The 1,128,527-nt window shown below is 46.7% G+C and overlaps 44 protein-coding genes and 3 long non-coding RNA genes across 177 annotated transcripts in view; 22 read left to right on the top strand and 25 right to left on the bottom strand.

Annotated features, from left to right (window-relative positions):
* Positions 1-24,455, bottom strand: part of ARID3B (AT-rich interaction domain 3B) — a 27,014-nt gene extending 2,559 nt beyond the window's left edge. The window contains exons 1-9 of one of the 2 annotated variants that reach the window (XM_015872684.3): positions 24,342-24,455; positions 21,405-22,072; positions 13,986-14,057; positions 12,915-12,987; positions 3,215-3,398; positions 2,598-2,857; positions 2,209-2,466; positions 1,043-1,150; positions 1-531 (exon numbers count right to left, since the gene is read on the bottom strand). The exon at positions 1-531 is cut by the window's left edge and continues 2,559 nt beyond it. In XM_015872684.3, coding sequence (XP_015728170.1) covers positions 383-531; positions 1,043-1,150; positions 2,209-2,466; positions 2,598-2,857; positions 3,215-3,398; positions 12,915-12,987; positions 13,986-14,057; positions 21,405-21,983 — 1,683 coding nt within the window. In that variant the 5' untranslated portion in view covers positions 21,984-22,072; positions 24,342-24,455 and the 3' untranslated portion in view covers positions 1-382. The remainder of the gene's footprint in view (positions 532-1,042; positions 1,151-2,208; positions 2,467-2,597; positions 2,858-3,214; positions 3,399-12,914; positions 12,988-13,985; positions 14,058-21,404; positions 22,073-24,341) is intronic. The other variant, XM_015872685.3, reaches the window with a different exon arrangement.
* Positions 24,456-24,671: 216 nt separating this feature from the next.
* LOC107318625 (actin, cytoplasmic type 5) lies at positions 24,672-26,616 on the top strand. Of its 2 annotated transcripts, none has more exons than XM_015872686.3 (2): positions 24,672-24,711; positions 25,104-26,616. In XM_015872686.3, the coding sequence occupies exon 2, from the start codon at positions 25,112-25,114 to the stop codon at positions 26,240-26,242; it is 1,131 nt and encodes a 376-aa protein (XP_015728172.2). In that variant the 5' UTR covers positions 24,672-24,711; positions 25,104-25,111; the 3' UTR covers positions 26,243-26,616. The 2 variants fall into 2 exon arrangements, with proteins under 2 accessions (XP_015728172.2, XP_015728174.2); XM_015872688.3 differs by having other exon boundaries at positions 24,672-24,723.
* Positions 24,672-31,925, top strand: UBL7 (ubiquitin like 7). Of its 2 annotated transcripts, none has more exons than XM_085515909.1 (11): positions 24,672-24,711; positions 25,104-27,448; positions 27,750-27,869; positions 28,532-28,614; positions 28,735-28,819; positions 29,262-29,319; positions 29,827-29,960; positions 30,350-30,399; positions 30,548-30,715; positions 30,846-30,968; positions 31,376-31,925. In XM_085515909.1, exons 2-11 carry the CDS (start codon positions 27,265-27,267, stop codon positions 31,511-31,513), a joined length of 1,143 nt encoding a protein of 380 aa, XP_085372035.1. In that variant the 5' UTR covers positions 24,672-24,711; positions 25,104-27,264; the 3' UTR covers positions 31,514-31,925. The 2 variants fall into 2 exon arrangements, 1 of the variants encoding a protein (XP_085372035.1); XR_001557416.3 differs by lacking the exon at positions 24,672-24,711 and having other exon boundaries at positions 27,211-27,448; positions 31,376-31,628; positions 31,705-31,925.
* Positions 31,926-34,630: 2,705 nt separating this feature from the next.
* On the top strand, positions 34,631-62,741 carry SEMA7A (semaphorin 7A (JohnMiltonHagen blood group)). Of its 7 annotated transcripts, XR_014934442.1 has the most exons (16): positions 34,669-34,854; positions 41,506-41,636; positions 52,887-53,020; positions 53,578-53,628; positions 53,824-53,919; positions 54,178-54,262; positions 54,789-54,899; positions 55,862-56,001; positions 56,341-56,519; positions 56,598-56,640; positions 56,724-56,832; positions 57,500-57,698; positions 58,707-58,822; positions 59,407-59,558; positions 60,104-60,171; positions 60,897-62,741. XR_014934442.1 is itself a non-coding variant. In XM_085515902.1 (15 exons), the coding sequence occupies exons 1-15, from the start codon at positions 34,778-34,780 to the stop codon at positions 61,253-61,255; spliced, it is 2,004 nt and encodes a 667-aa protein (XP_085372028.1). In that variant the 5' UTR covers positions 34,631-34,777; the 3' UTR covers positions 61,256-62,741. The 7 variants fall into 7 exon arrangements, 5 of the variants coding, with proteins under 5 accessions (XP_085372028.1, XP_085372027.1, XP_085372029.1 ...); XM_085515902.1 differs by lacking the exon at positions 56,598-56,640 and having other exon boundaries at positions 34,631-34,854; positions 41,509-41,636; XM_085515901.1 differs by lacking the exon at positions 56,598-56,640 and having other exon boundaries at positions 34,681-34,854.
* A 3,362-nt stretch (positions 62,742-66,103) lies between these two features.
* On the top strand, positions 66,104-70,047 carry CYP11A1 (cytochrome P450 family 11 subfamily A member 1). The gene is made up of 9 exons (XM_015872775.2): positions 66,104-66,401; positions 66,610-66,765; positions 67,139-67,338; positions 67,631-67,834; positions 68,446-68,606; positions 68,682-68,848; positions 68,995-69,073; positions 69,237-69,428; positions 69,743-70,047. Exons 1-9 carry the CDS (start codon positions 66,157-66,159, stop codon positions 69,863-69,865), a joined length of 1,527 nt encoding a protein of 508 aa, XP_015728261.1. The 5' UTR covers positions 66,104-66,156; the 3' UTR covers positions 69,866-70,047.
* On the bottom strand, positions 67,490-90,020 carry CCDC33 (coiled-coil domain containing 33). Of its 5 annotated transcripts, none has more exons than XM_015872774.3 (12): positions 89,580-90,019; positions 88,868-89,292; positions 88,182-88,343; positions 73,486-73,556; positions 73,374-73,398; positions 71,513-71,708; positions 71,319-71,407; positions 71,054-71,185; positions 70,844-70,907; positions 70,535-70,737; positions 70,340-70,456; positions 67,490-70,159 (listed from the first exon to the last, which is right to left on the bottom strand). In XM_015872774.3, exons 1-12 carry the CDS (start codon positions 89,878-89,880, stop codon positions 70,097-70,099), a joined length of 1,848 nt encoding a protein of 615 aa, XP_015728260.1. In that variant the 5' UTR covers positions 89,881-90,019; the 3' UTR covers positions 67,490-70,096. The 5 variants fall into 5 exon arrangements, with proteins under 5 accessions (XP_015728260.1, XP_085372023.1, XP_085372024.1 ...); XM_085515898.1 differs by having other exon boundaries at positions 69,978-70,159; positions 70,535-70,576; positions 70,670-70,737; positions 71,319-71,708; positions 89,580-90,020; XM_085515897.1 differs by having other exon boundaries at positions 71,319-71,708; positions 89,580-90,020.
* A 2,188-nt stretch (positions 90,021-92,208) lies between these two features.
* On the top strand, positions 92,209-102,419 carry STRA6 (signaling receptor and transporter of retinol STRA6). 2 transcript variants are annotated; one of them, XM_032446851.2, is made up of 18 exons: positions 92,209-92,308; positions 94,922-95,053; positions 95,920-95,998; positions 96,107-96,192; positions 96,302-96,441; positions 96,554-96,720; positions 96,864-96,989; positions 97,424-97,491; positions 97,602-97,678; positions 97,955-98,016; positions 98,244-98,424; positions 99,119-99,194; positions 99,278-99,411; positions 100,187-100,304; positions 100,696-100,797; positions 101,130-101,293; positions 101,502-101,639; positions 101,710-102,419. In XM_032446851.2, exons 2-18 carry the CDS (start codon positions 94,935-94,937, stop codon positions 101,886-101,888), a joined length of 2,016 nt encoding a protein of 671 aa, XP_032302742.1. In that variant the 5' UTR covers positions 92,209-92,308; positions 94,922-94,934; the 3' UTR covers positions 101,889-102,419. The 2 variants fall into 2 exon arrangements, with proteins under 2 accessions (XP_032302742.1, XP_015728236.1); XM_015872750.3 differs by having other exon boundaries at positions 92,209-92,319.
* A 1,157-nt stretch (positions 102,420-103,576) lies between these two features.
* Positions 103,577-107,477, bottom strand: ISLR (immunoglobulin superfamily containing leucine rich repeat). Of its 3 annotated transcripts, none has more exons than XM_015872755.3 (2): positions 107,335-107,477; positions 103,577-105,642 (listed from the first exon to the last, which is right to left on the bottom strand). In XM_015872755.3, exon 2 carries the CDS (start codon positions 105,632-105,634, stop codon positions 104,366-104,368), a length of 1,269 nt encoding a protein of 422 aa, XP_015728241.1. In that variant the 5' UTR covers positions 105,635-105,642; positions 107,335-107,477; the 3' UTR covers positions 103,577-104,365. The 3 variants fall into 3 exon arrangements, with proteins under 3 accessions (XP_015728241.1, XP_015728239.1, XP_015728240.1); XM_015872753.3 differs by lacking the exon at positions 107,335-107,477 and adding an exon at positions 106,714-106,889; XM_015872754.3 differs by lacking the exon at positions 107,335-107,477 and adding an exon at positions 106,852-106,889.
* A 1,500-nt stretch (positions 107,478-108,977) lies between these two features.
* Positions 108,978-112,852, bottom strand: ISLR2 (immunoglobulin superfamily containing leucine rich repeat 2). The gene is made up of 3 exons (XM_032446930.2): positions 112,745-112,852; positions 112,352-112,549; positions 108,978-111,909 (listed from the first exon to the last, which is right to left on the bottom strand). Exon 3 carries the CDS (start codon positions 111,902-111,904, stop codon positions 109,805-109,807), a length of 2,100 nt encoding a protein of 699 aa, XP_032302821.1. The 5' UTR covers positions 111,905-111,909; positions 112,352-112,549; positions 112,745-112,852; the 3' UTR covers positions 108,978-109,804.
* A 3,289-nt stretch (positions 112,853-116,141) lies between these two features.
* On the bottom strand, positions 116,142-119,700 carry PML (PML nuclear body scaffold). 4 transcript variants are annotated; one of them, XM_015872603.2, is made up of 7 exons: positions 119,602-119,700; positions 118,537-119,092; positions 117,880-118,460; positions 117,618-117,697; positions 117,412-117,492; positions 117,125-117,335; positions 116,142-117,032 (listed from the first exon to the last, which is right to left on the bottom strand). In XM_015872603.2, the coding sequence occupies exons 1-7, from the start codon at positions 119,645-119,647 to the stop codon at positions 116,968-116,970; spliced, it is 1,620 nt and encodes a 539-aa protein (XP_015728089.1). In that variant the 5' UTR covers positions 119,648-119,700; the 3' UTR covers positions 116,142-116,967. The 4 variants fall into 4 exon arrangements, with proteins under 4 accessions (XP_015728089.1, XP_015728090.1, XP_015728091.1 ...); XM_015872604.2 differs by having other exon boundaries at positions 117,412-117,489; XM_015872605.2 differs by having other exon boundaries at positions 117,618-117,670.
* Positions 119,701-119,743: 43 nt separating this feature from the next.
* Positions 119,744-123,297, top strand: STOML1 (stomatin like 1). 2 transcript variants are annotated; one of them, XM_015872601.3, is made up of 7 exons: positions 119,744-120,596; positions 120,728-120,834; positions 120,936-121,085; positions 121,437-121,640; positions 121,743-121,935; positions 122,346-122,528; positions 122,616-123,297. In XM_015872601.3, the coding sequence occupies exons 1-7, from the start codon at positions 119,927-119,929 to the stop codon at positions 122,816-122,818; spliced, it is 1,710 nt and encodes a 569-aa protein (XP_015728087.1). In that variant the 5' UTR covers positions 119,744-119,926; the 3' UTR covers positions 122,819-123,297. The 2 variants fall into 2 exon arrangements, with proteins under 2 accessions (XP_015728087.1, XP_015728086.1); XM_015872600.3 differs by having other exon boundaries at positions 122,343-122,528.
* A 234-nt stretch (positions 123,298-123,531) lies between these two features.
* Positions 123,532-131,597, top strand: LOC107318588 (protein PML-like). 8 transcript variants are annotated; one of them, XM_085515889.1, is made up of 9 exons: positions 123,546-123,730; positions 124,108-124,586; positions 125,183-125,763; positions 127,396-127,436; positions 127,773-128,019; positions 128,260-128,315; positions 128,581-128,710; positions 129,208-129,977; positions 131,479-131,597. In XM_085515889.1, the coding sequence occupies exons 1-8, from the start codon at positions 123,665-123,667 to the stop codon at positions 129,972-129,974; spliced, it is 2,367 nt and encodes a 788-aa protein (XP_085372015.1). In that variant the 5' UTR covers positions 123,546-123,664; the 3' UTR covers positions 129,975-129,977; positions 131,479-131,597. The 8 variants fall into 8 exon arrangements, 7 of the variants coding, with proteins under 7 accessions (XP_085372018.1, XP_085372016.1, XP_085372017.1 ...); XR_014934439.1 differs by lacking the exon at positions 131,479-131,597 and having other exon boundaries at positions 123,533-123,730; positions 124,111-124,586; positions 126,177-127,436; positions 129,495-130,256; XM_085515890.1 differs by lacking the exon at positions 131,479-131,597 and having other exon boundaries at positions 123,541-123,730; positions 129,495-130,256.
* LOC107318591 (zona pellucida sperm-binding protein 3-like) lies at positions 130,412-133,533 on the top strand. Of its 2 annotated transcripts, XM_015872607.3 has the most exons (8): positions 130,412-130,937; positions 131,479-131,597; positions 131,671-131,774; positions 131,913-132,090; positions 132,177-132,297; positions 132,899-132,990; positions 133,080-133,309; positions 133,376-133,533. In XM_015872607.3, exons 1-8 carry the CDS (start codon positions 130,545-130,547, stop codon positions 133,480-133,482), a joined length of 1,344 nt encoding a protein of 447 aa, XP_015728093.1. In that variant the 5' UTR covers positions 130,412-130,544; the 3' UTR covers positions 133,483-133,533. The 2 variants fall into 2 exon arrangements, 1 of the variants encoding a protein (XP_015728093.1); XR_014934440.1 differs by lacking the exon at positions 133,376-133,533 and having other exon boundaries at positions 132,899-133,054; positions 133,162-133,298.
* A 403-nt stretch (positions 133,534-133,936) lies between these two features.
* On the top strand, positions 133,937-137,291 carry LOC107318593 (zona pellucida sperm-binding protein 3). Of its 2 annotated transcripts, XM_085514907.1 has the most exons (10): positions 133,937-134,052; positions 134,839-135,325; positions 135,503-135,621; positions 135,712-135,815; positions 135,972-136,149; positions 136,226-136,346; positions 136,440-136,531; positions 136,751-136,881; positions 136,956-137,045; positions 137,122-137,291. In XM_085514907.1, exons 2-10 carry the CDS (start codon positions 134,951-134,953, stop codon positions 137,250-137,252), a joined length of 1,341 nt encoding a protein of 446 aa, XP_085371033.1. In that variant the 5' UTR covers positions 133,937-134,052; positions 134,839-134,950; the 3' UTR covers positions 137,253-137,291.
* A 538-nt stretch (positions 137,292-137,829) lies between these two features.
* COMMD4 (COMM domain containing 4) lies at positions 137,830-139,267 on the top strand. The gene is made up of 8 exons (XM_015872613.3): positions 137,830-137,865; positions 137,961-138,032; positions 138,120-138,185; positions 138,302-138,341; positions 138,442-138,561; positions 138,691-138,771; positions 138,902-139,078; positions 139,174-139,267. Exons 1-8 carry the CDS (start codon positions 137,863-137,865, stop codon positions 139,212-139,214), a joined length of 600 nt encoding a protein of 199 aa, XP_015728099.1. The 5' UTR covers positions 137,830-137,862; the 3' UTR covers positions 139,215-139,267.
* An 84-nt stretch (positions 139,268-139,351) lies between these two features.
* Positions 139,352-143,019, top strand: NEIL1 (nei like DNA glycosylase 1). 2 transcript variants are annotated; one of them, XM_015872609.3, is made up of 9 exons: positions 139,352-139,850; positions 139,946-140,065; positions 140,196-140,259; positions 141,199-141,298; positions 141,415-141,539; positions 141,859-141,886; positions 142,061-142,122; positions 142,281-142,485; positions 142,609-143,019. In XM_015872609.3, the coding sequence occupies exons 1-9, from the start codon at positions 139,432-139,434 to the stop codon at positions 142,626-142,628; spliced, it is 1,143 nt and encodes a 380-aa protein (XP_015728095.1). In that variant the 5' UTR covers positions 139,352-139,431; the 3' UTR covers positions 142,629-143,019. The 2 variants fall into 2 exon arrangements, 1 of the variants encoding a protein (XP_015728095.1); XR_014934441.1 differs by lacking the exon at positions 141,859-141,886.
* MAN2C1 (mannosidase alpha class 2C member 1) lies at positions 142,981-153,984 on the bottom strand. 8 transcript variants are annotated; one of them, XM_015872596.3, is made up of 26 exons: positions 153,857-153,984; positions 153,518-153,643; positions 152,694-152,817; positions 152,221-152,291; positions 151,832-152,009; positions 151,215-151,404; positions 150,947-151,053; positions 150,379-150,489; positions 150,111-150,203; positions 149,660-149,776; positions 149,469-149,564; positions 149,049-149,194; positions 148,449-148,572; positions 147,784-147,905; positions 147,215-147,300; positions 146,542-146,712; positions 146,207-146,289; positions 145,960-146,054; positions 145,732-145,836; positions 145,360-145,516; positions 144,913-145,056; positions 144,721-144,830; positions 144,067-144,146; positions 143,791-143,936; positions 143,438-143,541; positions 142,981-143,365 (listed from the first exon to the last, which is right to left on the bottom strand). In XM_015872596.3, the coding sequence occupies exons 1-26, from the start codon at positions 153,952-153,954 to the stop codon at positions 143,248-143,250; spliced, it is 3,102 nt and encodes a 1,033-aa protein (XP_015728082.1). In that variant the 5' UTR covers positions 153,955-153,984; the 3' UTR covers positions 142,981-143,247. The 8 variants fall into 8 exon arrangements, 7 of the variants coding, with proteins under 7 accessions (XP_015728082.1, XP_085372009.1, XP_085372011.1 ...); XM_085515883.1 differs by lacking the exon at positions 150,947-151,053; XM_085515885.1 differs by lacking the exons at positions 150,379-150,489; positions 152,221-152,291; positions 152,694-152,817; positions 153,518-153,643; positions 153,857-153,984 and having other exon boundaries at positions 150,111-150,325.
* A 1,844-nt stretch (positions 153,985-155,828) lies between these two features.
* SIN3A (SIN3 transcription regulator family member A) lies at positions 155,829-180,433 on the bottom strand. 3 transcript variants are annotated; one of them, XM_015872673.3, is made up of 21 exons: positions 180,296-180,433; positions 175,877-176,097; positions 174,629-174,805; positions 173,476-173,582; positions 172,670-172,952; positions 171,045-171,296; positions 170,544-170,696; positions 170,050-170,208; positions 169,191-169,280; positions 168,178-168,296; positions 166,968-167,178; positions 165,925-166,041; positions 164,990-165,228; positions 163,890-164,073; positions 162,902-163,475; positions 162,318-162,487; positions 160,791-160,964; positions 159,928-160,020; positions 159,512-159,606; positions 158,774-158,981; positions 155,829-157,010 (listed from the first exon to the last, which is right to left on the bottom strand). In XM_015872673.3, the coding sequence occupies exons 2-21, from the start codon at positions 176,063-176,065 to the stop codon at positions 156,780-156,782; spliced, it is 3,825 nt and encodes a 1,274-aa protein (XP_015728159.1). In that variant the 5' UTR covers positions 176,066-176,097; positions 180,296-180,433; the 3' UTR covers positions 155,829-156,779. The 3 variants fall into 3 exon arrangements, with proteins under 3 accessions (XP_015728159.1, XP_015728157.1, XP_015728158.1); XM_015872671.3 differs by having other exon boundaries at positions 180,284-180,318; XM_015872672.3 differs by lacking the exon at positions 180,296-180,433 and adding an exon at positions 179,331-179,488.
* A 12-nt stretch (positions 180,434-180,445) lies between these two features.
* PTPN9 (protein tyrosine phosphatase non-receptor type 9) lies at positions 180,446-185,753 on the bottom strand. Its single transcript, XM_015872676.3, has 13 exons — positions 185,282-185,753; positions 184,503-184,646; positions 184,339-184,428; positions 184,140-184,264; positions 183,577-183,682; positions 183,003-183,113; positions 182,493-182,821; positions 182,266-182,359; positions 182,055-182,124; positions 181,685-181,763; positions 181,389-181,539; positions 181,108-181,315; positions 180,446-181,025 (listed from the first exon to the last, which is right to left on the bottom strand). The coding sequence occupies exons 1-13, from the start codon at positions 185,312-185,314 to the stop codon at positions 180,817-180,819; spliced, it is 1,749 nt and encodes a 582-aa protein (XP_015728162.2). The 5' UTR covers positions 185,315-185,753; the 3' UTR covers positions 180,446-180,816.
* A 1,186-nt stretch (positions 185,754-186,939) lies between these two features.
* SNUPN (snurportin 1) lies at positions 186,940-194,726 on the bottom strand. Of its 2 annotated transcripts, none has more exons than XM_085515896.1 (8): positions 194,552-194,726; positions 194,314-194,455; positions 193,591-193,803; positions 193,362-193,458; positions 192,694-192,791; positions 192,302-192,379; positions 190,613-190,693; positions 186,940-187,828 (listed from the first exon to the last, which is right to left on the bottom strand). In XM_085515896.1, the coding sequence occupies exons 1-8, from the start codon at positions 194,704-194,706 to the stop codon at positions 187,499-187,501; spliced, it is 1,194 nt and encodes a 397-aa protein (XP_085372022.1). In that variant the 5' UTR covers positions 194,707-194,726; the 3' UTR covers positions 186,940-187,498. The 2 variants fall into 2 exon arrangements, with proteins under 2 accessions (XP_085372022.1, XP_015728165.1); XM_015872679.3 differs by having other exon boundaries at positions 193,699-193,803.
* A 76-nt stretch (positions 194,727-194,802) lies between these two features.
* On the top strand, positions 194,803-198,587 carry SNX33 (sorting nexin 33). The gene is made up of 2 exons (XM_015872713.3): positions 194,803-196,579; positions 197,816-198,587. The coding sequence occupies exons 1-2, from the start codon at positions 195,169-195,171 to the stop codon at positions 198,067-198,069; spliced, it is 1,665 nt and encodes a 554-aa protein (XP_015728199.2). The 5' UTR covers positions 194,803-195,168; the 3' UTR covers positions 198,070-198,587.
* Positions 198,588-201,298: 2,711 nt separating this feature from the next.
* On the bottom strand, positions 201,299-219,290 carry CSPG4 (chondroitin sulfate proteoglycan 4). The gene is made up of 10 exons (XM_015872712.3): positions 219,064-219,290; positions 212,107-212,270; positions 207,891-211,466; positions 207,255-207,734; positions 206,559-206,735; positions 204,962-205,160; positions 204,725-204,859; positions 204,491-204,645; positions 204,188-204,371; positions 201,299-203,778 (listed from the first exon to the last, which is right to left on the bottom strand). Exons 1-10 carry the CDS (start codon positions 219,152-219,154, stop codon positions 201,914-201,916), a joined length of 7,026 nt encoding a protein of 2,341 aa, XP_015728198.1. The 5' UTR covers positions 219,155-219,290; the 3' UTR covers positions 201,299-201,913.
* A 12,218-nt stretch (positions 219,291-231,508) lies between these two features.
* On the top strand, positions 231,509-326,978 carry LINGO1 (leucine rich repeat and Ig domain containing 1). Of its 8 annotated transcripts, XM_085515845.1 has the most exons (5): positions 231,540-231,745; positions 242,972-243,094; positions 264,602-264,643; positions 289,326-289,467; positions 324,620-326,978. In XM_085515845.1, the coding sequence occupies exon 5, from the start codon at positions 324,632-324,634 to the stop codon at positions 326,471-326,473; it is 1,842 nt and encodes a 613-aa protein (XP_085371971.1). In that variant the 5' UTR covers positions 231,540-231,745; positions 242,972-243,094; positions 264,602-264,643; positions 289,326-289,467; positions 324,620-324,631; the 3' UTR covers positions 326,474-326,978. The 8 variants fall into 8 exon arrangements, with proteins under 8 accessions (XP_015727940.2, XP_085371973.1, XP_085371971.1 ...); XM_015872454.2 differs by lacking the exon at positions 289,326-289,467 and having other exon boundaries at positions 231,509-231,745; XM_015872452.3 differs by lacking the exon at positions 242,972-243,094 and having other exon boundaries at positions 231,552-231,745.
* Positions 326,496-405,083, bottom strand: LOC107318454 (uncharacterized). The gene is made up of 11 exons (XM_085514912.1): positions 404,751-405,083; positions 403,562-403,663; positions 399,457-399,540; positions 380,566-380,710; positions 378,587-378,729; positions 377,735-377,845; positions 357,078-357,153; positions 343,222-345,231; positions 329,062-330,794; positions 327,568-327,675; positions 326,496-326,827 (listed from the first exon to the last, which is right to left on the bottom strand). The coding sequence occupies exons 1-8, from the start codon at positions 405,081-405,083 to the stop codon at positions 345,101-345,103; spliced, it is 1,125 nt and encodes a 374-aa protein (XP_085371038.1). The 3' UTR covers positions 326,496-326,827; positions 327,568-327,675; positions 329,062-330,794; positions 343,222-345,100.
* A 14,317-nt stretch (positions 405,084-419,400) lies between these two features.
* On the bottom strand, positions 419,401-424,457 carry LOC146758474 (uncharacterized). The gene is made up of 3 exons (XR_014934437.1): positions 424,208-424,457; positions 422,230-422,389; positions 419,401-420,484 (listed from the first exon to the last, which is right to left on the bottom strand). It is a non-coding gene; the product is annotated as an uncharacterized LOC146758474 (long non-coding RNA).
* Positions 423,537-424,524, top strand: LOC107318530 (uncharacterized). The gene is made up of 2 exons (XR_001557398.3): positions 423,537-423,726; positions 424,386-424,524. It is a non-coding gene; the product is annotated as an uncharacterized LOC107318530 (long non-coding RNA).
* Positions 424,525-444,458: 19,934 nt separating this feature from the next.
* HMG20A (high mobility group 20A) lies at positions 444,459-476,344 on the bottom strand. 8 transcript variants are annotated; one of them, XM_085515872.1, is made up of 12 exons: positions 476,236-476,330; positions 475,278-475,387; positions 472,153-472,250; positions 460,694-460,786; positions 458,717-458,864; positions 457,180-457,395; positions 454,783-454,915; positions 454,417-454,448; positions 451,974-452,049; positions 450,901-451,116; positions 450,115-450,258; positions 444,459-447,223 (listed from the first exon to the last, which is right to left on the bottom strand). In XM_085515872.1, the coding sequence occupies exons 4-11, from the start codon at positions 460,780-460,782 to the stop codon at positions 450,122-450,124; spliced, it is 1,047 nt and encodes a 348-aa protein (XP_085371998.1). In that variant the 5' UTR covers positions 460,783-460,786; positions 472,153-472,250; positions 475,278-475,387; positions 476,236-476,330; the 3' UTR covers positions 444,459-447,223; positions 450,115-450,121. The 8 variants fall into 8 exon arrangements, 7 of the variants coding, with proteins under 7 accessions (XP_085371998.1, XP_015727945.1, XP_085371999.1 ...); XM_015872459.2 differs by lacking the exon at positions 476,236-476,330 and adding an exon at positions 475,957-476,030; XR_014934435.1 differs by lacking the exons at positions 472,153-472,250; positions 476,236-476,330 and adding an exon at positions 475,957-476,030 and having other exon boundaries at positions 454,783-454,959; positions 475,222-475,387.
* Positions 476,345-476,385: 41 nt separating this feature from the next.
* On the top strand, positions 476,386-558,120 carry PEAK1 (pseudopodium enriched atypical kinase 1). 15 transcript variants are annotated; one of them, XM_085515833.1, is made up of 9 exons: positions 476,388-476,553; positions 485,403-485,557; positions 503,526-503,648; positions 509,113-509,281; positions 527,222-530,482; positions 536,590-536,706; positions 538,555-538,751; positions 544,440-545,188; positions 550,921-558,120. In XM_085515833.1, exons 5-9 carry the CDS (start codon positions 527,334-527,336, stop codon positions 552,067-552,069), a joined length of 5,361 nt encoding a protein of 1,786 aa, XP_085371959.1. In that variant the 5' UTR covers positions 476,388-476,553; positions 485,403-485,557; positions 503,526-503,648; positions 509,113-509,281; positions 527,222-527,333; the 3' UTR covers positions 552,070-558,120. The 15 variants fall into 15 exon arrangements, with proteins under 15 accessions (XP_085371965.1, XP_085371959.1, XP_015727928.2 ...); XM_015872442.3 differs by lacking the exon at positions 509,113-509,281 and adding an exon at positions 480,251-480,546; XM_015872439.2 differs by lacking the exon at positions 509,113-509,281.
* A 170-nt stretch (positions 558,121-558,290) lies between these two features.
* Positions 558,291-572,544, top strand: LOC146758473 (uncharacterized). Its single transcript, XM_085515877.1, has 5 exons — positions 558,291-559,002; positions 559,113-559,210; positions 566,810-566,927; positions 568,099-568,306; positions 572,419-572,544. Exons 1-4 carry the CDS (start codon positions 558,977-558,979, stop codon positions 568,280-568,282), a joined length of 426 nt encoding a protein of 141 aa, XP_085372003.1. The 5' UTR covers positions 558,291-558,976; the 3' UTR covers positions 568,283-568,306; positions 572,419-572,544.
* A 71-nt stretch (positions 572,545-572,615) lies between these two features.
* On the top strand, positions 572,616-594,507 carry TSPAN3 (tetraspanin 3). Its single transcript, XM_015872462.2, has 7 exons — positions 572,616-572,749; positions 582,875-583,066; positions 583,996-584,070; positions 588,045-588,146; positions 588,365-588,517; positions 588,747-588,830; positions 593,576-594,507. Exons 1-7 carry the CDS (start codon positions 572,687-572,689, stop codon positions 593,666-593,668), a joined length of 762 nt encoding a protein of 253 aa, XP_015727948.1. The 5' UTR covers positions 572,616-572,686; the 3' UTR covers positions 593,669-594,507.
* SCAPER (S-phase cyclin A associated protein in the ER) lies at positions 594,208-789,738 on the top strand. Of its 5 annotated transcripts, none has more exons than XM_085515841.1 (32): positions 594,208-596,077; positions 659,674-659,749; positions 662,323-662,440; positions 668,327-668,397; positions 671,055-671,243; positions 678,956-679,056; positions 679,503-679,619; positions 681,505-681,662; positions 687,586-687,851; positions 688,273-688,497; positions 690,053-690,223; positions 690,702-690,777; positions 691,224-691,341; positions 691,655-691,766; positions 692,745-692,885; positions 694,300-694,455; positions 696,061-696,203; positions 699,627-699,708; positions 700,746-700,898; positions 702,335-702,442; positions 714,334-714,470; positions 718,799-718,864; positions 726,618-726,744; positions 741,487-741,602; positions 748,271-748,394; positions 754,857-755,086; positions 760,012-760,167; positions 768,871-769,108; positions 771,442-771,591; positions 785,267-785,458; positions 787,857-787,983; positions 789,391-789,738. In XM_085515841.1, exons 2-32 carry the CDS (start codon positions 659,687-659,689, stop codon positions 789,483-789,485), a joined length of 4,326 nt encoding a protein of 1,441 aa, XP_085371967.1. In that variant the 5' UTR covers positions 594,208-596,077; positions 659,674-659,686; the 3' UTR covers positions 789,486-789,738. The 5 variants fall into 5 exon arrangements, with proteins under 5 accessions (XP_085371967.1, XP_085371968.1, XP_032302666.2 ...); XM_085515842.1 differs by lacking the exon at positions 594,208-596,077 and adding an exon at positions 657,622-657,699; XM_032446775.2 differs by lacking the exon at positions 594,208-596,077 and adding an exon at positions 658,415-658,463 and having other exon boundaries at positions 787,857-787,908.
* On the bottom strand, positions 603,468-646,183 carry PSTPIP1 (proline-serine-threonine phosphatase interacting protein 1). 2 transcript variants are annotated; one of them, XM_015872761.3, is made up of 15 exons: positions 645,798-646,183; positions 636,208-636,308; positions 633,017-633,091; positions 623,974-624,008; positions 622,825-622,931; positions 620,931-620,993; positions 620,106-620,204; positions 618,192-618,237; positions 617,432-617,511; positions 614,706-614,804; positions 614,507-614,603; positions 611,763-611,844; positions 610,056-610,126; positions 608,055-608,152; positions 603,468-606,459 (listed from the first exon to the last, which is right to left on the bottom strand). In XM_015872761.3, exons 1-15 carry the CDS (start codon positions 645,828-645,830, stop codon positions 606,325-606,327), a joined length of 1,221 nt encoding a protein of 406 aa, XP_015728247.1. In that variant the 5' UTR covers positions 645,831-646,183; the 3' UTR covers positions 603,468-606,324. The 2 variants fall into 2 exon arrangements, with proteins under 2 accessions (XP_015728247.1, XP_085371990.1); XM_085515864.1 differs by lacking the exons at positions 633,017-633,091; positions 636,208-636,308; positions 645,798-646,183 and adding an exon at positions 624,183-624,606.
* On the bottom strand, positions 649,799-657,528 carry RCN2 (reticulocalbin 2). 2 transcript variants are annotated; one of them, XM_015872642.3, is made up of 7 exons: positions 657,281-657,528; positions 657,105-657,210; positions 655,783-655,979; positions 653,697-653,810; positions 652,903-652,999; positions 652,381-652,523; positions 649,799-650,594 (listed from the first exon to the last, which is right to left on the bottom strand). In XM_015872642.3, exons 1-7 carry the CDS (start codon positions 657,404-657,406, stop codon positions 650,442-650,444), a joined length of 936 nt encoding a protein of 311 aa, XP_015728128.2. In that variant the 5' UTR covers positions 657,407-657,528; the 3' UTR covers positions 649,799-650,441. The 2 variants fall into 2 exon arrangements, with proteins under 2 accessions (XP_015728128.2, XP_015728129.2); XM_015872643.3 differs by having other exon boundaries at positions 653,697-653,798.
* A 1,120-nt stretch (positions 789,739-790,858) lies between the features above and the next one.
* ISL2 (ISL LIM homeobox 2) lies at positions 790,859-793,782 on the bottom strand. 2 transcript variants are annotated; one of them, XM_015872645.3, is made up of 6 exons: positions 793,597-793,782; positions 792,608-792,797; positions 792,257-792,507; positions 791,836-792,119; positions 791,585-791,755; positions 790,859-791,490 (listed from the first exon to the last, which is right to left on the bottom strand). In XM_015872645.3, exons 1-6 carry the CDS (start codon positions 793,652-793,654, stop codon positions 791,374-791,376), a joined length of 1,071 nt encoding a protein of 356 aa, XP_015728131.2. In that variant the 5' UTR covers positions 793,655-793,782; the 3' UTR covers positions 790,859-791,373. The 2 variants fall into 2 exon arrangements, with proteins under 2 accessions (XP_015728131.2, XP_085371988.1); XM_085515862.1 differs by having other exon boundaries at positions 791,585-791,714.
* Positions 793,783-799,718: 5,936 nt separating this feature from the next.
* Positions 799,719-827,962, top strand: ETFA (electron transfer flavoprotein subunit alpha). Of its 4 annotated transcripts, XM_015872469.2 has the most exons (12): positions 799,719-799,789; positions 805,838-805,987; positions 807,829-807,910; positions 808,005-808,087; positions 809,856-809,955; positions 810,677-810,787; positions 812,553-812,654; positions 813,034-813,102; positions 814,086-814,168; positions 823,313-823,378; positions 826,846-826,926; positions 827,755-827,962. In XM_015872469.2, exons 1-12 carry the CDS (start codon positions 799,751-799,753, stop codon positions 827,791-827,793), a joined length of 1,005 nt encoding a protein of 334 aa, XP_015727955.2. In that variant the 5' UTR covers positions 799,719-799,750; the 3' UTR covers positions 827,794-827,962. The 4 variants fall into 4 exon arrangements, 3 of the variants coding, with proteins under 3 accessions (XP_015727955.2, XP_085372001.1, XP_085372002.1); XR_014934436.1 differs by lacking the exon at positions 814,086-814,168; XM_085515875.1 differs by lacking the exon at positions 827,755-827,962 and having other exon boundaries at positions 826,744-826,896.
* Positions 827,963-828,140: 178 nt separating this feature from the next.
* On the bottom strand, positions 828,141-919,424 carry TMEM266 (transmembrane protein 266). Of its 18 annotated transcripts, none has more exons than XM_085515850.1 (15): positions 907,623-919,424; positions 905,367-905,518; positions 905,140-905,263; positions 903,958-904,029; positions 877,419-877,519; positions 876,392-876,497; positions 873,875-874,063; positions 864,220-864,374; positions 859,812-859,927; positions 851,012-851,068; positions 849,726-849,864; positions 849,036-849,151; positions 841,819-842,005; positions 832,170-832,220; positions 828,141-829,145 (listed from the first exon to the last, which is right to left on the bottom strand). In XM_085515850.1, exons 6-15 carry the CDS (start codon positions 876,403-876,405, stop codon positions 828,559-828,561), a joined length of 1,611 nt encoding a protein of 536 aa, XP_085371976.1. In that variant the 5' UTR covers positions 876,406-876,497; positions 877,419-877,519; positions 903,958-904,029; positions 905,140-905,263; positions 905,367-905,518; positions 907,623-919,424; the 3' UTR covers positions 828,141-828,558. The 18 variants fall into 18 exon arrangements, with proteins under 18 accessions (XP_085371976.1, XP_085371975.1, XP_085371974.1 ...); XM_085515849.1 differs by having other exon boundaries at positions 903,958-905,263; positions 907,623-907,753; positions 908,522-919,424; XM_085515848.1 differs by having other exon boundaries at positions 903,958-905,263.
* On the top strand, positions 896,991-921,040 carry NRG4 (neuregulin 4). Of its 8 annotated transcripts, none has more exons than XM_015872472.3 (9): positions 896,991-897,121; positions 897,291-897,411; positions 899,043-899,100; positions 900,701-900,763; positions 903,336-903,429; positions 912,081-912,230; positions 914,599-914,678; positions 914,761-914,839; positions 915,402-921,040. In XM_015872472.3, the coding sequence occupies exons 4-8, from the start codon at positions 900,754-900,756 to the stop codon at positions 914,775-914,777; spliced, it is 351 nt and encodes a 116-aa protein (XP_015727958.2). In that variant the 5' UTR covers positions 896,991-897,121; positions 897,291-897,411; positions 899,043-899,100; positions 900,701-900,753; the 3' UTR covers positions 914,778-914,839; positions 915,402-921,040. The 8 variants fall into 8 exon arrangements, with proteins under 8 accessions (XP_015727958.2, XP_015727957.2, XP_015727956.2 ...); XM_015872470.3 differs by lacking the exon at positions 899,043-899,100 and adding an exon at positions 898,054-898,206 and having other exon boundaries at positions 896,993-897,121; XM_015872471.3 differs by lacking the exon at positions 899,043-899,100.
* FBXO22 (F-box protein 22) lies at positions 919,156-925,569 on the bottom strand. Of its 3 annotated transcripts, none has more exons than XM_015872467.3 (7): positions 925,389-925,569; positions 925,181-925,313; positions 925,007-925,094; positions 924,704-924,799; positions 923,954-924,118; positions 922,825-922,990; positions 919,156-921,702 (listed from the first exon to the last, which is right to left on the bottom strand). In XM_015872467.3, exons 1-7 carry the CDS (start codon positions 925,502-925,504, stop codon positions 921,273-921,275), a joined length of 1,194 nt encoding a protein of 397 aa, XP_015727953.1. In that variant the 5' UTR covers positions 925,505-925,569; the 3' UTR covers positions 919,156-921,272. The 3 variants fall into 3 exon arrangements, with proteins under 3 accessions (XP_015727953.1, XP_085371992.1, XP_085371991.1); XM_085515865.1 differs by lacking the exon at positions 919,156-921,702 and adding an exon at positions 921,709-921,796; XM_085515866.1 differs by lacking the exon at positions 925,181-925,313.
* Positions 925,570-926,058: 489 nt separating this feature from the next.
* Positions 926,059-963,228, bottom strand: UBE2Q2 (ubiquitin conjugating enzyme E2 Q2). Of its 3 annotated transcripts, none has more exons than XM_085515868.1 (14): positions 963,166-963,228; positions 956,811-956,933; positions 944,670-944,774; positions 942,195-942,299; positions 940,687-940,743; positions 940,013-940,153; positions 934,753-934,837; positions 932,114-932,174; positions 930,697-930,787; positions 930,318-930,376; positions 929,009-929,057; positions 928,709-928,804; positions 928,015-928,081; positions 926,059-926,678 (listed from the first exon to the last, which is right to left on the bottom strand). In XM_085515868.1, exons 4-14 carry the CDS (start codon positions 942,222-942,224, stop codon positions 926,647-926,649), a joined length of 768 nt encoding a protein of 255 aa, XP_085371994.1. In that variant the 5' UTR covers positions 942,225-942,299; positions 944,670-944,774; positions 956,811-956,933; positions 963,166-963,228; the 3' UTR covers positions 926,059-926,646. The 3 variants fall into 3 exon arrangements, with proteins under 3 accessions (XP_085371994.1, XP_085371993.1, XP_015727954.1); XM_085515867.1 differs by lacking the exon at positions 963,166-963,228 and adding an exon at positions 957,044-957,109; XM_015872468.3 differs by lacking the exons at positions 956,811-956,933; positions 963,166-963,228 and adding an exon at positions 956,217-956,455.
* A 49,126-nt stretch (positions 963,229-1,012,354) lies between these two features.
* Positions 1,012,355-1,026,184, top strand: CHRNB4 (cholinergic receptor nicotinic beta 4 subunit). 2 transcript variants are annotated; one of them, XM_015872259.3, is made up of 7 exons: positions 1,012,355-1,013,443; positions 1,014,124-1,014,298; positions 1,018,111-1,018,256; positions 1,019,526-1,019,570; positions 1,019,696-1,019,805; positions 1,022,499-1,023,471; positions 1,025,395-1,026,184. In XM_015872259.3, the coding sequence occupies exons 2-7, from the start codon at positions 1,014,244-1,014,246 to the stop codon at positions 1,025,533-1,025,535; spliced, it is 1,470 nt and encodes a 489-aa protein (XP_015727745.2). In that variant the 5' UTR covers positions 1,012,355-1,013,443; positions 1,014,124-1,014,243; the 3' UTR covers positions 1,025,536-1,026,184. The 2 variants fall into 2 exon arrangements, with proteins under 2 accessions (XP_015727745.2, XP_085371989.1); XM_085515863.1 differs by lacking the exon at positions 1,012,355-1,013,443 and having other exon boundaries at positions 1,013,771-1,014,298.
* A 3,746-nt stretch (positions 1,026,185-1,029,930) lies between these two features.
* On the top strand, positions 1,029,931-1,035,009 carry CHRNA3 (cholinergic receptor nicotinic alpha 3 subunit). Its single transcript, XM_015872552.3, has 6 exons — positions 1,029,931-1,030,154; positions 1,031,437-1,031,576; positions 1,031,647-1,031,691; positions 1,032,064-1,032,173; positions 1,032,512-1,033,523; positions 1,034,082-1,035,009. The coding sequence occupies exons 1-6, from the start codon at positions 1,030,100-1,030,102 to the stop codon at positions 1,034,208-1,034,210; spliced, it is 1,491 nt and encodes a 496-aa protein (XP_015728038.1). The 5' UTR covers positions 1,029,931-1,030,099; the 3' UTR covers positions 1,034,211-1,035,009.
* Positions 1,032,834-1,051,087, bottom strand: CHRNA5 (cholinergic receptor nicotinic alpha 5 subunit). Of its 11 annotated transcripts, none has more exons than XR_014934418.1 (8): positions 1,050,976-1,051,079; positions 1,042,274-1,042,425; positions 1,041,801-1,041,845; positions 1,040,523-1,040,632; positions 1,038,714-1,039,545; positions 1,036,680-1,036,796; positions 1,035,156-1,036,138; positions 1,032,834-1,033,442 (listed from the first exon to the last, which is right to left on the bottom strand). XR_014934418.1 is itself a non-coding variant. In XM_032446963.2 (7 exons), the coding sequence occupies exons 3-7, from the start codon at positions 1,041,825-1,041,827 to the stop codon at positions 1,036,070-1,036,072; spliced, it is 1,155 nt and encodes a 384-aa protein (XP_032302854.1). In that variant the 5' UTR covers positions 1,041,828-1,041,845; positions 1,042,274-1,042,425; positions 1,050,976-1,051,087; the 3' UTR covers positions 1,035,001-1,036,069. The 11 variants fall into 11 exon arrangements, 5 of the variants coding, with proteins under 5 accessions (XP_032302854.1, XP_015728039.2, XP_015728040.2 ...); XR_001557409.3 differs by lacking the exon at positions 1,050,976-1,051,079 and adding an exon at positions 1,047,625-1,047,763; XR_014934416.1 differs by lacking the exon at positions 1,050,976-1,051,079 and adding an exon at positions 1,047,625-1,047,763 and having other exon boundaries at positions 1,033,312-1,033,442; positions 1,036,012-1,036,138.
* A 1,040-nt stretch (positions 1,051,088-1,052,127) lies between these two features.
* PSMA4 (proteasome 20S subunit alpha 4) lies at positions 1,052,128-1,057,214 on the bottom strand. 2 transcript variants are annotated; one of them, XM_015872556.2, is made up of 9 exons: positions 1,057,108-1,057,214; positions 1,056,861-1,056,888; positions 1,056,644-1,056,686; positions 1,055,783-1,055,945; positions 1,054,471-1,054,548; positions 1,054,179-1,054,267; positions 1,053,267-1,053,397; positions 1,052,958-1,053,081; positions 1,052,128-1,052,533 (listed from the first exon to the last, which is right to left on the bottom strand). In XM_015872556.2, exons 2-9 carry the CDS (start codon positions 1,056,861-1,056,863, stop codon positions 1,052,379-1,052,381), a joined length of 786 nt encoding a protein of 261 aa, XP_015728042.1. In that variant the 5' UTR covers positions 1,056,864-1,056,888; positions 1,057,108-1,057,214; the 3' UTR covers positions 1,052,128-1,052,378. The 2 variants fall into 2 exon arrangements, with proteins under 2 accessions (XP_015728042.1, XP_085371952.1); XM_085515826.1 differs by lacking the exon at positions 1,056,644-1,056,686.
* Positions 1,056,642-1,064,256, bottom strand: HYKK (hydroxylysine kinase). Of its 4 annotated transcripts, XM_085515819.1 has the most exons (7): positions 1,064,117-1,064,256; positions 1,061,660-1,062,024; positions 1,060,206-1,060,348; positions 1,057,903-1,058,086; positions 1,057,378-1,057,790; positions 1,056,861-1,056,888; positions 1,056,642-1,056,686 (listed from the first exon to the last, which is right to left on the bottom strand). In XM_085515819.1, the coding sequence occupies exons 1-7, from the start codon at positions 1,064,122-1,064,124 to the stop codon at positions 1,056,673-1,056,675; spliced, it is 1,155 nt and encodes a 384-aa protein (XP_085371945.1). In that variant the 5' UTR covers positions 1,064,125-1,064,256; the 3' UTR covers positions 1,056,642-1,056,672. The 4 variants fall into 4 exon arrangements, with proteins under 4 accessions (XP_085371945.1, XP_085371944.1, XP_015728041.2 ...); XM_085515818.1 differs by lacking the exons at positions 1,056,642-1,056,686; positions 1,056,861-1,056,888 and having other exon boundaries at positions 1,057,264-1,057,790; XM_015872555.3 differs by lacking the exons at positions 1,056,642-1,056,686; positions 1,056,861-1,056,888 and having other exon boundaries at positions 1,057,264-1,057,790; positions 1,061,660-1,062,038; positions 1,064,117-1,064,243.
* On the bottom strand, positions 1,063,119-1,087,284 carry IREB2 (iron responsive element binding protein 2). Of its 6 annotated transcripts, none has more exons than XM_085515773.1 (22): positions 1,087,244-1,087,284; positions 1,085,314-1,085,403; positions 1,082,801-1,082,966; positions 1,081,571-1,081,708; positions 1,079,075-1,079,296; positions 1,077,778-1,077,847; positions 1,076,456-1,076,639; positions 1,075,827-1,075,966; positions 1,075,157-1,075,328; positions 1,074,326-1,074,426; positions 1,073,659-1,073,775; positions 1,072,328-1,072,487; positions 1,071,396-1,071,531; positions 1,070,628-1,070,712; positions 1,069,856-1,070,012; positions 1,069,475-1,069,623; positions 1,069,114-1,069,218; positions 1,068,728-1,068,870; positions 1,067,843-1,067,990; positions 1,067,634-1,067,756; positions 1,066,770-1,066,955; positions 1,063,119-1,064,337 (listed from the first exon to the last, which is right to left on the bottom strand). In XM_085515773.1, the coding sequence occupies exons 1-22, from the start codon at positions 1,087,260-1,087,262 to the stop codon at positions 1,064,269-1,064,271; spliced, it is 2,880 nt and encodes a 959-aa protein (XP_085371899.1). In that variant the 5' UTR covers positions 1,087,263-1,087,284; the 3' UTR covers positions 1,063,119-1,064,268. The 6 variants fall into 6 exon arrangements, with proteins under 6 accessions (XP_085371899.1, XP_085371898.1, XP_015728037.2 ...); XM_085515772.1 differs by lacking the exon at positions 1,063,119-1,064,337 and adding an exon at positions 1,065,860-1,066,272; XM_015872551.3 differs by lacking the exon at positions 1,063,119-1,064,337 and adding an exon at positions 1,065,860-1,066,272 and having other exon boundaries at positions 1,069,475-1,069,599.
* A 14,179-nt stretch (positions 1,087,285-1,101,463) lies between these two features.
* CRABP1 (cellular retinoic acid binding protein 1) lies at positions 1,101,464-1,112,715 on the bottom strand. The gene is made up of 4 exons (XM_015872792.3): positions 1,112,586-1,112,715; positions 1,112,091-1,112,269; positions 1,109,287-1,109,400; positions 1,101,464-1,101,797 (listed from the first exon to the last, which is right to left on the bottom strand). The coding sequence occupies exons 1-4, from the start codon at positions 1,112,653-1,112,655 to the stop codon at positions 1,101,747-1,101,749; spliced, it is 414 nt and encodes a 137-aa protein (XP_015728278.1). The 5' UTR covers positions 1,112,656-1,112,715; the 3' UTR covers positions 1,101,464-1,101,746.
* A 4,112-nt stretch (positions 1,112,716-1,116,827) lies between these two features.
* LOC146758472 (uncharacterized) lies at positions 1,116,828-1,125,093 on the bottom strand. Of its 5 annotated transcripts, none has more exons than XR_014934431.1 (3): positions 1,124,955-1,125,093; positions 1,119,942-1,120,051; positions 1,116,828-1,116,966 (listed from the first exon to the last, which is right to left on the bottom strand). It is a non-coding gene; the product is annotated as an uncharacterized LOC146758472 (long non-coding RNA). The 5 variants fall into 5 exon arrangements; XR_014934432.1 differs by having other exon boundaries at positions 1,124,942-1,125,080; XR_014934430.1 differs by lacking the exon at positions 1,124,955-1,125,093 and adding an exon at positions 1,122,704-1,122,843.
* Positions 1,125,094-1,128,527: the final 3,434 nt, after the last annotated feature.

Below are 1,128,527 nucleotides of genomic sequence, written 5' to 3'. Positions count from 1 at the left end.
GGCTCTTTCCACCTGCCTTGGTGACGTCTCAGCCATCTCCTCCACCCGCCGATCCCTGATTGAACAACGCCAGGTGTAACCCCCCCCCCCATCCACACAGCAAACCCCGGTAGGAGGAGGAGGAGGAAGGAAACAGAAGTGAAAGGGAGGAAGAAAAGGGGAGAACAAATAAAAAGGCTGAGCAAACGGGCGATGAAGAAAGAACTCGCTGGCATGGAAAGGTTTCAGCATTATCATCATCATCATCTTGCCGTTGGCCAACCACGAAGCAGGTTCCTTGAGATGAGGTAATCTGTGCGACTCCATCCCGGCTCGCTCCCCGCCACGAGCAGAGAGGAAGAGCTGCCGGAGGCCAGTGTGAGACAGCAAGCTCAGCCGTCCATCAGAGAGACCAGCTAGTGGAGGGCTCTGCGCTGGGGGTTCCCCGCGATGAGGTAGGGCTGGGGGAGCAGTGGGAGCTGCTGCTGCTGCTGCAGGAGCTCTGGGAGCCTGCGAGGAGGTGGACAACTGGCTTCTGGGCAAAGAGCACGCCTGCAGGGCACAGGAAGGGAAGAGTCAGAGGGGGTGATGGAGCAGAGGGTGGCTGCATCCTCATAGAAAAAGGCCAGTGGGCTTGGAGACAGATCAGAGCATCAACGAGGCTAACAGTCCTTCCTTGTAAGCTGGACTTACATCAGAGACTTATAGTATCACAGAATGGCCTGGGTTGCAAAGGACCACATTGGTCATCCAGATCCAACCCCCTGCTATGTGCAGGGCCACCAGCCAGCAGACCAGGCTGCCCAGAGCCACGTCCAGCCTGGCCTTGAATGCCTGCAGGGATGGGGCACCCACAGCCTCCTTGGGCAACCTGTTCCAGTGCGTCACCTAGCACCAAAACAAGAGAAAAACTCAATCTCCTGTTGTCATTTCTAAGCTGGACAAGCTGTGTGCAGTGCTCTGGACAATAAGTGGCCCTGGGGCCGTGCCCACCCTCCCCACATCTTACTGGGCACCCCCAGCCCGGCTGCCCGCCCCCCCATAAGGAGCAGTTCCTTCTCACCAGCATAAATTGTGCCGTTAATCTCCACCGACATGTTAATGCTCCCGATGCCATTAGGGGACAAATTCAGTGCCGCCGCCGCTGCTGCTGCCGAGTCAGGTTTGTCTTCTTTCAAGAACAGAAACACAGAGTTAAGAGAGTAAGAAGGCAGCCGTCCCATTTCCAGAGCTGACCCAAGGAACACACAGCCCTCCTGTTGTCCCTCTGATGAGGAAACCCCCACGTGATGCATTACAAAGTTGTCAATGTGTTGATGTGTGACTGTGCATGCAGCCACATAACAGAGGTGGTAACTCCACCAATGGATCCTGCTGAGGGCTCAGCCCTCAGCCTCTGTTTGTAGAGACCAAAACTAGCATCCAGATTTAGGAAGCTTGGGGTGAAATGAAGGTGTCTTCATCAAGCATTGCTAGCAAAGGCCTCCAGAACCGCTTCCCTTCCTGCCCTGTGCATTGCCTGACTTGCCTGGCCTTGTGTTTTCATCTCACTGTACAATTAATAGGGGAACCCAGACCTTTAATTTGAATGGATCAAAAGCTTCAGAGGAAACAGCTGTTGGAACTGAAATCTTCTGAGGTTTTGCTGCCCAGTGAAGTGCAGCCCCCGGGACAGGTAAGGCAACCAGGGCATTTAATGAGCTTTTGAAGCCACTCTATAACAGTATTGATTCCGTCAATGTGACCTTTACGGGGTGACTCCCCTTTCACAAAGCATTTCAGGAGCGCATTTCCCAGGCCATGAATGCTGCTTATATCTGACCTCCTAACCCAGCCTTGCCACCGAGTTCTTTGCCTGCAGGCTGTGAGCAGAGCTGCAGCAGATGTTGGCAGCAATCACCTGACTTTCTAAAAGCTCTGGGATGCGTAGGGCCCCCTGCAGATACACAAGAGCTTCGTGGCCTCCTCATCACACCTACCAATGGGATTCCTAAAAGCCAGGCAGCTCTCCCCCTTAGCTGCCACCTGCACTGATAAAGCTGTCACCCCTGGGATCAATTAAAAGGCTTCCTGATGAGGAAATTCATCCCCTGCAGCACAGTGCTGGCACGAGGCTCAGATGAGGAATGAAGAAACAGGCTTCAAACAGCAGAGCGCTGCTGAGGACAGCTCAGCCAGCACCAGCTGAACCTGGCAGCTCCTCACAGCACACCCACAGGAGCACCTTACCCTTGCCATTGATTTTGATCTTCATGGGGATCTGCCGTGCCATGCTGAAGAGGTTGCGCTGCAGAGCCTGCTGGACCAGCCGCTGCTCCTCCTCCGTCATCCGCGACACCTTCTTCTCTGGTGGCTCCCCAGCCTCCAGCCTCTCTCTCAGCTGCTCCAAGGTGGCTGTTCTTGCTGCCACCGTGGCCTGCTGGCTAGCCAAGGTCACTGGCACAGCGATACGATTTGGCATTGACACGGTTAAGGGCACACCGTCACCTAGGAAAGGAAAGAGTCACTTAGATCCTAAAGCAGGACTCACTTGCAGGCCCAGGTTGCAAAGGACCTCAAAGGACCTCAGGGAAGAGCAGGCTGCCCAGTTTTGCTGCTGCACCTCTCACCCCGCTGACCTTTTCTGACAGCTGCTGCTGGAGACACACGTGGATTGCTGGTCCCGCTGCCTGGCGCGACGCCGATGATGGGGAAGCGGATCTTTGGGGGAGACAGGAGGGAAGGAGGCCCCGAGGCTGTGGGTGAGTAGCTGAACAACGAGGAGCTGTAGCTGGGTCGTCTGCCTTCCCTCCTGTTGCCATCGATGGCGGCCTGAAGCTCAGCAGGAGAACTGAGGGATTTCTTCTCGCATTCGTAGGCATAGAGGTACTTCATATACCTGCGAGAGAGGTGGGCACAGGGAAAGTCAAGCAGGTTTCTCACCACACCACAGAAGGGAAGACTTTCAGATGAAGGTGCTGTGCAGACGTGGAGTCTTTGTCTGCAGGGCTTGGTGTGATAAGGGACACGTGGTTGGGGCCTGAGGCACAGCTCTGATAGCTTCCACTTGACCTTGTGCTTTAGGGAAGCACATAGTTACATACTGCAGCACCCAGAATCATCCCAAAAGCTTTTACAACTGACATAGTATATAAAATTATCAGTTAGGGCTTGGATCATAATGCAACCTCAGCTTCCATTTTGCATTGCCCACCTCCTGCTCCAACCTCTCTGCTGTCAGACCCTCCAGACTTACTGGGTTCGAAGCGTGAACGCGGCACTGGTGATGGAGGTGGGCAGATTAAGGCCTTTGGTGATCTCCCTCCAGATCTTCTTATTGATGATTTCCACCAACCCTCCCTTCTCGGTCACCAGTTTGTAAAGCATGTAGAGATCCAGGATCTGCTTTGCCATGATGGGGATCCTGTTGATGGGAGTTCCTGCAGGGAACAAAACAAGGAGCAGGAGAGAAAATGAGGTTGAGAAGCCTGGCAGGTCGGCTATCGATCTTCTTTCTAATAGGAAATTCAGGCAACTCTATTTGTAGCTTGACTCGAGGCCTCTCTATGGGCGAGTAAATGAGGCAGAGAAGTGTAGCTACATGGCATGTCCTTTTCATGAAAACCCCTTCCTGTAGGCAAAAGCAATTAACAGACAAATAATAACCCGCAGCTAAGAGCAGCTTCTAAAATGGAAGAGGGGAAGCAGGGACCATTCAATCCTAGCGGCGAGGGAGCAGCCCAGAGGAATCATTTGTTATGAGCTCCCAGGGCTATCTCAGATCAAATCTGAATAGCTGGTGCTCAGGAAGGGGCTGAGCCTGCAGGCAGCTCGAGCTGCTCATGCACTGGGATTCTGCTCCTTCACCCCCACTATGTGCTGTGGGGCAGAGCGATAGGAAAGGGGACGTGACACCCAGCATGCACAAGTGTTTCGCTGCAGGTTCTTCCCTGTACCAGCTCTGGATGTGTGACCCATGGCAGCCAACACAGCTGTGGGAGCCCTGCTTGTTGCATGGCAGCGATATGGGCAGTGCTGTGGAGCATCGTGCTCACATACACCCACCAAGTCCCCATCAACGTGACCCTCCCCATCTGCACCCAAAGGCTCCATGGAGGTCACAGCGCTGAGATTTAGGCAAGGAGAGGAAGAGGGAGAAACGCTGATGTAGCAATGTCCTCTTCCTCTGCGTAGGAAATAGTGTCCTGGATCAAAGAGCAGCCCACCCGAGGTCAGCATCCTGCTGCCACAACGGTCAGCACGGCAGCGCCGTAATGGACAATTATGGGATGCCCAACCCACAGGGGAGGCTTTTGCCACCGCTCATCAGCCAACAGTCAGATAATGCCCCGGAGCAGAGCGGTTTATGGCCCTTATAAATGGGTTTTATTCGGTTTAGTGAGAAGGAGCTCAGCTAAGCTCTGCAGATGTCCTCATTAGACACGTAAGTGTAATTTCTGTTCTTTTTGAAGCCCATTACGTGTCAGCTCACGGCACCGATTCCCACAGGTTAACGAGATGCTGGATTAAAGGCAAACTTCTGCAGCTTTAAAGGGCAGCCCTCAATCTCACTAAGACATCGGCTCTGCAAGACAACATAAAGAGCAACCCGGCCAAGCTGGCCTGCAAGCTCCCTTACTTCACATCTCTCGCATCCTCTTTTATTTGCCTTCTGTCTAAACAATCCCCTCCCTGTGCACGAAGCAAACGTCCATAAACCGCATCAGATCCTCTTCCTGCATTTCAAATCCCCTCTCCCTGGGGGAGGGAGGCCATTTCCCAGTTGTTTAGATGCAGTCTGGCTCCATCCAGCCTGGCCAAAACATCAGCCTGAGCGAATGCAATCCTTGCTTGGCTTTGCTTTCCCCTCTGCCTCCATTTTGTCTCCCTCCGTGTGTTAAAGGGAAGATTACGGGTCTGGTAGCAGTGTCATTTCAGACACGTAGAAGGCTGGAAGCGATCATGTTACCAGCCTGAAGTTATCACTCATCAGCTGAGCCGCAGGAACCGGTCACACCCAGCCCACCCCAAAGGCAAGAGCAGGGAAGTGTTTATTTTCAAGGGCTCCAGGAGGAGCTGGGAGCAGTTCTGCCACCTCCACAGCCCCCTCCGTCAGCACTTCAGTGTATCTGCCCCGGCAAGATATGGCTGGGGGCACAAGGCTTAGCATTGCTGGGGGCTGAGACCATTCCCCTCAGCAACCCCATGCTGCTTAGAGCCACCCAATGCAATGTAAGGAATGGCGTTAGCTGCTCCAGAAGGGACTTTCATCCTTCTCTCCTTGGACAGCGAGCAGATGGGGAGTGAAAGAGAAGGCCCAGCTGGAAGGCTCCTCAGGCAAGCGGGCTGCTAACACAGAAGAATAATGAAATATTTCCTTCTAAACATAATATATTTATCCTAAACACAGCTTTACTCTTTTCTGGACCTCCTCCCCCTTCGACACCTGGAAATACATAAGAAATGCATCCAAACTCTCCTGTGATACGGACAGTATATTATTATACCAGTGGGAAATAAAGGCTTACATGTATTTGCACAGCTTGCTCGCCACCAGGGCTGGACCAGCAAGCAGAGGTGACCCCTGAGCCTCATGTTACCACCCCTACAGCACCCTCCCTTCCTGAGGTTGGCGTCTTAATAGGACCCACAGGGTGAAGAAGTGCCCTGGGGTTTAATCAGTGGCTTTGTAAGCTAAACTAGAACCTACACGCTTATTTTTGTTGCTCTAGTTTTCCTCCTTCTAAAGGATTTAACAGCAGGGACAGAACTTACATCTTTCCCTGTTATACACGGAGATACAGCCGCCTTCCTCCTGTGCTTTCCTCCAGGATGAGGCCACTTTGAGAAACACCCTCCGGCCCGGGACGAGCAAGCAAAGCATTATTTGTATCTTAAGACCTCACAAATGAACTGTACCCCTCACCAACTTGGTACGTTCCATAGGATCCGAGTGCAAAAGCTGCCTGCAGAGCCCCCTCCCCTCCTGCAGCCCCCTCTGAGAAGGAGCGAGGCGATAAAGTCTTTATTGGAAACCCCCGGTGCTCTAACAGGAAAGGCTGAAAAACAAGTATCATGGGATGAGGGGATGCTGAAGGCGAGCGGATCCTTTCACAGGCGGCTGCGAGGCTTGTCAGGGGCCATGATGGATTACTGTCATCTGGCAGCATCAGGATTAATGATCGGGAGGTCAGAGGGGAGAATTCCAAAGGGAAAGGTCAGCAGCCGGGGGCACAGCATAAGACTTGTTGCCTTTTGATGGCAAACTCATTTTACTGTACTTTCCAGCTTCCCTCCATCCTGTTGGCTCTCAGCAATGCTGTGCACACCAGCAGCTCAGCTCGACCAGAGGCTGAGGATGACGACCAGCTCTTCTGCTCACAGTTCTCCTGGCAAACAGCCTTCTTTCCTTTAAGCACAACCCGGTCACATGAGCATGGGGAACCCCTGGAAGGGGCTGGGAGAAAGACAGTGCTGCCACTGGAAAAGGGCTGATAGGCAGCTGATGTGCATGGAAGACCTCGAGAAGAGAAGCTCCAGGACAGGTGTACCTGCTCCGCTGGGCTTAAAGCTGCTGGAGATGAGACAGCCCCAGGGTAAGAGGCTGCTGCCTCCAGACAAGTGCTCTGCTAACATAAAGGGCTACAGAGAGGGCAAAATGCCCAACACTGGAAGGAAAAGGAGGAATCATCCCATAGGGGCTGGGTTTTCTGAAAGGAAAGGCAGCTGTAACTACCATTTGGATTTCTGGACTAAAGAGTTTCCCTGGAGGAAGCCTGACTGTAGCTATAAACATCTCTGTCCTTCAAGGGAAATAAGCAGTCCCTCCTGCCAAGCTGTTTCACCCCTTTCAAAAGCTGCCTCTGTTTCAGGCAGACATAACAGAAGCCTACAGGGTGTATATGGACAGGCTTGAATGTCCCCTATGTCTCCTATGCTCGACAGGCTGAAGGGGAACCTGATTTTCACCTTCCAGGAGCTCTTTAGGAAGAGACAGAAGAAGTTAAGCCCTGGATAATCTCCAAGTGACTATTCTGACATCTTTGAGCACAGAATAAGTGAGGAAAAGGTGCTGAGCAGTCAGTATGTGTGGGCTCTGCTCTGCTGACAGCTACAGCCCAGCACTGGGCTTGGCCTTCCCTTTTATCTACAAGGACCTCCATGCCACACTGATGCATTCCTCACCTACCCAAGCTGGCTTTGGGCGATGGTGATGTTAAAAGGAAACTGTCACCTGAGCTGGGTTGAACTGGATGATCTCAGAGATCTTTTCCAACCTTGCTGGTTCTATGATGCTAACAGGTTCACAGAATAAGTCCCCCCTCCTCCATTGAGGAGCCATGCCCACTTACAGGGAGTTCCCCGTCATCAAGCAGCCTAAGCCGTGACTTGTTCTGCACACAGGAGACAAAGAGCAGTTAATTATACCCAGCCTGAAGCAGAACTTCTTCAATCACCTCCTGCTTTTTTTTGTTTTCTCCTATCCAATTTACTAGGTAAAGAATGAAGGAGGCAAGACTCAAATATTTATACAGCAGAGCAACATCTGAAGTGTATTTTAGAGCAAAGAAGTGAACATGCACAGAGAATAGGCACATTAAAGCAATAACCTATATCGGTAAGGAGAGAGCTACTGCTTCCAGCTTCCTGTCTCCCAAAGCAATTTACAGTAACCAAATCCTGAACCAAAGCTGACTGCTTCCATGCAAAGCTGCTGCTTCAGCCACCCTCTGTTCCCTTGCCTCAAAGTTCTATTTGTTGCTTTGAGCCCATCCTAATGGTTAACCCAGAGCGAAAATAAAAAGGAAAGGGCATACACAGAAGGGAAATGAGCTCCCCCTGCCCATGCCACGCCGATCTAATCTCTCCCCCCTGTTCATGGCATTTCCACAGCGGGCATTCACACCTCCCAGTGGGAATGTCACCACCTGATCTGCAAGCCTGCAGACCATTAGACACTGCTATCAAAGCGGGAGCCAGGATAGAGGGTAATTAATCATGTTCTATTTGACAGGAGGCCCACTTCTTATCTGCACCCCTCGAAACACCATCAGTTTCTGCTTCCCTCCTCAATAAGTGAGGCTGACAGCAGCCCCTTATCAGATTTCAGCTGCCGAACTGGAGGCAGCTTAACTGGCATCCCATGCCCCCGTTCTATTCGCCAAGGCTCCGGCCACATTAACCTTCCCCACTTCTCCAGCCCAAAGCTGTGATCCCACAGAGATTTGTGCTCCTGTGCTGAGCACGGCTGCTACTGGCACAGCTGGCTCCAATCTAGCTGCTATCACATATTTCTTCCCCAGATGGTGCACAGCTATGGTGGTGGCTTTGAACCACATAGACAAACTCATCCAGGTAGAGAGGAGTTACAATAGGGGGGTGGGGAGGGACTGGGTCAGCCAGTCAAAAACGGGAGCATCTTCACACCAAGCAGACCCACCTTCCATCCAGCTGGGTATCTACAGGATCATCTTTTCTGTGCTGAAACGCCTCTGCTGGTCAACTGCTCCAGTTCATCAATCACTGGAGAAACAGGCTGTCAGATTTAGGGGGGAGGCCAGGAACACCCAGAATAAAGTACCCATGTACAGACGAGCTTTGGGAGTATGGGATTTGAGACACAAACATGCAGCCTTTGAGATGCCGGAGAAACGTGTTACAGTTTGACATCTCAATCTTAAAGGGAAGGAGGAACACCTTTGGCTCTGCCCTTCAGCTCTACAGGGACAGGGATTTGGAGATCCCCAAAGGGCCAGCGCTGCAGCAGGCTGACATCAGGTTAACAAGCTGCAGGAAGAGTCATGCCAACCAACAACAGTCTACCACTTCAAATAGAATCAATGTCTTAGCACATAAAACACAGAAGAGGAGAGATGAGAAGCTTCTTATGAGAAGCTTTTTACAAATCCTAAGTTATCCCAAATTTTCCTCAGGTCAGCTCCCCCAAAACAGCTTAAGAAACATTTAGATGTTGTACCGAGCTTTAATGAGGAAATACTGATGGTGGGTGAATAATAGGACTGGATGATCTTGGAGGCTTGTTCCAACCTTGGTGACTCTATGGAGTCACCTGGCATCCTGAGGCTGGTGAGCTGGGTATTCCCTACAGAGGTCTTCTATACGCTGCAGAAGAATTTAAACTAAATCACCAGTTCCCCCCTCAAACTCAAGGAAAAGGTCCTTTAAATGATGCACAGAACAGATTTAGCCACACACATATACAAGAAGGGTCTGGCCCGGTTGATTTGGAGCATTCAGAACAGAGCTGTGCTGAAGAATGGCTCAGGCAGCAGCTGTCGCAGCTGGGTTTGGTGCAGTGCATCGAGTGAGAATTTTCCACTGCAGAACATCAGCTGCTATTTAGGGAAGCGTTTTGCTGTGGCTCAGCACTAAAGCAGGTAGCGTGAAGAAAGGAGGCTGAGAATTGATGTCTATTGACGTCTCATTTACGGAACTACATCGCTTAATTCGGATTCCAAAATATCTCCAGAGGATGAAAAGAAGCAGCCTGCAAAATTGAATCAGTGGAGCGAAGAGAATTCCCTGGGCAAACATTTCATAAACTCCACTTGGCCTAGAGATAAAAGAATCCATCAGTAAATGCTTTTGTCAATAGCCTGGATTTGTCATATTTCCACATCTAAGATGTGCGACGCAGCACACAACAGCAGGAAAACATTAAAACCACGCGGCTGGATTCACAAAGCCCCTTCTATGTATATCCACAACTGAATGGTCAAACCATCCGGGAAAAGCAAGGTCATGCAGGAACCTTGAACAAAATTGGTTGGAGCTGCACAATCGGAGCCCGTTTTACGAGGTCCTCACAAAGGCAGTGCTTCAAAATGAACAATAAGGGAGCCCTTCCCTAAGCGCACCAGGGCGTGCAGTGAGGTCCCTTCCCCAAACCTATTCTCAAGTGGAGTTAACTCATATGAGCAGCACTGATTGATGGATCCAGGCATGAAGTCCCACTGCTCTGCTTCCCTCCTGCTCAGCTCAGCTATAGGTGTGTGCACAGCCCTTCAATACCTGGGGACAGAACGCAGCCTGCTATGTATCACAGCACTGATGTCTATGTTTTTCTGCTCCTCATCTCACCTTTTATCACAAAGACGAGCCAAAAATTAGCTCTGGGGTAGATTCACTGGGTAAGAAAAGCCTGAAAGTGCTTTTCCATCTTTCACTCCAGTCAGACCTGAGCACACCAGCCCACGTGGCTGTTTGGTGTATACGTTTACCCAACCCTCCACAGCACAATCATTCCTTTTGGAGGGCTCTGCTATGGGAGAATATGTTTGATGTGCCAAGGGACCAGTGCCCAAAGCTGGTTTTGCATTGGAAACATTCAGATTCACAACATGTTTCATATCATGTGCATTTCAATAGCAACCTTAAGCAGAGAAGACTGGAGAACACAAGGTTACCTTGAATTACTGTAAGGGATGCTGTATACTCATGTTCCAGAGTCAGAACTTGACAACCTTCTTTACCAGTTCATTTCAGATTCATTTATGATACAGAAATGTTGTAAAGCGATCAGCCATGGAGGAGGGAAGCTAATGCTGAAGTTGCTTATCCCCACCTGAGGACATTTGGCCTTCAGTGTGAGGCTGCAGAAGAGCTGAAGAGGGGGAATGTGGAGGCACTGATGCAGCCCCTCATCCCACCAAGCTGCACCTCCTCACCCCCACTGCCCCTGCAATCCCAGGCAGGGGGAGGCCCATGCACCTCGGCACACAACAGCAACAAAGGAAGAGTTACAGCTCCCCTCCCATCTCCCTCTTCCATCATTATTGCTGCTGAAGGGCCATTTTATCACTTGCAGCTGTGGTCATTCAGCGACAACCTGCTGTGCTCAGAGGCAGATGAGACCTGCACATTTGATCTGCATTAAGCCTGTTTCATGGCTTCGCTTTTTCACCTAACATTCCAAACAGCAGCACCAACAACCAAACCTTTTCATCCCTCCAGCTACTTGGGAGCTTCTGAAACCCACCATTTATCTTCCAGGTCAGCACCAGCTAGTGATCCAACTGCCCTTTTCCATCAGCCCCAAACAAGAGGCTGGCAGAACCCCTAACTTTGCACCAGCAGCATTTATTAGCAGAGCTGCTTTCAGACACAAGGTGCAAATAAAGCAGCTCTTCACACATACAAGCTAAGAAACACAGCACTTTGCTCTCGGGTGCAATGAGGCCTCAGCATTACCCACTTTGGAGGGCTCTCACAACAAGGCAGCTGTTCAGCCTGGTTTGTTTTAGGATGCTTGCTTGGCATGTAAAGGGAGGGCAAGAGAAATTAAAGTCTGAATGGCACCATGGGATAACTTTGCTGTAAAATCCTCCAGATTTCTGAATGCAGCAGAATACAGGCTCACTCCCTGCAATATGTCCAGACTGGGTCTCTCCCCCCACGGGTGGTGCGGCTCTTATGTCTCATTTCCAGCTCTCTCACTGGAGAGAAAACAAGGGAGCTTCCAGAAAACAAATACACTTAGAAATGCCCAGATGATTAAAAGCTCAACTCCTCCAGCAACCAGCTGGTGACAAGCTCAGCCCCTGCAATGGGAAGGTGTCAATTATGAATAATTCAAAGGTAATAGGAAGGAGATACTGAAGTATTAAGCAGATTTCTCTCTGGGCATCTGGTGGTTTCTATTGCCATTGTCATACCCTTCAGATTGTCTTGTATGTCAGTCATCCCAGCCCTTACATTAATACGTGAGCTCAGGTTAACATTTGCAAGCGAACTAATTAAGCCTGGTTATGGCTGTGCAGCCAGAAACATCACCAAAACTCATCTCCAAGTATTCAATGACTTGGAAGCAAAACCTCCATAAGCTTTATGGAACAAGGAAATTCAGGAAGGTCAGCTGTCAGCTCCGGCCATGCCAGGAGAGGAGGATGTGGGTATGAAGAGCACTTGCCTGGATCTCCCCTTGGGATAACCCTTCTGCTTGGGTTCTAGCCATCTACAAAAGGGGATGCAACCAAAGATACAGGCTTCAAAAGACCAACTGACTCCAGCGCAGTGTCAGATAATGGCTTTGCCTGCTCTTCACACTTAGCTCCCAAACTCAGAATCTTTTTGAAAACAATAAAATGGACCATTACACAATTAAGTGCTTTGTGTCAAGAGAAATCTTGGTTGGACGAGTTTGACTGGCTCAGCACGTTTGGAGAGGTGAAGGAAACAGCACCATAAAGGATTGACCAGAAATTCAGACAGAGGCGATGGACGTTTCCCTATGGGCCCTTTGTTTTATACCATACCTTTATGTGTTTCTATTAAGAATACTTTGTAATGAGGGAACTTTGATATCTAGAGGGTAGGAAGACTTAAGATAGCTCAGCTGAGCTGTTTCACACATACACTGCCATCCGTGGAACTGGGAGAGATGCAAGGTGCTGACACCATCAAAAGGAATGTGAGAACTTCTTTGAACAGTTTGCTCCTGCACTCAGTTACACAGGTTTACTACATGGGAAACTGACACGTTGTGAATCTAAAGGAAAACTTGGCTTTATCTTCTTATTTCCCTTCCCAGGCCTCAGATTGTGAACTCTATATGGTGTGTGAATGCCTTCATGCTCAGCTTCCGTGCACTGAAGGAGAATATGAGATGTGTGACAGCGCCACCTGATTCTGTGTCACCCCTTACTCTGAAGGGGAGATGAGAGAATTCTCAGTGCTACTCAGTTCTTGTCAAATCAGGCTTTTTATACCTTTGGTATTACGTAGCATTGATGGAAGAGAAACAGCATCTGTGAAATGGCAAATGAATTCTTTCCTACCGAGCTCATGATCTTCCAAAGTAAATATCTCAAGGTCCTGGCCTTCCATCTGCAGGTTGAGGGGCTGGATTTGCTCTCTCAAATGCAGGAGGCAAGAATTCAAACTGCAGCAGTAATCCCTGTTTTTACCGTATCGAGTTCATAGGAAAGCTCACTCACCCCTCTTCTGCATGAAGATGAAGAGGTCATCCAGGAACTCTTTCCGTTCAGGGTCGCTATCCAGTTCATAAAGCTGTTGGGGGGGAAATAAAAATGGAGGCACAATCCACAAGGAGACAGATAAAGCAACCACATCAGTGGTTCTGGGGGAACAACAGGCAACCACAGGCAAGGAAGGATAGAGCTCTATTGGAACTAGTAACGCCTGGCAGAAAAAGCTCCTCTGAAATAAGCCAGAAAGCCTCAGTATGAATAATCACTTTGGCACCACTTTGCTGCAGAAATAATATTAGCAAAGCCTTCAAGACCCCAAGTGCTTCCATCAGCTCCTTAGGAAGCTTATTGCACATGAGAGGTGCTGCTTGCTGGCATTATCAGCCAGGTTTTCAGAAGGGGAAGGTACAAGCATCATCTCATGCACAGAAAATCTACTGTTCTCTTATGGGGCCACAAGGTGACAAGCTGGAAGGGCTGTGGTCAGTATTGCTGAGAGGATATCACACAAGATAGAGGACAACACTGTAAAAAAAAAACACATTTAATTCCTCCTTTGCACAACTCCATGTGTTTATTTGCTGGTTGTAGCTACTTTTGTGGAGCAGATCAACAGAAGAGCAAAGACTCACTGCGGAAAAATGTATTTCAGCCCCATCTATGTATTTCAGCTCATCTAGCCCCAGAAAGGGGCTCTGTGGGTTCATCTCCTGTGCAGCGTTATGCTGAGCTCTGGGAAGAAAACACACTGCTGTATTTGCAGAGCAATTAACTGCACCCTTTCAGAAAGCCAGCTCAGTTCCAAATGAATTCCTCGAGCCGATGTGACACATTGCTGCCACATTCAGCTCTATTACCACAGTGCTAATCAGGCTCAAGAAACAGAATACTCTTCCCTCCAACCAGAGAAAGCATTGGCTGAGATTTTAAGGGTTAGAAGCACAGTCATAAAGGCTGAACTCAAACTACATTCCAGTGACCGGAGGCAAACTAGCTCAGCTCTGCAGGCTTTATGAGCAAGGAACAGCTCCCCCCCATCCCTTCCTCCCTCCCCCAGGTCCCCACGATCAGACTGACCTTGGCAAAGTCTCGTGAAATTTCTCTTCCTCGGCATCCATCACCTTCATCATTCCAGGTCACATTGCCGTTCTGGGGAGGGGGGAGAAAGGAATGAAAGGTTGAAAGAGCAGCTTGGGAAAAGCTTTGTGGACTTCAAATGTGCATTTATGGGCATGAGTGTATGCAAAGGCAGGTAGAGGCTGAGATGTGGAAAGTGGCAGGTGCTTTGCTGAGCAAACACCGAGCAGAGGCACTGCTTTGGCTCTCCATGTCCATCAGTGCACAAAGCCTCCAATGAAAGACACAGGTGTTAGCCAGCTATCCCTGCTCACACAGGGCTCTCCTGCCTTCTGTCAGCCACGTGTCACAGAATTGCCCCATGTCATGCTCGGAGATGCCCTTCTGGCCTCCTCTTGCTTGCCTACAAAGCAAAAAGCTGAGCATGCCAGAGAGAAGGAGGGAAATAACACAGTGGGAACCACTTCTTCCCATCCCATACCCTTAATTCTGGAAGCCCCAAATCCAGACTTTTCACATAGAAATGGTGATCTAGCTTTGCTGGGTTAAGCTTCATTCTTCTTAGGCATTACAAGGATTACTCTAGTTAGGCTTGTTTTGCTTGGTAATTCATCATCACCCTGAAACCACAGCCAGGGCAGGAGACCAGCAGAGGAAGGCTCAGGCGATACAGCAGGACTAAGAATGTAAGAAGGATCCTGAAAGCTGTACAAGCAGCTTTAAACAATAAACTTCACATAGTATGTGCACCAAAGCCCCCCCTGAGGGAAGAGCGTGGCCAATTCCACCCAGCAAAGTGGCTTATCCTGTCCTCTGGCCTGATACATGCACAGATCCTGAAGTGGAGAAGAAGCCAGAGGTTCCAGCATAAAAATGCAGGTAAATGGCATGGGTGGCCCAATACCTGAAATCTTGGGAGTCATCTGGTTGTGACACGTACATTGAATTAGAAAGATGAATGGCTCTTGTCAAGGCCAGGCAAAGCCACATCTCCCCCCCTTCAAAACACACTGCAATGAGCTGCCCTAATGCCTGCTGATTTAGTTTGAGCCAGTAATTCCTGCTGGAAAGTCAATTATCCAGCGAGTCCCATCAACTGAAAGATATTTAATGGGGGATTATTGCCACTTCTGTTATGTCAGCTGTTTATTACAGCGGATCAATTCCCAACCCTCTCTAGGAAGAGATCTGAGGACCGGTTTTGTTCACGGGAGGATTCATCTGGGTGTCCTTTGCAAGCAGAGATTAAAAACACCAGGTTTGCTTTGCTAATTATGGTGACATCCAGCTGCTCCTAAAACCCCACTGCCTTAACAAACCCATAGTAAGAGAAGAGATGAGCCAGCTTCAGCAGGCAGAAGTAACTGGGCATCCCCAGCTTTATGGGATCTAAGACTGAGCTGCTCTCTTCTCAAGCACGTAATGTGGGCACACATTCACAGGGCAAACCCACTTGTAGTGCTAAAGGAGTGCTCCAAGAAGCCAAACTCTTGTTTTCATTGGGCCCTCAACTCATGCTGAGAGCTTATTCCGCTACATTTAGGATGGGGACGGAGAAGGGAAAGGGAGCTTAAAGGAGACAATTCCCTGCCACGACTGGGTTTGAACTTGGTGGTATTTCACAACTATCTATGGGGCTTTATTTTGCTTGTTTGCTTTGAAGAACAGGTTATTAGAATAAGCCACAGGTGTTAAGTGCTGATACACAAAACGCCCCCTTACTTTCTGCATCCACGCTGTGAGGGGCTTGAGAGCACAGACTAATGCTCATCACCAGCTAACTAGTGAAAGGAGCTTAAAGCCAACCAAAGCCATCCGTGTTTTGCCATATGCCCTAAAATTGGTTGAGATGGATATCACCTGGCATGACACGGAGTGAAGCGAGGTGAGACAGGGCAGACAGCATTAGCATTTCCTCTTGTGACAGCTGGGACGGTTTGAAGGCAGGTTGCTGCCCCACGTTAAGCCATAAGGAGAGATAAGGAGGGAGCTTCTAACTCAGCCTGACATCAATCAGCATGGAAACAAGCTGGATGCCACTATCAAAGATCCCAAATATCAGCAGGGGTTGGGATAGGGACTCGAGGACAACCATGCATGTCAACCCCTCCAGAGCCATGGGAAGGTTCAGATGCAAGAGGGCATCTGTATAAAGGAGCATAAAACACATTTTGCAACAGAGCCCAGAGGAAGCTTTGATATCACGCTTCACCCAGGAAAGCAAAGTTGCCCTTCAGCGAGCAGCTCTTCTCTGTAGGAGCAGCAGGAACAGGAGAAATCAATATATCCTCATAAGTCATTAAAAGACCTTTGTATAAGTCAGGCCATAGTAGCAGGAAGGAAAAAAACACTGCTCGGAGAGGCAGGTTGTTCTCTGGGGAGAGCCCTGCCCCTCCATGCACTGCTTCGCATGGAGGGAATGTGCTGATGTTTGACAAACGGCCGTTTCCATTGCAGCTGTGTCATGGCAGGCAGGATCCATCCCGAGTTTCTTGCAGGTAAAGGCAGCAGGAGCAGCCGTGGTGCCCTGAGTTTGCTGTCCTCACTGAGCACCCTGTGCACAGAGCTGGTTTGAGGCCACGCAGAGCTCCCCAAGAGGCTGCAGCCCTGCCTTCAAAAGCAATTATATCTACAGCTATTTTAGGATTACTCCCCAACCACCTGGAATATCTTATTAGAGGGAAGCTCAGATGTCCGGAGCAATTTTGGTTTCCAATCCCACATTCAAAAGCCAGGTTTAACCCCTTCCTCTAATGCAAGAGCTACTGAGTTGGATGAAATGAGAGCAACAAACACTCTCCCACTCTTCCCAAAAGTCCTCCTGCACCTCCCCTGCTGCAGACCTGAGGTCCCAACACTGCTCTCAGGACAGAGATCTGCTGAAATATCCACTTAGGGACCAGGCAAAACGTGGTAGGGGGAAAAAGAAAGCCCCTCCCCTACCCCTTGGGTTAACTGAAAGCATTGAGTGGATGAAAAGGTACAGGGGCAGCAATTTGAGGATTATCAGGGAATCCACTGAAATTCCTTTTGTGGGCAGAGTTAAGCCTTAGGAAGTGAAACAGATGCTGTTATAAAGCAAACTGTTGTACTACAAAACGCTGATAAGATCAGGACCACTGCCCTGAGCTGCAAGTTCTCAAGCATGGAGAACCAGGGAGTAATTACTGTGGACATGGGCTGCCTGGTAAAGCCCGGCTGCAATTGGAACAAGCCCTTCCCACTGCTAATAACAGAGCTCAATTCAATATCTCCAGCTTCAGAGATTGCTTTAGAAACCATTTTAGTGATTCCAGGAACGGCAGGGAGGATGGGAAAACACGGAAAGACAAAGAAAGAATGGAGTGAAGTGAACAATCCCTTGCAAAACAGGAATTCACTTCCTCATCGGAAAGGAAAAGTCAGGCTCTTTGTGAACGATTCCTATTCATAAACACTGGGAGGAATTAACTAAAACCAAAGGGACAAGAAGAGCTGCTCAGTGTGATTGACATGGCCCAAGGAAGAGAGATTCTCACTGCCACCAGAGATTCTCAGGTTTGCCTTGAAGTGAGAAAACAGGAGTACAACACACTTGAACTCATTCCACCTACTGGCTTCAGTGCTAGCTTGGATATCTATAAATTGGCTCTGAAGGAGACAAGCTGCAACTATTCCTAAAGATAAATTTAGTGCATGAACAGATCCTAAAATGAGCCATATTGTCCCCAGGATAGAAATGAGCTCCTTACTCTGCTGCCAGATATAGCACAGCTGCTGCTGTGCATCGCAGCCTTGATGAATGCCATAGAACTGTCCTGTGTGGTGAAGGTTTGGGGTAATGCCCTGATGCCTCATGCAAGCTGCTCATCAGCTGCTGCCAGCAATGGAGAAGGCATGGGATGCCTTTTCCCACTTACCTGCCCATTGAAGCAAGACTGCACCTCTTTCAAGTCTCTCCCCTTGAGTCAAGCTTGGTGGGTACGATCAGCAATTGACTCCTGGATTTCTACACAGAGAGGAAACATCCCTGCACACAACACACCTCCTGAGCTCAGCTCCCCACAAAAGCAGCCACCAAAGTCTCAGCACCTTTAGCCTGGGGTCAGGACAAGCCCAGGAGCTGTTTCTCTACAGCACTTCAAACAGGCACACGAGACTCCTTTCTAAGGCTGGCTATAGTATATTCCCCCTTGATTTATGCACACAGCTCCATGTTTGGTTTCTTGCTTGTTAACATTTAACTTCGTCTGCTATTGAAGCGGACTCCATCCACGCCACCATAGAAAAGCACAGCGACCCACATCAATGAATATCCCAGATCACCAAGACATACACTGTCTGAGATTCAAATTCTCTGCTCCTGGACCTTCATCCCCTCTGGATTAATGAGTATCTCCTGAGCAAGACCTCGATACGCACAACACTTGAGGCGCATAGTTAAGGTGATGGAATCTCAGCCACTCGTTCATTCCTAGAGCCTAGAGCAAAAAGCCAAGTAATTATTTTAAGCTGACTTATCTTAATAAACACCGTGACCTCTGTAAAAGTTTAGGTCAGGATTTTCAGGAGTGACCGGTGAGTTCTGAAACCCGAACACGAGCCAACCCTACAAAGAAACTCACTGCTCAGAAAACCAGCGACTTGCTCTGCAGCTACTTACCTTGCTGCATTTAAGGAGGCGTGAAATATCAGCTGATGCCTCAAAACCTCGGCTTTGTTTTTACATCCAGCAAAGGAATGCAGGTACTAATGTGCATGCTCTAATAGCAGCCTTGCAAAATTACCCATGCCGGTGCTGCACACCAGCCCCAGGTGGAAAGGAGTTGGAACAAGCAGCATAGATACAGAGGCCTTGGTCCTGCCTTGCTCTCCAGGGTAACCAGAGCCACTGTCAAGCAATGCGAGAGCCTGCGGGATGAGGACCCCCACCCCACCATCTGCTACAAGCAACATTTGCACCCGCGAAATTAAAAGCTCATTTTTCTTCATGGATAGACAACATCCCCAGCACCATTTGGAGGAGGGTCGGAGCTGGGTCTGTGCTAACTTAGAGTAGGATAAGGAGGGAGCTGAGCACACCCCCTGCTCAGCTTTCCGGACTGCAACTCCCGGACAAGCAGCTCCACTCCCTCGTTGTTTTGTGCTGCTGGGATTCCCACCGCCCCTGTGTCATAAGCTGAGCCAGCTCTTTTGTCTGCAGGCTTGTTCTACAATTATTTACTTGGCTGTCCGGGACTGAATAGAGCTTGACTTCAGCCCTCTGCTGCTTTCCACACCATCCAGGCAGTCTCAGCCTGATGCACTCTTCTCCAGCACATGACTTTTAGGAGAACAATTCCCACTTAGAAGTAGCAGCAGAAGCAACTTTCACTTCACGGCAAACAACAGCCATTAAGCACATCACAAACACTCCCAGGGCAGGTCCAGCTGGTGCAGCACACCCTGACTGGCCATTAGCCTTCAGCCTCAGCACAAAACAATTCAGGAATCAAGGCTGCCAAGGCAGCCCCCCTACCCGCTCATCCCTCCCCCCTCTCTGATCCCATATACTGCAGTTAAATTTTTACTCCATGGTATGCAGACTCCACTGGTGAATGCAAACAAGTTGATCTGCAATATTTACCCTACTCAAGGTGAATCTACTTCACCAGCATCATTAATGCTGCCAGCCTCAATGCAGTGCACTGAGCGTGCCTGCAGTGCCTCAATAACTCAGTCAGGTCCGGGAACACTTGCCTTGCTGGCCCCAGCAGAAGGATGTGATGTTAAGTTTTGCTTCCTTTGCGTGCCTTGGCTTCCATATAAAGCGGTCTGAAATCAGAGCCATGCAAGCTACAATCCACTACCAAAACGCTGTTACTTGAATGCTACAGAACTGGGCCAAAGCGGCCGCCCCAGGATCAGCTCACAGTGCATCAGTCGTATACAGGCTGCTTGGCCAATATTGTTTTGCTGTTCCACATCTGCTAAGGGCAGATGTAGTGTGCATAGAGTCATCTGTCTTCCTGAACAGGGCAGGCAAACTAGGAGCCAAGCCCATCCTCTACAACTCACAGGACCCTCACAAGACAGGCAAGCAGTACAACAAAGCACAATGACATTACTTGTTGGCACCCACCACGCCAGCAGTAAAAACAGCCACGAACCAATTCCAAGTTTATCTTTCAGACAGATCCCCTAAAACCCAAAGTCCTGCCCACCCTCCTCCGCCCAGAGCTCCAAAAGAGGAAGCTTTTGTCAGCCATTACAATCCTGCAGATTCTGAAGCAGTTTCTGCAGCAACTGGCCGCCCTCATTTCCCTACAACAGAGCAAACAAACTCCTCTTTCAGAGCAGCTCTTCAAGACAACGTGGCAGCAGCTGGGTGCCTGCTGCACCCTGAGAGCCAGGACAGCTCAGCCAGCATTGCCTTGCAGGCACCAGTGCCCTTCAACTGCCACACACACCCACGTTGTTACAGCAAACCAACAGAGGTTGGTGAGAGCAGCTAAGCAGGAACCCACAGGCTGCAGAAAGTGGAGTGGGGAGAAGCAGCAAAGCTCAGGGAGGGCTTTAGCAGCCTCTTCTTAAAGCCATGGCACTGTAAAACAGATCTTGTGTGTGAGTGACCAGCATCAAGCTTCCAAATGTTTCCAGCCACCGACAAGCAGCTTCAGCCCCTATACTTCACCGCGTTTCCAAGAGGGGAACAGAAGAAAAGCAGATCCCTTTTTGTCCATACAAGGTTTCTTAGCTCGGATTTGAAGCAAAAACCCAGCTCTGTGCACACTCAGCTTCACAAATGGGACTTAATTCTCCTTCCTCCATGTATTTGATTTAAATCATGCAAGTCCTGTGGTTCCATTTCAAATACAGGCTGGAAATGTCTCTGGTGAGGCAAGTTAGCTCTGTAAAAACACACCACCTAAACACTGTATTAACTGACATACCCTTTTTTCTAACAAAGAAAAGAATTATTGATCTCTTTCTTGCTACCCATAAGACAACACTAGCCAGAAATCCAGCTGAAGTCACCACATCAGATCTTACACAAAGGGGTGATACTAAGTGTAGGTGAAATATCTTGAATAGCCTGTATACAACCAGAATAAACAGCACCAGTCCCATTCGGAATGACACAGCAGAAGTGATACAGAAGATAAAGGAGAGAAAAATCACAATCCTCCCTCCACCTGTCCACACAGTTTCTTATAGATTCGGGCTGATCTATTATTAGCTATCAGTGTCTGTAAAGCCAGACGAGCACTTGAGATCTCTCTTTATGAGAGAAAACCCAGAAAAGAGCACCAGAGAAGTCCACATGTGCTCAGTTCTTGCCTCTTTCTAAGGCTATTTCCAAACAGCCATCACTTGTAACAGGCTACAGGCTACAGAAACGCCCAGTCTGACTGCACACAGCCACTCTTAATTCAGAAAGAAACAAAATTAAGCACCGACCTGTTTGAGCTGCTCATCCAATCTCCAGTTCTGGCGTCCAGACGGGGAGCCGGCATATGGCTGCTTAGTAGTGTCCTTACCCTGTTCTTCCTTGCCCTGCTGTCCCCTCTGGTGCCCTGAGGCAGGAAGAGAATTGGAGGTAGAGGCCACTCTTTGGTTGTGGTGGGCAACTTTGGGAGCGTGAAAATATTTCAGAGCAGAGCAAGATTCTTTTCCAGTCACATCAGCACCGTCCTCAAGATCTCCTCCTTCCAACCCGGCTTCCTCTTCCTCCTCATCTTCCTCCTCTTCCTCATCCTCTTCTTCCTCTTCAGGCTCTGAATTCATGCTGCTCTGATCGAAAGCCCGCGTGGCCCCGGCTGCGGGTGGGCCTCTGGCCAAAGGACCGACAGCGGAGCCGCCTGTTGCCCTGCCAGATGTGGCCGCCAGCACGGCCTGCTGCACGGCCAGCTGCTGCGTGTAGAGCAGCTGGGCTTCTCTCATCTGCCTCTGCTGTCTCTCCCTGGAATCCATCTGCAGAGGAGCCTGCTGCTTCTGCTGCTGCTTCTGCAGCTGCTCGACCACAGCTTCCAGCTTCATCCCGCAGTTTGCATGGCTGGGAAAAGAGGGGGGTGGCTTTGGCTTTATCACGACGGGTTCAAGCCCCGACCTTGGGAGATTGGCAGAATCTGAAAGATAGACAAATATTTGTCCGTATGAATATAAAATGCTTTCATCTTTTTTCCCCAGGAAGAGGATAAATAGAGTGCAAAGCCAATACTCTTTCCTGTGCAGGAGACCGTGAAACAATCAGCTTCATGTTTAACAGCCCTCAGGCTCCAACTTGCATTCAATTTTCAGACTGTTTAATTGTATTTTCAAGCTGAACACATTTGCTATAACCTCACTTTCGTATACCCCAAAGACAACAGCTGAAAATGCCTCGTCCCCATCCTGGGGAGCTCATTTACTGTCAGAATCCTCCCGTGTTAAGCTATTGCTTTTGAAATAGTGGGTTTAACCGTAGGGTTTGCTTCTCCTGAAAACACTACCTTAAAAGGAGATAGTTGGGGTGATAATCTTGACCATATTTCTATTAAGAAACGTGCAAGCCCATTGCATACCACTCATCTCTAAATGCCTTTATTTCACTACTTTACTACATTCTCAATGCTCCTAATGTCTTAACTGCTGTTTTTTGCCACTGCTTTTCCTAAGGAGAGTGAGAAAAGAGTGAAGGAGAGATCGCTGCAGCCTGAAACACAGCGAAGCACAGAGCAGCTCCTGCCCCCACTTACAGAGCTGCCCCCTGAGCCCTTCCAATGGTTTCCCTTTGATTTCCCCAGCCAAAGGACCCCCAAAGCACACACAGATCCCTGTTGTGAGGCAGCACTTAGGCTGCTCTTGGACAAACAGCACCAAAACACGGCACAGCTCTGCTCTCCAGCTCCCAGCGAGATGACTACGCCTTTATCACCCAACACTGGGAGCAGCCCCTGCCTGCAGGACCTGCTGACAAAGACGGTCTTGCTTAGCTTCTGCTTTTTTTAATGTAAGAAGATGCTCAAGCCGATCTCCCTCGCTGCCCTTCAAGGTTCACGGGTATCAAAATACAGCCGGGTGGGAGAAACAAAGGCAGGCAAACCACAAACAAGCCAGGCAGCCTCCTGGCCACCTCCCCCATCCATGCACTGTTTACAACCAGCACCGACTCAGACCAACCCAAATCAAGCACCTGAGAAAGCAACTGCTCTGCTAACATCCATTTTCAAATCGGTTCTATTTCTTCCTAAAACAAATCCCCCAGCAGACGCCTATTTAGAAGAGGAAGCTTCCATCCTCACTTAACTTCAGGGCTTCTCCCAGACGCTGTGAGCGATCTCCTTGTGCAAAGTGCTTCTTTGCTCAACTCTTTCATCCCTGTGCTACCCAGCAGCTCGTCACCAGCATGAAAAACCTCCTCTTTTTTTATCTCACTCAATCATACGACAGCTTGCGAGTGCAACAACAGAGAGTGGATTAGCAGTCAGCAGCAACAAGGCATTACCTGGCAGCTGAATGCAACCTCAGGTTTCTCAGGCACAATGCAGCACCTGGCCCAACCCCACGCTCGTCTCCAGCAAAGCCACCAGGCGCATGTTGCAAGAGGAACCATAAAGGGGGGTGCAGCCTCATGGTAACGAGTGAGGCGAGCAAACACAGCTCGGGTGCAGCACGCCCTGGTATGCGGCCGCCCTGAGCGTCCCCGACCTGTGACAGGTTGGAGCAAGATTTATGCAGAAATAAGGGCTCGGAACACTGCACCAACCTCGGGAGCTGGAGGCTGGATGGGGAAACACGCCCTAAGCAAGCAGCTAAGTTACAGGGGGAAACAGGAGGCTTTAAGGCGAGAGGGAGACGCGGATCGGGTGCTATATAATGGGGAGGAAGCCGGGGAGGGCTGCGGCGTGGCAGCACCGCGAGCTTTCACGCCCCATTTGCGGCTATTTACCGACTTCCCGGCGCTCCGCCGGCCGAGGTGGGGGGGTCTGATTATCAGGCCCCGACACGCCGCCCTTTGTAAGGGGGCAATAGGAGCTCTTTAACTCCATCCCCTCCTCAGAGCGTCCCAACCAACCTCTACCAACAAAGCTGGGGCGGCACAACGAGCCCCGGGCACCTCAAAGCCCGGATCCCAACCCCTCAAAGCACCGATTGGGGCCGGGACGGAGCGGCCCACAGCCCCTGTTCCCCCCCACAGCCCCTGTTCCCCCCCACAGCCCCTGCTCCCCCCCACAGCCCCTGCTCCCCCCCACAGCCCCTGCTCCCCCCCCCACAGCCCCTGCTCCCCCCCCCACAGCCCTTCACACCACAACGGCCGCTGCCCTCCACCCCCGTACCCCCATTACCGGCCTCAGAACGGCCCTAACCGCCCCCCTCCCAGCTCAGAGCCTCCTGGCGAGGCTCGGTGCCCGTTACCTGCGGCAGGCCCCTGGTATCTGTGCGGTGATTGCCGGCCCGCTGTGCTGGCTCTGCCCGCAGCTCAGCCCGCAGCTCGGCCGCTGCCCGCCCCGGGCCGCCCCGCCTCAGCCCGGCCGGAAACGGCGCGAGGGGGGGGCGGGGCCAAGTACCGGAAGTAACGCCTCACTTCCGGGTACGGGCCCAGAGACAGAAAGGAAGGGCGAAGCCGGAAGTGGAGAGAAAGAGGCGGGAGGGAAAGGAGATAACGTTAGCCAATTGGAATGGAGAATTGGGAATTCACTTCCGGTTCCGGGGATATAAAAGAGGGAGCGCGGGGTGGGGCCGAGCATTCGCGGGTGAGACAGCATTGGGTGGGGTCGTGGTACAGGTGAGAGCTGAGGTGATGCCGGGCCTTTGCGTTGTGATTTGTGTTATAGCTGCTTTCTTTGTGCCTTTTACCTTTGGAAGTGTGGGGGAGGATGCTCCGTGCGGGGGTCGTCCTTTGTTCCCTTGGGTGTGGGAGGGAGGGGCTGCCTAACATCACTGAGGGGAGGGAGGAGGCCTTGGCGGGCCTGTGGCTCTTGGCATCCCTTTAGTGGAGGCCAAATAGCTGCTATGGCCATAGACCGTGCCCTTCTATCCCTATAGGGGCACGTTTCCTAGTCATCTCAGGGACGGTGCATTATCTCTTTATGTATTTCTAGTGCACGGTGTTGGATATCTGTCCCCTTGATGGCTTGTTTCTTAGTGTGATCACCTCTTTGTCCTCTTTCACCCCAGGCCTAATCATGGCAGATGAGGAAATTGCTGCCCTGGTGGTGGACAATGGCTCTGGTATGTGCAAGGCAGGCTTTGCAGGGGATGATGCTCCCCGGGCTGTGTTCCCTTCCATCGTGGGACGCCCCCGGCATCAGGGTGTCATGGTTGGGATGGGGCAGAAGGACAGTTATGTGGGGGATGAAGCCCAGAGCAAGAGGGGTATTCTCACCCTGAAGTACCCTATTGAGCACGGCATCGTCACCAACTGGGATGACATGGAGAAGATCTGGCACCACACCTTCTACAATGAGTTGCGTGTTGCTCCGGAGGAGCACCCCGTCCTGCTCACTGAGGCCCCGCTGAACCCTAAAGCCAACCGGGAGAAGATGACCCAGATCATGTTTGAGACCTTCAACACTCCAGCTATGTACGTGGCCATCCAGGCTGTGTTGTCTCTTTATGCCTCCGGTCGCACCACTGGCATTGTCATGGACTCTGGGGATGGTGTCACCCACACGGTGCCCATCTATGAGGGTTATGCTCTGCCCCATGCCATCCTGCGTCTGGACTTGGCCGGCCGTGACCTGACTGATTACCTCATGAAGATCCTGACAGAGAGAGGCTATAGCTTCACCACCACGGCTGAGAGGGAGATCGTCCGTGATATCAAGGAGAAGCTGTGCTATGTCGCTCTAGACTTTGAGCAGGAGATGGCAACAGCTGCCTCATCTTCCTCCCTGGAGAAAAGCTATGAGCTGCCGGATGGGCAGGTGATCACCATTGGGAACGAGCGCTTCCGTTGCCCTGAGGCCATCTTCCAACCTTCCTTCTTAGGCATGGAGTCGTGCGGCATCCACGAGACCACCTTCAACTCCATCATGAAGTGCGACGTGGACATCAGGAAGGACCTGTATGCCAACACTGTGCTGTCTGGGGGTACCACCATGTACCCTGGCATCGCTGACAGGATGCAGAAGGAGATCACAGCCTTAGCACCCAGCACCATGAAGATCAAGATCATCGCCCCACCGGAGCGCAAGTATTCAGTCTGGATCGGCGGCTCCATCCTGGCCTCCCTCTCCACCTTCCAGCAGATGTGGATCAGCAAGCAGGAATATGATGAGTCTGGCCCCTCCATCGTCCATCGCAAGTGCTTCTAGAGGGGCTGCTGGCAGTCACCCGGGGTGCCCCCACAATGGGGCAGGCGTGGGAGGAGGTGTTGCAGGCTTGTCCTTGGGAGCTCTCCCTTCAGCTTGGACCAGTATTGTTTGACTGTTACTTATGTTACGTTCTAATTTGTTGAGGTACTGAGTAGTAACATACAGTGTGCATTTAAATGGCCTTGCTCCAGTTCGGACCAGTTCATGACTAGAGAGAAACAGCAGCTGTGGTTCTGGGGCAGCAAGTAGATAAGGAGTTGTTCACGTTCCCTATGTTAACACTAACAGGATGCCACTAAAGTAGGTCCGTCACCTTTAGGTTTGTCACATCTGACTTGTTTGTAGGAAAGCAAATAAACTTAGGCTGAAAAGTATCCAGAGTCTTTTGCTTTCTTTCAGGGTGGGTGTGAGGGCTTAGACCCAGTGCTGGACTTGAGCTGTTTGCAGCAAACACAGTGACCCAATGCAAAGCTTGCAGTGTGAACCGGCTGCACGCAGACCATTTTAAGAGCTATTAAGGGTAAAACCTTGGCTGGTATGCAGCCCTTGCAGCCCTTCTGGACTTTCATGGTAACTTGGCTTTATTTAGAACCAATTCCTGTTGGAAAAGAGCGCTGGCACAGGTTTTGTGATGAGAGGAGCCTCTCCTTATTTGGGAGGGTGACAAGATGTGGCAGTAAGTGCCCAGAGCTGCTCAGCCTAAGGAATGGGGTCCCTCTTGCTGTAGCAAGCCGGCACCCAACACTCTCTTCACCCCCCCCCCCCCCCTCCCCACGCCCCCATAGGAGGCAAGTGAGCCAGCGCTGCCGCCCTCCCCCTTTTAAACCCTCAGCCGGCCGCTCATTGGCTCGTTGTGCCACCTCGTCGGCAAGCCGGCCAATCGGTGGCGTCCTCTTCCCACACCAAGCAGACTACATTTCCCAATGCGCACCGCGCTTGAGGACTCACTTCCGTTTCCGGCGTGATGCAGGAAGAGAGACGCTTAATGGCGGCCTAGGCGGGTGGGTTGTGTGTGTTCGGAGATGGCCGTGTCCGAGTGGCACATCGCGGTGAAGCTGGCGGACCAGCCCTTGGCCCCCAAATCCATCTTACGGTTACCTGAGACCGAGCTCGGGGAGTGCCCGCTGGGGGGGTGCAGCATCTCCCACCTCAAGCAGCTGATCACCGGGAAACTGCAAGAGTCCGTCCCGGACCCCGAGCTCATCGGTAGGTGCGAAGGCTGCGGCCTAGTCCGGCCTATCTATTAGTGCTGCGGCCTGGTCAGGCCTCCTATTAGTGCTGCGGCCTAGTGCGGCCTCCCTGTTAGTGCTGCGGCCTAGTCCGGCCTCACTTAGTGCTGCGGCCTAGAGAGGGAGGGAGCAAGATGAAGGGAGGGAGCAAGATGAAGCTTTATGGCTCTTTGCATTGTGGTTTTCGTGTGTTGTGTTAAGCTGTGTGCATGCAGAGCAATGTCTTAAGGAGCACGGGCTCTTTCTGAGTGTGCTGTATGTGTTTGTTTTCTTTATAGATCTGATCTACTGTGGCCGTAAGCTGAGGGATGACCAGACGCTTGATTTCTATGGCATCCAATCTGGTTCCACCGTTCACGTCCTGCGCAAGTCCTGGCCTGAGCCTGATCAGAAACCAGGTGAGGAGGAGATGGTGCAGATTGCATTGAGCATGAGGAGCTGCTGCTCTGTTTCTAGGAGCACAGCATGAGGTTTGGAGGTGGAACTGATCTGCTTGTTTGCACTCAAAGCAGTTAATGGGCATTACTCTTATCTTGCTGATGTATGGAATGAAAAGACATTAAAGATCATCAAGTCCAGCTGCAAGCTGAACATCCCTTCTTTAAGTAGCTCTGATCAATCTTAGTGTTGCTAGAGAATCAGAATCCAAGTGTCTCATTAGTAGAGCCTTATGTGTGTCGGGCTATAGAGTCTTAGTGTTGCTAGAGAATCAGAATCCAACCATCTCATTAATAGAGCCTTATGTGTGTCAGGCTATAGAGTAAAAATGACCAGTTTTAGAATTATTTCAGTGTATTTCCTTTTATGTGTGTAGGAGTATATGCTCTTCTATGTCTGGAAGTTAGGAATGTGGCCATAGCCCTTGGTGGGCAGTTGCTTGTTAAGCTGGAGTAACAGCACTGGGACAGTTGTGATCTGTATCCTTCCTTCCAATTGAATTCAGGAGGACTAAAGAATCATTGTTGCTACTGCAGCTGGGAGGTACAAGGAGGGTGTAAAATGGCTTGTGAAGCTGACAGAGGGAGGAGCATGTTTTGATCTGTTCTTTTTCTTTCCTCAGAGCCAGTAGACAAAGTGGCAGCGATACGGGAGTTCCGTGTCCTTCACACAGCCCTACACAGCAGTCCTGCTTACAGAGATGCGGTGAGTGGGACTTTGTACATCACCACCTTGGTGTCTTTTATCTGACCCCCTCTCTAAGGAAAGACCCTCACTGAAACCTTGCCGTGTGACACTGCTGATTGATTCTGATTTCTCTTGCAGGTGTTCAAAATGCTGGGGAACAAGGAGTCATTGGATCAGATCATTGTTGCTACTCCTGGCCTTAGCAGTGACCCAGTTGCTTTGGGTGAGTCCAGGTGTTACTCAGAGGGCCTGGAGAAAGCCAGATGAGGATGGCTTTAAAATAAAGCAAATACAAGATAAGTTAAACACTGAATCCTTTCTGAAAGTGTTTAGTTTCTCATGTGGGGTGTGATCTCAATCTCATGCAGCCATCTGGGGTGAGCTGGGTGCCAGACTCGATCCTGCCTTAAAGTAGAGGCTGCCTGCACTGAAACACAGCCTGTGGGATCTGCTGGGGAAGCCCTGTGTCTGGTGGGTGTGGCTGTGATTTAGTCTGTCTAAGAAGGCACAAAAGGTTTCTGAGAACAATAATAGAGTATTTCTGGTGTCTTTTCATGACTCGTTTCCTGAAAAACAACTAATTTGCTTTTTTTCCCATGGTTGGACTGGCTCCTATATGTCTCGTATCCTGTCTCTTATTGGTCATGTTTCCTGGTCTCTCCCAGGCGTCCTGCAGGACAAGGATCTCTTCTCAGTGTTTGCAGACCCCAACATGTTGGACACGTAAGTTCATATAAGCTGGCACGGTGACTAAGCAGCTCCTTTGTTGTAATCCTGTATTGGTCACTTCCCTCTGGGTGGGAAAAAGCATTCTGCTGCTGTCTGCCAGTACAGTTACACCAGGACAGAGATCTGAGGAGGGTCTAATCTTCCTTAGCATTAGATGCTTCAACATAGTATCTGTATAACATGTATCTGTTGACATAGTGGAAGCAGGCTCATTCTCTCCTCCAGATCTGGTAGCTCACAGCAGAGAGTTGCTCCATGAGAGCATGTGGGAGATGTGTACAATGGGAGGGCCAGCATGGGATCAAGATGGATCCCTGACTTGTCTGGCTCTGTGGGGAGGTGTTTGTTGTTGGATAGCTAAAGGTAATATCAGATCGAGATGGTGTTGGCTCAACTAGTGAGAGTGGTTCTGCCATTCTTGCTGTAAGTTCACTAGCATCAAGCCATTCCTTCCTTAGTTTCTCTGTATACACAATTTGTTCTTCCACCCTGTCTCTCCAGGTTAATACCGGCTCACCCTGCACTTGTGAATGCCATTGTCCTTGTCCTGCACTCGGTGGCAGGCAGCACCCCACTCCCAGCCCCAGAGACATCCTCCCGTGGCATGTCCTCTGGCTCCTACCGTGACATGCCGGGTACGTTCAGCCTGTGGCCATGCAGATGTGAGAGGGAGCTGCAGAGATGATGTGCTGCAGGATCTGTTACAGGCAAATCAGTATTTTACTGGTGCAGGGATGAAATAGAAAAGTGGTCTGGGCACCTGAGCTTGTGGTTTGACAGAATACACTGAGAGAGGCTTATCTGGTGTAGTTCAACCTCAGGGCCTCTCTGAGCTGTGTGTGTACCACCACTGTTGGTAGCAAATAGATGTGGCCTCTGTTTTGCACAAGTGATGGGCCTGAGCTGTCTTGTGTTGACCTGTTGCAAGTGAACTTGTTAGTGCTGAGCTCGGCTGTGCGAGCAAAGCCTCCACTGGATTCTCATCTGGTGTTCTGCATCTTGTTGAATCATCTCTCTATCACAGGTGGCTTTCTGTTTGAAGGTCTCTCTGATGATGAAGATGACTTTCACCAGGTAATTCACAGGCTGGATTGGGTGGAACAACTATTTTGGATTTGTGGTAATGGTTTTAACTTTGTAGCTCTTAAAGTCTCTAAAGCACATGAGCCACATGGTAATGGGACGTGTCCACTGACAGCAGATGCCTGTTTTCTCCATGCAGAGCACAAGGTCAACACCATCCAGCAGCACTTCTGGTTCTCGCCCAGCTTCCCTTGGTTACTCTGGGGCTGCTGGACCACGACCAATTACCCAGAGTGAGCTGGCAACTGCATTGGCACTGGCCAGCACACCAGAGAGCAGCTCCCACACACCAACTCCTGGTACCCAGGTACAGCACCAGCTGGGGCTGTCCTCCTGCCCTGTAAAGCCAGCACTTGACTGAGTGCAAGCCCTGTGTGGATCTGGGTTCCTGCAGCAAGTGCTCTTCTGAGTTGTATACAACTTGTCTCTCTCACTAGGGTCACTCCTCTGGGACCTCCCCTATGTCATCCAGTGTCCAGTCAGGAACACCCATCACCAACGACCTCTTCAGCCAGGCCTTGCAGCATGCCCTGCAGGCCTCAGGGCAGCCCAGTCTGCAGGTCAGTATCTAGGCCTCCTCTTCTTTTGGGAACCTGTGAGAAAGCTCCTTATCACACTCAGCACTGCAGGGTAGAGGTGGCTCTTCCAGCTATCTCCTGTGGCTGGACTTTAGGTTGGAAGGAGTGTGACTGGTGAAGAGCTTTTTTAGGTGGCATGATAGATGTGTGCAGAAGGACTGGATGGAGGTGGGAGAGAGGGAAATGGGAGAGGTGTGCTGGTGGGTTTAGGGTGTTACCAACAGGACTTAAAACTTTCAAGACCTGTTTGCACACTTGGAATTGTGCTTGTGATCTAGAGAGATGGGAGTAACCAGCATGGTGGAGTGGGCTTTGGAGAAGGCTGTTTTTTTTTTTTACTGCTTGGACTCTTGCACTTACCCTTAGCTTCTTTTGTTTCCTGTTTGTAGAGCCAGTGGCAGCCACAGCTTCAGCAGCTACGAGACATGGGTATACATGATGATGAACTAAGTCTCCGGGCCCTGCAAGCTACTGGAGGGGACATTCAGGCTGCCTTAGAGCTTATCTTTGCTGGTGGGGCTCCGTAGCTCTGGGCAGGAGGGGCTGGACCACCATGTGGCACTGCTATTCCTTGGTCTGGGACTCAACCCCAAAGCTCTCTAGGGAATGGAGCAGCTGAAGTGGCTGCTTCTATCCGTGCAGGTGGGTTGTGGGCTCCTGTTTGAGAGCACGGGGCAATCTGAGGACAGTTCCTCCAGCTCCTGTGATCTCTCTCCAGCCTTCTCCTCATTCTGACCACCATTATTGAGACCTCAAAGCCTTGATCAGCACGGATTAAAACGCAACTGTGTGTGCTGGGAAGATGTAGCACGGTTCTGCAGTTAGATCTGGTGACCTGCTGTACTATCGCCTGCTGTTTCATTCCTGCCCACCTGGCACGTCTCCTTTTGCTGTTGTGGTCTCTCCCTGTGTTTGACTGTATTAAATGGACTGTATCCACTTGCCTGTTGTTTGTGATCTGTGCTGTCTTAGATTCCACATCTTCAAGGCAGCACGTGTTTGTTGCATCGCAGCTGGACGTGGTCTGCCTGTTATAGGACTGTTATTTCAGCAGAGGGCACTCCTCTTGCAGAACAAGCTGCTGGCTATGGCCATGAGCTGCCCGAAGACCACTGTGTTGGGATTGAAGCTGATCTTCCCAGTCTTCCTCCTTTAATTAGGCCTGTAAAGAACTCATTGTGCTGTGGATGCTTGCTGAGAAGGTGGCCCAAAGAGCATCTCGTCTCCTTTTCAGCAGCAATGTTTCTATATTCTACTGGGCAAAGCTTTTTGCAGTGCTGCAGGAACAAAGGTGCAGGAGTTCACGGCCACCACAAGGTGACAGTAGAAATGTAACAGGGTCGAGGCAGGTGCTGAAGATTGCAGGGTACTGCTAATGACTGAATGGGAGAGGCACATTGTTCTGAGCTGGTTTGTTGGGTTGTAGTGAATATTTTCCAATGTATCTTCTAGTTCTGGGTGTCACGTGTGAAGTTCTCAGGAGCTGCCTACAAAGGCAATCAAATGCTTGTAATTATTTGGTGGAAGCTGAGATGAATTGGAGCCAGAGGTAGAGCTGGCGTCGCTCTGAATGTACCATCAAGACTGACAGAGCATGAAAATAGGAGCTGGTTCGTCTGAAATGCCACCATGTGACACTAGGGAAGCTCAGAGCAGAAAATGGTCCCTTACCTTCAGGCTACCTGCGTTCCCCTCTAATTCCTTTCAAAGCACAACTGGTGTCTGCTGATACGATCTCAGCAATGGCACAGCAAATGCTGGATTGTTCTGTCCAGGATGGCTTATTGACTGCTAGAGTTTAATCCTGTCTGGAGGATTAAAGCTCCCAGGAGGGGAAGAGACTGCTTTTATTTTTCAGTATGCAGTGGATAAGATCTGATGAGTATCAGAAATCTCGTGACTTTCTTAACTTGATACACCCTTCCTGGTTACTTTCCTCATTACCTGCTTTGGAAACCTATTCCAGATGATGACTGTCATTTGACACATACAGAAACCGATGACTTTATTCCCATCCCTGCTGCCTCCATTCCTTGCTTTGCTAGGGATGGGTCACATATGTAGAGCACCCTCCCTCCCTTTTCTGCCCTGCTGTCAGCCCTCAATCCTCCCAGGGCTAACTGAGGATTAGCTGTATCGCAGATGTCGTGGCGATGCTGAAGTTGGGAGCCATAAAGCTCCCCCAGACCTGCATGGGGCTGGCAGGGCTTGCTTTGGGTCTGCTTGCTTGTCTGCGCCCTGTCAAGTCTCAGCTCAGACTGGGAACAGCTTGGGGGTATGGGTGTCCCCAGATGGTCTTTCTTTTGTCTTCCCTTGTTCTTAGGATTTATCACTTTGACCAATGTGTAATCTTAAGTACTTTCTTCCCCCCGTTATATGGGCTATTTCAGCTTCTCCCTGTGTTCCCATAGAGCTGGGAATTGGCTGGTTGCTTTCCACTGAGAGAATTTCTTTCCCAAATTAAGTTACTTGGCTTAGGGTACCACATCAGACACGTTCTTTGAAGCAGCTATAGCAGAGAAGAACTTGGCACTGATGTTGTTCTCAACACGATTGATGCGTGCGCTTCACTTCCCTCATCTCGCCTGTCTTTGCCTAGAATAGACGTGTTCAGCAAGCAGGCAAATTTAGAGCTGTGGGGAAGGGGGGGAGAGGCTCTGCCTGGTCCCTGCAGCGCTGGTGATGGAGGAGGAGGAAAGGAAACTTTGATGCAGGAGGCTCTTGGAGGAGACCAACTACACAGCAGCCAGGTGAGCTCTGCCTTCCTGGCTGCTCTAATTGCTGAGCACCTCCTGCCTCCCTTCTTTGAGATGAAAGCCATGCTGTGTGCAGGGAAAGCTCAGCCTCTTGTCTGAACCTGTCCTGGCTCTTAATAGCCGCTGGTGAAGCCTGTATCCAAAGACAGGTATCAAAAGAGAGCTGTGCAGAATGCTGGCATTCATCTCTTAAAAAGCGGTTTAGTTCAGACACTAAATTGCCAGTGGTTGGAGCACAACAAATTCTGTTTTTTAGGAGCAACCTGCAGTGTGATCTCTCTCACCTGCCTAGTCCCTGGAGTCCTGCCTTCATGTCACTGCTGACACCTTTCCTCCTGTACCACCTCTCATCGCCACATCTGTGCTTGGGTTAGAGGTGCATCCACTTTGCTGGGGCTCAGCACGTCTGCATCCTGCTTGTGTACCTAACCTCTGTCACACGCTGTTCATCAGCCAAGCATCTGTGGCCTGAGCATCATCCCAGCTGTGCTGCAGGAGCAGATGGAAGGTGTTTGCTGCAAACATTTGGCTGACCCATTAGGAAGGGTGGAGGTCAGGCTGTGGCTCCTGACGTAAATTCTTTTCTTAGGGACTTTCTGCTACTGACTTCAAAGAAATGCCTGCTTCAGTTCCCTCTTTGCCTCTAATGGAAGTGACAAGGGGAAGCGGTAACAGTGGGAGTTTTCAGCAATAATAGTAGCAGCTGTTTGGTACTCCCATGTTTTGGTAAGCTTGTTATTTGTTCCGGTGTTTGACCATCAATGCTGGAGTGTCATACACACATGCAGGGGATGGGATCTAAGCTCTTCTCCATATGTGCCCTTCTTTGGTCTGCTTTGGCCACTTTGATGGCTTTTCCACCACCTGCCTTGTTTCTCTTTGCTTAAGGCTGACTGTCCCTGTGGGGATCCAAGTGCTGTTGTGGGAGGATCATTTTCCAGCAAGAAGGTGAACCAGAGACAGAACAGAATCTCCCAGACGTCTGCTGGAGCCCAGCTCATGTGATGCCCAGTTTCATCTTTGTCTGCTTTCACAATGATGCCGTGGATTCCTCCCACATGTGATATGAACACAGCAAGATCCCCATCCAGGAGCAGAAATGCACATTTAAGGTATTAAGCATTTCTGTCTGGCCGTCGTGCTCGGGTGGTTTGTTAAATCAGATCTTAAACCTGTAAAGTTTGGAGCTCTTCAGCTTTTCTGGCTTAGAAGGGCTATGCTGCTAAAGGAACCCTGTTTGTGCACATGTGTGCTGAGTTGGGGGAACACTGTCCTCCCTACACTGTGATGCAATGTGGGGTGTGTGCTTTTCCCCCCCACAACTACAAGTGACACACCGGCTGAGACTGCTGCTTAGGGCAGGTTTCTCTAATGCTGCACGACTTTCGAGGGAGCGAAATGACCTTGAGCACCCAGGCAATAAACATTCATGATTAAATAGCGACAGGAAATTTATCTGTCAAATCCCTTGTGTACTGACTTTATTTGTACAGGGCTTGGTAGTTTCCTGCTTGTTTTTCAGCTTTGTTCCCAGTGAACGCTGAGGAGCCAGGAAATACATCATAGGCTATAGCTTTTCTTCTTAAGTTAGCTTTGTGTTAGCTCAATAGTATCACGGAGGGGCAGGCAGGACGTGGTGGCTGCCACAAGCTTTGGGATTTCCTTAGCAATAATGAAATCTTGGTCTCCCTCCTTTCTCAGGCAGAATTTCCAGCAGGGAAGGAGAGTGTTAGTGATGCTGGGCCTCCAGGTCAGGAAGCAGGTGAGAGTCAAAGAAGGTGACAGGGCTCAGCTAACCCAGGTGCATGTAAGGAGGTGAGAGTCAGTCCCTTTCTTAGCACGTTTCCTAATGTTTTCTTCCAGTTTATAGCTGCTAGTGGTTGCAGTCCTGCTTTAGAAGAATGCTTAGTTTGAATGAAAGCACAGCAGACAGGATTTCAAAGGGGAGAAGATAAATGTACCCTTATGCATCCTTTGATGCCAAGACAATGGCTGAGATACTGGTTTTGAGCTTAAAGCTTCTTGGCTCAAGTCCTTTTGAACTAAGCCTGGAAACTTATCAAATAAAACCAAGAAACTTCCAACCAAACATCATCAAAATCCCCTTAATAGTAATAATAATCATGATAAAATCCCTATTAGGATGAGCCAAAGCTTTCTGAGGGTTGTTTCTGAGCACGGTCTTTCTAGCTGACTTCTATGTGTTCCAGGCTGCCAGCAAATGGAATGGTTCTCCTGAAGTCATTTTGAGACCTCTCATTCCTTCCTACTTAAATAAATGCCTCGCTGCTTTCAAAGCATGATCCGCCGAGTTCCGCAGGGTGCATTAGGTCAGGTATTGAATTTGAAGGAGAAGCTGGAGAGTGATGGGATTCCACTCCAGGGCTGATAAAAGCATCAAATGAGCTCTGTAGGATCAGTGCCAGAATCACATGTCCTCCTGCAGTGGCCTATAACAATAGAGCAGCGTGAGTGGATAAAGATGCTCTCTAGTAGATTTTCTAGTTGATGTGAGGTTCGGGGAGGTTGAGAGCCAGAAGTGGAGTGTAAATAGTTAACAGATCCCACCAGGCTTATGTCGTTTCCTTTGGTAAACTGAGAGATGGCTGAAGTGGCAACAGGTGAGAGCTGGGCAGCCAGGAAGAAAATGGGTATTTAATCTCTAAAGCAGAAACTGTTGCTAGTGACAGCAGAGCTCTGTAATCTCTCAGCAGTGCTCAGCGTGTCACCTCGGCGTCCCGCAGAGCAGCCTGCAAACTGTTTACCTCGGTGCTAATTGGGTTATTTGCCTACAACCCAGTTTCAGGGAAGGGAGGAGTGCTGCCCGTCCTAATCTGGTGTTTTCCATGCTGAGGTGCAGCTCCCTGTGATGAAACGTTACAGAATTGCTTCCCAAAGGATATGCAGTAATAGGGGCGACTCAGTCACCCTGTGGATCCTGTCTGCTGGTGTCTGGATGGGCAATTCACGTCCGTTTATTCTTCTTCTACCTCATTTTCTTGCTCTTCCCTTCCTTCCTTCCTGATGTCTATGACTTGGTGCTGCTTATAGCTTCCTGAGCTGGGTGGAAACTTGGTGTGCAGGCAATAACCAGGATACAGGTGCTAGAATTCTCTATGAGGTGGGGCAGATGGGAAGCAGGAAGACAGAGGCTCTTTTCCCTTTGACAGACTTTGACAGGGCTCTTTTGGCGAGTCAGACAGGTCAAGCATGTGGTGGGATCCCGAGCTGCTCCCACTCTCCTGCTGGAAGGGATGGCAGATTTCCCATGTCTGGGGAGACAGAGCCTTCGTGCCACCAGACAGGCTCTGAATTTAGAGCCTACAGCAGCTCTGACACTTACCTTCTGCGTCACTTGGCCCTGGGCTGTCTAGCAGAGGCCAAGATAGGAAGGAGGATCAGGCAACAGAACATCTTAGAGATCTCTCCATTCCTGGCAAGGCAGAAATCAGTGTTTAGAAGTACTCGAACGCCAGAAGGTCAGCTTTAATATCTTTGAAGCAGTGTACTTTTCTGAGCAGCCTCCGCATATCCTGCATTCCTAGTCGATGCTGTTGGTGTTTTTCCAGCTGTAGTTTGAAGTGATTTCTTGAAGGCCAAGTGAATTTACATTGATTCCCTATGTGTAAATGAAAAATGTAGGCTTAAACATTAACTCATGCAACGGCAGGGGCTGGGAGAGCAGATTGCAGGGCAGGAATCTTAACTTGTGTGTAAATTGATGATGTTGTGGGCTTAACAGGGCTGATAAAGCTCTCTGGTGAGCTTGTGTATGGGGTGGTAAGTGACCTTTTCAGAGCAGAAGTGGGCATTGCTTGCCAGCTGCTGACACAGCCATTCCTGCAGGAGAATGCATGGCACCACTGAGTGGAAATCCAGGCTGTGCTGGGAAGCAGAGCACAGCATTCAGGAACAAGAGTTCCAGGTAAGTCAAACAGTGTGGTCATGGAGCCCTTCTGAGCAGACAGAGCCGACACATTATGCACCGTTAATATTTCAATATGCTGCTTTTATGGTGGAAGCAAAGCAACCTCAACAAAGCGACTTGTTTATTTTTGGTTGAGTTTCCTTCCAAAAGGGGAGGGTTGTGCATTGTGTCAAAGGAGGTGACTCTCTCCTATGTTTGGTGTGACCTCACCTTGAGTATTGTGTACAGTTCTGTGCTTCACAATGTAAAGAGGATGTTACGGTCCTTGAAAGCATCCAGAGGATGGTAGCAGGATGTGGAGGCAAACCCTGTGAGTAGGGCCTGAGGGTACCTAGAACACCTTCCAACTGAATCGTTATTGAAGGTTTTATTAACTCTGCCAAAATCCTTGTCTGAAGGATATGTTCAATCTTGGTAATCTGTGCATGAGATGTGTATCTCATTCTGCTTCCTTTCCTGCCCTGTCAGCGAGTTCTTACTGAGCTGCTTATCAACAGCACTGCTTGTTTAATGTGGCTAGAATTCAGTTGTAACACAGCTGCCTGACAAGCACGTGCCCTTGCAGACTGAGCTCTGCTTAGGGATTAGCTGAGGCAGGACCTCTGCAAGCTGCTGGGATCAGCAAACAGCAGCATGAAGCATTTGGCATGGGGTTTTCTGCCTGGGATTTCCTCAGCAAGGAAACCTGTGCTGCAAAAGGGGAAGGTACATCCCAGCAAAGGGATGCTACTGTGCTACAAGCTTCCTTTGGCAAGTAAAGGGAGAAGGTATATTAAAGATGTCCTGGGACACAGGATTGCTTCTCTGGCTGATTTCAAAGTCCTGAGGGCACTTGGGATGGACAAAGTCCATTTGGCATGTGGGATCTTGTCTTAACTTAGAGCATGGGGTTTACCAACTGATCAGCTCCCTGATCTAGGCCGGCTTATAGACCTGATGGAGGTGGGCTTGCCTGAAAGCAGTGTGCCTGAGAGGGTGAAGTGATGGCAGCCATTTCAGAGCTGCAGCTTTAGAAGGTTACCCCATTGGTGACCACCACAATGCAATGAATGTGAGACCTGGGGGGGAGAATGTATTGAAACTGGAATGTGGCAGCTTAGTGTTAAGTGATTAATTGCTTCCTTCCATTCTCAGTTGGTCTGAGAACTGAAAGATCTGTGGATCAGCACCATTCCCTGTTTCTTTCATCTCAAATTCCACACTTACAAGTACCTTCTCCCAAAGGAAAAAGGGTAAGAAAGAGCAGCTCTGGCCTTTCAAGGTTCCACAGTGGTCATATACATTGTGTCCCAGTGCCATGGGACATCAGTCTGTTCTGCATCAGGGTCTCATCCAAGAGGGGTTGTGGCAATGCACGTGCACTGACAGTCCTGGTGAGCATCCTTTGTGCCACGTTCAAAAAGGCCTTTCTTTGTACTTCTCTGAAGCTGTCATGGTTGTTAACTGCCAGAGATAGAGATGCAGCTGTGAGCTTTCTAGAAGAGGTGGCACAGCAGAGAGATCTTACGTATCCTTCACAAGGATGAGAGTGTTCAAGTGATGCTTACACTGGTTTCTCACGATTGCAAGACTTTCTGTGGAAGATATGTCTGCATCCTAACCCACACCACCTACAGTCTGTTTGCAGGGTCACACTAAAGACTATTACTGAGTTCTTGTGCATTGTGTTCCAGCATACCTCCTCTAATGGGCACGATGAGATGCCAACAAAAACTGGGAGGTTTCATAACAGATTGCTTGGATGCTTGTGGCCAAGGTGTCCTATCTGAGGTACTGAATAGAACTGATCCTGTTGAGGCTTTCAAAGGGTTCTTCAGGGGAGCTCCCTTCTGATCTATTTAGGATCTGAGCGCTGTGATCTGGCAGAACAGGAGGGAGCTATGGGGAAAGAGTGTTGTACCTGGAATCTAATCTCTTGTTTATGCATTCTGGAGGCAGTGTGTGTGACTGAGCTGGTTTTGAGAAGGTCCCACATAAACAAGCGTGCAGAGATGTTTGTCTGCTTTGGGATGTGTGCACACAGAGGAGTCGTGGCTGTATTTGGGGCACAGCTCCATGCTCAGCACTCATTACAGAGCTGGAACGACCTTAAAGTCAGCTTTGCAATCCTTGCACATCTCCAAGCTTGGCTGCTCCTTATTGAACCTTAAGCATGCAGCGTGCTTGTGTTCCACCACTTCTCTCATTTGCTGTGGGCTCCTTTGCTGAGCTGAACTGCAGAGGCCACTCAGCAGCTCTTTATTTAATGGTGTGTGATCTCCTGGAGCTCAGGTGCACGGCAGTGCTGACTGCTGGCACTGTCAGCTGTGCATTTGGGACTGGTGGAATTTACCCCCAGGACCTTTATCTTTGGGGTTTATCAGCCTTCTCCCATTTCCAGACATGAAACCCTGGTGGAAGAGGCGCAGTACAGTGATGGTTGGGAAAGTGATGCTCTGCAAACTGTCTGCTGAGCCCCCTGCATAGCATGGGTGCTGTAGCATCAGTCTGAATCCAGGACCACAGCATGGTCCTGCAGGGTGGGAGATGGAGTGGTACCCCAAACTCAATGCTTCCAGGCTCCTGGGGGAGTTTAAAGTGTTATATATGAAAGCATTGTCTTTAGCTGTAGGTAGAAAAGAAGATCAGCTAACAGTGCAGAGTCAGCTGTGTTAGGAGCAGGGATGATGAGAAAAACATAACCATTTTAATAAGGCAGAAGCTCTCCCAGTTGATCTGTGATCAGAAGCACTGGGGAGCTTTGTTAAGAGTGGGAGCTAAACACCAGCTAAATCCAACTGATTGTAAAAGACAAAGCAGGTAATAACGTATGCGACTTTAATAGGGTAGCCTAAATTTGGGGCAGGTGCACGATGCTGCATCTCTGCTTATTAAGGAGTTAATACGAGTAGTGTGGCTTTGGTTGCTGGCTGATGAATGATGCCCTGATGTTTCTTTTGCACTCCTGGCTGCGTGAAAGGGACTTTAATGGACTGATTCTTCTCTGACCTGTGCTGCCAGAAGGCAAATGATAACAGGGTTACTCAGGTCACTGGGGCAGGTAGAGAATTAATCACCTCTTTGGGGAAGCAGCGGCTGCACTGAAGTGAGCAGTGATGCAAAAAGAACAGGAATCACCATATCCAAAAAGGGAGAAACCAGAGATGATCTGTATGTCACCCAGTCATTACCCAAGCGTGTGTTTAGTGAAAGAGAGAGATGAAACCCCCACGCCTGGGGTTGGTGGGAAATCCCTGCAGGCCCTTAACATTCACAAGCAGTCCCCTCATTCATTGTTCTATTTGCTCCTTGCACGATGCCCCCTTGCAGTGCTGCTGTTCATCTCCTTGGGGCTTCAATGATCACTTGGAAGAGCGCAGCTGCCTCTCTCGTCCTTGTGGGACTCTCCTATTCTGCTCACGTCCAACCTCGCTTTCCTTGCATGTGATTCCCTGCTCTTCTCATTAACAAACCTCACTGCGCTTCACAAAGGCTCCAGCCCTTCCTGGCCTCCCCTGATGGTGGAGAGCAGGGCTCTGTTGAAGCAAAGTGACTTTGTGTGTGCACTGCATCACAGCCCTTAGCATCCCTGCCTGCCATGGGATGTGTGCATCGCAGGGAAGGGAAATGGGTGCACCGTAGTGGATATTTATATATAGATATATATATATAGCTCTGCAATGAGCTGCTCATGCTTTGGTTGGCAGAGTGCAGCTTCCTGAGCTCCATGCAGCCTTGAGAGCAAGATGTGCTACTGAGAAGACTTTGCTCCTCTAGGTCTGCTTGTGTTTTGTGCAAGCAGGTGCGTTTTCAGTCTGAATTATATCAGGCTAAACGTTCTTCCTTTGTCCTTCAGTAGGTTCGTTGCAAGCTTTGGGCCGGCTGCAGCTTGCTGTACGGAGATGAATGAAGCCACCAGATGCCCACCTTTCGTCTGCAGAAGTTGCGATGGAGGAAAAAGGAGGGGAGAAAAAGCAAGTGTGAAAGGTAGTGGGTGTGTGCCCGAAGGCCCCGCCTTCGCTTTTCATTGGCTCTGTGTATAAGGCAAAGCAATGCGGCTGCCAGCAGCACAGGCTGAGGATCTGGGCTCTCTGCAGCACCGGCAATGGGCAGCAGGTCCCTGCTCGCCCTCCTGGTGGCCCTGAGTGCCTTCCAGCTGGGTGTGTGGGCAGCAGGGCGCTCCAAGGTGAACCCCAGGATCGTTGTTACTCCCCGAGGTGAGTACGAGCTGCTCCCTGCACTGCTGCCTTAACCCCCTTCTTTTCTTTCTTCTGTCTCTTCGGGGTGACTTGGTGGCTCTCATTAAATGGAGCCCAAACCCTGGAGAGGTTCCTGGTGACCTCGATAGCTCTCAGTCTTCTTCCTGCCAAATTCTTTCTGCATTCCGAAAGCATTTCCCCCCCCCTTTATTAATAGCTCCCATAAAACTGCAGCCTAAAACAGGCACAGTATGCAGTAACTCATGGGGAGAAATGCAGAAGTGTATTTGCATAAAGCAGTTTATTTGCTAATGAACCTGCCCGTACTCAGCTGCACATGGATTCTCTGCTTCAATATTTATCCGGCGTAACTGTTCTCTAAGGGGGAAATCCATGCTGCTGCAATGGCACGGGGCTGAGCAGATAGAAACTGAACAAAGGGCTGCTCTCAAGGAGGAGGCTGGCATGGAGAGGCGCAGCCTGACATACGTGGGTTGGGAAAGAGTGGAGTAAAAGCTTTCCTGCTTCTATCATGTGCCTTCCCAAGCTGTTCGAGGCATCCCCTCCAGGGCTGCTTTAACAAAAGCCCCCGGTGGTTATGGTGTTTGTGTAACCCCGGGGGCACCGCCGAGCTGCGGATCCTGAGCTGCTCTGCAGTACAGCGGCTCCTCTGTGCCCACAACTTCAGAGGGATATGAATTTCCCTGCTTTATTCCACGCCATCTGTTGTTCTTTGGGCCCGTCTTTGGGCTGCTTGGAGATGAGGGACGGCAGCAGAGTGATGGCTGTGTGACCACTGTAAAGTGCTGGCAGGGTGAATGGCTTGGGGTTGATGTTATAAGATTAATGATGCGTTGCTAACTATATCCCCTGGCAAAAGAAACAGCTCAGATATTGGTGCAACAGTGGGAAGGAAGGTGTGGGTTGGGGTCGTGCTTTTCATGGTAGAAACTTCCCCTTTCCTATTTAAAGGAAGGGAGAAAGTTGCGCTGCTGGTGCGTGGTGTGATGGCAGTGCATGTCCTGGAATAGATCTGCACTGAGCAGGAGGAGCAGGCTTGGAGTTGTTGCATTTCCACCCGTTCCTATGAGCTCGGTGCACACATGTTGGTACAGTCATTTGGCCTTTCGGTGCATCTGTGTCAGATGGTGGCTTTTCTTAACATTAAACAGCGAGGATCTGTCACTGAGAAGCACCAAAGCCAATTAGTGCTAGGATGCTTCGCTGAGTGTGGGATCAGCTTGTGCTTATCTCTTCCCTGATTTGATTTGAGGAAAAAGCCATAATTTCAGTGGGGGAGTCATGCAGGGAGGCTCATCACGAGGCTGTCCTGTGTCTTACTGCACTGACTGCATTGCTCAGCATGACCCCTGCCCTTTGGGAAGTAGGTCTGCTTGGGCTGAGGCTGAGATGTGGGTGAGGGGGGTGAATGAGGAGGGGGTGTAGGAGCCAGCACTGAGCCCTTTTCAACTTCCTCAGTGCTCCAGTGGCTGGATGTGGCTCTGGGCAGCCTGGTCTGGTGGTTGGTGACCCTGCACATAGCAGGGGGTTGGAACTGGATGAGCATGGTGGGCCTTTTCAACCCAAGCCATTTCCAAGCATAGCAAAAGGCAAACGCAGCTCCTGCAGTGTGAGTACCCTGCAGGTCAGCACACTGAGCAGTGCCTGGCGGTGGTGGGGGTGATGTGCTTGCAAGGGTTTTGTTTCCAGCTCTGGATGGAGAGGAGTGGAGCGATGGTCAGGCTGATGGTGCAGCATACAGACATGGGCTGTGTAGGAGCTGCCGGCTCTTCACCTCATTAAATTTCTTCCACGCCGCAGCCCATCGCTAGCACCAGGTGTGACAGCTTCAAAGATACCTACAGATCTTACAGCACTGCAGGGAGAATGGAGTAATTCCCTCCAGGAGAGAAGGGTAAGTGTGCAGCATCCCTCATCAGGCTGCAGCCCTGAAGGAGAAGAGGGATGTAGTGGCAGCAGCTTCTCCCACTGCCACCCTTTTGTCTCTCAGCCCCTGCATTGCTGCCCTCATTGACACCTCCACCAAATATAGGGAGAGCCCTGGCCTTGCTACAGGCAGCAAAAACTGCTTTGCTGTTTCCCCCTGTGGCCCTTGGATGTCTGATTGCTTTAGTGAGAGATAGGTGAGGTGACATTGTGCGCTATCAGCAGAAAAAAAAAAGGCTGCTGGCTTCAGTGGCACAATCCAGAGTTCTGATGTGGAGACAAAGACTCAGCCTCAGTGCTGAGAGCTGCCTGCCTTTAAGTGATTTTGCAGTCCTAGGGGCTTGGATTTGCAGCACTGGGCTGTGGCTGGAACAAAGTGTTCTGCGGGTCTGCTTTTTCCCTCTGTCTGAGCACAATGTGTATAAACCCGGCCCCGAGGCCTCAAACAGGGCAGCTGCTCTGCCTTTATTGTGTGTTCAGGATTCCATAGTGCAGTGTAGGACGGGGTGAGGATGGGCACGTTGTCCCCAAACTGCAGCATGTAGCACCGGAGACAGCAGGAGGAATCCCAGGAGCTCCCCTTGCACAGCTGGCTGCCTCTTGTGTAGTGCTGGCTAAGCAGTTATTTGGAAGCATGTCTGACTCTGCACGCTTTCTTCCCCTTAGAGAAAGGGCAGAGCAAAGGGCTGAGCTCAGCTCTTGACCTTTGGTCATATCCAGATCCTTTTTAGCGATGAGGACCTTGCACCTTCACCTTCTTGCATCAATTGAGCCGGGTTCTCTCTTGGTTGTCCTGAGAAGGGCTATGGTAAAGGATGGGGTCTATGGTAAAGGATGAATTCCCACTTTATTGTAGCTTGTAAGGGGAAGCTTGCACTGGTGTGGGGACAAGCTTATCAACCTTGTACGTTGTGTTCTCCTTTCTCTCTCCTTCGATTTGTTCTTCCTGTTCTCCTACCCAAACACTGGCCAGCTGGGCTCTGCTTTGTAAAGGTGCCTTCCGTTCCCACACTGAGCTTTGCTTGTCAGCACGGATCCCACATTGACTGGCGTGATCCCTCTGCAGAGAGGCAGACTGCTGTAACCCGGGGCTGGGCAGAGCTGTCGGGGTGACAGACCCTGTGTGGAGCAGGAGGGTGGCATCCCATGTTGGCTGTCTCATGACCGGAAAGTCACTGAGCATTGGGAGACAGCGAAGAGCCCAAGGGCAGGCTTGGATAGCTCTTATCACCATGGCTTTTATGGTGCAGGGATAATTTTAAACTGCTGTCACTCATAAGACTCTCTTGTGCTGGTTTAAACATGTGTGTTTGGACCCGAGATGAACTTGCAGCCCTTTGCTGGCTCACCTTGGCTTAGGACAGAGCCTGATGGTTTAATTCTTCCCCTATGGTTAACGGATGGGGCTAACGGGGGATGAGAGCTGGAGGGACCCCCTCTGAGTCAGCACACATCTCATAGGAGATGAGCGTGGTTTGCAGGGGAAGATTACACACTTGACCCTCAGCTGCCCTGAATGTGTAAACTGGCTCTGGGGTAAGAGTGGGAGAGCAGAGATGGTGATGCTTGAAAGCTTCCCACGCTGCCTTTGGGAACCTGAGGGGTTTTGCTGAGCTCAGTTGCCCTGAGAATGATGTGGTGGTGGGGGGAGCACAACGAGAGGTGCTGGTGCCTCTCCACTAAGTGACCGTGGCACTGATTGCATGGATGCCACAGTCCCAAAGGTGTGAATGAAGCATCTCGTAGGGCAGTTCTACACTCAGCTCTCGGAGCATCAGCATTCACATAGGAAAGCTGCTTGCTTTCCCAGCAGTGCTGTTTCCTTTTGCAGGCAGTTCACTTTAGTAGGGTGGGTGCTGCTGGTATCAGTAAAACGTTGCTTGAAAATATTTCTTGCTTTGCACAGATTGAAAATGAAGAAACAAAGCAAACAAACCGAGCGAGTGAATCACAGCCACCTCCTGTTACGAGAGCGTGACACACAAATAGCAGGCATGGGTGAACTAATAGAAGTTGTGGCTGCTTCAGTGCAGTGCTGGGAGCTGGGAAAGGGCAGAGGCAGAGCAATGACAGCTCTATGTCAGTTGCTCTGTGTCAGTTCTTAGGCAGATTCAGGGCTAGAATTAAGGCAGATTGGGCTGGGAGGACTTTCTGTTGGTGATGTTGTCCTGCCCGGTGCTTTGAGACAGGATGAATTAAATCTAAACCTGCATACGTGATGCTTTTTAAAGCAGCTTGTAACCAGAAAAAGGTCTGGGAAGGAGGAAATAGCTCATTGTGTGGCCAGCTCTCTCCAGTGGAGCTGCATTCTATGGTACGCAGCTATTCCTGGTCGCCCTGGAAATAGGACTTTGTTCTCCTGTTCAGTGCCTCAAATTTTGCCTATTGCTCCCAGCTCCACCCAGTGTAGTAGGCTGTGTCTGTGTCCGGTGTGTGATGGGACAGAAGTGCTGGTATATTGCTGTGCATCCCTGGCCATTGCTGAGTTTTAGAGCAGCTTAATTCTGCAGCAGGAGGCTTCATAGAGCTCTTAACGTAATTCATATCATGCTCTGGATCTCTAGTGCTATTGATAGCAGGCTGGATGTGGCTCTGGGTAGGCTGGTACAGTGGTTGGGCATATAGCAGGGGGGTTGAAACCAGATGAGCACTGTGTTGCTTTTCAACCCAAGCCATTCTATGGTATCTGGTCCCAAATCTGAGCTATCATCTTGCAGCTTCCTGAAGCTCTGCCTCCACTTAGTCTGCTTTGTGCAGAGAGCTGAGGCTTCATCCTCACTCTAGAGCCATCCATGTGCCATCTCCTCACCTCGGGCAGGAGCTTGGGGTGGCAGAACAAAGCCCTGCAGCCCAAAGGGGAGGATGCTCCATTGCTACGGACTGCAGTGCTGTTACCAGCAGCAGGGAGATGGCTGCCAATTAATGGAAGAGGTAAAGTGGCTGTTTGCTGGTGCGTGCACACAGAGGTGCTCGTGATGTTCTTAATCCCAGAAGGCTTTTTGTGATAACCAACCTCTGGAAGCTGATTTCCCTACTGGGAGGGGCAGCCGGAGGCTCTCTTGCTAAAAGCATCCTTTTGTTCTGGTTATTCCGGTTGACCGTATAATGAAATTCCATAATCACAGGGCAAAGTTCCCCAGTTTCCAGCAGGAACATGACACAGTTTGGGACTGTTATTACAGAGAACAGCTTTAGGGAGGTAACAAAACCTGCCTCTAAATATAGCACCAGCAATCCATGGGGTGCAGCCAATTCGAGGCTGTCGGGAGCAAAGCGTCCCTGCTTGATGTCTGTCCTTGCCTCTTGTAGCCGCCTCCTGGGGCACTGGGGATATCAGATTGGTTCGGAGGTATAGGCTGCAGAATTTGGGGAGGGGGGACCTGCAGAAAGGGGCTGGGGCATAGTGATCATTCATTGGCACGCCTCCTTCCCGCTGCCTCAGCATAAAGCTCCGCAGTGCCTGTCATACACTCATTTTGTGCTTAATTAAGAGAAAACCTGCCTCGCCTGGCTCAAGGCTTCCGAGGGCTGCCGTGTTGCTGCCAGGATCCTGGCTGAGGGCAGGAGCTTTGAATGCAAGGCTCGTTCCTTCTGGCTTCAGGTTAGGGGGGGGTCTCTCTCCTTTTGTTGCTTGCGGTGTGGGCGGTTGGCCCGCTGCCTGCTCCAGTTTGGCAGCCCCAAGGGGGATGGAGAGGGGATGCTGTGTGCTGTACAGAAAGGCTTTGGAGCAGGTGTGTCCCTGCCAGGCAGCTGCGTTACCAAATGAAAAGTGTTTTCTCTTTCTGCCCTTGCTCACCTCTGTGCTGAGATAGGGGGAATGCGATGTCTTTAGTGCATCAGCCCATCACACTGAGCTGGTTCAACACGGTGCTCCAGCCTTTCCCCTGGTTAGCACAACCCTTCGGGGCAGTTACATGGGCTGAGAGCTTCTGCAGGAACAAAGCACTTTGTTTCCTCTGTGTTCTCTCTCCTCTGAGCGATGCATTTCACTCCTGATGGCATCAGTACCCTGAGGGCGGGCACCGGAGCATCCCATGATTGCAGGGTCCTGGGGAGCCTGCCAAAGAAAAGGCAAGCAGCTGGGAATGCTCACAGAATCACATAGTGATGTAATGAATTAGGTTGGATAGCACCTTCAAGATCATTTGGTTCCAGCACACCCTCCCTTGGGCTGGCTGCCCAGAGCCCATCCATGGCCTTGGGCACCTCCAGGGATGGGGCACCCACAGCTCTGGGCAGCAGTGCCAGCACCTCACTGCCTTCTGAAGAAAGAATTTCTTCCTCCCATCTGCCCTCTTAGTTTAAAGCCATTCTCCCCCTTGCCCTGTTGCTGTCTGCTCCTGTAAGGAGTCAGTCTCATGCTGCAAAGGAGGTGTTAAGGTATAAGAATAGGGCTTGCTGCTGCTTTGGGGGCTGTAGGAAGTGGTTGGGGAAGGCTGTGAGCAGAGCTGAGTGTAAACCAGTAACTCACACTTAAAATAAGAAAGAAGAATGAAACACAGGACGGCTGGATATGAGTAACCGTGGGCTTCCCAGCTGCATGTCTCCCTTTGCACCTTCTCACCTCTCATGGGTGCAGCAGCTTCATGCAATCACACCCTGAGCCCCTTTGCACGCATTTGCACGTCCCCTTGTTACTTTCCAACACGTGGTAAGGTGCCCCTGCTGCTGGGCTCTGCAAAGTGTGATGGCCACAGATGGAACACTAAGAAGCAGAGCACGGATGGTGTGAGCCCTCACTTTGCCTTGTGCTGCGTTCTGGAACCAAACCACAATGTTTCCAGCAGGATGAAAGGCATGGAAAGATACTGTCAGGGCTTTTATACCCCCAAGGGTGATGAGAAAGCACTTTACCTTCCCTGGGAAAACCATTCTTCTTATGCTCTCCTTTTCAGGCACTGTTATGCCTGTTTTTGAGCTGGCTACAGTGTGTTGTGGCTATAGCCTTGCTGGCCCATACCTGGCCAATGCCTTTCTCCATCCCAGAAGGGCATGAGGAATGTAAGAGATGACCAGTGCCCTCAATGGGTTTTTGGTCTGACCTGTTTTTCTGGCCCCTGCCCTTTCCACACTGCTCTCAGGCTCCAGCTGTCAATACTTTAAATGGCTGTGTCGGTGTGTTGGGTGGGAGGAGGGGCAGGAAGAATGAGAGTGGGGCTGCAAGTGCATTGCGTGGTCCCTGGAAGAGAGAGAGTATAGAAGGATTTAAAGAGCAGGAAACACATGTGGCTGTGTCTGGTCCTGCTTCAGCAGAAGACATTTTTAGCCCATCAGCTGCCTGGTTTCCGCTGCTGCTTCCCTGTAGATGTGGAGTATTTTGGGGGATGTGATAGGGAGTGCCAGCATCCTGAAGATGTATCTGGAGAAGGGAAGGCAGCAGCACAACCTCATTGAGCCTCGTAGTTCCCCAATGACACCATGGCAGGTCAGAATGAAACCTCATGTGTCCATTCTTGGGTCATCTGGTGAAAAAAACCCCTATAAACTCAGGGTTTTTGGTAGAAAAATCCCAGAAAGCTGCCAGGCTGAGCCTAAAGGGGGGGGCTTCCTATCCAGCCCCACTGTTTGTGACAGCAGAAGCTGATGTCTTTGTGTCACACCATATGCAAAGTCATAGGGGAAGGAAAACCTTATCGCTTAGTGGCTTCCAGGCATATTAACTCCTTCCAAACATCTCAACTTGAGAGCCTCTAAAGACACAGCTTGGCTTCTTGCAGCAGCATCAGAGGGGCAGAGTGGGGATCCAGGCTGAGTTTGGTCAGTTCCTTCTCTTTGGAGGTTGGACTGAATCACATTCCATGCCTATTAAGGAAAGCCATTGATGCACCTGTGCTGCTTGTCATGCATCCTGTGTGCAGCAATGGGATGGATGTCAATGAGTGGAACTGGCTGCAATACTTCCTAAAGCAAGGTGTGAGCAGTGCCTGAGCTGTGTCCAGGATTGTTCAGCTCTGACTCACAGTCGTGCTGTGGAACAGGTATAGGAGCTGGTGCTCCCCATGCTGCCAGCTGTGAGTCATGCACGGCTTTTCCTTCTGTGTCAGAGCCAAATCCAGTCCAATAGAGACAGGTGATGTGCGGTGAGGTCACAGTGTGTTCAATCAGCTCCAGAAGGAACAGATAATACCTGGCAGGGCAGGGGGAGTGAGGTGTCACTGGAAGAGGAAGGAACTGGAGTAGGTTAAGTGCGTGATTCCGTCTGGGGTGAGCTGGTTGTCAGACCTTCAGACATGGTGCTTTTCCTGCTGGCTGCGTCATTGCCGTTCCCAAAGGGCAGAAGATCCCTCTTGCTTTCTCTTTCCATTCTATTCAAGCTTTGTTTCGGTTCTTGATTTGAAAACACCGTCAGCAAAGCAGATTTGAACAATCCTTTCCATTTAAGGACAACTCTGGAAGTACCTGGCCAGCTCTTTGGTTTGATTTTGAGGTGGTCCTGTGCAGAACCAGAGGTTGGGCTCCTTATGGGTCCTTTCCAACTCAGGATGTCCTGTGATTCTACTAACACAATCCTCTGAGCACCAGTGAGTCCTAGACCTGCAAAGCCTTGCATGCTACCCATGCTCAGAGCCATGCAAAGCAGTAACCCAGCATTTGTGCTCTGGGTCCTGGTGAATCTGATGGCCTTTCTGCATCACACAGCAGTGTGGTGGGGTGCAGCATAGCTGAGTCAGCCCCCGAGCTGGGAATAAAGCGGCCGTGATGCAATTGCTTGTAATGAGCCCACGCACCCACACTGCTTCCCTAGCTGGAGTGCTGTGAGCATCTGCTTGGAGATGAAGGCTGCAGGCTTGCTTCTTTCCATGCCCACAACCATGGCTTGAGCTCTTGGCTCCTGCATCCATAGGTCCTTTGGCTGTTCCTCAAAGCACAGCATGCCCACGCTGTGCAGATGGAGCTCAGCCGTGCTGAACCCTGGTCAGCTTGAAGCAGAATATATGTAGGACGGGTCTCAGCTGGAGCATCACCCTGGTCCTTTCCCTCCTCCTCCTCCATTACCTCAGCCTTCATGCATCCCTGTGAGATGCACTGGGCTCGCTCTTGCTCCCTCATTTTTTATTACTATTATTCTTCAATCTGCCTTGGCATTCCTCCTCTTGCAGGCGAAGCACAAAGCTGCTCTTTCTCCTATTCATTTCTCCGGCCTCGGGTTAGCATTTCAATTGACAATCCTGCCATTGATTTGTGTGCTGACGGTTGGCTTTACATTAAATGCCAGGCAGAGAGATTTAACAGATTTAGAAGAGCTCTGGAAACTTGCCGGGTGGTTTTTTAAGCTCTGGGTTCACTTTGCATTGTCCCCTTCTATGGGGACATGCTGTGAGCACCACACTTTGCCCTTAGCCTTTGGATGCCCTCGGTCTCATCATCCTCACCCAAACCATGTGTGGGATAACAGGGCTGCTCCCCCTTATCCATCACCATGAATCTGCTGGTTGCAAAGAAGATCAAACCCCAACACCTGCTTGTGGAAACTCCTTCCCAAAACTCCCTTTTCCAGCCTAAATCAGTGCTCAGACATCTGGGCTGTGGCTCAGAGAGCTGTTTATTCCCAGCTCAGTGATTCAGTGCAGTCCCTGGGGGAGCAGTAGGATAAATAATGTGTTGGCGCCGACCAAATGATTGTTTTGGGCTCATTTGTTTCCGGCTGTTTGAGGAGAAGCATGTCTTTGCTAGGAAGGAGGTTGGCATAATGCACAGGGCTGACCAGAGCTTCTGAAAGAGAAACTGTTGTGGGGAGAATAAAAGAGAAAGCCCTGAAAGCAAAACGAAAGGTATCGTGATTGCAGAGGCCGTATGTGTGCAGAAGGGCAAAGCAGGGGAGAAGGTTGTGGAGCAGCAAGTGTTCTCATGGCTTAGCAGCAGTAGAGAAGTGCAAAGTAGGCTGGAGTGCAACCAGAGCAGCCTGCTGGGGATGGATGGAGCTGGGTATGAAAGCCTTCCTGCTTGTGCTTCCTGCTCTGCCACCACCCCATGCGTCATAGAGGTGGGCTGGAGGGCAGTGTAGGCTTCCTTGCCCCATTCCTCACCCCATAGAGGTGTGTGAGCAGCGTTATGGGATCAGAGTGAAAAGCCTCAACTATTTGCCTCTGCAGAATCTTGGCAGGAGCCCCCACACTGTGTTCTCCGGGCAGAGAAAGCACTGGGCTGCATGAGGAATGTCCTCTGCCTGTCCTGCCAAGTGGCCCTATAAATAGAGAGGGACACGTGCCACTGATTAATTGCCTGTCTGTGCAGGCGGCCAGCTCCTAAGGCAGACACAACCTTTGTCTGCATGCTGGGAGAGGCAGCTCTTGGTAGGAGAGGCCCTCCTACTTGGGAGAGAGGAAAGAGAGCTGCAGAGGGAGCATCCCATCGCACTGTGCAGAGGTCAGTCTTCATCTGATGTCCTTTTGCATGACTGCTGCAGAGCACAGTGTGGGATGAGGGATGGATTCCAGCAGCATGGGCTCTGCTAAAGCTGCTCTAAGCTGCCAGCTGTGGCTGCAGCATCCTGGGGGTGGTGCAGGGCTGCTGGAAGGGTGTGCACACAGCTCTGCTTGCTGCCCCACGCTGCTGCAGCCTCCCACACCTGAGCTGACAGTGCAGAGGGAAGAAAAGGGGTGACCTGGAAAGGCATGAAGGTGAAAGAGGAAGGAAAGAAGGGAAGGGCAAGCAGTCCTTCCTCTCAGCTGGGTCCAGGAAGCTTCCCATTTGCTGCAACTGGTTGTGACAGCAGGGCCCAAGTCTTGCAGCTCACTTCTGGGCCGCCCTGGGGACTTACAGCCCTGAGCATTGCAGCTTTACATGCTTCCTTCCCTCTCTGATATCTGGGCTTTGGCATGGGGGCTGCCTTTCCCAGGCTGCCGGCTTCTGGTGGTGGCTCTGAACACCATCCATCCCACCTCCTGTCCTTGGGGCCAGGATAAGAGCACAGCTCTGAGCTTGGGAGCTGCATTCCCCGCCTGCCTGGCACCATCCCATACAACCCTGTGTCCTTGCTTTTCTCATCTCTCGTGCCAAGGACGCAGAAGGGAGTCGATCAGCCTGAACTGGCTGCAGCTGCTCTGCAGTGGGCTGCGCTTTCCTTAATGAATGTCTTTGCTGTTCCTAGGTGAGAGGGAGTATGTATTTCCCAGGAATGAGAAGTACCCGGTGTTCTATCATGAAACAAACAGCTCAAGCATCTACGTCGGGGGAGAGGGAATGCTTTACTACTATAACTTTGCAACCACTGAGACCTACCAGGTAAGGATGCTCTGTTCACCAGTTGGAACCCACAACCACATTATGAAGCATTGGAAGTTGCTCAGAAACAGCAAGCTCTGAATCAGCTGGGCACCAAGTTAAAACAACAGGAAAGCCCTGGGGCTGTTAGCTTTCACATGACCCAGCCTTGTCCTTCTCAAACAAGCCAGTCTCTATGGTTTATTCCCAGAAACATCCCTTGTTCTCAAGGAAGAGCAGGGTTCATGCGTCCCAGTGCTTGGACATCCACTGCTGAACTCTCCTTGCAACAACAGACCCTCTCCTGAAATCCTTTGGGGAGCAATTCAGGCTGTGTTCACTGCTTTGGTCCTGCATCCCCACTTGTCCACATCAGCACCAAAGGGCTGAGAGACCCAGTCCTGCCACATCAGTGTCTCCCAAGGGCTTTCAGATGGGGAAGAAAGCTGAGCTGCTGTGTTTATGACCTTCTAACTGATATGATTGCTTTGCTAAGAGAGCAACTGAATACGTGGCATACGAGACTGGGCCTTTCTTAGCTTTGTGATTAAAGCCTGTCTCTTTCTCTTTTACACCAGGTTGACTTCCCTGTGGAAAATGGAGCACAGTGTTTGAAGCCTGGGAGCCCGGTAGGTCCTACTTTTGGAGGAACAGCATATGTGGGTTGGAGGATTTGGGCTGAAGGACTGTTCTTCTTGTTTTAACACCTATGGAAAAGCTGGGAAGCCATATAGCAGAGTGCTGATAGTGCTGTAGACTCAGAGCTGCAGGGCTGTGTGGTCTGCCATTCACAGCTGCTCACGATCTTCTTCTTTCTCTTGCAGGAGGACAATAAGAACTTCATCACCTTAATAGCAAAGCATGGAAGTGAGATGTTAGTGTGTGGGACAGGCGCTTGCAATCCCACCTGCTGGCACTTGGTAAGCTGGAGTTCCTCTGCCCTACTTTTCTTGGTGCCTTTCCACTAGACAGCCAGGCACTGTGGGGGATGCAGCATAGTTTAGGAGCCAAAAGAGAGCTCAGGGGTCCTTGTTGGCCCCGTAACAGCTTAAATCACAGACTGAGGGGTGTGAGCTTCTGTGTTTGCTTGCCTGGGGGTGATGTGGGCACCTTCATCCCCTTCCCTCCTTACCCTGAGCTGATTGAGTTTCTCAAGGGCCATTTCTCCCCTTTCCCAGGCAGAAAAGGAGAAGGGCTCTCCTCAGGATGGCAGAGGTCTTGCTCCTTTCACTCCTGATACCAATTCCCTCGTCATCGTTGACTGTAAGTCTGGCTGCTCACATGTTTTGGGTTGCAGTGCCATGCAGGAAGCCTGGGTTCTCCTAGGGCTGTGCTTTTCTGCTTTGGTTGGTGATCTTGGTTTAGCTTCATGTTGATGCTTGTCCTTCTAGGGCAGAGTATGGCAGGAGTTTGTTTGTTTCTGTCCTAGAGAGAGGGTTGTATCTCTGTGCAGAGGAGGGTAGATTGCAATGGGAATGGGGTCATTCTGTAGTATCTGCACTGCTGTGAACCTGGTAGAGGGGGAAATGAGGTTCCCTTCCAGAGGCAGAACAGAGATTATCCTTGCTGCTCTGTAAGGAAAAGGCTTGAGAGTGCTCCCTGGGAGTCCTGCCATGCCCACACAGTCCTAAGAAGGGAAGTCTGGGTTTATTGACCTGTATCCACCATCTGTGAGTCCCCTTCACCTGACCATGTATCCAGATACTTCTTGGTTCTTGCTTTTATGCTCGCAAATCCTTTTGCCCCCTCTTGAAACAGCTCATTGCAAAGGAGCCTTCCTCTCCCACAGATCCTGACATCTACTCTACCATCAAGAAAAGCCAGCAGAATGGCAAGATTCCCCGCTTCCGACGAGTGAAAGGGGATGGAGAGCTCTACACAAGTGACACGGTGATGCAGAGTGAGTACACGAGCATGGGACCTGCTGCTTTGCCCCAGCTTCATCTGGGATCTGTCCCCCATGGTGTGGCAGGGAGGGACCCAGCAGCTCTCTGCAGCTCGCTTGCTGCCAGCTGGGGGGGAATTTCACCCTCCTTGCTTCAGCACCGAGACAACTGGCATGAGTTTCCTCTTGCTTAGGGTGAGGAAGGAGGGGAAGGGGAAATGGAGAGAAATGGACAGCAAGTCCCATGTCAGATGCTTGTTGTGTAAAGGTGCCCATCAGCTGCCGAGTGGTGGTGGAAACAGGAAGAACAAGTTCCATTCTGGGCAGTGACTCTTTCTAAATCCCCAGCCGGGTCATAACCTTGCAGCAAGAAGCTGTTGGGCTGCTAGTGGACGAAAGAACCCTTCTCAGTTTCTGTAACCTTACTGCCTTCCCCTAAGCCTCTCTGGGAAACTGAAGATCATTGAACCCCTGGCCAAAGACAAAAGTCCAAATGACATCAAGGCCAAACAGGAGATGTGTATGCAGGACAGGAGGAAAAAACCTCACAGACCTGGAGCACTGATGACACAGAACTCACTGCCATGGGGCCACCAGATACCCAGAGGGATCGTACTGCTGCTGGGGATGCCCTTTGTGGCAGCAGTGTATTAATAGGAAAAAACATGACTGGGTTTTCCACACTGAACACAAATAATGAGGCATCTTGCTCCACTGAGGGAGCATTTCTGTACAAAGCCAAGGCTTCACTAGGCTCCGGGGATTTGCTTTGCAAGGAAACAAGTGCATGGGGGAGGGAGAGGAAAGGGAACCCGTGGGAATGTGGTGTGTGAAGAACAGTCTTTAGTGTGCTGTGACTGGTCAGGTATGGAGAAAGGGCTTGGACCTGTCCTTTGCTCAGACCCACCAGTGAGCTTGTGTTTCTGAAGGGTTCATGTCCAAACCAAAGTTTTCTGACTGCTTGTTTCCCTTTCCAGACCCTCAGTTTGTCAAAGCCACCACATTAAGGCATGAAGAGCCTTACCAGGACAAGATTTACTACTTCTTCCGTGAAGACAATCCAGATAAGAGTCCTGAGGCACCCAGAAACATCTCCCGAGTGGCCCAGCTGTGTAAGGTATTGTAGGAACAGTGTATGGTTGGGAGGCAACAGTGTCACAGGGGTGAGAAATGGCCATACCAGCTCATCTGGTTTTGTCAGCACACAAGTTGGCCCCTCTGGCTCCCTCTAGCCATGTCCTTTGCCCTTCCCATCCTTGGGCTCCCATCTTGCTTGTAGAGGGGGACAACACTGTCCTCTCTTGCTGGGATGTTAGAGATAAACAAGCATTGCAGAGACCAGCAGCAAATATATCTCCGGAGCATCCCCCACAGTTATCCTCCTAAGATGCCATACAGAGGGGACTTTGTGTTGTTCTCTACCAAGCCCTGACTCTCTGCTTTCTTTCTACTCCAGGAAGACAAAGGTGGAACCAGTTCACTCTCTGCATCCAAATGGACCACCTTCCTGAAGGCCAGCTTGATTTGTGTTGACCCAGCCACCAAGGGCAACTTCAACTGGCTGCAAGATGTCTTCTTTGTCCCTGCAAGTAACTGGAGGGACTCCAAAGTCTACGGACTCTTCACAAACACCTGGTAAGGGTCTTTGCAAAATGGGGAGTGCCTGTCCCATGGGCCTTGTCCTTTCCTTCAGCCCTTTGTTCTCTCTGGCAGGAACATGGGTGGAAAACAGCCAGAATGGACATGGGCAGCAAAGGTGCGACACGCAGCTGTGCCCCAGCCATGCCCCAGGCAAAGGCCACTGTATCCCTGACCCTTTCTTTGTCTTCTTTCCCACAGGGGAAGCTCTGCTGTTTGTGTCTATTCTTTTGGGGACATTGACAACGTGTTTCGAACATCCAAACTCAAAGGCTACAACGGTCCCAACCCAGAGATCAAACCTGGGCAGGTGAGTCAATGATGGAAAGACACCCACATTAAGCAGAGACCTCCTAAGGTCCCTGCTGTGCTGCTGTCAGAGGGAGCTGGGGCAGGTGAGGGTCCCAACCAGCCAGCTGAGAACTGAGAGCTGAGTGCTGTTCTCAGGCAGCGTGTGGGCAGTGTGGGAAGGATCTGAGCTTTGTTACTGGAAACATGAGGAGGCTGGTCAACGTCCAACGCCTTTATGGAAATAAAGGGGAGTGAGGATCTTATGTACTTGGCAAACAGGTCCGAGCTCTCGTTTGAAGTTGGAGGACAAAGCTTTCTATTGTGTTTGCTAACACAAAATGTTTGTCTGCACCAGTCTGTGGCCTCAACCCTACAATTCATGGTGCTCAACTGACCTGGCAGCAAAGAGTTGCATGGGGAGAGGCTGTCCTAGGCTGCTGGGGAAGGCAGGGTCTGAGACTTTTGCAGTAGGAGAAAGGCTATTGGGCTGCCAAGTATGTAGATAAAGTGTTTGCTGTGTGTTTTCAACCTGCTCTATGATCCTGTGTACCTGCAGAGCGGCCTTTGCTGTGGCAGGAAGCTCTGGGCATCCTCCTCTGGGCTTCAGCTGTGCCATGTCATTTCTTTCCTGCCCTCAGGGATCTGCCTTCCTCTGACACAGTGCCTTTTATTCCCTCTCGGTGCAGTGTGTTCCCTTTGGACAGCACACCCCAAGTGAGACCTTCAAGATAGCTGACAGCCACCCAGAGGTTGAGGACCGGGTAGAGCCCCTCGCTCCCACCAGGAGCCCCTTATTCCACAACAAGCACCGCTACCAGAAGATTGGGGTGCACGAAGTCTCTGCAAGCGATGGACGCCAATACACCGTGCTTTATCTGGCAACAGGTACCAGCAACCCTAACCTTGTGCTGTCTTTCCCGCCTTGCTACCCAGGCTCACACCCTAGAGCCGTGCTCATCATCTTCTTTTACTTTGCATCTGCATTGTGCTGGAGTTTGTTTACAGGCATGAAAAAAATGCAGACTAGTCTTGGTGGCCTGGGTTGGTGCCCATGGTGGCCTGGGTTGGTGCCCATGCATGCTCTTATTGTTCTGCTCCTGCTAAAAGCCTTAGCTAAACACAGCTAATGCCTTCCAGATTCTGCAAGAGAGCTTGCTCCATGCTGCAGGGCTTGGCAAGGCAGCTTCCCACCTGTGCTGTGGTAGGTGTGGATACACCTGAGGTGAAATGAGGGGTGTTCCCCGCCTGACCCCTCTTGGGGGGTCCTATCTCACCTCCCCTGCTTGTGCTGGGGAAGGGAGAGGCTGCTTTGGGAGGGGGAAACAGAGACAATTAAATGAGAGTAAGTGATGAGATTACTGATGCACATTCCACCAGGATGAGAATTGCCACACATCTGCCAAATTGCTCCTTTTCTTCAATTACCAATTCCTGAAGTCATTTAATGGAGGAGGGAGTCGCTTTGCTTAACAAAGCCAGAAAGGTGGAAGTCCACATTTCAACCTCAGGCATTGGCGATAAGGCACAGCGGAACAGAGTCCAGTTTGAGAGCTGTTGGTTTTCCTTGCAGCTGAACAAAAGGGGCTCAGTCAGGCCTCCAGGGGAAATCAATTCCTCATGGCTCTTGGCTGAGAGGGTGACAAAGCTCTGCTCTGGGAGGCACTATTGTATAAAGGGTGAATTCCTAAGTAAATAATACTGAAAAAGGTTCCAGCCTCCCCTGGGTGGCTGGTTTCAGGGACACAGTCATATCTGGCTCTGCAGAGTGATGAGTACTGTGTGCTGCAACAAGGGCTGAGCTCACAGAGCTGGTTCTCTGCCTGGTTTCCTCACTCCTGGCTCTAGTCCCTTTGCTTTGCTTTCATTGGGGCTCTCCCCTGTTTTGTTTTTCAGACAGAGGATCCATCCACAAGGTAGTGGAGCTGCCAGGGGGTGTGCATAACATCATGGAGCTCCAGGTCTTCTCAAGAAAGGAACCGATCCAGTCCATGATCCTTGACCACGAGAGGGTAGGTCCATAGAAGAGAAACCAGTGGCTGGGGCTGTGGTTTGTAAAAGCAAGCAGGACTGGACAAGCAGTTTAATACCAGCTCCTAGATGTGGAAATAACCTCTGTGTGTGTTTGTGGGGAGGGTCCTTGCAGCTGGGCTGATGCCCCCAGTGCTGTGCAAAGCAGTGGGCAAAGAGATCTCTCCTGGGAGCAAGGGAAGAGCAAGGGAAGAGTAAGGCTGTTTGCTGTCTGGGTCAAATCCCAGCATAGAGTTATGCTTCCCCTGCCGATTCCCTCTGCCTTTTTCTGGCCTTGCTGGCAGATGAGCTGTCAGACGATGCTGGTGCTCCATCCCGGAGCTGAAAACATTGCTGGCATCGATGGAGCAAATTTATTTATACCTAGGGCTGGTGGGGGAAGATAAGAGAGCAAGCAACGTATGACTGCATTGCCTGGAGAGCTCCCAGCCCTGCTGGTAGAATCCAACCCAGCACTGCAGTGACTAAAGCTGTGGGAGCATTTGTATAGAGAAGCGTGAGACGTTTGCAGGGCGGTGCTGGGACAGGTGCTGGGAGGATCAACCCCTCTGCTTCCCTCCCACAGGCGATGCTGTACGTGGGTTCGACCATGAAAGTGGTGGAGATCCCCATGGATATGTGTGGGGTGTACCGCAACAACTGCCAGAGCTGCCTGCTGGCCAGGGACCCCTATTGCGGGTGGGCTGATGGGCGCTGTCAGTCCATCTATCACAACCGGTACGTGGCATGGGCAGCTCACTGCTTCTCCATCACGTTTGGCTGGATGCATTAGCTTGGGAAATGCCCATATCTTCAGCATTCCCTTTCCTGACCCACTTGGTTTTGAGACCATCTTCCTGTCAGAGGCAGATCCCATTGTGTGCAGGCAGTGCTCAGTGCTGTTCTGCTGTCCTGTCTCTCCTCTGCTGTAGTGGAGGGAGAATCAATGAGTTTCATACTGATCTGAGCACCCAGATCTCTTTTCCCCTTAGAAGTGTGCATAGCTTCATCACCAATGCTGGTCCATTATGCTTGCCCTCAATGAAAATTAAGGTCTATCGATGGTGATGCTGTTTAAAGTGGTTGATTATAGTGAGCTGCTGTGTCTTGCATTTGTCACCAACCAACCCCTTAAGTGTCTGGGGGGTGTTTTTCCCCACCCTGCTGCCAGAGGGCATTTAAACTTACTCTTATCCACTACAATCTCTATGGGTAATTCCTTAGCTCCAGCGTGTTGCTTCCATGCTGGTACTGCCTTGCTAATGTTTGTTGCCATCTGCCAGGGAGGTACGTCAGAACCTGAACCTGGAGCGGTGGCAAGGAAAGTGCCAGGAGGGTGAACTTAAGGAAGGTATGTGAAGGGTTGAGCCGTGTGAAGCAGGGTGACTGATACTCAAGTGTTTGCACAGGCTGGGAGAGCTGGCGCTACTCATTTCTGGTGAACTCATTATGACTGTGCTGTGTGGCTGAGACGCCACACACGTATCAGCTCGGAGTCAGCTGCTATGCAGTTATTTGCTAAGTAAATATAAGGCATGAACTGAATGTTTGTCAGGCCTTTTGGTTTGTAATACCGCCATCGATTCTCATGGCACACTGCTGCTTCTCGTAGCCACAGATGTGCCTTAGATAGGAATGATCTCAGTCACCCTGCCCAGCCTGTGCTGTGCAAAGCCAACAGGCATTAGGAAACATCTTACCTCCTCCCCTCAGACATGCAATCTGGCTGCTGTGCAAACATACTCAGCTCACAAATAGGCCTTCGTGTCCAAGGAGCTGTCGGCACATCTGGAAACCTCTCCAGTGCTGTAAACAGTCTTGCTTGGCCTCATTTCCCCTCTGCGGTAAACCTAGTGTTATGGTAGTATGAGGTCTTCTGAGCTGGCTGAGGGGGCTCAAACTGTTGCTGGCAGCTGGGGAGAAGAGTCCCATAGACTTCACCGGGTGTGGTTTGTGCCCTGCCATTATCATGCAACGTATCCCCATCAACCCACCTGCTCCTCCCTATGGGTCTTCAGGGCAGCGTGTGGTACCTGTGGATTCCTGTCTCATCCCACCCTTCTCAATCTCTTCCAGCACACAGCTTCCAGAACATCACCGTCGTCCCCGTCGTCCCTTTCTCTCGCTACTACCTCAACTGTCCCGTCGAGTCCCACTACGCCACCTACAACTGGTATCACAACAACACCCTCATCAAGACCTGCAACAACACCCACCCGCAGCCGGACTGCTTCTATTTCATCCAGAATGTGAGCCACACTCACTATGGCCACTACATCTGCGTCTCGGAGGAGGATGGCTTCAGGCAGGCTCTGGTAAAGGAGCACCTGGTGAACCAGCTCAGGTTTATGTCTCAGAAGGGCCAGGCCACCATGACGTTTGCATCCTGGCTGCAGCTGCTGCTCATGGTGGTGTTGGTGGAGCTCTTTCACTGAGCATGACACGGCCGCCTTCCCAGCTGCTGCCACTTCTTCCTGCACTTAACGTCAGGCCAGACCCTCGCTCTCAGTCACTCCTTGGGCACTAACCTTTGACTGTCCCCAACGGGGTCCTGGCTCTGTGGGCAGCAACTCTTCCATCTTCAGCCTCGGTGAAAGAGTCGGTGTGAGAAAGAGGCAGCTACAGGGCCAGATGGAGCAGGGCTTGGGGCCAGGGCTGTCCTGTCACAAAAGGGACGTTAACTGGACCCACAGGACTTCAGCCTGTCCCCAGGCACATGCTGGTAGCTCCATACTGGTGGTCCTGAGCACGCACCGGGTGCAGACTTTGTTCAGGGGACTATGCAGATGTGCATGCACTGATCCTCAGGGCACGACGGCTCCTCTCTTTGGGAACGTGCATGTGATGAAGAAGAGGAGCCAGCCCTTGGCCTTTTGAACTGGTTGGCCTGCGCTTCACTCCAGGGTGTTAGTGGCTAACAGCCGGCTGAGGTGGCGAGCAGTTGGGATCTCCCAGTGTCACCCATTCGGTCCCGTTCTGCTCTGGAAGGGTTTTGTTGGTTGTTCACAGAGGGCTGTGATGTGGGAGGGTGACCGGGAGGTAGCACTGACAACCTGCAGGGAAAGGCAGGCACAAAGTTAGCGTTTTGCATGGATAAGACATGGAGGATGACTTAGCTATAGATTGGGGGGTGTGGGGGAGGACAGACCAAAGGGCCCTAACCATTTCCTAGAGACTGGAAGGAGAGGTGGAAGCCCCAGGAGGAGGCCCTGGGGAGATGTTAAACGCACAAACCCGTGCAGGCAGCTAAGGGGCATCGCTGTGCGGGCAGCCCTGCTCCCAGTGCCCCTTTCCACATGGGGAGGGACTGGGCTTCCTCAGGGAAAGAGGAGCCAGGCTGTGGATCTCAGGGCTTGGCGGCCACTTCCACCCCTGGGTGCTGCATGATGAGAAAGGGGAGAGCCAGCACCCCCGTGCTCTGGGCTCTGAGGCCTCCGAGCAAGATTAAACTGTGAAATATGGGATATTGTCCCTGTGCCTACACACAAAGGGTGATCCCACACCTTGTCCGAGCCCTCCCCTGCCCTATGGACTGCTGGAATCCCCCCAGCCCTGTGGGCAGAGTGCTGGGCAGGCTGTGCCGCTGGCTGAGCCCCAGGGTCTTTGGGTAAAGCAGGGGGGGTGTGTAGGCAGAGCAGAGCTTCCTACTGCACTACGTTCCCACACAACCCCCAGAGCCTAGCATAGAGCTTCTTACATCTCTTCTCAAAGCACTTTAACTTTGTCAACTAACAAATAACCTATTTATTATCAACGAGCAATTGCCGTACTCGTCTAATTTTTTCTAGCGTGATAAGAAAGCGGGCTCAGAGAGTAGAGAAAGGAGGGGAAATAAAACAGCTACCAAAAAACAAAAAGCCCCTTTCCAAGCTGTGACCAAAGTGAGAACGTGATCGTTGAAATAAAGAGTGGATGACAGCACGTGGGCGCCATGTTTCTTATTGGGCACCATGCTTCTTATTGGGCACTGGAGCTGCCGGGGTCCCCCCAATGTCCCCACAGTGTCCCCATCCCCAGCTCTGTTTAACCCTTCGTGTTTCCCATTGATCCTTTGTAGTGGATCTGGCTTTTCCCATCCCCATCACTCAAAACATCACCATCTCAGACCTTTGCCTCCCAGCTCTGACTGCTTTGTACGCTCAAGACGTACAAATGCATGGGGAAACCAGAGCAGGATGTGGGTTGTGGGCTCTGGGCTCCCCACGTGGGCTGTGCTGGTAAAAATAAAGCTGCCAGGTGCCCGTGGGTGCTGCTGTGGCTGGAATCTGCCTGCCTTGACGTCAGGAGTGGCTTTTCCCAACCGGAATGTCACAGGACCCTCTAGCTGGAGCTTCATAAGGTTTGGGGTTATGGCTTCGTTGTAGAGCTTTGTTTTTTAGGGCTTTTTCACGTGGTTCTCAACCCCTGGGGCTCCTTCCTGTGGGTAGGGGTAGGAAGTCATTGGGGATTATCATTGCTTGGGTGACAGCTTGCTATGGAAAGCTCCCCTGCCCTATTTCTTCATTTTCTCTCTCTCTGGGGCTTGGCAGCAGACATCCCGGCAGCACCATATGCGAAGGCAGCACCCTGATGCAGGGAAGGAGAAGCGAACCCGAGCTAAAAGGAGAAGTGTGAAGGCAGAAAGGAGGCGGGGATGGCCGAGAGAAACGGGAATGCGGAGCTGCAAGCGCCGCCCTTTGAGTTTCAAGAGCCCTTCTCAACGCTCACAAAGCAAAGGGGGGAAAAAGCCCAACACTAAATTTCCTATAAGTGAGAAAAAAAGCATTGAGCTTTTTCCTTCCTAGCTGTGTTTCCCACCCCCCAAACCGCTCTGCGTTCCATGAGCAGAAAGCACGTGGGGAGAGCAGCCCTTGGGGCCTCATAGGGAAAATGTGGTGATGGAGAGTGTGAAACGGAGCGCTCAGCACCTCACCCTGCCTATGGCACATTGTTCCCCTGGGTTATTTCGGGGTGGTTTATTTGAATGTGGGTGGGTTTGCAGGAAGGCTGAGAGCTGCGTCTCATTGCTGGTTTCCTGCTGTGTTATATCAAAGGGTGGCTGCAAAGAGCAGCGCTGCCGGTCCGGGACAAAAGCTTTGTGGGGTTTTCTCTTATGCAGCTTCTGTAGGGCTACAGGATGGAGCTGGCGCCTGCTGCAGGGATTGTCTGTGCTGTGACCTTGGGTGCAGCCTCGGGGCTGCTCTGCGTGCAGACAATAGACCCAGGAAATCCTGCAAAGGTGAGGTTCTGTGAGAAACCCTGCAAAACCTGGCTCTGGTTGCATGCTCTGTGTGTGTGCATGGCTGGTGACATGCACAGACTATGAGGGATGGTCTGCATGTCTTTGGGTACCAGGGATTCCTCCTGACACCCACAGCATCCCTTTGGGTACCAGGGTTGACACCCACACAGCATCCCTTTGGGTTCAAGGTTGCCATCCCTTTGGGTACTGCTTGTACCCACAGCATCCCTTTGGGTACCAGGGTTGCCATCTGTAAGCTCAGCATCCCTTTGGGTACCGAGGATACTACCTGCACCCACAGCATCTCTTTGGATACCAGGTACTCTCTGTACCCACAGCATCCTCTGCGGTACCAGGGATACTACCTGCACCCACAGCATCCCTTTGGGTATGATCTTCACTCACAGCATCCCTTTGGGTACCATCTTCACCAACAGCATCTGTTTGTGTACCACCTGTACATACAGCATCCCTTTGGGTTCAGGATTGCCACCCACACAGCATCCCTTTGGGTTCAGGGTTGCCATCCCTTCGGGTACCACCTGCACCCACAGCATCCCTTTGGGTATCAGGGGTACTACCTGTACCCACAGCATACTTTTGGGTACCAGGGATGCCACCTGCAGCCACAGCATCCCTTTAACACCTGTAACCTCAGTATCCACTTGGGTACCAGATGCTCTCTGTACCCACACAATCCCTTTGGGCACTATCTGCACCCACAATGTCCCTTTGGGTACTAGGTTTGCCACCTGCACCCACAGCATCTCTTTGGGTACCAGATGCTCTCTGTACCCTCAACATCCCTTTGGGTTGCCACCTGCAGCCTCAGCATCTCTTTGGGTACCACCTGCACCCACAGCATTCCTTTGGGTACCATCTTCACCAGCAGCATCCCTTTGTTACCACCTGTACCTACAACATCCCTTTGGGTACCAGAGAAACCACTTGTGCCTATAAGAAGCAAAAAGACCATCAGAAAATGCTGCTCCCATTGACTTCAGGTCAGGGTATGGGCTGTAGGTTTGGTGTAAGGCATTGATTTGACCTCCCCCATGACAAATCATTGCACTCCCAGCACCGGTTGCTCCAGATGCCTGGGAAATGATGGGGGTTTTCCACACATCTGGGTTCCGTGGGCTGTGTGGGGGTGAAAGTTTCACCCCCAGATTGGGGTTTTCACAGCATCTCCCACTGCGTTCAGTGTGATTTTGGGGGCAGTGTGATGGGGTGGTCCTTAGTCATCCTGCTCACAGGGGCTCAGAGTGAAGAAAGCCCCGTGGGTGGAAACTGACAGCCCATGTGGGGCTGGAAGCACCCTATATTAGTGTCATGGGTCCCATTTCTCATCATCAGTATTATGGGAAAACACGGTCACAGCCCTGTCCCCTTAAGGGGAAGCCCCATTTCCAGCCCCCTCTTTATCACAAAGACTCCAAACCGTTGCGTTTATCGTACCCAAGTGCTATACGCAAAAGGAACCGGTGGTCCAAACACCCCCAGAGGGCCAGTTTTTTGGAAGGTCCATTGGGACCCGACGACACGCGTAGGGGAGGGGACAGGTCGCTCTATTGGTGACAGTGGATGGGACAGGCGCGCCCCCAGCTGGGCTCAGCTGTTTTTGCTCCTGAAGTGGAAGGAATGGGGGCTGCTTAAAACTAAACTGCTTAAAATAAAGCCCTGGTGAGTCCCCAGCTCAACAAATCCCCGTTGGGTGGCTGCTCCCACCCCTCTGTCGCCCCCAGGAACCTCTCAGGGTCCGTGCCCTCTGAAGCTGAGCTGTGGTGGGGTGGAACCAGCAGCACCGCAAGCTCTTTTATCATTTATTTTGCAGGGAAACAAAACGTTTTGATGGCAGAGAAGCTCATTTTTATGTTGGAATGGCTTGTATTGGGCTTGCACAGGCTGCCAGCTTGCACGGGGCAGGAGCACGCTCCCCAAGCGCTGTCCCCCAAAGCAAGGCCACCCTGTGCCCCCCCATCCCAACCCACTTTGGGGCATTTCGCCAGCACTCAGCCCCGTGACGTGCTGGAGGCGGGCAAGAGCTCCTCACCTTGAGCCCAAGATTCAGGGATAAGAGCGAGGTCGCCCCAGCCGTGTGCTCGCCTCGCTCCCATGCTCTCCAGGGCTGCACCCATAGCGGGCAGCTTTCAGGCATGCCGATATGTTGGAGGGATCCCAGCCCTCGCGGGGGTCCACTGCCCATTGCCTGGCCCCACAGGAGCTCGGCCCTTCGATCAGGTGCCGGGTGAATGGAGAACGGGTTGGCTCAACCTGTACCACTTCTGGAAGGAGGGTGGCTTCCACAACGTGCACAACATCATGGCCAGCAAGTTTCAGCGCTTCGGGCCCATCTACAGGTGAGGGTGATGGGGGAGAAGGGAGCTAAAGGGATGCTGAGCTGCCTTGGTGCCATGGGGATGGGTGGGAGTAGCATTCCCTCTGAGCTTACCATAGGGTTGTGACTGGAGGAGATGCCCCAAAGTTTGGTATTTTGGTGGGATATGTGTATTTGCACTGCTTTTAGGCTGAAATCCTATTATCTTTTGACCCCCCTAATGGCGGCAGGGAGAAGTTGGGTGTCTACGAGAGTGTGAATATCATCAACCCCCGTGATGCAGCCACGCTCTTCAAGTCAGAGGGGATGCTGCCCGAGCGCTTCAGCGTGCCCCCATGGGTGGCATACCGCGACTACCGCAACAAGCCCTACGGCGTGCTCCTCAAGTGAGTGCAACCCAAAAATGGGAGCTCCCCCCCCCCCCCCATATCATAGCCAACAGGAACCTCAACAGCAAGACCACCACCCACATTGCCCCAAGTAGGAAGCCCAAAAGCAAGACCACAGGGCTCCACACCCTAATGTGAACTCCAAAGATGAGACCCTAGGGTCTCTACCCACATCTTTCCCATTGATGAGATCCCAGGTTTCCACCATCATCTACGCTGTCCCCAATGGGAACCCCAAAAACACGACCCAATGGCCCTATAACCCATGCACTGGGGGTGATGGGAAGCCGCAGCACAAGAAGGGCGATGGGGATGTAGGATGGGGATGGCAGCCTTGGGGACACTTCTGACCCTTGCCTGTGTTCCACAGGACAGGGGAGGCCTGGCGCTCGGACCGCCTGACCCTGAACAAGGAGGTGCTGTCGCCGCAGGTGGTGGGCAGCTTTGTGCCCCTGCTGAACCAGGTGAGCGAGGACTTTGTGCGGCGGGCACAGGCACAGGTCCAGAAGAGTGGCCGGGAGCACTGGACGGCCGACTTCAGCCACGAGCTCTTCCGCTTTGCCTTGGAGTGTGAGTTTGCCCCACAGAGATCCCCAAAATGCAGCAGGGATGGGTGGTGTGCTGCCTTTCCCCCAGCCGCATCCTTAGGGATGCTTCTATCCCAAAGACTTGGGGTCTTCAGGGATGTACTCTCCCCAGACAAACAGGGAACAACCCAACATCAGATGATAGCACAGCATTTTATGGCCAACTCTACTCAACCACGGTGCCAAATTCTCCAGGCGGCCTGGAGTTGGCCATAGTGGAGGGCACACAGTTGAGATCCCATAGGCTGGGTCCCCTGATGGGTGCCATGTTGCAGCTGTGTGCCACGTGCTGTATGGGGAGCGCCTGGGGCTGCTGCAGGACTTTGTGGACCCGGAGGCACAGCAGTTCATCGATGCCGTCACCCTCATGTTCCACACCACCTCGCCCATGCTCTATGTGCCACCTGCCCTGCTCCGCCACCTCAACACCAAGACATGGCGTGACCACGTGCATGCTTGGGATGCCATCTTCACACAGGGTAAGTGCTCTTCCTCCATGCTCCTCGCGGGCTGTCCATAGGGTAAGGGAGTCCTAAGAGCTCGTCTTCAGCTCACCAGCACAGAAAGCTTTTCCCACATCCAGCTGCCCATCTCAGGGTCATCCCACTGTAGGGCCAGTAAAGCTAGGAAGCCTATCAGGAGCTTGTAGGATGGAGTGGTGGGGAACCACGCAGGAACATGAGCCATAGTGAGTATCACATCAAGAAGAGCAGGAGGGTCAGGGGGGTGGTGGCACTTGGGACAACAACCAGCCCCCGGGGGGACAGAGATGGGGGACAGCTGTGTCCCACCTGCTTTGCCCACCCAGCCCAGTCTAAAGTATAAGCAGCTCTACTGGAAAAGCCACCAGCAAATGGGAGCCATGTGCTAAGGCTGCCATTCAGTCATCACCCTCATGGTGGCACTAAGACTTGGCGGATCAGATTAATGATGGGGTTTGGTGATCTTAAAGTTCCAACCTGTATGGAAAGTCCTTTCCAAACCAGATGATCCTTTGATTCTGTGGCTCCACGGAACCACCCCAGCCACAAAGCCCCACATTCTTGGTTAGCATGCAGGCGCTCAGCACTATGTCCCTATATTTCCTCAGCTGACAAATGTATCCAAAATGTTTACCGGGACATCCGGCTGCAGCGTAAGAGCACTGAGGAGCACACGGGCATCCTCTTCAGCCTCCTTGTGCAGGACAAGCTGCCCCTGGATGACATCAAGGCCAGCGTCACCGAGATGATGGCGGGCGGCGTTGACACGGTCAGCACCGGGCAAGGTGTTGGTGGTGGGAATGGGGCAGTGCGTGGTGCTGAGCACAGCTCTGCCCTGCTGCAGACTTCCATGACTCTGCAATGGGCCATGCTGGAGCTGGCAAGGTCCCCAGGCATCCAGGAGCGGATACGGGCAGAGGTGCTGGCGGCCAAGCAGGAGGCACAGGGGGACAGGGTGAAGATGCTGAAGAGCATTCGACTGCTCAAAGCCACCATCAAGGAGACGCTCAGGTAGCTAAGAAGCAGGGGGGAATGGAGAACACCCAGCTCCTTCTCCCTGATTTTCTGTGTCAGCACAGAAAGATGGTGGGATGGACATCCTGTATGACAGCGGGATGCAGATGTCCCACAACCAGGTGACCCCATCCAACCCGCAGGCTGCATCCGGTGGCGGTGACGCTGCAGAGGTACACCACACAGGAGGTCATCCTGCAGGACTACCGCATCCCCCCCAAGGTGAACCCTGGGCTATGGGGTGAGATGGGAAACCGGGTCCTTCCTTATCCCCTTCTGCTTTGTTCTTGGCTCTGAGCACAGCTGGCAGCCAGATGTGGGGCACTAATGGGTGGCAGTGGGTGGATGTGGGCGCAAGCCCCTTGGGTTGATCCTTCTCCCCCAGACGCTGGTACAGGTTGGTCTCTACGCCATGGGACGAGACCCTGAGGTTTTCCCCAAGCCGGAGCAGTTCAACCCTGAGCGCTGGCTGATGATGGGCTCCAAGCACTTCAAGGGGCTGAGCTTTGGGTTCGGGCCACGGCAGTGTCTGGGTCGCCGCATCGCCGAGCTGGAGATGCAGCTCTTCCTCATGCATGTGAGCACTGGGTTTTGGGATGGGGTGGGTAATGGAATCATATGGGCTAGAAAAGACTTTCCATCTTGGTTGAAAGAGACCTTCAAGATCACCAAGATTCCCCAAGATCACAAACATTTAACTTGACTTACCTGTCACTAAACCTTGTCACTAACTGTCACAACCATCATCCTTAGTGCCCCAGCCACATCCCTTAAATTCCACATTTGTGTCCTTACATTATTGCAACATCTGCATCCCTAAGTTTCGTGCTGGAGGGGACTTGGGGAGGATCCATCCCCACCTTTCCCTACTTGCTCTTTCTCCCAACCCAGATCCTGGAGAACTTCAAGATTGAAACCAAGAGGGCAGTGGAAGTTGGGACCAAGTTCGACCTCATCCTCGTCCCTGACAAACCCATCTACCTGACACTGCGGCCCCTCCAGCGCCAGGAGTGACATGGGGTGTCCCCAGTTGTTCCCAGCCTGGGGACACCTCCATCAGCTCAGTGCATTCAGCCTTGGCTCCAGCCCTGCTTATGCCATGGGGCAGATGGCTGTCCTCTTCCCATTTTGCTTTGCCTCTGATTTGCTCTGTAATTTCTGCACCAAAAGCAGTGGATCCTTGTTGTGAGCATGAATTTCTGGGTTTCTCTGGGTGTCTCCAGCATCCTGACCCAGGGATACCACCTATGGCAGCGGGTCCAGGGTCCGGGGTCTCCTGGGGGGTAAGGTGGGTTCTGGGGGCCGTTTCTGGTGGGAGATATGAACACTTCTCAGAGGTCTACAGGCCCTCTGGGGTTGAAACTGGGGTTTCTTTCCCCATGTCTTCTGGGGAATTTGTGGCAAACCCCCTCAAAATGTGGGGCAGGGCCTCCTGCCACCAGCTGCCAGCCCCACTGCAGGGTATTCCCATCCCTGCAGGATGCTCACCAGGGTGGTGGCATGCAGAAAGTGTGGGGCTGAGCCCCCAAAGCCGTGGTCCTGCTCCAGTAGTCTAGTGCCCAGCTCCTGCTTTTCCCGTGCCCATCTCCTTGCTGCCTCCTCCAGCTGTGAGAGACCAATATTAGGCTGCTCTGGGGGGTACCTCTGAGCCTCCCCAGATCTGGGGGTGCTGGTGATGCCCACCTGCCTCTCCATTGCTCGCCCACGGGCTTGTGCCTCCTCCAGCTTGGCCAGAAGGGACAGCTTCTCTGTGCCACTGAAGGTATCCTGCGGTGGCAGTGGGGTGCCAGAGGGCAATGGAGGGAATGTGGGTCTTACCAGCTCCTCCCGCAGCCGGCGGTTCTCAGCCAGCAGCTGGGTGTGCAGCTGCCCAGCTGGGACTTCTCCTGCAGGATGGAAACTTGGGGTCGCAGGGGATGTGGTTTCCTCCATCCTCCCTGCACAGACCCTGGTCCTTGTGGGGTGAAAGCACCAGAAGGGACAGATGCCCACCTGCTGGCTTCTCAGCACCCCTGGAGAGCTTCTCCTGCAGCATCTGCTCCATCACCCTGATCACCTGCAGAAGGGAACAGGCATGGCCTCGTGTCTCCGAGGGGTGGGAACAGCTTGTGATGGTGGCACTCACAGAAAGGTGGGAAGGGACTATGGGTCCCATTGGTTACTTGGTGCACCCACCAGTGTCCCCAGCCCACCACATCTCACCTTCTCCTGCTGCCTCACCACCTCCTCCAGGCCCTTTGTCCTGGCCACCTCCGCCTGGCACCGTCTCAGGGCAGCTTGCTGCTGTTTGTGGGCTCGCTGGAGCAGCACCAGCTCCTTCTCCTGATCATTCTTCTGCAGGAAGGAAAGGGAAAACCCCCAGGGAGAGAATGGCAGGGAGCGAGATGGTCTTGTGGAGGGGTCCTAGAGGGTCAGCTGGATGGTCCCGTGCTTTCACCTCATTCCCTCCCCATCCACATCCCAGTACCCGGATCAGTTCATTCTGCAGCTGCTGCACGCGGTCCCTTAGCTGTCTCATCTCCGCTGTGCTGGACACCAGTTCTCCCTTCATGGTGGCTGCAAGAGACCATGCCACATCCTCAGCACATATGGGACAGCACAGTTCCCTCCACTGTGCCAAGGAGAGGATTCTTCCACCATCTTCCCTTCCCCACCACTCACCCAGACGGTCCAGGACCTCTTCCCGGGTCATGACATCCACATCCCCATCAGTAAGCAGAGCATGGCCCGGCTCCTGACGCCCAGCCAGGCTGTGCCTTAGGTGTCCATTCTCCACCTCCAGGCTGGTGACACGCTGGTGCAGGGACACAAGATCACCTGCCATTCGTCTCAGTGCCAGGCGGTACCTGCTCACCTCCTGTTGATATGGAGCACACAGTTGACACTCTGACACCTGTGCAGACTATGAAATATACTGATTTTCCCTCTTTTCCACACATCCACCCTTCTGTGCTCCAGCCAGTCATCCATCTTTTCCTTTTGTTCTCTGGTCATCTGTCCTTCTCTTCTACATCCACCCATTCACTGATCCATCCTTCTCCTCTCCAACTGTCTACCTTTTCCTGCTCCATCCACTTATCCACCCATCCACCCATCCATCCATCTGTTATTCCATCTTTCTCTTATCAATCCATCCATCCATCCATCCATCCATCCATCCATCCATCCATCCATCCATTCATCCATCTATCCTTCTCCTGTCCCATCCACCCTTGTCTTTTCCACTCATCCATCTTCCTCTTCTCCAACTGTCCCCCACCCCTTCATCCCTCTACTCATCCATCAACCCACCCTTCCCTTCCCTTCTCTTCCCTTCCCTTCCCTTCCCTTCCCTTCCCTTCCCTTCCCTTCCCTTCCCTTCCCTTCCCTTCCCTTCCCTTCCCTTCCCTTCCCTTCCCTTCCCTTCCCTTCCCTTCCCTTCCCTTCCCTTCCCTTCCCTTCCCTTCCCTTCCCTTCCCTTCCCTTCCCTTCCCTTCCCTTCCCTTCCCTTCCTTTCCCTTCCCTTCCCTTCCCTTCCCCACTCACTCTTTCCTTCCCTTTCCATCCTTCTCCATCCATCCACCCTTCCCCTATCCCTCTATTTACCCTTCTCTCCCCACCCTTCCCCTGCTACCCATCCTGCACTCCCAAGCCTCCTCCTCCTCCCCACCCACCACCACTCCTTACACCCCTCAACCCCAGCAAGTCATCCTGCAACCCCCGCCTCATTTTTCTTTCTCTTCTTGTCACCCCTATGAGGGAAAATGAACTCTTCTGCTCCTAAGGGCTGCAGAAATGCCATAGGTGGGCTTAATCTCAAGCTTTCCATTCCCTGCCTGTCAGCCTCTGGGCAGGGGGACATTCCATCCTATGAGGGAAGCACTATCACTGGGGTATATTTTAATGGGCAGACAGAGCAACATAAGCAGGTACTGGAGGGACAGATTCAGAGCCGGGATTTTCCCTTCCTGTTCCCCCTGCCTGGCCTCTCTCTGTGGCCATGCAGGAGGACGAGGATGAGGACGATGCAGCTGTGGCCACGGGAGCAAGGGCAGCACATGGCCCTATTTGGGGGGGTGGGAACCCTCCCAAGGTCGGGTTTGCCTGGATGGACACCCTGGATTACACCCTGAAGCTGCTGCATGTGCATGAGCATCCCAACCCTCACCCTGCCCAGCGTTTGCAACCCCTGAAATGAAGGGATGGGTCATGGATGGGGGTGGACGCCAGGTTCATTTTTAAGGGGAGGGGGGGGAAGAACTCCTTTGTCCCATGGCATTAGTGGGTGCCAAAGGGAAAATAATCAGCAGTGGGATTGCGTGTTAGGAGGCAGCCGAGCCTCCCGAATCTCTGCCAAAGCTCAGCCTTGAGGATGTCCTTCCACAGCAGCTGGGGGGGTCCAGCAGCACCAGGTGGCCTTGGGGTGCCGACGCAGCAGGGCTCTGCTATTTACATGGAAGAGGAACACCAGCAGCTCTGTGCTGGGGCCTATCCCCCCCCCTTGGGAAGCAGGATCCTGGGGGTGTCACCACAGCATGCTCACCCGCTCCTGGGGGACATCCTGGGACCTGTGGGCAGAGAGCAGGGGGACACCTAGGGCTGATTCCCAGCTGGGATGCAGGGGACCCCGTGTAGCATTGCTGAGTGCCCCATACCTCTGCTGCGTCCTGGGCAGGATTGTGGACAAGGCATCAGTGGGTGGCAGGGCCACGGCGTCCCGGTGGAGCTGCGAGGAGACATCAGGGCCAGCAGTCTGTGTTAGCCCCACTGAGCCTTGCGGTGTCGGGGACATCTCTGCTGTCACCACAACACAACGCTGAGCTGCTCTTAGCAACCTGGCTGGGCTCCCTCCTGTGGCAGCCCTGTCCCAGTTCAGGGCAAAACCACAGCAGTTTGGCCCCAAAACCCAGCAGGCAGAGCTGGATGGCTGTGACACCCCCCAGAGCCACCCACGTTCCCAGCCCCAGCCCCCCTCTGCCTTATCTCCCTCTCCCAGCACGCAGGCAATCTGGTGGCAGGTCCCAGGCGGTCCTTTGGTGCTGGCACCTCATTTCCATGCCTTGGATCTCAGCGCACTCCATTAACTTCTGAGTGCAGCGGCCAGCTCAGATCTGCAGGCAGCAATGTTGGGGTGGGCTGTAGTGGAGCTGAGATGCTGCTCACATCTCCAGCTGGAATGTGTGGGGCTTTCAAGCAGGGGACAGACCCGGTCTCTGTTCCCCATATGCCTGCATGGCAGGGGTCATCCAGTAAGGGTCCCATCTCCGTGTCCCCCCGGTGCTGGCAAACAAAGGGGCCAGTGTGGGTCGATGGAGACCCTCAGTGCTTCATCCCAGGGTATGAATTTTTCATCACAGAGCTGTAGGAAGCATGCAATTATCCCCTCCATCAATAATGCACGGGGACTGGAGACCCTTCCCCAACCTCTGAGCATCTCCCTCTGCCACCACCCACATCCCCACCCCAAAGCCTCCACCTATCCCAACAGCAGCCAGCAATGGGAATGGGGCATGGGAGGAACAGGGCTGCCCACTCCCCATAGCCCACACTGGGACCTCAGGGGAGGGCAGAGTTAAGGGTATTTACTCTCCTTTTCCCCTATACCATGAGTGCACACATCTCTCCTTCCTGCAGGGGTCTGGGATGAAAGGCTGCTCAGCCACATCTGAAAGCAGGCAGGCTTTGAAACTCCTGCTGATTTTTATTTCATTTTCTTCCCTCCTTCTTTCCCCCATCATTTACAATCCTCTGAAGCTTTCCTTGCCATCCCGCATGCCTTTCATCCCCCAAAGAGACGCAACAGCCCCCTCCAACTCCCCCCCTTACCTCCTCCTTCCTCCCCCTGTTGGCTTAGGCCAAGTTTTGTGTTCTTTTCCCTCTCTTGATTTTTTACATATTTACTTAACAAATGGCCCAGAGATGCTTTGATGCTCCCTGGTCTGCTGGCATCGATTCCTCCCTTGGCACTCGCTCTCATCCCTATAGCTCCCTGTGGGCTGAGGATGCCTCAACTCATTTTGCTTGTGAGCCCAGAGCTCACAAAGCTGCAGATCCCTCCCCTCATCCCCCAACCCCAATAAACACATCCCTGGACAAGCACTAATCCTGACTCCGCTGTTGTTCTGACGAGGGGATAAGCACAGATTTGCTTATCGGAGCGAAATTGCTGTGGCGACTTAGGCAGATTAGAGGGAAAATTCCTCTCTTTTCCCTTCTTTTTAGGATCCAAAGCTCCTGAAGCCGTCAGGAGGGAATTTCTTCCATCCTCAGCATCTGGAGCCTGCCTCACTTTCCCCACACGGAGGAGCAGCACTGAGTGCAGATTTAGGTGTGGACGAGGCGATGAATCTGATTGAACCCAGGCTGAACTTGGGTGTGGGATGGAGAGGGGGGTGGGGTGTTAGCTTAAGCATCGCTATTCAATTTGGGCGTTAATTGGATCGGATCGAAGGCATTCATCTGAGCTGAGCCCCATTTAGTGGGGACGTTGGCATCGTGCTGCTGCCTGCTCCGAGCTGATAAGGCTGCAGGAAGTGGTGATCCCACAGTGGGGTCCCCAACCTTCCCACCCCACTGCAAGCGGACGAGGGTTCTTCCCCCTGCTCCCCCCACCCACCATCGCCCCCCACCCCCCGAATCATATTGAAACACGCAGCCAGGAGGTGCGCACGGAGCAGCGATGGATGGAGCCGCCCCGTGGCACCGCTTTGGGGGTGCTGCGGAGCGCAGGGGGCAGCCCGGGGTCCCATCTATCTTCCTGTTTGCTGACGTATCGACCCCATGTGCTGACACAGCTCTGCGGGGAGCAGCGATCCATCAACACCCGCAGCCCGGAGCTGTGCTCTGGCGTTTCCTTTTCTTACTCAGGTCAGAGACGGACCCAGCAGGCGAAGGGCTGCGGGGCGGGCACTAGATGGCACTCGGCATGCGGGGCCGGCAGGGCCAGGGCAGCTGCAACAGCCCTTGCAGTCACCCTCACTCCTTGTTCCATCCTCACCCCTCCTGCAACATCTTCACCCCTTGCTGCATCCTCATCCCCTGCAGCATCCTCACCCACGGCTGCATCTTCACTCCTTGTTGCATCCTCACCCCTTGCAGCACTCTCATCTCTTGCAACATCCTCATCCACTGCAGCACCGTTATCCCTTTCAGCCTCCTCCCTCCTCAGAGCATCCCCGCTCTGCAGGCTCATCACTGCTTGCAGCATCTCCCCCCCTCTCAGCACCCCCATCCCACTGCAGCACCCCCATTCCTTGCAGCATCTCTTGCTGCACCACCACACCTTCACCTCTCACAGCACCTTCATCCTTGCAGCCCCCTCTCTCCCTGCAGCATCCCTTCACCTTGCAGCCCCATCCCCACACCATGAACACCGAGCATGCATCTCCAGCACCACGCTCCCTGCCAGGGCCCTGCATCGCTTTGCTTTCCCCATTCCCCACCATAATGAAAGCATTCAAGGTGAGCCCCCCAGCATGTACAAGCAGAAGCCTCTAGGTTTGATCTCGGGGCTCAGCAGTGGGGAAGTGACAGGGCTGTGATCAACGCAGCCGCTCTGTCGGGGCTGTCATGTCGCTGCCACCGCACGCACGGCCCATTAGTAGGGTGTCAGCCCCCATCGGCGGGGCTGTCAGCAGATGGCTGTGAGCCCCCAGCACCTTGCAGCATCCAATCAGCCCCCCTCCCTCCAAGCAGGGTGGGCCCAGTGGCAGCCCCCCTCCCATTGACTTTCTTTATGACAGCACCCCTTTATGCTGGGCACAGGAGGGGAGCCATAAAGCTCAGTGGGTTGGAGGGAAAAATAAATAGCTTTTCTTTCTTTGGATTTTATGATGTATATTCTTTCCTTTATTGCTAATTTGCTTTCTACCTTTTCAACCTCAATTGCAGCCTCCCACCAGTTGCAACACCCCCACCCCTTACAGCCTTCCCACCCATTGTAACACTCATGCCTTGCAGCCCCCCATTCTATGCAGTACCCCCATCTCCTGCAACACTCCCACCCCTTGTAGCCCTCCCACCCATTGCAATATCCCCACCCCCTGTAGCACTCCACCCACTACAATAGCCCCATCCCTTGCAGCCCTCCCACCCATTTCACCCCCATTCCCTTTCAACCCCCCATTCTAGGCAGCACCTCCACACCTTGCAGCACCCCAATCCCTTGTGTCACCCCAATCCTATGCAGCACCCCCACTCCTTGCAATACCCCCACTCCCAGCAGCACGTTAACCCTTTGCAGCACCTCCATCCCTTACAACCCCCCAACCCATTGCAACACCCCTACCCCTTGCAGCCCCACAACCCATTGCAATCCCCATTCCCTTGCAGCCCCTCATTCTATGCAGCACCCCTATCCCTTGCAACACCCTGATTCCCTGCAGTACACAATGTAGTACCCCTCTCAGCACACAATGGCATGAGGATCCTTCCGAGCCTTCAAGAACTGGAATTCCAACAGCAAGACCCCAATTTACCCTGAGCAATCCCCCCAACCTCAGCACCTTTGCAAGCCCTGCTGCCCCCAGGCTCCCCCCTGCTATTGAAGGAGCAGAGCGGAGCTGTAAGGACCTGTTATGGCAAAGCCAGCTGGCAGCGGTATGGGGAGATATTAGCGCCACGAGGGCTGGGTTTGAATTCCCCCTGTAGCTCCATTTATCAATACAAAGGGCTGGGAGGAGGAGAGCAGCTGCTTTTTTTTTTTTTCCTCTGCAGTCGAAAAGTAGGAGGTGGAGGTGCCTGGGGTCTAAAACCTAATGCAGCGATAATAGAGGAGAATTCACTAAATGGATTCGGGATGGAGCGAGGAGATGGAAAGTGGTGCGGGCGCACATTGCCACGGGGGCAATGCTATGGAGCCGGGCGAGCTCTGCTTTTGGGGGGAGCCCAGGGCAGCAGTACCAGACACTGCCGGCAGCCTTAATGTGATTTCTCTGCCCTCATTTCCCCTGCCCTGCTCCCGCCAGGCTGACTGTTATGGACTTGCCGCTAATCTGGTTACGGGGGAAGTCGCCGCTAATGGAGGGAGCGACAGAGCTGCGTGCCTGGCTTTGGGCATAGAGCCGTGCCCACGGGGTGATGCTGAGCACCCTGGGGACTGCGCCCAACCGATATGCCCTCCCACCTCCCTGCTGCTCTCCTGGAGGTGAACAATCATCCTCCGCATGGATGCAGAGCGCTCCGTGCTCCCCAAAGCTCAAACAGCATCAAAAGCCCCACAAGGACCGGAATCATGCAAAATGCAACAGTTTAGGGTCTGCCTGCAATTACTGGGGCCGGCGTCCAGCTGCTGCCCAGCCCTGGTTCTCCGCAGAGCGCGTGCTCTTAATTCAATTAGCGCTGCCCCGAACGCTCCCTTGGGGCCGGTGGGCGGCAGGCGACCAATTCCCCTTAACGAAGACGTTGGCTGTTTCTGCACAGCTTTTCCCCCATCCCATCATGGACAGGCATCAATCAAAGCAACCCCAAAGCACAAGGTGACGTTGGCCATGCAGCAGAACGACCCCAAAACCCAGAAACCCATTTACATGCAAGGGCTGACGGCCTGGCTGGCGCTGCGACAATCGGAACACCACGCACCGCTCAGCTCCCGCTCCCTAAATGGCAGCAATTACATAAATTAAGGCTGGTTAAGCAGCCTGTTGAGTTGGCGTCGCCTGGAAAATAACAGCGTTGGATTTTCCTTTATCTTCCCCCCCTCCCTTTATTTTTTGGGGTGTTCTGCTTTCTGTTTTTGGTGATGTTTGGACCTCCACGGGTCAAACTGGCCATGCCCAGGGAAGCACAGCGATCGCTGATGGAGCTGCAATTAACCAGCAAGGGTGACTAATAAATAGGGAGGAATGAATAAAAAGAGGTGTTCAATAACCAGGGTGATTAATCACGAGGGGTGATTAATTAACCCCCCGGGGAGGTGGGTATCTCCACGTGTGATTCGGGACCGGCAGCGCACATCCCGTACACATGTATCCTATATGGCCAAGCTCCCATTCACCATGCGAGGTGGCAAAGCTGGAGCAGGGAAGGAAGAAGGAAGGGGAAATGCCTGCCTCCATTTGTGCAAAGCCAGCTTAATTTTCCACCATGAGACTTTTTCCCCTTCATTCAACTAACAAACCACATTCCGGCCCAGCCTTTGATTTCTTTGTCTCAGATCTTTTGTTCCCATTTGTGCTCTGCTATTGGGGAAGGGGGGGAGTAGGGACCCCCCAACCCCACTATACCCCCATAGGGCTGAGTATCCTGCATAGGGCTACACATATATCCAGGGTTTATTTAGCTGCACTCCATATAAAAGAGCTGGGCCGATCCAGAGCAGCCCACCAGCTCACAGCCGTACTGCACTCCTTTTTGTTTCCTCACCCAGCTCTTCCCAAGGAGAGGGTGGGGAAGGAGGGGGGGATTGGAGATGGGGGGGGAAAGGGAGAGAGGATGGGCTCCCAGATCAAAACAATAATCAGCTAAATGAATTCCGCAGCATTTTCCCGCATGACTGCGAGTGATAATTTAGTGCAGCAGCCAGCTGGAAGCAAAAGGATTAATTCTGCACTTAGTGACACCCCTGTGAATAATTCATCAGACGCAGACCCCTTTTTTTGCTGACCCCCCCTGGGCTGTAGCTCCAAACACCCCCCCTGGCCGGCAGCAGGGCTCCCCGGGGAGGGGGCAATGAAATCACCAGAAATTAACTTTATGGATATTAGGGTTGGTTGGTTTGGTTGTTGGTTTCTTTTCGCAGTGGGGCTTGGGGTCAGTGGCAGCCATCGTATCGATCGCTCAGGGATGAGGGTGAGTGGGGTCCTCCCCATTTCCCCTTTGGGGGGGAGTCACAAATGGTGAAGGATGGGGAAAACTGTCACTGCTTTGAATCAACCCACTCTGAATATAGGAAGTTTGGGGGGTTTGCCATGGAATGGGGCCATCAGTGCCCACTGGGTTGCTGTGCCAAGGGATTCCCTGGCCTGTCCCCATGTTGGTGATATCCAAGGCTTGGGGTGTGCATGGGATGCTTGGGGCACCACGGGCTCCCTGCAGGGTGTCAGAGCTGATGCTCTGATGTGGGCAGACGGCTTGGCACAGCCCTGCAGCCTGGAAGGAGGAGGAGGAGTAGAAGAAGGAGGAGGAAGGGGCAGCCTTCTTTCTCTGTGGTGCAGCCCTAAAGGTTGGCATGAACAGGGATGGAGGTAGCCAAGGAGGATGAGCTCAGCTCAGCGCAGCTCACCCGTAGCCAACTGGGCAAGGAGGGGTTATCCAGATGGGCACACATCCCCCTGCTCACACCCCCCACCCCCCCATATAAGCGAGGTGTTGGCTGCTGGAGGTGAGCACATTGTGTGCAGACACTGATGGGAAGGGACAGGTGCAGTGACACTCTGCATGGGGCCACTGAGTGCCATCAACCCATGCTGGCACCCGCTCTCCGCCCAGTCCCACATCCCACACACCCCGTACGAGAGCGGGCTGGGGTGAGAAACCAACAATTATTGCAATGAATGAGATGCACCAGTGGGTTTGATGGGAAATCGCAGCCTGGCGGGCGTCTGGGTGTTGGGCCAGCCTCCCCTAAGTCATATTTTATTTATGGCTTCTCCGAACGCATTGGCGCAACATTTCGCTCCTCAGATACAGGAAAACACATGGGATGGGGAGAGCCGTGCCCTCCTCAGGTGCTCCCAAATCCATCACTCAAAGCATCCCGTTGCCCTGCTAATGGGGGGTTGGGAAGCACGGAGTGAGTTTGTTGGGTCTCAGCTCCATCTTTGGGATCTCATCTCCGTCTTTGGGATCTCCCTGCTTTTATCCCCTCCTCACAGCAGGGGTGACATGGGCGCATCCCAATGGATGTGACACCCAACGGGTGCCCCATGGCCCTGTCCATGCTCCCTTCCCTCCCTGCCTTTATCTCAGCTCTGCCCCCACTGCTCGCTCTACAAGTTGACAAGCGCAAAGCGGTGCTTTCTAACAGGAAAAAAAAAAAAAAGAAAGGAGCTGATGGAAGGCAAAACCGCCCTCTCTTTATGCTGCCATCAAGGCCTTCCCTTCCCCCAGCCTGATGAGAGGCACCAGCCTTAACTCCTGCTTGGCCAGCCCGGGGCACATCCCCAAATGGCTCTTTCCTATGGGAGAATCATTGGTTGGAGCATTTTGGGGAGCTCCTTCCCCTCAAGCAAGGAGGGATAATAAGGGGATTTGGGATGCTCAGCCCCCACCCGCTGGGCTCTTTGGGATGGGTGAGGACTGAGCCTGTGCCGTGCACTGAACACCTGACCCCAGCATGCACAGCCCCTTTTATCCAAAGGGCTATTGCAGGCTCCAGAGGCTAATTATCCACAGTATTGATGATGAAGGGATGGGGAGGGGGCTGCCGGGAAGAGAGGAGATTGAATGTTAACGACCGCTGTCATTAAAGCCAGCACGTAACAAGGCTGAGCAATAATTACCGCAGCGATAGGGGCTGCAGATCCTGATAATGCTTCGTTGGTGCTGTTTCCGCCCTTGTGGCACGTCTTGTACATCAGGGCTGGGTTGGGGTGAATCTCTCTGCTTTGGGCACCTGTCTGCGGGAGCATCCATTGCTCACACCCTGACTTGGATGGGGACCATGGAGGCTGTGATGTGGTGTCATCGAAAGTGTCACAAATGTCCCACTGGGGTAGACACAGCAGTGAGAAAGTGGTTGGTGGTGGAGAGACCTCCCTCTCTTCTTGATAATGGGCTTGGTGGCCCCTTGCTGCCCTGTTGCTGCATGGATGGGTTTGGTGGCTTCTCACTGCCTTGTTGGAGCATAAATGAGTTTGGTGACACCTCACTGCTCCATTACAGCAGGGATAGGTTCAGTGACCCCTCACTGCCCCATTGGTGCATGGATGGGTTTAGTGGCCTCTCACTGCCCCACTGCTGCAAGGGACATGCTCTCTGTGCTTCTCCTGCTGTCCCTTTTTGGGGCAGCTGTGGATAGCAAAGCCCACCTGTGGGATGTGGAGCTGAGCTGGGCAGTCTGGGCAGGTGGGAATTTGCATGGGGCTGCAGGAAAATCAGCTCTCCAGTAATGAGCTCTATGGGGGATTGCTCCACTGGCAACGTGCTTGGGGTCCGAATGAAGCCAGGCCTGGAAGGAGGAGGAAGAGAAGGAGGAGGAGGGTGAGAACCGCCTGCTCTGGGCCCCCTTCATTATAGACTTGCCTAAGGATGAGAGCATTCAAGAGCTGTGAAGTGGAGGGGAAAAAAACCTTCCCAATGGAAGGGGCAGGGCAGCAGCGGGCTGCAAGCGGGGCTGTCTGCTGCTGGGTAGCTCAGCAGCATTCAGCAGCGACCTTGAGTTTCTTCTCTCCCTGTTGAAGTGCAGAAAGGAAGAAGCATGGGGGCTTTTCACCCTGTATCCCACTCTGATGGCAGCAGGCTTTGTGCCACTAATTGCACTGCACCTGCCAAGGTCAGCCCTGCAGCATGGTGGCCAGCAGCGATGTATTGGTGTGCACGTGGGTCAGGGTGAGAGCGGAGCATCCCAAACCCATGCAAACGGGGTTATCCCTATCCCATTCCCATCTTATTGGGGTGATGCTCCGGGTGGAACCCAGCTCCCACCAGCTCCTTCCCATGCAGATAAACCCACCTCTCGCATGCTGCCCTCCTTCAAAGCAAGCACCCTGACAAACAATCAGCAATTCCCTTCTGCCTTGCCTCCCTCACTATGGTTACTAAAAGGCCCCTCATGTGTCCTGCATCCCGAATCCCCCCCCCCCCACTCACACTTCCATCACTCCCCCGTTACCATGGCAATGCTGTGATGGAGCGGCACCGGGATGGAGAGGGAGAGAGACGCACCAACCTGCACCAACCCTCGCTCTGGCGTTTAGGATATTGATGTTTAAATCTCCTGAGATTATCTGGGGGTAATTGGTTTATGGAAATAGAGACAACTCCTGCCTGGGACTTACCAGGGCTGCCGGGAGAGGGGGGGGGGGAGGTGCAAGAAACAGGGATGGGGTGATGGAGGGGCTGCATGGCGCAGTGTTTCTGAACAACACACAGCAAGCAACAGTTTGCTTGCACTGCACAGCTCCATAAAGCTGCTCCTGGCTCTTTGAGTTATCCCAAGCAGACAGCAGCAGGTTCTAGTCATGTATCCCACACCATCTTTGCACCCATTGGGTTTTGCTGTGGGGGAAGATGCGTGGGGAGAAAAATAAGCAATTTCTCCCTAGCAAAATTTCAGCCCTTGCATTGTGCCCCAATGCCGGGGCTGTGCCTGCCCAACCCAAAGCACGGCTGCCTAATTGCATCCCCTGGCACATGCATAATGCAGTTCTCCTTGCTTGGGCATCTTGTTTTATTTATCAGCCCCCTCTTTTATTTATTATGATATCATCCCCAAACCCAAGCAGCCGAATGCTTTGACATCACTTTTGGATTTTGATATTATACACGCTTACTTCCCAGTGCCCCACGTGTGGATTTAAGTCCCAGCAAGGAACTCCCAGAGAGGTTCTCACCTGGAAAAACACACTGTGGTTACATAGAATGTCTTACTCCACTAGACAGGGGGTAAAGTGATGATAGGTGGGTGATGGAGGCAATGGTACCCACACGCTGCAGCCCAAGCACTGTCTCTTAGACCCTAACAATGCGGCTAAGTCAGCCCATTTTGCCCCCACATTGTGTTAACATGGACTTGGCAGATATTGGGAATCCAGCCCAGCCCTCTGAGAAGGGGAGAAGCAGGCACCCCCTCCCTCCCCCCACCCAATTAATTCACACCAGCTGATGCGATGAGGAGCGGAGAGGCCGCAAGCTGCTCCTCATGGTGGGGGGACAGTCCCTCTGCTGCTCACACCCCGGGCATGTGAGAGACATCCCCCCTCCCCATCCCCATATCCCCGGTGCTTATAATGCACTGTAACATTTCCCTCCGCCCCGCGGGCTGCTCAGAGCCTCTGCGTGCAGATCCCAGCCGACACGTGGCTTCAGCTCCTTGGTCCCTAACAAGGGGCTGCCTTGTCCTACACCCCCCACATGTCACCACCCCGCTGTGAGCACCGTGCTGGCTTCAGCAGGGTGGAACCAAAGGACTCCCCATGGCAAACAACCCCCTGTCTGCTCTTTACACTGCCCAAAGACACACAGGGAGCACGGCAGCACCCAGAAGAGATGGCTCAGAGAGCATGGGGAGGGCCTGGCGTTCTGTTTTTTTTTTTGGAGGGGGGGCTATTTTCTCATGTTTTCCCATTTTTCTTCCCCCATTATGGATAACACAGCAGGTATCCCAGCACATATCTCAGCTGCCAACGCCTGTACGTATATCTCCTTGAAAATCTATTGTATCGTACCTCTAGCAACGGTTGCGGGGTGATAATTAGCAGCAGGTTTTAATAGAAAACTCACAAATGGTGCAGCTAAGGAAAGCTCAGCACGGTGACAAAACCATTTAGAAACAGCAGGTGTGAGCCGTGCAGACAGCACACTGCCAGCCCGTACCCCCAGTCCTTCTCAGTGCCACAGTGAGCTGCCCTACAACACCCAGCTGGAAGGGTTCAGCATTTGGGATGCTCTTTGGTCATCTGGAGTGGGGTTGTGGCTCATGGAGTTTGCAGCTTGGGGCTTTGGAGCTGGAGCATCACTGACCCCATGGCTGTGTGGCCCAGAGTGGCTTGGGGAGGGGATGGAGGGGTTGGTGCACACACGGGACGCTGTGAAGTGGGGAGGTATGCCAGTGGTGTGATGCAGAATGGGGTTCTGCATTCAGTGTGATCGGGGCTCCCCTGGAGCATCATCAGTGATTTATGGGCAGCTATTGGATGGCACAGCTTTATTTGCCCCTGGAGACCCCATAAAACAACAGTGGGAAGATGGACTGGGGCCGGTGTGAGCTCTCCTCCCCAATGGCTCCCCAGGCTCCTTTCAGCACGTTGTGAGGCATAAAGTGTTGGGCTTTAACTGAGTGCTGTGGTTATGGCAATGGAGTTGCAGCATGGTGTGACAGGCTGGGGCACTGTGTGGGGCTGCGGGGGTTCTGACTCCTCATAGAGATGCTGTTGTGCAGCCTATTTCACCCATCCCCTGCCCGCTACAGCACAGAGGGATGGGAGGAGCGGATCTGGGGGTATCTCACAACCTTGACCCTGGTGCCACTCATCCCTGGCCCTTCCCGCTTCCTGCACCGCAGCAGGCAGCTAATCACATTTGGGGCTGCAAAATCTCATTTAGGCTCTATTAATGCCGAGTTGCATGGCACAGGCCCCGGCCTGTCTCCGATGAGTGGAGTGAGGAAGGCAATGCAGCTCCGGAATGAGCTCGGGGAAGCGGCCAAACCCAATTATTCCTGGGGGGATGGAGATGGAACAGAATCCTCCTGCCACGTGCAGAGGACATCCCTGGCCCCATAGACTGTGACAGCACTGCTTCCTTCATTATTCAATGCCATTTTGCTGTCACCTCGGGGGGACCCTGAGGGTACTCATTAGAGATCACAGGGCAGTTTGGGGCCTCCCTACCCATCACAGCCCTTTTCCAGGACAATCCCTGCCCCGGGCAGGGGGATCCCTATAGACCAACGTTTGCTGAAGCCATTTGGTTCCATTCCTGCGGCACAAGTCCCAATTCACCTGGCACGTAATGAGAGTGTTGGCAGCCCAGCCTCCCACCCGCTCCATTAGGGGAGCTTTACACTCGCTATATTAGTCAGCGCCACTCGCGCGATTTCCTTCCCCCTTCCTCTTAAAACAGAGCAATTTTTCTCTCTTTAACCCCATTTGCTTCTCCCAGAAAGGCAGCAGCTTTGACACTTAAAGGGACACAATGACTGAAATTGCAGGAATTAGTGCCAGCAGACACCGCTCGCTCCATGCGTCGATGCGATGTGCTTCCCCCAAGGGTTCCTGCTTTGAGATGAGCGAATTGCATCCCCTTTATCCCCACTCAGCCCCCACCTCCAGCTCTTTGCTCCATTTGAACTGAGAAAACACTTATTGCTGCTCTTCTAGTACCAGATTCCTGACCTCATCTCAATCTCCATAATTGCAAACAGGGCATTGGGACAAAGAAATTCCCCCCAACAGCCCCAGCACCCCAATGTATCATTTCCATACTATCTAGGAAGCAAAAAATCTCCCCCCTTCCACTCTTCAAAGCCCATTTTGGAGATGAGGGGTCAACCCTGAGTCTCCTTGGGGTGGGAGACCCAGAGCCTTGCGATGCCCAGAGCTTTGGGATGCAGCTTATTACCAAAGAAAAATCAGCTGGCAGAAGGCAAAGACCATTGGGAGGGTGGCTTGGTGTCAGCATCGTGGTCATCTCAACCTTAAGCTCCCTTCTGATGCCTCTCAAAGGAGCAGGACACAGGGCATGGGATGCTCAACAAGGAACACCGAGCGTGTGATGTTGGGTGTGGGATATGGCACTCAGGTTGTGGGATGCTGGACACATGATGTGGGATGCAGAGTGCCCAGAGGATGCCTGTGAAGTCCCCAATGAACCCATCAACCTGACAGCCTTTCAAAGGCCGACAAATTGCTCGCCGGAGCGGCGTCATTCATCGCCCTGCCGGCAAAGTTTGTTTTTTCAGCCTCATTGGGTTTCCAGTGAATGGAGCAGCCTCGCAGCCCTTCTCTTCAGCCCAGCAGTGGGATGACCCTGGCTGTCACAGCGATGAGTGACACAAGGTGGCCGGGGCACAGATGGGAGACACGCGCCATCCATCACCCACTAACAGAGAGCTCAGCTCCGGTGAGGGGAAGACAGAAGCTTTTATCAGGGTGGAAAGCTTTCATCCATCGCTCAGCAAGATGGGGCACGTGGCGTGCACATCCACATCACAAGAACCCTGCCATAGGTGGGCAAAATGGACCCAAGTGCAGCCCCTAACGCAGTGGCCATATGCATGGGGAGGGAGGGCTGTGATCCCCGTGCCCTGAGAGCAACAGATTGCTGCTGCAGGATGGGCACCCGTCTGCCAGCTGGCCTGGCAACACACCTTCATGGGCTGGCAACCAGATCTGTCTGCCAAGGAGAGCTCCAAAACTGGCATCTCCCCGTGGCTGGGTGGGAGGAGGCATCCCTGGGGGTGGTGCTGTGGGATTTGTATTCACCCAGCCTGACCGCTCTCCTGTGGCACTGAGCACAAGCTACATGGGTGGCTGGAAATGCCCAGGCTGGTAGTGTGCATCAAGCTGCAAGGTGCCATGCCCAAACCCTGGGACAATTAGGGACCATCTGGCTCTGCAACGTGCTCAAGGTGCCTGAGCAGGCAGCAGAGCCTCTCGCTTCGTGCTGAGGAATACATTAGCCACAGGTTGAGGAGAGATGAGAAAATTGTTATCGCCGTGCCTTGGCCTTTTGGGAGGAGCTCAGCTCCCATCCATCAGCTTCTCTGCGTGATGAGGACTCCAACAATGCGCTCTCCTTTCTACCCCAATCCCCCCCCAGCTCCCTTCTGCCCAAAACACTCAGCCCTGCCATGATGATCTCAAGGGGAAACTGAGGCACTGTGCAAGGCCACTGTTCCCCCTCACCCCCAGCAAGCAAAGGGCTCTGGAATCACCCCATCCCCTCCCAGCAGTCAGCTCTCCCCTGCCTCCCAGCTTCTGATTTTTAAATAAAACCCATCTCTGCAAATGCCTGCACGCTGACATCAGCAGCAGGTGATTGATTGTTGCCGAGTGCTGCATTCCCCCTGGGGCCCCACAGAGAGGGGGGATTGCATTGGTGCTGCCTCAAACCCCCAACCCGCTCCTGTCCCTATCGATTGCCATCGCCTTTTTTGTCTAGACATGTGCTGAGCAAACTCAATCAAGCCTCACTAATCATGGGTTCAACCCAGTAAATATTCCACTAATTGAGATGGGAGGGCAGGGTGTCAGGATTTGGGGACAGCCATGGGGACAGCTTTTTGGACTGCCATTGGGACAGCCATGGGACAGGTTTTGGGACAGCAAGCAGAGTGCTGGGAGGACCCCAGAGCACAAGACTAGGCCCCATCTGCATCTCAGCTTCCACTAGAGATGTTTTCACAGGTGTGAACCGCTCCCAGCAGAGATGTGCTCCCAGCGGGATGCCCCTTGGGCAGGGCCCATTTGCTTCCCTTTGTTTGCACAGCTTTTTGCAGCACGCCATAGAGGTGCAGCCTGCTGCTTTGCTAATGCTGACAGTTTCCAGAAGTCTCCATGTGAGTTGGGAGATGAAGCATTCAAGATTTACAAGCCCACATGCCAGCGGTTGGTGTTTTATGAGCCACTCACTGACACCATGCCTGGCTCCCACAAATACAAGGCTGTGTTTTGGGGCTAAAATCCCAAAGTTTGGTGCCTTGTTCTCTCATTCTTCTGGTCCCAGAATCTCCTCCATGCCCTGCACTAACCTGTACTGCACATGGGCTCGGGTCCAGGCTGGATTCCGGTGAGGAGAGATGGAAGCTCAGTGGTGGCCCCAAGGAAGAGGAGGAGGAGGAAGAGGACTGTTCACCCGTGGAGTCACCCCGCAGATCCAGGGAGGAGCTGAGCACAGCATCAGCCTGTGGCACCTGGGGGTGTGGAGAAGGCTTGGAGGGGCACCCCCACACAGCCAGAGTCACCCTAGGACCCATTCTTTCAGATTTAATCATCCTCCTCTACCTCCACACCTCCTCATAGCCCTCATAGACCAAACCTTATAAAAATACTACAAATAATAACAGCCATTGTACAATAAATTCCTCCCATTACCAAGCTCTCCCAGAGCTCCAGCTGCAGCTGATGGGGACCAGGTGTTCCTAGCCTTCAAGGGCAGGGTAGGGAAGGGAAGGGAAGGGTGGGGATGGAAGGTTTCTGCTTCCATGGGTGGTGCTTCATGGGGAGTGAGGAGATTTGGGGTGGGCTAAGGGGGTCATAGCCCTCCTGCAGGCCCTGTGCTTGAGTGGGAAATAGAGTGGAGTGAGCTGAAGAATCACAGAATGGCTTGGGTTGGAAGGGATGTCAGAGCTCACAAAATTCCAACTTCCCTGCAGTGGACTGGGTTCCCACCCCCTTAGGTCCTGCCCCAACCCTAGTATTCCCCCTTGCTCCCTACCTCAGTGGGCAGTGAGTGGTAGGCAGACTCAGGTGATTGCAAGGGGACGCTTGGAGATGGCCCAGCTGGGGATGCAGGTGATGGTGCTGTGCTTGCTGCTTGGTGTCCCCTCTCCTGGGCACGGGGTGATGGTGCTGGGGACACATTGGCAGGTGGCCGGTGCTCATGCAGGGCAGCAGTGAAGGCCAGGCGGCCACAGTGCATTGCTGGCTGCTCACTGCCTGCCCGCAGCAGGGCCAGCACTGCACTGTAGCGGTACCAGTCCTCATCTCGCCCTGCCAGGAGCTTCACCCGTGGCTGGTCAGGACGGGGGTAGATGGCGAAGAAGGCTTCACCCACCCTCCTCCTCCTCAGTAGGGTTCCAGGGCAGTGCAAGGCTTCAATGTGGAGCCTCACATCGTGGTTCTTGTCGTTCTTGCAGTAACCTGATGGGAGCACTGGGTCAAGCCTTGGTGTCCCTCCCATGCCACCAATGCAGGAGCACCACTCAGGTGCTTTGGAGATCAACTCAGGCTTAACAGTTTGCTGCAAGAGCAAAGCTATGGGCATGGCAAGGGGAGAGTTTCCAAGCCTGGGGTCCCTCTTTGGATGAGCCCAGCCCTGGGGCAGAGAATACCATGGGATCCCCCTTTACCACAAGCCCATCCCCAGAACAGGGGACACCGTAGGGTCTCCTGCTATAAGTCCATCCCCATGGCATCCAGCATCTCACCTCTGGGCAGGGTGAAGGTGAACTTCTTTCTCTGGAAGGCACAGATTTCTCCCAGGTGACCCTGCAGCACAGTGTCAGTGGTGCCGGTACTGGAGGGCACGCTGTCCCCATCCCCAATACGCAGTCGGACATTGTCCCCACTGTCTCTCAGCAGTGGGTTCTCCACGGAGAGCCGCAGGGCATAGCGACCACGCCGGTTGAACTGAGCACTCAGCACCTCGAACTCAAAATCCAGCACCTTGTCCTCAGCTCGGAGCCGCCAGCGCTGCAGGCTGGCAGGAATACGGGACTCCCCAGCCATGGGGATGGGGATCCTGATGGCAGGGAGCTCCCAGAGCCCTGCAGCAAGCCCTGGGCTTGTGTCAGAGCAGAGTAGGCTCTGCTGGCGCTCCCACCTCTTTCCAGCAGAAAATAGCCTGGGGGTGCCCCTGGGTATGTGTAGGCTTCACATCTTGGCTGGCAGCTTTCAAAGGCGATGCAGTGAAAGAAGAATCCTTGCCCTTGGTGCTGTGGGTTGATGCTGAGGGCTTTCCTTTCCCTCCCCGTGCAAGGACGGAGGCTCTGAGCTCTGGTTTGTTTGTAAGGCAACCAGGTAACTGCCAAGCAGTGGCTGCCTTCCAGCAAACTGCCTGGAATATCCAGGGTGATGCTGCCTGTACACTGGAGCTGGGTGTGCTGGTATGGAGTGCTCCTCTGGCCCTTTGTCCTGCAAACCCTAGGACAGGTGAGTGGGAACCCACCAGATCCCATGAGTCAATCCTGCTCCTCTTGATTCTTGGGGCCCACAGCAGTGAGACCCAGGTGCTTAAATATGTGGCTGCCTCTTCATCCCCAAGGTAAGTTTTCAAGAGGGGTTGTGCATGGAAGAGACTCCCCATTGGGTTGTGTGATCCAAGGGAAGGGAACGGGGTGAGCACAAGGGATGAGAGGAGTTCAGACTTGTACCTGAACTGCAGTTTAAGGCTGGAAGCTGCCTGCAGGTGGATTGGGAGCATTTGGGGGAGATGCTTTCCCTGTAAGCTGCTCTCTTTCAACTCTTCTCATGCAGCAACTGCAGTCAGGGGGTATTTTGGGACTGAGCTCACGGAGTGGTGGGCAGGGAGCTGGAACAGCCCCTCTGAGCCCCCAGCCCTGTCACATCACATTCCCCAATCCCCGCTGAAAATAGCGTGTTCCCACAGCCTTCGGGATGCTTCCAGTGAAACATGAGCCGGGGCCATGCTAGCAGATGGCCCTTTTCCTAGACAGCCCGTCCATCCATACAAAAAAACTGCATTCCAGCTCTTCAAGCTTGAAACAACACTGTTATCCTTCTGGGGAGCAGGCAGGGGATTCAGCAACACTTGGGACCCTGGGGCTGGAGGTTTTACTTATTTGATGGCATGGGAAAGGAGGTGCCTGTGGGGTGCCAGCCCCAAATCACTGCCTCCATGAACTCCTTAGGAGGTGCATTTGTATATTACTTGCTTTTATCCTCTTCATTTTGGGGGGCGGGGGGGGGAATAAATGTTGGGTTTTGGGCTTGTCATGCTGACACCCAACACAACCCCACTGCATGCACTGCAGTGCGCATCCTGGTGAAGGTGAGGGAATGGGGCAGGATTTGGGGGGGGGTCTCAGGCTCTAGATAGGGTTTAATGCAGCAACGAGGCATGGAAATGAGACATCTCTGCCTCTAGCCCTAATCAGGCTGCCTAATTTCCTCCCTGCCTTGTGCAAACACATTACCAAGGCACCTCTAATGATGGCAGCACCATCAAAGAGCAATTTTCCTGTAATTTCACCCAAGGCACAGTTTACTCAGGCAGCATTTCCCAGCTGCACCAGAGGCGCACGTGCAGCTTCCATCATCCCACAGCAGCAAGAGGAGGGGGGGGAACACAGTGAACAGGTGCATTGGGCACAGCAAGCCCCCATAGTACTCCTCATAACAACCTTGGAGGGGGGGAGCCTTGGCTCTTTGAGCCTGGCCACAAGGCTTTGGCTAAAAATTAAGCGGAATCCTCCACGCTGATTAATTTTCCCTTTGCTCCCTTGTCACATGCTGAGGGTATTGGGGTGCTGTGAGCTGCTGTATGATGAGCTTGGTGGCTCCTGGGGGAGGAGGAGGAAAGACAGGTATGGTTCAAATCCCGCTCTTCCCCAAAGTTGGGTGTTCAGGAAGCCCTTATTGCTGTGCTGGAATGCAACAAAGATCCTGGTGGGAGCTCTGGGACTGACACCTCGTGCTGATGGCACCTGGGGTCATCTGTCCCAGTCTTTACCCCAGTCCCAGGCTGCCTCATCCTGCCCGTTTCCAGCCTCAACACAATGCAGGATTGCACTGCGTCCAGCCCTTGGGCAGCCCCTGGGAGGACGCCTGCAGAAAACAGGGATGTCTGCAGCATCCTGGGTGGGCTGGCACGGTGCGGGGGCCCATTGTGCTCTCATTGCCCCCCCCTATAGCTGCCAGCATAGGGGCAGGGGGATGAAGGAGGTTGGCTCTGCTGCCTCCCCTCCCCGGGTAATCAAAGGGGAAAGCGCGGCACGGGGTTGGTTGCTTTTCATTTCCTAAACCCCAGGGTGGCCCCGAGCCAAGGCCTCCTCGCCATGGAGGGGATAAAGTTCCCGACACTGCCGCCGCCTCGCCGGTGCGCTGAACTTTGTCTGCAGGATCGTATGGCTGCCGCCGCGCCGTGCTGATGCTCTGAGCCCTGCACAGCCGTGTCCGTCCCCGAGCTGAGCCACAGGTCGGGAGCAGGTAACTTTGGGGGCTTCTCTTTTGGTGTTTTGGCAAAGTTTGGGTGCTTGAGGTGGGGGGTGAATCCGTCCGAGCTGAGCACTCATGCGTGAGTGTTTGCGTAAGGACTCCAAACCTCTTTGGTGGCCTTGAAGCCAAGATTTCGCAGCCCTCAACAGGGCTTTGGGGGCTCTGCCCTGCCTCCCCACTCTCCCCCTTCCCCCCAAGGTGCTGCTGCCGATTGCTTGGCTGCAAACCCACAGCTTTTCCCCTCCACTGCTCCTTGCAGGAGATGAGCGCAGCAGGTGCTGCTGTGGCTGCAGGATTTCAAAGCAAAGAGGGAGCTTAAAAAGAATCCCTAAAGGAAAATTTGTTTCTGTGCTTAACTGCCTTTGCTCCTAAAATCTGGGTCATTGGCAAGCATGCTGGTAGTCTCCAAGGTGGGTCAGCCCATGGATACAAGGGGTGCACAGAGCTGGAGGGTCCCTTTGGGGTGGCAGGGGTCAGCAGGGCAGGATTTGGGACCTATTGGATTTTGGGACCTGTTTGGATGTGGCTGGCTTTGTGCTGAGTGTTGGGATGGAAAACCATCTTTGCAGACCCTCATCTGTACCTCACTGCTGGCACAGCCCCCTGCCCTCCTCCTGCCTCATGGGGGCTTTCCAGGGAGGATGAGGATGTGGGTCAGGGTGTCCTTGGTGACCCCAGGGAAGACTGACTCAACCCCATACTTCTCGAACACAGGGGCTGAGTGGGGGCTTCCCGCAGGCTCCAGCCTTTATCCATCAAACCCCTCTGTGTCCACAAGTTGGGAAACTCATAGAAAACAAGCAGTGGGGAAAAGCTGCCCTATTCCAGAAAGAGGATTAAAGTCTTCGAGCAGCTCTGGTAGCTGCTAAATCCCCCCCTGTAGGACCCAGCATCTTGCTTGGATGTCCCCATCGGGTGTCCTCAGGGGCCACCTTCCTGCAGGGACACTCAGCTCTTCCAGTCACTCTCACTCAGCAATTGAATTAGAGGAGATCTCTCTTAAACAACTCCACCCCCCCCCCGGCCCAAGCACTCCCTGAACAATTGTGAAATGAGATCTTTATCATTTTTATTAAAAGCTGTACACAAGGCATCACCATTATCCCCGATAGGAGGAGGGAAGGGGGCTGGGAGGGGGAATTCCCTTATGGTTCCCCCCCCCCCCCAACGTTTAATTCATAGCAGTGGGATGCAAAAGCTCCCCAGAGAGTGATGGATGGTGGGAAATGAAGAATATGAAGGAGCTTTATTGAAGCCATCAATCCCTGTGATGCTGTGGCGATCAAAGACCCAGCCTGTTTGGGCAGGGGTTAGGTGGAGGAGCAAAGGGATCAGGTTTCGGGTAGAGGAGAGCTGATGGGGTGGGATTTTGGCACGCTTGGCTTTGCCCATCCCATGGTGGCAGCGCCTCTGAAGCTGCTTCCTGCTGGCACCCTTTTGTCACCAAAGGTGGCTGGGCTGCTGTCACCCTGCTGGTGGGAGGATGAGCTTGGAGGTGGCTCTGTGGGGTGGTGAGAGGGGCAATGGGCAGCTCCATTTGGACCATTTGGGATGAGGTCTTTCACCCGAAGGCTGCAGCACCTTAACTCTGGAGGAGGGGACCCTCCAGGAGAGGAAAGAGTCTCCCGGGTCTTGTGAGATGTTTGTGTGCTTTATGGGCTCCTTCTACCTCTTTTAGGAGTGCTACATTCCTGGGTGATGAGGTCAGAGCCGCTTCCCCATGCAGGCAAAACCAAGGGATGGCAGGGGAGTCGATGCTCCAGGGTGGGCTCTGGGGACCCAAGACCCCCCCTGGGGAGTGGGACCCTCACCCAGAGTGGATAGGGAGCACCAAAGGAATATCAACCCGCCCCTTTGGAACTGCTGAGCAGTGTGTCAGGAGTCCCCAGGGAGCTGCTCTCAGCCCCATGGTCAGTTTGGTGACATCCCCAAGCCCTGGGTTGGCACATGGGGACAGTGTTGGATACTTCACTTGGGGTAGGGAAGGCTTCCTTCAGCTCTTTCGATGCTTTGCATATGGGGTGCCCTTCATCTCTTTGGGTGCTTTCCTGCCCTACTATGGGCTCATTGTCTCCGGGGCACAGGGAAGACTGTATTGATGACGGTGATGAGCTGAGTCACAGAGCTGCAGGACAGCAAGGGAGGGTGTGGGGCTGTTGGGCCAAAGTCATCAGTGCTGTGCAAAAGGGAAAACAACAGAGGGAAGGAGGAACAAAACCTTGTTGCATTTGGCACCAGGACAAGCCATCCCTTATTACTGTGGGATGAGTTCGCTTTGCCCAGGGGCAGGTGCTGGGGCTGCAAGCACCTGGTGGCAAAGGGACACAGGGAACACGAGCCACTCACCCATTTCTTTCCTGCTTCACCTACACCCCCTGAACGTGACCCTTGTGCTGGTTCTGCAGCCCTTCACGTAGCCACTGTGAAGCAACCCAAACAAAGGCTGCGGCTCTATCAGCGTCCCAGCAGCCAAGGTGGGGATGGGTGGGAGTGCCCTGGCAGAATAAAGCCCGTGTGCTGCTTGCTTCCAGCCCTCTATTCCCAAGGGGACTTCCCCCAGGCCCATCTCTCTGCCTCTCCCTTGGGTCACTAGGAAGAAGGTGCTCATGGCAGCCAACGGCTCCGGGGCCGCACACGGCTCTCTGCTGGATGACAGCTTTGGGGATGACCTGGTGTCCGACTGGTACATCTATGAGACAGCAGAGACATCTGCACCGCAGGATGAGTAAGTGCCGCGTGTCCCCGGGCAGGTGCCACCTCCTCCTCTTGTTCACATGGATGGACACAGCTCATTGTATGAGGGGTTCCCTCATCCTGTAGATCTGCTGTGTTACAAAGCGTTCTCCAAGCAGTTTACCTGTGGACCTGTTACACCTGGGTCCACCTTTTGTCCCTCTGTTGTTGGTGTCTAATCCTGAGCAGTAGAGCCTGATGGGGACAAGCCCAGCCATTGCCACAGGGTCATTAATCTGTATTGTGCAATCTCTGAGATCTCCTTGCCCTCATGTGCCCACAGCCCTTATGGAAACCTTCAGGGTGCTGGCTCTTTCCTTCTTGGTGTCCCCTGGTGCTGAGGACATGCAGGCAGCATTGCAGTGTCCCCTGATGGTGCTGCATCCCATACAGACCCCAAAAGCTCAGTATCTGGTGCTGGTGAAATCCAACTGTTTTGGAGCTTGATCTACCCTCGAAGCTGCGATATTTGGGGACAGCAGGAACTGTCTGGTCTATCCAAGGACAGCTGTTAGCAGAGGGAGAAGGCAGAAACCACAGAGCTCTACTGGCAGCAGCCTGTCCTTAAAGCCTTCCTTGGTGGGATGGGGTAACTTCAGACATTTGCTGCCTCAACAAACCCTAAAGTGGAGCACAGGGTCCGGGAGAGCATGGGTGCCTGGAGGGACACTCCCTGTTCTTATCTCTTGAGCTCAACCATAAAATGCATCTCTCAGGGTGACCTCAGCCCCACTATCAGGGCTGTGTGGTCATGCTCCTTGAAGGTTCTGTGCTGCTGATGTGCATGCATGGAGCGTCCCCTCACCATCTCCCTTTCAGGACGCAGTATAACCCCAATTATTTTTCCCCTTTCTCCAGCATGTTTCCTAGCACCATCCCTGAATGTGACCCCACCATTTCCCCCAGGCTGTACCATACCTGTATGGCACCCATCTCTGTAAGTACTCATTCTGGGATGGTGAGCCACTTGCCCCATTCTAGGCCATGCACAACTGCTCTTAAATGGTTCTACGTGGATTTCAGTGTGGTTTCCTTCTTCTGGCAGCTGGCTGTGCTGCTGGGCTTGTCCTTGATGGTGAAACGCAGGCGGCTCCACCGGGACTGCTGGAATGGCATCCCTGGGTTGCTCAGGTACCGTGTCCCAGCATCCCCATCACCCTGCCCAGCTGGCATGTAACAAGTCAGCTGTAAGCTGCCATATGCCAAGCAATGGGATGCCAGGCCCATTTCTACCTCACAGCCCAGCTAACTTCCTGGAGGAGGAGGGCAACAGAGGGCTGATGGCTGCGGTGTTTGGCATCCTCTTCTCCTCACTGTGTGTGCTGGTGCTGGATGCTGATCCTCTGCCACTCATCACCCACTCCTCCCAGCACAGCCGGGGTAAGGCAGGCTCCATCCCAGCCTCATGGAGCCATGCAGCACCATCGGGGCAACGCATTCACTCTGATCCCTACTGACATCTCCTGTCCTCTCTGTTCCCTCTCCCATGCAGAGTACTGGAAGATCCTGGCCTTGCTCTACTACCCCGCCTTCTACTACCCCTTGGCTGCCTGCGCCACGGTGGGGCACAAGGCCAGCTACCTTCTGGGCTGCCTGCTCTCCTGGTGCCACTTTGTTGTCCATGTCTGGCAGAAGGTGGACTGTCCCCAGTCGCCAAAGGTAGGTGTGATGACATCCCACCATCAGGGAGGGCTGGTGTGGCTTTGTCACCTCACTGAAGAGGTGGCTTTGAGATACCAGCACTCAGGTTGTGATCTTAGGCTTGGTGGGGTCTGGACTGTGACAGCTCTGCTTGTCTCCAGATATATAGGTATTACTCCACGCTCTCTTATGTCCCCATCATCCTCTGCCTCATGGTCTTAAGTCTGTGGTACCCAGCCCTGCTGATCAGGAGCTTCATAGGGAAGGAGGAGACCTCAAATAAGGAGGTAATGAAGGTCCATGGCATGGTGGGAACACAGGGGAATCCCACATGGTTTTGGAGCTGTGAGAATTGGGGTGTTCCCAGTGTTCCCAGTTTGGTTCCCAGCAGCCTGCCTGCCCTCTGAAGGCAACACAGCACACATGGTTTGCAGCTCTGTTTATCTTGGTGGATTTCAAGAGGGGAAAATCCATCTTTGGAGTAAACTCCTTAGTACAAGAGGCTTATGGCATCAATGGGTCCCATTCAGGCCGGACTGGGGTCGCCTTGTGTTCCCAGCAGGCAGCAATAATCCTCAGCCCTTTTGGAAATGCTGGGCTTTGTTGGGTGAAGGAGAGGAGAAAATCTTCAAAAACAGCACTTGGCCCTAGCGTGGACTGAAGTGACCCCACTGTGGGCTGGCTGGGGGGGAGCAGGCGACTTACTGCTGCTTTGCTGAAGGTTACAGGGAGAGGCTATTACAAGAAGTACCTCAAGGCTGTGCTGTCCAGGCGGCTGCAGAAGGGGAGGTAAGGGCAGCCTGGGGATGGGAATGGGGGCAGAAATAGCCCCGTAGCCCTGGTTTTAATAGTAAAATAAAATACAAGCCACTCTTGTCACCACCTACTTCCTCCTACAGCACCCCAAAGCTGGAGGAGAGCCTCCTGTCCCGGCTCCGTGCCTACCTCTGCTCCTACATCTACACTCTAGAGGAAGGTAGGGCGTGCTCCTCATGCAGCAGAAGCTCTGCAAACAGTCTGCCTCCCCCAGGGATAGCAAATGCCTTCCTTGGCACCGGCCCCAAAGCATCTGTGCCATGGCAGCTGCTGCCTGGCACGTGCACAAACTGTTGCAGTTTGGGGTTGGAGGAACAGGGGGTTGGGACCCCCATGGGGCATGAGATGGAGTGGGGCTGATGCTTTGGGAGCATGAGGATTTAAAGGTTTGCAGGAAGGAAAACCTCAATTCACAGCTGGTTACTCCCATTTGCAGGTTTCCAGCTCCCGCTGAAGCTCGTCCTGTCCATGACCACATCGGTCATCGCTGTCTACCAGGTGACAAAGGTGGCCCAGTGGCATGCAGAGGCCATGTCCTCAAAGGGGCAAGGGGACCACTGCCATGTGCCACTGGGGCAGTTTGGCTTTGGGGATGGTATTAGCGTGCCTTGAGGTATTACCATCCCTTGGCTCAGCCTCGGTCCCCAGCACTTTGCTCACAGGGCTCAGCCACCCTTAAGTCTTTAAGCCAACGCAATGGCTCACGCGGCATTGCCCCCTTGCAGGTGGCCCTGCTGCTGCTGGTGGCCTTCGTCCCCACCATCCAAATCGTGCGAGCAGGCATGACGAAGGATGTGGTGGTGCTGCTAGTGCAGTTTGGACTGGTGCCCTCTGAGAACCCAGGCATGCCAGGGGACATGGAGAAGGAACTCAGCACTGTCAAGCACTACCTGTGGTCGCTGGAAGGTGGGTGGGGAGCATCCCCAAGGTTTGAAAGTCTCAAACCCAGATTCACCCTCTTGGAAAGAGGAGACACAGCTCGTGCCTGAGCCTGGTGCCGTGCCAGGGCTCCTCCAGCAGCTGCTGCCTGCCCAAGCTCCGTGCTGCAGATGCCACTCCTTGGACAGGTTTGGAGATGTGCTGGAATCGAGCAGATGGCCCCTCAGCCCCTGCTGCTGAGCGGGCACCCGATAATTGAAAGCCCTGCGTGGGGCTGGCAGGGTGCCCCCTCCTTTCATGGGGCATTTTGGTGACTTTTCCAGAGTTGCCAAGCCTTTCTCATCCTCTTGACCTTTGTTTTCCTGCCATTTCCATCTTTCCAAGCAGATCCCCTTCTCCTTTCTTCCTTCCCACTACACAGCACCCCACCAGGCTCTGCATGACTTGCTTGTTGCTCCAGCAGGGAGTTAACCTAGCAATGATACCCCTCCTAATTTGCTTGGGGAACATTATCCTCCTGCCTTCCAAGGGGATAAAAAAGTTTCCCCTAGTTTTGCAAAAGGGATGGGAAGGGAAATTGAGGCACAGCACGCTGCTTGGGGATCTATCCAAGCAGCACCAGCACCTATAGCTGTGTGATGCTTCCAGGGCCTGCAGCCCTTTAGGGACAAAGCCCAGCTCCCTTAGGGACAAAGCCCAGCTCACTGTCCTCTCCCTGCAGTGTGCTACGTGTGCTCGCTGGTGCTGTGCTGCCTGCTGACCCTGGCCATGCTGCTGAGGACGCTGGTGATGCACAGGTAGGGCCCTGTGCCACCTCTATCACCCATTCCATGCCCTTATCCTTGTCCCAAAGCCCAGCATTGACTTCTCTCCCCTGCAGAAGCAACCTGAAGGCGCTGTACCAAGGGGCTGTGCTCGATGTCTTCTACAAAGCCCACATCCTCCGCCCATCCCGACAAGCCATCGTCTGCTGGATGAGCTTTGCCAGCTTCCAGACAGCTTTTGCTTGCCTGGGTACACGTTATTGGGGGGGCTATGGGGTGGGAGAAGGTGGCAAACCCCGTTTCCAAGAGGGAACTTTATATTCAAGCAGCTCCAATCCCCCTTTTTGGCCCCATTTCGCAAAACTCTGGGGCTTTTGTTCATCTATTCCCTCAACACAATCTGTCCTTCTGCGGCGAGGACCAAATGGTGGGGGAAAAGAAGGGTCTGGAGGAGGGGGGTGGGGGGAGTGAGAGCCGCCTTGGCTTCAGCCCAGATATTTTGATCCGTGAAGCAGTCATGGCATCTCATGCAAAGGCCTGCCTGTCTCCTTCAGTCCTGGCCATCGCCTCCCAGAGTCTGTGCCAAGGGGTGTGAGGTGGGTCAGAAATCCTGCCTGGGCTCAGCCTGGTGCAATGCCTTAAAGCCCAGCTGCAAAGCAGAGCACTCGAGGTAGAGAGCGGCATCCGATGGCGCGAGGAGCCGCAGCCGCCGCCGCTCTCGGCTTGATTTATGATTAGAAATCACAGCTCGGGCTGATTTTATGATGAGGCATCACAGCCGCAGCCCCCGGAGATGGCTCCTCTCCGTGGGGATAAAGCAGGGCGCGATAAGAGAGGCTGAACTTGTAATTAGATCCCGCACAGAGCATTGTGTGCAGAGCGGGGGAGGCAGGGACAGCTCGTGCTTATTATGGGATTAAAGCGAAAGGCGTGCTCAGAAACAAGCACAGGGGTGGGAAGGAGAACAAGGACCATTTCTCCTCCCTTCCCTGTGACAGCTTCTTTCCCCCGTGCCTCCCTCCCAGGTCTCCTCATCCAGCAAGTGATTTTCTTCATCTGCTTTGCTGCCTTCACCTTCCTTGTCGTCATCCCGCTGCAGTCTGGCACAAGCTCATACCTCTTCAAAGTCGTGCAGAACATGTGGTGAGCACTGTGGGCAACCCAACTGGGTGCCATAGCCAAGGCTGTAATGAGTTATATGGGGTGTCTGGCCAAGGGGAGGCTGCACTGTAGGCACTGGGGATGTTCACCCCTCTCACCTTCCAATCTTGGGTAGGATGGCCTCAAGAGGAGATGGCTTCAGTTTGCACCAGGGGAGGTAGGAGCTGGATATTCAGAAATGCTTCTCAGAACAAGTGATAATGCATTGGCACAGGCTGCCCAGGGAGGTGGTGGGGTCACCATCCCGGGAGGTGCTCAGGAAAAGGGTAGATATCACACTGAGTAGTGTGGTCTAGAATGATCACAGGCATGGTGGACTGGATGACCTTATGGGTCTTTCCTATCTTAATGGATCATCTTCTCTTCTGGCCAGGCCCTTCTGGCTGACCCTGGTAGTGGCTGTCATCATGCAGAACGTGGCAGCTCACTACCAGTTCCTGGAGCAGCATCCCCTGCGGAAAGAGCTGACCAACAGGTATGGCCATGTGAGCTCTATGGGGGAGAGCTGCCCAGTCATTGTGGGCTTTTGGGCTGCCATGTGCCCTCGACCCCAAAGCCTGAGACTCACGCTCCTTTTAAGGAGAAATGGAGTCCCTACAAGTGGAAGCAAATCTTTAAGTCCTGACCACACACCAGAAGGGCGTTCACATCTCTCTGTGGGATGGAGCCATCTCAGTCAGGGATGGTGTCGGTCAGGGAGGGGGAGAAGGGAGGGAGGTTTATTTTGGCAGCTTCCTCTGGTAGGGAAGGGCTGTGTTCCCTGTCCTAGGCTGTTTTTGTTCCTTATTCCTCCTTTCCCATCCACAGACGAGCTCTCTACATCATCACCTATCTGCTGTTTCCCATCAATGTGCTGGTGGGGGTCCTGGCAGGGGTCTGGAGGATGGTTATCTCTGCCCTCTACAATGCCATCCACTTCTGCCAGTTGGACATCAGCCTGCTGAACCGTGGTGTGGAGACTTTTGACCCAGGTAGGGCAAGGGGCAGCCCTGGCATAGGAACCTCCATCAACTCTAATGGGGACCTCCAGCAGCACAGGGCCACATAAGCTCCCAGGGCTCACATCTAGGGCTCCTCCATCACCTGCTGGGACCAAGGGTGGGTTCATGTCCTTGTTCTCTTCAATCAGTATTGGCCCATGCTGGCCCCACTGTGTGTTTCCTATGGGCTGTCCCCCAGGCTACCACGCATACTGCCACTACCTGAAGACGGAAGTCAGCCAATCTCACCCACTGATGAGAGCCTTCTGCATGCTGCTCCTTCAGCCCATGAAGCCACAGGGGCAACCTGAGCCTCAGACAGGGGACCTGGAGGAAGGTGAGTTCCTACAGCCAGGGCAGGCTCTTCCAGCACACAGAACATGCTTCTCACTGCCATCTCCTTCCAGGCCTCCAACTGATGCACACCAAGAAGGCACCATCAGATGGAAGCCGGTTGAAGCGGAGCCGGGCACGCTGGTGGTTGGCCTACACCCTCCTCAACAACCCCTCACTGATGGCCTGCCGAAAAACTGCCCTCTGCGATCCCACAGCCAACGGGGCCCAGCTCAGCCCCCCTAAGCCCTGACCTCCACCCCCTGCCTGTTCCCTCCCATCCCATCCCGCCTCGCATTGACTTTCCTCCCATGATGGAAGGAGGTTGGGCACTCCTGTCCCTCTCCAGCAGTGACAGCACTGGTTTGTAGCTCTGGGGCCATGTGGGATGCAGAGGTGATGACACAGCTAGAGCCTAAGCCCAAGCTGGGAGCAGAGGCTTGGTGAGCCAAGTTAGACCTGTCAGCCATCCCAAAAGTCCTCTTAGGGTCACTTCTGAGATAAGTCCGCCAGCACCATCCCTGTCATCCTCATGGGGTTTTTCCCATTTCACGTGCTCTGTTTTAGTCTGGGAGGTTGCAGAACAGTTCATTTGGGGCTCCTGTAGCTCTCACCCTCCAGTTTGCCCTACTGGGGCTGTTTCCTCCCCTGCTGCCACCCCACTGTGCTCAAAGTTAGCTGTTCTCCAGGACCAGCCAGCCCCAAGCCCATAGAACAGCATTATGCCTCCTTGGGCCGTGCCGAGCTGGGGAAGAACAATAAATCATATACCTCATTGCTACAATCGGGGTGTGCTTGCTCTTTTGGTGAGGGTGAGACGCACCTGAGGACTCCTGGAGTGGGGACACCAGGATGGTCACAATGGTGTTTTGGTTGATCTGCTTGATCTTATGGGGAGAAACAACCAAATCTCTGCTCTAAGCCTTTGGTTTGGCCATACTCAGCAGCTGGGTTGACAGCAGGGTGTTGGAATCCACCTTTGAACTGATGATGCTGGGGACCACTGGTGCCCCATATGTGTGGGGCCTCAGAACTTCACCACGCAGCCTCCAAGGCTCAGGGAAAGGCAGCGGAAATCCCTGCAATGTTCTGCATGCAGCTCGGGGCCATGGGTGGAGCTGCTGCTCTGCATCTGTTTACAAAGCCTGCGGCTTCCTGGAGATGTCTTGGCTGGGTCTGAGGTGAGAGATGACAGGAGGTGGCTTCACTCTTTGTTTTCTTTCCCTTCCTTTGGCATAATCAGGGTGCCCTGAGGGTGAACTAAGCCTTTCGCTGTGGCTTCTTGTCCCTGCAAGCTCCTGCTTTGCACGCAGCCCTTGTATGGCTCTGTCCCCATGCGTCCCCATGGCCACCATCCTCATCCCACCCAATGTGACACGCCTGAGCCTGCACAAGGTAGGTCAGGGAGTGCCTCTGGTTAACAAAAGCCTAAGACATACATGTGGGGAATGGAAATCCACCTTTGCAAACACAAGGGCACGGAAGGCAGCTGGGCAGGGTGGTGGCTCTCTTCCCAGACCCCACACAGCGTGGGGCTGAGCTGCCATCCCAGCATGTATGGAAGGGAGAGCATCAACAGGGTGACATGGCTGTAGGGCAAACTGCCTCCAGAATGTGGAAAGGACCCTATGGAAGCATCGCATCCCATAAAATGAAAGTGAAACTCTGTGTAGAACATTGCCCTCCCTGCGCTTGCACTGGGGCTGTGTTGTTCTTTCTGCCTGTAATGGGAACAATATGTGTCTGCTTGCTGGCTGTGCAGCTAGGGGGGGATGCTCTCTGCCTCCATAAAAGAAACCAAATAGGGCTGGAAAGTTTGTGCAGAGGCCTCAGGCTTCAACAGCTGCTTTACAGATGTTTATGTCTCTGCCTTCTCATCTCTGCCTTCTCCTCCCTGCTCCAGTCTGTGAGCGAGCTGTGGGGGGCACAGAAGCAGCAGGCTGGTTTACAAAAGGTATTTATTGTGCTTGGTACATGGCTGGCGGCACAGCTTTGGTTACAAGGCTGCAGGAGTCTGCATGGCTCCCGCAGGCACACGCTAGCAGAAAACATGAGGGTTGCTCGGTAGTCCCACCGTGAGCCCACGGCATCGGGGGCACAGCGTGGATGTCCTGCAGAGAGATGTAAGGCACTTTGGGGTAATTGGTTTCATGTGGTCTCTTTGGTCTCTGCTTCTCCTGCTGTAACTGTGGGGTTGAGAAGCACAGCTTGGCGGGACGGGCCCGGTCGAGTGGTTTGGGCTGTGGGTTCTGGTGGTGAATGGAGAGGAAAACATCTGCATCACAACTGTGTGAAGCAATGAGGGTGGCAGGGCCTGGGCCTGGGACACAGGGAGGGCACAGACACCACGGATAGTCCCTCACCCAACCAGTCCTCTGCAGGAAAGGCTTAGCCTGCTCCTCATGGACTGATCCATGCCTGGTACTGGGTGCTCTGCACCTCCCCTACCATATCAATCACATAAAAAATCACTGTGCTGCCTCCATTCCTAAAGGACCCCACAGCAAGGCTGGCCCTGCAGCAACAGCACAACGTGGATCTGCCCTACATCACCCAAGCCTTTATGGAGCTCTCAGCCCCTATGTACGCAGGGTCGGACCAGCCCTGGGCTCAGCTCTCAGCCACATTTGCGCCCACCTGCAGTCCCAGAAGCTCAGCAAACGCATGGCACTATGTGAAGGTAAATGATACAGAAAGTGGGGGAGCCCTGGTGCCTGTCCCTGCTCCCCTTCACCAGCCCAGCATGATGCCCAAGGCCAGCAGCAGGATTAGCAGCCCAAACTGGGGCACAGCTCCTTCAGCCATGCCCTTCACCTCCCTCGGCACGTGGTAGACAATGACCAGCTTCTCTCCAGCACCAACGGGATCCATCTCATCACCCTTGTAGCAGCTCCGTCCCCCCAGGGGGCTGGCATGGGGGTCATCCTGCAGCAGGTCTTCAGCTGGATTCTCTGATCCAGCCAAGGCCACGTTGACAGACACCTCTCTTGTGCCCACATCATTGATGGCAATGCAGGTGTAGGTGCCTTCATCCTCCTTGCTGAACTTGGGGATGGCCATGGTGCCATTCTTGAAGACCAAGAAGCGCTCCTGGCTCTGTTTGATGCGCCCAGATGGGGAGAGGCTCCCATCCCGCGCCACGTTGGGCCCATCAATCTCAACACCACGCCCGGGGGTCTGGATCCTCCAGCGGATTTGGGGCAGGGGGCTGCCCGCCACACTGCAGTGCAGGCTGAGCGTCAGCCCATCGGGCAGCACCGTGTTGTCCAGCTTGGACAGGTAGGTGAGCTGCACTGATGGGGCCACGCACTGATGCGCCGGGATGTCGGTCACCGCTCGGCCCCGCATCCGCCCTGGTGCAGCACACAGCGTGGATCCACCCTTGGTGAGGGACACCGAGGTGCTCTCAGCCCAGCGTTTGAGCCAGAAGAGCTTACAGGAGCAATTGAAGGGGTTGTTGAAGAGCTGCAGCTGGGACAGCGAGGGCAGCGGGTGGAAGGTGCCATCAGCCAGCGTGGTGAGCTGGTTGTCATTGAGCCACAACGAGCGCAGCTCCGCCAGTGCCTGGAAGGCATCTCTGGGCAGCCCGGCCAGCCTGTTGTTGTTCAGCTTGAGGATCTGCAGCCCGCTCAGGTTGCGCAGGTCCTGCCAAGGGAAGGTGACCATCTTGTTGTGGCTCAGGTCCAGGTTCTTCAGCTGTGACAGCGTGGCAAAGGCACCCGGCTCGGCACCGCTGATCTGGTTGTAGCCCAGCCACAGCGACTGCACCTCGGGCACGTCGGCGAAGGCTCCGCGCCGCAGCCAGCCGATGCGGTTGGCCGACAGCGTCAGGATGGTGACGTTCGGGGACAGTCCCTGCGGCACCTCGGGCAGCTCCTTGTAGGCACATTCGGCCAGCAGGCGCCCGTTCTTCTTGGTGGAGCAGGAGCAGGGCCGGGGGCAGGCCAGCCCCCGGCACAGCAGCACGGCGAAGCCCAGGCAGCACAGGAGAGGCCCCATCCTTCCTCCTGGGGACAGACAGGGGACGTGAGGGTGGCCGTGAGAGTAGCCAGCATGGGATCAGTGCTTGCCAAGCTCTAACAGGAACCAGCCCTGCGATTATCTGCAGTGGTAATGGGGAATATTTGAAATATTCCCCACTGTGAGCAAGGCACAGCTATGCCAATAGCTCCTGGCTACCTCCATGATCTTCAACTATTTCCTTCCCACTCCATCTCCTCGACAAAATGTCCCCCTGCCCCTGTTATAGGCATCCTGCATCCCTCTGGTTTGGGGATGAAAGCTTTGTGCTTCACATTCAGACCTCCCTGAACCTCTCCTAACGTGGATCAACACCACCCTCTCTCCCACCCTCAGCCTTTCTCCCCTCAAAGCACCAGCTCCGGGCCCCTCAGCCCCTCCGACCAGCCGCCGGGGGTGCTGCTGGAAGCCTTTACGTGCGGAGGGCAGAGCTAACTCCTTGCTGGCCTGGATCGGCGGCCGCAGAGCCGCTTGTAAGCTGTGCTGTGCGGGTCCCACCGCGGAAGCAGTTAACTCAGCGAGGAGCTGGCAGCCAAACCCCTTTGTCTCGGCTCCGTGCTGCTGCGGGGCAGGAGGGGAGAGGGTGATGGGCACCGAAACGCTGCGCAACTATTTTATTGGTTTCTTTAGAGGGGGAGGGGGGGGCGAGCCGTGCTGCTGCAAAAGGCTGAATGCAGAGGGCCCCAGCCTGCAGGGAGAAGCTACCACCGGGGCTGGGGCCGGGGCCCGGTGGCACTAGGTCCCCTCTGGGGTGTTCCGTGGGGTGCATGCACGGATCGGCCCCGCACAGGATGGGTGCGCGCACGGATCCGGCCCCACGCAGGACGGCCGCGCACCGCGGGTCCCTCCACTCCCCCCATCCCGCTCCCCCCATCCCCGCTCTCCGGTTCCCGGCAGCGCTTCCCGGTGAGACGTGGGGGGGGGCCGTTCCCTCTCCCCTCCGGCCGGGCCGCGGCAGCCGGGGGCGGTGCAGCGTGCGCATACCAGAGCCGTGAATAACACCCCCCCGCCTCCCCGGGCAGTCCCGCACACCCCTCCTCGGCGCCCCGTCACCGCACCGATGGTTTCCCGAGGACGGAGCGCCCGTTGCTCCCCGCCGCGGCTCCGGGCTGGCGGCTGCGGCTCCCTCGGCCCGCACCCGGCTTCTCCTCCCCCTATCCGCTCCCCCGGGCCCTTTTGTTTTCCATGGCACCGACCCGCTCCAGCTTCTCTCCTCGCAGAGGATCGCAGAGAGAAAAAAAAACACACAGGCGGCCCCTCCTCCCCCCGCGGCCCCACCGCTCCCGGCCCCAAAGATCTGAGGGGGGGGGGAGGGAAGCGCAAAGGGCTGCCAACACGGTCCCTCTGTCCCGGGGCTGGGGATGGGGGTGTTGTCCCGCAGAGCCGTGCCCAGCTCGGTGGGATACGCAGGTCGAGGCAGCATCGGGCCGCAGAGCATCCCTTGCTCATCCCACCCGAACAAAGTGAGGCTGCCAGACCCTGCAGGACCCCCACCCCAGCTGGGTCCTGTGTGGAGCTCCAGCTCTCTGCTGCCTGCGCTGACACAACCGAGGCCGTGAGCGGGGTTAAAAATAGTGCGGGGCGATGGGATTAGCGGGATCGGAGCGGGTCACTGGGGGGCTCGCAGCGGGATCTTCCCCTCCACCCTCGTCCCCTCACGATATCGGGGTCGCACTCACAGAGCTGCGGGCTGCCGGCCGAGGCTCGGATCTGCTGTTTAGCCTTTCACTCGGGTTTTTGAGCTGGTTGTGACACCACCGTGGGATGAGCATGTGGTCACCGTCACCCACGGGCGCGTCCCTCTCCACCCGGGGCTGGTGGCTCGGCTAAGGGTTAATGCCTTCAGTGGGGACAAACCACCCCGCTGTGCCCCCTTAACCCTTTTGGGGTTGCTCCGGCCATGGGATGCGGGGAGGGGGTTGGGGGGGGGGGGGGACGCGGAGCTCCGTCCTTGTGCCTGCGGGCACCTGGCGCTAATGAGCACCCTCTCAAAAAGGAACAAATCTGGGAGCAATCCAGCACCGGGAGGCAGCTCTTTGCAGCGAGATTCCCTGTAGATGAGTTAGGCGGGGCAATCTATTACCCCCTAATTAAAGGGAGGCAGGAATGATTGTTCTTTTTCTATTCCTCGTATATTCCTAGGCATGAAACTCAATTAAAGTGCATCCGCAGATGGGGATTTGTCTGCGCGGGGTGGGGTGAGGGGGGATCCCTGCTTTACACATGTTCTGAGGAGCTGCAGCAAACATCTGGGCTGCCGTAACAGAGCCTCGAACTGCGAGGGTTTGGGGGATTCGGGGTGGGGGGGGAAAAACCCTCCGTCTGCCCCCTCGGTGCTTTGTCTGCCTTCTTCCCCTGCCGTAGGAGAAAGACGCAGAGCCAGCAGAGCCGGACTTAAAATAGAAGCTGAAGAAACGGAGCTGAAGAAACGCACGGCTGAGGGAGGATGGGGGGGATGGATGGGTGGTGGGTGGGCTCGGGGTGCCTGGCGCCCAGTTTGAGGGCACTGGGGGCTGGGGGCTGCTCTTCCTCCCCCCCCGCCTTGTGCGTCTCCCCGGTCCCCTTCATGTGGGTGAGGTCGGCTGCAAGCGCAGCTCCAGATAAGAAAGGCAATCAAAGGCAGCCTTAAATCTTCACCATGTAATCGTGGGCTTAAATCAGCCGTGGGGCGAGAGCAGGGAGCTCTACGTTCATAAATCCAGTCCGATGGCACCGGGCACCTTCGTGGGGTGGGGGACGTCAGGAATGGGGACATTTAGGGGCTCGGGGAGGCAACGTGGTGCTGGGATGAGTCCTTGTAGGGGCATAAGTGTAGGGCCCCGTGAAAATAATGATTGCTTTATTATATAGTGTGTATATATATATATATATGGAGTGCCTATGGAGTGTATAATATATATTTGGTTTGTTGTATTTTCGTACGTGTGATACATTTAGGTTTATTCACGTTGTGTGTATGGACTGAGCACACACGAAATGTGTGTGTGACAGGTTTGTCTGTGTTAATTCGTGGCACGTATGTACAAACGGGTGCCTACAGCTTGGACGTGTGCATGTAGGGTGCGTGTATGTCTCTGTATGTTTTAGATACGTGCCTATAGATAAATATACCTTGTTCTCCTACACGCTCTGTGCACAGAAATAGGCACACGTAGGCAGCTTTGCGTCCCTCCCGGAGCTGTAGGACACAGCCCCACGCCATCTCCCACCTCCGCACCGTGCCGAGCCGAGCCGGAGCGGCACCGGAGGGTACCGGGGGGGGGCACAGGGGGCCCGGCTGCCACCTCCCCCCCACCTCCCTCCAAATAAGCACGGAGGCGGCTGCACTTTCAATCCCTTTTATTGAATCTTTCACAGACAGAAGGGCGCAGAAAGGCGCCCGCGGCTCTCTCCAGCCCCGGGGTTCCCAGGTGGGGTGGGGAAGGGGGGGGTGTTCCCTCTCCTCCCGATGGGGCTGGGGGGGGTGGGCACGGACACCGAACCCCGCCCGCCCGCCAGCAGCACGGGCTCGCCTACGGCACAGACACTTGCTACAACGCTACTCTACCCAACACACATCGACGGGCACCGGGGGGATTGGGGAGGGTCCGGGGGGGGTCGGGCCGCCCCCCGCAGCCCCGGGAGCGGGCGGGGGTCGAGGAGCTGTCCAACGCCGCCGGGTGCTGAACGATGCCGCAACCTGGGAGGGCTGAAAGCACGCTCGGCACCCGGGGATCGGTTTGGGGGGGATATCGGGTATTTGATTTTCGCCGATTGGCCTTTTTTAAAACCGATTTTTTTTTGTTCATCTTTTCTTTTTTTGTTTTTCGTTCTTTTCCTTCAAGAGGACCGAAAATAAAGGCTGAGCTGTGGGACCGGGAGGGAGGGGGACGGGGAATCGTTGCGCCGCAGCGGCAATAGGGATCAATTTGAATCTGAACGAAAACGAAATTGGGAGATCAGCGTTTCGATCGCCCCCCGAGCCCCCGGATCCGAAGCCCTTCCCCGAGGACCTGCCGCCTGGAGGAGGAAGAAGAGGAGAAAGAAAGATGCATGGGGGGGATTTTTTCCTCCTCTCCTTGTTCCTTCCCCGAAGAAGAAGCGGCAGCCTCCCCGAGGGGCTGGGGAGGCTGGGGGCAGTGGGGGGCCGGGGGGGGGTGATCTGGGGGCTCAGCGGGGACGCTGCCGGTAGTTCCCGTTGATCTCCTGGGAGATGGTGACAGCCTCGGCGCCCAGCGGCAGCTTGTCGCTGTACTCGGAGCGCACCTCAAACTCCTCACCGTTGGTTTTGGACTGCGACTCCACCATGGAGCTGGCTGCTACGCTCTCCTCCCGCTCCAGCTCCGTGGTCTCCTCGGCTTCTCTCCTCCTCCTCCGCCTGCCTCCTTCGTCATCATCTTCCTCGTCCTCGTCCTCTTCCTCCGCTTCCCCTTCCCCCACCTCGCTGGGGTTGTAATTCTTCTCGGATTCCAGGTAGGAGGTGCGGGGGTCGAAGTCAGCAGCCATGTGCTTCTCCATCTGGTCTGGGTTCTGGGCTTTCATGATCAGCTTGTAGGTTTTGCCCTGGTACTTGGAGAGGAGGTGGCACCATGTGGCACCCATCAGGGGGAGGGTGGCCAGGAGCAGCAGAAAGATGCTCACGACCACAATGATGATGAGAGAAGGAATCTCTTTTTTGGTGGTGAAGACCACTTGGACCTGGCAGTCCTCCCCCAGGTAAGTGAGGCACACCGAGTAGTTGGTGCCAGGCTTCAAGCCCTGGAACCAGTATGAGTTCACTCCTTCCTCGATCTTGGACCATTGCACCAAGGCATGGCCACGGCTGCTCTCCTGGCACAGGTAGAGCATCCTCAGGTGCACCTTGTCGGGCTGCACGTAGGTGGGCGTCAGCTGCACCCGGGCGTCGCGCTCCGACACATCCAAGGCGATCACACCCAAGTCGAAGGTGTGCTGCTTGAAGTCACCGCTCTGGTTGAAGGCATGGTTGGAAATGTATCTGCTGGTTGGCATGGAGCCACACTTCTTCTCAAAGGGAGGAAGCTGGAAGGGGACTTTCCCATCTCCAGTGGGCTCCATCCCAGCTGCTGAGGGTGGTTGGCTCTGCCGGGTGGGGCTGAGGGGTTTGTTCCTCTCATCGGGTGTGAGCACGCTGTTCTTCGCTCCCTTGGCTCCGGGCTTCTTGTCACCTGGTTGTGCTTTGCCCCCCGTTGGGTCCCTGCCAGGCTGCAGCGGGTACTTCTGGGATCCTGCCACAGCCACATTGACTGAGGTCTGGTTGCTCCCCATTTCGTTGGTGGCCAGGCAAGTGTAGGTGCCCTCCTCCCGCTTGCTCAGGTGAGGAATCACCAACGTGCCATTTTTGAAGACCAAGAAGCGCTCAGGGTCCTGCTTAGGAGGGTCCTTCCCTGCACTCTCACTCGGGCTGCCGCTGAGCTCCAGGGTCTGGCTGGAGGTGCGGATCTTCCAGCTGACTTCAGGTGGTGGAGTGCCCGTCACGGCACAGTGCAGCGTCAAGGTGAAGCCATCAAAGAGCTCCGTGGTGTCCAGGTTGGGGTAGTACGTGAGCTGCACAGAGGGTGATGTACACTGTGTGTCTGGGATCTTCCCCACCGGCACCCCACGGAGCTGCTCTGGGAGGCTGCAGGTGATGGACTCCTTCTCCGGGATGGAGATAAGCGTGCTGTCCATCCACTTCTTGAGCCATTGGAGCTTGCAGGAGCACTCGAAGGGGTTGTTGTAGATTTGCAGATGGGACAGGGAGCTGAGCGAGTCGAAGATGCCTTCGGCGAGCGTGGTGAATTTATTGTTGTTGATGCGCAGAGACCGCAGGTCCTTCAGGGTGTGGAAAGCCCCTTGGGGCACCACGGCCATGTGGTTGTTGTTCATCTTGAGCAGTTGGAGGGCGCTGAGGTTGTAGAGATCCTGCCATGGGAAGTCCACGATCTGGTTGTGGCTGATGTCAAGGTTCTTCAGCTGCACCAGGATGGCGAAGGCTCCGGGCTCGATGGCGCGGATCTCATTGTGCGCCAACCAGAGGGATGTCACCTGGGTCACCTCCACGAAGGAGCGCCGCTGCAGCGCCGTGATCTTGTTGGCCGACAGGCTGAGGGTGGTCACGTTGGAGGGCAGCCCAGTGGGCACCACCTGGAGATCCTTGTAGGCGCAGTCGGCGAACTGGTGGGCGTACTTATCCACGCAAGCGCAGGGCTCGGGGCACGCCCGGGCTGAGCCCAGCAGGGCTGCCAGCCACAGCCACAGCGCCGGGGCCATGTCCCCTGCCAAGGGACACAGGGGCTGGGTGGGTGCCCGCCCCGTTCCCTGCCGCCCGGAGAGAGACGGCGGGGACGCGCCCCATTGTCTGTGCCCGGCCCCCCGCAGCATCCCCGCCCGCCCCCTCGCTCCTTCTCCTCCCGGTTTTCTTTCTTATTGCTTTTCCTCCCCCAGTTCTCGTTTTCTTTCCTCTTTTTATTTATTTCTTTTTCCCATTTCTGCTTTTTATGTTATTTCTCTCTTTTTATTTCTTCTCTTCCTTCTTCCACCCTTCCTTCTCTCTTCTTCACTTTTCTCCCTTCCTTCTCCCTTTACTTTTTTCCTTCGCTATTTCCCCTTTCCCCTGTTTTTTCCAATCCCCCCCCCCCCGTTTCTCCAAATTTCCCCCCCATTTCTCCCCGTTCCCCCCTCATCCCTACCGCACCGGGAGCTGACCCCGCACCTTACCCGCCTCTAAGTGCCGCTGAGCAACACGCAGCTCTTCTCCCCTCCGCTGCCGCTCCTCCGCATCCTCCTCCCCAGCCCCGTTCCCCGCAGCCCGGAGGCGCCCAGAGGCGGCGGTGAGGGTCTCGGCGTGCCGGGGGCACCCCGCACCTCACCGGGCTCGGAGATGCTCACCGGAGCGGGGCCGGGCGGGCACTGGGGCTGCGGAGCCGAGAGAAGAGGGAGGAATTAGCATTTCTGCCAGCCTCCCCCTCCGCACGGCCGCCCCCTTCCCATCCCACCACCCACCCACCGCCGCCTCGCCAAGCCCCGCAGCCGCTAGCAGACCCCGAAAATGAAGCTAAGAAACGCCAAGAAGCCCCCTCCCCACAGAGCAGGGATAAAACCCGCACGCACGCGGCAGCAGCTGGGATGCGGTCTCTCTACCCCCCACCCCCCTTTCCTCCCGCTCCTGTCGGGGCAGAGTACTGAGCCAGGACGCCCTCGTCCTTTGGGAGCTGCTTGTGCTCGGGCTCCGGTGCTGGGGGAGCGGGGAGGATGTGTCCACACTGGCCGCCCTCCCGGGGGGTGGTTCCCTTCTGCATAGAGCTGGTTGAGTGTGGGGAGCCTTAAACTTGAAAGCGGGCAGTTTCCCCCCGACGTGGGGTCTCTTCTCCCAGCCCTGCCCTTCCATGAGAAACATGATGAATAATTGATTTTGTTAGTGGAATCGATTCCTGCCTTTCTTCATCCCTCCCTGTATTCCTCCATCCCACCCTGTGTCCCTCCCTTTATCCTTCCATCTCTCCCTGTATCCCCCCCTGCACCCACTCCTCTGCCACAGGTCCCCTGATCCATATGGCTCATTCTGCTCTTCCCAATGCCCCACAATTCCAGAGGTCTGGGCTTTCCCTCTGTGGGGTTCTCACAAGCAAAGGAACATCCTCACCCCCTCTCCCTCCATGCTGGGAGCCCAGCTCCACATCCCCCTGCCCTGATGTCATGGGGATGGGTGTGCCCCCTACTGGGGGGGGGGAAGGGGGGCAGAGAGGGATTGAACCTCACCCTTGTAGGGTCTCGAAGCCCCACACACAGTCCATCCCATCATGGCACAGCTTCAAACCAGCCCTGCCAACATCCCCACACTGCTCTGGTGGAAGAGCCACAACACATACCATGATGCTCCCACCTCAGGATGGACTCCTTTTATTTCCCAGCACCAACGAGGCCCTCACAATGTGCTTTCAGAAGCAACAATGCAGCTTGTACAGAAAGGACAGTGCAGAAAGGACAGTGTTCCCGGGGAGCAGATGGCTTCGGTGTGGCAGCAGCCAACCCTGCATGTGGGGACAGCAGTGGAGCCAAACAGCTGGTCAGGGAAGGGCTGAGCTAAACGTGCAGCAGAGAGCACATCTCCATCCAGCATCTCGGGCTGTGGTGGGGCCGAGACGTGACTCACTGCTTTCCCATCTTGCTGGCTGGTAGCCCAAGCATGCCCTCACCCTCAGCGTGACACTCAGCAAGCTGCAGCTCAGGGAATTACGGCATCGCAGGCTTGGAGTTGAGTTTTATAGTCATTTTCCCCCCCTCTCCCCCCCCATTCTGCTCACTCTGAACGCCCACAGACTATCAGCTGGGATCTGGGCTGCAGAGGTTAAGACACAGGGATGCAAGGTTAGCAAGATGATCTCAGGTGCATTAAAGTAGGTTAAAATGCTTACAGGGATGTGGCCAGCACCAAAGGGATGTTTGCTTTCTGGTTCAGCGGCCGCCTGCTGCACTTTGCTAAGCTCTTCCCTAGATGCCTTCATTCATCATGCACGAGGAAGAAACCCAAGTGTCCCAGATCTGGCTCCCAGACACGTTTAGGGAGCACTAGAGGCTGCAAACTATGCTCAAAATGGGTCACAGGATGAACTGAGCGTGGCAGGATGATGCAATTGTGCCTCTGTTTCCCATGGGGGAGAGTGCCTGGAATACAAGCAGGGCTTGGAGTTGTCCTGCAAGAGAGGATGGAGGAGGATGGAGATGTGGATGGATGGATGGGTGGGTGGATGGATGGATGGATGGATGGATGGATGGATGGATGGATGGATGGATGGATAGATGGATGGATAGATGGATGGATGGATGGAGGGATGGATGGATAATGGGTGGGTGAATGGGTGGCTGGGTGGACAGAAGGATAGATGGATGGGTGGGTGCTTGAGTGCATGGATGAGTACAGAGATGGATGGAAGGATGGACAGATACTAAGATGGGTGGATGAATAGATGCATGGATGAGTACATGGATAGACAGATGGGTACACGGATGGATGGATGGATGGATGGATGGATGGATGGATGGATGGATGGATGGATGGATGGATGGATTAATGGATGGCTTTAGAGCTTTCAGCCTGCTCACACCACCTCAGCCCGAGACACCCTGACTTTGTATGCCCCTGGACATATTACAAGCTGTGCCAAGGGCCAGATCTTCAGCTGGTGTTGTCCATTTCAATGGTTCCCATGGTGTAGATGAGGGCAGACTCCCAACTGGAGGAACCACTGGTTCAATGAGGGCTTGCTGATTTACAACCTGTAACATCCACCTGCTGCCTGGAAGCATCAAGGGGAGTAATCCTCCTCCCCATGCATTGGTTACTTAAGGAGAAGAGCAAACCTCCAGCATGAGCTCTCCTGGGTTCTTTAGCTTTTAGACACATTTTATGTCCTTTCAAGTCAGGTGAGGACATCAATTCTCTGTGCTGGGAGCATGGCTGGAGGTGATGTTGTTTCTGCCTTGGATTTACATCACCTTTCTCCATATATTTAACAGAATCCTGACTATCCTACCCTTGCTCCGGGTGGCCCCTGGGATCTAAACCTGTTTTGCTGCGAAGAGATAAACATTTAATAAAACCACATAACCCAGTTAACCTTTCTCAAGCTCGTTGGAGCAAAGACTCCCCTGCCTTGGACCTCCCCCCACCCTGGCCATCCAAGCTGAGTGATCTTGCAGGCTATAATCAAATGCAGACGAACTGGCCCTTTGGCTCTAATTAGTTTTGCATGAGTGTTGGGGGGAAGAAATCCATTTTCATAAACAGAAAGGATTTATGCTGCTCCTTCTTGCCTTGCTTTTTTAAACCAAGTCCCAGAGCACTTTGCTGAGGGCTAGCAGGGAGTCGTTTTATGAATGGTTTAGATTGAGCAATGCATTATTAATAACAGCCAATCAGGCAAGCAGCGTATTATATATCATTTCAGGAGATTCGCTTAATTCAGGCAAGTTATTTATTGCTTGCACGAAAGAAAATTCCTTTCTTCTTCATACCTCAGCCTGAAGGTCGGGTGGGAGCACTCAGGAGTGGGAGCTGATGGCAACTCAGGGGTCCCCCCATACCGGGGTACCCCAGGCCCTGCAGTGCTTAATGCCAGCAGAGCCCTGCGCCTGCTGGGTGACTTTTACAGCAGCTCGGGGCTAAAAATGGCAAATCTGGCTCCCGCGGCCCATTGCCCCCGCTATTGTTTTACAAGGCTTTGATGAGGCCGAGTGACAGCAAACAGATGGGCCCGGCTCTCCACCGGCTGTGCCCCTTGTTGCAGGGTAAGGCTGAGCACAACCCTGTACGAGACACTGGAGAATCCCCGGGGTGAGAGAGACGAGGATTCCCCCGCTGCAAAGGGGAGGTTACATGGGGCTCCCGGCTCACCAGGGTGCACGAGTGGGTGCCACGAAGCTCGTATGTGCTGAGCGGCTGCGCGAAGGGGACATCTGGTGGCGGCTGTCGCGCACTGCGGGGAAACCAAAGGCAAACGAAGGGAGATTTGACTTGGAAACGCCTTTATTGAATACAAAGAAACTTCTGCGGGAGGAGTTGATACTAAAAACGCTGCCGGGTGCTCAGCCAGCCAGCGGGGATGCTGCTGGTGGGGCCACCCCAGCAGTGATCCCATCTCACAACCCTCTGCCTGGCTGCTGGGCTGCAGCACTGGAATGTGCAGATAAGAATTTCATAAGAAAACTGGGTGTTTTTTTTTTCCCCCAGCTGGAAATAATCTTGCCAGGGAGCTCTGGGACAACCGCTATCAGAATGGGGAGCAGAGGAGCTCGAGTATCAGTGTCCTGTGGAAGAAAGTGTGCCCCGGTGGCGCAGTGGTAGCAATGTCGCCTTGCAACACTGGGGCCCGGAGCTCGAATCCCCCTGTGGCACAAGTGGTAGAAGTGCCGCTCTGTGCACAGAGGCTCGAATTCCGGGGGTTGGACTCGATGATCTCTAAGGTCCCTTCCAACCCGCACGAGACTATGAGACTATGAAAGCGCTACCAGCAATGGTGTGAGCAGCCCTCCCTGCAGCAGAGTGAGGTTTGTGTTATCAGAGCACAGCCTGGAGCTTATAAAGGAAGAAAAGTCTTTAAAAGGGAGTAGCCTCCATATCCACCTCCATATTGCAGAGGCAGTCCTGATGAAGAACTGCTGGAAGGTGATACCTGGGACAGTTTCAGGCTCCTACATTCTGAGCTGTCCCCTATGCCCAGGTGGAACAGCCCCTATGTCCCCTTTGACCCTGGGGATGCTGCCACGTGGGCCCTCCAGGCAAATCTAGGTGGGGGTTTGCTGCCTTTCGGAGAAGAGGGAGATGGGGTTGCTGTTCAGCAAGCAGTGAAGTCCATGTCCTCCTCACTGTCCTCCGAGCTGATGATGATGCTGCCATCCTCTGCAAAGGGAAGAGAAAGTGGATGAAGCTCCAGAGAGCAAAGCCTGGGCTCCTGATTGCTCTCGTTATGGGGGGATCCCTTAACAACCCACCTGCATCCCGAGTGCGGCTCCTGCTGGCTTTGGAGGGGGGCACGCAGCCGTTGTGGCTCTGTGTGGAGGTGCTGGGCCCCCCTCTGCCATCCCACTGTTTTGAGCTGGGCTCACCATCATCCTGCTCCAGCTTCAGCAGCTTGGGTGAGATCTGGCAACTCCTCTCCATGTGAGACAGGCACCGCTTGGACTGCGCGGTTGCTTTGGACACCTGCACAGGGGACATCAGGCAATGGGGTGGCACCTCCAGGTCCCAAAAGCATCCACCCCAGTGGGACACTCCTTACTGAGCTCATCCTCATCTCGGTGAGGTTGATGGTGAAGGTGGGCACAATATCCTGGCTGCTGTGTGGCTGGGGCTCCTCCTGCTGCACAGAGAGCGCAGAGCAACGGTTATGGGGAAGCTGGGAGTTGCCCATTGGGATGGGGAAGGCTTGTAGATAGAGGAAATGAGGAGACAACCCTGAATTGGGACAGGGCACAGGCATCTCACCAGGTTGTTCTCCAGGGCCACTTCCACCACGGGGACCGGCTGGGAAGTGCCACCTGCAAGAGAGAGGGCAGGGCTGCAGCCTGCAGCATGGAAGGGAGACCAGAATGAACCATTTTGGGATGGCCAAGAGGCTTTGGAGCCTTTGGGCACACAGTTTAAGCAGCACAGCCATCCCATCACAAGCAGAGTGATATGGAGAGAGACTAGGGAGGCAGGGAGATGAGCACTGGGTGCTTGCTGGCCGCAGGTGCCCACATCTCACCTTGCAGCCCCTCGATGCACTCAGTCAGCACCCGCAGCCTGGCATGGCACTCAGCAAAGTCCTCATGCAGCACCAGCTCCCCATCCACCGCCGGGCACTGCCGCTGCAGCTCCTCCAGCGCATCCTTGACGAAGGGCTGCATGTCCATCACCTCCTGCTCCGTGGCATAGAGGCCCATCTTCTCCACCAACCTCTTGCCTGCCTCCATCCTCCGCAGCACGGCATCCACGCTCCGCAGCTCCCCCTCCAGCTCCTTCCTGCCCCTCTCCTGCCTCTGTTCCACCAGCGCCAGCAGCTCCTGCTCCTGGTGCCGGATCAGCCTCACCAGCCGCTCCACGCGCTGCTTCACCAGCTCCCGCACCGTGCTCCCCGCCTCTTCCAGCCGCTCCATCTCCTTCTGCAGCGCCGCCTGCGATGCCTCGAAGCCGCCCCTCCGTTGCTCCAGCTCCTGCCCCAGCGCTGCCAGCTCGTCCTGCCGCCGCTGGATCTCGGTGCGGATGTCGCAGTAGAAAGGTGAGTGCTGGGTGTCCAGCAGAGCGCAGGAGCAGCACAGCGGCTTCTCACACTTCCTACAGAAGATGCTGGAGGGGAAGAGGAGCGCACGGTTGGCACCTCGTATCCACCTGCAGGGGCACAATGAGGGGCTGCGTTGCTCACCTGGTGACGTGGCCCTGCTCCGTGTGCCCAGGGCTGGAGCAGAAGAGGCTGCATGACTTCTTGGTGCCCTCCAGGAAGCGATGAGCCGACTCAGCCCTCAGCTCCTCCACCTTCCTGGCTTCGTGGCTCCTCTTCTTAAAGAACCACTGGTGGTCCTCAAAGCAACCCGTGCACAGGAACTCCTCACACTCCGAGCACCACATGGCTGCTGCCTCCCTCCTGCACCGGCTGCAGCTCAGCCCCCCACTGCTGATCCTCCTGTAGACACGCAGACGAGCCTGCAGGCTGCTGAACAGCATGTTGTCCACGTCGGGGATGCCATCGGGCTGCGGGATGGGAGCCTGGCACACGGGGCATTGCCCCATGGGTTTGTTCTCTGTCAGGCAGTCCAGGCACAGCGTGTGCAGGCAGGTGAGCAGCTTCAGGTTGGTTGATTCCTGCCGGCATCCCTCACACAGCACGAACTGGAAGTCGTCCTCCCCCAGTGACTCAGAGGAAGCAGGGCACTGGGAGGGTCCTGGTGCGGCCCCCGGCTCCTTAGGGGCAGCAGAGCCATCTGGGTAGGAAGAGGAAGCAGGAGAAGTAGGGAGAAATGGGCTCTGTGTATTTGGATTCAGAGTTACACGTGGAGAATCCAAGAGTGCCAATTGATTTTTTCCTTTCACTTTTGCTCCTTCCGGGTCTTGCCGTGGGGGAAGCAAGAATGGACAAATCATGTCCCCCCCCCACCCCCCCCCGTGTGGTTCCAGCCTCTGGGGTGCTCCCACCAGCCCTGTCCCCAAAGCCCCCCCCCATAACCCTCCCCAGCCCATCAGCAAGCCCCACACAAAGCAGGGTGCCTCCCCTTGCCACTTCCCTCCATATTTTCTATATCCCCCCCCCCAAAGAACAGCTTTACACCCCAGTTGTGTCCCCATTGCTCCCAACCCACGCGTGCAACCCACCCACAGAGCCTATTGGGGGGCTCCCATTCTACCTATCTCCCAGCCCCCCAGACCGCCTTCCCCTGTAGTAATAAGTGGGGAGCAGGCACATAGCGGCCGGGGGGGTGGGGACCCCATTTACCTTCTTGGGGCCCGGGGGTCCGGGAGGCTTCGGGGCTGCCGGGCATCTCGGAGCGCTGGGCCGGAGGCTCCACTTTCGTTTCTGCAGTTCGGCGTGGGGAGGAGGAGGAGCTGGGGGAGGGAGGAAGGCGGGGATGATGGGAGGGGGCGGGACGGGACGAGGCCGGGACGGGGAATGGTCCCGCGGGGGTCCCGTGTCCCACTCGTCCCTTTCCTGCCGTCCCCCTGCACTGAGAGGGAGGATCTCGCTTGGGGGATGCTACTAAGGGGGGCTGCAGACACCCATAGGGTGATGCTACGGGGGCAATGCCGGTACCCACAGCGTGATGCTATGGGGTGGATGTAGGCACCCACAGGGTACCATCCCCTTTTGTCGAGATGGAGGAGCGGTTGTTTTGTCGGCACGAGAAGGCCGCGTGGAGAGGGATCTGCAGGAAGAAATCTCTATTTCCCTATTTCCTATGGGGCAGAGGGGACCCCGCAAGGCTGTGGGACCCTCCGGACCCCCCCACCCCGAGATACAGATGAGGCAGAGGACGCGATGCTCCCCGAGGCCTCCGGAGCGCATCCCGAGCATTGCAACCGCCGGAAAAACTCACCCCGCCGTGAGCCCTGCGTCCCTCTGCCGTCACAGCCACATGAGGGGCGGACCAGGAAGATCCGGCAGCTCCCTCCTTCCCCTCCGCAGCATCCTCATCCTGATCCTCATCCTCATCCTCATCCTCATCGAGGAACCGCCGGGAGGATGGAACCCGCCGGCTGAGGCTCCAGCAGCATCGCTTTATTGCAGCACGGGCGGCAGGACCGTTGTCTTTTATTCTCTCGGCTTTGCACATCGCAGCGGGGGGATGTTCAGCAGGTCGGGATACCAGGCACTTCCCTTGGGGGATTTTGACCGCTTCCAGCAGTCCAGCATCGGGCTGTACGGTGCACAGAAGGGCTTCTTCTCCTTCGGAGCCAAGGCAGAACCACTGGGACCGGCCAGGAATGCTGCAGGTGAGTCCCGAATGCAAAGGGGAGATGCTGCTGTCCTTTCCTCTGGGGCTTTCAGCAGGGTGTTGTGCTGGCATCTCACTCAGCCTGGATGGGGTTTGCTGGTGGGTGCACATTCCCTGCCCCCCTTGCAGACTCCTCCCAGGGCTGGCTATCCTGGATCTGCCATGGGATCATCACCTCCTTGGTCTTCTTACTGATGCTCCTCACCTTCCCCATCTCGGGCTGGTTTGCCTTGAAGGTAAGGGAGGAGAGTAGGCGAAGAGCAAGGTGACAGCCTGCTGCCACCCAGGCAGTTCCTGGTGCTTTACTCCTATCCCCGTCTCTGTGTCCAACCCCCAGATAGTTCCTACCTATGAGCGAATGATCATCTTTCGCCTGGGCCGCCTCCGTGAACCACAGGGCCCCGGTGTGGTGCTGCTGCTGCCCTTCATTGACCACTGGCAGCGTGTGGATATGAGAACACGGGCCTTCAATGTGCCCCCCTGCAAGGTGAGCCACCATTGAGGCACCCTAAATACCCAGAGCAGCATTCTGCCTATCCTCATGGTGAGGCAAGGAGCATCACGGGGCTGGCATCCATGAGGCCTGGGGCTGAGAGGCACCTGCTGACCTCCCACACCTTGATCAATGGATGTTCCCAAATGGAGACATCTCCAAAACATCAGTCTGTATCCAAATGTCTCTCAGTAATGGCTGGATGTTGTCATTCCGAGTAGCTCAAATGTCATCATTGGGGTTGGCTTTGCTTCTATTGAAGAGTCAGAAGAGGGAACCATCCCTTGGCTCCCACAAGGCTTAGGTGTGGGGTGCAGTGGGGCAGAGCCTGACTCCCTCTCCCAGCTGGTCTCCAGGGATGGTGCAGTGCTTTCCATGGGTGCCGACGTGCAGTTCCGTGTGTGGGACCCCGCTCTGTCCGTGCTGGTGGTGAAGGACCTCGTGGCAGCCACTCGCATGACAGCACAGAGCGCCATGGCCAAGGCCCTGGGTAAGAAGAGCCTGAGGGAGATCCAGGGGGAGAAGCTACGCATCGGGGAGCAGCTGCTGGTGAGAATGGCCCTTCTTATTTCTAAACTGAGCTGAGCTGTGGGACACGTGGTCTCCGTGTTCTTCTGGCCTCCCACCACCTCTCTACCCTTCTTCCCTCAGCTGGACATCAACGACATGACCAAGTCCTGGGGACTGGAGGTGGACCGTGTGGAGCTGACGATGGAGGCGGTGCTGCAGCCCCCCCGGGATGCCCTATTGGGACCTATGGGTGCCATAGCCCCACTGCTGGAAGGCTCTACCCCACAGCTGGCTCCCCACCTCCTCGGCAGCACACCCAGCACACCAGAGGCAGGTAGGAGCCCATAACCTTTGAGCTCAGAGGCTGTATGAAAGAGGAGCCAAAGTCCTGCAGACACCATGGCCCTGCGAGCACAGCACAGATAGGCTGGGGGCAGCTCAGGTTCTATGTTGAGAGGCTTTCAGGAGTGGGTGGGGAAGTGACAGTGAGATTTTTGCCCAGGTGCTTTGAGTCATGGGGATGGGAGGAAGATCCATGTGTCAGCTCAGGCCCCTGCTTATTCCTAAGAAGGAAAACATGTGTTGCAGTGTGACTCTGCTAAATGTGTCATCCCTTCAGCACTTTTGGCTCAGGAAGACTGGGACAAGAAAGGGAACGAAAGCTAAGGGGGTCTGGTGGAGGCTGGTGGGGGTCCCTGTGAACCAGCAGAGCTCATCCCCTGTTCCTCCCCTTCATCCCAGCAGACAGCGTGGGGACAGTGAGCGAGGTGGACCCCCCCAGGAGGAGGCCCAGTGTGGCCGAGCTGCTCTCAACTGTGGAGCCCATCCTCTCAGAGGCTCTGGTGAACCAGGTGGGAGCATCCTACCAGGTGGACATCATCCAGCCCGGTGGCACCCGCAGCACCTTCTTCATAGACCTCTCTTCAGGTGGGGTCTCAGGGTGGGGTGGGTGCCCTGTGGGATCTCCTCGTGGTCGGTGTCCCAGCTTATGGCTGTTCCATCTGTGTCCCACAGGTAGCGGGAGGGCTGGCTGTGGTGTGCCCCAGGGCAGCCCTGATGTGGTGCTGGAGGTGGCAGAGGAGGACCTGCAGGAGCTGATGCTGGGCCAGCTGCGGCCCCTGGCTGCCTACATGAGCGGGCGGCTGCGGGTGCAGGGTGACTTGCAGCTGGCTCTCCGCCTGGAGGAGCTCTTCAAGGCTGTGAAGCTGCACAGATAGAGCAGATGTGTCCCTATGTGTGTGTGTCTGTAGGTGGGGGACAGCAGAAGGACATGGTGAGGATGCTGCCTGCCCTCCCCATGGGGTGACAGGAGGCAAGTAAAGGCCTGAGTGGGGAAACTGAGGCAACGGAAGCATCGCTCCTTGGCTGAGCCCCTCCACCTGCCCTCGTGCTTGTCTTTTCTCACCCCTTGCCTACAATGCAACCAGTGGGCACCCCCTGCTTTGGGCCGTGTGGTCCTCTCAGCTGCTGCCCTTTGGGGAGGGAGCAGAGGTGGCATCCAGGGAAGGAGCAGCCAGGATTCAGCCTTCCCAACACAAGAAGTGACGGTGTTGATTTGTGTTTCTGCATTGTGTGATGTGAGCTCTGTCTGCTGGGTGTGTGTGGGGGCTGCTGCGTCCAGCCGTGTATCCGTAGCTCTTTATTTTGTAAGCTTCCTTTCTATCCAAATAAACGTGCTCTAAAGGGAGCAACAGGATGATGGCTTCTGTGGGTGCTCCCCTGTGCCCCGCTGTGCTGAGCCGTGCCTCAGTTTCCCCATTCCTACCCATAGTCCTTATGGGGATGCTCAGAACCCATCCCTGCTTTGGGTAACCCCAACCAGCCCAGGCTGGAGGCATCCCCTTTGGTGATGTCTCCCTTCAGTCACAGTCCTTTTAGAGCTGCCACCCTTTGGTCGTGATCTCCACTTGACGGTGGCCTCATAGTCCACCAGTGGGGAGTGGATGGAAGGATGCAGAGGAGCCGGGGTGCAGCCCCTCCCAGGGAAATGGCTTCCAGGCAGCAGTCGACATAGAGCCCGCCCGGAGGAGGAGTTTGCAGTATCGGGAAATCGAAACTGAGAGATGGGAGAGGCGGGGGGAGTCCCGGAGCCGTGCCACGACATGGCTGGTCTCGAACCCACCGTCCCGGTGAGCCCCGGCCGGCAGCAGGGGATGGGGGGGGACGGTGGGGCGAGAGGAAGCGGGGGGCGGCAGCGGGCTGTGAATTTATGGGGCGGGGGGGAGCGGGGCTGTGGTGGGACCTTTTGGGGGGCTTTCATCCTTTCAGGCGTATGGAGTGGGTGCGATGGGAGTATGACGCTGTAGAGTTGGGGGGCGCCGGCAGAGACGGGGTGGCAGGGTGGGCTGGTGCCCTCCGTCCCATCCCCACCCCGCCGGGTGCGACGCTGCCAACGCGTTCCCTTGTGCTATGGGGAGGGGAAGTGTTGAGCGAGGGGAGGAAGTGGCCGCTCACCTGTGCCCGGATGGGGGTCCTGAGTCTCTGTCCCCTCCCTCGCCCCCCCAAGCAGCTGGAGAACGACTTCCAGTTCGTGCTGTGCGAGGGATGCAGGCAGCAATCGCCCGACCTGAAGCTGCTCACCTGCCTACACACGCTGTGCCTGGGCTGCCTGAGAGAGAACAAGCCCGTGGGGCAATGCCCAGTGTGCCAGGCTCCCATCCCACAGCCTGACGGCATCCCCGACGTGGACAACGTGCTGTTCAGCAGCCTGCAGATCCACCTGAGCATCTACCAGCGTGTTATCAGTGGGGCTGAGCTGCTGTGTGACAACTGTAGGAGCAGCAGTGAGTATTGGTGCCCGGAGTGCAAGGAGTTCCTGTGCACAAAGTGCTTTGAGACCCACCAGCGCTACGTCAAGAGGGAGAACCATGAGGCCAAGAGGGTGCAGGACATCAGGGTGGGATCACCGCAGGAGTTCCTCGAGGGCACCAGGAGGACCAGCAGCTTGTCCTGCCCCATCCCAACCCACCAGAACCTGACTCTAAGGTAGGTGTCCTGGAGAGGGAGCTTCTTGTCATTCATCTTTGGGCTGAGTGAGGTGGTTCTGTCCCACTGCTGGGGGCCACCAGATGGAGAAGTGGGATGGGAATCAGTTGGGGCTGCTGGTGGGGCCAGAGGAGGGTCTGGGGTGAGGATGAGGAAGTTGCTGGAGCCCAGGGAGGGCAGTTGGTGGGATGTCTAAGGTTGCCCAGATAAGATGTGGGTGCTCCAACCATGGAGGTGCCCGAGGCCTGGGCAGCCTGAGTTGGTGGGGGTCAGCCAGCGCATGGTGGAGAACTGGAATTGGTTGGGCTTTAAGGTCCCCTCCAACACAACCATTCTATGATCCCAAGAACAGATCATCATAGAATTAGGGCATCGTAGAATGGCATAGAATGAAAGGGGTCCTAAAGCCCTCCCAGCTCCATCCCTTGTAGTGGGAATCAGGCTCCCCATGGGCACCTCCAGGGACGGGGCACCCACCCCTCTCCGAGCACCCTGTGCTGGTGACTCACCACCCTCTGAGTAAATAATTGCTTACCTTCCTTCCTTCATCTCGGGGCACGGCCTGACGTCGCTCCTCCCCTTTCACACCTTCACAGCATCTACTGCAAGCAGTGCAGCAGGGTGATGTGCTGCATCTGCGCGCTGCTGGACGCCGCTCACAGCGGGCAGCACTGCGACGTCAGCACGGAGGCACGGCTGCGGCAGGACGAGCTGGCAGTGCTGGGGCAGGAGCTGGAGCAGTGGAGGGGCAGATTCGAGGCATCGCAGGCGGCGCTGCAGAAGGAGATGGAGCGGCTGAAGCAGGCAGGGAGCGCGGTGCGGGAGCTGGTGAAGCAGCGCGTGGAGCAGCTGGTGAGGCTGATCCGGCACCAGGAGCAGGAGCTGCTGGCGCTGGTGGAACGGAGGCAGGAGAGGGGCAGGAAGGAGCTGGAGGGGGAGCTGCGGCGCGTGGATGCCGTGCTGCGGAGGATGGAGGCGGGCAAGAGGCTGGTGGAGAAGATGGGCCTCTATGCCACGGAGCAGGAGGTGATGGACATGCAGCCCTTCGTCAAGGATGCGCTGGAGGAGCTGCGGCGGCAGCGCCCGCTGGTGAATGGGGAGTTGATGCTGCATGAGGACTTTGCCGAGTGCCGTGCCAGGCTGCGGGCGCTGACTGAGTGCATCGAGGGGCTGCAAGGTGAGATGTGGGCACGCTGCTCCGCAGGGCTGGGTGGAGGCTGAAAGTCGGGCTGAGTGTCATAGGTTGGGATTCACATCTCCTCCCACTTGGAGGATGGTGATTGCTGTGCTCAGCCCAAGGTTGGGATGCCACCATCGCTTTCCTCACTGACAGAGCAATGGTTGTCTCGCTCTCACAGTGTGCACTGTAAGGGGAGGAATGATGGTAAGTGCTCTGGGCTTGGGGAGGTGAGTGACGTGTGGATGTGGGTGTGCAGAGCGTGCAGGCTGTTGTGTGCAGCTGGGGATGTCCTCTCCAAGAAGCCTGGCATGCACACAGGTCACCTGTGTCCCTGGGCCCCGATGTGCTGCCATCTGCTGAACACTCCATCCTTGCTGTCCTCTCTAAGCTCCCTCTCCTGCTCCCTTCAGCCCCGCTCCCTGCTGCAGGTCCCGCTGTCCCCCAGCAGGACACACCATCCGAGGACGACAGCACCCCAACCCTCGACCTGCAGCCTCAGCCCCATAGCCCAGGAGGAGACACACCCCCCACACTGCCCAGCCCTGCTGCACAGCGGGATGAAGGAGCAGAGGAAAGCTCAGCATCGCCTCTCAGTGCCAGCGGGGACACCACATCTCTCCCCAAGGGCCTCCAGGCCTCCGTGGCTGCCCTGCAGAAAGATTTTGGCTGCTGGGCCAGGGCACACCTGCAGCACACAGAGGAGCTACTGGGGGTTGCCACTTGCCTGCTGCAGGCTCAGGGCAGGCTGAACAAGCACCTGGTGTCTCTGTCCCGTGGGGTGCACTCCATGGCTCGCTCCCTCAGTGCCATCACCTCCTTTTTGGGGAAGATGCTGCAACCAGGCCCTCAGGACTCCAGATCTGCGCCCACCCCACAGGACCCCCTAGACTTGAGCTGTCCCTCGCTGCCCTCCGACCTGCTGGATTTGTTCTGCCCCAGCACATCGCAGCAGAATAAAGCAGATCAGGGTCCTGCAGCATCTCCCCCTGCCAGGCCTCCATCACCCAAGGTCCCCAGCCCAGAGCTGGAGAAGGAGCATCCCAGCAAGAGCAAGAGAGACTACAAGCACACTGCTGGCCTCAGGAAGAGGAGGAAGAAGTGAGGGGAAACAGTGTGCCCTTTGCGATGCCTCAGTGATATCCCAGGATGATTCAGGAGAGCAGTGAGGAACGGGCTCTGTCAGAATGCCTGGAAAACCCATGGAAGGCTGCAGGGACTTGGCTCCCCACCTCACTTGTTGTGCCAATAAATCCTCCTGGGCAGAACGTTTGTCTTTGCTGGTGTCTCAGCCCAAAAGGGCCCCCCTGAGAGCTTCCCAAATTGCATCCCACTTCCCTCCACAAAGGGTTTGAACATGTCTATGACCTCAGCCTGAGCATTGCTGCAGAGCACAGCTCCACCCAGGTCATCTAGATGAGCAAGCATTTTACCAGACCAGCCTCAAGGCTTGAGTTTGGCCTCTGCAACATTTCCCAATGGGGCTCTGGGCTACCCGCAGCTCTGGCATCCCTGTGGCAGCAGAGGAGACATGGCCCCATGGCCACCTGCACCTCCTTGCAACACCCATCACTCTCAGACACCTCCAGCACTGCTCACCCTCCTCATCCCGCTGTGTTTTTGTTCTTTCAGAAGCTGCCCCAGCTCCAGCCACCATGAAAAATTCCCACCAGGTGAGATTTGCTTTCTGCTCACACCCCAAACCATCCCAAATCCCAGGGCTCCCCATGACGTCTTCAAGCACTCCCATATCTCCTGTTCATTGCCTCCATCTCTGCTCCTTGCCCTGGGTCTTCTGTTGGTCTCCATGTGGTCCCATCACAGCCCTAGACTGGTACACTGGGTGGCTGGACCTGGGTTTGCTCACCAAAGCAAGGTGTGTGGTGGGATTGTGCATCATCGTGCCTTGAGGTTGTTACCTTGGGTTCAAATGAGTGGCCTCGTGTGGTTGTGCTCTGGTGGCAAAGGCCACGCAGGGATGCTCACTGAACTCTGCTCTGCCCACCTAGGTCCCATTGATGGCCTCCACCCCTGCCAAGAGGAAGAAAGAGGAAGGCACCAGCACGCTGCCATCCCCTGTAAAGATGATAAAGGCTGAGAAAGACGATGATGAGGGGAACACACCAGTGATGCCACAGGAACCAAACTGCTTGCCACAACCCCATACCAGCTTTTCTGCACCCACCATGGCTGCCAGCAGGGAAGGCTGCCTGCTGAACAGCACGCCAGGCAGCAGCAATGAGATGCATGACTCAGGTAAGCAATGCTCTTGCAGGCATCAGGTGGATTCTGGGGGGCAGTTTGCAGCATCCACAGTGGGTTCCCAAGAGGACAGTCACATCTCAGTGCATCTTCTTGTTCAGATGGTTGCTCACCATCCACCTCTCTGGTTTGCCAGGGCACCCCAGCTCAGTTGATGATGCTGACAGAGTTGGCCCTTGTGCGTGTCAGACAGTCCAGTGTCCCACAGTTGACTTGTCTTTTCTCTCTGGGCAGATAGCGACCTTCTTAACTTGGGCAGTGATGAAGAGGACAGCAGGGATGAGGAGTTGGTGAGTTAAGATCCTGGCAAGGGAACTTCTGAAATCCTTGAAAGCCAAAATACTTTTGTCAGAACCCCTCAGCTCTGTGATAGTCCCATCTTTCCTTTCATCTTAGAACAATAAGCTACTTGGTAAGGTTCCAAACAGGTCACTCCAGGTCCTCCAGCAGTTTGAACAGATCCCTTTGGTCACCCCCAGGATGCACAAACACCTTGAGCTGCTACCTGTTTTCTTCCTGAGATGTTTATTAAAAGCTATTTGTTTGCTTCTCCAGGATCCCAGCCTGCTTGATGATATGTTCGAGGATGGAACCAGCAGAGACAACTCTCTCCTTCCCATCTGCCTCCAGAACACACTGGATGCGGAACAAGGATATGTGGTCTTCTTTGACATTAAGATTTGGAGTAAGTTCCTAAGTGGGAATGTGTTCTGTAATGAGTGTGCCGTGTTGAAGCTGGCTTACATCCCCACGTATGGCAGTTTCATTTTTGATTTTTTGAGGGTGGGCAGAAGTTGGGAAGTTTGGTGAGGTATTGGCATAGACTGCCCCCAAAGGTGGTGGAGTTACTGCCCCTGGAGATGATCAGGAAAATGATAGATTTGGCACTGCAGGACATGGTCTAGAGTGATTACAGGCATGGGACTTGATGATTTTAGTTGTCTTTCCAACCTAAATGATTCTATGGTTCTGTGAAGTTCAGATGTTTCTGCCATAGCCTTGGTGACGTAAGAGAGGGGATGATCTCTTGCGACCCTAAGAGACGTTGCTTTCATGTTTGAGACAAACGGTGGGCTGTTGAAGGCTGAGTGACTCAATGTTTTATTTCCCTGCTGGATAAGAGGTTAATTCTTCCTGTTCTTCCTCTCTCCTCCTCTTTTACTTTCCCCTCGTCCTCTCCAGAAAATGAAATCATTCATATGGTGGTGGTTGACAAAGAGAAAATGCTCTCAGTCCTCATTCAGCCCACAGTGTGTTTTCCCAACTCAGCGGCCAAAACTAATGGCTCTGAGGTGGGCCTGAGGGATCTGCTGATCCACCTCAGCACCATCCGCAGGCCCATCCTGGCTGCATATGGTCTCTGGTCACTGCCCTTTCCCACCCTCCTGAAAAACCTGACGGCCATTGGCATGAAAGCAGAGTTCTTCTCCGTGGTGCATGGCTTCATGGATGTTCTACCCCTAATAAAGGAGAAGATCCCAGAGAATCAGAGCTGCAAGCTGGAGAACTTGGCCAACAGCTTGCTGTGGCAGGACCTCAGCAACTGCAGCACCATGGAGAGTGCCAGGGCCACCAGGGACCTCTGCAACGTCCTGGAGATCGACCTGAACAACAGACCCATAAAGCTCCTCAGCCCTGCCAACCTGGAATCCTTCATGTCCCTTCAGCCCTTGCTGGACAAGAAGCTGCTCACCCGGCCCTCGGCCCAGACATTGGCTTCCCATGGCATCGGCCTCCCCGAGCTGCATGACTGCTTTGCTTGTGACCCTGCCAGGGGTCTACGCAGAATGTGTGCCTTGGTCAATGCCGTCCGGCATCCCTCTGAGAAGAAGGTCCGTCAACTCAGCAAGATCAAGGCCTACTTCCAGCAGCAGCCACTGGCAGGTAGCAGCCAGGCCTCACTATGTGACGAGTTACAGGAGGCCACGAAGACCAAGCAAGACTGCTGAAAGGTAGTCTGAACCAAACCCATCCCATTGCCCTGCTTGGGATGTAACCTGGGTTTGGGGTATTGCCACAGGTTACCTAGATTTACCTATGCCTGTGACAGGGGGGAGCCACCCCGTGCATCTTGCAGAGCTGCTTATTGTTGCATACAGGGGATAAAGAGGGGGGAGATGTTGCATATTGTGTAGGTGGTGCCTGTGTGCACCTGGGGTGGAGTCAGGGAGGTCACCTGTACCACTATATAGGGTTTGTTGTGAGGCATTAAACTTGTACTTTCAGCGTTACACACTGTGTGTGTGTCCTGTCTGTTCCCCGTGTGCAGAGGCACAGTGCAGTCACTAGGCAGCCTTGATTTGTTGCCGGATCGGGAGGCGACACTTATTACCAGAAAAGATGTTAAAAAATATAAAAACCCACAGTTAGCTGCTAAGCACATCTGACACCAGCTCCTCGTTAGCTAATTAACACCATCCCCAGGGGACTGGGTGCTGCTAATTGCCTCTGATGGGAGTGAGGGCTACAAAAGGCCCTGGGCAGCCTCTTGCCCCTTATGCTGGGTTCTGGTGGGTAGGATGAAGCTCACAAGCTGCCTGGATTTTGCTCTTTTCTGCTGCCTCCTGGAGATGGGGGCTGCCTACAGCTCTTGGGGCTTCCTCCAAGGGGAAACAGAGCTGTGGGGGGCTCAGTCCTTGGGCCAGCCCCATGCCTTCTCCCAGCCCTCCCCATGGGCATGGGTAGATGTGTCTCAGCTCCAGGCTGCGTCCCCACTGCACCCCGTGTCTGTGTGGTGCCAGGAGGCACAGATGGTGGTCACGGTGCACAGGGACCTCTTTGGCACCGGGCGCCTGGTCCGGGCTGCAGACCTGACCCTGGGTACGGCTGCCTGCCCAGCCACAGCCCAGAATGCTGCTGAGAACGTGGTGACTTTCGTGGCTGGGCTGCATGAGTGCGGCAGCACCCTCAGGGTAAGGCTGGGGGCTTTGGGTGGGGGCTGGCTCTTTGTTTTCACTTGGGGGTGCTGTGTAGCAAGGGATGTTGAGCCTTTGGGTGTTTAACTCTGGGATTCTGGTTTATTCCCTTTTGTTTAGCAGGGTTGGAAGTAAACTTAAAGAGGAAGTAGCTGCCAGTCCTATAAATGCTGATTACTTCACACAGCCAAGGGCAACCTTAGTGTTGCCAAAGCTTCTCAAGGCTGGTGATGCTGCTCCCTGATGCAGCACTTAATGGAGCACAGCGGTTGGGCTCTGTGCTTGGGGAAGTGATCACAAGGTTTTTCTTATAGTTGAGAGCCTCAGCTCTTCTCTGAGGGCTGCAGAGCCCCAGCAGCTGATGTTGAGTTTAGGGGCATGTGAGTGCTGCCTACTGTTGCTAGAGCATGTGTATGGTAACTACTGAGTCACAGCCTGAACTGCTGATGGAGCACCTGGGAGAGGTTTGGGGCTCCACACTTGTGGCTGGAGGAGAAGGGTTCTTACTGACTGGGTAATGCAATCTGCCTCTCCCCAGGTCACCCCTGAGGCTCTCATCTACAGCACAAGCTTGAATTACAGCCCATTCCGTGCTGGTAACCCCGTCATCATTCGTACTAGCCCTGCTGTGGTTCCAATTGAGTGCCACTACCCAAGGTGAGTTGATGCAGATGGGCACTGAGCCCTCCTGCAGCTGCAGAGCTTTCTGATCACAAGCACCACTCCCCAGGAGGAACAACGTGAGCAGCCACGCCATCCAGCCAACATGGGCACCCTTCCACTCCACCCTCTCCTCTGAGCAGAGGCTGCTTTTCTCCTTGCATCTTATGAATGGTAGGTTTGGGGCAGGGGTCTCCCCTGGTGCATGGGATGGGTGTCGGTGTGGGCCTGGCAGCCCCAGGGCCTTGTGCCCCTCTAGGGCTCATTGTGTGGGTGTGGTGAGGCGTTAAAACCATCCAACTTCCATTCCAGATGACTGGAGCACCCAGAGGGCCTCTGCTGTGTTCCAGCTGGGGGAGATGCTCCATGTGCAGGCCAGCGTCAGTGTGGGGAACCACGCACCTCTGAGGCTCTTTGTGGACAGCTGCGTGGCCACCCCCAGCCCAGACAGGGGCTCCTCTCCCCAGTATTCATTCATTGACTTCAATGGGTAAGAGCTGTCTGTGCCCTGACCTTGGGTCATCTCTCTGTAAGCCTTGGCTCTCTGTTACCTGGCTGACCTTTGTTTGCACCTAGGTGCATGGTGGATGGGCGGCTGGATGATGCCACCTCAACTTTTATATCCCCAAGGCCCCGGCTAGATGTGCTTCAGTTTGCAGTAGATGTGTTCAAGTTTGCAGGAGACTCCAGCAGCCTGGTAAATCCAAGACAGTGAGCACCCTTGTTTAGATCGTGTCCAGCCTCGTGCCATGGAGTGGGTCAATGCAGCTGTGTTGGGGAAGTAATCTCATAGAGCCATCTGAGTTGGAAGGAGCCCTTAAAGTCCATCAGTGCAATCCATGCAATGCGCTGGGACACCCACAGCACATCGGGTGCTCAGAGCCCCCCAGCCTGACCTTGGTGCCTGCAGGGATGGGACACCACTGCCTCTCTGAGCAGCCTGTGCTGCTGCCTCACTGCCCTTAGTGTAGAAAAAGCCTTTCTTACATCCAACCTAAATCTCCCTTCTTCTAGTCTGAATCCTTTTTCCCCTTGTCCTACCCCTCAACAGACTCTGCTGAAGAGTCTGTCCCTTATAACAACACAAGGATGAGGTGTTACTGATTCTGATTGTAAGCTCCTCCTTGGGTAATGCTTCTGGTCATGATAAACCCCCTTAAGTTAGACTTGAATGGCTGCACTCAATGTTCTGAAAGAAGCAGTGGTGTTTGAGGTGCCCCAGGGATGTAGCAGTCCCTCACAGGGGATAGGGAAGCTGTGTGTGTGCCTTTAGGTGAATGGTCTGCTTGGTCTCTCAGCTTTACATCACCTGCCACCTGAAGGTCTCTCCAGCCAGCCAACCTCCGGACCCTCAGAACAAGGCTTGCTCCTTCCACAAACCCAGCGGGCTGTGAGTAACTGGGCTGCCCCATCCTGAACCCCAAAGCACAGTGGGATCCCTGCTATAGGGCCAGGTTAGTAACCAGGCTCTCTTTCCAGCTGGGCACCTGTGGAGGGCACACGGGCTGTTTGCTCATGCTGTGAGACACAGAGCTGTGGCACAGCAAGGCATTCCCTACAGCCCCACAGCCCATTCCATCAGCACAGAGGGCGAACCCGCAGGGGGCTGCCCCTGCATCCCACAGTGGGAGAAGCAGATGTGATGCTCGGCCCTCTGCTCATCCATGGCCTCCAGCAGCAGCCAGCAGCAGGCGGGGTGCCCTCAGCAGGTGGGTAATGAGGATGGGGTGGGGGCTTATCTCTGCCTCTCACCACCTTTGGCTTCTTCTCTGCAGGTGCTGGAAGCCTTGTGGGGCTGGGACTGGCTGCTGGTTCAACAGTCCTGCTCCTTGCTGCTCTGGGAGCCCTGGCTGCCCGCCGGACACACAGCAACCCTGTCTGAATTATGTTCTCAATGTTTTAGCTTCTAATATCCAATAAAGAGTAAACCTGACCTACAATAGGAGACTTTCTGGCGGCCAAAGGGGGGTTTATGCTATCCATCCTGTGAGTAAGGGCTGGTGGGATGGGGGCCCTTGCTAACGGGGACTGGGGGGGGTGGGTGTAGGGGAGGTTTGGCTCTTCCAGGGATGCAGGAATTCCAGTCTCTGCCCAAGGACTGTTTATGCATTTCAGCCAAGGCTCGTTACATATAGATATGTATAAACTGTCCTTGGAACTGGGGCTGGAATTTCAGCCTCTGCTTTCCCCCCCCCCCCTTTCCCCATTGTTCTAAGACAATCAATAGCTTTCTCCCTGCTCATTGTAGAGGGGGCCCCCTGAGCTGCCTCCTCCTCACCAGCCGAGGCTCCTGCCCTCGCCCTGTGCTCACCAGACCTTGTTTACTGATTCAGCAGTGCCTACTCCTGCCCTTATCTGCTGTCAGCGTTGAGTGTCTTTGCCAAATGTCCTCCTAAAGACTGAGGCTCCCTGCTGGAATGCCTGGCATTTCTACGTAAGCACCAATCTCAAGGTATCCTAAACACCAAGGAGAAGCCCTGGCCTGTTCCATGGGGAGGGAGAGGCAGCAGGAGGGCAGAAGGTTGTGCAATACAGCGCGCTTACGTGCGCACTGTGCTTTTGGGGTGTTGCATCAGATTCAGTGGGGTTTCTGGTTGGCAACTGACCCAAAGCTCCATCCATTTCCCAGTGACCAGCTGAGCTCCACTTTGGCCCCCTGACTCAGTCTGCTGCCTTCTAGCTAAGGGCATCACAGAGGTGGGGAAGGATTTGGGGTGCAGAACAGAACTCACTATGTGTCACCATGTACAAAGACATACAGGCACCCAAGGAAGGGGCTGAGAGCATGTGGGGGCTGAGCTTTAAGCATCCATCCATTTGCTAAGGGATGGCCCTGGGTGTTTTGCTGGGTGCTGGGCAGGGCTGGCTAATGGAAGCAGCAGGCTCAGCCCTGCAAGAGTGCTGCAGCAGGGTGTGATGGGGCTGGCTGAGCACAGCTGCACTCACATTGCTGGTGAGCAGTGGGATGCGTAAAGTCCCTTCTTGGGATGCTATGGAGGAGACATGGGGCAACAGCATCCGGAACGGCTCTGGGCAGAGCTGGGGGTGGTGGAAAGCCCCCACTTCTGACCCTCCCCCACTGCATCACCTCCCCAGGGGCCTTGAAAAGCCCCTTATCACCCAGCACAAACCTAAACAAGCCGCTCAGTCCCCGTCTCCCCGTCTCCGGCTTCTGCTGAGTTTTCTAAACAATTCCCCCAAAGAGGCTGACGTGGATGTTTTCTCTCTCCTTGGGCAGCCTGGAATGAGGGGCACAGCACCCCGGAAATGACTCTGCCTCCCCATCCCCACGTGCAGACAGCACAGGGGGACGGGGGGATATAAAGCACAGCGGAGCTGCCCTATCTCCCATGCTGGGTGAGCTTGCAGAAGACAGGATGCAAGGCAGCTGCGTGGTGCTGGGACTCCTGTGCTGCTTGGTGGCCCGGGTGGGCTCCTATACACCCTGGGACCTCTCCTGGTCAGCACGAGGGGATCCCTCTGCTTGGTCCTGGGGGGCTGAGGTGCACTCACGGGCCGTGTCCAGCTCACACCCGGTGGCCGTGCAGTGCCAGGAGGCACAGCTGGTGGTGACGGTGCACAGGGACCTCTTTGGCACCGGGCGTCTCATCAACGCTGCCGACCTGACTCTGGGCCCTGCTGCCTGCAAGCACTCCTCGCTCAACGCCGCACACAACACCGTCACCTTCGCTGCTGGCCTCCATGAGTGCGGCAGTGTCGTGCAGGTGAGATCTCATACCTCGGGTGGGTGGTTTCCTCCCAGAGCTGCTTTGTGCATGGAAACCCTCTGCGTTTTATCCTTTTTTTCTGCATTTCACAATAGAAAGAGACAGCTGTGGGTGGGTGGCAGGGGAAGGTCTTAGTGCTTTGTGCCAACAACCTTCTGTGCTTTCCCTGCCCAGGTGACACCAGACACCCTCATCTACCGCACGCTCATCAACTATGACCCCAGCCCTGCTAGCAACCCTGTCATCATCCGCACCAACCCTGCTGTCATCCCCATCGAGTGCCACTACCCCAGGTAAGGGCTCTGCACCCTCACTCTCCCCCGAGACCCCCCCCATCCCCCCTCCCCATTGCCCAGCTGGGTACTGATGCTGTTGCTTTCCAGGAGGGAGAACGTGAGCAGCAACGCCATCCGGCCCACCTGGTCCCCCTTCAACTCTGCCCTGTCAGCAGAGGAGAGGCTGGTGTTCTCTCTGCGCCTCATGAGCGGTATGTGGGATGGCATCCCCCACACCACCATGGCACAGCTTCCAGTTACCCAGCTGGAGCACCCAGCTGTCCCAAAGCCATCACTCACACTGCTCCCCACCTACCACTACCACCGTCCCCTCTCTCACCCCCTTGTGTCACCACCCTGCCCTGCAGACGACTGGAGCACGGAGAGACCCTTCACTGGCTTCCAGCTGGGCGACATCCTCAACATCCAGGCTGAGGTCAGCACTGAGAGCCACGTGCCCCTGCGGCTCTTTGTGGACAGCTGTGTGGCTGCCCTGAGCCCCGACGGCGACTCCTCGCCCCACTATGCCATCATTGACTTCAATGGGTGAGCCTGGGGGGGGGGCACTGCTCGCAGGGGGCTCAGCGGGATGCTGACCCATCCCCCTCTGCCTCATGTCCAGGTGCTTGGTGGACGGGAGGGTGGATGACACAAGCTCTGCCTTCATCACGCCCCGTCCGCGGGAGGATGTGCTGAGGTTCAGGATCGACGTCTTCAGGTTTGCAGGGGATACCAGGAACCTGGTAAGGCTGTATGCAGTGTCCATCCTCAATACCTACCCTGAGCCAGGCTGTCCCCAAGGAGAGCTCCCTAGCCCTTCCCCTGCCTTCCCATAGATCTACATCACCTGCCACCTGAAGGTGACCCCAGCAGACCAAGGCCCAGACCCCCAGAACAAGGCTTGCTCCTTCAATAAAGCCAGAAACACGTGAGTAGCTGTGGCACAGATCAGGGTGTTTTATGGACTCCAACTCAGGAGCCAGCACCCAAACCCCAGATACGGACATAAACCCTCCGTGTGGGTCTGGACACCACCTCACGCTCCTCCAGCATGTGTTTGCCAACGTGTCCTTTGGGCCGAAGGAGGGGGGGAGGGGTTGGCAGGAGTCCCCACTCACTTGGTTATAGCGCTGCTGTCCTGCTCCAGCTGGGTGCCAGTGGAAGGCAGCCGGGATGTCTGCAGCTGCTGTGAGACGGGGAACTGCGAGCCGCCCGCGCTCTCCCGGAGGCTGAACCCCATGGAGCGATGGAACGGCCGCCGCTTCCGTCGTGATGCCGGTAAGGTCCCTCGGTGGGGCCGGGGAAACCCGGGCGGGGGGGGGGAGCGCAGCTCATGGTTCCATCCTTCCCAGGGAAAGAAGTTGCAGCCGATGTGGTCATTGGTCCCGTGTTGCTCTCGGCGGACCCGGGAGCCGTGGGGCAGCAGCAGGAGGGCGGTGATGGTGAGTCGCTGCGGTTGTGCCTTTCTTATGGTGCGGCTGCAGTGCCCTGCTCTGACGGCTGGGTTTGGCTTTGCAGGTGCGGCGGTGACGGAGAACAGCGTGGGGACGGGGCTGGTGTGCGTGGCCGTGGTTGTAGCGCTGGCTGCCGTTGGGGTGGCTGTGGGTATTGCACGCAAGGGCTGCACCCGAACCTCGGTTGCGGCGTGAGCGCAAGGCGAGCCGTGAATAAAGCCTGGAAAGGACAAACTGTGTCGTGCTTCTCTGTGCGCTGCTGTGGCTCCGCAGTAGCAGAGTCCCCACCTCTAAGACCGCCTCCACCACCTGGGTCTGGGGTTGGGGGTTACATTGCAAGGGGGACACAGCGCTGCCAGCAGTGGGGTGCCCCCGCAGGGCTCTCAGCACCCCCCGGTGCCCAGTTCTCCATAGGCACCACTGGGGTCGGGTGGTCCTGGAGGTGCCCCCAGCCTCTGGTCACCAATGGGGACAGCGACTGCACTGAGCATCCCATCTCCACGCCCTACTCGGGCTCTTGGGGGTCGCAAAGCTGCCTGGTGGGCGCAGGGCTCTGCTATGAAGGGTCCCAAACCCCCGTGTCCACAGACCGGAGCGATAAGCGATAAGAGATAGAGGACCCAACGCAGCCGCGGGAGACGGAAGCGCGGCGCGCCTCCTCCTGGCGGGCGCGGGAATAGTGCGGACCTGGGTGGGGACTGCGGCGTAAAGCCCAAACAGCGCGGGAAAGCGGTGGGCGGGGCTTTGTGGGCGTGGTTCCGGTATCGGTTCCGGGTCGCGGTGTCGGTACCGGAGCGGTGGAACCATGGTGGGAACGGAGCGGGGGAACCGGGGGAACCGGGGGCACCTGGGGGCGGCGCGGTGCTTCGCCGGGCTCTGAGCGCTCCCTCCTTCCTTCCTTAGCGGTTCCGGTTCTGCGGGGATCTGGACTGCCCCGATTGGGTGCTGGCTGAGATCAGCGTGCTGGCCCGAATCGTTAAGTGCTTTCCCTTCCCGAACCCCGTCCGTTCACGGCGCCGGGCCGCGCTGAGGGTGCGGCGCTGAGCGTGATTCTCCCCGCAGTCCTCGGTGAAGCTGAAGCTGATCTGCGCTCAGGTGCTGCGGGAGCTGCTGGGGGACAACATCGACGTGAGTGTTCACATTGGGAACCGTGCGAGCTCCAAGGCTTTGGTTCTAGCGTTAGAACCAAATACGAACGAAAGAGGCACGTTAGTGTATAATTAACACGTGCTTCTGTCCCACAGTATGAGAAGATCCTGAAGCTGACGTCGGACGCCAAGCTGGGTGAGCCCCATTCCTTGTCCTGCTGCTGGGAGCCCTGCAGGAGGCAGCCCCCCCCCCAGGGGTCTGTCTGCCCCTGGGTTGAGCCCCCTCCTCCCCATAGAGTCGGGTGATGTGAAGGCTGCAATTGCTGTGCTCGACTTCATCCTCTCCAACGCAGCCAAGCACAACGTGGATGGTGAATCGTTGTCCAGCGAGTTGCAGCAGCTGGGGCTGCCCAAAGGTGGGGTATGGGTGACCCCTGGCTGGCTGAGCTTTGCTCTCTTTGCTCCCTGCTGGGGTTTGGCTGTTGCAGGGCAGGAGCTGGCAGCACTGGGTGCTCACTGTTTGTCCCATCTTCCTTCTCGGGCAGAACATGCCACAGGGTTGTGTCGCTCCTATGAGGAGAAGCAGAGCTCCCTGCAGGACAGCCTCAGGGCTGGCAGCCTCCGATGTGAGTGTGCCACTCATACCACTGGCATGCAGGGCTGGGGGGACGGGGGGGGTCTCTTCCCATCCGAGAGTGATGCGTTGGCTTTGTGCTGAGCTATGGGACAGGGCCTGATGCTGACACTACACTGCAGTGAGCCGCCTGGATGGTGTGTCGTGGAGGGTGGATTATACACTGAGCTCCAGTGAGCTGCAGGACGTGGGGGAACCTCTGGTGCATCTGCTGCTGCGTGTGAAGCATCGGGAGCACGGGGAGCCCGAGGCCGTGCCCGTGGCCGTGTCGGCCGACAAGTTCCGGGTGCTGCTGGCAGGTGAGGGGGTGCAGCTGGGGGCTGAGGGAGGCCCAGCCCTTTGTTTAGGGCCCTCAGAAGGACGCTCGGTGTCACACAGCCCCTCCACCCCGCAGAGCTGAAGCAGGCCCAGGCGCTGATGACGACCCTCCTGTGAGGCCGCGGTGCTGGCACAGCGTGCGGGGTGCGCTAATAAAGTGACGGAGCGAAGCCCGAGCTGTGTCGGCCTCTTCCTCCCCGCGGGCCGCGCAGCCCGAGCACAGCCGGGTTTATGGGATGGAGGCGGAGCCGGTGGGAGCTGGGCGGGGCGTGTGTCCGGGCCATGGGTCCTACCCGGCACAGAACGGCCTCGGTGTGTCGGTGTCTGTACCGCGATGCCCGAGTGCCCCGAGCTGCACCTGGCCGCCCGCTTCATCAACGAGGCGTGCGGTGAGCTGCTGTTCCAGGGCGGCGTGCAGCGCTCGGCCGTGGGCCGCGGCCCGGAGGTGCCGTTCAGCAGCGAGGCCTACAAGGTGACGGCCGAGTCCCGCGGCAAGGAGCTGCGGCTGCGGCTGGAGCCGCTGCGTGCCGGCCCCGAGCAGGCCCTGGTGTTCCGCTTCGGGATGTCGGGCTCGTTCCGGCTGTGCGAGGCCTCCGAGCTGCCCCGCCACGCTCATCTGCGGTTCGTCACCCGTGAAACCCCCCCCCGCGCCCTCTGCTTCGTGGATCCGCGGCGCTTCGGCACATGGAGGCTGGGGGAGGCCTGGCAGGCAGAGCGTGGGCCCTGCGTCCTGCTGGAGTACCCGGCCTTCAGGTGAGCAGCCCGGCCTCACATCGTTGTGATGGGGGTAGAAGGGAGGCTGGGTAGCGGGTGAGGCGGCCCCGTGCATGTCCCGTGCTGTGATACAGGGAGAACGTGCTGAGCAACCTGGAGGATAAGGCTTTCGACAAGCCCATCTGCGAGGCGCTGTTAAACCAGAAGTATTTCAATGGGATCGGTAATTATCTCCGTGCTGAGATCCTGTACAGGTGAGCTGCCGTGTCCCTGAGTCCCTGCAGCCCCATCAGCTGAAACTACGCTGCGTCCAGCCTCTTCCAAAGCAAAATGTGAAGGCTTAAGGCTGTGTCAAGCTTGGGTATAACAGATGGACTCTCTCAGGGCGAAGATCCCTCCTTTTGAAAAGGCTCGGACTGTGCTGGAAGCCATGAAACATCAGGTGCAGGTGAGGAGGTAAAGGTGGAGGATGCGTGGTGCTTTCCAGGCTGCTTTGCTTAAGCCTGGCGGCCCCTGCTCTTCAATGCCATTATGGATTTGGATTTGAGCTCAGCAGTGGTGGCCCAGGGTTTGGGCCAGTTTCAGTTCACATTTGGTATCATGCTGTGGTGGGGCAGTATGTTGTCACAAGGCTCTCATAGAGTTCACACAGCCCCTTGCCTCCATCCCTGCTGCTGTCAGGAGGTGTTTATTGGTTTGGCCAGGTTTTGGGGTGTAATTGATTGAACCCTTCCTGCTGCCATCATCCAGCTGCCACTCAGGTTTCTCAGCATAACAGCAGGCACTTTCCTTTTGTAACTTGCAGCTTGGGGTCAATCTAACCAAGCCTGTTGTTGTCCTTGCCATAAACACCCATGTCAGAGCATGCCTGCTCTTCTAATGGTGCGGCAAGTGAGCACAGCTGTTCCATAACAGCACACACATGGTGTGCAATTGCACACAGCCTTGGCAACAAGCTATAACAACTCCTCAGACATGTGCCTTCAGGTCAAGAGGGTGAAGAGGAGGTGGTGAGGAAAGCAAATATCATGCAAGCTTGAAACCTCTAGGGAAGGCTGCAGCTGAACCTGTGGCTGATTTGCTGTCTGTGTATTGTAATCTTGTGGCCCCAGGGGAAAGTGGGTGGCTGTTTTCAGGAAGCTTAAAAAAAAACAACAGCAAAACACAACCTGAGGCTTCTTTTTAGCAAACTGCTTGTGCTCCTGTGTGCTGCCCCTTTTCCATGTGCCTGTAGCTGTGCTGGTGGTACACAACTCACAGCCTGCAACGTGGTCTGTGTGTTGGCATTGCCCTGGTGAGAGGCTGAGGGAGGATACGGGGTTTGGTTGGTTTGGGGATGAAGAGATCCCTGTGGGGTAGCTGGCAGGTGACTTCTCTGTCCATGCAGAATTCTTCCCTGACACTGAGTAAGAAGCTGAAGCTGAAGAGGGATAACCCAGATCTCCTGGAGCTGTGCCACACAGTGCCCATGGAGGTAGTGACAGCAGGTGAGGTTACAGGGCAGGGAGCTGAGGGACAAGGACCTGGCAGTCACTGGTCCCTGGCCCAGGCTCTGGCAGGAGAGAGCTTTCTCTCCATTTCTTTGCCCTCTCTTCCTTCCTAGACAAAAATGTCTTTGACCCTTCTGACTCGAATAACTACGCTGCCTTCAAGAACTGGCTGCAGTGTTACTTAGTGCCTGGCATGAGCTCCATGCGGGACCACAACAACAGGACCATATGGTTCCAGGTAGGAGTCTGGGGTCTTTGCTTGGGGCTGAGTACCTCTCCCTACTGCTCCTCCAAAGGGGCTGGGTGTTACCAAGGAGTGTGGCAGCACTCTTCCTCCTTCCTGGGTGAGGTGCCATGATGGGGCCTTAGAGAAGGAGCAGGGAGAGGCTCAGAGACAGGCAGTGCACCATGTTCCTCTGGGTTTGCGGGGACTATTTGCCTATTCTTGTCTTGGCTGTGGGGTGCAGAAGGGTTTCATTGCTCCTGCTGGGAGCTGCTGCGGGGTGCTTTTATGGGATGGAGTTATCCCAGTCACTGCTCTGTCACCTTCCTTGCAGGGAGAGCCTGGCCCCATGGCTCCCAAAGGTGAGTGTTCTCCCTCCTCCTCACAAGACCCACTCTTGGCTTACTGTGTTCTGAGAATGTATCTGATGGGAAGGGAGGGGAACCACCTTGAGCCCTTCCTACACCCAAGTTCACTGCTCAGGATGGTGTCCCTTGTCCCCCCCATCCCCCTAACCTGGGCATGTCCTCTCACAGGTCAGAAGTCCCGCAAGAAACACGCTCACCTGAAGGCAGACCCTGAATCTCCAACCTCCATGGTATGAAGCTTTGTGGCTGGCGAGTCTGCTGCTGGAGCCAGAGGCTGGTTCCTTTGCCCTCTCAGGCTGCTCCCACAGTCACCAAGTGATTAATGGATCCTCATGTTCCCCCCTCATGTGTATCCTTCTGCTGCTAAGCCCTGGTTCTGTCCATCCAGGTCACAACACGTGCCTCAAAACGGCGTTCTGGGGGTGCAGAGAAGCCCCCAAAGCCAGCCGTGAAGGAGGAGGAAGAGAAGGCAGTGGCTGTTGGGTCAAAGAAGGGACGTGCCCGTGGGAGGAAGAAAGTGGCTGCTGCTCCAGCCTTATCTGAGCCAGAAGCTCCAGTCAGAGCAAAAAGAACATCAGCACGCAAGGGAAGAGGTGAGGCTGGTGGTCTTTTGGACTGCAGGGGTGGCAAAGGGAAGAAGAGTAAGCAGGGCTCTGCAGGGCAAAGCCAGGCACCCCCTTACCTTCTGCCTTCTTGTTTTCCTCCCTGCATTCCAGGTGCAGCCCCTGTAGTGTGAGTACTGCACGCTGCCTTCCATGCACCTCAGCCTTTGGAAACGTGTGACACTGCGTCTGTTGTGGAGACAACGCTGGCCTGGACTGCCTGGTGCTGCTTTCAGGCATGCCTGCTTGTAGCACTTGCTCCTTGCAGCATTACTGCTATTGCAGCCTCAGGGATGGGGGCAGGCTGGTGCTCCTCCCCCTTTCTGGTCTTAAATACTATTTTTATAGCCTTACTTATCCCTTTGGGGTGGTTTTAGAATCAGTTCCTCAGAGGGACCATCATGTCAGATTCTGATCGCTCCCTACACCTTAAATCATATTCCCTCTTCCTTTGTTTTTAATTGCTGCCTGGATCACTGAGAAAGCTGATTTTAGATGATTTAATAAAAGTATTTTGTGTAGAAATTGCTGTGCCTGCTTTATTGTGCTAAGGCTAACCCCACTGGACTGTGGTTGGCAAAAATGCTTGGTCCTTCTTCCTCTCCAGCCCAGCAAGAGGGCAGTAGTGGCCAGGCTCAGTTCCAAGAGGTGACAGTGCACTTCCATCAGGTTACCTGGATGTGCCGTTGGGGGAGCCTGATCAGGCTGTGATTTGAGCTCCCAGTGTTGGTTCAGGTGATTATAGCACCAGCATCACTGCCTCAAAACCAGGAGGATGGAGAGCACTTGGAATGGAGTGAAGGAAAGCTTCATGCCCTGCTGCTCCAGTGGCAGGTGGCCCTTGGCTGCCGGTCGCTCCAGGAGGTCACATCTAGGGGAGGACAGTTGGTGAAGTTGAAGTGACTGAGCTGAGCCCCAGCTCAGACACCCTGTGTGCACTTACAGCATCGCTTCTTTAATGGGGAGGGAGGTCCGGAGCCAAGTGACAACTGTGCTGCCATGTGCCTCGTACAGCCGGACCACCAAAGCATCGGGTCTGTCCTCAGCCTTTGAAGACACAACATAGAAATGAGTTCACACAGAGGAGATGGGAACGTCCCAACCTACATCTCTATACCTCAGCCAGACCAAAATGAGCTCGACTGAGCTGCTCTGACATGAAGAACAGAGGAGTCACTGTAGCCACTCAGCCAAACCTGCCTGCCACCCAGTGCTGGGGACAAAGCAGACCACACTGAACAACAGCAGCTTCAAAACTGCCCCCTTCACCTCCCTGCTTCTTCCTGGGGGACTTGCCTGCTTGACAGTCTCCAGAACAACTGCAGGTGAGCTCAGAGAAAAGGCACTCCAGGACTGGCACTGCGCAGAACTGTCCGGGACTGCGTGGAGTGGGAAATTCAAGTTGTAGGCACACTGGATCACACCAGCGTCCTGGAAGGAGCCTGCAAAATGAGAACCTCCAGTCAGTCTCTATGCACTGAGAGATGGGAGCACCTTGTGCCTACCCAAGGCTCACTGGAGAATCCTCTACTCTGGGTGTCCTCACAGCGTCCAGCTCTGCTCATCACTCACCCTGGTGAGGCATCACAGCGTAGGTGAACTGGTGGTGGGCAATATCTGCAGTGGCATCAGGGGACTTTGGTGCTCTCAGCCTGAGGAAAGAGGTGGGTAAGGTGGGACTCTCTACAGGATCTTCTGTCACCCACAGCCCAGAGCACTGGCAGAACAACTGCCTCCTCCCCCAGCTACTTTGGGTCTGGGTCCTGAGGTGGATTCTGGCAACAGACTCAAGACACAGAATCCCAGAAGCCAAAATCAACCTCTGAATGCTGGTTTCCTATGAAACTTTTAGCTGACAGACATAAAATATGTAATTTCTCTTAGCTTTGCATGCATATGTAACACTGACATTCCATTTCCCTCCTTAAGCCTCCTCTTTGGGGTGTGTTTTGGCCAGCAACAGAAAATTACTTGGTGCAAATGTGGCTCTGTGCCATCTGGCATTACCTATGAGTGTATGCCACAGGAATTACATTATCTTAGTCAATTTTAATTACATCAGCCAACAAGTTTTAGAAGACAGCCACCCACTTAGGCTAATAACAGGCTATTTCCTTATTAACTATGATCATTCAGGACCAGACGCTGCCCTGACTTGAAACAGACACCTCAGAAAGCACAAATGACTTCTACAGCTCCACCCTCACCACAACCCCACTCACTCACAATGAGAGGCTGAGGACGTTCCTGTGTGCTGATGCCCCATATTTACAGTCATTCAGCACTGCCACCCCGAAGCCATGCTCAGAGAGATCCATCCACTTGTGAGCCCACACCTGCAGGAGATACCGAGGGATGTATTCATCACACAGAGCCCGGGAGAAAAGCAGCTCCTCATGGGACTAAACCTCCTCTCACCTCAAATCGGGCCCAGTCCCAGGATGTGTTCCAGTGTGTTGGCCTCTGCAGGTGCCCAAATTGGATTTCATAGGTAGCATTTGTGCTCCGGACCTGCACGGGGAACTCCACCTTCAGGAACTTGTGAGATTCCTTCCAGTCAACCTAAATGCAACAGCAGAAAGCCACTGTCATGGGCTGACAGGCAGGAATTACAATCACCCTTCCCTGGTGTTCAGCAGCCAGCAGGCTGTACCAGGTACAATACAACAGCCACTAAAGACTGAAAGCAGCAGAACTGACTGCTTTCTTCCACCTTGTCCCTCAAAGGACCTCATTCTGGGACCACCTTCACCTTTTGCAGAGGACAATATGCAGTGAAGGCCCCCAGAGCAGGAGACAAGGTAGGGAATAAAACACAGAACCAAGGTTCCGCTCCCCAGGGAGCACAGCAGCCACTGGCCTCACCTGGGTCTTGAAGCAGATATATGGACACATGGCATCCAGGATGATCTCCTGCGTTAGGGTGCTGCTTTCTCCAACCCTCAGGGAGAAGCTGGCACTTCCCCGCAGGCCCCCTGCCACGGTGATTTCCAGAGGCTTCAGCAGAGCTGTCACTGGCTTCCTACAGACAGGGGTAAAGGCACAGTTAGTCCCAGCCCAGCAGATCCAGGCTCCCAAGTCCAAGTCCAGCCTCACATACAGCAGATGCTCACTTCCACAGTGTGAATACCCCAAGCCAGGAGAGGTGCAGAGGTTTGGTTACAGCTTAAAACTGACAGGGAGGTGCGAAATTCAAAGCAAAGTGAAACTTAAGTGCTGCAGGCAGTGCTTTTCTACCTGGTCTCCAAGTGATAATCCATCACATCCCAGGCATCCCAGTATAGGGGAACATCATCAAAGAGTGCAAACTGGTTGGCACGACAGCCATCAGCAACTGACTCCCTGGAATAAGACAGAACAGAGAAAAGCAGCTTAAAAAGTGGCAGTGGTGAAGGGCTCACAATGAGAAGAAGGTCTGAGAGGGGTTTTAGGTGCCCAGATGCAGGAAGCAGGCGAGAGACTCACCTCTCAGACTGCACCAGCCGAAGAGAGGTCAGACGCCCCATGGTATCCAGGCAGACTGCAATCAGCCCGTTCTCCATGGTAATGGAGCCATCCTCCTGGGAGAAAAGGACAAACAGATTTCACAGACTCATGCCTTCAGGAGTTGAGGGGGGTGTGAAGCTCCCAGCTGTAGAAATAGATCCCCTATGTTTCTTCCCAGTCAGCCTTTGAAGCAGCTGAATGTGAGGACAAACACAGTTATGCTTACCTGTTTAATCACTACCACAGGCTGAGGGGGCAGCAGTGATTCCCTCACTATAGCATAGCCCATGCTGGGAGCTGTCACCAGAGCTGGAAAGGAAAGAGGTTTTGTTTCAGTATCTTCCCCAGACCCATCCTTAAGTTATGCTGTGTTGCCCTGGTGCTCTCACATTCACACTCTCCTCTTTATCTGTCATTAAGGGACAATCTGAAGTAGGATCAGCCCTAAGAAGCATTTTGACAAATAAGTAAACCCTCTCCATGATAGGGAGGGGCAGAGTAATTCTTTGCTGTCTGTCTGTGCCAAACCTGATGCATACCCTACCTCCAGCTTAGACATACCTAAAGCCTCTGTTCCAGCTGTCCCAGTCCTGGAGATCACCTCTGTCCGCTCCCAGGGCAAAGTGTTCAGCACAAGAGTGCTCTCAGCTCTCCCAGACTTGAGCTGCAGCAGTTCTCCACACAAGGACTGCACAGCTTCCTCCTGCAGGCGAGTGCCAGCACTGCGGATCTCTGAGCAAAAAGAAGCCCAAATTGGACCCAGACAAGCAGTTGTTTCTCACATCGGAGAGCTTCTGGAGCTCTTGTCCAAAGTACATACACTTTAACAACTTCCAAGCTACAATTACTAATTATTCTCAATATTAATTACCATTATCTATTAAGCAAAGTTTATGATTGTTCTTCTTTCTCATTACGAGATTACAGTGAGCTATGCCAGTTCAATTGGAAAACTGCTGAGCTATATAAAAGTAAGGAATTGCAACTGCCTGCGGGCAGACAGAAGCAATCTTTAGCTCCCACCTTTGCTGGTGCAGAGAAGTCAGTAACTCAGTGTGTTTTGCTCATTTCCTGGTTCAATTCGCCCAGTTACTGACACATGCCTGCACACACCGTGCCGCACAGCTCTGACCCATATTGCCTGGCAGTCTGAAATCGAAACCTCTGCAGCAGGCAGGACTCAAGGTGTTCCAATAGGTAAGTAAGCGCCCTACTAGCCCAACTTCTTGCTCACTTGCATAGTATTGCAGGGCATCCTTGACCACGAGCTGGATACAGCTGCCTGGCAGTACGTCATGGAACTGGTTGAGCAGCAATAACCTAGAACAGAAAAGAAACCACATCAGGAAGCTGGGGAGAGCATGAGATTTGTTTTACCTTATCAAGTCCTGTTTGCAAGTTGGACAAACTCAGTAACTGTCCCCTATGCCCCCATTAGGAAACAATGGGGAGATTTTTTGCACAGCACACTTTAAATCCCCTTACGTCAGGACACGTCAACTGTCATCTTAGTAAACCACAACCATAAGGATTAAGAGCTGACTCTTTTAATCCCTTGGGACTACCAGATATATTATTGCAGGAGTTCAGAGCAGTCAAAACTGGCCAAGGATCAGCATAGGTTGGAGATGAAATTTCCAGGCAGCACAGCAGTAAAGGTTTGGAGCTTCCAAAGGATTTGGAGTGAAGGTCTGAAGATCCCAATGGGATACGCAAAACACTGAAACTCTTTCCCATTAAGTTCTCATCAGCTTATAGAATAATTATTGTTTGCACAGCAGTCATGCTCATGTACTTCCTCACCTCCAGAGCTCCTGCAGCTGGCCAGCAGGATACTGGAACGTGCTACCCTGTGCCATAGCCAAGGAGCTAAGTACTTCCACATCATGGAGTATTCGCTCACACTCCCGATTCCCCTTCTTTATCTAGTGCCAATCAGGAAGAAAAGGAAGATCCTTAGAAAAGCAGTAGCCAGGAATAGATCTTTAACACAAGCAGTAAAAGCACAGATCCAGTGCAGGAAGGTTGGTTACTTGTAGGTGACATGAGCTGCCATTACTAGCTTCCTTTTTTGGCCACAGATCAACTTGGCTTTCAGCTTTATAACACCCAGCACAGGTCATCGCTTAACCCCCAGGCTAGGCTCCACTCACTTTTCTGCTCTTCTAACTCTTCATCCCTCCTCTGCAATTATCAGGGCCCTGCGAAAGCACAGGACATAGAAAGATATTAACCAAAGGGGGGTCTGCTGTGTCTTGACTCCCTTCTCACCCCGGAAGCAAGTCTGACTAAAGACTAACAGCAGATCTGCCTTTCGGAGTGCAGGCTGCATGGTGGTTCCCAGAGCTGAGGCAAAAAGGACACTACCCAAACCCTGGAGCCACCTGAGCAGGAGCAAAGAGAATTGAGAACAGCCACCTTCCCTGAGTGTGAAGGATCCCATTGCCTCATCCCACATGTGCAGTCACCTGGGCCTGGGTGGTATATGTGCCATTGTGCAGCTCGAGGAAGAGCTCTCCCACCCAGGTGCACAGTTGTGAGGACTCCTTCTCCAGAACAGAGAAAAAACGGTTAGGAGTGGAGATCTGAACCCTGTGGGAGAGAGGTACAAACCAGCATTGAGCCAGGAGAGAAGTGCATGACACAGCTAATGGGGTATTCCCACCAGAAGGGCATCAGTTCCAGAAACGAGGCTTCAAAAACCCCAACAACGAAGTAAGGGATGTGCAGGTGGACTCTGGGCTGGCCAGAGATGCAGACCACATTTGGAGACACACTTGGAGAAAGGAGACCACTAACTGGAGAAACAGTCAGCTCTGAAAACCTCCCATACTACAAACTACAGACAGGAGATGGAGTAGTGTGGTGCAAGCTAGCTGAGGAGCAGCAGCTATTTGATACCTTGAACTGCTGTTAAATCATTTTTCCCCAGGTCAAGCCCAACAGCCCTATGTCTAATCTACACACTGTGTACACAGCTGCTTCAGTAGAAGCAATGGGAACTCACGGAGGCTGTGTCAAGTGCTCTGTGCCTGTGCAAGGAGGCAGGGAAGGATCTGTCCTCTCACCTTGGCAGCCCATCTGTATCACTCATCCTCTTCATCCTGTCCAACATGTTTTGCGTGGGGCCACCTCCTCCATCTCCAAAGCCAAAAAGGACAGCACTGTGGTTCACACGTCCTTTGTCCCTGTTATTCTTCACTGTTTTCAGCATCTAGAAGGAATTTTGGACAGTTGAAGTCCACTGGTACCCAGCTCCAGCTCACCTTCCTCCACATAAGAAAGTCAGCCTTGCCCCTCTTCTCCAACCCAAACCACAAGAATCAGGCATGGGCACATCACAGAGGCAGGCAACTATCAGCTTAACTAAAGGCTTTCATCTAGTAATCCCACTCCCACCTGCAACAGTGCCCCCTCCCAGGAGCCTCAGATCTGGCCCCACGAGGTTGGCATTGCAATTTACATGCAGGTTTGGTAAGCTCACTCACCTCCTCCACTCGCCCATGCATCCCATAGGAGTCACCAGGGGGAAAATGGGTCAGCACTCGGGATCCATCGATGCCTTCCCAAAAAAAGGTGTGATGCTGCAGACAAGCCAGAGAAACAAATGGGTCCAGCCCTGCAGACAGATTCCACTAACTCAATGTCCACCCCTAGGGAGAAGGGAAGCCCAACTCACTGGGAAGGTGTTGACCAGGTTCCAGCTGAGCTTCTGAGTGAGGAACCGTTTGATCCCACAGCCACACATCAGCTGGGGCAGCTGGGCTGAGTACCCAAATGTGTCTGGCAGCCAGAACTGGGAGCAGAGGAAGAGAAACACAACAGTCACGCTGGCCTGAGTTTGTTCAGGGTATCCAGGCTCTAAAACCTTAATGCAGAGGGGAGACAAGACGTGCCAGACAAAGAGCAACTCCAGACACTTGCCAGAGACTAGCAGATAATAAAATCAAGACCTGACCCTGTGCTAACTGACAGGATATAAGGATGATTGGATATTGGCTCATCACAGCTTTAGTTGCAATAGTCAAGTCTATGTGAGGCACCTGAAAATTATATCCAGAAGGCAAACTGGAGAGGAATCCTATCATAGCAAGAGGTGGAAGGAAGGTAGGCTGGAAAAGAGCAAGTACCTCTGAGCAGATCCGGCCAAACTGCTCCTGGAAGAACCGCTGGCCCTGAAGGAACTGCCGCACCATGGACTCCCCGCTGGGCAGGTTTCCATCCTGGGAGCAGAGCACAAGGACTCAGCATCCTCTCTTGCAACACACAGGCCAAGCCAGTCATTGGAGAAGCCTCCAGCCCACTCCCACACCCTGCCCACAAAGGATCTGAACGCAGCTCGGCACTGCAGAGGGGAGACAACAAGGTGCGGTGAGCCAGGCTCACTGTGCTTCTCACCATTTCCACCCAGGTGCCTCCAACAGGAATGAACTGCCCCTTTGCCACGTAGTCCTGAATCTGAGCGTAGAGACCAGGGTACCAGCTCCGCACCCATTCGAATTGCTGTGCCTGCCAGAGCACAGAAATCAGCCCCAGGTCCCACCACACCACTCCACACCAGTGTTCCTGCTCTCTGTAACCACACAGGACCCTGGTCACCCCTGTCTCATTTGGAGTCACGCTGGAGAAGCAGCATGGCACAAGCAGAAGAGCTTCTTAGTGAGCTTGGCATCAATTCTTCATGCTGCTCAAAGCAAACCACCCCACTCCCAGTCCTCAGGGCTGCCCAGACAATCCCTTACAAAAACTCCCTGGAGATTCCTCAGTCCTCCCATGCAAAAGGCAAACTGGGCTGCAGTTCTGTTGGCTTTCAGAGACTGCTGCATTCATCAGGTAAAGCCCTTACCCAGCAACCCTAAAACCAGCCCTGGTGAGCTGCAGCCCGGCCATCCTGAGCTGCAGGCTGCAGTGACCCCTGAGGGTTGCAATGACCCCATCCCTCCAATTCAGGAGGGAGATGGCTCACCTGGGAGCAGGCGAAGGTGAGCTCTGGGTTGTGCTTCATCAGATGGATAACCGTGACCCAACTGCGAGCACATTTCCGGATAGTCTCCTCATAGGGCCACAGCCAGGCTGCAGGGACAGACACGCATCCCTCTGTCTCACAGCCCCATCAGACCAGCTGTGTGGTAGCACCATCTCCCTTCCCTTGGGGATTGGTACCTGCAGCCCAAGGGCAGCCAGCACTTGGCCACATCTTGGCCAGTAGAGAGGGAAAGCTGTACTGCTCTCACCAGAGTCAATGTGGCAGTGCCCCATGGCGTGGATGGTGTGCTGGCTTTCGCCGTTCCTCTGGCTGAAGATGGCTGCAGCCAGCTCATGGGCAGCAGGGAAGGTGGATGGGTCCTTAACATCACACACGTTGACAATCTGGTTGGCAGCATACAGGGCCTGGAAGCTCCTCTGGTTTTCCTCCCCAAGGAGCTAAGGGTAGGTAAGAGCACAGTTTGACTCTGAGCTCTCTGGCTCTCTGCACCAGCAGGGATACATCTGCCTCAGGGAGAACCTGGTACCTCCTTCCAACACCTGACGCTGCCAGTAGTTTCAGGCAGACACCACATCCCTGCTACACAGATAAAAGCCAGGTTACACATACACCCAACACCAGAGGGTTCTGTCCTCACAGACCCTGTTTTGGACCTGGAGGTTTTCTCCTGTGTTTTCTCCTGGTTTGGTTTACTCATACTGCACACAGTGTCAGTCATTCTAAAGCAGTGGGAGCAAATACATATTCATCTGGGGCCTCCTGGTGGGAGGAGACAGGTCTTGGAACATGGGAGAAGGGGATAAAAACACAGAAGTTGTAGAAGGTAAAAATGCTGAGAAAAAGAAAGAGAATGAGCACACAGACCTGGGCCATGTCCAGCAGTATTTCCAGATCCACCAGCAGCTCATAGACATCCCTGTTGAAGATGACCAACTCAGCCTTGCTCAAGGTGAACCTCCTGTCAGGGTCTGGAGGAGCTATCATGGAGCCCTTGCCAGCCCCAAAAAGCCCATTGCAGGCCAGCTCCACATACAGTGTCAGACTGCAGAGACCAGAAGGAAACCATCAGGAAGCAGATTACAAGCACTCAGCTGGGAAAGTCCACTTCTACCCCACAGCAGGACTAGCCCAATTGAACTTCAGACAGACACAATGAATACCCCGATGCAGGCTTGAGTATCACATCCCAGCTTTAGCTATTTCACCACCAACCTCCCCCAGCAGCACAGAGTTTGGCCAAGCTGACCACTCACCTGTGGGGCTCTGTCTCCTTCAGGCTGCTTGTCAGTATGTAGCTGGTCTTCTCTCCTTCCTTAGTCAAACCCTGAAGGGGAAGGCAGCACATTTAACCCACATTTACACAAGCCCATGACAGCAGGGTTTACAGAGCTGCTGGACAGACAGGACATCTCAAAGCCCTGCTGGACAGCCCTGGGCTGTGGTCCCACATTCCTTGGTTTATTTCTTAAGGCTGAACCACAGCTATATACACTTCATGTTTTATTTCATGACCACAATGTCTAGTCCTCCAGTTATTACTGGTTCTCTCCCTTTGGTCCATGTGTTATTTCCCCCCAACAACACAAGTAGATGTTACTCTAAGGAACATATAACAAACAGAAGGAGATTTCTACTGCTCCATTAGAGAGGGCTGAGGGAGATAACTGCTCTGAAGATAGCAGAGTACCTGGCATAGCTACCATACACCCGACCTGCCCCTCCTTACCTGGACTGGCTGGGCATCTCTCCACACCATGCCTTCACCATCGCTCTCCCAGACAAAGTGCACCTCCTTTCCTGCCCATGCTGGGGGGATGCTCAGCTCCACCCTAAACCAGCAGGTCTCCCAACTGGAAGAGAACACACATCACCTCACCCATTGCTGAGACCTTCCCAAAGAGAAGCTCTGCGCCCTCTGAACCTCTGTGGGCAAAGCACAGCAGGGACACCACACAAGTGCAGCGTGCTCAGTGCAACAAAGCCATCTATCTGCACAGACATGCTTTAACCAGCTCCCTGTGTGGCTGTCAGTGACCTGGGATCAGTTCAAGGAGAACATAACACCTGCACAGGGCAGTCCTATCCCATTTAAATACATTGGGCCTCCCCTTCCAGCAAGCTGCTGACCTGTCTGCTTTTTAACCACAAGGAACCTCTGGCTCATGGCAGTGCTACGGGTTAGAGATGTGGCAGACAGCCAAACTGAGCAGGGTGAAGCTCTCCTCTGAGCAATCTATAAGGTAGATGAAATCAGAAAGGACTTGCTTTGATATATGGTGATACAGAGCTGGGAGTAGCGGCTGACACACCAGAAGGCCACGCTGCCATTCAGCAAGAACCGGACAGACTGCTGAGTTGGGCAGAGAGGAATGTGAAGAGCCTCAACAAGAGCAAGTGGATGGTCCTACACCTGGGATTGGACCTGCACAGCCCTTACTATGACTCTCAGCCCCAGTGGCAGCACACAGGGCTATCAGGGCATCTCTCACCAACACACACGGCAGGGAGGGGCACACGGTGACACTGTGGGTACAGAGAGCCCGTACTCACGTAGGCCCAAAGGTGTCCCCTACTCGGGCCGGCCTGAACTCCTGTGTGACAGCCTCGCTGTAAGGGATCCGCCGTGGGGTCTGGAAGCAGAAGAGCGAGGTGGGCGGGCAGCTGTCCCCATAGAGTCTGTGGGCAGAATGGCCGGGATGTGTGAGCTTAGGAAAGGGGATAAAGCAAACAGGGCCCCCACCCCATCCCCAGCTCCACACACACTGAACGAACAACAGCCGCCCACCCGAGGCCGGGTTTCTACGCACTGAGGCGCCTCGGTGCTCCCCGCTCAGAGGGATACACCGAGGTAAGGCAGCACCCGGAGGAGAGGCCCCTCCCGCGGCCCACCTGCCCCGCAGGTTGCAGTCGGTGAAGTAGGTGGCGGACACGAACTTCTCGACGCGTTCCAGCGCCGTACGCCGGTGCTTCAGCATAGCGGCCGCCATGCCGCTACTGCGCGTCCGCCTCCGGTCTGCGCATGCGCAGAGAGGACAGAGCCGGGTGAGGCCTGCAGGCCCGGGGGTGAGGCCTGCAGGCCCGGGGGTGAGGCCTGCAGGCCCGGGGGTGAGGCCTGCAGGCCCGGGGGTGAGGCCTGCAGGCCCGGGGGTGAGGCCTGCAGGCCCGGGGGTGAGGCCTGCAGGCCCGGGGGTGAGGCCTGCAGGCCCGGGGGTGAGGCCTGCAGGCCCGGGGGTGAGGCCTGCAGGCCCGGGGGTGAGGCCTGCAGGCCCGGGGGTGAGGCCTGCAGGCCCGGGGGTGAGGCCTGCAGGCCCGGGGGTGAGGCCTGCAGGCCCGGGGGTGAGGCCTGCAGGCCCGGGGGTGAGGCCTGCAGGCCCGGGGGTGAGGCCTGCAGGCCCGGCTCAGCTACTCCAGGCAGCCACTGACCCCCCAAAGCCTTATTGGGTGACAGAGAGATAGAGAGCCCTGCTTGGATGCTCCGTGGGCACTTTCCTAGCAGCTCAGTGGGGCTTTCTCCCTGCTGATCCCCTTCATTGGGAGCTCATCACACACTGCCCGTCCTTGGGAGCTCAAAGTGTGGGGTGGGAAGAAGGATCCATACACAGCAGTTCGCCCTGATATTTTAATGGAAATACTGCACTACAGTCAAGTTTACAACATTGGTATAGAAATCACATGGATAGTGGGCCGAGGATCACGTTACAGAATACAAAAAAGCAAGTTCAAATAAAAAGAGAAGCCTTGTTGCTATGGTACAGCCAGGCAGGGCGGGATGGCCCTGTGACATGCAGGCATTGCCCCCAAGCCAGGCCTCCGCCACCCACATGTTCACTGCTGGATCACCTTCAGCATACAGAGGGAAAAAGGGGTGGGGAAGAAACCTTTCCAATGGAATGATAGGGAACTTATTGCTGGCAAACTCTGGTTATTCCCTGCTGGGCGCTTCCCTGTATTTTCCTTTCTCCATAGGAGGCTCCTGGTCACCACCACAGCCAGACCTGCCTCCTGCATACAGGCTGCTAATGAGCCAGGGCTCTATCTGTGCCCCTCAGTTCTTCATACCCGGCTCTGTTGCAGGAGGGAGACAAGCAGCCAGCCCAGAGATCCCTGCCAGATTGTGGTCACAGCAGCAGCAAAGCCACGCTCCCAAACCAGGAAGGAGGGAAGCAGATTTGGGTGCTCAGACTGGCAGCACTGGTTTGTGCAAGGAAAAGCTGCCTCCTTTGAGGAGGAGAGACAGTGCAGTTGTGTCTGTCGTGGCTTACGAAGTCTATTACGTCGACTTCATTTTAAAATCAGAATCTTCCCTGCGTTTAAATATCTGCCAGCTCTAAACTTCTATACTTAAAAAAATATATATCCCATATGTGGATTTCACTAGTGAAATGCACCAAGACCCTCCCCCGGACCCTGCCCTTCTCTTGCACGCGCACACCAACACACACACAGAGCAGCTCTATCCAATACTGGTTTGGTACTTAAAGATGTTTTCTCCAATACTGAGAGGGAAAAAAATTACACGAGCACAATCAACCTCAGCTAAATAGCTCAGCAACACCTCCCAAAAGCGAAGGTCCTTAGAGCTGGAAGACTAGGTGGATAAAAACTACCCACCGGAACGAAAACGTTAAAAAAAAAAACAACATTAAAAACTATATAATATATATTTATATATCTCAACAGACCGCTTTATACCTCAGTGGTGTGAAGCACAAAACACTCACGCTGCCTCTGTTTTTTTCCTCTCAGATTGTGAAGCCAATCATAACAAGGTGGGACGCTCTCCCATCTTCTTTCATCCCCCAGTGCTGCACGGTTGCATCTCAGACCAGGGACAGGGCTGTGGATGAGCGTCTTCCTCCAGTAAGAACAAAGACATCATTTTTATTTACAAAGAAAAAAAACAAAAAGGAGAGAAAAGCAAAAACCCCAAAGTTTCCACACAAAAGCACTACAATGATAACTCCCTTTGGTAAAAAGTGTAATCAATGTCCTCATAGGGTCTTGTCTGTTGGTACTAATTCTCAAGCCACCTGGTACTATGGTACACAAGAAGCTAGTACAGTTATGCTAGCACATCAAGCATACTTCCTTTAATTAAAAAACAAAACAAGGAAAAAAAAACCCAAAAATTGACAATTTGTACATTTATTTACAAAAAAAGGAAGGGAAACGTTAAAATCGTGGTGTTCTCTGTTGTGTGTGTGTGTGTGTACGTACATGTGTGTGAAAAGCTGGTGCATGGCACTAGGAGAGACTAGTAAACAAGCAGGTACAAAAAAACAGTTCCACTGGCACTAGAAAGGACAGACCAATCTGCACTGGTTGAGTCCAGCATGGGAGGGAGGGGAGGGAAGGGAGGAACTGAGGGTCCGAGGGCCCACTGGGGAGCCCAGCACCTCTGGGCTGCGGGACACATCCAAGCAAGGAATCTGAAGACCACCGAGGTGGTCAGGTGGTGGAGAGCCTCCTCCATTTCTCCTCCCTCGCTGCTCAGGCCACCGGGGAATAAAGCCTCAACACTGCTGGTGCGTATGAGCTCGTTGCGTCTCTCCAGGACCGCTCAGGTTCAAGAGGGTCCTTCCCTGTGGGGCGCATGCTGAAGTCCAAGGGCCGGCGGGCAGGGCTCCCAGCAGGTGCTGGGACACCCGTGTTCCTACAGAGAATCCCGCTGGTGACAGCTTGTACCAGCCACACACTAGTCAAGTGGCCATGTAACGGAGATACACAGTGAGGGGAGAAAGGCATCTTCCTCGTTTCCTTGATGCGCACGCACACACACACATCTCCCGGGATCTTCCCTGGCCCAGGGCATTTATGGTGTCTTGAATATTGTGCCGTATTTGACGCGGTACTTGTTAATGCTCACAAAGTGCAGGGTCTCTGTGTCACAGGTGGTGGTGCAGGGCACCAAGCCCTCCAACCCTTCGCCCATTAGCCACTTGCTCGTCTCGGCTGCCATCTCACGGGTGACGTGCTCCTTGGTCCATTTGTCCACCCAGGCCTGGAACCGCTGGTGCAGCCGCTTGCTCACTCTTTCATGGGACTACAGAAACAAAGAGGTGTTAACGAGAGGTGGCTCCAGCCCCAAGCTGCAGCGTAACACATAGCAAAGAGGCCAGATCTGCAGCATAAGTGCTGGCCCTTGGCTAGTGGCAAAGGGAAGGTCCTGAGGAAGGCCTCCACAGGTCTCTTCCCAAGAAGCCTACCTCTAAGAGAATCACAGGACAAAAAGAACTTGGATATACCAAGAGATTGTGCCAAAAACAGGCCATTCTGGCACAGTGCTCTTTCTCTCTTTCTTTTATATATTTAAAATATATTTTCTTGCATCCTACCATGCAGTCAACAGGTTTGTGGTTAAATGTAGCTTCTGCATTTCCTTCAGCATACTGAGAAGTTATGCTGCACGCTATCGTGTAAGAGGTTCAGTAATTTGATGAGGTTAAGACACTCTGCGATAAGCACCAGCACATGGTACCCTGCTTATAAAGCAGTTTTTCCAACCTTGTGCCAATTGAATTGGGTAGATGGAATTCAATCGATCAAAATCCCCAGCATCGACATTTCAAAGACCCAATGCTGAAACGGAATACTCTATCTGATGCGAATATGAGTTTAACTAAATTACAGCTCATTAAATAAAACCATTACTTGTATTTCATCAGCAAGAAATAGATGAGAGCAGTCCTTTTAGAAGCTTAAATAAATGTCCAACAGAGCTGTGAAGGGATGATTTCCTAGGCAGGAAGCAGAGGACACCTCTCCCACTCCCTCATCTCCCAGCCAATTTTCTCAGCGGTCAGTAGGTCGCTCAGGAAGACAGTAATTGAATAAACAGAAACCCATTTTCTGCAGCTACAGAAGAGACTGCTGCTGACAGAACCTCTCAGGTACCTCTGCTTCTGGTTGCTTAAGCCAGCAGCTTTCACCAAAGTCTGACCCTTTTCACTTTCTTTTGACATTCTAAGCAACCACGCTCTGGTTAATGCTTTGTTTAAGTAGATTGTAATAATATTACAGCAAAGTACTTTAAACTTCCAGCCTACATAGCCATACTGACTGGAGTTTACTCTTAAAGCTCTCCAGGTTTTCTCTGCTGGGCAGAAATATTCCCATGGGACGAGAACAGTGTCAGAGCATTCTGAACACCTAACCAGGTTTCTCCACTCAAATCCCTCCTTAGGATGAGGATTTCAGATCCCCACGAAAGCACCCATGGTGGTTTGTGGAGCTGTGAGCTCCCCTGCGCTTGTCCTTGCCATAAAAGCAGTGGTTGTAGAGCAGCTCTGCCATGAGCGAGCAACCAGCTCTCAGTGACTGGGGACAGGAAAGGCTGAGGGATGGTACCCAGAAGGAATGGCTGAGACAGAGAACGTTTGATGCTCTGCACTCTGACTTCTTGTTGAGGAAGCCCTGGAAGAACAGGATGTCTCAAAAGGCACTATAATTGCATGCGGAGGACAGGTCTTCCCTACAACATGGGGACCACCATAAGGGGAAAATGTCTCCTGGATAAAAAATTGAGGAGCTAATGGTCAAAACACACTCTGGAGAGAAGGGGAGGGGCGAGAGGATGAGCAGAGTAGAAGGCAAGAAGAAAAGATTACACCTTAGGAACATTCAGTAGATCTTTGGTGTCTGGGGAAGACAGAATAGCACACCATCCTCCTGGCAACACAAAGACTGCTGAATGTTCCCCTGGGACCCCAAAGGACATTACATCTGGCTCTTCCCCATCTGACTTTGGGAGCAAGAGGTCCCAGGAAAGCCCAGCTGCCCACCCCAAGTCCTTCCACTCGCTCCTACCTGCTGAGCTCGCAGCAGAGCAGTCCTCCTGTACATGTAATCCTCCGATTTGATCACGTACACCATCTTATAGGAGTTCAGTTTGAATTTACACTCCAGCTTGTCCAAGCTCTCCACGTTCTCCATGGCCTTCTTACTGTTTCCCTCCTTCCCTTCCTTCTCCTGCTGCTCCCGACCACGCTGACACTTACGGATCCGCCTCAGATTCCTGCAAACCAGAGAACCCCTCTTGGAATTAGTGCCAACCCTCTAGGACTGCAAGGCTGGAGGTAGCTGCTGCATCTGCGCTGGCCCCTCAAGAACCTGACCAACAGCTTGTATCAAATTCATTCAGATTTAGGCCTCTACAACAAGACACCCCATGGGATTTATCCATTTCTGAAACCACAGCTATTTGCATTCAGCTCCCTGCTCATGAAAAACCCTGCTGTGGCACCCAGTGGTTCTAGGCAGAGGGTTACTGTAAGCCAAGGCAGAAAGCAGCCCTCACCCTCTCTGCCACCTGCAGATCGTGCCATCTCTCAGTCACTGGAGAGCAGGAGCCCAGGGTGGACCCACAGGCTTTCTGGACAAGCAGCAGCACAGTACCTCTATGCTGCACTGCCAGCATAATGGCTTCTGTAGTGGCATCAAAACACAGGTGATACCAAAGGCCCAGAGCTGCAGGAGAGCACGACCCTTTGCCCTCCAAGGGACAGACCCATCAGGGAGGGTTCATGGCATAGCCTGGCCACTTACCTGGGCAGGAAGACTGGTTTCTGGGCCAGGTGCTCCCGGAGCTCAGGGGAGGTAGAGTCGGAGTTGACGTACCGCTCCACGTAGTCTGACCAGCGCTGGAAGTGAGCACACAACAACATAAGGCACTGCTTTCCCACTGAACCTAAGCTAAATTGCAAGTCACACAGGAGAGCACTAGGACACCTCTGAATGCTCCCTGTATTTAATTCCTACAAAGGCAGGTACAACGCTTCTCTTTGTGATTTTCTGGCTTGTCTGATATAAAATAAACCAGGAAGGATTTACCTACTGACATCAATGAAAGCTTTACAATGCTTTGTTGATGTCTCTATATCTTGTGCAGACAACCGACTGGACATCCTTGTCCAGCAAACCCTTGACCATCATAGTCATCTCTCTGGCCATGCAGCTCTTACCTCTGCTTCTACAGGGTCATCAGAGTTCTCCTCCTCTGTGTCCAGCAGTTCAATGGTTAACTGAACTTGGCCTCTGCTCTGGATGAACATCAGCTGTAAATCAAAAGGCAGAAGGGATTCAGTGAGGTTTCCAACAGAACAAAATATACCCCTCTACTTCTCTCTGGGGTAAATGGACAGTGAAGCAGCTTGCATAGTCTTAAGGCAAAAACCTGCTCCCTGCATTACTGAGAGCAAAAGAAAAGCACTGGCAGCACTGCATACTCTTTGAGGAACAGGAAAAAGCTTTGGAAAAATCCTTGTGTGTTGATTTTGGAGAGGCATGGGTCCCTCATGATCCCCTTTGCTTTTCTCTACAGTACTGTGCTAATTCAGAAAGGGCCTGATCATCTCCTGCATCTTAGCAAAGGAAGTATGGATTTGATTAGTATAGCACACCACCTTTATTCAGCCACGTGTACAGCCAGCAATGATTTAATGCCCAGTCTGTATTAGCAGATCTTTCCACAGCCCACAGAGGTTGAGACACAAGAGAAATGGGAAAGTCTGAGCTAACAAATTCAAATGGGAGACATCAAATCAGTCAATGTGAAGCATCAACATTCTTGTGTGCTATTCCACCTTGCCCACTGGGACTGATGTAGGTTCTGCCACGGGCCAGCTGACAACATGCTGGAAATACCACCAAAGTGATTTTTCTGGGCACCTAAAGTATGGGGGCACAGCACCAAAACTTTCAACTTTGTGTAGCTCTAGAGACCTGAGGTCTCTTGGGTGCCTAACCAATGCTCCAATACCAAAGGACTGGCACCTACTTTCAAAGTAAGCCCTTCCCTGCTCTCTGCTTTCCCACCAAGCTCTACCTTGAAGCAGTTCTCCTCCGACATGAGCTGCTCAGCTTTGCGCTGGTACGTTGCCTCCAGAAGGTTCCGAGAGGACTGTGAAGCCAGGAGGCCTCCTGTAGCCCCGTTGTTGTTCTCTGATAGGTAGAGGTCTGTGACCTGCACGCAGATCTCATCGCTCACTATGTGCTGGAGCTGCCAAAAGAAAAAGCAAGGGGAGAGTGTTTGTGAGGGAGCTGTTAAACCCAAGCTGAAAAACAAAAGAGACCAAACGCCTTTGTGCTCGGTGTATCCTCTTGCAAAAGGTATTTCTCTTTGCCTGGGGCATCTTGGAGAGCTTGCTGTAACATGCAAACCAGGGTGACCTACCAAAACCCTGAGTGCAAAAAGCAGCTGGGAAGATGAGAAAGGCTCCAAAACTCCCTTTGTGAGTGGGCAACAGGCAGATTCTGGCTTGAAAGAAAAGCAGCACATAAGGTTACACGTACACCTCTATTTGCCTGCACTGTAGGTTTTAGAAACAAAAGCTACCATAAGGATAAGGAGGGACTTGCTGACTGGAGGCTGCTACGTGCCCATCAGCATACAGTAACAAGAAACAAAGATGTTACCAAGTGCTTAAGCCCTAGGGGAAAAAAAAGGGGGAAAAAAAAGGTTGTAAAAGCATGAGTTTAAGGCTACGTGTTTAGTAAATTCTTCCAGTGGTCATGAGGAGAACAAACAGCACTACCTTTTAAATTGTAAGCCAAAAAAGAAGAAAGAAGCAGGTGGCAAAGAGGAAAATAACTACGTGCAGGAAAGCCTGTGAGCAGCAGCAGGGTGGGAAGGGCTGTGCTGTACTCAGCACGGGGCTGCTGCTGTCTGTGAGGACAGTGGGGAGAGAGCTGATACCAACTCCTTGCTTAGTACAAGTTGAAAACTGGAAATAGCTCGACTGTCCCTTCAATTCAGTTTAACTCTGGACTGAAATCAAGAGCTTCTGAAAAGGAATGGCCTTTCAAGCAATCCCACTCCCTGCCTCTCGCATCTGGTTTTGCTCTTTACGCTACGAAGAATTTTTCCCTTGGTCACACATTCTTCCTACGTGCCCAATAAGAGGACTAGAATCTAACAAGCAGCCCGAGCTGCTCAAGCAAGCAGATAAAAAGAGACAAAGCTTTTTAGAACAGGCACGTGCTGCTCTCACAGCACTGAAGAGAATGAAAGAAATTATTTAAATGCTATTTAATTCTTTTTCAAAGTTAAAGCAAGATTAGCTCCGCAAATGCTTTCAAGTGGAAAACTTATATCCCTATAGCTTCAGGAAAACAAAGGGAGAACGCCACACGTAGAGAAAGGATATTCTTCATAATTTAAATACACCAGAAGTTACTTTTCATCACCTCTCCTTTGAGCAGTCTCAAAGCTGGGTTAAAAAACACCTGCAATTCAGCTGCTTATGCCCAAAATGCCACGTATAGGTGACTGACACGCCAGCACACACTCAGGGATGCAAGCAACCTTCCCTGCTCTAGCCTGGCACCCAGCCCCAGCCCAGCCAGCACCCACCTGCCGCACGATGCTCTGGATCAGCTTGTCCATGGTGAAGGCAATGTAGGCATGAATGGTGAACATCTCACGCAGGGAGTCCTCATACTGCGATGAGTCCATGTTCCCATCCAGGAGGTTACGCACCATGTCCAGGAATGCCGGGTAGTAATCCTCCACGTCTATGTCCACTGCAACACAAGAGCAAGAGGGGTGAGTGTGGGAATGCCAGGAAAACCCTTCCCACTCCCTGTAGGACAGGATGGAGCAAGAGCTCCAGCCTTCAGCCAGCTTTGTTACTGGGATCTGTCATATGTTCATCTTTTAAAGACCACAGGCCATGGGTACTTTCACAGTCTCTGCCTTTCCAGCAGTAGCATCCTCCATGAGGTTTCTGGTTCTGGAAGGATTTTATTAAGTTTGTCATTAGGGGACTGAAGGATGCTTTAGATACGCAAGTGTGAAATTAAAGCTCTCATGAAACAACTGCTGCATGATACTGTTCTGCTGCGACTCCCTCCCACCCCACATCTTCCCATCTCAACTCCCTGCTGCCTAATTACAGTAAAAGACTGAAGCACCTGCATGCCCTCAAGGTCACTCACTTGGCTCCTTCAGCCTCAGCTGGATGGCAGGGCTGTCACTCTTGTCTCTCTTGATGCCCAGCACTTCCCTCTCCCATTCCCTCTCCCTTGTCTCCTCTTCGATCTGCCTCTCAGCCTGGGTGCAGATCCGCAGCAGCCGCAAGCACAGGATCTGATGCAGCCGCATGAAGATGTACCAGTTGCTGTTCACGTAGAAGAGGTTGTAGACCTCATCCATGCCCCGCAGCTTCTGGGCTGTCGTGTTGTTGAACATCAGCTTGGTTTTGGGAGGACTGCCCCCCACACCGTTGTGCTTTTTTGCGGCTCCAGTAGCTTCGTCCACGTCCATTTCCTCTTCTTCCTCCTCTTCCACATCTGAGAGTTCACCTCGCTGAGCAAACAGCAGGTCTGGAATGAAGTGGTACATGATCTGCTTGATTTTGTACTTGTCCTCTTTCTGGATTCCTGTCTGCCGCTTCACATGGTGAATGATGAGGGAAGCAGCATCCTCCAGGATCTGCTTGTCTTCATAGGCCAACGAGAGGTGTGGGCCTGTGGGAACCCCAGCATTGTCTTCTGAAGCCTGCTCTTGCCTCTACAAGTGAGAAACAAGACACAAATTAGTTCCACACGCACCTTCCTTTGCCCACAAATCTTCAGAAAGCTCTCCCAACGACACAGACTTCCTCTCTCATTACACCCCCTCGCAACAGAGGAAGCACCAGGCCTCCCTCCCACTGCTGCCAGAAGGCTCTCTGCGACAGATGCCAGAAGTTCACAAACATTCCTCCTGTTTACAAACCTTCTCCACCCCGTTTCTGTTCTAGAAATGGAGCCCACCTGCTACCAGCAGGATGACAAGCCTCCAACACAAGCAGATATCCCAACACGGAGAGCACAGCCCTTCCACAGCGAGCATCTCACTTCCCAACCACACCAGCACCAAAAGGAAAGGAACTAAAACTGCACATGCAGACTATATAAGCTTGAGGGAAGGAAACCATCTTACCTCATCATAGATGCTTTCAATCTCATTGAGGAGACTCTTTGACCTTAGGACCTTGGTATCGTTCTGCTTGAAGTTGATGCCCTGGTGGTCCAATGACTTCAGATAATACTTCTCATTCTGCTCTCGCCAGACTTTATTAAATCCTCTCTGGGCTTCTCGCCACTCTTCCTCTTTCATCTTTAACCTTGGATCAAGAAAGCAACGGTGAGATAAGAGACATAAAGGTCTCTGAGCTTGTAAGGAAAGCCTGAGACTTGGGAAATGTGCATCAATGACAGCAGTCCCACTGAGAGGAGTGTTACAAGAGCAGCACTCCGCACACCCTTTGCCAAACAAAGCCCCCTGCACACCTCTGGATACCTGAGCTTCCTGGGAACACACTCCAGAACCTCAGCTCAGTATCTCAAGCAAAGCACCTGGTGCAGCACAGCCAGAGCACTTCACAGAGCAGTATCCTGCAGCAGGGTGGGCACGCTGTGACCTTGCAGGTACTGGTGGCAAAGTGGTTTCCCTCCCCAGAGACAGTATAAGCTTTGTGGGGGGAAATGTACCTCCTTTAAGTGGTGCTACAGTTGTGCTTTTAGAGAACACTTCCTTGTTTATACACCGAGAGGATAAGGACAGCACATTACTGTATTAAATGTGTAAACAGCCTCCTCCTTAAACAACTCCAATGAGCTGCAGCCCCCACTCCTTTTTTTGTGTGATCTGTTGCAGGGAGCTGACAAAAGGAAACTAATGAGGATCCAGGCCTGAGCAGCCAGAGCTCACAGCCTCGCACAGCCATGGGATTTGGAAAGGGATCGTATTCAGCCCTGAACAATCCACATGGCACAGCTGCCTCATCTTACATACAAAGCTATGCAAAGGCTGAAGAAGAAACAAGGTTCAGAGGAGACAATAAAAGCTCTGCATCCCCCCCAGCTGAGCATTTGTGTTTCAAAAGGTGACTGTTATAAAACACAGTGACCGATCAGAATGGAATGCCTTTCTCAAATTGCATCCCTGTGCAGGTCAGACCCTCCAGGGGCAGAAATCAGCTACTTCTACATAAAGGTGGACCAAGGCAGAGCCCCCAGGGTACAGTGTCAGCGTGGTACCTTTTCAGGACTATGGGAACAGCAACAGATGGGTTCTTCCTGAGCCCATCAATGATGTCGGCTGCTTTGTCTGCATATATCCTCTGCAGGGCCTTGCGGTGGATCACCTCCGAGGTGCCTCCCAGGGTGTTGTCCAGCCGGAACTTGGCCTGCTCCTCAGCAGACAAGCGTGAGAGTTTCTTCTGGATGGCCTCAAGGACGCGAATCGTTGCCAGGTTGGTCTCCAAGACAACGTCCAGCTGAAGCGAACAGTGCGTTAGCCAGAGTTGAATAGATAAAACATGATACTTCACAGACTAACACTAAAGCGACATGAAACAAGAAGCCGGGCGTGTTTAACAAGGTGGATTTCAGAACTGGTTTCCACGTTTGGCTGCGCTGAAATAATCCAATTATATTTTATCTGCAGCCCAAGTAATGGCGTGTCAGAATTTAACGTCTACCAGAACGATGCTGTTAGGAAATTACATCTTCCATATGGGAGTAGAAAACAATTGACAGTTCCTCTACAAAAGGACATGACAGATCTGAGCACATTCAGGTAATTGCCAAGCCAGCTCCCATTTTAAGTCAAGAAGTCAATTATTTAACATCCTGAACGTATCGTTTCTTGGATTATTACAGGGGAATGTGTTCTTACAAGCTATGCGGGCATAAAGGGCTAAGAAGATGCATTGATTATATGCTGTCCATTGAACAATTCCATCTGAAGTGACGTGAGAGAAGAGCTCGGTGCACAGAGCTTGGGAAAGGGGTGGTAGCTTGGAGAGATACATGGTTACCCCAACGCTGCCTTTTGCTTTCAGATAATGCAAGCTCTTACGCAGAGAACATGCAACAGACAATAAGAACAGACTGTACGAAGCAGCATTAAGGATAGAATTAAATCAGTAGCTATTCACAGAACCCCAAGGCTTCCAAGGAAAACAACTTACCTCAAAACGCTCATCTTCACACCTGTAGATGTGCTCTTCGTATTGCGTCTTCTTGGAGCTCACAAAAGTGGAGTCTTCAGACCAGGAAGGGAAGGAGACCCAGGTGTCATTCAAAACCTTGCAGTACGACAGAGAAAGACAAGCATCACAGTCAGTCTTGGGAGGGGAGTGTCACAGAGATGCTTGGCTGCTGATGGAGGAGCAGCAAAAATTGCTTCTCCCTTCCACTGCAGAGGATGCCCAGCACCCACAGGGCAACCTCTAACAGCCAGAGATGAAACAACCCAGCGGTCTGGAAAACTCATCCATTGGAAATGTAAGAAAAGACTTGGAAGGGAAGAGAGAAAGAGAGATGAAAGGAACCTTTCCGATCCATTGGAAGAACTGGCTCACTGTGGTTCACTCATCCCACGTCTGATTCACCACTGACAGCACCAGGTGGTCATAATGCTAACCATGACCAATGGACACAACGTGGTTTCTACCTCCAAATGAGACTCAGTAGGAGCATCAATCCATAACCCAGCAACGCCTTTCCTGACTAAAGATGCTGAGAACCTCCAAAGCAGGAATGGATCATCCAAAAAAACCTCAAAGAGACCAAAGGCAACAGAACAAAAGCTTCTGGTAGGTGATCTTGAAAAATCAAGCCTCATTTTCCTCAACCTGAAGCCTGAACAACCAAGACATTAAAATCTTGCAGAAAGAAAAGTTTACAGCTGCATCACACAAGATACTTCTGAGATACATGTTAGGACTTAGATTAAAAACTTACAGTTCTTTCTTGCCTGGGTTGTTTTCACTATCCTGCCATCCAATTAACCACATATCACTGCTCACTGCTTGACTTGATCACCTGCATTCATCCTCATTTCTCAAGGAAAAGAGGCAAAACTGGGATGCTCCATAATCTTCTGCCTGTTTGTTCTCCCCATTGACAGCAGTCACCCAGGAAGGGGGCTTCCAACACCGGCAAAGGAGCAGGATCAGTCAGCACCACTCCTCTCCAACCAAAAGGTGGATACATGAAAGGAGCTGCTTACCTCTTTACACAGTGGCGTCCGCCCCGTGCACTTGGGCTGCTGGTAGCTCTTGGGCAAGGCGCGGTAGCTGGAGCCCAGCCTTTTACAGGAGGCATAGTCTATCTCCATGGCAATCCCTTCAGTTGCCCGTTCCTTGGGATACGTCTCCATATGAACAGACTCCTTATAGCCCAGAAAGTTTTTAAACCAAGTGAACAGTTCGGGAAATTTCCTAGAAATAAAAGGAATGAAGTGAAAAAAAACCCATCCAGCTAAACAGGAAGCAGCATGCGGTGCTGAGCTGTGCTACTGAGGCTAGAAATGCTTGTAAGAGACACAGATGCCCAAGAAGACCCTCTGAAGCAGTTTGGTGTGAGGACCTCTCTGCTCAATCCCACTTGCACCAAGTGGGAACCAAGTTCCTGTTGGTCAGGTGGTGGACAGCTGCAGTGATATGAGAAATCGGGCCTGTTACTGGAATCACTGCTCATCTATTGCTTTCCTATTACACGACTGAAAGTAATGTCTGACTTCAGAGTAAGAGAACTGCAGGACACCTTTTCCAACACAGATATTCACCCTTCCAGCACAGGTGGAAAATGGAAGAAACCCAGGTTGTTGTTTATTTATGTTGAATATTTCACCTTTCCTAACCAAAACCAGCGTCCTGCTGATGCCTAATTCCAATGGAGCTGCAGAAAACATAAGTTCTTTGGGGTACTTGCCTTGCACAGCAACCAACATAATGGGGTCTCAAACCCAATTTACATTGCTGCTGCCCTCTGCCTAGGAACCAGGAGCTCAAATCACAGAAACAGTTGCCCCAAGCTGATGAGAGGATAATTATTAGTGATTTTTTGTGATTAATACAGACTCATTCTGTACAGTACTCGAAGTTATAATTTCTATTAAACAACAGTACTGATTATCAGGTTTGGCTTCAGGGCAGAACACAGTTGCTTTTTTGGTAATTTTAATGGCTTTGTATAAGCACTCCTTTATTTTTTAGGGGACATTTCCTATGTAATTGGACAGTTGAGCTTTTCTTGAGTGAAATAATCTATGGTTCCAGAGCATGAGGCCACAATAGCATGATGTGGACTAGTAATAATACAACGATAATACAAACTACACAGCCACAAAGGTTGGCATTTCATTCCCTGCTGCGCATCACCAACAGATGCACTGGATTTAGCTTCTCCCCTCACACAAAGAAGCAGGCTCCACTTACCCCAGGAAAGGGGAAACTAGCTGCACCAGCTCTGCACGGGATATCACCTCCTGGTTGAAAATAACCAGGCAGCGAAGGAAGTTTTCATATGCTTCTGTGCTTCGCAGAGCTTTGCGGACCTTGGGGAAGAAGAGGGGAAAGGGTTAAGGTGAGAGCAGCTCGTCCATCAGAACCCAGGAGGTTTGCATTCAACACTGTGCTTCCTCCACCTATGCAGGACTTTGTTGGAGAGGCTCCAAGGAGCCAGAAAGAAGAAGGAAGCCATCTCCTTGCTGTTACGCCTGCCACTCAAGTGCATTACCTTGAGATGAATGAAACTCCCAGCAGCTGGACCACAGACAAGCCCAGTTGTGCCTGCAGCACCATGGACCCACCTGGGTGGGGATCAAGGCTAAGAGACCCATGTCACAGTGAACACCCCTCCAGCCCCCCCACCACATTACAGCTCAAATCATCCCAGATGCAGCAAGCTCTGCAGCCCTCAGCACGAGAAAACAGTGCAATTCATTCCAACACCATTACTTTTCCCACGAGAACAGTTAGCATCTACACATCAAACAGATCTATCATTATTAAGGAATTCATCATTACAGTTACAGTTCTGCAGCAGGGATTTCTACGTTTACTCATGGGAACACCTACGCATCCTCCGAGTGATAGAGTGGTTCCCAGTCCCCACCAGCTGGTTTAGTGTGCTGAAAAACACACGTCAGCAAGGCTCTGATGCCAAGCCTTTCTCCCACAGAGCATCAGCAGCAGGTGAGAAGGTAAAGAATGACCCCCAGGGAAAACAAAAAGACACAGACGTCCGTGTAAAGAACACTACCAGTCTTTTATAAAATGCAGCAGATCTGACACAGAGGTCAGACAATACAGCTGAGGTCAAGTAGACCGATGTTATCAGCGTGGCATATATATCCCAGACCTCACTGTGACAAAGAAATCAGGATGTATGCAGGCTACAGGCATCAATCAGTGACACCAGAGCGTACTCTCTCAGTCTCACCGCTCACCTTCTCAAAGAACAGGGATTCTGTCCCCACACCATGCTTGCTGGCTTCTGCCAAGGACTGGTCTTTTAAACCAAGCAGCTTTGGTTTCTTCTGTTAAGAAATAACACAGAAAAGGGCTGTTCAGCAGAGGAAGTCACTGTATTTTGACCACGTATCACGCAAGGGCTTCAGCCTCCAAACCACACCACTTGTTCTCAAACATAAGAGGGGCTTTTTCAGAAGGAAACTTGTTTAAAACGTGGCCTCCACGTTAACCTATTCATCTTCAATTAGTTGCACAGAACACCTTGTATTTTTAATACAAGGTGATATCTTTTCCTCTAACAAGTTGACTGAAACAATCACTGCTTGTAGTATCTCAGTTTCTAACTAGTGTGCAGGATTATCAGGACATTTTTAAACCATCATCAATCATTCAGTTGACTCTTACACCTCCCTAAAAGCAGTGAACTTCTACCTCCTGTACTCCACAAAGGCTTAAAGCTGCCTCCGAACAGGTTTTAATTGGCTGCATTTTGAGGAGAAAAGCTGGAAGGGGAAGAAAGTCACTGGATTTAAATGATACAGCTGGATGTGCCAATACTTTTCTTCCCCACACAAGACATAGCACACAAAGCAAGCACACTTGTCCTAGTGCAGAGGCTCTAAACCCACCAGACCATTCTTCTGACACAGCTAAGCCTTGCGCTCTCAAAATGTGAGTAAGCTGAAGAGGGCAAACTCAGCTGCAGGAATCATCATTTATTGCTGCACGACAACATTTATCACATGAAAAATGAATAAGCCTGATTCTGCTCTAAGTTTTGCTTTAGTTTCCTGGGAAACACAAAGCTGCTGAGCTAGAAGCACGTGCCATTACCTTCACTGGAGGGGTTGTCCCCGCACCCGAGTGCCGCCGGATCTGACAGCCGTTCTGGTTGGGTCTTTGCTGCTTGTTGTTGAGCTGTGGCTTCTTTACTGTGCCACCGTGATCATTTCTCACTGACTCCACCTTCTCTGCAGTCGTCTTGCTTAACAGCTTAGTTACAAACAAAGGCACAAGACCATCAGAGCCGAGCTTTACCTCCTCAGCCAAACACTAGTACGCCTGCTCCTCCCAGCTCTAGGTGACCAAACTACCTTACTATGGTTATGGAAGCCTTAGAACAACCCTTCCAAGCAAAGGAATTGTATTGAAAAGACTAGTTATTGACAGAAAACAGTCTATCATCCTGACCCATCTCCTAAACTCCATAAAATATGACCACTCCAACAATGAAAGACAAGAAAAGCCTGTTGTTCTGAGCACTGGCTCCCTATATGAGCACTTCCCCACTAAGTACTCCAGCCCCAGCCTGCCTCAAATAGACTCACCACTGAGCTGTTGGCATCTGGCAGAAACTGCCCAAACTCTGAGAGCAGATCCTCCTGGTTCTTAAAGAGGCGAGCCACCTGCGCATACACCTCCTGCTCCGTCAGTGCTGGTGTGTAATTGCCCCCTGCCTCCTTGGCATTGCGCTGCTCTTTCTGTCATATAAAGAGAAGGGTCAGATGAAAGGACGTCTGAACTGTTTCAGTGACAAAGGAAAAAAGCCTTTGGTAATACAAAGAATGAAGCAGCAAAGGTCTCAGCACCTTAAGCAAAGGACTGTGCTAAACGCCCACTGGCTGTGGACTAGGGGGGCACTGATCAAGGAAGTGACTCCTTCACTTTTAACACAATCAAAGCTCTACTTAGCTTGCTGGCCTATGCTAAGCAAATAATTATTTGCACTGGAAAACATCTATACAAAGAAGTCCAGCAGAAGACCAGAATGCCCATCTCAGGCAGCAAAGAAAAGAGAAATGACTCCACCTGGCACTGCCAAAGCTCACCTGATACGTATGGAGGATCTCCAGGAAGGCTTTGTAGATGTCTGGTTGCCCCTGGAAGCGGTTCTTGATCTTGTTGACATAGTTGATGGCGTGATTAAACTCGACAGGCTGATTGTTCTGCAGGGACGGTGTGGTTCCCAAAGAGATTGTCACAGGTGTGTGAGGCTGCACCGGTGGTGAGCGTGGGGATGCGTATGGTGGAATTGGGGGAGTCTGCTGGCTGGCAGGAGTGTGCGCCTGCAGCTGTGATGGCTAAGGGGAGAAAGAAGGAGCCACATCAGACAAGGGCAGATGCTTTATGCTCTGAGTAAATGTACCTGTATCCCACTTATGTGCTGTATCCTGAGGATGGTGTATAAATGTACATGGTGCCAACAGGGATTTCTCTGAGCTGAAGCATCAAAGACACAGCAGCTGGACACTTCCCACTACTACACCCAGTCAAGCAATCTCTATCCATAACCCTGGATGACTTCTGATACACTTCCATAAAATACTGGTTTGTTTGTGTTTGTTTGCTTTTTCATTAACTCATTTTAAATAACTACTCCCCCCCTGGGCCTAGGGAATTTTAGCGCTATCTTCCACACACTCAATACTTCCAAGTAGTTGTCTAAGCAAAAACTGCTGTCAAGAGCCAAAACTGCGTCATCCCATTTCCCAACCCGTGTTTTAAAGATTAACAGAAGCACAAACAATGGCAGACTGAGCAGAAGAGAGAGCCACTATCCAAAGCAAACAAATAAAGAGAAATTGGGTGGGCCAGCAGAGATTCGTATCACAAGGAAGAGGGAACACCAGCCCCTCCAACTTATTCTGAGCAGCTGGTTCTCCCTGCCACTTGCTTTTGCCTGAGATCTGACAGGTGATATAGTCATCAAAAAGCAGAAGCAAAGCATTCAGGCTCTCTGTAACACTGCAAGTTACTTTGTCTCTAGTTAAGAACGCTGGGGGTAAGGAAACAGCAAGAGAATAGGGCAGATTTTTCAATATGGAGACCAAGGATACAAGGTTAAGAGATTAACCCTTGAAACTTTGGGGGATTCTTTCCCTCCTTTGCACATTTGGAGGTTCAAATACACCGTGTTTTATCTCAGCTGAGCTCTTAAAAACCTTTTGTATTACCCTATTCTGTTTTCAATCACATAAAATACATATGGTGGATGCAGCATCTGGATTGTATCTAAAGCAGAGACAAATTCCCTTCATTATTGAGAGGTCTCAGTTTCAGGCACACAAACTGATACTTGAGACAGCATTGCGGTCATTTTGTTTGAACCCTTGCACTTCAGTTTTGTCAACAACTCCTGCACCCATCCAGCTGATGTCTGCACCAGACTCTCCTTTCTGTTTGTTATTGTTTTGCAGCAGCTGGCCAGTCTGAAAATGAGACTTTGAGCAATAGTGTCTACCACGTCACTACGCCAAGCATTTGGAAACAAGTACAAGCTTTCACACCGAGGGTAACGTCTTCACCATGGCCTCTGCTTTACGAGGAATTCCTTGGGATTTGGGTTATTCTGCAGCAACAAATCCCATTTAATTCCCCACTTCCACACCAGTGTCAGCTGGAGGCAGTCAGTCCCGCATGCAGGAGCCAACAAACACCATTCATTCACGCTCACCTTGCTGATTTTGGCGGGTGGTGGCTGCGGCGCTGGCTGTGCTGGTGTTGGGGTCGACTGCGCTGAAGGTTGTGACTGATGCTGGGGCTGGGGCTGCGGCTGGGGCTGCAGGCCATGAGTGGGGATCTGGTGAACCTGCCCCGGGGTCGTCACGTTCACCATATCATTTGTCTGCACCTCAATCTTGTAGCCAGGAGGCAAGAAGGTGTTGAAACCCATAATCAAGTCTGGGTGGCCCTTGAAGAGCTGCGATACGCGGCTGATCACTCCTGGAGTGTCAATGCTGAGCAAGGAATAAAATCAGGATGTCACCATCTTCTAACTCACTCCCTATGGCAACCCAAGCGCGACAATTCTCCTTCTGCATGTACATCTTACCACGTATAACCAATGACAAACCTATGAAACACAGCAAGACTCATCCCTATAAACATGTTACCAACATTAAGAATGACATAAGAACTATTTTATTTGTTCAGACTGATTCATATCAATGAGACCCAGCCGTAAGGCAAGACCAGCAGACAGCCAGGTCAATCAGCTAGCAAGGCTGAGCTTGGGAACTGCAGCTCTAAGCAGAAATCCTTTTAGTATCAATGAAGAAATGGACATAAGGAATTCTGAAACTCTCAGAAGAGATTCTCAGATTCAGAACAGAAAGAACACAACTGGTTTCACGCTACCACGGAGCTATGCTGCTCTGGAATGGAAGGGCAGAGTTGAGCTCCTGCTCTGCACTGCCATGCCCACAAACATGCATACAGTGATAGCAGCCTGGGTGGAAGCAGCAGAATGAAGCTTGTTACCTCTGAGATTTGAATTCCTTCATAATATCCAAGAAGTCATTGTAGACCTGTGGCTGACTGCCGAACTGCAGCTTCACCTGGTCAAGGTATGACAACGCATCTTCCACCTGGAGACAAAACAGACAGCTTGCATTGGCACAGAAGATTTTATGTCAACTTCCACTGCACAGCAAAACACATATTTGAAAGCACAGCTGGTAGCCCTGAGCCTGGAAGGGGAATTAAGGATTGTGATCTTGGTTGGAGTAACACCACCACTGCTTAAATAACAGAAGCTCAGAAAACTACATCGAAAAGAAGAAAAATAAATAGCAATAAACAAAACAAAACCGACTCAAATCACTAGAATTAGTCAGAAGGGACATTCTCCAAATCTCCCATGTCACCAGTGATGTGACTGCTAGGATAAACAGAACCTAAACTGACTGAGCCATTTTTCCTGCATTCATACGTGGAAATTATTATGGAAGTCTAAGAATAAACAGAAAGTGGAAATGACATATTCAGAGGAATAGATGCCTGCCAGGTACACGCTGTCTGAAAGCCAGACATTTCAGTTCGACACATAAGGGTTTTGAAAATGGCAACTGTGGGCGGCAAATTGTTTTATGCCTCAAACAGCAAGAAGTTGATGAACCATTTGTGTACTAACATCCAATTTCCAGATATACTGAATGCCCAGCCCGCCATGAGTGCTCTGTGCTGTTTGTAATCAGCTGCACATGGGCCCTCTGCCTTGTTGGAAGTTAAAAGTCAGTGAGGGAAGAAGGATGAGCAGGGACAGTCCCAACTTTGCATCCTGGAGGGACAGATGGGAGAAAGAACCACATCTTACAAAACCATTTTCAGAGGGGAATGGAAACGAAGCAGAAAGGCATCTCATCCAGCAAAGTGCAGGTGTCCAGCTCAACTGGATGAGATCTCCCCAAGGTATCAATTCATATGTATGCCTTGCTGCTAGAGCTGAACCTAACACAACTACTTACAAGGGCTACTTTTGGTGGTGTTTTCTCTTTTTTAAGGTTTTACAGCACATAAGCCAACAACAGAGCCTTCTTCACTCCCACCTCAATTGTGAACTCCCTCCCACCGAAGCCATGCATTCAGAGAAGCCCCAAAGCTTCGGGCTGTCGCACCCACGTCCCTCCATTACCTTGAGCCTCTGGAACTGTTGCTGGCCCTGCACAGGCACGGCCGGGGGGGCTGGGTGTGCGTGGCTCTGCACCACCTGGCTTCCATGTGGCTGCACTGGGGCAGCGTGGTGGTGGCCGCTGTGCACTGCTGCCAGGGCTGGCCCGTGGCTGCCTGAGCTCTGTGGCACGGCTGACACCTGGAAAGACAGAAAGGACCATGAGTGTTTCTCTCATCACAAACAGAAGGATGTAATGCACAGGGAGCGTGACTCAGACCAAGTCAAGGCTCTCTCTTCTCTCTAAAAAGTTTGGAAGGGATCCTAAGAACCCCCCCGCACCATCCCCTGCTGCAGGTTGGCTGCCCCCAGCTCAGGCTGCCCAGAGCCCATCCATGGCCTTGAGCACCTTCATGGATGGGGCACCCACAGATCTGGGCAACAGCGCCAGCAACTCACCACCTTCATGGTAAAGAACTTCCTCCAAAAATTTGTCCTAAATCTTCCTTCTTTAAGTTTAAAAGCAGCAGTGGAAGCCTCTCGGAGCAAAAAGATGCACCTAACGACCCTGTGGTGACATCTTCTCAAACAGTTCAATTGCTTGAAAGCCTCCAATCTAAATGCCAGCCCGTTAAGCTCAACATCACCCAAGACAACTGAAGTTTGTGGATGGGACGCTGTTAGAACAAACCTTGTCCTTGCTAATGACAGAGCTAATCTCTGTGTGCACTCATCTCTAGGATTCAGAGACTGTGATCTGAATCATTCAAGAGAGTGTTGTTCAAATGAAGCCACATAGCACCACATTTTGTGGTCAGGGCCATATGAACAACAAAGCTGGCAACCTTAATTTGCTTCACAGAATCAAAGAATGGCCCAGGTTGGAAGGGAGCTCAAGAATCATGAAGCTCCACAGGCAGGGCCACCAACCTCCACATTGAATGCCACACTAGGCTACCCAGAGCCCCATCCAACCTGGCCTTGAACACCTCCAGGGATGGACAGAGCATCCACAGCCTCTCTGGGCAGCTGTTCCAGCACCTCACCACACTCAGAGTAAAGAACTTCCCCCTGACATCCAACTTAAATCTCCCCTCCTTCAACTTAAAACCGTTTTCCCTTGTGCTGTTATTATCTCCCCTTTCAAAGAGTTGACTCTCCTCCTGTTCATAGGCTCCCAAAACCTTGTCCCAATCCTGGACTTCTGCTGTGCAAAAGCAACGTGTTGAATGGCTTAACCATAATTTCCCCTCCAGGATATAGAAGACCCACCTGGTAGCTGGGAGTTACCGAGTATTGGATCCCCGTGGCAGACTGCATGGTCTCTGAGACTGCCTCATACACCGGTGGTGCCGGGGCGAGCACACGGTGCTGGTGCTGGAAGGCGTCGGTGCTGCTGGTGATACGTCTCTGCTGTGCCGTGTACACGGGTGACTCCTGCTCATCCAATCGCCGCTTCATTCTGAACTCATGCTCGGGAAGCACTAAAAAACCTGGGAGAAACAGAGCAATTAAAGAGGGACATTGATTAACCACTCCCTGCCAGCGCTGGGAACACCGAGTTTGCCAGGAGCAGGTAAGACAAGTTTCGTGCTGATTCCTTTACGTTGCTATCTTAAGATAGGGAAACAGAACTAAGATTCAGCATTCTGCATGAAACGTGTAATGCAAACACACAGCTTTCTTGATAGAAATAAAGCCCTGCTTTCCAGTTGAGGATTTGTTCTGGCACTGATAGCAAAGCCCATCCTGAACCTCCTCGGCAGCCCAGGCTGGATAGGATTCAGGCATCAGAGATGCCTTAGAGCACAGGAGGAGGACAGGGAGCTTTGCCTTGCTGCCTTGGTACAGCAAGCCCTCTCCAAAGCAAACCTTCAGCCACAGACACACAAGCTCCCCCAAAGTAAGTGTACAGGGCAGTGTAAACCCATCATCAACATAACAGACCAAACTAGTGGAGAAATATACAAAGGTACTGCCAGCAATACACGTGGCAGCCAGCTCCTCACCCAGCTCCTTTCACATGGTGGGAAGAACTGCCTGCTTTAAGTCTGCTTAAAGCTGCTCTGCAAGTTACACCTCCCAGAACACCAGCCCCAAAGCTTTGGAATATACTCTGAGCATGCTCCAGCAATTCCCTTAGCTCTTTGTAACTGCACCAGGTGTCTTTGTGCTCAGCTACTGGACGAACCAACAGCCTCCCAGGCTCACAGGGAGCTGCTCTCATAGCCTTTAGCTCTGAACAAACTTCTAGTTGTATGCTAATGGAGCCTGGACCGAGCAGAGCAGGCTGGCAGTGAATCCCAGTGCTTTGCATGACAATGCCAGGCCCTGGGCAAAGCCTTGGTGGCATCCATTTCTAGAAGGCTACACCAACATAGAACTGAAGCCTTGGGCTCTGCCAACAGCCAAGCATTGCAACTGCCCCAGCTCCTGCATCTCACGGGGAAACACGTGCTGGCAAACGCTCCCAAAGCACATTCCTTCCATCCCTTGAGGTCTCACTGATCTTTACCTGGTGTGTCCCACAGATCTGCTCTGTTAGGAGGGCAGACTGCAATGTAGCAAGCTGTACCTGCTGCAGAATGGTATTCCGAGGGTAACTACGACCACAAAATCACTCAGAACAGAGTGACATCACAAGCAGTGCTATGGTTACCATATGGCTTTCAGAGCAATGGAACACAGCCCTATGATGGGCAGCATTCTCCATGCGGACTTTGACTCAAAGCATTTAGAAAGCCCCAATTCAAATTGCATCATCTGCGATGCTTAATTGGGGAGGGAAAAATAAAGACTGCGAAATACAGCATGGTCTGGGTGAGACTGAGAGCAAGCCACAAACTTTAGGTACTGTCCTCCAATAAGAGCATCCATCTATATGCTCAGCAATGGCTTTACAGAGCAAGCTCCACTCTATAGAGACCACATGGACCTGCATCCCCTCCCTCCCAGCACCAATCTATCTTTTAACTTCAATCAGAGCATCTCCTTACAGGAATACACCCCTCCACAGGAGGATAAAAGCTTTTTCACTTTCCTTTTCCTGGGCTGTAAGTTCTCCCCTTGCAGGAGAGCAGTGAATAGTGCAGGTCTGCTGCGTGACACCTGTTGGAGCCACAACACTTCTGCACACACAAATGATGCTTTCAAGAACAAGTTGTGAAACCCAACCCCACAAGAGAGATTTCAGACCTTGCAGATGCAAACCCGAGACACTCCTGAAACAGGGGAACAGCACAGCTGCCGGTCAAGCATCTAAGATTTGCAGGAGCTGCTTTAAAGCCCTTAGGAGGCTGCAGAATGCCAGCTACAGGCACCTTGTGAATATGAACCTCTAGAGAGGAGCTCTGATGCCACTAAGAGCCAGAGATGAGGACAAATCCCAAGCAGAGGGACACTTTTGCATGTCACCTGCTGCCTGAGCAGGCTGGAAGGACACCCCAAACTCACAGATCCTCACATTAGCAGCAACGTTGCTGTCACATTGAATTTTAAGCGTTAGTACCTGGACTGAGCTGTGTAGAGTGAGGATGGTTTGCTCTTAAGGTGGAAAGGACCCAAAGCTTGGAAGCAGCCCATGAGTGGCTCAGGATCAGAGAGGTGACATCCTGGCTGCTTGCTCGTGGTATGCCCTGCCATGTGGGTTCTCCTCGAGCCTTGGCATCCTTACCTATGGTCTCCCTTCTCACATGCAGGCAGAATGAGAGCAGTACCTGCAGCCACTCTGTGACAGCAGAGCCAGGGGAGCTGGGAGAAAGCAGCACAGCACCGAGAGTGCACCCATAGCCCTGCAGCATGGAACAGCAGCCATAGAACTGTGTTGGCTTCACCAGCCACGATGGCTTCCCAGTATGTATGGCTCATACATGCTAGGAAGGTGAGCAACTCACTCCTGTCATGGTTATGCCTTTCCGACAAGCTCACAGCAGACTGGTGGCCATGAGCACAGCGTGAGCTATGTCTTCCAGCACCCGTACACAGCAGCGCTCTGTGCATGGCTTAAACGCAACGGGATCACGTTCTTATTTATGTACCACCTCGCTGGGCGTGCTGAAGGTTTCTATGCCCCCATTGGACACAGTGACCATGCATAAGTTGGGCTTGGAAGGGACCTGTGTAAGAGGAAGGGCTGGGTGCCCTCTGGCCGCTCTCCCTGCTTCAGCCCCAGCTTTACTCACGCTGCCCCTCAGCTGGGGGGGTGGGGAGGAAAGGAGTGGGGCTGTTCCTAACGCCGTGCTGTGGGGTTGGAACTACGTGATCCTCGAGGTCCCTTCCGACCCGGGTCATGCTGTGATGCTGTGTGGGAGCAGGATCCTACAGGTGCTTTGAATCAGCACAGGCTCCTCGTGCTCGCTTGGAAGCGCCAGAGGAGCCTCCAAAGCAGGAAGCAGGAGCCGTGAGGGCAGCGCTGCTGGGCCGAGCTGAGCCGGGCGGGGCGGGGCGGGGCGGGGCTGAGGCGGCCCCGCGTAGTGGGCGGCGCGATGGGCGGGAGGCTCCGTCCCGCAGCGCGCCCAGCGCCGCTCGCCCCGCCCGCCGCTCCCGCCATGCCGGGCTCCCCCCGCACACACACACACACACACACACACACGTACACACTCACACTCACACACTCAGGGCTCAGCGCGGTACCGGGCCCTGCCCTGCCCCGCCCCGCCGGATGGCTGCTCCCCCCCCCTCAGCCCCTCACGGCGCCGCGTCCCCCCGATGCCGCCTTTCCCCTCACCTGGAGGCGGCGGTGCCCGGCGGAGTCTCGCTCCGTCCCGGCGCTGCGCTGAGCCCCGCGCTCGGCCCGCGGGGGAGGCTCGGGGCGCCGATGTGTGTAACCGCCGCTCGGCCGCCGCGGCGGAACGCTGCCCGCTTCTCTGTTCCCCGGGAAATCCCGCCCCTCCCCGCCGCAGGGAGGGGGGAGACCCGCCTCGCGATTGGTCGAGCCACGCGTCGCTCAGCGCGCGGCCCAATCGCCTCGCTCGGCCCGCCCCCTCCGCCCGCCCCCATTGGCCGCGGCCGCCAGGAAGGGGATGTGGAGAGGAAGGGGAGGGGGGAGCGAGACCCGAGAAAAATGTCCGTACGGCCGGCAAGCCCCGCCCCCTCCCGCCCCCGCAGCCTTCCCATTGGGCGGCGGGCTGAGGAAGCAACCAATCAGCGCGGCGGACCGCTCCGCCGTCACGTCGCGGGGGGGTATAAAGCCACGCCCCCTCTCCGGGGAGCCCTTTTGTGGATGTTTACATCGGGGCGGACCGGGCCGTGATGGCGGCGGCACCGACCGCGCGGGACCGGCACGCACCGCCACGCCGCCTTTGTCCCACCGACCCCACACCACTTCCGGGAGCCAGCACGTGGGGGGGGGAACACAGCCAGCAGCCAATGGCCGCGGGGGGCGGGACCGCACGGCGGCGGAGCGGGCGCTCCCCACCCCCTCCCCTCACACACACACACACACATACACACACATATACACACACACAGACACACACACATATACACACTCACATACACTCACACACACACACAGCCGCGCTCCCCCCCCACTCGTGCGCGCTCCCGCGGCGACCGTTGGGCGGGCGGGAAAAGCGCGGGAGCGCGCCTCGCTTCCTCCCCCCTCAGAGCTCCCCGGGCCTTCCCATCCCATCACACCCCACATGAGGGGCCCGCTGGGCGGGCAGCGCTGTGACATACCCTGTGACATACCCTGAGCGCGCAGCGAGGCGTCCTGAATGGAAACGGGAACTCCCCCCGGGGCCCATTGGCCCTACGAGGCCGTTCGTCACCGCCGGACCGCCCTCGGGGGGCTGATGTGGGGAGGAGCGACGAGAAAGCAGCTCGGAGGTGAGATCGCTCTTCGGTTTGCTCGCTTAATGTTAAATACCACAGGGGAAAAAAAAAACCAACAAAAACACCCCCAAAAAGCTCCTCCCCCACGCTCCGGGATTATAAAAAAATAAGAATATACACATTCCAAGAGCTTATTACAGTATAAAGTTCCCGATGCAGCAGCTTGCGCTGGGAACACAACCCCCCCCCCCCCATCCTTCAGGGCTGTTCTGCGTACAGTCTAGATGGTCCCACCGAGAAACGAACAAACAGACCAAAAAGGAATAAAAATCATAAGAAAATAAACCATCCCAACCCACCCCCCCTCCTTTTCTTTTTGTCCCTCCTGCCCCGGCTTGCTTGAAGTTAAGGCACAGTTCCCAGCTGGCAGGGCTGTGTCAGTGCCCGGCCGAGCCCTTGTGGGCGGCAGGCAGCAGGCCGCGGCGCTGGGCGTGCTCCAGCACTGCGCTATAGCAGAAGTAATACTGCTCCGGGGTCTGGATGCTGAATGCTCTCTGTGTCCTCATCCGCTGCACCGTCTGCTGGATGTCCAGAGTACCCACATCCTGCAGCTGCGATAGGCAGATGTCCAACGCACACAAAGTACCTGGGGATGAAGGCAAGCAACGCTCAGCCAACACAATGCAATGCAACACCCCCCCTGTGCTGGACTGTGCTGGACTCCTTACCCGTCCTGCCGATGCCGGCGCTGCAGTGGACCACAAGCGGAGGACCCCCCGGGTGCCCCTTGAAGCGTGGTCCCAACGCACTGACAGCCACACGCTGCTGCTGCTTCACAGCCCCCAAGAAGTCAATGAGTGTTGCTGCCGATGAGGGCACGCCGTAATCCGGCCAGCTCAGGTATTGGAAGTGAGAGAGCAACCGCCGCTCCTTGCCCTAAGGGTGAGTGGGGTGGTCAGTGGGATGGGATAGCCCCGCCACAACCTTAGCACATAACCTTAGCACACACCTCGGCACTGTGGAGCTCTAAGATGGTTTTCTTGTAATGGCTGAGGTTCTCCACGCCCAGGTTGGTGATGGTCAGCGCCCCAAAGCGCATCTGGAAATCCTTCTCCAGGGGCCAGTACTGGCCGCACTTCCTCCTGCCCCCCTCCTCCAGCCTGCGGATGAGACAAGGTGACACGGGGATAATGTTCTTCCCTGCCAGCATCGTGTGGTGCCCTGTGTCCCATCAGCTGCTCTCTGGCTGTGACAGCAGCTGATCCAATAGCAAAACCACTTCATTTTGCCACCCAGGGCACTCACCGAGTCGTCATCACAATCACCAGGACGTTCTGCTCCCACACCATGCGCCAGAAGTCACCATAGGTGTTCTCCAGGGGCCCTGCAGGGACAGCCTGCTGTCACTCAGTGGGGCTGGGCAGGACAGGCAGCCCCTGGGCATCCATGGATGTGAGAACCACCCAGAGGGTGGTGATGCACTGGAACAGGTTGCCCAAGGAGGCTGTGGATGCCCCATCCCTGCAGGCATTCAAGGCCAGGCTGGATGTGGCTCTGGGCAGCCTGGGCTGCTGGTTGGCAACCCTGCACATAGCGGTGGGGCTGAAACTAGGTGATCATTACAGTCCTTTTCAACCCAGGCCATGCTATGTTTGTGTGAACACACAGCCCTTACCTTGTGTCCCAATGTACGCGTTCCTCTGCTTGTAGCCATCCATGAAGCTGGCGTTGATGTAGTCGGTCAGCTGCGGACAATGACACGGCATGAGTGTACCACAGGAATGGCTTCAGCATGACCCCTGGGCTCAGCTCCAAGCAAGCAAAGCGAGTGAGAACCCAGATACTGGGCGTCAGGGATGGGCTGGTGGAATGCAATGGGGGCTCACCTCAGGGCGGCTATAGGGCCTGGCCAGCTTCACGCGGGTCTGGTCCAAGCAGGGCACGTCCCCATAACGGTTCTTCTCCTGGTTGTAGGGCGCCCTGGGGCAGAGACAGGGCAGGGCAGCAGGGCATCCCAAGGCAATGCCCGGGGCTCTGCTGCCATCACCTGGCTGCAGTCCCGGGAGCAGCGTGCACCAGTTTCCCGCTGCCCCTCCCACCCCATTCAACTCACAAGGAGCAGACGAAGGTCCCGGCCGGGCTCCGGCGCCGGATGTCCTCATACTCCTCATAGATACCGCGCTTCTGCTTGCGGCTGACGTGCTCCAGCAGCTCCTGCGGGGTGAGAGCCTTGGGGCCGGGCACGTGGAGCGAGCCGTTGTCACGAGGGGTCACCAGTGGCACCAGGATAAGCTCATCCAAGGGGTCGGGGTGCCCGTTCTGCTGCGGTAGGAAGCGGCAGTTCCAGCTGAGCGGGTCCAGCTTGAGGCAGCCGCCGAGGGTCTCGGGAAGGCACTCGCGGGGCAAATGCTCCTTCAGCTCCGACATCTTCACCATCTGCACCTGCAGAGGACAGGCATGGGCACTCAGCTCAGCCGGCAGGAGGGCTCTCCTCAGCTCAAGCAGCAGAGATCTTCGGGCATATTGTTCCAAGCAGCAACCAAGTTTATCTTCTCCCACGTGGCTCGTTTTCTTTCCCTTTTAAAGCTGCCAGCCCCCAGGAGCCTGCAGCCCCCACACTCACCCTCTCACGCAGCTTCTCCTTCAGCAGCAGGCTGATGATGGAGTAGGGCACGCGGAACCACATGGGTGCTCCCACGATGAACACCTTCTTCAGCCTCGCTGGGAAAGCGCCCTGTGGACAGCGAGGGCTCAGGGACGGCTCGGCTCCACGCTGCAGGACTAACCCACACCCAGCGTGGCCCCACAGCAATGACAACCGCAGGGTCCTGGAGCAAAGCAGCTCCCAGCACAGTCCATGCTCCAGTCCACATCGATTTCCATGTGGCCAGCAGAGGGCTGGGCTTGATGAGGCAGCGGTGAGGGCGGGAGCAGGGCTTTGAGCCCCAGCTGCTATTTACTGGGAGCTATTTTTCCGGAGAAGGGAGGAGGCACGAAATGCCAGCACCATTAAAAAATAATTTGCATCTGTTTTCATGAAAGAGCTGCCAGCAGCTGTGTGAGGAATCCAGCGCGTGGGGACAGCTGATCCCCTCCCAGTGCCTGAGCCTCCCCCCGAGGGGCTGTGGATGGCACCCAACCTCCTGCATCCCCCCCCATCCCATCATCCTGCCCCATCCCATCCCTGCCGTCGTTACCTTCAGCAGGTTGAGGATCTTTTTGCTGAGGTCCAGCTCGAAGTTGGTGTATTGCGAGCCCGCCATGTCGTAGATGAACACCAGCCCATTCCTCTGTGTCTCGAAACTGGGCAGGGGGAAAAAGCAGCACCACTCCAAGATCATGGACGCACCCTCAGTGACCCCAGAAGAGTCTCCTCTGTGTTCCCAGTGAGATGAAGAGCCCGAAGCTGCCTCTCCCCCACCCTGAGCCCATCCCAGGTACATGGTGTCAGCCCACAGACAAAGCCCAGCCATAGGAACGGGGTGACTGGGCTCAGTGTTCCAGCAGGGCTCCCACGGCCGGGGCTTTCCAAGGGCCGGAGATCCCCGGCACAGTAACACGAGGCACATGCGGACGCCTTAAGGATGCCACTGATTTTTGCCATGCCTGGAAGGCTTCTAAACGGGCTGTCATCAATCCTTGGCATGCAAACATAGGGCGAGCTGCTGCTTATAGGCTACTTGAACTAACAGAGCTTGGGCTGCGAGCAACAACAAAGCAGCATCCAGAACACAAGGCAGTGGCAGAACACAGAGCTCACCTCTCCACGGCCCTGTCCAGCAGGTAGAAGAGCGCCTGGAGCACCACATGCTGCACACTGCGGCTGGGGTGGTGCAGCTTGGCCGTGAACAGGGCAATGGATGCCCCTGAAGGGTCCCGAACGCTCTGCAGGAGGAAAGCAAGGTCATGGCATGACTGTAGGCAGCACCACACTGTGCACTGCCACCCCATGCACCTACCAGGATGGTGAACTTCCCACTGAGCAGCTCTGAACGCAGCGGCTCTTCGTGAGGCTTCAGCTTCACGATGCCCTCCTTGAGCCGCGTCTCCTGCAGTGGGAACACAGTGTGACCCCCAGTATGACACACAGGGATGTGTGAGCCCACAAACCCCCTTGACATACGCGGTAGGAGTGGAAGAGCTCAATGGCCCGTAGGACGTCGAACTTGCGGGCCATGAGGAACTTGACGGCCACGTTCCAGGAGAGCGGGGACACATTGTACTGGCCCGTCCACTTGTTGATCTCTTCCAGGAACTGCTTGGTGGCCTGCAGGACACAAGGACATTCCTATTAGCATCCCCCGGACTCCCCAAAGGCAATTTAATGGGGGGGAAGAACTAGGTGGCAGAACAAGGCTGGCACTTGGCTCGACCCAAAGCGATGTCAGATGGGCCAGCACCAGATGCGCCCCGAAATGTGATGTACCTGCCCACCTTCTAGAGATAAAGCGGGCAGAGGAAAGGAAGCAAAGCCCTGCGTCACTGCTGCGTCCCAGATCCCCGAGCTGTGGGACAGCCCCCCTTCCCACCCGCACATCCCAGGGCGATGCTGGGCTGCCAGCCCCGCTCCCGAGCCCAGCAACATCCTCCCGCGGTGACGCACGGCCGGGGAGGAAGCCGGGACGTCACGGGAGGTGCGGGGCGTGGGAAGAGCGTGCACACAGCCCCGCACAGCCCCACGGGCACCAAGGGGGGCGGCGGCTCCGTTACGGCGGCGGGGTAGAGCCTGCGGGAGAGCCGGGGATGGAGATGATGAAGCAGAGGGGATGCGTAACGGAAAGGAACGGGGATGGGTGGGGGGGCGTGCGGATGGAGCGGATAAGGGGCAGACGGAGGCTGCGTGGATGCAGGGGGGAGCAAAGCCGTCCGCCGCCCGGTGCTCGCAGCTCGGCCGGCACGTACCTGCTCCTCCTCGGCGCTCAGCTCCGCGGCCATGCTGCGGCCGGGCCGTGCGGGCCGTGCTAAGCGGCGGAGCCCATCCCCGGAGCGGCGGCACTGCGGGCACCCGCCCCTCCCTGGCGGCCGCTCGGAGACGGCGGCGGCGGCTCCGCCCCGGGGTGTCCGCGACCGTGAGCGGGGAGGGAAGAGAGGATGGGAAGGGAATGGAGGAGATGGGATATAGATGGAGAGAGGAATGGAAACGGAATAAGAAAGGAAAGGAGAAAATGAGATTGAAAAAAGAGAAAGAAAGAAAGAAAACGAGAACGAAACGCAAATGAAAATATTCAAATGAAAACAAAAAAATAGGAAGAAAAGGGAAAAAAAAAAAAACCAACAAAACGCCGTAAGGATCGCAAAGCGCCGGGAAGTTCCGCTCGCCCCGGGAAGCGCCGCTCGGCTGGGGGTTGGGCCGCCGCCGCTCCCCGCCCCGCTCCGCTCCGCCCGGCGCTGCCCCGCGGGGGCGGTGGCAGGAAGCGCCCGCAGCCCCCTCCCCTGCGCCCGGCCCGACGGCGGAGGGAGGGGCGGGCAGGAAGCGCGGCGGGGCGGGGGCTGCCGGTCCCGGGCTCTGCCACCCGGGTAGCGACCAGCCGGACCCGCTCGGGATGGGTGGCACCGCCCCGGTTGGGGGGAGGGTTGGGCCGTCCCAGGGCCGGGGGTCCGCGCTCCGCAGCCGGGGACATTTTGTTCGGCCGAGGAGCAGCGCGTTGGCAGCTCGCCCGCAGCCGGAGGGTTTGCACCTAACTCGCAGAAAATGGAAGAAAGGGCAGAGAGAAGCGGCTCGGCCCCTGCCCCGAGCGCGGTGGCAGCGTTGTGGGGCTGACCTCCACCCCACAGCCCCGCTCCTAACGCACGCTTCCTCTTCGCCCTTCTTTCTCTCCGGCCCGGGGGCTGCTTTAGGAACGGGAACCATCAGCGTGCTGTCGGCCATCGAGCGGAGCCCGCAGCCCGTCACGTCGGCAGATGGCCGAACGGGGCTGCAACCCGAGCTGCGGTTCATCCCGAGGGATGCCCGGCAGCAGAACCAGCCCCGGGGCCGGGGTGCCGCCTCCTCCTCCATACGGAGCACAGCGGGGTGGGCCGGCTCCCATTGAGCGCCCACCGCAGCGCTGACGGCTCCCGCTGCCCGCAGGTACAACACCGGGGTCAGGCGGTGGAAGCAGTCCCTGTACGTGGTATTAAACGGAGCGTTTTCTAAGGGAGAAAGAAAAACAAGGGCGTGAGTGAGGGCAGAACCCGAGTGCTGCCGCTATCTGCACGCACCAGCTCTGCTTTCCTCCTCCTGGGCGCAGCCCTGCTCCGCAGGCACTGGGAGGAGAGCCCCAGAGCCACGTTTTTGCCTGGTAATCCAGCTCCGTGTCTCCAGGGGCTTCGCTTCAGCTTCTTAACCTCCCCGTGAAAAACAATGCTGGGTCAGTGGGCATAATGGGCTCTTCTTTGGTGAAATAACCACAGGGGGATGCGGTGGTCCTGCCTGCAAGGGGAGCAAGACATAGGGGCCAGAGCTCCTCCATGTATTGGGAGGAACCAAACCCTTCACAGTGCCGCACACCAGGCTGTTAATCCCTTGCTGGGAGGCACAGCCTGCATTGCCCCTGAGGTAGCAGGAAGGTGCTGGAGGATTTGTATTTCTGAGAAGCCTTTTATTTGGCACAATCAATGGCAACCTTTGGAGAACACAATCATTCCTTCCTCCCCCCCTGCAGAGAGCAGCCCAGCACACAGGCTGTGGGCTCACACAGAGCTGGGCTGGAAGGCAAGGAAATCACATTTCTTAGTAGCATGTGGGCATGGAAAGCCCTGCCTGGGGAGTTACCAAAGCCTGCTGCAAACTTTCCTTACTAGAAGCAGATTGACTGCAAAATAACTTCCATAGAGAAGGCTTCAGGCCTGAGCCTCCCACCCTGAGCACCTCTCCCAGCAGGAGCATGGCAGCCAGGCCAGGCAGCAGGGGCTGAAACGGGAGCCTGCAGCTTGAGCCTGACTTCACACTGCAGAATCACCTCTGCAGCAAGCCAGAGAGCCCTGTTAAGGGCAAAAAAAACCCAACACCTAGTAGCACGTGGAGCAACACACTCCATTTTCGTGCCCTTTAAACAAAGTTATCCTATAATCATTACCTTTGCCCACCTCTTGGGAAGCGTGAGTCACAGTGAGAAGCAGAGGACCTTTAGCATGCTCCTAATTCTCCATCTGACTCCCTGCTTCCTCTTGGCCCTGTGCAGAATTAGCTGGCTGAGGGGTGGACAAGTGTTCCAGCTCGTAATGTCCATTCCTAGCAGCTGCCTCGGTGCTCAGCTGAGCCTTGCCTGATGCCAGCTTTTTACTCTTCTTGCTCTCTATGATCTGCTGGAGCTGGCGCCCAGCGTAGTCTGGTTTGGCAGTGAGCGGCGTGAGGGGCACAGCGAGCCCCAGGATGTCAGGTACCATGTATGGCCGCAGCCAGCCCACCAGCGGGGTGCTGCCGGGGGTGTAGTGGGTCTGCTTGTGGTAGAAGAGAAGTCCATCCACCTGCAGGAAGGAGAGACAGCAGGTGAGAAGATGCTGCAGGTGAATGAGGGAGCACTGGGTCACATCGCTGCTTCTCAGACACCTCTGATCCTCAAGCAGAAGGGAAAGAGGAAACCTGCAGAGCTCCTGTCCTGAATGATCAGCACGGGTCCAGCGACTGCTGGATGGCTTTAAGTCACCCAAGGCAAACAGATTTAGACTGATGTCAGCAGGGACCAGCACTCCTCCTCTGGTTGCTATGATCCCATTCTGCAGAAAAGCCATCCAGCTTCTGAACAAAGCAGTGCACAAAAAGAGCATTTTACTGGATTAGGGTTATTTTAAATAATGCATTTGGAGAGTAATTAGTCAGAGCGTGTGACGCCAAGGAACTCGGCTTCCTAACACTGCTACAGCTCTCTTCAGCTTGCTTATGCAAAAGCAATTCTTAATGTTTCCCAAGAGAGAACTTCTCCAGCGATCGATGACAGTTAAGGGCACTCAGAACTTTGAAGGTTCAGACCCCAACTCTTTGTGCTACTATTTCCACACTGGGCAGTATTGCAGTGGACTGACATTTTCTGCACTTCCCCACCACGCTCAAGTATTTCTCCCACCCCCCCATCCTCCCCCTGCCCTCTTTTTTCCTGTGCTTCCCAGGGGAGCACTCTGCAAGGTCAGATCCTGCTGCAGATCGACCGGCATTGGAGGCGGTGCTCATTTAACTCGGCCTCGCAGGCTCTTAAAGGCTATTTACCCATGAATAAGAGGGGCTGAGCGGGCAGAACAGATGAGAAGAGCCCACTTTGGGCTGCCACAAGTGGCCCCAAATGCTCCTGGGCTCCTCATGCAGTTGCAGCCCCCAGGAGAGCAGCACCTACATCATATGGAGTAAAGGCATGGCCGAGAACAGAGCAGGCACATGTCCATCTCTGCTGCTGGCCACTAGCTCCCTGCAGGGCCATGCTGCCTACTGCACTACTGAAGTCCATGATTTTTGGTCACTGTGAAGAGCTTGCAAAATCATTCCAGCGAAGGGGGATTCCTGTCCTGGGGAAACAGGAAACCAGCCCAGTAAACAGCATGAGCTTGTGAAACTGGCTGGGTATCTGAAGTGCAAAGATTCTCTCTCTCCTCATGTCAAAGAAGACTTGAGGAGGGGAGCCAGGCTCTGTGGCACCACACCACAACCTTCTGGGCCTGCACAGCCCCTCCAGTGCCAGTCAGCTGAACACACTTGCTTAGAGTGGTTCATCCCAGGATGCTGGGACCAGGCATAAGGAGATACCTATAACACTGCATGAGCTGCATTTTTGCCTCCTGTAAGTTCGATTCTGGCTGCCCCGTTGCTGGCAGCTATTGATGGGGATTTCTCGGGCTCCCTCTTGTGGCACATGGTGGTGAGCTTCATTCCTGGAAACGCAGCAACGTGGTTTCTGTGGGGCTTTGTGCCAAACTACACCGCGTTTCTCTTCTTGCTGGGGTCGTGCCCTGACACACTGACCTGGGGACAAACACAGCTGGAGCACAAGGAGCATCTGCCCAGCTCCTGCAGTACCCCCTGCGATCCACAGGGGCCTCTCTCCATAAGTCAGGATGCTCTTCAGCCTTTTGTCACAGAGTAAAGGCCTCAGGAAGTCATAAAGCTTTCCTCAGGAGAGGCAAAGGCAGGCATTATCATTGAGCAAGTCAAAAAAGCATCCCAGGTTTCCTTCAGCTATCACTCACCTACCTGTGCTCAGAGTAGGATCTGGCATGGCCAGCCCACTGCTGGCACTTGGACTTCCTCTGGTGACTGCCCTGGCTTTAAGGAGCAGAAGAAAAAAGTCAGCCCTCACAGCCAAATCAGCCTCCTCTAAGCTTAAGCCTGCACTTCCACTAATCACTAACCGGGGCCAGGAGAGCACAAGAGGCACACTTGAATCAATGTGGTTTTTGGCTTCCCCATCGTCTTCTGTTTCAGTGCCAGGTAAGCCAAGGTAGCGACCAAAAGCTGCTGAGCAGTTTGCACTGGGACTTCTGACTCACTGCTTGCAGCCACACACAGCAACTGCCTGGCACACTACTGCCTGTCCTGCCCTTCCTCCCACAGGTCAGAGAGGCTGAGCAGCACTGCTCCTACAGCTGGAAGAGCAAATGCATAGTCCTGCTCAGCTGCTCTCACTGGGGGAATGTCCACCTCTGTCAGCAGGACCCAGAGGCAGGAGGCTGCTGGTGCTGGACCAGAAGCAGAAAACAAAGCTCACACCATTCCCATCCCCTCACTCCTCCCCCAGAGAGATCCATTAGCAGCAGCAGGACAGACCCATCAGAACCCATCCCAGCCATTTGTGCTGCAGCCATTTGCCCTAGCATGTCTCAGCTGCTCATCACTGTTACCCGAACCCTGCAGAAACTGCTATGAGTTTAAACACACTGCTCTGTTTCCTCCTCAGGAGAGGTAGGACAGCTGGATGCCGTGCAGACAGATGGCAGCATCTAGACTAGGGAGACACAGAGCCTGTGGCAGATGGCAGCATCTAGACTAGGGAGACACAGAGCCTGTGGCAGATGTCAGACACCAGCCTGCCTACCTCGCAGACCTCTCAAGAAACCCCATCACGTAACTGAGTACAGTATGGCAGCATGTAGTACCAGCTTCAACTCTGAAGAGATCAGCTGCCCATCATACTTCCACATAAATGTAAGTTCTGCTGCTTCTGGAGACAATCTGCATCAGCAACCCCCTCAGGCAGCGAGGACAATCCAAGCACAGGTAACACTATGGTTTAACTCTCACTGACCAGCTTGACTGCGTGTTCTCACCTCAAAGGGGAAGTTTGTTGTCAGCACCTCACACAGGCTCTCCGAGGTAGAGGGGAAGTTCTGCAGGCCCACGAACTTGTACTGAGGGAACAAAAGAGGGTTAGAAGAGAGAAAATGACATGGCTTCAAACTTGGCTCCCTCTTTAACCACCTCCAGTTCAGTGGATTGTTCCTTCCCTCAGTACAAAATCTTACATGAACAACAGGATGAATAACAGGTAGACAAAGTAACCAGACAGGAGGTCTCAGGTACAGAGCACATCATTAAACTGTTGGCCTTCCTGTCGCAGGTTACCAGGGGTCCAAAAGCACAGATGGGCTCAATGGAGGAACAGGCCAACCCTGATGTCTGCTGGGAAGGGCAGATCTCTGCTATGATTCTAACAGCAATTGCCAAGCAAACCCTGGGCGGGGAAATCAAAGTGACAGGACCAAGTCATTCCCTGATGCCAATCATATCACACTGAAGTGACAGGAAATACCTGCATGAAAACTTATAGAAGTCAGCTCAACCTTCAGAGTGGACAGGAACAGGGTTAGAATGCTTTACAGATCTCCTCCCAGTAATAGAAAGGAACGCTCACAAGGAAAACCTGAAGCTTGTTACAGCCATGTCCAGACAGCACAGAAAACAGAGTGCCCAGAACAATCTATTTCAGGTATTTTACATTTAGGCCATCCCAGTTCCAAATGACCCCTCTGGCATCTTGTTAGAGATACACACAGCAGGGACTCAAGCATCTAAGGCTGCAGGAAGGACTTTTCAGGGGAGCTGACCCTGAGATGCTCTTTTAACCGAAATAGAAAGTGATGACCTCTGAGCAGGATGCAAAGCAGACAGATGTCTGCTCCAGGCTGCTGGCTCAGCCAAGCAAACCTTTCCACCTAGGAAATGAAAGCTGAAACGACTCCCCAGCCCCACTTCATTAGGTAGCTGTCTTCTGGATATTCTCGTTGGAGTCAGAACAGGATGTACTCCAAGCACAGATATCTCCGCTGCTGGCACAGGAGCCTTCATCCCCATTAATGATGAATCTGTTCCACACTCAGGAGCTGCTCAGCTTGCTGTGCCTGAGCACACATGGGTGGCCACACAGCAATCACATTCCGCCTCACAAGACACACTCCATAAACCAGGCTGACAAATCCCCTTATGTTCCCCAAAATCACTTTCTAAGCTGCTGTGGGTGCCAGGTCTGACCTCCACAAAAAACTTCAAAGACTTCAATACTATTATCCTTGCTCAATAGGGGCTTCAGGGGGCAACGCAGCATCCACCCCTACAACTTCAGAGACTGGCTCAAGCAGGAGACAAGGCTAAAACTTCATGGTCTTTTACCCCTGCTTTGTGAGCCCATGAGACTACCAACAGATAATTCCCATTGTAATCAGGCTGCCAATCAATTCAGGCCCTGTAGAAACCACATTGGTTTTCCATTCCAAGCGAAAGCTAAAAACAGTGTGGAAGTTAGCTGATACCCTGCAGCGTGATCTCCCTCAGCACTTTGGCTGGAAAGAAAAAACCCACATTCATTTACAATATTCAGTGGTTCTATTTACATCCTGAACATGTCAGCCCATTTCATCACAAGTACACAAAGCTTCCGCCTGTGAACAAAAGTGCTGAAGCCTGCTGAACAGGAGAGCTTACCCTCCCCACCACCCTCCTCCTAGTACAAAAGAACTTACTGGATTAATCCTGCTTTTCTCTCCCAGCCCTTCCTCCTCTTGGATTTTTGAGGAGAGCCAGAAGAATCTGAAGTCGGTCTGAGAAAGGAGACAGAAGCTGAATTATTATCCACCATCAGCACCCGTGGGGCTGCAGCTCAGACCTGTACCTCCATTCCTTTGCACTCGCACAGGAGACTTACAAGCTGCAGAACCAACTGACATGCCAGCCTTTGCTACATCCCCAAATAACCCCCCCAGATTTCTACAGTCACTAGACTTTAAGAGACAGAGCTGCTGCTGCAGAGATTAAATATCCAAGCTGCTGCACATCGGGCTGTGATCAGCTCCAGCTGCAAAGCAGCTCCCAGGACAGAGAGCACATGAGAAGGCAGATGGGAAAGATTCAGTACCTGGCAGTCGTAAACAGGGTGTCCCCTCCAGCACATCACATCGAGGATGTAGTACGTCTGCTCTGCTTCATTGTAGATGCAGTCCAAGATACAGTACACTGCACACACAAGCAAAAGGAGGCCCAGATGCATTCCTCACGCTGCCCAACCCACTGGGCAAGTGCCAGATCAAATCTCTCCTGCATTAAGCTCTAGCAAAGATGTAGGGCCAAGAGGTGTAAAGAGAATCCCTTCTGCTAATAGGGGTTGTGACCACAAAATGCTTTTAGCTCAAAAGAATCCAACGAGGCTCCGAAGTTACCACCCAAAGCCACATCAAGCAAAAGTATATTTCAGGAAATGCAGAAACACCTCCTCAAAGGGAGCAAAGCAACTGAACCTGGTATTAATAAAGATTACGCCATAAGCAACTCTGTTACGGAGAGAAGATGCTGAGGTTTAAGAGCACCAACCAGCCAGGCAGATAACTAGAAGAAATGTTATCTGAGATTGTCTATTTGTCCACAGAAATACATGAGCATCCTGAAGCTTACCAAGCCCTGCCACCAAACAAGGGGCACAACCCTAAGGCCCAAAGGAGCACCACTGTATCTGTGGTGGGCACAAGCTCCCACGTAAAAGCCAGTGGTTCTCTTCTACCTCTCTCAAAAGCCTTCTCAGAATGTTACCTTTCTCACTCGTCGTATTGTGCCTGTTTCCCCCTGGCAGCAGGGATGGGAACCTGTTGACACAGAAGCCACTCTTGGTATAAGCTGCTGTGGAACCCTGCAAGAAAACAGGCGACAAAGAAACGTCATGAACATGCTCACCGCTCTCCTATCACAGCTGAGACGGCACCCAAGGTGCCAAAGTGCAGGCTGCCCCCAGAGGCTGCCACAGCTCTTAGCACACAAATACCTGCAGCTCACAGGGCAGCCTTGTGTTGTCAGTGGGCACAGTAAGAACACAGAACCCAGGCACGGCTCCCTTGCTGGGTTCTAAGATATTTCTGCTGCTGTCTCTTACCCTGGAGGCCACCACCAGCGCCCTCTTCCCAACAGGACACACCACCACAACCCACTCCTGCTCCAGATCCGCGGGGACATCGACCAGCCACTCCGAGAGCATCAGCTGGGCAGAAAACAAGAAAAAGCAGTTAGTGACATCCCTCCTACAGCTATGGGAAACTCAAAGCTGGACACTTTAGACTCAGCTTCTACAGCCACAGTGTCCTTCAAGCAACCTGCACTGCTCACTGCCTCATATCACAACACCCACCTGCCTTCAGCTCAGCTGTGTACCATGTTCTTCCCCTTGATGTCTTCTCTTGCTCCCCAGCTGCTAACTAAGCTTCTGAGCACAGCATAGTGCTCAACAGGGCACCCCAGCACCTTGTTCCCCACATCAACTCTTGACTTCATGTAAGGCCACCCAGTCCAACACTCCAGCAGCAAACAGGGACACCTACAGGGCACTCAGAGCCTGTCCCCTTCCTTATACTCCCCTTTAAATACAGAAAGGCCGCTCTCAGCTCAACCCACAGCAGCACAGCCCAGCTCTCAGCCCATACGGAGGTAAGGAGCACTTTATGGATGCAGACCCATTAATGAAGGCCCCCATTACGCTCCCTTGAGGCCTCACCTGGTTGGCGTAGCGCTTGGGCAGCCTCCTGCCGGCATCCACCTCCATGTCCTCCTGTCCATCCTCCTCCCCATCGCTCTCCACTCCAGCCCAGTCTCCATCCGCCAACCTGCGGGCATGGTTCACGTAGTCCAGCCGCCTCCTGCGGGAACGAAGCGCAGTGTCCCGCTGTCACCGGGCCCAGCGACGCGGCGGCCCTCAGCCCACCCCCATAGCCCATACCGCCCCCGTATCTCACTCTCTCTGCAGACACAGCAGCCGCCTCCGCCGCTCGTCCTGCCCCAGCCGGTCCCCGCGCCCTTTATAGGCGCTGAGACGCGGGTGCGGCGCCGCGGTGCTGTTGGGAGCCGCCAAGGCCACGCCGCCCTGCAGCGCCGCGCACAGCTCCTCCATGGCAACGCCCGCCGCGCCGCACGCACTTCCGCCCTGCTGTGCTGTGCTGTGGCAGCGCCCCCTGCCGGCTGGGAGGACCCCGCGGGCCGGGGCGGCGCGACACCGGGGGGGCAGCGGGGGCGGCCGGCAGGGGGCGGCGTGCGGGCGGGGCGACACGGCGGGGCGGCACCGGCACCGGCACCGGCACCGAGCGGAGAGCGGAGAGCGGCCGGACCGCTGCGGGTCTGCGGGGAGCGGGGGGGGGCGGGCGGCAAAGTTGCCGAGAGCCGTGGATACACGCATCGGACATCGCTGCGTTTAGCGCACGGGAGCCCGGGGCGGTGCGGCGGCGGCATGGGGCAGGCACGGCGCTCCCCCGGGCCCCGCGGCCCCGCTCCGGGGATACCGGCTGTGTGCGGGCTGCGGGCCCCGCTGCACTGAAGCCGCCGCTCCTGAGGCTCTCCGGCGCGGGGAGGCCGTGCCATGGCGCTGCGGGGCAGGGCGCTGTACAACTTCCAGAGCGAAAACAAGGAGGAGATCAGCATCCAGGAGAACGAGGAGCTCGTGGTGTTCAGCGAGCGCTCGCTGGACGGCTGGCTGCAGGGCCGGAACAGCCGCGGAGAGACCGGCCTCTTCCCGGCATCGTACGTGGAGATCGTACGCCCTCGAGCCGGCTCCGGACACACCGAGGGCTCCGGCAGCCCCGCCGGCTCGCCCGGCCATCTGCACGGCTTCTGCGCCGCGCCCGCCGGCCTGTCGTCCCAAGGCAGCTTCGAGGATGACGATGACGACGATTGGGATGACTGGGACGACTCGTGCACGGTGGTGGAGGAGCCCCGCGGTGCTGCCGGTACCAACGGGCACCCGTTGGCAGGAACGGAGCCTTACGGAGCGCCCCGCATCAAGCCGGCGCTGGAGAGGCAGGACAGCGTGGGCTCCTCCAAGAGGGGCAGCGTGGTGGGCAGGAACCTCAACCGCTTCTCCTGCTTCGTGCGTTCAGGAGTGGAGGCCTTCATCCTTGGAGACGTGCCCCTCATGTCCAAGATCGCCGAGGTCTACGGCATCGAGATGGGCTCCAAGGGCCCGCAGTGGAGGGCGAACCCACATCCCTTCATCTGCTCCGTGGAGGATCCCACCAAGCAGACGAAATTCAAAGGCATCAAGAGTTACATCTCTTACAAGCTGACCCCCAGCAACTTCAACTCCCCTGTCTACCGGCGCTACAAGCACTTTGACTGGCTCTACAACCGCCTGCTGCACAAGTTCACCGTCATCTCGGTGCCCCACCTGCCCGAGAAACAGGCCACGGGGCGCTTCGAGGAGGACTTCATCGAGAAACGCAAGAGACGGCTGATCCTTTGGATGGAGCACATGACCAGCCACCCTGTCCTGTCGCAGTACGAAGGCTTCCAGCACTTCCTCCGCTGCCGAGATGAGAAGCAGTGGAAGCTGGGCAAGAGGAGAGCGGAGAAGGATGAGATGGTGGGAGCCAGCTTCCTGCTCACCATCCAGATCCCCACCGAGCACCAGGACCTGCAGGATGTGGAGGACCGCGTGGATGCCTTCAAGGCCTTCAGCAAGAAGATGGACGACAGCGTCCTGCAGCTGACCAATGTGGCCTCCGAGCTGGTGCGCAAACACGTAGGGGGGTTCCGCAAGGAGTTCCAGAAGCTGGGCAACGCCTTCCAAGCCATCAGCTACTCCTTCCAGATGGACCCCCCTTACAGTTTAGATGCTCTCAACAACGCCATCTCCCACACGGGCAAGACCTACGAGGCTGTGGGGGAGATGTTTGCAGAACAGCCCAAGAATGACCTCTTCCTCATGTTGGACACTCTCTCTTTGTATCAGGGGCTCCTCTCCAACTTCCCGGACATTATCCATCTCCAGAAAGGTAAGGGGGGCCCCCTGGGGTGCTGCTTCTCTCTTGGGAACGTAGGCCAGACCAGCTCTACTGGTCCTGCATGGTGGCCCTATGCATGGAGTGGGATGGGGACGCAGCTCTGTGATGGGGATGGGGCATGGTGATGGACATGGGGATGGAGATAAAGAAGGGATAGGGATGGACATGAGGGTAAGGATGGTGAAGGGATGGAGACCATCATGTTTGGCAGTGTTCTCTGATCACCCCTGCCCTGGAGGTGCTGCTGGGGCTGCCCGGTCTAGGATCAAGTTTTGGCCATTCTCAGTGCAACCAGAGCCAAATTCTTTGTGAACACATCCTTGCAGATTAGAGGTCAGTCGGTTCAGCACCCTGCTGGCAGGACCAGAGCATCCCATCTGTCCTAGAGTGTCCGGGGACAAGGGAAGGGCCTATGCTGGGTCAGCCCTGTGCCTCTGTCCGGGTGTGACGCACACCCAGGGCTGGGTGTGGGAGAGGGGCCAAAGTCCACGCACCCCTCCCAGGCCGCACCAGGGAGGGGATATCCATGTTGGCCGGTGGCTTTGGGTCCCTGCATTGCCCCACAAGGAGCACGAGGAGAAGGAGCAACCCTGACTGCTTTCTTGCACTCTCTCCTGACTTTGTTTACCACTATGGGCTGGATCCCGCCCGGAAGCGAGGCCGCGTGGGCAGAGCGGAAGGCAGGATTTGGCCTCCAACCTTTGCTTCCTCAGGGCTCCTCCTCCTCCTCCCGGACCTCGGGTCTGTGCTGCCTTTAGGGGCAGGGAGAGGGAATGAATTCCCAGCGACCGCTGGAGGCTGGATCCTGTTTGCAGGCAAACAACCTCAGTGCTGAGGACAGGGAGGAATGCAGGGCCAGAGCCAGGCGGGATTCTTTCGAAACTGAGCTATAAAAATCAGTGGAAGGAGGGGGGAAAAAAAAACTGCTGTCAGAGCATCAGCTGCATCTGAGGCGTTCTCCGGGATGCTGCAGTCAGCAGTGTCCTGCCCCACTCCGTCTCCCACGGCGGCTGTTCCATCCTGTTATCAGCCCTGCTGTGCTATGTAGCAAAGTTTGTCCAGTTCCCAGGCAGGGACAGCGGGCTGGGATGTGGGCTGTGCATGCTGCCTGCTGAGCCCACTGAAAGCTTCAGCTCCATCCCCAAAAGCCTGGGACTTTGGTGCTACGGGGTGAAGCGTTGCTCATAGGGCACTGGTGCAGCTCTCACCTCTCTCCTGCCTCACCAGGAGCCTTTGCAAAGGTGAAGGAGAGCCAGCGGATGAGCGACGAGGGCCGGATGGACCAGGAGGAGGCGGATGGGATTCGCAAGCGCTGCCGCGTGGTGGGCTTTGCCCTGCAAGCTGAGATGAACCACTTCCATGAGCGGCGCGTGGCCGACTTCAAGAGGATGATGCAGTCCTACCTGAAGCAGCAGATCATCTTCTACCAGCGCGTCAGCCAGCAGCTGGAGAAGACGCTGCGCATGTATGACAACCTCTAACACACGCACCCGCATCGCACCGCTTCCAGCCGCGGCCTCCTAAGCAGAGCATCTCTGCTTAGGAGGGCTGAGAACGGGTGGGAACTCACAACGCTAGTGACCAAATACCTTTGGGCTTTCCACCAGCCTGGCTGCAGGACCGTGGTGGGACACGGCTGCTCCTATGGGACAGATGGACGTGTTTACCCGTGGCATCACCCGGTGGTTTTTAGCTTACCAAAACCCCGTCCTTATGGAGCACTGTGGCTCACTGGGAGGAGAAATCCAAGCGGTCGACATTTTGCACACTGAAAGTTTTTTTCTGATGGGAAAGAAAACACAAAAAGCTCTTTCTTTGGAAGAGGGTTATTTTTTTTTCCCCTCCTTCCCCCCCCCCTACAATATTTTCCATTCCTTTGCAAACGTTTCTGCAGCATTTTTACCAGTTTTTAACTAGACGCAGGCCAACGGAAATCTCTTTTCTCAAGCTCTGCTGTTGACTGGAAAAAGGGATATAAAAAACGAAAACAAACAACCAAGCCAGCCCACAGCGTCTTCAATTATAAGAAACCCATCAGTAGAAACATCCCTCCTCCCCCTCCCCGCCACCCCCCCTGCTCTGTGCTCTGTCCCTGGGAAGCAGAGCTGCTCCAGGAAGGGCTCCATGGAGGGGGCACGGCGCTGGGCATTCCTCCCAAGCATCCCCGGCTGTGAGCGCGCAGGGCTGGCACGAGGGCTGTGTTTGTGAAGGGAAATGGTTGGGGATAAATCACAGCCAGGGAAGTCGGGCCGGCCTGGCCAGGCTCCAGGGTTAAAATTAGCCCCAGCATGAGGGCCGGCGTTGGGATGACTGTGGCTCTGGGAAGGCAGAGAGCTGCGCTCGGCTGTCCCTGATCCCCTCAGCCCTCCCCACAGCCTCGAGGAGGGATGTGCTTCCTCCGGCATCCCATTCCCATCCCACCCCATCTCCACGCTGTCCTTTCCCCATCCTGTCCCGTGTCACCCCATCCTCATCCCACCCCATTCTCACCCTACCCTGGTCCTGTTCTCCCCTGTCCCCATCCTTCCTTGGCTCCATCTTTATCCATCCCCATCCCACCCCACCCTGTCCCCAGCCCAACCTGGTTCTACCCCACACTGGTCCCATCCTACCTTAGCTCCACCCTGCCCCAACCCCATCCCACACCATTCCCGTCTCACCCCATTCCCATCTCACCCTGCCCACATCCCAGCCTGATCCCATCTTCCCCCATTTCCATCCCACCTCATCCCTATTCTACCTTGTCCTCATCCTACCTTGGCTCCATCCCATTCCAACCCTATAAAATTCATCCCAATCCTACCCTGTTCCTATACTTTCCCATCCATTTCCTATCTTGACTCCCTCCCCCCCTGTCCCCATCCCACCCTGGTCCCATTATCCTAACCCTCTTCTACCCCATCCCCACCCTACCTTGGCTCCATCCCACTCCACATACACCCCACCCCATCCCCACCCCTGTCCCCATCCCATGCCATTTCCTTTTTGGGGTCTCCATCCCAAGCCATTCTCCCTGTTGAGATCCAGATGCTGGGGAGGCTGGTGTGGGCTCTGTGAGCTCACAGTGGGGCCTGCCACCACTATCACTGTGTTTGTGGATGGGAGACCACAAACTTCACCTTGGAAAGACCCCAGAGAAGTAGGGAAGAGAACCCAACAGAGCAAACCCATGGCTCCAAGTCCCTATTCCTGCCTCTCTCTGGCCTGAAGGCTGTCAGAGGACAACACTGCAGCACTTGTGAAACTGGGGCAGGACGCACTGGCAGTGCAGGAGGTGAGATGGTGATGTCCCCGTGCCGCTGGCAGCACTGCCAGGGCCAAGGAACCCGCCGGGCCGGTTGGCAGGGATGGGTTTGGCAGCACCACACGGTGCTGGGAGCACCCATGTGCAGGGAGCCGAAGCATGCAGATGCATGTGGGGCACAGTGTGCCAGCTGGGGCTCAGCAGCACCTCGTCATCCCTGCGTGCCTCACATATTTCAGGAGCGTGGCAGGGCACTGAGCATGCTGGATGTGGAGGTGTGTGGCTGGTCCTGGGCGTGTTGTTGCTCAGAGTTCAGGCCCCATTGCTGCCTGCCGGGCGCTGGGTGTGAGCTGGGGATGGGGCCAGAGCTGCCTTGCATGTCAATGCGCGCCGTGCAGCTGCTGGAATGCTTTGTGCAGCCAGCCCTGCCTGGGGAGCGAGGCTTGTGGCGTGCCCGTGTGCGGGGAGAGCTGACGGAGCCTCCCGAGGAACCTGAGCCCAGCTGGGCGTTGCAGGAAACCCGCTGGCCTGCGTGTTTGTTTGCGTGCAGCAGTGCCTGGAAACCAGCCCTGCAGCCAGGCTGCAGCAGAGCCTGCACCCTCCTGGTGCTCCCACATAGGGCAAGAAGAGGGCAGGTCCCTGCCCTGGGATGGAGTGTATGGATCCCACTCACATCCCTGTATCCACTTGGCCCCACAGAAGCACACTCAGCACTGGCTCCTCCAGGTTGCTGCCTGTCCTCTCCTGACCCTGGTGAGCGGATATTGCGCAGGGATGGAACCATAAGCCTCTAAAATAACTCGCCTTGCTTTCCATGCTCCCGAATGTAGGCCATGTTCCTCCCATTGAATCCCTCGGGGTGAGGCAAGCGCCTGCCCTGCAGCACCCACTCCTGTAGCAGAGCTGATCCACAGCCATGCACAACACAGAGCCATGATGACATGCAGGAGGGAAGGAGAGCTGGCACACCTCTGCTCTGCACAGAGGGCCACCCTGGATTTGGGGAGCATCACAACCCAGCAAGCTGCTGAGCTGCTGCTATCCATCCATCCATCCCTGCATGGGGCTTGGTGGGGTCAGAACCCCCCTGGCACCCAATGGGATGTTCCAGCAGCAGGGCACGGAAGGCAGACATGCTCATAAACACAGCCAGGAAAGCTGCATACAGCACAGCTCGCAGCCCCGCGGTGCTGTTCTGGGAGGGTCTGACCCCAGATGAGAGGAGTGCTAAGGGAGCATCTCAGCCCGGCTGCAGGGAGCAGGAGAGCCCTGCAGTGAGGAGCTGCAGCCGCGCAGTGTGTTGTTGTTGTTGTTGGGTCCCATCCTGAACGCAGCACTCAGTTTTTCCTCGGCTCATTCCTATTTAAACACTTAGAGGAAAACTTGAGCAAGAGGCCGGAGCTCGGCACGCCGCCTCCAAATACTGCTCTGCAGCTCATGGCTTGCCAGGGCTCAGGCAAACCGGCTGCACCTCGGGAAAGGCCCTTTATTCTGTGCACTCCTACCAGACAGGAGCATACAATGGGAAACCAAGCCGTGCCCGCTCCCCCCTCCAGCTTTGTGCCTCTGTGGGCACCTGGCCCTGTGTGCAGCCATGGCTGCTCTGGGTGTTTGGAAGCAGCATGATGTGTTTTGCTCATTGCTCTTCCTGGGGTGGGCAGGGGCTCCTTGGATCTCCTTGGATCCCCTTGGCGTTGGCCATGGGGTGTTTCCAAGCCTCTGCTCCATCCCTGCAGCCTGCCTCGCCCTGGGGGATTCATGCGGCTCCATCCTGAGTCTGACGTGGTGCAAAGCTGCTCGTCTTCATCCCTCTCACCCACCTGCACCCCCAGCACCTCAGCCAACCTCAGGTGCCCCCAGTGCGCACCCGATGGCAGCGCTCCCTGATGGCGTTTTGCTCCCCCCCCTCCCAACCCACTTGCCCCTCTGCCCAAAGCACTATGGAGATGGAGGGGTCCTGGGTGGCTGTGCTGGCAGCCCCCCGTCCCCAGGTCCTGCTGCGCCCGCGGGATGCCGGCTCCCCCGGAGGAGGAGGTGATGCTCTGGGGGGCTCCCACCACTCGTGCCCCCGCCCTGCACCCTCACACCCAGTACTGGTTGTTTTTCAGGGCAGGGTTGGATGTCCGGCAGTACTGCAGCAGCTCGGGGTCAGCCGGCACGCCGGGACCCTGCGGTGGCAGAGCTGTGCCTTTGCCATCCAGGGCATTGACAGTCGTTAGGGGGATGCCTTGGTTGGGGTCTGTCTTACGGAAGGTCTCCTGCTCCGGTACAGCCCCGTTCTTGGCCTTGGAGGCAGGTGAGCCCTGCACGTGGTGCTTGCCCGTCTTGTTGCGCTTGTGCAGGTAGAAGAGCAGGGGCAGGATGAGGGCCAGCAGGAGGATGATGAGGCAGATGGGGATGATGATGCTGAACATGTTGGCCTCGATGAAGCCTAGGAAGGTGCCTCCCTCCCCAGGGCTGGGGCTGGTGGGTGGGGGCACAGAGCCTGGCTCGCTGGCATTGGGGCTGCTCCGTGCTGTGTCTTGTGGCACCAGGGATGATGGTGCTGGTGGGGCCAGGAGCAGGGTGACACCGTAGGATTTAGAGGCATTGTAGGGCTCGGTGATGTACCCCAGGGACACCAGTGCTGGTGGCACGCCGGCAGCCACCAGCTCAAAGGTGAAGCTGTCAGTGTGCGGGTGCTGCTGGTTTGTGTCCCCATCATCCAGCACCTCCAGCCCCACCAGCCCTTGCTCCAGCTCCCTCTGGCTGAAGGATTCAATGGGGATGACGGGCTGTCCTGGCGCACGGGGCCTCCTGATGAGGCGGCTGCTACGGGGTGGCTGGCGGAGCCTGAAGACTGGGATGCTGTGGGTGAGGTTGGCCAGCCCACTGGCATCCAGCGTGCTGGTATCCAGCAGGACTGTGGTGCCCCTGGGCCACACACTGCCCGGCCGTGCTGTCACCAAGGCACGGACAGTGACGTTCACCACCCCAGTGCTGTTCATTGTTTGTGTCCTGGTGAGGAACTGGAAGCTGTCCTCAGATGAGGTGAGCTTGGTGAAAGTGAAGGTCACCTCCCCGCGCTCCAGCTGTGCCTGTGAGAAGCCCTGTGCTGGCTTTCTGTTGACCTGCACTTGGCCAAACCTTGGCTCCATGGTGATGGTGTAAAGGGCATCACCCTCCCCAAGCCGTGGAGCCATGTGCTGTGGGGACAACGTGGCCCTATTCAGCTCCTGAGGCACCTCCAGCAGCTCTGCATTGCCTGTAGGCAGCACCACCACCTCCAGTGAGATGCGGGTAGGCGGGTGCTGGCCGTCAGACAGGCTCAGCACCAGGGACTCCTGAGCACCATGGGCTGCAGTGACCAACAGCACGTGGCCCGCATTGATGTCTGCCTGCGTAAAGCGCTTGATGGGCACCCGTGGGTTGCCAGCATCAACCAGGTGTCCGGCCTGGGGGCTGCGCAGCAGGCTGTACACCAGCTCCTCTGGGGAGCCCTGAGGCTCTGCCACGTCCAGGTGCTGCCTGGACAAGGTGATGGTGGAGTTGGGCAGCACCCGCAGCACTCCTTGCCGCTTCACCACCTGCGGGGGCTTCTGGCTGCTTCTGCTCACCGTCACATTGAAAGCTTCAGAGATGAGCACCCCTCCCTGGGGGGGATGGATGGAGCGCTGCGCCCGCGGCCGGAGCCAGGCTTTGAACTGGAATTGGTCCTTGGTGCCACCGTTCTCATGGTGTGCATACACCAGGCGCCCAGCAGCCAGGTCTGACTGCAGGAAGAAGGACTGTGAGTGCTCCAGAGGTGTATCAGCCACCCAGAGCTGTCCATGCGCCGGCAGCTCCGTCACCAGGAAGATGACATCATGTGCGTCCTGCTCCGGGGCTGGGATCTGGCTCAGGAGGTTGGATGCATCCAGCAGGGAGGTGCTGATCTCTGCTCGTTGAGCCTCTATGAGATGGAGACCTGGGGAGAAAGGAGAAGCCAAAGCTCAGTCAGAGCAAAAAAGTTGCAAAGCGACAGGGAAGGCAAATGGGATTTGTTAGATTAGCAAGACGATAAGGGGAACTATAAAGGTTGGAAAGGCCAACAAGATCATCCAGACCGACTATCAGCCCATGTCTGTGACCACTCTAGACCACATCACTCAAAGGAGTTATATGCAGCCACGGGGTGGATACAATTTGCTAAATGCACTATCAGTGTTGATGCACTATCAGTGTCTGTGCACATTGTATAATAGTGCTTTTTCTTCCAACAGACAAGCTCTGCTGAAGTTTGCACAGCTTCATCCCCTTTTAGGGGGACTGCATGAACTATATGAGAGCTCATTGGTCCTTTGCTTGTCCCTTCCTTGTCTCCCATCCTTTTTCACCTGCATTTCTCCATAGCTGAGTCGAGCGCTGGGGACACTTCGCCTCGAATGATATCAGCACCAGCAGGATGAAGGAGTCAGAGATGGTGGTGGGAGCAACCACGCGGAAGCGAATGGCATCCTGGGCGAGCCAGAAGGGCTCCTCCGGCATCTCGTGCTGGTAGAAAATCATCCCAGCATCCACCTGGAAGGAAGAAAATCACACTGATTTCAGCTTAATGACAAAATAGACTCAGGGGAGGGGGCTGTCAGGGCAGGGACCCTGAACTGTGGGGGTGTTGGAGATCTGGGCCTGGGCTCCACCTGGGCCTGGGTGAAGTTCCTGACTTCATCCCCACGGGCTGTACGTAGCTGCCCCAGGCGCGGTGCCTGCTCGATGCTGTAGTACAGGGCAGCAGGGCCAGCAGGGCTGCTGCTCACCGCCTGCAGGTTCTCACTGGTGATGGGCTGCAGGGCACCTGGAAAACACATCAGGATGGGCATCAGCCTCGCTCCTCTGGGCTTCCTCAATGCTGCTGCCCCGAGCTCCACACCCACCTGGGCAGAGGGTGAGACTCTTCTTCTTGGCCAGGCTGATGTGCTCCTCTCTGTGCGCCCTGACGAGGAAGAAGTGCCCAGGAGACAGGTTCTCACCGTCCCACAGGTCAAAGGCAAAGCCTCCATCCAGGGGCCCTGTGGAGAGCACAGAGCTGGGACACAGGGCAGACCCTACCCTGGTGCAGGACCAGGGAACGGTGCCCACCCCAGTGTCCCAGAGCATGGGGACAGCTGTACCTTGGTGCACAAAGAGGATGACGCCGCTGTCAATCTGTGCTTGTGTGAAGCTCCGCAGTGCCGTGCCGGGCGCTGAGCGCAGCACCACCCTGCCATTAGCTGGAGGCTGGATGGAGAAGGTGACCTCGGCCGCTGGGCTGTCCTCATCCTCAGCACGCAGAGCTTGGGGGCCAATGGTGGCAGCGGTGCCTTCCCGCAGCTGGGGGACAGGAGAGGCCGTGACCCACTGGGCACCCCAGCAGAGCCACGTGCCTTGCACAGGGAGGCACATCTTGGCCGTACAAGAGCTCCTTGTGCTCTGCTGGGTGATGCACGCATCCCCTGGCCTCTGCCCAAGCCCTCATTGCCCTGCGCCTGTTCCCCAGCACGTTTACAGGACACAGTGCCCAGGACTGCTGCCACCCCACACCTGCAGCATCACCCCACTCTGACGGGCTCTCAGTGCCCGAGGCTCAGCCCCAAGCATGCAGGGGGTGGAAGAGAGCAGGAGGCAGCAATGCACCCCGTTGCTAATCCTCTGCCATACGCCTGCCTTGCAGACTGCAGGATTATTCCTGTCCCAACGTCGGGTTAGCACAGCGCTTTCCAGCTGGCCTCTCCCCACGCATTTCTTGAGTGGGTGTGGGTGCCTGCGGTGAAATCAGATCCATCAGATCCCCCATGGGAGCAAGGAGCAAGGCCGGGAAGTGCAGCTTCAACAAGGCAGGACTGGACAATGCAGCTGGGCTGTGCAGGGCTGACCTGTAAAGCTGTGCCCCATGTCCTCCCTGGCTTATTACAGCCAGGCTCCCTGCACTGCCCACAAGGACTCTGCACCCGGCGCTGTGTGCGTGCAGCAGGGAAGCTGCGTGTGATTTCCATGCAGGGCTCATGACCTTTACCCGCTGAAGTCATCTCCCAAGAGCACAAACACATGCCCGGCCCCTCCTTGCACTCAAAGCTCCTCCGGGAAGCTGGGATGTGCTCCCTGCTCCAAACCCTCTGAGAACGGAGCTGTGTTGCTGAGAGAGTTTAGGGGCCTTTTCCTGCCTTTTGGTAGCTCTGCAGTGTGGTGGTGGCCGGAGGGAATGGGGTTCTTAAGTGCCAGGCTGGCTGGAAACCAGCGAGGATGAGGCGAAGTGGGGATTTAGTGGGGGATTTTGGCACAGCTGGGGCAGATCAGGGCTTAACGCACGACAAAGGGGATTTGCTGGGGGGGCTGTACACATGCTGTGCAAGCACTGTGTGCACAGCCGGAGCTGTGTGCCCGGGGGGGCTGCCTATGGATGGAGACCCCCAGGTTTGGGTCGGCATCCCATCCACCTCCCTCTGGGCAGCACTGCAGCTCGGAGCCTCCTTCCCAAAACCCGCTGGCTGTGGGTGAGTGAGGAAGAACGGGAGTTCGGAGACGTGGGCACGGGGAGAGGAGCACCGTGCTACTCCCAAATCATTGGTGTTCCCTAAACCGTATGGCACGCAGCTGGAGCGGGCGATGCTCCCACCTCGTGGACAGCCCCAGAATCGCTAGGGGAGGAGGAGGAGGAGGAGATGGAGGAAGAGGAGGAGGCAGAGGAGGAGCAGGGAAGGAGCCACCACCCCCCCGCATCGTGCCCATTACCTGGAGCCCGGCGTTGGTGCGCAGTCGGGGCCCTTTGGTGCCTCGGGGCAGGATGGTGATGAAGACAGTCCCGGGTTGGCTCTGCCTCTCGGAGGTCGAGGCGTTGGCCACAAGCATGAAGCTGTCGGTCTGGGCATGGGGAATGTCCTGCCGGTACTGGATTTGTTGGCTCTGAACCTGTGGGAGGGAGCCGGGTGAAGGCATTGAGTTGGGTGTTAGGATAACTGGTTGGGTATTAGGGAAAAATTCTTCTCTAAAACAGTGGTGAGGTATTTAAACGTGCTGCCCTGGAGGTGGTGGAGTTACTGCCCCAGGAGGTGTTCAAGAGCCCACCAGTAGATCTGGGGCATCCCTACCAAAGGGCCTTCCAAGCCTGTCTCATGTCTTGGGCTGTGCCCCCACCATGCCAGACATGGACCTGGCCACTCCAAGCCCCTACTATGGGCAGATCTCTATGAGAAGGGAAGGGGAAAGAAAGAGGAAAAGAAAGAAGGAAACAGAAGGGAAAGAGAAGAGGAAGATAAAGAAAAGAGGAAGAGGAGAAAAAGAGGAAGATAAGGAGAAGAGGAATATAAAGAGGAAAAGAAAGAGGAAGAGAAGGAGAAAAGAAATAGATAAAGAAGTGCCCAACCTCCCTCCCCAGCCTCCTGGTGGCACCAGAGCAGGAGCTCAGCCCACCCCCTGGGCAATCTGTACCTCACTCCAGGTGAAGCTGTGCAGCCCCCCATCCTGGGGCCGCTGTCTGTTCAGGATGGTGCCAAAGCGGGGAGGCTGGAGCACCGTGAACTGCATGTCAAGGGCTGCAAAGTAGGCACTGGGGATGTTGAGGACTGCTGTGGAGATGGTGGCAGAGCTTCCTCCTGGCACTGTGATGTTGTGGATGTCCAGGGGGATGGTGGCAGGGAGCACAACCAGGCTGACGGCCACCCCCACCAGTGGGTCTGCTCCCCCAGCCGTGACATCCACGACAAACCGGTCCCGTTCCTCCTCTGGCTTGGAGTGCAGGTAAAGCACTTGGCCACTGTTGATGTCTTCTTGGGTGAAGGACTGGATGGGATCCAGGCTGGGTGGCTCATCCGAGTCCTGGCCGTGTTGAACCATCACCAGGAAGCCAGAGACTGGGGGGCTGCTCACCAGGTAGACGATATCCTGGGGTGGGATCTCCTCGTGGGTCACCTGAAAGCATGGAAAACACGTGGCATTAGCAGGGGTCTGGATCTCATCTCTTCCCCTGGGCAAAACCTGACAGGGTCCTTTCTCCATACAGGTGGGTGTTATGTGGGGTCCTTGGTTTGGTGGCCAAGGAGGAATGACTAGAGAAGCAATACTCACCAGCAAGTGCTCCTCCTTGATCTCAGCAGCTTCCCCTTGGAAGACGCGTATCTCCTTGTTGTTGACAATGTGCAATGGACTGGGGTGGGTGTTCAAGAAGATGGTGATGGCCAGTGTGTCCTCTACTGCCACCTCATTTGCTTCCACAGTGAACTGGAGCTCATCACGGGTGTTTCTGCTTCCATTGTGGTGGTAGGAGATCTCTCCTGACAGCAGGTCCCGCTGTGAGAAGGCCATGACCGGCTGCTCCCCTCGCAGCACAGTCCCCCACCTCGGTGGGACCGTTACCAGGAACCGTATCTCTTCGTCTGACCTGATGTCCATGTTGGTCTCCAGGCTGAGGACAGAGGAATCAATGCTCCCTCGGCTCCCTTGGGGGATGGCTAGGCCAGTGTTGTTGACTATTCTGATGTAGGGTTCTGATGCTTGTACCTCCAGGAGGGCAGTGGTTTGGTGGAGGCCATCGGAGACCTGCAGCTGGATCCAGCCCCGGTCTGCTCCCGAATGGACAAAGAGAATCTTTTTCTTTCTCAGGTCATCCTGGGTGAACCTGTAGAGCTGGTGGCTTCTGTCATCGACAGATACGATGCTGCCAAACAAGATGTCCCTCCTTGCCAACACCAGCTGTGCATCAGAGAAGCCAGAGTCCTTGTCAGTGAAGGCAATGTCATCTGTCGTCAGCAGGTGCTGCCCATTGCGCACCACGTTGAAGACCTTGTTCACCACCTGGACAGGAGTGTGGTCATTGATAGGCTGGATGGAGACCCTGAACACACCCCTCACCTCCTCTGCCTCAGGCTCAGAGCTGCCCTCGCCCTGCCTGATGGCCACAAAAGGGATATCATCTTCCAGGGTCTCGGAGTCATCATGCTGGTAGAGCAGCCGGCGGTGGAGGATGTCGTCATTGGTGAACTCTGTTATTTCCTCCCCAGAGGGCCAGCCAAGGGATGTAGCCCAAGCCAGCCTGCCGTGTGCCGGCCCCTCAATCACTTCATAGATGTAGTCCATGCTGTTCAGGCTCTGCACAAAGAGATGGTCCTTGGAGATGACAGCTTGTCCGCCTTCAGGCACGGTCAGGAGGACATTGGTCAGGTCGGGTGCGTTGGGGTCCCCACCGATGCCAATTGTGTAGGTGTACACAGGGGAGTGCTCCTCACCAGCATGGACACGGAACTGGAAGCTGTCCTCAGCCTGCTGAGCATTCCTGATGGTCGCACTGTAGCTCAGGTGATTTCTCTGCAGATCATCCTGGGTAAACCCAAAGCCTTCATTCAGTCTGTTGCCGAGGAGCTCCAGGTTCCCCTTCTTGGGAGCCTGGATGATCACATAGTGGAAGGGGACCGGGGCAGAGTTTGGGTCTTCCAGCATTGCCTCCAGCTCCCTGCTGGTGATGTTTTTGTGCCGCTTGTTCTTCATCTGGAGGGGGACCATAGTCTTCATCTTAATGGTGGCTCTTTTAATACTTATGGTAAAGGTATTGTTTGGCAAGACCTTCTGTCCCACCTGGACACTGAATCTTAGCTTCTCCGTGATATCTTCCTGCCGGTGCTCTGGATCTGTGCTGAAATACTGGATACGCCCTTGCTCCAGGTCTTGCTGGTGGAAGGACTCAACTTTTTTCCATTCCCCTCCTATGCTCCCTTGTTTCTGGATCTCACCGTACCTGAGGGGCTCTGTGAGGCTGTACAGGATGGCAACCCGTTGCTTCACAGCATTTGTCTCCACAGACAGGTTGGCCGTGGTGATGCGCACAGCTCCGCCTTGGGAGATGGCGAGCCCAGTGTTGTTGTGCAAGCGGATGATGGGCTCTATTGCAAGGATCCTCAGGGTGGCAGTGGGGCTTGGCACTGTGCCATCACTCACCTGGAAAGTGAGCTGCAAATCTGTCCCGCTCTGATGCACGTAGACCACATTGCCTGCTTCCAGGTCCCTGCAGGAGAACTCCTCGATGGGCACGCCAGGGTGGAAGTCGTATTCCACGTAGCCCTCGTCCTGCTGCCCCCCGTGCAGCTGGAACTCAAGGTCGTCGCAGGATGTGTCGTCATCCAGGGCCTGCAGGATGTCCATGGTCAGGTGCTTCCGTGTGTGCTTCAGGATCGTCATGTGGTTCCCATGGGGAAAGATCACCTGCGGGGCATCGTTGATAGGGTTGACCATGATGGGCAGCAGGTAGGTCTGCCCCTGCCGCAGGCACTCAGGGATCCCTTGCTGGGCAGTCACTGTCACCTCCAGCATCAGCTGGTCCATGGGGCCCTCGGAGCCGTCGTGGATGTACCTGACTTTGCGATTCACGATGTCCAACAAGGTGAACTTCTTTCTGCTCCGGGAGCCGGGGATGTCCAGCTCCAGCTCACCATGCCTTGGGTCACTGGTGATGCTGAAGAGGATTTGGGACTGCCGGATGCCTGCAAGGCCCAAGTCCACCGTGGGCTGTGCATGTTTCCATTCCACAAAGGCCATGCCCCCTTCGGAGACGATGAGGGGGCTGACATGCAGCAGCCGGCTGATGTTGGCGAAGGCAGGTGGGAAGCTGCCATCTGGCTGGCATGGTTCTGCCAGAGCCAGAGCTCCATGCCAGGCATCAGGAGGTGGCGAGGTGGGCGCCTCGTCCTGCTCATAAGCCTCCTCATAGTCCCAGTAGTTCTCCTGCCTTCCACAGCCAACTGTGACATCCCTCGTCACCACAGCATCCTGCAGGCTCCTCCGCTGCTGGTTTATGCGCAGGTCCTCCATGCAGCCTATAAATGAGGTGTTGGTCAAGGTCCACACTGAAGTGAAAGCAAGGTGGTGCGCCCTGAGCCTTTGCAAGGCTTTGTCATTCATGCCTCCAATGAAAAGGTTTCCTTGGAGATCCAGGCGGCTGTTGATGCCCCGATTGGACGTGGATGAGGCATAGTAGTCAATGAGGATCTCCAGCTTGTGTGTGTTGGTGTAGACCTTGACGTAATGCTGCTGCTCATCGCTGATGAAGATGTTGTTGTGCAGGACGATGACACCATTGCCCTTCTCAACAAACCCTCTCAGGCGCCCGTTGGAGATCTCCAGATAGAAGAAGTCATTCTCCAGCCCTGCGTGGTAGAGGAGGGGTGCCTGGGTGATGCTCGTGGTGATCACAAACTCGATGGTCCCCTCCTCTCTTGCCTCCCATGTGGGGAAGGCAATGTAGGACTGTGGCCCTAGGAATCCAATGGGCTCCTCAGGCTCTGCAGAGAACTGCGCGCTGCAGCCTTCCTGCACCTGGTGGAAGACCTTGGAGCTGCTGTCAGAGGACAGCGGGGAAAGGACATCCAGACCATTGAATGTCACAGTGTGGAGGCAGCCCCTGAAGGGTGGGCTGACCCCGGCAAGGTACGGCAGGTTGAGGCTGCCTGTCCCGCCTGCATAGAGGCCGTGCTGGATGTCCAACTCCCGCATGGGCCCTGCGATGTCCACGGAGCTGTTGAAGAGGCCGTCGATGGTCAGTGTCATCCTGCCATCCTCCAGCAGCAGCTCCACATCGTGCAGCGCCAGGTTGTCCAGCTGCAGCTCTGCTGGGGACTGCAGTGTCACCTCTTCTGAGCCCAGCCGCAGCCTGGCCTGTGGGGAAGGAGATGGATAGGGCTCAGCTCAAGCGTTGTGTGATGACACATCCCTGAGGGTTAAAGTGTCTCAGACCCTCCATTCTCCTCTACACGCCTCTGTGGGGTCCTCCGTCCCCCATCCCTTTTCTCCCCATGCAGGAGCTCTGCCACGTGCTGACTCCAATTTCCAGCCCCATCTAACCCTTCCACACTGCTTGGACTGCTTCCAGCCCTCATCAGCCTGGCAGGGGAAATAGCAGGTTTATATACATTCTATATATAATATAGAAGTAGCAAGGGTGGGGGTGGGAGGCTACATCCCCACAAGCAGCATCCTGGAGCCTCTCTAATAGAGGGTTGGACAGAGGGCCCTGAGACACATGGTCAGCTGCATGCTCGCTCCCTGCCTGGCCTCAGATGTGGTTGGTGGACGCTCCCTGCTCATTTCCTCTGGTGGATGCCAGCACCGTAACCACAAGAGGAAATCGTTCTTCTGTCCTCGTCCCTTCCCACGCCCCGGCTGGGCTTGGTTAGCGGTGGGCTGGGAGCGGCCGCTGGTGGAACCTCTATTTCTCCAGTACCCTCTGCTCATCCATTCCCCTTCCTACCCCTCCTGTACCTCCCCACGCAGCGGGCTCACGGCCCACGGGGCTGACCTGCAGGGTGCCGGCTCGCAGCTGCAGCAGGAGGTGGTCGGGCTGCCCGGCGGCCAGGAAGAGCAGCCCGTTGCTCTGCCCGGTGTACAGCTGGAGCCGCAGCCGCACCGTCCGCGAGGCGTCCGCCAGGGGCATCTCCACGAAGCTGTCCCCGAAGAAAGAGACTGGGAGGGGGAAAGGATACGGTCAGGAGGGGAAGAACCCCTGGAGGGACCCTCCCAGCCCCGTGTGAGAGCGGGAGCCCCCTTCCCGCAGCCCTCCCGTCGCTGGGCTGCGCTTTGTTGGGGGCTGCATCCTCCGCCGACGGCCACACGATGGGGCCCGAAGGCTGCAGCCTCCAGCCTCCCCGTTCTCATCCCTCTGACTTCTGTGACCCTGCCACCCCCGTATCCCGATAGAGCAGCGTCCGTGCCCTGCCCAGGTTCCCTGGGGCCAACCCTCTATCTATTTCACACCATGGTGCAGAATTTCCCCTGCTGGAATGCTCAGTTATGTGTGTGCCATCCATATGTGGTTGCAGGAGCTGTTGTTGGAATGGGCTCAGGGCCTGTAGCTGTGAGCGTGGTGGGCTCAGCACAATGGCATGTGGCCGTGTGACATGTCACGGGGTGTGCAGAAAAAGCACGATGTGAGGGGACCATGGTGCAGATGCACTGCACAGCTGCTCAGTGTGCCAGCGGCTGAGGGCACGTGTGCAAGGTGTCTGCATGCAGAGCATGTGTTGGTGCATCCCGGTGGTTCAGCTCTGGGTCTGCAGGAGGACACACAAACCCTAAAAGCCATGTAGACTCCATCGCTGCTTTCTGAAGGGCAGCCCCAGCCTGTGCCCTTTGGAGACACGCACACCTCCTTGCACAGATGTCTCCAAACACCATTTCCAACCATTGGCCCCAGTTTGGTTCGGGGTCTGGGAGAGCAGCATCCCCCAGCCATGCTGTGCAGGGGAGAGGTGGCAGCATGGGAACACCCAGCACTACTAACAGCAAAGCTCTGGCTCGGGGCTGCCAACATGTCTTACTCAAGCCTGCTCATTTCCTGGTCCCTGTGCATGCTGTTGGCATGAGCTGCTTTGGCTCCTTCTTCCTTCGGCCCAAGCCAGTGAATCACAGGAGCCCCAGCAGGGCCGTTATGGGCTGTCCTCCTCTGACCTGCTCCTGCAGAACCAGCCCCACACGCCCCGCTCATGGCACCACTTTTCATGCAGTGCTTTGAAAAAGGCTTTTCCCTCTTCCTTTTCACCCCCACCCCTATCCAGGCACACACGTGGACACAGTGTGTGGGCCCCATGGTCATGGTGTGCCCTCTATGTGCTGGTTCCCCATGTGTTCCCACCTAGAATTTGCTGCATTTCAGTTCTGCAGCTTCCCCCATCTCATCCAATGTGGTTTCCAGCTGGGCACCCGGCTCTGCTGTGCAGCAAGCTGGGAGGCTTGAAGCAATGGGTTGAAGCCTACAAATGAACCACCTCATCCTCAGCAGGGGACCCCATTGGAGCAATCCCCGTTCCCAGCTTGCACTGTCCCGTAGCAAAGCACGTGGAGGCGAGCAGGGTCCCCGTCACACTTTCCAAGCAGCCGGCCAACAGATTATAGGCTGCACTGTCTTTTTCTTTCTTCCTTTCTTCCTTTCTTTCCCCCTTTTTGCATTGAAAATAACAAGGAGGAAAGCCAAGAGCCGCGCTCTGAGCAAACCCCGGGCGCGCGCTGCTCTCATGGGGCCGGGTGAACAAGCAAAGGCTCTGTGCTCACTGTGCGCCCGCCCCTGCTGCCGGCCACGCGCTGGCTATGGGATGCTTGGCCAGGTTCCCTGCCCTGTCCCTTCCCCTGGGGCTGTTTTCTGGTGCTTAGGGCAGAGCTTGCAGCAGGGAGGTGCGTCATTCCCGGGGGGCGTGGGGACCCTGTGTCCCAATGGTCCCCTCTGCGGGAAGGATGTTGGGTATGGAAAAAAGGGAGTGAAACTGCCCTTGGCTGCTCAACAAGGCTTCATTGAGGCCGGCCATGTGTGTGCAGGGAGGGGATGGAATGCGTTAAAGCGGCCCTTTAGCTGCACCCCAGCACCTGAAAGGCGCTCTGTGTGCAGCCCTTCCTGCCGGCCCCGCTGGGTTTTAGGGTGGGACACCAGGTGGGGAGTAAGGGCTCCTTGTTGCCCCGAACAAGCAGCCCTGTGTGCACAGTGTCCAGCCCGGTGCATTCCTGCTCGGCAGCGTCAGCCTTGGGGCTGGATGACTTTATAAGGTAGCACTCTCCCAACCCTCCTGCTCTGCCATGGGTGGCCCCGCTGAGTCGGGTGGCATATGAGGCTGTGGGATGGGACCGTGGGCAGCCGGCAGGAGGAAGCGGTCCCTGCCCACCCCACAGCCCTGAGGGAGTGAGGAGAAAGGCTGCATTATGCTGTGCATTCCCTCCGATTTACGGCGCGGTTTTATTTATGGCTGGGGAAGGAAACGAGCAGCTTGCGAGGAGGGTGAAGGCAAACACAGGGGGCGTGGGGCCCCTCTAGGCTCCAACCCCTGTGCCATGGAAATGAGTGGCACTGGGCCAGCCTCGAGCATCTGACCTCAGTGGGGATGTCTGCAGTGCTGGAGTTTTGGGGTACTGTCCCCTGCCTGCTCCAGGATTGCTGCTGCCATGGAGGAGGGCTTCTCCTCCTTCTCCCCACTCCTGTCTCTGTCTTTGGGTTGTGAGCACCTCTCCCTCACCTCACACCAGGGCCACATGTGCTGCTCCCCTCTCTGCTCCCCACTTTGGCGCTTTCCAGGCACAACAGGGATTGCTGGAAAGCACCAATGCAAAGAGGGCTGTGGAGCCTTGTTGATAACGACGCTGCTCTGGGGGGGGCTGCACCACCCCCGGTGTTGGCTGTGAGATCATCCCTTGGAAGGATGCTGAGCTCTCCCCTGCACGTCCCGCTCGCCCCCAGCATCCGCCTCTACCTCCGCCCGCCTTCGTTCCTTCCCAGCTGCGTCCCCGCGCTCCTGCCCTGGCTCCCACACAAAAATGCCTTTCTGCAACCCACGGACTATGGGGTCAGGCAGAGCCATGGCCCCGCTCCTGCACAGCTGGAGAGGGGCTGCCTGCATCCAACCCCGCAGTGCTTTGCACTGATACAGGGCCAGCAGCTTGGCCTCTGCTTCCCCAGCACTGTTCTGCTGTGACCCGAGCAGCCAGAGGGCTGCTGGCATGGCCAGGTTGCATGGTGCTGGCATCTGGGCACAGCTGGACGTGACCCACAAGGGTCAGGGTGTGCAGCCTCAGCAGTGCATGTGCATCTGTCAACACACATCCCATGGGCTCATGTCATGCCTGCAGACATGCACCTGTGTATCTGTGTGTCCATGTGTCTGTCTGTCCCTGTGTCTCTGTGCCTGTATGTCAGTATGTGTGTGTGTCAGTGTGTCCCTGTATTCCCATGTCCCTGTTGTCCCTGTATCTATCTGTCTGTCCATGTGTCTGTGTGTCCCTGTGTCTGTGCATCCCTTTGACCTCTTGTCCCTGTGTCTTTTTTCCATGTGTCTGTGTGTCCATGTATCCAGCTATCCCTGTCTGTGTGTCCATCTATGTGTCTGCATGTCTGTGTGCCCATGTGTCCATATGTCTGTGTGTGCCTGTGTCTGTTTGTCCATACATCCATGCGTCCCTAAGTCCATGTGACCATGTCTTCCTGAGTCCATGTGTCCCTGTGTCCCTATGTCCTTATGTCCATATGTCCCTATATCCACATATCCCCATGTCCATACGTCCATGTGCCCTGGTGTTCCCATGTCCTTGTGTTCCTATGTCCACATGTCCCTATGTTCATGTATTCATGTGTTCCTAAGTCCATGTGCCCAGTTCTTCCTATGTTTGCATGTTCCTGTGTCCCCATCCTTGTGTCCCTATGTCTATATGACCCTATGTCCCTGTATTCACATGTCCCTGTATCCCTATGCCTGTGTGTCCCTATGTCCACGTGACCCTATGTCCATGTTTCCTTATCTCCACATGTCCCCGTATCCATGAGTCCTTATGCCCATGTGTCCCTATGTCTATGTGCCTATGTGTCCACGCACAGAACAGGGCTGCTCTCCCACTGAGGGGTGCAGTTTTGGGGCCAGCTCAGGCACATAAAGCTGCACACTGACAGATCTGAGGGATGCGTGGAGTCCAGGCCTGGCTGGAAGCGGAAGCTTTGCTCAGGGAGAAGAGCAGGGGGGGGAGAAAGTGGGAGCGTTTGGGGGAAGCGGCGGTAAATGGGGCTTTGTGACGGCCCTGCAGCGTGACTCAGGCTCGCGGCGGCCCCTCTGCCAGCAGAAGTTGGCCTGGAAATATTGTATCAGCCCCAGAGGACGTGGTTTCCAAACCATCCCAAGGCGGATTTTGTTCTCTCCCCCCCTTTCACTCCCCCACGGCTGCCAGCTCTCCCAGCCCCACCCTGCCCATGGCACTGCAGCCAGCTCTGTGCTCCCGCTGCCCACCCGAGGACGTGGGACCCATCGTGCCCCCCATCCCACGCAGCCACTCGTGGGGTGTCCCGTGCCCCCCTGCCCGGCCGTGTTACCGGAGCGATGCAAACAAACAGCGCTGAGCTGGAGGGCTGCCCGGCGGCCGCGTCCCAGTCTGGCGTGGGACGGAGCGCCTTTGAAGCCAGAAGGATGGGATGCATCAGCCAGAGGCGGGCTGCGAGAGCTGCACGGCAACAGCGAGCATGGGGGGAGATGCTGGAAGCCCTCCTCACCCCGTTCCCATGCAGCCAGGGGCCCCCTCCCCTGCTGGGCCAGGGTTTCTCAGCCCCACGCCTTTCCCATCTATGAGAAACCAGCCGAGGAGTTGTGTTTATAGAGAAAATAACGGCGCGCCTGCCTCTATTTATAGCTGGGTGCCATTTGGGGCAGTTGGGCCCCCCCCTGGGAGGCATCACAGCCACCTCGGCCCCATGGCCCAGCGGAAACGACCCCGCTCACAGAGGTCCCTGCATGGGAGGAAACCAGGCGGATGGGGATATCACCCCAGTGAGCACTCCTGGATGAAGGGAGGGGATGCAGCAGCCCTGCCTGTGGAAGCGCCCCAAATAGCCAGTGGTTCCCATGTGGTTTCCACTGGCTGCCCACAGGAGGTGTGTATAGCAGTGTGAGTAAGGGAGGAAAACAACCATCAGAAACCAAAAAGGTTTGGGCAATAAGTAGCCCGGGATGCTCCCGTCCTGCACTGACTCATGGCCTATAAAGGCTCCTTTAATAGCTGTGAGTCACAGCACGGGGCATGCTGATGGATGAAGGTTGCCTTCATCCCCCTTGGCTCGCAGCACGTGATGGCACCGCTGCCGTGCCACCGGGCGGATCCCCCATGCCATTCTGTGCTGCCATCCATTTCTAGCATCTCTCTCTTTCCCTGGCACACTTTCTGTCTGTCTGTCTGTCTGCCAGGAGCGGCTGTTGGGCACACCATGAGCTGGGCCAAGAATGGGACACACGGCTTTGTCACAGGGCTGCAGGTAGAGCTCAGGGAGCAGAAACACAGCCCAACATCCACCTGAAGTCACTTTGCCCAGGTGCTGCATGCCAACAGAAAGCTTTGCTCCTTTGACAGCTTCCTCAGGTGAAACACCCATGGCCGTGCCCATGTCTGTGTCCATGGCTTTGCCCATGGCTGTACCCATGGCTGTGCCCTTGACCATACCAATGGCAGTGCCCATGGCTGTGCCTATAGCTGCGCACACAGCTGTACCCATGGCTGTGCCCATACCTACGCCTGGCTGTGCCCATGACCATGCTCTTATCTGGGCCCAGATGTACCCATGGCTGTACCCACAGCTATTCCAGCTGTGCCCTTGGCCATACCCATGGCTGTGCCTATGGCTGTGTCTGTGGCCGTGCCCAGAGCCCAGTTTAGGCACACATCCACACCCAGCACCCAGGGCGCTGCATTCCCGCGCTGCCCGCACCCTAACGTTTGCTCCTTGGTGCTGAGCTTAACCCCAAGTTGTGATCCTGGAGGAATGTGCTTATTATATATCTGCCTGCAGCTCTCTGTTGCTAAATATAAGAGTGAGAGGAGAATTTTCCTCCTCATTCCCACGACACCGGTTTGCATTCCCCCCGTCAGACTTTTTTCCTGCTCTTTCCCATCAGCTGGAAACTTTTCCAGCTGCTCCAAGTGCTGACCTCAGAACATGTGGGGCCTTCGGTACAAGAGGTTCAGAACAAGGAGAGGCTGGGTCTCCAAGCAGCACTGGGGTGACACCAGTGGGCACAGGATGGGATGTCCCCATAGTCACAGCAGGGTGACAGCACTGATAGGGACACAGGGCACTTTGCCCTTTGCTGCTTCACACACGATGCCCATTTGGAGATGGGCATAGTAAGAAATCAGTGTAAAACCTCTTTCCCTCCCAGCCCTGAGGTCTGTGCTGTCCCCCTATCCCCACCACCATGCCCTGCCCTGGGTTGGCACTCTGGGGGCATTCTGCAGGCTTTGCTGTGCCCATGGGAGCCTGTTTCCAGCCCAAGCCTTGCAGCCACCTCTCATAGACTCTAGGATGCAGTGGGGCTATGTTTGCACATCCAGAGGTAGCGCAGCACTGATCCCACACATGAGGTGGGAGCGCTGTCCGGGACCCAGCGGTCAGTGCTGGAGGGAAGAAGAGCACTCTGTTCATTGACAAAGGGAAATTTTCCACTTGGCTTGCCAGTCGCTGTGATATTTTGGTGCATGGAGGAAAGAAGGAACAAGCCCGGAGGGATAGCAACGTGCCCTGGGATGCCACCTGCTCAGCCCTGCACAGCATCCCACATGTGCCCATCCCACCCGCTGCCCTGTGAAGCCTCCAGCAGGACACAGGACAGCCGCAAGCACCCTGCCCAAAGCAAGCAGCTCCTTGGGCACCCGAGGGTGCTCGTGCCACCCACACTGGGTGCCCTTCCATGCCAGCCCTGTCGCCTCTAGAGTAGAGTTCCACAGTGGGTGTTGGGATGGGACTTACCTGCAGCTGAGGGTCCCGCATGGAAGGCAGGGGGCTGGTGGGCCAGCAGCAGCAGCAGCAGCAGTGTGTGGGGACCACCTCGGGGTGCCATGGTACTCCCGGCCGGAGCTCTCCGCCCTCACCCGCTCCCAGCCGACGGCGGCTCCACTACTATATTTAATAAAGTGCAGCGAGGGAGGGACCGGCGGCTCTCCAGCCTGTCAGAAAGGAGGAATTCGCTCGGATTACAAATTTCCCCTCTTAAAGGGCTAGAGGCCTCCCGCTCCGTGGCCCACCCTGCTCTCAAAGCGCCCTTGTTCCTACCGGGGCGGTGCGAGGGTAGAACAGAAGTGCCTGCCCTGGGGCTGTGGGGCTGAGTGGGCACCTTTGGGTGCTGCCACCCATAGAAGGGGCTGCCAAGGGCCTGCAGCAGGACAGGGAGTGCCAGGCAGTGCTTGGACATTGAGCACGATGGCACTGAGCGAAGGCTTCGCTCCCCATTCTGGAGCCTTGGGGTGCCAAGCCAGTGGTTCACCCTTGGATGACGCAGTGTCCCCACTGGGGCCAGGTTGAACATTTGCCCCACTTGCTGGGCTCCTCTCTGCATCCTCCCAACTCCAGGCTCCCTGCTGAGACCCCATGAAGCTCACACCTCCCTCCTCCCTCCCTTTGGTGTCTGACTCCCCTGGGATGTATCCTGCTGATGGATGATGCTCAGCTCGCTCCCCACTGCATCACTTCCAACCTTGTTAGGGCCCGCGGTGCCACTTTGCCAGCATCTGCAACACCTTGCAGCTCCGAGTCATCCGCAGCCGTAATTAATGTGTTGTTTACTCTTGCTTTCAGATCATTAATAAAGACATTAAATAAACCCGGGATGTGCCATTCTCTCGCTGACTTTTTATGAATAATCGTCAGGGGCTCGCTAAGTTCATTAGCTAATTCTATTTAGTCTGTGGGTTACATATTATCCAGACTTGCTGATTTGTACAGATTCAATTTTGCCAAGTATTCCCCTTCCTGCTCTTCATCTCCAGGGCTATGAGGAGCTCTGCCTTCCTTCATGTTCACTCCGTTCTTGTTGTACTCATCCCCTGGGATGGATGGAGAGGAAGACACGATCCCGGTCTCATCTCCATTACCTGCTCAGGGGGCTAGAATTGAGTTGGAATGGAACCCCTTGTAATGAACAGGGACACCCACAGCTCCACCGGGCGCTCAGTGCTCCCCATCCAAACTTAGGTGTCCGCAGGGTCTGCCTGGAGAGCGCAGCACTTGGCTGGGCTGTCCCATCCGGTGCTGGCAGCAGTGAGCGCATTCAACGCCGCTGCTGGGAGTTGGCCGCTCTGCAGCTCCTGCGAGGGGAGAGAACCGAGCAAAACCGGCTGGAACGAGGAGCTCCAGCGGCCGCCGTGCGGTGCCCCCCCGGCCGGGACCCGCAGTGCCGGGAGATGGCACCAGCGCTCCGCGGCTGAGGGGACATCCCCCGGCGGGGAAGTGGGCAGCAATTAGGGACAAGGGCTGAGCTGCGATGGAGTTGGTCCCTGAGGCTCGGTCCGGGGTGAACAGAAGGAAAACGATGCAGGAGGAGAGGGTGCAGGGATGTCTGGGGTCGGGGAGGGCCTTCCTGGAGCTGCGTTGGTTCATCCTAATGAGGACCCCCAGCGAGAGCGCAGCGCCGGGGTTTGCGGCTCTGGAGGCTGTAATTCTGCCAGGATTGATGGGGCGGAGTAGCGGGGATGTCTCAGGCTGAAATCCGCGGCTTTTAAGCAAAAGCTAATATTCTCTTTCCAGCTATTAATTCCGGGAGCCGGGGTATAAATTAAAGCTCCAGACTCACCGTAATGTTCACGAGAGCGGGACCAACGGCGTCTCCTTTTCCCTATGGCACCCCCACCTGTGGCACTCCCACCTGCAGCAGTGCTGCAGCCCAGGGAGAGGAGTACAGCGAGCCCTCAGCTCTGCCCAGCACAGCCAAAAGCAGCCGTGAGGGGTTTCATGGGGCAAAGCAAGCCCTGGTTGTGCAGTGCCCCACTGGGGTTTGCACATCAACAGGCTCTATGTGCTGGATGCTGGGTGTGCACAGGGCAAACTGGAAGGGGGCTGCCAGCTGGAGCATGGGCAGCACTCAGCCAGGGGGAAAATGTTGTTCCCAGTTCCCAGACAGAGCTGCCAGCAAAATGAGAGCAAAATGCAAATGAAAGCTGCTAAAAATTTACTTGGCAGCGTCCCCTTTAAGCACCATAGATTTTTATCTCACTCTGGTTTTATTTGCTGGGAAGGGAGATGTGAAGGCAGAAACATTCAATTAGCCTGGCCCACCAGCCCCCAGATGTGCAATGTGGGGTCAGAGCTTGGCTTATGGGACGGGTGCTGGGATGTCCCCTTGCCCACCTGGTGACATGCCATCATTTGAGGGCTGTGGTAATTGCCAAGGTAACAAGAGCCATGGTTCTATCAGTATCTGTTCCTCGGTGCCATCATCCCACCTCATCCACATGGGGCAAGATCTCCTATGGGATAAATGGGGCTGGTGGGACCATGGACTTTACCTCCCCAAAACCAGTGTCAGCAGTGCCAGCAGTGCAAGATCATCAAGCCTGTTTCTTACCCAGCCAGTTACCAGTGCAAACCAGTAACACTGGGAGGAGAGAGTGCACCAGGGCCTGGCTGAGGATGGGGATGATTCTCAGAGCAGCCCTATGGGTTTTCATTGAAATCTGCTCCTTCATCAAAGCGAAAGCCAGCAAAGGGAAGGTCAGACTTGATAAATCTCCCCATTTTGAAAGCAGATGTTCAGAAACCATCAGGAATGTCCCATTCTGCTGATTTGTAACCATGCAAAATGGGGGAGCGTTGGTGCAAAAGGTGTTTTTGGCTGGGAAATGTGAGTTTGCAGAGCAACATTTAAGGACCAAGATGACAGAGGACCCGGCTCTCCCTGGTGAGCCGTCCCCCAGCCCGGCCCTTCCCTTCCTGTGGCCCTGCTCCAGTTTCTCCAGGTGTTCTGCAGCTGGTGCCGGGGGATCTACAAGCTCCACGCTGCATGTGGAGGTCTGAATGCTCCTTCCTGGGAGGGGACTCGGCCTCTGTGTTCTTTGTCATGGCATTGGGTTGCCTCAGGGCATAGTGATGCACAGATATCTGTGCCCTTAGTGAAGCAGGATTCATTCCACAGCCAGAAGAGAACGGGATCCTAAATTGGATTTGTGTGCTCCAGTCGGATCATTGGAGCTTTAGAGCTGATGGATGCAAAATGGTAACGGCACCACCCCACACTAAGGAGCCACGCACTGTGTGGCACACGGGTGTGCCAAAGCAGCTCCCCTGGAGAGGCAGAGAGGGCACATGGGCTGCCTGCACTCCCCATTCAGGTCGGTTTTGGGGTGCATTGAGGTCTTCAGCTCCCCATAAAAGGGCTGTGGAGCTGCTCTGGGGGTACCTCGTTGGGCCGGGTGCCAGCAGATGGCACTCCACAACGCACAGACACGCAGCGCTGCGCAGATGCTGCCCGAAATGGCTGCCCCGTGCGCTCCGCAGCAGCTCGGGGCTGGGGCTGGTTGCACCCTACAACACCTCCCACCCCAGACACAGGCTCTGCTTTGTGCTCTGCTATGCGTCTTCACGCCCTGAGGCTTTCCCCAAGTTGGAAACGCGTGCAATGCACCTAAATAGCTCAGAATGGCTCCAAACCCCCCGCCCCAAAACGGAGAGCACCGCCGTGTTGTAACCAGCAGCCAGGGCAAGGAACTGACCCCATGGAGAGCTCCAGTAAAGGAGTGGGGGCACACGTAGGCGGCTGCAAGGAAAGCAGGTCAGGCACCACCACAGTGCATGGCTGCATGCAGTGCTTCAAAGTCGCTCGCTGTGAGAGGGAGAACAGCCTTCCCACGTGTGCAAAGGACATTTCCAGAGCTCTGATCCTTTGATTAGAACAGATCCTAAGAGAAAGCGTTGCTGCTTGAAGGCAGGGGGAGGAAAAAAAGCAGAACTGCTCCAAACTGATGGAAACTGAGCTGCTAATCATCAGAGAATAATGATCAATTTATTGGATGTGATACATCTAATGATGAAATACCAACTGTCTTCCCTAATTCCTGTGACTAATAGAGAAGGACACAGTGAAAAAGCTGGCATGGAAAGAAATACCAAGCAGGGCAGCAAGCTCTTACATGGGAGCAATGGGATGAGGAGCAAAGCCTGGAACAGCCAGAGGGGAGGGACCCAGGCTGGAGGGTACTAATCTGTTCTCTGCACCTGGTAATACACCACACATGGGTACAGCTCTGGATGGGGAGCAGGGCTGCAGCAAAGTGCCACCCCTCAGCACCGAGGTGTTGGGCTGACAGGGACAAACAGCTGCAGGACATCCCCCAGCTGCTGCTGCTGGGCTGGGGCCACCAGCTCTGGAGCACGTCACAGCGCCGGCCCTGTATACATATCTATTTCCAGGTTTGGGAAGTATGCATAAATAAACCCAGCGAGGCCTGACAGCTATTCCCAGACAATAAACACCTGCAAATTGCTTGCTGTGATGTGCTGCTGGAGCACGGAGAGATACTGAGGGTCAGATGGTGACCTCCCTGCCCTGGAATAGGGCTGAGCACTGGGGATGCACCTGTCCCAACCACAGCTCCAGTTACTCAGCGCCATCAGAGCACAGCTGGCTGGCCTTTATTGCACTGTTTGTATAAGGGATGGTATCAGCACACCAACAGCAATTATTCCTGGGTAAAGAGAAGCACTAATACTGTCTGTGGGTTGCTGCAGAAGCACTGCTGAGGGATGCAACAGGATGGGACCAGGCAGCAGAGGAAAACACAACAGCAACCCCCTACACTTACCCTAAGGGATACTCCTAGGGTTGTTCCCATAAACGTATAAATAGGGTCCATCTGGCCTTAATTATTCAAATCAGCTGGCAGGGTAATCAATATGAGCAGCTAAAGGCAGCCAGGACTAATTCTGGTGTTGCTGCAGAGCTGGGTGTGAGTTCTGCTTGTGTTTCCTTTTTATTTAGCCGCTAATATACTTGTAATTGTGCACAGCTCCAAGGCAGCACTAATAAAGTGAGATGTAAAAAGCAGGAGAGCAAACCAAGGGCTCAGCAGTGGGGGGTGACACTGAGCAGAGGGGCTACAACACATTGGGGTCATGAATGAGATGGTCCTGTGGCCACATGTGATGAGAGGTGCCCTGAGAAGCCCTACCTGGGTCACATCTCAGTGCAAGGAGCTGAGATGGGGCTCTTTTTGCTCCTCCCTCCCCCCTCCAGGCCCTCATTTTGTCTCGTGTTATAGCAGAGGAATGTTTGACTTTACAGCCCCGGTTTATATTGCCAGGATGTAACTTAACTGCATTCGCTGAGCATCGGAGCTGCATTTCTTTTTGATGATTTCCAAGATTGATGAAGTTCTCTCGGGGAGAAAAGGAAAAACAACCAGCAAAACAGGATTCAGTGCTGGACCTGAAGAATGCATTGAAGGATCCTGAGAGGTCAGCTGCAATTTGGTGTCAGATGCAATTTGGGGTTGGTTGTGAGCTGAGTGCTCCAGGAGCGGGGTCTGGAGCAAGGCTGCAGCTGGCCCTGGGTATTCACAGGCAGCAGCAAGCGGTTATTTGCAATTAATTAATTGCTGCTCCTATTAATTTGCTTCTGAAGACGATGGGTTGGGGGATGAGGTCACAGCTGGCAGGGTGCAGGGTTCTGCAGGGTGGATGAGCAGCATTCAGTGTCATGAGGGTGAAGGAGGAAGGAGCCATTGGGATGCCCACCTCACAGTGCCACAGGTGGAACTGAGGAGGTCTGCACTCCTGCTTTCCCCACAGTGGACCCTATGAGAAATGGCAGCATTTCCATCCACATGTTGGATGTCCCCTCTTGTAGCAGCCAGCCTCCACAGCACCATCCCCTTAACTCTGCCCTGGGACATAGAAGGATGGAGAGGGGATGCAGGGGGTTCCGCAGGGCACCATTTGCCCCCTGTTAGTGGGGAACCCCATGCCTGCACTGCACAACCCTATTGCAGTGGGCTCTACTCTCCCCAGCGAATGCCGTGCCAAGTTAACATCAACATGTCTGTCAGGAAAAATTAATTTTTTAATTAAAACCCATTTTTTTTTTCCTCTTTTCTTTTCTTTGGTGGTGCTTTAATGTCTGGGTCTGGAGTAATTATTAGTAGCTCCGGGGAGACTGAGCTTTAGAAAAGCTGTCAGTGCTGCTGTGAAGGAACTTCTCTGATCTGCAGCACCCGTGTGCCCCGAATGTGGGCTCTGGGAGTGGGGTTCTGCCCCATGCTGGATATAGGGCAGCTCTATGGACTGGGTGCTGCAGGCAAACCCACCTCTGTGCTCAATTAGCAGCCTGCACCTCGGAGAGTGGGAGGTGATATAAATATTTTCCATGTAGTAATAGGATGGGTTTTCTTTTCCCCCTATCTATCTCACAGTGCTGTCATTACAGCACTGATGTGACTGATCCAGGTGTCAGGAGCAGCTGGGTGGCAGGAAGAGCAGAGCGGGAGCTGGCAAGCAAGGGGGGCACAGAGCATCATCCCCTTCCCTGTGCTCAACCACCGTGGGGAGGGTTATTAAGAGCTGGGCTCCTTAAAGATGCAATTAATTATTCACCTGCCTCCAAATTAGTTGAAGCAGCTTCTAAGCTGCAGTGTAAATAAACCCTTCCCCACTTACCTCTCCTCCCCTCGCTCGCAGGCGTGCACCCCAATCCCAATGTTTATAAAACCCAGCATTTCAGCCAAGCCAAACCAGCAGTTATTGTAAATTACTGCAGCTCCAACGGCTTCCTGGGATCTCTGCTGAATTACACCAGCCAGGATTTAACTCATCCTCCTGGTGCTGGGAACCAGTGCTGTTTGCTCACTTGCCATATTTTTAAGGTTATTTTTTTGCCTTGTTGCTAAATCCCTCTTGTTCCATCCTGCCTCCCCCTCCAGATCCATCTCCTTCACCTGTGCTATGTGCAATAGATCCTGGCCTAAGCTATGCCCTGACCTGGGGGCTCATATCAGCTCCCACAGCTCAAGTGCTCAGCCAGGGATGAGTGGTACCTAGCCAAGGTACCCCACTGGGGATGTGAAGCACCCAAATGGAAATGAGTGGTGCCCAATAGGGGATATGCAGTACCCAACTGGAGATGAGTGGTGCCCAACTGGAGATATGTAGAACTCAACTGGAGATGTGCAGTACCCAACTGGGAATGAGTGGTGCCCAACTGGAGACAAGTGATGCCCAACTGGGGGATATGCAGTACCCAACTAGGGTTGTATGGTACCCAACCAGGGAAGTGGGCTTCCCTGCAGGGCATGAGTAGTGCCTAAGGGACCTGAGTGGTGCCCAACCAAGGCTGATCAGTACCCAACTGGGCATGAGTGGTGCCCAACAGAGGATGTGTGGTACCCAACTGGGGACGTGTGGTACCCAACGGGGATGAGTGGTGCCCAACCAGGGAGGTGTGCATTACCCAACAGGGGTGAGCAGTGCCAAGTGGAGATGTGTGGTTCCCAAATGGAGATGTGTGGTACCCAAGTGGGGATGGGCAGCAGCCAACAAGGGATGAGCAGAGCCCAACTGGGGACGTGTGATACCCAACTGGGAAGGCACAGTACCCAACTAGGGATGTGCACTACTCAACTGAGGATGCACAGTACCTGGCCAGGGATGTGTGGTACCCATCTGGGAATGTGTGGTACCTGGCCAGAGATGCTTGGATGCTGCTTGCCAGGTACCTGCAACCCTGCATCTCTCCCTCCCAGGAGGCTGCCTGATTGCCTGGCTCCCTCATTAGGATGAGATCTCCTGGAAAATGGGTAAACAGAAGCATGTGAATGAAGCACTGATTGCAATCAGCGGGGGCTGAGAGTGCTGGAGGGCCCACGGCTGCTTCCAGAGAGCTTCCCAGGGCAGTGCTGGAGGGGCTGGATCCGCTTCCTGGGGTCTGGGTTTGCTGCAAGGAGCTCCAAGAGTGATGGGGAGCTCATCTCAGCACTACTCTGGGCAGGCTTCCCAGGGCTGGGCCACCCCGTCTGTATCCTCACTTCAAACAGCTGGAGCACAGCACTCACTCCTTCCTTTTGCTTTCTTCTGGAGCCCAACCAGGCCCGGAACCCCTTGGGGTGCTCTTCTCTAGCACTTCATTTCAGGAACCACTTAAATTCAGTCTGTGAATAATTCACCGGGTGCCCGCAGTGGGTGCACCGCCAACCCCTAGACCTCAATAATTCACGTTTCCACCAGGGGCTGATGCTCTTCCCTTGGCCACGCTGGCCGGAATCACTTCTGCTCCCCCAGGAAAAGGGATTTAAGGCCAAATGCACCTCTTTAAAGCAATAACCCTCCTTTAAACCTTTAAAGCAAGGTGGAGGTTTGTTGGGCAACCTGTGTGACTCTGGGAAAGGTAATACCAAAGGGATCTCTCTGTTTGGAACACAGTGAGCTGAATTCAGTGGCTGTGGCAGTGCAATATTGCACGGTGCTCTGGAAAAGCCATAGAGGGCCTGGAGCAAAATGCGTTTGAGTCAATTGAAGTTAACTTTGTCGGGCATGGGGCCAGGCACCTCTTTAAAGGCTGTTTGCTGAAAGGGTGGTGGATTGCCTGCAAAAAATACATTTTTGGTCACTTTTCATCCCATTGCCATCAAGCAACACACCCATATGAGCCATGTGTAGGCAAGCATGTGCAGGGGGAGGTTGGAGGAGCCCCTATAGGGGTTGGGGTGCTACAGGGGCTCTGCAGGGCCACTTCAACCCCTGTCCTGTTCAGACATTGGCCCTGCTCCTCCCCACAGCCTGCCCAGCACAAGGCCCCTTCCCAGCCGTCCTGTCCAAGGTCTCACTGTAGCATGCAGAAATATCCACCACGCTCCTATTGCCTGCTGTAAAATATTCTGCCTGCATCCCAGCTCTCAAGCAGCCCCCAAGGAGGGCTCGTCAGCGACTCGCTGCGGAGCTGCCAGGGGGAGGAGGCAGCTCGTTACTGCTGGCACATCACCCACCAGGGGCATGGTGCAGGGTATGGCCCCACAGCATGGGACATATCCCACCCTGACTCTGCAGACCCCTGGGTGGGTAAATAGGGGGTTGTGGGGCTCTGCCCCTCCCTGCACATCATCTTCTCTGCTGTCATTGCTATTCACAGTGAGCTTCCTGCCCTACTTGCATCCAGTTCATTTCCCTGTTCTGAAATAAAATCTGACTCCAGGCCTTATTTGGTAAATAGAGCTGGGAGATGCGGGGCTCGCTCTGTTTGCTACTGACAAGGCTTTCAGGATCGGGGAGGAGAAATGGCAGGAGAGACAGATGAATAGGATGCAAAAGCAGAGCAGGAAAATAAACACGAGCTCAAGGGAGGGTGGGAGAGGAAAATGGGTGCCACAATCCCAGCACTAAGCAGCAGCACCCAAGCACACCCAAGCTCCAGGTACACGGGGCTGTAACCTGTGTCTGTCTCCAGCTGTCAGTGCTGTAAATATCTCGGATGCTCTTAATGCTTTCTAACGGTGGAGGTGCTTGAAACGCAGCCTGCCCGGAGCCAAACCAACCTATTGGAGGGCTCGTAAATATCCTCTCTGTATTTCTTCTCTGTCAGATGGCGGCAATATAAAGGGAACGAGAGGCACAGCTTCAGCATCCAGACCTCAGCCTCCTCTTGCACTGTGCTGGGATGGCTTGGAAGGGGTGATGTCCCACTGGGATGCTGAGGCATTCCAAAGCACAGCAGTTCCCTTGGGCTCCAGCACACTGGTGCTGCCTCTCCCCATCCTTTTCCCATTTCTTCCCTTCAGATCCTCCCCTTGAAGTGCAGCAGCCCTCACAAAAGAGTCGGTGTCCTCATTCTCCTATTTTTGGCAGCTTCTCATCCAGCTCCACCAGGTCCGAGCGAAGAGCGGAGATGAAAGCGCTGCTTGCTGCTGCCGTGCCTTTGGGGTCGGGGACAGCTATTTCAGTTCCTGGTGCTGTGCAGCGGGTTGGGGTGATGCTCAGGGCATCCTATCCATCCTACCCTTGCCTTACAGTGCTAGGAAGGCTCTGCAGCCCAGCCCTGGGTTTTTGATGGCTAACAAGCTCCTGCAGCCAGAGGAGAAAAGACAGTGGGGGAAAGTGGGGAAAGCATAAAGAAACAGTTCTCTTCTAACGTTTCTCTTTTCCTTTTTTAACACGAGCCCTTCCGGGAGGAGGTCTTTAAAATTAATAATGTTCTTTCTTTCTCTCTCTCTATTCCCAAGACCCCTGAGTTAAATTAATGAAACGTCAAACACTATTAAGTTCTGATCATGTGTTTGTGATAACGAAGGACCGGCTCCCAGCCAGTGTACAACTCTGAGCTATCCCCCCCCCCCCCCGCCTCCCCTCCCTGCTCACTTTTGCTCTGATTAAAACTCCCTTTATTAGATTTGCTCTTTCATCTGCTCCCTCTGATTCCTCTCACAGTGCAGGACTGGGGGAAGCCGTTTGGTGCAGAGGAACACTTTGGGCTTCTGAGCACTCTTCAGCTCATCTCCTGCTGTGTGCTGTGCTGGGAGCTGAGCCCACAGCCCCGACACTCACTAGGGCTGCACCAGCACCGCTCCATCCTCAAGGCACTGGGTGCTGTGGACACCTTGGGGCTGTGCTGTGCCCGTGCCAGGTTTGCTCTCGTGTAGCTGCACTGAAAGGCTGCCCATCTCCCACCTGCATCCCTGTGATGGCACGGCAGGGCTGGCAGCTCTCTTACAGAGTGACCCCGGGCTCACACCCACCCGTCCATCAGTGTGGCAGCAGTAATTTGCAGCTCCATTAGCACCAGGAGCCGGTGCATCGGCCTCGCAGTGTGCCTGTTTGATAAGAGGCAAGTTCCACCGAATAATGAGCAGTAATTGGATTTCAGGGTTAACCAGCTTGCAGCAAAAATAGAAAAGAAAGGAGAGCCATTGGATATTTCTGTTCTGGCTCATCAGACACTGGAGGTTTATCTCTGCTGAGAATAGCACAGCAGAGGTAAAGTTATTAGTGGCCATCGGAGCATGGTGATACCATCTCCCGCCTGTGCTCGTGGGCTGAGGCCATGCAAAGGCCGTGTGCCCATGGTGAGACCCTGGCAGGGTGGCGGTGGCATGGGGCATAGGGGGCACGGAGGCTCCGTGTGTCACCGAGAGCACCTGGTGAGATGGATTTGTATGGCAGCGATGCAGAGCACTCTGTGTGGATGGGAACTGAGAGCCTGGCTTGTGAGAGGAGACTGAGAGCACTTGGCTTGTTGAGCCCAGCAAAGGGAGAGAAAGCAGCGATCTGATTGCTCCCCATAAATATACCAAGCAAGAAAACACCAGGTACAGAGAAGAACCATTTAAGCTAAAAGACTGTGCTGGCACAAGAACAAATATGCTTAAACTGGCTGTTGCAGGCTGGAAATCAGGAGAGGAAATGTTAACCATGAGAGCTGTGGCGCTGTAGAGGAAGAGGAGGAAGATACTTCAGTGCTTTGGAAATGGCACGGGATGGGGTATGGAGAGAGGAGGAACACAGCAGAGATAGATAAAGGGGGGGTGGTCTGTCCCAGTGCTTCAGGGTGCATTGATGCAAGGGTAAGCAGCCCCAGGAGGGCTCTGGGTGACACAGGGTGCCCCAGGTGCTCCTCAGTGCCCCATTCTTACCACCTCAGTGTGACTCCTCTGTCTCCCCTGGCTCTGACAGGCTGCTCCCTGCATCCCCTCGTTGTGCCTTGGGGTTGAGCAAACACGTGCGTGAAATTACCGTCAGCTCCTTCTGTATTCTGGGGCTGCCTAAAGGGCTGGTGAAGAATCTGCTGATTAGGGCTCTAATCAGCTTCGAGAGCAGGTAATTTCTCAGCTAGAGATCATCTCCAAACAGGAAATCAGATTCGGGAGAGAGCTGCTTTATGCATCATGGTGGACTGGAGCGAAGCTTGTTGTGATAACAAGTGGAGCTGGAATAAGAACGTCATTGCTAATATTATGCATTAATTGCCTTACGATCCTCCTTGCAGGTGCTTTTCCTCACTTATCCCGGTGCCAGTGGGGCGGGAATCGTTCCAAACCCAGACCGAGCGCTGCGAGACACAACCCCGAATGGAGCGGCTGCTGGATGGAGCCTCAAAGGTCCCAGCAGCACGGGACAGGCTGGTGCCAAAGGGGCTCAGCACAGCCCCCGCGTGTCCCACAGCGATGGGTCTGACAGATGGGTGCGTGCAAAGGCATAGCCGGTCTTGCAGAGCCACAGTCAGGGGTGCGGCTGAGCCCCGACGCCTCGTTGCACCCACGGATGCGAAGGGAGTAAAGCTCCCATCGTTGAGCTGAGGGGTCGGGGCTCCACCGCAGCTCCCTCCCAGCACCAGGGGCTCCTTACGGCCGCTCTCTCCCTTTAAACCAGCCAGGCTGCCCCGCCATTTGTCACCGGGGCCGGGCGGGGGGTGGGGGGGGCTGGGGGCGGGCGGGGGGCGCGGCGGCGGCGGCTGCTGCGGGAGGTGCCCGGCGCGGCGACGGCGGCTGAGCGGAGCCTGAGCCGCTCTGTGCGGGGCCGGCCGCAGCCGGAGCCGCAGCCCCGGGGCGGGAGCTCGCCCCCGCCGCTGCCGCGGTGCCCGGGGAGCGCGGAGCCGGGCGGAGCCGGAGCGGCGGAGGATGCGCCGGGCCCCGCCGAGCCCAGCCCAGCTGCAGCGCGGCGCCGCTCGCCCGACCGCCCATCGGAGGTAAAACGACGGTGGGAGATGGGGGTCCGGGCGCGGAGGGATGCGCCGTGTCCCCGGGGAGCTGCCGGGTATCCGCGGGTGGGGGGAGCTCCACGCTGCCGGCAGCGGACCTTGCTTTGGAGACCCCTTTCCCTTGGAGACCCCTTTCCCTTGCTGCGGAAGGCAGGGAGGGTGCCTGGAGCATCGCGCCTGGAGCTCCGAGACCAGCGGCTCGGGGACGGTGCCCTCAATGGCTCTTGATCCGCTGCCATTCGGTGTTGCAGCAGCAGGTGACCGCCCTGCTCGGCACGCGTCCCTTTCCCAGTGAGGACGAATCTCAAGCTGCCCCCTCCCCTCGTGCTGCCCGCCTGGCACGGCAGCCCACCACCGCAACGGCGACCCGAGGGCCCCAGGGCTCCGCTTTCATCCGCTGCGCTGCTGGCGGAGGAGAGAGAGGGGTTTAATTACCCTCCCGTGTCAGCTCGAGAGAAATCTGCTGGGACACAGCTCTTGGCAGGTGCGAGATAACAAGAGGGTTTCGTGCACGGGAGGCTGAGCCGAGAGCTGCTCGCTGGTTTAATTGGCAGCTTCCTAGCAGGGTATGGAAGATGGTATGGGCTCCAGTGGCAATCCTATTGGCACGGCTGGCAAAGGAAGGATGGATGCTGAAGGCTGGGTGTTCTCTCATTGCGTTCCTTCGGTGCTCTGGGGCTGGGACGCAGAGCAGGTGCTCTGGGCTGGTGGCACAACATCACATCGGTGCTGTCCTCTGAGGGCCGGTGCTCTTCCAGCACTGCTCTGCTTCTGAAGCACCCCCGGGGAGCCCTCGCCCTGGTTGTCAGGAGACAATGTGCTGCATGGGGCACTGGGGAGCTGGGAGCGAGCAAAGCGCCTCCGGGTCCTCGGCTTTGCACAGCAGTCTGAGGGCGGGAGGTTGGATGAGCTCAGGGTCCGCCGAGCATCATCTGTCCTCCTGCTCAAATCCCTGAGGTGCTGAACCAGCTCTTGACATTAGCATCTGAAGGGCTGCAGTCCCACAGCAGTGGGGAAAGCCTCTCCCCTCGCCCCCACCACGGCTGCACTATGGGATGTGTGGATCAGCTCCCCATCCTGCTGCCCCCTGCTCCTCATATGGGACCCCATCACAGCCGTGTCACCATCACGAGGACCTGATGGTCTTAGCCCTGACCCTGTGCAGTGCTGGGCTGGAACACACCAGCAGGAGGTGGAAGGACATCACATTTGATCTTATCCTTCATCCAGATGTGCTGAGCTATTCTCTATCCTCATTCCTGAGCTTTCCCAGGGGTGCATGGAGCAGATGTTGTGCATGCTGCAATGCTCCCGAGCTCTCACTTGCCCAGTGGTGTGAAGGAGCTGGTGAAACTGGATGGAACCGTGGTGTTCAGTTGTAGTGATGCTCTTTGCTTTAGGGGCTGAGAGGTGCAAGTGGTTGTGCTGTGCTCCGTGCAGTGATGGAGCCAAGCAGCCGTGGGGCAGGTTGGACTGAGCACGAGATGAAGCCACACTCACTGCAACAGCAACAAGCTTTTGATACCACCTGTGACGGGAGCATATTTAGACCTGATATATATCCCTTGCTCTGGCTTTGGGCTTTGGATCAAGCAATAAGAGCTTTTGACGCATGCACACACAATAATGGAGAAAGGAAAAAAAAAAAAAAAGAAAGAAATTAAAACCACAATCCTCAAAATGTCTGCAAATCCAAGAGCTTATCCTCACCCCGGGTAGGCAAAATTAACCAAGTGTAGGATCAGTAAATCAGAGATCAGCCACTTTCATCATTGAACATAAGAAGGCTGTGAGCTCAGCTGGCACAGAGCACTGAGACCTTGCAGGGCTGTGAGGATCCAGCACTGCAACCTGCTCCAGCACCTGCAGGTAGGGCCTGGCTGCCACTTATAGGGTTTTTTTAGGGGGGGTCAGGGGCATAGAGGAGTGGGAGCTTGGGCAGGCAATGAGCCTGGCTGCAGCACACAAGCCAGACAGCCTGTGTGGTTTATCAGAACAAGGCAGCCTCCACTGTAGCTGAGCATATGCGGGGCATGCGTCGGCAGCAGGGAGGGGATGGGCTGGCATCTGTCCTTCACATCCATCCTTCTGCTACACCGAGAGCGTGCCCGGCCTGGGCAGGTGGCTTCCCATCACCTGCTTGTGGCTCAGGGCAGTGCCAGCTCCTGGAGCACCCGCGCTGCCGGAGCCTGGGGTCAGGCCAGTCCATCTGGGGATTCATGGCATTATCTCTTAAATGCCTTTAAGTGAAATGGGATGGCCGGGCTGATTGGATTGCACTCTGTAATTAATTAGCTGGGTGCACCATGCGGGAAGCAGCTCTGGTGGGATGAGTAGGGGAACCTACCAGGAGATGTAGAGCTCTGGGCTCCTTTGCTAACTAAAGCCGGGCAGGAACGAGGTGCCACTGCCAGCACCTGGCTCATCTCCAGGCAAGTCATCCTGGGTTCCATAGAGCTGTGGGGTGGGCTGGGATCCCCATCCCTTCCCTTAGGGACCAGTGCCTGCCACACTGCCCAGCCCTGTGGTGTGGTGCTCGCTGTGCTTCTCTCAGCTCCATTGTCTGCTTCTAGCAGCAATCCGTATCCTTAAATGGAAAGCATCTCTCTTAGGTTAATTGTTTTTCTTCCTTTCGTGTTTACTGTGGGGATTAATAAGGAGCCACAGCGTCAGGAAAAGCTGAAACGGCTGCTTGTTTATTGTTCAGTTTGGGGAAGATGCTGCTGACGGCTGGGCTCAGCCTGCTTGGTATAGAGGGACTGGGCTCACAGTGCCCACATCCCATAGACAGCATCCCTGGGGCTGCCCAGGAGATGGGGCATGTCTGTGCCATTGCATGCAGGTATATGAGGGACTGGGGAAGGGGTGGGAGCTGCTTGGGTGCACCCTCCTGCTGTGCAGGGACTCTGTTCTGCTCATGGGGGGATCTGTCTGCAGCCCTGGGATGGTGACAACCAGGGCATCTTCTGGGGCTGCAATGTCTCTTTTGTCTGCTGGGTGTTCATGAGGTTGGAATAGAGCTGGTTTCACCAGTGGGAGCTGGAAGCTGTTTTCTGCCCTGAGCTCCTTGCACAGGGATTGGGCTTGTTGAGCTGCTGCTGTCAGGGTGTGGCTCAGCATCCCTGATGGCACAGAAGGGAAAGGGTAGGTTGCACGCTATCCAAACAGCCCAGGGCACTGCTGAGGTGCCAGAGGAGAGTCTTGTGCAGTGAGGGCTGATACTGGTTGGAAAACAAAGCACAGCATGTGCCAGCTCAGCCTAGCCCACAAAGGAAAACCACGTCATTTGGAAAAGAAAAGCTTTTAAAAATAGATCTCTTCCTTAGCAGAAAACACCACTTGGGAAGAGTCAATGGGTTCTGTTTTAAGAGTTGGGAAACAAAGCACCTGGGGAGATCTGCAAGGGAATCTCTTGGTGTAGAGCTCCCAGTGCCAGCTGGGGCTCTGTGTGCATCCAAGCCCGCGGTGCACACAGCCTGCTGTTTGCTGGTGTTTGCCTCTCCTGCTTCTATCCATGGGGGAACTCGGCTTTTAAGGATGCTGGCTGTGCTGGACTTGGCCCAGTCTGTGGGCTGAGCTGCTTTCTATGAGCACCCATGCTCTCCTGAGCATAACGCTGGGCAGCCCACTGGCAGCTGCAGCACTGGGGCTGTGCTGTGAGTCTCGTGTGCCCCTTTTATGGAGGGGAGGGGAAGCAGAGCATCCTTGGTGGGCAGTGCTGTGCATCGTGCCCTGCTTCTCCCGTCCTCCCCCAGCAGGAAGGGAGGCAGTGGTGCACCCAGCAGAGCCTGCCTAATTTCCCTTAATTCACTAAGGAGCCCTCTTGTTTGCCTCGGCTCTGATTAACGAGGCGCGTCTCACTTTGACAGCGTGTCACAAGCAATAAATTCAGGCTGAGCTGCCGGGCAGCGGGGACGCCCTCATGTTCCCATCTCCCTGCTGCAGGCTCTGCCTCGGTTTGCACCCCAGCCCTACAGCAAGAACGGGGTGGCAAGGTCAGGTGTGGAAGGGGCTTCCTGGGGGCTGCCTTGGCCACTACAGCCTTGGTGGCTTCTTGTGTTGTTCACCAAGTTGGAAGTGTAACATGCTCCACCAGGGAGAGGATGGAGAGATGTTTAGTGGCTGTTGTCCCTGCTGTGTGTTTGCAGGGTTGGGCCTTTGCGCTATGGTCGTGGTGCAGGTGGGGGTAACAGGAGAGGGCTGCACTGACCCCACTGAGCTGGGGACAAGGGACAAGGACATGCTCACCCTGCTTGCCCTGTCCTCATGGGCCCCATGAGACGCAGCAGGCTGGTGCTGTCACCTCCTCTCATGTGTGCTTGTCACCTCATGCTTGGTGACACCAGCCTGCTCTCTCCCAGAGCCATTAAGGGACCGCACAAGCTTTCTAATCAGCGATGGGAAGCACCACCTATTAGCACTGCTCCTCTTTGTGTTCTTGATGGATTTTTTTGAAAGCCTGGCTCGCAGTGGCTCTCCACTGTTGGCTTTTGTTTTGTCCTCAATAGCTTGTCTAATAAATGCCATTATCTCAGGCACAAATCTCCTTCATGTCTCAATTCCGAGCCGGTAGCGATGGCGGAGTGGTGGCACTTTGAAAAGGGGCACTGTCAGGGCTGCCATCAGCTCCCACACCTGTCCTGGTGCAGATAAGGACAGAGCACGTGTGGGCACACAGCACAGGGCTTGGTGTGGGAGCAGTGATGGCAGCAGTCCTCGCAGCCCCTGCCGCCCCACTCATTAGAGACAGTGCACTAACAGTCTGGAATCCTCTCTAATTCCAACAGCTTTGAGGGGTGAGGACTGAAAGGTTGCAGGGTGAAGCCATGAGGAGTGTTTCTTGCAGCTTGAAGGAGCTCTCTGCAGCCAGCATAGCGGTAGGGTGCCTGCATGTCTGCCCCTGTGCTGCCCCAGCTCCTGTCCTCACCTTTAGCATCAGCACTTCAACCTCTCAGCACTTAACGCAGCACAGCATTTTGTTTAGTGGCGTTTTCTCTCTCTTTTTCTTTTTTATCCCCCAACAGATCTTGCATTTTAAAGCACACGCGCAGCATCCAGACGTGCTCTCGGCTTTCCCCCAAACGTAATTGCTTCCAAACTGCAGAGAGTTGGCAAAAGCAATTTTCTCTACATTAGGGAAGGCTCCGGCACATCCCATCCCTCTGCGGCTGCTCTCCCAGCCCTGCCTTCTGTCTGCAGCTGTGTAGTGTTTCCATTGCCTTGCCTTCCTCTGTGCTGAAACCAGGGCTGTTGTGTTGCCCCTTGTTCTGCCTGGATGCTTTATGTCGTGATGGAGGACAGCTTTTGGCTGTGCAATGGTTGTGCCCTTCCCCAGCTGGACTTGGAGAAGCAGGATCTTGTGCCAAGGACCAGATCTTCGATATGGCAGTATAACCAGGATATGCTGTGTGTAAATGCACCTAAACGAGCTCTGTGCTCTGTGCAGCCTTCCTGCCCTGTGCTGAGAACCCTTGGGTGCTGGTCTGCTTGGAGAGCAAAATGGGCACCTCCTAAAGACAATCTATTCATTTCCAAGGGACTGTGCTTGGTGTGGAGGGGCAGACACTGGAGCATGCTCCCATGCGTGCCAATTGCTAGCAGGCTTAGTACATACAATAAATAGAACCACAGAACCATTTGAGTTGGAAGACACCCCTAAAAGCCATCAGTCCACACCCCCTGCACTGAACTGGGACACCCACAGCACATTGGGTGCTCAGAGCCCCCCAAGCCTGACCTTGGTGTCTGCAGGGATGGGACGCCACTGCCCCTGTGGGCAACGTGTGCCACTGCCTCACTGCCCTTAGTGTCCAAAACTTATATCCAATCTAAGTCTCCCCTCCACTACTCCCTTTAGGGCCTCAGACCCAGAGGGGCTGTTTGGTGCTGGTGGCTTCAGCTGTCCCCAAAGTCTGGCGAGCTGTGCCTCATGTAAGTGGGTCTTCTTGCAGCTGTATCCTTCCAGCTGTGTAGCTACGTGCTGTCTTAATAGTGTCAAGCTCACAATGAGCTCGGGCAATTTGCTTTATAAAGCAACGCACTAAATGTGTCAACACTCAGTGCATGTTTTTAATATAATATTTCAGATTGTTTTGAAAGAAGCCAAGATCCTTCTTTCCCTCTTCATTAGGAGCGCTTTATGTGAAAGAGATGAACAATAGAGAGCGTGTGCCAGGGAGGAAGCTTTCCCAAGTATTTGTTGCTGCTGAGAAATCAGCTGCTGCTTACAATAAAGAACTTCAATGCATAGCTACGGGGGTAATTAAGCAGTGCATGAGCTGCCAAGGGAGGCTGCGGGATCATGAGACGAGAGGTGATGGCCTTAAGTTGCACCAGGGGAGGATCAGGTTGGGATCTTAGAGGTCTTCTCCAGCCTTAATGATCACCATTGCTGAAGGTGGTAAGGCCATGCTGACCATGTCCATTGGGGATGGTGAAAGTCCTGCCTCGAGGGGAGGGAGATGAGAAGAGCCCCCAGCAGCTCCTGTCTCTCTGTGGGGTGGCAGAAGGATGATGTGGCAGCTCTGCCAGGAGCTGTCTTGGGTTGGGTTTGCAAACTGTGCTCTGTTTAAACCCAGAAATGAAGGCTGTGGTTTTTAACTCACTTCCCAGCAGGATCGTGGGTGGGTTCTTCTGCCGCTCTTCTGGCCTCCAGCTGGGAGACTTGATCTGGTTCCATGAGAAGGGTAAGACCTTTCGTGTGGCTGGCTGCAGTGCTCCGTTCTGACTGGTGCTAGTCAGAAATAATCCAGCTGAACTGCTCTCCTCGGGGAAATTGGGTTCCTGTCTCTTCTTCCAGAGTTCCTTTCATCTCGAGATGGAGGAAACTTTCAGGGAAGCTGAATCTTTGCTTTATAGCTGGAGGCTGTGGCTGACGGTGGATGGGGGCTGTGATGAAGCAGCAGCTCTCCAACCAGCTCAACCCCTTGGCTGGGGGTTCCTGCAATGCCCACTGTGCCAAAGAGCTGTGCTGGGACCTGGCTGCCCGGGGATGTGTTGAGATGGGGTTGACCCGGAGCAGAAGGTCAGCATCCTCTTGTGTTCTCAGGACAGGAGGATTTGGCTTTTCTTCACTTCCTGCTAATCCTGCTGCTGAAATATTCCTCCTGCAGATCTGTGTGTGTTTTTTTTTACAGCTCCTAAATGGAGAGTTTAAGCTCATTCTTTTCTTTTCTGTGAAAGAGGCAGTAAATCCTTTATCCTGGCCGGCAATTTCTGTGTGTGCATTTCCTCATTGTGCTGCAGCTTGTCGGCTGTGTCAAAGCCCAGAAGCCTTGGCCTCTGTTGGATTCCAGCTTGGATTTCTCAGTATTTAACAACACAGCCTCACTCGGACCAACATTTCTTTTCTCTCTTTTCGGTGTCTTTTTGCAGCAATACCTGTTTAAAACAAGCGTTGACAAAAGGGAGCAAGCAGAGAGGTAATGGCTTGTCAGCTTTGTCCTCAGTACGGCCTGGCTGTAGATTTGACATGCAGGGGGATTAGCAGGTTTAGGAGGGTAGCTGCTGTGTGCTGTGCCAGTAGTGGTGGCAGGGCTTGGGCACCTCCCAGCATTGCTGTGGAGCTGTGCTGGTGCTCTTTGAAGGCGATCTGGGCTTACCACTGCGACCACGCACCCAGCTGCGGTGGCTGCTTGTGCGAGAACAAGAAGATAAACAGTAGAAACTGTGATTAATTAGTGTAGCTAATTAGCGGGGTTCTTGGCCAGGCTAGAGCTTGGGGGTAAAGAATCAAGATGAGAGGAGAAGACTCCTTGGCTGTGTGCAGCTCGGGTAGCGGGACCAGTAGTGCTCAAGGTGTTAATTACTGCACCATCATTCGAGTCAGCGGAGTTGTCTCGGAAGCAGTGCTCTTCTTTGCTCTTCATTTGCAAATCTGTGCAAGGACCACGATCAGCAAATACATTTGCAGCAAGCTCGTGGTGGGCTTAGAGATTTGGAAGAATCCTTGGCAAATATTTGCCCGCCTCCACGGTGAGTTTGGTGGATGCTTCTCCTGACCTGGATGCTGGATTTGATTGGCAGCTTTGGGTAGGATGTCAGGCCTTGGGACGGGGCCAGGAGTGGCTGCTGCTGGATGCTGAGGCTCACAGCATTTCCTTCCTCCTGCCCTTTTGCTGTGCAGCACGTGGCTAACTTCAGATGTGATACACTTGACTGCATCCCTTGTAGGAGCACATCACTCCCATTAAAAGGTGGCTGCAGCTAAATACCATTTGCTCGGCGAGGTCTAAAGCAGTGCCCTTTGGAGTGATTGGGAGGCACGGCCACTTTCCCGAGGACAGGAGACTATTTTTCAGGGCGACTTCTCGTTATTATTAATTTGCTAAGCACCGACTGATCAACATTGAGATGCAAAGAAAGGATGTGAGCTCTGCCACGGAGATCTCATAGTGAAATAAATGTATTAAATCATACCCAGGCTAGAGATAATAGCACTGCATGCAAAGGTGAAGCTGGTCAGAAGAGGGGTGAAGATGCTTTCTTCTCCATCAGGCAAGGGTCTTGCTGCTTGTTCAGGCAAACAGGAGGCATTGTTGCAAGGACATCTCATCACTTACCAGGTGCTTGTGGAGACAATATGGGTCCACTGAGCTTGGACCATTCCCTTCCATGAATGGGCACTTGGCTTCGATTGCATATAAATGACTTCATGGAGCCCATCCTTCCCAGCAGTGCACCCTAACTGCCTCTAACTTGGGATGATTTTCCTCACCCATTTAATGTCCTTAAAACAGTTATGTGAGTTGGCTTTCAGCAAACTGTGCAGAGAGGGAAATACTTCCTGAGCATTCAATCGCTGTGATCGTGGTTAATGAAGCTTCTGCCAGATCTATCCCAAACTGTGCTCACCTTGTTATAACCTCAGAGTCCCGATATCCTCCAGCAATTACAGTGCTGTGACTCAGACAGGGCGTTTTGTGCCACAGCTTGGGGGAACCGCAGGCTGTCTCCTCCCAACCCCAGGTGCCCAACTAAAAAGGTAAGAGACCTTCTTCAACAAAAAAGGAATTAAAACATTCCCCACTGGTCAGGATTGTCTGTAGACTCTTTGCTGCGCTCAGAAGCGACCATTTGGACTTTTTAAATGCACGTCAACCCAGGGCCATGAAGATGGCTAAAGGAAACTTAATTTTAATTGATCGATTCGGGTGGAAAATCTAATTTATTTGGGTAAACATAAGGTCTTAATTTCTAAGGGGGGGAGTATATTTTGCTTTGTCTGCCCAGTCAGCTGTATGTGTGTGCATGTGAGAGCTCTCAGGCATGAGATGGTAACCCATCACTGAGGTTGGGTCCATGCCAGGCTCCAGCAGGAGGTTGCCCAGCAGAGAGGCCTTATGTCTCAACAGAAGGGTCCTCTGCGACCCCCCTCCTCCCTCTGGTTCCTGGAGGAGCTGCTTGAGACCCATCACTGAAGAAGTCTGCCATTGGCCCAAACATCTGGATCAGACATGTTTGACTTTAATGGACCCCTTCCTTCTTCCCTGCCTTGTACCACCATCATGATTCTATGATTCTATGATGACCATGTGAGCCATCCTGGTGTGATGAGAAGCAGGCCTGGTGTTGATGTGACTGAACTGCAAACCCGATAATGAGAGGAGATGGTCTCAAGATGTGCCAAGGGAGGGTCAGGTTGACTGTTAGGAGAAATTCCTTCTCTTTCTGAGTGGTCAGGCACTGAAATGGGAGGTGGTGGAGTCACCAACCCTGGAAGTGTTCAAGAACCCAAAGACATGGTTAATGGGCGTAGTGTGATGGGTTGGGGTTGGACTTGGTGACCTTGGAGATGTTCTCCAACCCTAATGATTCTGGATCAATGTATCTAGTGATACCTCTAGCATTGAGGGCTGTCAGAATCCATCTTGAGGAGATTAATCTACAGGCTGGCATTCCCTGTAACTTACCCCTGTGTTGTGTGTGTCAGTGAAACTGAGTATAGATGGCCATCAGAACCTGGCTTTAGGGTGAGGTTCTCTCCAAGGAAGCCAGGCCCAATTTATGTATCAAATTCCTCCTTTAAAACTTGCAAGATGTTAGAGAAATGCAATTGCTGTACCCAGAATGATCCTCTTGAACAATTTCCCTTAATGTGGTTTTGATTCCGACCACAAAATATGGTAACAGAGGCTCAGTGGGATGCCTTTTAGTTGGTGCAGCAGTGCATCTAAACAGTGCACTGAGCTGCAAAGAAAAAAAGACTACCAGGAAAAGTTAAATAACAACAAAAAATGAAAATAAAACTAATGGAAACGAACTGATCAATGAACCAAATCAACTCAACATTTGTGTCTTTATCTGTATTGAGGATAACCCGTGTTAGTTTTCTCATCCACACCAATGCCTGTCATGTACCCAAGCAGATTCCAGAGTCTTGAGCCCCTTCATTCCAACAGCAAGGGGGTTGAGTTTCCCAGCCTGGTAGTTTAACAAGGGGCTTTGGATAATAATAAATATGCTAACTTAACCATGGGCCAGCTTTTTAAGTCTGCAGCTCCACAGGAAACTATGTGACATGGCCAAGTGGCCAGAGCAATCCATGCCAAATGCTGATTAAATTGCCCGGGGGTTCTATTTTCAATGCTGTTTCCCAAGTATGTCCTAGAAAAACAGATTGGACTCAAGTTTATGCATGCAAACTATTCAAGGATGAAAATTCAGGCGAATACTTGGATAGATTAAGATAAAAGTTTGTAAGGATGCAAAGCTTGTATTCGTTTCAGTCCTTGTTCAAGGCTTGGGTTCTAAAATTCCTGGAAACATTCATAATATAGCGATGGGTTGGAGAGGAAGAAGTATAGAGGAAATATTACCTGCTCAGTGTCTTCATAGCACATCCAAGAAAGGAGAGGATGGCAGCTTTAAATTCAGCAATTAGAAAATGCATACATCGCCATTAGCAAGAGTGTGAGTAGGATATCTGGCAGCTGAGGTTGACCAGGTTCAAACCCTATTCAGGCTATGTATGCTGACCATCAGTGCCATATTTCTAAGCAGGCAGGTGGTCTGGAAATTCTTCAGGTTCTCATTGAGTGGATGAGCACACGTAGTTCACAGTATGTGCAGCACATGGCACACGTAGCACAGGGTGGTCTGGGGGACAGTGATGCTGCCCCTGTGACAGTCAAACCCATCACAGTCACAGGTTGAGGTGGGGACTCGAGGCTGTGCTTTCCCATCCTGACATCCCCTGTGCCTTCTCCTCCGCAGCACCCTGCACTTGGGAGCCATGAGCCACCCCCAGCAGCCACAGAGCCGCCGGAGCAGCCCCCTGTGCCCACCCCCCCGGTGCTGATAGCCCCTCTGCTGCAGCCTACACGTGGTCCTCCAGAGGTAAGGACTGCAGCCGTGCTGTTGCAGAATCACTGTTCATGGTTGAGGGGTAGAAATTGGGTTTAGAAAACAAAATCTTGGTGCTTGGAGATTTTTACAGTTGCATTGCCTTGTGTGGAGCAGCTGGGGTGGGCAGAAGGATGTGGGTGCCCTGAGCAGTGTGTGGGGAGGGCACAGATCTCTCCTGCAGGAGCTCTCTGGCCTGACCTGTCCCATTTCAGCCCCCCAAAGCCCAATCCCAGCCCGTGTTTTCAGAGTGATGCTCTGCAGGCAAGTCAACTATTAACCAAGGGGAAGCAGGAGCTGGTTAGTGCTGATGTCCTCAGCCATAAATATTTTGCCCTCTCTAATCCTCCCCGTAGCTCCAGCATTCCTGCTTTCCTAAGAGTTATTTGACTCTTTGTGTTGCACTTCTTAGACAAATGGCTTTTAAATAAAACCCTCCGCTAGCTCGTTAGGCCTCCTGTCCAGGTCACTTCCTGTGCTGGTGATTTATGGGGTTGCTTTTAACATTTTATTAACTTTAAATCGCTTGGGCCAGTCAATCGGAGTCCATCCCATTAGCTGCAGCGAGCGGCAGCCCATTTGAATCAGGCTCCCACAGCTTCCCCTGCTCTGAGAGCCTCTGCAGGGTGAGCAAAGGGGAAGAGCAGGAGGATCCTGATAGGGAGGAACAGATCTGGGAGGGATAAATGAATTGCAGAAAGGTTAAGGTGATAACGGAGCTTTAGATCATATCTAGGGAGCCGGCTTATCTCCTGCTGCTCCTACGTGGTTTTTGGCTGCGGCGTGCTGGGCTGTGCAGGGATGGGAGAGAACCAAAGCTTGGTGAGGAGGAGGTGGCTGTGGGCTGCTCCATGCAGGGCATCTCTGCTGGAACATCCCTGATGATAGCACGTGCCCATGTTCCTGCAGCAATGCCTGCTTCCTTGCCTAGTGCATGCATGAGCCCATTTAGCCCCTGGCTTTCCTCTAGCCTTTTCCCCATCCTGGCTCCTGGGATCCCACCTGGTCCAGCCTACTTTGTCCTACCCATACCTGCCCTGCAGCTCCTGGGAGCACTGCCAGCTCTAGTGCAGCCCCCAGCTGTGGGGTGAACAGGGCTGAGCGCAGCCCCAGCACAGGGCAGGCTGCTGGGGGCAGAGAGAGCTTCACCTGGGGATCCGGGCCTCCCACCAGTGATGTGAGGCTGCAGCAGCAGCTTTGATTATCTCTGGTTTTGTTCCCGCTCTCCCCCCGTGCCCTGTCTTTGTTCCAGCTGTGCTTAGAGATGTTATTCAGTGGAGTTTTCCAGCTCTCGGTAACAGGGGGAAAAAAACGAACTCCTGCACAAGCCGAGCTAATGAGCTCTCTCTGGAAATAAAAGCATCCTGAGGACAGCCTAGCCATACAGAACAGCCTGTGCTCTGCAGCTGCTCTGGCCAACGCCTCCGAGCCACATCCCAGTGCTGGGCATCCTGTGGGGCTGTGACCTCCCATCCTCCGCAGCCCTCACTCATTTCAGGCAGCAGGAAAGCTGAGCTGAGGTTTGTTCCCCTCCTGCTGTGGCTGTGCAGGGCCAGGATGCTGGTTTGGGAGCGTCCTTGCTGGATGTGCCTGCTGTCCCAAATACTGATGCAGGGTGTGCTCACAGGACAAGGCAAGGGGAGGGGGACGCACATTCCATGTTGGGTTGGCTGTAACTGGATGGAAAGGGGTCTGGGTGGTGTCCTGGCTCCCATCTCCCAGGTATCCCCCCTGCATTCATGTCAGGTGCATACATGAGGGAATTTATCTCACGGCAGAGCGGACACTTGATATCTATTGCTTCTGATGTGCCCATGCTTTGCTGAGACCCGTGTCTCCTTTGTCGTGCTTCTGTCTGTATTGGCTCCAGGTCCCAGTGCAAAAGGGAGGGGATATGTTTCACCTGGGCTGTGATTTTGAGGCTGAAGCCTGACCCACTGTGTGAGCCCCAGCCTCTCTGCATGGTACACAGGGTGATTTCCCTCTCATCCTCGCAGCTTGTCCCAGCTCTCAAGGTCACACCAGTGACCGGAGCAACGCTGCCTGCTTTTGCAGCACTGCTCTGCTACGCCCAACCATGGGTTGCAGGCTCCCCCCCTCCTTTCTTCTTCTTATGCTCTACTTTTCCAGGCCTTCCTGCTGCCACTGCTCAGGCAAACTGATTGAATTCATGGAGATCAGCTCCTTGCTGAAGGCTTCAATACTGTGGTGTTTAAGTCCTGGGTGGGAGCACGGGCAGGAGGATCTCTGCCTTTCCAGGTGAGCACGCAAATTGCTCCCTCTGCCTCCAGCTGCTGCAGTGCCTGACACACGCCATGCAGCTGGAGGAGAGGCTGTGCCCTGTCCCCGCAGGCAGCGCCCGCCACGTGCTCCAAGGGACCCACAAGCATCTGGGGCAACGATGCATGAAATCCTCTGCAAGAATCCAGGGGCTGGATGGCAGGTGTGGCACTGCTGGGAGATGCCTCGAAACCAGCATGTAGCCAAAGGCAAAAGGAGGCAGAGCAAACAAAAGCTTGCACGGGGAGGCTTTACTAAGGAGAAATAAACGTGAGGCAGCTCGCTGGTGCAGTGCTAGCTTTGGAAAGCTGAGCTCCAGGAAGCTACGAAGCAATGAGGTCGGGACTGGCATTGGTCATCAGACTGGCACCAGGACTGGCCCTCTCTGCTTGCACTGACTTTGACTTGAACAGCCTCATTAGTGAGGAAAGCGTCCCCGAGATAAGTTACTGCTGCTGTAACAAGTGCAATTATCCCCTTCTGCTGCTATTCTGGCTGTGGGCATTGAAGTTTGTTGCTATTATACCATTTCATTGCAGAGCTCTTGTGCACAGGAGAGCGCTTCCAGGAGAAAGTCAAATTACAGCAAGCCTGTTTTTAGAAAAGAAACACTCATTATCAGCTTGATCCCACTCAGTCATCTCATCATATCAGGATGGCTATGCCTGGGCAGACTCTACCTGTCCCCTGCTCACTCCATGCCAGCCATTGGCACCCTGCTCTCCCAAGCCCAGCATTACTCAATGGCACATCTGTGGGAACATGCAGTGGTGGCATTGACACCGTAGAAAGTACCTGCTTGATGTTTATTCCATCTTATTCAACCTATCAGAGCCCTGAGGTTGAGGCCCTGGAGCTCAACAAGGCCCAAGGCCATGAATGGGCCCCAGGCAGCCTGAGCTGGTGGGGTAACCCAGCCCAGGGCAGTGGGGTTGGAATTGGGTGGGCATTAAGGTTCCCACCAACTGAAGACATTCTATGATTCTCCATGTGAGCTGTGAAAAGCTCGTGGAGTGTGAGCAGGGGAAGCTTGCAGCTGAGTGTCGCAATAAGTGATGAGTGAGTGGTTAGGATAAGTCATCTGTCATAAAATCAGCCGGGAAAGATTGCTGCTTTTTAATAAACAAATGGTGAGCAGCGTGCTTCGGTTTGAGGCAGGCTTACTTTCACAGTGATTCATGGCTTTTTCCGCAAGGAAAATCACCTTTGAGGGGCTGGCTGGTGCGCGGGCGCCTGCTTGACTTCATGAGTAATTCCCCCCACAGAAAGCACTGGGGTGTGTGAAAATGATGAACTCCTCCCCGGGTGCCACGTGGGGCTTGGGAAGGAAGGGTGAGTTTGGCTGCAGCGCTGGTACTGTGACCACATCCTGCTGGAGAGCCCCATGGAGTGGGAGCGATGCCCAAAGCAGGTGAATCTGCACCAAGTAGAGACAAGGTCTCTGATTGAGGCCATCCTGGAGCTGGGGGTGGCTCGTTGGTTTGGAGATGGAACTTACTTTGATTTCTTGCTGAGGTTTTATTTGCTTATTTGTTTGTTTAGTGTTCTCTACACTGGAATAGTAGAGAGATGCTAATTTGACCCAGACCCAAGTTTCCATTCATGGGAAAGGAAAGGTGGCATGATGGTGGGTGTGTGTGCAGGTGGAGCAGCAAAGTCCCCTTTTTGGCTTGTACATTTGGACCCGGGATGGGGCAGGTAGACCTCAAATATCCCTTCTCATGAAGGACTTTGAGTCAGAGCAGCCCAAGGTCCCTACTCTCCAGTTTCCCTATGAAAGCAGTCTGTAGGACACTGGTTCTGCTGCATAGCAGAAGGCATAGCCTGGCCCACCATGAGGGCCTGAAAGAACCACCCAACAATGCCATCAGTCAAAGGGCTGGGCTTATGGGAGTCCCCTAGGCACTTTGCTGTTGGCTCTTGTGGTCTGGTGCCCTGTGTGAAGAGGGTTATGGGGTAGACCTATTGATATTAAGGTGGTGGATTCACTGTCCCTGGAGATTTTCAAGAAAGAAAATGTAGACTTGGCACTGAGGGGCATGGTGGTGATGGGTTGTGGTTGGACTTGGTGATCTTAGAGGTGGTTCCCAACCTTAATGACTCGATGATATCCCTTCCTAAATGGCCAATGCTGATGATGCAGAGTACCCAGGAGCCTTCAGGTGCTGTGTGCCTCCATGATCCTCTGATCTAGAGAGACATATGAGCGGCAGTGTTGAGAAGTCAGCCTGGAGGTTACTCCAGCCCCAGGCAGCATCCAGCAGGCTGCCATGCTCCCTGCTGCAGTAACACCCGGAGGCATCACAGCTCTGCCCAGTCCCCATCCTGGTGGTTGCTCCTTGACACCAGCAAGGCTGCCCTTGGCTGGATGTGTTCCTGGACCAGCACACCGCCTCCCTTCTCAACCCTCCCCACTGCAGTGCCCATCACGTATTCATTGCAAGGTCCCTGTACTTCTCTAAGCCCAATATACTTTGAATTACTGCTCATCTATTCCTCTTGACATCCTCATGCTCATAACTAGGGAGCCTGCATTACCCGTTCGCACATCTGTCAAACTGCGTGTTCCTTGGCCATTTCCAGAGATACATAAAATTGCCCGTGTTTATGACATTATTGACAACCCACCCAGTCTCCTTCCCCCTCCCCAGGCCCAAATGGCTGCCTCGCTTTATGAGGATTGATATTTGGGCAGTAAATATTTTAGAGCCTCATCTGATGAGTGTGTCTGTGCGGGTGAATACATTTCTGTCTGAGGACAGATGTTGGAGCTATCTTCATTGGGGATGTGGGGCACCGGCTCTCTCTCTCTCTCCACCCTTTGCAGCACCTCTGTCTTTCCTTGGCAGCTCCCCAGTCTTGTTCTTGGGGAGCAAAAGGAGTGGGAAGGGAGTGGTGGGAGCACTCAGATGGCAGAGCTCTACCTTTTGGGTAGCTCCTCACTTTGTGGCCCTGATTTCTGCAGCTGGGTTGAGTTTTTATGGGCAAGGTGTTGATCTTTCTCCAACCCTTGGGGTGCCTGTTGTGCTGGGGGAGTAGGTCCAGCCCTTTAGAAAAGAAGTGCAAGGCTTCCAAGTGATGCTGCGGCTTCCAAGCGATGTATTTTGACTCTGCTATTCTGGAAAGGCAACATCTCTCCAAAAGTTTGAAACCACACGTGGGTAAACTTCTCTAAAGAGGAAACCATTTGAGAGTGGCACGGTCTCAATGAGCAAAACAATTTTCCCTTGCTGAGCAAAGCAAAGGAGCCTGATTTCAGCTCCTCCGCAGCGTTCGTTCTCTTTTCCTTCCATCAGCAAAAAGAAAGCGCTTCAGGGTGCTCTGGCTGCATCCACCAGGGTGCGTCCTATGCAGGATGAAGGCTTGTGAATGCGATGGGGAGAGGAGGAAGCACTGAGCTCCTCCCTGGGGTTGGTACCCGAGGTCCATCAGCCTCCAGTAGCCGAGCACCGAGGTGAGGAGTTCAACAGCGATGAGGGATATCAACCCAGCCCTGGCCGGTCTGCTCTTTTATGGCTCTGGAATGTATTTATTTATGATTTCCGTGGGTGGTGTTTGGGATGATCTATTGAGCCGGAGTGAGGTATTTTGAGGCACGGCGAGATATTTTAAAAACATCTCATCACTCTGGAAATATCCATGGTGCGAGAGCTGTGTATTAGTCATTCCGAAAGGGAGTGATTTCAATGAAAGAAAAAACATTTCATCTTGTCAGAGCATTTTCACTCACTGTCTGCCAGGCAGCTGCTGTCAGTCTTCAGCCTCTGTTGCTGGTTTTACTCTTCTCCTGCTCTGCCCTTTCATTTTTTAACAAGAAATAAGAAAAAAATAAATAAATAAACCCCATAATGGATATCGGTGGATATGAACTCGTCAGTTGTCAGTAAGAAAGCGCCTTTCAAAAGATGCTGTAAAACCTCTCTGGATTATTTCCAGTGAGATTAGTCCTCCCGCTGACTGAGCCCATTTGGAAGAGGAGACTCTTCCAGGTGCGTAATGTGCCCACCAAGATGGCAGGAGGGATTTTCACTTTGGAGGCAACCTGCTATCAATTGCCTAATACTCAGCGCTACCATTAGGGAGAACATTCATCACACTGCTGCTCTGTGCTCTGCTTTCCATAGGTCTGTTAGATGGGTTCTCCCTCTGCTCTACACTCTGCTTTCCATAGGTCTGTAACAGCCAACATGTGCTGGGAAGAGGGATTTGTCTGGGATGCTCTGATCCCATTTGCTCATTCCCCATCATCAAGCTAGGGGTAATTACAATGTAGTTAGGCTGTAAGTACCATGCACTGCTGCCTTGCACTATGTAATTGCCATTGCCTTGTGTAACCAGAAGGTAACTGCTTAAATAACTAAAAATTATCTCTTTGTGGTTAAATGCTCTGTTGGAGTCAGGGTGGAAAATCATTGTGTTTACACCCTGAGTTGTCTCATTTCAATTGCACGATGGTTCTGCGAGGTGACCACACTGTAAAAGTGCATCTTCCTCTTCAGCTATTGTAGAGATGGAAGGTGAGGAAAATGCCTTTTCCCTTTAAAGTGCTGTGTGGCGTGGATGTGGAACGTTCCATCCCTGTGGTGCACATCATAGAATGGCTCAGGTTGGAAAGAACCTTAAAGACCATCCAGTTCCACCCCTCCCATGGGCTCAGTGCCCCCCAGCTCAGTTTTCCCAGGGCCCATCCATGGCCTTGGGCACCTCCAGGGATGGGGCACCCACATCTCTCTGGTCTGTGTCCCCTGTCCAACTCTCAGAACTGCTTTGAATATGGTTGCTTACACTGAAGCCTGTTTCTCAGCTGATTCTGAGCCAGGTTGCCTTAGCTACTGGGTGCTGGCAGAAATGGGTGAGAAAACACTGAATGGCCTCTCGGGGTGTTTAGGAGAAACCAGCACGAGGTCTCTCCCTGCAGTGCCATCTACCCTTCAGTCAGCTTGCTGGGAATGGAGGCCATGCAGCCTCTGACCTGCTCTGCCCAGGGTGACATCCATCCCAGTGGCTGCAGAGGGCTGGTCCCCATCAAGCCAAGGTTGGTTGTTGTCCAAGGAGGTGGCTGCTCCATCTGGACAAGGCATGCGCTGCATCACGCTGCTGGTGGCGAATGCAGCCCCCTCTGTGCCCCCCTGCCAGCCTGAGTCAGCACCGTGCTGCTGCTGCTGTCATCATGCTCTTTCCCTTTTTTAAAGGGAAAAAAAATATAAATAAATAAATCAGTATTTAAAGTCTTTAAGCAGATGGGGAGCCACACAAAATACAGTCGGTGTGCGGATCGTGTTTCATGACTAACAAAATATGCCAGGTAGGCCGTTCCACTTGAGATATTTTCAGGAATATAATCACTTTCACACATCTTCATCAATTTGCCAAAGTGTTAGTTTTCCCCCATATGGATCTAGGAGGATACATACAGCATGTCATGACTGTTGCACAGCATCTTGACTGCCATGTCTTCGTGTTTCCCCCTCCCCTTGGGCTGTATTGCGGTAAGTTTGTCTCCTCATTGCCCACACGCTCATTGTAATTAACACAGCAGAGGGGCTTTGGAGAGGCAATTCAAGAGGCTTTGGAGATCCCAGTGGGCAGACAGAGGTAGGGGGTGTCACAAGGTTGGGTATTAGGAAGAGTTTATTCTCAGAAAAGGCATTGGAATGGGCTGCCCATGGAGGTGGTGGAGTCACCATTCCTGGAGGCGTACAATGAACATGTCAATGTGGTATTGAGGGACATGGGCAGTGGGTGATATTGCTGGTAGGCGGATGGTTGGACTTGATGATCTTAGAGGTCTTTTCCAACCTTAACGATTCTTTGACTGCAAGGGGCCTCAAGGGCTGAGTCTTCCCCTGCGGTTGAATGGATGCTCCAGCACAGCACTGAGGGATAAACAAATGCAAAATATTGTGAATTCATTCACTCTCACCATTGAATTGCGTTCTTTCCATTTTTTTTAATATATATCTTCTTTTTTTCTTTTGGTATCATGGAAAATTAAATATAAGCACCTGCTTTCTGCATGTTATTGATCTTTCACTCAAAATCTGGGCCCTTTTCCAGGAAAAATGAGCCCTTTTGTGAACAAAGAGACAGGCACCTTCCCAACAAAAGTCAGCTTTCAAATTCAATGTTCTCTGTGTTTGAAATCTCACGTTTCTGATAGGAAAATACAAGTTTCACTCAAATCTGTGGAGAAGTAATGCTGGAGGGGGGGGGGGGGGGGAGCCTGCCCTGAGTGAATTGACGAGCGCTTTAATAGCAGATTGCTGAGGGGATTTAAAAGCAAACACAAAGGCAGCCTTGCTGTTGGTTCCTAGCAGCTTGTTGTGAGCCTGCAGCATGAGTCCCTGCTGGCAGTGGCCCTGCTGTCCCCTCACCATACAGCTCGCAGTGGTGCTCGCCGGGCTCCCCCAGGGCTTTGGTTCTTTGCATTCCCTTCCTTTTAGCATCTTGATGATTCAAACGCTCCTTACGCTCCCTTCCTTCTCATACTTTGCCAGTTTGAATGCTGAGCTGGTGCAAACTGGTGCAGCCATTCCTTTCCTTGGTGCACACCTGAGCCTGCTGTGCCACCCCACTGCACCACACTGCTAGCCAGGCTGAGTGCGACCGGTGTTGTCTCTCAGGTTAAGTCATTAAATCCCTGCAGCTCGTTTATTTTTCACACAGCACTTGGGAATTGCCTGGGAGGAGACACGTTACATTGGGCTGCGCTGCTGCACGGATGCTCTGCTTTGGGGCAGGGCTCCCAAGCTGGGCGTGATAAGCACTTGTTCCCAGCACACCCCCCAAATATTATCTTTTTGATAGCAAAAGGGTGAGGGAATGAGCACAGCCCCTGCTCATTGTGTGCCCATGGCTGGCTCCAGATTCCCCCAGCTCGCTGACTGCTGCAATGGGTCGCACTAAGCTCGCCCAGTGTCCCCAGCACTGGAGTTGTGCTGAGTTGGGGCCGGGGGCTGGAGATGGATGGCATCGAGCAGCGCGCACACACCACGGAGCAGACAGCTTGGGCATGTTCCAAAACACTTCCCACGCCCCTAGGCTGAATTGTAAGAAGCCGGGGCATCTGCACGTACAAAATGCTCTGGGAAAAAAAAAAAATAAAATAAAATCAAATAAAAAAAGGAAGGGGGAAAAAAATCCTGAAGGCGGCACAGCACCCACAAACCAGTGTCTGTGTGCGCAGGGGCGTTGGTTTCAAAGGCTGAGCAGCTCCGGGGCTCACTGCAGAGGGGCAGAGCGCAGGGGAGCAGCACGGTGCTGGCCATCAGCTTGCTGCAGGCCCATCCTGTCGTGGTGTGGGGAAATGGGACGAGAAGCCTGAGCTGCCCAGGACCTGTCTGGGTGAGTGTCTCTTCCTGATGTTCCTCTGGGGTGGTGGGGCTTGAAGCATGGGGCTGCGTTATTCCCTGCAGGGTGCAATGGGTTGTGAGGGCTAGTGATGTGATATGGAGATGGACTGTGTCTTGGTGGTCATTCCTTGGTGTGGGGGGGTACAGTCAGAGAGGGAAGCATCCAGGGCCCCTTCAGATCCTGGGGGAGCTGCTTGGGAATGCTTTCCCTGCCTGGTGCCTGCTGTCAGTGCTGGGTGTGAATAGAGAGCTGAGCTGCACTTGGAGCATCAGCGTGCTCTGCTGTCCTGCTGCCTGTGATGGTCAGCACCAGGTGCTGGGGATGCTCTCTTTAGTGAACCCTGCAATGGGCACCATACCTGCCATGGCCTGGGTCTCTCCTTTATGCTGTTCAGCAGTCAGCCTGGTATTTTTAGGGGGAAAGGGAGACTGCTCGGAGAGTCTGTCCCAGGGTGAAGAACTTTGCCAGCCCTTTGGCACCAGCAGCACCAGTGCTGTCCAGGACATCCTCATCCTACTTGGCCATTCCCTGGGGAGGGAAGGGACATCCTGCAATGCTGCTACCCGCTTGCTGCTCAGGAGGAGGAGGAGTGGGCAGTGAGGAAGGCAGAGCAGGATGGGGCGGCCCTGCGTGCCCCGGGGGCCTGGCTCGTTCCTGCTAATTAGCAGTGTAACCAGCCATCCAGCAGCTGGGCTCCTGGCAGATAATTACCTTGCTCCATACGAGGAAGGGAAGAGAGAGACCGGCTGTCCGCAGGGACTTAAGAACCCTCCCCATTCTTCAACTCATTTAGGAAAGGCAACTAAAAAAAATATATAGATAGATATTTTAACAAAGCTATTTCTGCCAGTCAGGGAGGCCAATTTGTTACCCAAGTGACACACTTGATTTTACCTCGAGGAACGGAAGGTTTTTCCATTTAGTCTTGGTTTCCACTTCCCGTTGTTTGGGGTGCAAGGTCCCAGGGCTGTGCTGGAGCCCTGTGCCCCCTGTCCCTGTGCCCTGGTCCTTCAGATGGGCCAGGAGGTCAGAGCCCCCATGCAGCCCTTGTCCCTTTGGAAAGCAGGCAGTAGCTCTTGGTGGGGCCTTGTGGAGTGTTGTTCTGTGAGCCCTGCTGAGGTGGCTGCATGCCCAGGTGCTGTGCAGCCCATCAGCCCCCAGCACCATGCAATGAGGGTAAGGATGCTCTCTGTGTCAGCATCCCTGTTCTCATAGCTATGGGATGCTCTGAGCATCTCACCATACAGAGTGCTCCCTAAATATGGTCGCACTGGGGCCAGGCTGGCTCATGTCCCCTGGATCCCTCTGTGCATTCAGTGCCTGGGTCACATTCTGGGTGTGCTGCTTCATGCACCAGGGGGTTCTTCTGCAATGACAACGAACGGCGTCTGTTATTCCATCTGCGTCCATCACTCCATCTGCTCTGGGCTGGTTGGGTGATGGAGGGATTTCTCTGTGTACCACCACCAGCTCTCTGCTCCGCGACGATCCCTCCTTGCCAGCAGGTGCTTTGTCTCCCAGCAGCTGGTCTGCAGAAAGGGAGCAGGGACAAATTGGCACCCGCCACACTCCTGGCTTTCCCTCTTCTCGCATGCCAGCCCCACCTCCCTTCTCTTTCTCTTTAGAGATTCAGGTCATGCCTGGAATTAGGGCTCCCTGGACTGCAGAGGAACAGTGGTTAAACTGCTTACCATCGATTAGGCAAAGTGGTTTGGAGTTGTTTTGTCCCCCCTCGCCCCCTTGTCCGCAGGATGCTGGCAGCACCCTCTTGAAATGTAGGTCCTGGTGTGCTCCCCTGCATGCTGAGGGCACTGGGGGGGGGGGGTTCCTGATTGGCACCCACAGATTGCCAGCTGCTCCTGCTGCTGAGACCTTGCAGGAAAGCATTGTGCTCAGCCGGCTGTGTTCATCACGCTGCTCCGGCTGGGATCAGGCGCAGATAAGGCGATCAATAAATCCTCTTCTCAGCTGCAATGTGCTGAGAATATTTCGGGGAAGGGCACAGAAGGCACCAGTTCCTGGCCTGAGTGCAGGGCAGGGCTGAAGGAGGGCAGCCAGCCAGCCCAGCTTGCTGCTGCTCCGTGGCATAGCTCCGTACGTGCCAGAGGGGAGAAGAAAGCTGTGCTGCTATGCCCAGCCCAGGCTGTGCTGCAGAAAGTAGGTCAGGCTTCAGTGCAGTGCCGAGCAGGGCCCTGAGTGTGGCCACCCACCCTGGGAGCAGATGGGTAGCACGAGTGCCATGGGGTTCAGGGACAGCAGGACAGCATCCTCTTGTACTGACGCAAGGCTCCATGTGTTTGATGTCAGCAGTTTTTGGAGCCTTGGGGCTCCCCTGGGTGGGGAAGGAGGGGAAGGTTGAGATGAGTAGCCTGGTCACAGCTTGGGCTCAGGCCAGGCTCGGGTCAACCCATCAGCACCTCCAGAAGGCTCCTGAGCTACGTGGAGAGGGGAAAATGAAGAGGTGCTTTCATGGTGGAGGTGTTTTAAGTGCAAATCAGGAGCACTTGGCCAGCAGAGCCAGAGCGCAGCACTTTGCTGTAGCTGCAGGCACCTGTTGTGAGGTGGAAGCAAACTCAGAAATTGCCTTTGCAGCACCGGGTAGGGCAAAGTCTGCCCCAATGGTGCCAGGGTGCTGCAGGAGCACGGGGCCATCTGTGTGCCAGCCCCATGCATCCTCAAAATGCTTGCCCTGTTTCAGCCCATGGGGACATGTGTGGAACACCAGGGTGACCCCAGTGCGCAATCAGAGCTGGGGCAGCCCTCCCCTTGCTGCGGCTGGGGGACTGGTGGTGAGGATGCTGCAAGCCAGGCGGGGGATAAATTGAGTGCGTGTATCACGGGCAGGTCTGGGCTGTATTGATTTTCAATGAAAGGCTGTGTCATGAATTTTTCTCTCCCGCTGTATTTGCTGCAAAGGTGCATCTTGACTGCAAGCATTAACTGCTAACTAGAGAGCTCATTTTTTCCCCTTTAGGAGGAGGGGAGGAGGAAAGAGAGGGGAAAAAAAAAAAGAGTGGGTTTGCACACGCTCCTTTTAAGCACATGATGGATGCAGTGGCTCTGTTAATCCAGCAACAGAGCAGAAGTGGGTACGAGCAGAGGGAAGCACTGCGTCCGGCACTGCCAGGAGTGATGGCTGTGGTGGTGGCATGGGGCTGTGGCCCTGCTGTTCCCAAAGGGGGTGGGGGAGCCCTGGTGCTCCTCCTTTTACCCCACCTGAGGGCCCTGGGTGAGCCTGGGGGTGTTGCTGCTCTGCGGCCCTCCCTGCAGGAGGAGCGGTGCGGGAAGGGTTAACGCTGCTGCCTGAATGGAGCACAGCCCAGCTGAAGTGGAGCAGTATGCAAATCTACCCACTTTCATAAACTGCTTAATTAGGCGAATGTTAATGAGACGTTAATTACTGTTGTGCCGGCGAATCCCACGGAACGGAGATTATGTTTCTCTTCAAACATCCAGTCTTAATTATAACTTGCACTTAATCCCGCCGCCCTGATGGGGATGGAGCCGGCTGCTGAGGATGGGCGTCAGCTCCGGGGTCACCCACAGCCCCATCCCTGTGTCCGGCCCCTCATCCCCCCCAGGGACACGTGCAACACTTTGTTCTCATGCTGGCGAGGCCTCTGGGAGCCCCTTCCCCACCTCCTGCCTTGATGTGGATCCCTGGTGCTCCCCATGGCTGCTGTGCACGTGTGGGTTTTGTTTAAGCATGCATCCGACCGGACAACAATCAGGGAAATGGCCGTTTCCAATGTTGACACCCATCACTTTTCACTAAGCACTCCTTGAAGTACTGCTTATAGGGGAGCAGCAGCCCCTTGCTGGCTGCAACATGAAATAGAGGGCATGGGAAGGAGAAAGGAGGGTCTGACTCAGCCACGTGGTTGGATTGGCATTCTCATGCAGGGAGCCAGGCACTGGGGTAAATCCATTCCTACAGCGCCATATATCTCCACTGAGTGGGAAGCTGGGGAATAAATGGATGTTCTTCATATGTTATTATGGCCTGACAGCGACGAGGCAGACAGCGGCGATGCAAAGGTGATTAATGAGAAAGTTTGAGCTAACGAAGTGTAGTCGTCCCTCATTACGGGAAAATGAGTCCCATTTACCACCAGCCATTGGGCTTGTAAAGGTGGGAGCGCTCTCCTCTCTCGCTTGTTTGTGCTTTTTAAACGCTGGGTAATTTGTTTCCTATTTGCCTATTTGAGAGGGTGGGTGGCTGGGAGGGGAGGGCAGCAGCCTGGCCTTCACCATATCAACAAGTCATTCAGTAAGAGGTGCCCTGGGATGTATTCCCAGTCCTCTCCCTCTGTCTGGTGAATCCCTTAAGTGTGGGTCTGTGGGATGCCAGGGGCTGGTGCTGGGATGTTGCTTGGCCCAGGGATGGCCATGGCTTGGTGCCACTCATTGGCTTTAGCCTTGCAGAGCTGGAGGATTTTCTCTGCCAGATTTGGGGCAGGCTGGGCAGGATATCCTCAGCCTGGATTTTGAATTGTCTTATCGCAGCCGTGCCCAGAGGCAAAGGTAAAGGCTGGGTCAGAGTTAGCTCTTCTCCAGTGCTTCTCATGCTGGGATTTATGAGTGATTCCCATAAAAGCCAGCTATGACAAATCCCATCCTGCCAACAGGGCAGAAGGGGATGGGGGGGTGAGGGCAGAGCTGTGCAGAGGAAGCTCAGGTCCATGTGCATTGCTGCCAGAGCCTGCTGCCTCTGGTCTGAGCACCTGGGCTGGGGTGTGTGTGCATGGGGTGTGAGAAGAAGCGAGATGCAGTGGTGGGGCCAGTTCCATGGGCTGCCCTTGTTACAGGGATACCTGCTTGGTGCTGGTTTCCTTCCTGCATCCCCCTGGGCACCCTGAGTGCTTCAGGGGGTCCGGTCTCAGAAGGGCTGTCACAACCTCTGGTCCCTTGTGCAGCGCATGGGACACGTGGCAGGGCAGCTTCAGAGCACAGTGTCTTTCTCCTGCTGCAGAGGGCTGGAAGGGGAACACCGTGACCCAGATAAGCTGCCTCAGGTATGCAGCTCCAGCAGAGATGAATAAAGCAGTGATGGTGCAGCGATGAGCTGGGGGAGAAGTTCCCAGCAAGGGCACCTGGCTTCAGCTGGTAACACCAAGCTGGGGGGAGGCAAAGTGGGGGGCACAGGGAAGAAGTCCTGGCCTGACAGGGCCTATGGAAACAGAGCCACTACCCATTAGCTCCCGCATTGCTCTGCCTCGCGCTGCACTTACACCAATGTACACGATAGCAGAATGTGGCTCGGGCTCTCAAGCAGCCGTGGAGACACAGGAGGCCAGCAGCAGAGTGCTTAAAGGCTAATGAAGATGCACTAGAAAATGATGAGCTCTGCAAGCACTGTTCCTGTGTGCTGGAAATTGGGGTGCCGTGAAGTGCTCGAAGCCCTTTAGAGCTCTCTTGAGGAGGAGCGATCTGCGTGCCGAGCGCTGCTATTCTTGGAAAGGGCGGCTTCGCTGACTATCATCTGGCTTTGCTGAGCTAGCGGTGCAGGTTGGCGCCAGCAGAAAGCATCTCCTGCTTGGCCGTTGCCAAGCCACCTACTTGGAGTGGGTGAGGACTTGTTTGCTCCTCATCCCAGCTGGGAGAAGTGAGCGTCCCTGTGGGAGGGTGGGAAGAGGGAGCAGCGCAGCGGCAGCTCCAAAGGGATGTCGGAGGCACGTTCAGCATCACCCCCAGCTCCAGGATCTGGCTTCGGAGGTCATTCTGTGCAGAGAGGCTTGGCCGAGGTGGTAATGCATGCCGATAGAGCTGGCTCCGTTTGCTACAGCCCCCCATGCCAGACCTCTGCAGTGTGGGCACAGCCCTGTGTTGCAGGTGGGCCCCAACTCCAGCCTGGGTTCCCCACTGCTTCAGGCACTTGTGATTCCCCAGGATCTTCTGTGTAGGAGCGAGGATCCTGCTGTGCTCCCAAGCAGGGTGGGAAGCACCCTCTGGGCTCAGATACAGAGCTGCTCTCCTCAGGGGACGGCCCCCACCGCTGCCAACCCTCCCGCTGAGCCGCGGATTCCCCTCTGTGCCGCTGCGAGCAGAAATCCCCGCCCCCCCCTCCCCATACCCGCCCTCCCCTCGTCAAGCAGTTGCTTTGTGCTGAATTAGGGCTGCTTATTCAAGGAAGGAGCTGGGAAGCGTCCCTCTAGCGTTTGCTCTCACTCAGAGCTCCACCATAACCTCAGCACATCACTCGGCTCCATCCTGCCCTGCATTGGGTGTCCCCATCCCTGCTGGGGATATTCATTTCCCCCCTTACCCAAGGAGGGAATGTGGGGCAGCCCGGGGTACTCTGGTGGAAGCCACCAGCCAGGCCTGACTTGCTTTTGAAGATGCATATTTTTTTACTCTTGCATTTTACTCTTTTTCCCCCTTCCATTTTCCATCCCATCACCACACATTTCCTTTTCTTTCTCCTCCCCCCTCCCCTCCCAACCTTCCTCCTCCTTTTCATGAGCTATTTTCAAATGCTGGGAAGGGTGAGATCCGGGGAGAGGAGGAGTGATGAAATTATTTCACACTTTTTTTTTGGGGGGGGGGGGAAAGATGGATAGAAGAAAAAGGTGTGGGTGTGGGGAAAGAGAAGAGCTGCGGATCCCATGGGACACAAAGCAAAGCTTCATTCATTCCCTTGCTGCCGCGCTGTTCCGGTGGCAGGTAGGGATGCTGGTATGTGCACAACCCTATGGCTTTACGGGGTGCCTTGCTGGGAGCTGGGGGAACAGATCTGCCCTAAAAGAGCATCCTGAGCCAGCACTGATGCTGAGGAGAGAAGGGAATGGGAGCTAATGGGGACTTAAATCCAAGCAAAGTACTTGGCCACATGTAGGGTTGGAGGAGCATCAAATGTATTGCTGGCTTCTCCCACCTGTTTCTTCTGCTCAGTGCTGCAACGACAGCATGTTTGATGGTTCCTCCTGCTTAACAAATAGGATTAAGACCAGCAGCGGTAGCACTCGCTGAAAATTAGGAGTTTCAGGTACAGATAAACTCTTTATGTGGCAATATCTCCTTACACTCACTTGTTTTTCCATTTAGAAAACTGGAAGTACCCATTTGGGCTTGATGCGAAGCAATCTTTAGATTTGATTACTTGGTTGGCTGGCCACTGTGAGGAATCTCACGCTTGGTTTGCTGGGGGAGCAACACTTGGAAAGGGGGGAAAATGAGGCCAGAGGCAGCTGTAATGAGATGGGGTTCTGTGGGTGTGGGTGCCATGCCTGTCCCACACCTCCTGACTGCACGCTTAAGGCATTGCACTCGGGGAGTGGTGGGGATGAGCAGAACCTGAGCAGGAGCTGGAGAAGAGCTGAGCTCGAGTTGGAGCTGGAGAACAGCCTTTCAGTCCTTTATGGGAGCTTATAAATAAGATGGAGACCAATGTCTTATGTGGTCTCAAAGTGACAGGACAAGGGTGGATGGTTTTACACTAAAAGAGGTGAGATGTCGGAAGGAAATTCCTTACTCTGAGGGCAGTGAGGCACTGGCACTGCTGCCCAGAGCTGTGGGTGCCCCATCCCTGGAGGTGACAAGAACACAAGTGGGCCCTGGGCAGCCTGAGCTGGGGGTGGCACCCAGCCCATGGCAGAGGTTGGAGCCTGATGATCTTTAGTGTCCCCTTCCAACCCAACCATTCTCTGCTTCTATAAGAGCAAGGCTCGGGAGGAGCCAGGCACAGCCCTGGGCAGCACCCAGCAGCCCCACCATGCCCCATCCTGGCAGACCCTGCCACCTGGCATTTCACACCTCGGGGAGGGTGACATTTGCTTTGCTCCATTTACACGTTAGAAAGCTGGCATTTCACCCCTAGAGGAGGCTGGTATTTATGAACCAGGGCACTGGCATTTCATTCATTGTTACCATCCAGTGATTCAGACAAGGTCGCATAGCCAGAAAGGTCAGCCAGGGCTCTGCTTTTCTTTGCTGCTTTCCTTTCTTTTTTCCCCCCTCAAGGGAAATAGGGAAAAAACAAAGCAAAACCACACACCATTACTGCTGATTGCCATTTTTCTTGCCTTAAAAGTGCAAGTCTTCTATGCTGAATAAAGGCCAAGGCTTTCCAAAGTCTTCCTTGCAAAGCTGTCTCCTTAAGATGCTTATTTCCTTTATTTTGCTGGGATTTCCTTTCCTACCACCCAATAACACAGCGTTTCCCTTTTGGACCACCCCCCTGCTCCTACCTCTGCTCTGGTGCAGGCCAGTTCTCTCCAGCAGTGCAGCATCATCCTTTCCCTTGGCCTCAGAGCTGAGCTGAGGCCTATGTGATCTTCAGTGCTTGGTCCAGGGGCCAAAACACCACGTAGAGTGCAGGATTCATCCCCAAAGTTACCATACCAGGCGGTTTGCCAGTGCCCTACTAAAGGTGGACACATCCCCACCGAGACCACAGGGCTCTTGTTGCACTGGGGCAATCGAGATGCTGCCAGGGCCTGGGAAGCGTAAATATAATCAATAAGAAGCTGCTAAATTGTGCCTGAGCCCTGCGAGGAGAAGCACAGGGAGTGCTGGCTGCAGAGATGTATCTGCTGCCACTCGGCGTGCTGAGGCACATTCATTAAGTATCTTTAAGATGGATACACCCCCCGATTCACCTCCTGCAAGAGCCTGGGAATTTATTTCCTTCTGAACCACGCCATCAATCAGTGCTGACAGCACCGCCTCGTGCAGAGCAGCATTGGGCTGAGCAGCCACAGTGGTACAGCACAGCATGGCACAGCACAGCATGGCACAGCACAGCATGGCACAGCATGGCACAGCGTGGCTCCCCGTGGGGGGGTACTTCGGCCCCAGGGTACCCCCAGGATGGGGAACCCCCTGGCTCTGCCCTCGGGCACTGCTTCCTGGGGGCTTCATCACGCTCTATGTGCCCTTGCTCTCCAACTCCAAGGTCTCTGCAGGAACTGTTGACCATGCACAACAAGATTTGCCTCGCTGTTATCAGAGCAGGCAGGCAGGAGCATGATGGATCCAGTGACTCCAGCTCATGTTCGTGGTGTTTTCTGGGGCAAAACAACCATTTTTGGTGCTGGCTGGAGACCCTGCTTGCACCCAGCTCTGTGGAGCACACTTGCTTTGACTTCTTGCTGTAATTTCTTCTGATGCTTTTAATTTCTTCAGCTGGGAACTTCCCGACGATCCCCTAAGAGCAGAATAAAGACTCGTCAACCTTTCCTACACATTCATTAAGATGAAAATAACTCGCCGCAGCCCTTACAATGCTTGATTTTCCGCTACGCCTCAGCCTTATTTGACTGACTAAAGAATCTTGAAGCTGAGGAAAGAAATAGATGAAGTCGTCCAATAGTCAGCTCCGCGATGGGAGATGTCCCTGAGCGGCAATGAGGGTCCCAAGGCAGCGCGGTGCCACCCGGCCCGGCTTTGTTCCGCTCGCTCCTCCCGCGGGTGCGGGGCTGTACCGAGCGTTCCGGGCGAAGAAAGGCATTGTGTGCCCTGTGATATGGAAATGAGCTGGGAGGTGAGGGCAGGAACGAGGGTTTCTGATGGTAATGAGGCTTTCTTTCCCCGCACCAGCCCTGCCTTTCAAAGCCGGACGGTTTCAAGGTGTTGTAGTCATTCCCCGGCATCGTTTGTTCTCTCTCTTTCTCTCTCTCTCTTTTTTAACCCCATCTTCCCCTCGAAGACTGATTTCCTCCCTCTCTGAGCTTAGTGGCTGCGGTCGGTAGTGCTCGTGGCTGCCTAAAAATGGTGCCATATTGTCGGCATCAACAAGAGCAAGGGCCGGGTCCATCCAGGAGATGCTTTCTGCTGGCCACACCTCGAGTGCTGTGTTCAGTGTTGGGTTCCCCACTGCCAGAAAGACACTGGGGCCCTGCAGTGTGTCCAGAGAGGGGAACAGAGCTGTGAGGGGTCTGCAGCACTGCTGTTATGGGGAGCTGCTGAGGGAGCTGGGATGGGTCAGTGTGGAGAAGTGGAGGCTCAGGGCAGAACTTACAATGGGATGGATCAATAGTTGGGCTAGGTAATCTTAGAAGTCTTTTTCACTCATAATGATCCTATGATTCTGGTCGCAGTGCCCCTCCTGCCATGGACTGCAGTGCATTCTGTCCTGGCTGACTTTGAGACTGCAGATCCAGAATACAGCTGTGTTGCTGTGGGGCACAGCCCCAGCGTGCTGCCCCCAGGCTGTGAGCAGTGCTGCATCCCACTGAGCTTACTCAAATCTCCCTCCCTAGCCAAAGCCCTGCAGCCAGCTGGTGGCTGCTCCCACCTGCCCGGTGCTGTTCAGCTGCCTTATTTCATCCTTCCTAATTCTACAAGACATGGCAGTAAATCCATCGCGTATGCGCGGAACCATGTGGGGCGTTTAAGCGATCATTTGCATCCAGATGTGTTGATGGCTGTGGGGTATCTCCTGACAACGTGGGTTTGTGCTGTATATATTGCTCTGTGCTGAGAAGTGGAGTTAACATTTGGATTCAGGCTTTGAGTTGCTGGAGTGAGCTGGCTAGGGCTGGGCCCTGTGGATGCATGGGGTGGCCCTGCGGGGGCTGCCAGCTCCATGCCAATGTATATGTAGGGTGTATGTGCATATAGGGGTGTAGGTGAGCAGAAGGAGGGTTATTTGGGGGCCTCCTTGGCATAAGACCTATGGTTTATAGCCATGCCTCAAGAACCAGTGCATGCTCACCTGGATCCTCTTGCAGCCCTGGACTTACTCTGTGTTCCCCCCAGCAGTTCAGGGATGCGGTGTGACCATCACCCACTGACCTGCCCCGGCTCCATTCAATACCTCTGCAGGAGATTTCTCTGCCAGCATCACCTTGCACAGGCCTGGGTGGATGAAATGGACTTTGCAGTCCAAAATCCCTTAATCTCCAGTATACTTAACTGTATTAGCCAGACTACAGGAGTCAGAGACACAGTAATTGCACTCAGCGGAGGACATGCTCCGCATTTCATGCCGGGAGGAAACGCACTAACCATTGCCTCTCTCCCACCCATCTCCACTGAAGTACAATGGAGCCGTGATAAGGACATGTTAAACACGCCAAGAAATGTCACATCCCAAGTACAGCTCAGACTCTCGATGTTAACCTGTCAGCCTGGCAGAGCTGCAGGGATTGCAGGGGGGTTTCTCTCCTCTTCACCCTCCCAAAGGCTCTTTGTGCTGGGACTGAGCCGTGAGCCGTCCCTTGGCCATGCAGTCCCCTGCATCCCAGCTCTTCCCACATCCTCCTGCCATGGGGCAGGCTGAGCACAACCTGTTGCTGATGTGCTGATTTAAAGCCCCCCTAAAGATGGGTGACGTCAGGAACCCGTCTGTCATCTTTATGGCTGGCTGCTGGCGTGCCGCACACCCGCCGCTGCTGGTAACTGATTGCAGAGCGTGCTTTATTGTCTGAGGAATACTTATGCAAACTAACACAATGGCTTAATAGGGAACACCTGGAGAAATCTCCAAAGAAAACGCTGTAAATTCCCCTTCCCTCGTATTTACGGGCAGATTTTTTTTCCCCACAGATATTTATAATTGTTGTGACTCCTTTGCATGGGTTTGCATAGTGTGCTGTGGGAGCTGGGGAGGCACCGAGCACCAGGTGAGCTCACACCAGGGTGGGTGTCAGCACCTCCACACGTGTGAAGGTTTCGATTTCTCCCTCCTTGGCTCAGGTACACACCAGCACATGACCCAGCAGGGTGGTCAAGAGCTGAGCCAGGAGGGCTGAGCCCTGAGTGAGCCTGCCTATGGCTCAGCACACCCTGTGTCTGTCCACTGGCCACCAGTGCCCTGCCAGCCCCCCAGACCAGAAGCAGGACCCCAGCTGCTGGCACAGTCCTATCAGCCTGCCTGCCTTCCCTTTTTCAGTGCCCACTGACACGTCTCTCTCTGCTCCCTTCCAGGTCTCACACCTAGCAGCGGGTCCCTGCAGGACTCCAGCTCCGGTAAGTGCAATGTGTTTCCTCCTTGCTGCTAGAGCACCTGTGTTGTGCTGGAGGGCAGGGTTCAGCAGTGAGGGTTGGGTTGCATTCCCCACTGCCAGACTCTGCAGAGGGTCCATCCCAAAGCCCTTCAGCACAATGCAAGTGCAGCACATGTGCTGGCGCAGTTATCTCCCAGCTGTGTGCAAACTGTATTTGTTGCTGCCTTTCTGAAGTCTGCAAAGGGGAACTGTGTGGGTATCTTCGGTCCTCGCTGGGTAGGGTATGCTGGATGAGAACGTAGAACTTCCATTGAGAAATTCCATGGTGGAGTGCAGGGGGGATTGGAGGAGCTCTGCAAAGATCAGAGGGCAAAGCGCTGGGCTGGAGCAGAACGGAGCCACCCTGGGGATGTGGCAGGGCAGTGGGTTTGGATGTGGCTGGCTCAGAGCACCCAGGATCTGAAAGAACCATGAAGGTCAGGGGTGGCAGCGCTGGCCATGCGACCTTTCCAGTAGTGTGCTCCTTACAGCTACCCTGCTTGCTTTCTTCTTGTGAAGCACATATTGGGCCTGGCAGGTTCCCTGCAAAGGAGCTCAGTAAACAAGGACAAAAACCCCTTTGGTTTTTGTATTTCAAGATGAAGCACCCTGGGAAAGCTGATGCCAGGCTTTGAGTGCACAGATGTACTCAGGGCCAGGCTCTGGGGACACCTGGCCTTGCATGGTCCTGGCTGGGGCTTGGGTCTCACCACAAGGCAGTGGTGCTGTGCATGTCCCCATGACAGCTTTGCTAGGTGCAGCGAGGCCATTGCTGCGTCTTAGAGCCAGTCCTTCTGCCTTCTCTTTGTCTGATGTTTTTGCACTCCCAAAGTCACCCTGGGTTTTCTGAGTGTAATTTAAACCAGCAGAAAAGACCCTGCTTCAGCACAGGGAGAAATTAGCAGGGCTGCCTCCAAAGCAGCAGGGCCATTGCATGTTGTGTTGCCTTCCTATCTGGCCTCTTTGACACGTTTTCTTTAAGAAGTACACATATCAAAAAGTGCATCTCCTCTGTTTGGCACTACCCGTAGGGCTGATAATTGAGTCCCACTGCACGCATTGGCACTGCTTCGTTGCTGCTGTCCCTGGTCCATGTGGCCTGGCTGAACTCCTGCCGCATCACTTGCACAGATTACAAACAGTTCCATCCATGCCAGGCTCCTCCTGCGCTGTAGGCTGAGACAAGATGGTCTGACTGGAGAGGCATTGCTTTGATTTCCTGAAGGGAGGAAACCATAGCAGACTTCCTGTGCAACAGGATTGCACTGATGTATTGTCCAACAGAGGGCACGGATGCTGGAGCAAAACACAGCGAATTGCTGCCACTTGTGCTGGTTGTGCTTTGCAGAGGTGCAGAGATGGGGTGCTGGATGGGGTGCCAACAAGGGGCACCTGCTGCTAGGATGACTGGCTCAGGGATATGGAGCACTAGCAGGGACACCATGGCCTGGCACCAGTTGTGCCAGAGTCAGGGCATATGGTAGACCAGTGCACAGTGACTACAGCACCCCCACGGATTGATCACCTGCAGTTCTTCCTGGCATTCCCATCTCCTTCTGATTCATGCACCCCATCTCCCAGTGGTGTCATATCATGGTTCCCCAGATTGCTATCCATGTGAGAGTAGTTGCATTCCAAGCTGCTGTTCCTTCCGTGCACTCCTGCATTCCTCTCCTGCTGCTGTGGCACAAGCTGCTGTGCAAGCTCCTGCAAACCCAAGGGTGTCCACGGGAGGGCTGGGCATCTGCCGGTCACACTCAGTGCGCCTCGGTTCCCTAAGGAAAAGACCGAGTGGGAGCCCCAGAGCGCTCAGTGCCCTGCATCAGTGCGCTGGTGCTGGGAGAGTCGTGCCGTGCAGCGCTGTGTCAACAGCATCACCGCTTTGGGCACCGCTCCAGAGCAGAAACTCTGTCAATGGGTGGTGAGCAGGATGAGCTTTCCCGGGGCAGGCCTGGGTGACGTCAGGAAGCAGCAGGCAGTGCTGCCATCCCAGGCAGTTCCTCCCAGAGCTGCAGCCCGTGATGGATCGGGAGCCGCCAGCCTCTGCCTGGCTGTGAAGGAGAGCATGCAAACACGTGCTATGGGGTAGAAAACAACCCCAAAGGGAGAAGAGGGGTGAAAGGCAGCTGGGTGGCACAGCCTCTCCCAAGCCCAGTAAGCATCTCAAGGCTGCTTCTCCCCAAATCTCTGTACTCTTCTCCTGCCACACAGTGCTCCTCAGCTTCGGCCATGTGTGTGAGTGGCGATAGAAGCTCACTGCCCACGCAGGGCTCCTCTCCAGCACCGTGCTTAATTGCAGCCGAATGCGGCGAGCTCTCCTCCTGGCTCTGCCCTGAGCGTGGCTCCGTGCTGCCTTCGCCTTCACCCCCCTGCGCTCGCTGCTCACCCCCGCCGGCTGCGTGGCCGTCACGTGCCGGTGAGAAATGAGCTTCATCTGCACTGAAAATTAATCACATTGTCATGCTGGCAGGGGATGAGGCAGCTGCACGAAAAGCCCGGCTCTCGGGCTAATTTATCACCGCGACCGCGTGCGGAACCGCTCCGCAGCTCCGGCCGGGCAGAGCGCCGGTGTCGGTGCGGGCACCCCGGGGGAGATGCGCACTCGTGGCTCTGCCTCTGCTTTGTAACCAGAGGAGCCTGCTGGAAGGTGGCTGCGGAAAGGCGAAGGGCTGAGGCGCAGTGACACACCTGCCCTCTCTGCTGGAGATGACTCTTGGCCAAAGCAGCCCAGCAGAGCTGCCCGCTGCGCCCACCTTCCCCAGTAGAAGCAACGCTTGTGGGGTGAGCACGTGAAGAAATGAAAGCTGGCCTTCCACAGCTTGTGGCTGGTGGAAGTGGGAGGTGCCTGGCTGGGCTGACGTCTCCTTTCCCTTAATGACTGCAGCGCAGCTCGTCAGAAGCAAAGCCCGCACGGGCTGTGAGCTGCAGCGGCATGCGCGCCTGTGACGTGCTGCTGCAAGTGTGTGGGAGCAGGGCAGGGCTGCTCGGCTGTGCTCCGTGTCCCTGTGTGTCTGAACTGGATATCAGGGATGGCAGCAGGCATGCTGCTTGCTCCTGGTGCTGCACAGAGGGATGGGGATCATCCATTTGGGGATCCGGATCATCCATTCATAACCCCTGCATTGTCGCTGCCTGCTGCTCCCCTCCGTGTCAGCACGGGTCTGGGGCTGAACCTGTGCTCCTCCTGCCACCTCTCTGCTGGGAGAGGCTGGGTGCTGTGGCTCCAGGGTCATGTTCATCCCCATATCCTCTTTTCTTATGTCCATCCCTAGGACAGACATGGGTTGCTCAGATGTACTCACTGCCACTTGTCTTGTGGAAATCAATTACTGACTGCTGACAGTGCTTTGATCTGGAGTGCTCGTTAACTAATTGGACACCTTCCAGTGAACCTCCTGTGCACATTTGCTACCGGCTCCTCTGCTGTTCTGTCAGCTCATGGTGCATGGAACACTTGTAGGAGGCAGTGGGTGCTAGCTTTGGGCTACTGGATACTGGAGAGCAGAGCAAAGAGTTGCACAGGTGCCTGGTGCAGTGATGGTGGAGTCCTCAGTTGGGCTCTTGGCTGCCTAGAGAGAGCCCTACTTAGCAGGACAGGCAGACATTGCCAGGGACATACCCATGGGAGGCAGAGCAGCTTGCCCACAGCGTTCTCAGAGCCACTGTGATACCTCTACCCAAGCAAGGGGCTGAGTTCTGTGCTCTGCCTTCAGCTTACTGTGTTTTCCACTTCCTTGAGCTTTTGCACCCTCAGCCAGAGCTGGAGCTGCTGTGCTGCCCGGGGCCGCTCCTGGCACACCACGCAGCCAGCTCAAGGGAGCTGCAATAACCTGATAGGGCTCTACGGAGCCTGATTCCTAGCCCTGTAATTAAACACCCAGCTGTTGAGGTCTTTTTATGTGTATTCAAATTGAAACTTGGCAGGATACTGACTAGCAGGAAGCTGGATTCGGTGGCCAAGGAGATCTGTTGCGCTCACACAGTAAACTCCATTCTAGCCTGGCAAGGATGGGCAACAACCCATGCCAGACAGAAATGCTTGTAGGATGGAAGGCACTGCTGGTGTGGGGTCCCTTGGCCACACATGTAGAAATGGGGTTCCTCAGCCAGAAGGCATCCCTGGATCTCTCCAGTGGGTCACACAGTGGGGATGGGGAGCACGTAGAGGGAGCCCTGGGGCCGAGCTGAGCCGCAGGTGCCCTGCCCAAGGGACACTGCTCCTCGGGTTGGTCCATCAGCAGCTTTAATGCGCGTGGACGTAAATGTCACTTACCAAATATATGGCAGAGATGCCTCACTAGTCTCCTTTTTAAGGTTATAATAAAAATTAAACCACATTTTCCCCCAAGGGGGAACTGCAGACTGGCGTCGTAAAAAACCCATCGCCGTGTGTTGTGGAGCGGCACGTGAGCGCGTGTGCGGGGTGAGCAGGACCACAGGCAGGGCAGCACAGCAGGCTGTGCTCACGTGGCCACTGATCTGAGGAGAGCCGTTATTTTTTATATGTATATTTTTATATCATAATTTCCTGGCCGCATAAAAAAGCCCAGGCAGTTACACGAGCTGGGAGCAGAGCTTCCAGTATGAAAACCTGGCACATGGCTTATTTATGCAAGCCGAGCTGCAGTGCATAAATGCACCTCTCTCTCCTCCAGCCTCGCGGTGTAATGATGGTGTGGATAAGCCTTCCTTCAGGCAGGCTCCTTTCTCCAGCACCATGCTGAGGGCTCTCCCTGTGCTTGCCAAGAGGGGTCCGTTCTGCCCCATATCCCCGGCTCTGATTTATCAATGTGCCTCCCACTCTTGCTCAGTCGAGCCATTGGAAGCCCAGTGGGACTCATGACTGCAGAGCCACGTGGTGCCAGTGCCATCCGCTCACAGGAGGCATTTCTTTGGGGTTAAGCTTGGCTGGGAGCTCGTCCTGCCGCTGTGCCGCCTGGCTGGGCCGGGAGCTGGGCCTGGGGATGTTCATCAGCTCTGGCAGCGGAGCTAATGCGATTAAGGGCTTTTCTTGCCCTCCGCTCAGTGCTCGTTAACATTTGCCTTCTAAGGCGTTTATGAGCATCACCGTTCATCTGGCCTCAGCTTTGGCTTTTGATAAGACTTGCACATGACTGGCGGCTGGGGAAAGGCTTCCCGAACCCACAGCCGACTCGGGGCAGCAAAGGAAAGGGATGTAGCCAGGAAGCCGCGTTGTATAACACTCTGGGAAGGAGGGAGCCCTACTTACAGCTGGGGAAGGCAGACGCCTGCAGCCCACCAACAGAGACCTACAAACAGCTTCCCGGGGAGTCGCAACCCCGGCCTCCGCGCAGGCGGGGAGACGAGCCTGTTTTGGAAACCTCCTTCCCAGCTCTGTCGATCCAGGACCCAAGGAGGTATTTTTACTTAGTCTTGCAAGTAGGTCTTGAGGCATCTCTAAGTGGGTGCTTCGCAGCCTGCATGCAAATAAAGGCTGCCCGTGTGCCCTGTGAACCCAACCCAGTAAGAATCCTGGGGTTTGCTCTACCTTCTGCTCGTGCTCTCCTTCCCCTTCACACCTTCCCCAACAAGCAGGGGACCTGGACATTTCCACCTGGAAGCTGCTCGCAGGAGCTGCTTCTGAATATATTCCGGAATATTTTAATTCTTCTACCAAGAGAGAAAGAGAAAAAAAAAAAAAAAAGAATTTCCCATGGAAATTGCATTTCCTATTTGGAAACGGGTTGTTAGGCGCCTGTCAGCACTACAGAAGGCTGCTTTTCCAGGGCTGATACCTCAGACTGACTGATTTCAATATCCAGAACCATGCGTGCTTTCATTCATCCCATTCCCTGGGTTGGAGATTTCATGGTTTTCCTTCCCGCTGGTGGATTCTGCAGAGCCTGCTGCTGCCTGGCTGGACTGAACAAGCAGGCAGAGATGATAGGGCCGAACAAGCAGGCCTCTCATCTCTGCCTGCCTGCCCATTTGTGCCAAACCTCCAGGAATTCAATATCTTTGAGATTTCCAGCTGTCACTCACCGCCTATCGAGTTTGACTGCTGAGCTGGAGAGTGATTAGGGGAGACAGGCAACACGCTGAGCACGTGATTGCAGAAACCTCGCTTTCTTAGGGAAACCTTGGTCAAATAGGGAGAAAACCACTAAAAATCTTCATTTTGAAGGCTTTGCTGTAGCTGCAGGTGGCTTGCCCATATCATGTGGCAGGTGTCAGGTCAGCAGGAAAAACATGGTATGAGCATCTCCATCAGCACTGAGCATTTCCAGGGCATACCCACCCAATTGGAGCCATTCTCTACCAGCCATGGAGATTTATATTAAAAGCCCTCCTTGTGATCCATATTAAGGTGAAATGTTAGCAAAACAGCATATTAAAATACCTTTTAAAAAACAGTGAACTGGGTTTGTAGAATCATTGAGGTTGGAAAAGGCCATTAAGATCATTTAGTCCAACCATCAGTGATTCAGTGGGAGCCCAGGCAGGAGAAGCAGTGTGGCATGGATGGGGCTGGGATGCTCAAACAGCTGGTGCCTGCTCCTGCAGCCCCTTCCCTTCCCTTCCCTTCCCTTCCCTTCCCTTCCCTTCCCTTCCCTTCCCTTCCCTTCCCTTCCCTTCCCTTCCCTTCCCTTCCCTTCCCTTCCCTTCCCTTCCCTTCCCTTCCCTTCCCTTCCCTTCCCTTCCCTTCCCTTCCCTTCCCTTCCCTTCCCTTCCCTTCCCTTCCCTTCCCTTCCCTTCCCTTCCTTTCTGCTGGCAGCCCAACACCAGGCATTCAGTGCTTTTCCTTCTGGTCTTTTTCAGTGAGAACAAGTCTTTTATCTGTTGACTGTGCAGTGGTGCTGGAAACAAAGCCCTACAAATCTTGCAGCTTTTCATAGCCACCTTTGCCTCCTGGGCTGCCCATTTGCAGTTCGGGGTGTACCTCGAGCTACAGGAGGGTGCACGGACAGGGAAACAGTTAGTGGAGGACAGGGATATGGGGACAGAGAGGATCACAGAGCCCAAAGCTGTCTCTGGTCAACTCACAAGGGTTTGCAATAGGAAATGGGAGGCAGGGGTGGATCAGCAAGGCAAAGCATCTCATTTTGCTTAATGATGACTGACTGTGACAGCCCGCATCCTTAGTTTGAAAAGTATCTGTGAGGTGCAGGCTGCTTCTCTTAAACGGGATAATTATGTTAATTAAAAATGCTTTCTTTATAGCAGTTCTGATGAATAAGAACAGCTCCGATGCTCTCTTGAAAGGCACGAACCTTCTGTTGTGCAGGAAAAGTGGGCTTTTCCCAGCGACCGATGACTTTGGGGCAGTGCAGAGCAGGATGGGCAAGGACTGCATGCCTGCCCAGAGTCACACAGGAGAGCATTGGCAGCACGGCGAGGCGCCAGCCAGTAGAAATGCCGCTCATGTCTCTAATTGCTGTTTATTTCCTCTGCAAAGTAGTGGGGTAATTAACAAGCTCCCAATTAAGAAAAATTGCCTGGAGGGGAAAAACAGGTAGCTGTGCCAAGAGGGCTGGGCTGTTGCCAGGGCATGGGGCAGGGTGCTGGTCCTCCTGCTGGCTGCTCTGGTGGGATGCACCCTGGGGACACAAGGGCTCCAGAGAGCACAGCAGTCCCCTATGTTCTTTGGGCTGGATGCTGGAGCCACACACAGCCAGCTATGACCGCTGACATGATGCAGAGCAGCTGGGTCACTGCACCAGCTCCCAAGTCCTATGGGAACAAGGCTCACCTGGCAAGAAGGAGCAGCTGGGTGTCAGCCCTGCAGAATTTGGGATGCCCACCTGTGCCCCCTCGGCTCCCTGGCCCTGTGTGTCTGATCCCCATGGCTGCCCCCCACCCCCAGGCTGGGCTCTGTGCCTCTCTTCTCTGCCCCGTTTACCTCTGCTATATTTACATGTCTATTTTATGATTTCAATTTTTAATGCTTCTGCTCTTTGAAGATGCTTAATGCTTTGGAGTGGAACATTTTCTTCTGAGTCCTGAGTGCCAATTGAGGACAGACCAATAAATCAGCTAATAACTGGAACCTCATTTTCTGCTCCCGTGGCTGCCAGTTAACCCTCTTGGTGCTGCTCAGCCCTCCCCATGCCTCCCCTCTCCCATCCTTCAGGCCATGCCGTGCTGCTGTGGCTGCCCTGCCAGCTGGGCTGGCTCCTTAGTGCGGTGCTGCTACAATCCAGCACCTCCACTGTGCCCCCGAAGAACAACATCCACAGAAGCTCCTCTCCCACTGCTTGCACAGGTGCTCCTGAACCTGGCAGCACTGGAGGAACCCTCTGGGAAGGCATCTAGTCCAAGATGAACCTCCGGCCAGGCGCTGTGAGCTCATCAGAAGGCAGCAGGGCAAACCTTCTGCCCACCCGGTGGTTGCCCTGGCTCAGCGTGGAGCACCCTGGCCTGGATCTGCTTTTTGCCAAGCCAACAGCCTTGGCTGCCCATCCCACTGTCATTGCTCCCAGCGAACACTGGGAAGCAGGCAGCAGAGCCCCACCATGCTCTGTGCATTCTGCTGTGCTCCACTGTGTTTATCCACGACTATACATGGCTGCAGTTTCCAAAGCCATATGGAGATGCTTAACAACCCACAGCAATGCACGATGAGTGCTGCCCTTGTGCTATGGGATCCCCTGCAACCAGAGGGCTCTGTGCTCCAGCCCTGGGCAGGCAGAGCATTGTACAGGCTGGAAATGGAGGTGGAGGTACCGGGATACAATTTTCTGTTGGAAAATACATTTTTTATCAGCTTGCATTATCAAAACCGGCGCGCAGCATTCAGATGGGAGAGCCTTGAAGCAAATCATTTTGACTTCCGTCTGTTGACAGTGTCCAGGAAATTCAAATGCATCTCCGTGATGCGACGTGTTTTGACTTTTATGTTTTAATTTCATATCCAGCTTACAGTTAACTTTCTTTCTTTTTTTTATGGCCTGCTGTTGGAGCAATGAAAGACTTTTCCTTTCCCTTACCGCAATGTTTCCCAGCAGAGGCGGTGCTCTGCTTTGTCCTGGGCCTCATTCTGCAGATGATTTTGATTCGTTTTGCTTGGTGCCAAACAAAACTTTTAATTTAGGAGCCTCGCACTGAGTGGTTTCTGACAAATGACTGTCTTTGCCATTCCCATGCATTCTGCAGAGCACAGAGGCATATGCATTTGTGCACGTGCATAGTCAGAAAGGCACTGCTGAGGGTTTTCCAGTAAGAAGAGGCAGTGTGCGTGCTGCTGGGCTGTGCCAATACAGTGTGTGCTGCACTAGGGCTGGCTGGGAAGGTGCATGATGAGCTCCCTTGACCTCTGCTCGGAGAGGACACACCATCTCCCTGATAGATTTGTCTCAGCGCCAATTATCCAAGCCCCATTTGCGCTGGGCTTGCAAGAGCACATCCCATGGCATCTATTAATTGCATTTCAAACCTCGCTTTACCATCATTCTCTGCCCAGGCCCAGGTTTTGGGGAGGATGGGTGTGCATGGCAGTGCTGGCTGTGGGGTGCCCACATTGAGGGCAGGGACTCCTGTGCCTCTCTGTACCACACACGCCATACGCCACAAGCACGAGCCACTCGCCTCCTCCTTGCCAAATACTTATTGTTCCTACTTTGAACTTCTGCACAAGGAGCTTTGCCAAGGCTCCAACATGAATCACTAATTAATTCCTGGAGGGTGGTGGTTTTTTTGATTTTTTTTTTTTATAATATATTTTATTTTCTTTTTTTTTATCTCTTTGATAATTAACAACAGGGAGAGGGGGAGGCACTTGGGGGTGGGGAGGTGGGCAGGAGAGTGGGGGTGTGTTTAGGGGTTGCCTCACCCCGGCAGGATGGTGCTGTGGGCACCCTGCTCACACCACCTGGCACTGCGGGGTCTGTGCTGGCACTGGGGTCCCAGTGTTCTCTCTGCATAGAGCCCTGCTCAATGCAGAAGCCTCCAAGCTGAGCGATGGCGGGGAACCACTCAGCTTCTTTCAAAACGTCGTTCCCTGGGGCTTTCCTGGCTTTGCTGGTGGAGGCAGAAAGCTCAGCGGGGCACTGACGAGAGCCTTGGAAAGGAAAAGGCAAGGTTTTTCACTTGAGACAGAAAAGCCTCATTAGAAGAGAAAAATGCAATCGCTCAGGATGGTGGGGAGGGGGGTGAGGGGGGAGAAGGGCCTCGCTTGGAGGCTGACAACCTGAGGTGACACACACCGCTTGCTCTGGTCCCCAGCAGCCCCTCGGCAGGCTGGCTCAGCACCACAGTGCCCACACTGGGCTGGTTCTACACCCAGCAGTGCTGGGGAGAAGGATCAGCCTTGAGGAGAGTGGGAAGAGCAGAGCCCGGAGACCCCAGGAGCATTTGCCATAACACTCAGCCCCAAGCCTCAGGGAACCCTTGCCATTTCCACTCTCTTGCTGGTTTAATAACTTGTTCCTTATTGACATTTTTCTTCTCAACACAGAGAAAATGCCAGTGCGGTAATTGCAGTACATGTAAAGCAAGGCACGGTGCTGTCTGCTTCAGATAATCTCCTTCCCCTGTTGCTGAGCTGCTGAGGCCCCACTGGGATGAGCAGAGTCCTGGTGGCAGGTGGGACACACCAGATCTGTTGCTATGAGGATGCCCAAGGTTTGGAGTGCCACTGCTGGATGTAGCCCAAGGTTAGGGCTAGAGCTAGAGTTAGACATTGCATTCCATTGCATTGCATTGCATTCCATTGCATTGCATTCCATTCCATTGCATTCCATTCCATTGTACTGCTTTTGGGTTATGGTTAGGGTTAAGCTTGGGTTTAGATTTAGGGTTACATGATGATCTCCACTGAGCTGTCCCCAGGACTGGCAGTAGCACCAGGTCTAATTGCCTTGCTGACAGCCAGACTCGTGCCTCCAGGAATGCTTACGTCCTTGTGTCTGCAGAGATCTTGTGGTTTCTAATACCATCAGAAGTCCCTCTTGCTCTCATGTTTACCAGCAAGCAAACACAGCCCTTGATGTCTGCATAACAGCCTTCCATCTCCTGCTTACCCACAAAGAGTGACAGAGCTATAGCAATCTGGAGGAGGCAAACAGAGGCACAAGCCTAGTGGGATGCAGGGGAAAATCAGAGTCCTGCAGGATGGCAATCAAAAATAGAAATGCCCTCCCCTTCCCTGAGAAAGTATTCAACAAACAGATAACACAGGAAATTTATAATTGTGCAAAGCTGCATTATCCACCTTTTCTCACGCAATAAACCAGAAAATGTTTACTGCACGAGCAGAGCAGGAGCTGTGATGCTGTAAAATGCGAGTGCTGGGGAGCCATCTGCTTGTTGCCTCAAGTCTGGAGCAGGGGCTTTGTGCTCCAGCTATGTGTGCATGCGTGTGTGCAGGGACACTGCCTGAGCCCACCCCATGGTGTGGATCCCTGTTCTTTTTCTTGTGCCCTGTGAGCACACTCAGCATCACATAAGCTTTGATTGCTTGCAGGATGGCCCCGTGGCTCTCTCTCCTTACCCCCACACTTAGTTTTCCAAGCAGGGTGATGGAAAGGCTAACAAGCAATGCACTGTCAGGTGCCCTTTGCTATGCCATGGCCAGGCTCTGCTCAGACCCAGAGGCAAACTGCAGCAAAAGGAGCCTCATCAGCAGTGCTGCATGCCTTTGTTAGGAGTGCAGCAGTGGTGAAATAGCACCCATGGGCCAGAAATGATACCAAAATTATGGTGTTGCCCTTTGGAATTATTTCACAGTCAATGTAACTTTCCCATCCCCTTGGTGATATTTTACCCAGACGTTGCTGGAAGGATCACTGTCTTCTATTAATCCCTTTCTGTTGATGCACCGAATAAAATGCTCTGTTCCCCCTAGCGCTCCTGCTGTCCATTTTGCCTGCAAGCAGCAAGCTGCCACCGCCCATGGGCTGCATGCTGCCTGCTGCTGACTTATGGTCTGAGCACACAGAACAGGATCCGGCCACCGACTCGCTCCTCTGCTGCCGTATTATTGATATCCCAGAGCCGTGTGACTGTTGCATGTATAAATTCACTTTAATTCCTTGTGATTGCAGCTGTGATTACATTACGTGCCAGGCTGTGCTTGCCCTGGCAGCGATCCGCTGCTACAAGCCAGCAGCCTGCACACGGGCCTGGTGTAATGAGGCTGGTAAATGAGACAGGGCTGGTTTATCCACGTGGGACTGCAGCCCAGCAGGAATCTGTTTTCTATACATCCATACAAGTGTCGGGCTAGTCAGAGTGTTTTTTCTCAGTGGATGCTCACCAGCGTTTCCCATTACAAAGAGACATAGCATCGTAGAATCATCAAGGTTGGACAAGACATCTAAGATCATCTAGTCCAACCATCCATCAGCCACCAACATTGCCTGCTGAACCTCATTCCTCAGCACCACGTCTATGCATTGCTTGAACACATCCAGGAATGGTGATTCCATCACCTCCCTGGGCAGCCCATTCCAATGCATTACCGCTCTTAATGAGAAGCGTTGCCTGTTACCCAACCTGACCCTCCCCTAGCACAGCTTGAGGCCATCACCTCTCATCCTGCTGCTGTTACCTGGAGCAGAGACCGACCCCCACCTCACCACAACCTCCTGTCAGGGAGTTGTAGGCAATGATTAGGGCCAGGTAGGACTAATTGTGTGAGTAATGCTGTTGACTTAGATTCTCCTGTAAACATTGACGGAATCAACCCCCTGTTACTCGACAGAACACACTTCCCAGCAGAAAATACAAACAAATTGCTCTTCGTATCATAACATTTTAAAATCAAAATATCAATAAGGAGCGGAGTGAAAAACCGCATTTTAGATTCAACAGATTATTCAGCAGAAAAAAGCGAAAACAATGAAGCTCCTCTGAGTATGATAATAAGCAAACACAGACATATTGCTTTTTCAGATCACAAAATCTCAATACCGAAGATCAGTAGAAACCTAAGTAGAAAATGCTTTTTTATAGGATTCAAATTCCAATTAAATTAGAGCAGATTATTCAACAAGAAAGCCTACAAAATGAAGTCTCGGTTTTATGTATTGGAAAGGAAAATGCAAATATGTTGCTTTCCGGCTCGCAGGTTTCCAACCCAAAAGACAAACTTACTTTAAGTAAAAATGATTTCATTCAAATTCTGGGGGAATCGACGAAAGGAGCTGATCCTCGGCTGAATTATTCAGCTTTTTTATCAACAGACTTATTTCTTCCCTCTTTATTCTTAATTTCCCTATTCATAAATCCCACCGCTTTGTCAGTCAGAAGAAATACTTCCCAGTATCTTTGACAAAGCAAAAATTAGCAGGGAAGAGAACTGCCACATAAACTGCAAAATACTTCCTTGCAAAGCAAGCCGTTTTTCTATTCCTGGAGATTTAACAGCCAAGGAAACCAATGGGATCATCTCACCCAACCTTCCAGCAAACTCCCTACCTTGTGGCTCCCAACCAGGGCACGGGGATGGTCCCAGTGCTGTCCCCTTTGGTGCCCACCATAGCTAAGGAACAGATGCAGTGGGCAGGGGATCCCCATGCTGTGCAATGGGATTTCTGGGGCACAACTCTGCCTTGGGAAGCTCTGCTCTGGGCTGTGTGATGCCATCAGGCAGAACAACACGTGCTTGGGCACACAGCCCTGCCGTTCCCTTTCTTTTGCCCATACACAGGGGCAAATCCTTTCCAGTGGCTTTACTTTACTTGGTTTTACTTGGATCCATCGGAGCTTGCGTGGGTTGTGGGTGTTTCCAGGGGGAACACTGGTGATCATTAATCTTTCCTTCTGATCTACAAACATCAATCTGTGCCAATCTAAAGAAGACCCAAAGGTTGCAGTAAGAATTAGAGTCAGATAGGTAGAACTAAATAGAAATGTAGTTCCGTAATTTTATTAGGAATTGGGAAAAGTTTTAACGGGGGGATTAAATGTATCTTTAAATGCGGAACTTAAAAAGAAGGATGGGATTTGTTCAACCAACACACCAGAGAAACTGTAGAACAATTTGTAGAGCCTCATTAAAAAGGATATGGTTCTACAGAGCTTTTCAGCCTTGGCGAGGAGCTCTGAGCTCACTTCTTGCTCCAGCCTGCACTGCTTGCAGTCCTGGGGGGCTGCAAGGATGGGATGGGGGCTGCATGGATGGGATGGGGCCTACCCACCACCTCCTAGCATAACTCTTTCTTGGAGGCTCTCTGGGAAGCCTGATCTGGTGGGGGGCAACCAGCCCAAAGCAATGCATGGGGCTGGGTGGGCGTTGAGTGCCCTTCCAACCCAACTGTTCCATGATTCTGTGGTTCAATGAACCTACAAACCCATGATCCTATGATCTATAGGACATGCACCATGAGAAGAGAGGTCTGTACACCCACTGCAGCCAGGGCACACCATGGTGGTGGATGCACAACCCCACTACCCAGCCCTGCTGCAGATGTTCCATGTGCTGTGGATTATGGCCTACAGGGATGCAAAAGGGATGCTGTGGCTTTGGCTGCACCTTGGAGAACACCTGGGAAGTCATCAAAGATGGCTTAACATGTTTGAGAGGCCCTTGGGTAACTTGATGCTGGGGAAGAAATGCCCATCAGTGTTTCCTGTGTTGCGAGGAAAGACAAAGTGAAGGGACAGCATTGTCTGTGCGGGAGCTGGGGATGGGGAGAAAAGGATAGGAATGGAAGGAGGTGAAGGGCTGCTGCCTCCATCTCGCTTCCCATTAGGTCAGCTGGAATAGGCCCTGGCATCCCCTCTGTGCAGAGTGTAATGGGCTTTGTGCAAAGCTCCCTGCTCCACCAGGAGGGAATGAGAAAGCAATGTCAAAGATAGGTTGGAAATGTCAACAGAAAGGCCCTGCAAGATTGACTGCAGTCTCGTGAAATATTTAATTCTTTCAGTCCTTATGAAGAGAGACGTTAGTCGGGATGAAAGATTCATGCAGGGGGAGCAGGGCACGGGAGGAGGGGGAGAAACGTGGGGAAGGGGAGGAGAAGCTCTCCCGTGGCTGCTGCCCTGCCCAGCTGCTGTTTGATCTGCCTGCCTGCTCCTCCGTGCTGGATGCTGCTTCATTATCCCAGCCTCGTTTATTTCCATCAGCGTATTTCCCCCCTTCCATTGCCTTTATCTTTGCATAGATGCCCATTGCCAAGTGGGCATCTCACATCTCACCTGTGTGCCAGCCACCATGTCCTGTCCCAGTGCCCAAAGCACTGGGGCCGTAGGGGTCGGGGTGATGTCCCCTGGTCTCCCCCAGAAAGCAGAGCCTAGCGGAGCCCTCTGACTCCTGTTGTGATGTCTGCAGCCACGATAATCAACGTGAGGTCATGCAAGAGCAGCCAGAGCCCACTGAGGATGGTTCTCCCCCACCCTAGAGCTCTGGAGATGTAAAAGGGAGGAATTCCCACCACTGACAGCAATAGAGATGTAAAATTCAAAAGCAAAACAGAATATATAGTAAAAAATTGTCTTGGAAAAAAAAAAAAAAAAGAACCCTTTTTATTCCACTGAATAGGGTTCTTTAAATAATTTCAAAACATTTTGATAGTTGCTTTTCATTTCCAGTTCTTTCTGCCAAACTATATATTACCTTGGATTTATTAACCTAAAAAAATAATAATAATAAAAAAAAAAGAAAAAGATTTTCTTTCATTTTGAATGTGTCACAAATGGGACATTCTGACCCCTCCGAGCCTTTCTCTGGAATTTTTGTGAAGTGGGTAATTTGTCACAATTGATCCCTATTTTATTTTTTTTGTTTGTTTGTTTTGTTTGGAAGGCTTTGAATTGCTCCAGACTGATATTTACCGATGAGAACACATTCAGGCAACAAATTCCACAGCAGGTTCTGTGCAGGCACTGATTGTGATTTCAGGGCTGTGTTGCCTGGGTGGGAGCACCGGGTACCCCTGGATGCCCTTCTCCCCTTGCAGCTCTACCATGACCACAAGCCCTGCTATCATGGGCCACCATTGGCAGTGTTATACCTTGATAAATGCCTTTAATATTTAATTGCTCTTTAAAAAACATAAATAGGCAGGCTATTAAATGCGACTCCTCAAGGCAGAGTGAGATGAGTGTGGTACACAGCAACCGGCAGCATCTTGCACGATGCACTTAGCGTGGTTTGGAATTAAGGGCTGGAGATATATTTCTTTCTCCTTGGTATGCTGGTAGGAGCAGGAAGCTGGGAGCACCCTGAGCAGCCCGCTTCCTTCCAGCCCACACCGTGTCCTGCTTTGCGGTGATGGAGAGGTGCTGCACTGCATGTCCTTCCTTACATCCATCCCTCGGGCAGCCAGCTCCACCACCCCAATGAGACACAGGCGTCAGGAGAAGAAAAGGCACAGGGGAGACCTTATTACCCTCTACAACAACCTGAAAGGAGGTTTTGGCAAGGTGGGGGTTGGCCTCTCCTCCCATGTAATAGTGAAATGATGAGAGAGAATGGCCTCAAGCTGCACTGGGTGACATTCAGATTGGATATTAGGAAACCTTTCTTCTCCAAAAGAGCAGCGATGCACTGGCACTGTTTGCCCAGGAAGGTGGTGAGGTCACCATCACTGGAGGTGTTCAAGGACTGTGGAGATGTGGCACTGAGGGACATGGTCGGCGGGCATGGTGGAGTTGGGTTGGACTACATGATCTTAGAGGTCTTGGGGATTGGACTCAGTGAGGGGGTTGGACTCGATCTCTAGAGGTCCCTTCCAACCCCTACAATTCTGTGATTCTGTATATTCCAGTGTTAAGGATTCTATGATTTTGTGATACTGTAAGCCAGTGCTTGGGGCTGGTTTGTGCTATGGGTGAGGGGATAACACAAGGAAGGCTGAAACAAACCAAGGAAAAAACCCTATTAATATATATTCTGCAGTTTACAGAAGGTTCAGCTGAGGTGTTGAGGGTACTCACTCACCAGCAGTCCTCATAGTGCAGGTGGGAGTAAGGCAACGAGCATCCTTGCTGCCATCCCCTGCACTCTTGTCTGCTCCTTCAGCACAACCGCACAAGCGCCGGGTGAGCCTTCCTGTACCTCCAGGCTGATTTCTCAATCAGACGAGCACTTGAAGCTCCCAGAGTTCAGATACTTGTCTCTCCATGCTACGCCTGCCTCTTCAGCACAAACAAGTGGGCTGGAGATCCCAAGAGAACGCGCTGTGCGAGGGAGCTGCTGGTGGCAAGGAAACAGCCGCCGCCTGCGCTCAGCTCCCTGGCGCTCGCCCGCAGCAGTGTCTGAACCATCACCAGCTCTGCCTAAATATGGAGACAGGCTGCAGGCCTGCAGTAATGCACAGAGCTGCCCTGAGTGCCCACCATCCAAGGTGCCACCTCAGTCCTGCAGAAGCTGTCAGCTTCCAGCTCTCTGCCTGCTCCTTTCCTATTCTCCCTCCGCTTTTATGCTCCCTCTCCTACAGAACCAAAACATTTTGGAGACTCTGCACTCTGTGCTAGCCTATTATTCACAAAACCTCCTATCTCCCTGCTTCAGGATGCTGCCTGGATCCCACCAATTACCAGCTCCCTTGATGTATAACACCATAAAACCCTTAACCTCATTATAGAAAATTTCTTTTGAATGGCCTTTAAAAACCATCTCATTACACAGGAAGAACTGTAATTACCTTTAACAAGACAGAGATATTGTGCGAGTGAGCGCGTTTGGGCTGTCAGAACAGCGGCGGTGGGAGTTCGTCTCCAGTCGGTGGCACCGCAAGGGCAAACGCTTTGTAGCTCCCTCCCCTCTGCCCGCCTTCTGTGGGCAAACACAGCTCCTTGCTTGGCCTCTGCTTCCCAGGAGAAAACCTGCTGCTTGCAGGTCGGCTCTCCCGAACGCTCTTCATCTCCACTAAGCTCTCACAGAGCTCATCCCTGCTCCAAGGCACTGTGCAGGTGATGGATCATGCGGTGCTTGCTCTGGGCTTGGCCAAGTGGTGTGTTTCAAGGAAGGATGGTGTCATTCTCAGGGCTTGGCATGGCACAGCCCCATCACTGTAGGATGGTAAAACCCATTGGTTTGGGGCAAAACCCCTTGGGATCTGATGGGCTGAACACCAGCGTGCTTCTAGGGATGGAAGAAGTAATTCTTTGTAGGCATTTCCACCTTCCTCTGCTCGTTCCACCTTGGTCACTGCCGACTCAACAGGTGTGGGCCTGGCTCTGCACCGCCAGGACCTGGCTCTGCTGCTTTGCCACAGCTCATCACAGAGGGGTTGTTTTCCTCACTGCATGCATGTGACTCAAAAGATGATATAATTTTTCCAACCCAAATTTTTCCATCCCATCTGTCACTAATGTCAATGCACTTCTTTGCCCAGATCCAGATTAAAAGAAAACAAAAACAACAACAACAACAACAAAAACAAGCAACCCACAAACAGCCCCCTCCCCCCCTAAAAAATACCACACCTCTAAAATCGAGCACTATTTCAGAAAAATCTGAGTACTTATTGCCAGAGCTATTTTCCCATTCTCGGAACTTTGCTATTGCTGTGCTTGGTGCTTGCCTGCCATCCTTGCAACTGCTGGGCACAGGGAGCAGCCAGCAGCTGGTGCTGTGCCCCAGCAGCTCTAAGGGATGTCCTTGGCTCTCTCCCTGCTGGTTGTACCATGGGAGCACTGTGGCTCTGTGCCATGCTACTTGTGGAGCTGGGCACCCCTGGGCTGCAGCTCCCCATCCTGTTCAGCTGCAGAGCAGCATCGCTCAGCCCCCTGCCCGACCTTTAAGTGCAATGCAGTGACGCTGGCTGCTGGAGCAGCTCTTGGCTCCACTCGCTGCCTAATGAGCCTGTGGGGACCGAGGAGAAGCAGCAGCCAATGAACGTACAGAACGTTGAAAAGGTCAGAGCTGTTCTGTGTGACACAATAAGGAACCAGACTTGTGAGGCGTTGTGCTTCTGCTCGCCGCCGGTCCCTGGGTGATGCCCAGGCATGGTGGCTGCAGTGCATCCCAGTGCTGTGCTGCAGCCTAATGCTACAGTGCATCCCATTGCTGTGCTGTGGCTGCCTGAGAGGTGCCTGGCACCATTGGGCAGTGGGGACCTTCTCACCTGGGTGCACCTGGTGCCCTCAGTGTGGCAGAGCCCGGTGTCCTCACCACCTGCCTGGCTATGGGAACATGGCTGTGGGCCCACTGGAGCCTGGAGAACAGGATGAGGAAGCAGACAGCTGTGTGCAGCAAGCAAGGAAAAGGTCTGTTTAAAGCCCGCTTATTCCATCCCATCAAAGCCATCATGACAGTTTCCCACTGAAGGCTCCACGTCAGCCTAGTGCTGCAGGGACAGGTATTGAAAGCATCGAGCAGCATGTTGTGCAATTCTCCTTCCTGTGAGCAGCAGGCATTTGAAAATGACAAGCCATAGAGCATGTAGAGTGCAAAGGTGTAAGTTCTGGAAGTGAGCACCAAGGCATGGGGGGACACATGGCTCAGGGTAGCTCTCTCTGGTCATGGTGTTCCCCGTGATGCTGGCTGCTGTGCTGGCCTTGCTGTGGCCGAAGCTTGGCTGTGTGCTGGCAGAGAGGGTGAGGATGCCATCTCCAGGTCACCTGCCAGCTCCCTGTGTGCCAGCTCTCATGCACCCAGCCCAACTGAGGGCACTGTGCGTGCCAGCCCAGCCTGGGGCTTTGTCCAGCCCTCAGCTTTGCTGTTCTGAGTGCTCATGTGTGTCCTGGGGACTGTGTTTTGTGTGGCGTGCAGTTCAGAGAATGCATAATGTGTTGTTTCAGGGCTTTATTGCTGTTGTGCAGCACTGATGTAATGGCATGCGGGGAGCTCTGGCACTCCTATTAGCAGCTGGAGAGGAGCAGAGGAAGGATGCTCTTCCTCTCCGCGCCCATCATCTTCCCCTCCTGATGCTCTCAGCTGTGATATAGTGGTCTAAAGGAGACAACTTGTCTCTATTAGCACTCAGTGCGGAACAGTCAATTGGATCGTTAGAAGTAACTATGGATTGGCCTTGTTTTCAAAAGGGATCAAAAATATTTGGCCAAAACCCTGCTGGAGCATTTTCAGCTATTGGAAAATCTTCTGCTAGACAGCTTGGCTGCCCTGTGCACAGAGCCCTTACCAGAGCCATGCTCTGAGGTTTGTGCTAACCTCAGTGTGGGCACACAGTGCAGGAGGGGCCAGCAGCGCCCTGCCATGCCTGTGTCCCTGCCTGGCTGCTGTGGGGCAGGGGGAATTGTAGGTCTGCAGGAGGAGCACCTCACCTGGGTGCACTGCAGGAGCTGGGGGAACATCAGGGGAAGCCCCCAGCAGCTGGTGAGGTGAGCAGGCTGCTGCCTTCATTTGCATTGGGTGGAGTTGGGAACATCGTCCTCTTTGGGATTTCCTGGTTGTGGGTAGGACTTCACTTGTGTTCCCAGATGGACCCAAGTGAGCTTCATGCTTGGCAGGGCTGTTATCTGCAGGACAAGGTGCAACCCCAGTGCCTGAGCTCATGTGCCCCCCATGCTGTAAGTCAGTTTTCCTGCACTGGCTCATGAGCACCTTGCAGGGTCAGGCCTGTTGCACTTAATTGTAATATCTAATTTTAGCATAATGGCACTCATTTGCTCTGCAGTTCCCGGAACGTGTGAGTGACATAGATTGGTATTGCAGAGGAAAAGTCAAGCCTCTGGTGCGGGATCAATAGATCGTAACTGGATGGCATTAGAAAATACATCTTGTTAGCAGTTCATATTTTGGTGCTTTCCATACATTACCATTGCCCTGCTATCTACATTGCCCTGCTATCCAGGAGCAGCTGTGCATGTGGTATTGATGGCATCTATGAGACCGCGTTGACTGCTTGGGACCACGCTTTGTGGCTCTTATCTGGTGGAAAAGACAGTCGGCCCAGCCAGGAACGGTGGTGCACAGCTGTTCTGCATCAGTGGAGTGTGCTGGAGAAGATGCACTTTCCCCAGGTCCCCAGAGTCATCGGGAGCGGTGCTGTGCTGTGCTCAAATGGAAGATGCTTATGCACACTTCCGTAAGCAGTCAAGTGACTCAGGTTGCCCACTCAGTCTGCTCTTCCCCAGCTGGTTCCCGCAGTCCCTCCGGATGTGTCGGAAGCATTCCTACATCAGACCTGCATACACTGTGCTTTGGGCTGGAGGCTGTGCTTGGGAAAAATAGGCCACTGCTTTTCTCACGCAGGCAGCACTTAGGGAGGCTGCGCGAGGAGTGTGGGCACGTGGCAGGGTGAGCAGTGAGGACGTCCCCTCCTGCACTCCTCAGCATCAATGGGGATGATAGGGCTGCAAATGCAACTCTCCTTTTTGCTTGCCATCTCGTAGTGTTTCCAAAGCTGCTCAGTTTTACCTCTACACCCAGTAGTAAAACCCCACTGCAGGCTGAGATCTGTTGATGTCTTCCAGCTGGAGATGCCGCCTTTTCGCTTAATTCAATGAGTAATATCATCTCTTTCAATCTGTCGGCTGATTCAAATTAAAAAGGGACCTGTAGGATCAGGAAGAACCTCATCCTCCCTTCGGGGGTTACCTTGCTCCTTGTTTAGGTTGGTTCTGCAGGCTGATAATTCCATCGGAAGGTCTCACGCGACGCTGCGGTAACCCTTGGATGCTATTCAAGTGCATTGTGGCCCCCGGCGTGTGCTCATTGCCTCCTAATTGCTCTAAATAAGTTGGGAATGATGAAATTAAAGTAGCATTGATATCAGGCAACCCTGGCACACCGCAGCGTGAGGGAGGCAGACAGATGGGGAGATGTTTGGGTAATAGGAATTAGATGTGGTTGGTACCCTGTCTGGGACTCTTCATTGGGCATGGGCGCATTCTCAGCTGCCCAGCTGCAGTAGTGCCATGCAGGGGAGGAGCATGGTGGCACAAGCCCCCGTTAGGGAGGCTGTCCCTGGGGCTGCACTTGAGGAAGTGCTACTGGCCTGTGTTGTGGGCTTACAGGTGTCTCTTGGCTCATGATCATGCAGCTTGTGGCTTTCCTGCAGCCAAGGAGCTGCAACCACCACCCTGCCAGCTATCACGGCCCTTAGCCATGGCCTCCCTTTGCCACTGGGTTCTCTGCTTTGCTAGGTGTTTTGGGGACAGCCTTTTCAGGCCATGGCATAGCAGGATGTGAGGTTGGTGGCTGTTCACCTGTTCTTGGCACCCAGCTCTTCTGTAGCACATGCCTAGCTGCGCTGAATTATTGATGAAAGCCATGCGTGCTCTGGTCAGCTGCAACCTTGGGCTCCCCTCTGGGTGCACCTCTGCCTTGTGCTGCCTGGAGCTGAGCTAATCCCTTCTGACTGCTCTCACTCACGCGACTGCTCATCCCTGCTCCCTCCTGCTCCCTGCTCCTCCTTCACCACCTCCAGGAGATGACTCCTGCTGTGCCAGCGCTGTCCCCTGTCCCCCTGCATGGCAGATCCCAGGACAGGACCCCCCTGCACTGTACTGCTCGTAGGGCAGCAGAAGAAAGGCAGAGCTGATCTCCCACCCATCTCTCCCAGATGGGGTTCACGGAACATTGCACCCAGAGGGGGATGCACTCACCGTGGCCACCCCAAGCAGCTGCTTCTCTGCATTCCAGGCTGTAAACGTCCCCTTAATTTAGTGCCTGCACTGCACTAAAGCAGCAACCTTAGCACAGCCTCTGCATAACAACCACAGAGGTTGGGGATGCTTTAGTGGCACATGGCAGCTCTACATGACCCTTGCCCCATCCCAGTGGATGCCATAGCCAGGTGACATCGTGGGTGACAGGAGGGGCTGGTGCTGCTGCCATGCTGTCCCAGTGCTGAGCCACCCAGGGTTTGCTTTTGGGAAGCAAGTCCTGGTCCAGCAGTGATGCTAACCAAGCCCAGTGGGTAGGTAAGGCCCAGCAGCAACTTGATTGCTTCCCAAACATTTCTTCTGGCTAAATGCTGTAGCAAAAAGTGGTTTTTCTTGCTACTCGGGAGAGAATAACAGCCCTGACCTTGAGGAGAGAAATGATGAGGGCTCTGAATTCTCTTTCCCTTTTTCTTGTTGCCATTTTCCTCACAAAATATTCAAGTTGAGAGGGATTTCTGCTTAAACAATTTATGCCCAGTGGATGGATTTATTTCATTCAACTGCCAGCCACAAGAAAGCTGCTCTATTCCCTGTGGCACAGCATTTCTTTCCATACTCATAAATACTCTGCTCTAAGTACGACTCCATTCCGGCAGGCAGGATGGCACAGGGCTGTGGCCCCATGCCCACGCACCATGCCTCCCTGCCTGGCCCAGCTCTTCTCCCTCACCATTTCCTCCTCCTGGGGATGAAGGCTGTGCACAAATTGCTTTTGTCCATGTCCTTGGCACTGGAGATGCTCTGTGGGCAGCATGTTCCATCCCACCCGGCTGCTGCCTCCCACGCTCAGCCCAGCGCCCGCTGCCTGCTTTGGGCAGGAGATGAGCAGGGTGCTCTTCCAGGTCAGCTGGGAACTCAGCACTGTTCCTGCGAGAGAGGAGGGGAATGCGAAGGCTCACTTTGGGATCGGAGTGATTCATTGAAATGAGTGCATCAGAAATGCAAAGCGAGTTCTAAAGCTTGACGGCAGCGTGTGGAGCTGGGGTTAAAAAAGGAGATTCTTGTGTTGAAAGGTGGGCTCAGGGGGAGGGAAAGGAGACAGTTTCTTTTAAACATGTCAAAGCCAGCCAGTTTTAATGCTGCTGATGAATGACATGATATTCTTTCCTGGAGCACCACTCTGTGCAATGGGGCGCATTCAGCAGGATGGGCATCACTTCATGGTTCAGTCAGCTCCCCAACCTGCTCCCCAGCTCCTTGTGTCCTTGTTTCTCCTTCTGACCTGCACTCCCCAGCTGGGACCTCCTGCGTTGTCCCATCTCAGCTGGGTGGGTTACACCTGCACCCACATGACCCAGCTCCTGGGCTAGGGAGGTTTAACTGATATCTGGCAGCTCGAGGTGCCGCATCCCTCCCTGTGGGCAGCACTCCTGCTCTCCAGTTCTTCATTCCCAGCCTGCTCACCTCTCCGCACACAGCTCCGGGAACAGATGGGCTTAATTTCCGCCTGCCGCCCCTGCGCTTTGCAGGAGGCTCGAGCTTGGAGCACGTCTGCTCCTACTCCACGTGACAGCTTCAGGCTCCTGCCCAGCCCCAAGGCAGGACCCCACACAGCCCTCTTTGTGCCGGGGGCTCTGAAGCCAGGCTGCCACTCGGATCAAGCTGTCTCTGTGTCACCTGGGCTGAGCAATGGCTGAGCATTGCGCGGCTGATGCTGCTGAGATGCTTAGGCTAAGCTCCAGCTAATCCTCTTTCCTCCGGCACTTGGGGCAGCGATCCCACCAGAGCAGCTCGGTGGCACAGCCCTGTGCTGTGTGTGCTGGAGGGTGATGTTGCCTTGGGCAGCTGAGTGCTGATCCTGGGACAGGGCGGAGGGAATGAGCCCTACGTGTGGCTGCTGGCCGGCAGCTGAGGTGCCAGCTCTTGTTTCTGCAAGGTTTTACAGCATGCAATTTCCTCACTTGGCCTCTTGTGGAACATCAGCCAGACTTTATGGCCATGACGTTGGGTTGGATTGAAGGCTCTGGGTTTTCTGAGTCTCATCTCCTTGCTCTTTGATGATGCATTCAGGAGCCCCATGGCTCCCCAGGGAGTGTTAAGGGTCCCTGTGCTGTGCAGGGGAGCGTGGGGCCTTGTGTCAGCATAGGCAAATGGGGAGGGGAGGAAAAACACTGTGCTCACCTTGCTCTGCACAACACCTCCCTGCTCTGCCCTTCTGCCAACCTCCCTCTCCTCCTGTCCCACAGGGCTCTGTTCCAGGGCTGGTCCCATGAGCCAGGAAGGCTTGCACTGCCCTTTGCACCCGGGGCTGTGGCTCCCCACCCTTGCTGAGCTCCTCAGGATCCCCCTCCAGCACCCGACACAAAGCTGCTGCACTCTGCTGCCACGGTAGGTGCCCGGGCTGCCTGCCCTACACCACCCTGTACTGCTGTATGCTGCCCTATACTGTCCTATACTGCCATACAGCGGGGAGATCTTGATGGTATGTGGGTGGTTGTACTGAATGATATTGGAGCTCCTTTCCAACCTTGGTGACTCTATGAATCTATGATGCTGTGATTCTATACCGCCCTGTGCTGCCCTATACAGCCCTATGCTGCCCTATAGTGGGGAAATATTGCTTGTAGAGGGGTGGTTGGACTGGATGATCTTGGAGCTCTTTTCCAACCTCTGGTGACTCTATGATTCTATGACACTACACTGCCCCGTACTGTCCTATGTTGCCCTATACTGCCCTGTGCCATAGGTTTCCCTCTCCAGGTTGCTCCACGTGCATCCTCACCGCAGCAAGCAAAATACTGTGGCTCGTGGGAGGTCCCACCAAGAGCACAGAGCTTGCACTCCTTATCATTCAGGTTGCAGTCAACAGCAACCACTCACGAATCCAGGTTGTATTTAGCAAGACGGTTTTGGCTGGGGAGGAGGAGGGAAAAAAAAAAAAAAGAAGTAGTGAAATGCTGAAAAGTTTCATTTTGACATTTTCCAAACGAAACCTTTCAGCCATCTGCTTGGAGATGACATTTCATTTGGAAATTTTGCTAGGGTTTTTTTTTCTTTTCTTTTTTTTCTTCCCCCTTTTTTTTCCCCCAGCGTGGTTTAGAGGGGGGGTAGGAGGAGATGGGAGGGTTGGAGCCACCTACAAACCAAAACGAGAGCTTCATTTCAGACTAAACAACACCCTTCCTTCAGCCCCAGATCATTGCTGAGGTTTGAAAGTTCATCCAAAGGGAAAAGAAATGGTTTCCTTCACCTGGAATTCTTTCTTTCCTCAGCTTTGGGCCACCAAAACTGATTTGGAGGGGGAAAGCGAACAAAGCAACAACAAAAACTGCTCTGTTTTCCTTGAGAAGGCATTGCTGCTGGGGGGAGGTTGAAGGAGGAGGTTTGCAGTGGGGTTACTGTACTGTGACATGGGGTACCATGCAGTGCTTTGGGTTTTCTGAGCAAGAGCTTCATGCTGCTGCTCCAGTGCCTTTCCCTGCCTGGCCCTTCTCTTTGCTGTTTGTTGTTCCCATCTCCCATTCTTTTTCCTTCTCTCCCCCAGCCCCCCCCCCCAGCCCTTCATCTTTATCAGTAGCTAATGAAACAGGCAGGGAGAAACCCAATTCGTACAGTAATTAAATTTACTTAGCGAGTATTCAGCTGGAGTAATGAGAAGTTTAATTCAATGATTAGTTGTTTTTTTTTTTTTTTTCTTTCATTAATTAAAAATGGAACAGAGGCACGGTTACAGTGGGGCTGCATTGATCCTCCATGTGGAAAGCTGCCCATGGATGGGGAGGAAGAGAAGGAGGAGGAGGAGGAGGAAGAAGACTTATCCCACTTCTCCCCATCCTCCCTTCCAAGCCAATGCTCTCCCCACAGCTTTCTCCCCCAGCTGACCCCCAGGTCACTCAGGGCTGTGCTGGGGGACCCAACAGCCCCTCTCCCCCTTCTCCCACCCCCCTTTCAGCTGCGGAGGGGCTGAGTGCTGCCTGTGGGTGTGAGCTTGAGGAGCGTGTCCCAGCCCACGGGAAGGTTGGGGTGGGAGAGCTGTTTTCCTTCCTAGAGAAACAGATTTTGAGCTATTTAAACATTAAATTCATAAGCATGTTTTTACTTTTTTTTCTCTCTCTTTTTTTTTAAGCAAGTCGTGTGTGATTCTATGATAGCAGAAGTGGGGGAGGAGGGGGAACGTGGAACATTGGTTGTTTCCCAGATATCAGCTCTTCCTGCAGCTCTTCAGTGGCACTGGAGAGCTCTGTCCTTTGGGATGCAGCTGGGCAGGTGACATCCCCACTGGTTGGCTTCTGCTTTTCTTCCACAGAAGCAGCTTTTGGAGTAAGATCTCTATGAGTATTCATAAGGAGAGATAGAGCATAAGGGCAGCAAGCAATGAACCACTGGTTCCTCAACAGATGGATGCAGGATAGACTTCACTTCTAGGGGGGGCATGTGGGGCTCCCAGCTCACCTACTGCCCTCATAGGGAGAGCACCAACCAAGGGCTGTGTGCAGGCAGTGAGTCCCCAGGGCACCCAGTGAGGCTGTGTGGTGGGAGGCTGCAGGGTGCGGTGCAACCTCGGGCAGCATGACAACAGGGCTAATAAGAGGGCTTTTGCATGCGAGTGTTTCTTGAGAGATGGCTGCAAATGATTCCCCAGTGCTCTGGCCCAAATCTGTCCTGGTAGCTGTCAGCAGATCGATGCGCTGCTAAGCACAGGTCTGCTCCATTTCCACTGGAAAATGGCTTCTCCCGAGCGGTTCATCCTGGCTCTTCCAGCAGCAGGTCCCTAAATTTGGGCAGCCTTGTTTTCCTCTCCCTTGCAGCCTGATTTATAGCTTTTTAAATATCATCTCAGACGAAGATTAAGCTCCGTTTTGGGAGGGAGAGGGGCGAAGCGTTCGCAGCTTTTTAATTTCCCTCCCGCTTGCCTCCTCTAAATGCCAGCTTACAGCCCTAATTGCAGCACCGTTTTCCTACAGTACATGAGTGCAAAGCTGAGGAGTGGCCCTGGCAGCCATTCCTCAACACCCTGCCTTCACCTGAGCAGGGTATGCAGCCCATGGGTGCCCTGGTGTGTCTCCAATGGGACCACAGGGCCTGGCCTCCTCCCAGCTTTCTCACTGGGATTGTCGGGAGGGATGGGAGCAGGTTTCAGCTCGTACAGTACATCCCCATCCTGGGTTGAAATCTGTGAGCTGTCAGCTTGATGCGAGCGCCGCGTGAGACGGCAAACATCAGAGCTGGCTGGGCACGGGCAATTTCCCAGGATGTCAGTCCTCGGGAGAGAACAAAGAGAGAGCAGTGAAGAGCAGAACTCGGCTTCCTAATGAAACAAACAAGAGAAAATTAGGATGATTCAAGCAGCTTTTATACGGCGGAGCTGGGGAGGGGGTGGCGTTCACGTCGGGTTTTGTCCAAACAACGTGATGGTGGAGTGTGCTCCGCTCTCCGTCCCATAGGGGACACCAATAGGTTGACACAGTGCCCTGCCTGGGACACACAGCATGGGGTCACCTGGGGCTACATCCACATCAGGCTTGGAGAGAAGGGGATCAAAGCAGAGAGGCAGAGCTGGCTGCCCTACTCAAACACATGCCCACCAATGTGTAATTTCCCCTCTGCATCATGTTCTTTGCTCAAAGCAGAGAGCGGGCTGCATAGGATCAACCTGGTGCATGCAAAAAGGTTTCCACATCCTCACCTTGCCTCATGTTCGCATGCAAAAGGGGCCTGCAAATGGCTATTCCTGGCTCTGCAGATTCATGTTGACAAAAGTGGGGTGGGCACAGCCCCTCATCCAGCCCCATCCCAGAGCTGGCATAGGGGCCCTGGTGCTGGTGCTCCCCACTAAGCATCTTGTGGACCAACCATCTGCAGGGCTGGATGGTGCCATGGGGCCAGATGATGTTATGGGGTTGGTTGATGCCATGGGGCTGGATGTTGCCAATTGGGCTGGATGATGCCATGGGACTGGTTGGTGCCATGGGGCCAGATTACGCCATGGGGTTGGTTGATGCCATGGGGCTGGATGTTGCCATGGGGCTGGTTGATGCCATGGGGCCGGATGGTGCGGTCACAGGTTTTACTCAGCTCTGAGGCAGAGCTGAACCTGAGTGGATTTTTAATGCATAAATTTTTAGTGTTTAAATGGAACAAATCTTTGAACCTGTGTGGTTTCAGAGGGATGTTTCTCTTCCTCTCTGAATGTGTGCTGTAAATGCTTCAAAAAACCCTCCCTCTCCTCCTGCTCTGGCGATACAGGAACAAACTTGCAATAGCTCAGGTTTTCCATTAAGCCACCGTGTCACAGATTTGCATATTTAAAGCAAATTTCCAGCATCGGGGTTATGGGAAAAGCCTATAGGTCTTCACACCTCCTGCCTCCAACCCCTACCAGTCATCTCTGCCCCTCACCCAGCAGGGATGAGAAAACCCCCACCTGAATTTCTTTTCCAACACCTCCCCACCTGGCTCTCAAATTCAGCCAGATCTCTCTCCAAGCATCTTGCTCTGGGGGCTGATAAAGCCATTCACATTTTCACTGTTTAATTGATTTTCTTTTAGGAACATGTTAGTATCTTGCACCACTATTTATTTGTTCAAGTAAGCTGGGGATGGAGCCCAACTGCGAGCCCAGGGTCAATCAGTGTCATTGCATGTGGAGGGAGGCAGCAGCATGGATTGAGGCTGGGCTGGCTGCTGCATCATGGGGAGGTTATGGCCATATTCAGGTGTTTGGGGATGAGGGGGTTGGGCTCTGTGATTGGCTTGTTCCATGAACATTTGCCATGATGGAGTGAACTGGGGCTTGGAAGGGAAGCAGAGGTTTTGGGGCATTATCAGGAGTGAGAAGCACATCCCTTGTGCTCTGCATCTGCTCCAGGGTGCACCCCCCCACACACACCCCATGTCACCACTCCTCCTGCTGCGGGAGGTGCTCCCAGCACTGCCAGCATGCTCCAGAATTAGCATCCCATTCACCACTCCTTGCTGTGTGAGCTTGGTGAGGCTAACAACGCTTTAAAAAGAGTCTCTTGCCACTGAGATCAGCAGCTCTGACTCAGAGCATGCAGGGGAGCAGACGTGCTGAATGAGGCAGCCCTATTGCCATGGAGCTCGCCTGGATGGGTCTCCCCGATGGCAGCCCCAGTGTGGGGTTACAGCTCTCATGGTTTCATACCGTGGTGTGGCTGGGGAGGGTGTAAGCAATGCGCTCAGCCCACCCAGCCGTGCTGCACCACTCATCGCCTACACCCACGTTGCACCTTCCCCTCTCTGAGCCCCTCCTTGCCTGGTGCTGGAGCGGAGGCAGCTCCGGTTTTGTGAATTAATCAAAGCCAATGAAAGCTCTGAGAGCAGCTGATTCGGAAAGCACTTTGCAGGCGGTTGTGCACTGTGAGCCCTTAGTGTGGCTCCTGCTCCAGCTCCAGCCGCATCCTGGGCCGAGCGGCTCCTCATCCGCAGATAGTTTTAACGGGAACAAACGAGGCAATAATATCGACTTTCATCATTGATATTCCCATTTATCTCCGTAATAATTAGTAATTCTATTGCTGTGAGAGTATGGCTCATCATCTCCCTGTTTCAAGGGATTGTGTTCATGGCATCACAGAGAGCAGCCAGGCACGAAGCTCTGGGCAGGGCTGGGCTGGGGGGGGGCTGCTGGGCACAGCCTGGGGACAGGGGATGCCATCGCAGCACGTTCCTGGTGCTCTCCGGTGTGCAGCATCCCGAGCGTTATCCATTCTGCAGAACCACTGCTCACAGCAGCCGCAGGGCCCGGCGAGCGACGAATGCAAATGCGGGGCAGTGTTTTTATTAGGATTTAAATGAGTTTAGGGCTGGTTAGAATTACAATTCGATTGGAGTCAGGAGGGGCTTATAAAACCTGCACGGGTTCGTACATCACATGGATAACACAGCAAACCCGTGTCTCCAACCGGGCACCTTGCACAGCAGGGATGTGGGCACCCCGGGTCTACGGCTGCTGTGATGGAGGGGGGGGGGGGGACAGTTCCAACCCAAGGGGGATGGGGAGAGATGGAGGCTCGGGCTGCTGGCAGTACGCTTTGATCTCTGAAGGGTATAGCTGCATATTTGAATGAGAAATGCACGGCTCTATTGAAAGCCCAGACAAAATGCCTTTTGTGCTTCCCCGCATGTTTATTTGCGTAAGAGGGTGTTTTGCTGGAGAAACATGGGCAGGAGCTCGGGGGAGAGGCGGCAGAGGCGGGGGTGAGCGCGATGGGAACTCGCAGTACAATTTCAGGACACTTAAGAGCCTCTTATCGTCGGTGGCGAGACAGCGACATCAGAGGCAGCTCCGGCAATTGTCTGAGACAAATTGCTTCATTTGATGCGTTGTTGGTAGCGTGCTGGTTAAGCTCCTGGGCTATGAATATACAAAGCGCAAGAGACACGCATGTATGTGTGCGTCTGTGCGTGCTGCCATCCCCACCAGGAGCCGTCTCCCATCGTGACCTTGCGATGCTCACAACGTCCTCAGCTATAAGCATGGCACGGGGACCCATGGGGCTGGCAGGGGATGCCCGGTGGTCTCAGGGGGGTGGGAATGGGGTGTCATGTTGGTGGCAGCTGCTGAGTTGGTTGTTTTGGGGGCCAAAAAATGGAAAGCTGGAACATGTCCCAGGGCATCAGTCAGCTGGTTGCTTGAGGATGTAACTGCTTAGAAAGAGCAATTTTGGTTGGAAAGCTCTGTGACCATTACCTCAGGGAAACGGGTGCATCCTCTGCCTCTCAGATGCAATGGCACTTAGCAGAATGCATTTTAGTTAAGCTAATTCATACCGAATTGTCAAATATAAGGAAAAAAAATCATGGCAGTCATAACAATTACGCTAACAGGGATGTGTTTTCCTGGCCGTGGCTTTTACCACCTCTAATTGTGCTGCAGAGCTCCTCTCCCTGCTCCACACTCAGCCTCATGCTGGGAACAGGGGGTCCTGCTGTGGCTGAGCACTGCTGGTGCTGCCAGGTGGGGGTGTGTGGCTTTGGGCAGAGCCAGCCTTCAGCCCTCCCATCCCTGCCCGCTGCCATCCAGGCTCACTGCACGCTGAGGAGCGGAGCTGGGGAAGAGATGTCAAGAGCGGTTACGGCGTGTGAGCGGGCTGAGATAAAGGGATCCATTTTCATTCTCCTGCCTGTCTGCTTCAGTCAAAATACTGCTCCGCAGCCGGTGGTGCCGTGTGTCAGCCCGACCACACCAGCTAATGCGCGGGCTGCTGCGGTAGGTGCTCCATCTCCTTGTACCGCAGCTGTCCTCAGCCTCACCGCAGCCTCTGGGGCTGCTTCCCCATACCCAGTGCCCACACTGCCCTGCTGTGATTCATGGCTCCTGCCCAGCTCTGGGCTGCAAACCGCAGCTGCAGGGCCTGCAGGGATGCAATGGGGCTGTAGAATGGCTCTGGCCCCAGTAGGACCCTGCATCCACTCCCGACCCATCCCCCCGAATGTCACTGGCTTTTAAGTGCACTGGTGGTTTAAAATAAGAATAACCTGCTCCAGGGCTTCTTAAAGCGTGGAATTAAATATGGTTCTGGTCTCTAGGCAGAGCCTGACTCTTCAATTCTAAATCTGCTCAACCAAGCGAAATATTGCAGGGGGGAAGGAAATCAATATTTCTCAGGCCCAGAGCAGGGAGGGAGCCACGCACACAGCCACAGGCATGGTGCAGGTGCAGATGTGTGGGCAATTAGTGCAGGAGCATGCACACACATACATGGCCAGGAGCTGCAGCAGGAGAGAGATGGGTGTATGCCCACTGAGTGCAGTGTGTGGTTCCCGACCCGGCACAAGGCTGGGGAGTGACACCCGGCCCAGGGGAGGCGAAGCTGTTTAGCTGGGTCTGACCTCTCCAGGGGATTTCTGCCCCTCCGTCATGGCCCTGCAGTCCTGGCACTCCCCTCTCCATGCCCTCCGTGGTGCTGGGAGGAAGGAGCAGCGCGCCCGCCCTGGGAGCATGAACAAAGATCTCCATCTGCAGCGGAGAGGGGAAGGACAAATGTTATTGACCTACTCTGGCACCCGCCCAAGCCGCGGACACTCACTCCTCCCAAAAAGCCTCTCTGATAGCTTAATTTCTTAATTGCTGTCTGCGATCAGGATGGCAGCCCTGGCTCTCCTCCAAGCCGTGTCACTCCTAGCAGCCCTGGGCTCTCTGCTGCCTTGCTTGGATGCTGCGTTCAGCCCTGCTGCCCGGGGCAGCTCTCACCTCCAGGGCAGTTGCTGCTGCCCAGGGAAATCATCACAATCTCAAAGGTGTTTGGGATGCTGAGCTCTGGGATCCCACTCCAATGGGAGTTCCTTGTTCAGAGGGATGGAGATGGATCACATGCTTTGGGCTCCCACATAGCACCTGGAGGAGATGGGCACCACAGATGCCCAGTGCTGGGCATGGATGGAGGTGAAACAGGGAAGTGGGGCTGCCCCACAGGCCTGGCTCTGAGCTGCTGGCAGCTCCCAGCCATTCTGATGCCTGCAGGACAAGGCAGGGCTATACCCACGTGCAGTGCAGCTTCTGAGCTGCCATGCAGCAAGGCTGTATATCTCAATAAGCAGTGCTCTAAGGCAGACCTGAAAATAAATATTTGAAGAGGAAATAGTACTCTGTCTTCTATTGTCCCTCTTCGTTTCCTCTCTCTATTTCTCCCCCCTTCTCCTGTCTTTCACGTCTGGCTGAACACGAGAGTTCATTGTTAAAGGTGTTTTGTGTTGTTGCGTTTTCCCTTTCTGTGCTCTCCCAACGAGGAGGCTGCAGGAGCAGCTCTATTAACAATTCACACCCGGGCAGCAGCAGGGTTGTCTCCATGCCAGGCCTGTCCATGGCCAGGTGTCTGGGTGCTTGTTTTCTTTCCCCGTTGCTTAGTTTGTTCGCTGTGGTAGGACACAACTGGATGGCTCTTTCTCCTGCAGGGAGCAGAGGTATGTTGGGATCAACCTGGCAAAGGAGTGGTTCAGCCAAATGCTGCTTAAGGCAGAGCACAAAGGGGAGGCTGTGCTGGCCATCCCAACCTCAGCTGGTGTGATGTTCCTGTGTGCAATTTTGGGCTATGGGGTGAGCATTTGCACCAGCCAGAGCCTTTCTCTATGGCGTATAAAAGGAGAGGTGAAGAGTGGTGTTGAGAAAGGAACATGGAACAGAGGGAAAGGGGGAGGAAATGAGGCTGAAAAGCACAGGTGTGGTGGAGGATGTGGGAGACGTCACGTGCAGGGAGGTGGCCCCAAAAGCTGTAACTTTGGGAGAAGCCTTCCCAGCCTGGCTACGTGTCTGTGAGCTGCCCTGCTATATTTAGCAGCCCTGTGCCCTTCGCAGAGCTCTCCTTGCAGATGGTGGGGAGCAGCGTGCCGGGAGGAGGATGCTGTGCTGCTGAGAAGGGCTGCCCGGTGTGTGGGGATGGGAGCGAGCGCTGCCCTCACCCTTGCAGCAGCACAAGCAGCACCTCACCCTATGGACGGGGCTGCCAGATGGCCAAATATTTGCTTGTAAATTAGCAATGGGAAACGTGAGATGTGCAGCCCTAAATGGCAGAAAAGCAGGGCCGGGATTGGACTCTTCCTCCTGCAGTCGGTCTCTGCAGAGCAGTGCTGGGCAAACCGCAGCGGCACAAGGAGACCTCAAAAGCAATGAGCACGGGCACGGTGCTGCCAGCTCTCCCTGCTCAGTGGCACAGTCACGGGCCATTACTCAAGCGTGCTCCGCCGCTGGCTGTGTTTGCATTAAACCAATATGCAGAGAAACACTGCTTTTCTCTCTAGGAAAAAAAAAAAAAAGAGAAAATAATGTTTCTTGTCCTGTATCTGTGCAGCATCTCGCTGAATGGGATATGACTGCAATGAGATTTCCAGGCAGTAATGCAATAGAAACGCTCCTAATTTGAGTGTGTGCATGTGTGGGACAGGCAGTGCCCGGAGCATCACTGCACGCAGCCCTGCCCTCCCCTGCACACACTCCCCTGTGCCCACCCAGCCTCACCAGCACCCTGTGCTGCTTGGGATGGAGGCCTCCGAGCTACCAGTGACATCCCTGCATAGCACCATGTGCCAGCAGAGCATTGCCTGCCTTCCCACACCGTCCCCGGCCGTATTTATAGATGGTGGCAGCACTACCCGTGTGGATGCAGATTGTGCACGACGGTTTGCTATAAATACGAGCGCTCTGTAATTATCGTTAGAACTATTTAGCCTGATTCAAAGGTAGATTAAATAATGAATGTGTGTGTGTGTGTGTGTGCGTGATACGCCTGTCGACATCAACAAATGGAAAGAGACATCTCTGGGTGCCGATCTGGAGGCTTCCCCTGTGTGGAAGTTGGGGGAGGAGAGCAGGGAAGGAGCAGGGAGTGCCTCCTATTGTGTGGCTCCAGGCAGCACTGCACAGCTCAGCAGGTTGCAATGCAATGTGGGGCTCTGTGCCCCACAGAGGGCTCTGAGGCTGGACAGCAGGTGCTGCGGGGGACATCTTGCCCAGGGATGGGTGCATGCAGGAGCCACTTGATATTCATGGCTGCGCATCGTCGCACCTCTCCCCCCGCTGCTTTCTGTGAGCCTCAGGAGCACCGGGAGGTAATTTCAGGCTAGGTTACAATCAAAGGCATGTGATAAGGCTCCCCAAAGCCTCCCGGCCCCTTGTTTGGCATGGTAATTGATTTTCTCCAAGGCTGGAGGCTGTGCGTGACCCGGCACATTGCCATCCCTGCTGGCCACAAGCTGCTACAGGCAGAGCCCTGGGGTGTCCCCTATGGATGGGTGGAGGGCATCTCTGTCTGCAGGCCCAGGGACAGTGACCAGTGGGTCCTTGATGAGGATGGATGTGGCTTTACCAGCATCCCAAAGCAGTGAGTGGCACAGGACTGGCATGCCTGGGCAGAGCAGTGGCACTGGCATTTCAAGGAGAGGCCATGGTGCATCAACCCCTCAATGCCATGTTTGTTGCGGGGATGGTGCTTGCAAAGCCAGTGGGAGGAAGAGGAAATATCACCACAGCTCCACTGCAAGAACCCCCATCAAACACCCTTCCCTGCCTCTCTCCTTGCTCTGCCCTCTCCCACAGCCACCCTGCTGACTGGCACTTGGTGGCTGTGTCCCAGCACAGCTGTTGCCCCCCTGCAGGGACACAGCACCGGGATGGTGAGGGCAGCGTGGCTGGGAAGAAGGGCTCCATCACAGTAACTAATAACTCCGTGCTGACAAATTGAATTATACCTTTTCCAGTTCCCTGCACTATTGATCAGAGAAAAGGTTTGTGTTTCTGTTAGGATTCTTTTTTTTCCCTTTCTTCTTTTAAGTTACAGTTGTGATGTCCTGGGGGCTTATAATGAACTAAATAAGGTCAGGTTAGCAGAAGAATCAAATATGCTCTGGCAGCAGAAGCGTGGGCTTCTCCTGGTGACTCTGAGCAGAGAGGAAAGCAGCAGGAGCAGCAGCAGCTTGTGTTGCGTGCTGCCCTACTGCATGCCAGCACCCAGCCACAGCCTGCTCCAGCCCTGTCCCTGCCCACCATGCTTTGCTCCTCCCAGTCCGAGTCCCTGCTCAGTGCCCAGGGCCACAAAGGAGGGCCCCATCCCTCTTTGTGCCCCCTATTAAGGTGTGCCCTGCCCAGCACTGACCTGATGTCCGTGCTCACATGTGCACCCTTTCCCCTCCCACTCTGCCCTGCTTGAGAGTCCGGCTGCATCGGTGCCGGATTAACATTCCCAGCACAGTGTCACTCCATCACCATTTCTGTTAAACTCATTTGCTATCTAAAGGAATTCATTTTCCACTTTGTTTGCCCACAATAAAAAAAGAAAAAGCCCTCTGAGCTGAGTGGGCGAGTGGCTGAGTGGGCAGCAGGGCAGCAAGTCCCCTCCCTCTTTGTGTGCTGGGGTTGGGAGGGTGTCCCTGCTAGCCCCTCCAATCTTCTGCTCCCATGGTGCTGACAAATAGGCCAGTGAGATGCTGCCAGCACTTTGTGGCACTGGTTTGGTGTTGCTCCAGAGTCCTCTGCACTACCATGTTCAAGGCTGGTGGCTGCTGGCAATTGCTCTGCAGCTTTGCCGTAAATCCTGGGCCAAGGGGAGCCTTCCTGCTGCCTCCCAACAGTAGCATCCATCCGTCCTCCTTTCCATCCATCCCTCCTTGCATTTTTCTTTGATTCTTGCATATTTCCATCCTTCCATCCTTGCATCCATCCTTCCTCCCTCCTTCCTTTCCTCCCTCCTTCCTTCCCTCCCTCCCTCCCTCCCTCCCTCCCTCCCTCCCTCCCTCTCTCCCTTCTTCCTTCCTTCCTTCTTTCCTTCCTTCCTTCCTTCCTTCCTTCCTTCCTTCCTTCCTTCCTTCCTTCCTTCCTTCCTTCCTTCCTTCCTTCCTTCCTTCCTTCCTTCCTTCCTTCCTTCCTTCCTTCCTTCCTTCCTTCCTTCCTTCCTTCCTTCCTTCCTTCCTTCCTTCCTTCCTTCCTTCCTTCCTTCCTTCCTTCCTTCCTTCCTTCCTTCCTTCCTTCCTTCCTTCCTTCCTTCCTTCCTTCCTTCCTTCCTTCCTTCCTTCCTTCCTTCCTTCCTTCCTGCCTCCCTGCCTCCCTCCCTGCCTCCCTGCCTCCCTGCCTCCCTCCCGTCCCTGCCTCCCTCCCTCCCTTCCCTGTTCCATCCATCCATCCATCCATCCATCCATCCATCCATCCATCCATCCATCCATCCATCCATCCATCCATCCATCCTCACAGCCCCTATAGATACTGAAAGTGGCTCTCAGCTCTCCCCAGAGCCTTCTCCTCCTGGGACTGCACAGCCCCATCTCTCAGCCTGCCCTCACAGGGTGGTGTTCCATCCCTTGGAGCATTTTCGTGGCCCTCCTCTGGACATGCTCCAACAGCTCCGTGTCTCTCCTGTGCTAAGGACTTCACATCTGGATGCAGTGCTCCAGTTCATGTCACAGGGCAGAGCAGAGGGGCAGGATCCCCTCTCACATCTAATGCCCCATTAACCCTTGGATGCCTGTGCTGATTCCCAGCTTCCAGCAGCCCTCAGCACTTGGCACTCATCAATGCCAGGTGCCATTTAGCATCCCCAGCACTGAGCCTCCCCACCCCCCTATGGAAGTCCCCATTCCAGCCCCACTCTGACGTGGGATCCCCGCCTGCAGCATCATGCCCTGCGCCATCCCCGCATCTGCCCCGTTGTTTCTATGGTGATGTTGCCATTCCTTGCCTCGCCAGGGGAAAAAAAAGCCTCCAAACATTTAATTCTGCAGCCCACCTGGGAGCCTTTTAAACTCCCCTTTCGTTGTTGACATGTAATAATTTTTTCTGCTTTTAAGATTATCCTAAAAACGCTCCTTTCTCTTTCTCTCTCTCAATATCTCAGCAGTGGCACCTCCAAAAGAAATCAGCATAAAAAAATACCAAGGCATGTTGCAAATAGCAATTTGTCCCTGTGGTAGAGAGCAGGGACAGCAGGAGGGCAGCAGTTCCACCATCCAATGGAGCCCCAGCGGTGCTGTAGGCATCTATGCAAGCATGAAAATAAGGCAAAACCTCCCTAAAGAGAGTGAATTACAACCCAGCTCAGTGACATGGGGATGTCCTGGGGTCCATGGGTGGCCTGGTCTCCCCCAACCCCCACAGGAATCCCCTTTGCAGGGGAGCAGAGCCCAGCAGGATATCCAGGCATCAGGTTGGGTACCAGCACGTGGGGTGTCTGCACACCTTGCACCAAGCAGATGGTCTGCTCTGAGCACCGGGATCCAGTGCAATTTAATATCCAGAAATAATTTAATATGGCTTCCTCCAGAGTACAGCGGTTTGGGTTTGTTGTTTGGGGTTGTTTTTTTTTCCTCCTTCTGGTCAGCCATAGAATAATTTAATCCTGCCTTCTGTGTGAAGGTCTATTTTGAGCCCGCCACCTGCAAAGCGTTTTAATCCCACATCTCACAAAGTAATTCAATCCTCTCCCTTGGTGAGTAATTTAATCCTCTATTTCCAGGGTAATTTAATCCCCTCCCTGGGGAATAATGGAATATTTTGATCCTCCATTTCCAGAGTAATGTGATCCTCTACCTGAGTGGCTCAGTACCTTAAGCCATCACCTGCAGAGCTGTGCAGATGCCTGCCGGTATGCTCTGCCACCACAGAGCGGGCAGCCCATGGCTTGGATAGGTGTGCTCTGTACTGGAGAAGGGTCTGGATGGATGGCCAGGCCCAGAGGGTGGTGTTGAATGGAGTTACGTCCAGCTGGCAACCAGCTATGAGTGGTGATCCCCAGGGATCGGTACTGGGGCCTGTCGTGTTTAATATCTTTATTGGTGATCTGAGTGAGGGGATTGAATGCACCCTCGGTAAGTCTGACACCAAGTTAGAAGAGAATGTCGATCTACCTGGGGGTAGCAAGGCCATACAGAGGGCATGGAGGCCCTACAGAGGCTGGATCACTGGGTTGAAGCCAATGGAATGAAGTTGTACAAGACCAAATGCCAGGTCCTGCACTTTGGCCACTACAACGCAGCACTAAAGGCTTAGGGCAGAGTGGCTGGAAAAGTTTATGGGGGAAATGGATCTGGGAATATTGGTCAAGCTGAGTAGAGCAAGAGGCAGCCCAGCAAATGATGATTGCCTTTCCTTGGGACAAGGAACTGGGGCAAAACCACTTGGCCAGGCTGAACACAAACCATCACTGCCTCCACTGCAACTTCCACATGCTCCAGTCCCCCCAGGACTGTTAAAATTCTGCTTTTAAAACTCTGCTTTATACAAAAGTCTGTCCTGGATATGTCATCTCACATTCCAACATCATCTATTAGACAAATACCTTTTTTGTGTGTGCACTCCCAAGTACCTGCAGGCCAGAGGGGAGAGAGGGGCCCGAGTATCTTTAAAAATCCCCTTCTAAATGTCTCCAAAGCAAAGCCTGCTCTAAGGGCTGTCCCTGTGCCCAAGCATCAGTCACTGCCAGCATAGCCAAGCACCACTTGTGGGGCACCTCTGGGTGCTGTGGGCTGGGATGGGGAGGGGAGGGGGGAACACCTTCCTGCTGCCCCCAGAGCCCGAGTTGCTGTACTGAAGCAGCCCTGCTGCGCTCACCTCCTCCCTTCTAATGAGCCGGGTGTTGTTCTCCCATCTCACGTCTGAATGCACATTGTGGGTAATTGATGGACAGGACCCGGCCTCTGAAAGCTATCAGCATAGCAACTGTGAAATCACACGTCCAAATATGTTTATCTTCCTGGCGTTTGGGGCCCGAGCACTCACTGAACACAGACTTCCCTCCTTCAAGGAGGAGAGCAAATTTCCTTTAAAATGTCAGCAGAGAAATGAGAGATAAAAGGGGAGACATGGGGCTGCTTAAACCCTGCACATGTGGCAAAGCTCAGCCAGGAGGGCAGGACCCATGGCTCACATGGGGTGGGTGCTTGGGGTGGATGCTGGTGTTGCGGGGTGCCAGTATTGCGTTATGGGGCCCCTTGGCACTGCCCATCCATGGCTGCTCCTCCTGTGGGCTGTGGTGTGCTGGGGCCAACCCCTGAAACTCACACTGTGCACCCCAGTGCTCTCTGCAGGGCTCTGGAGTGTGCAGTGAGTAACTCTCGAGTGCAGCAATTGCTCTCCACACAAGCACCTCTCCAGAGCTCACATAGTGGCAGCGGATGTCAGATGCTGCTCCTCGGCCCTGGTACAGAGGACTGTGGGTGAGCTGAGGTGAGGCAGAGGGAGAACTTTCCCTGTTGGCTGTTAGGATGGAACATGTTCCTGACCTCCCATCCATGGTCTGGCGATGTGCCCCGTGCCAGCAAGGTACACCATGGCAGGTCTCAGATGGAGATGGAGCAGCGACAGCACACTCCCTCTATATTGCTGATTGACAGCACAGACACACGGTCACACATCTTGTTTTCAGCCAGCTCGCTATTTGGGTTGGCACAGCCTGGCTCACGCTCACGACCAGCGCTGCCTCTCACTGTCAGCGCAGCTCCGCAGCCTTCACACAACCTCCTCCCCAACCTCTGCTGCCGCTCCGCTCACGTGTCTGCCTGCACCGCTCTCTGCCCTCTCCATGTGGATTTGCTGCCGTTTCAATGCAGCCCTGCTGCTTGCTGACCCTGGTTGCCCCCTACTTGCACTGCGCAGGGCTGGGGTCCCTCTGTACCAGCACCGGGATACAGCCAGCTTCAGTGCAGCATCCTACAAAGCCTGAACCCTTTCGGTACCACAGCTCTGCCTTCTGGAAGCACTGCTGCAGCAGCGAGGGCGGCCACATCCCATCCCCTCCTCCCTAACCCCGTTTCTGCCAAAGGAGAAGCTCTGGCACGCGTAGCTTCCCCAGGGCCGCGTGTACCCTCCTCCAGCAAACGCATTTACCGCAGCGCAAAGCACAAACTTCTCTTCCCCGCGTGTGACTTCAGGCAGTACCGTAGATTAAAAGATCTGTCTTTCTCCTTGATCCAGCAGGTGGGTCTCTGGTGGCTATTTCAATGCCGCTCCTCGCATGGGCTCTGGGACGCCTGCGCTGAGGTTCTCTGTAAACTCAATTACACCGCGGTAATAGCACGGTATTGACTCAGGAGCCTCAGCAGCACAGGGCTCTTGCCGTTTATTAGTTGTTTAATTATATGGCGCATCAGGCCAAAATAATGTCATTAGCTAATTAGCCCATGTTGGGGTTGTTTTGTAGTTTTTCTTTAAGGAATGGGTATACAGGGACAGACCGGTGTCCTTGTATGCCCATCCCATGCATAAATCCCCTGCGGCCTTGGTAGCAATGGGCTCTCCCAGCACCAGTGCCATAGGGCTGGGACTCCTCTGCCCCCCATTGAGCTCACAGGGGCACAGCCACGCTGGGTTTCTGGCCTCGCGTAGGGCTGTTTGGATTGATGGAGCAGCACTGTGGCGTGGGAAAGCCTCATCTCCCCAGGGCTGTCATGCAGACGGTGACCGGGCACTGCTGGAACCCGCATGAGTCAGTGCCCCCGTGTTCAACACCGGTGTGACTGCGCACCGCGGGATGAGCAGCGATGTGACAATCAGCACGGAAATGCCAGCAGTGTGTACTGCATCCATAACCCACCAGAGGGGGTGACAGCAGCACTGCTGTAGGGCCGAACCCTGCGCTGTATTCTGCTCGCTGCTGGCTTTGTCCTTTAGCCCACTCACTTCCAGGCTCTGAAACACAGCTGGCCCTGGGGGTGCCCTGTTGGTACCCCCTGTCCATAGAGCTCTGTGGGGATGCTGTGCCTTTTGGAGAGGTTTGAGAATCCATAGCAGATAACTTCAAAACAAACCCTCCCTTTGGGTCCCGGAAGGCATGAGTTGAGATGGATAAAACTAACTGGGAGTTAATAGACCACATGGAGTTTTAAATATGACCTTCCAAAAAGGGGCAGGGATGAAAACTTCCAAAAGAGAGAATACTTCTCTTTCTCAACCTTATATCTCCAGTACTTCACCTGATTAATTGGAGGCTCTCTGTAATCATTTTTTTTGTGTCTTTTTCCAGAATTGATAAGTTTTGTTATTTTTTTTTTTGTTAAGAAGCACTAAGGAGAAACAAAATTAGGCTTGTAAGGAGAATGAGTTACATCCTTAAGCTGGACACTGCTCGCATGGCTCCACATTGCTGCTGCGAGATAATCACCCATTCTCCCATGCTCTGCCGCTCACCTTAATAACTCTCCCAGGATTTGATGTAATGGTTTACATAACCTTTCTGAAGCATCCTGAATTCTGATGCAGCCAGCACTTAAATGTGACATTGAGTCAACTCTGAAGTGCTTTACAGCTCGCTGCTGCTGCTCGGGGCTATCTGATATAATGAATGAAAGTTTCCCCTTACCAAGCCAGAGCGTTGCTGACTCCCAGCACCCGAGCTGTGTGCCCTCACACCAGACCTGGATGTAGCTCTGTGGGAAGCCCAGCACTGCTGAGGGCTGTGCAGGGTGCTGATGGACACAGTGCAGCCTGGTACCAGCAGGGTGCCCCTGGCCCTGGCCTGCAGCCATAGAGTCCTGTCCTGTGCTGTGAAGGCTCGGGTTCGATCCCACTCTGGCACAAACCTGCTGGGTCGTTTCCTATTAGCTAATGCTGCACGCTGTTGGGTAAGCACTTTCTGTTTTTATCTAGTCCAAAACTCAGCCCAAGAGAGGAGTTTTTGTTCCTGCATGTGGCTGGAACCAGCACCCCCATGCTCACCCCAGGGTGAGCCAGCAGGTAGCAGTGGGCTCACCCACCTGGTACTGAGCTGACACACAGAAGGCCGTGCTGCTGTTCAGTGAGACCTGGGCAGACTGTAGAGTTGGGCAGAGAGGAACCCGGTGAGGTTCAGCAAGGGCAAGTGTAGGATTCTGCACCAGGGGAGGAATGACTGAATGCATCAGTACAGGTTAGGGGCTGACCTGCTGGAAAGGAGATCTTCAGAGTAGGACCTGAGTGTTCTGGAGGACATCAGGTTGGCCATGAATCAATGGTGGCCAATGGTGTCCTGGTTGGCCAGCAGATGGGCCATAAGCCAGTAGTTTGCCTTTACAGACAAAAAGGCCAGTGGTATCCTGGGGTGCATTAAAAAGAGCACAGCCATCAGGTCAGGGGAGGTGATCCTTCCCTTTACTCTCTCCCTGTGAGGCCTCATCTGGAGCACTGGGACCAGTTCTGGGCTCCCCAGCTGAAGGAAGACAGGGAACTGCTGGAGAGAGTCCAGCAGAGGGCCACAAAGCTGACTGGGGACCTGGAGCATCTCCCTGAGAAGCTGTGGGTGCCCCATCCCCAGAGGTGCCCAAGACCATGGGTGGGCCCTAGGCAGCCTGATCTGGTGGGTGGCAGCCAGCTCATGGCAGGGGGCTGAAACTGGGTGAGCTGTGAAGTCCCTTCCAATTCAAGCCATCCTGTGAACCTATGACTTGATAGTTCCATCTGAACCTGCTTTAGAGGTTGCTGGGCTGGATGACCCCCAGAGGTGCCTCCTAGACCTCACCACCTCATGCCTGTGTGCCACCACAACCTGCTGCATGCATCCCAGCTGTGGGTGCCTGCCCCATGCCTGCTGGCTGGATGACATTTGCAGTCAGCAGAAGGGAAAAGGCACGGCCAGGCACAACTCATCTGACCTTTCACAGGCAGCCACCTTCAGAAGAGATTAATGCTGCCCAGAGCAGCCCTTGCTTCCATCGCCATGCAGCACACAGGCTGCGTGCAGGCAGATGGCTCCTTGGTCCCTGGGTGCAGGGATGGGCAGCCAGCACCTCCCAGCTGGGCTGGGCTTGCAGGCATGGCCATGGGACCAAGCTGGAAGGGCAGGGATGAAGGCAGCCATCTCCTGCTGCCTGTGCTGGTTCTGCTGCCTTCAAGCCCTGCAGTAATTTCTGGTGTTGATTATATATGTAAATCTGTATCTATAATTGTCCCCCTCATGTATGTCTGTGTATATATATACGCACACACGCGTCGATGTGTGTGTAGCTGACATATGTGCTCTCAGCCCCCACAACATATGCAGCAGAAAAGTGCTGGCACATGCGCATTTCCCCACTGGGGCAGTGCTGGGACACACCTGCCTGCAGCACAGCATGGGCACGGGCACAGGTCTGCAGGGACCACCTGATGGACCCAGGGGCACTTAGAGCCGTATGATTCAAATCTGTAATCTCTATTCAGGGTGTATTCAGGAATGGTCTGGAGGAGCAGATGGGACAGAGACTTGAGCTTGCAGGAGCTATGGGGTAGAGAGGAGCAGGTGTTTGTGGGGTAAGGTAAGCTGGTGCCCATAGGCAGTTCTTCTGGTGCACAGAGCTAGGAACAGAGCAGAGAGGGAGGGCAGGTGTCAGGAGCACCCAGGTGTGCAGCTGGGGAAGAGCCTTTCCTTAAGAGAGCTGTTGGCGTTGACATCAGTAGTGTCACTGATGGAGAAATTCAATCACTTCCAATGAGGGAAAAATAATTGTCTTTCGAGGTACAGTAGGTTGTTGTCATTTTCCTATGACACACTCCATCAACTTTCAATTTCTAGCACAAAGCCCTTCGTTCTCGTTCGGGCCTCTCTAATCCTTCATGGTGAGCATCCATGGCAGGAGTGGCCCCAGCCTGGCTGAGTGGTCTTCAAGCAAAGAAACCCAATTGTACCAACATGAGCATCACCCAGACCTGCTGGGGGTGCCATTTCCAGCATTCCTATAGTCTGGGGAAGATACATCACTGTGATGTGGCTTTCTGCAATGGTGTAACCGCATCAGTGGGCAAGGAAAGAGCCACTGGTGTCATCTGCCTGGACTTCAGTAAGGCCTTTGATGCAGACCCCACAGCATCCCTCTCTCAGAACTGGGAAGATGGGTTTGATGGGCAGACTGTTCAATGGATGAGGAACTGGCTGTGAGATTGTACCCAGAGAGCAGTGGTCAATGGCCCAATGTGCAGGTGGAGACCAGCAATGAGTGGTGTCCCTCAGGGGTCAGCCCTGGCACTGGTGCTCTTTAATTTCTCCATCAGTGACACTGACAATGGCATGGAGGGCACCCTCAGCAGGTTGCAAGTGACACCAGGCTGTGTGGTGTGGTGACATGCTTGAGGGATGAGATAACATCCAGAGGGACCCGGATAGGATGAGCAGTGGGCCTGGGAGAACCTTGTGGGGTTCAACACCTCACAAGGCAGCTGAGCACTGGCACAGGGTGCCCAGAGAGACAGTAGCTCTCCCCATGGCTGCAGATGCCAAGGTCAGGCTGGGGGGCTCTGAGCACCTGATGTGCTGTGGGTGTCCCTGGGAAGTGGACAAGATGGCATCTTCCAACACAAGGATGCCATGATGTGAAGGCCCCCATCTCCACGTGCCACACACACCTTCACTGCCCTGCCTGGGCTCCCTGGGAGCAGCAGTGATTTTTGGAGCTGACACCCTGCTGCCCTTGGGCTCTGCCCTGCAGCTGAGAGCATTTCACTTGGCTTTGAATGAGCGTGGTGCGTTCCGTTCGCCTGTCAGATCCAGCCTGACGCTATTTGGGTAGGAGCAGAGGGGTGGGAGTTTAGAGAGACAAAATGGTGCTTTCTTGTTTCTTCTTTTTTTTTTTTATACATTCATTGGAGCCTTCAAGTGACACGCACACAATAACGTATCACCCAGCCTGAGTAAAGCTTGAACGGTTTAAAAATACGTTGGTGAACTTTCCACCCCTGCTCACGCACAGGCACCATCCCTTTGGGGTCCGCTCTTTGGCAAGAACAAGCAAGGAGTTAAGCAGCTCGGCAAGGCGAGCTATTTATGGATGTTGCAAGCTCCCCGCTCTCCTCCATACCCCGCTCAAATCCCTTAATTATCTGCCGTTGTTTCACGCTGGGTCTCACCACATGCTCTCAAGGGAACCCACCAGGGCTCTGCCAGAGGATGGGCTGCAGGGTGGGGAGGGAAGGATCTGCTGAATGCAGCAGAGCAGCCCTGCAATATGGGCTGCTGTGGGGCTGGGGGCTGCTGGGCTCCCGTGTGCCCCATGCAGTCTGCCCAGCTGCAGGCACACTCTGGGAACACGGAACAAACCCTTCTGCAGCCCCAGAGCCACCACGAAGGTGCTGCTCCAGGACCATAAGGATTTCAGTGAATCCACTAATAGTCTTATAATAAACCCACCGAACAAGGAAATGGGCAGAATCATCTCAGTGCCCAGAGCTGTGTGGCTGCTGGTGGCAGCGGCTCTTTGAACATCCCCATGCAGCACAGCCTCCACCCACCTCCCTGGGCATCTCACACTGGTGTCCCACTCTATAGCCACCCATGTCTCCTTGCTCTCACCCACTGCCTTGCACATACCTGATGGCTTGTATGAACAGGAGAGGAATCAAGCTCAAGGAAGGAAGGTGTAGATTGGATATCGGGGAATTTCTTCACAGTGAGAGTGGTGAAGTGCTGGAACAGCTGCCCAGAGGGGCTGTGGATGCCCCATCCCTGGAGGTGTGCAAGGCCAAGTTATAGGAGGCCCTGGGCAGCCTGGTGTAGTAACAGATCTGGAGGTTGGTGGCCCTGCCTGTGGCGGGGGGTTGGAACGTGATGGTCCTTGGGGTCCCTTCCAATCCAAGCCATTCTATGACTCTATGACTCTGTGACTCTATGACTCTGTGCTGTCATCAAGGGCTCAGGAATCAAGCTCTGCCCATCCCCTCTGGGGAGCAGCACAAGGGGTGGCTGCTGGGAGGAGCTCTGCAGATGGACCCAGGGCAGAAATGTGGGACTTGACCCCCACGAGAGTTGTGGGGCCCCCTGGCAGCTGTGTCCTGGTGAGTGCTGATGGCTGCTGGGCTGTGGGGATGTGGCCGTGGAGCAGGGAGTGCTGCCATGAGCCCCAGCTCCTCGCTGTGTTATTTTGCCGTGTTCTCACCTGATTAGCGGATTTGAAATATGGTCTTTGGCTTTGAGACCCGAAATAGATGTTAGGTTGCCTCTGCTCTGCTGGAGGCTCCTTAGTATGCAAATCCCTCCCAAGCACGGTCAGTGCAGAGCTGTGTCTGCAGAGGGACGGCACCGCTGTTATGCTGGCTGAGGGTGCTCAGCAGCATGCAAACCAACAGGGAGACCACCATGCTCCTTCACCACCCTTCCCCATCATGTACCCCTGGTCAGGCTGCTGGAGGAGTAGCTCAGGGCACAGAGTGGGTTTTGTCTCCATGCTGGGCACTGTAGGGTTATTGGGGCTGGCGCTAAACACAAGGAGCAGCACCCCGCCAGCACCTCTCCTTTCCCAGTGCCCCAGCAGGTTTCCAATGAGGCACCAGGGCCGGCAGGCAGTGACATTCATTTTGTCACTTGCGCTGCCATCACCAAAAAAGGGAAAAAAAACAGCTGCCTGTGGGGAGAGCTGGGCCCTGTGACATTCACTTCATCTAACAGCAAGTGATGCATCCAGCAGCATCCCGGCACCGTGAGCTCAGAGCTCCACTCCCAGTCCCTGCATTGCATCCCCCCGCACTGCTGTCCCTAATGGAGATGCCCCACACTGCTCCCAGAGCCTGCAGCAAGTGCTCGTTATATGGCACTAATTGCTTGCTGCCTTCACTGTGTTTCCTACCCTGTAAAGATTAAGTCAAAACGGAGCGCCCCGAGGAAGCGCCTCTATTAAACCGATGTTCATGAGGGCTGACTTTGCGCTACCTCATTAGGCTCCTGTAATTGAAGGAGTTAATTGATTATCAATAGTTTCAGCTCCCTCTTCCCATACCTGCGAGGCCTTTCTTTGGGATCCCCCATCCATCATGCAGCTCCCTGCAGCCGGCAGCCCGGTGCTGTGGGTATCTCTCCGCATCCCCCTGGTGCCGTGTCTGTTTTCCAATGCACACATGCTATATTTGGAGAGGTGCGCGTGGGGGCTCAGCTCCAAAGCACCTCGTCCCCCAGAACCCCCGAGCCAGCTGCTTGCAGCACGGCACCCGGCCCACAGCATGGGGCTGGGGCAGGGCTGCATGGGGGCTGTGTGGGGGCTGCTGGGTGCTCACTGCCTTCCTGCACCCAGCCACGTGCTGCCTGACTCAGCTGTGCGCCCGCGGGAAGGTGCTTCGTGTCCCCACCCCCTGTGTTTGCTGTGCCATCTGTCCGTCCATCCATCCATCCATCCATCCATCCATCCATCCATCCATCCATCCATCTGTCCGGGGCACGGGTGCTGCCATGCCTGTACCCTCTATGCTGTGTCACATCTCTGCCGGCAGCCACAAGGGAGAGGAAACCATTGCTCCCCACCTTCGTTAGCTGTAACGAATGAGCACTGTGTAGGAATGACATGACACCTGCTTTCCTCTTTATAAATTCAATAATTTATAGCAGGTATTAAGGGCAGAGCAGCCTCCCGGATAAAGGCTGCCATGCGTGCACGCTGGGTATTAGCCAACGGGACAACAAGCCACACTCGGATAACGCATGGAGATATTTACCCTCTCCCTCTATAAATTATTAAGGGGCTTTTTGCACATAATTACACGAGCATTTATGTTTCTCACTCCCTGCCTTTAATCCCTTTTGGGAAGGTGCCAGGCAATGCTGCCCAGGGCTGAGCATCCATGTGCTGTGAGGGTGGTGGCAGGGCCTGGTGTGCTGAGCACAGGCACAGCTTGGCACTGCCTGGCACACTGTGGGCACACGGCAGTGCTGGGCTCTGTGCTGAACCATGGGGAGCAGCAGAGGTGTGAGCCCGAGGGATGGGGCCAAAACTTGCCCTGTGGCGGCCGTGGGAAAGTGCGAAACAGGCTCCAGTGTTTTAATTGCTCTCCAACTGTGCATGTAAATCAATGATACACAGGTGTAATTGGGCGTGCAAATGTCACTAGGCGGCTGTTTACATGCTCTGTGTACATGAGGGGAGTGCGTGCGTGTGCAAAGAAACACCAAATATTGGTCATGATGACACCGCCATGGTTCAGGAATTACCACCATGCACCTGGCACAGCCACAGGGCCCGGCCCCATCACAGCATGGGCTGAGGGGCTCCTTCCCCCACCTCCTTGACCCCAGCTTTGTCCCTTCCCCTGCACCACCCCCCCCTCAGCTTTCTTTCAGGGCTGGTTCTTGACACGACTCCGCTGTGTCCCCCCTTCACCCCCCCCGTGCTCACTGCGCTCTCCTGGCCCTCTCTGCTTTGTGCTGAGAGCTTTAATCATCGCTTTGTCCCATTGTGCCGCTCCTATTCTTGTGCCAGGCTGTTAAAAAGCTGTCACTGTCATAACTTCCTTGTCCCAGAAATTATCTTTCATCTCCTGGATGTGGGCTACAATAGGAGAGGAGATGCTCGATATTATTAATACCTTCTGCATATGTGTCAATGAGCTCCAGGGCTGAATGGAGCCTGTCGTACAGCAGCGCTGCTGGGCTTTGGGTCGAGCTCCAGCTCTGGCTGAAGGTTGGAAGATTTGGGGTGTATGGGATTGGGGCACGTCCTGCTCCATGTCCATTGGCAGGCCAGGGCAAGGCACGAGGCAGTACAGAGAGAAACCATTATGATAATACTCGATAACCAGCCTCAGTTTTGCTCAGGAGCGGGCGTACCATGAGGAATCTGGACTCCCTCCAGCTGGTAATGAGAAGCCACTGGACTGACTCAGCCTGCTGCGAGGAGGCACCAGCACACGGCCAGATGGCCGCGGGGACGGGGGAGAGGAAGATCCCGCCTTACCCCTCATCCCGCTCCCCACACACATCCCCAAATGCCACCACCTCCGAGGAGGAGAGCTCCATCCTGCAAGGCACGCTCTGCCCCAGCAGCCCCACGGTGTGCACGGTGCTGGGCAGCTGCGGATTGCGGCCCCCACCCCGTGGGAGCGCTGCAGAGGGGCGGGCGGTGGATGTGGTGCTCCCGGAGCCGATGCTGGCAGTGCTTCAAGGTGCGGCGCATCTTATCTGTGCCTGGCATTTGCATGGATTTTCTCAGCTCAGCTCGTTAAGGCAAAAGTGTGAAAAACTGAAAAGAGAAGGAACTATAATAATAACGGGAGGGATGAAAACCCGTCCCCCTCCTGCCAGCTCGGCCCCGGTGCCCTGGGGGGGACACGGCTGTCCGTGCCCCCTTGCTAAGCTCCATCCTCGTCCCTTGTGTGCCACGGGGCGGGGATGGCTGTTGCAAAGGCGGTGTTGGGAGGCCCCCTGCTTCCCGGCAGCGCATAGCAGCGCGGCTGTGCGGCACGGCCGAGGCGAAGTCCCCCTCTCGTGCACCAGACAATGCCAGGAATGATTCTGGAGCGCTGTTACCGAACGCGCAGTGCCCGGCACTTTAGTGGGGTTTTAACGGTGTGTGTTGGGAGGAGGGGGGAAAAGAACTGAAAACAGCATTCAGTGCTCTTAGCCTGTCTTTTGTCCTCTGCTTTTTTCTTCCTGGATGCATTCAGCTCGCCGGCATTGTCTGTGTTGGTGAAGTGCTATTAACATCGATGGCATCGCTGAAATAGCCGTCATAATAGGAGGCATCGATCCGCACGAGGAAAGGTCTGAGCTGCACCGAGAGGGGCTGCGCTGCTCCGCGCTCCCCGCGTGTGCCAGGAGCGGGCAGCCGGCGGGTGGGCAGCGGCACTGCCGGCTGACTCAGCTGCAGCGGGCGAGCTGCCGGTGCCCACCCCTTGTTTGTTCCCGTGCTGCTCGGAGCTGGAGGATCGCTGCTGCTCTGCAGGCCCCGGGGGAGCAGCAGCACGGGGTTTGCCCCAACGCCCTCCCCAGGGGCCGGGTGGCTGCCGGGCACGCAGCCCACGGAGGGAGCCTGTCTGTATGGGAATCCCCAGCCCTGCGCGCAGTTAATGGCTCGTGGAGGAAGGCCAAGCCATCCTCTTCCTCAAAAGCTCCCACGGGCTTTAGGGCCGCCCGAGGGAAGGACCCCGGGGCTCAGCGCGGGATGCCCAGCCCCACGGCGATGGCTGTGGGCTGCTGGAGCGGCCGCCTCGCACCCAGCTTGGCCATGCGGGACCTTACCGGGCTGCTCCCCCAGGAGAGCCCCGCTGAGAGGAGGCGGGAGGGGAAAGTGCACGTCGGGAGCAAAGTCGGTGTTGGCTATCACCAGTAATACCGGCCTTCGATAGAAGAGGGGCCGATGCCGCTCGATAAATCAATACCCACCGGGGCAGGGGTGACGCGGCGGGCACAGCGCGGAGGGCCGGCTGCTGGGGATCCCTGGGGCCCGGCAGCGCTCAGCCCCGCGCCCGCAGAGCTCCCCCGGCTCATCGCCCCATCGCCCCGTCCTCCCGCTCCGGTGCGGGGCTGCGGCGAGGAGAGAGGAGCGGAGCGGAGCGGGGGGCAGAGGCGACGCGCGGCCCCGACCCCTGGGGGCGCCGCTCCCGCAGCCCCGAACCCACCGCCCCTCGGTGCGGGGGAGGCGGCGGGAGGAGGGGACTGACGGCGGCTCCGCACCGACCCGCTCGGCTCCGCGCACCGCCCCGCGCCCGCCGGCGACTCCTCCCGGAGGGGAGGCGGGGGCCGGCGCGGCGGCGGCGGCGGCTGCTCCGGCTCCGGCTGCAGCCCCAGCCCCAGCCCGGCCGCGCCGAAGCAGAGCCGGAGCCCGGGCCGTGCCATCCTCCGGCGGGGCCATGCCGCCGCCCCGCAGCACGGCGCCGGGCGCGGAGGGGAGGCCGCCGGCCGCGGTACGTCCCTAAGGGCGGCCCCGCAGCTCCCCGTGCCGGAGCGGAGCCGGGGGCGGCCGGAGCCGGGCGGACCCACGAGCCGGCAGAGCCGCCGCCTTCCCGTGCGGCCGCTGCGGAGAGGGGGAGCTGCGTTACTGCAGGTGGAGATTTTGGCGGAGGGGGTGGGGGCCGGGGGAGATGCCATTTCTGACCGAAGGAGATCGCCGGCGAGGATGAGATGCAGGTAAGCGGGGAGGCGATGCCGGGAGGGAGGGGGCGCGGGGCGAGCAGGGGAGCCGGGCTGCCGGGCCGGGGGTGGGGGGGGTGGGGAGGAGGGGACGCGTACCCCGGGCCCCGCCGGTGGCCGCCCCCGCCGCCCCTCTCCTGCCGGCAGCCCTCCTCGCCGCTCCCCCGGCCCCCGCCCCGCCCTGCCCGCAGCCGCATCCCGAGGGGCAGCCCTCCCGCTCCCCGGATGGAGGAGCCGAGCCGCCCGGCAGCGGATTACACACGCAGGTGGGGTACGGCCGGGGCAACGCTCCCCGCCAGGGAGGGCTGCGGAGCCGGAGAACGGCGGCTGCCCCAGCGTCGCCATCCGGGGCCGGGGAAACGCGCCCCTCGGCTGCGCCCGGCCCCGTGCGGGGGCTGGCAGGGACGCGCCGCCCGGCCCCGGGTGGGGGGTATCGCTGTGCCCTCCGTCGCCATCGCGCTCATGGACGCGGGGCCGCGGGGAGGTGCCGGCAGGTGGGAGGGCTGAGGGCTGAGAGGGAAACCGGGGCGCTGAAGGGTCCCTCCGCCCGGGCTCCGAATTGGAGGGAGAGCGGCGGGGACGTAACGCTGACAGCGCTTCGCCCTCGGTTTGCGCCCGGCAGGAGGAGAAGGGGTTAATGGTGAAGGGGCTCTCGGGGCAGGACGGCACGAGGGCTGCCCCCACCGCTCCCCGGCCGCCGCTTGTTGCTCCGCTGCTGTCCGTGGGTGCTCGGATTTTTCACCTTGCTCCTCGCCGAGCGCTGACAGCCCGGATCGCGAGGCAGCCGCGCGGCTGGAGGTGCCACCTCCGGGCTGAGGTGGGAGCGCTGATGCCGCTGAAGGGTTTCTGCCGGGAGGGAGGGAGCGATGTGCGGCCAACGCCTGCGGGCTCCGTGCGAGCGGCTTTCCTCGCTGTGGGCTCAGCTGCGCCCCAAACCCAGCGGTGCCCGGCGGTGCCCAGGCAGCCCTTCCCCACCAAACGGCCCTTCCTGCAGCTCCCCCGGCAGCCGCAGAGGCCCCGTGCAGAGCACCGGGTACCCCGAGGGGTTCCCGTCCCGGTGCGGTGCCGGAGCCGTGGTACCGCTCGGGGGCTCCGGTGGGGCTCAGGAGGGCGGTGCTGCAGGAGTTCCGTGCGCCGGGATGGGAAGGGGCGCGCACCCCGGGCACTTGGCTGGGGGGATTCGTTACAATGCAGGCGGTTGTACCTCCGTGATACAGCACCGTGCTGCCGTTATTCCACACCTGTAACGCAATTACTCCGCGATACCACTAATTACTACTGCTTCATATCACCGGAAGGTGAACGGCACGACGGAATGACTTATTGTTCCTTTGCTTTCCCGTTTAAGACGGTCGCCGTAAGGATGCCAAAGTTTGCACTGCTCGCTGCACGTAACAAGTGTAAAACCCTCTGACGTGAGCTTTCATTTCAGGGGTTGATAAATCACTTTATAATATCGCCACAATCACAGCGTAATTGCAGCATAATTACAGTCGCTGGATCCTAAAGCAAACGCAGCCCATCATGGCTCAGTGAGAGCTGATGGATGTGTGAGGTGCTGCCCCTGGACACCGGCACTGGGCAGGGTGTGCTGCTGGTTTGTATGGCAGCCCTCCTGATGGCACAGGGTGAAGGTTGGTGGGGTCTGTCCTGGCAGAGCTTTGGGTGGGCAGAGGGATAACGTGGCTCCTGTGAGGGGAGAGCAGTGAGCTGCGGGTGTTTAACTCAAATCAAGGAAAATAAAGGGAGAAACCAACCGAAGGCCGTGGCCTCAATTTTCTTCCAAGCCCATTTTTCCCCCCCTTCTCTCTCTCTCCACCTGGGGGAGGAGAAATTGGAGCTGCGGAGGGGAACGGCCACATGCAGAGCGTTCCGTGCCACTGCCACGTGCCCCTGCTCTGCGTGCTGCTGGGGCTGCACCCTCGGCCTGCCTTGAGGCCTCCCTCTTCTCTCTGCCCACATTTCCTGATGGGGTCCAGGTGATGCCCACATGGCGGTGCCCCCCAAACCGTCCATTGGGGTCAATGCCACGCTTTGGGGACAGGCAGGTGCAGCCCAGCCCCAGCCTTCCCACTGCCCCACACTGCTCTCACTTATCTCACTTGGACCCACAAATTATTATGGGTCAGTTTCTGTTGTTGTTATTTTTTTTATCATTTCCGTCCCGTTTCTTCATCAGAACGCAAACCGTTAAATATTGCTCTTGTAATTACGGATAATTTCATAACCAGCACCTTAATTGGATTGGTCTCTGATGGGGAATTCTCGCTGGAGAGAGAAGCAGAAATATTTTGGTGCAATCCATTCTTCCAGCTCATTGTTGAGATTGGAGATGTTGAGTGTGAAATGGGAAACAGCCAGTGCAGACCCGGAGGCACCCAGGGGGTGGGGGGCAGAGCCTGGACACGTGCACTGCTGGGTGCTCCCTCCTCTCACATGGGCACATTGGGTGCAGCAAGAACCCCTCCCTGCCCACAGGCTGTGCTGTGCCATGGCTGTCCCATGGAGCTGGCTCTGAGCCCTGGGCCGGAGCTGTGATTTGCTCTGGGAAATATGGAATTGTGCTGCCATTAGGTGCTGCCATTAGGCTGATTGGCACTCACTCTGTTTATCCTTTTCAATGGGAAACGATACGGAAGCTGAACCGAAATGGAAACCCCTGGCCTTGCATTTCCGATTTAATTTCCATGCGCTGCGTTTCCACGTGATTACTTTTGTTCTCACATACAGCCCGGAGTGCAGCCTCTGTGTTATTATCACCACCGCTGGGGAGGAGGAGGAAGGGGTGGAAAGCATCGCTTTCAGCTCAGGCGGAACAAAACCAAAGCGCCGCGCAGCACCGCGCTGAAGGCAGCTCTGTGCTGTGGGAACAGCCCTGCTCCTGCCCTGAGGACAGCCCTGCTCCTGCCATGCCATCCCATTGCACCCTGCAGCCATGGGGTCAGGCTGGGGGTGTGCACACCGGCCCCATCCAATGGTGTAGGACAGGGCTCCGCCGCGGCTCTGTGCTCGTTGTTTGTATCTAATGCGTTTTATTGTCGGATGAAACAATAACAACAAATAGAGGCCCCGAAGACAAGCCATAAATAATGCAGAAATCAAACAAGCAAGAAAGGGGAAAGAAGAAAAAGGAATTCTACGTGTGAAATCATCATAAAAGCCAGGCTGGGAAGAGGAGTCTTCTCTATGTTCACCATCACTCCTGCTTTCCTTTGCTGCCTTTTTTCCTCCATTTCCCTCTTTCTGGACATTCCTGCAGCACTGTGTTCATTATTGCATGACGGAAGCAATGACTGGGACAGGTGGAGATGTGGCTCACAGGAAGGCTTTGGGCAGGAGGTGAAGGAGGGGGCACAGCGATGCTCCCCTGCTCTGCGGTCAGCCCCTCCCAGAGGGCTGTGGGATCTCTCATTTGGGGCAGCAATGTGATAATACCAGGTCTAGTCCCAACCAGAGGTAAATCAGCAGCTTCCCTGGAGCTGTGGGGCTGTTGTCCTCTGAAATCCTTTTGCTGTTATCCTAAAGGTTTCCGGGGAACGACGCGGTGCTCCGGATCAGCCTTTTTTTAGGGCATTACGCTGGTTGTGGGTGTATTTTAGGATAAGGCGTGGGAACAGAAGCGGTGCTGTGAGTACGGGCTGACCTTAAATGTAACGTAATGGATGTGCCCACGGTCTCCGGCAGCAGCAGCATTGCTCCGTGGGGCTGGGATGAGCCTGGTCCCCATCTGCTGTGTCTGCGTAGCATCAGTGCCTCCATCCGGGGCTTCACCTCAGAGCAGGGCTGGGATGCAGGGGTGGGGGACCCAGACTCTGCACAGCGAGGCATGCTCCGGGCTGCACAGTAGGGTATGCTGCCCTGACCCCACAGCACTGAGTGGGTTGGTGGATGGGCTCCGACAGCTGCCTCTGTCCCATAAGGGCACGGTGAGGTGAGTGCTGCCTTCCCAATGTCAGTGTGACCCTGGCGCCTCTCCCAGGAGATGCTCCTTGGTTGCTCCGGTGCAAATGTTTCCATAGTCCAAGGTTTTTTCCATCCCCTTTCCACTGCTACATGCAGGGAAGCACAAAGCTCTACCAGAGCTGAGTGCCTTGTGCTGAGCGCCTGCAGCAGCCCATGACCCCAAAGGTGGGTCTCTCAGAGGGGAGGCTCGCTGCCATAAATAAAATGAGAAGCCACATTTGGACAGCTGGTGCATGTCCTTGGACTGGGGAGGTGTTTGTCCCTCTGTACTGGGCTCTGGTGAGGCTGCAAGTTGAGTGCAGTGTTGGACCTTTCACTGTCCATTGGGCCCCTGCAATGTGTCCAGAGAGGAGAACAGAGCTGTGAGAGGTCTGAGTCACAGCTGTTATGGGGAGCTGCTGAGGGAGCTGGGATGGGTCAGTGTGGAGAAGAGGAGGCTCAAAGGAGCTGCTCAGGGATGTGGACAGTGTGCATGGTGGGATGGGCTGGCGTTGGGCAAGGTGATTTTGAAGGCCTTTGCCAACCCTAATGGTTCTGTGATCCTTCGCACTATACACCTCCTATTCTCCTGCTGACCAAGCCTGAAACATCCCCAGGGCACTGCTCCCAGGGCAGACCCTCAGGGGACATCCAACAGACACAGCCCTCCAGGCACTGCTCAGCTGCGGGCGGCCCTTGACCTGACTGCAGCAGTTTGGTGTGCACGGAGCAAGACAGGCTCTCAGCCTGAGCTCCACGGTGTGCTGCACCTTCCCGTGCTCATTTATCTCCTGCTAGCTCAGGGCTCTGCACCCGAGGCATCCACAGCTGCCTTTGCAATTACTTATTGATCACTTGTCAGGATGTTTTCTTTGCTGATGGGTCACTGAAGCATGTGTAGCCAAAGAGAGAAAAAAACCTTGAAAAATGAGGGAGCAAAGGTGTGAGGAGGGTGAGTAGCTCTGCACAGCTGTGATCTCAGCAAGAGGGCTTCAGCAGAACCACAGAACTGATGGGATTTCCTTGCCAGCACCCTGCTGACTTACTGCCCTGGGGCAATGGGGCTGCTGCACTTGGGGAGGAAGAACCATAGCCATGGGGAAGCCCTTTGCACAGCAGTCCCATGGGTTGGAAGCTGTGGGCACCTGGTGCCAGCCAGGCCGTGTTGGTGCCGGAAGGGGATTTGCATCTTGGATACTTCTTCATGCTCTTTTACAGCCCCGGAGCAACTGCCATGGCAGATCAGGTTGCGGTGCACCTATTCCAGGCTCCATCTCGGAGCAGCTGAAAGCAGATCCTGCAGCTCAGAGATCCTTCTGTGCAACCCCCCGGAGCGCTGTGCATTCCCGAGCAGGGAGATGGTGCCATCCCACCTGGGGTGGGAGCGGGGAGATGGAGGGAAGAGGCCATGAACGTGAACTGGACGCAGAGGGAGTGATGGAGAGAGGCAGAAATGGGAACAAACGTGGTTGGCAAATTAAAGCTTCTCCCTTTGTTTTGCTGCTTTGCAGATAGCTACAGGAACACTTAGCGCAGAGCCCGGGGTCTGGATAAGCAACTCTTTTAGCAGCAGGAAAGGTTGTTAAATATTTATTTGTAAACCTGGAGTCTTTATCTCTAAAATGTAGTCAAGTTCAATAAAACTTGATTTAGCTGGAGCAGCTTCGATGAGAGCACCGACTCCAAGAGCTGCGTGCCAGAGGCTCCATGCAAAGGCAGTGGTACAGGGGTGGGGTTGAGCTGGTGGCTGACCCCCTGCCCACACCTATAGCCACAGCCCCACCCAAAGCTGTGACCCCAGCCCTGCTTTGCCCCCGCGCACTGTGGGGCCCCAGGGATTTGGCTCGCTCCGTCCTCAATTGCCTGCGTTGCTTGATGCTCTCAAAAGCATCTGGTTCAAGGGTGAACGTCTCACGCGCTGTAATTTATGAATGCCAGGTGGGCTTAGCGCTGACGCGGGGCTTTTGCTGCTCACTTGCTGTCAATGCAGCAGATTGCACGGTGCAGTGCAGCTCCAGCCCCAACCCCAGGGGCACCCTGCGGGCAGCAAGCACAGCACAGCACAGCCAGAAGCAGCAGCACCCCAGGGTGAGCCTGGGTGCACGGCGGGGCTCCTCGGTGACAACCCAGGGTTGGTTTCTGCAGGGATGTTCCTCCCATGTCCGTCACAGCAGTGCGCCCCGTGCACGTCAGCAGCCCGGCCCCAGAATAGCATCTTTCCTCCCAGCTCAGCGGATACTGCCACATTTAGCACCACTCCTATGGGCCATCTGTGCCCCTCGGCAGCTCTCCTCCAGGATGGGGCTGTGCCTCCGAGCCCCCGTCCCCAGGCAGCGGGTGGTGAGGCCGGGCACTGGATGCCATGTCTCTGGGCACAGTTTTTCCTTTGGTTTGCCCTGATTTGATATTTGCCTGACGTTAGTGATTCCGGCAGCTGCTCCCTTCTTATCAATTCACTTTCTGTGTTGGTGCCAGAGGGCTGTAGTGCTCCCCAGCTGGTACCAGCTTGTGCATCATAACCATCAGCCCCAATCCCAGCTGGGCAACTGGGGTAGGTGCTCAGGTGCTGTGAGGTCAGACAGGGTTCAGGGTGTGCCTTGTGGCATGCCTGGAAGGGCTTCACCTACTGCATGGCCCAATGGGAGCCACGGAGGATTCCACAGCATGCAGCCCAGCCAGAGCACAGCCTGGCATGCCAAGATCTGCTGGGCTCCAAGATGGTGCTGGTGGATGGTTTTATGCCTGTCCAAGATCGCTCATCCCAGAACCTTAACCTTGCAAAGAAATGCTGAATTTAGTTTTCTGCATCAAAAGTTACACTTATGCCATCTAGCTCTATGAAATGATGCATATAAACAGACACAATTAAAGTAACGCACAGAATGTATACCAGGCCCATAAATAGTGCTGCAGCAGGGAAAGTAATGGACAGTGTATGTAATGAGGGATATAAAGCAATGCAGTGATAGCCATAAATAGCTTTGGTAGAAGCGATGCAGAGCCTACACATAACAATAGATATAAACAAAGTCCAGAGTAGCTGCTCATCTCATTTGTAACATTAATATGATTTGATTCCTTATAGTAGCTTACACAATAAGGGAAGGAATGCCACAGGGGCAGAGTGAGGGACAACTTCTGCTTTTTGTCCTAATCCTGGACAGGAGCTGCCCATACAGTGCCCAGGGAAGACCACCAGTGCTCCCAGGACACAGAGGGACTGGAACCAGGAAACGAGGATCCTGGAGAAGTGGAGCCCTGAAGCTGTCTGACCATGAGCTGTGTTTGGGATGGGATGAGGGATGCTGTACCCAATGAAGCACAGATCTCTTATGCAGCTGCAATCCCCAGACTCCCAGTGCATAGAGGGAGCTGGCCTCTTACAAGGACCCCCAGTGTCTTAGATGCACTTGCACAACAGCCCCCATGTAGGAGTGCTCAAAGTGTACCCTCTGTCTTAGAGATATACATGATGGCCCTTGTGTAGCTGCATGCAAAATGCGCTCAGTGTCTTAGAGACAAGAGCTTGACAGCCCCTATACAGGGGCACACAAAACACACCCAGTGTCTTAGAGGTGTGTGTAGGAGCCCCTCTGTCAGGCTGCACAAAGCGTAACCAGTGTCTCAGAGGGGCCCTTGTCTGGGGGTGTGCAAAGTACACCCAGCGTGTTCGAGGCTTGCACAGTGACCCCTGTATAGGGCCTCTCAAAGCACACCCAGTGTCTTGGAGGTGCACGTGTGATGGCCCCTATATAACTGCACACAAAACACACCCAGTGTCTTAGAAGCAAGAGCTCTATGGTCTCTTACAGTGGCACTGAGTGTGCCCAGTATCTTAGAGACACACACAGAGCAGACCCTATATGGGAGCATACAAAGCACACCCAGTTTCAGAGGCACATGTGTAACAGTCGCTGTAAAAGGGCTTGCAAAGTGTGTCTGATGTCTTAGAGGTGCACATACAATGGCACCTCTGTGTAGGGGCATGCACCTCTATATAGGAGCATGCAGAGCACAGCCTGTGTCAGAGGTGTGCTCACAACAGCTCCCTGATATGGTGTCCCATGTGTGAGAGAAGCCTTCCCACTGTCTCAGTGCGTGGTGATCCCTCTCCCTGCAGTGTTCCAGCCTCACACCGGCCACTGACCAGTGTCTCATCGGGTATTCTTTTGAGGATTCTGAAATCAGAGCAAAGTGCCAGCAGAATTCTCATCTTGTTGGGTGGTAGATAGTGTCACCTCTACCGGGACGGTAAACCTTCTTCCTCATTTCTGTGCAGTGTTTGCTCACCTCCACCTTTTCTTCCTCTGCCCTGTGTTTTGCAGGTGAGAGATAGGATGTTAGCTGGGGAGGCGAGTATGCGCAGCCCAATCCTGGCCTGCTGGCAGCCAATTCTCCTCCTGATGCTGGGATCCATCCTGTCTGGCTCTGCCACGGGCTGCCCTCCGCGCTGCGAGTGCTCTGCCCAGGAGCGCGCCGTGCTGTGCCATCGGAAGCGATTCATGGTCGTCCCGGAGGGGATCCCAACAGAGACCAGGCAGCTGGACTTGGGTAAGAACCGCATCAAGACGCTCAACCAGGATGAATTTGCCAACTACCCTCACCTTGAAGAGCTGGAGCTAAACGAGAACATTATCAGTGCCATTGAACCTGGGGCTTTCAACAACCTCTTCAACCTCAGGACGCTGGGGCTCAGGAGTAACAGACTCAAGCTGATCCCCTTGGGGGTGTTTACTGGACTCAGCAATCTTACCAAGCTAGACATTAGTGAGAACAAAATTGTGATCCTCCTAGACTACATGTTCCAGGACTTGTACAACCTGAAGTCTTTGGAGGTAGGGGACAACGACCTTGTCTACATTTCCCACCGGGCCTTCAGTGGCCTCAACAGCCTGGAGCAGCTGACCCTGGAGAAATGCAACCTGACCTCCATCCCCACGGAGGCCCTGTCTCACCTGCACGGCTTGATTGTGCTGCGGCTGCGCCACCTGAACATCAACGCCATCCGGGATTACTCATTCAAGAGGCTGTACAGGCTCAAGGTCCTCGAGATCTCACACTGGCCCTACTTGGATACCATGACATCCAACTGCCTCTATGGGCTGAACCTGACCTCCTTGTCCATCACCCACTGCAACCTGACGTCCATCCCGTACGTGTCAGTGAGGCACCTGGTTTACCTCCGGTTCCTGAACCTGTCCTACAACCCCATTGTCACCATCGAGGGCTCCATGCTCCATGACCTGCTGAGGCTGCAGGAGATCCAGCTGGTGGGAGGGCAGCTCACCACGGTCGAGCCCTTTGCCTTCCGTGGCCTCAATTACCTGCGCATCCTGAACGTGTCAGGAAATTTGCTGACCACTCTGGAAGAGTCGGCCTTCCACTCAGTGGGCAACCTGGAGACGCTCATCCTTGACAACAACCCCTTAGCCTGCGACTGTCGGTTGCTGTGGGTTTTCCGACGGCGATGGAGGTTGAACTTCAATAAGCAGCAGCCCACCTGCTCTACCCCTGAGTTCGTCCAGGGCAAGGAGTTCAAAGACTTCCCTGACGTCCTCCTGCCCAACTACTTCACCTGCCGCCGAGCTCGGATACGGGACCGCAAACCTCAGCAGATCTTTGTGGACGAAGGCCACACGGTGCATTTTGTCTGTCGGGCAGACGGGGATCCGCCACCCGCCATCATGTGGCTTTCTCCCCGCAAGCACCTCATCTCCACCAAAACCAACGGGCGGCTCACTGTCTTCCCTGACGGCACGCTGGAGGTGCGCTATGCCCAGATCCAGGACAACGGCACCTACCTATGCATTGCCAGCAACGCGGGTGGCAACGACACCATGCTGGCCCACCTGCACGTGCGCAGCTACTCCCCAGACTGGCCCCACCAGCCCAACAAGACCTTCGCGTTCATCTCCAACCAGCCCAACGAGAGCGATGCCAACAGCACACGTGCCACCGTGCCTTTTCCCTTTGACATCAAGACTCTCATCATCGCCACCACCATGGGCTTCATTTCTTTCCTGGGCGTCGTGCTCTTCTGTCTGGTGCTCCTCTTCCTGTGGAGCCGGGGGAAAGGCAACACCAAGCACAACATTGAAATCGAGTACGTGCCACGCAAGTCTGACGCAGGCATCAGCTCTGCCGACGCACCGCGCAAATTCAATATGAAAATGATTTAACCAGGCAACAATTTGCAAATAGTTTTGGGTTATTTTGTTTTTGTTTTTTGTTTTTTGTTTTTTTTGTTTTTTAAAGAGAACATATGAACAAATACAAAAACTAATTTAAAAAACATTGGTACAAACATACCGACCTCTCTCCTTCCACCACACCCTCCGCCCCAGTCCAAGCTCTCTGCACCTGCACCGTCACCACCTCTTTCTCCTCCTCTTCTTCTTTATACCAGGAAAACATTCAGCCAATGTCTTCAGGACTCCTGTGTTTGTAAGGACTTTGTCTGATGGACTCTGGTGTCAGATATAATTCTGAGAGGGAAAAACAACAAAAAGGGGGAGGGTGGGGGGGGAAATAAACTAAAAAAAAAAAAAAGAAAAAAAAGAAAAAAAAAGAAAAAAACCAGAAATAAAATCAATAAAAAGTTACAAACTTTCTTCTGTAACTTTGATTTCAGTAATTATGAATTTTTATGAAAACTTGAAATAATAAAAAACCCTATTTCCTATAGATAGTCGGAATGCAAAATCTTGACTTCTGTATCTCTGGCGACTGCTCGGTCTCTCCCCACTGGAGCTGTGGTCTTGGAGGCACTTTCCAGCCCTCTCACTCAGAACAGCCTCAGGCAGTGACTCCGAGCTGACACTGAGGGCTCTTGCTGCCCAGAAAAGACACTTCCCATGCTGCCCCAGGTCCTGCGCAGCGCACCCAGACAAATTCAGCTTCTTTGCCGAAGTCCGGTTGTATTTTTACAGCCAATTCCCAATTGCCCATCTGAGTGGTGAGCTCAGCCCTCAGAGCCCAGGGGAGCAGGGCCCAGTCTCTGATGTGCGTAAGCAGCACACAGCAGGGCTGTCTGCCTGCCCTCTGTGTGCAAAGACCGCCAGCCCCAGTGCAGATGGTGCTGGGACTGGGGATGCCTGGGGGTCTGTGGGAGAGGACTTGGGAGAGGACAGTTGTCTCTCCTCTCCATTGGACATCGTTCCCCGCAGGCAGGGATGCTGCAGTGCTGTGGCACAGGCGGGCAGTGCCCTGCTGGAACCCAGCCCTGCAGCACCCCGCAGTACAAGCAGTGATGGGGTCCACTGAGGTTTCCCACCTGCAGTGACTCTCACGGAGGATTTGGGCACATGGCAGCTGGCAGTCAGACCTGCAAACACCCTCAGGCACGTCCGAGGGAATCTGGCTTCCAGGCTCGTCTGGAAATCTGAAATTACACACATATATAAATACACACAGACACAGACACGCTGACTGAGCCAGAGCGGAACAGGCCCGGGACTGCAGCACGGCAGTGGGGCAGGCTGCCCTGATGCTGATGTGGGTCACCTATCTCCATGGTGCATGGATGTCAGGAAACATTCCTTCTCAGAAGGAGTGGTGGTGAACTGAAACAGGCTGAGGTGGTGGGGTCACCCTGGAGGTGCTCCAGAGCCATGGAGATGTGGCACTGCGGGATGTGGTCAGAGGGCATGGTGGAGTGGGTTGGGGTTGGACTGGGGGATCTTAGAGGTCTTTTCCAACCATAATGATTCTATGATTCTTCTATAGTGTCGGTGGCACCTCGGGGGATGAGCCCAGATTTGCATGCTTGGCTTGTAAAGCACTTAAGGAGTCTTCGGGGATCAAAGTCACTACAACATGATAAAAAATAAGCAACAGGAACCTGGAGTGCCAGCAGAGAAAAGAATGGATTTTCTTTTCTTCCAGCGATGTGCTAATCTAGGAAAAACAACCTGAAACATCCGTGCTCATGGGAAGAGGGATTTTTTTTTTGCTGGTTTCAGCTTTCCATTCACCTTGAAACAAAACATTTTGCATTTCTTTCTCCACAGCAGGTTTTCAGGAGCTTCATGTTTTAGCTTCTCATCATCTCTAACCCGTCGTTCCCTTTCAGTTTTGAAACTAAACTATTTTTAAAGCCATTTGCTTCGTGTTTTGCTTTCTAAAAGAGCCAAAGCACAATGGCTTTTTGCAGGCTCTCCCTCTCAGCAGTGCTTAGACACTGTTTGCAGCCATCCAGGAGTGAACGCACAGGAACAAACCAGAAGTGCCTGCAGATCCATATGTCATGGTGGCCAATGGATGGACCCAGTGGTGCTCCCTGGAGCTCAGCCCTTGAGAGGAGCTGTGCCCAGCATCACTGTGGGCTGTGCTCTGCCCCACACTGGGTGTGCACAAGCTCTGCTAGGATGATGGTGACAATTCAACTGGCAGTTCAACAGACAGCGGAGGGGGTGGAGGGGTTTCCATGTTCCTGGGCAGCTATTAACACTGCCGGTCTGAAAGAGCTTTTTAATTGACTCCAGTTATCCTTTTTTAATGCCGTAATTAAAAGAGCTAATTCAACACAAAGAGATTTTAAAAAAATAATAATACTAACAAGCAAGTCCAGCGAGGTATTTGCAGTGCACAGCAGTACCCCAGCAATCAAAGGGAGGAATCGGTACTTAAAAGAGAGCTTTAGAAAAGAAGTGAGATTATTACTTCTGCTTTGTGCAAGGTCCTGAAGCCCTCTGCCCCTTCCCAGGCACCTGAGCACACAGCTGAGGCCCCCAGGAGAGCCACCCAACAGTGCTCATTAGCTGCCCACCTGGCAGTGCACCAGCCACTCTTCTTTATCTTTGCTGCTCTGTGAGCTGGATCATTTCTTTCTCTCAGTTAGCGGGTGATTAAAGCAGATGGATGGAGCAGAAGAAAAGCGTTTCAAGAAGGGCCAGCATCTCAGATCAGCAATTTTCTTGGCCATAAAGATGGGGAGGAAGAAAAAAAAAGAATAGAATAAACTTATTTTCTCTCCCTCCTTCACTGAAATTTACAGCGTGGTTCTATTGCAGTTTAACCAGGTGAGAGCAGGGGCTGACTGCCAGCACTGCTCATCAGGTGACCACGGGCTGTGTGTCACAGATAGATGCTTCACACTTTTTAATAAGGATAAATACAAAGCTTTATAAAACAATGTATAAAACCAGGCAGAGATGTGCTTAGGGCACGGAAGGGAGGCTGCTCATCAGGAGCTGCCCAGCTCCTCATGGCCTTCCCATTTCTATCAGGCTTTATCACCACTCCATTTTTCTGCTCTGTTCCCAATAACTGCCCTCCTCTCTTATCTCTCCTTCAGTCAATCGTAGACTTTCTCCCCTTTTCCTCCTTATCACTCCATGCACCTCTCCCTGCTGTCATTCCTCTGCCTGTGCTCTCCTCACTCTCCATGGTCTCCTCTCATCACACACCTCCCCCAGCACTCCCTTCAGTGGGTCCCATCCTGCACCCTGTGCATGGAGGGGATGCTCCACATCCTTCTTGTGCTGGGGGCCCCAGGCCTGGATGCAGTACTCCAGATGGGGCCTCACAATTACAAAACAGAGGGGGACAATCCCCTCCCTGCCCGCTGCTACTGCTCTGTTGATGCAGCCCAGGATGCTGTTGGCCTTCCAGGCTGCAGGAGCACACTGCTGGATCATACTCAGTTTTTGTACATCAGTGCCATCATTCCATCATAGAAGGCCATCAGATGGGTCAGGCACAATCTGCCCTTGATTAAGCCACACTAGATGCCTCGGGTCACCTCCTCATCCCTCATGTGCCTTAACATCTCTTTCAGGAGGATCATCTCCATGATCTTCCCAGTCTGTAGTTATTCAGGTCTCCCTTTCTTAAAAATGGGAGTGATGGGCTCCCCCATCCTGCCCCATCCCCTGCTCCCACCTCACCATTCCTCACTATCTACATGCCTCCCAGCCCTGCCCAGCACAGAAGTGTCCCACACATGTGGGATGAGCAGCCTGGAGGAGGTGGGGGCTGCAGCCCAGTTCCACCCTGAAGGCCAGCTCTTCCAGACCCCAGCACCAGGCCTATGGCTTCCCTCTCTTTTTTCTGGGTCCCTATCTGCTTGCTTATGACAGATTTACTGCAATTCTACTGCTTTATGATTAAAAGCCATAAATTTTACTGGGCCTTTTTCTTATTTTCCATAATCTTCAGGATTCAAGGCAATCAAATTTTAACCGGAAAGCATGGGCTGTGCAGTTAGGTCCCACTGTAATGGGGAACGGTTCATTTCCCAATCCACCTTCATTACCGAGGTACTAAAGAAATATTGCCCTGTGAAGGGGATTTTTCCTCTTCCCCTTTCAAACAATGCACTCAGCTGAGCCAAGGACCAGAGGAGCAATGTGAACCTCAACAATGTACAGCACCTGAGGTTTGCAGACTGTTTCCGGGTGGACTCAGGCAGTGCTGGGGGTCTCTGGGTACTCAGAGCAGGGTACAGGATGGCGGCCATGGGTCCCATCAGCAGGCAGCTCTGGAGACTTCATCATGTGCCTGTTACAATCCAGGTAATGAGACATTTCGGTCAAATGAGCTAATTTATTCCAGTGGCACTTTAATAACAAAATCAATAAAACTACACTTCCCAGCAGGGCTTTTTCATATGCTAAAGCTTCAGCGTAGAGCCTGGATATTCTAAATTCTCTCCCCAAAATAAAGTGCAAAGTTTAGAAGACAGATGACACCATTTGCAGCACTAGCAGGATAATGCCCTAATAAATCCAGTGCCACCTGGGCACTTCGGAGCTGTCACACACTGCATGTGGTGGCCACTCTTCCCAATGACGTTCAAAAGCAGCAGCTCAGAGCAGACAAGACACTGTCCTTCCCCCTGTCTTCCCACCTCACCATCCCCCCATTGACCCCACACTGCTGTACCACCACTCCCCATACCCAGCCATGCTGACGTTCCCCAATGGTTTCCCCTCCCCTCCTCGTCCCTCCAGCTCGTGCTTCCTGAGCCTATCAGTGCTCCCCAGCCCTGAGAGCTGCAAAACCAATTAGCTCACTACAAAGGCTGAGAAATAATTAGGGACTCCACCGAAAGCACAAAACTAGGGCATCTCGCCTTAAATAACTGCCAGGAAGTGTCTCACTGCACTGATGATACCCTGCAATTGCCTCAAGCAGCTGATCAGCCCACTTGCTGTCCCTCAGCTCCCAGTCCAACCATAACCACTGGAGGTGTCTTGGCCTCCAGCTCATCCCTCCCACAGGTGCATGCTTCCCAGGCACTGAAGCAGGCAGGCAGCCCCATTGCACATGTGGGCACTGCTGGTTTGGGCACTGCCATCCAGAGGTCCTCCAGCTCTGGTTCTCCCTGAGGGAGCAGCAGGAGAAAGCAAGCACTGAGCACAATAAATATCTTGCAAGAAAAACAGTTGCCTGCATCTTTTCTTATCCACTTGCCTCCAGGATATTACAGAAGTTGTCTCTCTGTGCAACACTACTGCACCCATCCCATCCCATCTCATCCCATTCCACCCTATCCCAACCCACCCTATAGCATCCCATAGCATCCCACATCAACCCATTCCATTGCATCCTATCACATCACATCGTATTTCATCACATCCCACTACACTCCACCACCTCCCATCCCATCCCATCCCATCCCATCCCATCCCATCCCATCCCATCCCATCCCATCCCATCCCATCCCATCCCATCCCTTTCCATCCCATCCCATCCCATCTAATCCCATCACATCACACTCCATCCCACTCCACTCACAGAATCACAGAATTATCAAGGTTGGAAAAGACCTAGAAGATCATCTAGTCCAACCATTACCAATACTTCCCGGCTAAATCATATTCATCAACACAACATCCAGACGTTTCTTGAACACTCCCATGGTCGGTGACTCCACCACCTGCCTGGGCAGTGCATTCCAATGCCTGACTACCCTTTCTGAGAAGTAATCCTTCCTAATATTCAGCCTGAATCTCCCCTGGCACAGCTTAAAACCATTCCCTCTAGTTCTGTCATCGATTACACGAGGGAAGAGGCCAACCCCCAGAAGAGGCCACTCCATCCCATCCCATCCCATTTCATCTTATCCCATCCCACTGCAAACCATCCAATCCCATCGCATACCACTACACCCCACCACCTTCCATTTCATCTTATCCCACCCCACCCCATCCCATCCCATCCCATCCCATCCCATCCCATCCCATCCCATCCCATCCCACCCCATCCCATCCTATCCCACCCCATCTCCTCTTGCAAGAGAAGGAGCACAGAGCAGATACCTCTGACATTCCCTGTGCTCCATCTCTCTGCTGCTGCAACAATCCTCCTCCAGCCATTGTCTGCGCCTGAAGTTTTGTCACTTATTAATGCTATTTAATGACAACCTGACACTCAGCCCTGCATTTCACTCAGCCCTATGGCAGTGCCTGATGTCCCCAGCCATTTGTGGAGGAGCCCTGCAGAAAAGCCTCTGCAGCTGGGGAAGGTCTGCACCCTGGAAGGACCACACTGAGTCACTCAGTCATGGCCACGGCAGAGGGAAGGCCCAGGCAAGTGCTCTAATAGCATAACTCTAATAGCCCTCCTGCACCATCCGACCAGCCTCAGGCAAGCCGAGGTGAGAGAGTTTCTAAGCCACGCTGTCTCTGCAGCATTTTCTGATTAGTCCTTAACAAACCTTTCTTCCTTGAAGTCATTTGATTGCATTTTTTAATCTACTTATGCCCCTGGCCTGCAGCAGCAGCAGTAGCAGTGCGTGCCACCCTCAATGTCTGCACAGTGTTTGCTTTATATCAGCCACCCTGCCCCACTTCTCAGATCCAACCCTGCATGGCTGCACTGGTACCCCATGGAGGGCTCTGTGAGCAGCTCAGCCCCACACCTTCTCCAGCAGTGGAACCATTCCCCTTCTTGGTCCTACACAGGGAGCTGGGTGCCTCCAGGTCCACGTACCCAGAGCTGCTGGTGAACCCACACTGCTGGAACCACAGCGATGGCCACCACAGCATCTCCCAGGGAGCAGAAGTGTGATGAGGAAGAAGAGACACACGAGATCACCTCAGGTGAACACACTGCCCTGCCCGGTCACCTGCAGCCAGGAGGATCCGGCTCTGGTGCCTTGGAAGGGGACAGATGGTTGCTCTGAAAGAACAGAGGGGGTGTAGATCTGTGCACAACCAGGAGATTCCTCCTGGCACGAGGCCCTCACAGATGGATGCTCCAGGAAGCAAGAAGATACAGCTTTATCCTGCAGCACAAGCACGGCTTTCTTTTCTTCAAACACACACCTAATCATTTGGAAGATCTCTGCCTCAGAACTATCTTTTTGATAAAACTAATCACAGGCTTAAATTACAGATAAATACCCGATATTAGGAGAACAGTCTGAGAAGGAGGAGAGGGGTAGTTTAACCGTGCTCATTTTCCTTGCTTTTCTATAGCACACATCGTGGGCTATTGAACTGTAGAGCTCACAAAGCTTCATTTTGACAACTTTCCTTTCTTCACAATGTGGCTTCCACCAATGTTTCCCCAGTTCCTTTACCCGTTGTGCTTCTGTTGGCTGTATTACTGCAGCAGTGGCTGTATCTCCAGCCTGGAGTGGGAAGCGGGCAGGCAAAGAGCTGTATCAGCACACACAAAGGAATAAACCCATTGCTGAATAGGCTGGACCCAAAGGTTGGCTGCTCATCCAGCAGGAGCGCTTTGGTTTTGCCTTCAGCCCCTGCACGATCCAGGCTCACAAACACACGCTGCCTTCCTCTGCTCTGTGGGGAACAATGGCTTTGATCAACAGAAGATTGCTGAGTTAATTGTAATGATATTCTAATAAAGCTGGGGAGATTAATTACGGCTCTTTATCAGAGCTGGCCCTTCGCCAAGGGTTTGCAAAATTGTTTTCCTCTGTTTCTTGTCATTTGAATTTAGGAGAAGAAAGGAGGAAGGTGGGGGCCTTTTTTTTCCCCAGCAATCAGGATGGTGGCCTTGTGCCCCAGTCACGCTCACTGCTCACTGCATTCGAGCAGGGGAATGGGGAGGGGGGGGAGTACAGCAAGAAAGCAAATGGAGAGCGACAGAGCAAACCAATTAGACATGATGCAGCACAATTACACTCCCAGTCAATAAGTGGCTTGGTGCAGAGAAGTACAAAGGAAGGCGGTGACAGCACATGGAGCAGACATCACTCCACATGGGGCACATTACATCCTTCCAGGACAAGGGGGGGGGCAAAACGCATTTAGGGCTCACAGCAGCAGCACCAACACTGAGCAGGATGAAGGAAGCTCTTTCCAGAAGAGCTTTGCAGCCTTGCTTGTCACTCTGCTGCAGAAAGCAGGTGTCCAGAGACAGCCAGAGCCCTGCTAAGTGGCCTTGGGGCGCGTGAGGCTCAGACCTTCCTGTTTTCCTTGACAAATTGCTGTTCCTTTCAGGGAAGATTTAGCAGTTGCCCAGGCAGGTGAGAGACAGAGCTGCAGAGGGATGATCCAGGCTGAAGGCAGCAGATAACCAGGCAGAGCTGCCAGCTCACTCTCCAGGGAGAGCAGGCGCTGAGGCCCTTCCTGCAGCAGGCGTACATGGGGTGTGCTGAGGAGAGAGACAATCCAGGGATGGAAATGTGCTCCTCACCCAGCAGAAAGCAAGCTTTGGATTAAAATAATGCCTCTCGCTTTCAAGCATCATCGGAATACGGAAACCCTGGAGACACACAGCTGCCCCAGGTGTGTTTGGCTGAATGGTTATGGGATGACGACACATTGCTAACGCTTGGGAAGCACGAAGGCATGGTGGGAGTCTAGATTCAACTGCAGGTTATTACTGCTGTCAAATAGAACACCCCCCTACACACACAGACACAGCCCAGAATAGCTGCTTCCAGCTTGTTCTTTATCTCCTGCGCTCTTCCCAAGTCTAACCAAAAGGCACAAGGCTGCGTGACTTTGGAACTGGGCACAACACTGGGCAGAAAGGGTGCTGTGACACCAACATGGTGCCAGGGGAAAGCAGCTCTGGGGCCACTCCATGCAGAAGTCTGTGCATCAGAGCCATCCTCGTGCAGGAGCAGCCCTGACAGCCCTGCTTTCCTGACAGCAGAGGAGCTGGCACACAGCATAGTGCTTTCTGCTGACCCCCTCCGCTGCCAAGCACAAGGCACAACATTCATCTCCGGTTGTTGAAACACAGCCTGAGTTGGGTGGCACACAGCCACGCTGCTGCCTACCATGAAAGCAATGCGGGCCAAGTCCGACCAGGGTGTGAATGAAAGGAAGTGGAAGCATACAGAGCACCCAGATGCATTTGTATGGGCTCATCACTTCATAAAGGCATGGAAAACCCTGAGTTAGTTTAGAAGGGACTCAGAAGGGCCATAGAAACCAACTGAAAATCAGACCAAAATTTGCCACGAGCATTCAAGGAGCACCAAGCTCTGCACACAGCATGGCCACCTGCTGCCCTCCCAAAGCACCAGAGGTCCATTTCTCCTGCTGAAGGACCAGACCAGGAGCACAACATCCACAGGGCGTGAAAACAGAAAGCAAACCAGGGTAAAAATAGGGTCTGTGTTTGTTCTGTCACTCCGGTAACAGTGTTCATTAGGGTTTTCAATGACCCATGAAACTATCTAGCATCCTAAATGTTTGCTGCAACTAAGAGGAAAAAATGCTGATGGAAATACTTTTCTCCTGGAGTATGACAGGAACTATTTTTCATTGAGGCTTTTGTAAAGACTATTGAGTTTGGCAAAATGTTGTTTCAGGGGTAAAATAACCAGGGTGGGGAGGGTGGGGGAAGTTTCCAAACCATTTGAAAGCCCTGCAGTTCTCAGATAGGGAAATGATGATTTTCCCATGTCAGAATGAATTCTTATGCCGTAAGCACAAACAGAACTAAAGAAGGAAGGGAGCATCTACCAAGAAGGTCCAGGCTGGGAAGCAAAGTGCTGCATCCAGCCCAGGACGATGCGCCCTTCCAGGAGGATCCTGTTGGCCCAAAGTGATCTCCAGTGCTCCTTAGGAAGGAGGGGTGCTTCCAGCTGCCTGTGTTGGGTCGCAGGGCTTCCAGCACCCCCCAGCACCACATCCCATAAATAAAAGCCTCGCAGCCGGCTCTTGTGTTCATTTCACAGGCGGCTGCTCTGCTGACAGGTTTCGCACGCCGCTACCGTGTCTTGTCAGCTTTATACGCTCAGGCCAACGCCGGCTCACCAGCTCCGATGTATATACATAAAAATAAATGGCTCAGAAACCCCAATAAAGTGACAGATAACATAATGGGAGCTGGCTTCAGAAAATAAGCTTGTTTATGGAACCTCTGTGCCTCCAAACCTGATTTATGCTGCGCGGGCTCTCTGTGAGGGTTCGGGAGGAGAACTCGCTCCTGCTCACTCCCACGGGTGCAGGGACAGCTGCCGGCTAGGAGCTGCCTTAGGGCTGTGCCCTCAGCCTTCCTGCATCACTGTGCTGCTCATGCTGCCTTCCTACAGCCACCCCGGCCTCAGGGAAGGCTCTCCCCACACTCGCCATGCCCTCCTCACACCCCTTCTTGCATTTTGTGCCTGCAAGCTGGAGGGAGCCGTGAAGAGCTGAAGGGCTGGAGCAGCCAGCAGAGCACATAAAGCAAACCAGACGGTGCCTACATGTGGGCTTCAAAGAGGAGAGCTCCTGATGGCACGAGCAGGTTCTCCTCACAGCTCCTTTGCTCTGGGCTGCAGATGGTCCTTATTCAATCTCTTGCTAGAAGAGCTTCCTTGCAAACAGGGATAATCCTTCATTTGATGTTGGCTCCCTTGGATATTGCTGTTCACAGCAAGCATTGCAATTTGTGTTTATTTTTGCCAAGCCATGTTTATTCTTGAGCCGCTTTGATTGTTACAGCGAAGGCTGGGATGGCTCTTTCAGTCAAAGCGTCTGTTTCCAGGGGGCTAATAATGAGAGACTGTCAATCTGGAGACACAAGGGAAAAAATCGCAGCACCTCCTCTCGTGGAAAACAATCAGCTGCTGCCAGACCCCACGCCTCGTCCGTCTCAATCTCTGATGTGCGGCTGGGAGGTCCTCAGCTCCATCTCCAGCGGACGTGCCAGCAGGATGTCTGCCCCAGCACCTCTTCTGCAGAGCACAGAGGCTCTCAGGGGAAGGCTGATGCCTGCAGGGTGTGCGTGCTGCGAGCTGCTGGTGCTCAGACCTACCCATGCACAGCAGACCCCATGTGGGCCTGTTAGACGGGCTGTGCAGGAGCTGGGCACACCAGCAGCTTCCCATTCCTATCTTCAGGTCTCAGTCCCATGAAGATGTTACCCAACCTTGCCTTGTGCTGCCATGTGTCTGGGGCTCAGCTCTAAGGAGAGCTGGGGGGGAGGTTTCCTCTCAAATTAAATAATTAAAATGTTTTTTTTCCCCTTCTAAATAATTCCAATCTTTTTTTCCCCCCCAGCAGACCAGTGGCAATGAATATTTAATACATTCCTTGCTTCACTGCATCCAGCACATTGCCATTTTAGAAATCATTTCATTGCGTGTATTTGTCTTCTTTTAATTACACTCACCCAGCACCAGACACTTCCATAACACCCAATGGTGAGGGCACAGGGCTGGCCGTGTTGCTGCAGGTCACACTGGTGGTTCAAAGGCACCAGGCTGACACCCAGCCTACACATCTACTTGTTTCCCTCTGCAATCAGCTCCTTTGGATGCTGTGGGCCGTGAGATGCCCAGTGGCAGAGCCAGCAGCGAGTGCCTGAGCCCTATGGCAGGGCAGGCCAGGCGTGCACTGAGAGCTCTGCAATCTGTGGCTGAAGGACTTCCTGATTCAGACATCCTATTTATCATTTAAAAGCCCTCTATGGATTTTTGTTGTTGTTTTTGTTCTTCCAGGAATTTCTCTAATTACAAGGATAGCCCAATCGCCTCTTAACCGTTCTCTGCCCTGCCTTCCAGCACGGCAGTACCAATGCCCTCAGAGCCTGCAGGCAGAGCTGGGAGCACAGTGAGTGCCCTGTGCTGCTGGCAGCAGTGGGAAAGCCCCAGCTCCATACTGCCCAGCAGATCCTGCAGCTCCCAGCAGGCTCCCAGCCACCATGGGCCAGCAGAGAGAGGGTTACCATCTCCTGGAGCCACCGCCAAAGCCAGCCTAGTGAATGGTATTAGCAAAAATGAATAGAAATACTGCATGAGGCTAATAAGATCTGAGGGGAGCTCCTTAGACAAGCTGATTTCCAAATTGGACTGACTTTAACCTCACATAAATAAAAATGAATGCTGATAAAATATGGTGGAAAAATCCATAAGGGCAGATGAAGGCACTGATGCGTTTTTATCTCCCTCCTGCACTTTCAGTGGGGTCCAGGGTCCACGTGCTTCCCCAGGGCTCCACGGCCCTGGCCATTCTCCAGCTTAGCCCAGGTGGTACAGCAGGTCTGCAATGGGAAGAGATGCCCTGGCATGTCCCTCAGACTCCAGCAAGACTCAGGGCTGCCTGAGCAGAACAGCCCCAGGTGGGAAGGCTGCCTGCACCCTCAGTTCCAAGTATGATGGAGCACATGTGCATGGGCAGAGGTGCTCACTGGCACCATGTTGCACAAAGCCTGTGCACAGCTGTGTGGGAAGGATGCTTTGTGACACCCAGACACATCCACACATGGAGTGCCAAATTCAGCTTCAATTTACACCTGCTCCCATGAAGCTGGACTGTGGGATGGCCATGCATGCCCAGAGCCTGGAGGGTCTCACCAGCATTAGGCAACTACTGCTAGAAAGCCCTGCCCCAAGGAGGCTGTGGATGCCCCATCCCTGCAGGCATTCAAGGCCAGGCTGGACGTGGCTCTGGGCAGCCTGGTCTGGTGGTTGGTGACCCTGCACATAGCAGGGTGTTGGAACGAGATGAGCACTGTGGTCCTTTTCAGCCCAGGCCATTCTATGATTCTATGAAGAGCTCCAGGCTCAGCAGAAGCTGGGAAGGAGCAGCAGGAGGAAGCAGGGATGCCCAGCAGACAGGCGATTCACACAGCTGCATTTGAGCCATCATCACTAACCCAACAGGTGCCAGCAGTGAAGGAGGAGGGCAGGGTGTGAATAGGACAGACACTGCTAGCAAAGTGTGAAGGAGGACAGAACTTCTCACAGGGTGTTTCTAGGAGCTCCTCCCATAGCATAATGCCCTGGGGCAGAAGCAGAGCTGCACGCTCCAGTGGGTGACTGACAGCGAGGAACCACGCATGGAGGGACGGCGAGGTTAACAGGAGGGGAAGCTGTGAAGGGCCTGAGAGCTGAGACAGGTAACTGCTGTTTGCCAGCAGGAACCAGCAGCGGCGAGGAAAGCACGGGTGACACGGGAGAAATGACAGGTAAGGAAAATGAGCCTCGCAGCAGAGCTCTGAACAAGCAGAAGTGGGAGAAGATTGCATTTGTCAAGGCCAAAGAAAAGGATGTTACAGGAACTGAGCCGTGAGACGATGACACTCCGGAGGAGTCTGAGCAGTCCCTTGGCAACGTGGCACACGGGGACGGCAGCAGCCACGAACAGCCCCATGTGATGGAGCCCAAATGTTTATGGGGCAGTGGATTTATAAATGAAGGGAAACAGCTGTTTGGAACGGGGATAAATCGGTGGGCACAGAGGGATGGGTTGTACTGGATGATCTTAAAGGGCTTCAAGATTCTATGGTTCAAAGAGGGATGGGTCCAGAGAGCTGGGTAAGCTGAGATGCTTACAGATGCACTGTGTGCCATGTGCTCCTAGCAAATAACACAGTGCACAGTTCTGAATCCATACAAGACTGCAAGCAGGAACCAACTGCACACAACACATGCAGCCTAAAGATCCCTTCAGCCTCAAAGGGCTCACAGCCTGAAGTCCGGACCTTGTGAAGGTCTCATGAGCTTTACTGCTGGAGTCCTATTGAACTTGACAGCGTGTGAAATTGAGCACACGTGCGAGCTGTGCAGGATGAGGGCTCGGTGCAAAGGGCAGCACGAGAGCACCGCAGGAAACAGCGTGCACCCAATCACCTCCCCAGCACTTTCCCCATTGGAAAAGAACCAGCATGATGCAAAACCCCAAAGGTTCTCCTCATGGCCATGCCTGAATCAAAGGATGAGGACAAGGGAAGAAGCCTCTGTCTCTGAACATCAGGCTGCTGCTGTGTGTTTGGGCTGCATGCTACCCACATGCTGCAGGGCTGGGGTGTGCTGAAGGGCCCCCAGGGCATCCCAGCAGCTCCAGCAGCTCCAGGCAGCCAGATGTCCAGGGCAGAGCAGGACTAAGGTGAGAGAAATTGCTCATACAAGAGACTTCCAACCTAGTGCAGGTTTCATATCAACTCAGAGACACGCAGGTCAAAGTCAAGATGAATTTCAGGGGGAAATAAAAGTGAAAATGAGTATTTTTGACCCGTGTGTTTTTTCTTCCCCCTTCTTTTCACTCAGGAAGCAGGCAGGCATGCACAAACAAGAAGCAAAATGAATTGACCCCAACCAAATGAAATAGATTTTCACGGTTTGTTTCTTCCTCAGGGTGTGTGTGAGGGGAAAGGGATCACTGACAGCCTCCCAGAGATACTTATAAGCTGTTCTACTTCATACACCCCACTGAAAAACTCAATTACAACCAAGCCCTAATTGCAGCTCTGAGGTTCCCCTTCCTTCCCTCATGTGGTGCCATCCTGGGTTAGAATTGCTGTTTTCCTATTGCTTTCTTAAGGGAAGGGGCTGCCCACACCCAGAGACCATGCCATGTTGATTCCCTACAGCACAACTCCTCGGGGAAAGGGTTGTTACAGATGTGTGCAACTCCACACATGTGCACAAGAAACTGTGCAGGGCTGAAAGAAGAACAAGAAATAATGAATCCCCCTGCACTCACTAAGTCCAAACAAATAGACTGGAGTGGGAGCCTGATTTGCATTAGTTTGATTGAAGATGTAATTTGCCGCTGAATAAATGTGGTTGCATCCAAATCAAACCTTTAGTCCCTCAGACATTATAACTCTTTCCTTCCCTCCCTGAGGGTTCGCCAACCTTTAAGGCTGACCGAGGATGATGTATTACAAGAAGGAACTGCCTTAAGAGAAGGGCAAGTTTGGAATAGATATAAGGAAAGACTTCTCATAAGGAAGAAAGGGATCTGAAATGCTCTCCCTGGGAAGGTCCCCCAGAACTGACCACGTCTGTGTCCCTGTGCATGAGCTGTGGCCCAGCACAGCTGCAGCTTCCCACCACAGAGCAGCCCTGGGAGCGACGTGCTCACAGCCTCAATTTATGGGAGGGAAATCCATCACGAGGCATGAAAGCCTTTCATCCAGGGCAATTTGCTGCAGGACTTATAACCCGAGGTGCCTGGGAGCCAAGCAGCAGGAAGAATTGGCCAGGAGGAGAGGGAGGAGAGCTCCCTGAGAGAGGGGTCTGTTGAGCAGAGGAGGCAATGGCCCCTCCTGGTTGTGATGGAGGGAAGGGGCAGAGCCAGCAGGCATCCCTGGTGCCATTTGTAACCCAGAGCCATCACTCAGAAGTAGGGACCACAGTGCGGGGAGAGCCGAGGCCAGAGGAAGGGAGAAAGGGAGAGATTGATTATCCCATAAATCAATGGCCGGGCACTGATTACAAAATAAACCACCAGGGCAAAGGTCAAGTGCTGTGTTATATTACCCAGCCTGTGAGATTTATTCCCTGTTCGGGTGCTCAGTCCCCCCCCACCATCTATCATGGGGAGCTCAGGCACGTTCTGCTGGACACAGCCAGGCCCAGCACGAGGCTGAGATCCAGCAGCCACAGCCAGGCAGGGTTGACATCCATCCTGTAGGGCCCACATGCCCCCCAAGGAGCCTGCTTCAGGTTGGCCATGGGTGCCTGTATCATTTGGTGCTGGGCTCCAGGCAATGCTGATCCCCTGCAAGGACCAGCAGAGCCATCCTTGCCCGCTTCAGTGCTCTGAGCTCTGCAGCCATACAGGGAGAGCTGCGCAGACCATCTCGTGGCACTCCACTGGAATTCAGCCTACAAAACTTCATTTTTTTCCTCTCTTCTCATTCTAACTTTAGATTTTAAACACTGGCAGCAATGAGAGGAATTCCTAGCAGCACTGTTCATCTGTTTCCCAGAAGCTGCTTGTCACTGACTGTGACGAGCTTTCCAGTCTGGGTCCCAAAATACAAAGCCCCTAAAATGGGCATATTTTTGAGTCCCTCTCATCAATTAGCAGAGAACAACACTGGAGCCTCAGGATGTGTTTGCTGGGGACACGGCAGGAGGAGAAGGGCTGCCATGGGCAGTGCACCCACAGCCCGCACCCACTGCCGTGGGGCACAGCACAATGTGGGGGTGCCCCATTGGCACAGACCACTGCTCCTCACCCCTGCAGGATGGCACTCGTGCCAAAATGGCTGCTGTGCTTGGCACCAACCTGGGAGTTTGTTTTCCTTTCCAGGAGCACAGAACGTCTTGACTCCTATTTTAGCCCGTATGGCAGCAGGGAGGGGAGGCTGCAGCACATGGCCCAGCTTATCCCACGTGAGCCCCAGGGTCACCACCACACCAAGGGCACCGGCTCCAACAGTGCACCAAGTATGGGACAACACTGTGGCCCAGCCTGGTCAGAAGAGCACAAGGAACCACAGCTATTCCATGGGTCCCCAGCTTCCAAAGGGATGCAGCAAACCCTCTGGATGCACACACACACAATAATCTCCACCTGCCACTGTACAGGTCTCAGGAGTTCCTTTTCCCATTGTACAGAGTGGCTCCTCAGAGCGCAGTGCTCACCTCCAGGCCGGCACTGCTCTCCCAATCACTGCCCTGACTTTGGTGGGAAGGAGGTGAAGGCAGCCACCCCCCCACATACCTCTCAACAAACAGGGGGTGACAACACGTTATTCCAGGCACCAAGTACCACGCTTCTGCAATTCTCTTGGAGTCAGCAGTAAATTACTTTTAGGGTCTGACATGTCTGCTCACCTCCCTCAGGTCTCTGGCCTGCACGGACATCCATCACTTCTATCAGTTGGCCCCGCTCCACGCTCCCAATGGTGGTAATGAGCTGAGGTCGATGAGATGCAGCTACCTGTCCTGGCCCTCCCCTTGGCTCCTCTTGCAGATTTGGAAGTTGACATTTATTCTGGAAGAGGAAAAATGGAGAGGAGTCTCACCAGCTCCTGCAAAATGTCAGGACAGGAATGAGATCTTAGCAAACCATAATATACTATGCAAATCCTCAGAGTGTGACCGTGTGTTGCCAGGGCTTTTTATTCCCCTCCATGGTAATCAGACAGACAAGGATTAACGAGTAGAGCAGCCACATAACTGCTGGTCTCTCTGCTTTACCACCCACCACGTGGAGATGGTAACCGAACATACGGCCCCAGGGCTCTGTAACAGAGAAACCTTCAGGGTTAGAGGAAGGTTTTGACAGAGCAGAAGAAAAACAATACAAGCAGAGGAGGATGTTCTCCTGAAGATGTTAGAGCTTCGCCTGTACCTCCAAAGGTGCACCTCCATCCTTGCACTGGTGTCTGTGCCATGGGCTGTGTGCAAGGCACGTGTGCATGCTGCCAACAGTGAACAGCCCTGCGTATCTGAAAGCAACAGTGCTCCTTGGAGACAGGATGGGGAGGCACTGCGTGGCATCCAGGCGTGGAGCTCCGTCTCCTTTCTACAACGATGTGCTTACTTGGCTTTTTCCTTCACCTTTTTCCCCCGCATCAAGAAAGCTCCATCACTTTCCTCCCCTGTAATGATGTTGACCTGATTAAAATTTTTATTGGATTCTACAAAATAATTTCATACATACCGTTCCCTGGAGCCCTGCAGGGTGGAAAGAAGGTTGGGGAGAGAGAAAAGGAGAAGAGAGTATATTAAGAATGAGGTGGAGAAGGAAAATATTTTATTTTACTCTGAAATGATTTTTCCTGGATGAATAATAGATTAGAGAGCTCTCTTCTTTAAACAGCACTCTGAAAGTGCCCCTGAAACATGCAGGCATGAAAAAGTCACCACTTGAGCATTCGGGGCCTCCTTCAGTAACAGCTGAAGGCAGGCAGGGCCAGCAGGCTGAGATGGGCAGCCACAAACCACACTGCAGCCCCAGCCTGCATCCCTGTCCTAGGCTGTGAGCAGCAGTGTGAGCCCAGCATATCACAGCATTGCTCACAGACCAGCCTGAGCCTCGGGGATGTTTGAGGCAAATAAAAACATGTGACAAAGGGCTCGGAAGTTGTGATTGCTTTGTGGTTTTGGCATTTTTCAGCTGCTTTCCTCACTCCCCATAGGCAAAGTCCCATTGTCTATGTTGCGAAGCATAAAAAGCCCTCTGCTGTTTTGCTCTGCTCTCTAGAAAGGAGTCAAGTCTGAGGAATGGAGCAGGCATGATTTAGTCCCCCAATTCCATTTTCATGTATTTAAATCAGACAACAACCCCTTGGCCCAGGGCTGCTCCTCTTCCCAGGAGACGCTGCCACTTGCGATGGGCAGCTTTATACCCCAGTCCACAGCACAACAACAACAACAACAAACCTTTGAGGGAGCTCAACATTTGCTTCCTATGTCCTTTTCAGAGCACCCCCACAGGGCTGGCTTGGTTTGAAATGTAGCTTCCCCGATGGATGCTCACAAAATACATTTCAGAGCTGTGCAGATGCCTCATCAGATCACCTCCCCCTTTCACAGGGGCAGCAAGGCTGCAAACCAGACCTGGTGCCAGCTGAATTTTGGGTGAGAGCAGCAGGTGCATTCAGGTGAGATCAAGGTGAGAAATAAGGGACATCTCTCTGTGGGCACCACTCCTGGCTACCAGCTGAGATTACCTGTAAGCTTCATGCTCCAGAGGTCATTCTCGAGGTCACATTGCTAGAAGTATTAATGTTGTCTGGGCAGCCTTTAATATATGCTTTGGAATGAGTCTGTGGAGTGAGGGTTGACTTCTTTCACCATGTTCTCTAACAGTTCCAGAGTCTTGCAGCAGGAAGGGATCTGCAATGTAGCAAGCAGATAATGAATGCTATGGCAAGAAAAGCCCAAGCTCTTGATAGAAAAGACTTACAGCATTAAGTTGTGCCCACAACCCAAGAAATGGAGGGCACCTGCAGCCAGCTACATTGTCCCACACCCAGAGCAAAATGGGCATTTCTTTGGCTTTTATTCCCACACTAAAGACAGCAATAAAGAAGAGTGAATACAAGGCCTCCCCAAGAGGCTAAGCACAGCAATTCACTGTGCAGCCAAACTGGAGCTCAACACAACATGGCAGCTGCTGCCGCAGCCGGCAATGCCAGCTCTGTGCACAAAGAGGCAGCAGCTCCTACAGTTGCACAGCTGCCTCCATCCCCATCTCCATCCCGTTCAGCATCTCAGGAGGTGGACAAGAAATTAGGCACATTTATTTTTCACCATGACAGGCAATAAAACAACCTACAGGCTCTAACAAAGCCTGCATCTTCCTGGAGCTCCCAGCTCCACGAGCCTCTCCATAGGGATGTTAAGAACCGATGACCTGCACCCAGCCAAGATGCCAGTTCCCACCAGCCCTGCTCCCACCAGGCACCTCTCACCAGGAGGGTTTTGGCAGCTGTGGGCAGCAGGAGGCTGCGGTCACACTGCAGTGCCCTCACCATGTGCCAGCATTCACCATGCAGCGTGGCACTAAGTGGGACCTCAGCACAAGGGAGGCTGGTGCTGTCACCACCTTGCCCTGGGTAACAAGGGCTTCAGTCTGTCAACCCAGCATCTTGCCAGAGCAAGGACTCAAGCTTACCAAACCCAGCCTGGCAGCAGGGAGGGGGAACATCTGGCACAGCCTCCCTCTCCCCATCAGACACGCGCTCACCATTTTTTGTGGTTTCAGCAGCTCTGCAGCTCCAGTCCTTATAATTACGATGAAAAACCCCACACTCAAGCACAGCACCTTGCAGCCAAGATACCAGTGTGTTTCCAAATAAAAGCTTTGTGGCAAAAATCCTACATTTTTGTGGAGTCTCTGTTTTATTCCCACCCTCCCCAGCACCATTGTATTCACATGGTCTTCAATTATTTACAAGCACACAAAACACTCCAGCCCACTTTCTCCACTGCTATGAATCAGTGAGGTGCCAAACTAAATCAACAGAGCTACAAAGATCTGCTGCGGAGAAGAATCTGGCCCGCTCTCTCTGAAGACTCTCCTTCCCTCCACAGTACGCATGCAAAAGGAGGATAAAAACAGCTTCCTTCATTCCCTCAGTTTGCCAGCCACACGCCAGCATGCTAATGCCCACAGAGACCTGCTCCCCAACGCTGACCTACTTTCCATCCGTGTGCCTGCAGTGCACTTCTCTTCTTCCCCAGCAGCCCTGCTGCTCAGAGCAGCCATCCCCACCATGCCCAAAGCCCTATAGCAGCACCGGGTGCTCCCCGCATGGTGCAGGCCCCTGGGTCCTACAATTACAACCACTGGCTTCAGCAGCAGAGGAGGCCGGCTGGTTACTCAGCCAACCCTCGGAGCTGGTGCGGCAGCATCTCCAGTCTGTTCCCTCAGGGCTTTCCTCTGTTGTTCTCATTTGACAGCAGCTGCAGGGAGGCCCAAAGATGCAGCCCCATGGCTGGCAGACAGCATGGCCTCCTCTGGACACAGCCCATCCACTGCAGCTTGCCAACACCCGCCATTTTGATTCACCTTGGCCAACAGAACCTCCACTGTGCAGATCACAAACCAAAGCCCAGTGCACTGCGGTGGGTGTGGGGTGTTCCTCTAAAGCCATAGGACAATCCTCAGTCAACCAGTGCCTTTTTAGGACTGATTAATCCCCACAGACACGCTGCCAATCTGAGCTTTCCACAAAAGCAATACAACCAACCTTTCAGAAACTTTCCGGGGCTTCGTGATCACACCAAATGCAGAAGCTGACTTTTGAAAGTCATTTTGTTATTTGCACCTTCACTTAGAATCCAAAAGTAAAGAAGTTCATGAAAACATAATACGAGTGTAAAGAACAGGGTCTGCTCTCTGGAGAGCCTCTTCATACACACGCTGGAGAACCACGTGTGAAACCCAGGGCTGCCGGGCATCTCATTAAAAGACAGAGCTTCCACTTCTGTCTGTTACCATCAGCAGTTCACAAACTGGGGCCACTCTGCTCAGAACCAGAAGGTTGGGGAAGTGCAAGAGAGAGATGACGAGCTGGGCTTCACTGCACCAAGCCAGCTTACTCATCTTCATGTACCACCCCAGCAAGGAGATGTCACAAGGCCTCCATCATGACTGGAATCATAATATCCATGATTCACATGGAAGGCTTTTTTTTTATACAAAGCGCCGAGATAAAAATAAAAGGATGGGGGGAAAAAAATCTTCAGAAACTTGTTTCATTCCCCACAAGATGGATAAACCGAGATGAATGTAAACAGCTCAACTTGACCCAAATATTTTTTGTCGTTGCTGAGTAACCCTGCAAAAATGTTGTTATCCTGGTAGCATCTGTGGAGATTAGGTGGAAGGGAACTTTAAACAAACATTCAACTGTCCGTTGTTTGAGGAATTTCAGCCTGGCCACAGGCTGTCCAGACTGCTGCTTTTCCAACACCCTTGACGCCTTTCAGAAGAGAACAAACAAATGAAAGGAGCAGGAAGCATCCTTAACATTTCCAGTACATTAACATGCTGCTGACACGAAGGTTTACATGAAACATTTGGCTTTACGGCTTTCCAAATTCTCCTGCACCCTCAGAGAAGGATGGGATGGCTCGGGCCGTGGCTGCTGCAGGGGGTGGGAGGAGGGGTAGTCGCAGCAGATGGCTCTGAGCCATTTTGGGTGGCAGTAGGCAACCGCCGAGGGCTCAGACTTACAGCCCACACCGGCTGCCATATGGTGCGACAGTGGCTCAGCATCACGCAGGACCCAATTTATAGCATCCTTGAGGGCTGTGAGTACCACGCTACCCTCTTACTGCTCTCCATTAGTACAATCACTTGTTTTCCAAGCATCTTCTAGCACCGTGCTACCATTTTTATCGATTTTTTACTATTCAGGTTTCTGCAGGTGGAGGGAGATCTGATAGATCAGATGAGAGAGTCAGCTGTGAGCTTTTAGTCTCTTCATGCTCTGGAGGTCAGGCCTGCTCACTCCTTCCTCCCCTCCCTCCCAACAGATAGCACTGTCTCAACTACACAGATGCCTTTAGAGATCTCCTTGTCCCCTGTTAAGCTGTGCAGCACTTCTGCTGTGTGCACGTCCCAGAGCTGGAAGCACATGGCAAGCAAGGCAGTGCCTGTGACACAGGGAGCAGGGAGCCAGCAGCATGGGGTGACTACAGCTCAGAGATCAGCAGCCCTTCCAGCAACCTCAGACCCAGCTGAAATTCTCCTGGAGTAACCCAGAAAAATGAGAGCAGTCCTGGAAGCTGCGGGATGGAGATGTCAGCATCACTGTGCTGCCATATGCACCTGTTACACTGCAGCCACAGCACAGTCCCAGTGCTGTGGTGTGATGGTAGGGGATACTGCAGCCTTAAGATAGAGCAGTGGGTCCAGTCCAGAGCAGGGCAAAGTGCAGGAAGTTCAGGGTAAGGGAAAGGCCTGGAAGAATGATCTTTTGCAGCTCTGGTGCATTCAAAGATGGATGTGTAGCTCTCACCTAGAACAACCCTTTCCTCTGCACACACTTGCTCTGGCTGCTGCACATCTTCCCCTCCATGCCCCCCCACCGTGACCAGTTCAGGCAGATAGAAGATCCCAATTCCCCCTGCTCTAGGAGCTGTAAGAACAACAATATCACACAATGAATCCCACCAAGCTGCGGTGGTTTGTCAGAGTGCTCTGCTTCACTGAGACACAGAAAGAAGGGAGCATGTGGGTGAGAGATGCCGTCCAACAGCAGTCTGACCCAACAGCCACCAGAGATGGGGAAACTGGAAACCTTCTCTTAAGCCAAGCAGGAAGGGCCTTCCATGCTGGGACAGGAGAGGCTCTCAACTCTGACAGCACACTTTGAAGCTTAAAACATTGTCTCAGTCACACACAACTTCACGGGCTGGACCTCTTGCCTTGAAAGAGCAACGCAGCTGCCTGGGGATAGCTTGCACTCAGCTGCTGGAAGGAGGAGGTTGCCCTAAACAAACGATTTAACTCCCAGCTGAGCCCAGCTACCCCAACTAAATACACAGTGATTAAAGCCATTTTCTCTTACAGAGTCCTTACAATATCAGCTCAGTGCCAGCACTGCAGCTCTTAGAGAGGACAGTCATCCACACCAGTGCTAGGCAACTGCAGTTATATTTCTTGACTTTATGGAGAAACTGGGGTATTATTAACATACTGAAAGAAACAGCCACTCAGCCTCAGTTATTCAAACTCAGTACAGAGGCTGTGCATTCTAACCAGTCCCATTGCATGTACAGCATCCATTAATGTCTTAACTCTCCTTCCATAGCAGTTTCTAGTCCTGGCCTGCTTTGCTTCCCATCTCACAGCAGTTGTATTTTAATCCTTCAGTGATGCATCTCCTCAACATGCACAACAGCCATGGCCGGGGAGCTTCCTGGAGGAAGTAATTACAGAAATTGAGCTCAACCAAGCAATTGAAAAAGCTGGTATCTTAGAGCTCCAATTTTTCTCTCTGCTGCACTCAGGACCTGCATCAGCCTGAAATACACCACTGCCAACAGGCTTTGCTCTTCTCCAGTTGCTGTTTGAATCTTCACCAGTGCTGACAGCTCTACAGAGCTGACCCAGAAGCTCCAGTTCACCAAGGATCAACCAGTTCCATGATGAAGCTGTAACGGTTACACCAGCGTAGTGCTCAGCATAGGAGCGTTTGACCCCGCAGCACTATTTCCAGCCCTGGGACATGGAGGCTTCTGTCTGATAGCAGCCTGCTAAAAGGCTTTGCTTCTCTCACCTTACCTGGCAGCCAACACATCACAGCCAACTCCATAATCCCCCCAAGCAAAGCACATCTCAGCAGTAACTTAATCTGAACTTGTACTTCAGCTCTCACAGCTAGCTTGAATGAAAATGAAAAGCAACTGATAAAGGAAAATCTACAAAGTGAAGTATGTGGTGAGGGGGACCAGAGGCAGAGCATGCAACTGGAAAGAGCAACGCCACAGCAGATCCAGCAGGGCAAACATTAATTGCTTTTTAATTATTCCAGTGCTTTTCTCCCACAGTAGTTGGTAATTAAAGGATTCCTGCCTGCCCTCCGGTGGTTAAGGAGGAGAGAAAACCAAGAGCGTGTCAGCAGAGCGAGCCCCGGAACTGAGCCTGGCTTACCCCACAGTGGACAGCAGGAAGCTTCAGTATTTCCAGCTGATACAGTTGCAGGGTTTGTTTCTGATCAGAGATCCGGGTAGGAAAGAGCACACCCTGTTTAGTTTGGTTACATTTCTGAGTCTCTAAGGAACAGAATCACCTTCCTTCTGCTCTACCGCCCTCCACACCCCAGCTTCAACAGCTTCCAGCTCTGGGAAAACAACCAGCTTGCTTCTCAGCACATCATCTGCTATCAAAAAGCCTTACAATAAAGGTGGCTGTGCACACCTCTGGGCTTTTTGGAAACACGGAGAACAGCCCGGGTTGGGCAATCACAGCCTGATGAGCAGGGCAGCTCTGATGCCGGGTGCTTGGCTGCACAGCCACCACCAGCTTCCACTCACCAGTGCTATCTGACTACTCCCATGCCCCCAGCCTATCCATGCAATAGTTCAGATCCAGCACTAGGCAGCAGGTGCAATCACTCAGACCTCCAGCAGATCCCCTACATGGCAATCCCACCTAGTGCTGTATGAGAACTGACATGCATGCTATGGACAGGCAGATAAACTGTTGAGAAAGACCTATGGTTAACTTTCTGGTTCAGATATCTTCTCTTCCATCCACTCCAGATTCTACTCAGACACTTTAGAAACAGGTATTTAAAGATATCATGATCAAAGTGAGAAGCGGAGGAGGGCAAGGGCAAGAGCACAAGTGTCCCATTAATGGAAATCAGAACTCAGCTATAATCCTTACACAAGACAAAGGTGAGATAAAAGCTCTGCAAGGAAAACAACACGGGATCACAACTGCACCGACTTCCTAAATAGAGAAAACATGTTCATGGTTTCCATAAGAGAAAGGGCAACAACTCAGCACTTTTCTTCTGGCTGATGGGAATTTGAAGCAGCCTCCCCACATCACCAGTTATTTCCATGTATTAAAAGTCCCAGAACAGCTTCTGTTCTTTGCCAGCCCAAATACAAGGACTCAGACACCTGCCTGGGGAGCAGCCTGCTCTCAGTATAGCAGAACACCCTGTAGCAGGAAGGCAGTAGGACAAGTAGCCAGCAGACCTGTGCACGGTTTGCTGTGCAAGGAGAAAAGGTTTCCATCTGCACAACAATCCCACTGGGGCAGCTCAATGCTGGCATGGACACGTTAGCAGCCCTAAGACTTCAGACTCAATTACTGAGAATGCAAAAGAGGTCTAACAACTGAGACACAAGAGCCTCCTTAGGTGCTCGTAACCCAAAGACCATAAAGAACATCTTTCATCATCCCCATCTCAGGAAGCTCTAAAAAAGGAACAGCCACTGAGGAGCTTGTGACAGTGATTGTGTCCACCAGCAAGTCAGAGCAGCTCTGCTCTCACACACAGCATGATGTGCCTTTTTCAGGATGGGGTAACTTCCCTCCTCTCATTTTCCCTACGGCAGAAGGCAACTGGCCCAACCATCAACCCCCCCCCCCATCCCCAAGCCCCCAGCCTGAGGTGTAAGAAGAGTTCCCTGACCCAGCTTTGGGATCTGCATGCTGCACTACTAGGCAGGTGCTGACCCTAAGCCTCCTCACTGCTGAGCACTGGTGATCCCAAAGCAGCCACAGGAGCCCACTAAGCAAACAGTCTTAGCCAAGCCTCCTCCAGCGGGGCAGGAACTGGTGCTGATTCCATAAGGCTATTTTTGCTGGCATGGTCATTACAGTGCCAGAAAGCAACTCGTATTCAGTGGGAGCTCAAGAGTGGACAGAGACTATGGAAACTGCATCTCATCCTGTCTTCCCACCCAAGCTCCTTAATGGGAGAAAAAAATAAGCATCAGCCTTTCTAATATGGAAGAAAATAAGTTGTGCTACAGGAGCAGAGAGAAGCTCACCATCCACTTGGTGCAGCTGGTCAGCAGCCAACAGCTGCTGAACAGAGGTGGGAAGATTTGGGAGCATACACTGTTGGTGCCCACAAGGAGATAGACAGGCATGTTGTGAGCAAAGGGGGGAATGAAAGCCAGGCTTCCACATGGCTGGACCAAACCTTCCCGTGGAAGAGCAAAAGGCAAGTCCCCTGAAGCCTGCAGAAGCACTTTATCCACGACCACTGTGCTATCTGGCCACTAGGGTGTGACAAAACCATATTAAGGGTACACCGATAACCACACCATTGCCATTTTGGTGTTAAGAAGCAACAAGCAGTTTGGGAACCAGGAGTGAGAAAGGTTTCAATGGCAATGGTCAACATACACCTCGTATGGCTGCAGACAGGAAGCTCACGTTCCTTTGCACGCTGCTCTGTTCCCCAAGGACCCAATTCCAAGCCCTCCAAAAAAAAAATCGATGAGATAACAAGGAGATGAGTTGCAGCCAATATGGATTTGTCAAGAGCAAATCACATCAAGCCAATCTATCTTCCTCCTATAACAGGGTAACAGGCTTTCGGCACAGACAGCATTGCTTGTCAAACATCTCACTTCAGAAAGGCTTCTGACACTGTCCTGCCTGCTGTTCCCATAAGCTGGGAAATATGGTCTTAAGAGAAACCGTGACAGGACAGGTATAAACCTGCACAGATAACCACGTGCAGAGGGCAGATACCAGCAGCCTCCTGTGCCACAAAGGAAGGACTTGTTGATTTAAGGATTTTGCAGGGGTCTGTCACATCCCTGCACTGCTCAGACCTTTTGCTACTGACCTGGATGAGGGAGCAAAAACCAGACTTATTAAATGTGCAAGGTGGGAAGAAGTGCAGGTACTTTCAGAAGACAGGATTAGACTGATGAGATCTTGGTAGCTTGAGACAGCCTGAATTTCATCCTCTCTTCAGGCAGATACAAGGGTCATGATTTATTTTTTCCCCTCATACAGGAATTACCAGCCTGTCTAAGAACAAGGAAACAAGTTTTCAGGGACTATTGCTTCACCAGCCTTGCATATCACAAGCCGTTGATGCTGCAATGGGTCTGGCACCTTTTGTTCTTGACCCCATGACAGCAGTGCCTAAGGTCCACACAAAACTAGCAGCACATTGCATTAGGCTGGCATGTATCCAGGGCATCCCTTCCTAAGCTGCCTGCAAACAGAATCAATATCAAGCTCAAAGGGCACTGAGAAGGATCAGAAAACATGAATTCCCAACCCAGGCTGCTCTTTATCTACTGCATCACTGTCACCTCCTTGTAACTGGCATATTCACCATCCCCTCCAAGAACAGCAGAGACGGTGTTCCTACACCAGCAGCGCGCCATGCTAATGATGACAGCTAAGCCCCTGCAAGGTGCTGTATTTCTAGCCTTTGGGAAGAGATACTTGCATTCATTGTGACACCTCCCTAACCTCCAAACCTGCATTTGGTTATCTTGGCACAGTCTGCTTAGGACCAAGACCTTGCAGCCCTGTGAACCTTTATGTCCCAGGTAAGAAAGCAGAGTGATGTTTATTTATCCCCAAAGAGTTGCTTTCAGCAGCCAATTGCAGAGAAGACTGTAAAGTAGCAGCGGATTGATTTGGCTCCTATAGAACTTCCAGGATGTGGAAGGAGTCAGTGTTGTACTTCAGGTTTGGAAGCATCCAGTCAGCAGCCAAAACCCCTTTCACTGCTGTGGACGTGAGCAATGGGTATTGACAAGGTAGATTACACAGAACATCACCCAGACCATGGGCTCTTAGTACCCTGTGGAGCATGATTGAACGCTGTCTTGTTCCATGATAAAGTTAGGAATGAAGTGTTGAAGCAGAAATCAGTGTGACTTGGGGTCATTCCAGGGCAGCTCTCCTCATTGCGAAGGGCAAGACTGTGTATAGGGAACCTGACTAAATTTAAAGGAAGGTCATGGAAGGAGACAAAGCAGAAGATGAACTGGCTTATATATATTAGACACCGCAGAGACAGGAGCAAGATCAAGCCATCAAAGGCATTAGCATCTCTGTGGTCAGCATGAAACTATGAGGATCTGCCATCTTACTGGTATATACCATGGGCTATGCGTGCCCATCCAAACATCCCTCCAGGCTAAGGAGAATCACACACCTGACACCCTTGGATCAGCCAAGTGAGGCCCTGCAGCCTGCCATTGCATTTCTTCCTCCAGGAGAGCTTGGTTATTACTGCTGCACACTCAACAGTACCAGAAAGCCTATGAAGTTTGTAATTGGACTGTCATCACTCCTGTCACTCACATGGATGCCACTACCACAAGGGTGGCCTAGATGTATGCCAAGATGAGCCTGCAGCTAGCAGGCCACAATGGAAGCCGTAATATGTAAATCCACCACAAAAATTGTATTTTCAGTGCTGAAAACTAGTGGTTAGTGATGCTATTGGCACAGCCAGTTCAGTTCTTAGCTTACACCTCCTTGCATCCCTCGTTGCCTTTAAGCTACTGTGTCAGAGAACCTGTGATCAACGCTTTCTACTAACACCGGGATCTCAGATCACCCCAGCCTGCAAACAGTGCCAGCACCTCAGTTACTCACACCTTCCATCACCTCTCAGCTAGACTGCAGCAGTGTGACAGGCCTTACCTTGAAGCCTGCAGCGTGCAGGGAGCTCAGCCGCAACGCGCTCTGCATTCCTAACTGCGAGGTAATCCTGTTAGCACCACCACAGCAGGCTGGTGCCCTGCCTACAGAGATCTAGGAGAAATCAGACTCACAGTCTCAGCCCTCATTTCCCCATGGACTCCCTGGCAGATCTAAGGCTGCCTTCCAGGATGCAGCGCTGGCCACGGTGTGCTCAATCATCACAGAGCACCACTGTGCCTCACGCAAGGGCTCTCATCCACATACAGCAGCCAGCCCAGCCCCCCTGGTGAACACAAGTCATCATAAGCATTACCTGCTGCAAACAGCTGGGTGTCTTTGGGCTACCTAATCTAACAGAAATACACCATGGCACGTGGATGTAACGGCAATCCCTTGGAACACGGTGCTGTGCTGCAGGCACTTAACCCTGGAAGGAAACAGAAGCACCCAGACCCTGCCACATTCACTGTAATGCAGAAAAAGGTGTTCAGATGTGCACCCTGAGAGCACAGGAAGCTCTGGCTACAGGCAGCACTGAGAGCAGAGCTGGCATGCTCTTGGTCAGCCTCTTCATCTGTTTTACATTAGCATGGCAGCTGCTCGGTTCAGCTGCAACAGGACAGATGTTACACACATGAAAAGGAGAAGTGGGCTCTCCAATTCTGGCAACGATTGTCACAGCATAAAGTAACAGAAAGAGATTTGTTTGTGCTTCTGCTGAGATCATACAATTCCCCCATGGCTTAGTTTCCTCATCTGTAAAGACAAGGATAACTCTGCTCACCTATCAATCTGATATTTGCATCAGCTGAGAAGAATAAAGGTCTGGTCCCACGAGGTTCTGATTCACTCTGCCGAAGGTGTCGTATTCTTTTAAGACAAGTTAATGGGAGTTCTGGTAAAGAGCAATCTACTTTGTTTGGATGTGCTGGAAGACAAGACTTACAAAGAAAGGCAGCCTCAGTGCCTCATCTTGCAGATTCCCAAACATCACCGGGAGCCTTTTCCTTGCCTGCCTCTGCCAATTTCCACCACGAGCTGGACTGCCTTCCTAGCTTCTCATCAAGGCATCTCCACATGCCCCAAACTCATCCCAGACTACACAAGCACCAGTCGGTGAATGCAGAGAGCCATTAGTGCTGCAGCACTGATACTGCTGCTGTCTGCGCCGGAATTAATGCAGCTCAGACACAGCACAATGAAAATATTGACTTTCAAGCTAATCAAACCAGATTCCATGAAAGCTACAACTTCAAACCTCAAAAAAATATCCATCAAGGATTCATAAATATTTGAAAGTGCCAGACTGATTGCATCTGGATTACTGCAGCGGGGGGGCTGAGGTCTGGCTGAGAAGGAGGTGGAACAGACAGCTTCTTAGACCTTGATGTCATACATCTCCCCCCACCACCAGGACTGCACAGACCTTGGCATCAGATAAAGCAAGACAACTATATCCCAGAACAATGTTACCTATGCTGGTGCATCTCTATTGATCCCAGGGCACACAACCTACAGGTAGGAGGTGGCATCCCAGCTGCTGGGACCATGAAAAAGCCTGGAAGCCTAAGAACTTGATAGGTCCTTCTTTGTTACCCAAGGAAAATCCAGACAAATGTGCATGGTCCGACAAGTCAAGATGCATTCAAGGTACTTCACCCCACAGAGGAAGTCCCACTTTTTAGAAACATGGACTCAGAGTGGTTCGAGTTGGAAGGGACACAAAAAGCCATCCAGTCCAACTCCCCTGCAGTGAACAGGGACACCTACAGCTCCATCAGGCTGCTCAGAAAAGAAATGCACATAAAAGAAAATTCAACTGCTAATTCTAGCTTAGAGGGGAGGGGGATTTTCTCTCTTTTTAAATATATATATTTTTTTTAAAGAAGAAAATGGGATAAATAACTATAGCTGAGCTGAAGAAGGCAGTTTGCAAAGCCATTTCAGGCTGCCCTTGTCCTCCACGTCTCTGGAGCCACATTCGTATGCAAGAGAACATGGAGAGAACGTAACGCAAAGTCCTCTCTTGTGAACTGTTTATTTATCTCTTGCAGCCAAGAGGAGAAACAAATCTTACCTTGAAACACAACACTCTCCTTCATTAGCAACCGATGTGGGAAGAGAGTCCCGGATGAACTGGAGGAGCCACATTCCTGAAAGGACAATGCAGACACAAATCAGATGGGGACTGAGGCAGGTAAGTGGGGAAAAGAGGTCCAGAGGCAGAAGCTAACCCTTAGCTGGGGCAGAAGGGGAAGATACCAGCTCTGGCTGGGCAAAGCAGCAGTGCACCCATGCAGTACGTGGTGCCTGATGGCCTCCAGGAGAAGACAGGAGGAGATACACGGAGAGAAGGATGTTCCCAAATCAGTTCACAGCAATGCCGACCTCAACCTCCAAAAACATTTTAAATTCTTCCCAAATCCCATTTACACACATTAAGGATGATGTGCATGGTTCTGAAGATGGGTGTCCCAGAAAGGAGCAGTTCCACATTGATGCACAGTGCTGATCTCCTCACACCACCCTTCATAGTTCAGTGACACCAGCTTAACGCCAAGCAATAATGCCAGGAGGGTGAGGCAGGGCTGCAATCCAGATCTGGGCATCTGCAGTGCCAGAGCACGGGGTTCCTATGGCACCAGCAAGCAGCAGGCATGCACAGGCTGCCCTGCCCTCCTCACCAGCTCAGGTTCTTCTCTACACATCAATTTTTGCCATCATCCACATCCTTGCTCCCAAGGGTGCAGTCGTTTTTTTGCTATGAAACAGAGGCCAAGGCTGAAACTTACTCTTCAGTTTAAGTAATAGTCAATTTAAAAAAGAAGGAAAAAAGCTGTACTCTGAGTTTGTTCATGTAAATCAATGGCATGCTAGCAGATGTACCAAATATCCCCCAAAGTGCATGTGTCAGTGTATTTCTTCCTTCAGAGATCATTAATGGCTCATGACCAAGGTCAGGAGTCAAGTCTAAGACCTTGCTGTGGATATCAAGGAGAGCCTTTGCAGTGACACAGAGCACAACCTGCCCAGCTAATAGACTCGCAGGAACTCCATTCCCAGACCTCATCCATCCCCCAGCTTATAAATAATAAATTGCCATTTTAAAGCTGCTCTCTAGGAAGAACTTCCTGAGCCCTTTTCCACCCTTGGAGACTGTAAACATAGAGAAAGCTGAAACACACAGTGGATTAAAATCACTGCGACTAAAATTGCTTCAATGCAAGAATAAAAGCAGAACACAATGCTAAAGTCTCCTGGACAAACAGAGGCTGTGGCTGAGCCACGAGCAGCCCCCAGCAGGAAGGGCCCCCAGTCACCATGGGGACAAGGCTGGCACCACGCTCCATCCTGCTCCACACTCTCCATCTCCTCTGAGGCTCTGGAGCAGATGGTGGGCTGCGAGCACAAGGAAGCAGAGACTGGTGAAATGCTGCATGTAAATAAGGCTGCTAAACACTCTTGTTGTGACTCGGCAGCAGTCGGGGAAGGCTATTAAGGGGCTGCTGCAGGCAAACAGTTAGCCAGCAGTAATGAGCAGGCTACGAGTGACTGATTCCATGTCAAGGTTGGGCGGTATCGATCAGAGATGTACAGCTGCAGCCCTGCCACTTCAGAAAAGATGCGAGCTGATGGATCACCTGCAAGGCCCACATCCACATAGAAAGGCACAGGAGCACGGTGTCCTCAGGGAGCAGGGCAGCACCATGACTTCCCAGCCATCCTAAGGTGCAGACTTGTGTTCCCAGAAGCAAATGAGGATACTCCTTTGGTTGCTGTTTCATGTGCGTGTTTTCATCACTAATGTGTTCAAGTCTAGAATTAGAAAGCTGGGATAACATTTCCTCAAAGGGCTTTTTTTTAGCATGGCTCCAGAAGCACAGCAGTGTTCAAGGAGAGAGGAGCAGGAACATCCCTTTGGATCACATTACCCAGGCGACAAGTGGACAGGTTGGGGCTGCAAAGGGTAGGGCTGCGCAGGGGGAACCATCCCTTGTATAAGGGGGACATCCCCACTCCTGGTGCTACCAGAGCACCACATCCCAGCTCAGTTTGCAGGGCCTGGAGGGGCAGTGGGGGCAGAGGACTGAGATGAAGGATCTGCCCAGGATCAGCAGTGAGAGCAGTCACAGTGGTTATGGGGTTCTCTGGGTGCCCTGTACCTCTCTGCTCTTCCATCCCTGCTTGGCTCAAGCCCTCACAGCTATGGATTCCTCCAGATCTCCTGCACCACTCTGCTCTTCCTTCCCTTCTCAGCTCACACCCTCGTACTGCCTGAAAAGACTAGCAACAGCCACAGCACAAGCACTATTTAAAGGCTGCCTTGAGGACTAGAAGTTAATTTTAAAACTAACTGACCTAAGCTCTCTGCCATACTACCTCAGGAGGAGACTGGAAGGGTGGGAGCGCTGCTAATGCCTGCCTAAAGAGCATGTGTTTTACCTCCCAGCTCTTATTTCTCATTATTAATGTCAAGGTTTTTTAACAAAATTTGTCTTGGTCAATTAACTCAGGCAGGGTTGCTTGTAACATTCCAAATAAAGCCAGCCACATCCTGCGCTCAGAAAGATGAGCGAGCAGCTCAGGAAGCAGGGGAATGACAAGGGCAAGGCATGACTCACGGCAGCACCGGGCAGAGGATGCCCAGGCAGCAGCAGCTCCCACTTCCCCACACATTGAGGGTAGGACCTCCTGCTGTCAGGGAAGATGAAAAGCCTGTTTGGAAGAATATCTGCCCGACAGATTTATCACAATAAAGGCACGCTGCAATTCACAAAGATGCTTGTGGCAAAATAAAAACAGAAGAGGAGTTTCCTTCTCATAGAGAGATGTTACTCGTGCATCAAAATGCCTCCTTTGCATGCGCTGATTTGCACCAAATTCAACTCAATTCACAGCTCAAGTCAGACACGCTGTTGCCATCAGGGCCACCCAGCACCCCTTGCATTTAGATAAGAACTGCATTGTGGAAATCAGGGCTGATGCACACTTCTCACTATTACTCCAGCTCTGCTGTGGGTCCCTTCTTCTCCTTGACTGGATGGCCACTGCTGTTTAATCAGAAGGCAGTGACCACTGGCACATCTGGAACAGCTGCCCAGAGATGCTGTGCACGCCCCATTCCAAAAGCCACCATCTGAGCTCCCCACTTTCCCTGAGGATCATGCTCACAGTGTATTTTTTGCCATAGGAATGGAATGCACACATCATTTCCAACAAGAACACTCACAGGGCTCACCAGCACCTCAACTTGGGAACAGGGACAGCACAGGCACTCCCCAGCAGCGCCTGGAGCTAGCACTGCCTCCAGCCTCCCTGCAGGCCTTCCTTGGCACATCAGCTGCTAATGAAGAGCTGGTAACGAGCACTCCTGGGGGACGGGCCCACGGCTGCGTGGGCAGGCAGAGCTGGCTGCCCTGTCACCTGTGCTGCCAGATGCAGAAGGACAACTCTTGCACGTCCACCCAAGCGCTGGGTCTCGGTGTGGCCGCTCTCTGCAGGCTGCCCATCTCTGTGTTGCTTACCCCATGCCAAGAGCAAACCCACAAACAACCGGATCAGCAAAACACACTGGTAAAAGGGCAGCTCCTATCTGCACCAGAAACACATGAAAGCTGCAGCTGATGATAACGAAATGCCAATCTCTGACCCAGAAGCACGGCAAGATTACTGCTTTGATTTACAATACAAACCAGAAAGCGAAGAAAAGCTAGACTGATTGCTAATCATTCATGGAGTTTTCAATTTGTTTGCCCTTTATTCAAAAACAAGGGAATCACACACAGCTGAACAGCCCCTGAGCTGCTGCTGGGCAGACCCGAAATGTAAGCTGGAATAAAGGCAACCTCACACCTGTTTGTAAGAAGGGTAGAAAGGACAAACTAGGAACTACCAACAGATCGGCCTCACCTCTGTGCTGGTGAATATCATGCAGCAGATCCTCCTGGATGCTGCTATGAGACAACGAGCAAGGGCAGGTCCTCCTTAGCAACACAGCACCCTTCTATGATGACATAACAACAGCCACTGATGTCATCTACCTGGACTTCAGTAAGGCCTTTGACACAGACCCCCACTGCATCCCTCTCTCAGAACTGGAAAGATGGGTTTGATGTTCAATGGATGAGGAACTGGGTGTGAGATTGTACCCAGAGAGCTGTGGTCAATGGCTCAATGTCCAGGTGGAGATCAATGATGAGTGGTGTCCCTCAGGGGTCAGTCCTGGCACCGGTGCTCTTTAATTTCTCCATCAGTGACAGTGGCATAGAGGGCACCCTCAGCAGTTTGCAGGTGACACCACGCTGTGTGGTGCGGTGACACATGCAAGGGACAGCACAAGACAGCAAAGTTTCAGTGACCTTTCCATAGCAAATCCAGCTTTTTTTCCAGCACAGCACCTCATCTCACAGACCCTAGACAGAAAGTGAGCACAGCCCTCCCAACCCAGTGGTACAGACAAGAGCAGCCTCCCAGGCTAGCATGGGTTTCTCTGTGATGTCAAGTGCTGCAGATCAGAAACAGGATCGATACCACACCCTCCCGCAAAACCAGCTCTGCATTGAGGTTACTGAATTGACACTGACTAGAAACAGAAGTAAACCTGACCCCATTGATTTCCATTTTCCAAGCAAAAGCAGAGATTCGGGACACTGGAGGTGCCAAGAGGGAAAGACTAATTTGGCGGCAGGGTTACTAATTGTTTCATATTTAATATCCTTGTTATTTATCCCACTGAGATTTAGGATTTCTCTGGGCCCTCATATCTGTGTAAAGTTTTGCACACATTTACATGACGGTGGGATCTAAGTCCAAGTTGTTACTAAGTACCAGGTAAGCAAATTTGCTTAATAGGATTTTTAATTTGCCATCATCCTTTTAAAACATATTTGTTCCCCACTAAATAGTAATAAATTAGCCTAACAGCAACCATTCATATTTCTTTAGCATCTTGAAGGCACCTCAATATGTTTCACCAACCACAGCAGCCCAGTGAGGCCAAATCAGCTGACACAGGTGGATGTCACAGGACTTGGTTGGAAGATGGGCTCTTTAGTGCAGAAAGCCTGAAGTGCTCACTGACATGCTGAGAAATGTACTTTTAATTCCAGGTGGGAGGGAAGAGGTGCAGGAGCTGCACGAGAAGAGTTTAAGCTGCTGATAGGAAGAAAGCCTTCAGCAGATTTTTCTGCCTTGCCCACCTCCCCTCTCCCCACCCTCACACCCCATGAAACAGAAACACAGAACAAACCCAGCCCTTATGGAGCACCCGATGCAGCCTCACACACCTGAGCTTTGGCACGCAGGGACTCAGCCTGCTGCTTTCACTGCTGCTTATAGCAGTGCCCCCAGTTGCCTGCCCAGCACTTCAGCAGCTCCTCACCGCTCTCAGAGATACAGCAGATCCCCATGCACAGCCCAGGCCTGCCAGCATCTAGCACTGGTTTCAACAGCCAAGGACCAACAGTGACTACAAACCTTGTATCCTGGGGCTTACCTGCTTCTGTCCCACCTCCTGTTCCCTCCCCAAGCCCAGTGTTAGCCCACAAGAGGTGACAGACACCCACCTCTGAACCCTCTCCATTTTGGCACTCCTTTGTTTCCCACAGCACATATCACAACCCCAAGCAATGCCCAGAGAGGCAGAGGGGCTGGGCCAGGCTGACGCAAAGAAGCCATGCTACCTCTCCTTCCAACAGCCACATCCCAGCCACATCGCTCTTCCTTCTCTCTCCACCAAACCAAGCTGTTCATCAGAGTGTAGCTGAATGGTAATGAAGCACTTGGTGGAAATAGATTTTTTGTTCCGCCTGGTTGTGGACTGCTGGAGACAGGGGTCATTAGCTATGCATCACTAGCAAGCAGCCGTTCCCTCATTAGCAGGCCGATCGTCTACTCTATCCACCTACATCATTGGTTCAAGAGAGTGTGCCCAGCCATTACTGCCCTCAGCAGAAACTCAGCATAATTGGCCTAGGAGAAATACAGGTTAAGAGCATGAACAGCTCTGCAGCTAACACGGTTTTGCCAAGTCATGATTTTATGAGTTCAGGGAATTGCCTGCCCTCAGGTCCTGGAGTCTCAGGCACGGCACTTAACCCACCTGTCTGGATCTGCCGGAGAAGATGGGCTGCTTCTAATCCTCACGGCTAAAGGAGGAAAGAGCCGCTCTGCAAAGGGCTGCCAGCCAGATGGATAAGGTTACACTTCCTTTTCCTTAATTCCTCAAGACACATCACCTGAGACACTGGCAAGCACACCTTGCAGCCTGTTTCTAGTGCTGGAGACCCTGAAAACCCCAAAAGGGAAAACAGCTCCAGGAGTTGTTCCCAACATGGGGCGGCCTGGAGCCACTGTGTGATGGGCGCACATCCTCCTGGAGGTGATAGCACAGTGTCACAGAAAGGAGGAAGGAAAAGCCTTAGCAGTAAGTCTGTGTCATCCTGACAAAATACCCTGCAAACTGCTTGAAGAAACTTAATTATTTACATGGACAAATGACAAGGAGTTGTGCTTACAGCCTTTTTGATAGCGTTGTTCCTGCAGGCTTCCCTCTGCCCCCTGCGGTAGCAGATGTCTCACTCTCTGCACAGAGGCCAATACATAATACAGACCTTGCCTATCTTAGTAGTACAGAGAAAAAAATATTCATCAAAGCATTGCTTCCCACCAAGAAAAATCAATTTTCATTTAAATCAAGGCATTTCAGAACATACTCCAATCACGTGGGCTGTTCAACCCTTATTCAATTGGATTTTTTTTTCCTAAATGAAACAAAGGCATTTTAGAAACGCCTGCTTCAAAATGACTTTTTCCAAACAAAATCATTGTTTGGTGTTTTTTGTTGTGTTTCAAGATTACTGGCAAAGCTGCAAAGGCTGAAATAGAAATGAAATGTTTAATTTTGGAAGAGCATATGCTTCATCAGAATTTGTAACATTCAGTTGGGAGCTGAAGGAAGAACTGATGCTGCAGACCTTGTAGTCAAGAGGGAAACTCGCTTCTTCCCCAGCCCTAATGTTTATCACTTCTGTTCAGCCTTCACAAAATGCAGAAATACTTTTCCCACGTGAAGGTGGAGTGTGGATTCCTGTTTAATCGCTGCCGTGCTCCACCCCAGAGGCAGCTGTGTTCCAGCCCTCTGCAAACCTTCTATCTCATGTGTGAAGGGCTCTGGCTCTCGAGCTGACAGCGGCGCGGTGACAGCAGCCTCCTGCCACGGCTGGCCAGAGCAGCGAGCAATAGATCAACATTCCTGTCGCACTCGCTGTCACTACCCGGCCGTTAGTGGGCAAAGTGATGGATCCGCTGGGACCGAATTAATTGAATCCCCATTCTACAGGCACTCTCCAGAGACAGAAGTTGGACAGAGCAATCCTTGTCTTTGGCACAGGAGCGTAGCTTTTGCTTTACAGTACCTCTTTCCCAGAATATATTTAAAAGTGATTAGCAATTGGCACATAGCAAAACTGACAGGAAGCTTCGTTACCTGTACCCCAATCTATGGGCAACACATCTCCTCTGCTCTGCATGCACCAGGACGGGGAAGGAAAGGGGCACAGTGGGTGACCTGCCCTCCCAAACCAGTCCTGGGACAACCTCAGCAGCACATATGAAGGCACTGCAATTCACGTGGCTCAGCAGCAGCAGAGGTCCCTGGAACACACATGGATGTCAGGCATGTTCCTAGGGGACAAAAAGCTTCTGAGTCATTTCACAGCCTTCAAACATTGGTTTTGGGCACTGGGCAATGAAGAGATGCAGAAAAAAAAGCCTTGGAAACATTGAGTTTTTCATCTTTTACCAAGGTGACGTGGGAAGGGGTGGGATCGTGTGTCTCGGTGGTAGAGCAATTCATGAGGCCCACAAGCTTGCCTGAAAGGAGGCAAGGCAGTCCTAGAGAGATCAATCACAATTTTATCTACCCTTTTCAAGTTCTCATTTCTTTTTATCCCATACCGCCAGATAAAATCTCTGCCTCAAACATGGGTAAGGAGATAGAGCTTCATTATATTATTCCAAAAACATTAGATGCTGTAGGCTTTGCCCTTTTATGAGTTCACTTTGCTGGCACTCCCCACTCTGCCCACCCCCCCATCCCCCCCCCAGATCTCTTCCCTTTAATATTTTTTTTCTCTCCAAGCCAGAACAACAGGCACAAAACTAATTATGTGATATTTCAGATCCATGTTGTGTTAATGGCACCAGATCGCGTGTGACATTTCCGACTTGTTAGACTATTATTCTCGCTTATTGTTATCTCTGCCGCTCTGAATACAGGCTCAGGGCTTTATATCCCCCCCATGCACCAGGCTCCCACCCCTTTTTCCCTCTCTTGTTCTCATTTATCAGCCTAGGAGGATCTGCGGAATATTAAACTGGGCCATGCTGGATTGCTCTGCTCATTGTGGGCGCAGGTGGAAGGGAAGGTAGAAATGGAGAAGCAGAAAAAGACAGACAAAAAACAAATGCAGACAGGGATTCATGGGGAATAGTCACTATAGCAGGCGCCTGGCTGGGGGCATCACTGACTTCAAGTGGGGCTGTATCAGGCTGTGAGACAGCGCCCATCCCTCAGGTGCCCTTCCAGTGAGGAATGGCATTCTCACCTGGCTTGCATTCCCCAGGGAAGGATGGGATGCCATGAAGGGCCCTTCTGATGTAGCTTCATCTCCCAAATACTCAGCTTGAAATACAAAACTGTGGCTTCTGCCTACCTGTGGGACTGGCTGTGGAGGCAGTGTACCTCCCCATCTTGAGCTCCTGGGCTAATACAGGAGGTTATAGCAGGGGAAAACACATCACCGTCTTTAACAAAAGACATGCTGGTGGGTTACATCACATCTATGGCTCCTGTTGCTGACCATAAACCTAAAGAAATGCCATTTAACTCTAGGTTTAGTGATGGACGCTGAGGTCAGAAAGCACAACAACCCAGCAAACATCAACTGCTTTGTAGCTGCAACACGGGGCAGAACAAACGGCAGGTTTTAAGGAAAGAGCCTCATGCCACCATATTCAAGCAAATATCTGCAATGCTGCCTCGGGGGACAGAGCTTCCTGCAGGAGTATTGATGCACAGCTGCCATCCCTTCAGGGCTAGTTCACCGTCCCAGGGGGCAGAGGAACACAACATCATGTTGGGTAGCTTTAGATGCTACTTCATCTGCCTGAAGAGCTCTGATATTCCTAGGACTGCTGAACGTATTGGCCCAAACGCTGCCATCGTTTTGTTTCACTTCCTGAACGATTGTGCTCCTGGGTCTCTTTAGTCATACAAATATAGCAGCTGATTTGTCTCCGCACAGCACTCAGCGAGATGGAGGGTGCCAAGTTCCTCCTGCTGATACAGACTGTGCAATCATTCCAGCACAGAAGCTATAGAGAAAAAAAAGACTGAGAGGGTCCTCCTGACTCTGCTCGTGCTTCCTGAGGCTTCCCAGCCTGACACAAACCACTCCTCCTCTCCATCCAAATTCCCTCACTCCCTTCCAATTTCATCCCGTTCCTGCTCCCTGTTGCCACGACCCCACACTGCTAGAGAGCAGCACTCCAGAGGATACCCACCTGCCTGGCTCCATCCGGTGGGTCTCTGAATCTCCTTTTACTCTGTTAAGCATCACAGGAGAGATCTATATTGGTAACTAAAACAGGACCAAGGCGCTGGCTTCAGGCACTGTGTCATGATCATCCAAGACATTTAACTGTCCACATGCTCTGGCCCACACCAGCCAGCACTCTCCCAGACAGCCCTGGATACAGTTCAGGGGATGGCATGAGCCAGGGGCTGTCAGCAGTGAATTGCATGAGAGAGGCCAAAGTTTAGTTGTATCAGCACAAACCACACCATGCCACTTCCCCGCAGCACCAGAGAATGGATGCTGGCTTGTTATATTTACTAGAACAGATACAACCTTGGTACAAACGAGTGTTGGAGAGGACTCCTTGCCAGGAATATAATCTCCAGTTTTGTTCCTCTAGGGCTCAATCCAGTAAGAGTTTGCAATCAGGCACTTTACCCTCCATGCCAAGGAGCTGGGAGAAAGCTGCAATATCAAAACCCAAACGTTCTGGGTAAATTGCCTTGTGCAACTCTGAGCCTCTGTCTCGCTTTATTCCTCATCCAACTCTGATACCATCAGGAGGGCTGAAAGTCTCACCAGCTACCCACAGCAGCAGCCCTTATGATGGAAATCTGGAGGCCATAGATGCAGGCAGGGCTTTGTGAGTTCCCAGACAGGACTGGGTTGTCTGTATGAGTCTGTGGGCTGTCGCTTATTTAACAGACACATAAAGAGACCTGAAATCAACTTCAGCTGGGAATAGGCTGCTTCCAGGAGCATCTGCAGGGATCTGCTGCAGGGAACAGCCTGATGGGATCTGCTCCAGGAAACGGTGCTGTGCCACTGCAGCGCGCCTGTGGACCCCCAGCAAGCAAGGACAGCACATGGGGCTTCTATGCAACAGCCGCTGTCTGGAGACACCTGGGCCAACCTTCAGGTCTGGAACCTCCTCAAGCACTGTCTCTGAGCAGCTCCAGGTTCAGACCCCATTTCTGTGGGCTTTCAGTCACTTTTGTGAAGAGGGGAAATCAAAAGGAGACGTCTTACCAAGGAAAAGGGCAAGCTGCCTTGGCTGCACACGCAGCCCTCTTGCTGTGGGATCTGTCTCTCCTGCTTCAGCCCCACGCACAACGAACCAGAGCTCATAAGCACTCCCTGCCCAAGCATGTGCCTCTGCTCCCTGCCTGCTCCCAGCCCACCCCGTGCCTCCCCCCATCCCACATCACCACTCATCCCCTGGATCAGCAGCAGCAGCAGCAGCTGCAGCACAATATGCTCCACAGCTTGCAAAGGGGGATGGGAGGAGGAACAGCAAGATATAAATAAATAAAATAAAATATGTCTGGCTTAATCCTTTTATCACTGTACTTCTTTCAGTCGTTTACAGAGATAATAATCGCTCAGGCTCTGCAGGAAGCACTGATGGAAGCAAGCACAGAAATCCAGTGGCAGCACCCCGCTCTCTCATCTGCCGTCACCTGGGTGTGAGGCCAGACAACAAAGTGGGAGCAAAGCTGGACCAGCAGCTAGCCCAGCATGGCACTGCGAGGGAGTGGGTCAGCAGCAGCAGGACCAGGGAGAAATGGGGAGGGGGCAGAGCCAGAGGAAAGCACCTCTGCAATAGTGAGAGAGAGGAAGCAACATAAAGTGGCACAACGGTAACGAGGAACAGAGAGAGAGGGGGAAGAAACAAGACGGCAAAAAGCAAAGCCAGCACATGCATCAGGAAATTTAAAGCCTGTCAGCAAAACGCTGCTTTCCTTGCGGACAAGGAGAAGATAAATGAGAGTCAGAGGTGCCACTGCTGGTCTGCGCTGAGTCTGGAAGACCTGCCCGGCTCTCCTGGCTGCTCGGCCCTGACAGCAGGAACAGCTGGAGCAATTCGGATTCCCTGCTGTGTCCCAGTGCTCCCCGAGGTATGGCCAGGCCTCCCCATGGCCACCAGGGTCTCTGCTACGTTTGGCAAGGAAGCAGGAGAGAAAAGCCTACTTTGGGGCAAGGGCAAGAGAGACACAGCAGGCTCCTCGGGGGGAAAAGCAGGCTGTGAGCCGCTGCTGGCCAGGAGCCACCCCAAAACGACAGCAGAAAGCTCAGCATGTGCGCTCCTCTTATCACATGTTGACTCAAATGCTCCCACATAAAATGGCAGCTGTCTCTTCAAGCAAACAGATGCCTTCATAGCTTTAAAGGGCAATGGATCAAGGTCAACTTTTCCCAAGATGGAGCCACCTCCTTTTCCTTTCTGGACCGTTAAACCCAGCCTCACTTTTCCCACACTCTCCCCACCACAGATCCCCTTGCCAGGTCTCCAAGACACCCACAGCAGAGCCCCCAGCCCTGGGCTCCTGCCTGCCTGACACATTGAGCCCCTTCCCCCTGCTCTGCCAGGGTACCCTCCTAAAACCTGCCCTTCATGCTATAAACCTGTGGCTGATTGCTGAGCAAGCCGCTTCCTCCCGGGTGATTTAGCAGGGACTGTTGAGGAAGCTGCAGTTTGTCTGGATTAGAAGAATTCATCAGGCATGGCACGGCCCACCTGCCTGTCTCCTCTCATTGCCATCCCTGCAGCCAAGCCCTTCTCACTGCCCCAGCTGTGCTGGCCCTCTTCTCCCCAGACAGCCTTGGGCTTTCAGAAGGGGGAGAAGTCAGGCAGGGACAGAGGTGTGGGGCTGCCTCTGCCCTTTTCTTTCCCTGTCATAAAGCTCTCAGGGCCAGCTCTGCAGTCAGGGGAATATTATCTCTCCGTGCTGTTGTTAATCTCTTTATGGCATCATTTGACCCTTTCTAACGTCCATTGATTTTTGAACTCTCCTTTGCAGCAACTCTGCAGATCCCTCTGGTCTAAATTACCAAACATCAGCGCTGTGGCAAAACATGGGACCAAAGAAAGCAACAGGGAAAAGCCTGTTCAGTAACTACAGCTTCACCAGTCACATTGGTGGCCCCATGGCACACCCAGCAGCAGGCACAGAGCTGATGCACCATCCCTGCTCTTCCAGCCCTGAGCTGCCCCAGGCACCATCACACCCTTGGCAAAGACATGGCCACCAGCACAGCTGAGATGGCTGCACTTATTGCACCTGAGGCTACAGCCACGAGTTGCTGCTGGCCAGGCCTTTCCTAAGAAACCTAATAGGGCGACTCAACAAGAGGTGATGGCTGCTGCTTTTAATTTAGCTGTGAAATGACTCCTCGCTCCAGATTAATATGTTCTAATTTATTTCTGTTTTCCCGAGCTCACCCCTTGTCCAGCAGCACTGTCTCCTTGCCTCATTCTTGCTACTTGTCCTAATGAAATACTGAGCTTTATTGTCTACTATTATGGTAAAATACACAATATATCACACTGATGCATTCTGTGAGTATGACATAAAAATGACGAATGTGCTCTGGCCAAACATTTAAATGTATTCATCTCGCATTAGTGAAAAATGAATATTAATGTGCTGGAAAATGGCTCAGGTGATGAGGGCTTTGTGTCATACTGGAGAGGACACTTCATCCCTTCCTCATTTTTCAGCCGGAGTCAGCCCCGCTCCTGATGTAAGCCTCAGGATGTCTAGCACAGGCCTGCTCAGCACAGCTCCAGCCAGGGCTATGGAGAGTGAATGTGGCACAGTGCTGAGGCCTGCTGTAGCAAGAGAAAAGGAATCGGCGGGTGGCAGCAAGCTGTGCTGTGCTGTGGAACTGATCAGGAAGCACTTCAGCCTCCTCTGGGCACATGGCTGGAGTGGTAGAGCCAGGAGAGACACTGGGAGAACTAACGCAGCTACCTGCATGGCCCCCTCGCTGCCCTTGCCACCCCAGTCCATTGCACAGGAGTGTAAGTGACCATGAGCTAGAAGGTTCTGTCCCGGTCTTGCTGGCATCCAGGACACCTCAGTTACAGGGGAGCATCCAAGCTGCAGTCCCTGACAGCCTCATTTCATCACAACGCTGCTAGGACTACACCCAGAGAGCTTGTGCTGCCCAGAACTGGCTCGGATACATCGGAAAGTTAGATGCTGCCAGCTACATTTTACTCTCTGGGCTGGCTGTGAAGCCTTAACGTATTCAGGAAAAGAAAGAATTTGAGGTTTTATCTACTCATCAAATCTGTGCTCTGCATTTGTGGATGTTTATGGCCCTGTCCCTTTAAGTTCCACCTTTCCTGCAAAGAGCAAGTAACTCTTCCCAGGATCTCGGCCCCACTTGGCACAACCACAGCTCTGCAAATCTATAGGGCACGTACAACAGTACATGCCCGACTGCTCCAGAAACACACACCTCCACCGGCACAGGCCCCGGGATGTCTTCCTTGTGCCCCGCAGCCCATTCATGCCACAGCCACGAGCTGCAGAACAGAACGAGCTGCACGAGCAGCCCCAAAGGAACAGTGCGTACCCACACTGCTCAGTGCTGCCTTTCATCTCCAGCAAGCCGGCCTTTCTACAGCACCATCAATACAGGATGGAGAAGAGATCGTTAGATGTGGCACTTCCATCAATATCTCTAAAAGGAACAGACGACATGACAAAAGGTGAACCTGAGACCTCTTCAGCCTGGAGACAAAGAAATTACAAGGATCTTTTATTCTAGATGGGTTAGCATTTTGGTTTATATCTATATCTATACCTAATTTATACATCTAGAGATAAAACATCCATTTTTCCTTTGTAAGTGGGAAGGGGAGACTGAAAGCTACAACCTTTGCCTAGAAGACTAAATGGCCTTTGGAATAGGCCGGTAAGTGATAAAAACAACCCGCAAAAGCATGTATCCTTGCATCATTTAAGATGACCTTTTAGAAGGGAGACACGGGAAAAGGGAAGGAGATGGAGAGGAAAAAAGCTGGGGAAACGAAATCTTAAAACTAAGCATCCACTGTCGTCGTTTGAAACAGCTGCTGCAAGATCAAGGAAATAAAAATAAAAGCAAAAATAAAAGGAGATTCGACGTTTTATTTCCCCCTATCAAACAATACATCCCAGCTAATGGCAAGAGAATAAAGAATTACCCGATGCAGCCTGTGAGAGAGGCAAGAGAGGAAGAGGAGAGAGCAGGGAGAGGGAGGAGAGAAAGGTTATTATAAATGTGTCAGGCTTGTTTATGGCCCTTTATCAGCAAGCACAGCGGAAAGAGAGAGGCACCGTTAGCGCATTTAGAAAGTGTTTGGCAGCTTTGTTTGGGAATGTAAATAATCTTTATATTCAAGAGCATTTCCATTCCAAGGAGCACACAAGCATGTGCCCCTCGCACCAGCAGCGACCTGAAGGACCTCCTGACACTGCTGCGGGGACCACGATGGTGTTTGATGGCAAAGGCCCCACTGGGAAGATAAGGGGACTTAGGGGATTGAAACTCATGGAAAAACCTTTAGCTGAGGCTGGGTGCTGGGTCATCCCTCCATGCTGCGCCAGCCCAGCCTTGGGCTCATGTAACTCACCAGGAAATCGCTCCCCTTGCTTATGGGGAATATCAGTACTGGGGTGTGCTGGCTCTGAAGAAGGCTGACATCCCATTTTTCACAGGTAGGACAGGAAGAGAGAGCCCCAAAGAGCAGCGGTGGCAAAGGTGAACCAGCAGAGTTCAGAAGAGAACAAGGACACAAATAAGGGCTGGGGGTGCCCCCCAAGTGCAGTGCGGGAGATTCATGCTCCTCAGATTAATTCCAAGGCAGCGTTTAACGCATCTCCCTCTGGGGATGAAGGATTTGCCCTGTGTTTCAATGAGACGTTCCAAATCGTGCTCATCATTCTTGCAAACAGCGCTTGGCTGAACTGTCACCTCGCAGGCACTCAGGAGGATGTGGGGCCGGGCAGCGCGAGGTGGGATGGCTGGCACAGCTCTGGGCAGCACCATGGGCACAGGGCAGGCCATGCTGCAGCCATGGGGTGCCACCAGGTGCCCTGACACACACAGCAACGGGCCACAGCTGAGCTCTGAGCCATCCGGCCCCAGCACTTCACTCTGAAACACACAGAAGTTTGAGAAGCACCAGCTGCTGCCAACCAGGAGGCACTGAATGAAAGCACAAGGGCCTTCTTTACCCTGTCACTGCTATCTGAGATTTTCACAACTGCTTCAGGTAAAGGTGTAGCTGTAATAATAAAGCACAGATTTCCCATAAAGCAAAAGGCACATTCTTTAAACTCAGCACTCTGCAGGAGGCATCAGCACAGTGTCACACCTGCAACACCTGCTAAGGAGCCCGCAAACCACTTTCCCATTGCAGCCAGCTGCCTGCAAATCCACACCTAAAGGAACTCAAATGCAGGTGTGTAGTATTTACTGCAATGCACGGCCTGCATGCAGCAGGGGAAGGAATGCTTGAGCAGGAGGAGTAAATGACTATCGCAGGCAGAAAACCCACCGCAATTCATGCATCACGCAAATGGTTGTGTATATTAAAGCAATGAGGACAAAGGGTATTGATTTAGCACAAGTATCAAGAGTCCCAGGTGCTAAAACCTGAAGAAATACAAACTGTGCTGGGCAGAATAACAACAAAACGAAATGATAAAAGGATATGAGTGTTTGAAAAGACGCGTAGGACGGGCTATAAATTCTAATAATCCATATTTCTCGAAAGCAGCAGCTATTGACTCAAAAACAAAAGAGCAGGCATTGTAATGTAACAAATGTCAGACGGGATAGCAGCAGGAATTCAATTTGCTCTGGCCATATATCAACTTGAAACTTAATGTAATGGCACGTAGTTAAAGCTGCACCCTCACTTAATGGCTATTACCAGTCCTGGGTGGGTTTTCCAGCAAGCATAAAGCAGTGAGTAATTGGCCCTGCTCTGCCTGCATCACTGCTAATGAAAAAACGCCCTGCTATAGCCTGGCAGCAGCAGGAGAAGGGAAGGCAGGGAACCCAGGCAGAGGCAGGCAGCGATAGAGCTGCCAAGAGCTCGTCCTGCCACGATCCTGTGAGAGCTTCAGGAAACATCTCCGGGTCTCTGCTGACCAGCATCTCTCTTGTATAAAGAGCCAGCCCTTCAACGCAGCAGCCCAACACCCCTGTTAGCCTCCTGTGCAAACAAGATTCAGGTCCACTGGAAGAAGAAGAGGAGAAACCCTGGATGGTTACACCTCATCCAGCTCCTAAGCATGCACTATTTATTACTACTCGGGCAGCGGCTCTGCAGTCAGCCAATTAAGGCTATTGTAATTACTTCTCTTCAGCGACTGCAAACGGCCGAGTTAAACGACAGATTTCCCGTTCAACAGTTACTGAGGCTGCTGAAGTGAAGAAGCAGAAGTGCCGGCATTGCTGAGAATATGCTCTGACCATATGTTGAGGCAAGGGATGCTCACCGAATGGATGGAAGAGGCGGCGGCGGGGGAGGAGGGAGGAGGCCTGGATGTGGGACAGGAACCTCTGCAGCAATGAAGCATCCAAAGCAATCAAAGGAGAGCGAAGATGTAAAGCAGTTCTCATCACTTTATTGCAGATGGGGAGGGACATTCCCAACAGGCACACAGTAGTTTCTACCAAGAGCAAAGCTTGCAAAATGCCACTCCACATTTGAGGATGCAGTTTTGGAACAACCAGAAATAAGATCAGCCCCCGGGACAAACCCTCAGGTCTGTCATTGAGCCCAGTGTGGCGGGACAGGACTCAGGGAGGGCAGCTGAAGGTGGCACAGCCAGCCTGTGTTGTACCACATTGCCCCGAGACATCAGCTGGGTCTCCACACAGAGGCTGAGCTGAGCAGATTGTGACTGTGGCTCCCAGGGTGTCCAGCCATGCACCCCAGGGGCAATTGATGCTCACACTGCTGAGAGCTTTCCTGCATCCAATTAATGGGTGAGGAAACAGCCTGGCCATGACATCACAGAGAAGAAGGTCAGGAGCCCAGCCCTCATGCTTAGTGTGGTGCTTGGTGTCAGGCTCAGATGGGAGGGATGAAGTAGATTCTAGGGCTGATCAGAAAGCCAATGAATGCTTATGGAGCATAGGAAGCTGAGCGTGCCCGCGGGATTCAGACCTTACGTGTGAGAAAGCGGAAGGGGGAGTGAGTTTGCACAAACCCACAGCCCAGATTAAATCTTGTCTTTAAACCCTGAGTTCCAGCAACAGTATCTGTTTTAATGCCTACAGGCCTTGCTTCCCTCAGCAATCTCAGCCATCAGTCTCCTGTGACTGACAACTCTAGGAATGAATCTCTTTTGAAGCTGACAAAACTCACTCTGAACTGATTTCCTCTGGAGCTCTGTTTATCTGAGGCTGACACTGAAGAAAGCTGCTCGGAAGCAATCAGAGCTGATAGCAGCCACGTCTGTTTACCCCCCCAGACCTGCACTGATGCAGCAACAGCCACCAAGCACGGCCAAGGCCAGCGCTGGCAAGAGCAGCGCCTGCCAGGAAGCAGACAGCTCATTTTCTGTTTCCCGGGTCCCTTCCCCTCTGCAGGCCATGGGCACAGCCTCAAGGGCACCCAGGGCAGGCTGCCTGGCAGAGGGGGACCCAGCTTGACTCACAAGGCAGCAGCTGAAAATATTCCCGGCGTCTGTTTTACAGCGCCATAAAGATTTTATGCACTGCGTTTAGCCTTGTGTCTCCGCATTCATCGCCTTAAATGCCGAGCGTTTTACTTTAATGCCGTGGTGGCTACAAGCAGGAATACTTAACTTCAATAAATAAGAAGTAATCACATTTTTCCCAGTGAATGGATTGAAAATGGCCACTGGGAGAGTTTGCCTTCTGAAGTTCAAGGCCTGGGGCTTTGCTGGGGGTTTCCAGCAAACTGCAGACACTGTGGAGCATCCCCAGGAAAAAAGAAGTATGTATAAATAACAAAGCATATGCATCTTTTAATTGAGGAACTGGTCTGTAGCTCGGGCACAGCATGCTTGTGCCCAAAAGCCAGCATTAAACATTCCAGTTTAAGCAATGGAGGGAAAGAGGGCCAGAAGCAGATGGACTCAAACTCTATTGCATTCGTGAGTAAAATCTACTGGAAAAGCACATTAGCGTTCCTTGGGAACTAGAGCATTTCATCGGGGAACGCACGCACAGAAGAGAAGCTTCTCCAAGTGAATCCAGATGACTCCAACACACTGCCAGGCACAGCCCCTGCAGGTCACTAACATGCTTTGTCCAGGCTTCAGATGCACTACTTTCATCCACCTGGAAGCTCCAGGCACCACAATCAGCTGAACACCTCTGGGGGCAATGACTGCTCCCTTGAGGCAGCAGCTGGACCAGCTCACAAAGCCACACTTCAGCTTGCAATCTAGATGTTCACCGTTTGGAAGAGCTCGATGTCTCATGAGATTATAGGTTCATTGAGGCACACAACCAGAGTTTTACCAGGGAAAGAACGCGGAGTAGGTTAGCAGTATATTAACCAAGTATGTCTGAGATGATCCCCTGTAAGAAGACTTGACCAAGAAGGTATAAACCTAACCAAACACCTTGATGCTTTGACAGGTTCACATGCAGTAACTGCATCATACCTCCTCTCTCCAAACATGTTTCCCACCTCTTACCTCCACTCCCTGCCTCTCGTCCAAAAGACAACAAGTACAGGGTACGTGGAGACGATGCCAAGGAGAAGGCGACAACAGGTCCCCGCTGGAAACATCCCTGCAGTTCCCAGATTGCCCAACTCCAAAACCACATTAAGTTTCTCTGAGCTTGAAACTATCAGCTCCACTAAATCATTCCTGAAACTGAGATGCTGGTTGGCTTGCAGCTGTGCTCTGCAGCTCACCCATGGCTCCTATTCACAGTCATAGGAGACACTAGGAATTAGGATGTGGACATACAAGGCACGAAGCTCGTTTGCTTTCTCCATCTCACTCTTTCATTACAGCAAAATGACAACTCAAGACAACAACCAGACACCACTGTTGTCCCATGACTGGTGGTCCACCAGCGACTATGAGAAGACTTTCATTTTCCTGCAGCAACCAGGAGATCTTCCAGCAGCCCCTGCTCAGCTCTCCTCAACTCTACGTGATGATCCACAAGGTCTCTAACAGCAGCTTGCACAACATCACCCAGAATACCTTGCATGCCTCCCTTTGAAGCTGCGACCTGATTACCATAAGCAAGGCACTGCAGATGTACCTCTGCAAGCCCAGAAGCACCAGGGGAAATGAATATATTAGTATTTATCATATTAATGCAGATCAAGCTGGGTATTTGTTCTGACATTTCAATAATAGCTTTTTCTTTTTTTTTTTTTAGGCAGCAGCTTGTATTTTCTTCTGCCTTAAATAATTCATTGTTACATTAAACTTATTTTAAATTGGGGTCTTTTTTTTTTTTCATCAAACCAAATCCTTATTTGGATGGCCAAAGGGGAGAAAAAGTATAAATGAAAACTCTCACTTTTCTCTCCTCCCTTCTTTCATTCCCTCTCTTTTTTTTCCCCCTCTTGTTAAAATCTCTTAATCAAAGTGACAATCTGTCTTTCCCAGGAAGGAAGCTGGTGCCTTTGAACAGTGCTGCTCCAATAGCTCTCTGCTTTGATGTGGGATTTAACTTCTGCCTTTAGCAATCTCAAGTGCCTGTGTATGCATGCGCTGCGTGTGTACGTGTACTCATGTGTGCTTCTCTATGTGTCACTGCTGAGCATACACATCCTAACCCCACCCCCCAAGAAAGGGGGGAATGAGAGGGGGAAGGGATATACAGTAAATGCCACGACAGCACATGTCAGCAGTGTGATCCCTTTGGAGATGCTGTTCAGCACAGTTCAGAGGGAACCTTATTCTAAGTCTTTTCCCACAGAATTTTTCAGTGACATCTTCAAGCCCTTCCATCAACTGCTAACACAGAGCAGCCTGTTACAGGAGACCGACACCCTACAGAGGGGTAGGGATGTGCTCGACCCTGTTCTTGCAGTTTGAGGTCCTCCAGGACAATGGCTACAGAATACGTTCACATCCAGCATCCTCCTGAGTGCCGAGACACAGTGTGCAACAGCAGTGATTAGACTGCAGGCTGTCCCTATTCTCATCATAGTCTCTCCCCTGCTTTGACAACTGTTTCCCTCTCCCTTTCCTTTAGCCCTTCTGACCTCAGTACCTGCCCTGGGGAATAAGGTCTTTACCTTGTCACCTCCACTCTGAGGTACAGCACAGCTCTGTCTGGTACTGCACTGGGATGAGCTTTGATCACAGAGAACACAAACTCAGGCTTGAGCCAATGGACTCCTGTAAGAGGTTGAGCTCACCTTGCTCTCCATGGGAACCAGCCATCCAGACAGCATTTTCTTTCCATCAGCAAAGCTGCCAGTCCAGGTGCCCCCAGTGCAAGGTTTGTTGAAGGAAGGACATCGCAGAAGCTGAAACAGAGCAGAGCTATTGACATCTTCCCATCTCACGGCCAGGAAGTTTCCTCCCTACCATGTAAGAGAAGCACTATGTGCTGCTATGCTACCATCCTACCGTGGTTATTTATCAAATAATTCACCAAGGCCTCCACTCCATTTCTAGTCAGTGCCTTCTGGGATTTCACCTTCCCAATCACTACTGAGACCTTTCTCATCATTCACAAAAGTTTGTGGTCTAAGCAAATCAGATATTTTGGTTTTGTGTACACCGGAGATTTTACAGGTGCTTCTACTTACAGAGAGTCTTCCCCAGCGGTTTCCTCAAGCAGCAGACCAAATGTATAAACACTTTACAAAATAATGAACAGCATGAACCTCAGAACTACAAATCTCTATAGCAACTTCCAGTTAGAGAGAACAAAACCTCAACAAAAATGAATCCAGTCGTGCCTCAAGTTCCCTGTGCAAGAAGTCATCTTTCAGAATAAAGCTGGTGTCCTCTCATGGCCCACTAGAAAGAGGCTGATTTTTTTCTCTCTGAAAGGCATGCAATGAATTTCAGGTTTTCCCTACTGTTCTTTTGTTGTTTTTCTGTGGTATTTTTTTGCCCTCTGGTTTGTTCCGTGTGGTTTATTTCCTGTGCATGTGTCCTCCACTTGTTCCAAGGGTTACTAACAAGTGTTGGCAATCTGACTCACGTTTGTACAAGCTCTGGGGTAACACACTGGGAAACAAAGTTGATTTTCTTCCTACCTTCTCTAGAAACATCCGATGAGCCACTGCATGGGACAAACAGGGATGATCCAAGTCTTTCTCCAGTGCACGGCTGAGGAAACGCTCTGTTTGTGCTGACCAAACAGGGAGATACCACGAGAGATTCGTCCAATTTCCAACATCTGCAATGCAAGCAGTAGATTGTAATCAGACCGAAAATAAGGACAGCCATAAAATAGGACACAGTACTTCAAACAGTGTGGGACCTCAAGCACCAGACTCAGTCTGAGCAACTGCTGTCCCTCATCCCTTTTTGACTGAGACATTCTATGGCCAACCTGATCTACCCTGCACAGACAACTGCTTCATCTCTCCCTGTTTTTAGAACCTTTCTGCCCTCCCAGGGCATTGTCTCAATAAGTAAATATGGACTCCTGGCCCTTCTCCCCACTCCTGCAGATCCCTTCGCTAGGTATGCTTCCATAAATCCTCCAGTAGGCAAAACCAAGGGTTATATGTGCCTTCTGTGGAGCAGTGAGAGAGCACAACAGCTGTCACTTAAAACAAAGAAGCCTTGAGTCCAGTGGCAAACTGCCTATACCCAGGGGTTGGGGGGGAAAGACTTGGGATAAGCTTGAGTTAGAGAGCGGAGCAATCTGGAGGAACTGGAGTCCGGCTTTGTGTTACCTGGTGTACACACACATTTGGAGTCTGCACATTGTGGCTTCAGTGTGTGTCCTCAAATTAAAGCCAGGAACATAATCTGGTTATGGAATCCCTAGGTCATTTCAAACAATCAAGTGAGGTGAATCGACGGGCTAAGCATGTCCCTGCATAGGGCGCTGCACACAGCCATGTGAGCCCAAAGCTCCCTCCCTCCCTCTTTGTGATGGTGGCATTGCATAAAACCGAGCCTCTTGCTGTCTGCAGTCACTGTGCTGCACTCACCCTTGCTTTACATTCTGCATCTCCCTCCTGAGTTTTCCCACCAGCTTAACAGAGTGTGCACTGGAGAAGGTTCCTCCCGGCCCCTACCCTCATGCATACCCAATCAGGCCTTCTGATTATGCAAATTAAATACAGTAGCATCACCCCCTTGTACCTCTACCCCGCCTTATTCCAGCACAAAAAGGAGAAAAAAGTAACAAACCCTCCATTCATAACCAGAAACATTAATTATATGTAATGATGGGCAGTCAACTCCCCGAAGCGTTTGCATAATTACTAATGCTAATGGATTCAGAGTGCCTCTCTCCTCCTCATGGAGGAAATTTAATTGGAAAACGCATAAAAGCAGGAGGAGGGTGCTCCGAGCAGTCTGAAGTGGCACACGCAAAGCAGAGGAGCTCTCTGGAAATGAAGGATGGAACCTGGTCACTCCCTGTCAGCTCACGTGGCCAACCTGCTGCTTCCCCCTCACCTGGTCCTGCATCACCACTGTTTCTGGAGACAGGCACTGGAGGGATCAAGGGACAGGAGTGAAGAGTGTTCCAGTCAGCTGCTCCAACCCCAAGGGGATTATAAAAATCAGACTTAATGAAATTAGGAAACGCTCAACTAGATGCCTCAAAGACATCAACGTACGCTCCCTTCCTTGCAGTCAGACTCCTTGGGGCCTCTCACCCCACACATTTCCAACAGCTGTCTCTCCATTCCCTGCCTGCAGGTAGCTGCTGAGCTGCCCTAAGGCAGACTTCCCTTCTTTCCCTGCACCACTGCCAGTTCCATCGCTACCAGGCTCTGCTCCCCTTCCCCTGTAGAAACGGCCTCAAAGCAAACCAGGCTGGTTGCAGCACTACAACGAGGGGTCTCACCTTCACACATCCTCTGCAGCCTTGGATGAATGTCTTCACTTCTGTCAACCAAATGCTGGCTGGGACAGCCCTGGGGTCTACCCAGGCCCCCTCACACTGCTCCAGGTCAGCATTTCTCTATGGTCAACATTTTCTAAGGGGTCAACAAGAGGCTGCCTTTCACCCATTCCCTCCATTCTCCCCCCGTCCCTCCAGAGCTTTTACCCAGTCTGGGTGTGCATCCTGCAGACAGCACCTGTGAGGCCAGCGATGCTCCTTCCACCCCACTGCCTGAGGCCTGGGTCGCTGAATTGAGATAAGTTTCATCCTGCACCAAGAGCAGCTGGTGAGGCACCAGATGGCTGGGAATCTGTTAAAAAAAAAAAACAACAACAAAAAAACTGGGGCTGTGACAGCGGCACTTTTATTGTTCACTCATTCCCACTGCTGCCAGACTCGGAATGCATATCAAACAGGGCACATGCCCTTGCAAACACTACCAGCCGACAACTGTGCAATGTGGTGACAAAGCCAACCCAAGCTCCCCAGCCAAGCCAAGGCCACCTTGTGCCCTGAGAGCATCCCGGCCCCACTAAGAGACCTCTGCAGTGCAGTGCAGGGAGGAGTGGCCCCTTCAGCCCACCCTTCCCCTCCACAGCCACCACCAGCAGCCCAGCATCCAGCAGGACCAGACACTGCTCGTTTTCAAACTGTGCCTATAAAGTACCTTGCACACCTTCGGCAGAGCATAAATAATAAATAAACAGCCATAATACGGTCCCCTGAGCAAAGCAGCATTCCATCAGCAAGAGAACTGTCCTCTCTTTCCCTCTTAACATTCCAGTAGGTGCCCATTGCAGCCCCCTACTCAAGGAGGGGTTTGCACGTCTGCTTTTCATTGCAACCAGCTGAGAATTCAGGGGAGGTCTGGGCTGTGCAACCTCCTTCTGTTGTGAGAAGAGTTTGGTTCACTTTTCATACTTGTGGGTGCGAGGGAGCAGAGCCAGGCACAATATCACTTTGGCGAAGAATCGTGCCCTCCCTGACTTCCGACTCACAGAAGCAGCAGCTGCTCTGAGCCTGGGCCTCCATCTTAAACGCTGCCAACAACACAGAAATCCAACTGACACCGACATGCTCCAGAAACAGTGCCTTAGGCAAGGCTGGGTGGAAAAGGTTTCAAACATCCTTGTCCTCTTCTGTCTGCTTGCCAGGGACCTCCTGCAAGAGCTGCAGGACTCAGGGGATGCTGCATGTTTGCAGCACCTCCTCAGGACAGACAAGCAAAGCCCACAGGAGCTCACCTTGTGGCAGTAGCTGAAGTACCAATATATGGCTGGGCAATTCGTACTCACTGTGTTGGAGTGACTGGTTCTGCCTCAGGATATTATTTGAGCTGTTTGTGATAAGCAATTCTGAACTTTACCAGTAGTCCCTGTTCGCTGTAGACTCCAAAACCCAGGGTGTAAACCACAGCCCATGGGGGACTCCTAAAGTTCTTTGCCTACCGTTGGTTTTGTTTGGCTTTAATGAAGGCACATACAGGCATACAGAAGTTTTGCCTGCATTACAAGCGCTTTGAAATCAGCCCTGGTGTATGTTTGATCCATTTTCCAATACAGCAGAAGCGCAAGCAATACCATGCATGCTTTCACTCCCTCCAACTAATTCCAAAGCAGCGGGTAGCTCAGCATCCCTGCTTCCTGAAAACAGCCTTTTCTCATTCGTTTATAACTACAGTAAAGAAAAGGTTGAACCAGAGTAAATATGGGGAAAAAAAAACCCACAAATGGGGGGTTAGTCAAGAGTTCAAACCGAACAAATCTAAACTTGTAGCAAAACATTCTCCACACAGGTCTAACGGGAAAGGGAGAAACGTTTTCTTGATGCTGTGCTAATCCCACAGCAGCCCACAGGATGGGAAGGAAAGCAGTGAGGGCAGTTTGGTGTGACTTCACCCCAGAGCTCAGTTCTTGCTTTGTAGCCCCGCTACTCTGCAGCCCCTCAGGGCTCACCTGGGCTGGGTCTGGGGCAGAGAAGAGCTGGAAGGTTTCCTTCAGAGAAAGCAAGGCCTGCAGTGAGGCGAGGAAATCACTGAGAGCTGGAGGACTGGAAGTGACTGAGAAAGGCACTTCAGATACTCACTTTCCCAAGGCAGCCTGTAGCGACTCTGGGCAGCTGCAAAGACTGATTCACCTCCCCAGACTGGCTTCTTATTTGAGGTGGAGAGTTGGTAAGTGATTTCAAGCAGCAGCACTTCACACTTCTGTAGCATCTTCAAGAGCAATGGACCCTAACAGTCTTTAGAAACTTTAGATGGAAAGGGTCTCAACTGCTGCTAGGATCCAAAAGGCAAGCAGGCAGGCTGCAGCCACTTGTACAAGAGAAGCTCACCTAGAATAATGGATTTTCTGAGCCTGCTGATCTCTGAAGATGATGCCCCCATAAATTTACCATGGCCTAGTTTCTGTCTATGTAAGTCCCGGTCTCTGTGGGTTGCAGACCCACTAACCAGGATGGGATCTGAAATCAAAACCAACACCAGCAGCTATTCCTTTGGGTTCTCCTGCTTGGGTAACAACTCCAATGTCAATGGCAGCTTCTTAGCAATAGTTCAAGATACAACTGCAGGAGTTTCATTGCTTTCCAAGATGACTGGATGAGTGATTTTGCATTGAAATTTGCTATATTTGAAGCCAGCTCTCAGCAGGGCTTGCAGAAAATGTCTCCCAGTGGGACCTGAAGGTCCGCCACAAGCAGGGCAGTGAGCAAGCAGGAGCTGGAGGGCTGCTACAGAACAGCTTCGAAGAACAACACTGCTGAAAATGGTTATTGGAGGGAAATGCTGAAAGCAACAAAGTGGCTCCAGCGAAACCAGGGTGGCACAGAACAGCACTATTCAGAGCTGTCTGCACTGATCTCCTGAACCACTGGCAAATTAAATAACGCTGCTTCTACGAGATTAACCCATAGCTAAAACGCTGCATCTTCATAAGGCAAAATCTTTGTTTATTGACAAAAATATATTACCTGCTTTCTCAGTGCAGGAAACAAAGACGTTCTGGAGAAGGACAATTTTATTTGCTGTCTCCGATGCTACAAATGTTGGGAATATCAAAATATTCAATAATCATTTTCAGCTACAAAGTCGAAAAGGAAACAGCCCATCGTCTTCTTCATTACTTGGAAAGCAGCACTGAAAATTTCATTGGGAGTCTTTTCAAAAGTTAAAGATTTACTGTAATGAAATTATTTCAATATTGGCAAAGTGTCTCCACTTGTAATTGCTAATGTTTATAAGCATTTGTATGAAGAGTTATATTTCTCTCAGTTAATGGAATAAAAGAATTACTCATATGGCAAATATGGACATACCATCCCTGGATCAAGAAGGCTGCATTCCTTAGTTTTACATCTTTTGGCCCAATCTTTCCAGCATTCACACAGGGCATTTCTATAGGCTGCATCTGGAGACTTTTTTAAATGTTCACGGAGTTCTGGTGTGAGTTTGGTGCAGGAAAAGAGGACGAGGTCGTTCTACAGCCATTTTTAAGCTCTTCCAGGAAAACCAGCACCAGGAGGTGCTATTAGAACTCAATGCCACTTCTGGGCCTGCCACAGCGTGCTAAAAGCTTTTTAATGGCAGAGCTTTAAAATTAAAACAATGGCAAAAGACGTTAATTGAAAGGTAAGTTACAAAGGGGAGCTGAAGACAAATTATTCGGCCATAAATGCAACTTTAAGCAAAGAAAACATTGTGTCCAGAAAAAAAATAATAATAAAATGAAAAGGAATTGCATTCAGCGCTATGCATTAGCTCTCAAATGTCTCCCTTCACACTGCAATTAACTGAACTGCCTTAATCCAATCCAGCCACTGACAAAAAACAACACTGTTGACTTCTCAGGAAGCCACAACAATTACTCAAAGGCTACAATTTGTCAGAAAGCCTGGTGGAACTGTGCCCTGACTGCAGCATACACTGAGAGACCCAATAACATGGACAGTGAGTGCAGAACTCAGCAGTCCTACAGTCAAAACTGGCCAAAGTCGTTTAAATTCTCAGGCTCAACCCCTCCAACTCACAGCACGCATCACATATGTTCCCTCTCCCTCTCCCTTCCCTTCCCTTCCCTTCCCTTCCCTTCCCTTCCCTTCCCTTCTCTTCCCTTCCCTTCCCTTCCCTTCCCTTCCCTTCCCTTCCCTTCCCTTCCCTTCCCTTCCCTTCCCTTCCCTTCCCTTCCCTTCCCTTCCCTTCCCTTCCCTTCCCTTCCCTTCCCTTCCCTTCCCTTCCCTTCCCTTCCCTTCCCTTCCCTTCCCTTCCCTTCCCTTCCCTTCCCTTCCCTTCCTTTCCCTTCCCTTCCCTTCCCTTCCCTTCCCTTCCCTTTCCCTTCCCTTTCCCTTCCATTCTCTTCCTTCCAGAGACACAGGAATAATATTTTCCTTGAGAAACAAACTTAGAAAGACTGCAGAATTATTGACTCTGAGTTTCAAGTTAAAGTCAGTTTCAATCATACGTGCAAAGAGCTTTATGAAATAATTCTAAAAAATCAAAGATATATTGGAATGCACTGAAATGGTTAATAATTATTGTATTTTAGACAAAAATTGACTCTTAGGGAAATGCAATTTTGTATTCACCAGCAATGGAAAAGCAGACTAGAAATTCTAAAGAAAAGAACAGGCTTTAAAACACCCTCAGAAACTATCAGCTAATAAGATGGTTGTGCTCATTCTTGAAGATTAGCACCTTGATTCCAAATGGTGATGAAAAGTACTGTAAGGCAACCCCACAGCCAAACACAAAGATAGAGGCCCTCCACACAGCACAGGTTCTCCCTGCTCAAGGGAAGCCATTTCCTTGCCCTCAGATATAGCAGAGATGCAGCCCGTGCAACCTCTCTGACCTTGCAAAAAGGTCTTAAAGGAAGGATTTCCACCTTTCTCCAGTCCTCCAAGGGTCATTCTGACAGAAGGGAGCTCTGCAGGATAGTTATTGGTGGATGTTGCATCACAATCTTTTTCTTATCATTTTAAATGTGTATTTTGTAGTAAAATGTTGGCTTTTGTACAGCTTGAGGTTCTTAGCTTACCTGCTAAGGCACCTTGTGCTTGCATAGAAGCTGTCGCCACCCATGCATTAGCTACAGCACCTGAAGCTCCTCACAGACATGCTTCAAACAGGAGAACACATGCAAGTCCAGTATGCGGCCCAGAACTGCCCCCAGACCCATATGTGCACAGACAGCCTCCTCACGAACGCCCTCCTTAGCCAGGAACCTGGGTTAGACGCTTGAATAAAACATAGCAGATCTGTATTCCAGTCATGAGTTCGCCTAAGATTCTCTGTGTGACCTTCGGCAGGTCATTTAAGCTCTCTGTAAAAATAAAACTGATAACACTTCCACTATCTGCCTTGCCTAGTTAGACCTCAAGCTCCTCAGGCAGAGACTGCCTTGTACATGCATCGAGTCTGCAGCAGTTGGGGCCTCTAATAACTACTGTGATGAAGGTAATTATTAACTGGAATAATGCAAGCTGCACTGGCAGGTACAGAGTTGCTCTATCCCCAGAAACATTGCAAAAGGAAAATAATACAAAGCAGAAAGTTGTGGTCAAGCAGAACAAGGATATTATCAAAGGTACAAAAAATATTGTTGAGCTCTGTGATCAAACTGGAAGGCAGGCTTAGGGCCGTAACGAAAGGAATCACATTATGACCTGCTTGCACAGCACGACAGCACAGCCTCGTGCGGAATGCACCAAGGCTTTTCCTTTCCATTATGCTTAGGTGCTGTGGTGGCAGCTCATTTTTCCTCCTTTTCATAAATGAAAATGTAAATGACCAGCAGTGAGGAAAGTCAAACCCTTTCTGAGGGGCTGCTCCCATGTTTTAGCAGGGTGCAAGACCTTGTGATTTGCCTGTTTTGCCTGTTCTGGTTATCTTTATAATGTTAATGTTAAAAACTCGTGGAGAACATATTAAAAGAAAAATGGTATAGAATGTCTATTTGGATAGAGCTGAAATGCACCTTTGAGAACAGCACGTTTTGCTTTGCTTCTGCCCACGAGCCGAGAAAGATGTTGTAATACCAATGCTGAGGTTTGCTGAAAAAAATCTTTCCTGTTCCCAGTTCCCTGTTTCTTCTCCTGTCTTTCAGCCCTTTGAACAACAGCACAAAGAGACCTAGGGGCCATGGTCACAGGGTCCCAAGCAGCAGCACTTACCAGCTATAAATGACCGTGCAATACAGCTGCTCCAGCTCATTTCAGGCTGCTTCTCCAGTGAGCTCTGCCTGTGGGCTCACAAGCTGCTTAAAGGGTACAGTCCCAGTACAGCCACTGGGAGCCTGAAGTAATTAGGTGTGCTCTGCTTAAAAGGGAGGTGCAGGGGAGAAGGGAGAAGCACAGCTGTATTTTTATACCCTTCCTTACTGAGTTCAAAATGGAGCCCGACACCTTTGGGCAGGATTTTGCTTTGCTGATTTCATTTTGGCTCCTGCTTCTTGTTGTTGATTTTTGTTTGTTTTCTTTCTTCTATTAGAAATTAATTTCCTGTCTCACCTGCTTTCTCCCAGAAAATGTTGTGGATGGATGGTGAACTAATAGGTTTAGGATATCAGAGGAGCCAATAGGCTGAAAGAGTTCTGCAAATCACAAATAAACCTTTTTATCTTAAAAGAGGCATTTGCTGAAAGGCTACCACAAAGATGAATCCACTCACCTAACAAATGTTCAGACCAGCCTTTGCATAGCAGGAGGTGCCGACTGCTTAGGAAATATGCTTCACAACCCACCTAAAAACGCTGAGGCAAGTGTAAAATCCATACACACACTTACGTGCACACACAGAGAATGGTTTTTACAAGAAGCAAGCAGCTTTCCTCTGAATTCCTTTGTTCTTTATACTGGTTTTGGACAGACAGCGTCTGATTCCACCACTGCATCACTGGCAAAAAGCAGCTGATAACCAACCTCTTAGGTACTGAAGCCAGAAATGATGACTGGGATCACTTATGCCATGCTCACCTTTTTATACCCAGACACACAGGTACATATGTTGCTTATTCCACAACCCCTTTCTGTTGTCATCACGTTGTTACAGCGATGCTGACAATGGGACTCAATTACCACCTGTGCTCTTCAGCCCCTGAACCTTCTCATGGCTAACCTTTGTTAGTCAGGGTAGTATGGTTAGGAAGTGGTTGGGCTTGATGATCTTTAAGGTCTTTCCCAACCTGAGTGATTCTATTCCATGATTCTATGGCAATGGGAATTAAACATGAAAGAGTCAACCATTTCTACCTGATTCTGAAGGCTTGGACAAACTTGCCACCTTTGAGTTTCCTGAGCAGCCATTTCCATGTGTGGAGCATGCAGATGAGGGATGCTGCTTCCTCTCAAAACCTAAAACCTGATCAGCTCAAAGGGTAAGTAAAAATGCCAGCAGCCCAGGAGTGACCCAGTCGCCAACTGTGAGTAATAAGATGGATCCATCTCTTATTTCTTCCCACCTTCTTCATAAAGATCTATCTGCAGACCAGCTCCCACCCAGAAACAAAGGTGAACACCTGCAGGCTGGAATCCCTTCTGAGCTTCACAGAGGTGACAGCGCTCGCTGCAGAGCCAAAGCCTTTCTGGGCTCTGTGATTAAGGGATGCTGTACCCCAACGGTACTCAGGCACAAGCATCTGTACAGAAAATTCATTAAGCCAATTGTAAAACTGAAACTCAATATCATGGAAATCTGTGCAGGCCTAAAGTTGAGAATGATCCCCAATGCTCTCCTGAATCAGGGCCAGGATAAGCAAAGAGCAGAGGAAAGGGAATTATTTCAGCTTTGTTCCCTTCTGGATGCTCCATATGCTACAGCCAGCTGTTCTGGGTTTGTTCATACTCACTACAGCGGGCACGCGTGACAGAATCCTACCTCCCTTCAGTGTGACTCAATCATATTGGGTCTCAAATGGTTTGCCCAAACCTCTGATGCAGTTTGTGTTCCCCCTCCCTGACTACATTTTCCCGTCTAAGTCTAATGGCTTTAACGATGCACATCCTGAGAAGAAGGTCAGGTGGCTGTTCTCTCAGCCCATTCAGAGCATCCTCCCTCACCCACTGCTCATCTACCACCTTATAATCACCTCACCAACCAGAGGGATTATGTCTCACTAAAAGGACATACAAAACTGTTTTGAGGGTCAATGTCACAGCCAAAAGTCTCTTAAAGAATAAAACATTTTCCTTTTAGGAGACTGCAGCAAAGCCCACCACACTGTGCTGGCTCCAGCAGCTCCACTGCTCACATCACACAAACTGCATGTGCAGCGCTGGAGCTGCTGGAAGGCAGTTGCCAGAAACCGCAGCAGCTCCACCTCTCCCCATGTCCTGAAAGGGCGTAAGGCAGCACATCCTTGGGTTCAGAGACTCAGTGATCACAGAGCCTGATGAGCTGCATTGCCACCCAGCCAGCTCTGGCCCCACCACCCAGGTGAGGTCCCCGTCCCCTTTGAGTCTCCTGGCTGCCAGCTCCCTGCAGGATCTCCTGGGAACAGAGCCCTGAGCACAGTGATAATCCAGCATAAGCTGTACATGGAGAGCACTGCACAGCATAGGGCCAAATCCCAACTCTTGGTTCAGGAGGATCTTCGGCACACAAGAGACGGCAGCCTGCACATCCTAGAATCAGACCTCATTTATTCTCTGTGCCTCCCTCTAAGCTGCTGGGCAAAGTCTTTGGGATTTAGCATTATCATGCTTAACAAAAGTTGCTGCGATGTTTGCCCATAGCAGGTCTGAAATGTTACGACAAGAAGATTTGGCTGTTCTCCTGCTGCTGTCCCTAACCATCACGTCTCCCAAAGACCCGCAGCCTTCTCTGAGCTTTTCTTTTCTTATTACTTTCATCCACTCAAACAGCAGAAATCCTTCCCCATCATTTTTTTTCCAGCAGATTTCTTTTGCACTGGCTCAGAGTGGTTCCTCCCACTGTTCCCCCACATGTTGTCTCTCGGCTTTAATCAAACTCACTTCCATATCTCCTATTTGATTAACAAAGTGCTGTCTGGCCCTCGGCCACCCTCCGAGCTGGCACGAGCAGGTGCAGCTCTGACAAAACGGCATCAATCTGTGTGCACCCTGAATTGGACTCGTCTCCCTGACAGAGGCCGCTTGCTCCCTACTATTTCTGAAAGTACAGTCTCATGGCTTGCACACGTGACCAATACAGGAGAAATGGAGTCAGTTCTTGCCTCTCTAATGCAGTCCTAGAATCACCTGATGCATAAGACGACTCATTCCTATGTTTCTCCTTCCTCTCTGACACTTAAATGTAGTCCTTTCAGTTTGGATGTCAGCACTGTAGGTCAGAGAAAGCGATGAGCCTGCTGAGTGCTGCTGCGCTATCAAAATCCATCTTGACTTTTCACACTGCTACCAAAGTGCTCTGCTGCTCAGGTGCTCTGCTGGCTGTTGTCCCATTGCAAGGCTCTCCCATTCAGAGTTCCCTTCCAGCAAGAAAAGAAAAAGAAAAAAGCATTAAACATGGTGACAGAGCCTGCCAAACATACAGCCAGTGCCTGGCTTTTCTGCACTGATGCTGCTCTAGCACTACACAGGTGCTGAAGGCTACCTACACCTGGCATAAGTAGAAGGCATCTGTGATCACACTATTGCATTACTGTTCTTGGGCCCTTTGCAGAAATGCCCATCTGCAGACCCAACCTCAGCACACTGTCCAAGTCCTGGAGCATGGGCATGTGCAAACTGGAGCCTTTTTAAAAGAAATCTTTGTGCTGGGAGTATTGAAAACATTTCTAAGTTAGAGGCAACATTGTGCTGACTCACACTTCCACTGAAAGCCAGTTTTCCGAATCATCAATGGAATCTGCCCAGTGACCCCCAGCTCTTTGATTTACTGGGTTTGTTTTATGAGTGAAACCTTGTGATTTAGATACCAGAGAGACAAGAGCAGTGGCACTCCTTGCTCCAGGGTGCTGGATGCTGTCAGTTCTCCCTACGCCAAAGAAGAGACTGCACAAACTCAAGGAAGGAAACTCTAATGCTATGGAATATAATGAAATTACTCTTGGCTAAGGAAGTAAAAAACCTCTGGAGGTGGAGAGCACACATGAAGGAGGTGCTACAATGTGCCTGCCCCGTATCTGCCTTCTTCCTCAGGCATCCACCATCACCAGCTTGGACAGGATCAACCCAAACTTCAGCAACATACATATGCAGAGAACAATCTGTACCTCATTGCTCAGTACAAGATGAATGCATTTCCAGAGCCTAAGTCTTGCATGGAAAACATATGGAAGAATCACAGGACGGTGTCTCTGTGAGCACTATGAGAACATGTGTTCTATCACCTTCCTGTGTCCCCTGTCACTGCGGACACATCCTCTCAGAGCAGCTCCTGCATTCAACCACAGATGACCGGAGTCCCACTGCAACAGCACAGAGAAGCGTGCAGGAGGAGGCCTCCTGAGGTCACAGTAGAGAGAACATCCACAGCTGCCCCAGCAGCTGTCAGGCTCTGCCAAGAACCCTTTGCTGAGGAGGTCTCTAGGAAAAGAAAGGGACTGACTGAGAGCAGGGACTGCATATGGGCAGCATACACTGAGCTCCTCTGACCTATGTACTGAGCAGCACATCTGCTCTATCTCTGCATGCAGAACTGTGTACTGTCCTCTCCAGATGAAGCTCAGCCTCGTGCTCCAAAAACAAAGGGAGGTGCTCAAGGCCAAAGCTTCTCCTTTTTTCCTTGACAGCTCTGAAACACCAAACATACCCCAGCATCTGGCTGGGCAGCCTGGCTTGGGCTGTTGCTTGCTTGCCAAGGAGCCTGATTGACAGATTAGATCAGACACACCAATGATGGGCTGGGACATCTTGAAGCTCCATTTCAGGCCGCCTGCCGTTGCTGTTTGCAGCATTAATCTCCAGTGACAGAGGGCCCCCCAATATGCATAAACCAGCTGTGCTGCACTGCAAGTAGGACGATGTGTCATATGTGCTAAGGGAGCAGGAAGGGCTTCTAAGATGCCTCGGTGTATGCTAGAGCAAAATATCCCAGTCAGAAACTCTGCCACTGACGTGGAAACGACTGAAATTGCTCACAGAAAGTTGGAAGTAGAATAGAGAAGCCTCAGGGTGGGGAAGGGAGAGCTGAAGCCTTCCTCAAGATGGCCTATATGCAACTCACCACAAAGCTTCCTATCAGGTAGGAGATTCAGGAAGCATTTTCCCACCTCTAGGAGATCTCTCAATTCTGCAGGATGAATGCCAAAGAGCAGTGACAACATTAAGCCTTCATCAGGAAGGGTCACCTCCCACACTGGCTGCGTGGTGCCTGCAGCCATCCATCAGCCCTGCTGCTCCCTTGCTGGCTATGGGGACGGCCCCTGCTTCTCCCTCTCCTTCTGCATTCCACCATGACCTCTGCCTGAGCTCCACTTCAAATGTTCCATCTGCAGCCCCTCTCTCTTCCCTGGTGGCACATATACCCACCGCTCCTGCCACAAAGCTATGAATCATGATAGAATAATAAGCCCGTTTATGAGCTGCACACAAACCCAAAGGACCGAAGAGCGGAATAAATCGCTACAAAGCTCTCTAAGCCGATTTATTCATTCAACAGGTTCGTGCTTTCACTCCAGCCTCCAATAACTGGTGTCCAAACAACGCGCAGCGCAACGGGACAAACAGCAACCTCCTTTCAAGAGGTTTGTTACTTTTGTCTTTTCAAGACCAAGAGATGAACTGATTTGTAAAGGCTTTGAGTCCCAGCGTGACAGCTGAACGCATCGCTGCTCTCCCCGAGTCTCAGGCTTGCAGTAAGGCCTGCAGCAGTGTTCAGTATGTCAATGAGCTGCTAACAGAGGTGGACGGCACACAGCTCCACCAGGGAGAGATACTGCCTAACCCCCAGGGTCCTCTTGTCCTCAGAACGGTGGACGAGGATTTAGTAATGGGCCTCTCTTGAGGTAGGAAGACATTCACAGTTGAACACAGCTGTGTACTGACTGCTACAATCAGTATCAATAAATAAAGGGAGCTTTGCCCTTCACAACGCTCCGTGCGGTTATCTGTTCTTCCAGATACTGCTGCAGCCATATGGTAGCTCAGAATCACTCCTCTTATCTCACAAAGAGGGAAATGAGGTTGTAAACACTTCATGAAGTTTGCCCTTATAGGGTAGAAGCACCCCACCATCACAGTGGCCACGACAGAGGCTTCCTGATGTCATAGTCAGGGCAACAGAATTGCAGGAGCACAAAGCCAGCTCCCTGTATGCACCACAGGCTCTGCCCTCACCACTAACATGGACATGAGAAACAACATGGACATCCTGAAGGAGCACATCAGAGCACCCAGCAATGAGCTGTTGGATTGCTAATGGTTGTGAGTGCCCTTCTTTCCCACCCTCAGACCTTGAGAAGAAGTGATGTGCCTTCTTCTTGGAGCCCCAAGGGAGCTATGATTCTATGATGTTTTGCTAGGCCTGTTATTAAGGCCTACCCATTGCCAGGCTTTCTAAGATGCTAGCAGGAAAGTTTCATTTATTTATTTAGTTTTTTTCTTCCCATCTCAGGTGCAGAGAATTAGGAAAACATTCAGTTATACAGGGTTTCTCACGTGAGCAGCCCCCCTGACAAATCATAGCCAAGTACCCAAGTCGAGTTTCTCTGTCAGGGTGGTTGTAAAGCAAAGTGTGACCTAGTCAAATGCACATGACCTGGCAACTAGAGATCCTGGATCTGCCACGGTGTCTCCCCCTGAATTATCTGCCTGGCTTGGGTGACAAGGCTTTCTCATCCATAAAAAGTAGGTAGCAACTACCCCTTAAATGCTCATGTTACTTAGACTACAGCACATCCACAGGGTCATAACTAAGACACGCATACACTGCCTCTCCCAGAGCCCCTCTGCACTGCTAGGTGCTACACAAATGCACAAGTTTCTCTTGTAGATGCTTTGGGTAGGAAACATGGAGGAGGAGGAAACAGCTAAAAGACACAAGAAAAAGCTTCTATGAGCAAGTAACATTTAGCGACTCTGTAAATTAAAGGCAGTATGGATGAGACATCAAGGGATCTCTCACAGGCCCCTGCTCTTATAGTTTCACATAGCATCATAGCAGAAAGAAAGTCTTAAGGATGGTAAGTGTAGTCCTTGATTCAATAGTCCCCATAAGATCCCCAAAGCAGTACAGTGTGACAGCAAGCAGCAAATCAAACTGCAAGCGGCATCTCTGTGACCTGGGGTGGGGTTTACCCTGTGGGAGGCAGCTGACTGCTTCCACTGATGCACTCACCACCAAATCCACCAGATTTGCTGAAATCTCACTGCAGAACAGTTGGTTTTCCAACAGCGTTGCCCTCATGCTGAGAGTATCCCCAATTTATCTCCGTGGGGATGAAAGGAACTGGGAGGAAAGCATTCAGTTTGTGCTGAAATTAATCCCTTCTTTGCTTTCAGAACAGCCCAGGAATCACTCAGCTGCATTTTTGTTCATGGCTAAATGCTGGTGGAAGGTGTAAAACACGGCTTAAAGGAACAGCTTGCTGCAAACACACAAACCGCCGGGCTCACGTTGCCTTCCCTCTGCAACATGACTCAAAGACACTGGGCTTTGAAGGGCTTTTACAAACCCCTTTCCTTTCCATAATTAAAAGCTGATTATTTTCACAACATGAGATGGAATCACGTTTAACTGCCTGATGACAGCATGGAGCTGGAGCAGGGGAGGGGAGGCACTCAGCACAACTAGAGGATGAACAGCCTGCAAAAACTGTGGAGGAGGAACAGCAATTGCAAAGGAAGGAGATGCTGCAAGTGAATGGAGGAGCTATTCTATGCCTGCAGGGGTGTAAATTTCTGCAAAGTGCTTGCTTCAAGCTCAGGGCTGAGGTCCATTTAGCAGAGCAGTGGGGGAGAATCCCAGAACCAAATTAGTAAGGACAATGAATTCCTCTGTGTGTCCTCGGTGCAGGCTTGACTCAGCACCCATTGCAGTCATTGGAAATCTTTCAAATGACTGTAATGACCCTTAAAGATTGCCAGCCAAGCCTGGATTAAGAACCATTAGGAGGAGCCATCCAGGACCGAACAAAAGATGAACTGTAGGAAGGTATCCTGCATGAACTGAAACCTCTTCAGCTCGGTGGGGAACAGGCCAAGGCATTCTGCAGGAGTGCAGGTGAAGCTGCCAGGCGAGATACGATGCAGTTTGAAAAAAGAAAGCTGACTTCATCAATTGCATGACTGGTCATGTGTCTGCGGGAAGGATGACACCATGGCACCTCCCATGTCAGCATGTGGTCCAAGAGCAGTTTGCTCTGCATTTAATTAAGGGCAGTGTAGGCAGAGGCAAGTGCTCTCATGTGTCTTGGGTGGGAAGACTCAGTGCAGACCACCACTGCTCCACGGCCATGCACAGGACTGCTGGCAGCCCAAGAAGGGCTCCTCCTGCCAACCCACGAGGGCTGCAGCCAGAGCTCTGGGACAGCACCCAGTGCTTCACGCCGAGGACGTGAACTCACAGGATGCCTGTGTGATGTATCATGGGCCATGAGCTCATGTCTGCCCGTGCTGCAACCCAGCCAAGAACGTGTCTGCTCAGCACCATGCTATGTGGACTCGCCAATGCCTGCGCGGCTCAGCAAATAGGCAATTTACATTCGTCCCTTGCTTGTCTTCAAGAATGGCAGCCTCAGAGTGATCGCACTGCATTTACAGAAAGGTTTTCTTTCTATAATGAAATAAAACTGAATAGCTGCTCCGACAGTGATTACAACAGCAGGCAGGAAGTTTGAAGCATTCAAGAATCCTTTGAAATTAAGAATCAAGAGCCTACATCATCACGAGCACTTTGGGACACCTTTCCTAGGAGTTCACAAAGTGCTTTTGAACAAGAGACTCAGCCTCCCGAAGGCATTTTGCTGCCAGAGAGGTGCTACTGTGGCTTGCACAGCCCGGTGGCTTCAAACTGGTTCCAAATGACAGTAACGCAGAGACTAATCCAACATTTCACCGCATTCAGTATCAGCTGTTTTTTCCTCCTCATTTTCACAGGCAAAATAACCACTTAAATTCAGTTTCACATCAATAAATTGCCAAGGTAATAGGACAGATGAAAAGAAGAAGGGCTGACTAGCGGGAAAACATAATAAAAAGGTGCTTGACTGCGCAAGTCAGTACTGGCCTCAGTGTCAGCAGCACAATTAGTCCTCCCCTTGCAGGCCGCATGGTTTGGTGTTGCATTTGACAGACAAATCAATCCTCCCCTTCTTCTAAGCGCTGTCTAATGAATAAATCAGCAAGGTCACTGGTGCTGCTGCTTCGCCCTCTCCCTGCCTGCCAGCTGGAGCTGGACTTGCTGCCTGGCTCCATCTGCCGTGCTTCCTACTGGATCCAAGTGTCCTGGGGAGCGAGACTGTGTGGTTAAAACACAAGACTGGGCAACAAAACTCTTGGGCTTATTCCTGTGTCATCTCAGGCAAGTCATATCAATTCTTCAGACCAATCCGTGCACTCATGGGATCGTTAAGGTTAGAAAAGACCTGTAAGATCATCTTGTCCAACACTGCACCTACCACCAGTACTGCTCACTGAACCACATCCCTAACTACCACATCTGTGTGTTTTCTGAGTACCTCCAGGGGCAGTGAGCCCCCCGCCTCCCCAGGCACACAGATATGGGTTGGAAGCTCCCTAACACTGGCCAATCAACCTCAGCCAAGGGGGGAAGGATTGCTAGTTGCAAATCAGCCCTTTCCCTGACAGTCACCTCCAGCAATACCCCTCCTGCCTGCCTGCAGCCTCCGGCACAGCAGGTCCACAGCTTTGCTGGAGAGCCCCAAATTAATGTGCTACTCCACTATCAACCAACTGTTATAATGATCTGGTCTTGCGCAGGCAAGGGGGCCCTGAGCTAATTAACACAACAATAGCAGTAATTTACTCAGCACCAAGTACGTATTAAGTGTTTTCAAAATAGGAAGACAAGGCCGCTGTATTCAAGAACTCAGTCTAAATGGACAGGAGAGGGAGATGGGGCAACAAGCACAGAGGGGTTGGTTGAGAGTGGTGTCATGTCTGAGACTGCCACAAGAACCCTGTTGTAGACCTGCAATGCAATGGGGCGCTACGGGAGCAGTGCTGGTTCATTCAGCCACAAGAGGAACACTTCCTCAGAGTGCAGCTCACCGACCACACTGCTGTCTGAGCCCAGGAGCTGGAAGGATGACTGCTACCCACCGAGTGGCTGTTGGCCAACAGATCTGCAGAACAGAATCCCCATACGATGAGAGATGACTAACTGGTAGGCCATTGGTGCAGATATTAATTACAAATACAGCTTTCTGCCGTGCGGGCTGTGACAGGCATCCTCGTAATCCTATGAACAACAAGTTCAACTGCATCCTTCCATCAAATTGATGAGATGAGAAGCAGGCAGTCCTCTGGGCAGGCATGAATCAGTGAAACAGCCACCTTGAGGGTGGGATGGAACTGTGTGGTGACAGCACCTCATCTGTTCAGGCAGGAATGAGGGTGGCTGTACCCAGCCGAAAACAGAAGAGAAACAAGGCAATGAGCACCAAAATTCATCCCTGCCATGAGTCACCTAAAATCACAGGGGAGGAATGAGATCCAGATCTCTCATTATTAGCCCAGCAATGGGCCCTGATGCACCGTGACCCTCTCAAGTGACCCCAGTACCTAAAGGCACCTTAGGGACTTAGAACCCACAATAAAAATATCCCCACTACTGGCCATTTCCACCCTCCTTGCTGGACTTGATGTGGCAGGGGTTGAGGCTGTTGGACTTCGCATGGCTCCACCTGCTGCAACTTGTATCCTGTCCTCCCTCCCACAGCAGAGGAAACAGAAGGGATGTGAGAGATGTCCTGGCTTGGCTTCCCCTCACTGCTCTCCTCCTCACGCCCAGAACAGAGTTAGCCACATGCTGACCTCAGTGTGCCAAGATGCACAAAAGCTGCTGCCTTTCCCTGCTGGTCTGTTGGAACGTGCAACAGTTCTCCCCTCCCTGCTCTCCCTTGCTGCCTTTTGTAGTCGCCTGTTTACACAGGTACTCAATAGATGGTTGGGTTGTAAATCTAGTTCTAAGACAGTAAAAATTCAGCTTTCTAAAAAAACATCCATTGTCAGCGAGTCTGTGGTTTTGCAAGCAGCAGGGTTATTAAATGTTGCTGTCAGAACAGCTTTATTTGACTGCATCAGCTTTTGTAGATATAAGTGAAATGGAATTTAGTGCAGCTTGGAATTGCCTCCAACACTGAGCAGCTCAGGAATACAGGCAATGGCCACTGCCTTTTGGGACATCTGCATCATCACCAGGCCAGCTGCACACCAAGACAAAGAAAATAGACCCCAGTCTAAAGGCGAAACTAAGCTTTAAGTGCCTTTACGTTTAACTTGTGAGACAGATTTCTCCAATCTGAAGCTCTCTAAGGAGAGCTATGGACCAGCAAGGGGCAGCTTTTCCCTAGGGGTAAACACTACTGGAGCCCCAAGCTCAGTAAAAACCAAATCGCCAGGTCCTGTCCCCACAGCACTGGGGCCAGAGGCAAGAGAAGGTCCTGGGGAAGCCCAAACAAAGCCACCTCACTGCTGAGTTAGGAGACTGACAGCCAGGTCCTCCCAAGCTGCAAAGGCCAAGAGGTGCTATGAGAGACCAAAGTGCAAGAGGACCACTGTGAGCAGCACAAACCATTGGGCTCAGCCAGGTGAGAATCAGGCTCTGCATACAGATGTGCCAAAACTCTTTAGGGTTTCTGTAGAAAGGCAGAGAAGATGAGTCTAAATGCAGAGAGGGCAAGAGAGAAGAAAAAGGACTAAGTAAACAGTAAGCAATGTGGACAGCCCTTCTTTGTGGTTCATACTTGGCACAGGTGACTGGAGGAGCTCCCCAGCAGGGCAGGGCATATGCAGCAGAATTCCTATCTTTCTGTTTTTATGAGGTTAAGGTTTCCAATGCTGCTTGAGGGAATATTCAGTTCCTCTTTAAATTAATATGAATCCAGCACTGAAACCCCTATGGTAACTTGGCAAATCTCTGCTTTAATATAGAGCCTCGATGTAATTAATATCAGATTGTAGAGCTCTGGGATGTACTGCAAAGAGGTCACAGGAGCATCTCTGGCATTTTTCTGAAGGCCTTTAGGCTGAATAATATGGAAATCGCATGGGACAAGCACAGCAGCACCATGGCTTCAGCAGGACACCATCTCCCCCAGGACAGCTCACAGAGGAGGGGCTCAGCCCATAGTCGGTGTGTCCCTGTGGGCCCACGCACTAATCCTGACTACTCTCAGCAGCCCACTGTCACAAACTTGATATACTTCCTGCAGGAATCCACACCTCACCTAGGAAACCTCTCAAGGTAGGGAAAACAAAAAGTTGAAGGAAGAGAGCCTCAGTGCATCCTCCTGCTGCACCAGCCCCTCAGCCCAGGGGGACTGGGGCACCCCCAGGGCACAGCCTGTGCTTCATGAATCAGTCTGAATGCTGAGAAAGGTGCTGCTTTGTGGAACCTTGGGTTACAGTCACCATAGCCAAAGGTTGCCTTAAAAGGACAGAAAATAGGACATAGAGAGAGAGGCAGCAAAACAGCGAGAAGCGGATGAGGAGAGCCCAGGAAGTAGATATTTCTAGCTTCTACATAAACCTGACAGGGAATATTAGTCTTAAATAAATGTTGCCACCAAGCCAGTTGGAAATCTGCCTGGCCAATTTTCCTGTCACCTTGCCAGTAGCTGGGGAGACAGCTGAATATGCCAAGAGTACTTTTTAATGGCCGAGAATAGGACTTGCTACACATGCCCAGACACTTTGTACATACCCAAGTGCACCAACTTATCTCAGGCTCGCTCATCTTACACAGCTCTTACAGCACAACAACACGGGCACCAGAATGATTTCCCAAGATAGCTCCCAAAATACCTCAGTGGAGTCAAAAAAACACAAAGCCTAACGCATGCATACATGCAGGATTCTGCCTGGGAGTTAAAATGCCCCTATCATCTACACAGACAGCTCTCAGCCCAAGTCTGGCCATATTTTCATTGTGGGTGTAACGCTTAGATGCCATACCTTGCTTCCTCTCAGCAGTCCAAATTGCTCCCATCCTGGCTGCTCCCAATCCTGGTAGCCTTCCAAAGCCTTTTTATAGCTCCCCTAAGAGACACAAAAATGGTCTTACAAGTGGCCACAAAAAGCTCTCACAACATCTCAGCATGAAGAACTATGCAAAAAGCCCTGAGTACACCCAGACAAGAGAGACCAGTGAGAACTCAGCAATGCAGGCAGGATTTGGAGGGTGGAAGCTGTCTGCACAGTCACTGTGATCCAGCCTAGCTACTTCCCAAACTAGCTGGAGCAGGCGAGTACTACCTTGTGTCTCTCCTTGCAGAACTTCTTAATTGTATTAAACACTGTGAAAAGCAGGCACTTTTTGTTTTGTGCCAAGTGAATGTGGATACCGGTACTTACAGCTTAACTCTGACAGCTAAACTGGGAGGAAACTGGTTTTAACTGCTCAGAAACAGAGCACAGAGAGATTCTGCAAAGGCAGCTCCACTCTGGCTTCACTCCACTGTTATGGAAGTCAAGCATATGAGCCAACATCAGGAGGAACACATTAAGGCAACCTCAGCATCGCTGAAAGTCCAAGCCAGTTTTCCTACCTTTTGCTTTCTTCAACTTGTTCTGTCCTGAACACATTCCCATCTGTAAAGTGCTGTCACCAGGCTTTACTCCCCAAGCATCCACAGCCCACTGATAACAAGGGTTAAGAAGAAAACAGCAGTCTTCTGGTTGGCATTTGCATTTTTGGATTCTAGCCTGGAAATAAAGGAATATAGAAAAGCACTTGTAAAAATATAAAGACAATGTGCTCACATCATGCTTCCATTGACTTTGAACAGTGTTATGCCTGGAGTGAAATGGCTCTGTCGGGTTTAAGCTTGTCCTCAGAAATGCATTCAAGTTTCTCAGCAATGCCATGGGAACTACATGGGTATCTCCAAGGGAAGAATTTGGCCAACTATATTTAACTATTTAAAATTTCAGGGTTATTAGAAGAATATGGGCCAGAGTCCCATAAAAACAAAACAATCAGAAAAACAATGATATTCCGGAATGACTGCGAAATTGCTAACTGCACCCTCTCCTCTCATCAAGGCACACCAATTTGCAAAGCGATCAGCATGGGTATTGATTGAGACAAGGAAGAGGCAATATTTACCTAAGCACCTGTGCTTTTAGTGCTTAGGCCTAGCAAACAGCCTGCCATCCTAGCAATCATATACAGTGGGAGAAAATTCTCTGTCATTTCAGCCTTTAAAAGAGCCATGAAGCAGTAGATAGAATCAGCAAAAGGATGCATTTTGGCAGCATGGGAATAAGCCATTTTGTGTTAGAGCCAGAGCCTTCTGTTTTGGGTCACATTGACTCAAATGAGCTGTTAAAAACAAACAAACAAACAAAATTCCCTCACATTCTCATGTGTTCTCCTCCCCTCTCCCTTGAAAATCTCCACATCTATGGCCACAGTGGGAATTCCCTCTCCCAGCCTTCTCAAAGAAGAATGCAAAGAGCTCCATGAGAACCTCACACTCCTCTTCCCACACTCTTCCCACTCTCCCCCAATCCCCTCCTTCTGAAGGCAGTTACGGGTGTTGTGAACAGCACAAGAGTGGTTTGTGCTTATTCTGGAAGATGCCCAGCCCTCCACTCACACCATCTCTTCAGCCCTTCCTCACCAAACACCTGAACTCCCACATCCTAACCCTAAATCAAGCTGTTTGGCAGCTAATTCCAGGCATTAAAAGGTAGCAGACCTAAGGAATGCTGCTGTGACTATGAACAGAGATCTGCAGTTTATAGGCCTGAACCATCTCTCAAAGCAAATAGTGACATGTCCAGAGCACGATTTCCTGGGCTGTATTGAATAGCATTTTCCACTTTGCTATTGTGTGAGATGTCAGCTCCAGTGCACTGCACTCACTGCAAATGTAAGGAGGTATATCCAGCTTAAAATGTTTTTAACTCAGAGCAGGGCATGTTTTAGCAACACACATCTGTTTGTATAGAAATGCTCCTGTGCTGAATGGCATCTCCTCACTGATGAGCAAGCAAATCTGAACCCCACTGAGGTTTTATCCCAAGGCAAGCAAGTCCTCCAAAGATGCTCACTGCCCAATAAGGATCATTAGGACATTTTCCATGTCACTAAGTGACATTTGTAGGTCAGTAACAAAAAAATACACACTGCTCACAAACGTGCCCAAGTTGGTGGGGAAGAAAGCCCAGAAGATACCAAAAACAGCTCTAAAAACTTCTGGCTTTTCCTTCTGTCAGTTGGTGGAGCTTGTGACTTCAGCTTGAGTAGCAAGCAGCACCTCTTCCTGCTCTTTTCATGCATGACCTCATTATCACCTTTAAAATTAAGTTCCACCTTCTATGATTTTAGGAATTATATATAGACCTATGAATGTGTTACAGGACACCCCTACACCCACGTGCCTCATTTGCCCTCCACTATCACAGAGCTGGCCCGTGCACATCTCAGTATATCCAAGCAGAGAGTCAGCACACAGAGAACACAGCACCTTGAGGGCCCCAGGAAAGGTGTTAGGCTTCATCCCCTACCTTTCAGCACACGTCAGTCCTTAAGGGAGAAGGCTGCGTTCTTCTTGGACACCAGCCGTAGCTGCAATGACAGCACTGCCACAGCGTGTGGGCCAGCTAATGCTTTCCCATAGGTAAAGACTGTTTGGAATCATCTCGAAAACAGCACTTCAGCTGCTCATGAGTTACAATGATGGAAAACACATTTTGGGGTAGGGGGGTAAATGAACAATGAAAAAATCCTCTGGCCAGAAATCATGGCTGGTGCTTGAAACTTGGCACGTGGGCTCTCAATGAGGAGTCTGTGCTGTCCTAAATTGAATAGAAACTTGGCTTTGATTTAACAAAGTTAAAATCGCATACTTAGCATGCACAGGAGCAGAAGCCTTCGTGCAGCCTTAACTTTGTATTAGCATATTCTTTTCCGTTTAATTAAGTGTTGCAAATTGTTTTTCTGTTAATTATTTCAGTTTTGGACATTATTATTTTCCCTTTCAGAAGGCAGAGTATTTCAGGGGGGTTAATAATCTTGCAAACTCTCCTTTCTTAAACCATTCATTGCTGCTGATCAAGTTCCACCTGCTTTTGTTAGGCTGCAGGCCTCCAGCTCATTTATAATTGGAAACATCCTGTACCACATATCTCCAGAAGCACTGATACGAGATCCCAGATGGTTGCATTCTCTTTCTTCCATGCATATAATTTCACAAAAAGGCCCACCGACAGCTACTGTTTAAAGGAGATTTGTGTATGCAGACATGGCAGGTGATCTGATCTGCTTTGTGTTAGGGATGGATGAATCAGATGAGAAAGAAACAGAGAAGGCCGCGTGAGAACCAGGGACTGGCATCTGGAGGCTTCATTGCCAGCACTGCCACTGAGCTGTTATGGAACCATTAAACCATTCAATCCCAGCCTTCCTCACTCGACATGGGCTGATTATTGACTGTACCTATCTGGCAAGTGCATAGTGGGTATCAGTTAATATTTGGAAACATCAAGATCTCAGAGGGAAGGTACAATATAAATGCAAAGCAGTTGCACTGCTGCTCTATTAACTGTTGACAGCCTGCTCTGATCCCGTGTGAACTGTCTGCCCGTGTACCTGAACCAACCCCAGGCCACTTATCTTTGCAAAGGGTTAGGATGAATAACAGTCCTAACAACAGCCATCCAGAGGGGAGCCCCCATGAATCTTCCAAGAAGCGTATCGCCCTCCTCCTCGCCATTAGCACGCAGAAGCAAACTCCATTATGCAATAAAGGACTGCTCAGCAAAGCAGAGTGAGTTGAAGGCAATATCCAGACTAAATATGCATGAAGTTCTTTCACTATAACTTATTCAGACATTTCACATCTGCAAAACCGAGCTGGGAATCTCAGAGCATCTCTGCCTCTGTCCCACAGTACTCTTGTATATCCTCCTGCAAAACCTCACTTTTAACCTTCTGGCTGGTTTCATTCCTGCAACTTGAGACCATTCAAAACCTCTTCAAGAAATCAAAAACTAATGAGGACAATATTTCTCAACCTGAGGCTCAGCAGCTGGTCACGAAACAGCTCCTTACCTTCCCTCCTTCTGCAACACCATCCACACACCATACAAAAAAGCAAGCAGTGCACAGGACAACCAAGTAGTAGCTTCTCAAAAGGCCTAGATTGTCCCTGCACTGAGAAAGACGCAGGAGTGCACTGCAAGACCTAATCTGTTTTCACCTTGAAGCATCACACAAACATTCACCTCATGAGCCCGATCTCTGGGAGGTGCTATTATTATTTCCATTCTGAAGTGAATCTAAAAGATTGAGCAGTACCTTCACAAATGCATTTTGGCCCCATAAGCACGGAAAGGGAGGAGGCAGCAGTTGGACAACCGTGGTACGCAACTGCACCGAGGGCAGCGTTCCTAACTACTCTGAAATCCATTCCGAGTCTCTTAAGACTGTACTGCCTCTCCAGCTCCCTTCACTCTCTCTTCAGCCAACCGTGTTTATCTTGCTGTTAAGAGTCACGCGCATCCCAAAGTAAATTATAAGGCCAGGGCACTAGGCAGGGTCAAAGGCTAGCGTATGAATTTACTGTACTGCCTCCACTCTCCCAGGAGCCCCTCCTGAGTCCTAATAAAGATCTCTGAAACAAGATGCTAATGCTGGATTATCCAGGTAATCTCCCCGAGTTACTTCCCTGGTTTGCCTGGTTATAAATAATGAATTAGGCCTTTACTTATTATTTCTTCTGCCCTCTGGGGTCGCTGCAAGTCTTGGAAAGGAATACAAATTTAAGAATATTAGATCCACTTATTAATATCAATTTCTGCCAATCCTGCGTGAGAGATGTTCCTCGCTCAGTGCGTGCTATTGATGAAACGAAGCGGCTGGGATGTTAATGGCATGGATCTAATAGCTACGAACCGGTCCAGCCCTTACTCACCATTCCCATAAATTGAATTTTAAAAAGGCAGATGGGTGCTTCATAAGTGGAAACAGAATCAGGTGCCAGCTTTCATTTCTTTTCCATTCCTGAGCACGGGTGAAATTAAAGTCTCCCCACTGACTTTGTCCACATAAGCCTACTGCTACGATTAGTCCCACTTTTAAGGGTCCTCGTTACTCCTACACTGGATTTCTAAAGCAGCCCAGCTGAGGCATCTTAACCATTTCACTGCCACCATCCAACACAGCGTGCATTTGGCTGAACACAGACAGCAGCCACATGGGCTTGCAGAGCTCTTCAAGCTGAGAGAACCAGTACACAAACCTGAACCAAATCTACACATAATCCCTCCTCTTTCTCCCTCATGCCTTCTTCCATCTGTTCTTTGGCATTAGAGCAATTAATTTCAGTAATAAGTATGCGCACACTTGTAGCATTGAGCTGGCTGGGAGTCTCCCCTGGAATCACAATCGAGGGGCTGGAGCTGAGTTTGCCCAGCGCCTGATTGCTGATAGACAACTCAGACCAAACAGCACACTTCTGCCACCAGGCTCCTGGGCCTGCCTGCAGGTCTTCTGCCCTCGTTCTGGCCAGGACCTCTTTGCCATCAACAGAGACAGCCAAGTGTAACAACATACAGACGGGTGCTAGTATCATTACTAGTATCATATTCATCTGAGTTCTTGGCTTCTCTTGGTTTCTCTGCACATACCTTGAACTGAGATGGGCATGAGAGCACACACAGCAGACTTCACGTGGTTCAGCCAACTTAGGTCCACTCACAAAAGGGAAAAGGTACCACCCAGCTGAGAGGCAGAGACAAGAAGTGAAGCCAGCAGGAGTTTTCAGCGACCACTGCTTAATCAGGTAGACATTTCTGAGCCCACAGGCCTGCTGAGAGCCAGCCTGTGTGGGGCAGGATGCTATCACCAGAATGCAGCAGACCTCCTAATAGACAAGACCTCTGTGACGTCAGCAAGTCTTGTATGAGTGAGGCCACAGCAGACAGAACCAACCTCCATTCCTATTCATTTAGCATTAGGCTCAAACACAAGCCTAGGAACCAACACATGCAGCATTCCCTTTGGCCAGGGATCCTAAACTGAGACAGAATTATGGGATTAATAAGGGCTCACTTTCATGGATCAAGGATGCCTCAAGTGTAATACCAAGACTGAGGGGTTATAAAAGAGCAACAAAAATCCAGAGGCATTTCCCATTTGTTGTTTGAAAATAATACACTGCTTCTAGCAAGACAGAGTGGAAGAGCAGGACACTGCTAAGAGCACCTAAGTGTATTTCCTCTTAGAAGAAGGTGGAAGGTACCCTTTATTTCAGGTGGCTAAAAGAAATGTGAGACAACAACCTCAGCCTCTCTACAGCAAGTCTGCTGTGTATAACCAAATAGTTCTGCATTTATTACAGTGTTTTTTAGAGCCAGCTCTTGGATTTTAAGCACATCCCCAGTAAAACCCAGACCAAGACCAGCCATCGTTCCTACACTTACAGACACACTTCTGAAGGCATCCTTGTGAACAGACCTCCTCCATAACCCTTATGCTACAGGCAACACCAAAACTTGCCTAGTGAAATCAGCAACGCTATAGTTGCTGTTGCTCCTGCATAGCAAACCAACATCTCCTCACCTCCAGCTCGTGGTCACGCTGCAACACCCTTAGTAAATCTCAGCCAGAATGCATGAGGAAAACACATTTCCCTTTGCAAATAGTTTCACCAGGTTTCAAAATACTTCAAGGCTACACAGCATCAAAAAATGTGCAGTTTCCTTCCTTCTTCATTTAGGTGTCATTCCATCTATAGCTTTGTGCTGTGGATTCCCTCTCTGTAAGCATAAGCACAGCTCTATAAAGCTCTATACATGTTTAAAATGCATCTTTTCAATATCAACCACATAGCCAAAACAAAATAGAAGGTGCATGAATCACTGACATGAAAGATAGTTGGCATAGCTAAAGGGACTAGGACTTGCTCTGGTTGATATTGATATTGACCATGCAGTGGGAGATCATTAGTGGAGATCTTCCCCTGGTTCACATTTCAAGCCCCTCAGCATATGTAGATGCATTCACATTTACTTAAGGAGCCTCTGGATGTCACACTTGGCTTAGCAGCAGCCCATGTTACCAGCCTCCTCTCTTGAAAGTCTTCATGCTTCCTCACAATGCTGCCTCTGTGCTTAAATTCGGGCCTGACACACCTTTTCTCTTCTTTGAAGCATGGACCATTTGTTTTCCATCTTCAGCCTCAGGTGGCATAATTGAGTCCCTTGGGGAATGCTGATAATGAAACAGGAAGTGAAATTGTCTGAGGCAGCAAAAAAAGAGGATGCTTACAACCGAGAGATGTCAGATGCAGCTTTAAGTTCTGCTGCCAACTAAAAGCCCAACCCATACAGATTAGGGATTTCAGTGGTGGACTCAAGGTCCCAGCGTGAAGGTCACAACATTGGTTATTCTTCTCTGTGTTATTACAAAGACCACAGAGAAAGTGTCTGATTGCCACATCTTGAGTACTGTCTGAACACACGCTCATCACCCTACCTAAAGGTTTCCTCGTGATGTGGATGGAAATGGAGTTTTATCCTCTTGGGTTTGATATGAGACAGCTGTGTTGGAAACAAAAAGTCCTGCAGCAAGTTTGGGAATTAGCAGAGTATGAACTAAGAAGCATGGAGGGGAGAGGGAGCTGTGCTATTCAAACCTCAGAAGAAAGGAAAGTCTTCGGATCAGCTCTATATTTCACTGACAGGCAACGCGAGCATTTTAAAGCTGGTGCTGATCTGCCAAAGCTAGGGAAGAGTAAAAACAACACAGACAATTGGCGCTGCTTCTGCTGCATTTTGTATGAAACGGGGTAATCTCAGAGGCCTATGAACAATGTATTAGAACTGCCTATCCCACAGCTTAGAAATGCACGAGCAAGCAGCTGGCTGCCCATCCACCTGGGAGAACAGGAGCAGGCTGAGCCTTGCCATGTTTGAGGCAATTAAAACAAAAAATAGGCAGACTGAGGAGTGAAGGAATTCCCTTGTATATTGGAAATAGTGCACCAAAGGCTCAATTCCTAGTCCACACACCACAATATTTCATGTTGTTCTCAGTGTATCGCTTGACACGATGCCACCAAGCACAGCATTTGACATTATCCTCCACAGATCAGGCACACAGAAGGCTTCAGCCTGTTGCAACACCAGCCCTGCCTCCTTTCTCACAGCTTAGAGATATGTATCTGAAACATCGTGGCCCAGTTCCAGGTAGGATGGCCATAATGGCAGCTGATATGTCCCTAATACAGCCCATCTTTAAGCTGCTCTCAAAGGCAGAGAAAAACCCTGACCTCAGCAATTTTATAAGCACAGAGATAGTAAACTGCATCACACTTCTCCTGGGCAGGCACCTCCTCTGCCCTTCTGATGGGCATGCTGTGTGTGCCGTGCCCTAAGGCGGCTGTGATGCCATTCTCAGGCATGTCCAGTGTTCATAAGTAGTAGCATACTGCTGAAGTGAACCAGGAACCCTTGTAATGCAGGATTTCTTGCTCATCACTGTAATACAGATTCTCACTCTCCTCTCACAGGCAGAAGCGGGACTTTAAACAAGAACAGAGACAAAGCAAGCTCAGATGCAGAGGACAGCAGTGAGCCAGGAGGGATTAAAGCAGCCAGAGGAAAGCTGGAAGTGGTACTTTGTCTTCTACCAAACAGACCTGGCTTTTGAGCTCCTCTCCTGCACTGCTTCATGCAGCAGCTCCTCCAAGAAATTATTTACCAAGGCAATAAAAAAATCCAGGAAGTTACTCAGATTACAAGTCTGAGCAATTAAAACCTTGATATTTATGGTACTGTAAGACAGAGGCACATTAATAAATAATACTTTGCTCTTCCACAGCACTTTTCCCCTAATGATCTCCAAGCAATTTACAAGTCTTTGCTGGCTGAGCTCCCCAAGCCCCTGCAAGGTAAGGAGGAGGTAAGTGGAGCACCTCCCCCTCAGGAGGGCTGTCTCTGGGAGAGAAACAATGTCGGTGCTCAACAGTACCTGAAACTCCAACTCAAGCTGAGGTTTCAGCGCTCTGTGCACTGCCTGACATGCAGTAATGATATTCCTTGAGCCGAGGACACGAGACGTGCGAAGCATAAAAGAAAGGAGGGTTAGGGCAGGTAGGATGCCGCATAAAAAATGCCGCCTTGCATACATTCTCCTCGTTGCAGTGCTCTAATCATCACACAGCACGCCCTGGCTGTTTTAGGCTGGCACATTACTGTGTGAAGAATACAGTCTGAAGAACACCTGACTTCCCAGGGCTTGGGCTTCCCTCAGGAAGGCACTACGGCAGCATCTTGGCACCCATGGTGCAGGCACAGCAGCGGCACGGGGTAGCAGATGGCAGAGGGCTGGTTGGCAGCCAGCTGGCCATGCTACACAGAGCTGTTCAGGAAGCTAATCAAGGCCTTCAGATCATGGGAATGCTGCCCAGGTGAGGACTGCAGGACAGAGCACATTAGCATCTCGCCAGAGCAGCCTGTAGCTGAGGTGGATGTAGGCTCCAGCCCCCTCCCCAGCCCCCCACTGCTCTGTCCTCCCTCCCTGCTCCTTTATCCTTTCAGACCATGAGAGATTATCTTACTTGCTCTGAAAAGGTACAGCAAGCCCTTCCTCCTCCTGGGAGCAGACAAAGCTGCCAGGTTAAGACACAGAGACCCTAAAGGCTACAGTGCCTCCAGTAACTGATCCCTGTGGGCCTGACACTACCACTATCATCTCCTTCAGCCCCTGGGAGCCAAAGAAGCCTTCTCAGGCCGTTTTGCCCTCAGAGCTCAAAAGATTCACCTTTGCTTATTCTTCCACAATCTTCTCAAAGCCAGGTCCTGTGTGCACTGACTCGTGATAGGAAGGTTTAGTGGAGACAAGGCCATCCCACAGGCAGTTCAGAGCCTGGTGCTCACCCTGCATGGGGAGGTTTGCAATAGCAGAGAGACCTCGCTGAACCCCAGCACAAACCTGCAGTGTGAGCACAGCACAGGGTGGTCTCACTGCTCACTCTTTGGACTGCTCCCAAAGCCAGCTGATCTACCACGCTGTCAGGGAGAGAAACGAGATGCCTCGCTTACAGGTTTATATTTATTCTTTTACAAAAAATAGTAATAATAACGACCTATCTGGCGACTGTTAGAAATATGTATAAACCAGTTAAAACACACTTTATAAAACCTTACATCAATATAATATTTTTACCGAAACAATCACAGGAGCAATTTCACCTGTACTTACTGTCCAGTCATCTCAGCACAAACATCCCTGAGATTTACGTGCGAGTGGAAACATAATTTCTATTATCTCCAACACAAAACTTGGCAATGGAAAATCCCGTGCCTGGAGTGCAAAATCAATTTCAATAACCAGAATAGCAAGAAGTCAAAGGCAGGACCTGGAAAGGACATGTGTTTCTCAAATAGCCAGCCAGCGTCTTTTATAATGGGGATGCCGCTGGGATAGGATGGGGTGGGCAGTTGGACATTCTGGCTGGCTTCTCTCTCTCTCAGCATGAACTATTTCTGTAGCTGCACAAAGCTGGTCCTGGATCACACTGGTGTCTCTCAGACTTTGTCTTCCTTGACAACACACACAGAAAGGATAGAAAATTCAGGAGAAAAAGCACCAAACTGCAGGACTTAAGCCTGCTTTTCTCCGCATCCAGACCTTAGAGCCTAGAGTCTCGAATCCTGTCTCTGAGGCAGGAGTGAAAAACAAGATGCCCTAAGTCCTGCAGGGGGGTAATCTGCCCCATCCCAATCACCACTGTGGCAAAGGAGCCTTTGAGTGGCTTCCTGGGTAACAGAGGTGAGATACAGGTAGAGCTGAACCTGCCTTGGAGAGGGCAGGTGGATTAGGTAGTCTTCTAAGATCCATTTCAGCTGTGTTTACAACAAATACAGAACATTGCCTTAAATTCGACATGCGAGACTCTAAATCTCTTCTCAACACCGAGGCTTGAGGGTGACAGAGGCAAATGTTTCCATGACTGTAACAACTTCGGATATTCCCATTTATCAGCAAAATACCAGCTACTCACCTAACTTCAAACTACCATATACTGCTTTGGTGGCACAACTCAAACAGCTTGCCAAGCCATGATGCAATGCATCCTTTGCAGATAGAGCTTCAGCTGCCCTTTCCCTTGCAGCCTTTGCTTTCCAGGGAGTCATGCCAGGCTTTAACTATTTTCCTCTCTGAACGTGAAGATGGGCTGCTTCTAGGACAGCTTGGCCCTGTGAAGGCAAACCCTTCACCTTCCATCGCAAAGGGATTTCTTCCCCTCTTGTGAGTTCCCCTGCAGTGAATTCAAGAGTTAATGGGAAAAAATAGCAATTTCAAAATTTATCAAAAGAGAAAAAGTGAGCATTTATAGACACAGATGCTCCTAAAAGAAGCAGCAAAAAAATAATCAAGTGACACCTTCAGTGCAAGAATACTCGGAGAATTGAGCCTCTGCCATGAGCTACACTCAGCAAGGAATGAACCCAAGACCTGAACCACTTTTCTAGCTCCCCTCACTCATGTCTGTGCAATAACCAGCAGCCACTGTTGTGGAAAAGGAGAGAGACTCCTGAGTGATCCTTCCTAATAGATTCGTCTTTTATCATGTTTTCATGACCTTTGTAAAAGGCAATTTAAATTCTAATTGTCCTGTGAGCACCACAGGAATCAATTAGTGACAAGAGATGTTAATTGTGCAGCCAGGGAGGAGGCATTGCTAGGCTGCTCAGCTCCAACACGGGGTTAAGAGCCCAGGGGAATGCCGGGATGGCTGGGGCTTTAATCAGTCCTCCCTTTTTAATAGTTTGCATGTTGTGCTGCAGTTGTCAAGGTCCATTAGTCGTCCAGAGCACTGAATGAAGCAGTGGCATCCCCTCCATTCCTGCACTCTGCCAGCACATACACAAAGGATCAGAATGAACTGCCATTGCAAAAGCAAATCCTAAAACCTCCTTTTCTTTTTGTTCTCGCTTCCCTCCCTACAGACCCTGCATAGAAACCAGGCCTTGGGCACTGGCTATTGCAGAGTAAATGCTTAATGTTGGTGGGCTGTAGGGGAAGCAAACGTGCTCCTTGTCACCTCAGGATTCAGCCAGAGCCTTTTGTGAAAAGCAAACACTCCTGTTTTCATACCAGGACACACACAGCATCGCTCACAGAGACCCTGGCACTGTTCAAACTGCCACTTGAAACGCCAGACGGACGTCATACTGAATGCCCAGAGCCTATACTGCACACAGGCGTAAGTAGGGAAAATCTATCTGAGCCAGAACCAGAGCACACAGCCTGAGAGACTGTCCAACCCATCCTGGCACAGGTACATCTCGAGGAAAAAAGGACTTGGCACAAAGAATCAGATGCACCTTGGGATGCACCATTTGTTACCTATTTCCCATCAGGTGAAAACAGTCCTACCTTACACCTGTGCCACAGCAAGCAGCTGTGCCCAGGGAAGTTATGCAACAATCCAGAGACCCCAGCATCTCTGTATGCAGCATAACTTCATGCTAGGAAAGCTTGAGCTCTGCAAGGTCATGCATCCAGGGGAGTTAAATCCCCTGGAAACAACCAGCTCACCACTGCTTTCTATTAAACATTATCACAGACCATTATTATGACCTAAGTCTCTCCACATTACCCACTTAGTCAACTACCAACCTCAGATGCTCCCTCGGGGAGGTGCTCTGCCTGTCCCTGAGGAGTCTGTCTTTCACTGTTAGATGAAATTCACACTTCAAAATCCCTCTTTCCAACTCCCCACTGCCAAAACTAAGGCCGTCACAAAGACAGGAGAAAAGCATGCATCCTTCTCTGTGAACTAGTATCTGACCAGAGAAAAACTGCAGCACAAGAGCAAATCGAGGTTAGATTTTTGTTTCATATCCTTATTTGCACTCGCTTGCATTCTCACAGTTGCCCATTAGCTCTTGAATGGAACCAGATCATGCCTAAGCACTTCATTTTATGCCAGATCCTAATGCACAGAATTACAGGCTCAGTCCAATTACATTCCCTCTAATCCTCCAGGTCTCTACCTTCAGCCCTCTGCACCTTCTGTTAAAGCTCTGGGCACTTCTAGGCTCAAACCCCACAGCCAAGCTCTGGATTTCTGCTCCTGTCTTTGGCCATAGGTAAGGTCTCCTTCCCCCCATTCCTCTCCATGGCACTGATCAGCCAGGCAGCTGTTCAAACGGGGGTATAGATCTGGGCTGGGGCAGCTATATCCCATCTTCCCAGATGTCTGGTACTTTATGGACAGTCTCCAGCTTTTGTGAGCCATGACTCCTTTACTCATTCCCTGCTGATTATCTAAATAAATCACTGCCTCAAAGACACCATACTTGAGCTTTCTTCTCTGCAAATCCAGGAGGGCTTAAAATTATCCCATGCTTGTAACAGGTCATTGCTGCAACGTATCACAACAAACTCCAGTTCACCAAGTGGCAATGAAAGCGTTCCAGGTAGCCCAGGCCACTCATGTACATGTCATGTACATGACCATCTGCACCTCCAGCCCAGTCCATTTCTCTCCCCTCAAAGGGGACACACTAAAAATACTTCTCCCCATACACACTCAAGCAGTTTTCAAGCTATGGTGTCTTTCTGTCTGCACCACTGTCAAGGAACAGCTATTGCTCCTTCACACACCATCACGACTGCTCAAGGTGAAGGAGCTCTGAGTCAAAAGGTCAAAGGACTTCCTACTTGGTACTTCAGCCTTCCACAACATGCTGGGCCAAAGGCTCAGACTCAGCCCACTCGCACATAGGGGCCTACCTGGCAGATGAGCTATGAGCTGAGTTACCTCTATTTCAGCAGAAAATGCTTGATACCTTTATAGAAGTGCTTTGGTTAGGCAGGAAGAATCCACTCCACCAGTTCCATTTCTCCACTGCTTCGAGCCACTAAGACGACAGAACTACCTTCAGTGCCTCAGACTTTCACCACTTGCTCTCTTGGAGCTGTTTATTCTCAGGTTTGAGATTCTTCCTGCCTGATAGATTAACCTCTTTTACGAAGTGTGCCCACTTGTACTGCTTCACTAAGATGTTTAATTACTTCTGACTTTGCCCGAAGCAGAGTAAACGCTCTTTCTCAGCAAATGCTTTTCTTGGGAATGCTCTCCCCATGGACGCTGACTTTGTTTCTAATTTATTTTATCTGTGTCACATTCTCTAACAGCCTCTGGAATAGCAAGCAGGGACCACTTTATAAGCAGTGCCAAGCACTACAGGAATGTCCTGTATGACACCACTGTCACCTAGCCTAGCTAGATTACTGTCGCTTTTGCCAACAGAGCTTTAAGTGCCCAACCCAGAAAAAAGGAAGAGAGAGGACCTCAGTCTGTGAAAATTTATGGGCATTTGCTCCCTTGTGGTGGCATCAGGATCTCATCAACAAACACGAAGGCAAGTGGAGCTTTGGCTCCTAGCAATTTGGAATAGAGTTAATACAGGTGAACTCCTCCATACACACTTGGGTTTGATGGTGAAACCACTATGCAGCAGCTTCTCCCTTAAGGCTCTCAGAGCAAAATGTTTCTCATGTTTCAGCTCATGGTTTCCACAGATCCTTCTTGTTTGTTACAAACCTCACATTCGAGAAGTTTACTAAAGGCAGAAAGACTCAAGCATGCTGGAAGAATGCTGAATGGAGAGAGACCTCAGCCAGAAAGGTTGTGTAGGGACTGAGTGAGCCAGAGAAAACTCATTGCTTGGTCAGGTTTGAAACTCAAGCCAGAGGGCCAGCAAGAATGCTAACACTAGCATCTCACTAACATTGCTGAGACATCTTCCTGCCGTTGGAACTCGGAACTTCAGAACTGCACAACAGGCTTCTGTGGCACAAATGGGAACACAGACTGGCAGGTGTGACGTGCAGTCCCCATGTGAGGTTCCTGCCATCCCCTGCCAGCCAGTTCTTTCCAGCTGCCATATCCATTTGCCTGAACAGTGGAACAAAGCCAACTTCATTCCCATCAACTTTGCAAAATAGAATTAACATTTTCTCTACTCATTCTCTGCCCAGACCTTCTACAAAGCCTTTTTTGCATTTCCATTAAAAATAATAATGCATTTTGTTCTGCTTCAGAAGGCCCATTGCTTACCTTCACACATCTCTTTCAGACTCCACTAGTCTTCCTTTCTTTCACCAGCATAATCATTCTATGCCCTCGTCTCTTTCTTCCTTTATTTAGAAGACTGTGGACACGTTTTATTGCTGAGATTTACAAAACAACTCAGTCAGCCTTTACACAGCAGATGTGATAAGGTTCCAGAAGAGAGAAGGAATGACTGTGTTACCTGGCCCCCACATCACACACGTGGCTCAGCAGTCACAGCTCAGCAGTCTCAAACCCAACTGGGAGGTTCATCACTCAAGCCCCAAGCTGCACAGCCAGAACTGAGTGCACTGCACTAGCTCTTCCGCAGTGTCTGACATCCTCACATAAAACTAGCATTAAGTAAGCCTAGTCTTTTAAAACCAATCAGGAAGCAAATGTGATCACATGGGATCATGACAGAATCAAGTAAAATTGATTCACGTGTCAAGAGATTCCCTGGGGTATCATTCACCATGCCTAAGGACCAGCTGAGAAGAGAAACTCCCTCTGGAGGTTGCTAATGTATTCTTCTGCATTCTGAAAAGGATGACAAAGGAAAACTCACTCATTCTTCCTTTTCCACTTTGTTCATTCACCAACAGCTGCGTTGCGTACCAGTACAGTCAGCACTCTCCACGAACATTCAGGGAAAGGCAGGAGGAGCTTCAGTCAAACGCACAGCATTCACACTAAGCACTCCATGTGACCAGAAAGCCTCGTGTGCAAGCCGCAGTCATACAGGAGCTGAACTAAGGAGCTGTGATAAAGTGATGCCAGAAGAAACCTTCTCACAGCACAGCAAATTCTAACACTTCCATAAATCCAAGAAGTCAGCCTGAATATATAGTAACTTCTTATGTACTTCCATAAGGTGTTTGTGTAATAGATATCATACACACTGGTGTTGTTAGCAGAAAGAAATGAGTCACGTCCATATCTACATCATACTATCTAATTACTAGGCACCTGATTACTTCTGGCACACCTGATTTTGCCTATGCCATTAGCATTCACTGAGCATGCCTTAGGGATCCTGATTTTTCTAATCCTAAATGTAATCCTTAACCTCCATTTTAACTCTCCAAAATTGTTGCCCTGAATGCCTCCTGTGATGCTGTTACTTATTCATGGTTATAGACAGCATTATTTCATCAGCCCATCTACCACTTACTCTCCTGATTCTCCCTATTCAGCAGCTGCTTTGCTTCTTTCCTTTTTCAGTTCACTTGGAAAAGCCTGTAATGGCTCCCCCACGGATCCTCACTACTCACCTATCTCAGTCCAAGCGTGATGGGTGGAATCAGGTCTCTTGCTGAGAGCAGTGACTGGTGGTTATCATCAGCTGAACTGTGCTTATGGCAGGTGCTAAAGGTTCACCAGCTTTTGATTTTTATCTCCTCTGCTTCTAACTAGAGAGAACCTGTAAGAAAGAGAAAGAAAAAATGGAAGCCCAAGCTCACACAGACTGTGCAGGTACCTTCAATAATATACCAGAACCTACATCTCAGCAACCAAACATCTTCCCTGACTACACACACTAGAAAGAGATGGTGAAAAAAACAATCACCAGTTATGAGAATTGGGCTAAGGAGAGGGAGGGCAGCAAGACAGGCATTCCATTTGCCAAGTAGGAACTTAAACTGATTAGCTTCAAGTAGCCTGGAGTGAATGTTGACACCAATTTGACTTAAAAGCTGCTATTATTTTTCAAAGTCATTTTCTTCAGCTGCCAGAAAATACAGCTATATTCAGGAGCTACAAGGAAACCTATCAGCTTTCAAGCAGCTGAGCTGCAGCCAGGTTCCCATGATGGCATCTGGCAATGACTGCTTCAGAGCTGGGTTGTTAGAGCACAAAGCACAACCACTTGCCCTCCCAGTATCAAGTCTTGCGCTCCCATCTCAGTACCAGCCACGTCCACTGGCAGCACAGGCTTTGCTTGCCCATCTGACACTCAGGATGTTACTTACTAAGCACAACCAGCTACCAAACCCAGAAGCAGAAATGCTTCCTGCATTTTACCAGACTGATCCTACTGGACCAAGAACTTGCTGCTGTTTTACTTCCCATCTCTCACCAGGAGCAGAGAGAAGGTTACATTAATTTGACCATGACAGATGGTTTAGGATTTGAAGGCTGGTACTGCATTTCTGAAAGGCTGTTTCTGACAGTCACTGTCCAGGCTGCTCAAGCCCATCATCTTGCATAAGAGAGGAGCTGAGACAAAACCCATGACACACAGATGCGATTTACTGGCCAAATTGTCATGTTTTCCTTTAATAAAGAGCAACTTTGGAGTTTCAGCGTACAAGGAAAAAGGAATCAAAGGGAATGCTACAGCCACCATTTCAACTCTCCATGAGAGCTCTCCAAGGCAAACATGAGTCTCTGCAGTTTAATACAAATAGTATAGCTCCAGAGCTGAGGGGCACGTCTGACTTGCATCCACTCTGGACTGAGAAAGGAGGCAGAGCATAAGGCCCAGACCAGTGTGGTACAAGACGTCTTCCTTACAGGGGCAGCTCAGTGGCTGTTCCCAACATTGGCATTCTTCTGTCTGTGGCGAGGAGGCCCACATTTTGCTAGCAACTCATGAAGCTTTGCTGTTTGGGGGTGGAGCAGTGGCTGGGTACACAAGTGTTAGCTAAGCCAAGCAGTCTAGGAGGCATTCAGGTCTCTGCTCCATGGTGGTTAATGCAACCAAACATCTCCATCAGTGAATCTGCAGCCTTCTAACATCACTCTGTCATGGTGGAGAAACGTATTACAGCAACTTGTTTAATTAAAACATAGACTGTATGCATGTGAGGAACAGCGCATTCACAGACTGACAACCTGAGGAATAAGATGGAGCTTGAAGCTGAGGGAACAGTTCAATGAGAAAACAGAAGATTGTTTTAACAATTACAGCCACTGGGTGGTAGAGTCTGCTATCAAGAGATGTGGTCAAGAAGACACAGCTGCAAAGAGCCAGTATGGCTTAAGTAGAGCAGTAAGTATGGCTTAAGTAGAGCTAGGACAAGGAAATCCTACAGATCCTGGAGGTCAGTTATGCCCTAATGATCCCTCCCAGCCCCAGCTTCAAGATACCTACAAAAGCAAAGCCAAAAGTATGGTTAGAAGGAGCAAATAGGGTCACAGTCAAAGCCTTAATTAGACCGATGCAAAACAGGCAGCACCCAAAACCATTCTGGGATCAATATTTCCATTCATTTACAAGCAGAACAAGATAAGAGAGGTGATCAGAGTAAATAATTAACATATTTACAGATTTGGGAAAAAAAACCTACAAACATTAAGAGTTATTTTAGTCTTGTGGGCAATGAGCTGTGCTGCTGACATGCTGACATTAATCACACCTGCAGCAATTATTTGAAGTATTTGATTAATCAGTCCAGAGGAAAAACTGAGCTGGGCCCAGCTACCCTTGCTGCATAGCCCTGTTGGTCTCTTAGTCAATACGTTGGTGTTGGCTTTCAGAAATGCAGCACGTTTCCTGCCGGGTGTCATGTAATGCATTCCCTGGCTGGATACAAGATATTTGTACTTTAGATGGGGTAGATGCAAACTATGATGTTTCCAAAGTGAGCTGAAGAGCATTTATTAATGCCAGGCTTGCTGAACTGTTATTTTCATCTCTTGTGGCCCCCAAGCAACTAAACGACAATATAATCACATGCTTGCACTGATTTGATTGCACCTGAAAAACACCACTGCATTACAGCCCTGGTCAGCCAATGTGGGCAGAGGGCTAGAACTGCTACCTTCATCACCCCCATCTATAACTGGAAAAAATTCTTAAATTAAGGAAGAATAATGAATCTAGAAGATGGTCTGAGCACTGATATCAAAAGTGCAGGTTAAAAAGAAATCAAGTGTATTTATTATTTCTTGGCCGTTTCTCCTTCTAGTAATCACACCAGGGTGGAAATCCAGTTGACAACTCCTACTACTGGTAGCAGTGATCTTCAGTTTTGTTCACAGAAGTCTGTGGATTCCTGGAAAACTGTCCAAATGAATTTCAGTATCTGTCTGGGGATGCTCACACCTACCAGCCCGCAGCTCATAACATGCTGTATTAAAGTCCTCTCATCTGGTCTTACTCTGGATTAGGCTGCTGCTTTCAAAAATGCAAATGTTAACTCCCAGAACAAACTTGGCTTGATGATGTTAAGCTTATGTGTAAACTGAAATGCAGCAGGCTTTCATTACAAGAACTCAAACATTTAAAAGGCACATTTAATGTGGCACATTCTAAAAAACAAATATTGGAACGTCCAACTTGTATTTCATTGATTGTTTCCCCCCCCATCTATCTCTCATTTCCATTGCTGCATATAAATGAGACTAACATTTCTCTAGCACAAAAACCAGAACCAATTAAATATCTCTGGGCTGCCATGGTTTTTGCAGGAAGCCAATCCATCCCATGGTCACAGTAGTGCAAAGCTCTGAAGCAGATCAGTCAGTTTTAGCACTCTCTCCTAAGCACAACCCAGATGAAAAGTAGGCTTTCCAGCATGCACTAAGACACAAGGCTGCCACAAAAGGGAGAATCTCACTCCCAAACCTTTCCTAGAGACAACACTGTTCATGCAAAGGCAGAAATGTCCTACTCAGGTGAAGAACACCCTGCAGGAAGAGAGACAGCATCAAGGATAAACCAGCACATGTAATACCAACCACTCCAAGTTCTGAGTCTGCTCTTCAAGCAGCATATTTCTTACATCTGGCATGCAAAATTCTGTAATAGTGAAGAACGTCCCATTTTAATTTAAATGAATGCATTTATTTCCAAATGGGAAACCGTAAGTTAAACAAACACATTTCTCTTTGCACATGAAAGCATTGTTTTGTCACAGATGTACAGTATAATACATTTATTTTCTCGATTGTTTTGTATTTGTAAGGCACTGCCAGTTATTTGGATGGGTTTGTAAGGATGAAGCAAATTGCTCTGTGGGGCTCTATTCAGGGAACATAATATTCCCACAAAAGCACCATAATTCTGCACGCAGCAACACAGACTACCGCGACATCACAGCAGCTGGCAGGGTGGATCGAGTTAGCATTATCAAAACCAGCATGACAACTGTACTCAAGAAGCCCCTTACATGCATAAATTAATGATGAATGTACATTGATTAACCCCCACCCAGGCTCTAGGTAACCCTGCCCTCCCTGAAATAAAGCTTTGAACCTCAGCAGTTGCTTTGGTCAGTTCACAAGGCCCGGGGAGCACTTCAGCTTCTTCTTGAGTCATTGCATTGGCCTGGGCCAGGACTCTTAGCCCTGCTTTCCCACATGAGTTGGGGAAGACGAAGAAAGGTGCTTGAACCTCTAAGCCACGGGGAACAGTCAAGAGCACAAAATAGAGTCAGCAGTGTGTCAGGCAGAGCACTTTGGGAGGTCCACCACACAGAGCTGGGAGGGGGAAGGGCCAGCCAGGGATCACACCTCCGTTTCAGAAGTTAGCTGTAGATTCACCTCTATCCACTTATGTGATCAAGTAGCTCCTTCTCCAGGCACAGAGCATGGCATCACAGACACTTCACATGGTAGTGTTTCCACGACAACTCCAACAGGCAAGAAGAATGCACTGACTCAGTGGGCAGATGCAGTGAAGGTGTTGAGAGGCAACTGCTCACTTTGTCCTTTTCATAGGCTCTCCAGCCCATAGAGAATCTAAATCACACCCTCTAGTCATCACGACTCTCCTAAAATGTATTCTATTGCATAAGTTCTGGGTTATCTTAACCACGCTCTGCTGCCTCAGTGTTTTCAGGCTTCTCCATCCATTTGCCAGCCTCTCAAACAGCTTCTAATACCCAGTTCCCACATGGCACAGCCTCATGAAAGTTGGCCACCAAGGTCTTCCCATCCATCTTTAAGTCCGTCTGGTTACACAGAAATGTGAAGGAAAAAAACAACTATAAGGATATGTTCTTTCTATAGGCTGGCTAACCCAAGATAGCTAACTCAGGTTGAAGCAGGAATGAAGGCAATGCAACTTACATGTAGCTGCTTGAGTACAAGCCTGTCTTGAAGGCTCAGGTACAGTGTAATACAGTAATTCATGTTTCAAGTCAGCTTGTCTTTTGTAAAATTGAATCTGAGTGCTTTGCCTTTAGCATATATAGGTAGTTAGGTTTACACTGAGTGTATAATGCAGTAATGAAGATGCATAGGTAGGCTGAATATCTAGATCTGAAAGGATGATAGGAAAGCCTCCTGTTTGACTTCAAGCCCTCTAAAACATCCCCACAGCTTCCCGTAACAGTTGATCTGACCTTTTACTCGGGGAATATCCTAACTTAGTGACTAGCTTCTGTGGGTCACCTAAGCCAGGCATCCAAACTGCCTAAGCCAGGCTTCATTCTCTGTATTAATGACTCCTCTGTACATAGGAATATGCTTTAGGGGTGCTGCTTCTGTTATTACATATAAGCTCAGTTTGAGCAAACCCACTGCAGTCTTGTTTATATGAGCAGGTGCACTGAAATTGAACAAGAGAAAAAATCTGTATCAGCAGTAATATCAAGAGAGCAGCAATGGAGAGGGAAGGAGAGTCAACGGGGGCCTTAAAGAAACAATCACCACTCGTGTTACACACATCATCTGCTACAGACACAGACTTTCTATGAACCAGTAAGCAAACCACAGTTGTCAGTGCCCATGCTGGGCTTCAGTATAAGGCAGATCCCTAGCAGAGGCCCCTGTGGCAAAGGAGCAAGCTGCTCAGTGGGAGACTATTTACTCAGGACAACTCTTCTGACAGTTGACCAAGAGTTGAAAGCTGTAGGAAGAAGTCTAACAGCGATCAAGATGCTAACCTCAAGGTCTGATCTCTACTGGAGTCTTTTCTCCAGTTACAGAGAGGTTGTTCAGAATCACACGGTTCTTCTAAACCCACCTATCCACCTTTTGGCATGCTGCCTCCTTTGCAGCTTCTCTTAATGCAGCAACAGCTCATGACTGTGTAAAATGTACTACTTACAGTACCAATAGGTAATAAATGCCAGTACCACAATGCAGAAGGGAACTTGGGATGAGAAAAAATCTCAGCTTTCTGGATTTATTTTGCAGGATCGTTTTAATTTTGAATTGTCACTTCCAGGAAATTTCAGTAGGTTCCCATGGAACCCAGGAAACTGTGTGACAACACACAGCACCCTAGCAATAGCTGTAATGGTTTGGTAATATACATTGTGGCTGAACAGCATTGGAAAAGACAGCAAAATAAGGGAGAGCTCTGCAGTGTATTGCTCTGCTCTACACCAGACCAGCAGAAATCCTGCTGGCAAAGTTGTAACAGAGGTTTGGGGATGGCAGACAATGGCAGCATCGCTGTAACAGCATAGCTCTTTCAAAACACTTCCCAGCTGAGTTCTCTAAGCTCTTGGCAAAGGTGAGTCAGACTATTATCTTTATTTTATAAGCCCCCATGAGATTTACCCAAAGTGACTTACCCAAAATGAGCAACCCCTCAAGATGTGCAGCCCATCATTTCTGATCCCTACCCTGCCATTCTTCAAGCTGCAACAGATCCCCTGGAAGGCAGCAGGTCCTGAGCACTAGGACAGCAAGCAAACCCCACAAAGAGCCCTGGAATTGGGATGATGTGTCAAGTGCTGGTTGTTACCTGAGTGATTCTAGAAAAGATGTTGTCAGAAAAAGCTGTTGGAAGTCCATGGATCCCAGCAGTCCTCCTGGGGCAGGAAGGCAGTGCTGTTGCAGAGCCAGAGTGTGCATGGGTGGACTGGGTTCACTCACAGCAAAGAGTAATCAGATGGAAATAACTCCTACAGGGATAAAGAATATTTATCTAATTATCTGTGCGCTGGTCAGAAGAGTGAGTGAGAGCATCACAGAACCAGGTGAGCTAACACATACACTCAATTCAGGTACACCAGACACTGGGCTGGTTGGAAGTAAGGGAGAAGAGGTGGTGCTATAATTGGATGGAAGCATAAAAACATGAATTTTACGTAACAAGCAGAAGTAATAACTTCTCAGAAGAAGGCAGTAATTGTGATGATCCTTGAAATACAGCACTATCAAATGGTAATCAATAAGGATTGAAAACATACCAATTTTACAAAGCACCTTCCCATTTCAAAATAGGCTGTTAAAAATGAAAAGTAACAACAAATTAAATAATGCACTGCAGTTAAAACAAATTAATCTGAGTCTTTTTTCTTTAATAATTACTATTGCTAGAGTTACTACTTAAATTCAGGTCTGAAATTGGCAAGTGGGGAGAAAGCAAACATTGACACAGCACTGAGCTCAGCACCCGTGTCTTTCTCCAGGTGACCGCTAAGGGTCTCTGTTGCTCAACACGGGACTCGGCGGAGATTTTTCTCCCTCTGTCAGGATGTTTTGACATCCATTCATCCCTTCCCCCACCCACACTTCCTAACCAGCCCACACTCCCTCAGCAGGCTCAAACCGAGCCGTTAGTGACACATCTTGCTGGGTGTTTATGTGCATACAATCCCATGCGCAGGACAGCAGCACAACGACTGCTGACCATGGCCTGCCTGCATTGTCACAACATCTGTACATTCCCAGTACATACCTATGCATTGGGCTGAATGCATCTCAGCAGCAAACACATCTGTGCTTATCAGAGTCTGCATCAATGTGATACCTGAGCTCCTGGTGTGGATTCCAGCCTCACATGGTGGGGTGTGGGCAACACATGATGATGCCTGAGGTTAAAAAGCATGAGCTACAAGCAACTAGTAGATAATTATGGAAGGACATGTCTGTGTGGCTCAACTCCAACATCAACAAAAGGAAGAGCTCTGCCTTTTGAGTCACCAACAGCATTTCCTTCCAGCCCTTGGGTTTTCCCGACAGGCCTCTCCTGTGTATTCTGCCCAGACCCACAATGGCTGAGCTCATAAAAGCTGCTGAGCTCACAACCCAAGGGAATGGGGCTTCAGTCCCCCACGGCCAATAGAAGTTTCCAGGCCATGACTGCGCTCCAAGGACACGGCTCCTCACCAGCTTCTTTGTCAGAGCAATTGAACTGAATAGTATCATCACTTCGCTCCCAGCCATCACATGGAAGTTTTGGAAACACCATGCTGTAACCAAGTTTCCCACAGATGTCAGAGGATGCTGAAGTCACGTAAGAGCTTTTTAATGCTCCATTACTTGGGTTATCCCCCAAAGTTCAGAACTGTCCATTGCCTGAGTGCCTCCACAAAGGAATTAAGTCAGTTCCTCTTGTGCAGGACAAGAATTTGGCTAATTAGAGAGTGGTAAATAACAGGAATTTCTTAACCAGGGACCAAGACACCATCTAAAAACCACAGACATTTGCTGGTCATTTTCAATTGAGTCTCTGCCGGGTGGAGCTACCCGAATTCTTCCACATTTATTTCATTTATGCTGTTTGCTCTGAGACAGGTAACTTTCATTCACTTGCCTGTTTGTCCCACTTCTTCCTCTTTTTCCTCTTTTTTCCTCCCTCTATTCCTTTCCCAGTCCTACAATCTACATCTCTGCTACTGTCCCCATGCCTTCCAGCAGAGCTAAATTGTAAATAACAGTCAACACATGCTGCTCTATCTATTCCAATATATTTGTTAGTCCCATAAAATACTCACAGGTTTCCAATGACAAGCAGGACGTGGCCTTCACTGCACTCTATCAGGTGTGAGATCACATAAACAAGTTAAAACAACTAGAGAACAAAGAGTATTTGCCAGTGCTCTGCAATGGCGTATCTGTTCAACTTGCTGAGGGCCCTTCTGTATTTCAGCAGCACCTTTCCTTCCCTTACAGAGCTGTAGCACCAGCAGAGTGACTCCTCACATCTGCAAGACATCTGAAGACATTTCTGAAGTCCAAACTGGAGGACACCAAAAAGTTCAGCTTCTGAATGGAACGCATCTAGGAAAGAGAATGCTTTGAGCGATCAGCATTTCTTGACAGTGAAACAAATGAGTGTTTCCATCCCAGGGGGAAGTGGGGAGCAAGCAAACTCCACTCCTTTATTTCACAGCATACAGGAAGTTTGAGTGATTGATGGCAAGAGTGGGGAAATGCACATTCAGCTTCTATTTCCAATGCAAATGACTTGCCACCTCACCCCTCAGCTTCCTGTTCCTGGCTCTTATCTACAGTAGGTACGCATCAGAGAGGAAAAAAAGGACAACCCTTGCTAGATTGCTCCCCCTCCCTGACTTGAATAAGCAAATACAGCACGTGCAAAAAATAACAGTCAAATATCTGTTGGGCCTAAAGCTTTTCTGCCCACAGGCCCAGCACAGTGGACATTGGGATGGGCTGATGGAGCCCTGCAGTGCTGCTCCCCAGCCCTGCTGGAAGACAGCCGGGTACCGGGTGCAGGAGGCGAGCCTCTGCTCTTACAGAATTTCTCCTTGTATTACAAAGGTCAGAGCAGTAAGCAAGGAGGCTTTTTAAAATGCTGCACACTGTTTGAGGGATCTGTCTGGTTCACAGGGATGCCGAGATGCAGCAATTGCCAAGGCAAGAGAACAAACCCAGAGGAACACCGCGAACATCCGCTCGCAGGAGACGTGCCCCTCTCCTTTCCCAGGCAGCTCAGTAAGAGGTGCTTATTTTTACAAAGTGGGCTTGGAGATCTTAAAGAACCAATGCTGTTGTCGTGCCCTAAACCACTGAGTATGTGACCCACTCATTCCCACTGTGTCCCTTGACCTTTTCCCATAGCATACTCCAAAAGCATCACATGAAAAATAGCCCTTCTCAGCTCTCCAGAGGCCTTGGAAACAGCATCAAAGCTCTGTGCTTATAAACAATTCCAGCTAGGCCAAAATGCCATTCCAGCATCAGGGTCCCAGGATCCCTAAGCCTGTCACAAGGACCCAGAGGGAGGCTGGGGGGGAAGGCAGGCAGCAGGCGTTGCCGTGGGGAGGGAGAAGTGAGGGGCTGGGGTGTGAGCTGAGCCCCATGGAAACCCAGCAGGCTGAGATAAGGTTTAGCTATGCATCACAGAGGCTACGCGGGATCTGGATTTGCCTCTTCCTTTATTACAGGGAGCTTGTGAGCTCCCTGAGCGTGGAAGTCATTTACTGCATTGATCCTTCAGCATAATCCTCCCTTTCTTTCTCTCCTCTCACTGCACATCCACTGACTAACACATTCGCATGCATCTTGGAGCTCAATTCAGAGCCAGGGGGCTCAGCATAGGTACAGTACTCAAGCTTCAGGGCCAGATATTTGATGATTCTTTGGGAGTTGAAATCCAAAGAGCAGCCGGACAACAAATACCTGCAGGAATCACTGTCAGCTCCCTCTGGTGTCACACACAACCCCCAGCACACTCCTGCCTTTTGCAAAAGGGCAGAGAAATTTGAACTGTTCCTAACTTTCATGTTTTCCCACCTCTCTGTACTGAGTTCCCTTGGAAAAGGCTGCAGATGCTCCTCGAACACCTTTTAAGAAGCAAATGTTGCAGAATGCTCTCCATAACGAAGACTCATTATTCATCTGTCTCAGATTTGCCTCTTTCTACCTCCGGGCTGTGCTCTCCCTCCCCAGGCTACAGGCCAGACCTCCAGTTGTTGCACTAGTTACAACTCAGGAACAATTTTCCCTAGCTCTAGTTACCATTAAAAGAGAAACCGATAGACAAAAGACGCTGAGCTACAAGTAACCAGCTCCCAGGAAGCTCTCAGCATGCCGGCACCTGCCCCTGCTCTGCACAGAGCTTCACTACCTCTCTGATCATGCACTGACCCCAGGGCTGGGCTCCTGCCACGCCACCAGCCCCTGGGTGCTGGGCCTCCCAAGCCCTTCACAGCTCCCAGCCTCCAAAGGCACAACACTGTCCTTGTCAGCCCCAGCCGCTGGCACCACTCTCATCCCTTCACTGTGCTCCTGCTCCCTTTTCCCCTGCTCTGTCAAAGTCACAGATCATTTCTGCTGCAGTCCCACCACTGGGCTCAGGTACGCCACAGCTCAGCCCAGCAGGCAAGGAAAATCGTTTTTGTGTCTCAGTACATGGAGAGGTGCCAGCTGCAGCCAGGCAGGTTGGTGTTTGGCTGGCTCATATGTGCTAATAGGGACGCTGCACTCTTGCAGGGCAATAATTTCAGTCCCAACAAGGAAACTGGGTAATTACAGAGAAAAGCAGCAGGTGCTTCAATCATGCCTACTCTGTGTCAGATCTTTTAAAATGTCATTGAAAAGAAACGGTGGGATAATGAAGGCCTTGACTCGTTTTCAAAGCAGCTAAGTACAAGGCAGGCCAGGCAAAGGAAGGAACAAGGCTGGAAGTGCTACATCATCCTTCCTGTATCCCGGGGGCTGACCCCAGAGGGTGTGAGATCTGGGGCAGGGTGGCATGAGCACAGGATGGAATAAAATAAGAATACTGTCATCTGAATTCCTATGCTGTAGACATCGCCAATTTAAGCACAAACCTCGACTTTCCCCTGGTTGATCTTGTTCATTTCCTATTTTATTTGTGGCTCTTTTTCACCATTTTCCCTTTTATACAGCATCAGAAAAGCATTAACTCACAACTTTGCTCCATTCCACTGCCTTAACTGCCTAAATATCCTTCCTGATATTCTGACATAGATCATTTGGACAGACAAAAATTTAAACCATGGAAGCTAGAGGATGTTTGAGGAAATTAGAAAATATATGGACAACCGTTCTGTTATTTTAACAGTATGAAGACTCAACATTTCCACAACTCCGCCAGCAAGTGCAAGAAAATATGTGCTTACACTACACAAATACAGCCCTCAGCATACTGATTTTCAGAGATAAAATACACTTTTACTATGGCCTCTGAGTGCACGTGGTATATAACCATACCATCACGAACATACATTACAGCACACATTATTTTCAGTGCAACGTACCTCGTTTCTATAGGCAACAAAAGCACGTGTGCTGTTTGAGTTCAACACATGCCAGGGATCCAAAAATGCCCATGCAACAAAGGCTGCTGCTTTCCCCAGTTGTGCCAGTAGATTGATTCAGAATAAATCTGACATTAGCAAATTCATGTTGGCTGTGCTTGGAAACAAAACACCTGACGCAGTCATCAAATGACCCCAGTTGTCCCATCTGGAAAACAGGAAAATAGAACAATCAAATGAAATGACACCCATGCACTGTGCATGTACAATATGGCTGCTGGCAGAAGCACAATGCCATAGACACACACTGGCATTGTACTTAATGCACGTGACCAGATCCTTTAAGCATATGTTCATTCACACAAATAAACTTCAGAAGAACAATGCGCCCACTGCACATAATGAGCCCAAAATGAATGCTTTGGAGAAGGGAAACATGCTACACAAATCATGCAGAAAAGGTTCATACGCACTCCAAAGAAAATTTATTTGCCTCAAATGAAGGTTTCATTTCATAGGCCTAACGCACTGGGTTCTGTTTTCCCTGCCGGGCCCATAGCAGGGGCAAATTACTGCAGCCCTCACATGGGTATTTGCACCAGCACCCTCCTCTCCTGCCTTTGTGACTGCAGTGGAAGATATCAGCCCCAAGTTCATAGTAGCTCAAGTCACAATCTGATCAGTGAAACAACTGGAGGGGATAAAGGGAGTCAAGATCTATGATAATTTACACACAGCTGATGTAACAAACAAATGCACCTAGTCAGATGCACCAGTGGGCAATGCCAGAGGAAGCATTGGAGAAATCACATTTGGCACTGCTCCCTCAGCTCTGCTCTCCCAAAGGTCACAGCCTAATCAGGCTGGCTCTAGCAGCTATATAAATGCAGTCACTTGCGTTGCACCTCATACAGAAAAGGATCCCTCCCTGCCCTCACAGCCCAGCCTTATGGGTCTGCCTCATCCCCTCCAGAATCTCTCTGAGCAAGCCAAGGTTGTGGAAATTCAGAAAAATGGGGAGCACCTTCTTCCCCCAGCTTCCCCAGCCAAGCAAAAAGAAAAACAAAGCAAATCAGGAGAGACTAATGAACAAAAATAACAGACTCTCTGCTTTTCTTCTTGTAATTTCCCCACCCCAGACAGCTGTAATGTGGAAAGTATTGAAATTTAAATCACACCTCAGCCTAACCTCAGCTGACAGGCTGCCGATGCAATAATCTCAGCCTGGCTATCTTCTCTCAGGGAGAACGACAAACCAGCTAAAGTGATAAATTTTCAATTTTATTTTAAAATATACCAGATGGGAGATTTTATTGGAGTCATAAATATGTCAAAAGCAATGTTGGAGTATGATTGGAGATTGCCCCCACCAAGGGAGCAGCTCTCCCTGTTTAGAAATGCCATCAGATTCTTAATAAGAGGCTCCAGTTAGGCTGCAACAAAATGCTCTGTATATTAAACCAATTGAATTCCTATTTGCAGACATATTTTTCTCATCTCTGCACCCCCTTCCCTCGTTCCAAAAAGCAGGAGAAATGAGGGTGCTGAGGTCAGGCCTAAATGGCATCGGTGTGGGTTCTCTTTTTGTTGTTGAAACACAGCTCAAGTGCATTGGATTTCTCACCAGTATCTGAAAACTGAACTTGGGCCAACAAAGCTTCAGTGAGCTTATTGGGGCTGGATTTCCTAGAAACCCCACCAGTAGATGCCAACTAAGTTCAGCCTCAGACTTAAATTAAATCAAGCTCAAGCCCCTAATCCAAGCCATGGGTCAAACCCAAACTCTGTGAATAGCACCTGGCCTCAGTCCCAAAATGTAATGCTTGTTAAACCAGATCCAAATCCCACCAACTGTTTCTAGAAATAATACCTGCTATTTGCAGCCACTGCACCTCTCCTCCTTCTAGCTCTGGTGCCACAGCAGATGACAGCAGCCCGGCAGGAAGCAGCCTGATATTTACGCCTTTTTATCATTTCAAAGCTTTTACAGACTCGTCCTCCCAGCTTTGTCTTGCAGCAAGTTTCCAGCCTCCCAGTTTACTCCGTAAATCCTCATATTCTCATACCATTAGTTTCAAATCAAATCAACCAACTCTAATGCCATTGATTCCCATCAGCACAGAATCTGGCTCAGTGAGCCTCTGACACTGAGAACTGAATGCAGGGCATGTGAAAAATACCACTGATTGGTTACTTTATAGTTTTACATAGAAACGCTCTGCAGATTTAATCATACAGCTACAAAACTTCATAAAAGAGTTACAGAATTAATTAGAGATCCAATACACGTTACAGAATGATATTTCACAGTTACAGCCAATCTAACAGTCGCAGCACAGTGGAGGGAAGGACAGCTAAGAGGCATCAGGAGAAAGCAGCTCTGTGCATATTAGAGGTCTGTGGTCTCTTCAGACACTGCTCGGCCCTCGGCCAGAAGCACTAGATGCTTTTTCTGCAGCCCCTGCAACAAACCAATCATTGGCTGTAGTGTGTTTTTAATTATTTTTCCTGCAAATAAAACACCGTCAGATACATTCATCACAAATATCACCCTCCTACCCGCAGCCTCCAGTCCTAGTCACGCTATTCATTGGTCATGAAGCAGCAGATGCATCAAGACAAATAGAAGTTTTTAATAGCTTTTTAATCTGAAGGAGCAGACTGAAATAGAGAAGTCATACCCATCAGTCTTGGGCTTAAAATATTTTGTCTCAACGTACTACACAGCAAGGCTGGCATTCCTCCGGCTTCTGCAGTGTTTTCAGCAGGGACTCGTACAATTCATCACTGACTGACACAAGGTCAAGGGAATCTGGCAAAGTACAAAAAGCCGGGAAAGAATTCAGCTTGCAATAAAATACATTTGATAAAACAGAAACTGATGCTGTGGATATGAAAGAGGATGGTCTGACTGTAATGTTCCACCCTCAGGAGGGCTTATGGAAAAAGCAGACGTGGCCATTTGAAGTACACTTGAAAGTACACGTTCCTAAATGCTGGCTAACAAACCTCAGTGCTGCTAACACTCAAAGAACGCGGACAAATGGGATCCAGGAACACCGCTGTCTCCACAGGCTAAAGGCTCTACAAGGCCCTTTCCACTGTGGAACCCATAGAACTATTTTGGGCAGAACATTTTCTCTCTTTTTGGGAAGAATCTGTGGGTATAAGTGGGAAAGTTCTTGTCGTTACCAAGAACTCTTTCACAATATAGTTTTCTGCTGTACACACTTCATAAAACCAAAGATCAAGGAGGAGACCCAATCTTCTGCTCTTTCCCTATGCCACACACCTCAAGCTACAAGGCCTTATTTGAACAGTGATCTTACAAGAATCCAAATACAAATATCACTAAAACAGGAAGGTAAAGACATGAGACGAGAGAACCTCTGAAAGGGATCAGACAGAACTTATAGTAGAGGGCAATGCTGAGAGGAGAGTAAACTAAGAGACAGGCAGCAGGGGAGTTACCAGACACCGAGATCAACAAGGTTGGTGCAGCTGGAACTGATGCTTCCCGCTGCTGGCACGAAGACATCTCCTTAGCTGAAAGGATAACTTGTCTCAAAAAACAAGCTGAGAAATAAAACAACCCACAAACCCAAACCAAACAACTATGATATAAAATATAGTTGGGTGAGACCACTGAAGTCTAGAGGGTGCCATGATGGGGTGTTGTATACCAGCAGAGGCGCAATCTTTCCAGAGCAGAGACTGCAGCTTACTGAACATCTGTACAATACCTAGCACAATGGAGCTTCAGCTCTAATAGCAGCCTCTAAGTGTTACTGCGCTACAATAGTAACAATGGGTGGTGATAACTCAGATAATGAAAATAATGTATGCATCAGGAATATCTGTAGCACAATTACACAGCTTATTAAATGACCTAATCAAATTGTTCAGCAATTTAACACAACGCAGACATAAGGACAGGTACTCCTAGATGACGGAGCAAATTATGATTAGCACAGGCATAATTGCCTTGAAAACTCCTCACATTTCAGTCAGGCTGAAGTAGTAACATGCTCAGGCACGCGGATAGTTTTCCTTATAAAAGATAAGCCCCTAACACTCAATTAAGAACAGGCTGAAAATGCAGGAATGGTGAGCACTGCGTCCTTTGATCCCAGGAGAAGCTGACCTCGGGCAGCTTGGTAAGACTCAGACTTATTCTAAGACTACACTATTAACTGGTTGAACAAACCTTACTATCTAATAAATCACTTAAAAAGAGTGAACTCTTTTAAGTACTGACTACTTAAACTACCTGTCAAACACCTATTGTCCACAATATCCTACTTCTCAGTATCCTCCTAGTCCTGATCCCTCCAGCACTGAACAAGCCCCATGTCTCAAAGGAACCCTGTCCTATGCTATCACTGCTGCACACACTGACTGCGAAGGCCACAGAAGGCTACACAGCGTTCTTACTGGGTAGGTGTATGCCATCAGCCCACATAGAAAGCCCTGCTATAACAGCAGGTACATGTCATGCTGCCATCCACATTCCAGCAGCAGCAATCCTACTTAAGACAGGATGATCTCCTGCACAGCACATCACCGCACACCCTCCAGCGCTGTCATGCACGCTCATTTACATTCTTGCTACGCGTTTGTCTGACTCCAGGAAATTCCACGCATCAGTTCAGATGCAGAGCTAGAGGCCTGGGAACACACACCCACTCTTTCATGAATTAGCAGCACCAGCCAGAACCAGGGGGGTTATGGAATCAGTAGAAAGCGGTCTGCAACTAGCTCTGCTCCTACAATCCTGCTGGCACCCCTCCCTTTTGTTCCCTACATCCTCTCTCCCCTCCCTAGGACCAAGCCAGGACAAATGAACAAACACAGGCTTCCCTCTGATGTAGCATCTACCTTATAAATTATAAAGCAAATTAAAACTAATTCATCAGTGATAACACCATCATCTGCAGTGTTTACAGGTTAATAAATTGCGCCCATGAATGAATGTGCTGACTCATTAGCTAAGCTACAAGTTAGAACTGTTCATCTCTTCTGCAATAGCCTGAACACCACCTCTGCCAAAGAATGCATTTCCATTTCCCTGCTTCAGAGAGGGGAGAGTGAGGGAGGGAGGGGAGGAGGGGGGAATTATTTCCTCTTGCTCGCTTCCTGCATTAGTGAAGCCCTGGAGGTTATTTAAATGGTAACTTCAAAGGTAGTGGTATGATCACTCTGTTTACTGCTGTAGGAGTCTTATTTTACACTCAGATTTAAAAGCTTTTCTGACAGAGAGGCAAACAGCATCACTTACAGGTTTTGGAGCCTCACAGATACAGCCGGCTTAGGTGCAAGGGACCGAGAGGACAGGGAAAACAGGGAAAATGTGGGTATTGGCTGGCTTCTTTCATCTAAACCAGGGAATGCTGGAAAGGAAGGATTTTCAGGGATATAACTTCTCATGCTCTGTAGGGAACGATAAGGACTAATGCCCCATATGAGGAGAACCCAAATGCTCCAAGTGAGGAGTAACAGGCTGACTGATATTTAGGACACTAAGGGCAAGGAATTATGGAGGACTGTTCTGGGGCAGTGATAAAGGGAAGAAAATCAGAGATTCTCAGGCACTGAACCCTGCTGGGTAAGTACCCATCTTATCTTCCCATTGAGTCTTGAGGCTAGTAGGTATTAACTGCAAATCATTCATTCCATCTCCCCCTCCTGCCGAGGATGGTTCAGGCACTGAGTTAGCTACGTAAGCTTTTTAGGCAGATTCTCTCTAACGCAGAAGAAAATATTTTAAGGAAATGCTCCTTGCACCTGGAACAGGGAGGTGCATTTGAAACAGCTCTTTGTTTTCCTAAGCACTGCCTTCTCAGTCTGACATGATGAGGCAGATTTGGATGGGAGATGAGGTTTAGAGACAAGGTGATTTCCACCCCCTCCCCCCCACCACATTAGACTCACAGTAAAACGAGCAGTCCATGTTATATCAGGGCAGTACAGCTCCTTAATTCCCACCTAGCCCCCATCCCATCTCCACAGCTGCACCTGACTTTGGTCATTGAGAAACAGACATGTAAAATTCTACCTTTTAGTTTTCATTACAATTCTTATAGTGGATTTTTGTTGGCTTTGCCCTCCCCATCCCTGCAGCACAGCTGTTCTAGGACAAGCTCCTCTTCTCCACCTCTGCTTAAGTAACCAGGCACATGGAAGACACAAGCAAGATCAAAGAAACATTCTCCCTAGAGAACCTGAGGGCAGGATTTGTAAATGCAAGTGCTTCTGCCATGGGGCATGTGGACTTGCCCTGAAAACTTAAGCCGGTCAAAACCCAGAACCGTGAATTTTCAGCTAAATCTCTGCATTTTCCCATGGGCACGATGAAAATGGAACCTTCTGACAGGAAGCCATTTTGACAAATTTTCTCCCTAATACTGCCTAGGGTGGGGAGCAGCGAGATTACATGGTAGAAATATCACCTTGCAGGAAAAATAAGCTCCAGGTAGTGCCAGCACTCACATATGGTTGAATATAACTGCTCCGAGCATATTTCAGCTTCTGTCTCCAACAAGCTGGCAAATTATTGCATATATATTCATCTGATACAAAGAAAGGCTCTTGGAAGGACTTTTTTTTCTCCTCTAGAAAAAAAGGGGAAAAAGCAGCTGCTTTAATTAGAATCTACTGGCTAACAGCCTTTTTAGGAGCAATTGCATCAATTCTGTACCACTAGCCATCACATGAAACCATATTAGGAAATAACTTGATACATAACTGGAAAAGAAAGTAAATGAGAACAGAATAACACACATCTCAACAAATCCTCTGTCTAGAAGCAATCAAGCATTCCAGGGATTTGGGGAAAGGGCGGTTGTGAAGAATGCATACCCTTATTTATATCTTTCATTTTTCAGAAAATGATTTCAGTGTATATGAAAGCAGGGGACCAACTGCAATTGCTAATGCTCTCAACAAGATCATGAAGCATGACATCTGCAGTTGAAATGTCGACACAGAGAAGGGGGTGCCCATGTAAGCTTTAGTGATAACACTCCATTCTGAAGGATGATCCTCCCTGCAGTTCCAGACCATCCACTCCAGGCACCTGACAAGAATACATTAAACACATTTGCTCTCTCCCAGGTCTATCAAGAACTCATTGAATAGAGAACAGCTACTCAAATAACCTGAGGCTCCCAAGGTCAAACTGCATTATCAATTACACTTTAATCTCCATCACTATAAACATGTTCAAGGATGAACAGAAGATCTGAATTCTACTCAAGTCCTGGATTATTAGAGCTTGCATGTGACAAAGGCTGGACCTTCAAAGTGTTCCAAAAGAAACCAACCAAAGACTATGGACACACAAGGTACTGTTTGCACAAAACATTTTCCATCAGTTTACTCAGACAGATGGGAGGGCTGTCCTCTGTGTAAGGCTCTGTTCTAGAAGCTCGGAGATGAAAAACAAAATGTAAATTCAACAAGTGAATATTCATAAGATGAAAACTTCACAAGGCTGTTTTATATTTAGAATCCTTTGCTTGAGAACATACCTCCCCAAACCAGACATTCAAACTAGTGAACCACCCAGACTCGGAACCTTCTCATCACGGAAGCTCAGCATACGATGTCTCCTGAGAGATCTGGAGATGATGGGAATCTTTCCTTCATGGGCAACAACTAAACCAACTCCTTCACTACCCAGGAGCCTGAATCTCATCTGATTTATCCTATTCTCTCCTCTTCTCCCAACTTCATGCCTAGTTAAAACAAGCTTTCTCACCTGTGACTTCCCCCCATGTGCAGAAGTAAAAAGATGGGAATATGCCATTTTCACTGACTAGGCTTTTTTTTGTACACAGCTCCATCCTCCCCAGTGATGAGCAGCTCCTAACTCTAACACAAGTTTCCTAGCAGTAGCACCACTGCTTCAACTGATACAGCACTGAGTAACCATGTCCTCTTCGTTAAACCCCTTTGAAAGTGAATGATGTGATGCTACATCTCTAAAAAAGCAGTGGAAATGCACTTTATGCTCATCCAAACAAGGAGCAGCAAGACTGGAATTCAGAGGAGCCTACAAAGATACAGATTGTCAAAAAATGGTGAATTTAAGAACCCGGTAAACATTTTTTCCTATGTGGCATTTGCTATGGAGCCTCTGTAGACAACAAACTAAGATAGGGCCTATTTGTATGCTAAAAATCATTTTTTAAACTGAAAAACTGTGTGTATGCTGATACTTACAGTCTATCATTTTTCATTAGTGCATCCACACAGAAATCAAGTGTTCTGATATAAATATATATCCAGGCACACTACCGTTATGCTTCAAAATGATTAAAAACTACAGTCTCATTATACTGATAATTTCTGGGTAGGTGAAGAAGTCCAGTCAGGAGGTTATTCCCGGCTCCTGCACTCAGTAAGGTCGTTCATTTTTTATTTACTTTATCTTCCTGATATATTTTGATATATTTTGACTACTCTTCTTCCACGCAACTAAAAAATGACTTTTCAGAAGACCACACGAGAATTCTGCCACCTCCTTGTATGGCTGTAATTTCTGCTTACATTCTTAAAGGTCAGGACTTGAGAAAGAATAATGAAAATAAGATTTGATTGCAATATTTAATAATATTAGGTCGCACCCTTCAAACAGAGAAAAAATAAACACAAGTCTGTCTTAAACAAAAAATAATAAAAAGGCCAACAAGAAATGACTACGCCTAACCCTCTAAAACACACTCAAAACTCTCATTGGAGGCAGGTGATTAAACAGAATAATGCCTACTGATTCTTACTCAAATTACATTGATATTTCCTAGACACTTGGTCTTAGTCTCTTTTTCAGACAGCTCCCAGTCTAAATGGATGATGTTAACTCTCTTCATTTACATGATGAAGAACCACAGAAGCAAAAAGCAAATGCCTTAATCAGGTTAGAACTCTTGCCCATTCTGCATCAATCTGTATCATCTCATCACTGAAATATCTGAGTACCTTTCACAAGTACATTGACCACGCCATGTGACAGCATTAGTATCTGTCACTTACAGAACATCTCAGAGCTTGGCAACTGCACCTTTGTAACCTAGATCCAGGCTCAGTCCTCCCACCTTGCCCTGAGGATGGTTCCTTCCTCCCAGCAGAGCTCCTGTAATGAGTTCAGGGAATTCACTACTGGAGAACTTCAGAGTTGAATCAAAACTCTTCCATCATTAAAGAAAAGTAGCAGCAGTGAAAGGACAATAACAAGAAAGATTTTTGTTTAAGTGATAGGACAGACTTTTCTGTGATTTGAAGCTCCCTCAGGATTGTGAAGTGACAATGCTCATATTTTATCATCAAATTGGAACCCAGCTAGTAAGTACTGGCGATATGAAAAAACCCAGGTACACTGATTCCATTAAATGGGAATGAGCGCTGCTGTTTTAGCTGAACAAACATGATTTGTTCAATCTTGTATGGCAATGCAGGAATTGCTCTTCAATTTTTCATAGGAGAAATTCCTCTGTGACGCAATATTATAGGATTGGGAATGATGGAAGAATCTAGAAAGAGCTGCAGTGCCAACTGCAACTTTGTTACAGGCTGATAACCTACGACCATGCAAAAAGGTTGAAGGCTGCAAATGAAATCCCAGCTCCCTCAGATTTGGAGTCTAAATGACCATTAATTGCAAGAGAGCCAGAACTCTTTTCTGAAGTTAGGAGTGTCTACTAGTGGATCGAGAATGGCAAAACTATATGACAGCATAGAGAACCAAAACAAATAGATCTCACATTTCATATTAGTTCAGGACATAAGTATGTCCCAGAAGAGCTCCTGGTGAAGTTAGTTCTCTCTGTATTCTATAATCAGAATTAAAAAAATTAATTTGGGCAAGTTCAACAGAAATCATGCTGCATGTTGAATTCACATTAACACAAACTGGCTGGTAAGCTTACCTACTATGAATCCCTTGTCTGAGTTTCTAATCCCAAGGCAATTGTAAGACCACCTGTGCAAGAAGACAATGACTCACTCTTATGTTCTATGGAATGGATGCTGGTCTGTACCTTTTCCCTCTCATAGAGCATCTCCATCCAAGTAAAGTCTGTCACACTGCACACATGGTCAATTTTAAGTTTTCTGTGTTGTCTTCTCTTTCCCCTCTGTTCTGCTGTTGTTTTGGCATTTCTTTAACTCTATCACTGTCTTGAGCTGTGATCATCCTTTATGTTTTCATAACATCATTAGAGCTGAGTTCTGCTACAATTAACAAAGAGACCTACTAGTAAAACAGATTTTAGAAACCTCCCTTATTCTTATTCTTATCTGTACTACCAGAAGCATTTTAATGCTTTTTAAAATAGAACTGAATTTTAAATAGACTACTACAGGAACATCATGGCCTTACCTTGATCATGGGCTAACTGAATATTGTGAGGCATGCCTAATGGGACAAACAAAGAGCTGCCTGTGGTAAGCTGGTGAACTGTAGTCTGCACCACAGCTTAACTGAAAACCAAACACACAGGTATCAGCAGATCAAGAACTGCAGCGTGATACTTTCAGTTAGTACTGCTGGTGGGTACTGAAGCAAAGCTGCCTGTGTAACAGTTACTTCCTGAGAAGGACCTCAGAATTCCTTCTGCAGTCATTTATAAGTTAGATGACAACAGGAAGTTTACACAATGTCAAAGTGATTCAGAGAGACAAAGAAAGCACCAAATTAACGATGCCATGTGTATAAAAGAGCAAATTCCAGCAGCAAAGAGTCACAGGGAGTCCAGGACAGAGGGCTGCGAATGGGCAAAGACTAAATCAGAGTTGGAAAACACAGAGACCAAATCCTGCCTGTGGTACCTGCAGAAATGAAAGGGTTTTAGTGCAGGATGGGATATTAGATCTGGAAACAGGCCAGACCAAGTAGACATAGATCCATTTCCTAAAAAAGGGAGATAAATCTTCAAACATAAAGCAAGACTACCTGAAAGAAAGGTGGAAGAGCTGTGATGAAAATATAAGAACACCAGAACAAGGCAAGAATGGCCAGACATCACTGCAAAACTCAGCAGGTGTGTTACAGAGTACACCTACACTTCATCCAGCTTCAGACTGCTCCGGCAATTACTGCACGAATCTCAAAGAACAAACTGGGTTAACACATGATTAAATACAACAGACTTGCAATTCAGGATAGGGATGGACCCACATTAAGCTACCCCTATACAAGCCAGCCAATGAATAACATATAGCAGTTCTACTGAGGCAAGGGAAGTGGTAAAAACTGAATTGCTTGGCACTGAATCTATTAAGAAAAAATTCTACAAGGTAAGAACGTTTGCATTCTTTGAATTATGCTTAATCAGAATAGCATTCTCCTATAAACATTCTTCCTGCATTTGAACACACAGAAAGATCCCCAATGGAGAAAGCCAGGAACTGATTTATCAGTAACGTGATCTTGCTTCCAAACCCATCCACCCGTGCCCCAAAGCAATTCTGATTTTATACCTTCTGTTCATTTTCTCAGTATCTCAGCTTGGCTTCAGAACTGGCACCAGAGAGTGCAGCACTGCTGTTGGGTTGGTTGCCTTCATTTCACAGAAAACAGGATAACTTAAAACATTTATTTCCATAGACTTACCTTTTCTAAACATTTTCTTGACTACAGCAGTTGTGGGTCCCTTCCAAATTCAGTAGTTCTCTAGAGATGTTCATGGAAAAGCTTTTTCTACAGGAAAATGTTGCTGACAGAGGCATTAAGACAGTTTTAACTTGTTGTAAGCAGGAACAGTTTAATATGAAGAAAGGAGAAGAAAACATACAGTTAAGAGCACCAGCACAGAAGTTAGGAGTTGGATTGACTTATGTAGTCATACAATTAATGACAGCTTTGGATTTTAAAAAGGAGATGGTTCTCTACAGTTGGTGCTCCTGCATTATTTCAGTCTATAGTTTCATGAACACTGTACAAAGTGAAAGCAAGATACCACCCAGGACTTCCTGAATCCCTCTCCTCTCTGACCTTGTGTGAACTCCAGTGCTTGTTGGACCTCTAAATGAGCTCATCTAAGTCATGAAAGATCAGAAAACATTCAGCAAGAAAAAGTTGGGGAAGTTTTCTACTACTCTGATGAGCCAGTGAAGCTCACAAGTGTGCAGGTGTTCTTAGCTGCAGTAAGATCTTCACAAAGCAGCTACCACCATGCTGTATATGCTCCAGCTCCTGAGTTCTGGCCGTGCTATGAGGCTATTGCAGGCTCCCCAACAAAAACCAACTCTATAGAGACAAAAATATCAGCAGTCACAAAGTTTCCTGTATGTGGATTTCTGTATTCACAGCTCCTGCTGGTTAGGGGGCAAGAGGACTCAACTGTGCATATTTTACATATCAGCCAACACACAACATCAGCTTTAGCCAACTGGAAGCCTTTATCGCAATCCTTCCCTGCTGTAGGAACTACAATTTCAAAGACCTGTTAACTCAATTAATGTTTTATTTGCCATACCACAATTTCTGGTCTCTCTGCTCTGCTTCTACCCTGACCAGCCCTCAAAGCATAATAGGAAAAGGACTGTGTAACCCCATATAACAAACAAACAAGCAGTAAAGGAAACTACCATTTGTCTGGAACAAAAGCAGGGAATTGACACACAGAAGCTCTCTGGCTTTGGATTCTGTAAGCAGATTTTTTCACTCATTTTAAGATACCAAGAATTATCATTAGAGGGCACTGTTCCCCCCAGTAGAAAATGGGTTCTTTTCCTGACGTGGATAGCTCTTTCAGATGTGGCAAATGTACGTTTCCAGATAACTGAAATCCAAAAACTAGGCTACAGCTAGAATTCTGTTCTCACATTTCCTATCTTTTTCTATCAAAACCACTTCAAGAATGCATGGAATCTGCATGTCCAAATCCAAACACACCAAGGCTAAAGACTGAACCATTTCTGCACTGCAGTAGGTAAACACCACAAGAATGAATGCAAATTAAATTATTTTATCCTCTTATGCCTAATTGTCCTACAAAGTCTCCTTTAACAGCAACAGATTGTTAAGGGGGTGAGATGGAAGAGAATTTGTACTCACTCCTTGTGAAGACACACGACACCTTTTCCTTCTGTTTGTTAAGTTCACAGCACATGTTTGAAACCCACATGCATGCACACAGCTACATTTCATCTATGTGAGCAGATGCTCTTCAGCAGAACATTTCCATAGAAGAGCTGTAAAATAACTAAAATCTTTTGACATTCACACACTTCCCATTATTGATACTTACAGATAAGTAAATCAGCAGCCACGCTGCTGTTTCAGAGCACATACAGCACTGATGAGAGAAAAGCCCCAGTTCTTTCTGGGAAAGGCATCAGATGAATATTCTGGAGGTTTTCACTCTCCAGGACTCAGCCATCCTGCTGGGCTTGCACTTTCCGATACAATTCCTGCATCTCTTGTCCCAGTCCAACCAAGTTTACCTCTCATTCTCCAGCATTGAAGAAACAAAAACAACTGAGGCAGGAATTTGAAGTGCCATACAAGAAAAAAAACCAGAGACTTCCACTGAGAAGACTTACAGCACTAATACAGTTGTTAACATTCATTTTGAAAGGTGAGGGGTTGAAACGGTATGTTTATAGGCCTAGAATTTCAGCTTGGGATTTCTCTGCAAGCGTCCTGGGCTTAAGCAATATTATTTCAAGTAAATTAGATGAGGGAATTCTTTCTAGTGACTAACACTAGAGCAGATTTAATAAAACTAAAACTGCCCGTATGAGATAGAGGAATCCCATGGTACTATTACTCCAGACTGAAAGCTACACCTCTTAGCAATTCCCAGACAGACAGCTATTCAGCTGACGCATGTATAATTCTTCTACTCAGCCCAAGGAAGTCAAACCAATATGTTTCAAACAAGAATTCTGACAGGCAGAACTCCTTGTAAGTATTTAAAATACATTAAAGAATATCAATAACAATTCTTTTACCAGACCCAACCAACTATGCACATTGGGAAGGAATTCTAACCATTAAAATATTTGCTCTTATGACATTCAAATTAAACATATGCATGTTAGTAAGCCCAGAAGAGCACCACGCTTATGTCTTTAATGATTGCTTTTACTTCCTTTTCCTATGGCTTACATTCTATAAGAAGTAGTGCTTGTGATCAGCTGGAATCTTTTCCATGTATCAGCAGGAGAACTGAGGTTTCCTGTTTATTACAACCACAGAGCTTCTCAACTCTTTAATCAAAGCTTTCTACGTGGGTTAAGAAAACCAAATGGCAGATCCTTTTGTTGGGCAGCAACCTGCCATGCAAACTAGTGAGAAAACATACAGCCAGCCACGCTTCTCAGAGAACCTTGCATTTTCATTACCTCTACAACAACTGGTGTTGCAAAAATAACTTGTCCCATGTCATCACTGGAATGGCTGTTGCCTCCAGCAGGCCTGCTCAGAAACCACTGTACTGGTTATGATTAGTTCCCCAAAAATATGCCAGAAGTTTTGCTACGTGAAACAGTTTCTGATAGCAGTGAATTATTTACATACACTTCAATGTCTGATGACAAACCAGGATATAAAAACATAGCATAAAGGAGATGAAGGAAGATTCTAAATACAACAACATACCTGGTTAGCAGTGTACAAAGACTTCAAATTCTGTAAGTGAATTAACACTATGTTCAGTATTAAACTTGTTCTCATTGAATAAGCCTTTACAGAAATTTTGAGAGGCTTTCAATGTTCTCGCTGTTCCAGTCTGTAACTCTGATGTAACAATCAATTTGAAGAGTCATTTTCTTCAGGAGGGCAAGTCCAATCAACTCAGTGGCACCATGCACAAGTACAAAGTTGACCTCATGCCCAAGCACCTCAGGATCAGGACCTAAAACCCTACTCGACTAGAAAAAACAGTCCCTTCTATATTGCTTCTCTACTTGTCCATGCAGATCTTTTCAAGTGTTACTTCACCACTTCGTTAAGTAATTAACAGAAATTACTACATGTCAGCATTAAGTTTAACTTTGTATGATACACATGCAAATGAAGTTTACTTCACACTGATTTTTACAGCTAGAATCGCCTGTTGCTGTCTTGTAGCTACAAAATAGGCTCAAACATGATAAACTTGTGTTGCATTTGTTTTTACACAGGGTGAAACATAAATCCAAGCTGAAATATGACAGACTAGACTATTCAGTCCATATCCCTGCCAGCACAGCTTTGGAACAGACTGCAAACTAGCCATAGTTCAGTGACAGAAGCCATCAGAATCGCACCTTTTTCACTCAGTTGCAGGTTAAACTTCGAAGCTACGTAGTTTTATGTATCTGGTCTGATTTGTACAGTCACCTTTCCTTCTTGGTTCCATCCAAAAACGTGTTTAAAAACATACTAGCAGCATTAATATGTCATTACTTTGGTACAGTTACTCAAAAACCTGGTATACATCCAAAACCTTGCGCTGTACAGGTCTCCACATATATCCACAGCAATGAAGCCAGCTAGCCGTAAGCTTCAAGCAAGGACTTGTCTATATCTCCCAAATGCCAGTTTCTTATCTTTAGCCATCAGCACCTACCCATCAAATGATAAAAATCAAAAACCCACAGCATAAGAATGGCAGGTTTATTATTATAACCCAGACGTCAGATTTAGAAACAGTGGTCCTTGCATTACACAATGGATGTGGATAGATTATCACATACCAAAATGGTACAGTACAGAGTCTACTGATTTTGAAACCGGGATGACAAATCTTGCATATAACCAACACATTCTAAATGCCAGAAAAATGTCAATCAAATAAGCAATGATGAAGTAAAAAGAAGCAAAAAGTATTAAAGTATTTGTTGTGAATGAGCAGAAAACCCTATAGGAGAAGTGAAGGATGGGTCTGAGTACACTCCTGAAGTCTGAAAGATACAACTGAACTGGAGCAACTGAGAAACAAACAAAAAACCCACCCCAAAACACACAACCAACCAAAACAAGCAACTGACTCATTTCAACCTCAGAAACCATTATTAGCAGAAATACACCAGGGAAAAGGGGAGTTAGTTTTTCCCCTTAAAAGAACTCAAAACCCTCAAATCCACATCACTTCCCTTACATGATTATCAACAAGACAGCAGGGTAAAGAGAGATTACAAGCAGAAGAAAAACAGTAGGAAAGTCGTCCTGTCTTAAATTAAGACTATATTATGACCATCTTGACATATATTGAGCATGATTGGCCACCATCTGCTCCTAAAGCCATATACAGCAGCAAAGCTTACAAAGGGACTGGAACTTTTTTCAGTTTTTGCGATGTTTATAGTTTCAGTATTTTGGAGACATTGTAAAACACAAAAAGTAAATCTAAATATGCTGCTTGTCAGTTCTAACAAAGCAAAAGGTTCACTCAAATCGAGCATGTTGGCATAGAGACATACCAGGCATTCATTGGTCAGTTGAAACAACATGATGTGACCACAGAAGCAGCACAGACATGATTGCTTCGCACTACTGCAACCTCAGAAGGTGCAGCAATGCAGGCAGAAATCACCCAAACTCCTCCCACAAGGACGCGCACTCAGGGCTGTTCTCACAATCGTTTGCACAAGGCTGCAGTTTGGCTCAGTGAGCAGAAGATGCACAACAGAATCTAGCAGGGGAAAAGAAAATCAATTGGGAGGAAACATTTATGATGCAGAAGATTCTTAAAAGAAAACAAATCTGGGGGTGAAAAATTAGGGAGGTCAAGGGAGGACGAGGATGTCAAAAAAGGGGCAACGGTCTTAAAGTAGCTCAAGCTGGGGGCCAAAGATGACAGGAAGTGCCCTGATGTTTATTTGTACACAGTCACCAAAGTTCCCATCATACAAACCAGCTCCTGCCGCTGTTCCAGAGGGGGATACATTTGGGAAGAGAAGAGGGAAGGAACATCTCTAACCTTACTTCCCCTCAAATGCAAACACGGAGCTGATGGTTTCTCGCACACAACAAAGCAATCCTAGTAGTTCTTTCACAGAAAAGCAGTTAAAATTGAATCAGGATGGATTTTAATGAAGCAAGTGTCAAACAAGCACATCAACTTCTTAAAAACAACAGGACTCCAAAAGTTTAATTACAAATGCATTTTACAGAGAAAAAAAAATTGGCATCTCAACAACTCCAAACACATTAATCCAAGTAATTTAATTCAGTTTTCATGTATTTTCCTTAATATTTCTTTAAGTGATGAAAACATTTTATCCTGCTCCTCTCCTTGACACCAACATTTTCATTTGTTTTCCACATCAGCAAACACTGAAAAACGTTAAACTGAAGTGACACTCAGAAACACCAGAAAGACAAAATCCATTTTCATAGGGTTGATCAGTGTAAATAAGAAGCATCTTAATGAGACAGAACATTAATTGGTGTATCAGCTGTAAGCAAGAAATTACTTTTTCCACACATAGGTATAACACTGCCCCGCTTTCCTTGTAGGAAAAGTCAACAGATTTGTCAACCTCCAGTTAATAATATGATCTTCAGTCTCCCATCCTGGAATACTTACATGCTACTCAACCGAAGGATGCATTAGCAGTGTGCCACAAGCTGATGGCTGTATTGAATTTATGGAAGCAGGGCAGCCTGCAGCCACAAATACCTTATTTATGGAATGTGTACGTCATAGGCTGGAAGTGCATCCTTCTACCACACTACAGAACAATTTCTGGAACCTTTATGGGATGTATCAGGTCAGATGTCACAGTCAGCTTTAGAATTTCATCAATCGTATTTTGGCCACAATTAAATCCAAGCAAAACACCGCTAACGCTACAAATCCAGACACGAACAGGAGAGGAAGGCATGAGTGTCTTCTGAAGACATGAATCCACACGATTTCTTCCCCACACAACATTTGTCATAGAGTCCACTAAAAAGTTCACGTCAATCATCTGTTGGTCTCATCCACATTACAGAAAATAACAGAGGTCAATTCAACAAATCAAGGTTCTTTTTTATGAAGTCTTGATCGTGAGCCTGAAGACAAGAGAAAGGAGTTTCCTCCAGAAAGGAAGACCTGAATATACATGAAAATCCTCGCTGCTTGGCTACAGCAGGAAGTCCATGAGAAAGTGGAGACCTGACATGCAAGGTGATGACCTGGAGATGGCTTCAGGCAAGCATGAAGTCTGCACACGTCGCATGGGAAAAAAGAAACTGCTGTTTAATCTTCAAATACTTGCCTTACAGATACACAAAAGCAATCCCGACTGCAATGCACTCATGTAATAAAAGCAATCTCCAATTCGTAACACAGAAAACCTGAAAGATTTCTGAAGGAGGAGCAAGATTGTCACATGGAAGAAAGCACGTTTCCATCATTACCATTAAGCTCACGGATGTCCAACAGGTGCTTAACCACAGTCTGAATTCAAAATATGACAGCAATCAAAGGACAGCAAACGATTTGCATACATTAGTGCAAACAGTAGGTGCCATCTTGGACAAGAGGTGCAGCCGTAGCTCAGAAAAATTAGTCTCCAGTGTGCCAAGTTAGACCTTATGCTAATAAAAGGCTTAGGCCTTTAACTTAGGCCACACAGAAACATAATAAGCTGAATGATATAGGCTTGACAGTCTGCACTTCGCCTGTACAGAAGTCAAAAAGCACTTATGCGCTGTAACATAGAATACCATCATGGGTTGCTATGTGGACCTAGCTGCCAATAACCATCTCTGCTATAATAATTCATGCAAAAATACACATGCTGCTTCCAGGCACGCTGCTTTCCAGCACCAATTTCAGAAGGGCAGAAGAAAATACAATTTTCCTGCCTACTTATCTTTATATAGAATATTACTCTCACCGTGAGATCATTCTCTCCAAAAGTAAGCAGACAACTAAATTAGAGCGAGCAACGTATCAGAGCAAAGGCAAACTGTGTTTTGTGGTAGCCTAAAATGGAGATTTCTGTTTTCCCAGCCAACTGCAAAAAGCTAACGTTTCACTTTCTACCCTATCTCTGATCTACGCTGCAGTAAAACATTCCTCCCAAACATTTTCAAGAGATAACAGTGGGTCTGCGCAGAAGGGCAGGTTGCTGTGTGCAAGGGAGGTGCTGTAGGGAAACAAAGAAGTCCCTCTCCTGGTAGAATCGAGTCATAAAGTACCAATTGCAGCCAGTCTCACACAAACTCATATTGTTGAAGTTGGAGGCTAACACAGAAAACAGAGTTCAGCTGAAGATTAGCTTATGTAAACATGACAGGCAGGGGAGAATGAGACAGCGCACCAAGGGAGACTGCCCATTATAGCGAAGAACACAAGCGCTGCTATCCAGTACTGAAAGTATCAGATAAAAAGATGAAAACTAAAATGGAGAAAGCTAATTTCACAAGATAAACATGAGAACAAACTGAAAGACACTAGAAGACATGAAGCAGTGTAACGCAAGTTATTACTACAACACACAGGCTGACTTCATTTCACAGAGGTTTCATCTCCATAGTCAGCAAGTCCGCAGAACATATGCACCCTCACATCTAGCAGAATTAATAAGAAACTGAAGATTGCACAGAAGTTGCATGCACTTAAGGGTTTACATAGAGGACAGTTCCAGAATGTTTAGTGGGTGATATCCGTGGCTTCTTAAGACCTTTTAATGCATCTGTTTGTCCCAATGACAAACCACAAAGGCAGGGACCGGGACAAACCTGCAGTTCTGCCTCCCACCCCTAGTCCTTCCCTCATGGCTTCATATTCCACACTGGCCAAAGAAATTTTGTCAAGTATCACTGGATCATGAGACCTGCGGATGAAACAGAAAAATAAGTGTTAGAAGACGACAAGCTGTCAGGATTGAAAAGGACACTTGATACACTGGTTGATACACCTGAAAACACAGTATTAAGAAGTATTGCACAGAAGCCAACAGAGAGAACAATACCAGAATTTCTCCTGTTTTTGCAACTGTGAATTCCTGCTTCCACTCAAAGAACTGTGCTAAATAAGAAAGGCTTCCTCTCCCCTTCCCATATGCTTGCACAAAAAATGCATCTTCACCATATAGTACAGCAAAGCAACAACAGCCGCCAGCACAGTCAAATACTCTCTAAGAAAAGCACCTGAGCCACCAAAAAAATCCATCTCCATTCTGCAAAGGGCAGTTTTTCAAAGACCATCATCACGCTGGTATTTTTGCCATGAAATTGATTTGTAATGTGTCCCAACCTCCATCGCACCATTTGGTTGATAGAGACGACATTTAGAAGAATTAACATAATTTATATGCAAAGGGATAATGATGACAGTCTGCTGTTTCAATCCATCAGATGGCAGCTGAATCCTTCACAGCTTCTCCTCGCTCGTGTGGAAGCCCTACTTTTCTTCTGAGTTTGTAACTCTAACAGCCAACCCTCTTCCCTTCTAAGATATTGTCACAAAATAACTGCCATGTGAGCATTGGTGTGACAGCCCCATGAATTAGGAGACCACCGAAACCAGTTACATGCACAGATCTGTATAATGAAACTAGGTGATTATTAATTATAGTTTAATTGCCTCAGTGTTTTGCTGCTGAAAGTAGGGGAAGTATCAGGGGGAGGGGGAAAGAGGAATGCAGTTTTTCTTTTTAATTATAAAGCCAGAAGGATTCTGAAGCAATAATTTTTTTTCCTCAAACCAATTATAGCTAAATCCAGCTTAACCAAGAGGAAAATATTTGCATTTTTAGGAAAGCAGAAAACATCCATTATTTAGGAAATAAGAATCCCCATGACATGAAAACCGAAGTCTAGATCTCAGTAGCCTTCAGATACACTTTTACTGGCAAGGTGCTTAAAGGACAAACATTGATTCAGGGTCTGGCACACCCTTCTAATAACTCACTAATGAGAAACTACTTTCCCTTTTATGCACTCTGTAAAGCCTCCCCCCATCCTCCACATCTCTTTCTGAGCCTATAACGCAGTTAGAAAACAGTATACTAAAATGAGGAGGTTGATGAGCTATTGAAAAATCCCAGGCATGGATCAACAAGCTGTTCCCCTTCACAAACAGCAGCAGTAAAGCCACTTTGTTCTGCTGGGAGCTCAGTCTTCCCTTAGAACTACAGTCCTTTCCATCTGGCTACCCTCTGGAAGGACAAGATCTTTTAGCTTAAGCCATGCTATAATGGGGAATGTGTAATTAGCTGTTCTACACAGTATCATGAAAGGTCAGAATCAGAATGGATGAAAAATCCTGTCTTTGTATTTACAGATGGTGTTACCTCGATTTATTTGCATTTCTGAACACTGTTCAAGACACACAGTTGATCTGACAAAGAATCCAGGTATGTACGTAGGTAAAATAAAAACAGGCAAATTCCTAATGGCTGTCTGGTGCATTACAGGGCGTTGTAGTTCTAGCTGGGATGGAATTGTTCTCTTCAGAGCGACTGGTGTGATGCTGTTTTGGTTCTAGGAGAACACAACAGTGTTGATAGCTGCTACTAAGTGGTGCTGTGCCGAGCCAAGGCAATTCACAGCAAAAGGCCCTCGGAGCTGGGAGGGAGCAGAATTAGGACAGCTGACTCAAACTGGCCACAGGGATGTTTCATACCACATGACATTATGCAGGAGGAGTTTGGAAGGGGTGGGATCTCATCTCACTCCTCTGCTGCTCAGAGGCTATCTGGGCATTGGTCAGGGGTGGCGAGCAACTGCTTGTGCAGCACTTGTTATATACATTCATATTTAGTCATAGCTATTATCCTTTTCCTTTTCTTTATCTTGGTGATAGTTTGACCTCAACTCATGAATTTTACTTTGGTTTTTTTTCCTGACTCTCTTCCCCATCCCACTGGGAAAGTGGGGGGGAGAGTCAGCAAATGACTGCGTGGTTTAACCCGGCAGGCAGCTAATGATCACAACATGGGGGTGGAGGGAAGTACGAGTGCAAAATGCAAGGAAGCGTGGCAATTCAGAAAGGCTGATTTTTCTTTGTTGATTTGTTTTTCTCCTCTGTTCCTTATTACAATTTCCTGAGCTGCTGAACAGAAGCAAAAATGAAAAATCATGAGCTCAGAAATAATCTATGCATAAACCATATGGTCATTAATCTCAGCAAATGCTACATGAAGCCTGAGCTGCACATCAGCACTTCATTTAGATACAAACCCTCCTAATCAGAAGAGTTTGACTACAGGTGCTGCCAACTTGTTAGTTGTAGTGCATTTTTAGTTTAGAATGGAGATCACTTCACCTGCACCCTCAGGCAGACAAGATTCCCATGTGATCAGCAGATCAGATGATAAAAGAATGCAGAATTCTTCAAGTTTACTTTATTTGGGAAGCTCATCATCTTCTAACCTATCTAACCCTATCAATAAAATTTAAATATCATTTCCCACTTCTTTTTTTACAGCATTCTGTCAAAGTCCTTATTCGCCTTACAGAGGTACACTGAATAACTGGACAAAAGAGCTAATTATGCCATTATAGAAAGCTCTTGGAGAATTGAATTTAAGAGCCCTTCAGTGCTGTTGAATAGTTTCAGCTCCATTTGACTTTCATTAAGTTAACCCACTCCTACAGCATTGAGGAAAAAAATATGATTGTAAAATACAGTAATCAGCACAAGAATCAGTGTCAGAACAAATGCTAGCGGTACAGAGCAGAAGGCAAGCCAAAGCAGCCTAAGCAGTAAGCGAGCACTGACCTGGTCACTAGCGTTCAAGTCTGTTTACCACATCCCGGACTGTGGCTATGAGGTTCTCGTTCTCCTGTGGGTTAGCCATAATAATGCCGTGCAGCCTATTCATGTAGGAATCAATAGTTTCCATCGTGGGTGTTTCCCCGCTACCTATTGTTAACACAGCATAATGAGCCAGTGAGCACTTGGATGACTGCAGCACTTCCAAAAATTAGAACTGTTAAGGGCAACATGTCAACTGCTACAGGGCTGCTTTTGCCACGCACCACCTCTTATGACAGATTCAATAGAGCAGTATGTCCTAACTCCAAGGTGAGTAGTTCCAAGCATACTGGGACTAACAAAGCTGGGCTTTCTTTGGTTTAGGTCTCAAAGCTAATTAAAACACTCTTTCAGCTGGGCATTCAGAGCATCTAAGCAGATTCCCTGGTATCTGACAGGACAGGTACAGCTCCTCTTTTAAATCAAGCAATTTGTACTTCCTGTCTTTTCCATTTAGTAACTTCTTCCACAAACAAGTGAAAGGGAGCAAAGACTGAATGTCTTACTTTATTAGGAATAAAAGAATAAGAGTAGTAAGAAAAAAAAACACACTGGAATTAAGCACTGGTAATAAGCCTTCCCCTGTATGCATCTGATGATTCCAGAATCCAATACAATAAAAACTCTGGAACAGCCCATAGCACAGAATTCCACCACCTGGCCACTTGCTGTGAATTCACACAGATATATAAACATTAGCAATTAAATTTTAACTTGGGCAGAGAGACCTAAGAATAACCTCAGTGTTACCTGGTAGCGGGACTCCAGCAAAGCTGGTTGTCAGTGCTTGCCGTAAGGTCTCCAGATGCTGCTGCAGCACTGTGTTGCGGCTCCGCTCTTGTATTACATCCACCTCCAATTTCTCCACTGCTGTACGCATACTCTCGACATGCTTCTGCAGGGCAGCATTCCTCTCCTCGAACTCCATGTTGGATTTACGCAGCTGTCGCAGCTCGGCTTCGCGTGCTGTAGATATCAAACCATTGTCAAGAAAACAACTGTGATTGGTAGGCAATGAAGTAGGCTATTCTGGGGCATTCAACTGATGATTAAAGACTGTACAGTTTTACGTTACAGACAAAAAAGCAACATACCAAGGAGTGAAAAGAAGTACCAAAATGACACCCAAGCATTAAAATAGCACCCATTTTATCTGTCACTAAAAATTAAGACATGCAAAGGATAAGAGTACAAGTGAATAGCGCAACTGATTAGAAAGGAAGGCTGTAAGAATGATTTCAGATGCATTCAGTGTGGCATATCTTAGCAGCAGCATGAAGAGGCCTAGAGACAAGTTAACAGATACAAGAATACAATTCTATTGATCATCAGCAAGAGTATCTCAATTTGAAGTCTGTTCAGTTAAGAAAAAGCCTCCAGGAATTCTGGCAAAAACATCCTCAACTCTCACTACGTGCAGCTGCCAAAACCAAGTAAAGTAACAGAAAATGAGCCAGTGGAGTCTTCCATGTGTCAAGGAAAACAAAATACTGCTAAGCAGCCTGAATTATCAGCATGCAATGTCTTGGCTATTTCTTTATCCTACAGAACAGCAGCTCCAGCTTGGAATAGTTGGAATAATGACAAACAGAATCCAAACATTAGCACCATTCTCCAGAAGGGGAGGTTTCGAAAGACAAAGCCAAGAACAACTTCTGCTGCAGCCACTGTGTTTGTACAGGGGTAAAGTATTATCAGAATCATTAACCAACTATACCCAAGTCATTATTTAGCTGAGGCAGGACAGCACAAGAGCTGTTCAAGCTGACAGCACACAGCAAGAGCTCTGGAAAACACGAAGATCCTGCAAAAGCTCAACTTACCTTTACTATGATTCAGAAATTCTTCTGTGAATATTGGGATATCAAAAACAGATCTCTCTTTTGTGTCTGCTTCTTTCTACAGAGAAGAGAGTAATACTGCTCATGTTCAGGAATGAATAAAACAGTTTTAAGCAAGAAAACAGAAAGAGAAGGGAGGCAAAAAGCAGAGGCAGATAAACAATTAGGGAAATTATGTCCACTAAGTAACATTGACAGCTTTGGAACTTTGTGAAAACACCTGAGACATCCATTTGAGATTATTTATCCCTATCATTGCTACCCATATGCAAAGATGTACTGCCTTGGCTCAGCACTGGTTCCTGGAGGATAGACAGAAGAAGAGAGGGTGCTTTGAAAAAGACAGGGTATTCTGCCTGCAGCTCTGCAGGATAAGATAAAGGTTCCTCAGGTAAAATAAATAAGTAAATAAATAAACAGATAAAACTCCTCAGCTTCTGAAAGGCAACAAAAATTTCTACTGAACAAAAGAGCAAGAATGAAAGTCATCAGCGCTTTCCCATTACAGGATATATTACACAACTTGAAGATCCTCTTGAGAGCTGAGGAACACTTAAGCCTCTCTGAGGTTCACTCAAGATTAAAATCAAAGTTCTGATTACCTCATACTAAAATACACAGCCTGTTCAGGCTCCATGTCATTTTGCCTCCCCCCAGATTAAAAAGACAATCAAAACTGTTTCAATCTTTTGTTTTAAATAAGAGTATCAACCAGTGACACCATTCTCACCTAGTGATTAAAACAGAGGTTGATCTTCAACAAAGCAGACAAAGATTTTAGAGAATTGCGATGTATGGTAAAGAGAAAGCTGAGATTTGAGGGGCTTTAAACCCATCCTCCCTTATACAGTTAGGTGTAAAGTAAGGTACAGATACCATATATATATACTGTTACATAATAAATGTTCTGTCATCAGAGTACTGTTTTCTGCAATAGCATAACAATGGAGAACAATAACAACGGTTCTGTCACTGCAGATCTTTATTAATAGTTGTTTTACATATTGCTGTATGTCATGTTTATGAATCTAGGATTTAAAGGAAGACAAATGTCCTATCCCAAACAAAGAGATGAGCATTCTGAGGTTTCTCCATGCTTTTCATGGTTACACCTGCATTTTAGAAGTTGATTCTTACCTTCCTAAGCCTCATCCTCTTGTTGCTCTTATTGTCATTAATACTGCTTATATGAATTGTTCTTATATGAACTGCAATTCTTTTTGGAGGTCACCTCCATACATAATATTTATAATGAGTTCAACAGATTTCCAGAAATTAAATCATGATCATCTGAGTGAAGCAAGGGGAAAATGAAAGGTTTCCATGACTTTAAGGTTGCTATATAGTCTCAAGATGTAATTTCATCAGATCCTACCTATTAATCACAAAGATAATAGCCAATGGTGATAAAGTAGCAAGACAAGAAGCTTCAGTCTTGCTCCAGTAACAACTTCAGTGAACATATACTTCTAAAAGCAATCTAAATCTTTTTTGACTCATTCCTTGCACATTGAAGATTGTACTATTTAACTACCTGCATAAAAATGCAAAAAAAAACCCACCAAAAAACAAAGGCATATCAGAAAAGCTGGGGACTGTGCACTTCTAGATATTAATGCAAGTACTGCCTATGAGTTAATAAACACCACCAAAAACATGCTACCAAAGCATTTTCCACAACATGAAACTTATTTCCTTTAAAGTAGATGAGACCAGTAGTTGCCTCTCAGCAGTGCACATCCTTGTCACTATTGTAATGAATGCATTAAAAAGCAACTTGATCGCTTTCCCAAGGCAAAAGAAAAAAAAACCTCAAAGGAAAAGCAGATCTTTCAAAACAGCCTCTGCTTAGAAAGGAAATGGAGAGGCTGTGCATAAATAGGATTTTTCATTGTTTTTGTTTGCATTTACTGAAAACCAAGCAAGAAGTTCTGTTGCCCTAGAAATTCCAGTTGTATTTCTCTGCAGCTGTGAGAGAAAGCTTAAGTATTGCAAGAGGAGAGAGACAACAGTCAGCCAAGACCCAGGTTTGTGATAGTTCTCACCATGTATAGACACTTCATCTTCAGACATTCATTACTCTTTTCCAGTATTTACATATGCAAAGTGTGTGTGGGAGGTGGTGGGAGGCAGGAGTTTTGCGAGACATCTCCCAGTGATTTGGTTATGTTATTTTCCTCTCAAGGAAGCCACAGCACCCATGTTGCTGCAGAAAAATCAGTACCTCAAAACAACAACCTACAGGGGGTAAAGCTGGAAGGCTTATCTAGGTTGCAAGCTTTGTGTCAATTTTACTTTAGTTTCCAGTTTCAGAGAATATGGGGGAAGTTACAGCTCTTTCTGCTTTGAAAAATTCCATAGTAACAATTTTGCACGTTCAGCCTGTAACACAGCAGATACTCATGTACAGAAGGAAGAGGTTTACCTCATGATCGTGGACTGGCTGCCTTGCTCCATCTGAAAAAGACAAAAGTAATCCTTTAGAATACCTAAGATTTGAGCAAATCACCAAAAGTTAAAGCAGTTGCATGAGAGGTAAATAGGAAACTTGTGCAACTTTCCTAACAAGTCAGACAGAACCTGTGTCTAAATGTGGATGCTTTTAATGCACATCCTCCCACAGAATCTAGACACAGTTAATTCTACATGAATAATCACTTCAGACACAGTAGAGGCCAAAGCCATAGACAGAACACTTCTGCAGTGACAAGCTTTAAGCGAATGTCTGGCTACATGTCCAGCTGGGAATCTTCTCTTCTAGCTAGGCGTACATTTTTGTCTTGATCAATACCTTGTCGGTGTGATTTGCCTTTTTGTCTGTCCTGTGCTTTCCTGCTAAAGACTTTGTAGGCTTCGGTCTTCTGATACTGCTCCAGTTCTCGCATGTAACGCTCCTTATCTCTATCTGCTTCGTCAAGGTATCGCTGAAACAGAAAAGTCCAAGAGGTTCAGGGAGTTTCGTCCCCTTCTGGAGGAAGGGAAGAAAAACAACTTGTCAGAGGAAGTGCTGATCCATCTCACTGACTCTAACAGGAAAGGAGCAAAGAAACGAGAGTGTGTGAGATACAAAGGGTTAAAGTTCCTGGATAAAATTACTGTACTCTGCCATCCCTTTTTAGTGTTGTTTTGTTGAGATGACCTGCTGCTAAGGCCACTCAGTTCAACAGAATTACACACCTACACATTATAAAATAAAAGCTTAAGGACTGCCTGTCTGTGGTCAGGATTAAATGCAATCAAATAAGAACGCATTATTAACAGATCATGGTTTAAGGTTCAGAAGGGTAACACTGAGGTTCCAGTACACCTGTTTTCACACTCTCAGCAGACAAAAACAGTACCATTCTACAACCTCACACCTCAACCTTCATCTGAGAAGCGAATAAAGCAACGTGGTTATCAGCAAAGCACAAGCCTGCAAGGATTTATCAATGTAAGCCACCTGTATTTAGGCTAAGAAAATTAATTCTTTTCTGGCCTGCAGATGTTTTACAGATCAGCATAACGGAAGGAGCTTAACTACAGAACTGTTTAGGGGAACAAATGAACAGAATAGCATTTAAGGAGTAGTCACAATTCTTATTTAGTGGGATCCTTTCAAGGAATAACTTCCCAATCCCTCCCCTCTTCAGGAGTTTAAAATTCAATGGAAGCACTGAATCAGAGGCAAACTGAGTCACATGCTATGACTTGCATTATCATCAAATCATCATGGCAATTTACTTAACGATCACATATTCCATGCATTTGGAATATTGACCCTGCTGAGGCGATAGTTAATGTCCTGGATTAGGGTGCAGATGCTGGGCTTGCATTGCTTTTGGGCACTGAGCTCTTCCACATAACATTAATTCCTTTCTTCCACCTCCAGCAGGGTGACTGCTGAAAGAGCACAGTAACTGAGTTAAATTTCTCCTCTTGCATTTTGGAACAGTGTGTTCTGCTACACTACCTGTAAGCAGATGTCATGATTTTCTAGTGCAGGTTTGTACACCTCATAGCATATTTCCCTATATGAGACAATAAAAATAAGGTTGCTCAGTTTTAACAGGAGTGCAGGGTTTCCGAAGCAGCAATGGCCCTTGGTTGTTTTGTTTTTTGTTTGTTTGTTTTGTTTTGTTTTTTTCCAGAGCAAACAGCACTAAAATACTGTGCAAAAGTTTACTCGCTTTAACTATCTCCTTTAGTAACTTGTCCTTTCAGGTTTGTTGGTCTTAATCCAAGACACTATTTGTTTATATATAAGGGCTGCTCCAAAAGTAACACCTGTTTTATTATGTTGGCCCACAACATCAGAAGCAGATGTGGTGGAATCAAAGCAGAGGTTGAACATTCCTACCAATATTCTGTTCCATTTTGTTACAATGCAACAGATGGCAGCAAAGGAGCAGTCTGACAAAATGGCCTCTGACATGAAAGTGCATGTGAAGAAAAGGTATGGAATTGAATTCCTCCTCCATCTGGAAAAAGTGGCATCAACTGACATTCATCATGCTTGTGGAGCACTGATGAAGACTGAACAGTGGATGGAAGGAGAGTGATGCAGTGGGTGGTGAGTTTTGTTTCAGCAGCAACACTGTCACAGCAGCTTTGAAACAGTGGGTCACCTCCACTGGTGCAGATTTGTACAAGCACAGCATGCAGGTTCTTGTTCATCACTGATGAAAATGCACAGCCAGTGGCTGTGACAATGTTGAAAAAGACTTTAGTATCTGGGAATTTGCTCTATCAAATAGTGTCATTGTGCTCTTTGTATCTGTTACAGTTACCAAAGAAATACACAGGAGGCATTACTTTCAGAGCGATCCATGTACATTGGTACACGTACATTTATGATGGCTTTGGAAGCTGGCAGGCCTCAGGTGTATCTGAGTCAGGTACAACACAAGTTTATTTAGATGAACTACATCAGCAGTGGAATGTCTCAGTAGAGCACTTGCCACTGTTCTGAATATATTCTTGTATTATCCAGAGGACTGAGAGTTCTCTTCAAGCCACACTTGAATGAGACATTACGGCCTTACCAGGGTTTGTTATGTAAACTCTGGAGGATCTGTGCCCCTTATTTTGAAGAACATTCCTAAACTCAAGCTTAATCAAAAGCCAACGGTTAACCTCCTCATTAAACAACAATATTTTCATTTAACAGCAATCCCATTCCAACAAGGAAAAGGGAGTTTAACGATACCCGTTTCTCCTCAGGAGGAAGTTTGCTCCACTCGTTGCCCAGCATCCTGGTGATCTCCGGGAAAGGGACTTCAGGCCTCTTTGCTCGAAGCTGCTCCCTACGCTCATTCATGAATCGCACGTACCCTGTGAGGGGGGACTTGGGGGCATTGCTGTCCCTAAGAGGTTTCTTCCTCTTTCTCCCTTTAGCCCAGCCTCCTCGTTTAGTTCTTTGCTGCTGCAAAATGGAAATGAATGAAAATTCAGATTGCAAGAAAAAAGAATTACCAGCTCAGGAAGGAATAAATATTCATTTCTCAAACATTTTCATCAGGAGTATATTGCTGCAATACATCCTTGGCCACGGATATTCTTCAGTAAGTTTCAAGTCTTATCTTAGAGCAATTCTGACTTTCCTCTGAGCAAAGCCAGACAAGAAGTCTGACTATGAGAAGTTGTGCATCACCCCCAATCCAGTGGGACAACACAGTAATAACTGTATCAATTTTTACTACAAAACTAAAAGGAGCAATAACTGCTGAAACTATCACTCTCTCTGATGCAACTGCAAGTATTTTATCTTTAATTTTTGATCTAGCTCACAATTCCCTCCCCTGGCTGTCCCCAGACACTTCCCTCTGTATGATGTTAGAAGAGTCTCTGCATTAGCTGATAGCTGTAAACTATGTCGCTGTTTTGCACCTCCCCAAGTTTTTGCCTTTGTGCATTGAGTGCCCAAAATGTGGGTAACAGAACAGTATGTAGGTTTTTGTATTCCAGTCTACTCTCTAGGCTTTCTTTTCCATTAACCAGCACCAATAAAGAGATGGACAAACTCAAAGGAAGGAACACTACGATCTTCCTGTGGTGCACAGTTCAAAAGAATCACATAATTATCACTCATTCTCCTGGCTTCATATCACCAGTACAGTAATCTCTGGACAGCACTATTTTTCTTATACTATGAACAAAAAACTATTTCAGTCCTTCTAATCTCTCCCCAAATCAACACGTTCCTGCTGTCATGTCAGTTTTAGTTCCCTTTCTGGAATTTTAGTGCTTCCTTAAACAAGAGGACCTCACAGCTGATGACAGACTACAAGGAGAAATATCACATGCATCTATCAAAATACCAAAACCACTTTCATGTCAAGTTTCAGTTCCTTCATGATTTACTCATCAAGTCTCAGCGTGGGGCAGTACACACACTGCAGACTCAAGAAGTAAGCATAATGCTTTCCAAGACATCAGTTACTGTGGATGAGTGTAGCAGTCTCAGTTTTCTCCCCACAACAGAGGAAATACATTGTGGCAGCAGAGCATACAGCCTTCACCAACAGCAGGGGCAGAACCACTTCTGGGGCCCGTACTGGCTAAAACAGACACCTGAAATGCCCTGCGTGCCATTATGCAACAGCAGAGAAATAACTAGGGAGAACCACAAGATGAAAATGGCATACAGATATACAGGTGACCATTTGCAATCCTACCACAGAAATAATCTGATCAGGTGAGACAAGCTAATGACAGAACTGCATGTCACTATTATTTCACCTCACCTCCTCCTCAGGCTTCTGCTCAGTGTTTTCAGCAGTGTTAGTGGACTCATTTTGCAGCTGCTGAACCTGTGACAAATCCTCCACCAAATCTGGGTTATTCACAGGCTGTGAAGTTCCACCAGTGAACGAACTCTCAGAATGAGCTAATCTGAAAAAGCACATAATAGTAAAAGAAAAATAATCATCATATTGCTAAATCACTTCCTCCCTAATCTTCTAAAACATGCAAAAACATTGCAAATATATTCAGTTCTGATGCTATGGTGAAAAAGATTTCAAAAAAGTCACTTTTGAAGAACTGGATGTTCCATCCAAACAACTGCTACAGTTACTATGAAAGCCAGCTTGATTTTTGAAGTGTTATTTTGTCTCATTTCTTTGTGAGGCTTTTGATTGCACAAGCTGTCAAGCAAATCAATGTTTGAATCAAAAAGCATGAATCTATGCAAAAAACAGTAAGAAATTTGAAATAAAAAGTCTAATCTTCTCTAATATACACCTTCCTAGTTACATTTAATGTATTTCTCTACAACTACACTTAAAGGATTGTGGTTGTGCATGATTTCTGATTTAATTTCATTCAGCATAATCTCCTGTTGATGCACATGAGTACTTCAAGCATAAACAAACCCAGGTCCCAAGAGGCTCCTGAATGGGCACTATTTCATTTTACTGCAAGAGTTGTGTCTATTAACCATTCCTAAGAAAGGGCGAGCTGTACAGAAGGCAACACAAAAAAGTAGGTTCTGAAGGTATGTAAGGATAAGTACATATATTGGGGGCAACTCTGAGATGTTCTCCCTGTGCTCAGTGGGTAATGAATGTACAATTTTGGGACTACTCTCAGATTCTAATTCCTTATTAAGCCAGGCTACATGTTATTTGCCTTGTGCTGTTCCACTCACAAAAATTACTCTAACAATAGCATATGCTGTAAGTCTACTTCGGCCATTTACCCAGCTCTACAGCTAATTACATACACATCAAACATGTTAAAAAGTGAGTTCCAGCTAATGCAGAATACAGCTTTTGAAAACCAAGATATTTGAACAGAGCTGTTAACTGAATGCCTACAGGAAAATTTGCCTTTAATAGCATATTTTCATTACTCACTCTTATCAGCAATCAAAGCATAATTACCAGTGAAGAAACAAGGGCTAGAGATCCATGCCTGACTTTCAGATATCAGATAGAGCTCATATTACTAACAATTAGAGAGGCAAGAAGGGAAAAATCATCCATGCTCCTATAATGATGTCCCATACGTATCAAAAAGGAAATGGAACAATAAAGCTCCTTACCAGGGAAGCTTTCTAAACCATATTCATAAGACAGACTTCAATGGGATGTAGCCACTGCAGTGAAAGTTGATAAAAGCTCATTCACAACACTAACACCTACTAAGTACAAACCTAATTGGAACATGTGCCTCCCTTTGGGACCAGCAAGTCTGAAGTCCCACACAAGTAAATCCAGATTTGAGGCAGATGTCTCCACATCTACTTTTACAGGGCTTTATCTGTCTACAAAGTCTTAATATTATTGCTTGGTGTTTTACAGTCACTGCACCTGGTAAACGTGGCACTGAGGGACACGGTTTAGTGGGCACGGTGCAAATGTGTTGACAGTTAGAATAGATGATCTTAGAGCTCTTTTTCAACCTCAATGATTCTGTGATTCTGCAATCCTAAAAGACCATTACTTTTGTCACTGTGATTTTAAAAGAAGCTGTTGTCTCCATCTGTAAAAGCAGCGTCAGTTTGACAAAAATCAAAAGCATCAGTTTCTCAGTGACTGACTCAAAGACCACGGATGAGTTGTTTATCATTACCAGAAATCATTTCTTCAGTGGGCACCACTACAGTCATTAGATACAGCCCATCTCGAGCATCCTGAATAACTCTCTCTAAAACCAAAATCTCAGCAAATAAAAAGCCTTTTAAGAAAGAAGGGATGGTTAAGACAGCGGTCACTTACCCAGTCACAGTAACATCACTGCCTTCCTTAGATCCATCTTCATCTGCAAAAAGCGGAGGAAGGGTGGAGCCAGCCACCAAGTTCTCCATACCTCTGGTAAAAAAAATCAAAGAAATGAAGTTAGTTATCTTATTGTTTCCCTTCAGCAACACTTGTGCTTAAATGTGGCAGTGTACCACAGATTGGTTTGTATGCCATAAACCAAATGGCCACTCACAACCAGTTGGCTTCAGGACAGACCCTACAAGCAGCCATGTTCAAAGACAGAACAAAGATCCTAAGTGGTGCTTCAGTGCTTACCATTAACTGAGCCCTGTCTCAATGTCACACTGTCACTGGAAATCATGCTCAGCATACAGATCCCACTCTTCCAATCCACCTTCCTGTTCAATCTAACCATGTGTCGGAAACTGATCCTCCTATGCTGATCCCAAAAGAAAGCTGTATTACTGTGCCTCCCCTGAAGGCTCAGATCAAGGTTATATTTGCTAATTTGTCCACAAACTCACAATATACCTATGCCTGCAGTTGAATGCTCCTGCTGAGTACATAGAAAAAAGGGCAGCCACATTACCTGAAGTTGTGACTCCCATGAAAGCTGTAGAAACAAGCAGTTTTAAGCACAACATAAATCCAAATAAATACAAATTGTTTCAAAGTTAAAAAAAATTGAGTCATCCTCTTTTTTGCTACACCACAGCACAGTCTTGCAGAAACAAATCCCATACCTAAAAGCCTTAAACACAAACTCACATTATGAGTGATTACCAGTAGCAGCTCTGCCCCAAATGAAAACAGGGCTATTCTAGTAAACTTTCTGCTCCTTCAGTTTAAAAGTCACCTTTGCTGAGGTAGCAGATGCTCAGCCTGAGTACTGCTGTCACTTCCAGCTGGTACAACCGCGTTTTAAAGCTTGAAGAGACAAACATGAATTACACTGTGCTGTTTTTTCATGGATTGCTATGATTTCAATGCTGAGTGGAAAGCAAAGTGATCCAAAAGCAAAAGTCCTACTCCCCATAACAGAAATACTACAGCTAAGAGCAAAATCTTAGTACTAATCAAGTATTAAGAGCAAAATCTGTGCTGACAAACAGTGAATGCAGCGAGTCACCCAAACAGATGGGCACTGCACTCCTACCCAAAGGACTTTAGATATGAAACATTTATTCTTCTGCTCTGTTTGGTTAAAATTGGTCAAGAACTCCAAAGGCTGCTCTCAGGAGCTAGTCATTACTCCTGTCTCTGAAGGGCAAAGAATAGCTCAGCTTTGCAGAACACTAAGAAACTCCAGGGATTAGTTCTGTGATTACAGCAACATCAATATAACATCACTGTGTGGATACTGGGGACCCAGCCAAGCCAACCTGGTAACTAACCAAGATGAAGCTGGTATCAGAGCCAAACATCTCCTTGCATGGCTGACAGTGCAAGCCGACCTCCTGCCCAACTACAGTATCTTTAACTCCTACTGAGCCTCGGCTGGAGCCCTTCCATCCTCCTTCCTGAAGGAGATACGGTGCTTGCCTCAATTAGTTCTAGGATCAAGACATACTTTTTAAGCTCATTTCATCCCAAGTGACAGCTGGAAAATAATAAAGATCCCTCAAAATGTGATATGATACACTATCAGAGAAGTGGGGTGTAATATTGGCCTTGAATACCAACAAAACAGCCAATTGCAAGAAAAAACAGACTGTTTGAATTGCTGAGAAGACAATTTCCTCCACCAATAATAAATCTGACATTCCGTTTTACGAGTGTGAGCTCTGCTCTATTCATTTCATGCCTCGATGAAAACATTGGAATATCTACCTCCTTTAGCAACAGCTCTACACCATAATAGCTACTACAGATGTTAGCTGACAAATGAACCTCTGGTATGCCTCCAATTTGTTCACTTAAGCAAATGCTCAGTTAATGTTTACAGCAGGGGATCACTGACAGCCTCTGTAAAACACGCATTATGCCAATCCAGCTTTTTTACCAAAAGGAGGCAAGATTGAGGTTGGATATCAGGGGGAAGTTCTTTACTCTGAGAGTGGTGAGGTGCTGGAACAGCTGCTCAGAGAGGCTGTGGATGCCCCATCCGTCCCTGGAGGTGCACAAGGCCAGGTTGGACAGGGCTGTGGGCAGCCTGGGCTGGTGTTAAACATGGAGGCCCTGCCTCTGATGGGGGGTTGGAGATTCATGACCCCTGAGGTCCCTTCCAACCTGGGCCATTCTGTGATTATGCAATTTTCCAAACAAAACTATCCCTACCACATAGAAAGGAAAGTACAGGAAAGAAGAGGGACCTGATGTCACAAGAGATGTGCTGAAGCAGGACATCCAACAAAGGGCCAGCAAGATGAACACAAAGGGTCTACAGCAGGTCTACCTGACCTGACAGGGCATGCTCCAGAAAATGGGGGTTGCACAGTGTAGGCAGAGGAGACCAGGGACAGATCTAATAGCTGCAGGAAGCACCTGAGGTGACAAAAGGAAACAGCACAGGCAGGAGCTCTGCAAGTTCAGATTGGACATGAGGGAAAAAAGCCTCTGTACTAGCAGAGAGGTGGTGGTAGAGTGTATCACTGCGGAGCTGAAATGCTCAGTTACGCAAATTTGACCTGAACTGCTGTTGGCAATAGTCCTGCTTAGAGTGGGAGGCTGAACTAAAATAACCCCCAGATGTCCTCACTAAGATACATCTGCAGTTCTCTACATTGGAACTCCACATCACACTCGCTTTCAACTACTAGCAGCTCAGCCATATAAACTCAACAAAAACCGACTGAAAGCTCTCAGATACAGTGCTTCCAGGAAAGGGGGGAGAGATTAGCTCTTTGAAGATGCTGGAATGAGAGGAAACAAGCTTTGCTGTAGGTTACACAATCTCCTCTAGTTTTCACAGTCCCAAATTAATCTCTTCCAAAAAAAAAAGGAAGCTCAAGTAATTAGAATCAAACCTCATTATTTCTGAGCAGTATTAGGCATGTCTGCAGAAAATAAAATAGCTTTCTTAGTCGTCCAGCAGCCTTCTCAGCAGGCAAAGGCCTCTTCTCATCCTCACAGCAATCTGGTGGCAATCCGTGCTCTCACACTTTCCCAAGCAGCATCCAGTAGCTCTGCACCTGAACCACTTGTTACCACGAGCTCAGCTCCTGATGCCCACTGCGACCTTCTCACCAGGTCCCTGTGTGTGCACTCACACCTGGAGCTTGGCAGCAGCAGTAGCACCAAAGTTAGGCTTGCTTACCAACCAGACATCAACCCTGACTACGTGTAAAAACAGAACATAAACACAGGAAACTGGGAGAACACATGCTTCATTCTTGATTTTTTTTAACCCATATGCTTTAGATATGAATGCTTCCAGTTGACACTGAGCCAAATACTAAGGAAAAATTAACAGCAGTGACTTTACAATGAATTCTAATCTATTGCAGTAAACAAGAAAACAGGACAGCTCCTCAGAAGCTGACTGTGAACTGATGGGAACCAACACCAGTCTCTCAGCTGTTTCTCAAACCAAATATTCCATGCCTTTGTCCCAAAGCCACCATCAGATCGTTACAGCCCCAGTGTAAAGCTGCGCATTCATTTCAGGGATGTAACAGAATGAGAAAAGCAGAAACAGGAGGAAAAGAGCAGCAGTGGGGGAAGAAAGGCACGACTTCTCAAAGCTGGGCCTCTACAGAATGCACAGGACTTGAGAAGGATGGATGGAAGGTCCCAGCTACATTTGTTCAAAACATTTGTGCCACTTTGTCATTAAAGCTCCATAGCACTTAACAAGATGCATTTGACTAAATTCAAGACACAAGAAACAACCTATGGCTGGAGCTAGAGAGGAACTCGTGAGGAGCACTGTCACTATGGCTGCCCAGTTAACAATGCTATTAGAGACTATCAGACCTAAACACGTGGGTGACTCCAAACCTAAAGCCAACCTTCTCTTTAAATGCCTTCTACACACACTGTAAGTAGTGGCATCTGTCACAATCAACTTCCCCTCCTGACAATCAGGTCATTTCATGGCATGAGCTCTGATGATCTCACTGGCAGCTACGGTTTTGGGAGCATTACATAGGAGTGGATACTTCTCATACTTCCTTTTTCTCAACTGTCTCTTAGACAGAAGAAGGAGTTCTGCAGTTTTCCTTTCATAGGAGAGTAGGCAAAACAAAAACAAACAAAAAACACCTCAGCACTCCTTATCTAAGCATTTTGTAACACAGTTCACTTAAACTCAGATGCTTTATTGACAGATCTTGCTTGACAAACTTGATTTCATTCTACGATAAGGTGACCTGTTTAGTGGATGAAGGTGAGGCTGTCAATGTGGTCTACCTGGACTTCAGCAAAGCCTCTGACACTGTCCCCCACAGCGTCCTTGTGGAGAAGCCGGCTGCCCATGGTTTGGATGGGTGTATACTCTGCTGGGTGAAACACTGGCTGAATGGCCAGGCCCAAAAAGTTGTAGTCAATGGAGATAAATCCAGTTGGTGGCCAGTCACAAGCAATGCTCCCCAGGGCTCGCTACTGGGGCTGCTTCTATTTAACATCTTTATTAACCATCTTGATGAGGGGACTGAGCGCATCCTCAGTAAGTCTGCAGACACCAGGATGGAGGGAGCATCAATCTGACAGAAGGTGGAATGGCACTACAGAGCGACTTGCCTCAACTGCCTGAAGTAAACTGTGTACAAGCATTAAACAGGGCCAAGTGTTAGGTCTTGCATTTTGGTCACAACAACCCCAGGCAACCCTACAGGCTTGGGGAAGAGTGGCTGGAAAGCTGCCTGACAGAAAGGGACCTTGGTGGCCTGAATATGAGCCAGCAGTGTGCCCACATGGCCAAGAAGATCAATGGCATCCTGGCTTGTATCAGGAATGGTGTGGTGAGCAGGACTAAGGGAAGTCATCCTGCCCCATACTCAGCACTGGTGAGGCCTCACCTTGAGTTCTGTGTTCACTTTTGGGCACCTCAGTACAGAAAGGACATTGAGGTGCTGGAGCAGGTCCAAAGAAGGGCAATGAAGCTGGGGAAGGGGTCAGAGAATATGGCCTAAGAGAAGTAACTGAAGGAACTGGGGCTGTTTAGTGTGGGGAAGAGGAGGCTGAGGGGAAACCTTACTGTATAAGTTGAGATTTTTCTTTGTTACAGTTAATCACTACCCCAGGCAAGACCAGTCCTTCTGCCCTAAGGATGCCCCAGATTTTGCAGTTCCATCTGTAAGAGCATCCATTGAGCCTCCACTGCTTCTTAGTCCAGCTCTCCCCTTCTCTGATGTTTCTCTAGGGTCTGATGACGTTATATTCCACTTGACGTGATGGCTGCAAATATCTCTTTTTATATTAACAAGGCAAAACTGATACCCCAATAAAAAGAGCAGCGACATAACAGACATATAAAACATGTCTTAAGCACTGATACTTCCCTGAAACCACATTGACCATCCAGCACCCAAGGCTCAGTTGTTTTCCCATGTTCTCCCATTCAGTGAGGAAAGAGTTACTTCTCTTGAAAATTGACATTCAGTTCCTCTGATCATTTATGTCAGCAAGACTTAATCACTTCGCTATGTGGAACGTGAGAAGTGCCACGAGCAAAGCAGTTTATTAAAAAAATCTAAATGAATGGACTATGAGGTTTTTCCATGATGTTTGCTCAGCTCTCAGCATTTACCAGCATCGCACAAGCAAAGCAAGAGACAATATAACAAAACACATGACAACTTAAAATATCAAATGAGTGTTATGAAATGAGAAATAACACTGAACACCAGAGAGTAGTGGTTATGACTGACCGGCAAAGTTGTAAGTTGCACAATTGAAAACAGAAGAATTGAAGAGTGGATCTACCTGCTGAGATTGAGAAGTTGTTTAAAGGCAATTTTCCCACTTTGGCCCTCTCAAAGCCTTTCTCACTGCGAAGCTGTCAGGAAATTACAGCAAATACTCCTGGCTCACTTACACTCCGAGTGGAAACTCGCTGCCGCCACAGAGGAACGCAGATTGGAATGTCTCACAACAAGTCATTACTGACCGCTTTACAGAACAGGGGGCTGAATACTTCAGATGTGAGAATACACCGAATCAGAGATGGAGCATATACTTAAGAGAGTGACTCACCTCAGGCTCCGTGACCCAACACAAAAGCATCTGCTCTGACCCCAAGAGCAACAAGGACGGCATGGAACTGGATGCTTTACATGAGCTGATATGGCATGGGGACAAAGGTTAGAGGAAATGAAGTGTGGGAAGAATAAATGATTCTCACACAGAACAGACAACTATTCTGCTCCTTTTCAGACAGGACTCATCTTTAGAGAAAAATGACTCCATTTCCATATACTTCTGTTCTCATTTTTCTTATGTGCACTGTTGCCTTGAACTATTTTAAGAGAAAACAAAAAAGTTTTAAAATATGATTTAAAGTAAATCATTTTTTCTTAGCTGTGCAGAACAGAAAGATACTCACACTGATCTGCTACTTCTTTCCTTTTAAAAACCCAACAGAACTAATAATAGCCTTTTTCTTTCTAATAGCAAGGGCAGGCTGGGAATAGACTGCTTGGGGAGCTTAGGTTTTCTCATCTGTTCTTGAAGTTCTCTAGAAACAGAAAAACATGCGTCAAAAATGAAACTTTGGGTGTATAATGGCTGAAAAGAGGTTTTGGTGCATTTTGTATAAGGCTGTTCTAAAGAGTCCTTAATTTGGGATGGTTCCTACACAGCACAGCATTGGTATCACAGGATACAAATGGTACAAACCTCAGATTAGGATAGAAAAAGGAAAACATGCACAAAAGAACAGATACGAGGTTCAAGTAACTACGAAGGAATCAATAGACAGTACTTAGAGAGCCTTGCCTGGATTCATGAAACGGAACAGAAATAGAAAGGCCAGTTCCATCCTTAGAAAGCATCTCCACAAAGCATCCTCTCCCCTGGAAGTGCGGTTTGCTCTGTGACCACTTTTAACAAGATTTCCTAATAAGATGAAATGTGTAAAGAACTTATACAGAGAAAGACTAAAGCCAGAACACCAACAAAAGGCTTTAGGAAAACTCAAAGATTACTAATTACACACACATACTGAGCACACACCGGGATTCCCCTCTCACCAAGGGAGAAAGCACACACAGATTTACACATCCTTGTGAGAACCCACATACTTCTGTGGCCCTATAAAGCAATGAACAAGAGAATGCAAATAAGTTCAGAAAGCTTTAATTATCCTCTCCTTTGTTCTCTAAAGGCAAGAGGAAATGATGCCGTGTTGTATGATGAATGGAAAACAAGGGAGACCCCACCCATGGCACAGACCTACTGGAGCAGGCTGACCACTTCCAGTTCTAAGCAGTAAGTCAGGCATGAGGGATGTCTAGGAGATCTATACTGCTTTTACATTTCCTTTTGATGAGTTTGTCTCAATATATATTTAAGTAAATATGATTTCTAAGCTAAAACAAATATTATCCCAACATCTCTATATATGGCTAAAGAATCACAGCTGGTTTAAAGAAGGTCATATACAAAATCTGTAAGAGCTAAGAATACAAGCAAACTTCATAAACAGTCTTAAAATGTTACTGACCTTAACCCTTTTATTGTGGACACCACAAAAACCACTTGGTGCACTATTTCTTCTTGTGGTTACCTCCTCACTGCCCAGCATTACCCCATTTTAGACCCACGGAGATAGCTGGGACAACCTGACTGTGGATCTTACTGCAAGAAGTGAGAGCTGGAGCCACAAGATCCATGACACAAGGTCAATAGCACACATGGCATTAAAGTGAGAAAGAAGAGAAGCACATGTATTTCAGAAGGGCTACAAGATAGAATCTCAGCTCCATACAGCCTAGTAATCAGATGTTCATTGCCTTGAACAGAAACACAAGGAAAACCAGCAGAACACACAAGATTGGGCAACACTCTTGTATTTTTGGATGTGTGGAACTGAAACTTTTCCAGCGTAAATGCAGACACGGTACTGCTAACTTGGGAAACTTCTTCCCCTTGGTTGTCTTTTGCAGCCTGGTAGGAGCGAGCACAGCAATTACCTGAAGATCTGTCACCACATTTAATCCCAAGCATTAGTTCAGGAGCTTTGCAGTTGGGTCAGACAATTGTCCTTTAGCCACCAGCACTCCCATCTCATTTAGAAAGGGCGACTCCCAAAAGCATTCTCAGCTGTACTTCTACTCCTCCCTCCATATCCCAGAAAAAGCATGACACTGCATTTTCAACATTACAATAGTAAAAGTAGAAAGCATTACACTTTCATCAGTGCTTTAACAACCACATTTGAACTTCCAGACTTCCTGAAATTAAACTTGTGTTGCTGTAATGGAAATTTGGCTTCCCTGCTCTTTAGCAGTTGTCCAGAAAGGCTAATTCCCACCCTGGAACTGCTTCCTGACCTCCAGAAAGGGTCAGCTATGTATAACCATAGAAAAAACACGCACATGGCATTGTGACATTCTATGGTAATCCTGCCAAGAAGACTCCTGCATGTTCAGTCTGCATCTAAAATGAGCTTGGTTTTTTTGTAACAAAACACCCTATATACCCCCTGGTCCTTTCCCAACAAGCACCCAGCTCTCCCAGCAGGCTGCCCACCTCTGCCATAGCTCCAATAAATGCAGCAAGGGGCAAAGCTTCGGAACCAAGCTGCAATGTGCAGAGTCCTGGGAGACAACAGAGCAATGCTGCTCATCTCCCATCCATAGCATAACATAGCAGGGCTTGTGCTTCAGAATGTAAATGATACCTGAAAGGGGAAGCTTATTACTTCAAACTATACCAATAAACCAAGCTTTTCTAAACTTTAGCCTGTGAAAATGGGATTTTTGGACAGTAGGAGTGTTGCAGTTACTAAGCAAGAAGCAGACACTTCCTTCTGCTTCCCACTGAAACTGTACTCTGCTCAAGTACCATGTCTCACTCACCACCACCTTGCTCACATGCCTGTTCAAAATGCTTCTCAGCAGCACTTTCCAGTTCTACCTCATAATCCCATTTTGTATATATAAATGCATACCTCTCAGCCACAGGAGAAAATTCGGCAGATTCCAAGTCATTTTGTAAGCCCCACCCAGCAAACCATTAATGAGCAAAGCCATGTGTCAGTCACCACACTTCTTCACTGGGCAGCCCCACCCAGTTCCATAGGAACAAAAAGGGAACAGCATGAGAAAAGCCCAAACTCAAAGCTCCTCCAGAAATATTTTATGGATGACAACATGTTCTAACCCAATTCTTGTTCACCACTGTGAGTTTGCCACTCACACAGTAACTAATATGTCTTTAAGATCTCAAGTATCACTTCTTTTCAAGCTTATTATCGTTCAGAGTTAAGACTTGATGTGGAAAATATTCTGATCCTTAGAACAACGAATACGCTCTAGAAAGCAAGCACTGAATCTGCTGACCACCAGGGCAGGCAGCCCAGCTCCAAGTTTCTGGTCAACACAAGAGCAAACCAGCAAGTTTAGCATCCCCATTGCTGGCTTTCATGCCACTGCAGCAATAAACACTGCTTGTTCTAATGAGAGACACTGTGATGAGTAGAAAACAACATTTGGAAGCAGCTGAAAACATTCTTTCCAATGGCCACAAGGACTGAGAGGAGTATCAGGCAATACATGGAGCCACCTTAATGAGGAAAGCAGGACCTTGTCTCCAGTAATGGGAGCTGCAGTAGGACTTTGACTATCACATCACCCCACACAAAGGCTGCCTCCCCCCCCCAACATTCAGCTCAGACTTGGTCTCCATTCTGAGTAAAAGTACTTACCACTATTTAAACCATCTCAATGCACTGTAGAAAATAATGGCAAGCTGCCACTTCAGACAGGACTTACATGTCAGGCTCACTACACTACAGAATCCAAATTTCAGAGATTTCAAGTAGGCTTAGTTCAGCAGCAGTTTTAATTAACTTTCTTCCAACAAATGAAAAGATTAACTCAGTGTTGCTGTGATTGCTGCTCTGCTAATTAGCCCACTTGTTCAGCACTCACTGTCCTCCAAGTGGAAGACAAGGCATAGCAAACTGCATATCATTCTACAAGATTATAGAGATGATAGCTGAGGGACCAAGAACGAGGTACCGTAACATCAAGTTCTTCACTGCTTGTAAGAGGCTACATGTGTACGACAGCAGGAACTTAAATCTGAAATAGCAGTAAACGGATGAGGCCAGGCTCTTCACAGTGGTGTGCAGTGACAGAACAAGGAGCAAAGGCCTCAAACTTGAATGCAGGAAGTTTTGTACTAATATGAAGAACTTCTTCATGGTGAGGGTGACAGAGCACTGGAACAGGCAGCCCAGAGGGCTGATGGAGTCTCATTCAATGGGGATATTCAAGACCCATCTGGATGCCGACCTGTCCCTTCCAACCGCCTGCAATTCTGACAGTATCTGCTATATCAAGAATTAAAGAGACATTCTGGGCCAAAGCTGAATCAAGGCTCACAAATTAAAGCTCACGCCACAGGTAGCATTCAATCACCTTCACGGCAAGGTGCAGGTCCTATGTGAATAACAGCTATTTCCTCTGTACAATACAGCAGTGCAGACCAAGAGCAAATGCTGGCATGAGAGAGATGGGCTCGTGCTCAAGGTATGGCTATCCACATCAAGGAAACACAACAGAGACCAGAGACAGAGGGTAGTGAGAAAGAACCCATGGAATCTTCATCTTTCTCGGCTCTTTCAGCAATGAGCTGCCTGGCCACGCTGTAACCTCAAAGAGGTAATTTAATAACAAAATGCTTCAGCTAGTGACTGAGAGACAGGAACAATTAGGTAAATCCATGTTTGCAGCAAGAACCACCATCTGATGCCTTCATTTCTCACTATGGCTTGAAAAAAATCCTGTCAGCCTTTCTGCTTCCTCTCTTCCATACAGGTTCTTTCAGCTCTATCACCTCTGTTCCATGTGGCATCACCTCCTTGTGGGCTCCCACAAACCTCCCATAATCTCTGAATTCCTGGTCAAAACTAGTTATAAATCACGGTTTGCCCCTGCATTGAGCACAAAAGTGGCTACACCTCCTATATGCTCACCATGCAAAAAGCAACTGATTTGTCAACTGTTTCACTGATTTGTCATTCTCTCTCTGTTCCCTCAAAGATCAATTGCCTAATTCCTTGTCAGCTTTTGCTGATGTACTGTCTGGCTTATTTGGGATGATTACTTGGTGCTTCATTTATCTTTTAAACACTAAGCTATTTAGCAGTAGAAATACAAGGAAATGCCAGAAAACTCTTTACTCAGATTTGCAAAGCCTTTAATTCCTCCAATTCATATATTTTCAATTATGATGTTATACAGATGCAGCTGAACTAAAGAGATGACACTGAGCAAGTTCAGAAGCAGACACTTACATCCCAAGTCTCAGAACCATAGATATGATTGATACAGTTCCTACTGTAAACTCTCAGCTCACCACCGTACCTTTCTCAGCAGCCTCCTGATAACACACTGCTGCAAGGCTGTGGTACCAGCGTCCTGCTGCTCAACACTGCACTGTCCTCTCTCAGCAGTCACCCGAGCTGGGAGGAAAGAATGTGACACAGCTATAGAGTAACACACACTACGCTTTAAAAGGCATTAATTAAACGTCTCACTAAGAAGTCAACTATAGACACTTGTCTGATTAATGTTACTGACCTCAGAGAAGAGATTAAACACTTTCACATCAATGAAGAGAAAAGGGTTCTGCATACGTAACTCTCAGAAGTCTATAATAAGATATTGTGATAAAAGCTGAAATTCTGTCTTTCTGAATGCATGGAAAATGCAAAAAATTCCCAATCTCTTCTGTCTTCCCACTCATCAATAAGATGTAACCCCTTTGTGTGCACTGTTTGCATATGAATATACACAATAATCTTCCCAATAACAGCAGTATAGGAACAACCCTCAGGAAAATGCTGCAGAGTTTCATGTAAGCAGCTGTTTCCTACATGCTTTGGATACATGTCTTCTCAGTAACCCTCCTGAGGAATGGCTTTAGGACTGAAAGCAAGTTGTTCTTAATTGGCAATGAAATCACACAAGTAACTTACCTTAAAAGAAATGTTACCTTATGGTTACTGAGACCTGTTGTAAGGACTGACTGTAACACAGTGACCTTGTACAGCTACCCATTGTAGCAGTCAGCTGCATTTTGTTCTGCTTTTGTATGCCGGATCCCATAAGCTAAGAATACTTATCAATAAACTCTGATCAGGCTGTGACTTGATAAACTTATAGTTTTTCTAACCCTGCAACTCTTTCCTTTGGGAGAGCAGGAAAGAACTGAAGCTGGGTATCTTCTACCATCTCAGCTACATAGCTGTAAAGACTCAGAGAGCTCAAACACCAGAGCTTATAAAAATAAGGAGTGCATATGAAACCTCCCATTTCTACCAATGGTAAACACTCATATGAATTTACATGAGCCACCCCCCAGATACCATCAGTTCTTGCTAGCTGGACTCTCCTTGCTAGCAGCCTGTTATTGAGTGCTTTGAGATCACCTGCCCAAGTGAAGAGAAACCAGGCCTAGAAGGACCAAACAGCAGTTTTCCACTGAGATTAGCCCAAACCTATTGAACTACCAGCTACTTCAACCACAGCATCTTCAAATGGGCAGAGCTCTGGTCATTAGACAATGTCTGTGTATCAGAATGCTAAAGAAAAAGTAGCTTTGTGTTGATGTTTTTAGTTGACACCAGGTGAAATGGTTCAGCAAAGCATGAAGTAAACACAGCAGCTGGCAGGGAAGGAAGGATACAAGTAGCACAGCCAATACTGACCTACATTTCTAACTCCGTGGCCTGAGATTCAGCTTCTATCCCCCTACAACTCAAGCGATGTCAAAAATGAAGAACACTGGAAACGATTCCAGTAACTGAGGGCCCTAAAATAGACATAAGTGGGAGGAAATCTGAATACCAGAAAAAGAATTAGGATTATCTCATAAGCTGACTTGACGTTTTCAGTTTTTTTTCTTTCTGATGTCAAGCTAAACATTTATTCTGCTAATGAAAGATGAGATTCTTTCCCACGAGTCTGGAAATAGAGAGCTCGAAATCCCCTGGATTCTGATTATTTTTCTAACAAGAGCTTGTTAGAAAACAATCTATGACATTGCTTCTTCATATCTCATATGAATTGCATAATACTTACTTTTCTACCTTAATTAAACTGAGCAGAGGAATAGAGACAAATTCATTCCCGTGTAGTGAAACAGAGGATAAAGGCAAATACTGGTTGTCTCAACTCTATTTCACCCAGACAATACCCACCCTACAGAAGAACTTAAGAGCACTTAAAAATAGTCTCTAAACATAGAGACTCCAAGACGCTCATGCATCCAATGCAGTGGTAGCTTCACATGGAATATCTTCCTAGATTAATTCCTGAATTTCCACCCTTTTGGCAGCAGCAGATGTCCTTGCCAACACCCTGGATATGTGAAAACAAATACAAGGAGATGTGTGTTCTTAAACAATAGGCTGTGGGGAAATAGAAAAGAACCACTGCACCAAGGAAAAAGGTTTGTAGTAGTATTTAAAAGCACCACTAGAACATATTTAATACACAAACTTCCTCCTACCTTGGTGCACCGTTCACCCCATGCTGGGAACGCTTCCCCACCCACCTCCATAGCAGAAATGCAATGTTAGCAAACTCCAGAGTTAGAAGCGTGAAAGAAGATTCACAGTTTACTGTTTCCAATACTTGGCTTGATGCTGTTTTTCTGTTGTATATTCCCATGCTATTACCAGAACCTGTTGTGTCACGGCTCTTTCTCTCCTCTGCTCCCCCAGCTATGGAGACTGACACTTGACTTTCCCAATCGTGACTCCAGACACCACGTCTTCTGAGCACTACTGTGGGATGCTCTTCATTTCACACAATCAAATCCAGCTTTGGATCAACAAATAACAATGGCCCCCCATGGCTTTCAAACAGCAACCAAGGAAACTCCAAACTAAATAATCCACAAAAACACCAGCTAATTCCATGCAAGTTATCCATAGAGGAACCACAAAACAGAGCTAACTCTATTGACCACCATTCATTTAACACCGAGAACCCATCTCATTAAAGCAGCTAAGACTCATTGGCTCTGGCTCCTTCAGAACAACACAGAGCCCAAAGCAGGCACATCAACACCCATAAGTCCTAACAAATACTGCAGATATCTCTCGGATACCACGGAATAACTAAAGATATGGACTTGAAGCCACCAATGGAACGAGAGCAGGCTTCACCCATGACAGCACTGAACTGCCTACAATTCATCTGCATTCAACACCAGAGGAATAAAAACCAGAACGAGTCAGAATTATCAGACAGCTTCAGCTGCTTTAAGAATTAAAGGAAGAAAAAGATATGCCTCGTATGCCTCAGTGCTACAAAAACCAGCACAGTTCCACACATGCTTCAGGTGGGAGGGAGTAAAGATTCTCCAGCCACAGCCTGGGGAGGGCAGGATGAGGAGCAACAGTGCAGCAACCTGTATCAGCTTACAGTGGGATGTGAGGAATGACTCTGCCAGGTGAGTATAGAGCAGTAACTCAGCTCACCCTCACTGCTTCCACTCAGCAGACCGGGAGCTCTGGGCAGCTCAGCACACGTCAGCTCTCTGTGCAGCCCTCGCCATCAGACACAGCCGTGGCCACCGAGGGAACGTGTCCTGCAAGAACAGAAGATGGAAAGCATTTAGAAACCCTGCAAAGCACAGGAGTTTGTGTAAGTCACAGTCTGACACACGTAGAGCTGAAGGCCGTGCTGTAGCTACAGCATTCCTTTGGAAACGGGGCTCACTCTCACCCACAGAACAGGCACCTGTCAGCTACGGACCTCACCACATGCAGGTAGAATAGAAAGACTAGATTTATACTGGGAACAGTGGAGTTAAGTCACACACTGTAGTTTCTCTATTTTAACAGAACTGGAGGGCAGGGAGGGCAGCAGGCCGAGCACCCCGCTCCATAAGGGACTACTGAGGGGATGCAATAACGTAACGGGTAATGAGAACGATGGAGCCACGGGGAACCGCCGTGTGATCACCAACAACAGACGCGATGAGCACGAAGACACGCGCCGAGCGCTCAGCCCCACGCGAGCCGCAGCCGTCCGCAGGCCCGAAGGCGCGTGCAGGCCGTGCAGGCCGGTCCCGTCACGCCGCCCCCGGCTCCACACAGCGCCCCGGGCCGCCCCGTGCGGTGAGCGGGCAGAGCGGGCCCGTCCCGCTGCACTGACCTGCGGGGCTCGGCCCGGCACTGAGCGTCCCCTCGGCCCCGCCGCCGCCGCCGCGTCCCTCACAGAACCGCATCACCGCGCCTCCACCGGCGCGGATCCCTCCGCCCCTCACCGCAGCAATACCCGGAGAAGCCCCAAAGGGAACCCGGGCTGGAAGCGCAACAGCCGACCCCAGCAGCGCTTCCTGCCCCGTCCCCTTCCCTTTCCACCGCCTCAGAGCAGCAGGCCAAACTACACACCGGGACTACTTTTTCCGCGCGGGCGGAAGGACACCATTACCTTTGGTATTCTGCTTTAAAGCCGGGAGCTGCGCCGCGCGGTGCACGCCGGGATGCGTAGTCTTCCCTCGCGACGATCCCGGCGCGCGCCCTCGGCCTGGCCCCGCCCCCTCTCCCCTCCCCAACCAATGGGCTGCCGGGGTGGGCGGGGCCGCCCCGCCCCTCAGCGCGCGCGGGGCGTGTCCGCGCGGCGCCGGGACTCGGTGCTTGTTGCGGGCGCGGCGCGCGCTGCCCGGAGCGGGACCCGGCGCGGCACCGCCCGCACGAACACGGAGCTGCGCGCGGCCGGGAGGCGCCGCGGGGACGGAGTCACCGTCAGGTGCGCGGGGCCGGGCCGCCCCTCGGCCGGGGGAAGCCAACGGGTCGGGTTTGCTCGGCGGGGCCCCGAGCGGGGAACGCGTGGGGGGGGGTGAGGAGGGAGGTGCGGGAGAGCGGCGCCGGCTGGGGCGGGGGGCGGCGGGGCGGGGCGGGGCGGGGCGGTGAGGTGCGGGGTGGTGAGGTGCGGGGCGGTGAGGTGAGGTGCGGGGCGCTCAGCTCAGCTCCGCGATCGGGGCGAAGTTGTGTCCGGGCGGCGGCGGTCGGTGCCTTTTGTTCCGGGCTGCGCTGCCTCCATCCCGCCTCCATCCCTGGCTCCTCTGCCCCGCACCGGGACGCCCCGCCGGCTCGGCCCATGCGGCCCCGGTGTGAGATGTGCGGAACAACAAGTCGGATCGTGCCTCCCCTGCCTCGTTCCCGGGTTAGCGCTCCCGGCTCTCTCCTTTCCTTTTCCTTTTTCCTGTTGTGTCCCTTTATCCTGCGCTCAGAACAGAAGGGCAGTTTCCCCACTCGCTGCTTTCTTCCTCCTACTGACGTCTGGCACTAACCCGCTTTGGGGCTGGGTTCACCCCAGCGGCCGTTTCCCTTTTACATCGTGTTCCTGTCGGACCTGCCTCTCCCCAGGCCTGGGATCAGCTGCTGGGATCACAGCGTCCCCCCCTGCACTGCAGCCGGGGTCGTGGCCCAACGTGTGGTGTGGAGGTGTGAGCTGCCGTGCTGCCATAGATGTCATAAGCATGTGCGGTGTGGAAAGAGAATGCTTGGCCAGGGAAACAAGACTGTTCTCATGCTGCTATTGCTGTGATAGATCCAGGTGTTTGTAACCTGCTCGCGGTAGAACAGCGGCAATCAGTAAGTCACAGGCTGGTTTATTAGTTAAAGTGAAGTTCAAAGAGGTAATGTCAAGTTAACTACAAGCCACGTATGGCATCTCATGGCTGATGGCAGCAGCCAGGAGCCATCAGTGAGGCCACATTCACTCCACAGCCCCATCAGGTAACATGGGGGGCAGAGGTGTGTGTCCCCACAGGGCTGGCACAGCACTGGGATTTACGTTCTGCTGTTTCATATGGTAGCAGCACAACAATGTGGGATTGCTGTTGCTGTCATTTGAAGTTTAGAGTGGAAAAATACAGGCTGCGAAGCGGAACGAGGCTGTGGAAGTTGAGAAGGAGGCGAGAGCTTTGATGTTTGTGGGGTGTCAGTGACAAGGATGGAGCTCTTGCTTTTACATGCTAGCAGTGCCAATCAGTTGTCCAGTACCTTGAGCTGCTGTTCCAATAAGTTGTGGTTTAGCATGGTAGCCTGCTATGAGCAACCTGGGCTGAGAGTTGCCCCTGCCTACAGCAGGGGATGGAACTGGGTGATCTTAAAGGTGCCTTCCAAGCCAGACCATTCTGTGAGCAACAGGTATTGGGGTGGCAGATGATGATGCCAGGCACACAGACACTTAGAGATGCACCCAGCAAACCTAGTGCTGTAACAGGGGTGCTTTTGCATCAGTTGCAGCAGCAATAAGAAGGTAAGCAAAGCCATCCTGCTGCCCTCACTGCTGGTTTCAGAGGTGCACATTGTAAGGCTCTTGGAATCACACAGTAAATAAACAGATAAAAGCGATATCAGGCCTCACGCTGTGGGCTTCTGCAGTGCTTGTTTTGATAACACCTTGTCTGAGGTCAGTGTGCTGCTAAGAGGTGACATCCTTCCTTTATAAGGATGCTGCTGGTTTAGAATATGCTGCAACAAACACAACATTTAGCAGATAAAGGCCATCTCCTTGGTGCTCCGGCATCTGGGCTGCTGTGGTTCTTGATGGAGGCTCTGTAGGAGTGCAGATGAGGGGAGATTCATGGTTACGCTTATAATGTTTCCATCAATCCTTTTAACAGGGGTGGTTCTGAGCCTCAAAGTGTCCTTTCCTGAATGGATGCCTGTAGTTATCAGGCCGCCGTACTGAGCTCATCCAGGTGGGAACTGGCCTGGAATGCTGTGCGTGCATATTGAGGTGCACTCATCCAGCTTTTTGACTCTTCCTGTCAAAAAGCCTTTGTGTTCATTTAGAATATTGGTTTGCTATTAGTGTCATCAAGTTCAGGCATCCTTCTGTGTTGACTTTGGAGCTGCTGAGGGCTCCTTACAGCCCTTGTGCTGGATGCGTCCTGCTGTGCCTATTGGTTTCCTGGCTGCTTTTTATACCCTGGGCAGACCTGTCCTTTCTCTCTGCCTCCTCTTGGTTCCTTATCAGCTGCACAGAAACCTTTGGGCCTGTGGAGAAGCCCAACAAATCACCGCTCCTCTCTGCGAAGGCTTCTCCTTTAAGAAACTTTGAAGTTTAATACAAATCTCAGAGAGAATAAACGTTAGCGCAGAAGTTTTCTGCGGAGGAATAATTCATGTGTAATTGCTTTTCCGTTTGCTCTGTGCCTCCCTGCACCGAACTGGGTATTTTTTACTTCCAAACAGATTGCACAATGCTCTCCGGTGTCAGAGTTGCTCTGTAAGTGGATGGTTAAGGAGCGTGACTCGTGCTGTTAGGAATGGTGCTTGGAGGAGGTAGTTTATTTCCATGACTTTTGTGTTGTAAACTGTAGATGTTCCATCTTCGGAGGCAGGGAGAGAGCTGATGGGTAGTGAAGATGCACAGCATGTGTGGGACACAGGCACTGTCCATGCAGCTGGCCAGGCTGGGCAGTAAGTGCACATCCAAGGCATGAAGGTTGACCGTCTCAGAGCTTATCTGTAACACTGTGCTGTTATATTGTGGCTGCTGGGGGCTGTTGTTGTGATTTGTTGCAATGTCAGATTATTTGCAAGAAAGCCTCAGACTTGCTGGGCTGCTCTCGGTGCTCTCAGTGCCATGTCTTTTGATTGCAATAATTGTACAGGTGGTAGGGCAGGCCTTCTTGGAATGAGCAAATGGGTGTTTCAAGGTCACCACCTCTGGCTTGGGAAGATTGCATGGGCAGCTTGGAAAGCAGAGGCGTGTTAGGACTAGGCTTGCCATGACCTGAATTGCTCGTATGCCCGTGGGTTCACCCAGAGTCTTTCATACCACCAAGGCAGGCGGACCTGCAGTACGCAGCTGTATCCACCATGGGGCTGCTCATCCTGCCCTCTGAGCTGCCCCACAGTGCTGCACTTCCATGGGTGGGAGCAGAGCCTTTCCCAAGCGGCCTCCTGCAGCGCTGTGCATCAGCAGTGCTATGCGCTGGGATGGGAAGCACCCACTCACTGCAGGAGCTGCAGGAGCTGCAGGAGCTGCGTGCTGTTGGTAACAGTTGCCATGAGAAGCCTTCAGCCGCAGCTCAGCAGGTACAAGGTGAGGCGGTGGGGAGGTAAGAGATCACACAGCAGTGCTGGAGCCTCAGTCACTGCGTGTTCTCCTGCAGTCTGGGCCTTTAGCACCGTGATTCTGCCTGCTGGAATGGGTGAGGTGTTGGGTTGCTTTGCCTGTCTGTGCAGTTGTTTGCAGAGAGCAGCTGCAGGTTCCTCTCTGATTGGTACTGGCGTTCAGTAAATCCGCTCTTACACTCAGTATTGCAAGTCTTTGTAAATTGCATCGTATCAATAGCAAGAAGTGCTGCATTTAAAAAGCAAACAAACAAACAAAGCCTGCTGCTCGCCCTTTGTGCTTTACATTGCTTTTCCTCTCCGCAGCACAGAACAGCGTTAACATTGCAGGCTTTTCTTGTCCTTTGCAGATGGACTTCATTGCTGGTGGCTGTGCGTTATCTTTGTTTATCAATGTAAATCAGCAGCGCCATTCCTGAGCAGTGGAGATAGCAGCGACGTTCCTTCTGAAGCTACACTCAGCCTGAGAAACTGCCTTGTACTGGAACATGTTGGGAGAGATAACCTGCGTGGGTTATCAGAGAGGGCTCAGCTCAGCCCCTGTGGATGAGGTGATGGAAAGGGGCTGTGTTACTGCTTTATAAAAGGTCCCAGAGCAAACACCAGGGCTCTCCATGGAAGGGACTGAGATTCCATAAGCATTCAGGTATTACTTATATTGCTGTTGTTTTCTAGAGATGACTGCCATTCCTCTGTGTGTTACATCTGTCTGACACCCAAAACCCAGCCTACATCACCTCTGTGCAGAGCTGGTTTTAGTGAATATATTAGAGAGGAATGTGCATCAGCACAGCCTTGTAGCAAAGTAGTTGTCTCTGCGTAATAGTGCAGCTTCTTGGGTTTATCCCCATTGGGTTTCATGAGTGAGATGCTTATCTATTCCAACCCACATTGCAGTGGGATGGGAGCAGTTCTGCTATCACCTAACAGCTCGTTCTATTTCCTTGCAGTGCACGTGAGCTAATAGCTGTAATTTATTATAACGCTTATTAAGTTCTCTCCCACAAATGTATCTGTACCCGACACCTGCAGGTCCCCATTGCTTTTAGCTTGGATGATTTTGCTCAGTGCTTCAAGCTTTCTTTTCTGTCCCTGTTTTCCTGTGAGCTCTCCCAGCAACGTCATTGTTCTGCCGGGAAGATGGAAGGTGTTCATATGACATTTCTGTTGGGTGGATGATGCACAGTGAGCTGCCCTTTGTGCGTGCATTCAAAAGCCCCAGCTGCTTCTATATTCAGCTGGGGCTGACCAGTGCAGGACTGGTGTGAGAGGTATGTGTGCCATCATCAGCCTGCCAAGTGCTGTGTCTGACCGGGGCTGCTGGGACCCACAGGACATGGCTCCTCCTGGGAGAGCTGTACTCAGCAGCAGCAGCAGAGGCAGCTTTTTGCTCTTCTGCCTCTTTAAAATGTTGGAATTAATCACTTTTCTGCAGTTGTTTTGCATATTTTTCAGATGAGCAGCTTTCTTGAGCTTTGTGCTCTTTATTACCTAATCTTTGTTTTTAAAGTTCGGAGTGTGAGCTCAGTTTTTATTTGGGTTTTAGTGAAATATTTGCTGCCTCTAGCCCTGTCAGACTGGTTTTAAGAGCATCCCAGCCATCCATACACTGCAAGCAGATGGACAACTGGTGGAAAGGGCTTCAGAAATCAGCTGAAGACATCACTAATCAAACAACTACTTCCTCAGTCGCTGCTTTAACAAAGAAGAGAAGGAAAAGCTTGCCTGGAGGCAGGTATTCAGGGCTTAAAATTAGACCCAGAACACTGCCATGGTCTTGTTCACTTTGCTGCCCGACAGCAGTGTTGTTCTAGTTGCCATAATACAGAGTGGGAATGTATTTTGATCCCAGCAACTGGGCTGCTACTGCTTCTGTTGTGAGAGGTCTTTAGTTCCAATGGTGAAGCTTTATGGTCTTATAAAGTATAAGTAGAGGTGTATCCCGGCCTGCTAGGTTTGGCCATTTGCAGCCTTGGTATCATGTCTTTTGTTTTACTTGCTGTCAAAACACGTGCTGGTCACATGGTGGGTTCTGCTCTGAGCAACAATGGGTTTTGCTGGTGAAATACTTCTGCCTTGGCTGCAAGAGCTGCACTGCAGCCAGACCTGCTGATTAGTATTTACTTTGCTCATGTCTGAATGCTTCCAGTTAGCACGTGAGTTGGGGAGTCATGGTTGGAATTAAATGCTGCAGTGTTCAGCGACAGGGAAGTGTTGGAAGCAGGGAAGATGCTCAGTTTGGTGCTTATTCTTCAGGTTTGATCAGCAGTTGCCATTTTAAGATAGGAAGGGAATGCCTGGAGTAAATGTGCTGGGGGGGGGGTTGGTGTTCACAGCTACACAGATGAGAATGAAACAACCATCCCAAAAACATAACGCTGGTTGAAAAAATGTACTGAACGTATAAAGTAGGGCATGATGTTCTCATAGCAAACAGAATGCTGACTGTGACAAATGCTTGGACAATGCACGCGTTCTCGTTCGTGGTGCTGAATGAGATGAGAATAACAGCAATAAAAAGGCAAAGTGGTGTCAGCAGCAGTGAGCTCCGTTAGAAGAGCTCCGTGCAACCAGCCGATGCTTTGTGTAACTTCAGTGCAGCAGTTCCCATCCAGGCCCCGCAAGCTGTCAGCTTATCCTGCACTGGGGAAGCAGGGCTCTCTGCACTGCATCTGCAGCGCTCTAATCTGGCTAATACTTCATCACAGGGATCTATTTCTGAATCTGCATCAGGTTTTGCAGTCCTGGCTGTCTTACAGCGGCCTGATTTAGGTCTCGTTGGGTTGAAAAGCTTTCAGAGATGTAGTGCTGCGATTCAGGCTCGCTCACAGACTTGGCATGTCCATGGCTGTTCGTACAGTGGTGTTGCACTGAGGAGGGCAGATGGGAGCAATGTGAGTGTTTCAGATGGTTTAATTTGTGCACAGTGCTTCCTAGTGAGAAGTTGGGGCTGTCAGCGATGCAGGTCCCTTGAAGCAGCGATCCCACGTGTCTGCCCCTCTCACCCCATGTGAGAGGATGCTCTGCGTGTTCTCTGTGAATATCTGTACAATATGGAATGGACTGGGTTGGAGTGAGGTCTCCTTGGGGCTGGGAGGCACTCGGGGTGAGGAGAGCAGCTGCCCTCAGTGCCAGGTCTGTGCCCTCATCTGCCACGGTGTGTGCAAGCTGGCACCCTTAGGGCTCTTTGTCTGCTGCTGGCTGTGCCTGCGGTTGCCCTGCAAGAGATCCGAGAGCTTTTCTGCCCGAGATTAGAACGGACGAAGGGAAGTGGAAAGGAGGGGAAGCAGACTGAGTGAGCGCCTCAGCAGCTGCTGCCAAATCACATTTTGGGATTCGGTTCTATTTTCAATACAGCGCTGGCTGCCAAGGCTGCCAAACTGCGATCCCGCTGGAGGGAGGAGGGCAGGGAGACGTCAGCACCGCCCTGCAGAGGAGGGACAGTGCCGGTCCATGTCTCCATGTCTGCCTGGTTCCTCCTGCGGGAACAAAGAGATTCGGGGGGGGGAGGGGGGGGGGGGGGAGGCGTTTTCCAATGCTTTTTTTTGGTCAGGAATGAAGGAAAACAATGGGTTTGATTTGCACTTCAGATGTGGTTTCCTGTCTCCCCTCACGTCATTTGCATACATTTAGGAATAGTTTGGTTTAACTTTCTTTTATAGGTGCTTATCCTTTGCTCATCTAGAGCCGGTCCGGGCCTAGTTTCCCTCCTGGTTTCCCTCATGATTGCCGAGGGGATGCAGCAAGGAATGAACAAACCCAGGTTAGCAAAATGAACTGGAATTGGCAGAATAACGACAGGCCCAAGTGTCTGAATGGCTGCGAGAGCGAAGCCTGCAGTGTAGGAAGGGAAGATGGCTGAACGGCAAAAGGAGCAAAGTTGGGAGCCAAAAAATGCCTGGGTTTTCTTCCTGCCTTTGTCGTGCCTCACTTGTAACCTTGGAAACAGAAAGACAGCGGGGTTGGGAAAGTTGCTAATTGTAAAAACGGAGATAAGACGCAATAGAGGCTCCCTTTTCAGTTTCACTTACACTGCAGTGCTGTCTGTGCAGCCTGTGGTGGTGGTGAGGTTGGAGAGGCAGTGAATGGCTGAGGGCAGTGCACAGCTGTGGGCACTATTTATACCTCCATGGACAGATGAGTGCACGATGAAATGGACACAGCTCAGCTCAGTGGGATTCCTCGGGGGTTTTAGTCCTGGGGAGGACTTAACTGGTGTTAAGCCCATGGCTTCTCCTACAGGAGCCGTCCAAGGCTCCAACTTTCCAAAGCATGCAAGGAAAAATGACTATTGTAATAGTTTTGTCTCAGCTGAAGGACCTGGAAAGGGAGCAATTTGGTTTGCTCTTTGTAGATGTGTTAATGATGGGAATCTTTCAGAAGTCAGCTCGCAAGGACAGAAGGACAAATGCAATTATAGGATGTGTAAAATGGAAATTAGGCACCGGGACAGAATTGCTTCAAAGGAGAGAAGCTGGGATAAATTAAGAACTATCAGATACCATCTCGGAAATACTGGAATCTTATATCTGGCAATTACTTTGAGAAACGTTTGCTGAGGGAAACCACGGGGCACTGCCGATATCATAGATAATTTCACATTGACCCCTATTTCATAACTGAAAAAGCTCTATGAAGTCACCGAGCTCTTTCAAATACCTCTGAATGTTTCTGTGCCCCCAAGGGATGTGGTTGCAGTGCTGTCTTTACTTCCCATTCCTCCCTTAGTGCTCTGAAATCCACAAGCTGCTGCCATCCCAGACTGCTGTCTCTTTGGGGAAGCTGAGGATGGGTGAATTACAAAGTAATGGGAGCGAGGGCTCAGAAGATAGGATCTCTCCTCAGTTTTCTTCCCTTGTAATGTCAACACTGTGGTTTGTAGAGAATAATACTTTGCACGTACGCTCTGAAGTTCCAGCTTTGGCTCCGACTTGTCCTAAAAACCACTTTGTTGGGTTTGATCTGATATGAGTTACCATCTGACAGCTCCTGTCCCTCTAAGAACCTCATTTCCAAATTCTGTATTACAAAGGCTCGATCAAAAGATAAAACTTGAACTAATAAGATGAATAATATACCGAGATGAAAGAAAAATGGAACGGGGCAAAGCTGAGAGCCCGGGGCACCGATGTGTTCCCAAAAGTCTGTGGTGACTCTTGCTGACCGTAGTGTATCTCTTGTTACTGCTACCACTGCTGAAAGTGAGGCCATTTACTGCCTGAAAATAAGACCTGTCAAGGCTTATAGAGCCATTAAGGTTGGAAAAGACCTTCAAGATCATCCAGTCCAACCCACCCCCACTGTGTGCACTGACCCTGTCCCTCAGGGCCACGTCTCTGTGGTTCCTGAGCACCTCCTGACCCCACCACTGCTCAGGGCAGCCCATGCCAGTGTATCACTGCTCTAAGTCTTTCTTGATATCAGCCTGAACGCAGCAGCTTTTTACTTCTTTCCCAGTACCTTCTTCCAGCTCCTGAATGCTGTGTGCTTTCCATTCATCAGGTGACTGTGATGTGAGACAACACGTATCGTGGGTGCACTGGGAAAATCTATGAACCTGCTTCTTGAAGGCAGGAGCTGCTGCACTGAGCGAAGGGCAGCCTGCTGTGCCACCGCCGCTCGGCGCTGTGCCCGTCCTGCACAAACACAGCTACCAGGTACGTTGCTGCCTCTTGCTTTGGGCTGTCCCAGGCACTGAAGGCCTTGCTTCTGTGCTGCCAGTGTTGACAGCAGTGTCAGCGCTGACAAGAGCAGTGCCACGCAAATCCCAGCATGATTGGGATATGATTGTTTGGATTTGTTTATATGGAGACTGCAACAGTTGGATGAACAGTTGGGTTGAGCTAAATCGTAGACACATACAATGGCCTGGGCTGAAAAGGCCCACAGTGCTCATGCAGTTCCAACCCCCTGCTATGTGCAGGGTCGCTAGCCACCAAACCAGGCTGCCCAGAGCCACATCCAGCCTGGCCTTGAATGCCTGCAGGGATGGGGCATCCACAGCCTCCTTGGGCAACCTGTTCAGTGCGTCACCACCCTCTGAGTGAAAAATGTTGGATAGACTCTTGTGGTAGAACCCACAGTGTATACCCAGCCACCTTTAGGGTGCAAAGCTAAGTTGGAAAGGCATGGCTAACCAGCCCTACAGCTTGTGTTCCTAGCACTTCATCCATAGGGTTATAAACTGCTCTGAATAACTCTTCAGTACAGCTGTGCTCAAGGAGATTGCATTTATGGCTGTTCTCTGGTAGCAGAAGGGAGCCAGCAGTTTAGCAGCATGTTTGGCCTCCTGTTTGGCACTTGACTGAGATCGTGGGCACACCTGCAATCCAGGCTGTGCTTAGCAGGGTGGGAGCTGCCAGAACTCAGCATAGGCTGCCTAGCAAAGTGTCTGAGGGCTGGGATGTGGTGTCCATGATATGCTCTGGGGGGCTTGGGAAGGGGAGAGGGGGATATACCAGCTGTGAGGGGCTGTGGAGATGGTGAAGTCCGATGTCTTGGGTGCGAGACAATGAGAAGTAAAGAACACAGACTGCAAACAAAAAGTTTTTATGAGCCACAAGGGGGAAATTCTTGGCTGTGAAGATGATTGGATGTTGGAACGGGAGCCGTGGATGTGGTGGCACCTCTATCTCAAATATAAGGAAGCCAGTTAAAGCACTGTTGGTAGCAAAATCAAGTCCATAAACATGGAATTAAGGTTAAGGTGGGCCATTTCTTAATTGTAAGAAAATGTGAAGCTGGCTCTCGATAGAATACAAGAGGTGGCAGGGAAACTTGTCACATTTGCCAAATGCGGTCACTTGGGTCGGATGTGTGTCCAATTGGTGTTTATGAGTTGGAAAACAGGTTCTCTTCTGTCCGTGGAAGTTGGCAGATGCTGTTGAATTCAGCCCCATGGAGGGAGGCAGGTGAGATGCCCTCTGATATGTTTCTGCAGCTCTTTTTTATGAGCATTACTTGAGTTAAGGGGACATCATTTGAATGAGGCTTCTTCCAGGGCGTTTCTCATAGACGTTAGGATGAGTTTCTTTGTGTGTGTGTTCTGTTGCCTATTTAACTTCTGCAGTTCATGTGTTTTAGCTCAGGATGTGCGCTCAGGGAGATGACAGGGGATGGCTCACTGGCCCAGCAGTCTGATGGGGCCCTGCTGTGGAAGTCCCACGTCCTCTCACTTCTTTCTAAATTGCATGGTGTTAAGTGATTTGTGATTCCAGGGTGGGAAGCTCTACCGTTACCCTGGATTGCTTGCAAGTGAAGCAAACTTAACACTCTTCTTATTGGCACTGAATTAAAGAGCTGCTGTATGAAATGTGCCACAGTTTCAGCGTGTGACTTCACAGCAGCTGTTTAAGCCTTGCTGTCCTTCAGACACTTCACAAAGGCAATTGCATCAGGTCTCAGCACAGCAGTTTGCTTCTGCTTCCAGGGGTGGTGAGCAGGATCAGATGTATAAATGGCAGAGAGCACGGCAGTTAAATGCTCTCTGAGCATCTTTCACTTGAACAAACTGTTAGCTTTAGCCTGGCGACTGTGTACAAATATCAATGGATAACCCAGCTGTAGTTGCAGTGTGTTCTGTTATCACATGGCAGTCTGAGCAGCTCTGGCATGCAGAAACTTTCAGTGATGAGCTTTGCAGTGTTGCTTGATTTATTTGCTCTGAAGCAATAAGTCTGAATATTTTTGCTACAGGTTGCTGGGCTTCTGAAGCAGCTTTGGTTTTGTATCAGGCATGTAGAAAGAAAGCTGCTCAGTTTCTGAGAACACTGTAGGACAGTGTGCAGGAGCACAATAACCATAATGCGCTGATACTGTGTGGTATGGCTGTGACTTTACACCAGGAATGGAAACCCCTGATGTTAAAGTCAGACCAGTGTTTGACCAGCATTTAAAAGTAATAAAATCTATTAGGAGTTGTAAACAGCTTAAGAAAAGCTTGAGTATATTATAGCCCAAATAATCCTATAGTTGTCATAAAAATGGATGTTGTGAGATCGCAGTGAAGCTTCCTTAATGCCTCGGTGCTGAGCTCCATCAGGCAGGCATGAAGTCAATGCGGAGGAGGAATTACGTGAGACATTGCTGCACGTGGGATTCATGGTTGCCATCAGAAAGGTAATTTTCCTTGATGGCTCTAGTAAGCTACAGGTAGAGAGATACAAAAGTGTTGCATTAAATTAGCATACGTGCCCTTGTGTCTCACAGCTTCTATCCCCTGAATAGCTGTTGAGCTCTCCTAAGTGTCAGAAGCAAGAAAACTGGACCCTTCAAGGTTATGGTCCTTCATGCTCGGGTAGTGCAATTCAGAAGAACCTAAACACAACAAATCAGAATCTGCGAAACGATGCATGGCTTCATGCTTCTGCAGGTTTGAAAAAGTACGTATAGATTTCCATTGTTCCATTCCAGAGAGCCCTTGAAGTATGTCAGGTATTTATAGCTTTGGATGTCTCACTTGTACATGCTGGAGTTAATGACTCACACCTTTTCCAAACAATTGAAGTGCTTCCTGAATAGCAGAGAAAACATTCCTTCCTCTGCTCAAGCACTGATTCACGTTCTGATTCACATTTGTTTGTTGTCGTGTGGCAAACACCATTTGGCATGTTTACTCCTAGGTCTTAATTACCCTGCAGCAGTACTTTTCTCTTTATAGATCTTATTTCCTTTCCTCTTCTCAGCTGTGTCATGAAACAGCACCTAAATTAATCCCAAAATAGAAGCCTCCTTCTTCCTTCCATCTTCCCTCCTCTCCCCAGCTGTGTGCTGCTTCTGCTTCCCTTCTCACCAGCACCTGTGGGCCCTCCTCCAAACTCAACGTGCTTGAGCAGCAAGAAGTAAACCCAGGGAAGGATGAAGGTTTTAGCAGTAAATGTGCAGTCCTGACTGGCTTGGTGAGGAGTCCTACTCACAAACATTGATACCAGCACAAAGGAGGGAGCACACGTAATGGCATAGCTGTCAAGAAATGGGCCTCAGGAAAGCTGGGGGTGCGTTGGGTGGTGCTTCGTTAGCTGAGGGACTGCTTACCCCGGTGAACTTAACCACACAGAAGGCTGTCAGCAGCACCGACGTGGCCAAGCAGCGGTGAGAAAGGTAAGCAATGCATTGTCTTTGTCTCCTGAGCCACCAGCTCGATGTTCCCATCAGCATAACAATTTCTTGCCCCTTCATTGGTGCAAAAATGAATTCATGGGGCTACAGTGGAGAGCAGGCATTGGATGTTGTGTGCTTGGTGCCTGGGCTGTGGGACTGTATGGGCTGTAACAGCCTATATCACTGCTCCTCATGTCATCGAACCCCAGGGAGCAAACCTGCAGAGCATTTGGAGAGTTGGATGGGGAGACAGCAGTGGTCTGCTTGAGTTTGTCACGAGAGAAAGCATGATATGCCTGTACTGCTGGGTTTTGCTGGTACGCCTCTGCTTTTATGTGGATAAACAAAAACTTGGAGATATTAAGTCAGCAATTGGTTGTGTAAAAGTACTGCTAAACGTTTGTAGGCTTAATGTGGCTTTTGTGACAAAATGTAGGATGTGGTTGAAGCGCGGTTATTTTCAGCATTGACGCTCAGAGTAACAGCGTGCATTGAATGTGAAGCTGTGTGCTGCTGTTGTCTGCCCTGCGCCGAAGAATTCATAGCATGCAAGATCAGATCTCCCCGAGATGGCCCGCTTTGCCTCGGCGCTGTTACCCAATCACTCTTCATTCTATTCATTCCTCAGCCCCTTATTTATACCTCTTCCTGTTTTTCCCCCTCCTTCCCTGTGTATTTGAACACAGCCCGTTTCCTTCTCTTCCACTGCAATATACTGGTGGCACTCATTTGTTTTTCCTCCCACCTCCAAATGACTCGGATTTTGTTTCCCCTTTAGGTAATTTTTACTGTTGACTAATTGCAGTCACGACTTAGCTCTGCTCCACGAGCTCCACAAGCTTAATCTTCTCCAACTGTAGCAGGCAATCAATCCTATAGGCAGTTTTGCAAAATAATGTAGCAAAAAAACACCGGGAGGAAACTAACAATCTTCCCCTGCCCAAAATAAACCAATATACAACCCCGAATTTCCCCACCACATCCCGCACGAACGTCCATCTTCACACACAAATACAAATATTTGCAATGCTCTGAGATTCCTGTGGGCTCTTTAAAAGAAATGACCTTTTTTTGCTATCCTGGCTTGCAAAGGAAAAAACAATTTGAAACCCAACGAGCTTCCCCTGCACTCGCCCAAGCAGACCACACAGACTGCAGTGTGCGTGTCGGAGGGACAGCAAAGGGCTGTGCTGTAAGAGGAGTCTGGAGGGAAGCCATGTATAGACAAGGCAGATGAGGAGCATGACAACTGGAAGCTGGTTCATTCTCAGCTTTCTCTGCAGCATTTTGGGAAAGAAATTGAGCTAACACTCCTCCTACCTTGAGGCTGTGCCTTTAGGGAGCCATTGTGTTCGCTCCTTTCTTTGCACAGAGGCTAAATTGATCATTTCATAACCACGCGGTGTTAATGCGAGGAAAAACATCTGCTTTTTAACACTGGAAAACACAGGCAGAGTTTGTTAGCTGTGTGTATTGCAGGTGGTGCCCCAGCTTTGGGAAACTCATTTTTGTGTGGGTTTGGGAGGTTTGAAACAATGATCTCTGCTGTTCAGAATGTTGGGAGCTTTGTGCAGCAGGAACAGGGCAAAGCGTAGGGAAAACACTTGTCCATGTACCTTTTTGCTCTTTCCTATTTATCCAGTGTACAAAGGAAACAGAAGGAAATCTTGTCAAATCAACTGGTTGTCTCTGTCTGCAAAAGCTGCCCCTCTCCTGCCTGCCCCGTCTTTCAGATTTTAATCACCTTTGTGGTATTTGGAGTGGTTTGCTTTCCACCAGAGAAGTTGTGACTTGTAGCAGTGGATGGATCGTCAATCAGGTTTCACATTAGCAAGGAAAATCAGAATAAAAGCCTGTCTGCGTACCCTCAGGTTCTCACAGGTTTTGTCTGTGAAACAGCTAAATAACCTCGCCAAGGTGCTTTATTTTGATATGCCCAATATCACGTTAACCAAGCAAATTAGGCTCGGATTACAAATACCTCTTGATGCAATGCGCTGCAACAACAGCATTTTGGTAACTGTGCATTTTTCTTGTTTTCTTCCTGAGTTGTTACATATATGTGCAATAAACATGGGCTGTCCCTTATACATCCAGTTGTTTTCCAGTTGCATACAGGTCCAGCTTAGCAGAGATGTCCTCACGTGGCTTTGCTTTCTGTCTCTCATTCCTTGTGGAAGTGCTGGGTTGGCACAGCGTGCTTTTGGCTCTTCTGTCTCCCTTAATTGGCATTTCATCTTGCCATGGGCTACTGAGGTCCCAGCATTTTTCTGCTGCAATAAATAATTCAGACTATTAGTGCACTAAGCACTTGCTCCAATGACTAAGCAGGATGTTTTGGGGGCAGTCTAATATGCCTTTTGCTACATGCTCGTAAAAAGTTGTTACTGAGACAGATAGGAACATTAAAAGAGTTTTTCATTTCTTCCTTGGGAATGGAATGGGGATTTGGGATCAGAAGGAAAGCGTTGGTGTGTATAGACTGAAGATGCTTTTATTCTTTGTGCAGAAGGTGTTTTTTCCCCCCACTCATTCAGGGGATCTGGGCATACTTGTCTCCTGATGCTTCTTTCCAGGGACTCATTACAATGAATGCGCAAGTACTATCAGATCATTCTTATTCAGCTACATGATTAACAAAATGGAAAGATGGAGTGATTAAGCAATGAAACTGTAGCTGTCCCTCGGGAGAACCTCAGCAGTTCCTACCTGATTCCAGCACTGCCTTCAGAGGAGCAGCACCAAGTGTGTCTGTACAGATGGAAAGGCTCTGCTGTTCACATTATGTGTTGTGTTTAGAACACAGAACTTAAAGGCGATACATATTGAATGACTGCTGTGTACAGTAACTGCACATCAGAAAACATAGAAGACATCAAGGTGCCACAAATTGCATCACAAAATGCCATATAAAATCTCAGTGTGAAAGCTCCAGGTGAAGGCTGTCAGTCACTGAATAAAGGAGACAGCTAATGAAATGTAGCATTTAAACTACCTGACAGCCAGTTGTATGGCAGAATGCTCCAAGCTGCTTTGCAGACATCCCTCTGATTGATGCCAGCCAGGAAGGTGGCAGACTGAGTGCTCTGGTGTGTACCTGGTGTGTGTGCTCACTGCTTACATACAGCACAAGAGGGTTAGCATATGCAGCTCAATGCTTTGTGCTGGGAAGTGCCCAATAGGTCCATGTTTCTAAGACTTCACACGGGAAGTTCTGTCAAGGCATGTGCAAAAACCAACCAGTGTGCGCTGTAGGAGATCCTGGTAAATTCAGAATAACATACTTGTGATGTAATTTTCACGCACTCCAGTATGAGACTTTGAAGTGTTACTGCGGATCATCTGTGACTTCTGGAATCTGCATAACAGATATTTGAAGATAAAAATCTGTGGGAAAACCAAGCGGGTGAATGCTGCTTATGTAAGGAAGCAGCTAACTAATAAGGGCCTTTGAGAACTGGCACTCCAAGAAGAGCAAGAATATTTTTCACCCACTTGAGCTTCATTGGTACTAAATAATACTGCTCCATTTTCTACTGTTCCCATTTAGAGCTGTGTGTGTGTTTCCTTTGGCAGGTGGGGCCAGTAGAAAGCTTGGAATGGTTTGGTTGCTTTGCTGGAGCTGGAGCTGCTAGTGAGGGAAGATGGGGATTTCTTTTAGAACACAGAACTGATGGTGGTGCTCTCGTTGGACATGGAACAGCTTTAAAAAATCATATTACTTCAGAAAGCCAGAAAAAGTGTTTGTGTGTGGAAAAAGCACTGGTATGTTGAGATGAAAGTGTGCTGTGAGCTGAGTGCTTGTCCAGATAAATGATGTGATACAGGGCTGGCTTTGACCCTAGCAAATCTTGACTCGTTTGCTGTCTGTTAGTTGGCCTGAATTTAGGTAGGATAAAGTGGATACCCTCTGGTTAGAAAAAGATGTGAAGAGATGCAGCCTGTTGCTGATTCCTCTTGTCCTGCTGTGTTCAAGTAAGGGCTTTACGAAGCTGTGTAGCCATTCCAAGTGGGATCCTTTTCTTCTAGGAGTTGAAAACAAAAAGGACTGCTGGTAAGGGATTTCTACTTATCCCTTCCTTCTTTTACTTTATGCCTATTCTGTTTTATGATCTTTATGTGCCACTCCCCTGCACACCCTTGCAGCCTCCAAATGGTTTCAGGTAACCATAGCAGTCAGATACTGCTTGTGCTGTCTGTAAGGCTTCTGTAGAAGGCAAATATTAGAGAGGTAAGAGGACAGAACAAATGTCAGCTCCATTTGTCTCCAGAAAGGCAGCATTGTTCTACATTTCATTGCGTGCAATATGAAGGGATTTGTCTAAAGAGGGTCCTTTATAAAAAGGGAATTGTAGTTGAGGAAATTGTATGCTCTTCAGTTGCTGCTGTTTCAGAGCAATCTACACCAAAATGGTGTTTTTTGTAGCAATCGAGTTGGCCTGAGTTCTGAGGCACATCTTTATTTGAAGTATCTTTATCCTACGTGTTAAAGTAATGAGAGATGGGTAGCTAATGAAGGAAAGTACTGTTAGCATCCAAAGGAGAGCTATGTGGATGGCCAGTGGTTTAGAGGGGAGGGTGTATGAGCAGTGGCTGAGGACCCTTGGTTTTTTGGGCCCCAGTTCTGGCCATAACTGGGGTGGGTGGAGGATGTTACCCAGCTGTTGCATGATAACTTGCCCAAATGCTCTCTACAATTACTGGTTGTGGTTGGCTCAGGGATCACCCCCATGGCCAGGCACAGAATTGGAGGCAATCTGTTTTGTTGGGTGTGTGTATAGTCCCAGTGCAAGTCTGCGTGCTGTTATTTCCTATCACCTGCTTCTTTTTATTGTACTGATAGAGCATCTCATGCTGAGTGTGAATGTTGTCCTAACATGTGTAGGATGTTTGTATTTCATACTGTGTGCAACCAGAGCAGACCTACACAGTGTCCGTGTAGTGTGTCGAGTTGAAAAGATCTTCAGCATCTGCAGTATTGAACAATTCTCAGTCTTCAAGAGTACAAGTTTCCTAAAGTCCCTGATGTTTAGTCTCTGATAAAATGGTCTTTTAAAGGTGGATAACCCATTCCACAGAAGAACATGTTGAGCATATTTTACTGACTGATAACTCTTAATGTCTTCTGTAGTGCCATACGTCCATTTGGTCTGGAAATCTGGGTAGATATCAAATTGTTTGCTTATCTTTTGGGATAAAATTGAGTCTTCTAAATTATTGAGTATGCTCTCATGTTCCAGACCAGACCCGAGTGGGCTCTGTGTGCTAAAAGCTACTCATTAGTAGGCAAACTGATAGCTGAGTGCATTTATTATTGATGCTTTAATGGGAATTTCCCTGTCTGAGGAAGGATGATAGGCTGATGGAAGGAGTTTGCATGGAGACGCGATGTTAGAACATTGTGCATTTATTTCTGGGGATGTTTGTTACCATGTGTGTCATTGATGGAAGCAGCTTGACTCTTGCCTTGCTGCCTTCATATGGTTCTTATAGGCAGGTCCTATTCCTCCAGCTCCCTGGATCAGCCCCATCAGCTCCCCAGCTGCTGCCCTGGGCTCATACCAGCTGCTGGGCACACACTCAGGCAGGGCCAGGAGCTCAGGAGAAGCAATGAAGGTAGGGCTGTGTCAGCCCAAATGGAAGAAGACCAGTTGAAGATGTTGCAGAGGCACACCCGTGAAGCATTACTCATCTGCAGTATGTGATTGTTGAGTTTCCGCTGTGATTGGAAGCTTCTGGTTGAAATGGATTTTAAATTAAGCCAAGTATTTAAGGAACAATAGGAGAGAGGAAAGAACTGTAGCATGAGTCATAAGTGTGGAACCTTCCACCGTTGTATCCATCTGACTGCTGGAATCCTGGGGATTAGGTAAAAGAACAACTGTAGCTCCCAGTGTGTCAGTGCCTCCTGTGTCCATTGTAGTTTGTTTATTGGGTAAAAGAAACAGTGTGGTCATCGAATCTCACTGCTAGGATACAAACCAGTTAGTTTATAACCAGTGTTTCTAAGTGTGCAGCTTAGATGTTTTGCTCCATAAATGAATGTGCAAGGCATATTAAAAAATGCAAAGAACACCCTCAATGTATTACTCTAAGTTAGCAGTGCGATGGACAGTGAAGGAAAGGGAGGAGGAGGGTGCCACATATACAGGCATTTTTAATAAACACCAGGTGAAACAGTGGGATGGTTGTACAAGGACGTGGGCTGGGATGCAAGACCTGCAGCCTGCCTGCAGTGGCTGAAGGAGCTGCTGGGTCAAACAACGAGGTAAATGGTTCTGCTGGAGGCCACCAAGTTATGGAAGCCTCCCCAGCCTCAAACTGTGATCAGTCAGCCTGTCAGTTTGCCATGTGGACCATCTGTGGAGAAGGGGTCTATGGAAATTTCAGCCTTCCATGCCAACTGAATGCTCAGAACTTGGTTTCAGGGATCAAAAATGGTTTTCTTAGCTTGGCTTCCACCACCTGCTGTCCCTGCTGGGCCTGGTGGACTGCTGGGAACTTGGAAAACCCTTCCATTGATGGAACTTGATGCCCACTGGTGTGTAATGGCATCAAGTGACCAATTCAGCAGTTCCTGCAACAGCTGCCAGAATGACGCTTAGCTCTTCTGTAACTCGTCAAGCAGACACTTGGGCATCTTATAAACATAATTAGATACCAAAGCAGGAGTGAAATGCTGAACTGCATTAATCTCCTTCTTCCAAAAACACTTGTAGTTCTACACTGAGGCATTTTCTTAAACTCTTGCATTTAACTTCATTGCTGTTTCTTTAGAGGTTCAGCAGTGACATACTCACAAAGAGGACTTTGCTCTTAGCAGGTTTGAGAGGGTAATGCTGTGGACTTGAAATCTACCAGCTATCTAGGAAAGCTGCTCTGTGAGCAGTGGTGAGTAGTTTGGGTCACTTTACATTGCCCTGTTCTATGGGCTTTGATTTCATTTAGGCAATGCAAATACCTTTGAAATGTGTTTAAATTTCCTCCAGAACTTAGGACTAGTGTGATTTAAGCAGTGCATAAAAGCAATCACTTTGATATTTAGTTGGATAAATACTTCCATGCTCAGTCTGCCCTCTACCTCCCTCATTTTTAATTAGTCCTAGCTTTCCCATCTCTTAATGCTTCCTTAGATTATCTTATGTAAGAGCAAAGCAGATCACAACTGGGATTGTATGGACGGTGACACTGCAGCTGGGTACGACTCACCTTCCTGTCCTTGCTGGTCACTCATTTCCACTTCAGTGTCAACCCCATGTGTTTGTGCAGCCTCGTGGTGAACCGAGTCGGGAAGTGATTCAGCAGGAGGAGGACAGCCCTGCCAAAACTGACCAGCTGCCTGCTGTTGGCTTGGCTAGGCTGGCATAGGAGCAAAGAGCTGGCAGAGAAAGGGGAGGAGTGCTTAAGTTTATTCTTCTGCTGAGCAAGTAATAATGGAGCCAAAGACTAGAAACTAAGGCTTTGCCTGGAAGTAAGAGAGAGGGGATATGTAAGACATACACAAGCAAGTTGAATTAGAAGTATTTGTTACTTCCTAGTTCATTTTCTTGAGTTTATTTGAAATCCATGTGTTGATTTAGCCCAGGTCAGCTCCTTACTTAGTTAAGTTAAAGCAATAAAGTACTGAGTAAACAAAGCATACCCGTGGCAGGGATGCTGATGAGGTGTAGGCAGCCTTCTTGGTTGCTCAGGCTTCCCGCAATGAAACAAGGTTTTCTGATGCAGTTCCTGGAAGGCAGTAGATGTGCAGGTTACAGCCTTTTTCAGGAGCACTGTGGAAGTCAACACGAAATATGGGTGCATCGTTTGATGCTGGATTTTATGCACGCTGTCATTGAACAGCTGAAGTGTTCCATCAGGTTTTCAGTGCTCATATTTTTGAGCATGCTGCTCCACTGACACAGCCTTGGGCCCACTGGGGCCAAACGTGAGGAAGAAGACGAGGATTGCTTACACTTGAAATATTTGCCATCAGCTTTTCCAGTTCTATTGGATTTTTCTCTAATGCCAGAGACAAACTGCAACCCCACAGCGAGGTAGTGTATGGCTTGCAGATAATAGCGATAGGGTTGAGATTGATGTGACAACTTGAGAATTACTCTCAATGTAAAGTTATCTATGAGGGCATAATCCAACCGAGCAACTTGCTGTTGCTGAGGAACTTCCTGCACGCTCTGCTCTGCTCTGCCTTTCCCCTCCTTCCCCAGCTGGGTTGGTGCTGGCACCTCTGAGCTTTGTCAGCTGGTTTAACTCACTAACTAGGCAGAAAATGAACCTGGCAGAAGTGGAGAGCTGCCTGCTGTGCTGGTGAGATGCTGAGCACAGAGGAGGAAGTAGAACCACAAGGCTGACAGCAAAGGCAGGGAAGTGAGTGAATCTTCTTTGATCCGGCTTTCATCTGTAACTGTGTTGAGCAACTTCACTTTCAATAAAGGCAACATGGGTAAGGAGCATTGCTTATACCATTAACACTGTGTGTGTATGCGTAAGGTATCTAGCTATAGACCTTCTGTTGCAAAGGCTGTCTTCTCATTATGTCACCTGTAATACCCAATCAAAGCTAAGTCTCCATTAATGGCTTTAAAATTATGGCAAATAGGTGATTTTGGGGTTATAACTAGTGGTAAGAATCAGGGAAAATGTATATTATACTGAAGACGAAACTCCATCAGTGTTGTAGTCAGTGAAGCAAGAAGGCAGGCTGAGATATGTACTTCTGTGTCAGAGAACTCCCCAAGCTTCACGTACCCAACAGGCCCAAAAATGAGGATGCTCCATTTGAATTCTTGTTCAATAACAGGATGCAAGGAGCAGGAGTGATTTTTACAGAATATTTCTTTTGCCATCATTCTGTGTGCCAGGTAAATGCAACCTACTGTTCAACAAGCTGCTTTAGATTGAGAGAGGAAGAAATCTTCTCCTGGGAGCCGTCCTGTGCTATGAGAGGATGCTGCAGAGCTGGAGGGGTGCCCCTGGCAGGCAGCAGCTGGATGCTGTGCCCTTTTCTTTGGGTTTTGGGGCTGTTTGGGGCTCAGGGCTATGTTGGCTGTGAGCTTCCAGATGCTGGAACTGCTCTGGGCTTTAAATCCCCATTCAAACAAAGCAAAACACTGAATATTCATGATACATCTTTCTCTATTGTATTTGCATCTTGGACTGTTATGTGCTGCAGTGGTCTCCAGGCATTAGCAGCGTACAAAGCAATAGCTTAGGGACTTTTTGCTGAAAGGGGGAAGGACTAATGCACATCCTTGATGCTTTTGGCAGTTTTGACCATGCGGCAGAAGCCATTGGTTGAGGCTTGCCTTCTCAAAGTCAGGATTTGCAGTGGGAAATGAGGACGAGGAGAATGCATTTGGCAGGAGGATTTGTCACCGCTCCTGGGAGCTGCATTCTTATGGGGGGACTGCTGTGGTAGCATCAACTATCGTGATTCCTGCTCTTCTTGGCCAGAGATCCAAGCCATATTGAACTTCATGACTTGCAAGCCCTATTACAGCCAACAAATTTCCTGTTGGGTTTTGTCTGTTGGTTTGCTACCAGGGAGTTCTCCAGCAGTAATCAGTGAAAATGGCATTAAGCTGCTTTTTTAATGCCAAGTTTGAGTAAGCGAGGCTGCCTGCATCAAACAAAGCGCTCTGTCATCGTTTCCAAAACAAAAAGTTGAGGAAACTCTCCTATTCAGGTCAAGTTCCCCCTCAGCCCTCTGGCACAAGAGAAGATGCTGACAAGTGTGATGCTTTGATTCACAGTGCTATCTGGTACATAGAGAGATAAAAGAGCTTCGGTCTGATCTGCATAGACAGATTTTTAACTGCCTTCCTCAAAGGTGGGTGAATAATCACTTTGCTTCCTTGGCATAAGGGAAATCACATCCAAATTTGTTCAATTACACGGGGAGAGAGGATTTATGGTTACCTTAGTAAACAAGCAAAAACGTTTACAAACCTAAAGTAGTTATTTTCACAATGGTATGCGCTTTCCTGCCTGTATAAATTCTGTGTAATGCTCCAAATTCTATGTGGAAACAAGGCTGAGCATAAAAGAAAATAATGGGCATTATTCTTTCAGCCACACTTCTCAGCACCGAGCAAACTAATGCATTTATCTCAAGGAGAGGGAGCGGAGGAAGTCTGCATGAAACCAATCCGAGCTGTTAAGCTGTAGCAACAAGGAGACATTAGTATTTAAATGAATGGTTCGAGTAAATTCCAGTCAGTTGGTGCTGGGCTGTTTGAATTTCCCCTAGATTTAAAAGGAGAAAAGCAGGAAGGATTTCAAGCAGCTCAGTTCATACAGAAATGACCTGCAAATGGGATTTGAGAGAATAATAGCCATCAGATTACAGGAAAATCGTGCCAGAGCAGCAGCTCTGCTTTGGATGCATTTATGCAGAGTGGGCAGCAGAGAGAGATGAAGAATTCCCCACTGCAAACTTAGCAGAACCCCTGCGTAATGCACTCATTTTATTCCCACTGACTGCTAATGCACTTCAGCTGCTTCTAGCACTGCTACGTTAGGAAGCCTCGCCTTGAAAACTTTTATATCTGCCTATGAGGAGTGTGTAAATATTAGTGTTTTCTCCCACCTGTGCCTGTTCTCAAGTGCAGCCGTATGTGGTACGTGCAGGTATTTCCTCTTGGTCTTGTTCTGTGTTGGAGGTCTGGGGGTTGGACCTAAGGCTGAATAGCTGCATCTGGGCAGCAGCGCAGGCGAGTGAAGGTAAGAGCTTGTAACAGGTGTTGGGCAGGCTACAGGAATCTAAATATTCTAATGAATGGCACTTGCAGTAGTTAATACTAAATAATGCAAGCTATCATTTTTAATTCAACATAGAGAATTTGTGATCACGTTTTTGATCTGAAGAAATATAAGCTACGCTATCACGTAGAATACCTTGTGTGCGTGTGTGTCCCGTGTCTTGTTCCCTCGTTCTCTAATAGATTCTTTGGTGTTTGAGATACTGGAGGCTAAAAAGAAAGTCATTTCTCTAAAAGCTTAACAGGATCCGTTTTGTAGCAGCAAATGAGCATTAGCAGCCTGTAGGAACACTGCCGCTCTTGCACTCAGGCTTGACCTTGCACAGCAGCTTACAAAAGAGGAAGATTCCCAATGTGTGCGTGCAGAGCCCATCGCGGGGCTGTTTTGAAGCATCTTTTGACATCAGATGTTTACTCGAAGGGGGTTGCACTTGTCCTGACCTCCCCTCACCTCCTCTGCAGCTCACAGTCAGTTCTTCTGCTCTTTATCTTTAAGACACCCAGTCGTTCTTTGTCCCCCTGTGCCACCTCCCACTGCCCATTTGTTTGCTATTTGATTTCAGTGACAGATCTGAAGGGAATTTGACATTTTAAATCTTTTTTTGAGAGTCCAGCCATCATGAAGGACTGTTTAATTGAAACTAAAATCAGAATGGCTTAGGGAGCATTGAATGGTGGTGATACATAAGAGTTAGCTCCTCATCTGTTTTCTTTCCTCCTGCACCAGAGCCTGGCAGCTCGCACACACACTGCAAGGTACTTCAGCTACGGAATGTCCTTCCCCAGGATGTTGTGGATACTAAATTTTACATGAGTTCAAAAGGTAACTGGGTAAATGGATGAAGGAAAATTCCATACAAGGCTGTCGAGTACAAAGACGCCGTTGCCTTTTCAGGAAGTCTCCGAGCTGCTCAGTGCTGGGCTTTGAGGGTCTGGAGAAAGTGCTGGATGTGCCCTCGGTGTCTGGGATGCTGCCAGGAGCACGTGAAGGACGTGTGGGATTTCTGGTCCGCTCTGCTGGGCTGCTGTTGTGTTTTACAGCCATGTTTGTCCTCTCTGAGGCTTTCCTTGTATTTATAATCCTCCTTCTGATCTTCTTTGCCCTGTCTTTGATATCTGGCAGTTCTGTTTGATTGGCAGCTGTTGGCTCTGTGCTTTTGAATCTCATCAGCCGAACCACATCATCCCTTCTTAGATATAGTCTGTTATATTTAGTTAATACTTGAAGTTAATACTTTATTCAGCACAGATGAATCACTTTTCCATGGCAGTCACCTACTCTGTCCCTGACTCTGTGGTTTGGAGTTGCATTCTGACCCAGTGTCTCATAAAACCATTTTCTGGAGGAGTATTTAAAAGATGTAAAAAAGCTTTTTCCCCAGAATTACCTGACACTGACCTGCCCTGTCTTTCCATGTCATTGCAATGTAGTGCTGCAATGGCTAAAAGCAACCACTTGGCTACTACCCCCACAGCATGTGAACTGAATGAATGTGAAAGTCTGTAACCTGCCTCACCTCCATCTCTCAAAAATAAAAACACAGGAAGAGAAAATGATCTCTTAAAGCTCTCTCACTAAACGCAGGTTGGGGTTTAAGTGTTCTTGGCAACCACACAACTGGAGCTGTGCAAACCAGATGCAAGCTGGAAACAAAGTGTACTGTGCAGCACAGAAGCAGCCAAGGGCAGCAGACAATGTGCAGCCAGCAGGGCTCTCCTCCAGCTTGCCATTAGCCAGCAGTGATACTGAAGCTCAGCATCACACTTAATTCTAAGAGTTGCACATCTGTGTTCATACAGCAACTTGTGTGCAGGGAGAAGGAGCACAGCCACTCAGTGATGCCTGCAGACCGCTGCTGGGGGGCCACGCTCCCACTCCAGAGCTCTCTTCTCTAAAGGCATCTCTCCATCAATAGCACTTGTGCTGCAGCACTCAGCATGGCTTCCCAATCACAGAGCGCTGCAAGCCCTGACCCATCTTTCTGCCCTGCTGTTAAGGGGACTGAGCCTGGTTAGCTGTGTTCCTGGTGCTGCTTCTGGTCTGGCAGAGCTGCCTGATGCAGTGCTAGCAGCCTTGTGTTGCATTTCTTTGTGCTCTGGCTCATCTGACCACTGTAAGTTGGTTTCTATTGCACTTTTCTTGCTTGAGATGTGCATAGCATTACGTTCTTGCTTTTCTCAGTACAAAGTTGAGTGGTACTACATGGGGATGTCCAAAGGTGAGGGTTGGCCATTGGCAGAGCTGAAGCATCAGTTATTTTCTTGGAAGCAGTCCATTTTTCTATCACTTCCACTCTCTGCTTTTATGTAAAATGATGACATATAACAGCAATATATAGAAGATGCTCTAAGATTTATTTTGGAAATAATTTTTTCTAAAGATCAGCGTGAATTCTGAAACAGACCAGAGTTAAAATAATATCACGAAATGTCAAAGCTGGTAAGGCTGTTTCAAAGAAAGGCAATTTTGACTAATGGCCCACGTATGTGGCTTAGCATTTGAGTGAAGATTGCGTTTCTGGTTATGGTGGGGAGGTGGAACAAAGCTGTTCCCCCGCTGCTTCCTGCTGGGACGTGGTGCCTTTGCAGTAGCTGTGGGCAGAGCGGGGTGCAGAGTTGCCCAGTGTAGTTCCCATTGCCAGCAGAGCTCTCCACCAACCCTGTGCCTGGTATATGCCCTCCATCCTGCTGTAGGATGCTGTACTGGGGCAGTCACTGGGACCATCTATTTGAACACCAAGAATCCCTTCTTCCAGAGCCATCAAGGCCATTCCTTAAAATATATTACTCCTGGGGTTGTTCCTTTTCCTTTTCCACCTTCTACCACCAGTCGCACATTACACGCAATCCAATATTTAAGAGCTTTTTCTTTGCTTCTCTTTGTTGTTGTTTTTTACTACCATACAGATTGTTGCTCGTTCTTGTGTTGCCATCTGCCAGAGTGTTTGTAAGGCAATTATAATTAATAAGTGAATGTTCTGCTTACCCTCGTGCTAAGGGTCAGTCAAAATATATCACAGCTGATGCTCCTGCTTGCCTGTAGTTGAGTATGAGGCCCATTCGGGATCACCAGAGGTGGGATGTCATCCCATTTCTGCATGGGTAATCTGCATGGGATCTCAGCAGTTAGCACAGGCCAGTGTTGCTGGCAATGCTACAGGCTTGGGGCAGAGTGGCTGGAAGCTGTGCAGAGGAAAGGGACTTCAGGCTGTTGGTCAGTGCTTGGCTGAACACGAGCCAGCAGTGTGCCCAGGTGGCCAAGAAGGCCAATGGCATCCTGGCTTGTGTCAGCAAAAGTGCAGCCAGCAGGAGCAGCGAAGGGATCATTGCTCTGTGCTCAGCTCTGGGGAGGCTGCACCTCGAGTGCTGTGTTCAGTGTTGGGTTCCTCACTGCCAGAAAGACACTGGGGCCCTGCAGTGTGTCCAGAGAGGGGAACAGAGCTGTGAGGGGTCTGCAGCACTGCTGTTATGGGGAGCTGCTGAGGGAGCTGGGATGGGTCAGTGTGGAGAAGTGGAGGCTCAGGGCAGACCTTACTGCCCTCTCCAACTCCCACAGCTGCACAAACTGATCAAGTCATCTGGGACTTGTGGCTAGAAAAGGACAGGATATTGTGGTGACAACTTCTTTCAGACATTCTTTAAATAAAAGATGCAGAAAGTCCATCGCTTTTGAGCGCAAATATCTGCAATAATTTTATCTTGTATAATGACAATCACTTGAATTCTGCTACTGGGCTTGATAAACATTGGTGCCTCTTTCCCACAGGACCCCCCTTGCCTTTGCATTGCCAACCAGCGATGCTGTCAGGAAACGCTCCTCTGCATTTCTTTTGCTTCTGCCAACCTGTGATCTTGAAGCTCTCCTGCAGCAGCAACACGCAGCACTTCAGTAAGTCCTATTTATTGTCAGATGCATGGCTCTTGTTTAAAAAAAAAACACACAGAACCTCTTGATCCCTAAAACCTTCAATTATTTTCCCATTAGAAACAAATATCCTCCAACTTCAGGCCTTCCTCTTTAATCTGTAAAGCACAGCACACAGTGTGGTTTCCTTGTTGATTTTAGAGATAACTCTTAGCCTGTAAAAGGCCTTCTGCCTCAAGACCTTTGAAAAGAGGTTTTTAAAGGGATGATGGAGTGCAGCTGCCAGAAGAACAGACATGGGGATGGGGAGGATCCCACAAATGGTTCCAATGCAGCTCGGCGAGGAGTTTGGTGGTGGGTGGGGAGTGGATTGGAACTCAGACCGTAATCCCAGTGCAAGGTCTGGGTTTAGGCTGTGGTACAGTTGCACAAGCCGCCATCTGAAGGTTTGGGGTTGGGTGGGTTTTTGCACTGTTGCTTTTGATTTTCTCTGCTGCTGCAATACTGCTGATTCTCCTTTCCCCCTCTGTCCCCACATCCATATTTATTGCCACCTGGGGCTTCCCTTGCTTTGCCAAGAGGCTTCCTCTATCAGACTATGTACGGATACTCAGGAAACTTTTGTCAGTGTGGGATAGCACCAGAAACATACATTTTCAGCAGGTGTTGACGTAAGAGAGATTGTGTGTTATAGAAAACAACAATAAAAAAGATGTAGTGACTTCTCTGGGTGTGCTGACAGGTGCTGCTCCTTTCTCTGCCCTCCTCCCAGCGCTGCACGCTGCTGTGGGCATGGTAAGCCCTGTGTGGCCAAGTCTGAAGCCAGCAATGTTGTCAGTTCCGCATGCAATTGACAGACCAGTGTTTTGTAACCTTTCAGGGGCACGCTGTGTTGCTGGGGAGGTCAGCACAGCATGCAGGAATGTGTTTGGGGCTTGGTTTGTATGATCTGGCCACACGACCAGCTCACTTCTGCACTGGGCAGACTTATTCTGACCTCGTTATTAGAACCAGAGCAATTAATGCAGAAACATACTGCCCTTGCTGATCTTTCTGTTCTTCAAGTGAAGGAGTAGTGTTCCAAGCATGCCCAGGATTTCAGCCTACGCAGCAGCCCTTGGGATGTCTTCATCTTGTGGTGGCAGAACCTTTTTGAATCAGTGGCTCAGGAGGAGCAAGTCCTTAAATGCACAAATAACAGATACTTGCTTTTTGAGAGCCCTTAAGCGTGAGCCAGCCGCTAACTGCTGGCTTTCTCAGCATGTGTCTGTTCTATTTTAAACAGCGTATTCATTCTGAACTTTGTATTTTTTAAAGCAAACAGAAAAAAAAACGTTTTGACTTATAAACTCTCCTTCTCCAAATCTCTTCTCCAGCACATCTGTGAATGTATATTAACAACATAAATATATCCAGACAAGAAGGCACACTCCCAGCACAGGTTCATTCCTTTCCTTTCAACCAGTGTGTGCTCTGTCTACAGCTCAAGGAGCCCATTCTGAAAGCAAAATAATTACAGCCTTCTGAAAGCAGAGTGCATCTCTTTCCTTTACCACCTATCAGCAGAGGGGTAATGCTGCTTCAAAATGCCTGAGTGTAGGAGGCAGGTAATTTTCAGGAGAGCCTGCGGGTGCCAACCATGTCCGAGCCCTGGGGTCTGCACAGCTCCTGCAGCGCCTTGGTCAGGGCTGGCACAGCCACAAGTCTGGGGCTGTGAAGTGCTGATGGGGGCTCTGAAACACTTGGGCTGGTGGTATTGAGCTGTGCTGCTGTGCTATGCTCCCGTGATGGGCAGTTTGGAAATGATGCTTCCTCTCTTTACACTGTGATGTAGAAATGATAACGTGCGTGCTTAGGGTGATGTGTTTTCACAGGTTTTTGTATCCAAGATACCCACCTGCTGATATGTGGATTAGCATTGATGTTGTTGGATTCTCAGTGTCTGACAGTTTGGTCTGAAAGCAAGGAGCAGCTCTCAGAGCACAAAAGGCAGCGATGTGCACAAGGATATGGACTCAGCAGCCATGCATGGCCCTTGGAGGGTGTACCTATAGCCAGCAGTAGAAGGAAAAACATCCCCTACATCATGGCTTTGGTTTTTGTGTGGGTTGCTTCAGTTTTGCCTCCTTGTCATTGGTGGCATTTAGAAAGATGGCCTCACTGTTACTGTGCCCTTCCACCCCAGGCTGTGGCTTGGGCAGATGGCACAGGTGGCCGTGAGCTGCTTGCACCTTCTGGCCTGTGGTGAGCACCCTGCCCCAGATAAATGGGTTTAAGTAGAGGCATATGTCTGGTTCCTGAGGTCTTTGATGATCCGGACGCTAGGAAACCTATCAACAAATAGATGCAACTTTCGGAACGTGGTGCTGCTCTGACCTGCAGCCATGGAGAGAAGGGCTGAAGCAGCAGGCACTGAGATCTGCAGCAGGCACTGAGATCTGCATTGGGCTCATTGCCTGCAGGAATGCCTTACAACACGGACTGTGGGTACTAGGATGTGTGAAACGCCTCCAACTTGAGTGGTAATAAGATTTCTTATTTCCTTAATACAGCTTTGTAAGATCATTTGTTTGGATTATAGAGGATACTGTTTCTTACTGCTAGACATCAAACTGAGTAACCTTGCAAGTCTAATGTTTGGGTGAGCCCTGAATGTTGTGAGTTTCATTTATCAGTAAGAAATTGGAATATTTTGTGTGATGGATTGCTTGGTAATTTAGAGGAACCTGTTCCCAGGGGTTCATCTCATCTCCATTACTGAAAAGCAACAGCAGCTTTGGCTTTTGCTGCATCCCTTTCCCAGCTCTGGTGAAACTGTGCTTCAGGACCCGTTGTGGAACCATCTCTGTAATGATTACTATTCATCTGGCAGCTGATTCCGAAGTATACACATTGACATAGTGCACTGTGTAGGTTGGTTTCTGCTGCTGCTGAACAATATTTCCATAACACTTTCCCCTTTTTCTTTTCTGCTGTTTTTACTTGATTTTCCTGTTCTCTCCGTCTACTCATAATTGGGTACAAACCACCCAAACTACATTGACTTGTACTGCAGGGCTATATTGTGCCTTCCCCACATCTGTGTCCCAGCCAGGATGTGGAATACAGAAATGGCATCTTTTTTAAAGTGGGAGCAGGAATACTCCATCTTCTCTAATTTACTAGTTAGAATACAAAACACTTAGGACTTTTAATATTCAAAACCTCCTTTTACTGTGATTTAAGGCATGCAGTGTTGGGCTTTTCTTGCTGTTGTATGTCTTAGCTTTTTATGGATGTTTGGCTGTTCATCTCAGTAATATAAGATATAGAAACAGAGCTGGTGTTCCTCTGTTTCAGACAGGATTACTCAACCCTGCAAGGTTATCTGTTCCCCTCTCCCGGCCCACCCATGTACACTGTGCTGAGTGAGCACTCGGGTGGGAGACCTGTTAGTGCCCTGGGATGGCAGAACTTCTCGCAGGGTTAAAGGCGGATCTGAAAGCCACATTCAGGTATCTGAAGTCTGCTGTGCAAGCACAGGCTGGCACTCAGCGGCTTCCCAGCCCTAAGCAGATGGTTTCAGCCCCTCTGTGGGTCAATAGGTTGGCAGTTCTCCCCGACTGGCCTCCAGTCTTGCAGTTCTGTGCCAGCTTGATGTGGAATATAGAAACACCATGCTTGAGTGTTGTATTTATTTCTCCTAGCTAGTCTATGGGAGAAAAGTAGGGCTTGCAGATTCCATCCGTCTGCAGCGGTGACAAATGAAACTCAAGGGAATGGTAAGAGATGTTTTTGTTTTTTCAGGTTTTCAGATTTACTGTTCTCTTCCAGCATTCCTTCTCTATTCCTCTCCCTCGCTCTATGGCCCTCCCTGTGTGTACGTGTGCTCACAGGTCTCTGCTCTGTCTGCATTCCTGATGAGAACAAGAGGAGGGAGGCAGCATCCAAAGCTGTGGATCCGGGGCCCTAAGACCTTGGAGTTCTAGAAGACACTTAAGAGCCCAGCAATATTGATGGGGAAGTGGTGCAAACTCTCATTTGTTCTTTCTAGGCAGGGAGCTTGTTCCACCTTGGTTTGTCTTATTCGGTAGGTAGGAGGTACAGGTGGCTTGCAACCACCTTCTCTTCAGGGGGAAGTTAGAGAACTGGAAGGACATGTTTTGTCTGTTCCTTTATACGCCGCTGCCTTGCAGAGCACCGAAATAGCACCAGCTGTAAATCTGTCAGGCTCAGGGCTCCAGCCCATGGCGTGGTTTCCCATCCTCAGCGCAGAATTCAGCCCTGAGGGTGCCGCACCGATGGATTCCTCTTGTCTCCCAGAGCAGCTGGAGGGCGTTGCATGGGAGGAGCTCTTGGATCAGGGAATTCAGCTGGGAGGGTTCTCTCTCGGCTCCGGGATGCATTTTTTCCACTTGACTCACTGAGTGAAATCTCAATAAGCGATAAAATTTCTAAAAATTATTGTTGAATCGGTTACAATAATAAAAAGCACATTTATCATCAGGAAGGGAAGAGCAAACTGAGGGGGGAAGATGCAGCGCAGAGGAGATCACCACCCTGCCCATGGCAGGGAGAGGCTGCAAGCAGCCGAGTGCACCGCTGTCCCACAGTCACCATGGTGCCTTCTGCCTTCCAAAGGAGTGCCCGGAGAGGCCTGGTATTGCCTCTGTGTCTGCACACAGGTGCCCCTGGGCTGCTCCACATACCTTGTGTGCATGAGAGGGAACGGCCCGCTCCTATGGAACCCACTTCTTCCCAGAAACAACACCAGCTTTTGTTCCTTCTCTTTGATTTGGCACATAGAGCAAGGAAGGAGCATAAGGTACTGGCACTGAGGCAGCCTGGTATGTGCTATAGATACAGCTAAGTACCCACATTAGAGGAGGTGGGGTTGTTGGCTTAAATATGCTTTTAAGATGATAACCATGAAAAGGCTCCCTTAATGCTTTTACATTTGCATAGTGTGTTTCCTTTGTGCATTCCTGATCCATTTGCCTAACTTCACCTGCTGTATCAATTGCCCTTCACTTATGGTTGGAAAACATTCTGGGCAGAGCTGTTCTGGCTGGCTGCCTTCCTGCTGGCATGAGGAGCCATGGGGTTACGCAGCTACACCATAGGCATTAAGCTTTGCCCAGGTGTAAATCATAGAATCACAGAATGGCTTGAGTTGGAAGGGACCTCAGCATTCACCTGTTTCCAGCCCCCCTGCCAAAAAAATCAAGCCAAGGTTCACAGTGAAGACTTGGGGCTCTGTGTGAAAAGCAGGTAGAGACAGGAAACTCAAGATGTGCTTGGCTTGGGGGTTAAGATAAGACTGTCCTTCCCTGAGGCCTGGTGTGCTACTTTTTAGGCCCGACTGTGCTTTTTCAGTTGAAGTTTAAATGACTGAATCCGATGATTCAGGATGGAAACATCAACACAGGAAGCAACAGCAACACAGAAGTATTTGTTTAATGTCCCTGTACGCAATTCTTTCCAAAGGCCAATTGTGATTTTTCACCAGCTTGCTTTGGTCTTCATCTTCACTGACGCTCACCTGTGAGATCGGTCCCAGCGCAGCTCTGTTCCAATGGTCCTCCTTGATGGTTCGTCTGGCCACAGAAGACTGATGAAGGCTGTGTGCTCAGATTGCTGGTGCTGCAGCGGCTGTCCCTGGAAACTTAACCAAGCAGGTCAGGCAAGATGGAAAAATCATCTCATAGGCTTCGTGAAGCTCCAGACTAATGCAGTTTGTCATTTTCAACCAGCTCCTGTGTTTCACATGAATCGGCTTGTAGTGCTTTTGGTGACGGGATCACCGTCCGTGGGAGCTGTGCATTTCCGCAGGCTGGCAGATAAGGAGCCTTTTCTTTACAGTGAGGCCTCCCATCTTCATTTCCTCAGTGTTTGTAACCAATTGAGCCTCCGTTCATTTCCATCATGTGAAACTAGTGTTCTCTGTTTCGTGATTTTGATTCATGAGCTGCTGAGTTGGTGATTATTAGATTGTGCTTTTCATACTGGGTTCTTTTTATTATCTAGTTTCATATTGTATGACACGGCATTGGCAAGAAATGCATTGCCATTCTTCTTACAGGACTCTGAACACATTTCAGATTCTGCTAATTAACAGAACAATCAGCTTCAGATAATCTCTGCACATAAATCTCCTCCTGTGAACAATCATGTCGTGTCATTAATAGATTTCTTAGGTAGTTGCCGATAGAAAAATCTTCTTTTAGTTGTGCTGTTCAGATGTTGAAGAGTTGCAGCCTACAGTATTGGTGCTATTTTTCGCCACTGTAAATCAAAGCAGTTCCATTAGCTCCATATTCTCCCAATTAGGAAATGGCATATAGGCAGTTATGTAAATACTTCTGATCTGCCCACTAATACTGAGAGCGGGGTGAGGGGATGAGAACAGAAAGCAGCATGGCTGAAATGCACCTGAGAGGCAGCAAGAGGCGCCTGGTGACACACAACCCTTCCTCCTTTCTTCTTCTGCAGTTGCTTCTTTTCAGCCTGATTGCTGTCTTAAACAGGGACACAGGCACACCTATAGTTTAAGCAGAAACGCTCTTTTTAGTAGTGCCTCTTGAGTCATTCTTTATATGACAGTTAACCATAGTTTGCAAAGCCTTTATTTTTATTCCATTAACTGCCATCCCTGGTTATGAAATGTGTGTTTTCTTCAGGGGAAAATAGCACATAACACCTTAACCTGAAGCTGCGTGCTACCACTCTGGTTTGTGTTGCTGTGCCATTCTGAAGGCATCAGCAGAACTCACTGTCCTACAGAGGGGCTGTGCTGGCCATGCTCACACACAGCTGGAGTGGTGTTCTTGTTCAGGACTTGATAAGAAGATGTGGGGGAAAAACAAGACACAGAATGAATGAGTCCCTCTCTGGAATTCTTCACATTCTTACCTCCCCACCCGGATTTTGTAAAACACTCCAAATATGCTACTGGGATGCGCAAGGTTGTTCTTCTTTGTAAACCCACATGGGATCTAACGATGGCTGGCTGCTTGTGTTTCTCATTGCACTGTGTCTTTATGAATGGTTTCTGTGGTGTCTTTCTGGTTTGGGTCTTGCATCATTCTTGTTTCATTGAGTTAAACTATTGCAGATTTTTTTCTTTCTCGCATTAGTGACTAGAAATCAAAGCTTTGGCAGGTACTGCTCCGTAACAAAAAGCAACAGGAGTGTTTTCTCCTGCTCACTGTAAGACTAATTGGCTGTAGAACAAAAACTTGAAGCCAGAGGGACTGAACTTGTCTAAAAATTGGTGTTACTAGGGAGACGTTAAATTAATCAACATGTATGAATTTGTCTTTTGAGTGGAAAAGGCATTTTTTCTGCATCTGAAGAAAGAGAGCACCTAACCAAGAAGATGCACTCAACTGTGTGTCCCTGAGTGATTCTGAAGACTTTGGTACCCAGTAGGTTGGTTTCAGTGATGGATACCAGCGCTCACCTTGGCAGTAGCGTCCTCAAGTCTGGCATCAGTCAGTGCTGGGTTAATTACCTTAGTATTGCTGCACAGAGATCAGTCTCCAGCTGGCTGTAATTAGGGCTGGATTGTTCCAAGACTTGAAGATGATTTTTATATTCACAGGATCCACAGTTTTCTGCTGCCCTTGTTTCCTGCAATGTAGGAGTACTTGTATCTCAAAGAACTGGAGTTGGGCACGGAGTTGGTGACACTGTACACACCTAATTCTTACCAGCATCCTTAGATCTATCCGCCTGGGCAATAAGCAATTCAAGTCTTGGGAAAAAAGGAGGACTTGTAGCCAAAAAACATTATTTCAGCTGATTGGAAGACATTGTGCATCTTTAGAAAGCATGGTGGGTTCTCTGATATCTGAGGTCAGTGCTCTGTAAAGCTTGGTGTTAGGGAGTACCTGTGTATGACCAAACTTGGATAGCAAGCCAGGAATGCATGTCAGCTGGAGCAGTCAGTGGAAGCAAGTAACTTAGTTACAGTGGGCCAGGCATGATCTGTTACACCTGCTTTGGTGAAATAAATCTCCCCGTGTTTTTGCTGTATAGGCACTTGCTTTTATAGATGCCCTGCTTTCAGGAGGCACTGTTTAATTTGCTTTCTCTTCAGGGCTCAGGTCATCATGATCTGTGCTCTGTGCAGCCCCTGGTGTCTTCAGCCCTTATTGCAACTCATGATCAGAAATAGAAGGTCTGAGAATTACTACTCTCTTTGGGGAATAAATAGTCTTCTGTTTAGTTTTGTTTTTTTTTTAAATAGTGCATTGATAATTCCGTGGTATCCAATGTACAAGATATATGCTAGTAACCGGGAAAAAAAAAAAAAAGCTAATTAATATGATAAAGGTAATTACCACCTGTAAATGGGTAATGCCAGCCCATAGCCACACTAGCCTGTTCCTTGAGAATAGGTAGCACAGGGCTGTGTTATTGGAGATGTAGCTGAGCCACTCATGGTGTGAGCAGTGTTTGGTCCTGGGGAGTCTGGTCCCTGGCTGCAGAGCTTGGGACAGTCTGTCCCAGTCACTGTGAATGACTGAGGGATTCTCTATAAGAGATGCTTGAGCAGGACTGAAAGTATTTAAGCAACTTGAGTAAGTCCCTGTGAGGCCTAGAGCTTCAGAATGCTCTCTCCTGCCACAATGCCTGCATAAAACTTGCTGCTGGGAGTTCTCTCCTGGCCACTACCTCTCAGGTGCAGAGAACAGCAGAGCTGTGCCAGCCTCTGTGATGTGCTGAGCCATGCAGCGTCATCTCTGTGGTTCTGAATGGTTATTTCTTGTCTTCACGAGCCAGTTCAACTTGATGGTCCAGGAGAAAACTGCTGTTCCTCCCCATCCACAGGCTACTGTGCTGCTGTTCCAAAGATGAGTTGGTTTGGAGATGTCAGGAGAAGAGCAGAGCCAATATGAGTGGTGAGGGTAGAAGGAGGTGAGCATCTCCATCTAATTGTAGCTCACCAATATCTGATAAGCATAAGGGCCTCAAGGAACTTACTACCAAACTCAAGAGTTGATACAGGGGCATGAGTTAGATTCCTCCTTTGCTTACTACGTGCAAAACTATTTCACAGTTGCACATCTTGTGATTACCTTCATGCATTTTCTTTTCAGATTCAATTCAGCTCCAGCAGTGGCTGTGCAGATACCTCTGAGCTCCATTTAGAAAATGTTCTTGCAGTGCGGTCTCTTAACTGTTATTGCTCAACGTTCTGCACGGAGCCATTCCTTGGTGCTGTGGCACTATTCACCGGGCAAACAGAGCTAATTAGTGCATAAGTGCACTTGCAGTGTTGCAAGTCAGAGGTGCAGAATGTACACACGAGAAGGTAAATTTTATTCTGTGCTTGGCAATTAACTTTTTCAATTTCCTTTTGTGTACTTGATTACCTTTCTAATAGAGCGTCAATGTATGTTTTGCTATTTAGACAAGAGCGTTTTATTTACTGAACTGCTGTGAAAGTTTATATTCTCTAAGCGCAGAATTTATAATCACAGATTCTGTTTATTGACTGAAAATAAGTCTGTTAGTCCTCGGGGTATCTAAATAGTTTCCTTGAAATTGCACTGTTATGCCTTTGGAAAAACAGCTGACAGGTTTCTGTAGCTGATATGCAGCTCTGTACATGCAAAGCTGGTTCAGCTCCAGCCATACACTGATAAATCACACTGTAGAATCTCCTGCCTGTGGTTTGGTGCTGGTTGAGTCAGCCTGGTAACCGGCTGTAATCAAAGGGAGGTGATAACTGCCCTCCTCCCCTCTTTCCATGGGCCAGCCCTTCTGCTTCCCTGCAGCTGTGCCTCTGCCCAGCCCAGGGAAAAGGTGGGGTGCAGGGAGGTGATGCAGTTCCTTCCCTCCCTCAGCAATCTCCTTTCCTCCCTTTTGGTTCCCTGCAGGGGAGGTGGTGGGTGTGGGCTCCCATTTGCACCAGCTGTGCTGGAGGTGCAGCTGGGCAGTGGTTTGTAACATCAAACACAAAAGCTGTGGACTTTCAACAGCTTTTACTGTGTTTATAGACCACGTGTTTGCAGGCTCCGTTCTGCACATTCATATCGGTGCTCTCAGCAGTACCTGCTGCCCTTCCTGCTGTGCCATCCCAAAGGAGGAATGTTTCTCCTGCTGGAATGTGATGGGAGCACGCTAATCTGTACTATATCGTTCTGTACTATCTCGGTGTGCTGTTATCTCAGGCTCTGCTGCAGTTGTTGTTTCTTATTTAAATGTCCTATCTCACTTGAGATTTAATGCAATTAGAACCAGCCTGTGGAAAAGGCTTTGCTTTCATGTCTGAGCTCTTGTTCCAGTCAAGTTGGTAAAACAAATCAAGCACAATACGATGTAAATGACAAAAACCATTCACAAGAGGCAGTTTTCCTGAGGAATGTAGAAGACATCAATGTACTTTCTTTATTTTGTTTTCTGTTTCTAAACTGGTGTAGGTCCAGAACATCTCCGCTGAGGTTTGCTGAGTACATCTGAGAGCAAGAACTGACTCACGAGGGAACCCAGATTTCACAGCAATAGACCTCACTCTCTACTCATGCAGCATTATTGCTTACATTCAGTTCAGCCAGCACTAGGCATACTCACCCTGTGTGCAAGGGAGTTTGCTATATGGCATCTTTTCCTGCAGTTATCTTGAATGGGGAGCTATGTGTAGAGTGCATTGTCTGAAAGGATGCATGCCCAAAACTACAGTGTAACTATATATGTTTCTGGTACACAGCAGTGGATAAAAGAATGCAAAAGGCAGAGTTATCTTGGTGTGGCTTAATGGCAAAATGACAGCAAGGCTGGTAGCCCAAGCTCTTCTCTAGCTGCTGTCTCCATTGCTTATGTGATTTCTGACAAATTCACATTGCTTCTTTAAACCTTCAACCTTTATTCTAGGTGTATAATCTTATTTTTAAGCTCCTCCTCATGCCTTTATTGTCCCTATTCTGTAAGTTTCTGCTTTGGGTACTGTTTAATTTCCAGAACATTTGTGCACAAATCCATATATTTTGTTGCCTGGGACTCTTTGGGTCGGAACAGAGGGAAGCAGTAATTTCTCCCTCTCTCCTTCCCCCATGCCTTTCTTTTTTAAAGCGGTGATTAAATGCTTAGAGTACAAATGCTGCACATGAATATTTATGAGAACTTTTATAACATTCAGCGGGGCAATGCTTCGTGGCAGGTTCTTTCTGAATGCACATAATGAAGTACCCATCATTTCTCCCAAGCTATGCCTGTTCCTTTCACATCTGAAGGCGGATTGATAGGAACTACAGGCGCTTCGGGGCGGATGGGCCACAGTAGTTGGTGATGACAAAATGCAAAGATCATTCATTGCCACATTGCCTACTTCTCTGTTAAGGTTCATGCTCAACATTTAGTAGGAATAAGTTTTTCCTGTGACATTTACGTTTAAGAAGTAGAAAATTACTAGGTGGGGATCTATTATCTGCGCTGGATAAATAGTTGATCTGTTCTGTGTTTATTAAGAAACAGGTAAATGTCTTCTGCCTGAAACATTAAGGCTGTAGGACACTGCCAAGCAGCTGGGGTATCTTCCTGTTAATACAAAGGAAGTTTTAGCCTCAATTATTTCCCTGCATCCTGAGAATACCTTATAGTGCCTACAGGGCCTCAAAATGCAATGGGCCCCACGGACTGGTAACTGTTTGCAATGTTTATGATTCATGGGGACTGGAGGCAGAATCAATCCTAATACTTAGATTTGATGCAGTTCTTCCATCAGACTCTTCACTCCAGCTGTCTTGTTGCTAGGGCTTCAGGTATTAAAACAAGTTACAGAACTCCATTTCTCTAAGGTAATGCATTGGGCAGGACAAGTAGTCTGCTTTCTTCCTCCTTTAGCTCAGCATTGCAGACCTTACCAGCCATGTTCCCTGATTTCAGCAAGCAGCCCTCTCATTATCTTGGTGAAGTCTCTCTCCTGCTCTTTTCCTTTCCAATTCTTAGGTCTTCCAAGTTTTAGCATGCAATTAGAACCGCGCATCAGCCAAAACTGGATTTCCAACTGCTGTTGCTTGTAAAGTGTAATACATTGCCATCTCTTCCCAAGGCAGTGAGTGAAGATCTCGTTTAATTTGTCGCACTTGAGATTCAAGCAAAATTCATCTGCTGAGCATTTCAGTCTATCTGCATGCATTGCAATTCATCTGAAAAGCAGAATGTGAGAAGAAGATATGCTTAATGTACCAGTCTTTTTATGTCGAGAGAACAAATTAAACATGGGACGTTGGAGATACAGGCCCACAGTCTATCTTCTGACTACACAATGCTAATTAGCGTTATGAAACTGTCCTTTTGTTAATCATGTTGAATTATATCAGGCTTGGAGGAATTCTATGCTGGAACAAAAGCACGTATTACAGTTTCTATCAAAACGCAGGCATTGGAAGCACTGTGAGCATGGAGGCTTCTTAGAGCTTTCCTGAGTGGTGATGATGTGAGCGATGATTTGAGGACAGGGTAATTAACACAGCCAAAGAAAGTGATGGTTGTAAGGGTTAACTTTCTGGGTATGTAAAGAATGAGTAAAACCAAAAAATGATAAAATCCTCCCACAGATCTACATAGAAACCTCAGAAATCCAACCCTGAATCTTTATGCAAATGGCTGTTTTTTTCTGCTGAGTAACTGCCTGATATTGTTGTAAAAGAGCTGCCAAGTTACCCACGAAAAGTTGGTTTCTTTTAAAACAGTTTTAAAAGTCAAAGCCTGGTTCCTTGGCTTAGCAAAATCAAGCATCTTTCTTCCTCTGTACGTCTTCTTCCCTGATACTGAGTTTGATTAGCGAGCTATGAATGGATGCATTCTGTTAGCAAGTGTGCAGAAGGTGAAACTTACATTCCAGATGTGTTGTTCATAAGGAAGTTAATGATGGAAGTGTGGTGTATCTTATGTGAGCGAGGCCTGGCCAGCTGGTAGGGCTGGAGCATGAGACTGTGTTCAGCTTGGCGTGCAATGGTGCGTACTGATCCTCGTCCTAAAATTGGGCAGTGTTTTTTTATCTCTTTCAGGAGCCTGGACTTAATAGGGCAGCTCCTTGACTGAGCATGCAGAGGAATCTATTAGCAAGGCAGAAGGGTTCCACTCTGCTCACCATTAATGTGAAGCTCCAGGAACACCTCGTCCTCTTCAGCGAGCAGCAGTCTGGGAGTGTTAATGACAAAGCACAAAGTCATTAGGGATTAAAGGCTGGAACAGCACTTTTTACTGAGAGAACTCAAGTGCTCAGTTTGCTTTTTGTTTGCTTTTGATGTAAAAAAGCAGAAACCAATAGCACTTTTTAAGCGTAGGAGCAAAAGAAATGAGCAAAAGAAACAAGTAACACCGTCTGCATAGTTGTAGCAATTACCATCACAGTTCACCTAACAGTTGGGATCCAGTGTACTGTTTATGTCATTAATTTCCCACTGCCAACATGTGTTATTAAGGCAAACTGGAGCTCACAACCTTAAAGACTGCAGTAGAGATTTCTCTGAATGAATGGCAGGGCTGAGGGCTCTACAGAGAGTGTGTCAGCTCTTTTGTGCACTGCATTTTGGAGCTGGCAAATCACATCACCCTCTTGTGTGTAATGGCTCTGAAGTGGTAACAGGGCGGTGTGACTTAGATCTCTCTGATCTGATGGAGTCCTGATGTTGTCTCCTGTGCTGCTGCACAGCCTGAGCCCAGGATCTCCGTAGGTAGCAGTGGAAAAGCATTGTGACTTTGTACCACTTTCCTGCACAGAGGCATAGGTCTCAGTCTCTGTTTCTCCCAGTCCACATTAGATATGTCCTTACTGTTAACAGGTGAGTTCAAGTAGCTTAGTGCTGCAGGAATAGGAGCTCACTCTGAGAGTCTCCAGGAGGGCTGGGAGGAGCAGCCTTGCACTGAGGCAGGTTGGTAGTGATGGAAGGTAATGATTGGTAGTGACGGAAGGTAATGATAGTGATGGAAGGTAATGCTCTGGGCTCGGCGTGTTTCTTGGGACAGCCATCCCTGTACTGCAGTGGACTGCAGCAGTCTTGTGTGGGAATGAGGAAAGTTGTCAGGAAGCCTTGTTTGAAAGGTAAAGAACATGGGTGAATGTCATTCAGCTTTCATCTTCAGGCCATGGTAGGTTAGCAAAATGTATGTTTGGCTAACAGCTCTTATAGGAAACGTTGATATGTTTAAAAAAGAACTAAAAAGGGAATTCTAAAGTCATTGTGGTTGACTTTCTTTCTTTTTCCCTTGATAAAGCTTGTTTGCAGTGCTTTGGTTCTGTTGTTTCAGATGTGGCTCGACCCAAGGAGTGAACACTCGCTTGACTTCAAGCCTGTGGCTTTCAAGCATGGTCAGCAGCCCCTTAATTAGGGTCGGAGAGCTCTGCCAACACTCCTGCCCATCTGTGGAAAGGACAATGCAGGGAGTAGCAGAGCCTGGGAGGAGCTGTGGCAGGGACAGGGGAGCACAGCGTGCTGATCTCAGTGTGCACTTATCTCAGTGGCTGCCACCTCTGGTCTGTAAGTGTTCGAATTCCCTCACTGCAATGGGATACAGCTGCATGGCAGAGCCCCTCCTGCAACAACTGGAATGCTTATGCAGTGTGGATTTTCCAGGGGCTGGTGATACCTTTGCAAGTGCAGGTAGGGAGTAGCATTGCTTCTCACCTTTGACACTGCTTGGGCCGCGTGGGGGAAGCTGGCAGAGAGAAACCGCAGCAAACTGAAACCTGGTATTGCTGCCCTGGGAGGAGTGCTGGGAAGGAGAAGTCCAGTAATACAGTCGTACACTACATTTAATCACATATCAGAAATTGGTTCTTATTATGAATGCAGAAGGGCTCACCATTTCAGTATCTGCCAATTCCTTTTCACTTGTGATGGTGCTTTTATCCCTAATAACATTCTTGTCAACAGTCGCTTCCCATTTTAGAGGGAGGGATTCTAGGTAAAAGATAAGAATATCTAAGGATACACAGGAAAATCTATTGTAAAGTGCCGTTATTGTTCTTCTTAACACCAGCATTAGAAAACAATGATGTTTAATCTTCTCACTTAGAGCTCCTCACTCATCTCACTTCTGTGGCTTATGGCTGCAGATGACAATTTATTGCGTTCTTCATGTCTGGTAAAATAGTTTATTGAGTTGAATAAATGACACGGTGATTAGAGCAGTAGTCTAAGCGAGAATGAGCTGCTTGAACTATCTTTGATGACCAGAAAATTACCTGTAGCTAGGTTCTCAAGATTATCAAAGAAATACTCAAATTAGAGTGTTTCTCTTTGATCACGGATGCAAAGAACAAAACAAAATGACTGCAGCAAGTAGAAGGCAATGGGAGGAGGCGGCTACTTGGAATGGGAAACTGAAGGAATTTTTATGAAGATTGAAGGCCTTTGTAGTCACTTTTCAAGTCATGCATTTATTTTTTTTCAAGAATTAAATTGCTTGGGTTAGTTGTGGAGAGAATTTCATATTATTTCCATCATCTCATCCTGATTCTTCTGTCCTGCTGTATGGCAGCATTCAAAGAGCACTCATCTTTTTTAAGACTTCCATCTGTCTTCCCTACCCTTGTAATTGCTACTACTGTGGATCTGCAGAAGGTACGGTAGAGCAGTGTAAATTTACCTGACCCGAGCAGTGTAGACTGAGGCCTCTGTTTTCCATTGTCAAACATGAGAATGTTGTCATAAAAAATGAAAACAAACAAAAAAATGTTTCTAGGTTGTGATATAAGCCTGAATGATGAGTTACAAAACAAATGGGGAAATCATAGAAGTTCTAAACAAAAGGGACATGCCATGCAAAGATGGAAACATATGTAGAACAGACTGGATGAGCAGTGCAGGATTCTTTCAGATGACACCTGGCATCCTGTGGTTCTGTGTATCAGATCTGCTGCAAAGAAGTGGGAGAACTGGATGTGTGAGTGTGAAAAGACTGACAGCTGCTGTGAGATTCCATGGGGCAGACAACTTGTACGTGGCACAGAAACCAAATCTCCCCACCCAGCGCACTGTCGGTGTCTCCATGTCTGTATGAACATCTCATATATATAAGCATCAAATGGTTGGACTGGATGACCTTGGGGGTCTTTTCCAACCTTCTGTGATCTAACCCTTTTCTGAGTCCAGCCGACCTCGTGATTTCAGTGCCATCTTGTTTCAGGAAGCATTTTATGTAGAGTAGTTATCTTTCTGCAGGTGTAAATGCGCAGCCTCCTGGGCTTGTTGCTCTTGTTCCATGAGAGACTAAATGAGTGCACCCTTACGTGATGGAACACCCTTACACTGCTTTCCTTACGTGATGGATCATTGCTTTACTGTTATTTTATTAGTCTCAATTTGAAACTATCCCAGTCTTTTTTGTTTCACTTAATAGGAAAGGCCTCTCTTCTCTGACAATATCTTTGTGTGTTTATTTCAGTGCCGTGTTTCTTCCTGAGATGTGATAAAAAGAATTGAACGAAGTACTCAGAGAATCATGTCATTGATTTTCTTGCACTGAAAGCGTGTAATCTGCTGCTTGTTGTGTGCATTCTGTGGCACCATTGGCACATATTGCAGTCTAGTGATTTTTAAGAACTTATTAAAAAGTAATAATAGCAATTGTTCCTTTTTTGCCCGTTATCTCATGGTCAGGTAGAAAGAAGAGTAAGTTTTCATCACAGAAGTCTTGAACTAAGAAGTTCCTCTCATACTGGCTTTGCCCATTGCTGTACTGATGCACATCTCTGGTATGGGGCCATGTAGCCCTTTTGTAGCTCAGCCCCTGGGTTTTCTGCAGTGCATTTTACCTTCTGTATTCCAGCCAACCTCTTACGGTATGGCTGCAGTCCACCAATAACAGTAAGTTATTTATTTGCTTCTGATACTACAGTGTTTTGTCTTTGGCTACTTTTTTATGAGATCCTGAATATTGTTTTCAGTCCTGTTTTGTATTTTGCTGCCCTGCAGTTACTCTGCTGCGTGCTTGGCAATAGAATGTTTTGCTGCATCAGGGGTTTTGCAAGGAAGTTTGGAGCCATAAGTTGCGGTAGTACATGAAAGGGAATTTCAGGTAAATTGTAGTTGCAGAATGGATGGGTTCAATAACACAGGAATAACGCAGACGGGTTTGTTTTCAAGCAGCGCTCAGCAGAAGGTTAACCACAACCATTACCTGCTTTTGTAGCTGCAGAAGCAGTGCGATGTTTTTCAGGTTGTTCATTGCTCTTTATTGGGAATACGAGAAGTTTAACACTTTTGTGACGTTTCCTATTGCAGATGTTTCCATGTACAGCTGGAGAAATAGGTAATGGGCAGGATCTCAAGTAAGCCTGGGAAGAGGACATGGATCAGTGAGTAGAAATAGTAGCTTGGCAGTAGAGTAGTAGGTAGGCTGGTGGAGGTATAATCATACAGTGCACTCTCTGAATGCTACACTTAATCCTTAGAGCTTTTCTTGAACAGATTAGAGACAAACTTAAATGCCTCAAACTTGAGGATGTGTTTTTCAAGTGCTGTTCATCCCAGCAGATGTGCTTCTGTGCCTGTCCATAATTTACTGCAAGATCTTGGACTGTTGTATGCAGCCACCTGTAGGCATCCCAGTAAACAGTATTTATGGGGTTGGCTTACTGGGGTGTGGGGAGGAAGGAAAAGGAAAGCTAATTTCCTGTGCAGGTGGAAGGTGTCCCAAAAGAATACGCTCAGTAGTGCTGTCTGGATGATAGCCGGTCATTAGAAACTCTCAGTATATTAATGAAAAAAAAGATGATTTTTCCAAAAGGAAAAATACTCTGTTAACAGTTTTCACAAGGTAAGAATCTGTTCCTGTCAGAACTTAGAAGTTTGCATTCAGATACATGCCTTGGCTGGGCTCCTGGGCCTGGAAACCAACTGTGAGAGCTTGTCCTTACCGTATTTTTGTGTTGTAAATGTGATGGTGCAGAATCTAATCACATTACCTGCGTAGATCCTCGGGATATTTCTTGCCTCTTTGCTGCTCTGTGGCATTATCTCTTCGGGTTAGGTAAATTGGGAAGAAATGCCTGTTCTCTTCTGAAGCATCGCGGATTGTGTAGCCAAGGGCAGGTTTCTGCTGCGCTTCGTTGGTTATTTCCATCATGTTTCTTTTCTTACAGGTTTTACGTGGAAAAAAACATTCAAGGGTTTCCTTCACTCACTTGCCTTTGTGAAATATTAATGTCATTTAAGCACTTCTTAACTGAGAGATGGTAAAGAATGGGAGGTTAGGGAAGAAAAGCTCCCAGTGGTTTTCCTGATTGTTTCGGACTATTACAGCAAATTTGCTACTATACTTTTACAGAGCTTCGTTCAGCATTGACTCTGTTGTGCTGTGCCCCATGGTATTCACTGCATGATGCTGCAGGTCGGTTCTGAACTAAGTTGGCAGTTTTATGCATAGGCTGCTCCAAAAGTAATGCCTCCTGTTTTGTTTCCACAGAATACAAATAGCACTAATTGATAGAACTACTGCCACACCAACAGCATCCACTACAGCGTAAGATAATACAACAGGAGGCATTACTTTTGGAGCAGCATAACCCTCGTGGTTTATGTTGACCTAAAGTTAAGGTCATCACCTCTATAATATCCAGCAGAGATTGACTGTTTTCTGCACATCTGTCATTGTATGGCCTTGAACAGATACCAGCGCACTCAGTTCAGACCAGAAGAAAACGTTATCCAAGACAAATTTTCTTAGCAGAAATGATGGCTATGAGTAGTGATCAGGTATTCACTGAATATTAGCCCACTGTGTGGATAAAGCTGTGGCAGTCCATCACACCATTGCTTCGTTCACATGCTTTCCTGGTGTTTCTGCAGCAAACTATGTGTTGTGGCTGACCGTGGTGTCACACATCAGAGTCTCTAAGTGTTGATATGTTAGCCTTTATACCCAAACTCTGCTGCGATGCTGTACAGCACCTTGTTATGTAGTTTTTGCTTAATCTGAATTGTATTAATAAGTGCTGTGAGGTCATTCAGAGCGCAGTGCTTTTGGGCACTGCCTGTAAGCTGGGGACCATGACTTCTGTCTGCCAGGCTCTCCGTGCTGCGCTCCCTGTACAGAACAGATGTTGCCATTAGCTTCACACGGAGTCTGGTTTCCTTTGAAGTTGAACAAAGGATGTAAAATTAGAGAAGGTTCTTTGTTTTGGAGTTGGGTTTTTTTGGTGTGCTTTGTTTTGCCAGCATGAAGGAGAAAACAGCCTTGTTGGCAGATGTCACATCTGCAGTGCCAGTTACCTGTGCTGGCTGCCTGAGCCCACAGCCACCAGGCAGGAGATGGGGCACAAAGCTGGAACATTTGGGGCTTTTTCATCAAGTTCCTCAAAATGTTATTGATTATATTTAGATATACAGATGTGTATGCCTGACACTGAGAACAGCTACGATTTCAGTCTGATGTTGAACATACAGCGCTGCGTGTGATGATCAGTGGCTGCCCAGATCCTTGCAAGCACTTCAGGCTCAACCACAAAGCCGTGGTGGTTTCGTGGTGTACTCATGCAGAGGAAGCCCAGGCTGGATTCCCCTCGCTGATTTGTCAGATTGAGGACATGCCTGTCAGTGGTGAGAGCCTGCTGGGTCATTTGCCAGCAGTACAGTGGGCTGCTGCTGCCTCTTATAGAGGCTCATCACTGTGATTCATTGTGTGGCAAAAAAAAACACCCATGGGCCTGTTCTCATGAGTGTCCTGAAGTTAAAGAAGCAGCAGAAAAGGAAACCTATACCAAATACCCACTGATTTGAGACCAAGTGATGAAATGCACGCGTGTACGTATCGCTCAGTAATGTAGCAGCCATTCATTTAAGGGGAGGTTTTGCAGCATGCAGCATTGAAAACACATGTCTAATAGGTGCCTTCGTTTTAATACTCTCATTCATGGAGCAGGCCTGATTAATTAGTGCATGTCACCATCTGGTACTTACTGAGACTATTCATTTTTAAAATGTTGAAATTGTAGGGAATGTTGCGCACCAATTAAGTTCCTTTTAATTGGATTACGTTAGTGTAAAGTATTACCGGAGAAGGCCTTCATCGTGATTCAGCCAACATGCATCTAAGGGAGAGCCGCCAGCCTGAAATTACTTAGAACAAAGGGAAAATGCTCAAAATGCATGTTTATTGCTGGCTGCGTGCACTCAGCAAAGATGATGTCAACAGATGAGAGCTACAGAAATACCAGTGCATTTGTGTGCGAGGTTCCATTCCTGATGGGAGGACGTCTGAGCTGGGGCTGCTCCATTTCTGCACCTCAGCTCCAAACCTGGCGTCCTCTTGACTCTGACCTGGAAAGTGAAATACTCTTTGGCATTGCTCTTTGTTTTATATCAACTTAACAGGGCCAGGCTGAGCTCTCCTGTGTGCAGCTGCCGAAACAAGTGGTGTTGTTTCTCATTCATACGCAGAGTGATTTAGTCCTTAAGCCTCTCAGTGCTGACCCAGGCACCTGGTGAAGGAAGTACCATGATCTGTGCTGGCTGTGTTACCGCAGCTGAATTGTCTGTCTTTGCTCATTCCTGGCACTGAGTGGTTTGGTGAATATTTGCTGCTGAACGTCATGGTGCTGCTGTTTCTGGGTAAAAGTTGCAAGTACCTGCATTTATCAGCTTAAACAAAAAGCTTTGCCATGCAGGATGCCACGTGCAGCAGTACTGCATGTGTAGTCACGTCCCTCAGCCATGGGAAGAGCTGTCAGCACAGCAGCAGAGATACCAGTGGAGCTCAGGAGGTCTCACGTGGGACTGCCTGGAACTCCTCGTGGCCTTTTTAGTTCTGAGCAGTGGGGCAGAGACGAACCATGTCGGGATGGCACGTTGGAGGAATGTTTTTCATGCCTCTGTGTGTGTTCTCATCAGCAGGCTCTGCTGCCCCCTGTCCAGCTGCAGCTGTTAGCAGCCCAGGGAGCTGGATCCTGAACGTGTGAAGGATGTTACGGGTTTTATTTGTATTGAATGAAGATCTCATTCATTTCACTCATAATCACTCGCATCGTCATTATCACTCATAGTAGCGATTCCGTAGTTGGAACAGAAATGCATTGGTTGTCTTTAAAGGGAAAGGAAAGCACCAGAAGAAGATGTCTGCAGTTGTACATCAGTGAAGCTGCCAGAATTCTTTTTAGAGTGCAGTACCTCTTTACACCTATAAAGGTCAACGTGAACTTCATCTATAATAGCATAGGAGCACATCTGGTTTCAAAGTACGGAAAGAGCTCAGCGTTGGAATTCTTTTTTTGGTGGTTTTGTTTTGTTTGTTTTGCTTAGCAGACGTTTCCTCTGGTCTGAAAGCGCGCATTTCCTCTTTGCAACAGCTGCAGGCAGTGGCATTGCAGCTCACAGGATCCCCTTGTGAAGCAGGCAGCAGCTCCTGCCTGTGTCAGCAGTCCCATCAGAGCGTGTAGCTGTGTTTAGTCCCTTCCCATTTGGTGCTAAAGGGTGAGAGATTTGAAAGTTCTAACGTGCCTTATGTAAATCCTGTGTACTCCTGTAGTTCTCATGCACGCCTTCTACATAGCACTCATGTGAATGACAGGAGAGCTGATCTATATCAGTGTGTCTGAGCAAATGGGAGCGAGTACGGCCAGTGGGAAAACAGGAGCAAAACGTCCATGAGGGTGTGCAATACTACAGTGCTTTCTCATTTTACCCAGTGTTATTAGCAGGAAAAGCATTGCCTAGCAGGCCATAAAAGTGCCTGTGTTGTGATAGGATTGCAGAGCGAGTGCAATTCGTGCCATTTCTGGGAAATAATATTACCCAGTTAAATGGTAAAAACTCTACTCAGCTGCACTAATCCTTCTGTTTCAATGGTCTGCTTGGAGATTTTCTGTAATGGAGAAATATATTTGCCAAGAAAATATTGCAATTAGTGCATCTTTCCTCCTTGTATTTGTTAAATACATGAAAAGAAGGAGTTGAGTAGGGTATAGCATTTCTCTATTCTCTCTAATATTTTAGCAGAATTACATAGTGCAGTTTTTCTGGTTGCCGGACACAGGCTTGCAAGGTATAGAACCGACAAGCAGAGCAGTACAGAGGCACTTCCACTTCCCTCAGCACGTGGATAAAAGAGGGGCTGAAGGCTGGGCACAGCTCAGTCTGGCGGTCTTGCTGTGTTAGGTCATGCAGAGGAGGAAGCTTTTGGCACCGACTTTCTGGCCAAAAGCTGTGTCTGGAAACATATTTAGTCGATGTATGGAATAGGATGGCTGTGGTAGCAAGTGTGTGAGGGCACTGTGCTGTAATACAGTTAGACTGCAGCCCCATCTGCTGTTGGAACTGTGCTGCTCTTTCAGCTCCACAGGACAGCCTTGTGCCAAATCACAGCACAACGTGAGGAGACTGACAAAGTCATGCCAGTGTCAGTGTGACACACGGCTCCTATTGTTTGCTGCATTGATGGAAACCAGTTGTGGCCACGGAGAGTGCAGCACAGCTGTCCTGCTGAAAAGCCACCGCCTATGGACAGAGCTGCATCTCCAGCTACATGTGTTTGTTGTTACGCTTTCAATGTACCTGCATGATCAGCAAGTTTGTTTTCACCAGAACATGTAAAAATATATAATCCTTGTTTCTTTGGTGCCTGTGTTTAGAGAAGCAGCTACAGATGTGGATTCTTTCATCTCAGTAAAACGTCTCCGATCGTATTTGAGTTATGCTACAATGATGGGGGGACCAGGCTCAGTAGTTCATTCATAAACTCTCACAGCCAGGATGCTCCAGTGTCTGTAAAATACAACAGTTGTGTTCAGTTTTCCCTCAAGGCCGATGGTGTCAGGAAATCAGAGAGAGAGGAGAACTCACTTGGAAATGAATTTCTGATTGCATTTCAGTTGTTACTTCGGGGAGGGCTGGTGTGGGTGTTAGGTGGAAAGACTGCATGCAAAACAAATCAGAGACTAAAAATCCATAGCTCTGTTTGGAGGATGCAGGAATGTCTAATTACCAGTTGCAAGCTGAAGGAGAACAAGCAGTGACTTTCCAGAAAGATTGCCCCAGCATTTTTCTGTCTGGTTTTCCAGCACGGCATTCCAGGCTGTCTTGTCAAACAAAGCATCTGTCCAGTTATAATTCAACTCTGCTGGAAAAAAAAGTGCTAAAATGGCAGAGTTTAGAATTGCTCAGACATATTTTGCCACTTAAGTTGAGCTCGTTCACATTTGAAGCTAAAACAATCTAAAACTGCATTTGAGAGTAAAGCATACTATTACTTTTTTGTGCCATATTTAAGCGGTTATGTTGGAGGCAATTTGCACTAATCCTTGGTTTTATATCCTCTTCCCAGCATTTGATTTATTGTGTAAAAAATAAAGGTCAATGGTCCTGAACTTGTCAAGAGAATTACTCTGTGTTCTCAGTCATTGCCGTTTCTCTCTTTCTCTGCGCTGTGTAATGCAGGACTTAGCTGCCAACGTTTTAATTCTTCATGTCTGAGAAGGATGATAATTGCAACTTCTTTTTTTTTTCTGCATTTCATTTGAGCGGGTTTGCAAATTCGAGTAAAAAGAGCTAGGATCAGCAAAAGGCCAGTGGGTTATTCTGAGTCGTCGTTCACCGTGTTTAGAAATAGCAAATACATCATCTGGCCTGTTTTACCTATTCTTGTCCCCATTCTCTTTGCTGTTTCAGAATGATTGCTGCTCAGAACAGTAGCCATACCAGGTGAGCAGAAAGGAAGCACGCGGACAAAGGTCCTACCATGCACTGAACAGCACGGCGTCACGCGCTGAGGTCTGGGAAAATGTCTGCTTGCAACACCTTCACTGAGCACGTCTGGAAACCCGGTGAATGTAAGAACTGCTTTAAGCCAAAAAGCTTGCATCAGTTACCCCCAGTGTCTGAAAAAAAAACCCTCTCGCATGACAATCTGAAAACCAATGCAAACCAAAGCAACAGCCAGCGTGGCAGAAACACGGGAAGTTTCCGACCGCCTGTGGCAAAGAAACCCACGATAGCTGTGAAGCCCACCATGATGGTAGCAGACGGGCAGGGGGTGTGTGGCGAAATCGGCACTCCAGATCATTGTGAGAATAAATCGGTGCCTGCGGGTTGGAACCGAAACAAAGCTGTCTTGCACAAAAAACCACTGAACAATAATAACGAAGATGAAATTGAGGGCTACAGCCATGTTCCTAGGCCTTACGGCAACAGTGATGGTGTAGGGAAGATACCAAATAATAATAATAATGGACTGACAGAAGTTTTGAAGGAGATCGCAGGTTTGGATACCGCGCCTCAGCTGACTGGAAGTGAAATGAACTCGAGAGAAACCTTCTTGGGGAGAATAAATAACTGCTATAAAAGGTCGTTGGAAAGAAAGATCCCTCCAAGCTGCATGATGGGTGGAATGAAGGATTCTCACAGTAAGCATGTTATTCTGAGTGGAAGCACTGAGGTCATAAGTAATGAAGGAGGACGTTTCTGTTACCCAGAGTTCTCTAGCGGAGATGAGAGTGAGGATGATGCGTTTTTTGGCAGCGTGCAGGAAGAGCACGAGAGCTGGGACGAAAGTGATGAAGAATTGCTAGCAATGGAAATTCGGATGAGGGGCCAACCTCGCTTTGCTAATTTTAGAGCTAACACTCTGTCTCCTGTTCAGTTCTGTGTTGACAAAAAATGGAATACCGTGCCTCTTAGAAACAAATCTCTGCAGAGGATCTGTGCTGTGGATTACGACGACAGTTACGATGAAATTCTGAATGGTTATGGGGAAGAGACTGTGATTCTGTATGGGCAAGAGAGCATTCAGAGCATGGTATCTTCTGATTCTACGTCTCCCGATTCTTCTTTGACAGAAGAGTCTCGTTCTGGAACAGCCAGCAGCTCTTCACAGAAGCTCTGTAATGGAGGATTATCTCCTAGTACCCCCCAGGACCTCAAATTGATTGAACCAGAATATGAAAGTCTCTGTGATAGTCAACAAGTGAAGGATGTGTCAAAAGCTTCCAGGAATGTTCCAAAGAGTCTAGAAACCCACAAGGCCGTCCTTGCTCTTCGACTGGAAGAGAAGGATGGCAAAATTGCTGTGCAGACTGATAAGCAAGAGAATAAAAGTTCCTCGGATGTCAGCGGTCAAGCAGTAACTATAAATTTGGTGCCTGTGGAAGAGCAAGCTAAACCTTACAGAGTGGTGAATATGGAACAGCCAGTTTGCAAGCCGTATACCGTAGTGGATGTATCAGCAGCCATGACTAATGAATGTAAGGAGAGTCAGACCGACACCTCAGAAGCCAAAAATACATCATCTAACCCAAGTTCTCCAGTAACCCCAGGAACACCTATTAAATCCTCTGCAGCATCACCTGCACGAGTCAACGCCAATCTGAAAAAATCCAGTGCAATTAGATACCAAGAAGTGTGGACTTCTAGTACTAGTCCTAGGCAGAAGATACCAAAGGTGGAGTTAGTTGCTAACAGCTCTGGACCTTCTGTTCCTCCCAGGAAGACGAGCCACAAGTCAGCTCCTACTTCACCTACAGCTACAAACCTTTCTTCTAAAACAATCCCAGTCAAGTCCCCCAATTTATCTGAGATAAAATTCAACAGCTATAATAATGCTGGCATGCCACCTTTTCCCATTATCATCCACGATGAGCCCACTTATGCTAAGAGTTCCAAAAATGCCATTAAAGTTCCAATCGTAATCAATCCAAATGCATATGATAACCTGGCTATCTACAAAAGCTTTCTAGGGACCAGCGGAGAGCTGTCTATCAAAGATAAAACTACCAGTGTAATAAGTCACACGTACGAAGAAATTGAGACAGAAAGCAAAATGACTGAAGGCGGAGGAGCCAAACCCACTGAAGCAAAGGGGGTGACGAGTAGCACTGAATGTAGACTGGGCTCTGTGGCTCAGAAGGTGCAAGAGTTTAACAGCTGTCTCGGTAAAAGTCAGATATCACCACAGAGAAGTCATAGTTCTGACCGCAGCTCCCCACCAAGATTTCAGAAGGCAGCACAAGAGCCTACAGATGTGAGCCCAGAGGCGTCTGCTCCCACTGGAAGCAGCAGTAGAGAGAATGCAAACACGGTGCTTTCACAGATTGTGGCTTCCATCCAGCCTCCGCAATCTCCTCCAGAAACGCCGCAGGCTGGGCCCAAGTCTTGCAGTGCAGAAGAGCTGTATTCCTTACCTCCTGACGCGGATGCTGCTAAAAACACCCTAGTACGACCTAAATCTCTGTTTACATCCCAGTCTGAAGTAGAGTCATCCAAGGCCACGGAAAGCACTGCCATTAAAATGCAGAAGGACACGGCTTCACAGCCAGTTGCCACCAATTCCCCAAAGCCCGTGAGAGGCACCCCCATTGCCACCAGTCCCAAAACAGAACAAGCACCACCATTCCCTCCTCCGCGGTCCACATCTTCGCCCTACCACGCTAGTAATCTGCTGCAAAGGCATTTCAGCAATTGGGCCAAACCCAACAGTCCCACCAGGTCGACAGAAGCGGAGTCAATCCTGCACTCCGAAGTTCGGCGAGCTGCTGATGCCAAACCCAAACGCTGGATATCGTTTAAGAGCTTCTTCCGCCGCAGAAAAACCGACGATGAGGAAGACAGAGAGAAAGAAAGAGAGAAAGGGAAACTGGTGGGTCTGGATGGGACTGTGATACACATGCTCCCCCCTCCTCCGGTTCAGCGGCATCACTGGTTCAGCGAGGCAAAATCAGACTCCAGTGAGAAGCCATCGATTGTTTTCATGTATAGATGTGAGCCAACACAAACTGAACCGAAGGCTGACCATCAGCACAAGAGTGGAGTGGAGTCTGCTATCGCAGACGTGCTTGCAAAAGACAAAGAGGAAACACAGGAGAAGTCTCCGGAGAGCTCTGAGCAGAAAATAACGAGCCATCCATCACCAACTCAGATCCTGAAGAAAATCCCCAGGTAACCATCCTTTCTTTTTTACTCATTCTGTTGTACACTGCACTGTGTATGCTAGCAAACAGGGAAGAAACAAGGGGTTTGATTACATTGCGTACATTTCTCAAAACGTATTAATTTTAGGTATCTTAAAGCATATTCTGCAAATCTTTGTGTGATATCAGTTATCAGTAAGAAATAATGACCAGGGACAGCACCTACTGTTTGGTGTTTGTGCTCGCAGATCTGTTAATATGGTCTGATTGCCATGTTACTTCAAATCTGATACATCTTCCTGAATTTCCAGTTGAAGAAATAATTCTTGTGTTAGAGAAAAGCTAAAGAATTCCTCTGCAGAAATAGAAGGGCAGCTATTGAAAACTAGAGATAAAAGCTCTGTGAGACATAAAAGGTGGCGTGCTCACTTTATCTCACATAGGTGCGATAACAAGAGATGCTAATTAACTTGATAGGACATTGCAGCATCTCTGCCATGTTCCAGAAATTAACCGTGTGAAAAGTAATCGTAGATAAAATAAGCAGTCAGCCTTCTGCAAGGCCTTTAGCAGGTAACATACTTTGCCCCCCAGTTGTGTTGCATTCAGCAGAGCCCACTGCTTCTTTTTTGCCCGGTGATTTTGTTCAGTGATCTCTTTTCGCATTTTTCTTAATCATTATTTACTAAAATCATGTTTCATTTTGTCTGAGAGTATTTGACCAGGTTGTTTATTTTACTCCTGTAAATTCCTGGTATTTGAATGGCTCAGGTTGTGGTTTATTCCCCTATCAAGGACTCACGTGCTGCTTTGGCCGTGTCAGAACATGACACAGATCAGAACATTTCCAGATACCCGTTGTTTTCAACACATCACGGAGCTCTTTGCCATGCCATGATGTAGGGCTGGAGATGCTTGTTGCAGTCCATGGTGTGGGTATAGTTTGCATTTCACTGAGTGCAGAGCACGGCCATGGATGTATTGGCCCAGGTCTTCCAAAGTTAGTGATTTATACAGACCAGTTCCAAAATAACTCCGCGTTTGCATTATTCACTGAAGCAATAATGGTAGGGAATGGATCATTCTGTAAACTTCAAAACTTACACGTGTGAGCCTCACAAAATAACTGCGTAATGGCAGTGCCTTTTTGTGGCTTTTCCTCCTATACTGCCTTATCTGTTAAAGAAAATGACAGTGATTTTAGATTTAAAATGGTTTGTAAATTGACTTAAGCTAACAGAAGTCCCTGTGTGAGCATAGTTTACGCCAGCTTACTGTAAGCTGATCGTTGTTTGCCTTTGAAGTGAAATAAATAAGTCTTAACTGACCAGGAGTGACCATTGCATTGAGCAGAGTTAACTTTTTAGATCTCAATTGGGAAGAGCTGCTTGGTGTTCTCATGGAGGGAGGCCAGCACTGCTTTTCAGATTGCCTGCCTTCTGTCAGACCTGGAAAGCCTTGGGGTTTGTAACGTAAGGTGGTGATGATAAGGTTTAGCATAGTGTGATAGTGGGCTGGATTTGGTAGATTTAAATTCGAAGCAGTTCCCCCAGATACATCGCATGCTGTTGTTTAAGGCTGAAGACAATGGGGAATGTACCCAGGCTGGAATAACTCTTCACAAGAGTCTAATCTACTTTAAATTAAATGGGGAGAAATAAGCAGCTTTGGAGAACCGGTTGCATCGGAGAGGTTTGCGCCCTCAGTGTTCCCTTTAGAGGACCCCATATTTTCCATTATCTTCTGGAGGAAGTGGCTTTGTGTCAGTATCAGCAGTGTTACCAGATGCATTGCCATCAGGAGGTTCACTCCCTTCCATGTGCCACTAAAATAGTTTGTGTGGTCGCCTCTGGTGAACAGGGAGATGATCCAAGGAGAAGAGCTGCTTACAGGGGTAACCTGCAGTAAAAGACCAAAGGCTGCACGCACTGCTGGCACTTGTTCTTAAACCACCCTAGAGATGGTGCTGTTCTCCTGTTCTGTGCTTTTGCACTTGCTGGAGTCCCTTGGACCCATATTATTGAAGGCAGGTGGTCATTCCATCCTATCTCATTCCAGAAGTATTACTGCTGTTCATTTTTCTGTAAGCCACGGTGATAGAGTCAAAAAGCAGTTTTCCAAACATTAGAATTGAAATTTCTTCTTTCTAATGATGCTGTTCTGTGGTTTCAAAAAGGAAACACGCTGGAACACTGCAGCGGCTAGAAGAACACTGGGCAGTGGGTGTCTTTATTTTCACTTATTGTTTTGTTAGCGTGATGAAGTTTTAATACTTACAGACAGAGAAACCTAATGCTGCCAAAAAATAAGGAATGCCGTTTAAGAGTTTTGTCTTTTCTTTTTAATATTCCAGTAGGTGAGGATCAGGGTTGTCAACTTCCATTTTCACACAGACAGGAGTCTTTACAGATGATGCTGAACTTGTTTTCATCAGGTATTTATGAAAGGTTAGTGCTAATTCAGGCCAAGAAATGCTTGGAAAGGCTATTTAAGTTTTTTGGTTAAGCTTGCAGAGGCTTAGAGGGAAATGGAAGATAGGAAGATAGCAGTCGACAAACGTGACATGTTTCTGAGAGTGCCAACAACAGTGAAGGCACTGAAAAAAACAAACCAATGACCTGGAAAATAAGATAAGCTTTTAAAATGTCAAATTACTGGGGGGTCTTGAAAGCAAATCAAATAAATGCCCAATATTTCCTTACTTTTCAATGGATTACAACACTGGTAGAGATTGATAAGATAACCACAAAGCAGGGCTGTCTGGAGGTATTTAAAGTTATCACCAAGAAAAGGCGTTTTATCCTTCAAACAGCACTGGCAAAATACATGGTTGTTTGGGAAAACCATATGAAAGAGCTTGGTGTGATTTTATCCTTGTGGTGGTTCAAGCTTGGCTGCATATGAGTTCATTCCAAAGGACAAGCCAGGCTTGTGTGTAGGGTGGTCCCAAAGGTGAAGGCAAGTGCTGACGTGATACCTATGCCAAAAAAACTATAGATGGATTAGATGTTGCTGAAAATCAGCAGTCACATCAGCCACACTGTAATGGAATGGAAACCGGGTGTTCTCAGACCTCTTGTGGGGCTTTTGTGTATGTGTGCAGCAGGCATTCTCAGGCAAAAGCTAACGCTGACCTCGGAAAGGATAACAGGACAACATCTGTGGCCTAAGCCATTGTAAGCAATGGTGGTGGAACCCACACAGAAGTTTAAAAGACAAAACAAAGCCATCTTTCTGCTTCTTCAAAGGCTTGGGTATCTAATGGATCAGAACCTTGCTGTGGGAGTTTCCCAAGATAAAGTCTCTCCTCTCATTGAGAGATCATTGCTTACACCCAGTAGCAGCTTTTTAGATTGAGCCATTTCCTGAAAGAAAACTGCAGCTCTGCTTTCTGATTCTTCCTTTCCCATCTTCATAAACAACATCAGAACTGAACTAAAATCGTTCAGCCCTGTTTGTAGATTGCAGCATCTTGTAAATTGAGGTGCGGGTGAATTGTGTGCAGCCATTTCCATTCCAGCTCTGTATTAAGCTGAGTAGTTTCCTTTCACAGCCACAAGTCACTCCTGACTTTCCTTTATAGTCTCTATGAGCCAGACTTGGATAAACTACAGATAAAAACAGTATTTTTACTGAAATATTTCAGGTAGTGAGGTCTGTGTATTCCTTCCATTCTGGTTTAGATAAGAAAGCATTTCTTCATAGCTGAAGCTGGGATTACTAACTTCACTCCTAAGACGGTGGTCAAAAGGGTTTGGAACAGGGTTAACGATCAACAGACATGAGTTTTCTTGGCCCATAGCTACAAAAGGCCCCTATCGTTGTTATATCTGGGGTGAAATGCTTATTATATCCATTTAAAATGGATATTTTTTATCCATTTTATATGTTGTGTGTGTTTTGAATGTAAATGGAAAGGCTGAAAAAGGTAAAAATGACCAAAGAAAAGTGATTTTGGAAGTGCAAGGTTAATATGTAGAACTCGTTGCCATTCAGTTTCACTGACACTGAAGAGCTTAGCAGGACGTCTCTGCTGGATTAGGAAATGCACTCCCATTATCCATGCAAACACTGCATTGCAAAGTAATAATAAATGGGTACCAATTCTCATGCCTCAGGAATAAATTAACTCCTAAATAATAAGAACTGGGAATAAACTATATGGCTTAGCTATCAGTGATTGCCAGTTGTAAAGCCTTCCTCTGAAGCAACTGTGGCTGCCACATGGCAGTGTTGAAAACTGCAGGGCAGGAGGCACTGGCAGGGATTTTCTGTACCCACCAAGCACTGTTTGCAGAGATGAAGCAGTTTGTGCTTGGAATGGAGGTTTAAGTGTAAGTTGGCCTTTGACCACCCCCAAACCTTTAACCTCTCTGCATTTTTTCCTAAATCAGTAAGTTTCGGATTTGGTTTAGCTTTGTTAGCTTAAAACTGCTAAGTTCTCTGGGGGGGTCTCCAAAGGATCACCTTGGAATTAAACGTATCTTCAAGTTCCTGGGGCTTTTTGTGTAAAACTAAGCCATCTTTCTTGTCAGGCCCCCTCATCTCAAACTGTGTGAGTACAATGGATTACTGCTTTGCTGATGTCCACTGGGGAGGAGTGGACATCAAAGTAATTGGAGTCTCAGCTGAGTGTAGGGCCACATCAACTCTTTGCTGTGCTTCTGTCACTAATTTCTGCTGCTTGGACACAAGGGCTGCCTTATGCAGGGCTGCTGTCCCTCAGCTTGACCTCCAGATCTGACCCAGGCCCATGAGTGCTCTCCCAGAATCACTCACTCCTCTATCTGCCTCGTATTCATTGCCGTTTATTAATCGCTGTTGGAGAAGCACTGAGCAGAGCAAGGTGTGGGTCGCACAATAGCTGCGGTGCCACCGTCCTTATGAAAAATGACACGTTTCCTGTTCCCAGGAGACTGAGGCAGGTCAGACCACATCATCATGCAGACACTGTAGAGCAGGATAGGCTGAGGGAAGAAGCGGAGGCGTTTGACCCTGCAGGAAGCTGCTTTGAAAACAGTTTTGAGCTTGTCCACATGCAAATCTCAGGTATATGATTTCAGTAATGCGTTATCTGAAGGACGGTCATTGCTACGTCATGCTTCTTTGCCAGGCATAATTTCAGCTTGTTGGAAAAGACGTGCTGGCTGTGTGTATGGAGGGCTCCTCCCTCCGCCAGCAGTGTCTGTGTGGTTTCTGCCCTGTGTGCCTGAGGAGCAGAGCACTCTAAGGGAAGTAATTCATTTCCTCTGAAGTTTGTTTCTGAAGTAAAGCAGGGAACAGCAAAAGGCTTGGACAGAGGAGGCTGCACCCTCTATGGCAGAAGCTAAATACATGCTCTTACGCAAGGCATCAAAGAATCCACCCTGGCAAAATATCTATAAATATCCCAAATAAGGGGATAGCTTTCAGTATCGCTTGCAGTCAACAAGAATATGTGAATTTATAAAAGATTAGGTTCTGATCTCAAAGAGCACTTTGTTTATCAGACACTCTGCTCTACTTTTCTTGGACACTGATATATTTTTAACCGTTTAGACAACTGCACAAAGAAAAGCAATCGTGCCTTTGGTTCTTGTGGCTTAAGGAGCGAGGAGGTTTTCCCCTTTTGTTCCCCCTGTGTGATGGCAGGGTTGATTACAGGCTGGCTTTTTGCTCACTGAGTCAGTCTATGTATGCTTCATCTCTCAGGATCTCTCATCACTGTTAAGTTAAAGGGAAACTTTTCCCACAGACTTTGTGGCTTGATGACATCTCCTTGCTGCAGTTTAGTACGTATCTGGTTCAGACACTAAAATGGGTTGGAATACCAGCCCAAGATGTTTGCTTACTTTTAACAGTGGGCTGGCCTAAGTTCTTCAGACCCCAGCTGAAATCTGAACCTGCTTTTCCTTAGCTAATTAACATGACTAAGACCATAGCTGTCATACCAAAACCCTGATGCAGTGGCTTGTGACCTGCTTTCCATGCACGGAAGCAGCGGAAGAGTTAAGAAGGCAGGGCTGTAACTCAGTGCTCTCCTGGGGCGCTCTGGCAAGTCCCTGGGCCAACCCCCGAAGGTAAACATGAAGGTGCAGTAGGTGTATCACTCTGTGCAGAGTTCAGCCTGTTGCTCACAGCTTGCACAACTTGTAGCGCATCAGAACACTGTGGAATCAATGGCTCGCCAGAGTTTCAAGACATGATTAAAAGACTCAAGAAGGCCCTGAAAGAATTTCCTTTAATGGGGAATTGTGTGAGTGAGTACAGTGGGTGAGTTGTGTTTTTTTTTTCTTTCTTCCTTGGCGCTGTTGGTTTACGTTGTTTGGCAGAATGCTTTTGAGCTTAGGTTTAGCGTATGTGCTTGCATGCATCTGGTATGGAGAATGAGTCTGCTCTGTACCGCACCAGCCCATCCTAAGCAATGACTTGAAGCCACGGTAGCCCTGCTGGGCAGCCATGGCAGAGCTGTTAGAAACTCTTCCTTCTGAAAGAAAACTTCCTTGCTGAGGAGCGCCGGTATGTCTGCAACTCACTGCAACTACCTGAGTAGATCTTCAGTTTAATTCTCGGTTTCTTAAGAGCCTTTTCACCACTTCAATTTCATGCGCGCTCTGCTCTGAATTACCACAGGTTAACTCTTTCATGTGGGTCTGTTCAGGGCACGTGGAATGTTCTTCACACCATTGCTATGCACGGCACTAAAAATGAACAAAACTCTTCATGCTGATTAAAGGCTCCAGCTATTTGAAGTGGTGCCATTTCCTTCTCCTTTACTAACAAGTTCTAATGAGTTTTGTTTGCAACCGCCTGCAGTTACAGTTTGTGGGTCTGAGGGCAGAACAGCATGTGCGTGCTGCGCCATACGTGGGGCCTTGCAAACTGTTGGCATGTTTTAATCTTTGAAGTTGGGTTGGGATTGCTGGAAGATCCATGTATCATGATTTTCAGTACTGGGGCTTGGGATTCGAACGCAAAGACCTGTGCTTATCACCTCTGTTAACTCTCTGAGGGTACAGGCTGCCTTCCCACTGCGAGGATTCCTACCATGGAAACGCAGCTGCTCTGCCTGTTTCAAAAAGCAGATTTTTGTTGTTGCTGCTCACCAGAAGTCATGTTGTTTTAAGTCTTGGGCATAGAAATGAAGCACCTTTTTACATGATGAGGTGATCATCTTTTGAAGGAGATGCTTGCCCTTATGGAAGGCACAAGTATCTAAAATCCCTCCTGTTCGATTTCATGGGGCTGAAATTACAGGAACTGGTGGGTAGGACAGACACTCTGAAGGTTTATTGTCAGTATTTGTTTCTGTGAGTGAGAGAGCATAAAAATACAGAGAGATTTTGGTCCATCTCTGACGTGTTTTATCTGGCACGTTACTGATACCTGCTGCTACATTTTCAACTGCACTGTTTGGTTTTATAATGAACCTGAATACGGTGCTTTACTGATATATTATGTATAATTTTACAATGAGGAAGCTGATTGAACTCATCACATTTGTAGTTCTGTGCTATAAGTAATGACGGTTCAATTAGAGGTTCATAGCTAAGAGCAGGCACAGCGTGTTTCCCTGGCCTTTGTGACTGACCTAATACATGAGAAGATGGATGTTAAACCTGGAGAATGTTAGATGGGAAATGGACAGCTAGGTTTCCCAACGTGTCTGTTCCCAAAATCCTATCAGTACATGGAAATGCATGATTAAAGCTGCATGCGTTTATTAAGACTTACAGTCTCCTCACTCTACCCTGCTATCTTTGATGTAGGCAAAATTATTCTAATTGGTAAAAGGCACCTTGACCTCAGCTCATCTTGTATGAGCCCCACACCTTTTGTGCAGAGTCATTCCTGCATACACGTGCTGATTGTAGTCAGCTGTAAAACACTTCACTATCGCTCTTGTAGGAAAGGTAGGATCTATTTTTACTATTTGAATCAAAAGTTGGCTCCCCTTACTAAGAACAAAAGAAGTGTTTCAGAATGATATTCTTAAAAGAAGAGATGGGCAAAAGGAGCTTATTTTTTAATTTCCTTCCCTTTATATGTAATGCACGTTCTGGTGTTCTGCCATCAGGGACCAGCCCTGGTCTCCAAATGATTTTGTTCTGTTTCTTTCAGTCAAGTGCCCGATGATACCACGTTGGAGGACTTGTCCCCCCGTGTCCCAAGAGCCGTGTTTGTGAAGCAGGACAATGGTGGCAGTGCCTCGGTCATACCAGTGTCAGCTGTCCGTACCCCACAGGGGGAGGAAGACAAGGAAGAAGCTCCACATCCTTCTGACTTCAATCCTTGCAGTGCTACGTACAGCAATTTAGGTAAATGTGCACCTATGGAGGAAAATACGAGTTAGATCTGAGTGTGTGTGTGTGTGAAGAATCTTGTCTTTCAAGCTACTCAATATGTTTTCATTACACTGGTTCCTAAGGATACACTTGTAATTTCTATTTATAGAAGGTTAAATTATCTTGCCTTGTTCTGAGGGATACAACTGGGAAAGTAAAGACTGAACAAACATAAAGGTTTTCTTTCCTATGATTCTGCTAAGTCTCGGAGAGCCTCTCAGAATGTGGGAGAGATGCTTTTCAAAGACACGTTGTTTAGCTTGGAGAAGAGAAGGGAGACCTCATTGTGGCCTTCCAGTACTTCAAGAGAGCATATAAACAGGAGAGGGAACGGCTGTTTGTGAGGGTGGATAGAGATAGAACAAGGGGGGATGGTTTTAAACTGAGACAGAGAGGTTTAGGTTGGATGTTTGGAGGATGTTTTTCACCCAGAGGGTGGTGATGCACTGGAACAGGCTGCCCAAGGAGGCTGTGGATGCCCCATCACTGCAGGCATTCAAGGCCAGGCTGGATGTGGCTCTGGGCAGCCTGGGCTGGTGGTTGGCGACCCTGCACACAGCAGGGGGTTGGAACTGGATCTCACATACAAGACTTCAGCATGTCCATGAGGATTTGAGGGGCTGGGGACCAAAGTTTCAAAGCACCAGGTGCATACATTCCCTAAATATTTAGCAATTATGTTGCATATTTTTGCTGAAATGTGAATTTGGGGCTGAGACTGCATGTTCATATGATAGACCGTAGTTAAATTTAAATCTACTGTATATAAAGCATAAGGAGAAAAATACCCTGCCTACGAATGGTACCAACATCTACCAAGAAGCTGTAATGCAAGAACAACTAAAATTTAGATTTTTATGGTGGAATTATCCAAAGACCTAATGAATTATTTTCCATTCACTGAGATATTCATATAGGTCTGCATCTGTATGTTTTCCATATTTAGGACATAAGTACATTACAGACGGTAGATCTTGCTACATGAAACTGCTGATGACTGGTTAGCCCATATTCCTAACCAGACTAACATATGAAAGGATGAAGCCTACTTTATTGCATGAAATATCACTTCTCATGATGAGATCAATGTTTCGTAGCCATAGTACTCCTACAGTGAAGAGGTTGCTTGTATCCAAAGCAATATCACTGTGATTCTTTTATTTAAATCTTTACTCAATTGAGTTCACTTCTGCAAGATGCTGGGCCTGGACCTATGTAATCATAAAACATCATGAGACTCTGGAACAGAGAAATTGTGGAACATTTATCTGTGGACACACATAAAGCCCACCAGGTTCAGGAGGGCTCTGAGAAGGAAGGAGATGAGCATTTCATTCCAAATCTTATCCTCATCCTCAGGTCACATTCAGATTCAGGGTCGCCAGAGTAAATTTCGGATATGAAAGAGTTAAGGTAACTCGTAGGCTTGACTTAGGCTGGCTTGGCAAGCTTGCTGCTAGTTGTTAAAAGCAATGCTACCCTAAATGGCACTGTGTTCTCTGGCTGCAGTTCAAACTTTTCTCTGGTTTATTCGAGCAGCCTCACTTCAGAATTCAGATAGCTATCACAGAATGAGTAGGTAAGGACACACAGCAACTCCTACTTGTTTGCACTCTTCCACCACCCCAGCAGCAAAATCATATATTTTGTGGGGTTAACAAATACCAACGCATGTCAATGAAAGATAGGATAATCAGGAAATATGTAAGATAATTGGGTTAAATTACGCTTGCTTTTGTTTCAGCTGCAATTGTATCTACAGTTACCTTTTTATGGTTACGTACTACAGCTTGTGTCCTAGTTTGGCAAACATGCAGCAATTTGCTATAGCAATGAACAGAGCAATTTGCAGCACAAGATTGCCTTCTTAAATACTATTCTAATACATACTCCATTTTTTTTTTTTTTTTTGTGGAAAAGCAAATATCAGGCTGTCCTCAAATGGGGGATTCTCTTTTGGGAACTGGATACAACATAACTGACTTGGAGCTCTTTAGGAAATAGGAGATCCCACCACAATGGAGGCATAAAAGAGCTCAGGGTGTTCCTGGGTGTATCAATAGGAGGAAATCAATCAGAGTAGGGAGGTGATGTGTATCTCATTTATAACCCTCAGTTGCCATGACTGTAGCCAAGCCCTTCTCAGTGCAGAATTGTTCCGTGCAGTCTCAGACTATTGATGTTATGGTACAGCCATGCAGTCTGCCCAGCCCAATCTCAGATTCCCTGCAGCCACATAAGGAGCCACTCAAAAATTCCTCTCCCTCTCTGGTCTCTTGGAGTACAGAATCCATGGGTTTCAGTTCAGTTCTGCTGGGATTTTGGTAGCTGTTGTGTTGGAGGTTGGTTACCCGTGTTACATGCATGTGATTATTCATGTTTGCTTTTCTTAGCCATGCAAAATGTGACAATTCTGTAATTCTCTGGTTACCCAGAGAAATAAGGTGAGATCTGTTTTAGGGCTGATTTGGAATTTCATACCTCTGCTTGGAGTCTGGAGTCTTAAAGCATTAATATTGAAACCGTGTAGTAAGATTCTACTGTACTGTACAATTACTTAAAGCTCTCCATAAAGCTGCTGTCTATAAAGAGTTAATTTTTTTCCAGTCTCTGAACAGTCTAGAAGCCACTTGAAAGATCTTTAAGTGGTAGCTTGATATTGTGCCTGTTCCTCGTTTCATCTTGCAGTGTTGTAACACTGGGGAGTCTGTGCAGTAGGTGAGGAAGCTGAGTGAACTGCTCAAGGGAGGAACAAAGTGGTAGGCAAGAAAAGAAAGCAAATACTTTGCCAGTGCTTCTGTGCAAAAAAAATGTTCTTGTGCCTTCAAGCAGGAACAAAACCGAAGGCAAACTTTTGCTTCCCAGGCAGTGATGTAAAGAATGTGCATACTGTATCCATGCTGTGCTTGGGAAAGGCTGAGCTGGAAGGCCTGGTCATCTGGGCATGAAATAATGCCCGGTGTTAAGAAGTCAGCATAAAAGCAGGCCAGATGGTGTTTGTCGGGCACTTAACCAGCATGGATAGCGTTTGGTATGGAAAAGTGGTTCTGGTGGTGAGAAGCTACACTGAAATGTGGTGTGCTTTACAAACTCATTTTCCCGAGTTGGGAATACTTGAAAAAGAAGCTACATAATGACTTGTTCCTGCAGTCCTCTGAATCCTGCTACCCTACCAGCCATCTGAAGGGCTGATTTGTGGTTATGAAAGCTCCTCTAGTTGGGTTTTTATGTCAGCTCCAAAAGCTGTACAACAGCTACAAGCAGTGAAAGTCAATGGTTGCAGTAGCAGCACTCCTCTGTATGAATGGCTTTTGGAGGACAGGGCCATTAAAGCAGGCAGGAAATACAGAGTCAGGGAGAAACACTTATAAATCTTACCTTGCTTGGAGAGGGTTTCGGCTGCTGCCACTCTAATTTGTTTTCTCAGCAGTGCAAGCTTAGCAGTCACTAAGCTTAGCCTCCTGAAATAGTAGCCTTTGTCCAAAGCCACTGACCAGTCTGTGTTAGCATCGTGGGGCAGAGCTGTAAAACAGAGGAGTGATCTGTGATACAGAATGTCTCTGGGAGGGGGAGAACAGAGGTCATGGATTTTGTGAGAGCAAAGAACTGCTGTGTAAGATGACACGTTTGGGTCGGCAAGAGAAATGGATCCGAAGCAGAAGTGAACTTCTCAGTGTTGTGCGTTGGGATGCGTGATTCTGGCATGCAGATACCAGCTCTACTTCCAATTGTGAAAAGTACCTTTCTAATGCAGCTTCTTTCCTGCTCAGCTGGCAGCAGCGTTGGGTGCTGAGGATGGCGAGGGGGAGCAGGCTGAGTGCAGCACACACTGCGGTACAAAGGTCATAACGGAGCAGCAGAGGGTCCCGAGTGTTAATTTATTTTTAAGTGACCTTCACAATGGTTCGAGAGAGATACTGCGGGATTCTCCAGACTTTCCAGCCTTTGAATGTTTTTATTATGTGTGAGCTAAAAAGCAGTGACCCACGGGAGCAGCCCTATGCAATTTTCCCTGACAGTCAGTCTGAAAAGATCCACAGCCAAAGCAAATACCAAGTTAACAGAATTTCCTGCTCAAAATGCAGTTGGTAAACACTGGAATATCCAGGCTTATCTTAAAATCCATTCGGCTTTTCTGGGGGTTTCTTGAGCTTAAACAAAAGATAGAGATATGACTGGCATGTCTGATGTCTCCTTGGAATGACTGAGAAGAGAATGATTGTTAGAAATTGAAGGCTCGAGGCTGTTCTCTTTTTGGATATAGTTCTCTCTTTAAGGATCCAGCACATACAATATCTTGCCAGGATGGTCACACAGCTGTGGCATCCTTCTATGGGTTGTTCCCTTCTTGGTAAAGATGCTCAGCTGAAACACTGCAGTGCATAATTGTGTTTCATGGCTGCTGTGCTACAGCTGTAGATATCAGCTCTCACCTTACTGTGATGGTCGATGATCCTCACAGCAGCAGGAGAAAATGCATTAATTGTCCCAAACAGCAGCAAGTCGGTCATTTAGTGCTCTCTCCATTGGGTTGTTGGTTTTGTTTTTACTTCTCTGATATTGCTGTCAGTTATTCTCTATTTCCAAGAACTCTGGCAGTTATACCACATAATTATCCACTCCAAAACACATCAGCAGCAGTTTATCTTCTCTAGAAGCACACACCTTCAGAGCTAAGTGGTGTATTTGTACATGAAACCTGCTGTGTGGGATCTCTGGATGAATCTGTCAGGGTGTCTGTGAACTCATTACTGCCAGTGAAGGTGCCTGTGGCCAGTCAGGAAGGGAACTGTATTTCAGAACGTTATGGGTGGGGACGGGTGGCTGTTCTAAATTGGTGGGTAGAAGATGATGTGTGTTTTTGTAATGCCAAACTATGATGCTACTCTCACTGAAAGCAGTAGCAACGTGCTTGTCAACCTGTGTGAAAGCAGGTGCAACTGCCTTGTTTTCGACTGATGCATCTGCTGGAGCAATCTTACCTTTCTGACGCGTCTGCTTGAAGCTGTTAAATCACAGTGTTTGTCTGGGAATTGTTCTGCTCTACCTTGTGAAACAATGCTTTCAGCCCCTTTAGCACATTTCAAATCAAAGCCATCGAGTTCCTTGGAAGCTGTTATGAGGATGTATAAAAAAGATCACCTCGCTTCTTAGAGGAAGGTACCTGCACAGAAATAGTACACAGAGCCACTTAACAGCATCCACCCATCATTTCAGTCCATTGGAAGTAAAGGATCCCATTACAGATATTGGGCTGCAGACGGAACTAAAGGGAGGCTGAGCATAATGACTGAAACTGAAATTGGCCAGAGTGCCAAAACTGATCTGTGGGTTTTGTTTGCACATTTAGTAATTAGTGCTATGTGATATAAAATACAAGCACTGTCAGCACTGGAACTGATTATAATACACATGCCAAGGTCAAAAAAAAAGACCAGCTGTACGTGATAATAGATGCACAATGCTGACTTAGTCATTTTGCTTTCTCATTAGTTCATCATTTCAGGTATATATATATATTCTGTTTTTCTCCAAATGGGGGGAGGGGGTTCTCATCAGCTTCTTTCTTTTCCCTTCTTAAACTTGTTTGCGAAGTGCAAATGTGAGCAGCAGATGCAAAACACTTTAATCTTGAGTTACTGTTATTTCCTTACCTCACAGGACAGTCCAGAGCAGCCATGATACCTCCAAAGCAGCCGAGGCAGCCAAAGGGAGCTTTGGATGATGCCATTGCCTTTGGAGGGATAGTAGACCAGGAGACAGCAAACAACTTACAGCCAACACCCCCTCCACTGCCAAAAAAGACCATTTTGAGAGCTAACACAGAGCCGAGTCCCAGAGACCTCCAGAAGCAAGTTCTTGAGAACAATCTGTGCATTGTGGCCAATCCCACCTACGACATTGACACCAACTGGGAAGCGAGCAGCGCCTGCTCCTCGGTCAGCTTGGAGCTCAAGATACTGGACAACGAGTCGGGAGATTCCTTGGACAGGCCTAGGGAAAAGTTAAGGACAACCACCTCAGCAACTAACAGTGTTTCCAGCCTAACCACTATCAGTATTAAGGACCGCTGTTCCAATAGCATGGAGTCTCTGACAGGGAGGCGTATCTCGCAGTCTAAGCAGAGCAGAGGTGTCCAGAAGCCACAGAGGCAAGCACTTTATCGAGGAATAGAAAATCGAGAAGAAGTGGTGGGTAAAATCCGGAGCCTTCACACTGATTCACTGAAGAAGCTGGCACTTAAATGTGAAGACTTGTTCATGGCCGGACAAAAAGACCAGCTGCGATTTGGAGTAGACAGCTGGTCAGATTTCAGGCTCACCAGTGACAAGCCATGTTGCGAGGCAGGTGATGCAGTTTACTATCCAGCTTCTTATGCAAAAGATCCTCTCAACAATTATGCAGTCAAGGTAAGAGGGGTTTGGGAAGCGGTGACCCTAAGTATCAGTGACAAAATGTAAGAATAACCATAGTTGCAGTGCCCCCAGGTGTGCTTGGTCCTACAGCATTACTTGTACTGTTGTATTAAAACTTAAGAACCCCGAGACAAAGGCTTTTCCTTCTGTCGGGAGCCATGTTTGGCATTGGTACCTGCTGTTGGAAGTTTCATCTCTTTTTATTGCAACTCCAGATTTATTAGAAGCTGTATGTTAATGAACGGTTGGCAGCTGTCTCAGTAGGTGTTGATACTTCATAGGTTTTATATAGGTTATTTTTTTCTGAGCTCTGCCTCTCTCCAGTTCTCAGTGCTTATCAGGTGGGAGGACAGTGAGAAAGACGGCTGAGAGTCACAGCTCTGTCAGACTTCCTGTATGTCCTTGAGCACATGGCTGAACTCCTGCCTCCTCCTCACTGAAACTGAGATAAAGCAGTTATTACCCAGCACAGGTGTGAGACATAAGTCACTATTCCTTACAGAGCATGTTGACATTCTCGGAAAGGTGCTGTTTTAAAGGAACAAAACATTGCTTTCACTCCTGAGTGACTGCTTACAGGAAAGATACAAAAACAAGTGAATAACAGAAAGGTAAGGTTGTTGCAATTGACACCTTCGTCAGAAAGGGCATTTTTAAGGCAGATTTGTGGGCATGGTCATTTGCATTCCTTTAGTATCCAAGGCCCTCTTCTGGGAAAGATGTGTAAGATATGGATGCTTTGTGGTACAAAGCAGCTGGGGAAAGATCATGAATAAGGTGGTGAATTTATCTGCCAATCTGTTCTGCTTGCAGAATCGAGTTTGGTGTTACTCAGGTTCTCTTCAGCTTGCTTTTAACACAGTGATGCAGAAAGTCTTGCTTCTGACCCAGAGTTGTAATTCTCTACTTGGGCAGATATGGGTTGTCACCACTATGATTCCTCTTCACACAATGTGTTTGTGCCTTGAAAGTGCTGCCTGTCAGGCAGGACCTGTGCTGTTGTTTTACTTAAGACATTTAGGCAGAGAATAGATACAAAGCCAGTAAGTCCAGAGCACAGCAGTGTCATACGCTCAAATACACCCTATATTTTTTCACAAGTTGTTATGAAAAATAGTTCTCAGGCTACAAAAGTGTATTATAGCATAATAGATGTGGCAGCCTCAAGCTGAGTGACGTATCCATCGTGGTATCATTGAGCTGGAGGTCACAATGAGCTGCTGTGCTGTCATGCGAAGACAAGAAGTTATTCTCAGAAATGCCCTCCCTTGCAGCTGATGGAAGATATTCTCACTACAGATGCCCTCTGATTTCTTTATAAGCCAAGCAAGGCCAACATACAGGATTACTGCTGTATTTCCATTTTCTCTCTCAGATTGGGCTCTCTTGAGTTCTACGCTTCTTTGGTAGTTGTTTTTATTATTGCATTCTCTGTGTTAATACACTGGATTGCATCGCCAAATTTAAACTACAGTTAGTGGATCTCTCCCCTTAAGATGAGTTTCAGTACATTTCAACATTGCTTTAATGTTTGTCGCTGAGTTCAGCTTTGATTTACAAAGGATTTTTTTACGGGATCTTCTAACAGGTTGCTCTTATGTCATAGGGATTGTTCAAATTTAGTTTCAGACAATGGACCAGATTTACTACTATGAGTATTTTTTGTATGAACCGAATAATGTCATCGTCTGCCTCAAATAAATGCATGTTTCTGTCATTTTAACCCTCTTGCCCCAAAGCAGAAATAAAGGCAGGATTGAGAACCAGTTTCCTCTGCAGAGTGCACCGGACAAGTCCAGTTCTTACTATCCCTAAGCAGACTTAATGAGGCAGCAATGTCCCAGGGATCTTAAAAAGACAGTAATAATGCAATTACGCAGAATGAATCATGGTTAGACAATGTTAATTACTGTGCTGGTGGAATGGAAGGAAACAACAGCTACTTTCTGTATCAAACTCTCAAGGAAATGATAGTAATCATGGTTCGGAGTCCGTGCAGATGGAAGGAGCTCAAAGAGCTGGGGTTGTGGCCTTCACCACACGTGGTCTGGCCATAGGCATGTGCTGCAGTGCAGGTCAGGTAGGATAACAGGATGTACAAAGGTACAAACAGCTCTAAACAAGCAATTAGAAATGTATTGTTTTGATTGCTTCAGGGTGGCAGAATTTCTTGGTTCACTGAAACATTCCTGTCAAGATTCCCGTTCTGTGTGTAAAGTGGAGCAATGCAGAAATAAATAGTATTGGCTGACAGTTTCCTAGTTGCAGCTGGCAATTATATTCCAGTTATATTTAGTTTGTCTCTTGGTGTGCTGAGATTTGTTGGTTTTTTTTTTCCTATCAAGGTGGTTTCGTAGTGGAGCCTGCAGAGCTTTTCTCATATGTCACCCCAGAACATCATGCAGCAGATCAAAATAAAGCCACCCACATTAAACTTCAGCCCCTTCCGAGATCAGTTCTAATAGTGCAGAGTTCTGAATTCTGGCACATCGTTAAAAAGTCAAAGCTCTGTTTCAAGGCCAGATCAAGAAAATGAGGTCAATCAGAGATCAAACTGGCCTCCTCAGAAAGAAAACTGTGTGCCAAGAACAAGCTATCAATTTGGGATTAGCAAGCTTTCATTCTATACAGAATTTCATTTGCAGTTGTCCCTGTGTGTAATACAGCGGAGCAGCACAGATGGTGCAGCCTTTGTGATCTTCTGTGTTTCTCATTTGCAGCACTTGTAAATTCATTTCCCACAATATTCATCTTACTTTAAATTCACTGATGCCCTGTAAAAATGCATAGGACAGAGTGGAAATGAGATTCCCTGCTGGTGAAATGGAAGTCAGCCTATGGTGCAGTGGGCTACTGGATCCAGAATGGAAAAATAAAAGTTAATGCAGAACAGGTTTTAACATTAAAATCTTGCTTCTTTGTGAAGCAAGGATAAAAAAAAACCAAAAAAATAAAATTTAAAAAAAAAAAAAAAAACAAAAAAAAAAACCAAGAAGAATATTGAAGAACTGGCAGGATACAGAGTACTTTGTCCTGTCCAAATAAGCATGACCAAAGCTTGGTTCCTGTGGATATACTGAAGAGAAGAACAGTACATACCAAGTCAGAGATTGCCTCAGGAAACTGAATGTATACAAGTCTATGGGGCCAGACCACAGCCATCCCAGGGTCCTAAGGGAGCTGGCTGATGTGGTTACTGAGCTGCTTTCCAAGCTGTGGCTGTCAGGTGAAATCCCCCGTGACTGAACAAGGGGAAACATCACTCCCATTTATAAGAAAGGGAAGGATGGGGAGATGGGGAGCTACAGGCTGGTGAGCCTCACATCTGTACTTCGGAAGATGATGGAACAGATTCTCCTGGAAGACACATGCAGGGCGGGGGGGCAGAACTCAGAGATCATTGAGGTCCCTTCCAGCTGAAGCCTACCTGAGGTTCTGTGATACCAGCAAAAAGGGAGGTGGAACATTCCCATTCCTTCATACTCGTATCTCTCTTCTTTCATCTCACTGCTTTCTTGCATCATAAGGAAGGGCTTTTTACTAACATTGCTTCGCCTTTTGAACAACCAGCCCATTATCAGCATTAGAAATAAGGCTTGTCAAACTCAAGCCAACCTCTTTCTTCAGAGCTTAGTAAAAGCAGCAGGATTTCTGCATACATGTTTTTAACAATAGGTGACTGGGACAGACAGATCTTTAAGAATCCCTCAAAGAAAACCGGGTTGGATTTTAACTCACAGTTTTGAGATAGCAGTGACCACCCCCAGCAGAAAAGCCCTGTATCAGCTTCTTTTGCAATTCATCACAAATAGCCTCAAATACTCGTTAATGAGTCCATCGGGTTTCACAACCTGTCCCCTAAATGTTTTCAAAGGTAAACGTAGGCTTTGCTTGACTAACCTCCTTTGCTTCGCTTACTTTGTTAACTTTAAATCTCAGTCATTCACTTTGTATTTGCAGGTGATGGTGGGGTTGTTCCAATACAAAACACAAAGGCTCATGTTATTATACATCAGTGGTATTAAGGGCCAGCATTCGCTGCTCCATTGCACATTTGGAATATAAAGTTCAGAGTGTAAAGTGCAACACAGAAAATAACAAAGCAGCACAAAGTTTCTTAGCCCTTATTATTTTCTGATTCCATTTGTTCTGCTGAAAGCCAGTAAGTGAAATTTCATTCTATCAGCTGACTTGGGACCGCTCAATAGGAGAATGTTGTTTGTCTGCACTGCTTGCAGCACATTTGGGCAAATTCTGTAAGGTATTAATACAGTGAGAATCTGCAGTCTGAAACCCAATACTTACCTGGAGTCGTGCATCTGTATTTCAGCGGGAGGATGGAGAGTAATCAGGCACTTAAAAGCACATCACATTGCTGCTGGTCTTTCTTTTACGCACTGTCTTATGAATTCAAGCAGGTGTCTGATTCATTCTGCAGGCTGTAGGTGCTGTTTCTGGACAGCTTAACTTTCCGTTCCCATTTGTCAATTACAAAACGCCTGGAGTACAAATATCGGTGTTTGTGGAGTCACCAATTTAATCAGCCTTAAGTAAAGCAGCTGCCTTTTCCACGTCTCACACCGCGTTGTTTGTAAACAAAAAGCAAGAGGCAGGAAATGCATCTCTCTAATCAGGTCTCAGCTTTTTGTTTCAGTAGATACAGGATGCTTGTTCATGTGCCTGTATATTTGCATGTATTGAACAAGGGCAATAAGAGAAGTGTCCAAAAGCTGTCATTGTTGGGTATCTGTGGGATAACAATTATCGTGGATAACAGCTCCAACCTTGTAAAGGTTAAAACATGCACTTACAGGCTCTGAACAGCCTCAGTGTAGTTAGCAGAACTGTGATTAACGTGCAGCAGTCAGCACAGATGAGTCTCTGTTGGACTGCAGCTTTGATGAGTAAATGCCTTAGAACAGAGACCATAGCAGAGGTGGTCCAGCGGCTGTCATAAGGAGATTGGAGCTTCCAGTTGTTATGACAGTGCACACAATTAATGAGGATAATTATGGTGATCATGTACATATCAAGATCTTTCTGGGCAGCAATGAGATATAGTTTAATAGAGCAAAATGGAAGTGTGTGCTCAGGATGCTGACAAATGATTGAAAGCAGTTAAGGTGCCATTTTCTAATGAGTCTGCTGAGCCACAGCAAATCTGTCCATCCCCCCCCACACACCTGACTGAAGAGGTGATGTGTGGTAGCGTGTAGGATCTCAGTTTCCAATTACAGTGGGCAAAGAGCATGAATGCAGTTATTTAGCTCAGCTGATAGCTGGTAACTTGTTATGCCACGCTGAGTCATGCAGCCGTCTGATGTTCAGATATTCTATGCATATTTATTCATAAATCTTATTGCTATTATTTTGTTGTTGTTGCTCAAGCTTCGTACAGAGCTGAGGGAAGAAAAGGAAATGAAATTATATGGATAAACAACTGACTGTCTTGTAGGTTTCACTGCAGAGTTACCATGTATCAGCTGCTGTTGTGACTGGAACATGCCTGAACTGTATTTTCCAGGCAATATTATGTGCACAGGGTGAGCTGCTTGCACATATTGATCTGCAGTTACAGATCCAATCCAGTGCAATACATTCACGTGCCAAGGTCAGTTCGGTACAAAGTGTTTCAGTCGTTGTATATAGCACCAGGCTGTAGATGTGTTACCTAAAGAATGTACAAATGGATAGTTTTATCTGTTGTGTTTATTTTCTTCCCCCAGATTTGTAAGAGCAAAGCTAAGGAGTCCCAGCAGTATTATCACAGCCTGTCGATCCGGCAGAGTCTGGCAATCAACTTCAACATCCAACAGGACTGTGGCCATTTCCTTGCTGAAGTGCCGGTTCGTCTCCTTCCATGGGAGGATAGTGATGCACCAGAAGTGGAAGAAGAGCAAGAAGAAGAAGAACCTGAGCAAAAGGACAGAGGGACTCCTTCCAATACAGAGGCTTCGCAAAAGGACAGCTCAAGTAACCAGGGGACCATCAGCAAGCCACGCAGCCGTGTTGTAGTCATCACACGAGAGGTGCCATACCTAACAGTGGCTGATTTTGTGCGAGAGTCTGCTCCTCGCCATGCCAAAAGCCCAGATTTATATGAGAGGCAGGTCTGTCTTCTCCTTTTACAGCTGTGTTTGGGCCTGGAGCACCTGAAACCCTACCACATCACCCACTGTGATCTGCGGCTAGAGAACCTGCTGCTGGTTCATTCTAGACCAGGAGGCAGCCCTCTGAGCTCTGAGTCCGTGGAGCCCAGTCCCAGCTCTGCTTGCCCAGCCAGGTTAATAGTGAGCAATTTCTCGCAGGCCAAGCAGAAGAGTCATATGGTAGATCCCGAGGTCCTGCGGGATCAGTCCCGCCTGGCTCCAGAAATCATCACTGCAACCCAGTACAAAAAGTGCGATGAATTTCAGACTGGCATCCTTATCTACGAAATGCTGCACTTACCCAACCCCTTTGATGAGAATCCAGAGCTGAAGGAGAAGGAGTACACTCATGCTGATCTCCCCAAGATCCCTTGCCGCTCCCTCTACTCTCAAGGGCTTCAACAACTTGCCAGCTGCTTGCTGAATCCCAACCCCTCTGAGAGGATCCTGATATCGGAAGCCAAGGGAATCCTTCAGTGTTTGCTCTGGGGTCCACGTGAGGACTTGTTCCATGCTCTAAGAACATCTTCCAACCCGGCCCGGAAAGATGCTGTACTTCAGAACTGGCTGGACATCAAAAGGACGCTGCTGATGATAAAGTTTGCAGAGAAGTCCTTCGACAGGGACTGTGGAGTGATTCTGGAAGACTGGCTTTGTTGTCAGTATCTGGCTTTCGCGACTGTAGACTCGCTTCATCGCATTGTGAGAATCATGCAGCGGCACTAGTTTATAAGACCTGCTGCTTTTTACAAAGCACCTCCAGCCCAGCCCTCACTCCAGCCTGCCGTAGGGCTCACACTTTGAACAAGTGTTTAAGAAAAGGCCTAGATGTCAAAGCCAGCAACTCTGAGCAAATAGGTTCTAACTGGAGAGATTCCCTCCCGTACCCAGTATGACAGAACTTTGCTTTCTTGCCAGGCCTCTTAGGGATTCATTTTATACATACGACTGCATTTGGACCAGACACTTTGTAACTAGATAAATATCTGGATGAAAAGGAGAGAAAACTTCAATACCACTATTTCTATAACTGCAGTAAACCAATTGCCCTCCTCTTCTGGGTAGTTTCTGCCATTTCTGTATGTAGCATTGGTTGTGAATAGCAGTGACTGTTAGCAGAGATGGATTAGTTGTAAATGGGAGATGAATGACCCACCTTGCCCCCCCGCTTTCATTCCACATCCCATGCAGAATTTCTTCTCGTCCAGTCCCCCACAGCTGGGCTGGACTCTCCTTTGGTCTGAACCAAATGGATTCTCCTCCTTCTCTTACATTTTATGCCTTCTTTCTTCCTTGCAGATGAGGTTGTCCTGCTGACTGCACCCATGTCAGCAGGCAGTAAGCGTCTGTGCTTTGTTCTCTTCCCTCCTCTCCGTCTGACACGCTGCCTACCTGCATCCTTTCTAATCTCATCCTTGATTTCAGCAGCGTTGCCTTAATTGGACTGCTATCCTTGGCTTAAGACCTGCATTAAAAAGCAGAATATGCACACTTAGTCTATCCTATTTCCCCTACTTGATTCTCACCAGTCTGGACGGCTGATGTATTGTAGCTATAACCACATTTATGCCATGAAAACACAACACATGGTGGGCAATTGAAATTCCCCTTCCATCGCAGAAGGCACTAAAGCCTGACTTGAAACGGACAGGCCATGTATAATCTTCTCTGACAATCACTGCTATGAATTGGGGTTGAAAATAACAGCCACCTCTTCTGTTTTATTTTGGTTTGCTCTTGTCTCTTGTGCCATATTGCAAAGTGGGACCGAAATTGGCTCTGCTGGCATGTTGGCAGGAGACAGAAGTGTTTAGAGCTCGTCTGTGTGTAGCTAACAGGCCACATGGAGACACTTTTACTGCAGACACAATTCTCCGAAGGGTAAAAACAAGGGGCAAAAACAGCGCTGGTTAATTATCGAGGGAGCTGTTACGTTTGGCAGCCACAACTAACAGCACCGTGATCCGTTTTTCCCGCAGCGGTGTTTGGCTGTGCTTCTCTTGTCTGCTGTAAGCAGCGTGTGCTCGTGTTGTTATAGACAGCACCCTGAAAATGGCACGTTGGCAGAAGAGCTCAGAGATCATTGAAGGCCGGGGCTGGGACTGGAGCAGGAATTACTGAGAACAAGAAGCAGAATCTGAATAAAAATCAACCTGAAGGAGCTTTGCATTTGTAGAGACAGCTGCTGACTTCCTCCCCCGACCTGGTGGCTGTTTCCTGCAGAACCGTGGAACAGACGATGTATTTGCTCAGTATTGCTGGGCTCTGCATTGCTCTCTGAATCGCTCTGAAGAACTCATTTGGATGTAGAGGAACAGGTGATGCTGAATATTCTAACCCAGGTGACGGAAAGCAGACAGCCCTAGTTATGAGCCTGTGCTTCTCTTCTATGGATCTATGTGCAATTCTTGTATGTATTTTGTAAAGCTGTATGTTACAGTGTTCACTTTACACACCAGCCTTTACCGGATGCTAGATCTGCAGCCCCTTCCTTCACTTTCCTGGCACATAAATGCAGCTATCCATGTGTTCCTCTTATGGGTGGATGTTTCATTTTAATTGTTAAAACTGTGAGGAATGAATTCACTTCAGCCTTGAAACAAATAGCCACTTTATACAGCGCATGCAATGCTTGGACTGGATGCGTGGAAACGGAACAAACAGTCCTGCAGGCTTAAGGTCAGCAAAACTAGCTCTGGATCCACACCATTCATTTGGAGGGGGTGAAATTTCTGTGTTACTCTTCTGGGGCATCTCTCAGAGCTGAGCTGAGTGCTGTGTAAGCCTACATCGATTGTGCTGTAGTATGTAGACAGTCTCTGTGACCTTTCTCAAGACTTTCTGAAACTTCTGATGATGATTCCTGTGTTTGATTCAGCTGTATCAGTGAAGGATCAGGCAAGGATAAGGGTAATATATTTTCATGTGATATGTATTTTTTCTTTCTTTTCTTGGCAAGAAGGTGAGGATGGCGGCATCGATGGGGAAAAAAAAGACTGTGCTTTAAAAGCCCAAGTGCAATGTATGTAACTGAGGTGCTTCACTACATCAAGAAAGTAAGTTTCTGTACTACTGCCGAGCAGCTTGTAGAAGAACCTTTACAAAGAGTCACACACATGTTGGGTGCAGCCCTGCTTTACCTGGAGACAGGAGGGCAGCACCATCACAGCTTACATACACCGAGCATGACAAGCCACGTGCATCCTATCTGCTAGCTGTTAGTCGCAGTGCTGAGCTGAGAGTAGGGCTTTGTGTTCTCTGTGGTCTGGTTTGTGTTTGTTTCACAGTGCCTGCGTGCACATAACTTCCACCCAGCTCATGTAGGCTGCTGGAGCAGTTCTTGGACCACTTGTCATTGCAGGGGGCTCGTTCCTTGAAGCCAGCAGGATTCCGTGTTTTCAGAGTCACTTTCATGTCAACACGCACATGCAAAGTTGAATTTTGAATGTTTTACAAGCATATGTATCTAAAGCAGCTGGTCCAAAGCCTTTGTATCTCTAGCTATCTAATTTCTGTTTGTATTTTTTGTGATGAACCAATACTCACTTTAACTGCAGTATAATCGAGCATGGATAGATGTTCACTACCCATCCCTTCTTGTGCAGCACTGGGTAAACTTTAGCAATTTGTAATGTTGTGTGTGTTTTTCTTTAGAGAAGTCAAACACGATCTGGCCTGAGGTTTTCCTTTGGGGAGCTTGAGGCTGACTTTGCAGGTGTGCCCGTAACTCTGATGCTGGTGATGGCGATGTTCGTGGTGGTCCTTCATCCTGGCAACAGATATTGCCTCATAAATATCCAAGAATGTATGCATTAAACTGATTGTAAACAGACCCTAAGAATGCTACAGCATAATTGCGAAGCAAAAGGAAAAAAACCCCTTCTGTTTGCAGTTGAGATCCTGTGTATGGCAGGAACGAAACCCCTGGCTGTGCATGCTTTAACTCACACGGATACGTGCACAGATCTTGAATCTTTTTAAGCAGTCGCACTTTCAGTTGAGCTCAAGAAATAGGAAGAGCTGCAAATCTCAGATAACAGTATTGATTGTAAATATATATTTTTCTATTAATAAAAGCTGTCATTCAGATATTTTTATCATGAACTCTAAAGAATTTTTCCAGTGGAGGTAACTTCTGGAAAATCACGTGCTTGTTTGAGGAACTGTGATGAGTGGTTTCTGATCTCATTAGAGCCATTAAAACCCTCTCTAATGTTACAGAGGGTGCAGTGATTGGATTCACAACATTTAGTGCCTTGTCCAAAAACTAAAACGAAGCCCGTCAGTTGGTGGAAATCTGATTCTTCTTGTAATAGCCCTATCAATGATACTGCCCACGTTAAGATGCAGGAGAGATTAATGAATGAATTAATTAATTGCCGTACTTTGTACAACACGGAGTTGACCTATCCAATAAGATCTGCTTCTGAAGTTGCAGTTAGGTGAACCAGTTCCTCTGAGTTGCTTGTAGTACAGCAGAAACCTGGTTAACAACCAACACTGTGAGCTTTCGTGTCTTGAACTGCATCTGCACAGGGAGAACAGGACGAGCCAATTGGTTGGTTAGACTGATGGTCGCATCGAAACAAGCCTAATGCTTTGACAATCTGCTGCACAAGCTCAGCTCTGGGAGACGAGGAGCTGCGTTAGGTTGGAAGGAGCAGTGAAGGTAAGGTGTGCTGGTCCCCAGGGCGGTAGTGGATGAGCTGCACACCGCGCTCTGTGGATCAAATGTACACCAAGAGGGCTTCTGAGAAGCCTCCTCCTTGAGGTGTTACCGAGGGTTTGTTCTGTCTTTCTTACATTGGAATTATTTATTCCTCAGATTTGATACGGTCAATGTGCATAACCAGGTGAATATAAAGAGAGTCTATCAGCAAAACCTGACCTGGAAATTTTCAGGAGTGAGGGAATCCAGAATCTTATTTTAGAGGCTCAGCAGTGTCCAGTACAGAGGCCTGGTCTCTCTACAGTATTCAGATGTGATGAAACCAACAGCACAAGCTGGGATGCTTTGTTGCTGACCTGCAGACAGGAACACCCAGCATTTACTCAAACACCACCTTAAATCCTGTGTGCTCCACGCATCCCAGCAGCCCCCACAAGGTATGAATGGATCATTTTGACATTTTAACACAGAGGAGTTCCAACATAACAGGAAAAGATATTATTAAAATCAATCAGATGTGTGTTAGCAGTTGGCCACTTAGAGAATTGATTCAGCAGCTTTGCACTGTAGGGCCGTGACTTTAGCATATAGAAATAGTATTTGCTGCTGAATTAAGATGTATCTGTTTCTCAGCTCTTGTGCTGAGAAGCCCCACTGAAGTTAATATATTTTGTTTGTAATAACAAATTCATGTGGAAATGTAAATTAAAGAGTTCTGGTTTTATTTAAATCAGTCGCTGCTTTTCTGAGGGATATGATGGTAACTGAATCAGACCGTTTAATGCAATTTCCTTTCCTCTTTACTCCAAACAAGAGCGTATCTCTGTGCAGGCAGTGCATGGCCATTGCTCAGTGCGTGATTGGGCTGTGTGCTCAGCTGTGGCTTTGCAAAGATGGTGCTGGTTGTGCTCCTGTAAAACCTACAGCACAAAGAGCCCTCGGGGCATGGCACAGGAATGCAGTGGTGATGCAGTTATGCAGTGATGTAACATCAAATTGGGGCAGAACTCGGGTTTTTAATGCCTATAATAGCAGACCTGTGGAGATACTCTATAAATTATCATCTGGATCCCAAACACATTAAGGAATACAAAGGAAATGCTTTTCAGAAGAAATTCTGGTTGGCGTTCCTATGGATTTTGCTGTTTACCTGGGTGCAGCGTTAGAAGGATGGTGGTTTTGAGCAGGCAGAGAATGTAATCTCAGTAATTCCCTGTAAGCCTCCTTGTTGGTGCTTCACTCAGCATCTAGTTGGGAACCACAGAATGCTTTCAGATCAAGCAGAGTCACCAGTCAGGAATGAAACACTCAGCATACCTGTACATAAGCGTATTCCCACTCTATAGAATGTGAGGATTTGGATCGTACTTCAGATTATGAAGATTTCCATAAACCCAAGGGGAAAAGTTCAGGGATTTATGAGAACCTGGAATTTATTTTTTTTAATGTGGAAGAAATATACATTCACGTATATACATAAATATATATGAGTGTGTGCAGGCACATTTATATGTATGTATGTATGTATATGGGTTTTTGTATCCCAAAAGTATTCTTTGCCCCCTTTAATCTGAAAATATATTATATATTGTGTATATAATATATACTTAAGGTTGTGTAGGTTTGAATACGGTTGTTTCCTAAGCAACACCTCTTCAAAACTGGCTCGGGCCTCTGTTTCTTTACCATTTGGCTTGTTGGTATTGGAAGGTTTTGCACTTGAAATCCTTGGGTTTTTTTCTTTTCAGACTTGGTTATGCTGAGCATCTGACAGTGTGTTCTGCTCTTTAATAGAAAAGGGGGGAAACTATTTTTAAATTTGGGGTTCCAAAATGGATCGTCTTTTATAAGTGAGATTTCTTTCAAATCCCTTCAATTAGGGGATTTGTTTTTCTTGAACTCCATTCTTGTGGGTGATTTGTACTTGGAATTCCTGGTTGCGTTGCTTTATCTGGTGCTTCATATCAACATGTACACGTTTTTATATATCAACTTCAAGCCTTCCTTTGTGATCAGGGGCGGTTACACTCTGGTTTGCTGTGGTACTTTGCTGTGTACTCTGTGGCATTCATGTTACTGTGTAAATAAACTAGTTTTATTACACTCCAGCAAACGTCACCTTCTCTCATTTTCCTTCTAGGTAGTTAGCTTAGAATTCCTGTTTCTGAGGAAAATGGTAGCTGCAGATGCTAATTTATTAGCATAGCACAGATGACACAGTATACATCGGAGCAGTGCTGTGGTTCTGCATGACAATCACACTGCTTGTAAGTATTCAGAACAACCCAGCATCCTGAGGGCTCAGTTCTTGCCAGAGCTCCGCTGGCTTTGTACAGGTAATGTCATCCATTTCGGTGTGATCAGAATTGCTCTGTTCCAACTGCTGCGTGCCTTTCACACCCATTCCTCAGACACTGTTTCAAAGCCTTTCAAAACCAGCAGAACCTGGAGTCCTTATGCTTGTGGAAAGTACAAAGCTGGCAGACTCCAGAGATGTGAGTAAATACACATCTTTAACAGCCCGACCTATTTTGGCTTTGCCAGAATAATCCCTCTTCACCTGCTCAGCTAAACAGGGTCAGGTTAGGGATGGAGGATGGAGGTGGGTTTCTTGCTATCAGTGCATCTCTTTCAGATGAGAACACAAGTGAGGAGTGGTGTTTATTGTCTGGAAAACAAGACATCGGTGAGTCACTGGGAGAGCAGCTGTGGGACTGTGGAACAGATTTAGGAGTATTAAATCAGGGAACAAAACCATGGCAAGTGAACGTTATCTGACAGCATCTTAACTGTTGCATCACACACACACTTACAAGACCTGTTTGTTTTACTGTCAGCAGGGTGTTATTTTGTCACATTGCAGCTGGCAGAATCAGGACATACAGTTACTGGAAGTAACTGACAGTTTTTTAAGGTAAAGCCACAAAACCCTCTACTACACTGTGTACTCCAAAAAGGTGAGGAATGGGAACGAGGAGCTCATTGCAAAGGTATGTACCACTGCCTGGTTGTTGTTTTTTCAGTACCAGCCTGTGTTATCATAGTCCCTGTTCAACAAATGTGAAGCTGCTGTCTGAAGCAGTTGTGTGGTGTTTTATAGATGCTGGAATGTGCCGTGCCACCAGCATCACCTGAGGCAAAGGGATACAGATAGGTCTGAGCACTGCGCAGTCAGCAGCAGCATGAAGTTCAGCAAAGGTAAATGCCAGGTTCTGCACCTGGATTGGAGTAATGCCAGGCACGGGTACAGACTGGGAGACGAGTGGCTGGAGAGCAGCCAGCAAAGAGGAATCTGGGGCTCGTCAACAGCAGGCTCAGTATGAGCCAGCAGTGTGCCCTGGCAGCCTAGAAGGCAAACCACATTAGGGTGCATCAAATACAGCACAGATAACCAGTCAAAAAAGGTTATTTACCACCATTGGTGTGGCCTCACCTTCACTACTGTGTGTAAATCTGGGCTCCACAGTACGAAGAGGATGTTAAGGTCCTGAAAGTGTCTAGAGGAAGGCAACAAAGATGGTAGCAGGGATGGTAGGTGTGTTCTGTGAGGAGAGGCTCAGGGCACTTGGATGCTTTAGTGTGGAGAAAAGGAGGCCAGGAGGTGATCACTTTGTTCACTACAGCTTCCTGAGGAGTGGAAGTGGAGAGGGCAGTGCTGGTCTAGTCTTCCTGGTAACCAGGGATAGGGCTTGTGGGAATGGAGAAGAGCTGGGCCAGAAGAGCTTTATGGTAGGTGTTGGGAAACACCTGGATACAGAATGCCCCGTAACCTGTGGAGCTAGTTATGCAGCTTCTGCTGTTCAGGAGAGCAAGTTTCCTACCAAGCTCTCTCCATTTTATTACTGAAGTGAGGTTTATGCACTGCATGACTCGAGGTCATGTTTGTGCAGACGCTGCTATCACAAAGGTTTGCTTAGGCTTGAGACAAGGAACAACAAGACATCCGATGATGTTCTGGGATACCACATGACAGTTTTTTTATTGCACTAATTATAACTGTTATCATACCATCCACTGGTCCATAAAACCCAGAGCTTCGCCATTCCTGCTACTTTTGTAGTGATTCATCATTCAAATCATTTCCCTGTGGCCTGAAGCACATCTCTCCATGCATCTCACTTTGAAGACTTAACATCTCTCTCCACAATAACCTCAGCATGCAGTCCTACCCTCCAGTCCTACCCTCCAGTCCTACCCTCCAGTCCTAACCCTCCTCCCAGCTGTGAGACGGTTTTGGTCTGTGTGTTTTTCAGGTAGGCACAAGCTGAAGGAACACAAGTAAGGATGCGGGCATTCTGTACAAAGGTTAGAATCCATCTTACCTCAAGTACATCAGCACCCTGTTTGCTTGTCCCAGGTTGACATCTCTAAGCCCACAGCCTTGGAAATTCTAGATGTTCACATTAGACTGTGTAATTTATTTGTCAGTGATGGGGATTAGCCTGTGTTTATTCACCTCAACATTTCCTTGGCTGTTCTCGTCTGCATTTCCAAATCATTCAAGTCCATCTGGAGTCTTTTACAATCTCCTGCAATTTGTGCTCGTCTTGAAAATATCTCACTTTGTGATTAATCACTTCCTCCTGCAAAACAGAATTGGAAACATTTTACTCAGACTGGGTTTTGGACACAGTTGTCTGTCTTCTCTAAAGGATTTGGACTCTAAAGGATTAACACTTTTTACAGAATTTTTGCTCTCTGTCATTAAGAAGGTTTTCTTTTTTCCCACTCACTTGATGTAACATAGGAATTCAGTGTGAGTTTTGTGCTGAAGGGGAAAAGGATGCAAGAGTTCTTAAGCATCTACTGTATCTACTTGCATGCTACTCACCACTGATTCATAACTGTCCTCTATGACTTGGGAGCCTCCATCAATTTCCATCTATCTCTTAAGATTTTATAGAATTATAAATCAACGTCATCAATTTTAATAGTGGCTGCTTGAACAAGATGATAACAAGATTACAAAGCCTCTAAAAAGAAAGGAATGCAAAGCTACAGCACTGGACTGGCAGACCAAGCTACTCTGACATCCATTTCAGCCTAAATAAGCATCCAGGTTTAGACTAGAACTTTATGTCCTCTGCCACTTCACAGCCTTCTTTCTCCCAATGCAGTGTCAGTGCATGTGTACTACCAAACAGCCTGACTTACAAGGAGGCAATGGAAAAAGGGCCTCATTAACATCAGTATGAGTCCTGAGTTTGGCTCCTTTGGCACTCCATTAGAAACGTGTGCATCAGTCTACAGGCTTCCTAAGCCCCCATTCTACTGCATTATTACCCTGATGGCTTTAAGCAGTCTACTGCAAGCTTCAGAGTCCTTGTGTGGTTAGCACATGCCATTTCTGTTACTCCCAAGAGAAGCACAGTCTCTTCTGTGATCGAGTATGGTATCTTTCATTACCAAATAAAACAGAGCTCAGTAAGAGCTCTGGGAACATAGGCAGAACAACACCTTGTAAACCATTTATTTCCTACTGACTAACTTGCAAAATAGCAAATTGTCAAGGCTTTTTCTTCTGCTTTAGTCAAAAGGCAGAATCTTAACAGCTTGGGTTCCTTCATACTGTGCTGGGTACTGTTCCAGTACTGATGCACTGGAAACATGCCATCTGCTGAGCAGCAGACCATGGGCTCCATTCAGCCTGATCATTCAGGAGCAGACACAGGGGAGGTGGGTGAAAAATAACCAGTCCCAATCTCCTCTGGAGCTGTTGGCTGACAAGAAGAGCTGTCATTCCAATGGTATTGCAAATTTACACAGAAAAGACAGTGGACAATACGCTGCCTACTTTAGACATGTTTTCAAGGTGATATTTTAAGAAAGAAGAAAGATGCATCACAGTCCCCTTAAAGTATATCTGTGTCAGCTTCTGTCAAACACAGTCAGAGCTGGCAGCCCTACGTCTGGCAGCTCTCAGGCTCCAGAGAGCTGGGGGCCTTATGAGATAAGTCAGCCCAGGAGATCAGAGAACTGGCCAGTAAGTGTGACTGGTGACTTCCCTGCGAGCTGGTATGAAGCAGCTGCAGAGCTGCTCCACGTTACTCAGTGTGCCTTGTGCCAGGACTGTGCCAGAAATCCATCAGCCCATCCTCAACAGAACCTGCTGTGCCGAGGCAGCCCGCCCTCATCCATCCAGGCATGTCCCTCAGTGGAGGAGAACTTTAACAAAGCTGAATCACAGATGCAGCAGATACACAGAACATGCCGTGAATGATGGAAAGTGCTTTGATTCTCCTACCAGCTGAACAAAGAAATGGCTTCACACACAGAGGTAAAAGTCTGGTAGCTCACAAGCCTCAGAACACACCGGACAAGAAGAGTCACTGTGCTTGTGGGCTACCAGGCAGGTTTCTGCCTGCATTTACAGAAACAGCAGGCTGGAAAAGATGCAGCCAGAGCTCAGTGGAGTTACTCCAGCTTACACTGCTAAGCATCTAACCTATAAATCTTATTAGTAAGTTTAAATAAGTCTAAGAGGAAATGACGTTAAATTTACCATAGACCTCATTCTTCTTGGAGTTCTGTCAATACTCTCCCTGCTGGGCCGAACCTGTCACCCATGGCAGCACATCTTTGAGGTTCGTGCCAATAGCAATCACTGGCAACAATAACCTTCCATAATATTTCCTCTAATGCTGCAAGTCTTTGCAAGGCTTCCTTTTCCTTTTTCTCTTTTCCTTTCCTCCTTTGATTCTTTTCCAATTTTTTTCTGATCGGTTATTAACGAAGTGCCAGCTCGTTGTGGTTTTGTAATCAGATTATCTGGAAATACCTGCCTAAAGCAGTCAACGCTGATTAAAAGGAAGGGTGGCCATTGTGTTACTTTTAATATGAGTGATTTAGGTCTTGAGGCCGAGACTGAATTACAGGAGAGCTCAACTTAACGAGGGATTGAATTAAATGAGGAACACCTGATGGCAATATTTCCTACATCTCCAAACTGCCAAAAGAAGACAGTGGCATGGTTGTGAATTTATGCTGTCCCCTCAAAAGGAAGGAAGAACAGCTCGTTTGAACTGCTTCTGGAAAGCAGGCCTTATCCCCAATCTATTTAGATAAGCGCTAAAAAATCCATAGCAATTTTGAAGGGGGATATAATGTAATAGAAAAGATCCTATCTGACTAACAGCCACAAGGTCACTGCTAATTGCTTATTTCATACAGCTAGGCTGGATTTCTGATGCTCTATTTGTTAGCCCACACCCAACTGCATACACAATTGCTGTGATAGAGAGAATAGGAGACATGGGTTCTGAAAGCAAAGTCACACTGTGGTTGCAGGCAAATGTAATACAGTCTTCCAGTTATTAAGACTGAGTGTTAATAATTGTATTTTTCCACGCTTCCCAACGTGTTGTAATGGAGGGTATGATACGGTAACACTTGACTAGTTTCTAACTTAGATGCATTTACCAGTTCTAAATAGCACAGGAGATTAATACTTCAGGCTTGCTCTATGAAGTGAGCAGCCGCTGGGCTCAGAGCGTTGTCTAGACTGAACTGATCTCCACAGCTTTAAAAGTGGCCTCTGTGATCCTACTTATCCTTCTAATCATCAACAATCCCATTGCTGTTCCTGCCCGGGGTCCGACTTCATCACAGGAGTGCTCGTATTGCACTGCATTCCAGTCACCTCAGTGAGATGCTGAACTGCTCTTGAGAAATGCTCCAGCTGACTTCAATTGATTGTTTATTATCTCCTGCCAGTAAGTGCTAATTACACAGCTGAGAAAATTGGGTTGTCCTTTTAGCTGTTCTCTCTCCCAGAAACGTAGAAAATGGAATTTTTGATGACTTGAATTTCTTTTGTACTCCGGCTTAATGTGTGCAGAGAAAAGATTATTCCTTCCAGTATGGCTCAGTGTGAGAGCCTGCCTTACAAAAGCAATAAGCAAATCAAGAGGAAAATCTTGGCATCCTGAAGTTGTGACCTAATTCTATCCTTCAGTGTTTCCCCCTCTCTCCAAAACATCCTAAGTTCAAAATAGCTGCCCTTATTCAGAACAGTTCTCCTTTCTGCTCAAATAGGTCACTTAGAGAAGGCAGGCACTAACTGCACATAGCCCTCTGAAGCACACAGCTGCCATGCTGCCCACCCGAGCAGTGCTCAGCCAGCCTCTGCAGTGCTTTACAGCTCTGGAAGAGGCCTTTCTTCTGGTAAAGGCAGCTGCATTTTATATCAGACAGAGTGATGTTTCCCTGTTGATTTGAAAAATCGATTGGAATTACAGTGAGGAAAAGGAGCCAAGTTCAGTATGCAACTCATTGGCCTCCAGCTGCAGAGATATCCCCGTCGTGCACATAGCAGATCTCTGGCCTGGCAGTGCAGATGCAAAACGTGGCTGCACTTTGGGTAGAAGTGTGCATTTTACAAAGTGCTTCTTTATTTCTTTAGGGGATTGAATGTGGATTTAGAGTTCCACAGAAGGCCGCAAAGCTACACCAGTTCCAAATGCCTCAGAGCCCCGTTTGTGGAATGCAGACAAAGGGTATGAAAGGAACAGATGTAACATATTCTTTAGGTATGTGGTGAATGTCTCAGATGGTAAAACAAGATGGTAAGATGGTAATGAGCCTAGGAACCCCTAGGGAGTTAAATTACTTAACTGTAATGCCTCATCAGTCAGAAGCTTGCAATAAAAGGCTGCAGATCCCTGGCAAAGCTGTCCAAGCTGAGACCAGCAAAGGGCTCCCTCACACCAAAGGTTCCTCTATCCCTGCATGTGGGTTAAAGGGAACACTTGTTTTCCTTGAGAGAAGAGCACTGAGATTCCTGTTCTTTTGCACCTCTCAGGTTGCTGGGAGCACTGTACTCCAACTGCCAAGAGAAAAGAGAAGAAAGATGTACTGCACACATCCAGCATAGGCTGGATGTTCCGTATATTTCAAAGGGGCAATGTTATTACAGTTAGGAATAATACACCTGTTTGCTTCAGCAGAGCAGGTGAACTGCTGGCACCCTACTGCTTCTCACCTGCAGTAATGACTGCTCGTGGAAGAGCCCCATAGGCTGTACCTAGAGATAGACATACAACGATGTTTCCAAGTCCATAGGGCAATTCTATGGGGAAAAAAAAGTACTTTCTGTCTGAATCAAAGGAGATATATTTTATTTTATGCTATGGAAACTTCTGTAAGTCATACAGAGATCCACAGCAGCTGGGGTGATTGCCTGAGGATTTCTGGTATAGAGGATTTCTGAGTTAAAAACATGAAATATCCATCAATTACATTGGGTTTAAGATGAAAGAGAACTTTACTGGAATCAACAGTTGTGTAACACACCAGAGAGCTAAGTTCCAGATCTTTTTAGTAGCTCTTTGCTTACTGGAAAACTGAAACCTCATGGAGTCCATGATTAGACCTCACAAAGTCTGTATATTCACAGTGAGGACACCCAGGGATGATGGTTACAAACGGATCACCCAGTTCATCTGTCTTGTGGAGTATCCCTTGATGGATCCCACAAGGAAAGCATGTTCAGATAGTAAGACATGAGGGAGAAGCCTCAACCACAAGCAAATTCTCCTGTTCATCTTCACAAATTACACTGCAAAGGCTACAGCCTGGAAATGGGGATGAAGGTGTGTTTCTGCGTTGGTGAGGAAGTTGTACGTGGCAAGGAGGGCAAACCTCTGCTGGGGGATATTGGCTGACTCACCTCTACAATGCAGCAAGGTTCATAAATCCCCGCTTTGGGATCCCATTGGTTTAGAAGCCACCAAATGATGCTGCACATATAGATTTTAAAGTCCTTAACGTGGGAACATATATGGTCTTTGAGAAAATACTTGTTCTTTTTTGGGTTTTTTGAGGCCTCCCCTTAAACAAAAGAGCTAATAAATGACTTTCATGTACTGAAAGAAATCTTTGAAAGATATGCTAGCAAGGTCCTTAGGCTTTTCAGATTAAAATAACTACAGAATAGCAAAGTATTCTTATCCATTGTTAGTATAAAACTGACACTCTCTGTCTCTTTGGCAACTTTCCTCTGCAGTGCTGTGACAATCCTGCTTTATTAATCGAGCATCTTAAGACAGACAGCACAGATATTCAGGCTATAGATTCCTCTTTCTAACCCCCCTCTAAAACAGGGGTTCTCGTTACAATGGACATTAGAAGTCACTTGCACTAGAGCTCTGAACATCAGAAGGGGAATGGAAATTGGAGCGCTGGTTCGGGTCTCCTTGAATTTGTTAGAGACGTCCAGTAGATGGCAGCAAATGGCACTCCAGGGAGCGAGATACCTTGAAGGTGAAAGCCTGCGAGCTGCCAGCACGCTCTCGGTGTTAGCAATTACACGGCTTTTTTCTTCTACCCATTACGAGCTGCACTCATTTATTTTGCTCTTTGCAGAGAGAACAAAGCCATAGGAGATTTTCACTGCGTTGTACTCAACTGATGCATAACGTGGTAAAAATTTAGCAGCACCTTAAAGTAACTTGTCATTTTCTTATAATTTATAATTACTTGAACCATTTATTCGCCCCAAATTAAAGCTATTGCTATAGATCCCTTTGCATAAATCATGACGGCCATTAAAAATAGTTTCTGGAGGAGAGCAATTTCTTATGGAATGAAGGTCAATCTCATTAGATCACTGTAGCTGGTATCCTAATAACATCCTGCTAGAAACAAGGTATCTCATTACAGAACTTGTATTTTGTTTGAAATATTAGGCCATCATTAAGCGAGCACTAAAATACACATAACATTGGATGACATAAGTTATTTGCCTGAAAGATTGCCCTGCGGTACGACACAAAGCTTAACATTTTCTATTTCTTTTAGCTGGATTCACCTACTTGACACCAGTTTGCTTTGTCGCTCCTCCTGCATGCAAGGCTCATTGGCTGCCTTGCTTACCCAGAGAGCTGATCTTACAGTATGACTTGGCAAACTACAACTGGTAAGGATGATGTTTAATTTACCTGAATTTAAAGTAAATAGTTGAGGAAAACTAAGCATCTGTCAACTGAGAAGAGAGAGAAAAAAAGGAAAAAGATACATTTGCAGAGTACAGATGTAAATGCTGGTTTGTAACCAGTGCTTACAAATTACTGTCCCTTTAATTATCCTGCCCATTTGGAAAGTAACAAGCAGATTTGGTTCCCACATTTTTCACTCTACTGGAAAGCCAGGTCTGGCTGTTTGTTATATATCCAAACACTACACCACAACATTTACCACCTGGCAGCATCTGCTCCCAGCCGGCCAGCAGTAACCATAAAGACAACACCCTGACCATTCAGAACAGGGTAGGCAGGATATCCACAGGAGCTGGCTCAGCTAGTACAGTAGGAGCCCTGCCTTCCAGAAGCTCCAGGCTTCCTAGAGATCATCTGAACATTCACAATACGCTTGTGAAATAAACCAACCTCTGAAAATTGACAAAAACTCAGAAAGGGAAGTTAAAGAAATTTTCTAGTACCATCAAAATAATCCAGGCAAGATTCTTTACCTATGGAGTATGGCTTTAAATCAGCAAATGAAGCCTTGCCCATCATGTAATGGGGGTACAGGTTGGATGATGTGCCCAGGCAGTGCTTACACAGGCCAAAGTGTAAATGAAGCCTATTTATTTGATTTGTCTTTCTGCCTGTCACTGACTTACTGCTTTATTGTAACATCAGTGTTAAAATCTCCTGTTTTCTGTGTGAAATATGGGCTTAGAAGGTAAAACATGCACTTAAATAGCTAGGGTGACTTGTGAATTAGTGCTTTAGAAGGGAAAAGACAGTACAGGCATACAGAGTATGTACAAGAAACAGGCAGAGCACAGTACAAAGAGCACAAGAATCTATAGCATTTCATCTTAACAGATGAATAATAAAATAATAGAATCATTTAATGGCTTAGATTGGAGGGGACCTTAAAGACCATCCAGCTCCAACCCCACTGCCATGGGCTGGTTGCCATCTACATTATCAGGCTGTTCAGAGCCCTATCTATGGCCCTGAATGCCTCTGCTGACAGGGCATCACAACCTTAATGGGCAACCCATTCCAGCACTTCATCTCCTCTGAGTAAAAATGTTTTACCTGATATCTAACCTAAATCTCCCCTCTTTTATTTTAAAGCCATCCCTTCTTTTCTCATCACCATCAGACTGTGTTATACACTCCCTTCAAGTACTGGAAGGCCACTGGAAGGACTCCTTGGAGCCTTTCTCTTCTCCAAGCTAAACAAGCCCAGATCCCTCAACCCTTCGTCACAAGACAGTTGCTCCAGCCCTGTGATCATCTTCATGGCCCTGAAATTTGAACAGAAAAAAAACACCCCAAAACAGTAAGTGATGATGGTTTCTATTAGGTTATTAAACATGCTGTTTACAGCATGTTTGATTTGTAATGCTGGAACTGGGTCGCAAGACTTAGTCTTTCATCATTCTTGGGAGACACATGGTTTTAGTAAATAGCTGTAACTGCACTTGGAACAATAAGACATCATGCACAACTTAGGCTAAGCGCTGCGGGCAACAGTAACAGTTCAAAGATTTAAGAGAGTTCATCTAGCCAAGCAGCTAAGCTGCTTCTCTATGACTAATACATGGGAAGAGGTCCCTCTGGCATGTGATCCATTTCAGCTTCTGTGCTTTCTTCAGGATGGAATGTACCATCCTTTCATTTTCTGTTGGTTCCAGAAGCAACGTGGAGAGGTAGGTTAAATTTCCAACCAAGATGAGACAAGCTGTAGAAAATATTGGGAAAGGTGAAACACATTCCAGGAATCTCAGGCACTTAGAGAGTGAAATTGAGGAGCACCATTGCTGAAAGCAATGACACAACCCACACCTGCCCACTGTTCATTTCTGCCTGTGTATGGCTCTCAATGGTGGGCTGGTGCACATAGTCTTGGGGGACCATAAACTGAAAAGACTAGGGAACACTCCAGGTTAAAATGCAACTTTTCTGTTTTTCTTTCCTTTTTTTTTACCATTATCTGCTCCTGCCTCTTTGTTGCCATGGTTACACAAATACTTATGCTGGCACCTTTGTTACAGCCATGTGAAGATGAGTTTTGAGAAGTGAGAAGCCCCCCAAAGATGAAGGCCAGCAGCAGCCTCCAAGTCTTGCCCCCATTCTGCAGGAGGCAGCCCCAGCAGCAGTGCTAGGCCAGCACCCCACTTAGAAAGCCTGTGTTATTGACAAGGCAGCTGGGGTCTCTGCCCCCACCCATGCTGGTTTTTCCCTCTTCTGGTCCTCTGGGAAGCCACAGAGTCCTAAGGTTATTCCCACAATCAGAAACCAAAGCCATGACAGTTTTAATAAAACAAACATGATCCACAACAAGCAGAAGATGGAACTCATGTTACTCTATTAGAAATCCAGCCATCAGGACTAAGTTAGTTTCCTCATACTGCCAAGCTCCAGACCACAGATAATTGCCTTTATTTTGATTTTAGCCAATTGAGCTGTGATTTCACCCTTTCTTCAGACTTCAGGTTAGTTTGAAGTTAGAAACTCTTCTATCTTGACTTCTTTTAGATGGAACAACTCAGATCTGAGCTTATGACTGGGTATTAGATTTTGAAGTCCTATTGGAGGCAAATCCAAACAGTAAGAGAAACCTTCCCAGATGAACTAACGCCAACTAATCCAGTGCTTATCCTTCTGCACTCAAACACACTATAAGTTTCAGCTGCCATTTTTCTCTACAAAGAGGTTAACAATTTCACAGTTCTTACTACCTATTTTCTCAACAATTTCACATTATGCCTTCAGATCTCTGTGAACTGATTTGTGTCCTTTTTGTCTAACAGTGCACTGCTGCTTATGGCTAACAAAGAAAACAAATACCACTTGCTCACTTTTTAAGCATCTCATAGATTTTTTTTCCCTTTCCTGCATGCCTTTGTCACCAGATTGAAATGAACATTTTTTGTGAACAAGCTGTTTGGGATTCAGAGTCTCCAAAAAAACACATCATATTGTCAAGCCTGTTAAAAAATGTCACAAAGCTGATGGCAGGTTTGTAATCTATACCCAAGAATTCAGCCACCCACTTTCAATGCATTAAATGCTTCTGATAGGTCTCATTTTTCTTAAACAGGGCTCCATCACTAAATTAATTAGTAGAACAGGAAGGAACAGGAGATTATTTCAAAGTTGAAGTACCAGTTATTTGCACCAGACATAGCGTGGTAACTGGAATTAGCACACTGTAAGATATTACACATACCAGGAAACAAATGGAACTGGACATTGTTTCTTCCTAGTTTTGTAGGTGTAACTGAATAGCTGAAGATTAAGCAAAAGGCCTTTAAAATTCTAAACAAGGGCACATGACAATAAACCCAGAATCACCATCCAGTCTGAATATGAGTGGCCTCTTCTCCCACAGTAAGTCAAATTCTCTTATAACAAAAATTTGACAAATAGCCATAGATTTGGGGAAGTTCCATAGGGCAAAGTCATCTAAGAGTAGTAAGGCAGTAAAATTAAATACAAAAATAGAAAGATCTGTGGCTGTCATGGAAATTAAAACTAAGACAAGTAAGTCAAGGCTGCCCAGAGTTTATGCTGAGTAGGAAACTCCTTTGTTTAGTTTAAAGTCACTGAGGACCTCACATCTTAGATGTTCAAAGCAAGAAAATAAATAAGCAATGTATTTATTTATAGGAAACTCTTAAAGAAGTGATGGGTACAAGATGCTGTTTCATGAAGAACTGAAGGTCAGATCAATTTGGGAAAAAACAAAGTGTTTTTAGAAGTACTATAAGATACAGAACTGTAATATATAAACAGCACAATAAAAAGCAAAAGTTACAAAACAGGATCACACCATAAATGCCAGAAATTCATTGCTAAACCATCATAATAGTGCAAGCAAATTTGAGCATCTCTTGTGTATATAAATTAATTTTTAGAGATAGAAAATGCTCTGATAGGACTTGCAAGATTGGGAAGTTCATCCATGAGCATATAAGGACTTGCAAAGAAATCTGAAGAAAAGACTTACTATCTCCATGGTATCAGGGAACTGGTTCTGATATAACTTCTCATAATTGTAGGAGGAAAAAAAGCTAACTTTGCTACCATGGAAACAGAACAGTGCAACGTAACTGGTGATTACTTGTCTCCCTTAACAAGACTGATCCCTAACATGTTAAGACCCTCAGTAACATAGGTAATTTCTTTTCCACCTGAGAAATAAATGTGTTACAATAGGGACAAGTGGAAGCTATTCATTGAGCTCACTAAGCGTGGGGAGAACAGCTCAGGAATGACGGGTATTTCTGGGAGAAGTGAGGGATTGCAGAGCGGGGGAAGGGGATAAAAGAAAGATCAAGAAGGAAGATACCACGATACCAGAAGACATCAGGGAAAAGGGAGTTCAGGTTGATTACTTAGATAGCAAACAAGGCCTTGACACTGAGTGGCTGGATCCTTGTCCTGCCAAACAGAACCTTTTAAATAAACAGAGAAGCAAAAATGAGCTGGATGGTGCCTTGCCCTAGTGCAGGTACAACCTCAGAGAAAGTGTATCTTGTGGAATTTGTGTGTTCTCATCATTCCTTAAGTTATTTTTCCTTTGTTCTTCGCTGGGAAGTTCCACTCTTTGGTTGCATAAAATAACTTCAGCCTCCTGAGGGCACACAGCCTTATCACCACCACACTGCGGCTGGCACAATCATCAAGTGCTGTGGGTTTTTTTCCTCATGGTTGGGGATAGGCACTTTTCTCAGCTAACAGTGATAGATAGTGTTGGAAATATCCTCAATAATTTTTGGTCAGGACGGTATCTCTGATAAAAAGCAGTTTTTATTCGTGATTGCAATGGCGGGCACCCTGATGGCAGAAGCGCACCTATGGACATGATGTTACAGTTTTTATACCTTTTCTCCCATATGTTTTCCCCTCCCCTGTCCCCTTTGGTTGGGTATTACAGGTTACAATTTTACCCGAGGTTTGCATTTGTTAATTACATTCTGAAATTTGTTAGTTCACTTGCTATCTTATGCCAGTCAGTCGCCATCCTGCTGTTTCTGTTTCCAAGATGTCTTGGTACTCTTTATCGTATTGATATGTTGATTCCCTTCAAAGCTTCTTCCATTCTGTCCCAGAGACCGTCGTTAAACAAAGAGCCTGGGAGGGGGATGATTCCAGTCCTTCCCCATATCTCTTCAGGCACATCCTTACGTATGTCAGGACTTGTATATTTTTGCAATGTGTACAACAAAACATTAAAACACATTATTGCTAGTTTATACAGGTATATTGTTATTTTAACTTCTCCTCTTTGGATCTTTTATCACTCAGGCCCTATTTGTCCAGCACCAAAAATAGTTTTATTTCAGATAGCTGGACAGACAGGAGCTGCAGTCTTTGTAACTATGATTTTTACCTAATAACTACAAATTTCTTCACTCATATATTCATGTTTTGTTCTAAATGCAGAAGCAACATTTGATTCCCACAATAGAATGGGAGATAAGTTGCACCTAGAGAGGCCTAACTCAGAAGGGGACCATCCCAACTCCATAGAGCTGCTACGCCATTTTAGGTTCCCCCGCCCCCTGCTGTCACGTGACGCAGGGGGCCGCCATCTTAGGCTCTCCGCGCCGGCGCTTGGAGTTGCCCGGGTCACGTGGGGTGGGGCCGGCGGAGCTGAGGGGAGGGGAGCGGAGCCGCGCGGCCGGAGCTGAGGGGAGGCGGCAGCGACACGATGGGGCAGTGCGGGATCACCTCCTCCAAAACCGTCCTGGTCTTCCTCAACCTCATCTTCTGGGTGAGTCCGGAGGGGTCGGGGGAGATTTGCACCTCGACGGTGTGGGGTGGGAAGGGTTTGGGCCGAGCGCGGTGTGGGCCGCGCTGCCTCGCCGCTGTCCCGGCCTTATCGCCGCCTGGCAGCGCCACGCCAACCCCGTTTCTTTATCACGTTGCCCTTTAAACGTTTTCTCGTTCAAAGTGTTTGTGTTTTCTTGCTCTTACGGGTGTGTGCAGCCCCTTGTTTTCTAAGCCGGCCTTTTCCGGAGTTGGGAGGTGGATGAAACTGCATCTGTTGTCTGAGCGCTGGGTTGTAAAGGTTTAATGAGCAGCAGAGATCCTGCGGTAAGGAAGGGGCTCTTGTGTACCGTGATCCAGCTGGAGCTGCGGCACTGAGCTGTGCGGATCTGCCGCTTTAGTTCCTATAGAGCTACAGCCGCTAATGATCAGCCTTTAAAGCCTGAACGCTCAGCGATAGGTCTGTGACACAGGCTTCTTTCACACGTTTAACACAGAACTATGACATACGTCGAACTTAATGATGTGACAGTGAGTCCTGTGAGTCACTATCTCTAGTCAGCGCAGTTTTACAGCTGTATTTGTGCCTTGCTTGAACCTGCCCCAGCTGTGCTTCGCTTTTTCTTCACTAGGAGAGTGGTTGGGCCCTGGAACAGGCTGCCCGGGGAGGTTGTGGATGCCCCGTCCTTGGAGGTGTTCAAGGCCAGGTTGGACGGGGCCCTGGGCAACCTGATCTAGTAAAGGTGTATGTTTGGTGGCCCTGCCAGGCAGGGGGTTGGAACTACATGATCCTTGAGGTCCCTTCCAACCCGGGTCATGCTGTGATTCATTCTGTGCTTACCCGGCCTGGGGAACTGCTGGAAGGTACCTTGAAGAAGGTGGGTGCTCAGTGTCATCATTGCCCTCTCACAGCAATGCACATAGAGACTACATTAAATTGTCTGTAAATTTTAAGAATATATACAATATTTTTTGGGGGGGGAGGTGAGGAGGTTGGATGTTGCGTCTCATTTCCTGATCCCAGCTCCAGGAAGGGAAGATTTCACTGCTGTTCAAAGCATCAAGGAGGGAATAGTTGGGTAAGGGGATACCAGAAGATAAAAAATGTAGCTATATTTAGCTGAATAATGACTAGTACCATATGACATGTAACAAGTGTTAGAGGGTAATTTTTTACAAAGGAATGTGTCTCTTGGGTGCCTAAAAATGAGTTATGGTCAGGCAAAATGTGTCTGTGCAGTCTCACTGGCATATGTCTACACAGCTGTTCAGAGAAGGTAGGTGAGGCATATTTAAAAGATCTGTGTTAGGAATAGCCTTCAGTGCTCAGCTTTGAAGTGTCATGTGGTTCTATCAGCCTTTCAGCACAGCTGGAATCTCCTTTATAAGGAGTGGTTTTTTGTTGCATGTGTAGTTGGAAGTAATGCTGGAAGAGCAGCGTGATCACTGCTGAGTGCTGCTTAGTTTATCTCTGGACGTGAAGTTGCTATGAGTTGCATTTTGAAGGGCTGCTTCATGCTCCTTAGATGCTGATATAAATTAGGTCAATGGATGCAAGTTCTCTATGAGTTTTCCCTTCCAACCCCAAAGTTCAGTGATAGTTTTCATGTTTTACATATTGGGAAGGTGCATTTAGTTACTTAATTGCAAGTGTGCTTTCTCAAAGAAAACAGTGCTAAGCACAGAAGCTATTTTGTATAATACTTAGCAGCGTTTTAGGGTTTGTAATGGTTGTTCTATTCTTGAGACAGACTTGACCCAGATGATGTGTAGACAGATTGTGTTTAGATACAAAGTACTTGTGTGTCAAATCAAAATGTCACCAGTGTATTCTGTAACCTATCTCCAGTCTAAGAAGGCAACTTTTGCTGGCAGCTTTGTGACCGGGAGCAGCTACAGTGGTCAGAAGTTGTGCATAGAGTGATAAAAGAGCAGGTTTCTCCAAAACTGAAAGCCTCAAAACCTGTGTCTTGGCTCTTTAGCTGAGCTATAGCCTAAGAACCGAGCTATAGCCTAAGGGTGGGAAGGAGTGAATTTACTTCTTATTTAATATCAGCAAAAGTTGTGCATCTCAGTTTTCAATGGCAAAAGAGAAGGAAGCATTTGAGTTCTTGATTTAGCATGTTTCATTTTGTGACTGAGCTGAAGGTGTGTAACATTTAGTGCCTGTCTAGTTGGCTGTGTAATTGCTTCTGTGCCGTTATGGAAATGTTCTGATTGTCATTCATGTGTCATTCCAGTATTGATAATCAGATCATCTAGATCTACGCTGAGGCTTTTGACAGTCAACTGCCAATCATTTGTCAAGTAGCTGTGAAACCTTGAATTGCTTTTTTAAACTTAGGATGTCTTTTCAGAGTGTCGTATATAAAGCTTGTGATCAACAGGATTGTCATAATCTTTATGGTCTGCATTTATATTGCAGAATTAACTCGAATTCTGTCTTTAAACTTGAGATTAGTTTGATACAGACATTGAGAGCTCTGATAAGTAGCCAAGAGAATTGTATTAGAAGTGTTTAGCCAGTGCTATCAGAAATATGGTTGCATTTTTAGGTGGTCCAATGTGAAGCCAAGAATTGGACTCAGTGGTGCCAGCGGGTCCTTTCCATTGCAGGACTTTCTATTATTATCTTTTTTTCCTCCCTACCCACAGTTCTGATATTTGTGGGAGGGTGTGAATGTTCAGAACACTTTTTTATAGTCGAGTCTTTTGAATGTGAGATGTTCAGAAAATTATTAGTGCTGCTGCCTGGGGGAAAAAGAACAGCCTGAATGTAACTTATGAAGAATAATTGATATTTTGAATTCATATTGGTTCTTATTTTCTCCTTTGGTACTATTTTCTATCTGTTGCTTGGTTTGTTGGGAAAATGTTTAGTATCATCAGCTTTTCTTTTGGTACTGTGAACCTGATGGTGTCTTGATCAGAAAAGGTTAAGCCTTTAAGTATGTGGGTCGCTCCAAAAGTAATGCCTCCTATTTCTTTCCATGGAAACTAGAACAAATGGAAAGAACACCGTAACGCTATTGGATAAAGTGAATTCTCAGTTGCAAGCAATGGTTCAATAAAAAGACAAAAGAAGATGGGATTGTGGAAGAGGACAGCACTGTGAGGCTGCACCTCTAACCAGCATGTAGGCCTCTTAGATTAACATGACAGTGGTATCAAAAAGCACCCTCATTCTGATTAAGTACTTAAGAGAAACTGAGCTTTTGATGCTTCCTAATAAGTAAAGAGTATTGTCTGGATTGTTCTGCTGAAGTGGGCAGTTTCCCTGGTGGCACTTCTCATCATGTGAAGCCACTGTACTATTCCTGTTCTGTATGAAGCTGTTGCAGTGCTCTGAGATGCTGACCTCAGGCTTCTGGATGTGTTGCAATAGTTCACATGTACAGTTTCTGCAGTTTCTTTTAATTCACAGAGGTGCTCTTATATGAGTATTTGGCAATTACTAACCTTTAGGGGGAAAAAAGACCAGCAAGAAAAAGATTGTATTATTTTCTTAATGTAGATGTGATTTAATACTGTTAACAGCTCCTTCAGTTGACAAGACTTTTAATACAGAATATGCATGTTGGCAATAGCAAGTTCCTTTTGCTGCTGCAGATTGTAAAGAAGCAAGCTAGTGTAAATGGTGCTGCTAAAGGCTTTCTGCCAAGAGAAGCTGTCCCTGTTTGTGGCAGCAGACATTAAGAGCAGTGCCTTTGCTTACGCTCACACAGGTTTTCTTGATTCATGAGGAGTAAGATCATCTTATTTTTCTATATTGGACTCAAGTAGGTTGTCATCTCTAATTATTATGTGGTAGCTCCATATTTATCTTTGCCTTATGGAAAAGGAAGGTCAGTCGTGCTATCTGATCATAGCTGTCCCTGCTCATTCATTTATGGCTGCTGATTTAGCCCATCTCTACCCAGTTTGTGACTTTAAAAACTCATCTCCTGGAAAGTCTGATGTGAGGTTTTATTTCATTTTATCACACCAAAGAAATAAAACAATAATGCTTCTACTAAGTGCGTTTATCCAGAATACTTTTGAAGCATCTCCCCCTCCCCCCCCACCCCCCCAGTGGGAAAGGGGTGAGAATCAAAGAACAAAGCAGAACTTGTGGGTTGAGATTAAACTACTTGCAAAGGATGATAGCTGTAATGAGCGAAGCACAGGCAGTTGCAGTTGAGCAGTGGAAGAAAATGAGATGAACTCCTCCACCCTTCCAAACTCCTTCCACATGATGTCGTGTGGTATGAAACATCCCTGTGACCAGTTTAAGTCCTAATTCTGTTCCCTCTCAGCTCCTCGGGCCTTTTGCTGCAAATGGCCTTGGCTCTGTGCAGCACCACTTAGCAGCAGCTCTGAACATGCCTGTGTTATCAGCATTGTTTTACTCCTAGAACCAAAGCATGGCATCATACCAGACACTCTGAAGAAAACAATTCCATCGCAGCTGAAGTCAAGGCACTAAGTTAAAGCTTCATCAGGTGACTTGTACAACTTAGTTGAAAGCCCTTTGAAGAAATGAAATAAATGTGAAAATGGTAGAGAAATACTTTCAGTACCTAATACCCCATGTTTGCTTTGAGGCTTTTTTCTTCACCTGTACATCTGCTCCTTGAGAAAAGGAATCAAGTTTGCATTTGTTCCTGTGATGCTTTCTACTTGGTAGTCACAGACTCTTTTAACTGCTCTTTAAATTACTTAATTAGCTTGAAATAATTATTTTTACTATTTATTTGACTAAACTAGTGTAAAATAACTCTAGGTGTGGTTGTTGAATCTCCAGGCTTCATTTCAGTATAGCAAGAAGGCTTTTTACAGTTCTTTACATGCTATATAACTTATGCATACTCACCACAGTACAGTAACATTATTAGACAATACATAGTATTATGTTAGAGAAATTAGCTGTGCTGTCCCTAAGGAGCTGTAGCCATCCAAAGTAGAGTGTGTTTGTGAACTGCTGGTAGAAGAGAAGGAAGAAAATGCAGCAAGGGCAGAATTTGGTGAAATGCAATAGGAAGAAATGTAGAAAGTTAAAAGCAGACAGAAATGAGCTTTAGGAATCAACCAGGTGACCTTCCCATTTCACTGGAAGCTTGAGCATCTTCTGATCTGGACTTTGAAAGCCAGGGCAATGAGGAAACTTCTGGCTGTATTTTGATGATCAAAGAGTAGATTGACAGATGATCCCGAAGGCTGCCTCTGAGGAGATTACTTGACAGAAGCCTTTTTATTTGAAGGACTGACTTTGGCATGTGAAAGTAGCCTACTTTGTGCCTCTGCTCTTCTGCCATTGAAATGTGTGTATTTTCAGGAACATTGAACAGTTTGGAATCCAGTGCACTGTGCACAACTTAATCAGGAATTTGGGTATAAAGTTCCTGAAGCATCACAGCCTCTAAATGATTTTCTTAAAGCATTTGGGCACCAATTTTCAGGTAACAAACAGATCAGGTCCTGATTTTTCTCAAGGCTTTTGTTTGCCTTTAAGTATAAATCTCATGATTCTTTACAGGATAATCTTTAAGACTTGGGTTCATGAGGGTGTTTTAGGATTGCTCAGATATAGATCTGTGCTTTAAGTTTGTACCTGAGAGAAGCAAAAACAGCTTGTGAAGTGAAACACCATGTATTTGAATGGTATTTAGGATTTAAAGTATTGTCTCACTCAGCAAGACAGCTTCATAGTGGGGTATAATCATTGTTCTGGTGCAGGGCAAGAGGTCTGGAAACTGTGAAGAGTCAGAGTTGTAATTCTGACTGAATAGACACAAAAGAAGGGTGATATTGGAAACACTCAGTTACAGTAAAAACCCTTGGTCCTGTGCTCCTCATCTCACAACTAGTGACATTTATAATATGTAATGCCAAATGAAGAGGAGCTGAGAAGAATGAAGAGGGGCCTGATCCTACCTATGGGGCCTTTGAACTTAGAACTGAAGAACTGGACTTTGAAGTAGAGAAAGCAAAAAAACCCCCAAAAAACCAACAAAAACTGATCAGGGGTGGGGGGTGGGAAGAGAGCACTTTTTAAGGTACTGATTTAAGACTGAAAACTGGATAGTAAACCAGTGTTCTCTGTGTACAGGTAGAAAATGTCAATATGTTGATATGCAAATGGAGAAAAGAAACTTGGAATGAAACTGGTACAACCTCAGACCACCCCCAAAACTGAGTGAATATGGCATCAGACTAGGAAAGCAGCGTGAATGAAGCTTTAACACCAAGTAGGCGTGTTGGGAGGGTAGTGTGGCTAACATAACAGTGGAATGACCAATATCTGGGTTCTTATTTGGTTCAGTTAAATGCAAGAGTTAGGAAAAAAAAGAAAAAATGGCTGTGGAAATGGACTGAAATGGCAGGAGTAGCATGAAGGGCAATGCTTTGTGCAGACAGCCTTGGGATGGGTTTCATTTAGATCTGTTTGGAAGGAAAGTTAAGGTAGTGTAAGAAAGCCATAGGATGTAAGTAGAGCTGCCTTGTTCCACTGCTGATAAATAAATGATCAGCAGAGCAAGTGCTGTTGGTTTCTTACTTTCCAGTCGTGCTGCTCTTTGGCAGTAAAAGTCTTAGCTTTCAAACCTGCTGTGTATGAGTTACAGAAAGTGTGAAGACAATTCTTAGTGCTTGTTTGCTGCCTATTTAAAATGCTGCAGGGTATGTCAACGAAGTCTGTAAGCTTGTCTACCTCAGTGCATGTGCAAGGTGAAAGCTGGCTTCAGTGAAAGCAGGCATTGACTTAGGGATCTGTATTACAGCAGTCCAAAGGTGGAAACCCCAATTTTCAAGGCTTTCCTGTAACAGAGTGATGCTTTCTATCACTGTATGCACTGCACAGTAGGTCTAATGGTTTTCTCTCCAGTTACTTGCATTCTTGTTCTTTATTCAACAAGGCCTTGGAGCCTGGTGCCGAAGCAATCATATCAAGCTTTTCTGAGCTATAGGGGCCTATGTAGTCTTTTTTTTTTTTGCTCTGATGAATGGAGTGTCTGAGTATTCAAGACTTAATCAACAAACTATTCTCATCAACTGGATGTCTTGGCAGCCTTTTTAAAGGTTAACTTATGCTAAAACAAGAGTATGCCACATCAAGTTCAGGACTCTTAAGTTAAATGCAAACAGCTCCCAAGGGATGTGTGAATACTGAACAACCAGTCAGCTCCATAGAGCATGCATGTGACCTGGCACAGAGTCAGGAGCTGCTGCCATCTCTATTCAGAGCCTTGAGCAGATTGTTTGAGAATTCTCCTTTCAGTCCTGCTTATAAAGGACTGACTTGAAATTTGTGCAGGTCATGTATTTGATTTATATTTAATGATAGGAGAAACACATTTATCAATACGATGGCTTTTTATTTAGACATGTTTGTGCTTAAGGTGAACAAACTCAGTATTCTGTGGATTCACTTTCTGTTCCATAGAACATTAGTTGTTCATATGATTCTGTGGAAGAGGCAGTGATCGTTCCAAAGGGTATGGACACTTCATTGGTTAGACACTCACTTCTCAAGTAGAGAGATCATGTCTTCAGTTAGTGCTTCATGATTCTAGAGCACTTTGCAGATGGAGGGATCCACCCTGATGTTTCCAAACTTCCATTGCTTTTTCCACCCATCCTGCAACCCTTGGAATCAAAGCCTAATGACCAGTGTTGTCATGGCTGGTATGTTCTGTATTACCACATGTGAGAAGGTTGAAGTGAGGACTTCAAACAGCAATGCTTTAATCTGAGAAACCTAAAGAAAAATGTGACCTCCCAGCTACAAAGCAGCGTTTTCTTTAGGAAAAACACGCTCTGTGCTCATGTATTTCTGAGGCTCTATGTGTTAGACTTGTCCCACATAGGTATGGAAGGGCAGAGTCACTCCAAATGGGAATGCTTCTCAAAGGAGGGATGGGAAGCTAACATCTGAGATAGCTTTGTAATGCTTGATTTCTTTCTCTGTTCAAAGATATTTAAATGTGTATGCTGATGCAGGAGTCTCAAGTCTGTCTGTATAACTACATTTTTCTTAGAAAAGATGGAAGCTGCTTAAATTTTCACCATAGGGGAAGACAAAGAGGCTTACAAATGATTCTGCTTTCACTGTTGAATATTTTCTGTGCCTGATGCCAGCTGCAGCCATTTTTCTCTGCCACCTCACAAAATACCATATTTCTAACAAGCATTTTAGTTCTTAGAGGTGGGAGATGAGATCACTGGCCTGTCATTCACATGCTTCATTGCTAGGCAACAGTTAATGTAATTCCATTGTTCAGTGATACTACTTTGAATCTTTGCTTTGTCTACAGCAACTGTCTATCTGTGTTTTGCCACCCTGCACCGAACATGGCAGGGTTTCTGCAGGCAGATTTAGCACTTGGTGCTTTGTGTGAGGGGACAAGTGTCTTAATAGCTTGTTCATCTCAGGTTTTGTTGTCTGGAGCTGATATCTCACTGTTGGTCTTTGACTGTTAATTTTCACTTTTGTGACTGTTGTGTCCACATGGTACTTTTTACTGGATGAATGCGAGCTTCTGCATGCTTTAAATTCCTGTGGAGTACACACTTACCTTTACTGCAGAAATGAAGGCAGAGAGGTGGAATGTGTTGTTCAGATTCAAACAGAACAGGATACTTTTGAGCTGGCACTTAAAACCCTTTTTTTTTAAGCTAATGTTTCTATAACCAAGTGCTGCAGAGGGTATTTTTATGTGATGCTTCATCCTAGCAGTGCTTATCAAATATTGTTTCATGGAAAATAATTGCAGTAATATTGCAGAACTAAGCATAGATAGTAGCAAAGTGTGCTGAAATAATAGGCGCCGGTTTTCTCCAGTCTTTCTGTGCTATACTGAACAGGCTGCCTAGGGAGGCTGTTGAATCTCCACCCTTAGAGAGTTTCAAGACTGGACAAACTGTTGAGCAGCCTGGTCTGAATTCTTTGTTGATCCAGCCTTCAACAGAACATTGGACTAAATGATCTCCTGAGGTCCCTCCTGACCAGATGTGTTCATTGGCACTGCTGTTGCATGGCTCAGTCTCATAGCAAGAGAGGATCCTGTCTGCCCTCTTGCTTCACAGTGCAGGGGTAGGGATGCTAACGAAGCCTCTGAGTGGGAATGGAGGGCAGGAGGGGAGGCAGGCTGCAGCGTTCCTCCTTGGGTCCTGCTGAGTGAACTTCTGTGCCCGAGGTGTGGGTTGGAAGGGGTTACACCAGCCTTTACTGCAAGATGAAATTCCTCAAATTGTGCCTTAGACTTTGCACTTTCTGAATGGGTTGTTTTAGCTTAGCCTAGCAAACCAGATAGTTCATGTGTTGTGATACCAGGGAAGTATCATGAAACATTCAAATGATGTTGAATGTCATTGCAAATCAATTGAATATAATTGCTTCATTTTGAGTGCAGAGGTTTCATTCTGTAGTGAGTGTGGTGGTGCTATTTGATTCAGGCCATATATTGTTATATGGCAGTAACTTGAAGTGATTTTTTTCACCCTATATTTTAGTAAAGGACCACTTAGTGCAGTGGCCCTTAGGAAGATGGCTTTTTTCCTGTCTTTTAACAGTTGGTGCTTTAGACTTCAAACAAGCTGCCATCTCTAGGAGAAGTTAGTTCACAAGGATGTATGCATTCAGTTCTGACCTTAAATCATGGATAGTCAGACAGCAAAATGAACAAAGTAGTTAATTGATGGTGGTTAAAAACCACATACATATTCTGCATAGCTGTTCAATTGCTAATAAACTGGTTCTGAAAGTGGTCTGAAATCCATTTATCAGAAGTATACAGAAGTATACATGTAGAAAGCTAAGCAGCTCAGGAGGGAATGTATCTGAGAAGGGGGCAGGTCTTTGGTGTTAATGGTATGGTTACCCTCATTTCTTAACTACACTCCTTAGGAGACTAATATAACTTAGTCAAAACTAGAACCATCCAGATTAAATGTAGTTGGGAAGCCAGCCTCTGTTTGAGCTATTCCAGACAAACATACACTGTGATTTAGTAAAGATGAGCAAAATATATATTTTTATTATTTCTGAAGAGCACTACTTTGTGGTACTCAATAAGAATAATAGTTACGCAGTCGCCTTGCAGATGGAAGAGTTTGGTGTTCAAAGAAGCTTAAATGGTACTGTCTATTGTAGGCAGCAGCAGGCATACTGTGCTACGTGGGAGCCTATGTGTTCATCACATACGACGACTATGATCACTTCTTTGAAGATGTCTACACACTCATCCCAGCAGTTATTATCATAGCTGTGGGAACACTTCTTTTTATTATTGGACTTATTGGATGCTGTGCCACAATTCGTGAAAGTCGCTGTGGACTCGCTACGGTAAGTTGCAGAACTGCTGTGTGATGCTGTTTCCTTGTGTTTCTGGCCTTTGCCCTTTTAATAGATGTTCAAAATTCTTTTTTTTTTTTTTTTTTAAGTATTTCCTCTTATCTTGTTTTATAGCCTGAAATTTTGTTAATTGTGTTCCTAACATCCTACTTTGGTTTTCTGTTCTAAATAATGGTGTTAGTTCACCTGTTCAGGCAGGAGGTGAGTCTTTGTGTTCCTCATTTTAGTGCTGTGATCTTTCTTCTTTTGCAATCACCTCCGTATAATTAAGTCATAATAAATGTTAAATCTGATTTATGTTTTGTGATTGAAAAGCTGGAATGGGAGAGGGGAAAGGTGAGACAGAAGCTTTCTTGTGTTAAACATAAAGTATTGTGGCTGACTAAGAATGATTATGATCCTTAAATGTTCTTTGTATGGACGCTTAGTTTCCAGGAATGTATGTTTTCAAGCATTTTAACTGTAACGTCAGCTTGAGAATTAGGTATCACTTAAACTAGGCCAGCATTTAAATCATCCCCACCTTGTTGCCTTAGATGCTGTCTGGACTAATTGAAGGCTTAAAAGTCCTCTCAAGTATACTAATACAAATGCATAGCTTGTTATTGCTGTTGTTTCAAGCTGAAAAAAGTTCCCTTAGTCTGTACCACTTTTAGCAATAGCCTGAGTGCTTCAGTATGGCTTTTCAGTCCAAATGATCAGAGCTTAGCTGACTGCTTCTTATTACTTGGTAAAACAATAAGCTCTAAAGCTTAAGTCACCTCAGGACTGGCTTGATCAACTTTCTTTACCTGCTTTAGGTAATTTGCTTAGTTGGAACCTGAGAAATAACTTCGTAATACATCAAAGGCTGTTCTAAGACTTTCAGGTAGTCAGTGTGTGAAAATCTTTGCATAAATATTTTGAATTGTGTTCTACAGTTTGTGATCATCCTGCTCCTGGTTTTCATTACTGAAGTTGTGGTGGTGGTTCTTGGATACATCTACAGAGCAAAGGTAATAACCTTTAAATTTCAATAAATATTTTACTGTGATCTGGGACCAAAATACAGAGATGTGGTATTTGCTGTATTTGATTCTGTAGTTGATTAGTGGATATTCATGGTGTTAACTTGAGATTGATATACTAAAATTTAGAATAGCAGTTTCTCAAACAGTTTAACATTATCAATTACCTCAATGTACATTATATTTCTGGTACCTTTGGCAGTGCACTGAAAGGGTAAGTTGATCAGATGGGACTCTAGCTCATAGTGCACGTGGTCCCCTAGAAGCAATTGAGGAAAGCTGTGTACTTCCCAAGAATGAGAAACATGTTGGATTCGTATATGGTAGCTTGAATGGTTGCTCTTTGCTCCAGTTTATGCAGAAACATAGCATGTAACATTGTAGTCTTTCAGACATTACTGTGCATCTGATCTGGGCTGAGCTTCAGACATTGTAAATTCCAGTGTAAGAGCGGTTTACTATTCTCTGGTTAACAGCATTCAGTACAGATAAAAGATGCATACATCTGTCTTCTGTAGCCTGTCTGAAATTACACACTTGAATTGCCTGAAAATTGGATTGGTCCCAACTTGTATGTTCCCTTTGTCTTGTCACTACACAGCTTCACAGGCAGTAATGAGGGGTCAGAGCTTGGGTGAAAGAAGGGCACGGAGCATCTTTTTAGTGACAGCATGGCCTTATGCTAACATAGCTGACTTGCAGGAGTCAGTATTTGAAAACTAAATTTTAAATCTCTTCAAAGGGCAAAGTTACTGTTAGTAAAAAATGGACATTTTCTACTACCCTTTGGTACTTACTGTTTTAAACTGTTGTTCTCAAGGGCAACAAGAGTGTCATACCTATTACAAGTGAAATTGTGAGGTGAAAACTGCCTACATTTCTGATTATTTTTGGTTACTTTTTCTGATTAATTGCTGTTTGGTCATGCAGAGTTGGGATCATGAAGCTAAGGCATAGATGGAACTGAACTTGGCAAGAGATGCAAAAAATAACAAGAAGGGTGTCTTTAGATACATGAGTCAGAAGAGACAGACAAAGCAGAATGTGCGCCGTCTGGTAAAAGAGAAGGGAGAACTGGCTTCATCAGTCATGTAGAAGGCTGAGGTTCTCAGCGTATCCTTTGTCTCAGACTTCACTGGCAGTCAGGCTCCCCATGCTTCTCACATCCCTGAAACCTGTAGGTAGGGATCAGGGGACTGAAATCCATCCCAGTGTAAGAGCAGAGTAAGTCCAGGACAGCTTCATGAGACTGAATGTGCACAAGTCTGTGGCTCCAGATGATGTGCGTTTTGGGGTTCTGAAGGAACTGGCTGATTTGGTTACCAGGCCACTTTCCATCAGGTTAGAAAAGCTTTGGGTGCAGGCAAACTCCCTAATGACTGCAACAAGGGGAACATAGCTCCCATTGTTAAGAAGGGAAGGAAGGAAGACCTGGGGAACTACAAGCCACTGAGCCTTATGTCTGTGCTTGGGAAGACCATGGAAAAGATCTTCCTGGAAGAGATGTTAAGGCACGTGTGAGATGAGGCTGCAATAGCCAGTGTGGCTTCTCTGAGATTGTGCTCAACCAGTCTAGTGGCCTTCTGTAGAGAAATGACAGCATTGGGTGGACTAAGGAAGGGCAACTGATGTTGTTTGCTTAGACTTGTGCAAAACCTTGGGCATGTTCCTGCACTACCTCCTTATCTCTAGATTGGAGAAATACAGATTTGAAGGCTGGACTGTTTGGTGGGTAAAGAGTTAATTGGATGGTCGCAGCCAGAGGGTTGTGGTCAGTGGCTCTATGTCTGTGTGGAGGCTGGTTGCAAGTGGTATCCCTGGGGGTCTGTCCTCGTACTGGTGCTCTTCAACATCTTGATCAATGACATAGTAGGATCAAGTGCACCCTTAGGAATTTTGCTGATGACACCGAGGTGAGCAGTGCTTTTGACACAACAGGAGGGGATACTATCCAGTGGGCCCATGTGAGTGTGTTCAGTAATGCCAAGTTTGGAAGATGTTGCACCTGTGCCATTCTAGTCGTGGATATGAGTACAGACTGGGAGAAGAACCCCTTGAGAACAGACCTGCTGAGAAGGGCTTGAGGGTTCTGATAAGAGTAAAGCATGAGCCAGCAGTGTGCTCCTGCATCCCAGAAGGCCAACAAGTACCTTGAGCTCCATCACAAAATGAGCTGCTAGCAGGGCAAGGGAGAGGTTTGTTTCCCTGTACTCTACCCTCATGAGGCCCCATCTGGAGTACTGTGTGCAGGCCCATGAGCCCCCAGCCCAAAAGGGGTGTGGAGCTGTTGGAGTTGGTCCCGGGGAGGGCCACAGAGATAACCTCTCCTGTGAAGAGAAAAGAGGGCTCTGGGGGGACCTGGCTTTGTCCTTCTAATACTTGAAGGGAGTCTGTAAGCAGGAGGGGGACCAGTTTTTTACACTAATAGTGATAAGAGGGAATGGCTTTGAAGTAAAAGACATTTATGTTAGATGTCAGGAAGAAATTTTTATTCAGAGGGTAGTGAGGCACTGGAACAGGTTGCTCAGAGGGGTATACAGGGCCAGGTTGAATGGGGTTCTGGGCAACCTGAAGTCTCGTGGTTGGTAAGCCTGTCCATGGCAGGGGGATTGGAACTTGGTCTGTAAGGTTCTTTTTTTGTGATAGCTTTGTGCTTTGTCTTTCACGCATACTGCCCTAACTGAAAGTCAAACAACTTATGGGTATTTATTTAAAACTGTTTTTATCTGTGTAACAAAACAAGGATACCTTTTTCTGTATAAATCAGTGTTCTAAACCACATTAGTTAAATTAAACAACTGATTCCTAACTAGTCTGAAACAAGTTGACTGTGTAGGTTAACTTGTATTTAGGTTATATCTGTCTTAACGCAAGATCTACTTGTGAAAATAACCAGTATTCTTTGAAGGGGGCAATAAGCTTATACAGTTGCTACAAAAAATCCTTCGCTTAGAGCAGCTGAACAACCTGAATCTTTCTGACACGATGTGTTCACAAGATTCTCCTACTATAATTTGCAATTCTATAGAATATGCTTCATGTTCAGTCCTGAAATTAAAATTCCTTGTGCATAATTCCTTCTGAAAGTGGTTATCCTGAACTTTTTTTTTTTTTTGAACTTTAGTACCAAAGTTCAAAAAGCCCAAACTTTCTGCATTTATGTAACAATTTACAGGATTCTGCTACTCAAAAGGATTCTAGCAAGACTTACAGAGTGGATATTGGACATCTTTTGGGGGACGAGTGATGATTCTTGAGTAGCATCCATTTTTGGCACAAGCACTGAACAGCATCTTTAGCAGCTTGACTCATCTGCAGTAGCTTAAGGAGCTGTTCCAGTGCCGTTGCTATGTGCCATGTACTGCCATCAACATTTCTCAGAAAGCATGGGGGAGGTGGATTTTATAGAGAGTGTGATCACTGTATGGTAGAATAGTCAATCAAAATACCTCATCTTTGATATTTTACCCCTGCTTTGGTCAGAATGGGGAAAGCAGGTGATGTGACCTTGTTATATACTTGTGGTCCCAAATAAAATGAATTAGTCTGGGTGATTCTACTGATTTTGCTTTGGACCTTTGAAAGTGAGTAGAAAGTGGAAAGGTGCATACTTGCTCTTATGGAGAGCTCTTAATTCCATGGAATGTCTGGTATTGTGAGTTGTGATATGGGTTACAATAAAGGCAGTTACTTTTCTGAGACAGACCACTAAGCTTTGTCTAAAATCTTACCAAAGGTAGCTTCTTGCTTTTTTCTTGGCCATTAGCTTTAAGTTAGTAATATATTTGCCGAAGTCAAGTCAGAATTTTAATAAGCTGTACCATCAAAGCACACTTAACTTGATAATCCTAGGGAATTATCTCTGTTTTCTCTGTTTTATACTTAAAAGTGAAATTATTTTACCTAGACCTGTACTACTTCTGTTGGTTTGCTAATGCTGATGCTTTGCTTATGCTTCACAGGTGGAAGATGAAGTTGATCATAGCATTCAGAAGGTATACAATGGATACAATGGGACAAATCCTGATGCAGCCAGTCGTGCTATTGACTATGTACAGAGGCAGGTGAGATGGCCAGATGTGTGAAATATTAAATGATTTTAGGCTGTAATGCCACTTAACAATCCATTCAATCTATGATTTGCTTAAATAATGCTGTCGTATAATTTGCAACACTGAAGTAGCAAAACCTAACCTTAACATGTTTGTGCTTTTCGTATTACCTGTCTCGTTCAATTTAATGACTGGTTAAAATAGTAGCTTTTTACCTGTATGTTCTTCAGCTGCGCTGTTGTGGGATCCATAACTACACAGACTGGGAGAATACTGTCTGGTTCAAACAAACTAAGAACAACAGTGTGCCACTTAGCTGTTGCAAAGCAACTCTCAGCAATTGTACTGGCAGTTTGACCCGTCCAATGGACCTTTATTCTGAGGTAAGACAGCCCAAGTGAGAGCTTTTGCTGACAATCATTTAATTTTCTTTTTGGTATAAGTGTCAATTCAGGTGTGACAGTTATTAACAGGAAGTAAACATGACTTGTAAAGAAAAACCCTTTTTTCTTGTTTTTTTCTTTCTTCCTTATTTGATGCTTTGGGGAATTTTTTTGATGTGTATCTAAATGTGGTTCCCAGAGGGATATATAACAAGCCTCTTTGTTTCAGGGCTGTGAGGCTCTGGTTGTAAAGAAGCTTCAAGAGATAATGATGTATGTCATCTGGGCAGCACTAGCATTTGCTGCTATTCAGGTAAGAGAATGTTCTTTGTCTGTAAACTCAAATGACATTCTGAACTGATGTCCATGCTATTAGAGTTACGTGAAGGATGCTGACAGCTTTAGTTTGCACTTAGTTTGAGAGAGAAATGAACTTCGGTCAAAATGATCTAAATACCTCAAGACAAAACTTCTCAATTAAACGTGGTCTAAAATCTGTTGCAAACAGGAATGTATATCTGTTAGATTTCAAGATTATTGCTATGTGCAATAATCAGTTAGAATGGAAATGATAAATTACAGCTTGAAGCTAATTATCTTAAGCATCAGGTATCTATCTCTGTGAATGTGCTCTGAAGGCATTTGAGACTTGAAATAAAAATTTGCATATTTAATTTACAGCTTTGAAACAGATGGCTTATACTTCATGCCATTTTAGAGGCACATCAGTGTATGCTTCACAGCATACATATGATGTTGAGACCACCCACAAAATGCAGCAAGGTTTTTGATAGCATTATCTGCTCTTGTTGGGTAGAATTCTGCATTTTCTTGAAGATGTCTCAATTGCTGGACTTGAACCAAGAAAAGGGCTCTAAAGCAGAGACCCTGCTTGCTTGAAGTTGAGTGCAGGCTGTCTTCCACAAGAATCCTAATTGGTGTCGTTTCCCTGGTCATAAGAAGTAACCGGGGAAACAACATCTCAGTATGTACTAAGATTAAAAAACCACAGGAGAGATACAAAACTATGCTTGTCTTTTAAACGTTCCTATAAACTTGAAATGTTGAGCTTTCCTCAATCAGGCAGGCTTGGTACATTAATCACATTTTCAGTTTGTGGCAATTTTATGGTCTCTGAGAAATGTACTACGGGTGCTGAATCCCAAGACGATTTGAAAACTGCTTTTCAATTACTTCAGTACTCTTAATAGCATTTGAATGCAGAAAACATTATTTCTGTTGAATTGGGAAGCTTCAGCACTTTAATTTTCAAAACCAGCTTTTGAGCTGGACTGTGTTTCAAAGGTGAGCACATCATCTTTTGAAAACAATTTTGAGAGAATAATTCAATTTCTATTTCTGTTCTACTAGGCTGTACTCATAGGGAGCAGTCTATTCAGTGCTGCTGCTGAACTGTCCAGAACCAGTTTAATTCAGATTTGAAACTTGAAATTTGATGAGTTCTGCGCTCAGTGTGCTGAGGAAAGATATTTTTAATTGCTGTTCTTAATTTTTACCTTCTAAAGCAATGTTTAGTCAGCTCAAATACTGAAATACATTTCTGTGATTAAAATGTAGGTATTTCCACAACGGTGGTTAATCTGCCAGATTTTTATGTTGTAGAAAATGTGTGTTGAGAGACTGGGTGAGATGAATAAAGAGGAGGCATTATTTGGAATAGTGGAGTTTGCAGGTCAATTACCAGGTCCACTCTGACATGCTATTATAACTGTTATAATTTCTCTCTATTGGGGTTGGGCCAGAATTCCTACCACACGCTTGAGATGCAGATATGACTACTTGCATCCTTCTGTTCTTCCTGGCTAATCAATTCTAGGCAAGCATGTCGGTTGCATTCCTTTTGCAGTGGATGCTTTCGTTTGCCTCCATGTCAGTAACGAAGCAATTGGCAGAAAGTACATATCTGAACAGCTTGAAAGAAAATAAGAACATATGACAAATTCCTTTGCTGGTGCTGTAGTAATGCTGTGTGTCACAATCTGTGACACCTGTTTGGGAAAGTTAATAAAGAATTTTTCTACATAGGTTGTTCTGAAAGTAATGTCTCCTATCTGTTTCCACTGAAACTACAACGGAGACAAAGAGCACAGTAACACTGTTTGATAGAGCAAATTCTCAGCTACAAAATGCTGTTTTACAACATTGTCACTACTGTCTGCTGTGTGTGTTCACCAGTGATGAACAGTAATTTGCATGCAATGCTTGTGAAAGCATACACCAGTGGATGTGACCCAGTGTTGCCAGTGACAACAAAATGGAGCAGAATATTGGTGGGAGTGTTCACCCTTTACTGCCTTTCCACCATCATCTGCCACTGGACCAACATAATAAAATAGGGCATGTTTGTTTGTTTTTACCTGTTGGCCAGCTCTGTAACCATTCCTATAAGCACTGTCCTCTCTGAATAGATGTTCATTTTGTGATGCACTAAGGCAGTTCAAAGCTTACCTTGTAGCTTAAAGTCAGCAAATGTAGCCTTCACTGCTTTCTTTAAAATGGAAAGACTGAGAGGAGAAAAGAACTTTCATAAGGACTGTGGTTTGTGGGAAGACTTAGTCTTTTCTGCATAGAACTAATTTTAATGTGTTCATATTCTAGTTACCATGGGGATCTGGAAGGGTGTGATAATTCTTTGGTATCAGCCACAGTGACAGCACTGAACTATTAATAAATTGGAGGCAAAATGAAGGGAGCAAAGGCACCACAGTGGATCAAGTGCTGCTTGATAAGCTGTGGGAGTTCATTCTTAGATATCTTCCTTAGTAAATGATCATCTGAGATACTAAACGTGGCGTATCTGTACAGCCAGTTAAGTTTTTAGCAGGACCAAAAAAAGGCTAATTGGTTTGATGAAAGGAGATTGGGCATAGTTAATACTAGCAGGCAATTAAAGAAGGGAAAAAGAAATCTGTCTGGGGGATGTTGAAACTTCTCTGAATGCTGTTCAAGCTTCATAAGATGTATGTATCGTTCTAGAGCAGATTTTTGTTCACAGTATTAAGTAGCAATTGGAGAGAAACAGACTTAAATGCCTTAGAACACTTCAGAGATGCTAGCTTATTTTTCAAAAGTTATATGCTCAATTATTTCTGTCAAGAAATGTGAAATGTGAAAGTTAATTCTGTGCTTGCAGTGAATTTCAGGAATATGTTTGCTACTCACCCTCTAAGGCATTTGCCTTGTTTATATATTGACTCAAAAATGTATTATGGAAGTTTTTATTACATATCTTGATTTTTGAGTTTTCAGATTTTATACAAATGTTAAAATTAAATAGCTTGAGTCACTCAACCAGGATTCTCTGTGTGAATAACTGCATAAGATGGAACTACCTTATACTTGAGACACATTGCTAGTATGATTAATGGCAAAAAAAACCCAACCCCACAATGAAAGGAATGTTTCTGTCTAGCACACTACATCTTATCTTTGTTTTCAATGGGGAAAAGAATGGTGTTTTTATGCTTGCTGCCTGCAAACCTTCTTCAGAGTTCTGTAGCCATTTGTGGCATTTACCACAAAGCTCCATCTCATAAGTCTTACTTGAGCTTGCCTTCTTTATTTAATTGTGAATGTGGACGGGTACTTTCCCATGATGAGTCATTCTGTCATGTAGCTCAGTTTTTCCCCTTACTCTGACATGAGGTAATGCCTACCTAGAAGTTAACCTCTGGAATGGAGCTACCCAAGTACTGATAGGAAGTGAAGGAAGCATGAAGCGTACTAACAGACAGGCTGAAGTGCCATACCTGAGCTTACTCTCCAAATGTTTTTTCTGGACTGAAGATGATTTTGGCTATGGCTCCAAAGCAGAAAATAAACTATGGGCAAAGAATATTTTAAGTCTTTATATCTTGTTCCCTCCGAGGAAGAAAACGTGCTCTAAAATTTCATCATGCATGCTTCTTTTTAATCTCTGCTTATTTAGATTAACATTTGTAAAGCTCTTTGATCTTTCATCAGACTTTCCTATGTTGCATGTACCAGTTGAACATCAGCTTCTAAAACTTTTTAATGCATTTGATATTTTCATTAGACTTGCTTATAAAGCAGTCACCTTCCAGTGTACTGATGTTCTCACTTAACATCAAGCTTTACAACTGTTGGGCTGTTGACCACCTGAATTCTTTTATACTTTCTGTTAAAGTCTCTCTTTGAGTTTCTTGCTGGGGTGGTGCTCTATAATCCACAGCTATGACATGATCATAGATATTTACATCTCTGAATGGACTTTTTTCCCCCATATGCATGTGAACAAATAAGACGATCTTACTTCATTGGCAGCTCATGTCAACTACTGAAGACCATACAATGCATCACTAAACTTGAAAAGACTATGGCTGTTAAAGAAAAAAAGCCTCTCAAATAATAGGCCACTTCTGTAAAATATTATGTGCTGTATCCCTGCGGTGTTTATTTGATTTAAGTCTTTTAAGTGTATATGAAGCAGCCATACACTTAATTCCTGGTGAACTTTTGCCAGTGTAGTCACAGCACTGTAAAATCTAATGACAGGGAACTGTCTATAAGCGAATAATTTATGTTGGCCTTGAGCTTTCTAGCATGAAATGTTAACAGACAGAGCATCTGAAATAGGGGAGGATAGGTTTATAAAACTCCTGGTTTTGTTCTCTTTCATCACAGCAATTGGCGCTAATGCATTTGAATTATGATCTTTCATAGTGCATACACAATCTAAACCTGTATCTTTCAGGAGAAAATGAGTGGTTTCTTCCATCAGAATTTTTATGGCAGCATATATATATGTATACACACACACACACACACACACACACACACATATATATATGGCTGACCAAAGCAACTTCTGTTAAAGCTGTCTAAGATGATCTCGCAAAAAGCAAAGGCCAAACACTCCTTTCTATTTGCTTGCAACAGGAAGAGAAGCTTTTTTAAGCATTTGTTGCTATTCTTTGTTATGGATGGCTGCAACCTCACAGAGCATGTTGACAGTTTCTATGAAGAACTTAAAGTCTTTTCTTCATACTCAGCTTGTTTTCTCTTTTTCCTCCATAGCTTCTGGGCATGCTGTGTGCCTGTATAGTATTATGTAGAAGGAGTCGGGATCCTGCTTACGAACTTCTCATCACTGGTGGAACCTATGCCTAGAAGACAATGCAAACAACATGGTTCAATCTTATCTCACTTGTGTGGAAGGTGAATGGGCCAGGTCTGCTGCAATAGTTTTCTTGTCCTAAGCTTAGAGCACACCTTTCACAGATGAGGAGAGCCGTACTGTACACTGGTGACGGGCAAAGCAACTCAGCTTTACACACACCCATATATACCTGTGACTTTCACTGTTCTAGCCAGCAATTCATGTATCTAAATGTTTTAGTATACTAGTAAACTTTCTGATTTCAAAACTATTTGCAAGTTAAGTGTAAATTGGCTGATGTGGAAGTCAAAGGATGTGTGCCTACTTTGGTAGATTACCTCTAAGCATTAACTGACCGATTCTTGCATAGAGAGGGAGACAATTTGTTAAACCTTCACTACATGGAACTTTTTTGGCCAAAGTTGTACAAAGGAAGCCAGCTGTATTTGATTTGAGAAGTATTTTAGGCTTGCCCCTCACCAGTGTCACTTTTTAAACACTGAAGTGAAGTCCAGTACTCTTATATATAAATAGTAAGACAAAAACTAACCAAAATCTTAGGATCATGCAACTGCAGTTTCGACCTTCAGAGATCAAAACTTCCAAGCATTAGTGTTTTAAAATACAAGCTGGCTTTTCAGGAGTATAATGTATGCACTACTGTTCTATAATGAAATATTTCATTTTTCTATGAGGAGCGGTTTTATGTGTTGAGTGAACTGTAGAGTGTAGCTCTTAAACTGGTTTGGAAACAATGTAGCCATGTAGAGTAGCAAAGTAGTATGTGAAAGTGATCTCAACTGTAAATAGTGAACCTGATTAAATAAATCTCTGTATATCCGCCCTATAATTGTGTCTGGTTTTTTCTTTTTAAGATTACAGTGTACTGGGTCAAATGGAGTCCGCAGGTGCTGGATGTGTAAGCTTTAATCTTTGAAAGCACCTGTTGAGATCTAAGTGAATTTACTTAAGGTTTGCTGGGAGCTTGTTTGTATCACATTTGTTCTTTTTATTTGATGCAGTACTGAAGAAACACAACAGAAAAAACTTAGTTAAACTTAGTGGAAAGTTAGCACCTTGTTAGAATGATTATGGAAGAATGTGTGGTTCCTCAACGGTGGGGGATAAATACTGTTATATTTTAATTACATGTTAATCTGTCCTGCGTTATTCAGATACTTTGTCACTGCTCTGCTTTCAAAGGCTTCACTTACCTCTCCAGGAGACAAGAATATTCAGAACTTCTACTGCTTTTTCTTATGCTCTTTATTATGCAAAATAGATTTGTTCAGCCACATTGATTGCAACAGTGTTCTCAGACACCCAAAGAAATGTCAGTTAAGAAAGGGCAATTCGAATGTGTGGTCTGCTATGACCAACCACTCAAAAGATTTAAGTTTCTTCCTGTTGTTTCACTATTGTAAGAGTACATTTGTAGACTTCTGTGCTAATTTCTAAACATGGGCTGCAGATGATGTGCTCTTGGGGCGTACGTTTTCTTTCTTAGAATTGTGTGTGTGTTGATAACCTGGAAGGCCTCTTGGGGCTATGGAATTAAATGTCATGGATGTGGGACATAAGCCTGCTAACAGAATCTACTGTTAGAAGAGAGCATGAATTTAATGATTATCTGCATCACGTTGTATTACATACATTATATATGCTTGGTAAAATCTCAGAGAAATGAAACTAACTTTGACTTTTGAAAACTAGACCAGGACAGATTTTAAAACAGGTTTGTATTGCACAAAACTAAATACTTCAAAAAGAGGTCAGCTTTTACTAGCTACAGCGCACATATAAGCTCTGCAGCCAGCAGCATATGCGTTCTTCTTTGAAGTCAGTGTAATTATGGAAAGATTTCTGCTACAGAGCACGTACTTGTTAATCTTGCTGGAAGACATGGATATTACTACAGGTGACTTGACTGCATAGCATCAAATAACTGCTTGTAGACCAGAGAGGCCTCTGCATGCTTCATAGAATAAAGAAAATGCATGCTGAAATGTGGAAACTTTTTTTAATCTAATAAATACCTTAGACATTACTTGCATAGTAATAAACTAAGCCAATACAATTTGTAACTGCTCTAAGTTAGTTGTTGAAAACTAGTGGCCTTATTGCATGATCTGTGCACAGAGTTCCTGAATTCTGAAGGTGATTAGAGGCCAGAGGGGTTAAATATTTGTAACTTATTTTAGCTTAATTATTTTAGCTTAATTAATGTTAACTATAACTATACAGTTAAAAGTCTTGAATTGGCAATAAATCCATTTTGCTTACAACTCCAGGACTGCAAAGTGATCTGGCAGGCTTCTGAAAACTCGGTCTTTGGTCTGTTTATAACCCTGAAGAAAAGCTCCTTAATCCTGAGTCCTGTAGAAAAGGAGTCACTTCAGTATTCAAGACAGAAGGCAAAGGTGAGGTGCATCCAGCTTTGATTGCTTCATAGATGCCCCATTAAAAGCTGCAAACAGTAGAAGTACCTGTTCTGCTTGTTGAGGAGTTGCTGTTACAGTTCATTTTAGACAAAAAGCTCAGGTGTGGGTTGCAGTTATTCATGGAAGTACTGCCCTGTGTACCTATTGCAATAGTAATTGCAGCTTCTTTGGCACTTAACTTTGTGGCAGAAGAGTATTGTGTTTAGGTGTGCATATATACAGAGAAACTACTCTTCTGTAAATATGTTAAACTGATAATAAAATGTCTCTTGATACACTGGGCTCGTTGCTGCCAGTGTCAAGCCTTTTCTGCTTCACTTGTTGCTCAGCAGCCTATGCAAGGTTTGGATCCCAGTGTTTTCTTCACCTGACTCTGAAGATCCATGCTGCAATGGGATATTAAGTCATTTTTTTCCACTGTTAAGAAGAACTACATTACTGTTGGAGAACAGTAGGAAGGTCTCAGTAACATAATCCAGTCTGACAAGTAATACTCTGATAAATAGTTTTCCCCGCAATACAGGCTTTTCTTGTATTCTGACTCTTCAAATGAAGTTACAACATAATGAAGCTCAGGCTACTGTCAGTGTTCAAGGCAGTGTTTTTCAGTATTGTTTTTATTGTTCTGATGAACAGCACAAAAGACAAGACAACTCCTTGCCCATCTAAGCAAAAAGTAGAAACTTGTGTGAGCAGTGTGGAACAGTAGTTTTTCCTTCTAGAAGATTCAGTTTATAATTTTTCTACTTGTTTCTGTTGAATCCTGTTTAGTTTAGGACTGCAGTCTCTAGCGTTAACTGCACTAGCTAGTTTAAAACAAGCACCAAAGGCAACTGAGCTGTGGTACTATACCAGTTTAGTAGAGCCTTACGTAATGTTACTGAGAAAAACATCATAAATTAGCCTTAGGTGATCTTTGAGGTCCTTTTCAACCTAGGCCATTCTATGATTCTATACATAACACCAGGGGTGGACCACTGCTTCCAATTGCAGGTAGTTTTGTTTTCTCAGTAGTGGTGTAGGTTCTGTTGGAGCCAAGCCCATCTTCATTTGACTGGCTCAGTATTTCTGGTCTGCACTACGATTCTTTATTGTTTTCACTTATCTTTTCCTGCATACCTTAGCTTACATACTTGAAACTGAGACATGGGCACCATTCTCGTTAATATTTTAAATGTGAATTTTTAGTTTCTCCTTCATTTCTACTATCACTGACCAACTTTCTTTTTCCTTTCATCTTCCAGTTGCAGCATCAACATGTTTTAGTATTTCTGAAGTTCAGCATTCTAGCAATCCCTCTTGTAGCTATACATGTCACATTTCTAACTTTTGATGTTGTTGTATTGACTGCTCTCAAGTTGTTTCTTCTGTGTATTTAATTATATAGGTTGCTTCAAGAAGTAATGCTTTCTGTTTATTTACACTGAGGTGACAACAGGTACATGAAGCACAATAACAGATTCTCAGCTACAAAACGCTGTTTTCAACATCATTGCTACCTCTGGTTGTGTGTTTTTTGCCTGCAATGAACAGTAGCCTGCATGCTGTGCTAGTAAAAATCTGCCATCAGCAGAGGTGACCTGCTATCAGCGCTGCTGAAATGCACCACCCACCACATCACTGCACCTCGCATCCACTGTCTGGTCTTTAAGTGTTCAGTAAGCACCAATGAATGTCAGTGGGTGCCATTTTCTCCCTGTGGAGGGGTTCACTTCATCCCTTTGCTCCATCCACTCTTCTATGTCAGATGCCATTTTGTCAGTGTCCCTCTGCTGCTGTCTACCACAACAACCAAACATAATAAGGGAATTCTGGGGGAAGGTTCAACTCCTACTGCCGTACCACTAACATTCACTGTTACCTTTGGAGCAGGCCTTGTGTTTTTGAGTACAGAACGTATAAGATGTTCCTATCCCTTTATCTGCCATGACTTATCTGTAGCACAGTGTCTAACAGAAATCAAATCTGTAACAGTGAGATATTACAGTGTAGGAAATACAGGACCAACAAATGACTTTTGGTACCCTGTTGATAGACTTGATGGAAGCTCTGTAAGACTGATTACACTTTAGTGCATGAATTACATTTTCATGTTTCATTGCACTGTCAAACACCGGTAGTATTATTTATGAAGTCTTGCCACTTTTCAGCATCTACTATTAGTGCTACTTCAGCCAGTGAAGCTACTAATATTAGTCATATTGATTCAGAGAGCAAAAGGTTTGTCTTGTTGTTAAGGGGGGTGGATATATCTGTGTTGCTTGATGGAACTTCAATTTCTGATTCCAAATAGCAATATGTTTTCTTTACCCTAGCTGCACAGCTGTAATGGTCACTCATCCAAACCAACTGGATCAGGTGCTTTGTGCTGGAGAGGCAATGAGGTCTCTGTGCAGACCGCACAAGGAATTATTTGAGGAATGACTGAACAAGAATATGCTATGTGGAGCACACAAGCATGTAGATTACCTACGGTGGTGAACCTCACCTGATCCCCAGGGCTTTTTAACACATGGTTAAAAAAGGATATTCTCTTTGAATCAGATATTTTCTCTTGCTGCTGTGACATGAACTGCAATGCAAGTCCCCTGATTTACTAATAGAAGTCTAACATAAGGCTCATGAGAATGAGCTGCATTTAAACTGTAGTCTGGTATGGTGTGGGCCAGGTATGGATTTATTTTATTAAGCAGGGAAATAGTCTAAGTGCAGTTCAATAAAGCTGGTAAAATGCCTGTCTTGGTAGCAGGAAGATGACAGCTTTTGATTTTGAATTTTTTGTACTTGGTATTTTAGATAATACTTGAGACACCACATGTGATAACAGTTGTAGTGATAGCCTCTGCAGTACAGAAATAGTGGGCCTTGTAACGGACTGAATCTTAGGGCTGAGATAAATCCCACTGAAATGCAGTAGCAGTCTCTAAGTGCAGTGGGTCTTGGGTTTTTCCATGCACTGCATCCTGTAGCATATGTGCATACTTGTATGAGTGCTGTGTTAAGCAGTCTGCTACTTGAACCTTCAAATTATCTTTTTCACATTTGCTCTTTGCTGCCACTCTGAGTGAAGCGAGTGCCCCTTATATGTATAATAAATTATGGTTCCAAATCACCTTTCAAAAATTCATCTTGCTGATCCAGTTCTCCCTGGAGCTGGATTGAATCAGCAAATACAAACTTTGCCCTTCTCTCCTATTTCCTGGTGAAAGGTCTATATTTGGGGGGAGGAGGGGGAAACCAAAGTAATCCAGCACCGTGTCCTTCTATGCATTGTGTCACTTACTGCTCAAAAGTAAGGCTTACTTTTGGACTATTTGTTACTAAAGTGAGCCATAACAGTGTGAGACCACAGACTTATTCCCCTCAATACTTTGGAGGCTTTGCTTTCATCTTGGTTGGTGTAGTGCTTTGGGCAGCAGCCCAAATGAGCCTTTGCCTCATTCCAGAGATGAACTTCTTTTTCCAGGATGAGCTGCTGTCAGACCTTTGCCACCATTGTGCTGTGACTGAAGAACTACGATTAATTTCCTTGATATAAATAAAGTGCTTAAGCAAACCACTGATGGTTGAGGTGCTTAGGAGCTTCTGTGGTTCCTTGTATGCAAAAACAGGAATCATCAGGAAAAACTGCTTTCAAGCAAAACTCTGAAATGCTTCTCCCGCCTTCAGTAAGATAATGGTCCGTGTTGAATGGGGCTGATAGTGAATTGAGTGAAGGGTGATAGTTATCAAATGCTGTCTGTTGCAAGAGGAAAGTAAGCCATCTTAAGTAAGCACTGCTCTGTGTACATCTGTACCAGGCCTCCACAAGCAGGTTATAGGCATGACAGTTTCCTAGGAGGTTCTACAGAGGAACTGGGCAGTGTTGTTCCCATCAGGCACTTCCAGGGTTTGGAAAATCCTCTGTTCCTGGGAGTGATGCTTGTTGCTAAGAGTTCAGTGCTATGCTCTACTCTTGCACTTGGAATAAAACATCCATTTTAAAAGCCACTGTTTTAACCTGGTGATGTTGGTACACACGGGTGGTGAACAAAAGCATTGGCATCACGTGATAGTGCACTGAGGATACAGGATGCAGCGCAAAGATGAATTTAGGTCCTCTGCTGATAAATACTCTATATTTTGTTTTCTATTGGGTTTTGTTTTTAACAGAAAATCAGTACACGATCCTGCAGAGCAGGCAGGATGCGTTCCTCAAGTTCCCCTCTATCTCTAGAATATGGCATCCCTTTGGTTTTGAATCTCTGAATTGAGCAGTGACCGTAGTAAAACCTTTAGATGCCACTTAGTGGAACAAAGTCACTGTCACTCATGTCTCCCTTCCTCACAATGGTTCAGAGGCGGGGAGGGCTGTGCAGCCCTTCTCTAAAGACAAAGCCTTTCTCATGTCTATCAGTGCATTGAAAGCTTTCCCTTTCACACTTTGGTTAACGTTTTTATCCCAGGAAGGTTAAAGTTCATCACTTTCCCAAGGAGTTCCTACACAGACTGTTTACGGCTTACAATTTCAAACAATCCTTTCTCAGATGCATCTGTTGAGCATTTCTGCCCTTGCAAAGTGGAAGGGGATGTACTAAGCTTCCCCAGCTCCCCCATGATCTTTAGATTGTGATTATTATCTCATGTCTGCAGACAGCAAAGCTGTTTTATCTTTTCAAATCCGAGCAGTCCAGGCTCTTCCAGATCTGATATATAAAATTTCTTCTGATTTCAAAATACAAACCCCTAGGATATCTGTTCCCTCACCCCAGTTGTCTTTGTATCCTCTTCATCATCAAGAAGCTATATGGAAACTTCTAATTCTCAGCTGATTGTTACATTCTAAGCCCAGTTCTGCGTGCCTATTGATTTGGAGGATTTAGTATTTTCCCTTGTAAGTTTCAGTTCTAACAAGTCAAATTTCTCCTGATTTTGCTTAAGGAAAGTCAGCTGGAAGTCCTGAGTGGTTTCCATGAGAGTTTTATTTCTAAAGCAAAGATATACTCCAGTCTTTATGCCTCAGGTCAGAATACAGTAAATCTGGCTTTTGAACCGTGTGCCAGACAGAATTGCTGCAGCTACATGACACACAGCAGTGACAGGCTGTGAATTTGCTCTTGACTTTGCACTGAGCAGCTCTGTGCCAGGTCGGGTGTCATCCTGTCCTCCAACAGCTCGTGGAAGGACAGAAGAGCACTACCACGTGTGCTGGCTAATTTGACAGAAATATGATTACCTGTCTGTCCTAGAAACAGGTCCAGTTGGCACTGTGAGTCATCCAGCACTACACAGATCTGAGGGTAATTGTGACCTTGAGCTTCTCTCTGCTAAAACATGAATTGGCCCCTGAAAGTGGGTAACTGCTAACAAGCGCTTTGAGGAAAAGTACCTTTCCTTTCCCATTGTCAGTTTTTTCTTAGTGGGCTATTGTTATTTTGTTAAAATCACACTAACTCGCAGGACAGTAATTCTCACTCCCCATCCAAAACCTCTTCTATGAGAGTCATCTTTCCCCTAAAAAGAAATATAATCAACCCCTGCGAGCTCCTAGCAATCATTTACTTTCCAGAAGCCTGACACGGCCTGGCATACCAATCTTATCTCCTTCCTAACAAAAAAACAAACACATTATCTGAAGGGGAATGGCACAAGTCTCAGCTGTTCTTTTTAGCCCTTCTACAGTGAGCATGCCTGAACCCACAGCTGTGCTATTAAAAACACCTGTGATGGGTATCCTAATTAAATTAGGAACCTGGTGAATGGTAGTGACTGATCCTAATGGTGTTTTTAGTTTTGTTTTATAACAGCTAACTCTGATTTTACTTCTGAGGCTTGGCAGCTCGCTCCTGCCTGTAAACCCACAGTAACAAGGAGAGGTGGACCTGAGGGGTGAAGGCCAAGCTAAGAGCACCTTCTTGTTTTCCTTGCTCATTAGTGCCAAGAGAAATTTTTGTGCTTTAGGGCGTGTGAGTTATTAGTAGCTGTGTGGTTGGAGAGCAATAAAGCAAGGGAAAAGAAGGTGGTTTCAGGCAGCAGAAACTGATATTTGAGGACTGGCAATTTGTTCTGTACTGTTCAGAATTATTGCCAGTCTACAATGAAGGTTAACAACATTTCAGTGCAGCAGACTCAGTGTGTGTACTACTGATAGAGGGTCCCCTGGGTTCTCTAAGCCTGCAGAAGTAAGCCAGCCAGCACTGATACAGCCAAGAGGTTACACTGTGCTGTAGAAGCCAGCTTATTAGTTACCCACCAGTGCTTATATTAGGTGTTTCTTAACACCCAGCCAGGTTCCCATCAGGCACCACCTGATGACTGGCTTGTAACAAATCTACTCTTGGCATCTGTGTGCTTCCACTTAAACTGCATATAGCAGTGAGTGAGTAAGCTGCAATCAGGTAACCTCATCTGTAAAATTACCTCTGGAAAGGAGCCCTGGACTTCAAAGGCACCCCATGAAGGAGCAAGACAAGAAGGAATGCAAGGTAAGAGGCGATGCTGTTAACATCTTATATATGTGATCTGTCATTGCTATGGCTCAAGCATGCTGGGATTCTTCTTGATAGGAAGTTCAAATAAGAGTCTTCAAGGAGGTGATGCTCAAAACCTCCAGTAGCCACAGTGTTCCGGATGTTGGTGACTGCTCTATTTATTGTAGAAGGGATTGGTTTATTTCTTTCTTTCAATTGAGTGCTTGCAAACAAAGCCAGAAGCTACCTGTCTGTAGCAGTGGACCTATAAAACTTGACAGGTTTTCTCTTTGTGATTAAGTCCTAACTGTGTTTGTTGGCTGAGTCTCTGGGATCCTTGTTACCAGCCTAATACTGCTTTGTCTGACCAAGGGTTTTCAGCAGGCTTGTGTGCTATCAATGGTACATGCAACAGCTGAATTTTGTTTTGTGCAGTCGTGGGCCTCACTGAACTAACAGGTGTCTTATAATTGCGTTATCAACCGGGTTTTCCTATTCTTCTCCTTAATTAATAGCACGGTAAAAGGACAATAACGTACATAACTGAGTATGGTTTAAGAGTACTGTTGGTCTGAGTTGTATGCTTCCAGCTGTTGAAAATTTGCTTCTGCTAAAGGAATAATAGAACCTCTGCACAGTCTCATGATCATGTTGCTTGAATCCAGAACCCATCAAGGAGAGCAGCAGGTATGAACCTCAGTCTGTTTGTATTCTCTTGTGATCTATGTGGGAAATGACTCCAGTCTTTCTTACCCGTCTTGTTTAGTGGGTAGGAAATGCCCATTGGCTCCTTATGACCTAGTGAGAATTTCTACAGGTAGCAGTTATAAGTCTGAAATTGTTCAGCATGAAATATTTGTTGTCAGTTGTGCAAAGTGAAGTCTACCCCACAGTGCCTATTCAAAAACAGCTCACTAACATTATTGCAAATTTGTTTTAATTAGTTTGACTCTATTTACATATTACCCATAGGCTGTAAGTGGTTAATTATGCTCTATCCCCTTTGCTGAGCAGCTGGCAAAAGTGTGTTCCTCTCTCTGTCTGCTAACAGCTGCTTGTGTGTGAGCCCATCCAGAGCACTGACAGCATAGGTAGTGCTATAAAGGCAATCTGCTGATTGTGGGTGTGCTGTGAGATTAGTTTACTTGATGAAGCTATGCACATCACTATGGCCCTACTTGCTGCTTGACACATCCTTGCCAAGAAGTGGTAGTCAGGGTGGAGGTAGAGCCATATCAGAAGTGTCTATAAGGAAAACATCTCAGCCAAATACACCGGAGTTTAGTTTAAGGATGTCTGTCACTGGAAAGGATCTGTTTTAGTTTCACCTGAAAATTAAATGATTTCTCAAGCGCATCGGTTTTGTTACCAAACAGTTACCAAGCCAGAGAGGTAACATTATTATTAAGGCAATGCCCTACGTTTGACCTTCCTGTTTTTCGTATTGTCTGGAATGGATGACACTGAAAGGGGTGTTTTAAGGGGGTGTGTGGGTATTTCTTGATATCTTTGTTTTATTTCTGATGAGTGCTGACACACTGATAGAGCAAGCTGCATAGATATGGATTACAAACTACTTATCGGCAAGATTCTTCAGCGTAAAGCAGAGAAACTGAATTATGAGAAAACATTGCTGTTGCTTTTTCATTTCCTTATCAGCCTGGAGTTAGCATGTGGGACACAAATGCTACAAGAGTGGGTGGGTTTAGAAATATCTATAGCAGATGCAACAAACAGAAGAAAACTTGACAGGAAAAAAAAAAAAAAAAAATTAAAAGATAGGAAAGGAACCAGTTTCCTGAATTTAACAGCAAAAATATGAAATGCTTTGATGGAGGAGATACAGTAGTCACCATCTGTCAGCTGATGTGGACCATATGGTTCGTGTAGGCAAAGCCAATCCATACAAGGATTTCAAGGTAAGCAGGACTGGGTATTGCAGTGTCTTGTGTGGGGCTGTCTGTGAGGAGTCTTAGCAGAATCCCTGTGTCAAATATTGTTACAAGAGCTGCATCTTTAAGGCTTTTTAAAATCAAGATCGCTTGCAGAATATTTCAGTATCTGTTGGTTAATTACAGTTCTCTTTGTGGGGGACCCACAATTCGAGAAGCAAACACGTTAAATCTTTTGTACTTTAGGATTCCTCTTGTGCTGTACATAAGGAACTGTTGTAGTTGTCTGGCAGCTGCATTTACAGTGCAGTTAACTAATGTTGTGGACTCTTAGCACTGTTGGTTGAGACATGGCCACAGGAAGCTGTTGTTGACATCCCCAGCCTGTGTGTGTGCTGCTGTTTGTACAATCTAGTGCCTGAAATGACATTCAAGTTCCTGCACTTCCTCTGAGCCTCTGCTGATGGGAGCTGCTAAGAGCCCTTCAGCTCTAATGCAGATGTGCAACATGGTAACTTGGGCAAGTGCACTATGTGTGCAGGAGGACAGAGAAGGCTTGCAGCAACTTCTATTCTGGAATCAAGAAATGAGAATAAGATAACACGAGTGCCTTTGTCTCTCACTGTTGAGTGTTACAGCTCTTTCTTCTGCCTTGACTTTTTTCTCACTGTTACCTTAGCTAACAGTTCCTCCCTACTCTGTGCCTTCTGAGGTGCAATTAGACTCATTTTCATTGATTTGATTCAGTTTTAGGATCTGAAATTTTTCACAAATAGGGTCATTCTAGCCCCAGAAGTAGCACTTTCTGCTTCAGATCAAATCACTGGTGTAGGTTTTTAACTGTCACTGCATGCTAAAGAGAGAGAAGTGGCACAAAGTACTCAGTGATCTCTTGCAAAGTATAGTGGTGGTTGGAAACATTCCTTAAATGCTGGACTGGCGATACTGCTGGAGCTGTAACCTGTGAGGTGCAATGAACCTGCTCAGCACAGCTTCTCTGAATAGGCTTTGTTGTAGAACAAGCACACTACAAGTAACAGGAAAGGAACCCAGCCAAATCTGTGCCAGCTATCCCAGAGCTGCAGAGACCGTAGTCAGACTGAGAAGCCTGTGGGCAGGAAAGGATCGGCTGGGTGAACAGAGAAGTTAAAAGGAGAATGTGCTGAAGGCACGTCTGTGCAGGCTGCATGAGGCAGCTAGCGCTTTTTTTCCCAGGATCAGGGCAGGGCAGCACTGCTAGAAGACTTTTTTTAAACATAGGTGTCAGAGAACCCACCCAACTGAGGTAAAAGCAGCCCTTGGGCTCTTCATCTGCCCTCATTTGGCTGTCCCAGAATCCAGTGCAAAGCAGAGCCATGGATGTCCTTGTGATGTAAAAGCTATCTGCTTTCTGAGTGTGCCTGCCTCCTGCTTTTAGCTCAGCACTCACAAGTTGTAGTGAGGAGAGGGGATCCGTGGTGGAGGTCATGGCTGCAATGGTAGTAAGGGTTGCTCCCAGGACGATTGGAGGTGATCCTCCATCCTGGACAAGCAGAACTGGCTTCTTTTTCCTTTAGCACAGTTAAGTTCTAAGCAGGGCTTTTCTCCCAGATTCTCCAAGGTTTGAGATTCTAACGGCAGCAGTGCTGAGAGTGGAAAACACCTTTGTGAGAAACACAAGTTCTCATCTTGCTGAAATGAAGACAGCTTTTTTTCAGACAGTGTGGGCCAGAAGTTGTTGAGGGGGAGAGAGGATCGGTGGGAAGGACGATGAAAGCAGTTATTTCCTGACTAGTAAATGTAGAGGGCAGTATAATGGGTTTTTTTGGTCAGCTGGAGCAGAACTTGTATGATGTTTGTTTTCAGTAGTAGAATAATTTCAGAGTCTGAGGATTGAGGCCACGTTTCAACAGATCTTTTGAAGGTAGGAGCCTGGCACAAAGCCTCGCTGCCCATTCCTTTCTACTGTCCACCAGCCGTCGTCATTTTCTTCAATGACAGCTACGATATCTCCTTCATTGATGTCCAGTTCATCCATGTTCTGAAAGGGGACAGAGAAAGGAAATTTGGTTAACCTGAGCATACAGGAGGGACCCATGTATCTTGTGAGGTTTTTTTTTTTTACCCTGTCTTTCATCAAGAGTCTGTCAGTGTCCTCCAGACTGGGAACGAACCTAAAACAGAGGAGGATTAAGTGCTTCCTGAGCTGCCTATTTCCTTAAGATCCTCAGAATGTTCCCGAGTCTCCCTGTTGTCCCCTCCTGAGAAACCTGTTTTATCATAAGGAAAGGCTGGAAAGGGCTAAATGTGACTGTTCCAACCAGCCAGCCACGAACCTTCCTAAGTCTACAGCTCTTGCCCAACTGAACACTGCAAGGTTTCATTCCTGGCAGAGATAATAACAGTATCTCTACGAATCCAGGCCATAAATAGGACCCTTGGTTCTTTTGATAACAAACAACGGTGGCCAGTGGAGGAACTTTTAAGCCTACAAATTAAACTACGGCAGTCCTTTGAGGGAAGGCTGATGGTGTAGCAGGAGTCAGTGTGAAGAAGAAAATAGTTTTTAACCAGTCCTGAGGAGAAATACAGTGGAAGGACCTAAAGGTTCATGTTATGGTTGAAGAGCCATTGCTGGATTTGGAAGAAGTTATAACAATCGTGGGGTGGAAAGCGGGGGCAGGTGTCCTATGTGCTGTATGTTTTATTTATGCCATTCTTTGAAACCTGTGGCTGCTGTGAAATAAGCTATTTGCTAGAAGCATCAAGGGCCTGAGCCACTGTGTCTTGATCCTTTTTTTTTTTTCCCCCTTTTCGGTGTTTTAGAAGGTAATCTGTATAATAGGAATAATGATGTCATCTCTCTTTCAGACATCTTGAAATCTGCATGTGAGGAGTCAGTGTTCTTAATGCTTAGTGCAGTGGTTTGCCCTCTAATGTGATCTTACTAATGGTATTATGCTGAGAGAGGTCAGAAGCCAGTGAGGTTTAATATCCAGGTTAAGGATGAAGGTTGTGGTTTATAACACTCTTGGTACATAGGCCAGGTCCATTCTGCAACTTGCAACACTGAAGTACAGGGATACACTATAATTTGGGGATTCAGTCCTCCCCAGCATGGAGGAGACCTCAGTTAAAGCTGGTGTGTTAAACTGGAGCAGGACTCTCCAGGCGATAAGTGAGATCATGTGGAGAAGAGTTCTTAGACAAGCATCTGTCACATAGTCTGAGATCTGCTATAAAGCTTCGGTAGAGTTTATAAGAGAAATCTCTACCTACTTTCTTTCCCAGGGAGGACATTTCACAGGAAACTTAAGTTCAGAATGCTCAGTATTTCATATTTGGCCATCATCACCAAAATAGTTTTCCATGACTCTTTAGGAGGTTGAAATAACTCAGCACCAATTTAGGCAAGCATAATTACTTGCAAAGAATGTAATTGTTTCATCTTGGGGAGAGCACAGTCCAGTGATCTGTGCCAACAACTGGCCAATAAGTCTCTAAGCGTCCTCCTCTGAAAAAGGAAAGGAAGCTTAAAAACTCCTTCACACAATTGATGCTTTCAAGATGTTTAGATCAACATTCAGTTTTAAATCTGACACTGTGTGCAATATTTAGTTTGAAGTCTTTGTTTACCTGGGCTGTGTAGTCGTACAGTACTCTGTAGTCCTGTGACGATGTAGTTCTTTCATGTTCATTTACAAAAATGGATGCGTAGACCCCATCTGCTTTCTCTGATTGGGGGGGGGGAAGGAAAAACAGAAACAGAGAGTTCAGTTGCTTATAAATGCATGGGATCATACGCAAGAGTTCACAAATACAAGGGTCTCTGTTCTCTCTCTGTCTGGAGGTGTACGTGTATAGAAAAGCTGCTGTGAACTGTAGGTAAATTCTTGCACAAAAACTGTGTCCCATTGATTGGGGGACAGTGCCCCCATTGAGTTTTCTGGGAAGTCAGGAGCATTAGCTTCATCCAGGTTGGGAAAGATGTTTACCCTGCTAAAGCACGATCACAGAAGTGCAGAGAAGGAAGTACTGTGAGTAAACTGGTGTAAACTGTTTGCTACTGGAGATGTGAGATTCTGGCAGTTCAGTGATTCATGCAGAGGTTTTTCCTTTAAGAAAAGTGGAAAATACCGTGCTGGTGTGGTGGGTCATCAGACATTTTCCATTAGTTCACATAGTTTCCATTTAGCTGTTTGTCACAGATGGGACTTTGCTGGAAGATATTTTAAACCAGCTTGTCATTATTTAGGAAAACTGTGATTCAGGAAGAGACAGAGCTAGCCCTATTGAAAAGAACCACCTGGGTCTCTTGTGCTGTTCTAGTGCTCATGGCGTAACCACGGTGGTAAAATGGAAGTACCAAAGCCTTGCTGCTGTGGATGCTGTTGTGCTGACACAGTAGTCCAGGCTAGAGCTGCTCTCGTGTACTTCCCAAGCACATCTTTGCTTTCAGTGGGGCTGTGTGGGGAAGAGAAGGGCAGCCGTGGTGTGAGCAGTCCAACCCTTCAGGGTTGGCTAAAGATGAAGGGGAGAGCAGGCTCTAATTACATGCTCACAACCTGGTATGTCAGCCCAGGTGAAAACACTGCCTTAAGTGGTTTCCAAAATGTGATGACTGTGGTGTGCTAAATGAGCAGCAAGGTCTACTTGGGCTCCACACTATGTCTGAATGAGAGATGGACAGCCAGCAGGGCTTTTTCTGCAGTTAGAGGGAGATTATTATACCAAGCTTGAGCATAAGGTACCACCACAGATGCTGTTTACTTGGATAAAGTCGAGATCTGCTGTTAAATCCAGCATTTGATGTAATATTGTTGTCTATTTCTGGTAAGTTTTTCCTGTATGTAGTCGTTACACAGCTCTGCAAGAGACCAAATGCCTTCAGGCTGTGTGTATGTGGATGCTGCTGCATGCTGAGTTAGGCAGCTGGGGCCTGGCAGGTCCAGCTGGTGCCTGATAGCTCCAGAGAGACTGTGCTTCCTGAGCACTAAATGCAGCAAGTGGGGTAGCTGCAGCCTCATTACTGGGCATCCAAGCAGGCAAGGCAGGCCTTGCAAAGGAAATTGACCTGAGTATGTTTAAAAGCTGTTTTAAAGGAACTTTTTGATTTCCTGTAGGCAGCAATCTCAGTTCAAATGTTTCGGGTTTAAATCAATAAAAATGCTGTAAGCTGCTGCTTTCTGCATGATCAAAATACTGTTTTAAATGCCCTACTGATAAATGCCTGAGTGCACGGGTTGTGATAATGCAGTCCAAGTGTGAAATGAGATGAATATTTGTATTCATAAGGCATGAGGCAGGTGTGTTAAAGACTTCAGGGATTCCCTTGTGCTTTTTAGAGGTAGCATATCCAACGTAAGGAGAATACTATTATCTTTACTAAAACTGCATTGGTCTGAAAGCACAGTGTGCCCTTACCCAGATAGAGGTCTTGAGGTTCTTATGGCCCTAAGGTTATATAGATTATTTAGTACTTCAGACTGGGAAATCTGAGCTGAATTTGTTTTCGATCTGCTTGTTCTCTTGCCTGACATCGTGTGAACGTGTGCTGTAGTTCTGCTCTGTGTTAAAGCTGGATTTAGCAAGCAATGTTAAACACATCTGGTAAATTTACTCCCTGGTGAGGCATACCTAAAGGAGGGGCTGAAGGAATGACACTTTCAGTGTTGTTTTTGCTGCTTCCGTGCAACAGTCCAGAGAATCTGCAGAACCAAGAGAAGTCAATGACAAAATGAGTGAGCAGGGCATTTCTTACAAGACTCGGCTGTCAGACTTAACCTTCCCCCTTAACCTTACATGGATGTCACCCCTTCCTGTGGTCATCCACTTTCCTTTATCTATAGATATTCTTACCTTCAGTTAAAGTAAAATCTAAGGAAAAAAAAAAACCTTAGAAAATCACTGAACCAGACGAACTGCTGGCCTTCACTAAATTGATGCACTAAATGCATCACACAATATTGTGTTGTGAATCCAGAGACTCGTGAAACAGAATTCCAATCATCTCATTCTATCAATACGATGAGAATTCTCAGTTGTTTACAAAAGAATACAGTTCCTTTAGGGAAAACCAATACAATTCAAAATACAAAGCCTTTCTAACATACCGTTCTAGAAATAGTGAATTTAAGTGAAATACTTTTGTTTCCTTTATTTATTTATTTTTTAATCTCACCTAGTTGTTTTCTATATCACAGCTGGATTCTGGCTGGGAACTCGTGACAGGCCAAGCGAGAAGATGGTTTAGGATATAGGTGTAGGTAGCAGTAGTATGGAGTGCTTAAGATGTACATCGAGGGTTTGATTTTTCAGCTGGTGAATGGTCAGTGATTCAGGAAAATGGATTTCTAAGCTCAATGAGTTCTGAAAAACTGAGGCTGAGCCTCTGAAGGCTGTTTGCTCCTGCTGAGCACAGCTGTATTCTAAATGGCCATACAATTGTCTTCTGTAATTGCAGAGGCTGCAATGTTAGGATTCATTATTATATAAAATCTTGTTTCCAACAGGGAACCAAATATTGTGTATAAACCTTATCAGCTCGCTAACAAGCCTGGCCCACGTTTTAAATGGGAGATCTCAGCCCCCTCTTTGTCTTTGCCATAAAATAAGACTTGCCAAACTACAAAGCTCTCCTGCTTTTAAATATGATGCCATTTCTGCCATGAATTAGCCATTTTAGTATAAAATATTTAAACCAATAGCTCTACCGTGCTGTTCCGCTGATATAACTGCATTCATATTACTATATTTACCAGCTTAAATGGATTAGAAAAAGAAAAGCACCTCCCTTATCATCACAGTTATTCCACTAAGTATTTTTTCTTTTGGTCTAGAAAGAGACAGCAGCTCTTTGTTGTGCTCAGCTGGGCATCGCAATGCACTAAGCCAGGAGGCTTTGCTGAAAAGGACAGCTCTCCCCAGCCCTGGCTCCCAGCAAGGCTCACCTTTGCCCTCCCTTGCACAGAGTGCTTTTGATGCTGTGTGCCATGACTCACTAGGAAAGAGGAAATGAGTGTGAATGCTCTCTATTGCCAGCAGACTAATTGTTTTATGAACTTGTCCTCTTGTCTCTCTTCCCACTAGGCCAAGGCAAAATGGCTCTGACTCCAGCTTTAATGGGTTTACTTCTTCTCTCGAGTTAGTTTTATTTCTATGCAGCTGTCTCTTGCTACAGTGAAAGAAGCAGTAACTATCCAGGTCCCGTTTACTGTCACAGAAACATAGACTCACAGAATGGCTTATTTTGAAAGGGATCTTAAAGATCATCTAGTTCCAACCCCTGTGCCATCATCATACACTGAGAAGTAGTACGTCTGGGAATGAAAATTCATCACTTACCTCTTCATCATCCCACAGGTCTGGGTTGGGCTGTTGCTTCTGTTTGGTTCTCTGTCGTAGTAGTTCTCATATCCTATTGCACCTGCAGTAGGGCAACAAAAGAAAAAGGAGATGTTCAATCAGGCAAAACCTATTTCTCTCAATCAGAGTGCAGCCAACAGAATAGCAGAATAGTAACATGTTTGGGGCATCTCAGGGGGATGTAGGTGCTTGACAAAAGCCTTTCAAGTGCTTGTGTGCAGATGCATTGTTGGTGGAAGGGCATTCTTGTCCTGGCACAAGCACAGTCAAAGTCGTGAGGAGCCATTGCAACAACAGTGAGAGATCCTAATTCAGAATGTAGTTTAGCCCATGATTGTTTCCCCTGTTTTCTTGAAGCCCCTACTTTAAGGGGAGCAGAGCATGGTCACTGTGAGCCTGTGACTGTGCTCCTGATGCAGTTGGTGGCAATGTTTTGTTTTGTTTTGTTTTTTTCCATAACATGTTGAGCTGAGAATTTCTGTTGGAGCTGGGGAAATTTCTGAAAGTCTTTGGGAGCAGCAATAGTGAGAAATGTCCTGCTCTGTGCCTGTGTGTGGCTTCGTACCTTTTGTATCTTCACCTCCACCTCCTGAGAGCTGATTTGCTTTTTACTCAGCAATTGATTGTTTTTCTTCTCTTGAACGCAGTTATGTTACAGTCCCTTCCCTCTCCCCTATGGTGTGGTTGAGGGTGAAATTGAGCTTATTTACAAATCTAGCTTTACAGATGAAATAGTTACAGATGGATTTATTTTTCATCTTACAGCTGCCAGTGCAGTAGCTTAGAGCTGGTAGTCAGAAACCTTCTCAGTGTGAAAGTCAAACAAATATGAGTCAAATCTGACTTGGAAGCCCTGATAACCTATTATCTCAGTTCTGATACCAGGTAATTAAGTAAGATTTTGAACTTAGACTAAAGGTTGTGTTGATGTTTTCATGCTGGACTAGCCAAGACCATAAACAGAGCAGGCACATACAATAGTGAGTGCAAAGAACTCCTACAACAGAGACTCATGGTATTAAAGGATTATTCTTTTTTTTTACCATTTTAAGAGTCTGCATTTCTTACCCTTCCAGACTTTCTCCTGCTGTAGTTTTTAGCCTGTAGTTCATGACTTGACTAGGTAGAAGAGAGAGCGACAGCATCAAGAAACCAAAAGGTTGGTCAGGGTAAAGATCTACCTCTACACAATACAAAACCACACATGGGTTTTGCTGTGCAAACTCATTAGCAAGAGCTGTAGAGGTACTGGGGCATCACTTCCAGAACGTCACCTTCTAGAAGGTCGCAAAAAAAAAAAAACACCAAAAAGCAACAACGAAAAGAAACCAAACCAAGAATCAATTGTTTCTTTGCATTTGATAAAGCTCTCAAGTGTTTTTCCCTCCTCTTTCTTATTAGAAATGAGTCCTGACATAGCCAAGAACTGTGTGCATAAAATGACCTGGGTGACCAGAGAATGAGAGATCTCCCATAAGGAAGAGAGAGAGGGAGTGAGCCTAGCTGAGAATTACAGTTCTTTGTATGCAGAATTTTCACACCATTGCAAGGTGCATTTTCACTGTCAGAAAGGAGAACTGCAGCTTTTCCTAGGTAAATGCTCTTGTAGCAGTCAAATTTAAATCCCCTATGAGAAGAGGAATAAACTGTAGCAGCAACATGACATCCAAGCATGAGCATCGATGTATTAGTTTAATAAAAAATTCTCCAAGTCCTGATTCTTAATTGTCATGGGTGTAATGAGAAAAGGTTAAAGAGTAAACAAGCCTTAGGTAACTCAGTGCTGGATTACTAACAGCATCCAGCCCTGCTGAAGGAGTTACCAGGCTGTTACTGCTGCCAGATCTGGGCTCTGAGCTGCTCCTAACAAGATTATCCCATGGTCCAGGGCACTTGTACTGCTGATGTTTGCACCTACAAGATCCATAGCATGGAAGGCTTTTGTCAATATACAGCTTTCTTATACCAGTGTACCTTGTTCTGTGTTCTGAATGGAAGTAAACTCTCTTGTGACTCCTGAGTCAACATTGAAGGGGTTCCTCTTTGGCATCTCAGCATGGTATTACAGCAGATTGTGTAAGTATACAGTCTGTGTACACAGATTTAAAAAAAAACAAAGAAATGGAAGAAGAGATCATTTCAGAATAGAGATCTATCATCAGGTCAGCTGACGACGAGATGAAATAGGGAGTTTTCTGTCCTTTTACAAAGGCTGTGAATCTTTGTTTGCTTCAGGCAGTGCAGGCATTCACTCTGTAAATATCTGATACTGCTTGTTGAAGTAAGAAGGTGTGGTTTGTTTCATCATGTGAAATGTCGAATGACCTCATTTTTGTTGATGTGTTTGGAGAAGCCCTATCCTGGAGCAGCAGGTTTTCCATATAGTTCTGCTGTTAGTTCTTCCAGTCCTACTCTCCATTTCAGCTCGGAGATTTTGATCAATAAAGTTGATGGAGAGGATTCTTTTGGGTTGAGTGGACAGTCTGTGACCTTCACATCACTACTGCCTACTAGGACAAAGCCAATTTCATTCACAGTTTTCCCCAGGTGGGGTCATGCCCCTACACAAACAACGTCTTAAGAGGAGAAAGTATTATTCCCACAGGGGGTGGGAATGCATAGTGGGAGCAGAGAGTCCTTCCTTTGGCTTTCCCCAGTGGAGTGGGCTGCCCAACCACATGCTAATGGCTGATTCATATGTTAAGACCAAAGGAAATAATTACCTGGGGGTTGTGTTCCTGTCATTTTACTCTTAATGAAGTAGTCTATGTCTGACTCTACGACGCAGTTCTCCAAGCTTACCCGGACCTCTTCATACAGCTACAAAACAGAATTCAAGAATTTAATATTTGACATTTCATGTTCCAAAGGACTCCTGCAGTTTGTCTTTTGCATGTGAAGCTCCCTGATTTTGGCCCCTACCTCATCATCCTTCACGCACTGCATAGAGAGCTGGTTGCAGTGAACCCACAGTGAGTTCCGGAGGATGGTGATGCGGTCACACTCCTGGAGCTGGAAAACCTGAAGCCAAAGAGATGTGAAGTGGTGTCACGTTAGTTCTATTGCAGGCAGTGACAGTTCTTAAACCTGCAAACCATCTTGAAGGAGCCTTTATGGAGGACAGCCCTTTGGCTACTGGAGAAACACTATCTACTTGCTTGTGCCCAATGGTTTTTTAAAGTTATTGTTAAGAATGAATTATGTTTTGCAGACGAGTGGGGTAAAAAACAAAACAAAAAAGGCAGAGGAAAGGAATTGGTATCTGGGTTTGAATGCTGCCTGCTGCCAAGGAGTTCAGAGTGAGGGTCCTCCTTGCCCATTGCACTGGAGTCTTCAAGTGTAGCAGATTGCTGTCATGAGGGGTTGTATTTGTGCTAAAGGTAAAGCCAGAAATATCCATCTCTGCCATCCAAAATGTCTTACCAGACTTCCCCTTTGGAACTATTTCAGACTCTCTGAGGTTGCGTTTGCTCATTTCTAAGGTTATTTTCAGGGTAAAGGTAAGGTGTTTTTTCATCTCTCTACTCTCCCTCATCTGTCTAATTTATTAATGTTGTACAGCTGGCTAGATGTACAGAGAGTGAAAGGAAAAAACCCACAGGATAAATATGCACTGAGATGGGGGAAGAGGCAGATAAACTGTCTTGGAAAACTTTAGAAGTTGTTTTTTTGTTTTATTTAAGTTCCAGTGTTAGAAGTAGTTTTTGGTAGTCAGTTTTTGGTTTTCTATGAGGTGTGAAAAGCTCAGATGCTTCCAGCCATCTGTTTCCATCTCCATTTGCTAGTAATTATGTCCAGAACACCACGAAATGTATGCAGCATTCAGCAGAATACTTGGGTGCGCTGCCTGCCATCGGATATCTTACTTAAAGATAAAAAGAGTCAATCAAGGGAGAGCCAGCTGGTGTTGGGACCAGTTTCTGAGAGAAACAGCTTATTAAGAGAACCTGAAGGGTAGGGAAATTCGTAGTTTGCTGTCCATGCAGAATAAAAAGCCTATGGACAGGGCTGTTCAATGGGGAATTTTCCAGGTAAATGATGCCCTTGCAGGAAATGCAGCTCATTGTAAGAGAGAAACAGAGTGACTTGGGGTTTGTCAAACCCTTTGCATTATGCAGCTGCATGCTGTGTTAGGCACATCTCTCATGCCATCAGCTTGTGTGACAGGCCTGCTTGTGAATGTGGGCTGCTTGTGCCAAGGAGCACAGCCCGGCCTCACAGTGCAGCTTGTTCTGGTGCTTGTACTTGCTAGCCAGGATCTTCAGGCTATGGGTATCCCATGCTTAGCTACAGACCTTAGCACCTCCAGCTTTTGTGCTGTGCAGCTACAAGTTTGGGGTCTTAAGCTGATTTTTTCCATCAGTTAGCAGTTTGAAAGGTCTCATGAAATCTGCTCATTTACCTACAAGTGCTTCTTAAAGGAGCGGTTAGAAGTGCCGTTCCTTCCTGAGTGGCTGTTGGAGCTGGGCAGTGTGCAGGCCGCAAGCTCTGTGGGCTGTAATGAATTTAGCCACGTGGGAGAAACAGTCTTCCAGGTTGTGGAATGTTTTGCTTGTTTACTGGCTTTTTAAGAGGGGGAAATTGTGTATCTTGGGAAAATTAAGGCTTGGCAAAGTTTCCATAGAAAGTTTGCTGTGGCAGCCGTGGGACTTTCCCAGTGCTCCCAGGTTGGGAATATTTAAGAGGAAACAGAGAACCAGAAAGCTATTTTATGTAGGAGGAAAACCCGAAAGAAGTAAACATAGCAAAACCATACTTCAGCAGATGGCTAATGTATCTACAGGATCATTATAACCAAGTATGTGTGTCAGATCTGGATGTCAACCAGTCCCTTAGAAACCAAGTGCTAATCTCCTTGTCCACAACAGAAACAGACCTCCCCCAGCCACCATCCTTCAGTGGAAGAGATTAGTTCTTGGCAGGGAGCAAACGTTCTCAAAGGTGAATGTAACACGTGATGTGAAACATACAGGCTACCCAGCACTTTTGTTTGCTCTACAATGATGCTACAATAAATACTTTTTTTTTGCTTAGTGTAAAAATGTTACTTTTAATCTCATTTGAACTTTTGTGATATTTAACAAACAAAAATGGAACAAGCAAAAGCTGTTCTGTATTGGAGCAAGAAGCCATTCTGGAAACTTCTCGCAAGACATAATTTGGAGGGAATGTTTGTTTTTAATGGACTGTTTTAGTGCGTTTTGTTTCCGTTCTGAAATTCATCTTTTAAAAGTGATTTTTCGGATGTTCCCATTAATCTTCTACTGAAAAAAAAGCAGCTGAGAAACAATCTTGTCTATGATAGGGGATCATCGTTAGAAGTAGCATCTTAAGTTGCATTGTGAGTGAAAACTGGCAAGAAATGCAACTAGATTGTACCAGTTCATATATTGCTCTATTTTTCACACCTCTACACTTATTCCTTTCCTCTGTATTTACTTACACATGCTGAACAAACAAGAAACGTGGAAGTGAGGCAGCTATAACTATGTCTGAATCTGCTCTAGATTTTGTAGTGTTCTTGCAAAGACTCGGTGTAAAGCAAACAGCAAAACCCTTGAGATAATATTTGAGGACCTAGACGGGTATCTGTAAGTAGGATAAAACAAAGAGCACGTAAATACATTGCTGTAAAAGTCAATGTTTACCTCACAGGTTTTAATATGTTCCTGTTCCCACTCCGTCCTGGCCTTATCCAGCTGTTCAATGTTCTGTTTGTACACATTCTCTGTAAATACAGACACACACACACAATAGAAACCCAACAGTTAGGCAAGAAAAATGATAGTCTTCCTCTTTTTCCTCCTGTGAGGATTTTGCTGTGGCTCTTACTCTGTTACACCCCAGGCCTGAAATAAGTCATGAGGATGTGTGAGCTTGAAACTGATGGTCAGTAAGTGCACGTGTATATACGTGTACATATATATGGGGGGATTATGTAAATAAGAAATATTATAAGAAATAAGGCCATGTCCATCCTCTGACTCAGCCAGTCAGGTAAACCATGAGCTGTAGTAAACTTAAATATGAGCAATGAGGGCCAAACCTGAGCTCATGAACCAGCTCAGAGGTTTGCCAGCATTGTCTTTTGGGCCTAGGACAATAAGCGTCATTGTGCTTTCAAACTTGCTTTGAGAAGAGCTTGGTTTTTTTTGCTGAGTGAAGTCCTTAAAGATAGTCTGCTGTAAAATCTTCAATGACAGCATGAGACTTGCACGTCCACAGGCGTGAAAATAAGTGTAGCTGATGGACAGGCTTGCTTTTCTCTTCACTGTGTTATCTTTGGGTAGATGAAACCTGACTTCAGATGGGTCTAGCCCACTTGATTTGATTGATGCTTTCAAAATTAGCATGCTGGTAGATCTCTGCTGAGAAAAAATGTTGGTTCTGTTGCAAATAGAGTATCACCTGCTTCATGTGCTGCATCTCTGCATTGCTTGGCTTTGTTCTGACTCTGAAACAGGAAAAGAAACACTTCAAATTAATTTCTACCCGTATTTTTTGCTCCTGGCACAGTGTTCTGCTGCCTTCCCCCCCTTTCCCCTTATAGAGTTAATGCTCCAAGCTCCAGTTCTTGGCTGTTCCATCTTTAGAATCATAGAATCATTTGTGTTGGGAAAGACCTTTTAACATCATCAAGTCCAACCATCTGCTCTGTTGAGCATGTGCTATAGAGAAGGAGGGAGCAGGATTTCACAGGTGTAGACATAAGTCCACTGACTGCAGGGGAAAGAAATGTGGCAGCTTATATCATTCTACCAAGGGATCCCTGCTGCAGGAGCACAGTGCTAACATGCTCCAGCCCAAAGCTTGTGTCTGCTGTCCAGGTTACTTTCTAGAGTGTCCAAAGTGCTTTTCCAGTAGATATTTATAAGCAGAAATAAATGTCAGTTAAAAATATTCGCCTCCCAAGCTCCTCGTGCAATGCATATATGACAGGAATACAGCCTTTAAAAATACTTTGCAAATGCCAGACTATTTCCCATAACAACTCAGAAGACTAAAAGCTGAATTCACTCTAAGCAGGGTTTTTTTGTTTTGGGTTTTTTTTTTTTTTATTCTGCAGCTTCCAACAAATGAAAATAAGCACGTTATTGACAGCTCTGTGCTCCCAGGTCTTTCTGCACAGATGGTGATGACAGTACATTAATGCACAGCTCTAGAAAGCGGTATCACACATTCTTCCCTTCTGCCCTTCAAAGCAATGCTCAGGTAGGGGTTCTCATGACCATATTCCTCCTCACAGCTGGCTGGAAAATGTGTAGTAAACTGGAAACATCAGCTTCCTTCTCATTTTCTTCCTGGCCCAATTGTTTGCAAGTGCTGAGCAGAATTAAACAGCTGGTGTTTCTTGTGAGATGCCTCTGTGCATTTCAATTGTGTGTGGAAATAACAGCAAGGAAGTGCCCTGGGATCCTTCTGAGTGAAAGGAGCTGGGTCAGATTTTGATGCCACTGAAGTTACTGAGAGTTGTTCTGGCGTGATTTCAGTAGGTCCAGGATTTCATCCCTCCCATTGCCTCCCATGGCAAAGCTGGGAGGTTTAATTCATCAAAGATTAGGGAGGGTGGGAAATAAAATGGAAACTTCTGATGCTGTTTTTAGTGTTTCCTCCCCCTTCTGCTCCTTGAGATGATTTTTGATCCTTTTTGCTTACACTGCACTGATTTTATCGAGCCAAAGGGAGTTCATTTATTTTGTTTTCTCCATCTGTTCTGCTGTAAAATGTTCCCATTAAAAGTTAGTGAATTGTCAGCTACAAGTATCAGAAGATGCAATGAAGGACAGCAGTGCCTTAATTTCCAATGATTTATTTTTGAGTTGGTAAATTTAGATGAAATTAAACTAAGCATAAGGAGAAAAATGTAGAGAGAAAGATGCATTTTAATGTAAGATACTATGCCTACTAAATGTAAGCAACCAAAAGGCGAAGCTAGCTGCGTGACATCCATCTGACTTGCTTCTTTCTTATGAATGATTTGGGGGGAAATTCTCATTCAGATTGCTGTCAGGATTTACAAAGCACTTAGGTCATAGCCTGGGATTAAGAAAACTATTTGGATAACTCAGTCCCTCCCATAGCCCGCCACAGGACAAGGTCAGGGATGGCAAGCTCAACTGAGCAGTCTGTGAAGGAAGGCCCCCTTGGGAAGGTGCTTCATTCCCATTTTGATTCTAAGGGGTTAATTAGAAGGGAAAGCAACCCCTGGCATCCTGTGGAATGGGCTGTTCAATTAGTAGTGTTCTGTTGAACCCGGGAAAAGGAAAAACAGCTTTTTCCCTTTTAAGCATCTGCTGGATAGGTCTGTTGTGTCTAAGGTACCTTTTCTGTTTGCTTCTGGTTGCCTGAAGCGCTCATCCGCTCAAAGGACTGCTCAGCCTCATCCGCCTCCTTGCACTTCTGTTCGTAGCTCTTCTTTGACTGTATCCAATTGAAATGAAATCACATGTGAGGCTTTGGGTTAGGGAACAAGGCTGGGCTGTCTCAAGGCTCCTAGAAGCTGGAGTTGCTCATCTGCAGCCTAGGGGAACAAATCATCACCCAAGTTTTGGCCAAGGAGAGAATTCCCCATGACACCAGGGAGATATGCTTGTTAAAAACAGCACTGAGAAGCTGTAGCAGGGAGGCTGGCAGCAGGAATCAGACCCTTTTCATACAGCTCTGAATTTCTTTGCTCTGTACCAGTGCTGCCAGCTCCCTGCCCAGCTGGTCAGTGCCACGGGTGTTCTGCACAGATGCAGCACAGGCACTGTGGGTGCATCCAGTGCAGGGAGACCAAGTTAGACCCAAAGTTTCCCAATGTGCCAGTGAGGACAGGTTGGTTGTCACTTCCCCAGCATGGCTTGGATTGCCAGGTGGCTGAGCCAGCACTTCAAGCTGTGAGACAGAGCCAACCCCACATAGGGAGCTCTCTCAGTAGAGTTCTCAGAAGCAAATGATATCTTTATTTGCACCAGAAGTACTCCCTGTCTTAGAGCTTTACTTAGATTGACACTGCATGTAAACACAAATAGTTAGTACAGTTCCAGCTGTAGCACTGACAGGTCTGCAACTGTTCTTCTTTAGAGCAGTTTTAGAGGCAGATTTCACCCTGTCTCAAACTGGTGAGTTTGCACTGAGGAACCTGCAGAAAACCTCCTTGCTTACCTCCATAGTTTTCTTATAATGGGACAACTTGCTCTTTTGCATGCGCTCCATTGCAGACTCGTACTGTAAGAAACACACAGGAGTGTGAGCATTTCTTTCTTTGGACCTTCCCTCCTTGCCTGCTGGCAGGATCAGGAAAGGCGTTGGCAGAGTCTCTCTACAAGCCACGTGCCTGTGCAGAAAATGACTTCTCTCTGCTTTTGTAACTGATGGGCTTCTCAGTGGCACAGAGAGCATCAGTGTGTCGGGTAAAAAAAAATAATCCAAGATAATTCTGCTTCAGTGCTTTCCATTAATAGCAGAGAGGATGGAGGCCTTCATTCTCTCCCTCCCTCACCCCTCTTTTTTTTTTTAACCTTAAGGAGATTAAATAGTGTAACACCCATCAGTGCCCATCAGCTCTGCTTGCAGAGCTCACTGCTGGCCCAAGAGCTCGATCTCACGTCTTTGCAGACCAAACCACATTCTCACCCACGTGGCCAGCAGTAATTGTCCATTTTGAACCCAAACGGTTCCTGTGTAATTTATATTTCATTGCTTCTGATAAATTTATGCTCTATGCAATTTGATTTCCACAACGTAATCTGGTCGGCAGTGCTGGATTTTCTTTTATAGCTCTAATTCTGTTATGCCCAGCCTTGTGTGACCATGAGATATGCTCCTATTTGGCAGGGCATGGGTTTCTTCAGCCGGACTTCTGGTCCTTTGATCTTTATATTCTGCTCAAGCAAAACTCCCTCTGGGGTCACCCAGAAACGTGCTTGACATCAGGCTCATAGCACAGTCCCGATGGCAGCTGCAGCAGAGCCAGCACAAGCACAGAGCAGTGTTATGTGAGATCTCCAAAAATGCTGACACCTTCCAGTATGTCTGATGTTTGCTTCCTCACAGCCATGTGCTGAAGGAGAAAACACTTTGCAATGGGTCCCAAGACTCCAAAGGAGTTTTGACCATTTTTTCCAGGCCCCTTTAACAGTTTCTGTTTGAGTTCTAGACTTACTGTTTTCAAGCAGGAAGAAGCCTCTCTTTGAGGATCCTAGTGATGAGGTGGGATGAGGGAGACAAATGCTGATGACTGGGTGCATGCTTTGCATTTGTGACTTGCTGTGCGCTTCTAATCTCAGTAGCAGCACTGCTTTTACCCCCTCATATTCAAAGTTCTGTGCTGCTCCTGTACGTCTGGGTTGTAGACATGAGGATGTTGCTGCATTGGACATTGCTCATACATGTTTACCTTTACTAATAATGATCTAAGGTCGGGGTATTTGATTGTGCCATTCCCTCAATCACTGTTTTCTGTGATGTCAGCTCTTTGTCTTCAAGCCCATGGAACCAGAGGTGTGAGAGTCGCTTGTCTCCATTGAGAGCTTTTGATTTTCCAGGGATTTAGAGCCAAATGAGACCACGGGGCATGAGATAACTTTGGATGTACTCTGAGTTTTACTGCACAGCATCAAGTTGATGCTATTCCAAGTATTTGGCGTATGTGCTGCATTCTGCCTAACAATCATTATTCTTCTATGATTTTAGATGCTTATGTTATCTCTTTCTTTTAGCACGTGTTAGAGATCATGCCGGATCATGCCAAAGCAATGCAATTAGCAAGGATATAAAAAAGAGTAAAGGGTGGATTAAGTTCTTACATGAATAAGAATAGCATCAGCAGTTACAGCAGAGGCAGTAAAAGTGACTAAAGCCGCTGTCTCCGGAGTTCAGAGCATTACTTAATTTCCAGCTGGGATTAGAAAGAGGCTTTCAGTCCAGTGTATGGAGACAGAAGGGTACACTGGGCACATTTCATCGTCTTTTGCAGTATTCACAGCGTATGGCTGAAGAGAGGCCATCAGAATGTACTGCTGACCCAGTCTGTATCAAAGATTAGTGAGTTCCTCACCTTTTTCCTTTGCTCCTTCTGCCTTTCTCGGAACTCCTCTATTCCTTTCAGTTCATCCTTCAGCATTCCTGCCAGCTGGATATGAGAGTTTCCAACACTTTCAATTTCTAAAGCAGATCAGAATTCATGTGCAGTCAGTGGAAAGGATTTTAGAGGTGAAGTCATATTATTCAGGAGATATTTCTAAAATCTGGCCTTCAGCAAAGAAGTACATGTGGAAATACAAGGGGTTTGACGTTCCTGAGGGTGCTCAGAACCTGAATAGAGCCTGCTGAAGGTCCTTTCAGTGCTCACAAATGATGTGGGCAGGATCCCTTGCTGCAGAATTGGAGCACTGGCTCAGAGCAGCTTTAGCAAGTGTAGGATCTCCCTGTATTTCTTCCTAGCCCCACTTACTCCAGCCTCAGGTGTTGTGGTGCTGGGGGAGGGCCTCCATTTTCCCTCTGGTGTCTGCCTTCCATCCACTGTGTTCTCTCTGCTCATGGGAGCTACTTGCCTCCAGCCTGGCACAAATGTCAGCAAGGGAGCTTGCAAGCTGAGAATTTCCAAGGGTCAGCTAAGCTGGATTGCATTTCATAGCATCTGACTGATGCTGTTTGAAGTGGCTGGCAGCTTCTCTGCATTTGTCAGCTTTGGTGACTCTGAAACGAAGCCCTGCACTTTCCAAAACCATTGAGCTTCCCCCTTCCAGGCTCTAAAAGTACCTTAATTCACCAGCTGCTTCTGAAAGAGTGCTTTTGTTATCTAAACAGCAGGCACCAGTACCCAGATAGCGCTGTCCTATTGGCTTATGACTGTGTGAAAGGTTTTAACTCTGCCCTGGGCTCCTTTAGAAAGCATCCTATGTGGATGTTAGTGTCTTGTGGAGGAGGGAACAGAGCTGGTATTTTGCAGCTTGATCTGGACAAAAATAACTTGAGGAGAAAGCCATTTTCTGTGCCTTCAGAGGCTGGATTCAGTGCCCAGACTTGGAGGAGGATGTGAGTGTGTGAGTGAATGTGCTTTCCCCCCAACCTCCATGCTAGATACAGGAACTGACTGGGACGGAAAGGTTAACAGTATAAGGGGGAGAGGATGAAGTAACCCAGAGGGTGCCAGCGCAGTGTGTCTGCCTGAACCTGGGTCACAAAGCAAGATGTGAATACTTACGTTGCTTGAGCTTCTCAAACGCTGCCTTCAGCGTGCTGGGAGATAAAAAAAAAAGAGCACTTCATTAGCACAGGCTTCTAAGGATGGCTTGGGAATCTAGAGGCAAAACTGCCCCTCACAGCCAAAAGATCCACATGGAAATAAAGCTCTTAACAGCCTTGCAATATAAACTGACCACACTAAGAGATGAAAAAACATCAACTTCTTACCATATGAAATGCAATAAAATGCTCCATGAAGCAAGGAATTGCAGAACTCATACTCGCCCTATTTTTTCAATGGATGCAAATCAAGTGAGTGAAATAAAGACGGCCAAGGGAAACTGGGCTTTGTAGCACTAGACTGCAGAGAAGTCAGCCCCACCCCCCGTGTAAGTGCAGCACCGGCGATCGCTTCCTCCTTGCTCACCATTGCAGCTGGAGCAGCATCCTCCCTGCTGCGCTTTCCTAGCACCCCCGCGTGGTGCGGCTCGCTCGCCTTTGGGAGATGCAGAGAGGAGAGCTGGGGGAGCTGATGTTCCCAGCGTGAATTGAATGTGCCGTGCTGTACAATCAGCTCTCGGCACTGGGCTGTGATGTACAGCCCGGGGAGGAGCAAACACTGATGCGGTGCTGCTCACCTGGATGGAGGTGCATGGCTAAGGCAGCATTGGGATGCAGGACATGAAGGAGTAACTATAGTTCACTTGATGTCCTGGCTTTTAGTCCTTTTTAAGAAGGCAGAGTGAAGACCAGCAGAGAGCAACAGCCCAGCCTGGGCAACAACCCTCCAGGATCTCCTTGTCTGAACCGCAGCTATTAGGGGAGCTCAGAAGAGGATAAGAAGATGCATGTGTCTTCACAGCCATGTGCAGATGGGCAGGGAAAACCTGCATCTCTTGGCCTGCTCCAGGAGACTTAAGAGGCTCATGGAGGATACAAATAGGTTAATTTAAGGTAGCCTGCAATACCACATGGTGAGGCATAAGTAAAGTGCTCAGGTGATGGGAAAGAGTGGATCTGTCCTCAGCAATAACTGCCCTGCGATCCACTTCCAGATCTCTGCTTTCAACAAAGTGTGGACTTTCCAGTGGGAGGTGGAGAATGTGCCAGCAGCATCAGCCCAGAAATAAGTAAATACTGACGTTTTCAGAACAGAGGGCGCTTGCAAGCCACACGTACCAATGTACGTGCTGTGTTCATCTCTTTTTCCCAGAGATCTATTCGTCGGTGTTGGTGATTCAGGTTATACCAAGACTGAAAGAGCTGCTGTAATACATTCTGAAAAGCAACTCATCCTCAGTACATATCAAGGACAAAAGCAGTTTGTTGTTTTTCTGTCATTGTTTCCAGGCATCAGAGCTACCAGAGTAGTTAGTAATCTTAAGCTATACATGAAGCTTTTCTTATTTGTGCTGGCTCTCTGTAAGCATTAATCATTAAGCATTAATTGTCTTGTGGGACAGCAATGCATCTGGCTGTGAGCTGGAGAGATACCTGCCTCATGCACAGTCTATAATTGCTAATTCAGAAAGCTCTGGTCTCTTGCTCCTGGTCTGAGATCCAACCAGCCAGTTCCCCATTTACTGCTTAGGGTAAGACCACAGTCTGCAGGTAAACTGAAATAGACTTAACCCGTTTCCTTCCTTATTTTTAAAAGAATTTTCTGAAATCAATCCTTCAGACCCCTTATCCTTACGGGGCCTGGAGGGGTAGCAGATATATCATTGTACCTAGTTATGTGTGCAGGAGGGTAAGTAAATCCCATCTGGACCCACAGAACCAGCAATTACTCCTTTATGACTTGTGGGCTGCAGGGGCGTGCTGGCTGCAGCAACAGTTCTGTAGGTGAGCTTTTGCTGCAAGGTGCTCTGATTGTATCAGTGAAATACATCGGTTCAGTGCTTTGAAGGGTTTTAGTGGCAGCACTTCGTGTAGCAGACATACAGGGGGATTTTAATTTAGATGGCCCTCCTGTCTATATGGTAAATATGCATAGAGTATACACAGTACTTATTACCCATCCCATTCCTCAGTTCTGGTGTTCCTGTGATAATTCTAAGCACTTCAGCTACAGGCAGCACAGCACATAGCAGCACCCTATGGGCATCCCTGCATGCGGGCTCCTGCAGGTGTCACAGCAAATTTACATGAATTCACCGTGTGTGTTTGTTAAGGCTTCCCCTCGGATGTTTAAAGATTGCATTTGTTAAAACGAGTTTCAGATATGGACAGGATTGCCCCTGAGTCTGGAATGATGGGGGACAGCCAGCCAGAGCAGCAGCTCTGCAGCAACTCCTGGTGCTTTTTGCCATCTAGTGGCTGAAACGTTCTTTGTTTGCTGCAGGATCTCCGTACTCGACCACAGAGGAATGGAGAGGCTGTTGTACCTTAAGTCTTTGTGGAATAGGATGCTGGGGCTGCCAGGGAGTGTGCTGCAGATGTGGCTCTGCTGCCTTCTTTACAGCCGAATGGCTGGATGGCACCAGAGGTGCAGTTAGCAGAGCTCTCAGTGGCAGCGCTCTGCACGCTGTTGCACCACTATTTTTGTGCCACCGATGGTTTGGGTGGGTATTTCTGTATCCTGTCTCCTCCCTCACCTGGAGTCTGATCTGAGTAACTCATAGAGTCCCTTTAGGTTTTGATGCAGGAAGGTGAAGCACAGGCTCTTCTAAGCGGAAAACCACAGCTCTTTTTACATTTCCTTTGTGTATTTTTTTAAATATCGGCTTGGTGAATAGAAGTGGAAAATAACTCCACCTTCCTTTAAAACAAAATCATCTTCTTTTCTGCAGGGTTTCACTTTGACACCAATGCGATCTACGCTGTTCTGTTCTTAGGGTAACATGTCTAACATTCTTTCTGAAGCTGGGAGAAGTCTGTGCCAGTTGGAGCTCACAGAGCAGTTTCCAGCAGTCCTGTTCCAGCTCTGCCTCTGGTAGCTTAGCTTTACAAAGTGGCTCTGAAGCCAATGTGCTGCCAGTCCCTGCTGAGGCCACAGTTAACATCTCTATCTCCTCCTGCCATATAGGGCAGACCCAGTGTTGTGATATTATTGACGCTTCTTTCTGTAAAGCCCAGTGGTGGTAGCAGGGTGTGGAGAAACAAATGCAGATGCATCTGCTTTCCATTGCTTTGTATTTGGACTCTCTGCGCTGGGTGCAGATGTGGAGGGTGATGGTTTGCTTTTATGCAGAAAGATAACAACTCGCTCCCAAGTCCTAGGCAGGCACGTAGCAGAGTACGGCACACAAGAACCTTGTCTGACAATGTTTAGTGGAGATGTGGTGCAAGCAAGGAACTCATTTTTGCCTAGATGTTTTCTTGTTCTCTGAGGATTTATGAGCAGAAATGCAAAGCCACCCAGTGCAGCTGGAAAGGCTTGTGTGCACTGAGTGTGATGGCTAAGCCAACTCCTAAGAGGAGGAAGGGTATGGGCAGCTCTTTGCTCTGTCCCCTGCAGTCCAGCAGTCAGTCTGTCTATGAGCTAGTTACAGCAAGGCACTACTGTGAGTCACGCCAGCCACCGTGCAGCAGGCTGAGCTCTGTGTTGGCTTGGATGGAGCTTTACTTCTGTGAAAACAGCACCAAACGTGCAGGGTTCCTCTAGTGCTGCAGTGTGTCTCTATGCATGTTTTGCATTTACTACTTGCTCGAGTACTTTCACATGAGTGGCAGAAATAGAAGTGGCCCCAAACTGACTGGAAATGGGGCTGCATCATGCTCAGAGCTGGTCTCTGCACTAACCACACCAGACTTTGCTGGGACAAGGGAGCAAACCAGAACCCTTAGGACTTATGATTATCTCTGGCATTCAAACCAATGGACTAAAATCATCAAAACAAGTTAGGTACTTTAACATAGAACTAAATTTCCTCATCTCCTGGAAAGTGAGCAGCACAGCTCAAAGCCACTTGTCCTCATCACTGGAGAGCTTATCTAGCCTGGGTTTAACGAGATCTGAGCAGAGGCTTAGGTCATTCATGCACATGCCTGGATTTGTTTTCATAGCATCCTGAAAGTTCAGAACACACATGAGTGTATAAACCCTGTACAGCTTCCAAACTTTCCATTGCAAAGTATCTCACGATAGAAGAATGTGACCTTCCAAAATGATTTTTTGCCTCTGTTCAGAAATGCTTGCTTTGTGAGAATAGAACAAATGTTTCCGTGTATTACATGACAGACACCCTATATTTATACACAGGAAGCAGCAGCCTGGCATTTTGTTACAGATGCCCTCACCTCATGTTCTCTGAAATTGCAGAGAAGGGCAGAGCAGGAACAAGCTTGAAGGAACTGCCCTTTCCTGAGGTCTGAAGGAGATGTAAGGGGAAAAGAAAGAAGGAAAAACAGAGGAAATCATATACATGAGAAGAGACAAGCAGGGCAAATGACAAATATAGCTGTTGTCAGACTAGGCAGAATTTAAGCAGCTCCTACGTGTTTACATCAGTTGTTTTACAGGGGAGACGAGTTCCCAGAGGCTCTGTTTCAGCTGAAGCAGAGGACGTGCATGAAAACTGGGCTCTGTAGTGTATTTTTGCTCTTATTTTTCTTTTGCTGAAGAGTCGCCCAAAGCTGTTGCACAGCAATTCCCAGTCACCTTGCAGGATGTTTCCTCTCAAAGGCGTGAGCTCTGCTGAGAGTTCTCTATTGTGTGTCAAGGCATCGAAGATTTTGGTCTCTGTTTATAGCTCAGCTGAAAATCCCGCTTTCTGTGTACCCGGTCCCATATGTGCAGCACAGAATATGGAGACTATAGAAATATATGGCAGTTTAAGCATTGTAATGTGTAGGTCCCTCTCCCTCATTGGCTATGGGTGTAACCTGGCTTTTGCTGAGAAAATAGGGCTGCAGCTTTGTAATCATCTTATTCGTAATTTGTTTAATAATTAGAGACTATGAAACACTGATTCATGTATATGTGTGTGTGTCTGTATACAAGCTAAAAAAGTGGGTTAACATGACTTTAAACTTAACATCAAGTAGAAATGAAGACATTTGAATGCCTGCTGTAGCTTTACAGGGGGGTTGGACTTGATGATCTCTAGAGGTCTCTTCCAGCCCCTACAATTGTGTGATTCTGTGGTTCTCTCCTTTAGCCCTGAGCTCCAATAGATGAGGTCTATTTCAGGGCAGCATCCATCACTCTGCTGTGGTCCCCACACCTTACCCACTCCTCAGGGACTGCCCTGTCCCCTCCCAGGTCTGACCCACTCCAGTGTTACACAGAGATTCCATGGCAATGCCTCCAGGTACTTGCTCTCTTCCAGCCCTTTCACTCCCAGGTTGCCCATATCTCTGCATATAACGTGCATCCACAGCTGTGCTGGGACACCCAGTGATTACCTGAAAGAAGCAGTCAGCCCTTTCCTTCCTTTGATGATGTTATGCTGCTCAGTAAGGCCCCAAAGGATTGGGACTGCAGCATACCAGTACAGATATGCCTCAAGAAACCCCACTGACTAGAAGCTAAACTGCCTGTCAGGAATGTCTCATCTAGCATGACAAGTGTGGTGGGGCAAGTTAGAAATGAACACAAAAAGTGGTCCTTAATGGGCAAGCGCAATCGCTTTGCTGTAAGACTCGGCGGCTGCTAACATGTTTTAGGGTTTTAAGAACAAGCTACAAGAAAGCTCCGCTGGGGGCTATTTAATAAAAGCTGCTGCTGGTTTGGCAGCCTCTGACCCACCAGGTATTAAGATTATTTAGGAGCAATATTTTGTGGATCTAGTGTTAAAGACAAGATACTTGGCTGAACAAATTTTGATGTAAGCTTGTGAGACCCTTCTTGCAGCATTACAAGGAGATTTAAATGAGTATTCAATTCACTGCATAGCGAAGTGAACTTGCCAGGGCTTTCAGCAAATGCTAAGTTAGATCAGATCCGTGCTGTGCGTCAAAAGGGGATTTCTCCCTTTCCTATAGGAAGTAGCTTCTACCAGCTGCAGTGCTCAAGGCAACAGCAAGCAGGCAGAATGCCTACAGCTGCTTGAATTAGGCTGTGCTACCAAGTGATGGTGTGCCTTGGCTGTTTGCAGCCCTTACAGGGAACTTTCATTTCTTGTGCTGGAAGCTGCAGTGTTTGTTTGCCATGCCCATGGTAACCAGCATCAACTCATTTTAGAAGCACCGCCTTTGCTTTCTTTAAAAGAAAGAAGAAAAACAAAAGGTTGTGGTGGCACATCTCCCCCTCTGAATTTGCTTTGATAGCAACCTCTCTCTGCCTGTAGGCTAATCGAAGCCATTTCCTCTTCTGGTGCTAAAAGAGCAGTGAGGACCTGACAGAAGAGAATTGCAGCTCTGTAAGCCTGTAGGAGCTTGCTGCTGAGGCCCCATGTTCTTCTCCAGGACACCTTTCCTATTGGGCACACACAGGGCAGTCAGAAGGGTATCCTATGTACCACCCAGAACCCAATGCATGTGCCGATGCTGGGAGAGCAAACAGCAGGCAGTATATGAGGTGGAAAGTCAACATGCACTGTCACCTGTGTTCTTCTCAGTGCTGCCATTACGTTTCCATTACGTGGCTGTAGCCTGGGTTTGCTGCAGTGGCTTTGCCCCACACAGGGAGAGCTTCTCACCTTGGTTTTGTGCCACTTCTCTCCTGCCCTGCTTTCCCTAACGGTGCTGGAATGATGGGAGGGTTTTGGAGTCAATTCATTGGGTTGTTTATAATGCACTCAACAGAATTAATTGGCCTTGCAGTTGTTTCTCTTAGGTCTTCTGTGTGTTTTCTGACACTGGAAGTTTATGGGCGGTTGCTGGGGATGGATGATCTTCCTTTTCTTTATCAGCCTTTTAGAAGAGTACTGGCACCTTCCTGATATTAAGAGCCGCTGGAGTGTGAAATGATTTCCCGGGAGAAGTGACAGAATGCCTTAGCAACAGAGATATTTAAAAGATGACTGAATTTCAGACCAGAGGATAATTTCGCATTAGCAAGGAAATGAGTAAGTGATCTAAAATGAGTAATTCTTGCTCCTCTGCGATACATTGCATGGCACAGAGTGTTCTGCAGCAAAAAAGAAATGGAAGCTGCTTTGTTCCTGGTGACTGCCAAACACAAGTTTTAGGGACTAATGCCTGCACAACACCTCAGTTAGACTTCATTGGATAAATATTGCTACCCAAGGATACATACAGACATCTGGAAGTCCTTGTTCAGCCTGCCAGGTACCTATAAAACTACTGGCATTCAGTGTGCTACCCAGTAGTGGGGGCCATATAAGGGGTAATGTGTGGGGCCAGCTGTAGGGCAGGCCTTCCAAGCTTTTCTTTTTGTTTTTAAAGGTAGTACATCTGTTCCCTCCCTCTGGTGTCTCCAAAGGACCAGCCTTGGGAGCAGTGCTGCTTTCAGTGACATATGTCATCCAAATAATTTTTGACACCGGGTCCAAAATTTCAAGGCATCAAACCTAATAGTTCACTTCCATGAGTAGTTCCAGCCCCAGACGGATCCTCTGTTTTTTTCTCTGATTGTAAAGCACTGACTCTGGAAAAGTGTCATTCACTGTGCAACTCCAGAAGGACGCTGAATGACAGAAAGCCAAGTGTGCTCCCTTTGCTTTAGAAACAGGCACGGCGAAACACTTGCTGTAAGAGCAAAATAATCTGCCCAATGGTGGCCACTACCCGGAGCAGGCATGGCGTTATGCAGACATAGCAAGTCAGCTCTGCCATGTGCCCTGTTGGTATATTCAGCCTTCTATCTATGCCAAGCTACAAAGCTTGGATCAGACCAGATCTGGGCTTGGTTCCAAACTTCCTCCAACTTCAGGGGAGCATGGGTTAATACCCAGCCCTGGGGCCTGGCTCTGCCTATGAATGAATCTACTGTGATGCCTTAGAAAAAAACAGGCCTGTGAGTTATCCACTAAGTCACAGAAGAGCAGCCAAAGCTCTGTGTCTGAACGTGTTTCCTTTACCTGCCCTGAACAGCCAGTAAATAAATCCAGGTGGAGCCTTTTGGTAATCCTAGATTGCTAATCTGTGCATTTGCTTCGGAGAGAAACCACCTGATCTTAACTTGCTCTTTTAATTTCCTTTCCTCTGATTAAGTCTCCAAAGTGAGACATCAGGAAGGTACAAATTTTCCCCAGCAGCACCCAAAGCACAGTTCAAAGCAAGGCAGAGATGGGAGCAGTGAGAGACTTGACTGTGCTCTGGACTTGAGCCTTGGTGCTCCTCATTACCAGGCCTTTGGATTAATGTGACAGTTTCCCTGCCACTATGGATGTGCCACCAAATTGATAGCCAGTGCTCAGGGGATTGCCTACAGCTTGCATGTCCTGATGGTGAAAAGGTTTGAGGTCAAGTTTTCCAATAAGATATGAGCAGGAAACTGTGCTTACACAGACACAGAGTGATAAATAGTTGTAAAAAGGAGATGGCAATTAAGAAATGAGATATAGGGCAGATGAGGGATCAATAAAGCTGTTTTGCTTGGATTGAGGTCTCTTTCAGGCCTGTCTTCTGTGACCCCAAATATTCATCCTTTTCCACCTTATTACTGTATTATTACTTGTTACATTAATGACAAATACATCTCATTATTGCTGCTACCATCAGTAATAGCAGCAGTTTATCAGCAGTGTTTATTAAGTCAAATTCTGTACCAACATAAATCTTCCCCTCCCAACACGATTTAAATGTCATCTAAACTAGTAGTGCTGGAGACAGTTAGCTCTGCTGCAGCCTGTCAGGGTTTACTAACCATCCCAGACCTGCCAACCCACCATCCTAAGCTTTTACTAACAGCTTCCTTTCCCTTTTTCCCTGCTAACTCTGCTTGCTTTCAGAAGCTGTTAGCAAAGCTGAAATGAATTTGTTTTTATCCAGCAAAGACCTATTGGCAATTCCCAAAGGAGACATTCCAGGTCCTGCTCTGAAGAATTGTGGTGGTTCCCCATTTTTCCTACAAAGCAGGAAAAGTAATTATATGAAGCATTTCCTATGGGCAACTCATTCATGTGAGCAGCTCATGACCCTGTCTGAATGCAGCTGTTTGATATTGCTTCCAAAACAAATGCATTAGTACCAGAAACTGCAGAATTCCTTACTTGATTTCTGTTTGTCCTCCTGCTTTTCGGGCAATTTGAACCAGCTCCTTCCCGTACCTCTCTTCTGCTTGAGCTCTGTTAAAAGAAAAACTTACTCAATTTCTCCTAGTGGTAGCAGCATCATGTTTACAAAGCTCTTCTTGTAATTGCATCTGAGGTAGGAAATATGAGAAATAGCATTTCTTTATTTCCTCTATCTTCATTTTCTCTGTCTCCTCCATTCCAGTGCTAACAGTTACCTCTAAAATATTTCTGGTGAGCTATTTCTGGAAGAAATGAGGGTAAAGAAATGCTCATCTTCATGGCTTTGATCAGCCTGTGGATTCAGCTAGAAGATGATGCATAAGATGAAATGCAATGAAGATGCTCAGGAACCTCTTTTGCAGAAGAAAACTAAAATGTGATGGCTGACTTGGTGGCCAAAGTGAAAGCTGGGAGGGAAGGAAGAGTGAGTGCCAAAGGATCTCTTTAAAGAGAGGTTGTGAGTAAGTGGGAGGTGGGAGTAGTAGAAAATTACTTGGAAATGTGAGATGCCTTCTTGAGTAGCTGCACTGGAGGCAGAGGGGGAAGTAGCCATGCTGGTTATAAGGTGAAGTCCATCAGTTTGGGATGGGGGTGGGACAACAATGTGGTGCAATGCCTCACCTAATGGGGAACTGTAACTCATGACTCAGGAAAGCGGTTCTGTTTCTATGGTTAGTAAAGGAATACAATATCTTGGCTGCTTTCCCCTCCCCCAACTCTAGAAGCTGTTTCTCATCTCTGTCTGAAAAAAATACGTTTTTTTTTTTCATACAATGTTTTAAAACCTGTGTGTAAGGCCAGGACAAAGCTGAGTTTTCAGCCTTTTGGCCTTTCTATAGCTGCTGAATACTGTCAGATGGTCAACAACAGATAACAGCGTGGTTAGGGTGATTATTATTTTAAGCTTTGCTTAAGGTAAGTCCAGTTCTCAGCAGGGATTTCAAAGCATCCTGTTGGCTTTTGAGCCTTAGCCTAGGCTGCTTGGAGAAGCACATCGTTTGTGCAGAAAAGGGATTGTAATGCAGGCATCATAAGTGCAAACCATGCAGTCCCGCTGCTTTGTTCTCACACCTGCCTTCCTGCTCAGGATAAAAGCTGTAGACTGAGCTCAAGCAGTTTGTTTGTAGGACTTCTGTTACTGCCGCGGGGAAGCTGTTTGTGTGCATCTCTGAGAATATCTGACTGCACCTTTGGATGTCCCTCAGTGTGTGACACCTTGCTTGCAGCCAGCTGGGCTTGTGGGCTGGTGGCTATGGTGAAATCTCACATGCAGGTTTGCGGCTTTGTATGCAGCATAGTGAGGCAATTGAGCATAGCCAAAGGTGAGCAAAGGTAATTGAGCAGGGTGGGAAGCTGAAGTATTGGTGCAGACAGGGCAAAGATGCCAGCACTCAGGGCAGCCCTTGTTGAAATTCTGGTACCAAACCCATGACACAGACAGCGGGCCTGTGTACACTCACTGCAGTAGTTTGGGGTTGTACAAACACTCATGGAAACACTTGTTCTTGCAGCTTTCATATCTGCAAAAGGACTCCAAATGTATTTTTTTCTCCTTTGTGGAAAGCCCTTTCTTGCCTCTACCACAAAGGAGGAAGAAACTCGTCCTGCAACTCACAGAAAAGCCTCTAATACGTTTTGAACCACAGGCAAGTGTAGCTTCAGATGTGTGCTGCAGTGCAGAGCCTGCCTGAAGCCTGCAATGCAATTCTGATTCCTGTAAGTTATGAGTCACAAAGGAGCTATTTTAAGCAGATAAAGTGAAGCTACCGGCAGGCTGATGTGACTTCAGGACTCTGTGACATGTGGCAATAAAATATGCTTCCACTGGTGATCGAGAAAAGCAATTCAAATAGCTTTGGATTTTGATGGGAGACTCTCCACACTCCGAAATAATGAATTTTCAGTTTGACAGCTCACATCCCCGTGAAAGTTCCACTGCTTGAAAAGTAGCCTTTAGAAAAGCAACCTAACACCACAGAACTGGATGGAGACAGTGTGGGAGGAAAAAGGAGGCTGTGGCTGGGGAAAGCAGAGAGATATCCATACAGAGCCAGGATCACCTGCTCAATGTGTAATTCATAGTGTGGGGGCTTTCTAACGGGTCATACATGAGTTACATGCCTCACACTGCATGTCGCTGCTGTTGAAACTCAGCCACTTTAAAACAGAGCCAAATCTAAAGCTTTGTTGTAAGCCATAATTACAAAAATGAATGGCAAAGTTGGAGCAGCTGCGTAATATTTATTTTCTCAGCCAGAGAAGTGTTAGCTGTGCACAGCTGTTGCTGAGGGGCTCTGAGAAGTGGGTAAGGATGGAGATAAACCACACTGCTGTTACTCAGAATCTACTGAGGTGGGCAAATGATGTGGGCTGTCCTGAGGGTCTGGGAAGGGCTTTTGGTGGCGTCTTGCAGAGCTTTCTTTATATTTGAAAAATGACCCTTTTTTATAGTTACAGGAAGCTGAAACGCTGCATGTGGCCACAGCGCATACAAAGAGAAAGAAAAATGGCCAAGTCATTGGTTTCCTGTTGAATGTGGAAACTTGGTAGAGCTTCTTGCTGTGGATGTGTGTTCTACTATAGTATTATTTTGTTACCCAAGCCTTTAGCTCTGGATTTTTTTATTGTTTAACCCCTCTCTTCTCTCCTTAAACTTTGGAGGTTCCTTTGGATCATCTGCCTTCACAAATTATGTCAAAATGCTGGAAAATTACCAGTGGGAGAACAGTTACATTCATATACTAAGACCTGCCTGTGGCAGGGGGTTGGAGCTTGATGGTCTTTGAGGTCCCTTCCAACCCAAGCCATTCCATGACCAGACAACTTCATGTCATGGCCCACCTCCATCACTCACCTTGTCTCTTCCTTCATAAGACATAACTAGTGTAAAAATCTCATTTATTCTGTTTTGTTTTCAGAACTTTATACTTGGAGCTGTCAAACAGCCCTGAGCAGTACAGGGCCCTGAAATGGATCGCCATCTCATTGGTTCATTTGACCACATTTGATCACTCAGCAGCCGTGACCACTTAAGGATTCACCTCAGTTGGGCTTTTCTAGGCAAACCAGTACCATTACTGAATTCAGCAACAGCCTTCCTGTGTCTTTCCAGATGCAAAGTCAGAGACAAAATTGTGTCTGTTCAAACTTCTTTCACTCTTTCTCACCTTTGCTTAAGCAAATCCTCCACATCTTTGCACATCTTCCTCCCATCCAACAGTCGCTGTACGAGCACCTCAAAGCCGGTGTGTAAGGTGAACTCCTTGCACTGAAGGCAGAAAGATAAAGAGATTAGAAAGTTGGTGCACGAAGCTTACAGGTTTAGGAGACAGTTACTGTCAGTCATCTGAAATGAGTCATATTGCTGGAAAATCCAAATATACCTTTAGGTTTGCCCTGGGCAGCAGCAGCCAGAGCAGAGCTAAGGGTGCTATAAAATCTTTGTTTAGATGCAGGTTGTTTGATAATAATGAAGTGGAGTGAGTCCCAGATTTTGCTGTGCCAAAAAGCTGCCATTTTGAGGACCTCATGCTCAGCACTGGGTGTGGGGTTTTTGTGCAGTGGCCCCTCTTCCTATGCATCAGTCACCTCACCACCTGTCCTGCTTTCAGCTGGTACAGAGGGTTATTTTTCCCTTCACAGCATCTGATGTGTTGCTATGTTATGGCTTTGAGAGTAAAACAGCACTTGATGCCAGGCCAATGTTTTAGTTGTTGCTGAGCAGTTCTGGCAGGCAATGGACTGGCTGGACATCAGTCAGTGAGCGGTGAGCAATCGCTTGTGCGCCACTTGTTCTGTGTGTATTATTATCATTTTGTGTGTGCTATTATCATCACTATTACCCTTTTTTCTTTTTCTGTCTTATTATCTCAACCCATGGGTTCTACTTCAGGCTTTTCCCATTCTTTTCCCTATCCCCCTGGGGCTGGAGGGTGAGTGAGTGACTGTGCAGTGCTGAGCTGCTTGCAGGGTAAACCACCACCACCACCACCACGGGGCTCTCAGTAGGAGTGATGTGCTGTCTAGATGCAAGGTGACACCCTTGGCATGTGCAGTGGGGAGAAAAGAAAGAAAGGATGATGGTTCACATGGCTGTACCAGCAAAGGGTCTGCTCTACAAAGCCAGGCAGAACAATAATGTAGATAAAAGGTGATGGAGAGCGTGCAGTGCACCCACTCTTGTCACTGCTGTAACAGTACTCAACTGATGATGGGATTACATGTGCTCATCTGACACGTATAATCACCCTCCATGAAACAGGATCTCAAAACCAAAACATCCTTTTTCCTCATGTTTCTAATGGCTGGTTACAGACACAGGTCCTAAGAAGCAATCTTGCTATGAAATACATGAAAGGAGGAAAGCAGAAAGGTTCTTGCTAATACCCAGGCAATTTTATTTTTATTATTCGAGAACTTCTCAAGGGCAGATGGCAATGCTGCTGTAAAACCTCTCATTAATCACTCACTCTGCCTGGCAGAAACCACTCAGATGTGCCACAAGCTCGCAGCACAAACATGATGATTGCATGTTTCCAGATGCAATAAGCTGCATCCCATGGCTGTGTACACAGCTTCCTTGGCACAGAAATGCTGCCCGGTGGTTATTATATGGGTCTGTATCAGCCTGGCAGGCAGGCATAGTGCTACAAACAACCAACAGAAAGTGAATAGGGCTGAAAAGTGAATCATGTTACTTTGCTGTTTCTGTTCAACCTATCTCTATACAACAAATGCTAAAATTCATTGTCTTTCTCCTAGTTCTTTTAAACTCATGCAGATGGTGTAATGAAAGAGTAGCAAATTCTATACATCACTGAGCCCCCTATATCATTATCGGCCCAAGCTCGCTCTCTCTTCCTCCCCCAGCCACCCACAGATGCACCATGGGGTCTGCCTGCTGGCCAGCAGTCATTCTAAGGACCTCAGAAAACTACTAATGGACTCGATTCAGCCATTTGGACATCTCGTTCCAGCCATAAAAATGCAAGGGGAAGAAGTCGTGCCATTTGAAAAACTGCACCAGGGTCTGCTGTGCCTTGGTGACCGAGTGCATGAATTTGGCAATGTGTCTAAGCGGAGAACCTCACTTCTGCACTAATAGATCCTTTCAGAGCTGCGCTGCTGTGGCTGGTCCAGCCATACCTTCTTGTTGGAGCTCTGCACATGGCCCTGCCTCCCAGACATGAGCTGCTGGGTTTGCATGAAGCACAAAGCAGCCGCTACCTTACCCAACAGCTCTGCTTCCTGTTTGCTGCCTGCAAAGTACGATATGAATATGTTGAAAACGTATCTGCTTTCTCTTACCCCAGGCTCAAATGCTATCAGATACCTTCAGCACAGCATTTGATTCTACAACAACAGCTGCTCCCAGACCATCCTTAACATTTGGCGCTGGTACCTGCAGTGAATAGCTGGGCCTGTGCAATGGTTGTAAGAAATGATGAATAGTCAGAGGATATTTGAGTGGGTTTCAATATAAATTAGATATTCCTTATTAGATAAGGGTACGGCTGGATAAGGAATACATTCGTTAAACCTGTGAAACATAAATCATTTTGTTGCTTAGAAGATAGCAATTCAAATCACCACCAGTAATTCGTTACGTTGCCAAGAAGATAATTCCACTCAATCAAAGCACGTGCAACTGTGAAAGAGGATTTACTCATTGTCACTTTAATAAAAAGGATTAGTTAATCCGTGTTGTCCAACAGACCTGTAATGACAAGTAAGGAGAGTATCTGACAAAGGGCTATCAGTGTTGCAGGCAGATTTGTACTGCTCTGAGATTTTTCCATTAACACTTCATGTCTACTTGGGTCTCTGCCCTGCAGCCCGGGGCTTTGCTTCTCATCAGGAGAATCACAGCTAATGCAGGGGCAGCCTCGCACTGCTGCGCCTGTTCACACAAGTTGTTTCCTTCCTGCCTTGTGGGAGGAGTGATGCTCCTCCCTCAGAGACAGAGCAACAGGGTTGAAATCACCAACTTTCTACTGCTGTTTAACCAGAACAGCCTTTCCTAGCATACTTGAGTGGAGGCAGGGAATGCTGCAAGCAGATATGCTGCCACTAACTGCACTGGGAAAGATTTTCTTCTTTTTATTTTTCCTGTGGCTTAAAGATGCTGCTCCCTCATCTTAATGGTGTTACCAAAACAACCACATGCACTGGGACTGCAGGTTTCTACAGGCAATCATTGCAGGTTTAATTGCAGCTGTTCCTGAGCTATTTCTGCAGCCAATATGACCCTGGGGACTTTGGGAGTGAAGGCTGTAAGTGGGAAGCCTGATGGTGTTAGACCCTGGCCCAGGGTGAAGACGGTTGAGCAGCATCATGGCTTGCCCTTCCCTCCTGCTGGCTAAAGGTGAATCACCATTGTGCCAAGTCTTAGGGCTCTAATTAGCTGAGCACTGGCTTTGCAGTGCCTTTCTTCTGAGCCTGGTGCTCACAAGGTGTCTGCAAGGCTTTCTGATGAAAGCCATGAGGGTGTTATTGCAATCATACCAAGTAGGAAAGACAAAATGTTTTGCTGGTAACTAAAACGTGAGCTTGGTAAATAGGTGTTAGAGCTTACTGGATTGAAGCAAAATTGTCCACGCCTGCATGCAAAGCACTAAACTACACTGCAACCTTATTTGTCCACCTGCCATTATTCAGAAGGTGATGTGGATTATGTCACTGTGGTTTTGCAAAACAAAGGAGGGTAGGCAGGCTGAGGTTGGCAGGCTGACTTTTCTTTTGCTTCTTGTACACCCACCCTTTGTGCTGTAGAAACACGAGCATTTGCTGAGTGTTACTGAGTGCTGCCTTGGGACCTTTTGTTATCATTTCAGGAGTTGACATGGGCATCTTTTAAATGAGGCTTACTTTGCAATTACACTACTGTCTTTGTTACCTAAGGCTGCAATGCAATATTTTCCCGGGGAGCAAACGCTATTTATTGCCAGACAGCAGAGATGCGTATCTTGAATGATGTCTTCAAAAATCAGAGGGGAAAAAAAAGCATTGCTTTTGTAGCACTCCAATATACCGAGTTGGCCGATTGCTATCTCACGCTTCTCTGTCTAGCAAGGTAGGCTGGAGAACTCAAAATGAAAGCAGAGATTCTCATCAAATTTCCATTCTGCAGGAGCTACGGTGTAAAACAATAAATTGAAATGGATATTTCACAAAGTTTGCAGCGGCGTTGCACAAGCGGCGGCATTGAGCAACTCTTTGCTTCTCTGTGGTGTTTTGCTCTCTATGACACCATAGATTTATATGCAGAGAAGGAAATGGCTGTTCTGCTGACAAGAGGAATTTGCTCCTCGGCTTCCTGAGCCCTCGCCCTCTTCACCCCTGTCCTGGATAAGGTGTTCTTGCAGTCACATCTTGCAGGATGTGGCCTGCTCTGGTGGTTGGCAACCCTGTCTGTGGCAGGGGGGTTAAAAATAGATGGACCTATAAGGTCCTTTTCAACCCAGGCTATTCTATGATTCCATTCTATGGGACACAGGCTGGACATAGTGACCTTCCTTCTCTTTTCACGTGGTGACTTTAGACATTGGCTGACATGGGAGCCAACAAGGAGGCCTGCAGCAGACATTGCACGTTGCTGTCACAGCCAGGTTTGGAGGCAGAGCACTGCTGGCCATGGTGCATCCTGCAACCAGGCAGATGAGCATTTCAACACTGAAATCAGACCTTGGCTCAGTATCTTAACGAATAACTGCAGGTACACAAGAGAAACTGGAATTAAAGTAAGGAGAAATAGAATATTCGAGTAGAGGGCACTTCTGTTTTATACAAAATAGCGATCAGAGTTTATTTCTGTTTTATTCTGCTTTAGTTCTGCTTCCGGGGCTCTTTTATGAAGGGAGCTCCTTTCCTTCTGCAAACAGGGCGATGTGGAACAATCCTGCCTTGCTCAGGCACAGCAGCAGCTGCTCAGGAGCTCACACAGCCCCTGGCACCGGGCCTGCTTACTTTGGAACTTGATTGAAAATCTCTTTCTCTTCCTTGCCTTAGAAAACTTAGATTTGTTTCCTGGTAGTCCTGGGAAAGGCATTAAGGACAGCAATACTGTTGCACCAGAGCTCTCAGCAGCCCTTATAAGAGGAGCTGGGCATTTTACTGGGGGGCTTTCACAGCACAAAGTGGGGTAAAGCTTCAGGAAGTCTTTCCAGAGTGTTGCTGTACAAATTCATGTCCTAGTGAGCGCTACTGCAATATCCACATATTGTCATTTCCATTTATGAGACATCTTTACCTCTTAAATAGTCATTTTCAACATATCCTCTTACTCAATATGATGTTGCATATTCTCACACCCAGGGCAGCGTATCACAAAGACCTGGGGAGCTGCACGATAGGACAGAAGCAAATCAACTGTGGGCTTCCAGTACTTGAAGGGAGCATATAAACGGGAGAGAGAATGGCTGTTCATGAGGGTGGGCAGTGATAGGACAAGGAGGAATGGTTTTAACTGAGACAGGAGAGGTTTAGGTTGGATCTTAGGAGGAAGTTTTTCACCCATAGGGTGGTGATGCACTGGAACAGGTTGCACTAGGAGGCTGTGGATGCCCCATCCCTGCAGGCATTCAAGGCCAGGCTGGATGTGGCTCTGGGCAGCCTGGGCTGCTGGTTGGTGACCCTGCACACAGCAGGGGAGTGGAACCAGATGGTCATTGTGGTCCTTTTCAACCCAGGCCTTTCTTTGATCCTGTGATTATATGAAGCAGAAGCTCTAAGCTGCCTGATCAGATCCCCTTGCTGCTTGGCTTCCACTTCATGCTGAAGACTTACAGCAAGTAACTGCTGGTTTCCATTTCATGCAAAAATGAATTTGCACCAAAAGAGACAGGGAAGTTTTCAATTCCTCAGCCTCGTACAGGGACGTTTCCTCACCCTGTTGAAGACGTGTTGAACTCCATTTATAGTAAAGGAGCAATTCTTTGGGAAACTGAGATGCTGTTGGGATCTGGATGCACATTTTTAATATTTTTTTTCTCTCTTTTCTTGTCCTTGATGCCCTCAGCAAGGCATAGTGATCCCAGCACAGAGCCATGGCCTGAGCTGTCACCTCATCCCAGCCTCAAACTCTCATATTCTTACTGAAAAACACAGGGAACTTTGTAAGTTATTGAACTGTGGCTGCTGAGAAATGTTTTATTACCAAACCCAGATTAAACAGGAGATTAAACAAGTGCTTAATGTGCCATCTGCCAGCCAGAATCTACCTTGCTGCACTATGGCATGAAAGCAAAATATGGAGCTCTTTTTGAGCTCAGAGGAGCTGATAAATAACAAAACCCAGCCTCTTTACAAAGCATTCTAATTTGCCTTCCATACACGTGTGCAATAATTAGAAGTGGATTGCAATTCAGGCTTCCGTCGTGCCTGCATAAATAAGAATCCCCCATTTCCCTGAGTCCACACCAAACCAAACCACTTTTGCAGAGCAGGAGAGATCAAATCAAAGTGGACATTATCACCACGACTTCATCCATCAGCCATTTAAACCATCCAACCCTCTAGATGCTGCCTTCAGTTGCAGCACGACCATCAGAAAAAAATAATAATCATTGCGGGTCTAATTGTTTTTAATTAGAAATTACTTACTTGATCTAAAATGAGCTTTCCACCAACCCATTCATCTACCTGCTCTAAAAAGTCTTCCAAGGCCTTAATGCTGCACTCAGTGCTTGCCCAGGTACCCTTTCTCCTTGCAGGAATATGCTCAGCCTGGTGCACCACATTTAGGCTGTAACTTATGGGATACACAACCAAAAGCTGAAGAAGTAAAACCTCACTCCTTCATTTCCAGCTCATTGACAAGGAAACAAATCACCCTGAATATGCTGCCATTGGCTCCTCGCACCCCCCCTAGGTAGGGTACCAGGAACAGGGGAGCTGGAACAAGCTGTTAATGTGTTTGCCTCACGATCAGTATCAGTTCATTGGAGTTTCATTTTAAATGTCGTGCTCTGCTTTGAAGTGTTTCCTGGAACATCAGTATTTCCACAGCTGCGAGTAAGCAAGTATATTTCTTGTGATTTCTTGTGGTTTCAGTGACTGTTCTGAGACTGCAACTCCCCTCCCCAGGGTGCTTCTTATTGCCTCAGTCAGTAAAGCATTTTGACCACAGTGGAAACTATGGAAGAATACAGGGAGAAATAATACATAGAAGAGGAATAGAGCACCATCTTCCATGAAGCGGACCTCATGACAAATGCAGGCATTCAGCTGTCAGTCAGACTGACTTCTCTATGCTGGTTCTCGTTTTGTTCCCCATTTCTGCTCACATCCACCAGTATGGACATGCACTGGCTGTAAGCAGGGTCAGGCTGGTCTTAAGCACCTCCATGGCTCCCAGCGCTGCAGTGTCTGATCATTAGCCCTGAGTGTTTTGTAGGTAGAGAATTCTGCAGCCAGAACGATGCTGGTGAGTGCCTGATCCTCCTGGCCAGGAATGGCCATATCTCACCAGGCTGCTGTGGAGCAGCATGGCAGAGAAAATCCCTCCTGTAATCCTCCTATATATCTCCTATAATCCTGGCAATGTGAAGTTCAGATGGAAGCAGAGCCGTGCTCCCCATTAGCAGCGAATTTACCTGCCCAGCTAACATGATTAGACAGGTAACATCTCTTGCATTCATACAACAGGACAGTAAGAATATTAATGCCTTCAGCAATTGCCTACGATCAAAACTGATTCATCTTTTCTTCTTATTAATATCTTCCAAAAAATACTGTTTGAGGGTAGGAAACTATTAGAAAGGAGTTCATCTTAGTGGGGACTTTAAGCAACTTTCTTTTAAACCATTAAACCAGTGTGTGGAAGATGGCAAACCAAGAAGAGTAACTAAAAGCAGAGTGGTTTTAGCCCAGGCTGTGGTACACAGACAATACAAATAGCATTTAGCACAGCCTTGGCACTGCCACGTTGAATAGGCAGAAGACAAGGATAAAACTTAGGTGAGCTATGAGGAGACTGCATGTTCCTGAAACACAGCGCAGCCGAGAAAGGTGGAGGGACTTTGCAGCAGAATGAATGGTGTCCTTTCTGTTGTGGTTGAGGAAGATGTGTTGTTGTGGGGGATTGCCTACGTATCTCACAGCACAGCAGCTATTAAAGAACTTCAGCATGGCCATATGAGCAGAGATGTTGAATTCCAAGGGGAGAGTGCAGCCATGCCTTTAGACAGGTCTTGGAGATCAGGGCTGGTATTGGGTGATGGGCTGCGACAGAACAGTGCTTGTTGGGTGTTAATCATGAGGGCTGTCTCAGTTCATGGCGAAAGTGAACCAAGCAGGTATTTGCTGGCTGAGGCAAACTGAGAAAATACATTTCCGTTTCTTTAACGGGCACAGCAGAACGTTATGAATGCAAAAAGAATTGCTGATGGTGTGATCCTGGGGGCAGGATGTTCTCTTTTGCCACATTGTGCAATATCCTGTCAGTTTTCTTTTCAAAAGACTTATCATCGCGCAGCTAAAACTACCATTGCACGTCCGGATATAGTTCAGTCTGATTAAACAAGCTTGGCAGTATTATGTTCAAGCCAAACAATGTTAAAAACAAAGTTGCTTTCCTTTAAAGCAGATGGTAGCTTCAAAGCCAAGCCAGGATGATGTTCAAGCTAGTATGACTAAGGCTGGGAGAGAAGCTTGGAGAAGAAGAGCCACAAAGAACTGGCCTGGCCAGACTGCTGAGTGGTGTTAATCACCCTCCTGAGCCCAGGGGGCACGGCTGATCTATTACAGCTGAAGCCCAAGATCCTGGAAAGTAAAGCTACAAAATAGATGGTTCTAAAGGTCAGACTGCACCTTGTGGAAGGAAGGACATCGAGAAATGCAAAAGCTGAATTTCCTGCAGTTGCACTGGGCTGTGGTTGTGCCATCCCCCGTGCAACTGAGCACACGGTTAGTAAGTGCATAAAGGAGAGTAAAGGAGAGCCTTGTGTGGGAGCGCTCAGCGCAGTTCGGGTTAACATCCAAAGGAACATTTGTATTTCCTCATTGCAATTTCTTTTTTAACTGGTTAAATTTGACAGGAGAGTCGGGGCTGGGGGTGCCTGCAGGAAAGCATTGCCCCACAGCCCTGCGCCTTCAGAGCAGGAGAAGGCTTACCCTGCAGGAGGGGGGATGGAAAGAAAGCACAGAAAGCAAACACGCGGTGCAGGGCCAGTTCTACTTAGCTTGATAGGAGAATAGTAGGAGGACTTCATCTGCCTTCATGTCTTAAGTCAATACCAGATGCTGGAAAAAATGTTTGCCTAGACAGGAGGAACCACTGAAGATGCTCTTCACCCATGCTGGCAATGTTTTGGGTTTATGTTTTTGGGGTTCTTTTTTCTGCTTTTCCCTTCACTTTGCATCAGAAGCAGCTGTGAGCACTGAGGCTTAGTTCTCAAGCACCACTGCTGGTCCTTCACCCTGTGCTGCTGGACATTCTGTGCCTGCCCTGTGGCACATAGCAGCAGCCCTGGGCTCCCTAGGAGGGTGAGCAGCAGCACTTTGCACCTGGCTGCCTTAGCTGATGCTGAGCAAAGGATTCCACTGGCCTACTCCCCCAACAACGTGCTTTCGTTTGGAGGCAGAGTTCCTTTTTCCTTTTTTTTTTTTTTCTTTTTTTTTTTTTTAAATAAACTGAATTTAAGACACGAAATTAGGATAAAATCAGCTTGAAATCGTATTTAGAGCCAAGCTGTATTTACAAAATGTTTTAAATACGTACGTATTTAGTAAAGGAAACATGGCAGAAACGCTCACTTACCCAAAATGCATCTTTAAACTGCATCTGTGTCATTATTATCGGCCTGGGGAGGGCAAAGGTCCTTCAGCAGGGTGGCTTTCAGATGGCAGCAGGAGCACCAGGCTTTGCAGTTGTTCCAATGCCCCAACCAAGGCACAAAGGGGAGCACATCCACACAGCTGTCTCTTCTAGAGCCACACGGGTGCAAAATAGCATCAGGCAGCTTCAAGCAGCTCGGTGTAATGACCTATAGCTGCGAAGGGACAGAGAGGGGAAAAAAAGCTCTTGCTCACACAGAGGCACGCGTGTACGCAGCACCCCCGCACCAAACCAGTTTCTCTTCTGGTAAACAGTTAATATTGAAATGAGGAAGCACGGAGATGTCAAGTGATGTCAGTGTGCGCCGTGCCATGTGTGTGTGCATGCAGAAAGAAAGAAAGAAGAAAGCAGTAATACAGCGATGTGATTTGGAGAGAGCAATTAAAATGCAAAGGAAGCCTGCACAATACAGAGAGAGAGGCTGGGGGGGAAGCCATACTCAAACCTTCACATAGCAATATGGTCTCACACAGAATAACAAAGCAAAAGCAATGAAAGAAACGTGTGCATGTGCCACGTTTCTCCCGCACCTCCTGGGGCTGGCACAGACCTGTACATTTGTGCAGAGGGAACTGCAGCTGCAAAACTCTGTTTTGCAAATGAAAATGCATTTCAAGGCTGGTTAAAGCGAGGACGTTGCAGTTGTGCAGGTGTCAGAGCACGTGTGCAGACATACCTACGTGTGCGTATGGAGAAGGGCTCTGATTCGCCTCCCTTACGTAAATGCTGCTATGAATAAGCAGGATGTGTGAAATTTAGAAGTAAAATCCAAACTCTAGAAACATTTGTGGTAAAAGATGTAAGGGTTTATTAACAGGAGGACTTGAAGTGAAGCTCAACAAGTGCATCTGTGAACCATCAGAGTGCCCACACCCAGCACTGCACTGACACAAAGACCTGCAAGCAGCCACACCAGGGGAAGGCTTAATTGCAGTGCAGCTGCAGGTAATTAACAGTCATGTCTGATGCTTATATGAAACCCTCATCAAAATCCCTTTCCTACAAGTCCAGTTGGGCCTGTCCACCTCCCTGGGATGTGTCGGGGATTCTGCGTCTTAAAATACTCACTGATATTTTTAAGGAGTAGGTAAAAGGAAAAAGCTCCTATTCTAATTGTCTATGCAAAATAAGTGTCCATCCACACTAAGAGCAAGCCTGGGCTAACAGCTGTAAGTAATTAGCAGTGCAGGTGATGCCCAGCTCTCCTACTGCTCCCCAGGGGCAGGGAGGAAGTCTCAGCTCTGTTGAGCTCCAAGGGGGACGCAGAGATGTGCTCAGAGACCTGCAGCAGCGCGTGGCTGGAATCTTCTGTGGTCACCTGGCTGGCAACTTGTCCTGCAGGCTGCTGGAAGATACAACCGGCACATCTCCTTCCTGACGGCCCAGAGGTGAGCAATGCAGGGAGTGCACACAGAAAGGGAAACTGAAACAAAGTCTGCAGGGCCAGAGCTGGGAACCTCTTTGGTGGTTGTGAGTGGCAGGAAAATATGTTCATAACTCAAGGGAGGGAGATGGAGAAATGCAAGGACTCCCTGCGGGGCTGCTGTGGAGGAATGAGTGGAGGTTTCTTTCACAAGTTATAATTGCCTGAAAAAAAAAACCACGTTTTGAGGGCATGAGCACAGAGCACAGATCAAATCCTGATAGTTGATGTGTTAGAAAAAAGCCTTTTGAAGAATGTTTTATCTCAGTCTATCGAAGCTGGAATCCCATCTTTCTTATTTCCAAATTACAGCTTTTGAAGTTGATAGCTTTGCTGCTGTTGGAGTTCATGAAATATGCATCCAGTGAAGGCAAAAAAGCCCACAACATTTTGGCTGTCCAAGCTGCTTAGCTGCTTGCTGGTTGTGTTTAGTTCAGCTCTGCCCAAAGGATCTGAGCTGCCTGGAAGTGCTGGCAGAGCAGCAGGGCCTGAGCTCAGTGATGGCTGAAAAACCCTTCATCACACAGAGCATTTACTGTAGCACAATGTGGGTATATGTGGCTCGCTCCCAGGGAGCTGCTGGACTGCTGCCTCTGAGAAGTGCTGTGACTCCTTGTGCTTTGGTCCTTGTCAGTATGTTTTAATGGGGGAACCCCTAACGTTTAGGAAACCTGAGTGATTTGATTGTCTATTTAGGGACAAGGTGACTGGAGGGGCTCTGTGCATGGAAAGCCTCCAGTATGATTACTGGTGGGAATTTCACACCTGATGCTCCTTTTTCATCGTGTTGAACACTTGTCATGTTCTGTAACCACAGCATCTGCTGGGGATGCTTGATGCCAAGTGCCCTTCAAACAGAAAGCGTTAGGGGCTCTAAATAACACATAATGCATTGAATCGTTTAGTATCATGAGAAGTAATGGGTAAGGTTCCTTTGGCATTTTTAGCAAATCTTCTGTATATTTTCTCACTTAGAAACATCTTAGAACAACTTAGAAACATTGATAGATCAGGTAGGCCACTAAAATAATAATCTCTGTGAGCAAACCTTTCATTATGCCTGCACACCAGCAGCATTCAGAGGGGTTGTAGTCGATGTCCATGCGAGTAACTGTTATCCACTGTAAAGGATTCTGCTTTGTGGACTGGATTCTTGTGGTTTTGTGTGTGTTTTTCTTCTGGTCCGTTGTTTAGAGCTGTCCCATCTGACCACAGCCTGAGCTGGACCCCTCATTGCTTCTGCATTGTCTGGATGGGCGCTGGTGGACAGAAGTGGTGCACGGCTGCTTTGGGTGACCTGGGTGCTAGATTAAATTATCAATAGCCACAGATCTCATTCAGGTTATAAAGCACTATCAGGCTTTCCTTCGTAGTGAAGTCTGATTTTGAAGCCATTGACAGAAATAAAAGGAAGTCTACATTAATTTACTGTAGGAATTACTAAAACGTTCAGCAGAACACAGCATTATTAAGGGGCTGAGCTTAGCACTTCTCCAAATCCACATGGCAGTTTATTAACAATTACATTGTCTCCTTTTGAAGTATTGCTTTTCTAGGTCCATAAAATTAGATTTAGAGCTAGAAATTTGGGAAGGCTGCGGTTCTCTCCCCAGCACACAGTGAGCAAAGCTCTAATAACACCTAACAGTACTCACTTACAGAAGGACTGAAATGAGCACAAAGTTGGGTACTTGGCACAGACTCTGAGATGTGAGCTCTATGAATTGGGTGCTCTTTGGTATTTTACTGGTCTTGCTGCAACTTCTTCCTATTCCCAATTTTGCAAATGATTGTAACCCAACAAGTGACTCCAAGCTGTGACCAAAAGCAAACCACTGTGGCACCCTTTATTTCTTCCTTTTGGGAGCTGAATTTTCAAGCTGGTTGCTGAATGTGAGGTTGAATTGGTTGTGAAGACTTGTCTCAAAACTCCAGCCTGTTCTGCTAAGTGCTGTTCAGAGCACTCAGCTAATTCCAGTGACTTCCTAAGGACTGAAAAGTGAACAAATGTGCTTTCCTAAACTGAACCTGTCATGCTGTAAAACTTCTGGGTTATTTCAAGTGATCACATAAAAGAACAGTACTCACTTTTAAGAATAGTGAGAGTGGAGATTTCAGCTGAAGTTGGTTTTCTGAGGTTATTACTATCTCTATTGTGCTTATTGTGTTTAGTTTTCCCTCTATCTCAAGTTTAAAAGAAAAAAAACCCAAACCACCACTACTCTACTTTTCCAACATGTTTAGAATCTGCTACCTACAAACTTAGCTCTTTTTATAGCATCTGGATCTGATGGTATTCCTTTAGCATACAGAATCTATGCAGGCTGCCAGGAATGCACAGTGCTACCTTCACATAGTGCAGTGCAGTGGCCCTCATGTTCCAAGCAGCATTTAGGCATCATTCCCAAACCAATACGCTCCTGCATGTTGCTCATTCCTTGCTTCAAGTAGTTGCTCCATTGACCCACAGTATGTAATAAATGCACAAAACACAGAAAGGTGGCAGTTTTTTCCTCTGGTTTTAATCCAACAAATGAAGAAGGTCTTGACAATGTAAAATACCATCCTAGTGCCAGTGTTGTAGAATTGTACGTAAAAACAATTATTGTCTGTAGACATAAAAATAGCAGACTTTTCTTCTTGTAATACAGTAAAACACATAATAGGAACCGTTTAACATTAAGTAGAAACCTCTTAAACAATTGAGGCATTTAACATAAGTGTTTCTCCAAATGTATTAAATAAAACACAGTTAATGTTCACTCTAAACATCTTCCCTCTGTCTTCACTGCACTCCTCCCTAATTAAACTGATTAGAAAAAATAGCAGCCTCATTTTGTTTTGAATTCCTCCACAACCTCTTAGATTACCCACTTATTTGAGCCCTGCACAATACAGTATTACACCTTAGCTCATTTCCTCCCCACTGCTACATAACTGTGGAGTATTTAAGATGAATTTTGAAGGCAAGAAGAGGCCAAAGGGAGGCTGCAGGAGGGCAAGTTGGTTTTGAATGCAAAGTATTTACACAAACGTTATTCTGTTGTAATTACAGCATAAAACTTGCAACAAAGCTGAAAAGTGAGTGTGTTTAATAAAGGCTCCCAATGAAAGGAAGAACAACAGATTGCAAAATAAATAACCTAAAGTTCTTCGTGGTAGAAACGTTCATCGTGAAGCTGCCTGCCATAATCTGTGGCTTCGCTGTTAAGAAACAAATCCTGGTTCTTAAGAATCTCTGCCTCAGAAAGCTTTTTATCATCATTCAGATCCATTTCTTCAATCAGGTGTAGAGCCTAAAGAGAAACGAAACACCGTGCACCAAGTTAACGGATATGAGCATTCATAAGTACAATTTTGGAATGGCTTTGTCAAAGCCTTTTGCTGCCCTCTCGTTTCTTACAAGTTGGACATGATGTAATGTTCAGAAAAGAACCCATCTTTCCTCAGTGTGTCTCCCTTTGCTCTTTTTATTCATTGGCAAAGTCTGAAATCTCTAACCTTACCATCAATTAATTCTCAATCAAACTATTGATGTCCAACCCACAGAAGGCAGTATTAAAAGAGCAAAGATTCACCACTTTGCTTTCTCTTCCCTTTGCAGTGCAGCAGCTGCTGATGCTCCCCATTAGCACAAGGTCTGCAGTAAGCATGAGCCCAGCAGCTCAGAGCAGCTGTCACACTGCTCCTGGGTGCAGGGAGGCAGCTGCAGGAGGAAGTGCTGGGTTGTGCAGGACCCCAGCTAGGATCTGCTGAGCATCCTCTTTCACAGGTGTGTGCCGGTTCTCTCCTAGTCATATTTCTGCCCCATGTCTGACAAGATATGTCTCTTTTTCAGCTCTCAGTTTCAGCTCTGGGCTCTGCTGCTTTCAGCTCTGGGGCTGTCTGCTGTGCTCACTCTTTTTAATGTCCTGATCCCATGGAGACTCACTTCTCCATCATCTGTACATACATATTTAAAATAAAGAGTAGGGCAGAGATTTTCATCTAGATCTGCTGTACCTATGACTTGCAAGAACAGCTCTGTAACTGTAATCTATGGTGAATATTTAGCTGGAAAGTCCTTGGTGTCTACTATGAGAGGTTTAATACCTTCAGCAATGGATGAGATATGCCATCTGTGTGACTGACTTCTCAAGCCAGTTTGAAATGCCAAAACTAAATGCTAAAACTCATAACCAGCAGTTTATGGCTTAAGACAATGCTACCTTCTGTTTGGGGTAGGTGACTTTGTTAGCTCTTACATTAACTGAATTAAAACCCAGCACATCAGAGAAACAAACACACAAGGCTTCTTGCAAAGCTGAGATCCTCACACACCGCAGCCTTCCTTGCAGTCCCCCTCAAGAGTCAGATGCTGAAACAAGTCAGCATGAAAGCTTACAGATCCACGTTAACAAAAATAGCACTCGTGCAATTTCATAGCGTAGCTTCCTGCAAAGTGAGGTATGTGAGCAGCCAGAGCTGTGTGCTAAGTTGGTGTTTCTGTAATCAGCAGAGCTAAAATAGAAGGAGGTGGGACATCAGCAAATAAACACGTCCCAACCCAAAAGATGAGTTCAATACAAAGCATCTCCTGGCTGTAAGAGTAATTTTGGAGGTATAGGACAACCTGGTGGTTGTTTCTGCCATTCAGAACACCAAAATCCTTCTGTGCAAAGGAAATGGACTGGCACAAATTAAGACACATTCCTAACAGAAGGGCAGCTACCCTCTCTACTGCAGCCAGTAACTACGAAGTCTATTCACTACAATGGGCTGTCTGGGAATGCTCCATGCTTCTACTGCCTGCTACAAGCAAAACAGGAGATTAAAATGAGAATCCACTCAAACTTATCATGGTATTCTACTGCTGATTAAACCCTATTTCCCTTATCCAGCTCAGGGACCTCTGCTCTTTGCCAAGCTGGAAAAACAGGTTAAAAGAATCTATGAAAGATCAACTGAGCATTCTTTCTCAACTCCTAAGGTAGTGTAAATTTGAATTCATCCATCGCTTTGATGTACCATCATCTTGTGAAACCTTCAAAAAGCACTAAATAAATTCCAAACAGTAATTATTAAACCAGCCACAATGCATACCTCCTCCTGTGCAATACCCTGGTTATTAGGCACTATCCAGGACAACAGCTCCTGTGGGTTGAGTTTCCCATCGTTATCCTTGTCGTAGTCATTCACAAATCGATCCTTCTCAACAAGTATCCATTCTGGATCTTCTTTGGCAGCTAGTAAGAAGCATTTGTTAAGTTTAAATCCACTATTCTCCTTACAATCTTCTACTAGGCAAAGCAAGTGAATTTAGTTTCATGAAACATAACATGGAAGTGATTTCACTAAACAAAGCCAAGCCTTACAGACCAGCCCCAGTATATTTATATATATATTACGAGGAAATGGCAGGCTGCAAACAAACTTCTGTCAAATACTCACCAAACAGACTAAAATAATGCCCACCTGTGTACGGTACAAGAAACTGAGTTATTGTGAAAGACAGGGTAATGTTACTCAGAGCCTGTAGGTGGAGGTACTAACAGCTGGAAACAAAGATGCACACAATTCATCCCATTCCAAAAGCTTTTGTTCAAGCCCACCCCTTTTCCTTACTTGGGTCTCTTCTGTAATCACCAAGGAATTCTTCCAGGCTCACAAATCCATCACCATCTTTATCATGTTCTTCTAAAGCCTCCTCAGTGACAAAGTCCTTTTGCGTACATACAAACAAAAAGCAAAACACCAATTGATCAGTCTTGCAACCAAGAGAAAAAGCAATCGATCATTTTAGAGATATAATAAAGCTTTTAAACTATAGGGACAGTCGGTTTGAATCTGCTTCTCTGTTCTGTATAGACCAGTACAAATAACTGGTTCTGTGCAACAAAACAGGCCCATTCTTAGTTTAGGGTTTTATGTTCTACGAAAATCAAACATGCAATGTGTACATTGAGTTGGAATCCTTTTTTCTTATTTTTTGGCCAGAAAAGTGACCCCTGTTTCCCTTTAAGCAAGGTGTGAATGTCTGGCACCTGCGCTTTTCTGTGCCAAGAAAGGTTCATTTTAAGCTCCTCTAACTTTACTTTTTAACTCTGAACTGAGCCCAAATCTTCTTCAAGCTGAAATCTTACCGATCTATTTCTAATCTGGCAGTTTTAGAGAGAGCCACGTCAGACTAACTACAAACCTCTGGGACAGCTGTGCAGTACTGGTTCTTAAAGCAGATTTCCAAGAGGAATGCTGAACTACCTCTGCTGAACTCCAGCATTGAGTCCATCTGATTTTTCACTTGGTCTGGCAAAGCAATATGCACAGCTGCTCAAAAGCAGCTTCCTGTAGTACCAGGGCATCAAAAAGGCGTTGCCTCCAAACACGCAGTGCAATAAAGATTTCCTACTACATCTTACCATCATATACTCCACTTCTTCAGGATGTTCAAAAGCAATAAATTCATCCACGTTTAGATGAGGATCGTCATCCCTATTCGCTTTTTCAAAACGCTTTTTCTCCTTTAAATGAAGCTTAGAAAAGAGATTTAGTTAGAGTGCTTAATGAAAAGGAAAAACATTATAGTATCTGTCTGTAAATTCATTAGAATATTAATTGCTTCCCATTACCTACTTGTATTACAATGTTATATTTCACTAAAAAGAGCGTATCCAAAGCAGTGAGAACTGCACTTCTAATTGAGGGGGTTCTGTTTTAAGAACTTATACAAATCTTTTTCTTTCCAATTTGAGACATTTGAAATACACTCAGCCAAGTCTCCCAAAACATTACAGGGAGATAATGAGAAGACCTTGAGCCAACTAATGATCAAAGAAATCATGTGATGAAGGGACAAATATAAACAAGGGCATACTGACAAAAAACAGAGACAAAATGACTTGCAAACATGAATTTCAAAGGAATATAATGGCCAGTCGTTCCACTCCATCACTAACAATGACAGTAGGAAGGCACCATTTCAACTTGGGGACTTCATGTCTCCCCAGATGACCACTTAACAAGCTTGCTTTAGGAAATGTACCTCGACTACCTGTTTTTCCTAAGTGTTTAAACCCTGTGCAGGGTACTGAGGGCATGGAGTTAAGTCAAGAGGTTGTTGTTTTGAGCCAGACTCTGGGCTAACAAAGAGCGTGGGGCTTCCTGGTATGGTACACTGAGCTACAGCCAGCTTCAAGAGTCTCCCTGGGAGGTGACTTTAAGCTCGCACCTTTAAAAGCTGCAGAATCAGCTTGAACTATTGGTGGAAAAAGTCTGTTTCCAAGGCTTTTTGGAGAAGCAACAAACAAGCCTGCCACCTTCTGGTCAATTTATATGTTTACGTCTTGTCATTTCTAAATCAGTAATTGTCCAGTTTTCCATTGTAACTGGAGCAGAATCACTGATTTTCAAAGTACAGCCAAAGACAGCTGCTGTACAATGCAGATGCAATGCAGGTGATTTTGCTTTTGCCATAAGCAGGAAAACCAAGCCAGCAATCACCACAAAATACAGCATAAGCACAGAACCAGGAGTTCTATCTCAGCGTAGTACGATGGCGACATTTCAAACATGGGGTCAATGTTTTGATGGGAAGTTCCATTCAAAATCTTGTTTCATCTTAAAGCTATGTGATTAAGTGATCTCCCAAGCATTGCAGTTTGTTTTCACTGTATAAAAACTGTTGCTTACTGTCTATTTCATCTTCATTTCTGTCAACAGTATATTCACAACAACTAAAAGTAGCCACCAAAAACTCAGGCCAGCCCAGCCTACAGACTCACTCATTCTTTCTGCAGGAACATATACATGTACGTACAAAAGCATAACTTAAAAGCAAACAAGTTTTGTTACAGAAGACTCTTGGTGAATCTTCCCTCCCTGTCTCTCTTGACTGGTCATTCTTAAGTATTTATTTGCATATATGAGACTAATCAGTAACTTCTATTGTTCATTCATCCAGTTTTATCTACCAGGCTTGCATTCTGACTGATCAAAATGCCCATATTACTTTTGCTTTCTCTCTGGTTCTCCAGAAGGCAGAAAAGAGCATACAGTACTGATAGCCCAGAGTAGGCACTTCAGAAATGAATGATCAAAGAGTGCGGTGAGGGGTGAAGGAGTACAAAGCTTCCTTCATTTCCAACACCTGCTCCTGTCCCGAGCGATGGGCAGGACACTGGTTAGGCTACAGACCTAATTTAAAGGTTACCATCATGTTTTAAGCCATTTGCTGGAGACTCCACTCTGTGATACGCTGCAGGTAGGCTGATACTCCACTCAGCTGGCAAAATACATTCATGAGGCATGATTTTGTTCTGTGTTCTGTCGGTAGCAGGTTTAATACTCCACTACTTTCCTGTAATTACTCCCCTATCTCAGATAAATGGAAGCGTTCAAACATGTGCCAGCTGCCGCAGTTTCTCTACCCATCTTGTTCCATCACAATAAGCAAATACTGTTTCTTTTTGCCAGCAGCTTTCACAAACTGATGCTGAAACATTTTACCTGTCGAAATGATTCTTCTTCTTGATCCTCCAGGACAGTGTTCTCATCAAAATCAATTACACGATCATACATTTGTAAGTTGTACTCCTTCCAAGACACCAATCCATCACCATTTTTGTCATAGTCGTGGAAGTGTTGCTTGGCTTCTTGTGTAACGTAGTGTTTGAATGACTGCTGTATCCAGGAGCTCAGCTCATCTGGGAAAAAGCATTAAAATGAAGAAAAAAACAGAATAACCTATATTAGAAAACCTGCAAAGATAACACGAGTCTGTCTGGTCTGGAATACACTTCACAGTTGAGATGCAAGGCAAGAGGCTGGAAAAAGCAAACCAACCTGCTTCCTCTGGGCTATTTGAGTTAACTGAGTGAGAGATCAGACCACAGCTACTGCTTTCAGCTTCTTTTCTAGGACCATTTCCCTGCTGATACCCATAGAGGAGAGCTACATGGTTACATCACATTGGATTACACTGGTGATGCCAGAGAAAGTTTGATGCACCCATCTGACACATGTGGGAAGCGGCAGCAAGAAATGATTGTGAGCGCACAGCCAACTACATCACTAAAACTTATCAGGAAGGTTCTTTGTTTTCAACTGAGCAAGTGCTCTGATTTCAGGCTCACGGGGCCTGAACAACACAATCCTGCCCCTTTTGGTGGCTGCTGGAGTCATGTCAGCTTGACCCAAAAATATTAACAAGGCTTTTTCTTTTACTAGGAGCTGCAGTCAAACCTTACATATCTTGGCAATGCTTTGAAGCTACCTGATGTTATAGAAATGTGGCTAAAACAAGTTCAGCTTAGCATACAGATAGTTTCACATAAGTACATTGAAGTTCTTGGCCGTGTGAAGATTGGGAGAAGGTATTTTCTTGGTCTCAAGCAGCTCATTTTCAGGTGCCCAGCAGGGGATGGCTGCAAAGTGTTACCATATAAGCCCTGAGCACTGCATCTAGAAATGCTGCTCATCACAGAATCATAGAATAGCCCGCATTGGAAGGGACCCATAAGGATCATCAGGTCCAGCTCCTGGCCTCGCACCTCGTCTATCTGCCCCCAAATGAGGTGTGCTGATAAGCAGGGCTGTCCTGCAGTACACTAAGGAAGAACAGCTGGGAAAGCTCCATCTCCTTATGCTTCTTGGTATTACTCGGTGTACTGATGGCACTTCACGGTACCAGAGCCCTTCCCGCTGTGCGTGCCAGAGCCCAGCGGCCCCCAGCCCCTCTCGGAAGGCATCTACGAGCTGCTGCCCTCATCTCACGCCATAGCTCCAGGCCCCGGGCTGCACACCAAGCCCGTTTCCCCCCATGCCGTTACCCTTGCTGAGCAGGCCGTCGCCGTCCGCGTCGATCCTCCTCACGATGGCCCGGAGCCGCCGCTGCTGCTCTTCCGGGCTGAGCCGCGCGTACTCCTCCGCCTCCTCCTGCGGGAGACGAACCGCATCAAACCGCCGCCTCGCTCGGCCCGACCCGACCCCCGTCCCCGCCGCCCACCTGCCCTCCGAGCAGCGCCTCCCGGTCATAATCTGCGCGGTGCTGCCCGTCCGCCGCGCCCAGCGCCGCCAGGACCAGGAGCAGGACCGGGACCAGGCCCAGCGCCAACAGCGGCCGCCGCCGCATCGCGCCGCCGAGCGGGGAGCGCGCCCGGGGGCGGGGAAAGGGGCAGCAAGGGGGGGACGCAACGGGGGCAGCAACGGGGATCACGCAACGCCGCCTGCGCGCGGCTGGGGCCAGACGGCCGCGTGCTCCGCCTCGTGCCCGGAGCAAACGTTGAACCGCGGGGGGAGGAGCTGATGGGATGGGAGGGTAGAGCAGAGATAGAGATAGGGCGGGGTGGGAGCGGGGTGCGGGGGTACGGAGCTACACGTGCAAAATAGGGCTGCACAGCGAGCCGGGCATCGGCTGCTATGGAGGTATCATCATCATCATAGTCTCACAGTCTCGTGTGGGTTGGAAGGGACCTTAGAGATCATCGAGTCCAACCCCCGGGATTCGAGCCTCGTGTAGCAGAGCGGCACTTCTACCACTTGCGCCACAGGGGGGATTCGAACCCCGGGCCCCGGTGTTGCAAGGCGGCATTGCTACCACTGCGCCACCGGGGCACACAGGATTGTTCAAGAACAGACAAGGAGTTCAAGGCCAGGTTGGACGGGGCCCTGGGCAACCTGATGTAGTACAGGTGTATGTTCGGTGGCCCTGCCGGGCGGGGGGTTGGAACTACATGATCCTTGAGGTCCCTTCCAACCCGGGTCACGCTGTGATTCTGTGCGCTCTATGGACAGCTGAGAAACGTGCCCGGCGGCCCGCGGCGCTCCATCAGTTAATTAACTGAGGTCCGCCCGGGGCTGCCGTTGGGTTCGGTGCTTCTCCCCGGGAGCAGCGCGTGTTTGTCCCGCTCTCACCCGGCCCGTCCCGCAGCGCTCGGTCCGCGCTGTGCCCCCAGCCGGCCGTGCCGTTACGCTCATCGCTCACAGCGCCCCCTGGCGGCGGGCGGCCCGGCAGGTGCCGTGGTGGCGGCAGTGCAAGGTGAGGGCAATGCCTTCACCGGTGCGGGCGGCGCATGCGCAGTGCCGGCTGCCGGCGGGGGGGGCGGGCGCGGCGGCGGGCGGACGAGAGGGAGCTGCCGGCGGGATGCGATGACGTCACCGCGGCGGGACGGAGCGGCGCGACGGAGAGTGTGAGTGAGCGGGCGGCGGGAGGGGCGGCAGATGGAGCTGCGCGGGGCGACGCGGCGGGGCAAGATGGCGGCGGGACGGCGCTACACTCACGCCCCGCGGTGCCGGGCCCCGGGCGTCGCTCCTCAGCCGTCGCTCCTCAGCCGCCCGGCGGGGCCCGCGGCCTTACCCGGCGGCCGAGAGCTGCGGAGCGGGGCCGGGCCGGGAGATCCGTTGTCAGTAGCAACCGGGAAGCCCGTGCCGGGTGTCAGTCTGTGTCTGTGGGGCTCCTGCCGCGCCCGGCTGTGTGTGAGGCGGCTGTTCAGCCCTGGAACCACTCACTTCAATTTACTTCTTTGTGGCTGAAGCTGTAAATGTTTAACCCAGCCGCCTTTTCCACTTTTGGCTGCGGGTCCCCAGTCCGGTACTTGATGAAAAACGTGCGTTTTATCGTAGCTGTCTTCTGAAGAAGCTGACATTTATTTTTTATGACCTAACAGTGATTTTCAGCACCTCTGATTCGTTTTAGCCTATGATGAATCTGCCCAGTGCTGTCACAAGAAACGCTGCTCTCGGTGCCTCCCCCTGTTGTAGAGCAGTGTGATTTGTGCTGTTATTACTTTAATACGTGACAAAATGTGCTCTTTTGGGTGAATTTTGCTCGCTGTACGCTCACGGTTGGAGCAGCTCCCTGTGAGGACAGGCTGAGAGCTGGGCTGTGCAGTGCCGAGGGGAGAAGGCTGAGGGGAGAGCTGAGAGCGGCCTGCAGTGTCCAAAGGGGCTGTAAAAAGGAAGGGTACAGACACTGCAGCAGGATCTGTTGTGGTAGCACAAGGGGAAGTGGTTTCAGAATACAAGAAAGGAGATCTAGATTGGATGTAAGGAAGTTTTACACTAAGGGCAGTGAGGCAGTGGCACAGGCTGCCCAGAGAGGCGGTGATACCCCATCCCTGCAGACACCAAGGTCAGGCTGGGGGGGCTCTGATGTGCTGTGAGTGTCCCTGTGCATTGCTGGGATGCACTGATGGCCTTTAAGGGTCTCTTCCACTTTTAGGTTGTTTTTATTCTATAGGGGGTCAGCTTTTGATTTTCCTCTTGAGCTGCTTTTAACGTGGAGCCACATAAGCACTTTACAAGTAAAAGTGTCCTGTGAAAACATTACCATGTTCATCAGATGTCCTTGACATAAATATTGCTGGGGAGCTAGAACTAACAGTGTTTGTTTTGACGCAGGTATGAAAGCTCAATGGGGTCATCCAAAAATGCAGTCAGTGAGCCTGCTGATGCAGAAGAAGGCTATAACGTGATGGTAGGTAACTGTAACTCTGTACAGAGGTTTTTCCTGCTGTACTTCATTTATACCTTCACTGAAGTTACTGATTCTAAAACTGAGTCAGTTTAACTTATCAACACCATTATGTGAATACTTGAAAATGCTGAAATAGCTTCTGCTTTCTCGTTGCTACTTCTTTACACATCCCATGAGAATTCTGCACTGTAAATGGAATGAAGGAGTGAATCCTGTTAAAACATCTACCCGAGTCCTCTGGAGACACTGCAATATTCCAAAACTAGGACTCCCTGCTGATTTACATGGCATACTGTCCTACCTCTCACACGTGCCCCATCCATGTGAGCTTGTTAGTGACTGCGATGTGAGCAGTGGGGCAGAAAACTGTGAAATAGAAGAGATGCAGAAACCTTTGTGCTGTGAAATGGTGGGTTTTGATACCTGCCTTAAAGGACTGCTCTACAAAGAAAAGAAGTATTGCAGTCATCAGTGTTATATTTTCAGTAGAGCTTTTAAGGGGATGATGCTGTTCAGACCAAATTCTGTTTCAGTTAAAACAAAATTACAAGTTCCAAAGTTCCTAACTTTTGTTTGGAAATTGACCCAGTGTATCTTAGTTCTGGATTGTTTTGGTCTGCAGAAATAAAGGTAAAGAACAGCCATGCTATTACAGAGGGTCCTGGGTGCAACACGAGAAGTTTGGGGTGTGTGTTGGGAGGAGCTGGCTCTGCTTTTGGGTGCTTTGTGGGTTGGATTAGGCCTGTTGAAAATGAAACATTAAAAAAGCAAAGATTTGTTTAATTGTTCCTTTTTGGCAGCAAGTCGTGATAGATGAGATCTGCTTTTAGGTGAGGTTGCTACGGTTTGAGGATACATGAATGCAAAATGCAGCCACATTTCAGAGGCAGTTCAGATAAATCAAAGCCACTTAACTCAGTTGTGAAGGTTCCATTAGTATTTCGCATCACTGGTTTATGCAGTAGTTTAAGTTGATTTTAGAACAATTATATGAGATTTGTGAGTCTTTAACTCTTAGGTCCAGGATGGAAGTTATATTGTTAAGCAACAAGGGAAGAAAAATCCCAGATAAACTTTATTCAACATCAGTTTGCAATTACTAGAAGTTTCCAAAGAGAATCAGCAATTATATTGAATGAGAGGAGACTAAAACCAGTTTAGTATGGACCCTGTTGGTTTCTCTGTATCAATCTATATTACTTGGGTGTTTTGGTTTTGTTTTTAGACAGCTGTCTTCCATAGTTCTGCTATGGTTTTGGTTGTTTGCTCTCAGTGTATTGCTTGGTATGGTCTCAGGTGGTCAGTGGAGCACTAGGTGGCACACTGTGGCTTTGAAACAAGCACTTGAGGGCACCCAAATGAGGAAAACTTCAGTTCGCTGTTATGATACAAGCACTCAAGTAATCACAGCATTTTGTTTCGACCGCATTTCCTGAGGAATTCTAGCCACTCCTCTGCTGTACTCGTGTGCACTGTATTTTCATTCTGAAGATGTGCTGGTAGCACAACACAAAGGTTGCAGGCTTGATGGTGAGGGTGAAAAGAGGAAAAATGTGTCTTCTGACTACAGAAAATCAGCTTATCGGTGCGTAAAGGAACGTTTACATCTATGTAACTTACTTGAGGTTATGTTTGTCAGTGTTAGAGTGGTTTTGCACCACCATTGTATATAGACTTTGCATTACTGTGTGTAACGTGGCTTTATTTCACATTACTTTCTATGGAATAACTTCAGGCAGTTTAGAAGAGGAACGACTTCATCCAGTTGATGTCTGTCAGCTGATACATCTATTTCTTAATACGTTTGGTTTCTAAGATCTGCTGATGTTATCTTTTGTCACTGAAAAGAAATGTATTTTCTAGGTGAAAAAAAGTTCATCCTCGGTGCTTCTCATGTTGTTTGTGAACAGCTGCAGCTTTCTAGTAAGAACAGCTGGCTGTAATTGCCAGGATGTGCTTTCTAGCTCCATGTCTTCTCAGTGAAACAGAAATGTTTGCTTTTTAAGTGTATGAAGCTGAAAGTAATGCCTCCTATTTGTTTCCATGGAAAGTACAACATATACAAAGAACACAATAATGCTATTTTAATAGAGGAAATTCTCATTGTTTTTTAGCATAGTCACCACCCTATACCACTCTCATGAAAAACATCTGTACCAGTGGAGGTGACCGTTCTTCAAGTTCTTCGCAGTTACCCAGCTTGTGTATTTTGGTCTCACACAGCTTTTAGTTCTAATTAACTCAAAGAATATAGAACATTTTAAAGTCTGATGTGATGCTCCAGCTGGACAGGCTATCAATTAAATTAAGGTTAAAATAAGTGTGGTGTAGGCATATCTGTTCTGAGGACTGGATAGAAACTCCTGTGTCATACTGGCCAATCGCTTTGCCTGCCATGTAGATAAGTGGTAGTGAATATACATATGTGTTCTGAATAGCTGGTAAAAACATATTGTCTATGAACCCACTTGGGTTTAACCACATGTTGGATAAAATTAACATGCCAAAACTATATCTATATATATGTACACATGTATATACGTATTTTCCAGTCCTGCATTTCTTGTTTTCAGGCTTCTTTCCAGCGCTCCAATAGCCATGACAAAGTGAGGAAGATAGTTGCAGAAGAGGGACGTACAGCAAGGAACCTGATTGCATGGAGTGTTCCGCTGGAAAACAAGGAAGATGATGGTATGTATTTCACTGTCTTCCCTCAATGTGTTTTGCACCTGGCCCTTTGTTCACTGGAGCTGCTCACAAGGAATCATGTTTCTGCCATGGGATTTCTCTGGTTATAGAAAAGATCATGTTTAGTGTCCATAGTATCATAGTATCATTTTGAAATCTGTTGGCCAGTCACTGTATAAAACATTTTCAGTGACAGATAAAAAGAAATTTATTATTTTTTCTGAAAGGGGGCATGTAAGTTCATCGTGTCTTGTTGATATCACTGGGATAGCAGTGTAATATAATAACCTTAAGGTATTGAGCTTTGAGAAGGTTGTTAAAACCAGTCTTACATAACCTGGGGTTTAGGATTGGAAGGGGTATCTTAGTGCCACCCCACAAAGTACTTCCATGTACTCTAAAACAAGCATGTTTGGCAGTTTCTTGTGGTATCACTTCAGTCTATATTAAACATCTGCAAAGAATCATAAAGCTGTCCCTATGTATCCTCTTTCTTAATGTGAATCCTTGGACCTGTTTTCTTACTGTTGTAATACCCTCTTGTGGACTTCAGAAGCCAGGAATTGACATTCAGCTTTCATACAGCTCAAGCTGTTCCGGATGTCAGACTGCTGTCTTTGTGAGGACCTCGTCTCGTGGTGCTTTTGTAGCTCATTTTTCCTTGTGGAGGTGCTGCTGCTTTTAAGATTTGGGCAGGAGTGTTTAAAAGTTACTGGTTTATTCGAATGTGAGGTTGGTTGAACGCTGGGATGAGTTCCCCAGTGAAGCTGTGGAGATGCTCCGAATCTCACTGGGTGTAGTCCTGGGCAGCCTTCTGTCATTGACTGCTTTGAGCACGAAGGTTGGACTGCATCTCCAGAGGCTCATTCCAGCCCCAGCTGTTCTGTAACTTTGCCAGTGGAGATGGTGTTTCTTATAGCTATGATAGAAGATCACCTCTTTCTAAAATAAGCTGAAGCAAAGCTTGAACTGTCTTCTTGCGTTGCATTATGCACTAAGATGTATCCGTGAATTTTCTTTCATTTTAAAACCAAAATGCCTGAGGTCACAGGAGAGAATGAGGTAGATGAAAACCTATGGTGCATGAGTAGGTTTCATCAAGGAAAACTCATTCTGTTCAGAACACGTGCCTGTTCTTCTGTTAACGATCCCAAGTGGAATGATAGAAAGCTTATACTGAATAACTAAACGTTCACAAGCTTTGGATTCAGGTTCTGACTCCAAAGTAAACACCAGCATGGTCCCAGCTGCCTTAATTTGTTAGATTGCCTTTCCAAAGCAGGAGTTTTGTTTAGTGACATTTTTAAGGTCTGAGTGGTCAGTAAAAGATACACTGTGAATCTTTGATGGGTACGTGTAAGAAGGAAAAACGAAACAGCAGCCAGGTACTGTGTTTTTGTTGTAGCCAAAATAGAAAGCATGTGAGAAGAAAAAGGTAATAGTTTAAGATACGAAGTAGAGCACCCACAGTAGAACAGATTGCGATTACACATAGCAGCTAGTCTGCTTATTATCATGACTACATGCATTTTTAAGAGGGCTGGTTTTGCATTCTTTCGGCAGCTTCGTTTATATCCCTCTCCAGAGGATGCATTTATCTATTCACTAGTCTTGCAGTTGCCTATAAGTTTGTATGGAAAACTGTTAATCACAGCCCAAACCTCTGATTAACCATCTGAGGCAAGTGATGGGTCAGCTGGGGGAACACAGGTGAAGCTAATTCAACTGCGCTTTGGAAGGGGTGGAGCTTGACTCCACCTCTCCTAGATCCCATTTAAGGGCTGACCACCACTAAGGTAGTTTCTTTTTCTGGAGGTTGCTCCTGCGTGGAGTTTCTGCAGTGAGCCTTAACCTTGGTGAGTCTTTCCTATATAACCTCTGACTATCCATCTACTTTACCTTTCTATAGTTACAACTGTACAATGTTCTTGAGTATGTTGGTAGATCAGCTGATATTATTGCACTGATAGTACCTGATGTCTAAGCAGAAAAGATTGAGAATTGACTTTTTGGGGAATTAAAGGGTGTATGGAAAAGGAGTATGGATTGTATTTGAGCTGCTGGCGAGCAGGTTCAAGTTTTATTTCAAGTGTGTTCCTTCTTAGTGCTGCCTTGTTTGTAATGTCGTTTAAAAGCTTTGAGTGTGATATTTGCCTGGAGAGTGAGTGAATTAGAGCTGCCGTTGAGTTTTCTTCCAAAGCATGAAAAATGACCGTAGAAATGAATCGTTGTCTTTTGTTAGATTGTTGCCTTTAAGTAGTTACATGCGATGCTGAAACCCAGGTAGTTGTGGTCATTTCCTTCTTTGGGGCCTAGTAGCAGGAATGTAATTATAACTCTTTTTGCCAGTGAAGAGTTGTTCTTTCTATTTGCCCAGTGGAAAACTGCCCTGTGGAAAGGAACATCTGGCTGGTGGGGGTCTGGCAGAGTCACATTCTTTATCACTTGACCCTCCTCTTGGCATAGAGTTTTTGTATGTCAGTGAGCTGTGATTCATTCTTTGCTGATCTTTCAATATGTATTTCGTCCCCAAGGAACAATACAGCAGCATTATGAATTAGGACAGTTTGTACTTGTTCAGGGGCTGTGTAAATCAGGCCAAAGGTTCGGGTTGCCCGAGCCAATCTTGCATCCCATTTGTACAAAGCAGTGTTCTGTCTTTGTGCTCTTTTTTCCTGCTCATAACATTGAGAGGTTTTGCACTGGCAGCAGTAGTGTGTGATTTAATGCTTTATATTGGGAGCCGTTACTCATTGTGAGAATGTTTTGCTGAAGAAACAGTGAGCATATGGATATTCACAAGTATTAGTGGTACAGAGTTGTTACATTGAAAATGTTGGCCTCGTTTTTTTCAGTTTGTGTGTCTTTTCTTATTTTTTCCTTAACATTTATCTTTTCCCTTGGAAGACCCATGTATTTTACGCAGAAGCGCTAAGAAAGATTCATGGTGTGAATTGTGGTCCAAACCTTCTAATTCCTTAAGGGAATACATGTTTTCAGTCAATAAGAAATACTACCATAAAAGAGAGAGAAGCTTCTGGAATGACAGGTAGCAGTTCTGATACAAGTTTTGTTGTGTTATGTGCCCTTGTTATGTCAGATCTGAAATCTTCCTTGTTGAGTACAGAACAGGGACAAGAAAATCTACCTGGAGTAAAACACAGTGTCAACTATTTAGAAGAGGCATTGACTGATGACCAGGATTAAACTCCTTTAAAACTTTGAGGTGTGTCAGAAATTGGAAAGTCTTGTTTGTTACCATTCCCTTTGTGTTTCTTGTTTGCTTAAAGTCATTTGGGTACTTGGCACATAAAATGCAGGCAATAGATTGAGAGTTTCAGTATCAGGAAACACAGTTATTGGTTGGAAGGTTGCTGGCATAGAGTGAGTCTGCAGAGTAATCTGTTCCTTTAGCAAGAGCTTGGTGAGTAAATGGGTTTTGTAGTACGTGTGAAGGAAATGGAACTTGGCTCTCTGTGGCAAGTGAGGAGGTATAAGAATCATGACTGAAAACACTGTGGGTAAGCTTGAACAGTACAGACCTGAGTGTAGCTGGCACAGTGTGGTACAAAAGGAAAGCTATTCTTGAAGGCTTGTAAATTAAAGCTTGTATTTCACTCACCTGCTTGGCTGTTCAGTCTGGTGCTTCTGAGCGAACACCTTTGCCTTTCTTGCTATGAACTTCAGGGTTACTACAGGTAACCCCATCTGTGCAGAAGTGTTGCTTAAGACTGGCAAATGCGGCACTGGAGCTAGTAAAGTAGGCTGTGTAGTGATGGTTCTGCAACAGGGATAAACTTCTGTAGGGACACGGGAGAGGTGACAAAGCCCATTTCTCATGGTGTCTGTAAGAGCTGGGGTGGGGGGAGGGACAGCAAAGAACCTCAGATTCCTTCAGAGAGGTGGAAACAAATGAAATTGAATGTTATTGTTTCAGGTGAAGATCTGGTGATAAACAGCCCAGGGTACTTAACCAAGGGTTGGTACCTGCCTCAGTGGGAAGAGAAGTGACTGCAGGTATAACATTGGTAGTGGCATTTCTTTCATCAGTAGAACTACCTGAGCAGAGAGCTGTGAGGGATGTTGGTTGATAGTTTCCCAGACTGTTAGTATAAAGCAAAGCCTCTGAAAATAGTTTATCAGTAGCTTTTTTTTTTTCTTGGAGATATGAATGCTTCAGCATTTTGAGACAGGAAGTCTTCACAAATCTCCAACCCAGCATGTTTCATATCTAATTACCAGGCATAGAGGAAATGGACTTCAAGCATAAAATATGACTGGCTCCCTGAATGCTTCAAAACTTTGCTGCTTTCTGTATTTCATATTGACAACTTAATAGCTAAAGGGATGGTTGTCTTATTGCTGTTCTTTCCCTAAAACTCAAGTGAGTTCCAGCAGGTAGTGCCCTTTGTGTGCCATTGCTGTGCCCCATCCATAGTGCCAGTGTCATGATGCTACACACGCATCACCATGGAGCAGTGCTCGTGTGTCACTGCTCTTCAATATGGGAGGACAGAGAAAGGGCAGGAGGAAATCAGGAAGAAAATGGGAAAAGCTTGAAAATGTGTCTGCTGATGAAAGGCAAAATGTTTTGGCCCATATACTGAAGATGTTGACCAAAAAATGGTCATCATCCAGTATTTACTTCTCCGCAACACACAGTGCTTGTGAGTTTTCTTCTCTTTGGTGTCTGCCTCATGTAGAAGCACCTGGAAGCTGCTCTTATCCTTGCAGGTGACTTGCTCAGGAAGCTCCCAGTTCTGAGGTGTAAATTGGTGTCTGTGTTTTGTAGAATCTAGAGATAACAACCTTTTTTCACCCATCACCTGCCCTTTTTCCATTCTAACGTGCCCATACTGATTTGTATCTCTTTTCCCTGGGCAAGTTCTGTGTACTACTGCACTTGAAATCTTCTTTCTTCAGAATGTAAAAGATCTCAGGTAAGAGGTCTTGGTGACTGAAATATTGCTGTTGCCATGATTGTGACATAGAACTGATGCATGGTTAAGGCTTTTTGGTAGATAGGAAGTTTTAATACATCTGGTAGCTGAATCAGCTTTTCTCTGGAATGCTGCTAAATTGATTGCAATATATTAATTTGTACCTGTTGTTTTGGCTAATGTAACATTTAAAAAATGAATTATCTAGCAAATACTTTTAAATTTGCCTTAAAATTAAAGGTCTTGTTCCCTCCAACAGGCAGTGATGCAAACCAGCTGTACAACTGCTTGATTAAGGTGGGCTTACAGCTGCTTTACATAACCAGAACAATGTAGAACAGCTGGGCTGTGTTAGGGAATTTGGCTTAAGTACTGCTAAAGACTGAACTGAGCAGTTCTGAAATTCAAGAGCCACCTCCCTGGTCTGTGAGGGAGCTGTATGCAATTAATACGTTTATTTGCATGGCTTCATCAAGATAAATGCTGAAACTTTTACTTAGGTATAGATCTGTGCTAGGCAGTACTCTTGCCATAGTCAGAATTGGTCACATCCGAGAGTTCTGAAAAACGTATTCCTTGTTTTAATTCTATAGTGATACTTGATATTATGGAACAGTTATTGAAGGTGTTTTAAAGTTGACATAGAAAAGTAGTGTCATATTTGACATCTCAGCTGTAACTGTTTGATGTTCAGAGGCACTGCCCATCTGCAGGTACTTTTTCCATGCTGAAGGACACCTGCAGTTTTTTACTCTCTTTGTAATTTCACTTTGTGTCTTCTGGCATCATTCTTATACTGAACTGTCAAATATGGGAATGTAAAATTTTATGAGCCTTTTAACTCATTAATTGTGCTCATATTGGTACATTGCAAGCTTGGGTGTGTGATATTTAAAATGCTGAATCTCATCAGAAGCATTATGGTTTTATTAAAATGCTTCTCCTGCAGGGAAATCCAAATGGCAAGCTGCTGGAAAAGCAAAGACGGTGTCTCAAGGGAAGCACAAGGCTGCAAAACAGGTATCTACTCCTTTTTTGTCTTAAAATTTGCAACATAAAAGGTCTTGTGATACTATTGATGCATGATTTGCTGAAGAGTATTTGTATAAAAGTGTTCCTGTGCTGTATTTGTAAAGGATACAGGCTTCAAAATGGAGTTTAAGAATGCCACAATTTAGACTGTATCCCTCTGCTTCTCTTTGTGTTATTAATCTCTGAACTCATGACTCTTTGGCATTAAGGTGTTCTTAAGGTCAGTGCAGCTCAGCAATAAAGTCATATAGAAGATTCCTCCTATAAGCTTGCTGCTTACGCAAAGGCTACCTTTGCCAAATTTCCATTTTAAGGACCTTATTGGTAAGGGCTGAGAAATTTTGGGTTAAAATTTCAGTATATCCTATTTTGAAAAAAAAATAAAATCAGTCCAGATGAGTAATATTGCAGAGTTACAAGCAGAAAACAAGTCTTCCTGACAAATATTTAGGAGATACTGCACTTAGTCACGTTTTTCCTATGTGAGTGATAGAATTATTTTACTTTAATATAGTAATACTGCAGTATTTATTATTGTTTAATATTTTTAACCGTTACTTTGCGTTGATTAATGGCCTTGGCTGCAAGTATGTCTTCAGCCATCTAACAATTACGGACAGCCTGTCAGATTTTGACAGTGTAGCACATGGAATATGTTGGGTTTTTTTTTTCCCCTCTGAAAAAGATGCTCTGCTTCTATAGGAATGTGCTTACAACTTTAAAACGTAAGGATGTTAATTTCACAGTGTAGCTCAGGCACTCTTATCCTGGTGTTCTCCACTCTTATCCTGGTGTTACAAACAGCGTGCTCTAGTTTGTTTGTTCTGGGAAGGATTTTATAGAAGTAGTTGGGGTGCCCTGTAAGCTGATTTAGCTTCACAGAACCTTTTGGATGGGAGTTATGTGCTCCATAGTTGGAGTTCTGTTTGTTCTTGTCATTTGGAATTATGTAAATACTGTGTTTTCAGTAGAATGCTTTATTGTTATTTGGTGACTACTCTGTGTGGGACTGCTGTGCTGAGATTGTATTGCAGAAAAAGAGCATTCCTAGTGAATCATCAAACAATTCAATGATTCTAGTTGGAAAGGACACTTAAAAGCCGTCTAGTCCAGCTGCCCTACAATGGACAGGGATAAATGTGAGTGCTCAGAGGCTGATCCAGCTTGGCTTTGCATGTCTTCAGGGACAGGGCATCCAACATCTCTCAGGGCAAACTGAACACGTTATTCAGTGCAGTAAAGCTGTTCCCATGATTGTCACATCAGGTTCTTTCCACACACTTCTGAAGGTTTGAGATGGACTGCTGAATGCCTGTGGATCTTGGCACTTGGACATTCAACTGTTGGGTTTTTTTCTACTGCGATTTAGGTTTAAGTTTTCTCTGCTTGTAAGTGGGACACTAATCTCAAGGAAACAGACTGATGAAAACTCACTTGTGTGGTCCTATCCTCTTCTTCCTCTCAGCATCCTGACTGTATGTGTATGCCTCATATTTTGCACAACTCCAAGGCATATTACTGAATCTGTTTTGGTGAACAAATTGCTTTAACATCACTTTGGTTAATCACACTGATTTTCCCCTTATACTCAGAACAACACTGGTGGTTTTCAGGGTAGTCACAGAAATCTGATTAACTTGAAGAGGAGAGATTCCTCGGCCCTCAGACAGGATAGTGTATCTATAGGTAGGTGACAGTTTGTGTCTGTCAACATGATCTGAACCTGAACACACACAAAGTTGACAATACATAATGTACTTCCAAGAAGGTATTTGTGGTTCCTCTGTGTGCCAGCATTCATGCAGGCAGTTGGACGTTTTCCTCTGTTTTCATAACATTTAGCGTGTTGGCAGTCCTCTGTATCTGTGCAGCAAAGTAGCTCTAAAGCAATTAGTGTGCATATTAGCTCTGAGAATCAGACAGTGGATTTGTTGCAGTGAAAGCTGTTCATTCCAAGCTAGAGCAGCACGAGAATGATTTCAGACTTGGCATCAGCTTGATTCAGTGGCTCAGAACTTATGCTGGGTTGAACTGAGCTTGCAGTGTTAACCAAAGGGTGAGTGGAAATCTTACTGCAAATGGTCTTCTCAGGTAGGAGAGATTCTTTTGTAACTCATCCAACACTTGCATCTTCTCTGAAGTGCAGCCATAATACATGGATCTGGGATCTAGCTCCATCAGCATCACAGCAGCATTTCACTGACCTTAATGCTCATAGATCAGTATGAGAGTTCAGAAACATAGTTGTATGTAATGTCCTGATAATGAGAGTCTGACTGTATTGGAACACTAGTGGTATGATTACTAGTAAAATCTTATTTTCATCTTTGGGTGCTCATACTTGTCAGAGTGAGTACTATGGGATACATAGTCAGAAAATGGAGTGTATAAGAGGCAGAATATTGTGCACTGTGCTAGGTAAATGTTGAGTTACAATTGTTAAAGGGTCAGAAATTGATTCTGTGTGTTGGTTGCAGTTGTTTAAGGCGAGAAGGCACATCTTAAACTGCAGTCAGTGGAACTCCGTAGTCTTCAGTGGGAAACTCCTTGCTTACAGATGTTTAAATGCATTGGGGTAAAAACGTATTGCACAGGAGCACAGCCCCTTACTGAGCTTCTTTGTTTTCCTTTGTCCTTTTTCTTAGAATACTTCCCTAGACTGCAAGTTAGCAGCGGGAGAAAAAACCTTTGACAAAAGCCCAACAAAAGCACGGCAGCCTCGAAAAGTTGACCTGCGAGCTCGGTACTGGGCGTTCCTTTTTGACAACCTGAGACGGGCAGTTGATGAGATCTACGTTACGTGTGAATCGGATCAGAGCGTGGTAGAGTGCAAGGTAAGATGTCAGCATTTTTTTCTGCCTTCTGCTATGTGATTCTTATTGTTCTGTACAAAAATAAATGCAGACAGTGAATAAGGGGTTAGACCCTTAGAAGTGTGTTTGTGCTTTTGTGCCTTTGTGCTTAATGGAGGCTAGTGAATAGGAAACCTGGTGGCATGTTGGTTCAGATTTAACAAGATAAAAGCAATTTAGGTTGTGACTAATTTTGAAGAGTGTAAGTGATCATTATAATGTTGTTAGATCTTTTCTATTAAGTTCTAATTTAATTAATTTTCAAATGGAACATTGATTTATTTCTTTTCCTTATCACGTTCCTTACTGTAGGTGGCACTGTTGTGATTCAGCCCTTTTCCCATTTTTGGCTCACTGTTAAATGCTGAAATTAGACATTGCTCTCTTTTTTTTTGGTTATTAGTTATCACTCTTCTGATTCTCTGTGGTGCTGAGAGTGATGGGTAGTCAAGATAAACAGTGTGTAGTTGGGATTGTTTTCCCCAGCTTCAGATAAGCTGTATTTCTAATAAGACGTAAAACTACAATGCTCAAGCTATGGTGATTCTTTAGTAGATCTGCAGAAAAACCATTGGCATTTACCAAAGTACTTTACTCTTTAGAAATGGAGTTAATTTAAAGCACTAAGAGAAGCCAGAAAAATACGTTTTCAAAGAAAAGTGAAAGATGAATTTTTTTGTCAGTATTCCTGTTAAATATAGCTGAAATCTCAATGCGTTCTGGAACTGATTATCTAATCACTGTATGAAAAATCATACGTATCAATTTAAGTAAACAGTTTTCTTATCGTATGTATCTCGCTCTCTGCTGTAATCAGACACTGCCAAATTGACTTTAAGATTAGTGTACAAATACATTTCATTGAAAGCAGATTGGAAAACTGAACAGTAGCTATGGGCTTCCGCATGGTGGGTTGCTCTAACACAATTTGCCGTGTTGATACTGAGCTGTCTTCCTGCTCAGGAAACTTCTCTGAAGAATTTCTTGGTTTGAGAAAATCAGTCAGCCTTGCACGGTAATTAGATTACCGTTATAAACTTCTGTGCCCGAAAGAACAGTAGCATATTTGTATCATTATCACATATTTTAGGGCTTAGATATCATTCAGCATTTTAATCACGCTACTTGATCTGCTCTCAGATGGAGATACTCTATTGCCCAATGGAAAGCCTTCATTTTTGTAGATGCTTAACAGCAATGTATGTATCCACGGGCATCAGATTACTTGTTTGCAGAACATGGGTGGAAAAAGCAAAAACTGAGTAAACAAGGATGTTCAGCGTTGTATGTCATTAAAAGTTAAGGCACATTCATGTTGATTTTACTTTTTAAATGTTTTCAGCACAAAAAAAAATAGGTTCCTTACTTTAGAAGGTGAAATGTGCATTTGTGCTTTGGTCTTTTGTGGAATGTTCTTGTAAGGGTTACTATTACATGTGAGTCATTACTCTTTTTCCTCTTTGGACAATAGGAGATAAACTCATTGTTACACTTTTTCCACAGAGATATTTCCATTGAAGTGTTCAGTATCAGAATAATTTAACAAAATTCGACTCTGTGTTTTACTTTATAAATCTCCTATGGATAACTCAATTCACAAGTCAGCATTTTAAATGGCACCTCAAACCTGTGTATTGACCAAATGGGTGATGCTGTTCTACTTCAACATCTTAGCTGTGCAAAGATTACATTAAAAGAGGACTGTGGTAAAGTCAGGCACCCCAAACCTTCCTGTTAACTCAGGTGTTGAGTTCTGGTTTTGTACCTTTTGCTCCCCTGTAGTCTTTCAAGTCGGTATCGTTTTATTGATTATGTTGTCACTGAAGATAATGTTTGCTCCCAGATGGGAAAGGGCTCTTGTGGCTGCTTGTGGTTGAAACTGCAGACGAAGGTTTGTGGTGAGGATACAAACAGTGGAGATGCGTGTAAGAAGATCAGTTGTGTGTGTTTTCTCTCAACTTTGGGCACTGCTGTGGGTGGTATTTTGCTATTGATTTGACAGAGAACTCTCAAACCATATAGGTAAATGTGGCTCCACATAGGGATACAATGATGATGATTGTAATACATATAGAAGAAATAATGGATTCTGAAATGTATGGATCATGTTAATGTATGTGAATCACTTTGTCTGTTGGTGCTACATAGAGATTAGATGTAACGGCTCTGTAGCCTTGAACAGATACGGCTGGTTTTATTTATTAGCTAGGCATGTGTCTTACGTTTATGTGAATTTTGTACTGCCCAGTATTTTGGGGTTTGAGTGTTGGACTTATGCCCAAAAATGTTATCATGCCAAGGAACCTTTGCATTGCTTTCTGCATCCTAAAGGGAGATGAGTCTAAAACTCTTTGTGGATGGAGGAAGGCAGATTGCATGAGGGAGTCGTGGTTAATGCAGGAGAGAAATTTCTGCTGCAGTTGATTTATGGTTTTTGGTGTCCTAGGAACAGCATTAGAAGGGATAAAATATTGAACAGGAAAAACTAAATCAAAACACTTATCGATGGAGTTTGAGTAACTGGATCCACCAGCTGGACTCAGAAGGTTCTCAAACTACCTGAAATTGAATGGGTATATTTTTACTCCTCCTTGGGGGTGAGTTCATGACTTAAGCTGCTTTTGTTTTGAAAAGGTTGGATTTTATGATTTAATAAAAAAAAAAATAAAAGAAAATTAGCTCACTACTTTTTAGTTTTCTGTTTGGCTTCACTTAATAGTTGTACGAGCTTTTATCTTTTTACATATAGTTTATTAATTGGTGTATTCCTGTCAGGTTTTGACAAGGACTGTTTCCATCTTTGTAATGCTTACAGATAAACACCTTGAGAGCGGTTCAATGCAAACAGCTTCATTCTCCTTGTTTATTCCTTCTAAAAACAAAAAAAGGAAAACATGAGATACTGTGTAGAGGTGGGTAAGGCCTCTCTCTGAAGAGATTTGAGGTATCGTGTGGTGGTGTTCTGTGAAAGAACCGGCTGAAATGGCTTCGTTCCAGACCTTCCAAGCAGGGAGATCTCTGGGAGTGATTTACCATCGTTTCAGTTGATTGAAGGCCTCCCTGAAGGGGAGAGGAACTTGCTTCATTAGGGTCCCTTGCTGGGAATGCTTTGTGGGGGCTGTTTTTAGTTCAGGATATGCTAATTCTAACAATTCCCATCTCTGTATGCGGGCTGAGACCCGCAGACATCCATGCTGATTACTGGCTTGTGAGACAGCCAAGGAAATAAAACTGTTCCTAGATGTGTTGAGGCCAAAGGTAGGAAAAACTGAAGGTTTTTTTTTTTTTAACTCTGAAGAGGAAATCTCCAGTGATTCAGTACAACGGTCAGGTTGATCCAAACAGGATCCTGAGTGCATTTTCACTGATGTAAGAGCCTGTTCAACTCTGCCCATTTCACTTCCTGGAAGACAGGAGGTTTTATATTGTTACTCATACACTTCAGTTTTATAGCTGCACGTATCTGATTCCGGGGAGGGGGAAAAAAAAGTACAGAATCTGAGTGAGATACTTTTGACTTTCATCAAGAAATGATTTGTTATATGTGAATTTCAGTTCTTTCCTTGTAGTGATGCAGATCCTGAAAGCATCCCAGGAGGGCTTCTGAAATAACTTATTTCCTCAGCAAAGGCCTCGGAGTGTTCTGTTTGGATGCATTATTTTTGTTCTAGTGTGCTGGTTTCCTCTGACTTGATGAAGGAATTAAAAAACAACTTAAGCTGTGTGAGATCTCAGTGATTTTTAATTGAGGTTCCTTTAGCATATCTTGCTTTCTACACCGGAGTTCTTATCATAGAAGTTTAATGGAATATACATTTTGAAACATTCTGAAATTGTTAGAAAAGGGCTAATTCTGCAGCTGGGATGTGTCAGGAGAATGACAGGCTGCTGCTTCTCACTTTATAGAAAAAGTGTTCTGTTTTTGAGAGTGAAGTTATTTAGGAGGAGTTGTGTGTGTGTCTGTTTCTAAATAAACACATGTGACTGTATTGCAGCGGTCATTGCCAAGGGAGCATCTCATCAGTGAGCACTCCCACCTCTTCTGGGCTGTGTATGTTTTCATTGTTGTCACCTGCAGCTGAATCAAAACCACCAGAACTAGCAGTGGAGAGAATGGAGCAGTGAATGTGGATCCAGCCTCACCGGGGAAGTAGGAATATGTAAAATATTGTAATGTTATGCATTTCTAGCCTTAAGAATAGGTGACAATATATATGTGATGTAGTTTGTTTCTCTGCCACATTCTGCAGTTTACAATTGTAGTGACCTTAAGATCATGCAATCTCCTGTGCTTCCATCTTTGTCTTTTTTCTCCTCCTTACTTGAGCACGGGAGAATAAATGGAGCAGATGATGTTTCAAGCAGTGACACGACTTCCAAACAGTGAACCTCTGTTTTCAGAGATTATAATCGACCCGTCTAGGGCCCAACTCACGACAATTCTGATTCAGGAATATAGGATTATCCTGATACAGCTGTTCTACTTATAGAGATCTTTCTTGTTTGGGAAGTAGTTAATGTGATCTCCCAAGTGAAGAGGATAGAAGCACAACTTAAAGATAAATACTACGTAAAGAGGGTAGTGGTAGCTGAGAGGTAAAGAAAAGAAGGAAAGGCCCAGGAAGATCCTTAGTAATGTGCTGTATATCCTTAGTAAGGGGCTGTGCATCAGAATGATGGAGGGGAGGGAGAAACAGGAGCTGCATTGTGAGTGTTTTTAGTTTTCTGCCAGTGGTTTTCCTCTAATCTACTTTTTTAACAGCATTGCTTTCTTTTTCAGTTTCAACTGGCTCTTTAAAAATCATGCGGGATGGTTACGACCTTGAAAAATAATGGGATTTAAAATTGTTTTGACTCCAGTGCAGCCGTAGTCTACCCCATCAAGGTTCCTTTTTGTCAGCACCTTCTCAAGTGCTACGACTTTCCCCTGCTTCAGCACCGCAGGGTATATCTGCTACCCTCCGTGCCGTAGGTGAGGCTCAGCGCTGTATTGATGTCCGGGACCCTGCAGCCCCATGCCAGGATTGTGTGTCAGCAGCACAAAGGGATGGCGCCAACCGGCCTGCCGTGTGCGCCGCTAACTCGAATTAATTACAAACCAATCGAAGCCGTTGCAGCCAATTGGTAAACTAATTGGTAATTTTAGCTGTACATCTATATGTAGTTATCTGGATGCCTGTAACGGCGCTTTGAGAGCCGCTTTTGTTCTGCTTCATCCTGCTTGACAAAATGGCCCTCATAGCTTTAGGGAGAAAGATGTGCATCAGTGAATGTGGGGCAGCTCCAGCTGCTTGTCTTGTTTGTATTCCCTTGTTCGTCGAACATGACTCGGATTACAGCTGCATGGCTCTGCTCTGATCATTTCTGATAATGAGTAGCTAAACATTCCTGAAAATAGGTTCGGCCATTTATTGGGTCTTTTTTGTGTGCCAACTAAATTCAGAGACCTAACTCATGTTCAGATGGATTTTTATGTTTCTTTTTGAGGAATCTCTCAGTGACAGACTGGAAAAGTAAATGATTCAGAATTAAGTTTTGCTTTCTATGCCCTTATTGTTAATAACAGCCAGCATAACGTAGTGTAGGCTGGCTGAAATGGATGTGAATTGAATTAGAAAGCTGAAATTTTATTAGCAGAGCTGGAAGAAAGAGCTGCCTCAAATACTTGCCTTGCTCATGCCTCGGAGCAGACCTTACTTATGAATTATTTTTGTGTTGTAAACTAACTGCCTTGTAAGAAAGATTTTTTGTTTGCTTTCTTGGGGAGGATTTCAAAACAAAGAGCAACTTTGAGATCAGTGGTGGTATTGTTTGACTTTGGGTGACTCTTCCAACATAACAGACGGCACATGCTCTGGGCCTGTCATCCCTACCAGCGAACGCTTCTGCGCAAGCTAAAGCTGACTTTCAAACTTTCATTTGTTAAACAGAAGGAGCAATCATCATTAAGTGTTCCACAGAAGAATGTGTGTTAAGATCCTGCAAATCAAGAGAATGTCATTAATATTTTTTTCCATTTATTGTAAACGCAGAATTCAAGCTTCTTTTATGGGTCTTTATTTGCAGTATGATGTCAGAGCAGTGTTGTGTGTGGTACTTCTGGTCTGTGAAAGCTTCTGTTTCTGATGGATGTGATATTGAAGCAGCTGCTTTGGAAATGCATTAATACTCTTTGTGAGTGATCGTCAGGTCTGTGGGCTGGTGGTGTGTGTGCTTTTTGTCATCTTCAGGAAATGATACTTCGAGTATGTATGTATGGAATATAAGTGATTTCCTGCCTCTGTCCCTTGTGAAAATGGCTTCCTTGGCCACGTTGAAGCTGAGGGCCACAGGCTGCTCAGGGAGCAAAGCAAAGGGTTGTTGTACCATCCACCTTGCTGTAGAAAGATGTCAGTGCTGTCTGAGTAAGGGATTCAGGATCCCATCTTATTTTTCATTTTTGACTTTTTCTACATGGAATCTGATCTTCCGGGATTTGCTGCAGTGACACATTTATCCAAACTGGAAAGCTGGAAGTTAAACATGAGGATATTTGTGTTGGGAGCAAGTCATTCAGTTCTGAACTGCTCAGCTGTTGACATTGTATTAGTGGATTTCTTCCTGATGTAATGTGGAGTGAAAAGGCAAAGTTTACAGCACTTTGTTTTGTCTGTTGGAGAGCAACACATCATTTGCAGTCTTCTTCTAACTTCTTAACCAAGATTTTGCAGCGTTCAAATGAAACTGCAGCATGCCTGTGTGATTTCTGGCAGTGTGTTGAAACCTACCTAGAATAGTGGGATGGACTGGTTTGCTCTGAAAATCTCTTCCAGTTGTGCTGTCTTACGACAACATGTAAATCATTCTCACCATGAAACTTGTTCACAAATGCAGCTTTTTTAACTGGTTTTTAACTGTTCAAAAGTATAACCTGGGTGTTGAAGTTGGAAGGTCTGGACAGGTAATCCCTCCATGCTGAGATATTCACAGTGGGTGACTTGTTCCCCCACTTGTTAAGGCGTATTAATCAAAGGAGAGAATAGAAGCTTTGCATGTTGCAGGTCATCGTGTTTGTTTCTCAGTACGTTTATGTTGAAGGCAGTTGTTTTATAAATGAAGTATAATGCTTTCTCTTGTTGCTTCTCCAAGTATCACTGTAAGATTCCTTTCAAAACTGCCCAGTCAGTGTGATCGTGTTGATAATCTCATGTGACTATAGGATATCTATAAACCTAAATGGCTACAGGCATTCGTTCATCCTGCATCGTTTGGAAGCCCTCAGAAGCAAGATAGAGCCTGCTGCACTGTCCTGTTAAGTACCATCTGCAGCCATCTGGGATTGTCTGAAAGGAGTTCCCTCTGTCAGATGCATTTGCCTTGCTGTAACTGTTAACCCCCCCCAAAAAAAGCAAAACCAAAAGAGCAGTGATGCTTGTGTTTGCTAGGAATAATTTTCTTGACAAATGTTGCTCTGTTGTCCCTAAACACTGGGTCTTGCAGAGATCTTAGGAAAATATGCCCATTTTTGAATAGAATATGCGTTTTAATGTTCATTCACATCAAAATTGAAGATTTGCCTTCAGGGTTTTCCTTGGTTTTATTTTTGACAGGAAAGATGCAGACCAGTAGATTTCCTTCTTTCTGGTCACTTCTGTTCTTGGGTCTGAGAGGATTGCTTTTTAAATGCAGAGGTTGATGTAATGGTTGCTTTTTAGGAGGTCCTGATGATGCTGGATAACTATGTGAGGGACTTCAAAGCACTGATTGACTGGATTCAGCTGCAGGAGAAGCTAGAGAAGGCTGATGCTCAAAGCAGGTAATGAGCTGCTGGGTTTGTTATTTCTTATTTATAGCCACATGCTGACTCTTGTTAACGTTCCTTCTGTAGCAGGTGTTTAACTCATTGGGAAAACTGTAATTGTTGTGGGGAACCAGGAGGAAAAGCTTTTGGTGTGAGGATCTTGTGGGAGTTCTGTCCTCCTTCACAGTTTTATCAGGGAATAGATGTGCTGAAAGAATTTGGAAGTAAAGTATTTAAGAAGTAAAACTGTTCTGAACAGGCATTGTAGTTTGCGAGAGTGAATGATTTTTTTTTTATCTGATTCTGGGTAATATGGTTTGGATTTGGTGTAGAAACAGTTGCAAAGGTGTCTGATTACATTCAGCAATACTTCATTATGCTGCATGCATAGCATTTACAGATGCAGATAGAGAACAACTGTAGACTTCTCATTCTTAACTTCTTCTTTCCTCAATTTTCAGGCCTACTTCACTAGCCTGGGAAGTAAAGAAAATGTCTCCAGGGCGCCACGTGATCCCAAGTCCCTCATCAGACAGAATCAGTGTGACATCAAATGCTCGGAGAAGTTTGAATTTTGGGTAGGAGAACTGATAAGTCTTTAAAACTTCAATAAGGATTCATTTGAATCAGATAAAAATGAATATTCTATTCTGCCATAATAATGTACGACTTTGCTGTTCATTAAATTGTATGCACAACATATTTGCATATGCTTTTCTTGCACAAATGCTGCTGAGTACTTCATTTTTACCTATTTCATTATGTTTTTTAAGTATTGGTAGACCTAAAGACCTGAACTTAAATTACAATTACATTCATATTTTGTGTTTTCTGTTTAATACTTTTTCTCTGCTTCAAAACTAAGGTAAAAATGTGTGCAACTGGCATTTTAAAATTGCCTCTGTGTGCAGTGCAGGCGTCCATCTGAGTGTGCAGAAGTAAATATTGATCAAAAAGTGAGATGATGATGAGCAGCAAAATTGATGCAGGTTTAAATGTTACACAGTAGAATAATGCATCTTTCCATGTATCTAAGTGGCTTTGTGAAAGGGATTCAACAAAAATGTGCATAAATACTGCCATAGTGCAGCATTATCTGATGGAACTACATCAGACAGGGATTGAGGAAGACCTGTGATCTGCTCTTGGAGTGCTTGTGGAATTGAGTTTGGTCTCTGCCACTTTTATTGTTCCTTGGTATATGCCTTGCTTTGTAAATATCTGCTGTGGTTTGTAGCTATGTTCATACTCTAGTGCATCCTGAGGGCTTTGGTCAGTCTTTCTTTCTGGTTTCTTGCATCCTATTGCATCTCCTTAGAGTTGATGATGACACTAAGCACTAGCCAGGTATTTATGATAATGTTCTTTTTTGGTGACTGCATTGATAAACCTCCTGACGTCCCACTGAGCTTAAGATGTCGAATGGTCTAGTTATGTAGGGCTTTCCTATGTATTTGTTTGAAGCTTGTGAGAGCTGTATTTCTTTGTCCCTACTTTGCGTTAGCTAATGGGGCAGCTAGATTTCTTGGACCAGTTTACTCAGTGTTAAGATTGGAAGAGAAATCACTTGTGATTGCAGATAAAATGATTCATGTTACTGAAGAGAACAGGACATTTCTTGAATGGTTGTTACCATTTTCAAATATATTAAAAAAGAAAAATAAAACCTGTTGGTTTGTGCTGAAAATGGTCGCTTTTTACAGCAGGTAAACTAAAATATTTGGTAAAGCACTGCAGTCCCAGAAATGCCATGTTGAGGCAGAGTCACTTGCACCTTTCCAGAAGCTGGGAAGATGCCTTTTGGGTTTCTTTCTGTGGAACAGGTAGTGGAAAATGGATGTATTGGTTTGTTTACTCAGCTGTCCAGCAAAACAGAGCATGTTATGGATTTGTGTGGTCTACATTTGCAGCTAAACTTGCACTTTAATGGACTTCCTTCACATACAGTTTGACTCCTGCTACACGTGGTGGTTGCAGCCGGATCTCTACAGTTCATTGGTGCAGTTGGGCAGGAGCCAGGAGGATGCAAGAGAAGGGCTGTTCTATTTGGCTGCAAATACTCTCCATGTGTTTATTGTTATCATTAAAAAAAAACCTTGCTATTAGAGAGTGCTTCTTGTGGGAACTGTTTATGCACTGCTACAGAGTTGAATCTTTCTCTCAACATGAGGCATTTTGTAAACTTCAACCTGAGAATTTAGCTTCCTGTTCGTTGGGATTCACTCACTTTTGCATACAAGGAATCTCACATGGAGATTTTTCTCCAGCTGTTGTGCTGCTTGGTGTGTCCTTCTGTCCTTTCTGTGCCTGGACATATGGAAAAGGCTGTCAGGGTAGTACCTGAGAACTTGACTTGCTACTTCTGTGTTTCCATGTGCTTTGTTAGTGAGTTGAATTTTAGTTTTCTAATGAACTGTTCTGTTCTTTGATTAGACACTAATAAGAGCTGTGACTTTCATTTAGGAACCCATCAGTGGCAATTTCTGCAACACGCCTGGCTCCTTCTGGTGTAAGTTGGGCTGATAAGGTAAAAGCCAACCACGGAAAAGCGGCTGGTCCTGAGTTAGCAGCTATACAAACCTGTCCGCCAGCTCCAATACAGAAGTCATCCCGAAAAAATGGCAAGTCTTTTAAAATGGCTGAAGTTATTTTCACAAAATGCACTGTATAGTTGGTTCAAAGTATGACCTGTCTTCAAATGAAAATGTCTCATTTTGTCTTGTACGATATTAAAATCTAAATCACAGATGGAGGGGAAGGTTACTTCAGCTTCACTTTATCACTGTAATGGGTAAGTTTTAGCGTTGTTTTCACATGCAGGTAATGCTCTACTGTATTTCCAGTGTCTATAAATTGATCAGTGAAAATGTCATTACACAACATCCCAAAAAAGATCTTTTGTTTGCAAGCTGATAATCAAGCTGAGAGCAAGGTGACGGTGAGGTTTAACACAGTTTCTAGGAGAAATCTATAAGTATGGTTTCTGTATGTCATCATTGATGTCCAGAGTCTCTCTAAAATAGCTGTAATGCTGGTATTATCAGAATTGTATTGAAGTTGAAAACAGCGCTGTTTACTTTAATACACAGATTTCAGCATGTGGTAATGAGTTTTTCTCAGAAGATGCTTTGTGGAGAATGCTTGATGCTGGGGCCTACTAGATGAGATGTGCTTAGTTGTGGACATGAAAATCTTCGCCTTTTGGTCTGTAAAGCTAGTTTTTCACATGCTCTGGCATAATAGATTATATTTAGAAATGCTGTTTGGTTTATTTGTTTGTTTTTAAATGTGCGGACCCAGTTGGCTTTCTGCTAAAACAGCAGGCTAGGATCAATGATCTTATCATTTAAAAGAATTGTTTAAAAATCACTCTAACCTATCGTATTAATTTAGTGTAGTTGTACTTTTATGCTAGTGGTAGTAGAAGTCCTTTATGGTGGTTCAGAAATACTGTGTCCAAGTGTCTTGCAGTTTAATATAACTGAGTTCAGTAGCATGCAGATCTTTATGCTTAGAAAAGAAGAATCAAAATACTCCTAAAGCAGCTGTTTATGTGGGGGTTGATGAATGCTGTTTGTGTAATGGAAATCCTCAATCCTCAGTCTCTAAGTTACACTGAGCTGGTTTGAGTATAGTAGCAGTTGGCTGAGTTATCAACGCTGTAAGTAAAAGAGTAATTCTACCTTTGATTTTGTGAGTAGTTAAAACTATTCATAAAGATACTTTCTTCTGCTGATTCTCTCTCACTTTACAGTGATAGACTTCAAGATTTTTTTTATCTTTATTAGGGATTCTTGGTATGGGCAACTTTATGAACTACATAGGAAGTAAAACTGATCTGTGCTTTCATATAGTTAATATCTTTCTGGGATGCTGAAGGGAAAACAAGTATTTTTGGCCGTTACCTGCAGCTGATGAGCTCCAAAAAGAACAATTCCATTTAGGTCATGTAGTACTGGCTTACATGTTTTCAGTAAGTTGTAGTATCAGATGTGCTATAAGATCCAGACTTCAGACATTTCATGTTTAGAATTAACAGTCATTCCTTGCAAAGACTTGGTTTGTTCTATTCAACGTCCAGTGTAGGGGAGCTTCAGTGATTTTTTTAATTTTTTTTTTTCTTTTTTCTAATGACTGAATTCCAATTTTTAAATAAAAGAAATGGAATACTTTCCTTGGAGCACATTATCTCTCATATAAGGAGTAGTATCACTTCTGTAAAATCAAATTGATCTTGCTGATTGGAGCATAAGAGGATTTGTGAAGTTTATGCAAAGGGAATTACAAAGGCTCTTCACATGCATTATTGAAGCAGATTTGAGTCTTGTGTATCATCAGCTCTGCCTGTCCACTGGCTAATGCACTCTGCACAACTGTTATGTGCACTCAGGCTTGGGGGAGGATTCTTCCTACCATCTCATAATGTTATCTGGCCTGCTTTAAAACCCAGCTGGGGTTACAATGGCAAGATCTCCTGAAAACACTTTTTCTCCAGTGGTTTCAGACAGCATTATCATTAAACCTCACCATGTTCTTGCACTGTGCTGTGATGCTGTTTCAAGGTTGATGGAGTTTCCAAATGTAACTGGAGTGAGAATATGCTTGGTTTTTCCAGGTATTTCTGTAAAATATTGTTTCTGGATGCACAATTAAATTACATTAAATTCTTACCTGATTTCCCTCTTTAATCTCACTGCTACCATCATCGTTTTCACAGTTAAAAAGAATAATTTCAGTCTTGAGTGTTTTCTGCAATACAGAACCTAATCCACCCTTATTTCTGAGCAGCTTCCTTCCCAGATCAGGTGATGGCTCTGTTTGGTCACAGCAATGTGTGGAGGCAATAGCCTAGCATGGAAGTAATTCCTAGGTGTCATTTGTAAGAGGTGAGATGAATAATCCATGTGTAATTAGTTGTTTTTTTTCCTATTTTAATTGCTCTTGTACATAGTTACAAAGTGATATTCTTTGTAACTTAGCTCAGATTTCTGATCATTAGGCTGTGCAGCCCTCTGAAGTAACAGCCCTGATCTGGGCTCAGGGAACCACTCCAACTTCTGCATGTTGAGAACAAGTTCCAGGTGTGATCACAGACAATAAGGGGCAGCTTGTTCCTGACTGGGTGCTCAAATCTTAGGCATGATTTCTATTGAAAATTTACATCCTCTCTCTCTCTCAACTCCACCCCCCTGGCTGTATATCCCCTCCCAGAGTTTTAATATGAGTGAGGAGGGTCAGAAAGGCTGTGCTAGTTATGTCACTTGCCAGTATGTTTTTAAGAAGGGGTGTGCATCTCCTAAGGTAGAATTCATGAGTGCTTTGCACTTTATTGACTAGATTTGTTTTATGGATGGTGCCAATAAGGCCGCTTGGCCAGTTCTTCCAGATGGAGCAAGCTGGAAAGAACAAGGCCCTGGTGGCTGTGAGGGCCTCAAGGTAACAGATGGCTTGTCACATCCATGTAATACAAGAGCAAGCGGGGACAGAGAGGTTCTAGTGAAACTGGAGAGTGATCAAGGTAGTCAGATGAATTATTCATTAACAAAAATCATCAAGTAATCAAACCCAGTATGTGATACTTAGCATGTGGAGATGGCTGCCAGGCTGTGTGAAAAGTTCCAGGTTTACATGAAAAATGTAAGAATGATGCCCTTATGAGCATTGCCTTTGCTTCAGATTAGGAGCTGTGTGATCTAATGTCAGTAAATGAATTAGCTTTTCAGTTTGTTGTTTAAAACCAGTCCTGGAAGTGACTGAGTGCAAAACTGCTGAGAGAATGGAAATTGAAGAGTAACTTTCACGGCTGGTTGTCAGATGGCACAGAACTGAAACTGATACTGAGTGTTCTTGCACTCTGAATGTATGTTTGCATTAAAAAGTGTAAAAAAAGTATTTGAAGAATTTACCAAGTAATGCTATTTAAAATGGAAAAGATGTATGTATGCGCTGCTTAAATATTTAGGTGAAGGTCCTGATACAGAAGATACAGATCTGGCAGCAAAGAAGTTTGAATTAAAAATTGTGTATGTGTGGCTTTTAGTAAAAGATTAATTGATGTGGTAATTAGGAGTATGGTGTTGCTAAAGAATCATGTACTGATGAGTTGGAAGGGAGCTTAAAGCCTCCCCCAGCCCCACCCCTGCCATGGGCTGCCTGCCCCCCAGCTCAGGCTGCCCAGAGCCCATCCATGGCTTTGGGTACCTCCAGGGATGGGGCACCCGCAGCTCTGGGCAGCACTGCCAGCATCTCACTGCCCTCAGAGTGAACATTTCCCATTGCCCTGCTCTTAGTAATTTTGTACTTTGCTGTTTGAGAGTACTAATATACACTAATACACTATGAAGCAAAGAATCAACTAAGTGAGGCAGGCATGAGTTTATTTTTTGGTAGAATTAATATCAGTATATTTTAGGGAAAGACACTAAAAGATATTGGTGCAATTATTATTAAGATATGTAGAATATTCGTATCCATATTAGTAAAATTATCAATGGATACTTGAATTTCCTGGAGATATCTCCTTATCTTGTTTAATGTAGAGAAGATGCCACATCTAAGATATGTCTTCAGTTAATAGAACAAGTAGGAGTGGAATCTTGCAACAGTCTCATTGGCTGTGCTTTGTGTGCTCTGTGTGCTTGGAGCTTTCTGTGGTAAATCTGCTTGTGGTTCCTGCATGGAGCAGGGAGATTGAAACTAAATGATTATTGTGGTCCTTTTCAACCCTGGCCATTCTATGATTCTTGTGTATTTAAAACCCTGTTTGGATGTTACACATGGAAGCACGTTGAAGTGCACATAGTAAGAATGAAAGGTGGGCTTTGGGAATAGCTATGACACGTCTGGTTACCATGAATCTGAAGAGATCACTGCAGTGATGGTGAGCTACGTGGTCTGGTGGGGGTTGGGACTGGATGACCTTGAAGGTCCCTTCCAACCTGAACCATTCTGTGGTTCATGCACAATTTTGGAATTTTTGATTATGAAAATGAACGCTGGGACTGATCTTTATGTTTTGTAAGTTGCATTAAAATAAATAGGCATGCTATGAACGCAAGAGAAAAGAAGTATTTTGGTCTCTGATCTCCCCGTAGGTGTGCTGACCTGTGTGAAGTTGTTAGGGGTAGTCTGCAAAGTTGGCACTTATTCTATGGTACTTACATAGACTTCTAAAAGAGCCTGGTAATCTTAAAGAGCATCACAGTTGTATTTTATATTTTAAATCACTTTAGGCAGTGTTTTCAAGAGAAATGCAGCAAGGCATTCTTTAGGTTAGTAATATGAAATTCATCATAATATATCAATCATTCTGTTTTCCAGCCACCCTCAGGTGTTTCAAGTTACAGTTTTTGACAACCAAATGGACTCATTCATATTTATATTTATGTTAAATTTTAATGTCAGGGCTCTGATCGTTATGCTTGAGCTGTGGGACCATCTTAGTTTCTAAAAGCTTCAGAAATACCCTAAGAATCAATTATTATTTTTTTTTAATATAAAGCTCTATAAGGGTGTAGCATTTTCCTTCCCTCAGGAGAAAACCATTTACTGTTGAGTATTTGGATTCCATATCTTGTTTTACATAGAAGATAGACCTTCATGTTCTAAAAATGAGAATTCTTTGCAGAGCATTTCTCTTCATGATTTACTTTGTTGTACTGTTTCATCAGGTGCTAAATTTTGAGGTATGTTATGAATTTATGCTCTTGATGGAAGAGAGTATTGGGGGGATTAATGGGAAAAAATTGTATTTCTTGAAGCGAAGCCTGAATTAAACACTTTAAATGAGGCTTCATTTTGTGGTACTGCTCATTTAAGCTTTTCTTCTGCACGTTGGTACTTGGGAGGTTGCCTTTCACAGCCCTGAGTTGTATCATCAAGTCTCCAAAGAATCAGTTATTTAAAGATGTATGGGAAATGATGTGGTGGTGTTAATTGGAGGCCGTGAGAATGTTATCTGTAGAGATTTACCTTGATTTGCTAGAAACCCTAGAATTGCATGTAAGACCTGCTATAATTCAGGCAGATAAATGCAGTTTTGAAGGTTTTTCAAGTATGTGTCAAGAGTAGATATTAGAATGGAAAAAAGAGATGGGAAAAAGTAGACACTTGGGAAAGAACTGAGGACCACATTTTTGGATGGTCCCTGGACCTCATTTCTGGACCTCACTTTTAGACCTGTAGTTACAGCTGTACTTTCACAAAGGCCTCTAATGCTGCTGTTTCTGCATGTGCCATCCGGTGAAGTAGAAATGGAGATATGACATTCCTAGTTACCTGGTGCCAATTTTGCTTGGTTACGTGTGTAATTCAGCTTGGTGACAGAATTGATCCCATCCTTGTTTAATGTTTATGAAACTGGCAGCTCTCGTTGGGCAAGTTAAAAGCTTTGCTAACTAATATTCCATTGAGGTTTTGTTCTTATTTTTTAAGGGGATGTGTTTGCTTTACAATTTGTGCCATGCTGTAATTAAGTAGTTGTTTACAATACCTCTATTTATAATCCTTTTCTTGGATTGAGCTGTTCTTTTTTTCTAAATGCAGATCGAAAGGATGCAGAGGGCTGGGAAACAGTTCAGCGTGGGAGGCCCGTTCGATCTCGGTCCACTGTTGCATTGGCAACAAAAGCTCCTGTAGTTGCAGAATCACTCAAGTCCAGAGGTGACAGTGACAAAGAAAACATCGTTTCACCACCATCAGAGAATAAGCCTGAAAATTCACTCACGAACGATGGTGCACCCAAAAGCACAGAGCTCGTACAGAAAGATCCCGTGCTTCAGTCTGAACATCCTCTTATCGAGGGGACTCAGGTCAGTACAATTTTGGACCATTTACCAGAATTAAGAAGTCTTGCAGCTTTTTGTTTGGAGAATTTTCTTGAGGAAATATTGTCAGGAGCTTTTGTTCACTGAACAGGTTGTGGGAGAGGGTTTAAACTTATATTTGTGGGAATGCACGAAGGTGTTGGTAAGGTAAGAATCATAATATGAACCATATTCACAGGCTGGCAGTGTTTTTCAAAGAATGATGTTTAGGTACAGGATATATATAGGAATATGAGTTGTACCTAAATATATGTCGTATGTAAGTTACAACCAACTGGAAATATGTGTAAATTGGAGTTATTTATATCACTCACCATAAAGATGCCTGGTATTTTCTTAAAATACTTTGGAGACTTTAAAAATCAGCACGTTACTTGAAGTTAATTTTGCAAATGTCTCTTATTAGTTCACAGCATGCACATCAGAAGGCAGTGTGAGTGCTACAGTACCACTGCAAGAAGATTCCTTACAAACAGTTTCTGAGGCGCCTCCAGTTGTCACAAATACTGACTGCCCTCCAGCAGCTGTGCAGGTGAATGAAGCTTCCTCTGTGCTTGCTGATGGTGTAGACCAGCATCCAACAGAAAAAGCTAAAGCTGAAATGGAAATGGATCCCTCAGATATTTCAAATGTGAGTGCTGCCAGATTGGTAAGAAATACTGAAAGATTTTGGAGTAAATAATGAGTGCCTCAGTGTTTTCATTCTGTGTTGTGAAGTGTTTAGTGTTAGCTTGTAGTATAAACTTTACAGAAGTCTATAGCGGACTTCTTGTAGGAAAAAATCCAGAGCAAAATCAGTGCTGAACAGGTACTTACCAGGAAAAGATAAATTTTGCTGAAATCCAAAGTTGAAGCTAGAAATATATTATTTGGAATAAAATTTTGGAATAATGTATTATTTGGAGTAAAGAGTGTGCTCTGAATGCATTTTTTTTTTAACATATTATCATTTTCTTCTATTACTGTTTATTTAAATAAAGATTCTTATTAAATTCTTACTCTGGTTTTGTTAATTATCTAAACCAGAAACTGGCAGGACACCATAATTCTCATGCAAATAAATGTAGACTTCTTAACATTTTAAAGCTAACTGGACTGCTTTCTTGGGTCTTCTGATACAGCTCCAAATGTTGACAGATGCCATTCTTACATAACAAATCTCAAGTCACTATTCTATACATGGCTTCCTATGAAGAATATCCTTTCCTGTCTGTTGATTTCTGCAGGTTTCAAGGTGTCTGTTAGGTTTCTCAGAGTAGAGAACTGCAGTAGTACAGCATAAAATCCAGTTTGTTTCTTTTCCCTCCCCCAGAAACTAGATTAATATTCCAACTTACAGAAATCTGCCTGTATATCACCTTCCCTTTAGCATCATTAAACTGGACAGGGTGTTCCAAGATGTATATATGGTTCTTTTTAGAAACAGCTTATTTGCGTAGCATCTCTGTGCCACGATGCTGTGCAATGCAATGTTGTGACCTTGTTTCACAACCTCAATTATTAACAGTTCAGAAGGTTGACAGTTTAGTGGGGTCTGTGTCTCTTGAAAGCATTTCCCTGCTCCTGATTAGACTGCATTGAGCTCTGATTTGTGTGTTAGTTGTTGGAGTGGAAATGAACCAGTTAATACTGGTCATTTGAGAAGACAGCAATCAGCATGTCCAGGCTTATGTTCTTGCCCAACTATCTTGCCATTCATGTTATAAAATAAGTATAGCCAGAGATTAAGTAGTAGCAACCATAGTAAAGTTTCCAGATCCAGTTCATCTGCAGATCCTTTGTCATATTCTAAATACTACTTTGGAGCACAATTCCTTTTCTGAAGATAAAGCAGGGCATGTTATTAATGTTTCAGACAATGCATTGCTTAGTTCCTAAGGTTAGGTATTGAAAAGACAATCATTAGAGAAGAGCTATCTTAATTGTTTTAATGACAACATTTGTATAAAATGTTAGGAATTCTGTGAATGACAATTTTAAGTGACTTATATAGTTCTTGAAATAGTTGATAATTGAACAGCTTTAGCTTTAGTTTGTATTTCATTTGCATTCTGCATTCAGAAAGCATAGGAAGGATCTGTGAGTAATAAGAAGTTGAACAAAATGTCATACAATTCACATTAACTATGTGGAAACTACTTTTTTTGTGTCCAGATCTGACTCTTGGTTTCATATTTCCTACACAGTCTATGGCAGAAGTTCTTGCTAAGAAGGAAGAGTTGGCAGATCGCCTGGAAAAGGCAAATGAAGAAGCAATTGCTAGTGCTATTGCAGAAGAGGAGCAATTAACTAGAGAGATAGAAGCAGAGGAAAACAATGACATTAACATTGAAACTGACAATGATAGCGATTTCTCCGTGAGTGTTGGATTTATTTTAAAGTAGCTGACTTTAAACTGCCTTGTATTAATGCTTTGCTGACATCCAGAATTCTAGTGTTCTGTTTTACACTAATGCAACCTTTGTTATGTGCAAATGAGGTAAATAATGTCATGAAGTAATGATAGTTTACAATCTTAAGGAGTATTTAGTCTTAGTAAATTCAACAGTGCTGTGCTGCTGAGTCTGTTGCGCTCATTGTGTCCTTCTGCTTGCTTCTGTGTGAGAAACTGGTAAAACTGGGCTCTTTTATTTTGCTGCTACTAGACAGGAGCTCTTATAGCTGAGGCAGGTGGTATCCATTGCCTCCTCAAAATCAGCAGAAACAGCATCAGTTTTTGAGATGGCTAGTTGAATTTGGAAACATTGTTGGAAATCACTGAGCTAGTACTGTTTAATGCATGTGTCTGTCTCCAAGTTAAATTTTGTTTTTACTGTGGATCACATTAATTTTCAGGCATGTATGGGCAATGGAAGCATATCTTTTTGCGGTATATCTATGGACTGGAATGATGTCTTGGCAGATTATGAAGGTAAAGTTTTTGGATGTTATTGTGCTTAACTTGCAATGGCAGCAGAGGTTTAGAAAAATGCTTGTTTTATGTATGTCTGCATGTGAATTTGGGAGATCCTCCTAACATCTAACTATTCTTCCAAGTTTTGTTAAATTTGATGTTATTTTCTTAGGGAAGATGGACTTGTGTGTTCAAACTACCTGTGTCTCTACCACCACGTCTATATTAGAATTCTGATATTTGTTTTCCAGTTTTATCTTAACGTGTAATTAAAAGTCCTGTTAAGTAATTAAGCATTAAAAATGCATGGGGATTAGAAATGCTTCAATCAAATTTGGCACCTCTCTGAGGTTGTAGAGGACCCACTTGAGGGAGAACTTTAAGAGGGACTAAGCTTCGTTAATAGCACTTCTCCTAGAACACTGTGTTTCAATTGTAAAAGTCTGTTTTTTTTTAACTTGCAGCCCGCGAATCGTGGCGCCAGAGTAATTCTTGGGGAGACAGAGTGGAAGAAGAGCCTGCACGCCCACCTGGCCACGGGATACACATGCATGAGAAACTGTCGTCGCCCTCACGCAAAAGGTGTTAGAGTTGTTTTGTGCCTTGATTGGGCAGTGGAAACAAGCAACCAAGCTTGTGGGTCTATGAAACTGCTCTAAGTCTGTGGGTGGAAGGTTTTAAAGAAATCAGCATATTATTTTCATGATGAGCAAGGTTCATGCTACGTTGACCATTAAATAAATATTTGAAGACTAGAAGAATAATATTTACATTTAAGGGAAATAATTTCAGTGGCCTGTTTGTGTTTTCTTGCTGAAAATGTCATAGAGATGTTTGCAGCACTGTCACGTGATGATACTTCACTGACTTTTGCTCTGCTTTGTTTTGTTAAAAGAACAATAGCAGAATCCAAGAAGAAACATGAAGAAAAACAGATGAAAGCTCAACAGCTGAGAGAAAAGTTACGTGAAGAAAAGGCACTGAAGCTTCAGAAATTAATGGAGAGGGTGAGCTTCCTGTAGTACAAAGTAGCCAGTTTGTTGCTTTCCAGAAAACCATTTTTCTCTCCCCTCCATGTTGTCTCAGAGGTTAAAACTTGCAGTAAAACAAAATTTTCTCAAGTCTGAACTCACATGGTTTTCATATGTAACTCTTTGTGGTCCACGAGTCACCCTTTATTCTGATCTAAGATAAGGATGTTACTAATACCAAAATGAGAAGACTTCAGTGACAGTTAATTCTCCTGTTGTGATGTGAGCTGTAAATATGTCTTGGAAGATGTGAATGATTTGCCAAAGACTGCAGTCTAAAATGGAACACGTTTCTTTACTGTTTTTATTCAAGTAGGTGTATACTGTATTGGTGTTTTTTTCTTATCCATCCAGTTGCGTGATAGATTAGGACTTAATGGCAGCCTTCTGAAACTTACTGGGTGACTGTTAATGGACAGGAGGCAGGCTCTTCACAGTGGTTTTATGACAGTAGGCTGAGAGATGATGGACATAATTTTTTTGCTCTTTAAAATAAGAGGTTCCAGTAACATATGTGGAGAAAATTTCTCAATGTGAGGACAACCAAGTGCTGAAACAGACTAAGAGGTTGTAGCTTCTTCATATTTTGAGGTTTTCAAGACCCAGTTGGGTAACTTCCTCACTGGTCCTCATCAACCAACCAGTGTGATCTCATAGCTGATCTTGCTTAGAGCAAGGCATTGGATTTGGTGACTTGGTTATCCTGTGGTCCTAACTTACAATTATTTACCTAGTTTACTTCTGCAGGGTGAGAATTTGAGTTGGATTTTGCAAAGGATAGTGAAACAGTGAGCAAATCAGTGTACTTTGAGTTAAACATGATGCAGGATTTGCGCAAGGCTTCAAAATATTTTGTTTCTGTAATTAAAGCTTCAGAACCAAGACAATTCAGAGGAGAATTCAAGTCTTACCTTCAGCTGCTGTGTTAGTAACAAGTTCTCTAATTCTGTCCAGGAGAAAGATGTTCGGAAATGGAAAGAAGAACTATTAGATCAAAGGCGCAGGATGATGGAGGAAAAATTGCTCCATGCAGAGTTCAAACGTGAAGTGCAGCTACAAGCAATTGTGAAAAAAGCACAAGAGGAGGAAGCTAAGGTAAGTTTTGTTTTGAAGGGCAAATATTCAACAGCCATGTTTGTGTATATGTTCTGTACCACAGAGCATTCTGGAGTTTAAGTTAGATGGGAATGGACACGTATCACCTGTGAAGCAGATAAATGCCAATTTCTATTACTGCTTTTTTTTTTTCCTCTAAGGTGAATTTTAAATTAGTGGTGGGCTGAACTAGGAGAAAAAATAGATTCAAATTAAGAACTCTCATTCTTCACAGTGAATGTGGCAGTGCTTTTGGGGACAATGCTCCTGGAAGGGAAGGAGATCTCATAAATTCTCTGTACTCCAGCAGAATGCAAAGATGGGGGAACACATTGCACTTCATTAAACAGCCCCGCTGGGTTCAGTGTCCTTATACATTATATCCTTCTATACATATATTTCTGTTGCTGTGGCTGGTACTACTTACAGTGTTAAAAAGCTGGACATAAACCTGTAGATAACACAGTGATTACTGAAACCCAAGCAGTTTGCTTGTACACTTCAGACCTGAATACTTAGATTCAGGAGATGAGCACTAGTGACTTTTTGTTTTGCTGGTTTACTTAATTCATATTCTTTGATAAATGTATCTTTCCCAACACACGTACACCTCCTTAAGGCCAAATTATATGATGAGCATGTGTCCCAGTTGTGAATGATACTGAGCTGTTCATCATTATTATTATATGATAAGCACAACAAAACTCGCTTTTTCAACAATTTGCCCTTTTTGTCTGTTAGATTAAAACAGTTTATAGCTCACAGAATTCAGTCTAACATAGCTTGTTATTGCATTTACTTTAGTGTGGCTTCAGTTATATTAATTAAATCATAATTTGTATAATTTCTCAGCTAAGCAGGTGTTTTAGGTATTTATATGTATTTAAATGTATAAGATCTGTTCTAGAAACCAAGGTTAATTGGGCCCAGAAGGCTTTAGAGAAACAGTAGCTGATGAGTAAAACTTGAAAGGAAGTGATAGCTATTGCAGCCCATTTACTTATCTGAATTCCTAATGATTGCTTGCTTACTGTGCTATGAAATCTATTCTGTAAATATGCACTAATTAGTAAACAAGTACCAACTTCTATGAGATGGGTGTGTTACTGTTTGTCCATTATCTTTACCACTGATTTATTTTGTGGATTGAAACAGAGCATAAACTTTGGATATAGAAGAATAATTTCTATTTCAACCGTATGTTTTTAGTATGGCTTTGTGCTGACAAATATTAATGATTTTCTTCAGTAATATTGGAAACAGACCAATTCTGTCAAGCATTGATTTCCAACAGATTCTGTAGAAATATCTCACGAAATTAATTATCAAGTGGATAATCAATAAATGGATGGAATTCAGTAGAAATAAAACTTAAGCTTTGCTGATCTTTTCTTACACTTTGTGATCCTTGCAGGTAAATGAAATTGCTTTTATAAACACCTTAGAAGCTCAGAACAAACGTCATGATGTGCTGAATAAATTAAAAGAATATGAACAGCGCTTAAATGAATTACAAGAAGAGCGTCAACGAAGGCAAGAGGAAAAGCAAGCACGTGATGAAGCTGTTCAGGTACAAGATATCTGTAATTGCAGGATGGCAATGAAATACTTGTTTTTGACTGTACAGTTTTTGTTACTTTCTGCCTTAAATTTTTAGTTCAAGAGAGTGTAGTCTATTGTGTTTCCCCTACCGTGTTTCAGCACTGAGAGAAATCTAAGTATGGCTGAGGTCATGTAGAATCATAGAATGGTTTGGGTTGGAAGGGACCTTCGAGATCATCTAGTTCCAACCCCCCTGCTATAGGCAGGGACACCTCCCTCTAGACTGTTGTGTAGGTGATGGGTAGATGACTGTTTCCTGTTTTAAGCTTTTTTAAAAAAATATATGTTCATCTCCTAATGGAGTATCAATCTTTTAGTAATGCCTGAAACTTAAAGAAGAAACAGAAAAGTGTACTTTACTCTTATTATTATCATACAATTTACAAAATCATTGAAAACCATAACACAAATGTGTTTATGGTCCTGAAATCTTCACCATGCATGTAACAAAATTTAAATGACAAGGATTCTAAATATTGTGTGTAGTTTCACTATGGATGGAGACTGTGCTTCTGCTTATCTGCCTGGACTATATCTTTGTTACCCTCTAGTATATCTCAGATCCACTCAAAATCTACGTGTTCCTTCCTTGCACCGAATTGTGCAGGTTCCCCTTGAAAGCCAGCTTTCCATCAACCTCGTTTTAACTTCTATGGTTTCAGAATTTGTTGCAGATTTATCTTTCGCCCAAAATTTGGTGTTATTCTGTTTAATGGCACTGGTACGTGAACACACAAGAGCTACAGCAATTCATTTTAAAATGTGAGATCTTGCTTTATGCTAATGAAACCTCATACTATCTTATGACAGAAAGGTAATTTCTTGCAAGTACAGCAGTGAACATTTATAGTGCTGGAGGTTGTGCAAAGCGCATATTTCTAAGATAAGATCGTATGTTGGCTTTTTTTAGTCTCTCATACAAAACAAACAATTACTTTAGTTCAATGAAGATTAGAAGAACATGTGAAATATTCACTTCTCCCCAGACTCTTCATCTAAATGAAGCAGTTTTCTTTCCTCATAATAAAATTTAGCCAAGTAGTGTGTCTACTCGTGTCTTGCAGTATGTGATTTCAAATGTGCTTTGTTTTTACTTTTGTTTCTGTTTCAAGTGCAGCCCATCTGTCAGAATTACAATACAACATAGAGCTACAGAACTTTATTGTCAGAAAATAGGTTAAAACTGAACAGAAGTGGAGGAATTGTATGTTCAGTGATAGCACAAAAAGAACTGTTAAAGTCTATTCTATTGATATAATTATTTAAATATCAATATTCCATGGCAGTATATTTTGGTTCTGTATTGTGTTTATCCTTTTAGATATTCAAAATGTTTTATTCTTACCGATGATTTTGTTGAACTTCTGCTCGTTCATCCTCTTCAGAATGAGCAAAATTCTGGCCGAGTTCACAGAACTGTGCATCCAGTTTATGTTCAGCCTCTTGAATACACACATCAGTTCTCCATCTAACACAAGGACATTATGGGGGTAACATTGTGAAAGTAAGGAGGAATTCTATGAAGGAGTTTTTTTCCTAGAAGGGGAGTGAAGATTTATTTTTCTTTAACTAGGAGCGCAAAAGAGCTCTGGAAGCAGAACGCCAGGCTCGGGTTGAAGAGCTGCTGTTGAAGAGGAAAGAACAAGAAGCACGGATTGAACAGCAGAGGCAAGAGAAAGAGAAAGCACGGGAAGATGCAGCACGAGAAAGGGCCAGGTAACTTTACCATTATCTCTTGTTTCCTCTGTTTCATTGTTATCCTTTTGGGCAGACTGCTTCTTCTGTGTGTTAAGTGTACTTGGGCTTAGTGTTTTTCAAGTAGTCTTAATAAATGTTCCTGATAAATGGTTTGAAAGAAGAAAATCCATAAGTTCTGCATTAGATTTTTGTATTCCTTAGGTACGTGCGTGCTGCAGTGTGCAATGGTGTATTTTATTATATATTGTTAACATTACTTCATCTTACTTTTATTGCTAACAAGACCTTTTAATAATTTGCCTTTTTTATATTTTAGCTTAGTTTTCTAGGGAAGTGAGATTAATGTCCCTGTGTTCACTATTTCCTTTGCTCTCTAGTAACTTTTGGACTTACTGGCATCAATTTGACTTCACCTTTTCTGTAGACACCAGAAACTTCATTTATGAAGCACAAAGCCAGGAAATCAGGCTTAATTAATTCCACTGCCTGTGAAGTACTTGTTTTATGTTTTTGCCCAGGACTGGAAGCTCATAAAAGGGTTTTCAGGTGGGCTTTTCTGTCTCTTTCATTTGCAACAAAGTGTAGTGCAGAGAGTAGAGTATGGTCCCTTAGGTATAGGGTGTGACTGCGTGGTGTGTGAGGTAAGGTTTGCTTACGAGCCTGATTCAGATAAAACTTTTTTTCTTTGTTATTTTCTTTTCCTGATTCTGTTTGGATTTACCTCCTTTTGTTCACGTTCTCCTTATAGTTCCACTACCACAAGTGTTCCACAAAAGCTAAACAGAAATTGTATTCTTCTTAATGCATGAAGCATTCAGTAGTTGCTGTTTAAACATTCTGATTGCCTGAGCTTGATTTATTTGAAATGATCGTGAATTGTTTTTCTTCCCCAAATAAAAAATTTTGAAATGTGTTGATCACCTTCTTCCATGTTCCAAAATTATAAGCAGTTCTAGCTTGACATTGTGAAGAGTTCATTTTCAGTGAGACATTTAGATGTAATTGTGGATAGGATCTGTGGCCTTGCTCAGGACTTCATGAGCCTTTCCTGAATGTTTTGACCTGTTTTGAGTGAGAGCAAGTGGGAAAAGGCCTCTGTCAGCATCTGAGTCTCGAGGTAGATGAGGGCTGGCAGAGAGGAGACTTTGGCTGCGCTGTTTCAAGCTCTGTGCATGTGTGAAACTTCCACATCTTTCTGAAATCGTATACCCTCTTCTACCTTCTGTCAGACATCTGTCTGTGTAGCTGCTGAGGTAATGGAATACGTGTGAGCTTATCTGAAAAAACAGGGTGGTTTTCTTGAAAGCTGGAAAATTGAGGAACACAACTTTAATATTTCACTTGGACAAAAGTCTGTGATGTGGTTTCAGTTTATTTAACATGATGAACAAGAGGCAGTTGATGAGGGATTATTCTTATCACACCAGGCAGTTCTTACAAGGCTCAGTACATTTTTACATCCCTTTCCAGAGCGTGGATGATTTCTGGGAAATAGTTGTTAACAAACTTGGGAGCAAAAGATATTTAAAACATCCTCTCCCTTCCGTGATGTTCCACAATTAGAACTTGTCTAGAGGCTTAACGTATACAACTCTGTGCTCCTGTTTAATCAATTTTATATTTGCTTCTTGCCTTCATTACCCCCTATTTCTTTCAATTTGATGTGAAGAGCTGCAGTTTCCATTTGCTTTTTGTTATCAATTTCAGTGAATTTCCTCTTATTTGATACTGTAATATTCAGCTTTCAGTTGCTTTGTTCTTGATACTGTGATAAGTGCTTGCAGTTGTTTTTTTCTGTGACAGGTGCTGGTAAAATGAAATAGATGGGGTTTTCCCTCCTTTCTCTCCTAGTTATTTTTCCATTTCTGAGAGTGTAGGAAAGGATGTGTATGTGGTGCCTTACAATCTGGTGATTGTGATCTCTGGCCTCAATCTTGTCTCCTTATTAAGAGTTCTGAGGTTTCTCTAATGTAGTAGAGCAGGATTCGAAGCGTTGTGGTTCAGAAGCTGAGTGAGCGGTGAGTTTGACAGGAGGCTGTCTGTACTGCCCCGTCTGCCTTTGCATTCATATTGATCAGGTTCTGCTAGGATTTGACTCGTCCCAAAGGTAGGGATGCTTCCTTCAACAACTCATGTTTTGAATACCTTCTTAAAGCTTCTTCAGTATAACCTTTATATGTATGTGCTTCTGATGGTGATCAAAGCACGTGTTTGAACTGACTTTGAACACACTATAACGGCAGAGGTGTTTTATGTTATTCCAGTAAGGTTTTAGATGTAATTTCTGAGGATTTTTATATTCCAGAGAATTATAATCCCTTATATGGAAAACTTTATTCTTATCAATAGAAAACATAAAACTACTGTGAAAGGTAACCTAATAATGCAAAAAGTATGCATTTCAGAAGGGCCTGAAGAGGAATAATGAAGAGGAATAACAGTGATGCTTTTAAATGGGAACTTAAGAGTTTTGTTTCAAATACAGTTAATCCAAGTATACAATGACATTGATTTTTCCGAGTATGTAGTCTAAAATAATTTACTACACTTTGAATTTGGATTGTGTCAGTCATGATTTGTTTCAGCTCATGGTGGAGGCGTTTTGTTTTTAAAGTAAAATCAAAGACTAGTTCAGCCTTTCTGTATATTCCTTGGGAAACAGCACATGTAGCATGTAGTACTTCTAATACGTTGTTTCTTTCTCACTCTAACTACATCCATGTTATTTGGAAGAGTGTGCTTATATTTTCTGAATGAACAAGTATTATTGCTTGTTAAATTTGTTTCCTGTCCTGTTGTCTTTCCTTTATGCTTTTATATTTTTTCATTTCATGGCATTATCTGAACTTTCTCTTTCTACTGTGGCTACTTTTTCTGATTTCTTCAGTAGGGTGGTGCTCAGGGGATTCACTTTGCATTTTCCATTAATCTTGAGTTTATTTATGACTTAAATCTCACTTTCATATATGCGTATCAGATGTCCACTAACAGTGGATGTGATACTGTTGGAGTCTTTCATAATAGCTCCAGTAGCAGAGACTGGCAAGGAGCATCGCCTGATCATTAAGGTGTGATTCCATTACTGGGAGAGGGTTGTAGACACGGTAAACAAAATTAGTTTGTGCAGAAAGTAATATTAAAGTGCTTAATTGTTTTGCTGTCCTTCAGCAACTTGAAAATTTAGAATTGCGTCTTCTTAGAGCATTGGTTTCTCACTCGTAACTGATATTATTTGTTGTTGATCAGAGTTTTTATGTGTCTTTATAATGCCCTTATTGCTTCATGTTGGTTTTTTTTTATATGCCATTGTACTCCTTCCCTTTGGTTCAGTGAAGTTTGTCATTGACTGCAGATTGCTAATGGAGGCAAAGCATGACAATCGTTTTTAAGCCTCACTATATTACTAAAAGTTTCCCTCTACTTTTATAATCTTTTTGTTAGAGATCGAGAAGAAAGACTGGCAGCTCTTACTGCAGCTCAACAAGAAGCCATGGAAGAACTGCAGAAAAAGATTCAGCTGAAGGTAAGAAGAAAAAAAAAAAGGTACTTTAGTTGAAAAATACATGAGCAATACAGAAATTCTCTAGAATAATTTCTGTATTTGTTTTATTTAATAAAGATATTACTGTATGTTAAAATGTGTCCAGTCCTGTTTTAGAGTTTTGCATTAAGAGCAGCACCTTGCTGTATAACATGCATTGCAAGACTTGGAAAGATCTCTTTAGGAATTTGGAAAGGACTGAGTTTGAGTTACCTGAGTCTCAAAGTTTGAACAGGAAAACTTATAAACTTGGGCTCTCTAAGAGGAGTCAAAGTAGTTTTGTATTGAATCAAGAGTAAGATTAATATGTGTGAACTCTCACACTGTACAGTAAAGACTCATCAGTCAGTCAAGCACAGTGCTGTCTAGTGGGGTGAAAGGGATGATGTGAAGATGGCAGCAGTCTCCTTGATGGGCTCCAGTGATTTTGTAAACCCAAGGCCTTGTATTTCAGGCATTCAGCTAAATTGACTGCCCAGTGGAGAGCAAAGGTGTCAGAAATGTTGAAGAGCTCCACTATTTTCCGAGAAAAGAAAAGGCTTCCAAAATGATAAAATGTTTAAGGTTCTGAAAAGGGATTTATTAGTTTTGCTTTTTGTTAAATTAGGTAGCGTTTAAGTACAAATAATCTTTCTCTTCATTGCTTTTATTACCTCTAAGATTGTTCTGTGTAACCATAGGTATGCTTACTTATGTTGTAAAATGCTTCATCATTAAATAGAGGTTTTTTCATCAGGCTCTAATTTTAGATAATGGTTAAGAGTTTGTTCCATTTCAGTGCAAGTTAGGTGTGAAACCCCTTGAAAGAATCCAGACAGCTATACCTGCTCCTGCAGATACAGCAGACATTGAGGACTCTGTGGTGTGTGGTGACTTCTAATGCCTTGCAGGAAATAAAAGATTTTCAGTGTAACATAAATTCATCGTAGCAGTACAGACTTTTGTGATTCTCAGTATTTCTGGACCATTTATTTCTTAACCTTCTTTTTTTCCTTTGCTTTTTGTTACTTTGCATTCAGCATGACGAGAGTATTAGAAGGCACATGGAACAAATTGAACAGAGAAAAGAGAAAGCAGCTGAATTAAGTAGTGGAAGACATGCTAATACTGATTATGCACCGAAACTTACACCATATGAACGCAAAAAACAGTGCTCATTATGCAATGTAATGGTAAGTCAGAGGAAGTGCTGTCAGAGTTGCAAGGCCAGCGTGAGTCTTGCAGCTACGAATGGTGCTTCATTCACAGATGAGGGCACTGTGTGTGCTGTGTCCTTGTACATTTGTCAAGTGCATCTTACTTTAGCTTTTTCTGCCTATAGACAGGGTGGTTTAGGGCAGATTTGAAGTAACTGTAGAATTGGAGGTGTAATGGCATGGATGGTACTAAGTTGTAAGCTCTGCCTTTTATAAAAATAGGGCATCATCAAATGAAGCTAGATAAAATCTAGATGTAAGGCAAAGAATGTGATTCTTTATATAGCTGGTTGCTGAGCTGTGAAATCCTTTGTATAAGGTCCTGCAGATACATGATTTTAATGTGTTCAGGGGATGACTGGACAAAGTTTCATTGGATTGAAATTCCCTGAAGCTTACTGCCTATGGAGAAAATACAGTGAGCTCAGGAAGTTCTTGGCACACCTTCATTCTCAACAAGGATCTCTCTTCTTCTGTGTACCATCATGTGCCAGTGGAATGATAGAGAAGAGGGAGCCATACAGTCAGTGAGTAGGAAACAGGGAGGTCAGTTCTTGTTGGTAATTGTTTTTGTTGACTTGCGCTACTGCGCAAAGCTTTCTGTCCTACTTAAGGATAAAATGCTTAGATATCTTGTATTAATTGGAGATTGGCAGCCCTGTCTATGGCAGGGAGGTTGGAGCTTGGTGATCCTTGAGGTCCCTTCCAACCCATGATATTTCATGATTCTCTCATTCTATAATTACTCTTCATCAATTTAAGACTGCATAGGACCACTTCAGGTCGTGCTGGAACAGAAACCCTGGGTTCAGCAGGCTGGACTCCTACATTTTCATTTATGTCTTTCAGAATGCAAGTTGAATTGGTGAAATTAAAGTCAGAGTGGGCTGAGAAGCCAACGTATTTTGATTTCCCTTCCTATAATGCTGGTTAGCAAACCAGTGTGTAGGCTAGACTGAAGGAATAAGTTATGTGTGTGAGATATGAAAATGAAAAAGTTGATTCTGTTGGCAATTACCTGGAATTGCTTATGGCCACATGAAGCAGAACGTACTTCTTCAGGGTTTTCTTTGTTTTCTTTTAACAGTTATGTAATTTACCGATGCAGTTATCCTAAGCCAGATTTTACATTTAGAAGTGTTAACAGTTTGGTAATTAGGTCATGAATGAAATGAGGCAGTAATTCCCAGGTTTATTCATCACAGGGATCACAAAGGTATGTATATATAAATATGCATGTTCAATACCTCCACCTCTCAGAATACATAAGTTCTTCACAATAGAATTTTACATGTTTACTAGAAAAACTGATTTTTCTTAAGTTGAGATACAGAGATAATTGGGGATAGGATTTATGTGTTTGGTATTGGTTATCAAAGGTAAAAATAACTGCTAACTCATTGTCATTGCAGATTTCATCAGAAGTGTACCTTTTTAGCCACATTAAAGGGAAAAAACACCAACAGGCTGTGAGAGAGAACAGTAGCATACAAGGACGAGAGCTTTCAGATGAAGAAGTGGTATGGTTTTCTTTCAATAACCTTTTCTGTTTTAATTTGCTTTTCTTATCCTGAGAAAGTCTTGAAGGTTCCTGGAAATAAAAAGAACCAAAGATATTTGTGTTAGCATGGGAATATCGGTGCCTTTTTGAGTACAGAATACTTATGGAAAGCAATGAAAGAAGCCAGGGCTTCAGATACTTAAGGCAATTGCTGTTTGAAATAGGTTGTATTTTTCTTTTCTGCTCTTTTACAGTGGCTACTGGGAGTTGTTTTGAATTTAATTTTAAATAGCAGGTTTCTGTAGTTCCATATGAGGGAGAAGCTTTCATACTGCATCCAGATACTTAGGAATACACATGAACTGTGAGGCTTTCCATCACATCACTACATGCACCAAAGAGTGGGCAGTCAGTAGCACTGAATTTTCATTCACCTTTCTAGCCTTTATTTGCTTCTAGCTAGCCACAGCTGACTGGTTCTTTCTCTGCCACTGCCTCAGTGCAATATGGAGGGGAAAAGTGAACTAGATGTTGTTTGGTCTGAGAGTAGTTACACTCTATGTGCCACATTTGGTTGGTAGCTTAACACTTGTGTCCTCCAGAAAAGGGGGATCTTACTGTAGGCTGTTTTTGTGCCCCAGCTGGAAAAAAAGAAATTCCACTAGAGGGCACAGATATCTTGATTTTATTGTGTCCAGCATCATGTGCTTAAATCCCCCGCTTTCCATCAAAACATTGGATTGAAGTGTGAGCTTAAGATCACGCTTAAATACATGGGATTTCTTGAGTTAGTCCAGAGGGAAAAGGATTAGGTACTGTAACTGAACAACACAGCAGTTACAAAAGCAGATTTAAGTATTCTTAATTGAGGTGATGTGTAATATTTGATGTATTGGCAATTTAACAATACATTATACTATTGTGATTTTATCTGTGTTTTAAGTAGTCTGAGTATAAAATTCTAAGCTGTGCTATTGTAATCTGAAGTTTCCTTGGCCTGAGACCCTACTCCAGTTTTTTCTTTCCAGAGAGCAGCAGTAGATACATGTACTAGATGCAAGGTTAATGTGGAGTAGAAATACTTTATATATGAAAGCAGTCTACTTTGTGTACCTTTCTATTCAGTGTAGGCAGTTAATGCCAAACCTTGCCCTACCTCACAAGAAAAGCATTCATTAACTTCAGGTAAGTTCTGGAGTACTTGAGAACAGATGTGCAGAACGTTGTGTAGAAGTAAAGCTGTAGTCCAGTGAAGCACTGCAGTATCTTTAGTTATTCATCACTGTTTTCAATTTCTTAATCAGCGAAGATATCTGCAGTGAGAACACACTTGTACTACTTAAAGTTATTAGTTGTCATCTGTGATGCCTTATATTATATACATCTTGTCTGTAACCCTTCTTCTTTGACATAAAAGATTTTATTTATATCACCTCTGACCTAATAAAATTTCACCTTTCACCTTATGGACTTGACACCTCAGATAAGTTACTCTTGATCTTTGACTCATTTTGTTTTAAGCTTGTTAAGTGTAATAGGTAGCTGCCTAGAAAGAAATCTTATTATTTTTTTTTTAATTCCAATCTGGCCATAGAATTTCTTTGTTATTACTTGAGAAATCACAGAAGGAATTTAAATGTATTTGTTTTGTCCTTATAGCATTGCAGATGGTAAGACTTAAACAGGTCCTTCAGGCTTTGGGAGTTGAGTGTGTATTGCACGATGTGTTTTCATACAGTGAGGACTTTTAGTTGATTTGACTGTAAACAAGAAGTTGGAAGCTGTATCACGTAAGCACTGACACTGATTTCTCTAGGCTGGGTGCACACTGGTTGGTTGGTCTCACCAGATATAAAAAGAAATAATTACTCTAGATTTTGCTCTTACATCTGTAGGTTCTTTAACATCTTTGTCATGTTTCTGTAGTTTCACTGGGATCTTTAGTGCATTAACGATGTCCTGCTTGTGCTCCCTCCTTGTAGAGGCTGTGCCTGCTGAAATGCAGTTTTTCTTCCATCAAGCTTGCAGCTTTACTTTCTATGTTGCTATTTTCTGTGCTATTGATTTCCTGTCCCCCGCCTTAATATTCATATTACTTTCAGTTCAGCAAAACGGGTAAAGGAAGCATGCCATTTGGTTTCAATGTCACTGGAACCGATTAGTCAGCTTGAAGTTATGACACTTTTTGCTGAATCAGAGTGGATGTGCTACAAAGGACTTTTCACATAGAGGCTGTAAACACGACCAAAACAGTGCCCATGTAAATGCCCTAAGGCAGCATCTTGTTAGGCTGACGTCTCTACAGGGGCTTTCTATGCTTTTCCTCCCACCTATAGCTCTGGGGTTGTTTTTGTTCCTCCACTTCCTATTTTTTTTCTTGTTTGTCATGTTTGTCCTCATTTGTGTTGAGGGTCATACATTGTAATCCCAGCTTCCTTCTTTGAACATGTTTTCTCATGTGGCATTTCAAAGAGTGTAGAATAAAGTGATGCGTGGACTATGAACCATGTAATTCCATACCATCTGTGAATGCTTCTAGTCCATGAAAGGCACTCCTGAAACTCATATGGAATGAGTACCTTGGCAGGAGAGGAAGTTGGTTAACATACATACGAGTACTCATGTATTCCAAAAAAAAAAGGGGGGAGGAATATCAACAGCCCTTTGTTTGCAAATGTGAAGATATGGGTTTGTTTTTTTTTAATCGGAGAAGGAAACAGGCTGTTCAGTCATAAACTAAATAACTTCTCAGGGATATATTTAGTTAACAAGAGAACACAATCTGGTGATGGAGAGAAGCAGTTCCTGTTGTCTGAAGACTGACAGTGTTAAAATGTGAGGATTTATAGAAAGATGTGGTTGATTGAGCCCACCCACATTCCTTTTAAGAAAAAAATCAGATGGGCAACCAATAGCTTGCTCAGTCATGTGGGTTGTCAAGTTGGCTGGGGCTGCAGTGCAAGCAAGTTGAGATTGTAGAGGGGTCTGATTTACAATGTGTATAACTGTGCTGGCAAGTTCCCCTGGTACAGACGCTATTACCCTGGCAAGATTGCTCTTTTGCCAGGATGTGGTGAGGAGCTGCCTGGAAAAGCAGAGCTGCTCTGCTTTAAATTCTGTTCTAGCCTTGTAAGGTTTATAGCCTGTATAGCACGCAGGAGAAGCTGATGTTCATAGGAGTTCTAATTCCTAAAGGCTTTGTAGGAGTGCTGGATGCTTGCCTTTAAGTCAAACCACTTTCTCAAAATTCCATGCTGTTTCTGTTATTTTTTACTGAAGAAATCAATGAAGGAAAGAGGTGTGGCGATGTCTTCATACCTGACATGTTCTCTTTTTTTTTCTGTGTTTATGAGTTTTCTTGTTCAGAGAGTTGGTGATGCCTGTGTTTTACTGTTTATCAGTTGTGACTGCTGCTGTGCAAGGAAACAGTCTTGACTCAGACCTCGTGTTCTGTAACACATCATTCATAGATACTTTGGTCAGTATTCCTGTTTCTTTTACCCCCCACAGAATATAGACCCCATTGTAAATTCACTTTCTTGGCATCTGATTTTAGTTATCCAATTACCATTTACTATTTAACTTGTTTTATTTGAAAAGGTAAGGTTTTGCATAGCTGCAGTGCTTTGTGTTGTGTTAAAATGTAAGGCTACTTACACTGACCTGTTGGGGAGCAGTGCTCTGCAAGATGCATTTGTAATCATGTATACTAGAGAATAGCAGCAGGTGTGAGCTTTGAACAGCCCCATGCACAGGGTGCTGGTGCGTTTAGCCCAGCAAAACTGCACTGACAGTAGCCTGTCTTTCATCTCTGCTTCACAACTTCTCTCTGATGCTCAATTTTGTCTCCTCTCCCAAGGAAGGGAGGATTATTTAGAGGGCTCTGTGTAGCACAGGAATGGAATTAAGCCACACATCTGTGATCCACTTTTGTGGATGTTTCATACCTGTTGCCTGCCTGGAATCCTTTCAGCACAGGACCTGCTTGCTTTGTCATTCTGCTGTGATTGTGCTGCCTGCAAGAAGTGGTCAAAAGCCACCCTGCAGTTGTGAGGTTTAATCCAAGATTCAGTTTACAGAACATCTCTCAGTACTGCGTGCATCAATTATTTTTTATTTTGTTGTTCATGCAGCAGCAGCTTCTTACCTTTAATATATTATAACACGGTGCTTTTCTTGGCCAGAATGTGATTAATTATTTATGGGCTGCGTCTTTAACTGTCGTAGATAATGACCAACATCTGCCCCCTTCCTCCTTTTGGCTTTGATATCTCAAGCATTCACAGCCAGCAAGAAAAGCTACTGCAGGCAGGGCCGGCTGTACTCGCGTTTCCCCCTTTGTCGTGCTTGCCCTTGCAGACAATGTCAGTGCCTTCCAGCTTTTCTCCCCAGTCTGCAGTGCAAGAAACAGCTTTCCTTTGCCTTCTGCTCATGCAGTTTGGAATGATGAGTGGAAAAGGAAACGATATTGAAAATCACAAGGAAAATCTGAACCTACTATTCAGAATATTGTTTGCCATATATCTTCGTGGCAGGCGTGTCGTATCATTGAATTTATGGGCAAGCAAGGTGGCTGCAAGCGCAGCCAGTATTTGCAGTGAGAATACGATTTAGTTTGTACATGCTTAAAAAGAAACAGTCCTTCATTGAGAGAGGAAAAAAACACCTCAAGGGGTGAATGAAAAAAATATTTTGCATGAGAGGTCAGTCTTCAGTTCTGAATGTTGAATGAAAGGTTTTCAGCGGTCTGTACTCACCTTCTGAAGTACATTCGAATGTAAAAATTGCCTGGATATTTAAAATAGTGATTTAAGAAAATAATATTTCAGTCTCTGTTACTTTGTATAATGTGTTTCATCACATACAAAGTACTCATTATAATTCTTATTAGGAGTAACAGGTAAATAACTTCATTATCTTGAGTCTTCCCTGTATTTTGAGGTGTGTTGTGGCTCATGGTTTTATAACAATATTGGTTCTCTAACTTGGGATTCAGAATTAATGACCATTTGTGTTTCAGGCTGGCATTAGCTATAATGTTGGAGACTGAGTTCTACATTTGATACAGTCTACTTGGGCATCTGTTTTCCGTATTAAATGCTGTCTGAAGCTGTGAGGAAAAGATCAGAATACTGAGGAGTTTTGTTGAAGCATGTAGTAAAATCATGAACGAATATTCCTGTGGTAATATGATTTAGAACTGAACCTTAAAATAATCTTCTCACAGTTTGGCAAATACATCCTTTAAGTGATGATATACAAGTGAGAAACTGTAATTCCTGACCTTGGTAATAAATATCAAAAGCCTTTTTTTAATTATATCCTGCCATTACAGAATATTGCTTATTTTGAAGCAAGTAAAGATACTGTGTGTGCATCCAAAAGGCCACGTATCTGGGCTGCAGCAGAGTTGCCTGTTTTACTAGAATATACACTTTATATTCCTTATATTTACACAAAATACTTAGTTTGCTATTGACTTAAACAAAACAAGTGGCAAATTAATAACATCTTTTGTGATGTGATCTGAGTCACTGCAAGCATTTCTTTATGATCCTCCTCATTTCTATTATTTTAATGTTGATAGGGAAGTAAAAACAAGTGCTGGGAGATTCCAGAGGTTGAGTTTCAATAAATAGCTAGTGTCAGATATTTTTCAGGTTGCCTTGGTCTGCAGAAATGGGTTAGAAAACTCAGAGGAATGCCTTTTCTTTCCAAACTGGGAGATTCAAGGTTGGAAAGGATACAACAATAATAAGAATAACCAGCCTTGGGGTGTTCTGTCACTTCTGTTTCCGTCAGAAATGCAGAAGGGAAAGGGAATGAAGAAGAATAGAGGAAAAAAACTCACGTTCCAGGATAGTCATTTTGGCTCGGTGTTCTGGGTGAAAGTCCAATAGCTGGAAGATATTTCCACTTCCATGAACTGGGCAGCTTACATAGAGTTGCAGCACAGCTAGTGAAGTGCTGTATGTTGTGCTTTACGAGGTGGACTATAGATTGGGAGGGTCAGGCCTTTACATGCCCATTGCTGTATGGCAGGATCCAACTCGGTGCTGGTTTGTGGCAGCTCAGGTCCCTTCAGAGCTCACAGAAACCAGCAGGAAGAGGTTGACAAACTGCCTGATGATCCTGGCAGCTCCTGCCTGCGACTGACTGGCTTCTGAGGGGTGGATTTCCAGGGGCTTCTTTCCTGGCTGCTCCTGCTATGTATTAGGAGGAATAAAGTGCTTCGTGAAAGCCAGTGTGGAGAGATATACACTTGAGAACACAGGATCTTAATTTTTGACTGCCCCATGGCTACAAATGCCAGGTTGTTGGGTTTTTTTCTCAGCTTGAGTGAATACAGATGCTTTTCTGCAGTGTTATTCCTCCTATGCAGTCTTGCCCCAGGCAGAATCCATAAGAAGACAACTTTTCTTTAAAGAGAAAGGAAATGGAAATAAGTATTGGTGTTGCATTAGGTCCTAATTTTAGAATGAGGAAACTTTGTTAGGAATCATTTCTTTTGGCAAGTGTTCCATCACAACTTAGTAGTGCTGTTATAAATATTTCTGAAGTTCGTATTTTGGTTTTTCTGCTGTTCCTCAAGGTTTTATCAGTAACTGAAATATGCCAACTTAAGATGGGTCTGTTAGAAAGCGTTTTTTGCATTCTTTTTGATATCTTTTAAACGTGTCCTATTGTTTCTGAATACCTCAGTGGTATTTGTGTTAATCTTGTCCTTGAGCTGAAAGCAGTTGTGTTGCTTTTTTTTTTTTCTTCTAATGAATTATATTGTAATCTATTAATATTTCTCAAGTATAGAGCTTATGCACCTGAAGTTAAATTATAAATCAAGGCATACAGCTTCAGGTTAGCACTTGGACTTGGCATGTTTTGTGCAGCCACAAAGCAAAATGGTCACATCGCAAGAGGGTTTGCAGTCAGTAGGTGAAACAAACTGGACGTAGATGAATATGGGGACATGAGAGGAGATGGTTACTGAAAATTTCTGTGATGCTATTCTGGAATTTGACAAATAATTGTATGTATGATATTTCTTCTGCCATGATCAGCTGTGTGGGTGTTGCTGTAATAAGGACATGGGTGGAAGTATTGGCTATGTGAATGGGAATTGCATGAAGAAGAAATCAGGAAGTTTCTTCCCTAGCTGCTGTATTTTCTCTATGCCATCAAAGCTCCAAATCCCATTTATGGTGTGGTTTCCCTGATAAGGTTTCAAGTGTAGCTGCACTCAGCTCTGTCACCTCTCTATGTTTTGTAGATTCAGTACATAGTTAAAAGCAACTGCAACATTTTCTGTTATTTTAGAATCTGAAAAATTTAGTTGATTTCAGATAGTATTGATGTAATCCTTGTGATACAGACATATACAAGATAAAGAGACTTAATTTGGGGTATAGAGGAAAACTTGGTTATAAGTAGTGCTTTGTGAACTGAAACTAACTTCAAGATAGAAAAGAGAACTGGATAGTTTTCTCTGTTTCAGGCAGTTGAATGGGGCAGAGCAATAACCAGCAGGAATCTGACTTCATGGGTGACCTTATGAGTTTTAGCTACACAGGTTTTGGCAGCTCATTGGTAGCTGAGGTCCATCTGTTGCATTTGGAAAGTGTCAGGATTCTCAGGGAGCAGAAATCTAAATAGCTGAAACACAGGAAAAAGAGGAAAAACAAAGACTCCTTTTGTAAATAATCTTATTTTATCATCTGTGTTGAGGCTGCAGTTGTACATGCATATGTAATGTCACTTTGTCACCTTCCTTCTAAATGAAGTAGTGATGCTTGTACAGGAAATTCTTTTGTTTGTTTTTAAATGGTCTTCAGTGTCACATTAAAAATACCAGAGGTCTGTGAAAAACTCAAGTTTAAGATGACATTCTTAAATGATGTCGTGTATATACAGGATGCCATTAAATATCAAGTTGTTTATATTAACTATATTGTGTTTCATATGCTTTCTTAGCTACAGACATTCTCCCCCTGAGAAATAGGTGCTGTATACCCTGGGATTTTTTAAAATAAGCTTTTATTGAGATGGATGCATGTAAATAACACTGGAGGGAAATATCAGGAGTATTTCTCTCCTACTGCATTATTGAGTCACTGCCGTACAGGAACGCATAGAGGAATGTATGCAGATGACCATGAAGAAATATATCTACATTCAGTTCCTGTCTTCCTATTTTGCAGCTGTACATCACAGTGTACAGCAGAACTGCTCTTTGTGGCATAGGTTCTGACGCTTTCATGAGGTGATACCTTGTTGTTCCATATAAATGATGTTAATTGAGCTAATTAGAGCACTAGTTATAAAGAATGAAAAAGGAATCTGATGCTTAATGACCATCACAGCTGGCTTTATTGTAATCCTGGGTTAAAAAAAAAAAGTGTTAATATTTTTGCTGACTTAGTCCTGTATTTGCATCACTGTTTAAAAACTAAGCTTTTGAGAGTCTGCACAACTAGAATTGAGGTTCCTGGTGTAGAAACTGAGAACTCACAATGAAAATAACATTTTTGGTAGGTAAGAGTACAGGTTTTCACTAGAGTATTGCCTTTACTTAATGCTTTGCATTTATAGTGGCTTAAGTCTCTAGATACCAGTAAACCATCAGAGCTCTGAGGGTGTGTGTAATTCCCTGTCAGAACATGCTTAGTATAGTGCAGAATTAGGTCAGTAATGTCTTCACTCTGCCATGAAACCAAACCCCAGATTGCATCTATGGAGAGGGAGAATTAGTCTTAATGTGTTTAGTGTTGACTTGTATAGCAGTAGTTGTAAAAAATTTAATAAGGCTTTCAGGTAGAAGTGAATGGATTACCCAGTTACTCTGCATTGCCTTTACTGGAAATGGGCGGGGGGGGGGGGGGGGAATGAAATTCAGTGATGAAATTGTTGCTTAAAGCATTCAGGAGATGAAATAAGTTCACTGTTTAGGCAGCATGTTGGCTTGACTCACTTTTGATACACTTAGAGCAATTACTTTTTTTGTATGTTAACCTCTCTAACCAATGGCTGTGCGAGTAAAATTACTGAGGAACTTAATTATTTGAAGGATCGGACAGAGTCCTTCAGCATGGCGCAGTGGATTAAAAGCCTTTGGGTTTTGGGTTGGTCACTGGATACCGAGCTTTTAGTTATTGTTTCACACCTGAGCAGTGATCTGCCTGCAGTGATGGTCCCACTCTTTGATCTGTGCATTCAGAAAGTGATGGGTTTTGTGACACAAGATGTTAATACTCTGGTCTTACTTGCATGAAGTCTGATATTAGTCCCAACTGCCACACTTGAAAGCTGAGAACTCTGAGAAATATCCTTGCAGAAGTGCTTGAGTTCACCTGAACGAAACTGGAGCCATCCTTCACACCATTGACAGCCGGACCTGTTCTGGCCCCCACAGGCTGACAAATGAATGTGCTTGTTGAACCCTGCAGTTCCTGTTAAGTCTTCTGTTAAGCCCCAGAGCAAACTGGGGAACAGCTGAATGTCTGCAGGGGGTGCACCATTCTTTATCCCTCTTCTCATTGCTACCTGTCCAAAGTTGGGTGCAGGCTTTGCTGTTCACCTTCTGTAGCATGAGGATGGTGGGTTGACTGCGCCTGAATGAAGATGATGTGCCCCATTTCTAATATGGTGTCCATTTTGAACGGCACCTTACTTCCTTTTGCTCTTGCTGTTACTTTGAAAGATATAGCAAGTAGTTTGAAAGTCTAATGGAAGAAAAAGAAAGTTTCCTTGTTGAATAAGGATGTAGAACATTTATCAAGGACTACTATTGGAATTTATTTTATTTTTTGTAGTCCCTGGTACTTTTTCTCATGTCTTCATATCACTCATAGGATGTGATGTATGTAAACTAATGGGAAATAGCAGTGCAAAGGGCACTATTTTAGGTGTGTGTGTACCAATCCAAACAGATAATCCCTATTAAAATATGGGACTTTCAGAAATTGCTTAGATTTTTGTGTCTTCTGTCTTACGTGTGATATTAACTCAGCATTCACTTTACATTGGGATGATTCAAGATAGAAATTTCAATTACTATTTTGACCGAGCGTGCATTGCTTGGTTATATCATGTTCTAATACTTGACAAACACCAAATGGTCTCTTTGCAGGAAGTTTCTCCGAGGTTCGTTTTGTTTTCAAGAGGTATCTTCCTGAATCCCTGCAAGAATGAGCAGGAGAAAATACAGGTTTTCTGCAAAATATTGTTTTTAGATTTGTTACATTTCACCTTTTTTGTAGAGTTTAAAAAATGCATAATAAATGAAGAGGAATAACAGCTTCTCATTATGGCATTAATCATTACAACGGATAAGTCATCCTAACAAGCACTGGTGACTTGCACTTCATAATGTGTTCAGTATTCTATTAGAAAACAAACATAAGCCTCCCTTTATTGAAAACATAGCAAGTGTGTTCTGATAATTGGCATTAAACTATTTGCTTATTGTTAATTGTAAAAAATGATAGAAATTTGTGGCTTGAGAGAACTGAGCAAAGTACTGTGCACAGCAGGCATTCCCATATTCTATCTTGGGTGGTGTGTCTGTGCAAATTATGGACAGTTTCAAGGGAATAACCTTTGAAGTTATTCACCTCTAAGTGATCAAAATATGCATTTAAAATAAATATTTAACTGCATTATGGTTGATCTAGTATGGGAGGAAACGGGTTTTTTTAGTAACATCTTCAAAATCTCAAAACAGAAAAAGTCTTTAAAATGACATGCTGTGGTGACATGGGTTTTTCTTGAATGTCGCTATGTAAAACCTGGACTGTAATTAAAACTTATCTTCTGTGGACAACTGAGTTTTTACTTATACTTTATTTTAGTGTAAATCTGTTGATGAGAGGAAAAATAATGGTATTTCATTAAATGCAGTGAATTACATTGATAGAGCTGGGCATTGGTTTCATATATCTGTAAAAGGAACTTGGAGAAGGAAGGACATGTTGAATGGGAGTTCACATGAGCATGAGGAACAACACTTGAAAGAGTTACTTGTTCTCCTTTGCTATTTCTAATAATTCTTCCAATTCTTTTCATAATAGCCATGATGCACTGTCTCTGCTGTGAGATAATCTGTTTTATGGTGGTTGAATCCTTTGTGTTTCCTGAACTGTGTTACAGGAAAGGAACAAAAGTAGAATAGGAAAAAATGAGTACCAGGACTGAGGCACACAAGCTGCTGGAAGGAAAAAATAATAATAGAAAAAGGATACTCTGTTCTAACCCACACAATGAGTGCTCTTGGATACTTGGATCTAAAAAGAATATCTAACAACTTCATCTGGTCCTGAGTTTGTCTACCTTTGTGTCAGAATGCATATTAGTAATGAGCACACAGCATCTTGTCTCTTACTGTTAGCAGGATAAGTTTTTTTTAGCTGTCTAAAACCTTTAGTGACCTCTTAAGCATGTGGGATATTTCGTAGCAATAGAGATTTTTCCTTTGAATGAAAGCTTCACATTTACTTTGCCTGTTACTTTCACTTTTCAGTAAGTGAAAGGCACTTTTAGTTAACTGATAGTTACAACTTCAATCGTGCTGTAAAATACATAGGTTAATCCAACAGGAATGACTCCCATTTATTTTGATGGAAACTTCAACAGATAGAGCACAATAGCAGTATTTGGTAAAGCAAATTCTCAGCTATGAAGTACTAATTTCCAACATAAGCACCACCATTTTCTTTGTGGCTAGCTAGTAATTTTCTCAAGTGTATTTACTCATGTTATTCTTCTATAATATAAATAGAGGGAATGCAGCTGATATTTAAATAACATTTGTTTTAAACATTTTTATTCATTTTCTTTGCGTTTTTTAGAATATTTTCCACTGTGGTTTTCTAGGAAGATAATCTGTAAGATGAAATATTATTCCAATATTTTCTGCAGGAACACCTGTCGTTAAAAAAGTACATTGTGGATATTGTGGTTGAGACTTCTGTTCCTGTGGAGCCATTAAAAGATGGAGAGGAGAAGCAAAAAACTAAGAAGAAAGCCAAAAAGTTAAAAGCACGGATGAACTCCAGGTAGGACAGGCTTTGTTTGTTTGGGGTTGTTTTTAGTTTGTTTGCTTGTTTTCAGTTTTGTTCTGAACTTTACTTTTTGTCCTTTTAGTATATGAATGCCATGGAAGGCTGAAACCAAATCTAAATTATTTGCTTTGAGTGTGTCCTGAAAATAATACTGATGAGCCTAATTTATGGCCACTTTCTCTGATTGAGAAAGAAAACTGAATATCGATCTGGAGCCCTTGGTTTCACCTGTTAAGAGCTTTTCTCATAATTGGATGCCAGTGCCCTGCCAAAACTGTAGCCTTTTCCAGCATACAATAGCATGTTTAAATTTGTGTAAACCTTGCCTATTTTTCTTTCGGGCTATTGATTTTTAAATGAAGTATCAAAGAAAATCAATAGTAATCAACAAATAGAAGTCAGCCCTCTGTGGTGTCAAATCTCCTGACTAAATTTAATCTTTTTTTTGTTGTTGCCTGTCACAACAAAAAGAAAGATTAAAATATCTCAAAATGGAAAGTGAGTTGTTAAACTCGCCATTTGTTATTAGCTGGAAAAGTGACATCTCCAAATTGGTGAGATATGCAAGATGGCATTGTGTCATGAACCGCAGCGTCAGTCTTGATAGCTGAATACATCCTGGCTGAAGCTAATGCTTAATGTTATAACATATTTCTGTGTTTATCTTTTAAAAATACTTTTCAGCTGGTGAAATAAACTGTTTTCTTTCCCTTCTTTTTAATTAAAGGACTGCAAATTAGAACAGCTGGCTACATTTTTGCATTCACAGTGAAAATGAGATTTTGTATTAGCTTAAAACTGTTAATAATAATGGCACGTTAGTCTTCAAGAAGACTGTCTATATCTATATAAAAATCATTCCTTCTTGTTCCATGGATGAGCAAGTCCACTGTCTAAACATTACATAGGAAGACATTGATGAAACTGGGTAACCTGTTCTACTACGCTTCTGATTGGTCAGAATAGATTTTTACTCATGTTACCTGTTGAATTATTGCAGTTGCTGGGTCCAATATTAAGCCTGTCTCAAGAGCTCCTGCTGCTGAATTTAGTCTTAAGGGTAATATATGAATATTATATATTTAATATAAATTTCATATTATATATGTAATGTTCATATATTACCATCTTAAGGTTTATATGTATATATATATGGGTAATATAATTAAATATATAATATTCATATATTACCCTTAAGATGTGTGTGTATATATATACACACACATGAATATATTACATATATTATATATGTATATATAATATTGTATACATTATATAATGTATATATGTATGAATATATTAATATATAATGGGAGCATTGTTTTACAGAAGTGATGTACTAATGAGAAATAGTGGAAGTTTCAAAATCTAAGAGGAGTTAGAATGGAAAGACAAAGCAGGCTGAAGTGTGCATTTCCAGTTGAGTTAAATTAAAGAAAAAGGGGTGATTAAATGTTTTGTTGAGGTTACTGTCCTGTGGCTGTCAGGGTTTAAATATACAGCTGGAATTTTGTGTGGTCCTATGCTGGAGACAGGAGTTGGACTCAGTCTCTTTGGGCTTGTGCTATCTTGGAATGTTCTATGATTGTTAAAGCAATTAAAGTAACAACCTTGGAATTATGACATGAAATGCTAAGTGAAATACTTGGGCTCTGTCTGCTATGTTTCTTCCCAACAATCTGGACAGTGATACCACCTCATAGTTGGGATTTACAGCACAAATTCAGCGCAAAACTGGAAGTCTCCAGTAATTAATTTATTGAGAGCAGTAATCCATGAGCTGCATTTTAGCGCGTATTTGCTACTGTTCATCTTCTCTGAAATATAAGAAATGATGGTACTAAACTGTCCTCTATATGAATACTTGAATTTACACATTCATACATTCATTTCAGTTTCTAGGAAGCTGTGATATTTTAAAGGGAAAGAAGTAAGTAACTGCATTAGAATAGGTTCCTGCTGCTCTCCCGAGCTCCTTGCTCCTAAATCAGCATAACAATATGAAAGCTACGAGGGGCAAAGGTGAATGAGGGGACAAATTGTGATCAGTGGGTTATTAGATATGTTGAGAAGTTTTGTTAGTCTTATTAATAATATTTATAACCCTTCGCTGTTAAACTGGTGCTGTAGTAACATGTGATATATGGCTAAATGAATTATCTCCATTCAACTCGGGTGTGCTGCTGTGAGAATACTTCAGTGCCCACGTGGCAAACAGGCCTGATGAAAGCTAACCTCCAGCAACAGGGCTGTAGTCACCAAGGAGGAAGTACACACATTTGGGATGTGCTTTGCAATGGATTGAAGGTGCTCCAGTCATGTTCATTTAGTAATGGATATTTCAGGTGATTATTCATGTTTGACTGACTCATCTGTACAAAACTCAAAGCTAAAATATGTTGTTTCTGACTAAGAGACAGGGAAGAAGGCAAAAGGTTAATAAGGGAATCTCACCTTCATGTTTAATACTAAATTCAGTTGTGATTAATAGCTTTATTAATGATCCACAAATCAGAACTGGTACTGATGTAACAGTATTTGTATGTTGCACAAGTTGTTTAGGTTAATCTTAGAGCTTTGGAAAATGTGATCCATTTGGGTGAAGAGAAAGCATAGGGAAATGTGGAGGAGATAAATTTGAGAGAAATAACGAACTGTTTATGAGACTTTCAGACTTCAAACAGGATATCCAAACTCTAGAAAGGAGTGTTACTTACAGATTAGTAAAGACCTTTAACAGTTGTATTTACAATCAGAATTTCACATTGCTGTGTATGTTGATTTTATGTTTAATTACTTAGAGCATTGTCTCATCTAGCTCAGAGCACCTTGGGTAGAATGCAGGAAAGGACTGTGAGAGTAATAATTAAGAAAAAAAGCTGTCATGAAGTTTAGAAGAATGGGGTTGTGTAGGAAGATATGAGAGAAGACCTATTAAGATAGTGAATGAAGTAGTAAAACAGTAATTGTGGCTTTGGAGTTGGTAGGAATTGAAGCTTTACTGAACTCTTTTTTACAGTAAAAAGCATTTCCCATTAGAATCCATGATCGAAATCTTAGATTTGAGGAAGGAACAGTAGGACATCTGTAAAAATAGAATATAAAGTATCAGCAGTTGGTATTCAGAAACCTTGGAAATTAATGCAAAACACTGTGGGTGAAAGTTGCCCAGGGACAAATGTTTTCTGCTTCTGTCTTGAGGGACTTTTGGCACCTTCCTTTGGGGCTTCCTATATGGAGACGAATCACGATGGAGACAAATTAGGGCTTTCATCCAGCATGCCTGAAGTTCAGCTATACATACAGGTTCCTAAAGGCCTCAACCTGTGAATAGTTTTCCTAGCCAAGAGTTGGGGTAGTGCTTATTAATCTGAGAGCAGAACCTCAAGAGAATGGAGCAGCACATCTCCATGATGTCCCCATCAGTTAATGTTGCATCTCTGAGGTCTTCCTTAGGAAGTGAAGAGAGCAACTTTAACATACTGTGTATTTTTAACAGCCAGCTGCTTTTACTGTCTGCTGGATATTTCTTCCCAGGGCTCTGTCTCTGAGGATTTCATTTTCTGTAGCAGTGCAGTGTGTGGTTTGGCTTTCCTTTGGGGACAGCCAAATGTTAGGAAATCTGACAGGATTACCACTGCAAATCCAGTACTGGTTGATGAGCTTGAGGTAATTTTCACCTGCTGACTTAGGCCGGTTGCAGTCAAAACAAGTGAGGGGAAAGCAGCCTTGTCTTTCTACTCCTTGGTGTATGTCCAGCATGAATTATACTTTCACGCATCTAAACAGGTATGTGTTTAGAGGTCCTACTTTTACTTCCAACAGCTGTTGGTGGAAGAATTACATTCTGTGCTGTGTGCTTAGCAGGATTCACAATGTCACGAAATGGATATTAGTTTCATTAAAAGTACTCCTTTATTTGTAAATAAGCAAAATTCTTATGTCAGCGTTGTACTCTCGTGGTATGCACCACCTGTCTAAATTTCTAATGTTTTCATCAAGGTAATTCTACAGTGAGATATGCCTCTATAGTTCTTTTCTTGTTATCATATGCATTGCTTGTAACATTTGTCACTGTTCTGAAAGTCAGTTAAATCCACCATTTGTGTACTGATGTTATACTAAAGTAATAATAGTAATAATGAAGTATTAGTGGCCAATAGTTAAACATCTGAATGGATTGTGACAAAGCTGAGTTGTCAAAAATGGCATAACTTGCTATGAACCTGAAAAAAATACTAAGGTTAGAATGATCTTGCTGGTATTGCATACTGTGTGCTTAAGATAACAATTGATTAAACGATTAATATCTTTTCCTGCAGGGCGAAGGAATATGAGAGTTTGATGGAAGCAAAAAATACCATCTCTGATTCCCCATTTAAAGCCAAGTAAGCATTTAACTATATTTTAGAATTTCTTCTTTCTGTAGCAGAAATGCTTCTGAAATTTCCAGTGGAGCAGGTGTGGTAAGGTTGGTAAGGTTTCTGCTCAGTGCAGGGTGTGCTGTCATCTTGAATTACAGATCAGTTCCTTATACAAAAGGTCAGACCTTACAAATGCCCTTTTTTTTTTTCTTTTTCTTTCTGAAACCATTGTATCTCTTAAACCACATAAGATGCAATAAAAAGAGAATGTAAGCTTATCTGTTTCTTACCTGGGAGCAAGAAGGTTCCAGCTTTGTACTTCAAGATTGGTTGTGAGAATTCTGGTATTAAAGGACCGATAAGTGTATGTGTTGCTTCCCTTTGATCAGAAAGAAAGGTTCATAGAGAGATGCCGCATATATTTTAATGCACAGATGTCTTGATCTGGCGTTGGGCTTTTATTGTCTGGGTCAAGGCACAGTTGAAAGGAGTGGATGGTAAGATTAAAAGAAGCAATTATTACAGATAAATCTTTCCTTCTTTGTTTGAAATTGAAAATTGATCAGCTTTTTCTGTCTGCTCCCATTGAAACTGCTTGTTGTGTGACGTAGGATGTTTCAGATCTAAAATGTTTTTGACAAGATCTCTCACCAGAGATTTGAAAGGAATCCATATAGCTGTAACATAAGTGGGAACCAGATTAAAAACTGGAAAGTGGAGCAGTGGCCAGTCCTTGCCAAATGGGAAGGTATTGGTAGAGTTCTATGATGTAATCACTTGTGATTTGCAGCAGAGGACAAGGAGTGAGGTGGCAAAGTTTTGACCAACATACAAAGATATTCAGAGCAGTAGGGATAAGAGCTGATATACTGAATGATAATTTTTGAGAGACAGTGACAAAGCAGTAAAGTGTCAGGTGAGATTCAGTGTATATTAATTGCTCCACAGATTTCAAGAGGAGGTGGAATGCAATGTTATCTTCATGTTTGAGCTAATGGGCTTTGAACTTACATAAGTGATAGTTCCAAGAAAATATCAGCTCAGGTGTAAGAGCACTAAGAGCAGCTAAAGCAAATCTGTTGTTAAAACTGTTTAGAAACAAAAGCAGGACAAAGAATAGCATTATGTACTGCTGTCTGGGTCATCTGTGTCTTTTGAATGCTATGTGTGTTTCTAGTTCTTCATCCAAAAAAAATGATTCTAGAATTGTTAAAGATTTACAGAGTGCAATAAAGGAAACTGCATAACAACTTCTGATGTAGCTTCTTATTAAGGACTAAGCTGATACTTCTCATTCTGGAGAAAAATGTGATGGTGGGAGGAAGTTCCACAGGAGCTTTGTCAGAGATGTACAAGGTCATAAATAGTGTGGAAAAGGTGGATGGTGATTGATCATGTGCTGTCCTCCCTAGGGCCAGAATGAGGGAGCACGGAATGAAGATCAGTGGTTCTTAGTGCTGTATGTAATGAGTTGGATGGAACTCACTGACAGAGTTGTGCTAGAAGGTTATCTTGCATGCACAGTAGTACAAGGAAATAAAATCCATCTCACAAGATTCCTAAGATGAAAACAGGCAAGAGGGGGCTTAGTAGAGAGAAGATTATATACGCTTGCCCCATTCTTAGTTTTTTTCAGGCATCCATGTACGGTTCTTTGCTAGGGTAGAAGGAGGGTGGTATAGAACTCCTAGAGGTGTTCTTTAGAAGTCTGCTAAAGGTCAGTCAAGAGACTGTTAACATCTCAACAGCTGGATTCAAATTCCTCAATCTTAAAATTACATCTAAGTTTCCCAGTTGGGGATATTTGTTTTTAGCTATGACTTGTACCATACATTTTGTGGTTGCTTCCATCATTCATAAATTGCTGATACAGGTAGTAGGGCTTTTTTTAGAACTAACTATTGTTTGAGGTGTTCATAACCTTGCTGTTGGGCTTCCTTGGTTGTTTGTATAGCTAATCTATAGGCAGTATCTTTCACATAGTCTTTTCAATAGTTTGAAAACCTGCCACTGAATCTCAGTATGTGTTTTAAAATAATAGAAATCCATCACTGAGGTTTGACATAGGAAAATGAAACATCTCCACCAGATGGCACACCTGCATAAACACACAGGGGAAGCAGGTTCTGTTGGCTTCGTTTTTCAATTATCAGCACTTCAGTTTTCAAGATGAATGTCACGGCAGGTTAGGATTTGTAGATTTGTAGCTTCTGTGTTTTGCTTTTCTCTGCTACCAGAAATACAAAATGAGGGTCTAGTGGTCAGCAGAAATGTGGATTGGTTAAGCAACTGAAAGTAGTGATGAGATTTTCCGTGTTAGTTTCTTTCTGATTGTCGTCAGTGATGCACGTTGGTCGGTTGTCTCAATTGCAGAGCAACAGAAACTCAAGCAGATATGGTTTTTTTTAATATTTTTGTTATCTCTATTTTCTGACCCTGAATTTCTCAGTTTTAATTTCTCCTAATGAATACTAGTGTACTCTCAGGCAGAATTTCATCGAATTTCTTCTTTCCTTCCTTTGTTGCCTCTGCTCTTGGAACATAAACCAGCATCCTCACCTGCTTTCCTGCATGATCTCAGTATGGACGGAGTAGGTGGTATAACGTGGGAAGGTTTTGAGTCCATTGATGGATCCTTGCTTTTGCTGCCTTAGTTTTTCTTCTTTATTATATCAGTCAGCTGATTGATTTAATTTGAACCAGTGTCACAATCAGCATGACCTAACCTAAAGAATCGGAACAGTGGGATCTGAAATATAGTTACAACTAAGGACTTAATCTGTGCCTTGAGCTCTGAGCATGTGTTCCTATGCAGTATTCTGCAACCATAGTGTATGTGGTGGTCATTTCTGCAGTTCATTTCTTTTTAAACTGGGGTTTGAAAATTACATGGCTAGATATGTCCTGCTTCTGAATGGTAGCAAGGTAAGGGAACTTGGGTCTGAACTTTGTAAGAAGAAACAGGGCTGTCTAGAAATTGACCAGAAGCCCAGCTTATCACCATTGAAATCTGTTTACTTTGCATGATACGTAATATCAAGTAGAATTGATAGGATAGTTTTATATCTTTCTATAAAGGTTAGGATGAAAGGACAAGAAATTTTATGAGGCTTGACTTTCAGCGCACACTGTTTACATGGAGAAACAAATTCATACAGGAAAAAATAATGGGATTTTTCTTTTTAACAGACAAGTAGCAAGAAGAATTAGTTGAAACAAACAGTAGTAGATCTCCACTAAAACATGATTGCATTGAGAAGCTATGAGATAGTTAGACTGTTTGGCTCATAGGAGTACACTGTATTCTAGCTAATATTAACTGCTGCTGTACCTGGATGAGAGTACAAGTCCCTGCCAATGCCAGGATTTGTAACAGATATCCAACGCATACTCTTAGAACTGCAAAGTCAGTAGAAGTCACGCCACAGAATGAAGGGCATAAAAACTGAGGATGCTAGATATGTTGTGTCAAAACAAATACTGGTGCATCTTGCTTGTTTAGAAGGAAGGTTTGAGGTATTGAAATTTAGGTAGAAACATACAAGTGAGCAGAGCAATACTTAATAACAGTGGGCTGTGGAATTTGAAAAAGAAAAAAAAAAAGGTAAAAATTCATTTTAAAACACGACACAACTGGTAGATTCATTTATTCACTTAACAGAAGCAAATTTTGGATTGAAATAATAAGACAACTTATATGCTTCTTTGCTTGTGTCACATTTCATTATCCCCCCCTGCCTCCAGTTGTCTTCATAAACACTAAAACCATTTATGGAATGCAATTTCTTATCTGATTTCAGTTGTTAGTCATGTTGGCAGTTGTTGAAGAAGAAAGACAGAACCCAGAATTAGACTTTGGCAGGTAAAAAGCCTTTTTAGAACACCTTTCAGATTAAGCCACCTTAATATTATGAGAACACTGATTTCCCAATGCAGCTCGCAGATGTTTCAGTAATTCTTTTTAGCTTATGATTTGCAGGTTTCTTAACGGTCACTCAGGAAGCACCGATTCACATGCTTTGTAAACCTTGATGATACAAAATAATACAAATAACAAAAAGAGGATGATGTTTACCTGGCTTTGGTAGGCATAGGATGTGTGCCTTTTCCAGTTTGAGTGGGATTATCAAGGTGTCTCAGTGGTGTCCTTTTCTAGAAGCAGTTTTAGAAGATGGTTGAAACAGATGCTTATTTGGTTGTTTATTATTTTGGGTTTAGAATCTGTCTAAAACAAGGTGGGAAGAGGGGGGACAGGAAACAAATCCAGTGTATTTCACGCTGGCCGTTTTGCTCTCTGAGCAGTTCCTTGCAAAAAGCTCTTTCAAGGGAAAGCACTGTGTTCATTCCCAAATGGGAATAGTCGGTCTGCTGCTTCCTGGCCTTTCTCATCTGTTATTAACCGGTTGGTCATCATCAGTGATACTTGAGTCATTCTACAAGAACTACAGTACTTCTGTATCTGTAGTACTAATTTGGGCTCTCTGGGAGCTGATCTGAACGTGATTATGTAGCATCCAGCCCGTGAAGTCACCTCTCAATGTGAGTTGGTGGTGGCTCTTTCTGTTTGGTGCCCATCACAGCATGTTTTTGTAAAGGGAAGGGAAAAGCTTTTGCAAAAGAGTGCTGCTTGTGCTTATTTAGTAATCCAAAGGCTGTGTGGTTCAGTGTTAAATCAGTCTGAGGGTGGGGAAGTGTGGTCGTTGTCCTCTAATGCATGCAGTAAAGTATGGCAGTGAAAGATTGTCGTGTGCCTCAAGGGAGTTATCAGGATTGCAGGAAAACTTTACAATAAGTAAATGAAAATGAAACACCTGGTTTAATAGTTTAGCCACTCCCTCCTCTCATGAATGAAATTTTTTTCCACTTGTTTTTCACTTCTTTCTCAAACTGTGTGAAGTTACAACTTCAGATAGCATGGAAATGAGAGTGGCTGTTCTGAGAAAGAGCTGCAACACAAAAAGATGAGAGTCAGGAAGGGCAAAGTTTTTTCCTTTGCATGTCAGCAGTGGAAGGATGGGAATGTAATGTGAGGTTCACTCTTGGAGAGACTCAGAGCTAAATGTCTTTAATGATAACGTTCTTAGTCAGTTGCGTGGTATGTCAGTGTGTTCACAGGACAGATGTACCATGTAGGTGTTCTTGGAGTAGCAGGCTAGTTTCCAATTAGGCCAATTATAAAATACTATACCAAGATAGTAATTCGTAGGGAGAAGATATCCGGTAATCTCTGAAACTGGAAGTATTGGTGCAAAATTCAGACAGCTGTGTAGACTGTAGGAGAACTGAACTGTAAATAACACAAAATTCAGTTAAATTGTAAGCAGGGGTAAATACCAGCTTCATGATTGGATGTTCAGTAGGTTTTCTTTTCAGAGAATTGCTCCATCAGTCTGACTGCAATTAATTTAGCTAATAATCCTCATAGCAGTTTGTCAGCAGTTTTCAGATGGCTTCTATTTCCAAAACCAAAGATGTGTGAAGCTGCTTCTTTAGGTGTTCAGTATGTAGCAGTGTTGATTTGTAGTGTGGTGTTTTCTACTACATCCTCAAGCCATTGGAATGTGCCAGGTGTGACATGGAGTATATTAATTTTACTGCAGCGGTAGCAAAGAATAGTGCAGGGCTGTATGCTGCTCTAAGAGGATACAGCATAACTCTCTGTTTGGGGCAGGAACTCCCACAGACTTTCTCGGTTCTCTCCAGATGTGGGCTGCATGGGCAAGAATTGATGCTGTGTGTCCAGCTGGCATCTGACCCTCAGCAGGACTGCCCAGGAGGAATAACTGCCCTTCCTTGTGCAGGAGCTGCCCAGAATCTGCTTCTCTGCCTTGCATGTAATCCTTCTGTACATACATTGAGAATGCAGCCAAGAAATCACGCGTTTAAACGTGGAAATGCTGAAATATATTGATGTTACTGTTTCAGGGATTTTTGTATGCAGATGAAATACAGCCCATAAACATTGGCAGCTCTTTATCCTTTAGTCTACAAAATATCTTAAATCTAATAGAAATATTTAGACCACACTAAAACCAAACCAACCCTCAATTTGTGCAATGCATTGTTTTCAATTTTATTTACACATTTGCTGTATAAACCTTCTAATTTGTCTATCTCTCACTTCCTGATTTGTGGTGCAAAAAGACCAGATAATGTGTTTGTATTTACTGAAGTTCACATTATGGTATCATTCCAACACCAGTCAGTGCCTTATGTCCCTTTTGGTATTTCTTCTACGTTCTGAGTTATCTCTTTGTAAGCAATACTAAAAAATTTAATTAGTGAGATGTAAATAACTTGGGATTAAAAGACATTTATGTCTTTTATTTAACCCAGTAAATTTTCAGTTATTTATTGTCCCCTGTGTGGCATAGTAAGCCATGGAGGAATACAAATTCTGGGACGGAATGAAGATTAAATCACTGTTTTGAAATGTTTGGGTTTTGACTCAGCAATATTTCCACATAGTCGCCGTGTCAATGCCACGCCACATTCATCTACTGTATGTACGAAGGGTTCTCTGTATTCGGTTTCTTCATAGGAACGATGAATTCTGTATCCAAGCAGAAGTCATCTTGCATAGATTTCTACTTCTCAAGCACAGTTCTAAGTAAAATTATTCTTATTTCTCTGTGATGCTACCAGGAAGATGGCATAAGGAGTATTAGATAAAGTTCTCCAAGGCTCACACAGGAGAAGGAGGTTGTTTTTTAGTTGCTTTTCCTCATGTGGTCATGTAGAATACTTGACCTTTCTTGTTAGAAGACCGACATACAGTATGATACGAGGATGTAAGAGGTAACTCTAATGTTACTGAACTGAAAGCAAAAAGCTTGAGAAATTAACGAACTGTTCTTTGGTGAAATAAATTTTGTCTCTCAGAAGAGACTTAAGATTCCCAGTACACAGAAGTACTGAATGATGCTTCCTCAGTGCTTCTTGAAGCCCTGCTGTAGGGGACCCTGCTTAGCATTTTTTTTTATCACCAGCCTCTAATGAATCTACAGACATGGAAATCTACATGTGAGCTGGTTACTGATGTTTGCATTCAGGACAAAGGATGTACTGCGAGTGAGCTTTGGCTGCTTTATTTCAGACCTTAAGATCAGACATGTGGTGCCTTGAAACTGCCTTTTCTCCTCTCTCCACCTAGCAAGAGAGCATAGGTGAATAGCCCAGAGGTAGATGTGTAAAATTGAAGTGAGTCCTAACCTGTGTGTATCTACATCTCTCCCTCCTCTGCATTTTGGCTTCATTACTGACCCTCGTTAATGGAATGCCCTTTCTGAGGCAGCCTGCAAAGTCACTACTTTTCCCTTATTCAAATAACCCTGAAGAGCAATTTCTTTTATGATGCCTATAAGAATTTAGTCAAGTAGTCTGCTGTTCTGTTTCCCTTACTCATCTCAAGAGTGAACTGCTCAGCTGAGTGAGTGGGAAAAGAGCTGAGAAGGAAAAGGAGGACAAAAGCATCTCAAAAATGAAGATGACAAAGCTAGCAGGACAAACTGTGGAAGGATAATAGGGCTGTGCTGGACACACTGCTTCAGTGCTGGTCTTTTGAATGAGTAGGTAGTGGAAGGTCTTAGGGGCTCAAAGCTGGCAGTGCCTCTGTGTTGTGCGTTTTAGTTGCATTTCAGTATAGATAATAGCATTTTGACACCAATTTTCATTGTTCTGTTGAAATTCAGTTAGAGGAATTTAATTACAAAGATGAATTGACACAGTTTGGTGACATTTTTGCTTTAACTGCCCTGTTTTCTGTTTCATATTGAAGGTTACAGAGATTAGCAAAAGACCTTTCAAAGCACCTCCAAATGCACGATAGCTGTTCGCTGGGCAACAACAAGGTTTCTGCTCTGGACAGGACTTTAGGAGAGATCTCTCGCATTCTGGAGAAAGAGGTATTGTAACTCTTACTGTGTAGCTTTAATCTATGAACAGATACCCATCTGGCTGTGGGAACGTTTCAGACATATACTGAATACTACAGTAGAAGCTTTCAGGTTTCAGAGCGTATCCAAAAAGAGTTCTCCTGAAGAGAACTGAACTGCCTAAATGAACAGGCTATGAAACAATACTACGAATAGAGTGCTCTCTTATATGTTAATGCTTCCTGTGTTAATAGCAGCTAATAATAACAATTAAATATTGTTGTTTAAATGCTTAAAATAATAAGGAGATTCTGGAGTGAAAAATGGTGCATTTTTCCTTTCTCTTGTTTTTCCCCTCAAGATCATGCTGTTTTTCAGTAGATAAATGTTTTCCCCTCAGTATTAGAAAGGTGAATATTGACTTTTAAGTCCAAATAGCAATAGGGTTGTTTGAGATTTCTAGTCTGGTTATATGAAATCTCTGGTCTGGTTATTTGGGATCAGTTGGTGACTTGAGATCGGTCCATGCTTTTTCCACAAGTAAATAACATTTAAACAAATGGGTTTGATGTGGATTGTTTTCCACTTGTATTCTGTAGTGCTTTAGAAGACTGTAATAAGTAGACTTTCAGCTCCTGATTTTCTGAGACCAGGTAAGTGACTTTATATTTGTGAAAGCATGAAAGTTGATCAAAACTTGATGATTTCTGTGATGGATATAGTGAAGTATAACCTTGTTGTATTAGGTTGTGAGAAATAATCCTTTATTTTACATGCACTGGAAAATAGAAACCACAATAGAAACATACATGCACGTGGTGGCAAAATCATGTCTTCAAAATGAAGTATGTGGTGTTTATTTCACAGTTTGGCTGTAACACATGCTGACCTATGTTAATAACTGGAGTTGCACTTGTGAATAAAGGAAAGCTGATAAACTGAGGATAAGCACTTGTTTATCCTGTGCTGTTTGTCCCCTTGGTGCAACCGAAGGAGACAGCAGAAAACATTCAGCTTTCTAGTTCCTAGGCCATCCCTGTTCTTGCACTGATTAGAGCAGCTTTTGCTGTGGTTTATTACAGGTATTTTGAATCTTGCTGCAACCCAGGCTGGTTTGTTGCCTCTTTCTGTGCTCATCTCACTTCCTGCAGCTTAAATGGCTTGTGCTTCATTTATGGGAGGAATGGCAGTTGAGAGTACACGGGACATCTCTGTGCTTATTGGCAGGCTAACAGTGACACAGAAGTTGCCATTCATTGTCAGCTTGTTTTAACCCAAAGAACAGATCTGACCTAACACCATTTTTGAATAAGGATATCATTGAATTCGTTGAGTTTTGCAGCATTTGTGTTACTTATGGAAAATCTCTATTATTATTTATTCCTACAGACTGAAATGGTGTTGTGTGAGGAATATAGAAAGATTTATCTATTTATGGCGGTATATATTGCTGGAGAGTGGTGTTGTACACAGACTTTTATTGGTAGTTTCCTAAAACTTAAATGAGGCATGAATTGCAGCTCAATGTTAATCGTCAGTTGTTCGTAGCATTACAGCTTGTTGAGCCTGTGGTCAGGAAATAGAAGATAAATTTGATGACAGGCATGCATTATTTTGTTGTTGATTTGGATTTTTACCCCCCAAATCGTTACTCTATCACTGGAGAATTCTTATTATATCTGAGTGTCCTAATCAATAAGGTCAAGAAAGATTGATTGCAATAGCTGTCGCTGTGTTTACGGCAGAGATTGTATGTAGTCATTTATGGAAGTGGATAGTAATTCTCCTGTTAACTTGTGAGTTGAGAAATCAGCAGACACATCTTACATGTCGGTGGGTGGTGAACGGAGCCTTGATGGTGTCAGTCATTGACAGAGAGGAGGAGACTGACACTGTTAATTGAATTTCCCTGGAGAGCACAAAAATATACCATAATGTAGGGGGAGGAATGAGGGAGTAGGAACCACACAAGCTGTCAGTGTGTGTGAGCTGATAACATTGATTTACCCTTTCTAATGGCCTGGGTTGAATAAAGAATTGCCCTAAGGGAGGACAGAGTTCACTACAATAGATCCTCGCCCCTTACTAGAAATTCTTCAGACTCAGACGAACTTGTGCAGAAGTACTGTGTAATAAAATTGGTTTAAAAAAAACCAACACTTTTCAGTCACACTCTGAAACATTGAAGTTTTCTTTTGTCAGTATTGTACATGGACTGAGATAAACGTCTTCCTACAGTCTCACCAGGGAAATAAAGATTTCTTTTACAATTTGTGAAATAAAATGCTGAGCTGCTGTTGATAAAGGTAAATAAAAAAAATGAAGTGCCATGAAATTTCTTAAGAGAAGAAAAAATATTCATTTCATTAGAAATTGATGGAGTGTGCAAAAGCATGTACTGGGAATGGTAAGGAAGAGTTTGTTTATTCTTTATGCAAACTCCAATCTCAAAGCCACGTGTGAAAGATTGCTGGCCCTGGCCCAGGCAGTACGGCCTTTGGGTGCTTTAGAGACTAACAGTTCCTTCTTGGAGTTAGTCTTCATCTATTGTGTTCCATAGGAATGAATCCTGCTTTTTCTCATTTGGGAACGTCTCCCATAACACGAGAGCATTCAGCATGATTACTGTGGTGAGACTTTTGTTCCATGTCCCTTCTTGGACAGGAGCAGATGGTGCACTTGGGGTCAAATGATCTTGGCAGGAGGAGCTGGTGCTTAGAGTCAGCTGAAAAGCTTTTGCATTTGACATATCCTCTAGGTACTCACCCGTGTTTCAGGTGTGCTGGGAAACCAACATCAACTGCTCAAGTTGGGTGCTCCATAGGTGCTGTAGCAATCCCAGTAAGTAGTACTGCAGATTAGGTCATCAAAGCATTAGAACTAAAACTGAGCTATGGAACTGGAATGAATAGAAGAAGTGGCTTATTAACAAATGGGGCCACAGTCACGGTGCTTGTATTTATCAGCTGTCTTCACGTGTATCTGAATGTAGCTGATTTCAGAAGGCTGTGTTTCAATATATTTACTCTTACTAATTGGAAATAGTACTCAGAAAAGATTTTAGGGAAGATAATATATTTTCCTTAGGAAAGCTGTTATTTTTTTAAGTGCAAGATATGAATCCAGGCTTATAACAATGGTAAAAAAGCGCTCATACTTTGGACATCTGAAAGAAGTGCTCTGTTGGTGACTGCTCATGGTTTGCTTAGGCAACATTTACTTCTTGCAATTTTCAGATAGATTTTTCAGCCTCCTCCTTCAGTGGTCATGATGTCAGTTATTTACATTTCAGCAAAATGTTTGTCATAAGTTTCAAATACAAGGGGGCTGTAGGCAGACGATGTTTATGCCCTTGTAAAGGCTGTCAGAAATGGCTGGCTTTAGCAACACAAGGCTGCCTGTTTATGTTTGGTGCTCTAAGCTGTCAGGACCACTGGGGATGGTGACCATCGCCAGCATGAAGATGCACAGGCCAGTTTCTGGAAGGTACATTGAACTGCCCATCTAGCTAATCCTCTTGTGGGCCTTCCCCCACAAGTAATTTAAACTTTGAATCACCAGAAACTGAAACAGTAAAATGAAAAGCTGCTAGAGAGTAGATGAGAGGCGCAAAAGCAACATGAGGTGAAATGCATGCCAGCTTTTGTATGATTTGTGATAAATTACTTGAAATTTCTCCATGAAAATTAAAAACTACCCATCTCTCTTGTGTGTATACCTATGTGCATGTATAGATGAAACAGATTTTAGAAGGAAGTACTCCAGAATGTTTCATATGTGGGGTAGAGCATAACAACGCAGTGAGAAATGTGATTCCTGGCCTCTTGCACATTAGATTCTGGTGTTCCTACAGTAAACTGCTCCAGCACTGAGGCTGCTGCCTATTTCTAGTCCTGTAGAGTAGCAGAGCCATCAAAGAGAGGATTAAAAGATACTGAAATTAATTTTTTGGAAGTATAAAAGTCTGGACTGGCTGGAAAGTTGATACATGTTGAAGCTTAACTACTGATTATATTCCAACTGAATATGGTATGATGATTGCCCCACGTAGGCACTTGAATAAGCATTAGACAAGGTACTGTAATTCAGTGGTAGACTCGTGAAGAACAGTGGAGCTCATGGTCTGAGCAGGGGTAACATCAGGAGGTCGTGTATTTGGTGCAGGATGATGTGATGGAAAATCAGCCTAGCTCTGGAGCACATGAGCTGTCACGTGGTGTTTGTCACTTCTGTGCCAGCATTGAAGGAAACTGTCAAGTATGAATTGGAAGTAGCAAATCAGAAACCTAACTTCTTTACTTAAAGTGAAATGATTGGGGGTTAGCTTAGTTCTGTTAGACTGCATAGAGGCAAGGATGATTAATATCTTGGAAAAAAGCAGTGTTAGAGGAAGCAGTGATTCATTCATCTCTACAGAATTAATAATTCTTGATGTTGGAGCATCGGAGCATCAGGTGGAAATAAAATGGCGGTGGCAAAAAATCAGTGGTCCTAAAATAAATAGTGTTTTTTTTTTTTTTTTTCCTACATGAGAATGTTTTGGTTAGTGAAAAAGATGAAGAAAGAAGGTTGATAATAGATGAGTTTTGGAGTTTGCTAAGTAGAATAGGATTATAGATTGTTCTCCATTGAAACGAGCATTTCTGTAGACAGGCTACAGTCACCCAACATATCAGGTTAAGGTAAGAGCACCTATACCTCTGGGAGAGATCCCGTGTGCAGTCCTTGATTTCACTGAGGGTTACTGAAGTCACAGGAGCTGTCAGCTGGTTGGTCGCCTTCTTAGTACATCAGGAAAAGCATTGTAAGACATTGCATATGAAAAAGAGTGAAGACTCCTCTCTCTATGTCATGGCTCCCCTCAGCTTGTAGCCCCAAATCCCTTTTGCTATTAGGTGGCCTCAAACCCACCTATGCCACAGCCAGGGGCCCAGTGCCACCCTTGCATGAACACTTGCTCAGCCAGCTGCCTTTCTTCTTGTAAATGCTTTGTCTCAGTCTGACTGAAGGCTGCAAAAGTTCCTCAGACTTCCATGTTTGAACGTTACTGCAGTAGCATAAAGCTTGGTCAAAGTGTTGAACTTTTACAGGTGGTTTGTGATTGAGGTATTAGTGTTTTCCTTGAGGGGGCAATTTCTTTGATGCAGAGCACTTTCTTTTCCAGTTTACGTAGTATCTCCCGTATCTCCACTAGAGGGCACTACTGGCAGAAAGAACAACATGTCCTTTCAATCCCTGCTAGCAGTGCAGTGCTGTTTAGGAGTCACGTTCTGGTTTGGAACTAAAAATACATACCTGAGCTTTAAATTTGGTTAATACTGGTGAGACCTCTGGGGCCAAAGGTGTAACCTGCTGGGCTGAATTGCCTGTTAATTTTGGGAACTCTTTGTCTTTCCCTATGTCTGTCTTAAAACGGGAAATCCAGCACTTTGCCATCGGTGTCAGACAGCTGGGTCCCCCTGCAGCAGCCCCCACTGCTTCTGCTGCATGTTGCACACAGGTGGGCTGAGAAGTTCCACAGTTCCCTCTTCTGCTGTTTGTAGCTCCAGGTCTCTCCTTGGTTTGATGCACAGGGTGTTTATGTAGGTTATACAGCCTGTGAAGATTTAAGTGTGCCATCAACTTTATCATGCAAAAAGGGATTATTGATGTATAATATGCATACACGGTGCACATGTGTCCATGTTTGTGTGTTATACCCACAGTTAAACAGGTAGATTTAGAAGCTGCTGTTGGCTGAGTTAGCGATGTGGTAAGCTGACCTTGTGCAGCACGGTGCTGTAGCAGGCTGACCTCTGCTCTGTCTGGCCAGTCTTGTGCCCAGGCTGGGAGCCACTGCTGCCCCCAGTCCCACTCCTGGGCCTCTTCTCCTCCATCTGCACAGCGCTGCAGCATGGCTGTTGTGTCCTAACCTCACAGGTATAATGGGTGTCTGCTGGCTCTGAGCCATATGAAGATTTTAATACTTGGCTCATGTTTTTAGCTAAAAGCCTTCTTTTACACTGGGAAGCGAGTGTTTAGTGGCCACTGTGTTTAAAAAATAAGTGCTACCTTAATATTTTTTTTCTTTGCTTTCTTCTGGGTTGTGGAGTTTTGTTCTTAATGGAAGCAATAGGTATCCTTACTTTTATAGATAATCAGGAGTTAAAGCAATAAGCTTTATTATGGCTAAATGTATGGTGTGTTCTGTACTGAGAATGGATTGAACTTTTTTCTTTCTTTAAATAAAAACAGCACAGATCAAATATCTGTAACAGCTTGTTTTGGGGTTTTTTGTACAATCCATAACTATGTTACTTGTAGCATCCTGATATTTTCTTTAGGTAGTGTCTTTGGAAGCTGAACTCACTGAAACGTTAAGTTTGTGAGAAGTAGCAAACTGCTGTAAGTGAAGCGAGGAAGGGCTTAGAAACCCAGAACAGCAGATTATTTTGTGGTGTCATTGGATAGAAAAGCAGTTGGCTCTTCTCGCTCTACCTCTTTCTGTGTTCTTGTGATGGACACCGAAGTTGTTGGTGCTGTGATCAAGGAGATCACACTAAATTAATGTTACTCTTAATGGCTCTGAAAGAGATGTTTCTTGATTCTGATTTGACTTAACAGTGCTTTTCTGTGTCACTCTTTATCAGTAGGATCCTCCTTTCTGTCCTACAGGCATTCACCAAAGCCACAGCAATAGCAATTGCTCAATGTAAGGGAAGTTCCATTAGGTTTTGGATTTACACTGGTGAGGAGGAAGTACTGAGAATTACCATTAATTTTGTTACAAAATCCTCAAGCAGATGTGGCTCTTTTTGCTGATCCTGAAATGTCAGTTCTTGAAACCTGCGAGTGTCTGCTTGACTGCAGGTATTTAACAGAGAGGGTATTTACTCTGATTTGTCTCATCTTTAAGACTCAAAATAGGTTCCTAATGCAGGGCCAGGAGCACTGAGCAGCATTGTGCCCCAGTGCTTTGCAGGGTGTGCATGTCTGTGGCCGGCCTTCATATTAACTTTGGACACTACTGCAGTAGCAAGTTCCAGCCTGCTGGGATGTCAGGGGAAGGGAAGCCATTAATCATATTTAAAGCTGAACTGCAAGAGTTTAAAAATTATTTGAAGTCAAAATCTGAAGTTTATGAAGTTTATAAAATTTTAAGGCTTAAACACAGGTCTTTTTCAGTGGCTCAAACTTGGATTCAGGTCCATATTGTGCCACCAAAAAATCTCATAATTGTGTGAACGCAGAACGTAACATAAGGAATTCTGTATGTATGCTTCCTTTGCTAGGAGTGTTAATCAAGATTATAACTGTCTTTATAAAATACAGAACCTGAGCTGAAAGCACGAACTCAGGAACTGATCAGATACAACTGATGGAAAACCTGAGGTGTAGAATCCCTGCTCAGAAACTAATCAAGTACTGCAGACCCTTTAATTGGGAAATCAGGGTTTTTTTAATGAATGCATCTTTTGGTGCTGAGTGCCAGTGATGCACACTGCTGTGAAACATGGCATGGAAAGGGTGGAGGGTGTTCAGAGCCTGGTGCTTGGCACGCTGTCCCTCACTGACTCTCTTCATTCCACCTGGCACAAACCACTGCTGCAGTTAGGAACGTGCCCTGCTCCAGCTGAGGATGGGCAGCGGAGTAATGCCATGGTGGCTCCTGGTTCAAGAGCAAGCTGTGTGCAAACACCGGAGCTGCTCTTTGGACACCCAGACTGTTTCTACCCAGACAGGCATTCCCTGTCACTGCCAGGAGAAAGTCAATAGGTCAGATGTGTGCTGTCTTGTGCAGATTGGACCAGGCAGCTTTATATCATCAATAATTTGTTTGCCCAGAGTTTCTGTAATCTGTGGATTAACCTTTTTCTCAAGATGAACATATAAATAGGAACTTGTTACTAGAGGTCAGCCACAGACTATTTTTTAACATGTTGGCTGGAAATGGTATTACAAAGCAAGTTCAGTTCACAGATAAGCTCTGCAGTGTTCTTATTCCAAGATTATTGGGAGGGTAATTTACTGTGCACAGCGTGCCTTTAGAACTGCTGCATTGATTTCTATGTACGTTCCAAGGTGTGTGCAGTCAGTCCTTCGTTAAGCGTTTACAGGACAAGATATTTTTGATACTACAAAAGCAGGGTAAATGCTCACAGTTGTTATTTTCTTGTTGTATTTTTCTGTGTGTTGGACCTGTCTGCCTGTGGTGGTGGCACTCGGTCCAGTTGCACCAGTGCAAAGTGCAGGCATTGCAGTCAGTGTATGGCAGTAAGAAAATGCCCTGTGCAGGCACCTTGCTGCTAATGAGCAGGTGCCAATTTAGGTAAAGATCATAGTAAAATAATGTTGTAGGCTTTGAAGGTTTTGTTTTATTTAAGTGGCTGGTGTATGTTCATGTTTGCCAGTATTTTAAATTCCACTTCTGACACGAAGCCATATCACCTAGAGGTGTCCTTTGTTGTGTGCTCTCACTTGAAATACTTCTCAAAGCCACATCTACACACCAGCCTTTTATTACTGTCTTGTGGATGGGGTAATGAGCAAATAGTCCAAGAGGTTACAAGAGAGTACCCAAGGCAATCATTGTGAAAGCTGTGTTTAGAATTCAAGTGTTCCTGACTGCCCTGCAGGTCTTCCAACAAACTGCCATAGCTCCCTCTCTATATATCATCTCCCCTGTAATTTTAATATCTTTAGTTTTGCTGGATTGTGCCAGTTTTCACAGTCTTAAATTCAGCTGAAATCAGTGCTGCTATCTTGTGGCTAAAAGCTTTCAATAGTGAAACATCAGCCAGGATTTAACAATGAATCAGTGATGCAAGAGATCCGCAGCTTTTCTGTTCCCTGGATTTCTTCTTTTCCAAAGTCTTGCTGGGAGGAGAACAGGACAAAATCGTGTACTGGTACATTTGGTGTATTTGTTTGGGAACTTCAGTTTGTGAAGTTACTCTTAATTAGTCCAAATGGTCTCAGCAGATGAAGGAGATCTGGGACTGTTGCTGGCTGTGGGGAATTAAACGCTTAGCCTTGTTTTTTTACATTGATACACATAGGAGGTGTCTGGTTATTTATAAACCTTTTTTTTTAGTAAGCACAAGTGGTGTAATGCTTAGTACTGTCTTAATATTTACAAGGACATGTCTTATTTTCACAAACAACATTGTCTTCTTGTTAAGACTACTTGAAATGAGCAAGAGCAGCTAAGCAGATGATGCAGAGCTCACTGGTTTGCATTTACCTGTCCGCTTGAAGGCTTTCACTGAGCTTTGAAAGTTCCCAATTGGGATTGTGAGGACCCTGCCCTCAACATCAACAGTTACTAGTAGAATGCTTCACTGAGACATTGAGCTGAAAAGACACTGCAGGACATGGAGGATTGCTTGATAAGATTCATGCTATTTGATATGGTAATGCAGTAATTCAATAAGGAGCGCTGCTCCGTAGGTTTACCTTACAGCGCGGGCAGATGTTTGGAAAAGTAAGTATGAATTAAAGAATGTTCATAGGCACAAGTTAAATGGCACATCATGTGCACATATGTCCTGTGGAGTAGGACTTGGGGGTCCTGATGGAAATGAGCCAGCAGTGTGCTCCTGCAGACCAGAAAGCCAATGATATCCTGGGCTGCATCAGTATGGAGGTGGCAGCAGGGAGAGGGAGGGGATTGTCCTGCTCTGCCCTTTTAAAGCCCCGTCTGGAGCTCTGCGTCCAGGCCTAGGGCCCCCCAGCACAGGAGGAGCTGTTGAAGCAGGTTTGGAGGAGGACCACAAAGATGCTTAGAGGGCTGGAGCACCTCTCTTGTGAAGAAAGGCTGAAGGAGCTTTACTTCTTCAGCTCCAGGAAAGAAGGCTCCAGGGAAGCATCACTGAGGCCTTCAAGTACTCAAAGGAAGCATATAAGCAGGAGGGAGACTGACTTTTTACATTGTCAGTGATAGGACAAAAAGATCTCCTTTCCTTTAAAGAGAGATTTAGGTTAAGAAGAAATGTTTTACTCAGAGGCTGATGTTCTGGCACAGGCTGCCCACAGAGCTTGTGGATGCTCCATCCATGGAGGCATTGAAGACCAGGCTGGATGGGATCCTGGGCAGTCTTATATAGTAGCTGGCAGTGGGGTTGAGACTACATGATCTTAATGGTCCCCTCTGATCGAAGCTGTTGTATTATTCTAAATATATGTAAAGTTGTTGCAGTTAATAGAACTTATTAATTAAAAAAGGGGAAGTGTGCCAGTACTGAGCATCATGCAGGGAGTGAAGCCCCTTCTGCAAGTTACCACCCATTTACCTACCTGTCATCTCAGGCGCTGCGCAGATGGTAGGTGAGCCTCCTTACCTGGATGAAACCACTGGGATTGGTTTGTATGGAACACAGAAACCAGAGGAGCTGCCTTATCTGTAAGGCTTCTGAATCTGCTTAGCTTTGTGGGATAAGGTGTGAAGGAGCATTACTCATGCTGTCCTTACAGTGGCTTTGCTTGTTGTTACCTGAAGAGCTTAATGTGTAGGCAACTTGTGAGGGAGGAGTTGGTACAAATACACAATGGATATGTCCTTAACGTGACTGAATACTGCTCCCCAACAGTATGCAAGTGGTACGAAGCCACTCATACTTGAATCCTGCACCTAGTTTGTTTTACAACATTTTCCCATTGATGCACAGTGTCTGATACTCTGTAGGTTGAGTTGCTTGTTTGAAAACCCCATTTTAAGGAAAAATTAAGTATTATTATAGTATTAATTTCACTAGAGATAAGTATTACAGCAAACAAAACTCTTTATCTCTCTCCAGTGATGGTGCATAATTTTTTTGTGTCTGGAGGACCAGTACAAGCGCATATACTTTCTACACTCATATCATGTCAGTGATTTTGTATGTGCATGCAGACATTAAGTGTTTATATAAAGGGAAGGGGAGAAAAAAAGAGGTTATCCAGCCCAAGCTTCAGTTGTCAAGTTTATTTTTTTGAAGGCAGCTTTGAACTGCATTTCTTAGCCTCTGGCATTTTAGATAGGATCTTCAAACAGTGGATAAAAGGAAAGAGCATTCTGAAGATGGATTTCAGTTATATTTTACTAATTAGTTATTACTTCTCCCTTGAGTGAACAGTTCAAGTGCAGAATAATCATGTGAGTTCAGTGGATTCTTACAGAAATAGAAGCGAGAAAGTATTAAAGGGTTTGGGTTTGATTCAGAAATACTTCCTAACAAACAATTTTAGCTTGTGCTGTCTCTTTTTTTTAAGGCTTTCTCCATTCTGCTTTGCATTCATACCTAGTTGGTGGGACTGGCAGAACACATTCTCATAGCTGGGGAAGGAAAATATTAATCCATGTTGGAATATTGATTGTGGAGGTTTGTCTAAGAGGGGCTGGCTTACACAGCAGTGTTTTTATAGCTCAGGACAGTTTCACATGCAAGTGCTGCTATTCAAACTGTGAAGTACTGCAGTTACATAGAACAGAGATGTTAAAGCTGACACGAAATCATTAAAGCTCTTCACCACTTCTTATTTTCCTCTATGTACTAAATGATAGGAGTGCTTTAACAGGAGAAATGTGGTGGAAGTGAGTGCTTTGGTACAGGACATTGGATTTCACCCAATAACTCTTGCACCAAATTAATAAATTACGATCTAACTAGGATCATATTTTTCTAAGAGATAATCAGGTTTGATTTAAAAACTTCAAATGATTGAGTGTCGACTATATCCTTAGTATATTATGGTAGTCATTAATTACTCTTGGCATTAAAAAAATCACCTTCTTACCTGAATTCATGCCTTCTCAGCTTCTGTGTGTTATGAGAAACCATCTTCCCCTTCAAGTGCTTCCCTCCTGAGATCCAGTTGTGTCATTGCTTTCCCTGCCATGCACTGACTTGTGCTTCTGCAGTGCCTCGTACTGAGGCAGGTTGTTCTGACCTCCAGGCTTCCTTGACAAACTTTCCAGTTTGCCCAGCATCCAATGGAAAACAGGAGTGGGGGAGTGTTCTGGCCTTGCTTCTGTACGTAGGCATCAAATAGTGTTGGTGACTGTTCCTCCCTGTATGTCAGTCAGTAGCCTGCTGACTTTTGTAAGTAACTCAGAGATTTCTTCCATTTTGATTTTATTTCAGAGCCATCCAATTTATATGATTTCAATTCTTTGATGTATGAGACCAAACCCAGCAAAGTACCTGCACAGGTTGCTTGGCCCTGTCATGTATTTATATGTTGTCTGTGTATCTGAGCAGGGTGGTTGGGTGGGATGAGGAAGATAACATCAACAACTTGGTTTAGCTGTGTTTATTTACCAAATGTCAGACGATGAGACAAAGTTGTTTTGAACTCTGCTTGTTTTTGAATTTGCCAAACCTGCCAGTATCATTGGGTAAGTGGCGCTTCCAAAGGTGCCACAGATGCCAAACCCTGATAAAATCTGCCCTGTCTTGCTAATGAACACACAGTTAGTTGTTCCCCATCTGCTGCCTCTGTCTGAAAGGTTAGGAAGCCCTTCCTTCGTGATCACAAAGGACATAATTATTGTCTGTAGAGGAGTCAAGTACAGAGACGGTTCATCCAGCCTGACCGCTGCTACACTGCAGGCCACCAAAGATTAACAGCTGCTTCTCCTTTGATTAGGTTAGGTAATAACAGTTACTTTAGTTAATAATTGGATGGATTCCCAGGCCATGTAATTCAGGTTTAGGCTGTCATTTTTTGCTGGCATGTTGCTGAGCTGTATTATTGGAACGGAGCCTGTAATCCTATTAGTCAGTTGTCACTCAAGCCATAGGAGAGAAGAGGAATTCAAATCCATTAAGGTGTTGTAACAGGTAGGAAAATAAGTCAGCCACACTCGCTCGGTATGCAGGGAGCTTTCCTGATTGTTTGACAACATTAAAAAACAAAGATGAATTTTAGAAGTTAGCTGAATTGCTTAGTTATTAGTTAATCCTAAGGATTGTTTCACTACGTGTTTATGGCTATTTCTGTTCAGTTTGCCACCTGTGCATTACTGTGCATGTGTTCTGCTGAAGAGATACATGGTGAATATGCTGTTGTGTCATTTAAAGTACATGGCAACCAACTTTGACAAGTGCATAATGATCCAAAAAATTACAAATTCATACTTAGCATCACGTCAGCTGTGTCAGCTTTCATCCTGTACAAACCAGGCTGCTGTATTTCACACTGATAGAGACTTCTGAAAACAAGATTTCTTTTTCTTATATTAGTTTTGAGTGCTACATCGTTAGTTCTGAAGGCCTCATATCCACTTTTATTTCTGTAATGCTTAAATCAAATGTAGGTGGCATCCTTTGTGCCTCTTCCCCTCTCTATTAAGAAATGCCTGAATGACAGCAATGATCATTTTTCCCTGTGTGATTTTTCTGCCTCATTCTCCTGCTTATGACTGGCAACCCCTACAATTCTGTGATTCTGTGTGATTTATGATTGAGATGTCTCAAAATGGTTTCTGAAATAGTGATATTTCTGAAAATACACAAAGCCAAAAACTTCCACTGTTAAAAGTCAACAAATGTGTGGGGTTTTCTTCTGTTCAACAAACATGAACTCCATTGCATTGCATGCTTTGCTAAATAAGCCTCCCACTTAAGCATGCAGGCATTCTCAGAGCTGTTTCTTTAGTGAAGCTGAGACTGTTTTCCTGAACATCTAGATTAATAATTCCAGAGATGAAGTTGGAAGTCTGGAGCATTCTTTCAGGCAGCAGAGGTGTGCCATACTGGTTTGTGCCGTTCCCAAATAGGGACTACAGAATTGGTTTACAAGGATCTGTTTAAAAGCAACACCATAGCATGATGAATGCAGAACAAACCAAAAGTAAACGTGATGCTTCAAATCCAAGAACACTGATTAATTCAGGTGCATTTTTGATAAGGTGCAAGCAGTGGATTAGACAAAAGATCAGGGAGGGTAATAATTTTGAGCTGCTGTCCCTTGCTAAGCACCTGACTGGAAACAGAGAACCTGCACCAATCTTCCAAGTGACATTTTCAATCTTAGGTAGTTTCCCATAACTGAAGCATTATCAAAATTATGTCCCTTTTTTGAATCCTGTTTACCAAACTCCAAGCAATTAATTTGAGGAGGCAGAAGAACTAACCAGCTTGTATCCTCAACAGCATCTGCCAGAGAGCATTTCTAGTAACTGGCACTCTGCCTGCTGATGCTGCCAGGCATTCTTCCAGACAAGGAACTGAATTTGCGGGGTTCCCATGCTTTGAAATACGTCACTGGATTTTCATCATGCCAAACATGATGGCACTCATGTTTTAAAGTGATCTGCATAAGCATTTCTGTGCATTCATAGACCAGGGAACAAGCCTGGAGGTAGTTTCCTTTTGGGAAAGTATGTAAGAAAGAGGAAATAGAGTTGGTTTGTATTTGCTTAATCATATAAAAGAAGAGCATTGCAGTATAGCTGCTGAGGTAACAGCAGTGGGTAAAGATTGGCTTCTTCCCTACAACAGTCTGTTCTTATGGAAAAGATTTATGATATTAATCTATAGGTGTTAGCTAAATATAGTATGTGGTATGTATTCATTGCCTTTGAGACCATAACATGAGTATTTCTGCTCCTGTGCCTTCTGAAGAATGTTCTTCCCTGTGTACTGGCATTTCACTGCTCTTTTTCAGAGCTGTTCATCATGATAAATGCTTGTATTAAGGCTTTCCTGTGTTGACACACAAACTCAGGGCAGTTACCTTCTAGGTACCTGGCTTATATGTGAATTTTCTAAAAGCTTCTGTTGGTTCTTTTCTGTGATTGTGTCTCTGTAGAACACAGCAGACCAGATAGCATTTCGGGCTGCAGGAGGACTGACTGCCCTCGAGCATGTTCTTCAAGCAATGACTGCTCCCACCAACCTGAATGCAGCTTCACGGATTCCTTTTAAGTAAGTGTGATTGGTCCTTCCGTTGCCACTTAGTATTGCTGGAGTATTCGTTTAACATCTGCTTCACTGCTTCTGCTTCCTTCTTACACTGCTCAAAGTAAAAAGTCACGCTCTGTTTTGTGCTGCCATGAAAGGTGGAAGATGTTTCCACTCAACCTCTGGTTTTCAGACTAGGGCTTCTCATTCGCTGTTCTCTGAGACTTTTAAAGTGAAGCAGTTGTTCTAAGATAGCACTAGCTGAAAGGGCTTCTGCAAACAAGTAAATCCAAATTCTTGTGGATTAGAGGAATTACTCTTTGTAGCACATACAAGTAGAAGGGTTGAAATGTCTAATCCTTAAAAAATTCCATTTGTGCTATGAGAGTTAAGGATGCTTTTTGCACAGGAGCGACCAAGCCTGGTATGTTCTGTTGTGTACCATTATTGGAATTTCTCAGTAGGTTTATGTTGATATTTGAATAATTCAAATGGAAGCACTGCATTGTGTGGTTTTGGATCTTTAATGACTCTCAATATATTATGGGCCAAGGTATGAAGTGTTAGGAAAGAGCACCTAGGAAATAAACGTGCTTTTAATATCCTTACTTTGCTCTTCAAAAAGAATAAAATCCCTGCATTCCCTGTAGTTCGTGCAGAATACACTTCCTGCAAGTCCACCCAGTTCCCCTGATGCTGAGTTTGTGTTACAGTGCTCAGCAGCAGCTGGGAGAATGAAAAATACTACTCAGTCTGTAAGGAAGCATTTAAATAAGTGTAATTATACTGACCTGTTGACCAAAGTGTTTGTGACTTGGAGGACTACCAAATGATGATCTTGTGCCAGAGCTTAGACCTCAAATTAAGATCACTGTAGTGGGACGTACCATATTTTCAATTAACAACGTATTCTGTTAAGCACTGTGTAACGTTTAATTCAAACAGAAATAAAACTGCTTTAAGCAGAACTGCTTGCGTTCAGTGGATGCAGCTGATGTGGTTTTATTCATTCCTGCTACAAGAGCATACAAAAAAAAATAGCTGTAAGTTCCTGACAGATATTGTATAGGAACAAGTACAACATGAGGTTAAATTGACGTCTGTTTCCCAAAGAAGGAAAGCAGTAGAGCTAATGCTGTTATATTCCATTTCCTGCTTTCTTAAGGCTGTGGAGCACCTTTGCTTTGCTCCATTCATAACTCAGACACAAAGCCTGCCTTCTTATGAACTATTGGAAAACTCTTTCAAAGTTCCAGGTGCTGCTGGGAGTAAGTTAAATGTTCAGACAGCATCCCTCCAGTTTAATGCCCTGTTGGTTAGTGTGAATGACTATTGCAATTGGAAAAATTAGGAACGATTTTATTTTTTCCTTAAGCACAAGTTTGCTGTTTTTTCAAGGTTCCAAGAACATGTAACAAAATTTTCTTCAAAAAACAAAAACAACTGCAGAAATTGCAGACACCTCTCTGGTGGCTTCTTTAAACTTGAGCTATCTCTTATGTTACAAGGAGCCAGCTTCCGTTTCTAGGTCATCTTCACATGTTACGCTGGTGCTCAAAGAGAGCTTCCAGCTCTTGGATTTGTAGCTGCAAAACCCGTTAGCAGCCTCATGCCGTTCTCCATCCATATTCTGCTAAGTCAGTGCTGCTGCTGAAGCCAGAAGCACAAAACCCACTCACCAGCAGGGTCATTAAGGCCACAGGGTTGGTTGTGTTATTATGTATTAAGTATTGCTAGTTATTATTACTTTTTGTTTCTATAGCTCGGAAGTTTGTGTTTCTTGTTGGCAGGATTGTAGATGAAATAGCTAGACGTGTAGCAGGTTTTATTCAGGCTGTTAGATAAATGGCACCTGGAACTTGCTGGTTGGGTCTTTGGCAGGAGCAGACTTTCTGAATACAGTTTTCATAACAGAAAACTAAGCTGAAGTGTCAAACTTGAGCTGTTTCTATATTAGCAAATATATGGAGGTATGTATGTAGCTTTAAGCCAGCTAACCTATGTGCAGTGCAGCACGCTTTCAGCTATGATCATCAAGTTTCCATGGGTCACATTTCTTCTAAGGAACAGTTGCTGAAGTCAGTCCATACAATTCCCCATGTGAGTGAATTTAATGTTGTACCTAACGTGTATTGTAGGGCTTACTATTAAATGCAAAGTTATGTCGCAATTCATCTCCTTGTGCTGCTTTAACTAGAGGGTGAAAATGCTTAAATGATAAGGAAATCAAAGTTTTCAAACTTAGTAATAGGATTTCAGGTCATCTTAATTCTCCACAAAACCTTCTCTCGGTTATCATGCAATCTGTGATTCATGCTTTTGTGGATCTGATTGCTGCTAGTGAAGTTTCCCATTCATATATATTTTATGCAGTTGCTGTTCATATTTGCTAGACTTCTGCATTTTGTTGCCACTTCTCAAGGTGATGTGCTGCAAAATAGCAATAAAATACCCCACAGAGTTTCGAAGGATAAACTATTTTAGCAAAAACTTCTTTTACATACATTAAAAACTTAGATGGAAAGCATAATGCATGCTGGAGGCATCACAGTGAATTTGGTGTTGCAGCATATAGCGTAGCCCTCTGTGGTTGACTTCAGTGATGTTCTTTCTCATGTAGAAGAACATATCTTGAATGTATTGAAGCAGCAGCAGTTTACTCTGCATAGAGGTGAAACAAAGCCCTGTGAAGACAAGTTAAATTAAGACCTTTCATTAATTGCCTTCCTGTCTTCCCTGGGCCACCTATGCTCTGCTGAAGGACTCTGCTGACCTTACAATTGTGTGCTCATGCACATTTTACCATTGGTACTCAAATTGGGAATGTCTCTGCTTTTTTTTTGTGCCGAGGTTAAGCTATTTACAAGTAGGTGAGGAGATTACATGGGCTATTATCTACATCTCTCTTTCTCCAAAATCCTGGCAGTATGGTGCAGCTCAGAACTTTAATCCCATGTCTACAGGATAAAGCTTTATTATCAAAGATTTAACAATATGCCTGTTGTTTTGTACCGCTGGCCAGATTGGTAGTTAGACTTAGCAGGGCAGCAAATGCTGTGAAAAGATGTGACATTTATGAGACAGATAATACATGCAGTGTCCCAACAGTATTCCTCCCTTCAAATAAAGCACTGAAGAAAGAAAAGGGAAAGCAATGGATTACAGTTGATTTTATTACTGATGTTAACGTACAAATTAGTGTTCAGCTGCCTTATTTCTTAAAGAAGCATTTCATAATCTTCCTGAATTTGCTCACGTTCAGCACACTCAGCAGAATTTCAAGTGGTTTCAGAGTTTTATGGTATTTTTCTTATGCTTGTATGGGAAAGCAAGAAGGAACTCCATAAAGCAATTTCATGACTTACGATCAAAACCAGAACACGATTCACATCCCCGAGTTGCCTTTCCTGTTTACTGTGGGCAACTCACTTATCCCCTTTGTGCTGTGCCTCCTTTCTGCCCTTGATAATTATAACAAATCTGCCAGAAAATGGGGTTTGTAGGATTTGTTTCATTCACACTTGCAAAGAGTTTTGAGTTCCTTGGGTAGCCAGCACTTTACATACAAATTAGTAGCTGTTGTAATAAACAAGATCAGCATCTGAAACCTGCCGCATCTGTCTCTTTGTGGTGTATTGTTGCTGTCTGTCTCAGGGCTGGATGTCTCACTCTCGCAGCACTCAAAATCAAGACATTATTGCCCTACCACACAATACAGGAACAAGATTCATCACCAAAAGTAGGTAATTGATAGGTGGATTTTTGGCTCGAGATCCAAACCCTGCGATGAAGTAACTGATAAACCAGGACAGGATAATTTCTGTGGAGGCCTTTCAGATTGTCACACTTGTAAAATATGTGGGGAAAGGAATGGCTCAGCTATTGCTTGTTCTGTGATAGTTAACTTGTAGTTGTTTGGGGGTGTTTTGTTTTTCATAGAATACCATTTCAGAACAAATCTAATGAGTTTTTGGAAGTGTTGGTGCTGAGCTGTGTCTTCTGTTAATTGTGATGAGATATCAAGGCTGAAGCCTTGAATAATGTAAAACAGACAAAATAGTTATTGATTATGAACCTCCAATTCCTTTGAGGGTTCCTGTTGATATCATAGGCCCCAAGAATGAAGTACAAACCTGAAGTGGGGCTTTTTGTCTTCAGTTTTTACTTATTTTTGTTTCTCTTACCCTGGTGCACCTTGCGGCCATTCTGCTCATTGGTTTTCAACTAATTACTTTGTTAAGAAAAGAGTCAGAGTGCTGATATTTCTCTAAAGCAGAAGTTGTGACTCCTCGCCCCTGTCTAGTGGTGCAGGAGCGTGGCTCAGTTCTGCATGTATTCTCCTTTGTGTTCATGTGAAGTGAATATAGTACACAGATGCATGTTTTTTAGTCTAGTTTTAAGACAGATTTCTCTATTGGATCAAAGTTAGTGTACCAGAAGGAGGAGTGTTTCTATAATTGGATTTGCTCAGGAGGAAAGCCCTGCATCAGAGGGAGGGAGACTTATTATGCGGTTGGAGCGTGCATGCTGTCTGACACGGCTGTAAAGCTGATTTGCGGGTGAGGTACAAAGTTTAGTGCTACATCAGTGATCAATAGACAGCTGCGTTGTGCGTGAGGCTCACACTCTTCCATTTCAGCTGCAGAACCCATCGCTTGATATGAGGAGCAATCAGAGCTTCAGACAGGAGAAGGGAAGAAAGCAAAAACAGCTGAGCTGCTTTTAGTTGTCCGTCCCAGAGAGCTGAGCTGGTGGTTAAATAAAGTTCTTGCTTGACATTCGCAGCACTCAGCTCTCGTCTCGGAGGCCTTGTGCAGAAATGGTGACAGTTGACAGCTGTTGTGCCCTTAATAAGATTAAAGTAAAGAAATTAGTTGTGCTGTCTGTAATCTGCCATTTAACACTGCAAACCACCTGGGGACGGCTTCTGTGCTGACACTTCCCATTTTCAATTTGGAGAAAATGGTGGAACTGAGTCATAGTTCAGAACGTGCCACGAGCAGAATGCATTTAAACGAAACGCAGTTAGCAAGCTTATGTTTCCAATTAAAAGGACCTTCTTTATTGTTGTGAAAAATTAATTTGACATCCATTTGCTTAAAGCACCTTTTCAGAACCATTATTTAAGCCTCTGAAAATTCAAATGCTTTTCCTGACATAGGATTCATTTGGGAAATACAAAAGCACGATGCATTATCGCAGTTGATTTTGTTCTGCAACTTGGAAGATTGTGTTCAAATGGAAAATAAGTGCTCGTCTCTGCAGTTCTGAGAATCCCATATAACAAAGAAATGTTGTTGTGAATTAACTGCATCACGTCACAAACCCTGCAGCGCTGCCAGAATGATGCGTTAACCTACCCAGGCCCTACCTGATTCTTCAGTGTTTGTATTTAAATTGAATTAATCGTTGCTTTCAATCAGAACAGCTGATGAAAAGAAAATCGGCACCTTTCATTTAAACTGGAAAAAAACCAACTGCTGATTCAGTTCCATCTCTCTGTGAGAACACCCACCCACCCAATAATCATCCATAAATAAGAAGCCTATGAGTTGATTATGCTTTTTCAGTGTTGTTGAGAAAGGTGAAATAAATATGTAGTTAGGATAAGATAGCACGCTCCATACCTATTTTTTTTAAAAACCTAATTGAATTTTTGTGTTATTATTGTAGAGTAAAAATCAGGTGAGATGAGCAAAAATTAACCACTCTTATCAATAAATAATGGTTTGATGTTGCACTCCTATCGTGTGAACTGTAGGTTGTAACTGATTTAATTAGACAGAACAGGAGAATTAATTACAGGTACAGTAAAACATACAGAGTTGGTAACGTGGTGATAACTGGCACGTTGAGACTGGAAAGGTGTTGGTGTTCCTTGCACTTACACAGATCAAACCAAGTGAGTTAATGCATTTGTGCAAGTCCAGAGTTGTTTCTCAAGCTGAAGAAGAGATGCCATAATACTGATGATACTTTTCAGTTTCCTTTAGACAAACATCTTGAGTTGCTAACCATCTTTATTTATTATTGTATATATTTACGATTCTTCGTGTGGTGTGTCCGTGTGCGTATTTGTATAAGAATAATGATTGCTTCTGTGGTAAGCGGAGTTCTACAGATTGATTCTGTGTTTATTCTGGAACAATGTTATCTTTGGTCACATTCCTCTTCTCTCTAAGTGTATTTTGTAGGACTGGTCTCAGCTTCCCTACACGTCCTTTTCTCCTCAAGGTTGTGCTAGGAGGGGGACCTTGTTCCCCAGTTCCCAACAAGCCAGAAGAAAAGAATGTTGCTTATCCCAATTACATAGCATATTGGCTTATTTCTTTAGTTTTGCTATGCCTTTGCAGTATGGCCATAATTTGTGTTAGATTAGTACTACGAATGCATGTGTATAAGTATGCTTACTAAAAAATTAACAGCATGAGAAAGTTCATGCTTTTCAAACAGTTCCAGGGCGCGTTATTAAGATGTAAACCATGAATACAGAAGAGTCCAGTAGCCACACACAGGGGGAATTCTGCTAAATATGGCTTCATAACATTTTAAGGTGTTATTTTTTCCCTTATTTCATTTAAATTTTCAGTTCTGTTTTTAATCTGAGTTTAGAGAAACAATTGTGGATTATTGAAATACTGTTTTGTTGTGTTCTTCTGTTCATTCTTCTTTCTCTCCTCCTGGTCTTTCAGGTCTCTGTGCAGCACAGTAAATGCTTATGGACTCACCTGCAATAACTGCCCAGAGAACTGCACCTATATTCTTTTTAGTAACAAGATTACCTTTTTAATGGACTTGTTGATGCACCAGTTTACGGTATGTAAAATACATTTAATTTGTCCTCTTTCACAAGCACATTAGAGTATTTGCAGTGTAAAACCACCAACAGATCATAGAATGACCTGGGTTGAAAAGGACCGTAATGATCATAGAGCTCCAATTAGAAGAATATGGTTCTCTTGTTGTGTGCATTTGGTAAGCTACATGTACTTCTATACAAATGGATATTCTCTCTGCTGCTAATCAATTCTGCAGAAGCATAAACATTAGGAACTCTGATGAGTGGACAGTGTGTTGATCTTAACCCATTCTGGGCCCTTCTTTAATGCAGCCTGTGGCAATAGTTAAAGTATAGAATGCTATGAGTTGTTCGCGTGTGCTGTGTTCTTATGTGTTTCGATATGGAAAACACAAAGCAGTTCGATATCTTGTTAACTGTGTTTGCAGAGGCGTTTAAATAGTAAGGCTCTCTGACAGTGGAGGTTTTAATTTCCCAATGTTTCATTTAATTTGAAATGTCATTAAATATTTTATTTGAAAACTCATTTTTAATTCATAATGACCTGCTCATCATAAGATATTTAGTCCTGGTTTTCTACTTATAAATGGTGCGTATGTATTTTCATGAGCCAAGCAGTTTGTTAATTGAAAAGTTATGTACGTACTTTAAATAATTTAAATGACGCTGTTAGACTCAACAAGCCATAGGACTGTTGATGAACACTTAAAAAAGATGGTCCAAAGGCCTTTGGCACAAACAAAGAAAACAGGAATGCAACCTGTGTGTTGTCCTCTAAGTAGCTGCCAGCTCATTGTTCTCCACCAAATCTTTCCAAGAGGATTCCAGGTATTAGATTTCAAATATACTTAGTGAAAGGTGCATGTATTGTGCTGGGCCAGTCACAACACTGCTTGCTGTCTGCAGAGCGAGCCAGAACACAGGCTCCCTGCTTAATTACAAAGAGATGAAATCCTTCAGCACTTTGCAAGTGACAAGATTCATTCTGATGCCAGACACCTTCCCTTTTATCAGCACAGCTCTGTGCAAATGGCCTCAGCCTCTTCTGAATAAATACAGAGGGTATTTCTTAGACTATGTGGGCCACCTAGAGATCAGGAGCAGTGCATAAAAGAAACTTACAATGCGTAGAGGTGCTCTCAGCCTGCTGCCAAATAATGCCATAGGATTGCAGCAAAACTGGAACTAAAGCAGAAAATTCCCCTTGACCCACAGTGGACTTTTCTTTCCTGTGCATAAAGTCTCCTATGTTCTCTTCAGGCAAATTTGGCCCTTGAACTCAGAAATCTTCATCATCCAATGAAATACGTATTTAAGTAAAAATAAATAAGTAGGGCACTACCTCCCTAACCCTGATTCTTCTCTCTCAAAAATGCACAAAGTCAGATCAAATTTCAGTTTTCCTTTCTTAAGAAAAAGGCTGCATGGAAAGCACTTCTTTTAATTGGATCAGGCTCTGAATGCCAGGATATTAAAGGCCAGCCCTCCAAAGAGTTTAACTGCCAGCAGTTTTCCTACTTTGGTGAGCTGTGTGATGCTGCCTGTGTTGTGTATATTCCCATAATAAACCCCAAGTAATACTCTGTAGAAAATAAGAGAACATATTATTGCAAGACTTTAACAAATTACTGAACACGTGTTAATATTTGCTGAGTACAGAAAGGTTTGAGTTTTGGAAAAGCTCTAAAAATATTTGTAAATGCAGCAGATATCAACCTTGCTTTGGTGTAATATAATTAGATTTTAGTTTTGTTTTTCAACCTCAAAATCTAATGCAGTGTCAGCTTCATTTTGCCTAAAACTCAAAGCTATCCATTTCGAAGAATCAAATATGAGATGATAGCAAAATGTGCCTCTCCTTTACGAAGATGTTATTTATAATATTTATCCACTGGAGAAGTTGAGGGTTTTGTTTTTGTTTCGTTTTTGTTTTTCCTCTTGTGAGCTGGGCAACCAAAAGGAAACTGATAGGAAATCAGCTGTAGAGATTAGTGGGTTTGAGGTGGTTTTTTTATGTTTTTTTTTCTGTGACCTCCAGCCTGTTCAAGCTAGTTATTAAAAGCTTTTAGACCTTTCTTCCTGCAATTTACCTCATTCCTAAACCTTCTATAGACATGACTTATCATTTTGCCTTTCTGAGCCTTCTTATCAGCTCAGATAATGTGTAAGTCAGTGCCTGCTGAGGCCAGTAGCAGCCAGACTCCAACTCTGAAAGGCCACTGCATCAAACCTTCCTGTCTGCATTTGTGGAAGGCTGATGGTCAGGAAGTAAGTTCATTTCTATACAGACTTGCTCTCTCTGCTCTTCCTTGTCTCCTGAACGTAGATGATAGCTGCAAGATAAAGAAAACCTTTTCTAATTGTGTATTTTGGGAGATTGTACTGCATCAGAGACAAATAGTTACACAGAACTGTAGATGCGTACAGTTGGCTTCTTATTTTGATTGGGTTTTTTACTAGTCAAGTTCTTTTCCACACAGATATCTGGAAAACCCATGCATAATAAACCATATGCTTCTGTACATACATCTGTAAGTGATGGTTTAGTAAACAGTTTGGGGTTTTGTCTGTTCCAGATACCTGCACTTTCGTGGTTTCCTGATGATCCATGAGAGGCGTGATGGTTTGTTTGTTAGCTGTGCTCTCAGATCAAAGGGGAATGTGCAGAACCTTTTGAGAGTGTTTTGGCCAGTAAAAATGCTTAGAAGTTTTTGTTGGCTCGTTCAGATCTTTCACATCTTATCATCATATTGTTGTCAGTTAAGCTGTAATAGGAATCTATACTAATGAGGAAACTGAGATGTTTTTAATTGTTGTTATTGTGTTGTTACATATATATGTTTAATCATTCTATGTCTTCATTTGCACATTTCCCTCTTGTATTCTGCAGTGAATAAGTTGGCTTCATGTTCATTAGCGCTGTGACCAGAATTGTGAACTCCCAAGCACTGTGATGTGCTGCTCCACCCTTCTGGTCCATCCTGAAATTGCATTCTGTTTCCATAGCACTTGGGCTCCGTGGTACTGACAGTTCTCTTTGTCTTTGTGGAGGGTTTTTAGCTGCCAGATCACAAAGAGGTTGAGAAACCCTCTTGTCCCTCTGTTGGAGATCCAAGGACCGGCACCTAGCAGTATCGAGGTCGTTAGAAAAGTGCCTCGGCTGGATGTCAGCTCTGTGTGTTGGGCTGTCTCTAAAGCAATCCAGACAATGCTGGCAGCGTAAAACAGAACAAAAACTGCCTGTCCTTTTAATAATGTAACTTTGAAAAGACCAAAAATTTGGTTTCTATTCATCTGCTTCAGTTGGGAAGCAAGTACATGAGTCCCAGAGCACATGTTGGAAATGGGGCCAGGGTAGAAGAAATAATTACATACATGTAAAAAATAATTCTTCCTGGACGGGTTCCATTTCTTTAGTTCACTGGTTGTTCCATTGAAAATCCAACATTCTACACTGTTTTGAATGTATGTGCTTTCCAGAAGCAAGCCTGGTGATGACTGGAAATGGTGCGTTTTCAAAGGCTGGGAGATCTTTTAGGTTTAACAGCTCAATATCTGAAGTGACTCATGGCTGTGAAGGATTATGCTTTTTACGAGAAAAATAAAAACACAAATGAGTTCTCAGTGGTAGCTCTACTTTGCTAACTGGAAACTGCATATTTTTGTTAGCACAAAGAAATGCACATTGATATACAGGGGTACTTGCAGTGGCATGAGTCAGAACCGAGTAGCACTTTCAGCTATATTGAATGTGTGCCTAAGTGCTTTACTGGATTGGGGCCATGTTGTTCAGCATCTTGCAGGATTCAATCCTGGATGCTGAGCACATCTGAAGAGCTTACAGCAGCTCTACACAAGCAAGGGATTCCCTTACACAAGGGGAATTCTCTACTGGATTGCTTTTATGGAGACTGCCAGAGCTGGAAATCTGGTCATTAGACCATCTTGGTTCAAGAACTGCTTTAAAGCAAGTAAGGCTTTTGATTACGTCTGGCACCAACGGTCAACATGAACGTTAAAATGGTGGTGAGGCATGGGATCTGTCAGATAACTGAATGCATTTTTCCTGTTTTTCCTTTTGAAACATGTGTGATACCAAGCACTTGACAGGTCACTTTAGGCAGGTAACGTTACTTGTAGATTTTGGCAGTTAAACTATTAGGCCTCTTAGACCTCACAAATAAAAGTAGGAAGTTCTGTAATACTTGCTTATCCAAAGCCTATGCTCAAGAAAAGAATGGCTTTTATGAACATCATTAATTTCTGTTGTAATCAAACACAGAAGGCAGAGCTTGAAAGGTTTCACAATTATACTATTAAATCTTAAGATTTCCTACCCCCTTATCTGATGTAATGATCAACACGCAGCAGTACATCACTTTTGCAAGCATCCCAATTAATGCTGTACATAAATCTTGACACGCTTTCACACTGTTCTGTTAATTACTTATACAATAAGAGTTGATCATTTGTCTCAGTGAGTTCATACCAAAGGAAAATAAGGTAGGAATGAAGTTCAGAGTTTACCCATTTTCTTTAAAACAGTGTTTCCCTTTATCTCCCCTCTGTCACAGATTGGGTAAAAACCACATGTTCTCACTTTGTGGGAATCCACCTGTACATTTTCCTCCAAAAACTGAAAAGTAAAAAATCGTCTCTGTGAGAAATGTTAAGATTATATTAAGAGTGTCAGATGTATTTATTCTTCAAATTAGTAAGAATGGTTTTATATCAAGGCATGAATTGTATAACTAAGGACTCCATACTTGTATATATGAGAACTGTACATTCTATGTAAATATATTTAACTAGAAGAAAAAAATAGACATCTGTTTATAGTACCTTTCATCACAGCAGCTGGAAGGCTTTGCTCCAATGTATTGTTAAATCTTTTAAGAGAGATTATATATCTTTTTTTTCATCTTAGGTGAAAAAAGCACTAAGTCGCATTTGTTAGCCATGTTTTAAAGCCTGATGTTCCTAGTACAATGTTGACACATTTGAATTAATTTATACATTACAAAGCTTAATCCATCTATTCAGCAGGCAATTAGAATCATTAGGCCTGAATTGTTTTAGTCAGCAGAAGTTACTGAAGCTACATAATATTATTTTTCCTATTGAACTTGAATAAGCTGCTAAAGGCTTCTCACTTGCTCTCTTGGCTCACCACCAGAAGCAGGCTATTGCAGTGAGTTTTAAGTACCGGCACAAGGCTCGGAGCTCATGAATAATGAAAAAACGTGCATGTTGTTCTTTGTCACCAAGTGTTACCAAATCCCTCCTGATACCTATACAGGGAGAAGCAATTTACTGTGACCTCACTTGCTTATACCAGCTGTAAACGATTTTAACCTGGAATGAGAATAAAACTTCCTGCAGCCTGTTGTCTTTTATAACTGCATTACTCCACATTGTCCATTCTGATGTTCCTGTTATGTCTTGGTTGTGCCTGGAGTTTATGCAGCTTTCTGTTTCCCAGGATACTTCCTTAGTTTTCTTTCTTTCAGTTTTTTCAGGGGGGTTGTTTTGCCTTTGAAGACTTAAGTAGTCTTTGAGAAACTTAGCTGCTGTGTTAACTTTAGTAGCAAACTGCTAGAAGTTTTGATACTTAGTAGAAGAAGGTGGGACTTTTGTTCATTTGTGATGTGGATCCACTGTAATTCATCTGCTTGGATGCAGTTGAGGTTGCCACCTTTACTACCTTCAAGCAGCTATACTTTACCCTCTTAGTTTGCCTCCACAGCTACTGTAGTTTGTTCTTGAATTCAGCCTTGTAAAAGCCACCTCCTGGGGAAAAAAAACTGCATTCCTCACTGTACTTTGTTACTGCTACCCGGTGATACCTCCTGTGGCCTTCTCATGGGTATTTGTAGCTACTATCAGGTATTTCAATGTATTGTTTCCTGAGGACAGCCTCATCCTGTCCAAGATGAACGTACATCGCGTTTGTCCAAACTCAAGTAGAGGACTGTGGTACAACAGTAAAGGCTGTTCCTTCCACAGGAATGAGCTGTTATTGCTCTTTGTTACTCAGTGCTTGGTGCATTCTAAATGTGTACTGTCTTTGTAATGACACAGGGTCGAAATCAAGTCCACATTAATTTATTCACAGTTAAGTGGGTTGTTTTGTTGTTATTTTTTAAGGAAGAGTTCTTTTTTTTTGTTAGTGACTCATCAGAAATGCAGTATATGTGTTACACAAGAGCCCTATTGATTATATGCTCTGATGCTGTAGAGCTTCCTTCAGTGCTTAAGCACTAAATTCAGTTTTGACTTGATTTATTCAGTTTTAGGTGATGATGTCTGTATAGGAGTACATAGACCCTTTCTTATACCTGAAATATTTAAATGTCTCTCAGCACTGCCAGACTTCACTGTTGTATTTTGCTGTTCTCATATGTGGCTTTCTAAGTGTTTCTCTACAATTCTTACTGAATTATAGATGTTGGGTTTTTTTTTCCCCTCCCTTTACTTAGGTTAATGTTCCAGATGACCATAATGCTACTTCAGGAAGAAGTGCAAATAAGCAGGTGTTTGAAGACCTAACCACAGGGCTTCTGAGGATAACAGCCATGATTTTCAGGTGCCTAATCTCCAGCTTCCCAGATGGAAACAACCACTCTACAGCACTGAAGATAATACAGGAAGTGAAAAGCAAATCCTCACAAGTGGAAGCCTTCAACAGCAGAATCCAAGACTTGATCAGGTTAAAAAAAAAATAGAATTTTGAAATGTCTGTAATCCTCCTTTATTACAGAGAAAGAAGAAAATTACTTTGACTTGAGAAAGAGTGAAACTTCTCTAACTGTTAACATACTAAAAGTAGTGGGTATGTCTAGTCAAAAGACTACTCTAGTGCGATGTTCTCAATCAGAAAGGTTCTTTTATAGGTTGATTTTTATTTATGGTGGCTTTGTGCATCCATCTATATGTCCATACAATGTTTTCGGTTAATCCTTTTAGCAAGTATTACCTTAATCACATACTTCCCTCTAAACCATTAGACAGTTGTAATGAGCCCTAATGTTAGTCTTCCACACTGTCTGCACTCCTCACTGATCCCCATAGACCTTTTTAATCCTACCATTTTTAATTGCTGTATGCCTTATATAGCATCCTCATAATCTGGGTTTCTGCATCTTTTTTTATAACTTTTCTGCCAGTTTCTTATAAAATGTAACAGATTACTTTCCAGAGGATTCTGAAGTATTTCAATCATGGTCTGCCTGATTTGAAAAGGAATTTCCCCCAGGCTTTGCAGGTAGAGGAAGTATCTCTTATTAGATCAACAGTGCATCTGAGACTAGATTTTAGGTGCTACTTCTCAAGTAGTTCTCTGAACAGGGCTTTTCCTTCTGTTTTTGTTCTGTGCTCCTGAGGAGGAGAAAACTTACATGTAATTAAGGAGATGGATTTTAGAACCACTGCATTTTTTGTTGCAATGATAGGAAGGTACCTAGCAGACAGGAAAACAGTGATATTAACGAAGAGCATAGACTTCTGTTTGACCATCTGAGCTTAAGAACAGGATTGTGGTCCTTGCTGTGACACAGCATTCCTAGGCAGTGCTACATAACATGACTTGAACTTCTTATAGGTGGTCATTAATTGGAGTTCTAGCTTGAAAGCTGGTTTTGATTTACAACAGTGCTGAGCACATTGAACAGCAAGTCAGTGGGAGCTTTACTTTAGAGTATATAATGTGCTGTGTAACGCCAAATACTGTTAAAACAGGATCGTAGATCTCTCAGATTGAATACACAAAATAAGACACACGTAGATTTATGTGTCCATGCTTCTGTTTCTGTCAAGGAAAATGCAGTTCATACCAGCTCTTTGGGATACAGGGATGTTATAAAAATGAGCTCCTTCGTGTCTGGGAATGTTTCAGGTGCAGCGGTTTTGATAGTTACACTTGATGATCTTACACCAATGGGTTACATTTCATTTCTGCAGTCTGATATGCTGCCTTAACATGTTGATTGGTAAGCATGACTTAGATACCCCAAGGTATTCCACCAGCTGACTGTACCCTCCTGTAACCTTTTGTAGATTCCTTCATACAATTTTTGTTTTAATATATATATTTTGATGAAATATTCTTTTGCAGACTTAGAATTTTTTTTGTTGTGGCACTTAATGTATCCTAAATTCCCTTAAATTCTCAGTGCCAGTAGTTGTTCTGATAACTCTTAAAATATTCTGTACTTGCTAGCAGATACTCAGAATGCATTTCTGAGGCTTCCTGTATTCTCTCTCCTGATAATCCACGTAAAGCTTTAAAGTCCTGTGCTTATATCCAGCTTCATGAAGGCTTAAATGCTCACAACAACTTCATCTGAAGTTCCCAAATTCCCATTCATTGCACATGTAGCGTGTGTGTGTGTGTCACAGTTAACCCAACAGGTCATTCTTTTTGTTTCAATCAAATTCGTGGTTGTGTTTTAGGCTTTGTTTTTATCTTATTAAGCAGTATAGGCACTGTAAAGCTAGAGAAGAATCCTTCTGCTTGCCATTGATGTCTTCTAAATTAAATAAGAAACAAATTATCCAAAACTATATTGCTTGCTAAAGGTGTGTAGTTTCACTAGTAAATTGTCATCAGTACATCCCTGTGAGAAATGAAATGCTGATGGTTTTGCTACCGAAACTGGCACAGTGAGCATCTGCACATCTTCCCACTTCTCCAAGTCTGATACGATGCTGATGGACACAAAGCCAGGTAGCTGGAGGAGGAAAGCAAAACAAATAGTTGCCATAGGGACCAGTGACCTCTAAAAGTTAATTGTTCTCATGTAACCCACCTTCTCCCCAAACAGGTTTTGAAAGAGTGTGAAATTTCAGGATGTTGTATTCTTCTCGTTTAGGAATGGGAGGGTGGGAGGTCTGCTTATTGATATTTGTGCTGAGCAGACATCTGACACTGGCTGGGTCGAGTGCAGATATACCCTTAAGCTAAGAAGATACATGAGAATCCAGCTAGGTCCTTCACCTGAGGCACTTTAAGGGATCTGGTTATAAATGGTGAAAGAAAGGCACGGTGACAAGGTAATGGTGCAATTAGGAAAAAAGAGAGTGGGCATTTCAAACTAGTCAAAACCGGACAAATTATATTATTAATGAGAACCTTTCACCTCCCGGTCATTCTATCATGTGTCCTCATGGAATTGACATAAATGAGAGTTTTAGGAAAATTTGGAAAGAAAGAGGGAATAACTTATTTTTACTTTATTTTTGTTCCTGTTTGGGAAAAGCAGACCTGATGCATAAGCAGCAGGTGTTTGCACGCTGTCAGGAGGGTAACCAGGTTATTGGAGCTGTACTCCCATGGGTGAGAAGAGAGAGAGATGGAGACATTAGATTAGAGCTTTGATATTCCACTTGTCTGTACACTCAGCTTCAAGGAAGGGAATGCTTGTGTCCTTTAATTGTCTCCAGATGACCTTAAAGAATAGTTCCAATAGTCTGAAAGCTCATCCATTTCTTCTCTGATGAAACAAGCAGCCTCTGACACCCTTTGGTGTCCAGGTGTGGGTGTAAAGGAAGGTGGCAACTCATCTTGTAGATGTCAGTCAGACATTCCTCCTATGGGAAAAAGAGCATTGCCCAGAATACTTCTGTCTTTTAGTGAGTAATCATCTATAAGTATTAGCTGTGTTTTATTTTCTCCTTCTTCCTCTTCCTTCCTATATCATGGTGAGATTTCTAGCACTCAGCATTTCTCTGTGACTGTGATGTATCTAACACCCAGCTCTGTTCCTGGAATTACTGTGCTAATACTGGAGAGCTTGTTTATCACTTGTGTGATCAAGTGGGTCGCTTAGATCAAAATCTGCAGGAAAACATGCTGGGAGCCTCTCATGTTGCTAAACAGAGCAGACTAATCAAACTTAGCTGAGCAATTAGATAGCAACTAATAACCTTTATGAATCCTTAGGTGTTTTTTGCTGCTATATTTCAGCAGATTGCAGTCTTCCATATTGTAGTCTGACATCTTGCTTTATACACAGTGTATTTTTATTCTTAATTACTTTCGTTGTTTCCAAAAGCTTTGTGTCAGCAGGTTAAGCTTTGGCAGAAAGTCCAGCTTCTGGCCCAGAAGACTAAGAGGTTAGTCTTTGGGCAGGAAGGCTGTCTGAAACACGGAGACTTTCCTCCTCAGTCTTAATAGTCCCTAATTTTTCAAAATCAGACTGTGAGATATGGGAGAAAATTATTTTTAATAGATATTTGTACAGCTCCTGACATAGTCGTTGTCTAATAAATATTAATTATTTACTAGAAACAGGGGTGTTTTTTTTTTACTAGTCGTTGTTATTTAATAATGTTCTACACTTCAGTCAAGCCAGGATGCACTTGGTGTTGTAGAAATGTACGTAGTGCTGTACCCATCTTGAGCCTCACTCTAAAGCATGATCTCTAAGATGGGGGCTTGACAAGCAGGTAGGCAGACTAGTAAAAATTGTATGGCTTAGGGCAGACTATCAGTGTAAAAACAGTGAATGAGGTGATGTTTTCTGAAAGCAATTTCATTTCCTAGGTCAGGTTGTGTCACAGAATGTAATAACAATTCTTCTGATTTCGACAAGAGGTTTCTTCCAGTTGGTATGGGCAGAGTGGGGGAAAATGCAAAGAAAACTGAGGAAAAGGAACAAGGATATGACTGAAGCTCTAAGCTGGTCTCCACAATCAAAGCTGATCTGACATAGACTTGATCTCTTGTTTCATACTCCTGAGAAACTGCACGTTTGTGGTAGAGAGGGGAAGCACATAAAGTTAGGTGATATCAGTAAGATGACATGGGAAAAGAAGACCTGTCTGCACAGTTCGAGTGGAATTGATAATGACTGAAGTGTGAGAGAAACTGGTGCTGACTGAGAGAGGTTGGTGTTAATGTGCTGGGGCAAACAGCAAGGTGTTTTGGCAGGAGTTTCCAAGCTGTTAGAAGTTCTAAGAAACCTCAGCAATAGGGAGGATGGTGATGTGATCTATTCATGTTTGATAACAAGAAAAAGAAAATAGCCTTTTAGCTTGAAGATAAAGTCATTAGCACTGTTCTCTCTGCACTGCAGCCTGGTTGAGTTCATGATGAGGCTTCCTGATAGCAGACAGTTGTGACCTGCATGTTCTTGTAGTCTCTTAATTGAGACTACAAAGGAAGAAAAGCAAACCACTGTGCAGTGGTTGTTATGATATACGTATTGCAATAAAAGGTTATCTGGGTAACATCATTGTCTTCCTGAACTTGTGTGTTCTACCAAGTTTGTCTCTTCATGTTGAAGAGAAATTGTGCTGCTGCAGAGCTATCAAGACTGTTATAAATCATTTAACTATGGCAAAATTCCATTGTCCTCTAGCAGTATGGTAAAATAAACAGTTAATTCATCTTTCTTTGTACAGTATAATACAAATTATCGTGCAATAGACAGTTATCTTAACAAGAACTACTGATGGTTACAGAGCTCCAGACCTGAAGTTGTTGTAATTTGAACTGCTTTATTGAACCCTTTAAGAAACCACAGACTGTATTTTATATGGTTTGATAGCAGAGAAGCAGAAATTCCTTTCTTTGTAAAGTCATCAAAACTGTCACAGGTCTATTTTTTAATACAGTTTTTCATCTGTTTCCAGTTACGTGGTGAACATAGGATTGATAGACAAGTTGTGCTGCTGTTTCCTCTCCGTTCAAGGCCCTGTTGATGAGAATCCAAAAATAGCAACTTTTCTTCAAAATGCCGCAGCACTGTTGCATGGGATATGTCAGCTCTGCTTTGCGGTCAGTGGAAGGTAGGTGCACTTGGTCTGTCTTCTCTATTATGTTCACCAGGCAGCAGCCAGCAGAACTTGTGTCCGACACTGCTGTGGTAGTAAGTGAACGCTGAGGTGAAGTTATTAAGTAGCACCAGTCCTTCAGTGACACAGTGAATGCTTGTAGAGAAGCTCTGCTCACCCTTTCACCACTGAACCGTAATTAGTTGCCTGCACTGAGTCTCAATTCTTGTAAGTCATTTATCAGAACTGCAAGCTATGCATCTTCTTCGCTCATCATTACAGAGAGGGTCTCATCACTGCTTGATGTAAGTGTCCAGTACCGAGGGTTCGAAGTATTTTACTATCAAATGAAATCAACTCTTAATTGATTTTTGTCTTTTAGATGGCCAAATTCAGTTAAGATACTGTTATCAGTAAGGGAATTATATTTATGTAAAGTATTACTGGGTTTGTCAGGGAATCTTTCTAATGCAAAATGCTCATTTCTGTAACCTAACGGGGGCAGAGGAGGATGAGCATGTGGCATATTTCTGCTGGCAGAACTGGACTGCTCTGTCTGCAGCTTCGGGTGGCCTAAGTGTCAAAATTTCAGAGCTTTGGGGGCCACGTGCTAAAAACAACTGCCATTAGAATACTGCGTGTTTTAGGGTAAGGAAATGCTGACAGAACTTGACAGCGAATGCCTGAAGGGATGCTAGTATTGAAGAGCAAGAGTTAAGAAAACATAACTTTAACAGGGCTGCAGGTTAGAGCTGTTGCTGGTAACTCCAGGACATGGGCACATGGAAAAAAGAACTGCAAGAAATATGAGCCCAAAGAGACCATCCCAACTTAGTGAAATTTCCCTGTACGGAAGCTGCCAACTTGGCATTTTACATTCCAGGGCTGCACTGCCAAAAGTCAAACGTGTACTGAAAAAATTCACCTTTCTCTTAGTGGAATAATAATTCTAGCTACAGGTTTGAGTAATGTAATATTTGCCATTTCTGAAGTGGGTGTATGTCTCACCCAAGATATTAAAGATTTTTGTTCCCCAAAATAATACAGTACAGTGCTATGCAGGTACTTTTAAGAATATCTGTGTTCAGTAGCAAAATATGAATTTGGGAGAGTTGGGTGTTTTCCTTCATTGTCACACCAAGAAGTATCTGGTCTTATAACTTGTATGATGCAGCGGTGCTGGTGAGTTTATCCAAAGGGGCTGATTACTCTCAGTTTCCATGTTAGATTGTTCCTTTCAGCATGAAAAGAAGTGAGAGAAATGAACTTGCAGATACTGAAACTGTTGTCTTTCACTTTTAGATAGAAGCTATGCTGTAACTGGTTAGACAGGCAGTTTAGATGACTTTAATCACCTCGGCTTGCTCCTATTGAAGAACTGAATGCAGTGTGATTCTGCCACGTTACATAACGTGCACAATGAGTTCCTTATTATTCAAGGTGATTGAAGTGGAAAAGGCTGCTGCCAAACACACATCGAGATGGCAGAAACAGAGTTCAAATTTACTGAATTCTTAAATATGTCACAATGCTGTAATACATTTTGTGTGGTACGTGATCTGCAGCACTAAAGGCGGCCTCTCCTTGTAAGAAATACAGATGGCTCTTTCATTTGTGCTAACTAGCAGTAGGAAGCAGGGCATCCTGTTCTGTCAGAGTCCAGTATTTCTGATTCTCCATGCCTAAGCACCAAACTAACCACTCTGTTGTTAATTCATTTGGAGTTCTTATCCTGAGGGGGAAAAAAGAATCCAGTAGGTAATATCACAGTGGCTTTCCCCATTGTTTCAATAGCAATTTGATGCTCTTGTGATGTCTTTAGGTAGGGAACTTGCTGGTACCACGTGATGGTGGAGGCACATCATTTGTTTTGTTTCTCTGATAGAACCAACTCAGGCTGTTGCTTCTTATATAAAATGTTGTGATTCCATGCTAAATGCATTAGGCTGGGAAGCTGACAGGGCTTCGACACAAGGAAGGTGCTTGAACCAGGATCACCAGGCTGTCAAGTCTTCCACAGTGACTGCAGCAATGAAATCCTTCATGAACTGGAACTGGCCAAATGCTGGGTAGCCCTCCTTGCTGGGTTCAGACAGCACCCTGCTGCTGGAAGGGTCCTTGCTGGCAGCTCTGATCAGGTCTATTCCCAGAGGGCCAGAAGTTGAACACTGTAATACATATTCTAAACAATTAAGAGTCTGTACTCAGGATACAGAGTACACATTGCTGGAGCTCAAACGTAGGAAAGTCTGCATTGACTTCCTGTCTTCTTCACAGGATTTACTTCAAAAAAATAAAACTAAAAAATATAAATATGTTTCTAAACCAAACTCTAAATTAAGACCCAGTGTTTGCTGGGGTACTGGCTTCATGGGAGTCTTTTCTGTCAGTACCACCTGCAGGTCTTGATCAGGACCTTTGTGACAGGTAGTCCTCCTTGTTTCAAAGGAATTAGGACTTTCACCGTTCTGTTTCCATTAATTCCAGGTTGGATTGGTTTTAGGCAACGTCACATCTATAATGGTGATTAGAGAATATCTTCAAATTGCATCAGATATATAAATCAGCATGAAATGTTATATAAAGTAAAAGAATTCTGAGACATAAGCTACAATACATTTTTATTCCCCTGGTAGACTTAAAAGAAAAATAAATTCAGAATCATGGTATAAGATGCAGTAAAGGAAAATCTTGGTAATGCAGAAACATAAAGTGAAGGATTCTCAATTTAAGCATCATAAAAAGTTATTGAAATGAGGTGACTCCATTCTGAACATATGTTATAAACTCATAATAAGGGGAGGATTTTCTTTTCGTTTGTGGTCAGGGTCTTTAAAAAGATGTAACTTTTATATTGACCTTCTCAAATACGAATTTTTGGTACGGAATAACATATGCTACATTGATTCTTTCAACTGCAGTTCTGCAGTGAGTTTGAAAGTGTTTTGTAAACACTGTAGCATAGATCATTTGTTGAAAACGTTAGTAACTTGTAACCCCATGTGAACCTTGTTTTGGTAACTGTTGTAGATGTATGAGATGGAAGTAAGGCATCATCTCTTAGTATAGTGAAAATGCAGCCTGTCTGGTCAGCAGTATCTGTTTTCTGAGCAAAAGATGATCATTACATTTAACACTAAGACTTAAAAGTTGAGGCCATGATAATGCTTAGCTCTTTTCTGCTTACCATTAAGAATAAAGAGTGATGCTATTATTAAGATGAAGCTGAGCAAAACATTAAGTTGACTGTATGCGTAGTACGAGTGGTATGTGTAGACTTACAGATGTGCTTTGCAGTCTGTGTTCAATTCCAGTTGAACAGTAGCAGTGGTCAGGACGATGGCCTGGTTTGCTAAAGGATTTCATCATTCTACCTTTGCACTACTAGGCTTATATGTGGGCTCTGAATCCTGCATGCACACATGTGGTAGCATGCTTGGCTTGTCAGCATTAGGCAGAGAAGAGTGACCTGGCATGAAAACTGAGCAACAAAGTATGTTGTAGGACTTTCCCCTTATAGCCAGGATCTTACGTTCCTGTCTCTTCCTTCCTCGATTTTTACCCCCTCCTTCCCCTCAAAATGACTGGAAGCAAGAGTTGCATCCCAGCTGTTCAATTTTTACTCTAAGGAGGGCTATTGCCAATGTCTCCTTTCACCTGTGACCTTCTGCCCAGGGGCATTGTATTGCTGTGGTATGCAATGCTCCACACTGGTAAGGGCAGAGATCACATAACATAGCAGCAGTGGCTCAGTATAAGGGTTAACAATAATAACCACTGAGAGGGAATTTTCTCCCTAAGAGAAGCACAGCAAACTAACAGTAACCGGCATCATGAGGGCATTGAGTTGTGGATGGAGAGATCCACAAATCATGAATCTTCCTGGGACATCAGCTTGGACAAAGTTTTGCTGTTTTCATGACTCAGCCAACATCTGCGAGCTCCCAGATGATGCAGGAAAATGGTATGTCTTAGCAATACAGTAGCAAAGTTGTTAACCTTGTAAGGTGCATCTAAATCCACAGCAGCAGCTGATGGAACTGGTCTACAAGGTGCAGTAGCAGGAAGCTGCAGATCTATCAGGCTTGGTCCAGGAACGTAGCGACTGTCACGTCACAGACATGCAAGGAAGTAGGCTGGTTTCTTTTCAGTTTTATTACAGCAATTAAGATAATGCTTGTTTTGGCTGCTGGGTAGCAAATCATACGCAAGTCTGAATTCTGGGTGTGCTTCCCACTGCTTTGCAGCAAGGACTGCAAACTAATTGAAATTTGTTCTCGAAATTACTGCAGGCTTTCAGGCCACCTATTGCACAACACAGTGATTTGTAGCTTGATAATGGGATTTAAAATAGGGTTTGGCAGCTGCTAAGTACTCCTTATACCTATTTTATTATTGTTTTGCCATTATTTTTTTGACATTTCTTTCTCGGTAATAGAATGTAGAAAGAAAAAGTACAGATGATGGTTTTTAAATCCTAATATTAAAGAAAACAAACATATTCTAAGCCTCTTGAAAACTCATGTTTCCATTTGGCTCCCTGTTTTTAATCAGGAGTATATATTTCAAATATACAAACATTATAATGTATACCCGTAGAGGGTCTTGTCTGCTTGTTAGCTCAGTCTGTTTTTAAAACAATATATTTTCAGATATAAACAGTTTGCTCATATTGAAGTTTGGAGAAGTTGTAGTTTTATGCTCGTTCTGCAGAGTCGGCTGTTTCTCATCAAGCTGCATTAAATTCCTGTTTTTAATAAATAGTGGTGTACTTTAAGCAATAGAGTATCACTGCTTAATATCTTTCTTTGCTGGGATGCGTCTATCCCTGCTTTTTAATTCTTAACCCCTTTTTGTAAATCATAAACCCACTGCCAGTGGAGGAACAGTCTTTTATGGCAGAATCTGATCATCATTAATGGCAGCCCATCCTAAAATGCCCTGCACTTATTTTTTGTTATTTTTTTTTTACTTTATTTTATTCCCGCAGGTTGTTTGACCCTAATATAAATATTTGCCTGTTTTTCTGTGCTAAATATAGAGGCTTGGTAAAGTTCAGAAGCCTTTCCTTTCCCTTTCCCCAGCCTAGAATAGCCAGTGTAACAAAAAAAGTCCTGCAAGTCTTTGGTGAGCAACTGGGAGGGTTTGTCCGTTCTGCTTTACTTCGGCAGCTCTTAGCATGGTTAACATGCAGGCTTCTTTAAACAGGATAATTAAAAGGAGATGCCTCTGTAGGACTCTTAGCTTTACTTACCTACGGACTAAGTTTCATGTGATACAGAGTCCCCTCTCACTGCTGTGGGTTTTGTTTGTTTCCCTTCCTTTCAGCCTGTAAGCTGCCAGTTATCAGAGCTTTCCCTGGGCTTACATTTGAGGTGGACTAAAAGGGTTTTTAAAATCTGCTAAACGTGTGGAATCCGCTGTTTTATGGGTTTGACCAGAACGGCTCAAAGCAGCGCACACAAAAAGCTTCACCTTCCATTTTCCCACATCTCACATGTGTTTTTTTCTGCTTTAAAGCCCGCAAACCAGTATGAATAACGTCTTTTACCTTTATATTGTAAACATTTGGGCTTAAAGTGATTATAACTGACAGTTAAAACCAACAGGAGCCGGTAGGCTGTTCATACACAAATTAACTGTAATACAGGCAAAATCGAAAATAAACATTTCCAACAGTTCCTTCAGCCCACCAAACCTCACAGAGAAAATGGCTTTTTTTCAGCAGCTTTGTCTTGTGGTGGGACTGTAAAATTCTTGGTCTCTTTTGGGGGGAGATCGAGGGGTAGGAAAAGAAAAGAGAGTGTTCATTTGGAGTCATTTTTACAATTGACTTTTTTATGTATATGTTGATTCATTCACTGCTCAAAATGGCAAAAGGATTTCATCCAGCTCTATAAGCTTTCTCATATGGAGTTGTTTAAACATAATGATGGAGTGAGAGCTGAAAGCAAAGCTAACTTTAACCTTGGGTAAAATCAGACAACCTTCTCGTTGCGCAGAGTCACAAGAAGCTGCAGGAGGTGTCACGTACAGCAGTGAATTTGGAACTGTTGTTTGAACGCGACTGGTTTTTCAGCTGGTAGTTTTTCTGTTTGTTACGATGGTCGAAGCTAAGATGGAAATAAAATACTGGTTGCAAAGGGAGCCGTGCTCATGTGATGCTGTGGAAACAAACAGGCTGCCTGTTGCAGCGTGGGGCAGTTGGCACGCTCTGGCTGCCGAGCACATAGTTGGGCAGCCAGCAGTGCCTCTCGGTGGGCAGTGCTGAGCAGCTCAGACACAGCACACGGCCTGGGAGTGCGTGGAGGTGGCCCTGAGCTGCTGACTGCCTTCCTCATGCAATGGGCCTGCTGCCTGCTCCCGGCTTCTCGCTGCAGTCCAACGCGCTCACCTGAGGACCTTGCAGCTTCCAGGCACGGGAAAAGGAGCTTCACATTGTAAACTGCTGTGCTGCGTGGCTCCACTCAAAGCAAACTTTGAGCTCCAGGACTACTTCTTTATTTTTTAATCTTTGCAACATAGATGGTAGGGCTGTTGAGCATTACAAACCACAAGCTGTTTGTGCTTCTTCTTTTGCAGGAGGTAAGTGACATTGAATCATTATTTTAGTCATCATTTGATTGTACTTTATGCTGCGTTTCAAATGTTACCATTTGTATTGTGAGCAAATCCAGCACCAGGGCCTTCTGAAGCACTGCTGCGGCTGGGTTTGGGGTAGAGCCCTTTTAGGGATCCTTGTGAGAGTCTGACTTGGTTGTTAAAGGCAGCCAGCATTAGTCATACGACTTCTGGAAACTGGCATGAACTCAGCTACACGGAGCTGCCCTGCAGTGGTCACAGTGCTTGGCTGTGCTGACAGGTGGGGCACCCACGCAGCACCCAGGTGTTGGTGGGAGAGCAGATGTGGTACTGCCTTGTGTTCTTCCTCTATCTTACCTGAAGATCTGGTTGCTTCTTTCAAACATTGTGAAGAGGTGGTTTGATGGGATGCTGGTACAGCACAGAAGTAAAACTGGGACATGGAAATCTTGGCACACCAGCAGAGGATGCTGCATGTGAAGCTTTTCAGTAACATCATTTATGCACACAGACTGTAAATAGAAAGTGGTTTAGGAGAAATGGTACCCCTACATGCTTATTTCTGATAAAATCATTCCCCATGCAGGTGACCTAACTGATACAAAGTGATAGCATTCATCTGAGGTAACTGCCTTCTAAATGTGGACGTGTGAGACAGCAGTGATGAAAGCAGATGTGTGTCAACAGAGTGAGCTGTGCACGGCCAGACTGTTCACCCGGGCTGGTGCACAGACAGATATGAGCTGCTTCTGAGATGTACTGAAAGGGCTGCATTATGCTCTTCTGGACAAGGAAAGCTTGCTGCTGATCCTGGTCTGCAGGAGTGCTCTCAGGCCTCTGAGGGTCCAGTCCTTCCTGTAGTAACCCAAGGTCTCCAGAGTTACAGATGGTGTTAGGCAGATCTCGTTTCCAGCTTGTCTCCTATTCTGTTTTCCCATTTACTCTCCTTTTGGTTTACATAAAGGGGCAAGATACCCTCACCTAGTTTACTTCTTTATCTTTTATGTGTATCATATAGACTGTGGTATTTTCCTTTAACAACAGAAAAGAAAGAAAATAGTTGCTTCTGATATTGACATTTCTTTTCCCTTTCCCTTTTTTTTCTTTCCTTTTTAAGATGCAAACACAGTATATGAGGTAAAGATAGAAGGTTGATACACCATATATTCAGCATCACTGCTTGTTGTATCCCAGTGTTTCCTATGATTACTTACACAGACCTACTGTGCTTCTACAGTGAAGTTCAGCTGGTTTACGTGATAGTTCAGATCAGGACTTGAAATACGTATCTCCTTCTCTGAGAGATTCAAGACCTGTGCGGATGGCCTACCTGTGTGACCTGCTGTAGGGAACCTGCATTAGTAAGGGCTGCACTTGATGATGTGTAGAGGTCCCTTCCAACCCCTGCAGTTCTGTTGAAACCTTGTTGGATTATTTTGTGTACTTTTTGTATTTGCATTTAACCTCCAAAGTAGCAAAAGTCTTAGGTTTCACTGCTTGTGACTTCCTTGCATCAAGCAGTTCAGACTTCTGTCTTGCTCCCGTACACTCTTCCATAATAGCATCTGATGGAAATAAGCAGTAGTGTTTTGCTAACTGCTCAACCACTTCATTCTCAGATTCCTGCAGAACGATTTGATTAAGATTGTCTGGTTTGGATAACTACTTTTGCTTCATCAGCAGCACGTCTGCTGCTGTGCCCACCGCCCATCCCCGAGGCAGGAGAGGCACAGGCTGTGCTCCCACCTCTCTGTGGGGACTGGAAGGATGGCAGTGGGCTGCTGGACACAGCGGCGGCCTGCGTGGATCCCCCAGAAGTGCCCCCAGCTCTCTGACCTGAGAGCTGGCCGACTTCTGCATGTTGGCATCATCAACCCAGTTCGGAAACAGAGACACCAGGATGTGGAGAAAGATATTTAAAGAGCATAGCAGCGCTGTAATTAAGGAGGGCAAGAGACAGTGCTCAGATTATTGAAATAATTTTGTGGAAATATTGTGGATTCTTGACATATTAGACATCGGGCTGTTTTCCTATTTAGCAGTTTGCTTGTGCTCTAACATTTCCCTTGTAACTGTTTCACCCTGGGCAAGTGTGTGCTGCTCCTCTTTTCAGACAGTTTAATGTTTCTTTGACAGATCTTGGAACATATTTGACAGTACACGTCAGGATCCCACAGGACTAACAGCGGTTCTTCAGGCTACGGATCTGGTTGGAGTCCTGCATATGCTGTACTGTGTTCTTTTCCACGGCACAATTTCAGATCCAAACACAGCCAGTCCTAAAGACAGCTATGCAGAGAACACAATCCAGGTTGCCATTCAGAGTTTACGTTTCTTCAACAGCTTTGCGGTTCTTGATCTGCCTGCTTTCCAGGTAACAGATGTTTCACAGCTTTTGCTTTGTGTGAACATATTAATGATTACGTGTGTTTTTGGGCTGACTTCCATCTCCAGGGTCTTAGTTACTTTGTCTGTTTTGTTGTGCATAAAATTACTAGTTGCTGTTTCTGCCCTATGGCTGACGGGTGTAACCAAAGCATGGAAGTTTGCAGTACATGGAATGCTGAATCCAATCCATTACTTCTTGTATTCATAAAAAAGAAACTCGATTTTAAAGCATAATATTTTGCTTTGGGGAGCTTCATTAAATATATAACTATATATATTTATTTTATATTTGTTAGAGAGCAAGAAGTAAATTCTTCTGATGAGGAGAATTATAACTGTAATTCTCATTTCTGAGTGCTTTCAGCAGCTGCTTGCACTGCACAGCTCAAGCTGAAAATCACTTAATATCTAAACTTCTTCTCAAAGTTTTATTGACAAAAAACAGGATTTCATGTCTCCTTCAGTTTGTATTTCTGATTATTTTTTTTATTTTTATTTTTTTTGGTCCATTTAGCAGCAAGCTTACATCTAACTGCATACATCCACATAGATGCAGCTGGGGGATCTGTGCAGTCAGTAGTTTTTCTTTTATGAGACACAAACTGTTTATTGGAGATCCATGTGAAACAACTCTTACATGCACCATTAACTCCCATTTCTTTCTGTAAATCAAAGCAGCTCTTTTGTACAGCAGGCCCGGTAGGTCTTGGTTTGGGATAGAAGGTTTGTTTGTTGCTGCATAGCATGTCATAGGAAACAAACCGGTGCAAGTGATTTCCTTCAGTGCATTGATACAGCGGTGCACCCAGGGAAGCACATGCTTAGCTGTCTTATGGCACGGTGGGCACATGTAGTCCCAGCAGCCATCCATTCCTCTGCAGTAAAGGGCTTTATTTCTGTGGAATTAAATCTCAGCGTACACCTGAGGCCAATTAGTGCCCGTCCTGACCCTGTGGGCAGGAGCAGATAGCGGAGGGAAGGAGCATAGTTTATGCAGTCAGATTGTTATCTTGAAGGAATAGTTTTATCGTGTAATAGTAGGGCCGTAGACTGGGGTTTTCTGATGAACAGAAGAGCTCTGGTATTCTGGAGTTTGTATTAGCACAGATGGCTCGTGGGTATATATTTAATTTAATTTGACAGTCTAAACAATTGAAAGATGGTAGTGAGAAACAACACAGGATCCTGAGCTGATATTAATTCTAGCTAAAAAGGAAGCATAGTTTCCTTGAAAAATTAGTTTAACTTCTATACACAAACTCAGGTGCCCTTTGACCTGTTGTTGTCGGGGAGGGTTTAGCCCAGAGTGCCAGGTCACAGTGTGTATGGGCTGCCCTAATTAAAGAAGGGTGGCATATGAACATGGCATTTACATGATGGTGGTAAACAGTCACACTTGTGTGGTAGGATTTGGAAATACGCGCATTTAGTGAGATGCTTGAGATTCAAGATGGAGTCTGCTTTAATTCTCAAGGATTCTGCCTTTCCTGGGTAGAGATTTCCGGTACGCTGAAACTAAACTATTCTGCAGGCTGGGATTTATGGAGATGTAGTTAATGCAGACTGCAAGATACGGAAAGAAGAAAACACCCAAATGAAAGAAATTTTCTCACAGGCCTGTGTTGCTATTTCATTAGAGTTAGTAGACCGTCATGCTCGTTCTTTGTGCTTTAGTTTTCCCCTTTGACCTTGTGTCGTTCTGTCTGTTTGACATGTTTATTAAATAGAGGCTGTAGGCTGTGCAGATAAAATCTAATTCAGAATCTCCACATTACAGCAATTTGACTACTTTTTAAAAGTATCCCAAAAACCATCCAGCTGAATGTTCTCTCCTTATGGAGGTTTCTGACTTCTTTTTTTTCATGTTTGCAAAGTGATTACTTATTAATCTTTGTATTCCGTTCAGAGCAGGAGTTATTAATGCAAAATGCATTTTGCTCTTCTGCAAAAATGATGTGCTTTCTTTTGCTGCTTACTAGGAAATATCATTAGCATTCAGTTTTCCTGGAACGTATAACGTTAGTCAAATGGAACAGTCAACTTAATGCTACGCTGCATGTCAGCTAAGCAGAATCCAGTTTTCCTGTGTCCCTTCAGAGTCTGATTTTACTCTCATTTGTCTGGCTTTTAATGTTACAGTCCAGTTGTAAGTGCAAGCTACTGAATGAAATGAGAGACCTGAATCTGTCCTCCTCCAAAAATATCTCATTGCAGCCAAGAATGTAGTCAGTGCTTCCCCCCAGGTTTGTGTCACTGATGCATTGTGATGCATGGAATTTCTGTAAGGCTCTAACCTCTGTTTCTTTACCTTATTTTCAGTCTATTGTTGGTGCTGAAGGACTGTCCCTTGCCTTCCGCCATATCATCAGCTCGTTGCTGTGGTACTGTTCCCAGCATACCTGCGAAGGATTGCTACACGAAGTCATTATTTGTGTGGGCTATTTCACTGTAAACAACACAGATAACCAGGTAAGGCAAATGGAAAATGGGATCAGAAGTTATCAAGTGTACATTTACTCACAGATCCCTCAAAAAAAGCAAACCCCCTCAACACTATTTGGAAGAGCTTGGGATTCCTATGAACACAAATGTGTGCACTTACAAAATAATAGATGAAGTTACGTCCTAGGAAAAACACTGCAGTTTTCTGTGACCATGAGCAAATTCTGTGTTCTTACACAGACGACAATGGTGACCTCACATTGATCATAATTAAACTCACTCTATGCCAAGATATACTCAGCAAATGATATTTTTAATTTCAAGTTAACTTCTTGCTGGCTTGATTGGGCAGCTGTGGTGCCCACGTACAACCTTGTAAAGACAGCAAAGCTAGTCTGTCATGAAGGCATGTCCTTAGAAGCCAATGTGCCTGGGTACCCAGAGAGCTCTTTTAAATTTAAGCCGCCTTGTATCTTTCCATAAGTAAAGCAAAAACTCTGTCAAACAGGCAGTGGAAATCCCTATCTAGCTTCCTTGATTGTTTTTTGCTTCTGTTAATGGACTCTGAGACTTCTCATACTAATGAAAATAGCTTATACAATAATCCAGGCACAAATCTTCAAAATGATTCTGAATATTTGGATTTTAAAAGACTCCCAGTTTCCTCAGATCACACACAGCAGCTCAGGGGCACTTCTTGACTTCTGTGACCATGACTCTGGATATATGGAAGGTGTGATACAGTACCTCCATCTTTGGTATGATTCAATTTTGTGAAGTTATTTGTTGTTGTTTTTTTTTTCTTTCTCTCACCATACCTGTAATAGTTGGTTCCCATTTTTGTTCAGCCTTTGGGTGGGGGTGCAGGATGAGCAGCTTAGTTCCACCAGTTAAATGGAACAGCAGAAGAAAGAAGTGGCTCAACTTGTCAGCAAAGGTTAGAGAAAAGCTGTCCACAGTTTTTGACTGTAATTGGGAACGTTCTAATATCCTAAAGTTGAAAACTCTGTCAAAAATATTCTGTAATCACATAATATACAGTAACGTTTCTGTGGTTTTGGCCACAGAACCTGAGGGAGGATCCTGCAGCCTTCCTTCCTGGTGGAGCCAAATCCCACTCAGGGTACAGATGCACTGCTACCAGCACACAGACCATCAGGGCCCCAAAGCTCAAAGTACAGCCTAGAGCCTCTCAGGAGCAGGGGCTGCCTGTGGGCAGTACTCCTCAATGTGGTCATTCTGAAAATCCACGTGACACCACTGCAGATTTCTCATCCTTGCTGCTGTACCAGCGGTTGTGCTGCCATCCAGGGGTGCCAGCATACAGTCTTGGTTTTCTTCCACAGCTTCAAAATTCCTGGCACACAAGTATAAACAGCTGTGATTTATTGCCAAGAGGACATGCAGCTATAAATGTGCCAGAAGTAGCGCAGCAGCGGGATTTCCTACCAGCAGTGCTTGCGGAGCACGCTGCAGTGCCTGTCACTGCTCTGCACGCTGACCTGGGGCAGAGGTCCAGCAGCAGGAGCCCGGCACAGTGCCATGGCAGCAGCTGCCCGTGTGGCTGCAGTCAAGAGACAAAGTGTGTGCATCGTGTGCCGTTCTGTGGGCCTCCTTCCCGCTGGTAATCTCAGTGCCTTGGAGCTTTCTGCGTGTGTGCCTGTGGTTGGGGTCATGTGCTGTCAGTAATCTGCCCCTGAACGGAGTTAGTTTTCAAGACTAAAAGGCAGCTTTGGCAGCTCTGTGAGGCAGCTTTAGGTCTCTGGTTAAATGACCACGGTAGGGTGGTACTGCTTGTGTGCTGAATGCGGTCTCTGATGGTGGTTTGCTTTGGCGGTGCTATTTGCAGAGATTCGGTGATGTGATATTCCTGTTTCCTAGCTTGTCAATGAGAAAGCAGCATTTTTGTTCATCAGAATGCTGCCCATGACAGTACTTGATGTGAATTAACAGGCTGAACAGTGCTGGAGGACTGTTCTGCTCACCATAGACTCTCCGCATTTCCCTATTGCAGTGATTCCTTATTATTCCTATTGGAGTGATTGTGCTTTTCCTGACAGCATTGCTAATATTCCAAAAAGGCAGAATCTTAGTCAGATACTCATAAAATGTAGGGAAGCTTATACAACAGTATTTTTTACTTTTACTGCTGAGCATGCCATCATTTGCTACTAAGCAGGCCATCATTCAGGTGCTGTTAGTGTTGTGACTTCCAATAAAGATAGGATGCCCTGACTGAAACAGGAAGTGCTTCCTATTAATTCCCTCATGGTTTAATTTTTTTACTATGTTTTGAGCTTCCCATTTTTTTTCCCCTTTCATTGTGGACTATTCGCAGAGTGCTACTAAAAATAAAAAATAGGCCTCGCAGTGAAAGCTTTTCACGTAGCAGACTTGAAATCCTGGAAAGAACTGCCTCGTAAAAATAGATCTGCAGGACTTGAGCAATGAAGCCAAACCTTCACAGTGCCTGGGAGCTCTTTTTATTTACTACTGGAACAGACTTTTACAAAGTTGATAACTAATGCATTTCACAGCAAACCTGCGTTATTCTTGAAGTCAAATGCTTTTTTGTTTGAATTGTTTGTTGTTTAAATAGGTCTGTTCCTCTCTAAATTCCTATCCCATATTACAAAGCTGCCGAAGTTTTCATTCCCTTGAACTCGCAAGAAAACTGTTATTTACAGCTTCTGCTGTGCCTCCGTCCAACTACACAAAGAGATAAAGTACTCCAAAAGGCACACTGAGAGGCAGGAAAAAAAAGGACACTCGTGATTCAGAAGTGTGCAATTTAGAGAATAGATTTCTTTAAAATAATAATAATAATAATAAATTAAGAGGTTTTCCAGTCTGCCAACATGAACGCGGATTTTCTGGTTTTAAGTTAATTATTGCTACCGCAGAGTCAAACTAAAGGACAATTTCCTAAATATTTCATGCTCATAGAGTGAAATTCTCCGACAGCATCTTATGTTCAGTGAGCAGTACAGGGTCTTTACTGTTAGTGGAGAGGATTCTTTCATCAGCACTCCGTGCAGCTGGCAGGAGCCCCACAGTGGGTCCTGTGCGTGTGTGCTGGTCTGTGGCTGGGCTTCCATGTCCTACCATCAGCCTGGGCCCAAATGGTTCTGTCGAGGAGCGACAAGGGCAGTGGGTTGCTAAGGAATGCATTCCGAAGTGTTTTGGTAGCTCACGCTCTGTTTATTTTAGCAAGACTTCGATTTTTGCTGACTGCATATACTATATATGACTGACTACATATAATATATCGGTGATACTCCTTCCCTGTTTTGTTTTGTATTTTGTTTTAATGTCCAGAGAGCCTTTTTGAGGCAGCTGCCGTCACTGGGGAAATAAATCAGTTATGAAACTGAAAATTTCAGAAAGCAAAGTGTTCCTTTAATATTTTAAATGCTTCGGCATCATTAGTCATGCCTAAACGGCGCTGTCTGTTTTGTCTCGGCACGTGAACTTCTGTTTACGATAGCAATAGACAGCCCTTGTTTTGCAGGACGGGGAGCTCAGCTCTGGTAGGCGCCTGCAGAGCGAGCTACGACTTGGGTTCACTTTGGTGGCCACCCCTTCATCTATTAGCATCCGAAACGGGTCCCCTGGTGCCGAGGGTAGGGCTGGACAACCCAACTGTCATAAGAGTAATGTCCAATCTCGGGATAAACCCGTCGCACCACGCTGTAGGACTACAGCTGCTAATTAAAATGTTCTTGTTAATTAAAAATATCCTATCCCATTACGCTTTTATTCCCTTTCTTCAGTTTAATTATTGCAATGACTATAATTAGCATGCACTGTCAGCTCATTTCATTTACATATTATATTGGATAATTGAATGTGGTCCCGTAATTAAATTAACATGAATGACAGATGATTTGGCTGCTTTTACATGGCTGTACTGGGAATAGAAATCTTTCCATATGCATTGCACTTAGCAAATATTTTTCATTTGAAAAGTCCTCGCAAATCAGATCCTCCGACTCGGGACCTCATCTGGCAGACTCTGAAGGAAGTTGCATTGTTTGCAACACTCGATGGTGCAACTTATTTAAATATTTAAATCAGAAGAGCTTTCTTTTTCTTCTTTATTTTTCTTTTCCTGTTTGGCAGACGATGTATTTTATAGAGTGCTCCAGCAGAATCTCACCGGCTTCTGGCACCCGTGTGGAACGGGACTTTATGCTTTGGAACTGTTGAACTGAAAATAGGTGTTTTTAGTACATTGCAGAATGCAGCTCTTCTGTCAGAGAACTCAGCTGAGTTGTCTGCAGCTTTACAGTTTTTATTTTATTCATAGATACAGTTAAGAACTTCTACTGATAACCAACGCAATTGGAGAGGAAAAAAAAAGAGAAGATATGCAAACCATATGTCTTTGAGGAAGGGATTTCATCCCAGAAAGTTTGCCTTGCAATTGCATTAGTTTAACTAACTTACTTGTCTGTCCTTCCGGACCTTTTATCTCCTGACAGCTGTGCCCATAGGAACAGTACACGACTCTTATTGTGAATTTAGGAATAATTGAAATGTTAATATTGAATAAGCTTAGAAAACAGAAGGTGCACACGGTTTGAATTCAATAGTTGTTCACTCAAGGGGAATTTATCCGTATTGTACAGCCATGGAGAGTCTGATGTAGAGCCTATTTCAGCCGTGCCATCTTGCTTCACTTAGAGGCATAAGGAACAGTGAGGTTACGGGGTATCTGGGGAAAGGAATTTCTCCTGTCTTAAAAATATGTAATGTCACAAAGTAGTGTCACAGGTATAAATGTAATGTTCAAAGAAACAGAGTCGTATGGAAGGCACAATTTGGAAACATTCATGGAGTTTATTGCTCATTTGCATCACAAAGGAAACCCAATAGGAGGTCTCAAGAAGTGCTTCTTACAGGGAATCTTAATTCTTTTTTATTTTAAATGACTGATTTATTGTTACATTTTCTGACTTTTTAGCATTTCTTTTCTGTTACAAATATTATTTCTGTCCTAAAACAGCAGAACATTTTATTCCTTATTAAGTAGGGTGTGTATGAACTCAAAGCTGATTAACACATCACGTGTATATATATGTGTGTATGAGATGAGCTGTGAGTGTGGCTACAAGTGCTGCCAGGTTGTAAGGGACACTTAGAGGATGCATTCAGTTTACAAACTGCCATCTTTAGGGAAATTACTCTGTGCAGCTGACAGTGTTTGCTTTCACTGAGTTTCAGTGTGCGGCTGGTTTGCTCGAGTGTTTGCATGAAGGAGTAGTTTTAAAACGCAGAGATCACAAACTTGGAAACTGGAAGAAACAGGGAAACTTAGAGCAGTGTATAAAAATACTGTTCAGAGATTCCACGGGAGTTGTTTACTGGCTGCCATCGTTAAACTTCCATTATTTGTGTTCTTTGGGGGCTGTGCTGGGCTGGAATGATTTTAATCTGGTGTGTGGGGTTTCTAAAAGTGGAGCAGGAGTAAAGGTGCAGGAATTGGTAGTTACTGTGTAATAAATGGCCGTACTTGAAAGTAAATTGTAAGGAAGTATTTTTAGGGGTGTGGAATTCATGTTGAAGACAAGTCTTTCCAAAAAAAAAAAAAAAAAAAGCCTTTGAAAACTTTGAGTTTGGATTAAAAATAATAATAATAATGATAATTTGTGGAGTAGCTGATTTCAGTGAGAAATTCATGTGAAGCTGTAGCCTGGATTGCCGTTTAGGTAGGAGCGCTGCAGCTTGTGAGCAATAAAAACCCTGATGATTAAACTCAGCATCTTAAAATGCAGTAAATTAAACAACTCAGTAACGTGTGCTTTTTTTCCTATCAATCTTACGCAGTCAGCCCACATCAATTCACTTAAGTGATGTTTTCAGAAAAGCTGGCATTCCTCACGAGACAGAGAGAAGTGGAAATGCCTCTTGGGTGATTTGTCAGACACCTCCGCTGTTATTTGAGCTTCCTGATAAACAACAATCTTTTCAGAGCAATTGATGGCAATGCAAATAAAACACAAGACGAGCAGAGGGGACTGAATATTTCACACTTGGTGCTTTAACTGTATTTCTATTGCTCCAAAGTGTATCTCATACTTCTTTTTTGGTTTTGTGTTTTGAGAGGCCGTAGGGAAGGAAATGTAATATGAGCAAAGGCTTAAAATGAAATCGGTCGTATTTAGTTTCAGTTTGTAATGGCTGATTCCAATAGGAGCGGGAGAGTGCGTACAGGAGTTGGTGGGAGAAACGAAAGCAGTTGGGCCCATCTTACTCTCTCATTTTAAACTGGAAAAAAAAACTAACAAAGAATAAACATCAGCATCATTAAAAGGAGTCCTCCCACAGCCTTAAAGCACAGTCCATAACTAAAGCTTCAAGATGGAGAGGCCCGGAGAGAGCGACTGTCCCATGTCACAGCCTCTGACAACCTACGTGCCAATCTTGGGTCAGGAAGAGAGAGAGCTTGGTGGTCTCAGCTTAATCCCCAGTGGACTTTTGTCCACGTCAGAAACACACCACAGAGTCTGGCACAACTCTGTGTAATAAGCAGTTTCTTCTCAGCAGAGACCTTGGCCTGGCATATTTTGGCTTTGGAGATACACTGGCAGTGATGGCTGCACAGGCTTGCACAATGCTTGCCCTTTGCTCTGCCTCTTTCTAACCAAGCGTGCCTTTCTCTCCTTTCCGTGGAAATTAAATTTCACACCAAAACTTAACACAAAGTCTGAAGTCTGCAGATCTTTAATCAGGCCTTGCAAACTATTGTCTGTCTTGCCCCATGTGTGAAGGAACTCCCTGTTCTTCTCCCATTTGACTGTAGGCTTTCTAAGTCTCTGCAGACCCCCAGTGACTGTGCCCCACGCAGAGAGGACATCGGCCTGCTCTCTATTCACAGCTTTGGGCTCCAGCAGCTGACAATTGCTGCTCTAAGGGAGGGGAGCCTCCGAGAGACCCAGAGAAGTCTCAGAAACCTACGTCATCATATTTAGCTCAATTGAGTATCATTTGATTGAAGTAATGCTGAAATTTAAAGAAAAAATAAAATGCATTAAGTCTTGCGTAAATGTATGCTATGGAAAATCTGGCCTGTCTTCCTCTGCTCTTAGTTACGGGCAAATTATAGCACATTTTTTTGTGATGGATGAGAACGTTTTCTTGTTCTTTGAAGCTTTTTCTCAGCCAGCTCAGCATGTCAAATGGCACGATGTGTTTCACAGTCCTTAATGTTGATTGGGTATTTTTACAAAGCCTCTGCATTTATTGTGAAAGCCAAAAAGCAAGATGTACTGGTAATAAAAAAATATGAAGACTACATTTGCAAGTAGGTTTTTGGAGTGTGACAGAAGAGGCTTGTTGCTTTTGAACAGAGAGAATGCTCAGAGAGCGTTTTAAGCTGTAATATTTTATTTACTCGCTCCTCCTGGCAATTCTTACCCGGCTAGTTCTACTTTCAAGGATGATGGCAGAGTAGAGTTGCTCTTTGAGTAGTCGTTCTGAACTTCTTTCAGCTGAAGCCCAGTTCTCTCTAGGCTTTAAATCAAGAATTCTTCATTCGCATCAGTGTGGAGTTCCAGCTCTAAGGGTGGGCCAGGCTCTGAGCACCTGATGGAGCTGTGGGCATCCCTGCTCATTGCAGGTGAGTTAGACCAAATGGCCTTTAAAGGTCCCTTCCAACTGAAACAGTTGCATGATTCTAAATGAGTAAATAAAGCAGGATTGCACGGGCCAGTTCTGACCATTTCAGTGTTCAGAATCATGTTTCAGGATCTGAGACGTAGAATCAAAGAATGGCCTGAGTTGAAAAGGACTGCAGTGCTCATCCAGTTCCAACCTGCTGCTGTGTGCAGGGTCACCAACCAGCAGCCCAGGCTGCCCAGAGCCACATCCAGCCTGGCCTTGAATGCCTGCAGGGATGGGGGTCCACAGCCTCCTTGGGCAACCTGTTCCAGTGCGTCACCACCTTCTGGTGAAAAACTTCCCCCTAATATCTATCTAACCTCAACATGGCATAATAGCTTTAAGCTTACAAAATAAATGCCTTGCTCAGTAGATCTGATGCATAATAATAAGCTCTTCTAATAAAATAAAAATATTAGTCCAACACTTAAATGTGTAAATCTACTGTTAGGGTATTTTAGAAACCATAATCCATTTTCTAGAAAGAAATGATACACTGGAATTTAGCAAGGTACTTAATATATGTTTAACACTAAGCATGATTGTGCCCTCATGGGTAAATGATTTTATGTCAGTATGTTAAATGCTAAAATGCTGTTGTTTTTAGAGTTAAGCTTTTCGTTACTTCTCTTTCTGGTTCAGGTGTTTGGTTACGTGTTCATCCTGCAGCCTGAGCATGTGCTTAATGACCAAGCAGCCTCAATACATATTCAAATTGTTTCCATTCTCCTCTCCGCACATTGTAATGGAGCTGATCTTTTACAAGATCAGTTTAATATCATTTGCTTCTTGCTGAATTTAATAGCTGTGTACTTTGCTATCTTTTATCTAAGGTGCCCTGTTATTTTGAGTGGCATTTTTTCAGGAATTTTATACCTTTTCACTTTTTCCGCCTAGCAATGCTGTTGATAAATTTTATAGCATTTTTAAATGCATCATTGTGCTTATATTTGCCATTGTTCTAGCTGAAATGCTCACGTGGTTTTGGGTGATTACATGAAAACCTCTGGAAAGACGCTGCTCCTACTATGGTTTTTAGGGAGAAAAGCATTAATTCTGACCTCCGTTATCTGCTGAACTTCTCTCTGAAAGCTTTTGTGTGATGCTAAGAAAATAAACATGACATTTTTCAAATAGACCAAATTCTTATTTTAAAATCTTAACGTAATGTTTCGGCACATTATTTTTACGTAGAAATGGTGCTCAGTCTCCTGATAAGATGTCAGAAGGAATTTAGAACATTCGTTGCGCAGAGCCCTGCCAATAGTGGAGTTTGCAAAATGGAAAGAAAAGAGCTTGACCTTAAAACAGAAGAAGAGTCTAAGTGGTGACATATTCCTCTGATTGAATGCTGGCAGTATGGGGTCTGTTTATATAGGAGCAAAGAAATAATGCAGATCTAACTTTGAAGAGAAACTCCGGACTACTAATATAAAGATTTATTTCTTTTACCAAGTTATAAATAACCTTACATCAAACAAAAGCCTTTAACCGTTTGATGTATTCTGTGTAGTTACAAAGAATAGATGCACGGTGTTTCAGTTCCAGTTCAATAACGTTTAGTTGTTTGTACAAATTAGAATTGACTTTGATATAAATGATAAATAGAGAAGAAACATTAGTAGTTCCCATACCAACAGTAGAATTTTAAGAGTCAAATGTTTACAATGGCCTTGTCCAAGTTTGGAGCAGCGGGTCGTACAGGGCTGGGGAAACACCAGGAGTGCCCCTCAGAGAGCTGTTAGCTCTAACGTGCACCGTTGCTCTCAGAAAATTGCATCTAAAGATGAAATAGGTTGCAGCAGAATACAGCAGTCAAGTGGAAGCACACGTGTTAGTGCTTTGCTTCATAAAACCCCGACATTTTATTGAGAAGGATCTATTTCTAGAAGTGTAATTCAGCTTTCAGTTACAATGGCTGTATTTGTTACTCAGCAGTTATGGAATACACCTTTTCATGAGCAGTTTTTCTTTCTGAGAGCTGAGAAAGGTTTCACTTCAGGAAGTTTGAAACTTGACAAAGCTGGGATCCAAGCACGTTTTCCTGTTTCCAGTTCTCACGTCGGTGTGACAATTTTGTCTCACTTTTCATTTGTAAGAACTGCAACCTTTAGCGCTTGGTCCAATTACGAAACGGATGTCAGCAACCTCAGAGGAAATAATTGGATAGATGGGAAATGCTCCTGCAGATTTTAGACGTGCTCTGCAGATCAGCTGATGGTGCCTCGTGGCTTTCCAAAGGTATGGGCAGTTCTCAGTAAATCAAACCTGAAACCATCAGTAGAATCAGGCTCTTAGAGGTCTGAAGGAGCACGTGAATCAGCAGTTTGCCTTCATTTGGGTGATGTTTGCTCGGTGTTTTTTACATGCAGTCGTTCTTTCAACTTTCTGAGTGACGTTTGAGATTCCTCCGAGAAAATGTTGATTGTTACCTACCAAGTGTTTGTGAACTTAATTACCAAAATATGGTTCCAAAGAGCAGAGGGCTCTTAGTTTAACATTGTTGTACAATACGCCATTGATGTGGTAAGATTTGACTAATTTGATGTGTAGCTGCTGGTACCTAACAATCAGTAAAGCAGAATCCTGGTAGCTAGGAAGGTTTACAGCACAGCTTTGAACAACGTTCATACGTACACGTGTAAGTAGCTGTGTCTTTTGCTCAGAACAAAAGGAATGAAGGGAAAGGTTGATTCAGATGTATGTTTTATGTGCTGTGCGTGGTACCCAGGGTTGTGAGGTGTCCACCAAAATGTCTTTCTCTTGGTAGCAGTTGTGCAAGTTCTGTAGCAAACTTGTCAGTGCTGTGAAGGTCTGCTTTACAAGGTGCCAGGAAGCAAGGGGAGGTGGCTGGACCAGTTCTGGTGTGCATACAGAGAAGGACAGTAAGATCCAGGACAGGTTATAGCCTTGTAGCAGTCACCTCGGGTGCGTAGCCAGGAGCCTTATTTCAGTGGCAGGGTAAGCCTGATTTCCCAGCAGAATGATGAGTTCCCTTCACAACTTTATTGCGTCCCCAGTGCTACAAGGAGCTTTTAATTTTTTGATTGATTGTCCTTCTTTATTGCTCGAGAGCTGTGTGGCATATTGCTGGCTTTTGTCACTGTAGCCTGTTTTGAAAGACTGATTTTTATACTGCCTCAGACTTTCACAGCTAGAAGAATCGCAGCTAATGGGTAAGCAATATACTGCATAGTCAATATTGGTCCAAATAAACTTGAGGAAAAAAAGAGGTGGATTTCATTTTGAGACATCAGGAATCATTCTTTCCTTAGAGATTAGCTTCTATGGGTCAGGGCAGTCATTGCACTTGAGGGGCAAATGGGAGCAGGGGCTGCCTGCTAGGGAAGGGGTGAGCACCTGCTAACAAAGTTTGATATTAGAGTGGTATACATTATGCAGCCTTCCTATCAGCTTATGTAATGGAGAAGCTGCTTGAGTTCTTCCCAGATGTTCCGGTTCCTCATTTTCAGCAGGCTTCTACATGGAAAGTAGGATGTGCTATTTAAGCAACGCTCAGGCAAAAGCAATACTGTGGTATGAATATCTTAATTTCAACAGGAGGCAACAATTGAAATCAAATACAGAACACAACATCACAGAGTTTCCTGCTCTGAGGAACAATTAAAGCACATAGCTTTTAGCAATTTGATAGAGAGGTCTCAATTCAGAAAAACAAAATGGCAAGCAAATATTAGTGGGACCTGGGCACCTATCTGAAGTTGGGCAGGTGCTGAAATGCTTGGCTGTACAGAAATGCAGAGATTTAATTAGGATCTTGTTACGCCTGGCAGGCATATCTGACTTTCAGGCTGGAGAGGGAGCAGCAAGAAAAGCTAATTCTAGGATTCCAGCACGTGGCGTGTGTTCCTGTGCTACCTTTCAGTAAGCAGTTTGTATCTCCTATTGGAGCACTTTATGAGTATTCCAGGCCTGCAAAACTCCCTTGGATCATTCAGCAAGGAGACAGAAGTCACTGTTTAAAATAAAAATAGAGAGGAGTCTTTTTTTAAACTGTAAAGAAGTCGTAGATGAGGAGCTGATTTGTTTTCTTTATTGGTCATCTGCTAAGTGGAGTTCTGGGCTGCACTTTCTGCTCTGTTGGAGGTTTGTGTGTCTGCAGGTTTTTTCCAGATAGGAGTTGTTTCATGACTGTACGTACTGTAGTGTATCAGGTTTAGTAACTGCATTAATACAATGAGCTGAACTCATTAAATTGATTCCACATGTGATTAATGCCAGATTAAAACAACGAGCAGCTCCCAAATAGAACTTTCCTATCTTCAATGTCAATAACGTTGTAGTTAAGAAGCTGGGGAAAACAACACAGAAGTGGTGATGTTGTGTCCATATACACAAATTACCCGTGGCATTTTTAGAGTGGGTGAGGGGGGTGAAGTGAGAAAGGAAAAGAGCTCAGAACTGCTTGTCCTGTGCCTGTTCAGCAAGTCCAGCGGGCAGCAACAAAGAGACGGGTTTCCCTTCCTCTGTCCTCCATCACAAGTTGTAGCTATTGGAGTAAAACTGCGAGTGATTAAAAGAGCTTTTCTGATTGGAGGATTTGCTGTAGAGAAACCCAGAGTGAATAATTAATAATAATAATGAATGTGTTATAACAGTAAATGTAGGATCCCAGCAGTAATCACCAGGAGTGGTAGCCAGCAGTTAAGTGTAGCATCATCCAAATGCTTCGGTGGTGGGCTGGTAGATGCTTTCCTCAAAAGAGCAATGCTTAATTGTCACATATTTGTCTGCCTCTTAAAAATTCCTCCCGGCTTTAAGGTCATTAAGACATTTCTACCAGTATTTTGAAAGGTTTTCAGTGTATTTTAGGCTGGTGAACTGCAAGAACGCAAACGATTACTTTGTTGATCTTGTTTTTAAACTGAACTGCATTATCGACTCAGTGTGTTCTTAAGGTATTGTTAAAAGTGCTTTGAAAACTTGTAAATCCCTGTAATTTATGTCCCTGTGGTCTCGACTGCTGCTTTCTGTCCTTCTGGTTTTAATTTGAACGCAGTCTTGTCTGGGTGTGTACCTGTAAAATTGTGTTTTTCCAAGTACAATTTACAGTCGTGACCCTAAGTTTTACAGTGTTCAGCCCTATAGGAGCTTCCTCCTATGCTGAAAAGCCAACTTTGGGTCAGGCAGCTCTTTCATATTATAATTGTCTAATCGAGGTTCCTTGGAACAGATCCGATTCTGACATTTTGTAGCATATCACAAAGGCTGTATGAGAATATCAAGTAAATGGGAAAGGTTCCTTTGCGAGAGAGCAGTATAGCATTGCCTGATTTCTTCAGATGTACACAGTTGTAAACTTAGCCTGCTTCATGACAACAGTCCCATTTATCTAAACAATTCTCCTTTTAGAGTCAATGGCACTGATAGAAACTGAGATAAGAAATACAGATGGGAGGGTCTTTCAGAGTCTCCACTGAAACTAGTTGCTGTGCAGCTTACAATCACCTTTTCTTTTCAGTGCCTGAGAATGCATAGCAGACATCCGCGATGAAACAGAGTCCTCTCTGGCTGCCAGAGAGCACTTGGGTAAAGGATGAGAGAGCTGCATGTGGGTTTTTACAGTCCTGGTGATCTCGGATCTTGCTCTTGCCTTTTTTTTCCTTTTTTAATTGAAATAAAGACACACTTACTGCATTTAAATGGCTGCAGTTGGGAGAGTTGTTTTGCACTTCTAACTTAAAACAGTCCCTTTGCTTTCATTCTTTGTCTTAAGTGAAAGTATCGTAATCCTCAGATTAATCTGTTTCTAGGGTTTTTTATTATTGTCTTTTTTTGGTAATAGAGGCAAAAGCAGTTTACAGCCTTAATTCTCAGTGTTCCTCTGCAGTAAATACAATACTCGCACACTAAAACAGGAGCTATTTGGGCTAAATGTTCTAAGATTTATTATTAGTATTTACTAAAATGTTTTCTTCTCATCCGTGCTCATATTTCCAGCATGACTTCAGCGCTCTGGTTGATCCACATGAAAACCAGCTCGAGCACACGTTCTCATTGTGTTACGTTTGTCTTTCAGATCATCGTACAGTCTGGCCGTCACCCCACCGTGCTGCAGAAGCTGTGCCAGCTGCCTTTCCAGTATTTCAGCGATCCTCGGTTAATCAAAGTGCTCTTCCCTTCGCTAATAGCTGCCTGTTACAATAACCCTCAGAACAAGCTCATTCTGGAGCAGGAGATGAGCTGTGTGCTCCTCGCCACGTTCATTCAGGTAGCAGTGCTGTGCAGCAGCGCTCGCAGGATGGCTGCGGCCCTTTTTCTCGCCTTTGCTGTGTGCGTGGAAATTATTTGCCTTACATAAAGCAAGTAAACAGCACTGAAGTACTTGAAGATTCTCTGCAGCTCTTTTCAAACCACAGATTATGCCTGTACTTGAGATATCTTATAACACTGAAAGGTTACCCGAGCAGTTCAGGTTCTCGCTGTCGCGTGCAGAATCCTGCTTTCACTGAAGTTATTGATGTGCCTGAAAGATGTGATGTGGATCGTGCTATTACAAGGCAATCCTTAAGATACTTCACTTCTTTTTAAACTACTGCATATGCAGCGTATTTGAAATCGGTACATTAATCTGTTTACATCTAAATGTATGTCTGTACACTGCACACAGCAGATTTACAGAGAGCAGAACAGCCATGTATATATTCGATGCAGAAGGCACACAACATATGTTACTGGTCTGATCATGCAGTCTTTATTTCTGACAGTAAGCCACTGAGGTTGTTACAAATACTGCTCTAAATAAGGCCTTACAGCAGCTTTGTTCCCTTTGTGTCAGTCTATGTGCTGTGCCGTACTTACCAAGTTTGTTTTATGCTTTCTATATATTTTACTGTCTGTCTTTAAACAACTAAATGCTGTTTTCATCAACACTACTGCAAAGTAACATGCTCTGGTCACCTGGAAGTTCCCATTGTTGGTACAGAAACAGTCCTGCAGCTCTTCCCTAATGCCTTACAGCCAGTCCTGAGGCAGGCTGCACCAATTGAGGTGAAAGGACATGAGAACTAAATATTTACTGCAAGTCTCAGCGTAGCTCCTGAGTTACGGAGCTTCTGAGCACGGCTGCTTTCCATTCTTTGAACACTCAAATAGCAGCAGCTTAAGGAAGAAAGAAAACTTTAGAGCTTATGGAGCTTCTGTTGAAATACAAAGCCATAATTCATGCTGCACCTTGACTTTTTATATGGACACATTTTAATATGGGAGCTACAGGTTGCATGGTAGAAGCTGCGGTGGCAAAAAAGTAGCTTCGGCAGTATTAGTAAATGCAGCAAGCTGGATTTGTGCTCCAATTTAAAAACATAAAGAAGAGTGAGGGAAGAGTCACCCCCATCAAATAAATAAGTTTATTTACCTTGATTTCTTTTCTCTAGTAGAAACTGTAGCATTTAAATCTATACTAGCTGAAGCAAAACATGCTAATTAGGACCGTGTTTCTACCTCAGATGCCAAGTCCTCGTGCTGTTCTTTTCAGGCTTTTAGAAGAGGAGTTGCATTATTATATAGAAGATCCTTGTGTGTGTGTGTGCCATCTTAGTGCCCTGTCATTGCTGACCTCCCTGCTACTTCACTGTTATACCCCTTTGAAAATCAAACCCCAGATGTTGAACGTGCACAGAGAGCAGTTCTGACAGGCACAGGGCGCTGATAGCCGCGCACACAGCAGAGCCCTGCCCCTCTGCTTCGGTTTCAACCCGCTGCTGTGTTGTCAGGCAAATCCCTCACTCACTTCCGTGGAAGTTTTGGTAAAGTCTGCAAAATATTTCCCTGGGACCAGAAAATGAGATTCTTCCTGTGCCAGGGAATGCAAAAAGCAGCCCTGTTTATGTAAGAGTTAGGTGGTGTGTACAAATATAACACTTAAATACAGTGTGTTAAATGTGTGCAGCATCCATCAAAGGAGAACGATTGCTGGATTTTACAGCTATCGGCTTTGCACCTCCCTGCCGGCAGATCTGTTTGCATCCCCTGAAGGTTGCATCATCCTTTCTCTTATTTCTGCCTCTGGATGCGCTGGAAAAAAATAGTCAGAAATAGCCAGGATCTGTTCAGTTGTGTCTCATGTCAAACAGTCCCAGCGCTGCTTAGGGAGAGCACGAACAAAAGGCGCTGCTCGAAGCGCTCCGTCCTGGAGCAGCCCGTGGGAGCAGAGCTGGCCGTGCTCCCCAGAGCCGATCACAGCCAGGGGAGAACTTTGCCTGCTCTGAGGGATGAAAGGGGATGTCGGGCTGTGGGATGGAACTGGGTCGGTCAGCAATGGAGAGAGCGTGTTTGGAATCCACAGAATACATCCAGAAGGTGCTGTTGTAAAGAAATACGGCCATAGTCGTTGTTCAAATGGGAAACAGTGAGAAATAATGATTTCTGAGGAAGGTAATAAAGCTGCTTTTTCTCTGTTGTAAATTTATATATATATATATTTAAAACTGGGTAAAATCCGCTCTGTGTCACAGAATGTGAGTGCTGGCAGCGTTGTGTTACAGGGCACAGCACACCAAGCGCGCTGTTAGTGTGCAGATTCATACAGCAGGCGTGTTCTTTGCAAAATGGTTTTAATTCCTCAGATGCAAGATCTGAAAACCTGATGCTCTTTTTCTTTCCCACAGGACTTTGCCCAGAGCTCAGGCCAAACGGATAGTCTGTTATCTCAGCAGAGGGGTACGTCTCCATTGAATGTAACAGAGGACAACTGGGTAACAGAGTATCCACGCGTTATGTTTTGCTGTGATTTAGGTATTTTCTCAGTCTGCATCACCATAAAAAGCAACGCAGTAAATGGAAAAATGATTTTCCCAGTCTCAGGACCTGAAAGATACGTGACTTCCAGTCTTTGCTCCCAGTACCAGGAATCCGGGCTGTTAATCTTTATTAAACACTTTGTGGTGTTCTGTCTTAAAACGCGATACTGTACGTGCGCGTATTTAATTAGCTGTCACAAAGGCTGCTTTCAAAAGTCTTAGGTTACAGCAGCCGTGCAGTCATTCCAATGCACCCGAGGAGCCAGAAGTGAGTAAAATACTGTCCTGTAATTGTTGCACGAAGTTCCTCGGTCTGCAGGAGGGTTGCATTATTTTCTCAGTTGTAAATACTGCATAAAACACAGCTAACCCCACCTATGCTGCCCGGTTGGAAGGCGCTCGGCTAAGGCAGCTCTTGCTTGTTAAACAGAGGAGTTAAGGCCGAACGGAGGCCTGAGTGGTTCTAAGTCATAAGATTTGTAAAAATACATTGCAAAATGCAAAACACAGGTAGGTATGGGGTGATTTCTACTGTCAGCATTCTCCCTTCTGCTCCTCCTGACACGGCTGCAAAACAAACTTTCCAGAATGACTATATTTGCATGAGAATCTGCTGGAGAAACAGCTACAGTCCAGGCGGGGAACTGCTTTTTATTTTCATTATTCAAACGGAATGAGCTTCTAAACTAAGCTGACTACGTGGTGACATGAGAGTGTGATTTCTGAACATTCCCCAGATGCAAAAAGCAGAGATAATTATAGCAGCATAGCCGGGATTATTTTTATCTATTTTATCACAACAGCGTGAATGTCAGTTCCCCCCAAAATGCAAATGGGAGCAACAACACTGCTTATAAACAGGAGGGGAATGGCTGTTTGTGAGGGTGGGTAGTGATAGGACAATGGGGAATGGTTTGAAACTGAGACAGGGAGATTTAGGTTGGATCTTAGGAGGAAGTTTTTCCCCCAGAGGGTGGTGACGCACTGAACAGGTTGCCCAAGGAGGCTGTGGATGCCCCATCCCTGCAGGCATTAAGGCCAGGCTGGATGTGGCTCTGGGCAGCCTGGGCTGCTGGTTGGCTGCACACAGCAGGGGGTTGGAGCTGGATGAGTCCTTTTCAACCCAGGCCATTTTGTGATTAAAAGGGAACTTGGGGGTTCTCCATTGCTTGGGTGGGGGTGGGGGTGTGTTTGCAGCCTGCTGCCCTCATGAGAAAGCTGTGGGTCTGGGGGCTGAGGAGCAGCTGCTGAGCAGGAGGCACTGGGCGCTGTGGTGGCGTGAGGGCTGGGGAGGGCTGAGGACGTGACGTGGTGGAGCTGGGCCGCCTGTTGATGATAGTTGTTTTATTGCCACCTTTCTGAGGATGGAACAAGTGGGTAATTGTACCTTCTGTCTCCACAGAGAAGCGTGTGGGCGCTCAGGATTACCTGGAGCTGTGCAACCGCTTCCCCCGCCACTGCTGGGAGGAGGCCCGGCAGTTCTTCCTGCGGCGCTGAGGGCCGCGCCGACGCGGCAGCTCTGACACTGTATAGATGGGTGTAATTTGCACTATTTATATCCCCCAGTTCTGTAGATACTTTCAAGTTGTTTTGTAATTTTGATAAATGGGAGTTCATTTCAGTCATGTGTCCCAACATCCCGGGTCCTTCCTGCCCTGTGGTGTCTGGCGTTGGCGCTGCAGAGCTGCCGAGGGGAGACTGTGAGCAGAAATGCCTTCTGTACATGTGTAATAAAGTAACTTATTCTGGCTGCGTGTGCTGGGCTCTCAATTGCTGTGAGCGAAGGGAAGGGGAGGGAAGGGGCTGCAGGCTGAGCGCTGTGTCACAACGGGCTGTGGGGAACCTGCTGCTGTAGCTGAGAGGCGACAAGTCCCGGCGTAAGGCGGACTTTGTAAAGCACGCACATCGCCAACGTTTGGATAAGACTTTAATACCGCTCCTCTCAGCCTCGCGCTGTGCTCTGAGCGGGGCGAAGTCTCCCCGAGCCGCAATTAAAGGCTGTCAGTCAATGGCCGCCGTTTCCTTTCGTCCGCGCTGCCCGGCGCGACCCGCCCTGGTGCCCGCTCGGTTCCCTCAGCGGCCCGGCCCGGCCCGCACACGGGGCGGCGGCGATCGCCATCCGCCCGGCCGGCACAACGGGGGCTGACGGCGTTCGAACCGCCCGGCTTCTCCCTCTGTGCTGCGGGCACCCGAAACGCCCCGCAGGAAACTCCGAGTCCCCGCGGTTAAACGGGGATCCATCCCTCCAACCCGCACCGGGACGGCGGCGGCTCCACCGCGGCTCCTCGAGGCTCCTCGAGGCTCCTCGCTTCCCATCACCGCCCGGGCCGCCCCATGAGCCTACGGCCCCGCAGCGCCCGACCCGCGGCTGTTCCCGCACGGCCGGAGCCACCGCATCGCATCGCACCGCGTCTCCCCCCGCACCGCGGCGGCTCCGGGACGCGGAGGGTCGTGTCCGCGTTGTGCCGGCGGGGCAAAGAGCGGAGGGAGCGAGGGAGGAGGAAGGCGAGGAGCCGCCGTCCGCGTTGTGCCGGACGGGGAGCGCGGAACGGCCGCGGCAAAGCCCCGCATGGCGGCAGGTGCGGGACGGCCACGGGAGCGGCCCGAAAGGGAAAGGAGCGCTCCGCCTCCCGGCTATAAATAAACGGGGGCGGTGGGAGCCGATTAGCGGCGGGTGGCGGTGCCGCAGAGCCGCGCTGCGGGATGAGCCCGCCCCGCCCGGCGCCCCGACCCGCTGTAACGTTTTCTCGTTTTCTTTCCTTTTCGTTTTCCTTTTTTTTTTTTTTTTTTTTTTTTTTGGTTCGTTCGTTCGTTTTTATTAAGTCCCAAATCCTCCATCCCACCATCCGACCGCTGACTCTGACAATAAATAGCAATAACTTACTTTTGTTCGTTTAAAGGCTCAAACAATCCGTCCTCCGGCCGCCGTTACCGCCGGCAGCGCTGTCCCGTCGCACCGCCCCGTCTCCGCTCCCCGGCGCTGCGGGAGGCACCAGCGTGAGGCGGCCCCGACGGCCGCGGGCTCCGACCCCCGTTGGGTTCGATTCGAGTTTTCGTTTCTGTTCCAGGCGAGGAAGAAGATCCGTCGCGGCGCCGGGCAATGCGCCTTCAGCGGGCAAGGAACATCGAAATCCGCAGCGCCGAACCTCCGCGCAACGAAATAAGCGGGACGGGGACCCTCTCTTTCTCTCTCTCCGGTCCGGTGAAGGCAGCGAGAATCCCGGCGCTTTCGGGCCGTCGGCAAGGTACGTTCGGTTTAGTTTTAAATAGGAATAATTAAAAGACAAAGGCGCTCGTCCGGCGCGCTGGGCGCGGCGCGGGGCCGGGTGTCTCATGCAGGGAGCGCGGCATGCGGAGATCCCGCGGCGGCGGGGGCCGGGCGGCCTCACGTCTCGGCCGGGCTGGGCACCATGCTGTTGGGGGTGTCGGGGAGCTGGGAGGACAGCGAGGTCACGTCGCTGCCGGAGGACGTGCCCAAAGAGCCGGACTCGGAGAAGGAAACCTGGGGGAGCAGCGTTGATGAGCCCCGTGTCGGTCCGCCCGTCCCGTCCCCGTCCCCGTCCCGACCCCCCGACCCCGCTGCTCCCGGTGCTCACCAGCTGCTGGAAGGCGGCGGGCGGCTCCAGGTCGCTCTGCAGCGCGAAGTCGCTGAGCGCCTTCCAGGGCGGCTGGTAGGTCTGCACCTCCACCGCGCTGCCCTGCACGGCGCTCTCGTGTCGGACGGGGCTGCCGGCCACCAGCGGCGTCCCGGTGAGGCCCTGCAGGCTCTGCGGGCACGCGGCGCTTCAGCGCGGCGCCCCGACCCCACAACCCCGGTCCCCTCCCGACCCCCCGCCCGGCCGCTCACCGTCTTGTCGCTGTGCTGCTGCTGCTGGAGCTGCTTCATGAGGATGGATTTCTTCTTGTCCTTGCAGCGCTTGTTCTGGAACCAGACGCGGATGACGCGCGGGCTGAGCCCCGTCATCTCCACCAGCTGCTCCTTCATCAGGGCGTCGGGTCTCGGGTTGGCGGCGTAGCAGGTCCGCAGCGTGTGCAGCTGCTTCTCGTTCAGCACCGTCCGCACTCGGGTGGTTTTCTCGGCCGCTTTGTGCGACTGCGGCCGCGGGCCGGGCGGCCGTCCGGGAACCGGCTCTGCGCGGCGGAGAGAGGGAAGGAGGGAGGGAGGGAAGGAAGGAAGGGAGGAAGGCGCTCGCCGTCAGCGCCGCCGCCGCCCGCGGCCCTTCAGCCCCGAGGAGCGGCAGCGCCGGGCGCTGGGTGTGCGCCGGTACCTGCGAGGTGCGCGGGCGGCGGCGCGGGGCTGCGGGGCCCGCGGGCGGCGGCGCCGTCGTGGGGCGGCCCGTGGTCGGCGCGGCAGAGCAGGTCGCGCTCTCGCAGGCAGAACTGGTCCCCGGGCAGGAGCTGGCGGCCGCAGGCGGCGCAGCGGAAACACTCGAGGTGGTAGACGTGGTCCCGGGCGCGCATCACCAGGTCGCTGCTGCTGAAGGCCGCCCGGCACTGCGCGCACTTGATGCCGAAGAGCCTGCGGGGCGGCGCCGTCAGCCAACGGGGAGCGCGGGGCCGCGAAGGGCTCCGAGCTCGGGTCGGGTTCGGTTCGTTTCGATTTAGAACGAGCGGGTCACCTGCCGTAGTCCCGCTTGCAGTAGGCCTTGCCGTCGCGGAGGAAACACGTGCAGGTCTCGTCCAGCGGCTGCCCGCACTCGGCGCACTTGAGGCAGGCGACGTGCCACTCCAGGTCCGGAGACACCCGCAGCAGAAACGGGTCCTGGATGCGGCCCCCGCAGCCCGCGCACAGCGCCAGCCCCGGCCGCCCTGCGGGACCCGCCGCGTCAGCGGGCGGCAGGAGGAGGCTGCGGGCTGCGGGGAGCTTTGTTCGGGGTGTGCTTTGGGGGCTGGGGGGTTCGGTTGGGGTTTTTTTGTTGGGTTTTTGTTTTTCAAGCAAAATTGAAAGAGAGAGAGAAATACGGACAGGGACGGAGAAAGGAAGAAAGAGCCACGACGGGAGAGGAAGGAGCGGAGGGGAATCCGAGGGGAAAGTTGATCGGGGGAAATGAGAGGAAATCAACCCAGAAAGAGACAGAAAATCGGCATCTCAGACGTGGAAATCAGAGCAGAAAAGCAGAAAGACCGACACGGAACGAGAGGGAGGAAAGAAAGAAGGAACGGGAAAGGACGGCGGAACGACGGGAAGAGAATGGAGCAAAGGGGGAAAAACGGAAAAAGAGAATGAAGGCAGGAAAGCGGACAAACGAAATCGGAAAGAGACATCGGGCAGAGAGAGAGAGAGAAAGAGCCCCAAACCAAAACGGAAGAACAGAAAGAGAAAGAAAGAAAGAACGGAAAACGGAAAGAGAAAGAAAAAACGAAAAGCGAAACGCGGAAAGAGAAGGAGGGAACGAACGAGCGATGAGGGAGGGAGGGAAGGACGGAGCGGGCAGAGCCGGGAGCCGCGGCGGCGCTGCGGCCGTAGGGGCGGCGGGGAGATGCCGCAAAGCCGTTACCCCGCGCCGAGCCCGCAGCCCGCGGGGCCCATCCCGGCGCTGTCAGCGCTGCTCCCGCCCGACGGCACCGCATCGCATCGCCCCGCGTCCCGCCCGTCCCCGGCACTTACTCTTGGCGGGCTCCCCCATGGCGCCCGGGAGCGGCCGCGGCAGGATGATGTCCACCATGCGGGCGGCCCCTGCGCACCGTTGGCGCTGCGCGATGCGGGACGCGGCGCCGCCGCTCCACCACTACCCGCGCCGCGCGGGGCGGGGGCCGCGCCCGCCCCCCCGGGCCCGCCCCGCCGGGCAGCGCCGTGATGTCAGCGCGCACCGGGGATGGGGGGCGGCGCTGAGCTCACCGCGCGGCCCCCGGAGGCGATTGGCGGCCGCGGGGCGGGCGGGAGCGGATTGGCCGCGCCGAACAATGGGCGCGCGGCGGGGCGCGGAGCGGCGCGGATCCCCTCGGATCCCCCCGGTTTCCCCGCAGCCCCGTCGGGTTCCGGCCCCGCCATCCCGGCTCGGAGCGGCGGCCGCGGGGTTCGGGCGGTGGCGTCGCGTTTCCCTCGTGCCCCGTCGCCCCCCGCCCGCAGCGCTCCCCGACCTTCCCGTGGCCGTGAATCTTCTCCTCTCTCTCTCCCTTTCGCCGCCCGCTTCCCGTCCCCGTTTTCGTTGCCCGCGGGGCGATGCCGCCTGGAGCCGGACACCGGCCGCCATCCCGACGTTCGCGTTCGGGGCCGTCGGACCCGTCGGGGCGGCCGTTCCCGACAGCGGCCGGCCGGGATCTGCGGGATCTGCGGGAACGGCCGCGCGTTGCGGCGGCTCCGTGCACCTGATCCCGCAGAGAAACCTGCCGTGTTTCTTTCCTTCCTCCGTTCTCCTCATCCCCCTCCCCCAGTCTCCACGGGTTTCCTGTGCATTAGCGGAGCACTCCGCATTGCACTCACTCCAGCGGCCTCTCGCTCGGTTTTAAATTCCCTCAGACTTGACGGCTCGGCGGCTCCATCAGAGACTCGGCAAAGCAGAATCGCTGCCTCCCTGGGGCTCCGCGCCCCCCGCCCCGCCGTGCGGCCGCCTCCCCGGTGCTCCGTGCGTTGCGGGACGTGTGACGGGTCCACCTGCGCGGGTGCGGAAGGATGCGGTGGCTGCGGCTTTGAGATGCTGGAAACACCCGCGTGCGTTTGTGCGGGAGCTGCAGAGGGAATTACAGCGGTGTTTGTGCTGACCCTCCATCCATCCATCCATCCATCCATCCATCCATCCATCCATCCATCCATCCATCCCTGCCCTCCTCCCGGAGCGCTCCGCCGCCGGTGCCCGCGCGTCCCCCGCCCGCACGGCAGCGGCACCGTGGGCTCCGCCGCTGAGCGCTGAGCTGAGCCGGGCGGTGCGGGGGGCTCTGGCAGCGGGATGCCGGCTTTACACCGCGGCGTTACCCGAGGGGCAGGTGTCGGGAGCCTGAGTGTTACAAGCAGAAATGGAACGTCAGGGTGATAGGAGAACGAGGCGCGCCTGAGGATCCGGCGGCTCGGCGGGCACGTAGCGTGTAGCATCGCTCCTTTTCCCACTCGATGGCGAGGTTCTCCGTGTTCACCCAAACCTCCCTCCGTCCGGAGGGCAGGAAGGGTCACAGCAGGGCCAGCCCGGCAGCGCTGCAGGCTCACCTGTATTGCAGGCTCACCTGTACCGCAGGCTCACCTGTACTGCAGGCTCACCTGTACCGCAGGCTCCCCTGTACTGCAGGCTCACCTGTACTGCAGGCTCACCTGTACCGCAGGCTCACCTGTGCCAGCGTGCACCATGCAGAGCCCAGGAGGGGCTGCACGCGTGGTCAGGCAGATGGGATTTGGGCAGGTGGGGGCAGCAGGCTGGAAAACCCCAAGAATTCAATTGCCGTGGAAACACCAAAACACCGAAAGCCCCGAACCTCCCGCAGAGGTTTGCGACAAGTTTGAAGTGACGCCAGGTAACGCCTAGAGGCACAAAACCGGCACTTCACGGCCCCAAACGGGGCTGATTGCCTGGAAATTGCTGGGGAGCTGTGAGTGGTGACGCTGCCCGGTGCCCTGTGCAGCTCCGGGGCAGCTGGGGCCGGCCGTGGTGCGGGGGGTTGGCATCACATGTGCCCTCTGCGGGGCGGCTGTCCGGGCTGTGCTCCCGCACACAACCACGAGTTGCCTCTAGAAAGGGGAAACGGTGACAATTGTGTTTTGTTTGCGGCACATTGCAATGGCAGTGAATGCCGGTTCTTTCCGAGCCAGCCGTGGATTAAGTCCATTATAAAATTAAAACAGATGGAACGCAATTTCACTTACATTACAAAAAAGGACAGGAACCATCTGCAATAAGATTTAGCATTGCAGGGCTATTGTTATCGTGTTACCATTCAAACCTTTGAAGAAGGGTTTGCTTTTCTTTTGGAAACTTGTCCGCACGAACCCAATGTTTTATTTATCCGCCTCCCTCAGATAATCATCATATTTTATTGAACAACACGACGTCCCTCAGCCCCAGCCTCGGCTCTGCCAGGATCTGCAGAAGCAAAGGTGGTCAAACCCCAGCACTGAACTCTATGGGTGTTTGGTGGGGAGGACGTGCCGAAACATTCCCCGCGTGTTCTTCCTTTCAAAACATTTCCTCGGGTTTGGGGACAATGTCTGATACTGAAAATAGATAATTAATGAGATAATGGGATAGTGCGTGTCACCTCCTGTCCGGTGGGATTATCTGATGGCTAATTATGGACAGATTGTGATTAATGTGATTATGGATTGGTTATTAATCTGATTCTGGATTGATCTAGTTATGTTTTAGTCTGCTCCAAATGGTTAATTGGATCTGAGATAATAGAAATGCAGCTTGCACCAGATTTTGCCACATCAGTTGATGAAGTATCTTTTGATCTGGGTGGGTTGCGAACAATAAATTATTTACAGCTGTTGAGAAAATGACTCTTCCTTAGAATGTAGCCATTCATTTTATTTTCGAGGGCCTTTGAAAACAAAATCAATATCCTTTTTAAAAGGAGATGTTGACAAAAGAAAGGCACGTACATAACTCACAAACAAATGTGACGAAATTAAACAGCGGTTAACCCGGTGGCCCAATGTCTGGTGATGCATTTGAATTGCTATGTGGAGCTTTGGGCTCAATTCTTCTGAGACCAGCAGGGGTTGGGAGCATTGCAGGGGAAGAGGGCCCGGCTCTGCAGAAAGTGGGATTGCACAAGAGCTGCTGCCAGCCCTGCTATTGATTAAGAATCAGACGTGGTAGAATGGCAAAGGGAGTCCTCGCCACCCCGTCCCCTCTGGGTAAGAGGGATGCAGAAAGCTCGTGGGCTCATCCCACCACCTCGTCCGGCTCCCTTTGCACCAGGCCCTGCACTTGGCCTGCTGTTGTTTTTTCTCCTCTGACACTGAGCCCATTGGTTTCGGAGTGACCTCAAGAGATTCATCTGGCCTTGATGCAGCCTGCCAGCATGGGAGAGGCTGCCCCGCTCCCTGCGAGGCCGTCCTGCTGCCTCCCTACTTTCACTGAAGTGCAAATTGAGTTCACATTTGTGGGATCTTGTGCCATTTTCTGCTGGGCGAAAGGCAGTGATGTGATGTGGGGTTTGAGAGGTGGGGCTGGGAGGAGCGTTGGCACCGGGTGGGATGTGCAGCTCATGGAGGTACCCACAACCAAACAGGTCTCAAAGCTCTGAGAACAGCTTTATTGAGGCTGCTGCCCATAGCACCAGGGCGTTGTTTACTGAGTGGGAACTGAAGGAGAAGAAAGGAAGAGCAGCTTTCCCTTTTCTATGCTGCCATTCCCCCAGGTGTCTGTGCTGCTGCAGGAGTGCTGCGCTGCTGCCAGCACCGCATCCAGGTTCCTCCCCAGCAGCACAATGGGCACAGAAAGCAGCTCCTGCTTAAAAAATAATGCCGTACAACCCAGTGGTGCATTTTACACACATCTCCCATTAGCAAGGAGCTGAGGCACACACCGCAGGAGGGATGCAGGGCACCACAGCGGGCACTGTACAGGATGGAGAGCATTGTTCCCCTCTCTCCTCCATCCATCTATGCAGGATGGTGCAGTGGGAGCTGCCCTATGTGCTGGAGGTGCCTGTATACATCCCTCCTTACCTATCCTTGGCTAGGAGGACTCTCTGTTGCTCAGACAGCAACTCACACTTTGGGAACACTGACAGCTTGCAGCTTTATCACTGCACCCTTATTACCTGGTCAGCACCTGGAGATGGTTAGTGAGGGATGGTAGAAAAGGGGAAACACCTGCCAGCAGTGGCTTTGCAGGCTTAGCAGGGAGGGATGGCTGGATGCTGGGGTGTTTCTGAGGGAGTGCTCCCCTCTGCACCCTGTGTTGGAGGTGGTGCTGGTGGTGCTGGTGGTGCTGTGCTCACCTGAGGGTTTATGGAGGGGCCTTGTGAGAAACAAAGTGCTGGTGGCAGATGTGGGTGGGTGGCTGTAAGCTGATCTGGGCAGAGCACTAAGCACACCTGTGCTGGGGTTTTACTGCAAAGAAATCCAAGATTGTCAGCCTGTGTCTGTGGCAGGTGGATGGGGGCAGGGCCTTGGGGAGGTGTGTTCCATCCCATGCCAATGGTCCCATATCCATGGAGAAGGACTGAGCATAGGGGGGCTGGTCATATCCTAGGCTGCTGCACTGCTTTGGCTGTGTGCTTTGCAGCACTCAGGCATAGAGTATTTCAGCAGCAGAGCTTTCCCGTGGCCCTCCCAGCACAGGTTGTTACCCTGTCGCTCCCCACAGGCACCTGCCTGGCCCCGGGCTGCAGATCCTGCACACGGAGCCCTAAGCAGGTTGCAGTTGCTTTAACCTTATTGGATTTTGACAGATTAGGAGGCGAATCCTTTTGTGCGGTGGAGAAGCCTCCCAAATGAAGCTCCTCTAATTTATCTGAGTCCGTTCTGCCTGGTGGTGATGGGAGGAGTAAGCTGAGGATGACCCCTGCCAGAGGGGACCAGCATAGCAGTAATAAAAGAAATAAATAAATAAGAATGCCTGCCCTTCCCTAAATCCCATAGCTGGGATGCTGTATTAGCTGGATTCCATATGTTTTAATTAGGAATTATGTATTTGAAGGGAACCAAAATCCGATTCTGTTGGAGGATGTGGTCATACATTTATGATGGCTCTTGTTTCGTGTTCCTTTTGTCAGAGGCCCCAGGGCAGGGACACCTACCTACACCTTTGCAACCCTGTTGTTCTAAGTTAAAACAAGTGCATTATTGATTTGCCTCCCACTCTGGGAGTGTGAAAAAATGTAATTCCCTTTCAGATACAGAAATTGGGTCAGCAGATCCTAAGGAAATAATCCTGGATAACAATGCATTTATTAATGGATCTGCTGCCACTAATTACTGGCTCATTTTTCCTTCAAAACAGAGTCCTCTCCTCTGCCCGGTGGCAGGATGACTGTGGTGCTGGCAACACCTGCCTGCTGTGGTTTTACTACCTTAATTGCTGTCCTGCTGGAGGTGGGAAGGTCAAATTTGTTTGATAAAAGGTTTTTTTTTGCCACCGTTCAGCTAATATGGATTGCGCTGATATAATCCCCACCTGATTACAGTTATAAGCTCCTCCAACAGTGGCCATACGTGATAAGGACTTCCTTTGTGCTGCGGGGAATAATCCGCATCAAGCCAGTTCCAATAAAGATTACACACATCTGAAGTGATGCTGGGGGCTTTAAATTAGAATTATAGACAGAAAATACAACCAGGAGCACAACGTGCCTCCGGAAACCTGAGCTGGGGGGTGTCCGTGGCACTCTGCCCATACAAAGATGCTGCTGAACCAGACCCCATGTGGGGGAATCAGTTCATTCTGGGCTTTGATGCAAGTAGGTCAGTTTGGATGGGGGAGCTGCTTGTTGTGGGGTGAAGCACTAGAAAACCCCATAGCACCTAACCAATAAACATGAGCTCAGAGATCATAGAGTCATAGAGCGGCCTGGGTTGAAAAGGACCACACTGATCATTTATTTCAAAGCTGTGCTGTGTGCAGGGTCACCACCCAGCAGCCCGGGCTGCCCACAGCCACATCCAGCCTGGCCTTGATGCTGCAGTGATGGGGATCCACATCCCCCTTGTTGGACCCGCTGGATCCCCGCCCTGTGGTGAGCTCCCGCTTCAACCCTCCCGCCGCCGGGGGGGCGCTCTCCGCCGCCGCTCATTGGCTCCGAGCCGCGGCCAATGAGGAAGCGGTGCGGCGCGGCGGGTCTCGCGAGAGCGGCGCGGAGCGGAGCGGGGCGGCGGAGCAGCCATGTTGCGGGCGGCGGCGGCGCGGGGAGTCAGGAGGGCGGTGAGTGAGGGACGGAGGGCGGGCGGGAGGGCAGGGGTCGGCGGTGGGTACAGTCCGGCCCTACCGGCCGCTGAGTGTAGAGTCCGTTGGGGGGGAGCTTGGAGCCCAGTTGTGAGCCCCGTGAGCTGTACCAGCGGTTAATCTCAAGACCGCCCATCGCCGCTGCCGTCCGTAGGGCCGCACTGGGCCCGCTCGGTGCTCGGCGTGTCGCAGGGCTCGGGGTGCACGGCGTGAGGGGAGCTCAAGGTGAGCGGGGCTGCTGCTCCGCTGCGGCTGTGCCAGCTGCGCTCCGAGCCGGGCTGACCATCACACGGCTCTTGGTCTGCGGCCTGCAGGGCTTGTACGGATAGTGCCGATCAGCAGAGCGCTGAAATAGCAACAATAAGTGTATTACTCGGTTTAAAGTACTGAGAGTAGCTACGACCAAGAGCAAAGAGCACCAGAACCGGTGCGGTGTGGTGACCCCCCGCAAAGGCACAGCTGTTGCAATCACGGTGCTGGAGTTCGGCCTTCTGGAGCAAAGGTCGTTGTGAAGAGCTCATACGGGAGCTGTGCTGCACCAACCCCGGGGTGCACGGGGCCGTGAAAGTGTGAGCTCAGCTCCTTGCTTGTCAGCTGTGTGCACCTGAAGGTGTATGATTATACTGGGCTTGTTTAGCTGGGAGGAGGCTCTGGGGAGACCTCATTGTGGCCTTCCAGGACTTAAAGGGAGCATTGAAACAGGAGGAGAATGGCTGATTACAAGGGTGGGCAGTGATAGGACAAGGGTGGATGGTTTTAAACTGAGACGGGAGGTTTAGGTTGGATCTTAGGAGGAAGTTTTTCACCCAGAGGGTGGTGACGCACTGGAACAGGTTGCCCAAGGAGGCTGTGGGTGCCCCATCCCTGCAGGCATTCAAGGCCAGGCTGGATGTGGCTCTGGGCAGCCTGGGCTGCTGGTTGTTGACCCTGCACACAGCAGGGGGTTGGAGCTGGATGAGCACTGTGGGCCTTTGCAACCCAGGTCATTCTGTGATTCTGTATGTTTCTTTGCATGATGACAATTAATTCTGCAGGAGAACAGGTTGGTTTTTGTTGAACTACTTGGTCAGGTTTTATGTCATGAGGTTTAAGAGTGCCTGCATAAAAATGGGGTTTGTGAGGTCTGTAAAGTGTAAGCTGTAAGGAGATGTCAGAGCTGAGTATCTTAATGAAAGGACTGAGAGGTCTTGGGCTCATGCATTCCTGCCTCTATAAAATAACAGATTATGTATTCCCTTAAAATTATTCTTTATCTTTTTTACCACATAAACAAGTCCATTCGGTCTTTTTTTCCTCTTCCTCATGTGACATCACACGGCAGTTTGAGGCCATCACCTTTTAAATCTGCACCCAGTTCTCACTCAGCCCATGCAGGTAGGCCACCCAAGGGTATACAAGCAGTCTCAATCTTGGCTGCTTAAAGACAGAAATGTATCGGTGACCCTCACTTCCATGCTCTCCCCCAAAAAAATGATAGTGTGGCAGTGTAGGGCACTGTGGCTTTCCATTTAAAAATGTCATTTCTACAGTATTTTAGGGGACAGTGACCTGGTTTTCACTGCTGCTGAGTCTTTTGGTTTCTCTTGATTCATTCAGAGCTCACAACTCCCTGATAAGTCTGAAAACAGTGCATTTTATTTCATACGTGTGTATGTGCGAGTGCTTATATTGTGATGAACATAAGGGTTTTTGGTTTTGGCCAGAGATAATTCAGATAAATGGATTTACTAGCCTGGAATGCTCCAGCAAATTATGACCTTGCAGGAGAAGTGCTGGGTTACATTTGTAGTTGGTGAGAGTCCTTTGCATCTGTCCTTCAGTTGTCATTGGTGGCTTGGAGACGTGCCTGCCTTTTTTTAGCGAGTTCATTTATCATGAGTCTACTTTTAGCAGCTTTGTCTGTATTTACAAACAGCTTAGCTTTGATTTTTAAGAACAATTTGTGTGGGGTATATCTGGGAACACTTCTTTACTATGTCTTTCTTTTGCTTCTTCAATTCCTTGGCAATCATGTCTTGATTATAATTCCTAAATAAATCCTGAAGCATTTTCTTGATCTCTTTTGCTGTCCTGTGTTGCAGTTACTGCTCCTCCTTTCCAGCTTAGGTGTCTTCAGTGTTGTTTTTCCACTTAGTGTTTCCTGGAGTTCAGTAGCTGTGTCTCAAACCTCTTCTGTTGCCACATGGTTACAAATGCTCTGCAAGTATGAACTTTATTGTATCGAGCTTGTCAAATATGTATATATGTATTCATTTAAGCTTCGCAGCTATGAGTCTCTTTTAATTGAATGAGGCATTATGTTGTTATATGGGAGTACAGCGCATCCTTATTTCTAAGTTGGAGGAATATGGATTTGGAGGCTGGACTGTTTGGTGGTTAAAGAGTTGGTTGAGTGGTCCCAGCCAGAGGGTTGCCAGTGGCTCAATGCCCAGGTGGAGGGTGGCAATGAGGGCTGTCCCCCCATTGTTGTGGGGATGGGTGCTCTTCAACATCTCCATGAGTGGTGTAGGTGATGGGATTGAGCGCATCCTCATCAGTTTGCTGGTGGCACCGAGCTGAGTGATGCAGTTGATAGGACAGAAGGAAGAGAAGCCATCCAGAGGGACCTGGAAAGGCTTGGAAAGTGGAACCTAATGAGGTACAACAAGGCCAACTGCAAGGTGTTGTACATGGTTGGGACAGTCTCAGGTACATGTACAGACCGGGAGAAGAATTGATAGTATCTCAGTCCTTAATTGGGCCCTGGATGTGATCCAGCAGCGTGCTTCTGCAGCCTGGAAGGCCAACAGTGTATTCTGGGCTGCATCAACAGAGGGTTGGCCAGCAGGGAGAGGGAGGGGATTGTCCTGCTCTGCTCTGCCCTTGTGAGGTCTCATCTCTGTACTGTGTCCAGGCCAGCAGCACAACACAACAGGGATGTGGAGCTGTTGGAGCGGGTCCAGAGGAGGCCCACCACAAAGTTGTTCAGGTGGCTGGAGCACTTCTCTTGTGAAGAAAGGCTGAGTGAGCTGGGCTGTTGTTCAGCTTGGAGAAGACCCTTGGGAGACCTCACCAAGGCCTTCCAGTACGTGAAGGGAGCTTACAAGCAAGAGGGGCACTGACTTTTTACATGGACAAGACAAGGGACAAAGGTCTTCACTTTGAAGTAAAGGGTAGATCTAAGTGAGGTGTTAGGAAGACTTTGCTACTCAGAGGGTGATGAGGCAATGGAACAGGCTGTCCAGAGAGCTTTGGGTGCCAGGAACAGGTTGGGTGGGATCCTGGGCAGCCTGATGTAGTGGGTGGCAACTGCTCACAGCTGGGGGGTGGGACTGGGTGACCTTTAAGATCCTTTCTAAGCTCAGCTGTTCTGTGGTTCTGTGATCACCTGTGCAAATTGAATAAGCGCTGTGGGTGTATGGCTTGTTGGCCTTAGGCACGGCTTTGTCTGCACATGTAGCAGGTGTGTTTTGGATCTCTAGTGTGTGGCTGCTTGTGAGTAGTCCTGCTTATTTGCATGAAGTCTGGAATTCCTTTGACTATATTTAAGGTTTTTGTATTCTGCTTGGAAATCATTGCTGGGTTTCTCAAGTGGGGAGCAGAAAGATGCCTTGATGTAACATGAGAAGGTGATGGATTCAGTGAATCCTTTGGTACTGGCTGGGTGTACCCTGCACATTTGGGTTAATCTCACCCTCTTTCAAACATCTGGAAGCCAGAGGCCAGGTTTGCTCTACAGTAAATGGAGGAGGGAGGGAGCTGAAAACTCCAGATGTTTTTGCTTCTTAGGTGTTTATTTTATTGTAGACTGAATCACTGTCTGGAGTTGCCCACAGAAAGGAGGTGTGGATGTAGAGGGAGCACGGGTGTCTATTGTCCATCCATGTCTAAATGAATTCCTGGTCCTGCTCTCATGTGGTTACTGTCATATTCTTCATGGTGTACTGGTGTGCTTGTGAGAGGACGCTTGGTCGCCCAGGTCTGTAGGATGTTTAGTTGTACTTAGTTTCTTCAGAAGGCCTGATGTTCTGGTGCTTGTTTTTTGTGGCCCAACACTTGAATGCTCTTCCTCCTCTAAGCATTGTTGTCAGTAGCTTTGTTGTGTATGTGTTGCTTCTTGTGCTTTCCATAGCCTTGTTGGAGAAGCTTTATGAGGGGCACTGGTGGTTACTTGACACAGTAACATCTCATTGCAGATTTGCAGCGCTCAGGATCATACCTGTCTGAATCGTTTAACCACTGCTTCTGTGTCATACTCTGCTTTTGGCTTGGTTTGCTTTGACTGTGTAGTTCTCTTTGGAGAATCTTTCAGGAGCATGGCCCACCTCACGCTGTGACATGACTGTAAGTTGTTGAAGCAGTGAGCTATTTGCCATGAAAGCACAGGTTTATCAAATGGTGACCAAATCTCATAACTTCTATTGCAAACAATGCATAAACAAAAATATGCTGTCTGATCTGTATTGGCAATAAATATACATCTGTTTACAAGGGTGGGCAGTGATAGGACAAGGGGGAATGGTCTTAAACTGAGAGAAGTTTAGGTTGGATCTTAGGAGGATGTTTTTCCCCCAGAGGGTGGTGACACGCTGAACAGGTTGCCCAAGGAGGCTGTGGATCCCCATCCCTGCAGGCATTCAAGGCCAGGCTGGATGTGGCTCTGGGCAGCCTGGGCTGCTGGTTGGTGACCCTGCACACAGCAGGGGGTTAGAGCCGGATGAGCATTGTTGGCCATTCTCTGATTCTATGAGATATTTTGTTACTGGCAGTTGGCTTCATGTGTTCTTTTAATCTTTAATCGTAACAAGTAGCCTTAAGCAGAGGAGGTGAAATGCAGTGTACTTCTACAAGGTTCCTTCTTGTTTTAATCAAAATGACAAATTGTGGTCCTTATTCTGTGGAAATGTACCTTGTTGTTTATATCCTTATACTAAGAGTAGTTTCAGAGAAGTCCTTGGGTTTGCTTTCTCTGTGTGAAGTCTGTTGTGCTGATGATACAGCTTGCAAGGCTGAAGTCCATGTCCATATTTCAGTCTCTCAGGTTATCTGAAGCTTTATTGTCTGCTTTAAATGTTCATTGTGTACGTATTCGTTGGGAGTGGAAATGGGCTTAGAAATAGGTTTGAAGTATTGCTGTCCAGTCTTTAGTTTTGGTTAGTATTTGTCTCCCTATGTTTCCCCTACCTTAGTGCTAGCCTGAACAGTGAGTTGGTGAGGATTATTTAAGCACCATTGTATTGTGGTGGTAGCAGAGTGGTTAATAGCACTGAGTGTTGTGAAGGAAAACAGATTATCTACATCTGAACCTGGTGCTGTTCAGCAGGCTATGCTGGTGTTTGTAGACTGGGAGACTTTGATGCTTATTGCTGTCCTGCTACTTACTACCTACAGTTTTGTCCTTGTCAATAATTGATTACAACAGAGTAAATTCTGTGCAAAGGTTTTGGTTAAAATGACTGGGGAAATAAATCAATAAGACAAGTAACTGCTACTTAACTCTTGATTCCTGGGGTCCTTGACTCACTTGTCTAATGGATGTTATGTTGAGGGACATGGTTTAGTGGAAGCTATTAGTGATAGGTGTATGGTTGGACTGGGTGATCTTTTAGGTCTTTTCCAGGCTTGGTGATTCTATGATGATTCTCATGTGGATGTCAGTCTACAGCCACGGAATATCTCAGTGTTGTGCTCACACTGAATTCTGTTTGCTCTGTATGTGTTTCAGTTGATCAACTGAGCTTAAATGTTTCTTATTACAGCTTTCTTCTTAAGGCTGCTCAGTATTTTCCTGTGAAGGTCTTAGTTGTAAAGCTGTATGTGGTAGCTGTGCTGGAGTCAACCAAGTTTGTACATTTCTTATAATTATTAGATTATAGAAATATTCCGCCTGCGTAACAGAAATGATCTAGATTTAGTCTGTTTTGTATGACAGCAGCAGCTGATGATCTGTATAGCTGATAGCTTTCTGTAAAGTACTGAATGCTCCTAGGAACATTGTATTTATTTACGTGTGAATTATCCAACTCCCCTCTCTTTCTCTTTTCGAAGGCATTGCAGTTGCAGCGGTTTCAGAGCACACTGGTCATAGCAGAACACGACAATGAGACTCTTACACCCATTACCCTCAATGCAGTCACTGCGGCAAAACGTCTTGGAGGTGAAGTTTCCTGTTTGGTTGCTGGGACCAGTTGTGACAAGGTGGGTAATGCAGTTTTCATTGGAATGACTTAATGAATGCAGTGGAATTCTATGTGGTAGCATCTTGGCTGGCTTGAAGAATAATCTGGTGAAAAGGAGCTGTGCCATGAATTGCTAATCTGCAGGAAATGTGCTGCACTTGAGCTGCTTTTCTTCTGAAGTGGAAATGTGGGTATTGTTTTCATTTCACAAGGGAGAATATCAGTATAAGCTGTTACAAGTTAAGCACATTTTTATAAGGCTGTAGGACAGTTAGTTTTTAAAACAATATTCTCCTGTAAAGTTTGAAAGTGCTGAGAGCCTGGGAGAAAAAACCTTGCCATGTACAAGGAGAGATGGGCACAAAGGGTGCAGTGTCAGGCGAGGCTTCTGAGTGTCTGCCTTGTCATGGTCACTGCTGGTAGTGTAGCAAGAGTGTCTGCAAGCCAAAAACCTGAAATCAGTGTTTCTTGACTCATATGGCTCATGTCTAAAAGTAAGAGTTGTGTGTTGGCTGTTGTGTTGTTAGTCTGATTTTGGTGAAGTGCAAGGTCTGGGGGCAGCGTATCGTTAGTCTGTAAGGGGCACTTTTACCCCAGCATGATGTAGTCTGACATGAACAAGAAAGATAACTATATCTAATTTTTTTATATCAGGCTCTTGCCTAGGAGCTGTGATTCTGGCAGGACCGTATGCTGTCTTGTGCAGGAGGCGCAAGTCAGAGCAGCTAATTGACAAGTAACTGAATAAACCTTACTGTTGCAGACTGATTCTAAACTGAAACTCATGTGCTCAAGGTTGAGATTGGAGATGTGTTTATCTAGATCAAGAAAGTAAAAACCAGAACAGTAGCAACATGAAAAAGAAGCCTGATATGTCTGTGGATTCATTAATTTCCTTGTTCTTTGGTTTTTGTTTTTGTTTTTTTTGTTACTTGGGTAGTAGAACAATGATTGGGAATGCTTTGTTTGTGTAGGGTTCAATACCAAAGTACGTGGTATCTGTTTGACGGTGTATGTCATGCTGGGGAAAAGGTTCTTCACAGAAAATGATATTATTACTTTTTGAAGCTGTGTAAGAGCCTGTGTTAGTAGGACAAAAGAGCCAGTTTCTCAGCTATTCTGTAGCAGCTGTTATGGGGTATTTATTTGTTTCCTCTTGTTAAATTGTAAGGGTAAAGCTGATTCTCAGCAAACTTAGTAAAACTGCATTAGTTCAGGGGTGATGCATGTGGCCTCCAGACATCGCTGTCAGTCTTTTCTCTGATCTGCAACAGCCCTTTCATCATTTAAACGTCTGCAAATAGAAAGGACAAAATTGCATAAAGATAGCATTGAAAATAGACATCAACAGGCAGTCAGCTGCAAAGGATTGCTGCTGAAATTTGGGCGAAGACTGTAACATCTCTGTACATTTTTATTTGCATGGTGTGCCTCTGCAAGTAGATACTGACTGATGTAAAAAGTATGTAGGATTGTTGTCTTTGATTATGTTAGAATGCTTGGTAATTGTCTTGAAGTGAGCTTATTATTGGTTATTGTAATAAAACATGAGATGGCCCAGTAGTCTCTTGTATGGGGCAATCTTTGCTAGGTTTGTGTTGCTGTGTAGTTCTCTTATTCCCAAGGTTTGCACTGCTCTGCTGTGAGTCAGAAGATCTGCAGCTTGTAAGGTTTGTTCTGACTCTGAAATTATGTGCTTTTGTGTTCTGCTTTGAACTGATCTATAGTCTGCAAGCAGTTTGCACTAAGGGCAATCTCCTGCTGTCTGTCTGTGGTGCTTGCCACTGTGAAGCTCTGAGTTTGGCTGAAGCCTCTGTGCTGTTGCAATGCAAACTAATAATGATTCATTTGTAATCACAGGTAGCACAAGAACTCAGCAAGGTTCAGGGTGTTGCAAAAGTTCTTGTGGCTCAGCACGACGCGTACAAGGGATTTCTACCAGGTGAGACTCGTTCTAATCTGTTGGCAGAGCAAGAAGCACTGGGATTTGTGACTGATGATACAATAGTAGTAAACTTGTGTTTTTGTGTTCTCAGAGGAGCTGACTCCCTTGATTTTGGAAACTCAGAAACAATTTAAATACACCCACATTTGTGCTGGAGCGTCTGCCTTTGGGAAGGTGAGTAAATCAAAATGCATCAAACAATTCTTGTGGAACAGAGATAGAGGCACTTTTTTATGTGTGCCTGAGAGAGGGTCTGCAGGTCAGCCCAGGGCAATTCAGAGTTTCCTAGAAATGAGGCAGTAGTGCACTGAAGAAGCCAGTAGCTGCTTCTGAGTTCTCCTATGGGCTGACTCAAACACACCCTGGATGTGTTTAAGAGCTGTTTGGATGTGGTGCTGAGAGATCTGATTCAGCAGAGGGTATTAGAGTTAGGGTACTATGGTTAGGCTGTGGTTGGACGTGATGATATTTGAGGTCTTTTCCAACTTGAGAAATTCTATGATTCTATGACTTGTGAATAAGGGGTGGTGTGGAAGCTCGTTAGCGGTAGCCGGCTAATTGTATATGCATAAGGCAAAGTGTATAAAATGTGTAACACAAAATACTTTAATTATCTGAAAGTGTTACGAAAATACAGTAAGTGGAGATGAAAACCTGGTAAACTGTTTTTGGTGACTTTTGTTTTGCTTCTAGTATGATTAGGATTATTATATGGTTTTCATGTTGAAATGAAAGCGTGCAGACCTATCGGCAGCAAACTCTTTTTGGGGAGGAATTGCATCTGTGTTGTAGGTCATGTAGATTGAGATGTCTGTAAACATATAATAAATAATACAGATCCAAGATGTAGCCAAGGCATTTTGTGAAGAAAATAGGTTTTTTTCAGAACTCGTTATAACGTGCATACTTAAAAATGTGCTTAAATATATGGAAAGCTTTGGTACTGACAGTCTGGTAATGTTGTGGTGCAGCTGAATTAGAGAAGAAGGACTCTTTAGAAATGTTGCCAATGTGGAATGAATAATGACATCAGCCTTCCTTCTATTTTTACTTCTAATCAATATCAATCCATATAATCGTAATTTTGCTAAGAGAAATCCTCACATGCCCTAAGGCTCAGTCATTTCATTTTTCATTTATTTGTGATCTGCAGTGTCTTAGTAAAGGTTAATATCTTGCTTTAAAGTTTATGCTCCCATCATCGAGTAGTGCTTTTCTGGAGGGGTGAATCAGTGACTGTTGTCATAGCGGTGAGTGAGGATGACTGAATGGGGTTCTGCAGTGTATCAGGTTAGGAGAGGGAGAGAGAGCAAGTAAAGCTCTTGCTGTTGTTAATTTCTCTGTGCCTTGTTGTTGCTCGTTTTAACCTTTTCCCCATGCCTAAAGGTGACAAATCATTCTCTAGAGCTGATTTCAGAGCAGGGAGATATATGTTCTAATATTAATTTTAAAATAGTAAATTGTTGCCTTTTTTGAGCAGGACAATAGTGTTTTCCTCCTGCTGTTGTCTCTGATAAATGGCTTCCAAACTGCTTTTTTTGTTTTTCTCTTGAACTGCTGTTATAAGAACTCAGCCATCCATAATTGTCAATTTTCCGAGTAGATTGCATCTATATTCAGTTCTAAATTATTGAAGCAAATAAGCTTCCTAATTTAAGATATTCAATTAGGGGTTTGCTTACTGTAAGGACCATAACATTTCTAATGTTATTACAGCCCTGGGTTCTTATTTGGCTGCTAAAGCTGTGTGAGTAGCCCTGCAGTCATATTACAGTTGTATGTGCCTTCTTAATCGCAGGCAGCAATCTGTGAGCTTAAAATCAGGTCAGCATACGTTCCTTTATTTAATATGTGCATTTCACCTTATTTCCTTTGCCTATTCTCATATGCACTGTGCAGATACCAGCATTTACTTTGCTGACTTTTAATCTTTGACTTGTAGAATCTTCTTCCCAGAGTGGCTGCTAAACTTGATGTCGCTCCTGTTTCTGACATCATTGAGATTAAATCGCCAAACACTTTTGTGAGAACTATCTATGCAGGTAAGTAATCACAACAGATATGTGGTGCTCATGCAATGAAGTACCTAATACTGGTAACTTTTTGTTGTCAGAACACTGGAAGGACTTTTCACCTTACAACCTAAATTGCTTAAAAATCCAATGTGATGCTCTCTTTGTGAGAATCCAAGCCATACTGGTAACTTTGGTGCTGTAGGATTTTAGATGGGATCCAGTTCATTCACTTTAATTAGTAGAATTCAGTATCCTTTATACATACTCAATTTCTTTGTTTTAATGTATTTCTGATTTGATTTTGTAAAACATAAAGCATTAAGTTAATTTTCTGACATTATTTAATATGACTTCCATTAGCTTTGATTTGAGCTGCCACAGGGTTATTTTCTCTAATTATGAAGACATTGCACTGATTGTTTATAACATTTGATATAATTTGTAATTCTTTTATCAGCCTTTTTTTTGTGTGTGTGTGACTCCTTTCTGGCCCTCTGTTTTAATTCAGAGATGGACTCCTTCCTTGTGTTTCTTAATGCTACTGTACAAGGCTGAACTATGTATACCAAGGACAGTAATCGATGGTTTCAAGATGATTTTATTTATTAATACCTGGTGTTGCAGCACTTTGAATTCAGTTTTCTTTGCAGCCTTCGCTGTGAAATAAGTACCTTTTGCTATCATTCACAGTCAACACAAAGCCATGTGGCAGTATTATAGATTGTGTTATATGATCTTTCTTCACTAGGAAATGTTCTTTGCACTGTCCAGTGTGATGAAGCAATTAAAGTGTTTTCTGTACGGGGAACATCTTTTGAGGCTGCGCCAACAAGCGGTGGCAGTGCCAGCGTGGAAAAAGGTGAGTATTTGCTCTTATGTTTTTTGGGCTGATGTTCTGCAGGAGTATTTGTCAAAGCACATTGATAATCTCAGCTTTTTCCTTTTACATATTGGTACTTGGTTGTTATTATCTGGTAGGGGAAAATACAGGTTGTCATTTCACTCCTTTCTCTGCATCCAGAGAACAGATTCTGCACAGATTATTTGTGCCTGTTTTACTTGCTGCCTTAACCTCATCCATAGCAATCTTGGAACTATTCCTTATTTGAAGATACAGCTGGTTGAGTAGCTGGGCAGATTTTCACAGCAGAATTGGGCACAAGTTGCAGTTGCTGGCAGTCCACAGCTCTGGTTTGATTGGTCGTATTTCAGTCGAGATAGGTCGTAATAGTATTGAGCTATATCAGTGGTAGTTGAAATTGGATTGAGAACACTCCATCATTGTTTTATATCAGTTTAAATGGTTATTTTAATGAAATCTCTGTAGCTTGAATTGTAGAGAAATCTGCAGTCTCAGGGTCATGAAATGGTGTAGGTTGGAAAGGACCTCTGGAGACCCCTCTACTCAGGCAGGAGCACTGGAGCAGGTTCACCAGGGCTGCATCCAACTGGGTTTTGAATACCTCCACAGGTGGAAACTGGCAACAGCTGCTCTGGGCTGCCTGTCCCAGGGTTTGATCATCTCTGCTGTTTTTCAGTCTGGGCCCTTTCATGACAGTGGTGTAAGTCCAGCAGAAGCAATCATTAGAAACATGCTGTGTGTCCCCTACATCACCTTCTCATAGTCATCACCTTTGTCTGGGAGGCTTGAAAATGTGCCCCAGAACCATCATGTGTTTCCTGACTTGCATAGAAGTTAGTGGACATGCTGCTTGAGATCTGGCATTGGCACGTTGTATGTCTTTGCACAGAGGCTGCTCCAAAAGTAATGCCTCCTGTTTGATCATGTTGGTCTACAACATTAGAGGTGAATTTTGGTGGTATGGCAGTGGAGGTTGTACTTTCACACCAGTACTCCATTACGTTTTGTTGCCATGCAAGAGATGGCAGCAGAGGGGCACTCTGACAGAATGGCTCCTGATGTGGAAGGGCATGTGAAGCAAAGGGCTGGAACTGAATTCCTCCATGTGGAAAAAGCGGCACCCATTGATGCTTGCTGAATATTTTTGGACACCAGACAGTGGATGTGAGCACAGTGAACAGTGGGTGGTGTATTCCAGTGGTGGCAACAATGACAGTGGGTTGCCTCTGCTGGTGCAGGTTTTCATAAGTGCTGCATAAAGGCTTTTGTTCATTGCTGGTGAAAGGACACAACTAATGGTGCTGAGGGTGGTGTGCTGAGATAGAGGTGCTTGTAGCTGAGAATTTGTTCTATCAAGTAATGTTGCTGTGCTCTTTGTAGCTGCTGTAGTTTCCAAGGAAATAATTAGGAAGCATTACTTTTGGAGCAGCCTACATAGTTGGCTTTGATTGCCTGCCTTTTGAAAGTACCGTGGTTATTATGTTGGGTTGATATCAGTATGTTGCTTATACAACAGACATTCATTTAGTGCAGTCTGATGCACATTAAACTTAGAATTGTCTTGTACTACAGGATAAATAATTACAAGTAATAAGGCTTGCAACTCAGAATCATAGAGCAAATATTCATGGTATTTAAAATCTTGTGGTAGAGCTAGCTCTAGAATGGACTTGTGCATTAAGTTTGAACTGAAGTTTGGAAGGTTGGAAGCACATACTTAATCCTTTTCTTTGTGGATGCTTTTTTAACCTCATTAAAACAGTGACCCCTCCACCACCCGTTGGTCTGTCAGAATGGATTGAGCAGAAGCTGTCAAAAAGTGACCGGCCTGAGCTTACAAGTGCAAGAGTGGTTGTATCAGGGGGTAAGTAGTACGTTGTTGTGCATTTCTGTGATGGTGCAGCTCAACTAAGTAATATCTGTAGGGAAACACTGACTAAAGCCAGCAGGGGGAGCATAAAAATCCTGTCTACCTGATTTCAGAGGGGGAGCTTGATGATGTTAACAACAGTGAGAGTGGTGTTGGTTTGTGTATATATAATATTTATCACAAAGAATAGAGCTAAATCTCAAAATGTCAAATACTATTTTATTATATCCAAAAATAACCAATGCAAACATATCCTTCTGCCTTTGCAAATGCAGATAATAGTCCAGAATGTTTGTGTGTAACAAGAAATCCTAGAGTGTATGTATTATTATATTATTATACTCTTTCTTCATCTTCTTTTTGTTCTTTTAAGGAAGAGGCTTAAAGAGTGGTGAGAATTTTAAGTTGCTCTATGATCTTGCGGACCAATTGAATGCTGCAGGTAAACACATTTCCCCCCCCTTTTTATAATCCTGATAATTTTTATAACGATCATATTAAAAGCAGTGCTTATCTTAAGTCTTTTTGTATCTCTATCAAATACGTTCTTAAAAACCTGTTAATTCTATTTTATGTCTAAGTTCTGGTTTGCCCGTGTGGTCAGCTGTATTTCAGTGCCAGGGTGTGAAGCAAAATGGCACACTGTTGTATTCCCAGTTCTTCCCAAGTCTCCAGAGCATGAGCTCATAAGCAGGAAGTGAAACTGTAAAAGTATAAATTTGCATATTGCTTTACAGAATGCCAGTTCTTATGGTTGGAGTGGTTCTCTTTGTGCCATGTTTTTCCTTTAGTTGGAGAAAACCAACTGCATGCAGTGTTCCAGCAAAATATTCTACATAAAGGCTGGGGGAAGAGGAGGAGCTGTTTGTGCTAACATTTGAACTGTGTTAGCCTTAGATTTTACATTTAGGAATCAATAGGATTTTTACATCGGTGCCTTTGTTTTCTAATTGTTGGCTTCACCGATTCAATATTCATGTGGCATTTTCAAGTTCAGTTTGATATTTTGCTTTACTGTATCTGACTTCCAAGCTTGAGAGCAATATAAGTTGGCACATGTGTTCTATTAAAACTTGGTGGAACATTATGGGAAGGCATATATGGGAAAATCCTCTTTTGACAAAACAACAAGAAAAAATACTGGAAATATGCCAGACTGAAATCCTCAGTTTTAAATATATGCCCTTTTGGTGCTGGGAGGAAGGATTTCCTGTTGCTTATGAAGTGCATTAGCATTTAGTATTTGGAAGTTTCTGCCAGTGTTTTGGAGAGGGATTACTTTAAGAGCTCTTTAGAGGGATGTTTCTAAATAACTACCCGTAGTGTGTGGGACTCTTCAGTGAAATGCGTGTACTTTTATGGTGGTATGAATTTGAGTTGCTAATATTTTAAAAGAAAACACTGGAAATATTTTCTTTCAACTAGTTGGAGCTTCCCGTGCAGCTGTAGATGCTGGCTTTGTTCCTAATGACCTGCAAGTTGGACAGACAGGCAAAATAGTAGCACCAGTAAGTATGGAAATATAGTTCATAAGAGAACTGTGGTGTTTTCTAGTGTACGTGTTCCTTCAAAGCAATGAACTAAGCCTCTACTGAACCTAACAGGAAAATCTTTGTGTGTCTGGCATGATACTGTCACTTAAACATGCACTTGCAAGAAGTACAACAGCAAGCTGTGATGTGCATTTCCACTTTAGTCCAATTAGAGGTTATTCTGCAGGTAGTTTTGATAGAGCTTTTGCATGCTAGATATTTTTTTATAGTGACCTATGCTAAACTTCTTTTAGTTTCCTGACAGCCATCGCTGATGAGCCAAAAAATGTCATTGCCAGCATAAACTGTAAATGATACTGATGTGTGGCATGGTCTCTGGAAAACCTTTATAGGTAGTTTAGATGATGGCTTCATTTTCAAGCTTTGCTTACTGTGACTTTGTTGCTGCATTACATTCTAAGCAAAATTTTTGTACAAGATAAAACTGCAAGGCACTTAAGACAGAAGTGATGTGCAAGTTGGCTGCTGTGTAGTGGGATCAGGAGAAGCATACTCGAGTAAATATCTTCACTTTTGGAGAATCCTTTCCTGCTGTGCATCCAGTTACAGGCACATGGTTTCTGTCTACATGTGTCTTTTTGGGTCAGTGCAGGGAAGAGCTGGCTTGCTCTCCTGTACAAGTCTGAAACACTTCTTTTTTTAGTTCCTTATGAGGCAGTGAAATGTGGAGAAATGGATATACAGATAAAGCACACTTGAGCATTTGTAAAACAGGAAGGTGCAAATGGAGCTTGTCTCAGTGTAGGATAGAATGTATGCTGCCCTGAAATGAGGAGATGTTGAGTGGCTGACAACGTGGGCCCATGTGGATATCAGATGTATGTGTTGAGCTATATAGCCTAATAAGCATGCAGTCCCTCAGTAAGCAGCTATCTCTCATGAGGGTTTATGGCAGCAGAAGGCTCCGAAGAGTGACTTTTTACTTGTTAATGGTTCAGTAAGAACATGTCAAAGCAAACTGTGACTATTTTTCCAGTAATGTTTCAGACAAGATAGAACCGTACTCGGAAATCTCAAAGACAGGAATTTGGGGTTCCTGCAGTCTGTTGCCAGTTCTTCCCGCTAGGTTTTCTTGATCAGGGTTCTTTGTGCCTCTCAACTCTTCTGTCATGGAATGTGAATAGGAATTCTTGCTGTTTTTTTAGTTAAGGTGGAGGCCTTCTGCTGATAGCCCTATTGAAGGGCCGGATGGAGACATTTCTCAGCACACTAGCAATTAAGCTGTGAATCTGTATGATAACCAACGTTAAAAACAAAACAAGACAAACAGGGTCTGAAGAACGGATGTAAAACGTAAGAGTTAAGGTTGGTCTGTTTGCATATTTTGTTCTTCTAGAATCTTGGTAGCTGTGATATTAATGTCTGTGAAGCTATACCTGTTACAAATGCAACCTTAATTCTTCTTTCTGATATATTTTTTTTGGGTACAGAATGTAGTTGTTATCTTTCTGGCAATAGCCCAGCCCAGCTTTAACACCCAGCGTAATGCGTTCTCTTTGTTACAAGAATTCTGTATTTTACTGTGATCTGCTTTCTTTAATCAAGCACACTGGGCATTAGGTTGAGTATGCAGCTGCACCTTGGTCTCATCAAATGGTTCCAGTTAATCATATCAACACTAGCTCAGAAAAAGCAGTTTATATGGAACTGTAGCTTCCCCAGAAGGCAGCATTGGCTGTTGCATACCAGACCTTTTGAAGACCAGGGAAGTACGCTGTGTGTCATTTAACTGCATATTTTGAAAGGGGCTTGAGACTGAATGTCCATGGTTTTTCACTACCTAAATATCCACTCATAAAGGGGAAAATGCTGATCTGAACGTAGCTCAGCTGTGGGTTGTGTGTGTCAAGGCTTGTTGGTGAATATTCTTTCTAGAGCTGAAGGCACATGAACAGTTAGGTTGAAATTTAAAGAAGGGCTGATTTCATGTGAAGTAGAATGGAACTTTCTTGGTCAGCTGAAGGTTATATGGGCTGTTGTACCAATGCTCTACAAAGTGACTGCTTCTTCTTCCTAGAGGAGTTCTGAGAGGACTTTTAGTGTTTTGTCTGGAAAACAGCAAAGCAGCTTTGCATGTTGATCAGCTGTATTAACAGAGTCCTGAGTTTTTGTGGTTAGTTTTGGTTTCTGATTTACACGTCTGTCTGGGCATGTGGGTTTTAAGCAGGGAAAGAATCTTGGATAGGAAGAGCAGCTGGAGTTAGAGATGGGCCTGCTCTCCCCTGCAGCTGTTGGTTTCTGTTGGGAAAGTATCTCAGTGTATGCTCTTCTATGAATAGCTCTGGCCTGGGCTCAATGGAGGACTGGAATGCATTGTTTTTATAGGACTGGAACTGGGTTGTTTTTGAGCCCAGGGAGGGAGAAGAGTTAGTTAGGAATTCAGGAGGAGGGAAGGTGACTTGCTGCTGCCTTCTGCCCATGAATGTGTGCAGAGTGTTTCTGATGTGATCTCTGGCCAAGAATGTAATCATCTACAAGATCTGCTTATTTCTCCCCTTCTGCTTTTGATTGGGAATTTGATGAAGGAAGACTAATTTTGGTTGTTGGTCTTTCAGTAATTCCCTAACAGACTCTGGTAATGTATCATAGGACATGAGAACCTCACAGCAGCTTCCTCAAGTGCTCACTGTATAACACATGAACAAACTGCCAGTAGGGAGACGCTTCAGGTCGTTCTGCTTAAAGTAATGCAAGAAAGGAGGGAAGTTTCGCCATCTTTCTGTTTGAGAGTTAGTCCTATCACAGTACGTGTCCACTTCCAAAGAAGCCGCAGAGCTCTAACTGTGAGCGTCTTGTTCATGTTGGGATTCGTGCTTTTTGTTGTTGGTTTAGCCTGGATTTTTGGTAATGGTTGGTTTTTTGTGGTTTTTTTGGGGTTTTTTTTTTTTTTTTTTTTGTATAATTTGATTCCAGCTCCTGAAGCAGGGAGTGTATTACGTTTGTTTCTGTTAGTAGCTTTTTTTTGGTCTGACCTGCTCATTTTTAGATGATAGCAGCTCTCTGGACTTCAGAAGGATCTTTTGCTCTCTGGAAGTGCATCCTTCTAGTTTAATCTCTTCAGGGTCGGTGTCAAGTCAGTGTCCTTTCAGGGCTCAGCTTTCCATACAGGTGTCTTAACTGGCAGTGAGGAAGATGTGGCCACACCATTCTTTCACAATTGTAAGAGTAAAGGTGTCCATGCAGGGTTAGCCATTGGTGGACCACAGGTGGAAGGCCTGCCCCAGGTTTTTGTTAAGAAGGGTGCAGTGCAGAGGAGCCACCCAGCCAGCCAGAGATCCATTCAGTTAGGGATTCTCTTGCAGTTGTTACTTTCAAAGCTGAGCACAGCATACTGTTCCAGCAAGAGGTAATGAAAGACTGAGATAGAAAAGTTGAGGAGGCAGGAGTGAGGAAATATATGGTATAGTGATAATTGACACCAGGTGAGATGGTTGTGCTAGAAGTGTGATTGCACAGACGGCAGCTGCTCTTGGGCATTGCATGTGCTGAGAAATCTCATATGAGGGAGGCACGTGGGAGTTCAGTGTCAGTGCAGTTCTGGTATGATCACTGGGAGAAAACCTGCTGACCTCCTCAGCATCAGTGCTTATGCTTCAGTTTCATACCAGAGGCTCTCCTTGGTTGTTATGAATTGCAGGAACATCGAAAGGGTGGTAGATTTCCAACTTGGTGTGTTATGTTAGAGTGAAAATGTTGGAGTGGGATGGTATGGAAGTGGGGAGAAGAAAAGCAGAATAACAAGGGAGAATTTCCTGGCAGTGAGATGCACGAAGCCTCAGAATGGTCTTCCTCAGAGCAGTGGAAATCCTCATGTTCCACTTGTCTTACAAAGTGATGGGATGCTTTCTGAGTTCACGTGTACTTCAGTATCTTAGAGGGCAGTCCTCTTCTGTACAGCACATGGCTTTTTGGCAGTTGATAGTCATCTTCTTGCTTTGGGAGTACTTGGAAGGGGGAAGGCAATATCACATTATTGACATTATTCCTGTACTTCTTACCTTTTGGTTGCTTGGCCACCAAATACAAAGTAGTTCACTTAGCCAGGTTCTCTTTGAAAACCAAGAGTGATGTATAGTTTTAATGCTTGGTAGGTGGCTGCAGACTCCTTGCAGTGTGGGGAAACTGAAGCAATCTGTGTTTAATGCAGTATTTAACTTCAGCTTTGGTCTTTGAGTCTTGCATAGAATCTCTAACAGAGTGAACAAATTCATTCTTTTTAGGTTCAGGAAAAGTGTAGCCCCTGTCATTGTGCTGGTGCTGACTTCTTGCTTTGATTACAGGGTGTTCATTACTTCCTCATTTGTTGCACGCAGCAGCTTCTGCATTCAGGTGTGTGATACATCATTTAGTTTCTCCCACCTTCAGCTGGCTTCTTTGTGGGACCGTGTTGTTTGTGCCTTAAATTGGTGTGTGTCATGCACGGACCAGCAGGTGCACATTTGGTTGTGTAATGGCTGGGTTGTTGGTAGTGAGCAGGTGGAAAGAACATTGGGAAAACTGACAGGGCTTGGGAAATGGTTGTAGGAATGCCTCATAATTCACTGGCATTGAAAAGTAGCTTTGTAGTGGCAAACTTTGTATGCAGCTGGGACTGAATTTACAGACTACCTTTCTCTGACTTGCTAAAAAGCCAAGAATTGACAACCCCTTTCATCCTGCATTATCCAGTGTAGCTTTTAACTCCAAGGAAACTATGTTCACAAATTGATGCACTGCTCCTTGGGGGTTGGTGCAGAAACATTAAATTGTACTAAAATATTCATATGTGAGTGCATTTAGCTGAAAGCAATTGATGTGCTTTTCCCACGAGAGCAAAAAGAAATTGCTGTATGGCCCTGCACTCCAGCAGACACCCTAACCACGCTTAAGAGTAATTACATAGCTTGTCTCATCAGAGGCACTCGCAGTGAAGAAGAGACTGTGGCTGGGGTGCAGTTTAGTAATGTGCCCTCCTTGAATGGGGTGTATTGGACAGCATCGCTGCCGTGTGCAGGATATTCTTTGATGTACAGTGTGATAAAAGAACTTGTGTCACACCAGCGCATGTTTTATTCCAGTTACATTTGGAATTACAAAAAATAACTGTAACTACATAAAGTTACATTTTATTTGGCTAATAGCTTGCAGTTGGAAGGAATCTTTTGTATGCAGCAGTTGTTATAGTGGCTTCTAATTCCTTCGTCCTTTCACTCTTGCAAAGGAAATAAAACGAACTGCCTTTAAGAAGAGGATGTGTGCCTAAGGAGTTTTATCAGACCAGCTTGTTTCAATGCATTGCACCGATAGGGTGATCAGCAGATGTACACTGAAGGGTTTTCGGTATAATTCAAAGGTTGACATAAAAATCGATAGCAGCTGACAGCCCTATTGCAGAGCAACCATCTCCTCTTGTGCTGCACCTGTGAAAGATGCACCATTGTACCCTACAGCATTCAAAATCACAGTAAGTTGCAGCTAAAAACTGTACTTGTCATTCATCTACACAAATGTAGCTCCAGCTGCCTCGAGGCGGCCTAAGGGGTTTTAAAATATTCTCATCAGTAAAAGTGAAGTAATGTTATATGCCACCAGAAATGGGAATTAGGCTAAATGGTTAACGTACACTGCCTCTCCCTACACGATATACTGGGGTCGTGTTTGTGAGAGTTTGTGGAAGGAAAAAAGCCACAAAGCTATGCTAGATGAATAATTAATACGGCAAATGAGAGAAGTTGGGTTCTTGATTTGGAATCTTGCCTTTGATATGGGCAAGACCATTCAGGCCCTGCCTCCTGGAAGTGCCCTGTGGGATGCTGTATGGCAAGATGCAGTCAAGCACTGCTGTAGCACTGCTGTTGCCTCCACACTGTCTTGGTACTACTGGCACAGGAAGCCTTTTCTGCAGCAGCATGTATTTAGTATAGGTGTTTTCTGGTTGTGCCTCCTCTCCTTGTGCTCCATACGCTCCTGGGCCTTTTGGTCTGTTCAGCTTCCTGGCTGCTTGCTTCTGTCACTGTGCTATCCCTTACACCCATAGTGGCATACAAAGATTTGTGGTGTGACACTGGTGTATTTGTAATAAATGCTTTCTATATGAAATTAAGTTACTGTGAGGGAAGACAGTTCTCTCTGATGCCATGTCCCTGTACCACCAAGACTTTGCTTTTCCCTTTTTCCCCCTTAAGTTACTGTTGAAGCTTCGTCTCAGGCAGTGCAGGGAGCCCTTTGGTATGGAATCTATTTGCTGTGTTGTTTTCCTTGTGCAGCACAGTGCTGGTAGCAATGAGATCCTGCCCATGTGCAAGCATCAGGGAGAGCATAAATGCCTTTTCACATGCTGGACTTTGGCATAAGCGCCTCTAATTGCTGGCTGTGGATCAGTCATCTGACAGCAGTGATTAGAGCAGCTTCTAGGGCTCTGAAAAGCAGGAATGTGAAGCTGGTGTAAAGCCATCTTTGTTGGCACCTGAGTGGTGTGATGCAGAGCGTACTATGCTGCTTTGTTCCCAGGCCTGTGGTCCCATAGATGAGCTCTGAAGAGCTGAGATCCTCTTCCAGACCCCGTGTGCTCTCCGCTGCAATGGCCACGTGTTGGTAATTGGAGTCCTGCTGCCCTGTGGCTGCTCTGTGGCACTGCTCTGCTCTCCATGTTCCTCCCTGTTTTTCTTTCATAGTGCCTGGGGCTGCAGTCCTGGCCTGGGACTGGGAGCACTACCACAGCAGAAGTGCTAGGGCTCAGCTAAAGCTGGAGTAGAGGTCAGTGATTTCAAGGGAAGCATCAAAACAAGGGGATTATCCTGAGAGGAACTGAAAGAGATAAGAATTTTGGAGGCCTTCTTGACCTCTCCAGATGTGTAATGGAGTTTTTTCTTTGGAGGGATCGGAGCAGTCCCAAATCCTTATCATTCAGGTCTCATTTTTCCCTTTTAATAAATAGCAGAATAAATCTAAAGGAGGATTTAAGCCATTCCATCTGTTGTGCAGCATTGGACTAACGTTAGGCAGCATAGTGTCACGTGTGACCTGTGTGAAAATGTTGCTGAGGTGTTCCACCATTGGTGCTGCAGGGCAGTGAGCAGTCAGTTGTTTTGGCTGGAGAGCCAAGAGCACATAACCTAGAAGGGCACGGCTTAAAGGCATAACAAAGGCTTTCTAGATGAGCCCGGTAATTTATAAATGTCTTTTCTAATGAAGCATCTTTGTATTTCCCAGATATTTTAGTCAAATATATACGTAGGCATCTGGCTCCTGGTTAGCTGGATTCCTTCCAAGGACTGAACCTTATGATATTAAACAGAGTGATAAGAATATCTGGTAGTCTGGATGACTGGCATTTAATGAATTGCTCTAAAAAAAAAATCACATTACAGTAATGTGCTTCAGAAAAGAGCTTATATTAAAGACTATATGATGTTAGAGTGATTTCTTCTGTAACATCTGTTCTTTTATTTGGTATAATTAAAATATTGCATTCTTACTATGAGGTCTCACATGTACATATTGTATTACAGTGCAGCTGTGGTTGAAGTGAGTTGACCTCCAGCACCAATCCATGCACTAAGAAGCGATGGAGACTCAGAAATTGAGTCTCTTCAACAGCTGTGCTGCTTTGTGCAGATACGCAGACCAGATTCTGTTCTTCAGTTTCAAAGCAAACCATTCTAATAGGAGATATTTAGTTCCTGTTGTCTGCCTCCCATTTAGTTGTTAAGGAGATCTTCTTTTCTGCACAAGCTATTCTTCATTTGCCTGTCCCTGTTTAAAAGCAAACATAATAAGTGGAGTCTGTAGCTGTAGATGTGTCAGAAAGCAGTCATCTTCTTTCCTGCAGTTGATATGGCAGCTATCAGCCTGTATGGGAAATGCAGGCTGCCTTCTCTCTGTGTTGGAACACCTTCGTTTCCAGCTACTTCTTTAGTTGGTGGCTGTTGTACAGCCGTGCTTTGGTCTGCTGTGTTAAAAGCTGCTTAACTGTAATGCGCATCTTAAGTTGTGGAAGAACAAGATCTCTTTTCTCCCACTTATTCCCTTTGACTCCAAAGATCACTTCTCAATTTAGGTCTGTATGTTCTTAAACACAAACTATCTGTGGTGGTGATGAAAAACAAGTTCTCTTAAATATTTAAGTTTGTGTCTTCATAAGGACATACAAATACAGCATTTGAATTGGTCTGACAGAGGATCCCCAGCTGGTTTTGTGTGCTCCAGTTGCCTCTTCTGTGAGTGTAAGAAGTCGGGTAGCTGAGCACTGTGGGTCTGAGTGCTGCTTGGGCTGTGTTGCTGGTGGAAGAGCTGTCACTGTGAGCTGAACGTTTGTATGGTTTTTGGTAGGCTACAGACAGGGTTGTTTTCAGCCCAAGGGGAAAAAATACTTTTCTGCTATGAGTTAATGTCGATGCAGAGCTTTTTGCTCATAAATCTTCACCTGTTTTAAGTTTCTTTGGAGATGCCAGGTTGGCAGTTGCAGAATATAACAATTTCCTGTGTGGTGCAGTGCCTACCTGAGCACATCTGTGCTCACCCACCACAGAAACTGGTAGTGAATGGGGAGGGAGAAAAGCTTTAAGGCATGTGTACTTTGAGGTTTGGGTTGAGTAATAGAAATGGTCACTGCAAGTGGAAACTGTGGTAGCCCATTTCTGTGCCTGAGATGCTTTATCCTGCCATACAGGAGCCTTTTTGAAGGTGTAAGCACCTGAATTCCAGCTTTGTGTGTTCTTTCTTACCCTGGGAGGGTCGTGGAGGCCTCAGCCCCCAATATCTTGGATTTCTCTCTAGGAACTGCATGATCCATTTGCCTGTTATCTCACCCACTCTTTGTTTTGGCCAACCCTGGGGTCATGAGTAGCACTCGCTGCCCTCTCCTCTATCTGAACAGTGCCTTACATTTGATGCAGATCTCTGTTTTTTCTAATCTATCTTTGCCAGACGCTCCTTTGGGATTCTCCTTTTACAACTGCATCCCAAAGTGGGAAAGGGAACCAATCGTGAGCCACATTTAATATAGGCAACCACTGTCCTATAAAAGCGGCCGTGTGTAATTGATCCTGAGCAAGGCTTGTGAGAGCTGACCAAAACTGTGGCGGGTACTGACAACGTGTCCTCTTTGTTTTCTTCTAGGAGCTCTATATTGCTGTGGGAATATCTGGAGCAATCCAGCACTTGGCCGGGATGAAGGACAGTAAGGTATGTTAGAGCTGGGTGTGCTGCAGGAGGTTTTTGAGGAAGGAGGAGAGTTTACTTCTTCACTTTAATGAACTTTCCATGTTTTCCAGTGTTACGACTGTCATTTTGTCTGCTGCCTTAAAACATGCCTCACTAAACCTTGCTGAGTGAGATTGTGGTGGAACACCTAATGCAGCAGAACTGCTGCACTAAGCCCAAAGTATTAAGTAAGAGCTAATTCAGTTAGTTATTAAAAGAACGGCAACAAAAAGGCACACGCCTGAATTCTATACAATAGATGCCTTTGCGTTTATTTCAGAGTATGACATATTAATTCATGCATAACAATGTGTAATTTGAATTATGAACTTACTACTCCATAAAGTAAGAGATGTGTCTGACATTCCTGCGTTTAGCTATTCAAATGGAAACCTATTATAAAATGGCAGTAAAACTTTAAAAGGTTTAACTCCTTAGTTGCCAAAGCAAATAATCTGCAACCGGAATTGCCAGCTTGGTCCACAGGGCAACGTTTGTTAAGAGCAGCAGAATTCCTTGCTGCATCCTATTGTCAGGTGCCAAGCGCTTCAAAACAAAACACAGTAAAAAGCTGTTCTGCTGCCCTGCCTCCTGTTGTGCAGTTGTAGAGGAAAAGGATTGATTTGTTTCTCTGTGCCAGGGAACTTTTCAGATGCTTCGCTGGGTTGGGTTTGGCCTTTTGGCAGCCCGGAGTTGGAGTAGCGTGTAAAACCATCACACGTGGTTGTCTTTTGTGTCTGAGCAGTGACAGACTGCAGGCAGCTCACATGACTGTGTGTATCCTCACAAGCCAGCCTGCGTGGTAGGGTGATCTGTGCTGCTTTTTAGTTCTTTTTGCCCACAGTTATTTAAATCAAATGTTTCTGGGGGAAATCTGGGTGCAGCAGCCTTTGTTTGGGCCTCACCCTTTCACATGGACACAAGCTATTCTTGCTGTAGTGGATGCAGCTGGGGAAGAAACAGCTAAAATTAAAGGACTATTGATGGGCAGAGGTGAAGGTCACTGCTGAGAAGGGAGACAGAGGTGTGGACAGCAGCATCTGCAGCGGTGTGTTCTCAGTGGCGTTGGTGGAAACAGGGTCAGTGCAGCCTCCCCTGCTTGCTGTGCAGCAACAGGGAGACATTGGGGCAGAGGGTCAGCACAGCTGGGGGCAGGAGCAGTGCTGGTGCGGTGCTGTCACAGCCACCTCTGCAAAACCTCTGCTTTTGTTGCTTTTCCAGTGCCACATTTGATATTTTGAGATGGTTTTTATATCAAATAAGATAAAGTTTGTCAGTAGGAGAAGCGTACTTAGGTTTATTTTCACCCAGAGATGGTGTGTTTTCCTGTCGTAAACAATAATTCAGTTTTACTTCCATGTGTTTGAAGTGCATCCTGCTTTCCTTGTAGCCTGAGTGCAGGTGTTGGAGTTGCTGACAAGTTCACATTTATGCAAACAGAAGAGTTTTGCAGCCATGGAAACTGCCCCTGGGTTGTTCCCCGTCCTCCCATTGGCACTGTGCACTGACTGGCACTGTGGGCTCACACACTTCAGGATGTGCTTTCCACTGTTCTGCTGCTCTCTACTGTGAGAAGCAAATAATTGAGCTGTCCTCATACAGCAAGGTAGAAAATGCAGCTTTGGAGGAGGCCTGGCAGGTCCTTGTTGCTTTCCTTACTTGTTTTAATTCCCTCCTGAGGTAGTTTAAAGTATCTTTTCTTTCTTGGAGATGTAACTTAGAAAGTTTGTTGCTGTTGTTGCAAGCAAAGTGATGCTGCTGCTTCTTAGCATGGGAAGTCTGACTGTGGTGATGAGGTAGAGATCCAGATCTTCCAGAAGTCCCTTCAGTCAGAGGTGGCAGAGGAGGGCACGAGCTGTCAGCTGCTGTTGTTAACTGTTGCTGCTTTGTTTTTGTCAGTGTGACACAGCATTTCCTAGGGAGCCTTCCAGGGCTGCAGGCCTGAAGATGGAAGCGCAGAGAGCTGAGCCTGCAGGGTCTGTGTCTGGAGGTGTGTTGTGTGCTGAAGTGACAGGCTCTGAGAGTCCCTGCACACCTCTCCCTTGTGCCTGGTGAGAGCAGGTGCTTGGGGCCGGCTGCCCACAGCAGGGCGCACTGGGGATGCCCAGCCAGCTGTGTTCTCTGCCATCTCAGCCTGACTGCCCTGCCCTCTGCAGCCATGGATATCAGTCCTTGTGTCCCTGGGAGCAGCTCTGGGAACACGTGGAGCCTCAGAGCACAGCTAAAGTCTTCTGAATTAAAATCCATGGTTATCACAACCTGGATTTTGCTTCCTGTGCTGTAGAGCTGTTAGCAAAGGCTCGCATTTGCAAAAGGAGTAACAAATAAAATGAAGAGCTTTGGGAGGAGCGTGTTGGGCTGGTAGTGCTGGGATGATTGCAGCTCTGTGCTCGTGAGCTGGTGAGAAGGCAGCAGCAGGGCTCTGCTGTAGGTACTGCCTTGCTGTGTAAACCATGTGGTTCTCCTTTACAGCAGGTCATGGGATACAAATGAGCTGTGAAGAAAGGAGGTTTCTGTAGGCTTAAAAATGCAGGATTTGTGAACTTTTATCTTTGAGTTATTGCTACTGATGTATGCTACCGAGCCATTAATTTTGTCAGGCAAGTACAGTCGGTGGAGGGAGCAAAGCATATGAGAAACATCAACTGTGGCTACCTGGGCATGGCAGGTAGGTGTGGGGAGGAAATGTTGGTTAGAGCTGTCCTGGGGAATCTGTGTCCTCAGATCCCAGCTTGCAGTGGTAGCACTGAGGTGGAGGCAGAGTGCTGCGGTTTTTAGGCCAGTGGGTGTTTGGATCGTTTTATGAGCTGTTGCTTGTTTGTAATTAATTTCTTTTCCTCCTGCATGGAGTCTCCCCATCCTGTTGGAGATTCAGCTTCGGACACACACGCTTATTTTGCTGGAAGCAGTCACAGACATTTATGATGGGATTTACCTTTTAGTTCAAACTGGGGAAGGCATTTTCTGGACTGCTGTGTTGGGATTTAGATCACGTGCATTTCTCTGCTGTGTGACACAATAAATTACATGGCCTGCTGTAACTAACGGGCCTTTGGCACGGCTCTGTTACAGTTATTTTAAGTGCTACCTCTGATTTATTTCTGTAATGTTATGGCTTAAATACTGCAGGTAATCTGTTGTAGCTTTTTTTCCAGACTTATTTTCAACAAGGGAGAAGGGATTTTTCAGAATGATACTTGGCTGTGGTGGGTAGGACTGCTTGGCTCAGGGTCGGAGACTGCCGTGATGGTTGACTTTTAAGGGTGGCAGGGTTGGGTTTGGTTTCAGAAGCAGAATGGGAAGATGTTTGTTAAATGCTGCAATCTGTTGCCTTCTGCCCCTAGCAGCCAGGAGAGAAGTCAGCCCGTTTCCTCAGGTCAGGCCTGTCTGCGCCATCTGCCCCTACACGATGATCACCATGTTCACCTGGTGCTTTCCTGTTGTTGCAGACCATCGTGGCTATTAACAAGGATCCAGAAGCTCCCATTTTCCAAGTGGCAGACTATGGACTGGTGGCAGACTTATTTCAGGTGAGGCTCAGCTTTGGGCATGGGAGAAAGCTGTCAGATGTAATGACAGTTTAGATAGGTAAATAGAATCTAATGGGGTGTTGGCTTTGGATTGTTTTGCACAAGAGTTGGCTTTACAACTCCATTATTCTCAGTGTCAAAACTTGGTCCCCACAAGCATTAAGCTGAGAGGGCCAGGTTTCACATCAGCCTGCGTTCCCATTTCCTGAATGTGAGCTGCTCTGAGAGAAAACTGCACATTGGTACTGAAATGGGTTTTTGAGCTTCATAAAGTATGAACATACAGAGTTGGCACTGTCTCCAACCCGCAGCACTTCTTGCTGCCTTACTGACACTGGGGGGCAGCTGGCAGTTTTGTCCTGTGCCCCAGGCCATGTCCAAGTGCCTGCAGCACACGTGGGCTGCCCAACAGCCCTACATGGCAGCGCTGTGAGCTCACAGCAGCTCCACAGGGGCATGGGCAGAAACTGTGCCAGCACTTAATGCCATTCCTGAACTAATGCCCGTTGGCTCAGCGGTGAGCACGGGCCTTTTCGTTAGGCAGAGACAAAGTCACATTCTGAAGAAACACCATGTAGACAATTTCCTTAATAAATTTTGTACGAATGCATTATTTCCACCTAATGGAAATGTAGCGCTCTTAAATAATTAAGAGGCTCCATTCAGCAGGAGGGAAGTGGGGAGTGCTGTGAGCTGGGGTGACCCACAGCCCCTGGAGTTGTGGGTGGTGGGCAGGGGGCTGGGGTGTGATGGGGGGTTGGGATCTCACATGGAAACTTTGTGGGGGTGGAGAGGAAGCGGGTGCTACCCTGGCACTGGTGTTTGCAGGCGGTGCCTGAGATGACGGAGCTCCTGAAGAAGAAGTGAACAACTGCAATGGCTGCAGTTGGGCTGGAGAGTAACGACAGCACACCCCCAAGAGTACGGCAAAGCACCAGCGTCGGTGTATGTTCATGCTGGGCGGTGTTTGGTATGGGTGGAGGTGGAGACAGAGGTGGTAAGAAAGAATAACAGTAATAAAGGATTGTAGTGGTAAGAGGGGATGTAACTGTGGGGCTTTTTTTCTAAGTTTCTTTTTGTGGGTGGCAATGAGCTGGGAGATCAAGTGGTGGTGGTGGTGGGGAGAGTGAGGAAAAAATGGTAGGAAAAGGAATAAAGGCAGGTAAGGTAAGGAAGGGAAGAGGGATGGAAGACAGGAACAAGGGAGGCAGTGGTGGTTGTCAGTGTTTATTCCCAGCCTCACTCCCCTCCCAGCTGTGCAGAGGACATGGGCACTGGGAGCAAGCTGGCCAGCAGCTCTGTCCCTGGACACTGTAGCTTGGTGCTGGTGGAAGGTCTGTGCACCTTGGGGCTAACCCCAGGCTGGTGGCAGGACACAGCTGTAGTCTTTTCTCCCTGCCACTGGGCACTGAGTCCACTCCTGCTGGCTGTGGACAGGAGGAAGGTCTCCTGTGCCTCAGAGGACACGGTAGGTACCAGCTGGCCCAGAGCTGGCAGCAGGGCAGGCCTGCTGGGGACCAGCTGGGTGGTGCTGGTCCAGCCCTGGGCTGGTGGCCACTGCTGGAGGTGCCATAGGAGGCCTTCGGTGCTGCCTGGTGATGACCCAGCACAGTGGGTGTGCCACAGCTGTCCTTATGCCTCAGGTACCTTGCTCAGCCGTGGCTCGGGGGGTCCCAGGGCACCATACTTGTCATCAGTCACTGGGGGGCCCTGAGGAGAGTCAATGAGTGGCTTGAGCTGCAGGACATCGAGGTTCTCCTGATTCCTGCGGTTGTAGACGCTGAGGCGGTGGCCAAGGTCAGGGCTGGCCCTCACTGAGCCCGCTGGGCTGGGCAGCTTCAGGTTGACAGGGTCCAGCCCCTTCTGTGCCAGGCGCGCCTCTTCGGACAGGGAAGAGAGCAGCTCCTGGACCATGGCTTGTGCCACCCGCTGCTGGCTGGGCACCAGGTCGGTATGAGGGCTGGCGCCTGCCCCATCCTCACAGGCTGCGCTGCAGTCCGGCGAGGAGCCCAGCGTCTGGCTGCTCTCACTGCACGCCCGTGTGCCCGAGCTGACGGTGGAGCGGGAGGCGCTGCCCGAAGTGATGCTGGCGGACGTCCCGGTGCTGCTCAGCCGCATCGGCACCTCCACCGTGAAGAGCTCGGAGGAGATGTTGGGCCGGTGGACGTCAATGGCGGCCGTGGTGACCACACAGATGGCGGCCTCAGGAACACCACTGTCTGCAGGAGGAAACAGCAGAGAGGGGCAGTGAGAGCACAGCACAGAAAGGAGCTGCCCGTTACAACGAGGAGCAGCAGACCTCAAAGGCCAAAAGGATGGATGGGCAAACAGGATACCTCTCCTTTCACTGGTTAATTATTTTATACTTGTGTAAATTAAACAGTTACAGGTAGGTAGATATGTGCATTTGTACATGTATAGATGTAGACTAACAAATAGGGAAGCAGAACATGGCAGAAGTAGCATAGTACAGATAAACCTCTGCCTTCATGGACACTTACATATGCAACACACACACAGTCCTTGGTAATGAGCACATAACTGTAATTCTTAGTACACCTTGGTGCTTGTGTGTGAGCCTTTATTCATATAAAACACATAGATATGGTCTTGCACTTCCCCCCCAGTGTATGTGTGTGTCAGTATATGTATGTGTGTGTGTCACTGTGTGTGTTTGTGTTTGTGCGTGTCGGTGTGCATGTCACTGTGTGGGGTGTGTGTCACTGTGCATCACTGTGTGTGTGTCTGTGTCACGGTGTGCGTGTCACTATGTGTGTGCATGTCACTTTGTGCATCACTTTGTGTGTGTGTCACATTGAGTGTGTGAGTCACCGTATGTGCATCACTTTGTGTGCATCACGGTGTGTGTCAGTGCGTGTGCGCATCACTGCATGTGTCACGTCTGCATCACTGTGTGTGTGTGTCACATTGAGTGTGTGTCACTTTGAGTGTGTGTGTCACTGTATCATTTTGTGTGTGTGCATCACTGTGTGTGTGTACCTGTGTGTCAATTTGTGTGTGTGTCACTGTGTGAGTCAATGCACTCACACACAGTGTCAGATATCCCGCACACACGCACATAGAGTCAGACTATGTACACATCAGATTTTCACTCACTCACACACAGTGTTGAACTTTCACGCACACACAGACATAGTGTTGTATTTCACGCACTTTTACACACATACTGTTGAACTTTCACGCACTCACACACAGTGTCGGATTTTCACACACTCACACACAGTGTCAGATTTTTCATGCACTCACACGCATATTGTTGAACTTTCACGCACTCACACATATAGTGTCGGATTTTTTCACGCACTCACACACGTAGTGTCGAACTTTCATGCACACAAATAGTGTCGAATTTTTCTCGCACTCTCACACATAGTGTTGGATTTTCACACACACAAAGTGTCAGATTTTCATGCACTCACACACACAGTGTCGGACTTTCACGCACTCACAGACATAGTGTCAGATTTTTCACACACACAGTGTCAGATTTTCACGCACTCACACACATACTGTCGGACTTTTCACGCACTCACACACATAGTATTGGAGTTTCACGCACTATCACACAGTGTCAGATATTTCCAAGCACTCACAGTGTCGAACTTTCACGCACTCACACACATAGTGTCGGATTTTACACGCACTCACACACATAGTTTCGAACTTTCACGCACTCAAACACATACTGTTGGATTTTCACGCACACACACATAGTGTCGCATTTCACGCACTAACACAAAATACTGTCGGACTTTTCACACACTCGCACACATAGTGTCGGATTTTCATGTACTTACACACATAGTGTCGGACTTTCACGCACTCACACACATAGTGTCGGATTTTTCTCGCACTCTCACACATAGTGTGGGATTTTCACGCACACACGGTGTCGGACTTACACACACACACAGTGTCGCATTTCACGCACTCACACACATAGTGTTGGATTTTCACACTCTCACACGCTGTGTCATACATGTGTGTGTTTGGGCGTCTGTGTATGTGTTTGTGTTTTAATGTGCGCATTAGTGTGTGTGTGACACTCTGTTTGTGTGTTTATGTGTGCGTGTCTCTGTCACTGTCTGTCACTGTGTGTGTCTGTGCGTCTGTGTGTCAGTGTGTTCATCTGTGTGTGTCACTGTTTGTCACTGTGTGTGTGTCAGTGTGTGCCACTGTGTGCGTGTATGTGTGTGTGTATGTGCACATACATAAGAGCACCTACTTACATGGGTATGTATATGCATGCACGTAGCTATACACATATGTACATGTATGTACACATGTGCATGTACACATGTTCATAGCATAGACATATTTATATAAACAGATATAAATGCATGTAGCACATTATCAATCTATATATTCCTTATAGAAACATACATAAGGGCTGCTCCAAAAGTAATGCCTCCTACCTTATTACACTGGCCCACAACGAGTGGTGGATGGTGGTGGTGAAATAGGAGGCATTACTTACACACACTTAAAGAGGAGATGTGTGTAACCCTGGTCTTGTGGTGGAATGTATATATGGGAATATAAACACATTATGTATAATGCATTATCATCTCTATACACACATGCATATTTTATATTTAATGTACAATTAATGTGAATAATTTATACATTATCTGACACACACCTTTACAGGAATATCCGTATGTATTTGTACATACATAATTTATGTACTATATGTGTATATCCACATCTCTGCCTCCCTAGAAATATATATATATGGCCATCTCCCTGTTTTATGTGTATATGATTAAAAAGGTATGCAGTTATTCTTATTTCTGTATGGTTGTGTCTGTGCATGCCTGCACTGGGTATGTATGTGCACCCATCTGTACTCCCCCAGCTGTGAGGATACGCTCATACACATGTGAGTGTAGATATGGGGCTGGTGCTGCAGCCGTTCCATTTGCATTCCTTGCCCCTGCTTTGCACACTCGGGCTCCGTGGAACCTCCCTGCAGCCCCAACAGGGCATTGACCTCCCCAGGACACTCAGCACTTCAGCCTGTGGTCTGCACTCAGCTGTGCACGTGGTGTCCCTCACCATCAGAGAGCTGCTGCTTTGGCTCTTATGGAGAACACCACCCACTGTGGGCATTGGGTTCCATTCCCAGAACAGACTCTGCCATTGCTTAGCCTCACTGGGGTCACAGAACACAACACAATGCAAACATCTGGTTCACACTCATGTTTTCAAGCAAAACTTACCACTGCTGGGCTCATTGTAGTACCGGCTGATGTAATTGTTCATGTCATCCTCTGAAACAAGAAGCAGCGTGTGGGTAAGTGGCTGACAGGGCACAGTTTGCTCGCAGCCCTACAGCCTGCTGTGCCCTGCCAGAACCAGGTGTGATGCTCAGCCCCCAACCATGCACTGCACACCTCACGGCCATGGCACCCACAGGCCAATAGGAGCATGGTTCTTTATTAGAGCTCCCTGAGATCAGACCTGCCCAGCAGTGCTGTGCTCTAAAAGCATCCTCTCCTTTTAAGTGCTCTCTCTGATACCACGTTTGAGAGCATCACGCTCCTCCCTGCGGGGCAGATTCCCTTCGCCCCCCCGGGGTCCCTGCAGCCGCAGCGCTGCCTTCCACAGCACTCTGCGGTTTGCAGGTGAAAGAAACAGATGTTTTCTGGGGAGCACTTTCCCCATACAACAAGACCCAAACCACCGAGCACTCTGTACCTGAAATAGCTGCACTCGTAAGAAGGCAATCGAACCTGACACTGAAAGGGAAGGCGGTTGTTTTCCTGGTTTCATTGGCTCCTAAAAGCTTTCTTGGCCCCTGTTGATCTTTAAATGCCTGCAGTCAGAGGTGTGCTTTGTGCTAATGTCCAAGTTTAAAGAAGAAGCCTCCAAGTAGCTCAAGGCAGTGCTGCAGGATTAGGGTACATTGCAAAGCTTTTCAACTATCTGCTACTCAACCACACTTCTTTTCCACCATCCATAATTGATCCACACTCTGAATGTTAGCAGACCCACCATCCTGTGCAGATTCAGGTTCTTGGTCAGGCAAGGAACCTTCAGATACAGCAGACCTCCATTCCCTCCAGCTCTCATGGAAATCTGTACTAGACACCACAGTCATCCATCCTGAAGCAAGCAAGCAGCTTGGAAACAGTACTTACCTGTGTTCTGTGTCTTACAGCTCCAATTAAACCTCCTGTATGAACACATGCATTGCCTGCCCTCCACCTCCTGTGTGTGCACTGCACCAGAACCTTCAAACCCACCTCAGAGTTACAGACCATTCATTACATGAGGCAAACAGCTGCAAAGGAACTGCAGCACTGCAAACACTTCTTCAGCACAGCACAGAGTCACTGCTCTGACTCACTGCTGCCATGCAAGGCCTCCTTATCCTCACTGGGCTCTTTTGGTGTGTGTGTGACTGTGTCTATGTAAATAATATAAATGGGCGTGTGTGGGTATAAAATATAAAATATTTTGAGTAGTTTCTTATGAATAAAAAACAATACAGAGTATTGGAATAACAACAGCAGGATAAATATTTCAGCGACAGATTAGGTTTCTGAACGATTACAGTAAGGCAAACTGACAACTAACAAAGGCCATAGGGAGTCACAGCTGTTTTGGGGTTAAGTGGAATTCTTTATAGCCTCTTATCTCTGATGATACCCCACTCTGCTGGAAGCTGGGAGCCTGAGAACACTACCAAGATGAGACTGAAACCAACCAGTTTCACAACAACACAAGCAGAAGGTACAGCAGTGCACATTACTGTGGGGCTGCTGCAGAACTTCGTGGTGATTTATGATCGAGTCCCCACTGCGAGCAGCCAGAGTCAGGAGCACAGCAGCAGGAGGAGGTGGGTATAAGTGAGGGAGAACAGCTCCTGCAAGAGGGAGAGACCACCACAGAGCGTGGGGTGCTCACTGTTCCCAGGATACTGGAGCCTCAACTACAGGAGAGCAGCCGTCTTCACACAGTGCTTCATTCTCTGTTCTTAAAAGCTCAGACAGCTCAGGATTTTGGGAGCCTCACCATCACCCCTCAGTGCTACGTCTGCCTGCTGCCTCCCACCGGGCTGAAGGGAGCATGGTCAGAAGGGCTGATCAGACTCCTGCTGCAGCCAACCATCTCTGTGGAAGCGCAGCAAAGCCCCATCAAGAAGGGCAATAAGCCCCCTCCTCTTTGCTTGCCAACCAAACCTTTATTGAAACAACATGCAGCCCACGGTCAGGATCCATCTGAGAGCTACAGGATTTTATCTTCCGTTCTTTCCCTGCGAGACTCAGATTACATCTCTTCCACCACAAATGGTTTAGGGAGCAATAAACCACTTGGAGTGCAGTCCCATATAATCTCATCTGACCTGAGAGAAAACACTGTAATCTCTCTCCCTTGGCCCTGTAAAAACCTCATAAATTTGGTGAAGCACACGAATGACATTCTGACCAAGTCAGATCTCTTTTTCAGTTCTGTAATCTCCCAACAGTGACCTGCAGTTGTTTCATCAATGACTGCAAAACCTCTGCACGCAATAAATACCATTTGCACACCTCTGTGATTAGAGGCCGTAACAAAAATACTAAGAAAAACACACCAGAACTTATTACTGTAACAATCAGAGAGCTCAGTGTGGTGGAATGGCAATACAGGAGGTGCAATAAGAAAGGTGTGCGATGGAAAGGTGCTACAAAGAAGGAGGAAAATGCTCACCTGTCTCTAAAAACCCAGACTTGATCCATCAAGGGAGGGATCTCCAACCAGAAACCCCCAGTGGCAGTCAGCCCTTCAATGAGGTCTAAGAGGAGTGCAGCCAGGCTCCCCCCCTCCCATTCACACAGCTGAATCACCTTCACCTGTGCTCCCAGGGCTGACCAGGTCCATTCCCAGGTGTTCAATCAGTGGTCCAGGCCAAGACTCCACAGTTCCCATACAGTTAGTAACATATTTTACTTCATATTTGCATTGCCATTGGTTATACTGCCTTCCATCCCAAAGCTGCATGTTCTGAACCGCAGGGTTCATTCTGCTAAGCAATCCCCCACTGAGCAGAGCAATCTGATCTTCCGCCTCCATTGCTAACCTACCTGACACCAGCTTCTTGTCCTCCAAGCACCACTACCACCATCTAGAAGCAGTTAGCAGAGAAGCATAGGATAAAATACACCTTCCAATAAAAGCCACTAAAACACTGAGCAGAAAAGTTGTTTCAAAGCAGAAGTGACAGGACCTGCTGTCCCCTAAACACCTGTAAAAACAGGAACAGTGATGATGAGAGCTATGCTGCTCCAGCAGCCAACAGCACTGCTCACTTGTACATACATTTATTAGGGCACATGCCAAGCTGTGCCTCCTTCACCTTCCTGGGCTCAAGTAAGATGACCCAAGCAGAACGTTTCCCCCTCTGCCTTGCTGGCCCAAAAAGGTGTCTCTATGTTCCCCTCTAGCAACATGGAAAGCTTGTGCCAACAGGAAATAGCAGCAGGCAGCTCAACCCTTCCAGGAGACGTTCACATGAAGGCAAACTGCCACGCAGCACAAGCTGCTGTGCTCACATGGCTCCCATCCACAGACGTGTCCAGTCAGCACAGGCTGGATGGCTGCCTGAGCACGTGGGATAACCCACAGTGAGAGGAACTGCTGCAGTTACCTTGCGCAGAAATCAGAGCCACAGATTCAGCCTGGTTCTAAGAAATCAACCTGAGATGAAAAGTCATCGTGGAGAAGGGAAAAGCGAAGACATGGAAGATCAGCGCAGCAGATCATGCTGCAACAGCACAGTGTGCTAAGCTGAACAGGGCTGAGATGCAGAACACCTGTGTGTGGGCACAGCCATTGGCTTTAGGTGTGGGATGGCCCCGGGGACCTCTCTGTGCTCTTTTTCCATCCCAGTGAATAAGAATCAGCAGATCCATATCTGAGCTGGCTCATGACAGTCAGAGTGGATCAAACACAAAGGAGCTTGGGCCTATCGCTGCAAAACAGCTGTTGGCTGCATCTAGAAAAACAAAACAACCATCAGGGTAACCAGCAGGGACAGAGAAGGACAATTTAAGCAGAAGGACTCAAGAACAAACTTATGAGCTGGCAATGAATAAGGGCAGAATAGGAGTAGGAAAAGCTTTGAATGATTTAGGAGAACGAGGTGCAGGAGCAGCGAGTTCATGCCATCAGAGGGCACCACATCTCACCATTAACAGAGTAGGCTTCAAAGCAGATACATTCCAACATTAGAAAAAAACCCTATTTACTACCTGCTGTCCTGCAGTGACAGGGCTCTCCTCACACCACTAACAGGGTCAGGCAGGAACTGGCTTAAGTGTGCAACAATCCCAAGTGTTCAACCTGCCTCGCAAGCAACAACTGGCAGAATCTTTTGCAGCGCCCCTCAGACAGCAAATGAATCATATTAAGGGAAGCCTCCCCAAGCTCCAGATTTGGTCACATTCCCTTCCCAATATCCCACTTTCTTCACCTTGCAGAACACGTTTGTGTCTATGGGGAGAGTAAACTTCCCTGTTCTCTAAGCACGACCTGTAAATTGCAGCAGTGCCCCAAAGAAAAACACTGCCAGCCCCCCAGGATCAGAAATTCCACCCTGAATGGCTAAAAATCACTGTTCTGCCCCAGGAGGTAACAGTGTCTGGAATCCGGTCCCTGCTCAAATAAGTACAAGGGTGCCACGCTGCTTTCACACTACGGCAGTGCTGCAGAGCTCCCCAAACTGCAATGACACATGCAGGAAAATGAGGGATTTCCTCTCGGGACTCTAATTCATATATTATGAGGGAGATTAAAGAATAATAAATTTTGGAAGGAAGTATTAATGGCTGTATGGGGTACCGTGAACTCGGCGTTCCCTGGAGCTGGAGGGTTTGTAAACTGAACAGTAAAAATGATTTGTGCGGGAGCAGAGAATGTTGGATTTCATTCTGACCGTAACTGGTTCCGTGCTGCACGCCGCAGGAATTCAGGAGGAGGAAAAGAAAACCCACCTCTGTCATTTAGAGATGAGCAGACAGGATACATTGGGTGCTCCGAAAGTAATGCCTTCTGTTTGTTTCCATAGAAACTACAACAGCTACAAAGAGCGCAATAACACCATTTGATAGATCAAAGCCCCAGATATACCAAATGTAATGGAGCATTGGCAGGACTGTTCAACTTCTACTGCTATACCACCAATATCTGCCTCTGACATGATGAGCCAACATATCAAAATAGGAGGCACGCACAGTACCCACAACAGCATTCGTCCCCAGCTCTTTACAAACTGAGCAGCTGAGCCCCACAGCGCTATATTGAAGTGAGTACCATCATCACTCTGTGCCTCGCTATAGAAACTGAGGCAGTGAAACCAACCAACCACGCTTACAGGGCAGCAAAATGTCCCAGCAAAGCCCTGGGCTTTCAGAGTCCTCCCCTCTATTGAGGCCAACTTCCCTGGAACTGACAATGGCAGCCTTTGACTTGCGTGCTGATTCCTGTGTGACAGTCTTCATGTCTGGCTACTCTGGAGTCCAGTTTGTTGGCTGGACAAATATAACCTCCATTCAAAGAAAATCTAGTTGAAACATCTCCTGCCTCTTAGCCAAATTAAGTAGTCACTAGCATATATCCATGCTTTTTCCAGAGATACTCCTACTGTCTTTGGATTCTTCTTCAGTGCCTGAAGAAGCAGTACTTCAAGAAGAGGCATAGAGTATCAGCTGGGGAGTTACGGGACACTTTCAGAGCCTGCTGGCCATCTGACCAGAATCAAAGGATATCCTGACTTGGAAGGGATTGAGTCCAACCCTGGGCTCCATAAAGGACCACCCCAAATCCAAACCCTGAGAGTGCTGACCATGCCCACCGCCCTCTGGGGCAGAGCCCTTCCCTAACCCACACCTGGCCCAGCCCTGACACAGCTCCACACCATCCCCTTGGGTCTTGTTGCTGTCACAGAGAGCACAGCTCAGCACCACCCCTCTGCTCCCCTCCTGAGGATGGGCAAGAATATGTATGCAGCATGTGCATTACACTGCTGGCCATGCTGCGTGTGTCTGCACAAAGTCCCAGAGGTGTTGTGCGTACCACGTGATGCTGGGGTTACTTGACTTACCTTATTGAATGCTGTAGTAAATTGTTGCACAAAATCCAGTGTAAATACCAGAGTACAAGCTACAGCTGTCCCCAAGGAGCTTTAACTTATGCACCGTGCCATAAAACTCCCAGGTATGGAAATGAATAAAAAGACTGAATGCTTTCTTATTCCATAACCCGTCCATGATGAAGTATTCTGCACTGAATGTTTCCATTGTTCAGTGCAGACGGGGGAAATAAGATTAGCTAGAGATGGAATATCCCATTTTTGCATGCAGTATGTTCTCCAGCCAACTAAAGCTCACTGGTTTGGCAGAATCCAGAGCTCTCCAAAGATGGCAATTCTTTTTTGAAGGCTGACAAAGTTAAGTTTGGCACAAACATCCACATTTTATGCCATACCCTACCCTTAGGTGTTGTGTGTAAGGCTCATGTTCTGCCAGAGCACAAAAGAGGAGCCTCTCCTGAGCCCGTTTTGCCTTACCACTGAATTCTGACTTTGAATTGCAGCTTTTCTTGTAGCAATATTAGCAACCTGGTCCCCTCCTTCTCCTCAGAGTAAGCACTGCAATAGGCAATTGCAGATGTTTCCAAAAGCTCACAGATGCCACGTGGCCCACAGAATGATTGACTGCAGTAGTCACTCTAGAGTATTAAAGGAGGAAAATAAATAATCACAATTAAAGTGGAATTCCTACTGTGGTCTGATAAGAGAGGGTAACTCGCAATACATAACCCTTGGCCTAAAAAGTAAGGGTGAAAACACTGGTGGCTTACAGCTCCAGGTAGAAGAAGTGGTGGGAAAGCCCCAGAGACAGCACAGCCAGTGTAACTACATGCCACAGGAAGCAAAGGAGCCACAGGAAGGGTCTCAGTCTGCTCTGCAGAGCCATGTTTCAGGAGTATTACACCTGTTGGAGGAGGAGGGAAAACAGGGGATCCTACATCATCCATATACCCATTCCATGCTGTGCAAATGAAGGACTCCTCAGCTGAAGACATGCTCTTCCTTTACATGGTGTATCACATCCAGGTTATCCAATGTGTGAGTTGGTGAGAATGGCCATGGTTGTAAATACTTACAAGACACCAAAGTGTTACCAGTGAAAGCTACTGCTATGACAGCAGCACGTTACTGGACAGCAAAGACCCAGCTGAGGTGAGGAGGTAGAAGAACCAGGCAGGGCTGGCACACAGACTTTCTCTGCTGGGGTAACTGCCTTATCGAGCTGTTATCCAAGATTTTGAGGTCCTGTAGCTCACACAGAAGCAATCTCTAAGTCAGCATTTCTACAACAGTATTCAAAGCCTTGTGATAGTGGATGCGTTACATAATTATTTCTTTGTAAATAATCCAGACAATTAGATGCAAAATCCTCTGCTTCAGTTGACTGTTCTCTGAATTATGAATTACAGCACTGAGTGCTGGGCGTGAGGTTTCTCATGCAACTTGATCTTGGTCCCCTTGTCAGTACTCCACCATAATGGCAGACTATCATGGGTGGCTGCCCCTCGCTATAACGCCATAGGAGATTCTCAATTGTAAAACACGGAGTCACCCAAACTCAACTTGTTAAACTCAGCTCCTAATAATTCATCTGCAAAAGCTTCGTATGTAATATATGGTACGATACACAAAAAATATTTCCTTGTGTTCTGAGTCCACTTCTGGGAACCAAAAATTAACTCTATATTCTTAGTATGAATGCTTTAACATGAGATAACTGTGCCTTACCTGATATGTGAAGCAGCACACACTTTTTTATTTGCTGGATGTATTTTTTTCCCCAGTGAAAAGCTTGACTTGCTTTAATGAATCATGTAACCCAGCAGTATAGAAACCAAGATTATATGCCTACTTTGTTGCACAGGTAGCCAGCGTTTTACAGGGAGAAACAAACCCTGAGTACTGGTGTTAATCCAGAACAAATACTTTGGATAGAAGGAAAAAAAAACCCAACAGACAAATCTCCACAGCACCATCATTTCAGCAAACCTCCTAACTGTGCACAAGACTCCCCAGTTCCAAATGTAACCCTCAAGGAACACATGCATAAATCATAATATATCCACCAGGGGAAACCTCTGAAATCCTGTAAAAAAAGGGGGGGGAAATGCATTTTAGGGGACAGTCTGCTCAACTGCCTGCTTTTAAATACAATTCCAAATCAGGAATAATTAATGGCTGAATTGCGGTTAGTGCGTAGCCATTACTACAGAGGACAAAACAGATGCAATCTCTGCATGCTTTCATTGCTGTGCAGGGAGTGAAAAAAAAAACAATATGAAAGAACGTGGTAAGCTTTTTCTCCTAAAGCTTTTGGCTAAAATCCTTCTATGCCTTAAATTCGTGAGTTTAATCAAACAAAGGTACCAACTGCACCTCTAATTCTACTGAAACAGGAAGACCAGGGTGGCTGTGGAAGGAAGGCTTGTGTCTCACTACGATAAAGGATTACTACATGAAATATTACATTAACCACCAGTGAGATTGTGGCTCATTCTCTCCCCCATCATGAGCATTGGGAATCGTGGGTAGAGAAGCTACACCCTGTGTCCAATAAAGCCTTCTGGTCTTATAAATAAAGAGGGTCCAGGTAAATAATAACAGATAGCATTCCCCTGAACCACACATCTCAGCTAAGAGAAAACACACACGACTGCTCCTCATAACAGGCACTGGAGCTGCCTATGGTGTACAAATGTACAAATGTTCCTTTCCTTCCACCAGAGCCTCCAGGTCTGAACACGGCTGAGCTGTCCAGCACTGGCAGTTTTAAACCACTTAGTGAGAGCATAAGCCTCCAACCAAGGCAAGCTGGACAGCTGGTGTGTGGGCAGCCACAGCACCTGGAAGGCAAGCTGGGATGTGGTGCAGTCAGCAGGATGAATGAAACTAGTAGGAGAGTCTTGTTTCCATGGATTCACAAAACGTTACACCGAACACAACAGAACATGGCACACAGGTTTCTATGGATTTGCACATCTGCAGTCACCCATCTATGCTTATATTTCTAATCCATATACACAGATACCCTTAGAGTCATAGAACCACCAACGTTGGAAAAGGGCCCCAAGATCATCCAGTCCAACTGTCCACCTACCACCAACCACCATTTCCCCACTAAACCATGTCCCTGGGAACAACATCTAAGCATTTATTGAATACAAGACTTGAGTATCTCCCAGCAGACACTGGATTCTTGGGTGATGATGGCCAAGAGAAAAGAAGACACAAAAAACCATCCAAGCTAACTCCTGATGTACACAGTCTGTCCTGTCACTAGATATAAAGGTGAGGGTAATCTGGCCTAATAGATTTAACCCGATACTTTTAAAACTGGTATGAAAAAAAACAACACTATGAATACCAATAGCTTTCTTATGCATCAGGCTTCTGTGCTGTGAGATGTGACATCAATTTATAACAGTCCTAAGTCCTCCCTGAACCACAGAATTACAAGCAACCAAAGTCTGAAGTTGTTTTTCAGTTCTTCTCAATTTCCCTGCTTTTAATTGAGTGATTATTGCTTTGCCAATTCTGATTTGGCTGCTGCTGCTTTAGTGTTTGAGGGTACAATCATGAGGACACTGGGAAGGTATATTGCTAACATTGTCATCCAGAGTTGTTTCATTGGCACTGATCAAAATCTGCTCAAAAATGCTGCCACTTTGGAGCCGATAAAGCTTCTTTGCAAAAATGGGAAAACAAATTCACTAGCAGAGGGAAAGCAGTAGGTTCAGTCACTCTGTGAAAGGGAACAATAGTGCCATGGATAGCGTCACACGGGCAGCACTCACCTCGTGGAGTCTGCAGCTCGGTGATGGTCTCAGTGGCTTCATCGTCTGAGTCTTCAGTGGCAACCACCTTGTACCTGTTGCTGCTCTGTTTGTTCAGCACGTGTGGGACCTGCAGCGCAGCCTCTCTCTCTGCAGCCAGGTCCAAATCTTGCTGAGCAAGGTGAGCCCTCAGCTGCCTGATCTCAAACTAGAAGAAAGAAAACAATAGCATGTTCATATGATGTCAGTACATGCCCATATTTTACAGTTTGGTAACTATTATTCAGTTTACCACTCAACTACTACAGACTGCTAACAGCAAACACAACATGACTACGTTAACATTTGAGCTCAAGTGAGCTGGATTATTGTCCATGTAATTGAAAAAATAATGGCCATCTCATGTGGTCTTTATTTTATACACCTCTCCCTCCTGAAGATACCGTTTTGGACAATTCCTAACAGATGTAACTGTCAAACTGAAAGAAATCTTTACAGAAGAACATCCTTAATGCGCATTCAGATATTTACGTTCTTGACAAACACCTTTAATCTGTTAGACCGTAACAGGGATTGCTGTGAATTGGTCCTCCCACACTAACTTCAGGCAAATGGACACTGCAGTCTCCTTCCAGCCCGATCTCCACAGCATGAAGAAAACCCTGGGGCAGGTTGCCACTTTTCTATCCACTCCTCTCAAACCCAGGAGCTACAGCACTTACTGACACTCTGCAGTCAGGATAGGATCTGCCCAAAAAGCAGATACAGTTCAGATGACAAAAGTTACCAGGTACAGTTTGATTGATGGACACAGCATGTTTCTCCCCCACATCTGACAGCCACAGGTCTTCCACAACGCAAGAAGAAAAACCATTTCTCCAAAGTGCAGAGACTATGCAGACTTCTACGTAAGCACCATAAAACCTCATTGCCCTTCCCCTTATCCAGCACAGCCATATGACAAACAGGTTTCTCCTTTTCAAACTCTTTTTAAGATCAGTAGTATGGCAGTGCACACTCATGTTTAATTACAGAGAATCTGAAGGGGGAAAGCAAATGAGGCAAGTAACGGGCTAAGGCATTTCAATTGTAGCATTGCTGGTCTCCCTTAGTTCAAGGCCTGAGAGGCCATCAGAGCATGATGCTCCAGTAAACCATGCTGTACCTGTCATTCCATGTATACAACAGAGATGGAATTAGCACCTCTGTGCTTGAAAACCAGTGTGTAACAGCACGTAGGCCAAATGAATCTGGGAATGGCTCTTACTTCTCAGATGCTGATTCCAGTCTGCCATGCCATCCTATTTTGGGATTGTCAGCAGACTAAGTTTGCTTAAGTGCAGTCTACATGAGATACAGCATGTGTGCCAGGCACATTGCTGAGCACCAGCAGCTCCTCTGACCGGGGAAAGCAGCTGGAGGGGAAATGAGACAAAACTTCCTCAGACTTCAGAAAGAAAAGATGAAAAAGGAATTCAAAATGCCATATCTGGAAAACTACCTGCTTTCCAAAGCATAAAGAAAGGAGCTTACAGCTCTCCCTCATAGATCTGGACATTTTTACTTTGGTTTTGCCAACAAGCTATGAACCAATCAGCCTGGCATACTGACCATGCAGCAGTTGGTAAGCACTGCCTGCGATGGCCCCACTAGGCAATCCCACTCCGGGCAAGCAATTCTTCATCTACTCTTTCTGTAGGGAAGATGAAACTGGAATCCACAGGGAAAACAATCACCACTATCCAGGTGAGCAGCCACTCTGGTAGCATCAACAACAGAAGGGGCTCTGCTGCCATCTCATGTTTAAAGGACAGAAATACACGCCTGCAGCTCCAGCAGCAGAGGGTGCACCTGCTCACTAAGGACAAAACCCATGTGCACAGCAAAGCAGCACATTGCTCTGGACTTCACCATCGTGTGAAAGGTAACCACACAGATATTCAGAAAGGTAACAGTGGAAACCAACATTGCCTACCACACTGCACAGCTTCAGCTGCTTAACAAGGGCTCTGTCTTCTTCCTTTGCAGTATTTCAGATGGACAGCTTCCAGGCTTTTCCTAAGCTTTTAGCTCATGAAAGGCAGGCACATACTCAGGAGAGCATTTCAGTACTGATTGTTCACAACTATTAAGAGTGATCCCAAGTTATGCTGAAGCTGGTATGCAGTTTTGACCACTAAAAGCAACCCAACAAAACAAAGGTTAAGCCTGAAAGAAACGTGTGTTCCTTATGGGCATGATTCACTGAGAGACTGCATGAGCAAATTACCTGGTAGGTGCTTATATCTACTGAACATTATATTGGACACTGACCTCAGGCAGATCTAATGTGTAAAAGAGCTAATGAGATTGCTCTGACTCCACATCACACAGGCCAGGGCAGGTTAAATAAATCAGCAGAGAGTGTGTATGTATATAATTTTCATTTGCAGCAGGAGCTGATGCAGCCATCTGAAATGTAGACCTGGGCAACATGAACACAGAAAGCTGCAAGAGAGCTGCACTGAGGATGTTTTGTATTTTGAGGCAACCTCTAAAGGCTTAAATGTTTGAAATATAAATAAGGAGAACAGTAAACACATAGACAGTCATTCGTATGATTTGATTTGTTTCAGTTAAGACTTGATGTTATTTACCAGCATGCCTATATTATTCATTATCTTTAATTACACATACTTTGGTAGCTTCTTATGGGTTCCTTTATCAATAAGCTCCCTAATATACATGGAAAAAATGTGTAGATATATATATTTTGTTTGTGTGTGTGTGTGTTGATAATCTGTCTTATGTGTACTGCTGCTGGAATAGACTTTTACAATTACACGGAATGAGATGTGCAATATAAAGGTGTGATACACATGGCTTATGTGAAAATACATTTACTACCAAGAAAAAGGGAAATAAAGATCATTTTATGAAAGAGTAACTACATTGTCAGGCCAGATGAGAAAGCTACGACTCACTTTGTATGGCTGGTTGTCTAAAAAGTTGCACTCCTCCCATCTGATGTTTTACATATGCACAAGACTCAAAAAGGGACAGACTTAGAGTCATACAGAACTTCCCTTTAACGGTTTTGTAACTAAAAATGACTGACGATTTCAGAGAGATCAATGAACATTTCAGTCAAAAGCTTATTTGTGTCTAATGCAGGCACAATAACTTTGTTCCACTCTATGAGTCTGTCTGTATAGAATGCCCTGCCCTGGAACTTTTCTGCCACTGGGATGCAATCCAATGTTTACTTCCATTAGTTTAGTCATTGTTGGTAACAATAAAAATCAGGAGACATTTGCAAGCAAATAATTTATGGGCAGAATGAAACACGGGATGACCTTGGCTGCCCTCCATTTACCAAGAAAATGACTGGTAGTTAGACATGAATTAAAATTATTGCAAAAAGATAACATAAGTTATTTCTCCAATAGGTAATTTTACCAGCTAAATAGCCCTGTCATTAAACTAGCAGCTGATGTACAAATTATATTCCAAGATGAAAAAGAAATTACAGCTTCCATAGTTCATATAGTTTTGGAATGATGAAAAACCCTATACTACAAGAGCTGACAGAAAAGGAGCTTTTGTGGTACATAGTCTGGGCTGGACTGTACTCAGCTGGATGACTCTTACGTAAGAGTAATGGAAAAGATCAGGTAAACAGATCTATTGTCAGAAATGGAAGTTCCTTTACAGGTGATTTCAAAAGAAATTTGAACTGGAATTGGCATTGATAATGAAATTTCCTATGTATACATATATATACTTTATAATTTAACTTATTAAATTGATTAATCGTAGTCATTAAGCTGATAAAACAGTACCATCAGCAAAATACTCTTTCTGTATTTTTGACAGTAATTGCAGTGCGACTTTCTAATCTCTCACCCATTTTAAGAAATCCCTGTTACTGTGATGGGTGCAGCCTTTCAATACCTGAAGGGAACTTACTCCCAGGAGGGGAGTAAACTCTTCGAAAGGGCTGACAATAGCAGGACACGAGGAAATGGTTTTAAGTTAAAAGAGGGAAGATTTAGGCTGGATGTTAGGAAGAAGTTCTTCACTAGGAGAGTGGTTAGGCCCTGGAACAGGCTGCCCAGGGAGGTTGTGGATGCCCCGTCCTTGGAGGTGTTCAAGGCCAGGTTGGACGGGGCCCTGGGCAACCTGATCTAGTAAATGTGTATGTTTGGTGGCCCTGCCAGGCAGGGGGGTTGGAACTACATGATCCTTGAGGTCCCTTCCAACCCGGGTCATTCTGTGATTTTGCGATTCTATCATTTATAAAATATATTCTGCTTTTCAGATGGATGGTTAGCCAAAAATCAGCATCTGGAAGGAGTTTTCATATTTGCAGATTACGTTTCCGGTGTCACTCAGGAATGGAGTAATACTTTGCAGTTGTGATATCTGATCATTGGCCAAAAATATATACAGCTGACACGTAAACCTAGACAGATTAAAGACAACACAAAAGCCACTGCTACTACAAACTAGTACAAACTGGCAAACAGGCTTTGCTCTCCTTTCACTCCTATGCACTCATCTTCCCTTCCTCATTTCCTACCTTTGATCAACAGAACCAGTTCTGCAGCATGGGGTGAACTAGGCTCTAGATACAAGGCCTACAGAACTGATCACATTTGTTACATGAATGACAACCCAATCACTTTCCAGATCTGTTTCATCATATGCATTCATGCAAGTAAACAGGAAAAGACAGGTTGGCAGAAAGAGGACAAAGGAAGTACCCCTAGCACCATTAGCCATACTAACTCAAGCTGATTTAAATTGGTCATGTTGTTAAGATGTACATTCGGCTATGTTTAAGTTAATTACAAGACATGAGTCCGCTCAACAAACCTACATGTCGAGAGATGTCAGATGGAGGCTGCTTTTGTGACTTAAATTCCTCTCACTTGTGTATATACACAAGGACTTAAATCACACAGCTCAGCACAAGGAAAACAACAGTTCACAAATACAAGTTAAAAACCTCATCATAAAAACCTATAGGAAGGCTATTTGCCTTATTGCCTTGTTAAGTACCAGCTTCAAAACACAAAGGCTTCACAGAGAGGCTGTATACTCAGAAGGGAAATGCCTTACAGGTGTTAGAGGCAACAGGTCAGCCCCCTACAGGCTCTAGGCAGCTCCCCACTATCTCATCTGCCTGTGATAGAGGTAGCAGGTACCTTGTAAAAAAGGCAACCTGGAATCCCTACCTGCTGGACCTCCAGATTTAAGAGCAGCCAGACTGCTGTAGGCAAGTCCTGCATGCAAAAGCATAGACATGCTCACTCAAATTCCAAGAATAAGCAATCCTTCAAAAGGCTGGGACAGCTAATCAAATGAAAAAGCAAAAACCTGGCAGAATTTTAGACATCAAATAGCATTAGGAGACTTTTTTTTACCCCCCTCACCAGATAATGTATACAATGCCAATGTGAACATTATAATGCTGACAACTTGTTCTTGACTGAATTATGAATCTATTAATTTACGAAGAATGCAGTACTTGTGTCAATGTCTTCTGTTGCTAACTGCAGCAAATTAGTACATTTACCTCATATTATACAGCTGAAACATTTGTTTGGCAGGAACTCAGGACAGTAAAACATGAGAGATTAGTATGCTGTCATTTTTCCTATAGTCCATATTTTTCCACAGCTGATGACACTTGAAAGCTAGGAGAGAACCTACTCTGTTTTCACAGATTTACTCATCCACCAAAGCAGTAATTCTCTATACTTGACATACAGCTGTGCTGTAATCATCAGAGCTCAGGTTCAGGCACCATGGTTAGACATTCCGCAAGCCAGGCATGCAGATAAGGAGAATGTGGATCAGAATTGCAGGGTGGCAAAAGTGCTCCCAAATCCAGCTTGGTATAATGAGCCCACCTCCACTCAGACTGTGAAAGAGCAAGATCGAAAACTGCTCAGGGAGTAGGAGCATTACTTAGCTCTGCAATAAATTTCCTAAAAATGAATGTCTTTAAATTTATGATTGTCAAGAACTTTAACCTAATAGCATGGGCTGACAGACAAAATACTGCTGTGGGACTCGAGAAACTGCTCATTTGCCTATTGCATTTGGTCTAAAGAGATTCTCTCCTCTGTAAAACTGGGTATATACCATTCCTTGTTCATTTCATGACCATAACAGAAGCATGAGTCTACCAATATCAGTGCACAAACTTGTCACAAGGAGGACTGTCAGTGGGTTTTACGTTCCTAATAGAGAGATGGGCACATAAATTCCTGCTTCAGATTAGGCACCTGTTCCACAGCTGTCCTGTACTGGGATGAGTACATCTCTCCTCCTGTCTACTCAGGCCCTTCAATTTTTTGACTGATTGACCCACTCCAACTCAACCCCCATTTTGTATCTGAGAAACACCTGCCAGTAGTGGCGAATGGGAACCCATGATGGAAACTTCCAGCCTTTATTCGGACACCTCTTAATTATCATTGCAATTGAAATGAGAACTAAGTCAGCTGGAGGATCATTCTGTTGTGGTTTGGTGGTCATCTGAATACTCCTTGCTACTACTGAATACTACTTACAAACTCATTTACATAAGACTGTAATTCAAAATACGTGGCTTATTGTAAAAATGACTGTTTTAAACTCCCTCCCCCCCCCCATCTGTGTGTGATATTTTGCATTTCACCTTCCCTTATCTCAAAAGACGGAGCCATTGAATATTTGTGGTCTTGGGAAGAGTCTAATCAATGCTGCACCAGAAGCTTCTAGTTTCTGGTGCAACATCTTGAGTCTGTCAAAAGAGCCTCAGACTGACATACAAGAAAGCAGCCTCCTGCATTTAAAGCAGGGAGATTCATTAGCTTTCATGCAAATGCATGCACTTTTCCAAGGAATAAGGCTTTAATACAGCTGCAGCATCCAATAATGGCCATGAATTTTGCATGCTCTGAATATCGTGTCAAACTGCACTCCTTCAATAAATCAAACACTGGAAGCAGTTCTTCCCTATTCCTCACATTTGTTTTCCTCACCTTAAGAACAAAAACACGCAGAGCAGCAGATAGAACCAACTGCTGTTTGGCAAATATCATGCATAAAAATACCCTGGCTGCAGCCAGTATTTCTTTAACACTGAAATCTGTCACTCTGCAACAGAAATCCTAATGACACTTTTGAAACCTTCAATTATAGTAGAGTACTGTATGATTTCCTATGACTAGCTATGTGTAAATAAAGACAAAACTGAACTTTACCCCTTGTTCTTGGCAGATCTGGGTTAGTCTTTCCAGCTGCTCATCCTGAATAACCTTTGCTTTCTCATACTGCTGAATCATCATCTCCATCTCCACTTTCACTGGAAGGACATACGCTGAAAAACACAAGCAATTCACATTAACCCAGCTGTGATTCTTTAATTTTTAAATCAGAGGGAAATCCTTTACATATCTTCATAAGCCCCCCCACCCCCCAAAATAAACACCACTTTCACTTACAGCAAGTGAATTAAAGTAGGAAGGATTTCTAACACATGAAATGCAGGTCATAAGCAGGATCTAGATCTTACTTGGTCAGATATCCAGTTGCCTGGCTGAGTTGAAATGCATCCTGCATTCTCTTCCTAGCTTTTTGCTCATACAGACATTTCTTGGTGGTTACAGCAGATTACCTAATTGCTAGAAAGGAAGGATTTTCTGCTTGGAGCTCCTTCATTCCCCTATAAACCTGATCAGCATGGCTCCCTCCTACTCTCCTCCATGCAAGCCATAACTCTCTCCTCTTTGGTACTTCTAACATATACTTCTAACATTCTTGCATATAAGAGGAAGGGGAACAAAAGGAAGAACGGTGGAAAGCAATCTTTCCACATATTTAAAACCTTTTTGCTTTGTTTTTTTCCAGCCTGTCAGGTAACTCTAGGAGACACAAACTGAATCACTACTCACCATCAATGATCCTCTTCACTCTCCATATTCGTAGTGTGATAATAAGGCTGATAGCATCCCAGGGGCTGTTGGGCCCATTAGCTACTGTTGAGGCCACCATTGGTGCCAAGGACAAGATTATGACAGCACCATCAAACACCTAGAGAAAAATGACTTGTCAAACCCATCCTGGAGATCACTGCCTGCCTTTTCTGTCTGAGATCACAAAGGGCACCCATTTTCCCCAAAAAGAAATGAAATTTGGGTATGTATTTGAAAGGGATATGAGAGGTGGCCAAGCCCCACAAGGGCTGCATCCTTTTAAGGCAGCATGACAGAGTTCTTTAGTGCTTCACCCACATTTGATGAGGTGATGAGAGATAAACTGGTGGGGGTCAGGAAGAGAGAAAGTATTTGGACCTACTGGCCAAAATCCCAATATAGAAGTGATAGCCTAAATGCTATTATAGCTGAAGACATTCATTATCACTGATATTTATTACTTATTATTTGGCATGATTATTTGCCCCCACCTCAAAATACAGTCCCTGCCCATAGATCTTACTGCCTGAAGGAAGAGATCAAGAATACAAGAAGAAAAAGGAGGGTGCAAAGTGATTTAATGGCTCTTGGCCATGTCCTGACTACATAATGTGTGGGAGCATCTGTGCATCAAGACAGAAAGATTCTCTGCTCTCACTGTTATTGGGCAGCAAAATTGCCAAGGTTATTGACAATGTGGACTGTTCAGAACTTGAATGATGCTAGTTTCATTGTGGATTAGATCAGAAAAGGCAACCTTATTCATTGGAAGTCAGATTTAAGAAAGGAAATAATTTTACGTTAAAATTGGGGTCTTTGCCATATGAGTGTTTTCTATTAGCAAACAACCATACACCAATTTTCAATCAGGTCTAACTTCGAATTGGTTACAGAAACATATGTACACAAGTCACATGAAATTTTTTTTTACACTCATTGCTCATTATCTCAGGGTAGCAATAACAACTGTTGGACTAGCACAGCTCTACCAATAAAATACATAGGCACATGCAGCAAAAACCCCACAATCCTGTACCAAAACATTTCCGAATATCACACTCCTTGAGAGTCACACAGAAAAGAAAACTGCATTATATGGCTCTGCACTAACGTGAACAATGAAAGGAATATGCACTCCTATCTGAATTAAAAGGTATCTGCATCTGACCTGTAACTAAGCTACCCAAGGCAGTTCTCAATACTGTTAAGAGCATTAATATTCCATTGTCTGCCTGGAAATCAGAGCAAAGAGTAAGACTGCTTACCTCTATTTTGTTTTCAATGTAATCCCATATGCCAAGAACCACAATCCTCAAAATAGTCTAGTAAAATAAATTAGGAAAAAATGATTAATATCATTATAATTTGATATATATACAGATATATATTTAAACATTAGTTCTTTATGTATTTAAGGGCTTGTTTTTGTCTTATCTAAACATTTTGCATCCCTTCCAAATAATAAGGAACTAGAAATAGCTACACCTTCAGAGAGTAGAATAAAGTACTGTTTTCCAACCACCATATTAACTCAGTGAAACACCCTAAGCACAAATGTACAAGTAAGTACAAATGTTCAGTCTTTTCAACATTCTCAGGTTTCTTTTAGACATATGAGATTCAAATAGCCATAAAAACAAAACAAAATAAATAAACAAATAAAAATATACAAGAAATAAAAAAGCCCCAACAGACCCAAGCCTTCAAATATCCACTCTTGGGCTCCCTCAGTAGTGTTGGAATGGAATAAGGTTTGCACTTCTTGCCATCTCTGCTATGTCAGTGCTTACTGTTTCCTAATGAAAATATGCCACTGTGCCTCCTTCATGCCCAAAGCTGATGATATTTCATCAGTGTGCAGAGCAGAGGCTCTTATTCTCCCCTTGCCTGTTCTGACTGCAGAGTCTTCGCCTTACTGTGAAGTCCCAGAAAGTCACAGGATAAGAAAGAAAAAGATATTTACAGTCCTCCCCTATTAAACAGCTGTAAGTAACATCAGAAGGAACACAGAATGAACCAATGGTGAATTCCAATAAAAAAAATCCAATGGTGCTATTTCCTGCTCCCTCCCGCCCCCACCCTTTTTTTTTTTTTTTTGATTTCTTTAAACTGGCCTATAGGAGACAATTAAGAGAAAATAAATCTGGTGATTGAAACTGAATTCACATAAAAGGACCATAGACATGACAGGCATGAAGATCCTAACTGCAGCTGAATGACTTGTGGAGAAGAATGAATTTCTTCTCCATCAAAGACCAGTACCAATGACAGAGAGCTGAGTAGGCCTACATGTGAATGGTCACCAAGCCAAGAACCGTGGCTGAAGGATCTAAGTGACTACATGAGAAATATACATATCACCTCTTCACTAAAAATGCAAACTTCCTAAAATCCCAACCAGCTCTGAATTCACACCAAACACAGCAGCGTTACTTAACTGTGTAACAACAAGATTTGTCAGAACAGCATTGTTTTGCCAAACCCCATGAGCCCAATTGCCTCACTTGGTCCAGGATGACCATGCTGAGCTCTACCTTGGCACTCCAAGCCTGAACTTGTTTTGCAGAGGAAGACACTGCTGTGAGACATATGTTGCTTTCAAATCCTGTCTTGTATCACAAATAATCAGCAAAGTCAGCCAGCCAGCACTCACTCAGAAATGGTGTAGGTGAAGCACTGTCCAGGTCTAGCTGAGAAAGGGAGCTGCTAGCCAGAAGAGCAAGGGCAGCACTCTCTTCCCTCTATGAAAAATGATGAGATTCTATGTAGACACCATGAATGCTAGTGCTGCTGGTCCCTGCTCCAAAAAATAACACTTTACCTCCAAAGCACTTTACAAATAAAGTCTAGGAACAACAATTTCCTTATGAACCTGTATGCACAGGGGTTTTAGATGGGAAAGATGAAAAGCATGACTGCAGCCCTATGAAACCCCTTACCACTCCAAATTTGCCACTGTGGTGTGATGAGAGCACAGTGTGTGAGTACACATGCTGCTGTACAACCAAGATACTCATGCAGCCTTTGTAACCCAGCTCTGTAAGGAACTCCCTCACTCCCCACTGAGAAGCTGCACAAAGTACAAGTTACTTATGAGCACACAAATCCTGCTGCATCAGTTAACCCAGGGTCTACCCCAGCAAGATCCAGAGCAGGCAGCCATTGGGAAATGCACAAGGAAAAGCAGTGCCTTGCCAAAAGCAAGCTGCCTTTACAACAACCCTGTTGACAGCATAGAAACATCCAGGTCATTTTCTTCTGTGCTTAAGCACCACGTATGAAGTGCTATGTCAATAAGGAACGAAAGGATGGTTGAACACTTCAGATGTTTACAGTAACTGATGGTGAAAACCTTTTCTCTTTTGGACAGGAGATCTTTTCTTTGCAATGATAGGGCAGACATGCACAAAGAAAATAGAAGCGCTGTTGCTCAACTCTAAATGTGATTCACCATGGAACTGTTGAGGGAACATAAAAAGGCAGAAAAGAAAAGCTCAGTTTAACTCCTCACTGCAGCATTTAAAGTGAACTACATTACTGTCACATTTGCAGGCCCTGAGCAGTTCCAAGGGCTGGATGCTAGCACAAATATTTTCATTCCCAGCCTGCTGGTGTGAATCAGCACAAGCCAGCAATGACGGGAAGTCTGTCTGGCAGACAGCAACAGCTCCTGGTGCCACATCTAGGAGACAGGCTTCCTCACAACAAACATCTTGATGACAAGCATATCTGCTTAAAAGTAGAGCAACCAAATTAAAGGAAGGGAGAACACAAGGGCAGAACGAGCCCTGCTCCGCACCCGAGACATCACCTTTGGAGCAAACAGTGCACATGCAGCTGGTGGTACAGCTGTGATATGCCCATAGCCCCCTGGTAACTTTTTACCACTGGCAGCTCCAACCTCTTTCGCTTTCCCTGCCCTCTCTGTGCAAAATAGAGAAGCACCACTATTTCCTACTGATGCACAGGCATTTTTCAGCACTGCAGCAAATGCATGCAGACAGCTCTGCACTGCACTACAGGTATTCTGCATTTTGGGGTGCACAGGTTTGAATGCAAACATTAGATATCACTGAGTATTTATTTTTCAGCTAAAGGCCACTGACAGGTTTGGGTTTTTGTTGTTTTTTATTTTTAAGCTGGAAAAAATGCTTTGACATTTCTTGGCCAGACGGCTTTTAATTAGAAAGTCCTTACATATATAGATATACATATATCTATATCTGTCTTATACATCTGTTTGATACACTCATCAGAAATACTTTCTGCTTTCTGCGGAAAGCTAAATCATTGCATAGAACTTTGTCCAGCGTACTAATAGAAATAAAAGACTATACACTTCTGTGAACTTATGTTAGATGGAGCAAGGGCAGATTAAAGAAAAACAATCCATATTTTTCATAAAGAAAGGCAATTCTGAAGTTGACGCTGTTCACTGCTGACACAGTTGCTTGCATGACATTGATTGTCTGTAGTGTTGTAGCTTGTGAAGAGCTGTGATGCTGCAGGTTCTCTCTCTAATTTGGCAGGGAAACCTGGCCAAGTCCTTTGCTGAGCCAGCTGTGTGCATTCCCACAGTCTGCGTGAGCTGGCCACATTTGTTAGCTGACTGCACAGTATGTTCAGTAATTTTTAATACTTTACTGCTTGCCTTGGAAACGCACTATTTACTACCCAGTGACTTGCTGAGCCATTATCATCCACAGCATAAAGAAATCCAAAGGAGGCAGCACAGCTGATGCTGGCCCACCACACGCTTAAGCACCTCATTTCAAAATGAGGCAGGGATTGCACAAGAGCTGAACAGTGGATGGAGGAGGGTGGAAAGGGTCTTTAGCAGAGTGTTTCTCTCCTTCTACTGCCACAAAACACTGGCAGAAACTGTAAGGTCAAGCTCCTGCCTTTAGGATATATCTCATAACATCAAATATCCATTGAAATATTTCCCAGAAAGAATACCTTGTACTCACTCTATAATCTGTGGCCTGGGACACTTTGCAGAGGCCTGAGCTCATTCACTACTTAAAAGAATTGCTTTTTGCCACCTCATTGTGCGCCTGACCTGAGATACTGCATTACTTGTTCTGGTGTTTGCTCCTCCCCAGCCTGCAGAGCATGAAGAAACACACTGGCATCTTTAACTGATGCATCCTCCTGCTTCCCAGGCATAGGCAACCTCCTCACAGGGTTTCTCTTCAACCAAAGCTCTGAAATGAAGAGGATAACTACTGACCTCACCTCACAGAGCACAAAACACTCCTGACTTACTGTGCTCTGTAAAACCATGAATCTATTAGCACACGTAGTCAAGAATGCAGTGCATTTTTCTCACTGCCTACCACTAATACTCTATTAGGGTACCGCTGAGTGATCAAATGCATCTTTGCAAGAGCACTGCAGTTCACTCGATGTCCTGAAATAGTCATTCTTAGAATGTGGAGAAAAGGAATTAATTTTATAATGAAAACTTGGGATTGATTTGAAAGGGCTTTACAGGAATAGAAATGTTTTACTACAGATATAGCATATTACTGTAAGACCAATGCAGATTGAACAGAAAATCCATCTTAAGCAACCTTGCTTCAGAAGTTCCCTCTTGGCATGATCACATAGAATTCTTATCTTTTCATAGTGCACAGCACAGAAGGTGTTGGCCTGCGGCTATCAAGAGATGAAAGCATAGATGAAGCACTGATAGAGCACACCATGTAAGTAATACGTTCTTGGAAAAGAAATGGGCAGGCTCACATTTCAGGGGTGTCTCAAGCTAAATCACTTAGGCCTCTCCAAAACTAGTTTTTTTGTGAAGTAAGAAAAGTGGCTAAAAAAGGAATGTCCCAGTATACTAAAGACAGTAGCTTACATTTACCATTGTAATTGTAATGGCATATAAAAACCAGTATCTTTCTAACTGCATCTCCCCTTGTCAATCACCTAAAATAAACAGTCAGCAATGCAGGGCATTTGTGCACCATGAAGAGTTGTGCACGTGGAATGAAAGGAAACATTCAGAAGTCCCAGCCTGTGGAATTAATATTAGATTATGATCTTTCTGCTTGGTTGGTAGAAGCATGACAAAAAATCCCCAAATCCTAACAAAAGAAACAGCTGATTTCTGTAATGAAAAATTCTTCAGGAGCTGTAATGAATAATCTATATGGGAAAGACATGATTTTCTTAGTTCTGTCCTTTGGGATGTGTTTCCTCCTAGAAGTTCTCTATAGAACATCAATAGGAACGTCATCCTTGGGAGGTCTTATTATTCCCAAGAATTACTAGATGTAAAACATCACAATGAATACTAAGAACTTCCAACACATTAGATGGCATTTTTTCCTCCTAAAGTGAAAATGCACCTGTGAGGCAGGGCTAATTAAACAAATCTTCTATCAACCAGTACCCCAGAGAAGTACTTACTTGATTCAAGAACTTGTTTCTTGGATATAAGTAAAAGGTTGCAGTGCAGTGACTGCCCAACTTCAAGCACATCAGAAGACCTGGTTTCTCCCTGGGAAACACCCAAGTGCTGAAAGCCAGCAGAATGCCTGAGAGCTTGGCTGACTGAAGCACACACAGAGCAATGCAAACAACCAGTATCAAAGAACCTGATTCTTGCACGCAAGTGGTCACAGAAGTCTTAGTAGAAAAAGCAGAACTGAACACAGCTACAGAACCAGATAATCGTGGCAATGCTATAAGGCTATTACTAAATACAGACTCCAATCCACTTATCAAAATACTCTGACTTTCCCCACCTTTCTTTTCTCAACCAACTGTTACTGAGGCTGAATATGCTCTCTTGTTGGGGTGCAACCCCAGCCTTGCTCTGCTATTGGCATTGGGGTTCTCCTCCCAAAGTCTGCTCTTCTGTCTTAACACCTGGGTAACGTTCAGTGCACAGACAAATTATTATGATGTATGTAAACAGAGACAAACATACACAATTAACACCACTAGTAAATCCTACTCAGAATAGTTGGGAAAAAGCAAGAAGAGTTGCCGTGTACTTCATCTGAATTTATGTTGGAAAAGTCGCTGACAGTGACAGAAGATACAGAACTGTCAGAGTGCAATAAATTCCTTTCAGACTCCTGGCGATAACACAAGTATACAGAGGGCTGGAAAATGCTCCAAGCCCAGCTACTTAATTTTGTTGGCAAACATTCTGCTGGCTGCTGCTTGTTGCTGGCATGTTTGTCCCCTTCACTTTAACCAAGCAGAAAGCCAGTGCCTGTTTAACTCCACCATGATGAGACTATAAGGACTCACAGCATCTTTACAGCACTTGCTTTTAACCAGTCTTGCTTTTCCAAAACATTCAGATTTTCTTCTGGAAGTTTCCTGTTTTTCAACAAGTTGTTGTTGTCTTTTACAAGTTTCTATTACATGTTCTTTACGTCTAATCTGAAGTCTCTCTGATGAATGACATCTCTACCTTTATAACGAATGGGAACCAAACCACAGGAAAAAGAGTAATGAACACTCAATGCTGGGACACAATACTTGCAAAGGAGAAAAACATTTTTTGTACACCAGAAACTCTCAGCCCTTGATTTGGGGAAAGAAGCTCCAACTGAAGGACTAAGCACCGTTTGCCTCTTGGATCCAAAGCAAATCAATTAAGCCTGCTCAAATCTGGAAACCCACTGGCAACATCCTTGGCATCAACAGTCACAGAACACACTCAATGTAACTCACAGTCTTCTCAACAAATAACAAAGACAGCTGACTCATAGTACCAGGAATTGGGGGGGGGGGAGGGAAGCCTCTGAAGGAACACAAAACAAAGATGGATGAAGAATATATTTGTATGATCTGCAGTTCTTACAACATTTCATAATCTCTTGAAATTCAAAGCTTCTGATTTGGGTGAGAAAAAAAAAAGACTTAGTTTATCTTCTGAGGAAACACATTTCAACACACAGCAAACCCAATAGTAAAGTTACACCTTCATTCTCTTTCAGATCTGAGGTCATTGAGGATATCCAGATACTTTGTGGAATCAGCCTCTGCTGCTTTAACCAAGTCAAGGACTCTGAGCAGCTACAAATGCATCTGATAAACCAACATTCAAAAAGTCTACCCTCCTTTGTGCTCATTAAATGGCTGCTTTGTGACCACATTTTTCACTGGTGTAAATCCAACCCACAATCAAGTAAGCAAAGGAAGATGCTTTGAAAGACAGAAACAGGAAAAAAGGGACTATTAAGTGGCTTATGAAAAATTAGGACAGAAAGCAAGGAAAAATAATTCCAAATAAGTAATTCAGAAAGAAAGAAAGTACCCAGAACGCAAATTCAAGATGAGGATGGTGAGTCAAGCAATCAGCTCTAGCTGTGTGAACTATTTCTGTTACTGTTTTACTGCAAAGCATTTCCAAACCAGTCCATCCATTTGTTCAGGTACTGTTTCAGTAGGACTTAAAGTCTTTCTTTTGCCTTGACATAGATGAGAGCTGGCCTAGTCTGTGTCAGTGCTGCCACAAGCAACATACCAAAACCTGCCTGCATGTGAACTGAACTATGGAGGAGATACAGGAACAAGACACTGCATCAAAACTTTGGGGAAAGTGGTAAAACCAAATGAAAACAGAACTTCAGACTACACCCAGCAGAAGAAAATCAAGGAACACAGGAAAACTTGCTGTGAGACAAGCTCAAGACAGCAACAAAGATGAGGTGAGTGTGTAAGTGCAGTCATGCTGCCAGCAGCAGTTACTACAGGCTGATCCTACTGGACAGCTCAGGATTACAGGTACCTCCAGGGCGCATATTCCCACAGGAGAAAAGAAAGATTCTGAAGGAGACCAGCAAGTATTTCTTTATAGGGAGTGGACTTTATCTAGCAAACCCGAACCTTTGAGAATTAGGATATGCAATGCACAAAGAAAGGATTCTGCAAAACTTTTCTATGGTTTACAGGTTACATGTAATCTACAATCCACAGTCACTGCCAAATGATGGGAAATACACAAAGGAATTACATTCATTTGTGTAGCTCCAGCACCAGAGAAGACTGAGATACAAAGCCATCCCGAGACCCTGGCCTGGAATCAAGGAATCCGTTCTGAAAGTGCCCAAAGGCAGTCTGGATACACTAGCTAGAAAACCCCCATAATGAGCAGAAACAAAAAGCAGAAATACAAAATGATGCGTGTAAATAAATTTCATTAAACAGGACCACAGAAAGAAACAGTGGTAGAATATGGGGAGTATGAATCCAACACAAGTTGGATCATGTACAGATGCCACAGCTCCCAGTTTGTTCGGGGCTTTTCGAATATCTCTGTCATCTTCACCAAGACACACCACAGAGTGAGGACCTTCACTTCTTTTGGGATGAAAACGTTTTCTCCTACAGAGCTAGAAGGTGTATTTTTAAATACGTAAGCTCCTTGGGTTCTCTTCCAACATACTAGTTGGCATCACGTGACAAAAAGGTTATACATCATTGTATGCCTGGAAAAATAGCCTTAATAACATGTCTAAATGTCTCCGTATCAGTGACTTCTCATTGGAATGAAGTTGGAAGTTATAACAGATTATCCCAATTTGATCATTTGTTATATCATGACTAAAGCATTCTCCAGTTTCCAAAAATATATTCATAAAAATATTTGCATAAAAAATCACCATTTGTTTCATTCTCTTACTTTGTGTACATACAGCAACCCAGCACATCTAAACTACCCACATAAACTATGAGAGAAGATTATTGCACTCTTAAAACAGATCCTTTTATGAAATAAGATCTGTGAACTTGAATTAAGTCCTTACTCCCAGTGACACCAACAGGATTTCTGTGAGACAAAATGCATGAAATAGGCCTCATTCACTTCTGTGCTGATCAGAGATTATCTTTTTTTTGTAGCTGTTCAACTGTAATTTGTCTTCCTTGCCAATTCTTTGCAGCTGACAGCGCTAATACAAACAAGATCTCTTGGTTTGCTAAGAGCAGCAACTGTTACCCTCACTTTTTCTTCTCTTCCCTCTGCACTCCATTACATTTATTCACAACCAAACCAGTGTTTAACTCTTGCTAACTTAGGCAACAGCATAAAAATACCTTGCAGTTCTGTGTGTGGTGAAAGGCTTTGGTCATACGTACCTCTGAAAAGAAAACAGACAGGATGACTAGGCTGATCCAGTGAATTACTCCTGCAAACTGAGAAGCACTTGAAACTGCAATTAACACAATACAATGAAGCATCATTTTAGTAGCAGAATGCAACTTACGATTGATATCATTAGTACTGCTACAACTTACACGTGGACCAAGCTTTCTTCCCTAAATTTCATCATGGAAAAAACAGAAAGGGAGTGAGATGTAATGGCAAATGTAATTCCAGACCTGCCAGCTGTTCACTCAACCCAGATCAGCATGTTAGCAGTCACAGCAGCTTTGCATTGGACCATTCACACATCAGGCTGCTGGTAAGCAGTGACATACACATTTCAGGTCTTTGTTACTGCTGCACAATGTCACTTCATGCACTGCATTAGTATGAGATGTGTGACTAAATCCCACCTACCTGCAAGTTCAGTTAGAATGTTGTAAGGAGACAATGCTCTGTTATTCCTACATTACTCCCTGTATTCATTCTCTTACAGTTATGCTCAGAAGACCAAGAACTACCTGGAACAGGTCATAAAAAACTAGAGCTTTAAAGCCTATTTCTAATGACTTAAGTAAGGCTCTCTTTACATCAGAGATTGTCTTCATAGGGTTAAACCAATGTCTTGAAACATGGAGAATTTCTCAAGTAAGCTTACTGAAATTCTATGTTCAAAGTATCCTTCATTGCTGAAAGCCCAAAGAGTCCAGTTATCTGAACAGCTGACAGCTCTTCATCTGGAGGCCACATACTCTGAAACTTCAATTAAAATAACAAAGAAAAAACCCTCTTTCATTACTTTAGGGCATTAGCGAGACTATCTTCCCTACAGCGGATAGATTACAACACTGTGCAGCCCTGCTGCACAGCAAAGCTCAAGATAAACAATGGCTCTGCGTACACTGAAATGTAAGATTATGGCAGAATTAACTAAGAACATGTATGGCATGCACTAAACCAGGCATCTCATTTTAAAGTTAAAACTGATTAAAATGGGAAGAAGAGGGAAGAATGTAAAAAGAAATGAGGATACAAAGAAAAACATTGATGCGCTGCTGCTGGAACTTACACAGCTGAAGCTCATGGGGACTTGGTGTGAGAGTGTTTCCTGTAGTGCAGCAGAGGAACTACTTAGAGATGAAACAACACAAGAATGTAGCATATATACCTATCCCAAGACACTATCTTTATAGGGTGGATATCTTTATGGGGGAGAATAAAGAACAAGAAATGGAAACCACCTGTAAGCTATTTTTCACAGCTGCCGATTGACATAGAAGGCTCCAGCTGCCCCTTAGTGGACAAAAAATATATAGCAGTAAGAATTTTGATAGAAAATCAATTTCTGATGGAGGAAAGTGCTGGATCCACTGCCAGACAGTGTGCAATCAAATTGCCAGTAAAACGGTATATCTGTTAAAGTCCTCCAAGCCAGAAGCTTTTGTTAAAGAGCTGAATCACTAACCTGTACGCTGGCTTTGTATACTTGCTTCTTCCAAAAGATTCAGTTGCTACCTTTATCAAAAGAGCAACCCACATTTATTTTATTTGTTACCCTTTTACCCTAAAAGCCAAATAGTTTTGCTTTATTTTGCTTTATTCACATTTTGATCGTAGGGAGCTATGAGGATGATGTGAATACAAACCCAGGATGTTTTTAGCCATGAAAACTACCATTCAGTATAGAAAGTGAAGTACAGCTGGCTTCAGTCCACCTCCTCCTCCCGCCATCTATACTCAAAACACATATGTGGAGAACAGGAATGAAGAATGCATCCTGACAAATAGTGAGTGGACATTATAGAAGCTCGTACAATCAGCTCTTACTTCTGATTGTTGTTGTCCTCGATGACAATTTCCTGGTAGATACAAACAAGCTGCTGCCAGGAGTAGATAGCAGCTGCTCACTGTGTGTTTTGGGCAAGCCCTGAACCCATATTCATGCAGAGATATCACTGCGTCTCAGTACTTGTTTTCCTCAGACAGCTACACACATAATCAGACAGGACCCTGATCCAGCAACCAGGTACAATTATGTGCTGCCTTTCAGCTCCACGGTTTTCAGGAAGACCTGATGCCTCCTACAGAAATATCTGCTGTAGCTGACTGCAGAAAGAGGACTAAGATGACTGCCTGACATGCTCTCCCCCAAAACTACTGAAGACAGAGAAGGGACAGCGTGGTCTGTTCTTCTGAATGTAGGAATAGGGGTTGAAACTTGCCAAGTTCAAAATACTTGCATCACATAAGACATTGTTTTGTTAAACACATCCTACGCATTTGCAGACCTGGTCTCTGTCACTGATCCTGACAGTTCTGTGTGTGGGAAAAGCGCAACCAAGGACTGCAATAAAAATATGAGAAAGGTACTTTCAAATATGACACAGCCAGGAAAATGGACTTTCATGCAATAGTTCCTCCACAAAAAACTTAGAGCACATTGAAATCTCATTTAAAAGAGAAAAAGGAGACTTCCTAAAAAATTATCAACTATAATATGGATTAGCATTTGTTATCACAAATACAACTGCCATAATGTATCCTAATGCACTGCTCAATTCCATAAATATAAAAAAATATGTATTTTTAAAAAGCATAATTTTGCCCTAAATGCTTTTTACCACTTCAAGGTAAATAATGTACATTCCTTGTGCAATGCAACTGCAATTCCAAGTGTCATCGAGATAATCTTTATCTGATTTTAATCAAAATAGAAAGAGTTCAGCTTAACAAAGGCAAGAAGTGTGATGAGTTATAATTCAAAGCAGCAACATGGAGCTACATCCTCTCAGATGCTGAGAGAATCCACACAGACAGGGCAGGGATAGCATCCTAACAGTAAAATCACCTGACCAAACACCCATAGGTGACATACAGGGTGCAAGCTGTAGAGTTTTTAAGAGTATGATTTGCACCAGATACAAAAAGAAATGAGACCTAAAAAATAGTCATCTTTTCAGAAAAATGAATGGTAAGAAAATGGGTTCTTCCAGAGGAAAGTCTCCAGAACTGTACTAGAAGCCTAAAACAGACCAACAGAAACATCTTTTAAACTCTTGGGCTCCACAAGAAGTGACATATCTACATATAAACATAAAGATGTAGTACCTCAATAAATGCAGTTCCTCATTCAATTTTTAAGGACTTATACCCATAATTAGCATTCCTGACTCTTCTGAAAGCTACAGATTTGCCCAAATTATGGGTTTCCCCATCCAAAATTGTAAGTTCCAAGAGACTGCTGAAAATAACAAATGGAATGAAATGGTCATGCGGTAACTGTGTGTGCAGTATGGACAGACAGGGCTGTAAAGAGGGCTGGGGGCAAACTTGGACAACGTTGTGGATAGACAGCACAACCACTGATTCCTCTTGAAGGGTTTATAAAACAGTTGCAATTATCAATGAAGTCCCCTTGATTACAAATATACAATACTTAAGTCTCACACTGAAAGCTAACTTCACTAATATCAACAGAAAAGGAATGAAAATAGCAGAATAACAGAATAAAAATGATGCTTGCCTACTTTAAAGTTGCCACAGAGGATACCAGACCATGACTCTTTCATGCTGTGCATTCTTGCATTCATGGGATCGTCTGAACCTCATTATTGACATTTCAATGTATTTGTAGGGAGGTGCTAAAGGCTACTCCACAACAATTAGATGGACAAACATAGCTGGTATTTGTGTTCATAACAGGTTTGTATATTAAAAGCAAAAAATAAAGAAAGAAAGGAATGGAAGAAAACAATAGTAGGAAAAAAAAGCAACATGAAAAATTGCACTGTGGAACCTGTGTAGAGTGAAATCAGATAAAGCAAAACTCCACTTAGGAAATTATTGGAATCACTGTGTTATAGTAGAATAAGAATCTGTAATGTTTCAGCACACCACAAGACAGAAAACCATCAATTCTTAACTACCTCAGTAGAAGTAAATAAGTAAGGAAATGGCATAAAATAACCTGGCATGTTCTTCATATCTACGTGTATTCAACAAGTATCGAGGAGATTAACAATACATATTATTTTTCTCCTTTGTGTGCGAAGAGTTTCTGACCAAAAGGACAAACCTTTTCAGGTACCAACATACAGATGTCTGCACATATATTCCCGCTTGTATCCTCTGAAAATGCATCCTATATGAATTTGGTCAGCAAAATAGAGAAGGGACTGACTTCACTATACCAGGGTTCCACAGACACCATTCTTGCCTACCCTACTAAACATTTACATGGTAGGGGATTAAAAAAAAACCACCAATCTCCAACCCACCCCTTCAAAAACCTCCCAGCAAGTTAAACCCTTATTTCATTACAATAAAAAATAAAAATGAAAAATAAATCCCCCTACTCACACTGGAGAAGCTTTATATCTATTAGGAGTTCCAGAGTCAGAAGAATCACCACCAACACTACACAGGCTACCAGGAAACTGTTGAGACTTGCACTGAGCAAAAATACCTGCCACACAGCTGCTCGTCTCCCACAGCACGGCTTTAGCCAGTTAGATCTAAGAAAAGAAAATTAAGAGGGGGGGAAAAAAAAGAAAAGAAAAAGTGAAAAAGGAAGAGAGCTAGAGAGCAGTGGACTCAAAACAGTAAGTTCTGCTGTTATGGATACAGTCATCAATATTGTATGTAGACTGTGGGATTCACTCACTGGTTTCTTTACTAAGGTTGGGCCATTTTCCAAATGAGTAACAGCGTTAAATCCTGTTTGCAATTGTCAACTCCGTGACCCACTTTAATAAGCGTGGTTAATTGCAACTGTTACACAGGCAAAACTTCACCCTGGGGATCAGTTGCATCTCAGCTTTAATGAGTTTCCCCAACCCTCTTAAGTATACCGGTTCTCAAGTGTCTTCCAATGGTCTGAGTAATGCAACACTGATTATCACATCATGCTTTTCTATTTTCTTCCGGTCTCGCTGTGTTTCATGCACCTTGATTTTGATACACATGCTGCAATTACTTATCTGTAGCAGCCAAAACACAAAAGGGCTCTGCTATTCAGTTATAAAGTAACGATGCTTTGTAACAGATACTCTGGTATTTAACATTATGGTCTTGCACCTCATCCCTTTTCAGGTATGAAACAAATCAGACAAGGGCAGCAATCAGTTGCATGTCATGGAAAAGAACGACATGATTTTGGAAAGCACCAAAGAGCAAGTTCAGATACTCCATAACTCAATCTATACAAGCAAACTGTAGACAGCTGAAGTGTCAAGCAACTGGCTGGGGCTGTCTAGCAGTCTGTTTTGTCTCTGTCAGCAATCTGTGCACCAGGCTAAACAGAGATCACCTTGTTTTGGAGGAGAAAGAAGGTTCAGGCAAAGTGAACGGAACTGCACTATGCCACTGGTTTTAAGGGCCAGAGAGCCCTTGATGGTTTACTTCGTAGTACAGATATAGACTACAAGTTCTAAGGTTCAAACAAACCATGAGAAGAAATACTAAAAAGACACATAGCTATTACTTCAACAAGTAATACTGCTTGCTGAAATTACTGTCCACAACAGCTCCCCGCTTTCCAATGTGTGTTTTCAGGAGCGATGAAATTCAAAACATCGCTTGGATCAGCATCAAATCAGCTATAATTTGTTTCAGCATCAGCTAATAACCACCAACCAGCTGAGAGCGCAGCTCATTCACTGCAACACCCAAGTTCCAGTTGCTAGAGCAGCTTTAAGTCTTCACAGAAATCTGTTACTACCCTGGTTCACACTTCCCTTAGCAGCTGGCAGTCACCATTCTCTGCAGGGCTGTCACAACTTTTGGCTCCAACCAAAACCAGTAGCTGGATTTCAAAAGAACTTGTTTACCGCAGGGAGAGAAACTGCAAGAATTCCTGCTGAGTACATCTGGGAGGATGGGAGCTCTGGAAGGAAGCTGATGAATCAATAAATGTTTTTAACAGAGCTTTCCTAATGCAGATACACATTTTAAAACAGGCTGTTGAAACTTCCTGCTTTTTCCTTTTGAAGATACTTCTATCAGGAATCACAGTAGCACACCGTTCAGAATTATAAAGCCCATCCTGATGATTCTTTTCCTCCTAAAATTCTCCCCATAGTTTATTTACTGCATCATTTCTCATCATAGCATAATGCAATGTTCCTACACTGGCCCATCTCTGAAAGTTCTAACGCCTGCCTGACGCTGCATTTTCAAAGCACTGCATTAGTTAATAAAGCCCTGATGTGAATTACCAGCTCAGCTTCAAGAAGCAGAAAGCACCTGAGGTGTGGTGAGTAATTGCACTGTAGGAACTGCAGTGTCAATCTGTGGAAATTAACGGTGTACAATAAGATAGCAAATAATTTCAAATAAATTACTCTAGACACAGTAGTTCATGTTACAATCAAACACTAAAAACACCACAAAACACTTCCTGACATACCTGTTTTTGTGTTTAGAGGAAAAAAAGATGCTAAACACCACTCAGAGACCTGGCACTTTCAAGCAGCTTCTCTGAACACAGCATATATAATCCAGATATACTCCGAATATATATATATATATATCAACTTGTACACAGAGCTGCCTGATTACCTGTCCACAAAAGACATTCTCAATTGAACCTCAAAAGCTCAAAGATTTGACAAGTGTCACTACTCGGGATACCCTTAGTTCTAACCTAAAGTACTACAGAATACAAGCACTCCAGCCTGAAGCAGCAATTCAAACCAGTTTTTTTCCTCCATTGTTGCCTGAAAAGAAATACATAAAACAATCACAATGCACTATAATATATAGAAGGCACTGGATTTTAAATACATTGTTTTCAATCTTAAGAAAAAAAGAGCATTCCTTTCAGCAAGCTCATCATTTTTTAATGGATTTTACTTGCCTCCATCTCAAAACAGGTTCACCTGTTCTTACCACAGCTGGTATTTTTGTTTGTTCCCCAAGATCTTTCCAACACAATGCTAAAGACTGGATTTATCTAATTAGTGCAGGTTTTAGTTCTATTCTCGTCTTCCCTTCTCCAAAAAGAGCCGCTTCGCCAGCATTTTGCAGGGTTGTTTTTCTTCTTTCCTATTCTCCAAATGATCAGTAGAGGGCCTAAAAACACTCCTAAAAATTCTACCTAGTTAAGATTTTCAAATACTCCAAGTGCATCACTAAATAATCTATGCACTCAGCATACATTACCTACAGACATAATGATCTTTATTCAAGTTAATCATTACTTATAGAAACACTCAGAAATGCAGACTTATTCTTCTGTCTATGCAGCATCAATATTCTCCCAGCTCCAAAATGCTTCCGAATAAAATTACCAGCTTATGCCTGGAAAAACAGTAACATCAAGACGCGAAGTGCAGACCATCTGCATGTCTGCACCTATATATCACTCATATAATGTATAAACTGATTTCAAGTATGTAAAGTGTTTGAAAATTAAGCTCTGGAAAAACTATCTTCAGTTTCCTATCTTAATTTACTTAACCAAAGTGCATTTTTTTAACACTTGCCCTATGAACAGACAGTGATTAGCACCTCCGCACCACTGCCTAGCAGACCAGCTCTCCACAGATCTCCAAGTCCTCTGAATCCACTGACACCAATACTCATACTGAGCTCATTTACCATGTTAATTTGACACAACTGTATGATAGAGTCCTGATCTTCTCTTAGACTTTCCTCCCTCTCCTCCTTTTTCTTACATATCTTCTGTAAAGAAGGGACATAGATAACAAAATGAACTACAACTAGGAATATATCTTACGTAGATAAACCTATTGACACACTAACCACATCAGATCTTAATAAACAATCATCTTCATCATTCCATGCTCTAAACTGCCTTAGCAAAGTATCTTTCTTGTGATATATATAAAGGACTCATTCATTCAGTAGATGAGAAATCTTGTATTTGAGGAGGGAAAAAAAACATACCAGGATTAGAGTGGGTTTAAAATCCACCTTCCAAATCTCGGCCACTGCTCCTCTATTCAGGAGAATTATCATCTACCTGCCTTACAGTACCTAGGTGAAATAAATAAACACACTACAGCCGGAATCCCTAGGCTGATAGTGATGTGGGGTTATGAGAAATCTAAATACACTGTGGAATTTTACTGGGTTAAATCTTTTTAAAGACACTTTCACACATGGCTATGTGGAAAACCAATCTGTTAACATCACTGCTAGTTTTATTAATAAACAGCTTGGGGGGAAAAAAAGAGCATAAGGCAAAACTGGGAAAGGTTTAACATATTTCTTTGGTAAGGAACAACTACAAACAATTTGTTCAAGCTGCTAACAGCTGTCACTGTTTCTATTTTCTGATCTAGCAAACAAATATCCCAAATCTGTATTATACCTTACCCCGCCTTTTTTTTGGCTTAGCAGCAAGTGTTTGTATCTTGCAAGATGGATACGATTAGAAAACAGAAGGATGGATGAGATCCAAATCACTAACTGAAGGAGAAGAAAAGCCATAGTCAGGAAGTAACGGAAACACAGAAACTTTCAATAATACAAAATCTGGCTGAGACTAAACAGACAGGAGCCTCCCAGGAGGCTACAGATAGCAGCTGGAGGCCTTCAGCAATTGTAATGAACAGACAGAGCTCTGCATCCCTCCCCCTATAAGCTTGGTTTAACTCCTGAGGGCAGCCTCATCCTTTTTCCACTAAAAGCCTTACGATTTCTAACCCAGCTACAGTTCTTGGAGGGCTGCTGCAAAACTCTGTTGCTGTAATGGCAAGAAAGATTCCTCCTGGCTTCATCCTAAACCCAATCCCACATATGGCCAGTACTTGTGTCAGTCCTGTTCTTTGGCTGATTAACTCTTTTCCCTTGCTGGCATTTTGGCAGTGATGCATTCATACACAGTGACATTTCCTTATTTATTTTAATCAAAGAAGTGCAGTTGTGAGGAAGTGTTGATCTGCCTGGGGGTAGCGAGGCCCTGCAGAGGGATCTGGACAGGCTGGATCACTGGGCTGAGGCCAATGGGATAAAGTTGAACAAGATCAGTGGCTGGGTCCTGCACTTTGGCCACAACAACCCCAGGCAGAGCTACAGGCTTGGGGCAGAGTGGCTGGAAGATTGTGTAGAGGAAATGGACCTGGAGGTGTCGGTCAATGGTCAGCTGAACACGAGACAGCAGTGCACCCAGGTGGCCAAGAAGGCCAATGGCATCCTGGCTCGTATCAGAAATACAGATCTAGCAGGAGATATCTTGTTATTCCAGTGCCAAGTCAGACCTGCATCACTTCCCCTCTACAAAAAAAAACTCTGTTGCAAACAGTGATCTGTGGGACACTACATTCATCTTTCTGGATTCAGACCGTGACTGACACATAAAGGTACTGAAATCACCTTTGCCAATACAAAGAATTTGCACGCTGTAGGAAATAGCCCTGACACTCAAAACCTTTGCACCTTACCTCCCTCTAGCCTTGACCTGGTTGTGATCATTCACCACATATGAACATGGTATGCTTCAGGATTTGCATGGCCTGCACTTAACCTTTCACAAAAGGGACTACATTTTAAGTATGCTGCCAGATAAAAACAAACAACAAGATAGAAAACCAGGAATTTAGTCCATGTAGTTAAAAGAAACCTTCAAGCCTTGCAGAAAAGATGAAAATAAAAACTGAAACATGAATATAAAAGACAGAAATGACAGCACTCACTGTAACACAATGACAGAAGACAGACTGAAGGAACAGACATCCTTTTCTTCCAGGATGAATGAATACCCTCAATCAGGGAAGACTTGCAACCAACCTCAAATGAATCTTTGAGCTTACGTTAACTTCTGAGTCTCTTACCTCTGTTCTTTGTTCATAGATGGTTTCCCTTCTTTTCTATTTCCCTGTCTATCCCTTCACATCTCATTCTTTCCTCAGATATGCCAACTGCTTCCTTTCCAGCCAGCCCATGACCAAACAAATCTTAAAACTATGCAAAAATGATGGTGGATAGCTATGTTGAAAAGTAGTATTTTGTAGCTGAGAACTTGCTCTATTAAAAGTATTACTGTGCTCTTTGTAGTTGTTCTAATTTCCATGGAAATAAATAGGAGGCATTGCTTTCAGAGCAACCATCATAATTTAAAGCTCGTGCATCTCTCTGCTTGCTTCCCAGCCAGCACCAAACACAGCTCTTTGCTGAGAGAAGCTCACTGACTAACTGCATAATATGCAGTCTATTACGTAACTGGTTGTAACGTCTGTTACAATTTATTGTGAATGATACCTCCTAATTGGAGATTGAAGAAAACACAGGAAGGAGAGCTGGTCCCAATCCCTGCTTGTTCATAGTACACGCCACATTCTGCATGCAGACAATTTCTGAACCATTCTCCATCATCTTTATTAATCACAAATGTAGAAATAGAAAGTATTATTTTGGAAAACAGAACACTCAATTGGACAAAAAAAAAAAAAAAAGAAAAAAGAAAAAAAGAAACTAAAGTTAATGTTATTCTTTTAAAAGCTCCTTAGCTCCCAGGTGATTAATCTCCTCAAAGAAACATTATTTTCATGCAAACTGAGTTCTGTGTAGACATAGATTCCCCAATAAATTCACAGACATGAAAAAAATCATCTGCTTTGCATCTGCTTTTGGTACACAACTATCTCCTTATCTGTTAGAAATGTACATTACATGATTACATGATCCCCTTGGAACCCAAGGCACATTTTTTTCATGACTTTATTTTTTATCTACATGTCTCCAGTCAATGCCTCAATCGTTTCTGCAATGTCTAAGTACAGAACGCAGCACAGTGCAAAAATATCTCAAAATTAACTACTGTGCAGACAAGCAGGACTAATAAGTAATGAACTCACTGGTCCTGAGAACCAAGCCACTATTTATTCAGTGCTCCACTGGGCGGAAAACGTGCAACTTCTTAAATACAGATTGCTGCAGTCACATAAAATTCAGCGTTTTAGTTACTAATTGTTGGCATTTACCAGAAATTTTTGTTTTTCTGAGAAAAACAGAGCCACGGTTTCATTAATTCAGGCACATCAGCCTCATTGCAGCCAGGAAGCAAGCCTGATTCAGCAGTCCTTCCTATCCTACATACTGGCGTGCAAAGATAGAGCAAAGCCCCATCAATCTCCTCAAAATAAACTTTTTACTCCTGCATCTTTAAAGCCATGTAAATGTCAGGTTACATACCATCTTTCTCACAAAAAAAGAGATCATAACTTTCTTTTTGTTTTTCCTCTCCCCCTATCTTTGGTGAGAGGAGTAGTTGGTTTGATACCACCTGAGAGTTTCCATGAAAACAAAGAGGGGCTGAGCTATTACCCACCTGTACCTTGTAGCCTATTAATATCAGGTGTACTGAGAGAAACAACAAAAAAGTCCCCTACTTAACACCACACCGTCCTTTGCCAACCAGGTTAAATTTGCACATGTGCTTGGACTGGTGCAATCTGGTCTTCGCCTACTTTCCAAGCCTCTTGCCATTTTCCTATTATAACTTACCAAGAAGTGGGCACATGCCAGACCTCTCTGCTGCAGTGCCTTGCAATTACAGTAAGCATGGTTTACCTACATCAGCTACAGATCTAGACCATTAGATTCCTATAGAATGCAGGTTATACCGGTTGGCAACCTCCCTGAAATTCTCTGGGAAAAAAAAAAAAAGCGTAGAAGTGAACATCTGGAAGTCCACAATGAAGGCAGACTGCCACAGAGTGGAAAAACAAGGCCTATGTCCCCATTTAATACTCTGTGGCATTTGCACTATCAGTATTCCCACCTGCAACCTGTGCAGAAGCAGAGGGGACGTAGGGCTCCACAGATATGACTATGGATGCTGCCAGAAAATACAGGGATTCAGACATTTTCTGTTACTTCCTGTGCTGACCTTTCCACATCATCCTCTTCAGCTGTGAGGGAAAGTTAGCTGGCACTTTCTGTACCAATGTGATCTGATCCTCCACAGATGCTTCTTACCCAGGTGGAGAAGTGAGTCAGACAACTTAAAAGGCAAGGGGACAGAAAGTAGAGCATGCTCATAAAACCAGACACATTCCCAAACAAGCCACAAGGTGGAATGGGGGTAGATTTTCACTTGGGCTGTCAGCCTTCTTGATCTCAGCTCAGCTCCTAAATTTCACAGGATAGCAACTGCGAACAGTGCTTCTGAAAGGAAAGAGCCATTCCCACAAGAAAGATGCAGCCCTGGGACTTAGCTGAACATATTCAGCCAAAACGCATTGAGACATACAAAGCAAAAGGTCTGAATTCTCTTCAAAGAATCCCCTCTACAGCTATTACGTCTGAATGGCACCTACTTATTTCCATTTAGAACAGTAAAGCAACAGAAGTCATCTGTGTGAAGGAAAGGATCTCTGCTGAGAAAAAGAAGTCTGTCTCCACACTTAGACTACAGAACTGTTCAAACAGTCACAATGAGAGGCCTGTGCACTTTGGCACAATGAAGAATGGAGTTTCAGATCATAAAAATCTATTAAAATATGTATTTAAACAAAATTGGTATCAACTCAGCACCAAAATAGCCTAAGGGTTACACCTGCATACTCCAATTAATTTTCAAGTGCCTCTTCTGCTAAGCAGGGTATTTTATGTTACAGTTGTACCATACTTACATAACCTACTTGAAATGTATTTCCCCTTGTCTGGAGCAACAGCTTTCTGGAGATGTCTCAAAGTCTAATTTGGAAAGAAACTAAAGGCAAGAATCTTTCCTCGGTACTCTTTCCTGACTAGCACACAGAATACCTACTGAGCAGAGATCAAGCAGCTCTCTGCTGATTTCTAAGCACAGGTTAAAACATACTCAATTGTTAACAATTTGAGGCTTATATTAAGCCTTTTAATGTCTTCATCTTGAGAGCTCTGTACTGTTAAGTGTTTTTAGACAGATCTTACTGGCAGTGGAGTATATAAAAGTTCAGTGCAACATACAGTAGAACAGCAATCACAGAGTCAGAGGGGTTAAGCACACATGCTCACCTAATCTCCATCCCAAGGAATATTAAGCCGTACTGTCATCATTCCAGATAACTGCATCTTCTTAAAGGCCTCTAATGATTGCAATTCTGCTCCCCACTTCCTCCCACGCACTATCCAAGCACTTTGCTAACCTCACTCTTCTCCTCTTTGCTGTTATTCAAGTCTCTTCTTGCCCTAAATACCATAGAGATGGAACAGACCATTTTCTTCCTCACTGAGAAATCCCTTATAATTTCCCCAAAGTCTCTTCATGCGAAATGGAAACAGTTACTTCCATCAGTAGCAGGCTATTTCCTCCAATGGCAGGTTTTCCACGCCTCTCATCATTCACACTACCTTCCTCTCTTTATGCTTTCAAGTTGACACAAAACTTTCATGAAAAGCAGAGCACAAGAGCCCACTTACAGCCACTAGAGGCTTGAATCAGGCATAAGGCTAACTTATTTATTCTGTAGAGCAACTCTACATAAACCGACACTGGGTTATGTTTCAGCAAATGTTATAAACTGATCAAAATCGTTTATTCCAGTTAGTGCAGCAGCAGTCATTCTAAAACAGCACTAACATACACAAATCAAAGACAGTAATCTCACATAAGCAAACTACACAATACAAATTATTCTACAAATAGCAACGATCTGTTCAGGAATCAACAGTACCATCATTACCTTTCAGTGATATCTACAATTGCACCTGCCAACCCTCTGTTATCCTGAAACACCACTACTGAAGAGCTGTCATCAGGCCACTTAGTATGTGTGATGCGCTAGAGGCTTGGTCTAGCTTTCCCCATCTGACAGCTTCCAGACTGGGTCAAATAGTAACTTTGAATTACGTAGTCTCGAAGAGCCCCAAATTAGCACTGATTAGTTATGTCAGAAAAAGTCATTTCCATCCTGCAACAGTGATTTTGAAATGAGTTTGAGGACAATTGGCTGCTCTTTTCCAGCTCAGGGTTTTCTTTTCTTTCTTTTTTTTTTTTTTTTTGCAGGCAGAGGAATTCATGCAACATAAAATTAGAAAATAAGATTTTCTCCTTTGTACTTACCCTTCTCTTTGGTATTCCTCGTCCAAATTTGATAAAAGCTGGGATCCAGCCACAGACAGGTCAAGTGCAGCTAAGGGTAGATCTCGATAAGCAAAATTAACAAGCTGTACGGGGGCAATGCTTTTGGTCTCTTCTTCAACTTGCTGCGAAATTATTTCAACTTCTGAAACACCGCCTTCTATTGCAGGCCTGAAAATGTAATAAGCAAAATGAAAACTTCTCTCTACAGAGGCACACATACATGTACATCTATATAAACAAATACACAAGCAAATAAAAATATGTTGGAGACTAACTTTGCAGTACCCTAAGAAGACAAATTACAAGGCCAGGTCATTGCAAGAAGTATCCACCTTAAAGGGACAGATCAAATGTCTCCAAACTTATCTTCAGTACATGTCACAGAGAGCAACAGAAATCCCACAGATGAAGGAGAACAGCATGTTGCATTCTGCTTCAAAAGCACCAAATATAAACGAATAGCATTATTAACAAACAAATGTGGAAACAATGTATGAAACCAAAAGCAAAATATTTGCGCAAAACATACAGGAACAGCAGAAAGAAGGCGTGCAACTACGCCAACTAAAAACTCACTGCTTTGTAACTTGGACAAGTGAAGAATGAATAGTTAACCTTATTACACAAATCAGCAGTTAGTTAATGGATGCATCTGGACCCCTCTCACTGAGGAGCTTTTGAGAGATGGCAACTTGATTTCATTCAACCACAGAAGACTACTCTGTTACAAGTTACTTCAAAGTAATTCTGAAAGGAGAGCAAGGACTCAGGAGAATTATGAACTCCTCTATAAAGCTTATCTTAAGCAGTTATTTGTACAGCTTCCAAGACCAGCAGCACTATTGAGAACTGCAAGCAAGCAAAAAGAGCATCTGACTATATCCACGTCCTCCACAGTTAAAATACTACTTAGCTAGAACTCAAACTTTGTCAGCTAGCATACCCTCCTGCACATAAAGGATGAATTCATTGTAGGAGATAGCCTGCACATAGCACCCAACTTACCTCTCTTATTTGACTGCAAAAGTTGCATTGGTGACTTTGCTTTAAAGAAGTTTATTTAAATATTCCACCTATGTGAGCAAACTGAGTAATATGTAGGGCTTTTTTTTCCCCAAGAAAAAAAGTGAATTATTTAGCAGAGTTCTTAACTCGTGTATCTTGTAAATCTAAAGATGTGAGTGAAGAAGCTAAAATTCTAGATGAAAGGGAAAGAAAAACCTATTACTCAGAGCCTGAACATCAGACTAACCCTTTTGGATGGAAAACATTAATCCAGAATTGAAGGAGCTAATCGCTACCAGCATTACACAAAAAAGTCATTTGAAAAACCTGGAAAAGCTTTTATAACTCAAGTATTTGTCAAAGAAAGGCTGTGCCTGTATCATAGAATTAGAATACCCTGAGTTGGAAAGAGCCCCCAAGGGTCCAATCCCTGGTTCCACACAGAACTACCCAAACCCAAACCCTGCACGTAACAGCAGCATCTGACCGCTCCTCGGGCTCCAGCAGCTCAGGGCAGAACCTTTCCATGACTTCCACCTGGCCCTCTTCACACACAGCTCAGTAACAATATCTAAAGCTTTACTAAAATCACATCAGTTGGCTTCCTCCTTTGGTCATGCAGGTGGGTAACTTGTCATAAATGGAGATAAAGTTCATAAGCAGAACTTTTCCCCTTTTGAACCCACATTGCTTGCCACCAGTGACAGCATTCTCTTCCAGGTGTTTTTCTGTAACTCCCAAAATGATTTTATCAGGCACTGAAGTAAGACTGACAGTGAGTCATACTGTCACACCATGCAGAAGGGGAGACACTACTATATATACAACATACAGTCTTATTTTACTTTACTCTTTGCCTAACCAATGATTGAAAGTATTGAGATTCATGTCACTTCCAATAGAACTGTATTTACCTGTAAAGTGAAATCAGAGGCAGGACTAGTTTTAGCAACAAACTTCTTCCTGTGATTTTCACCTTTAGCGACAACCCATGAGCCTTTACCTTTACAAGTCTAAACTGATTCAGTTCTGCACAAAGCCCACGTAGCAATCCCATTTCCAGTATTATAATGGAAAAAAGGAAAACGGATGAGTGCAGCCTTCCCCCTCACCACAGAGTTTATCGTTTGTGTTTCTTAGATGGACTACATCAGAGGCAGAGTCTGATGTGACAGAAAAGCAAACCAAACCAACCAATATATTGGTGCTGGCAAGCTGCTTTCAGACAGTTTTGGTGAAAGGGAAGGGAAAAGGAAAATGGATATGAAAATGAGACACAGTTTTTAGCCACTGGCTGTCAGTACACACCCAAAACTTAATGCATTCTTGATTTTTCTGTTAGTTCACACCCTTTAGACAACTGACAAAATCCCACTATTCTTTCTCAAAATAGCAACTTTTCCCTCCGACATCACAATGATATTCTCTTACAGGCAGCAACTGATCTTGTGTAATTAAAATAAGTTATAATTATCCTTATATGGCACTTACTGAGGACCGGTCATGTTGGAGGATGCAACTGAATCAGCAGTGGTTATTGTGTTCAACTAATTCCAGCTGCTTTGCACAGAAGTTCTAGACATCCAAAGTGAGGCTTCTGCAAAAGTCAAAAGAAAATTATCTAAAAACAATTAAAAGAACTCCAAAGGGCTGCACTGACAATTTTTGTCATGTTATCAGTTCACTTAATTACTTCATTTCCCTCTGTGATTCTTTTTCTAGGCCTTTTGTCTGGATTGATTCCTCCGTTTTATACAAATAGAACACATGCTCATGTACTTAATTCCACAGCAATATACATCTAGCTTTAAATTTCTGGTTCACTTAAATTAATCAGGCAGGGGTGATTTTCAGAGAAAGCTGAGGGGTTTGGGAGCACAAATGCAATTGGGAGTCAATTCATACTTTCTCTTTTAAAAATATACAATATTTAATTTAATATTGAGGCGTGTGCTGGTTTTGTCTCCAAAGTTTGGCAGTTTGTTGTCAGACATTCTGGTTGTTACCAAGATGGGATTTTGATCAACAAAGTTCACTAATATTTGGAAAAGGTGACACATTTGCCTATGGCATAATGTTGATTCATGGTGTACCTGGGCCAACGCATGGGAACCAGAATGGAAAACAGTAATCAAATGAGAATAAAACTTTGCAGTACACAGGTTTTAATGGCTGGAAAATACAGCCTGGAGAATACCACATAAAAAGGTACAAATTCATAGAAAGTCATATGGTAACAGGTTTTGTAAAGCTACTGTCAGGATGGTACACACAGTAATTGAAATCAGTAACTAAAATAACAAAAACATACTCTTTATTTAAGCAGAAATACACTGGTTGGTAAACTAGCGTATTACCAACATCAAGCAATTTCCACAATGATGAAACATAATTCTTATACTAGACCAAAGTCATTAACAGACTGAACTGTTAGTATCAGTCAAGCATTTACAACGGAGATATAAAGCAACAACACAATCTACGGCAGTCACTTGATGCCAATTAAAAATGAACTTACATCAACTGTAGAGCCATTTCCAAGGCTTTATTTAACGTACTGTAAACTTCTAATGAGGTAAAATGTAGTCAATCCATTCTCAGATTTTTCAGCTAATACACCTGCATACACAAAAAGAAAGGATCTAGATTATGATCACCTTCCTCAGGTAGATAAGCTCGCCAAAAGCAGTCATTCGCAAGGAGCAATACAATTGACTTTAAAACAGAAAACAGATGTTGCAGAAAGAAACACACTGCACTTCTCAATGAGCTTTAAACACTTCCAACATCAGAGTGACAAACCAACCTTTTCTTATAGAATTTTCTTATTTCTCAAATACAGCACGAACCTGATTCAATATTCATTTGACATCAATGGGAATCTCTTCTCTTCTATTCTTGGTCTTGTATTGATTATATTCCCAATGCAGTAAGATACTATAGCAATTGCCTACAATTAAAAGTCTGTTTAAATCGCATACTGAAAGGACACAGCAAAAACCTCTTATGCCTAAGATAGTTTTATAATAGCAAACATTCCACTTAGCAGCAGAATAAAATGGAAATGTCACTGGAAGCTTTGCTTTGCAATGTTAGGGAGCTAACATCCCATCTGGGGGTTAAATTTTACCCCACGTGCTTTCATTGAGGTATTTTACCTAAACCTGTTGTTTTAAACATACAGCCTGGGAAAGTGGTAAAGGCACAAGAAGGTGCTCTGCAAAGCAAAGGACAACATATAGGCAAACATACATAGGCAAAGGACCACAACGTGAGCCTAACACAGGCACCCTACGGGTATCCCATCCACCTAGCCCACTCAAGGCTTAGGAAATAAAAACACCTTGATCTCACAGGAGGAGATTAGCTGGCACTTCCAGGATGGGTTTTGTGCTTTGTCTTTGTTTTTCAGTCACTTGTATTTTTCGCTTTTATTTTAACTCCTTGGAACTGAGGCCAAGGCAGCACATGGTTCATGCTGAGTTCCCACGTAGCTATGAGCAATGCCCATTCTGTGAGAATTCAGCTGTTCCATTTGTTCTGTGGCATAAGTATTTTCAAGGTGAGATGGCTGCGGAAAGAGCAAAGTTCCTCAAAATAAACAGAATTCATTTCAAGAGGAGATAGAGCAGAAATGAAAGAATTGCCTCCAGAAGGTTTTTTGTGCAAGTTTCAAAGTGCTGTAAAACCAGAAACAGTCACTGAACTAAATGACCAGGATACTGGTCAGCTGAGCCAACAGGACAACACAACCTGATGGGAAGCACATTTCCATAGCTGGTTTTCTGTGCAGAGTTGAGTCTGCAGATTCATTGCCTGAGTTAAAACATGCAGATACACAGTTCAGAAATCAGCAAAGCTGACTCAGCTCTTCACACTCCTGCAGTAGATGAAGCTGCTCACAATTCACTGAGCTTTTTTTGAGGCAAGACCTTTGAAATGCTTAAAAATGCTTTGTTTGCCTCCCCAGCTCTTCTGCCTTCCTGTTCTTTGCACAGATATTACACACACCAGTGACCTCAATGTTTCTGTGACATACCTTTTGCTTAATTATTTCCCCTACCCTCTCATCTGTGGGCACACAGGCATGCAGCTGTTCCACTCTTCACACGTTATGGTCAGATCACACAGGTTGAAAAGCAGCATCACGCTCCATAGCACTTGAGCAAAGGTTGATGCTGCTACCTGCACCCAACACATCCTCTCATAGTTAATGTGTTAATGCTTAGATCAACTGCTAGTCACTGTAGCGTAGCGGTAGCTTGTTAATACACAAAGTTCAGCTGAAACAATGCAAACTATAAAGCAATTTGGGAGTTTACATAAAATATGCTCTGTGCATACATCATACATGCAACAGCCTGGGTTGAAAAGGACCACAATGCTCATCTTGTTCCAACCCCCCTGATATGGGCAGGGTCACCAGCCACCAGACCAGGCTGCCCAGAGCCACATCCAGCCTGGCCTTGAACGCCAGGCCTGAAGCCTCAAACAAAAAAAGATTGATCAGAAGGAAGATGTCTAAACTTTTTGCACTAAAGTCTCTTCTAACTTACATTGCCCCCCCCTTCAATTAAGCTGAAGTCAAGACCATGGTGTTCACTTGTTGCATTTGCTCACGTTCCCCAAGGAGTATTATAGTATTATGCCATTAGCTCCCCATAGCCACACACTTGTAAATGGACCATCACATATTACCCTGTAAGCTTACAGTCAGTAAGATTATATGGCATGTAACAGCAGCAGATTTCCCTTTAAAAAACAAAGTGCTTCTCTGATGCAGTGAAAAGCACAGCTCCAAAAACAGTTGTGTCAGCACCAGGGGGGTATGGCAACACACATGGCCACAGCCATGGGAACAAATGGCATGGCAGAGAAATACTGAAGTCAGCTTCTATCAGAAAGACTTACACCTAAAACAACGTGCCAAGCCCTCGCCATTGGTGGTATTAAACTGGAGCAAACACCCAAACTGGAAATGCTTCAAAGACTGAGGGATAGGGAAACAAAAACAGGCCCAGGTTTTAATTGCTTTTTGTTATTTCTCTTGTTGAAGCTTTTTATTGTGGCTAGCCCATATCACAACATGAAACTGTTTCATTCAACAAGCCACATTCTTAGGTAAATCTTATAAAGACTAATGTCCAAATGGAAAACACAGCTGCTTTAGTTGCTACTGGACAATCTTACACAATTCACAGAGCTGTTCCGAAGGAAGGCATAATTTGAAATAAGACTTAGGAAAACAGGTGATAAGAAATCATCCTCAGGAACTTTCAAAGAGAAAAGGGACATGTGAATCTACATTTAGCTCTTGAGAATCACATTGGCCACATAACATCCAAATTGTTTCCCTCAGAAATCCTTCACCTTGCTCTTCTTTCCAAAGGGGAAACCCCAAAAAGCTCCTTCAGGAAAGGCAGCAACACCCCCTCGCTTCACTTCAGGTTGAACAAAATGGAAGAGGCTCATTGAGATGGAAGATACAAGATTGATTAAACAGACCGACCCCCAAATCCTCTTTCAGCCAGCCAGCATTTTCAGTAAGTATTTGTTTACACGGCTCTAATAGGTAGATACATAAAACTTCCTTTATCTTCCAAAAATATCTGAATGAGATTTATCAAAAGATTATGAACGCAGAGCGTTACAAAACAGAGTAAATTAACTTCCTCTTCAAATCAAATACATTAAATCCCTGTTTTAACACTGCAGGTTCCCAATTCCAGTCATAGCTTTAACATTCCTATAGAGCACCCAGAAGAAGAGAATGGTACAAAAGACTGAGCTTTCCATAGGAAAAAGGGACATTGAATTTTGATTCTTCGTCATTGATCCACAGTCCAGCTTTTACATACATCATTGAAAATATTTATATGACACACAAAAGCCCCAATCACAGTAAATGCGTTTAGAATTGGGGGGAAAAAAAATAAAATCAGACATTCAGAAATTAGGAAATGGCAGATTTGAAGTTGCTCATGCAGCCATAATCCTATCCCCTTATGGGATAACCCTGTATGCCGAAATTAAGCAGAATGCTGGGGGTGGAGTAGGAAGCACAGAATCTTGTAACTAAAAATGGTCTCGCTATTTGTTTGTATTTCCTAGAAAAGTTAAGAGAGGCCATTAAAAAAAAAAGAGAGAGAGAGAGAGAGAGAGAGGATCTTTTGCATAATCATAACCTCCCTACAAAGAAGTACAAGCACTGTTTCAATCTTGAGCTTTCAGTACTGACCTCAGAACACATCAAAATCCTATAGAAGACTAAACAAATTACGGACTGCCAGGATAGACCAGCCCCCTTCCAAGTCACTTGTAGACGTGCAGCAAATGCTACTTCCAGACAAACAGGAGGTGGTGCTCTGTTTGGGATGGCAAAGCACAAGCACTCCTTTCCTCTATCGCCTCTTCTCCAAGGAACTGGAAAGAGCAGGAGGAAACCAGGTAGCAGAGGTCTGTGACACACCAGCATTCCAGCTTGAACATTCTTTCAGCACACGCCCATGTTGCCCTGACAGCTCCTACAGGCCCTCATTCTCATCTGCATAGCTACAGGCTGCATTTGGTCCTGCTGAAGTGGTTGTATTCAGTTGTTCATATACATTACCAAGGCCTCTCAGAAAAAGCACAAAGCTCAGCAACTACTTGAGTAAGCCACAATGTACCTAAATCTGAAGACACCAGGATGCAAAGGCTCCACTCCAGACTAGCAGCTGTTGAGTTTTAACAGCTCGTAGCAAACAACACAATTAATGAGGCATCTCAAAGTTCTGCAATAACTGGGTAACTACTAGGGCTGCTCACACAAAGTCAGCTCCCTAACGTCAGGCATGCATTCATTTAGCAAAGAGAGTACTCATTTGGCCTCTTATTCTGCATTAACTCTCCAGGATTGCACTTTCCCCATGCTACACAGTGCCCACATCTAGCTGTAATAAATTGTTCTCTTTGCTGTTGTTCCCTATAGCTTCCCATAACTGCAGTGAAGACTCATTAACTAGAGACCTGCAGCCCCGGTGAACTTCAGTAGACAGTAGATGTGTACTACAGTGAGGCTGTGGATGCCCAATCCCTGGAACTATTCAAGGCCAGGCTGGATGTGGCTCTGGGCAGCCTGGTCTTGTGGCTGGCAATCCTGCACGTGCATGGGGTTGAAAATGAGCACCGTGGTCCTTTTCAACTCAGGCCATTCTATGATTCTATGACCCTAAATGCATTCACACTATCATACAAGTTATAACCAGCATCTAGAAGTAAAGACTTCACTGTAAGAACCAACTATACTACAAATATATCTGAGGAATGTCTAAGCTCTGCCATTCCTGGTATGTATTTTGAGCATCCTTCTAGACTAAGTGTTCTAAATACAGGACAGTATGGCTTCACTGTGCATCTTGAGAGCAACTGTATAACAGCCAGTCCACTTGTGAGAAATACATTGCTCTTCTCCCACACACAAAGCAAGGCTTTGTAGTTTGGCTTTGGGCAACAAATAGCTATCAGCTTTGCTGACCACAGAGAACCTAAACAAAGGACTGGACCCCCTTATTAAGTAATAAGGAACAATTACTTCAATACACAGTTAATGCATTTAACTGTATAAGCCTGGGTCCCTCAGTAGGTAATGGCATGCACTTACTACATACAATAAGCCAGGTTCCTGCCACAAACAGATGATGAGAGACTCAGACCAAGCTGCAAGGATGCTCAACCCTGCCAGACCTATGATCTGAAGTCAACAGCCCTTGCAATGCACACATTCACTGGCCAGCAGTTCCCAGGTCTAACAGCCAAACCTGCAACTTTAACCCCTCACTTTTAGTTGAGCTCAGGATGGTAGGCAACACATTCAGAAAAGCATATGAAGACACCACATGTTTTCAACTATAAATCATATATGCTAATTCCTCAGCCACTCTAAATATCTTTAATATAATATTTAGTATTCATACTCCCAATGAATAAAAAAGGTTGTGGAGATGTGCTGGCTGAGAAAAGTTATTCTCATTTACTGCTGTGCCCTCTGAACCACAGCACAGTTGCTTTTTCCTGTTTATTCAGCAGTAGTAAGAAACACTTATTTAAGGTGATATAATAGTTTTGGGCGAACACTTACCTCACACATGGCAATCTGCTGCAGACAGCGTGGTACAACTGGCAAGCCTGTAGCAACAGACTGCTACTCTGGCACTCAGTTCAGGGGATAAGCAAAGCAGATGTATTTGAAAAGGCTCATTTGCTCACTATTTTCATTAAAATTGAATACCAGAAAGAAAACAGGCCACAACCCAAGCACAATGCCCTCTTCCCCCTTCAGCATACTAGGTTGTGGTTCCCAAACACCCACCAGAGCAAGCCCAGGGCAGCCTGCTTCTTGCAGCACTGCACAGGCAGAAGAGCTTTGGCCACAACTCTGTGACTCAATGTAGCAGCCCTCCTGCCACCCTCTATGACTCTATTTTAGCACCATCTGATTTAGTACTCCAAGTCTCATGACCCATATCCAATAAAGAGGCCCCATGTAATACACTGATCAGATAAAAGGATGCTTTCAAGCAGGGGTTATGCAAGGGATGCACACTGCAAACTCTCAAACACTGAATGAATGCTAAGTTAAAAGAAAACCTATCCTTGCTCTTAAATCCAGCACATTGCCCTTCTGCTTGGAACTGAATGACGTCTGTTACAGCTGCTAACAAGCTGTTGTTAAGAATCATCAACTAAGCTTCATTAAAATTAAAAGTTAGAAAACAACTTCAGCAGGAGAGAATCGTCAGCTCTTCTGAGAGGTATTCCTCCAAACTCTTTTAACATCACTGCTGCAATAACCTCTCCAGGCAACCACGACTTGCTAAGTAAGTTGTCAGCCTCCAGACACAGGCACAACAGCACTTGGCACACAATCCAAGTAATCTGTAACGAGAGCACACCCCCCAACTCAGTTCCACACCCCAAGACCACAAAGCAAATTGGTGCCAGAGAGATTACAATTCATCCTTCTGACTTTTTGACTGGTATTTAATCAGTGGAAGATGCCACTTCCCAATAGACAGCAAAGCCTCCTTTATTAGTGGTGTGGGTTGTTTAATACTTTTACTTTTGGAGATTTTATGTAGGTGATTTTGTTTTCAATTCTTATGTGAATTAGCAGTATGAAGTATTGCAAAATCAATACAGCTTCTCCAACAAAACAAGTGTGTCTGCAAGGAATTAAGATTACGCTGGCCTCAGGTCAGAGATTTACTGCACTTGACCCTGTACAACAAGCACTAGAAATGAAACTGCCTGCTGTAAAGACCAGCCAGGAGCTTAAAGAGGCAACATCTTGTGCTTGTTTTACTCTTCACGCCTCTAATAACAACGCTGTAAAATGAATAAAAACTAACTTCCTTGCATTATGGCCCTCACTCAATACACTGTTGTTAACAGCTGACAGTTCATGACCCGTTCAGAGTTTACAACATTAGAAAAACAAACAAACAAAACACAGGACAGCTTTCAGATGGTACCAAGCATCTGCTGCCAGTGAGAGCTGTCTGAGGCACCTGCTGCAGGATGAGGAGGGGAGACACTGCAAGACAAGGATCAGAATCGTCCATTTTAGAATCCTAGATGTGAACGGTCTATGAGGGCAAGAAAAATTAGCCTGTATTCTTATTATTCACATGCTACTTCGAAACAAATTAGGTACTTCATAAGGTGTTTGTTTTTTTTCCCCTAAGTGACATAAGCCCTATTCCAAAGGACTTAACCTAATTGGAGACAATGCTTACAATAATAAGATCAGTTTTGAAGACATACATACTCAAAGGCTTACAAACACAGCTTGGGTTACAGGGCCTGGGATATTTGGTGATGCTGAAGATGGGAGCTTTTAGAAAAGCTGAAGTACTGACAACACAAGAAACATCGTGTGCTTCAGGACAGGGAAATCTGTCTCAAACCAAAAATGGTAAATGCTTTTTTTTTTTTTTTTTGACAAATATTCTGTTAACAAGCCATTTCTTTTTAATGCACACTACCCATCTTTAACAGCTGTGGCAATAAAGAAATCCCAATCAAGCACAAAACAGACAGGTGGCCAAACTAAACGTAAAGGGCTTCAGAGCAAGGTGGCAGGCAGCACCCAAAGGGCTGGGAGGCACATCTGCCCTGTAAAAGCAGCCTGGAACACCACGCACCCTCATCTGGGAGCAGAGCACTTCTGACTCCTACAGGACTGAGATGAGGAGTTTACACCTGCTGAGACAGCTGCAGTCTTGCAAAGCACTTCTATCACTAACTCACATATGGCTGCAGATGGCAGACAGCACACATAGGCCAGAACTAATTTCTCCTTCCAAAAAGCATGTGTACATTCCAAAAGCCTAAAGAAGTGCCTCTGCTACAGTGATATGCAACTGGAGTAGGCATCAAGCCCTTACCCAGATAAGGAGTCAGCCCTATTCACTTGACCTTAAATTACCATACATCCCTTTGTTCTTGCAAAATGGAATGATAAAGCCTAAGCCATTAAGAATGTGAACAAAATGCCCTACGCATTTTCCCTGCTTTTAGAGGAGCTGGTTTTACTGAAGGAAAAGAACCATCCTCCTGCGTCCAGGCCAACAGTTTTCCTCTTAGGATTAGAGAGAAACTAGAGCAGGTCACGCTGAGCTGGCACTGCTGCAGCTGGACTTTGATACCATCACCAGCTGGTGAGTTGAAGGCTAACTCAGGTATCGCTGCACACTGGCAGCCTGCAGCACTGCAGCAAAGTAACCACGTAAACCAGAATCCCTCCCCCCAATAATTCCCCTACAGAAAAACAGCAGCTGACTACAACCCCAGCCCTGGCATTCTCTAGCAGTGATAAGATTTGCTGTAAGTATCTAAAAATACACTTGATGGCTGGCAGCCCAAGGAAGCAATCAATGGAAGTTCACGAGGTGCACTTTGCAGCCCAGATATTCTCAAACTGCTCCCCGTGTTAAACTGATGGAGGTGACCAGTCGCAGTATGCTGACTTCTATTCCTTCTGCTATCGCAGTGTGTGCTCAGGAGAAGCACACTTGCAATTGAAAATGATCCCCCTTAAATATTTCCTTTTGTTACAGTTAGCATAAAAACATCACAACTAATTGGTGGGATGAAGTTGTACTGGAGACAAGTTGATATCAAGCACAAATTAACCCACACCGCTGCAGCAAAATGACCTCAGCAAAAGCTCCAAATGCACGACCACGGCACCAGGACTCCAGATAGCAACAAAAATGCCAGATAACAAAATATTTCCCTAACCTGCCTTATGCACCTTTGCAGCACATAGCATTAGAAGTTGCGTAAAGCTGTGGAAGAACAAGAGGTCTTACTTGCTTATATAAAGAAAACACCCTGCAGGATTTTCTAGGCAAATGGACTGCAAAGGCAAAGTGTTACTAGATCTTAATTTATTATATATTCATGTCTGAAAGCTTTCTTCCAACACTTCAGTTATAAATGATGATAAAAATGCAAAACTATACCTTGGGGAAAATACAAGAACTGGTTTAAACATGTATTTCTCCGTGCGCTCAAATAAACACAGAACACTAGCACCGAACTTGGATACACTGCTGTCACCTCCCTTAAGCAGGGGGCACACACTGGTTATGGGCATCACTTCATCCCTCCTCTCATTTAGGCATTAAGTTAACAAGCAGCCACTTGACTACCATTGGCAAAGAGCAAGGCAGGCCAGAAGGAAAGCACCTGAGCACAGCACCCAGGTCCTGCACACCACCCTCACTGGTTCAACAACAGAGACCACAAGAATTCCAGTCCAAATCCTTTAGGGGTGAGCGAATGGCTGCTCCACAAGTAACACCTCCTGTTCTAGTCTGTTGGCCCACAATGTCAGGGGAGGATGTTGGTGCTGTGGCAGTAGAGACTGAACCTTCCCACTAATATCATTACGTTTTGCTGCCATGAGACAGCCAGCGGCAGAGGGGCACTGTGTCAGAACAGCATCTGCCATGGAAGGGCAGATGGAGCAGAAGTGTGGAACTGAATTCCTCCATGAGGAGAGCTTACTTCCAGGAGTTTCCATGGAAATAAATAGCAGGTTGCTCTGAAAGTAATGCCTCCATATATCACTTATTTTGACTGCAACAAGAAAGTCCTTTCCTTTTTCTTTCAACCCAAGATGTGCTCTTATCATATGAGCACAAACCCATAAGCACCCCCCAGAGAAGCCTCAGAGGCCCTTTTTGCAGCATTTCTCAGAAAGCAGTGAATTTTGCCAACACAGAAGAATTGCTGATCTGTCATCTCTGCAAGTTACAAAGCACACAGAACTAAAGCCAAGTTCAAATTTCCAGTGTTTTCCTTTGCTTTGCTACTTCAGTCTGCTCCATTTCTTTCCCCTAAGGACAACACTTGCCCTTGGCTCCAGTCACAGGGCTGAACACGCACTACGTTCTGCCCTCACCTTCAATCCTAAACAATCCAGACCAACTCTGCTCTTACCAACAGCAGTATGCTCCAGGATTTTCCCTCAACACCAACCACTCGAACTCTTGTCCATTCCGCAATGTTTTCAAACAGCCATTTTTAATGCAAGCAACAGCATTTTGCCTTAATTTTTTTGCAGAGAACATGAAGCTGTTCCAACAAAGAGGTTCAGGTTTTCACAGTACAGGTCACAAGCTTCACATCCCACCAGACCTATATTTCAAAGAGCGAGCGGATTCCTTTGGGGACATGCTGCCAAATGTCTTCAGCTCCACTATTGCTGTTGTTGAGCATGGAGAGCAGGTGAGAATTCAGGAAGATTTCCTTGGTTTACCATCAGTGCTGCTGGCTGAAGGGTTACAGAGCGTGGACGCTGCCTTCTTTGTCCCCATTTTTCACTTAAGTTCTGGCAGCTACACACAGAAAGACAGATTCCTTTATGTATGATAAATGCTACAATCACTGCCATCTCCTTAGGGAAGGCAAGAAGTGCTGAGCGCAGCTCAAACAGAGAAATAGTTCATACTGAAAATACAACTTCTCCACTGCAAGGCAGACGGATCTTCTGCTGGCTGAACAGCGAGATAAAGAACATGCAGCTGATTAACTGAATACACTGGACCTCATGCCATAAAAAAATCACACCTCTTTGAGTAGGCTTGACCACTTCTGTCATCTTTTCAGGCAATGATTTTGTCACTTTGTTGCTTTTTCTTTAAGCTCCAGCCTGGGGAGGTGGGATAGAGATGCTCAACTTTTCAGCAGGGTGAAATTCAGAACAAAAGGTTCTGTCCATCACCACTTGTTTCCCAGCCCTTCTGGGAAAGGCCACCGAAGCAGATGGGGATGTTGCTGAGTACATAAGCACACCCAGTCAGGAACCCACAAATGAACTTACAATCTTACTTTAGGTCACAGCACGACACACACGCAAAAACTATCAGCTATTGGCATAGCAGTAAACTCACTAGTTTGCTTTAAAATCCTCAAAGAGCTTAAAAAAACCTAAAAATTATCTGTAAGGTAGAAGTAGGAACTTTTCCACAGGTAAGGAAAACAAGGTAATGTGTAACAGAAAGACAATTTGTCCCCCAAAGCTCCATTTCACATGCCTTAATCAGAAGCTTGCTCTCCCTCACTATTTGTTTTCCTCCCTTTCTCCCCTCGAGCAGCTTGGTAAGCTTCTAAGAAGTTTTAATCTTCAGGGTGGGCAGTGGTTGTTAGTTTAATACAGCATGTTTAAACAGACTCTATAGTCCCAAGCACTGATGCAAGCAAACACACACACAATTAAATCTGATAAACCAAGAAATGCTTTCAGAAGTGCTGGTATCATTCAGAGAGAAAAAAGTGTGACAAACATAGTAAAACAGTCCAGACTTTGCACTGCAAAAGCTTTTACTCAACTCTGATCTATTTGTTTGTTCCATCAGCTAGATATCTGATATTTGATATTTATATTGATATATCAGATATCTGATGATATTCAATATTCTTTTTATTTATTTCAACACTAGGCTCTGGATGCAAACATTGCCAAACTGCTTAAAGACCAATTATCCAATGCATACCCAAGTTACTATGAAATGTCTATAATACATTATTGATAATATAACATCCTCTGACCCAGACAGAGCTGGCTGCAGCATATAATTAAAGGTTTTTGATACATTACCTTATTCTCCTCCAAATGCAGTTCCTGCAGCACACTTTACAGACTGGGTGAAGCAGCCTACCTCAGCTTGCTAAACACTCTGTCCAGCCATTAAACAAAGCCAGTGTCCTTCTTGGAAAGAAAAATACCACCCCCACCACCTGTTTTTCTCCATTATGTAATTCACGAGTTTGAACTCTGGATTTCCCTTTTTTTTACCTTCAATCTATGATAAAGCAATCTGTACTGTGTTACAACAGTATCATAATCAAGATAAGGATTTAATTGCACCAGACATTACCTGGAGGGAAAGCTCCTGTAGCACACAGCTAACTTAACAAGCAAACACACTGCAAGGTGATTTTTAAAGCCTGTAAAACGTCGAGGCACTAGAGTACAAAGACCACCCACTCAATAGAATGAGCGCTACCAGCCTATACTTGGCAGTCCATTCGTCCCATACACCTCAATCCTCATTGCAAGGTACAATTCAGAACAAAGCTCACTTCACACTTGCACTCTGGGAAACCTCTTCATAAAGGCCATCTATCAAACTGCTCCTTGGCAGTCTCTTTCAGATGATGACATGGATCATTTCTCAGCAGACAAGTAAAAATGATCCAGGAAATATCAACCAGGCACCAGCTGATGCCACTCACCTCCTCACTGAGAACAGCCCCCATTCCCAAGCCTGCAAAGCAGCCGAATAACCCCTTAGCTTTGTTTCCCCCTTCACTGCACCTAGCTCTTCCACATTCACAGACTGGCAGGTTACCAGCAGCTCTGAACACAATCATTTTAGACAGCTTGAAGTTGTCTCAAAACAATACACATGGAAGCTTACAGCAGACACCGTGATCCTGTTGAGGTGCAGCACACAGCCACTAAAGGATGGAGGAGGAACGTTCTTTTCACTGCTCACACAATTCAGAAGAGTACAAGCAAGTTGCTGAAGAATACTTAACCTCAAGAAGATGCAATGGAAATCACACGTGCACAAGAATTAAAACTGGAGAGCACAGAGTTCAACATTCAAGCCATTGTAAGCCCTCGAGTTCCTATTCCTCCTGCTTTAGGGGCAGCCCTCAGCCCAGTACTCCAGGCCTCCCCAGAATTTCATTCACACACCAAAATTTTTCTGCTTTCTGGCAGTACTTGAACCTGGGCACAAGTCTAAAAGCAGCACTTGGGGATAAATTCACCTTTGAAACCAGCAGCAGGGAGCTGGGTTTGTTGGAAATATTCACAAATGTGAGCATGTCACCATCACATCCATCATGGATTTAACCTGAATACTTGGTTAATACGATGGAGAAGGACTTTGCTCTACAGCCCGATGCATTTAAACAGCCCAACCACTATAAGAAACTACATGGCCTCTGAAGGTCTGTTTTGGGGATCAGAATCACTGAGTTATGTCCTCTTATTTCTTCCGCCTTTTGAAGTGAAGGGACAACACAATGCAGAGATTTTCAGCATCTCACCGTGCAGGGCAGAAGCTTTTCCAAAAAACAACCTCCAGCTTTTAAAAGCTGACGTTTGCAAGGAAATAAAAACAACACCAAAAGCCAAAAATCACCATTGCCGTGTTAAAAGCTTGTCTGAGCTTCTCTTCAGGATGGAATAAAATCCTTAAAGGATGCGAGAATGCTGTGAACTTGAACTCCAGCAACAATCCCCCACCGAAACTCAAACTATTCTTAGCAGCCTGTGAGCAGTTTCACATGGCAGCGGGGTCACTGCAGAGCCGTCCTACATAATAAATACGCATGGATCTACCAGAAACGAGGATCCCTGATCCAAACAGCAAGCGAGGTTGTTTCAGGTAAATTACAGTGTCTGACTCTCCCACCTACTTCCTGCTTTTATAATCACATCGTCCAGTTAGCAAACAAACAGGATTTCCCATGTGGTGCCTACTACAGACCAAAGGCACAGACAATATGAAAGGTAACTATTGCGCTTATAAAATAAATGGCACTCAATAATTACTTACTGTATGAATATAGCCTGATTTCTCAGTGGTATTCCTTTAGATGGTAAGAAGAAAGTTTGGTTATTATGGCCTTAGTGTCAGTAACTGGGACTTGGGTGGAAAGAGAAAGGTACAGAGGCACATGCTGACAAAGGTAAGCCAGCTTCTCCTTACCAGCATCAATCCTTAGCACAGGCCACAAACAGAACAGACTGAATGCACCCAAATCGACATAAATTCTTACCAGCGTTGCATCTAATCATTTAAAAAGAAAAGCAACTACAGAAGAACTTAGTTGTGTGCTTTGAAAGGCTGCTACAGGCTTGTGCTATGTTGAAGTGGCAGCAGAATTCTTAGTGGCAAATATACAGTATTACCTGCATAACAAAGGGAGGTTTCTGGGGTTTCTTATTCCAAACATATCTATCACCATTCACACTGCTCTCACCAAGATTTATTTCCCCTGTAAATCCCCTGGGAAAGAATCCGTCTTATCTACACTTGAACAGCACAGAGCACAACAAAGTTCCAGTCTCCTTTGCTTTAAATACAAGCATAGCATGAGTATTTAAGACAGAAAGCTGCACGTGTTCATAGAACGGCCTTTGTATTCACTTCTCACTCAGTTCCCTCTTGCAGCTCAGAATGAACACTTCAGCTGTCATTCTATTAGCAGCTCTACCTCCCTATGAAATGAAGATGGGGCCAAGTTTGCCTGCATCGTGAGCTCACAGTAAGCGGCAACCAGATGGACAGCACATCGCCATATGCTCCCCTTTGCCAAAAGGTCGAGAAGGAAGCAAATACAAGTCAGAAAAAAAAAAGAGCATGGAAACAAATGTCTCCATAGCACACCCATTGATTCATGCACACACTCTTCCCTCCTAAAAGTCCATTATTCTATTAATTGTACCTCGGGATTGGAACTGCAGGAAGCGGGAGCGATGAGTGGGGCAGCTGGGGATGAGCATCAGCTCCAGCACAGCCCTTGTTAGGCAGGTAATGTGCCTGTGCTGTAGGCAGCACTGCTGTGTTCACATCAAGAGCCCTCATACAAGCACAGGGAAAAGAACCTGCCTCATGTGGCCCAAAGCAATAGGGAAGGGAGCAGAGCCAGCACTACACGATGTAGGGTCAACCCCAGAGAAGCAGAGGCTTTCCCCAATGCACTGCCAAGAGGTTCAGCTGTGCCCGCTCCACAGCCTCCTCCACATCTCCTTTTGCCCTAAGAGAACGTGTCAAAAGCTTTTAAGCAAACCTTGGATGTTACTTAAGCGCTGCATTTCTCTTTCTGTCAAAGGAAACCAGCCAGCCACGTTGTGTCTCCGAGGAGAACCTGCCCTTTGAACTAGCCCCAAAAATAACAGCCTCCAAAGCTCAGAATGTCTGTTGAATTACATTACTGCTCCCTGCTCAGGAATGACTTCTTAAAACCAAAACAGAAAGAAAAGCATTTGTATTGCTCCAAGTGGTGGCTGATAACAGAAAAAAGTAAATACACGCAAGAAGAATCTTCCAAGTTGCCTTTAAGACCTTTGGACAAGCTAACAAACAAACTGTGCCCCACATCTCACTTTCCTCTTCAAGCATTGGTTTCAAAGCTAATTTTATCATTCCTGATAATAAGTGACAATTTATTAGACACGGGTTGCAAAACCCAGGCAGCTCTTACACACCAGAAGCTACGGGCTGTGCACTGCTGAGACATCACACACCTCACAGCCAGGCTGTGTGGTAACACTCATTAACACACACAGGAGCCCTAAGGTTCACAATCAGCCTGTTTGAAATTCATTCCATCACCTCCACAGTGATGCATTTTCTATAGGAAATTTGATAGGGGTGTACAGAAGCACTAAAACAAATCAGCAGCACAAGTCACACTCAAATAAAATTGGAGTTTTGCTGTTTCCTATATAAATCCTCATCTTAGTGGCAAAAGCTGGTAGGTACACTCGACTAACAGCCACGTAACACTGTTAAGTCACTGTAAGCACGAGAGTCACAGCTTTTTGACAAGCTCTGACACTTCCCTGGTTTGCAGCAGCCTTTGAAGTTCCCTGAGCAGCACAGACGCCGTCTCATGGTGATCCAGCCCAGCAGAACTGAACTGCTTCCCTGTGGCTGCTTGCTTTTCTTAATTATTTGGCAGGCCCTCAAAATCCCCCATTGGACACATATACCCCACACATACCCCATGCTTTGGGCACAGCAGGAGCAAAAGGGGCCTCAAAACATTGCAGGGCTGCTGAAGCACACACAAAACAGCGGATGGATGGGGAAACAGGTTGGATATCAGTCCTTATTTCCCTGGACAGAGCATCAACCTCACCCACAAAATACCACCACCTCACCCAAGAAGGCAACTGCATGAATTACAGTAAATGCTGAGGACTCGGATCCCACTTGTTAAGGTGAACCACGTCTGTGTAACATCCTTTTAAAAAACACAAACAATACGAAGAGGTTCCGTGTCAGAAACTAATTTGCAAGGCAGTTATTTTGGTTTGGAGTTCAACTCTTGGAAAATTAGGAAGCATCATATTTAGAACAGCATATGACTTAAAAAGATGATTAATGCAAATGGAGGTTAACAGTTACGTTTGCATACTAATTTCCCTGCAAAGCACTGGCTCGTTCAGGGCACAGGATGGCTCACACGGGCAGAGCTGAGCTTCTGCAACCCTCAGCCAGACATTTGCTGACCTATAGGTCTTAGGTTTAGCAATCCAAGTATCTGAATGTTTTAAAGTGTAGTTTTAATTTGTGCTTAAAATACAGTTTTGAATAAAAAACTAAGCAGATGCATGTTATACTCCATTAAACTCCTTTCTTGCCTTGGGTTCACAAAAGCCTGCCCGGCATCACTCACACAACACCAGGGACTTGGACAGGATCACCCATATATCATCAGTAGTGGCCATATAACTAAACATGGAATTAAACCCTCACACACAGCACTTGCCTTGCCAAGTCCCAACTGCAGGCAATAGGTGGACTGCAACAGGATGGGCTGAAGGAAACCTCCCACTGTTCCACTCAGCCTTAACTCCCAGTGAAGACTTTGCTGGGGGAAAAAAGGCTTTAAGCTCACTGCTGGGAGCCTCCGGAGCCAAACAAAGTCACAGGACAAGTTACTCCATATGGTGATGAAGTAAGGTGCATCGTGCTCCACTTGAAGCTGGAAGTTCACCAAGTATGACGATGTCCACCCCACGACACAACAACAAAACCCACTCTCTGTGCACAGACTCACTCCTCATGTTATTACATCTACCAGGATCATCAAGTCCAACTGTGTGCAAAATCCAGATAGGACCTGCAGGGACTGAAGGGAAGGAGGCCATGATTTCATTCTCCACGTATCAGCCAGCAACAAAGGCTCTGCAAATAGCACTGAGTTGACACTTTGACAATAATACAAGGCAAGGAGGAGTCCAGCTCACCCTCCTATAGCAACAGTGGTTCTGCAGCATTCATAAGGATGAAGTACTGTCCATTAAGGAACACCACCATCCTGCAGATGAGTTGAGTACTATGTGGACAGAACACATTGTTCATTGCACGTATAGAGAGTGCATGCAGGTTGGTGTTACACTAGGTAACATGATTTAGTTCACTACTGTTCTATTGACAGGCAATGCAATAATCTAAATGAATAGTGATAATAAATTATAGGTAAACTTCAGTCTTACCAGGGTCTCATGGGGCAATCCATTTTCTCCCAGTCTGGAGGAAATCACATTAATTACAGTGAAACCACTTTTCCTGACCACGCTTCAAATCTCACTTCCAGCACAGAGCGATAGAAGCAGCAACCTGTGATGCAATACTGCTGCAGAGTCAGCAGCTGCAGCGTGCAGCCTGCCGGAGATAGAGCTGTCAGCAGGCTGCTGGCCAGCCCGGCTCTGGAGCCCCTGCTGGACCCAACCTGGGGCACTGCACAGCAGCACCTGGAGCAAGCAGAGACCAGGCAAAAAGCTGCTCGTGCCTGCAGCAGAGCACCTTCAGAGCTCACACCCAGCTGACCTTTGGGAGCACAGTGATGGGGACACACTGTGCGCTGTGCTCTGCAGTTGCAGTCAGACATGGTCTGACTTTAGCACTTCAGCTGAGTAGCAGCTTTTGTTGCCGCTTGCACTTCAAGCTTACACAGCTCACATCTTGATTTTCTTACTGACCTTCTCGAGAAACAGTTGGAACCAAGGTCTTCTCTCACCCACTCCCCCCAGTCTGCACTCAGAACTGGCAATCAATGCACACTCCTGCGAGACACCCTCATTGTCTGCTCTTGTGCAATGTTCGCACAGCACACTGACAGCACCCAACTTACCCCAACTTAAACCTCTTCTCAGCCTTCCAAGAAAGAGCACAACAGGGGAAAGCAACTTCACACCTGGACATGCAGCACCGGGACAGGGCTGCAGAACTTTGCTTTGTTCTGGAGCACACAGAAATGAGTGCACACACTGCTTCAGGAACACAGGCTCCCTACTTGCAGAACCTCTTTGCTGACAGTGAGCATTCAGTGAGCAGCACTCAGGAAGCACAGCACGTTGGAAGCTGCACACACATGCTTCTCATCCAGCACCCTCTGCAAGCGAGAGGCACTCCTTCCTTCCCTGCTCTACTCACAGCACAGACCTCGTTCATAAGATCAAGTTGTTTCCCCCCCACGAGGTAACAGCTGTGTTAACCACAAAGCCTTGTAGCACAGCCCTGATTTCCCACATGCAGCCCAGCACCTGTGGTACTCCTGACCACCCCACCCCACCACCGGCCCCCTTACAAACATCCTGCATGGACCTGCCCATGGGAGCCACCAGCTGGGTATCAGCACCCAACATAAACCCTGCTGAGGTAATAACGCTGTGTAACACATGAAGGATGTGCAGGTCACTCACCTTGGCTTGGGCAGCCCCCACAGCACCAAACAGAGCCCACGGCACCAAACGGAGCCCACGGCGGGACCTGTGATGCTGCCCTGCAGTTCTGTGCCGATCACTTCCCATACAGACAGCTGTGCGCACACTGAGCTGCCGGCTCTGCCGCTATCACTTGCAGCTGTGACAGTGGTTCCAGGTGCGTGCCGTACCTCACACAGAGCTCGTAGGTCAGCCTTCCATCGAGCACCAACCAAACCCAGCCGGGGACACCCAACGAGTCCTGAACTCAGCACACCAACAAACTCAAAGCCCACGCGCATCTACTTACTATTCTCCACACACACCATCTCCGTGCCACGCTTCCCCGCCTGCAGGGGGGCTCCCCTCAACTCGCTGCACAAGCGGCCTATGGAGCTCGGACCGACCTCACGGCGCGGAGCGGACCGCGCTGTGCCCCGCACCACGGCAACGCTGCGCCAACAGCGGAGCGGCTCCAGCCGTCCCGGGCCCCAGCGGCACAACAACGGAGCGGCACAACACAGCGGCACAACAACACAGCGGCACAACACAGCGGCACAGCGCAGTGCCCCGGCCCGTCCGCACGGGACAGCCCCGATCCCAGCGGCGAGTTGTCGGGGGGCGGCGCCGCCTCCAAACTTTCCCGGCCGTGGAGCTGCTCCCGCGCGGCCCCTCCAAAGAGAGCCGGCCCGCCCGCAACGCGGGGACACACCGCGGCCCCGGGGTGCCCAGCGCCGCGCACGGCCGCGTCGGAGCACGGCACGGCACACACAGCACGGCACGGCATGGAACACACAGCATGGAACACACAGCACACACGGCACAGCACACACAGCACGGCACGTACCTGCCGCACCGCATCGCGCTGCTCCGTTCCGGCGGGGCCCCGCGGCGCGCGCCTCGCGCGTGACCGACACCGCGAGGGGAGAGTGGAGCGCGGCGCGCGCCCGGCCGCCCTTCCCGCAGAGTCGCCTTGGAAACGGCGCGCGGCGACACCGGGGGGAGGAGCGGGCGGCGGTTTAAAGGGGGCGCGCGCGCGTGCTCGTCCCGCCTCACGTGGGCGCCGCCGAGCCAATGGGAGACGGCGGACGGCGGGCGCCGTAGTACTACGGCCCGGGGAAGGCGAGGCGCCACAGCGCGGGGCGGGGCCGGGCGGCGCGCAGCGCTCAGGGCAGGACGACACGCCCACAGAGCCGGCTGAACCACGGCGGGAGGTGAGGACGGACGGGCGGAGGGTGCGCTGAGCAGAGCTGGGCTGAGCTACGGGCCCGGCGGGGCTGGGCTGGGCTGGGCTGGGCTGTGTCCGGCTCTGTCAGGGTGACACCGCGCCGCGAATTGGCGCCGGTCGCCGTTAACGTTCCGCCCGTGTTTTTGTTTGTATAGACAGCCGCATTACATAACCGCGTACAGAGAGCGCCGGGGTTACACCATGCGGATTAACGGCGGCGTCGATTCAGCAGATCGCCCTGTGTGTGTGTGAGGGGGATCGCGGCACCGCCGGGCGGTAAGCGGGGTGAGAGCAGGGCTGAGAGCAGGGCCGGTAAGCGGGTCACACAGAAACCGCCTCACCTTCAGCGCTTTGCAGCTCCTGCGTGTCCCTGCAGGCGGGCTGTGAGCTGGGCTGTGAGCTGTGAGCTCTGGGCTGTGAGCTGGGCTGTGAGCTCTGGGCTGTGAGCTCTGGGCTGTGAGCTGTGAGCTGGGCTGTGAGCTGTGAGCTGTGAGCTGTGAGCTGGGCTGTGAGCTGTGGGCTGTGAGCTGGGCTGTGAGCTGTGTGCTGGGCTGTGAACTGTGGGCTGTGAGCTGTGAGCTGGGCTGTGAGCTGTGAGCTCTGGGCTGTGAGCTCTGGGCTGTGAGCTCTGGGCTGTGAGCTGTGGGCTGTGAGCTGTGAGCTGGGCTGTGAGCTGTGAGCTGGGCTGTGGGCTGTGAGCTGGGCTGTGAGCTGTGAGCTGGGCTGTGAGCTGGGCTGTGAGCTGGGCTGTGAGCTGGGCTGTGAGCTGGGCTGTGAGCTGGGCTGTGAGCTGTGGGCTGTGGGCTGTGAGCTGTGAGCTGGGCTGTGAGCTGTGAGCTGAGAGCTGTGAGCTGGGCTGTGAGCTGTGAGCTGGGCTGTGAGCTGTCCTTAACGCAAACTTGCTGTTCTCTATCTCAGAGTGTTCCTTGCTGAGATCTTGGTTTGCTGCGGGCAGCTGGATTCACTCCTGATGCCTGTGTGTGCTGACATCAGTTACAGCCTCATGCAATAAGGGCAGTTACGAGTTGCCACCTACATAAGAAAAGAAACTCCTTTTAACAAGACTTTGAGGTAACTCGGAGCAGATCAGAGCCGTGGGTCACTGATTGCCCTGGGAGATACAAAGGACACATCTTAGAATGCAGCTCGGCCTTAAGGAGCCGATGAGCAGATTAGCACAATTCCTAACATCTTTTTTTCCCCTTTTTCTTTTCAGTCCTCAAATATTCCAGCTTGGAATGAGTGATATTTTACTTTTTTTTTCCCCTTAAAAAGAATACATATTGCAGTAAAATCCCATTCCAAGATACACCTTAAGGTAAATGAAGGGACAGTGAAAGTGTGAAATGGGCATCTGACTGAAATTAGCTTCATTTTGGGGGGAGCTCCTATAGAAATTAATGCTTGGATAACAAAGAACCATAAAGCACAGTCCGGATCCTTGTTCAGTGTGGGATTTTTCTCTCTCTGTGCTCCAGCTACCATCTGTTGGGGATACTGTGCTATCCCACAACTCACGAGTACTTAGAATAGTTAACCATTAAAAGTACACAAAAGCAGGTGATAATTACAGCTCACTGTTCTCAGTGTATGGGGAGCAAAGCAGGCAGGTTCATTTAAAGACAAATCCAATGACTTCCAAAGGTTTTGCCCTGACTCCAGCACAGCCATGCATTAGCACACATTTTTGCTAGCCCTGAACCCACTGCAGTTTTGTGTCTGTCTCCTCATTCTGCCCAGAAATCCAGCAGCAGTTCCCAACAAGAAGAAAAAAGTCGTCCTTTTCCCCAGTGTTTTGGTGCCCAAGGAGCCCAGAAGTGCATCGTTTTTCCTTCCCACATGCTTCACTTTAATCTGTGATTTCTCTGCTTTAGAACAGTAACCTGGTATTTCTGTCACTTCTGCAGCATTCAGCAGGGGACACATGTTGGCTGTGTTACTCCTTCACAGGCACAGTGCAGCAAAGTACATACACATGCTTTAACTTTGCCATTTACAGGGGACCAGGATGTTGTTAACTCTAAACACAATCCTCACTTAAACTGTAGCCTTTAGTAACAGAATCAGACTATGAGGATAAAGATAAACAGGACTTTGAAGTAATTGAAGAGGCTAAAACAGTATCCATATTTCTCTCTGCAGGCGCTGGTGACCTAACTTGAATGTATAAACTGTAATCTTTCAAACTTACTATCACTGTCAATATCAGTTTGGCCGACAAAGATGTAGGGAAAAAAGGTAGAATTGACCTGAATTATTTCCAATGAATTAAACAGGTGCAAAGCATAACAGACTGTATTTTAAACACCAGATTAAAATACTCTAACTTGGTACACACAGTAATCTTTCAAAAAGCTCCCCACATGCATGCAAGATAAACTTCTAAACGTGCACAGACTTACAAGTTAGAATCAGGTTTAGCGATAATTTCTTCTGTAACAATTCATTTACCTTTTATAGCAATAGATCAGTGTATTTTTCTGATGAGGTAGAGAGTTTGGTTTGCTCAGGTTGGGACTCTGATGCTTCAACTGCAACAAACACTCGAGAGAAAAACATTTACCTATAAATGCGTGACTACCTAATGATTTACTTTAAGGTCATAAACAAACAACAAAGCACCACACCACAACTGTGAGTTCTGTCAGCAGCATCGCTCTTAAAAGTGATCTTCAACCTGAAGTTATGATACTCTATTAAAGCTTAAACACAAAATAGAGATGTACGGACACATGTACATCACCTGGGGTTGTTCAGGAGATGCACAGAACGGTGTGCTTATGTTGTAAGTGCAGAAAACATATATTTTGAGATAGGCTTCTAGAGAAAGTTTCCTTTGTAGCACTAGAAACTGAAGTTATTTCTGGTAGAGTTGAGATTTTATGGCATTGAATCACGTAGTGGGAATAAATCATTTAACTGAGAGAGCTTTCAGATAGATGGTTCAAGGAGAAGAAATACTACATCTTTAAAGGTGAAAGAGAAATAGGGATTGTTCTATTGCTAGGTTCCTCTTAGCATTTCTTCTAATACAAGACAATCTGTCTGATTATTTTATTTACACTTTAACATATAATTAAGAGCAAAAACAGCAAATGTTGAAAGATAAGAACTTCCACATGAGGCTTGTTTAGTAGCTTACTTGGTACGGTAAACCTTGAGTATGTCTTCAAAGAAAACAGAATATAACAGCAGTAGATGCTTGTAGCTGGCAGAATAAGTTGCTTTTTAGCAATATGAAGATTAGATTCAGTGCAGCCAGCCAGCTTCTAGTCCATATTTTATAATTGATTGTCCACACTTTTAAATCCAATTCTTTTTGGTATTTAAGCGTGCTTCAGTGTGAATTGGTTTTCACTCTCTGGTTTTACCCTTAGAAGTTAATGGTATGCTTGAGTGCTTGCCGTTAAGTTTGGGTTAATGGAATGTACATGTAATATTGCTGTCAAAGTACAACAAATGTTGAAGCAGCAACACTATATGATGCATTCCAGTAGCTGCCTCCTCAGGGGAAAAGGTCACTAGGATGAATAATGATGTGCTATATTTACATGTTTGTCTTTAGGTGCTGTTTTAGAAGAATAGCTTCTGTCCAAGAATTAGAATTGCTGGAATAATATGCGAACAGGTAATTTCTTTCAGCTCCTTACTTGCAGATGCATATAATTAGAATTCATTGAATTTGCATTGATTTTGACAACTGCCCTTGGGAACGCCATAACTGCTGCATGTGAATGTCTTCACTTGCAAATTGTCAATGGAACAAATTAATTGCTCAGTCCTAGTATTTAATGGCTTGTGATCAATAAGCAAACAGTCCGCATACAGATCTTTTATTTTTGGTCAACATTGCCCACAACCGACCCTTTTGTTTTAGCAGATGGCAGGCCTGGGCAGTCCATAGACTTTTATTGTCTGGGCCAGGCACCACACTTGAGGCAGCATGTGGATTATCAAGGCTAGTTTGGTTCTCTGAGGGTTAAGGTGGTGCTGAGCCTTCATTTGCTTTTCTTTTTAATAGATAGGATGGTCAACTTAATTAAAAACAATAAAAAGTAAATGGGAATAGGCAAGATAATTTAGTGACAAGTGTTCACGAATGTCCTTGAAAACACATTGTGTGTCAGTGTATTTAGAGGCTGCTGCTACCTCTGCCAGTTTCAAATAATCTGTCTAGCTCTGTAAGGAACAATCTTGTTTCACAGAATCATAGAATCACTCAGGTTGGAAAAGACCTCAAAGATCATCAAGTCCAACCACAGCCTAACCATAGTACCCTAACTCTAACAACCCTCTGCTAAATCATATCCCTGAGCACCACATCCAAATGGCTCTTACACACATCCAGGGACTGACTCAACCACCTCCCTGGGGAGCCTATTCCAGTGTTTGGGAGCCTATTCCAGTGTTTGGGAGCCTATCCCAGTGTTTCATTCTTTTCCATTCCCTCTTTCAGCAAAAACAGACTTCTTTTTTTAAAATAACTTTTGGGTCTTACTTTTCTTTAATCTCTAATATGGAAGGATATATCAGAATGCAGATAAACACTATGTGGAACATATGTTGACAGCATTTCTGCAATCATATCAATTGGGCAATTAAGTAATGCACATACAGAGCCATAACTATCAAATTTGATCCAAGCTGCTGTATTTTGGTGAAGTGGGTATGGAATACAATTACACACATTTTGGAATAGTAGCAAAAAACCTCTCTAGTAGAAACCAACTTTTATTTATTCATTTACTGCTGGAGTATCCTGAATTTTCTTCTCTTTCATAACTGTGTGGTCTACCTAATACTGTATGACTTGGGTACTTTCCTTAAGGAGCAGCAAAGGACTCACATGTAATGTGGTATTAATGAAATGCACACTTACTTGGAAAATGGGGCACGTGACCTACATGGATGTAGATGTTTGTTCATGCATCCCATTGCTGGTAGAATTAAGGTTACAATTTTCCCCTTAGCGTTAGAATGAAGCATGGCTCTAGAAAGAAACAGCCTGTAGAGAAATTGTCTGTAATTGCAATCGAAAAGGTTTTGAAGGCCTCCAAGGCACTTCTTGTTCTTTCTCCCTCGCTTTTTATAAGACAGGGTACCTGAGGTGTTCTTCCAGAACAAAAATGTTCAGTTGGATTGCAGAGCTGGTCCTCAATACATAGATCACACTGTAACAGTGAGAGATCTTTTTCCTAAATATTCTAAGAATAAAGGTGAAGAAAAAGCGTACAACTGTAAGGTGGGATCATAAGGCAGTTAATACATTCTCATTAATTCTCACAAGAATTTCTTTGAAGGCTTTTCCTGAGTTATCTGAAATCCTTTTTCACTGAGGCCTACCCCGTCTCACATTTCCAACTGGTAGAATCTGAACACGTGACTCCCTCAGACACTAAATGGAGTTGAGGCCAGGTCTAAGCTGAGAGTTTTGCTTCTTCTCACTTGGTTCTTGTATCCTGATAGAGCGTTCATGTATTCAGTATTCTCTCTTTTCGTTTTAGGAAGAGTGTGGCCTTCAGTTCAATTACACTGCCACAGAAGTTTCACTGTTACGTTTGAGTAGACTGAAATCAAATAACTTGTAGTTCTTGTTTTCTGTTGCCATTTTGCTGTCAGTTTCCCATGCAAAATGACTCTGAGCGTCTTTCCATGGTGAACTTGTGGTAAATTATTTGCCAATAGACAAGCATAGAAAGCCTCAGAGTTAAAATAAATTTCCATTTCCCTCCTAATGACATGAGGTGTATCACGTTTCTGTTATATCACATCCTGAACCAGTGCAATAAGGTCAAACATGAAACAGCCTTTCCAGGCTTACGTCTGCCCTCCAGGTCCCTAATTTATCTGTACACGTGCCAAAAGGTCCAGTTACCATTTGGATGGTAGCACTTGGATAGCATGAACATGAAACTTCAACCCTGTTGATCTCTGTGCTATAACTGCCTTGGTCTTAAAATGATATATGGACTTCATTCACGCTCCCATGACATGATGGGAAATGTTTTTTTCTGTCCTGGTTTGTTGTTCTTAAAATGAAGCTGCACCACAACTCATCCCTCAAACACACACACACACATTATATATATGTAAATACATACATACATACATACATATATATATATATATATATAGTATAATTATTGATGAAAATACAGAAATCTCAAATTTTCACTCTTTATTTTGGTCTTATTTTTAAGATCATGAAGAACTCTGTGGCACCAGTTACGGATCTTTTTGTCTAAATGGAGGCATTTGCTATATGATTCCTACTGTACCCAGTCCATTCTGCAGGTCAGTGAAACTAACATTTGTGTGTTTAAATACTGGACAGTATCTGTCTCAAAACTGTTTCTCCATTTTGCTGCTTTAAAAATGCACTGTTAAACCACTGAATAAAAGAAAATGTTACCTACTGTCCAAAACTCAGTAGTTCACACTCACATAACATACCAAGCCCACAGAGATGACAATGAGGAAAACCAAATGAGTATACCTGGGGTATACCTGTTTGATGGATGCTACAGCACTCAGTTATGTATTCATTCAGGATGACATCTATACTTAGGGCCAAGTTTCCTCCCCTCATTACAATACAGAAAGGAACAAAATACCCTTTGCCGAACAGAGAATAAAGTGTAAGTCAAGGTATTGGGAGTAGCAAAGTACATTCCCAGTTTTTCTTCCAGATGTATTATATTGCAAAAATTCTGATCATGCAAAAATGGCCTGACATGAAGAAAAATGAGAGGCACAAAAAGGAATATTATTTTTTAAGGCAAAAAATACCACCCCAAAACCATGAATATAAGCAAGACTTACCCTGTTCTCTGAACCACAAGGATAAAGGGCAGATTTATGGTGACAGCCAAAGACCACTTGGTGAAGAAGCATCTAGGCAAAGTAAATATAGATAATTGTTAGGCCATCAGTTTATTGGGCCATTCTTCCCTACAGTGTCCATCTCCTGCTTTTGCGTTCATTGACTGCAGCCAATGCTTTTGGATTCCCTGTGGAAATACAGACCGATCCCTTTATTTTCTTACTAATACATAAAATGATACCATTAAAATTCAATTTTCATGGTTCTGCATTTCCTAATTCTGAGTTATTGTTTAAGGTAATTTTGTAGTAAATGCTAATTAAAGAACAAGCACAGCATGTCACTGCTAAGTGTATTGTCCAGTGTCATACAATGAATCCAATCTAGAAACAAGGATAAGGCTTGAGAGTAATGTGGTAATTATAGCTGATAAACCCTCTAGACTTCTGTGCTGTACAATACATACTACACACACATACAAAGTAAAACATGCATTCCATGTACCTTGATATATGCATGTTTGTTTTTTTCTAGAAAGAATCCCTTATTATTGATGTTTAATGGCTTATGTGGAACAATAGTAGGCTGAACAGCATTAGTTATATGGTTTCAAAGCAACCTATCTTGTCTGTTGGTGGACTGCATAATAAGGAAGGCATATTTGATGAAGTAACTGTGGATAACAAGTAACAGATATTCAGAACTTATTCTTGAGGAGCACAAGCCAGTCAGCACGGATCACTTCCGCTTTAAAAAGCTCCAAATGAAGTCATTTCTAATTCACGTGCTAAAAGATTTTATAATCTGCTGAAGCAGAAAAGTACCATCTTAAGAATATTTCTGTTACACTCAGGCAATCTTATTGCATTTAAATTATCGAGTATTTTTCCTCTGTACCTAATGGTTGATTATGAAGTTATAAGGGTTTAAATAGAAGCATTCTATTTAAGCATGTCCTCATTCTAAGCATGTTCCTTAATCAGTCGGAGAAAGCTAATTATAGATGAGAAAGGTTTTGTTTACACACAGATATCTCAGTAATCAGCAGTGATGTGAATAGAAACGACAGAAAAAACGCATCACTATTCAGCAGAATTCAGGAAGATATTCTGCACTCTGGAATTGCAGGGCTGTCAGCAGCACAGAATCACAGCATCACACAGTTGCTCTGAGTTCCTTACATGCACGTTTCTTGCAGACCCCACTGACAGCTTCCAGGTGTTCTCAGACCATCACCCCCAATAACACAAAAGCTGAAGCAGATTTTTAGACTCAAAGGCTGCTTCGTTGTTAGCACTGTGTTGACTAAAAGAGACAAATAGAATAAGAACAGATACCTTAAAACACATTTGCCTTGGCACTTTATTCATCTAGACAAATGCGTTGAGCTAAACATAGTCAGGCTTACCTGATGAAGTGCCACTGGAAGTAATTTCACAACATAAATGGGAAAACTGCACCTTGCATCCTAGCAAATTAAGAGACACTGTTTACTTTTGGAAATTTTAGTTCTTTGCGCTGAAACATCCATTCAGAATTGGATATATATACATTGGAGAGCTGTAATATAAATAAAACAGTAGCTGACCTTCTTTTCCACCCACAGCACAATATAGCAGATTTTAAATACAGCTGATTATGTTAAAACATGAGGTTGCTCAGCTGCCATCTTCCTTTGTTCCTTTTCTAACACTGAGTTAATGACCTCAGCATCAAAAGGCACATCTGTCACCATATGCAAGATGAGCTTCAAACCTGGGAATGCTCAGCTGTACTAAATAAACAAACACACAGCAGAACAGAGAAGGCTGTGAAAGCAGCTGCCTCAGGTGTATCACAAAACGCTGGGCTGAAAGATGTTTGCCTCAGCACTTGATGTGCAGCTGTCCCATCATCATTAATTAACACAGAGCAGAGTTAAGATTTCATTGTGAGGGGAAGTTCTGCTGTATCCATGTTGTCTTACACAGGACATCTCTTCTTTCTCATTTCAGAGAAGATACAGGCTGTTGTTTGCTGCTTTGTTTGTTTGTTTTCCCCCCTCAGCCTACACTCAGTGTTTTCAGAGCAGAGCACACAGTTAATACACACTTTAGGATGTTTGACTTTACAAGCCATCAGGATATTTCTGTACATCTTATCCTCATCTGGTTCTTTCCTAAATGGGACCCTCATTCACTGTTGAACGGCCCCACATGTGATATCCTTGCTATGTCACCACCAGTGTTCAGAATTGACTTTGAAGTCTTTTTCATGTTTACTAGATGCCCTTATAGTGTATGGATTAGGACAACTTGTAAAGCATTCTACAGACCAAAGATCATGGTGATTTTGAAGCTGTCAGCTACACAATCTTGCTTACATTGGCACACAGCTTATTTTTCAGGTGTCTTTTACTGCTTAGAGCTTTTTGTACATGCAAGTAATTTTTCTACCAGGAAACATTCAGTTTTTTTCCTCACTGTAAGAAGACTAGAGGAAAATTAAAATCAACACCCTCATATAATAACAAGCAATGGGAAGTCTGTGTGTGCATCTGAATCAAATCTTACTTCCAGTGTTTGATCTGTCAGATATTGCTTGTGCCACCCACCTTAGAGTCTGGAAGAGAAGGAAACCCTGCTTTCTCACCTAAATCAGACAGGCAGTGTCTGCAAAGGAGACTGCAGTAATGCTTTGTGTTATTGGAAAGCTGCTGTGTTGATTTTTTTATTGATGCTTTCTGATCTCTAACTGTAATTCCAGTCCTGCTGGTCGTGTCCTGACATCTAATTCAATGCCATCTATTTCCTTCCACCCTTTTATTGATGCTGCTGTGGGTAGTTCTGATTAACGTGTTATGTCAGTGTTTTGTCTCCAGCACAGCTGCTATATTAAGTTCATATATAAGAGCTGCTCCTCTGATCTGACAAGAGATGTGGGTGTGTGCGTGAGCACGTGGACGTGGGCGTGTGTTGGCAACAAGGAAAGCAGAAGCCTGGATGCTCTCTGTAAGAGGAATGTCTGGGCTCACAGCCGTTCTCAAACATCTGAAGGCTGCTGTCTCTCAAATCTGACTGTATTAGAAATGTTCCTTTCTTAGATATATTTTTTTCCATTAAAAAAAAATCAACTTTAGAATGCTACGCAGGACTATTCAGAGCCAACAGACTGTGTGTACTAATACAGCAGGCTGCCAGCGTGCAAATGTTACTGTGCAACCCAGCCTGGTGACCACAAGTAATTGTTATAACATACTAATGTTACAGCCCAGAAGCAGGCTTCTACATCATTTGTACTCATTCATTCAAGCCCCTGCCTTATTTAACAACTATAAGTATATCATGTTTAGCTTTTGTTCTGCTTTTAGGTATCCATTATAAACGAGGTCAACCTAGAGTGGTTACTGACTTTTAAAGTCGTGTCTATTAGACCTGACTACTTCTAGAAGACACCATATAAGTACCCATCAGTCTGGACTCTGTTCCTAAACCACATGCTTGCTAGAGGCTGCTTTTCTGTCCTGCTTGCAGCCACTGAGTATGCAACACCACTGCAATATTTAGTGCTCTATGATGCAACAGTGTAAGGAGATTTTTTGAGTAAGTTTTGCTGCTTGCTCTTGATGTCTGCTAATTTTCTTTCCCACCAATTTCAGGAAAAGACTTGACACAGAAACCCTTACCTTTCTTGGTTGTCTTAAAGCATTGGTCATTGTGTATTTAACACAGCCCTCCACTGGTTTGCACATCAGCACCAGCTCCTTCGTAAAAACTCATGGAAGCCAGTATTTGAACATGTTCAGTTAAAGCATTTCTGAAAATGCAAAACAGAAGAGCCTATTGGTAGGACCACATTAGCTGTACATTTGATTATGGAAATGCAACCAAGAGATACCCAATCTCATTTTTTCTGTTCCTACAAAAGCTATATGAACTTGACTATATGAATAAGTTTTCCCCTTAGAATCCTAGGCCTCGTGGCTCCTTTTCCTCTTGAAGGCTCAGGACTGCTTTAAACATCTGGCTCTGTCTTCTATTTAGGAGCAACTTGCTACAGTTTCAATGACCTGTTTGCAACTCTGCCATTGCATTCCTTTTTTTCCCCCTATGTTCATCTTTAAGCAGAGCATGAATATGGCTTCCATGGATTGTTTAAGCCAGCTCAGTCTAGTAATTCTCAACACTTCTCCACCCCTGTCATTTTAACCTGATCTATCTATGTGACTTCCTTTAGCTAGAAAGATCATCTTTATTTCTTCCTGCTTCATTTTTCCTTTGGACCACTGACTTAGCTCCCTTTATACATGTTCTCTAGAACTTTTCTATAAGCTTCAGTTTATACCAAGTTTATTTGTTCTTCATGTCTCATTTTAGCCTAGCATTATTTGACAGTTTTCACTGGTATTCAAGAATGCTTCTATGAATATTATATTCCCTTCTCTATTGCTGTTATTTTATTCAGTTCTACGAAGCATTTATCTCTCACTTGCCAGAGAACAATGCCCTACTCAAGCTACATTTCTATTCTTAAATTATGCTGCAGGTTCTCAGCAATAGGCTCCTGAAATGCCACCATACTTACAATAAATACCTGAAGCATTATCTCAAGCAGTCAGAGCAGTACACCTGTCTTTCCTTCTCCCAGCAGCTGAGTGCAGTAACTCTGAAAAGTCTCACATTGTCCTTTGGAAATGGTGGCTGTTTGATTGGAGCTTTAATAAGTGATGGGATTATCTTTTTTCCTTTCCAGTCATCTGCACAAGACTTAGATTTTATTTTTGAATACAAAGAATTAAAAGGAAATGTTAGTACATGTTAGTAGTTCTTTATGTAATAGTTTAGACCTGTACTGAAGACCTTTAGTACTGAAGTATTAGTCCATAAGTCACAGAAAATTGGTTCTGGGAGCCATACCAAGTGAGCGCAGTGATATGCTGACAGCAATCTATTTGTTGGATTATGATATGCTCGACATTTTTCCTTCTTGGCTGATCCTTCCCCCTTAACCCCTTTTTAATCTCTTATCTGAAATCATACCTTGCAGCTGCCAGTGGCAATTGAGATCGCTAAATATGTTATGGAGCTCAGATAGAGCCTGAAGTTGCCCATGTCACACATTATTCTGACTTCAGTGCCAGAAATAGCAAGAAGCGAGACCTTCAGTAATAGAAACAGAGAGGAGCACAAACACATACACAGATACATACAGAACGCAGTCACTTAATAAAGTGCTTTCCATTTTCTGTGATGCAATAAATTCCTTAAGAAGATTTTGCAGAATAAGTGCTAAAATCAAGAAAAATGAAGAGCAGTTTAACTTCAGCGTACATATTTTTGATCAATATGAATTTCTAAGCCATTTACCGAGTGAGTTTTTATAGCAAAACACCATTTTACAGTTAGTTTGGTTCTAGATTTCCTGAGCACAGCACAGGATACAAAACCTTTCAAAATAAGGTAAGCCTAAGGTCAGCAATGATTGGCACCCAACCAGAGGAGCTGAAGTATTACACTGTGACGTAGCAGAGAAGCTGCATGCTCTTTAATCCCTCAGCTTTACAGTAAATCCAGGCTGGAGTGGAAAACACACTGTGAATTAAAGTATGCCACGTGAAGTGCAAACCAAATTTCACTTAAATGTTTTCAGAATATTTATTGACATGACTTGCATTAGGTTGCATGGTATTAACTGGTGACAACTTCCAGGTTACCTGCTTTATTTAATGGGTTATTACAGTTTTAGTATTGAAACATCTCAGAGCTTCAGATGCCTTCTCCCCACACACACAATTTTTTTAAGCCAAACATAAGAAGAAGAACTCAAAATGGAGAACACTGAGGATATATAGTAATCTCTTAAACAATACAGCTCTATCAGTTACTTCCTCTGCTACTGTTCTTTGACATACCCCAGTGCTTGTCCTTGTAATATCTGGGCCATTGCTGCTGCCATCACAGCTCATGGGTTTACAGCACAGCCTGGCCTGGCAGAGGGCTCAGCTGTCATCCAGGCAGCTCTCCATCCCTCTCCATCTCAGAGGGAGATCATTATCTCCTTTGGGTGACAGGTTATCACTGGTTCTCAGAGATGCAAACATGCTGGAAGCTTCATTAAATAATAATCAGCACCTTGTGGCACCATCTATACATAGCTCCAGCGTTTCCTTTGCAGTCTTCCTTGTAGATACACTTACTTTTTGTGCATAAAACCCATTATAGTCAACTAGACCTACATGCCCAACATGCAACAAGAACTTGTTTGGTACGCTAATTCTTCAACCCCCCCCCCCCCCATAGAGAATGACAAGCAGCAAGGCACCTTCTGTGTCCCTGCTTCAGTTCCTCACCTACACTTAGCCATCACAATATGAATGCCTTTACAGAAGCTGCTGTCTTGTCCTCAGAGCTCTTTCAACCTACACACATGGAAACATTCACAGCAGTCTGACTGTTTTAGTTTATCCCCAGTCATCATCTCTCACAGCAGCTCTGGCAATGGTTAGCTCAGCTCATATAAGCAGTGCAGTGAAAAATAACAGTGTTATTAATAATACTATTAATCATGTTAACACTATTAATAATAACAATGTTATTGCTACTACTACTTCTACTAAAACAGACCATAAAAAACCCCACATGATTCTCCCATGCAGCCCTTCACGTTTGGCCCTAGACCATGGTCACATCTCCGTTTGTGTCTCTGGTTATGATTCTGTTTCTGCTGCTTACAGACATCAGGCTACAGGAGGCACACAACTCCAGTATGAACTGGGGGAATCTGTCCAGCCCTTACTGTTCTGATTCTAATTGCTCTGTCAGGAGGTTGTTCTGGGAGCTCTAAGGGTTTTGCTGTTGTACAGACATCTTCTGAAAGCAGCAGACCAAGCTTCAGCCTTACATAAGTCAGTCTTCTCTGTCTTCACTTTACATACAGACACCACTCCCCTCCCAAGCTGCCATTTAAGGCCTGCTCATGTCTATATGCAATGAAAGACAAATAGAAAACCCATATTTTAAGGCTATCCTCCATTTCCATATCCTTCAATTTCCTCCCTGCAAACTACCTAAGAACAATTAGATGCAACAGGATTGTCTACAACATTGTCATCACAAAGGAAGCCTCCTTCTCATGGATGGAGTTTCTTTTTCCTCCCTCAGATGTATTACTTACCAGCAAGGAAGGCAGTTCTATTTGAATCTTCTCAATAAACACCAGGTTTCCTGTTGCAGGTTGGGTGGGACTATTCTTCAAACCAAGGAGGTTTTATGTGTTCCTTTCATTCCTAGTAATGTCTCAATATCGAGGCAGAAGTCCCAGAGCACTTGTTCAGGCTGTAGTCATTTCATAAGATGAGCCAAATTTCTGCATAACAAGTAGTTTAAGGCAGCTCATTGCAGCTCCTCAGAAGCCTTGTTCCCTAGAGTGCCTAAGCTGACTGCCTAGACGTGCAAACAAGTCTTGTCTGAAAGAAACGTAAGTGTTCAACATGTTTTCTGCACTCTGCAAAACTTTTTGCCTCTTCTGTAGCTTCTGATGCATTGTGAATCCTCTCTTTGCTTTTCAGAAGCTCACTATGTGAAATAGGCACAGTAGGGAAACCTTTAAGTCTCTCAGAGTCATTCACTGAACACGAATTATTTTCTGGAACAAATTATTTCACTGACATAAAACTACCTTTGCAGTTGGAGTGTCTTTGCTCTTTAGGTGTCTTAGATGAATTCCCATTTCCTTGATCTATTCAGCTGACAATACGAGCTCTTCAACAAAGAACAGTGACAGGTTACACAAAAGAAAAGAAAGTATGACTACTGCATGCGAGATGGGATCCTGTGGGATAACTCAGTTAACACTAAAAAGCTGGATTTAATTAAATCTACCTATGAAAGAGGCAGATTTAACTTTGTGATACACTGTTAATCCAATAAACATATTGAGAAACACACAACAATTCTATGGAACAACAGTATGAATCAGAATATAAACGTAATGCTCAAATGCCCAGAAATACGAGGCAAGTGGAAGTGCCCTAAGAAAGTGTGTATGAAAGAAATCTAAACTTCTCACCCCACTTAAGACAAAAAGACTTTTCATGTTAGATGACACACAAATGCTCTCATTCATATACAACTTGGCTTCCCAGGTGCATTGAGAATTATACAGGAGCACGCTGCGAAGAAGTGTTGCTGCCCAGCATCAAGTCTCAAACCAAAGGTGACCTGTTTGCAGTTCTCTTGGCTTCACTTCTCCTTCTCGGAGTTCTTTTAATTGGAACATTCTACTTCCTTTGCAGGTAAAAGCACTTCTGAGTGCTGAAGCTATTTAATCAAGTAGAAATTGCTTCTGGTAATCATGTACTAATTATTTGAATATAAAAGTATGTAATGCATTATCCATAAGGTTTGTGTGGTTATTTAGCATAATTAATGTGGATGTCTCAACTTGTTGCTTATAATGTTTCACTTCCTTCTAAGTGTCTTTTCTAAGCTATTACTTCTAGTTGCTTTCTATAAGCAACTATCAGACCGCTTTTGGAGATATCATACGTTACACCTGGAGTTACCATTAATATCTTAAAATATCAGTAAACCCTTACGTTGTCCAAAGATTAAGAAGTAGAGGTCAATTACCAAAGTGCAGCTTCAATGCAGTTGGCAGCCAAAGTAACTGATGCCTTTATACAGCTCCTATTTGTGTAAGAAAGTCAATCTTTTATGTCCTCCCTTGTTTTTGAGGTACAGTACGTATTTATGCCTCTATAAGACAACTTAGTGAAAAATGAATTGAAAAACAAAGCTGACTGTAGCCATGTGTGCATGTGTTTGGACCAGCACACAGCACCAGTGCTCAGCAAACATGATGCTATTCAAATACCATTGCTTGTCTGTGTACAACAGCCAGCAGACCTCTTGCTGGTGTTATCATTCCGGATCCAACTGAGAGCAATTTGCACTGGGGCACTAATTGCTCCCTGTGTTGGTAGCTGTGGCAGAAGAGGCAGAAGCCTGGCTCTCCTGTGGTGATGCTCTGAGGCTGTGTCATCTCTGCTAATGGAGCGGTGTTGCTCTGGAGACAGAAAACACTTGCTGACAATCTCTGGGAGATGAAAAGCATCTCCATTGAGAAATACCCCCAGATATGTTTTGAAGCTCTAAGATAAACTCTCCCTTATGAAGCCAGTGTGACATCTCTTCCTTGGTGTGATCTTGGAAGCATTGCTTTATGTTACATAAATAACACAGTGTCTCATATAACTGTTTCTACGGAGTCTTCAGAGAGCATAAAACTCAAAGACTAATCCATTACAGAAGCTTCTTCCTCTTGCATACAGTAGCTGGAGCCAATTTACTAAGTTTTATGGTCAAAGACCCTCACATACCAAAGCACAGAAGCTTAGCATAACATAACAGGTCTGCCCAGGTCCTCTTTCGTATGGTTGGAAGGTGAACCTCAAAAACCGCATTTCTTTATAGAAATCAATTTACTTAGGCAGAACAAGCAGTAAAGCCTATTAGAGACTTAGTTAGCTGCCCATGGATGTAGCTTTCATACCAGACTAACTTGGGAAATCTCAAAATCACAATTAACTTCTCTACAGAAGGCTGATACAGGATGAGTCTGCAGTTGTGTTCAGAGGAAAATAGGAAAGCATTCAAAATCCCTGCTATGGGGATGGCATGTTTTGCTACAAGCAGTTCATGGGGCAGCAGAGGTCCATCTGGCCCTTCCTTCTCCAGAAACATTGTACAAAGGTTACTGGAAGACAATTAAGAAAGAGTCACAGAATTGTTGGGGCTGGAACAGACCTCTAGAGATCATCTAGTCCAACCCCCTTCTAAAGCAGGCTCCCTAGACCAGGTTGCACAGGTAGGTGTCCAGCTGAGTCTGACGATGTAGCTGATTTATATTCTGCATAGAACAGATCTATATCAATAAAAAATACGCCTGAGTGCCATACTTAGAGGGGTAGAGGAAACCCCAAGGAGAACTAGAATAACTGCAATTTATTTGTATACTGCATTATAAGACCATATTGAAATGCCAAAATACCTGCATGATAAGCTTATATCAATGAATGGGAACTCGGCCAGCCAAAGCCACCGGTCTAGGAATAAAGCCATCCGAGCTATCCAAGACAGCAGATTTTGTGGGGGAGTTGTACCTCCACAGGATGCAAACTGGACAGAAAGGAGAACAGCTCATGACTCTTCTGAAGAGAGCAGATGTCTAATTACTATTAAAAAAAAAGAAGGAAAGAGAAAGCAAGAGAAAGCTCTATCTGAAGGATATGCAGAAATTATCACACTATTGAAATTTCCCTTCCAAATGCTCAGAGAAGTAAAGATAAGTTAAACGATTTTGTGTTATCTCCTCATTGTTTAATAAAATCCTGACAAGTCAGACTGGGACATTAACTTCAGGAGAGAAGCCTTGTAGGTCCAAGTGCTCTGTCCTGCCTCTGATCTCTGTTCTTCCTCAAATACATGCTTCACAGAAATGCCGAGTGTTAATTAAGGAGTAATTGCAGAAGAGCAGTGTTAACTATTTTTTCCTAGTGGAAGTATCAGATAATTAATGTTTCTTTAATACTCTCTAATATTTCTCTGATAACTTTTCATTCTGTATTGTTTTTTCTCCATTTCTTTTTGTCCTATGGTCAGGAAAGCCACCATCACAAGGACAAGTTCCTCAGAGTGTGGTGCCCACCTGGTTGAGACCACAAGCAGCAATGGCTGCAACAGTGAGTGCGTTTAAAATGAAGTGATGGAAGCAGGGGAAGAAGATTTATTGAGTGAAAAGCATTTGCTTTGCTTGTTTTTCAGAAATAATAACGGAGTAAAGCATTAAGAGTGGAAGAATGGTGAGAAAATGAAGTGCAGAGCAACCCTAACAGCTATAGAGGTTGGTATGGTAAGAGGGTTAAGAAAAGAAAGCACACCGATAGGAGGCCTGCTTCAAAACTTACAGTCATGTTACACGTCCAGGATTTGGGCTGCTTCACAATACATTTACCAAACGGGAGGGAAAAAAATTACTCTTCTCAAGGCAGTAGTTGGGCTTTTGTTTACAGAGGGTGAGGTACCAATGCTGATGTACAGGTCAGCTTCCTGGTGCAAGATTTTAATTCAAAGACAATACTAAGAGAACAGATTGGTAATGGTAAAAAGAAGTTCTGTTTATTGTACTTACCCTTTGATATACATCTCTAATGCTAAGCAAGGCACCTTCTTTGATATTTTGGTGTTGCCTTCTAAAAATCTCACTGACAAGGAATCCCGCCTTCAATTTTATGGAGGACAGATATCAGGGATTTTATTCCTCGTGTCCATCCCTGAAACAAACCAATATGCAGCCAGCTGTCTTGGTTAGACAAGTGCTGACCTCTGTAACAATACATTTGTTTTATCCCTATCACCATTTGCTCATTACACCAATATATGTATCGCTCTCTGGTTCCTTACAGGATTATGTTACTCAGGCAAAGAGAGGTCAAGTGACATGGTCTGTCTCTCTTCCTTCCCTGATGACACAAAGAGAATGGCTGGGTACTGAGAGGCACAGAAAACATGAATTGAACAGTCCTACTTTCATCACGTTTCTACCACTGGAGGCTGTGACCAGCAAGAACAGTATGTATTTATACAGCAGCACATCACCCAGCAGCTCACTACGTGGGATCTACAATGTTGTCCTGAAGGAAAAGCTGGAGAAAATTTCAGCAAGTGAAAGGGAAAAGAAGGCAGAATGCAGATTTCTCATCTCTGAAATAAAGGAAAAGAAGGTGGGTAAAAATGAAGGTGGAAAGAAAAATGTGAATAAGTGTCAGCTCCTGGGGTGTGCACTACATGCTCTGGCATCAGAAAAGATAGCATGTATCTTACACACATGTAGATGCAAATGCAGCAAGACAAAGAAGAAAAGGCAAAGTGTTCCAGTGCATACAGTTAGAAGTCAACGAGGAAATCCTAAGATAACAACTCTTAGAACACAACAGAGAAAAATGTATTACTTTCTGAGGACTGTCAAAGCTGGAGTACAAGTGAAAGCTCAGCATCTGCAGGAAAACGTCCGATCAACCAGAGAACCTGAACAAGAAATGTTCCAGTTAGATAAAGCATAGGTTCCTCCTCAAATTAACCAGCTTACATGCTGGTTTTGGGACTCCAAACCATTATCAGTTACTTGGGAGGACATTGTTAATACTGTTTTAAAGGCTAGGGAAGAGCAAAGTGATTTTTCATCGCGTACGGACACGCCACTGTTAGATTCAGAGTTCAGGAGATAAGCAAAAATACTGACAGCTACATCAGCATCAGAGTTAGCTGAAATACTCTGCACAGCCTCAGTGGGATTTAGTCAGAGAAGGCTGCTGTCAGGAAACCTCTGTGCATTATTGATCACCAGACATTCAGACTAACAGTAATGTTCAGCACCACTGTTTTCACTGAAAAGGCTTACAGCCATCTGAAATGGAAATTGAGGGAGGAAATATTACTACAAGATGTGGAAAATGAATGGACTGAAGTTGTACTCTGTGAACTGTTAAAACCCTCTCGGCTTTCTGGACAGACGTGGAATAGTTCTTCAGTATTACCACTCACATCTGCATTATTTGGGAAACAGTTTGTACAGAAAGTGAGAATGAATAAATCAAACGGGTACTTACATGCAAACAAGTCCATCTATGAAACGACGTTATCTCTGAATGAAATCCTATTAGCAGCCCACATTGCTTCGCATCCATTGCAATTGAGAACGTTTCAGCTTCTAAAATTAATTCTTTCCATTCTTAAGCTTGGTGAATTTGCCTTCCAGGTCACCAGATTGGTCTATAAATTCATTTCAAGCTGACCAAACGCCACAGGGTAGCCCACATTACCTCTGATTTAATAAACTTGTACAGTGCTGTCAGCAGCGCTTGTTTCAAAGTTAAGCAAGTAGTCCTGTGAGCAAGAAAGCTACAGAAAACACTGGTTCCAATCAGATACTGTTCTTGGAGCCAGGGGACTGCAGAAAAGCACTGTGTGTCTGCACAGGGATGGGCAATGAGGTCTCTTCTCCGCTTCACCACTGTTTTTGAGGAATATAGTATCTCCTATCTTTGAAACTGCTCCTCCATCAGTTTAAATGGCATCACACTACTTAAATCACAACCGAAAGGACCGTGGATTAGTTTGGGCAGGAATTTTCCCCTGCAATACGAGCATCTTTCAACACAGGACTATTAACAAAGATGTACCTGCTGAGCTTGGAAAAAGCCTTAGAGCTGAACCGTGTGATGATTCTCTGGCAAGGTTACTGAGATAGCTGGGATGCACAGTCACTGTCTGATTATATCAAATAATCAGAAGAATCCAGACACCAACTATCTGATTTTTTTTCTCATTACTGTATGTAACATTACCCATTTGTGCTTATTCAGAATCCAGTTCGGGTGCTTTATTTGTTTATTTATTGTGATTTTTAACCTGTTCAATGTAATCTGTGCTCAGATACCAAAGAGCAGTTCAGCAAAGTACCAAATGCAAATTCTTTTAAGTACTTACAGGCTGCAGCTCAGTTCCGTGTTGTGGTGCAGCACTCCGAGCGATACTCCAGAAGGGCTTTCACTGAGAATTATTCCTACAGCTACCTAAGGCTGCGTGAAAAGAAGCTTGTAGATGTGAAACCTGCAATAACATCAAGACAGCGCTGTTTTCATTCCCCAAATGAACACTAAAACCAGCTTCTACCACTTCTAAATTCATCTCTGTTTCAATCTGTGCAACATATAAATGTTTTCAGTGTAATTAGAACAGACTGCTTTTAATTTATAATGTCAACAGTGACTCCTATTTCTGTACAGGCTTTCTATGGGCTATAAGATGCAGCTGACCATCCACTGGCATTTCTTAACAAGGCTGTAATATGAGCCTACATTGTAGCTCCTATTCTTTTCCCCATCACAGCATTCCCATCTGATGCCTTTCTTTGAAAAGATCTCCATTTTCCGATGTCAGCGTGTTACCTGTGTAGAAAAACACCCTACCTTCAGCTATAGGTGAGCCAGCATCAGTATGAGCCACCTGCAATGTCTGAACCTCCATTTTTTATCTCCTCCATAATATAATCTTGAAAAATAATCAGCTGTTGGGTAGAAATAATTATTTTCTTAATGTTTTCAGCGTGCTCAGGTAGCCCTTTAATTAAATCAGAATGTTATGTAATCATTTGGCTTCGTTAAAACTCAGTTTGAGGTTTAATGCTCTTACCAGCCTTCTCTACTCGCTCTAAAAGTCAAAGTTTGGCTGTATCATTTACATCTCTGCGTTTACTGCTGGCTGCCAAGGGGGCATGATTCAGGATGAGTCACTCCTCTGTTAAAATAGGGCTTGTTCCAATATTAACTTGGGCCCAAACAAACCTTCTGACACTGCCAGTAACAAGAAACGAGTTCACCCTCTTTGCAGTTTTTAACTGAAACTGCTTTCCATCAGCACAATTGTGCCAATTTAGCCTAACATGGCTTCTTTCTGTTAAGTTATTCTTGCTTCCTTACAGCTGTACACAACAGAAAAATCCAGAATAAGAGAATTTTTGCAGCAGTAATTTTAAAATAAAAGTTCTAGTTAATAGTTTGATGTTTTTCTTTTGTATTGCTGTTTTGGTGGTGCAAATAAGAGGTTATACATCACTCCGCTGGCCTCGTGTCATATTTTGTTTCACCCTCAGTTCACTTCCTTAATTGAGATATGCATAAAGTGGAAATAATGAGTAATACTTGATAGCACGTATTCAAAACATGGGGCAAATTAATGCTTTTTACCTTCTGCCAGCAAAATCTCCTCTCTGCAGACCTCGTCTGGAAGGTTCTCCTTTTTCCTTCACCAAAACAAAATCCTGTTGTAGTCACTTATACATACTCTTGCAGGAGACTACAACCACCGCTGTAACTGTGCAGGTAACTATCATCAGAGAAGTCCTTCTGTGTTGTCTCATGCTGCATGAGAGGCACTGCTATCCACATCTGACCCCATTACCAAATATTCACATACCTTCATCCACTTTTGGGGTGACAGAGGTCTGAATGCCTGCACTGCAGCTCTTTGTAGCAGCTCAGAACGCACCCTGCCTTGGGGTCTGTTGAGCCACACAGGTGGCACGAGATACCTGCTAAGCAAATATAACTGGGAGTTGTCACAGTTTAAGAGTAAATGACAATTTGGAGGCAAGAGGAATGTGGATACCAAAACACTTTAATCAAATACGTAGCAATATTATGTACCACACCAGTGCCCTGGCACATGGGACAGATGACACAGTCCAGGGGAGGCAGAATTCGGTTCTGGTGTCGTCTGGGCTCCTCCCCCTTCCCCACTGGTGGAGATGATCCTGGATGTGGTGCAAGCCCTTGGAATTTCCCCACCAGAGCATTCTTCGTGCTGCGGTTACCTCCAACACTCACAAGTACCTTTAGCTGAAGGACTGAGCTGAGAACACCTCCCCAGCAATGAGCTCCTTCAAATCATTTTCTGCTTCGTCGTGCCATGGCTGAAGCTCATGAGCTGCTTCTTTGGGCACTTCTGGACGTGCTGGATGTGTGGCTGATTATGCTTCCATTACTTCTACTGCAGCAAAAAGTCGGTTGAAGTTGACAGGTTTATACTAACAGCTGTGATGGCGACTAGACCGAACTCACAGAACTTGTGGCAGCTTCTACAGAAGTCCTGTCTGCATTACAGAAGCGAGACCTATTCTTTGCCTACTGTTAAATACGTAATGCTACATGGTCATAGAGGGCCAAGAGTGATGTTCCCATTATGCTGAAAAGAGAAAACATGCATCTCCCTGTCATCCACTTAAATTCAAGCACACTGACTTCCCAACTTCCTCTTCCAAATGCAGAAACTAAGACTGTTCTAAGTCACACACAGTTACTGACCTGCTGTCCCTGGCAAGGCCACAGGGAGATGATAACATCCTCTGTCTCTGAGTTAAGAACCACCACCACAACCAGAGCTGTGGGAAAGTGCCACCTGTGCTCTGCACCCACTGACAGCAGTTCTGCTCTCAGGACAGGCACCTCTCCCTGCTTGTGAGGCCTCTCTCAATGCCAAACAGCATGGAGACGTTGACTGCAAGTGGCCGAGGGTAGTCTCGGCTCTTACATGGACAGCAAAAGATCGTTATATTGTTGTACAATATACAGCTAAGCATTTTCCTCTTAATTAACTGAGAACAGCACAGATGCCCAATGAGGCATTTCAAAGCGTGATGAAACGGTACAAAACAAATCTCACTTTCTTGTAATTCTGTGGCCAAGTGAAAGTAAAAGCTGATTATTGTGAGCTATGCTGGGAATACGATGAAAGTACCTATGTGGAACTGTGTAACACTACCTTCAGCTGCAGCACCCAAAATGACTGATGTAAAATCTTCAGCTCACAAAACATGCAGAAGCCCAGGTTGTAGGGTGTGAGATGAAATGAACATCACCAGATCTTGTGTGGCACAGAATTTCATACTAAAAAGCTAAAAACCTCTTAAAGATACCAAGGAGAGTCTTCCTTTTTTGGTACTGTGGATTTAAAAGTCTGTAACAGTGAAGACTGTGCTACAAGAGGATCTAAAAGGAAGGATAAGCAGTCCACTCTGATGGCGTAAAATGCTGTACACAAAGGCTAAGATTGCTGGTAGAAACAACGTGCCAGGGATTTGTTCTAAATCAAGTATTTAAGATGACTGAAATGCAGTTCAAGACAGTGAAATGAGCTTCAAAGCTGAGAGTACCTCGCTAGATTAGAGCTTTTTTCTCTAAGAACAAAGGACTGGTGCCTTTACTTAACGTTGTCTTTATTTAATGAGCACTTTCTTGGTTTTGTTCCTAAAGATTTCCTTGAGTTTCACCCAGTAAATGACTCAGTTCTGTAAATAGGATCCAGGTCTGTGCAGGCTGTGCATCACTCTTAAACCCACAAAATGGTGGATTTCATGCACCAGTATTTCAGCACGTTGGTAGTTCTGGACTGTTCTGCATACATCAGTAGAGCACACCAAAGTATTAATTCTACACGGTGACTGCTTGGCCTCTGACTGCCACTTGTGCAAACTGTTCTCATTTCACACACACAGAAAAAAAGATGCTTTCTTCAAATGCAGAACTCCATTCAGTATCTTTTCCCTGCCATTTCAGCATGTGCAGGGGGTTACACGAAAGGCAAGGCTTCCTCACAGCTATTACATTCAACTGTTCCAGGATTTGATAACGTTAGGAAAATGGTGTTTATGCTTTGGGAAGTGCTCTGGATGTCCGCTCTTCAGGATAAAGCAGCTCACTGACGCATTGCAAACACATTTATGCCTGGTTTGCTTTAGTTGAACCAAGATGAATGAGAGTCATAACAGTAGTGTAACCATGGAGCAGGTCATCCTTTACATCATTACATTCTCTCAACACGAAATTCCCAGTAACTATCCGATCACATCCTATTTCCCCATGTCCGAAAAAGCCAAATAGGGGAACATTTGGAAAGAATTTCCTAAAGGCATCCGCTTCCATGTTCCGTTTGGTTTTATAATGCCGATATCCTCGACCAACACAGGCGAACATGAAGCCAATGGTGTTACACTCAGGGATGTTTGCTGCTTTCAGACGCTGCATGGCGGCTTCTGCTGTCCTCTCATCAGCGACGTCCTGGTCTAACAGAACTGTGGCGCTCTGGATCTGGGGCCCGCTGAAAGCCAGCCCGACCACCCCACAGGCATCGCTGGGCTGGGCGTTATTACTGAAAGGCAACAGGCCTCAGTTAGAGAGCAGCCCAGTGCGACCATTTCAGCACTCTGCTGCAGCACAAATGGGCTGCCAAACAGACCAGTGTCCTGGGGAGTTTGAAAGTCACCATAGTTAAAAACGAAACAAACTCTCCAACTTTTTGCTTTTCCCCCCATCTTTTTCCAGCAACCTCTCCTGATGAAAACCTTCCACATCCATCACCCGGGATTAATCATGAGCCTGTCTCTCAAACACTTGCCAAACTCAGCAGCTGGTGCATATCGCAGCTCTGTAATTCCAGCTGAACTGTAAGTTAAACTTAACCAAAGATAAGTAGCATTGATGTATGAAACCAAGGCAGCAGCCCGCAAGAGCTTCAGATTCCTGTTGCTATGGGTCTGTGTTTGTGGGTTGGCCAGACTCACACTGGTTTTAGTGGTTACCTATTCATGTTATCTTAGTAATAGTTTAATATAGAAAGCTCTCCGATCTGGAATAATGGTGCAGATGGCATTAGATGCAAAAATTACCTAAATTAGATGAAAAAAATACCCCAAACCAACAAAAAAAACCCCAAAAAAACTCCATTTCCTATCTATTACTATAGAGTCCAGACCAACACTGCATGAGAGGAGCCCACAGGTACATCTGCAGCACAGTCCCCAACATGGGACACTCCAGGGAGGATGCACCAGCAACTCAGCAGAGCACCTGGAGCAAAGAGGCCCAAATCTTCCCTGCAGAGCTCTTGGTGGAAGGATGGGGGTTAATGGGGTCAGAACCAGCCCAGCCCTTGCAGTGCCACATCCTTGCGGAGCTACTTGTGCTCACAGGGCACAGCTCTGGCTGCATATTCAGCTCTGTAACGTGACCCAAAACGAGGCTGACATAAAACCAGAATGGTCACATAAATGGTCTCTGTCACAGTGAGTGATAATTTACCTGAAAGCCAGAGAGCAAGCACATACTACAATAAACAAAAGTAGGGTTTCTGAAGCTGAAAACATCCTCCTGAACAAAATGTAGCACTTCACAGCTCTTGACTGGCACATGACAAAGCTAAAAAGTTACAGCTTCTGCAATGCTTTTCCCATTTTAAATCTTTCTCACAATTTACCATGAAAAATATACCTACTTCTCAGAGATGAGCGACGTAAAGCTCTCCACTTGTCCCCCAGCTAAGATGATACTTTTTTCATTCAAAGGATTGACTATTTGATGAAGAAAACGAGTAGCTCCAGACTTCCAGGAGTTGTATCCGAACAGAAGAACCACACGAAGATCTGGATTATTCTTCAGGCCTACAAAAACGAGAACTTCAGTCCCCTTATTCTGACTTCCCCTGATGTCTAAGAGTTCTGCACACACTCTTTACTTCCTCCTTAAATAACACCTAATGCCTCCAGCAACGGCTTTGTGTTGTTGCAAGTGAAAAACTAGACACAGGGCAGCCATGTATTCATGAGCTGGGCTGCATTCCCTACACACATGAGAATTTCATTAAAGAACAGAGACGAAAAGTAGATGTAGCTGCTTCCTCCTGCTTTCAGCTTCTTTCCCAGAGCATTTGAGTTTTATCATGGCACACTTCTTGGGTTTTACTTCACTGTCCTAATTATCTTTTTACAGATTCAAACTGAGCACACACGTTGTTCAATGAGAACCACAGTGGAGTAAACAGCTTTACTTAGAAAATTAAAAACCATTAAGATGTGTGCATCAGCCTGTTCCCATCCCAAGAACGAAACTTCCAGGTTCCAGGAAGACTCTCAGAGCTCTCAGATCACTCTTCATAAACACAATATGAAGAACGTAAACTGTTATTATTAAGACAGATAATTTTTCTTTATACCTTTCCTTGCTACAACACCCGACTTCATATCTAAAAACAAAAATACTTTGTTGAGGAAAAGCAGCAACTCCTTCCCACTCCTTTCTAAACAGTGATGGCCAAAACAATTCCCTGTGGCACAAAACTCATTTTAATCAATTACTGGGTTGCTTCAAACCCAACAGCTCCCCTTTAGCAGCTCTGCTTGCAGCACGAATGAAGAAGTTTGAGACAAACTCAGGATAATAACCTCAGTGCTCCCAAGAATGGGTGGAACAGAGATGGGTGGTTACCAGAGCAGCCCTGCAGAGCCACAGTGCTCTGTGAACACAGCACAGGAGCTGCTGGTCCCACATGCAGTTTCACACTGGATCCTCAAAGAGCAGCCAAACACTCGACAAAAGCCCACACTGAAGGCAGAACAAGGACATACCTGCTTCGGCAAATTTGTTTTCATCAATGACCCTATTCTTTACTTCTTTAGGAAAATGGAAGGTTTGGATTTTAACCCCGTCAATTTTGGGAAACAAAAGAGCAAACCCAGCTTCACCATCTTCAATTTCTTGAGGCTGATTGCTGCTTGAACCCATAGGGGTAACTACAAAGACACACACAAAGAAAGATTAGTGATTGACACTTGTGTCTGGCTAAAAGAGGTAGAACAGCATGTGCAATTTACAGTGTGACAGCTCATTCCCATCACAACACATCTAACTGATAACTGGCGTGAATGTTTTTTTGCTGTTGTTGTGAAAGATGAAAGGTGTAATAGCTCCATTGTCCACAAACGATGCTAAAGTCACTTTGCATGAGAAGACAGACATATACACTAATTTTCCTTACAGTAAGTACTCAAACAGCCATAGGCACAGAATCAAATGTTCACGGCTATTAACTTCACACAGGTGTTTATGCAGCCCTGTACTCCTTCATGCTATAGGCCTGTTCTTATTAGTCACGGCTGCAGTGACAGAGACTGGAAGCAAACACCAAGCAAATGCCTAGAAAACGTTTTAACACATAAAAGCTTTTGCTGCTGAGAAGCACGGCACGAGCTATGCCTTGAAAACACAGAAACAAGGAAGAAGGTTTCCTCTTAGTATACTGCAGGATGAGAACCGAAGGTGAGAAGACAGGCACGAACACGCTACTAAGGAGCGCAGCACTCCAAGGAGGCTCCTACCTACGATCCCCGGGGTGAGCAGTCCAAGGACCTGACATCGCTTTGGCAACAGTTTCTCGATCGCAAGGGCTGTTTCTTTGCTGTTTCTTTTCCTGGCTATTGAAAAGGAAACAAAAACGGCGCGGAGGAGCTGAAGCGATCATTGCAAAGCTGACAGGAACACGAAGCCCCGGCCGGTCCCTTCTGGCGCCACGGCCGTTACCGACGCCATTCCCCCGTTTAGTGCCGCGAGCCGTGGCCGCGCTTCGTTCCCCGTTGGCCTCATCTCGCTCCTCCCGCCGGTCCCCGCCCGTCCCGCGGTACCTTTCTTGTGCTCGTGACACTCCTCGTGCCCGCTGAACGTCTCGGCGTCGGCGATGTACAGCACGGTGTGCGGCAGGACGTGCACCCTCTGCAAGGACACGCGCGGGCTCGTCACGCCGCCCCGGTACCGGCCCCGCCCGGCAGGAACGAACCGGGCCCCGCCCCCCGACGCACCTGGAGCTCCGTGTGCAGGGCGCGGAGCAGCGCGTGTCCGCCGGGCGGGCCGGGCTCCAGCGCCGACACCCAACTGAGCCGCTGCCGCGTGCGCAGGATCCGCCGCGCGCACTCCCTCCACAGGCGGCACACGCTGCAACACAGCGCCCGGCCCGTCACCTCAACAACGGTGCACAACTCCGCCCGACCCCCCCCCCCCGTCTCTTACCAGGCGGCCCGGAGCAGCGCTTTGGTGGGCAGGAAGCCGAGCACGCGCTCCACCACCTCGGCCAGGTTCCCGAGCACGAGGCCGCCCTTCCCCGGCCCGTCCATGTCCGTGTCCATGGCCACACGCTGCTCAGCGCCACACCCGACACCCACCGAGCACGGCGGGACGCGCTTCCGCTTCCGGCGACGGCACTTCCGCCCGCATCCCTTCCGGCCCCGCCCCGGAAGCGGCTCGTACAGCGGGTGTCAAACGGCTTTATTGGCACCTTGGTGCAGGTTCACACACACACACACAGCACGGCACGGAGCGGCTCGGACGGGCGGGACGGGACGGGCCCACCAAGGGATGGGGGCAGCGCTGGGCCCGGCCCGTCCGACGCTGCGGCTCGTCCCGTCGCACGTCCACGCTCGCTGTCGCCCCGTCGTGCCGCACTCGCTTTATCAGTTCGTTAGTTGACAAATGATTGCAACAACCCGTCAATTAATGGATCGCCTACAGACGTGGGCTTTTGTTGGTTACTGTAGGGATTGCAATGACTCGGAGCCTCGGCCGTGCAGCTGCAGCCCATGGGCTGTGCTGTGCTGCAGGCAACGCCTGCACTGCTGGAGGGGAAGCAGAGCAAAAGCATCGGGCCGTGAGCATCTCTCCCAAGAAATAGTTCATATTCTCATACAGCCATGAAAATGTTTAATGACGTAACGTACATGTGCTTGTCCTATATCAGTAATTTGGAAGTACTACAAACGCTGCCATTTTAGACCGGAGGGAAAAAAAAACAAACAAAACTACTGTGATTCGCAAGGTCTGACATTTCCTATAACAGTATTAAACAACATAGTCAACCTCCTGGCTTTAAATGAAACAACACAACTCAAGTCTCGGCGCTCTGCATCCTGCAAAAGGTAAGAAATGCACTGAAGTGTGTGACCGAGCCCTGCTGAATGCTCCAGTGCAGCATTACACCTCCAGAGTAAAAAAGGGGAGAAGGGAGGGAGTGGCCCAAATACGCTTCATCCATGAAGAACAAATACAGCAAAGGCCCAGACTGCTCAGTCCAAGATGCCTAAGATGAGCGGAATGGTAAGGCTGCAACTTATACTTGACGTGTCAGTTGACAGATTATCCACTAACTTATCTAATAGCTAAAGTCTTCAGTACGGCTGTTATAGGGGCACTCATAGCTCGAGTCTCTGTGTTGGAAAACATTAAAAAGAGCTCTTTTGTTGGCATTGGTCCAGGTATACAACAGTCCTCGGTATTAACCGTCTTCTTTTGGAGGAGTGTACCAGCCTATGGAGAACAGAGAAATGCATTAGGCGCTGCCCTGGCTCCGCTCAGAGGAGCTTACCAGCTGCCTTCTGAATGGGTGGCAGAAATGTCAGCTGAGTAACTCTGGCTCCTGACAGCATTTGGTATGTTGAATCCTATCGGATCAAGTGTACGTGGCCTTTTCTGACCACCTCCAGATCTCCAATCTCAAGTCTCCCAGCCACTACGGTAAAAATTCCTCTTAGTTTTAGTACAGTGAGTAGAGACCCTACTTATGTTGTCCCAGAGAACTGGTAGCAGCAGTAGGTTAATAAAGATGCCTTTTCCAGCAGCAATAATTGCTGTGAATGTTTTGTGTACAGCTCCTGTTGCAGCAGCAAACGCTGTAGTCATGGCCAGCATGCAGCTAGAAGTCAACAGCCATGCTGGCTTTTGTTGCAAACTAAAAAAGCAAGAGACTCAGTTAATGGCAAGATCAACATGTCATGGAATTGGAAAGCATCTTAAAATCTTCCTCTTTGATCTTCTTCCCAACAGTCTGGATGTCATTATGTTTTAGAAGTGGGAAAACCGAGGTGCTCATCACACCAAAATAAGCTCACATGTATGTGACGTTCAGAGCAACATGAGTTGCCAAAGGACACTGTGTGTCTCTGAAGTCAGAACTGGGACTAATTCCCTCATCAGGAGGGCAGGGCACCAACTCCGCTGCCTGTTTCTGTACAGCATCTAACTCACTCAAACCATCTGAAGCCTCAGGTCATTTCTGGCCTCCTCATCCTGCCACAGCAAATGCAATTATACCTCAAGCATGTCAATATTTGCTATAAGCAGCCACAAGAAAATTAACGGGCTATAAACAGAAGAAAACAAAAAATTCATCTCCCATCCCCAGCCAGTGCACCTCACTTGGGCTGCTTCTGTTTTTTAAGAAGCAGACAGACAGACCAGCAACCACCTGCTTCAATGGTTACTATTTCTCAGCTCTTGCCACATGGAAACAAAGAGGCAGCCAGCCTTCCATCCAGCACTTCACTAACACATACACTCCAACAGCTACAGTAACAACAAAGCTACTAGGTCAACTAATTGAAAAGGAAGCTCAACTGCTTTTTGAAAAGCAACTAGAACATACAGAACACCCTTACTTCCAGGTAAGCTGGAGAAGTTGCAAAGATGGTCAGTCAAGTTACTTTAATTAGAAAGACTACAGGGCTTTGAGATGAGAAGCAGAAATACCATCTCCAGCCTTCCCAACTCAACCTAAGGCATTCCAGCACTTCTAATTTGATTGCTGCCAAATACCAAAATCCTAGAATGCTCTGCATACAAGAACAAAAATGCAAGGCATACATACCATTTTTCTCATGTATTTGTACTAGTGACTTATAGGACTGCTGTGCTCTTGCTAGGTTATATTGATTCTGAAAGGAAAAAAAATCCAAACAACTCTTGAATCAGCACTTAAAACACCAGCAAAGCGAGTCACAATTTCACTGACATATTTACATCTCTTCTGAAAGCAGCATTTAGAACTTCAGAACAAGTTGCAGTCTGTTAGCAACGCGCACACTTGAACTGAATTATGATTTAGATCAGTTCTGAAGGGCTCAAGTGCAGGAGTATATGCAAGGCAAACTATTTTCATTCTCTAAGGAAAGCTGGCAGGTACATAGTCCAGCAAAGGAGAATTTAATATCAGCATACACAAACCTGGCAGCGAGGCTATCTGTAGCCCTTCTCAGAGCCAGGATTCCCAAATCTTTCTGATTTCCAATTCTGAATTCACCCTTCCCTCCCCCAGGCGCATGTCTGATTAAATACCCTGCCCATCCAAAGCCTGCCCTCCTCAAACATTTATCTTCCTTTAAAATCATAGTTAACAGACAAGAAAATGATCACATGTACCAGACATGTGTAACTGAGGCAAATCAAAATGCACATATATTTGCAACGATGATTCTGTCACAAAGCATCTCCTACACAAGTCAGCAAAGCAATGGAAGAAGCCTAACAATGATCTGTGTAATTGATAGACGCAGTGCATTTACCTTATTGGCTCCAAACTGAACTCTGGCTTTTCCTTTGACTAAAGTGGCATTGATCTGCATGATGACTGATTCTATTGAATAGGCACTGCTCCAGCCCTGCAGGAGGAAGAAAATATATGACACATACTTGCTTCTCTTGCTCATTTTGCAAATCTGCTTTGGAATGCATGTTTTGTATGGAAATTATTCCACACAGGGAATCAAAGCTACTACCGTCAAGTGCCTTTCTACTGAAAAAGTGCACTCTTCACTGTTATTTGTGGCACTTCTGTAGTGAGAAGAAGAAGAGTTGGCATTCACCTGTTTAGTAAGAAGTTCCATGCATAATGCACCTCCACCTAGGACATATCTAGAAATAAACGTGAGAAGAAAATTATACTTGATATCAATTGGTAAGATATGAAACCATTCACAGCACTTCAAGTTCTCTCAGGCCAATTTGATTTTATTTTTCCACATACAGCTGAGACGCCCTTCAGCCAGTAATACACTATGGCAACTAGTTCACCATAGCTGAGGGAAGACAAATGAGTACAACGAGACAAACTGCTTTCCTTGGTCACATACGCATTGAAAATCAGTGCTGCAGCCATTCTGCATGATTGCCTTCATAGTAGCCAGACCATGGAAGATGCTGCTCTTTGTCACTACACTATGGATGTGCTGATGCAGTTAAAAATAAATAAATCCAAACCACTTCTGATAGAGATTATTGACACAATTTCAAACAATGCAAGTGCAACTATTAACTGAGACTTGGTTGCATATGAGTTAAAGCTAAGCTTCACTTGCTCTTCTCCCCTAAAACATATTTCAATTTCAATAACATTTCATCATGTCCTGTGCTTATAGAATTCAGCGGTCAGCACAGCACACCTGGCTGTAACAAAACCTGATTGAGGAGGTTGAATTTACCACTCCTAAAAGGTGGTTTCTGCTATGATCAGTGCATTTAAACAATATCCATTTATATGTAATTTGTAGGGAAATGAAAAAAAAAGATCAATTAAAACCAAATCAAAAGCAGCACCAGCTGTCAGAGACTGCACTGCAGGAGATACTGAACACAACATTGCAACCAAGGCTTAGAGAACTTGGAGGATAGAGCCAATTACATTTAATACTTTCAGATTAGCATTGGAAGAGTTTTTAGACATAAGTTTACAGTAATGCTACCAATACAGACAAGAAAGACCCCTTCAAAGCAACAACTGAAAACACTGCTCTGTGGAACAGCGAAAGATCAGTGTTTCAGAGATCAGAAGTTTCAGAGATCAGCTCTCAAATCTTATGGCTGATGGAGACTTCCAAAGCTGGACCCAACTTAAGCAATTCCAAGCTTAAAACTCAAATTAAGGAACAGCATCAAGCTGGAAAAAGCACTCAGCTGTTTGCCCACTGTTAGTTTATGCTACTCAAGAAGCATGTCTTATCACACTGAGCCTTTCACCAAACTCAAGGTCTATAGCAGCTTGTGGCTGATATTTTGGGAAAATATCTCCAAGTCCACCTGCTGGTCTCAAAACATTCCCTGCAGACCCAGATAACCAATCTCAAGTTCTAACATTTTACCACAAAGTAAGATTTCTAGAAAGCATCTCCAACTTACCCTCCTGTGAGCACAGGAGATACAACTCGCACAAAGGGAGGATCAAAAGGGAAGTTATCCTGAAATACATCAACAAAGAACAGGTTAAGAACTATCCTGTGACACTGTTTTCCTAACCAGGAGCTCTTTCTGTAGCCTCACACTGTGAATTAGATTTAAAGCAGTAATATTTTTCAGTTCAGTACAAACCACCTTCCCACAGCGCTGGCTCACAAACAGCCTTTGGAAAGTTTCAGTGCCACACTGAAAGCTACGTTTCTTTTTCCTCGTTACACGTTACACTTCCATCCTTATCCAGGTAACAGCTTAAGGGCACCTCAGTCAGTTTCTACAGCTGGCTACAAATTGAACCCCTGCATTTCTTCCCATAGATACATACCTTAAAAGAGAAGTTGAGTAAAATGTATTCTACGCCTTCTTTTTCTTTTAAGACCTGAAGATCACTATGCAGAGGGCTGTCAGGATCAACCCTATAAAAGAAGCAGGGTGAATCCTGGATTAAGTTAGTATTTTCATTACCTGTAATTAGAAATCACTTTTAGCTCCTTCATGTATTTATGAATTACAATTCCATCACTTTTTGCAAAATACTGGTGGCAAACACTTTGGGTGTTAATTCAGATACTACTGGGTTAATCCAGCCCCAAGCACTGCCACCCCAGAAGTTTTTAAGAGACTGGTCAAAAGAAGACTGTAAACAAGACAACAGATAATGTTAAAGGGACTACAAGAGTCCAATCCTCTACTACACACGAAGCCACAAACTTGAGAACCCATTTCAAAGTTACCTGAGCCCTGTGTCCCCGTCTCACAAATCAAAAACTACTTCAGAGAAAAATAAAACAATATTTCAGTGCTGAGCAACCCACCAGTTCCAGCCATAACCAGCATCAGGCCAGTTCAGAATTACTTGTTCTAGTAACAACATTCTGTCTGTAAAAGGGTTAATCTCTGAGATGTTCATACCCTCAACTGGTCTGCACACACAGGTCATTTGTTTACAGACACTTTTTGCTGGAATGAATGAACACAGTTCTTTATGCATCATGATGCAGCTGAACCGAAGGAATTCTTCCCACCTCTTCACCTTTTGCAGCCACCCAACCTACTTTGCACAGGCTTCTCCTTCCTGCAGGTTACCTCGTAGGATGATGGCAGATAATCCTGTTACTAGGACTGATTTCAGTATAATGCCTTTAGAATTAAGGTATTACACTTTGGATGTAGCAACACACAAGCTGTCATTTTCTTCTAAATTGGTTTGGAGATCATCCCCAGATGCAGTACAAACAAGTGAAAAGTAGTACATTAGAAAAAACAATCATGTTGTGAGTCATCATTATTCTATGCCTCAAGATTTCAGTCCTATGTGCCTGCTGAACTAATCCCACAACAGTTCTGTCCCCTCTTACGTCTTAAGGGAAACTAGAATTTGTATTTTCTTGAAACTAAAAACAAACAAGTTCACCCAGACAACACTTCCAGGCCACTAAATTCATCAACTGACGTTTCATATTTTGGAATAGCATTGGAGAGAAGGTGAAATAGTAGTAAAAGTGATGGTAACACACAGAGTTGGTTGTGCAAGGAGTGGCTGAGGCTGTTTTTTTATTGCATTTTTTAATTTGTTATCAGCTTAATTGCCATAGTTCAATATCTGTGTGCATTTCCATCTAGCCAACTTATAGCCATACACTATTTTATAGGTTCTGACTAGAGTTTCTCATTCAAAACCAGATTTTCTGCAGCAATTTTAGTAGATTCTTCAGAAAAATGAAAGAAATGTAACAACTTACTTTAGAAGCTTAACATGCCATTCATACAAGCTGTCATTTACCAGTTCCACTGAATATATCCCTGTAGAAATATGAGATAGAATTAGCTATGTACTACAATTGTTAAAAGGCAAAATGTAGTATAAGGTTATTCTTTGCTTTTAAATACAAATACTGCCATACACATCTTGTATCATCTTATCATCATCTCACATCTTGTCCTCAGTAGTAGAAGCACTACTGAGCAGCCCCAAGGGAAGATTTCTTTCATTTCTATATGGAAAAAAACAAAAACAAAAAAACAAAACAAAACAAAAAACCAAACCTACACCCCACTCAAGTAAAAATACTTCCCTGCCTCCTAAACCATTTCCCCCCAGTCCAGTTTCCTTTCAAACTTTACATCGCTGTAGAACTCCAGCTTGCTTAGTACCCAGTATATTTTAAACCTAGTACATGACCAATACACTTTTTAAAACACTTAACACACAGATCAAGCATGCAGCATTATATTTCACAGGTTCTCTTAACAGCAATTGGCAAATAGGGACAGCACCCCAGCTGGGGTAAGGAGTGGAAACCCAAGAAGATGACACTGAGCTGGATGAAGCACACTCCTAATAACACTCCCAACAGCTGAACAGAGCAGTCAGAAAACTTGAAAGACGCATCAAAAGAACAGCTGCCCTACTGCCACCCAGAACTCAGGCACTGGTCCTCCAGCTCTGCTGGTTACTCTGGGCTGTAACCACCCAGAAGGAATAACTTCTGCTGGTTGTAAAGAGCCGTACTGTACAGAAGTCAGCAGTTGCAAAATGGTTCTTTAGGTGCACAGTTCAGGACAGGTGTGAAGACGGTACTAAGAGAAAGATAAGCTACTTGGCCAACCTTTTAATCATCCAGCTTTGGAGCTGAGCAGTATTTATGTGTGCTCGTGAACAGCAACAGTGACACAGTTGCTCACTGCTTTGATACAGAAGATTTTAAACAGCAGTATCTATAGTTGAGTCTTGTTGTCATTATTTTGTTTTTAAACAGTCAAGATGTGTTACTTGCAACCAGCTCAGATACATTTTTCTTAGTTGAGGCAATAAGAGCTAAAAAAAAATTACTCAAGAACAATTAGTCTTACCTGATCAAAATCGATTTTTCAACTACCTTTTTTTCTTTAAAAACAAAAGCGAACTAACAACAGAAAAAAACCCCTTTAGATTCCTAGTGCTTTTCTACTGTCAATCCTTAAAGTACATAATGCCAGAGACACTGAAAAGAGCTCCATGCACCTTAAAAGCAACCTCTGATTTTCTGGCTTGTGCTGCAAAAAAAAGAAAATGCCATGATGCTTCCTCACAACAACCCCCAGAACCTGTAAGTTTCACAGTGATCCCCTTTAGATGTACATAGCAAAGAAGCTTAAATTATGGGAAAAATGACCACAAAAACAAGTACTCAGAATCAAGACCACATTACCTAATCATGTCCATTAAGATGGTGAGAGTCATCTCACAACAGAACACAGAACAAGGCCGGTAATAATAGGAGTTACGCTCTAAGGAAGAAGCTGACACTTAAATTCACTGAAGTCCTAAGTAAGGAATCCAGGTGTGTTTTACAACAAAGCATCATTTAGTGAAAACAATTAATAAATGGATTAAGTAGGATGGTGATCCTGCTTTGAAACACCATCAGTTTTATAGTGTCAACCTCCATTTCAGTTGGATGTTTCCAGTTTGTTCAGGGAAACAAATATTCTTATCAGGCACTTATTTATACAGGGAGATTTGAAGAGCAGGAGGAGTTGCACAACTCCAGGCAAACAAGACAGTTCCTTGACTCGGGACATAGTGCAGTTACAAGACATCCTTACTTGGTTCTGTTCAGACTGAGGTGGCTATTGAACTGACCTACAGGAACACAACCTGATTGAAAGGCATGTAAGTTCTGCTTACTGTACAATAACATGCAGATAATTCAATATGCAGTTTCTTTTGCTGAGCTAGTTTAGACAGAGCCCTCATACGGAGCAAAGAGAACAGTCAACCACCTACCTAAAAGCTAATCAATGCTACTTATCCAAACAAACTAAAAAGACTAACTTTTCTCTTCATTTGTATCCTTATTCCAAAGAACACACAGATCTCAGGATCTGATGAGCACCATTACAAAATAACAGAACTAACAGGAGTATAATGAAGATTAAATATAGTGTAATAACTAAGCTTTTTGATATTGAACACAAATTCCTACTCCTCAAGATATACTGTGGGAGTGTCACCCATTGGGACATGCTCAGTTTTTGCCCTTTACACCTGCAGAGCTGAATTTCAGGTAGTTCTGAAAACTCAACAGCTCCCACAGTAGACATCTCACGATGTTCCTTGTTGCCATCTCATCCTCAGAGTACTCCCACAGTTACAATTCTGTTGTTAATTGTGCTATGAAGGTTTGCATGACAAAAAATAAGAACATATTAAAGGATATACATCCTGACTTCCTTTTACTTCATAAACACATTGTTTTAGGCAATATCTATAATGCATCCATGTATTTTTTCTATCTATAAATACACACATACAATTACAGAACAGAAAAAGATTAATAGGAAGTATTTGCAAGGAGAAATCTTTCAAAGTGTGCTTTAAGAATCTGAAGTGTTTTACCTGTTTTATAACTCTGTGATCTATATATATCCCTGAGTTCCTTCATAAGTCGATCTGAAGCCTGAACCGACCCAGAGACTGCACCCTGAAACAAACAAAAGAAACTACATATAAGCAAAAAATAACATTGACAAACAGCTTTATTTGCATAAGACGTTGCATTACTTCAATGCTAGTAACAACACATTGATTTCTTCACTTGTATTTGATTTTTAGAAGCTCCCAACAATGTAAAGAAGCTGTCAAACCCAACCCCCTATTAGGTTTTCAAGTTGCCTGTTTTTCCTGGCTCTCAGATCCACACAATTCTCTGCTGCTGCTTAGACTTCAGGCACTTCCACTGGAATACAGACTAACACAGACGTGTTATAAAGATCAGCTCTGTCTCTATATAAAGTCCTGACTGAGTGATTTCTTTACTCCAAGCATTAAAAGAAATAGTTCCTAGCATTTCCTTTCAGATACAATGAACATCCACAACCAAATTACTTTTGGACAGAAGTGTTAGAGTTATTTGTGGGAGAATCTGAACCTGCTAGAACCATTGGTGTTACATCTGAAATGTCATCCCTGTTTGCCTGGAATCAACAGCAATATGTATGCCTGACTTGTAGGATCAAATTATTTCTTAGTAAAGATTAATCATCAATTACTCTTAATAGTAAAGCCAGTTACTTGGTACTAAAGCCTCCACACACTCCTTTGTTTTTGCTGCTCAGTAACATCATATAACGTGGTCAGGTTCAGACTGTAATCTGTAGACTGTTCTTTCAGGCTATTCAACTTCATATTACACTCCATTTAATTATACTGACTGCTTAATTCCACTAGTTTTTCTTAACGGGTAAGCACAAAGAACGTGTTTTGTAATTAGACATGCAAATAAATTCAACTTCACAAAACCTACATGAAGTCAAGGCTCAAGAGAAGCCATTTCTCAGTTTGCTGAAGGCTCTGCATACACTGTAGAATCAGACAGAGAAGGAAGGGATTACTCTTCCTTTAACAGGAAGTGAATACAGTTCTATGATAAAACAGTGGATGTTCATATACAGGTTATTATTCACAACTACAGCCTCAGTGGACACAGTTACAGTCTGCTATCCCACAAAGCGAATTAAGACTGTTTATACACATTCTTTGCTGAAAAATGAAGAATTACAGTTAAAGAGGTAATACAATGCAGCATTAACCACCACTCTCCGTAAAATTTCTGCGCTCTTTCAAACTTGTATTGTGATATAGTCATGCATGACACTGTCATGAGCATGTCCAGGTCAAAGGAGGGCAACTTCATACAGAACTGACAGGATCTGGGCTTTTTCAGTGCAGAGCTGAGCAGTACCTTTGCCTCACCTGCTATCTTACTTTCTGAAAGAAGGGATTTGCTTTAGCCCTGCAAAGAATAACAGCCCCTAAATATAAATAATGTAAAAGAAATTTAGATTGTCAAACACAGCCACTGGAATATTAGTCATCTCTCAGCATTTTTATTTCCATCAAATTAGGCTACTGAATTTCCGTATGTAATGCTGGCAGCTCATGTAACCACATGAAACATACGCATCTTCTGTGCTGTCGTGATTTACGAAGCAAAACATAGCACACCCACACACTCCTGAACTTCCATTGTAACTGCTGATAAACAGAACTGGCATTCAAAAAGAAGCTGAGTGGTCTCAGTAGACTGTTTATAACTGCCATGACCCTTTTTCCTAGCAGTTTATTTCCACTATGCTGCCCATTGCTTATACAGCAATATTAAAGACAATCTTGACCCTCTCAAGAGCCCATAGACCGCAGATCAGTAATTTGTGCCCAAGACAAGGAAGCCTAACAAGCTTAACTGAAGAAGTTTAGTGTAAGAACTTAATTTACATCCTCTGAACTGTTCTTGGAGGACACAGAAGAGGAAGCACAGGGAAATGTTACACCTGATGGTAGCCTAAATACTAAATGCCACTGCTTTCAAACAAAGCCTTCATTATCAGCAAAGGAAAACTTGGGCCCAAGCCAGTCCAGACATTACATTTTACAGAAGCATTTCTAACCTTCATTGATACTTCAGTGGCAACATATACACTTAGGAATAAAAATCATTATAAAATAGATGAGCAACTTCAGGAAAGCTACAAATTCAGAACTGAGCACTTGCAAGTCAGCAGTGCTCACCTAACCATGCAGAGATCAGAGCAAATGCCACTGCTTTAGCTGCCTGCTGCACTATGTCTCTAATGATCACTCCTGCAGCCTCAGCTTTCCTCCTTTGCACACTTTTATGGCCTTCCCACTCCCCCATAACACAACTATAGGCTGTTGCTTGAGTTATCCAAGGTAGCAGGTGCAACTCACTGCAGCTTTAAAATGCAAATATCAGATTGCCTGTCATTCCTCTGACCAGAAGGCCATCATCACACCTCACTACAGTACAGTAAATTGTCCCACCAACACATTTCCAATTACTCGGCTGCAATACCATGAATTAGTTGGTAATACAGGAATAAGAAAAAGAAATTCAGACAAAATAGTGAAATTCTGTCAAAAGTGACCCCAAGAGCACTACAGAAGACACGATGGCACTCTCAGTGTTTGTGGAGCAGTGTACACTCCATGGAGAGAGACCTCTGAGAAGCAAGCAGCAACAAATCATTAAGGATTTGAGTTAATGACTCCAGATCGGGGACTTCTTTTAATTCCCAGTAAGCAAGTGGTTCATTCTTAGAGCTATTACAGTGTCCAGAGGAGGATTACTTCTTGCTTCACATCATATACTGTATTTCAATCAAAATTTTGGATTATTTACTGATACCAAGAGAAAAAAAACTCATTTACAAAACAGGCAGATAGTTATTCTGAACTTATATGAAAACCACAAACCTTAAAAACTCCTAAAAATGAGTTATGATCCACAGAATGCTGTTTTTAACCTGTGAGGAGCATGCAGAACTGGAACTGTATGCATTTCTTTCATACGGGAATCTTCGGTATGATCACTATCTGCAAGCTGCCCATCAGCCAAGAAGAGAAGAAAACCCATGGACTTGGGCCAATAAATATACAGAGAAATTTACAAGCCTTCTGGTTGCATTTGGCATTAGTCAGAGCTCTACATGAAGCTTCACATTCCCTCTTCCAAATAAAGCATGTAAATGGCATGGCTTTTGGTTTACTTCCCTCCACTGAGGAAATGAAGTACATCAAAAGAGCAGTAGTCAGTGTGGAAAAACCAGACAATGTTTAGGCAGTTTATTCCTGTTGCTGAAAGTCATGCTAAGAAAACCCTTAAATAAAGCCCGTGGAAGAACTATACAGATTTTAACTGCTTTTCCTTAGGATGCTAAGCAAGAAGCTGCTGTCTTACAGATAGGTTCCATTAGAAGTTCCATGTTTCTGCAGTGCAAAAGCACGTTTTAGTGCTACTGGGTTAGTTCTTTTCTGGGTCAGCGGCGCAACCACAGTTGTCAGCTCTTAAGCACTAAGAGTAAAGCTTCACAAGTCCATTGAGAAATAATTTAACCAGAGCAGCTATTTCTGGTGACCCACAAAAATATCACGGTTCCCCAGCAGCAGTTTAATACCCTTTTCCCTGTTCTCAGCTGACCCTATTTATGCACCACCATCAGCAAGTGTGTTGGCATGAGAATCAGCTATTATGTAAGTTGAATCTGCTGTTGTCAAACAAAAGAAACCAGTGGCGTTCATTTCAGATCCATTAAATGAGGAGGGGAAAAAATAATAACCAAAAGGAAAGGCAATGGTTGCTAAATGGGAAAGAGGAGACAGCAAAAGGAAATCGGCAGCTTTAAGGGGCTTTCCACACCAAGGAAGAATGGTGACACTATAAAAATCTTCTTCAGTTCCACTGAAATTTAGGCAACAGAAGCAGACAATGCCTTTCAGGTTGCAAGAGGCCTCATTTACTGATTAAAGAATCTTTACAAATAGGTCCGAGTAATAAATATAGAAAAATACACAAATTCAGTAAACATTTGCTCAGAGTCTGCAAATACACTAAGTTTAAACAGAAACAGTTTGTGACCATATTGCTTACGGTTAGTCATGTCTTAAAATCGTTCTATATGGCAACATCAGCATGGTGTCATGCATCCCAGCTCTTAAATACTGAATGCTCTACAGAACATAACTCTATGTGCTGTTTTTTGGGTGTTTTTTTTAGGTTAGCAGTGGGACAGGAACAGAAGATCCATATTTGACTAACTCCAAAGGGAATGTTACTGTTTCATTTTCTCTGCAAAGCTGCAAACTGAATCTCTTCCCCAAGTGAAAGCATCAGTAAGAGAGGAAGGAGTCTTTCCTGTACTATGTAGAGTTATTTAGTGCCAGTAGTCCATGACAAAAAGCAGACAAGACTCTGCTAACTAAGGGAGAGATGGAGTAGACTGGTTCAGCTGCCACTGAACACTGAGAATGCATATATAGTTTCTGCTACAAATGAAAAGAACTTTACACCAGTACCTTCCTTGAGTCTACTTTTTAAGAACAGTTTTGTCACTTCTGATAAGAGTTACTGGAAAAATAACAAAGTTTAAGAAGCAGAACTAACAAAGCTACTTACTTAAGGAAAAAAAAATAAGACAAAAGTCAGGTGTTCCCTACATACCAATCCTAAATCCTATTTCTTCCCTAAACACACACAGGCCCACACCTTACACCTGACTACTACTCATATTCCCAACCTTGGAGAGAAGCAGGACATCTAGAGTGTGGATGTTGTCCAGACATCTCCTAACTCGGCAAACAGTTAGGAGATTTAAAAAAGTATAGAAGAGCTCAAACAGTGGGGGCACTAATCTGAGCATATTCTTTCTGAAGGTGACTTTAAAAACACCATAGTATTCTTATGACACTCATGAAAAGACAGAAAATGCTTCTTTCTCCAAAGGGCCAATGCCACCCTACCCAGTTTGACATCAGAAGTTACACCAGCAATCCCCCAGACTGGTCAAAAGAATGCTTTGAAGCAGTTTTTCTAGCTTTGTAGAATGCTGATTCTTAACTAACTTCATACGCCAAAGATTTGGATAAAGGATGAGTTCAGTTACAAACAGACTGTGGAAATCTACATAGTCTACTTGAAGAGTTTAAGTCTCGTAGGGCAAAAATCCTGACCTATGTGTGCTGGAAGTCGCCTATATGTTAACTTATCTTTAGGTGTGTAGCAGCAGGCTTTATTTTCTGAAAATCATTTCCATTTTAAGGCCAGGAATACTGCAAAGGAAAAAATACTCCATTAACTCACATTTAAGTGATCTTGCCTTTGATTTTTTCTGATTTTTTCTAAGATTGCAAGGTTCTCTTTTTCAATGCCTTCATCCTCGGATTTCTTCCCATCAACTGGTTCCTCCTCCTTCATATCGTAATGATCCAGATCTTCAATGTCCTGCAGGACAGAGAGAGATTCACTGTTAACAGCTACACTCTTTACTCAAGAAAACTCTCAAAGGGTATTTACGGGTACAGGCAGTACACTGCACAGCACTACATACTAGCGACTGCAGTGATTGCTGGATGCCATTTCTGCTTTGCTCTGACCTAATTCATCCAGCCAACAGTATTCAAGGGGAGCATAAGGAATCCTTACAATACAAATGAGAGCCAGATTCACAACCTGCTTCTGGTCATAGAAACAAGCACAATTAAAGCTCGATGAGAAATGAAGACTGTAGCAAATTAGCCTATTAAAGAGTGTAGATAGAAAACTGGAAGCTAAGGAATTCTTAAGCCCATTCCAAAAGTATACAGAGTTAAGCATCTTGGAGATACTCTACAAAAACAGACTTGTTTTTCATTTTAGAATCCTAGCTATTTTAGGGAGAGAACATTTCAGTTTTGGTTTAATTATTAGCCAGTCACCGCAGAGCATAATGCCAGAATCCTACTAGATTAGGATAACAATCTCATATGCATACATACTTCACCCATATCTTCCTCCTCCTCCTCCTCTGACGTAACTTCTTCTGTCGTTCCATTCTGCAATGTAACAGTGAGGTTACTGCATTAAATGAACATCTTCCTTTCTTTCACGAATCAGGAAGTCTTCTAGCAAACAGTAAATATGAAAGTTACACTTATCAAGGTCTACAAGTGATTGAAGTTTAAATGGAGGGATAAACAAAGATGCTTTCCTAGAACACAACAATGAAAAAATATTTGCATGAAACAAGGACAGATTTCACATTAAGTTTTAAATGGAAACTTAAAATCCAGGTAAAGACATCCTACTTTTGAGACAACAGCAACAAACACAACAAACAAGCAGGTTTCAACTCATGATATGTTAAACAATGAAAATCAGATCATGGTTCTGACTAGAAAGCACATACACGCTAGAGCTCTATAATTAATTCTTGGTCACATTACCTGGAACAACTGCCACAGCCACTAACATTATACAGCCACTGTCATTACATTATCTGATGACATACTAAAACAGCACACTGAGTTGGTTTTCCAGAGCTTTCTATTGCAGGATAACACTTCAAGCTCAGGAAGTTCGAGCTGCAGAAATAGTTGGAAGCATCATATCCTTGTCCTCTGCTTACCCTTTTTTTGACAAGTAAGGAATGCCCCTACTGTACACACTGCAAGGTACTGGATGGATCTTCCGTCTGACGTATCAAAGCCTCTTATTCAACTTGAAAATTATCCAAAATTTCCAGCTGTGAAACTCTTCCACGAGTTAATTTTAGAGTTTCAAAGCATAAACAAGACTCTTCAATGAAGCTGCTTCCTAATGTTACAGAGGTTGGAGTTGCATTGCTATGTGGGTGGCCAAGGGAGAAGAGCTATAGTATTACTGTTTGGCAGAAGACCAAAAATCAAGCAAGTTATTTGTCATTATTATAGTACAGTCGCCACAGGAAAACCATCTGTTACACTGAAAGAGTCTTTAGACATTGTCATCTTAATACATACAAGCAAAAGCAGATAAAAATCCTATTAAATATACAAAAAGAACATGCTCACTGTCAGTTACCAGTTCTGTTTTCAGCACAAAACATTTTAGTTAAGCAGAACATTTAGCAGCCCTTCACAGCTCTTAATTTGTCAAGTACACCAGAAGTAAACGGGACACCTCAAGCAGACACTTTCTGCCCAAAGCAGCACACAGTCCTGACATCCTATATCTTTGCAATGGACTGAAAAGAAAGGAAAGCATTAGTAGTAAGTTAATTCAAGTGCACATTTTACAATGTCTACACTTCATGAAGCAGCACACAGTGTTTTGTTGTACAAGACATCCAAGGCAATGCTGGATGTAGCACTGCGCAGCCTGGTCTAGTGGCTGGCAACCCCACCTGCATTGTATCACATTTAAGTTCTGGCTCACACAGAAGTTTTAATCATTCCACTGTTTTTTCAACTCAAAGAAAGACAACAAGTCCTTGATTTCCATTAAGGTGCCCACAGTTTTAACTTACCTGTCCAGCTGGTAATGGTTGATCTAACATTTCAACATCTGGATGCTGAGGAAGATTATACAATCTGCAGAGGTCACATATTAATCGCTTCAGTTGCTGGAGAAGCTATGAAGAAAGAGAGCATCTATTTAAACCAAGCCACGGAATAACGTATTTTGAAGTACTTTTGCAAGATGGTAATAACTTTCAGTCAGCCTACAACATTTAAGTCTGCAGGTAGTAGAATAAAGACACGTCTTTTGTCTGCAGTTGTCATAATAAAAGCCACCACAATGGGATACCAAAGACACAGCAAGTTAAAGATGGTTTTTTTCTTTCTTTCTTCTTGAATCAAGCCAAAAAAAAAAAAAAAAAAAAAAAAAAAAAAAAAAAGTAGAGAGCAAAAGAATGATCTCCTCTGGCAGTATAGTTCATTCCAGGCACAGATCTCAGAGCCACAAATCACTCGGGAATAACCAAAGGGCTGTATTCCTCAGGACATGCTGCAGCATTCAACTTCCTTTCTTTAAAGAGCAATGTTTTAAAAACAAAACCCAACAAAACCCACACAACAACGAGGAACAATTTAATTTCCCACATCCTGGATCCCTCTTCAGGGCACAGCAGGGCAACTCTAGAAGCAAACCTAGAAACACTGGCACCAGCAATCACACAGCAATGCAGCAACTTGCAAGCTTCCAGACAGACCAATTCCTAATGCACTGCAGCACAGAAGCACAAATTCCATCGCAAAGAGGGAGGTAGGAACACGCAGCTGAGAGGAGGGATCCCCTTCCTTGACAGAGGTCTGCAATTCAGGGTTAGCTCAATGCAACTGAAAAACTATGGTTTAAATTCTAAAGCAAAATACTTGATACCAGTCTTCCTTCCTGCTACATTTCTCCCCCCAAAAAAGGAATTCATACCACATCCTTGCTCCTTCAGCCATGGATTGCCTTAATCATTACCCTTTATGCTTTTTCATATGTATGAAAGAATTATAGAACAATTTGGGCCAGAAGGTACATCTGGGAGTCACCCTCATGCTCTAAGCAGAGTCTAGCATGATTTTGTATGTGTTAGTGGTAAACAAGGAGACCATACCAAAAGGGGTAGCAGATACTTGTCATGTATTAATAATTTAAATGCATTTCCTGGCTAACATGCAAGCATCATAGGAGAATTTTAGCCACATCAGAATTTACCACGTCAAGTGCAAAGCATCAGCACACACAGCCCGCCTAATGTCTGTCTAAAGAGCACGCTTTTCAGTTTCCCAAACAGCTGATAGTCATGAGAAGTTGTAAAGCAAGCAGAAAGGGCAGAATGATACTGAAGGACTTCAGAGATCTGGTGAAATGCATTTAGCACATCTGCTCTGCTGAGCTCCTGGAGAGCTTAACGCCATTTCTCATTCAGTATTTTAACTGTTTTAACAGTAACCTCTATTATGAGCTCGAAGCAATATGAAACAATAGACCTTTAGCTGAGGTTAAGTGAAAACTGTTTTGCAGCTATAAAAAAATACCCTCAAAACTCTAAGCTGATATAAATTAGTTTTGGTATTCATTTCTGCAGGCAGTTCCTTATCCTTTCCACCCTACCACAGGAAGTGCGTGTGCAAGCTGCTCAAACTTCCTCAATGAGAGTGTAAAGGGTGAAGTTGTAAGGGAGAAAAAAAATCCTCAGTACCCACAAACTCAAGCCTTTTGACCCCCCCAAAGTCTGATTTTGTAAAGTAATTGTCCCTCTTTTGTCTTCATTTTGACATTACACAATGTGGGGCTGATTCCTGAGAAGCCAACGGGCCACCCACAGGTGCTACATTAACCAATCAATTCTGATATCAGAAGCTGTTTTGTTACAATGAACACCTGCATGCAGTTCAGCACAGCGAGTCCCACATATCTGTGATAAACACTTTCCAGCCCAATGCAAGCAATCTTGTACACAGGTAAGCACAGGGAACATCCTGTCTAAAACCCTGCTTTAATCTGCAGCTAATGGGCACATCAGCTTCATGCTGATCCCTTCCTGTAGAAAGGAATTTCTGAAGAAAGCTGGTCTGGCTGTGCATTCCACTATGGAACTGCCCAATGTCTCCCCAGGTGGAGGTCACAGACTAAAGGCCTGTATTTAACATTCCCTTAGCTCTCCTCTTGCCTCTGTAGTCAATGTTTCCATGCAAAGAAAACACTAAAAGAGCTGTTTTTCCTCATTAAGTTCTGATGCATTTCACTAATTATTCTCAGAAAGCCTTAAACTTTTGGGGGCTGAAAAGTGACTACAGTGAAAAATCAAACATTTTTAAGTCATCTTCCTTTTCTTGTTTCAAATATTTTGGATTGCTTTTCGTTCGTATGCTTTTAGAAGGGGAAACTTATGCTTGCAAAGACCCCCAAATAAGACTCTAAACTGAACCCACTGCTTATCAATGTGCTTATTAATGTGAAAAAAACTCAAACCAAAATAACACCTAAATCAACCAGAACTCACCAGAGTATTGCTCTTCTTAATATCTTCTAAACGCTCCAAGACTGAAGTCAGGTTTGGGTCATCTGATTCTACAAACCATATTGGTGATGAAGAGGGGTAAGATTCCTGTTTGTAAAAAAACAACAATGAATAAACAAAAAAAGTTCAAAGCTTTTACAGCTCATTCACATCCAAACTTCAACAGTGCAGTAACATCTCATCTTACCCTAAGCTAGGTAACACAGAAGAAAAGTAACACAGTAACTTGAGGCAACTCGTGAGAAGTCAAACGAATTCCAGAATACTGGTTCTTCTACTATTATGTTGTTTTCATCTTGATCAAACAATTGATCAGCCAGCAGATCCCTGCAGTTGTTTGGCAAGCACCAAAATGCATCCTTACTGACAGTGAGCAGAAATGGGTCCATAGGACTAGAAATCCATTTCATTCTACACAACAAGCCATGGTCTGAGCACATACAGCATGGAACAGACATGGACCACAACCATCTGCAATCCACAACGAGCAGCTTTTCTGTCCCTAAACTGGCACAGCAAGCAGCCTTTTAAGAAGTGCTAGGAAGACCCTCATTGCTCCTTTCTCCATCAGCAGGAGACCAGGGACAAACCTAGGATAAGATGTTTGTTGTCTGCAGACCTTATCTGTTCCTAGTCTGGAGGGCATATCGAATAATCTTCACAAACACAGTGAATCCATCCTCAGACAAGGACTTGACTCACAGCTCAGGTCTGACAATTGAGCAAGAAATCCCACTGAGTGTTTCAGCACACCACAGCGGCTACTTGAACACACTGATGCCTTCTCAATGAATGACAATCCTCCTCTGCTCTCATTCCATTTCATTCCAAGTTCTGCCACATGTGAGGAAACACAGTAGGATGTGATGCTGTCTGCCTTGTGAATGTACAGCACATATAAATTACTATAAGCCCCCAAAACACATTGAACATTCATTATTAGTTTGCTTTAGCTTTTGAAACACAAACAGAAACCGTGCATTCATCTGAAAGGCTTCTCTTAAGCACATCCACTCACATAAGTCCAACTTCCAGCTCACTGCAACACCTTTTAACTTGGCAGATTTGCTGGTAAGTATGTTCTTTTACCTTAATGTAAATGGCACCAAGTTTTTCCTTCTTTAACTAACACGTATTTATGGAAAAAGCTGAGTCTCACGCAGCTATGAGTCACTATATTTTGAAATGGAGAATTCACACACAAACTTCAAACAAACATCCTGACCCTGAGATTCAAACAGGCCGATGAGTTTGTAATACCACAGTGTGCAACCAAAACCAGAGCTTGTGGTTAAGCCAGTTTTGTTCAGAGTTAACTCAGCTGTTTCCTGCATCTGCATCCTATAGAAAGGAGAGATGGATTTAATATACATCATGCAAGAAACATAAGCTTCCCAAATGAGAAGATGTAACTCGTGAGAATTAACTTAGAAGAACAATTCTTTTATTGCACTAGTTACCTGCTGTTCAAAACACTAATTATTACTATTTCTCAGTGGCTAAAAAACAAGATTATTTTGGTCCTATGACTGCACAGCTGACCTTCAGTGACGCTGTGTGTCAAGCTTAGCTGCACAGGTGTCAACCATATTATTATCCGTATTAAGTTGTTGAGCTCTTTCAGGTCACTGCTGTAACAAGGTATTTTCCTCCTCTCTACAATTAAATGCAAAAATTCATCATAACAGAGAAAGGCTAAACATTTAGATTTGGGCAGCTTTCTCAAGATAATGCACACTGTACAGCTTGCAAAGCTAATGCAATTGCTCAGTAAGCCCTGACATGCTAGGATGACATCACACCTAGCGAGCACCAAGGCCCGAGGACAAAGGCTGAATGTTTACAGCCAAGCCAGATAGAATGACAATTCATGGGCTCATCACTTCTGCAGAGTCTTTGTATCAACACCCGGACAGACTGGGAGCTTTGACAACACCAACAGTTCTGGTGCTTCTGGTGCAGAATACAGCAAAAGGATCAAGTCTAATAATAAATGGTACCCAAAAATAAAAACTTAAAGAAAAGCTCCACGTTCCTGCCACCGGAACAAGTCAAGAAGCACCAAGGAAAGCCACAGCGTAACAAGAGAATACCCACAGGATCTCACCATACAGACACTGTTTCATCTCCCAAAATTGCTGATACATTTTAATCATTTTGCTTTTCTTGAATAGATCTGTCTTCTAATTATGACCCCACCCTCCTTACCATTAACTACCCAACAAGGCTGTCTCACTTGCACTGCCCAATAACTTTCATCAAGTTCTACAGACTGACAGCAATACTGTCCTGTTGTCAGTATCAGACTTAAGCTGTTTCTCTATTCCTATAATACTGTTTCAACCCACAACCCTCCCCAACCACACCACACCTTGCTCACGTCCCTGATACTATCACAACTGTACATGGAACACAGGAACCCAAAATGCCCACACATTTTATTATGATAAATGGTCAGAAAATCCACTTAAATCTACAACTTCATCACAGATTGAAGCACCTGTTACCCACTGCCACTTCATTTTCTTTGATTTTCAGATAATCTTTGATTAAGTGCTATTTCTTTATTTCTTGGAAATCTCCTTAGTAAACTGGCTAAATAAAAGTCAGCCAACTGGATTCTATTTCCTAAGCTTTGGCACAATCTCTGGCATTGACAGAAATCAGCCCCATCCTTTTTACATTTGTTTAGAACTAAATTACTCATTTTCCTGTGTTTTAATTAAGAGTTTTCTGGGAATTGCTCTTCTTGTCAGACATTCAGAAATCACCATTTATGTTGTGCAGCCCAAAAGATAGCGAACACATCACAGTGTTCTGACACTTCATTTTCCCATTTAAAGGGAAAAAAAAAATGCCCTTCTCCATATGAAAGAATTCTAATTTCCTTCATAAACTAACAGAGCAGCAATGATACTTTACGTAAAAAGTATATGCAGTGAGAGGTTTAAAAGTCAAATGTAATGAGGGTGTGAAGGGGCATGGTGAAGAGAGCAAAGCCCCTTACCCACCTGCCTTTGATCAGCAGAAGATCTGTACTTCCTCTCCTTTGTGGACTTGAAGACTGCATAGGACCTACTATGACTTGCTGAATGGCTAAATGCATATAAACAGCAGGACACACTTTACTCACTGGAGTTCAGCTAAGGAGAGATCCTTACTTTCCCCAGTGCCACAGAAAGCAAACTCCTGCTAGCTTTAATTTTCTTACAACCTTCCTGAAGTCACAAACCAACAGGCTCAGCTCTGTGACAGCACTTGTACCAAACCACACACTTTGAAAGGAACCTTGATCAACTGACTAAAAAGCATACATCCTTTTAACACAGAAAATTATTGCAGTACCACCCTGAGGTTCAGTGACTGCCTACGCTACCAGACAATCCCAGACCAAGCTGAGTGCTCTGCTTAGAGCCATGAGATTGGAAAAGCTCAAACATCTTCACGGGAGGCAGGTGAGGGAATGCCACAGCCCTGTCCTATGCAGGTTCTGCTCATACATTCATCACTACATCACTGAACACCTTCAGGAGCACATCATAACACAGCTAACACAGTCATGGCTTTCCTCTCCAAAGCACTCTCCAGGGAAGGATACAAATGTAGCAGAGTGTGCTGCTTCAGAATTGTTTATGTTATTAAATATAGCCACATCAGAGAAGTCAGCATCAACGGCATGTGCCTGGCAGAACGGAAAGGCCACCACAAACTGCATCTCCATGGAGGTACCTGTAACAATCACAAATTGTTCCTAGGGAAAATAAGCACAGCTTGCTGCACAAACAAGTCCTGCTGATTGCAGACAGCTACCACAGAAGAGCAGGGGAAGGGAGAAGGCAGTGAACATCCCCAGGAAAGACCTCACCAAACACTGCTTTCCATCCAGCACATACAACCACAAAGCCAGTGACACAACCTGAGCTATATCTATATCTGTGTTCCATCCATGGCTCTATCTAGACACACACACATCAATACCTTAGAAGAAGCCATAACACACGCAAGCAATGCAGGAAAGACAAAACCGTAAGTGGTTATAAACATGAATGCAGATGTGGCATCACAGCTCACACCCTTCTTAGGAACAAATCTTTGCACCCGATCAAGTCTTCAAACTATCCTGTCTACAAAAGATGTCCCACCTGCTGATTCCCACATGTGGAACTGCACTGTACCTTTGGAAAATGAGCCTCGGTGGACTGCACTATCAGCTGCTGCAACAACTCACCCCCTAAAGGCAGTATGCTGCATGCTGTCCAGCTTGCCACAACCACACACAATTAATATCAACTGAAAGCAATAATGCAGAATGGTTACAGAGCTAAGACTTGATCCCAGGCTCTTACATAGCACCTTACACATGCACAGACATATCCCTGTGCGTCTGTATTCTCACCTAACAGCTGTCAGGGAATGGGTGTTTGAGAGCTCACAGTCCCAGTGCATTACACAAGCATTCAAGCTGGCGATGGTTAACCCAATAAGCAGCTGGACACACACAGTGATGACAAAGATGTTCTGACAGTGTGATTCTGAAATACTCCTCTTTCATCACCAGCAGAATACCTTATGTACTGAATTCCTGAAGGAATTCCAGTTACTTGAAACAATCAACTTCAAATCTAGAGTTGTTAATCACCTGCTTTTGCAACGATACCTTTTCTGGATGTATTTATAGGCACCAACAAGCCAAGCATGGCTTCTAATGAGGTTAGAAGGAGCAGTTACAGCTGAGTTCCAACATGCCACACTCTCCCCCAGCCCGACTCTTTCCAGGAGATGTGCTCTTGCTTTTAGCACTTTGAATACACAAAGCCTGATGACACTTCTGCTGCCACCCAAAAACCCAGGCTTGCCCTTCCTTCCCTCCGGTCTCTTCACCTTCAGAAGTGCAGGTCTTTCAAGCATTCAGACAGCTCATTCCATACCACTGAAGGCACAGTGCCCTTCCCCCCTCACAAGTCAAGAGCCTTCCTCCTTCCAGCAGCCCCACACGAGGCTCCAAGCTCTCACAGCTGCTGTGACTGCTGTTAAGCCACCCACCTTCAGGTTACTGACATTTACAGTCACTTGTTCTCCTTGGAATGTGAGTATTGTGGAGTTCCACTAACATTAACCATTAAGAAGTTAAACACTCTTACCACAGCTATTTCCCAGCTCAAAATTCAAGGGAACCCCTGGCACCTTGAATATCACCACAAACGAGCACTTCAGTTTTCTTCCAAAGCCACTATGCGTGTTCCAACAGAGCGTACATTCCCCCCTTTCTGAACACTCACCAAAGAGGCTATCAGGAAATCTGCAGCTGTGAAACACTCTTTCTCAGAGGGGTTAAAACTCAGAGCTCTGGGATGAAGGAAAATACTAAACTTCAAGAAACCCTGCACTTGTTTCTCTACAGTTACTTAAAACACCATTCAGAATGTCTTGTATGCATGAGATAATGAGAAAGGTAAAGCATGTAGAATCATGACTTTAAATCCACGCTCAAAGATTACAGCTGGAAACAGGAAGCTGGCACCACACAGGCTAACAAGCATGTTCATTTCCAGCAAGGATCAGCTGGGAGCCGTTCTGTTCCCACTAGTCCCAACCACAGCGAATGCTGGCTGACGTGACATCTGAATGTTACAAAGCATCTTGCTGTAAGCAGTCATTCAGTTCTCCAGCTGTCTTCTGGGAGCAGGTGACAGTCGTTTTCACTTCTTCTGCAGAGCTTACAGCTGAAGAAATACAGAATGTTTCTTAAATCATAAACTATCAAGTCTATTAGAAAGGATGTATTACCGTTCATAATCCAAAATAAACAAACGAACTTGAGCCAGGAATTCACGGTTCTGTAACCTTTCAGTGCTATATAGAGGTAAACAACCTGACACTGCCTAACAGCAGTTTATGCTGAGGCAAACCTGAAATAGCAGTTATTTCTGTTTATCAGCCTCTACTAACATCTGTTCCTATTCAGAAGTTTTGACCTTCTTTGTTGCTGCTTTTCAAACAATTCAAATACTACCCAGAGAATTTCTCCACGTTTCTATCTTCCACCCTCCTGATAGGAACTCATTTAACAAACAAGCTTTCACTCCAGTTAGACTGCTGGAGTCTGCTGCTCTCACTTTAGTTGTCACTGTAGCAGATCAGACGCTGGCATAAGCCCACTGTATCAATGCTGGCTCAGGAATTCCACACACAAGCAACCCCGAGCACCAATGAAAGCCCAGACAGCGCTTGGCAAGCAGCTCCCCATCAGCAGTGCTGGCTTCAGCAGTCCTCCCCAGCATTCACTCGTTCCTTTGCCCTCTGTTGTGCTGGTACAGCTGTCTGCGCAGCCACACAGTGAACCAGACTGGGAAGTTATCCAGATCAACAATGACCCAGTAAAGAATTTCCATGTGCCAGCCAGGTCCTTCACCCAGTAAAGTCAGTTCTGGCCACCTCACAATTCACACAGCCTCTGCTGTCTGCTGCCAGCAGGATTACCAAGCACACAGGACACAATCATACTTTGTTCTTCCTATCAGCTCCCATTTTTAATACACGTTGAGGGTACCAACCTATCAATAAGCAGCATCCACAGCAGAATATAGACCAAACGCCTACAGATTTATTCTCACCCATGTCTCACAGGAAGAAGTTACACTATATGAGCACAAATGATCAGCTCCATCAATAACTTCTTATTTCACAGTGTTCCATTGTGGACAGAATGCCATAAAGAATTTGGAACTGCGACTTTAATTTGAGAATAGGAAACACTTTATACACTACTCCCTTATTCACACTGCACTGACAGAAAGCTTTGACAGAAGGGTTGGAATTGTATCCCTTCTTCAATAAAAAACAAATAGTAAGAAAAAAACAAAGTATCAATTGTAGCAGTGCATACTCTTCCTTCTTGTGGCATAAGGTAATAATAACAGGCAATGCCAATTACTAACACTTCGATTCTGACACTATCCAATAACAACAAGCATAAAACCACGACAGACAGCAACTAAAAATTGGTGGCAACACAATTCAAACCAACCAACCTACACAAACCATGAGGTGACTCTTTAAGAAGTGAATGAGTGACCCCAGTCAAAGCTGCAGCTCCTTTAAAGTTAGTGAAAATCAGAAAATTCATGAGAATTCACAAGGTATCTCCCTGTCTTGGACAAAAGCCTCCCGAACAGTTAACAAAGAATCATGCTGAGTAAAGAGAATTGAGTTCTTTTCCATAAAACTTCCAATTATCAAAAGGCAGAGAGAGCTCCTGTGAGGACAACAAACGGTCCCAGTTCTGAAACAATTACATAAGCAATTCATATAAGTAGCCTATTTGGAGTAAGAGCTATTTCCTAAAGCCTAACATATGCTAGCATTGATATGTGAAGCCCACCACCATGGCATTCTAGGATATTTTTGGCACACTTCACACATTATACAGGGAAGAGTGCAACTGGCCTGCAAAGTCTGAAGTGCTGGCTGCAGCTTTTCACACATAGCACAGCTAAGCTGCAGCATCACAGAGTTAAGTCCTACGCCTTCCACAGACAAACCATTCCTCCTCCTCACAGTATTTCTTTTCCAATTACAGTCCTGGCATAGAAAGAGAAGAACACTCACTCTTTGCTCTTTGTTTTGATAAATAAAACAGCATGGGACAATTTCTATTGTACGAGCATTATCTTCCCTAAGTTACCTGAGTGCCTTCCTTAGAACTCCAAGTACACCTAATTCTACTTAGAGAAACATGTTATCCAGACAGGGCTGTGCATGCTTTTTTTAGTCCTTGTATCCACATGCTGCAAGACAGAGGTTTCAGCCTTGCTATGGAGTGCCTAGTCACGTTAAAAAACACATCTGTGGTTTGAACTGGAAGCCTCATTCATTATGCGGTTAGTTCTGCGTACAAATAAATAACCTCCTTAAAAGTCTGTCAGCTGTCTAGGCATTAGTTAGGAGTGTGTTTAATATTAAAATCTTGTGCCTTTTTAAGAATTAGATGATGTCCTAATGTACTTGCTTTCAGTATATAACTTGCCGAATGCTTCAAAGGTGACATCTCATCCATTCTTGATGGGAAAATAAAGTTTTCTCCCCTCAATTGCAGTTACCTACAGACATGAACCTTACCAAGCATCGTCTAACTCTGATTTAGCAGCAGGGTGTTTTTCAGTAAAGCTGGAGATTTTTCTCTCCAGCAGGGTATAGCAGAGTCAGCCTGGTCACATGGACTGAGCCTGCTGATGTGTGAAGGATATGGTTACATGTCACAGCCCTGTCTCTGTTTGGGTGCAAAATCCGCTCCCACAGAGAGCTGGCACAAACCCTATGGCTACCTACAAGAAGCACTTTAAGGACTCACAATTCCAGTGGAAGTTCTGTGTGCAACTGGAGTGACACCACTGTTGAGCTTATGAATTCAATTGGAACACTACTGCTATGTCAAAAGAAAGCCTGGAAAAAAAGAAAAAAAAGGAAAAAAAAAAAACCAGAAATCAGAGTCCAGAAAGCAGACACCACTGCTGGCACAACAGAAAGGGAATGTGAAGGTGCACAGCCTGAACAAGTTCAATAATTAGACAGTTCTGAGGCATAAGGAGCAATGTTTCTGACAGATGACTCCACCCTACAGTGTCTCTTAAAGTAATCAAATTAACCACTTAAATTCCAACACAGGTAACTAACAGAAAGAAAGGCAGGCAGACTTGGAAATGTTTGTTTGGCACCTTCTGAAGAGCTATCAGACAAAACGCAGCTCTGTACTGCCAAGCACTGCTCAGTATCACAGGTAGAGCACTCCCAGGGTGCTGCAGCAAATGCTTAACCGTGGCAGTCCCACAAACTCGTATTGCACACAGCCAGAATATCATCCTATAAATTCCAGGGCTGACTTCTAGTCAAGCTGTGGAACTCAGTCTAGGGCACTCTGGTGGAGGAGATCCATGCATTTCCTATGTAGATACTCTCCTTCACCTCTCCAGGACATTGTTTGCTCTTTCCTCTGCCTTCTCTCTCCAGATACAAGAAAATAAAGGGATCCATTGTGAGAACCAGAGCACCTCAGTAACCAGGTCTCTTTTCAGACATGGTGCAGAAGCTGCTGGAAGCTCCCTTCCCTACCAGACTGTTCTCTATCCACCAACTTCAGTGCCTGCACACACTGCTGGACTGCTTTCACTTCAGCTGAAATACTGAGGTGCCTGAATAAAACCAACAACAACAACAAAAAAGAAGTAATTATTGAGTCTTGTGCTTCTCCCCCCCTTAACAGCATCCCTAAGTGTCCAGATGTTCCAACCAATGTAAGCTCTTGGTGAGTACAAGAAAGATCCTTGAGAATTTCATCACTACTGTAGAAGTTAAACTCTTAGGAAGAACCAAATAACTGAAGTTACCTATTTGTGCTGCAAACACAGATCCTTAAGATAGCAGCTTCTGCTGCAGAGAGTGAGTCTCCTCCCCAAAGAAAACATTTACCGGTATCTTAATAGCCTTACCAGCTTTTTTTAGCACCATAATTTCAAGTTATAGCTCCCATGGTAACTTGATTCAGCTCTCCAGAAGCCCTGCAGATCAGCTGAAGTACAGCAAACTAGAGTTACACCTTTCCAGTTTACACTACCTACAGAAATAAACTGGAGGCAAGCAGGAGCCTGGGCCAACAGACTCAGTGGGGGGAGGAGGGGAAAGGAGAAACTTCAGCCATAGTGAGCTCTAACACCTTTGTCCAAAGCCCAGGACACAAGTCCAGCAGTTACCTTTCTTTCTGACTCTCCCTGGAGCTTCTTGTTTGCCTCATGAGAGCCATCCCCTGCATCTGAAGCTGCCCCCTCCCACTTATTTATAGCAGATAGATAAATAGCCACCTACCTCAAAGAGCCACAAATTAGTCAACACTGGAAGAACCAAGCTGCTCACAGGCAACCGTGAAACACAAGTTTCAAGAAGTTCAGGCACAACTTCTTTTTAAAGCAGAAGTCTTGTCTTTGTAGTTTGAAACAAGCCTTTTCCAGCTCTTTTTGGAAGCAGATCCCACAGTTCTGACAGCACACAGAAAGTCTCCTGATCCCTAGGGCAAGTGACTGCAGTAGCCAACTACAGGTACAGGACACAACAAGGCCAGGAGTGACCTCAGCCTGTATCTCACTGGCTGGAGCACACCTCAAACCAAGGCCAGTAAGCACGTGGGCAGGGTTTGATGCAGGGTGAGAGAATTACCAGTGAAAATACTTTGGACAGAGAAGCTTCAGAAGCAGAAACGCACCACAGCACAAATCCAAGGCACCGAGCTCTTCGAGCCTCCCTGTCAGCTGTCACCTGACAAGGAATAATGCACTGAACTCAGCTGCCAGCTGAGGACACAGTTATCAGACCTTCCCTTTAGTTCTTAAAGAAGAGATTTAGGAAAAAGATCGTGCTGTGGGGAGAAAACAGGCTGCTCCCTAACGAAACTTCCTATTACATAAAGAATACTTGAGGAAAGTTGCACAACCACTTGTCCGATACACCGTATCTAAACACCAGAACACTGATGTGTCCTGCTGATCTGACCATTAAATGACATCTTAGGCTCTGCAAGCGCACACCAGTATGGAGTAAAACATGCAGATCACAGAACTGACTTCCCAGGCCGTCAGCTGCGAAACCCTGAAACTCTCTTAACACGTCTCTTTCCATTTAACAAAGTGACTTTAAGACAAGCGAACATCCTGCCAAGAGCCAGCCCCGCCTGGTCTGCACACACATTTCTATCCTTCGAGCACTCAGATACTTGGACTTGCGCACAAGTTTCTACTCCGTGCCGCCTGGACATTGCATACTTTTATAGGCAAAGGACAGACGAGCTGCGCTGCTCACCTCCCTCAGACGCACAGACCGACTCCACGCTCACCCAGCCAGAACTTTTCGGTGTTTTGCTTCTCAGCTGAACGCCGATAGGGCACTCAGGTCCGCTTACAGCAGGAGCTGCTGCGACACAGAGACCTTCAGCACTTCCCCGTGTGTGAGTCAAGCACTGATCCACCAACCCTTCCACATGTTTAGGCCCTAACCGTGGACTTTTAAAGCCGGAGGACTTAGAACGCCGAACGTTTTATCTCGCATCCCTGCTACTCGTTAATAACAAACAACGAAGAGAGAGAACGACAGAGCGCCTCAGGTCTGACAGCGCTGCCGGCACAACTTTAAACGCAGCCACCAGCCCCGGCTGGGTCCGGCCGCTGCCAAATCCCGACGCGGGGGAACCGAAGACCCCGCGCTGACCCCCGCCCGGTCCAGCAGCGCCCGGCCCCGTCCGGACGGCTCACACCGCGCCCTTCGGTCCGGCCCGACGCGACCCCGGTCCGCTGGCAGCAGCCCCCCCCGGACCGCCCGATCCCAAACTTTGTTTGCGCCCGGCGGGTCGGCAGAACGAAGCGCGGAGCGGGCCCGGGCAGCGCGCAGCCCCAGCGGCCCCGCGGCGGTGGAGGCCGGACCTTCCCCCCCCCCCGGCCCCGGGTCACCCCGCGCCCCCCAGGACGGGGCCGAGCCCCCGGCCCGCACCGTGATGTTGCAGTGGATGGTGAGCGGCGGCGGCGGCGGAGGGCCGGATCCCGGCGGCGGCGGCAGGAGCACGAACTGGCAGTGCAGCTCGTCCAGCTTCCAAGAGACGATGCGGAAGCGCTCGTGGTCCTTGTCGAAGATGGACTCGAGGAACTTCAGCTCGGCCTTGAGCCCTGACACCGACATCCTGGCCTCATCTCCGGGCCCGGGCCTGCGCCGCCTCGCCTCGGCCCGGCCCTGGCCCCGGCCGCGCCTGCGGGGCGGAAGATGGCGGAGGGCGGGGGCCCGGGGCAGCCCCAGCGGCGGGGGACGGCGAGCGCGGCGGCAGCCCCTCCTGCGGCCTCCCGCGCTCTCTCCAAAGGGCGACGGCGCGGCTCGCTCCCCTTCCCGTTCCCCCTTCCCTTTCCTCCCGGCGGGCTGGGCCAGCCCAGGCCCGCCCCGCCCCGCCCCGCCCTCCCCGCGCTAGGCCGGCCCCGCGGCCCGGGCCGCACGCAGCAGGGCTGGCCGGGCCCGGCCCCGCTCCGCCCCGCGGCCGCCGCCGCCCCCGGGCTCTGCCCCGTCCCGCCCCGCCTCCCGCTCCCCGCCATCACGTACCTGCGCTCCCGCACCCCGCGCTGTGCGCGGTCCCGCAGCCGGTCCGAGCAGTCAGCCGGCGTCACCCAGCAGCGCCTGTGCGATGGGTTGGTACGAGCAGAACTCGATGTCTCGCTGCGCAAGCTGCAAAGGAGCAATAGAGGCCAATTAAAAACACACACACACAAAACGCGAGTGTTGTACTGAAGTTCCTCTGCAACAGAGTCTGAGAGCAGAGCAAAGTGAATGCTCACAACGCTGAGGGATGGAGGCTGCCCCAGCTCTGTCTCTTCAGGACGTATCCTCTCTGCATCCTCCCTCCTTCAACACTTTCCATCACTGCTTCATCCACTGGCAGCTGTGCTGGGGGTGAGGACTATCTCTCCAATGGCACAAAGAAATTACTGCAATACAAGTCACACCATTGAGGGCAATTCTTGCTTTCCAATCAGCTTTTAGTTAACATACCAGACGCACACATGGACACACCTGTTATTTTTTCTTTTGCCTTTTCTAAATTGCTATTTTATATACAACTCCTTAACTCCAGAGCAACTGGCAGCACTTCACAAAACACAACCTGAACCTTCTCAAACGCCGAGAACTCCCATTTCAATCCAGGCAAACAGAGGAGCACAGGACCAGCTCCAAGCACCTGCACCTGGGGGCCTGACAGCTCCTGTCCTTCCATGGGGAGACCGTGCCTTGCTACAACAGAGGCCAGGAAGGAGCCACAGCAGCTTTCCTAGAAGGGCTGCAGTGCATTGGTGCTGACTGTGGAGCCTGCAAAGTGAGAACGGAGCAAATATGACAGCTGTCTGTTGAGGTACTGTCACAAAGAAGGTTTAAGCATAAGGGCAAATGAGCCATGAACAAACAGCAGAAAATTACAAGTCTACTTATCAGAAAGGGAGAACCTGGAAGAGCCTTTCTGTGGGAACACCGGAGACAAAACCAAACCAACCAGACCTTGTTATGTGTTACATGGTACGATGCATGAAACAGCAGAGGAATGAATCTGGTGACTCAGCCCTATTTCACTCACACAATGGGATTTCGGCCTAGAATGCCTCACTACAGCACAGAGGTAGGTAGGCTCAGCAAGTTCAAACGGCTGTTTTGTCACACCCTTTCCAGAACTCTCTCTATTCGTCCTCTGGGATGTTCTCCCTGTCCTCCTGCACGGCTCCCACCCTCCTGCCCTCGCTGCCTGTGCCATCCAGGTTAGGGGCAGCTGCATGGTGCGGACATGCGGGCTGGCTGGGAGGTGCCATGTCTGTGCTGGCTGCCCAGCTGGTGGGAGGCACCCAGCGATGCAGGCAGCATGGCGTCTCCCGGCCATCTGGCAGGCCAAACAAACTGCTACATTGGCCAAGCACGGCCTGCGAGCCATATGTTGTTGAAGTCTGGCAGAACATTCCCCTGTTCCTTCAGTCTGCCTTTTCGTCGCAGGCTTCAAGAAGCAACATGCAGCTGCACAGCCACCACTCCCCTACGTTCTGTTGCACTTCTCCATATTTAGCAGGCATTGGGCAATGCTGTGACACCGCATTGCTGCCCATGAATTCGTTTGTGTTAAAGTTGTTGAGAACACACACTGGGGATGCCTTGTTCTCTGCAACACAGAAACTGCTTCAGAGGTGTAGAGAGCTGTTCATCATGCCTGACTCAGTCCTTCCTTCAGGGACTTGCCCAGGGCTTGACATGAAAGTTATGTTGGTCACAGGATGACTTAGGAAATCCTGACTTTCCCCAAGACCAAAATGAACACAAATGGGAAAAGACCTGACATTTCTAGGTAACAAAGGAAATAAATCTCGATAAAGAGCCTCAGGAGCACTGCATTCAATTCCAGTGATTACAGACACCCTCAGGTTTCCCTGATCGATACTGCCTGTAATCACCATCATCTTCTGCCTTCTTCCTATCTGGAGATCTTTGACATCATGGGGACCTCCCTCTACTTATTACAGAACTAGATTTCCCCTCCCACGGGTCTGCACTTTGACCAAACCTCCCTGTTAGGAAGAGGACATGCCTTCATAGTCCTCTGTTTCTTTTATCTAGAACAGGTTTCTCAAGAGCCCTCAATTGAAACTGACAGAAAACAGAAAATTCCTCATTGACTTTTCAAACAGAACTGGCAATAAAATAGTTTTTTTTCCATTAGCATTTACTGCTAGTCCTGTCTCCAACATCTCAACTACGTACGTCCCTGGTGGGACAGAGAGCCAAGTAGCAATGGATGAAGAGAAGTGAAGATGAGTCCAGGTGAGCTGTTAAGAAGGAAACAAATGATGATGTAGGATGAGCTTTGATGGAAGCATCAGAAGCTGCTTAGGACTCATAGAAAGGACCTTAAAAGAGCACAGATGAATCTCAGTGCATTTGTTCTTATTGTTCTTGTGAATGCCTCTGTCAGGTGTGCTGTGTTTCCAGCTTCACCCCATCCTGAAGCATTTGCACACTCAGGTGCCTATCAGAGGACTGATTAGACTCTCTGAGAATAATTTATGGTTCTATGTTTGCAGGTTGTTTTTTTGTTTCGTTTCTGTTACTTACAGCTTAGCCCTTAGAAAGGGCCTCTGTTTAATTCTGATCTCACTTTTCTGAGATAAATAGCAAGCACGAAAGAAGGAAGTGGCATTTTAGAGGTAAGACCCCAATCTTTTGTAACCCCAAACCCTAGCAGAAAAAGAAAGAAAAAGATGAGGTTCATGAGATGGGAGGGAAGTCTGAATTGGTTTTGGTGATGAACAATCACAGAATGGCCTGGGTTGAAAAGGACCATAATGATCATTCTAACTTCAACCCCCCTGCTATGTGCAGGGTCGCCAACCACCAGACCAGGCTTCCCAGAGCCACAATACACAATATTCAATATCAGGCAATTTGCTAACAGTTCACCTTGGTGTTGAACAAACAATTTGTTTTTTTCACAGGCAGCAACAGAATGCAGGTCCAGAAAAGATAAATAATGGTGGATGTCCTCATATAGAGAAAAATAAAGCAGGAAAGCTTAGCTGGAACTTCAGAGAAGGCAGAAACAGTGAGTCAACAAGATCCGGCTTTTCCAAGATACAGTCCAAGCTGCCTCAGTCACTAAGGCCACACCTTCATGTCAGCTCCTGAGCTCTGAGCAACCTAGTCATGGCTTCAGTAATGAAGTTGCTTGCAAAGTGTTTTAGGAAAACAGTATGTCAGTGCACGAAAGTTAAAACACTTCTGTACAATACGGCTTCAAGAAACACAGCAAACAATGCAACCAAGATCGCTCAGTTCCTCAAATACCTCCTTCAATTTTAAAGGCTGCAACAGCTAAAGAATATCCTTTTGAAACCAACCCACCCTAAAGCAGCTTTAGACAAATAGAGCCCAAATTTTGCCAGGGGAAGTTGGCAAACATGTGTCAGCAGGCACTTATTTTACATCCACAAGCTTTAATATTCAGCAGACCCTAGCAATGTAACACAGTTTTACCCAGAATGGTCTCAGACCGCTGAAGTAGTTTCCAGTCCCAATTCTGAGTCCATGCCTGTGGTTGTTGACAACTGACTCAAATAGGTTCCTCCCCAGAGTGTGTTGCTCAGCCAGCAAAAAGCATTTGCAAACCTGTATAAGGAACAGCAATAATTCCTCTGCAAAGACTTCTTTGCTGTTTGTAGATTTGTCATTCTAGCTGTATTCATACTCATGTATAGCTAAGCAGTATATATTTCAGGACACTCAAAACCTAAATGATGTCTGCAAAGCAAGAAATATGATTTTGCTCCACGTGAAAGTTACAGGAATTGATTTATTGGCAAAAAGGTATCTGAGGAAAGCAAAGCCACATTAATCAGTCTTGCAGCGCTGCAGATGGGGATTAGGGTCCGCTGTATGAGCATATCCAAAACCACACTCTTGGCATGCAAGTATTTCAAAATGCACTGGGAGGAAATACAACTTGTGTTCTTTATGGTTCACGTAGCCTCTTAAAGGCAGATTAAAAAACGCATGTATGAAAGCAGTAAGGAATCATGCAGCTATATCTGAAGCTTGCCATTTAATAACAGAGCAGAATGAGCCATGGCAAAAAAAAAGGAAAACTTATTATCATAATTCCAAAGCCCCATCTGGGTGAGAGCAGAGGTGGCTGCATGTAGCATTATTAAGAGCATTAGAATACCTTCCCTGGACACCCCGGGACTCAACCTTTCTCTGCAATCCACACAGAGACATAAGCTCTAAGGGGCTCAGCAAGCTTATCTTCCCTTGTCAGGACAGCAGCTTAAAAGGGATGGACAGAAGCAGAGGTCAGATGCCAGTCTCAGTCCTGCTGAATGGCTCTTTAGGTGGAGGGGGAGGCAGGTAAGTGGGCAGATCATTAGATGGAGGACTAAAATCGCTAAGATGCACATTAAGAACAGTTAAACATGCAACATTTCCCTTTCTTTTTCCTTATTTTGATAAGCAGTGTAATAGTTAAATCTATCAGTACTTAAAATATCAGCACAGGGCATCTGAGTCAGCAAGATACCCCAACTCCTCAAGTCTGGAGCCTACACTACAGCAGCTTTGTTACAGACTTGGAACAGTCCCAGTTGCACTGCCTCTGGCCATATTCCCACCTTTGCACCCTTCTTGCTCAAGGGGAGCACAGAAAACACCATTGGAGCTGTCAGTGTCCACACCTGGGGTGTTGTCCAACCCTGTGTGCTGGGAATGCTTACAGGGGACATGGAGCAGCGAGGCTTGAAGGGGGCTCTAGGCCTGGGACCCCTGGAAAAGCTCATCTGTTTGAGCTCATTCTGAAGGTTTTTATAGAAAAGAGTTCACATCAGTTCTTAAGTTGCACCATCAGTGCACGGCAAAAGCTTTTTTTCCTCATTATCATCACAAGAGGGCAGGCTGTACTTTACCCAAGGTCACACACTATCCATTGGATTTAAAACACCGGTGAGCTAGGCTAGTGGTTTTCAATCAGTCTCTGATTTGGAGGTCACAGGGGTCCACAGACAACAATACTCTGCATCCAGTAACCCTTAAACATCCAACACACACACAAAAAAATTGAGCTTGTTAGATAGCACTAAAGTCAGATGAGAATTTTCCCTGCCATAAAGATGATTCACTGTAAGAGAAGACCCATGATTACTGAGAAAACATCACAGAAAGCAGCAGTCAGAACAAGACACAAGGTGAAGCACAAAGAACAAAGTTAGCAATTACAACTCAGTAAATCTGACTTTTCCACCAGGCGATGGCTAAAAAAGCCATTAAAGCAGATGGAGAATAGCGGACACGTAAGTAGTTATATTTGCCCCAGAGTTTATAAAGAAAGAAAGCTCCTGTAGGATAAAAGTGTGCAAATCAGAATCATTCAATAAAAGTGACCCAGCAGAACCAACACGTCTGGCTTTAAACAAAAGACTAAATCATAACAGTTCATAAAAGTATTAATTTACATGACTTCTGATATTACAGTAACCACTCAGCTTGACAACTGGCTTAACTGTGAAGAAGGAACAAAAACAGCAAGTTACTGAGCAGAGAAGGGTATTTTGCATGTTTAAAACAGATCCTGGTGCTGCTGTGTCAGACTGTTCTTGAGCCTTTCATAGTGATTTAGCAGAGACAAACAAGTGACAGTATCAGATGAGAGAGAGGCATTTTGAGTAACAGGGAATGGGAGGAAATAATTCCAAAAGGTATGGAAAGCTGTAAAGATCAGAAGTAAAACATAATCTCCATATGAGGAAAGGATGGGTAACCTGGGTCTGTTCAGCCTGGGGAAGACTGGGAAAGTGGGGGAGATCTAATTAATGTTAATAACTACCTAAAGGGAGGTGGGGGGCAAATGGATGAGGCCAGGCTCTTCTCAGTGGTGCGCAGTGATAGGACAACAAGCAATGGCCTAAAATTTGAACATAGGAAGTTCCATACAAACATGCAGAAGAACTTCTTTATGGTAGGGGTGACTGAGCACTGGAACAGGCAGTGGAGTCTCCTATGGAGATATTCAAGACCCATCTGATGCCGATCTGTGTGACCTTCCAGCCCCTGCGATTCTGTGACAGTTTATTTAGCATTGATACCTAGAGAGGAAGCTGAACATCCATCTAAGCGAGAAAAACAAAGCGGAACAAACACGACTTAAACGTCGGCCCATCCTCACTACACCGGCATGGCGTTGTCGATCCCTGTCTCAGGTGGGGCAGCACTCTCAGCCCTGGCAGGGCAGTGCCTGGCAGGGTCCCGTGCGCTCCCGTTGGTAACAGCGCGCAGTGCAGTGAGCGCGCAGTGCCACCCGGCGCCGAGCGGCTGCGCTGCACGGCGGGGATGGGAGCAGGCGTCCCCCGCAGGCGGACACACAGCGCCAGGCATTCGGCCTTACCTGCAGGAGGAGACTTATTGATTTATCTTCGCAGTCACAGAACGGTGTACAGCTTCCCCTCGAGGCACGGAGATTGGCTGCTTGTGATTTAAAGTCTTTTTTTTTTTTTTCTTTTTTTTTTTTCTTTTCTTTTTTTTCCTCCATTCACACACATTCAGCTTTTTGCATGTGGAGGTTTTAGGAGCAGTGATGTACCAGCGGGTGGAGCTCTGTGGATCTTAGCAAGCACGAAGACCTGCCGACGAGCTACAAGAATGCTCTGAACTGGAAGCAAGTTGTGATGCAGCTGCCTTCTTCCCATAGAAGCCCATGGCTTTAGGATCTTGTTTCTGTGCTTTCACAAAGTGTCACAAATGCACTGCATTAACTGTGAAGTTATTACCACCATTTCTGCCTACCCAACATTAGCAGAACAACACGTTGCCTTTGCACCAATTTGTTGGCTTTCCTGGAGACAGGGGAATGCGTTCAGCTTGTCTGAGTGCTAAAACATCCCTTAAGAATAGGAACAGCCATTCTTCAATACATAACCCAGAAACTGAGCCTGAAAGGAAAAACATGAGATAGCAGGTGAGCAGGTATGTCCAAATTGTTACTTCACTGACTGAAATCATGACCAAACTTCTACATTTTCCAGATTCTTTTACAAAACACTTTTCTCCATACGATCAAGAAAACTCATGTTTCCCCTTTAAGTGCCGGAGGCAGTTATGGAAATTACCCGGGTTGTTCTAACACTTCTTCAGGCTGCAGAAGCAGAGACAGTGCTGAGATCTGATCAGATACTCAACTTCCAGCATATTCACTTGGGAAATCCCATGTTTGCACTACCTGTAGATCTGCCCTGTGTTTGTAGTATTGATGACTGTGACACATGCTGATTTGGCTGAACTAAAACAACCAGAAGGTGTTACTGTGTCACATCACTTTCCTCTAGGGGGAAAAAAAGCCAAATCAAGTGCAGGCTTTCTTGTTTGGTTGGGTTTTTTTTCCCTAGGCAGGCAAGCAATGCCATAAAAATAACTGGGATTTAAGCACACTCTTTATATTAAAAGCAAATGGTCTACTGTTCTGCTGGATCAGAGCTGTAAATCTCAGTGATGTCACAGTTTCTATGACAACCAAGTGTGATACTACATGAAGGATTATGATTTAAAGGAACGCTATTACATCTGGCCTTTCCAGCTGACACAGTCATAGCTTATCCTCCTGTACCAATCTGCTTATCTTTTTAGAGGCACTGAGCCTAGGGTCCGAAGGGGAGGCTGCAGTAGCACGGGCTGAAAGCAAGCAAAGAGTGAGAAAAGGGAGCACTGCTCCTCTTTCTGTTCCTCTATGATTCCAGGCTGAATTATCCTTTCCCAGACAGCTGCAGCCCTTGAGCTAGCTGGCAGTTGATGCTGCAGCCGCAAGGCAGGAAGCCCAGAGCCAAGCAAAGCAGCAGTGCAGATGCTGTGCACCCACGCTCCCTTCCTGCAGAGCCCTCATGGCCCTGGTGCCATTCCCTGGATGCATCCTACAAGGTTGGTTCCACATCTGGCTGACAACATGTGTTGCATCAAGCCCTCACCTAAGGCTTTCAATGACTGGAATTACTAACAAGCATGTCTGGTTCCCAGGTTGTGGCTCACCAGCCACCTCTGCTTTCTGATTAACTCATTTTCCATTTGCTGGTAGGTTTCAGAGTGGCCTGGCCCTTGGGCTGCTGTGCATTCAGGACAGGCTGAATCACCGGGTGCTTTTACAGGCAAAATGAGAGGCAGTACCGCAAATTTGTTCAATGGCCCTTTTAAGCATAGAGCTGGCTTTGCAGCAAACAGCTCCCTTTAGATTAAGATAAATGCTTTACCAGGGAGATTGGTGCCGCTGTGCTTGTGAAGTCATGATATTCCTTACAAATAAAATCAGTGACTAAAAATAACCAGCACATTTTCCCTTCTATGAGATTATGAGTTTCTTCCTTGCAAAACAGATGAGCTCATTGAAAGATAATTTTGTGATGGCCAGATAGCTTCATCATTAGATCAAAAACCATCATCGGTAGTCCAATTAAAGCTCCTTTTTGTACCAGGAAAATAACTGATGTGCTGATAAACTGCCTCCACTCATTGTTACTGCAACATCCACAGCTGCTGCAAACACATCCACGTCACTGATATCTCTCACTAAAAGGTTTTTAAATGAGTTAACTCTTCCAGGAACTGGCAGGTTTCAGAGGGACAGTTTGCATATAAGATCTCATGCTTTTTGTTCCATTTCTTTTACTTACAGAGGCATTTGGTCCAATCAAGAGCTGATCACACACACTTCAGCAGAGCATAATAGGGATGTCACATGCTATTATTCTAATAGAAATTGAGAAAGGGCCAAAAGAGGGAACCTGGCCTTGAGGCTCCTTATCCCCTATTAAGAAGAAACAAAAAAGCACCACCACCACCTAACCTGCATCATTTTGACAGAACTGGGTTAAGGAGTGCCTACATGTGGTTATTTTGGTAGAGCACAAGTTACCAAGAGAAATGGAAGAAAAGCAGTGAAATAGAGTAATCTCTGAATCCAGAGCAGCATCGCCATGACCAGTCTCAGTCACGCTGATCTGATGGCAATCATTCAGTGTGCCCTGGGTCTCTCATGTCCCTACTCCTTCAGTGGCACTGCCCACTGCTGCAGGTGTCAACAGCTACACAGCTCCTAGCACAGCTGAGAGCTGCATTCTTCTTTAAGGGGAGCAGCCATAACTCCAGTCATCATGTTTTTGAGTTTAATTAGTCATACAAAATACCTGTACCTTAGTGCACATCCAGAAGAACCAAATCTCTCAAGTCAGCCCTTCACTGCACTGCTTGAGGAAAAGAATGGCATGGGAGAGAAGCCCACATGTGTTTATTCTCAGGGGTTGGAGCTTTTGTTGTTGGCTCGAAGGAAAAACTCAAAAACTACAAAGCTTGTTAACCTTCTATGAGGCCAAAAGCTTAAACTTCAAACTGACCCACATATCTCCTTTCTGAAACCAACCCTCTGATTTCACATACTTGGCACACCCTGGAAATAGAGCTTATCTAACGTCCACCGATGAGCATTCTAAATGGCCATCACTCCTATTTGGCACCTGTAGAACTGCATGAGAACTTCACAGCCCTGCAACTCCTCAGTCTCCTCTGTGAGTCAGCTACAGAGGGCCACATACCAAGCAATAGAGCACTACAGGACCTACCAAGAGCTACCAGTTGTTCCTGTCCTTTTCTCAATAAATGATACATGGGTACATTGATTAGATAGATTACCGAATCCTTGTGCTCATCAAGGTAACTTCTGGTTATGTAGAACTGATACGTACCTAAATGGAATGGAGCTCATAGTGTGACATGCAAGCAGACCATGTTTAATACAGGCAACTTTCTGCAACACATCTACTCACAAGCAAGTGCCGTCAGCATCAGGTCTGCTGCTCATCATACACCAGAGGAAAGCAACAGGAACCAAATGGAAAGAGTATGGTAATATTCTCAACAAACAGGGATATCTTCCTGTGGGGAACAGACCAGAGAGGGGTTAGGAGAAGGTCTTTCCGATCTAAGTGCATTTAACCTCGAAGAGCTGACCAGGAGATGGCGTGAGAGGAACAGATTTCAAAGAAAACCATCACCTGGGGCCTGCTGACCAGCTCAGTCTGCCACAGTGGGGCCCTGTCTCTCAGTCATGCTCAGTGACTCTCAGAGGGCTGAAGTTGGCCTCGAAAGCAGAGGAGATGCCCATCTCAGTGGCAGACAAGGGCTCCTGGTGGATTTAACTAGCTGATTTAAGGGGTTATTTATACTCCTCAGATCAGATTTGCTTTTGAAGCCTATAAAATGTGAGCACACACAAAAAGAAAAACCACCACCACCAAGGCTCCCCCCCCCCCCCCCCCCCCCAACAAAACATCTGAAAACCTATTTGGAGAGGAGTGGAAAGAATAACTCTAAAAAATATTAACATACTGAGACATCAGAGCTGGTTTTCAGAAGATCATGCAAGCACCATGTTTTGTGGAAGGTACCTCAGCACAAGTCAGTGACAACAAGAAAAACACAGACCATTCTCATCACGATATCACAGCTATTATGGGTCTGTATTCATCCAGAAGAATAAAGCCTGGATCTTGAAAGATAATTCCTTACAAAGAATGCAAGGGTTGTTTTCTCCTACCAAGCTGATGTGTTAATTCTGGTAATACCCTTCAAATTGCACTATAAAGTTCAAGCAAAGAGTACTATTTCTAGGCAACAACTATTAATCTATCACCAGTGTAAAAACTTGATTTCCCTCCCATTTGTATGCTCCCTTCAAGTACTGGGAAGCCACAATGCGGCCTCCCTGGAGCCTTCTCTTCTCCAGACTGAAGAAGCCCAGCTCCTTCAGCCTGTCTTCATAGGAGGGGTGCTCTAGCCCTCTGATTATCTTAATGGCCCTCCTCTGGACCTGCTCCAAAAGCTCTGTATTTTTCTTGATCTGGGACCCCCAGATCTGGATGCAGTACTTCAGATGAGGTCTTAAAGGGGCACAGTAGAGGGAAACAATCATCTCCCTTGTCCTGCTGGACACTCCTCTGTTGATGCAACCCAGGTTACTTCCAGGCTGCAAGAGTACACTGCTGGCTCATGTTAAGTTTCTGATCTACCAGAACCCCTGAGTCCTTCTCCCCTGATGCTCTCAGTGAGTTCTTCTTCCAGTCTGTACACATACCTGGAATTACCCGGACCAAACAGCAACACTCTGCACTTGGCCTCGTTGAACGTCATGAAGTTCACATGGGCTCACTTTTCAAACATGCCTATTCCTCAGGATCAGATCCCTTCCTTCTATTGTATCAACTGTGCTGCTTGGCTTGGTGTCATCAGCAAAACTGCTGTCCCACTGTGTAGGACATTAATGCAGACATAAAAGAACTCCAATCCCAAGACAGATCCCCGAGGAACACCACTCATCACCAGACTCTGTCTGGACACAGAGCCATAGGGTCCTATGATCCAGTTCTATATGGACATCATAAAAAACTGCATTTCTCCACTTTACAGGTAAGGATATGGTGTGGGACCATATCAAAGGCCTTGCACAAGTCCAGGTAGACAACATCAGTTCCTTTGTCTGCCACTCCATCACAGAAGACCAGCAGATTGGTGAGACACAATCTACCCTTGGTTAAGCCACACTAACCTCAACATCCCTTCCAGGATGATCTGTACTTCAGCCTTCCCAGGTACAAAGGTGAGGCTTACCAATCTGTAGTTCCCCAGGTCTTCCTTTCTCACTTTCTTAATAATGGGAGTAATATTACCCCTTTTTTATTTTTACAGTCAATGAGGACTTTATCTGCCAAGAATTTAATCATGTGAATGCAGCATATGGCAGTCTGACACACAGCTTCCATTGCAGATCCACTGGCAGCGGCTACAGTTTAACACAGTAAGAGGAAAATATGTTCAATATTCATGTTCTAAAGCTAATCTATTTCATTTCATTAAGCTGCTACATTTTCACAGTGGAAAAATGTTTCCCTCTGCACCTGGGGAAGCTGGTTTTGGTACCTGGGATTCTCCCATTACAGGTGTAATCAAGCCAACTGCTGGTAGACCACTGTTACATTCTCCATATTTATTACATACCAACTTTTTACATTACTTGCTGACTTAGCTGTCAGCTGACTACCAGTTCTCTTGCAAAACATGAAGAAATGTTTGGAAAACACCTTGCAACCTAACTACATACTGTCTCAAATGCTTTTGTACTGTTTGCAAGCATCCTTGTCTTCCTCCACAAGAAAACTTACAGCACGTATTTATAGCACAGGGGCCCCTAAAAGGCAGAAATGAGATGGGAGATTCATGCTAAATACTTTTCAGTCTCAGAATAGCAGAGGGACCCTGTCCCTCAGACAGAGTTTTATGGTTTTCAAGGCTCACTAAAGCAAGCAGCGCGCCTCAGGGAGACAGCTGGCTCCCTCCTCCCTCCACTCATTTTTGCCCTTTGACAGCTCCCCTTCTGCTATCATACAGAGAAACAGCTGTCCAGGATGCAGCTATGCACATTTAATAAGAGAAGCAAACACCAAACAGCATGTGCCCCTTTTGTTCAGAGCAACAGGAGTACAAAAGCACCCTGCATCAGAGCAGAATAAAGCTACAGCAACTGGGAAACTAGTACAGTATATTGATGCTGAGATGAAAGTTTTCTGGTAGAGCTGATCTCTCCTCTGTTTGAGTGCAAAAGCATTCAATGCCCTAGCAAAGAGCGCGATTTCAACTCCATCTATTCCCTGTATAGCACTTTGTAGCCGCAAGAGTGCACCCTTGCAGTTTGCACTAAGCACTTCCTCCTTTATTGCAGCCTCACGGTGGATAACACCTTAAACTTAGTGTTAAGTATAGTCCTGTCCCGGTTGCTTTTTTTTTTTTTTTTTATTTTTTTATTTGCTTAGAGCAAATTGTCCAATGGGTTTTGCCTTCTCCAGCTGTGCTTGTTCACTCCTGCTCTGGCCAGAGAGGTGGGCACCTAAAGAGGATGAGGACCCATGTGTTTCCTACTTGAGCCATCCTTTCTGAGGCCCTGTGAAGTAAAAGGAACAGTGTAACTGTCCCAGAGACAGGTTATTTCACAGCCACAAGCGCCTTCCTAGAACTTCAAAGCTGCCTTCCCAGAAAGCATTGCCCCTGGGAATAATCTTGTACTTTGCAGAAGTAGATGCATCACTGCTGACAAGCCCACTGTTTCTCTGCCTTTACTGCCCTTGACAAAAGATAACACAAAACCTGAGCAAACCCATTATAAGACACAAAGGCTCCATAGTTTATACATTTGATCCTGGTAATTTTTCATGGGCTGACAAATGTTTGTACCACTTTGATTTACAGCCACACTGCACTGTTAGACTACTTGTGAGGTTCAGCTGATCCTTTCAGGAGCTGCCTGCTCCAATCGTGCCAGAGACAGGAGCCGAGTCCTGTCTGACAGCAGTCTAACAGCTGAGTCACCTTCCCTGCTTTGTCTCAGGTCTCACATGTGGGATCTTTCATCAGCCATGAGGTCAAGCAAGTCACACAGCCTACCGGCATCTCCTTTGCATTATCACCCATCTCATTACACATATCACTAGCTCTGAAGAACATGGGCTTTTTCTTACAAAAAGAAAACACAACCAAGATTCTAGACAGGTGCAGTAGAGTAGAAAACAGGAAAGCAAGATTGAGAGCAACTGCAGTCATTAAATTCTTTTGAGAAGAGGCAGTTAACTAAAATGTCACAAACTGTTCTGGATACAGAATGGACAGCATAGTCTCTGAAATGGTCCATGTAATAAATACTGGAGGCTGATCTAGGAAATTATCCAGCTTCCCAGAAACCTTAAAGGAATTTTGTTTTCAATTTCTTAAATAGGAAGAAAGGAAAACTTCTTTCAGGAGAAAGAAGGATTAAACAAGGAGACAACTCAATGCCTTTAGTAAAGTGGATGTGCGTTGGAGAAAAATAATGGTAGTAATGAGGGCTGGCTGTAGGCACAGAGCTGTCTGAAATGTTAAAACAGGCAGGATGTTGCAGCTAAGTGTTGGTATTCTTACCAGCAAGTAATCAATAGCTGCTGGATTAAAAAAGAAAATAGGACAGTAGAAAAATAGCACTTTCAAACAGGAACAAAACCAACCAGAACCCCATCCTCATAGACTGCAGAGGTCAAGACCAGGAAACATGTCCATGAGTATGATCCCCCAATGGACAAATATAAATATGCCCCAGATCTCACACCGGTAGCTGATCAGTTTTTGCTTGTGTTTATTCAGTCCTTATCCTTCTTCCTCCTCTATTCCTCCTACCTCTTCTCTACTGCTCCTGCCCCATTGTTCCCTTCTACATTCTTTATGGTATTACTACAAAGAGAAGATTTCTGTGATATAAATGTTAATCAATTTATGCCAGTGACTCAGAAGTCATTACTGTAACTAAGCCTAACTTCATTAGCCAGTGCTGTACACTACCTGCCAGATAGCCACATAATCCTAAATACTGCTTTTCTATCATGTAGTAAAAGAACAGGCCAAATTCTGAATTTCGGTGCTCCTTGCTATTTTGCCATTTACTGCAGAATAAAATCCAGGAGTTATTTATTTGCACAGAAACCCCAGTGAGCTAAAAATGCAAATGCATCTATAGAACAAATGAACTCATGCAGTCCTTGGGCTTCTGTTGAACTGCTTTGGCTGTCTTCAGTTTAGTCTCTCAATACCATGACCTTACAAAGATTGGACTAACTTATTCTCTCATTTCACACCACTAACACGACTCACCCATCTGCAATAAAAAGCACAGCTATGGACCTACATTTGCTCACCATGCCCATTTGGGAGCAAGGCCAGCCAGCCAGAAACTGGCATAGAAAGAAGAGACAATGGTGCGTGAGTGATGAGACACTGCTCATCTGTTCCTTGGACTTTGTATCCTGCAACAGCTTTCCCTTGCTACCACAGCTGTTTTACTTACATTGTTCAAAAGCTTCAAGCTGCCCCTAATACCTTTCAGTGGAGCTGGCACAGATTTGGCAGTAGCAATACCATTGGAAACGTCAGGCAGAAGTGGCTCCTCGTTTTCTAAACATTAATGCTAGGGGAGAAAAATGGTGGGTTTCCATTTTTAATTGTTTTGGGCCTGATCAAATGTGCAGAACAAAGGGATAAAGCATCAGATTTTTTTCCAGTGACACTACTGATCTGCACACCACTGATCCAAGCACCCAGCTGCTTGGAAGGGCTTTCCCTCACTCTTTCCCAGACTTCTATACAGGGAGAAACCCTTGGAAATTGTTCCCCTGGTTTCTAGCAGAGCCAAGGAGATAAACAACCTCTGTGTCCAGGTTCGCTAGTACCCAACACAACAATGCGCCCTGCCTGCATAAGCCACACCTCTGCCAGAAGCTGCTGTTGCTGTCTTCCACATCCAGGCAGATACAGAACAAGCAGGTAGCAGTGAGAGCTTGAAACCCAGCTGTTTTTTCTTGCAATCCAGGTTGAAGAGAATGCCCAGACCTCCTCTGGCCCCTAACAACAGACAGCAAGCAGTGAGTCATACCACTAACAGCAGAATCGTATTCATTATTTACCAGTCTCCAGGGTCTCCGTGCTGCTTGGAGACAGCCTGCATCTCCTATCAATCATTTAACACGTTCCAGTTCAGTGCAGTTACATACAGCTGAGAGCACAGATCTTGTCCAGAAAAACCTCTCACTTAGTGCTCTTTCCATGCAGCTTCCTCCCTTGTCTCATGTATCTCTTCCAGCCTCATAAGTTCTTGGCAATGGTGCACTTGAAAATTTAATTCAGTGTCCACAAAAGGTGCCAGGCTACCAGAACTCAAAACTGCAGCCAGACGCTCACCCACAGCGCAGGTATTGCCTGAACAACAGGAACTTAAGTTGCACGACACTGACCTGATGATGTAGAGCACACTACGTTCAGCCACACGGGGTTGGACTAAGTATTCCTCTGGCATTTGTCCAGCCCTGTCCTCTGGTCTGCATGTCACAGTGACCAAACTAGATGCAGAAGGAAAAACGTGAAAGAGAGATGCACTGGTCCTGAACACCATCCCACAGTCTGCAGCTTAGAGACTTCCTCATTTCTAAGTATGCCCTAACATGAATACCACCTCCTTCACAAAAACTAGTGGAAATACTTAGAATCTGCAATCCTAAGATAGGAAGTTCTACAGCTTAACTGCATGTTGAACCTCCATAGAAATCTAACTGCTAACGCCAGAAATAGGAAGATTTTAAGGACAAATTCCTGTAGAAGCAGCAACACATTTGCACCAGGCTCAAAGTGAGGAGGTACGTGACCTTGGCATTGATGTAGGCACACAAGCTAAGACAAGCTAAGCAGCTGTTGCTCTTTTTCTGATGCAATTCCAAACTGCTTAAATTCGCTGAAAAGATTTTCTGGTTGGGTTTTATCTGACCAGAACAGAGGGAGGCAATGACAAACATAATGTACTTCAGGACTTAGGACAAAGCTGAGGTGCTTTGCTCTGCATGAAAACCCAGGAGTACATATTTGGTAGATTATGTCTTCTGAAGGGTTGTCTTAACAGACAAAAACAGAATACTCTGAAGCAAAGTATTTAATTACCACAGGAAGCCCAAATATCCATTTCCTCAACTCTTTTCTACAAGAAAACACTATAACCTTTAGTCAACAACATCTACTGGTATCTACCTGTTCTTTAGGCTAAAGCACTGGTAAGTGTTAGTACTTGTGACAACTTTCTGCTTATTTGGAAGAATTCTTGAGATTCTTGTCCATAGCTTTTGAAGTACAAAATATCATCCCTCTGATGGCTCTGGAATACTTCTCCCCCCTATCAGTCATGGCAGGGACTTCCAGCTGTCTCCCAGTCTTTTTCACAACTTATTTATGCACAGCTATTCTTAAGTCAATGCATTCCTCATGATTACACAGGAGACAGACTGGCAAATATACTACATGAAGTAATCAGTTTCAGTAACTGTGCTCTTAATGCAAGATGACAGCTCTTCACTCAGATTTTGCAGTAGGAGCCCTGGTATTCAGAACTGTTATTTTTAGTTTGAGATTACACAGTAAGACATTAAAACTGAATTGTCTTCAGGCCAGGCAAAAGAAGGAAAGTCTGTGTGTAATTGTAGCACACAGAGCTCTACATAGCTCTGCTTTTCCCTACATGAGTGAGGGATGATATCTACCAAACCAACAGAATTAAGCTTAGATAAAATCCAATCTCACCTTACCCAGCTTTAAGTTATAAATATACACAGCACTCCAATAACACCCTTGATACAGTATTCTTGAGATACTAGTCAAGGAATGCAAAATAGAATCGACTCATAATTAAGCTGGCTACCAGACTGCCTGATGTCACAGAAACTAGCAAGAAGTAATTTGCTATGCAGGTACTTTCTAGGAACATCTAAATCATGTTTCAGCTGTAAAGAGAGATGTGTTGCACCTCAAAGATTAAACTTCCTACCATAGATCAGATGATACTAGCCTAGATCCTGGCACTTCAGAGTCAGGAGGCAATAAAGCCTCATTTCTACTTTCTCTTCTGCAGTGAAACTCCTCTGTTCTAGGAGTAAGAGTCAACATACCATTGCTTCATTGCTGTTAGCAATGTTAGCAACTCATTAGTTACACACATTAACTTTTTTTGAATATCCTAGCATGAAGACAACATATGAACATAATTTTAAGTATCCCATGGAGCTTCCAGGTTAGGTTGTCATCTCTAAATGTGAACAGATGTTCAGGATCATAGACAGGACAAAGATAAAGAAGGGAGCATCAAACCAATGCTACAGATGAAAAACTGAGATACAAAAGTGATTAAGATTTCCCAAAACTACACACAATGACAGCAGCAAAGTCAAGGACCACCTCAAGGTTCCCGGTTCTCTGTCTAGTAACTTAATAAGGTTTGTTGTTGTTTTGTTTGTCTTTGTTTTAATTTAAAAAGGATAAAGAGCTTTGCTGACTTGTGTCCAAAAATAAGCCATCGTGTTGCAGAATCTATCAATTAAAACCTGTATTCTTTTATTGTATAGAAGGTTATTAAAGCATAGATATATTTTGCACAAGGGCTCAGTTTGGCAAAACTTACCAAGTGGTGTTTCAGCATTCTGTCCAACCTTGTTCTACCAGAAAACAAGCTTCAGTGTGTCCCCTTATCTAGAGACTGCTTTTGGAACTCAGTTTTCTTTTGAAGTCAAACAAAAAGACAAAGAAATTGGAGGAGAAAAGAATAAACAGAACAAACGAGCAAAACCACTACAGTAAATGAAAAAGAGAAATTAATCTCACTGCACAGAAAACCTGTAATAAATGCAAGATTTGAATGCTGAAGAAAACACCCTGCCACATAAAGCTCGAAGCGAGTTGCTCCTGCAGTCGGGTGAGTGACCTGTTACCTCCAGGAAAATTAGCCTTGTCCTTGCATTCCACATCATTTCTCCAGGACAAAAGCAAAATGACAAAACCCATTAGCATCATTATGCTTATTCACAGCTCTTTACATACGAGATTTCACGAGACTGCCCTGAATCAGCACCTTTCATTTTTTGACAGAAATATACAGGTGTTTCTGACCTGACACAACCACCTCCCGCACTGCTGGGTGTTTCATGGGGTACCTCCATCCTGCAGTACAGTTCTCCCAGCCATCTTCAGAAGACCTAGCTCTGGTGCCCATGGCAGTATAGAGCCCTACATGAGCTGCAAACTACTTAAGGAACTCTGTGATGCCAGTTTAGAGTTCTGCCACAAACCCATAGAAATATGCTGAAAGCCAACCGTGGGGTAGGCCTATAGAGAGATGTTTTGGGGTCTGGGCCACACAATTTCCAAACTGGGAGAGAATAGAACTGGATCATGAAGCTTTGGTTGTATCCCCAGGCTGATGCTTGGGGTTAGGCCCGACAGGATTCTGAGCAGCCCAATCTATCTATAAATGTCCCTGTTCACTGACTGCAGGGGTTGGATTTGACCTTTAAAAGGTCCCTTCCAATGATTCTGATCCCCAGTGGTTTTTGCTGCCCCTTTGGTTCTTTTAAAGCTACTTCCAAAATCTGCCTCACTGAATGCTGGCTGCTCACTTCTTGTTCTCTACTTAGGCATGGTTTGATGTTCCCCTAAGGAGAGATCCACCTCTTTCCATATCTTGCTCAAGTGTCCGTGCTCTTTGGCAGACCTGTCTAAAAAGGTACAGAACAGCCTGCAGCATAAGCACAACCACTTCCACAATCTGCAAGTCTTACAATGCACAAATACTTACACCCAATTTCTTGAGTGCTGCACAAGAAGTCAACTCAAACTTGTATTAATTGCTTATTTTCTTTCCAAAATACTTTAGCATCATGAACAAGTTTATCATTACATCAGTCTGAGAGCATTTGCTTGACAGATAGCTCAACTGAAATTCATGCATCTCCAATTTCAGGCTACAGAAATATTAAGAAAACCATGAGTGCTAATACACCACATACAATCAGAGTGCTTGGACTGACTCACTTTTATGACTCATCTGTGACACCATTCAAGTGTTTTAAAGACTGGGAAAATAGTATTATGTTGAGCAATGCAGAGATGGCCTTCTTTGTATAGGAAAGAAATAACTGTTTTTATACCTCATGACAGCAGTTTGAAATCCACTAAAACACATCAGCAGCTCCAGCTTGTCTATTACATTTGCAAGCAGTTAGTTAAGTGGTTTGGTACCTATTGCTGCAGGCATTAACTCAGACAGACAAAACAGTCGGTTTAGCTTATTGGAAATGCAGGACACATTGGAATGATGATTTCCATGTTCAGACCTATGTTGAAAAGCCAAGCAATAAGCACAAGCATACTACAGACCCCATGCATTGCCAGTGTCACTACAATCTGACCACAGTAGTGATCATGACTTCACAGTATCACATCTTAATCAGAGGAAGGAGAGGACACGGGGGAGTACACCAGCATCAACTTCACCAAACATGCTGTACTTGTTCAGTCATAAGCCAGGATGAATTAACATGATGTGGCCATGTAAGTGTATATGTGATGCAGATGGATGTTTTCATTTTGTCTTGCTGTTTTCCCCTTTGCTCCTTCTCCTTTTGTACCCTCTGCATTTGAGCTTTGTTGCTCCCTTGACTTGAAGCCTTCTATGCAAACTGCTTTTTTTCCAGTCATTGCTTGGTTGATTATGGATTACATATGAAAGAAATGGATTTGATATCCTCTTGATTTCTTATATTTTCTAACTCTCACGTTGAACACAAAGCAGTAGCAGACCTCAAGAAAACCCACGTGACTTCATTTCTGGAAAGGGACAGGGTGCTGCTGATAGTCTCGTCAGACCCGCTCACTTGTCCACTAAATTTCAAATAGGACAAAATTAAGACCCCCACTGGTCTTGGATGGGGACACTCAGTATATAAACAAGGCTGAATAAGCAAGGAAAACAAGATGTTGGAATGGCCTACAAATTCTGGACTGCTTACACTGCTTTTATCTGACTTGAAAATGAGAACTCATTAAAGCATGTATAATTTTATCTGTTCCTTGGGGTCTCTTGCAGGAGAAGTGCTGCGATGACACAGGCATCCCACTAAGATGGAAAGAAGAAGCAGACATTAGGACTATATGAACATAAACTGCAAGGCAGGAAACCCTGGGGAGAGAGAAAGTGAATAACCAAAGCAGCATCAAGAAAGTTTGCAGGGGCCTTCTCAAGTGGCAAGGAGTGATACTAATGTAATTCACTGGATAGCACCCAAGCTCAGAAATCCTTGCTATGTAAGAATCTGGGGTTTTGCCATGTAACTCAGAACGCAGCAGCATCTGGAATCAGGGGAAGTTTGCTACTAAATGGTTGTGAAAATGAAAAGGTGAACCTCTGTGCAACAGCATGGAAAGTAGATAATGAAGCATTAAGAACAGACCATGATTTCCTGCCAATAATAAAAAGGAATTTGTAGCTCCATCAATTGAAGAGCTGACAGCCTGAGAGAGCTGCATTTAATGAGTTATTCACTTGCCAGACTTAGCACGTCTCAAAGCCTTGGACCAATATGGCTGGAATCAGAAGGAAGTATTAGAAACTCCCATGTGGGCTTTAAACCCACAATAAATAGAAAGATGCCATTCAAGAGAGAAATCACACTCACCTCTCTAGTCCGTGGCCTAAGAAGTAATGGAAGAAAAAATCCCTCTGGAAGTCCTTGTAACTGTGAGGAAGTCAAATGACACGGCAGGAACTAAAAACAGTTTCTTTTCTACCTGAATACACTTCCAGAAACAAAGTAATGGCAGTTGCCCTTCTCAGCCACTGGGAACTAAAGTTTGTGAGGTATAAGTGGAATAGAAAACATGAACTCTAAAGCAGCAAGCACTGAATTTCCAAGAAAATAAAAAATACAGCTTTCACACAGAAATAGCCATAGGAAATTTCTACCAAAATTCTTCAGATGATAATCAGTTAATGGCTGTGAGAGTTCCTTACAGGAATAGTTAATTTGAGAAAGCATAAATTAGAGATTTAATCTACCCCAGAGGTATAACAGAGTGCTTGGGCCCCATACATGCCAGAGAAACATCTTTACCTATACATAAAATACGTATATTCAGCATTCTAAAGCCTGAATGCTACCATGCTTGCCCTAGTCACTCCTAGTACTCCATATTATTTTTCTAACAGGTCTTCTGTCTGTACTTACCTTCAACCTGTAACCCTTACTTAGCCTAACACAAAACATGTTAGCATCAGTTCTGCATGACTGACCACTAGCAAACATATATACTCCCTGACAGAAAGTATTCCATTGAATTTTAAAGCCTGCTAGCAACTCCATAGCTTCAACCGCAAAGAATGGAAGATGAAATAAAATCAGTCTCCATTATTAAACACATCATCTTGAAAGCTCACAAGTGTGCATAATTCCATAGATTTACTGGTGTTTGTTTTGTTGCTGTTTTTCCCTTCCAAAATGGCACTAAGTCTAATTTCCTAATATTGCCTCAGTGATCTCATGGTGGTAATGCAAGCACACAGATGACATTACCAGAGCACAACAACTGGGGAAAAACTTTCTGCAACCCTCTTAATGATTCTATTATGTTGCTCCTTCTAAGGAAAACCATTATAAAATTAAAAACTGGACAGTTTGCATCCTGAATGCCTATTAGAGAAGTCATTAAGACCCCATTATTATGAAAGGAAAACAACTTCAGAACAATGCAGCAGAGACCCACTGATGAGCTCTCAGTGTGAAACAATACCAGAAAGTACATGTGGCAGCATCCCTGCTCTGAAGATGAAGTAAGATTCCTTGAGCAGTCATAGTGCATATGCAAAGCTGTGGGTTTGGTTTTCTGTTGTTGCTGGCTTTTGTTTTCCTTCTCCAGTAAAGTCCAGGGAAGCTGAGTATTATCACCATGGGTGGTTTGACACGAACATCAGACAAGTGAACAGTGACTCATTTATCACATCCTCAGCAAAACTAGATGTCATGACTTCTGCCAGGGTCCCTAATTCAGGTAAGAAACATCTGCATATATCTGCACAAGTGATGCTCACACTGCAGCTCGACTAACTTCTGTCGCCTTGGAGAACTGCATGTCTGTGCACTGATTAAATCTGTCTGCACAAAAGCTGTGGTGAAACTCAAGCATTTTAATTTAAACCATTATAAGCCTTGGAATAACTAATTAAACTTTCCAATCCTGTAATATTTCCATAGCCCTCCATTAAAATATTGAGTTAGCAGCAGAAAACATTTTAATGCAGTTATAGCAGCTATATTTCCATCAGCATTGTTTCTATCTGGACCGTGATGTTTCAGCAGACTGAGTTAACAAAGGAGCTTAATGACAATTTAGTCTGGTGACGCATCTGGTCTGCTTAAAATTCACTTAAAAAAATGTTGACATAACACAAGATGGGCCCACTGAAATGAACCTTTGAAATAAACCTTTGACTAATCTTTGAACAAAGACACTCTTCAGCGTTAGTAAACTCTGGAGTAATCCTAAGAGAAACCTCATGCTGTGTCTATTGTATATATGTACTGAATTTCACCTTCTTAAAAACAAAGCCCACAGTACTGGATACTGCCATTGCTGAGGACAGGGTTGGACACACACAGTTTAAAACAAGCCTTATTGTTATCTCTCTATTTGATCTTATTCATATTCCAGTTATTGCAATAGGACCTTCCACTGGCCTTAAATATACAATTTTGAGCTGCCCAGCAAATCCCAAGCCACGTGCATGACCGTACAGTTCACAAGGACTGCTAAATAGGGCATTTCCTGGATGCCAAGGTTACTCAAATGTAGTTTTTACCTTGAATCCCATGAGTCACCATATTCAGTGCTATCTTCTAGACTTCCCAGATAGCTTTGGACACAAGTCCTGAGCAGCCCAAACATTTGCCATTTCATCTCAACAAGCAAGAAATATTCCAATGAAGATGGAAACGTTATAACAGCAAATAATATCACAGCTGACTATTTCACTGAGAGGATCAGCTGGAATGATCAAACCCAGTCCCAATTCACAGACATCTCCCAAGTGCCAAAAATCACAATACGTGTCCCATCCAGCTGCCAACACTTTCAGCTGGCACTACACATCTTGATCAGAAGGCATACAAAAATGCGTGGCATGGTAAATGCTGACAGTGCAGTATTGCCAAATATAATGTCTATCAGCATCATAGGCCTAGCAAGCTACAAAGGGAGGAGTATTTCTTTGCCAATCCTCATCCTCAATATCAGATACTAATGAGTAGAATCCAGATCAGAAAGAGGCTAGGAAAAACCTTTCAATACAGAAGTGCCTTACTGATAGCACAGAGGAACAAGGAGCATCACAGATGCTTCACGCTTTCCTATAAAGCACCCTGCAGGCTATGCTGCAGTTGCTGTAGCCTTATGCTCTGCTCAGGTTTATGGTTCCAATACTGTATGATTTACTTCCCAGCTCACTCTTCTCTCTACAAACAGACCGGGTAAGTTCAGAAGACCTGTTTGCATCTGAACCTCAGCATGTGCATCAATCTGCAGGACAAAGACTTGAAATATATAGTGCTACTGGTAACCCATTTTACTAAAACTGATCCTACAGAAAACCAGAACACATTTAAATAATGCTTGCAGGGTCTAGCATCTGTCACAGTGCATAACAAAAAGTCACGCTGGGAATCCGTGGAGATTTAGAGACATATGGCTTGGCAGCCCCAATGCAAATTCCTGTTACCACATTAAACTAATTGGCTCTAAAGAAGGAAAAATAATTAGGGGAAAGAATTCACATGGTAGAAAAACATAGCATTAATGAGGAGAGCTATTTATTGCTAATACTCCTGACCGTCTATTTTTGATACACAAAGTGCTCTACTGCAAAGTGTTTGGAACTGCTCAATAAAAAAACATAAGAAAGAAGTTCAAGAATAGTGTTTTTCAATCAGACTGTTTGGAAGAGAAGTTGGGAAGATGTCAGCAATAGAAATCAGGAAAGAACACGTGGCAGCAGGAGATGGAGAAGAGCAAAATGGGGACAAGATCATTTCTCCAGGCAGTCAAGGACACTCAGGCTACAGTAGCTACTTTTGACAAAAAAGGCTATTTCAGAGAAGCAAACCTTACTCAGAAATGAGTCTGAATACTAGAAAGGTGAGCAATGACTGCCTGCCAATACTGCAGTTATAGAAAGCAGCAGATTAAGAGTCATTACACGATGGAAGAGTTCTGGTCATGTTGTTCTGTCCTCAATCTCAGAAAGAAGTCCATTGACATGACTGAAGTATTTCTGGCCCCACTGAGCTCAGTCCTTTCAAGTGACAAGGGCCAAGAACAATTTTAGTGAAGTCAATAGAAACAGAGAGGAATAAGTTCTGAGAGACTGAGCTTATGTTGAAGAAAGGAAACTTGGGAGGGAAGTATTACAGAAACATGGCACGACAAAACAAACCAATGAAAAAGCAACATATTCACCATCATGGTCTAGTCTCCGTGCTGTACTAGTGATAAAAGGAATGCAAGTACCAAGACTACAGGTATATATTCTTTTACTTTATGCTTTTCACTGAACATTTCTCCAACACTTCTCACACAGGAGTCCTACAGTACTCAGCAGCAAAAGAACAATAACCTACCATTTAATTTGATAGCAGAGTCCTAGTAGTATTGAGGTCTGCATATAAAACACTACAGCTAATAGCATTCCCTTCCCTCAGCACAGTACAGGCTGATGGCACTAAGATCTCTGCTGATTTAATGCACTGAAGGTCTCCCAGAAAACTCTAATCTCCCACACTGGGCTTGTTGCTCTTGGACTAATGGGCCTTAAATACACCTGACCCATTTCTTAATACACAGGAGGAACTCTGTAAGTGCTTTGAAGCTTCTTGTTTGGCTGTGAGAAAGGGAGGGATGAGAGTAAAAGAGTTGAGGAGTCACTGGAGCCACGGAGATGCATATCAGGACACAATCACCCCACACGGCCACAGACCACCCATAGGGAAATGCTGTTAGTGCTACTTGGCTGTAACAATCAGGCAAAAAAGAGACTGATTCAATGAAACACGAGTCTAAAAAATTTGTGAAAGGTGACAAGCTATTGCTACCTTGTGCTCCCAAGCAAGGCCAACAGTTGTATTTTTATTGCCTTTTACTATAAGTCAAATCATCAGTACTGCTGCAGTTCACGCAAAGAAAGAGTGAGAGGGTCAGGTGGGAGAACATGCATGTACTAAAAACTTCTGTTCATGCACAAGAGTCAGCCAAGAGTCTCCTGCCCCCTATTTGACCCACTATAGAGATTATCAAGTAAGATAGCAAAGAATACATTAGATGCAACTGAAACACTATAATGCAATATGTAGGGAAATAGCATTGTCCATTTCAGTAATTACTAACACAGTGAGCAAAGACTGAATTTGGTATTTTCTTTAAGTAAATGAATAAGATTTCTAAAGTAAACTGCAGTCTCACTCCAGATAAAACATCATCTTTCACCTGTGTGATGTCCACAGTGAAAACAGCAAATCAAAATTGTTTCTGCAATAAAAAGCCCCCTGAAGGAAGTTAGTGCCAAACTGAGCTGCTGCTGGGAAGAGAAGCAAATATGTTGCTTTCTCACTTAAAAGTGCTGGACATGAAAACAATGGCAATTAAAAGAACAAAAAAAATGAAGTGACATTCTTTCCCATCCTCCCCAAATGAGGCCACGAGAAGACATGGCATCTCCCAAGAGAAGCAGCTGGCTGGTTTCTACTTTAAAGTGGCTTAAAAACACTTTTTCCTTTGACAATTTTATTCTGAGCATCTACATTTGCTTTGCTTCTCTTGTCCCTTTTCCATTAGCAACTGGCTGCTAATTATCTGCTGGTAGATTCTGCCTGAGGCTTGCTCAACTTCAAGAAAACACAGGCACTGTCCCATTCTCACAGACATGCAGCACAGTTCCTGTGTATTTACAGCCAGGACTTGAACAGTGTGAACCAGAATAAGAAACATGACCCAGGAAAGCATTGCTGAGGCAAAAGTTACAACACTTAGAACATCAATAATGGGAGCAAGAGCTGCCACTGCAAACAAACCAGCTGTTGGGAAGTTCCCAGGCAGGACTGTGGTCTGAAGGCAGTTACTATACCTTAGGTTTTAATGTTGCAAGAAAAGAAAGAGTTGTTCCATCAGTGATGCTGATTGAAGCCTCATCTTCTCCCCTCCCATCTGTGTCAAACTTTTCTAGATTTAAAATAGTGTGGAGAGCATAATTGGCATGAAGGTTACTATTTCTATTAGAAGAGCCGGCAGGAACAGTCTCAATAACTCCCAGTCCAGTCAGGGCACTCGGTGTTATTTGGTCTGAGCTCATTCCTTTTCCAGATGGGCTACAGAAGCTTTTTAAGACCCATCATCTACCAAGTAAAGCTCTTCCAGCACTCCCTCAGGCTGGACACTTAATTCAGACGGTTCATTGAAGCCACACACCTGACTACCATTCTTCTCAATGGATGTTTTCACAAACCTGACTCAGAATCTCATGAGAAACGACTCCAAAAATTAAAACACACGTGACCATTAGGATATATCACAATTGCAAACTGCCCCTTATTGTGCTGTTCTCTTACTTTGAGTAGCTTCACAGTAGCTCTGGTTTCCAGAGAGAGGAGAGTTCGGATGACACTGGAAAATTCCAAGATCTGACAGAGAAAGCAGTAATTCAGTAACTCAAAAAAAAAAAAAAAAAAAAACCAACAAAAAAACAGTTAAGAAACCAAACATTAAAAGACACAAATTCAATTCTCAGTATAACACTCCTTCCATTTCAGAAAAGCTTCAAGAGAGTTATGAAAACAGAATTAGAAAAACAAAACACGCATACAGCCACAGAGCAAAGTTCAATTCACCTTCAGAATTCGGGCACTAAGACATTATACTGGCAGCTCTAGGAGCCATTAAACCTTAACCTGGTAGACTACCTCCATTTGCAAGGCAAACGGTTTTCTTATAGCCCTCAGAGATGTTTTATAAGCAGTATGTAAAGACGTTTTTAAAATCTCGAACTGTCAGCGTCTGTTGTAAAAGACCATCAAGACAAACAGCAAACCACAAAAATGCCATTAGATTGGGATATTATGAGAAGCTCAGCAGATACCAAATTCACAAGCCTTGTCTATCCAGACATAATTCAACTGGCTTTCCAACACGCAGTCAGAAGTATTATACTGGGATCTCCAGCTGCTCTGCCCTCCATACAGAAACAGAAGGTAAACCCTGAGCTGCTATTTCCTTTGTTCTGTTTATTGGGTGGGGGGAGGTGTAAAAATTACTGATCGTTTCAGGACCGTAAGGGCATGAGCAAGCAAAAATTCATAACAAAGCCCAGCCATCTTCTGGATGCAAATGGTTCAGAAATCAAGATGTGAACCCTTTCAGACTGGGCACAGAGGTCAGGCACATTGGCCAAGTACATGCCTTTCTATTAACGTTTTTCTCTAAATGCCTTTGATCCTGGCCATTGTAAAAAGGTTCCCCAGTCAATCTCTTCTGGCAGTGAAATTAGGTTTTACGAGACAACATAAGTGTAGTACTGAATGCATAATAGTGGAAAGCAATGATAGTCAATCATTGGTATAGTGGTAGCTCTTTACTGCCTGACTGGTATCTTTTTAACACCTGTTCAGCTTAATGCATGTATGTGCCCACAGACAGCAAATGCCACCTGCCTGCCTCTGTAAAGATTTGGCTTCTCTCACTTCAGTTGTTCTCTTAGTAAGACTAGAGGCTTTCTTTCCCTCCTCCCTCCTTCTTCTGTAGAAAACCATTTAAGTCTTGTTTTACACTGAAACTATGTGAACTTTCACATGCAATCTCCTTCTCCTAATAAAATATTAATGGCATTTCAGCATTTTAACTCTCCCTTAGTCTTTGAGATTATTTTTCTCAATCCTGCATTCTCTAATCATTTAACAGTAAGGATCCTGTTAGAGCTGCACATTGTAAAAATGTGACTGTTTGCTGACTGCTACTCCATCACATCTCTGGGGCTTTAGCTTATAAACCTGAGAGGCAAAAGATGCAGCAGGGATCCAAGCAAGAAGTTCCTGATTAGCAGCAGTGTTACTACAGAGAGGAGTGGAAAGCATTAAAAATGGAGACTGGCCTCCCACAAGCATAAGATTTTGTTATCCTGGCAACGTTAGGATAGAAAGCTGTCCCCAGGTCTCAGGGTATATGTGCATTAACTCAGATTTACTGCTGCACATAAAAGGCAACTGATCCTATTTCAACGATGACTTATGAATTGCATGGCAATATAAGACTGAAACATATTTGTATAAATACCAACTTTTTTTCCACTGATACACTGATTTTATACTACTGTACTGTTGTACTCCCAACAATACACCAACACCTACTCCACAGCACTACAAACACAGAAATACTCTCCTGCCAGGAGTGTGAAAATAATTGTAAGTTTTATTCCAATTCAAGCAATCAGATTCCTGTGAAACAGTTCTATTGTTTTCCTGTGTGATTTTTCAGTCTCTAGCCATATCCAAATTTACTAACAGAACCCTTTCCTTCTTCATTCAGGCTAATTTTGGTTGTGCTCTCTCACTAGCACTAGGGGCACCAGGCATGACACATCTGCCCTGTTCAACACTGCAGGCAGGCTGGCATTTTAGTGCACAGTGCCTCCCAGCAAGGCCCAGAGTCCACCTCAGATAGATGTGTGCAGGGAGCGTGCAGTCACTGGTGGGGCTGGACTGGAGCACAGCCTTTGGCTCACACTTGCTGTGCAGTCCAGATGTACCCTGATGGCAGCCCTGAGCCAGCCTGCCTTGTCACTGCACCTACATAAAATTTACAGCAGCTCTGCTATACTCTGCTGTAGGGCTGTCAATCAAAATGACTATTGGTCTGTTAAGGGGCAACCAGCCAAATATGAAGTTAGGTAACTCAGAGGAGGTGAACTCACTGTGCAAATCCTTGCAAAGTCAGCATGCAAGCAGTTCCTCGCATTTCTGATAATCCCATTAAGTGACGCAGCACAGGAGCCCAGTCAATCAGCCAGTCAGTAAGAATTAATGGCCAGTGGAATGACTGCTTGTGATAAATGGAGCCTTCACGCTAAGGAAATTGGAAATGCAACTGAGAGTCAATGGAGTGAGCCATGGCAGCCTGCGGCTCTGCTAACAGTCAACTGAAAAATATCTGCAGAACAAACTGTAAAGCTCACTGCAATCAGCCTCACCCCCAGACCACAGGCAGGACAGAGAGCTCAGCATGAAAAGTAAAAGGTTTTAACACTTCTTTCTGCATCCTTCAACCTCTGATGGAACTGGGAACCCGGTGGGATGGAGTAGGGGGGGAAAAAGATTCAAAGCCCCAACCCTTTATTTAAGGGTGTGTGAGCTTTGTAGAAGGCCACAGAAAAGGGCCCTTCAACATAACTCTCTGCTCACCTCATATGTCAGCTAATGTGAGTTGATAACAGCTTCCCTTGCAGAACACACCAAAGATAAATGCATATTGTTTCCTTTCTTGTAGTAGTAGGTGACTGTTCAATCATCTAAGACTTGAGATGTGGCTTCACTCCAACCTAAGTACTCAAGACAGTTTGATCACAACTCTTAGCTCCTCTGCAGCACATATTTTAAGTGCAGGGGAAAAAGTCTAATGCTACCTGTGTGCCGTGGTTACGTTTTATAAGAGGTTTCCCCACAAAAAAGTAAAAGACTCCAAGTTGCTCAGGTGGTTGAGGAAGATACTTCAGCTTCCAGCAGGAGTAAGGGAGCAACCATAAGCAGACATACAAACCCATAAAGGAGTACTTGAGAGCCCACACTACAAGAGTTATGGTCTTTTGATTTCCTAGGGTGATAAGAAGGAAGACCACCATTACTTGAAAGCTTTTACTGGTACAGAAAAGCAAGCAGGAATGCAATGCTTCGCTTGGGATCCTCAAAACTTACTTCCTCTCTCACAGTTCAGTGTGTATTAAAACAACTCATGTGGCACCAAGAGCAAGGGATACATTCATTTTCTCACAGATTTTTTTGGTCCTGCAACTAAGAAAAGCAGACAAAGATGGCTTTTGAAGCTCTGAAGTTTGATTATACATTACATAATCTGCACCATTGCCACCTCTGGCCCTTTGCTGAAGTTGATAACATTTGATTCATGTCAAGCAGCTGCTCTGATAAATACTTTTCCTACTTCTTCATTTCTCTCAATATGTCTTAAACAAGATTTACTGGAAGAAAAAAATAAGTGTACATGATGAAACAGTAATTGCTTCTGGTTTTGGAAGGACAAAAACCAGGCTCACCTCATATCATCCTATAATTCTGTTTATCAGGATACTTACTGGCCTGCTCTCAGGGAAGCAATCCAGTAAGGGCTGGAGCTTTTTAGGCAAATCCATCCAGCATTCTGATCTGTCAGTGGATTGTACACCATCCAGAGCACTCACCGTGTCACACACCACAGATATTTAACCTGCAAATTGAGATCTCATCTTTAATTGATGAATAAACGTCTCACAGGGACGTTGATTTCCTTTTTGCCCCTGTATTAACAGCATATCAATTTTTCTTTTGAATCATTAAAAGAGGAACACAAAACCTCTGCACTGGAAATCACGTCATGAAAGACAAAATTCAGTAAGTAGGAGAAGTTTAATGTACAATAATTCACAGCTAAAGTTCTGGAGGAGCTATGCCTGTATCGAGCTCTACATTTCACATACCAAAGTTTGCCACTGAGAAGTCTCCCCTATCAAGTTTTAAATCATAAATGAATAATCCACACTTTTGTATTGGTTTTGTTGTTGTTAAAAACACTGATGTCAGTAGAGCATGTAAGGGATCTCATGATTCAAATTCAGTAACAAAATGGGGACAGGTTGTTACAAGTTTTATTTTATTTGAACCCCCCTTGGGTCTTCCTAGAGCAGTTACATAGATTGATTTTGACATGTGGGTTGCAACTGCAGAAGCCTGTCACGGAGCAGCAAATAAGCTAAAAGCAGCTGTTATCATCCCTCTAGCTGTAGAGGTCACTGCACAGCAAGGATTCTACTCAGCATTCAATTAAGAGCTGCGGTCTCAGTCACGGCTGAATGGACCCTCCGCTATTGTAGTATGGGTCCCCCATCCATAAGTTTTTCAAGTTCTCCCCATATGTATAATTAATGTCATCTGCTGCAACCATCTTGGTTTATACTATTCATCAAATAAACCATATTGAAATAACTGAAATGAAGGATTTTTTAAAAGCACACACAGAGTGATCTCCCTGGAATAACCAGGAGTCTCCACGTATTGAAGCTGCACCCTTGGATCTGGCTTCCATGTACAGGAATCATAAAGGAGCTGAATTATTTCTAACATAATTTCTATAGTTTGGCTGAACTTCACTGGAGAAAACCTCTCACCAAGCTCTTAAGAGTCCAGTTCTTACAGTCTGAGGAATTTAGTCCATCCTTCCCTTATTCTGCTTCCACCTTACAGAACTACAAAGAAATCAACACTTCTCAGTCACAGGTGAAACCAGATTAGACCTTTCCTAAGAAGGTTGAAACACAAGCAACTTCATTCCTCAAAAATACTGAGAAATGGGATATTCTGCTTTAGTGATCAGGTATGCATAGAGAAACAAATATCCATATGGGTCTCTGAAGGACTTGAGAGGATACAGAGAGAGAAATAAAAGCTTAGAGCTTCCTCCAATAACTTTCTGTTTTATCTTCTCTGATTAAGACAGACAGTCCTGATGCATTATTTACAGTGTTGCTGGGAATGCCCCAGAGCCAAGAGGAAGAAAGCTGCATGCAGATTAATGCATGAGAGCTGCCACTGCAGAGACAGTCTTTGGGAGACAGTGAAGCAGCAGGGTTAATTGCAGCTTCCATGATGCCATAGTAAATGCAGACTGAGGCCAAAATGAGGCTTTAAAGCCTGAACAGAATTGTTCTTCCTGAAAGGAACTTGATACTTGTGAGGGAAGCTGTATGTTTCAAAGGCACCAAGAACCAAACACCCAGCTCCCTCCATTAATGAATAACTTTCCCTATTTTGCCTTATGTGGTGATCTTGCCTATGGGTCATTGTTAATTATTCCCTTTCTTCTGCAGAGGAATCTCTCTTAGCACCTACTACAACCAGCCCTCATTCCCCGGCTTTCTTCCGAAGTTGTCATCTTATAGTTCACTTCATTCCTCACCCCATGCACCAGATCTCCTCCATCTCTTCACTCAAATATAGCTTTACTCTCTTCCCTCTAATCTATTACAAAAAAATGCTTTCGGATCAGCCCCAAAATAAAAAGTGAGTAAATAACATGCCCATAAATTAACTTCTCCCTCAGTTTTTCAGGGCATTAACATCCAGTTGCTAATCTAGGATCGGGTTCTGTTAAATGAACTTCAAAATCAACCAACAGAAAGCAGCAGCTGGTCAGTAAGGAGCCCTACAGCTCCCATACAGGTGGCACTTGGATTTTAAACACAAGAGAGCAGGAAAAACACTTTCCCTCCAGCACAGTATCAATAAATCTCCTGTTACTTTGAATATCAAATGCAACAAAACCAGCAGCAGCTTCTATCAATTGCCCATGTGCTTTCCTTCTTATAGAAATATAAGAATGATAAAAGAAGTAAGTAATTGTTTTCATGTGGCTGCTTTAAGACGCACATTTGTAAACACAGGAGTACAAAACACTTCATTAAGACACTGCAACAAGAGAACGATGGAGCAGTAACTCATGGTTAATGCTTTTAGGAAAGCTACCATGAATAAAGGCAATATAATTCACACCCTGTCAAGCTGTTCCTGCATGACTACGCATTGAAAGTCACAGTTAACTATGGACAGATAGCATTGTTAATATCCATCCTGGATGCATTTATTACTCAATTACTTGCCATCTTTTCTGTGCAGGTCTGTGAGAAGCTGATAGGCAGCTACATTCTATTTTCAAATCAGAAATTTTATGAAGCCTATATATTTGGTTTCTGAGAGTTATGTACAAAACCAGAGGCTTTTTCTATTGGTATTATGACATCAACAAAATAGCTGAGGCCAAATTTTTTAATTTTTTTTTTTTTTAAAGAAGAAACAATACATTCTCTTTTTAGAGACTGAAGAAATATCATCAAAAGAGCCAGAAGATGAGATGCAGAGTTCTGGACCCTCATTTTCATCATCAGTTTAAGAAAGGGATAATTATAGCAAACTCTCTCATGATTCTGAAACTCTAGGAGGAAAGAGATTGAAAATGCTGTTTTACCTGTGTATTACTGTGTTTGCGTATGTCCTGGAGACGAAGACAACTTCTCCCTGAGATCTTTCTGAACTACATTTACCTTCCATGAGTAACAGAGCTCCATGACAGTCAGCTGGGGTGCAGGCTCAGGGGCTGTGACTTCTGAGGAGACATCCTACCTGCTCCACAACTCCTGCTGTAGACACCGTGGTGTTGCTCACCTCCGTACTTGGGCTGGATCACTGCTTGGGATCTTAGGTGACTAGTAGGAACCAGGGACAGGGAAGTTTAATTGAGTTGAACACACAAAGTGAGCCATGCACACTAATCATCATCGGGCTAATGAAATTCATTTACACAATGCCAGTTCAAATCAGGAGAATCAAACTCAAGGTGAGGTGTTATGAACAAACAAAGGAAAAGGAAAAATGGATCATTAGTCAGATGCAAAACTATTTCTATACTTGTCACAAAAAACGTACAAGAAAACCTGCCACAGGGTTGTGAGTTACACAACACAGAACAAAGACAGTAAACCAACTTCCAGGGCATCAATCTGCTTGGGGAACACAATGATTTTGAATAACCATTCTGCACAACTAAGAGAGGGAGGGAGGTGCCCACCAAAGCAGCCCTCTGTCCTTGACAACTCAAAGGCAGAAATCACATGTCCAGCATCCTCCTTCATAAGCCACACTTTAGCCATTGCTAAACTCCCTGAAGTTTCATAAAGTGTATTAACAAAGCTAATCCATGCAGTAAATGAGATCTGAGAATTAAATGTCTTCACAGACACACACTCACTTCATAAACAGAAAAGTAACTAGGAAACTTAAGTGAGTGTCCAACAAGTTTCTGCATACAATTAATTCTGCTATGAGGCAAAACCGACCCAGAATTCGACTTAAAACATAAACTTAATTCTTTGTTTTCAAAGCTCTTTTTCTAATGGAAAAGTATCATAGAAACACCAGGACCTGAAAGCACTTGCATATTGTACAACCATCTCATATTTGGTAAACCCAGAGATGCTACCACCATGGTTCCCCTTTTCACAGTAAAGCACAAACTGAGATTTGTGCAACAGCAGCAGGACTTGCTATTATAAGTTTATTTAAAATACATATATTTAAAGAAGCCAACGAAAATAGACATGAACAGAAACATTAGATGCTAGCTGTACTGCTATTTCTGTGCACTGATTAGCAGCCAAGAGCTATAAGTACGGAAATGCTCTCTGAAACATGCACAGCATAATTTACACATACTTATTGCAAAAACTAATCGAGACTGCAGTGCTTGAGACTAAATTGAAGGCAAGTCACAAGCTTGTCCAAAGACAGAATATTCAACATTCTGCACAGAAGCCGAACAAGCATTAGCACAAAGCAAAGCATACAGCGCTGCATGCGTACTCACGTCCATAGAACTAACAAAAGTCTATTGACATTCAGAAAATTATTGTGCTCTGGAATTTATCTGCTCCTGGGCACACAGGGGTTATTTGATACCAATGTTATGATGACACGGCCAAGAGAAGTTCTCAGTGCTCTTGGATGGGAAACCTGAAGATAAGTTACACCAGCAATACTGACGTACCATGAGGATGAGGCAACACTGCAAAGCAAATTAAAATTCCTGATTGCATTGAAAATTCAGCTCCAATTAAAAATCACTGGCACCAGTGGGAAGGACCCACTTATCTTAAATGGCTCCTAAATTACAAGGAGTTTCAGTAAGGCCCCTCATCCCAGCAGATTTAATGAAAGTAAAGATCATGATTGCATTGCACAAACACTTCAAAGAGAATCTGACTTCCACTGCACCAGCATCCTCACCTGATGTGATTTCCTCATGGTCTGAAGGGAAATTAAAGCTGATGGGCTGAGGTGCTGTGCATCCCCCCACCAAAAAAGAAAAATAACCAAACACACTGCAGACCAGAACAAGGTCTACAGTGTCCTGACATCCAGCCTGAGACTTGGCTCGAGCAGACCTGAAAGGATATTACTCACTGCATAATCCTCCTTCTGCTGATCATACGTGTGTGGATTAAACTGAAGACCTTATAAGCCATTTCTGAATTGAAAGCAGTCTCTCATCATAAAACTAACTTCTTCCAAATATACCTGAAAGTTTTGTACTATAAATTCAATGAGTAAGACCAGCTTGTTCATACCTATTGGCAATATTATGAACAGTTCAACACTTGTTTTACCTCCTACTACACAGCAACTGCTCTATAGAACAGAGCCCTAGATGCCAGGGTGAGCGCTCATGCAACAACTTTTGCAATAAATTAGATTAATTGAGCATTCTTGCATTGCAGTCAGCTGAAAACCCTTAACACTTTTCCACAGGCAGGTAGAAATGCTTCTTTATCCTCAGATACAGAAAATCCAAGTCTGTATGTAAGAAATCTTTTCTTAGTGTAGCTCCATGGCCTGCAGTATGAAATGACAGCAACCAGCAGTGGATTAAGCTGTCACTCCATATATCTTCCCTCTCAGCTGCCTGCTCAGCCCAAGGGGACTGCTGCTCCCCACAGGGACCAGCACATGAGCCCGCCCCCAAACCACTGCCTTCTTCAGCCTGATAAACAGCATTTAGCCTTGGCTCACTCTCACACTGCAGACATTACAGCCCCTCAGGTGCTGATTTATGGCCCATTCAGCAATCTGGCACAGGGAAGAACAGGGCAGAGGGTCACAACGGCTTCATCCCTTGCAACTTAACGCAATGTCAAATGCAAGCCAGTCCTGTGAGCTTGTTGACATGAAGCAGACTGCAACTCAGCCATCAAAATAAACTGTGGCAAGTGACATGTCACAGCAATAATTTAATTCTGTCTTTATTTATACTGGCTACTAAACTAAGCCTAGCTGCCTGCATCACTGCACACACCAGAACAGAGCATAGGCCTGGTGAGGTGCCTGGGCATAAATACTACAGGGGTCTGCCCACCTCACTGTTACTATCTGCCTTCACTGCCAAAGGCACCAGCTACAAGGCAATTGAGAAACACAGATTTGTTCAGTATGTGGCTCAAAAGGCCCCGAGTAAGGCAGCGACTTTGGTCTGCTTCCGTGCTAGGAAAGAAAAACAAATTCCTGCTTCATAAAGTAAACCATTCAAAGGGTAAAGCAATTGAAATGAACCAGTATTTTCCTCTCTTCTTTCAAGTGCTTTTATGTGGACTGACCAGAAAGCAGAGCAGGTCGTGAGCATTATAAAGCACAGAATTAAGACACTCCACATTATTTCTGTGTATGATATTAATACCCATAAATGTAATTGTTAGCTAATGGTGAATTAGTGCTGCCAAGAATCCTTCCCTCAAATTATTTTCCCCAGAGATGCACTGAAAAAAGATACTGAAAACTCCTATTTTGTAGCCATTGACTTTCAAATTAAGTAATTGAAAAGGATAAAGCAGAGACAGTTAATGAGCTAGCATTACACCCCAGGAAATTATTTGATCTCACAGCAAGCAAGCACTTGGTGGTCTCATGCAATCCTTCCCAGTTCTGCTCAGATCATAATCTCACACTTTCTGCCATTGAGCTGCTCAGCACTGATGCACAGTAATTCTGTATTGAGGGAACTTCCAGTACAGCACACACCCCCATCAGTATTAGCCACAAACTTTCCTGCATCCTTAGATGGAGGTAGAAAAGGACCACAGTTATAGACAACTTCAATAAAAATAGCTAGCTCCATATTTGAAAAGTTTATAAATATCATGGAATAATTTAGAAGTGTCCTTAGCAAAGCTGTACTCATAATAAATATGTGTGCAAAAGAGTTAAACCCCTGCTTAAAACATGCACAGTTGCAGTTCATTACAAGCAGCCATGAGCAAACTCATGATAGGCTTATACCCCTCAAACACAGCCTTCTCTAGGTCAGAATAAAGCAACAAAGGAGGGTTTAGGCTGTGGGACTGAGCATACTCTCACTTTGCCAGTGACACCAAGCTGAGTTGTATAGTTTATAGAACAGAAGGAAAAAGCACCAACCAGAGGAATCTGGACATGCTCAAAAAGTGGACACAACTTAACGAGGTTTAACATGGCCAGGTGCAAGGTATTGCATTTGGGTCAAGGCATTCACAAATTTGAAAAGAGAGCTGGAGAAGAACTCATTGAGAGCAACACTGAGAAGAAGGACTTGGGGCTTCTGGAAGATGAAAGACTTAGAATGAGCCAGCAGCGTGCTCCTGCAGCCCAGAAGGCCAGTGGTATAGAGTGATGTGGACAGCAGGCTGAGGGAGGGGGATCGTTCTCTATTCTGCCCTTGTGAGGCTCCATCTGCAGTACTGTGCGCAGGCCTGGGGCCACCAGTACAGGAGGGATGCAGAGCTGTTGGAATGGAGCCAGAGGAGGCTCACAAAGATGATAACAGATGTGGAACACCCCTCCTATGAAGAAAGGCTGAAGGAGTTGAGCTCGTTTAGCTTGGAGAAAAGGCTCCAGGGAGACCTCATTGTGGCCTTCCAGTACTTGAAAAGAGCTTATGAGCAGGAGAGGGGCTGACTTTTTATATGGTCTGATAGGAATAGGACAAAGGGGAATGTCTTTAAACTAAGTGAAGGGAGATTTCGGTTAGATGTTAGGAATAAATTATTTACTCAGAGGATGGTGAGGCACTGGATCAGGTTGTCCAGAGAGCTTGTGGATACCTTATCTCTTGTGGCATTTAAGGCCAGGTTGGGTGGGATCCTGGGCAGCCTGACTTGGTGACTGGCAACACTGCCCACGGCAGGAGGGTTGGAATGAGATGATCTTTAAGGTCCCCTACAACCTCAGCCACTCTATGACTTTATAATTTATCAACATGACTTATGAATCATTAAATAGATTTCATTCATGGCCAAGCATTAAGCACTATGTATCAAATAAATGTGGGAGTGTTTGGTTAAGATGTATGATATCTTCGGGGACTTCTAACATGAAAAGACACGCTTGATGCATAGTTGCTGCCACGATAAATTGCATCTGATGTCGACTAGGGGCCACAGAAGGCAACTTTTCTTCCAAATAACTTTCTTTTAAATCTGTTTTCTGCTGTAAAAACATCAAGTTCCCCTTAAAGAAATTCATTCCCTAAAGAATCTGTCTTTTCCACCCAACTCTTGTACTTAATGACATCATTTCTACCACCTCCATAAGCAGACTGGTAACACAAGTGTTTTGCTCTTATTTTACTGCATCTTCACGAAGATAAGCATGCTTGCTTTTGAAAGCATCGAGCCTTCTTTGTTCTTTGAAATTCATGCAGGATTAAGAACTCCTTACAGATACCAAGCTTGCCCCTAGGAAGTTTTTGGTTGTTCTCTCAGTAATTTTGGATTTTAGCAGTATAAACAATTACAGAGCAGCTGTATTATCTACTATCATCCCCTACCACAGTCCAGCGTAATATTTGGATTACACTTCATTCTGAACTGCATCCATCTGAATGTAAAAAGCAAGGTTACGCTTTCTCACCATAATAAATAAGCTGTCAGTATTTCCTTCTAGCTTCCACAACAAAACATGCAGTCTTTTGTAACTGCACAGAAAAGCATTAACTAACAAGAATAGAAATAGGGAGTTTAAGTAGATTGCACTGTCCCTGTGCACATTCATGAAATCTGCTAGTAAGCACAGGAGGTTCTCATCTGCTATTCACAGGTGCAATCAAGTTATACTCTTAAAATCCTGGACCTTTGCCTCAATCATTTTATTTAGGCACTGAAACCCAGAGAAAATTAAACAAAACTGTACCATCTTTAGCAGGATGGTATCAGCACAAGTATCTGTGACTATATGCAAAGTATATATGCAATCAGGGTGTCTTGAAGCTGGATAGCCTTGCAGTCACAGAGTGACTTAAACAAGACACTTGCTCAATCGCTTTGGTAAAGGTAATTTGTAATAATTAACCCTCAATTTAACTGCAAGGCTTTTCAGAAGGATGTTAAATGACAGGGCATTCAATTTGAATATTCTTAAAACACAGTACTGCACTCAAAGCTAAAACAATGCTAACTATGTGCACATGTGCTTAGCAGTAGGCTGAACTACTATCCCTCAAGGCACTACCTTGGGAGTTGTTACTAATGAACCCATGTAAAGTTTAGTTTGATACCTGGAGCCCATAAAAAAGGCAGATATGCTTGGAATTTCTGACAATAAAATTAAATAAAACAGAAGACAGGAGTTCTTCCCTTTCAAAGATATAAAGGTGTAGGGGAGCCTGCTTTGGCAGGGGGTTGGACTTGATGATCTCTAGAGGTCCCTTCCAACCCCTACAATTCTGTGATTCTGTGAGATATCTGGTATCCGTGTATTTTGGGTACAACTCCGTTTCTTATATTCTTCCCTAACCATCTTGTGTATCACTAAGCACCACTAGAGTTAAGTATCTGAGTAAAGACCTTTGGTTGCTCAAGCACAATTCTTCCTACCCTGCATTAACTACTAACATGCTTTTCCTGCCCATATTTTTTGGGGGTTATGGCTAATGAAGATAAAACAATGTGCGAATATCTTTAAATACAGTTGATACATCACAGCAGAAACTTCTGAGCAGTCATTACTATTTCTCACAATGCCCATTGGGCTCAAACAGTCATGAGGAACCAGCTCTGCACAAACGCCTTGCAGCGCCACTGACCGCTTGCACCCTGCCACCTGCTCCTCAGCCGCTGCACTCAGACTGCCCTGCTTGCAGTTCCTCTGGAGGATGAAGCAGCATTGAAGTGAGACTAATGCTAGTTCAGAGAGAACACCTTCAAGACTGTGAGAACAGAAAGAGCTGTCAGATCAATTAATAGCTAAGGAAATGCAAACTTTTTGCTTTCTGTCTGGAGCTCCAGCATTTTTGCTTAAATTTTTGGATTAAGGATTTTTATTTTTATTTTTTTTTTTGCAAGACTTGCTGATTCAGGAAGAACAATCAATTACTGTCTAGAGAAAGATGCATTTGATTCAGAATGAGCCAAACTAACTGCCTTGCCTGAGTACAGCAGCAGAGCAGGTGACATTTGTTAAGCATTCCCTCCCACTGCTGAACCCTCAAGGTACAGCAACTGGGTTGACTGCATGGATGTAGCAGGACTGAGCTGGCATGAAGGAGCAGCAGTCACAGCATTCCCAACAGAGCACATATTTGGGTAAGGAGAGCCCAAGTCAGCGCCCTTGCTCCTGGCTACCTACTGCCAACAGAAAACAGACCACAAAAGGGATTTCAGAAACAGAATGCAGCACTAAGGTCCTACTGGTGTACTAAGAAACCCCTATCCACACATGGCAGGAAATACCTGAAGATAAACAAAGCCTTTAGAAAGCCTTGTATCTGGACAAGGGTTAAGCTTATGCCCTTCAGTCACTGCCCTCAGAAGTGCTGTACCCATCCCCAGCTTTCACAGGCAAAATGACTCATCTGCTTCCGCTGCACTGTCTCTACTCTGTCAGGAGATATGACAAATCCTTCCAGTTCCTTGACCACTCCTGTGCACTTTCATCTCATGCCATGCAGAACTACAGTTCTTGCTCTTAAAGGCCATTTACTGGCCCTTCATCTGTAACCTACTGGAATTTGCATGTTACAGAAAGGTTAGGGCAAATCACTGCCATTTCTTCATTGATTCTGAATTTAAGAACTGAGCATAGTAAGATTCACGCTGCATGAAGCATCCTCTCCATTTTAGGAAAGCATCTGCTGCATATCACTACAAGCAAAAAGTAATTTTTATCCACAAGTAGACTTGAACCGTTTAATGCTGATTGTTTTAATTGGGCTGCAGTGATTTACCTACAGCCTGGACCACATACCTAAGCATATTAGTCAAGTGAGCAAATTTCACTATTTCCATTACTCACTATTGGCTTGCCATCCAATAGTCCTGAAAGCTGATATGACTGCTCAAATAATTCCATTATCAGAACAAGTAAGGAGCACAAAAGCCACAAGGATATACTTTTGAAACCCCTTTGCTTTGATTCCGCATTTGCTACACAGAAATAAACTTCCCAACGCAGATGGCAGGGAACTTTGGTTCCCTCCTTGACTGAGCATCTAGAGATGGCATTAACCAATATTCACTATCTATGTCCATGTCAGTTCTTTCACATCACAGCTCCGTACAAGGACAATCTGGCAGTTCTACTAGCAACGCTGAGTCTGGATGGAGTAAAAGACAATTTGTTATTATTATTTTTTAAAGAATGAGGTCAGCAAAACACTCAGTGCATGCCCATTTTCTTAAAGGCTTCTGGGATAGCAGCAGATATAATTGCGTGCCTTTCAGGAAAGTGGAACAGAAAAGGCATATATATTTTAAATATTAATCCTTTTTCACTACAAAGCATCAGAAATATCTCGCTGCACAGCAGAGAGCTGACTGTAGCACCAAATGTATAACCCACCATTATCCCTCCAGTGTCAGCAACATATTGATTTTTGTTCCTTTTATTTGTGCACCAAGGCTCCCACAACCCGTGTGTGTGCAGAGCTATAAATAGGACCCAGCGTGCTGGCAAGCAGAGCTGTGACAAAGTGCTGTGCTGACTGCTGAGTGGCAGCCTGAAAGGATCAGCGCTTTTCTGGGGATGCTACTTCAAATCTTTGTAATTGGAATAGACTGAAGAGACCAAATGTGCCAAATGCTCCGATTCCGATTGAGATGGAGCAAAAAAAAGTACGCAAAAACGAAGGCAATGGAAAGAAAATACCATCTAGAAATAGTCTATCTTCCTCTCGCTTCTCTGACCTGTGAGGGTTTAGCCTCATACTTAACATACACATTGTTGAGGAAAAAAGCAATCCAGCACCATGCACTGTCCATAGCACTTGTTGCACAAATCTGGGGTCCTAGAACACTCCTAACTTAACCACAGCGTTCTTGAGTGAGGTCACGGACAATGGCAAGGGAAAGAAATTAATACAGGCGAGATGAACAGAAAATACATTTCCAGACATCCAGGCTCATCTTTTCACTGACCTCAGTGATGCTTCAGGGATAATTTTACCTAAAGCAAAGCTTGGTGATGACTTGAAGTGTGTGCCTATCTGATGTAGGGCTGGAAGCCCAGAAAGGCTCCCAGGCTTTGTCCTGCTAAAGCATGGGAAACCCAGAAACAAAATTCTAGGGGAGGGATATCTTGGTTTTGTTTTCAGCTACAATTCATGTTTAAGCAACAAGAAAGTTGTGCACAAACAAATAGGACTTGCCCAGTCACATCACCTTACTATGTATACAATGCTATTACATGCTTTTCTATGCTCCCCAAGAATTACCTTACTGGCTGTTAAACATGCCAAAATATTCATCTTAATGTACATGTCTGCCAGCTTCCCCAAGCAAACTCAGTATGAGATGACAAATTCAGCAAGACAGGCTTCAAAACTTCATGTGTAGTCATCTAGATCAACTAAATGACAAACTTCTTAGACAGGTTTGCAGCCTGAGATTTAAAGCACTAAATGCTGCTGCTGCTGCTGACTTTGAAATAGATCAGAGCAGGACCACAGTGCCTACAGCCAGCTATGCAAGCCTTGAAAGCGCAGCTCAAAGGAGCAGAGTCTGCAGCTTCCTAAACCTGAAACCAATCAGCATCTAGGTATTATTCAGAGATCATGATATTGAGTGTGTGCTCTACTGCTGCCTCAGAATCCCAAGATGAGAAGTAATCATCCTCTCCTGAAACATTATAAGCAGTACTGACAAAAAGCATTTTCCACTCAATTTGGTTGTGTTTTTTCTCCCTGCAGAGCAGCAGGAGGCTTTAAGGGAATACCAACAGTGCAGTATTTTCTCCTTCCTGGTCACAGGAGGATAGACTAACTGTACACAAAACAGAGAACTTGCTTTTACGCTCCCTCTGTGAGGAGACGAAGAGTAGAATGACACGACTTTAACTGCAGCCAGGGGCAGAGCACTCCTAGCTCAGTCAGTCACCAGCTTGCTGGGTGATCAGGCAAGTCACTTTGTATCTGTGTCTCCAGGAAAACAGTGAGGATTACAATGATCCCAAATCCTTTGTCAGGTTATGCTGGTAATAAACTGAGAGAGGTCAGAAAAAGAAACAAAACATATCTAACATCTCCTGACCCTTTAATTTTAGATCTGGATCTGCAATCAGGTTAAAAGCTTTGACTTTTTAACAAGAAATGGACAAGGCAAACGTCATCTCCACAACTCACTCCCAAACAGATAAAAATCAGTTCAGCTACCTTGTCCTGCCTTTTTGTTTGAGACAGGAAGGCTACCCATGGGCTACAGCATTAGTTGCCACTGCAACATAGCAGGCTTCCTCCCCTGCCTGACTGTGGGACTGTGACAGCTAGAGGCTTCTATTGATGTGTGCTTACTGAAGTGCATCTACCTGGTCCCTGTAAACAAAGAGCAGAACCCATCCTGGCTGCCTATCTTTCAAGGAGTCAGTTGCAACGCAAGCACCACAAAGCAATTCCATGCTGTGTCCCATTTAAGTTATAAAGGGCAGCAATCTTTTAGCAGAACACATGGCTGGTTTTGAAGCCACACCATAGGAGCCAGGCTATTTGTGTTTTGCCTTAGAAGACATAATCAGCTTTTCCCAAGGAAACAGGTCTTCTACACAACACATTTGCGTACAGTACACATGTGTGTACTGGAAACCCCAGTAACTTTTCAAACTCAGCACTTGTTGAAGCCACGCTCGCTGTCAAGGCTAGGCTTCCAAACACATCAATACATCTGCAGACAGGCAACCAGGAGGGCAGAAAAATCCCATCTAGTAACCTATACTAGAAGCAGTTTTGTTAACCAGATCCCCTTTCTGTCCAGCACTGAAGCAGTTATCCTTGAACAACCCAGGCCACTATAAAGGATGCAACCATGGAGGTTTTTTGGAGCATTTTTTTTGGAGTTTGCCAGAATTTTCTTGGTAGTAGCAGCTCCCCAGAGCACAGCACTGCTTAAAATCAGATGTAGCTGGGCATTAATCCCAAATACAATAGCCTGGCTTCCATTATATAAAGAAAGCACATAGTGTGATGAATGAGCACCTGGCCTTGGACACAGTAACAGGTCATCCTGGTTCATTATATTACCTCAAGCAAATCTTTAGAGTGGTTTTTATTTTAAGTAAAAGTATCCTGGCAGTTTTCAGGCCCTTTGAAGCACTGCCGGGCAATCTGTGCAAAAATGATTATTTCATTCTTCCCATACAAATACAGACATACCCAAATCGTTCTGGTATTTAGCTTTTGACTAACAGCTCTTACCTATAGAAGTGTCTCTTAAGTCTTAACAAGCTGGTTACCTCCATTTTGTGAAATACGCCTTCTTAGACAGCTGCCTGACCCATGGGCATCACAGTGCCATACAGAACGTCCTCCAAAACCGCTGTGCATCTCATTTAGATCCCCCATATAGCAAACCAGGAGTGGTGGTTGAGTAGCTATAAACAGGTTGCTGGAGTAACTCCTAGTGCAGAGCAGGCTGTCAGGGCCCCTTTGCACCTTAAATTCCATATGCAGTTTTAGGTTACTCAAAATGATGAGATATTTATTTTATAAATTAGCATCCTGGGGAAACAGTATTTCAGAAACACCAGCTGCATGCAGGGACAGCCCTTCAAATGTACTTGAAAGCACTGCATTGCCTCCAGCAGTTACCAAACATGAATTTAAATCAGCAGCATGTCAGAATATTTCTACTATTTGTATGGCACTCACTAGGTAGTTTGTAGCTATCTTTTGTGATAAATGAAACAGAGAAGTTCCAGGCATGACCTTTCCAAACAGAAGTCTTTCTCCTCGGTACCACCTGCTTGGAGATTCTCTTATTGCAGTTGCTTGAAAACAGCCCACAGCTGAATCATCAGTAAAACACTGACCTGCCTTAATTGAGAACTTAATTGAAATATTTTGCAAGTGCACTTAATGTAATAAAGAGTTTTGTAAAGATAATTTGAAAGAGCAACAAAACCCACAAGAACTTACACGTGAAGAACACAACTGCCTACCAAAGATCAAGGCAGGTGGAATGGGTTAGAAGGAAGACTTGGTGGGATCAGCAGCTCCCTGCTGGCTCACAGCCTTGCTGCTCCATGCTCAGACATTAAAGGAGGGCCAGGACAAACAGGATGGACTGACATCTTCAAATGCCCTTCAGAGACTATAACTTCAGAATAATCAGCACTGCTCTCACTTTAACTGGAAACAGCTTTTCATACTAACTGGGGCACATGCTCATGTCAGTTCTACTTCTGCAGCATTGGAGGCATCCCCAGCAAAGCAGTTCATACAGTAGGAGAGCAGAGCCCTTTCAGTACAAGAGCTGAGCACAAAACTTGGGAAAGCAATGAATGTGATATTTCTCTCCACCCACCACAAAGCAGCTGACCTCAGAAATACATACGGAAGGGGATGGAAAAGTCAAAATAAGCTGCTACGTAAGGCCTTGATATCTTGGGCTCACCTGTTACCACTTTCCTCCAAACTTGTCTGTTTCACCAAGAAAACCACTTCATCTCAGGAAGGATGGAGTAACCCCTCTGTAAGCAGGGACCAGTTCCACAGAATACAAGCTTTCTGGAAGCCCCTCTTCAGAGCCACCACACACTAAGAAACAGCAGCTCCCTTGGTCTTCCATAGCTCCAGCAGACAAAGGCCTACTGAGGAAAAAAAAAACCCTATCCTTAAGCTGTCGCAAGTGTCAAAACTCTGTTTTAATGGAGGAATAAAAAGAATGTTTTTCTAACCTACCATCACACTCTTCAGACGGTCTCACACCCCTCCCAACACAGCCTCTGGGAGATCTATTTCTCCATTACCCTGGGCCACTTGATGTGATCATGCAATGCAGCTGTGCACAGCAGAACAGCTTCTCTCCATTCCCTTCATGTAAATGGAAGCTGCAAAAGCTGCTGCCTGCTCATTACATCCATCAGGAAATGTGCTGATACTCACTGCAACTGATCACTAATTAAGGAAGATTAGTTTTCTCCCATCTCCAAAACTGTAAAAAAGAGAAGAAAATAGCTAGTATTTAATCACCAATTCAATACTGTTGTTTTCTGTGGTGAGTATGTCTTTGCTGGCTTAAGAGTATTCTTTAGGGGATGCTTAAAAATCCTGTATATGAAATGGTTGAGAACATCCAGATTAAACTGTCTTTTGCTCCATTTTCCTTCTAAAACATTTATGTTGAAGCCATTTTCTGTTTTTCATCCTGACACATCTAGGCTTTATAAAGAAATCACACATTGTAAGTTCTCTGGGAAGTTTCCTCTCCTTCCTCTGCCAATGTTACTGATCCTTGGAGAAACTGGTTCTTGATACCTTGACTTCCAAACCCTTCTATCTCCCATTCTAAGCTATGTATTTCAATGACAGCTGCCCAAGCACGTAATTTGCTAGAAATGCAAGGGCTAAAGGAACTCAGGTCACCAGAGATCTGCCTATTTTTGTGCCAATGCCTCTAACCCAACTACTCCTATTGTCTCAAATTAGGCTGCACCAAGGAAGTCAGATGCAGTTCTAGCCTAGTGAAAATGGGACTTATTTTGTTCTCTTGCATGCTGGCATGCTTCTTACTACAACAAATAAGTAGCAGATGGAAGTGCAGACTACACTGAAAACAGATTTGTAGCAATCCAAGACATAGCAGTCTCCGGAGACTCTCAATTACATGTAAGATTGTAATGTTCCTGTTGAGTTCTGTAAATACACTATCTTTACTGAAAAGCAAATTCAAAACAAAAAATGCTTATATTTAACTCATGTTCACATTCTGAAGGATTGCTGCTGTACTGTATGTGACAATATACAGTAGGGTTTGACTGTGCACTGGAATAGACATATTACAAAAGCAATTTGACAGAGATTATAAGGACAGCTACAGATAAATCTCACACACGCAAGGCAATTAATTACTCAGGAGAATCACATCATGTACTAATCATGCTATTAACCAACTAAGATAGCTTGCTAATACCTTATATGCATGACTCGCCAGCTCAGTAAGTCTGTTCTTCTGCAGTCTACTGCATGCAGAATCAGATCTATCGTATCCACAAAGAAAGCTATTTCCTAAACCAGAGGCAATATATTGCCTTAAGTGCCACACAGCATCACGATCTATACTTGACCTACATTGCCTGAGGACTTCCCAGGACACAAAGGCTGGGTGTGGGAATACAAGAAAAGCTGTTCAGAGCAGCAGCTGTGGAGCAAGATAAACAGCATGAGAACCAAGGACACCTCTGCAAGGAGAAGAAGAGTCTCACAGCTCTGATTGGATATGTGCCTGCATGGACAGTTGAAAAGTGTTTTGTAGAATGCTTTGTTGACATGTAAAGTGTTTGGGAAAGTTGTAAGGGTGGATGGGAAAGTTAGAAAATAACAACTTGTGAAGGTATATAAGGGATGTGAGAACTTGTAATAAACGATTTGGATCGTTCACATCTGAGTCCGTGCCTGAGACGCTGCAGCTGGGAGCCAATAACTACAAGGACAAGAACAAAGGTGACCCTTTATAAACAAGGAAAGATCTAAAGAAATTTGGAAGCAATCTGTTGAATGTTTAGTGAGGTCATCACCTGACACTAAAGACACAATAACTACGAGCACTTTGATGAACTGCAAAAAGACCTTCAAGAATGAAAAGAACCCTGCTCTATTAAAAAGACACCAAAAGGGGACTTAGAGTCTAAAACATACCTAACAGGAGAGATTTCAGAGCACATATGGATCTTTGACAAGGACACAATCATACGCTATAGCTGAAACCTGGAAATAAGTTGAAAACTTCCAACAATTAAACTAATTAACCACCACAAGCCATGCTATTTAAGGCAATGATTATTCTTTGCTGTTTGAAGTCTAAATCAAGAAGCAGAAGTTTAAAAGCTACGTTCCAGATTAGCTTAAAGTTGTATGTGAGAGGTGAGAATCCTGTGGTCTGCAGCAGGGAGGACACCAGTTAATGTGTTCTGGTTTTAGAATCTGCGTATCTCAGTTGTCACATAAATATGTGATTCCTCAATTCTTACAAAGAAAATTTTCCTTTGTGCAGAACTCATAAATTGTTCCATCTACTGTGCATTAAGATACTGAAGATGACAGCAAACAGGGTGCAAAGGGCACTAAACCTTTTGTTTATTTATTGGAAGGCTGCTCTGAAACTAGATGCAGCCCCTGCTAGGACTGAGGAAAAATCAACGAAGCTTCTCTCTCAAAAACTGGGAAGGTTTGCATTTGATACAAAGCCACCCCATTCTCTAAGGAAGCAGCACAGATACATAACAATTTTTGAGAACTGAGAGCTACATTCTAATCCTAATCTTATAATTGATTTCCTACATGATTTGCCTAAATTTCGCTCTCTCATTTTACCTTATCTCCTAATCTGGGACTAGCTGTATTTCAGCTGCCTACCAAATGTGTGCCCTGGATGTGCTGTATCAGTATTCAGTAGGAAGCTATGATGTCCACAGGTAAAACCCTTACTGGGAAAGCTCTTGTTGACTAATACAGCCAAAGCACACAAGTACCGTTAGCTATAAACAGCACGATGAAAGAAGGTTACAAGTTTTCTGAGACAAAATGCACAGAAACAGCCACCCTGGGCTTATATGGTTCTGCTTTTCAGAACTGAAAGGCCTAATCAAAACACATTGTTACCTATGCAGCCAGCACAAAACACTGGCAGTGGGGAAGAGGAGGTCTGTTCCCAAGCACATATGGCCATTGTGCAATCCAGCCTAGGCGTAGCATCCATCCTCCTCCAGCAATTTGAAAAGCCATTACTATACGCAGCACGGCAAAGCCAGTAAACAGGCACGCCTGTGAAATGTGCTAAACATAAGGAACAAATACACAGAATAAAACTAAAAGGCATGTCTGTCCCCACGTCTCACAGATTACCACCTGAACAACATCCCAACGAGTGTTCCATGGCCATGGCAGAAGTCTGTAGCAGTGCAGTGCTGTGCTGAAGGCAGGGCTATGAGCACTGGACTGGCAGGCCAAGAGACTGAGTATAACTGGCAGGAGCCCACTGATTCAATGGGGGCTGTCACCCTGTCTTGCTGCTATAGAGGTGGACCTGCCTGTCGTTCATCAGAACTATCCCAAAGCAGCACCACCCCTTAAACATCAAGAATTGCTGTTGGGTCTTTCACTTGGAAAAACAAACGATTCCTGGGGTCTCAAAAGCACAACTGCCACAAGGGATAATAAGCCTTAGAAATAGTTACAAAACTGAGGTCCCCATAATGATTTCCTTTCAGTCGTAACTTATTACATCCACATAACAGAATCCCAGGACATTGCTAATGATAGTAGAAACTGTCAGTATGCAAGATGCTACGAGTCTCTGTGAATTAAACCCCATTATTGTCCTAAATTATAGATACATTTCTCCTTTTACTTGGTGATATGCAATATATTTTTTCCTTCTGGGCAATTATATGATGTCAGCACAAATTACTCTTTTCTGCAAAGCACAGATGACAGGACCAGAGGCTCTAAGGAGCTTACAGAAACCAAATCTGAACAGACAGAAGGAACTGCTTCCTTTGACTTGGAAATAACAAATTTTGCTGTGGCATGCTGGGTAAGGCAAAGGGAAAAATAACATGATTTGGGATACTGGTAGAGCTTTAAAAGCTTTACATACTGAAAAACTGAAAGTCAACTTTATGTGCTTATTCTAAATAACAACAAGCAAAGCAGTAGAAATGCCTGTCTTTGGATGCTCACATCCCTCCAAAAGTATCTAATCTTGTAGATTTTCCTGGCAGACTGAAGTTGAAGGAGGCCAGAGGAAATCCCAGGGGTTACATAGTTAGGAAAGGTTCATGTGAATCCTGTATACAGCAAGGCTTGCAGGAGGTGGTGGCCGTTTTCACTAGAGCAAGTGATACAACCAGAAAAAAATCAAAATCAGCCTTACAGGCACATGGCTCTACAAAACTGTTTTCACTTGATATGTGAATACCTCATTTGCAAATCCAAGCACAGCGCATTGCTTTATTCTCCTGCATTATTTCCTTTATGAGCATCTCATTGTCGCAGTTCGCACCTGAAGTCAAGCTCTTTGTTGCCATCTGCTGTTTCTTTGTTCACATTTCACCATTTTGATTAGTGAGGCCACAGCACAACAAGGAGTCTTGAAGAATTGTTACCAACAGGCAGAAATGCTGCTTTCACAGACCAGACACCAACAAATAAGGCAATCATAAGACTCTGAGCAGTTTTCTTAATGCAGTGCTGCCCCATATGTTCTCATGGAGAATTTGTGGTGCCCTCTCACTCCCAAAACAATCCCAAACACCTTTTAAGTGACCTTGGAGGAAGTCACTCATTGAAGCTTTTAAGCTTATTGCACTCTCATACTCACAGAACCACATGCCCTGCAGATCTCTACCAGCAATATTCCTTCACATTTAGCATGTTTAATTTTTAAAGAGATGAGAGATATCAAAAGCATCCCTGTCATACGTTCGATACTTCCCAAGCAATAGCCTGTTTTGCCTGTGCTTCTAAGAAGGACCAGCATTAAAATCAGTAAGCATTTGGCCGTGATGCATCAAACAGTTCTGTGCTAAAGGTGATGTGGCACTGGCACAGGTTGCCCAGAGAGGTGGTGAGTGCCCAGTCCTTGGAGACATTCAAAGTCAGGTGGACTGGGCTTTGAGCAGCTCATGAAGCTGCAGATTTCCTTGCTCACTGCAGAGGATTTGGGCTACATGAGCTTTAAGGGTCCCTTGCAACTCAAACAATTATAGAAACCCATGAAACAGGACAAAAGAGCTCCTTGCTTCAAGTTTCTGTGCTCCTGTAGACAACTACACTGGGTTTATTTACCTCCCTCCTCCAAGATCCTTCCCACTGCCTGCACCTTCAGTCCCAGATCTCCCTGGAAGCAGAAGCAGCAGACATTTCTACTCTCTTACACAAACTTTATTCTCCCTACTCTGTACAATACAAAGAGCACCACAAGACAGGCCTTTCCACAAGGCTTCCGACAAGGATCCAGCACTCACAGACAGCAGCCATGAAAAGTTTGTCTTCCAGGAAAACTTTGCTAAACCTTCAACTGGATTTTATTATCAAGTATGTCCCTCTGAAGCAATTAAAATAAAAAGGAATCTCACTAATAACCTCCAATGCTGCCCTGCAAGTCCGGGTGCTTTAAAACTGCAAAAGCCTGAGATTTTGTAGCTGGAAGTCCAGCCAGTCCCCACCTTTTTCACTTGCTTCTACCAAGGCTCTCATCTAATCTCAATGACTTTCATTTTGAGACAGAGAAGATGCAGGTCTGGCACTGCACCGTTACATTCCACAAACTGCTTGAAAACACTGTATGTGATTTATTCACAATATCCACTTCTGCCATTCAGTAGAGTTTGTCTCAGTAGCTTACCAGTTAGTGCAGAGCACACAGCAGTGGTAAACCACCTTACAGTTTCCATCTGCGTGGTTGAATGTGCGTCTGCCTTTGCACAGCCTGCTTACTCTTTACTGTCTGTGCTCCTGGGATCTCTATGTTTTATTGCACAGCAACGCTGCACGCTTTGTAACTTTCAGCAGCCATAGTAAACACTTATTTGTTGTAGGATTGATTTCACTACAGGCTGCTGTGGATGTTTCAGTAGAAAGTTATAAATACTGAAAAAGCTGGTTTGATAAAGCAGAATAAATAAATCTGAATTAAAGGGGGCAATTCTAGTGTTTAACTCTCTATGTAATTATAATATATTGCTCTCTATATAATTATAAATATATAGTAATTATAAATACCAAAAACATTTCATAGAAGCTCTGTCAAAGGATGTAACACTGCTTTTACAAGAACACTGGAAACGAGGCAAGAATTAAAGCCACTTGGCAAGGAAGCATAGTGTCTCAGCCCAAATAATGTAGCAAGGTAGATAACATAAAATAAAGCTTCCTACTACTGGAATTTACTTTTAAACCTTTTACTTCAAAAAGCGAGAACACATAAAAATGCTTAAATCACACACAGGAACACCCTCATATTAGCTATGTCCTTAAACATGCACGTACTTAGCTCTTTTTTTATTAATTCCACACAAAATGCAGGCATTACAGAAATGACTAGGGCTTCATTTACTATGTTTTAAAAGAAGGTATAACTGCCACCAAACTGATACTCCTACCTAAGTTAGGAAAGAGCTTCTCAGATAATATGTGTCTTTCTGAAGCGAGCATCAAATTCTTTTTGGATCACAGTCTAGGGACTGAAAGGAAAAGAGTTATTTCATCAGGGAACAGAACAGGATAACTGACCAAAACTCATGGACAAGATTCTAGTGAGAGATAAAATAAGCATATTTCAAACTCAGGCAGGAGCTGCAGCAAATATCAACCAAAAATTGTGATCAACAAGAGCAAAGGCTGTAAGTGAGCAATGGACTAAAATTAGCATAGATGTAGTCTTGGGAAAAAACAATGCAATCACCTTAGATATTTCTATAGCACCTGACGTTTTGAAGCTAAGTTTTTGACTTTGCCAGCTTTGACTTTACCAAATAACTGCTATTAGATTCCACCAGGTTGTCCCAGAACAGGAAAGCTAGCAGGATAAATTATCAGGCTATCCTCAAACGTTTCATCAAACCTTTTCCAGCTCCTGAACCTACTCAGGCGTGTCCAAGCTGATGTACTCAGGAGAATGCTCCTTTTCAATAAAGCACTAGTTCTTTCCAGCTTCAAATCTCCTGAATACCAACAAATGTACATCAAAAAGCAATACTTGAAGAAATGCTTACTTGAATATTTAGGCTATCACTGGATACATTTAGACATCATTAAAATGGTTTACTAATATACTGATGCTGGTCAGCACAGAACTGAAACGTTGGACTGTATGTGTGAGTAACAGGCTAGGCTGCAATGAATCTCAAAGCATATAAGAGGAAGCAAAAAAGACTTATAAAAATAAAAGCATCATCTCCAAAACAGCACAACACCCTCTCAGCTTCTGCAGAGCTTTAGAAAACACTCTGGAACTGCTAACATTTGTACAGTTCTTAAGGTCAATGATGTTGACAGTATTAAGTGTCAGAAGCTTTACTATTACTGCCTCAAAGAAACTACAAATAAAATTCACCTGCTGGTTCACAAAGCATATAGAATCATAGCTAGAAAAAAAATCAACCAGGAAAGGAAAACACTTTTTTTCCACGAGTGATTTTATCTACAATCAGACATATTACAAGGCCAAAAGGCGGCTTTGTCCACTGATCCTTAATCATTTGTATTTTGACAATGAGAGCCAGAATCAGATCTACTTCTATGGAATCATTTGTAAGCATCATTTGTGTTACTATCATAGTCACAGCACTATTACTGGCAATTCTCTGGTATCACAGAATCAGAGAATTGCAGGGGTTGGAAGGGAACTCACAAGATCACTGAGTCCAACCCCCCTGCTAAAGCAGCTCCCTACAGCATGTTGCACTGGTCAGCATCCAGCTGGGTCTTGAATATCTCCACAGAAGGAGACTCCACCACCCACCACCTCTCTGGGCAGCCTGCTCCAGTGCTCTGTCATCCCTACCATAAAGAAGTTCTTTTGCATGTTTGCACAGAACTTCCTATGTTCAAGTTTTAGGCCATTGCTCCTTGTCCTATCACTACACACCATTAAGAAGAACTTAGCCTCATCCATTTGCCTCTCACCTCCCTTTAGGTATTTATTAACATTAAGCAGATCTGCCATTGTGCACCATTGATGACAACTCTCTGAGCTCTGACAGTCAGCCAGTTCTCAGTGCACCTCAACACTAACAGTTAATGGAACTGCAGTGCCAGTTTTGTTTTGTAGACTTAGCAATGCTGTAGCATGACCTGAGTTAATGAGGATAGAGCAGTACAACTTTTCTCCCCAAAATCAGCACTAGAATGGCTGAAGTACCATTTGGTGTAACCTTATCTCTAACAGAACTATATGTGTGCTAATAGGGAAAAAAATGTATTTTAAAAAGTGCAGAGTGTTTGTCCCAATACATCTGTTCTAGTGAACTCATTTAGAAAGCATTGATTGGAACACAGTAGATATTTACAGAACTTACTTGTAAGAAGTTCAGTTTTTCAGCTGATCAGAATGCCAAGTCTGCCTTGATGTTGATGAGATGAGCCAGGACCCAGACAGATATCACCAAAGTTCATTCAGATGAAAGATGGTAACAAAACAGAACTGGCCATTAGTTGACATCTTCTGCAGTAACTTTCAAGCAGAAAGGGACAGCTATTCTGCAAGCACAAATCTAAGTCAATCTTATGTGTTCTGCAATGCCAGTGTTTTACAAGATGATCTGAGGTCCCTTACTGATTCAGTTTGGACTTGAGTTAAGCCTTGAAAATCATTACATGTCATAACTGCTAGAAACAAACTGTGGCCTTCCACCTTGAAGTTTTTTGTGTTGTTGTTTCTTCCCAGTGATATCCCAATATCTATACCTGTCTGACTATGGTGAAAAACTGCAAACCATGCTGCTTTTGCTTTGGAAGCTCCACTATTTCCTCTCTGAAGGAATACATCCTAGTCAGTTTTGTTCTATCTTGAGCTGCTATTCAATTCTTAAGTATCAAGCAGTGTAGATGGTGCAAGCTCAATGGCTTCAGGGTCCATACATCTGTTACTTCTGTGGCTGCTGCTGAAGCACAGAGTCCAGGTTGGCAGATGGAAGATTTGCCTTTGAGGAGAAATAGGTCATATATCTGAAAGTAAAAATAGAGAAACAGATGCAGTCTTTCTACCCCAACAGACTGGTACCTTGCTCAACAATACCCTTAATAACTGAAGGAACAGCTCTTTGAGAGCAATTCTCCATACACTACGGAAGACAGCATTGCCTAGCAAGCACAAAATGTAAGAGGTCTGATGACACAGGTCAGAATTCTAACCCTACATGTAAATCACCTCCAGCTGACATAGAGTGAATGAGAGACAAAAGGCAGCGATAGAAGCACAAAAAAAAAGACCTGCAATAACATGCAGGAGCCAGCACAGGGAACCTCTGATACCAGGCTGAACCTAATCCTTTAGGTAAGCAACAATGGCACATTTAAGCTCATATAGTTAGTGAAGAGGCAACAGCAAGCTGAAGCTGGTAGTTAGAAGAAATCAAAGGCCTTTATTTTTTTAAATAATGGTTAAAATGACACTATAAAGTTTGGGAAGTTATAACTGAGGGTGCTGCACTGGGGACTACAGGCGAAGTCATGCATCTCGTGATAGAAGTTTGCAAGTTTTTTGAAGATTTACTGAGAAGCCTCAGTGGAGGTCGTGATATAGCTAATGTAACTTGAGTTTTCAGAGCAGGGGAAGGCAACGGTTCAAAATACTTCATCAAAACTGACTCAAACCAGCTTGTTTTGAAGAAGTAGAAATCCACGCAGTGAGTGCTTTTCTACTCTTTGCACTGAACTCACCCTCCTCACCTGCAGAAACGAGCACAAAACAACCGATAAACTGCTCAGGGATGAAACACAGTTGTAAATAGCACAATTACAACAGCAACAAAGAACTGAGTAAGGCTCATAGTAGCTCCTTTAAAGACAGCAAAAGAACACACTGGCCTATTTAGTGGAAAAAGGGTGGCTAAAGTGCTTAGGGGGAAGGTAAATAATGGCTCAAAACAACACGGAGAGTTTGCCTTAAAACAGCAGCAGCTGACCTTCTCCAAAAAGCTGCAGTCATGCAGCAACTGTGCTATATGCAGAAGTGAAGATTAAGTGCCTAGTACATACAAAGGTTATACTGGTAAATCAGGGATGTCTCCACTGGGAGTGCGACTGCTGGGAGGTGGGACGAGAGCAGAACTGCGTCCTGTGATCACCTTAAGCAGAGAGGAATCTCAGTATGGACATAAAAGAGTAAACAGAGGATTAACATCTATTTTCTATGAAGAAGCTTCAGCCTGTCCTACGGTGCTTGCAAAGGACAGGTAAGTTCTTTTTTCTCCTTCCTTCTACGTATATTTCCATGGCAAGTTCCAAAACACACAATACTGTATACTCTGCTGAACTCCTCAGCTGTAAATGACAACTTCCACAGAATTTCCCTATCATTCCTTTGGAGAATATTCATGGCTACAGCCATTTATCACCAGGCTGCATTCATTTTCTTATAAAATCCAGCCAAAATGCTGCGGACAACAAATTCCCCCTTTCTCTCCTGCTTTTGGAGTTCTGGTTCATCATGTTTGGGTCTTAGAGTGGGAGAGTGTTGTAATCAGGCAATCAGCTTTTTCTCTTGACGTAGAAGATGACCACTGCTAGGTCTATAATTTATTCACGTGACTTTTACTAACAGGTCCTACAGCACAAAGTTACATTCAGCTCTTCTCACGCTGCTATTCCCAACCCCTGCATTTATCAACCAGAAAGCCTTCTAAATGTTATCCAGTAGCACAAATTAAGCAGTTTTGTTCCGCGGATCATGTTCCTTAGCTTGCTCTTTCATTTCCTCTCATTCAACATTATCACATTATCTTCCCTCTTCTTATGTGCTTTTCCTCTACACAAAGCTCTTTAAACAGCTGCAAAGGGGGAGGGACCACAATGCTTATGAAAACTCCACTTTGCAGAATGCTTCTGCCAGGTCCTACTGTCTGTCTCTTTCCAGGGATTTAATACCTCCAAGATTCAGGATTGCTCTTACATCTCTTGCCTGTGCAACCCTGACAACAGAGCCTACTGCCAGCTCTTAATTGAAGCGCAGTAACCACCTCTTCCTGTTACTGCCATGAGGAATACGTACACTCTGTTTCTCTTCGTAGTGGGCTCCTTCTATTTCAAAGGTAAGTGATCTTTTCTTTCAGATACAGTTTGCAGAGCAGTGATAGCTCTCGTGGCTAAGGAGGTAGCACAGTGATATAAGCTCTCAAACCATTTCTACCACCTCAGTAGCTTGCAGACTTTAAGAAGATGCATGAAATGCATTGTAATAGTGTTGTTTCTGGCTCATTAGATAGCAGCAAATCCACTATTATGGATATGTACAGACAGTTAAGTTGGAGATAAAATGACAGTGCAGTAGGAGATTACAGTGATAATCATTAAAGAATGCTCCTTTCGATTCTTCCACCATCATCTGTGACAAGAAAAGCAGGTAGTGACAGTGAGCAAATAAAAATGGAACGAAGGCATAAACCATGAGACAGATCTTCTCTACAATTACTGACCCAAGTTCATATATTTTGCTAAGTTCTTGCTTCCTAATTGTTTGGTTTATACATAACTAGTGTTTAAATTAAGCTGTAATACATAAATACTTGTTTAAAAATGTAAACATCTACTAAGACCAGTTTTTTTAGCCCATCAGCATGTCTCGCATTCGTTTAAGCCAACACGCACAGCTCAACAGCAGCACAGAACATTTAGCATGGGAGCATCTTGCACAGGGCGACTCCACTGAAGTGTGTGGAGCGAAGCCGTCTGAAGCCAAATTAGGACAAAATCATATCTTTCTCATATTTACCGATTCAACCCGTGCTTTTCCTTCTTCAGCTACTGAAAGGCAACTTTTGAAAACTCCTGCTATGGAAGAAGAGTGAGGGCCTACCTTAGATTACATATTTTTAAACTCATTAGCATTTCCTTTTTATTCCCATTAACTGCAGTAGGAAAATTAAAACAGCCTTTACCGTAAAATAAATCCACTGCTACTTCCATTGGAACAACAAGCATTCCAAATGAGTGCACATTAATGTAAGACACTATATTAACCTTTTTACTTGAGTACACTGAGAAGCAACAACATCATTAAGTGATTTTGGAGAAGACAAATGCTATCTCAGTGCTGAATCCCGCTTGCTATTTCCTAATTACAGATGGGAATTTGGTTTGTCACCGCTGCTGACACAAATCATATGGGATAGAGGAAAGAACAAAAAAGACAGTATATTATTTCTAAGCAAATATTATTTCATCAGTTATTAAAACATCCGGTCTGGGATAGGGGGAAACATGCCTTGTGTGAAATGTTACCATTTAGACAGTGATAACTGTGCACACACCTGTCAGCATTACACCACATTCTGTTCTACTCACACCTCACATATCTGTAATTCCTCTCTGCAAACAGGCAACATAGTGCAGGCTGAAGAGATATTTTTTATATAAAAATTAGACCGTGTAAATGGGAAAAATTACACTGGGTAACGAATCAAATCTGGTTTTGTTTCTTCTACTGTGAAATTGGAAGCATCCTGGAGCAATTTTTTAATGGTCATAACTCCCACAGAGAATACAAACTTAGTGCACAGCCTGCACTGCAGGCTATGGCAACTGGCTCTCCTTGACATGGAACAGATGTGCAGCATGTTCAGCGAGGCTACAATTTCCTTTGCTCAGGATCCACTCCGGTACTTTTTCCCTATTACTGCTTCCAGTACATAAATACAGTGTACCCCCAAAGGAAGGCCGCTTCATCACTCTTGTTAAGATCATCTGTCCAAAAGCATCGCTTTACTCCCTGTAACATTCCTCTTAATGACTGTTTCTTTGGGGAAATAAAAGAATTAGGAAGCAGAAAAAAGTGCACTTGCATTTTTTCCCAGTTTGGAGGGGAAAAACGTTAAGTATTCAGATGTAGTCACTAACATCATGAAATGCACATAAGGACAAACTTGAATGACTGGTAATGTTTTCATTAGGTGACATCTGGTTACGATAATTTTGGTAATGGAAAATAGATGACAAAAATTATTCAAGAACCATTCATTTTGATACTTTATTTACAGGAGATTGGACCTAGTAACCTTTAAAGCAGTGCACTGCTGACATCTAGCGGTATTTGATATAAGCATCTAATTGACATATGAGAGTAGCCCTTGTGATATTTATTTTTGATGATTAAGTTATTGAAAGGCTGGGATGAGGTGGCAGTTTTGAACAGAATAATCCTTCGCTGTGGGAACAGAGAGGAGTATCTCAAAGGGATCCATTATTTAACAAACTATTTTTATAACATGGAGCTTAGCAAGGATCAGCATAGCTCTAGCTTGATAAGCCTTTGATTAGGGAGGCTTACACTGAGAATGAACATAATATTAAAACATTACACGGACTTTTATAATGACTTGGACAAAAGTGTGAAACAAGTGTGAATCAGAAAACAAACCAACACAAGACAGGTATTCTCCCAGATAGCTTGGGATGTAATTGAGAAGCCTGCTCTGGAGGACACTGTTATGGTTAAGCAAGTGTGACAAAACTTGTGCCACAGCACATACTGGTTTTAAAAGAATTAAAACGAGCCTGGTGATTATTGCTTCCTTTCCCCAGAGCTTGAGTGTAAAAGCTGCTCTTAGAAAGATCTGTTTGACAAAGCTCTCTGACACATCTCTCTGCTTGCTCACTGGATCATAAACAAGCAGGGTTTATAGTATTTATTAATCTGAGTGTAATTCAAAAGTACCAAATTTCAAGAGAGATTTGTCTCCCTTTAGTAGCCTGGAGCCCAGCTCACATAGAAACTAGACACTAGGATGCACACAGATCTTGGCTGCTTACATACGTCATTCTGGCCTTCTGCCTTTCTCTGAACCTCGTGGTTATGCTACAGCATAGCAACCACAATAAATCAATGTACCTCAAATTTAAAACACTTGTGTGCAGTGTTTCACCATGTGGAACCACTCTGGGGAACAATTAAGCAAATATGCTGCAGAGACACTATTCTCATCTCTGCAATCTCTGTAGTCAGGTACCCTTTCCTACTGAAGAATCAATCCGTTCACTGGACTAGAATCTGCTTTCAAAGACACCTCCATCCACCCTGGTCAGCAGGATGTCACCAGGACCTTAGGCATCACTATTATTATGTGGCCAACAGTGGTTTGAAAAGCCCACTACAATGTCATCAAAAAGCACGAGAACATGGAACAGATGCATTTACCTCTGGAGCTGTGCCATTAGTCATTCTGTTCCATGCAGAAGGTTCAGGGCTCTTGATAGCAGCTTGCTGATCTTGTATTTTGCAGTTACCAAAATCCAGCCTTGGCCATCTAAGATTGAAATATCTGTGCTAGTCCAAATCAAATCAGGTTTCTTTCTCCACATGAAGTAAGGCTTAGATTAGCACTTCTAATTTCCATAGAAAATCATTCTGAAACAGAAGCATTGCAGGCTACCAAAGAGCTCACTATCACTATGACTTCTGCAGCTCACCCTCGCTGACCGCTCTTTCAGTTTCTAAGTGTGACTACAATCATTTTTCTGCCTCCTGTGACAATGAAGACAGAAGTCACACCCAGCCAGGCTCCCTTCAATGGCATCTTTGAAACATTCTTTCTCTGTTGATAAGAGCGTGGGTTTGCTTCCACTTTGCAAATGAGCTCCCAGAAGTACTCGTCAATCTGAGCCTTACCTGTGGAAAGAAACCCACAGCACCCTGATTAACCTGCTTTAATCTGTGCTCTATGACAGCCCACTTCAGCAGGATGCTGGTGCAAGCACCATTCCTTCTGTTCATACAAACCTACAACAGTCTTTAGAAAACCAAAAGCCCTCATTACTTCATGAAAACGATCCGATGCACAGGAATTCTGTGATCTCCACAGCTTGGCCCTTAGTGTCCCTTCTATAACCCCATACTGATGTCTTACAGGAAGCACTGCAGCAGACGCCGAGGAAAAGCTAATGAACCACCTACTGAGTCCTGACAGGTACAACAAGTTAATTCGTCCAGCTGTCAACTCATCCCAGTTGGTATCTATAGAACTGCAGGTTTCGCTTGCACAGCTCATCAGTGTGGTAAGCTCAAATTAAGCTGTTCCTTTTTAATTCATTACTATCTACACAGCATACTAAGTACAAGTCATACTTTTGTTACCTGTCCCTATAACTTTATAATTTACATAATATTTAGTAGGCAGGGCCCATACATGCAATCTACTGGTTTTACTTCAGAATGCACCTACAACAGGAAGATCAGGCTGTGCCTAAGCAGTAAGGACAGGAGCCAGATCTTCATCCAATAAAATCCCACTGATCAAAAATCAAAATCATTCTATTGATTTCAGTGCAGCTGATAAAAGTCATAGTAGGTCAGGATCAATTCTGTACTGTGCATGTAATTCTAAGCCATCTTTTGCATTGTGAAATGCAAAATGTGGTTTACAGGTATGAAAACAAGCCAGGAAGGCAGCTCAAAATCCCACAGTATATCAGCAAAGTGCAGTGAAATGCTACCAAGAGAAAGACGTGCTAGTTCTGTCTGGAATAGCTTAACATCATTGAATCAATCCTCATGTAAGCAACCTCCCATCTTCAATAAAATTGACTTCAAAGGGTCTAAAAGACGTTTTTACTCCAAGTTAATGTGTGTTTAATAATCCTTCCAAGCCACAAATATACCTTGATGCCAAGACAGGTTTGGCATTAGCAGCAGTGTGAACAAAATCTAGCACGTAAGTGGGAATGATCTCCTGAACTGGGGCCTTCAGCTCTGCTGCTCTTTCCCTGGGTGAAAAAGGACGCAGACAGTTGGATCTCTGCATGGGCAAGGATCAAGAATGATGCAGGTCAGTCCCTGTCTCTCTGTGCCTTCACCCCTCAGGCAGAAGGCAAAATAAATGATCTTATGGACTCTAAGAATATCAAGCATCTTCAGCAGCAAAGACGTATTTTCTTTTTAAGTAGAAATCTTCCCAATTCTTTGACCTCCTATCTTGTTCCTTCAGTAGAACCCCAGATGCGCAGTTCTGCTGCAAAGAAACTTCTACCAGTTCCATGAAGCAGAGCCTGCCAGCTGAGAGCTTTTGTGACCAACCTTACATAAACTTTACACAAATTACTGGGCTTCTGAGTGGCCAAAATGTCCCTTCTGTTTCAAATCAAATCCTCAGGGGGAAAAAATATCAGCTTGTGGGGAGAAATTGTTCCCAAGTAGCAAAATTCACACCAGCCACAACCGTTCTTGTTAAAAGCCACTTGGAGTTACATGCATGGAGAGTTACTATATATTAACAGTATATTGCTGCAATAACACTGAACAACTTTTCTCTATATCTTCCCCTGCAGAATGAACGAGAGCAGATCATGACTACAAATGTCTGGCTAAACCAGGTAATAAAACCCACAGACGCATGCTCTTGCAATCCACAAAGACCACTGCTCTCACTCCATCATAGTGATCGTTTTGTTTGTCTGGTCTGGATACTCCCATCACAACTGTACAATTCCTCTCTTAGGAGTGGATTGATTATCGTTTGGCTTGGAAGCCTTCTGACTACGAAGGAATAAACATGCTGAGAATACCTGCAAAACATATCTGGCTGCCAGACATTGTGCTTTACAATAAGTAAGTAAAACATCCATCGTTTATGCAGACAGCAAACAAAATCATTATCATGTATCAAGAAAAAAAAGCATCAGAACCAATGAAGTAGGTCTTATGAAATTCTGAAGCTAAATTTTGTAACTTTTAGCCGGTATCACGTATACCAGACTGAGGTATTGGCCTTAAAGGATTCAGCAAAACAAAGTCTATCTGATACCTTAGATGCTCAGACACATTTTTGCCTCCTACTTCTTCTGTCCTTTCAACACAGACTCCAGGACATGTTATAAAGTCACAGGCATCAGAACTCCATCAGTTAATATCCATTTTCAAAACCAGATTATGTTCTATTTTCCTAAAGCATTCAAAAATCAATTATAAGAGCATGTCATTAATCTGACAACATTTGACCCTTTTGCTTCACAGAACTAAAAAGAAGAAAAGCCTGGTGGTAGAATAGTACAATACTGCTTTCCTACATACAAATAACTGCCAAATCTTATGTTTGTTTAAGTCCTTCAGCAGATCCCTGAAGTAAATAATATCAGGTCTTTGGGAAAAACAAACAACAAGCAGAAACACTCAATAACTGAAATGTATAATACAATTTCATGATACTTTGAAAACCAATGAATTTGAGAATACATAATGATTTACTAACATGTACAGATGGGAAACTTAGGAAGTTTATATATATCTGAATTAAGCCCCTGGAGATCAGATTTGAGAAATATTTAAATACTAAAAACTATTGCATTAGTCACAGAATAATTCAGCTGGTGGATTAGGATGTATTCTGCCTGGTCAAATCCTGTTCTGCTCAATGATGACGCTGCCCTTTGGCTTCTTTCTTCCCAGTTCCCCAAATGGTAACGCTTAATGGATTGTAAGGGCAAGGAACGCTTTGATAAAGCTTCCTAAATGTGCAGAAACAAGCTAAAGCCTCCCCGTATCAAAACTTGTACAGCAGTGCAAAGTCTCAAATTAAACCCTTAGATAAAGGATGATCTCCTTCCTACAACTTTCTCCTGCAAAAGCGTTTCTCAGGCATCAGAGTCAGAGTTGGGGCAACCAGCAAAAGCTCATGCATACTGTCAGCCCAGAAGTCTACCCACTGTGTCATATGGCTTAACTATAAGTCTAACTCAGGAACACAGAGAATATGATATATCATTTATTTGCTAAAAAACAACACCAAACCAACCAACCAACAACCCATTAAATGGCAGAAAACAAAAGACTCCCTAGCACTGTTGCCACTTGGTTCTGCATCTGGTTGTTCCACTGCCCAGTGAACCAGCAACAAGGGTCTCACCAGCAGCAGGAAGCCTTTGCACAGCCAAATGTAACTGATCTGGAGAGAAGCAACACAGGTGCCAAGCCCTGGATGCTTGTAGTAATTCCTTGCTTAGAAAAATCAGCCTTAGCACCAAAACAGCACTATTTTAATGACATTTTTTATTAACTTCTTAGGAGCAAATGTCCCACTGGAGTAAAAGGGTATTTGTTAATTACAGTCAGTTGATATTCACTGGTTTATGCTTTGTTTTTTTCTCTTTTTTTTACAGTCAACATGTCGTCTCTACACTACATACATTTATTTACACATAATCTCTAGGTTATATGCATTTCTTTGCAATTATATCTGTTTATCAAACAGAGATGGGATGTACCTAATCTAGACTCACTTAGGCAGTCTAACAGTGCCTAACCCAGTTTTAATAAAAGCAGTTGCATTTCCTCAGTTGTCAAGAAAGAAAGACACTAACAACCACTCCTCAATGCTGTAATAGTTTCCTTTGGTAGTAAGACCAGCCGAGTTTGAAAGGCATTGCATAGCACACCTGGAAAAATGCACTGAACATGTTAAGGAACATGAGATTCCAATAATATTTCTCAGCAAATGACCACTTTGAATTCCTGCCTCAGGATACTTCACAGGTTAAAAAACCCCACGGTGTTTGCCCAGAAATACAGGACAGGAAACCACACTGAATGCTGACTGACAATAATCTTCTCCCTGAACTAAAAGACCCACCATAACACAGGAGAGTCCCCTGGGGAAGTTCAGCATTTGGAGGAGATCCAAAGCCAAGATCATTTGTGGGCATTAAGAACTCCGTGGCTTGTCTGTCCTGGCTTTGTAACACACAAACATTAACTGGAATGATGTGATGAATTATAAACCACATAATTACATCTTCTGTGCCTGCACTCTCCCTGCATTTCCAGCTAACACTGCTCATCCCCATTTCTTTGTCTAAGTCATCTGGGAGCGTTGCTGCGTGCTCCTGGCAGTCAGTGGCTGTGTTCCTAATCAAAGGTACCTCCATTTTCATGCTGAATGACCCATTTTTACCCAGATTTCAAAGCTGTCACGAACCTTAATTATTTTAAGAAATATTTAAACATACTTTAAGTTCTTTGGACAAAAAGTGCACTTTTTTTATTATTTAGCAGTCATTTTATAAAAATAGTTTACTGTAACTACTGGACAAAACATCAGTTCTCTGCCTGGGAGACATGCATACAGTATGCCCTGTCAAACTATATAGCTACCTACAAGGTAGAATTCAATACTGAAGTCTTACCAAGCTTTAACTCTAGCAGCTGAGGCCCACAAAACAAAGAATGCTGAAGTTTTCCTGCCTTGGACTTTTCCTCTTAATGTTTGCTGGTCTTCTCTCCTGTCTCTGTCCTGTTTCTTTCATTAGTGCGGATGGTACGTATGAAGTTTCACTATACACAAATGCAATTGTACAGAATAATGGAAGCATTCGCTGGCTGCCTCCAGCAATTTACAAGAGTGCCTGCAAGATTGAGGTTAAGCATTTCCCATTTGATCAACAAAACTGTACCTTAAAGTTCCGGTCTTGGACATACGACCATACAGAAATTGATATGGTACTTAAAACTTCCATGGCAAGCATGGACGACTTTACACCAAGTGGAGAATGGGACATTATAGCACTCCCAGGAAGAAGAACTGTAAATCCTTTGGATCCCAATTACGTTGATGTGACATATGACTTCATTATTAAAAGGAAACCTCTTTTTTATACTATCAATCTTATAATTCCTTGTGTGCTAATTACATCCTTAGCCATCCTGGTGTTCTACTTGCCTTCAGACTGTGGTGAAAAAATGACCCTATGTATATCTGTGCTGCTCGCTTTGACTGTGTTCTTACTGCTCATCTCCAAAATTGTTCCTCCAACATCTCTAGATGTTCCACTGATTGGGAAGTATCTCATGTTTACAATGGTACTGGTGACCTTCTCAATAGTTACTAGTGTCTGCGTTCTCAATGTCCACCATAGATCTCCAAGTACTCACACCATGCCTCCATGGGTAAAGCTTGTTTTCCTTGAAAGACTCCCAGCCTACCTGTTCATGAAGCGGCCAGAAAATAATTCTCCACGGCAAAAGCCGTGCAACTGCAAAAAGACAAGAGCAGAGAACCTTTGCGTGGACCCAGCTGACTTCTACAAGAACTCTACTTACTTTGTGAACACGGCCTCTGCCAAAAAATATGACATGAAAATCACTGACACTCTCGACAATGTCAGCAGCCATAGAGATTTTAGGTTAAGAACAGGCACAAAATTTTCTCCTGAAGTCCAAGAAGCAATTGATGGAGTCAGTTTTATAGCAGAGCACATGAAAAGTGACGACAATGACCAGAGCGTAAGTAAATCTCCAAACTTCTTCCCTTGTCCTGCTCTGTAGCATGCTTCCCTTCAGGAAGGACATTTGTACTCTCTAGTTACCTTGAAGCTTTTAGAGTTATTCTAGCTAAAGGTTAAAAAGAAAACCTTAATGAATAGTGATTTGGTAAAGCTGTGACCACACAAAAAGAGAACACTGCTCAGTAAGTCATAAAATAGCCTTGAAAACGCTGTGCTGTCACCTTCAGGTAGTGTTTAGCAGGGAAAACAGTAACACTGACTGCCAGGTCAGACAGACTGTAACACATCAGCTCATGTTAACCAGTGTAGCTGCAGCTCAACCTCTGCAAACACCCTAAGATCCCTGTCCCTCATTGAGCAAGATGAGCTGCTACTGAAGTTGCTCTGTTACAGCAAACGCAATGGGTAGAATAAAAATCCTAATGCCAGCAGAACTGATACTTCTTCCATTTGAGTTAAATCACAATTGTTGCTGGCTATGAGAAGCACAGGATTCAGGGCACACGTAAGCAGTGCTGCTGCTGTCCTGTTCACATGCCCTACCTGTGCTACCACACATTAGCACATTACAGCTGGTACAAACACACCACAGATAATGCACAGAAATACTCAGATGGTTCAGAGTTTTGTTTAGACCACAGTTAAGGACAATTGCCAAGCACCTCCTCTGTCATCCTGCTCATTCCCAGATCCCAGTAGGACTATAGGTTCTTTATTCCTGCCCCCTCCTTCCGCCAAGCAGACTAAATGAAGCCTGGCTTCTGATACTGCAGAAGTCCCTTGAGGAACATGCTGCTGAGCAGTTCATGTTTTCTATTAACTGAAATTAGTGTCAATATAAGTAAAGACCAGATGCTAACATTTGACATGACCCTACACGCACTGAGACTGACTGAACAGATGCACACTTCACAGAGCAGGCAAGTTTTCCAATAGCTCAGAAATCCTTGCAAGAATACGTTGCATTTTCAAAGATGAACTTGAGACTAAGAGCAACTTTCAAGGTTATTTCATACATTAAAAATGAACAGAATGCTTTTCACACTGGGTCCTCTGCTACCACACGTTAGTGTTTTATGGGTTCATAACCTTAATTTCTGCTCTCTTCCTTCATGATCACGGTCTGATAGCAACTGTTGGTGTGCATTTACTACAGCCTCATTTCAGAAGTGCAATATTTCCATTAGCAGCAGTGGGAATTAGAAGTGTGTGCTGAAGGAAAAATCTGAATGTTCAGTCCTAAGACACGAGATAAATGACAAGCACGGTGAAGTCACTGAGGTGACAATGTCCCACATTTAATGAGAATCGATGACAGAGGAAAAAAAATCATTCTTGAGATGCAAATGAAGATTGATACATTCATCCTTTACCATGAAAGCCAGAAAGTCACTTCAGTTTGAGAACAGAATCCAAGACTAGTCTTATGCTGGCAGTTTCACACACAACACACGTAAGGTTGAGGAGATTTTAATAAAAGCAACAGTATTAATATGCATTAAACCCCGTGATTAAGAAGACTGCCGATAAAAAAAAAGTCAGAGGCTAACCTTGTTTAACGGCAATAAATACTCTCTCTCTTTGTCCACAGAGATTAATAGCACCTGTAAATTAAAATTAAAGAAAAAAAATATAAATCCTTAATTGGATTACAGCGTAGGTCCTTCCGGAACAGCAGCAGGCAGCCATGCCCTGTAACCTCACACATCAAAGACAGCTAAGAAATATTGACAGGATTTTTCTCCACTGCTCGGAATGGCTGCAGGAGAACAATTCCTCCCCAAGTCAATTTGTTCCCTGGACCTTGAGGTTTATTTCCTTTTATTTTCATAAACAATGATTGCATCAGCAAGAGGAAGAGCAAAATAACATGACAAATTGCTAATATCTTTAATTGGCTTTTTTTTTTTTTCCTCTCCAGGTCATTGAAGACTGGAAATATGTTGCCATGGTAGTGGACAGGCTGTTTCTCTGGATATTTGTCCTCGTTTGTGTTCTGGGGACTGTTGGACTATTTCTGCAGCCGCTCTTTCAAAACCACATTGCTGCCACGAACCCTTAGCTCTTACCTAAAATTGCCAATGCCTACATAGATGCTGGGTCTCGTCCTGCTCTCAGTTTCCCTCTGCTAAAACCAGAGAGATGTCAGACGAGTTGCTCTCACATAGGATTTACGGTAGGGATGTGGAAAGCAGCAACATTATTTTGATAGGAAAAAATGTTTAAAAAAAGAAAGAAAAGATTCATTTTTCTCAATGAGTTCAGTACTTCTGCACCAGAAGTACTCATGGCTCTTTTTTCAATTATTTGAAGCCTGAATATTAGAGAAAGACATTTCCTGTTTAATATGCCAGCTTGGCTCGCAAGGGTTATCTATTAAAAGGGTATTTTATATACATTGCCTCAGGAAAGCCCTTTTCTTTCCTTAGAATACCGCAGTTTCCATGCTACAAAGAAGGCATTTATCTCCTCAAATGCATCAAAATGATTTGTGTCTGATTTATACAGAGTTTGATGGGTGGAATCATTGTTTAGCTGTGTTGACTGTGATATTTAAGACTGAACTGAGAAACAGAGCCATACTTCTGGTTTCTCCTCGTGTTGTCCCTGCTAGTAGGCTAATCAACAGAGGCCAAATTAATGTGTAATATTAACATTTACATGCTCTGTTCAGTGACAAAATGTAAATAAAATGTAAAAATTCTCCTTTATATATATAGTTCTGAAATGTTCCTACTACTTTTAACAGCTCATATAAGAGGCATTCACATACACTTTCACAAGTAAAAGTGAGTAAGGCTATGTGAGCAGCAGTAGCATCTCCCCTAGGCTGTATGCTAGAAGGAGGAACGGTTGTAACACTGTCATCCTCCCTTCCAGTCCACTGCTGTTCTGCACTCAAGCTGTGTCAATTGCTGAGCAGCAGAGCAGGAGGACAAGGGAGGCCTGTTGGGCAGCCATAGTAATCCAGGATCACCGTGTGACCACAGGAGCTACTGTATCCTCCTCTTCCAAGGGGTGGCAAAGCTCTTGTCCTTTCCCAAACAATTAACTTCTCTGGACATATCCCATGGGGCCTGGATGAAGGTGTGGAGTTCAAAGAGGTTAAATCTGCTTCTCTCACCTCAAATATCTAATCTTAAACCTAAGTAGCACAGCTATTTTGCTGCAGCAACAGAAACAGTGTCTGTGAGATGAGAGCCAGCCCAAGGGAATGGAGGAGGACTTCACCTGTCCCAGGAGACTCCTCTGTGTTAGGTTATCCGCCAGCAGCTGCCATGGCACAGAATATCATAAGCACATGTGCACACAATGCCCCAGCTGCTATGTAGCTCTTTCTGCTTACAGAGAAGCCAGAGGGAAGCTAGAGCAGCTGCCGGTGCTGTGCAGACAGTGTAAAGGTGGAGCTCCTTTAAATCCCACAACAACCCTGAACAGCAAATCTGAGCAAGGCAGCGCAGACCTCAGTGCTGTCACAAACCACTGCATGTTTCTGCAGGGCAGAGGGGAGATGGGAGTCACCCAGTCAAGCAACCAGAGACACAGTGACTTGGCCTCAAACCCCGCTGGACCTGTGTGGAGCAGAACCCCTTTTCTGTGCTCCACCCCCCCACCAACAGCACTTTTGTCTGTCGTACCCTCAGCCATCAGTCTCCTTCCAATCATTACTCCTCTCCCCAGTTACCCATCTTCTGCCTGAATGGAACTGAATTGAGACCCCCAGTACTTCTGCCTCACAGTCACTCTCACTCTTCACAGGCAGCCACAACTGCCAACATCTGGCTCCATAACTGCTCCTTCAGACAAATTCTCTCTTGCAAAGACAAAAGTTTCAGACACAATTTGGCACCTCAGCAGGCAGCCACCACAGAGCTCAGGCCAATGGAGGCCTCTGAGCTGACAAACACAGAAAGGGCTCTCAAAAGGTGCAGCCCTGGCCCCAGGAGCATCCCTTAGGAGCTAGAGCTCCTCATTCAGGATTTGCTGAGCTCTGGAGCTTTCCATATACCAGAGCCACCTGACGCCTTTCGAATTACAAACAAGGCAATATACTTTTCCCTAGTTATGTTCTAGAAAAACACAATTGTATTTTTATATATTTTTCAGAAGTAGTTTGATCCACAGCACTGCCAGCACCACCACAACATGTGCCATCTGCCTCCAGGTGAGTGTACCTGGGATTGTCTCTGCACTCCTGCAGTGGAAGCAAAGGAAGACCAGCACAGACAGCTTTTAACAGCAGAAGCACCAATACTGCATTAGAGTGGGAGAATAATCTTTTCCTCATCACATGAGTTCTTTATGATTTGATCTTAACAAATCTTAACAGAGAAACACACAAAGTAGGAACATGATGTGACACGTGGGTTTTAAAAAGCAAAGGCAATGCATTTTGCTGTTGCAGATATTCTTAGGTGGACGAGCTTTCCCTTGCCTATATAAATCCTTCTTCTATGTGGTTCTGCAGTGCAGGCATGGTGACGTGTTCTTATCATAGCACTCTTCCTTGACATAGAAAATAATCCTACTACAAACCTGAGCTGATTTCACCATCATGTGATGTTAGAGACGAAATATCTGTGTGTTCAGACACAGCTGGAAGTTTCAGCAGTTTTGTAAATAAACAGAATACCTGTATTTCTGGATACAGTGGCTCTTCGCTGCCTCCGCTGATCAGCCATTTCCAAACTCTTCAGTTATACCCTGAATTTTGGGGAACACAGGCTGTGATCTGGCCTTTGAAGCTTTAGCTCAGTTCTTGTTGGGACTAGAAAGAAACAAACAGAAATCCTAGTTATAATTGCTGCTTATGCATGGTAAGCACAAAGGCAAAACAAGATGGAAGGACAAGGAAACATATCCATAAAGGGTTAAGTTGCAATACCAAACGTCTGTGTTCACTGGGAAAAAAAAGAAGAAATAAAATCAAATGGACAGTAAAGCCTATTTCCTCAAAGCTAATAGAATTACAGAAATTATCCTAAGAGCATGTGTCTGGGGACGCAGTGAATGATGCTCTGAGAGATAGAGCAAACAGGATAAACAAGCTCTGTGCCAACAGCAGCTGAATCCAGCCTGATGCTCATTCTCCCAGCGCTACCTCCTAACATAGCACCAAGTGGGGTTGTCATTTATCCTTCCCTAACAGCAGGCAGAGAAGCACCTGGTGGGTACAGCCCCACATCCCTCACAGCTTCCCTCACCACTACCCAAAAGAAGGGTGCAGTCCCACTGCGCTCTCTCTCCTCCTCCTCCCTCCGCACCAGCCGCTGGATGTGTGCAGCAGAGCCCTGAGCCACCTGACTGTTCTGGGGGAGGCAAAAAGCAATACATAATTTAACATAGAAGCTGATGGGCACCTTGGGGAATGAACCACACTGCAAACCTCAGTTTGGACTGAAAGGGAAACAAACCAAACACTGGGGCTCTGAAATCATCGAAGAGGATGAATCTTATCTTAAGGGATTTGTCTGGATTTTTGTTGGTTTGGGGAAATATTTTATGTTTTAACTTGGGAGTTCTGAGAGTTTCACAGTATTTTATGAGAGTAAGAAAAGATTAAAGCTATTATTTCTGCAGTGAGAACCTACAAGTCTTAAGCAGCTCTTCAAGGACAACACTTTGAGAGTGACCTTTACCAGAACTTCAAACAGAACGTTCCCTTGTCCCTCATCTCCTCTTCCCAAAAGGTTCCAACAAAAGGTACTTTTGGGATCAGGTGGGATCCCACATCTTTCCTAAATTCCACCTTCCCAACTCATGAAAAAAGGAACTGCCCAAAGTTGGTTACTCTGAAACACTTTGGCCATGCTTGGTCTCCAGCCCAAACCTCTGCTCTTACCTGATCCCATCGCTCTGCACTTAGATCCTGGCAAGTTTGGTATGTCAAACTGAACCACAGAGTCATAGAATGGCCTGGGTTGAAAAGGACCACAATGACCATCCAGTTCCAACCCCCTGCTGTGTGCAGGGTCACCAACCAGCAGCCCAGGCTGCCCAGAGCCACATCCAGCCTGGCCTTGAATGCCTGCAGGGATGGGGCATCCACAGCCTCCTTGGGCAACCTGTTCCAGTGCATCACCACCCTCTGGGTGAAAAACTTCCTCCTAAGATCCAGCCTAAATCTCCCCTGTCTCAGTTAAAACCATTCCCCCTTGTCCTACCACCATCTACCCTCACAAACAGCCGTTCCCCCTCCTGTTTATATGCTCCCTTCAAGTACTGGAAGGCCACAACAAGGTCTCCCCAGAGCCTTCTCCAAGCTAAACAAGCCCAGTTCCCTCAACCTTTCCTCATAGAAGAGGTGCTCCAGCCCAGTATGTGCTGAATTACTCCTCAGAACAGCAACATCCTTCTCTCACAGTGAAGAAGCAGGGTACAGTCAGGCACCCAGCACTTGTGTTTACCTGTAATCAATTCTGGTTTCCCTGCTCTGACTGCCTGGGTAGCAGGGAAGGGGCAGCCCAGCCCAGCTGCCAGGAGCGCAGTGCGCAGCGCCGTGCCGGGTGCTGCTGCTCCCAGGCATTGCAGGCAGCAGAGCTGCCCTCACTTGTGACGCTCATACAATCCTGGCAGCTCAGCTCATCTCCAGCAGCCTCTGCCGCCGGGCTGTAATTCGTAACACCATGCAGAGCGCACACACGGTCCTCTTAACTGCTGCTGTTTGCATCCTCTTTCAAGGTGAGTGCTCCTTGATTTGCTTATCTGTTGTTGGTAGAGGAGGGACTGAAGAGGTGAGTAGGAGATGGTTTTGGTGCTCATTTACTTTAAGAAGTGTGGAAGCTTATTCCGAACTAAGGGATGAGATGTGCAGAATCCTACCACAGTTTGTTACACTGTTGGGCTTTTTTGTATTGTTTTGCTTCTAACTCTTAGTTAAATCATCCCGATCCAATATGCCAACGAGACACACAAAGCCATTTTAATGTTGAGGAGAGAAAGCATCCGACATGTAAAGACTTGGTTTTATATACTGTGGAGCAATGAATGACTAGAAGAGCGAGATGATATTAAAAAGCTTTAAATGTGTGCTGCAAACAGCACCTTACCTCTGCGAATAAGGCAGCAAAATGTTTAAGTTATTTAAAAATATAACATTAATCCACTTATTCTGCAGATAAAGTGGGCAACAGATTTAATCCAGCTGCTGGTGGCACACTGGAAGGCTGGCAACTTGGGACTGGCTATAGAGAGTCACTATAATTTAGATTTAAAGTGACTTACCTAAAAGATCGAGTATTTATTTCAGGAAGCCTCGATTTAGGATATGAAATACCAAAAAACCAGGGCAAGGCTTGCAGTTAGAAAGCACCAAAGAAATAGGTTCATTTTTCAGTTAGCAACTTGGCTCGAGTGATTTCACTAGTCTGAAAAACGAAATCACCTTCCAAGTTTTATCTGAATGCAGCCTCATACGAGAGAACTTCCCTGTCTCAGGGAGATAAGAGCTCTTACAAAGTACCACCTGCTGCTAAACACCACAGCTCTGTCACCTGCAAATAGCTCTGCTTCCATCTCTTCAGCTGCTGAAAAACACTGGCCAGGGGGATGAAAAAACCTACACGTGTCCTTGCAAATATCTATAGATGTATGGCCCAAAGGGGCTGCAAGGTTCGTTCAGCAGGTGTGAGCTCTGTGCCTTTGGCAATGAGGGAGCACAGCACAGGTCCTTCTGTTGGGAGCACTGGGGGATGTGCTGCCCAGGGGAGACTTTAAGCGCCTCCTAAAAGGAGAGCGAAGCTGTGCTGAGTGCGGGACGGTGCCCGGCTGGCAGGGAGCTCATCCAGAGTGTCACTGGAGGCACAGACAGGCTGTGGAAGCTCAGAGCTAACACATGACAGCTTAGCATACAGCTCCCCCAGCAGCCACAGGGCACCATGGGGCCGTGCGGTAAATAAGCCCGGCTCAGGGTAACACAGGGCAGGCGGCAGATCCCTGCTCCTCACCTCACCCCGCCCCGCAGGCTGCGGCGGCTCCGAGCCCGAGCACCGGCTGTACGCGGCGCTCTTCAAGAACTACAACCAGTTCGTCCGGCCGGTAAAGAACGTCTCGGACCCCGTCATCATCCAGTTCGAGGTGTCCATGTCGCAGCTGGTCAAAGTGGTGAGTGCTCGGCCCTACGGGGCAACCGCGGGAGAGCCGGCACCGCGCCCGACACGCCTCTGTTTTACAGGACGAAGTCAACCAGATCATGGAGACCAACCTGTGGCTGAAGCATGTGAGTAGCGCTCCCGAGCCCGGTGTGAGGCGGCCTCAGCGCCGCTTCCCGCCCGGCGCTCTGCTGCCACACAGCGGCACGCGGGGCAGCTCGGGCCCGCAGCCGCCCCGTGCTGCGGTTAAAGGCAGCGCCTACGTCGGGTACAGCTGATACACCGATAGCGATCAGCTGCAGCTGGAACCCTCCTACCTCCCAACACCGCGTTTTGCTCTAGAGCGCAGTGGTGGTGGATAGGAAGGCGCACAGAGGTGTGGTGCTACCCACAATAAAACAGCCCTAAAGGCAACCCCACAGCGCTTGTGTTGACCCCAGTCCACAGGCTGTTGATTGCTTTGCAAACTTAATGCACTGACTCGTTTCTTCCTTCATTAGATCTGGAATGATTACAAGCTTCGGTGGAATCCAGTGGATTATGGAGGTGCTGAATTCATCCGAGTGCCCTCAGGCCAGATCTGGAAGCCAGATATTGTATTATATAACAAGTAAGATCCGTGTATATCTGTCTTAATTCAGTCATAGCAGTTCTAAACTACAAGGTAGATCCACATGAGATGGAAGCAAGACCTTCTTTGCTGTGGTGGCAGGAGCAGGTTTCCCAGAGGAAATGTGTGTGTGCCCCTCTGCTCTCCGAGGCAGCAGTTCTCAGTCTAATGCATTTAACTACACAGATCCAGAGCTCAAGTCAATGGAAGAGCAGTGGTAGTGTGACTTTTCTAACTGCAGCCATAAACATGAAAATTATGTTGTAATGTGTGTGAACTGACAGCGTAAAACTCCCTGGATCAGTTGCATCCTGATGTTGTGTCCATTTGCTTTGCAGTGCGGTTGGGGATTTCCAGGTTGATGACAAGACAAAGGCCCTACTGAAGTACACGGGTGATGTGACCTGGATACCCCCAGCTATATTTAAAAGCTCATGTAAAATAGATGTAACCTACTTCCCGTTTGACTATCAGAACTGCACCATGAAGTTTGGTTCCTGGTCTTATGATAAAGCCAAAATTGACTTGGTTTTAATCGGATCTACGATGAACCTGAAAGATTACTGGGAGAGTGGAGAATGGGCCATTATTAAAGCTCCTGGGTATAAACATGACATTAAATATAACTGCTGTGAAGAGATCTACACTGACATCACGTACTCTCTTTACATTAGACGCTTACCTTTATTTTACACTATCAACATGATTATTCCATGCCTGCTGATTTCTTTCCTGACTGTCTTGGTTTTCTATTTGCCCTCAGACTGTGGTGAAAAGGTGACACTCTGTATATCAGTCCTTCTGTCTTTAACGGTGTTCCTTCTTGTTATCACTGAAACCATACCTTCTACTTCCCTGGTGATCCCGCTTATTGGGGAATACCTCCTTTTCACTATGATCTTTGTAACTCTGTCCATTGTCATTACGGTATTCGTGCTTAACGTGCACTACAGAACACCCAAGACACACACCATGCCTGTGTGGGTGAGAACCATCTTCTTGAATCTGCTTCCCAGGATCATGTTTATGACGAGGCCGACCAGCGACGACGAGAATAATCAGAAGCCAAAGCCATTTTACACTTCTGAGTTTTCAAACTTAAATTGCTTCAACAGCTCTGAAATGAAATGCTGCAAAGATGGCTTTGTGTGTCAAGACATGGCGTGCAGCTGCTGCCAGTATCAGCGGATGAAGTTTTCCGATTTCAGTGGCAATCTCACACGAAGTTCCAGCTCTGAATCTGTAGATCCTCTGTTTTCATTTTCAGTTCTGTCACCAGAAATGAGAGATGCTATTGAAAGCGTGAAATACATCGCAGAAAACATGAAAATGCAGAACGAAGCAAAAGAGGTAAGAATATATTTTACTATAACTCAAACTGCATTTTGGAGCAGTTTGCTTTGAAGGGAAAAAAAAAAAAACCCAAACCAAAAGACAACATAGACCACTGTTTTGTATAAGTAAATTACATAAGCTGTATCACAGACGTGCAACTCTGAATGTAGATAACCCTGGGGAGCAGCTCTTGCACAACACTCTCTGCACTGACAACAAACCTTGCATGAGAACATAGCAAAATGTCAGCATTACCTACGAAACGTATACCAGATGTACTGATAACTGTGTACCAATACATCTGCACCACACTGTTTAAAGACCAGTAGTGTATTGCAGCAAGCTTTTCTGGCTTATCTTGATCACCTAAGAAGCTTTTTCCTTTCACTGCTGGCATACAGAAGTAGTGTCCCGTGAAGTTTGATGAACAACATTGGTGATTAATTATTTCATCAGTGAAAACGTAGGAAAGCTGAACAAAAAATGCCTTGCACAGTGTGAAATATTCCTAATTGCTAATGCCAATTATTAATCTAATAAATATGCCTTCTTAATATTTGATTTATTTTTCAGATTCAGGATGACTGGAAATACGTTGCCATGGTAATCGATCGTATTTTTCTATGGGTTTTCATCCTGGTATGTATTCTGGGAACAGCAGGATTGTTTTTACAGCCTTTGATGACCGGAGATGACGTGTGAAAGTTTAAAGCATCACGCTGTGAAATCAAATAAAACTTGTGCCAACCACACTCTGCACTCTTATCCCAGCACCTGATAGCGCTGCTCTGTGTTTCAGTAGTAGAATAAGTATCTCTCTCGGCTTCAACTCTGCTTGACCTAGAAGGCTTTATCAAAACATGATAGCATGAAAAAGAAATCTTTTCAAACTTCATTTCCAAGTAATACACGCTGTGCTTGTCAGCTCCTTCTCATAGCAGCTGGAAAAGATGTGGGTTGTACGTTAAACTTCATAGGAACTATCTAAGAAGCTGCTGATCAACTGAAAATTATACAGATGTTCCGGGAATTGAGACAGGTTGAATACTTCAGGCTACCAGAGTTGTCTGGTGTTAAGTATCTTCTGTTTGTGATAGGATCTTCTGGAAATAAGCTCCTATTAAATTAATGTATGCCCTGCTAAGGACAAAATGGTTTAGGAAGCGTAAGTACCAAATGCTACAGAACACTGCCACCCAGTGTATAAACACATTCAAACTGTGGGAAGAAAGGTCCGTAGGCAGGTTTTATTGCAAGGGACGGCAAGTGGGATACAAAACATTCCTGTAAAGTATGCGAAAATTATGTTGGGTAAATGTCTTTTTTTTTTCTTAAGAACTGCAGATAATTCGAGAGCTTGAACAAAGAATACAACAAAAACACAGTGATGTTTTGTAAAGATACAAACCGTTCTCTCTGTACCAAACTGGAAACTTTTTATTAATAGTGGTATCAAATGAGGTAACGCTTATAAAAATAAAGAGAATCAAGCTGTTGGAAACTCTGATTTTCTTTCATTTATTTTGACCAAGAGACAGAAGCTACCCAGAGCAGCATTAGTTACGTCTCAGCACATTCAGAAAGGAGTTACAGAAGTAAAGGGCCATGCTACTGAGTCTATTACCAGTTATTTCATTTCAGACACACCTGAGGATGAGCCGAAAGCCTCAAGGATTCCAGCATATCTTTTTCATCCACGGATATTGTGATCTGTTATAGAAATGACTGAAAGACCTTCATGTGTTTGCAAAAATTGTTAGTTACTGGAATAAAGGCTGGAGCTCCGCTGGCCGTGCTGCCAATTACCCCATGATATAACTAAGCAGTCTTCAGACATTATTGGTACAGGAGGGGAGCTAAAAAGATACACGGCTAATAGCCTTGCTTTGTTCTCTTTTCAGACAAGGGTAAATTATAGTAAGTAATTCAAAGCTAAGGAGGACTATGGAAAGAAATTTGCTTTTGGAAAGGAAATCAGATGTCCAAAGCACTTCTGCAATTTCCACACACGGTTCCTGATGCATTAATGTTAGTAATACTAAGAAAGTTATACTAATGGACTAAAGCAAAACTGCAAACTTGCTTTTGAAATAAATTATGCTGGGAATGTAGAAAATACTGATATCAAACGCCAGATGTGACTGTGTAACTGAACAGGAAGAGTCACTCCTTTTCCAACCAGAATCATTTGTAACTTGGTAAAAATTAACAATATGTTCTTAAGGATTAGTTGGCATCATTTCCCTATGCAAAAGCCATTCAGTAGCCCTGCAGGATACAGCTGTGTTAGGAAGGAACAAAGAACCTGACAAAACTTAAAGTGTAGGAGAAACCCTCTCTTCTAAAGTCTCTGCCAGAAATAAAACTTTTAAGAATAGCAGCACTGGAATAAATTTGAAGAATTAACATCCATCACTTAATGTAGTTTAGAGAGATAGTAGCTGACTTTATATATAAATATACATATATGAGATATAGCTGACACAGAGATGTCCATACTCACGTATCCTGTAAGCATTTTAAGGCTCAATATAGCACGTGGTCGCATCAGTACAGCAGAATTAACTAAACTGTAAGTTTAGCAGCAAATTCCACTGACAATGTCTAACACGGTGGCTCTGTTTATTGGTCTGTCAAAAAGGAAGGAAGTTCAATTGATGCCTTTGTTACTGTTTTCCATTTACTGAGCAGATACAAGTCATTTGCATAATATAATAAGTTGAAATAAGCAACTCTATTGTGCAAGCATCTGGAAAGATTTAATAGTAAATACAATATTTTCCACAGCAACTTAATAATGGGACTACAGTGATCTTCATTAAAACAACCTCCATCCTCCCACTTCTCAGTAGGTGTCAGTATACACTGCTTCTAACATACACATGCAAGTACTTGCAAAGGTCTTTGATTTTGACCTGCTTTAGAAGTATCTTGGTAGTTTGGCACTAAGCGAATTGACTTCTGTGTATCCTACATGTCATGCTTTAACATCGTTATTTTAAGGTTTAGGATTTCACTTATTTTTTTTTCCCTATCAGAAACTTGCCTACAAAGAACATGCACGGAAACTTAATTCTATGAACCCTTTTGAGCATGATGTTAGCAGGAGACAGACCCAAAAGTATCTTATGTATTTGTACTGCCTATATGCACAGGTACTATTATACTTGCCCATTTATGAATAACAGGAATAAATAACACAAGCGATCCAATTATTGAAACCAGAAGAAAGGCCCATAAGAACATTCGATCAAGCACCTGAGCAATAAATTTCCAGTCTTCAACAACCTAAAAAACAAAGAACATAAGAGCTGTCCAGTATGGGCAAGAGAGGGCGAAAATATAGCATCAGACTCTACAACAACTAACCACATTTTCCTTCCCCTCCTAGTCAGGTCAATTTGATAACCCCCTCCTTTTTAATATATGCATGCATTAACGGATCACACCGTGACCCTGAGCAAGAAAACACTTCTTTCTATGTAGACCAGTAAACTATGCAGCCCAAATACTACATTTTAGTGAAGCAGTTGACTCTGATGAGCACTGAACATCCTCAGTTATACAGAGAGAAAATCAGTACGCAATGTAATAACATAGTGGAGGATTTAGGATTCATGCCACAGCCCCACCGTGGAGTAGGACTCCCAGGCAGAAGTTAGATACTAAAGCTGCAAACAATTAACAGCAGACAGCAGCTCCAGCATTACACACAACACCTGACAACTGTGAAGTTACTGGTGCATGGAACTACACGCCAGGTAGAGCACTCACAGTGCTTTCAAGACTGTTTCCCTTTTTGATAGGATTATTTATATCCACACACATTTTTGCAAGTACAGCTGATATAATCACACAAGCAAATTAAAACTGCCAAAAAAGCAACTTTGATCTCAATTGGAACTATCTGCCTTTCCCAGGCACACTGCATCCTGTGAGGGAAGGCTACAACACCAGCTGGGTGAACTTAAATTATTTTCAACAACCAGCACAGAAATCTTTCTGCAACCAAAGCCTGCATTCTCCAGAAGCCAAATAACAAAATGTGGGTGAATCCCCAGCCAGCTGTATGTTCAGTTCTGATGTTTAGAGCTGCAGCAACCAAAAAACAAAATACCTATCAACTCTTACCACATATATCCAAATAAAGTAATTTAACAGAGAGAATCAACGCACAACTTACTCTAAACTGTACATTTAAGCAAACTATTCTATTTGAGCTGTATATACAAGGGTGTACTCTGCACTGTATATATAACAATCCTATTTCAATGGTACAGTTAGGTATTCAAAATCCAGACTGGATTGTTGCTGTGTGCTTCTTGTGGAAATATCAGAGTACAGCCCTGAGAAGCTGTAGATAGTTGCTGCATTAGAGGAATTAATTTGCTCCAAGGCTAGCATAAGAGTACATACCTCTCAGCAACTATCTACAGGTGGTGCTAGTTTAAAGCAAGGAAGGAAAACTGATTTGTAATGATCTTACCTGCACGGCAAAAACAGCCACACTAAGGATAGCTCAGTGTGCAAATGCACAGACTGAAAAATATCCTTTAAATTACATCAAAAGGTGTCAAAGAGAAATGATAATGGGGATAGAAGAGATCAGTCAAGAGGTCATCCAGTCGATGTCTGACCTCAGCACAAAATGATTAATCTATGAGGACAACCTGTATTTAAACTAATACAAATAATGGAGTTCAAAATGCTCTATATTTGGAATTGAAAGGTGCAAGAAAAAGGCTTAGCAGGAACTATTCTGGAATTGTAAATCAAATGTATTTTTCAGGTAACCTGCGGGTACAACGTTAAAATGAAAAAGACCTACTTCTCTCATTATGAAAGCAACACTCAGCAGCACTGCAGGTAGCAGTTACTCTACATGCTCTTGTAACAGCCGTGTGTCTCTGAAAATATTTGATTAAAGACAACATGGACTTCTAGAAAAAAGCATAAACATTTTAAGAATTCACATATGGAATTATACCAACCCAATACCTCAGTATTGGAGCATACCTGTACTCCTTTCCAGCAGAACCAAACCTATGGCTTCCAGTGAAGTATAGAGACTAGAAAACCTAGCACATATTAAATGTGACCACATAGTGAACCGTTACTCCTTGTTGTTGCGCTTCATTTCGGTTGGCTTGTTCTTTTTAATTTCCACTTTTAACAAAATGAGTTTGATATGACTAATACACCCACCTCACGAACTTCATTTTCCTTCATAACATGTCTTGTGATATATCGGATAGAGTCTAGAGCTGCTTCCAAGGTGTTTCTAGACGATTCTGATCCACTCATATTTCCTTTTTCCTCCTTCTGAGCAAAGTATCTATCTACGTGACTTCTCATGCACAGCAGCTTGGGAAGTTTGTGAAGAAATATCTTGCGAACCCAAGGCGCCATAGCATTGTGTGTAGATGAAGAGCGGTGATGAATATTGATAGCAAAGACAGTTATCACGATGGACAATGTCACAAATATCATAGTAAACACCAAGTATTCTCCTATAAGCGGGATGACTTTAGAAGACGATGGAATAATCTCTTCAATGACAAGAAGAAAAACAGTCAGAGATACCAGGACTGAAGTGCAAAGGGAAATTTTTTCACCTTCATTTGAAGGAAGATAGAAGACGAGGACAGTTAAGAAAGAAAGTCCAATACAAGGAATGATGAGGAACAGCGTGTAAAAAAGTGGTAAACGTCTAATTATAAACGAATATGTAACAAAGGGATACCAGCAGCATCCATCCGTTCTATTTCCTTTGCTCCCTGTTGCAGTCACTATTTCCCATTCTCCGTTATCAAAAAAGTCTCTTTTGTCAACATCATAATCTTCTAAGATTATATCAACCTGGGATCCATCGTAAGTCCAGGAACCAAATTTCATAGAGCAGTTTTGGAGGTCAAAGGGAAAGAAGGTTACATCAATAGTGCAAGAACTTTTGTAATTTGCTGGTGGAGTCCAAGCAATGGTGCCGTCATATTTTACCACAGTTTTAGTAGATGTCCCCTCAAAACGTCCGTCTGCACTGAAAGAAAAAGAGATATGTGCATACAATTATGATGAAGAGATGTGTTGTTGTCGCCATTTCAGCTGTTTGCTCCTTCCTTCTCCCCTTTCACTGCCAAAGTGTTGTACTGTGCTGTGTTCACAGTTTACTTCTTGTGGTTGTTTGGGTTTTTGTTTATTGGTTTTATGGGTTTGGGTTTTTTGGGGGCTGGTTTTTGTTGTTTGTTCTTGTGGGGTTATTTTTGGGTTTATTTTTTTTTAAACCAGAATCTCACACAGTTAATTACCTTCACAGAAGTAAAGGACATTTTCAAGCCACTAAAAGATCTCTATAACTTACAGCAATCCTGATGATTCAAGCAAGGAAATGCTGACCTTTAGCAGCCTGACCAAACCCTGATGTTTCTACTGGTAATGCAGCATAAATGTGGAGAAATCATCAGAACTGGGAAAAAAACAACCACACCACTTATGCTCCACTTCCAGACTTGAAACTATAATCAGCCTCTCTTGCCTCACCAAGGCAGAAAATGTAAAATGTGTTGCATATGCACCTGAACTGATCAGAAAGATTCATTCAAAACTTATTTCCTCTATCAATTCTCGAAAGAAACAAACACTGCTAAGTGCATTTCATTTTAAATCCACACTAAATATGAGTTACAACAGTATGAATCAGTTACTCTCTTCCTGCACACTGCCTCTACGTTATTAGCTTGTACCTAAGGCTGCACAAGACGTTGTCTTCTAAATAACAATTTACAAGAAGAAATGGAAATAAATATTTTGAAGAGACTAAAGAAGACACGGTAGCAAAATAAAACTTGCATTTAATGCAGCAACAAAACCAACGTGCATTTGGAGGCAAATTCTAAATGCACTAAATGTGCATACACAGTCCATCCAAGAAGCCTCCTCTCCAGTAGCTTACTGGAGGTTGGAGAGGAGCATTAGAAAGAGGAAATGGTGCTCTATATAAAAAGATGAAAATCTTACTTGTCATATAGCACAATATCTGGGATCCAAATAGAATCGGATGGGACACGAATAGATGTTATGCCAGCATACTCGTCGGGGTTCCATCTTAATTTCACATCTATCCATTCCTGTAGATGCAAGAGACGTAGAAATCATAATAAAGGTGGAGTTAATTCAAACAGGACAGGATCAGATAAAAACAGAAATACAAGCAATTAAAAATAAATAAACCAATGTATCACACTTACGTGAGCCTTCTGAAATTCACATACAAGACTGAATTTGCTGAGCAGACAACTAATGATGTTGTGAAGCATTTCTTATTTATTGTAAGAGCCATCTGATGGTATTTCAGTACAGACCTCATAATATTAAAATCCTTTTTCAGAGCATGTTTACACAAGTATTATAAATATAGTATTTTATATTTGACCTAAAAGCTCCAGAGGGGCACATGCTCAGAAACTTGCATTTTTCATCAGAGAGAACTGTAAATACATCCAGGTCAGTTCTTACTTCATTTGAGTTGACTTAACTGCATTAAGTTGTGCCTGCTAAGTAGTAATACAGCTTTCCTGAAAATAAATGCCTGAACTTACAATTTTTGGAGAGAATGGGAAGAACCAGAAAAAAACAATAGTGAAAATAAAAATAATGTAGTAAGCTAGTAAATGTAATTAGAGTCTGCAACCACTTCTCTAAGTTAAATTAAGAATGATTTGTGAGAAGCATTTCCCAGGCTAATAGTGGCCACTAAGTTTAGCATGGGACTTGGATTATTATCAAGCCTGTAGCTTCCTCTTGCCTTTAAACAAATGCTGTGATGAGGAAAATCAGCTTTTTATAGCAAGTGCATACAACTCCGAAATTGAAAACTTCAGTGGCAATTATTCACTAAGCACCAGACTTGAGAAACAGCTTAAAACAAATATACAAACAAATACACAAATTCTTCATGCTTCTCTTAATGCAGCTGTTGAAAGCAAACCTCTCTTACGGAGGCAGTGATTTTCATCATGGTGATAACACACACCTTGGTCTATTAAGCAGCCATACAACACAGCCTCAGAATTCTTTTTATAAGGAACATTTTAAAAGCATATTTCTTTATTTGTTCTTTTAACTGAATTTCACGACAATTAATCCTTTTGGGCATTTCCAGGGATGTATGTAATGTAAACATACTACGTGCAGTAAGAACTAATGCATCTGAGCAAACCAATATGCAGCTAAGTTGCATCCAATTTTCCATTTGCAGTTATGAAACCTCAGAATTCACTGTTGTTTCACCCATACCTGTTTCAGCCAGACATTTGTGGTCATCAGTTGATTCTTCTCATCCTATAAAAATCAAATGCATTTAATTAATTAAAATAAATAATAATAAACTGCATGGCACACAGTAACTAACAGCTACAGCTGATGCAAGTTTGTGATGTAAAAAACACCCCTAAGCCATTCCACTCTTTGGCAATGCACTTTTAAGATAACTTGTAAAACTTAACAGTTATGTCCGTAGCTTATTTAAGTGCTTAAAAAGCAGTATTTTCCCTTTTCTCTGATTCTCTTTCCTCTCCTAATTTTTTTCAGGTGACTGTATTTTATGCACTCTTACTGCTCTTCTATGGAAACGAGATGGAACAACAAACCTATGGAGGAAAAACTCCAAGTGGAAAAACCCACTGATTCGATGTGAGAGGAATGCAAAGAGAATAAGTTTTGGGGGAAAAAAGTAAAACAAAACAAACAAGCTTATTTACCATACGTACCACATCTACTAGCTGAGAGATTGCAAGACCAAACTTGATTTTGATCGTATCATTCAGGTGTTCCACTGGACGAACCCATCTTTGATAGTCTTCAAATAAATGTTTAAACAAACGATCTTCACTCTTGGCAATAAAAGAAGGTTCAGATACACCTGCATAATAAAAGCAACTTATTAACAGTGATTTAAACAAATAGAGTCCATACAGCTGTAACTATGCTTAGGTAAGTAGTAAGTTTATCATCCCCTTCCATCTAGAAGCACGGCTAAGACTGTGTCAGAATGTTATCGAATGAGCTGGCTATATCAGCACCTCAGCACTACCAGCACATCCATTACTCAAGCAACGAAGATACTTTCCCTACTAATAATAACAAAGGCAAAATGTACTCATGCCATTTAACTCATGTCACTTACCAGGTGCCACGCAGCCATGGAAATCCTCTAAAACTTACCTAGGAGGAGCTGAAGTTCTATTGTTCTAAACCAAAGTTCTATTGTTCTAAAAACCAGCACACAGGCCTTCAGTACACTGCAGAGCTTCTGCTCCTCTTTGAAATGTAGCTATCTTTCTTCACGTCCTACGCTGCTTCTTCTAATGTTTGTGCACATGTCATGCATAAACTGTGCAGTACCTGTAAAGTACTTTTCCCTGCATCTTTTCTATTTTATATACATGTGCTGATCTGTTTACCAGTGAACATTATAGACAGGAAGGCACCTTTCTTTTTAAGTAATAGTCTGCAGTCACTCACTTCATCTTCAGAGCGCTCAGGGATCCATTTCAGTGCCTGGAAACTGACTGATGACCTATAATAGCCAAAGTCTTTGTACAGTTTACAAAGGCCAGCAAATTAAATGCCTCTTCCCATCCCTCTGGAGAATGGAGTGTTTGGAAAAGAACAAACAGTGACCCAGGAGGCCATGCAGACCATCAGAACACATCAACACCTGCTTCAGGAAAGGGGCTTGCTGCTCACTGATGGCATTGCAACTGACTGAAACTACTGCAAAAAAAAGACTTCATCATTATTACAGTCAAAGGGGCAAAGTAATCCCAAGAAAGATGTGCACAAACATCTCCTTTTAATGCACCATTACATAAAGCCATGGCATTTCTAGAAATGATGTGCTCACTAACAGTATCCATCTAAAAAAAGATGCATCGAAAACAGGAAAGCACCAGAGAATGACATAAACAGATTAAAACCAGAGGCAGACATGCACGCAAGGAGAGATTTAAAAGATTAATATTATTTTGCTTGGCAAGGAGGTGAATTTAGCGCACGCCACCGAAGTCGATGAAGAAGCGAACGGCGTATGCAGAAAAATGACTCTGTTTAACCTTTCTCATGAAAGAACACAAAGGAAGCAGGAGGAGCGATTAAAAGCAATGTAAGAGATCTCTATTTCAAGTTTTTTATCACAAATATTCCGCGAATTGCGGTGATCAGACACTGCAGAGGACTGACATCCCAGAGTTGCCCATGATGATAGCACTGTGGTTAGGGCAGGTAGCACCATGTTTGCCTGTCAGCTCTCATTCTAACACAACTTGTGCGATCCACCCCAGAATCAGACCAACGGATTGAGGGCTTCCATTTGTGGCAGACTTGCTAACACCACTGAACTGCACCAAAGCTCCCTGCCTGCGGCTGCACCCAGCCCACACAACCACAGCACCGCAGCTTTTGCTTTCCTCCCACCCATCACAGTGCTCTGCGGGCAGTGGCAGCTTCTGCTGTGCTGCAAGAGCCCGACCACGAGGGAATTCCTCCACCTGGGTGAGCACTGCTGGTCAGAACAGTGCAGGAGAAGCACTATTCGGAATTCTTACTGATATTTAAGCTCAAAGCATCCTCATTAGCCAAGGGCTTCTTCCCTCTTGTAGCTGCATGCAGATTTGCCAAGTCCTGCTTATTATTATATCTGAGAGAATGCTTCCTGCAGCCACAGCTTAATTTCTCTGTTCCTATATCCCTATTTCCTCAATTACAAATAGTTTTGTGTACATTCCAGCCTCGTGTTTCATAAATACACCATTTTTGTATGAGCACTGATTCCATTTTCCTTTCACAGTCACAATGTTACCGCATTTGGTGAGCAATTTGTGAGCATTAATTGACCTTGAAGCAATGCAGGGGCAGAGCTGCACTGTCACAGTCTCTGTGCTCCTGTAAGATGACCTGCCGTGCACCAACCCAGCACCCTCCATGTACACACCGTCTGCAGATGCAGCTTCTCTTCTGCTGAGCTAATCAGGGATGTGTGCCCTTACCACTTTTCCATGCTTAATAGCAAGGTTTTCAAACAGCTCCCACTCAGACCTACAGTACACTCGCTGATTTAATGAGGTCACCATATTTACTAACAGCATCATTCAGTTAATTATCTCCATTTTCTTCCCTGTCATGAAAATATCCACACATTTTCATGCTTCTAAGCTCGCTTTTCTGCTTACTAATAAGCTGGAGAATGCTGGCCCGTAAGAGGAGCTTATATCCAGGAGGTTGGAGACAGTAACAAGCTCCAAAGAATGGGCAAAAATAAAACAAGCCCTCCATCTTTCTGTGTGTTATTTAACAGGACAACAAAGCTTATCCATTGCACTGGCTGCATGCATTCAATTACTCTTTATTGTGTATTTGCGTGCTGTAAAAATTATCAAGCGTGAACCGTTGTTTATTGGTGTTAGTGCTCATTAAAAAATGAACTGGTGGTCAGCAGAAATAAGGCACAGAAGAGAGCAAAAGAGGGGAAATCCAGCTGGCAGCAAGGCAACGGGCACTTGGAGGAGGCTACACCACTGGAGAAGAGCAGGAAGAGGTTAAAACCTATGGAGAGGAATAGCAAACTGGAGAGCAAACCTCACAGTGAAGTGGGTTTCCAGCTCCTGAAGGGCCATTTTAAGCGTGCCTGTACCAGTGTGGCTTTAGCCAGGTGGAGCTCAGTGAGCTCTGCAGCCTAAACCACAGGTAGCTGCACTGTGCAGTGCTAAATCCCAGAGGCAACGCTTGCTTCAGTTGGCACCCAACCCTCTCTCCTCTCAGCCTTCCTCTGTGTGACTTTGTGTACAGGAAAGAACACAAAAATCATATCAGAAAGTGGCCACAATTGGAATTCTGCGATCACAGACAAACGTTTCTATGCCAAGAGCGCCCACTTTTTGCATTCATATATGCAGTGAGAGCGTACTTTTGACAGGGTTACAATGGGTTAAAAATGAAGTAGGAAATGCCATTAGTAACAGGAACAACCTGATCACTACTTGGTGCTGTTCGAGAAGAGCTCCGTGGTGCAGCGAGTCTAATATCATAATTTAGAATCCCAAGCACAGATTTATTTAATAACAATACATACAATAGGAAAAAACACTATGAAGGATCATCATCATGGCCTTATATCTGTATTTTATAATTAAACCTTGCTTCTTTATTGGTGTTCTAATGCAGGGTACAGCCTGCTGCAAACTACAGCACACCCAACAGCCCAGGGAGCTGCATTAACACAGCAGACCAGATTGGGTTCACCTGCACTTCTAAGACAATGATTTTCAGCATCTTTCACACAATTTATAACAAAGGAAGCGCTAAAAGTGCAGTGGAAACAGTTTGTATCTTATTCTACAACCGTCCCATGGTCACCTTAGATATAGATTTTAAATGGCCATCTTTCCTATGAACTCTAAGTTTCCTGTGCTGAGCACTGATGATTGCCCTCCATCTCCCTGAGCGGATCTGGTCACATCAGGCTCTGTTGGGAGCTGGTGACAACGTTAAGTGCAAGCCACAGTACTATTGCAGCAGACAGGAAAAAGTAGAGCAAGATTACGTACAATATTAACTACACAGATCTTAAAAACACAGAGGAAAAACGTAAAGAAAGATCAAGACAGAGAGAACCCCCTGCCACTGCTTCGCTAACCAGAAGACATATGTAACCTAATGACAAATCCCTCTACTCCTGGAAATGATCACAAGTTACAGTTTCTGCATGGTCTTCAGTTTCATCAGACCATGCTTGGATATCTCAAAGGTGAAGAGTACAACCAAGGCAGAGCTGTGTTGCAGGAACTTGTACGTATCTCCATCTATTTCAGGGTGTTCAATCGGAGCAGAACAAAGTGACGTATTGCAGGCATGAAACTGTCAGAGATTTCCAGCTGCAACACTGCTCAGCCCTAACCAGGATGAACAAAGGCTCGAGATCTGCATGTAGAAAGCAGGGAAAACAGTTCTTACATTCGAATTTAAAAGATCAAAGTTTCCAGCTTGATAACTGGAAAGTATAACTAGACCATCCCTAAAGAGCTTAACATCAAGGGATAATTACTGCTCATATTAATGAGTGCGGGTACAAATGTTCTAACCACAGCAGCGTGCTTTAGTGTCACACAGCCTGCGGTTCATCAGGAAACAGATACAGTCACCTAGGGCTGCCTCTTGAGAAGCGCTGTTTGGTTTTGTTCCCAACATCTGAGCTCTGGATCCTCTCGTAAAAGCACAGAGGTGGCAGGCAGCCCCTGCGCTCTGCAAGGAGTGCAAGGATGAGCAAATACACAGAGCCTTCATAGCCAAACCGTCTGCTCATACAGACCTAACCTAGAGGGGATGCATCACAGCAGTCAGCATTCTAAGAATTGCCAAAGAAAACTATAAGAGGAGAAAAGTAGGGGGAGAGGGAGGAATAAGCAATTAAATGCCAAGATGTCCTTTGGGAGAGGAAGGCACACAGCTTCCTGCTGCCAGCGGATGATCTTTGTATTCAGCCAGGATGGAAAACACTGCATTTCCAAACACTGCATGCAAGAATAATCTGTTCAATCACATTTAGCAGTAATGGATTGCAATTGTGTACGCTGAATTAAAAACAAGAGGTCAGTGCAACTGATTTCCCTTACGCTGCACTTCGGGCTATTTCTTAAACTCCGAGCTTTCAAAAAACCCAACTTTATCTTCTGTTAATTTCCCTTCTGCTCGTACGTACGGTGACTCCTGGATTATCAGCCCTTTTGGCAGCAGCTTTAGCAACGTGCCCATAACCAACGTGAAGCGCTTTGCAATAATTCCCGATCAATAATTCCTTGAAGGACCATCGATTTGCTCCTTCAAGCTTCGTTTCCCGGCCCCACGCTCTGCCTCGCACCCTCATGGGGCCGTTCCCGCAGCGGGTGGGAGGCGGCCGCTCCTCAACTCCGACACAACGCGCTGCCCCGCGCCCCTCCACATTGCGGAGCCCCCATCGCTCCCAACGGACCGCAAGGCCCCGCTCCCCCCTCAGCCCGGAGCCGGGTGCGGCCCCATGGCCGAGCGATACCCCGGAGCCCTCCCGGCTGCCCGCCGAGCGTCTTACCCGCCTGAGGGGCGCGGGCGGCGGGTCCGGCTCCGGGCTTCCCGAGGACGAGCGCGAAGAAGCAGCTGAGGAGGAGCAGGAGCTGGGGGCGGCCGCAGCGCAGCCCGGAGCGCAGCTCGGCCATGGCCCCGCCGCCTCCAGCCCCGCGGCGGGCACGGGGCGCCGATACCGGCGGGAGGCGCTGACCACGCCCCGCACGGAGCCGCTGAGGGGCGCGGGGGGCGGGAGCCGCTGTGCTGCTGTATCTGCTGTATCTGCTGTGCTGCCCGCCCTCTGTGTCAGGACAGCGGCCCGGGGCGGTGACACGCAGCCCCGCAGAGTGGCCGGTGTCGGCTCCGCGCTGTGCGGGACGGGCGGCCCTTCCCGGAGCGCCGCTTCTGACGGGGAGCTCCGAGCAGGCGGCGGCTGAGCGCCCCGGCACGCAGCACAGAGAGCAGCTCTAAAGGCAGGACGGCTTGGAACTTCACAAAACAAACGAGCTTCACAAAGCAAGCTACTAAACGACTCCTTACAGGACCTGTTTTCAATACCTGGTAACCACAACGCTGTGAGAAAGGATAACTTTAAATGCACCAACTAACAAATAACGCCAGCAACTCTGTATGTAGCTCCTGGAACGAGTGTTACTCAAAGTGTCATCACAACAAAAGTTTAAGCATTCATGCAGCTGTTTATGTTTAACAACCAACACGGGCCCTTCAGCATCAGCCCCGCTCCGAGCTGCTGAACTCTCTTATTGCCCGCTGGGCTGTGTGCGCCATGCACTGCAGGAGGGCAGTGAACGAGGGCTGCTTACACCGGAGTTCTGGCAGCACACGCATCGATCGCAGTGCTCTGCAGTAAACACGCCCATTCCTCACATCCAGAAGCTGTCTGCACGCTGCAGGCCATACAACACCCAGCGTGTGGCTCTTATGGTGAAGTGCTCGGTGCATACACGGCGGTCAGCACAAGATTTGAGAGTAAATGAAAGCCCAAAGTATGGCATGGGGATCAAACAAGCAACCTTCCAACAAACAAACCCACCAACACTGTATTCTTTTGTATCACAGTGGAGTCTGGATGTTCTCTGCGTGTTCCAAAGATTACCAGGCATTGCTTCAACTGGAATTACACACCCAGCCCGTGCTGAGTGCCCCCCACTGCACTGCACCTGCTGCTCCCACCCAAGGTCAGGGCTGGGTTTCTATTGGCAGCATGTGAGCATTGCAGTCAATGCATCTCAGGGCCACGTTTGGCTAACAGAGCTAAATGCATCCTCCACTCAAACGTGCAGGGTGCAGCTAACTGGATTTATTACATAACCATGAATTTGTTTGCAGCTGTGTCCCAGCCTGACAAAACAGATGCTGGTGGATATAAAAGGATGGAATTGTCTATGCTGCTGCCCAAACTTTGGCTAAATATTTTATGTAGATCATCTGGCACACGTTGATTTTGCTGTATTACTGCTGGTAGGGAAAAGACTAATAAGCAAGGAACGATTTGTGCTTGGAGCAAAATGTTAATACCGACAGCATTGTGCTAAGCTTAATATTTATCACTGAGACCGAAGCAATGACAGAACTGCCCGGGTCCCTCTCAGCGGGAGCTGACAGCTGAAGGTCTGCACTGAAGTATGTGAATCCCCAGCAAATTGGCTTCCCCTGGGCACTGCGGAGCGCTTTAACTGCAAAACCAAAGGCCAAATTAATCACAGATAAAAACAGCCAACTGAGAACTGCTCCGCTCTCTTTGTAAAATCTGCAATATGCCCATATGTGAAGCTGAATTTTCTCCTGCTGGAAGCACAGAGCTATAGAGCCACTGAAGGCTACTCTCACTTCTTCCTGATAAAATACTCCAGCAGCTTTTCTTGTTGTAATAGAAACAGCTACAGTTAAAGCCTGAAAACAAGCACAACTTTCACTGCACAAAAGCCATATAGGAAGCCTTCCTCGAAGAACACAGCAGACATTTAAAGTCCCACAGCCTCAGTGTTCTGAACATACATTCCTCTTTTGTGTGGAGCACCTGAGTGTGTTAACACTGTGGACTTGGATACAATTAGATGTGTTATCAATGCATCACATTCAGCTCTGCACCCTCTGAACACTTTACATTTAAACATGTTGCAATCCTCAGCATATTCACTCATACAACACAGTAGAGAACTATTATCACCAGTTTTGAGAATCCGAACTGAAGGGATAAGTGAGTGACTTGAGAACATCACAGTACAGAAGCAGCAGACAAACCTAACACGGCCTTTATCACCTTGTGTGTGTTTTTAAGTATGTGATGTGGAAACATTGGGGTGAGTAGGGACTTGTCTCTAAAGTCACCTTCTGTGTCTCAGTGCACAGGGTGGTAACTTACTTTCATTACTTCTTAAGCTACTTAGAATAACAGAACACACGACCATTTAACAGGACAACCCATTTGTGAGCACTGGTCAAGGCAAGTCCTACCGCGCATCCAAGTGAGATATGAACTGTCCAGTCTTTATGTTCACTAACACCATGTCAAGCAAATGATTCCAATACTTCTACCTAATCTGAAAGATCTGTCACCTTCCATGGGACCACACGAAGCTCTGGTGTCAAAATAACATGTAACCCATGGCAATAGCTAAGTACTTGAAATACTAATGTAGTACATGGTAAACTCCATGCTAGCACCACCAAGCACACCCAAAATAATGCATAAATTAAAAAATTAAAAGAGGAAAATCATTCTGATTAGCAAAGATAACTCAAATGCATCACCAGAATTAATCTTCTGGCCTTGTGACTTACACGTATATACACAACTTAGCACAACACCTCCACACATAATGGAGCAGAGATTTACACAGTGATGAACCCTGACTTGGATGCTGTAATGGATTCCTAGGAGGCAGAAAGCACTGCAGGAGTCCATAGTAATGTCAGTGATCTTTGACAAGTTGAAAAAACCCTGTGCCAGCATTGCTACTTGTGGGGCTTATCCAAGCATTATAAAACAGCCATCATCAGGGATGTCAGTGATTCAGAAATCTGCAAAAGATGCTGGTATTCTTTGATACCTTTAATGCCATATAAGACTTATGTGCTGAATTCTCTACATAGAAATGGAGCTTGAGGTATTAGTACAGTCCTTTGCTATGGAGATTACATCTTACTGCATGGACTTTACACTATCATTCCCAAGTTAGGGCTGGAAGGGAAGGTCATGTAAAAGAACTCAGTCTAACCTCATTAGCTACAAAGCTTGAGTGCTGACTAAGTACTAATTACTAAAGGCTAAAACAATTCGAACAATTGCTCTGCACTGAGACTTAGAAAATTAGTAAGCAGGTTCTGTGGCTGCAGGGAACCACATCGCCCTTACCTCACTACACATACAGCTGCTGCCAACATGAATGCAGTACATCCACTCAAGCTGTAGCACAGACACCTGAATCCAGATTCCTTCCTCTGCTCTCAACACCGAATCTTTGAGCAATGAGATAAAAAAAATAAAATGGGTTTTGTTGAAATTGATGATGATATATGTGTTATCAGACAAAAATGGCTGCGGTTGGTTAAAAATAGGACACACAGCATGGATTCACTCTGGTTCCTTATTAATTCCTCATATTAAATCCTGCAAGCATCCGATATCTTTCACAGTGAAAGGCAAAAGGCTTGTACGCATTCCCACTAAATCCAGTCAGTAGTGAGGCTGAATCATTGTAATGATTCAGTTTAATTACAGCAGATAGGGCCTCTCAATTAAGAACGTTAATCAAGTCAGCTCATTTTTTAATACAACTTAAAAAGCATAAAAGAATTCTCAGTTACTTGCTCACACTGTCGCTTTTTTCATCTTCCTTATTTTGCATTCAGCATAGGGACAAACCAAACAAAAATGATTCTCATTTCTAATTCATGTACATATACTATGATTTCTCATGTGGTTCGCTCCTTTGCTTTCCACTGTTGTTTGACAGACAAGGGAACTGAATTCTTTGGGGAAGAGCAAGTGACACTAAGTTACAGAATATAAACCAGGATAAAATGGAGAATAATCAGTGTGGCTTTACACTGTTTTCTTTAACTGTTTGCTTCCAGACAAGACAGTGCATCATTTTAATGTGGCCTCTGCAAAATGTCTTCCTGGTTTGTGTGCACACAGCTAGCACTGCGTGATTGATTTCTTACCAAACAGGCACTCACTCAAGGTTATGCTAAACGGAACACAATTGTACAGGGTGTGATTAACACACTACTGCTTGCATGACCATCAGTTTGATACAGCCTGCTATAGAAGGAAGCTGGCCAACACTAAAATCTGGCATGCCGGCCCATTCTATTTTGGTATTCGTGAAATGACCACGAATGCTATTCCAGACTTCGAAGCCCCCTGCACCACTTGAAACAGTGCCTCCAGCTCACACACACAGCCTATCAACTGCTATATACCATCTTCTTATGCTTTAAAGCCAGCAGTTCCCTCAGGACAGCTCATAGCCAGGTATTACCAAGGAAATGAAGACACTCATTATTCTTCTTAAATTTTATTCCACAATAAAAAATAGAAGATGAAAGAATGGGTGTTCAAGAATTAAAGCAATTATTGGTCAATATAAGGAACGGAAAACTAATTATCTTGATGATGATTAAGGACCTGGTTCAGCAAAAGTAATTCCGTGTTCTCCCACGGCATATTTGTAGGCCTCTACAAAACAGAAAACCAGATTACCTTTAACTGAAGCAGGTCCTATGCTATTTTCAGAACACTCGACTTCAATTCTATTTATCTTTCTCTTTCTGCTCTTTTTCCTTCTTTTCACGTTCAGCTTTTGCCTCTTCCTCCTCATGTTGTTTTATCAACTGTTCCACCTCCTTTTGCTTCAGAACCCTTATGACTGTTTTTCCATTCTCTCTCGTCAGCGTTGCAATTTCAACTGAAACACAGGGAACAGACAGTGGCATTACATATACCATCCTTACGAAAGAAAATCATCAGAAAGATCAAGTGTTACAATTGACAATGAAGCAGAGGGTTCTTGTCCTGCCTCCATCTACAAAACTGCCTGACTGGTAAGCCAGGTGGCAGCAGTCCTCTTCTGCAGCAGCACGCACCAGCTCCTTCACACCTCTCCAGAGGTTCTTCTACCAGGCATGGAACCACTTCTGCTGCTGCACTGAGGCCTGGCCAAACCATGGTCAGGCACCTGGAGCTGACCAAAGATCATCCTCACCCCAGTCAACTGCATGTCACTTGGCAAGGTTAATGAGGACCATCAAAAATTGGATTGCCGATATTTTCTCTCTATTTTTAATAGAAATGTATTTTTGTAAGTCAACCAGCATTAGAGAAGTGCTTACCTTTCTCTGCAGAAAGTTTGCTGACATCCATGGTCTTATTTAGAACCTTAATGGCTAATGCAAGTGCAGTCTTTAAGGTCATTTCGCCTTCTTTGTAGTCTTGTTTCAGCATTGACACGGCTGCCTACAAATTCCACAGAAATCTATATGGTACCATTGGGTAATCAAAGTTTTTTGCCAGATAATATCAAAACACAAGGAACACTGTTTATACAGTTATCCGTTTCTGCTCAGTTTAATTATTACAGTGCAATTTACATGGTTTTGGTTTGCTTTACTTTTTGAGAGAGAAAAGTGAAAAGAACTTACAGCACTGTTATTGCCAATGCACGTAGCTTTCCATCCTCCATAATTCCCACTGGGATCACTTTGGTAGAGCTGAAATCCATAATGCTTATCCCAACCAATATACAGTAATGAAACACCAAAAGGACGTTTTCCTGTTGGAAAGGAGGCCATTAGTGACCTAAAATTAGGAACAAGATCGGTCACAAGTGACAATTAGTTCCTTTGATTTCCTTTGTCAAATCCATTCCTGTGAACCAGGATTTAACGGGCTGTTCTGCACTTCTGTTACTTGAGATAAGCAGTGCGGCATTTCTTTCTAATTGAAGGGGGGTGGGGGCAGGGGGAACGAGCAGAGATTTATTTCATTTAACCCCAGCAGCAGCTTATCTCTGTCTCCAAAAATTGGAATTCATCATTTCAGGACTTCAAATCAAACCTCAGCATTTAAACTATATAGTGGCTATTCAAGCATTTAACTTAGAGGAATCAATCAAACACAAGTATATTAAAATGTCATTCTTTCACACAGTGCTCATATACAAGATACCAGAACCACCCATTCATTTACTGAGGAACACTCCTTACAACATCATTTCCTAATATGTTATTTAACCCACAAATACTGTTTTTTTTTCAAGTGTTACATTATTGATACCCTGCCTCCTTCTGAAGGCATTCACCAAACCCTAGAGCACTCAAAGCATTATAAGCAATGGGCCTGAGCCTCAGCTATCAATTCCTCAGCGACTAAGAAGTATTTCAGTAGCAAACCAAAAGTTTCTAACTATGACTGACTTAAGCCATTTTTTTCCCCCAGCGTAACTTGTTAGAGAAGAATACTATTAAACCCTTCAGAGACTTGGATGCTTCATATTATCTAGGTGAATCTTTCTCTAGACACTTAAAAACACTATGGCCCATGCACTTCCTTACCTCCAAACTGCGTGTAAGCCTGCTTGATATCACACAGCGCAGTCACCAACTGCTCACAAGGAATGGGCTCTTGATACTGTAACAAATACCTACAGCATAAAGGATAAGGGTTCTCAAAATCTTATGTTGACAGTATCCCGCTACCGCATTTAACAACAAAACAAGTTCCTAAGATACAATAAAACAGAGGCTTCAAAAAAAAATCTACTTGTTCTGAGAGTGTACTGATTTAATACATAGACTGAATCCAACTCAGAATTAAGCAAACCCCCATAACTACCAGCCAACCTACCTCTGTGCAATCAGTCTCAGCTCATTTGTTAGAACGTTGGCATCTGAAGTTATTCCTGCAACGCTGCAAGCCATATCCCTGCAAAAGGAACATACGGATTCCTACCAGTCTCCAAGAAACAGTCACATCTTCATACAGCACTTCAAACAGAATGCCTACTGCTGGGCTTCTATCATCAAAACTGCACAGCTGCCGGGTAGAACAGACTGATCCTGCTTCTAGAGTACAATCTAAGTCTGACACAACCATATTGCAAGAGCAGAGGCAGATAGTGGGAAATAAGCAGGTCAGCACATCGTTGGCATGCAGCTGAGGACCATACCAAAATGATTAACAGTGCTGACACTCACAAGAGGCACTGGCTACACAGCAGGACCCACATAGAGGCCAGGCGCTGACCATATCAGAACCCATATGGACCCTCAGTGCAGTCTGCTGACTGCATTCATATGAACATAATTTAGTGATACCAGCCATTAGAAAAGTAACTGCTTTAGCTGAAAATTCATCTTTGTTGTAATTGTTTTATTAGCTCTTAATTTAGCAGATCTTTGCCAAACCTCATATTGCCACAGAGCTTTCAGTACACAGACCATAACTGGCAGTTGTTATCTTAGCAGTTCCTCAGAACAGCTGGCCTGGGCAGCTACTCCAGTGCACTTCTTACATCACCTCCTTGAAAATCCAGCTCCAGCTGCCTTCAGGATAACACAGCATGGGAGACTGACAGATGAAAACCTACTGCTCGTGTTTCACAATGCACCTTACAGCAAGGCTGAAGCTCCACCTCCCCTACAGGCAAGACAGAGTAACACTGAACTTCTGGAGAAGCTAAGAAGCTCAGAGCAGTGAGATAAGCATCTCTGCTACAGCTGCAGCAAAAAAAGCCAAAGCAGGTTTTATCCAATTTGTTTCAGTCTCTGAATCACAACAGAAAAAAAGAGACTTAAAAGGGAACACTGAGCTGATACAGTGCTTGGATTTGTGCATTCTCTATTTCCTTCCTCTTGTTATTCTGTAAACCAAGAACTGCCAATTTAATATTGATGTAATATCATTACCCGGTATGGGTAAGTACCAAAAGGTTACTGCATATAAGAAGTTCTCTTCGGAAATAAAAACATGATGCTTCTTCAGAAGAATCACTGAAGCAAATAACAATACAACAGCCCTGGATGCCTGGAACATGGCATAAAACTCATACAAACCCTCCAAACAAAACAAATCCTGGTTCAGTGCTAAAATGCTTGAGTAACAACAGTACTTAGGCACAGGTAGCACCAGCAGCCAGACAGACATCACTGCAACTTACTCGTTCAGTTTGTAGATTTTTTCTGAGAAGAAAACTTCATCGAGGAGCTTATGAATGTTGCGTCTCTCTGCAGCCAGCAGGACGCCGTCGTTGGCCAGGATGCCCAAGCAAGTACCTGCGTGCCCTATTGCCTCCATGGCATATTCCACCTGGTACAAGCGACCTAGGAAACGAGTTACATCACAACACTGATAAGGCAGCACTGAATGAGACCATATATAAGGAAAGGTGAATTTGCAGGAGTTACACAGATGCCCATTTTACAGTTTAGGACTCGTTCCTTGGGCTGGGACCAGCAAATGAGTTTTTAGAAACAAGTGCAGAAACAGAAAAGTGCCCTATCTTGATAAGGTAATCATGGGTGTAATTAGTGCGGAGAAGAATTAAAGTCTAAAGAGTAGATGTACTTTGGAAGAAAGTCAAAATTGGCTTTTAAAAAAAAAAATTGAATCATTGATACTGGACAGGTTGTCTCTTAAGACAAAAAACATGACTTGTAACAAATCACAGCAGCACTAACAGTAACAGAACAGTAACAAAATCCATCCATGGTCCAAGGAAAGGTGAAAGGCAGTGACTTATTAAGGAACTCTTTGAGCAGTGGAATGTGGTGCAAATCCACAGGTGTGAATGGGGTGTGATCACACCGATGCCTGGATTAGATGAGGACTGGGAAGCCTTCGCTGTGTGGCTGTGGTGTGCACACAGGGCTATTCTGACAGGTGAATACGGTCTGTGCAACTCACACGGGGATGGACACACACTGCCAGCAACCAACCGGCCCTGGGATGAACAGTGTTACGTCTGAGAGGAGGAACGGCAGGCAGACGGTTTAATTAGAAGCGTAGGGTTACAAAGTACCTTCCGGAGAAAATATGGTGGTTCTGGAGTCATATCTTCGAGACTGCAAGAAGCAACAGCTCGTTAAGGCCCGTCACCGTCCTCCCTAACACCGCACCCAACAGGAGCAGCTCCGAGGCGGCCCCACAACAGCCCCGTGCTGAGGTGCAATGTCGGTACCGCCCCCCCACCCGCGGCCCTCGCACACACTCACACACACACACACACACACACTCACCATGGTGCCGGAGCGGCGCGGAGCGGGCCTGCAAAACAGCACAGCGCGTTAAGGTGAGCCGGGTGATCCCACACGGCCCCGAGCACAGAGCGACCCGCCCCATCCCCGCCTGCAGCACCGAGCGCCCCGGGCCCGGAGTGCGGAGTCATCCTCACACAGCCGAAGGGGGCACCAAGGCCGCACCGCCCGGCCCTCGGCCCCTGCTCTCACCCGCCCTCCCGCTCCCTTCCCCCCCCCCCTCACTCACAGCGGCCGGTATCGCGCTGTGCCGAAGCGGCGCTGAGGAACAACGGGCGGTTACACCGGGCAGAACCTCGGCACCGGCACCGCGCGTCGGAAATGGCGGCCGCGCCTGCGCAGTGCGTCACCCCCACGTGACCTCGCGGTCCCAATGGCGCCGCTGTGCGGAAGGAGCGCGGCTCCGCCATGTTTATTGCAGCCCCGCCATGTTTATTGCAGCCCCGCCTCACGGGGCGGTACCGCTCGTCGCGTACATCGCGGCCGTATCGAACCACACCTTCTCCACCGCCTCCCGGCCCCGCGCACACATGTCCGTCAGGTGCTTCCAGCCCGTCCTGGCCGTGACCATCAGGTACTCGGCGTTCTCCGGGTACAGCAGCGCCGTGTGTGCCGCCATGACGAGCGACTGCGCGAAGCGGCCGCACACGAGCATGAAGAGCGCGGCCCGCTCCGCGGCCGACAGCGGCTGCACGCTCTCGAAGCCCGCCAGGATGTGGCCGCCCACACGGAGCGGCTCGGAGCTCTCGATCATCATGTACATGATGGCGATGGCCAACTCGAACACGTAGCAGCCGTGGCTCATGTCGCTGAAGTCCAGCACGCCCGACACGCGGTACCGCGGGGCCGCCCCGTGCGGAGAGCAGGGAACCACCAGGATGTTGTGGTCGTTGAGGTCCCCGTGGTTGATACCTAAAGCGGGAGCGACAAACGGTACTTAATAACTAATAACTAAGCTGTTTCCTTGTCTGCGACCCCGATCTCCTGGAACAAACTCTGACGTGATTGAGAATAAAACACTCACAAGCTCGAAAGCTGCTTATCTTGGGCGTGACTTCCTCCCTGAACTGCTGGATGACCCATTCCACAACAGCCCGGTGCTGGTTCTGGCCCAAGGCGCCCACGTACTGATCCAGCAGGGGGACGTTAGCCAGGTTCCAGATGAACTGAGCTCGGTGCAGACTTGCTCCTGATGGGTGATGGAACTTCTGCGGGAACAGAACAAAACAGGCCATGAGTTAAAATCTGTGCTGAATACCGACAAGTAAAAGTAGAGTCTGAAGGATTATTTCATCATAGAATCACAGAATGGCCTGGGTTGAAAAGGACCACAACAACCATCTGGTTCCAACCCCCTGCTGTGTGCAGGGTCACCAACCAGCAGCTCAGGCTGCCCAGAGCCACATCCAGCCTGGCCTTAATGCCTGCAGGGATGGGGCATCCACAGCCTCCTTGGGCAACCTGTTCCACTGAACAATAAGACTGGCACGCCTATCAATACCTACATAAAACCTGAATGGTTTTCCTCCATTCTTCCCGTATAGATTATCCTAAACCCTTTGTCTCCAAATCACTTCAAATCAATGGTGACTTCCTGCAGTGTGACAGGGATGCTGTTGCATGGAGGCCCTGCCAAAGCTGCAGTCACACAGCTGGATTCTGCAGCTGGTGCTATAGAAGCTGTTGGAGCAGAAGAGACAAAAACTGGCACAGATGCACTCTGTGCGTTTAAAGAGTCGAGCCAGAGAACCATCTGGCACATACAGTGTTGTTAAGACAGAAGTGCTTGGCAGAGCTGCTGGATGGAGCTTTGTTCTGATGAAAATATCTAGTCTCTCAAACATCCATACAGCACACAGGGACCCCAAACAGCCCCATGTGTGCTTCTCGCTTCCCACCAGCAGTTGGCTCCCCTTAAAGAGAAGCTCAGGCTTAGAATTAAAGCTGTTACTTAAAGATAGCTAAATGATAGTTAAAACTGGAACTCATATTTAAGTAAGGAACAACACCAAACCCCAAACAAAAATCCCAGCAGAGGATCCCTAATGTTGTATGAAGAGCACACTGGTAGGTAGGTGGGCTGCCATCTGGTGAGCAAACACTGCAACTTTCCCTGCTCAAATGAGCACAGAACTATAAAGGGGATACCAGGTGTGGGAAAGGTAATAAGGCAGAGATCTCAACCATTGAGACGAGCCTTTGTCCCTGTAAAGTCATCAACGGCCACTTATTTCCACTACAAGATGTGAGACACATCCAAGCGAAAAAAGACAGCAGAAAGAGGAAGTGGTGCAATGATATTTTGTGTACAAAAGAACACAGGGCACATTGCTTTGCTGTTAAGCTGACAAAGCAAACTGACTGGATAGAAAAGACAGGCTGTATGTTCCCATGTGACATCAGAAAATGTAATACCTTGCTTTAGTTTTGGTGTCAATGACATGGAGAAGTTCTGACAGTAATAACTGTAGGATTCTCTCTCTCAGATGACCAATCCTGGTATATGATAATCCATGTATTAATGGTTTAAGAGCCTTTTCCATCAAAATTTGCTTTCTTGTCTATTAAATCCTCCTTGACAGGACAAGTCACAGGCATCTTTTGAGACTAGCTGGCCTATATAAATTACTTTAATCACGTCATCAGTGTGAGCAGACTATTAAAAGGCAATAGTAAATTATCTTTCCCAATGCAAAATTATCTTTCCCAGTGCAAAAACGCCGCTGTAATTTCAGAACGTGGTTAGTAAAGCCAGCAATTCACACTTCATAACAGTCTGAAGCCAGCAGCCAGAACACAAAAAGAAAAGGTTAATGAAAGGCCATAAATAACACAAGAATTCTTTTATGTATCAAACTTAATTACTGGATGATTTATCAGTTTTATTACCCTGTATAATTACAGAGGAAAGAAAGAATCTCCTGTGTGTTAAGATCATTTGACTGAAGGCGGTGGAACTAAGAAAAGTGTCACACATCTCTCCATGAACACAGCTGGCATTACAGAAGAGGAAATGACTGTTACTGCTGCAGGAATGGTCACTGTTTGAATGGCCAGGAGGAGCAGAGCGAGTCAGAATGAGCTCAGAATAAAAGACTGGCAAAAATTCATGCTGTCTCCCTTATTGTGGTACAAAACTGCACTGCAGAAGGATCGCTGAGACTCTGCCATAAGCAGAGAGTGGTCACGTTAGTCAGGTTACTCGGGGCAAGGTTTTAGCGTGGAGGGTGGCATCCAGAAGTTGAGTTAAGCTCTGAAATCACCATCTTCTGAGTGGAGAAATGAAATGTGAATGAAATCTGCGAGGCCAGAACAGCCAAAACTCACCTCTGTGAGAGCTTTATCCAACCTGGCAGCGAGCTGACCGATGTCATAGAGAAGCTGAGTAGGTGCAGCAATTTTAGCCACAGGAGTGCCCGGCAGGTAAGTCAGCAGCCTGACCATGTACTTCTGGTTTCCAGGTCCGCTGCCTGACAAGCAGAGATACAGTCAGTCACCTTGGCGTACTCTACTGAGTGTTACCCAATGCAAGAGGCAGATTGGTTTCTTCACTCTCAGATGTGGCTGATTAAAACTGATCTCACTCAAAGATTTGATTTACCAAACCATGATACAAAGACCTGCAAACCTCACCACACCTGCAGGCTGTGCTGGATCCTGGTCCTTGTGCTTGGAATTAACCCTGCACACAGCAGTGCCTCCACCCCTCCCTTACACAGCTCTGTGGGTGCCGTCAGGAATTCCAGCTTGTATGTGGAAGTTAGAGGGAAAATGAAAGCAACATGTTAACAGATTTTCTTCCAAGCACTGTTTAAGCGATTTATTCTGCCATCAGATCATAGATGGGCTGGAACTGTATTTTGCACCATTCTGTATATGCAAACAGGCAGATTGTTTCTATAGTGATGTAGTCAGTGTGGCTTTTTTTAATGCACAGCTATGTCTGTTCTTTCAAACTCTATGGAAGTTGTTTTCAGGGTTAATTATTCCTCTCCTTCATCTGCTCAGCTGCTGCCATGTGAAGTTTGGACTGTTGAGGCAGTCACCTGACACGCATCCATCCCCCAACAGCTACACAGCAGCCCAAGGTTCTGCTTTTGAGAGCCAAATTCACTTCAGTTTTGGAGACTCCTTCTGTGCAACTGTGTAACAACTACAACCAGTGCTACTCTAAATTACCAACCTACAACAGCTTTGAATGAACAGACCCAGAAAACCTCTCAGAGCAGTGTAACATAAAAAGCAGCTGCAGGATAACCCACTCTTCCCTATGCTTGTAGTTCTTACTGAAACAACCATCTCCCCACTAGCACCATTAGCAGTGAGCCATCCTGCACTGGGCCTCAGGCTCACCCCATACAAGTGCTCACTGCAGGGCACAAATGTCACCAGCACTGCTGCTCTTACTCTGCTCAAGGTCCAGCACCTCTGCAGGTTTTTCTGCACTACTCAGTGCATTTGATGGAGCTCGGCTCTGGCATTTTCAGCACAGCATCTGTGCACCCCAAAAGGGTGGTGTGCAATGGATTGGGATCTATAGGAAGTGCCAGAGCTGCAAGGACTGCTCTAGGCAGAACCTGCAGGGCCTGGGAAATCCACCTGCATTCTGCACCTTGCTTGGGCTCGCTCCCTTCTTGTAGGTGCCCAGCATCACTCCACTGTTTGTATCAGCACAAGACAGAAGGATCCAGAAGCCAGGCAGACACCTGCACTGTGACGAGGCACTCAGTTACTGCCAGGCGTGGTGGCAGCAGGCAGCACTAGGTCCTGGAGCTGCTCACCTCCCGCCTGCAGGGCCATGATGCTGCCATCCTTGGTGAGCCGCGGTGTGGCCGAGGGGAAGCCGTGGGTGCTGAGGAACATCATGGCCCGGGTCTGCGCCTCGATGAGGGCGGGCTGCCGGCTGTCTTCCGAGTTGGTGATTTTGAGGACGTACTCCTCGGCCCCTTCAGCCTCACCTCCGCTCGAGACCTTCACGTGGAAGTTCTGATCGTCATAGCTGGGCAGGGGCCTGACCCACACCGCCTTTAATCCGAACACCTTGTCCACCAGCTCGGCCACCTCCTCCTCGCCAAACGCCGGCTTGGTGGCCGCCTGCGGCTGCTGGCAGTCTGGCTGCTGGCAGTCTCCAGATGCCATCGCGTCTCTGAGGGAAAGAGGCTGAAGAGGTGAGCCGTGCTGTGACACCGGCAGCACTATCGCTCGCAACAAACACACCGCTCAGCCGGCCCCGCGCTCCCGCACCGCCAGGAGCCGGGCGGACCTTTGCCCTGCCCGGGGAGCTCCCCTGCCCCGCGACCGGCCGCACTGCGCAAGCGCTGCCGGAGCGACACCGCCCCGGCCGCGGGCACCCAGCGGCGCCCAGCCGGGCCGAGCTGGGAGCGGCGGCGGCCGGAGCTCGGCGGAGCCCGGGACCCAGCGGGAAGGGAACGGAACGGCGCGGCTTCCTGCCGGCAACAAAGCCGTGCCGCCACGCGCTCCTCCTCACCAGCCCCGCAGCGCGGCCACGTCGCGGTACGAGCACAGAACAAAAGCCGGTCCCGCCGCCTCGCTCATTTACCCCGAGCGAAGTTGCCACGCGAGCCGGGCTCGGGGTTACCAGCCCTGCTACTACGGGCCGAGTCCCGCAGGCTGAGCCGGGACGGAAGGAGTTCTACGGTTACTGACACCGCCCGAAGCTCCGGCTGCACGCGATTCAATCCGTCTGAAACAGGAAAGCGTTCTGTCTGTGCCTGGGACTTAAAACGTGCCCTGGGTTACAGCCAGAGCAGAACATAACACGGGGCTGCAGTGTTACAGATCCACAACACGTGCACAGTGCCTTCTATCCAGGTGTGGAGGATGGGCTGCTATCAGACTTAGTCAATCCCCCATCAGTTTTTGGGACTTCAGCACTACCTGCCATAAAACATAACCCAAAGCAGGAGCCCACCTGATCTACATCATAATGAGAGCAGACATTCTCCTAAGAAAAATACACAGATTATTCCAAGGCAAATGACTGATGGAACATCCAGAGGGAGAGCTGAAGCTCAGCTGACACAGAAAGAACACAGAAAGCCTTCTAAAGCAATAGAGCACACTTTGGAAGAATGAGAGAGATGCTCCTACTGAGCAAACCCAATGGACGCACAATTACACCCTTTTCCTTGCTCCCCCATGACTTCACACATCCCTACCAGTGCCATGTCAGCATCAGTCCATGCCTCCTATTCAAAATACATGGTAAGATACAAGAACTGTGATACAACTTTCTTTATTAAAAATAATTTACAGTATCAGTAACATTTTATGCACAATTGTCATCAGCTGAACTTCTGGTAAGATATCTATACAATACTCACTGAACTTAAAACTTAGACTCTTTTGTTGGCTTTCAACAGCAGACATTGATTTGCAGTTTGCTTAAATACGATTGATATACAGAATAATTTTATGTCCTTAAACTTAAGTGTAAAATGTATAAACATCGACACTAACCCAAAGCTTGGTCATCTGGGAGGGCACAAAGAGTAAATGTTTAGAAAAACTGGAATATTCTTCTCCAAACCAAACAGGAGAGAGAATTCTAGGTTAAATACATCTAACACAGTCACTTGTTCAAACAGGAGTATTTTCTCCTATGCTGTAAGATACTAGAAAGTCTAACTGAGCAATGCTTTGTGTGTGTGATCACAGCAATCCTCTGCCTGCACTGTATCCTGCCGCTACCAGCAGCAGGCTTTGCTGCTGCCCATCTCAAAGCTCACAGGATCCCAGCAGTGAGTTCAAAGCTCAACGTCCTGCCCTCAGCACCAAGTTACTGACCCGACCTGATGGCACTCCCTGCTGCACAAGGGGAGAGGGGGCAGGCACACGGCCTGGATCGTGGCAGCTCACTACTGCGTGAGAAGCAAGAGATGGGTACATAAGCAGCGCTGTTCCCCTCAGCACCCACCACCTTCAGGCATACACGTCTTAAGGGCAGGGATCAGTCTGCACAAGTCACAGAGATGCTATGGACATCGGTATGGTTGGGATAGAGGACCTGCTGCAGCAACAATAGCAGGAGTCTCCAGGCTGACAGCACCCGCGCTTGGAGCTGTCTTACACTGATATTAAGGCATAAGAGTGCAGCAGATTTTAAGTAGTTGCTATGGTAATGAAACCGTCACACTTCTTAAGAGATGAGTACTGGTGGCAATAACTCCTAAGTCACAGCCCTTGAAATTGCACTTAACTATACAATACTGGTTTACCTTGACATGGCTCGGATCACTGTCTCCTTCTGAGGCAAGGGGTGTCACTGCACTGGGAGGGCAGGAGGCCGTGCCCCACTCAAGCACTAGCAGTTGCACAAGTATTTTACATAGCCTTGCAGCTGTATTTCATTGATCTCCTGCACAAAGCATCAGTATGTGTCATATTTGTTCCTTAGTAACAAACATGCATTTTCTTCAATTATGAATATATCTTTGAGCTGGAAAAGAAGTATGAGATGCTGTTAGACAAGGAGTAAGATCTCAATTCCTGATAAAACTACCAGAATGTACCACAGAACAGAAAGTCATTCAGCATCCAGCCAGATGTACCATTAGAAAATGCATTGATTTATTACCCATGTCAGTGGTACAGAGTCACTGGAATAGCTTTTCTCAGCTCAGCTAAAAGGAAAATACAGCAAAATTACTGGAACAGGTTAGACAGTATCAAACCTTAAGGAATTTCACCCAGTAAAAGAAAAAAGGTATCAGAACTACACTAATGGAATTGCATTCTGCAGCTGAACCCTCTCAAGTTACATTGCACTGATATAACCGTGTCAGCGTTTCTTATTTTTCAGACTTTGAGGCATGTCATAAGCACCCTATTTAAGGATGCCAATGGTGCATGTGTTAGTTTGCACGTCAGCTGGCTTAGCACCTAGTTAGAGACTGAGTATTCTGGCAAGTTAGGACAATTAAGACAGTGTTGATCAAGAGCAAAAATCTAAAAGCAAAATCTTGTCAACTCCTAGGCAAGTTTCTGCAGCTTTATCCTCCCAAAGCAACCCATCACTCTGTAACCACAAGTGGTAACTATGGAGCTGTTCAAGATACAGCAGCACAGAAATACCCCAAGCTATCAGTAAAGACAAACCCGCACAGATTAGAAGCTCTCAGTGGTTAAGTGGTAAAACAAAAGTATTTCTGCAGGAACTGTGCATCTTCTGTGATGTTAAATACAAACTAGTTTTTATAAGCAATATGCTCATAATTAGATTTAGTGGAGCTGCCAAGAGCCAAATCTGTTCAGTACTCTGCAACCTTCAGCAGGGGAATCTGATGCTTGTTTGGAAGAGCTGCAAACTAAAAAACATCCCAAAGCATTAAAAGGCAGCAGGGCTACCTCAGCAATTTAACATGTGACAAGTGTAACTGATTGGACACAGGCTGCATGTAAAGCAGAATAATTAGAGTCGTAATATAAATTCTTAAAGGTTAAAACACCGAGGGAAAGTCCTCTGGCAAGTGGTATCAGACACTAAAAACCAACGCTACGAAGGACAAGCTTAAGGAAGGTATGACAGAGTTCTCAACAGAAGGACACCAGAATGCTGGGGGGTTGGGGGGCTGCACCTCAACACCAACCACATACTGTGGGCATTCTCTCACAAGCAGAGCTGTTGCCCAGAAAAACATCACACTTCTATAGCCCACAGCATTTCATGCAGTGATCAGTTTTCCATCTGGATCCAGAAGGGATATAATGCCATACAATAATATGGGACACAGTGGGCCTTATGTACCCATCATTTAAGGGGCAAGACATTCAAAACCAAAGATCTATTTTGAGCTCTGGATGCCAAAAGAAACAACCAAAACACCCATCTGTTTGGCCTTTAACTTTCCATACCATCTGCTACCTTCAAACCAACAGCAGTACACAGATTTACAGGTGCAAAAACTAAGTAGAAACAACTGCAGAAAACCTTCTTACATAATAATCTTCAGCACAATCAGTTTGAGATTTCACACGGTTTATTTACAAAATGGTCTGAGAAAACATCCCCTCCATACTTACAGCTCTCTCTGCCACAACACACGTCGATTTTAGCAATGTTTAATAGCACCATTAGAATATTATTTAAAATCAGGAAGGATCTTGTCGCAGTTACAATGATTCACAATCTTTTACATCCATGGACGAAGTAACTTAGAGCACACTAGGGCTGTCTGCAGTTCCACAGTACAGGTTCCTGGGTTCACACAAGGCATTTTCAGAGTTACCAGTTAGTGCGAGGTACCCATACAGTCAGTAGCTACTATAAGAATCTTCGAGCCACAAAGTTTAGGCTTCCACCATTTTTGTATAAAGTTATCTCCACATCGTTTTCAAACAAGGCAAACACGCTGAACACTTTTCCAGTGCTTGTCTTCAAAACAAAAGCAAACAGAAACACCCATTAGGAGTTTTCCTTTCACTTCCCTTCACTTATTTCAGCACACTAGAACCAAGTTCTGTCTCACACAACCTAATTCCATCTGATTATCTACCGCTACACAGCAAAGACACTGCTGGGAGCAGAATGAAGACTTAACCCAACCACACAGTTCTGATCCATCTGGGACTGTGCTACACCTGAGAGGGCACAAAATACTACCATGCAGATACCTGACACAGGATAGAAAGGTGAAGCCACCCTCAAGTAATTGTGCCTTGTCTTTAGAAGAACCCAAATGAGATGAGACTCCGCTCTACTCTAACACAGCGCCCACATTTGTACTTCAGTACAAACTTCAAGCCAAACTATCGGTTTACTTTCAAAGAAGATAAAGTATTTTTTTCCTGCTTCCAATCATCAGGACTGAAAGCACAAGAAGTTAATCATAAGCATGTTCAGTAAGAAATCCAAGGATACTGCAGATATACCTTAATCTCCAAAGTCATTTTGGGCGACAGCTCTGGAGGGAATAATATAGAGAACTGCTCTCTGCCAGTGAGACCCAAAGTATTTGGATTTTCTCCAGGAAGAAACTGAAGTGGAGCTATTCCAATTCCAATCAATTGACTTTTATGGACTTTTTCATAGCTTTCAGCGAGGACAGCTTTAACACCCTGCAAAGATACAAGCAATTCTGTATTTCAGTACAGCCAGTTTAAGTTAAATGCAAAAGTGAGCTTCAAGCAGTTTTACATAGAAAGTCCTGCAATTCAGGCTTACAAGCACTTTGTATGAAGCCTGCAAGTAGGGAACATTTTAGCTTTATAGCTAGACAACAGCAAATAAAGTTCAGTAGACCCATACAGTATGAAGCAGTTTGGGAATGCATAGTGACTGTGCTGTAGTTGACTAGGAACAAGCCCCAGCTGGAATACAGTTGCTTCCTTTATTATGGAGCTGTACAAAAGTAACTGGGTTACTCAGAACATATCCCGAATATTACTGGAAATTAGTTTACTATTATAAAACTCTAGAAACCTCTAAATACTCCATGGAATCCAATAAGTGGCCAGCACTGGATGTCTAATTTATCTCAAGAAATCTGGAGACCTAAATGATCTCACATGGTCATCAAATTCAGAGTTACCCTTCTGACCAGTCAATCTCCTCCATGAAGGTTTTAACCTAAATTACTGTTCAGTAAGATGCAGCATTGCATTCAACCTTGAATATAGTTTCTAAAAACTTATGCCCCAAATTAAACATTATAAAAATATTTTAGATAATTTTTAGATAATAAAAAACCCCACAACACCACAAACCACAGATATCAAAAACCAAACAAGCAGTACCAGTAGAAAAGGCCCTTTTGCCGCCCAGTCTCTTGAGCTGCCCAGTCCATACTTCTTTCCTGCTAAAATAATTACAGGAATGCCTTCTTTCTGGTACAATTCTGCTGCTTCAAACACATCTAGCTGTGGAACAACAAAATTAAACAGTTTGAGCAAGTGAGATCTTAACCCATATTATAATTTTGAGGCAGCTTCATAAGCATTCTTACTGTTTGTCCTGATGGGAAGTGAATTGTTTTAGGAGCTGGTTTTCCTATGAACTTGTTCAGAAGCTTGATATTAGCAAATGTGCCCCTTGTCATCACAGCATCATTACCCCGTCGAGCCCCATACGAGTTGAATTCACGAGGTGTGAGTCTAAAATAAAAGCAACATTTCAGAAGGAAACCACTGTTTCAGAAATGATTTACTTCAAAATAGCATCATGATTATTCTAAGTATTGCAGCATTGCTCAAAAACACTACGTTATCAGCATGAGATGTAAGGAACTATTTAAGCAAATACAATCATTATAAATCATGAACACGTAAATCATTGCTAGATTATTCATAAGTAAAGCTGCAGTTTTAAATGCTTCATCTACTATTTCATTATGATGCATTATGAACAACAGCACAGTACTTACAGAAGAATCATGCAGCAATTGTTCTGGCTCAGGAGTTGCCATAGTAAAGAAGCATGTTTACTAATCCTCTAACAGCATGTGTATCAATAAACACTGCACCAAAGTTGCAGCTTTACTCAAATCAAATGACAAACTTAGGTTTATCAATTTTTTCCTTTCTCATAATACTACTCATTCAGATGAAATACAAGTTAGAAACAGATTGCACTGCAGGCCACAGCTTTGTCACACTCCATTGATACTGATCATAATACACCTTTACAATGTACTCAGCAGTGGTGAGGCCACACCTTGAGCACTGCATTCAGATCGGGGTCCCTCATTAGAAGAAGAGCACTGAGGCCCTACAGTGTGTCCAGAAGAGAGCAATAGAGCTGTGAGGTATCTGGAGCACAAGTGTTATGGGGAGCAGCTGAGGGAGCTGGGATGGGTCAGTGTGGAGAAGAGGAGGCTCAGGGCAGACCTTACCCTTTGTTAGTCAGGTACTTAGCAGCAGCACTACTCCTTGCAATGCTTCCAGCAGGAGATATGTGATCTGTGGTTACAGAATCTCCCAAGTAGAGCAGGACATGGGCATTTTCAATCGGCTGTGGTGAAACCGGTTCTTTGGCCTGGGGAGGAAGGGAAACAAAACAGGTTTGTTTTTTTTTTTCCTACCAAGAGCCTTAGAAACAAAAATATTTCTGCAAATATTAGGACACGTTGATATATCGACTCAATTCATATCAGATACACAAACAATTCAGAGGACTGAGAAACATCATTGATGATAAAATATATTACTTATACGATCGAGCATTATTGGAATAGCTGCTCCGTTACTTGTACATAGTGGGTAGACTCAACATACTCACAAGTTTATCAAAGAAGGAAGGACATCTGATGTAAGTGGATTTAAAGTCCCAAGGAAATAAAGGTGACTCAGGTGCTTCCAGTGAATTCCACCGTTTGTTTCCTTTCTACGCAGAAGGAACCAAAACCAGAGATATTGATTCATGGCCTGCCTACATTCTGAGAACGAAAACTTACTGCTGATCTTTTGTATTTGTTATATGCTACAAGTTACCTTATGGGTATTGTTAACACGATATGCATCTTAGTCAAACTCTAATTGAGTATAATGGAAATAAGTGGCAACCCTATTATATACAACCAGAAAATATTATGAAGCAAGGATGAAATGCACTCTAATCTAGAATAAAAAAACATTCTCACCTCCATTTTTTCTTTCAATTCCTTAAACATAGACGATATCACACACTCTTCCTCCACTGTGTGCAGTTCTTTTCGTGTGGGCCAAATATCCCTTAAGTAGATACTTCTGCCATTAAAGCCAGTGCCTGAGCAAGGTTTTAAGCAGAATGCTAATGAAGAAAAGTCTTTAAGACTATTATTATACATATATTCATGTATACAGACACACAGCTTTTCAGAGAATTGCATCTGTGAAGTGAATATTTTATTTTTTAATTACAACACCAAAGCTCGCTGTGCTTTCTCTTTAAATGCACTATTGATGCATGTTGAAACACACAGGAAGAAACCCCTTGTAGGCATGCATTAGGAGCAGAAACATGAGAGGTAAAGAATACTCACCCAAAGGCTCAGTCTCAAAGTCTATTCTTACAGTGCCTGCAATAGCATACGCAACTACAAGTGGGGGAGAAGCAAGGTAGTTGGCACGGACACAGTCACAGAGACGCCCTTCAAAGTTCTTCGTTCCAGACAGCACTCCACAGGCAATGATATCACCCTGCAAGGCAGACCCTTGGTTATTTCAATAGGACCTCATGGTCCCACAACAGCTTACATTATTTTTTGTTGACTAAGATGCACTTTCTGCATTCCACTTTTAAATACGTTTCTAAACTTTTAGCACAAAGGTGTTTTGTTCTCTGGGGCTGCCCTCCTTTCTCCCATGAAGAGTTCCTCAACTGATGCACTCTCTAGTCACTTCAGTGAAGTCCTGTCTTACTTCTTACATCCTTCTATTATTTCATAGGAGAAAAATGCTGCAGCTGTTTACACACTGTTGATAATAAATCAGCCCAGGACATAAGTCCTGAAGATCCCTGCATGTTACATCCTTTCTAAGATTAGGCTCTCGGTATTTATGTTAGCATTTATACCTATATGCCACACAGACTGTACTTGTTACACCTATTTCACATAACCATTACCCTTGTCTCCCTCTGGAAAGCAGGTGTGCCTAACATCACATCACAGTCCAAACCAGGAATGAAGTGTCTTCTGCACAGAATACTGTATATCCTGATCAGTTAACAGGGTAAGACATGTTTAGGGTACTATGGTTAGGCCATGGTCTATGATTCTGTGTTTCTATATTCAACAAGCCTTAGAGCTTTACCTGCTTTATTGCATTCCTGATGGCTTCTGGAAGGGGAGCAGTGTTTCCAACACATGTTGAACATCCATAACCAACAACCTCAAACCTACATTGGAAAGAATAAATATAGTAGCACATTAAAGGATGAAGAGCAATTTGTCAGCCTCATTTTTTTTTTTCAAGCAGTAGTCACTAAGAGGAATTTTTCTTTTCCCCATTTGGTAATTTGACATTCTAGGAATTGCATGTCAGACATCTCACGGATGCAGGCAGGATACAAGGTGATATTCTTGTAACCATCAACCTAAGCCAAGTAAAATATTTCTGGTGAGCAAGTACTGGTAAAAACCAAGACAGAAACATTCTTCACAGAGTAATTCTGTAACACTGCACAGCTGCACGGACAGTGTAATTGTCACAGCTACTGAGCAGCCCAAAACACACCCAACAGCATTAACAGGCTGAAGAATAACAGACTGCCCTGAAGAATTCACATCCAGCTTCCACTTCTGAAATATAGAACTAAGTGCATTCTGTGAAAGCCACTACATACACATGGCTTCTTAATGAAAGCCAGAGTTCAGCTAAGGTAAAGATGTACACACCATGAAGTTGTAAGGTGGAAATAAAATGGAGTGAAGCTTAACTTCAACCAAACACAAAATTAAAATGGCAAACGAGCAAACTTATAAATTAGCCACCCCAAAAAGCAGAGCAAGAGTATTTACCAACCTGCACAACACCCACATACACTATTTCCTAGAGTTTAAAATAGCAATCAAAACTTACCCAAGCTTACTGAGGTACGGTAATACTCCACTGGAACTGAGGTAATGTGTAACCATTCCACTGCCTGGTGACAGACTAGTTCTTATGTAGGGCTTCACCTCCAGGCCGGCTTCGACTGCCTTTTTGGCCAGAAGTCCTAAAAAAAAAAAAAAAAAGACAATTCACATTTTCATGTCTACATTATACTACCTTATTCAGCTAAGCAAAAAGAAGAACGTGGGACCTTCAGTTCGTTAAATTGAAGCAACTACTTGTGTGAACTAAGTTACTTAGTTCATAGCAATATAATCCAGATTTCAGTTCTCATTCCTAATATACAGGTGCACATTTTCAGTAACAAAAACTTCCCCACGTTCTAAGTGCAGTACTGACTGCCAGCATCTGCTCATCTACTGACACAGGCCACACAGCCTCAAAGCAAAGCTTGCCTGAGCCACAGAAGAAAAACAGCAAGATCTGAGCAGATGGAACCATTCTAGGAAAACTCACCACAGCTTATGATGGGAGGGCACCAACTCCTCAGCTACAGATAAAGACAAAGGGCAATTTTCCAGCAATCTGGATTTTCTTCCCACACTGCTGCTAACCATAGCATTCAAGCCATTATCATCCAGGATGAGGGCAAAGCTAAAGCCTACCTCCTGCCACAGCTGTGTCCATACGTGCATCCATTGGAAGACAGTCCTAAAACTTATCTGTTAAAATGTTACCAAATAATTTTGGAATTAATATTATTAATGCTGCCTTATGACACAAACCTTGAGATTGTATTACTGGAGAGAAATCTGCATTGCATAACCTCCAGAACATAGGGTTTAAAACTACAGGTCTACTGTGTGACAATGTAAGGTCATTACAGAGAACCTACAACAGTGAAAGTAAATAATGGCAAAACAGTAAGGTCCAGTCAGCTTCCATCAGACATAACATACCTGCAGCAAGCATGACAGATGGATTGCAGTTATTTGTACAGCTGATTACTGCAGCAATGACAACACAGCCATGAGATAGCTCATATTGGTTTCCTTCATACTGAACAGGTACAACGTCATTCTGTTTTTCAGCCGCAATCTGAAACCCTTTAACACCAGCCTAGATAACAAAAATGCATATTAGCAAATATTTATAGGCTCACAGAATCCTCAGAATGGCTTGTGTTGAAAGGGATCTTAAGGATCACCAAGCTCCAATTCCCCCTCCCCTCCACAAGCAGGGCTGCCAACCTCCATCCAAAACACACAAAAAGCACAACACAAAGTATGATACTGCAGGTAGAAGAAGTGATTCCTTATTTTAGAGGAATTCAGCTATCCCATTAGGAAGCCTTAAAGAGATTTAAAAAAAAAAAAAAAAGCCCTCAGTTCACCTCACTTGCCATATATACAGTTCTTCATCATCAGGTTAACTGCAACAATGGTGAACAAATGCCAGTCAAAGTGTGGTTGATCTCACACACACTTCCTGCTACAAATGGAAGATTAATTTCTTAAGAGTAAACATCAGATTTCATACTTTTTTTTCCTCTGAATTAGAGCCATACTCGAGGTTTTATTTGGAAGAGGACTGTAACTAAAAGCAGACAGCGCCCTCCAGCTCCTCAGCACTGTCATTCACCATCAGCTAAGATCTCCCCCCACCACAGCTGATCATTCTGTATCATACATCTCATTACAAGCCAGAAAAGCTAAAGCCAAGACACAATTTTGAAACTAAGTGGAAACATTCCTGATCTAAAGCTGATGCTGAACTTCAATTTTAATACTTTACTTAGCAAAAAATGAGCTTAAGAGCGTCCTCTGAAGTGAAGTTAAGCTTCAAGCAAAAATCCCTTGCTAAGTTAAGGTGGATGAAAGAGAAGTTACAGACCTATAACACCGGGTATTTTCAAATCCTGGAAGTATTGTCGCATCTCTTAACATAAGACGATTTTACTTCTTGTAAAGTTTGGGAAAATAATTAAAATGCAGCTGTTTAAAAAAACTGAGAAAAATAAAAATTCAACTCAACTTCAACTAGTTAATTCTGATGCCTTCCCTGCCCAGCAACTTTGGTCAAGTAAGGACTTTCCACTGTCATGTTTATGACAAGCACACCTAGGATTTACCAGCTACTACCTTACGAACTCTTGGCAAGCAATAGAAGACTTCCTTCAGATTATCTGTTCGTATAGCAACAACCAGAGCTCAGCAGGTGTGCAGGGAATAAATAACATTTATGTGGATTGTAAGAAGTACCTTTTGAAGAGTACAGCAGTTGTACAAACCTTTTCATTTAAGCAGGTTTGGAAGTCACTTTTCATGTTATTGACAGCCACTCTGTCTTGGGATCTCTTGGGGCCACTGACATGTGGAATTATAGAACTTAAATTAATTTGCACTACCTAAAAAAAAAAGAGAAATAAAAAAAGAGAAAAGCATACATTATCAGTCCCAGTTTTGCACTGTATTTAACGCACCCTGTAGAGATGCTCAGAACCTGTTTTGTGACATTAAAACTAGCCTCCAGCCTCCAGTTCCAAGCTGTTTCATTGTGCCAGACTGTTGGTCACAGGAAAGCACAGGTTAGGAGGCACCTCTGAGATGGAATCCAGCCTTCCATTGTAAAAGCAGCCCATCCAGCCAAACCTTCACAAGGTTCTTATTCAAAGCGCCTTATCATTACTCCTACCTTTTCCATCATCCCTAAGACTTGCATAAAGTACAGATCTTGAATTCATGCCTCTCCCATTAGTTGAAATGAACATTATCCTACTTCTCCTCTTCCCCCCACACCTGACCATGCCTTGAAAACATGCTCTGCTTAGAACTGTGAGTTAATAAAAGCAACTTCAATGAAGTACCAAAAAATCACAGCTGGAGACAAAACTAGTAACCACAGCAGTTACTTGTTATGAGAACCAAACATACAGCAGTAAGTCATTTCAAGCATACCTGGGAATACTCGGGTTCTCTGGAAGAACTCTCATCATTTCTAAATAGCTTCACAGCTTTAAGATATGCTTCCATAACCTCAAGCTTGGCCTCATCGAAACCTGAGTAAATTTAAACAAAGTTGCAGAACTCTCAGAAATTAATACTTCTATTCAAAAACTGAACATTCAAAGTATTTTTTTTTTTCCAAGGCACACCACTTCATATTCCACTCCCAAAGGAACTACTCAGGAACGATACATAAATTACAATACAGGGTGGTAGGGCATCTGTTTTTTTCTGTCTGTTTTACTTTCTCTCTTCATAAAGAGGAACAAAATAAGCTCTTTAAACATTAGAAGTTGTAGCTAATTAAATTTACGGATTTGCACCTTAAGTTTATGAAGATTCTCTGATATTAAGATTGACTTGTTTAAGACAGATCACACGTTTAGCTGATAATATTCAGCATTACTGGCCACTGTTAAGAAATCTGATTTGTTTGCTTTGTGCTGACCAGCCCATGCATGTTTGTTATTAAAAATGCTCAAATATGTCAGATCTCAGCATCAAAAAGACTTACTAGTTCAGGTAAGCTTTCTTCTTATCTATTCATTACCCTGTGGTCTTCTATGTTAGTTCTAGCCTGACAAGGAATGCATATCCTTCTGCCTTAGTTTAAGGTGTCAGTAGAAGTCTTCAAGTGGAAGAAATCACAGTGAAAAATCAGAAACATGCTGTGATTTGATTCACTGCTCCATTATTCTGATTTGGCTTTTTAGGGACGTTTCATTTTGCACTACCACACATGAAACTATCACAGTGAATGTCCTCCTAGGATTTCATCTTTACCTGTATGCTTTAAGTGCTTCAGCGTCACATTATCAACAGGGAAAAAGCTCAGAATAGCACCGTATTCAGGACACATATTTGCTATTGTGGTTCGATCTGCCACAGACAGCTGGGAAACTCCACTCCCAAAGAACTCCACAAATTTTCCAGCAACTTCAGCTTGCCTAAGATGCTGTATAAAAGAACACAACATTTGGTATACAAAGAAACAACGGAAGCAATGCATCTTGCAAACAGCACAAAAACCCCACAACTTATGAAGTACTGAGTACTAAATTCAAGGCTGGATGTTGACATCGTAAGACACACTTCTATTGGCAGTTATGTTCTTCAGATGTCCAAGGCAAAAACAGGTGGATGCTTCCCAAAGCATCATACCAGAAAGAACATTTTTAAAGCAACCAAAGCTCTTAAATGCTTTAACACTGGCTCTCAAATGACTAGAACAAGAAGTTCTGTGCCATGATGGCAAAGCCCTGGCTTCAGAAGGTACATGTTTTAGTTACACCAGCAGATGGGCTTTTTGTCTTGTAACACTTTAGATAAAAAACGGGTACACAGAAGTTTGAGCTTGAAGAGAAGCCTACACGCTGTCAAAAGACAAGAAATAGCCAGGATTTCACTTCTCAAAACCCATGGATTGCTTTGTCTGAGCAGGCACTGAACTCACCTTTGTAATGCCTAGAACGATGTCTATGGACGTAGCCAGTGGGCTGGCTGTGCCCGTCAGTTCACACCCAACCACTTCAGGCAGAGTGAAAGTAACAGGCATCCCCAGCATCACAGCTTCTGTTTCAATTCCCCCAACACCTGCAGTGAGAATATTACCTTGTTTTTCATCAGCTTAAGTAAACAGACACTAAATATTTTTATGTTCTCAAGTCTAATAAAACTCTTCCTATAGGTTTATAGGCTGTAGCAAGAAAGAGTTTACTATTAAATATTTGCACATGAAAAAACAAGACTACTGCCAAAGTGGTCTGACCACACTTAACTAGAAAGACATTCTGTATGTAAGTTTTGCTTTCCACAATGAAGAAAATCTTACTCCAAATTTTACAGTACATGCACAAAAAGCAACCAGGATATCAAAAGGTTTGGGGTTTTCTTTTTTGCTATTTTTAAATTACATCAAGCAGCTTTTGATGGTAAGAAACATTAGTCAAGACAAAAAAAAACACATTCTGAAGAATTCACAACTGAGCCTGAAACAACTCTAGGAAGTAGGAAGAAAGTATTGCTCAGTAATGCCTCAGTAAGCCTTTCAAACTGCTGTCAAGTTACTGTTAGCATACTTACCCCAGCCCAAGATACCCAAGCCATTTACCATGGTTGTATGAGAATCTGTGCCAACCACGCTATCTGGATATAGGAAATCTTTCACATCAAATACAACTCTTGATAGATACTCCAAATTAACCTGGTGTGCCATTCCAGTCTCTGGTGGTATTATGGAAGTATTCTTGAAAACTTTTGAACTCCACTGTTATTATTCCAAAAAGAGGAAAAGAGAGAGATTTTTCTCAGGGATTTATTCAATTCTTTTTGGAACACAACAAAAACAACAAAGCTGATATGCAATGCAATAGTAATTGCTATTTATGTGCCTTGTGCTCATTATTCCAACAGTTACATGAGTTCCTTGGATCCTATGCATTCTTAAAGGGTTGACAAGCCCATACGCTCAATTCTGCTGAAGGCTGAATCAGAAGTTCCTAAGTCTCAAATGCAGGACTATACAAGGCTCTTAACTTCTAGCTCACACAACTGATTTTCAAGCACAGCCAAGACTAATATTTAGACAACAGAATTAGCATTAACATCTATCACAGATTTCAGTTTAGGTTTTACATACCTGTGTGTGACTAAGGAGGCAATGTATACAAGTGCCTCACTACATACAAGCTCAGGATGCCACATAACTACAAAAGAAACTGCCATGAAGGCTTGAAACAAAATCCAGCTTGGTTATTTCCCCCTTCACACATACAAGCTGACGTGCAGCTTCTCTGAAAATTTCCTAGTCTACTTACATGAATAGATTAGGATCATTTCATTGGATCCATAAACCACATTAAATTAGTGGATGAGGATCAAACACCAACACTGCAGATCCCTGGCTATAAGGAAGCTGATACTCACCACAAGATTTGCATTCAAAACACATCTGCTGGCACTGCTGCCTATTTTGAGAGTAGCAATACTTAAATATCAGCTTCCATTTAATATTTCTAGCTTCAGTAAGATTTGCAACACGAGTATGGATAAACAAGCTTGTTATCCAAAAAGCCAATTGTGACCTAAAGCACAGAGCTCGCACTTGCAGCTTAATAAGTGTTAACTTTATCCCGTACATTCACACTGACAAGACCAAACCAATCTGTATCCACTTTTTCCAATCAAAATTGAATATCCTATCCCCTTTATGTAACAGCTAGATTTACAGCTTCTTTAAACTAAAATTCATAAACCTGTTACTAGCCCATTTTACACTCACACATTAAACTCAGATTTACAGCCTGACAAGCTACATTCATTATGTAAACTTGAACACTAGGAGACAAACAAAACAGGATCTCAAGCCCACCAACACATGCAATATACAAAATGCACAGACATACCTTAAAAAACTGAAGCCTCTCTCTATTTCTACCAAATTCCATCTCTTGATTTTTCAATACTGTCTCGGGCCTAGAAAGACAGCAAGTTTACAAGTACCATCACAAACTACTTCAAAGAAAAGAATAACAAGTTGGTTTTGTTTGTTTGATGAAAGGCAATAGAGTCTAATAAACTATGATATATGAACTTTGATATTGTCAGTTACATTCATTAAGATGCTGATATTCATTCCAAAGGAGTCATCCACAATTTAAGAGTAATAACCTCTTCTTTGAGAAGAACAGGAAGGGAATATCACAGGGGGTTGGAAGTAGATGATTGTCAAGGTACCTTCCAACCCAAGCCAAACTGAATTTGATGACTGTGATTCTATGAATATACATGCCTTGCAGCAAGAAGAGAACCCTCAGTATTACAGAGCTGTATTTCATGACACACCATGATCTGTGAGGTGTCAGAAGGTCAGCAGTGTACTGCTCTACAGAGCCATGAAAGACAGTCATCATTAAACTGCAGCTTAACAAATGACACCACTGGTTTCCTGCCAAAAGCACCAGTACAGCCAAAAAGTCACTAATTCTGCATTCCCACACCTGTATCGAGCAGAAACACTTGCATATCTATAAAATTACAAACACAACCAGCTTTTAAGTTTTACACTAGTCAGGCTCAAAGAGGTAGATATCTGAACAGCCTGAAGGAACTGCACCTGAAAAGAGGAAGATTACATGTAATTGTCACAGATTGAATGGGCACAGTGAACTGTTAATAATTTGAGAATCTGGAAAAGAAACAGATGAGGTTCCCCTGTGCCATTACACACTAGCAGAACATGCAGTGAATTTCAGATGAGTGACTGAGTTCAACTCTTTGAAAGGGCAGAAAACAGCAGAGCAAAGGGAAACGGTTTTAAATTGAGGGAGGGAAGATTGAGGTTGGGTATCAGAGGGAAGTTCTTTACTCTGAGAGTAGTGAGGTGCTGGAACAGCTGCCCAGAGAGGCTGTGGAGAGGCACCTCCAGGATCCAACTTGGAGGTGCACAAGGCCAGGTTGGATTGGGCCCTGGGCAGCCTGTGGTGGGAAAATAAATCACTTTTAGCCATAAAAAAAAATAATAATTAAATGTTTCATTGAAGCTTATCTGGTAATTAAGGGAGGTCTCAAAATGCAATTAAAAATGGCAGTCACACAAAAGGCCATCTGCGCTGTTTACTAAATCACATCCCTATCAACTGTCACAAGCAGAGCTTAACAACACAGAAGGATACAGATAATCAAAAGAGTAAGTTTTCATACTCAGGCACTGGCTGAAGGTGAAAAGGGCAGAGGATAGGTGTGTTCTCTATCTGTGCAGAGAACTGCCCTGAGGCACGGCTCAGCTCTCCAGCACTGCAGGGCCCCTTGCAGCTGCTCTGACCCCGGCACGGCAGTTTCCGTGGCTGTCCCTTCAGCGGAGAAAGCTTTGCTGTCGGCTTCTGCGACTCACCGCCCCCCGGATTCGGGGCGTTCTGTATTGCACTGCAGCATTGAACAGAAGAAGAATATCAGTTTCGTTTGCCATCCCCATCCCACAAACCTTTTTGATAAATAATTTCAAAAAGATGAAATAGATCTTATTTTATTCCAATCCTAATGCAAAGCTAACTCTCACTGAATAAGCTCCCTTAAACATAGCAAAGTAATAACCAAAAGTGAACCGCCCTGGATTGCCTGGAGCTTTAACGCCACTTGACATCGTTAACTCCTTCCATTTGGTCACAACAATCAGAAACATTTATAAACCACATTGCAAAGGCTAAACTCTGGGCTTTAACATTTGAAGGGGTGGGCTGAGCCTCTTCCAAGCAGGGAGATATGCTGCACATGCTTCTTACTCCAGAGCAGTACTACACTGTAAGGTGGAATGATACAAAGATGGTAACAAAGATGGTAACAGATATTCAAAAGGTTATTTATGAGGAAAAACTCACCAATATAGATACCTTCACTGGAAAATGCTGAGGCAATCTCCACCAGGAAGGGATCTCCAAGAGATGCTGCCTTAGTGGTGGTCAGCCCTTAAATGAGGTCTAGAGGAGGTGCAGTCAAGCTCCACCACTTCTGGGAGCACAGCTACATTACTCTCACCTGTGCTCCCACAGCTGACCCAACACTTGCCTCAGCTGATTAATCAGAGGTTCAGGCTGTGATTACCAATTTCCCATACACACACGTTCCTTAAGTTCATGTCAGAATGATTTACAAGACAGACTTTTCAAGGAAAGAAATTAGGCTTTCCTATTCAAGGTGGCTTTTGATATGGATTATCAAAGGTTCAGATACATTTGATGCTCACGTCAACTAAGTCAGAAAGCAGAAATTTGCTTTTATTTTAAAAATAAAGTCCATCTAGTATGCTACCCATACTTGTGCAACACTGTTTTCCCACGAGAGATAAGAAAGTAGTTGTGGTGAGAGGGGAAGGATATAGCAAATACTCAAATGTTTAAAACAAATCATTGATTTTAAGTAAATCCCCTGCTCTCTGCTGCTTTAGCACACAAAGATACTTGTTATCTAGTGGTAGAATACTGCAGGACCTTAGAGGATACCTTGTCTTAATTCCATGTGCCTACAGTCAGCAGGAGATGGCAGTTGTATAAAAGCAGCATAAACCACCCTGGGGAGAAGGGTTTCTTATCATAGGTCAGCAGCTGCTCAGATCCTGCAAGCTCTCCAGAAGCCAAAGGACAGCGACACGCTTTATCGTAACAAAGCTGCACACTGGGAGACCTCTTGCCAGCACTTGGTGTTGCTGATAATTTCAGGCTGGCCCCATTGAAATAGAGTCAGCTGTCCCTCCAGACACAAGAATGGACAGAACTGCAACACCACACACACAACACCACTTCACACCTTCCTGCTTCTCACCATGAGCTACTAAACCAGCTGAAATCCTGCTTGTACCTGGACAGCCTACAGAAAGATGCCTCATACACCCAAACCCATTTGCTACAGGATTTCTCTCCTGAATTTTTAGGAATTCAGGAGGAGCTTAAGCAATTTACACGGTTCTGCACAAGCTGGGGAAGGCTCTGTGACGAATGGGGACAGGAGTGGAGGTGAGCTACGTTATGGGAGACATTCAGCAAACATGGAGTAAAATTCATATTTCCTTCTGCAGCATTATCTCTCTAGTGCATGGCAGCCCCAGGCTGTTCTCATCATATTACTGCCTGTCAGGAGAAGAAATCCAGGCTGTCAGTCTTCCAGATGTAATACTTAGCCAGACTCCTACAAGAATGCTGTCTCCATGGCCCTTTTTTCATTTGCAGTAAAATCAAGGCCGACACAAAGTCACGGTCATTACTTACAAGCTGAAACTACAGTCTTTCAGTACATCCAATAGGATTGCCAAGCCATTTCTCCAGAGCTGTTACAAGGTACCTGCATCCAGTGCTAATCAGGAAAATAACTTCTAACAGTAGGAACAGAGCAAAGCAAAAATTACAGCCTCTACCTCATTCTCTTGAGACAAACTGTTTTGTGGAAACCATGATGGATCCAGTTTATTTCTGCAGTTTCTTGCCCAGAATGTGGGTTACCAAGTCAGCTCCAAGCATAACACCTCAAAATTATTCTCTCTTTCCTTTGACAGTATTACTTTCTTCACTTTTACCAGTTCTTTTTTGGGTACTGCCAGGTCTAGTTTCAAGAATCCAGACTTGAGAAGTGATTTATCAGGGTAAACAGGCAGGTTAGCATACAGTAAAGAGCATGATTCATGAAAAAAGAAGGGAAGAGATACATTACCATTTGCTGAAATCAATCTGCAAAGAATGGTCAACAGTGAGATCAGTTGGGCAGGCAGGATTGACTTTCACAGGATCTCCTCCAGCATTTCTTACTGCTTCCCTCATGGCAGCAAAATCCACCATTGCTGGAATTCCACTGACAGAGAAAAAAAGCAAAGGAGTACAGTAACACGGGACACGCATGTATCGAACTCACAAACCTCTTTGTAAGCCCAGATCTATTTGAGTTCTATTTCAGAAGTTAAAACCCTACTGTTTTTATTCTCCAGATTTTAGAAGTGAACAGAGTTGGCACTAATTCACAACAAGCAACAGCACGGTTTAAGGTAACACACCTAAAAAACACAGCAACACCTTCAAGAAAACAATTATATTTGCTCTTTTGCCTTGCTATGTTTCTGAAGCACAATGTTCTTCACTTTAAAAATCACTTTTAGATGCTTATTACCTTATAAAGATTAATATGAACACTACAAGCTATACCTTAACACCTAAGGATATATTACTACTCTTTGTACAAAGCCAGTCATTTCTGAAGCTCGCAGCATATTACAGAAGCCAACAGTCCTGCTACCATTACACTAGTAAGTATACTTAAAGCACACAACTGAAAAGAGAAAACAGCACTACTTAAATCAATTTTTATTTGGCCTGATAACCCATTACTTTATTACCATCACTTTATTCCTAAAACCCTCTTGTTCATAAATGCATCATTAATTAGTCTCCAAGACATCTTAAATTTAACATTTACAAGTTGCTGAAGGATGGTCCTTACAGCTATGCTATACTCAGAGTTATTATCTTCAGAGACTTCAATGTATGCATTATTCATTGTTTCAACTGGATTACACATACTGGTAAAGCACACAGCATTTAATCTCCAGTTGTCTGAAGCACAAACTCTGTGTTTCAATGAACTGCCAGCCATCTGGCTACAATCTAAATGCCTCCATTTCCATTTGTGTTTTGGCACTAATCCCATGAAACACCCATTGTAGGCCAGCAGCTTCACCAACCTGCACTAAAACTGAGGCACCCTAAGGACCAATTCCTCTTCTTGTATCACACACAATCGTTATGTCTCTGCATACACTTCTACTGACAAAGAGAGAAACTTTGGTATCCAGCAGCTACGTGCTATTTATTGCCAAGCTGAAGTACACATACTACTCACAGATCATTAGCAATTTTTTCACACACTCATATATGCAAACACTCTACTTACGTAAAATCTTGAAGAACGACTCTGGCAGGACAGAAGGGCACTTCGACATCATTCTGTTTTGTTTTCCAGTCCAAAATGTTCATAGCATCTGTTTCTTTCACCAAGAAGCCATCGCAGTTACGGATGCTGGACTCAAACAACACTCGTATGGAATAAGGCAGGATATCTAAGGCAACACAAAATAACGGGCTCAATTAGTACAACACCCCCAACTTATTTACGTTTTTATAAATTACTATTTCACATTTCTAAGGAGGTCCACTTCACTACAAATTAGAAGGAAGAGAGCTATGGAAACAAACTGTCTAGCTGCTTTTGGGTCTGAGCTTCATTATAAAACATGGAGTGGTACAAAGTGCATGTTACAGAATGTGATGCCAATGTTTGACTGCACTGCTGTGCCAGCAGCAGTTAGGAAGGTATGCTGTGCTGGCAGCAGATGCACAGGCAGCATCTAGAGTTGGGGTTACCAGTCAAAAAGAAGAAAGGGAGGAAGGCAACACCTAGTAGAGTATTCTGTGAAGTCTTTGTTCATTTCACCACCTCATTAGTTGAGATATCAAGCCAAAAGCAAACAAGGCCTGCCATTTTCTTCTTTTAAAAAATACACTGTGATTTGAGAACCAGAAACTCTTCTGATATGTGCCATGAAATACAAAGAACATTTCACTCAACATAACTTCCAGTGCTTTGTCTCTGATCTGGGCTAAGGTACTGAGGTACTTATTTCACTCTACAAGGGACTTTCAAACTAGCAGAGCATTCAGAGCACTCTGTGTGGTTTTGGGCCTCACAGAGCATGGAAGATCTCAACAAATCAAAGAATACCCAGGAAAGGGCATCTAAGATGGCTGTGGGGCTACAGAACATGTTACACAGCTGTGAGAGAGCTGCATTTACTGAATCTGAGGAGAGAAAGCAAAGTGCACTAATTGTAGTCTTTCACAGTCCAATGGGAACTGCAGAAGATGAATCCTGCCTTCTGAGAGGTGTACGGTGAACGCACATAAACAGCCACAGGTGCAAGAATAGATACCACAGTCAGATACAAGAATGAAGATATGGCAGGGAAGATGGGTAGGCACAGGATTATGGAGACAGTGACTGTGCCAGATTATGACAGACTGAAGCGAGAAAGGCTGTCCAAGTCAGCCCTAGTCCCAGCAGAGATGCAGGCCTAGAAGTCCAGATGTCCCTTCTGCCCTAACCCACTCCAAGGTCTTCCCAGCTACCATTTTACCTATTACAGATTACTATTTTCAACACTAGGAAAATAAATCAATCAAATTCACCCCCCAAACAAAACGACAAATAAATGAATTAACAGTTGCATTAGAAATCTGATTAACTTGAACAGGCGCTTATTGTCAGACCACAGTCAGAGCCCCAAGGCAGAGGGCAAACAGGCAAGAACCAAAATTAATGCTCCAGCAACAAAATCAATTAACAACTCCAGATAATGGATTTCTTATCATAATGATCCACACTGCACCTAAATTCAATATTTTTCTAACATTCAGTTAATACAAGACTTCCAACTTCTGTCCATCAATTTCTATTGGAAGAGAAAGACCACCTTAGCCTATTCTGCTTGGGTTCATTCAGTGACTGTTCTCAGATTCCACTGCTGCTCCAATTTCTATTTGGACACCTTAGATAGAAAGCAGAATCTTCTGGTTGAAGCCCTTCAAAAAAAAAAAAACAACAAAGAAACCTCCAGACTGGACTGGTTTTGCTGTTACTGCTCCACTGCTTCTTCTCACACAAAGCAACAAATAGAAACACTCTACCCCTTCTCACACTCATTTGAAAGATTAACTCCAGTATTGCATTAGGAATTTGCAAGAGCACACAGCTGTTGCACAAAATTTGCAGCAGCCGTTGTTGCATTAGAAAGAGCTCCTCCCTCCTTGCTTTAAAAACACGGACATAATTACTGCTGTCAAATGTGGGCTTGAAGTGAAATACCCTCTGCAATGTTTAGTTAAGAAACATCTCTTCACCAAACAGCACAACTGAAAGAAGATCCCAAACAACTCTAATATGTACCTCAAGTGTCTTAGAAGTTTACCATGAAAGCCAAGAGAATAACAAAAATATGTTCTGATCACCTTCAAGAGCAGCACCCATTCCAGCTGATGGTGACCTATAGCTCTTCTTCTGCATTTCTGCCCCATCCCACATCACTGCACAATCACATTATTTTAGGAGGAATCCAGACACAGAGCCCAGTAAAAGAATCTTTTTGGCACATATCAGTGACACACTGCCTACTAATGACATGCTGAGATAAAGGCCTTGTTTGTACACCATCACATCTCACCCCTCCACAGCAACTGCAAAATCTTTCAATCAACTTCATAAAACAATAATATATTTGAAAGCTTATGATTTACTACTCTATGTTTTTAAGATCTCACATACTCACTGCACCTCCTCACACTTCACTGCAGTAAGTGGTGCACATTTACTGCAGGTACTGCCCTCATTACAAACTTAGAAGTTATCATTACCATACTTGGTGCCTCCAAGCTTTGAGACATTGTAGAACCTCTTCTGTGGATAGTTGCTTAGTTCTTCAATTATGGGCTGGTAAGGGCTTCCTGAAAAAGAAGAAAACACAGAGTTACAGATATCATAGAATCTTCTCAGTTGTTAGAGACTGTTAAAGACCACCTGGTCCAACTCCCCTGCAATGTACAGGGACACTCACAGCTCCATCAGGTGCTCAGAGTTCTCCCAGCCTGACTCTGAATGCCCCCAGGAATGGGGAACCCATCACATATTGGGGCAGCCAGAGAACCAGTGCCTCGCTACCTTCAGTGCAAAGAACTTCTTTACATCTAATCTAAACCTCCCCTGCTCTAGTCTGAAACAATTTCCCCTTGTGCTACCACATCAGATCCTGCTAAAGATCCTTTTCCCTTATACTCCCAGACCACTCTTAGCCTCAGAGCCCCTGTGCTGCACAAGCCCCAGCTCTCAGCCTGGAGATGTTCCATGACTCAGGACGTTTTTGCAGCCCTCTTCTGGAGTCACTCCTACAGCTCCATGTCTCTCCTGCACTGAGGACCCCACACCTGGACGCAGCACTCCAGGTAAGGTCTCATAGCACAGAGCGGAAAGGCAGGTCCTCCCTTTGCCCTGCTGGCCACACAGCTTTGGATGCACCTAGAAAGTGGTTGGCTTCCTGCAAGGGTACCCTGCTGCCATACCTGTGTTCTACCCTTACATCCCCCAGCTTGTACTGGCTGGGGGGGGCTGCCATGACCCAGGTGCACACCCTGCACTTGGCTTTATTGAACCTCATGTGGTTCTCCCTAACCACAGCTCAGCTGCCCAGGTCTCCCTGCAAGGCATCCCAGCCCTTGGGCGTGTCAACCACAGAAGGTTTGGGCACTGATACAAGACCCATTAAACCAAGTTCTCATTCCTGATTTTACCAAAAATAACACTCCTCTGGGGGTTTTATGTAAATTACGTATGGAGATGTTTAAAACGGATTAAGACACTCGATGAGGGAGCTGTGTGATTAAGATGAATGTTAATATTACTAGGTATGCACAGGTCATGCAAATCATTAAGTCAGAAACCTTAACACGTTTGACCTTTATTGTCTTTGTTGACCATCTACAGAATGGACTTAATGACTCAGATAAGGGATAGACACATCATGATTTATGCTTTGTAACGTGCCAGGCTGACAACAAGCAGGAGATAAGAACAGACCCAACACATTAAGCGAAAACGCCACTTCAAGAAAACCATCGGCTCCCAAAATAAACGTCCGAATCCAATCGCTACCAAACCAACCGGGCAGCGCCAATGACAGCTCAGCAAAGCCGAACAATTCCATCCAAGCTCACGGAATAAAACCCGCTTCACAAAGAGCGGGGAGAAAATGGACCCGGCTGCGCCACCGCTCCACAGCACCGCCCTGTGTCTGCCGAGCGGCACCAGCGGAACGAGCCGCAACACAACGACACCGACACCGCAAAGCGACACAACGACACCGCAAAGCACCAGCACTGACAAAGGCTGCGCCGCGGGCACCCGACCAACGCAGCCCCGAATTACGGCCAGCACCGCCGGGAACCTGAGAACGGGGAGAGGCCCGACGGGGCGGGCAGGGATAACGGAGGGCGGCGAGAGGCCGGGCCGGCAAGGAGCAGTAAGCGATAATGAGCAGTGAGCGATGAGCGGTGAACGATGATGAGCAGCGGCGAACAAAACCAAGCGGCTCGGTCGGGGCGGTACCGGGTCCTTGTGCTCGCCCTGCTCCGCTCACACCGCGCTCACTCACAGCGGCCGCGGGCAGCTCCTCACACAGCGGGGCCGCGCTCCAGCCGGGCCGGGCCGGTCCCGCCGGGCGGCAGGAAAGGGCCGAGGCGAGGCGCTAGGGGGTCCCGCCGTGGGGGCGGCAGCCGGGCCGCTCGCACTGACCTGGCTTGAGAGCGTCCATCGCCGGCGACCATATTAGCTCTGCGGGGAGCGGGGCTACGGGGGGAGCGGGGCCGGGCGGGGCGGCTCGGCTCTCGCGAGATTACGGCGCCCCCGCCCACCGTACGGCTCACACCGGCCAACGCCGCTCGCGAGATTCGTTCGGCTGCGCGAGGAACGCGAAGTACCGCGAGAACTCGCGAGATGGGCGGAAGTGGGCAAGTGAGGGCACGGCGGCAGTCAGATCTCGCGATATCTGAGGGGTCTGGTGACGTCATCGCGGGGCGGGGCTGCGCTGGGGGGTGTGAGCGTGTAGTGTGGGCTGTGAGCCATGGCCGTGGGGTTTGAGCTGCGGGAAGTGCCAGCACCTGGGGAGCCTCATCCCGCCCCGTGCGGTGCTGAGCGCAGTGTGTGCAGTGTCAGCTCTAACAGCCATAGCAATGACAGCTGTTTGGTTCGGGCTGTGGTTGTTACTGACGTGCTTGTTGTAATGGATGGCATCTGTTGCCTTTCCTGGGCGCTGCAGGAGGATGTGGAGGGAGGCACAGCTCAGCCTTCATACCCCGGTGTTCCTGCAGGCCTGGACTCCAGCCTTCCTTCCTGAACGCTGACAGCTCTACCCGGAGGGACTTTCAGTCTGCACCCTCAAACTGGAGCGGTACCCGGCCCAACCAGTTTGTCACTCACATCCCCCATAACTGCAGCTGGTGCCACCACCAAGGGCTGTCCTTCCTCAGGTGCAGGCAGGGGTGCAGGCTGTGTCCCCTTGATGCCTCTTTGGCAGCTAGAATTCAATCCTCCCTCCACAGCTGCTGTAGCCTCCAGGAGGCTGGTCCAAGTGGCTCCTGCAGGTGGCATCTGCCTCCTGGAGATGGAGCAAAATCCACGCTAGGCTACAGCAAGTCTCACTGGATGCAGTGTGTCAGAGAGTAACCAGAGATGCTTAGACGAGCTGTGAGCCCTACCCCTGTGCCTGCTGCTCCCCTCCTTGTGTAGTCCTCACCACCTTGCCTCCACAAAGCAGCCCCTGACCTGCTGCCCTGTGAGCAGTCCCAAGGCAGGTGAGGCATCAAATTGCTGCAACCCCAGTGTCAAGGGGACGGGAGAGCAAGAGGAGCCCAACATGTCCAATGCTCACAGTTCAGTTCAGTGCAACTTCATGTTGTGTCCTGGTAACCCCACACCCTGCTCTCTGCTCTCCAGCTCTATGCTGAAGGCAGCTGCTGGGGGTGCAGGGGCCGTACATGGATGGAGACTGCTCAGCCTGAACTAAGCACACAGTTAAGAGGCAGATGGGGAGAAAAAGGAAAGGCAAAGCTCTGAGCTGAGCGGAACGGGATGGTGCAGCTTCCAGAGGAAGGACGGTGACAGCAGGAAGTGGCGATGGCTGGAAGCGTTTTTATAAGCAGTTGGAGAACAGCTGTGCTGATTTTAATCCAACTGGACTGAAGTGCCTCCAGAAGAGCCATAAAACCCTTTGATACCTACCACCCATGCAATAAAATGTCAATCTCAGCTGAAAGTCTTTGTTCTCCTAGTGGTATTTTTCTATTTAGAGGTAATGCACTGCTGCATCCAGTCAGAGGCCCCACTGTACTGTGGATGTGTGTGTGTAACTGAGGCTGCTCCTGCTGCAACAGCTTTAGCATCTGAGAGACAATGGACAGTGGGAGAACCCAGAGTCCTAGTGACCATTGGGAGCAGGGGCACAGCCTCTGCTGCAGCCCTTCTGTTGCAGCAGCTCTGCCCTATGTGCTGGAGAACGCCTGACACAGGTAGGTTTTCTGAGGAGGACAACAGTGTGGCTGTGGGGATTTGTACATACATGTGGTAGAAAGTCTGAGAGAGCTCACAAGGCAGGTTCAAAAGGAGCAGGCTGAAGGCTCAAGGGCAGGTGTGAGGAAGGTTCTCAATAGCATCTGGTATGTCAGTAGAGGAGAGGCCATGAATGGCTTCAGGACCATTTCTAAGCCATCCTAGGGAAGGCAGTAGTTGTTTTCCCACTGGTATGTCACATATTCACGTGATATTCACATGGTCTTCTTGGTTGACAGTTTAAACCTAATATAGGTTTAATATATATATAGGCCACCAACTACGCTCTCAGCCCTGACCTGTGAGTACCGATGGTACATGTGCCTCCCACGCTTACGCCTTGCTCTCAACAGCCCTTGGTGACCACTGCTTTTTGCTGCACACAGAATAGGCCTGTCCTGCAAAGTGCAGGCTGAATGCTCAGGGCTCACAAGGACTCAGGCGATGTCCACATTAGCACCCAAGAAACATGTGGTAAGTTTGGCAGAAGTGAACCAAGCTTTCTATTTTCCCACCTGTTTCATTCCACCCCTCAATTTTCTCATTCCCGTCTCCAGAACTTCTGGCTCAAAATGTGTTCTTTTTATTCCTTTGCACATAATTTGTGTCTGAAGGTTTCTTCAGAATCAGAGGAAGTGGCACAATAGGGCCCTTTCCTGCCTTGCCACGTTGTCAGATGTGTAGGTGTGAAGTGATGAAGTGACCAGTATTCAGTTTCAGGAAGAAGTGTTCAGGCTGTTCAGGCTTCTTTCTCCCAGATCTTTTCTTCATTTCCAGGCATTAGGATCATCTCCAGGCCACCAAAAGCTCTTACTGTAAGCAGACATCTTCCATATTGTCAGATATGGAAGCTCAAGGCATTATTTAAAATAGGAAAGTAACTTAAGACTAATTTTCCTACATCTCTTGCAATACTGCTGAGTGCTAAAATTACTGGACTGCTTTCTGTTAGAGGCTGTTTTTTCAGCTGAAACCCTGTGCTAAAGCTACTGAGTTGTCCTGGCTAATATTCTAGCACTGGCAGAGTTTGAAGCCTTTTTGGTGTTCCTTGGCAATAAGAACTGTATTTCTGCCAAACATTCTGTTTTCCATCTAATAGTGCTCACTGAGATGTCTGATTCTGGGGAGGGCTCTAAGATGCCACTCATAGTGTCTGCAAGTGAAGGTAGCGAGGCCATCAAGTACTTCCATCATTTAGCATGTACTGTTCTTGCTTTCATGATCTTAGCAGCAATTTGCCACCTCAGACTTCTGTACACAGTACTTAGAGGTTTTAAATCCCTGTAGCTGTTGTATAGTTCTGCCTCCTGCTGCATCAATAAGCCCCATTATGCTCTTATCTTTTTCACTATCAGAACCAAAAGCTGGAGTGAACTCTAGGCATAGCTTGTTTCCACTATTATCTTTATTGGCGTTTTTATGCAACCATTTGTCTTCAATATCTGCAGCTGTATCCTGGAGAATTTTGTAAAGGTACATACAATATTTTCCTCTCATGAGAGCTTGGTTTTAATTCAGCGCTTTCCCCCCTCCTTCTGCCTATTTAAAAGGAAAAAGAAAAAAAGTTTCCACTCCATTGCTGTCTTAAGAGCATAAAAAGCATCTCACAGATGGGCTGAGTACTCACAGAGAGGCAAGAATCTTAAAATCCAGCAGATCCCAGCCTAAACTCCACTCCTGCCCTGCTGCATTATGAATTAATGTGTCCTGATGTCATATTTTTCCCACTGCTGCTTTCAGCGTACTCCATCCTTTTCATTTCCTCTGTAGCTCTACTTACAGCTGGCAAACTAATCACTGCCTGAGCAGCGCACCTCAAAATATTTGTTTATGCTGAATGAGTCGAGCTGGATTTTCTGTTTCACATCATCTGCTGTTCATGTTAATCTGTATCAATGTTTGGTTCATGGTACTGAGCTCAAAGAACAATTATGTTATTGAGGAAGTGAGACTGCAGGAAAAAACTTAGCATGAGCTAGCTGTGAGAATGGGTGTTCAGCATACTTTTAGCATGATCAGGAGCAGAGATCTTTTGCAGTGATACAGGTAAGACAATTTTGAGGTCTTTGTGGGGACTTAACATACAATTCAGTTTCTTTCTTCTGCAGGGTCTGCAGGGGGGTGCAGACCTCTGTTCCCACAGCAAATTTATCACTGCCAACATCTGGCTGAGATTTAGACCGCTGTTGAACACAGGTAATTTCAGCTTCACTCCATTGTTTTCAGTCAATCCTCCAGCAGCCTTCCTTGCTTTGACCTAGACTGTGTGCAAGTGCTTTCTGGTGGCATTTCAGAGGAAACTAATCTTGCACTCAGGGTGAATTATGAACAGATTCATCTGTGTGCTGTACTCTGTTTGAGCAAGTTTATTTTCACCTCTGTCCTGGAGCAGCAAATCCTTAATGGCCTGTTCTTACACACAGATACACTTACAAAGGCTCAGCCTACAGAGAGAAGCCTTTCAGTACTTTTACTTTTCTTCCTTTGAAAGCAAAGCAGCTGCTGGCAAAAGGTACCACAGATTTATACACATTTTTCAGAGGCTTCCAGAATTTTAACATGTAAAATAGATGCAGGAAAACAAAAGGCTTAATTAACAACTGCAAAACATGCCAGAAGACTGATAATGACACCCCAGCAATCACCACAGACCTCAGTTGGATTGCGCTAACCAAAGTCCCTGTCCAATTGTGCTGCCTGAGTGGAGTGACATGCAGTCAATAATACACCATGTGGACAGCAAGATACCACTATTGGCTCTGGAGTGAGATGTCCTCGCTGCCTCTTGATCTCCAGGATCAATAATGAGAGAGGGGGGAAAGACAAATGCAGCAGGAAGGCCAGCTGCTCAAAGAACCCTGTTAAGTTGATGTATGTACCGGTAGACTTCTACATGAAAACAGCAACACTGAAATGGCCCTTTGAGAATGATGTATCAATACTAGCGCTGTGAAGTATACAGGTTACATACATCACGTCCATTAATTTCTGCAAATGATGCTGCCCTTTCTCTTCCTGTTAAAGGTGCTGATGCATCTGCTGTTGCAAACCACAAACGTGTCCTTACTGTTTTCCCACAGACATCACTATTGCCTTGTTCACGCAGTATTAAAGCTTATCCCTCTTACAAGGGGATATAAAATGATGTAAGCCTCGCTGGCACTACCACGTTCAGGCAAGCTCTCACTTCATAAGAGGGACTGGTCCAGAGAAAGTGCTGAGTGTATGGACTAGAAATGTGAACTGTCCTACTGCCAGGTATGGAAAGGTTTAATCTTCCTGCCTGTCACTGACTGAGTGTCCTCCATGCCACAGTAATGAATAGCACTGCTCTCCTTTCAGCTCTTTCCCAGGACATCCCTAGATTTAGACCTGCACACGTATACTTGCTCACCCAGGTGGAGTGTCCATTGAAGCTAAGACACGGATGCAAAGAGGAATGAAATCAGCTGCAGCAATTCCTGGCACAGGGGCCAGAGCTGATGGGCTTCCTTCCAGGGACATCTGGTCATTAACCCTCACAGTATAATGGCTTTTAGGTCCTTTCATTCAGGACAATGGGCTGCATGGTAAGAAATGCTAACTTCACGCAGCAGAGGCTTAATCACACCTTTTGGGACTTTAAAAGCTGGTAGCTATTGATTGAGGCAAGGGTGGTGAAACGAGGTCGCAGCTGCCTTCATCTTTCATGTGGGGTCCATGGAGACCACACCGAGTAGCATGCAGAGCTCCCTATTGATTCAAGTGGCTTGGCAATTAAAAAGGCCCATTTTCATCCTTTCAGTAATGTCCCCTCACCAGGTGAAGCCCAATGGGCTCTATCAGCTCTCACGGCTGCCCAAACCGAGTTGGATGCGCTCAGCTGTAACACCAGATGAATGCTGAGCACAGCTTCATTTCACACCAGATGCCCTGAGATCCATCCTGCGGATGGCACAGATGGAGCAGTGTTTCCATGCCTCTTCCTTCAGGCCCAGATTGAGCCCAAAACCCAGATAATAGTGTGGCTCTGGAGAAGGACTTTGCTGTGAGGAGAGCCAAGAGAGGAGGCACGTAAGCAAGATGGTGTGAACAATTTATTTTCTGTTCTAATCCTCCTCCCGTACCTTCATCTTGCCATTGAAACATGAGAGGTGATAACCTGCACAAAGGTCATCTGAACCCTGTGGGTCTCTTCTCATGACCTCCTGTGCCTAGGGGCGCTTCCCTGGGGGAACACCATACACTGAAGCTTAAGGGACCTCAAACTGCCTTTGTACAGCACCTGGCACTGCACAGTCCAGGGCAACAGGAGGGCTTGGTCCTCCTGTGAGCAACAATGGCAGCAGTGCAGTCTCAGCCCACAGCCTGCTCTGGGGCCTAAAGCACACACTAACTTCCCAGCAGGGAAATGGATGTGTCTTTTCATCACTTATTTTGTTGCACAAACAAAAGGCCATTTCATTTTCATAGCTACAGTTCTATGAAACAGTATCCAAGAGGACACAAGTAATCATGCACGCAAATGATCAGGCAGCTAAATGATGAGTTCAGGCTACACAGATCTCCAGAAACAATAATGGACTTCAGCATGTGTTATGAGAACACAGCGTCACTGATCTCCATGCAGGCTGAATGGCTTCTGACAATTCTTGCAACACAAACAATATAAAGACAGCCTTTACTTTATCGATGCAAAACAAATGCTGCCCTTGAGGTCAAATATATAAGGACCACTATTGCTGTTTCTACAATGAGAAATGCATTTGGCACTTTACAGATGAATCATAAAAGAAATTCCTCACACCCACACCAGTGGTTTCCTGTGACAGCCTTGCACTGACATCTCCCAGTGCAGAAATGTGTGCATGGCCAACACATGCTGAGCAGCCTCTGAGCATGTCGCTATATTGCTTTCAGGTGAGCTGCCCTGGACATCTTGATTGCAGGAATGAGGCATTAACTAACTTCCCAGTCATGGGCTATGTAAGACATCCCTAGATATAAGGAGATTTCTGCATCTATTTTCAAAGGATAAAAGTATGTCCCACGCAAGCATTTTAGTAACTCATGGCCACTGTCCCTGACCACCCACTTTCATGTCATTTCCTGCACTGTTGTACCTTATTCCTACATTCACTTGTGAAGACACGTCCTGACACTTGCTGAGCGGGGACAGAGCAGGAACAAGAGCTGCTTCCTTGCCCTAAGAAGTGGTTTTGGTCTGCTGATCAGCACAGGCTGCATGCATAGCATACCTAACCTGTGCTGCACATTTGTGTGATACATATGTCAACTCACATGTTATTACTGTGGATATCTCCCCAAAGACATCTGGTTCCTTCCATCTTCTGCAGAGATGTAATGGGCTCCACTGAGGACATAAGGTGCAACTCCAGAGTGGCTGCCCTCAGCTGTCCCCAGGGGCCACTGCCCACTCCTGCCTCCCACCCCCCGCTGCAGCGCTGCTGTCTGAGCTCCTTAACTGTGTCACAGCTCAACCAGCTCCAAAACCTTACCTAACTCCTGTCTGCTTATGGAGACACAGCTCTGACATTTCTAACCTGTTATCCTCTTCTTCAAGATACAGCCTCATTCTCCTCACCCAGCCATTTTTTATCTACTTGCTTTGTGTTAGTAGATGATAGAATCTGGCAAATGTACACCCTAATTAGTGCAGCACCCAAATGATAGGCTTCAGGAAAAGTGACAATTACTTATTAAAAAACTTCATAAAACTGACAAATTCTGAATACTCTCAGGATTAATTCAACAGGCCACTCACAGACTACAGGCACTGAGCATAGGCATCCATTTAAACTTGGTGGAGAGGAACATCCCTCTTTCACAAGACGTTAGGGCCAGCAGTAGAGGAAACCACTGTTTGTCCAAACAAAAGCGCATGTCAAGCAGTTCAGGGACCTGTGCAGCAATTTGTTCAAATGCCTGCTATGCAAAAAGCACACCAAGAAGCTCCTCCCAGGCTTTTCATTGTGACAGAGAATTCAAATTCCTCCTTAAGTTCTTTTTCTCAGCCAAAATCAAGAAGAAAAATATGGTGGAAGAAATAATAAACTCCCTCTCTCCTACTCCCTACCTTGGGACAGATTTAGGGCTTTATTTTGAGTGTGTGCTGTGATGATCACACACACGTACAGGTACACACCGCATCCTTCCTTGAAAATGGATTATTGTGTTCATCCCCAAATCCCACAGTATCTTCCTAGATGTTTTTCCAGCAGGACAAAATGCCAACAATAAATCAGTTTTAGGATTTATTCACCTTGCTGTGATTTCAACAGTGGCAAAGAAGAGACCCCAGCCCCTGCAAATGGCCTTTTTACAGCGCTGACCATTCCCACAGCTTCCCTGTGGCTTCACGGCCTGCTGCTACAAAGCCAGTGACCACCACATTTCTGTGTAGGCCGTACTAACAGAGCCCATTGCAGATCTTTTAATATTCTTCACGTCCATCACAAAGTATTCCTATCGGCTCATTAAGGAGATGAGGAAATAAATCACACTTGAGAGAATACGATGCCAGTCAGATCCAGATGATTCCAATTTACTTCACTAAAATACTTTTGATTAAAACACATTACTGGTGACGTGTCTGAAAAGGAACTTGGACTTCAGCCTCTGTAATAACTGCAATATGTTCTCAGTCTCTAACCCTGCCACAGTCTGCATAAGCTCATTGTTAAAAACTGCTGTGAGAGTTATTAGGTGCTTGTTTCAGACACACAGACTTCTAACTGCAGTCATTGCTGATGTCCTGGCAAACCCTATGTGGGATCATCTGCAAATTAATATCATTATTCCGTTGTTCCAGACTCACTATGTGCCGGAGTTGCGCAGTGTCAATTTTACATAAATTTCCACATATGGAACGTTTTAAAAATCTCCCAGCTGCAGCAAGAGAAATGGAAAGAAATAGCTTCATCCACTAGCAGCCTCCTATCAGCACCAGGATCTCAGCACTGATGTGGACAATAAATCAGTGCCTGGGTCTCTCTAATACTGATAATGTTGCTTTCCATCAAGATTGCTCTAAATCACTGATCTTTCTCCAGAGGTGCTAAGCTAAGCTCTCATGCTGTAGGTGCGCGTTGCAGGCTTGTGCCACCAGGCAGAGTAGAAGCTAAACACAGAAGGACATAAAATGCTTTATTTTACCCACATTAATTGGAATCTGCAAGTCTTTGACCACTAAAACTATGGTAGATTTTAGTGATGCTGTTTGTCTCAGCCCAGCCTGGGATGCCAGAAGTTCTCAATGCATTTAAAGAGGTGATTTCAGTGTAAGTTCCCTTTGACATTTGATGGGTGCTGCCATTCCCTGTGTAAGTGGGACACTCAAAAGTGAGAACTGGGATTCAAGCACATGGAGGTGTTTCCAAGACATGAGGCAGACCAGCTGTATGCCTGGCAGCCTGCTGAAGGGATATGCAGGCTCCTTGGGGACTCAGAGAAGGGCCTTGGGCACTGGCACGAGGGGAGAGACTCTTTTCTCTGACCCACTACAGCTATTCCCACCTGCAGTTTCCAGGTCATCACTCAATTTCCAGTTGTCCCCTTATCTCCCAGCAGAGGCAGCTACTTAGACATGAAAGCTTTAGCCCTGTGAAAACTGAGTGACCTCATCAGACCTGTGGCGAAATCTTGTGAAGAATGACATGGAGATACACATCTACAGAGCTTTTCAGAGTCTGTTGCTCAGTCAGTCACCTGGAATCTCACCTCCTTCCTGCCAGAGTGACTGAGCTGCCTCTCCCAGTGAGGAGCAGCTGGTCTGGGTAGGAGACAGCAGTATCTGGTACAAGACTGTGGTGTTCCCTGATACAGAAACCATCTCAAGCCTCACGACCTTCCTTTCCTTTGTCACAGTGTGTGACCATACAGCAGAGTCTGACAGGAAATTATACTCAAGCCTGTAAACCCAAGTAGCTGCCAGATTCCTTTTTGCTTTGAGTAGATGGCAAGACAGCGGAGTGCCTGCCATAGATCACGATGGTGGACTGTCACTACAGGCCCTCAAACGCAAACATATGAGAGTTACAGGGCAAGTTCCCAGCTTCAGAACTCTCAAAACTTTGATTTATCAGAGTGCAGCAAAAGTCAAGTAAGAGTGAACTGAAATTTCAAGAATCCTGGTAGGTATTTTCTGCTTCTAATCCAAGCCGGTTTCATGTTCTGGGAGGTAATGTGGGGACTGCTGAAATGAAGGAATGACCAATAAGTGGGATGGCATCTGTTTCCACCTATTCCTTCATTATTACAAACAGCATTTTTTTCCACCAAACTCCTCAGCCAGTCATCTGTAATATCAAAGAGAAAACTATACTTTGTTCCACTTCTGACAGGGTGATATTCAGACAGCCCATATTTTAACAGGACTCTGGATTCTGTAGCCCCATGGCATTTGGAGCTTCCTGTCAGCAGAAATAGATCTCTTTGCACTAAGAATGAACTACAGCAGCACTAGCTCTCCAGGGCATGCAGCATGCAGTGGGACAGCTCTGTTTCTGTACAATAGTAGTTGGTGGTACAGATACGTGTGAACTGAATAATTCAAAGCAATGCCACATTTCTGGCTAAGAGCTTTTTATTACTATTGAGTTTCCCACAGTAGATTTTTTATTTTGAATCAGGCTTCACTGCCTGATCTGTTTACTGGTTGGGATATTTATTTTTCCCGTAGAAAAGAAAAACAATACAAATTTTATGAGAGTGGCATAAGAACAAAGTATGGAAAATCAAAGGAGAATCCTAAAATGAACTCTTCTTGCCTAGGGCAGGAAATATGGCTGCTGTATTCCTAGTGTTCCACACGTGTAGAGAAACTTTGTCTTTGTGAAATGTTATGGCATACTCCAAGTAGGTGCAGGTATCTGTATAACCCCTGCTTTGCCTTACTGGAGCAGGCAGTTACCATCAGTCCCGCAGCACGTAGCGTGGCCCCAAGCCTGCAGACATGTTGGCTGGGAGTCAGCTGCCTAATCACAGCCACCTATGTTGTAATGCCCTCAGGTTTTGTCCCTGGTCTGCCGCTGCCTCTCCAAAAAGGCACAGACCTCATGAACAGCCTGTTTTATATGCTACTAATGTGCAGAGGTCAGGAATGCTCAGGATATCTAAAATCACTGTAGACACCTATGTTTCAGAAACTGAATACTCACTTGTGCTGTAACCTTAAACCAGCAGAACTGCTGAGGCAGCTGCAAGACAAGGCCTTTATGTCTTCTAAGAAGGAAGTCTTCCCACCTTCTCAGTTATCTGCACCCCACTGGCTTCATGTGGGGAAATACAACTCTATTTAACCACAAAGGAAGAGTTTCCAAATGCGTTCGGTTGTATGAACATAAAATTCATAGCAACAAAGACCAACAGTCATTTGGCCGTTGCCGTTGGTCACTAGCAGACCTCAGAAGCCCAGATACTTGGGCAGAGAGACTTGCGAGACAGCAGCCATGCAGTGAGCGGTCACCACAAAATGCTTGTAACCACTGAGTACTTCCAGGCTGAGTGGCAAATTGCTATCTAGAGCACAGAAGCACGAGGGAAAGGAGATTCCTGCACCTCTGGAGAAGCACAGTTTGCTGATACACATAGCTGTGAGCCCACCTCTGTCCTCAGCCCCACTGTTTTCTCTATCTCAGGACTCTCAAAGAGTCTCTTTGAATTGGATCTAGAAAACAAGATCCATAAATGCACTGGAGCCCTTCTCAGGCATCCAAATGCTACTAAGCAGTCAACAAACCCTCTGTGTAACCCTTAGGTGCTCCACTGTCCCGGTGTCTGCCTATAAAAATCCCTCACTCCCAAGCACACAGAATGGCCACCTGCAGCTTTGAGGATCCTACTCTGCCAAGTAACTGTTAAACGTTCAGACACTGTGATATTGAGTTTCTGTAGATGCTGGCTACAGCAGCCCTACTCTGCTCCCATCACCTCATCTGGGGAGAGGTGCATTCATGGTTGTTGTTTTTTTTAATGCAGAAAGTGAATTAAACTGTCTCTGCTGGTCACCCTGGCATCGCTCAACTTCCATGTTCTCTGAGGGGCTCAATGTCAGCAAAGAAAGGAAGGGCAGGAGATGACTGCAAGGCCTCCGGCCAGTAAAATCATTCCAAGTCTTCTGTGCCTAGATTTGAAGAGCTTTTAAATCCAGGAAGACTCCCAAAATGCAATTTGGCCTTTGCAGTATTTCAAGAATGAGCCATAAAACTAACACCCTGGACCAGTTCGAGTCCCCATCACATGAATTTACTCATGTGCCAGTAACTCTAATGTAAGGTAATCAAGTGATGAAGGTTCCATACTGAAATTACTAAAGAAAGGAACTTCTTTCATGCCAGACTGTAAACAAAGCTTGGGGGAACACTTTAAATCCTGGAAGGAGCTAAAAATTCTCAGTTACGCTGAGTAGCTCATATCTTAAGAGTCTGTTTTCAATCATAGCCTCTACAACCAGTTTCACAGCTCACCCTTTACTACTTGAACAGCAGTTGCCAACTGGATGGAAACCTATCTTGGCATTTTCCAGTTGATGGGAAAGTTTTCTGAAGGATATTTGCTGGAGCAGCATGACAGCTTTGCACAATTCTTCCTAGAAATGAAACATAAACATCACTGCTTCCATTAAGTGCACTCACTTGCTCTAGACAACCAATGATATTGATACCAGTACCTTCCTAAATCCTCACAGACCATATGCCAGGGCAGAAAAGCTAGCTGTCAAGAGCAGCAATTGCCTGGAATGGCAAAGCAGTTGTGCTACCCACCAGCCTTGACTCTGCTACTTGCCCTCTCTGCTTGAATCGGTCCCCACACCCATCAACCACCTTCTGACTATTCCCAGAGTCAGGAGTTGCAAGTAACACATCCAGCAGTGGTGGTGGGCTCCTGCCGCTGCTGCAAGGGTACGGCATGAGCCAGCATGTTCTTCAACACAAAGCTCTTTTCTTCTGAGCCTTGATGTGGCAATAAACAGTTTTGTTCACATCACTGATGATCTAGTTTGATCTAGTTCTCCCTGGCACTTTGTATGGAGTCCCTTTGGCATAGTTGATTGCACAAACAGGTCCAGATACTCCTGAAATGGATTTATTTTTTTTTGGGGGGGGGTGAGGGGGGGGGAAATAATTTGACTCTTAAAAGATGGAAATTAAAGATAAAGATATATCACTGTTGTTCCCCTTAGGATTTCATTCTCATCAGTGGGTAGCAGCACCTAATTCCAAAACAAAGTGAACTAATTTCATTTCGTGCTTCAGTGCAAGCTGTCATGCAGTGCTCTTAATTGGTACCAAATGAGACAAGATCTTGGAAATAGGGTTTGGCTGAAGGTTGAAGTGTGGAAGGAAGAGATCCTCCTTTTCAGTTGCAGTATCATACACTGCGTGCTAATCCTTGATGAAGAAGGTGTGACCTGTCGGAGAGCAGATGAGACAGAAAACATCCTCTGTTTCTCTCCTGTTGTGCTCCTATAGCTCACACTGTGATATACAGAACAGGTAGCTGTTTTCTGCACAGCAACTGAAGAATCCTGTTGAGGGGATTCCTCTGTGTAGCTTTGTGAGTCATGAAGAGGCAAAGACATTTGTTTGCCATAAACACCCCAAGACAATCGAGATTTGGATCTAGCAGTTCAGTGAATGGCACACACACTGTTCTACCTCTGAACTGTTTCACAGTCTGCCATAACTGAATGACATGAAGCAGATAAAAGATTTTTGCAAAGCTGAAAACTGGCCAGATAAGCTTGGAGGCTGCACTGAAATAAGTAGTGCTCCTACTGTCTAGTTGTAGATATTCAAACACCGGAGAACAGGCGAGTTCCTGGTCCATCAGAGTAATGTCTTCCCCGTCACAGGTGAGAAGACAGGAGAAAAGCAGCTTTCCCCAGCTTTATATTTTTTATGACCAAGTTGAGTAAAGTCTACCAGATTCTCCTGGCTCTCTGATCAGGTCTGATATGTTTGGGTGTGATGACAGTAAGCAATAGTTATGAACACAGTGTTATTTGTCCTGTAAATACAGCTGTGCTTTGTACTTGGTTAGAAGGAATTTCTACAGGGAAAGCAAACCTCTGCCCGTTCAGAAAGAAAAACTGTTTCTCTCTTTCATTATCCTTCAGAAATGCAACCAGAAAGAGAGCAGAGCTCTACTTGTCTTGTCTCATTCTGCTGAATCACAGCTCCAGCGACCACAGGACTTGTTCCTCAGTGCCCCTTGCACAGTGGCAGGTCAGGAAGAAGGAAAGATGCAGCATCTGAGTTTGAGAAAGGAACATGCAGCTCTGTGAAAGGCCTCGCAAAAGGCCAACAGCACTGAAATTCCACACTGACTTCCAAAGAGGTGAAGAAGTACTTCAACCCTAATCAAAGCACTGCTGAGTCTTCTATTAAAAACTCCCCCAAACAGCTGTGAGTTGTGCCCAATAAGTTTAATAATTGGTAAAACCACTGCAAATGACAACTACAGAATACAAAGCAGACACACACAAAAAAAAATGACTGCATAAAAGTGAGAAAGGAGTAACATCTGTGATGAAACGTAAAGGAAAATACACATAACAGGATAAGGATTCAGATATAACACACACGGTCACATACAACACCGCATTAGTAACAGCACACACAAATACTCATTCTACTGGGGCTTTCCACAGCTCTCCACTTCATCCCAGGCGACAAGCAAATGGATGTTTTTACTCTCTTACATAAATTCTTGTGCACACAACATCATCAGCACCAAAGGTCTGGAAAAGAAAAAGAAATCAATCAGAAGAAAATGGAACCAGTGAACACTTCACATCATTTTTAAAGTCACTTTTACTGTAGTAGATAGATCTACACCAGAAATACAATTTCCTATGTCTCTTGACAGATGAAAGTAAAGAAAGGAATCATTTTGGACAAGAAATGCACTGCAGGCGACCTCTTTTCCCAGGCACCATGAATTTTGTCAGAATGATAAATGACCCAGAAATTCCCTCCTTCTATAGTTTCTTGGCATACATTTATAAATAAACATGAAAAAAAGAAAAGGAATTTGGAATGTACTGCTGTTATATTTAGCAAGAACTGCAACACTTTGAACTGGAAATGGTTGGGGTGCAGTCGGACTGAATGGCACGTTAAAAAGGTCTTCTTTGGTATTTGCAGGTGTAAATCAGAGTAGTTCAAATGAAGCCAGGGAAGCAACGTTGGTGAGTGTACAAGAATAACCTGTGAACGTAACACTGCTGCAAGATGCTGACACACCAAGCTTGGCAACTGAAACCTCCTCTCCCAAGCTGTAATGTGGGTAGCGCCAATCACAGCCTCCCTACAAATGCTTGATCACTACACATCTGAGAGTCGTTGACTTAATACAGACTATGTTTCATTACCATTGGAACAGGAGCTAATTTACGCTCTTTGGTGACCAGCAACAGAACCCAAGGGAATGGCATAAAGCTGCCGCTGAGGGATCGGGAAAAGGTTCTTCACCAAAAGGACAGTCAGGCACTAAGCAGGCTGCCCAGGGCTGTGACTGTAGCACCCAGCTTGTCAGAGGAAGCATCTATTTAATGCTCCCAAACACATGGACTGGTTTTTGGGTGGTCCTATGTGGAGCCAGCAGTTTGACTCATTGATCCTTATGGGACCCTTCCAAGTTGGGATATTCACTGATTCTACAATCACCCTATTTCTCATGCCAAATTCAGTGCCTCAGAATACTTGGATTTTCCACTTACTAGAGCTGCTGCTATGTGGTGCAATAAGAACAGAAACAGAGTTTTAGATATGCATCTGAAAGCCTGTGCTATATATATATATATTTTAATCATTCTGTAGTACTGCACTTAGAAGGCAATTCTACAGCAGCAATATTGTCGTGCGGATTATTAGGACATTTGGGCATGACAGACATTGTGGCAGCTGCCTCAGAAAGCCACCTAAACACAAAATCATCTCATGTAACTTTGTGTCTTCAGGCTAAAATCAAAGCAAGCAATTAAACATAAAGGAAATAAGCGTCCAAGAATGAGGAAATACTGCCTGCAGAAGAGCTACAAGCACATTAAATGCTCAGCTACACTGACATCGCCAGCTTCAAGCTCACTGCTAACAAGCTGTGAGATGGGATGCTCGGCTGTAAGAACTGCCAGTGTCTCACTGAAAAATATAACTAAGACCTACCCCAGAGTGTTATGAAAATTCAGCTGGACTTTGCTTGTTTTAATGCTTCCTATGCTTGCTTTGGCCAATATTTTTTCATGAGGATTTGGCTTTGAAACTGCCTCTGGCACATATTTTATTCACTTTACTGAGGAAAAAAAAGCCTTTTTTTGGATGGTGAGAAATGATAGAGTCTTTGTTTTTAAGCGTAAAAAGAGCTGATCACATTCATCTTTATATACACATTTAACTTCTACATGAAAATGTCTGAAAATGAGTATTAAAGGATGGGTCCTCACTACTCTTATTTCCATGCCAGAGCACATAAAGAAATGGCTGTGACTGCCACTGTTATGTACGTGGTTTAAGCGTGGACTTATGCAAAAGGAGTTTCCCTATCTTAATGTAACTTGCAAGCATTGTTGATAAAACTCCATGTTACTAAGCCATGCAAAGGGGAACATATTCAAACTTGCTGCATTCCTTTTCTTGTGGTTAATCACAGAAAATTCTAATGAACAGCTGGGCCCAAGCGCACGGGGAGATCCAAAACAAAAGGCTGTTAACCTTACATCCTTCACACCTATATCCTCATATTCAGGGTAAGCTCACTATTGTGAGTCTAGCTCCGGAGTGGAATGAAGCACTAGCTCCTGTCTGAACAAGCAGACTTTAAGGACTTCCATGACTGAAAGGAGTAAAACTTCATAATAAGCAGAGAGAGTAATCCTGGCTCATTGGTGGTGAAATTTCACCAGATCAACTCGAAGGACTACAACACTACCAAGCTAAATTCAAAACCAATGAGAAGATGCAGGATTTCCAAACACCACACTCCCATTAGATTGCAAAGAATCCATTTATCTTACAAAGTGCTTCAAGATGAAAGTATCTGTAAACCTCTAGACTGATGACACTTCATCCATGATGATAAACTAACATTATGCAGCATAAAAATGTAAATCTTCACTAGAAAGCCATATTTTACACTTCCTTTCTCCTCTTGAGTCCCATAATCTTTCAAGGAGATTGATTGTTTTGGGAATATAGTCACAGAAGATGCAGCCATCAATTTCAAACTTGGATGCTACTAACAAGCTACCCAACATACAGCTTCACTTTCTGCAGTACAAGACTGTGCAAAATCAGGTCACTTATCACGGTATCGGTGTTTGAGAACTGCTGTATTGTACATTTGCCTCAGAGTAATGCAGCAAATGAACGGCAGAGATAAGAACGTAGTCTTTTAATCCAGTTCCCAGCAACCATCTAAGCTGCAACTGATATTATATGAGGCTATCCACAGAATCAAATGCATCCACAATATAGACAGCTTTGGCTTCTTTCTCTGCTTACGTGTTACTGGCTGTACTAGCGAGCAAGGGCCACAGGTCTGCAAGTTCCCCTTCTAAATCTCCTCGGGGTAAATGCTAAATTAAAGCACTAGGTAAATGTAACACATATGTGTGTGTGATTACAGGTCTCAGAACTCTTATCAAGGCTGCTTTTAGTGAGGTCAGCAGCAAAAACCCCCCGTGACCTCCATGAGGTGTCCCCTCCTTTTGATAACTGATTGTGTTTAAGATAATTCTTCCAGAACTTTAAAAAACAGCTTAAATGACTTAGGGAGTTTAGCACTGTTTGATACAAGGTTTAGGCACATCACAAATCTCAGCATACAGCTGAAAAATATACTTCCAAATCTGCACTTCTCACCTGCTGTGTTTAACTTTAGAAGCCAGCAACACCATTTAAAAATGTTCACTCACTCATCTAGGCTCCGCAGTTCACCAGTTTTAACCAACTATGTCATGATTTTTCTGGGAAGGAAAAGCAGAACACAAACCATGCTTGAACTCCCCCTAATGTGCTGATCTTTGACCCTCGCTATAATTGATTCTGAGAACCCCTGTGTGATACATGAACTGTGTCAAATGTGTTCTAAGGCTGTTTTTAAAGATCCTCTTCAGTAACCATCCGCTTTAAAATGTTTGTGTTATGGATTAAATCAAAATCTACAGAGGCGTGAGCAGCTATGAAAGCACTGAGGCAGATAAAGTCAAAATGTAAATGTTTCTCATTTGAATAGCTAACATTCAGAAGCAGCATCCTTTAACTTTGTAAGAGCAGACCTTTTGTTCTGACTTATACGAGTGATTGATAGCTCATTAGTGTCCCTGATCAAAACACACAGCAAGAACAAAAACATTAATGACTATAAAAGAAAAGGGATGGAGAAAGATGTTAGAATAGCCTAAAACCCAGATCTTACTTTTCAGACGGGTAAATAAATACATACTTTGGTGTTAGATTCCAATCTCAATTGCCCCAAGCGCTAATTCAAGTAGCTCCTGAGTTGAGTTGTAAACAAGGATATCTATGCATTACTGACTTGACATCCAATAAAGTCTAAAGATACAGTCACAACAAGCAGATCTGGACTTTGATGGGGATCTATCCTTATCATCCTCCTTTTCCTGCATATTCCTTTTTTAACCTGGATTATTCGCTACTTCTAAAAATGTAGCACTGCCATCCTGGTGAGTGCATCAGATGAGATTACCATTCATATCACTGATGAAAGCAGCTGCAATGTCCTTGCACATTTGCCGCACCTTTTTTATATAGCAGAGCTTGGTCATGAATCCCTCACTCTGCTAAAAGGACTCCTGCAGTGGGACTTTAGATCTGCATCTCCCAAACTACCAGACAAATGTTATTTATGCTACTAATAAGAGTCATCTCATTTCCCATGCTGCAAGCAGTACAGAAGTAAAAGTGAACATAACTGGCACCTGAAATTAAAGGAATCTTCGGCTAACTGAATAGCTTGTTCCCAACATTTATGTACCAGAGGACATGATGTGCCATGAGAGACCATCATACTGCTTCAGGGGAATATCTTTGAAGAACACAAGACAAATCTTCTTCCAGGATCCAGAAAAGACTGGTAATTATATAGTAATAAGGTTTCTATTTTAGATCTATGACAGTCATAACAATTCAACACAGATTTGGTTTCTTTTAATGTGTGATGGTAAATTCATTTTGTTGAACATGCTGTGTTGGAAAGAAAAACACATCCACTTGGAAAATGTCATCATCTAATGGACCCCCCCAAGCCATATAGCACATTAGATTAAAAATTATGTAGCAAATCACCAAGATTTATGCAGCTACTATTAGAGGAGTAAAACTCATTCCTCACCCCTTACCCACTGCCTCAAGCCTATTTTCCATTAATGCCTCAGAAGTCTAACACAGTCTAGATTCCTTACTGCAACTTTTTGCACACAGTATATGAGTTTTATTGATTCCTTCTGCAAATGCATTAATGGCTAGGAAGGAGACTGATGACTCCTTGAAAGAATTCTTTGGCTGGAGAAGCAGGAGCAGAGGGGGTGACAAGTATCAGCTCTACAGAGTTCTTAAACTGCTACATCACAGGGTCTCCCTGTGGAGGAGGAGAAAACGTTTCTTAGGTAAGCAAGAAGGTTTGAGAACTGTAAAGATTGGAATTGTTAAATATTTGAATTGATACACAGAGCAAAGAGAATGAATTTGGGTCCTAAGGATCCCTAAAATAGCTGGGATGATCAAGGAAGAAAGAGGGGGCAGGACAATGACAGATCTCTTCTCACTGTGATCTTAGTTTGGAAGAAGTGAGACACACATGAGGAGCTACAGACTCAGACACAAGGATTTCTAAGCATGAGATAAAGTAATCTAAGTTAAACCCCGGAGAGATGATGAATGCAAACACAGTTGAAAGGCAAAAGCTCAAAAAAGATCCCAAAATTTCCCACTAAGAGCTCCTATTCCCACTTTTCTCCCTGTCATAGTCAAGAACTGCACCTCATGCAAACCCTAGGAGTATTTTAGCCTGTAAAGAGAATGGTCTGGATAGAATATTCGAGGCTTCCAAAATTAGGGGCTACAGGAAAGAAAACTTGAGCTTCCCTTACCATTTTCTGTCTTCCTTCAAACACAAAGCCTCCCACATGGATTCATTTTGGCAATCTTAACTTCTCCAAATGAAGCAGAGACCTCACACTACAATTACTCTTAGGAACACCTCATTACTGAGCTTCAGGGCGTCAGAAGATTTTGAACATCCTGACTCACATATTTAAAGGATTCAGACATTAAATCCCACCAAATGTTGTAAGGGACTTGAAATTTTGTGTCTTGAGGACTAAGTATTGCCCTAATATTTAATGAAGCAAAACAGGCCGTTATGCTTCAGAAAAGAGGCAGAAGAATGGAACTGCGTATTAAACAGCGAGAAATGGGGAGAATGATCTCAGCCACTTGGATGCAAACACTACGTTTCCACAATAGGAACAGTAAAATCCTACCAAAACATCACCCCAGCTTGCAGGCAAGGAGAAAGGGGTCAGTCTGGGGAATCGGAAACCAGGAAAATTACCTGGGATCATGATCAGCAGAGTGAGAGTTTCCAAAAACTAATTAAGGAAACCTTTGCATACATATCAGAAGAATTTCAGGTAAGAGTGGGGAGATGAAGTTGCTACTGCCCCAGGTGCTAGTAAGACTGATGGAAGAATAGCACGTGTGATGCTAGCATCCATAGATTAGAAAGGAAATAGATAAATTAAGAGGGCTTATGGGGCTTATCACTGAAATAATGATTCAAAAATAACTTGTTTGATGTTGAAGGGCTCGAGTGATTTAGCCTAACAAAAGGATAATTCTTCTAAGAGATGGCTTCAGTAGGATTTGCAAAGATAAATGTTAGGAATATTATTTAGATTCTTCAATACATCTAAAACACAATGGCAGAAAGTTGAATATAGACACGTACAGATCAGAAAGCATCCATTCAGCAAAAACCATTCCATTTCAATACCAGCATACTCTTTCTTACAAGGGGTGGATGAACAGCTTCAAGAAGTCGGGGATAACAGTAATACTTTAAAAGCTTTCTATTTATACTTGGCTAGGTTTGGTCCCTGTTTTTGTTTCATATGCGCTATTAAAAACAGCTCCAGCTGCTTTAGAGAAGCGTTTGGGAGGTTGTTTGTTTTTTAAATTGCAGGAGTTTAATTAGTCTGACAGTCTGAAATAAAAACTCTCTGTTTGATGTTTTCTTACTTGTTGCTCCAAGAGCATCTTTTCCATGCCCAAACCAATGAGGCACAACAGTTCAGCCAACTGATTTATCCAGAATTCACTTGAAAGAATGCGCAAAATAAAAGGTTCTGAACTTGAGCTGAACTGTGTTACATGTAACTCAGAAACATTGTGTCTAGATTCAGTTCCGGATCTCATTTAATTAATGTATGTGGATGGATTACCAGGGAAATATACGCTAGAGTGAACTCAGCTCTAACAGAAAGTACAATATAAATAAAGAAACTGCTCATGATTCATGGCATAAATGGAGAGGCAGTTGCAGAGGTGCTACTGCAAATGCTTGAAGTAACCCTGCTGCCATATGGAAGGTCACACAGGAGTGGGGGGATGTTGGCCGACAGAGAATGTACAAATGTGCATATTTGTAGCAAACTCATGAGGGCAGCTCTGAACTGGATTGACAGATGATCAAGGAATAGCGGGTGGTGGCAGAGATAGGGAAGGAATTGTGTGTTCTTCATAAACAGAATGAGATTAGAGCATACTAACAACATGCCACATGTCTCCTATATATCACGTGCCTGCGTATAAGAAGCATCACATTAAACACATGCTTATAAAAAGGAGGTTCTCCAGAAATGAGGTCAAATGCTTTGATCTCTCTCTCGCCAGAGAAAATCTGCAATAAATCAAACAAATTCTTTGGTGTTGCTGTGGACGTAGAGAGCAGAAATGGCCCATTTGTGATTATTCTACCAGTAAAACCATGGTGAAAGATAGAGCAGTAAAATGTGAGAACCTGCATAAATTTGCATTTTTCTTGAAGAAAATAAGAAAAAGAAAGGAAAAGAATTGATGTAGTACAGAGAATTATGAAAGTTTTATGCAGTTTTTCCAGATAGACTTAAGAAAAGCAGTAAGCCATGCTACATAGCAACAAAAAGCTGTTAACACGGTGCACGGGTTGATTGGGTTAGAGGCTCTTACCAAAATCAGCTCATCATTAGCTAATTCTCGAGTCCAGTACGTTTTAGGACCATCTCCATCAATAAGAGTTTGTTTGCAATAGATCTTGTTTTCATTCTCCCAAGTTGCCAAACTCTGCAGGCAAGAAAACCATTAGGAATAGCATTAATTACATTCTCCAGCAGCATGAAGCAGAGAGACAACAATGAGCAGCAGTGTGAATAACTAAATAATAATAATAAAGGGGTACAACACAGACACAGGCAAAGGGAAACAGACATCCGTGGAAGGGGATGGAATCAAAATTAAGTGGTAAGGTTGTTGTTTTTAATAAGTATATAATAGCAAAGTAATTGTAGGTGTCTTTTCAATGTAAAACAGTACCTGGTTCGAAACTCAAAAGCTGTTTTCATGAAACACTTAATGTTGAAAACTATTGTTTAGAAACACAGTGCCCACGTTCCCAAATACCTCAGTAGACATGGTCTGATGGGACACATTGCTTGTCGCCATGAAGTCCCCTTAGAGTTAAAGCATCGAGAGCGCTGTGTATCATTTTGTGGTGATAAATAATGCAGCATTGGCCACTTATAACCTTCCGTGCTGTGTGGCACTGAGCCAAGTTAACTGTATGTTAAGCAGACACTGCACTAACAAACCTGAGTAAATCACAGCTACAGCTCCATGACAGGAACTCTGTTAGAATTCCAGGGTTTGTGATATTTCTTTTTTAAGGCTCCAGGTCCAGAGACTGAAAATACCCTCGGGCATTTCTCAAAGCATTTGAATAATGACTATGAAACCACTGAGAAACAAGTTAAGAAAATATAGGATTTTGTTTAGATTTCACTAATAGCAAGCCCTGACTTTCTCTTGCTATCCATTCTAGCACTGAACTGTTATTCTATGGGGCAATGGAACAGCTGTGCAGAAGGATGCCCTGTAATGAATGTGTGAGTAATTGCTTTACAACTGGCACATGGGAGACATTCATTAGTCCGTGATTATACACAAACATGTGTGCACATATGTATGCACAAAATCGAGTTAACACTTCCCAGACGTTCTGAGGGGGAAAAAAAAATTAAAAAACCCTTCCCTTTGATCTAAAATTAGCCGTTCACTTTATATGTTTATTCCGAAACAATAGATTTTTAAGCCGACAAGCCTCCTCAAGTGGCAGTTATAGAAGCTGTGCCTTTCAGTGAACGGCGTTGGACTCCTCTTTGTTTGCATGAACAATGGATCAAGTTAGCTGGCAGAACAAAACCCTCCACCCCATGAAGCGTATCACAACCCACCACCAGTCAGCGATTCTGCCAGGTACTGCAGGTTATATTTTGAAGCATTATTTTATTCTCTGTCAATTTCTGCTCCATGGCCACATCTTGGCTATATATATATATATATCCAACAGTACAACTAATTCCTGAGACTGGACTATAAATTATTTCACAACACATGGAGAAAATTTACTACTTCACAAAACACATTTCTTTCTGATTTTTCCAACCTGCAAAGCTTACAGCCATAATTATTGTTTTCCCACCTGCAGCAATAAATCCTCCTCTAGAAAGAAGGTCACATTTATTGTGTATGAATTATACATGAAAAAACTACTTTTGCTGAGCAAGATATATTAACAGCCAGCAACATTTCCTGAACAAACTGTTAAATATATGAGAACTCCTCCTGGAGATGAAGGGGGTTGTTTTAAGCATTCACCATCTTCCAATATCTGCCTCTCTTTGCCAAAAATTTACATTCACAACAATTGCACTGAAGATATTAAGTTTACTCTGACTTTTTAGTGTTCAATCAGTCTCAGAAGCTGGCCCAAGAATCAGCAGATAGCTCAGCTAATAGGCTGTTGCGCCACCACAGGCTATCATAAAAACCATATTCTTTGGGACAATATTTCTATACTCTTTACTCACACATCTTTCTCAGGCAATCTTATAAATGTCAGTGAGTCAAGTACTTGCATAAAGGATTACATACTCATCTTTTGTTATCTTGTTTTGAAAGACTGCACTGACCAAAGCCCAGTTCCCCAGTATCCTCGATCCCATGTACCTACATCAGCAAGAAGCCAGGATCCTGCTGACTTCACAGTATTATATCCCCTCCACAGCCACTGAAGTGGCTTAAAAAAGGTAGAGGAGTAGGGGCTCACACAGAGGATCAAACCCCAAACACTCCCTCTGATGCACCTCTGTTTGATGTAACTGTGGCTGCTGTAACTGGAGGTCTGTCCTACATTGCAATCTGAAAACATGAAGTTGGAAAGGAACAACAGATAATTTCAGCCCAAAATAACCAATGTGAACTGCTTGTGAAGTTATCTGACTGATTTTAGGACAACAGTTATGTCAAGTTTATGCATTAAATCTTGACTCTTGAGGTGTCTCTCACTACAGTGCTCCCTGCGTCCACACTGAGGAAGAGAGCCTTCACTATGGATGAAGTCCCCAAGAGAGAGTGGAGGCAAAGAGAGCTGGACAAAACCCTTCCAGGCAGGGAGCTGGCAAGCAGATACTCAGCTGTGCCCTCAAGACTTGTCATTCTCTGTTACCTTCAGATTTCAGCTCTGCTCTGTCCTGCACGCCACAGAAATGTTGGGTGAGGTGAGTTGCAATCACCAAGACACCCCTCTTCCCCCAGTGTTTCTAGGAGGAAGAAAGGGGAGGACAGCAGATGTGTTAATCCCATCTACGAGTTTGGTAAGGAAACTGGGCAGACACAGTGGCTCTCACAGCCAGGGCAGCAGGTCTGTGCCTCTCGGGGCACATACACAGACACCGTACACACAGCTCTCCTCTTACCCTGCATTTTCGGCCATCCACGGTCTCCTCCTCGAAGCTCTCCCCGATTTTGAAGTTGATCTCCGTGGTGCGGACAGTGGTGGAAGTTTTGATGTAGAACTGGTCCCCGTCCTGGCGGATCTCCACGTGGGGTTTGGAGGCGGCCGCCACCGCCACCTTCCTGAGCATGGCGTTGACACCTGGGCGAAACGGGGAGGAAGCAAAGCTTGAAGTCGGCAGCTCACCCAGCACCAGCCCGGCTCGGGGCGGGGGGGGCGTAAAGGCAGCGCTGCAGCCCCGCGCGGAGAAGCCGCGGCTCCGGGCAGAGCAGGGCGGCGGAGCCCCAGGCAGGACCGCCGGCTCTTGCAGGTGAGGAGCGGAGCGCTCCGTGCCCGCCCCGCGATACCCGGACAGGGCTCGCAGCCTTCCCAGCTCCGCAGTCCCGAGCCCTCCCTGCCGGCACCGGGCACCGCGCTGCTCCGGCGCGGCTGCCCCAGTCCGCCACCCCGAGCTCACCCAGCGCTTTCAGGAGCTCGTCGAAATTCTCGCTGCTCCTCATCTTCCAGGTGCCGGCGAAGTTGGGCATGGCGGGGCGGGCGGCGGAGACGCGGCGCTGCTGCTGCTCGCTCTGCGGCTCGGGCACCGTGTGAGCGGGGCGGACCGCGGCGGCGGAGGGGAGAGCGGGTCACACCCACCGGCCCCCAGCCGGCCCCCAGCCCTTCCCCTGGGAGCGGCGCACGCCGCCAGGCTGCCGTTCCCCCTCCCATCCATCCATCCATCCGTCCGTCCGTCCATCCATCCATCCATCCATCCATCCATCCATCCATCCATCCATCCATCCATCCATCCATCCCTCTTTGCTCCGCAGTCCTCCTGGGGCCGCCCTACTGCCACTTGTCCAGCCGCTGCGCTGGGCACCGAGGACTTGATGACAGAGAAAACGGAGAGCAGCGCGAGTGAGTGAGGAGTCTCAGGGCTCACGGTGCACCGCTACCTGCCCTGCTGGGCTGTGGCACGGGAGCACAATGATCACACTCTATCACACTCTGTGCCCGAGGCCGCACACCTGTGACAGCTCAGCCCGAGGTGAGCGGTCCCAGCACGGCTAACGCGGACGGCCCCACCAAAGGGGAGCCGGGGGGCACGGCCCTGCGCAGGTGGCTGCCCCGATCCGAGCCCGCCCGTTTGAGCGGGGCGAAGGACAGCGGCACATGCAAAGCCCGCACACTTCCATAGTCACACACGCTGCTGTGCATAAGGAAATACTCTAAGATTCAGAGGGCTGTGATTTCCCACTCAGAACAGAGCCAGATGTAATTTAATTTTAATGATAGGAAACGCTTTGCTGAGCCACATGGTACATTCACACTGTTCGTCACTTGTTTCACTCGCCCCATGAAAGAACAGGCTGATTCCTTGAGGTATGTCTAAAATAGGTTCACTCCTGGAAAATGTGCAGATCTGGGACTCACTGCATCCATCTGTCAGGAAGGATTCTGCAGCTTCTACAGAGTGAAATTCGCTCTCATTTTTCACCCCAGGAAGAGCTTTTCTCCAGTAAGGCAGAACCAGGCATTCCTCTGTTGGCAGTCACTCTTTTTCTATTGAATTATAGAATACTGAAGTGCAGCAAAACTGGGTAGGAACCATTGATGTCTACCTAAGAAAACTGGCCCAGAAGATACAAAGGGGGACATTTTGGTATTTAAAGGACTACTTAATTTCCATTACTGCTCTTCATTTGCTGCACCACTGACCTGACCAAGGAGGATTCCAGGAGACTTTAGCTGTGAGGGCGTTTCTAAGAGGTAGGACCAGTTTTCAAGTTGTAGGACTGTGGCCACTGACCTGCCTCGTGCTGCCCAGGAGAGAACCTTCAGAATACCCTTCATCTAGAAAGTGTGGCACACTAGAAGGAATAAGAGCCTGCAGGTGGCAAAGGCTCTCTTCTGCAAGGTCAGCACGTTGAACGGGTCAGCTCAGATACATCTAAATCAAACTTCCTTTTTATCTTGCCTAAAGACTGTGAGTTACCAGTCCACCAATGGGGTACATTCTTGGATGTCTGACTGATGCTGTCTGGCAGTGTGGGCACATTCTCACCTTATTACACATAGAGCAGCTTTCCTTCTAGTGCTACAGACTGGGCTCAGCAGCTCGTTAGACCCCAAATTCAAGCACACATAGAACTGTGCCTCTCTGAGACTCAGGGTCACTGCTGCTGGCACAGGGCTGGATGCAGCACCATGTATTTCCAGAGCAAATATTTTCCTTGTCTCTAAAAGTTCTTCATATATATGAAGTAATCGAATTTAACATCTACATTCTTTCATGTTATCCTTCCTGCATGCATCTTCTCTTTCTATTTATATAGTTTATTTTCCCATTCTATTTCAAAGATATACCCTCTCATTCTTCAGGCTTTACCAATTCATTTTAAAAGTCAGCAGGAGTTGAACTGCGATCTCATAAAGAATCTAACTTCACTCCAACAGAAGTTGAAAAGCAGAACAGCCCTTACATTCCAGGTCCTTCAAACAGTGAACTTTCAGTGAGTAAAACATGGGTGCTTCCCCCCCCCCCCCTTTTTCTCTTTTCCATTGTATGAAAATACTGGGATTGTAATCCCATTGCATTGTGGTGTACAAGTCTTCTCTTAGGCTGATACAGCATCAGGAGGAGAGAAATAGCAATAAATTTCAGGTGGCTTATGTACCAGTTACACCAATTATTACACATATAATAAGAAGAATATTTAAGTCTGCAAGGGCTGAGATTGTATTTTATAAGCTCTGATCACATCAGTTGATCAATGCTGTTAGGTTATTATTACTATTATTTTTAAAGGAGAAGAAAGAGACAAGGAAAATATATGAAAAGAAGCATAAAGGAAGTCAAGAGAAAGGCAAAAATTGAGGTGGGGTCCAAGAGCTGCAATGAACATAGCACCGTTAGAATAAAAAGAAGAGGAGACAGAGTATGAATCCAGATGAGCTTACTTCACACCTTGGATCACGCAAATGAGGGACAGAGATAATAACACTATGACAGAAATGACTCAAATCTGTACCATCATAAAGTGAGGGCAGCTGCACTAGGATCTGAAAGCTGTTCTGACCTATGCAGCTGAGAATACTGTCCCTGGGCTTTAACCCTTAGCATAGTCTCTTATCCTACAGCAGCAGAAGCAGATTTTTATCAGGTCATGCAGAAATAAGCCAACTTAATGGTAGTAACACTTTTCTTTCAAGGCCCTTTATGCAATTTTCCCATTCATGCTACGGAAAACAATTAGATTTCCAAATCAACCCTGTCAGCAGTTTTTTTTCCCCCTTGGCATTTATTCTATTCACCTGAACCCCCCAAGGCTGATCTTCCCTTGCAGATGGACCTAATTAATCTTTCCAACAGTGTCACTAAGACAAAAGAAAGTAATATATGTACAGATGGGACCAGGGCACTTCATCATCCATCCAAATAAGTGACCAGTAATGTGACCAAAACTATCCCCTTGAGGTCATTGACTGACCACTGTGAAGCCACACAAGGCTCAGGGTAAACAATAAATTTTGTTTACTAAGGTGGTACCCCAAAAAAGAATAGCTTAAAGAAGAGTATAATAAATTATTTCTGACATGAATAAATTATACAACTGGAAGGCAAATTGCTGTCGTAAATTTATCTGCCAAATTAATTTACCATGGACCTCCAGCATGACAATAGGTGAAATGTAATACAAATGTATTCAGTGGTGTCTTGTATATTCTACTGCACTCTCATTAACAGTTGAAAGAATACCCACTAATTCCAAGCTGAAATCCTTGATTTCAGACTGTTTCAAATGATCCAGGGGATGCTTCTGTCCAGACAAGTGCATACACTACAAAGAAAAAACTATGAAGAACTCTTTAAGCAGTACAGTCATTGTTACCTGCTCACAGGACACCTAAGGAAGAGACTAGGCTAGTGGAGCAGAGGCTGCTGTTTGCACAGGCTGATATACAGGAGTGCTCTGAAGCCCAGTTCTACCTCCTGGGCTCTCCAGGTGGGGTCATACTGGTCTGTATTACTCTCTAAGAAAGAAAATCAAGCCTTCTTCAAATTAAGTAAGGTTCTATAGGTGTGCACCAGACAGGAACAAGGTTACTGTTCCCCTTTTAAATAAACACTCGTGGTATTTCAAATAGAAGCCTCTGAATGTGCGCTTGAGTCAGGAAATGGGTAGAGATACTGATGAAGCTACTCTGAAATCTTTCTGTTGAGCTGTGCCTGGAACTTTCCATATGTGGCCACAAGAAATAACTGAGAAAGGATAGGAGAGCGAGAGCAGTGCTCTGCATGTGACACAGCCTTGATGTGGTATTTCAGCTTGTGACACTGTTGAAGTTTGGTTGTTCGACTACAAATACTCCCCATCATCACTAACGCTGAGAAGTTGTTTTCTCATAAAGGTGTTATAATTACATTAGAAATCAGTGATTTTCACAGAGGCTTTCAGAAGCTCTGCAATTCTCTTTTGCTTAACAAAAGGTATTAGTAAAGCTGTAGCTGTCAATATAAAAGCAATCAAACTGTGTCAGTTCCTCTCTAAAGACGACCTAGGTCTATTAAGATTTAGTCAGGCAGATGGACCAAGCTGATGCATGGATTACCTTAGATATTGAAGACTCTTAAAGGATCTTTGTCTCTGGGGATATAGGACCATGTTATTCTTTATCTGAACGTCCGGAAGAAGAATGAGTGAATTCAAAGGAGCATATTTCCATTTAGGTCTGGACTGAACTCCCAACAGGGCCATGTCCTGAAGCTATAGGGGCCCTAATTTGCACAATCCCAGGTTTTACTCTAGTGCTCTGACCTTTGTGTATATGTTCAATTCAAAAGCTTTTTACTACATCTGGCAGACCAAAAAAAAAAAAAAAAAAAAAAAAGAAAAAGAAAAAAAGAAAAGAAAAAAAGAAAAAAAAATAGCATTCCACTTAAATTAGAACCAGGAAACAGGAACCTCATCTGTTAATTCACTTTAGAAATCCAAATGTGCTATCAAAGGTTTTCTATCAGCCTATCTCTAAACAGTCATAAGCGTAATGGTTTGGAGTTAGTCCTTACCGGTATAAGGAGCTGTTTCTGTGAAGATGCATCAATTTATGTCAGAAGATAAGGTTCAGTAAGGTGTAAGATATAGGTGTTCTAACTTGTACCCATCCATCTTTCCCCCCCATATTTGTTTCGTACTGCTAAACTTAGAAAAGGACCTTGAGGACCACTGCTCCTTCCATTGTTAACCCTCTGACCTGCTAAACTAATATCATTTGCTCTTTCTAATTCAGGAGGTTTCTGGGGCTTATTAACTAAACAGGCCAAGTGACTGTTCCCAACTGAAACCAGCATCTCTGACAAGGAAGTCATTGTTTCCCAGGCTTCCTCCCTAGTAGTGGATCTGTGGATTTCAGACTGAAAAGGAATAATGCAGACATTCTTTGTCTACACATTATCTGGGAAGCATCAAGATAACTCGAGCCACTTCCTCATCATTAAAGATTTGAGGGGTCTTCTCTGGGGAGCTAGGTGGTTACAGCCACAATTTTAAAACCTGGATGCTGATATTTGTAGGAAACTGTATGAGGTACCTAAATTAAAGGATCCACCTTCACAGTTAATAATCATTTAAGCTTGCACTGATTGCAGTGGAAGAGAAGAGTGCTCAGCACATCCCTGAGTAGCAATGTTTTTATTTACATTTCTCACTCTGTACTTAGAAGGCTGGCTGGATGCAATCACATTTGGACATGATGAACATAGTTCTTTTAAGGAGATGCTGTACTCAGACTTGTAAATTTACATGTTAGAATCCATGATTTTCAATAGTGCTTGTGATGAAACGCTTGCTTTTGAAAACACTTTCCATTTCCTTTAGGTAAGACATAGTAAGTTTTGATGTGGCTTTAGGGGTTGAAAGATCTCTTCACTGGAAAAGCAGAAATTCTAGCTGAGGTAAAGGACCTTACTGCACAGGGCTTCACACTTTTAGGAACAGCAGACGTATTCTGATATTCATGTAACCTTTCAGTACAAACACATCACTTTCAACAGAATTTGTCTCATGTTTCTTGAGAATCCGTTCCTCAAAAGAGCCCGTTCACAATCTGAGAAATCTCCATCCTGCATGTCTCAAGATACTCCTCTCATTTTTAAGATAACGGGTGTAAATTTACTGGAGTACGAAGGAGTTCCCATGAGCACCACCTAGTGCAGAGCACGTTATGTGCAACATGCAACTCTTCCATCTGCATCACAGATGCATTCAATCTTGCGCAGTTTCCTATGGGCAACTTCCATCAATAATGTTAAATGGAAAAAACATGGCAGAAGGACAGACATTTTGTCCTTCATTCATAATCTCGAGGTATGAACCCCCCCAAAGTAGGGGTTACTGTAGCTGCAGAGATAATGCGAGTAAATTTCAGGGGGGTGCTTTCATAAAAGCTGACACACAACCAACAGAGAGATTATTAACAATATTAAAGAGGCACAGCGTTAAAGGGGAGTGGCTAAACTTTGAACTTAGTTGTGCTGACATAACCTCTCCATTTTTCTGGACAGAGATGACAGAAAAAGAGGACACAAAGAAGTTGCAAGAATGCACATTCAGGCTCTCAAGTCATTTAGTTTCTTTCAAATGCTTCAGTTTTTGTTTTAATATAGTGCTGGTCTGTTTTGCAAGGAGACGCAACATCTTTCCAGTTCATAAATCTAAACAGCAATCCCAAACCACAGATCCTGGAACAAAAAGTTGAACTCTTCCCTTTTGCCATTAATTGTTGTGTGTCAGTGACTAAAGAGCGCTCCCCTTCTTCTGAACTCAGTATCTGCCATCAGTCTCAGATGGCTATGGCTTCCCAACTTATGCAAAATGATACTTGAATATAGAACAATGCCTTTTCTTATCATACAGACTGTTTCTGACCAGGCATATGAAGTTTATAAAACGAGAACTGGCATTAGTATTAGTTTATATGAACATTTCAAAAATAAGTCTACATCAAAAAAATCAGTAATTCAATGTAAACAGGCAGACTATGTCATAAAACAGAAAACACTCTTCTTTTTTCAACTAGGTGCCATTTTTTTTTTTTTTAACACCACATTCAAACAGCCTCCAAGGATTAAAGTCCCTGTTATGCCAGGTGCTATAGATCCAATTGTCTACTTCTCTTCACTCATAAATAACTGTGAATGATATTTTCTTGGCACAAATAAATCAATGTGTGTATCTGGGCTACAAGCCTAAGCAGAATTTCTAAAGAGAAATGCAGCCTACATGCCAGGGACGTAACTTACTCAATTGGAAATGAATAAATAGAAGTATATTAATTCTGATTTTCCTTAATGAGCTGTGACAGAAAGTCACTAAGCTGAATGTAACTTCCTTTAATGAGGGAAGTTCTGCCCATAATACCACCAATTTTGAATGGATACCCTCTAATGTGTTTTCTTCTGGTTCCTGAAATTATGTGGTCTAAATTCTTTGTTGCCAGACTAGTGGCAACAAAAGTACAGGCTTGGACTGAGCAAAATATTGAGAGGCTTTCTTCCAGGAGAAATAAATGCTTCAGAAGCAAGATAGCCAGAAGGGCTGTCTGTGATCTAAAATAGAAGGCATGGTAAAATCAGGGCAGCAGACCATATTCAGGAGCTTGTTGTGCTTCAAAAATCTGAACTCACTGTTTGTTAAGAATAAAATAATCATGGCTGAGAAATTCCTTTTCAGTGACTCAATGGCCAGATTAGTGATGCTGAAGGTTTGACTGGAACCCATGATCCTTCAGCAGAAAAGACTCTGGAGAAAATATATCAGAGGACTTGACTTACCAAGGACTTCTGTGGACTGTGACAGAGGTGTGGCATAGGTGGCATGGTACTAAGGCATCTGTGAGATAACAAATAACACTCCTTCCAGGCACCAGATGTGTGAGCTTCATCTGCATATGAGAAACCAAGAGGAAAGAGCATTAATCAGTGGAAGGAACTAAGAACAGGATTGGATTCAGCATTTTGGTTCAGTCGCAGAGAATGGCATTCTCCCGAAAAGGGGTTCAAGGCCAGATTGTGATAGCAGCAACAAATATTTTTATTACTGTTATTTGTGCTGATGACTTCAAGATATCCCAGTTCCAGAAACAATGTTTGCCTTTGGGAAATAGACTAAGCACAGCTTAACAGGGAAACATTTACACTGAGCTATTATGGATGCTAAAAACAAGATTAACAATGCTTTTTAAGGTAAACTGTGTATGAGCTCCTGACTTGCTGCTGTTGAAACAGACCTTCATTTTGCTGATTTATTTATTGCTTAAGAAAGACATTGCCTGCAGCTGTGATTAGGCAGAATATACTTTCACAGTAATCTCTAGTGCACTTCCTGTGTTTTTAGTCTAATAACTGTGACAGACTGGTTTGCTGCTGGCTAAAGATTTCAAATGCTGTTTTGTCTGACAGCTCTTAAGGGCTTAGTTGTACCATACACACATACAGCATGTAGCATGACAGTGACTTTATACAGTACAGCACAGCTCTAATTGCTTGTGGTTGGTAGAAAGCCCATAAATATACATAGTGTGCTACTGGCTATCATCTCACACATTGAAAATGATTCAAATAGCCCTTCCAGCTAGCACACATTTAAAATGGAGTCTCCAAGCTTGGAAAAGGCCAGGCAAAGAAAGAGGTGAAGCATGTAACCAGTCATCCTGCACTGAGGGAACAAGTCTGCATAATCAGCTCCGAAATGTCAATCCTTCCTTTGGACCCTGTGACACTAGTTATATCTGACAAGAAGAGTAGGTAGGCACCACGCTAAATATGACACAGATGAGAAGTATCAAGGAAAAGAGAGACAGGAGCAGAAAGGATAAGTGACACACTGAAAATACAAGTAGATAACAGAGTATATATGTGGAACTTATTGAAGCAGGCATGCTTCCCAAAGCAGCAACTTAAAGTGCATGCAGAATCTGGAACTCCATTCTCAGGACAGACCTTGGTCTTACCAATAACACCCATTAGTAACTTGGAAGAAAAAAAAGATCTGCATCATGGTCTCACCATTGTAAAGATATATCAAAAGTGAAAGGTAAATAACAGTAGGTAAGGCAGCTAGAGATCATATAGCTCTAGTAAAGCACATCGACAATCCTGTATGTTGAATCTAGAAGGCTGTTTACTGCTGCTTGTCAAATGCCAAATAGCAGCAGGTTAACAGTCTGGTTTCAGTACAGATTAAAACTGTTCACAGGCCTTGTGCATAAGTAGCAATAAAAGAGAGGTTGTTCATTTGTGATATCACTGCTTGTTTTGTAGCAGCTCTGCTTGACTGACCCTTCATTGTCTGTACACACCACATGGTGTGGTTAGAGATGAGACTATGAGGATAGCATGGTGTGCACGTGTAGAAAGGTGATGGCAATAGTAGGAGACTAATTTCCAGGCACACAAACCAACTATTGGAGTTGTAAGTTCTTGGCTCCTCCCTCAGGCTAAGTGGTTCACTCACAGGATAAAAATTGTTCCCTGGATTTTTATCAGAAGAATATAAAGAAAAAATCACCTCCCCCCATCAGCAACATAGAAAGTATGATACAGTAGGAATCAAATGCTTTAAAAATGAAACAAGCTGAATAGTATGTTAACATGAAACCAATACAATTTAAGGGAAAAAAGATAAGTCGTATCTGTCTGTGATTTCCTGACAAATTCCTGGAAGTGTAAAGAACTGGAGTAAACGCATTCCTTTAACGTACTTTTCAACTTTTTTAACCTGTGGATTGTAGTATTCAATCTGTTCTGATGTTTTCTTCAAATTCTATTTGGAACAGCTCTGCTCTGTTGGCTGCAGTTTGGATAAAGGGGAAGCTTGCAGGTTTTAACCTAACAAGGATCGCGCATGGCCCCTGTGATCACCCATGTGCATGCAGTAACAGTGTCACAATGTTTAACTTAAATACTCTATCTTATTTCCTTACCAGAGCTACAATGTAAAGAAGATAACTTTCAGAAGTAACAAGAAGCAGCAAAGTCACAGACCTGCCCATGCAGCACCTATTTCTGTATTCAACTGATTCCTGGTGTGGTCTTTTGCCAGGTCTGTCTCTCCAGGTGGAATATTTACAGTGACAGCATGAGAGACAGCTCAGACATTCAAGTGAGATGCCAGACTTGGAACACTGTCATAAAGAAAAAACAAACAACCAACAGAAACTAAACTGTAAAAATCCCCGGGATATCCCCATCCTGGCAGGAAAGCACGCTGACAGAGTGAGTCTCTGGGTCAGCCAGGAATAGAAAATAAAGAAGGGTCTGATGCACTCACACAGTTTCAGAGGAACGCCAGCAGTATAAAGCATTGTAGGGGCAATGTGACAGAGGACAGAATAATCATAGTTTATCTACAAGACCAACTCCACTTTTAAGCAAGCTTTAATAAAATGCAGAGTTTTACTTGGAGCATTATGAAAATCAAGCGATTTGGCATAATAAAACTATGTGAAAGCTTTCTAAATTAGCTAGAGATGCAGTACTGTAGTTGTCACTGACCATTAGTTATTTGGTAATGCGAATTACCCGTAGTTTCTTACCCCAGTTATTTTGAGAGGAGCTGAGGGATGTTACAGCAGTCAGGGTGTTCATGCACTGGCATCTGCTTACTTGCATTGGCATGTTAACACGTCAATACATCTGCTCTTGTTACTCTTTCAAAAGGAAACTGATTTTGAAATCAATCCAACATTTCATCTGGAGATTATTTATTATACAGCAATCATTTGGAATAGATTTTCCTACCCTTGCTCAGAATGGGTCGTGGGCAAATTTTCAAGTATGTCCACTGAAACCAACTAGAATACTCCAGCAGTAACACAGTGCTGCATGTGAAAAAAGAGAAGCAGACTTTGGCACTTGACTGTTGCTACTGTGATTATTGCAGAATCTGTCACACTGAGTCACAGATGACAAAAGGACCAGAGTTCTTGACTATAAACTTATTAGAGTGCCTTAGCTATAAAGGTCTTTGGAGTGAAGACAGTTAGCTTATACTCCATGTGATAAAGATGTGAAACAAATGAATCTGGACAAACGAGTCAGAAGAATAGTTATAAAGCAACAGCATTGTGGATGGAGAAATCCAAAACACCAAAGCAGAGAAAAGAGTATTGTAGTAGCTTAATTAGACTCCACAAGCTCTAGGGACAGATGTATGATTATGATCCTGATGATGACTGCTACCCTCCATCACTGCAATGACACCAAGTCACACAGAGCAAGGTGCAGCCATGTAATGGTAGCAGAGAGTTCTGCTCCTGTGCATTTTCCCTCTGTCTTTCCCCTCAGCTCTCCTCTCCAACTGAACACACTCAAATGTTGGTTCCCTGGGGCTGAGTGCTTGCACATTCTGCCCAGCTTTCCTCCTCTTGTCTCAGCAAAGCTATCTATGAGACCTGCACCAGCTAGACCTCACCACAGGGAAGCAGGCAAAAGGAACACAGCAGTAGCAATCTGAGAAAGTTCAGATCTGCTCTACTAGCCAAAGCAGTCCAATGAGGTTTACAACAGTTTGCTGGAAAAGCAGACACCAGAACACTTGAAAGGACCCGAGACTGTTTTCCAAGAGATTTACTTCCTCCAAGGGCAGAGCCTCTCTTCAGTGCCTCACACCTCCCGCTTGGAAACATCAGAACACTTGGGCAGCTGTCACATTAGATTTTGTCACCATGCCCTAATGTGGGAAGACTGGAAAGTGACCCAATTCATGTTTAAAAAAAAAAAAAAAAGAAAAGAAAGCAACAATAAAGTGAATTTGTGCAGACACCAGCGCAGAGATGGCAAAGCAGATTGCCTTTACTCAGCAGGATGAGATCTTCTTGAAGGAGCTTGACTGCAAAATCCTTACAGACAGGCTCACTGCACAATAAATGGATTCTCTCCTGCTTTTGGAGGAAATTTAGCTCTCAAATTCAGCATATTGCAATTGGAAAACCTTCCACCTCAGTCTTTCTTGGGCAATATGCTCCACTGAAACCCGTATTTACAATGTTTCACTTTATATTAACATCAGCAATTGCAGTAACATTTCTAGTAACACATGCAGTAAGCCCAGGATCATCGCGTCTCCAGAAAAGCAGCTGCTCTTGCTGTGATTTGCACAGGAGATGTGTATGCACACCTAATGTAACTGCCCAAGGCTGACATTGCCACTTCCAGGGTCAGGCTGGACATGACCACATTCTAGCTTCCCAGGACTAAAAGATTCAAAGCCAGACTGCAGTTCACAATAAAAGACTTTTTAGCTTTCATGCACTACCCCCCTTTTATGCACATCACTCCCTTCCCTGGAAGCTGAAACCCGGCCCAGAAAGCAGCAAGTAGAAACAAGAGGTGATCAATGTTTGATTTTTTAAACTATCCCAGCCATATTTATGGTGCTGTAGCACTTAAATAACAATCTTTTAATCACTGCCAGTAAATAGAACATGATCTAGGGTTAGTAAATGAGAGCTAATGACTGCACCTTGCTAAATCTGTATCACAAGGGCCTAAAAGAGCAGCTTCTTTGTTCCTGACTGCAGAAGTTGGGGTCAGTTGGCAAATGTTTTCCTGGCTGAGGTGTCGGTGCAGAAATGCTGTGCACAGCATACAGCATAGCACAGGTATTTGTGGAATGGAGTCTACAGAGCACTTAATTTGTGCTCAGGACCTGGTAAAATCTGTAAGCCAAGAAAACCTGCTCTCACTGCACATAAAGAGTATGTTGAAGCACCACTATGAAATGGGCTTCCACGGCATGCAAACAACAAAAAGATTTAATGAATGTATATAACCTGATTGAAGCACCTTGTCCAGTGGTAGCTGAATGCAATGTTTGATGGTGTGCCGTGCTTAGTTCTCCTCCCACTGACTTCCACAGGAGCCAGGGCATGCAGAGCACTGGCATTTATCCTCCAGCGTAGCTCCTCTATGTAAGATTAATACCGTCAATTTGAGGGTTTGGGAGCCAGACAAACAAACCAAGGAAGAATAAAGCTTTCTCTCAAGGAGACTAAGACATGAAAGAGGTTGCCCAGCAAAGTCATCAAAGCAAACAGCATGAATGGAACAGTGTTGATGAAGACAGAAGTGGCATTGAAGACTGCAATAACAAAGCGAGGCAGTGACATGAAGATAAGTGGTAAAGTAATTGGCTGGTTGAGCCAAGTGAGGGTCAGCATAGCCTGCCTGCCAGCAAGCCATGCCAATGGATACCAGACAATGGAGATCCAAGTGTCCATTTATGTCAATACATTCTAGACAGTGACACAAAAATACATAGGAATGAACTAAGTCCAATGTCTGAAAACATTGTGAAAGTATCTAAGCTGATTACTTCAAAACTGCTCTCCACCAGGAAAGCCAATAAATGGGAACTGATTTGAGTTCTCTTACTAATTATTCTCGACAGCCAAGTTGCACCCTCCACATTTGATGCTGCAGAAGGTTTTTTTTTCATATCAAAAAGATCATTAGAACTACAAAGATGCCACAGTGCCAGGTTAGTTTTCAGCTCCTCTCTACAATAAAAAGTAGGCTTCAAACCAATTCAAGCAGTTAACTGGACTGCCATCTTATAAGGAAAGCCATAAGGAATATAAAATTAGTAACATTTTTACAAGCAGATACTCAAAGACTGGAACCATCCTGTTTTTATCTGTAATGAACTGTGAAAATCTTGGTCACAGGCAGAGAACAAATCATGGAACTGAGGATGTTCCACAGCAGGTGAAGGCAGCTCCTCCTCCCTGCTCCTCACCTCAATCCTGACAAACAAATGCCAGATGTTCCTTTAATCATCCTTGATTTTTATATACTCATTCAATATTTCAGGCTTGTGTGGATGTCTAAGAAACTCTCTCTGATCCACCTCTCCCCCCATCAAAACAACACAAACAACAGAGAAGCCACAAGAGAGAATAAAATCAGGAATAAAATATAGTAACTCTGATCAAACGCAGCAAATCCTTGAAGGAAGAACTGAAGTTTTCCAAGAAGGAGGAAGAGAAGACAAAGTGAGAACAATGGCTGGGGTCAGTTGTCACCAAGCTCAGATCAACACATGGAAAGTCTTATACAATGAAAAGCATCCTTCTCTAAATCATTCCTTTCAAAATAGTTGTACTCTCTCTGAAAGGCTCCCCTTGACCTATAAATGCTATAACCTAGAGATTGAAAGGCCTGCAATTACATCTAAACACTCTGGCTTCTCTGCAGGCAGTGCTGGGGATAAGGCTGCTTCTGAGGAGGAAGTCTAGTTTATAGGATTTATTGGTTTAATTAACTGTTTTACTTTCATCTTTCCTTCCCAGAAGAAGCTGTTTTGTCACTCCAGTCTCACTGCCCACCTCATTCATTTTAAAGGAAAGTGCTTTCCAGGCCAAGTTATCCTCTCACCATTACCCTACAAAGATGATTTGGGGTAGAACAGCAGAGTGCCAGTCAGAGAGATCTGCATGTACCAGTGCAAGTAATACTTTTGTTCCTGTTTGGATCAGTCTCTAGCAGCTTTGATATCCTTTTCCTCTGCTGTCCGTCTAAAGAACCCATTGCTCCTTGGATGAATATATAGAAAGGCTTTCTTTCTTGCTAGAGAAGCAATTCAGTATTTAAGTGCAAACCTATAGCAATGTCAGCATGTAGGTACAGAACTGGACTTGTTTCAAAACTGGAACCATAGATCATAATTAGGATCTTGTTTTCTGTAGCTCTTGCTTTTCTCTCTGCTATCCTGACAGTAACATACTACAGTGCTGCTGGGCATTGCCTGTAGTAATTAGACAGACCAATACAGTGGGAAAGATGTTACAGTGAAGGGGTGGTGATGAAAGAACCAGTACAATATAGAGGTGCTATAAAGGAAGAAGATTGCTCACCCACATCAGAAGACACCATGCTCACAGGGGAAAAGCTCCACCAGGAAGTGATCTCCAGACAGAGATCCTTCCCCAGTGGGGGTCAGTTCTCAGGGCTCTAAGTGAGGTGCAGCCAGGCTCCACCCCTTCACCTGTGCTCCCAGGGCTGGGTGGGCCCTTTCCCAGGTGTTCAATCAGTGGCTCAGGCCAAGATTCAACAGTTCCCATGTAACTGTTTTGGTGGAACTTCATGAAGGGGACAAGTACTTGAAACGAATGAGCAAACTGCAAGTATAATTCTTAAGAAAACAATCTCACAGCAGTTTTCTAGGGGCACACTGGGCACTGTAAGCAGAGGAATCCTGCCACAACTGATTGGAGTCCCTAACACAGAAGTATTCAGGCTGATCAGTGTGTCACTGTGTGTGCCAACCCCTTGTTAGCACAAAGAAGCAGAGATTATTTTGATGCTGCCGCCCCACAACGGGCAGATGGTGTAAATGTGCACGCTGACCCCCAGCTCTGAGGGAGGCAGCCCTTTGTTCCTGCAGTGCCGGCAGGTTTGTGGAGCTGATCCTACAGAGCCCTACTGTGGAAAATCAAACCTGAAACTGATGGATCTGCTCTGAAAGGGACCTGTCATCCAATCCAACACTGTGGTGGCAGTTGTGTTACACAGTCCTTTCCAGAATGACCACGTTGTTCCATCCTTGAGTCACCTCTTATAATTTCCCATTACCTACCACAGATAACTTCAAATATTCCTATCACTTTTCTCATTCTCAATATTTAATGAGTTATTTACTACAGACAAGGGAGAGGAGCTGATGTGGCCGGAAACATTTGAGCTTTGTAGTACTCATCGAACCACAGTTAATTAATTATATTACCTTCATGCTGTACAGAGGTTTGGGTGACCTTGAGATCTTGACAAAAATTTGGCTTTTGAGAAAGAAAATCCAAACAAGTGTTGAATGGTGAATCCTGATCTGAGTTACAGTTGCAATAGCAAGCCATGGCAGCCCTCACTGCCTGCTGGTTTTGAAACCAGTATTTAAACATGTGTACGCTCATAAGGTGTTATCCTGATTAGAGTTAAGATATCCAACCGGACACAAAGCACATTAGGGCTTTGTAACAGGGGCAAATAAACAGACATGCCACCATTCCAAGCAGGCAGTTTATCTACAATCAAACACATGGAACACTGCTTCGGATTATCCTCTTGATGCACCAAAGCAGCATCTAATCAGATTTCACTCTAACAAACACAGATTTGTGGCATAGGGGATGTAGGAAATGACCCACCATCTCACTCTGCACTTGCAGGAGAGCAGTATTTTTTCTGTGTGGGTCTGAGATGCTTTGGTTCTTCCCTTTGCTTACTCAGACGAGCTGTTTTGGTCTCAGTGATCTTTGGGCACACATAAAGACCAATTAACCGACATGAAAAGCCACTGATCCCCTGTCTGTAATTGTCCTTTTGACAGACTCTTTAGCGGGGTCTGATGGGGCAGGACAAGGG

The sequence above is a fragment of the Coturnix japonica genome, chromosome 14, assembly GCF_054131305.1.
Source record: "Coturnix japonica strain WE chromosome 14, WE-NBRP24, whole genome shotgun sequence".
NCBI classification, from domain to species: domain Eukaryota; kingdom Metazoa; phylum Chordata; class Aves; order Galliformes; family Phasianidae; genus Coturnix; species Coturnix japonica.
This window is presented reverse-complemented; position numbering and strand designations above follow the sequence as displayed.

What these genes read in the sequence shown, in the direction of transcription:
- LOC107318625 (XM_015872686.3), top strand. Translation starts at nt 25,112, where the DNA reads ATGGCAGATGAGGAAATTGCTGCCCTGGTGGTGGACAATGGCTCTGGT.
- UBL7 (XM_085515909.1), top strand. Translation starts at nt 27,265, where the DNA reads ATGGCCGTGTCCGAGTGGCACATCGCGGTGAAGCTGGCGGACCAGCCC. An exon ending in TGAGCCTGATCAGAAACCAG is followed by an intron (nt 27,870 to 28,531) that starts GTGAGGAGGAGA and finishes TTCTTTCCTCAG; the next exon opens with AGCCAGTAGACAAAGTGGCA. An exon ending in CTCCTACCGTGACATGCCGG is followed by an intron (nt 29,961 to 30,349) that starts GTACGTTCAGCC and finishes TCTCTATCACAG; the next exon opens with GTGGCTTTCTGTTTGAAGGT.
- SEMA7A (XM_085515901.1), top strand. Translation starts at nt 34,778, where the DNA reads ATGATGCCGTGGATTCCTCCCACATGTGATATGAACACAGCAAGATCC. An exon ending in AGAAAAAGCAAGTGTGAAAG is followed by an intron (nt 41,637 to 52,886) that starts GTAGTGGGTGTG and finishes TGCTGTTCCTAG; the next exon opens with GTGAGAGGGAGTATGTATTT. An exon ending in CGTGCTTTATCTGGCAACAG is followed by an intron (nt 57,699 to 58,706) that starts GTACCAGCAACC and finishes TTTGTTTTTCAG; the next exon opens with ACAGAGGATCCATCCACAAG.
- CYP11A1 (XM_015872775.2), top strand. Translation starts at nt 66,157, where the DNA reads ATGCTCTCCAGGGCTGCACCCATAGCGGGCAGCTTTCAGGCATGCCGA. An exon ending in TGGCGGGCGGCGTTGACACG is followed by an intron (nt 68,607 to 68,681) that starts GTCAGCACCGGG and finishes GCCCTGCTGCAG; the next exon opens with ACTTCCATGACTCTGCAATG. An exon ending in ACCATCAAGGAGACGCTCAG is followed by an intron (nt 68,849 to 68,994) that starts GTAGCTAAGAAG and finishes TCCAACCCGCAG; the next exon opens with GCTGCATCCGGTGGCGGTGA.
- CCDC33 (XM_085515897.1), bottom strand. Translation starts at nt 89,880, where the DNA reads ATGGCTGGGGAGTCCCGTATTCCTGCCAGCCTGCAGCGCTGGCGGCTC. An exon ending in ACCACTCACTGCCCACTGAG is followed by an intron (nt 88,344 to 88,867) that starts GTAGGGAGCAAG and finishes CCACACCCCCAG; the next exon opens with GTGCCACAGGCTGATGCTGT. An exon ending in CTGCCCAGGACGCAGCAGAG is followed by an intron (nt 73,399 to 73,485) that starts GTATGGGGCACT and finishes CTCTGCCCACAG; the next exon opens with GTCCCAGGATGTCCCCCAGG.
- STRA6 (XM_032446851.2), top strand. Translation starts at nt 94,935, where the DNA reads ATGGCAGCCAACGGCTCCGGGGCCGCACACGGCTCTCTGCTGGATGAC. An exon ending in ACTGTCCCCAGTCGCCAAAG is followed by an intron (nt 96,721 to 96,863) that starts GTAGGTGTGATG and finishes GCTTGTCTCCAG; the next exon opens with ATATATAGGTATTACTCCAC. An exon ending in CATCTACACTCTAGAGGAAG is followed by an intron (nt 97,679 to 97,954) that starts GTAGGGCGTGCT and finishes TCCCATTTGCAG; the next exon opens with GTTTCCAGCTCCCGCTGAAG.
- ISLR (XM_015872755.3), bottom strand. Translation starts at nt 105,634, where the DNA reads ATGGGGCCTCTCCTGTGCTGCCTGGGCTTCGCCGTGCTGCTGTGCCGG.
- ISLR2 (XM_032446930.2), bottom strand. Translation starts at nt 111,904, where the DNA reads ATGGCCCCGGCGCTGTGGCTGTGGCTGGCAGCCCTGCTGGGCTCAGCC.
- PML (XM_015872603.2), bottom strand. Translation starts at nt 119,647, where the DNA reads ATGCCCGGCAGCCCCGAAGCCTCCCGGACCCCCGGGCCCCAAGAAG. An exon ending in GACCCCCGGGCCCCAAGAAG is followed by an intron (nt 119,093 to 119,601) that starts GTAAATGGGGTC and finishes CTTCCTACCCAG; the next exon opens with ATGGCTCTGCTGCCCCTAAG. An exon ending in GTGCATCGAGGGGCTGCAAG is followed by an intron (nt 117,698 to 117,879) that starts GTGAGATGTGGG and finishes TCCATGCTGCAG; the next exon opens with GCTGCAGCCCTGCCCTCTCT.
- STOML1 (XM_015872600.3), top strand. Translation starts at nt 119,927, where the DNA reads ATGCTATGGGGTGGATGTAGGCACCCACAGGGTACCATCCCCTTTTGT. An exon ending in ACCGGCCAGGAATGCTGCAG is followed by an intron (nt 120,597 to 120,727) that starts GTGAGTCCCGAA and finishes CCCCCCTTGCAG; the next exon opens with ACTCCTCCCAGGGCTGGCTA. An exon ending in CGGGCTGGTTTGCCTTGAAG is followed by an intron (nt 120,835 to 120,935) that starts GTAAGGGAGGAG and finishes TCCAACCCCCAG; the next exon opens with ATAGTTCCTACCTATGAGCG.
- LOC107318588 (XM_085515889.1), top strand. Translation starts at nt 123,665, where the DNA reads ATGGGAGAGGCGGGGGGAGTCCCGGAGCCGTGCCACGACATGGCTGGT. An exon ending in CACCAGAACCTGACTCTAAG is followed by an intron (nt 124,587 to 125,182) that starts GTAGGTGTCCTG and finishes ACACCTTCACAG; the next exon opens with CATCTACTGCAAGCAGTGCA. An exon ending in ACAGCAGGGATGAGGAGTTG is followed by an intron (nt 128,316 to 128,580) that starts GTGAGTTAAGAT and finishes TTGCTTCTCCAG; the next exon opens with GATCCCAGCCTGCTTGATGA.
- LOC107318591 (XM_015872607.3), top strand. Translation starts at nt 130,545, where the DNA reads ATGAAGCTCACAAGCTGCCTGGATTTTGCTCTTTTCTGCTGCCTCCTG. An exon ending in ATTGAGTGCCACTACCCAAG is followed by an intron (nt 131,598 to 131,670) that starts GTGAGTTGATGC and finishes ACCACTCCCCAG; the next exon opens with GAGGAACAACGTGAGCAGCC. An exon ending in CAGGAGACTCCAGCAGCCTG is followed by an intron (nt 132,298 to 132,898) that starts GTAAATCCAAGA and finishes TTGGTCTCTCAG; the next exon opens with CTTTACATCACCTGCCACCT.
- LOC107318593 (XM_085514907.1), top strand. Translation starts at nt 134,951, where the DNA reads ATGCTGGGTGAGCTTGCAGAAGACAGGATGCAAGGCAGCTGCGTGGTG. An exon ending in CAGGGGATACCAGGAACCTG is followed by an intron (nt 136,347 to 136,439) that starts GTAAGGCTGTAT and finishes GCCTTCCCATAG; the next exon opens with ATCTACATCACCTGCCACCT. An exon ending in CCGCTTCCGTCGTGATGCCG is followed by an intron (nt 136,882 to 136,955) that starts GTAAGGTCCCTC and finishes CATCCTTCCCAG; the next exon opens with GGAAAGAAGTTGCAGCCGAT.
- COMMD4 (XM_015872613.3), top strand. An exon ending in TGCTGGGGGACAACATCGAC is followed by an intron (nt 138,186 to 138,301) that starts GTGAGTGTTCAC and finishes TCTGTCCCACAG; the next exon opens with TATGAGAAGATCCTGAAGCT. An exon ending in GACGTCGGACGCCAAGCTGG is followed by an intron (nt 138,342 to 138,441) that starts GTGAGCCCCATT and finishes TCCTCCCCATAG; the next exon opens with AGTCGGGTGATGTGAAGGCT.
- NEIL1 (XM_015872609.3), top strand. Translation starts at nt 139,432, where the DNA reads ATGCCCGAGTGCCCCGAGCTGCACCTGGCCGCCCGCTTCATCAACGAG. An exon ending in CTGGAGTACCCGGCCTTCAG is followed by an intron (nt 139,851 to 139,945) that starts GTGAGCAGCCCG and finishes GCTGTGATACAG; the next exon opens with GGAGAACGTGCTGAGCAACC. An exon ending in CCATGAAACATCAGGTGCAG is followed by an intron (nt 140,260 to 141,198) that starts GTGAGGAGGTAA and finishes CTGTCCATGCAG; the next exon opens with AATTCTTCCCTGACACTGAG.
- MAN2C1 (XM_015872596.3), bottom strand. Translation starts at nt 153,954, where the DNA reads ATGGCGGCCGCTATGCTGAAGCACCGGCGTACGGCGCTGGAACGCGTC. An exon ending in GACTGCAACCTGCGGGGCAG is followed by an intron (nt 153,644 to 153,856) that starts GTGGGCCGCGGG and finishes TTCTGCCCACAG; the next exon opens with ACTCTATGGGGACAGCTGCC. An exon ending in GATACAGATGGGCTGCCAAG is followed by an intron (nt 148,573 to 149,048) that starts GTGAGAGGACAG and finishes TCTCTCCCACAG; the next exon opens with GGTTCAGATCTCCACTCCTA.
- SIN3A (XM_015872671.3), bottom strand. An exon ending in AATCCCTGTTCTTTGAGAAG is followed by an intron (nt 168,297 to 169,190) that starts GTGAGCGGTGAG and finishes TTCTTCCCCAAG; the next exon opens with GTCCGCAAAGCTCTGCGAAG. An exon ending in TCCAGAGCATCGTGCGGCAG is followed by an intron (nt 160,965 to 162,317) that starts GTGGGTGCTGGC and finishes TTCTTTTGGCAG; the next exon opens with CTCCAGCACATAGTGAGCGA.
- PTPN9 (XM_015872676.3), bottom strand. Translation starts at nt 185,314, where the DNA reads ATGGCCGCGGAGCTGAGCGCCGAGGAGGAGCAG. An exon ending in AGGAGAAGCTGCGTGAGAGG is followed by an intron (nt 182,822 to 183,002) that starts GTGAGTGTGGGG and finishes TGTCCTCTGCAG; the next exon opens with GTGCAGATGGTGAAGATGTC. An exon ending in GTGATTGTGATGACGACTCG is followed by an intron (nt 181,540 to 181,684) that starts GTGAGTGCCCTG and finishes TCTCATCCGCAG; the next exon opens with GCTGGAGGAGGGGGGCAGGA.
- SNUPN (XM_085515896.1), bottom strand. Translation starts at nt 194,706, where the DNA reads ATGGAGGAGCTGTGCGCGGCGCTGCAGGGCGGCGTGGCCTTGGCGGCT. An exon ending in GGCTGCCCTGTGAGCTGCAG is followed by an intron (nt 193,459 to 193,590) that starts GTATTTGTGTGC and finishes GTTTTCTTGCAG; the next exon opens with GGTTCCACAGCAGCTTATAC. An exon ending in AGAAAAGCAGGATTAATCCA is followed by an intron (nt 190,694 to 192,301) that starts GTAAGTTCTTTT and finishes TTGTTCCCTCAG; the next exon opens with TACAAGTTCGTGGGCCTGCA.
- SNX33 (XM_015872713.3), top strand. Translation starts at nt 195,169, where the DNA reads ATGGCGCTGCGGGGCAGGGCGCTGTACAACTTCCAGAGCGAAAACAAG. An exon ending in CATTATCCATCTCCAGAAAG is followed by an intron (nt 196,580 to 197,815) that starts GTAAGGGGGGCC and finishes CTGCCTCACCAG; the next exon opens with GAGCCTTTGCAAAGGTGAAG.
- CSPG4 (XM_015872712.3), bottom strand. Translation starts at nt 219,154, where the DNA reads ATGGCACCCCGAGGTGGTCCCCACACACTGCTGCTGCTGCTGCTGCTG. An exon ending in TGCGGGACCCTCAGCTGCAG is followed by an intron (nt 212,271 to 219,063) that starts GTAAGTCCCATC and finishes TCCCCCTCCCAG; the next exon opens with TCTCTTTCTTCGGGGACAGC. An exon ending in GGAACTTCACCCAGGCCCAG is followed by an intron (nt 204,372 to 204,490) that starts GTGGAGCCCAGG and finishes TCTTCCTTCCAG; the next exon opens with GTGGATGCTGGGATGATTTT.
- LOC107318454 (XM_085514912.1), bottom strand. Translation starts at nt 405,083, where the DNA reads ATGATACTAGCACCCGTCTGTATGTTGTTACACTTGGCTGTCTCTGTT. An exon ending in ATCGGATGTTTCTAGAGAAG is followed by an intron (nt 377,846 to 378,586) that starts GTAGGAAGAAAA and finishes GCTCTGTTTCAG; the next exon opens with CTTCTGCGATGTCCTTCCTT. An exon ending in TGGTTCCCATGGAGAGCAAG is followed by an intron (nt 357,154 to 377,734) that starts GTGAGCTCAACC and finishes TTGTCCTTTCAG; the next exon opens with GAATGTGGCTCCTCCAGTTC.
- HMG20A (XM_085515873.1), bottom strand. Translation starts at nt 460,782, where the DNA reads ATGGAGAACTTGGTGGCTGGCTCCACCCTTCCTCCGCTTTTTGCAGAT. An exon ending in AGCAGAAGCCTGAGGAGGAG is followed by an intron (nt 457,396 to 458,716) that starts GTGAGGTGAAAT and finishes TCCATTTTGCAG; the next exon opens with CAGCAAAGAACTAAACGAGG. An exon ending in TGCTGGAGTCCCGCTACCAG is followed by an intron (nt 450,259 to 450,900) that starts GTAACACTGAGG and finishes TGTTAACAATAG; the next exon opens with GTAGCGGGGAAACACCCACG.
- PEAK1 (XM_015872446.3), top strand. Translation starts at nt 527,334, where the DNA reads ATGTCTGCTTGCAACACCTTCACTGAGCACGTCTGGAAACCCGGTGAA. An exon ending in ATCCTGAAGAAAATCCCCAG is followed by an intron (nt 530,483 to 536,589) that starts GTAACCATCCTT and finishes CACAACTTGTAG; the next exon opens with CGCATCAGAACACTGTGGAA. An exon ending in TCAACAATTATGCAGTCAAG is followed by an intron (nt 545,189 to 550,920) that starts GTAAGAGGGGTT and finishes TTCTTCCCCCAG; the next exon opens with ATTTGTAAGAGCAAAGCTAA.
- LOC146758473 (XM_085515877.1), top strand. Translation starts at nt 558,977, where the DNA reads ATGGGAACGAGGAGCTCATTGCAAAG. An exon ending in ACGAGGAGCTCATTGCAAAG is followed by an intron (nt 559,003 to 559,112) that starts GTATGTACCACT and finishes GGTGTTTTATAG; the next exon opens with ATGCTGGAATGTGCCGTGCC. An exon ending in CAGCATGAAGTTCAGCAAAG is followed by an intron (nt 559,211 to 566,809) that starts GTAAATGCCAGG and finishes TATTTCTTTTAG; the next exon opens with CTGGATTCACCTACTTGACA.
- TSPAN3 (XM_015872462.2), top strand. Translation starts at nt 572,687, where the DNA reads ATGGGGCAGTGCGGGATCACCTCCTCCAAAACCGTCCTGGTCTTCCTC. An exon ending in TCCTCAACCTCATCTTCTGG is followed by an intron (nt 572,750 to 582,874) that starts GTGAGTCCGGAG and finishes TGTCTATTGTAG; the next exon opens with GCAGCAGCAGGCATACTGTG. An exon ending in TTGACTATGTACAGAGGCAG is followed by an intron (nt 588,147 to 588,364) that starts GTGAGATGGCCA and finishes TATGTTCTTCAG; the next exon opens with CTGCGCTGTTGTGGGATCCA.
- PSTPIP1 (XM_015872761.3), bottom strand. Translation starts at nt 645,830, where the DNA reads ATGACACAGATGCAGTTTAAAGATGCATTTTGG. An exon ending in AGTTTAAAGATGCATTTTGG is followed by an intron (nt 636,309 to 645,797) that starts GTAAGTGAGCGT and finishes TTCTGCCTTCAG; the next exon opens with TGCAAGGAGTTCACCTTACA. An exon ending in GGAGGACAAACAGAAATCAA is followed by an intron (nt 624,009 to 633,016) that starts GTAAGGAATTCT and finishes TTTATCTCCCAG; the next exon opens with CACGCTGAAGGCAGCGTTTG.
- RCN2 (XM_015872642.3), bottom strand. Translation starts at nt 657,406, where the DNA reads ATGCGGCGGCGGCCGCTGTTGGCGCTGGGCCTGGTCCCGGTCCTGCTC. An exon ending in AAGAAGAATCATTTCGACAG is followed by an intron (nt 653,811 to 655,782) that starts GTAAAATGTTTC and finishes CTCTTTTCTAAG; the next exon opens with CTTCATTTAAAGGAGAAAAA. An exon ending in TGATTACAGAAGAGACCCAA is followed by an intron (nt 652,524 to 652,902) that starts GTAAGGAAAAGG and finishes GCTTCTTACTAG; the next exon opens with CTGCCAAAGAAGATCCAGAA.
- SCAPER (XM_085515840.1), top strand. Translation starts at nt 658,423, where the DNA reads ATGACGTCACCGCGGCGGGACGGAGCGGCGCGACGGAGAGT. An exon ending in GGAAAACAAGGAAGATGATG is followed by an intron (nt 662,441 to 668,326) that starts GTATGTATTTCA and finishes CTTCTCCTGCAG; the next exon opens with GGAAATCCAAATGGCAAGCT. An exon ending in AAGGCTGATGCTCAAAGCAG is followed by an intron (nt 679,057 to 679,502) that starts GTAATGAGCTGC and finishes CTCAATTTTCAG; the next exon opens with GCCTACTTCACTAGCCTGGG.
- ISL2 (XM_085515862.1), bottom strand. Translation starts at nt 793,654, where the DNA reads ATGGTGGACATCATCCTGCCGCGGCCGCTCCCGGGCGCCATGGGGGAG. An exon ending in CATGGGGGAGCCCGCCAAGA is followed by an intron (nt 792,798 to 793,596) that starts GTAAGTGCCGGG and finishes CGGGTCCCGCAG; the next exon opens with GGCGGCCGGGGCTGGCGCTG. An exon ending in TGCAAGCGGGACTACGGCAG is followed by an intron (nt 792,508 to 792,607) that starts GTGACCCGCTCG and finishes GCCGCCCCGCAG; the next exon opens with GCTCTTCGGCATCAAGTGCG.
- ETFA (XM_015872469.2), top strand. Translation starts at nt 799,751, where the DNA reads ATGTTGCGGGCGGCGGCGGCGCGGGGAGTCAGGAGGGCG. An exon ending in AAGAGTGGTTGTATCAGGGG is followed by an intron (nt 812,655 to 813,033) that starts GTAAGTAGTACG and finishes TGTTCTTTTAAG; the next exon opens with GAAGAGGCTTAAAGAGTGGT. An exon ending in TGGTGGCAGACTTATTTCAG is followed by an intron (nt 826,927 to 827,754) that starts GTGAGGCTCAGC and finishes TGGTGTTTGCAG; the next exon opens with GCGGTGCCTGAGATGACGGA.
- TMEM266 (XM_085515848.1), bottom strand. An exon ending in AGATATAAAGCTTCTCCAGT is followed by an intron (nt 859,928 to 864,219) that starts GTGAGTAGGGGG and finishes TGTTAATTGCAG; the next exon opens with TTTCAAGTGCTTCTCAGTTT. An exon ending in AGTGAAGAGGATCATTGATG is followed by an intron (nt 849,152 to 849,725) that starts GTGAGTAGTGAT and finishes TGTGTTTTTCAG; the next exon opens with CGTATGTCCTTCCAGTGAAA.
- NRG4 (XM_015872471.3), top strand. An exon ending in GTACCCAGTCCATTCTGCAG is followed by an intron (nt 903,430 to 912,080) that starts GTCAGTGAAACT and finishes TTGGCTTCCCAG; the next exon opens with GTGCATTGAGAATTATACAG. An exon ending in ACATTCTACTTCCTTTGCAG is followed by an intron (nt 912,231 to 914,598) that starts GTAAAAGCACTT and finishes TCCTATGGTCAG; the next exon opens with GAAAGCCACCATCACAAGGA.
- FBXO22 (XM_015872467.3), bottom strand. Translation starts at nt 925,504, where the DNA reads ATGGACACGGACATGGACGGGCCGGGGAAGGGCGGCCTCGTGCTCGGG. An exon ending in GCTCACCCCGGGGATCGTAG is followed by an intron (nt 924,119 to 924,703) that starts GTAGGAGCCTCC and finishes GTGTCTTTGTAG; the next exon opens with TTACCCCTATGGGTTCAAGC. An exon ending in AAACAAATTTGCCGAAGCAG is followed by an intron (nt 922,991 to 923,953) that starts GTATGTCCTTGT and finishes TCGTTTTTGTAG; the next exon opens with GCCTGAAGAATAATCCAGAT.
- UBE2Q2 (XM_015872468.3), bottom strand. Translation starts at nt 956,402, where the DNA reads ATGTCGGTGTCAGGGCTCAAGGCCGAGCTGAAGTTCCTCGAGTCCATC. An exon ending in TGGAACTTCTTACTAAACAG is followed by an intron (nt 928,805 to 929,008) that starts GTGAATGCCAAC and finishes TTCCTCCTGCAG; the next exon opens with GGCTGGAGCAGTGCCTATTC. An exon ending in ACAAATACATGAGAAAAATG is followed by an intron (nt 926,679 to 928,014) that starts GTATGTATGCCT and finishes TGTTCTCCATAG; the next exon opens with GCTGGTACACTCCTCCAAAA.
- CHRNB4 (XM_015872259.3), top strand. Translation starts at nt 1,014,244, where the DNA reads ATGAGGAATACGTACACTCTGTTTCTCTTCGTAGTGGGCTCCTTCTAT. An exon ending in GGGCTCCTTCTATTTCAAAG is followed by an intron (nt 1,014,299 to 1,018,110) that starts GTAAGTGATCTT and finishes GATGTCTTACAG; the next exon opens with GAAGCACTGCAGCAGACGCC. An exon ending in TTGCACAGCTCATCAGTGTG is followed by an intron (nt 1,018,257 to 1,019,525) that starts GTAAGCTCAAAT and finishes CTTCCCCTGCAG; the next exon opens with AATGAACGAGAGCAGATCAT.
- CHRNA3 (XM_015872552.3), top strand. Translation starts at nt 1,030,100, where the DNA reads ATGCAGAGCGCACACACGGTCCTCTTAACTGCTGCTGTTTGCATCCTC. An exon ending in TGTCGCAGCTGGTCAAAGTG is followed by an intron (nt 1,031,577 to 1,031,646) that starts GTGAGTGCTCGG and finishes TCTGTTTTACAG; the next exon opens with GACGAAGTCAACCAGATCAT. An exon ending in CCAACCTGTGGCTGAAGCAT is followed by an intron (nt 1,031,692 to 1,032,063) that starts GTGAGTAGCGCT and finishes TTCCTTCATTAG; the next exon opens with ATCTGGAATGATTACAAGCT.
- CHRNA5 (XM_015872553.3), bottom strand. Translation starts at nt 1,047,748, where the DNA reads ATGGCCGAGCTGCGCTCCGGGCTGCGCTGCGGCCGCCCCCAGCTCCTG. An exon ending in CAAATGTCTGGCTGAAACAG is followed by an intron (nt 1,040,633 to 1,041,800) that starts GTATGGGTGAAA and finishes TTGCATCTACAG; the next exon opens with GAATGGATAGATGTGAAATT. An exon ending in AGGAAAATGAAGTTCGTGAG is followed by an intron (nt 1,036,797 to 1,038,713) that starts GTGGGTGTATTA and finishes TTTGTTTTTTAG; the next exon opens with GTTGTTGAAGACTGGAAATT.
- PSMA4 (XM_015872556.2), bottom strand. An exon ending in CTGAGACTGATTGCACAGAG is followed by an intron (nt 1,054,268 to 1,054,470) that starts GTAGGTTGGCTG and finishes TTTATGCTGTAG; the next exon opens with GTATTTGTTACAGTATCAAG. An exon ending in GCATTGGCAATAACAGTGCT is followed by an intron (nt 1,053,082 to 1,053,266) that starts GTAAGTTCTTTT and finishes TGGAATTTGTAG; the next exon opens with GCAGCCGTGTCAATGCTGAA.
- HYKK (XM_085515818.1), bottom strand. An exon ending in CATGGCCCTGCAGGCGGGAG is followed by an intron (nt 1,060,349 to 1,061,659) that starts GTGAGCAGCTCC and finishes TCTGCTTGTCAG; the next exon opens with GCAGCGGACCTGGAAACCAG. An exon ending in GATAAGCAGCTTTCGAGCTT is followed by an intron (nt 1,057,791 to 1,057,902) that starts GTGAGTGTTTTA and finishes CTCCCGCTTTAG; the next exon opens with GTATCAACCACGGGGACCTC.
- IREB2 (XM_085515772.1), bottom strand. An exon ending in TCGTTCTAGGCATTACAAAG is followed by an intron (nt 1,075,329 to 1,075,826) that starts GTGAGTTCAGTG and finishes TCTTTTATACAG; the next exon opens with CATCTTAGGCAAGCTGAAGT. An exon ending in TCAGGAATGCAATAAAGCAG is followed by an intron (nt 1,070,013 to 1,070,627) that starts GTAAAGCTCTAA and finishes TCTGCCTTGCAG; the next exon opens with GGTGATATCATTGCCTGTGG.
- CRABP1 (XM_015872792.3), bottom strand. Translation starts at nt 1,112,655, where the DNA reads ATGCCCAACTTCGCCGGCACCTGGAAGATGAGGAGCAGCGAGAATTTC. An exon ending in TGGATGGCCGAAAATGCAGG is followed by an intron (nt 1,109,401 to 1,112,090) that starts GTAAGAGGAGAG and finishes TCTTGCCTGCAG; the next exon opens with AGTTTGGCAACTTGGGAGAA. An exon ending in CTAATGATGAGCTGATTTTG is followed by an intron (nt 1,101,798 to 1,109,286) that starts GTAAGAGCCTCT and finishes TTTCTTTTCCAG; the next exon opens with ACCTTTGGTGCTGATGATGT.